General features: G+C 41.9%; 2 protein-coding genes and 1 long non-coding RNA gene across 4 annotated transcripts; 2 read left to right on the top strand and 1 right to left on the bottom strand.

The window, feature by feature from the left end:
• The first annotated feature begins 437,080 nt into the window (after positions 1-437,080).
• Positions 437,081-1,024,581, top strand: Fat3 (FAT atypical cadherin 3). Its single transcript, XM_041656771.1, has 29 exons — positions 437,081-437,309; positions 437,500-437,757; positions 553,202-556,507; positions 690,159-690,473; positions 858,031-858,092; positions 905,723-906,037; positions 907,149-907,359; positions 915,683-915,822; positions 924,917-925,192; positions 927,503-927,713; positions 931,255-935,328; positions 938,773-938,969; positions 940,263-940,416; positions 942,916-943,149; positions 965,684-966,073; positions 968,823-969,037; positions 969,985-970,122; positions 970,962-971,105; positions 974,147-974,344; positions 976,530-977,328; positions 989,616-989,750; positions 991,968-992,125; positions 999,379-999,847; positions 1,011,222-1,011,375; positions 1,013,679-1,014,331; positions 1,017,034-1,017,147; positions 1,019,339-1,019,398; positions 1,020,109-1,020,144; positions 1,020,709-1,024,581. The coding sequence occupies exons 1-29, from the start codon at positions 437,081-437,083 to the stop codon at positions 1,021,314-1,021,316; spliced, it is 14,253 nt and encodes a 4,750-aa protein (XP_041512705.1). The 3' UTR covers positions 1,021,317-1,024,581.
• Positions 1,024,582-1,071,369: 46,788 nt separating this feature from the next.
• On the top strand, positions 1,071,370-1,090,709 carry Mtnr1b (melatonin receptor 1B). Its single transcript, XM_041656719.1, has 2 exons — positions 1,071,370-1,071,592; positions 1,089,838-1,090,709. Exons 1-2 carry the CDS (start codon positions 1,071,370-1,071,372, stop codon positions 1,090,707-1,090,709), a joined length of 1,095 nt encoding a protein of 364 aa, XP_041512653.1.
• A 46,640-nt stretch (positions 1,090,710-1,137,349) lies between these two features.
• LOC121451441 lies at positions 1,137,350-1,142,548 on the bottom strand. 2 transcript variants are annotated; one of them, XR_005974724.1, is made up of 4 exons: positions 1,142,479-1,142,548; positions 1,140,518-1,140,674; positions 1,138,773-1,138,873; positions 1,137,350-1,137,432 (listed from the first exon to the last, which is right to left on the bottom strand). It is a non-coding gene; the product is annotated as an uncharacterized LOC121451441 (long non-coding RNA). The 2 variants fall into 2 exon arrangements; XR_005974723.1 differs by lacking the exon at positions 1,137,350-1,137,432 and having other exon boundaries at positions 1,138,683-1,138,873.
• Between the last annotated feature and the right edge of the window lie 10,885 nt (positions 1,142,549-1,153,433).

The following is a 1,153,433-nucleotide window of genomic DNA, read 5'->3' as shown; positions in this document are numbered from 1 at the left end:
GAGAAAATGTTTGGACTTGAGGAAATGTACAAAAGTTAAACCTAAATATTATACTGACCTCTAGCTGGAAGTTAAGTACAGCCACTATATCTTTCCCAGAAAGGTTTAAAAAGGACAAAGTAGGTGGTCTCATTGAGGTAGCTGGGAGAGAATATTGCTTGGACAGTTGAAAATGGGTTGGGTTAAAAAGAGAGGAAAATGAATCTGTCTATTCCTTTCAGTGTTATTTGAATTTAAGAGTACATCTCATGTTCCTCTTTTTGGGTCTGGCTTACCTCACTCAGGATAGTGTTTTCTATTTCTATCCATTTGCATGCAAAATTCAAGAAGTCCTTGTTTTTTACTGCTGAGTAGTACTCTAATATTTATATATTCCATACTTTCTTCATCCATTCTTCCATTGAAGGGCATCTAGGTTGTTTCCAGGTTCTGGCTATTACAAACAATGCTGCTATGAACATAGTTGAGCATATACTTTTGTTGTATGATAGGGCCTCTCTTGGGTATATTCCCAAGAGTGGTATTGCTGGGTCCAGGGGTAGGTTGATCCCGAATTTCCTGAGAAACCACCACACTGCTTTCCAGAGTGGTTGCACAAGTTTGCATTCCCACCAGCAATGGATGAGGGTACCCCTTTCTCCACAACCTCTCCAGCAAAGGCTATCATTGGTGTTTTTGATTTTAGCCATTCTGACAGGTGTAAGATGGTATCTTAAAGTTGTCTTGATTTGCATTTCCCTGATCGCTAAGGAAGTTGAGCATGACCTTAAGTGTCTTTTGGCCATTTGAACTTCTTCTGTTGAGAACCACTGAGGCCAGCTGGCCTGGGTCTGAAAAAGCATGGGATAAAACCGGACTTGCTGAACATAGCAGACAATGAGGACTAATAAGAACTCAAGAACAATGGCAATGGGTTTTTTTTTTCTGCAGACAAGCCTTTTATTCCACTTTCTCACAAGTGTATATAGCCCTCAGCAAGGGAGGCCAAATCAGCAATAGCAGGAAGCTCATCATCATAACTCAATGGCTTAGGGGTAAACATCAGATTGTTCCTGTTTTTGTTCCTGTTTTCAACCAACCTCAAGAGTGCAAAACAGATCAAGTGGGGGTGCGAAGGCCTGTCTTCTAGGGACCCAACACCAGCCAACTACAACCAATCCCAAGTCACCCTGGAAATCTCTGTCCCACCCATAAAAAGCCCTATATAAACTCTGTACCCTGTTCAGTTTGCTCCTGCTTCTCATCCTAGAGGAAGCCAACCCCCTAGATTTTTTCCCAATAAATCTCTTGAGTAAGGTTTGTTGCAATGGGTTTTTGATCTTACTGCACGTACTGGCTTTGGGGGAGCCTAGGCAGTTTGGATGCTCACCTTACTAGACCTGGTTGGAGGTGGGTGGTCCTTGGAACTTCCCACACATCAGGGAACCCTGATTGCTCTTCGAGCTGTTAGAGCACTTAGCAGATTTACATTTTATTTTCAATAGTATATATGAAGATGTACCAATAAAGGGCTTATTTTTATATTTTCTTTTTTGTTCAATTTTTTATTAAGCTATATATTTCTATCTGTTCTCCTTCCATTCTCTCCCCTCCCCTTCTACCTCTCCCATGGTCCCCATACTACCAATTTACTCAAGAAATCTTGTCTTTTTTTACTTCCCATGTAGATTAGATTCATGTGTGTCTCTCATAGGGTCCTCTTTGTTGTCTAGGTTCTCTAGGATTGTGAATTGTAGGCTGATTTTTCTTTGTTTTATGTCTAATAGCCACTTATGAGTAAATACATATATTTGTCTTTCTGGGTCTGGGTTACCTCACTCAATATGATGTTTTCTAGATCCAGTTATTTGCCTACAAATTTCAATATGTCTTAATTATTTTCTGCTGTGTAGTACTCCATCGTGTAAATGTAACACATTTTCCGTATCCATTCTTCGGTCAAGGGCCATTTAGGTTGTTTCCGTGTTTGAACGATGACAAATAATGCTGCTATGAATATAGTTGAGTACTTGTAGATACTGAAAAGGCCTTTGATGAAATACATCACTTTATGATAAAGGTATTGTAGAGAGCAGGGCTATAATGAACATATCTCATATACTAAAGGCATTATAAACATAATAAAGGGAATACATGGAAAGCCAACAGTCAGCATCAAACCAAATGGAGAGAAACTCAAAGCAATACCACTGAAATCACAAACAAGACAAAATTGTCCACTCTTTCCATATCTATTCAATCTAGTACTTGAGGTTCTAGCTAGAGCAATAAGACAACAAAAGGAGATCAAGGGGATACAAATTGGAAAAAAGTCAAACTCTCACTATTTGTTGGTGATATTATAGTTTACATAAGTGACCCCAAAAATTCTATCAAGAAACTTTTACAACTCATAAACACCTTTAGGAATGTGGCAGGATACAAGATTAACTCAAAAAAATCAGTAGCCCTCCTTTACACAGATGATAAATGGGCTAGAAAGAAATCAGAGAAACATTACTCTTCACAATAGCCACAAATAACATAAAATATCTTGGTGTAACTCTAACCAAAAAAGTGAAAGAACTGTATGACAAGAACTTTAAATCTTTGAAAAAGGAAATTGAAGAAGACACCAGCAAATGGAAAGATCCCTCAGGACCCTGGTCAGGTAGAATTAACATAGTAGAAATGGCAATCTTACCAAAAGCAATTTACAGATTCAATGCAATGCCCATCAAAATCCCAGCAAAATTGTTCACAGACCTCTAAATAACAATACTCAACTTCATACAGAAAAGCAAAAACCCAGGATAGCCAAAACAATCCTGTACAATAAAAGAACTTCTGGAGGCATCACCATCCCTGACTTCAAACTCTACTACAGAGCTACAGTACTGAAAACAGCCTCGTGTTGGCATAAGAACAGACAGGAGGACCAATGGAAGTGAATCTAAGACCTTGATATCAATCCACACAACTATAGACACCTGATTTGTGACAAAGAAACAAAAAACATAAAATGGAAAAATAAAGCATGTTCAACAAATGATGCTGGCATAGCTAGATATTAATATGTAGAAGAATGAAAATAGATTCATATTTATTGCCGTGCACAAAACTCAAGTCCAAATGGATCACAGACCTCAACATAAAGCCAGTCAGTCACACTGAACCTCATAGAAGAGAAAGTAGGATGTACACATGAACACATTGACACAGGAGACCACTTCCTAAATATAACCCATGCAGCACAGACACTGAGAGAAACAATTAATAAATGGGACCTCTTGGAACCGTAAAGCTTCTGTAAAGCAAAGGACAAGGTCGACACAACAAAATGACATCCAACGGAATAGGAAAAAGTCTTCACCAACCCCACATCAGACAGAGGTCTGATCTCCAAAATATACAAAGAATATATGAAATTGGTTATTGTTAAATAACAAATAATCCAATAAAAAATGTGGTTCAGATCTAAACAGAGAACTCTCAAAAGAGGAATCTAAAATGCCTGAAAGACACTTAAGGAAATTCTCAACATCCTTAGCCATTAGTGAAATGCAAATCAAAACAAATCTGAGATTCCATCTTACACCTGTCAGAAGGGCCAAGATCAAAAACAATGATGACAACTTATGCTGGAGTGGGTGCCGGGTAAAGGGAACACTTCTGTATTGCTGGTGGGAGTGCAAACTGGTACAGCCAGTTTGGATTTCAGTATGGCAATTCCTCAAACATTTAGGAAACAACCTTTCTCAAGATACAACAATACCATATACCCAAAGGATACTCAATTATTTTTGTATTTTTTTGTATTTTGTATTGACTTCTGCTATACCATCAACACTGGACCCTCATTAAAACTCCTCTTAGATATCCTGCTTTTTCCCTGAGTCACAGCAATACTGCAACTACAGTTTCCCAGGACAAGTACCTTCACATGCTCCAGCAGGCCACTAATGGTGTAGAAGATGTTGCGGGGCGGGAGGGGGGGGGGTTCAAATTCCTGGATGAAGTCTTGGGTGGCAGCTAAAGTTGGTCAGCCCAGGCCTCTACCAGAACCTCACCTTAGGTGAGGGGCAGGACCAGCTTTCCTAGGCCTGCACCCCTGTGTGACTGGAGTGCATAAAGGGTGGAGCTGGTGGAGCCAGCTCTCTCAGGACCAATGACAGGCTCAGACATCACTATGGCCTCAGGTGACAGTGCAGGCCTCTCAGAGTAGTATGTCCCCCTCTGCAGCATGGCTCTAGGACATCCATGTGGCCTGTAGTGGTAACATAGACCACAAACATCAACACAGAGCCTGAGTGCTGAAGAGCACAAACATCACACGGCCTCAAGTGCCAGCACAGGCCTCTCCCTTCAGCCTGTTCCTCACCACTGCCACTGTGTCTCCAATTTAGCCTCTCTCAACAGCACCTGGAGAACTCTACTTCTCTTTCTCTTCCACTTCTCTACCGCAGATTTGCTAGGGTCGTGGCACCGGTGGGTCTCATTCATTTACAGCTTATGTACGTCTTGACTTGGCACAATAAAATAGTTATTCCCCAAGCACACCAAGCTGTCGCACCTTTGCAAGAGCTGTTGCCCTGTTGAGAATAGATTACATGTATTCTTTCATTTGTGTGTTACTGAACTCTCCCAAGCTTCACCCGAAGCAAGCAGAGACCAGGCTCCCCATTTCCCACTGCACATGATGTTTGAAAGGAGTTGCACAGTTTTTCCAAGCAACCTTAAACTTTCGGTAGTTTGTTTGTAAATACCCCTTAGCACCAAACACTAGGAATGGAAATGTTGACTTGTTTCATGTATTTTTTCCACTATTAAAAAGGCAATGGCTCATTTCAAACTTTCAAGGAATTTGCATTTGGAAAGTTTGTTTCTGAGTGTCACCATAGTCCTCAGTATAATTTAGACTTTTAAGTCAATTTGGTATTGATTCAACCAGAACGGTCAATTATTTCCTGCAGAACTTCTTTACTTCTCAGATTATTGACCTGGTCAAGTCAATTTGTAATTAGGCAACTTTTAAAGTACTTTCTCTCCATGGCAATAATGTAGCCTTCAAACTCTTCTGTGTGTATCCAAACTCGGAGATTATGCAGGGATGGGACTGTGCTTAAATGGAAATTATTTTTATTAAGATGCTTCTTGTGCTTGCAAAGCAGCTAAAATAATTGAGAAGCTGGAACTGAATCATGTCTGTACTAGGTAATGATGGTGTAAAATGCCATTTCTGAAGTTGAAACAATTAAATATCAGCAATTTCACATAATTCAGTCCTATAGTTTAATTTCCTCTTCATACCTTAGAATAGGAGAGTATTTACAAGGAGGAGGACTGCTTAATGTCTGCGTGGAGATCTTAAGTAGTCTGTAAAATCTTAGACTCTATACAAGGAAGCAACAGGAAAACTACACAATTTATTTCAGCTTGATAGCAGCACTGCAGAGCCTGCCTCCCTGAATACACACAGCAGACACAGCCTCTCCACTTCAGGAGGAGATGGGTCATGGGAAAAGATGACATTCTGATCTGGTCCTTTTGTGTCTTTGTGAACCAGTCATTGCTGTTTACTAAGTCCTCTGATCTCCCTAAGACTTTGCGTGTTTGTTCCAAGGGTTTTGAATAGTAGTTCATCAGTCTTCCCCAAGTATTCCTAGGGTTGACATCTCATAAAACTTCTTGTCCTTCCTTTTCTGTAATAATCAATTAAGAAGAATCAGTCAATGCCTGTGTTCTTGACTCAAGAGGAAGCATGAAGACATGGAGATGACATATATCTTCCTATCTATCTATCTATCTATCTATCTATCTATCATCTATCATCTATCTATTCTTTACAAGAGCTGACACACACTAAATAACCTGCATAATTTTGTTCAATGAACAAACAAATCCAACTAATAGCTATAATCATCATTTTCCTCATTTGTAAAGGACATATAACTATGCCAATAATGCTTGTAGAATGCTAAAACATTGAAATACTATAATCTATAAATGTTATATAATTTATATAAATATTTTCTCACTTAAATCTGTCTATGATTGAGATTTAATAGACTTGGGTGAGACACAGGATTTTTACAATATCCCTGAATTATAACTGAATAGAAACAATACTTTGTATGCTTTGAGATTTGAACTTTGACTATGTTCTTTCTTGTGTTATGTGACATGATTCTCCTGTGATTCTGGAAGCAGCTTCAACTCCAAGTTGGTCATATGATGACTACAGTAGATAACAGGTGTTCTACATCACAACACATGACTATGCTGTGACTTGTAAGACTACACAAATATTAAACAATAGTGGTTTCATCACACAAGTGGATTTTTAGGATGTAACTCCACAGAATATAGAAGACCATCTACATTTCACTTTCTCATTGTGGAATTGTGTCCCAAACCCAAGGAAGATGAGTAATAAATAAATGTTTTTTCATATCTATCTATGATCAAGAATTATTACAGCTAAAGACTTTTATATAACCAAAGACTTTTTCCTGCCCAAAGAATAAATATTTATGTACAACTTTATTTGTTAGATGATGCTTCTTTCCATGACCTATGCATGTACTCTTTCTCCTAAGACACCAACTGTACCATTTCACAAGAATTTCCAAAGAATTCCATTCAACCTTTGTACTCTTCCTAGGAACAAGTCCATATTATAAATTCCCAATATAGAATTAAGCAGAAACTAGAAGGTATTCTCTGTATTTTAATAGGAAATGTTTAATGTGGTGAATTAGAAGTTCACAAGAACATTAAAGTTCTGAGGAAGAAAATCACAAGCCTCCCCATGTATCTACACCACCAGTGATTTAAGGGATCTTGGCAGAGAACTACTGGAAAACCCAAACAGCTGTTCCTAAATGTATTTGCAGCTTTGGCCCAGGGAGTAATGATTCTCTTTGTAATATACCTTCACATACCAGGGCCACAAAAATAAAATGCTTGCAAGAGAATCAGTTGTTATGGAAAAGGAGTCTTTCCCAGTGTTGCATCTTGTTTCGTTGATCCTTCTACTTGGGATTTGAGAGAAACTGGTTCATATGAAAGCAGCCAGTTAAGAGTCCAGCAGTAAACTTTACCATAGATCCTGCAAAGCATTGACACCACCTGTTTGTGATCACATCATCAAAATTTGGTTCAAAGAAGAAAAGTGCAGATAAGACTTTAAATCATGAATAATTTAGTCTAATAAATCTGCACCTGTTAGGTTATTTTGTTGTTTATTGCTCTGTAAGCACACACACACACACACACACACACACACACACATACACACACACACACACACACACACACATGCAATTTAATTAGCAGATGACAATGGGTATAAAAACCTAGGAGGAGTAATATGAACTAAGTAAGAAGGAAAATAATTATCACCAGCCCTAGTTAGAGAGCAGAGGAGACAACAAGGTATCAGACAGAACCCAATAGACTTGGTTCCATAAGGGATCCCTAGTTAAACAATAAGAAAATTAGGGGGATGTCATTCATCCTTTCATTCACTGTGTTTCATTTCTCTAGTTTCTCATTCCGTCCTCAGGCACCGAATAAAGAAGGAACCCTTTATTGCAACCACATGTTGATGCCAGAGAGCAACTCTGAATTTATTACAAGCCATGGCTTAAGGGCAAAAAATTTCAGATGCCAGCACCAACCCCCAAGGTCATTTAGTCACCAGTACAAGCTGTAATGGATTATTGATCCCTTAGACTCTGAAGGCTCTTGGAGATCTATCACGGGTTAATCGAGGATGGTGTGCACATGCTTATTTATCTACTGTCTCCTGAGTTGTCAAGGGTGATTCTTCCTGCTGCAGCTAGCTGGCTTGTGCTGGCATCTATGGAGAAGGAACAGTAGTCCTGTTAGGAGACATGCTTTAAATATCAATGAAATAGTAGGTCAGAGAACATATAGCTCCAGTAGCCAAATAATAAAACCCTTCTGAAAGCTTTCATTAGAATCTTTCAAATGGAGACGCACGGAGGCGCAGCGGCGGCGGCGCCAGACGCACGGAGGCGCAGCGGCGGCGGCGCCAGACGCACGGAGGCGCAGCGGCGGCGGCGCCAGACGCACGGAGGCGCAGCGGCGGCGGCGCCAGACGCACGGAGGCGCAGCGGCGGCGGCGCCAGACGCGGCGCAGCGGCGGCGGCGCCAGACGCGGCGCAGCGGCGGCGGCGCCAGACGCGGCGCAGCGGCGGCGGCGCCAGACGCGGCGCAGCGGCGGCGGCGCCAGACGCGGCGCAGCGGCGGCGGCGCCAGACGCGGCGCAGCGGCGGCGGCGGCAGCACGGCGGCAGCGGCGGCGGCAGCACGGCGGCAGCGCCAGACGCGGCTGAGCGGTGGCCAGACCCAAGCAGCTGGGACAGGCTGCAATAAGGAGAGCAGATCGCCCTACTACAATTGAATCAAAGAGGTAGGCCTTTGGTTGGCCAGGTCACTGGCACAAGGGGAGCCTGGTCCTGTCCTGAAGATCCTTCGGAGGGGTGAGAGGGTTCTTGGCCTGCAGCAGGAAACACAAAAGAGAGTGAGGGCATTTTGTAAGCGGAGCCCTTGGCCAGCAGGGAAACCTGATCCGGTTTCTAAAGGATCCATTGGATAGGATCAATAGGAGGAGATGGGCAGGCGCCAAGGCAAGAACTCACCCAATAATCCGAAAAACAACATGAAAACATCTGAACCCAATGATCTTACAACAGAAGTATTTGAACAACCTAACACAGAAGAAGTGGAAAAAATCGACTTTATGAAGATAATAGAGTCCCTTAAACAACATGTAAAAAATGCCCTTATAGAAATGGATGAGAAGTACAACAAAAAGTTTGAAGAAATGAGTAAATACGTACATGATACCCTGGGAAACCAAGAAAAAACCATCAAACAGGTAATGGAAACAGTTCAAGAATTGAAAACTGAAATGAAGGCAAAGAAGAAAATACAAACTGAGGACCAGCTGGATATGGAAAATCTAGGCCAACGAGCTGAGTCTACAGAAACAAGCATAATCAATAGAATCCAAGAGCTAGAAGAAAGACTCTCAGATGCTGAGGACACCATAGAGAAAATAAACGAACAGATCAAAGAAAACAGCAAAGCCAACAAATTCTCAACACAAAACATTCAGGAACTATGGGACACAATAAAAAAACCAAACCTAAGAATAATAGGAATAGAAGAAGGAGAAGAGTCACAGCTCAAAGGCTCAGAAAATATTTTCAACAAAATTATGGAAGAAAACTTTCCCAACTTAAAGAAAGATATTCATTTAAATATTCAAGAAGCATACAGAACACCAAACAGACTGGATCAAAGAAAAACATCTCCTCGCCATATAATAATCAAAACACAAAATATACAGGTTAAAGAAAGAATATTAAGAGCTGCAAAAGAAAAAGGGCAAGTAACTTATAAAGGTAAACCGATCAGACTTACACCTGACTTCTCGATGGAAACTATGAAAGCCAGAAGGTCCTGGATAGAGGTTCTGCAGAAGCTAAGAGACCATGGATGCAAACCCAAACTACTATACCCAGCCAAGCTATCGTTCACTATCAACGGAGAAAACAAGACATTCCAGGATAAGAACAAATTTAAACAATACGTAGCCACAAATCCAGCCCTACAGAAAGTAATAGAAGGAAAATCGCAACCCAAGGAATCCACCACTGCCAACACTGCCTACAATAACCCAGGCATCTAATGGCCCTTCACGAGCACATCTCAAAGAAAGGAGACACACAATCTCTACTACCAAAAGCAATAAGAATAACCGGAGTAAACAACCACTGGTCATTAATATCACTTAATATTAATGGGCTCAATTCACCTATAAAAAGGCACAGGCTAAAAGATTGGATACGAAAACAGGATCCAACATTCTGCTGTTTGCAAGAAACACATCTCAACCACAAAGACAGGCACCTACTCAGAGTAAAGGGTTGGGAAAAGGTGTTTCAAGCAAATGGTCCTAAGAAAAAAGCAGGTGTGGCCATACTAATTTCTAACAAAACTGACTTCAAACTAAAATCAATCAGAAGAGACCGAGACGGTCACTTTATACTCATAACAGGAACAATTCATCAGGAGGACGTCTCAATCCTGAATATATACGCCCCCAATATAAAAGCACCTACTTATGTAAAAGAAATATTACTAGAACTCAAGGCAGACATCAAACCACACACACTAGTAGTAGGAGACTTCAACACACCTCTCTCTCCAAGGGACAGGTCAATCAGACAGAAACCTAATAGAGAATTAAGAGAATTATTGGAGGTAATGAAGCAAATGGACTTAACAGACATCTATAGAACATTCCACCCAAATAGGAAAGAATATACCTTCTTCTCTGCAGCTCATGGAACCTTCTCAAAAATTGACCACATACTCGGAAACAAAGGAAACCTCCACAGATACAAAAAAATCTCAGTGTCCACCTGTGTCTTATCAGATCATCACGGATTAAAGTTAGAAGGCAACAACCACGCTGCCCCCAAAAAACCGACAAACTCATGGAAACTGAACAGTCAACTACTGAACCACGCCTGGGTCAAGGAAGAAATCAAGAAAGAAATTAAAGTCTTCCTTGAATTTAATGAAAATAAAGGGACAACATACTCAAACCTATGGGACACAATGAAAGCAGTGCTAAGAGGAAAGTTCATAGCACTAAGTGCCCACTTAAAGAAAACGGAGAATGCATACATTGGGGACTTAAAAACACACCTGAAAGCTCTAGAAAAAAAAGAAGCAGACGCGCCCAGGAGAAGTAGAAGACTGGAAATAATAAAACTGAGGGCTGAAATCAACAAAATAGAAACACAGAAAACAGTCCAAAGAATCAATGAAACAAAAAGCTGGTTCTTGGAGAAAATCAACAAGATCGACAAACCCCTATCCAAACTAATTAAACGACAGAGAGAGAACACGCAAATAAATAAGATCAGAAATGAAAAGGGGGACATAACCACAGACACAGAGGAAATTCAGAGAATCATTAGATCTTACTACAAAAGCCTGTATGCCACAAAACTGGAAAATACAAAAGAAATGGACATTTTTTTAAATAAGTATCATATACCAAAGCTAAACCAAGACCAGGTGAATGATCTAAATAGACCGGTTTCTCGCGAAGAATTAGAAATGGTTATCAAAAATCTCCCTTCGAAAAAAAGCCCAGGACCAGATGGTTTCAATGCAGAATTCTACCAGAACTTCCAAGAAGAATTAATACCTATACTCCTTAAGGTATTTCACAATATAGAATCAGAAGAGTCATTGCCAAATTCCTTTTATGAAGCTACAGTTACCCTGATACCAAAACCACAAAAAGACCCAACCAAGAAAGAGAATTACAGACCGATCTCACTCATGAACATCGACGCAAAAATCTTCAATAAAATAATGGCAAACCGAATCCAAGAACACATAAGAAAAATTATCCATTATGATCAAGTAGGCTTCATCCCAGAGATGCAGGGCTGGTTCAACATACGCAAATCTATCAATGTAATCCACCATATAAATAAACTGAAAGAAAAAAACCATATGATCATTTCACTAGATGCGGAAAAAGCATTCGACAAAATTCAACACCCCTTTATGATAAAGGTCTTGGAGAGAATAGGGATACAAGGGTCCTACCTAAATATAATAAAAGCTATTTACAGCAAGCCAACAGCTAACATTAAATTGAACGGAGAAAAACTCAAAGCCATCCCACTAAAATCAGGAACACGACAAGGATGTCCACTCTCGCCATACCTCTTCAATATAGTGCTTGAAATTCTAGCAATAGCAATAAGACAACATAAGGAAATCAAGGGGATTCGTATTGGAAAGGAAGAAGTTAAGCTTTCGTTATTTGCAGATGATATGATAGTGTACATAAGCGACCCCAAAAATTCTACCAAAGAACTCCTACAGCTGATAAACAGCTTTAGTAACGTGGCAGGATACAAGATCAACTCCAAAAAATCAGTTGCCTTCCTATACACCAAGGATAAGGAAGCAGAGAGGGAAATCAGAGAAGCATCACCTTTCACGATAGCCACAAATAGCATAAAATACCTTGGGGTAACCCTGACCAAGGAAGTGAAAGATCTACTTGACAAGAACTATAAGTCTTTGAAGAAAGAAATTGAAGAAGACACCAGAAAATGGAAAGACCTCCCTTGCTCTTGGATTGGGAGGACCAACATAGTAAAAATGGCAATTCTACCAAAAGCAATCTATAGATTCAATGCAATCCCCATCAAAATCCCATCAAAATTCTTCACAGATCTGGAGAAGACAATAATCAACTTTATATGGAAAAACAAAAAACCCAGGATAGCCAAAACAATCTTATACAATAAAGGATTGTCTGGAGGCATTACCATCCCTGACTTCAAACTCTATTACAGAGCTACAGTATTGAAAACAGCTTGGTATTGGCATAAAAACAGAGAAGTCGACCAATGGAATCGAATAGAAGACCCTGACATTAACCCACAAACCTATGAACACCTGATCTTCGATAAAGGAGCTAAAAGTATACAATGGAAAAAAGAGAGCATCTTCAACAAATGGTGCTGGCAAAACTGGATGTCAATCTGTAGAAGAATGAAAATAGATCCATATCTATCACCATGCACAAAACTCAAATCCAAATGGATTAAAGACCTCAATATCAGTCCGAACACACTGAACCTGATAGAAGAGAAAGTGGGAAGTACTCTACAGCACATGGGCACAGGAGACCACTTCCTATGTATAACCCCAGCAGCACAGACACTAAGGGCATCATTGAATAAATGGGACTTCCTGAGGCTGAGAAGCTTCTGTAAAGCAAAGGACACTGTCACTAAGACAAAAAGACATCCCACTGACTGGGAGAAGATCTTCACCAACCCTGCAACTGACAAAGGTTTGATCTCCAAAATATATAAAGAACTCAAGAAACTAGACCGTAAAAGGCTAATCAACCCAATTATAAAATGGGGCACTGATCTGAACAGAGAATTCTCAACAGAAGAACTTCAAATGGCCAAAAGACACTTAAGGTCATGCTCAACTTCCTTAGCGATCAGGGAAATGCAAATCAAGACAACTTTAAGATACCACCTTACACCTGTCAGAATGGCTAAAATCAAAAACACCAATGATAGCCTTTGCTGGAGAGGTTGTGGAGAAAGGGGTACACTCACCCATTGCTGGTGGGAATGCAAACTTGTGCAACCACTCTGGAAAGCAGTGTTTCGGTTTCTCAGGAAATTCGGGATCAACCTACCCCTGGATCCAGCAATACCACTCTTGGGAATATACCCAAGAGAGGCCCTATCATACAACAAAAGTATATGCTCAACTATGTTCATGGCAGCATTGTTTGTAATAGCCAGAACCTGGAAACAACCTAGATGCCCTTCAACGGAAGAATGGATGAAGAAAGTATGGAATATATACATATTAGAGTATTACTCAGCAGTAAAAAACAAGGACTTCTTGAATTTTGCATACAAATGGATGGAAATAGAAAACACTATCCTGAGTGAGGTAAGCCAGACCCAAAAAGAGGAACATGGGATGTACTCACTCATATTTGGTTTCTAGCCATAAATAAAGGACATTGAGCCTATAATTCATGTTCCTAGAGAAGCTAAATAAGGTGAATCCAAAGACAAACACATAGGCATCCTCAGGAATATTAACCTTCATCAGGCGATGAAAGGAGACAGAGACAGAGACCCACACGGGAGCACCGGACAGAAATCTCAAGGTCCAAATCAGGAGCAGAAGGAGACGGAGCACGAGCAAGGAACTCAGGACCACGAGGGGTGCACCCACACACTAAGACAATGGGGATGTTCTATTGGGATCTCACCAAGGCCAGCTGGCCTAGGTCTGAAAAAGCATGGGATAAATCCAGACTAGCTGAATATAGCGGACAATGAGGAATACTGAGAACTCAAGAACAATTGCAGTGGGTTTTTGATCCTACTGCACGTACTGGCTTTGTGGGAGCCTAGGCAGTTTGAATGCTCACCTTAGGAGACCTGGATAGAGGTGGACAGTCCTTGGGCTTCCCACAGGTCAGGGAACCCTGATTGCTCTTCGAGCAGATGAGGGGGGGGGGACTTGATCGGGGGAGGGGGAGGGAAACGGGAAGCGGTTGTGGGGACGAGGCAGAAATTCTTAATAAATAAATAAATTAAAATAAAAAAAATATAAAAAAAAAAAAAAAAAAAAAAAAAAGAATCTTTCAAATGCTGCCATCATTTCTGCACTTGTTATCATTAAATGTCCAGAATTTCACTTTAACTTTAAGTTCCTTTTAGAGCTATAGTAACTTCATGAATTAACTCAACCATCCACAATGGTTTCTGGTCTCTGGGTTGTATTTTTCTGAGGGGGCACAGAAGCACCAAGCGCCTTTCCACCAGTGTTGTAAAGTCAAATTCCCTCAGCTAAGATTCTGTTTCATTTCCCAATGGTAAATTCTGACTTAAGTATGAAAACCTGAAAAATGACTGGCTTAGTGGAAATCCTTGTATAACTGCTGCCGTAATGCCTCAAACATACAAGCAGGCATCACCAGTGATCTTGTTCTGTGTACACCAAAAGGATACCTTGGTAAAAAATAATGGCATGCCACAGTGAGCACCTCTCTGCTCACACTGTCCAGGTGACAAATTTGACCTTAATCAGTTCAATCACTTCCACAGCACAAGCGAATCCCAGCGAACACAGGTTTCTCTTTCTCTGAGAAATGCCTTTCTTCAATCCCTATAAAGTCTTGAGCATTAAAAGAGTATGTATTTCACCTCATGGAGGTTATGATAGTAAAAATATGTGAAGCCTGTCTGGTGTTCCAGCTACTGTAAATAGTCTGCAGCATCAGTGTTTGGGATAGAAATCAGTAAGAATAAGCTTGAGGTGCCCATGAGACAGGCTCAGCCACATGTCCCTGACCCAACGATGCCTTTGTGCTTTTTGAGATTCATCTAAATTCTTCTCACCACTCAGAACCCAGTATCAGATCGATCGTACCAAGAAGCTTTTCCTGTTTTTCCCTGCCCTCCTCCTCTTCACACAAAGGGACCTGCAGCTTAGTAACCTATAGTCTACATTTCAGTGTTTTGCATTTTTCATGGGCCTTATATTTGTCTTCAAGGTTAGCTCAATTAGAAGGGAGATAATATTTTAAAGCTCAGACTGTGTTAAATTTTTTAGCAGCTTTATAACACCATGAAAAGATGGCAGGTGAATGAATGAGGCTCATGGACATGTCACTGGTAGGAAGCAGGAGACACTTTTGACACCCTGGTGGATGCAGGGACACTATCTGCCTTCATAAAAGCCTGTGTTTTAGCTTGTAGACTAAAAAGGGCCATATTTTTCATTTCCCAAGCATTGTTTTAATTATGTAATATGCAGGAGAGAATATTTGTCTTGTAGAAGCAAAATATTCAGAATGACAACAGTGTCTTCCTTTGTTATGCTTGTATTCACTCTGTAGTTCAACAAAGTCACCTATATTTTTCATCTTTTCATAAAAAATTTATATTAATCACCATTTTCAATGACTGTAAAATAACAGCTAAGATTGCATTCTCTTGTCAGAAAGACTCTTTTGTCATCTGATGTTCCTTGTGATTTTGCTTCATACAGTACAAAATCTGAGGTAGCTAACATTCCTTTGTTTCATTGTAGCTTAATTATGAAAATAGATATAAAATCAGATTAATTATTATCAGGCAAAACACATTCAGTAGATATCATAATTATTGTTTTCATTTTGCTATTGATTTTTTATTAGCATTAATATTGCAAACAAATTGCATCCATAAAATTCTTGTAATTACAATCCTTATCATCAACTCATACATCATCTTAGATGATTTTAATGTTGATCCAAATGTCTTCTGGGTGGTTTTTCCATACCTAACAACTGTTCCTCTGTTGTAGGAGGTTGCTTGTTTGTTCTTGCCTGCTCAGCCCCAAAATAATCACACAGAAACTATATTATTTGCAATGCAATAGCCTAAGCATATTTCTAGCTAGCTCTTACATCTAGAATTAATCCATTTCCATTATTTTATATTTTACCATGAGCCACATGGCCTACCTGTAAGGTTATAGCTGGCAGATTGTGTCTTTCTCCTCTGATGGCTCCATGCTTTCTTTTTGACTCTGCCTTTTTCTCACAGCAAACAGTTTAGTTTTCCCCCATATAGCTCTGTTCTGCCCTGCTCTGCTCAAAGCAGTTTCTGTATTAACCAACGGTATTTACAGCATACAGATGGGAACCCCACATTACCCCTCCCTCATCATACTTATAGCTCCTCCCAATGCTCTCGTTTCTGTCCATGATCTCCTCATTTACTAACATCATCCAAAGTCCTGTGGGACATATTATGTCTCCAATTCACATCTTCACCTGTTCTCCTTAAGAAACCAGGATTTTCCACAAGTTTTCACCTCTTATTTTCGTTTTCAAATTTATCTGAAACTTAGCTTTTCTTTCCTCTTCTACTTTAAAAACTAAACCAACTTTCCTCTTAGCACTGCTTTCATTGTGTCCCATAGGTTTGAGTATGTTGTCCCTTTATTTTCATTAAATTCAAGGAACTTTAATTTCTTTCTTGCGGATCTCTGTGAGTTCGAGACCAGCCTGGTCTACAGAGCTAGTTCCAGGACAGGCTCCAAAGCCACCAAGAAACCCTGTTTCGAAAAAAACCAAAAAAATAAAAAATAAAAAATAAACCAATCTGTAATATATCTTATTTCTATTATTTTTTTTCCTCTGTTCCTGGATTTTGACAATCAAATATTACTTCAGGATAAGACAGATTAAATTTTCTTTAAATTTTATCAATAAAACTTGTAGTTTTCCTAAATATTTGACTATTCTAATGTGTTTTATTAGTTAAACATTCACCAATTTTTTTACAAATCTCTATACTTCATCATTTTTCAAATCCATGAGAACGTTAATTATTCCCTTTAATGAATAGTCTCTTAATGAACTCATACATAAACTCACATTCCCTGTCTCTCTGTGTATCTTTGTCTGTCTGTCTCTCCTTTCTTTCTCTCCCCACTCCCCTTTCCACTCTTTTTGACACAAAGATATGAGGGGATAAGTAGAAGAACAAAATAATACGGTTTAACTAGAAACCTTCTAAGTGTCTATGCACCCACCTGTCAAGCCAATCCACTTGAATGTTTGCCCGTCTTTATCCATCTGTCTCCTACATATTTCTTCTTATTAGAGAGAAAATCACACCCTCTATGTCCAATTACTGCTTTGTGTTTCTTTGGGCTTCCCCATATTCCAATATCTAACTGTCCATTTTATCTATTTTATAAGTAGCAAAAATGTGCTCTAATTTTAATTATGTTTTTTAAAAGTTGTAATTTAAGTCATCATACATTTCTAGTAATCCATCAAACACACATTCCTTTTCTAGTTATTTCTTCTGTATTCAAAAATATGCCCACAATAGCTCTTTAACCTTGTATGCCATCCAGTTCCCCATCCACTTTGATCTGGTTATTCATACAGAATAAAGTAAGTACTAATTAGATGTGATTAATTAATATTAATCAATGGCTTGCTAGGTAAATTCAACAGATTTATTTCATTTCAGGGTATTTTACTGAATTCCCCACAAGTTATCATTTTATTCTAAACTGGAACCAGCACTGGACTCTCTTCCTATGCAGTTCTTCTTTTTAGTATACTGCAGCACTCTTCACCAAAACAGCCTTACCTCTGCTCAGACATCTGCCTCCTTCTTTCTAGCTCTAATTTTTTTGTACTTCACACCAATTTGCTTATTCAGAATCTCTTCTTGAATGCTTCGGTCCTGTCTCTAGATCACCATGATGAGAATCACATCTATCTTCTCATTCATCAAAACATTCATTTGTTATTTTACATCTCAGTAAGTGGAACACAGTATCCCATCAGAGTGCTGAACTCAGGAAGCTAGAAGTTGCTCTGAAGATCCTCTCAGTGATGTTACCTCAGTTTGTTCATTTCCATTTACTTACAACAGTACCGATGCTTCCATTCAGTCCTCAGCCAATACTAGCATTATCTCTTGGCAAAACTCCTTACTGATGATGTTCTTCTATATCAACTCAGATTTAACCACTTATAAGATAGAAATCTGGCCATTCTGTTCTTGTGCCTAAAACCTCACAAAGATTTCCCAACTATGCTAACAGTGAGTTACTTAACGTATGTTGAAATCTCCAGAGTCCTTTATTTGAGTCTCTTAAATATCATCTTGGTTAATTCACACTCTGCCATGAGACCCCATAGGAGTGTGACGCCACTTCATTAACCATCTTATTCTTAGTGTTCATCAAAACACTACCCTCCCAGTTTGTACTAATGCTTAATGCAATATGGCTTTTCTGGGATGCATAGTTTATACCATTTTCTTATACCAGGGAAACACCTTATCAAAGAAGTAGAAAAAAACTAGCAAAGAGCCTGCACTGACCATAGTACTGATATATCATGAAGGATTTGAGCTAAGTATGAATCAGAGGACTGGCAATGTCATCTGTCCTGAAATATAACTGGACAAATCCTCTCATTATTGACCTAAGATAATTTCTGGTTCTAACATACTATGTAAAATAATGAAGAAGAAAAATATGTATATTGAAGAAGACAAGAAATAGAGGAAGAATGTAGGGACAAAGAGGAATGACTAAGCTTAGAAGACCTCAGATCTCACATGTCACTATAAGTACTTCTTTAGAGAAAACATAAAACTACCACACAGTAGAATATTCAAAAATCAAAAGAGAAGTCACACTTCCTTTTCTTCTCAAAATCATTTTCTTTCATGACCCTTCATTATAACAGGTCTTGAAAATCACTTTTGGCTCTGAAAACTGAAGGAGCTACTGGTATTCCTGATACAGAAGCATGTTATAATTTCATGCTTTCGAAAACACACACTGTGAGCAATCAGGAGAGAAAGGAAATTAAGAACTAATTCTGCTCGTTTTTTTTCTACTCATTTATTTTATCAGTCATCTCAGCTGCAAACTGAATAACAGTCAACAGGGCTTGAGAGACACACATAGGAAGGCCAGACATCTCTTAAGACTCCAGAAACATGGAAAGAAATATGAACAAAAATACTCAGGGGAAGAGCTTCTAATTATGCAATCAGAGACACCATAGCCAACATTTCCAGTGAGGGTTAATTAATAGCCATAAAATTTGTCGTAGAAGACACTTACCTTAAAAAACTAGAGCGAGCCAATGACAGGGTTTAAGTACATAACAACCCTAAAATATGAACTCTAACATGACCGGCAGAAGACCATGCACTTGGAACAATGTTGATGAGTTACCAAAGTTATCTCTGCAGTGCTAGCAATTTGCCACCTCTGAGGCCTGGGAATTGAGATTGCTTACCAGGATCTCATTAGTGTTGTTGAAAAGACTCCTGTTACCAATCAGAGAAGAGTGTGTATCTGCTGCTTTTGTGTCTGTGTGGCATACTGAGAAATAGGAGGGGGTAGGGGGACACTGGCTTTATTGCTATGTGTGTACAGGTCAGAGGATAAAATCTGCCATAGAATAAGTTGTGCAATCAAAGCCCACTGAAGCCCAGGGATGCAGAGTGATGACAGTAGCTGCCAGTGCTAATCATCACTGTGTACACTATAATGGAGGTCATTCTCAGAGCACCCCCTTTAGGCTGATCACAGAATTTGCTGAGGACTGGTCACAAATTGAGTTCCCTGGGAACAAACTCTGGAACTATCACTGTCTGAAAGACTTTGGGGACAAGAAGAATCTGAATCAGAAGGAAGTTACAACCTTACTTAACTGAGGACAGATTCAACAGAGAATTATGAAATCAAGCAAGTTTTTAGACTGAGACTAGTGAAGGTACCATTCGTTTTCACCCTACCCTGTAACATCGATAACTGTTCAGTTACCATACACAATGGTTTTTCAAAAAGAAAGTGGTTTGTTTGTGGGCTATCAATTACCTGGGTAATAGTATACAATAGCCTCTAACACACACACACACACACACACACACACACACACACACCTTCTAGAGGAACTTTGTAGCCTCAGAACACAGAAGCACAGTAATGCCTAAGAAGTCATACATATCAGTCATATCAAAGCTCAAGCAACTGTATGATCTGTGGAGATGTTCAAGGGGCATATTGTGTTTTCTTCACCTATTTCCTCATCAACAACACTAGGGATTTATTTATAAAGCTGAGTCTTATATTCTGTGTCTCAGTGCAAACTATATAATATTTGAGGGTAGACTACCAGGAAGATGCCCCTTTCTAAGTAAAATACTGCAAAATATACTACACAGCCATATTTTGTTATTCTAAATTGCATTAAGTTTGTGCTATTACTTGGCACTTACCTGAACTGCCAATTAGATTGGTTTATTTGCTTGTTTTCTAATAGTTAGTGAAGCCATTATTTTATAATTTTATTCAAATAAAATTGATCATGTTATAGCTAGAGACTTATGTTTAATTAGACAAGCTCAATAAAATATAATAGATTGAATTCTCTCTACCTATTTTAACAAGCCTTGATTTTTTTCTGCTTTCCTTATTTATCATTTTTAGCTGACAATTTTATGTATGTACAGAATGAATTCTGATTATTGTCTTTGCTCTCACTTTTCTTATCTTCTTGACATTCTGGTCAACAATCTCCATTCCCAAATCACTTTCAGTTCTTTTTTTCTTCTCTAGAGTCATGGTTTTTACTTTTGTATTTCAGTCCATTTATTTGGACGACGGCCACCTAAGTAGTTGTTGGTTTGGAACTGTCTTTTAGGGCCCACCTTTCTAATATAAAAAGCTAAGTTTTTGGAAAAATACAACCATCAACTTATATTTTTCAAGATCTCTATTTGAGGTAATCACTTGGCTGAACTTATAAAGTTCTTAGCATCACAAATACTGTTCCCAGTCTATTGCAAAGGATAGTTGTATGTTTATGAGGAAACAGGGCATTTTTATTATTTTACTGTCTTCTAAATCTTCAATATACTCTGATTGAAAATATTTTTAAGATTATTTGAGAACTATAAATACTACTGACTTTGAAGTTGAGTCCTATTTCCACAAACACTGGACTTCACTGAAAAACAAAATGAATGTTTATTTTTGTGGGGGAGGACGAGACAGGGTTTCTCTGTGTAGCTTTGGAGCTTGTCCTGGAACTCACTTGGTAGGCCAGGATGGTTTTAAACACACAGAGATATGTCTGCCTCTGCCTCCTGAGTACTTGGATTAGGCATGCACCACCACCACCCAGCTATGAATGGTTATTTTTCATTCATATGTATTTTACCAATGTGAATTTAAGTAGACAAGATTGAAATAAACATTCAGTGGAGGATTTGCAGGGATAGTTAGGAAACTATGGCTGTCCAAATCTGTCATGACTTCACTGGGAATAGTGGATGGCCACCACATATTACTGGAGGACCTTAGTTCTGGTTCTATTTTGACCCTGATATGTGTATTTAGAACATTTGCCTTCATATTCAATTGTGACAACTTTAAATTATGAACATTAAAACAAATAGCATCTGTTCTGGCTACTTTTCTACTGCTGCAATAAAACACCATGACCAAGAAAACTTATAAAAAAATTTCAATTTGGGCTTACAGTTTCAGAGGGTTGTTATCCATGATGGTAGAGACATAGTGGTAGAAATAGCTGACAGCTTACATATTGATCCATAAGCAGCAGGAAGAGAGGGAGAAAACTTCATAGTACACACTGAGAACTGTACAAGTCTTTGAAAACTTAAAGCCCATCTCAGTAACACATCTTCTTCAATACCACACCTTCTAATCCTTCCCAAGCAGTTCCAATAAGTAGGGTCTGAGTATTCAAATATAAGACCCCATTGGGGGGGGGGAGGCATTCTCATTCAATCACCATTTCAGCCAAAGTGCCTATATTACTTATTGCAATTCAATGTCAATTCTCTGCAACCAGAACTCAGGAAGTTACTAGAAGAGTAAATCTCATGGATATGTAAAAGACACATAGTCTTGGTAGATTATTTCTCCTTTGACTTTTTAAACTTTAAAAACCTTAAATGCAATACCTAATATAATGTAGGTTTTAGAACTTTTTTCCCAATAGTTTCCCATTCCCCTTCTGATGTAAAAGAATAAGCATCTTTTAATGCATGTTTCATCCCTGAAAATTATCCTGTATATTAGTTACTCTCAGTATGATTGCTAGAAGAAAGATAGAGTGATATGTGAATGGTACCAAGATAAATTTAACCTGAGGATTAAAATATTGCCCATAATTGATTGTATTTCAGAAGCACTCCTTCCCCTTCCCATCCATATAACCCTTCTTTTTACACAAAATGGTCCATGAACAATTTAAAAATATAAACACATTTCTGAGGATGACTGATAGAGATACTTCAACATAGAAACACAAGGGCCATCTGTTGAAAACATACATTTAAAAAGTTATGTCACTAAGACCTTTGAAAGCCTTTATTTTGTTAAGTAATGTAAACCATACCAATGAGTGTGTGGCAGGAAAGGAAGTAGGTTTCAGTTCATATTGGGCACTAGAAGCCCACAATAAGAAAGAACCAAAGGAAGGAAATCCTGGGTTAGTCTTACTCAGAGATAACTCAAGGACACAAAGGAAAAACTACACTGGCCCCTTTTCCCAAGTAATGAGCTAAGACTGCAGATACTCAGTGCTCCAGAGGAAGAGTCTCTTTTAGAGCATGAGACAGCAAAACATTTCTTACAAAAAGCATTCAAACTTTCTTAAAAACTACAGTTCTTTTATAAAATATAATGTTTTTAAATTTATTCTTTGAAAAGCTAAAATTATGCAATGGAAAAAGGAAAGCATCTTCAATAAATGGTGCTGGAATACTCAAATGAGGGAATGAAGAAGAATTCAAACAGATTTATATCTATCTCCCTGCATAAAACTCAAGTCCAAGTGGATCAGAAATCTCAACATAAATCTAGTTATACTGAACCTAATAGAAGAGAAAGTGGAAAATAGCCTTGAATATATATGGAAGACAACTTTCTAAATAGGAAACCAATAGCACAGACACTGAGAGCAACAATTAATGAATGGGACCTCATTAAACTGAAAAGCTTATGTAATGCATACTATTATATCATCTACAAATAATGAAAATTTGACTTCTTCCTTTCCACATTGAATCCACTTGACCTCCTTTTCTTGTCTTATTACTGTAGTCAGAATTTCAAGTACTATGTTGAATAGATATGGAGAAAGTGGACATCCTTGTCTTGTTCCTTATTTTAGTGGAATCACTTTGAGTTTTTCTCTATTAATTTGATGTTGACTGTCAGCTTGCTGTATACTATTGCTTTTGTTATGTTTATATATGCTCTTTGTATTCCTGATCGCTCTAAGACCTTTATCATGAAGAGGTATTGTATTTTTTAAAGCTTTTTCAGCATCTGAGATGATCATATGTTTTTTTTTCTTTCAGTTTATTTATATGGTACATTACATTATTGATTTTCATATATTGAACCATCCCAGCATCTCTGGGATGAGGCTGACTTGATCATGGTGGATGATAGTTTTATGTGTTCTCGGATCCAGTTTGCCCGTATTTTGTTGAGTATTTTTACATCAATGTACATGAGTGAGATTGGTCTGCAATTCTCTTTCTTGGATGAGTCTTTGTGTGGTTTTGGTTTCAAGGTCATTGTAGCCTCATAAAAAGAATTTGGCAATGTTCCTTCTGTTCCTATTATGTGGAACACTTTGAGGAAGATGGGTATTAGCTCTTCTTTGATGTTCTGGTAGAATTCTTCACTAAAACCAGGAAGCCTTGGGCTCTTTTTGGTTGTGAGGCTTTTGATGTCTGCTTCTATTTCCTGCAGGTTATAGGTCAGTTTATATTGTTTACCTGATCTTGATTTAATCTTGCTATGTAATACCTATCTAGAAAATTGTCTATTTCTTTACATTCTCGAATATTGTGGCATATAAATTTTTGTAGTATGACCTAATAATCCTCTGGATTTCCTTGGTGTTTGTTGTTATTTCCCCCTGCTCATTTCTGATTTTGTTAATTTGGATGTTTTCTCTCAGCCTTTTGATTAGCTTGAATAAGGGTTTTCCTATCTTGTTGATTTTCTTAAAGAACCAACTCTTTGCTTCATTTGTTCTTTGTATTGTTTTCTTTGTTTCTCTTTTATTGATTTCAGCCCCCAATCTGATTATTTCCTGTCATCTATTCCTCCAGGATAAGTCTGCTTCTTTTCATTCTAGAGCTTTCAGGTGTGCTGTTAAGTCACTCATGTGAGATTTCTCCACTTCCTTTATGCAGGCACTTAATGCAATAAAATTTCCTCTTAGCATTGCTTTCATAGTGTCCCATAGGTTTGGGTATATTGTGCCTTCATTTTGCTTTAATTCTAGGAAGTCTTTAATTTTTTTTCTTTATTTGTTCCTTGACCCGGGGATGGTTCAATTGAGCACTGTTTAACTTCCATGAGTTTGTATGCTTTCAATATTTAATGTTGTTATTAAATTCTCACTGTAAACCATGGTGATCCAATAAGATACAGGGCTTTTTCCAATTTTTTGTATCTGTTGGAATTTTCTTTGTTATTGAGTATGTGGTCACTTTTAGAGAAGGTTCCATGAGGTGCTGAGAAATTATATTCTTTGTGTTTGGGTGAAATGTTCTATAGATGGCTGTTAAGTCCATTTGAGTCGTGAATTTGTTATTTCTCTTATTTCTCAATTAACTTTCTGTCTGGTTGACCTGTCCATTGGCAAGAGTGGTGTGTTGAAGACTCCTTCAACAAGTGGTGTGTGGGGTCTGATGTGTGATTTAAGCTTTTGTAATGTTTCTTTTACATATGTGAGTGCTCTTGTATTAGGGGCATAGATGTTCAGGATTAAGACTTCATCTGGATGGATTGTTCCTTTTATGAGTATAAAATGTCCTTCTCCATATCTTCTAATTGATTTTAGTTTGAAATTTATGTTATTAGATATTAGGACCCACTTGTTTCTTTGGTTCATTTGATTGGAAAATCTTTCCTCAACTCTTTACTCTGAGGTAATGTCTGTCCTTGAGGTTGAGGTGTGTTTATTGTATGCATCAGAAGAATGGATCCTGCTTTTATATCCATTCTTTTAGTCTGTGTCTTTTTATGGGTGAATTGAATTCATTAATATTAAGAAATATTAATGTCCGGTGATTGTTAATTCCTGTTATTTTTTGGTGGTAGTGTTTGTGTGTTTCCCTTCTTTGGGTTTTGCTGGTTGGAGGTTATTAGTTGCCTGTGTTTTTGTCAGTGTAGTTAGCTTTCTTGGGTTGGAGTTATCCTTCTAGTACTTTCTGTAGGACAGAATTTGTGGATAGTATTGTTCAACTATGATTTGTCATGGAATATCTTTTTTTCACTACCAATGGCTCTCCTCCATTGATCACTTAGAGAGATCAATCCTGACAGCTGGATCTCATGGAAGCATTTCCTCAACTGAGGCTCTTCTTGAAATAAGACTCACAAAACCAGCCAGTACCAGTTTATAGAACTGTACTGTGGTATCCACACTGAAGCCATCTAGTGGCAAATGATTGTCTCTTGGAGCTACAACTTTACATATAAGTGTTCAGTGACAAAGCTTTCTGACAGACTTAAAGTAGTGAATGCAGATAAAAAGTACAATCAGTGCTAGTGGGTGAAAATCTCATTGAGAAACACTAGAAATTAGTTTTCACAACATTAAGTGTAATGTGAAAATATCCTAGGGCAGGTGTAGTGATGTACATTGGATATAGATACTAGAAGATCAGGAGTTCAAGGTCATCCTGGGATACTTGACTGGGTCATATGAGACTCATTCCAGAAATTTTAAAAAGAAAAAATAAATAAAAGTAAATAGATTATGATATTGATTGAGAATTTATGAATAATATTTTGTCAAAGAAAAACTAAAACAAGTGACACTATTATTCTTTTTTGTGATATATGATTTTGCAAGCTCACACAGACCTATGCATGTGTGAACACACACATACACACATCCTTACAACCTCCTTGTACTCAAGACTCAATTCTGTAATTATAAAGAGTTTAGATTAATTAAACTTTGGCTTTTCTGCACCATTAACTTTATTCCAGACACTCTGTATTAGCACACATTAATCCATAGTCAAACTAGAATATCTTCCCCAGTTTAGCTTGACTTCAGCACAATTCGTTATTCTCAACAAGCCATATTAATCTCATCATAATTCTGCAACTAGTGAAATAAGCCGAGATGGATGCAGTGTTAAACATGAAAATGTTTTACAGTGATAAAGACTAGAAGAGGACTTGAATGCCACCTTTTAACATTTTAAGGTTATTTTTCAAGGCATCATGGGACTAAGAATTCTGTAAGTCCCCTAGTAGAGTCATGGCCAACGTGCAATTAAAGTGGTAGGGATGGAGTGCTGTCGTCCCAGTCCTGTGCTTTTACTGATAATGCAAAATGAGGAGACTTTTAAGAAATTTGAACAATGAGGGCTGATGAGAACCCAAGGACAATGGCACGGGGTTTTGAACCTACGTAATGTGCTGGCTTTGTGGGAGCCTAGCCAGTATGGATGTTCACCTTCCTAGAAATGGACGGAGTGGGGAGGACCTAGGACTTACCACAGGGCAGGGAACCCTGACTGCTCTTTGGGCTGGAGAGGGAGGGGGAGAGGAGTGGGGGGAGGGGGAGAAGGGTGGGAGGATGGGGAGAAGGGTGGGAGGAGGGGGAGGGAAATGGGAGGCTGGGAGGAGGAGGAAATTTGGTTTTTTTTTTCTCCTTTTCTCAATAAAAAAAAAGTTTAAAAAAAATTCTTTGCTGGCTAAATACACCCAAGTCTTTGGAAGCATTGTATCAAATGTGTCAAAAAGAAATTTATTTTATGATTCTATTAAAAGTTGGATGGCTTCATCATTCTAGCCCTTTCCTGATGCCATGTATCTGCATCTTTGGACCTAATGTAAAAACTCACATAAACACAATCCCTGTGCCAAAACTTAATCCATTGAAATTACTAAAAGAATTCTGTATCCTGCTTGCATCTCCTTACAATGGTGTGCCTCAATGAAACTATAGTTAAAAATCTAAACAATTATATGTATTTCTGAAAATGGCAGAATTTGCTTGAAAATTACAAAATAGCATTCATTTCTTACAAATAAAATTCTTCTTTGGAAAACATTGCAACTGAAATTCTGTAATATGTCATTAAGTAAAGTTTGATTAATCTAGCTTTGTAAGAAAGGCAACAAAAGTAAGATTTCTCATCTCCATTTTGACAGATGAGGAATTTAGAGAATTCAAAGCACTTGCCTGTATCTAGAGGTGCTGATGACAGTGTGAAGTGAGACGGAGAACATTTGTGATAATGGCCAAGATTCTGGCTGTGTCGTTACAAAGGAAAAACAATTTACTTGAAGAAAATGAGACATGAAACTTAAAGACCTGTATCTTCTTTTCTTGAATGGCAAGGATATAACATTCTCAACCCTTTACCTTCACTGCTGTAGGAAGAGAGCACATCCTCAGCACGGCAGTACATCAACAATAGTGCATCCGTAGCAGGGCTTTGACACCCTCCCTGGCTTAGGCAAGACCAGCTGTAGAATTACTACAAACAATCCATCACATTGAAGGGGCTGAAGAATCTTCAGGAACCACATTGGTTGCAATCTTCTGCAACCACAAGTACATAGGGGAATAGCTCTCCAAACAAATATATTTAGAAAGAAGTAATAATAAATTCTCATAATATCTACACCAGAGTTTTGAGATTCTATCCAAAATGGGGCCATTAGAACACTGTTTCTTACCATGTCTCCCCACTTGCTTAAAAGAATGAATGCGTTTTGCCTGGCATTGTGTTATAAGCCTATCAGCACATCACCTTGGAGGAAGAGGCAGAAGAATCAGAATTTCAAGGTCATCCTTAGCTATATAGTGAATTTGACACCAACTTGTACTAAAGGAGACTCTAACAACTGTCACATAAACCAATTAATGAGAGCTTCTGACTCATCTTCTTATAAATCTTATGAGCAATATAGTAGTTTTCAAAATGAAAATAATCCATTTGATTCATGATCATTGCAACAAAACCTAACTTTGTACTATTTATAGAGATAAAGTATGAGCTATAAAAATTGTAACATTTTTGTTCTACTGAAAGGAAAAACAAGAATTCCTTGGGGGATTTCAAAGTACCATTTAAATAACAACTTTAAGTATGGAATTTATTCTAATGACAACTTTTTAAATTCATGAAAACATATAGAAAGCCTTTGGGTGATAAAATATTCTATTAATATTTTATATTCTAAAATAAAACAATTAAAATTTCTATAGTATACTTTTACTTAATTAAATTTACATTTTTTGCATTTATTCCTTCATATGCTTAAATGTTTATGCAAGGTGTGTTACATATCTATCCCATGAGTCGGAATTAATAACCTTGATTATAACAACAAGCACAGCTACCAATAGCTTATAGTTTGATCTATCGAATCTTACCAGCCACTTCCCCAAATTCTCCCTCTTCCTGCTGATAGTCAAAGTTGTGTGCTACTGTAAATACAACTTGTATTTCCAAACAACTAAAATATAAAATAAAAAGTTAAGTTTTTTTAATATCTTAAAAGACCTTTTTAAAATTTTCTCCGCCATTTACTTTACCACTTTATCAAAATCTTTTTAGCTATTTATAATTTCTTTCTGACAATAATTCCTCAGTACAGAGAAGTCCTTGAGAAGACTCCAAATAGATGCTAAGCTTTACCATAAGGAATAAAGGAAGTTGTTGGAGGAACATCTTCCAATAACCAGAGAATCTGAGAGACACTAGAGTAACAAAAGCTCACATAAACATTCTTGACTCAAGAACTTCTGTACCAGCTAATGCTTCCCCTATTCATACTTGTAAGAGACAGGTGGTTTTATAATCTCAGTGTGAAAAACAGAAAAAAAAAACAAACAAACAGAAACAACAACGAAAACTCCATTCTTTATCTTAATTTGTAATATCTAAGCAAGGAAGAGAAATACGAATTTTGTATTTGTCCCATGCCAAGCTCTCAAAATATTATTTAAAACAACAACAACAAAAGAGTCAGTTTCCATGGCTCAGAGTAATTTCCTTTCTAAGTACAAAGGTCTTGGAGAAAGACAGACCTACAGTCCTTATTTCTCAATAGTTCTAAGAAATGTTTCCTATTTGTAAACAACTCTTGGACTTGTGTCACTACATAAATAAGTAAGCTTTCCTTGACGTCAGTCAGACAGTGAAAATCTGGGATAAATATTGCTACAAATTCTCCCAAAAATATCAAAGTAGCAATGCAAAGAAGCTTTAAATCCAGAAAGTTCTCCATTGGCAACTCCAAAGAGGTCAGAATTCAGCAAAGCTAATAAATTTTCTTGCCTTTTAGAGTTATTTTATTCAATGTCTAGAAGGAAATACTAAAGAAATTTAAAGCTAAATGACTCTGAAGTATAAGAGGTACCACCAAAATGGCTGCGAATGAGAGAGCTGTTGGAATAGTTTGGCAAAGTAAAATTCTCCATCCAAAAATGGCCATCATGCAGGCAAAGCCCCCAAATAGTCCAAGGATATTTAAAGTTAGAGCTCAGTTTACACGGAATCTCTCCAAACGTGGTGTATTCCTATGCTCTTCTTAAGCAAAGTCATATTTATATTTAGCACTGGATAGTTCTAACACTACTTTATTTAAAGTTAGTGCTCAGCTTGCACGGAATCTCTCCAAATGTGATGTATTCCTATGCTCTTCCTAAGCAAAGTCATATTTATATTCAGCACTATATAGTTCTAACACTACTTCCTAAAAGTGTCGTCTGGAATATCCACTTCCAACTCAGTATTCTATCAAAGGAGGGGACTTCAGAGTTCACCTTCTCTGCTCCCTAACTTTTGTTGAAGTATCTGGAAAGTATCAGCCCACATTAGTGAGTTATAAGTATATTTCTCTATTGAGATCTGAATTGTGTTGATTTTAAAAAGTAAAAATTCTCTTTAAGGAAATATTTATTTTATAGACATTGTTTGCCTAAATGTACATGCACAATGTGTGAGCCTTGTGCTTGCAGAGGACAGGGAGGGCTTTGGACCCCCCAAACAAGAGTTCCAGACGCTGTGAGTCACCTTATGTATGCTGGTGATGGAAGTTATGCCATCAGTGGAAGCAGCAAGTGAGTTTAACTGTTGATCCATATTTCTGGCTCTAGACCCAGCATTTTTACTTGCTATTGAAGAATTCTTCAAACAAGGAGAGACTGGAGTCTCACTGGAGAGAGTTTATTGTGTGTCTGCCAGGCTTAGAACTCAAAAGAAGTGACTACTGATAGAGGCAAGTGAGGACAGATCTCACCAGGGAAAAACTTAGGTCATGATGTGCACATATTGGGAGTTCTTAAAACATTGAAAGCAGCAGGTTTTAACTGTGCCTATCGTTATGGGCTCACGATCTTTACTTATCAAGGAATCTTGTATTTCTTGTCCTGGTACTTATCCTAGGTGTACAAGTAGAAATTATGTCTAATGGAGAATAAGACAAAAGCTGCATATCCCAACAATTCAACTACAATCTTAGAACCACGTGTACCTGGACACAGTTTAATGTTTCATGTCCCATCCCTGGGTCAAACTCATTTGCTTAAGCCAATCAAAGCATACAGGTAGAAAGTTGTTACTTCTCAAATTTCATGATGGTAAAATCCAAGATATCATTCAAAAATTAAGAAGGGGTGCTAGAATTGCAACAATCAATTGACCATAAAAGCAATCAATTATTACCATTATTGTTTATTTTATTTCATTTACTTTATTTTTGTTTAATATGTTTTATTATTTTGAGAGAGGATCTTATAAAACATTGGTGGCCTCGAACTAGCAAAGCTACAGAAAGCCTTGAACTCCAGGTTCTCCTGCTTCTACCCCCCAGTTGTTGAGATTACTGGCATATGTATCCACATCTAGTTTAATGCTTCTTTTAAATTTGAGGAACTACTATTTTTGTATGAAAATTTTATAAATTGTTAGAGTTAGAAAAATTAGTAAGGATGTCTTCTTTTCTGCAAACAACTTTCTTACATTTCTGTTCAGGACATGCAGAGTTATCTCACTTGATATCATTGGGTAGCTCTTACATCAGTTGATCACTTGATAGCACTTGATATCATGTGAATGTCACTTGATATTCATGGGTACATTGCCACTAGAATTCATGTAACCCAACCCAAAACAATATATTATCTAAACTCAATTAGTATCAATTTCATTTGTATACAATTGTAGTTTTATAATTGCTGTTCTCATTATTAACTTTGCAATCAGTTTCAACAGTGAACTGTTCATAATGACCTGTTTAATTTACAAATTAGGTTTGTTCAAGTTTCAGGCACAAAAATATTCTGATTTGTGAACCCTGTAACTTTCTGAGATTCTCGAAAGTTTGCAAGATTTCTGGGTCTGTCTCCTTTCCCTATATGAATAGGCAGGTTACTGCATCAATGTTTGGGGAAAATATCCCTAGTTTAGAGCCTAGGTTGAATTTTTCTGAAAAGACTTTAGAAATCATTTCTTAAAAGTCAGTAATAAAGCCAGTACGTGCAGTAGGATCAAAAACCCACTGCAATTGTTCTTGAATTCTCAGTATTCCTCATTGTCCGCTATGATTGCTCTTCGAGCAGATGAGGGAGGGGGACTTGATCGGGGGGAGGGGGAGGGAAATGGGAAGCGGTTGTGGGGACGAGGCAGAAATCCTTAATAAATAAATAAATTTAAAAAAAAAAAGTCAGTAATAAAATGTTTTAAGTAACGTAATTGAAGCCAAACATAAAGATATTATTCACAGAAATAAGAACTATACATTTAAAGACATGAGACCTATTTGAAATCGCTGGTACTCGTGTGGGTCTTTATAAACTCTAGCATGATATTGCACACCTGAATTAATTATTAGGCAATGAGAGGAAGATTCCTGTAGTATATCAGTCAGTCAGTCAATCTTGACAGTTGCTAAGTTCTAGATTCAATGATGTACTCTCTCTCAGAAAGAAAGAGAAAAGTAAATGAAGAAGGTATCTGATGTCAAGCTCTAAAGTGCACACACGCACACACACACACACACACACACACACACACACACACACACACACACACTTGTGGGCACACATACCCAAGAATTGTTCTTTAATAAAAGTACTATGTTGACCGAGGTTTCTGTCCCACCTTGTCCTGCAGCTGTTAAGTTCCAAAGAGTCACACAAAAGTCTACATTAATTGTAAACTGATTGGCCTAGTAGCTCTGGCTTCTTATTAATTAATTCTTACATCTTACATTAACCCATTATTCTTGTCTTTGTTAGCCACATGGCTTGACACCGTTTTTGGCGATGCAGTCACATCTTGTATCCTTTGTGTCTAGGTGACGACTACAGACTGAAACTTTCCTCTTCCCAGAAATTTCATTGCCCCACCTCTACTTTCTGCCTGGTTGTCCCACCTATACTTCCTGCCTGGCTACTGGCCAATCAGCATTTTATTAAAAATAATACAACTGACAGGATAAAAGACCATTGTTCCACAACAGTACCAAATGAATTGAAGGAGTAAGCCTGAGACTTTTAGCAAACAGTGTTAAAAATACATAAAATACCCCTCTTGCAACATTATGGTAAGTAGGAGAATAAGACATAAAAGATAATGTATGACTCTATATACCAACATTACAAGTCAGAAAATGTTAAGTCCTTAAGTGTGCATGTGTTGAAACAGAAAGAAATCCATAATACAAGGCACAATAACTGCTGCGTTTATACAATATATTCTTTACCTTTCATTTTGTAATGAACTCCTGATTTGTATATATGCATAGCTTTTAAAAGTTGAAAATTAGTTATTCTCTCATATAATACATGCCAATCACAGTTTCTCCCCCATTCTTCCCAGCTCTCCCTGCCAAACTTCCCTCTCCCCCAGGTCCATATCCCCTCCTGTTTCTTTTTAGGACTTTAGGAGACAACACAACCAAACAAGGTACAATAAGACAAGGCAAAAGCCCTCAAATCAAAGCTGACAAGGCAATAGGAGAAAAGGAGTCATAGCTTTTAGAAGATAAATTTATTCAGTTTATTATATGTCAAATTTGACTCAAAAATAGCTGTAAGAGGTGAAATATCAAAGAAACAACTCTAACTCTGAAATCAATTTTTTTCTTTGTTTGGGTCATTTATTCCTTAGCTCTTTTTTGTTTATTTATGCCTTCTCTCCTTTTTGTTTGAGTTACTTGTTTTCTTAGCTTTGCAGAATTATGAAATGCAAGTTGTTAGTTGTTGGCCTTCACTCTAAGCAAATAGTCTTATTCAGAGAGTATTTCCTATGTTTGTAGTTTATAGTGTCTTGTCTATGTTTTCTTCTAAAAGTTTAGCATTCAGTCTTCACATTGAGGTCTTTGATCCACTAAGATTTAATTTTTGTGCAGGGTGACACATATGGGTCTAATTTCATTCTTCTGCGTGTAGACATCAACTTTTTTCCAGCACCATTTGCTGAAGATGCTGTATTTCCTTGAGAGTGTTTTTTCCACTTTATCAACTATCAAGTGATTGAAGTTACAAGTACGACTCTTTGGGTCTCCATTTTGTTCCACTGGTCTACATATCTGTTTGTGCCAGTGCCATGCTGTTTTCATTATTATAGCTCTATGATATATCTTTAAGTCAGCAAAAGCAGTCCTTCTGCTATTCTTACACGGGATTACTTTGTGAAACATTGTTGGTAGGTCATGACCTCATGGTGATGCACAGATTAATGGAGATGGGTTAGTTTAGGAATGAGAGCAAGCTAGAAATATGCTTAAGCTATTGGATAAACAGTGTTGCAAATAATAGAGTTTCTGAGTGATTATTTTGTGGTCTGGACAGCCAAAAACAGGGATGAGGCAAAGAACTTAAAAATCAGCATGACAGGAATATGTGCTATTGGCATGTGCCATTTCTCTAATCATCCTGCAAGCAAAACACAAATAAATACCACAGACAGTTGGCTTTGGAAGAAAGCAAGAACAGGAAACAATCTTGAGTTGATTCTCAAGAAACATTTAAAGAAAATATACAAATCCAGGAAACAAGCAAAATTTTCAGACTGAGAATATGGAGAAGATTCTTATTTCCAGCCACTAAACCACATATAGAGAAGACATCCACAGGAGTGGACAACTTACATCTGATCCTTTAGATGAAGTTCAAACCAGCAGTGAGGCTGGACAACATCATTTTATAGTTTTATGAAAATCGTTACAAACATCCTTTTCTTCAAAAGGTAAAATTTAAGTGACTTTCTTTGAGACTGCAGCTGTTGTTCCTTTGCGGAACTACAGCTCCCAGCATTCTCCTGTACTATGGACATATTCCCAGAAGCCTTTGCATTCCCCGTTAAAAAGCGGGCCGCCACAAGCTCCCTCTCTTTTTCTTCTTCCCCGCTTCCCCCATCGTGTTTGCACACCTTTTACCTGCCTGTTACCCCTCCCCCATTAAAAGTGCACCCACGTGGGACCGCCGCGTGTCTGTGTCTTCTTCCTCGTGTAATGTCTTTACCCTCTAACCCGCAGACAAGAAAGCCAGCCAGAAATTAAGAACAACAGCCTCCATGCCCACTGTGCCAAACACAGGCACTACAGTGCAGGTTGTTGGTGCATTCACTCTACAGAAGAATCTGTGTTCAATGTCCGTAAGTTCTCAGCTGAGAGGGTTCTATGATGTATGTCTGACTTCTAGACATACCCAAGTTATATGTTCTGATGACAACTAGTCAACATGTGCTAAGGTGCATTCCTTGGAGTAATTTTTCTTTGAAATGTAAATGCAAAAAGTAAGTCTGCAGACAAATTAACTTATTATCACAGAAAGAAAAAGTAGGAAGAATGCTAAAACGTAGAGGATCAGAACGAGTGTTGTGAAGTGCTATCCCCAGAACATGGCATGGCTCCTGCGGGCATGAACTAAGAGCAGATGTGCTTACATGCACAGGCCTGCACAAGCCTGGGTCTGTCAGCATTTCATCATGGACAGGGGAGCGGTTAATGAAGTCTCATCCCTCCCTTGGGAAGGTATTGGCAGTTGATGTTTATTGGGGAGTTAGGGGGCATAATTTTTATGAGTGAAGCCAGTGTTAAGTTACTCATATTTCAGTAAATAAACCCACATCCATCCTCATACCCTAATTAAACTCAGTGGTTCACAAACAAAAGACATGAAAATAAGAAAAGAACTATTGGTGTGAAGAAGTGGAGGCTAGAGATGGTATGGAGTTAGTATGATCAAAACGCATTGCATGCACCTTTGAAATGGACAAAGAAACATTTTTTGGTTAAAGGAAGAATTTTACTTCAAAATTTTGAGTGTAGGACTTTTCAGGGACTTTTAAACATGAGTGGAAATGGTGAATGTCCAAGGGATTATGGGACCATATAGTCTTTGTTTGTCCTGTTAGGCATCTTTCGCAGTTCCCCTTCTACAGAAAATACATAGAATTCAATACTCCATTAAAATGACTGTAGTGTCACTAGAAACACTAAACAGATGTTAATAGATTTTGCTTCCTTTCCTCTCCAAGCACATGGTTCCCCTGTGGAAATAAGAAAGATGAGAAGGGATGATACCACACCTTAAATGTTTGTTTCTGGTCACTTATATTTTCATGACATGTGAATTGAGATAATCAATACATTTGTTTCTCCATTATGCCATGTTAATAGCTCAATTACAGCACTTCATCCCGGCAAAGAAACTGCCTTTTGTTGTCTTCAGTACAAAAGAATAAAGCTCCCGGTTCAGTGGGAAAGAAGCCAATCACAGCTAGCTGCTGGCCTGATGCCTGGCACGCTAGTGGAACATGATGCAGGAGCAGGGAGCCATAAAGTGCATCCTGAGGAAGTGGTGAGGCATTGCTCACCTCCTGGCCTCCTGCTCCTGTTCTGTCCCTGTCACTTCTCCAGCTTCATGTTAAGCCCCATTGTTCACTATCTTCTCCCTGGGCTCCTCCGTCTTCATGTGCTCAGACTTCTCTACATATGGTTTTTGCTTTTCCTCCCAAATTTCCCTCGTATGTGCTGTGAGCCTGCTTACTCTTCAGGGTTTGCCTGAAATATCCCATTGTCTTTAATTTCTGAATCAATGTAAGCTCTTTCTTAAGAAAAAATTAAATCATGTCCTTCATCCAGTTTTGATGATTCTGTTTATTGGGTTTATTTACGTTAATATGAGTATCTCACCTATCTGACTGTACTGAATATGGAAGTGGGTTATATAATTCCTTCACCACTGTTTTTTTTGCATACAGTTTCCCCCTTTCGAACAGGTACTGAAAGACACTGGTGGACAAGATAATTTAAATGAAACAGTAACCCACAACTACACTGTGTGGCTTGATCCTGATCGAATACACGGGACCGCATAGTTCCAGTATTCACAAGGCCCAGAAAGACCCTTCCTACAACAAACGTGTTAGAAATCAAAATAAGCTTTGGAATTCACGGCAGAGAAGACTTACATGGCATTACATTGATACTATGCAAGCTTTGATTCACATACTTTTCATCAATGAATACTAGTCCTTTGTTGGCCCTGAAATCTCTTCATCATTCTCCCAGACCTAAATACGTAGTACTTGACTTAGCCTTCCCAAGTGCCCCCTCCAAAGCCTTAATCTCTGCCCTTCCACTTTTATTAAGAACAGTCTCTGCATCTTCTGACACAGCATCTCCTCAAAACATTGTCCATCCTCACTCTATGCAGCTTTTCCTTAATTCTATCTTAAGTGGACTGCGATGAGACTTTAAGACCACTACCGTTTCACCAAAAAGCTACACCTTCTAAAAATCCCAATACCTTCCAGACACCTGAGCTCTTTTTCCAGTTTGAAAGCGGCATTTGACTCTTAATTATTCAGTCCTCTCTAACACTTATTACAGAGCTTCCCAACAGTGTCTCGGTGGTCTCCCGCTCACCTGCAGGCCTCTCTGATGGTTACAATGGAGTCTTTCTGACTTTTCTCTGGCCTGTAAGGTTGCTGCTCCTAGGAATTAGTCATGAGACACTTTTTCTTTACTACCTACACTTGTCCCAGAAGTAACCTCATCGAAGCCTACAGCTTTCATGTTCTGCATTTGTTAGCAATTTCTGCATTTATTCCCCAGCCCAAGCTTTTCTCCACAATCTGGGTCTTCATAGCCAACTTCATGTTTATGATTTTTATCAGTCTGATTAACAGACTCCTCACTCTAAAGTACCTAGGATATTCTGCCTCAACCGTAGTGATTTACTTAGTGGTATTCTTCACACAATAAAATTCTTTAAAGTATTAGAACCTACAAATATTGAATATGTAATATACCAATCATCCGATAGTTAAGAAGTTATGGGTGGTTTTCACCACACTGTTGTTCCTTCATGTCTCAGCTTTCTCTTCCTTCCCCTACCCACAGGAGAGGCAGTCATTCTTCCCAACTTCTATCCACATAAGGTATGCATATTTATAAATGTTAGTATGTTGACTCAATCTAGTACTTCTGAGACACTTTTTTTTATTTCTGAAAGATCAATTAATTTCTTTTCACTGCAGAACACAGCCTGCTCTAAAACAAAGAAACAAAACAAAACAAACAGCAAAAATCATCCCATGGTTTACCCTTTACTTCTGACACGACTCTTTTTAGTTTGTAGTTACTTGGGAAAAAAGATGATTACAGGAAAATGTCTTCATTTCTTTAGGGAAAACTAGAGAAAAAACTATCTGGCCTGTAGTTAAACACTTCTTTAACTTTATAACGTGCCTCTATATGGTTTTCCAAACTGACTGGTTCAGTTCATCCTCATAAGATGTGTCCATCATTCTTCACAGTTTCCTTGTCTTAGTGCTGTTGGTCATTAGTATTGTGGCATTCTGATTGGCTGTGAAAATGGATTTCACAATGATCTCTAGTTAAAATTTCCCTATTAGCTTACAATAATAAATTCTCATATTCTGATTAGCTATCCTTATCTCATTTGCTATAAGATACCATTCTTTCCCACCAATTTTGATGAGGCAATTTGTACTTTGACTCCTATTAAATTTGTAGAAATTTATGTATTTTCAATGTGAGTGATTTAAGAACAAGCATCCCACAAATGTCCATGATCTCCCACAAGTATCACCAAAGGTAACTACTTTTTATTGATTTTTCTTTTTTAATTTGTATGTGAATGTGTGTATACATATGTAAGGGGTGTGCATGTGTGAACATTTATGAATTGTATACATGTGGCATACGTGTGTACACTTCCATATGGAGGCCTGCGATTGATATCAAAAACCATCCTCATTGGACTTCTATCTTAACCGTTGAGGCAGGGTTGCTTGGTCAAATCCAGAGCTCAGAGGTAATGGCTACTGTCTGTAGCCAGCTCACTCTGAGGAGCTCATTTCTCTGTTATGAAAAGCCATGTCCATATGTCATTTCATTGTGGGCGCTGGTATCAGATCTCCAGTCCTTAGTTTGGTATAGCAAATGTTTTCATCTTTTATTATCTCCCCAGACATACTATTTTTTTTAAAGATAGATTTGTTGAAAAAATATTCAAAACTCTGTCTTCCCTGATCAACAACCTTCATTATAGTACATGGAAGCGGAGACTAAAATTAAATCAGGAAGATACTGTGTGCATGATTTGCAGAATAATTTCTCATTTACTGACACAGATTCAAAGAATCTCAGGGCAAGACAGAAACATTATTATAAATGAATTGGCAGATTCATTTCAACTTGTAGAAAACATTTTAATAGAGTATTATTGGAACATTAAAGAAAAAAGATAATTTGTTGAGACGTATGCTACATTGGTCCTAAAGTTATCCTATAAAATAATTTCAACCAATATAACGTAGTATTTTTATGAGGATAGGAAATACATCACTGAAAAGGACAGAGACTTTGCAGTTGTAAGCTTATGTGGATATGGACAATTGGTTGCATTATGGTTCTCAGACAACCAAATGAGGAAAGAAGAACATTTTACCACTGTAAAAACTGTAAACCCATCTCCTTCCAGGATGAGGCTGCTTCTATTTCATTTTTGTTGGCTTTTGTCTTAATTAATGAAATCAGAATTTACGTTCCACCTTCAATACATTACTTCTGATTTCAAGTAATGATACAAGAGTAGAAAATAAGAAAGTAGGTCTTGGCTGATGGTTAGCCAGCAAACAAAGTCTGGCTGGACACATGACACCGGGAAGCCATAGATAGTGACCATGAACACTTTAGAGCTCTATTTTCCTCTTATGCCACAAACCCAGGTTTATTCCAGTAGGAAAGGGATTGCAGGCAAGGGTAAGAATAGGCCTGAGGAAGGAGTCAAATATCCAGTTGGTTTTTAAAGAGACCTTGCTTTCAAGGTTCAGAGTTATGCTTCACCTTCTGACTGTCTAATAAGCAGTAGGAAATAACCATTCCAAATATTCAATGATTTTCAAAATCACAGGCAGCTAGCAGATCGAAAAGCCTGTGAGTTCCCTAAAACCTTTAATAAATATAAGTGGTCTTCAACTTTTTGTGTTTAACTAGTAATGAAAAGCAAAACTGTCTTGACTCTGCGCTCCCCATTAAAAGCCAATCAGACCTGTGTTCTAGGGTGATGAGCAGTATATATCCCAATAGTGATCATAAATATGGTGATTTTCCCAGAGCCCTACAGTATCTAAGGAAACAAAGCTAGATTTAATCTAATTCTTGTCATATCCTTATACTAATTTCTTTAGACATTTATGTGAACTCTCTTTAGATTTTAAATTCTCAAAATATATACTGTCAATACCCAGTGTGATTTGACAAGTTTTCCTTGAAGCCCACTTGTGATACATAGTCTCTAGCTTGCAGACCTTCTAGCTGGTGATAGACATGTAATAATTCCAAACCCAGGGCAAGTAGAGCATTGAGGGTGTGTCACTAATTGTCTCTGGGTCTCTACTCTCATATTCCATTGTTTTCCTCCCTCTATTCCATGAGATGAGAGTTAGCCTCAGCCATAAACTCCTATGGCAACTATGCTAATGAACTATCTTGTCACAGATCCAAAAATGATAAGGTCACCAATAATGAACTAGAATCTCTCAAACTGTAAATACAAATTTATCTTTATGCTTTACAGGTTGGTCATGGCATATATTTGTGAAAGGGACAGAAAGCTAAATAGAATAGGTATATGCACAATAGTTAGCACAGACCAGTTCTACGCATAAGCTTTTGATAATTCATGCTGTGATATAACCATCGAATAATAATAGCATACAGTATACAAAGTTTAATTTTTCATAAATAATCGCCAAACAAGCAAACCTTTTCCAGGAGAAAAAGTTTCCTGAGTACGGCACTTCCCTCAGTTATTTTAAAATTCTGTTTAGTTTAACTCAAAAATTATTTTAATTCAAAAATTATTTTAACTCAAAAATTTAGTATAAGTTAAAATTTTAATTTATTGCAAAAATTAAACATGCTTATGAAATACCATGTGACATTTTGATACATGTCATTATGCAATATTTAAATCAAGTTAAGCTTATCTTTTATAAAATCAAAATTCTGAGTGCACCTATCCTTTTTTCCCAGTGCGGTCAGGCCCTATGGACTGCCTAAAAGTTGTGCTTAGAGTGGAAATGTCCACGTGCACTTAACACATAAGCAAAACTTTTAGCAAAGAAAAAATTTAAGCAGGTCTTGCATCAAATTACCCCATTTTTACAGGTTGCTGTGGAAACAGATCACATCTCTGAAAGTGTAAAATCATGTTGGAGACAAAGAAAAATCTCCTGCATGAAAGGAAAGAACAGCTGGGAGCTGAGGTGGCCTGAACTGACAAGGCAGACAGTGGCCAGACAGCTAAGCAGACACTGTCTGGGAAAGAAAGGTATGGGGGAGGGGAGAGGGAAACAACTGAACATTGTAACCTGGAGCTATAGAGAGACCTAGCTGCTGATTCTCATAACACCAGTGAAACACAGAGAATTCCATTCATGAGAATTAAACTCAATAAGAGAATGAGAAATAAAATGATGGAAGGAGATCACTTGGAAGTATCTTTTTTTGTAACTTCTTGAGGTAATAAGTATAAGCAGGGCACCAGTGCCTGGTGTTTCTGGACACTCAGTCTTCGCTAGTGGTTGCTTTAGAGTACAGGAGCTAAGAGTCGCTCTTCCTTTTCTCCTGGGCCACTGCCCTTCTTGCTTTGTGACATTTGGGGAAGAGGTTAGGCATATCCTTGCAGGTGGTTTTGCATCTTGCACTAATCTACAAGGAGTGGCCCACAGCGCCAAGTCTGAGGTGGGCTTGGGGTTTATTGTGATTTAATATTATTTGGTGGCATTTCGTTTGCTTTCTCTGAGCAACATTTCATTTGGCAGATGAATGTGAGATACCCTTTACGAAGTGGACTGTCAGGGAAGTGATTTATTAGTCACACAGACTGTGAGATTCCACATTTGTGATTTTGAGGAACTCATAGTCCCTCTAATGTACTAAACCATCTAAGAATTCCCAAAGAGGATCGAGGAATAACATCATGGTTAATCTGACAGTTCCTCCCAAATCTGATCACCTACTGAGGATTGGTTCCCAGCATCCATCAAAACCAAATCACAATGCCTTTAACTCCAGTTCCAGGGGAGGGACCCAATGCCATCTAGAAGACCTCTTCAACATCAGAAGGAAGGAAGGAAGAAACAGGAAAGAGGGAAGGAAGGAGGAAGGAAGGAAGGGAAAAAAGGAAGGAAGGAAAGAAAGCAATCCAGCAGGCAATTCTGTCACTAAGTGTGACTTTGGGTACTTTATGAAGACTCAGTCCTTAAATTTTTTTCTATAAATAAAGATAATGGTTGTCACCCACATAGTACCTGGTATAAATACTCAATAAAAGTAACAAGAGAAATGCAGTAAAAAATAAATTAGGATTAATCAACCTCAGAAAATCCAGACTATAGAAAAGACATGAAGTGAAGAAGTAAGTGTCTTGTGTTAAGCTTTACGATCATAGCCTTAGTGGTTTGAACTGTGGAAGAATGGTATCTAACATCAATGAACACACTAGGCATGAAGTTGGTTTATTTTTTCAAATTCTACCTTCCCTTACCTCAGTGATACCCTCCTGAAATACAAATATAACCCTTCATGTGCCTTGTTGAAATTGCGTCTTTCTCTCCATCGTCTATGAAAACATTATTTGATAAGAATCACACAATCAACAGCCAACTCACATCTCATTTCCTGCTTATTCTGCTCATCATGCCCTTGTCTTACTTCCTTCAGAGCACACTTAACTACTTCCCATAACCTAAGTACTGCAGTAACTTGCAGTTGAGCCTGTACAGCTGCCTACAGAGGCTGGCTGGCTGGCTTTGTTTTCCACGATTGATTCCTTTGACAGTTTCTCCAGGCTTTTCTCAAGCATTCACCAGCCCTCATTGAACCACAGGCCCCTGTTGAGTCCTTTGTGCTCTCTGACTCTCCCCATCAGACCCTCATTCTCCAGTGCTGTTTCCCTGGGCTGCACTGAGAGACCACGGTTCCTGCTCAGCATCTCAGCTCCTTTATTTCTTTCCTGAGACTCCAAGACCTCTGAATCCCAGCATCTCCCAGAAGGCTCTACACAAACATCTGTTAAATGAAGGCATGAGGGAAAAGGAGAGGTTTCTGGAAACTTTTACATGACAAAGGCCTCTGGGGCATAGAAGAGAAGCTTCCATCCAGCAAGGGCTTCTGTTGCAGCAAGAATGTGCATAGAGTAAGCCGAAGCTTGGGAGAGGGCTCAGTCTAAAATCCAGTTTCTTCATCTTCTTAGTGGAAAACTGTGAGCAAGACTCTTTACCCTGATCAGCCGGTTTGTCTTCTGCATTCATTCTTCTACACTCTGTTTCTTAACACAAGCTGAACCTTTGGTGACAGTTTGTCAATAGCTATGCTCTATCTCTACAATTTATGCCATTTGTATTTTTAATTACATGTTAGTTTAAGTGGGTGCCTGAACCAAGGTGTGTGTTGCTTGGCCTTAACAAAATTAAATGTCTCTTCCTTCAAATTTAGCAAAAGAGGAGAGGAAGGATGGAAAAGATCTCTGAAGACTAAGTGTCCGTGCTCATGTGTGTGCGTGTGCGTACGCAAGCACTCTGTGTGCTTGTGTGTGCATGTCAGAAGATACCTACAACCACTGTCCATCAGCTGCTGCCCAACTTGTCTTAACGAGTTTCTCACTTGACTCAACCCCACTGAGTAGTTGCCAGCCCTCAAGAGTGCCCCCAGCTCTTGGATTACAAGTGCGTCTCACTGTACTTACCTTTTCGTGTGGGTTCTGAACTCAAACTCAGGTCTTCTTTCTTTCAAGGGAAGTACTTTATACCACCTAGTCCCTCACATACAATACTCTTGGTTTAAGGATTGTAAAATGCAAAGTGCCGCTTATCTTATTTAATTTGTATATACTAAGGTTACATATACTAAGTCTTAAGTCTAATTCTAGGTACAGTGGTTTTGTTGGGAACAAAGTAATACATATGTGTAAGCTGATTAGAAATTAGCTTCACAAATCAACTTCATTAGAAGCTCATCAGCATAAATATTCAGGAATTCCGTGATCTCAAAAATTACTTCTGTATCCAGATAAAATCCAGAATCATTAAAAGCACTCACAATCTGCCTGCACTATAATGAGGGTAACTGAATAGAAAGAACAGAGGTGCCTCTGCGGTTGTCTGCGGAGGGCCGCTCACTGCTCAACAAAGGGGTCACTAAATGGAAACCAGAAGCTGACTGGGGCACCAAACACCAGAACTTCACTTACCTGGCAAACACCTGGGAACCCTGTGGGAGTTACAAGTGCGAGCCATGTTTAATGAGCTCGTGCTTGGTTTATTTGTTTGATTTCCTCCATTAGCAATGACATGATTCTGGACAGATAGTCGTAGTGAAGAAAACGGATGAACAGCTAACAGGATAGTTGATCAACAAGATGCAGGTTTCTATGGTGTCAAATGTGTTACACTTTCCTGCCTGCTGTCTCTCCCGTTGATCCATCAGCTTGTGAATCCTGAGTAAGAATAAAACACAAAGAGATGGAAACTGTACTTTTCTCTCAGAAAGTATAGCTAAAGAATTGACTTTGGTTTTTACATGGCTTGTGAGAACAATTGTTTTCCCCAATGCTGACCACATAGCTAGTGTATTTTAATTCAGAAAGGTTGTGTTACACAGCCCAAAACACTAACTGAAAAAACTAAGGGGAGCAGAAACCAGAGGTCCAGGAGTGTTCCGGGTTTCCTCTCTGACAGAACTGACCTGGAAGAGCCATGACTCATTTCCTTCTTTTTTGGATCCCTAAGCATTAGGATCAACTCTCATCCCAACTATCTTGAAGGAAAAATGTTCCAGCTGAGCCCTGGCCCCTAGTTCCAAGGGTAGACTTACCTTTCGGACTTTAACACATGTTAAGCTTTAGTTCAATATTTGTAACGATTGTGACTCTCTTGTGAGTAACAAAATAATCGGGAAACGTCTTTTTCTACAGTTTGGTTAAATCTATGAATAAATTCATTTTCTTTATATATCAATATCTATTGTACCACTTTTCCCTGGTGCAAGGCTCTCCTACAGGGAGCCAGGCCTGTGGTCAAGGAATCAGCATCACTTTTACCCACAGCTTTATCTCCCTAGCTCAGATGCCCCTCATCTTCAGTTAAAACTGAATCTCTGGTCATATTTCTGATGCCAGACCTTACTTTCCCTGGCACTAACCTTGTTCAGGAAAAAGGCAATGAGCATCTAAGGGCATCTGTGTTTGAGGCAAGCTGTGTGATAGATTCTCTCTAAAGCAGCATTCCTCTGTTTCCATTCCGTCTAAGTGGAATTTGGATACGGTAGAAGAGGATGTTACAGTGTGGTAGTCCCATAATGAAGGCTGGCAGCTCATGTGTGAAATATGATTACAGTTAAGCAAATAAAATGAATGGTTCACAATTTCTCTACCTATGTAGGTTTAATACTAAGCCAAAGGAAAATAACAGACAATTATTTTTTTTCATTTTTATTGAGGTACATACACATACGTTTGGGTATAGGTTTGCACACATAGGTACAGTGTCTACAGAACCTAAAAAAGGTGTGTCAGTCTACAATTCCCTTGAATTGGTGCTATAGGCAGTTGTAAGCCAGTTTGGCTTAGTTACTGGGAATCAAACTCCTGTTCCCTGTGAGGGTATTATGTGTGATTAATCACTGAGCCATCTCTTCAGCCACAAGTAAAATATTCTTAATAGGAAATGATTTATTCTGTAAACATTTACCAAGTCCCTTAATTGTATATGAAGGCATCCCATGTCTGTTTCTGGATTCAAGGTCATCCTGATCTTCTGGAGGCAACAGGTATTCATTTTTAAGTATTTATGTTAGCATTCAAGACTATTCACTGTAAGGTCACACAGGCAAGTGGAACATTCTAGAAAGACAATATGTCAAAGGACAATGACCCTAGGTTGTGGAGACAGCAGCATACATGTTGAGGTCCCTTTCTTTCTCCTGTTGAGTATAAACTTTTAGTGACTCAGCATTTAGTTCAGTTCCTTGTAACTGTCAAAGGCAGGTGTTTCTGTCTGGGTGATACCCTGCAAAACCAGGGTCTTCTTAGAGCTTGTCTAATTAAGGGAAGATTGACAGAGCTGAGTACATCCTCATCATAGCATGACGTACAACTACGTGCATCACAGTGGAACCATATATATCTTCATCACAGCACACCGTGGGGAGAAGCAGACACCCAGAAATTGTAAGCTAGATATTGAGCTTTGTACAGAGCAAGATTCCAGAAGAAAGGGGAGAGTAAGACAAAGATATACAGAAAATAAAAAAGGGGAAGGGAGAGAGACAGAAACGAGAGAAGAGTGCTGCATATGCTTGCAACAGAAAGAGAAGAGTTATCATTTAGGAATGTACATGGACATAGAACTGAGAAACGTTCCCAAAAGTACAAAAAGAAAAGAGATGCTTTTTCTTTCCTGTCCCACTTCTATGTTTGCTTACTTTTTATTATTTTGTTTATTTTCAAGATAGGGTTTGTTGTGATCTGATTTTTTCCTTCATCAGAATTTCTTGTATTATTTCCTTTATATAATGTATCTTTAGATTATAAGGAACTGTTTTAGCCATTTTGTAATCTTTCTGTCACAGGACACTCATCTACTTATTACACCAACATTGATACTGGAAGCATGGCCTGAGATGGAGATTAAGATTGGTAAATCTCATCCCCTTATCCGCTGGATTTTCTTACCTGGAGTTAAACACCAGTCATAGGACTGAGGACTGGCTGAGATCATGGCCTATGGAACAAAATCACATGATTGACATTTATTTTTCTGCCCAAATACCCAGGAAAGCCATGGAGTGCTCTCCTGATGTGAACTGCACTGCTATTATAAGGTTAAAAACTTAAAAAGCAAGGTTTGGAAATGTTCTTTTAATTAGTTTAATTTTTTTTCTTTGGTAGGGAAAGAATCTTGTATTCAAGAGCAAAATCTGTGGAGCAATATAATAAGTTCCATATTCAGGCATAATAGGAACATTGAAGTGTGAAATTCAGTATAGAAAAGGCAGACAGGACAAGGCATGATCAATGTCTGCAGGAATCTAGTCATAGACAGCATATACTAAGGATGATTAGAAAATTAAAACAAAAATTAAATGTTTTCCTTGAATTAATTATAGTTCTCAACTTCATTGGTAAGAGTGAGGTCAAGCTTTAAAGATAGAAATTAAAAACAAATCAAAGCGTATTTTCCTTCACTTATCCTTGCTTCCCATCTTCACAAGTGTAAGTTACTTCTCTTGTTATAGTGACAGAAATGCCAGAGAAAAGCAGCTCATGGAGGGACAGATTTGCTTTGACTTCCAGTTAGAGAGGACAGCTCATCTTGATGGCAAGGCATGGCAGCAGGAACATGAGGCATGGGGCCACTTGATGTGCACTGTTAGGAAACAGAAATGAATGTTGCTGGTCAGTTCACATTCCCCTTTCATTCCAAGTGGGCTCTTATCCCATGGAGTGATGCCCATGATGCTCACATGCAGGAGAGGTCCTTCTTCCTCAGCGAAACTTCTCTGAAATATCTTCATAAATATGTCAGGAGATATGTTTCTATTATGAGTTTAAATTTTGTCAAGTTGACAGGGACAATGAATCTTTATAATAAGTTCTGTGTCAGGCTTCCACCCAGAAAATTACGTTCTCTTTCTGTGAGAGGAAGTCAAGATAGAAGGCTACATACACTAACTCCCTCTTACAAGTCACTGCTCCCATAGGTAGCACTTTAAGACGACACACCTGCGTTGTTTCTCTCTACAGTAGAAGCAAAACCCTTCAAAGGGACTTCGAATGTAGTGATACAGCCACGACAAAGGAACATAGTAACTTCTCCAATAGAAAAAAAAAAGTATTCTGAGGCTGTCTGCCATTTCCACTGGGGTCTTTTGGAAAATGTCATTACCACAAGCCTTTGGAGTACATTGCTGGAGTAGACGAGAGCTCAGGAGACTGTGGAACCTGAGTCCCAGCCTTTGAAATCACTTCCTGTGGCTTGTTTTCACTTTGAGGAGAGGATATATAAAGCCACATTTTAACTCATTTACCAGAAGAAAATCAAATCAGAAAGCAACAGAGTTACCCCAAAGGCCTTGGAGGGAGGGAGAGAGAACTACAGTAATAGGGGAGGAAAGGCAAGGAAAGGAAAAGGAAACACACTATAAATCTTTATCATCTTATACTCTGTAAAGGGAGAAAGCTTCCTTTTTTCATACCTACCATGGAACTAGTGCAGAATGAGGATGAAGGGAATAATTGGAACCTGCCCTTGGAAGCTCATAGACCTTTCCCCATTTCCTGTGTTAAACACACAGGGATTCTGGCTGCAGAATGAGATGAAAAGAGTGTAATAACAATAATGTAGAAAGTTGTCTCAATTTTTCAATTGATGTGGCTGTGAACAATCTATAGAAATAGTAGGTGGCTTCTGGAAGGACAGATTTACGAAGAGAGCATTCCTCTTTGAGAACTGTCTTATATGGCACTCTGATAATATGAACTTAGAGCACTTATTGTATGCCTTATACAAGCTCACTGTATGCTCAAGGCAAATAAAATCGCTAGGACGTTACCGACATAGTCACCAGTACCCCATGACAGGGACTGTCTAATGGCCTAGAGCAGAGAATAAGCAATTAAATCAACAGAATTTATTATTTATTAGGACACTGAAGAAGTAGCATAGCTGCTCCAGTATTTCCAATTTCTATGTCACAAATGAGGTGATGTGGATTTTCATTTGAAGGCCCTGAGGAAGAACATGTGGTCCAATGAAAATATTTAGCAAATAGAATTTTATGTGATATTTATTAATGCAACATTAGGGAAAGGAATGTGTATTCTTTAGCAACAGGATTTTGGCCTTATTGGAGAAAATCTTACCAGTACATGGGACACCAGAAGTTGGGCATGTCTAATGTAATCATTGTTTTAGTGAGTCATTTTCTTTTTAACATTAAGGCCACCCTGAAACTTCACACAGAAATGAGAGCTATGGAGGGGTCCTATATGTAGGGAGATATGTTTCTCAGAGCCAGAATGCCTAGATCTCTAGAAAATGTCTAATAATGCATTTTTATAAAGTATATTAGTAATTGTAAATGTCCTAGTTCCCAAACCAAGAGGAAAGAAATTGATGAAATTAACTTCAGCTCCACATATTCAAAAATACTTTTGACATAGAATAAATATAAATGCTAATAAGATATCTAATATTTTTATTCCATATAGTTTCTGAAATACGATGTATATTTTGCATGTGTGGAATCTCTCCATTTGGACTTCCTAACTTTTAAGTGACTAAGACTCTTAAGTGGCAAGTGGCTTGCTAGTAAAACTGAGCGAGAGAAACCTTGGCGGACCAAGGGGCCACGTGGAAGGTAAGAACCCACTAGCGGTGAAAAAACCTGCCTTGCAAGCAGAGTTTATGAGGGAGTTTTATAGAAAAAAGGAGTAGGAATGGGGAAGAGAAAGAGAAATACAGAGAGAAAGAAGAGAAAGGCAAGGAGCAGCCTGCCTGTTCAGAAGAGCAAAGGGAATGGGTGGAGCTTGTCTCTTAAAGGGACCTTCTGTACCTGTGTACATACATAGAGACATAGCACCTGTAGGATCCTGCCTGGGCTGGCCAGGTTACTGCCTGGGTGCATCCTGCAATGATAGTGCCTGAATCCTAACAGCTGCCATATTAAAAAGTAGCTGAAGTGCCTCCTGACACAAATAGCGAGCTGCGTGTGACAAGGTCATGTCTCTGCCAGCCTCTCTCTTCTCTCTGCCTGTACTCTTCTCTGTAGGGACTAAACTTCTTTGATATCTATGGGCGTAATGGACATAGCCGGGCCATTAAGCAGGCACACGTAACTCTTTCTCAGCTAAAGCCATGCTTTAGGGCCAACTATAATCTAACTTTCTGATGAATCAGAAAAAGACTCTAACTGACGTAATTGGTCACGTCTCCACTGTACTTCCTATTATATATGGTGGAATAAATACAGAAAAAAATGTGACCAACATGGTTATCAAAGTTTGAAATACGCAGATAAAATCTGAGTTAAAGCATTCATTGACCATTCTCTGGGGTTCTCTCAGAGACTACTACTGTATGCAGACAATTGTACCACTACTTCAAGAATGAAGACTAAGCTTATGGTCCATTTTCCCTTTCTTGTACTTAATAGAGAACATTGGTTGGAACCTATAAAATTAATGTCCAAGATCAAGCATCAGAAAACCTTTTTAGAGGGCCAGAGGGTAAATACATTAAGTTTTATGATCCAAGAAACAAAATGGAGGTAGTTGTATAACTAATTCAAAATGATAACACCATTCTGGACTCACACACCATGCAAACATTGGGGACAGGCCAGACTTGTCATGGAAGCATAGTTTTCACACCCCTGTACATCTTTTCTCTGTAAGTACCTGGAGCATAGTTTCTGGATTTGGTTCCTTCGTGACCCCATGAAAGCCTATGACAGATATTAGCATTATTGAATGATGAAGTGCACACTCACTTTGTAGGAACTAAAAGAAACTGCTAGGCTAAAACAGAATGATCCCATCATTCCATGAGCCATGCTCCTTCCTCCTGTTTCCAGGGACTGTAGAACCCAGCCTCTCAGAAAACATTTATCTGACATCTAGGAGAAGGCACAGGTGTTATTAAATACCTCATAAGAGAGCAAGTTCCTGAAATTCTCATCATACCAATCTTTGGGGGATGCAATTCTCAATGGCCATTATTTTCCCTAATAATGAGTCAAGCTTTCTTTTGCAGAAATATGTCAAATATGTGTTCTGAACTTATCCCTGTTATCTTGTACCCAAAAGCTTCTTCATAAATGAAATAGAAACCCAAATTTCTACCTCCCATGATGGTTATTAGGATAAAACTATGCAAGTCAACCAGTCAGTACTTTTTGGTGAGTATTTAACTGCAGAGGATGAAGTAGCAATGAAGAGATGGTGGTGAGGGCACAGATAAATAAGATGTGATAGTATTAATTAATAGTCTTCACCACAGAACAGAAGGCCATGCCAGAATAGCTTTCTGGTAAACGGAGGCTGAACTTTCATTTCCCGGCCACCCAGACCTGATTAATCATAGAAAAACTATATTAACTACAACACTGATTTGCCAATGACTCAGGGATATTCATAGATATCTCTTACAACTTAAATTAACTTATTTCTATTAGTCTGTGTATTGTCACGTGGCTGTGACATTGCCTCATTTTCTACAGGTCTTGTTTCCTTGGTGATTGGCTGACATCTCTCTGACTCCTCATCCCTTTTCTCTGCATTCAGTTTAGTTTTCCCACCAACCTATATTCTGCCCTGCCGTAGGCCAAAACAGCTTCTTTATTAACCAATGGTAATAAAGCATATTCGCAGCATACAGAGGGGAATCCCACATCATTTTCCACAATAACACAGACTTCAGGTTATCAAGTTCCAAGGTTCTTAGACTTCCAGAGAGCATATTCATAACACAATCTAAATATAAACATTTGTAAACCTAATTCACACAATTCAGATCTGGATACATCATGCTTCACTCCACATAAGCTTCTTACTTCCATTTTAGCAATTTCAATAAGACACAAACATCCAAGATATATGTTCTATTAAAAACTAGTGCCATGCATATACACACACACACACACACACACACACACACACACACACACACACACATATATATATACATACATACATATAGGCACTTGGACATACATACACATACACACAGATATATGCAGCATATAAGTAAAAACATGTTGTAAATATTAAGCTAAATAAAGTTAAATGTGTTCTTCTCTGCAGACTTTTGAGGCAAGTTTTTTTATGATAGGTGTTAGTGGATAGTCTTTTCTACACTGTGAAGATGTGTCTGTTTTACCTCATCTGCCTAAGGCACCTTCAGATTGATTTAATAAAGAGTGGAATGGCCAAGAGCTAAGCATGAGAGGGTAGGTGTTACTTATGGGGAGTGAGCAGAACTCTGGGGAAGAATCTGAGAGGTGGAGAATTCGCCAGCCTCTCACAGAGGAAGTGGGGATGCATGGTACTGGGCAGAGGTAATGACACAGGAGGCAGAATGTAGATTAATATAAATGGGTTAATTTGAGCTTGAAGAGCTAGTTGGGAATAAGCCTAAGCTATAGACTGAGTTTCCATAATTAATATGAAGTCTCCATGTCATCCTTTGGGAGCTGGTGGTCCAAAGAAAGACCTGTTACAGAAAGCAGGTGTGACTCACTAGAAAGAAATCACAACAGTTCCATTATCCACACTTGGATGGCAGAGACCATTTTTGCTACACTGAGCTGCTTTAAGGACCAGCTGTCTGTGCAAGACATCTACAAACTGGTGAAACAGATGACAGGTGTTTGGACCACACTCTCAGAACAGATATTTAGGTTGACTTTCAAGCAATTTCTTCCTTCAAGTATATAATACTCTAGAATCAATGTGAAAGGAAAGAATCTATCAGGTGGCTTCAGCTCCCTACAACCAGAAAACAGAACCTGGGTCTGTAACAAATCAAATTCTATGTACTTGATCTATGTGAAATATAAATTAAAAAAAAAGTCAGGCATTGCACTTGGGACTTAGCTATCATATGCCCAGCCATGGGCTGTATTAGCATAAACTGGGGAAATGAGGAAAAGGGCAAGGAGGAGGTGAGAGAAAGGGAATTCATACAGGCCATCCTGTAGAGCATGTTAGGAACCAGATAACTGCACATGATAGGTGGAGGGGGATTGTGCCCTTTATATCTGCTTCACCAGCCTTTTACAGAAAGCTCCCCAAAGCCCATTTCATGCCAGCAGAGAAATGTCCTGAGTCATAACAGTTGATCATATAGGATTTATGTGCTCTGGGAAAATGGCTCCTACTGCCGCTCTTTACTCAGTTGGATGGGGTGATTATGGTTTAAGATGCCACTGCAGGAAGCACAAAGCCCTTGGACAGAGGCTCTAACCTTCAATTACTGAAACCTGGGGCCAATTATAGAATCGTGCTGAGGCTCAGAACCTCCACCTACAAATCCAGGACAATAATATATTTGAGGAGTGAACAGATCTCCTACATAAAACTGTATAGCATTTAATAAACAGTGTTTGCATTATTGCTTAGTAGGGTGCCTGGTATATAAACAAGCAACATGCTTTTATTTACTTAGCAATAAAAAGACTCCTAATGAAATTCCGCTATACTCATAGATCAGTGCCTTGCTCAGCCATTGTCAGAGAGGTATCCTCCTGCAGCAGATGGAAACAGGAACAAAGACCCAAATTGGACAAATAAGCCAGAGAGACTTAAGCACACTCAACCCTAAATGGGATCTCTCCATCCAATCCCTCCGCTTAGCACTCGGGGAATTCTGCAGAAAAGGAGGGAGAAAAAGTGTAAGGGCCAGAAAGAATGGAGAACACCAAGGAAACAAGACCTTCTAAGCTCAGATGTACTGGCACACATAAGAATCCACATAAACTATGGCAGCACAAACAGGGACTACATGGGTCTGAACCAACCAGATGGGATCATAAAGCTGAAAGGAGAAGTTAACACACTCGCACCCATTCCTAACCCCAAAACTATCTCCAGTTGATAATCATTTGCAAATGAAAATATAGTTTTCTCCAAGGGAGTCTCATTGGGAAAACAAGCTCTGAATGTCCAGCAGTAAGTAGATGGCCAACAGAAAATGAACTCAGTGGCGTCTTTGGGCATTCCTTGTCTCATAACGTCAAGTCCAGGCTTTTTATTTCTTTGTTTTTAATGGCATCTCTTTTATTCTATGTCTATTCATTTATTTACCCTACTAGTTCTTTGCATATATATCATAGCTTCTGGTTTGTGTTTTTATGAGATTACTGAGTGTGAGAACAAGTGGGTCTCTGGCTCTGTATCCTCTCCTTAAGCCATTAGTGGGCTCTTTCCCTTTTGTTTTGTCCTACTCCAATGTGTTTATTTTAGTTTCAGCTTATCTTATCTCTGATAGTTTTCAGAGGCAGAAAGGGAATGGATCCAAAAGTGAGGAGAGGTAGAAGGAAGTGGGGAAAGGAGAGATGAAACCGTAGTTAAAATATATTGTATAAAAATCCATTTTCTATATAAGAAAAAACTGAAATGCTTACACATAAAAACAAATGTGTTTAAGACGTCATATATTAACACTTCCATGCTATGAGAGGTTATGTTGTAATTATTAAAAAGTTTTATCATTTTTAGAAACTCAGAAGTTTGACATTTTACATTCATTAATAAAGAACATCAATAGTCTTCATTGTTCTTTTATAAATTTGTTCCTTACATACAACAAAATACTTTTGTAAATTGGTTCTTTATGTACTATAAAATATATTTTTCTAGAAACTTCACTTACAATTGTAGAAGTTGAGTTCCCTGAACTAAACAGAAGAAACCCCTAAATCCTGAAGAATTCCCAAATCCCTCTAGTAAAGGTTTAGTGCTTTGGAAAAGCAGGAGATTCTCTTCATTTACGCACAAGAGTCCTTGTCATTCACAGTCAAGGAGACTGGAAAGAGTAGGTGAGGAAGATCATAACAGAGGTGAACTTTAGGCACAGAGCAGCCCTGGTGGCGACAGGGGGAAATATCCTTCGGTGATGACTGTGACACCTGACACAGTCAGGTGTTATTTGGGGTCACTGGCAACGTTCACACTGTAGTCAGTATTCCAGGAAAACAGGAAGTTACGTGGACTAACTTCTCCCAAAAGCAGCGGTAAATGTGGTTGTGTGGCAAAACTTCAGACACTTTGCATTTTATCCCCAAAAGGCTACATAAAGCAGTGTAGCTGCATTTATTTGGAGCAATTCAGCCTATTACCTTGAAGCCATAAGCTTGTTACATAATGGTAACTTATTTTCTTATTAAGTAAATGGTGATTGAGTGCTTATCCTGTGTAAAATTCCATTAGGGGAGTGTATTGAAGATAACCAGATGTCCCTAAGCACAAGCCAAACATCTAGGTTTTGTACAAGCCGCACAGAATAGAGCAGTAAAATGCATTCCTGGCATCTAGTGCAGAGCCCACTCACGGGCCGGTCTCTGAGTTTGAGGCCAGCTTGCTATACTGCTATATAAATGGAGTTCAAGAACAACCAGGACTGTTACACATAAAAATCCTGTCTCAAAACAACAACAGCAACAACAAAAAAGCCCAACATCAAGAAAAACATACACACACACACACACACAATGAAAATTCTCAAAGCAATAGCAACAACAAAACATTTCATTGTAGATGATACTGTGTTACGAAAGGACATTTTCATATGAGGGCATATTGTTCGCTGACTATACTTCCTCATGCTTCTCATTGTTTCCCTTTGCTCTCCTAGATAATTTTGATTTTTCTTTCATACCAAATATCTATATATAATATTTGATATATGTGATATGACATGTACTTATTTATGCGTTTATATAAAATCTAGGAATCACATTCAAGGAAGAAACCTCATGAAATGTGACTTTCTGAGATTGACTTAGTTTGATAATGCGATTATCTTATCTGCATTCATTTTCTTGAAAATTATATAGGTTCATTCTTTTTATGGCTAAAAAAATCCCATTTTTTGTCTAACACATGTTTTCCTTAACCATTCTCTATTTGCAGACACCTATGTTAGTGCATAACATAGCTCTCCCACTATGAACAGTGCTGCAATAAACAGTGATGCTCAAGCATCTCCAATAAGCTGACTTCCAAGTCTTCCTTTGACTAAATATCGGTAGCGGATATATAAGATCATCTGCTGAATGTAGTTTTGTTTTTGTGAGATGTTTCTATGCTGACTCCCTTAGTAGCTGGACAAGCTTGCACTCCCAGCAACGGTGTTAGAGTGCTTCTTTTAGTCCATCCGCACTCGTTATCTGCTTCCTAACGACTGCCCTTCTGGCTACGATGATTCTCAAATAATAGCAAATCCAATTATTCTATCAACAGAGCACTACTATACTTGAATGTGGTAGGATATGTCTCTATCAATTGAGAGGTGGAGTGGGGAGGATCAGGAGTTTGGGCTAACCCTGGCTACAACGACACTTTTGAGACGTGAGAGAACGTGCCAAAGTAAAGGCAATGCCATAATGAATATGGAAGTTGTATGTTTACAGGATTAACTCACTTTGTTTTCATATATTATTCATAAATATATTAATAATCTCTGTTATGAACATATTTGTGGAGGACTCTCTTCAAATTACTTATAGATTATCTTACAATTCCAAAGGAAACTCTGACAGTATCTGAGAGGAAAGAAAATAGAGCTGGCCATGCAGGTAACACTGCAGCTCCAGCACAAGCCTGGGCCCACAGTCACAGCACCTCAGCTGCTCCAAGTGCTACTAGTTTTCTATGACTATTTGCAAGAAAATTAATCTCAGAGGAGTTAAATAATTCCCAGTGTATTTCCCCATAAGGAAGTTCAGGGTCAACATGGGGATTCTACCTGTGGAGTCTGTGCTTTTGCCTCAAACTGTTCCGTCTAAGTTCCAGAAAACACACAATAGGCTGAAAGTCTGGACTCAGAAAATCACACACATAAATGCCCCCAGTGAAACGCCAAAGTGCCCTACAAGGTGTGCTTGTGAGTAGAAAACTCAAGGGGGAAAGTGGGAAATGACTTGACTAGTGGCAGTAGTAGGTCAGTCAAAAGTCCTCAGCTAAAAAATTCTCAGTTCACAAGGCAGAAGCATACGCCTCTGACTGGCATGGACAAAAGGCCAATGTCAAAGCATCCTTGACCCATGAGAGTCAGAGACTGTGCTGCTTAGTTTGTGGGTCTTATCCTCTCTCTTTTATCATCTTCTTAGCAAAGAAGCAAAAAGGAATGAGATCTGAAGGGAATAGATAGCCCTGGAACCAGATTCGGCTATATAAGAAAAGCATTTTAAATAATATAAACCCATGACCCTCCTCCTTTCCTTTGCAGGAATGATGTCTGATTTTTAACACATCGGTTGACTTCCCTGCACCAAAAAGCCATGGGCAGTCATGCTCCCTGCGCAGACTTCAGAATGACTCTCAGTCTGAACTCAATTTGCTTAAAGCTCCTTACTGAGCAACAAGCTTAGGAAAAATCTAGATATCTATGGAAGTATTCTGTATCTAGTCTTTGTAATTAAGACAGAAAAGTAGGCTGTTCACTGAAGAGTCCACTGTGCCTCCCTTCAACATTAATTATGACATTCATCATAATGTGCCTTTGAGGACAAGGAATCCTGCCATATTCCTGAAGGCAATCCATCCCGAGTTTCTATTAAACAATGCTTCTGGACCAGCAAGGAACAGCATGGGCCCCTGCTCTGCCCGTTCATTAAAGACTTCCTCCTGCCGCTCAGCAGCAGGAGCAGACGCTGAGGCCTTAACAGCCACAGCATGTAGAGTGCTGCCATGCACATCTGTGCTGCTGCATAATGAGAGAAGGAGCTGGAACTGATCTGCTACAGCCAGAGAGGAGAGAGGAACACACAGAGGACGGCACTCCTCGTGTTCCCATGGATTCAGTCCCTACAGGGCTCGATGAAATAAGTTTCCAATTTCCAAAATATAACAACAGTCTTTCATATTATTTGGATCTCGACAAAATTCTGCTGTGTTATTGCACCAGAGTGAATTTTTTCTTCTGAGTTAAAGTTAACAATGACACCTTCATCTTATTAGACTTGCCAAGCTTTCGCAAATTACCTTATGTTAAACATTATCTTCCTATCAGTATATGGCTTATTTTGATTTTAAATGCTACAGTTGGCTTCTAAGTTGCAATTAAAAATCTTAAGAGCTTTTGGTTCTCAAAGCTCTTAAGAGAGTCTTCTTCCAAGGTCTTCAGACTTTGGATCACACCCCAGCTGTCTTGCACATTGGATATATCATTCCATAAGGAATTACTCTCTACAGGTCGGACACTGTAGCAGTTTTTGTGAATATTTAACCAAATTCAAGGGTAGACATATGCTTTTTGTGTGTCTTATTTTTTCTTGTATTGTGTATGTTGTGTATATCTGTCAGTATTTCTGTATGTATATGTGTGCGTGTGTGTGCTAATAAATTTGTGTTTGAACCTCTGTGTGTCTGTCTATCTCTGGGTGAGAGTATGCCTGTGTGAGCATGTCTGCCATTATGTATGTGTGAATGCAAAGATAGCTGTTTTGTGTTTATTTGATATACTTTTTATTCCACCCAAATGGGATTATATTACATCTGGCCACCTGGGTATGCAGTGAGCAGCCTTAGTGAAAAATATTTAGTTATTGGTTAGACGTCTGGGCATATGCCATCTGGCTGTTCATTAATGTTCATTATAATGTCTTTTGCTAAAAATAATGGTAGTAACCAGGCAATGAAGCTCTCGTATATTGTCTTTAAATCAGTCTGACCATTCACCCTGATATCTCCATGCATACCACACTCTGTTTCCTAGTTTATTCTTCTTGGCTAGAATTCCAGCTACAATAGGAAACAAGGAATGTCTACTTACTAACTTCTTCCTTCATGAGGCATGTAATAATTCTTATTCCTGAGCACTCAGTTACCCAAGAAGTCACTAATCCTACACACTTAGGTACTATATTTCATGAGATGACAGCACATGAAGACCAGGGTGCTAAATGCCATATTCTGTATTAGTGCATTCTGACAGGAGCCACTGACTCTTGGTTATATCAAGAAAGTCAAGAAGCTTCTGTGTGCTGAGAAGTGAGGTTCTCCTTGAGCTAATAGACAATAGCAGGGTTTTCCACAGTGTGCCATTGTCCATCATTGGGACTTAAATATTAATTGTTTTTAATTACTGTTGCTTTATAAACAGAATTTGGGGTTTTTAATCTTCAGAAATTTGACAAAGCTAAAAATCAGCCATGCAGCTGTTCTGCACAAATAGGACTTGCAAAACTAAGCCGTGTAGTCAATTTCATAACTAAAGTGTAGTTCAGAGATGAATGTTAGTAACATTGTGTGTCCTCGCTTCATAGTCTTAGAAATTATTCCCACAGATTAGGTTAGGGACTGAGCTGTAAAGAAAATCCTCAGATACCATTAATTATAAGCTGTTAACCTTAGGTAAAAATTTAGCCCCTTTTAAAGATGGATCTGGGAAATTTCAACATTTCGCTGGTTTTACAGGACATAGAACTAAGAGGGATATCTTAGAAAGACATCCCATAATGTTACACATCTTTGAGAGATCTGGGGGTATATGCCTTTGACTTGGGAGTTAGAGCTCCCTGATCTTTCCAGCTATATTTCTGCATTGGTTGGGGCTGAGGAAATGGGCCCCTGAGAATGGAGTAGGACCCAGACCCTCCCTGTCTCAGAGGTCCTTTCTTCTACTGTTTATTCTCCAGGTTCCTGAGCACGATAGCTCTTGTCAAGGTCTGAGAACTCCATACAGCCTTTATTCTTGCTTCAGTCCTTTGAAATGCCAACCCTATTGAATTTTCTGGAGCCATTTGTCTGTTACTTTCTCAACTGGTATATATAGCTATTTTTCTCAACTCTTAGTCACAATGATTTTACTCACTAACTCTGCTATTTTTAATTTACCTATTGAGGCATTTCCCTTTTATAGCTTAAAAATGGTGTGACATTGGGACACCCAATAGACTGAGAAAAAATATATGTGAACTATTTAAAAGAGTTAACTTTTTTTTACAAATATATATATACCATAAAATTTCTCTCTGAGAATGCTCCTGAGAGCAAATTAGCTAGATGGCTGAGGTTAAATCAAAACAACTTTGAAATGTGTGGGTACTGGGTTATTACAGGCTTCTGCTTCCTGCAGTCAGCGGTTTCCTCTTTATTGTAAATTGTAAGTTCAGTCTAAAACACTTCCTCTTGTCCTGAACTCAGCTGCACTTCAGGGTCTCCATGTCTTAATTCCAAACGAGCAGGCTGCAGTGTGTCCTGCAAGGTTTGTGTAACTCAGGTTGTTTTGCAATCTGCCACCCCCAAACAGCTATTAGTGTGGCCCAGTAAGAAACCATAAACAAAGCAATGGCACAGTGCAGCGAGTCATCTGGGTCAAAATGCCAGACTGGTGTTTCTGGTCCTTGACAACTGTCGTATTCAGGCCCTCCTTTACTCTAACTTGGCCAACCAATGTGGCTCTCTGTAGGACCTTCTTGTCCCTTGCCTATAGCCATAAGGCTTACTCTGTAGTTGGCAATCCATGCCTGACACTGTAAACTTAGCCAAATACGCATTGCTGGTCAAAACATGGTACACGAAGGAAAACCTACTACAGCCATCTTCCTAAACCCATATAATTCCCCATACATTCTAAATATCTGCTTTTATATTCTCAGTTACGTGCAGTTCTTCCCACTCACCAAAAATCTTCTTTTTTTCAGCAGACAGAAAACATTAGAGACAGACACAACTGTGTAAAATTCAGCGAATAATTGAACTCAGAGTACCTGTCCCCAGCAAGTACATTTACAACACAACCCCTACATCTAAGGCTCAGGGAACATTATAAAAGGAAGGAGAGAAAAATTGTAGGAGCCAGAAGAACATGCCATTTGCTGCCTTCTTAAAACAAAATAAAATAAAACAAACAAAAAGCCAAAGAGGACATGAAGTGGAGGGAGGAGTAAAAGGAGGGAAAGTGGATTTGAGAGGAGTTTGAGGAAGGTGTGGGACTGAATGAGATCAAAATATTAATTCTCCAAGAATTAATTAAAATAAACTATATAGTTTGTAAAAGTTCACCTTACTTCAACTTTCTCTATGATTACAAACAGGATTCACTCTTCATTGCATGATGTGTCTAAGGGCATTAGGAGAGTCCAAAACAGCATCTTTATAGGTCCTACAAACTGTCCAGAAATTTGTACTGCATTTCATCCCATGATATGGAAGCTGTCTTCCTGAAGTCTAACTGTAAAATTCAAGCACCAGTACTTCAACTGTTGGTATTCCCCACTGTGTGTCTCTCTGATACACTGAAAGCCTAAACTTTACTGCTTGCTTGTTGTTTTCTGATATTTGCATTTATCTCTTTATAACTCTGTGAATATTACAAAATTGTTGTTTAAACAACCCCAAATCCATGAACCATGTACCTTCTTGAAGTACAGGCAATATGGGAGCCACACTAATGTGGAGGACATCCATTTGGCCACTTCAACTAGTTCTCTGATGGACATAGACAGAGCCTGTCACTGATATTCAATAATTTCGTTTAAAGTTTGAAGCTGACTGAGAAGCTGAGACAGAAAAGCTGCCCAATCAGAAACATCCTGTTCACGTCCAGTGAAATAGTACCTTGATGGGACTCAATAGAGCCTTTTCTTAAAGCTGGATTTAGGCCAATTTTGCTCCTGTAGATTTTCATTGTGTGTGCTTTTTACTTGTATGTGTGTCTAAGTTTGTTTCTCCCTACATATGTCTTTGTATGTTACCCACACATACATTTTATAAAGCAGTATTCTGGACTGCTTTCTACCATGTCAGATGTTTTATTATCTTTGGGCTCAGTTAAGTGTTAGGAGGTGTCATCGCAGTGATTTTCTCTTCAAGTGTTTGTTTTTGTTGTTCTGCCTTAAGCATCTGTCTGTCGGGATACATGCAACCTTCTTCTATATTTGTGCGACTGCCTTCTCCATTCTTATTGCTCTTTTCTTTCCGTGTAGATTTCACTTCCCAATTTATTCTCCTCTGTTACTAGTGATAGGAAGCAGACAGTAGCAGCCAAAACAAGGGTTGGATAAACCTCGTGTTAATTGCATTGGAAAGCACATGTATTCCTCAATTATGACAATATGGTTCACAGACAGAAGCTAAAATACTACTAGGATAAATGTGGTTTATATAGCTTGAAATCTAAATGCATTCATAACTAGGATATAAAAGGATTAGAACATTGCTAAAGAAAAGACCAGGCCTAGTAGAAATGAGAGAGAACATACTTGAATTAAAGGTATGAGAAGAAATAAAGAAAGTGATATGGGCCAGACACAGGAAATGAAAGCACAGTGTTAAAAGCTAATTCAGTCAAAAAAAAATAAATATCCAGAATCTTCTCTGCAGGTAAGAAGATGGCTTCTAGACTCTAGGTACTACAGAACAAGTTCCTGCTTTTTTATATGCACATACAAGAAACATCATTATTGGAGTTCCCAGCCCTCAGGACTGGTGTCCGCACTTAGTACCATTGCCTCAAAACTAAAGTCTTCTCTCTGCTTTTGTTACATTATTTTCAGTGTCTAGAAATCTGAACGGTCAGAGAATGCCCACATCCATGTTTGCTTTTGTTGATTGGTGCCCTTGCCCATCATGATCCAGCCTACTTCCTCTAATTTCTTCTCTGAGATTATTTTCATATACATTCTGTGTCAGGTTCAGTTCACTTCTCTTAATGGTAAGTGGTTGGGGTGGTCATCATTTACTTAGCTGGTAGAGAAACTTGGTGTGCTGATGTTTGGAGATGTCTCTTAAATGAATAAAGGGTTGAAAGAAGTAGAAAATCAAATGAAATTTTGTAATATAAGAGAATATGAAATTGTAATTTGGGTGTTCAGAAATAGATTTTCTTAAAAGGTAGCAAATACAATTTCATATTTTCTATACCTTACTTAAAGTTATAGTATCAGAGGTGAATAATTCTACAACAGACCCTTAGTCTATAAAGCAGTGTACACACACACACACACACACACATTAGTTCCTTAGTGTACAAGAACAGACATGAACAGACACATCTAAGTGTGGATTTCAGCACATATGTACCCAGGCAACATGTGAGCTCCGTATATGGTTTCAGAATGTGTTTTCCTATCTGTAAAATGAAGTTTTCAATGTTCTGTTAAAGTTGTAATGAAGATCATGAATAAAATTTATGAACCTGCCGATAACTGGTTCCAATTACTAGTCAGGTGGATAAAATTACCCCTGTTAAGCAGATGAAATGTATGTACAAAGCAGAGTAACTAGAATGCCCTCATGAATGCTAAGCAGAAGACCCATACTCATTGCTGAGGCTGCAGTAGATGAATATTACAGACAGAAAGCCGGACACTCATGTGCCTCTGAGTTCTATAGTGTGCCTCTGAGTTCCATAGTGTGTGAACTGTAAAGCCTTGAGAAGCTCACTCTTCCTTCCTGAGGTTGATAGTCCATTAAAAAGGCAGGGCAGGTTCATGGGTACAGGAGGCTGAACTGGGGATTAACCACAGGAACACATACAGAAGGGCGTCAATCAAAACTTTGGTTTTGCCGGGCGGTGGTGGCGCACGCCTTTAATCCCAGCACTCTGGAGGCAGAGGCAGGTGGATCTCTGTGAGTTCGAGGCCAGCCTGGTCTACAAGAGCTAGTTCCAGGACAGAAACCAAAGCCACAGAGAAACCCTGTCTCGAAAAAACCAAAAAAAAAAAAAAAAAAAAAAAAACTTTGGTTTTCACTATATTAAGATGCATTTAAAAGAAATAGAAACCAATTTTAATAGTATTTCAAGAAAAATATTGAAAGTTTTTACAAATTTCTATTACAGTTGTCTGTCTAGAACTTTTTTCTGTGGTCTCAGAACTACAGCGACCACTAAGGAAAAAGCACAGAGGACAGAAGAATAAAAGGGATATTCTCCATGGTTCCTGGGATCAAGAACTCTAGACTGGTTATAATATGTTACTCTGAATTTACAGATTCAGTGAATTAAAAAATATGCAGTTAATTCACATTGATGAATGTATTTTTATATGATGTTCTCAATTTTTAATGTTTTTCATAATTTCTATGACCCCTTCTTCTTCCAAGCTCCCTCTACACTGTTCCTAGAGATTTATGTGATTCTCCAGTACCCCTAATCTTTCAGATTCCCCTTTATTCTGGGAATATCAGATATTTATATTATATAACAGCAAAATTACAGTCATGAATTAACAAAGAAATGATTTTTCTTGTTAGAGGTCACCACAACACAGGGAACTGCACTAAAGGGCAGCAGCATTCAGAGGGTGAAGAAACACTGATTTAGATGATAGTATCAATTATTAAAATTAAAATTCAAGGGGCTGGACAGATGACTCAACAACTAAGCAGCATACTGCTCAAACACTGGACCCAAATTCAGTTCCCAGCACCCAGGCTCAGTGACTGACAATGACTAGCTGCAGAGAACCCAAGGCCCTCTTCTGGATAGCAGAGGGACATGTGCACATTCCCCACACATACACACAAAATTACACACATATACACGTAATTGGAAATAAATAGATATTTAAAATAATTTGACAACTAACATTTTTATAATATCAAAGATTGTTCATGAAAATGCGCAATTTGAATAAATAAAATAGAAAAGAATTAACTTGTAATTCTGTCTCAAACAATGTAGAGTATATCTGCTTTTAACAAAGAGTGTGGCCAGTTTATTTCTCTGCTGTACCCTAGAGTCCTGGATAGTGTTTGCTCATAGTAAAGAATCAATAACTATGTATCTATAGTACACAGACAGAAATGGACATAAGTACCTAATGATAAATGATTTAATCATAATGTATTTATTTACCTGTATTCTTTTCTCCCTCTATGAGTGTCTAAAGCACATTATAAAATGTGTGGATTAGCAAAATAGACAAAAGGCTAGCCATTATAAAAATTACAGCAATAAAAAGTAGATTATTAAAAGAATTTACAAAATAACATGATAAATACTCTGAAATAGGCTTCAAAACTGATATGCCCAATCCAAGCTCAGAGGTCAGAGTAAAATTGCCCAGAGGGGGAAACATGAGGACTATAATGTAAGGAATTTAGTTTTGGCACAATTTAAACTGATATAGATCAGTTTCTTCGTGAAGTCATCAATACATATAGTTTGGAAACATTTTCTATCATTACAAGGCTCTTAAAGAACAGTAAGATGGCCTAATTAATTCTAGATAATATACTCCTGAATGTTTACTACACTACTGTTCCCAGTTCTGAAGCCTATATTAACCACAAAATATGTAAAGATTGCAAACAATTCAAGCTGGGACAACATCTCTAGCTATCTGACTTAAGTTGTATTCTTCTTTCTTAGAGGGCTAGAGATGTTAGCAGTCTCACCTTGTACATTCTATGTTCTGACCCTCATTTAAGATATCCCAACCTAGGAACAAAAATTATTAAACTGTAAAAAGTAGGCTGCTTCCCTTGGTAAAAGGGTCCTTTTAAATAAAATAATTCTCATTGTAGGAATCAGCTTTACACATAAAAAGTGAATTTGGAGGAACAATTCAAGTATAGGGGACATTTGGAATATGTAGATTGTTTCACTACACAAAGATATGAAAGCTTTCTTTGTATTAAGTATACACTCTATCAAAATTCCATTCATCTATACATAATATTAAAAATGAACCCTAATATTTATATGGAAGAATAAAAGAACCAAATAGCTAAAACAGATCTGAATAAATGAAAGAAAGAGTTAAACATCACAATGCCTATTTGCAATTGTTTGAAAGAAAATGGTTCCCAAAGGAAGCACTGGTATGGGAGAATTGTCTGTATTCTGTCAATCATGTTTTAAATAAATGCTGATTGGCCAGGCAGGAAATATAGGTGGGAAAACCAGGCAGAAAGTAGAAATGATGTAATGAGAACAGGAAAATTCTGGGAAGAAGAAAGTTGATTCCTCCCACTCCTGCCCAGACCACCAAAGCAGCAGGATGTGATCTGCCCCACTAAAAAAAAGGTACTGAGCCACATGGCTAATATAGATCAGAAAAATGGGTTAATCAAGATGTGAGAGTTATCCAGTGAGAGGCTAGATCTAATGGGCCAATCAGCTTTATAACTTATAGAGATCTTTGTGTGATTTTCTTTGGGACTAAACAGTTGTGGGGTACTGGGGGGGGGACAAAAACCCCAACAAACAAGCAGGCTGCCCCATTCATGTTACAAAGTGGCACTATTAGGAGGTGTAGCCTTGCTGGAGGAAGTGTGTCACTGTTGAGATGGGCTTGGGGGTATCTTTTTCTCAAGCTTCCCTCAGTGTGACAGCCAGTCAACTTCCTGTTTCCTCTGTGTCAAGATGTAAGGACTCTCAGCCCAGGCACAAGGTTTCCTTCATGCCATCATTCTCCCCAGTAATGGACTAAACCTCAGAAACTGTAAGTGAGCTACCTCAATTAAATATTTTCTTTATAAGAGTTGCCATGGTCATGGTGTCCCTTCACAGTAATAAAAACAGAAACAAACACTAAGACATTATTGTTGTCATCATATTAACTTGTCATAGTGCCAAACTGCCTTCTGGTTCATGTTTTACTTATAGGACAGTAGTAGCTTTCTTTCGACCTTGGTCAGAGAAACTTCTTTCTGTGATGGGCAGAAGGTAATTCAGAGATGCAAAGCTCTTCAAAGTGCTGAGAATGCTCAGCCTTATACAGAGCATTTGTGTGAATCTATCCCCAGTCTATGTGTCAGAAACAGTGCAAAAGAAGGAATAGAAAGAGTATAAGAGTCAGAAGAGAAGGAGTCAGTGAAATGCTGTCTTCTGAAAATGCAAGGCTCTTGTACTCATGCACATAGCAGCTGTGGTTATCAGACCTGTACAAGGTGAAGATAGGGAAAATCCCAGAGGGATTAGGGACAACTCATGAGGATCCACCCCCTAATACTGGTAGCTGATGAAGAATTACTTTTACTTGACTGTGTACTCACGGATAGGTTGCCCATGCTCTAGTTGTTGGGCCTATGACCACATACAAATGAAGAGCAATAGCTGGAATCACTAGGGTATTAAAAATAAAAGAAAATGTGAAATTCTGCATTGTGGAGGGTGCCTGAGAGGAGCTGGAGGGTGGAAATAGGAATCTAAATCATCAAAATACTTTGAATGCATGTATGAACATTTCAAAGAATAAATTTTAAAATTATTTACAAACAGCATGAATGTGAGAAAAGTACTTATAGGGAGAAAGATAAAAAAGGATATTATTAATGCTGTCATTAAGTATCTTGTATAAACATGAAGTTCTTCTTTGTTATGTGCAGTGCTTAGAGTTCAATAACAACTAGATGCTGTCTACCAGCACAGGTCTGCCAGCTATGCAGCATCTGATTACATCCCTGTGGGCACAGAGGTCTTAGTGCTGCTGGATTACCCTTACAATGTCTCTTAAATTTAGTTTTCTTACCCAGAAAATGGATATTAGCATGAACCTTGGTTTTAAGTGTTGGTCATGAGAACAGAACAAATCAAGTATTGTGAAATATCCATGTTTAATATTTAATAATTGTGACTTACAAAACCCAGAAATGAACACTCTGGTTAGGTTAATCCAACTTTCCTATTTTTTTCTTGAGAAAAGAAAGATTCTGACAGTGACCTTCACTGCAGGTAGCTCAAGAGGTCTATGTTAATTCAGTGCTATGGAAAAGGAAATTCTTCCATGGGTTATTGGCTATCCATCTGGACAGAATGCTTTAAAAGAACATATTAATCAGAAATGACATATTCACGGTCATTGTCAAGTCTGGACATTTGCTGTTGTTGGAAATGGAAACAAATTTACAGAGGAATGCTCCTCTGCCTTTCCTATTTTCAGTAATGGGTTTGTAAAATCAACTGGTTGAGTCTCTCAACCAGTGGATGGAAAACTCCACAGTGGTTTCTTAGAGGTCACTAGAAATTACAGAGCAGGGTTCATCTGACTCTAACACTTAAATGTGTATCATAGTTCAGGTCACCAGCACCCAACAATAAGAACAGAGATTGGTGACAGACAAAACGCTGAGAGTAAATGGTAGGCAAGGCACCCAAGGTAAACCAGATACCTTCAGCAAAGAGCTAGGGGAGCAGTTCTCAACCTGTGGGTCACAACCTCTTTGGGGGTCAAATGACCCTTTTATAGGCATCACCTAAGGCCGTCTGCATATCAGATATTTACATTATTATTCATAATATTTTCAAAGTTATGGTTATGAACTAGCAATGAAGATAACTTTATAGTTGGGGGGTCACCACAACATGAGGAACTGTATTAAAGGGCCACAGCATTAGGAAGGTTGACAACCAACGGTCTAGCACATAAGCAAGAATGAAACTAGCTGGACATGAGGACTTGACTTTCATAACCATGACATGGGGCATATGTGAGATTTAAATATATGTATAGGAAAAAAGAAATGATAGCAATTCCAATAAAAAAACAAACTTTAATAAACAATGTTACCCAACATTAAATTTTCTTTAAAGTAATAATATTCAAACTTGGACAAGTCAGTGCTATTTTATATTTGTAAATAGACTAAAATAAAAGGGGGAACTTACATAGATATGAACATTAGAACTTTAATAAAAGTAATAAAATAGGAAAACAATAAACAGATATACTCATTGGAAGCTTGATTTTAAGGTTTCCACTTGATTTAAATAATTTAAACTGTTCAATAAGTACTGTCGAAAGGATACCACTGATTGCCCACATACAATGAGCTTCCATAGATCTCACATAATTTAAAACTTGTTAATTAAAGGAAATTATAGTTTTATATGTAAATCATCAAACTATATAGCTTTTTTTTTAAAAAAAAAAAAAAGAAGGCCTGGTAGAAAACTTCATGACATGGAATTAAGCAAAAAGTGCTTTCAAATGATAGCAAAACTATACAAAAATAATGTTTGCTAACACAAGTGAAATAGAGATGCTCATGACTACGGGGCCAATATGGACTAGAATCCATATTAGATGTAAGCCCTGGGTAGATAGTGACATCCTATCTCAACCTTCCATCCCTTAATAAAAAACTCATAGCCTGGATTTTATCAAAATATGAAACTTTTATCTTTCTAAAGATACCTACAGAAGAATGTCACAATACAGAGTAGGCAAAGATATCTGTAAGTGTCATATCCAGTAATTGATTATATTGTGCACAGAATACTTCAAGAACCATGAAAACTTAATTGTAGGAAGCAGCATAATAACAAATCCAAATTGATCCCCTCACTAACACAAATGTAAAAATGTCAGATACAAATACAGAAGAGTTCCCAATAGCCACACGTAAAATACAGACTCAAAACCACTGTTTTCTATCACTAATTTTGCATCTGAATGTCTAAAATAAAATGCTTGAAAACAGTAAGTTGTAAAAAGGAAGGAGACTGATGAGGAGGTAAAAGCTGAGAATGAGAAATTTTCCTATCAAAATGAAGAGTGAGTGACCAATGGCCTCCGGCATGGTCACAGCACCTATATATCCACCAAAGGTTATTCCTGATGTTTCTTCAGGGCCAATTTTGGATACCATTAATGTTTAAGTTGGTAGAAATTTTCAGAGATACATCAAGTAAAATAGACTGACCTCCACTGTGTAAATTAAATCTATCCACCTATTTGAAATTATTGATTGGACAAAGATTGACTTTTCTAGATCCAAAAGGAATTTTGTACACAGTCTGCCTGTGCCACTGGACTGCTGCTCCTCCTTGACCTCACTTTCCACCATATCAGCAGACTTATCTCATTAGGCTTGTGGACCTACAATCTCAAAAAGTTGCTTCAACCTCAGTAATTTCTTATGTCATCCAGTTCTTTCTTCTGTTCCTCTCTTCTTCCCTTCCTCTTTTCTCAACTTTCCTCTGTCCCTTTAACTTTCCTTCTTATTCTCTTCTTCCTTCTTTCCCTTTTCTCTTTCAGTCCTTCCTTCTTCCAATCTCTCTGCTTCCCTGGTTCTCCCTCCTTTTCCCTCCCTCATCCTATGGAAGATATATTTCTCTAGACCACTTGAGTAATAGAATCAGTGTTTGACAAAGTTAAACATATACTTAACATATAACCCAGACACACCAACCCTGGACAATATTTCTGGAGATAGGCTTAAATAGAATTGGTTCTAACTCTTAAGTCTATAATTACATCTTAGGTCTAATATCTTTGCCCTAACTGTGTTAACAGGCATTGTTTTACATCTATGTAAAAGTGAAAAGAATAAAAAGAAGAGAAGGAGAAGAAAAGGGGGAGGAAAAGAATGGAAATATAGATTTGAGGAAGGGAGGGAGGAAAGAACTTTGAGAGAATAGAAACAGGAGATGATGGAAAGAGACAGATAAAAAGACAATGTATAAGCAACTGCATAACATTATAAAGAGTTGATATATGAGTGACAATTTCCTACAAACTTAACGAAAGCCCCTCACCAGTTCTAAAAATTTAAGCAAGTAAAAGCACAGGATATGAACACAAAGTTCACAGAGGTAAAAGATATTTAATTCAAAGAAAGCCATTCATTATGGTTGGGAATACAAATGGAAAATAGATACCAATGTAATTCTTATCTATCAATGGTTCAAAAACATGGGACACCTACTAAGAGTATGCTCCTGAAGATGCTGTGGAAACAAAAGACCTTGTGTTATACATCTTTGGTTATTTGTTGGTAGATGCTTGTGAAACTGCCTGTAAAGATACCTGCATAATACCTATCAATGCACATTTTGACCTATGAATGAAATATACATACATAATATATGTATATATATGAGTGTTACAGATATTATTTGATATGTAGGTATATATTTGAAGCAAGCATTATTTACAATTCAAAAAGCAAGAACACACACATACACATATAAAATGCTAATTTTCTATAAGTAAAGCAGAAAAAAAATTCTTATGTACCTGTGTATGTACAAAGCAACTTTAAGGGTATAGAAGCAACTAAGCATGACAGAGGGTGGTGATGTGGAAGATCAATGACATACTAAGAGGAAGTACTTTATTATAAACTTAATTTTTTTGAGAATGTATGAATCACTGAAATGAATTTCTTCCTGAAAGCTAAATGAAAATATGTGAATACTAGGTTTTAATAAGTTGTCCTATATGAACTTAGTTGATCAGCCACTCACCTAAGTCAGAGATATTTTTAAGATGAGGTAGACCTATTCTTACATACAGGGGAAATGAGACTGACAGCACTAGTTTTCTTTTTCAAAGCTCAAATTCCAAATCTTATGTTATGGGAAGAAATTTCCTAAAGGTTAGTGGCTCTCTTCCCTACCTCCATGCTTGTTTGTACTTTGACTGTGGCAGTGACGTTCCTCTCTTGCTCCTCAGTGCGAAGAGTTAGAATACGGTTCCTGTCCATCAGTGATGTGCTTACACTCCTGAGTCACGACTGCCGTAGTGGCCTTACTGTCTTTGCTTCACTCTTTTCCAAAGCCATTGCTGGCTTTAGCTGTCATTTCCAAGGACCTCAAGTTTAGTAAGAATTATAGACTCAGAATTTCTCTAGTAACAACAATGAGAATCAATAAAAAATGATTGATCATTTAATGTAATATACCTGGCAATAATCAGAAGTGTCTAGTTGATGACAAATTGATCTTGAAACATTAGTTATTCACACAGCTTGCTAAGATGGATTTCAGGATCCATCTTCTTCGGTGACTGGATAGTCACGGGTCAGAGAGTTCTGAATTTGCTTCAATGTAGTGGACACTTGACATTGACATGTACGCTGTGTTTCTGCTCTCCTAAAGGACGTGCATGGGAACCAGAGCCGACTGCCAAGTGTGTGTTAGTGAACATGGAAGTAAAAGACTTGATCAGCCTTTAACACTTTTCAAAAGACAATTCATTTTCTATTGTTGCAAAAAGAGTGGGCTAACAGATGACAAGGATGATTGATTTTACAAGTAAAATGGAGAAGGATAGACTCATTCTTGCCATACTCCCTCTGCAGGAAAAGACTTTTTGAGTCTGCTTAAACATTTTCTCAGATTCTACTTAAATCCCAGCCTGCAGGTATGAGGAAGGCCCCAGGGAAAATCAGAAAACTTATGCCTCGGTAAGGATCGACTCTGTGGCTTCTGGCTCTCTGCTTCCTAACATGGAAATTAGACAAGTTACTTATTTCTGAGCTTTGCATCCTCATGAGAAAGGTGTTCATGCCTTAAGGTGTTATTTTTAGACTAGCAAAAATATATACCATTAATAAAGACTCCTATAAAAGTAGAGATTATTACTCATTTATTGAAGGTTACAATTTGAAGATCCAGTTTCATTGAGGTGTTTAGGGTCTAGAGACAGTCTCAGGAGGAAGAAATACTCTCTAGTTTGAGCCGCTCACTCTTTCCCATGGTCTGTTAAAAGTATGTTATAATCATAATGAGTCTTTCCTTTTTTCTTAGGTAACAAGTCTCATAATATACAATGGAAATATCATTTTTGTAGAGACTTTGTTCTTTAAGTGTCCTATTAGACTCTTAAACTTGCAATCGATATTATCAGTTCAATGACTATTGATCAAGTATCATCTTGTCTCAGACCCCAGAGCTGGTAGTGAGCATGACAGATAGAATTCCTTCCTCTATGATTCCCTTGTGCTTTAGTGCAGTTTATATGTAAAAAGTGCGATGCATGTTAAATTAGAGAATATGTGAATGTTACAAGCAGAAAGTCAAATATAAGGACAGCATAAAAGAGTAATCATGTGAAGTTAGGTGCATGTGTAAAAAGAATCAAATGACAGCTCACAAGCGAAAGTGCTGTGATGTTCACGATGAGAATCAAGCAGCAGACACTGCAGGAATTAAATCAATGTCCAGATAAAGGAGGGAAAATGCACTCTATGGTGAAACACAGTACAGCTTCTTCATAAAAACCATCATCAAAACTGTTGTCATGAACTTACAGTGAATATTTTGAGTGTTACCTTAGAAGAAAGTGGGAAACATAGATATCCTTTAAGTAGGAGTTGACACAATCAGGGCTGGGTTAGAATACAACTCTAGAACTGTGGAGAAGAAGATACCTTCAAGGCAACATGATCACCTGATGAGATGGCCCTTTGTAGCAGAATGAGAGATCAGAATAGAAAGGGGTCTCTGAATACTAGAAATGCTACTTTGAGCACAAATCTTGACAAATTTCATTAAACAGTTGAATTAAAAGTTTTGACTGGAGGCAGAAAGAGGACTTCACAGTTAGAGGACTTACTGATATCCACAGAGGGCTTGAGTTAGGTTTTCAGCTCCCATGCCAGGTGGCTCACAACCACCTGTAAGCACAGCACCACAGAATCCAATACCCTCTCCACAGCCCCTGACAGACACGTACTACAAGGTGTGGTGTGTGTGTGTGTGTGTGTGTGTGTGTGTGTGTAAACTTAAATGTCTTCCAAACTGTAAAGCATATGTTTCTCTAAGTTCTTTCTCTTTTGCAACCATGAAGCTTCAGCTTCATTTTTATGGGCTCATGATGGTTGCCAAACTCTTTGGCAACCAACACATCAAAGTAAAGCCCTGCTGCCCGAATGAATCACAGAAAAAAAGAGTGTGGAGAAGGCTGAATTTTTAGCATTTCAAAATAATTTTGTTTCAGATACATTCAGAAACAAATATGTTTTATCAAAATATTTGAAAGAGTCGAACATCTTTCAAGCACCCGGGTGTAGTTGTTGGATCCTACTGATTGCTCCATTTATCCATCAGAAGAAGGAACCCTGCACTGACACTACACTTTCTTGTCTTGGTATACAAGTTGAAAAACACACATTCCTTTTAGAGGCTTCTAGGAACCAAGTTCCTTCTTGGACAGTCCCAGAAGATAGTCTAGACATCAGCGAAAAGCTCTGAATGCACCCTCTAAAGCCAGTGGGACATATTACCAAATTACAGTATGCCATGATGCCCTGCTAGCTTCTAATTATCCATGATGGTGCTGAAGCCTGGAGGGTAAAATGGCCCCATAAAATACGGCAATAAAGGTGTCCTTGGTTGGACCATCATTTTGTAAAGTGCAAACTATGATTGATTAGACAATCTGAACCTCAGGCCATCTGCAGCCTGCCAAAAGAGTGTGTGTAGCTCTAACAATAGACTCAGGCGACTTTCCCACCTGACCTTTTGCCTGAACAGCTGGAAAAGACATGGGCTTCTGGTACAGCAGCCGTATTCCATATGTCCCTCTAGTTAAAGGAAAACATGCTGATGTGTACCCATCTGCTGACCCTTCTCCTCTACAGTCAGGGGACTCTCTGCAAGCAGTACCATCTTTACTTACCCTTTTAGGCATGTGGGATTTCAGCAAGAATTGTTGAAATTACATCAAGGAAAAACTTGCTTGAACTTTCTCTCTCAGTCACTGGGGGGGTGTACAAGTGGATGAGGACATTTCTATGAAAAGGGGAAAGCAGCTGCTACAAAACAAAACAAGGGAATTTCAACAGGGTACATGCATGAATGGTGCTATCAATGGGATATTCAAATCAGGGAAGCAAGCCCCTACATTGTCTCCAGCTTTTGTTTGTTGCATTAGACATGGTCTATGGCTTCTTCCCACTGTACTGCTATTGGTTGCTATCGTGCAATATCTTAAATGAGCATCATTACTAATACATTATATCTTAATGCTTTCTACATAGCCACAGTTTAAAAGTACTCAAACAAAAAGAAACATATATAGACACAAATAAAAAACCTACAAATACAAAACACAGACAAGTAGTGCTGAAAATAGAAAGAGGGAGAAGAGAAGATAGCTGTGATTTAAGTGAGGAATGCTCCCCACAGGCTCAAGTATTTGAATATTTAGGTCATGGTGACTGATCTCGAAGCATTATCAGGCAGTAATTGCCCATGTTTTCTATCCTTTCTCTGCTTCCTTTTTCCCTGAGATATAGGTGGGTGGCTAATTGATCCACTAGAGAGCCGCTCTCCATGCCACCTCACTATGGTGAGCCATGAACTAAAATGAACCTTATTCCATTCATCTAGTTTTACTCAGATATTTGGTCGCAGCAATGAGGAAAGCTACTAGACAGATTAACCTGACAGACAAAGAAACATCCCCAGCCATTAAGTCACAGCTCATAGTTCAGCACTGCTATTACCTGTGAATCCTTACATAACACCTTCCCTTTCTCCAGAGTTGAGTTCTCCTTCCGCCATTTTACAAGTCCCTAATATAGCCAGGTGGCAAACACCTTTAATTCCAACACTTGGGAGTCAGAGACAGGGGGATCTCTGTGAGTTCAAGACCAGCCTAGTCTACAAAGCAAGTTCCAGTACAAGCTTCAAAGATACAGAGAAACCCTGTTTCAAAATACAAAAACAGAAACAACACAAAACACAAAAAGAAGCCCATATAAACTCCTAACATCTACACCATGCCAAGAATTTAGCATTTAACTAAGCATCATTTCAAAGCCCCATGTTTTCTGGACAAGGAATAACACAAAGTCCTCTCCACTGATTCTAGAGATATGAAACTTGCATTGATTTCTGGTGGTAAGCTGTATAACTCTAGTTTGAACCAGACAGTAAGGCTCATTAATCCTCACACTAACACAGAAGAAACTTTCAAGGTCCCAAGGAACAGAGTTAAGCAGGACTTCTTAGTAGCAGCCTTTTCTTGAGTGGACGGACTGTGATTGCTAGAAGCAAGCAGAGGCATGATTTCTTTAAGAGAATGTTTCCTGACTCAACAGTAGCAGCAAAAACTGTGTGGCTCCTTTCAGAGCTGCTTCCTGATTCATGCTGGTCCAGTTACAGAGCATTTAATGGAGTCTGGGAAAAGCATGTTACAAATTGCTGAATGGCCACATAGACCCACTGCATTCTTGGAGTTGAGGTAGTGAGCATGGCTAGCAAAGGCAGTAAGCATACCTCCACCATGTGAATGAGACAGAGCCAACAGGCAGGGTGGCAGAGTTGGTCCTACCCATGCCTGCTTAGCATATTCCTGGTCAGAAAATGATTACAGATACTCAATAAAGACATACTCAGACAAAAATAAACCTCTGAACCTGTCATAATACATTTAAAAATGTACATAGGTTTGGAAGAGAGAAGTAAAAAAGTATATATAGTTATATAAGAAAGAAAGAATTAAAAAAATAAAACAAAGGAGACTGTAAAAGTAATATAAATGAGTACAGACAGTCATAGGTTAAAGGAGTAAAGAAAATAAGCCACATAAAGATGGAAAATGCACATGGACTCTGGATTATGTATATTATTATGTTTTCCTTGCATTTTCAGACAACAGACAGACATTTGATTCTAGGGACTGCTAAGCTAAACAACATACATATTTTAAAGGTATCTTGGCTTCAAAATTTGAGTCTAAGGATATGTTACTTTGCAAAAGAGTTTCTGCTTTTGTTTACACAGAAGATGAGAACCTGTGGATTCCTTCCAGGATAATGTGGTTTTATGGAACAAGACCCTCTGAAATGTTTCTGTGAACCCTAGAAATACTTGGTCCAACAAAGAGTAGGAAGCAGTTTTTATGCTCAAATTCCCGAAATGATTGTTTATAAATGTTTATTTTCTATTAAAAGGGTTGTTTATAAAAGATTAATGGTCAAAGTCAATTTCTAAAAAAAAATAAGGGTAATATGATTTGGAGGCAAATACTTTACATTGTTATTGACTGTAGTGTATTGACACAGATTTAAGGCCAATTCTGTTACACTATGTATATGTATATTTCTACTCCTGTTTTCTTGTTTAAGGTATTAGGTTTATACAGCTCATTTTAAAATGCAATATATAATTAGGAAATACATACTAATAGATAGTCATCTATTATAGTCAAACTTGTAGTCATGTTAGTTAGGTTTTCCATATGACAGAGATATATTTCAAAAGGATAGGTTTTTTTTCAAACCTTTCAAAGACCTACACGACATGGCATTTAAAAGCTTTTAAGAACTTAGACATTCCTCCATAGTGAGAAAAGTTTGTTTATGACAGCATCAATTACTTCAGAGAGGTTGATGGGTATTGAAGAAATGTGTTCTGGAATTTGCCCTCAATGTGACAATGCTAGCCATTTGGGCAAGAAACTGTTTTGCCTGGACTGCTTGATGGTATGCTGTATGAACTGGAAATGCAGGACTCACATAAAAGTGACTGTTGAATTTTCCAAAAGATGGGATGTTCCCTCAATGTTTCTGTTTCATGGAAGAAACTCCAGACATTTTACAGGACACAGAGGAAAGCAACAGTACAGGGCATGACAGATCTCCAAATTTCCTGCTTCACTGAAAAGTCTGCTAGATACGATGGGTGTATATAGGCTCAAGACAGATACCATAATGTCACAGAAGAACTTTGGGTGACTGTCCAGGCAGCAAGATATCTCTGACAATTTTAGAGTTTTCGAAGTTGTCTACAATGAATTTCCTGTTTACTTAGGTAATATTATATCCTGCTGGAGTCTCTGATGGAGTTGAAGAATAGATAGTTATTATTACAGTTTTCCTTAGTTATGATAAAAGATAAATTAAATATGAAACATTAGACTCACAAGAAATATTGTAACTGTAATTCTTGCTTGATAACTCTTTTGTTATATGTAATTTTACTGTATTAAAGTTAAAAACCTTATGTTTTATTAAGACAGAAAAGGAAAGATGATGTGGGATGTCCTTCTGTATATGTGTTATTTTTATTCGTTAACGAATAAATCTGTTTGGGCCAATGGTTTAGCAGAGTAATGTTAGGTGGGAAATCAAAACAGAGAGAGAATAGGCAAAGTTAGGTAGATGCCATGTAGCTGCCAAAGAAGAAAGACAGAACCTTACCAACAGGCCACAGCTTCGTAGTGATACAGAGATTAATAGAATGGGTTAATTTAAGACGTGAGAGTTAGTTAATGAGAATTATTAACTAATAGACCAAACAGTTTTGTGATTAACATAGTTTCTGTGTGATCATTCTGTTCTGTGTGGCTGAGAAATGAACTAGCAGTCTCCATTTACAAGAAAGCCTTAGAAACAAAGACATTTTTATGTTTGTTATTTTTTAAATTATGTGCCTGTATGTATATGCATGTGCTTGCAGTACCCACATAGTCCACAAGAGGAAGTCATATTCCTTGGACCTAGAGTGACAGGTAGTTGTGAATTGCCCACCACAGCTTTTGGAAACTGAACCTACTCATCTGCAAGAGCTGTACGTGCTTTTAACCACTGAACTATCCGTAACACACCTAGGCAGTTTGGACGCTCACCTTAGGAGACCTGGATAGAGGTGGGCGGTCCTTGGGCTTCCCACAGGTCAGGGAACCCTGATTTGATTGCTCTTCGAGCAGATGAGGGAGGGGGACTTGATCGGGGGAGGGGGAGGGAAATGGGAAGCGGTTGCGGGGAGGAGGCAGAAATCTTAATAAATAAATAAATTTAAAAAAATAAAAATAAATAAAATAAAAAAATAAAATAAAAAACAAACCCAGAGACAGAAACTGGGGTTCAGCCTAAAGGTCAGAAAAGGAAAACAGTCAGCCACTGACTCTTACCTCTATTATAGTCCAAAATAGCAACCTTGCCTCCAGGAATCTCAGAATGAGACTGTGTATGCAAACTGTCTCCTCTTATCTTATATTCCTCTACAGTGCTGAGATTAAAGGTATATACCACTACCAACCAGTTTTGATGGCAAACTAATGTAGCTACTCTCTGTTACCACTGCCTAGTCTGTAAGACTGATAAGTGTGATTGTTTCACTCTCTGAACTTACAGGCAAGGTTATTTATTAAAATACAAATGAAATGTCACTACAGTTACCTGTCTAGCCTTCACAACAGATTTTTGGAAAGCACATTTTATTAACATGGAAAAAGATCAGTACCAAAAAAAAATGCAAGAAAACATAAAACAGAGGTTGTGATGTGATGCTGCATGAAGGGCTGGGTGAATTCCTCTGATAATATTCTTCCATATGGGATGTGGTTGCCCATTTATTGCTCAGGTCTCAGTGCATACGCCTCTAGCACTGCTGAAAGCATTCCTGTAACATGCCTGATTATACCACATCTCTTCCTGAGTAACAGTCATTTGAACACACTGCTAAAACATGCCATGTTTTTCAGAAAAGGGAGATGGTTGATGGCATTGCCTGAACTTTGTTGCAGCCCAACATTCCAGGTTTGCATCTGTTATTTGTAAGTTTCACTGTGAACACATTGGCCATCAGCATTACAAGTGAATGAACCCAGGTGTAGCAGCCAACAGCACAGAGAAGAAAGAAGTGGTTCCCAAAGAAGTCAATAGAAGTGGGGTCCATAGTACATGTCTTCATTCCACCTGTGGAGAATTTTTGCTTGGTATTTTTGGTTTGGCAACACGGAGCCCTTGTAGCTTTGAACTTGTAATGCAGCTTGTGATTTAATTCTTAGAAGTCTTGCATCCCCTTTCCAGGTGATGGAATTGTAGACCCGAACCATCATTCCTGGCTTATTCATGGGGAATTTAAAGTCGTTTTAATATATGATCAAAAAGTATTTAATCTTTTTTAGGGTCAGTACCTCTGCATTACTATCTGCATTATCTCAAGAGAAATGTTTTGTGTCTTGTACTATATAGATTATATCAACTATCTTGTTTAGTCCTAAAATGAAATCCATCTTTGTATATGAATAACAAAATTTTAAGACACAGGCATCACACAAGGATATGAGTTTAAAGAACCATTGGTGCTTAAACTCAAAAGTGTTAGTGCTAACCTCATTACTTCATTCACCTTTGGAGACATCTGTTCTTCCTGTTCCCAGCAGAAGTAATAACTCCTTCCAAGAACTGATGGGAGGAGGGAGTGGGGATGTGTAAGAGTTAGCACAGTCCTCATCATTCAACAAGACTGAAATGTGAAATTGTTTCATTTTCATTATTAATTACTCACACATTCCTAACGCCAAATACCACAGAGAATGTGTGTCAAATCAAAGCTCTCGTTATTAGCTGCATTCGTATTTTTCCTATGACTGACTACTAATTATCCTAAGCAACATAATAACAGAGCCATTGAGAATAATGAGAAATGCTTTTCTGGCGCAGATTGAGAGTTGAGAGCTATCCTGGAAAGTTTGTGCTAACAGTCTGAGGACATGCAACTCCTGGACACACATCCACATCCCATTTCATAAGATGCATAGGAATTGGTTATTTATTTCTAGTGTCTGAAATTCAGTGACTCTCTGGCAAGTGTCTCTGTCTCTAGATGACTCCACAGTAACTCTGTGATATTAATCAAAGTACTCAGCACTCACGTGTCTGGACAAATGATAATAAAATGGTTCTGTGATCCTCATTAAGATAAAATTGGAAAGGATAAACAAAATAATCTCATAATTTTATGATAAAAATAATTTATTTTTCCTTCTTACCTCTGGCATATTCCTGAAAGGCTGTATATATATAAACCTAACTTTAAAAAAAAACTAAGGAAAATGACATACTAAGCTACTTCAAAGTATCAGTAAGTAAAGTTGAAGTTCTCCTTAACTGGTCCCAGACTACATTGTTTGCCTAGTACAGTCTAGGACCACTTGATTCCCTTGTTTAGGTTTCAACTCGCCTCAGCCCATAGGAGTTTCTTTTATGCCAAAAGCTGTTAAACATTTCTCCCAATGCAGAAGGGAATGGGAAAAAAAATTGTTCATAAATCTACCCATCTGTCAGCTCATGTCAGCACTTAGTAAATATCTAATGAATAGGTAAGTATTTGTGGGGCACTGAGCTAAGTTTTAGAATTGCAAATTCAAAAAAAAAGAAAGGAAGGGAGGGAGGAAGAAAGGAAGGGAGGGAGGGAGGGAAAGAAAGAGAGAAAGAGAGAGGGAAGGAGGGAGGAAGGAAGGAAGGGAGGAAGGGAAGAAGGAAAGGGGGAAGGAAGGAAGGAAGGAAGGAAGGAAGGAAGGAAGGAAAATCACACTACCATGCCCTGAAGATGCTCACATTTCAGCTGGGAAGACAGGAACATAAACAACTCTGAGAAGTGGTGGGATGGGGTGATGTGCACCGGATACAATGGAGAGATCTTGGAGCTTGGTTTGTCTTAAAGAAAGTACCTCACGCATCTCTAATTTAAACACCACTCTTGCTTCTGAACTGAGACTTCATAACTTCCTTGACACCTGGGACCTCCAGGATAGAATTTTGCCTTTGTTTCAGTCTGTTGGTATTTTAGAGAAGCAAGTCTTTCCCCATGTCCAAACCTTTTATATAGCTCACCTCCTTATATAGCTTTTTGATATCCTTATTGCTGTCTGGACTTCAGAAATCATCTCCTCAGTGACCCATGAACCATGTCTGCACTCTGCTGAATCCCCTGGGCTTCCTGGGTCGCTCATATGCTCTCTGCCAAATTACAGATCACAGTCCCTTGAGCTAAGGTTCCTCCCCGTTCTCTGATGACTTGCATCACACCTAAGCACATGATCCTTGCACACTGTAAAGTGTAAGAACTCCATTAGGAATGTGAGAATGGTCTACCTGGAACACTCCTAGGTATATACCCCAAATATCAATCACAGAGAAGATACCCACATATGTATTCACTTGAAGATTACAACAGTTTAGCTATGGAATCAGCAAAGATGATAACCAGCAGGAAATTGGATGAAGAAAGGGATATAGCAGTACAGATACAAAACAGTATCAATTAACCACAAAGAAGGACAAAACTGTGTAAACTTTAGGAAAAATAATAAAATTGAGGAACATTGTGCTAAGTGAAATAAGCCAGTCATAAAGACAAGAATCAGTGTTTTTACTTCATTTGGAGAAGGTAGAAGGAAAAATGAAATGATTCCAATCAGAAAGCAGAAGAGAAACCAAAGAGGAAGCTAAAAAGGACTAGAGAGGAGTGAGAAAGGCCAAAAAGGATATCAGGGAGAGTGGATTCAAACAAACATGGCATATGTATGTAAAATGGCAAAGACATCATTTTGCATAACTTACATGATTATTATAAAGATCCCTCTTTTATAAAGAAGGTAAATGATACACTTTAGTTGGGACACTTCTTTGGATTATGAGTCTACCATGGTGGTAACACATCAATAATTCCTAAATATTTGATGTGTCCATGACATGGGTAGACACTGGAAATAGAACAGGGAGCTCTTCATAAACCGGGTGCAAGACAGTTTACATAGAAAGCAGTTATCCTGGGTGCCTTGAGGCTTGGAAAACTACTATTTGAAGACTACTTAGTATTTGAAGGTAAAACCACTTAAAAATTTCTGAAATTTAGGCAGGTTCCTTTCCCATCTTAATTCTCATTAGATTTAGAGTGACCTCAGAGAGTCATGCATTAAGAGTTATTGTGCTTTATAAAAATTTTTTAGCATTTAAACTTAGAACTAAAATTAAGAGGTACCTGTGACACATGAAGAATGATGTTACATCTTAAGGCAAAATAGAGAAACAGAGACAGTTTCTGCCATAAGTAGCTCATAATATAGAAGGCAAACACAGACTAAAAATACCATCAGTAGAATTTTTACAACTGTTTACTTCACAAAAAGAAGAAATACTACAAGTTCCTAGAATTTAACCTGAAAAAACTGACCTCTACATTGTATGCCATTGAGTTATAATCATGAACCCCTCTCTTCTCTGTACAGTACTGCAATGGACATATTGCAATTCCCAAGCATTTTCCCTCATCATCTTCACATGCATGATAGGAAAGAGTCTTATGTGCCTAGACAACACGAGCTGCCACTTTTCCTTACCATGTTCAAAACACCCAGCTCTTACAGACAGTGACACAATGATTCTTAGAACAGTCTTAGAGAGTTGCTTGGTTTTTGTTTGTTTCATAATGTGTTGTCACATAGTCCAAGCTGACCTCAAATTTGCTATGGAGCCAAAGATGACCTTGAATTTTTACCTCCCCTGTCTCTACCTTCTGAATGCTGCCTTTCAGGTGTGCAGTGTCTGGTTTTACATGGTACTAGATGCCAAGCAAGCATTCTCCGTGCTAGACAAGCGTTCCACCTGCACAGCCCCAGGCACTGAGGTTGCTGATTTTTTTTTATCATTTTTTTTTCTGATTAAGAAAGTGATCTTCAGGATCAATGCTTAGCCTCCAAGGTTAAGTCCCAGAGTGACAAACTGAATGTTGACCAGGCCTCTCTCAATGCAGTGTTCTGCACCTCTCCTGCCATGCTATTCCTTCTGAAATAGCATCATTCTTTCTTTCTCAGGTTGGTTTTGCGATCTTGTGTTATTTTGGTTGTTACTGTAAAATTCTATGTGCCCTTTATGTTCACATTTATTGCCTGTTTCTTCAAGCCAGGCACTGCTTAGGGCTGGGGCTACTAATGGTAGAACAAAATCTCTACGTGAGAGAACTTTAATTTTTTAAACCATTCTCTGCTTGTGAAATAGCCCTGTTACTTGCCTCACCTTTGCTTTCAAAATCCCATCAACAAGGAGTGTCTGCCTATGCCCATTTCTGGCTGCCACCTCGGGGTACTATCTACCTGGTTAAATGTTAAAACCGGTGTTAAATGAATGCAAAGCTTGAGAGCTAAAGGAGGTGTCACCTAAACTTAAAAATGTAGGAGCGGTCAGCAAGGACTCTAAGAAGGCTCCTTGGTAGGAACAGGAAAGGAAACTAGAGTCGAGGGAGAAGGACCATGAACTTGAAGGATTTTGAGGCAAGACAGCCATGTTCCTTGTAGAACTCAAGACGAATGCTGACTTTCTTAGCTCATTACCCAAACAGAGAATTCAGGATTCAGTTAAAACACTGGGTTTAACATTATAGAAATCTGATTTTTAAAATAAGCACCCTCAGAACCAGGACTTTTCGTTGGTAGACTGGGGCATCTTCATATGAGGGAGGGGCGTAAATAGCACACAGTCACTGCTAACAATGGGAAACATTATTCCAGCTGTTACTACAGGGAGGCAGGGTGGACCTGTCTATCAACCCATAAAATTGTATCGAAGAATCCAGTCACAATCTCCAAAGGAAGATGTGCACCAATACAGCTTACTGAATGAGCAGTAATTCTCCTGAGATCAGGCCAGACACCTTTATGCACAGCGCACACAGGAGAAGGCAGCAGATGCTATCCACTGCTGCTCTGTTTTCTAAGAAGTGTAATGGCCTCAGCTTCCTTCCTGTCTGTGCATGAGCAGAGAGAACATTAAGTTTATTTCATTGTGCTGCCAACACTTCATTTCCCTGGACTCATTCTCTGGGTATATCCTTGGCTGTTTCTCATTTGTCAGGCTGTTCCCAGAGCAGCTTAAGAGATCTTAGAGAAAGATGCTGAATCAATATTTGAGCTTTATGTGGGTCCTGGAGAAGCCTGACTACACAGCAGTAAGCTGCAGTGGCCCGGAGCTGCTGTGGAAACAGCCTTGTCCGAGTGGGTTAGCTCTTGATTGAAGAATAGTGACTAATCTGCAAAACTAACTTAGCTGCATTTATCTAGAACTCAGAAGAGCACTTGGCATCTGGATTTCAGAATTTGGGAGGAAAAAACCTCACTAATCATAGTGATCTAGAGTTGCTTGTTCAGTCACCACAGAAGAGTATGAGGACCTAAGGTCTGTCTTTTCTTACTCTGCCATGTGATCATAAGCAACCCATTGATTTCTAGTCTCTGCTGTCTCTTGAAACTTGGATTGATTGGGCTTTTATCCAAAATTAGCTCTAGTTCTATGCTATTTAGAAAGCTAACACAGTCCTCTTGAATATTGTAATATCAGAATATTCATTCAGTTTGTTATCTAATTATTTGTTAGAACTATTACATATTTACTGATACGGATGCTGACAGTATAGAAAAGAAAACTGAGACAAACTGCCTCTTGGTCTTGGGGCTCACAACATCTTTAATCCTTTTGTACAGAAAGCACCACACAACCGCGATATTTTACAATATTGTCGGTAAAACAACTCAAAGGAGAACCCAAGAGGACTTCCTTCTGCCCTTCTCAGAACCAAACGTGCTTGGAACCCATAAGAAAACAAGTGCTTTGTCTAAACAGATTATGGCAACAAAGTGGCATGCGTGATCCAGTATGAGCAGTCTGAGAGTTGTTGAGACCGTGAGGAGACTGGACGTCAGAATGAAGTTATAATGAGAATGGGAAACTGAGAATCATATGTGGGGGAGAATCTGCTGAGTATAGGCATACTCACACGATGGAGCATTGTATGTGATCAAATTTTAAATGGATTCTAGATGATCCCAGAAGATAAAATTGTTGAAATTATTGCCAGTGACTGGAAGCTGAAGAAAAATAGGTTTTATGGTAGTTACAGAAAAAAAAATTTCACATCGTAAATATACAATAGAATGGGCTTCTCAGGAAGCAATGGATTCTCTGTCACTGAACATGCTAGAGTAACTGTGGTTAATAGCCTGGGGGTTAAATGAGTAAGCATAAGAATTGCAAACTGAGTTGGTGTTTCCCAGTCCCAAATCTCTATGTGAGCTTTCATTATGCTCATGGAAAGAGTAGCTATAAAATCCCTTTTATTCTGAAGATCTGGGTTTTTTAGATCTTCAGATCTTTACTCCTGATAGAGGTTATGGCCAATAGCATCATACCTAAATGAGAAATGATTTCTGTGACAATAGATCTTTCTCAGCTGCTCACTCAGAATCTAGAAAATGGTAAGCAATACACATTTTATAGAATGTGTTATTCATGATTAAAAGAGAAAATATGATAGGAAGGCCTGATGTCATGATCCTAAATGGTTTAGTTCATGAGAAACACTTAACACAATGTCTGGTAGGTGTAATTCAAACCTTGAACAGTAGGGAGTGTTGTTCTCTTGCTGAAAATAAAGTAATCTTCATGGAGTTTGCCTTGCATGTTAATGCAAACTTGCAGCATGAAGCTGATTTGGTGAGTTTTCACTCATCGGTCTTGGGCTGTCTGAACACTTCCAGATAACATGTGTTTATAACATTGCATCCAATTGATCGCTCCAAGAGCTTACAGTGACACGAGGAGAAAGAATGAATGGAAAGCAAGGATGTGCTACTGTGGTGTGCCATCTTCACTATCAACACACATGAATTTTTGAATCACCCGTGAAGCATGCTGCTGAGGGCTTCCCTGAAGAAGATGAATTGATGAGGGAAGACACATCCTAAATGTTGATGCTACCACTGTATGGACGAGAGTGCCTGGATGGAAGAAAAAGGGAAAAAGGGAAGAACCTAGCTGAATGCCAGAATCCCTGCTCTCTGCTCTCTGGCATACCCTGGTGGAGAAACTCCAGCTTCCTTCTCCTGTGCGCTCCTTCATGCCTTCGCTGTCACTAATGACTCCCTCTGTCCAACAGTAAGCAGAAGAAATTCTGCTTCCCTGAAGGTGCTCGTCTTACATATTTGGTCACAGTGATGATAAAACAACTAGCTTGATTCTCACAAAAATTTTCAGTTTTGTACTGAAGAATTAAACTCTTAAATATGCTACTACATTTATTGACTGAATCAAAATGCCTCTTAGCTCTCTCTCTCTCTCTCTCTCTCTCTCTCTCTCTCTCACACACACACACACACACACACACACACACACACAAACAAACACACAAACACATACACACACCAGTGCCCACACATGCAAGCACATACACAGTATTCGCTGTAGCAGATAGGGACATTTTCTCTAACACCTCTACCAATGGGCTAGTTTTTCAGCCTTCACAGTGTCACCATATTTAAATAGTTCCCATGATTCACTTCCCAGGAAGAAATCTGCAGACAGGTACTATCTCATCACATACTGACCCCTCTGGTATTTGCCACACTATAAATACTTGGGGGAAATGGCTGTCCAGTTGTTCAACTGAAACTCCTTAAAGATAAATCTCTAACATACAACTTATAGTACCTGGTTACTTGCTATAATTAAGAACCTCATTTATATATCCCTTCCTTGCTCTTTCTATATTTTTTACTACCTTTATACACTTGTATATATTTTCCAGGCACACTAGGCACGTATTCATCTCTTTTGATTTAATTTCTCCCTCCATGGATCTGTGTGTGGGCATCTCAGTTGAGAAGCCTCTTGTTCATAAATAACTACTAGATGGTTTTACTGTCCAAACACCTCCAACATTTTAATTGGAACTGTTTCTAAAGCCTGCTTCATAAGCTGCATAACTGGCTCACGTTCAAATGGGGCTGAGATGTATCCATCAATAACGGCTCATATTGCATTAAAATATAGATTAAAACACATCAAAGTAGAAACAACTTCCTTTACACTTAATAAAATTTAATACACGTTCAAAATTACATTTTTTCAAAGGCAGACACCTTTAGAAACTTCTTTTATGGTAGGAAAATGCCCTCAGGAATCTTGCCTTTGGGACACTGGATCAGTTTGTATCTTTGTCTCTTAGGAGGTCTGCTATTGGAATGCAAGATCACTCTATGACTTTTATCTATTGATTTCATGAATTAATATAGCAGATTTATTCCTGTGTTTTCCAATGGGCATTAGCATTTACAGAAAGGGAGGAAAGGGCAGAGACACAAAGAAACTGAAAGAGACCTTGGATCTTGAACACACCACACCTCAATTGTGAGGTCATGGTAATGAGAGAAGCAGAAAGGCACATGTGTGGTGGAAAAGAAAAAAGCTGCTTGTGTACTCTTGGCCATTGTCTCAGCTCATTTTCATCTGGGACTGTTGTAGGCCTCCCTTAACTTGAATCTGGATAAGCTGACATACTGAATCCTTTTTAGCGGAGCCTGCCTGATATGGTTATGATTTAAGAAAGAAGCTGGCTGCTCTTCACATCACATAGCAGGGAAACATTTGTTAAAGCCAGCATTCTCTTAGCTCCAGCCACACTCCAGCCAGGCTATCAACTAAGCCCCTGCTTACCTCACAGTTGCCCAGCATAGATCCCTTCTGTGTAGACAAGCATTGGACAGGCAGTGTCCCTGGGCTGGGCTGGAGCTCAGATCTTGTCTTGACCACAGTGTGGATGAAGCAGAAAGATAAATGCAGGCTTCTCAAGCTACTCGGCGAATGTTCCAGAAAGATAATAGAATCTCTCAATTTTTGTGCCTCTATATTATTTTCCCTTAATGTTAGGCTCTTAGGGAGGCTTTGTGGATATAGAAGTTTCTTCAATTCCTCCCGAGGCTAAAGAGGAATGCATCCACAGTGCTTTACAAGATTCTGAGGCTATAGAAGATGACAATAGACACTCATGCATAGTTATAGTAGTCCAACAAAAGGAGAGAGATCAGAAAAGAAAGTCAATAGTATTCATGATGGGCTCCCTGTATTTCCTCTCATTTATAGTGAAAGTTTACAGCATGGGATTCCTGTATATTTCCGTGAATGATCAATGTATGAGACTTCTTGATTTCTCTTTATTATTTCTCATTTTTTGGTTGTTTGGTTTCCTAAGCTGTTGGCATCTACACACACACACACACACACACACACACACACACACACACACAAATATGTACCTGTGTCAACATGTGTTTCTCAGTCAATGACTCCCCAGCATATTTTGAAGTTGAGTTTATATCATCATATGATCTGCTTCAGAAGCTGCTGCCCAGGTCTGAGATGAGGACACTCAGTCAGCATGCATCACTCATCTGCAAAGGACACCACTATTGAGCTGCATGTACTTCTGAAAATACTAGCACAGAGACAGGATCAGAGCACTTTAATTTCTATATGTTTTAAATTTGACTCTATATAGGGTGAAATATATATTTTCTATTTGGTAGTAGTGCCAATTTGCTTGAGTTGCTTGTCATAAAGTGTCATAGCAATGTTCTTCACTACTGTGGTGAGGATAAGTCCAAGAACAAGGAGCTGGTAATTTCAGAATCACTCCCGGCCACACACACATACACTGCCCCTGCTGTGTCCTCAAAAGGCCTCTGTGTGAACCACAGGAATGTCTTATGCCTCTCAAGGCCCCACTGTAATGGTATCATTTAGCACAGCCAACCTAAAAGATTTTTGTGTTCAGATGAAGTACATTCTGAAGTACAGGAGAGCTAAGACTCAACAAAGGAATGTTGAAGCAATACTATGTAGACGTAGTGACAGAAGGCATCCCGGGGATGATCAGTAGAAAAGCATGGGGAGTCAGTAATCTAGTGCTTCAGAAACTGAGGAAGAAGAATCATGAGCTTGAAGTATATCTGGGAAACCTAGGAAGCAGGTAAATTATAGTAACAATAGTAAAAACAATAATAACAATAGCAATAGAATAATAATTAGCATAGTAATATCCTGCCCTGAACAAAATTAAACAGAAAAGAAGATAAAGTATATAAGATGTGGAGAGATGACACACAGTGGGAAAATGCAAGCATGAAGACTGAAGTTCAAATCTCCAACACTCATAATGTTCCATAAGTAGGTGAGCGTGGCCACTCCCATGAAATCCCAGTTATCAGGAAGTAGAGACAGGAATCCCCAGAGCATTCCCACAGCCTAGATCAGAATAGCTAACTAGTTCTGGGTTTAAATGAGAAACCCTGCCTCAATGCGTATAAGTTTGGAAAGAGAATGAAAACAGATGGCAACCTCTGTCGTATATTCATAGTATCCACATGTGTGTGCACATGATCCACACACAAACAAATGTCCATACACATATGCACATACATTGAACACAAATATGTATGCAAAAAAATCTTTGGAAATTGTCTTTGCAAATAGCACTGAGAACTCAGTTCTATTCTAGAAGACTGTCTCATAGTTCCTCCCTGAGACCAGAATCACCTTGATCAAGTCACTCTGTTGCCGCCTTGCTTAGAATCCTGGTCATTGTCTGTTTTCTCATAAATAAAAACAAAAATTCACACTTAAAGAAAAACTCAATTTGTATTTGGCAAGCATGATATGTCATTGTAATTCACCATCCAGGATGCTACCATAAAGAATATGGTAAAGAGATGCAGAGTGTGATAAGTTCAGGGAGTGTGTCCCTGGCCTCTGAGGCTCTCTCTGTGCTTTCCAGTGAGGAATGAAGGCAGAGTGGGAAAGGAGGTGTAGGTCTTCTCAGTTTTCTCTGTGAGGTCATGGAATAGGGAGAGGGTCTGTGAACTTGCCAGTCCTCAATTCTGATTCCTCTTACCCTTGCTGTAAGGAGAGTAAACTGCTCTTTATGTGGAGTGGTGTGGGAAGGCATCTCTTGGGTACTAACTTTGTTCTTTCATTTATGATAGTACATACTAGTAGAAAATAGAACAATGCAGAATTGTGGTACTACACAAGGCTCTATGACATTGTTTAAGAAGGATTTACAAGTTTAAACCATGTGGTTTAATTTTTTCCTTTGGGTTACCTTGATTGAAATCATCACAAAGAAACAAGGCCAGTGAAGATAATTTCCCATCAAGAAATGGGTCTTGGGGATGGAAGGTGAGCTAAGATGGGTTGGAAGTACAGGTAAGGGAAGTGATACAGAACACCACTGGGATGCCCTCTAGACCCAGGGCGAATTCTGCAGTTCTTCAAGTCAGAGAGACCAAATATTTGCATATTAGATGACCTCCATGATATGCGTGCCTAGCTATCCCTGTGCTGTTAAAACATGAAGCTATTTTTTTATTTTCCATTTTTCAAGAAATGTTACTTGAAAGTATAAAAATATTTTAAGCATTTGGGAGTTAAATGTATTCTCCTTTTAATTCCTTTTGCATTAGTTTCTCTTTTTACTTAATTTTTTATGGCTGAAAGAATTTAATTAATTCAACATGGTTACTTTAGAGAGACATTTCCCGGGTCCTGCTAGACACACTGTAGACATATATTCAAAATAAGTCTAGGGAATAAGACACTCCGGTAAATAATTTATTATATCTGATGTAAATTCATTTAGATTGTTTTACTTTTCTGAAAACTGAATATTAATGTTCCCCACAAGTGTGAAATATTTGATATTTCTGGAGTAGCTTTATCATTCCACAGTTCTGTCCAGATCAGCATAAATCAGAGCTGAATCTCAACATACAACCTGGAAAGTGTACTCAGCATGGTTTTTAAGATATGTGAGCCTTACCCAGAGTAAAGGAAACTGAACTTTCTGGGATGAAAGAAAAAAGTGTATTTTTCATATTGCTGTTATCCGAAGGCTACCTTTTGGGGCCTCATTCATTTGGTTCATCATCTGTGGCTTATTTGAAATTTTAAAATACATGTTTTACTGAATTTTGATATGGCAAGGACTTTCTATTTTCTTTAAATAACTACTTTGAAAGAATGAGCTTACAATTTTCAAACCAATACTTATTATTTCAGCGCATGACTCACGGATTGAAAGCTTGCCACTCACTTATGTTTGGCTAGCAAGAATGTTACCTCCCAAAATGTTTATGCATGCTCTGTTAGCTGTGGGCTCTGCCCAGGACTGACTGAAAATTAAATGATTTATGCCTTCTTTTAAAGCTCAGATTCCTATAAATTAAAGCAAAAAATAGAAATTATATTTTTAGAGCAAACTAGAATTTAAGAAATATACAGCAACCAAACCCTGCTTTGCCACATTTCACAATAAAAAAAAAATATTGCTAGAAAATGTGCCTGTGTTTATCTGGGCAATTTATACTGAATTTTAGATTTCTTTTATAAGTAAATAGTCACAAAATGGAAATCTGGTTAGCTCATACTTTACAGCTGGAAAGAGTCTTGAAAATTATTTGTATAAACTCTCTTATTGACAAGAATGCACAGAACATGAATAGAGAGATGACTTAGCCAAGGACGGCTTCATAATGTCTGGATTTGCAAGAACACCCAACAGTTTTTCTCTGACCTCCCTGAAGTGATCTTTGGAAGCGTCAGTGACTTGAACAGCATTGACCATTGGTAGAAACGTTAGGAGACAGCAATGGTTAGTGTTAAAGAAGAAATGGTCCAGAGCATTGTTATGAGAAGTCAGGTCCAGTACTGACGGCTATATATGGAGTCAAAAATCTTAACTGCACTCTACAGTGGTAGTTATTTCTTACATTGAGTCTGCCTACTTTGAGATATTAACAAAAAAATGAGTGCTCTGCCATCCAGAACCCTTCCATACACAGCTGGTTGGCATGGTGTTATGTAATTCTTTTTTCAGAAAGAAAACATTCCTACCCTCTAGAGGATAGATACTCATAAGACTCGGGAGACAAACAAAACCCACATGATTCAAGGAGATCCAAAAACAAACTCACAAGATGCACAGGACACCCCTAGGGGTATAGAACAGTAACAATTATTGGAGAGAGTTGCCTGGAGGATGGACACAGAACTCAGAGGACTCCATTTTTTATGTTATCATCCATGCTGACAAGGCCTTAACAACAATGCACTCCCTTAGTCACCCATGTTCCTGGAAATAAGTCCAATAACTCATTGGTCCACCAAAGAAAAGTTTTGGAGAATGATTTATTTGGTTTTACTCTTGGTTACCTGAGATATACAGATATTTTTTATACCTCTTTGGGAAAATCCCCACAACACATGATCACAGCAGAAGATTACCCTTTCATATAAATATGTGAGAGTTGAATTCCCAGCTCATCACTATCCACAGCAATCAGCACCTCTTGTCCGCTGGTATAGAAAGATAGCAATTCACCAGGGCAAGAAGCAACACTCTCTAATCTCACATTGACACCACCTGCTCAATAAATTATGCACCTTCCCAAAGAAGATGCACCATTTATGATATAAATTACATCTAGGAGTCATGGGTACAATCTCACATAGAATGATGCTCAGAAAATCTGCTTTTGAAATGGCTGCGTTATCTCGCCGACATTTTTTAACTAACATTTATAACTCCAGGGGCAGGAGTAAACATACCCAGTTTCCTACCTTCCCCAATGCTGCATAATCTCTAAAAAGAGATTAGGTTTTTGGCAAGAAGCACAAGGCTTTCTGTGGCCAGTGTAAGCAATCCCCCTTCACTTTATAACCAAGAGCTATTTTTCATATCCCAGTAATGATTGGCTCTTCAGCGTGAGTCTACTGTGGCCTTTTCCTCATGAAGGCTCTTTTCCAGATCTATATCCTTGAACATGTGTGAATGCTTCAATTGTGTTTTGACATTTTCATGTCTTCATTAGTGAGTCTCAGCAAATTTCTCCTTGAAACCATTGTCTGACACCAGCACCACTGTCACAGAGCCATTTGATGACTTCAGGGCCAGGGCACACTTTATGACTCTAAACAGTAAAATAATGTGATGTCTTTCTTTGTCTCAACTATGAGGACATTCATTATTCTTATGTCTCCTCCTGCCGTGTTGAGAATTCAAGTGGGTTTAATTTAATTTCACCCATTGAATCACAGGATGTTAACCCCAGAGCAATAAGTATTTTTGAAGCACCAAGCACATAGAAGTACTATGTGCTCTTTTTTTTTTTTTTTTTTTTTTTTTTTTTGGCCATCTTAAAGCTGCTCTTCTCATTTCTTCCACTTCCCTCAAGTGACATGTGGTTCATCTTTACTGTCCACTGAATTTTGTATCACCTAAGAAACACAATTCTAGAGGTGACTTTGAAGGTGTATTCAGAATGGTTTAACAAACTGAAGATCTGAAAGTGGATGGCGCCATCCCATAAGCTGGAGCTCTTGACTAAATAAAAAAAGGAGAAGGAGTTAATGAGCTGAGAATCAACACCCATCTCTCTGCTTTCCAGCTACAGGTGCATTGTATTCAGCTGTCTCATGCTCCTGCTGCCATATTTCCTCGCCGCATTGAATGGACCACATCCTCTCAAAGTGTGAACCAAAATAAGCCCTTTCTTCTTTAAGTTGCTGTTGCTAGGTATTTGGCCATATTAACTGAGACAGATGAGATAGTACCTGTCTTCAGTGCCCATCAGAGAGCAGTAACTGAATATCACAAGAACTGTTTAAAACAAAACAAAATACCCCCAAACAAACAAGTAAACAACTTGACTTTAAGAACTTCTGCATAAAACTAAGTTATTGGCCTCATAAAAAAAATCAGAAGTAGGGGTAGGAAGAGATGGTTCAGTCTCTAAAGCACTTGTCACATAAACCTGAGAAACTTATTTCCATAACCAGAATCCACACTAAAAGCATGGCATGTTGGGTGTGGTTTGTGAGCACAGCATAGAGCAAGCAGAGACAGGAAGGTCTGGGGCCTGTTAACTAGCCAGCCTGACAAGTCAGTGAGGTCTGGGCTGAGCAAGGGACCCTGTCTCACAAAATAATGTGGCAAGCAACTGAAAAGGACATCTGTTGTCAACCTCTGACTCCACATGTGCATGTGCCCAGGCACACACACAGACACACACACACACAAGCAAACACATAGATCACATGTACACACCAAAACCCACCAGAACAAAACAAAATATCGGGAAGAGCTATATCCATGTTGGTGAGTCTTAACCTCCATAACTCTAGTCCTGAATCATTTGTGTTTCTGGATCCACAGCTCAGAGCCCCAGATTGGCCATTGTGAGTGTCTGTCACATATCCTAGAGATGAAAAAGTCTGCCTTGTCCATTACTGCTTTTCCTTTCCACAACCTAGTAAGCTGTGGGAATGACTATTAATCCCCAGTTCCGGTCCTGCTGCTGCTTCTCGTTCCTGTTCATCCCAGGCCTCCAAACCTTTACAAACCAGGTTCTTCTTAGTGAACCAACAAGGAAAACAGTAATCTCAGTATGTTCATAAGTATGTTCATAAATAGATGGGAGATGAGAGAGCCGTGAGGTGTGGCTAACTGCATGTGGTTTTCACAAGACCCTTTGGGTCACTTTATTACCCGTCACAATGTCTACCTATCATAACCCAGCCCTCTTCACTCCCTCTTCCCCTCCCACAAGACACATGAATTTCATGGCATCTGTGAGAAGACAAAACCACAGTTTTCTTTGTAATCCTTCCTCCATTCGTATAACCAGAGGACAGAATCTTTTATAGCTAATGTGAGGTCAGTTTATTAAGGGCAGACTCATCTCTTCTTTCACAAAAATTTAAAATTTAGATTTAATGTATTTTCATTTTTGTGGTGATTTAGGAGCTGATGAACAGAACAGAATAATTGTTGATACCCTTCCTGATTCTCTGGGCAATCAGGAAGTGAATAATCATGGTTTATATGCCCATCTATTCTCAGTAGCACCTGAGGAAACGAAGGCAAGTCAGGATGGGAGCTCGTCATTCTTCACAAGTTCTTAGAGTGAGACACTTTTCCTTCTCCCTGTTAGATACTAGCCCCATGAAGGCAGGAAAAAACTACAGAACCAGGGGGTGGTGAGAAAACCTTGTTCTCCATGGCCAGTATAACCATTTCCCCCAGAAGAGCCTTGAGCTGAGGTCATCTCCTCAAACAGGCAGTTTAGGTGCTACCCTGTCTCCAGGAAGCTGATTATAAAGGAGGTTAGGGCAACCCGAAGAATTTAGAATACCCTACCTAAAATAAATCAGAGTTTGGGAAGAAGCAACCTTGCCAACTTAAATTAATTTTTTTCTAACTTAAAATTTTTCATATAGAGTTACTGACCTAAAATATTTTGGGTCTACTTAACCATTCCAAGAGCTCCCCATGCTATTTCTGAGAGGTCCAGTCTTGGGTAACGGTTTTGTTTCTCCTGAAATCCTGTTTACTTCTGAGCATTCCTGGTTAATTATGCCATTTGGTAGACCAAACCCAGCTCACCAAACTTCCCACAGGGGCTTCTGAGGGGATTTTTGAGTGATGAGATCATTCATGTCAGTCTCCTTAAGGTTAATTGAGAATTCTGCCTTATACAGACACTCTCATTAAAGCAGAGAATGCAATTCCAGGTCAGAGTTTTGGCCTTGACCAAAATCCTGCCCTAGGCCAGATCTTTGTCTTGGGTAAGAATTATGCCCTGGATCAGATCTTTGCCCTGTGCTGTGTCCTGAGTCATAGCTGTGCCCAGAGTCAGAGACCTTCCTGGTCAGAGTCCAGCCCTGTCTCAGAGCACAGCCCCAACTCAGGACCCTTGCATCCCCTGGGTCAGATTCCTGCCCTGGGTCAGAGTTCTGCCCAGGGTAAGATGCTTGTCCTTAGTTAGAACCCCATCATAAGTCAGAACTGTGCCTTCAGCTAGAGCTCTGTGCTGGCTCAGAATCCTGCCCCAAGCAATGCCATGTTTGCATTAGACTGCAGTGTCAATTTCATTCACCCTTCAGATGAAAAAAAAAAGCCTCATATGTAACAGTTGATTTATAACTCACACCCCTACCATCTCCACAAGTATCCTGGGCAGAATGATAACTAATTTCTTGGGACTAAGATAGAATGAAGAAAGTCACCTAACATGTAGTAATACCCATAATCTAGTGATGATAGTCATATCCTTGTGTATATTATAGTATATTACTTTTTTTTCAGAAAGAGACATGGCTTTATAATTTCTCTTTACTCTGCTTGGTTATTCCATAAATGGTCACAGAATATCCAGTAAGAAGCCCAGATTCAAAATGGTGAGCTTGGAAATGGGGTTCAGCTCTCTGTTCTTTGATTTTGCTTCCTTTGGGTGATCCATTCCTTCATGTTTCATGCTACAGAAAAACAAAATGCAAGTATTCATGTGTTCATAGAGAGCTAACAGGATCAGATAGAAATTCAAAGAACTTTCTAAGGCCCTTGGTACACAGTGGCAGAAAATTCAGTTGGCTTAAATGAATTCATACTGAGGCAATGTACCACACAACAGCAAAGGTGCCCTTCAGATATAAGATCCCGATTTTTATGAGTCAAACTTTTGACAAGATCTTACCTCCCAACCATAGCTCTTCTCTGATACCTGTATTATAACTCACCCTTTGTTGGCTCTATAAGGTATTTCTCCTGTTGTATAGCCCACCCTAAGTGGTAATTTTGCACAATTATCAAGACGAAAAGTTAGGCTAGGTTGGGGGTTTTTAGAAGGTAGCAAACCGAGTATGGTTGTCTGTTTCACAGACCCGCAGTAGACAAGAGCTAACTCCACACCACTGAAAGCAGGAAGGCTGTAACGGGAATCTGTGCATCTCCTTCTCCCATGGGAATGATGCCAGATTTTCTGAGCCTTAGCTTCCTCACTTTAAAAGGAAGATTAATAGTTTTCTATTATGACTTACAAAATGCATTAGATATTGATTGACCTGAACTTAGTGCTTATTAAATGCTAGCTTTGGTGAAAGAAAGACAACAACGTTGGATGATGGTGATGATGGGCTCATTTCTTGGATGTTACCCTTCTGTGGGATCAACGGCCCGGAAGCAGGAGAAGACTCAGAGGAGAGCCACAGTTTGGGAGCGGTCCCCAGGGGTTAGTCTGCTGGAAATGGCAGAAGAAAATAGAATTGGCCATAAGGTCTTCACCAAAAATGTGATAAGGTCTTCGCCAAAAATGTGGCACATCTCAACCTCAAAACCTTTGCTAGAGTCTGCAAGCACATTAAGACTTCTCCCACTTAAGGATCTCAGTCCTACACACAAGTCCTCAATAGAATGAAATAACTCTTCCATGAATGAGTACTTTAAGATCTGGGCTTTCCTCTGAGGAGAAATACCAACATAGAGGCATATAAAAAGTACTTTCACTAGTAAATTGTATATACTTACTACACTTTTTCAAAATGAATTTTCATGTATATTTGAAGAAATTGTTTTAATTGGGTTGAAATCTGTAAAAATGCACTTTTCAAAAGAGGGATTGTCCATTCAGCTATTATAATGACTGTCATGTTTCTACTTAGGCAAATGTGTTTATTTTTAGGCAAGATATATATGCTAAGAATATTACAGTGTTTTCTGAACTTGAAGGATGATTGGATGTGGAAATCACAGAACATGAAATTCTACAAATATGACCACTGCCTAGACTGGCATCATTAGTAACATGGGAAAATATTAAGGAGATCTTCCGAATTAGAAGCATTAAAATCAAGCAGTTTCAGGGTTGAGGGTAACACTGCACTCCAAGCCCTAATTCTTTTTGCTGTAAAGAACATGCCTTATGCCCCATGAATGTACTTTCCCCTTGAGACAGCAAACTCCTGTTTTCCCTCTCTGTAGACATGGACAGTATTGGAATACATCAAGTCTTGGCTTAGGTTGATCTTGATTAACCTGTATTATATTCATGCTTTGATTTGGGGTTCCCCAGAATATGAAGCTTACTATCTTGCTACTTTCTTTTTTGTTTTCATGATGTGAAGCCATTTTAAGTCCATAGCAAATAAACTAGCCAGAGATTAATAATGATAGCAACAATGTAACAACAGCAGACATAAAAAATATGACTAGAATACCACAATAAACACATAAAACTGAGCTCCAAAGAGTGCTTCACTCTCCAGTCCCTAAATGGCTGAATGCTAGGTCACAGGACGACAATGAACCTGACTTTTGGGGGCAGGCACAGCCACTCATTAATCAACTCTGTCATTTCAGACACAGTTCGGAAAATGTGCATCCACCCGTGCAGCAGGGAATGCAAAGCTAGGGAGAAGAGGATGGAGGCATGCTGTGTAGACAGGCCAGATTTCAGGTGGGCAAGACTCATGAGAAAAGCACAGCTTTCCCCAATGGGGATGCCAACATAGCTGGTGCTTAGCAGGAAATAAACCGTGTAGCACTAGCAAAGTCTACCTGAGAGGCAAGGTAGCCTAGATGTAACTAGAATGCAATATATAAAAAATGGCTAATATATATTTATTGAACATATGGATCTCTGTATATAATATAATGATACATGCTTATCTATTTTTGTATACTATAACTCATATTAAGTATTAAGACTGGCCTTCAGGATAGGGGAAATGACTCAGTCCTTGAAGGACTTGCTTAGCAACATAAAGGCATGAGTACAAGCCCAAGAACCTATATATAGAAACCAGGGCAGGGTGACATACACTTGTAATTCCAGTGCTAAGAAGTGAATAGAGAAGACTCCCTCAGGCCAGCCAGCAGAGCTAGCTTGGCAGATCAGAGACCAATGAAGATTCTGTTTCACAGAAAACAAAGTGGAAAGACCTCTATTTTCCACACAAATACATGCAAATGCACTCTTGAACACAGACATGAATACATGTGCACACACAAATATATACTGTTTGTAAACATTACTGCCATTGTAGGATTACATGAGAGGTGAGAAAGCATGCGGCTTGGAATTTAAAGGCTAAGATTTTGTAGGCAGTTTAGAAGGCCAGAGACTATTTCCGAAGTGATAGCTCAGAATCTGGCAAAGCTATGTACTGAGTTAAGAGTGGCCCAGTGTGATTGGAGAGTTCGTACAGTTGTCAGACGGCAGAAAATGAAAAGATAAGAGGAATCTTGAATATCATGTCAGAGCCTTGGAATTTTTACTTCAGGCATCAGAAATGTGATCTTAGGATGATAAGAGGGCAGGGACGAAAGTATCAGTTACAGGACAAACAGAAGACAAAGGTTGCTCCAGTGATCCTTATGATGTCACCAAGGGAATCAAAACCAAAGTAGAATGAGTTCTCCATTCAATATGGACTGGTGCTTCTTTTTCTTAAATGATTGTCCTCTTTAAAATAACGAATCCTACTGAGAAAACCTGTCTCAGGTGTAGAGTCCAGTATTTCTAGCAAGCTCCAAGTTGATGCCAATGTTGCTGGCCCATGAATTGAGCGAGCTTACAGGTAACCCTAGACACGCCATCCTTGCCAGACTGACCATGTGGTGTTTCAACAAATGTATCTGCATTGAGAGAAGATATAGTCATATTTGCTAGGGAAGATAACTGTTTATATTAGAAATAAAGCCTAAGTTGTGCTGGAGACATTGGAATCTATAGAAACGGCAGAAGACAAATCTAAGTGGAAAAAAATTACCCTAAAACCATCACCAGTAACAGTATACTACTAAAGATGTGGACAAGAAAAAAAAAACTGGCTCTGGGGATAGAAGAGACACAGACTCCAGTATTGGCCCATTTGGGGATGTGAAGACCCAGCATCTTGTCTCACAGAGGAATCTTCTGAAGGGATGTCCTGGCCTGGGTTCACCCCATGGCACATCTGAGCTTCTTGCTCACACTGAGAGTCAGTTTATATCCTTCAGCTTCCTGTTTCCTTCTCTCCCCTGCAGTGTTTCTCCAGGTAACACTCCCCAGTAATACCCTGTCTCAGTGCGGGTTTCCCAGAATCCTAGCCTCAGGCAGATGTGCTCATTTTGGACATGAAATCACAGAAATCCCTCTCATTAAAGCTGCCTCTCCACAGACGTGTTCCTGAACAGAGACAGTCACTCACTACTTCGCCTGCCCTGTGGGTTCTGCTTTGGGAGTTTTATTAGAAGGTGCTGCTGTACCATCTGTTAAAAACAAGGCAGCAAATTTCAGGGTCATTTTTGTAGGCGTGAGGTCACATTCCCAGCTGTTGTGTCTTGCCTTCTGTGTCTTCGCTCATTCTTCTCACTCCTTATTTTGCATGGAGCTCCTAAAGCTGCACTCTCTTCCCGTGTCTCCATTACCCACCTGCTGTTGCAGGGAACTGCCATTATGGGTGTACTCTTTAAAAGAGAAAGATGTCGAACATGCTGATTATCCCTGCAGATCAAGCCGAAATGAAAGGCACAGAAGAACCATGAAGGACAGAAGGTCACATAGAGTGGCTTCAGCTCTTGGAAATATAAATAGAAAATGACCAAATAAGCTTTTAGCAGGGATACCTGCAAACTAATACATCTGGAGGAAAGGGAACCAACGCAGGGCTATTTACATTTACAGCGAGAAATCGAGCAAGAAAATAGGAAAGGGGATAGGAAGTTGATAGTACACATTTCCACATAAATTTATGGTCCGCTGAGACTGAATCAAAACAGGGTATGTTTCTTGGCTGCATGTATAGACACTTTACCACACGTGGCTACAACATGATCTGTGCAGAGTTGCTATGGAGATTTCCAGGTGCTTGGGAAATAGTTTGAAACAGACAAGAAGGGGTGTCTGGGAGACAGAAAGAGAAAAGGTGAATGAGATGAGTGAATTACCAGACAGGGAGGTAAAGTCAGTACAGGAAACCTCACCTATCGCTGAGGGCAAGTGACAAAGAAGATGGTATGGGAACAATAAGTTCTCTAGTGATGAACAGCCTGGGTAGGGTGTTGGTTGTTAAAACAGAATTCAGGCTTAGAGGCAAGATCAGTCCTGAAACTTTAGCGCACACTTGCAAAGGGGTAGCATTTGTGGAGTGATTTTCCAAAGGTGGTTGACAAAGAAGAGCCTGTGAAGTCACTGTTGGACAGCCTTGATGGAGAGAACCTGAACATCTGATAACACTGACTCCTAAAGCCGAGAGGGCATCCTCCTTCAGATGGCAACTCATCCATGTTATGCAGTGAGTGTAGGAACAGTAAAGAGATGAATACAGAGGAGTGGGCAACCTACAGACCTGGGCTCACTAAAAGTCAGGACCTTCACATTCATTTCCACACAGAAGGAGTTTTCATATGATAGAGACACTTATTTCATGTTTTCTGAATTAATTAATGGCGGAAATCTGAGGGGAAAACTGCCTGGGATGTTATGCCAGATGCAGGCTCAGCACTTCTGAGACCCAGGATTTCCCAAAGGCTCTGTGTTCCAGAAGGCAATTTGTAGTCTGGGTGTCCTGGTCTCCTAGTCAGTCTCTAGGGTATAGAAGACCCCTCAGCAGAGGGTAGGCATATGCCTACATTGCAAAGCGGTGCTTCCTCTCATTCTAAAATCTGCGTGTGAAACGAAAGGATTTGACAGCAAGTGTTAGGACGCTGTATGGCTTACACAGTTAAGAACATAGGCTGAAGGACCAGACAAACAGATTTCAAAATTTAGTAGAGCCACTTTCTAATTGGGTATAAACTTCAGCAAGTTACTATATTTCCTTCTTTAATTTACCAATTTTTAACCAAGGATAATGATAGTTCTGCTTAGATAACGCTGTAGGACATTACACTACAGAAAACTTGAAAGGTATTTAAGAGACTGTGGTTCTATAAATTGTGTGTGTGTGTGTGTGTAAGAGAAGGGGTGGGATCAGACTCTAAACAAGGTAGTCAGTAAAGAGAAGCTATCATTTCACACATCAGTCAGTTACCTGGGATTTGTTAAATAAATTAGATACTAGCAAATGGCTTGCCAAAGAGTTGCTAGAAAAGGTCTTTAGTGTGTGTCAAGTGCGAACTCAGGGCAGAGGAAGCCAGCCATGTGAGTGTCTGGAGTAATGGGGACTGTATGAACAACACAGACAGACAGAACTTTTAGAGGTGGGGAGAAAGGAAGCCACAGTCTTATTAAGCAGGGTAATAGCTTTTGCTTTGATTTGGTTTTGAACTTGTGGGGTGTGTGTGTGTGTGTGTGTGTGTGTGTGTGTGTGTGTGAGCGCAAGCATGTGCACAGGTAGAGACCAAAGGTTGGTGTGTCATGTCTTCCTGAATTGCTTTCTGTAGAGAGCTGCGTGGAGCCACACCTGATAATCAGCTCCTAATACTGGCTCAGGCCTGATCACGCAATGATTGTCAGCTGCTCGCATATGCCTGAACCTTTGAGCAGTGCCCACCTGGCAATCCGGGGTTGGCGGCCCGTGCCTTTTTAAGGGCTGGGAGAGGTTTGCTCAGAGAGAGAGGAGAAAGAGAGAGGAGAGAGAGAGATACAATTGTTAAAAAAGGTCCTGAATAAACCTGCTAGCAGGAAGAGCTCCGGTGTCGCGTCATCCTTGCAGGTCGAGGCGGGCATGACAGCTTTCCTCTTTATTACCTAGGGCAGCTTCTCTTTCTGAGCCCAAAGCTCACCAATTGGTCTTACCCGACTAGCCAGTTAGTGTGGTGAATCCTTTGTCTCTGCTTCCCTATGACTGAGAAATAGACATGCCAGTGTGCCCATTGGGCTATACATAGATGCTAAAGATCTAAATTATAATCTTGGCTGCCAGTTAGCACACAAGTGCTTTGTGCACTGTATTCCCAATCATGTGTGCTACGATGTTAACATAATGGGAAGTCACCAGAAATGTTTGAACAGGGAAAGACCGGATATGACTTGGAACTTGCAGGTCTCCACACTGGTTCTGTGAGAGAAGAAATATGACCTAGAATAGAACCAGGGTGCATTATTGTAGGATATCAGCCACTCCAGAGAATGGACCACCATACTGGATGAGAACTGATGGAGAGCCTTGGAGTTGGAAAGAATATGATGTTTGGCTGGTACTAGAGTAGAACTAACCAGACGCTTAAAGGAATCCATTAGCATCTATAGTATCTGATACTTCGTGGAGCTTAGGAATAAGGTCAAAAAAACTAATCACAAGCAGTGTCTGCCTTAGCCCTCTTGTGTCCATATTGCCTGAAAATACATTCATCAAAGCCCAACACCACACTTCTGTACAGGTACCACAGCATATTCAATGTCTCTGATTGTCAGGGTCCTGACAGGAAATAGAATCACATCCAGACTTTCATGAAGAGCTTATCTACAGAAGCATGGGCAAAGTCAAAAAACCTGAAAGAAGTTTGGAAAACCCAGAAACCAACAACAGGTGGAATCCATTGCCACTCAGAGCCTGTACAGAAGGGGACGGAAGGAACACCAGCAAGGCCCAGTGGAAGCCAGCACCTTGTGGGAGACAGCTGAAAGAAAAGAGATCCCAGAGGGTTTTGCAGCTGCTGTAAGGGAGGCTCAAAGCCAAAGGAAGGCAGTAGGATTGCACCCTCCTCTGACACATATCTCCAGCAACTGCCTTCTACTAACCAAAGGCAAGAGGCGTCCTGACTGTCTAGGCTGAGTGGTCCTTCATCCAATGTGTTACTCTCCCAGGGCCATAGCCAGAAACATGCAAAACATAGGGCTGCACGTGTTGGGAAGGTAAAGGATAGAGAGCATAGAAGGAATTCAACATGAAAATGTCACAGGAGGGAGAGAGTAGCTTTATACTTGCTTTGGAGAAATAATATATTTTTCAGCTCAGAGACACTCCAGTCCAAACTATTCCTTACAAAGAACATTGGATATACACTCTGAAAGTGATGATCGGTTGTTTCTTTCTTTCGTCCCTCACAGGGAAGTTAGCGAAAATGGTACAGAGAGTGATTTCATATCCTATTGCTTCTAAAAAAGAAGCAGACACTTCTTCATTTTAAGATGTTTGTTGTTAAGGACTGGAGGGAAACATACAGGGACAACACAAAATAACCACCACAGGAAGCGATAAAACTCAGTGCTGACCGCCGTGGCCATGCATCAGCAGTACTTGTATCCCTCCTAGACTAAATGGAAGCCTCTGTGCATGTATGGAATCTGCCTTGTGCTTTTATATTTGTTGCCTAGGGCATTTTGAGATAGACCCTTGTAGCACAGGCTTGCCTCAACTCCTTATGTAGTCAAGAATGTTCGTAAACTCATAATCTGTCTGCTTCTGCCTTTCAAATTCTGAGATTATGAACTCCTCTGGTTTTCTCTATGGCTTCAATCTTTTCCTATATCTCTCCTACTTCATCTGCAATTATCCAAGCACACTTTACTTTTAGCATAAGCTAATTATGACCCCATGCTTTAAGGAGACAGTGTGACCTAGAGACATATACCTCTCCTGACCACAAAGCTAAAGTAACTACTGTGTCAGGAAGAAAGTCTGCATCATTTTCCAGAACTTTAGCCCTCTTGCCTGTAACACCATTCTGTCTGACTCCGTGTTCACCCCACCCCAACATTATACTCCTGTGGAGGTGCAGATCACAGCCTCTCAGGAGCTCCTGGCTTCTCCTGGAAGAGAATTCAGTGCTAGTCATATGCCCTGCCTCCACAGTGCTTGCTTATCGTCTCAGAACTCTGGAGCCTGTGTGCACAATAAATCAGTGGCATTTTAAGCTCTCCCTGTGGCCTCGATTACTATGCGTCTTGTTGCAGCTTTGCTCTGCCGATAACGTTTATGACTTCACCTAAATTCTTAATGCTCTGTCTCGGTGCAAAGAAATGGGATTTTTTTATGAAAATGTAACTTTTAGCTTAGCCCACCAGACAATTGCCAATATGCTGTGCAAGGAATAAAACAGCCTCCAAATGTCATATTCCCTCAAATTTAGCTCTGAGATAGTCTAGGGCCTTGATTATAAACCCAATGAAGACAGATCATGTCTGCTTTGAATATCTCTGCATTCCCTATAGCCCATCACTGTGCCTATCATCAAATTAGGGCTTACCAAATATTTGTTGACTATTGAATAGCACACTGTTTTGCAAATGGTATTTTCAAAGCACCACTTCCCCTGTGCCATTTTATATGCTAACACAGACAGACAGGCAGACAGACAGACACACACACACACACACACACACACACACACACACGAGAGGGAGGGAGAGAGAGAGAGTTAGTTTACACTCACACATTAATAATTCCAGTGCAATTGAAATCAAATGTAGCTCACAAAAAAGCAAAACACAGTGTCCTTAAGACAACGAAGTTTAGATTTGGCAATGGTCCCAAGAATGCAACTGTTCTCTGACCCCCAAAGCTCTTCATCTATTGATCCAAGGTCGTGAGAGCTATTTTCTATCTGCTTTCTCTCCATCACTACAGAGCTCACTCAGGTCTCTTGCATTGCTGCCTTTATTCATCAAGTTTCAATTAGGAATGTTGTGTGACTTATCCAAGGCAGCCATGAACAACCACCTATTCATTCACTGATGACAGGCCAAAAAAAAAAAAAAAAAAAAAAAAAAAAACGATTTCGTTCAAACCTAGCTTAATGAACCAATAAAGTTGGTTTAACATATAGGAGCAGAACTGACTCTAAGGTGGATCTCTAAAAATTCCCTCAGCCAGAACAAGGCCTCACAGATGCTGCAGGCTTGAGCAGCATGCAGTGTCCAGGCAGCCCCACTGAGGAGTGTCTTCTCTTTAAGTGCTCATATATCTAGTCTTCCCAGATATCTCTTAAGTCTTGTAGCTTTAGTCAGTTCCCAGAATTCCCCCACTCCTCCAGGGGTACTGCCACAACATAGAGGAAATAGTTGCACATCAGTATGGAAATTGTTTCCCGAAACACTCTGACTATACGATTATGTGGGCCACTCCGTGGTAATCTCCAACACACCTTGGTTTCCAGCTTATCGTGGCGGAAAGGTTTCCAGTGTCAACACTGCACTCCATGCTACCACAAGGCCAAACTCAGGCAGATCCACCCAGATGTATTACCATCCCTTTCATGCTAATTATCACTGCTTATTGTTAGTTGTATATTTAGTTTATGATTAGAGCATCCAAATCTTGACTGGCACCCAGTCTTACAGTCTGTTTACTCACGTGTATCTCTTGCTCCAATCAGAAACACTGATGAGGTTTTGGCCTCAAAGCTGTTTTCTGCTGTTGTTTTGTTGTTCTTTTTTCCATTTCAATTTGTCAGAATAGGTGTTGCCTGGAAAAAAAGAAGAATACAAAAGTGAAAAATGATTAAGCTGAGACCTTGTAAGCAAAATTCTTTCCCCGACCCCCAAACGTATATTCAGAACTCGAGATCAAATGCAACTTGCATCCTGGCTCTTGGATCTTCATGACGTTCTTCAGTGATCCATCAGTCATGACCACAAACCCACATCCTTTAAAGGAAGCGCATGCTTCCTCTGCAGGGCAGCTCCGCTAATGGACAGCAGTGGTGGAATAAATCTATCACCACTCATGCTGGGGAGCCACTGCTGTACATACGGGAGAGGAGGCGTTTGCAGCTATTTTAAGAAGAAAAAGTCAGGCCTGGTGACAAAGCCTATAATCCCCCTTACACGGAAGGCTTAAACCAGGAATATGGTAAATTGAAAGCTCAAGACCAAATTGGGTTATAGAATGTGTTCCAGGCTATCTTGAGCAACATAAAGAGACTCTGAATCAGAATTTTAAAATAATAGAAAGACTATCTAGAGAGGGAGAGCCAATTTTCTTCAGGGATACAGCCCCCTGGAGCATTGCTCGTGCTTCATTGAATGACCTTACCATCATGCGTGTATTGGCACCACTAACTGGATTCAGAGGATGGTTTAAATAAGGGAATGGTAGTGCTATGGAGAGATGGCACAGAGTTAAGCACTTGGAATTCTTTTCCAGAAAATACCAGTTTAATACCCAGCACCCACCTGGTACATCAAAACCATCTGTAACTCCAATCTCAGGGGATTCCATGCCCTTTCTGACCTCCATGGGCATTGCACATACATGATGACATGGTGGACACACATATATGCAGGCAAAATACTCACTCATACAGGCAAAATAAAAATAAAGGATACACACTCAATATAGTAGAAAAAAAGAGTCTTGAGGTCACTCAAGATAAAGCACTGAGGGGAATCTTGGCAGAACTGAAAGAAGCAATCAGGATAGATATGATCAAACTGCAGTGCATACATCTGTGAAATTAAAAAATAAAATATTTTATTTAAAAATAAATGAAAAAAGCAATAGAAATGCTTGGGTTGTAGCCAGTGGTCGAGTACACACTCGCATGCAAATTGTCAATAAAAGAGACAGAAATGCAAAGAGGGAAAAAAGAGAAAATCAAAAGGAAAACCTTTGCACCTCTGTGTTGTGTGCGTCTCAATATCTAAGAGCACCAATATCCACTGTTGCAGCTGGTTCTCGCCAGATGCCTGTGAAGGAGACAGGACAGTCTCTCCTCCTGCATACAAAGATGCTGAGAAAGCAGCAAACAAAGTATTGAGGGCTTGTCTAAAAGGTTCTAGTTCCTGAATAACACAACTGGGCAAAGGGCAGTCATCCTCAAAATGTCCTGGGGAGGAGAAAGGAGTGAAAATCTCCTTCCAAACTCAACCCTGAGACCCGTACATGGGCTCCAGCATCATTTAAAGTAACGATTTCCACCAGGTTGACCAATTTTCTGGATCTTGACTGTTCTATACAGACAAAGTCACTTTGACAAGGAAAGGCTTCAGAGTGTCAACTATAGCTCCTGTGCACTGGAGAGAGCTCCTGTCCTACCCCACACCTCAGTGTGGAGGCTGCTAACTTGCTTCCCATCTCTAAGATGCTCATGGCATTTCAGAACAGCGTCAGCAAAATAACTGCTAATTTTTGTAGTTTCCGTATGTAATATCTTAAAGAAGTCCTCCTTGTAAACCTGCAGGTTTTCAGTCTGCCATTTATTAATGCAAATTATTTTCTTGCCTGCCTTTGATATGCTGTTGTATATCTTCTTTGTAACAGAAATTCCTGTAGGAGAAAATTATACAACTTTCCCATGAAGATACAATTTAATAAAGCATAAAACTCTGAAATAAAGCATAAAACTCTGAACTCTTAACTGTTCACAGCTACATAGGGAATTCTTAAAATCCACTTGGCCAGGCAGAGGCTCCATGGCAGTGCTCTGCGTGTATCTTGTTGCCCAGGGGAACAGCCCACACAGGCTACAGATCCGCATCGTCAGGGAGGCTGTTGAGTTTGAGACATTAACCCTCTTCTTTTTGTGTAAATCTTCTGGCATTTAAAAACAGTTTTGTGTATGGATTTGAGATAAGGATCAGAAAAGTCCCCATGCTGTCAGTAAAAGGTGTTTGCTCATTTGAAAGGCAAAATAACCAGAAGTAACTTGGGCAGCAGCTGCATTGACTCAGGTGACAGGGAACAGAAAAGAAAAGCAGAAAGAGATTTTTGGATTCAAAAATATCTATATAAAGAAACCAGTAGAGATTTGGGAGCTTGGCCAGAACACCTTATATTAATATTTAAATTTGTCTCTGAATAGCTGAAAACCCAAGAGAGAATATACCTTAATAAGAATTCTGAAGTTTAAGGATGTGAGGCAGCCAGAGCAGCCTTCACTCATTCGCACGCTCTTTCCATGGGGGGAGAAAGAAGAAGAGAATATCCAAGAGTAGGGAAACCAGGATGTAAAAATGGAAGCCATTACATTTGGGCAAAAATGCGGAACTGTGAGAAGTGAGGTCGATAACCACCCTTAGATTCAGAAAACTGATAAAAGGATTGCCATAATTCAGGAAAGTTCTTTGCCTCATTATTTTTAGGTTTTTACCACAAAGGGCACTAAAATAGACTAAAATTGGGTGGGAAAGAGCAGAGAGTGGAATCCAATAGAGCTCGCAGGCAGCTCTTGTTGCCTGTGCCACCAGAATTCTACAAACAGCAGATGGTTGGTCTCAATTGCTAATTTCCCTGGATGGAGAGAAGCCTAGGAAAAAAGTTAAGCTCAATTCTGGGTATGTATGACATCTTACTGAAGATAAATACACGAAATACATGCATACATTGGAAACGAATCTTATTTTATGAGGAGTGAAATGCATGAGAAGAAGTTTTGGCGCCGTTTCCACCAAGCGCATTTTAAATCACCCTAGCGCCACCGCTAGTCTCCGCTGTGGCTGCTCTCGACATCTCGTCTGTGTTTACTACCTTCTCGGAGGGCTCCGGTATGAGCCATGCTCGACACATATGTGCGCGTGTTCCTCTGCAGCTCAAGATCCCAGGAAGAACTTTACAGAATATGCATTCATCAGAACAGAAATACGTGAACGCCAAAAGAAGGAAATAATAGCCCCAATTTACAACAGCAAAGACTTGCACAGCTTCCTGAAAAACCGCCAGAGCCACAGGAAGGACTCAGCTCTCCTCCGAGCCCTGCAGCCTATGACAGGAAAACTGTCCAAGCTAAATGTTTCTTTTCCTCCCCCAGAACCTATATTTCACTTGAACTTCTAATTGAAGTTACTGCCTTCAGAATGGCAGGAATTCATTAGCTTGGGAAAGCTGTGGCTGTTGGTGGCAGGTACCGGAGAGGAGAGGGAAGTGGAGTCATTGCCTAAACACCAGTCAGAGTTTAGGTCTGGCTTTTTCCGTATTTCTCAAAGGCTTATCATTTATTAATGTTTGCATAATGCATCCACCATGTGCTAAACAGTCATTTAGCTGAAAAATTTTAAACTGCCTAATAATATTATTTAAGGAATTATTGAACCAATACTGATCAAGCAAGAATCAAAATGTGTACTTTCCAGAATTTTAACCAAAACTTAAGCTGGGCACTTTCCTTTTCCTTCTCTGAGTTCAATCCAGTCCCAAAGCTATTCTTTCCCATGTGCCTATTCTCAGGGCCTCTGTGGGGAGCCAGCACTTTCCGTTTCCAAACCTGACGATGGAGCACTGATCTAGATGATCTCCCTGAGGAAGCAAAGTGGGTTCCATCACCAGCATCGCTCGCTCACTGAATAGTGTGGGAAGTGACCTGAAGGCTGACGTCATTCAGCCTCCTGGAAGAATCATGTCGTCATCTTCACTGCCACATAGTCACCTGGCGCCTGTCCTTCAGGATCATACAGAACTGAGAAAATAAACCGCCATGCTATCTTTTCACAAGCACGGACTCTTCCAGTATACCTCATGCCATCAAAAGCAGCACTCAGCAGACTGTCCTGCTTGGTGAATCACTTTCTGGCATCAGTCTACTGTCATAGATGCACCGTTCTCATGTGTCTTGTTTTACATTGATTCACTAACAGTTGCTAAAGTCCCATGAACCAAGCCAGGCTCTGGGGGTCAGAACCATGTTCTTTGACCTCATGTTTGTATGTCTGTAATGAAAAAGCTGCCCAAGATTCTCTCATACGCACAGTCCCCAATTCCATACATTTCCCCTTTTACTATTTTTCTGTTTTAAATTCTTACTTTCCAGCATAGGGAAAATTTTTCCTATAAAAGTCATTATGCCTTAGTTAACATTTGTCTTTATTGGCTCAACCTCCTATTCTGGAATTAAATAGCATCCTTTAACATTTTTCCTTAATTAAAATTCACAGAAATAAGCTATAAATACTTTTTTTGGTAGGGTGGTTTTGAGGCAGGGTTTCTTTATGTAGTTTCAGAGCCTGTCCTGGAACTCACTCTGCAGTCCAAACTGGCCTCGAACTCACAGAGATCCACCTGCTTTGACTCCTGAGTTCTGGGATTAAAGGCGTGTGTCACCACCAACCAGCAATAAATGCTTTGAAAATAATATTATAGATATTTCATTTAGAATGAATTAAAATTCATCGCCTGGAGCTGTATTACCTGGTATTGAAGTCTTGTTCACCCAGAATTTAGCTCAGCACATTACTGAAGTGTCACAGTCTGGACTGAGAATATAAAGGAGATGCCTCCAGTACAAGGAGCACAGAGCTTGATGTGACTCACACACCTCCTGCCTTCACTACTGCTCTCTTGCTGTGAGAAGACACTAGGCCCAAGGCAATCTTATAAAAGCAATCCTTTAACCACTGGGGTTCTTACAGCTTTACATTTATGATCAATATGGCGGGTGATGGAGCTTTAGCTGAGAGTCTTAACTCCTGATCTGAAGGATCTGAAGGCAGCAGGAGAGAGAGAGAGAGAGAGAGAGAGAGAGAGAGAGAGAGAGAGAGGAGAGAGAGACTGGGGTTTGGCATAAGCTTTTGAAACCACAAAATCCACCCCCAGAGACACACTTCCTTCAACAAAGCCACACTTCTGACCCTTCTCAAACAGTTCTCCTGACTTACTATGAATCAAGTACTCAAACACATAAGCCCATGGGGGCCAATCTCCTTCAGACCACCACATTTCACTCCATAGTCCTCATTGGCCTGTAGTCAATCACAGTGTAAATTTCATTTCATTTAATTTCAAAAGATTCCATAATTAATAATAGTCTCAACACTGTTTAAAGGCCAAAGTCTCTTCTGAAACTTAATGCAATCTCTTAACTGTAACCCCTAAAAAAGATAAATAAAAAAGCAGATCACACACTTTCAATGTACAATAGGTCATAATATAAATTATCACGCCAAAAGGGAGGAAAGTGGGTATAATACTGAGGAAATAATGGACCAAAGCAACTGCAGGGGAAATTCTCTGCAGTTCTGTCTGATGTCCGAGGGCTTAGATGACCCTTCCCTTCCAGCCTTGCTGACTACAACATATTTCTCCTTGTCTGGTTCTACAGCCTGTCTGAAGCTCCCCTTGGCACGCATCCCAGAGCTTTGGCACCTCCAGCATCTTGGGGCCTCTAAGGCAATCCAGGATCATCTTCACAGCTTCATGTCACGGCCTCTCTGGGCCTCCATGCAGTAACTTCCCTGTCACAAACCTTGGCTCAGCAGATTTCCTTACCCCTGTAGGAAGAATCCTCAAGCCCTTCCCTGTGTCATTCTTGACTAGAAGTCCAGAATCACAAGGCAAAGACTGCCAAGATCTTCTTTTGAGGGTGCTAGAACCTGCCCTCCCACTACTTGAATTGCATTTGAATAGCCTTTCTTTATTGATGGTTTCCATTGCTGCTTAAGCTGTACTTTAACTCATTTCCCTAAGGTGGAAGCTTAGCTGAGTGGGGTCTTGTCCTGAGGATACCACTCCCTTTGTTCCATTTTAAATCAAGCCTTTCTTTAAACTTTGCCTCTATTTGAATATAAGACTTGGTTCCAATATTGAATTCCCAGGTGGTGACTTTCTCTCCAAACAGTACATTTTGTATTTCTCTTTGCCTTACTTCATTATAGATCTGTGTAAGAGAGGCCAATAACTACATAATATAGCCAATAGCAGGTTGTCTTGAAATTTCACCAGATAGTGCCATTAATCCATATTTCTTGTGTTTAGCCTCTAGGAGAACGTTAGGACAAAGGCTAAAAGTAGTCACACTGCTTGTCAAAATATCATAAGAATAGATTTTAAGTCACTTGATAATATTATTCTACCAGGAAATGTCTCGGGTCAGGCTTGCATAGTCCACATCACCCTTACCATTACTGTTTTCCATGCTCCTGCTAGGATGGTTCATTATGACTTGATTAATGGATTCAGCCACTTTTCTATTACAAAGTCCTGAAGTCTTCCATATTCCTCCAAACAGCAGCATAGCCAACATGTCACATCAATACCAAACTCCTGGTACCAACTTTTGTCCTAATTATTGTTTTATTGCTATGAGGATACACCATCAAGGCAACACTTACAAAAATAAAGAATTTAGTTGACAGATTGATTATAGTTTTAAGGGGTTAGTCCATGATTTTAATGGCAGGAAGCAGACAGGCATTGTGTTAGAACAGTAACTGAGAGCTTCAGATTCTAATCCACAGGCATTAGGTGGAGAGAGCAATTGAGCCTAGTATGAGCTTTTGAAACCTCAAAACCCACCTTCAGTGACACACTTCCTCCAACAAGGTCACACCTCCTCCAATAAAGCTACAGGTCCTAATTTTCGAACAGTTCCACTAACAAGAAACCAATCATTCAAACATATGAGCCCACGGGGGTCAATTTCATCCAAGGCACCACAGCTAGCAAACATAGAACAGTCTGGTGTACATAGAATAGCTCCTCCCCTTCATCACTGTGTGTTCTTGCTCTGCACCTAACTTCATTAAATCACCTAAAGGAATTCTCAGTCAATAGTGATGTCTGAAAAGTTACTGATATTCCTAAAATATCTTGCATATTGACAGTTGTTTTAAGAAATGCTTTAAATTCATTTATCTAATAAAATGAGTCAAAGAGCCTAGATATTTATCAATAAATTAATAAACAGGTAAATAAAATGCTTTGTACATAAAAAATACAACTGCATTCACTTGTAACCAGAATGATTCTGCATACGTTTTGATATTAAGTCATCACTCGTGGTCCTGACTTCCTTGTTCATGTTCTCCCTCCTTCTGCTCCTCATTTGGATCTTAAGAGCTCAGTCCAGTGCTCCAATTTAAGTATCTGTCTCTATCTCGATCCATCGCCAGATGAAGGTTCATATCCAGGCGGATGACTATATGTTTTTCTTTGGGGGGGGGACTGGGACTGAATAAGCATGGGATGAAACCGGACTTTCTGAACGTGGCGGACAATGAAGGCTGATGAGAAGCCAAGGACAATGGCACTAGGTTTCGATCCTAATACATGAACTGGCTTTGTGGGAGCCTAACCTGTTTGGATGCTCACCTTCCTGGTCCTGGATAGAAGTGGGAGGACCTTGGACTTCCCGCAGTGCAGGGAATTTGGATTGCTCTTCATTCTCAAGAGGGAGGGGAATGGAGTTGGGGGGGAAGAGGAAGAGGGGTCGGGGGAGGGGGTGATGTGTGCGAGGAGAGGGAGGGAAATAGGAAACAGGGAGGAGGCGGAAATTTTTTTTTGCAACAACTAAAAATAATAACAAAAAAAAGAAAAAAGAGAACTTCATCAAATTCAGAATAAAAAACACAATGGGTTCTGTTATACATAGAGAACAGAGGGATGGGACTTCTTACTTGAGGAGATGTGGAAGATATTGAGAAGTACAGAGATATGCAAAGAATGAGGAAATACATGTATGAACATCATAAGAACATGCCCTACACACAAACAATAAACTGCTAACAATCACCGTGGCTTAAACCTCCTTTTGTTAGTTATCAGGTAGTTGTAAATGGTGGCAGGTAAGTGTAAACATGTTGTAGAAAAAGATGAATTATGTTTGTCAAATTGTTCTAAATATAATTCAGAATAATAATCAATACATTGTCCTCATTGCTCTCCAGCACAAACGCAGACATCTTTCTTTCAACATCTTGGCTTGTGTAGTCTAAGAGATGATTAACTGATAAATAGATAAATACATAGAGCTCTAGATAGATGATAGATAGATGATAGACAGATAGATGGTAGATATTGTGAGAGAAAAGGAGGTTTAATGTAGGCTAATGTGGTTCATAGAAAGAGAGGCTCAGAGCAGGCTCCACTAAATGGAGTTTATGATCTACTATTGGGCTGTAATACCCACCTTCAAAAGAAATGAATCTGGTCTTGTGTTTTCTTGATTCTGATTAAAGATATATTGGTTTGGGTTTTCTGTTTCAAATGTATATTCAGAGAAGTTTCATAAGGAAGAATAGGCTGCAAAATCCAAAAGGTTTGTTCAGTAGAAAAGATGAGCAAAGAAACAGAGCTAAACAGAAACAAGCAGAAAAGCAGACAAAGCCAATGGCAAGAGAGCACAACCTCAGCATAACAGATCTGAAACCAGGACCAAACAACCCGACTGTTTCTCATTCACAACACTAAGAAGAGAGTCAACTGAAGAGGATAACAGTAAGGAGTGATGGAACAACTAGAAAAATAGATAGGAAACAAGTGTGTTGATGTATCAAAATCTGCTCTATTAGAATGTCAGAGCAAATCTAGTAACAATAATAAAATACAAATGAGACAGTGATAATTTTTTTTATGTGAGGAGCTATATAAGTTGATTCCCTATCAGTTTTCACTGCTGTATTAACCATCCTGACCTCCATCCTGACCTTAGTAGCTCCAGCAATAGTCATTGATACCTCACTGAGACCCAGGGGCAGCAGAAGTGTCTGCATCAGAATCTGTCTGGAGTTTGCTGTCTGTTGTTGACTGTCATGTGTAAATCCTTCATGATGGCCTCCGAAGTGGCTTGTTCCCCTTATTATCAGGTGGCTGAGGTCCTTACCCAAGAGCCATGCTGATGCTGGCTGTCCTCCCATGTGAATGCAGTCCCTGGAGAATGACTGACAGGAGTGTAAAGGGAGTCAGTTGTGGTTTAGAGACCAGTCCTGAGCCCATATCCTATCAATTGCATCATATTCTTCCAGTGAAACAGAGAATTCAAAAACAAGAGGAGAACTTACAAGGGCATGAACAATTAGAAGCAAAAATCACCCAATAGCAACATGAAGCCTTTAATTGTAATGATGCTTGATATGGACAAATGATATGAAATAGAAAATCACAAAGTAGGCTTGTGAAAACCAAGAACATGAAAAACTACCTGTGATGGTTTTTAAAAAGCAAGTGTTTTAAATATGTGTCTAATTATCAACAGCTAAAAGTCCAAGATCAGAAGATAGTAGAATGGGGATAAACAGCAACAATCCAAACCCCTGAAAACTCAGAGTCTCTGACTAGTTGTGGGAAGAAAAGGATAGGTGGTAGAAATGCAAAGGAGAGCCACATAGATTTTGAAAAGTGAGAGTATATAAAAAATCAGGAAAATAATTTATAAAAGAAGCAATAGACTCCACCTTAGAGACCTGTGTGTAGTGGAAGCAGAGAAGAAGCCCCCATGCCTCTGCCCCATGAGAGAAGGAGCATGTGATGGTCTCTAGGAAAATAAAGCAAAACAAAACCCTAGGGGAAAGAAACCCAGAAATTTAAAAGGAGAATCTCCTTGGAGCCCATGAGGCAGCTGAGTGGATAATTGGAAGGTACTTACAACTCAGGAAGGAACCATTTCTGAAACAGGCCATGTCAGCAAATTGCTCAACCAGAGAGAGCAGGGAAATTGCTGCTGTTTAATGCCCAAAGCACGGGACCCATCCTTTCTACCTACTCTGCGGCCTACAGATCACATGAACATGAAAGTTGAGATGAATCCTGAACCTGTGTAACATGAGGGCCTGTTTTTCGCTCCGGCTGCCTGGCTAGCTTAGCCTTGAAATAATCATACACAAACTGTATCTATTAAAGCACTGCTTGGCCCATTAGTTCAGGCTTCGTATTGGCTCTTATAACTTATATTAATCCATTATTCTAGTATATGTTAGCCACAAACCTGTTATAGCCTCAAAGACAATTTGAATCCCATGAGAACTGTTGATCACTGGCTCAACAGCAAGCTGTATCGTGGTGGAAGCAGAATCCTTAACATCAACGATAAATACAAACCCTCGTGTGCATCTCCTCCTGTCCCTGAGTCTCTGGCACTGAAATCTGTATGTTGGATAATGTGATCACCCAACACAGGAAGCCAGAGAACAAGCTGGGTCTGAGCATGAGGAGCTATACACCAAATACTAGGAAACACAACACAGGCCTGACTCCCAAGCAGAGAAAACTTCTGGGACAACTTACATAGAATTCCAGAGACTCAAGACCACATTTCCAACTGTGGGTGACAAATAACAGCTGATAGAATAAAAAAAAAAGTACATTTGTCAACAAGGGACAAATATAAACTGAAGATGATATAACCATTTTTATTCTACCTTTAATAATTTAATTTTTAATTTTGCTTGGTGTTTTCAGCAGTGTGTTGTGTTATAGGTTTTATCCACTCGGAATGGGCTATTGTGATGATTCATTCTCAGCCCCTACTACAACTTCTAATACTGCTAACTCACAGGCTTTCCCTCTCATCCTGACAGCTTCCTCTTCTGTCATTTTCCCCTTTCTAGATTTTATCCACTCAATAACTAACACCCTAGCTTTGAAACATCATAGCTACATTTATCCTAGCTCTGTCTTTTCACTTTATTTGGGTATAATTGACTCATACAAGGACTTTTTTCTGTGTTTCCATACTAAGGTGTTTGTGAAGACAAGATTTATGTTAACTTGACACACACTATAGTCATCTGAGAGAAAAAAAAAACTTTATTAAGAAAAAGTCTTCATAAGAAAGAGCTGTAGGCCAACATGTAGACTCTATACTGTAGAGTCACAGTGGAGAGCATTTCCTTACTTACTGATTGATGGGGAGGGTCAGCACACTGTAGGTGATGTCACCCCTGAGCTGGTGGTCCTGAGTTTTAAGAAAACCAGCTGAGCAAGGCATATGAAGCCAATCAGTAGGATCATGCCTCCACAGTCTGTTCCTCAGCTCCTGCCTCCAGGTTCCTGCCACTGGGGTCCTTGTCCTGACTCCCTTCAATAATGGACTATAATATGGAAGGGTAAGCCCAATAAGTGTTTTCCTCCCCAGCTTTTTTTTTGCTCATGTTGCTTCATTGCATCAATAGAGCAATAGTAACCCTGACTAACACAGTATTTATCAAGTCATTGTTTTGATTTCTGCTTCCTGTTTCCCCCTAGCTAGGGCTCATGCAAAAAGACCCTTATAAAATGAAAATCACAAAATAAGTGGAAAAATATGAGGGGAAGATATCCTGGACAGAACATCAAGTCTGACAGATGCTCAAAACACACCAGAGAAGCACAAAGGGTTACAATAAAGTGGTCTACCCAGCACCTTCAAAAGGTCACATGCCTGGGCTGAATCAGATGTAAGAGGACAGGTGGAGTACCAGAGAAAGCTTTCCGAATCCTACTGTGTATTGGCCCCTTGTGGGCTCTGAGCCACTGGAGAGTGAAACGATGCAATGAAGTAAGTACACAGGCAAGAATTCTGGCCAAGTCCAGAGACAGTCAGCAGGATGAGGGACTAACTCTATATGGTGGGAACATAATTCAGCAAGGAAACAGGGATTGTAAAATAGGGTCAAACAGGAATTCTGGAAATAAAAGAGTCTATCAAAAGACAGGCTGGAAGGCATTATCAACAGAAAAGATCGAATGAAGAAAGAATACTGGGTATAGAAGACAAAAGTAAGGTAATGTTTCCTATAAATTTCAGTAGAGAAAAAAGCAAATCAACATGGCTACAAAATCCATCAATAAAATTGCTGTTCATTAGAAAATGAATGGCCACACCAGAGAGTATCCTGTTAAATGAGATGAGCCAGGCTCAGGAAAATACATATTTCTCCTTGCAAATACTGACCTAGAAATAAATATCTCTATGTGTAGGATGACTGGAGGGAAAAGGGTCTCTTTCTGTAGAGGGGGAGTTCCATAAAAAAAAAAGATGGAAAAGAGAAGAAGTGGGTGGGTTCAAATAAAAGAAAGATGCAGTGGAGTATATGTAAAATTCATAATTATATTCACTATTTTGCATGATAATTTTAAAAAATATTAAATATAACAAATCTGGGAAGCCAGTTCAAGGTGAAGACAGGGGAATTCAGCATTGTCTAAAGCTAAAGAAGAAAGGCATCTCAGATCAGCCAACTCTGCTGATAATTTCTTCTAGCCTAGAAGTCTTAAAGCTCACACCTGAGAACAAGTCCAACAATACCGTCAGTCTCACATTTTAGAACTTACTCAGTTAGCATTTCTAATCTATTTTTAAGTGCACTCAAATTTTTCCTTTTAAAAAGTCTGTATTCTCAACATCAGTGGCTTATACAGCCAGATCCTAAGAATAAGCTAGAGGTATGGAAAGTGGGTAGGAACGTGTTTGTACTGAGCACATCCTGACAGGGAGCAGATAAAAGCACTCCCTTTACCCATCTGCCCATGTGCCAAAAACATAAAAATATAGAACCAAATTTAAATTCAGCAAATAGTGTCTAGGTGTCTACCATGGCATGTTCAAATGCACACTTTAGGTTTTAAAAGGGAAAATTCGTATACAATTTATGTGATGACCTTAGACCTCAGAGTCAGTAATAAATAATGTAAATCTTCCCATAAGATACAATATACCCATATGCTACAGCCTTAGCCAGACTTCTGGAATCTAAATACATAGTCTTTATTGAACCAATGGTTCAACCAGTGGCTGGTAAACTAAACACGTTGTAATGTAATGTAACGTAATGGCTTCTGTAATGTGCTGGCTTCCTGTGAAACAGGTAATATCTTGTCTGTACTCTTCCTTCTCTGTAACCTTTTCCTTGGCTTTCTCAGACCGCTCTGCTTTTCTTCTTGCCAGATCTTGAGGAGATCGACCCAGCACAGATACCCAGCTCTGCTTGTCCCTTGCCTACACCCCTAATGCACTCTGTATATATAGGTTGACAATCGGCTTCGTTTCAGAGAATGTCAGGACACATTTTTGTGACTGACTTAGTTTAAGCAGGGATGCCTGTGAGACTGAGTTTGGATCTGTCCAAACTGGAACCTCATGGACTCACAGCTGCATATGCAACTGAATACCATGATTGTACCTCTGGCAGAATGCGCCTAATCTATGATTGACTGATGGCTGCCATTCTTGTGCAGATTCAGTCGAGGCAACGTCGCTGCAATGGGGTCCTGATTTTAAAGACTATGTCAGACCCAACAAACAGCAAAAGTGAAGCCTGAAATTCCCAGAACAGTATAATTAAGGAGGTTTGGTTACTATAAAGTTACAGATAAATATTCTTTATAAAAGAGATCAAGTACTTTATTTAAATTCAAACAGACAGCAGTGACCAAGCATCTAAATCACACGAGGCCTTCCTTTTCCCAAAGTTAACGTTCACAGCTATTTGATATGTGCTCTCTGCCATCCTATTTCCTCCCTTCTCTACACTCATGTTTAAGAACTCCATCTTGGGAAGAATCCCATTCCAAGAAACCCCATTGTTTTTATTCATATATTCATTGGACCTAAAGATAGCTGCTTATGATCAACTTAAATTCAGAAAGTAGGCAGTTTTATTTTACACAAAATTGGTTCCTAAGCATCTCCCTGATTAATGGTCCCATGGATACCATCTCTCTCTATGGTTTTTCACCCAGTATTTTCTTAGAAATGTCAGAGCTCACACATAAAATTTTTAAAAGAAAAATATGTGTTCAAACACGACTAGCAAAAGTGTGCACGGCTTTACAGACCCACAGCGGTGTTCAGAGTTCTAGCCTCCAGCATCCCCTCTTTCCTCCCATATCGGCCTTCCAGCTCATCATCCGTACAGTGTGATACATGTCCTCCTCACCTGCTAGGGGGACTTTCTCACTTATACTGCCTGTCTTCTATTTCCTGAGTGACTTCCTCCATCTTCGGTTTGCTTGAAACAATTCATGATTAAAACTAAGTTCAAATTCCCTCTCTTCCCTGGTGTTTACCCCAGTGGTCCCATATGGGGAATGATTCTCTCTGCCTTCTCGTGGCCATTGTGTTTGTGTAAGCTTCTATATTGCTGAAGTGTGCGTATAGTAGATAAGTCTTAAAGTTTTTTTTATATTTATTTCCATTTTAGTGTTTGTAGTTTATTTTCATTTTCATCTTTGTGCACACACCCACACATACACACAAGGGTGTGAGTGTTCATAGAGACTAGAAGACTTAAGTATATCTGGAACTGGAATTATAAGCAGCGTTGTGCCTTCCAATGTTTGTCCTGGGAACCAAACTTTATTATTCTGCAAGAGCAGAAAGTACTTTTAACTACTGAGCCATCTCCCTAGCACTCCCTTGAAGTTTATAAGTGTGTTTATCTCTTACTGGATTTCAAATCTTGCTTAATTTGTATGTATATGTTCTTGGTTACCTCTTTGTGTTGTTATCTTTGGGCCTTCCACAGATTTCGAACCACAGCCCCAAGTTTGCATAGATGAGGAAATCGAAGTGCAAATTGAGCACAATTTAATTGAAAGGCTGTAATAAGATATGGTTACATTAGTCTGGCCCCAACTGTACGTGATCTGACAGGTGAGTGTCTGAGATCCCTGCTCTTTGGGCCCTAACTCCCACGCTTTCCCAACCCATCATATCCCCAGCAACTAGGAAGCAGCATCCTCTCCCGCCAACTAACCCCCAGTTTAGCATCTCAGCCACACGCCCCACTAGCCCCAACTGCACCTGAAGGCACAACACCAGCGACCACTGGTGGTGCCACAGTCCCCAACTGTACAGCTAGAGGAAGAGGCCAGAACTGCAACGGAAGGAAGAGTAACTACCTGAACTACAGGCTCCACCTGCACAGATTGGAGGAAGAGATGGGTAGAGTGACTGCCTGAACTGCAGATTCCGCCTGCACAGATTGGAGAAAGAGATGGGTAGATGGCAGTATAAAAATACATTCAACAGCACAAAGAGCTATAAGACACCACCAGAAATTAGTGATCCTCCACCAGCAATACCTGAACACCCTAACACAGTTGAAGTAGAAGGAAATGGCTTTAAAAATAACTTCATGAAGATGATAAAGGCCTTTAAAGAAGAAATGAAAAAGTCCTGTAAAGAAATGGAGAAAAAGACAGACAGAAAAAAAAAATTGTAAGAAATAAGTAAATCCCTTAAAATAAAAAACTAAAAAAAAAAACAATCAAACAGGTGAAGGAAACAGTTCAAGGCATGAAAATTGAAACAGAGGCAATAAAGAAAACACAAACCAGGACAATTCTGGAAATTGAAAATCTGGGTAAATGAGTGTGAACTACAGATGCAAGCATAATCAACAGAATACAAGAGTTGAAGATACAATAGAGAAAATAGATTCATCTAAGAAAATGTTAAATCAACAAATTCTTAACAAAAAACATCCAGGAAATCTAGAACACCATGAAAAGACCAAACCTAAGAGTAATTTGTATAGAAAACTCCTTCTCAAAACAAAAAATATCTTCAACAAAATCATAGAAGATAACCTTCCCAACCTAAAGAAGGATATGTCTATGAAGGCACAGGAAGCATACAGAACACCAATAGACTTAACCAAAAAAAAAAAAAAGAGTCCATTCTCTATATAATAATCCAAACACTAAGCTTATAGAAGAAGGAAAGAATATGAAGCACTACAAAGGAAAAAGGTCAAGTAACATATAAAGGCAAACCTATCAGAATTACACATGACTTCTCAATGGAAACTTTGAAAGCCAGAGGTCTTGAACAGATATGCTGCAGATACTAAGAGATAATGGATACCAGCACAGACTATTATACCCAGCAAAGTTTTCAGTCACTGTAGAAAGAGAAAACAAGATATTCCATGATAAAACCAGATTTAAGCAGTACCTATTCACAAATCCAGGTTTACAAAAATTACTAGAAGGAAAATTCCAGCCCAAGAAAGTTAGCTGCACTCATAAAAAACACAAGTAACAGATAACCTCACACCAACAAACCCCAAAGGAGGGAAGCACACAAACACTATCACAGAAAAATAACAGGAATTAGCAAGCACTTGTCACTAATATCTCTTATTATCAATGAATTCAATCCACCTATAAAAAGACATAGACTAACAAAATGGATATAAAAGTATGTTCTATCTTTCTGCTGCATACAAGATACACACTTCAACCTCAGAGACAGGCATTACTTCAGAGTAAAGGGTTGAGAAAAACTTTTCCAATCAAATGGACCTAAGAAACAAGTAGGTGTGGCTATCCTAATATCTAATAAAATAGTCTTCAAACTAAAATCAATTAGAAGGAATGGAGAAGAATACTTCATACTCATCATAGAAAAAAATAAACCAATAAAGTCTCAATTCTGGACATCTATACCACATACGCACATTTGTAAAAGAAACATTACTAAAGTTTAAATCACAAATAAAACTCCTCACACTAGTAATAGGAAACTTCAACACCCCATTCTCACCAATGGATAGGTCTGCCAGACAGAAGCTTAACAAAGAAATAAGGGAACAGATGTCATGACTCTAAGGGACTTAACAGATATCTATAGAACATTTCACCAAAACACAAAAGAATATACCTTCTTCTCTGCACCTCATGGAGCCTTCACTAAAATAGACCACATACTGAGTAACAAAGCAAACCTCAACAGATACAAAAATAAAAATGGAATAACCTCTTGTATCTTATCAGGTCACCAGGACTTAAAGTTAGAATTCAGCAACAAAAGCAATTTCAGAAAGTCTACAACTCATGGAAATTGAACAATGCTCAACTAAATCTCCCCTGGGTCAAGAAAGAAATAAAAAAAAGAAATTAAATACTTCCTATAATTCAACAAAAAATGAATGCACAGCATATCCAAATCTATGGGTGCTGTGGGACAATGATCTTGTACCCTGTAAAGATTTATCACACTGATTGGCCAGTAGCCAGGCACAAAGTATAGGTGGGGACAACAGGCACGATGTAGAGACAGGGCGATGAGAAAAGAATTCTGGGAAGAGGAAATGGTCAGTCTGCAGTCATCACAGAGGAAGCCAGACACAAAGCAAGCAAAATGAGAATGCTTTACTGATAAAAGGTACCAAGCCATGTGGCTAACAAGAATTGTGGGCTAATATAAGTTATAAGAGTTAATAAGAAGCCTGAGCTAATAGGTCAGCAAATTTATAGTTAACATAGACCTCTGTGTATTTTTTTGGGACTGAACAGCTGTGGGAACAGGCAGGACAGAAACCTCTGTCAACATATGGGACACTATGAAAGCAGTGCTAAGTGGAAAATTCATAGCAGTTACGTGCATATATAAAGAAAGTGGAGAAATATCATAGTAGCAATTTAACAGCACAACTAAAATCTCTAGAACAAAAGGAAGCAGACATGACCAAGAGGAGTAACTAGCAGGAAATAATTAAATTGAGGACTAAAATCAATAAAATCTCGTCAAAGAAGGCAATATGAAGAATCAATGGAACAAGGAGGTGGTTCTTCAAGAAAATAAATAGACAAATCCTTATTCAAACTAACCAAAAGACAGAGAGAATATGCAAATTAACAGCATCAGAAATGAAAATGGGGACATAACAATAGACAATGAGAAAATCCAGAGAATCATTAGATCATACTTCAAAAACCTGTACTCCACAAAGTTAAAATCCAAATAAAATGAAAATTTTTTGGATAGATATCACTTACCAAATTAAATAAGATCAGATAAACAAGTTAAATAGAAAATAAACCCCAAATAGAAGCAGTCATCAAAATTGTCTCAACCAAAACAATCCAGGGCTGAATGGTTTCATCACAGATTCTACCAGAACTTCAAAGAAGAGATACCAATACTCAATTTGTTCCAAACTATAGAAACCGAAGTAGCATCACCAAACTTTTTTTTTAATGAGGCTACAGTTACCCTGAAAACTAAACCACACAAAGATTCAACTAAGAAAGAGAATTACAGACCAATCTCCCTCATGAACACTGATGCAAAAATACTCAATAAAGTACTGGCAAACTTCTTGAATGTGTTCTTGAACCCAAGAACACATCAAAAAAAAATTACTAACCATGATTAAGTTGGCTTCATCCCAATGCATGGATAGTTCATCATGTAAACATTGTCAATATAATCCTCCTTATAAATAAACTGAAACAACAGAATCATATGATCATTTCATTAGATGCTGAAAAGGCCTTTGACAAAAACCCAACGCCACTTCATGATAAAGGTCTTGGAAAGATCAGAGATACAAGAAACATATCTAAGCATAATAAAAGCAATATACAGCAAACAAACAGCCAATATCAAATTAAATGGAGGGAAACTCAAAGAGATTCCACTAAAACCAGGAACAAGACAAGGCTGTCCACTCTCTCCTTATCTATTCCACATAGTTTTTTGAAGTTCTAGTTGGAGCAATAAGAAAACAAATGGAGATCAAGGGGATAAAAATCAAAAGGTAAGAAGTCAAACTTTTTCTATTTGCAGATGATAGTATAGTATGCATAAGTGACCCCAAAATTTTGATGAGGGAACACCTATAGCTAATAAATACCTTTGGTAATGTAGCAGGATACCCTGATATTAATTCACACACTTATGAACTCCTGATTTTGAACAAAGAAACTAAAATTATACAACAAAAGAAAGAAAGCATTTTCAACAAATGTTGCTGGCATGACTGGATGTTGACATGTAGAATACAAATAGATCCATATCTATCTTCATGCACAAAACTCAATCCAAATAGATAAAAATACTTCAACATAGGTACAGCTACACCGGAACATGATTGAAGAGAACATGGAAAGTAACTTAGAATGCATGGGTGCAGGAGAAAGCTTCCGAAATATAATACCAGTTGCACAGACATTGTGAATATAATTGTAAATGAGACCTCCTGAAAATAAGAAGCTCCAGTAAGGCAAAGAATACAATTAATAAGACAAATCAGTAGCCTACAGAATGGAAAAGAACTTCACCAACCCCACATTAGACAGACAACTGATTTCCAAAATATATAAAGAACTCAATAAACTAGGCATCAAAATATCAAATAATCCACTTAAAAATGTGGCAGAGATCTAAACAAAAATTCTCAACAGAAGAATCTCAAATGACCAAATAACACTTAAGGAATTAATCAATACCCTTAGCCATCAGGGAAATTCAAATCAAAATGACTCTGAGATAATATCTTACACCTGTCAGATTGGTTAATATCAAAAGCACCAATGATAACTTATACTGGAGAGGATGCAAAGTTGGAGGACAACTCCTTCATAGCTGGTAAGAGTGAAAACTTGTACAGTCACTTTGAAAATCAGTATGGCAGTTTCTCAGAATATTGGGAATCAATCTACCTTGAGATCCAGAAATACCACTCTTGAGCATCTACCTAAGGACACACATACCTCATGCCACAAGGATATTTGTTCAACTATTTTTATAGCAGCATTATTCCTAATAGTCAGAACATATAAACAACCTAGATGTCCCTCAACTGAAGAACAGGTAAAGAAAATATGCTACATTTCCACAATAGAGTGCTACTCAGCAGTAAAAAACAATTACAGCTTGAGATTTGCAGGCAAATAGACAGAACTATAAAAAACATACTGAGTGAGGTAACCCAGACCCAGAAAGACAAATGTGTTATGTACTCACTCATAAATGGATATTAAATGTAAAGCAAAGGATAACCAGCCTACAGATCACAGTCCCAGAGAGGCAAGGTAGCAAGGAGAACCCTAGAGAGAAACACATGGATCCAACTGGGAAGGAAAAATAGACAAAATCTCCTGAGTAAATTGAGAATGTAGTTGGGGGATAAGGAAGGATTAGAAGTGAGGGGAAAAAAGAAGGTGAGGAGAGAGGAGAACATGAGGGAACTAGATGGTTGAGATGGGGGGAAGACAGACAGGGAGAACAGGAAAAAAAATCTTGGTTGAGGGAGCCATTAAGAGATTAGCAAGAAACCTGGCACTAGGGAAATCCCCAGTAAGCAACAAGGATGATGCCAGCTAAGACCCTAAGGTATAGTGGAGAGGGTGCCTGAACTGACCTTCCCCTGTAATCAGATTCATGACTAGCTTAACTGTCATCACAGAAACTTCATCCTACCACTGAGGGAAGCAAAAGTAGAGATCTATAGCTAAGGACTGGGCTGAGCTCCCAGAGTCCAGTCGGAGAGAGGGAGGTAAGAAGGACACTTAAAAGAAATCCCACACTAGCTCAGAAATTGAGAAATAGATGGTTACTTATTTAGGAATAGACTCATAAATCAGAATCCTCTGCTTGAATGGAGATCAGAAAACAAAACCCACAGCCGCTAAAAGAGAGGCCAAAAAAGAGGCCGGATGGGAGGAGTAATAATATGAACAAAGGGATCAAGACCATGATGGGGAAACTCGCAAAACAGCTGAACTGAGCTAGTGAGAACTCACTGTCTCCATACTGAGAGTGAAGGAACCCACTTAGGACCAAGTTAGGCCCTCTGAATGTGGGTAACAGTTGTGTGACTTGGACAATTTTGGGGACCACTGGCAGTAGGACCAAGATTTATCCTGAGTGCATGAACTGGCTTCTTGGAGCCCATTCTCTATGGAGGGATACCTTGCTCAGCCTAGATACAGGGGGATGGGGCTTGGATCTGCCTCAAAATAATGTGTTAGACTTTGTTGACTCTCCATGGGAAGCCTTAACCTCTCTGATAAATAGATGGGGAATGGGGTGGGGAAAAGGTGGGTAGAACCAGAGGAGAGGAGGAAGAGGGAACTGGGATTGGTATGTAAAATGAGAAACGACTATTTTAAAAATAAAAATTAAAAAAAAAAAGATGGTGAAGCCTATTTGGGTGTGATCTTACAAGCTTATAGCTACTCCTGGCCTCCAGAACCCATAGTGGACAAATGTTGGGATGTTATTTGGCATCTTATCCTCATTACAAAGGACTTGCTTGGGCTCTTGACTTGCTTGTTAAGTTCCTTTATATAAATTACCACTCAGAATGAAACACTGTAAGGTTTAATTGTAACAGTTTTAATAAAATCAACGGCAGAATTGATTTGGCGAATTCTGCAAGACAACTAGTAAATCAAAATTATGGATGAATGTAGACCCTACTATGCAAGACTCAGCTCCAACTGAAAAGTTGGAACTTGTGCATCTATATATTTGTTTAAAAAAATAAACAGTTCTCTGTTTCTCAGGCTGAAGGTAGTTTAAAATATTATCTTTAGATGTTATAAGACAAGGCTTGTTTTTTAACCAAGAAAACCTCTCATTCATGCCATGATATCAGCAGTCTGTATCCACCCATATAAGTTAAGGACTTTAATTAAATACAGAATAAATAATTATGTGTTTTAATTTATTGATAATCTTGAAAAGGGTCTTCTCTTGTCTATGTTTTTCTTGTGGGGGGTCATTTGGTATTCTCACCTGCATACATACATGCACATATACATAACAACTGTTTTTCTTTCACAGTTTTGAGGTGAGGGCAATTTACTTTCCTTCTACAATGGCTATATATGATAGTCCATAAACTTCTGCTTCATAATGTCCAGCCCCTGCTTCTTCATTTTGAAGAGTATTTCCTATGGGTACAAGAGTACATAGGAAGCATAGGAAAGTATGACATCAAAATCGAGGGTCTGGTCTGGGGTTCCTAGGACCAGCCTTATCTCTCATAAGGCTACCAAGGCTGTGTGCCCTAGTATAGAGCCCAGGGGAAGGGGGACAGTCTCAAGGTTTCATAATCTTAAAAGAGAAAAATGTTTGCTCACTGTTCTTATCTCCCACATCTTCTATGAGTGTTTCCATGTGTGTGTGTGTGTGCGCGCATATGTACATATCTCATCTTATCCATGTATATGTTTGTGTGATCGTGGACAAATGTTTGGGGGGAAGGGGCTATTGTTATGCAAAATCTTCTGTCATTTTCCTAGTTATTTTTGGAGGAGGTTGTTTCTCTTGCTCTGGTGAGTCCAGCATCCATATCCTGAGGGTAATTGAGTGGTCCCGTGGCAAGATCCATGCAGTGATATTTAGAGAGTTTCTGCCCACAGCAAGGAGTAGAGCCTCGTGGTAACAGCTATAAGAGTAAGTCAACCTGCAGGTGGGATCTCCGGGCCCTATCATATGAACAGATGCCTGAAAACCTGGACAGTATCCCAAACTACACCCTATCAGAGATCTGTCCCCAAAACTGACATAAGTGGTTCCCAATCCTCACTGAACTGGACCTTATCAATTTGGCTGCATTAGATACTCAACAAGCTCTGCAAATTTGCTGGTCTCTAGGTCCTAGCACTGGTCTTACCAGGGGGTGCTTCCATGCTCGACTTTTTATGTATGTTCTGGAGACTGAATTTAGGTCCTGATGTTTGAGTACTTTACAGGCTAAGTCATCTACCTCGCTCTGATCAATAGCACTTGCACTACAGAATATGCAATCTTCAGATACTTCTCCATCAATCTGCACTTTCTGGGCATTTAAATCTCCATAGATTTAAAGCAGTAAAGAAGAAATACCAAACCCAAACATGTTCCTTACTGGAATTCACCCTGTTTGAATAGAGAGTTAGTTCTCTGTCCAGAAAGGATCCTGTGCCACTCATAATGATGCCAGTGAGTGGTGCCTGATGTACAGAGGTGAGACATGGTAGTCCAAAGATGTGTCCCCTTGGCAATTGAGTCTCAGCTCAGAGCACAGTTACAGAGATCAATGAAGAAGGAAAGCAGCTATTTATTGACCCACTTTATAAGACAGACGGTACCACATCTGTGCTGTCTATATCATCAGTCAAAGAAAATGTTAAATCTAAAAAAATTCCAAACACAAAACATCTAGGAAATCTGGGACACTTTGAAAACACCAACCATAAGAAGAGAAGGAGGAGGAGAAACACAGCTCAAAAACTCAGAGGATATGTTTAACAAAATCATAGAAGAAAATTTTGTCAGCCTAAAGAAGACATGCCTATAAACGTACAAGACACTTACAGAATACCAAGTACGGAAGCACAATTCTTAGTTAAGGGAGCCACCTTAGGGTTGGCAAGAGACTTGAACCTAGAGTGGCTCCCAGGAGCCCAAGCCGAGGTCCCCAGTTAGTTCCTTGGGCAGCTGAGGATAGGGAACCGGAAATGACCCTATCCTATAGCAATACTGACGAATATCTTGCATATCATCATAGAACCTTCATCTGGTGATGGATGGAGATAGAGACAGAGACCCACACTGGAGCACTGGACTGAGCTCCCAAGGTCCCAATGAGGAGCAGAAGGAGGGAGAACATGAGCAAAGAAGTCGGGACCACGAGGGGTGCACCCACCCATTGAGACAGTGGAGCTGATCTACTGGGAGCTCACCAAGGCCAGCTGGACTGTGACTGAAAAAGCATGGGTTAAAACTGGACTCTCTGAACATGGCAAACAATGAGGGCTTATGAGAAGCCAAGGACAATGGCACGGGTTTTGATCCTACGCAATGTGTTTGCTTTGTGGGAGCCTAGCCAGTTTGGATGTTCACCTTCCTAGATATGGACAGAGGGGGGAGGACCTAGGACTTACCACAGGGCAGGGAACCCTGACTGCTCTTTGGACTGGAGAGGGAAGGGGAGAGGAGTGGGAGGAGGGGGAGAAGGGTGGGAGGAGGGGGAAGGAAATGAGAGGCTGGGAGGAGGTGGAAACTTGTTTTTTTTTCTTCCTTTTCTCAATAATAAAAAAATCATCATCTTGGTGAGGAAACCAAGACCCATATTATATGTACAAGACAAATATTATATGTACTCACTCATAAGTGGTTTTTAGACATAATGTAAAGAAAACCAGCCTACAATTCACAAACCCAGAGAATCCAGACAACAATGAGGACTCTAAGAAAGACATACATGGATCCAATCTACATGGGAAGTAGAAAAAGACAAGATCTCCTGAGGAAACTGGCAGCATGGGAACTATGGGAGAGGATTGCAAGGGAAGGGATAGGAAGAGAGGGGAGCAGAGAAAAATGTATAACTCAAGAAAATCAATAAAAAAAATCATAAAACAAAAAAAGAAAATAAAGATGTGTGCAATATGTATATGTTGAAAAAAAAGAAAAGAAAATCACATTGCCACATAATAATCAAAATGCTAAACATAAAGAATAAGTTCTATGTAAGTACCAGTTCTTCCTCACCATGTTTAATGAACTGTACATGTGTTTCTTCAGCAATGAGACCTTGCTGTCAGTTTGTGGAAACCTATTGCCTTGACAATAGCTTGGGTTGTTTGAGGATTCACATGGGACCCCATTGACCATTAACTTGATTATATGTAACCCAGTCCTGGTACTGGAAGCTTCATTGAATGACAAGAAATGTCCAGCGGGTATTCTGTCTCCTCTATTATTTGATAATTTCTTTTAGATCACCTTCATATATGCATGTTTTTAAGAAGATTCTACTGTATTAGGCTTCCATACTACCCCTCAAATGGCCCTTAAATTTGGCTGTCTTTTTTTGTACTCTCTTTCTAATCCTTGTCTAGACTTGTTCCTTCCTATTCCAAGCCACCCCATCTATCCATAGCTATCTATCTTATGTCACTTTCCCAAAGAGATCTATCTGTACTCTCTATCCCCTTACTTTATACTCAGCCTCTGTGGTTCTATAGATCATGCTCTCTCTCACGATGTGGGGGCTGGTGGTCCAAGAAATCCTGCTATATATACCTGACACTGCCTGGATGACCAAGAACAGGAGAGCAGACTAGATGTCCCAGGGACCTAGGATAAAATCTAATACCAGAGATCTTTTTTTTAAAAGTAGTGATAAAATGATTCATAATGTTCTTGTGCTATACTCCTCAATTAGTGTCTTGCTCAGGCATCATCATATAAGCTTCCTCCTATAGAAGATGGAAACAATACAGAGATCCACAGCCAGACATTATATACAGTTGGAAATCTTGTAACATTCAGACATAAATGGAATGTCTTCACCAAATCTCCCCTCTCAGAGCTCAGGGAATCCCATGAAATCAGAAGAGGATTTTTGGGAAAACTATGTGAGTCAGAAGGGGATGGAGGACACCAGGAGAAAAAGGTTTTTTAAATCAGCATGATCAAAGCTCATATAGACTCACGGAGACTGAAGCAGCAGGCACAGGGCCTGTTTTTATGGGACTCCTAAGTATGACAACTGATTCTTGTGCCTACTCTTGGGCACGTTCCCTTCTATTTGTTTTTTCTATCCAAATTGAATGTGATAGGTTTACCTTATTATATTTTATTTTGTTATATTTTATTATTATTATCTCTTAGCAGCCTTTTTTCTAATTAGAGATATAAAAGGAGTAGATCCAGGTGGGAGTCAAGGTGCGGAGGAATTGGGAAGAGTAGAGGGAGGAGAAATGATAATCAGGATAAGTTATGTGAGAAAAGAATCTGCTTTCAATAAATAAACAGGGGAATATATAACAAAAATAAAATAAAGAACAAAAAGGGAAAAATATTAAAAACAACAGGGGGAAAGGCCAAGTAACATATAGAGGAAGACGTATTAGAATCACACTTGACTTCTCAATGGCGATCATAAAAGCTAGAAGGGCCTGTTCTGGTAACTTGCAGACTCTAAGAGACCACTGATGCCAGTCCATGCTACTATAGCCAGAAAAACTGTCAAACACCATAGATGGAAAAACAAGACATTTCATGACAAAATCAAATTTAAACAATATCTATTCATAAATTCTACAGAGTTACTAGAAGAAAAGTCGCAATTTTAGGAAGTTAATTATATCCAAAAACAAAGGCGATAGATAATTTCAAACAAGCAACATCCAAAGAAAGGAAACACACACACACACACACACACACACACACACAACCACCAGAACAACAAAAGAACAGGAAGTAACAACCATTGGTCATTAATATCCCTCATTATCAATGGACTCAATTTGCCAATAAAAGGAAACAGGCTAAAGGGATGGATATGAAAACAAGATTCATCATTCTGCTGCATACAAGAAATACACCACAACATCAAAGATAGACATTACCTCATAGTAAAATGTTGGAAAAAGATTTTCAAAGCAAATGGATATAATAAGCAAGCTGGTAGCTATCCTAATATCTAACAACATAGACTTCCAACCAAAATTTATCAAAGAGATGGAGAAGGGAAATCATATTAAGCAAAGGAAAAATCCACCAAAATGATATCTCAATTTTGAACATCTATTGTAAAAGAAACATTACTAAAGCTTAAATCACACATAATACTTCACTCAATTGTAGTGGGAGATTTTGATATTCCACCCTCAACAATGGATAGATCATTCAGATAGAAATTGAATAGAGAAATAATGTAACTAATAGACATTATGACTAAAATTGACCAAACAAATATCTAGAGAATATTTCACTCAATCACAAAAGAGTATACTTCTCAGAACCACATGGAACCTTCTCCAAAATTGAGCATATCCAAGGCCAAAGGCAAGTCTCAACAGATACAAAAAACTTAAAATAACACCCTGTAACTTATTAGACCATCATAGGTTAAAGCTGGATTTCAACAACATCAGAAACAACAGAAAGCCAATAAACTCATGGGAACTGAACAACTTTCTACTGAGTAACCCCTGGATCAAAGAAGAAATCAGAAAATAAAGACTTCCTAGAAACAAATGAAAATAAATTCACAACATACCCGAACCTATGGGACACAATAAAAGCAATGCTAAGGAAAAAATTTATAGCACTAAGTGCCTTCATGAAGAACGTGGAGAGATCTCATATTAGTGACATAATAGCAGACCTGAGAGCTCTAGAATCAGTAGAAGCAGACATACCTAAGCAGAGGAGATGGCAGGAAATAATCAAACTGCGGACTAGAAACAGTAAAATAAAAAACAAAAGGAAAAATACAAAGAATCAGTGTAACAAAGAGTTGGTTCTCTGAGAAAATCAGCAAAATAGACAAACCCTTATCCAAACTAATTAAAAAGCAGAGAGAAAATATCCAAATCAATAAAATCAGAAATGAAAATGATGAAATAACAACAGACTCCAAAAATATCCAGAGAATCACCAGGTCATACTGCAAAAAACTGAACTCCACAAAAGTATATACTAATTAAGGGAGCCATTTTAGGGTTGGCAAGAGACTGGACACTAGAGGGATTCCGAGATGTCCAAGGTGATGTCCCCAGCTTGTTCCTTGAGCACCTGAGGAGAGGGCGCCTGAACTGGCCCTATCCTATAGCCACACTGATAAATATCTTGCATATCACCATAGAACCTTCATCAGGCGATGGGCAGAGATAGAGACAGAGGCCCACATTGGAGCACTGGACTGAGCTCCCAAGGTCCAAATGAGGAGCAGAAGGAGAGAGAACATGAGCAAGGAAGTCAGGACCATGAGGGGTGTGCCCACCCACTGTGACTGTGGGGTTGATCTAATGGGAGCCCACCAAGGCCATCTGAACTGGGACTGATGGAGCATGTGATCAAAACGGTCTCTCTGAGCGTGGCTGACAAGGAGGGCTGATTAAGAAGCCAAGGACAATGGCACTGGGTTTTGATCCTACTGCATGTACTGGGAACCTAGTCTGTTTGGATGCTCATCTTCCTAGACATGGATAGTGGGGGGAGGACCTTGGACTTCCCACAGGGCAGGGTACCCTGACTGCTCTTTGGACTGGAGAGGGAGGGGGAGGGGAATTGGGGGGAAGAGGGAGGGAAATGGGAGGAGGAGAGGAGGTGAAAATTTGTAATAATAATATAAAAATAAAAAATAAAAAGAGAACTGTGTTTTGTATGAAAAATGAATTAAAAAACTGAAATAAAAAAATCTAAAAGAAATGAACAAATTCATTGATAGATACCACCTCCCAAGGTTAAATCAAGATCATATAAAAAACTTAAATATAACAATAACCCTTAAGGAAATAGAATCAGTCATTAAAAGGCTACCAAACAAAATAAAAATGCCACGTCCAAAACAGTTTTAATGCAGAATTCTACCAGACTTTCAAAGAATAGCCAATATCAATACCCCTCAAATTGTCTCACAAAATAGAAACAGAATGAACATTGCAAATTCTTTCTATGAGGCCACCATCACTCAGATACCCAAACCAAGAGAACTGCAAACCAATTTTCTTCATGAATATTGATGTAAAAATACTCAATAAAATACCGACAAACCAAATCCAAGAACATCATGACCAGGCAGGGTTCATCTCAGAGAAACAGGGATGGTTCAACATATAAATATCTGTCAATGTAATCACCATATAAAAAAACTGAAAAAAAATAAAACAATCATCTCCTTAGATGCTGAAAAAGCCTTTGACAAAATCCACCATCCATTACTGATAAAAGTCTTTGAGAGACCAGGGATGCAAGGAACATACCTAAATGAAATAAAGACAATTTATAGCAAATAGATTGCCAACATTGAATTAAATGGAGAGATATTCTACCAAAATCATGAACATGACAAAGTTGTCTTGCTGGTGGCCATGTCAGTAGAGCAACAGATGGCAAGTGACTTCAGGGAATAGGCCCATCAGGAAACAAAACCATGGTGAATGAATCTCTGATAGGCAAGGCCCCAAGAGCCTTGGCACCATAAATTTTCTTGCTATTGTTCTGTCTTTGCATGTTTGCCACTGCCATTTTTCTCTGATATCTGCCATAGTGTGAATGGACATGGGGAAATCCACTGCCCTTAATGCAGTATGATCATCTCGTGTAAATATCCCTTCTACTGTGCATTTTAACCTGTAGATTGTTATGAAGACAATTTCCTCTTGAACCATACTGTTTAACTGAAGCAGTGATTTTATACAATAATAATATTAGTTTAAATAGGATTTTGGTGATTGAGGGGATTTAATAAATATAGTAAGGGATTATTATAGAGCTTAGTTTAGTGGGAAAATTAGCATAGGTAAAGGTAGGATAAAATGTTGCCTCTGCCTCTGATAAAGCAGGGACTGTGGAGAACAATAAATAAGACAAGGAAATGTCGCATAGCCAGAACAAATGAGTTTCTATTGAAAAGCCATATAGACGATGACTTAGGTTAATGATTAAGACAAACGACTGAGTCCCAGTAGCCCAAATAGCTTAAATTCTTTTATTCTTAATGTTGAGAGATGTGTTGTGTTCACGGGTTTCAGAGTGCATCATAGCTGAAACAAAGCCTTAAAACAACTTCAGGTTAGGATAAAATGTTTTGATAATAGCTTTGAGGAAAAAGTCAAACCTTAGAAAATGATCTTAAGCTCACAGGGATGCATAGCTCAGTGATAGATTCATTGCAATTCTGGGTCAAAAACAAAGCATCTCAATTATTATTAGATGGTATGTCTTTCTTGCTAGGACGGGTTGGTGACAAAATGCAATGATTAATTTCTTATGCCCATTTCTACCCTAAGCCTCCTGGTATAAAAAACTGTTGTTGGATGGGTACGCAACCAGAGGATTGAAAATAGAGCTGACTGGTTCATTTTCATACGTAAAAGTTTAGATTTTAATACTTCTAAAGTTTCTTACAACATTACCTTTTGAGATAAAAATTAAATAGTTAGTCCTTTCTTTATAGCCACATAATGCCAGCAAAAGAACTGGATGAGAAAAAAATACCTTGTTTGATTTCACTCTATTAATTAATCTACAACTTACTTGGAGATGAATGCATGTAAGTTCTTAGGACTACTCACTTTTCACCTGTAATATGTAAAATATTTAACCATGTAAGGGATGTGGCAAACAGGCTGTTTTTTAACTTGAATTCATTCACTTAAAATAGAATGTAACTTCACTGTGATTTTTATACTACTTGAAAGATTTTGCTGGGGTATGTAAGCTATAAAGGAAAAAATAAAGTTAGTTGCAAGGAAAACATCAAGAATGAGAGAAGTAAAACACCCAGAAAAATGTAGGGGAATATTAATATGAATAATAAAGAGTAAGTCAGGAGAAAACCATCAAGAGAGTACAAGTGTCTTTTCCTGTTACTCCCCCAGATAGAATCCTAAGTTCAACAACTCCATGGATTCTTATTGAGCCCTTTGCTGTTGGTGGCTGCTCTTCACGGCAGCAGTGTTTCTACTCTTCTCCGCACCTATTCAATAGAGGACTTGAAGTTCTATGTAGAGCAATAGGACAGCTAAAGGAAGTCAAGGGGATACAAATTGAAAAGGAAGAAGTTCGAGTATCACTATTCACAGATGATATGGTAAATATAAAAACAACCCCGAAAACTCTACCAGTGAATTTCTACAGCTAAAAAACACCTTTAGTCAAGTGGTGAATCCAAGAGTAACTCAAATAAATCAGTCACCTTCCTATATGCAAATGATAAATATGCTGAGAAAAAAGACCAGAGAATCAATACCCCTTACAGTAGTAGCTTCGAATAATATAAAATACCTTGGTGTAACTCTAACAAAGCAAATGATTAACCTATATGAGAAGTATTTCTAATCTTTGAAGAAAGAAATTAAAGAAGATTTCAGAAAATGGAAAGATTTCCCACGCTCATGGATCAGAAGGAATAACAAAGTAAAATTGATCATCTTACCAAAAGGAATCTATAAATTCAGTACAATCCCCTTTAAAATCCCAACACAATTCTTTACAGCCTTGAGAAGAAAAATACTCAACTTCATATAGAAAAACAAAGAAAAAACTAGGGTAGCTAAAACAATCCTTTATCATAAAGGAACTTATGGATGTATCACCTTCCCTGCTTTCAAGCTCTACTTCAGAGTTATAGTAATAAAAACAGCATGGTATTGGCATAAAAACAGTTGCGACAATCAATGGAATTGAATCAAAGACATAAATCCACACACCTATGGACACCTGACTGTTAACAAAGAAGCAAAAATTGTACAATGGTTCTGGTATAACTGCATGTCAGCATGCAGAAAAATACAAATAGATCCATAGCTATTATTCTGCAGACAACTCAAGTATAAGCAGATCAAAAACTTCAGCATCAATCCAGATGCACTGAACCTGATAGAAGAGAACGTGGGAGATAACCTTGAACACATTGGCACTGGAGACAGCTTCCTAAACAGAATATCAATAGTACAGGCATTAAGATTAACAGTATATATATATATATATATATATATATATATATAGAGAGAGAGAGAGAGAGAGAGAGAGAGAGAGAGAGAGAAGTTTCTATAAGGCAAAGGATACCATCAATAGGATAAAATGGCAGTCTACAGAATGTGAAAGGTCTTCACTAACCCCACATCCAAGAGATGGCTGATTTCAAAAACAGATAAAGAACTTGAAAAACTATATACCCACAAACCAAATAATACAGTTTTATAAACTAAGATACAGATTTAAACAGAAAATTCCCTCTGAAGAATCTCAAATGTCTGAGAAACACTTGAAGAAGTATTCAGCACTCTTAGCCATCAGGAAAATGCAAATAAAATAGATTAAAATACCATCTTACATCTGTCAGCATGTTAAGATCAAAAATACAAGTGACATCTCATGCTGGAGAGGACATGGAGCAAGGGGAACACTCCTCCTTTGCTGTTTGGAGTGCAAACTTGTATAGCCACTTTGGAAATCAGTGTGAAATTTTCTCAGAAAACTGAAAATCAATCTGCCATAAGACCCATCTATACCACTCCTGAGCATATACCCAAAGGATGTTCTATCATACCACAAGGACACTTGCTCAACAATGTTCGTAGCAGCTTTATTTGTAATAGCCAGAACCTGGAAACAACTGAGAAATGGTGAAGGAAAATGTGGTGCTTGTACAACTATTACATACAAGGACACCAGGAAATTTGAAGATAATTGCATGAAACTAGAAAAAATATCATCCTGACTGATGTAACTCAGACTGAGAAAGACAAATATGATATGTACGCACTCATAAATGGATATTACCTATGAAATAAATGATAACTATGCTACAATCTACAGACCCAGAGAGACCAGGTAGCAAGGAGATTTCCTAAAGAGATGCCTGGGTCTCCCGTTAGGAGAGAAAGGGAAATAGAAGAGATTTTGTGGGTAGACTGAGGACTGGGAGAGGTAGAAACATAAACAATCAGGTTGGGTTGGGTGAAGGAGAGAGTAGTGGAAGATACTATTGGAAAGGAGGTTGCATTTTGGGGTCAGGTAAAAACCTGTTGCAAAGGAATCTCCCAAGAATCTATAAGGACCATAAGGACAGCCTCATCTATGTTTCCAAGCAATAGTGGATATGTAGCCTATAAGGGTCATCTGCTGTGACCAGATTGGTGCCTAGGTGAATTGTCATCAGAGTTACTTCATCCAGCGACTGAAGGAAACATGCAGACCCATAGCCAAACATTAGGTAGAGTTTGGGGAATCTAGCACAAGAGTGGAGAAAGATCATAGGAGTCAGACTGGTCAAGGACCCCATAGAAAACTCACAGAATCAACTAACCTGGGTTAATTTGGGGCTCACAGGGGCTGAAACAAAAACCAGGGAGCGTGCATGAGACTGACCGAGGTCCTCTATATGTATGACAGTTGCAGAGCTTGGTCCTCCTGTGCGACTTCTAACAGTGGGGCACAAGAGTTGTCTCTGACTCTTTTTAATGTTTTTTTTATTTTGTTTTGATTTTGGCTTTTGGGACCCTAGTCCTCATGTTGGGATGCATTGCCCAGTCTTAATAGGTAGGGAGGTGTTTAGTCTAACTGCAACTTAATAAACCATGTTTTATTGACACTCACAAGAGACCTGTCCTTTCCTAAACAGAACTAGAGGGTGAGTAGATTGGAGTTGTGGAAACAGAGGAGGGTTGAAGGGGGGGAACAGGAAGAGAGTGAGGAGAAGAAACTGCAACCAGGATGTAAAATAAATAAACAAATTAATTAATTAATATCTTTATTAAAATTTTAAAAAAGATTATGAAGCTTCTTTAGGTGTTTTCTTTTTTATTGATTTTTATTGAGCTCTACATTTTGTTCTGTTCCCTTCCCCTGCCTCTCCTCCCCTTCAACCCTCTCCCAAGGTCCCCATGCTCCCAATTTACTCAAGAGATCTTTCTTTTAAGTTTTTCAATATCCATCAGAAAGGAGGGCAATGCTAAGGAAAATGTTTCCTGATACTATCTCGGTTTTAAAGACAAGAAAATTTAAGCTCAAGGAAACCAAGAAATGAATTCAAAACCCTCTACCTGGAGAGGCCTTGGAACCTAAACTGGAGTCTTTGACCTTCATAGGTGACTTTGTCCAGACCTGGACTGGTGTATCAGTTGTCTTCATCCATGGTGCACAGATTGCATATGACTTGGTCCACAATAAGCCCTCAATATACTTCAGCCCCACTTAAAAGGAGGTGAAGTATACATCACAAGAAAAAGAAAAAGAAAGAAATGTGCTTCTAGGGAGCCAGCCCTGGGTGTTGCTTTAATTCCTCTCTTCCTCTAACTCTGGAGCAAGGAAACTTGAGATGAGTAAATGAGCTGAGGAAGACCCAGAGGCCAGGCTACATCCCAAAAGGAGGCACAGTTTCTTATGTGCCTTAGTCCATTCCTGCTTCTCACAGAGGTGTGACCATTTCCTGGATGCTATTATTCATCCTTGGTAATTTATTATGAGCAGGGAGGTCATCTTAGTTCCTCTTCCTCCTTCCTCCCCTTGTACATTATGTTTTGAATAATCAGAGTCAGCCATGAGCCGAGAAGCCCTGGTGAGGCTGTTTCTTCGTTGTCGCTCTTGTCTGGGCGCAGCCTAGCTTTGATAATAAATAGTTCAATGTGGTTTCTCATGTTCAGTTCAGTTTTCCTAGTCTCCATAATGAAGGGGAAGAAAGGGAAGACTTCCACATAAGCCCCTGGTGCTGATGTGGGCACTAGTTTGCAATTCCAGGTTCAGAAGTAAATTGCAATTTAAATAAGCTGTGAGCCATTATTTTCATTACCTCCCTTTTTCATCCTTCTTTCTCCTTCATCCTCTCTCCCAGATGTGACACAGGCATTGTAAAATGGCTCACAGTTGACAATAAGCTACTTCATTCCAGGAGCTGGCTCTGTGTTTCTTGTCAGTCTGTTGTCTGCAATGAAAAAGCTTTATGATGAGCTAAGCAGCCTACCCGTGTTCTCAGCATAGAACACTCACATATAAGCCCAGTGCACATACAGTCTCAATATTTCATGATTTTATGTTTCTGCTTTTTCAACCTCATTAAACCTTATGTTGATTTCATTAAAGGGGAATATTTTGTAGCAAGAATACTTGCCACAATCTCCTCTATTCTTTCTTAATTTGGAAGGAAGCATTTGGACACACATTTTTTTTTCCTTTTTTAAAAAAGAAAGTAAAAAAATATTACAGTATGAAAGAGATTTTTGGTCTGGAGAGATGGCTCGGTGGATATTGTGTTTGCTTTAGGTGTATACATTTAGGACCTGAGTTCAATATCTGTTATAAACTTAAAAATCATGTGCATGCTAGTGAGTGCCCATAATCCTGGCTTTTGGGAGGCAGAGACAGATGGAGCCCAGGGGCTTCTGACAGCCAGTCTAGCCTGACTGATGATTTACAGGCCAGCGAGAGACCCTGTCCCAAAACAAGTGGTAGATAGATGGCACCTGAGGCGAGACAACGAGTTTGTTATCTGGCCTGCGCACACATATACATGTGAATTGAACCCCACACACACATGCACAAATGTACCCACATCGTTATTTATGTTATCATGCACGAGTCAAAACAAAGTTTATTGAAAAAAATAAAATATCATTTCTATCAAAACAGAGAAATCTGTGCTAACATTTTTTTGTTACTTGGCCATTTAACTTCGATTTTCTTTCTTTTTTATTTAGCTCTTATTTCTTACAGAATTTAAACTGTGTCTTTTCCTGAACAGTTTAAGACTTTATAGCTATATATTTGGCCTTGGGATTTAAGCTCTCGGGATTTGTGTAATAGGCGCTTGCAAAGTTGTGCTAGCCAAGTCACACTCTTCAGATTTAAGTATCTCAATAAGAAGGAGGCTATGGCTCCCAAAGGTTTGACAGATGAAATCCCTCATAAGGTAAGAGTGGACTTAATGAACACACTTCAATACTAGAGACATATTCATCAATTAGCATAACCTTTGAACTCAGCCCTCCTTCTCACGGTGTTTCACGGACTTACTCCAGTCATTAGTGCTTATCCCAGACATGACAGCCTGGGATTCCTTGCACACACAGATCATGCAATCTTTAATTTCTTCTAGGAGGACGGCTTTCCCAGTATTTTCCTGTATATTACAATAGCCATCAGGGAAGCAGAGGCTTATAACTATTTGACAAATAGTTAATTTTTAGCTATAGTCCAAGATGTTAACAAATGTGATGCTTGCACAGGAACCTACATTTTGTAATGAGTAACAAGTTTCACCTGATTAACACTGAAATAACAGGCATTTTTTTATTGTCATCAGATGGTGCTATCACAGCGGGCTGATAAGATTTTATTAAAAGTATTTTTTCTGAATTTTTGTCAGATGACAACAAATTATTATTGCATAAAAACTTTGGGGGAGGAAAACAGCAGATAACAAGACCACAAACAATGGCAGCATTCTTTCATAGTTATGTGTGGCCTCAGGCCTGAACTATTTCCACCAAATATCAGTCATACACACACACACACTTCACAAAGACAACTTGCTCAGGTTTAGAATGTTCAGGCTAAAGGTCATTCACATTTCATATTTGCTTACATTTGTTTACTTAAATTCGATAGAATAATTTTTACTAAGATTTTTTAAACCAATAGAAAAAGAACTAAGAGAAATTTTTAACTTTAATAAATTGACTATCACTGAAACTTCTGTGGGGATTTGTTTCTTTAGTGGCTAAGTGTCTGGGCACTGGAATTTGCCAGGCTTGGGATATACTTAAACTATCGTATTAAACTTGGGGCAGGTTGCTAATTCTTTCAAAGTCTCTATCTTCTCACCAAGGAAACATAAAAATAATACTTTCTTATACCTGATTTGAGGATGAAATGACCAGTGGTGTTCAGGGCTTGAAACAGAGTTCTCAGCAGGCAGTAAAATTTAAAATAATAAAAAGGCTTAAAAATAGGATTATTCTATCAATACATTTAAAGATGGCTCATCATTAGAAATACTTAAATATGCACATTTTAATTTTATTTCATAAGTGGTCTTAAAGTGTCAAAAAAATCTGTCATAGAACTTTGGAAGGCAATGCCTGGTTCATTAAAGATTTATCTAAAATGTAAAATGAGACATTTTATTTCTACAAAGGGTTCTGTGTGAGAGTGTGTGTGTGTGCATGTGTGTATGTGTGTATACACTCTCCTGTAAATAGCAATCTTTAATTTCCTGTATGTGTGCAGATATTCCCAGAAGACAATCTTATGAGACCTCATGCAGAGAACAGTGGAAGAAACTAAATTTTGAACTCCCTTCTGCTTAGTCATGCTTCCTAACTGCCCAACATGCAGTTCAGCCCAGCTACCCCAGCAGCATCAGTTTTAATTATTCCCTGAAGTTTCTGTAGAAATTAAGAAGGCAGCTGGAGATTGTTTGCTGCTGGTTAATAAAGAACCCTCTTTGGCCTATGGCCGGGCAGAATATAGCTAGAAGGGAAAGCTTAACCAAAAGCAGGGAGAAAGAAGGCGGAGTCAGGCAGATGCCAAGTAGCCACCCAGGTAGTAAGATGTGAGGTAACAAACCACGAGCCTCATGGCAAAATATAAACTAATAGAAATGGATTAATTTAAAATGTAAGAGCTAACTAAGAATATGCCTGACTGTGTTATATCCTGTGTTATAATGAATACAGTTTCTGTGTGATTATTTGGATCTGGGCAGCTGGGAAACAAAAGCACAATTTATGTTTACACTGTCCTATAATCTAGCCTTAGGTTAGTCTCAGTCACATTTTCTTGTTTTGTGACTGAGACTTTGTTTCTCATTTGTAAAATGATGTCTCAAGTGTGAAAGCTCTTCCAAAGGACCCACTTTCAGTTCCTACTACCCATGTCAGGTGGCTTACAACATGTCATGCTCTAGGGGATGCAAGCCTTCTGGTCTCTGTGAGCACCAACACTCATGTACCCCCAACACGCAAACACATACAAATGCACACAGTATTGAAAAACATATTTTTTGAGCTTACATTTTATAGGGCAAGGGAGATGATCTGACTATTAATAGTACATACTGCTTTTCCAGAGGACCTGGGTCTAGTTCCCAGAACCCATGCTGGGCAGCTCACAACTACTTATACAACCTAAGCTTCAGAACATGAGGAATTCTATACTCTGTGGGAATATATACACATGTGCATGCATACACAGACATACCAATATACACATAAATTAAAGCTAAATCTCTCGAACAAATTTTTGGTACATATTATGTACCATATATTCAGAATCCATGTTGTCACTGACTTTTAAGGGCAAGGAAGATTCTTTTGCTGTGGTATTGATGACTAGACTCACAATTGAGAATGAGAGGCACAGAAACAGTCTAGATAGGAAGCCTTTGAAAAGTACTTTTGAAATTGTGATAGGGATGCTGAAATGCAGCTCTTCCAAGTTGATGATTTCTGGAGGTGACTGGGTGGGGAAGAACTCACTTCAATTTAAGGAGTTGCTCACTGGGAGTTAGACCATGCTCCAGTGAGTATATGAACAACACAAATTCTACTTGGTATTATCTTTTCTGTTTTTTTTTTCTCTTCTTCTTTTGATTTAGAGGAGGGTCATAAGGGTGGGGAATGGACCTGGGAGTACTGGGAAGTTAGTGTGATGAGGGTGTATTATATAAAATTTCCAAATAATCAATAAAAGTATTTTGTTAAAATAAAAAACAAACAAGTGTAAATATAAACAGTCCTAAACTGAACAGAAAGTCCCTAAATAAGATAATAGATGATTATTTGCCATGTTACAAATAGAGAAATAAGGGCATAGAAATTTGGAGAGCTTTACTAAGACTGGGGTAGTAAATAAGAGCCAAGCTCCAGTGTCACCGTCTCTGAAAAATATGTTACACCTAGCATGTGGCAAGACCAAGAAGTCCACAGAAGCACAGACTCCCACGGTTACCAGTGGAAGTCCACATCCAATTGCTGTGAAGATAGGTGTCTTATTGTTGAAGGAGCTGCGGTGGGCTGCGTTCCCACCCAGCTCCGCATGGCTAGCTTTACCCGAAATAATTACATGGAAACTGTATTCTTTTAAACACCGCTTGGCCCATTTCTATCTAGCCTCTTCTAGGCTAGCTCTCGCACCTGGACTAGCCCATTTCTAATAATCTGCTGTAGCCCACCAGCTGGCTTACCAGGAATGATCTTAACCTCCGTCTGTCTGGAGTGGGAGAATCATGGCGACTCTCTGACTCAGCTTCTTTCTCCCAGCCTTGCGTTCTGTTTACTCCACCCACCTAAGGGTAGGCCTATCAAATGGGCCTAGCAGTTTCTTTATTGCTTAACCAATGAAATCAACAGATTGATATATGACACTCCCACATCATCTTATGAAGCCTCTTTCCACGCCTGCCAAGTGGGAGCCTTTTCTGTGCTGTCCTCCTGAACTCTTGTCTCTCTGCAGGTGTAACTCCCAGGCCTGTGTGTGCACGCCTTCCCTCGCACATGGACACAGTCTTTGGGTTGCGTCCACCTTAGCCACTTCACTTTCCCTCAGCCACCACTTTAATGTGCCTGTGTCCTAATGGAAGCATACAATGAGGTATTTCTTGTGAAGATCTCCACACATGTAATTCAGGGAGGAGCAATATAATTCATCCTGGAATAGCCTTGTGACTTCTTATTATTGCTAAAATTATCTACCTACACTGAGCCCTGGGTAGCTGTGTAGGAAAGAACTAAGCACAGAGATAAATGTAACAACCCAGTCCCTACTGGCTGGCGCTTTAGACCATTCTATAACCTCAATTTTGAAAATTGTAGAGTATCTGTTATTTTCTGTTTTATCAATATCACATCTTGTTTAGGGGGGCTTTGGGAAGCTGCACAGCTGGTTTTATTTGACTTGAAATTCAGAGGCATTCCCAGACAATATTATTCTTTCACCCAAAGAAAAGTCTCATAAATTCACAAGTTTCAAAGATGCCATAAGAAAAAGCAATGCCTAAAGGAGACTGAGGAATTTTCTCATAAGAGAGTGAAAAACGGGGCAAGGAGAAGGTAAGGTAAAGGCAACATGAGAGAACACTGTTCAAATTGTATTTGGAGCTAGGGTCCATCTTTGGGAGGATGGAAGGTAGCAGAACATCTCCATACCTAGCAGACTAATACAGAGAGACAGCTGCCCGTGGTAGCACTGTTTTCACCCTTCCAGTTTGCAAGGGTCTCATTCAGAGACAGGCTGTGATTAAAATTAGCAAGTGACCGTTCGTTTTGCAGATAGGCAGTACAAATGTGCTAGTTGTATCCTCCAACAAGGTTGGTTTCCCTAAAACATGGAGGGGAGATTAAGGAGGACCACTTAAATGTCCACATAAAGGATGTAAAATAGAGAGGATCCCATTTATTAAGTGCCCGCTGTGTGCTGACAATGCACCTGATGCTCATTGCATATTTAATGTTTGTGGTCACTGTTTTGTGTGGAATTGTCCATTCAGCTTCACAAGAAGCTGGTATGATTGCTTCTATTATAATCCTGCCTTTGTGAATGATGACAAGATTAACAGAATGTAAGCAGGATTTGAGCACATGCAGAATGTTATAGAATGGTGATGCTTCAAGATGCTAAAAGTAAGGTCACAATGATCTGGTTTGTTCTTTTCAACAGTTCTAGTATATGCAGACATTACTTCTCTATTCCAGGGGAGAAAAAAAGTCTGTGAAGAAATCTACTCTAGGTCACAAAGCTAACAAGACCAATATTCATTCACTTTGCAACTCTTATTTTCTTTTCCAAGAATGTCACACCGCCCTTTCCTATGTATCCCTGAGGAAGCATGATGAAGGAAAACGACACCAATATAAAAAGATTCTTTTGTTCTTTGGAAAGGAAAGCACTGTTCTTAAATAAAAGAGTACTTCTGATTAGAATATTTATAAAGGTTAATGAGAAACAAAATGAACCGAAAACCAGCAGGGAAATATTCCCTGATGTAAATAACAAACTTCTACTGTTGTAATTATATAAGAAAATATCCCAAGCAGAAAGTCAATTTATTTTCGTCAGATACAAGGGGATATGCAAAGGAAGACTTCTGCCACTTTCTGTCTGTACTTCGTGCAGTTCTAAAGCTGGAGCCCACAGTTCTCTACATAGGCAAATGGTTATGGATGCCCAGAGAGGTGGCTGAGAGCAGAATAGCAGTCATTACTGTTGTAGTGAAGAACTTAGCGAAATCAAGGATGGTCTTTGGGGAATCTTTGGAGATTCTTTACTTTTTTCTCAGACAGTGGAAATGACCAATATGAGTGGGCTTGATTCTGTTGTGTGAGAAAGAGTTTTGGAAAGCTGGCCTGCTGTTTCCTCCAGATGTTTTCTGTTTTATAGGGCCTTGATCCCTGATGGAAAGTCCCTGGGGACATCTGACCCTCGTGATAGGTAAACTCCTTGATCCCAGCGGCAACAGATCTCTTTGAGGTTTGGGAGAAACCATCGCATGACATAAACATGCACATCTGAGCAATGGCAGCCTGGTTTTCTTTAAGACAATCCCAACAACTGGTCTATTCATTCTTAAAGGTCTAAGAACAAGTAGTACTAGGTTTCTGCCAAACTCGCACTGTAAAGGCGGTGCCCTAAATTTACACCTTACCCTTGTGTTTCCTTCTTATGAATGATGATATGTGTCATTCTGCCATCAAGCTGAACAACATGCTTTGATTGCATGAGTCCTTGCAAAAAGAAATCACAGAGAAGAACAGTCACCTTGTACAGTTAGTTTAACCCTTAACAGATAATATAAGGGAAATCTGTACAAAGAAGAGAAAGAATATAGCACAAAGGCCACAACATGAAGGTAAATCAAACGGTTTGTGTTAAAACGGAAATTACATAAATGTCAGAAATGTGATCTTCTGAACAAAGTCTCTGCAGCCCAGATTGTCAATAGGAAAATTTTAATCACAGTTTATAACCTCTGAGATGCTTGTAAACATAACTTGTAGTTAAATGACAGCACTACCGTCAAGTAAGAAAATTAAGGATTCCCTACTGGAAAACTTAAGTTTGCCTCTCCTTGGGAAACCAAGTTATTCTAACAACTAAAGACATAACTTATCTAATTTATTCATCTGCAAATGTTAGCAAAATATTTAAACCCTAAATATTGAATGGTGTTAATAACAATTTAGTCTCTCCTTGGGGTGAATGAAAATATCAACTTGGAATCTGATATTTGGCTCATTTACAGTTTTTTCTCCATTTTCATGAATATAGTAATTTCTTTTTAAATCACTTGGGTCTTGAAAGTATGGTTAGTTAGGCAAAAAAGATAACCACTGTGTAGGTGTCCATTGGAGAGGAACGACACAGAAAAACTGTTGATGGCTTCCATGAAGCTTCACTTTCCAAGTTCAATACTTTGCTGTCACCTTCCCCACTCAATCCATTAGGAGGGGAGTGCTTTGCTCATTAGTAGGGGAAGCCTCTGTTATTAGGAAGACATATAAAATCCGTCACTCTTGAGGCTGCTCTCTTACCATTGAGTAAGGTAAAAATCTACATCTTACAAGCCTCTGAGTGCTAGGGAGATAAAAGGAAATGACCTTTCTAGCCAGGACTCAAAAGTATTCTTCATCTCTTCAAATAGCACAAAATCATGGCTTTCTATAAAATAAAAACTGAATTTATTCCCTAAACTAAACACAGAGGCTACAGACATTCGTAAAACTGCCAGTTCCCAGCAGCCAGTTCCCAATATTCCAGTTTTTCCTTGGTTAAAACAGCACATCTTCAAAAGATAGCTCCTAAAATCAAATGCTATTTTCTACAGAGAGTCATTCTTCTACACATTAACCTGTTCACTTTTGATTTTCTTCTCAGTGACTGCCTTTTACTGGAGAAAGAATGTAAGATAAACAGGTGAGTGTTTTAGAAAAAAATGGAAGAAATTAACTGGAACATGGAATAGGAAGAAGCGCAGAAAAAAATCTGATTAAGGCAATCAATAATACAAGCCCCTAGAAGTCAATGCTATGGGGAACAATGAGTCTCAAAACCTGAACTGTGTCTTGTGAATGTGATATCCTGAGTGGGTTGGCCAGAGCCATTTCTGCAGCACCCAGGCAAGAAAGATGAAGGAAGGTATTCCACAGACACCAAGCGCCTCCATAATTGTGCAATGCAAGACTGTGGGCTTCTCAAACTTGATGCTTTGTGTCTGCAGTGAAATCCACGAGTGTGGCCTCCACACCTACCTGCTGTCGCAGATCACTGCCCATGATGCAGGATATGGGGCTGTTGCACAGAATAATGTTTACGATGCTTACTGTCCTATGAGGAATGCATTCTTTTGTGTCTGAACTGGTGAAAAGATTCAATGTGTAAAGTACTTTATTTTGAAGCATAAAACCCCATATTCAGTCTCCAGCATCCATGTAAAAGAGCTGAACAGAGAGGTGAGTGACTGATTCCAGGACCGGGAAGGTGGATCTTGGGTATCTTTGTCCAAATAGACAAGGTGAATCAGTGAGCACCAGGGTCAGTGAAACTCTGCTTCAAAATAAAATAATAGTATAATCAAGGAATACATTCTACATCAATCTCTGCCTTCAGATGTGTGGGTACACACATACCTTTTATCTTGGTCTAAAAATTGGGTATATTCTTAACATCCATAACACAGAAAACTGATCCATGACTTATTATTACCTCAGAAATAAGGTATTGGGGTCCTGCCTCGACCAGGTTTGCATGTTCCAGGGTAGGACCATGCAAATATTAGAAATATTAGAAATATTAGAAATATTAGGCAGGAGGAACAGAGATACAAAATAAAAGGAACAGAGATGCTGAATAGAACTGGGGGTGCAATCCAGTGATTCCTGAATTCACCGGCATTTATTTTTCTATATTTTTCCAAAAGGAAGGAGAGAAGGCAAAAAACTGCTGTAACATGGTACAAAGAACAAAGAAATTGCCTGTCAATATCTGAAACTTCCTGAATTAAGCATTCTGTTCTTTAGACAGGACATGCAATGACCACTCCTTAGACCAAGCATCATGTAGGCAGCCACTCCTGGGTCAAACCTCCTGTCGTATCCTTGAAGGAGCAAAATAGGCTTGAATTCTCTGACTTTTGGTCAAGGTGGGACAGACCCACTCCTGTGGGCCCCCACAGTAGAGTTCAGTTTTAGACTTGACACCAGGAACTGCTATAAAGAGTAGTCACTAATATAGGCTGTAAGTATGTGTGACAGTTATTCTACTAGAAGAAGAGGTGGAAGATCCCAATTTCAAATCAAGAATGAAAGTGTGCTGTAGTACAGTTCTGTCAGGAAGACGAGCACAAAATCAGACCTTCCTCTAATCAGCTTAGAAACTTAGGTGAAATTTTCCTTTAAAATGTCTTCATGTTTCATGCTTGTTCATGACTCAATAACACTAAAGTTTTGCTATTAAAATATGTTTCTTGCCATTCTTAGATAACAATTAATAAGACCTGAGATTGGTCTAAGAACTTTGCAAATATTCACAATCCATCAAACAGTACCTTTGTAACGAAGGGGACTCATGTTTGTCCTTTTACAGAGGAAGAAACAGAAGTATGAAGACATCAAAAACTTGCAACAAAGGCATACTGACCAAGAATTTGAACTCACGAATCTGTCCACAAAGATGGTATCCTTAGTTGGCACTTTCTACAAATTTCTATAAAGAAAGGAGTTGCTTGTGAAAAAGAAAGTTACTGTTTTAATACATTTTGTTTCCAGGTATTTCTACGGTTATCTCACATAATCTTCTCCTGGCAGGAGGAGTATTGTCATCACCATGAAACAGATAAGGAAAATTGGACTCTGAGAAGATGTATAACTCAGCCAACACCAAGCAGACAGGAAATTGAAGAAACCAGAATTTAGATTTCAGGGTTAATGTATTCCAAACTCTGTTCTTTCAGTTACTTAATGTTGTCCTCAGGACAGGTGAAGGAAAGTCTACACAAATAGTCAAAAAACTTCTAACTGTGAAACACCCAAAAATTAATTCAATATCAGATAACAACCAAGGAATTTCTAGTCATATTCACCAAGGCTGCACTGTGTGGCTTCACTGCACACTTTCTCTGAGAACACGACCTGTGTAGTATACATGGTACTCCATATGTGACCACACCTGCAACCCCACAGAAGCTTGCCTGATGCTGGGGTTCAGGTTCCAGACTGTACATACATTTTCTGCTGTACAGAAACATAATAGGCTCATTATGGACAAAAAGATTTTTAATACCTTTGTAGCATTATTCCTTAGCATGTATGTACAAAATTGGTGTATTTTTAGATTGTATTATATTACAATATTTTTTAAAGTGTTCTGTTTGAGTTGCTGACCTGAGTTTTATTTTTAAAAACATGTTGAATGAATTTGGGATTAAAGACTAAGATTAAAACAGAATTTGTGCCAACTTTAAAGATGCCCTAAAATTAAGTTCTGTGCATGAACAATTATAAGAATCAAAATATCAATCAACTCTAAAGAGCAATGTAGACCCTGTGTGTGGTACAATAGTAAACATTTAACCAAGATTTAATTCTTTATTTAAAAATAAACATGCATACCCATCTCATTAGCATGCAAAAGAATTTTATCCTTAATAAATAATAACAAACGAGAAAAAAGAATTGATTTTAAATATTTCTTTATAATCTTTGGTAGTAAATGTTTAATTGATATATTTATTTTATAAGCCTATATCCCAGGGTAACATACCAATTTAGGGGGTAAAAAATATGTCAGCCTGAAAAGGTTAAGAACTCTGATTCAAGATGACAGAACAGTGGACCAAAAGTGACAGCTGAGAGAAATTAATCACCTCCAGACTTCTCTTAACTTCTTTTATTTTAATTTACTCCCTTACCTTGCAGAGGATGAACTCTGGAAAAGCAATTGACCTAAGATTATACAGGATGTTAGAGGCAGACGTTAGGCTAGAACTGGGGTTCCCAATAAAACTCAAATCTTAGACAGCTCTCACTCAGGCTTCATCAAACATGACTTTCTGTACTCGTGTGAGTCTAGAAACTAACCCCCAAATGCTAAAAGCCCATGAATCGCTTAAAAGGACATTTCCCCCTCAACTTTTAAAATGTTTCCTAACACTGATGAGAAAAAGGCGAGAGATGGAAGAAGAGGAGGGAGAGAGGAAGAGAGAGTTGGAAGAGAAAAAAGAACTCTAGGTACAGGTCAGAAAATAGCAAGGAGTCTTTAAGTATCCTGACCCTCCGGTTGTTAACATTTCCAGTTTACACATCTGCTTTCAGTTTGTTTCCACATGAATGTCTTGGCACGTGTGTATCCATGCAGACATGAGCATACATAGGTACTATTTTCAGTAGTTGAATTCTATGAAGTCACCACAAACACTGAATTGGGAAGTATTGAACAATTGCTCCAAAAGAAAGCCCACGAGTAGATGGGCTTTCTGTGAGCCACTGTTCTTAGCAGTTACTTAAACCAATCAAAACGGAGCCTGGCTTCTTTGTGTGTCTGCTTGAATCCACCTTATTCAGTGTTGGCAACTGATGGACCCTGGGCTTGTAGCCAACAGAACTGTAACTTGTCCTGACGTTTGTCTAATACACATGTTCTTCACATAAGAGTCCACAGAATATGTTAGGCTTGGGGAATACTGGACAGAACTATTTTTATTACACTTGAAGGTCATTTAGATCACAAAACCACCAAGAAAATTATTTATGTGCAAAGCATGGGCTGCACAGATAGAAGAGAACACTTGTTCACACATGAGAGCCAAAGCAGGACTAAATGTCACCTCGTGGGACCCAGCGGAGAATGTGCATATCAATGACTAACACTCTCTACCCCTCTACACATACTGCAAAAGACCAACAAGGCCCCATGAGGTCTTAGCGTTGCAAATAGATGTCCATGGATAGCCAAATTCCAAAGCACGGATTCCATGGAAAATGAGGTTTGATTATACATATGAATCATTTAAATTAAACAGCAAACCTCGAGGTGTTTTACAACAAATATATCAAAACTGGTAAATTTTGAAAGTGCAGATCCAGAGAAAACAATACAAATATAAAAAAGGATTTTGAAAATGTGTCCAGGCAGAGAAGCAGTGAAGCCAGAAGTTTGGGAAATAATTCTTCTTCTTAGTTTTCATCTACATGCAGTGATGTCTTAAGTTTTGACTGTCTATTAGGAAGGTCTACCCTTACAGCTTATCTTAGAGGACCCTGACTTACCTGCACGACTGCCAGATGTCCATCATCGCCGTGTTTCTCTAGCAGAGATGGACACACATCCCTCTGCCAATGCTCTTCTGTGCCAACTATAGATTTTGCCTTCTAACCGCACTGTTTCCTTGAGTGGAATTGACTAGGAGCCCCAAAAAGGACATTTTTCAGAATTAATGTAAAAATGCCTCTTTTGTAGCAGTGATACTGTGAAGTAGCAAAGCAGAAAGTGTCTGTGCTGTGCTCAATGTTCAAGGCAGCATTGCTAAGGTCTGCTGAGCTGTGACTACATAGCTGGACATCAAAAATGACAGCATTGGGACAGATGTCAAGAATACCTACTGTGTTACTTACTTTTTATATTGTTGTAATAAAATGTCACAAGCTTGGCTCTACATCAGAAATCACTCCTAAGCTGACTACATTCCTTTCCTCTCTCCAATTCCACATCTCAGAAAAGACCTTCTGGACTATGGGTCAGATCCTCTCTGCATCAGCACCATTCTGTGATCTCTATGTTGCTGTCTACCACAACATCCTGAGCTATAATTTACCCATAGTTCTGAAAACTACTGTAGACCATGTGCTTCTGAGTCCTTCCAGAAACCGGATCTTCATCATTTGGTCTCCCATAGCATATTACCTATTCCAGACAAGAACTCAAGAAACAAATGTCATGGAAGACTGGATAAATGAATGAGTTTTTGCTTGCTTCAGTAGGAAGTCCCACATTTCCGTTCAGAATATCTAACCTCTTATTTTATATATTTGAAATTCCTATAATTCATAAATTTGGTTTTCTTTAACTGTTTCCATATTTCCCCTGTCTTCTTAGTTTTCTTCAGTTCCTGTATTCAGGAAAGAGGCCAGAAATTCATTTAAGCCAATTTATTTTAATTATCTGCAAAGTGCAAATTTTCCATAATGGCTTAACCTCCCTGTAGAGATGAGATTGTCCTGACAAGCCCAGCTCAGAGGCCCACAGGAAGAAGCAGTGAGGAAACAGCTGCTAACAGCGCAGTCAAGAGCCCCTTCCTTCCACAACCTGGGGCTCTACTCCCTGATGCTGCTTCCCCCAGAGAGGTCACACATGTCCTCTCAACCCTCTGCACATGCTGCCCTGGTCGGGGAGCAGACAGGAATCCTACAGAATCCATTCAGTATGTGGAGGAGTGAGCTGTGTCTGTCTTTCTTCATTCGGTTTCAGCCGCACTTCATATTTGATGTATCACAAAAAGCAAAGCAGACCTAGTTTTTCTTCAAAATGAAGAAATCTGTCTCATCAGGTTCCAAAGACTCAGACTTTCAGTTCATTCATCACAATCAACAATTAAACTCCAGCCCTATGTGGAGTGATAAAAGAACGATACTTATTCCTATTCAACAAAGTTAGCACAGGGAGAGGAAACAGTAAAACTAGACTCAGCAAACTCACTTCTCAAGGTGAATAAGCACATGGAATGACTTTTCTGGCCAAATATTTGGAGCTGAGGGCAGTTAGAAACATAATTAACTTGCCTGGTTCCTGGAAATATTGAGGAAATAATTAAATGAACTAAGTAAAACTCATTTTAAAATAAGTTTTTAAGAAATGTATTCTTTATGAGAGGATGATGCTTATAAGTTTGCGCAAGACAAATTTTAATAAATAATTGATAATGAAAATCACCTAATTCAACCTACTCTTGCTTGCCAGGTGTTCTAGCTATTGACTTCATAAATAGGATCTTACACAACCCTACAGTAACTCTGTGAGTAGGTGTCGTGATTATGCTCTTGCAAATGAAGAAACAAGGTCTGAAAGGAAATTGGCTTGCCCGTGATTTAAACCATCTGAGTTGCTCTGTCATAACTAAGATGTGTTGCATCAGCCTTCATGGAAAGTGACCTCAGCATTTATAAGGATGGGGATTCTAACAGGTAGGTAAAGAGCAAAGAGAGTGCTCATGGAGAAGATATCAACACCTGGTGGCAGCTCAAACACTTGGGAAGCAACTGCAGATACATATAAACTGGCCTACTGTGACACCTGCTGAATCTCCTGCACAGGGCTAGCTCAGAAACACATGTGTGTATTTCTTAAGTCTGAGGGCCCAAATCTGGCCTAACATGGTAAATTGCTTAACATCTGCTCCCTGGAGAAAGAGATAATTGTGTATAAGGAAAAAATCCTGGACTTTGGAGAAGAAATTGTGCAAGAGATGAATTTTAGGTGGAAGGCACAGTTCCCGAACAAGAGAAGCCCTCTTCCCTAACCTGCTTCTTGTGCATACTAGTGGTGGAGGGGAATGGGAGGACAACCACAAAAGAAGCAAGCAAGCTAATAATCTTAAAGTCATTTTGGCAAAATAAGAAGGATTCAAAGATGATCACCGAGTAAGAAGGCTTGTTTACAAACATGGGCACTGAGTCCCAGTCTCCAGCACCACCCATTGAAAAAGCTGGGCATGGATGCATATTATTGATTCCAAACATTGCTAATCATAGGCAGGAAAACTCCAGGATTTCACAGGCCAACCAGGCAAGCTGAAACATTGAGGTACCTGTTCAATGGGAAACCCTATCTTAGGGTAATAAGACAGACAACAATAAGAGAGGACATTATATGTCACACTAAGGCTTCTGAACAGGAATACATGCCTGTATGTTTACATACGTTCAATACACATGCAAAATAAGAAGATATTAGGTATAAGCTATAGAATAACCAGGCTACAATCCACAGCCCCAGAGAAGCTAGGTAACCCAAAGAGGGTCACATGAATTTCCCTAGGAAAGGAAAATAGGAGAGATATCTTGGGTAAGCTGGTGGTGGGCAGGTTTAGGAACATGAAGGATGTAGTTAGGCAGGTTGGGAGCAGGACAGAGGTAAAGAACGATGGAAGAGATGTCTTGATTGGGGGGAGGCATTTCAGTTTTAGGGAGAAACCTAGTACCAGGGAAACTCCCAGGATTTCACAAGGGTGACCCCAGCTGTGACTCCTAGCAATAGTGGAGAGGGTGCCTGTACTGTACTTCCCCTTTAATCAGATTGGTGACTACCCTAATTGTCATAAGAGAACCTTCATCCAGTAGCTTTGGAAGTAGATACAAAGATCCATAGTCAAGAACTAGGCTGAGCTTCTGGAGTCCTGTTGAAGAGAGGGAGGAGCGATTGTAGGAGTGATGGGGGGAGGAAGTGTCAAGTTCATAATGGATAAACCTTCAGAGAGACAGATGAGCTGGCCTCGTGGGAATTCACTGACTCTGGATTAACAGCTATGGAGCCTTCATGGAATTATCCTAGGCCTTCTCTCTGTATGTAGTTTGGTCTGTTTGTCTTGGGTTGTATTTGTTGAATTGTTAACTGCCTGGATCCTGCAGAGATCCCCAAACAACCCAGGCAGAGGACAGAGCGTTATTCTCTGCAAACTGACACTGGGGTCCCTTTGCCAAGAACAACCTCCACATGGAACATTGAAGGTAGAGAGTTCAAGCAGGTGCCTGCATGGAGCCTCGATGCCTACATTCTAGTCTCTTTAGAGTGGGAAGGCACTCTGCAGGTTACCGAAAGAGAAACCTGGACACTAATCCAGACACAAAACCTTTGACCTACATTCTGTCCTGCCTTCAAGATACGCTGGGGCAAAGGTGGCACAGGACTTCAACGAGTGGTTAACCAATATCTGATTTGAGTCCTACTCCATGACAGCGAGTCCATGCCTGACACTGCTTGAATGGCCAAGAACCAGAGAAGCCCAGACACCTAGGATAGATCCAAATACAACTGGCGAGAGAGAGAGAGAGAGAGAGAGAGAGAGAGAGAGAGAGAGAGAAGGAGAGAGAGAGAGAAGAGGAGGGGAGGGGAGGAGGGAGGAGAGGAGGAAAGAAAGAAGGAACGAAGGAAAGAAGGAAGGAAGGAAAAAATGAAATTATTTCTAAAGATATTTTGCTATATTTATAGATTGGTACCTTGTCCAATCATTACTAATCATCACCAGAAAGGCTTCCAGAAGCATATGCAGAGACCCACAGCCAGACATTTTGCAGAGAGGGAGTAGAAATTGGAGGTCTCCACGGAGATCCTCCTCTTGGACCATGAAGAAATTCCACTGAGGTGGGGGCAGAAAGATTGTGGAGTCAGAGAGGATGGAGGACAACAAGATAACATGGCCCATGGAATGAACTAAGCAGGGAAGATATGGGTTCACAGAGATTGAAGTGACAAGCCCAAGGTCTGCATCGGTTTGCATGGGTCTGCACTAGGTTCCCTGGGTATATGTTATGGTTGTTAACTCGACTTCTTCGTGAGACCGATCAGTGAGAGCAGGTGAGTTTCTGACTCTTTTGCCTCTCCTGGGACTCTTTTCCTCCTGTTGGGTTGCCTTGCCCAGCTTCAGTGTGGGGACTTTTGTCTTGTCTGATTGTATCTTGTTTATCATGTTTGGTTGTTGTCTCTTGGAGGCCTGCTCTTTCCTAAAGGGAGACTGAGGAAGACACCAAGGAGAGAGGAAATGCTGCAGGACTGGAAAGAGTGGAGGAAAAGAAACTGTGATCTGGATGAGAGAAAAATCCAATTTCAATAAAAATAAAAAAAAACAAAATTGTGATTCCACCATCATTAATGCCTTCAAATTTTAATCAACCATCACCTGTGGGATGTGGGATGAAGTCAAGAGGTTAGACTCAGTTTCCTGAAATGCACCTTATAATTTGGGCCTGTTACAGCTATGAACTTGTATTCATTGCTGACTGTCAAACCTGTGCATCACTCTCCACTTACAAATATGTCTTAGTGCTTCTCCACGTGAATCTTTGTTCTAGGATAGCAAACTTTACTTGAATTCTACTCGCTCTCTGCTTTCGCTTAAATAGACTAATCTAGACAGAATCCCTATGTCCAAACCCTCTACCCTAGCAGATCCTCTTCCCAGTTGAGCAATAAAATATCCCTACAGAATTTCACCAACAACATAAGTTAGCACTCATCCTCCACATGGAAAAAGTTTCCTAGCAAAATACCTTAAAGCTGAATAGCTCCTTAGGAGTTCTGAATATTAGTGACTCCAGTGAGTTCAATGGTTTCCCTGAGGAACTAGAGAGATGGTTATGGCGGAAAAAGTTTATTGCTTTTTCAGAGAACCCAAGTTGCCAGGACCCAACAGCCTATAGCTCCAGCTCCTGGTAGATGCGACACTTCTGCCTTTTGCAGGGACCTGCACTCACGTGTACACACATGCAAACACACACGCACACACACATACATGTACACATGCATGTGCACACACACAATAAAAAATAAACATCAAAACAAGTTTCTTTGGTTATTGGATGGAAAATTATATTCATAAATACTTATGTGGAATTTTCTAATAATACAATCACCATTTCATTTCATGTGTGACTCAGCAAGTTCTTTGTATCCAGAAAGGTTAAGGAACATTCTGTCTTCATGCTTACTCATCCCTTGAAGCTTCACAATTAATTATTGCCTCTTATATTTCCACCTAAGTGGATATTTCTTGATTTCAAAACTCTTGAAAATGAAAGCCATTTATTTTACTTCTTACTAAGACTATGGCATCTCTAAGAGGAACAAGATGGCATCATGTCTATATCGCCCAAGCCTGATGTTTCACAGGTAATCAGAGAAGTTTATGAATGAAGGGATGTCAGAAGAGTGATTGTCATACCTACCATTATTTTGATAATTTGTCAAATAATTTAAATATGCCTGCTTCACCAGAGACACCTTCTGTACCATCTACCATGCTGACTTCTCAGTTTGTAAAACTTAAAAAAATGAGTTTCTAGTTTACATGAGGCTTTTTAATATACTAAATCATTAAATTTTGGGATTAATACCACATAGAAACTTATTAGTTCTTAACATACATCTAAACTCTACAAATCTCCCATTATGCTTTGACAAACTCACCTGCCATGGATTTTCATTACCATAATAGAAGTGACCACAGTCATTTAATCTCTCATTTCCGGTGTTTAGAAGAAAGAGTCTTCGGTGTATTCAGCACAATTACACAGCTGTTTCTTTATCGCTGTGCACTGAAATGCTCTGGATATGCAAATGTGTGAATGGAAGAGCCACATAGAGGGCAATCGTGATCATTCCTGAGTGCCGCAGGACAAACACTTGGGAGACACAGCCTCTGACAAAGATGACCTTCTGACACAGCAGCTGAAAGGCTGGCCTGTGTTTTACTTGATCTGGATCACTTCCACTATCTCATCTGTGCATCTGAAAATATTCATAATGGAAAATAGTTTGCCTGTCATTCTGATATCATGTCATGTTTGTTGAGAGATCAGTATAATCTTTTTTTTTTTTTTACAGCACCTGAGAAAGTTCTGAGCACTTCTGGGGTTCATCTTCAGTGTACTTGATGAGCTGTGTGGAAATATATTCCATAACACAGTTTAAGTAACACTTTTCTGAGGACCAATGCTAAATTTTGAAATTACTCATTTCACAGAGAATATTTGTAGCATTGAACTTATTTTAGTAGAGATTCTTTAACAATTATGTCTGTAGGTTAACAAGAATAGAAAAAGCTGTCTTAATTTTTTTCTTTTTACAATGGGAGGGAGCTACTTTAAGTATCTAACATTAACATCCTTTGAGTGCCAACAGTATCCTAGAGTCACAGAGACTTATTCTTGTTCTTAGCTGATGCATTGCCTTGGTCAACAATGGAAAGATTAACCATGTGACACTACTATGACCCAAATTATATGACAGGTCACAGACTGCAATAAGTCTACTTATACTCGGAAAAAAAGGCAAAATGGCTTTCAGCAAAGTACATCTCTGTGCATGAAATGAAGTGGTTTTCAAAGAGAATTCTAGATTATTACCTTCCATTTCAAATGAAGTAAAAAAGAGTTTTGTAAACAGCAGGTTTAAGACAATGTGTCTTTTTTGACCACGAATTCAATTTTTGTTTGACTTTAGAACAAGAACAAATATGGCTGCCATTATTATAAATAGGGTTTGCAATGTATTTCCCTATAAAATATTTTATGGAATGTCCCATCTCTTTGTCAAGAGTGTGATTACTGAGGTTGAAGAATTATTTGTTGCTACTCTCCAGGCATTATGTCAGAGCTAAACATCAGTCTAGATTTTGAGTCTAAACCTTGTATTCTTTTAATAAATTGAAGGTGACAACAAAAATAATAATTTTCTTTTTGATTTTGTATAAGAAATGAACTGAAATGTTTGGAAGAACTGAGAAAAAAGCATAAAATTAAATGACAATGAATCTAAGAGCCTTGAAATTTACTAAGGCAGAAGGAATAAGTCATCCTATTAAAATCCATGACAGTAGGAAATATGAATTCAACAAACTTTTGTCAAGTCTGTCCTCTATACATTCAGAAGAAGATATTGCTTAGCTAACATTTCTCAGAGAAGATGTCAGATAAGCTGTACAATATTTAGTAAATGCATAGACCATCAGGACGAAACGCAAATGACTGTAGAAGTCTTAGAATGTAAAAATATTTTGACACCTACTATGGAAAAATAGAAGAAATAGTAAGTGGACTAAATGCACTCTAACAAAGGCAAGGACAAAAGGGGAGAAAAGCAATGAACAAAAATCTTTATATATTGTTTGAATATTTTTCACATCTCTATACTAAATGCATGTAAAAATAGATGTTGAATTATAAGTCTCTGAGGCAGTTATTTCCCTTGAGTCAAAAGCAACCAGAAAAAAATAATGGCCTCTATGTTGAGAATATTGAGCTGAGGAGTCTGTCACACATACAAATAAAGCTCCATCAGCAGCCATGTGTTATTTCTGGAATTGTTCTTAGTCTTACCGTATCAAATCGAGTTAATAGTCACCTCTCTCTCAACCTCAAGCTCACTAGCTAGAATCTCTGAAAGCCTTGTCGATCTTCTTGATCTACTATCAAGCACACATGTAGCACTTCCTCTCTGAAAATGCCAGTTGGATGCTTCAATCAAATTTAGATTTAAAACCTCCTCAGCCTCTACTCTAAGTATTGCTGGGAATTTCACTGCATCCAATTATTGACCTCGTCAAGATTTTTTGTTTTTTAGAATCTCCTGGATTCTAGATACCATGTTTTCACTAAAGACATACCAACAAATAAATGAATGAATGAATAAATAAATAAATAAATAAATAAAGGTTAGAAGAAATCTTAGCTATAGATCTTCATGACAACAGCTCTGAAGCAGTTTCTTAAACATGAGACTCAGAGTACAAGGGTGGGAGAGAACACCAGAAGAAGACAAACAAGTGTGTAGAATCCTTGTTTTTCAAAGGACTTTATTCCAAACCAAAGAAGACAAACAAGTGTGTAGAATCCTTGTTTTTCAAAGGACTTTATTCCAAACAAAAGAAGACAAACAAGTGTGTAGAATCCTCGTTTTTCAAAGGACTTTATTCCAAACACGGAAAGAAAACCCAAACAGAGCATTGCTGAGAACACATAAGACCTAAATTCAACCCCCCTGCCTACCACAAAGAAGAAGACAAGGAGCAGACTGAGATATAACCCAGGAAGAGCAGACGTAGAATCAGGTAGAGAGGAGAAAGAGGAAAACAGGGAGAGTAAGGACAGAAAGGAAGAAATGAAAGGAGTAAAAAATAAAGGAGAAAAAAACTGCTAAAAGAAACGCAGATCATTATTTTAAAAGAATCTATAATTTAAATATTTAACTATTTCACATAAGTCAATAATAAAATGGCAGCCCAATTAAACGTTCCAAAATGCACAGACAAGTACCGAATATAAAATAAATGAAAGGCAGAAATTTTAGAAAAGAAAAATATTTAATAACCTACTTAGAAAGAATGTAGGAATGTGAACTTTAAAATGGTCAAAGGAGTAGGATAGAAATTTATCAACAGAAGACAGACAAAGACCATATGAAACGATTGTTTATCATTTCCAAAATGCAAGTTAACATGTAAGGGTGTCCCATTGTACACTCATAGTATGACTGTAATAGAAATGACAGACAATAAAAATGCTCATGATATGTATACTAAGGTAGATATTTTATAAATATTATAGATTGATCCTTCATGTTCTTGGAGAAAAAAAAATGTTCAAAATCAAGCCTCTTCTAGAATCTGTGTCTGGTAAGGGTTATCTCATATGTAGGTAGCGACTTTATACTCAAGTCTCAAGAAGTGTTAAAGGCAAAAAAAGACTTCTAACCTTCATTATGGTGCTACTCATCTCTTTCCTGGAGATGTGCCCTGATGTCTTCATAAGTTCCCAAAGATACCACTTCCTTCCACCATTACACTGGTAATGAGTTTTCAGTCTGCATTATGAGAGGGAACTCAGCATTAAAACCATGCAATACATAAATATTTCTAATGCGAATACAAAAGTGATGCAGCCCCTTTGGAAGACAGGTTGACAATTCCATGAAAAGTTAGCCTGCGGCATTATCATTTGGTTTCACAATTCCATTAGAGAGCTGAAATATGCGAACAACATTTAGCATGAACTTTCTTAGTATTACTCATAATCACCAAAGGATAGGGGAAATTAATTCCTACCCACTAATAAATGAATGAACAGAATATGAAACTGTTCAGCAATTAACCTCCACCCACACTCTAATTAATGTAGCTCTAATTAAACTCAGTGGTCTACATACAAAATGCAGAGGTGAAGGTAGGCAGGGCCTTGTTGAGAATAGTTTTGGTGGGAGAAGGAGGGAGATAAAAGAGGAGAAATGAGGGGTGAAAATGACCATAATCCAGTGTGCAAACATCTGAAAGTGTTAAACAATAGAAAATAAAGAACGTCACTTAAAGAGAAATCAAGGGCTAATAATGGATAAACCTCAAAACTATGCTACATGTATAATAGAAAGCCATATACTCTATGGTTCTACAAATGACAGATTATTCAAAGCTAAATTCAGGAAGACGGATGGAAGAAGCCTGAATGCCAGGTTTAGACTGTTAGGGATCCGAGGAACATCCACAACGCTTTTGTGCCAATGAAGATGTTCTCACAGCAAGCGGCGATGTGACAATGGTAATAGAATTCTTTGAACATATGAACATACATTCAGAGGAGATATGTTGCAGCGCTTAAATCATTTCTCTGTTTAAAAGGACTGAGCTCTTTCTAATTAAGGCATATGCAGCACAGTGGGATCAAAGAGAAGACATTACTCTCAGCAGAAATATAAAACTCTGATATTTCAATACAGCAAAGTCTGCCTGAGTTGGTGTGAATTGGTGTATTAAATGTATAACATATGAAATAACAGCCAGTGTTTACTGACTATTCACCGTATGCCAGCTTAAGATTTTTTTTTTAATTACAACACTATTTGGTCAATGGCATATTTCTAGCTAGCTCTTCTTATATCTTAAATTAACCCATTTCTATCAGTCTGTGTATTGCCACAAGACTGTGGCTTGCCAGTAAGGTTCTGGCAACTTAAGATTTTTTTTTTTTAAATCAATACATAGTTCTCATGACAAACCCTTTGAGCTGTGCAATACTTTCCTCCTACTATTTTTGATAAGAAACTAAAGCACACAGGCTAAATCATCTTACTCAATGTTGTTCTGAGCGTAACTGCATAGGTAGGATTAGACTATGGAAGACAGACTAGAATTAGTATTAACGGCCACCTTTAGAAGATGCAGGACACACTGCTCACATCAAAATGCTGATCTGGGGACCAGTGAGAAGGCTCAGTGGCTAAAAGCAGTTGCTATGCTTGCAGAGGATTGAGTTTGGGTCTCACTACCCGCATGAAGCTGCTCACAACCAACTGTAATGCCAGTGGCAGGCGATCTGACCTCTTCAGGAACCCATACACATACACTCTCTCCATGTGCTGTGTCCATGTGGAAGACATAGACATATGAATCAAATCCAATCATAGTTTATTAATAAGCATTGGCTCACGGATTTATTAACTCTTTTAGAATAGACTTTGTGTGAGTATGAGTCATTTCTTAGTCCTTTTTTTGCTTTTTGTTTTGTTTTTGTCTTTGTTTTTTGAGACAGGTTGTCTCTGTGTAACATCCTGGCTGATGAGTGATTTCTCAAACGTATGTGAGTGTATTACACATGTAAGTGGTGCTGCCTGAGGCTTCCCTGGAATTGGAGTTACAGAAGGTTGAGCTACCGTGTGGATGGATGCAAGGAACTGTATCCAGTCCTTTGCTTGAGAAACAAATGCTTAATTGCAGAACCGTCTTTCCAGGACAGTCCCCTAAATTCTGGAGTTTTTGTTTGCTTGTTGTTGTTGTTTTGGGGTGGAGAGGGGTCAAGGGTGAGAGGATGGACCTGGGATGGAAAGCAAGTGTGATTGGAGTCCATTGTACAAAATTCCCAAATAATTAATAAAAATATGTTGTGGGGAAATGTCTATGTAATGCCTTGTTTAGCTCCTGCCAGAAGAATCTGAACAATCCCTGTAAAAAGATATTGTACCCACCTCTCTTGCATACATTTGAGAAAGCTCAGCGTTGGACCGGGCATATCCTACACTCCAATGGCACTCAGTGTTTTGTAATTCCTGCATTGAGATCCTTGCCTCCTAGCTATAGAGGTTACTCAGCGACAATAGCCCTTTCTCAGGACAAGTTGTGGAGAAACAGGATGTGAGATGAGAATTTGACAATGAGTGTTCGAATGAGTCTATAATGGAAGGAAACTATCTAGGAAAGGAAGAGATACAACCAAAACAATATTCTAATCAAGTATATTCTTGGCCCTGTACACAGGAGTCTGTGTGGTGCCCAGAGGCAGCAACCGGAAGCATCACAGGGTCATGGGCTGAGATAGTGGAAGACTGCTGAGTAGCATTGGAGGTTGAGACGCCAACCAAACACCCCGGAGCAGCTCTGGGACAGGAGCAGCTAACTGAGCACAGCAGCAGTTTGTTCTGATCTGGAACAGAAGGTCAGAAAGCATTTCCGAGGATTTCCCACGTGGTGCCCAGAAAAGGTCATGAGGCACGTGAATTGGTGACAAGAACGCAGAGCAGAGCCTTGCGAAACTGGAGTCTGCTCCTGAGGCTCTAGTAGCTACTACCCCACAGCGGTGAGACCGGAGCCACTAACATTCCTCAGTCCTGTTTCTGTTTGTTTGTAATTTTGTGATTTGGGAGACAAAATCCCGAATCAACAGCTTGCGTGGAATTCACTCCATATTGCCAGCTGAACCTGAACTCATGATTCTCCTGCCTCTGCCCACAAGGTGCTGGGATAACAGGCCTGTACAGCCATGCCTGCTCAGTCTATTTCTTTATGTTTAAGGCTGGCATAATAACGCAAGCTTTATGGGGGCATAATAGAGATCCAGAAAAATGACACATGAGTTAAATATATCTCTGTGTTTATTATAGAGTGCTCAATGTTCCACAGTCATTGCAACAGTAAGTACACACCCAGCTGAAAGAAACATGCAATTCTGCCAGTTTCCATCCAAGGAGAAGCAAAAGAGCTTGGGCTACTTATTAAGCCCACAACCAATTTCAAAACCCACAATTTCTGCTTTTATTTTCAACCTCTATAATACAATATCTTTATGTTTTTTCACAATAATTTCAATTCACACAAGAGGAACATGAATGTTGCCTGAAAAAAACACCTTTTTTCAGTGAGGGTATCTTCACTGGAGGGACAGCTTTGTCTTGGCATGGCTTCTTTGGTTCTCTCTGTATCTGTTCTCATTCAGGACTATCATACATCCATCCACATCTGATTTTTCCTTTGTAGCCACAAACACCAAAGCTTCACTCTGAATCCACACCCTGTTATAATGGTTTCAAATTCATTCCTGGTCATACGGCCATCCTTACTAAAGACATTTTAAAATAATATGGTATTTTTTTTCCAGGAAAATAAAAGGCTACCTGAACAAGTGGCATTGGTGTCTCTGGAGTAGAGTTCCACCAACAATAGTAGGAATGAAAAGACTGGAACCCACCACTGAACAGGGTGGAAAAGGGGACAAGGAAACTTCAGGACAGAGCTTTACAGTCATGAATCTAGAAGTTTCGACCCCAGTAGGGAAACAGTTACACAGTAATGTGGCACCACAAAAATTCCATCTCTAAAACTATTGCCTGCATTTGACAGTGAGGGAATGCCTGTTCAGATTTGCTTGCTCTCAGGCAGCAGGGTGTCTTCCTCTTCCCATCTCCAGATCCCATCTCCAGATGTGATCTTCCAGATCCCATCTCCATCTCCTCTCTGCTGTGTAGAGGTCAAGAAAGGGCTCTTCACCAGGATTCCTTTAGGAAAGACAGTAGTGGCTCCCATTTGTGGTAGTTTGAATGAAAAATGCATTCCATAGCCTTGTGTCTTTGAAGACTTGGTTCCTAATTGATGACACTATCTGGAGAGATCATCTTTAGGGAGGGAATCTTTAGGTGGTGGTACCTTGCATAAGGAAGCATATCACTGAGGGATGGGCTCTGAAAATTTATAGTCTCACCCCACTCGTTGTTTCCTTTGTGGAACTGAGATATGAGATCTCAGCCTCCAGGTCCTCCTATTTGCCGCCACATCTCTGCTATCATTGTGAGCTACCCTACTAGAACATTAGGCTGAAATAAACTTTTACTTTTAATAATTTCTTTTAGTGATAATATTTTATCAGACCAAGCAAAAGTAAGTAATACACTATTCAGGCAAATGTTCAATGAATATTCATTCACTAAGTGATTAGTATGGGTACTAAGGCAAATATGGGTATATAATAAAAAATACCAAATTGAGGTGCTTAGATTTAACCCCAAAGCTGTAGCTTCTACCTCACCCCTATAATATTGCTGTTTTATAGAGGAACTTGATACTAAAATTTCCAATATAGGTCAGCAGATGTTGAACTGTTCCAGAAAGAGATGGCAAAAAGTTTTTCAGCTCCTCTACAATCAAGCCTTAATGTTAACCCACCATTTGGCCAAGAGAAAACTGAACTGCTCTTCTTCTACAGTGTGGACAGCAGCCACAGTGGTGCTCTTTGTACCCTAGCCCCTCTTCTGAGTCAGGGCCTCCTTTTTCTCTTCTCCGTAATAGAGAGGCTGTCTGGGTAGGGTTGGCAGGCACAGTGTTGCTATTTGTATATCTAATGGGTCCATTCCAACCGTTAGTTTTTCTAAAATGTTTGAGATCATTTGGCAATAATAACAAGATAGGATATGACAACAGAAATTCTCCAACTTAGCAAGATCCATTTTGCTAAATCATCAGCGAGTCTGAATAACTGCCTAACAGAGCAGAACAACATCTGGCAAACAAGTGGTGACACATGATCATGCTTCCAGCACCATATGGCAATGCCTTCAAAGTCACCTGCAGGTTGGGAGGAAGGATCACTTTGTAACTACCAGGAAAGTGGGAGGCAGGGTGTGCAATCAAGGAAAGCATTGAAATGGTGTGGTATGGCTACCAAAAGTGGTTATTATTAAGCATTAAGTTCGATGCTGAGATAGCAACACCTTGCTAAGAAGCCCAAGTAACAAGTTGTCCAAGGCTGCTAATTACCATAAAGTATAACAAGCCCAATGCCTGTGCATTAAACTAGGAAAGCTTGTAATTAGGCTCAGTTAGATGACTAATGGTTACTATGGTCAGACTTGATTAGGATTCTTGTTGCTTGACACAATAAACAGAAATCATGGAACCTTTGCCAAGCACGCTCTCGCATGCTGGGTGTGTATTTGTCACTTGTTTAAGATTTATCCTTTCTAGAGTATGATTTTCCTCCGCTAATGAATGTAATGCCAGGCATTTAGAAGTGCAGTGTGGCTCACGAATGCTGCTGAGGCAGAGCTTGATTCCCAGGCTGACTTCAGGGCCTCTGCCCTTGTATCCCCCACACACCGCCTTTGATTTCTCACACCCTCTTTCATATGAACATGATTTCTACCAGAGAAGCTTTAGGCATACATGGAAATATATTTCAAAATACATGCTTCTCAGTTTCCAACACGCCCTACCCTACCTCCCACCCATCATCTCCCCAACCCACCTACCATCCAGCCACCCACCACCCATTAACCACCGCCACCCACCCATACCTCGCCCCCACTCATGGAATGATGCTCTTGTTTGTATTTCTCTATGCTGTGCAAAGTTGGTCTTGCTTGCTCTTCACTTCAAGTCTGTATTAGAAAGGACAAAGCAAGGGCCCTGAGCACACGCAGTGACAGTGCCACACCAAACTGTGGAAATGAATCCAGGACTCCAATTGCTGAGTGCGTCTTCTTTTCTATACCTTTCCTGTCTCTCTAGTGAAAGAGGCAAGAAAGCTGACCCCCAAGGCAGGTCTGCAGACTTCCTTCATTGAGTTCCTCACACAGAGTGTCTGCCACAGCCAGAGTTGGTCCTCTGCTTCTTTCTCTGCTCACCTCTGGTTCTGTGGTCCTCTCTATTCCATTTTTCCTAGAAAACTCACTGGTTGGCTGCCAACTCCAAACCCAGTTGGCCATGAATGAAGTCTCTAGCAGATTCTTCTGTAGGAAGCCCCTCCTCTCTCCTTCATAGGATATTGGGTGACAATTCTGAGTTTCTAGTCATTGTGGTTATTTGAATACTCTCTCTCTCTCTCTCTCTCTCTCTCTCTCTCTCTCTCTCTCACACACACACACACACACACACACACACACGCACACACAAGTGAGACTGAAAAGGCTCCCATGAGAGGGACTCAAATTCTTATCCCACTTGCCAGAGGGGGCAGGTGAGGACCCTTGCTGGTTAGATTCTGTAAACTGAACTCCTTCTCCAGAATATAACAAGTGTGATAAAAATCCTATGTGTTTCTTTTCCACTTGCGAGTCTCCACAGATTTCCCCAGAAACAAGGGCACTTTGAAGTCCTTCAGAGCTTTTAATTTAATCTTCCTTAATGGCATTTGCCTCTTGGTTTGGTCAGTATATTCTCAGAAGTCTGATGCCTTATGGATTTATAGTCTTAAAAATGGTTTTGCCCATTGCATAAAATCCCCTTGATTATTTATTAGGGCCGATTCATATCTAATGAATTTATATTGTTTTCTTATCCAAAGAAAATATCCTATTAAGTTCCAGCCCAAATATATTTGTTTTCTTCAAATGCCAAGTGATTTATGGCATGTACCATATATTTGGGGAAATTAAACTCTTTACAGATGAGACAGAAATATTTTTGCACAGCTTATTTCATAAAACCAGCACGTGAGAATTGCTCCAGCTGGCTTCCTCCTGCTGTGATCCATCCAGAAGCTTCAGAATGCGGTTCACAGCCAGTCTCACAGACAATGCTGACACACCACTGTCCTTGCAACATTTCACCCGGGGCTCTGTGCAATCCTTGTCTGCTTTGTCAAGTGCCTTTGGCTTACTGTCATGTAGATGGTTTGGAGAAAGGCCATCTGAAGAAAGTGCAGCCATTCAAAGCACCTGGCTACAGTTCTTCTGTACGTTTAACACTCTCTTTTACTTGCATTTCAAAGAATGTGCATTGTAAGCTGTTTATCCCAAAAGGGATGCAAAGAAAATTGACTTGGAGTACCAGCAAGCCCCATATCACACTCTAGGGAGGGCTATGGTCAGTATCTTTTGTACAAGCTAGAGCAACTCTGAACAGAAAGCAGGGGGATCATTCAGACAGCACAGCGGTCAGATAACAGATACAAGGCAAGTGTCTCCCAGCCTCCAGCCCCCAGGAACTGCACTAGGTGCTGTTACCGAGCATCCCCCCTTCACAGCCTCACAACTAAGGGGAAGCAGTATGCAGGGTGTGAGAACACATAGAATCAGAGCTATAACTGTATAAGGGCTGCTACTGGCATCTCTGAGGTGGGAAAAGCCTGTGTGAGGGCTCCAGGAGGGAGGATTTGTTCCAAAAGAAAGATAACACTGCACACCAAGAATAGCTCCTGCAAAGTCAGGAGGTGAACGAGAATGTTCCCAAATTATACAAAACAAAAAGTGGTTCTTTTTAAAAATTGGATGCAAGAAGAAACACGGGCAGAAAAAAAAAAACAGAGTAGGAGGGAATAATTCCCTTAGCGGCCCTTCTCGCTGTCTCCAATACTCTATTATAGGAAGAACACTACATGCAAAGCAAGCGAAAAAAATTTTAAATACCAGTCTCTCGTGCCAACGAAGGAAAACCGAAGTTGTCACACAGGGTTGTTTTGTTTCTTATTTGAGGGGAGAGGTGGGTGATCTTGTTTTTCTCTGGTTGCTTTGCTTTGTTTTGATACAGGATCTCATGTTACCTTAGACTGCTCTCAGAAGGTAAAATGGATTCTTCTCCTTCCACCCCCAGAGTTCTGAGATTATGGGTACTTGTACTGGTATATGCGGTGCTGGTGATCAAAACTAAGGCTTTCCATGTCCTAGGCAAGCACTCTACCAACTGACCTATACAGCCCAGCTCACAGAAGCACCATACATTCTGTAGGTTCCACAGAACCCTCAACATACATGTGCATTGTTCAGTGTTTGAATCAGGTGGAACATATGTGTCTTTTCAGACACTCTTTCTTTGTTCTAAAAACTCTCATCATCCTTTCTGCTATTTTGAAATACACAGCTGTGATGTGTGATTCTTATACTGAGGAGTAGTACCTGAGGTGCTGGCTCCTGTCTGTTCATAAGATAGCACACATTGATCATTCTAGTGCCATCAACCCCTTCCTCTACTACCCCAACCTCTGGTTACTGCCATTGCACTCTGCACGATTCCACACACTGTGGATTCCACCTAAGTGAGGTAATACATCACTTGTCTTCCTGTGTCTGGCTCATTGTACAACCGCAGAGACACTCAGATCCTTCTGTGTTAAAAGAAATCGTTTAATTTTTTTCTTGTCTCAGTGGTATTTCCAGTTGATGGAACCACAAGTTGCTTTCATTTCTTTATTATTATGAATAATAGTGTTGCATGGAACATAGGGGAGCAAATATCTCTTTCAAGTGTTGATTTGTCTTCTTTGTGTAGTATTACAGTTTTTATGTGTTGAGGAACAGCCATACTTTCCCCCTGATTATTGCATCAATGTACAGTTGTACCAACTGTCCAAAGGACCCCTTTCTTCCACATCTACCATGGCACCTCTTACACTTAGTTACTTGTTATAAAACAAACAGGTACCTAAGGAATAATAATAAAATAAGATAAAAACAAATCCACATAAACAGGACAAAACAAACAGAAGAAAAAGAGCCAAAAATAAGCATGAGTTCTGTTACTATTGTCACAGAGATGGGGTGATGTTGCTTTCTGATTTTTATTTTTAGTTCTTTGATGGCTTGTGAGGTTGAACTTTTTGTTTCATGTACCTATTTCCATTCATAAGTATTTTAAGAAGCATCTATTTAGATCACTTGTTCAGGTTTTTAAGTTAATTTTTATTTTTTTTGAGAATTTCAAGCAAGAATACTGTACTTATATCATTTTAACCCCTCCTCCTCTCTTTCAACCTCCTTCTGTTCCCCCAGCCTTTCTCAAATTCATGGTCTTTCCTTACCATTATTTTTACACACATGTATGTTTACATGCATACAACCTCCTGAGTCCATTTAGTGTTGGTCTTTAGAACTGATTATGTGACTTATGAGGGGGGCTCATCCCTGGACAGCATCTGTTCTGACTCTATCAGCACCTATTAATTGCCTGGAACTCTTTTGATCTGTGCTTAGAGCAATGTGAAATTTCCCCCATTCTTGCCGACTGATGTGGTCAGTTTTGAACTTGGATGTTGTTCCCATTGGATTTTTCAAGTTACACCTGTATTCTAGTTATCAGTCTTTTGTCGAGTGTATAAATATAAAATATGTCCCCTCCCTTTAGAGATTAACTTCTCTCTGTACTCTTGATTGGAGAAACATTTTAGCTTCAAATAATCCCATTTAAGGAATATTCAAAGAACTAAAGTTGATTATGATATTTTATGTAATAATTCCTAGAATAATGCCAGGTAAATTAAAACAGAAAAACTAAAGAAACGCTAAAAGAAAAAACACCAGCTACAGTATGTCATTGGAATTTCTTTTGGAACAGTATCAAATGAAGAATTGTGAACTGCCATGGCAGTAACCAAGAAAAGCATCACCATCATACACCTCCCACATTCCACTCCCACCTCCCATTCTCTCTCATCTCCCACTCCCACCTTCCTCCACACCTACAGCCTTACTGGGAAACTCCATGGGTCTGTGTCTGCAGTGGTCTGATTCTTCCTCGAGAATAAGGACACAGAGACTTTCCAAATTATATAGTGAGACAGTACAGTGCTGTATACTGTGGCCTATTGACACTGAATGTTCAAGGAGTCAAGCAAACAAACACACTCTCTTTCATCTGCATAGAAAACTATCCAAGATGAGAGGCACATCATGCTCTGCATCGTTTTGATGAATCTGCAGCCTTCGGGGGTAAAGCCTTGGAACTGAATGAAGATGTGCACTCTAAAGGTGACTCCCATCTGTGCTTATGCGCTGCACCTCTAGAAGCAGACACCATCCTAAAAGGGTGCTTGGGAAATGGATTGACTTCAGAGTAGACAGAGCAGCCACATCATTCCAAAGGTGTTGCTTGGTTCAGCACCTTTATGGAAAATTTGAATACAGCAAATGACGGGATGCCCGGCAGGAAACTGAAGATTCACACCGCCATGTATTTTTATCTTCTAATTACTATTTAATTTGCACTCCAGTGCTTGCGAAATGGGTGTGAACATGAAAATTAATTCTCAAGGAAAGGATCAGAAGCACAACACTGTGGCATGTAACATCCAGTAGAGCTCCAAACCAATAGCGACAGCTCTGACCCAGTTTGAGCCTAGTGCTACTGGAGGGCCAGGAGCTAAGGGTTTTGAAGGCTTTGATGAGACAGGAGTTGACAGTGGAACTTGGGAGCTTTTTGTCGGTCCCACGGCTTTTTCACATTAGAACCTTAAGCTTCTTTGGCACATTATTCATATCAGAGAAGTCAGATTTCTGTCTGGCTAATGCAATGTGCATGACCTGTGGCCCCCTTTTAAGCCACAAAGTAAATACTTGCTCATTGAGAGCTGATGACAATTCAGTCATTCAGTCATTACACTCATAGGCATATGTTTTCCTTCTTCATGTTCAACTTAGTATACAAAAATTAAGTATCATTACAGTGTTTCCAAACACAGTGTGTTTTAGACTTCTCCCTCCTCAGCCCGATGTCACCACCACCTCCTGTGTCCTCCCTCCACGGCAGACTCCTGTCCACACTTACATCACGTATGTCCTCCCTTCACCTCAGACTCCTGTCCACACTTACGTCGCGTGTGTCCCAGCGTTATCTCCCACTCACTCAGGGTCTCTTTCTGTCCCTTCTTGGTTTTGTCACAGGTATCTTGTCTTTAATCACATTTGCATCCTAGGGTTCACATGGAAGAGATTTTGTCTCTCTTAGATTGGAACATCTCACTTAACACGGATGCTTTCCAGATCCATTCATTTTCCTGCAATTTTCAAATTTTCCTTTTATAAAATAACTGAATACAACTCCATTATGCACCTGGACCGCAACTTCATTATTTGTTACCTTGTTGGTGGACATCTAAGCTGACTCCCAGTTTCTACCATTCATGGATACTCTTTGAGCACCTTCTAAGAGCAAGTGAAGTATTAAACCCTGGGCGCTCAAAGCTAAGTACAACACTGTTTACAACTTCAAGAGTCCCCGGCTGTGTGCACGAAGAGCTACAGAAAGCGGTAATCAACAGTGGAGATGACCGTGCTGTGTAGGGAAGGGAAAATGAAATTTTGACCTGGTATAGATGTTAAAAATACTGGTGTCCCATTGGCGGACTTGTAAAAGTACTTGAATAATGGCTTATGTAACCAATATGAGTAAGCTATTATAATTGTGGCTCTTTCAAGACTATTGATTAAAATGACCAACAGAAAAGACTTCAGTGGAAGAGAATTAGTATTTAGAGAGACTTACAGGTTCAACCAGAGTCAATTTGAATTCATTAAGTAAAAGACAGATCTGTTCTTCAGGACATAGTATTTGGGGCTTAGCATTTGATATTCAGCTACATGGATTGTTTCAACAGTAACTCCTTTCATGTCTTAGCTCAGGGCTAAGGAGCCATGTTCAATAAGTACTGGAGAGAAGCAACAGCTACTGTCAGCATGACAGCTTTGAATTCCATCCTGTTATACTTGAAACATTGGTGTTATTTCCTTAAATGCCTCTGACCTTTAATAAAGACTATGGTCTAATAATGGCTCAGTTACAATGTACAAATTGGTGTCTTTTCCCATTGAGTAAGATGCAAAATACTCAATTAAAAGTGTGCTGCTTTGTTTTGTTTTTTTTTGAGACAGTGTTTCTCGGTGTCACAGCCCTAGCTATCCTGGAATAAGTTCTTGTAGACCAGACTGGTCTCAAACTCACAGAGATACACCTGCTTTTGCCTCCCCAGTGCTGGGATTAAAGAAGTGTGCGCCACCACTGCCTGGCTAAATGTTTGTTATTTTTAAAGTTAACCTTTTCTTTTAGCATAGTTTGGATTTTATTTATTTTTTAGTTTCTTATAATGGTTGCTTAAACATTTATTTTTCTTCCTCTTTGTTTCAAAGACATCTGATTGGAAGAGTTTGAAAATTGCAACCTTGCCTTTTTAAAAGAAGAAAAGTTTATGGAGTAATCAATCCAGGCATGGTAAACTCTAACCCAACATACCTCAAGGGTCAATTAAGACGTTTCAAAGGCAGAAAATGATCTTATTAACCTTTGTTGCATGGTTATTTTTCACTAAATCCCACAAAGTGATGCTTACAGATTTATTAAATGACAATTTATGTTTTACCGTATGAAAGTAGTACAGGAACACAAAACATTTATTGCATGCAAAACAATGAGATAATACAGAGGCACACACATGGATGTTCACATAGGCACACACGCGTACAAGCACGCACACACAAACACACACACACACACACACACACACACACACACACACACACAGGGTGGATGCCATGTCTTGTAGCATAGCCTTCACTACTTGTAGTAGAGTTGGGTCATCTCATTCTTATCCTGCACTGAATGATACACCTGAAAAATAGTCATGTTTTAAGATATGATATAGTTCAAAGCAACTTCGGGAAAAAACATGCTGAGACACAACTATCAAAAAAGAAATACAAAGATAAGATTTTTGAATGATATGTAATAATGGAACACTGTAAGATGAGAGAGGGATGGTCTATGTGGCTAGCCTTACACAATCTGCTCATGTATCCTATTGATGATCAAATGTACTCTGGGTAAGATTAATTCATATCCATTTTATTGTGTTTGTTTTCCATGCCAGGCAGTATACTGAGAATAGAATGCAATCAAGTTTTCTTTTCTTTTCTTTTTTCTTTTTTTTTCTCTCAAGCTTTAAATACTCTAGCAGGAAGGTGTATTGTATAAATTCTGTTTCGAGGAAACAGAACAAGATTATTTAAAGTATTTTATAGCTTCAAAGTAGAGAAGTCCATGTTCAAAAGAGACTTCTTATAAGTAAAAATGTTTAAAATAAGCCTAAGAGAAAAATAGCCTTCTCTGGGAAAAGGGAACATAAGGTTGAAGGCACAAAATCATTCACAGATACCATGACTAGAGAACTCTGGGAACCTTTGTGTGTGAAAATTGGCAGGATGCGGCTGGAGGAAGAACAGTACACTGGAAAGCGACAGAAGTACATAGGGTCTCCAGTATAAGTAATCACTTGCCTTAAAATTATACACATGCTGTTCTGTTTCCTAAGAGTTCAAGACCAGAAAAGGTGAAAAGAGAGGCTGACATGGGCATCCATCCTTGAAGAACCTTGTGTGTGACTGTACTTTGTAAGAGCTTGATTCTGAGGTGTAGCTCAGAAAGGTACCTAAAGCAGGGGATGCCCGTGATCAAATCTGTGGTTTAGAAACATCTGTCTGGCAGAAGGATAGATTCTACATTGGCAGGGGAGCTGAGTATTAATGGGAACCTAATCAGTATGCCGCAGAAACTGACCAACCTTTCAGATATCTAAACCCTGAGTAAACAGTGACAAAGGACAAGGGATTTGACTGAGAGGTTCTACAGGGCTCAAAGGCCAGGGAATGCAGAAGAGGGGGAAGAAGGTGAAAGTAGAGAAAGAGTATTTTGGCTCAACCTCCAAATGTGTTATTTAAATGGCTGGACAGAAAGTGTCATTAATGGTTGGTGAGTATAGTGTCTTTGTCAATATTTTTTTTCTGAGAATTATCACTACAAAATGTGAAGGATAGACCTTACAAGAAATGTTTCAGCGACTGGAGGACAGAGAAGGGTGTCCTTCGGCAACTAGATTTACAGGAAATAGAGGGAACTAGGAAGGAAAATGTAAAGTATTGTTCAGAGGAAAAACAAAGCAAAGCAATACAAATACAGGGTGTTGAGCTCTCTGGCAGAAAGAGCGGGAGCAGAGCCAGAACCACTGGACTCTCCCTGGGGTTGAGCAGAATGGTGAGTGTTGAAAGACCCAGCTGCCCTTCTCCCCGCCACTGGGGAGAAACACACCCAGTGAGTCAGGAGTCTGTCAAAGTAGGATCTCATTTAATGATATCAAGCAGGAACTTATATAGGGTTGAGATGGCGGTGGAGAAGCTTGGGATGGGTTGAGGCAGAGTAAGCAACAAGGGCCAATAATATTCTGCCACAGTAGCAGTGGCTGGTCAGAGGCAGGTCTAGGTCAGGTAGCCAGAGACATGTCTTCAAACTCTAGCTAGGCTTAGGAAATTATACTAGGCCTCATGCCAACTCAAGTTAGGCTCAGGAAGTTACACTGATCCTGATGCCGAGGCCTCATGAGGCCCCAAAACAGGGCAGAAGCAGAGCGGGAGAAGCATGGGAGAAGTGGGTGCAGTATTAAATAAGAGAACAGCTCGTAGTTTCTGTGGCAGCGGATAAGAATAAGCAATGTCTGTGCATGTTAGAGTCCAGTCGACAGGACTCAGAAGCCTGCATGAGTGTCTCATGCTTGATGCTCAAAACACGGCAGCACCAAGCATGGCAAACTTCATTAACAGTCATATTAACAGTCTTTCTCTATGCTCTACAGAATATTTGAAACCCTTTCACATTCATTAATGTTCTTGTTTGGAGTCCATCATCTCTTTGAGGGAGATAGTGAAGGCTAATTATCCCTGCCTCACTGATAAGGGAGCCAACTTCCAGGAAACGTGAGAGACTAGAGCTTACTTGAAGAGCAATTAAAGGCTGAGCCAGCACTAGAATTCTGATTCCCTATTTCTCCATCAAGCTACCACTTTTTTTGCAGCCTTGCCCAATCTCAAGTAGAGGGAAAACCAAAGAATATATCAAAGAATCACTCACCATAACAGCATCCTAAAAAGAACTGCCTCTCCTCCACCGCTTTCTTTAGTCCTTCATAGCAGCTAGAATGGGGGGCTGCTGTCACCCTCACTTAGTGTCTTGAGTGAAGCCAGGCAGAAGCTCCGCCCTATGCTGGGCTCCCTGAGCTGCTCTGGATATCCTCAAAAAGGGCTAAGTTTGTTCTTTCTGCTGTTGGCTCCCACATCCTCTTAAATAAATGGCCAACAGCCACCAGTCAAGACATGTAGGGAATAAATGTGCTTTAGACCTCTCTTCAGGCAGACACATACTCCACCTAGTGCTATTAACACGGTTTAAACAGAATTCTCTTCTTCATCACCATCCTTCTTGGAATACTCATCAGAATAATATCCTGTGGCTACATTCAGGAGCCAAACTCAATTCGCTCAGAGGCAGACTTCTGGCCAGCCTGGTAGGTAGGTGAACCCTGCTGGGGGAAGTTGTTACTGGCATAAAAACCTGTTCCCACCACTATAAAAGAAAATAACATAATTTTCTTAATGTGTCAGAGCTTTGGGATGGTGTCCAGGTCTCTGTGTAGTGAAAATCTTGAATCTGATGTGAAAGCCATGAACTGTATCTTACCCACTCTGAACCCACAGTTCAATAACTTGTAAAATCTGGAAGGAAGCCCTCCAATGTTCCGGTTGTTCCTGCATGTAATTCTAAGGCAATAAATCTGGAAAAGCAAATGGTTTCCATTCCTGAATCTCCAATTAAACTTTCTCATGTTTTAAAATTATCGGTACTGAATCTAAGTCATTTTCAAACAAGAACCAATAAAATACAACCAGAGCATTAGCTACAAAGAAAATTAAAAGTTTATAAAAACAGCAACTAGACTTGTAAGCTAGTTCAATTTGTGTCTTAACTAACCAGAACTGGACAGATATGGAAGAGAGAAAATCTGGAGAGGAGACCGGAGGTCAAAGAGACATAACAGCTTTTCTAGACCCAGAATGAATAGAGAACAAAACAGAACAACAGGTGAGGGATGGGTATAGGAAACCATGAGGGATAGGCTTGTAGAACAGAAAACTCAGGGTTCAGGACAGCGAGCCTGACTTTTTCTTTACGAAAGAGTGGAGAATGTATGAGTCATGTTGTAGATTTGGCTCGACTGTGTGCCTGAAGCAAGCTTAGCTGAAAGAGTGACCTCCATAATAACTCTCCAGTAGGGGGTCGGACAGAAATCCATAGGACCACTGCAATAAATCCATTTGCTTGGTGGTAAAACATGAGTGAAAATTAACAACAAATTCTCTGCTTCACCAGTTGTAAGTTGAGCCTATTCATCTAATTAGGCTTCCAATTTGATGCCCAAATTACAAGTTCAAAATGCCAGAGTTTTGTGGTATATATGACAGTGAAAATGGATTTGCAGTATCTTATTGTGCTTGGTATTTTCCAGATACAGGTAGGCACTACCTCTTCTAAGCAACCAGCCAATCCAGGGTCCACCTCCTCCCACCCTGCCCTGTCAAAGCACTCCATATAAAGCCCAAATCACCCTAGACCCAGGACTTCTCAGCTAAGGGCCATCCCAGATATTCTGCTACTTGGGGTCTTGTGATATGCAAGTGATATCAAAACTGATATTCAAATAATACAAAAACTCTTGTTTTTCTATTACTTCTTACAAAATCCAGGGGACTTGATCGGGGGAGGGGGAGGGAAATGGGAGGCGGTGGCAGGGAGGAGGCAGAAATCTTTAATAAATAAATAAATAAAATAAAATTTTTAAAAAAATGTAAAAAAAATCCACAATAAAGACATTGGCCTATGCTTCTGCTGTCTACCCTGGCCTCCTGACTGATTATCGCTATCCCGTGTGTATTGTCTCTACAGGTCTCTTTCTTCTGAGAACTACACTACAATTCTCCTTCTTTGTAAAGGATTTCATTTCCACTTGTAATTCTATGCATGCTTGTGTGTTTGTCAATGTGCCCATGAGTTTAGGTGCCTACAGAAGTAGGAAGAAGACAGTTGATTCCCTGGGGCTGAAGGTATAGGTAGTAGTGAGCCACCCAGTGTGGGTGCTGGGACACGAACTCTGGTCCTCTGTAAGAATGACATTCTCTCTTCATTGCTGAGCCATGTCTCCCTAAGACCCTATTTGCCAATCTACATGTTCCCATGCCAGTCATCTTCTCAGACCTGATTGTAAGCATAATTTAGGGGAAACCCTGAAATCTCTGGAAAGAGAACCGGCAAAGTAAATCTATTGGAGGTTTATCAAATAATTTCCCCAAGAAATCCAGAAGGCCCCTCCTTCATATTTTGAAAACTATTGTCACTGGTGGGGAAAAGAGTTTTTAGGAAAAGCTCAATGGGGCTGGCTGTCTGCCATGGAGGTCCTTTCTGACCTTAAGGGCAGCAGTGGGATGTCAGAAGATGGGATATTTTCATGGTGCTTAGCTCACAGAGCAAATGCGACTGATTACCCTGAGATGACGTGGAAAAGTGATAATCAGAGTGTTGTTATGCATGGAGTCTGGCTGTGGCTAATCACAAACTCCCTAGACATAAGTAAGTATGTATCCCATTAAGGTGTCCCATGGCACCAATGGAAAGCTGGTGGGTAGAATTATCTAGTATCAGTGCTGACAGTGCAGATTAAAAGCACAGTGGGTGCTGGGAACTGATCTCCTGTCCTCTGAAGAGCAGTTGTCAACTCTCAGCCAGTCGACCCATCTCTCCAGCCTCTATGGTAGTTTTTGCGTTATTTACATTTTATGTCAATGTGACAAAATCCTTGACAGCAGCCACTTTAAGGAGAAAAGATCTATTTTAGCTCTCCACTTGGAGAGAATTGTCCATGGTGATGAAGTCATGGAGGCTGGTGTGAGTCTGGGCATAGTGCTGGGAACGTGTAGACTCTCTCCAATGAAGAGTGGAGGTGAAGCCTGGCTTGAAGCAGAAGCCAATACCAGGAACCGCTCAGCAACCAAAAGGGCCCCATGTCCCAAAGATTTCATGCTCTCCTGAATTAGTACCACTAGCTGGGACCAGGCATGAGAGCCTGCAGAAAACATTTTATATTCAAATCACAACCGGCATGATACATCCTAACACGGAAGTCATATGCCCAGCTCCCCTTCAATTCTGCAAAATAATGAGAAACAATTTTCTTTCACATCTCAGAGTGACTGTATTCACTATCTTGCATCCAGGCTTTATCAGTATTTGTTCCTCTCCCATTATATAGGTTGAAGAAAATTTTGTTATTTTAATAAATCTTAGAGTACCAAGCTAATCAACCAAGCCAATGACGCACAGATACAATAAGGTGACAGGCTAGATGTGGATGTGTTGACCTGGAAGGGCTCCTCAATACAGATAGTGGAATGCTACATTATAGTATGGTTTCTACATGTCAATGGCATTTTCTCATAAAAGATTTTACTTTCTTAAAGCCTAGAAATAGATATGCTAGTGTGTTAACATTTGCCATCTTGAGGTGAAATATAGATGGATAAATTTTCCTTAACCCTTTATGCATTTTCTTAGTTTCTTTTTTATCTTGGAGATGTATGTGCATGTATGTGTTCAGCTGTATGCACAGGTCTGGAGAGGCCAGAGGTGGATGCTGGACATTTTTCTCCATTTTTATCTACCGAATATGTTTTGGAACTCATTGATTGGCTGGCCTGACTGACCAGCTAGCCTCAGGAATCTTTCACATTCCCCCAGCCTTGGAGTTACAAATGCACAACACCGCTTCCCTCATTTTCACGTGGTTTCTGGGAGTTAAACTCAGATATTCATACTTGCAAGTACTTTATAGTCTGCTGGGTCATCAGCCTCATTTTATGTTTTATTTGAATGTTTGTAACAGCTCCTTTGATTTTTATAATGATAATGATTCAAAAAGGAACTGATTTTGATTTAGAAAGGCAAAGGGGCCACTTTGGAAAAGCTGAGTCTCTGATATACTGAACTGCTAGGCACTGGTTCTTGACCTTCTGAATACTGTGACCCCTTTTATATGGTTTATCACGCTGTGGTGACCCCGACTGTAAAACTATTTTCATTGCTACTTTATAACTGTAATTTTGTTACTGCTATGAATCATAATCTAAATTACGTGTTTTCTGGTGGCTTTGTTCAACTCCTGTGAAAGGGCTGTTTGACACCCCATAGGGGTCATGACCCACAGGTTGAGAACCGTCGTGTTAAAGGATTTTACCAGGATTTATATAATCTCCTTCAAACTAGCCTGTGGAGATGACACCATGGATAGGTGCTCTCTACTCAATATGAACCCGAGTTCATATCCCCAAATCCATATACAAAGTGGGTACAAAAATCTTCACCCCCAGAACTGGGAGGCACAGAGACAGGAGGATCCCTTGTACTCAGGAGTCAGCTAATACAGATCCAGATTCACTTAGAGTTTTTATCTCAAAAAGCAAACCAGAGAGCAATATGAAATGATCACCACCACATCCTACTCTAGCCTACGCATGTGCACACACAGGCATGAATACACATATCTCATGAGTTGGACCAACGGCTAAGCTCTACTGAGACTGGGAGCTTGTTCAGGCTTCAGATTGTTCCTTCTGGAATAATTGGAGGCACACAAGGAGGGAGGGAAGAGCTCTGTGCTCCTCTCTTAGAGTCCCAAGCTGTTCCCAAAGCCAGTGTGCTGACAGAGTGAATGCTCCATGAAGCCCAGAGACTCTGAACCAAACTCGGGGGTGGGGATGAGTGCTAATTAAAATTCCTTAATTTAACAGCTCTCAAAGAAATGAAATATAAAATTATTTTACCATGTATATGCACCACTGTAAGATTAATTCATTTTTACTCCCTGCCAGGTACTAAAATAGATAGCGGTTGCAAAATGATGCACAAGATAGTTCCCATCTCCCAGGAGCTTGCAGTCTAGGAGGGGGCTCAGAGAAAGGGGTGTTTTTATTGAACTCATGGGACAAAAAGGAGGAAGTGTGGTAGCCCATCAAGCAGCAATTCTTTGGAACGAGTCATAGGAGTGGGTCTCAAGACAAATGCAGTGTTCAGTGTGAGCTCGGAGAAAGAGGAGGGAGTAGTCCAGAGAGAAAGAGAGTAGAGCTGATACTAGGGCAGTTCCATTCCTTCAGACATAGCTCTTAGAGAAATCTTCCCTACTGTGCCATATGAATCTTCATGCATAATGATTTCTGGTCATTCTTTGAATTTTAAAACATAATCATGTTTAGTTACTTATAATTTATTTTGCTGGCGGTATAAGCTAGAAATCTCTAAAATTTTTAGAATCAGTCCAACCATTTCACTGACGTTATACCCCATTTATTTTAAGTTCCACTGACCACTGTAACTTGCTAGCTGAGCAGATCACACATAAATCTAAGCGTTTAAAAACTAAATGAAGGAAATGCTTATGGTGGGCTCTTGGTCCTCCATACTTCTATCTGAGCAGTGGCTGCCTCTATAAGTGCATGGTCCCCTCATGTGCAAGTCCCCTCTTTTGAAAACTGGCTTTCTGATCTTCAGGCTTGGAGGCAAGTTTGGGGCTTTGACACAGAAGACTCTCATAATCATCAAGGGTTATCATTATTAAATCCATTTATGTTACCCAAACACCCAGGTTCTCTAAGGAGCCTCCTGACATTAGCAAGACTGTCTATCACCCCCCCCCCACACACACACACACAACATCAGTAGCAGCTGCTGCACATCTGGGGCAGACTCTTCAGTCTCAGGTAGTGCAACTTGGTCCCACACAGAGGTGGATAACCAAAAACTTACAGGCTTCCCCATTAAACAGAAAGACTTGCTATCCATAGTTGCTGAAATGTTGGATTGTTGTAAATTGCAGGTGTCATTTTGAATTCCCCAAAACACACTTGAAGTTGTGACTAGGTAAGAAGTAGAGATGGCAATGTTCCTCCTCTTCTTTGTGAAGATGTGTTTGCACCCAGAAGCTGTTGTGATGCATGTGCTAACTAAACACAGAATCAGTGCCCTGATTCAGGAAAACAGTTTTCCAAGTTCTAGAACACTGCAAGAGACATTTTTGAAGTTTATAGTCTCCATATATATAAAATCTCCACTATATATATAGTCAATATATATAATAATATATATAATAGTCAGCCATCCAGGCTGCTGTTCTGCTGGGTGAAGTGTTGAGAGCCCTGTGAACCAGCACTCCCAAATGCACTCTCTTTAAAGAGGGACTTTAGGAAGCTGGAGATGTTAAGGTCACCTATTGATCTTGAAGAGAAGCAAATTTGATTTCTATCACCAATGTCTGAGAGCACCAAGGAATCTGATGCCTTCACACACACACACACACACACACACACACACACACACATTTTTAAATCTTTTTTTAATTAATTATTTTTTTATTTTTATTTTTTTTACATTTTTTATTGAGAAAAGAAGAAACATAAACAAAAAAAACAAGTTTCCACCTCCTCCCAGCCTCCCATTTCCCACCTCCTCCTCCCACCCTTCTCTCCCCCCTCCCACCCTTCTCCCCCTCCCCCCACTCCTCTCCCCCTCCCTCTCCAGTTCACAGCGCAGTCCGGGTTCCCTGCCTGTGGTAAGTCCTAGGTCCTCCCCCCTCCGTCCATATCTAGGAAGGTGAACATCCAAACTGGCTAGGCTCCCACACAGCCAGCACATTAAGTAGGATCAAAACCCCGTGCCATTGTCCTTGGCGTCTCATCAGCCCTCATTGTTCACCATGTTCAGAGAGTCTGGTTTTATCCCATGCTTTTTCGGTCACAGTCCAGTTGGCCTTGGTGAGCTCCCCGTAGATCAGCTCCACTGTCTCAGTGGGTGGATGCATCCCTCGTGGTCCCGACTTCTTTGCTCATGTTCTCCCTCCTTCTGCTCCTCATTGGGACCTTGGGAGCTCAGTCCAGTGGAGAAAATGGGATCTTGGGGGTGGGGTGGGATGGGGGTAAGGGGAGATGGGGAGAGAAAAGTTAGAAGGGAAGGAGGGGGGACCTGGGGAAACAGGAGAATTGGGATAAAGGAAAGGTGGATAGGGGAGCACGGAACCACAATTCTTAGTTAAGGGAGCCACTTTAGGGTGGGCAAGAGACTTGACCCTAGAGGGGCTCCCAAGTGCCCAAGATGAGGTTACCAGTTAGTTCCTTGGGCAGGTGAGGATTGGGAACCTGAAATGACATTTTTAAATCTTAAGAAGGAGAGACTGGTTGCAGATGGCTCATTAAGCTGCTTCCAGATAGATATCATGTTTTTATGTTTAGAAGCAAAGGGAGTCGAATGTGCAGCAGACAGTAGAAATACATTGTATGGGAAAAATGACTCAAAAATCCTTCTTTTTTTACCTTTCAACGGTCAGCTATTACAATATCAGAATTATATCATCCAGTGACTAACTTTCAGTTTAATCTGAAGGGATGATCAGGATGTGATTAATACTTAAAATCTGTGATCTTTTAGTAAGCAGTTTTCGGTTTATAATATAGGAGGTCCTCAGACTGTCAGTTGAAGGTCCCAATACAACTAAAAGCCTGACCTCGTTAAGCAGGAAGGAGCTCTCCAACAGCCTGTTTTGGGGTTTTATCTCTGCCATGGGTTCCTCTGAGCTTCTAGGTCACCATTGCCTTCAGACTAGAGCTACATCCCCAGTGCTGCGGAGCTCACCAGCACATGCTGTAGATTCTTAGACTCGTGCTTCATGGTTTCCATGGTCACATGATTTATCTTTTTAGAGTAAATCTCCGTACACACACACACACACACACACACACACACATCCTTTGGGTTCCATTTCTTTGGGACTCCAAGAATTAAAAAAGTACAAATTTTGTTAGGAAAATAAGCAAATCTTCATAATCCATCACTGTTCTAGTTTCATATTGTTGCTAAGTTAAGCATTATGATTGAAAAAGACGTAAGGGATGAAAGGGTTCATTTCAGCTTACAGGTTATAGTCAATCATCGAGGGAAGTCAAAACAGGAAGTCAGACAAGGTATTGAAGACAGAAGCCATGGAGGAAATCTGCTTGCTGGTTTGAGCAGAAGACCATGCTTAGCTAGGCTTTATTTTACAGCCCAGTGCTACCTGCCAGGGCTCTTCTGCATCAATTAGCAAATGAAACAATCTCCCACAGACTAGCCTGTGCACAGGCTGATTTAACTTAAGCAATTCCTTAGCTGAGGCTTTTCTTCTTAGATGACTATTGGCTGTATCAAGTTGACAGCTCAAACATGGCAGGACAATTTCTCAGTAGTCATTCAGGCACCCGGGCTCTGAAAGAATGGTATAAAATGTAAATAAGTTTTATGGAAAAGGTGGTGTAAACAAAATTGATTCCCACTGAGGTTAGGAATCTGACCTTGTGAAGGGCATCAGGAAAACAACAGTGGATGAAAGAGAGGCACAGAGAAATAAAGAACAGCTACTGCTGCTGTGTTATCTCAACATGAGGTCTGAGGTAGAAAATTAGAAGGGAAAACAGCTCAGAAGCAAGTGTTCTAGGACTGCGAGGCCAGAGGGCAAGAGCACGGGGAGTCCCAGAGCAGGTGAGATGTGGGCTTCTGGTCTCTGTTAAAATGAGAAAGCTGCGCAGGGCGAGACTTCTGAAGAAGATGAGAGGAGCACAGCTCTTTATGAAATCTTACGTCTAAACATGGAAAAACAAAAGAGACGGGGAAACATTGAGTCTCTTGAGTTGCTTATGCGAAGGAATTACAGTTTTAGAAAAGTGGGCTGTCACATCTATGTGACTACGGGGAAATTATTTTTCTCACCTGCAAATGACAAAAGAGAAACATTTATTACTTAAATAAATAAGCGCTCCATATGATGGAAATGTCTCTCTCCTGTAGATTATTCTTAAATATGAATTTTTTTTGCAATCTTAATACTACAATGGATGTCACAGAACTTCTGCCCCAAAATTCTCTCTAATTCTGAGCTCATTTCCTCATAGGAAAGAAAAAGTAATTATGCCTGTTCCTACAGCATCTTCAGGGATAGTCCCATTATATATTTTCATCCATTCTATATTGTCTATAGGGGATAAGAACCTGCCCTACACCTGTATAGAAGGTTCAGGTCTCCAGGAGTGGTCCAGATATTAGGCAAATTTGAAATGAGAATATGGAAGTATCTAATTTTCTTAGACAAGCATTGGACATTTATTTCTGAACTTCATCTGTTTGTCTGGTGAAATCAGGTTGTTGTTGGTGTTTTGATGATGGTCTTATACTTAGGTCAAAGGGGGAGACATGGAAACCCTTCAACAGTTGAAATAGTTTAACACCATGGCATCTTGAGCATTTGTGCAAGAAAATAAGAATAGAAATACACATCTTTAGCTCCAAAATGCCTGGTTTGTGATATGGTTTTGTAGTGCTTTGGATGGAACTCAGAGCCTCGTTGCACAAGTACTCTACCACTGATCTATACTCTTGGGTCATAACTGATTTCTTTTACTTTCCATTTATATAAATGACTATCTATAATATGATCTTGGAAAATTATTTATATTCAGTAGAATGCATCTTACTGGCTATAAAAGCTGAGCAATAGAAACTATGTCACAGTTTTATAAGAAATAAGTGTCTTAATTATAATATGGAGGAGCAGGCTGCATCCTGCCACCCGGTTAGCTTAACCCCTGAAATAACCACACAGATACTGTATTCATTAAATTACTGCCTGTCCCATTATATCTAGCCTCTTCTTGGCCAACTCTCACATCTTGATATAACCCATTTCTACCAATCTGTGTAACACCATGAGGTCGTGGCTTACCAAAAAAGATTCTAACCAGCGTCAGTCTCAGGCAAGAGCTTCATGGCATCTCTCTCTGCCCTCCTTCCTCCCAGCATTCCGTTCTGTCTACTCTGGCTACTAAGTGCTGCCCTACCAAAAGGTCAAGGCAGTTTCTTTATTCAAACAATGAAAGCAACACCTAGACAGAAAAACCTCCTACACAACTTTATGACTATGAAGAGTATAACACAATACGTGAAATATAGTTAGAATTAATTATATACTAGGTATTGGGGGTAGTATGGTGAGAATCCAAAGAATATATTGCTAGATACAGTAGCATATGCATTGTAACATTTTACAATATGCTGCCAACTGTTTCCTTAGCTTTCCCATTGAAGGCTGTGCCAATTTTCATTAATAGGTAAGTGTTTTCCCCATACAGAAGACAAGTGATAGCTTTTTTTTCTGTTTGATAGTGTTTTTTTCTTTTATTCTTTTCTCATCTATTATATCCCAACAATAGTTTCCCATTCCACTTTCCCCAGTCCTCCCTAGCATCTCCCCTCTCCCCCAGATCCACTTCTCCATTTCCCTTCAAAAAGCACAGAACAGGCTTCCCAGGGATACCAGCAAAAGAGAACATAACAAGTTACAATAAGACTAGGCACAAACCCTCATACAAGGTGGGATGAAGCAATCCATTAGGAGAAAAAGGGACCCAAGAGCTGAAGAAGAAATCAGGGGTACAAACCCCCACTACTGCTGTTAGGAGTGCCACAAGAACAACAATCTGCACAACATAAAATAAATACAGAGACCTAATTCAGACCAATAGGGGCTCTGTGATTGCTGCTTCCATCTCTGTGAGTCCCTATGCATTCTGTTTGGCTGATTCTGTGGGCCTTGTTCTCAGGTAATGACTTTTTTTAGCTATTGTAAATTTAATATTTGTTCTAGTTTTATGCTCTAGCTGTATTATTTACAATTACCAAAAGCAGCTCAAGATGTGAAAGGCCTTATTTTATCTTATACTTAAGGGTCACAATCTATCACTAAGTAAACTAAAGTAGGAACCACGGAATGACACAAATTACTGACTCTCTCTTGTTTATGTTCAGTTAGATTTCTTATACTGGTCAGGCCCCCTTCCTAGGAATGGTGCTGCCTGTATTGGACTAGGCCTCAACATCATTAAATTACAAGACAAACTTTTACAAACATGGCCACAAGCACATCTCAGGAGTTTTCAGATTCTCTAAGCATAACCAAACTGTTCAAAATTCCAAAGTCTTCTGCTAAGGCAATTTCTACACTGTGGAACTCTATAGCAACAACAAACAAGAAAGACACTTCTACTCTACAGTAGCATGGAGTAAACATCCCCATTGCAAATGAAGGAATGCGGGGTGGAGGGTCACAACAAGGGAAGTCTAGTAAAATCTAGCAGACAAATACCAAACATAGAGGGACATATCTAGCATCATGATGCATGCTGGTCTTTTTGTCCTTTAACTTTGAATAACCTCACCTCTTTACTTCTGCCATCTGCAATAACATAGACTTATTTCTTGGGATAGCTCCACTCCATGCATGAACAAGCTTTGCTTGGTCAGTGTACCTGGTCTTGACATCTCCAACATCTTGGAGACACAGAAACTAGGCCTCACCTTCCACATTCACATAAGCTCTTCTTTCTATCTCTCTCTTTCCCCTCCTTCCTCCCTTCCTTCCTCCCTTTCTATTTTCCTTCCTTCCTTTCTATCTATCTTGCTTGTTTGCTTGCTGGATTTCTCGGCTTGCCTGCTTGCTCTCTTTCTCCCCTATATATCTAACTCGATTTCTGTCTGTCTCTAATATTATAGACAGAACCTAGGACCTTGTGCATGCCAGGAAAGTGCTTTCACTCTGAAAGATAATCTGAAACATTCATTTTTTTAAGCTGCCTACTTTACTTTATTTGATTCTTTAAGAATATTTTCCTCACTGATAGTTTCTGGACTATATTAAATATTCATACAGTGATGTGGGAATCCCCTCTGTATGCTGTGAATACCATTGGTTAGTAAAGAAACTGTCTTGAGCCTATGATAGGGTAGAATAGAGTTAGGCAGGGAAAACTGAACTGACTGCTGGGAGAAAGGAGACAGAGTCAAGGAGAAGCCATGGAGCCCTGGAGCCCTGGAGACAGACACGCCAGAACCTTTCCTCTACGCCACAAGACTCTTGACAAAATGTAAAATAATGGAAATGGGTTAAATGAACATGTAAGCGTTAGCCAATAAGAAGTTAGAGCTAATAAACCAAGCGGTGATTTAGTTAATACAGTTTTTGTGTGGTTATTTCAGGTTTGAGTAGCCAGAACAAGCAAGTGGCCTCCTACAACAATACAGTGTTATATGCTCTTATATTTGAAAATGCTGGATCAAAGGTGGCACATGTTTTCAAATATTCTACACATGCCATAAAGTTATCCTTCAGAAGGTGATATCAACTTATGATATCCTAGGGTGCCTGCTTCCTTTCCCCTATGACACAGCTACACAGTATCTGGTTGTTGTTTTTTTAATTCCTCCTAATCCTACAGAGAAATAAATATTGTATTCACATTTAATTTGCATTTCTTTTATAACCTGTAGATAAACATTTTTGATGGTGGCCGGACATTTGCAGTTCTTATTTTAGGAGTCAGATGGATTCTACTATTGATATGGCAAGTCCAGAGACAGGAATATAAGCAACTTATGATGAAGTCTTGGAAAGTGGAAGGGGATTATTGGTATTTCCTTCTCCACATTCACCATGGCTTATAATTGCCTCTCAGATTTCTGTCAGCTGATCTTTGCATCCCATTAAATGCTGCCTCTGCTCTCACCTCTTCCCATGGTCCTTACACATCACCATCTCTTTCAATGTTCTTCTCTTCTATGTGCCTTACTTATATTATTCTGTGCTCTAAAATCAGACATTGAAAGTTATCAACCAATAAGCAGACAATCAAGCTTGCTGAGCTTTGTCAAAAGAATTCAAAAAGGACTCATGGTGCCTAACTGGCTTCACACTAAATTTTCATGTCTCCCTCAGGGTGTAGACCAAGTAATGATACTCCATATTCCCAGGCGAGTTTTGAAGATCTAAAAAGTACTTATATATACATCTTGTTTTTCTTCTTTCTAATGAGAGTGGTTTGAGCTTTGAAGAACCATAAGTCCCCCAGAAGTTGTCTGTCAACAATTGCTGAGAAACAGCTCCCATTCGAACCAAGAAATCCTGGGAATCCCCCTGGCAGCTGGTCTTGGAAAGCCATCTGGCACCACAGAGAAAACCAGGCACTCTTACTTTTTCATCATGGACACAGATTAGCAATGGGGCAGGGGGACTCTACCCCTAAATTTAGCTCCTGACTTTCTGACCGCTTTACCACCTAAATAGATGAAACAGTGTGAAGAGAGTTTCTGAAAAAGAAAGTAAGTCCAAGTTTGATAACAAGCCAGAACCATTAATAGAAACAGTTTCATTGCTGTCTTGTTTCTCTTTCTAATTAATATTTATGTGCACACGTTCCAGAGACATTGCTGTTTGCTTAAAAATGCACGGTCATGATATTGTTAGCTACAACTGTTTTGCAATAGGAATTCACCGAGCAACCTAAAGTTGACAGATTAATTCTCAGATATTTAAGTTTTCTAAACAGGTGGGACTATCCTCTTTTCCTAAAAATAGAGACAATATAGAGTACACTTATGGATGGAAAGTCACATGCTGCTGCTGCTGCCGCCGCCGCTGCTGCTGCTGCTGCTGCTGTTGCTGCTGTACTTATTTATTTATTTATCCATCTAATTATTTATTTATCTTCCAAGATAATGTTGAATTATCACTAGAACTGTGTTGTGGAGACAAAAGTTCATAAAGAGCAGGTAGCGCAGGTGATGTTACAAAGTCAAAGCCTTCTGTAGGAGGTAATACTTGTGTTGATAGTGAGTGCTCAGTGTCATTACCATGGCTTTATTAAGACAGTTGTATAGGAGTAAACTCTTGCTAGGGCAAGCCAAGAAAGAGGTCTCTTCTATAACAATGTTTTATGTCACAGTCCAGTTACAATGAAGTAGCAAAGAATCTAGGAGAGTAGCCAATAGACTGTTTTTCCCTTATTACTACAAACTAAAATGTATCTAAGGACCATGCCCTATCCTATCCACTCCAGCAACAAAAGCATTTTCAGTTTGTCAGTGAGGCTCCAAATGTCATCTAGGTCCTCCAGTCAAGTAACTTCCCAGATTTCTGCAAAGAACCTCCTTTGTAGAAATCTTCAAAGAATGTCCAGCCCTTTTGGTATTCAGCATCAATATAAAGCTTGCTAACTCCCAAGTGCTTTGCAACCAGTGATTAGTTATTAGCCATTTGGGATGGGAGTGTCTTAAATTTTACTTTGCACTTCTGTATTGAATAAAACTCTCTCTCTCTTGCTCTCTCTCTCACACACACACAAACACACACACATACAAACACACAGACACACCCCTCTCTCTCTTACACACACACACACACACACACACACACACACACACACACACACTTTTACCATTCTGCTTCCCATCCATTTCTCCATCTCCTCATCCCTTCCCCATCACCACTGAGTCGACCTAATCATTTTCTGAACTCTATGCTCTGTGAGGAAGTACTCCATTTTGGTAAATTTGCACATAACAGAACCTTAACACCTCCATTCAGTGGTTCTTTAATGCTTCACAAACAAATTCCTTTCCCTACCAGCTCTGTCAGTCATACAAAATTAGTAAATCCTTTCTCCTTGAATGTTTCAAGTTTGGACTCCCTGGGTCTCCTAGACTCTTATGGTTGAGAACAAATAATGCTTTTTACTTCTTGTTTATTAATAAAACATTTGCCTCCCCCATTGCATGAAGTAAGCAATTTTAAATGACATTGTTGCTATGCTCACAGTTATTCTTCAGAGTAACTGAGAAATACATGTATTTATCCCTGTTTGGGGAAGCCAGAATTTATGCCTTTGGTTTTTCTTATTCAAGGCTTAGATCATTCCTCTGTATTTTGCCTACTTCTTTAGTCGCCTCTTTTGTTTTTTCAAAACATCTATAGGTACCTGTTTTCAGAGAGAACTGAGTATTTTAAAATCCTGCCAAAGACACTGTGCCACCCTTTACCATTCAAATAAGATCATTTAGCTGAATAAAGTTGCCAAATCTTCATCAAGGAATTATTTTGTTTTGCATTTTGAATGATCCATGACCTAGTTTCACTGTCTGACTGGATATTGGTTTAGTACATGGCTACAGTTATTTGTACCATTATCAAGGGATCCCCTTGGCTTCAAAACCAAAGTCTAGGCTAAGCAATCAGTTTCAACAATGTAGTTTGTCTTTGTCCGATCATCTCCAAGTTTCCTTCCACACCCCAACTAAGCTAACCCAAGGCAGAGCACAATTACTCTCTGCCACGCTGTCAGGCTTTAATTGTCTCTCTTTTGCTAGCTGGCATCAAGAGTTTAATTCACAGGAGCATTCCTGCAGTATTCCCACAGACAGCAATTAATTTCTTTCCAAAAGGGTCTTGGTTTCTGGCATTCTTACTAATTGCTTAAACCTACTCTCTACTTGAGACAGCTCGGGGAAAAAATAGCATCATAAGGAAAATTTCATCAGTGATTTCCACTTGAATTATTTAACATACTTGAAATTCCTGAATGCTTTTCCCCCCAGAAGAAACCAAAACCGAGGGACTTCCCTGAAAATGGAGACCAGACATTCATTATACTCACAATAATAATAAGAAGAATTCTTTGCTGGTGCTGTGAACAAATTAACCAAGATGTCCAGCAAGAGCACATTCTGTTGCTTCAAGTGCACACGGAATGTGCATCTCTGCCGCTTTGAGTAGACTAACCTTTATCTCCCAATTTAAAAGACCAGAATGATGTCACAAGCAATTAGCCTCAAATCAATCACAATTAGTCTCTCTGTGTGTTGTGAAATAGCTCCAAGTTCCAGAATTTTAGATATTTATTTGTGATCAAAATATTTATTGCATATTCACCGTATGTCAGAAATAGAGTGGTGTTGGATTTGTCACAAACATTTCCAAGGCCTCCACAACAGTTGCATCATAATCACTGAACACTATTACCTATATAACTTACAAGTGCACAACAGAATGCATTTCATTCAGGGCAAAATCTTTGCAAGAGTGAGTGCTACAGCCTAAACATGTACCATGGATTCTATCTACTAATGCATGGCTCCAAAGACTCAGAATGCCCCCATCTTTATTGGTGTTCTAATGTTACGAAGAGACACCATGACCACAGCAAATCTTTTAACTAGGGCTCTCTTACAATTTTGGAAGTTTAGTTCATTTTCATCATGGCGGGAGCAGCGGTGGCCTACAGGCATACATGGTGCTAGAGAAGGATCTTAGAGTTCTACGTCCAGATGTGCAGCCAGAAAGAGGAGAGAGAGCCACCAGGCATGTTTGAGCTTCTAAAAACATCAAAGTTCACCCCTAGTCATACACTTCCTCTCAAAAAGTCACGCCTACTAATCCTTTTGAATAGTACCATTCCCTTGTAACCAAGCATTCAAACCCATGAGATTGTGAAGGCCATTAGTATTCAAGCACCATACTCCCCAATCATGGGGAAAAAGAAGTAAGACCCAGGTGAGGTCAGAGAAACACCCTAGTATTCAAGCACCATACTCCCCAATCATGGGGAAAAAGAAGTAAGACCCAGGTGAGGTCAGAGAAACACCCTACTGCTCAAGAGACAGAAAAGTCAATAAATCAGAGGCTTTAAGAAGCTGTATATAGTAAAGCATTGGTTATCCCATGCAACTGCTGCACAGGAGTGAAAGTCTGTGGACACCTTGTTTTTTTACCTCATCAGAACCCAGGTTTGATTTCTGACCCACAAATCTGTAAGATAACACACTTCTTTAAGTTACTAGGTTTCTGATAATTTACTATGACAGCAGTAAGAATTAATATGGGAGTTTGTCTGAACTCAAAATAAAATGGTCCCATTAATTAACTGTGTAATCAGTGCCTCACATTTAATATTTCCAGTGAATCAATTTCTTTACCTGCAGATTAGAGATAATAATAATATCTACTTTCTAACCTCCTGAACGGCTGAGTGACGGGAACTATAGGATGGAACAAGTGGTAGCTGAAGGGACACTAGACCACTACAGCATGTGGCTCTGGCAGGTCTTGCCATTTTCCCCATTTCCTCTGCCTTGCTAAAATCCATTAGATTACATTCCTAAAACTAGCCACCAAAGTCTATTCCCTTATTTGACCACTTCTTACTCCTGAGACTAACTACCAAAGTCCAGTGATCAGAAGTCCCCTTTGGCTCACCTAATTAACATGACCAATTAAAATTAAACACTGCATCCTAACACAGGTTTCCCCTTTTACCTTTATAAACTACCTTTTGCCTACGTGTGATGTCTGTATCTCTATGCAGAGGCAGTCCTTTGTGCCCCCAGGATAAATATGCATTCCCCCTTGCCCTGTTCCCTTCCACTTCTCCCCTGTCCCCTATTTACTTTGCCACTGTATCCTAGCCCATTATAGCATAGACCTCCCCTTTCCCTCTTAAAAATTACACCTGCAAGATCATTTGCTGCTGTTTTTCTGCCTGAGTCAGAGAACAAGCATTCAACTTTTCTCCTATTCAATAAAGGATCTCTCTGTGAAAATAGGTGTTTGGATGTGGTTTATGCCTAATCCAGGGTCTGGAAGGGAGTCCCCACTATACAGGAATCACGTTCTATAGCTCCAGCCAGAGGTGATTGGCACAATGTGTAGTTGATGCGTGCAGTACTGTGATGAAACACTAGCCATAGTCTTCACCACATTATCAAGGTTTTATTATGAGGCCCTTTCCCCAAGGCCAAGGAGACTTCACTGATCTAGGATACTGCAGAAATGGAGAGGACCACAACTCCATAAGATAGTGCACTACACATAGAGGAGAAGTGATGAGTGGTCCTAAGAGGTTGGGCTGCTAGCAATGAAAGCAATGCTTGTTTGAAGTTCTCATGCAGCTGTGTCTCTTACCATCCACAGCTGGAATGTGGCCATATGTCTACTGTGTTGCAAGTTCTTCTTTCTTCACATAAATTCTACCCAGCAAGAGAATTACAGCTGAGGCAGCAGCACAAAGACTACCTCTGCAAAGAGCAGACTGCATCTCCCAGTGATGTCTGAGGATCTCCAATCATCAGCTGCTCTCACATTGTAAGAGCAGAGGCTCGACACCATCAGTGCCCATACTCTACAGGCTTCTAAATGTCCAAAGAATAAAGAGTTCCTAGGACTCAAATTCCCATTGACAAAAAAGAGGGTTATAACAGGTCTTATCCCAGTTGCATGAACTAGCTTTTTGGAGACCATTCCCTTGATTCAGTGGGGAGAACCTTGGTCCTACCTCAACTTGGCATGCTAGCCTTTTCTGACTGCCCAAGGTAGGCCTTAGTCCCTCTGAGGAGTGGATAGGAGTAGGGAAGGAGGAGGGGGGACGAGAGAAGGGGAAGGAGGGGGAACTGGGCTTGGTATGCAAAATGAAAATAAATAAATAAATGACAAAACAGACAGATTCATGATTTGGGGAAGATGTCTTGGAATATTAAATATTAACATCACCCTGTGGTATAGACTCTACTCTTAGAGAAGAGCCACCATAACTTCAATGAACCTGGTTTAAAGCCCTACACATAATAAGTGTGAGAATTCAGTGCTGTTTACTGTTTTGTCCCAGTTCAATGTGGAATCCTGGAGGTGAAGATGAAGGTAGCTTGTTGATACTTCAGTGCACCCAGGAGTCTGAAGGAAACTGCTTCAAGCACCACTGGAAAGAGGAGCAATCAGTAGTGACTGAACACAGCAGTGCATGTTTGCTAAAGAAATAGCAGAGAGACTGGAAAACCAGCCGATTAAGGAAGGGAGCACAGACAGACACATTTTATTTGTGAACTGGCACTAATTACGCAGCTAAAATAGTTCAATGTCTACCTTGTCTCTAGATCCAATACTTTTACAAACTTTCTTCTGTGACTTTCACAAAAGAATCTCCGTGGAATCTTCACTCCTGATAATCTCTGTGCTAATAGCTTGGAAATAAAAGTCTTGTCATTTGAGTCTGTCACCTGTTCTGCCCACCCCAAATGTGTCTATCCAAGAAGGCCACAATATGGAATGCTATTAGATATTAGAGAACTTTACAACATTTTTATAAAATGTCTTATAATTATAAATAAAGTTATAAATATCTTATCCACGACTACTATAAGATTACCTATTTCTGAACTAAGTTCTCAACTCTTCCTGCAGATGTCAAGTATAACAAAATCATCCTGACCCTTGCTCTTGATAATTGGTCTTTGAATAAATCCACAAGTTTGTCTAAGTGATTTCCAGGGCATACTCACACTACAATTTCCACCAGGTCCACCCTCTCCCCATCACAGCTCTTGCTGCCTTGACAAATGGGACCCCACTGATTTGAAAGAAGCAACCATTTCATTGGTATCCATAGTTGCAGACAATAACTAGTCTCTCACAAATTCAGGGAGAAAAATGTGTAATTCTAGATGAAAGTTTTTTAAATTTTATTTATTTATTTTTTACATACCAATCTCAATTCTCTCATCCTCCTCTCCTGCTTCCCCCACTTTACCCCCATTAATTCCTCAGAGAGGTTAAGGCCTCCCCTGGAAAGTCATCTAAGTTTGTTCCATCACCTCACTGAGGCAGGACCAAGGTCCTCCCCGCAACACCCGTTCCTAAGCTGAGCGAGGTGTCTCCTTATAGAGAATGGGCTGCACAAAATCAGTTCATGTTTTAGAGTTAGATCCTGGTCCCACTACCATTGGCTCCAAATACTGCGCAAGCCAGGCCGCTGTCACCTGTATTCAGGTGGCCTAGTTCACTAATCTATGGATAATGAAAGGAAACAATGGTTTACAAGCAGTGACAGATGCTCTTAAAAGACCATCTCCTTCTTGTACTCCCACTATCACTATCTCTCTGGAGCCAAACTCTGACTCCCATTTCTGGAACAAGAAAGTCAGTATTATTCATGGATCAATAGCTTAACAAGCTGACACCTGCCCCAGGGAAATGAATCCACTCCTTTTATTTCATCCTACACCCTACCTCCTAAGTCATCACATCCTGGGTTAAAATTAACTTCCTTCCAGAATGATCAACAAGAGATACTGAGTCAGCCCCTGGAACCCTGCAGATGGTCATGTAGCAAACTGTGCTCTTAACACTAGCTAAGCTATTTGTTGTATTACCATCCTTAAATAATAAATTGTGAGTGAGTTGTAGTGATAGGTGCTATAATTCTTGTTAATCAAGGTCTTTTATTCTCTACCAATTCCTGAAGAAAAAACATTGCACTCATGTTTTGTATACCACACAGGGTTATCATCTCAATAAACAGATAAAGGGGTGAGTCACCTCATGTCTGTCACCAAACACAACAGGAATCCATGATTGTGCTCCATCTATCTGCTGAGGGAAGGATTCTTTTCAATTGCACTATGAAGAACCAAAACACCTGCAAAATTTTCATTTTGCTAGTAATTTATCTTTTCTTGGAAGTAGAGTTCTCTGCACCATGCTAGGATGTCTAATTGAAAATTTTCACATGAAAACTTTAAAATGAAAATTTTAAGTCTGGTTTATATTTATTTTATTGAATGTTTATATTTGGGGATAGACTCACAGTTCACAGTCCTTTACACAAACAGGGAATAGGAAGTGAATCTAGCAGCTGGAAGAGAGAGTGAGCACACACTTTATGTCGGCATTTATAGTATAAGAGGCCATGTCCAAGTGGGATGGTATCTTAAAGGCTATTGGATGAAGGAGTTCCTACAGCATTTATTTAATAATCTCTTGTCAGGGCTATAATTGTCAAAGACTTTTTAACATTCTGTAGTCTTTCTAATCACTCTGATTGTTTCAATCGCTGCACAGAAGCTTTTCAATTTTAAAGGGTCCCACTTAATAACTTAGAGGATTGCTTCCTGTGCAATTAGAGTCTTAAAGAAAGTCCTTCCCTCTATCTATATTTTGAAATGTTTTTGTCTTTTCCTATAGTAGTTTCAGACTTTTGGGTTTTAATATAATGTCTTTGTTTCAATTTAAATTGATATGTATAGAGAGTGACAATATGTATCTGATTACATTCTTTGAGGATACTCAGTTTTACCGGTACCACTTTTGGAGACACTGTTGCTGGAGGAAAATCCTTCAGTCAGTAGCCTTTAAGTTACCCACATACTTGGGTGTGACCTTTTATACTATAAATACTGTTGTAAAGTGCCTGCTCCCTCTCTCTTCTGGCTGCTGGATTCCCAATTTGGGTAGAGGACTATGATCTGTGAGCCTACCCCTAAATAAATAAACCTTAATTTTATTCAATTCTTAGCTAATGTGGGATTTCTTTTTAGTGTCCCTCTTCATCTGGGACCCCATGGGTGGATCCCAACTCAACACCTACCAGATGGGCCAGTCCAAAAGTCCCAAACAGTCCATAGCCAAGAATGTCTCCCACTCCTACCTACCTGGCTTGCTTTCACCTACTCCCCCACCACAGCGGAGCTAAAGGCATGGCAACTTGGAAATTTTCCAAGCTCACACACATTCCCCACCACCACCACCACTGTGGCATTCCCTACTGCACTCTGATTTGAGCAGCTTCCCATTTGTGTTTCCTCCTTGAGAGTTCTGGGCTCCTGGCTCCATGTATGGAGTTGATTTGACCAGCACCAAGGCAGAAGGCTAAAGCTGCACAGGACTGTTTGTGCCTCCAACAGTTGTGCCACGGGTCACAACTCTGCAACTGCAACACCTACTGGGTTGTTTCTTCACTATACCTTGATGAGAAAAGGACAGAGAAAAAATTGCCTTCATGGTACCTATTTACAATAATTCCCAGCCTACTAGGAGATACCAGTGGACCATCCTCCCACATAACCTCACCCTATGCCAATACTTTGTAAGTCAGCCATTGGAAATAATATTTTAAAAAATTTCTAAGTCTATAATTTATCATTACATGGATGACATTTTGCTATCTAATTCAAACAGATGAGTTAGAAAGAAATGTTTGAAGAACTAAAGAAAGTTTTGCCTAAATGGGGATTACATATTGCTCCTAAAAAATACAGAGAGGAAATTCTGTCAATTACTTAGGTTATAAAATATGGTTACAGAAAGTTAGAACACAAACGTCACAAAATAGGAGAAACAATTGCAGGCTCTTAATGACTTTCAAGAATCATTAGGAGACATTTTCAGTCTATGTCCTGTTGTTGGGATAGCACCTGATCTGATAGTTAATTTAAACAAAACCTTAGATGGTGACAAAGACATAAAAAGTCGCAGGGAACTAACAGCTGAAGCAGAAAAGAAATGATTGTCATCGAAGACAAATAGCAGGAGACACATGTGGATAAGCTGAATTCAGATCTTAACTGCATTCTAGTAATGTTGACTTCCAGAATCTCCCCTACACAAATTTTAATGTAAAAAGGAAGATTTTATCTTAGAATGGATCTTTTTACCAAATAAACCAAGTAAAAAATTAAAAACTCATGTGGAAAAACTCTCTGAATTAATTATCAAAGGAAAGTTGAGACTTCATCAACTAGCAGGTATAGACCCATCAGAGATTACAATGTCTTTTACTACCGATGAAATTAAAAAATTAGAAAAATGCCCTTGGCACAAAGCTTGTGCTAATTTTTATAGGAGAAATTAATACCAGTTGTCCCAAAAGTGATAGAATTAACCTTATGATGAGAACTACTTAGATTTTTCCTGCATTGTAGGGGGCACACCAGTAACTGGAGCCCATATATCCCATACTGATATAAATAAATCAGGAAAGGCAGGTTACAAATCAGAAGAGTTACGTAAGGTGAAACAAAGCCCTTATCATTCTGTCCAAAAGCAAAATTATATGCTACTTTCATGGTACTATGGGATTTTAAAGAATCTCTTAATATAGTCACTGATTCACAATATGCAGAAAGAGTTGTCTTTCATATCGAAACCACTGAATTTATGCCAGATGATGAAAAATTGACTTTATTATTCATACAGGTTCAATATATAATCAGGAATAGGTTATATATGTCCCATATATATAACACACATCTAATCCTATATGGGTCTGCCAGGTCTTCTACCACAAGGTAATGCAGAAATTGATCAATTATTGATTGGAAGTGTGTTGCAGGCCTTAGAATTTCATAGGAAACATCATGTCAATAGCAAGGATTTAAAAAATAGAGTTTTCTATTACATGACAACAAGCTAAGGCGATTATAAAGAGATGTTCTACTTGCTCTTTCTATAGCCAAACACCACTACCTGCAGGGAGTAACCCAAAGGGCACTCCAAGGAATGAAATCTGGTAGATGGATGTGTTCCAGTTTGTATATTTTGGAAAATTAAAATATGTACACCACACTATTGACATTTATTCAGGTTTTCAATGGGCAACTGCTTTGAGCTCAGAAAAGGCTGATTCAGTAAACATACATTTATTAGAAATTATGGCCATTATGGGTATACCCACACAAATAAAGGCAGATAATGGTCCAGCATATGTCTCAAAGAAAATGAAACATTTTTTACTTATTATAATATAAAGCATATTACAGCTATACCACACAATCTTACAGGTCAGGCAGTTAAAGAAAGATAAAATTGAACTATAAATAATATGTTAAACAAACAGAAAGGGGTGGAAAATACCTCCAGAAATAGATTGCATAATTCCTTATTAACCTTGAATTTTCTTAACACTAATGAAAAAGGAACAATAGCAGCAGAGAGACATTGAATAATAAAAAAGTCTTCTGGATTAAATCAGCCAGTGTATTTCAATAATCTGTTGACCTCACAATGAAAACCAGGAGATATGCCACATTAGGGAAGAGGTTTTGATCTTGTTTCAACAGGGGAAGAAAAGTTATGGATACCATCAAAATTAATAAAGATTCAGCTTGTGAAAGAGAAATCTCTTAAAGAGAAATAATAGTTCATCCACAGAGAAGACAACCATACAAGTGGTAAGGAAACTTCATAAGGGTTGGGGCAGGGTTCTGTTCTTGTCTTTTCAGCAAAATACTCATCTTCAAAAAATCAAGTTACTTTGGACATCTATATACCTAAGGAGGAAAACATAATTATCCAGATAGGATTACAAAGCAAAGAGAATTATGACTTATAAGTACAGGTCATCTGAGGGTAAGAATCTCTGAACATACCCTAGAATAATTGTCATGACTCACTTAAAAATCAAAGCTGGCTTTGGAGTTGGACAATGGCTCTGTCCTTCTCTAAATCCAAGCATGTTGTTAAATAAAAATTCAGAGTTTCTGTCTCATGTCAGAAGCCATGGTATGGTACAGGAAGAAAATATTTAGAAAAAAATTTACTTTTCTTCATACATATTTTTGTCTTTATCTTACCTTTTATTGAATATATGTCTGTATAAAAAAATGTTTAAGTTTTCTACAACGAACAATAAATTTTCCTGCAGTAATTGTTAAAGTTTCCCAGAAGAAGATGGGGCCCCACAACCAGTCTCCACGTGGTTGATGTGACATCATGATGCTGATAGCACTACTATTAGACTTGTTCTGGTTACCAGCTGTTCAAGATGGTTCCAACTTCTTTAGCTGAAATGGTGCACACTTTTGCAACGTTTTGGCAAGAACTCCAAATAAGAACCTCAGAAAAACCCTACCGAATACTCAGAAACTATTTGAAATTATAACAGACAGTGATTCCATAGAAAGAAGACTGCCCCCATGACAGCTGGAAGTAATTCTAAAAGACGACATCCCTTCTCCCAAAAAAGTTTGTCCTCAGGGTTAGGGACATCAATAAGGGGTTGATTATAATTGGTATAGGGTTGGGGATTAGGGGAAATTATGTAGACTCAGGGATCTCTTTGTTAAAAAAAAACAGAAAAATTGGATAGGGTAATAGATTAGTGTGAGCCTACTCACACTAATATTAGTGAATAATAGAGTGAATACTTGTGAACTATTATTTATAGGCAATTTAAATTGGTATAGATTCTTATATACTGATACAAACTTAAATTATATTGAATATGTTCCTTATTTTTGTCCATAGTATTTGTATACCTAGGTAAAGATATTTTGCCATATTGTATGCCTGCAAGCTTCTACCTCTGCTTAAGACAGTTTTGTATATTGATACATTTTGAAGTCATTGTCTTCGTTTAAAGATTATTTAATATTCTAATATGAAGTTTTAGTCTTTAAGTTATATAGCTATTAAGAATTATAGGTCAAGAGCCATCCATGTTTGTCATACTTATAGTTAGACTAATCAGGTTTTTTAAGATACATATAGATTGCATTCTGCATAGATAGGTAATCTTCAACCATTTCAAAAAGCTGTATAATATGGCATTTAAATAATTTAGGGTTCAGTTGACATGAGACACAATTGCTTCTTGCAGCACCGATCTATTCCTGAGAAAATGTTGCGCATCGAAGGCACTCCATTTGTAGCTTGTTTTCTTCTTGGCAAAACTGGCCCTTGGGCATTGACCACTGACAAAATGCATGATGTCCCAACAGGACAAACAGGATACAAAAAATAAAAGACTGTCAAATTCTGCCAAGACAGGATAAGATGGTTTTGAAAAATTTCCTGTCTCTGAAAATGGTTTGTCAGTCACTCTAGGCCTTAGCCAAAGTTGGTTGCTCCAACATTGCAAGATAGACTTTCAGTGATTGCCAAGGTAGCCAGTTTTCTCTGTCATTTATTGCACATTTTGGAAGTCGCTTGATTGGACTTCCTGCTTACTCAAGTAATATTATTTCCCTTCTTGGGTCTTTGAAGGGGTTGAAGACTAGAAGTCATAGTTACTTTCTTCTCACAACTTGGCCAAATTATTCATTATACAAGATTTAACTCCTTAGAATAGGATAATTATTGAAACATTTATCACATGTTTCTTTCTTGATATTGTTAATGCTGGTTGTAATTCTAATCTTTATACTTGATATTTGTTCTTATTGTATATAATTTTGTATTAGGTTTAGAACTCTCTTATTTAAAGAAAAGGGGAGGTGCAGTAGGAAATTCTCTAAGTTACCAGCCCACTTGCGTGTGGCCTCTTATACTATAAATGCTGTTGTAAAGAACAAGCTCCCTCCCACTTCCCACTGCTGGATTCCCTGTTCAAGCAGAGGATTGTGATCTGTGTGTCTACCCCTAAATAAATAACCCTTTATTATATTTAATTCGGTGCTCATGTGGGATTTCTTTTTAGCATTCCTCTTTACATTGTCTTTTCTCCAGTTGTATATTTTCTCATTTGCATAAAAATCAAGTGATCATAGCTCTGTAGACTTGTATTCTATTGTATTCGTCTAGGGATTCGGAAACTGTGGCTTCTTAGATAATGCAAGCATCTATAAAACAAGATAAATGTTTTGGGTCAAATGGGAATATGTTGATAGATAAAATTTCATCACTGTTTTGAAGTCATTATTCATCAACGTGTATCAAAGCTAAGATGGAAAAAATGGAAAGAGAGTTGATATTTCATAAAATTCGCAAGTAAATATTTTTACACAACCTATCCCATTTAATCATGACATCAGCCTGAAAAGTGGATGGTGTTATTTCCATTGAATGAATTGAGGAATTACGCTGTAATGCAATTTTCTACCTGGCAAGTAGAAAATACAGAATTTTATTTAGTTCTCTCTTGCTGCAGGGTCTGTGTATTGCATTTATGAAAGGCATACAAGGAACTTGATAAAAAGTGAACTTTAAATGAGATCTATCATAGAGGGTGACTGATTTGAGCTTTTGCAAACCACATTCGTTATTGGTGTTTCTATTGCTAGGTTTTGTGGGTAACGTATGGCGCCGGTGGCTTGGTAAATAGGGGTGGTTCACCAGCCCCACTTACTATGTGATGGGTGGAATAGTGTGTAAAGCACTCTTCCCAAGAAAAATTAAATTATTTGCAAAGTGAGAATTGTATAGTTGTTTAATAAATCAATGCCAGTAAAAACGCAACCCGATATCTTCAAGTTTCATGAAGGCAATGCTACTTGAATCTGTGAAAAATTACAAATTCTTCATACTTCCATTCTTTTTTAATGAGGTTCTTCTTTAACTCATGAATCTGATGAAGTGCCCAAGAGTAAAGCACATTCATATTCATTATCTATTATTTGAATTTTACAAGTGAGGAATCTGTGTTTTTAAGAGATTACAAAACTTGAAAGCAATGAAGCCACCATAGTGACATCCCCACATCTCACAGAACCAGAAATCCTAAGCCATATTTATAGCTTGGCAACAGCAAGCAAAGCTGCTGTGTGAATGTGTGCCCGAGGAAACAACTTGGGGAGTATCTGATGCTCTGCAGTGGAACATTCAGTCAGAGCCCCGTTAGCTGGAATTTCCAGGATCACTTGAAGGCAAGAAGGTGTCTTGGCTTTTCAGTTAATAGACTCAAGGGCCTTTATACTCTGGAACTATCAGGGAAACAGCAATCTGCATTCCTATCTAAGAACCAGAAGTCAATCAACTATATTAAAAGCTAGGAGAACCAGTCTATGACATAATAATTAAGAAACATTTACTCAGATTTTCTTTCAAATTCCCTTTTCGTTTAACATTTTTGCCCAAATATACACAAAAGAGTTATAACACAAACCAGTAAAGTATAATTTAAAGGCAGCAACATTATATGTATAGTTAGAACACTAACAGATCAACACGGCAATTACAAACAGGAATAGTGTGTAATTCTATACTTCAATTCCAAAAGGCTTAAATAAGTGGACATATCGATAGCTATTGGGGGGAAGAATAATTAACAGTTACCTTAGAAACTGATCTGAGAGGATTCAAAAAACAGTGTTGAAAACAGTATGTAAGGAAAAAAGAAATGAACATATTCTGTTCCAGTAAGAAGAAAAATTTATTTTAAATAAAAATTAAATGTTGGTGGAATCATAAATATGCTATAGTTCATATAGTCTATCAATTCAAAATCATTTCTCTTTTTCTTTCTTTTTCCAACCATATACAACATAAAAATTAAAATTTCTGATTCCTGGAAATGTCTACTGGTCCACTTATTGTGTTGATTCTGTTCATGTGACAATCTTCTCTAACTAAAAATGACTTGACATTACATAAATGTGATTTTTAAAAGACCCCTACTTAGAAAAAACTAATATTAACTATGATAAATTTCGGCTACTTATTCACAAATATTTTTAAGCATCAACTGTGCACTCTGTACATGTCACTGAGTTCTTCACTCTCATAACACAGAACAGAGTAGCCTATGAAACAGATGTGTAATACACATTCTTATCACTAAACATGGAGGTCCCCTTTCCTGCAATATCTGATTAACTGGTGCTTACCTAACACCCCTGCCTTACGCAAGCAAATACACAAAACTCATGAGATTGTTGCTTTCACAGATAAATTGATGGACAAAGAAATCAGTACCATCCTTAAAGTGAAATAAAAAAGGTCATCTCCATGATCCTGAAAACTTGACTGACTTAGATACAACCTTGTACTCACAGCACAGAGGAATGAAACTCATGGCAAACCAAGGGTTCCAGAGAGTAAAGGCAACAGCAATGCAATAGAACTGGAAATCCCAGAAGACAGCATCAGAACGCAGGACACTGTACAGTTGGAAAAAGAGAAGGCATAAATGCCGCAGATTGCTGGACACTCTACATTGTCCCCAGAGGTCAATAGCTTTGTGGAGAAAGTTCAGAGAAAAATTTGTGCTCCAAGAGAGCGAAGGGGCATGTTAAGGTCAGAGAGTGCACCTGAAATTCCAGAAAGTCCATCTGGGGGCTAAAGATTGTGTCTTCGAGTTAAACTGTTCTCAATCCTCACTCAGTAAACACTACACATGCCTAAATAGGATTAAAGGAAAGGTCTTGGAGGTAATAACTCACAGAACAAAACTTGGAACACTTTGAAGGAGAAAACGGTCCAAATTCTGTAGGCTGTAGTATTGGCAATATCCAGCATAGTTCTTGAAATATATGTGTGTAGAGACACAAAAAATATTATGTGCAATAAAGAAAAGCTGTCACATGGTTGTCCTAGTTAGGGCCTTTACTGCTGTAGTAAAACACTGTGACTAAAATCAACTTTACGGGGAAAGGGCTTATTTCAACTTACAGGTTGCAGTCCATCAGGAATGGAAGTCAGGGCAGGAATTCAAGCAGGAACCTGGAGGCAGGAACTGAAGCAGAGGCAATAGAAGAAAGCAGCTTAACTAACTTGCAGCTTACCACACTAGTAATAATCAATCAAGAAAATGTCCTACAGACTTGCCTATGCATAATCTCATAGAGGCATTTTCCAAGTTGAGAATATCCTTTCCACATAACTGTAGCTTGTGCCGAGCTGGAAAAGAACAGGAAACATGACATGCACTCACACATACAAATAAGTAATAAACAAAGACATAAAAACAAAGAAGAGAGGCTAAAAAATGACTCGGTGAGTAGGAGCATTTATTGATCTTCTGTATGACCTGTATTTAGTTCCTAGTACTCCCATGTAGCACCTCAAGCTAGCCTAGAACTCCAGCCCAGAAAAAGCTGTTATCTGCAAATATCTCAAGACATATGGCATACACTCACACAGAAAAATAGATACATACAGATAAACATTTCTAAATAAAAGTAATTTTTAAAGTAATCAAATTAAAGATAACTTTAAATGCTAAAGCTGGTAGAATTAACAGATAATTAAGCAGTCATTATAAAGGTTAGATGATTTAACACAAATACCTTTTTAACATATGGCCAGGTGAGGCAGCTGATCTGGCAAGCTGCAATGGTGCGGGAAAATTGTCTGTATTCTGTCAATCATGTTTTAAATAAATGCTGATTGGCTAGGCAGGAAGTATAGGTGGGAAAACCAGACAGGAAGTAGAAATGATGTAATGAGAACAGGAGAATTCTGGGAAGGAGGAAGTTGATTCCTCCCATTCCTGCCCAGACCACCGAAGCAGCAGAGTGTGATCTGCCCCACTGAAAAAAAAATACTGAGCCACATGGCTAACATAGGTCAGAAAAATGGGTTAATCAATATGTGAGAGTTAGTCAGTAAGAGGCTAGAGCTAATGGGCCAATCAGCTTATAATTTATGGAGACTTATGTGTGATTTTCTTTGGGGCTAAACAGCTGTGGGAACCTGGTGGGAGGACAAAAACTCCAACAAACAGGACTGCTCATGTTACACTGCCACTTTTAACATAAACAAATAAAAATAATATTAAATATTATCACTGACTATTACTACAATGATTCAAACATTCATGTCTTTACAAAATCACCACTAGTCAGTCCAGGTTGGATGAACAAAGAAGCTGGAGTCTTGTGTCAAAGAGGATGATGGTCTCAGAGAGAGACACCCACTCAATAACTGAAGGCAGGCATGTAACATGGGGATTTCTCCTGATCCTTTGTTCCAGAGTCACTCTTGGAGTAATGGATGGATCCTCCTTCCTCCCTCAGGTATTCATCTTTAGAAAAACACATCCAGAAGTGTGTCCCATATGCAGTTCTAAATCCTGTCAGGTTGACAGCCAAGACCAACAACACAGGAACATTATAAAGAATTCTCTAGTCTTCATAAAATTAGTTGAGAAATGTTAGAAGATTTTAGCAAAAGAGCAACAACGAGCCACATTTTTCTTATTCCTTCTCTTTACAAATAAGATAATTTGGGTTCATTATAATGCCAAAGGAAACAGGAGCTAGCAATGCCATGGTAAGTGCTCTGCCCCAGCTGGACTGATGGTATTCCCTTCCTCCTTACCCCAGGTGTGGCACCTTCAAGACCCCAGCACTTGGACTCTGCCTTGTTTCTCTGCAAATCCTCTCAGGCTCTGTTCTTTATTGGGAAGCACACAGTATTTGGGAGTTAGACTTGAGCTAAGTATCATTTCCCACAGAACTGAAAGCCAATGATGAAGAGAGAGCTGTCATTCTAAGGCACTTTATGTCAAGATAGATAATAGAAATTTGCTTTTTCTAGTGAGTTCAATATAAGATGATAAAATGTTTGCCTTGCAGTCATGAAGTGTTGTTTTAAATGTTTGCATAAAGAATTACATGCCCTTCACAAATGACTGGACAGATATTTAAACTTGTTATATAATAAAATCATGTGTTCATTCATCTTTCTCACTACTGAAATTCAGTCTAAGAAGCATCTTTGAGTTGGAGAGATGATTCAGCTACTAAAAGCACTTACAGCTCTTCCAGAAGGACTGATCTTGGATTCCCAGAACCCACAGCAGGCAGCTCACATCTCCCTGTCAGGCTAGAATCAGGGAATAAGATGATTTCCTCTGGTGTCCATAGGTTCCTGAACAAGTACAAATATATAAGTACACATGCACATACACATAAAAAAATAAAATATCTTCAAAAATATAGCAGATTGTCTCATCATTATCTTCTGTATTCCAGAACTATTACCTTGTGTAGAAAAAAGGAAAGATTCTAGAAAAACTCTATACACATAGGGATTTTAGTTCCAGGCACTTCTGCATTCAAATTAGTCTTTCTATCAGCCTTCCTTGCTCAATGATCATGGCTTCATGAAAATTGTAGGAGGAAAAAGCACATCACCGGATAGATGTGTGAACACCTAATTTATGTACATTCCATTCAGTTGTAAGGAGAAAGCAATGAAAGATATTAATGAGTTTGGAATTCAATACCACATTGAAAATTAGAATACATCTGTAAAACCATATAAAATTAAAGCAAATTCAACCTCTAAATGGTAGAAAAAAAATGTGTGATTAATCAGGGGTTATCCTTTTCCAAGAAGTTCTTCAGTTTCCAGTGTTCTCTCAGGGAAAGCAACAGGAATTTAGGCTTGATTTCATGTGGACAGCCTCAGAATTTTCTGCCAAGAACCACTGGTCTCTTGCATGGCTTCCCCATTTCATCAATATAACATATACAATAAATGAATAAAGACTGGTTAAAAGAGACATTTTAATGTGAATTTTTTATATACAAATATGTACAATTAATTAAGTAGGAATGCACTAACTGACTAAAACTGCTACTCTCTCAGAAATGTAAGATAGATCCAGAATTGATTTAGTATATGGGAAGGCACTGAAATATGCTGGACGTTCCTACAACAGAAACTGAGGACGGGAGGAGCTCACAAGTGGAGCAGATGCCCCTTTGCTTTCCTGTCAGGGTGCCCCTGTGAGTGAAAAATCTATTTCTTTCATTACCTCATTTAAACCTTTCAAAGGTTCCTTACATTTTTAAAAATAAAAGCCATAATCTTAGTGACAGCTTATAAGTGAATTTTAACTAATGAAAGCAATAGACAATATTGTTCACTACACACACGTCCACACACGTGCGCGCGCACACACGCACACACGTGAGCACGCGCGCGCACACACACACACGTGCTTTCCCATTAACCTGGTTCCAATAACACATCCCTTTTTTTTAATATTTTCCCATCATTTCTGGGGACTTCAATCTACACCTTATGCCACTCCCTCCTGTCTTGGCTAGAGTGTCTATAGCTGTGAAGAGACCACACGATCACAGCGACTCTTACAAAGGAAAACACTTGACTGGGCTGGCTGACAGTTTCAGGGCTTAGTGTTTTTCCACTTTCACTGGGCTGGCTCACAGTTTCAGGGGTTAGTGTTTTTCCACTTTCACTGGGCTGGCTCACAGTTTCAGGGGTTAGTGTTTTTCCACTTTCACTGGGCTGGCTCACAGTTTCAGAGGGTTAGTGTTGTTTCAGCTTTAGCACAGAGGCCGTACCTTAATCCAGTACTATTAGGCCAGCAACTTTGACTTTGCAGTTACCAGCCTGCTTCGCTGGCAGCAGCCTGGCCACTCAGGCCACAGACTGGCAGGAATTCTGTTCCCACAGGCACTGGTTCTGATGCTAAGGCTGCTTTAACTAAATCTCTATCATTCTACTATAAATAAGACTCCCGATTCAAAGGCTGCGATCCAAACCTGCTACCTCAGAGAGACTGAGTTGCAAGTAACTAACCTCTCTTTGCTGGGGTCTCCCAAAGAGAGCATCCTAGAACACCCTCCAAACAAACAAACAAAAGCCTTGCACTCTAAATCCTGCCCTATTACTTCCAGTGTGTCTCTCTATCTCTTCCAGATGTCCTCTGATGCTTTATGATTATTTTCTATCAACTATTTGCCAATTCAGCCTCTGACCCAATGTTAATTTTATTAAATTGACACAAATGCAAACTCGAAGCTCACATGTGGTTGAATATCCCCCAACAGTTTAGTTCATTCTCATCAGGGCGAGAAGAATGGCAGCGTGCAGGCAGACATGGTGATGGAGAAGGAGCTGAGAGTTCTGCATCTTGATCTGTAGGCAATAGGAAGTGATCTGTCTCCACACTGAGCATAGACTAAGCCTAGGAGCCTGCAAAGACTGCCCCCCCCCCAGTGACGTGATTCCCCAACCAGGCCACACCTACTCTAACCAGGCCACACCTCCCATAGCGCCACTCCTTATGAGTACATAGGAGCAACTACATTCAAGCTATCACACTCGACTCCTTGGCCCCTGTAACTTGTAACAATATCATAATGCGAAATGCATTTGGTCCAATCTCAAAAGTCCCCTTAGTCTATCCCAGTCTCAACAATGTTTACAAATCCTAAATTTAAGATGTCTTCTGAGATTCATATGATCTCTTAACCATAATCCCTTAGAAAATAAAAATAAAAAAGCTCACGTACTTTTCAGCATATTGTGGCACAGGAAATACATTACGGTTCCAAAATACAAGGAAGGAAGAATAATGAGGAAATATTGGACCAAAGCAAGACTGAAAACCAGGTGGGAAAACTCCAAACTCTGTCTGATGTCAAAACACTGCAGCTCTCTCGCTCCTTGCAGCTTTGTTGCAGGCAACACACTTCCTTCTCTGGGGCTGATTCCACTCCCTGTTACCAGGTCTCCTCAGCAGGTATCCCAGGGCTCTGGTGTCTCTAACATCTTGGGGTCTTCAAGGAAATCACCTTCACAGCTTCACACATGGCCTCTCTAGGGACATGTGTCTCTATTCAGGGAACCTCTACCACATGCCTAAGCCTCACCAGCTTTCCTTAGTCTTGGAGGAAGATTCCATAACCCTTTTCTTTCTATCCTTGACTCTAAACCCAGAACCGCATGGCCTAATCTACCAAATTCTTCTGCTTGCTTGGGCTGGAACATGGCCCACTCATTCAATTGCATTTTTACCAGTTTTCTATTTTCCTTGACTGTTTAAGCTTGGCTGTCCTGAAACTGGATCTGTAGTACAGGATGGCCTCAAACTCAGAGATTCACCTGCCTTTGCCTCTGGAGTACTGGGATTAAAGACATGCACTACTATACCCTGTAGACACTAAGCTTTTCTTAATTCCTTTTTAAAAGTTGAATACCTAGCTGGGTGGGAGCTAGCCATGTGGCAACCATTCCCTTTATTACATTTCTTAATCAGTTTATCTCCTCATTCCACTTCCTGGTACTTCTTTTTTCCTCAAATTGTATATTTTATATTTTTGCTTGCTCCTTTTCATTATAGATCTGAATATGTTTGACCACTGAATAACCATACAACACAGTCAATACTAGGCTGTTTTGAGATTTCCTCTATTAACAGAATAAATTCAAATTTCTTCACTTTAGCCTCTGGCAGACTTTTTAGACAAAGGCAAAAATCAGTCATATTCTTCATCAAAATATCACAAGAATGAAAATCTCTATGCCACATAGTAATATTCTTCTCCTTTGAAACTTCTTGAACCAAGCCCCACAATTCAAATAACCTTTAGCACCACTACCTTCCATGTTCCTGCTAGAAAGGCCCACTAAGCAGTGCTTACAATATTTCACTGCTCTCTTAACCCAAACTCCCAAAGACCAAATTCCTTCAAACAAAAGTATGGTCAGGCTTATTACAACAATAATACAGTCCCTATTATCAACTTATGTCTTAGTTAGGGTTTCTGTTGCTGTGAAAAGACACCATGACCATGGAAATTCTTATAATGGAAAACACTTAATTGGTGTGGCTTACAGTTTCAGAGTTTAGTTCATTATCATCGTGGTGAAAAGAACAGCAGCATGCAGGGAGACACAGCACTGGGGTATAGGCACAATTGTGTTTTTTAACACAATTGTGTTTTTTAACACTGTTTCCTAGCACACTACAGCCTATATTCAAGGTGCATTCTGCATTCAGAGAAGGACACAAATGCTAATGCCTTCATTGTTAAGACCAGTTCCTGTTCTGAACCTAGGGTTGACTGACTTCTCACTGGCTCCACTTGAGGTCAATAGACGATATTCAAGGAGTTCTTATAACTTGTCAAGATCACATGATAAATGATTAATGGAACCCAAAAGGTCTCTTCTGATGTCTAAGCATAGGACCGAAACTCTGTACTTCCCACACATGCCTTCTCCTTCACAAGGTTGGACTCACAGATTTAAAAAAAAAAAAAGTCATTATCATGTCACTGGAGTTTTGAATGTTTCAACGATTTATCCAAGAAATATTTATGTTAAGTATATCTTTATTTCTCTGAGATTCCACTTCTTTTTTTTGTTTGTTTGTTTATTTTATTTTTTTTAGTTGTTGCAAAAAAAATTCCCATTTCCCTCCCCCTCCTCGCACAAATCGCCCCCTCCTCCCACTCCTCTTCCCCTCTACCCCTCCCCCTCTCCCCCCCACTTCATTCCCCCCTCCCTCTTGAGAATGAAGAGCAGTCCAGATTCCCTGCCCTGCAGGAAGTCCAAGGTCCTCCCACTTCTTTTTTTTGTTTGTTTTTGGTTTTTTGTTTGTTTGTTTGTTTTTAGAGACAGGGTTTCTCTGAGGTTTTGGAGCCTGTCCTGGAACTAGCTCTTGTAGACCAGGCTGGTCTCGAACTCACAGAGATCCGCCTGCCTCTGCCTCCTGAGTGCTGGGATTAAAGGCGTGCGCCACCACCGCCCGGCGGTCCTCCCACTTCTATCCAAGACCAGGAAGGTGAGCATCCAAACAGGCTAGGCTCTCACAAAGCCAGTTCACGTATTAGGATCGAAACCTAGTGCCATTGTCCTTGGCTTCTCATCAGCCTTCATTGTCCGCCACATTCAGAAAGTCTCGTTTCATCCCGTGCTTATTCAGTCCCAGTCCTGAAGCTAAATAAGAAGGTGAACCCAGAGAGAATCATAGAGTTATCCTCCTGGCTATGGGAAGTAGACAAGATTACCGGGCAAAAAACTGGGATCTTGGGGGTGGGGCTGGATGGGGGTAAGGGGAGAGGGGGAGAGAAAAGTGAGAAGGGGAGGATGGTGGGAACTTGGGGAAACGGGCTGATTGGGATATAGGAGGGTTGGATAGGGGAGCAGGGAAGCACATATCTTAGTTAAGGAGCCACCTTAGGGTTGGCAAGAGTCTTGAACCTAGAGTGGCTCCCAGGTGCCCCAGGCGATGTCCCCAGTTAGTTCCTTGGGCAGCTGGGGATATGGAACCTGAAATGACCCTATCCTATAGCCATACTGATGAATATCTTGTATATCACCATAGAACCTTCATCAGGCAATGGATGGAGATAGAGACAGAGACCCACACTGGAGCACCAGACTGAGCTCCCAAGGTCCTAATGAGGAGCAGAAGGAGGGAGAACATGAGCAAGGAAGTCAGGACCACGAGGGGTGCACCCATCCACTGTGACAGTGGGGCTGATCTATTGGGAGCTCACCAAGGCCAGTGAGATTCCACTTCTTAAGCAATATCTTTTCCCACGATTTTGCTAATTTTACACAATACTGTCGATAATGATCACGTACTGTCATGTACTAGTCTTTAAACAGACAACTGAAGTTAACTTTGTTGAGCATTAGCTAGTTATCGGACATCGCATGATCACATAGACACATCATTAATTATCAAACAAATAGCACACTGTTCTTCCATTTCACATGAAAAGAATAGAGCTCCAAAAGAACAAATAACTTATTTTGGTTAGCATGAATAAACACCAGCAATTTCCATTAATCAGCACACCATGGTAGAAGAATCAAATTTTAACCTTCTCTGTATTCATTCACCACAGAGCCAAGTGCATCACTGTTTATGTTAAAAAACATTTAATAACCGGGCTGAATAAATAAATGAATTTTGAATGCAATATGGGTATGTCATCAAATACAGTGGGAAAGAAAAAATATTTATATCTCCAGGCTTCTGTGATTTAAATTATATAAAATTGTTCATCTGTGGTCATTTTCCTTGAATCATGGACATGATGGAAGGACTTAGGGCGTAACTACTGTGAGCCTCTACCATTATCTGATTACATTTATTATAAGTTCACTCTTAGGTTCCTCACTCAGCCGTTCAGACTTCAAGATGATGTGCCTGTACGTAGATAAGAAGGTGTGTGATAGAAAATGTTTACTATAAATGATTCATTTGGGAAAAGTCTGTGCATGTCCAAATGCAACTGATAAATGAAATGCCCAATCTCCATAGGCAAATTAGAACTTTGGATCTCAATTCTCAGGAGCAAACATGAATTCCTTCACACAGATGAACACTAGGCCAAACATTCCAAAGGTCTTCTATTGATCATCACCACATCCACAACCATTTCTGTCCATTTACCCTGACCGCTGGTATCCTAATACATGTCCAATGCCTGTGAGCTCCTATTAAGTCTTCTACTGAAACTGACATTTCTCTACCCCCAAAAAAGTTATTTTTTCATGTCTAACCAGCAGGGAAGAAAAATTGCTCTTAGCCCAGAAAATAGATCTGATTCCCTTTCTTCTACTTTTTTTTTAGACTAACAGCTCTTCCTTGTCCCATTAGATGATATATATGACCTTGGGATGAGATGTCGCAGAAATAAAATTCTGTCTCCCAACAAGAGCAACTGTTCTTTCCAACATCAGAGAGAAGTTCAGTGCAAGTAGGCTGCATAAACTGGGGAAAGCAGAAAATTCTAGTCTAAGAATAATAGATTTTTTTTTACAGTCACTGGATTTGTATCTCAAATAATGTGGCATTCACTAAGTCTCCACAGCCAAGAACAGTGTGAGCTTATTTTGCTTGCCTATTTCAAGTCCAAATCTAATTTATCACTTCCACTAGCTAGACCCTAAGGTCTTTCTACCTTCAGAGCTTTCTGGGTTTCTCTCATCCGTTTAATGTCTGAGTTTCATATTCTTTGGTCCAAAATGAATCCAGTTACTTTTGCCAAGATTAAGTCTCATCTGTTCCTGCTTCTGAGACTGACCTTGCTGGTTCCTTCACATGTGTTTTCCAGAGGGGACCTCTGCTATGTTTTGCCTCAAGGACCCTGCACTTCAGATGTACTGTGGTGTGTCAGGAACAGTGTGCCTCCATGATAGTCAGAATAATAGGCACTGAACCTCTCTTCGCAGGCCCGTCTCTAGGCATAAATCACACATACGGAAAGCAAACCAGGTCGTTTCCTTCCAAAGGCCAGCATAGGTACATACTTTTAAATGAATTACCTAGCAAACTACATAGATCATATGAAATTGCCTTGCTTGGTTATAGCTAGGCACATTAAACTAATAAATAAAATAAACTGATATTAATTTATACTCTTAGAACTATTATTTAAATATTCTCCAGGACTAGAAGTTCTAATACTGGATACAGGCAGAGGATGAATTAACTATTTCCTTCTTACCCCAGGTCATATATTAATAAAGTAGCCTCTATATAAGCTGGACACACAGTATAACCGGTAAGTATAAGAGAAAGGTTCAAGTGTCCAACAGGTTATCTGAAAACACCTTGATGTTGATATGGGGTCTTCTAATTTTAAAGACATGAAGTTTACCATTGGTTATGGACCATGTGAGTAGGTAGAAAACAGAAAACATGACTAACAGAGAAAAGTCATGGCTGTGTTTCTGAAAGCTGGGATGTGTTCCCAGTACAATGATGAATCTACTGTCCTACTAGGCAAATTAATATTTCTCTGAGTTATATTTACACCGCTAATGATGTATATGATACATTTATACCAGTAACGATGTAATGGGGCTACATAAAAGTTAATGGGTGGTACTCCACAGTTTATTTTCAGTTTATTGAGTGCAATAGTAACTAACATCTACCACATAATAAATTTTTCTTGTACATAACACAAGAGAAGTAAGGTGACTGCAAAAGCATGGAATCTCACTATCTTTTCCATTATAGCCATTTTTGTTAATCAGTGTGCTAGTAGATAAGTACTATTAATCCTTTAATCAGGATACATGACTTATCCTTATAGAGATGGAAAACTTGATTTTCAAATGCTTGCACTAATGAAAGTTCTGATATGAAACAGTTAATGGCTACGAGCTAAAGGGGACATTAAACAAGTCATTATAGGGTCCTGTTTTTTAAATTAATGACAACAGAGCTCCTGTTATTATCTTACCAATGTATTGAATGACATGAGCTCAATTAGCCCATAAGATCTGCACTATATATTCTTTAGCTGTGATGTTCTATACCAGCATGATAATCAATCATGTCTCTTACTGAGTCTTTCTATGGTTCCTTGCCATAACACTAAAGTAGGAAAAAAAATTGTTCAGTACAGGTAGTCAAAAATATCTAAAGAGTAGTTCTCAGCCGTGGTCACTTGTCAAATCACCAAGGAAAAATCTAAAAGTTACTGATCACTGTATCCCAAATCCAGAGATGCTTGATTACCTTGGCGTGGCCTAAGAATCGGATAGTTTTTAAAGCCCTTCTGGCTGCTCTTATGTGTGGCTAACACTACTGGGTATTATGACAGCAAACATCAGAATCCTATAATAGACTAATCATCAAGCAAACACAATAAACACTAATGTTTCAACCAAGGATAAGTTGAAACAGCAAACCATTTAACATGTGCTTTTGCTACCTATAGGCATTTAAATTTGGGTCTCTGTCTTTGAATCCTATGCCAGTGGTAGCTAGCTAGTAGTGTATGAACTCAATAGTCAGAGAAGCAGTCGTAGAACCAAGACAAATGAAGAGGTATTCAGTGTCACAGAAAGACTTCTGGAATTTTTGTTGAACATGTTTCTCACTGTAGTGCTTATCATCATCCTACTTTAACCTTAACTGAAGCATGAATCAAGACTCAAGGCCTCTTAAGACATGAAAGCAGAAAAAAAATCCTCATCTATATGACCAGAAGATACCCAAATTCAAGTATTTTCCAGTCTGCAGAATATTTTCAGACTATACTTGATCCCTTTGCCAGTCAAGGCATCCTCATTCCAACATGCTGTTGAACTGACCAGTGGAAAATTATTATTTAGAATCATTCAAATTCACTCAGAGTTAGATAACATAGAGAAGGGACAATGAGGGTTGTTGGAGAGATTAAATAGCAGGCATAATCCTTGTCTCAGAGACAAGGTAGCCCAATGCTAGAGAGAAGCAATAGACAGAAGACATAGAGCCACTGGTACCCATGCTTCTCACTATTACAGTAAGTGCCTGAGCTCAATCTAGCACTGAGCACAACGAGAAAAACTTTAGGAACTCAGTTTCACTCAGGAAGTCACTTTCCATTGGAGGATTCTCTTCAAATTTCTAACTTGTCTTTTGACCCCATCATATGGTTAAATTAAAAATGTGCTAAGAGACAAAGATACCAACATAACCCTCAGAGTGATTGGGCTTCGGGCTAAACTTCAGATGCTCGAGCTTCTCATTAACCTTTGTGTACATCAATAGAGATGAAGAAGAAGTGTGACCCATGAGAGTCACAAATCCAAAGAAAGAAACCGTTAAATAAATTTGGTAGGTCAAGTCAGCATGCAGCAATGAAATAAGCTTCTTATTTTTATTACCTTTTTTATTAGTTTTTTTAAAAGTCAACATACAAAGAAAGGAGTTTTATTATGGTATTTCCATACATTATTTTTATTGGGCTGTCTCCTTACATTCATAGATGCCTTTCTACTTTCATACTGCATGCATTCCATTATCCCCCACACACTTAAGGCTTCTTCCCTCTTCATGGGTCTCTTTATTATTTAGTAATCTATACTCCCATATAAATGGATATATGATATCCACATATTAGAGAAAACTTAAGCATTGTCTTTGTGTGCCACGGTTACATTGGTTAACATACTACATTCAACTCCATTCATTTCTTTGCAGATGTCATGATTCTAATTTCCTAGTTAAAGTGAGAAGTGCAGCTATTAAACAGGAATTTGAAGTCCTTTATGTGGTAAGTTAACTTAGAGCCCACTGAGTATATGTGCAGAAGTTCCAAGAGTGGTGTAGCTGGGTCATACAATACTTCTATTTTTGGTTCTGAAACTCCTCCATTCTAATTTTGAGACTTTCTTATTACAGAGGATTAGTCATCCTATGGGCTTGAACAAGTCATTCAAAGTTCCCAAGTCTATATAATTTAAAGGTAAAAGAATTTCCTCATGGGATTGTTGAAGCAATTGAAAGACTATATAAGAATATCTGTGGAATCATAAAGATTGTCAGGCTACCTCCTATTGTTGCAGAATTATTACCTGCAGTTAAATAAAAAAAAAAAACCTCCCTGCTGCTTGTTGCCTAAAGCAGCAACAGAGAGAGGGCTCATTGAGAGGCAGTGGGATGCAAACCCATGATGACTGATCAAAGTACCCACCCCATGCTTTCTGCTTGGGGGCTCTACTTGCGAGCACATTTTTTCTCAGGACAAGTTCTCCAAGATCCAAATTCACATAGTCTCTTCTTGGATCCCCAGTTCTGGAGGATAGCCAGCCTGGCCAACAACTCTGGAATGAAACACTCTCCAGGAGAGAACTGTACAGAGCTTCTCTTGCTTTGCTTGGACTTGGTACCCACGTGTCTGTGTCTGCTCTTTCCTGGACTTGATTTCATGACAATCAATGGCTTATTCTGAGTAGGAAGAGATGTGTGTACATCTAACTGCTCCTTGTAAAGATTTGCAAAGAGATAGTTGTTTCCTCAATTCTGCCATCTTTTCCTTGGTGATAGGATCCTCCAGTCCCATCCTCTGGGTATAAAACTTAAGGGGTGAGTCCAACTGCTTCCCATCTGCATCGCAGCCCTCAGCACTGAACTCTAACTTCTTCCTGTTGTGGATCATTTACCATTCTTATAGTGATGGATTTGTTTGTTATGTTGTGTTCTTGTTCTCTTTTGATGAGCATAGAAAGACGTGGAACATTTTTATTTCATCATTTTGAAATCGCTTATCTTCTGAAATGATTTATGATTGTATAAAAGCTGTGGTTACTGCTGTCGTTCTAAATCATTTTCTATTTTCTTTGATTTTTGCCTTTAACTTTATTTTGTTGAATTTACTTGTCCTAGCAGTCTTTGAGTAACCAGTATGTGTCCGTCAGTAGTCAGATAGATGCTTAGGTGATGCTCAAAGGCCAGTCAGATGTGAATTTTGTATATACAATGAAGAGATACACACTGCATTAGCAAGACACACAAGGATCATCCTGAAGGAAAAAGTTCAAGGTGCTGTTCAAAGACATTGAGAAAATGGTGTCAGATAAAGTAAAATAATTGCTGTGTTGGCTCAAGTCAGACCAAAGTTTTGGAGACCTGTAGTGTGGGGTATGTAGTGGACAAACATGCTGTGCAGATAGAAGACTAAATTCCCACTGGCAGGACAAGAACAGCACATTCGAGAAACTGGAAGAAGTTCTCCTGAGGGAAGTGCACAGCAAAAGGTTGGAAAGGCATGTGTACGAGAAGAGATAGGTAACCAAAATGTCTCAAGTTCAACTTAATATCTGAGCTTATACTGATGATTAAAAAATAAAACAAAATGAAGTCATAGCTCCAACCAAAGATAATATACATTATACTGGGGATGTTAATTTGATATTACAAGTTAAAGCCACACAAATTATTCTGTGAAGTTCTTTCTCAAATATTAAATTCTCCAATAAAATGTGATACGCATTCTATTCTTTGCTGAAGGTTATTATATAAGTTAGTTTCTTTGGAAGTGTTGCATTTCATTGATCTAGCCAATTAGTCACTTGCTTTTAGTCTTGTTTGAGACAAATTCTCATTGTAGCCAATACTGACTTCAAACTCAATACATAGCTGCCTCCTTGCTCTGCTTCATTCCCAAATGTTGAGATCACAGGTGTGTACCACACCTGGCCTTTCTCCACATTTTCCTCCTTCTTTCTATCTTCTCTTCATGTATTTTAGTGTTTCATCTGCATGTATACTTGTATACAGTGTGCATGATTGGAGCCTGCATGGGCTAGCAGAAGGCATCAGTGCCCCTGGAATTAGAGTTAAGGACAGCTGTGCACTTCCATGTAGGCACTAGGAATAGAACCTGGGTACTCTGTACATCAGCAAGTGTTATTATTGCTGACCCAGCTCTCTTGCACATATGCAATTGTTCTTGCATCAATACCAAAGGACTTAAATAACCTTTAGCATGTATTCATATTGACAGAACAAGCTCCTTCTGGTCTCTCTTTCAGTTTTGAATTGAATTTGAAAAATACAGATTTGAATGTAATTTAACTGTATGTATGTATATATTAACTGTGTATATATATATATATATATATATATATATATATATATACAATGTACATGATTTTTTTTCTCTCATCACGCTTTCTTAAGTCTATATATAAAGGAAAATCCTAGTCTATTCCATCACAGGGAACGTAAGGCCAGTGCACTTAGAGACTCATCAACAACAATAGCAAGCAAACTTTTGGCACACACTGTACCAGGCTCTGTACATACATTAGCTACTGCAACTTGTCTTCCTGTCTGACCATCTTTTTCTGTGACCCCTGTCAACTTTACTCCCAGAAATAATCACTTCAATCATTCTCATGCTGTGGAAGTAAAGCACGCTCAGGGAGACTCTCTTCGCTCCTAGGACTGCCTGACCAAGAAAAGGCAGAGTACAGGAATTTTCTTTTCAATATTTCTCTGATACATAACAGTGATTAATTAGTCTTATTCTGAATTATCAAAGCAATCTGTGCAACACCCTTCTACTGCATTTGCAGTACTGGCTTGCAATCTCACTTTTTTTCACCTATTCTGACACACTCTTAAGGTCACTGTGCCCTTGTGTCTGGTACAGTCACTGAGATCTCAGTGTCAGTCACAGAGCCTTGAATGACTCATCTGCTTATTATTGCTTTAGCTGTACCAGAGAGCTGGGAATGCAAGTCATGGACAGGCAGAATGAAAAGCAAGCATGAACAAAATTTTAGTATTTTCTATACCATCTTACCATGACCCAAACTGAGTGGCCTAACCTTAGCAACTCTGGTCCCAGAGTTGCTTCCATTCTATTTTTGGAAATTAAGAAATGAATAATAGGCCCAGAAGGCAAGAGCCAGGGAGAGTTCCTTACAGTCATTATGCACCCCAAGTGGCTAAGGGTACTGTGTAATGTGAAAAATGGACTGTGTGAAGTGAGAGCCTGGCTCTTGCCCATTCTGTGACTGGCAGCTGCTTCCTGTCTCTTTCTCTGAATCTAATCCCAGTATCAATGATGCATTCTTCATCAGTTGCTGGTGTCCTACATGGTTTGACCCACCTAGAGAGAGGAGCCGATTATCCTTACCTGCTGGTTACATTTATCTCAGTGCATTTTTAGGAAACTGTTATGTCCCAGTCTCTCCCCCACTGTCTCCTCAGAGACACCACTCTTTTGTAGCCAATCTTCCCTTTAATATCTTAAGAAATTTCAATCAGCTCAACAAATATTTAATAGGAAACACTAAGTAAAATGACTTTTATTTGTAAGAACATTTTCAATTCTATTTAGTTCAGGCCAAAAACAAAATCAAACTAACAGGTTTCTCTTGGAAGAATTTTCAACCTTTAGTGTTCTACATAAATGGTTCAGTTATTTCTCCCTTGCCCTGTGTCTACTGAGAGTGTGGGTTCCTAGTAAATAAGTCAGTATGATGCCATGTGCATGCAATCTGTGGGAGGCAGAGAGCACAGAGATTCTTAAAGTGTTGTAAGGAATTGCAGGGAGCCTCAAAAAACAAAGAGAAAAGAGGGATATAAAATGGGCATACCCATTCAGAATGGATAAGAAGATGGAAAAACCTGGCCAATGTTTTACCCTTTACTTTTGAGATACAGTTTTAAGAGTGGATTTTTTTTTCTGAGTAGACAGTATGCACTACATAGTTCTCTGGTGGCATTTATTTATTTATTTATTGGTTTTTCGAGACAGAGATTTTCTGTAACTTTGGAGCCTGTCCTAGAACTAGTTCTTGTCGACCAGGCTGGCCTGGAACTCACAGAGATCTTCCTGTCTCTGCTTCCTGAGTGCTGGGATTAAGGGCATGTGACATCACCACTCCACACTCTGGTGGCTTTTATATATTATCATATACAACACTTATAGGAACCATTACAAAAAGTTTTAATATGTTTAACAACTTTAAATACATACCCTATTCTGGTCTTTGGGCTCATTTGTGATCAGACTTTCACACATGTAAAATTCAAGACTTAGAGAAGCTGAAAAGGTAAGATTTGAACGCAAACTGCATGTCTGTTGATACAGCATCCCATCGAGAAGTGCCTGAGAACTATGCTGTCTAGCAGTGTGGGAGTCATAGTTACAGCTTCTCTTGAGCATTTGATTCAAGCCTGTAATAACTGAGATCTCTTCTCAGTGTTTTTCTGTATACCATGTGTAAAGTGCACAGCAGATTTTGAAGATCTACTATGTCACAGCCAGCCTCGTCCCACAAGGATGACGCGACCACCGGAGCTCTTCTCACTGCAGTTTTATTCCAGGACTTTTTACACTTCTCTCTCTCTTCCCCTCTCTCTCTGGGCAACACCTCTCTCTCCTTCTTACTCCTTCCTCTCTCTCACTGGGCAAACCTCTCCCAGCCCTTAAGTAGGCCAATCCGGATTGCCAGGTGGTCACTGCCCATAGGCCCACGCATATGCAAGCAGCTGATGATCATTGCGTGATCAGGCATAAGTCAGACTTCAGCCATAGGAGTTGATTATACATCTCCATCAGGTGTGATTCCATGCAGCTCGCTACACTACTATGTGATTAAGACTCATTTAACTGGGCAGTGGTGGCGCACGCCTTTAATCCCAGCACTTAGGAGTCAGAGGCAGGTAGATCTCTGAGTTCGAGGCAAGCATGGTCTACAGAGTGAGTTCCAGGACAGGCTCAAAAGCTACCCAGAGGACCCCTGTCTCAAAAAACAAATGAACAAAATAAATGCAAAGGCTCGCTTAATCTTGTTTTGTGCAGGGTGTTCACAGTAAAAATGATTCCTGGAAAATCTGAAATTGCAGATGTGCCTCACAATGTACCTACCAGGCTATTCTAAAGGTAACAAGGGAGGACTGCAGCGTACCCCAGGTAAGGACATTGTTGTGCCAGTGCCATCCCAGGCAGTATGTGACAACTGCCCAAAGGGGACACATAACATCCTGGTTGATAAGAGTTCCCAGGAGACCCACAAACAGAACAGGCTACAGAGGAGTGTATGGAGGGTGGGCTGAGGGGAGAGGAAGAAGGTGGAGAGCGGGAACTGTGGTTGGTATATAAAATGAATAAGGAAGGTTAGGAGCCCCTGCTTCAAATCAATTGAATAAATATAAAATCAGTTTAAAGGCAAAACAAAAGTGTTTCTTTGGACTGGATTCTTGGATCCCAGTAGTTTCTCAGACTGAACACTCTCAGAATTCCAAAACTGACAAGCTTCTCCATGGGTTGTGCTATCTGAGCCACTTGAAGAATCCGAGGCTCAAGAGACAGCCCTTGACTAGGATTTTCAGTGGCTCAATGGAAACCCACAAGAGGCAGCGACTATGATTGAGAAAACCATAAGCAACTCCAGAATCCTGTTTACCAAGAACTGTACCAAAAAGCAGGCTCCTTTATCTGGTGGCAGTTTCTAATGCTAACACAAATAGACGCTTAAGTGTTAGATTGTAGTTAACTTAGCTTTAGGGTCCCTTTTCTCATTTGCCAATCAAACATCATAGAAAATATTATGTTCTACATACAGATGTCTGGAGGTGGAAGGGCAAGAAAGGATCCTGGGAACTACATGAAGTACTTATCAAAGATGGAATTGACTATACCCATGAAGCTCTGCTGGATTTTATTTCAGGTTAATCCAACCTAATTTATGAACCAATAGGATATTCTCAAACAGAGATGTCTGCAATTTACATTTCTCCTGATATTACCCAGCTCCAATTTCATGTTTTCCTTGTTCTCTGGACTATGAAGGACAACTGCACGAACCACATGTGTTCCAAAAGAAGAGTTCAAAATCTTCTCCTGAGAATTCTCTCCCAAGGGAAATCCTAACAGGGTTACAATGAAAAGTGAATCTTCCTGGCTCTGTCCTGAAAGCCAGTGCTTTGCACTTCGTGCTGCAGTGACCTGGAGATTGTTCAGCACTCTGGGCTCCGAAGCTGAGACTTTCAAATACAATATGATCCCAGTTCACAAGAGGCAGGAGAACACACTAAGATGCCAACATTTTGGGATACAGGCCCTGCCTCAAGAGGGTTCTTCTCTTTTTCTCAACCCCTAGAGGCCCAGATAGAAATACAAACTACAGTAGTGTTAATGAGCATATTCCTATTATTATGCTCATGGCTCTAACCCCATTCCCCCTACACACACTGAGAGATAGCACCAAATCTCTACCATGTCCTCTCACACGGGTGTGCACGCACACACACACATGCACACACACACACACACACACACACACGCACATGCACACATGCACACACACACACACACACACACACACACACACACACACTGGTAAACTGCACCAAATCTCTACCATGTGCTTGATCTGGTATATACCAGACTGCACAAGAGTGATAATTTTAAATTATTCATTTTAATCTCATGTTTTGGGGGGGTTTTATACTTATTCAGTAGGGTATGGGGACATGTGCCAAGAACAGAGGGCCACAGGAATTGGTTCTCTCATACCATCTGCAGTTGGGTTTGTGAATCTGGGTCCTCAAACATGCTGACAGGTACCTTTACTTACTCAGCACCATTGCTATCGGTCTTCCCTCTTTTCATTTCAACACGGGGGAAACTGAGGCACAGAATGACTAACAACTAATAAATAGGCTGGCAGCTCTGATAAGAGTCACAGCAGCATGGGTCCCTAAACATATGGAATGAGAGTCCACCGGCAGGCTTAGCTGAGGGCATTCCGTGTTCCAAAACTCAGTGGTGCACTCCCTTCCACCAAATATTTCAACATTGCTCAGAAGTTTCTTTGACACCACCCGAAAAAGTGTTTGCACATGACTTTATAAATCAAGACATGTTTGATGACCATATTTTCTCATCTGTAAAATGGATTAAAATAATAGTTCTACCAACATATCTGATCATTAAGGGTTCATATGTGGTTTTCTGTCTAAGTCACATGTTTTATATCATTTAAATGTTTCCCCTTCTTACTATAAAGAATATTTTAAATGGGTTAGAAATTTGAAAGACTGCCCTTAGGGCTCCATCCACCATCCTTAAATGCATAAGCCACATGCCCCTGTCTTAGGTTGATCAAAAGAGCAGCTCTGAAACACTATTTATTGGTAGAATTTCTATCAACACGCCTTTGCACTGAAGCTGAATATAAATTCTACTTATTTTATTTCTTCTCTTAAACAAAGCGAATGAATAAGGCAAACAAGACACTTCATTGTCATTGCCTCATTACCCACAGACTTGGAGCATGCTTCTTTTAATTAATTCCTCCTGTATACCTGGTGTCCAGAGTCCAAGGAATAATGATCGCAGGTCTCATCCAGAGTCTGCTGCCTGAAGCAAGATTCTTGGGAAGGGCTGGAACAATGAGTGATCGGCTCTGGGGATACTTCACACCAATCCCTGAGGTATCATTTTTCTGGACAGTTCTAATCTGGGAGGAAGGTCAGAGAATAAGATGAAGCCTTCATGGGTAAATTTAGAACCAGGTGTTGAAAACCACAAGACGTCATACATAAACAACAGCTGCTAGGAAGAACACAGAGACCCCAGCACTTGGCAACCACTCCTGCCCTCTTCAGAGATGGTGGGAGAAGGAAAATGAAGCCTCCACGGTGTGTGGCCAGGCCTCCATGTCCGTGTTCATCGATGAAAGCATAAAGAAAGAATCAGGCAGTTCTCCTGAAACGGGGAGTGGGGACTAACTCTGTCAAGATTCTCGTCTGCAGTTCTAGTCTTAGAATCATTGGCTGACCCAGTGCTGTGTGATACGGGGACTTTTTACTGAGGTGGATTTTTGTCCTGAGACCTTTGTGCCTACAGTGGTAAACACACATAGACATGGGAAAAGGTAGCATTAAGACAGGGGCCGCCCTTAGCTTTTTAGGTCCTATCACCTCATCCTATTCTCAAAAACTTCATCATAATTCTCAGTTCACAAAGTAAGAAACTGAGGCTCAAAAATTGTGTTAGAAGACTTGTATATGGTCAGACCAAGATTCAAATTCAGATCTCCCAATTATCTCCAAAGTTTTGTTCTTCTACCAGTTTACAATGATACAAACTTTTCCCAGTAGAAGCAATTACTAACTGAGCTTTCCTAATCCCCACTCATCATTTATGGTATTAGAATTCTGATAGACACCTGAGGTGAAGCCCCTTAAGCTATGTTGTCTGGCCCCTGAAATGTTTTCACTAATGCTAGTCGAGTCTCGGTTGGCATGTTATCCAGTTTTACACCACACATACTAAATACCTGAAGTAAGCAGTGTGAAACAGAGGGATTTTGAGTCATGGCCTCAAGACTTTGCCCAGTGGCTAAGGGAAGCAGCTGGCCCACATCAAGAAGCATGCAGATTATTGATGATCTGCTTCTTGCAACTAGGCCTTGACTGCTAAAGATTCCAACACTCTGTCTTTCCATAAGCTAGGCACCAAGACCTCCAAAGTGGAACTTTTGTGAACAATTTAAGATCTAGGCTACAGCACTCTGCTTCATTAATTATACTCAATTAGAGGTTGAAGTATATTTTGTGTATAGCCACGAGAAGAAATGGCTGTTGGAAAGGATCACTAAATTATCAAAATCCCTAATTTCACTTATCTGATGGCTAAGACTCCAGAAAACTGAGAACGTTCACTTGAAATTGGTACCAAAGACAAGAAATAGAACTCAGGCCTTTCAGAGGAATTTTCATTGCTATGTTTCTCATGAACAGGTGAATAATAGGAAATATGATGTATGTAGACTATGGACTCTTACGTGTGATAATGGAGGCATCTTGTCAGTTAGAGCAGAGATGACTGAGTATATAGTGCTGGCTCATTCCAATCTCCTGCATGGTCACTAACTGCCCAGTGTGAAGAAGGTCTGCAGAGTTCAGCTGCTACCAGACTTTAAGCTGAAAGACATTAAAAGGGGAAGAAGTCAGGAGATCTTGCTCTGGCCCAAATGAAATCTTGAAGTCTTGTCTGAGTCCAATGAGATAGCCTAGAATCCAGAAAGGGAACATCTTTTCTTGATTACTCGTTGATTTTGAAATGAATGAAGAATATTAAAACTAGATTTAAAACTCCAAGTTAAAGAAAATCAAGGACACATTTTAGTAACTAAGATTGTAAGGTTCCATTCAATGGTGTGGATTATGTCTTCAAGTTAAAACTATGTTCTTCAGTCAGACCCCTGAACTTGTTTACAGAAAGTATCTGGCCACCTCTGTAAGATATTGGTTCAAATCTCAGTAACAATGGAAAACTGTCACTAATTGTGTGTTTTTCGTATGACCTTAATTGCAAACATATTAAAGAACTATTCATTATTTCTAAATCAATGAGAATTAATGAAAGGAGAAGGAGGAGAGGGAGGGAGGGAGAGAGGAAAAAAAGGAAGAAGAGAAGGAGAAATGAGGGAACTAGATGGAGAGGAAAGAAGGGTTAAAAAGTGGAAGGAAAGGAAGAAATTAAGTTCTGCATATATGCAAGATCAAAAGAAGCCGGGAACCATCAGGAACTACCTTCCGGAGCTCTTCCCAAAGAATTCAGTTTTAAAGCAAGTTTCTGTGGTCTAATATAATATTGCATGTCTAGTGATAGAGGCTCCAGCTGTCTTTATCTCACCCAGTCCCACCTTTGTCTTCTAATCCTAGGTTACAAATTCAGATCTTTTTCCCAGACTGAATTCCTGCCCCCGCCTTAAGGCCACACAGTTTGCCAGGAGACCAAAATTTAAACAAGTTTATGCAAAGTTCTTATTCATGAACAGACTCTGAGATGTGCCTCTCAACTTCAACATGCATACAAGCCTCTGCGAAATCTTTTTTCTTTTAATATTTTTTATTGAAAAAATTTCCACCTCCTCCCAGCTTCCCATTTCTGTCCCTCTCCCCCCACTCCTCTCCTCCTCCCTCTTCAGTTCAAAGAGCAGTCAGGGTTCCCAGCCCTGTGGGAAGTCCAAGGTCCTCCCCCCTCCATCCAGGTCTAGGAAGGTGAGCATCCAAACAGGCTAGGCTCCCACAAAGCCAGTTCATGCAGTAGGATCAAAACTCAGTGCCATTGTCCTTGGCTTCTCATCAGCCCTCATTGTTCGCCATGTTCAGAGAGTCTGGTTTTATCCCATGCTTTTTCAGTCCCAGTCCAGCTGGCCTTGGTGAGCTCCCAATAGATCAGCTTCACTGTCTCAGTGGGTGGGTGCACCCCTCGCAGTCCTGACTTCCTTGCTCACGTTCGTTCTCCCTCCTTCTGCTCCTCATTTATTGTCCTGCAAGATCTTCTTCCTCATCCTGGAGTGAAGCCCAATCTTCTTCATTTAAAACAGCTTACTGCTGAGGTGGATGGAGACACGAGTCCCACTGCTTACAGCAAGGATTTTATAAGATACACACAAAGAAGTCTTCAAGATGCTTTCCTAACAAATAGAAATAATGCAATAGGTAATTAAAAAGTGAAAGGCTGGCTTTGGGGTGAGGTAAGTCTTTTCTGTGAAGGGTGCTGCACAGAGACCTGCCTTCCACCAAGAATTCAGCAGCTATTGTCGAAAGCACATGAGACTTGACCTCCTGGAAACTCATCCTGGAAGGCCTTCTCAATATGTAGGACGGAAAGAATGAGCTCCGTGTCTGCAGAATTGCTTCCTTCACAGCCAAGAACATACACTTTCCCTAGAGTGAAATCTCCCTTCACTTTTTCCTTTGCCAAGACACAAAACCTCACACTCATGTGGGGGTGAAAACTGAGCAGTCAGATCCCTTGACAACGTTGGAAGCACCGGCCAGATAGCTTTATCTAGCACTAAATAGTTATTGTTTGGTGAGTGTTGGGAACAGTAGTTGACGCAAGACTTAAAATCTGTTGCTTTTCTTCTCACCTACAACTGTCAGGCTGCTTTTTCCTGCAGGTGCTGTTGTTTCCTTATTGTTTGATTTGTGAGTTTCTATTTTAATCTAGCTTTGTATTGAAGTTGTCCAATAAACTTACATTTCAAGAGATGCATCCACTTTTTAAATATATTTGTATATCTGTAAAACTTAGGACACATATTGAAAGGATCCTTTAAATTTGGCTGAACATTTCTATGTTGAGAGCCAGCTAAGAGATCACCACCTTCTGCTTCAACACTTTGTGTTGCTCAACTGACTTACCACCACTTGGGAATCTCGGTATATTTTTATACATTGATGTTAGAAATCCAGACCGATGCTAGCTGGATCTGGAATCATGCCTCTCATTTATTAGTCCTAGCTTTAATCTACAGGTGAGAAAAAAGGCACAATTCCTCCTTGGAGGCATGGTTATTGGCATGACTCCAGTGGATTCTTCAGCATCCACATTCTCCAGGTCAAAAGCTTTTTGTCTCTTGGCCTCTTCCTTGTATAAAATCAAATCTGCATCCTAATGATTGTGCCCTGAAAGTGCTGGGGTTTATTTCCTTAAACCCTGGCTCTCAGCCAAGGGTAAACTTCCAAGTTTAATCTCTTGTTCCTGTCCCAGCGCTTACATTGCGTGCATCCCAGGCTTCCATCACAGTCAGAAGGAGGAGGAGGAGGTGGATGCAGAAGAAAAAGTCTGGGGTGAGTAAGTCATTCCCGTCACTTAGAATTCCATGGAAAAGTCAACCTCTCTAAGTTGAAAATTTTACACATGACAAAATGAGTTCAAAATTACTCTGTGTGGTGATTAAATGTTGTTTATTTTTAATTACCTCTAAAACAAATTTAAATATCTGTGTCACAAAAACCAAGCATCATTTGAAACACAGCAAGCTGTTAGAGAATGTAGGTTAATGGTGATTAATTTTTTAATGTAATTCAGCTCTACAGTGTTACTTGATGCCTCTTTACAAAATTGAATACAAAAATAGGGCTAGAACACATCCGCATCCTAAAGAACTTTATAACTTCACATTATATAGTGACAAAGTGCATATGTGTCTTAGAATTGAGCCATTGTCTTTCATGGTCAAATAAGGATTCTGTTATTAGTAAGGGTTGAAGTAACCCTGAGACTTCTCACCTTGCTGCCAACAGCAAAATGCATTATAAACTATTCAGACAGTATATCACAAACAAAATGTTTTCACTTGTACTATAAAGCTAAAAATTTTGCTGTTAACTCTGTGTTCATTAATTGAAATGTTTATTTACCTTTTAGAATTTCTTATAAAATCATTTGGAAATTGTACACTTAGTTTAATAAAATACTTTAGTCACAAAAATAAAATTAGATTATTGATGACACCAGAATTTCTGATAAACGGGAAAGAAATTTTAGCAATATATTATCCAAAATGTACATTCAACATTCATAATTAATTCATCATAATTACTGCTAATGTCCTATTTTATTCAGGTACTTTACCAAGTAACATAGTTTAATCGTGAAAATCATTTCATTTTCTTACATATTCCAGTTTCCTAGCATGGTTATCTCATTAGGAAATCAGTGGCATAAACTCATTGCTGTGGTTCGAAAGAAAATGTTCCCCAAAAGGAGTGGGACTATTAGGGGGACATGGTTTTATTGAACTCTGTCCCTGAGGGAGTGGGCTTTGAGGTCTCTTTTTCTCCAGCTTCGCTGAGTGTGACAGTCAGTTGACTTCCTCTTGCCTGCCTATCACTATATAGCACTCTCAGCTCCAGTACCACCTTCGCCTGCATGCCGCCATACTCCCAACCAGGATGATGACCTCTGAAATTGTAAGCAAAGCACCTCAGTTAAATGTTTTTAGTCATAAGAGTTGCTGTGGGCCATGGTGTCTCTTGACAGCAATAAAAACTACAGCAAGACTGTCATCTTTCAACATTTTTCTTCCTTGTGAATGTTGTCCTAGCATCAACTCAGTCACTTGAGTACAGAAACAAATAGGAAACCAAATACTCAGAACATTCTTTTCATCTTTGAACCACCTAAAATTAAGATGAAAATAACATTCTTCTTTAAAACATAATATTGATAAAATAAGAAAAGTGTAAATAGTAATACATACATATACACTCCCCTAATATATACATAAGAGGGAGATCCCATTACTGATGGAGGAAGGTCATTGGCCAATAAAGAAACTGTTTGGCCCTGTGGGTGGAGTAAACAGAACAAAATGCCGGGAGGAAGAGGAAGTGAGGTCAGACTCCACAGCTCTGCTCTCCTGAGCAGATGCCTCAGCAGAGATGCCATGCCCTGCTCCCGGGCAGACACACGCCATGAAGCAAGCCGCCAGGTTAGACATGCTGAACCTTTCCCGGTAAGACCGGTGCTCACCGATTATTAGAGATGGGTTGATCGGGATAACAGAATTAGCCAGTAAGGGCTAGGGCTAAAGGGCCAAGCAGTGTTTAAAAGAATACAGTGTCCGTGTAATTATTTCGGGGCATAAGCTAGCCGAGCAGGCAGCCAGGGTGCTGAGCAGGCGGCCGGGGTGCTGGGAACGCAGCCCTGCCGCCCCTATTACTACAGTTGGCGCCCCACGTGATGGACTAAACCCACTTAAAAAACCTGAGAAGACTTAAAAATAAGGGAGCGAGAGTTTAACACAGATTTTTGCTGTTTGTTGGTGGCATGCTGTAGAGAGATTTCCTGATTCGGCAACAGTAGCAGAAAAAACGCTGTGTCATTTTAAAGCGCGACTTCCTGGGGCTGTGCCGCCATTGCGATCTCTGTCTGGCTCCCAAAATGTCATCATCCTGATTAGCCACAACTTTTTCAATCTAGACCCTGAACCATTGTGAATTGTTTTCTCTGGCAATTTTGTTGTGTATAAAACGTGTCTCTGTGTATGCATATTTTGCATGCATATGAGTGCATGTGTGTGTTAGTATGTGCACCTGAGTATACAATGAAAGTGAAGGCCCAAGATGAAAGCAGAACCATCCTCCATCACCCTCCAACTTATCGGTATGGCAAGATCTCAAACACGAAGTTGCTGGTATGGGTAATCTTGCTAGCCAACTTGTTCTGGGATTTCCTGCATGCCTCAGTTTTAGAGGACAGAATTATAAGCCAGTTTCCATGCTGACCCAACATTTATGAATTTCTGGGAATCTGAACTCTGAACCTCAAGCTTGTACAGCAATCTCCTTTTCCCTGAGCCATGTTCCTAGATAAATTTAATTTGTTTATACTAAATCATCCGTTGTGTTTTACTTACTCACAAAAATGACTTTGATATCATGTTGAAATCTAAGCATGCCTGCACACACCCAGCACACAAAAGAAAGAATCAATAGCAGCATGCATGGGTCCTGGTAACCCCATGTGATCTAACTCTAAAGACTTCTTCGTTCTCTAAGTCTTTGCAGACTCTCATCTAGTCCTTGTCAAAGATGCCCAAAAGCAAGTTTTGCTATAACTAATACAAAATGAGAGAAAAACTTTGTATTTCTCAGAATTTCTTATTAAACTAGAATAGAATTTGTCAAATACACATTAGAGAAAAAACTTTCGTAGGATGGCATTCTTTAAAAAAAAATTAAAGATTTATAAATACGTTTTGGAGTTACTGAAATGTGAGAAACTTCTAGATATTCTAAATCAATGATAACCTGTTAAATAATCTTCAAATTATTATATAGATAAGTTTATTTGGGCTCAAGAGATGGTTCAGCAATTAAAAACACTTATTGTTCTTGTAGAGAACTAGAGTTCAGTTCACAGCAACTGCACACATTAACTGGCCCACAGCTCCAGGGGAAGTTCTGGCTCCTCTTGGCTCATACACTCAAGTACACACACACACGCGCGCGCACATATAAAACATTTTATTTCGTTGTTTTGGGGTCTTTTTGTTTTATGAGGTTTTTTGAGCCAGGATTTCTCTGTGTAACAGCCGTGGGTGTCCTGGAACTAGCTCTGTATACCAGGCTGGCATAAACTCACCAGAGATACACCTGCCTCTGCATCCTATGTGCTGGGATTAAAGGCTTACGTCAACACCACCTAGCAATATTTTAATGCATTTGCCAAGATTCATAGTTCTCTATAGTAGGTGTGATAAATTTCACAACCCCTGGACGAAGTTAATTAATAACTGCTAAGAGAAGGAAAGTCCATCTTCTCCGGGGAACCTCTAGCATTCAGCTCTAAGCACATGGACACAAGGGAAACATTAAGTGGGTGCAGAAAAGTAATATATAGAACCACAATAATTATATTATGGTATTGAGAAATGAGGGATGTGGAAAGGAGAGAGGGAAGGCTGAACTGAGCTAAACACAATACTCATAAATGAAATTCTTAAGGAAATGTAAATTCAAACTACTTTAGATTTTATTTATCCCAGTCAGAATGCTAAGAATAAGAAAAACAACAGACATAAAAATTTAAATTTTAAGAAGATATATATGTAGTTGACCATATTAATTTTTAAGTAACACATACAATAGCCTTAATATTTTTGAAAGTATTTTAAATTAATAGACCAGCATACGGTCTACTGGAGAATACCTGACACAGTTGTAAACATCTATGTTCTGCCTACAAACTGGGATGTGTATTCATGCCAGGCAAGTGAAAGGATAATACTCTATTCTTTCTTATTTTTGTTTCTAGTGTAAACTTATCAGCACTCTGTAGGATACACACACAATATTGACTTTAACTCATCTAGATTTCAGGTCCCCCAATTTTTGCATATTTTAAAGCTCTGTTTTCAGTCCCTTGAAACTCATGGTTCTTCTTGAGCTGTGATCTTACTCATTAGAAAATTTACCACAAGTATTAACATTTCATTTTGTAAAATATTGGCCCAATTAAAAGTCAAGATTTCTCTCTCTCTCTCTCTCTCTCTCTCTCTCTCTCTCTCTCTCTTTCTTTGCTGTTCTTTTACCTTTTGCTTACCTTGAATTTATTTGTAGGTTCATAGCTAATGAAGGTTCATAGTTGGATGAAGATGATGTGATGTTTCATCCATTATAATAGTTTGATTTTGAATTGAGCATTTAAGACAATATACAATTAATGTTTTTATCAATCTTGCTTTCATATTACCTCTTTTAATTTTTGTCCATATTTTCCTGGTTTCTTTTGGATGAAAAGTCTTATTTGTTTGGTGTGTGTGTGTGTGTGTGTGTGTGTGTGTGTGTACATGCATGTGTACCTGATGCCTGTGCCCATTTCTGTGTATGATGCAGGTATGGAGATCAGAGGACACCTCTGAGTACCTATGCTCACCTTCCACCTTCTTTGAGACAGGGTCTCTTGACCATTCCCACCTGCATCAGGCTAGGTGGACTATGAACTCCTTGAGGTTTCATTCTTTCTCTTCTCTTGCATTAGGGGTTATAGTCTGTGATGCTGTGTTCAGTTTTTGTGTAGATTCCTGAGATTCAAACTCAGGCCTTCACTTTTGAACAGTAAGCATTTTACCCACTGAACCATCTTCCTGGCCCTAAAGAGCATTTTAGTGATTCTACTTCTATATGCATTGTTGGCTTTGTTGGGTTGTATTAGATTTCATGGGCACCTTTAACTGATCAAGTAATAGTACACCACATGACAAATGTCTAAGAAGTTTAGAACATGCTTTTCCTCCCTCTCCTCCTGTGTTGGTGTTCTAGTATATCTCACTCATGTTGTCTCCTACCACAATATTATTTGCGGCTATAAATAATTATCTTATATAGGAACAAAGGAAAGAAAAACCTACAATGCACCTGCTTCCTGCTGCTTTGTATTCTTTTCTGTAGGTTTATGTTTCCATCTGGTATTATTTTCCTTCTGTCTGAAGAACTTCCTTTAATATTTTTATAGTTCAGGTATGCCAGGTGTAGATTCTGTTTGATACTCTTGTCTGAAAAAGTCTTCATCAGCTTTGATTTTTTGATATATAGCTGTGATTGAGATAGATTTCAGGGTTGAAATATTTTTCTTTAATCACTTTTTAACTGTATTTAGATTGTTTCCTGGCATCTTTTGCTTTATTCAGATAACATGGATACACAGTCTTAATCTTTTTATCCTCTTCGTGGAAGTTTTCTTTGTATAGAAAAGTACTTTAAATAGTCACTACTAAAATTTACTATTTCAAGTTATTTGGTATTTTTTTAAACATAGAGTTTCACTGCATAAGCATGTTAGTCTCAAATTCCAGTTATCCTTATGTCCCCACATCATGAGAACTGGCATTACAGATGTGAAAGAGCACATCTGGCTTGGAATTCTTGAGTTTCTGCATGTATACTTTCTTCAAGTGTGAAACATGTTCTCTTTTTCCTCTAATCCTTTTTTTTTCTAGCACTCTTTTATGGTTTCAACTTCACGTCTGTAAAGGTGACTCTCCACTTTCTGGGATGTTGAGGATTTCTCCATGTTCCTGCTCTTCCTGTCTTGGGACATCTCTGTAGCTATGGTTCCTACTTCAGCAGTTTTTCCTCCTGTTATGTTTCATCTTCTCCTTGGTCTACCCAGTGAGCTCATATCATACTGCATTAAGACTACCACACTCACTGTCTCCCACCTCTTATTGAAACACCCCATGAGCTACAGGGCACACACCAGGGATTCTGATTCCCTCAAACAGTTTGTAACTGGACAAACTTTTTCTCATAAAAAAATTCTTTAAACTAGTTACTTTCTCTAAGGTTACAGAAATTCGTGATGGAAGGATAAATTCTGTTTTATAGGCAGACACAGAAATCATATCCTGAATAATTCAAGGAGATATTTAACTATGGAATGTGTATAAATACTTTGGACTTGTTAATATTTGAAGCATTGCTTTACTTTCTAATAATTTATTGAGAACATGATAACTAATTCATAGGAATTTAAAAAGTGATAACTTCCTAACTAAAATTGGTACTTTATAACCAGGAGACAAAGACACGGATATCATTTGATGAGGGAAAGCATAAACTGCGTAAGAATATGTTAAATAGAGTTGATCTAGTAACACAAAGAGAAATAGCATTTTTGTTTAAAAACAGAAACTGAAGAGCCATTCAACATTACAACAAAATTAGAACTAGAACACAGGTCTGTGGTGTTCTTTTCAACCACCTCATTACAACTGAGAAACAGTGGTGACAGTCAGAGGAACTCACCAAACTCCTATATCCCTTTTCCTTGGTAGTCCTGCTATTGTCCAAAGCCCTGTCTGATTTACCACCATTTGTTCCCTCTTCCTTTAGCAATGAATGTGCTAAAATAGACAGTGTGTTAAAAATTAGTCAGTATAAACAAAAGGACATCTATCTAAAACTTGGTTGGCATCATCTCACAATTTTCTAAGTATTGCATAAATTGTTGATTAAACAAATTCTAGATTAAATCATATTGTGTGATTTGTGGCTAAACTTCCTTCTATAAAACTCTAACAGGACAAGTGAGACGCAGACATGGAAGGAGGTTAGTCTTCTCACCTGCATATGTTCAGTTCAGTGCAGTATTTCACGTAGCTGATATCTCAGATTACAATTACTACTTTGTTGAAATAGGAGTGACGGGGCTGCGTCCCCAGCACCCTGGCTACCTGGCTAGCTTATGCCCGAAATAACAACACAAAAACTGTATTCATTTAATCACTGCTTGGCCCATTTCTATCTAGCCTCTTCTAGGCTAATTCTCACATATTAATTTAGCCCATTTCTAATCATCTGTGTAGCGCCCCTAGGTGTGCTTACCGGGAAGATTCTAGCCTATGTCCATCCTGGGTCGGAGCTTCATTGCGTGTGTCTGCCTGGGAGCTGGGAGCATGGCGTCACTCTGAGGTGTCTGCTCCTGAGAGGAGAGCTGTGGAGTCTGAGCTCACTTCCTCTTCCTCCCAGCATTCTGTTCTGTTACTCCTCCCACCTATCTTCTAACCAATGAGGGCCAAGCAGTTTCTTTTTATTTAACCAATGACCTTCCTCCATCACTACTTGAGATCAGAGAGTTCCTGTAAAGAATTATACTCTGCATCAAATATCTGATTGAAAATATATGATTCCCCTCATGAGATTCTTCATATTTTTTTATCTTTACAATCTCACCAAGAATTTAGGCAAATATTCACCAAATTGAGAAGAATTTTCAACAAGATAGTGTTAGAGAAAGTCAACCATGTCTTAAATAATGTCCTAATTTTCAGAATTAAGAGTCATAAAAGAATCACATAGCTCCCTTCCCATCTCACTAGTTCTTTGTTTTATCTGTTTAAGAAAAGAGGGTTGAGTTCCCAGGAAATATCATAGTAAGCATACACAAAAGGGAATGCAGAGCGTCTAACCTCCAAATAGCCTGCTCATATGCAGTTTAATGTCTCTTTCTGATCCAGCAATAACCAAAAAAGTACTGATAAAATGTGCATTTGTTTACAAATACAAAAATGTCGCAATGAATGTCTAGCATGGTGTATGTAGCCTCTGTGTGTGCGCGCACTTGTGTGTGTACGCGTGCACTCGCACATGCACATGCGCTTCTGTCTGTCTCTGTCTCTGTCTATCTCTCATACTCACACAAACACATGGAGGCCTGGTAAATGCCAATACTTTTTACAGTTAATACATGCTAATAACATGTTTAGAACCATGTCTTGAAAATTCAAATTTTAGACATAAAAAAATAGCTCAAATGAGTTATGAGCAACAGGAGGAAGTGAATTGAGCCCAGAGAAAATCTGGGTATGTGCTCATGATTTGTTATCAGCACAGTAACCTGAAATACTGTGCCCACTTATCTATTATGTTAATGGCTGGTTCCTGTATTCATAACTATAATCAATATCTGAAAATAAACCTCTTTCAGAATGCTGTTCACTTGACAGATTCGTTCCTGACATCATTGGCTCTCAAGAAATATTTGCTGGTTGTCTGCATAGATGAACGAAAGAATAAATGAGTGGCATGAAAAGTTGGCAGCATGAACAGTTAAAGAGAAGAGGGGAATCTGTTGAGGTTCCCACTTTACGTTAGTCTTCCCATACTGTGATTAGATTTTCTAGTTCTTTAGGCCAGTGTTGTTTCTATTTTATTGATTTTTTCCCACATCAAATTATATCACACTTTCACAGCAATGGAGATACAGACCAGATAATAGAATCTCAAATCAAACATTTAGGGAAGAAGAACCTGGTACCATCTGTGTGAGACCAGACCATATGAATTCTCTGCTCTTACCCTTAGACCAATTTGAGTTTGGAACCAAAAGTATGTGCCTTTTAAAAAAATATAAATTCTTTTTTACAGCTGAGTAATACTCTATTGTGTAAATTTTATTTATTCATTCTTTAGTTGAAGGACATCTGGGTTGTTTCCAGGCTCTGGCTACTACAAACACTGCTACTATGAACATTGTTGAGCATGTGTAATTGTGGTATAGTTGAGTATTCTTTGGATATATGCCTAAGAGTGGTATTGCTGGGTCTCAAGGTAGATTGATTCCCAATTTTCTGAGAATCCACCATATTGTTTTCAAATGGCTGTACAAGCTTGCTATTCCACCTGGAGTGGCAGGGTATTCCCTGACTCCACATCCTCTCCAACATAAGCTGTCCTCAGTATTTTTTTATCTTAGCCATTCTGACAAGTATAATATGGTATCTCAGAGTCATTTTTATTTATATTTCCCTGATAATTAAGGATGTTGAGCAATTTCTCAAATGCCTATCAACCATTTGAGATTCTTCTGATGGAGGTTCTCTGTTTAGCTCTGTACCCCATTTTTAAATTGGGTTACCTGATATTTTTATGTCTAGTTTATTGAGTTCTTTATGTATTTTAGAAATCAGCCCTCTGTCAGATATGGGATGACTGAATAACTTTTCGCATTCTGTAAGCTGTTGTCTTGTCTTATTTACCATGTCGTTTGCCTTACAGAAGCTTTTCAGTTTCAGGAGGTTCTGTTTATCTGTGGTTATATTTAGGAAGTGATCTCCTGTGCCAATGTGTTCAAGGCCATTTCCTACTTTATATTCTGTGAGGTTCAATGCAACTGGATTTATGTTGAGGTCCTTGATACACTTGGACTTGAGTTTTGTGCGTGTGGATGGATATAGATCTATTTGCAACCTTCTACATATTGACATCTACATATGCCAGCACCATTTGTTAAAAATGTTTTCCTTCCTCCATTGTACCATTTTGACTTCTTCTTTGTCAAAATTCAGGAGCTCATAAGTGTATGGATTAATGTCGGGGTGTTCGATTTTATTCCACTGCTCCACATATCTGTTTTCAACGCCAGTGCTAAGCTGTTTTTAATGCCAGTACTAAGCTGTTTTTATTACTATAGCTCTATAGTAGAGTTTGAAGTCAGAGATGGTGATGTCTCTGGAAAATCTTTTATTGTACAGGAGTGTTACTGAGCCATAAAAAATGACATCATGAAATCTGCAAATAAACTGAACTAGAAAAAAAATCCTGAGTGAAATAACCCAGACTCAAAAGTGCAAAACACAGTCTGTACTCACTCACTCATAAGTGGATATTAATTGTAAAGAAAGGATAATCAGACTATAATCCACAGCTCCAGAGAAGATAGGTAACAAGAAGGACCCAGAGGAGGACATATGGACTGCCCTGGAAAAAGGAATTGGATGAGATCTCCTGAGCAAATTGGTGGCAGAAGGGGTGGTAAAGGAAAGGAGAAGGGGGATGAGAATATGAGAAAACCAGATGCCTGGGGAGGGGGATGGAGTGGGAGAGCAATAAAAGAGATAATCTTGATAGAAAGAGCCACTATGTGGTTGTGGAGAAATCTGATGCTAGGGAAATTCTAAAGAATTCTCAAGGGTGCCCCCTGCTAAGATTCCTAGCAATAAAGGAGAGGGCACCCGAACTGGCCTTCCCCTGTAATCAGCTTGGTGAGTACGCCAGCTATCATCATAGAACCTTCATCCAGATGCAGAGTTCCACAACCAAGTACCAAGCCAAACTCCAGGAGTCCGGTATAAGAGAGAGGAGGAAATATATGACCAAGGGAGGTCAAGATCTTGATGGAGAAATCTATAGAGACAGCTGAACCAAGCTTGTGGAAACTCATGATCTCTAGACCAACAGCTGTGCATCCTCCATGGGACCAACTAGGCTCTCCACATGTGAGAGACAGAGGTGAAGCTTGGACTGTCTGAGGGGCCCCTGGCAGTAGAACCAGGATCTATTCCTGGTGCATCATCTAGCATGATCCCTGTGGTAAGATGCCATGCTCAACCTTAATTGGGGGGCAGGAGGGCTTGGTCCTGCCCAATTTAAGGTGCCAAATGTTGTTGAAGCCCCATTGGAGCCCTTACCTATTGGATAGAATGAATGGGAGGTGGGCTGGGGCAGGAGATGAGGGGGCAGGCAGAGGAGGGTGGAAAGGAGAACTGTGGTTGGAATACAAAATGAAATTACAAAATAATAAATAAATTTTTATAAAATTACAAATTTAAAACAACTGTTAAAAGTATATAATCTCTTATTTATGGGGCATTCAAAACACAAATTTCCTAAGATGGAAAATGACCTCACCGTTAGCATCGAACACCCATGCAGAAACATTTCCACATCTGTCATCCTGATGGCTGTCCCTTCCCTATTCAGCCTGCAGAATGAGGCCAGTCCATTATTTCTTGATGTGTAGTAGCCACAAATCAAACAAACACCACACAAACGCCTCTGCATGATTTGAACATGCCATTGGGGACATACTAATCCACTGGCCCACATGGCAGCTAGACTCTGTATACCACATTTATAAGTCTTGATATAAATGAATTTGTAAATAAAAAAGATTAACATCTTTTGCAAATTATTACTCATACATGTTTTAATAATCCTGTGAGAATTCAATGCATTTTATTTTGAAATGCATCTACTTTAATTTTTCCAAAGCAGGATCAGTAGTAAGTCACTACTCATGGGCATATTACCCAGTCTTGTGTTGTTAAAGAGGATCCACACACCTTCTGCAATAGCTACAATCTATTCAGCATTTGCCTAAAGCAGTCACTGCACTAAGTTCACTACAAATATCATCTAACCCCTTCCTCATTGGGCCCAACTAGATACAATGTCATAACTCATTTTTACAAATGAGAATCTGAAACTCAGTCAAGACCATCTGTCTATAATCATACAGTGAGGAGCAGAGTACAGTCCCAGCTAGATCCACCTGGCTTTTTCTACTTCTCTAACCATCTCACTGTGGAAATTTGAGCATTGTGATACCCAACCTATGACTTCACATCAATCTGATAAGTCCTTTTGTAGACACCAGTGGACAATGGCTTCCTATTATCTGTCCAAACTATGTCAGCAGCACAGTTCTTGCTACTCCTTGACCTTATTCATTCACCACTTGGATAATTTAGTAGTAAGAAATGTATTTGTAGAGCCGGGCGGTGGTGGCGCACGCCTTTAATCCCAGCACTCGGGAGGCAGAGGCAGGCGGATCTCTGGGAGTTCGAGGCCAGCCTGGTCTACAAGAGCTAGTTCCGGGACAGGCACCAAAGCTACAGAGAAACCATGTCTCGAAAAACCGAAAAAAAAAAAAAAAGGAAAAAGGAAAAAAAAAGAAATGTATTTGTTCTGAGTCAGAGGTGTTTTTCTAAACTGGTGAGAACCGTTTGTTCTTTCCTAAGCAGCATAGATGGTTTTCACTGATTCTCTTCTGCAGCACAGCTCTTCAGATAGCTGATTTGTTCCTTGTTTTTCAGCGTCTATTTGCTATGTTTTGTTGAATGATACACACTGTAAATAAAATTATAAGAACACAGGGACCCTGTATCATGGTTTATTGATTAAGACAGGTACTAATAAGATAACAATAAAAAGGCATATAATGGGAAAATGTAGCAAGCAGTATGATATTACAGAAAAATACAAGACTGACAAAGAATTTTATGGGAAAATCTGGTGACATAGACTATAATCCATGCTGAGGGGTTATATAACCAAGAAAGGATCGTTTCAAATACAAGGTCTGCCTGGGCTATTTAATAAGACATGATCTCAAAATAAAAAGTAGAAAGATGATTAGGGGTATATCTCTGTGATGAAAGCTTGCTTCACACACATAAAGCTCTAGGTTCAATGATCTGTATGAGACAAAATTAGTTAAATATTTAAGCAACAGAACCAAAGGTGGTAGAGCCTCTTAAAGATGGAAGAGCCTGCAAGTATTCCAATCTTGGAAACATTAAGCATCCTCTCAACAACAGGAGGTATGGAGGCTGGAGACTGAGGGATTCTGACAAACTGTTATGAGTCTCAAGAACAAATGTACAATTATAGTGAATAGATTGTGTTCATTAATTGTGGCAAATGTAGTCCATTAATACAAGATGCTAATAAAGGGAATTTTGATGTGCATATACAGAACCTCTTTACTATCCTATCTAATTGTTCTAAAATTTTAAAATTAACCTAAAACAAGTTTCTCTTTAAATCAAAAAGGAAATGAATAAAAATGTCTTAGTTTGTAGTCGAATCAAGACCAACTAATTCTAAGTTTGTCTGAGTGTCGTTTGCGAGTATTTCTACCACATTACCATGATTCTGAGAGGTTTCTAAATTTGGATCCCTATTAGTGACCTTCCAGATGCACGTTAGCCTCACTCTTCACAAACTAGCTCAATTCGACAGACAACACCCCTCCCAGTTCTTTTTCACAGTAGCAACCCTTCCCTGGCTTTGTATGACAAGAAATGCCTGCTGTAATTTGTGTGTCATTTTCTGCGCCAATGTCTCCCAATCTGTGAAGTCACCCACCCTTTGCCACTCTGGAGTACAGGTTATCTACAATGTCCCTGTCATCTCACCCTATCAATTTTTCTTAGTTTATGTCTCTCCATAATTTATCTGGATCCCATGAACCTCTTTCTAGAATGCATTTTCTTCTGCTATTAGCATCCAGCAAGCAGTTTCTTTTCGAATCACTTCCCTCTGCTCTTCCGATATTGTTTCTAGAAGACTCAGGGCTGCTTTCATAAATCTAATTGCTCATTAGAGTAACTCCACAGTTGTATCTCATATCTGGTTGACTTCTAATATTGACCACTAATCTTTTCTCTCTCTTTTTCTAAGTGCCCTTGGAACAACAGTCTTCATTGACCCTCTCCACTTTGCTTGAACTCTTTTCCTTAACCCTGTGTTATCATCCCAGAAAACAGGATCCTCATCTGGTGTTCTGAGATCACCTTTCTGTGCCCTGACAAGGATACATCCCCTACTCCCACGATATGACCAATCTCGTCTTCACCTTAATGACACTACTCTGCCCTTACAATATTTTCATCTTCTCCAAAGGTTAAAAATACATGATAACCCTTTACTGCACAGCTCCATGATCTTTTCCATTCTTCTGATTTCCTGTGGCATCTCATCCCCTCAATTATCCTTTCTCTCGATTCCCCACTCATAGCCATCATTCTCCTCCATGATCATTTAGGGTAACCATCCTAAAATAAGGATTACTTGACTGTCATTTGAATTGCCAAAGAATAACAATGCATTCATTAATCGCTTGTAGGCGATTTTATCTGTAAAAAGACAACATACAATCATGGTTCCAGCCAGAGAGAGAAAATATTACATGAAAACATGGGCATCTCTAGTCTGTGAAGAATGTCAAAGTGCATGTTTTATGTCTCTCTATGATTCATTTTTAAAATTTATTTATTTCTCTTTACAGAGTATTTACACAAAAACTCCATTAACCAGATAACATTAGCCTTTATTCCTACTGAATCAGATTTTAGACTTGCTTAAGATTTGTGTTTGTTCATAAAAATTGATTCATAAATGACAAATGCTAATTAAGGGATGCTGAACTGATTTTTTTATAGGCTACTAACACTGACTTTGAAAAATAAGTACTATTTCTAAAACCATTTGAGACTGCTATTTTCCTTTTCAGGGAATATAGAGAGCTTAAAAATTAGTATTAGATCTTGGCTATTCTTACAGGTTAAGATGGAATCTCAGAGTTGTTCTGATTTGCATTTCTCTGATAACTACGGATGTTGAACATTTCCTTAAGTGTCTTTCAGCCACTTTAAATTCTTCTGTTGAGAGTTCTCTGTACATATTTGTACTCCATTTTTTATTGGATTGTTTGTTCTTTTGATGACCAATTTCTTGAGTTCTTTGTATATTTTGGAGATCAAACCTCTATCTGATGTGGGGTTGGTGAAGATCTTTTCCCATTCTGTAGGCTGTCATTTTGTCTTCTTGACCATGTCCTTTGCTTTACATTGATGACAACTTATGCTAGAGAGGATGAGGGATAAATGGAACACTCCTGCATTGCTAGTAGGAGTGCAAGTTGGTACAGCCCCTTTGGATATCAGTGTGGAAATTTCTTAGAAAATTAGGAAACAACTTTCCTCAAGACCCAGGAATACCACTTTTGGGTATATATCCAAAGGATGCTCAACCATGCCACAAGGACATGTGATCATCTATGTTCATAGCAGCATTGTTAGCATAGCCAGAACATAGAAATAACCTAAATGCCCCTCAACCAAAGAATGGATAAGGAAAATGTGGTACATTTACACAATGGAGTACTACACAACAGAAAAAATAATGGAATCTTGAAATTTGCAGGCAAATGGTTGGAACTAGAAAGCATCATTTGAGTGAAGTAACCCTGACTCAGAAAGACAATTATTGTATGTACTCATTCATAAGTGGCTTTTAAACATAAAGCAAAGAAAAACCAGTCTACAATTCACAATCCCAGAGAACCTAGACAACAATGAGGACTCTAAGAGAGACATACATAGATCTAATCTACATAGGAAGTAGAAAAAGACAAGATCTCCTGAGAAAATTGGCCGCATGGGAACATTGGGAGAGGGTAGAAGGGGAGAGGAGAGGCAAGAACAGGAGCAGAGAAAAATGTAGAGCTCAATAAAAATCAATAAAAAATAGTTTTATGGCCCAAAGACCCAGTATGTAAAACTACCCCTGCAATCTTATATAGAGTGTGCCTGCCTCCGATGGGTCCTCGAGAGCAGGGTCTCATTTTGTTATGTATCATGCACAATGCCTTGGTCAATGGGATCTCAGAGTCAATGACTTGAGGATGAGAGCAATGAAACTGATGAATACACAGAGCAATAATGTATCTATCATCCATTTTCATAGAGCAATGACATATCTATCATCCATCTTCAGCTGCAGGATCATATATGATGTTTGGCCTCAAACAAGAGATGTTGAAAATTAAACTCTTCAGCCTCAAAAGCAGAAATAGTAACTGCACATTTATCTGGTTTCCAAAGGCTTTGCTTAGGTAGTACCCACAAAAGAACAAAGTGTTGCTTTTTTACTGAGCAGAACAAATCAATAGAGCTTTCTCTACCGGTAGGACAAAGTACATTGTATCCCATCTCCTATAGCCTTTCCCTCCAAACACTGTTGGTATTTCTCTTTAATTAAAGCTGCTGGGTTTGCATAGTTGCTTAATTAATTTGAGAGAACATCAGCCTTAATGCCTTTTGAAAAGTGGTTGCAATTGCAGTGCCAATCTGTCAGTAAAAGTAACAGGACCAAACATTTTAATAGCAAAGTTCCAAGAACAAAGAATGAATATTGTAAGTAGAAGTCATAAGTAATCATTAGTCTTGCTATTAGCTATGTTTTATAGAAATCATTCCAGGACTTTGACTTGGGGATCTCAGATGCAAGAACTTAGTGTGTAATTTAGCACTCCAAACTCAGCTGGCTCAGGCTGCTATTTGGTCTCCATTACCGACGGAGGCTACTCCACTAAAGGCTCCACATTTCTCCCATGTGAAAGATCAGATGTGCAGTCTTAGTGAGAGGCTCCAGGACAATTAACCTCTTTCACAGTCCCCATCCACACCACCCTTGCATTTTGCCACCCACAAATGTGGAACCCTCCAGTGGCTGCAGACGGATTATCTGGCACAACTTGGGGGAGTTGCCTACTTATCTAGTGTTCTGAGCTTCCTCTGGAACATACAGTTTCTAAATTCTCCCCTGTTCTACACTAAGGAACAATTTACTTACAAATGTAAGACAGCTCACATTCCTAACTTCACAGTATCTGTGGTGCAATAACACTTACCTGAGTGTTCTTTGTCAAGTATGACACTGTTAGGACAAGATTCCTACCTAAGGGCTCCATGGGGATGATCTGCCTTGAAGCTGAGGCACCTTTTGGTAGGATTTGATTTCTTTCAGAAATGTTGTATTATGGTATCCACAGACTAGATGCCAGGCCTAGCAGCAGCTAGTCTACAATCATGGTGGAAGATTACTCCAGCACTGGGTAATGGGAGAGGTAGTGGGAACATTCTGCATCTACCTGATGTGGTGTCTAGGAAGTGCTGCCTGCCACAAAATATAAAGCCCCACATACTTTGTGAACACTCCCCATGGGTCCAGCTCCTGTGGTGATTTGATTGAGAATGGCCTGTATATCATTTTACATTTGAACACTTGATCCTCACTTGGTGGAAATTTTGGGTGAAGATTAGTAGGTTTGGCCTTATTGGGGAGATGAAACACCAGGTACAGGTTTTGAGGTTTCAAAAGGCTCCCCACCAGTCCCAGCCCGCCCCCTTTCATGTGTATGGGGGGGGGGTGTGCACACGCCTCATGATTATATCCCAAATGTGAGCTCTCAGCTACTGCTCCAGACAACATGCCTACCTGCCTGCCTGATGACATGCTCCTTGCCATAATTGTCATGGACTCTAATCCTCTGAAACAGCAAGTTCCATATTAATTGGTTTCTTTTATAAGTTGCCTTGGTAATAGTCTTTTATCACAGCAATAGAAGAGTAACTTAGACAATCGCTATATCTCTTTTGCAGATTTTTCTCAACATTTATCTTCAACACACAGACACAGTAAAGGTGCGCTTCCCTGTCCTTATTCTCACCTCGGATCACCTCCAGGGATGCTGATGACTAGGTTATTTCAAAATCGTTCCCATCAAGAGGATTATTCTTCACTGCTCTTTTACCTCTGAATGGGTCTGTGTTTAATATAGTACAATCAACATTAAGTTCACATTCACTTTAAGCTACCCTATTTATATGAGCCAGATTCAGATTTTCTGCTTTCTGTGTTATGTTTAGTCTTAAAATTATGTCTGTTGTTTTATTATGCCTGCAAACAATGTATTTTAAACCTATGTTTTTGGAAAAACAAACCTTGTACTTAGGAACTATTTACTCATGACAATCGTACAAGTTAAGAATATGTATTTATTATGCATATACATGTATATAAATACTCATTGCACATAGTATGCAAATGTGATACATCTAGTTTTTATTGTATTGCCACTTTTTGTTGTTGTTGTTGTTGTTGTTGTTGCTGCTGCTATGCCCTTCATGCAGAGAAAAACATTTATACCTTGGACCTGAAACTTATGACAAAGAACCATGACCACTGACATATTGGACTTGTTCCCCTTTCTCTTAAGTCCCACAGGGGTTATGGGAAAGATTTACACAAAGAAATGGCTAGTTGCTTGAACATAGTGTACTTGCTAGATTTTTGTCAACTTGACACAAGCCAGGGTCATCTGAAAAGAGGAGGTTTTCACCTTTCCATCAGATTGGCATGTAGGTAAGTCCATGGAGGTGTTTTGCAGGTTAATAATTTATGTGGCAAAGCCCAGCCCACAGTGGGCTGTAGCACTCCTTGGCATGTGTTCCTGGTTTGTATAAGAATGTAAGCTGAGCATGCCATTGTGAAGAAGCCAGTAAGTAGCATATCTCTGTGGTCCCTACCTCTTATTTGAGTTCCAGCCTCAGCTTTTCTTGATGGTGGATTATAACTATTAGTCAAATAAACCCTTCCCTCCCCAAATTCTTTTCTTTGGACAGTGTTTTATCATAGCAAAACTAGGAAGAAAGATAGAAAGGATGTTAAGACAATGATTCTGGTAACTTGGGACTCACTTTGTGATATCTGTACGTATAGTCAGTCTTGTGCTTTCAGCTTGCTCATCACTGATACTCCATGTCCTTTCTACACCAATTAACTGCTATTATGTCTTTTGAACAGGGCTCGTGAGGTCAGACAATACATCTGATGGGCAATTCCAGTCACAGAATTACTAATGTCTCGTAGCCAAGCACTTAGCCTCTGTTAAATCTAGCATCACAGCAAGAGCCAACTTTTGATTAGTAAAGAGGTTTGCTGCAGAAGGTTTGCAGTGAAGAGGTTTGCTGCAGAAAGCATGCCCTTTATGTGACTCTTTAAGAGTGTGCACCAGGCTTTCCCAAAAGTATCATGTGGAAGTGCCAGAAAGCTTTCTCTTTCAGGGTAGATACAGTCAACAACTCTGAGTAATCTAGGTTGAACGGTTCAAGGAGAGATGCTTTCTCTGACATGACCTGCCTCCTATTCTGCATCTCATTCAAATCTGGCAAATTTGTAGATCCCTTTGTAAATAGAACAGAATAAGATTTTTAAGTATTAGATGTGCTATTCCTAAAATTCAAAACAATTCTTGCCTCTACATGACATTCTTCAGGTTTTAAGAAACTTCTGCTCTTGCAGAAGATCTTAGGGCTGTTTTCAGCACCCAGATAGCAGCTCACAACATTCTGTACCTTCCCAAGGAATCCAATGCCCTCTTCTGACCTCCACAGGCACAAGACACACAACAAACACATGTATACATGCAGGTACTATTTTAACATTTTTCTATCTCAGAGCATAAGGGAAATCTTTTTAAAGATTTGGTGTGTGTCCAGAAGAAGTCATTAGATTACTCAAAACCTGTAGCTATAGGCAGTGCCAGACATGGGTGCCAGGACTTGAACGTAAGTCCTCTGAACAAACAGTAAGCACTCTTAACCACTGTTTTATCTCTCCAGCCTCGTTACTCTTTATTATGAAGAGTATATTCTAACAAACCTTCAACTACTTTACTATTAGGTCCTAGACATCCTCTCCATGTGGATGCCTTCCCCAGAAAGTCTTATTTGGTTAACTCAGTATTATTAGTTTGGTGGTCAAGGAAGATACTGGGAAGGGGTAAATCTGAATGATAAGTACCAGAGGGACATAGGTCAAGCATACTTTAGTTAAAAGTTGCTTTAGATCGGAGAGATGAGACAAAATAAATGTGAAATAAGTGGTGAGTTTCTGACATATTGACCAACTGCATGATAGGAAAGCTTTTATAAGACTTTAGAGAAAACTAAGAAAACTGCAAATTGAGTGACCATAAGTCAACTCAGAATTTCAGATGTGGTCACAAATACATATTAGTCCATTCATTAGTCACACATTACAGAGTCCAAAAAGTTTCCAAATTATCTCTTATCAGATAGCCATTCAGGATCAAGGTGCAGAGATGAGCTGAGATCCTTCAAGTGTGTTTTTCTAGGTCACCTTGGACTTTGGTAAAAGATTAGTAGAAATGAATAAGCCTTGTTTGTGCCTATCACATCCTTCATCCTCTTGGCTGAAACTGAGACATAGAGGCATGCCTATGAGCACTGTTGAGAAAAGTATTCTGGTCATAAGGCTGACTAACAATGAGCAGGAGCCAGCTGAAAATGCAAATTATCAGATATCAGGAAGAAAGTTGGGTCCTCAGTTTGTGTCCCTTTTCCCTTTATTTATGTCATCTTGCTCCTCAGTACACTTTAGCATATCTCTATGTCCTACTCCAAAAGCAAACTCAGGTTGGAAAGAAGTGTGCTGCCTTTCTTGGCTCTCAAGGGTCCTGATCTTTTGCACACCAGACAGCATTGTTGCTTGTGGATCTTACCAGACTCCTGCACATTGTGTGTTCAAATGAACAACGTGTAGATTGCACAATGAAAAGTGGGAAATGTTCTCATTGTATGTAGCTCCTTAGGCCCATGGCCCTGCTAGACTTCACACCAAAAAATAGAAGAGTGAAAGGAAAATTAAATAATGTTAGGATAATGGCAGAAGCTCAAAGGCCCTGCACATGGTGTTCAGCGTGAGACCACACAGACTATATTCTCATGCCGCCAGGCTTGTGTAGCTACGTGTATATGGAGAAAATTTACCCTCCTAAAAGCTCAACTCTCTCAAAAAGTTAATGTTTGAGAGCACCTGGGGCTCACACTGCATGGATGCTCTGTTTTATGTTTTATTTATAACATAGCAGTCAGCTGCCAATCACCTGATATCAGACCTTTCAGGCCGTTCAAGAATTACCTCGCACTTGGAGACTCCAGAAGATAGGGTATTATTTTTCTTAAATAAATAAATAAAATGTAAAAAGGAAACTTTAAGTGGAAAATGAAGGTTTACAGGTAGTAAGTGATATGCCAAGGCCGGAGGGAGGCCTACCCATGTGATTATAACAACATCCATTTTCCTCCAAAGCTCTTTTCTCCTACAGATGTACACATTAGACATAGATTCTTAGCAAGCAGAATATATCATTTTTTGAATGTGTTTTCACTATGTCCAACACACTCACTTTAGGCTTTTATTTTTTCCAATCTGTAACTGGTCAAGTCAAACTAATAAATCTTAGCGTTGGAAAGAATCCTTTATCTAATCAAACTGAACTCCAGACAAGAAACAAGACTCCCCTCTGTAACTATGCTAAGAGGATATCCACCCCCTACTTTACCATTCCAATTGGAGGAACCTCATTTATTCCCAGGCGGACATTCAATTTGCAAAGAGTACTCAACAAAGAAAATCTGAATCAAGCCAAGTGTTGTAAAAGCATGAGACTATTCGTTTTCATGCCATAAAGTAGTATTCCAAAATAAAATTAGACTAAGGTAATAGCATATCCTAGGGAAAAATATCCAGGCAATAATAGTATGTGGAAGACATGGGAAATGATTTTTATTCCATCCATTACTACTGATGTGCAGTTCAATTTTTCACGGCAGGGGGATTTCCTTGCTTGCACATAGCTGGAGACAGGTGGATAAACCTTCAGATTAAGGTCTTTGGCCTGGGGGTGGGGTCTCACATTCTGATGGGCAAGTGAAAATGATGTTAACAATAGGAAAAAATCAGCATATACAATCTTAACTTCAATTGTGTTCAAGTCTTGATTCTAAAAGCTTGCACGTCTGAGTTCCGAAAGTTTACACATGCTGCAGATGTGATGCGGAAGAAGACAGGGTCTCTGAGTCTTCATTTCCTCATCTGGAAAAGGAGAGAAATAAGAACTACTTCACAAGAGTGTTCAAAGACTGACATGAAATCAAATGTGCTGGGACATCTAAAGGTTGCCTATAAATAGCAAGCTTTAAACAAGTAGAGGTGTCCTTAGCAAGCTGAAGACTGACGAAAAGCAGAAAGAGCAAGAGACAAGAATGAAGGAGAAGTGAAAGGCTGAGGGTGGGAGAAGGAACATGGGGGAGAGAGCAATGCTTTCCATGCCAACCAATTGGGCATCTTTATATCTGATGTTATACGGAGTGGCAGGAGAGGAAGGAAAGATGTAATATATGCATATATGAGAAAAAGTGACCTCACCTCAACAAGGGTCCCTCATTAGGATGTGGGGACCGCTTCCTGACTCATCGTGCTCTAGGCATTTTCTGTAATTTTGGTTAGTGAGATAACAGTTCTAAACTTCTTGCTTCTCTGTAAGACAGCATGGTATATTCCTTTCTTCCTAGATTGTTGATGCATATTAAGAAGGAACCTGTGAAAACACATTATGAATATGTTAGTTATTGGTACTATTCTGTTGAGAATTACAGACAGTTGGAGAAAATATTGGGGGAAAAGATTCGGTGGACTAGAAATCTGTGCAAGTCCCTAATGGTATTTGAAGCAGAAGCCAGGGAGTAGCAGAGTAAAAAATCAGGATCCAGAGTATTTGGTAAACTATATGTATTTTTCAATAAGTTTTATCTCAAGGAAGCATGATTATGGCAAAGAAAGAGCAAGGACGAAGAGAGAGAAGGAGGAAAGAGAGAGAGAGAGAAAGAGAGAGAGAGAGAGAGAGAGAGAGAGAGAGAGAGACTTTGGTGCCATTGCTCTTTTTCCAGATTCTTAGAAGACAATGACATCTGTGTTTGACAAATAGAGAAACCAAATTAAAACAGGCAAGTCCGTCATAATCAAGCACAAGGGACTTTTTGCAGCCTGGAAAGGTGGCACAACTGCCCTGACCATTTGATGCTCTTGCAGAAGATCTTAGTGCTGTTTCCAGCACCCAGATAGCAGCTCACAACATTCTGTATCTTCCCAAGGAATCCATTGCCCTCTTCCGACCTCCACAGGCACAAGACACACAATGAACACATGTATACATGCAGGTACTATTTTAACATTTTTGTATCTCAGAGCATAAGGGAAATTGTTCTGTAATTGTCTTTCTTTTGCTGAATCCTATGTGGTTTGGGTATCAGGGCAACTGTGTCCTCATAAAATGAGTTGTATAATGTTTCTTCTGCTTCTATTTTATGGAATAATTTAAGGAGCGTTGACATTAATTCTTTAAAATTTAGAAAGAATTCTGTGCTAAAAGATTTGGGTCTTGTCTTTTGGGATGATGGGAGAATTTAATAATTGTTTCTATTTTACTAGGGCCTACAGATCTAAATAAATTCCTAATCTTTATTTAAGTTTGGTAAGTGATATTGATTTAACTTTAGTAAGTAGTAGGTATCAAGACAACCATTTCCTTTAGATTTTCCAATTTGTTAGAATATAGGTTTTTAGTGTATGTCCTTATTATTCCATGAATTCCCTCAATGTCTGCAAAACCAAGAACACATTATAAATATCATCCAACATGATCAAGTAAGCATCATCCCAGAGATATAGGGATGGTTCAATGCAGGAAAATTTATAAATGCAATCCTTCCACCAAAAGCATGATCATCTCATTAGATACAGATAAGGCATTTAAAAACAATCCAATATTCCTTCAGAATAAAAATTCCTGGTAAGAATAGAGATGCAATGAAAAAACCTCAACATTATAAAGCTGTTTATAGCAACCTCATAGCCAAATGGAGAGACACTAAAAGCAATTCTCCTAAAGTCAGTAACAAGACAAAGGTGTCCACTATCTCCATACTTATTCAATATAGTACTTGGAATTTTACCTGGAACAATAGGACAACTAAAGGAGATCAAGGGCATACAGATAGGAAAGGAAGAAGTCCAAATATCCTGATTTGCCAGTGATATGGTAGTATACATAAGTGACCTTAAAAATTCCACCAAGAAACTGCTACAGCTGATAACCATTTTCAACAAAGTAGCTAAATTCAAAATTAAATCAGAAGACTCAGTAGCCCTTCTATATAGAATTGACAAACAAACCTGGGTTTTTTATATAAAGAAGAGAGAAATATATCCTGAAAAAAGGCAGCATCTTCAACATGTGGTGCTGGTCAAAATGGAAAACTACATGTAGAAGAATCCGAACAGACAATATCTTACCACCCTGCACAAAACTCAACTTCAAGTGGACCAAAGATTTTGATATATAACCAGATCCTGGAACTGACAGAAGAGAAAGTAGAGCATAGTCTTGAAGTCATTAGCACAGGAAAAGACTTTCTGAACAGAACAGAATTAGCACAGACATTAAGATCAACAATAAATGAGACCCCATGAAACTTAAAAACTTCAGCATGGCAAAGGGCAAGATCATTAGAAAAAAGTATAAATCTAGAAAATGGAAACTATGCATGTGATAGGGGATTAATATCCCAAATATATAAAGAACTTGGAAAACTAGATAACAAGAAAATAAATATCCCAATTAAAAATGAGGTATGGATCTAAAGGAGAATTCTCAAAAGCAGAAAATCATATCTAAGCATAAAATATACCTAAGGAAAATGTCCTACATCATTAGTGATCAGGAAAATGCAAATCAAAACTATTTTGAAATTGTGTTGTATATTTATCACAATGGCTGAAATCAATAAAAGAGGGGACAGCTCATGCTAGGAAGGTTGTGGAGCAAGAGGAAGGAACAGTCATCCATTGCTGGTGGGAGTACAGACTTGTACAGTCACTATTGGAAACCAATGCGGTGGTTCCTCAGAAAGATGAGACTTTATCTACCTCAAGATCCAGTTATACCACTCTTGAGACAATACAAAAAGGTCACTTCTTCCTTCTACAGAGCCACTTATAGGTGGAGGTTGCTCATTGATTTCCTGGCTGCTGGGTAAATGTGTCTCTCCTTCAGCAGCTACATGGTGTCTCCATGACTCCGCCTACTTTCTCCCTATATTTCTGTTTGAATTTCCTGCCTGACTTTAGTTTACTAAGCCATTGGCTGAAACAGCTTCTTTAATAACCAATGATAATAAAACATATGCATAGCACACTGAGGGAAATCCCACACTGGACACTTATTACAACATGATGTCTCCATCAAATCTCTCCCCGCAGGGCTCAAGGAACTCTGTAGAAGATGAAACAGAACAAAAATATTAAGAGTCTAAGGATATGGAGGACACTAGAAAACAGCATCCTGTAGAGCAACATGAGTGATGCACATAAGAGCTCACAGAGACTGAGCAGCATAGAGAGAGCTTTCAAGGATCAACACTAGCTGGCATTATAGTATTAAAAGTACAAGTGGACACATGCCACCATCTGTAACCCAGAAGCAATCTCCAATTGATAATCACCTGCAATGAAAATTTTATTTTCTACAAAAGAGTCTCATTGGGGAAGCAAACAATTCTCAAAGTTAGACTGCAATCTGGGCAGTAGATGGTCAACAGATAAAAATTCAGTGGACTCTTCGGAGGTTTCTTATTGTTAGGCTCTTCCTTTTTAAAATTTTACCTTATTATTTTTTTTTACTTTCTTTTTTATCATACAGGTATTTGCATATATATTATGGCTTCCATTAGCTTTATGGGGGGAGGTGTTTTTATAGGATTGTTGAGTATATGATTGAGTGGATCTCTGTTTTTGCTCACTCTCTATTACTCTTTTCCCTTTTCCAATTCTGATTGTTTTAGTTTTCTTTTATCTTATTGTATTTTATTATATAAAAAAGAAATAAAATTCTTGCTTTTAGATCTGGGAGTTTAGGGGACTTAAGACAGGAATGCAATTCAGATGGACAACGGACCTCGTCAACACTTTGTTGCTGTTTATATTCCTTTTGAATCTAATCTGTTAGCACCCTGTGTGAATTGTCACCAATTATACATTCACAGGCTATGGGCCCTCTTTCTTCTTGAATTTTTGCTTGTTTCCTTTGTTTGAAAAGAACACTCCACCTTTTCCTTGTTAGAAGTAGGACTTTATCTCTGGACAGTCTTTGTGGACCATATACAAAGATGTGATCTCATTGTCAGGTGGAAGACTGTGTGGTTCATCATTCCCTTTTTACCAATTAGATAATGAGTATATGTATTGCTGGGAGAATGAACTCCTCCCTCTGGCAGTTATCTGGTGAAACTGGCTAGCTTGCTCCACCAAGATTCTGCACAAACTCCCATGCTTCCAGATCCTTTCATGGCTTTACAAATGTTTGTCTTTGCAGGTGTATTCATGGATTTCACCTGAGCAACAGAAACCTTTGCCCCCTCCCAGAGGAAAGAGAGACTCATAAAATTCAGGCAGTAAGTGAAAGTTAAAGATGGGGAAAATTATGAACCTAACAAGATTCATAGGGCATACTCAACATTATACACGAGACATTATTCACTGGAGCATCTTGCAAGTTGGGCACAGAATTCCAGGGATACCACTTTTATGAGTTGTCACACCTGCTGGGATGGACTTTGGGGAAATCCAACTGCCTTTGGGTTACCTCTGTTCCAATAAACCCATTTGTTTACTAAGCTAGACCTAGGTAAAGTTGTCCCTTTGCTCTTCTAACAGTGGCATATCTGAGGTAAACAGATGTTTGCTCTCAACTTTTCAAGAAAAATCTCACAGAAGAGGGCCCACTTACACCAACAAGTGATATCTTCTGCATATTGTAACTAGGATTGGTGCCACTCGCATTAATGAAATCCAAAGATCCATCAGAACTCCAACTTTGTAGACCTGAGGAAATGTTACTCATTCACCTCTAAAGTCCTAAAAAAAGATTGTTCAGAATATTCTTTCAACTGTGCAATTAATATAGGAAAAAGTCTAGAAATGATTTAGCAGAGCTGTTCTTCAGCCTCACCTGTGAAAGCATACTCTTCTGGCATTTAAATCTGTCACATATAAAAACCTTGCTAATGTCCAACTTTTTATTTTGTTACTTTGGATTTAAATCTACATTAGTCAGTGTATTTGTTACATTTGATATTAAGTCTACATTCACCGGAGTATTTTGTAACCTTTCTGTTGTAGTGATAAAACACTATGACCAAAGAAAATTACAGAGAAAGCATTTATTTTGACTTACGATTCCAGAGACAGTCTAAAAATGGCAGAAGAGACATGACTGCAATTGGATAGGGCATGAAGCTGAGGGATCAAATCTTTACCTAAAAGAAAGAGAGAAAGATGGGAAGAAAGAATAAAAGATAGATAGATAGATAGATAGATGATAGATAGAGAGAGAGAGAGAGAGATAGATAGATAGATAGATAGATAGATAGATGATAGATAGATAGATAGAGAGAGAGAGAGAGAGAGAGATAGATAGATAGATAGATAATAGGTAGGTAGGTAGGTAGATAGATAGATGGAGGAGGGAGGGGAAAGAGAGAGAGAGAGAGAGAGAGAGAGAGAGAGAGAAAGACAGACTTAAATATGGTAAGTCCTCAAAGCCTTGTACAGAAATGAACTTCTTCCTTCAAGCATCAAGACTCCACTCACAAATGGTTCATAAACTCCTCAAACAGTTCCACCAATTTAGGATTATATGTTCAAACATGTGAGTCTATGGGGAGCATTTCTTATTCAAACTGCCTCAGTCAAATTCACAGAGGAATAGAGCCAATAAAATTAACATACATTAAAGGAGGATTCATTAGATTGGCCTACATGATATGGTCAGAATATTACAGTAAAAGCATCTCCAGAGAAGCCAACAAATGTGGTGGTTGCTTAGTCTAGGAGGCTGGATGCTTCTACAGTCCCAGTTTAGCCTCAGAGGCCTGGAGGATTGGGGAGCTGGTGGTCTCCAGTCCACGTAGGCAGCTCAAAGAAGCAGCTCATAATACCAGTGAATATAAGTTCACAGTTGCTGCAACAGGGTATATGAACGTACCAACAAGAGTGAAGTTGGAATGTGGAAAAAAGCAAAGCACTTTTTCTCCCATGTTCTTTAATCTGGCTACTATCAGAAGGTATGTCCATATTTTAAAATGGGTCTTTCCAGGTTCATTAAGGCAACCAAGTCATTTCCTACAGTCAACCTGATACAGACAATCCCACATTCAAGCGCTCATCACAGGTGATCCTAGGTTTTGTCCACTTGACAATCAATGCTTCCTATAAGAATACTCAAGAAATCATTGTATTGTTCAGTATCATAATAAAGCTTTAGGGGTGCCTTAGTTAGGGAATTCCATTAGCATAAGCTAGCAAGTTGCTGGCTCCCTATTTTTTACTGTCCTGACTGCTACTTTCTGAGGCAAGGACTCTCAGCCTTAAAGGATGACCTAATTTTTTTTTTTTATTTTAAGACTGGTAGCCTGGCAGTGGTGGCACACACCTTTAATCCCAGGAGGCAGAGACAGGCAGATCTCTGTGAGTTCGAGGCCAGCCTGGTCTACAAGAGCTAGTACCGGGACAGGCGCCAAAGCTACTGAGAAACCCTGTCTCAAAAAAAAAAAATACACATAGTTTATTGAGTATAATTTGCCTGTGATAGAGGGTAAAATTGCCTTCTATAGAGGTTTTTATTAATGTTTGGTTTTGCTCTCTCTCTCTCTCTCTCTCTCTCTCTCTCTCTCTCTCTCTCTGTGTGTGTGTGTTTTGTTTGATTTTTTCAGTGTAACTCCAGGTGCTTTTCAAAAGTCTGACTTGTTCAAATTCAGGTAGTGAAGTTCTTAAGTATTGCCCACACTATCAGCTTAGAACGTTTGACAATTAAATCTGAGCCCATAACTCATTTAATCAAAATGAGCTACACTTAAAGCCCACCTGCTCTGTAACTGATGCATTATGAGGAAGAAGGTGAGAGAGAGCCCATGATGAAAGGTTTCCTGAGACAATGCAAGGGATATCTGAAGTGGAGCAGCGGAACAAAGGCACCCATACCTCATGTTTTCTGACATGAACAAACACTTTAGCAGCACAATAGTGTGTATTCACTGCATGTCAGGCCACTGAAAGCTTTCTTTAGACTTTCTGAAATGTTTCTCTAATGAGAAATTAAATCTGAAAGAATGATGGTATCAGGGAACATTGCCTCTGCTTTCTTTAGTTTGGGAAACAAAATCCCTGAATACTCTTTTATGGCTGTACTTACTGACCATTTCTGGGTGCTTGGGGAATTTCTTTATGTGGTCAGTTAGAAGACTCAGTTCGGGTGGGAAAGTTTGAGGCTTGTCAGCTAATCCATCCTCCACCCAGACCCTTCCAGCAGACCCTGAGCGCCCAGCAGCAGTCCTTCGGAAGTGTGTGCCACCTGAGCTAAGAAACTGCTTTATTTTGACAATATACTATTTTACTTTACTGAGAGACTGTGATATTCCAGACAGCTGCTCAAGAATTGGTCCAACTGTGATCTGCTCTCCTATGTCACAGGAAAGGACTAGAAAGCAAGAGCAGAGGGGCTGGAGATATGGCTCAGTGGTTAAGAGCACTGTCTGCTCTTCCAAAGGTCCTGAGTTCAATTCCCGATGTTGGTGGCTCACAACCATCTGTAATGAGGTCTGGTGGCCTCTTCTGGCCTGCAGGCATACACACAGACAGAATATTGTATACATAATAAATAAATAAATAAATAAATAAATAAATAAATAAACATTTAAAAAAAGAAAGCAAGAGCAGAGAAATACAAGAACAAGTGTATAGAACGTAGTCCTAGGAAGATAAAGATGCAGGAATCCTGAAGACGCTTAGAGCATAAATGGCTTACCAGGGAAACCCAACAAGGCAAAACGTAAGCCTCTTGTTTCTTCCAGGTAGCTACACAGACAGTTGCACCACAACACACCTTGAGGAAGCAGCACATTCAATCTCAAATTCAAGTGCGCGCTTCCAATGCGTTTAATATTCTACGGATTCTTCTCTTTGAATCGGGGGTATGACCCAGTGTCTCGGGCCCACTTAGTAACCAGCAGAGAACTCAACTGCTGCATCCATCATCTTGTCCCCAAACCGGGCACCATGCCCAAAGAACTCACTAAGGAAGTGGTAGGTGAAGAAAAAGCAGAAATTAAATAAACCCTAAGTTATTGTGCACCTGTGCAGTGTGGCACATGGTTCAATTTGTTTATCATTTTGGCCGTGGCTTTTGATTTTTGACTTGGAATTTTATAAAATTGGATAGATTGGGTTCAGATATTGAAAGGAGAGGTTTGGTTTTGGTTTTGTCCGAAAGAAGGCCACTATCACACGCGTGAGGTTGCTGCCCTTCCTACTGTTTGCATCCAGCGGCATATGGCTCTTCTCCCTACTCTGGTGCCGTGTACCCTTCCATGTCTGATGAAGCATATATGCCTGACTCTAGGATGAAGAAACTCACATAGGACCACAGTAATCAATAGCCCATGAAACACACCAACTGCAAAGTCCAAGGGCAAATTAACTGTTCTCTCTCATATATGCTTGGGCTCTTGTTCTTAGAGTATTTGGAAAATGAACAAATGTCCAAATGACATTTCATTTTTCCCAATCCTTGCTCCATACCCTTGTCCTCAGACCACTTTCCAGGTTGTCTTCACTTTCTTCTCTCTTTTCACAGACAAAACACTGTATTTCTTCCTGGTCTATGACTCTCTTCCATTGCAAAGAACTGGACAGCACAGATTATACAGCTCCCACTCAGGGTTTCTGTTACTGCACTGTGCGATGTGTTAAGCACATTCAAATCTGAGAGTAGATAGATTAACTGCCATCCTTAGGACACCAATTAAATTCCCTTTTATCTCTCTTTTACTCAAATCCCTGTGCTCAACACAGTTAGTCTGGCAACCTGCTGTCCTCCAAATTGACTGTTCGTCACTCTATGAAGGGAGCAATGGAGGCAGACATTATAAATGACCCATTTGGTATGTGATAGATGAGTGGGTGACTGAGTTGTTGATTCATGTCAATGATTTTGGAGCAATTAATAGTATGATCTAGAGTCTGAGTCCCAGTTGCTATGTAGATTCTAACATCTTGAGCAAGTTATACCTCTTATTTATTTTATTAGGATTTTTCTTTGGGCCAAAAGCTCACAAATAACAGCACAGAGACATTATTAATCATGAAAGTTCTACCTTATCTTAGGCTTGTTCCTAACTAGTTCTTATAACTTAAACTAACCCATTTTAAATCTACATTCTTCCACAAGGCTCATTTCCTCATCTCTGTACTACCCATACAGCTTCCTCCACATATGACTAGTAACTCCCCTTTCTGCTTCCTAGAGTTTTCTCTCTTTGACTGGAAGTAATGCCTATTCTGTTCTGCCTAGCCATTGGTCATTTAGCACCTTATTACACCAATCACAGCTATACATTTTCTGACAGTGAACAAATATTCCACATTTCCCCTTTTGTCTAAATAAAATGAAAGGCTTTAACTCTAACATAGTAAAACTTTTTACAGAAACAACAATGATCAGGTTAAGAATTATATTAACAATGTCCAATGTATTTTATTTGATATATTTGGGGAAGTACTCTATAATCCATTCTATCTTGATTAACTTAAAGTTGTATATCTAAATCATTTTTATCATAATCTGTATAACCATCCTAAAAATATCTTTTTAGACCTTAAAACATCTTTTTAGATGAACAGTTTAAGATTCTGTTTTTCAACCTTATAAATTATACATCTCTTATGTAAGTTTCTTTTCTGAATTTGGTAACAAGAAAAATTGTAACTATTACTGTCTAGTCTTCAACCCCATCAAAGATTTGAGAAGGATATAAAATTACCAGAGTAAACAAGAAGTGTAGAGCAAACAACTTCTAAAACTATAGAAATGATAGAAACATCTGACTGCCTGGATAGTTACCCGAGCTTTGTCTGCAATATGTTGGCATCCATCTCTGGCCTACAGGCCTAGAATATGAGACAAACTTTTTAGTGAAGGAGGAAATTTTGAAAGACTGTTCTACCTTGTTGTGGCAAAGATCAGCAGTCAACTTTTCTTTTGTCTTTATTGTTCAATTTGGACAGTATACTGTCAGCAGTAGAGGCAAAGGAAGTTTCTCACCCAAGTGACTAGTTTTGCCACATTGAAATCAAATTCCATATGGAGGTAATTCAATGCCAACCATCCTTTTTTGAAGTAAACTAGTGCTGCCAGGAGAAGACATGTCTTACTGTCATGAAAAGCCTTATATTATTAAAACATACTGTCAGTAAAACATACTGCTAAGGCAGTTTTTAGCCCAAATGTCTAGTTTTGCCATGTTGAAATCAAATTACATATGGAGGGTCTTTAATGCTCATCATCCTTTTTTGAAGTACAGTGGTGCTGCCAGAAGACATCTCTCTGTCATGAAAAGGCTTATATTATTAAAATATCTTAAATTCCATAATCTGTTGGTCTCTAAAGTGTGTGAATACCATTTAACCATCTGAAATACATATCTATTTGATCTGAAAACATACCTACATGACTACAAATTTGATGACTAATAGCCTACATTTCTTAATTATCCAAAATAGTTTGTAAAAATAGCTTTATAGGACCATAAAAGGTAATTTTACCTTTTAGATGAGCTGTATAATACTTTTTAAAAGATTAGAAACATTTCTGCCAAATGTATAACCAAAATGACCTTAATTTTGTATAAATACACAAAATCCATACCCACGTAAAATATTTGATACTAGTAGTTTTTTTAGTCTAAAAGTAGATTCAATAACCTAGCCTTTTATCCTATTTTTTCCACAAAGAGATCCTTGAATCCAACCTGGTTTGTTTAGTTTTGTACTGACTGTTACCAGTAACAACTTGTAACCAACCCACCTAAATGATGATAAACACTTATAATCCTCTGAATGACAAAAAATGACTTACTCTACCTCTTGGGAATGGGGCATTATATTCTCCGGACTACCTCCTGTTGTCTAGGGCTGAAGGTATCTTAGAGGACCCTGAGAAAATTGGAATGATGGCTAAGTCCTGGGAAAGCTATCTGCATTATTTTTTATTTAGTATCTTTGTAATAGAAAAGTGAAGATCTCATCTAAAGTTCTGGCTGGAGTAGTCTGAGCTACTGATTGTCTCAGCTATTAACTTTAAAGTTGTTCTGTATATAGATTTAAAAAAAACTACAAAAGAGCCATTCTGGATGGATCACTTGGGCTATTTGCCTTCTTTTGTTGTTCTCAAAATACACAAACCTTTAAAGGTAACATACATATCTGCATTAGCACAAGTATGGAATGTACAGTGTGCACAAACCAGCAAAAGATCACTTTTTGTTTTATGTTTGACCAGGCAAAAGATATCTGTCAACTTTATAAGTCCACTTGGAATGCATAACCAAACTGACATGAGAACTTTATAGCCAACAAGATTTATCATGTATCATTCAGTCTCAGAGCTGTTCCCATGTAGAGGGATCATCATCTGCCTTGTAGGTTTTTCTGTTTGCTTGTTCATTCATGTATTTACCAAGATTTTCAGGAGGTTTTTCCCAATTAAATCTGATCTTTATTTTTTTTCTGTCTCTAATCTTTTCTTTTTTTCCCTTTATTTATTTATTTATTAAAGATTTCTGCCTCCTCCCCGCCACTGCCTCCCATTTCTCTCCCCCTGCTCCAATCAAGTCCCCCTCCCTCATCAGCCCAAAAAGCAATCAGGGTTCCCTGTCCTGTGGGAAGTCCAAGGACCGCCCACCTCCATCCAGTTCTAGTATGGTGAGCATCCAAACTGCTTAGGCTCCCACAAAACCAGTACGGTACGTGCAGTTGGATCAAAAACCCATTGCCACTGTTCTTGAGTTCTCAGTAGTAATCATTGGTTTCTAGCCATAAATAAAGGACATTGAGCCTATAATTTGTGATCCTAGAGAAGCTAAATTAAGAAGGTGAACCCAAAGGAAAACATATAGGCATCCTCCTGAATATTAACCTTCATCAGGCGATGAAAGGAGACAGAGACAGAGACCCACATTGGAGCACCTGACAGAAATCTCAAGGTCCAAATCAGGAGCAGAAGGAGAGAGAGCATGAGCAAGGTACTCAGGACCGTGAGGGGTGCACCCACACACTGAGACAATAGGGATGTTCTATTGGAAACTCACCAAGGCCAGCTGGCCTGGGTCTGAATAAGCATGGGATAAAACCGGACTCACTGAACATAGCGGACAATGAGGATTACTGATCTTTATTAATATAGAAGAAATCCAGCCTTATTGTCCCCATGAAAACAAAGGCATAACCTCTCGCCCAATGCAAACACTTCCTGGCTTCCACTCAGAAGTTAGGACATCATTAAAAATGCATAGGCTGGTTTAATTCAGCAGTTTGTTCCCGCAATCTTATATCTGTCAGTAGTTGTCACTTTTTCTTAATAAGCATATAAAATATTTAAAGTTAACAAAGTACTATATATGTTTCACAATTTCTGATGTTATGAAATTTCCCATTTTTACATGGATTATTTTTGTATTACTTTATTCTTTTTTAAAAGACTTCATTATTTTTCAACTCTTTGTATTACTGTCAATATCCACTTTCTTTTCTGTTTTCAGTACCTCAGCACTTTAGAAAGTATACTGTACTCATTAACGTTTTTTGTGTGTCTCTAGACCTGGCTTTTTGCACATTTGCAGCATTCTCTAACCATGTGAGCCAAGTCTTAGAGGGCCATTCCATCTACTATGTAGATCTGTTCTGGTAACTGGTTCAAATCTACAGGCAGCAGTCAGTAGGCACAGGCCTACCTGAGGGACTGCCAGACTTGAAAATCATGTACAGATCATTATCCAGAACTTTTCTTAACTTTCTCATGCCTTACATTTGGATATTTGAGTCCCATGTTGGGTGCCATATGTAGTAGAATTTTTCTGTGGGCCACCTATACTCTCCTGACTAGCTATTATCATTTAGCTTTTTAACTATATCAATTACATCAATACATCTTCATACATTGTACAAATACCACACAATACATTGTTTATATTTTCACTATAGACACCCTCATGCATGTATATGTTTGTGTTTGATGTTGCTTGTGACTGGATCTAATGGACCCATAATGGACTCATGATATGTAGCATTGTACCACTGATCTATACCATAACCCTCTTTACTTTTCTATTTTTTGACATAGTCTTGATAAGTTGCTCAAAGTAGTCAAGAATTAACTCTGTAACCCTGGCTGGTCTTGGACTTGCAGCCTCCTGCTCAGCATCTTACATAGGTAGAATTAAAATATTGCACCTAGATCCTAAATTGTTGCTGTTATTTAATGAGGATATATGGAAAATGATTTATATATGATGATGATGATGGTGGTGGTAGATAGATAGATAGATAGATAGATAGATAGATAGATAGATAGATAGAATATATATGTCAGGAAGATAGATGATAAAAATTATAGTGAGTATATAAATGATGGTTAGGTGGCTGGATGATAAATAGATGATAGAGAGATAGCATAGATTGATAGGTAATAGACAGATAGAAGGGCAGATAGATAGATACATACATACATATATAGTGATATATGCATACATATATAGTCCAAAATTTCAGTTTTTAACATATGGAAGTTAGCTTGGCATGCCCATCTAAACCATGCTACTCACTTGGGGAGCACAAAAAACTTTCAGAAGATCAGCATCATATAAGGTCTTTCAAAGACTGATAAAGTAAAATAATCAAACTAAATCCTAGTTTTTATCCAAGGTTCACTGTGTAGGTAACAGTGTCTCACCTTTCTCTTAAAACTCACTATCAATTTCGACTTTAATATTACACCATAAATCTGCCCCTTCTTTTTGATGGCATTTAATATAAAACAAATCCCTGCTTGCGCAGAGTTTGTCAAACATCTTTCAACTAGTCCTAAGTTCTTCCAACATGCTGTTACTGAAACACCCCATAGTTCCCAACACTTACATTCTCCCTCATAGAAACCAGTAGTTACCTGAAATTTCTCAACTTCTGATATTCTTCTTGTCTTTGCCCAAAAAGAATAGATGATGAATTATTAATAGACAGATGAATGAAAGATACATAGTTGATAGACAGACAGACAGATAGATAGTTATAGATACATGATAAATAATAAGCAGGTGAATAGGTGGCAGAAAGACTATAAGTTAAAAGATGTATAATAGATAAATGGTAGGTTGATAGATAATATTCATGTACAGGATTGCCTATTTATTCACACATAGACATATAAAATAATGCTTTACACACAGTAAGTGATTAATGCATCTTATATAACTTTATTATATGCAGCCTGAGGATATGAAGTACAAAACTGGAAATCATATAAAATTCAATAACCACCCATATAGGATGATCTTTTTTGTATGTATTGCTTTTACTGGTTGATGACTAAAGCTGTTTTGGTCAATGCCTTAGCAGAGGAAAGCCAAGAGGGAAATCCAAACAGAGAGAGAAAGAGAGAGAGAGAGAGAGAGAGAGAGAGAGAGAGAGTAGGCAGAGTCAAGGAGACACTGTGTAGCTGCCTAAGGAGAAAGATGCAACAATATTACTGGTTAGTCACAGCCTCATGGTGATACATCGATTAATAAAAATGGGTTACTTTAAGATGTAAGAGCTAGCTAGGAATACTCCTAAGCCATTGGCCAAATTGTGTTATAATTAAAATGGTTTCTGTTTGATTATGCAGATCTGGGTGTCTGGGAAATGAAAGCACAGTCTCTGCTTACATATTGGAACCCAACATTTTGCAACATACATCCCCAGAAAGCCTAAGAATGCTTAAAAAGCACTTCTAGACCCACAAAAAAATGAGAGTCAATTGCAGCTTCTTGGTAGCTACATTTTTTTTTTCCCAATAGGCTCTGTTTGCTGATAGTGAGCAGAGGTACATCTTCTTTAAGAGATGGCTTTCTGGTTTGTGCTGGTGGTGAGAATCCTCTGGCCCTTTCAGGAAGTCCTGTTACAAAGCCCTTAAAAGGGTTTTGTCAGCAGCATGCTACTAGTTGCTTAATGACAACATATATCCACTGTATCTCTGGAGCTGGGGCAGTGAGCATGGCTCACAGAGGCATTGATCATACCTCTGCCATGTTGGACAGAGACAGAGCCAACAAGCAAAGCTGCAGCATTAGTCCTAGCCCCACCAACTTAGCATTTCATAAAATATTCCTGGTCAGAAAAAGATTACAAATATACAGTAAAGACATATTCAAACAGAAAAAGGACTTTGTACAGGACACAGTAAGTTTAATAATGTGCATGGGATTAAGACAGAGAGGATAAAAGACAGAATCATAAATAAAAAAATAATTGAAGGATATAAACTGAAATTCTTAAATGAAAAATAGAATAGACAATCACAATGGGCCATGAGAAATACGCAAAGCCTGGATTATTGTATAATTGTGTTTTCTTTGAGTTTTTTAATGTAGAGAGAAATTTCATTCTAAGGGCTGCTAAACTAAACCAACATATAATTCTTAAAGGTATGTTGACTTCAAAATTTGAGTCTAAGGTGTATTACTTTGGAAAATAGGATTTACTTTTGTTTCCACAGAAGATGGGAACCTCTGGATTTTTTCCAGGCTAATGTAGTTGATAGAACAAGTCTCCCCAAAAAAATCTCCATTAACCCTAGAAGTTTTTTCCTAACAAATTGGAGGAAGCAGTTTGGAGAAAACTACATATAAATTCCCAAAATAATTATTTATAAATGATTGTTTTCATTTAAAGGGGATTGGGTATCAATGGTTAATGGTCACAGTCAATCTCTTTCTAAAAAAGAGAGGGAATATGATATAGAGGTAATTACTTTACATTAGTATGGATTTTAGTTTATTGATATAAATTCAATGTCAATTTTGTTAAACTGTATATACTCTTGTTTAAGGAATTATGTTTATACAGTTCATTTTAAAGTGTAATGTATAGTTAAAAATATAGATTAATAGATAGTCATCTATAATATTTAAACTTTTAACTATATTAATTAGGTTTTCTAGACACACAGAGTTATATTTCAGTTAGATATATAATCTTCAACACTTCAAAGACCTATGGAATTTAAAATATTCTATGAACTTGGACTTCTCTTGACAGTGAGACATGTCTGCTCTTGGCAGTACCACTCGGCTTCAAGAGGATGATGGGCATTGAAGAGGCTCATTATGGAGTTTCTAGCCACTTGGGCAAGAATCTGCTCTTGATTGGACTACTTTTTGGTATGCTACATAAACTTGGTGTGCAGGATCCACAGAAAAATGACTGCTAAACTTGCCAAGAGAAGGTGAGGCAGTACTTTGGGGTTTCTTCTTTATGAAAGAGTCTGCCAGACATTCTTCAGGGCACAAAAGAAAATGACTGGCAAACTGCCAAGTGAAATGGTCTTTCAAATTTTCTTCTTCGTGGAAAATTCTGCCAGACACTATGGTTCTATAAGCTGAAGAGGGATGCCTAATACAAATAGAATGAATATTGCAATTATAATTCTTGTTTGAAAACTGTTTTGTTATTTGTAATTTTATTATATTAAAGCTAAAACCTTTCTTCTTTTTTATACAGAAAATGGGAGATGATGTGTGATGTCTTTCTATATATGTTTTGCTTTTGTTTGTTGATGCATAAAGCTGTTTTGGCCAATGACTTAGGAGAGAAAAGCCAAGCAGGAAATCCAAACAGAGATAGAGACAGAGTATGTGGAGTTGAGGAGATGCCATGTAGCCTCTGAAGGAGAAAGATGCCAGAATATTATCAGTAAGACACAGCCTTGAGAAGATATATAGATTAATAGACATGGGTTAATTTAAGATGTAAGAGGTACCTCTGAATATGTCTGAGCCATTGCCAAACAGTGTTGTAATTAATATAGTTTCTATTTGATTATTTGGGTCTGGGCAGCTAAGAAATGAAAGTGCAGTTTCCACTTACAAACTATAGAGATATTGATGATCATGTTTATCAATCAAATAATAAGAACTAACTATATGTCAATAACTGAAAGTCAGTTCCAAACCAAAACTACAACTAAACAGTAACCTGGGAATCTACGAGACCTGTAGTTGAAAATCATGGTGACATGGTAAAAAGCAAGTCAAAATGCCTGGTGTCTAGACACTGCCGATTTCGAACATGGTATATTGTACCTTGAGAGCATGCACATTATGCCAAGCCAGCAAAAATGTACACCAAAGTTTAACCACTTTTTTATCATCTCATCAGATGCTCTGGAAGCACTTGGGAATAAAATAGAGTTTGCTCTGTTTACTTGTAATGCCTCAGGAAGCAGAAGCACACTGCATGTACCCTGGAGTAGAACATGACAGAGTATCGTGAGCCTCTGCTTTCAGGGAGCACCTGGAATTCTTATCTGTAACTGGAAAACTCAAATATGTTTCTGCACAGCAATCACACAGCCGTTTGGCATTCTGCAGTACGGCCCCATGACAGTCATTTGCAGTGTAAATTCGAGTCACATCCCAGTGATTTTTTGCTCGCTCTTACTGTAAAGTCACCTTGCAGGCTCCTCTACCAGGCTGTGATTATTTTTCAACTTTATTGCTAAGCTGATTTGTTTCCCATTTGCTTACTGATGAATTTTGCTGTTAACCAGGGGTATTTGTTCAGTGGCTAGTAATAAGTTCAGGGAACCCTTCCAGCACAAGCCTTATGAGCCAGCGGGAATAGCAGGTGAGACTAATGGGACCTTGGCTCTCATTGCTCATTCTGTAGCCACTGTTCCAGCACTTATCAATTTATTCCACAGATAAGAGAAGCAGGATCACAACAAAGTCATGGAGAGGAAAAACAATATGTCTGTGTCCATTACTTATTCATGCCTAAGTCACATAAATGAAAAATGCAGACCGTTAACAGCACAATGGCAATCTTTTATGATAACTGTGTCATTTCCTTCTTTACTGTCCACCCCATCGTGGGCTACCTGCAGGAAACAAATGATAGTTGAGTAATTGGATGTTAGTGGCTCCTCCCCCACAGCAGAGGTATGAGACCAGGGCATATAAATAGTTTCTGACATCTAGAATCCATGGTATTGAGTAGAAATACACACAACAGAATTCAAATCAAACCAGCCTGCACATGTGTGATAGTAATTATTTGTTGTCAAGTTGACTACATCTAGAATTAGCTATACCCCAAGTGTCTGGATACACCTGTGAGGGACTTTTTTCTTAATTCAATCATCTGAAGTAGGAAGACCAATATTTAATCTAGATCTTTGGAGGTGGGAAGATCCACCGTTATTCTGGCCTACAACTACTGTTGGCAGCCTATATAAGGGACAGGGAAGAAGGAAGCTTGCTCTCTTTGCCTGCTTGCTCACATTCTTGTTGGTTAGTCTATTCTTTCACTGGCATTAGAGCCTACTTCTTCAGGATTCTAGCATACACTAAAGACCAGCTTAGACATTCAGCCTTGTAGACTGAATAACTACTGGATTCTAGGACCTCCCATTGGTAGACAGTCATTGTTGAACTAGCTGTACTACCGCACCACAGGTTGTAAGCCATTCTGATATAACCCATATATATGAGTGTGTGGGCGCGTGCACGTGTGTGTGTGTGTGTATAGGTGATGTTAATGATCTCCATCTTGCCTCTGAAGACAAGCTCTCACATTGCACCCTGAGCTTCCTGATTCAGGTGAGCAGGTTGGCCAGTCAGCAACAGGGTCTACCTGTCTATCTTCCCAGCACTGCTGTTACAGATTTGCTGCTATTCCTGACTTTGTTTACCTCAGTGCTGAGGCTCCAAACTCAAGTCTTTGTTTGCACAGCAGGCACTTACTTTACTAACTGAACATCATCTCTCCAAGCCACAATCAATTGAGATCATCTCCATGATAGTTATAAGTTACAAACTTTGTTTCTCAGATAATCTTTAATGGCATTTATGGTAGCCCTCATTAATGCTGTGTGAACATTTAGAATTTGAATGTGCCACTCCTTAGATACTGAGTAAGTCTACATGAGAACCCTTCCCAGGTCCACAGAGCTTCTGTGAGGGACAATGTGAAAGTCATTTCTATGGATGATACAGATTGATAAGGAAGATAATGGACCCAAGAGTAGAGCGAACAAAGTAGCAAGGCAGAACTGAAGAATAGTATTTCCTGAGAGAAATCCAACAATCCAGCTCCTTAGACATATTCCCATAGCAGAAAAGGAATTTCAAGATTTTGTATAATGAAGGGGCAATTAGACTGAGCTGAAGCAGTTTTGTTATTTATGACTAAGCAAGGTCAACATGATTAAGTCTCTTCCATTATTTATAAGTTTGCATATAATTACTATAAATTCTAGGTGTTCCATATGTTATATTAGAATTCATGGTAATGTTATTTTGATCCTGAAAGATGTATGCATCTGTTTTACCTCCAAACTTTCAGTCATTAAACCAAAAATACATACAGTATACTTTGACATTAATCAAGAGAAAGAGCAAAATAATTTTGGCATCCTGATTTTTTCCTTTTCACAAACATAGGCCAATAAAAAAATATAGCCTCTCATTTTCTGCCCTTTATTTAGGGAAAACAAATTCTTAAATCAGTGTGAATCACACTTCAGGATGTTTTTCAAAATATCTATTTCGGTGGCCACTTATAATTAGACAAAAAATTCCTGTGATTAAAGCCCATGTTTGTGGTTAAGTGGGGCAATTGGAGCCCCAGCCATAGTCCTGAATCACAAGAATGAATGATGAGAGAGCCCTCTCTTCTGAATTTTCATGACTAACATTTCCACATGGATGGGAGAGTTAGCATAGAGCATCTGTTTCAGATACATAAAAATTCAATTAAACTATCAGCTATCAGAATCTCTGCGAAGCAAATATCAACACAGGAAATCATGACCTAATTATGTTATGAGTTTTAAGCTAAAGTTAAAAAATTATACTCTACGTCATTCATATTGACTGACTCATACTTCAGAAAACTAAAAATTATTTCTAAAATAATTCATTCTTTAGAAATGCGGATGAGACTTTTCTATTTATTAACAGATAGTCTCAGACTTGTATAAAACACAATTTAATAATAACTCCTAATATAAATTTTAGTATTTGAGTATCAAAACTAGAATAAAAAAGGAGATTAAATTGCAAGGCTTGGAGATGCCTTATTGAAGTTCTGCCCAAGGAGGTAGGAAGAAAATTCCATCAAAATTTCACTACTTAGAGCTCTGTTGACAAGATCACTGCTACAGAGATGTGGTTGCCCTACAAGGGTTGGACCTACCCTGACAGAACTTGAGTGATAGGATCCATATGAAGGGCTGGCATCTCAGAGAAAGAGATCAATTAATCTAAACTTTTGTCCCCAAGGATTTTCCCTCCTAGTTTCAAAATGGGTTCATTCAGCACTTTTCTTTTTAATTCACGAATGTAGCCACATTCACAGAGTGTCATACCGGGAAGAAACTGGGTACAAAGAGTACAGATGCTAGCAACTACTATGGCCCTTAAAGAACGTACCATAGAGTCTCATATCTCAAACCCAGGGTATGTATAGTGTGATCATATATGACTGACAGATGGTCTCTTTCAGCAACATATGTTCAAAATTGATTGATGTCTTAATTAGTTGTTGAGTAGCTATTTAATTTCTTAACTATTATTAACTAAAAGATGAAATTTTGTGGGATGAAAAATGATTTTGTCAGTAAAGTACTAGTATGAGCATGCAAACCTGAGTTCAGAAGCCTTGAACCCATGTAAAAGGCCAGGCGTGGAAACGTGTGCCTATAATCCTACTACGAAGGAATCAGAGACACATGGTTCTCTGGTCTTTCCTCCCAGCTCATCTTGTCAAAACGGTAAGCATGAGGTTCAGTAAGAGACACTGTCTCAAAGAGTAAGGTGGATCTGCACAGTGGTGGTGCTCCCCTTTAATCCCAGCACTCAGAAGACAGATGAAGGAAGATTTCTGGGAGTTCGAGGCCAGCCTTATCTACATAGCAAGTTCCAGGACAGCAGAGGCTGTTACACAGAGAAACCCTGTCTCAAAAATCCAAACGAAAAAAAAAAATCCAAATGAAACAAACGTAAAGTGGAAAGTAATCAAGGAAAAGAGCCAGCATCCACTTCTGACCTGTGCATCTGTGCACATGGACAGCAACACATTCAAACATGTCCATAAAAGGCATACTTATGAAGATGGCATGTTGTGAAATATGACCAATATCCTCAACTACAAAAGCCTTGCTCAGCCTTAACCTAGTGGTAAATAACCATCTTCACCATGGCCCACATACTCTATATACCCCCCAACACTGCAACCTCCCATACTGAAGCATGTCTTTACCTTCAATATGTAGCGCATGCCAGCTGTTGGACCTGGTGACATATATGGCATGAACTCGTTTATCCAGCTGATGAATATCTTCTATGGTTTGGATATCTCATTCAAATGCCAACAGCACAGTACCACCTGGTCTCTGGTCTCACAGTATTTTCACATACATACTGTGGTGGTACCTATTAGGCTATGTTCTGATATGCATAGATACATATATGTGCAGGCAGACTATGTACACATGGAGCAGAATGAGCAGCTCTGTTGGTAGAGTGTTTGCCTAGAATACATGAGGGTTTGAGTCCCAGCACATCTTAAGCTTGGTATAATGGCACAGACCTATAATCCTAGCAGCTGGCAAATGGAAACAGGAGGAAAGAGGTACAAGATCGTTTTGACCTACATATCAAGTTTGAGGCCAAGCTTCATCACATGAGATCCCTTCTCAGCTTTTAAAAGGCGGATGGATAGACGCTCATGACCAACCCCATTTAAAACAAGATCCTAGTATTCAGCAAGCTTGTAGGTAGGGTACTGTGTTCTTTATGATCATTTCAGCTCCCATGCCTGTTTCTGGCTGCTCAGGCACAGTGTTCTTCACAAGGAGGGCTTACTGTTATTATAAAGGGAAAAGAAATGAATTCAATGGAATGTGAAATATATGACAGCTGAGAAGATTATCCCCTAGAACTGAGTGAAATACTGTCTTGAAAACAAGTAAGTGTCTGCATTAGGGTTTCTATTACTGTGAGGAGACACCACAACCACAGAAACTCTTATGAAAGAAAACATTTAATTTGAGTGGCTCACTTACAGTTCAGAGGTTCAGTATATCATCACCATGATGGGACATGCTGATATACAAGCAGACATGGTACTGAAGAAATAGCTGAGAGTCCTACATATTATAGGCAACAGGAAGTGGTCTCCAACACTGGCAGTATCTTGGGCATATATGAGACCTCAAAGCCTGCCTCCATAATGACACACCTCTTCCAACAAGGTCATATTCACTTCAACAAGGACATACTCCCTAATAGTGTCACTCCCTTTGGGGGACATTTTCTTTCAAACCACACATTTCACTTCCTGCCCCCCAAAGTCTTGAAACTGTGACTGGTGTTGTCCTTGTCTGAAGAGTATGCTTGAGGCTAAAGTGAAGACAACCTCTGTCTTAGTTAAAGTTTCCATTGTTGTGAAAAGACACTATGACCATGGCAACTCGTATTATGGAAAAACGCTGAATTAGGATGACTTACATTTTCAGAGATTTAGTCCATTGTCATCATAGCAGGGTATGGTAGTGTGCAAGCAGACTTGGTACTGGATACACCTTGATCAGAAAACAACAGGAAATGAACTGAGACACTGGGTGTTATCTTCAGCATGTATGAGACCTAAAGCACCTCTACAGTGACATACTTCCTCCAATAAGACCATACCTACTGAAATAGGCCACACCTCCTATTAATGCCATTTCCTAAGAGATTATGGGGGCCAATTACACTCAAAGCACCACAGCATGATAAGAATGATCAATTTTTACAATCATATTCTGCAACCCACTCCTGGAGTATGCTTTTTTCACTCTGTGGGGGCCTATCACCAAGCTCCCAAATAAACACATGGAGACTTAATCTTACTTATGAATGCACGGCCTTAACTTGGCTTGATTCTAGCCAGCGTTTCTTAACTTGAATTGTCCTGTTTACCTTTTGCCACTGAGCTTTTACCTTTCTCTGTTCTATATACCTCTTTTCTTCCTATTCTGGCTGGTTGTGTGACTAGGTGACTGACCCCCGGCATCCTCTTTTCCTAATTTTCTCCCTCCTCCTTTTCTCCTGTTTATTCTCTCTAACTGGTAGCCCCACCTATTCTTTCTCCTGCCTAGCTATTGGTTGCTCAGCTCTTCATTACACCAATCAGGTGTTTGAGGAAGGCAGAGTAACACAACTTTACAGAGTTAAATAAATGCAACATAAAATAGAGGAACACATCTTCAGATTAGTAAACAAATATTCTATAACATAAACAAATCTAGCACATCTTATACTAATATTCCACAATGCACCCCATCCTGGTCCCACACTCCTCTCATAATTTTGCTTTGTCTTCTTCCATTATTCAAAGGCATCAAAACCCCCACATTTAGTTGTTCCTCTGCGTGTTCCTCTGTTTTCACTGGCTCGACAACTGTACCTCCCTTGAGAACCATGTTCACCTTGAACTTCACTTCCTCCAGTACAAATTCATCTATCCCAGCCCACTCCGAATCTCCATCACAAGCTGGCAGGAAATTGAGCTTCCATACCTGCAGCTGAAAGTCTTATCTTTTTCCAAGACTTGCTTTATCTTTGATTTTCTCTGTCCTTCATAGCAATGCCACATAGATTTCCTTGTGAAGACAGAGCTTACAGAATTTTTGACAGGTATAACTTTATTCCACATCCAGTTTCATCAATCCTTTGGGCTCTACCTTCAAAATATTAATTCAGGGAACCAATTAATCCAGAAATATCTATAGAAGATAGCTTGCTACTCTGTGACATCCCTTAGGCACTAGTCCACATCATCATCCTACATATTTTTGCAACATGGAAAGAAAACTGTAAAGCATCAGAGGCAATTGACTTACTCATTCTCTGAGTACATTCAACAAGCAAAAAATAAGAGTTTGCTAAATGTCTGCTTTATTGTTTTGCAAACATATTTCTCCGTAGATACTATTTCCTTCTGTTTATTATTAGCAAGTGTATTTTCTTTCCCTCACTCCTTTAGTGCTTGGATACCCTATTAATGCAATTTGTTCAGTTTGTGTGTGAAGATAAAAAAGGACATATAATTTTTGGTTTATTATGCCTGTATAGCAAACATCAGGAAAGAGAGCTTTCATTTGTCACTGTTTTTTTTATTTAGATATTTCTCCTTTCATTAGATAAAGTGCACATTCCTATTCTAAACTAAACACATTATTCTGTTTTCTCTAAAATTATAAAACATTTTACATGAAAGAGGCAATAAAATTATAAACTGTTCATAGTAGCAAACTCACATTAATGTTCCCTGGGAAAATTATAAAAGAATCAAACAGTACACTCAAATGCAGCACTTCCTAACCCAGCAAATATCATTGTTTATTTATGCAATATATATGGCACACTGCTAAAAATTATTGACTCATCAATGGTACCTAAGGCAAATGTAGTTTCTCTCTCTCAGTATGACTTATAATTCAGACTCTTAACAAAGAAACATACTACTGTGTTAACCTGCTAAGATGGCTGAGCACAAAAACACAAAAGAGGAAGACTTGGGAGCAAGCTGAGGATAGCAGCAAAAGCCACTTGTGTGGTACAATCTAAAGAACAGATACACAGAATCAGTTTGTCATGAACAGGCAGAAAAAAATGTCGTGTACAAAGATCCAAAGGGAGAATAATAAACACCTTAAGTCACCTGGAATGCCAAAATGCTCCAAGGAAAATATAAGTTCTAAAGCCCAAATGCAGGACAGAGCCAGGTCTCAGTGATCGCAAAAATCTAAGGGAAAGAAAGCAGCCTTTCTAGAAGAGTTTACTCATTGGTGAGCTGTCAAACAAGCGCTTCAGCAATAGTTCTCATGGTATTGTCAGTGAGACAGACAATAGCAAGATCCAAATGCGGTCTTGAAAACGGTTGACATACTCTTGGACAGACACTATGACATTCTGAACTCAAGGAAAGGACTAGAAAGAAAGAACAGAAAAGAACTGTAAAAGTTTGGATCCTGGCCAAAGTGAACCTCAGCAACAGGTGAAGATTCAAATTCCCAACCCAACCCTCTCAGCAGAACTGCTGGGCATCTGCGATCCAAGTGTGCAAAACGTCATCTGTACACCAACTCACAAAGAAGTTAATTAAATTAATTAAGATCATATAGTTAATCACTGGCCTGTCAGCATCTAAAATATGTCTTCCAGCTCAGTAACTACAGCAAAGTTTTTAATGAGTCAGCATGTACAAGTTACCTTAATGAAATAAATTCTTCAAGGTTTAACCAAAATGTACTTCCTAAAGGAAGGTTAGGAGCTAACTCGACAAAAGCATGCTCCAGTCTGATCTTTAAGACTCATTGTGAAAATGTTAGTGATTCAGTATCCTTGCCCCCAAATAACTCAAGTCTCTTAGAATCATTTTATACGTTTAACTGGAATTGTTGGCAAGGAGAGCCTCCTGCTGTCTGTCACAGGCCGGCCCTGACATGCCCATCAATTGACAGTGCCATTAGCAGATGGATTTATCCTATCCATTATCATGTAACCATGAGTGGAAGATTACTGAAATAACAACGAGGAATACTGAAATCATGAATAAAATATGGGAACCTGTGTTGAAACTCGCAGCCTAAATGTGTTCTTAAAGGTGCCATCTCGCCTTGGGTCGTCGCCAAAGGATGGTGACTGATTTCTAAGAGGAACTCAGAGAAGATCAGCACCTGAGTTGTATTCTGTCAGCAGGATTATCAGAGAGATTCATGTTGTATTAAGAGCGGCTGGGTCTGCGTTCCGGCCGCCCCGGCTCCCGCACGGCTAGCTTATGACCCGAAATAATTACACCGAAACTGTATTCTTTTGAAAACTGCCTGGCCCATTAGTTCCAGCCTCTTATTGGCTAGCTCTTACATATTGATCTAACCCATTTCTAATATTCTGTGTTGCACCACGAGCTGGCTTACCAGGAAAGATCTTAACCTGCAACTCTCTGGAGTGGGAGAATCATGGTGACTCCTGACTCGGCTTCTTTCTCCCAGCATTCTGTTCTGTCTACTCTGCCTACCTAAATTCTGCCCTATCAGGCCAAGCAGTTTTCTTTATTAGTTAACCAATGAAAGCAACAGATAAGATACAAGACCCACCTCCATAATTTCCCCTTTTTCTGTTTAAACAAAAAAGAAAGGCTTTAACTTTAACATAGTAAAATTACATATAACAAAACAGTTATAAAGCAAGAATTACAGTTACAATATTAATATCTATTTTATCTTTTATCATAACTAAGGAAAACTATAACTAACCATTCTTCAACTCCATCAAAGACTCCAGAAGGATATAATACTGCCTAAGTAAACAAGAAATAAGAAAACTCTAGAAATGACAGACATCACGCTGCCTGGACAGTCACCCAAAGTTCCTCTGTACCGTTGAGGCATTCATCTTCGGCCTACAGGCGCATAGTTTCCAGCAGACATTTCCATAAAGCAGGAAATTTCAAAGACAGTCAGTCACTATCTGCTGTGTCCTGTAGAATGTCTTGCAGACTCTTTCATGAGTCAGGAACCCCAAAAGACCATCTCACCTTTAGGCAAGTTCAGCAGTCCTCTCTCTGTGGGTTCTTTGTGTCCAGTTTATGCAACAGTACAGGCAAGTGCAGTTTTTTGCCCAAATGGCTATCAAACTCCATAAAGAGCCTCTTCAATGCCCATCTTCCTCTTGAAGTAGTTGGTGCTGCCAGGAGCAGATGTGTCTCATTGTCATGAAAAGCCCTGTTACTAAAATATTTTAAATGCGATATTCTGCAGTCTTTGAGAGATATGAAGAATGCCTATCCAACTGAAATATATCTCTATATATCTAGAAAATCTAACTAACATGACTACAAACTTGCCTATTATTGATGATTATCCATTAGCAACCTATATTTCCTAATTATATGTTACATTTTTAAATGAACTACACAATCACAATACCTTAATCAAGATTAGAAATATGCATATACATATAACAAGACTGACCTTTTTTTCTCAGAGCTCACCTGTAAAAAAGGAGATGTCTTGCGTAACAGAAAATAAGAGTGTGCATGAAGAACAAATAGCCCTTTCTAAAAACGTTTCATACATCAAGGAGAATGTTTTTGCTAAAACAATTTTTCTTAGAATCAGTATTTATTCTTAATTTGCATGGAAAAAGTGAGGCATAGAATATAGCCCTATTTGTTGAACTCATATGTGGTTAAACAGGAAAAAGTGGATGATTACTGGAAAAAAAAGCAATGGCGGTGGGACAGGTAAGACAGAGTTTAGCGTATAGAATATATATTGAGAGTCCTGGATTGAATTATCTAGGTACGCCTTGATGAAGCCATAAATATTGTGGAGCCATTCTGCTGAGTGTCCACAAATTCAGTCGTAATTTAAACCCCACAGACAGACTAGCAATTTGAAAAGGAACCAAGTCCTGCTGGAAAGATTCAGCGTAAGCAGAAGCTTAACTGACCATTTCCCCCACCCCAATCCTTCACCTGCATTCACGGCATTTGTTTTAAATGGACATCATCTTGGGAGCACTTAGGCGTCTAGAGTGCTGTATCTAAGAATAATTCACTTTACTTTTACTTATTTTGTATGGGTGGCTATTCATCATTGAGCCTGGATTAGCCCCCTTTTTTTTGTAAGATATAGAGAATGATCATATACACGAGGTGGGGGGTCATAGTCCCTTTCAGGCACTGGCATGTCCTTTAAAAGTCCCAAGCTGGAATGATGCCAGGCAGGGCGTGGTCACTCACAGAGGTACTTAGTCGACTCATTTAATATCATTGTATCTTTACAGCATCCCTAACTGTGGACTAGGTCAATTATTCTTGCATCAACAAACCAGAGCACTTGATTTGACCTTTACTCACGCAATGAGTATATTATCCAGTGTCATGCAGTGAGCACCTGCTGGCCCTCAACATGTGGTCATTCTAACTCCAGCAGTGTTTGTCAAAGGAGCTCTCATTCAAGGATCCCCAGATCTCTACCAATTCTTCAACTCTTCAAAACTCGGTTTATGTATCCCTAAACCCCGATCCAAACCTTCAGTGCCTGCCTGTTGAGATAAGGTGTGTACAAGGCTCTGGGGTTGACTGGAAACCAGATTCTTTGTGGCTTTTCCTTTATGGAAAAAGACCTAATTATCTATTTAGCTGATCTATGAGAAGAGGGCTCTAGTTGTTCTGCTCTTGTTTTACTGCTGCTTCTTTCTTCATTTCTTCCCTTTGTCTTCCTACACCACCAACAGGAACACCGCATGGTTCTCCAGGGCCATGGCTGAGGAAATAGGTGGGCCAGTTCAACTCTGTTGATGCCATCTGCCCATCTGTTTCTAATACCATTTCTTCTACCTGCTAATTTGTTTTCAACTGCTCCTAACGAAAAAGATAATAACTTCTAGTCCAAACTAGCGAAAAGACAAAAGTTAGTTTCTCTGTGTATAAAAACTGGTTGTAGCTATCTTATGGTGATCAGATATGCTCCATTCTTGATGTCTCATGAAAGAGGTCTGGGAAACACTAATTGGTGTGGCTGAAGCAAAAAGTTTCTTTAGCAGGGCATAGTGGTGCACAACTTGGATCTCACCTCTTGGGAGACAGAGAGAGGTGGGTCTCTGTGTGTTTGAGAGAGCCTGGTCTACATACTGAGTTGAGTAATGGCCATAGCTACATAGAGAAACCCTATCTCAAATGTATTCTCAACAAAGAGTGTCCTCTAGTCTACTGTTAACATTATGTATGGATGTTCGATGCTTTTAATGCTATTCTGACGTATAGGCATGCATTTGCATATAAAAGAAATAACATAGATTGTTAAGCATTAAAAATACCCTTGACTTAGTTTTTTTTTTTTTTTTTTAAAGCCATGTCCTCATTTTCTTTTTCTGAGCGATCTAACCCTAAAAAGCAGTGTGGGGTTTGATGTGAGAAAAGGCAACTTTTTGGTTTACCTTTGATCAAGTTTAAGTGACTGCACCAGAGTCTCATAGTCAACTGTGGGACAAAAATAAAGTCAGTGTGCCTCACTTTGGTGTTTTCCTGTGGGAACTATGCTCAGGGATGTCACAGCTAGGCAGTAAGATTAAACAAAAGTTAAATTCCAGCATCTTTTCTGAGACTAGAACCTTGGTCCACTTTGTGTTTTGTTTCTTTGTTTTGCTTGGTTTTTGGTTTTCCCTTTAAATTTGGTTTTAATTTGTTGCAGAGGAGACCGGAAGAGCAGAGGGCAAATGTGAGGAGACAAGGCCATAAGTGAGATCAGGATGCATGGTGTGAAATCCACAAAGAATCAATAAAAGTATAAAAAAATAAATGCCTCTTTTAGATTGTCAAATTAATTTTAAATGTACAGACTGTACTGAGGAAAACTTTTTTCTGAGTAATTATATGTCATTGGAAATAAAAGATATTGTATTTTAAGATACAGATAGCCATCCTGTCCACATCACAATGCTATTTCCAGTGTCAGCTCAGCTCAGTTCTACTTGCTGACATTGTTTTGTGTACTTCAGGTCTAATGGGAGACTGAGTCTTCATGCTGCATTCAGCCACATTAAATCTTTACAAAGAAGCTCACAAGTTTCTTTGACCTATTTCATTTCAATCTTGAATCTTTTTATCTTTAATATAGGAATAATGAGGCAAAAGTTTATCTATTGCACTTGGAATTCATTTAAAATGCTGTATTTGAACAAGGCATTTGACTATAAGGATTTAATGTGGCTGAATGAAGCATGAAGAAATAGTCTCATTATCAGACCTGAAGTCCACAAACAATGCCAGCATGTCAGTTAAAATTCCCTTCTCATTACAGACAGTCTGCTGACACAAGCTGTGCCCTGACTGTGGCAAACTGGATTTTATAATCGTGTATTAGCCTTGTGGGTTTTCCCAGCAAGCTTCCAGGGTTTGTAGCTTCCCTTCTAGCTATAAAATCAGATGGGTATATCCAAGATAATAAAGAGCATTTTAAACAATTTTGGATTTGTTTATTTTATCTTATGTGTATATTTTGTATTTTGACTGCCCATATGTATGTGGGCCCAATGTGTATACCATGCCCAGAGAGTCCAGAAGATGGAGTCAGGTCCCTGAGAACTGCAGTATAGATGGCTGGGCATCACTATTTGGGTGATGCAAACCAAACCTGGGTCATCTGCACTAGCAACAAAGTGCTCTTAGCCACTGAGCCATCTCGCCAACCCTGACAGTGAAGACATCTTAAAAGGTATTTTTGATACAAAATCCAGATTTTTATTGTAAAGGACAAATCCTAGAAATGAAAGGTAATCTGGAGTTCTGTTTTGAAATAATGGTGAAAAGACTCAAATGGCAGGGTGCGGATGAATCTGTAGAGCTGCTCTGACTGGCATATAGCTCCAGTTGTCTGTGATCAAGGTATTTTAGATAGAACAAGCATTTATTATGCATATGACACAATTCTCATTATGGACCTACAACACTATAGCCATCAAGAACCAAGTTATATTTAAGACATAAAATAAAAAGTTGGCCATTTCACTGGTCTCAGAATTTATGTCTATAGGACAAAGCAGAGATGCACACTCTGGGGCAGGGATAATGCCTTCTCTGTATGCATGAGGTGTCAACATATCCCAGACCCAATTCAAGAGAATGTTTAATCCATGAGTCTCATGCTTGTATTCATACATAATCTGATGTGAGCTGAGCAGCTGCTTGAGGTGCAGAGAACTGATATTCTGGTGTATCTAGAACTGTGCCTACATTATCTCATTTAAACCATCAGGATGCCTCAGAGATAAAACACTGCCACATCTTCTCTTGGGGAAGGGACTGAATATGTAGCTATGAATAAAGTCTCATCATTTTCTATAATGGGATAGGTCCAAGATACATACCACATGAATCTGATTCTAGACCTGGTACCTTCTGTAGCTCCTCAAGACTTCTATGGAGGGGTATAGATATCAGGCCACCTGACCAATGTCCAGACACCTCCGAGAGTGTCTCTGACTCTACTCTCAGGGACTAAGAGTCACAATGAACTAAGCTGAATGCACAGAAAAGACAGCAATGTAGCCTTGGTAGTTGAAGTAAAATATGAGGTTAGTATAGAACACTGTCCTTAGCATGAAAGACAGTTTTGTGGCCTGAACTCCCAGCAGCTGTGATTACCCAAAATGAGCCACTCTTAAGACTGGACTCATTAAAGATCTGTCAGAACAGGCATGGGTTAAGGAGACGCTACCCTTCCCTGAGGATAGGTTAGGAGTTATCCGTAGTTGAATGAGACATTTCTTCAACAGTATTGTTGCTTATAAGTGACTCACCTGTCAATCATTCCTTCCTCATGGCCCTACATATTATCCTACTAAACTCGTTGGTTCACCATAGAAGGATTGAGTAGAATAACTCATGTGGTCTGTCCCTGGTGCTTGTCTGGGGCTGAATAGATTTTTGTTCACCTCTCAAAGAAAAGTTCATACAACAGAGACTCTGTCACTGCTTGGCATATAAAAGTTGTCCATGGCAAGAATTTGATGTCTTCTTTATACTGCCTATGTCACAGTGGCATACTGTTCCACATCACGTTATCTATGCCACTAGATGAATAGCAAAACAAAGTCGCAGCCAGTGCCTCTGTGAACACGGACAGACTCTCAGGGTCACAGTCAGTGCCTCTGTGCACAGGAACAGACTCTCAGGTTCACTCTGTGCACACAGCCAGACTCTCAGGGTCACAGTCAGTGCCTCTGTGCACACAGCCAGACTCTCAGGGTCACAGTCAGTGCCTCTGTGCACACGGACAGACTCTCAGGTTCACTCTGTGCACACAGCCAGACTCTCAGGTTCACTCTGTGCACACAGCCAGACTCTCAGGGTCACAGTCAGTGCCTCTGTGCACACGGACAGACTCTCAGGTTCACTCTGTGCACATGGACAGACTCTCAGGGTCACTCTGTGTACACGGAAAGACTCTCAGGTCCCCAATTCATCTTTGATGAGTGTTTGCTGCTGCTGTTGTTTAGTAACAGAGTTTCACTATGCACAGCAGGTTGGCCTTGAACTCACCATCCTCTGGCTTCTGTCACTTGACTGTTAGAATTAATTACAGGTATACAATAACACATCCATACTCCAGCAATATGCTACCACAATAGTTTCTCAATATTTGTCAATGGAACAGATGAATGAATGAGTGAAAGACAGCAATGAGCAAAGCCATTTACTTCAATACGATCAACAAGCCAAGTTTTTCTCTGGCTGATGGTCTGAGGGCAGATGTTGGGGTTCAAAGAGAGCCCTGGACTCTGATACAGAACCTCCTGTTCACCTCCATGGGGACAGCACTGTCATTTTGTATCTCTGCATAATTTTCCAAGGTTGAGCTGCCACACCTCTTCAAAGGGGAGCCTGCCACATGCTATAGAGTAGTATGCAGCATTGTCTGCACACTCCCCCGTCTTAGTACAAAGAAAAACAGCTTTGGTTGTACCTGGGTCTGGTCTACAGATGGAGAGTGGCGGAGAAATGATTCTAAAATCCCACCAGCCTATCCTATCTCTCCATCTCATCAATTCATGAATGTCAATTGACACTGAAAAAGAGATTCATCAAAGATCCCTCCCTCAACCAATCCCCACCCACACACCCTGAGGGAAGTAAAAGAGCTATAATAGGCAGTGCCCTGAGTGTGAGCAAGGCTGGATGTGTGCTTCGGCAGATTATTTTACCTCCAATGAACTGCGAGGAGGAAGAATACACTTGGATGACCGCACGTGGTTTCGGATCTTTACCTCTCGCTATTGCTTTTGTCTGTGATTAGGCTGTTTCACTTCCCTGGGTTTAGGTGACCTCACTCATGAAAAAGGAATAATTACAAATACCTTAGTGGATATGTCAGTCATCTTTCTGTAGCTATAGCAAACCAATCAAGTTAAAAAGAGAAAATGTTTAATTTTGCTTCTACTTTCAGAGGTTTTAATCAATGGTTATTTGGTCCTTATCTTTCCAGACCTGTGGCTAGGCAAGACTTCACAGCACCAGGAACAATAGATCCAAATCGCTCATCTCATGACAGCCAAAAAACAGAAAGAGAAAGGCAGACTTGGGAGAGACCCATAGAGAGGAGAGAGAGCATTGATAGCAAAGTTCTTTCCTAGAAACCCATAATCTAGACAAGAAGATCCGTCCTTCCAGAGGGAGATTGTCTTGGTCATGGTGTCTCTTCAAAACCAATAAAACCCTAACTAAGACAATCATCATCAGAGGGGATTAATATAGTTCTGGAGAAACTCTGCTTCGTGTCTGTTGAAGTATCTAGAAGAACAATGCTATCTGAGACAGGTTGGGGGTGTCATGGCTGAGATGTGAATGCCCGGGATATTATGCTGTTTGCATATCTGTAACACTAAGAGAAAGGTGACAACTGGACCAAAGATGGAGTCACAAACCCTAGGTTTCACCTGGTGGAGGTCACTGCTGCAGGCAGCTGTGAGCAGCTGTTTCATGGTCCTGTTTCTACTACTCTTGGCATCCTTTTTTGGTGGCCCACATGGGGAACAATTCTGAAGCATTATTGTACTCAGAGCCTCAAAAGCATCCTGAAGACAGGCTCTCTTAGATACATGAGCCAGCAGAAGACCTAAAAGCTCTCTTCTTACAAGATAAGAAGACAGCGTAACTTCTTAAAACAAGACTCCATCTGCAAACTTGGATGGTCTCCCGTCTCCCTCAAAGCTCTGGAAAGGCCATGTCTATGTCCTTGATCAGATCTCAGAATACAAGTCTTTGGATATTATCAATCCTTGTGATCAAAGGAGCAAAGTCTCAGAGGGGGAAACTGAAGCAGAATAAAAAGGCAGAAAAATTAAGGGACACAGGCAAGGGAGGAGTCAAAGTCTCCACACTAGAGTAAGGATTCCTGAACACTTAACATTTGCAGTGAGAATTGTTTACATAGAAATGATATTTTTTATATGTATACATTTCAAACAAAAATGGGAAGACAGCAATAAACCTGCTTAAGACCTAATCTCAACTGTGCTTCTGCTGCAAACCTATGGTTTTCTGAGTATCTTACAAGCTAGATTACAAATTTTTATTTACAGCCAAAAAAAAAAAAACGATAATCTATAAATCTATAAACTGACTGCCAGTCATTATATCAGTCTTTAAGGCCCATACTTTCAGAGACCTAATGATCTAAACACCTCCTCCATCAAAGGACAGATGTGCTCCTAATGTTGAATCCTTGTGATCCAGTTACCACTTCCATCAAGTTCTAATCCATTCTTGGAGCCAGAGAGTGTTCCTGATCTAACACTCCCCCCCCAAGCATGAATTAAGGAACTTTCCTTACTTCTCACACTATCTTAACTTTTTAATTTTTGTTTTGAGATATAGTTGGCCTGGAACTCATGGTGTAGGCAAGGGTGGTTTTGAACACTTGGTCCTTTTGCTTCCAAATCTCCAGTTCTCTGATTACTGGCATGGCTCCCCATGCCCACTCAAGTAATTTCTTTAAATCTGTTTGATAAGAGTGTTCTTATAGAGAAGAAAGAGGACCAGGAGTTGAAAGGGGACATTTAAACCGCAGTGAATCCATTCAGCTGCCTAAATATCAATGCACTGACATGAGCTCAGGGAACTTGCTGGCTTAGGCGGGACTTGCATCTGACATTGGTGTCCAGGTCACAGTTAGGGTGGCCAGAAGCCTCACGAACTTCAGAGACTATCTGGGTAAGCGAGTCTGGAACAGTCACCTGCTTCTTTGTCTCATGAGCTGCAAAGGAAGGTTAGTTGTTGAAAGTTCATTCCTCATCAGCACAAGCTCATTCCGAAACAGCAACTGTATCTCCATAGAAGCTCTTCACAATCATATCTCCATGGTAGCTCTTCCCAGCTCCCCCTTTGCCTCCTCTGCTATATCATCTTCAGTAGTCTTGTCCCAAGATGCATTTCCTTAGATTAGGTTATAAGCTCTCAAAAAGGCCTCAAGATTTAGGGAACATAAATTTCAAAATCCTAAATATAATTTGCATTCTAAATCTAAAGACAAATTTGGATTACATTGACTCTTGAGAGGGGATCTCATTTTAATATCAAGGTAATAGTTATATTGGATAACTTCTATTTAAACTAAAGTCTTAGAAATAAGCCAGATTCAGAAACAAAAATACTGTGTTTTCTCTTATACGAGGAATCTAGCTTTAAATTTTTGTGGACATGTGTGTTGGGAGGGTCATGAGAAACGGGATGTGATGGGGAGGAAGAGATTTTGGGGGGGGGAGTGAAGGTGAGGGATTATATGTGGCTTGAAAACAGAAAAAAAAAAGATATTCTGAGTCAAAAAGGACAAGGAAAGAGGACTTGGGAATAGGAAGAGCTGCAGGAACGGGGAGGGATCAAAACAAAGTGTAATGGTATCCTTGTATGAATATGCCACAGTGAAGCCCATTGCTTTGCATGTGAGCTAAAATAGTAAAAATAGTGATGATGTCATTAATCCTACTCAGCTATGTTCAGCATTTGCTAAGGCTTCTCAGTATGCCAGAGACTGTGAAGAGACCATTACTGGATCTCCTTTAATCCCTAAGGCATCCAAATGGCCCAGGGCTCATAATTAACTGCACCTTCTATGGGTGAAAGCTGAGGCCGAGAGTGACTACCACATCATGGTGGTGTGCCCGAGTAAGGCACATGACCTCAGCTGCTCAGAGGGGCTGAGTCGGGGAGATGTAAGAGCTGCCTGAGCCAACAGCAAGACCCCGTCTCAGAAACTAGTGGTAGCGGTTGGCTGAAACCCCAGCTATGGGGAAATTAGCAAGGGGATCAGGAGCTCAAAGCCAGCCTCAGCTACAGAAACATCTTAAGAAAAGCCTGGGCTACACAAAATCTTTCATGAAACCAAAACTAAATGAAACCAAACAAAATAAATAATAATAATTATTTGTGTATGTATACAATTGTGTGGGTTGCAAAAATCATTTCAAAGATCGGACAGAGAAAAGTTATGAGGCAGACTTCCACCTTGTTCTGTCCTTCCAAAGATGAATGTGTGTATAATGGATTTTGATCCAGTTTCTTCCAGCTCCATCTTCTCTTCCCAATCCATTGAACTTTGTATCCACTTCTTCCTGTCCTGTGTGGTCTTTCACTGAAGCATGGTCCACACTCTTAAAGAAAACTAACTCTCCCTTCCAATAACTATCAAGTGTAATGATCTTCCAGTTAGGCTAGGACTTGAGGGCACCTCCTTTCTCCACACTGGGATCTTGTCTGTCTTGAGCTTGCATAGGTCTTGTCCATACTGCAGTCACCCTGTGGGGCTGGGAAAATACTGTTCACTGTAGATATTCACACCCACTGGATCTTAAAATCTTTCTGCCTTTTCTTCTGTGACGATCCCTGGCCTTGGGATGAGGTGTGAGGGAGATATTTCTATATCATTGCAACAGCCGTGGAAACACTGTGCTGTTTTGTGTTTAAGGAATACTTTCTAAAGTCATTGAATTAATATAGAAAATAAACACTCAACCACCGCTAACATTTTGAGTCACTGTTCTAAGTGATTTCCAGGCACCATTTTATCATCCCTAAAAGGTAAGTAACCATACAAGTGTCCCTACATTACAGATAATGTAAGAAGCTGAGAGAGGCTGAACAATTTTCAGGGTCACTGAGCTCAGAAGAGCCTCCGCGTAAACGCGGCTGTATAACTGGAGAACAACCCACGCTCTTCACTAATGCAACACGGTGAATAGAAAACGGGGGAAACCGAGAAGCTCTGTGTTCTAAAAGGTTCAGACACAATGTCATTTTGTCTAGAAGTGGTAATGTCTCCTCCATTTTCACCTGCTATTTCCAAAGGACTCAAGTTTCAGCAAAGGCTCGGGAGCTTTTCAAGTTCATGGTTGAAGTTTCAAACAGCTCTGATTAGAAAGAAGTTCACAGTAAAAGAGCTGCATGCTCCACTCCAAATCAGAATCGTCTCACTGTTGTCCCACTTGAGAGGCCACTGGACACCAGGAAGAGGACAGATAAAGGGGTCCAGGTTGAATACTCAGTGACATTAGACCATCAGCAGTCCAGCTGTTCTCCTATAGATTCCATGTGGTACCATTTCTCATCTGTAGAGATGGCTTTCCGGACATTCCCTAGGAACTTAACAGGAAAAGGAACGTGCGTCTTTGTGCTGTTTTGAAGTCCCAAAGCTCTGTTAGAAGAAGAGGTCACATAGTGACAGAGAGATGATTAAATCCTCACACTGACAATTCACATGCTGCTTGCTTCCCCGTGAACATTAAACGTGATGTCTGTAAACTGAGGCGGTAGCACCCCCACCCCCTCTAGAGTCTCTAGACATTTATTGTGATAGCTCACCAGACTCTGGGGTTCCTGGATGATAACCCACAGTGCGAATTCTGTGCCTGTTTGTAGTATCTGCGCTGCCTTACAAACATATTGTGAAATGTAGAGATACCCTTGTTCACCCCCGAGATCACAAGGCCAGGCTCACAGAACTGAGAGCCACAGGGCTGTCGTAAGGAGCTGCAGGGTACTATGCTAAGAAGCGTGTCTGTCGTCTGCATGAAGGCATCAGTGGGAGCTCTGTGTCCATCTCAAAGGTGATAAAACTTAACAGATGAGACTTCAATCGGATCAAAACTTCAGGTGGCAGAAGCGGAAGGCAGGTTCCTTCAGTGAGTTCACTCACGCAGGGATCACACTCGCAAGCCAGACATTAAATGATCCTAGATAAGATTTCCAGATGTTCACCTTTGGAAGACCAATTGCATATGTCAGAAGACGGTGCCAAACTGGTTTTACCAATGACAGATGATCTCCTCACACATGGAATAACTCCCGGGGAAGACAGCCCCAGTCATGTCTGGTCACCATGGGGTTAATCCTCAGTTTCCAGGCACATGGAAGAGGCTTATGCTGGCTGTGAGAGAACCTTTATGCACAAGCAAAAGGAAATCTATGAACGTTAGTACATGCAGTTATATTCAAGGCATGGAGTTCAGGGTGGTGAGGTAGTTAGAATCCGGATTCAGGCCATGTGTTTGCCTCTACAGGCTCTGAATCACATGGTGGGAAAAAAAAAATCACTATCCCTTTAGCACCTCTGCTGTAAGTTTTTTTTTTTCTGATAAGAATTGCAAAGCTGATACCTTTGCCTAATTAGAGGAAGACAACAGTATAAGACGCATGAAAAAGCAAAGTAGTGAAAAAACACCTTCACAGCACAATTCAATCATCCTCCCATGCTACTCCATCCTCATAAGCCAGTCTTCGAAACTCTAAAATTATTTTAACAGACACAGAACATGGTATATTAATAAATGATCAAATGATACGTGTTTTTAAATGTCCTTTGGCTACTCTAAAGAAACTGGCAAACGTGCCATTAACCACAAGTAATGTAGTCAGTTTTTAAACTTGAAACATATTTTTCCCTTCTCATGCTGGAGGGAGTCATGGAGACTGCTTAGTCTATGCACTTGAAAACTGACTTTTAAACAAAAAGACAAAGCTGGGTTATTTATGAACGTGTGTAAATTATGTAATGGTTTCATTGAGATCTGGGGGACTTCTAAGAAGCAGAAAGCCCCCTGCGGTGTACACATCTCATATAATCCCTCTGTCTCATCTTTTCCTCTGCTTCAGAGATTTTCAGTATTTCCAGATTCACTTTGAAACAATAGTTCATTTTGAAATGTAATTTGGAAATATATTTGTTATGTGTTCTGCTGTAGAATAAAATATTGCCTTGTTGGAAAAAAGAAAAAGAAACTCCAGTGTGACATACAAGAACAAAGGAAATTGTTCTTGAGAGCCATCATTCATTCATGACAACAGGGACAGGTGGTGAGGTAGCACCATCAAACAAAATCGCATCAAAGAAGGACATGGGGAAAAATCAGAAAATAATCAGCCAAGTGAGAAACTACATGGGCCTAAACACATACACTTTCCTGACTCCACCAGGAAAAGTGAAGCCCAGTACTGCCCTTCTAGAGGTCTGTAACTTCATCACTTAAGAAACACAGGAGAAGATACAGCTCTAGGCTGCAGAAAGGCTGCAAGACAGATAACACATGAGGAGAAAAAGACGACTTGAGAGTGAGCAGCAGGAGAGAAATCATGGAGTGAAGGGTTGGTGGTGCAAAGCTGGGAGGGGATTTATGGACTATTTTTGCATTATTTATTCAGTGTAGACAAGGGGAATATATTAAAGAAACAGGGCAAGGAACAAGAGATAAAAGAGGTCTCTGGGGAAAACACAGCACCAGAGCACATACAAAAAGTTGACTTGCTTCTCCTTATGGGACTTCCCTAACCAACCTAAATGGAAACTAGGCAAAGAAAGGGGTGCCAGCAGGTAATAGTCTTTCTGCTGTGCAAATACAATGTCTTTAGGTGTCCCATTGACAGTGATGCATTCTTAGGTCCATGGGTTTAAGGACTATTTTTATAACTCAAAGAAATCTTATGTGAAAGTATTGCAAAGTCTATAACATTTTAACTAAAGTTTTCAATTATTTCTCTACTGCAGAATATTATTCTAATTGCTAATGATGCAAGGCAAGAATCAAGAAGTCATTAAATCAATTCCTCCATGAACCTTGTTGATCCTAGAAATATAGATGCTTTGTAAGGCCAAAGCAATAATTACAACGATAAATATGTATTGGTATATCAAGTCAAACAATTGAAAAATGGAAACTCATTAAGAATCCTTGAATCAGCTCATTATTTCTACAGTAAAGTTGTGTATAAATAAGTTTAATTGTTCTCCGTCTAAGTCTAAGCAAAACATTTTCAACAACAAGATTGTTTTTGTTTTATTTCCCTAGGTAGAAGTGAGCTTGGCAGAAACTGAGGGATCCTATGGGACAGGTCGTTCAGTGATGAACTAGGGCATGAAGCTGAATAGGGGTGCAGTGACATTTGGTTTAATTATCTAGCCCACTGTACAAACACACATTGGTAATAACAAAACAAGTATAATTCCAGGTTGCTGTAGACAGAAATGAAAACTCCCATCCAGGGAAAACATTTCTATGACAGGATTCTCAAAATTTTTGTATTTCACAATTCAGCAGTCTAATAGAGACCCACTTACTGCTACTCTCTTGCTGGTACACAGGCCTGCACACCGGTGGAAAACATACAGTCATTCACTTACAGTGTATCAGCCACAGAGAAAATAAATGGAGGCCCCTCCATTGCCCCACTCCTTCCACCTGCTTTCTCCATCCTCATGCAGTGGGCAAGGGATTAGGCATTCTTTGCCTGATCCAGAGCAACAATGTGTTTCTTCCAAAACAAGATATAAACATGCCTAGTAAAGCCTGAGATTTTAGCTTTTCAGAGTGTCTGCCCACTGCTGCAGGAAGCTATGAATAGATATATTTCGAGTTAGTAGCAACTGCAATAGTGTTAGCAAGGCCTGGCTCATATTCATCGGAAAAGCAACCAGGACCTCATCCTCAATGAGCCCAGACATGTCACTGCCCAAAATTTCAAGAAAGTCCAGCATTGAGTGAAAGACTTTTTCTTGGGAAACACACACACACACACACACACACACACACACTCCCTCAAGATAAGGGAGGATAGCGGATTGAAGTATGGATACCAAAGTCCAACTTTATCCAATTTTATAGCAGTATTTAGAACAATATCTGTGAAGGGGTACCTACAGAAGCAGAAATGACACAGAGAATTTCATTACCAAAACGTACCCCCAGGATGGGTGACAGCTCCCAAAAGCCAGGAACCTGAAGCATACTGCACAGCCTGTCTTCAGGAGATACCCTGCAGGATGAATTATTTCAGTCTCAGAGGAAACTGCCACGCAGTGTCTGCCCTGCAGAGTGCATCACTTACGTAAGTCATTGCTGTAACCAATTATCTGATTTTTAAAAAGTATCTTAAGGGTTTGTTTTGGCTCACAGTTCAAGGATACAGTCTGTCTTAGCAGGAAAGGCATTGCGGCAGGAGTGTGAGGCAGCTAGTCGCACTGCATCTACATTTGGGAAGCAGAGAAAAGTTAGTGTTGGTGCTCAGTGGGTTTTCTTCCTGTGATTCAAGCTCCCTGCTGGGGCCATGGTGGTGCTCATCTCCCAGCTCTCCGTTCCTCAGTAAAATGTCTCTGGGACCAACCACAACGAAGTACCAAAGGTTTGTCACACTAATGGCCAAGGTATGCATTCACACAATCAAATTGACACACATGATTACTATCTCACAGAATAAGGCACTATTTATAGAATTATCATTTATATTAGTGTCTCACTATGCACAGACCCAAATAGGTATTGCTAGCTCCCATTGAAAAAATGACAAACCCCACCAATTCTTTTGGTTTAAGGACTACTTGATAAATGTACATATTTTGAATTTGATTTTTATAGCATAAGAATAAATTGTGCATTTATTAGCAACATATTCTCATCCTTTTCACTGTCCAACTTCACTCCTTATCTCTGTTACTAATAAACAAACAAAAAATTACAAAAGTAAACCAAATTGCTGGCCAGCCTTGAGTATAAAAGAAGATATTTAAGAAACTAAAGACTACTGGTCTATAAGACAAAAAGTCAAAAGGTGAGGAAAAAACTTTAACATTGCTAAGAGGAAAAATCAGGGTATGAAATGTGAATAATGAAAGAAAGATTTCTACTGTATAGTGGAGGTAAAGAAAGTATCTCACAGTATAAAGAAAAGCTCTATTTGTAGATGACTAGACAATATTAGGATGAGGAAGAGTCTCACCAGGCTTCCTCTTCATGTTCACCCTCACTGCTGGGGGAGAGGAACTTCCCTGGGATCCTTCCAGGGCTGAGTCAACATCATTGCCACTGCAACAGTTTCTAAACCACCAAAATAAAAGCTAGAGGAAGCCTGTGAGCTAGGCAGGGTGTTGTTTTTTTTTTTTCTTTACTTTGGTCAATAAGTCATCAGCCTCAAAAGTTTCTCGAATCCCCTCATGGCTTTGTGCTACGCTGAGAAGTACAAATACCAGTGCAAAGAAAATAAAATAAATGGTCACTTGATATGCTTAAGGCTTAGAGGAATCCACAGACCCTGGTAGTGTTCAGTAGAGTCAACAGTACTGTGGTTCAATATGAAGAGTCCCCAGCCATGAGATAGCTGTGGATTCCTCAGGATACATGATCTTCCCAGAAGAAAGACATTGCTGAGGTTCACAATCAAGTTTATATATGCATATGGTTATAGCTTCAGCTCTCTGCTTTCTGGTTTTCCATGGTATGGGAGCCCTCTGCCATCCACTCTTGTTTTAGACAGACCTATTCCTATTGCCAATGCTGAGAACAGGAGCCAAGGTAAACCTTTCCTTCAATCCCCTTTGTGTTGGCTCTTATGGTATTTGGTCACAGTGGTGAGGTGAGTCACTAGCAAGGACAGATTCTGATCTAATACTGTAGCTCATAAGCATTCAGTGCTCAAGGCTACGAGCTACACTTGAATATGGGACGGAGTAGAGCAGGGATGTGCCTTGAAAGAGCTGAATTTGAACTGTAGTCTCAACAACGTATAGGAGAGATGTACCATGAGGAGAGAACACTGGGAAGTCCTAACATGTGAGCAAGGGTGGGATCATTCAAATTGAACCAAGTGGCCAAAGATCAGGCAGACAGGCAACGGAAGGAGAAGGAGACATTCTGGGAAATTTTAAATGAGTAAATACTGAGTCAGTAACTGCACAAATGAGGGAGGGGTGGGTTTCGAGCAGACTCTCCTGTTGTTGCCCCATCCCCATCTGTTAGCACAAAGTTATTCAGTAGAGATGTGTTAACTGGGTTTTTGTCCTGCCTGGACCTAGTCAACAGAGACTCACCTGTTCCCTTCTTTTGGTAAGACAAAAGAAGTCTCATCAGATACAAGAAAATTGAAATAATCTCCTGCATCCTATCAGACCACCATGGATTAAAGCTGGATTTCAAAAACAGAAAGCCTACAAACTTATGTAAACAGGACAACTCTCTACTAAATGACTATAGACTCAAGGCAGAAATAAAGAAAAACAACACTAAGGCATTATGCCACCTCCAGAGCCCAGCTAGCCTACTACACAAAGACAAGCGTGGTTTATCTTTTAAAAATCAGGTTAAAAGGAAGCTGAAAACTTATGTGCAAGGGAAAAAAAAGCCTACATTTTCCAACTCATCAAAAAAGAAATTCATACCTTAGTGAATAGCCACCATTTGGAGGTGGGTTGCAGAAGTAGGGCCAGCTGTAGCCCCTTGCCTCAAATAGTGGGGTTTGATGACATTAGTCACCTGCTATGGAAGCATTTGCGCAAATTCAAACAATTTCCACATTGGTTTCTTCTTTGCAACTTAAGGAAATAAGTGTGTTTTACAAAAAGAAACACATGTTTGCCTTAGAGCAATTCATTATCAAGTAAAGAGTATGTGTAAGTGTTGTAATAGGGAGCGGCAGGCTGCACCTCTGGCATCCGGCCGCCTGCATGGCTAGCTTATGCCCCGAAATAATTATATGGAAATTGTATTCTTTTAAACATTGCCTGGTCCATTAGTGTCAGCCTCTTATTGGCTAGCTCTTATATATTGATCTAACCCATTTTTAATAATCTGTGTAGCCCATGGGGTGGCTTATCAGGGAAGATCTTAACCTGCATCTGTCTGGAGTGGGACAATCATGGTGACTCAACTTGGCTTCTTTCTCCCAGCATTCTGTTTTATTTACTCCGCCTATCTAAATTTTACCTTATAAGAGGGCCAAGCAGTTTTCTTTATTGTTTAACCAATGAAAGCAACAGATAAGATACAACATCCACCTCCATCATTTTTTCTTTTTCTGTTTAAACAAAAAGAAAGGCTTTTATTTTAATATAGTAAGATTATATATAATAAAATAGTTATCAAGTAAGAATTATAGTTATGTTTATATTTATTTTATCTTTTATCATAATTAAGGAAAATTATAATTATAATTAATCATTCTTTAATTCCATCAAAGATTTCAGAAGGATATAATATTATCTAAGTAAACAAGAAATAAGAAATTTCAAATTCTAGAAATGATAGAAATATTTTGCTGCCTGGATAGTCATCCAAAGTTTTTTTGTATCATTGGGGTATCCATCTTTGGCCTTCAGGCCCATAGTATCCAGTAGACATTTTTATGAAGCAGGAAATTTCAAAGACACTTTAGTCATTATCTGTTGTGTCCTGCAGAATGTTTTGCAGATTCTTTTATGAGTCAGGAACCCCGAAAAACCACTTCATCTTTAGGCAAGTTTAGCAGTCTTCTCTCTGTGAGTTTTCTGTGTTAAGTTCATGCATCAGTCCAGGCAAGAGCAGTTTCTTGCCCAAATGGCTATCAAATTCCATAAGGAATCTCTTTAATACCCATCTTCCTCTTGAAGTAGATTGGTGTTGCCAGGAGCAGATGTCTCATTGTTATGAAAAATCCTAAGTTATTAAAATATTAAATGTTATATTCTGTAGTCTTTGAAAGATATGAAGAATGTAGCTGGCTTGCTCACAAAGGCTGGGAAAGATGGAGCTTGTGCCCCAGGGCCGTGCTGGGGAGGGGGCAAAAAAGCCTAACATTGGAGAGCCAAATTGTAACCGGCGTAATAACCAGGCTAGCTTAATATGAAATAGCAAATTTTAATGAAGGAATAGCTTATAACATCAGGGATCCAGCGATGAGCAGGAAATACAAAAAAGAGACTGGCAGGGCTCATGCTCGCCAGATTTATATGTAAACATTAGCCTGAGGCAAACACGCCCTCTAAGGGGCTGGACTATCCCTACATGTAAAATACACCATGATGTTACCACTGTGGCCACAGAAACTTGTAGACATAGCCTCACTGCAGACTTAAGGGTCAGACTCCTGCTGGTTTTGTTCAGCACTGACCAACCGCACCTTGCAGAACCAAATGTTAGAAGGCACAAGAAACCACGGAACAGAGCCATTCTCTGTGAATAAAAAGAACAGTTTTAATAACAGAGAACTCTCTGGCTGCCTTGTACAGTAGAGAAGAGCTGCCAGCTCTGAAAGCTCACTGGGCTACATAGGGATACACTGAGAGGATGCTCAGATAGAAGAGGTGCTGCAGTTGTGGTCAGAAGAGTTGAGGTGTTGACATATACAGTCACGAGCATTCAGTTGGCTTCTGCGAATTAAGGACTTCTGAGAATTTGGATCCTGATTCCTAGAAAAACCATGCTCCAGAAGAAATAATGATTATCATCAGCACTGTTACTTTGCATGGGAAACATCTTTTTATAACCAACAATTCTAGCCTTTTGTTGATGACAAGGGGCAGCTTAGTCTCTAGATTCTTCAAGGCTGAAATTAGTTTATGGAGGCTCAGTGAGTCTGGAATGTGGGTCAAAACTGACTCTGTGTTTGGTGGGAAATATTGGATCAGTCAGTCAAGCAGGCCATGACAGGAAACCTGGAGAAATTCCCTTAGAAGCATCTGGTTTGTTGATCACCAGATAATTTTGTCTGGAAAAATCTGAAAAGACAGGGATCAATCACAGTATTATGAAAAGGATAGAGACCAGTGGGCTGAGAAGATAGAGGAGCTAGGGGCACAAGAGAGAGCAATAGGAAAGCCCAGCATTGAAGGGGAACCCACCAAATGAAGGGGAACATGAATAAAATAATCCCACAATAGCACTGAATAGGTACAATAAGGGGTTCTCTATTCAACAGGAAACTCACAGATCACAACAAGGAACAGGAGCAGAATCAAACATCTAGTAGTGAGAAAGTGTAGAGAGTGAGGTGGCAGGCCCATGCCTTTGGTACCCTAGGCCACACACAACCTGGTCCAGGCTCTCAAAAGCCATTGGATGAAGGAGGTGCCATTCACCTCCCCCTTTTGTCTAAATAAGAGAGTTCCAAATCCAATACAAAACTATGTACAATAAGAACAGATATCAAGTATAAAAAAATTAGAATTACAACCAACATAAACAATATTAAGCAAAAAAATATATACTGAATGTTTTAATAATTGTTTTATCTTAAGGAGTCTAAGTCTTGTATTAGAAATGGCTTGGCTAAGTCATGAGAGGAAAATAACTATGATTATCTAGACTTCACCCCATTGAAAACCTGAGAAGGGAGATAGAATTACTTGAGTAGGCAGGAAGTGCAATCAAGCAGCTTCCAAAATGTGCAGTAGATGATGACAGAGACAACTGGCTACCTGGGCAATCACTCATAGTCTCATTTGCAATGTTAGAGCAACCAACTTTGGCTAAGGCCTAGAGTAACTGACAGACAATATTTAGAGGCAGAAAATTTTTCAAAACCATCTTATCCTGTCTTGGCAAAGTTTGGCAGTTTTTTTTCTTGTATTTTGCTTATCTAGTCCTGACACCATGCATTTCATCAATGGTTGAAGTATGGGCAGTTCCTTATTCAAAGGCCAGTTTTTCCAAGAAGAAAACAAGCTCCAAGTGGAGTGTCTTCGGTGCTCAATATTCTCTCTGGAATAAGTTGGTGCTGCCAGGAGTAATTGTGTCTCATGTCAGCAGAACCATAAGTTGTTTAAATGCCACATTATACAGTTATTTGAAGTGGTTGAAGATTACCTATCTATGCAGAATACAATATCTATGTATCTAAAGAACCTGATTAGTCTAACTATAAGTGTGACAAATGTGGATGACTATTGATCTATAATTCTTAATATCTATATAGCTCAAAGACTAAGACTTCATCTTAGAATATTAAATAATCTTTAAACAACCATATCAATATGCAAAAGGTAAACAGAGGTAGAAACATGCATGCATACAATATGACAAAATAACTTTGCATAGGTATACAAATATTATAAACAGAAATAGCATATTCAGTATAACAAATATAATTTGAATTTGTGTTACTATATAAGAATCTATACAAATGCAAATTGTCTGTAAATAATAGCTCACAAGTTTATTTTACTTTATTCACTTTATTACTCACTATTATTATTAGTGTAAGTGAGCTGACTAATCTATTATCCCATTCAATTTCTGTTCTTGTGAGATTCTGAGCCTACAAAATTTTATCCCAACCTTATACCAGTTATAATCAATACCTAATTTGCATCCCCTAACCTTGAGGACAAACTTTGTTTAAAAGGGTCAACTCTTTTATCCAAAGGCCTTTGAGAGGCTGGACCAGGTTGGGCATGACCTTGGGTACCAAAAAAGGCCTGCCCACTCACTCTCTCTCCATGCTTTCATACCTGGATGCTGGATTCCATTCCTGTTACCTGTTGTGATCTGTGAGTTCCACCTTAAATAAAGAATATTTATAATGGGCTTGAGAGACGGCTCAGTGGTTAAGAGCACTGGCTGCTCTTCCAGAGGTCCTGAATTTAATTCCCAGCAACCACATGGTGGCTCAAAACCATCTACAATGAGATCTGGTGCACTCTTCTGGCATGCAGGCATACATGGATACAGAATACTGTATACATAATAAATAAATAAAATCTTCTCTAAAATGAATATTTATAAGTATTATAGTATTTTAAAATTAATATAATTAATTTCCCCTTATTATACCATTTTTGGTGCTAGTGTGGGATTACTTTATTTATGTTCCCCATTATCTGGCTGGCCAACGTGGGAACAAGCCCATGCTTACCCCTCATAGGAGTCTGGAGGCCATAGTTTTTGATCCAGTTCATGTAAGTTTACAACCTTTGTTTATATCGGCCATAATGGTTCACTTGGTAGCTGCATCCTTTTTGAAAAATGATGGAGGAAGGTCATTGGCTAATAAAGAAACTGCCTTGGCCCATCTGATAGGGCAGAATTTAGATAGGCGGAGTAATCAGAACAGAATGCTGGGAGGAAGAGAAGTGAGCTCAGAAAGCATCCAGTTCCTCTCAGAGCCAGACACGATGAAGCAAGCCGCCAGGTCAGACATGCTGAATCTTTCCCGGTAAGTGCACCTAGTGGTGCTACACAGATTATTAGAAATGGGCTAAATTAATATGTGAGAATTAGCCTAGAAGAGGCTAGCTATAATGGGCCAAGCAGTGTTTAAAAGAATACAGTTTGTGTATTGTTATTTCGGGTAAAGCTAGCAGGTGGCCAGGAGCCGGGCTGTGGGAAGAGGCCCGCAGCTCCTACTACAGAGCAAGAGGCAAATTTCTTCTTTTTTGCCTATCAACATGGCTGGAGATACTGGTTCTGTAGGACCACAGAAACGAAGAAGATGAGCCATTGTAGGGCCACAGTTGACTTCTGGTTGTTGTCTGTGAGCTGAGTTAAAATCTTCTGGGATAGATAGAGACTAGAGGCATAAGTTTGTTAAGGAGCATAAAAGGAATTTTTATTCAAAACTTCTAGGTCTGTCTAGAAGAATACAAGAACAGGCCCAAAGGAGCAGTAAGGAGCCCATCCTCCCTAAAGCTTATATGATTTTTCTTTTTAAGATGAGAAAAAGAGATTAAACAAAGTTTTAGATATTTTCTCAGGACCTCTGTATGTCTGTAATCTGCACTGGCATCCTCCTTATAGAGAAAACAGTTAACTGTCTGCACACAGGTCCAGTAGATTCCTGTCTTTGAGCCACGATGAAAACAAAGGCTGAAAAGTTATTAACACAACATGAACATTTATCTGCGATAAGATAGAATTTTCTTGCAGGAAAAAGAACAAAGAGGACTGGAAGATAGTCCCGGAGTAGTATCATGGATGTGGAAGACAGCCCTGGAATAGTATCATAAACTGAAAAGATGGTCCTTGGGCAGTATCATGGACCTGGAAGATGGTCCTCAAATAGCATGATCACAGAAGATGGACCTGGAATAGTATCATGATCATGGAAGAGGGTTCTGGGATATATCATTGTCCTGGAAGATGGTCCTGGAATAATTTCATGATCATGGTAGATGATCCTGAACTACATACTTTTGTGTCCTCTTCACACCATCACTCTAAGAGAACTGGATAGATTTGGTTTGGACAGAGATGTCTCCAGGACAATGATAAGCACTTTTTTTTGGTTTTTTTTTTTTTTTTTTTTTTTTGTTTTTCGAGACAGAGTTTCTCTGTAGCTTTGGAGCCTGTCCTGGAACTAGCTCATGTAGACCAGGCTGGTCTTGAACTCACAGAGATCTGCCTGCCTCTGCCTCCCGAGTGCTGGGATTAAAGATGAAACACTTTTAAAGTCCGTATTTAGAAAAGAAAACAGCCAATCAAAATTAAATTTTTTCGCTTGTGGTTATGATAATTTCAATTATTTTTTAAAAGTTTGAGTAGCCAATGCTTATAACTGTTACCAAGACTGGATTAATATAATAACATAAAAACACCACTTAATACTTTGTTAAACTTCAATTTTGAAGTTTTAATATCATATATATCTTCTTTCAGTCTCATTTTCATATTCCTTAACTTCTTTTCTCAGGATTTCATAACTTACATACACCTTTACAGCTTTTATAAGAATCCAATAATCTACCATGAGACATAGATGTTTGATTATAGAGAGTAGTCATTGAAAAGGTGAGTCTTTTAAACTCAAATTTGGAGCATAAAGGAATAGTACAAAGAAATTTTAAGTCAGAAGTAGCAACATGGTAGATTTCTTTGTGATTTTAACAAAACCTGTTTGTGAGTTTACCTCTTTCAGTAGGAAGCCTCCTAGCTCTAGGGAGGAGCAAGACCTGAATCTTATACCTTAACAGTTAAATGTCTCAACAAAATTTGTATTTTTATAACCAATGTAGGCTGGCATGTAATAGAGTCTCAGTTTTTAAGTTGTATTTAAGAGGTTTTGGAAGTTAAATTTTTCTTTAAAGCCCTCAAATTTGTAGCATCAGCAAGCCACATGCCCATCCTTTGCACCTGAAGATACTTCAAAGCCAGGATGGTTTTAAGGTAAAAACAGACTTTTTAATTATAATCAGATGAAGCATGAAAATATTTTGCCTGTCAAAGCATTTCTGTGGTTTTTAATTTATTTATTTGATATGATAGATAAGTATATTCAAGTTACTTTTTTAAAAAAAATCTAAACTGGAGGGCATTGATCCTCAGAGGCTAGAAGAAGAAGGAATATTATAAAAAGAGGAAGATGAAAGAACAGGAAAAAAGGTAATTTAGTTATGATATCCCTGCCTAATAAAGGAGTTGCAAAACTAGGCATAATGAAGAGGGAAAGGGTGATCAGTTGTCCCCAAACTAACAGAAATGTTGGTTGGGCTGGCCTTCAACACACATCCCAGAGGTCTGAGAACTGGAAGGTTTCCCTGAGTAAGTAGGCAAAATATACCAAGTGATCTCTGTATCAATTTAAAAAAATCAGAGACTTACCCAGTACCTGGACAGTCAGCCTAAACTCTTCTGGGGTCATCTGATCACTTGGTTGAAAGCAGATGTCTCAGGGCAGCAGCAGCATTTACCTACCAGGCCCAGAAGAGCTGAGACAGCATCTTGTGGAGGAAGATCTTGAGGGAACTGACCTAACCTGACCAGACAGAGAGGGACACTCCACCATCTACTGTCTTATCTATCCACAGTTTGGGGAAGGCCCTGTTGGAAGGCATGCATGGGGGCAGTTCATCACCTAGTAGCTCACGTTGATATGCTTGAAGTAAGACCATTCGCTTACACCTTTTTACCTTTTTTAAAAAATATAAATTGAATATATTTTCCTACTTCATATCAAGTAAATAAATTAAAAACCACAGAGATGCTTAACAGATGATTTATCTGGTTAAAGTTTGCAAGTAAACTTTTACCTTAAATTCAGACTGGTTTTCAAATAACTTGGTTACCAAAGATGGACATGTTGTTTGTTGATGACACTAATTTGGGGTAAAGATGGACATATTGTTTGTTGATAACACCAATTTGCGAGCTTTAATTTGAGAAATCTTGCTAATGCCCCCCCTTCTTTGGAAGTGGCCTCAAAGCTGCTGCCAGAGCTGGTATTTCTGTTTTTCATGGGAAGTCTTTTCTTCCTCTTCCCTCCATCAGACATATTAATTGCCATATTCAGCAGAACCCTCTTAGAAGCTGGAGAACCAGTGATTTGTGCCTGATTTTGACACAACATAGTATCAACATCACAATGTTTTACATTAAACAGACTTGTTTTTAATTACTTGCTCTAGGCTTAGCTTTGACATCATATGCAGAAGGCTGAGGCTGCCTGTAAATAAGTTTGTATTAGCATAACTAGAAAAATAGCTCTGAGAATATTAAATAATTTAATTGTTTCTAAGGTGATTGACCAATAACTTGTATGCTTTAATTATCCTTACCAGTTTATAATAAGTTAGTAAGATTAAGATTTTGTAAATTTATTTGTTAAATTTAAGCCTTAAAATTGTATTTTTTAATTGCAAATTCTTTTTATTTATTTTTTGTCTCCCCGATACCGCCTCCCATTTCCCTCCCCCTCCCCGAATCAAGTCCCCCTCCCTCATCAGCACGAAGAGCAATCAGGGTTCCCTGCCCTGTGGGAAGTCCAAGGATCACCCACCTCCATCCAGGTCTAGTTAGGTGAGCATCCAAACTGCCTAGGCTCCCCCAAAGCCAGTACCTGCAGTAGGATCAAAAACCCATTGCCATTGTTCTTGAGTTCTCAGTAGTCCTCATTGTCCACTATGTTCAGCAAGTCCGGTTTTATCCCATGCTTTTTCAGACCCAGGCCAGCTGGCCTTGGTGAGTTCCCGATAGAACATCCCCATTGTCTCAGTGTGTGGGTGCACCCCTCACGGTCTTGAGTTCCTTGCTCGTACTCTCTCTCCATCTGCTCCTGATTTGGTCCTTGAGATTTCAGTCCTGTGCTCCAATGTGGGTCTCTGTCTCAGTCTCCTTTCATTGCCTGATGAAGCTTAATATTCAGGAGGATACAATTCTTTAGTATCAAAATAACTTTAGTCCATAAGTATACAGAGAGAGATGGGAAACCTAACTTTTTGATCCATTTATAGTGTACTTTTATAAAGTATTGCAGCTTTTTATATGACTCAGATAATTTTAAATTCCTAAAGCTTAACAAAGTTGACGAGATAAATGGGTAAATACACATCTTTGTCAGTTTCTACCAGCCCAAGTAGACCATAAAATTCATAAACTGAACTTCAGAGGAGGCCTCCTGCTTGGCCAGAACCCATGCCAGCTGCTAGAAATCCAGCTAGGATGCCCTCTAGCAGACTGCCCTATACTTTCAGCATCAACCCATCCTACCTTCAACCCCTCCTGCCCTCTTTGTTTTTGTATCCCTGGCCCTCAACTCTGGTAGATACCTCTGCTCAACTAGAGACCAAACTGACCACCAAAACTTCAACTCTGAAATCAAGTAGAGGCCCATATACTTATATGCAACACCATCCAGGAGGCCAGATAGGAAAAAGAAAACCAAGAACAAAACACCATCAAATAAAGACAAACTCAGAAATCAGCAGCTAGGCCTATAATTAGCCGAAAGTGAGATAACTGGAGGCAAGCATAGGAGCACAATCAACAACAACCAAAGCACTATGTCACCACCAGAGCCGAGTTATCTTACAACTACAAGCCCTGAACATTCTAATACAGCTGAAATACATGCAAACTACCTGAAAAACAAATTTATGAAGATGATAGAGGTCCTTAAAGAAGAAATGAGTGTATCCCTTTAAAACTTCAGGAAAAGACAAACAAAAAATGGAGGAAATGAATAAATCCTTTAAAGAAATCCAAGAAAAAGAAGAACCACAACAAAAGAAATAAATGGTTGATGGAAACAAATCAAAGTGTTGAAACCCTGAAAATGGAAATAGAAAGAAAAAAGAAAACACAAACTGATGGAATTCTGGAACAGAAAATCAGTAATTGAACAGAATCTATAGAACCAAGAATCACCAAGAGATTATGAAAGATGGAAGAGAGAATCTCAGACACATTGAAGATAAGATAGAAGAAGCACATACATCGGTCAAAGAAAATGTTAAAACATCTCTGACATGAAGTATCCAGGAAATCTGGGAATCTATGAAAAAAGCCAAACTTAAGAATAATAGGAATAGAAGAGTGAAAAGAATCCCATCTCAAAGGCATAAAAAATATTTAAAATCAAATTCATAGAAAAAAAGTTTCCCAACCTAAAGAAGAATAATATGCTTACAAAAAATGGCATGAGAAACTTGCAGAACACCAAGGAGATTAGATCAGAAAAGAAAGTCTCCTAGCAACATAATAATCAAAACACTAAACATAATAAACAAAGAAAGAATATTAAATACTGCAAGGTGAAAAGTCCAAGTAATATGTAAAGACAGACCTATTAGAACTACACCTGACTTCTCAATGAAGATTCACATAAGGTCATGAAGAGATGTCTTGTAGATTCTAAAAGACCACAACAGATGCCAGCCGAAACTATTATACCCAGCAAAACTTTCAATCACCATAGATGAAGAAAACAAGATATCCCATGATAAAGTAAAATTTAAATAATATCCATGCACAAACCCAGCCCTACAGAAGGTGGTAAAGGAAAACTCCAACCCAAGGACATTAACTAAGCTCATGAAAACACAGAAATGAATAATTTCTTACCAGCAAAACCAGTAGAAGGGAAAACATATACATACTACTGCTACCAACAGCACCACCATTAACAGCATAGCAGGAATTAGTAGTCATGGACCTTTGATATCTTTCAATACAAATGGCCTCAATTCCCCCAATAAAAACACAAACTATTGAATTTTAGGAAGTCTTTAATTACTTTATTTCTTCCTTTACTCATTGACGATTCAGGTGAGCACTGTTTAATTTTCATGTATTTGTAGGTTGTTAGAATTAGTATTGCTGTTGACTTCTAGTTTTAAACCATGGTGATCTGATAAGATACATGGGGTTACTCCAATTTTTTGTATCTCTTGAGATTTGTTTTGTTACCGAGTATGTGGTCAATTTTTGAGAGGGTTCCATGAAGTGCTGAGAAGAACGTATATTCTTTTATGTTTAGATCGAATATTCTATAGATGCCTGCTAAGTCCATTTGAGTAATAGCATCTGTTAATTCCCTTACTTCTCTGTTCATTTTTTTTATCTGAATGACCTGTCCAGTGGTGAGAGTGGAGTGTTGAAGTCTCCTATTATTAGGGTGTGGGGTTTAATGTGTGATTTAAGTTTTATAAGTGTTTCTTTTACATATGAGGCTGTCCTTATATTTGTGGCATGGACATTCAGTATTGAGATTTCCTCTTGATGAATTTTTCCTGTGACTAGTGCAGACCTAAAAAGACAATTCTCACATTTACTCTCTCATGAGTGATTTTAAAACATAAAGCATCAAAATCAGCCCACAAATCACAATCCCAAAGAACCTAGACAACAATGGACCCCAAAAGAGGCACACATAGGTCTAAACTATATGGATAGTAGAAAAGACAAGATCTCCCAAGTAAATTGGGAGCATGGAGACCTTGAGAGAGGGTTGAAGGGGAGGGGAGAGGCAGGGACATGAGCAGAGAAAAATGTAGAGATCAATAAATATCATTGAAAATGTAAAATAAAATAAAAAATAAAACTTGTAAAACAAGGCACAGACTAAGGGAATCAATGTAAAAATAGGATCCATTCGTCTATTGCATAAAAGAAACACATCTCAACATCAGAGAGAGACATTACCTCAAAGTAGAGGACTGGGAAAAGATTTTCCAAGCAAATGGCTCCAAGAAGAAAGCTAGTATAGACATTTTAGTATCTAAGAAAATAAACTACAAACCAAAATTAATCAAAAGAGATAGGGAAGGACAGACAGGGAAGGACACTACCTAATCATCAAAGGCAAAATCCGCAAAGAAGATCCTTCAAGGCTTAACATCTATTCCCCAAATGCAAGGACACTCAGATTTATAAAAGAAACACTACTAAAACTTAAATCAAACACTAGGTGGAAAAACCAGACAGGAAGTAGAGGTGGGACCCATTGTAGGAGTATTCTGCAAAGAAGGAAGCTCTTCCTGCATTCCTGTCCAGACACCAAAGAAGCAGGATGTGACCTGCCATGCTGAAAAAGGTACCAAGCCATGTGGCTAACATAGATAAGAATAATGGGCTATGTAAGTCATAAGAGTTAATAAGAAGCCTGAGCTAATGGGCCAATCAATTTATAACTTATGTAGACCTCTGTGTGATTTTCTTTGGGACTTGCAGCTGTGGGAACTGGGCAGGACAGAAACCCTAACAAGCAGGCTCTCCTATTACACATTGACCCTCACACATTGATAGTGGGAGACTTTAGTACCCCACTCTCACTAATGGACAGATCATTCAGATAAAAACTAAACAAAGAAATAATATAGCTAGCAGATGTTATGAACCAAATGAAACTAACCAAAAAAAAAAAAAAAAAGATACCTACAGTATCATTCTCACAAATACAAAACAATAAACCTTCGTCTCAGCACCTCATGGGCTTTCTCCAAAATTGGCCACATACTCCATCACAAAGATGTCTCATCAGATAGAAAAAAATTGAAATAATATCCTGAATGGTATCAGATCACCATAGATTAAAGCTGGATTTCAAAAACAGAAGCCTACAAACTTACAGAAACTGGGCAACTCTCTACTGAATGACCACAGGGTAAAAGCATAAAAATATTCGAGACTTCCTATAATTCGATGAAAATTAATGTGCAGCATACCCTAACTTATTGGATACAATGAAAGCAGTGCTAAGAGGGAAGTTCAAAGCACTGAGTGCCTATACGAAGAAAGTGGAGAGATCTCATACTAACAACTTAATAGCACACCTGAAATAACTAGAACAAAAAGAAGCAAACACACCCAGGAGGATTACAAGACAATAAATAGACAAACTGAGGACTGAAATCAATAAAAACAGAACAAAAAGAGAGAACAATACAAAGAATCAGTGAAAAAAGGAGTCAGTTCTTTGAGAATGTCAGCAAGACAGAAAAACTGTTATCCAAACTTTTTGAAAGACAGAGAGATAATATCTAAAATAACAAAATCATAAAGGAAACAAAGGACATAACAAGAGACATTGAGGAAATTCAAAGAATCATTAGGACATACTTTGAAAATCTGTATTCGATAAAAGATAAATCATTTTCTCCATAAGGAAATAGAAGTAGTCATTAAACATCCCACAAACAAAAAAAAATAAGAAATAAACAAAAATACTATACCTAGACCAGTTTAAGTACAAAATTTTATCAGGCTTTCAAGGAACAGTTAATGCCGACTGTAACATGAGGGCCTGCTTCTTGGGGTTTCTGTCTTGCCTGGTTCCCACAGCCAGTAAACACCCCCCAAAAAAAATCACACAGAGAAACTACATTAGATATAAACTGATTGGCCCATTAGCTCAGGCTTTATATTAGCTCTAATAACTTATATCAACCCGTTATTCTTATCTATGTTAGCCACATGTCTCGGTACCTTTTTTGGCAGGGTATGTCACATCTTGCTTCTTCCTTGGTCTGGGCAGGACTGTGGAGGAATGGGGAAGGAGCTTCCTTCTTCCCAGAATACTCCTTCCTGTCTGGTTTTCCCACCTATACATCCTGCCTGGCTAATGACCAGTCAGCGTTTATTTAAAACATAATTGACAGATACAGAATTGGTCCACACCAGCCGATAATCCTACATTATTCCACAAAATGGAAACAGAAGAAATGTTGCCAAACTCATTTTATGAGGCCAAAGTCACTCTGATACTCAAATCACACAAAGACTCAACAAGAAAGATAATTACAGCCTCAAGATCATGGATGTCAAAATACTCAATAAAATGTTAGTAAACTGAATCAAAGAAAACATCAAAAAACTCATCCACTATGATCAAGTCTGCTTCATCTCAGAGATGCAGGGATGGTTTGAAACATAAAACTGAGACAATGCAATCCACCATATAAATAAACTGAAAGAAAAGATGCGCACGATCATCTCATTGGGTGCCAAAAACAAAACAAAAGCGTTGACGAAAATCTATGATAAAAGCAAAAGACAAGGTGAAATTACAAATGCAAGGGACAAACTTAAACATAAAAAGGACAGCTTACCACAAGTTGATAACAAACATCAAATTAAATGGAGAGACACTCAAATTCCACTAAAATCAGGAGTAAGATAAAGGTGTTCTCTCTCTTCATATCTTTTCAGTATAGTACTTAAAGATCTGGCTAGACCATTACTACAAATGAAAGAGGTCAAGTGTATAAAAAGTGGAAATAAAGAATTCAAAGTATCTTTGCTTACAGATGATATGAAAGTATACATAAGTATATTATGTATACTAAAAATTCCACCAGGGAACTCCTACAGCTGATAAACACTTTCAACAAAATAGCTGGAAAAGTTAACTCACAAAAATCACTATCCCTTCTATGTAGAAATGACAGGCTGGAAAAGAAATCAGAGAAACAACATGTTTCACAATAATCTAAAATAATGACAAATAAAAATACTTGTATGATATTAAGACATTGAAGAAAAAATTAAAGAAGATATCAGAAGATGGAAAGATCTCCTATACTCATGAATTGCTTTTTTTACATAGTAAAAATACCCATCAAATCAAAAGCAATCTGCAAGTTCAATACAATCTCAATCAAAATTAACACAATTCTTTGCAGACCTTGAAAGAATAATACTTAACCCCCATAAGAAAAAAAAGTTTTGTATAATAAAAGAAAATACAGAAGCATTACCACCCCTGATTTAAAACTGTACTTCAGAGCTATAGTAATAAAAACTGCATGGTATTGGCATAAAAACTGATAGGTTGATCAAGGGAATTGATTCAAAGATCTAGACATAAATCCATACATCTATGGTTGTAACGGAGTAAATGAATGCAGACAGAAATTGTAATAAATATATACAGCTTTGCCGGGCGATGGTGGCGCACGCCTTTAATCCCAGCACTCGGGAGGCAGAGGCAGGCGGATCTCTGCGAGTTCGAGACCAGCCTGGTCTACAGAGCTAGTTCCAGGACAGACTCCAAAGCCACAGAGAAACCCTGTCTCGAAAAACCAAAAAAAAAAAAAAAAAAAAAAAAAAAAAAATATATATATATATACAGCTTTAATTGGGAAATAGACTTACAGAATCACAGGTTCCAGCGGAGAACAGGAAAGCAGAAAAAGGGGCAGCCGGGAGCGCGCCCGCAATCTTTAAAAGTAAAAAATATCCTCGGGCGACCCCGCCATACAAGTAAGGTGATTGGCTGGGTCTCTCCTACATCTCCCCTTTTTGTCGAAATAAGATAGAGCCAAACCAAATACAACTATATACAATAGTAACAAATAATAAATATAATAAACAATATTGAGCAAGAAACATATAACAAAAGTTTTGCTAAACATTCTATCTCAAGGAGTCTAAATAATGTAGAGAGTAACTATAATTATATAATCTTCAATTCCGTCAAAGATCTGAGAAGGGAGTTAATATTACTTGCAACAAATGACAGAGACAACTGACTACCTGGGCAATCACCCAAAGTCTGGTTTACAATGTTGAGTCAACCAACTTTGGCTAAGGCCTAACATAACTGACATACCATTATTAAAGGCAAGGAACTTTCTTAGAACTATCCTACCTTGTCTTGGCAAGATAAGACAATCCTGTTTCATCCACTTATGGATATTCTGTATCTTTGTCAGTAGTTGAGGTATGTGCTTTTCTTAACCCAAAGGCCAGTTCTGCCAAGAAGACAAGCTCCCAGAGCTTTGGTGTTCAACGTTTCTCTCAGGAGTAGAGTGGCATTGCCAGGAGTAATTGTGTCTCATTGGCACAGAATTCTAGGTTAGATTAAAGGCCATTTTCTACAGCTCTTCGAAGAGGCTGAAGATTATACTATCTATTCTCAATACCTATCTAACTTGAAGACTAAGAGAATAAACAACTGTGCAATATATGAAGACAATGATCTTCAACTGCAAACAATGCCATTACATATCAAAATAAACAATGTTATTATATAAATAGTAACAAACAATATTGAGCAAGAAACATATCAATATATCAAAATACAAGAAACAGGGCGATACAATTTTCTAAAAACAATAATTCACAAATACCAATCATCCCATCAAACCAGTTAATCCCCCCCTTTTTTTTTGAAAATACCCCTAAATCCATAAAATATCTCCCCATCCCCTCAACCCTAAACCAACCACTAAAAGATGTCCCTAACCCTGAGGGCAAACTCTGTTGGGAGAGGGGACGTCGTCCTCTAAGATTGCTTCTAGCTGAAATGGGGGCGACGTTCTTCTTAGGGGGTCCTGTGAAAGCAAATGATGGTAAAATTCCCAAATTAACCTTTGACCTAAGAAAATTGTAACTAGTCTCTGAGCGTTTTGAGAAGGTCCGGCCAGAGTGTTGTCAAAAATGTTCACCATTTGAAATTGTCTTGTGCAGTTAATACCAAAAAACAGGTCTAATATTAGTGCTTAAAAAAAAATTCATGACGTCATAATAACCAGATTGAGTTGATGTCATGGGGTCCCATCTTCATCATGGAAACTTTAAAGATTACTGTAGGAAAATTTGTTGCTTGTTATGGGAAATTTAAACATTAACAACATGAACATATACTGACATGTAAAGAAAGACACAGATGTGAGGAAAGACAAAGAAAGTATATCAAGAATATATTATTCTTATTCTGTCCCATTTCATGGCTCCTGACCTGAGACAGAAACTCTGAAATATCTCTTATCAACAGGCTTGGGATTGAAGAGGTACTGAGCCATAGTCCAACTCCAAAACCAGCTCTACATATTTATAAAGAAATGTTTAATAAGACATATAAAAAATTAATACTTACAGAATATATAGATTTTTATTGTTGATCCTTAGTGGGTCGTAACTAGTTTCCATCTGTCAGTAATTAAATATTCAGGGTCCCTTAAATTCTTTGAAGATGGGTATTTTCCTATGGAGATAAGAAAAGAACCCTGCCCTCAACCTATCTGCATTTCTTACCATCAGTATGATCGCCATCCTTGTGAATGAATTGTTATTTATCTTTTCCAAGTGGCTTCTCTTCTTCAAACCGAACCTTTATTAATTTTGATAGTATCCACAATTTTTCCTCACCTGTGGAGACAAGAGCAAAACCCCTTCCCCAACACAACACATCTACTGGCTTCCATGGTGAGGTCAGCAGATCCTTGAAATAAACTGGTTGATTTAGTTCAGTAGACATTTCCATTATCCAATGTCTTTCTGTAGGCGTTGTTCCTTCTCATTAGCGTTGAGAAAATTCAAGGTTAACAAAGCATTATGTAACCTATTTCTGGGGGTGTTTCCCACTCCTTTCTGTTTGTTCAACATATTCTTTATAGTTCGATTTGATCTTTCTATGATTGCTTGACCTGTAGGATTGTATCGTATACCTGTGACATGCTTGATATTATAATAATCAAAAAAACCGTTTCATTTTCCTAGAGACATAAGCAGGACCATTATCTGTCTTTATTTGTGTAGGTATACCCATGATAGCCATGAATTCTAATAAATGAGTGATTACTGAATCAGCTTTTTCTGAACTTAAAGCAGTTGCCCATTGAAAGCCTGAATAAGTGTCAATAGTGTGATGAACATATTTTAATTTGCCAAATTCTACAAAGTGGAACACATCCATCTGCCAAATGTCATTCCTTTGAGTGCCTTTTGGATTAGCCCCTGCAGGCAGTGGCTTTGGTTATAGAAAGAGCAAGTAGGGCATTTATTTACAATCTCCTTAGCTTGTTGCCATGTAATAGAAAACTCTTTCTTCAAACCGTTGCTATTAACATAATGTTTTTTAGGAAATTCAGAGGCTGTAGCACACTACCAATCAATAATTGATCAATTTCTGCATTACGTTGTGCTAGAGGACCTGACAGACCCGTATGGGATCGGATATGTGTTATGTACATAGGGTGAAGACTGTTCCTGATCAAATCTTGTACCTGGATAAACAATGAGGATAGTTCTGTATCATCAGGTATAAATTCAGCAGTTTCAATATGTAAAATAACTCTTTCTGCATATTGTGAATCTGTAACTCTATTAATAGGTTCTTTAAAATCCCTTAGCGCCATAAGAATGGCATATAATTCTGCCTTCTGGACAGAATCATAAGGACTTTGTTCCACCTTACACAAGTCTTCTGATTTGTAACCTGCCTTCCCTGATTTATTGGCATCAGTATAAAATGTATGGGCTCCAGTTATTGGAGCATCACGGATGATTTAAAGTTCTCTTTATGAAGTTAAGCTGCTTGCTATTTGGATAGTTGTTATTAATGTCTCCCAAAAAATTAGCACAAGCACTTTGTCATGGTTCATTATCTTCCCATAATTTCTTTAGTTCATCAGCAGTAATAGGCACTATAATTTCTGCTGGGTCTATGCCTGCTAGTTGACAAAGTCTCAACTTGCCTTTTATAATTAACTTGGAGACTTTTTCCAGATAAGTTTTCAGTTTCTTACTTGGTTTATGTGGTAAAAAGATCCATTCCAGGATAATATCATCTCTCTCTCTGCATTAAAATTCCTGTAGGAGAAATTTTTGATGGTAGTATGACAAGAATACAATTGAGCTCTGGATTTACCTTGTCCACATGTGCCTGTTGTAATTTTTCCTCAATCATTGTCAGTTCCTTTACTGCTTCAGCTGTTAATTCTCTGGGACTGTTCAAAACCTTATCACCATCCAAGGTTTTGTTCAAATGAATTATTAGATCAGGAGTCTTCCCAACAGCTGGTCGTAGACTGGAAATGTCTTCTAACAGTTTTTGAAAGTCATTAAGAGTCCGTAGGCGATCTCTCCTAATTTGTGCCTTTTGTGTCTTAATTTTTTGCAAACCTAATTTATAACCTAAATAATCAACAGAATCTCCCCACTGAATCTTTTCAGGAGCAATTTGCAATCCCCATTTAGGTAAAAGTATTTTTATTTCTTCAAACAGTCTGTTCAAGGTATCCATGTTTGAATCGGATAACAAAATGTTGTCCATGTAATGAAAACTATAGATTTGGGAAATTTCTTGCATATTATTTGCAATGGTTGATTCACAAAATATTGGCTCAGGGAGGGGCTATTTAACATACCCTGGGGGAGGACGGCCCAGTGGCACCTCCTCGAAGGTTGAGAATTGTTATAAGTAGGCACTGTGAAGGGAAATTTTTCTCTATCTCCTTTTTGTAAAGGTATAGTGAAAAAGCAATCCTTTAAATCAGTAACTATGAGAGGCCATCTTTTTGGTAATAAAGGGGGCAAAGGAATTCCAGATTGCAGAGGGCCCATAGGTTGAATAACCTTGTTGATAGCCCTGAGATCTGCTACCATTCTCCATTTACCTGATTTTTTCTTAACCACAAATACAGGAGAATTCCAAGGGCTGGTAGATTCTTCTATATGTCCAACATCTGCTTGCTCTTGTACCAGCTGTTCTAAAACCTGTAACTTTTCCTCAGCTAAAGGCCATTGCTTTGTCCATATTGGTTTCTCAGTCAACCATTTTAGAGGCAAGGCTGTTGGTATCTCTGAAGGGACATCAATTGCTTGTTCTTGTACAGCCCGAATGGCTGGTTTTCTCCATTTGTAATATCTTTTAATATTATTCTCAGAAATATAGGCTCTAGAAGTAGCAGAAATGTTAATTTCAGTATTCTATTGTTGTAATAGGTCACGACCCCATAAATTCATTGCAATATTGGCTACATATGGCCTTAATTTCCCTATTTGTCCCTCTGGCCCTATATATTCAACCCATCTCATGCTCTGCCTTACTCAAGATAGGGTTCCAATTCCCAGGAGCTGAACATTTACATTCTGAAGAGGCCCATAAGGATGCCAAGATTCTGGGGTAATGATACTTACATCAGCACCTGTGTCCAGCAGGCCAGTAATAAAAATGCCATTTATATACACTCTTAGCTTTGGTCTTTGATCACACATAGAAGTTTGCCAAAACACACGGAACTCATCTTTCTGATCATTATTGCTTGTAACAGTAGGCATGGGGCTTCCTAATTGTCCTGACAAGGCACGTTCTCTGCAGTAACTGGAAAAGACTGAACCATGTTTGCCATGGGGGCCTGCGAGGCCCCCCTCTCACGTTTCCCATCTGTATCAGGTTGCCTTGTCTATCTCTTGTAGACCTGCATTCATTCGTCCAGTGTCTGCCTTTCCCACATCTTCTACATAAACGTGAAGGCTGAGTCCTCCTATTTCTGTTATTTCTAGAAGATGCATTATTATTATTTCTGAAAATCTGTTGTCTACAATTCCTTTTCATATGACCCGTTTTGCCACAATTAAAACATTTGGTATTCTGGTGTCTCCTTTTACCATTGGAAATTGCTTCTTCTACCCATGCTTCAGTGCCATAGTCAAATGTATCAACATTCAGTATATGCAAGATCCATTCTTCCAAGGGTGCTGATCTGAGCTTTAAAGGCCCCAAAATCCTTTTGCATTCCACATTTGCATTTTCATAAGCCAAAGACTCAAGCATTTTACGTCTTGCTTCTGGGTCAGATATCCCTATTTGTACAGCCTTAGTTAGTCTTTGTAAAAAGTCACTAAAGGGTTCTCTCTGACCCTGTTTAACTCTGACAAATGCTTCCATTCTCTGTCCTGAGTCTTGTACCCTGTCCCAAGTCCTTAAGGCTGCTGTAAAACATATTGAGAATGTGTTTTCATCAAAATTAGCTTGTTCCTGAGGGTCGGAAAAGAGCCCTTCACCTAGAATTTTATCTAGGGAAATGTCAATTCCCTTCACTCTTTCCTGCTGTTCTAAGAGTCTAGCCTCTTGCCTGAATAAGCATTTCCAGTTCCATTGCGGCCCACTCTCAAGTACCTTAGAAGCTAACTGGAGCCAGTCAAAGGGTTGCTCTGCTTGTTGTGGCCCAAGATTTTAGCATCTCTTTAACAAAGGAGGCATGCATCCCCAAAGTCATCACAGCCTGTTTGATTTCTTTGAGATCATTCATACGGACAGGCTCCCATGTATCTTCCTTGATGACGCTAGGGTTTCTGGAACCAACCACTTTCTCTGTTGTTATTACTGGAAAGGCAGGTAGAGCTGTAGGTAGAGCTTTGTGGGAATTGTCCCGGAGAGATTTACCCACAGATGGAGTTAAAATTTGCCTTTCTACCCTTTGCTCCTCTTCATCAGAATTTAGAAATTTTTCAATCTTTTCAATTCTATTCACCATTGCCTTCTGCAATGTCTGAATCTCCTGTCCAGAATTTGGACATAATTTTTATGGCATAAACCGTGCCTTCTTGTATTGACAATCTTTCTGCCAATCTGTCATAAGCTTTAGACAAAATCCGATTGCCACATTCAGCAGTTTTGATTCTCTCAGTTAATGTTTCAGTTCCTACAGAAAGGGACTGAAGCTTACAATCCAAATCAGCTGTTCCCTCTTCCATAGTAATGAATTTCTCCTTAACATCAGCCTGTACCTTTTCTAAATTTTGCTCAGTTGATCGAGTCATGTTAAACAAAGATCTGTTCTCTTCCTGGAGAACTTCAAACTGATTCTTGAGAAGATTGTTGTCATTCTCATTTGTTTTTAAGCATTCAACCTCTGCCTTAAGAATCCTGGATTCATCTCGTAAACACTTTATCATATTTCCATTATCAAACCGTAGAGTACTAAGGAAAACTACGAATCCCAGAAAGATCCATAGATGTGGGGTGACAGATACCTCTTGTAAAATCTCCCAAAAAGGCTGTTAAAGTCTTGAATGGTAACGTTTCAGACATTTTCAAACAAATCAGTATTTATTTTTATTTATAAAATAAAATTATTTACCTGTAATGTTGTTTTCCTGCCAGTGGTGGTGAAAGAAATGCACTTGAGTCCACATGGCAGAAGTCAGAGCCTGTATGAAACAATTAACTCAAAATCGAAAATTAAAGTAGACTGTGTACTGTGTGAATTAGAGCAGACACCAGGCTGATAAATAGCAGTTGCGGGGAGGGCCAGGAAGCCCGGCAGAGCCAAGGCCGGATTTAGCCTTAAATTGTTCCACCTGAGGAGTTAAAGTGGTTGCGGAAGCGGTCCCTCTGTATCAGACCAAATCTGCTGCTGTGGCGGCTGTGGTGGCACAAATGGGGAACTGCCCTGGTGCTGCAAAACCGCAGGCACCTGAGCTTCCACTAATTCAGACAGCGGGGTTCTGCTGCAAACTTAGCCAAGGCAGGCAGGGAGGGGTTAATGTGCTCTGGCGAGTAGGTCTGGTGGGCAGGGCAGAATGGGCCCTGCAGGCTATGGCGCTATGGTGTGCCTGGCTGAGTGTATCTCAGACTCGGCACTGGGGCCCGAGTCACGAACGTCTGGCAGCAGGGCCGGGAGTGTGCTGTGTTTTTAGGACCCAGTCAGAGGGCTATGAGATTGGGGCGTGTAGCTCTCTCAAACTAAAATTCAAGCCTACTTCCCAAGCTGCTTGGGGCGGGGCAAAGCCCGACGTTGGTTCCAAGTGTTAGGGCGTAAATGAATGCAGACAGAAATTGTAATAAATATATACAGCTTTAATTGGGAAATAGACTTGCAAAACCACAGGTTCCAGCGTAGAACAGGAAAGCAGAAAAAGGGGCAGCCGGGAGCGCGCCCACAGTCTTTATAAGTAAAAAATATCCTTGGGGGACCCTACCCTACAAGTAAGGTAGGGTCTCTCCTATGTATGGTCACCTGGCTTTTGACAAAGAAGCCAAAGTTATACAATGGGAAAAAAACATACATCTTTGATAAAGTGCTGGCATAACTGGATGTCAGCTTTAAAAGAATGCAAATAGATCCATATCTATTTCCTTGCATAAAACTCAAGTCCAAGTGGACAAAGACCTCAACACAAAACTAGATAGACTGAACCTGATATAAGGGGAATAACCCTGAACACACTGGAACTGGCGACAATTACTAAACAGAACACTAATATCACAGGCACTAAGATAAAAAATTAATAAAAGGAACCTCATGAAACTAAAAAGTTTCTGTAAGGCAAAGGGTACAATCAATAGGACAAAATGACAGCATATGAAATGGGGAAAGATTTTCATCAACTCTCGATCTGACAAAGGACTAATATCCAAAATATATAAAGAACTCAAAAACACTAGACATAAACAAACCAAATAATCCTATTTAAAAATGGGGTACAGATCTACACAGAAAATTCCCAGTAGAAGAATCTCAAATGGCTAAGAAACTTTTAAAGAAATTTTCAAAATGCTTAGTCATTACAGAAATGCAAATCAAAACTACTTCAATACTCCTTCTTATACCTATCAGAATGGCTAAGATCAAAAACTCAAATAATAGTACATGTTGGCAAAGATGTGGAGCAAAAAATTAATTCTTCACTACTGGTGGAAGTGAAAACTTGGACAGCCACTTTGGAAATCATTATGGTGGTTTCTAAAAAAATTGAGAATCAATCTAATTTAAGACCCAGTTATACCACTTTGGGGCATATACCCAAAGGATGCTCAATCTTATCACAGAGGCACTTGCTCAACTATGTTTGTAGCAGTTTTATTCATAATTGCCAGGACTAGGAAGCCCCTCAACTGAAGAATGAATGAAGAATATATGGTACATTTACACAATGGAGTATTACTCAGCTGTTAAAAACAATGACATCACCACATTGGAGCACCGGAATGAAATCCCAATGTCCAAATCAGGAACAGAAGGAGAGAGAGCACGAGCAAGGAACTCAGGACCGCGAGGGGTGCACCCACACACTGAGACAATGGGGATGTTCTATCGGGAACCCACTAAGGGCAGCTGGCCTGGGTCTGGAAAAGCCTGGGATAAAACCGGACTCTCTGAACATAGCAGACAATGAGGACTACTGAGAACTCAAGAACAATGGCAATGGGTTTTGATCCTACTGCACATACTGGCTTTGTGGGAGCCTAGGCAGTTTGGATGCTCACCTTACTAGACCTGGATGGAGGTGGGTGATCCTTGGACTTCCCACAGGGCAGGGAACCCTGATTGCTCTTCGTGCTGATGAGGGAGGGGGACTTGATTGGGGAGGAGGAGGGAAATGGGAGGAGGTGGCGGGGAGGAGGCAGAAATCTTTAATGAATAAATAAATAAAATAAAATTTAAAAAAATTCTGCCTATCAACAGGCCAAGGCAATTTCTTTATTCATTAATGGTAATCACAGCACACAGAGGGAACTCCCCATCAGAGTTGGTTCCTATTACTATTGTATTTTATTATCAGTGTTCAGCTGATATCCCTGGGAGGCCAGCTTTTTTTTTTTTTTAAGGAAAAAGGAGGATTTTGATGTGGAATTCAGTTCTGCATGCTGTGAATATGTTTTATTGCCACTGGTTAATAAAGAAGCTGTTTTTGACCAATCACTTAACAAAGTAAAGCTAGCTGGGAAAACTAAACCGAATGCTGGGAGAAAAAAAGGTGGAGTCAAGAGAAGCCATGTAGCTGCTCTTAGGAGACAGACACACCAGAAACTTGCTGGTAAACCACAGCCATGTGTCAATACACAGATTAATAGAAATTGGTTAATTTAAGATATAAGAGTTAGCCAGATATACACTTAAGCTATTGCCCAAACAGTATTGCAATTAATACATATTTCTGTGTGATTATTTCAGAAGTCCGGATAGCCAGGAAATAAATAGCAGCCTCCCCCAACAAATCGATGCCCAACGTGGGACACAAACCCACATCCCTGAGATTAAGAGTCCCATACTCTACTGACTGAGCTAGCCAGCTGTGCAGGTGTAGAAAACCTGGGCCATGGAACTTTTAGACCTTTAGGCCAGTCCACCTAGTAGGTGTGGAGTTGGGATTCATTTTGAGTGCCAGATGAAGATGGATATTAAAAAGAAAACCCACACTAGTTCAGAATTAAATACAATAAAGGGTTATTGATTTAGGGGAAGACTCACAGATCACAGTCCTCTTCACCAACAGTGAACAAGCACTTAATCTAGCATCTAGAAGAAAGAGCACATGCAAGCTTTACAGCTTTATTTACAGAATATGAGACCATGCCCAAGTGGGCTGGTATCTTAAGGGCTATTGGCTGAAGGATAAAAATCTTATCTAATATTCAGAGATTATTAGCAATTATATGAGACAGTAATCTTGAAATTTAACCAACAATTTACTTTTACAAGAGCCCATAAAAAGAGCATTGCCCCCATGACAACTAGAAGTAGTTCTAGAAGATAATGCCCCCTCTCCCAGCAAAGTTTGTCCTCAGGGTTAGGGACATTAACTAGGGATATAACTGGTAAAGAGCTGGTGAAATTTCTGTAGGCTTAGGAATCTCTTTGATAAAGAAAAAAGAAAAGAAGGAAATTGTATGGGATAATAGGTATATTAGTGTGGGCTGACTCACACTAATAATAATAGTGAGTAATATGAGTTAATAGTTGTGAGCTATTACTTATGGACAATTTACATTGGTATATATTCTTGTATATTGGTACAAATTCAAATTATATTTGCTGTATTGAATATGCTACTATTTCTTTTTACAATATTTGTATACCTAGACAAAGTTATTTTATCATATTGTATGTAGGCATGCTTCTACCACTGCTTAAGACATTTTGTATATTGATACAATTTTAGAATATGTTTATCATATTGCATTATATATTTCTTCCTCTGATCAAAACACTTTTATATTGTTTACATTTTGAGGTCATTGTCCTCATTTGTTGTACAGTTCTTTAAAGATTGTTTAATATTCTGATATGAAGTTTTAGTCTTTAAGCTATATAGATAATAAGAATTATATGTTGTCTGGGTTTCTGTCCTGCCTAGTTTCTGTCCTCCCACCAGGTCCCACAGTGATTTAGCCCCAAAGAAATCACACAGAGGTCTATGTTAATGATAATCTGATTGGCCCATTAGCTCAGGCTTCTTATTAACTCTTATAACTCACATTAGCCTATTATTCTTATCTGTGTCAACCATATGGCTCAGTACCTTTTTCAGTGGGGTAGGTCACATCTTGCTTCTTCCATGTCTGGACAGGACTGCAGAGGGAGCTTCTCTCTTCCCAGAATTATCCTGTTCTCATTGACCCACCTCTACTTCCTTTCTGTTTGCCCCACCTATACTTCCTGCCTGGCTACTGGCCAATCAGTGTTTATTTAAAACATAATTGACAGAATATAGACAATTGTCCCCCATCAATTATAGGTCAATAGACATCCATGTTTCTAACAGTTAATGTTAGACTTAATGAGATTTTTTTAGATATATAGAGATTGTATTCTGCATACATAGATAAAAATATGACATTTAAATAACTTAGGGTTCTGTGGACATGAAACATGATTGCCATGGCAACACCAATCTATTCCCAAGAGAATGCTGAGCACAGAAGACTCTGGCCTTTAGGCAAGAAACTGCCCATGCCTTGACCACTGACAAAATACATGGTGTCTGAACAGGACAAACAGCATACAAAAAAAAAAAAAAAAAAAAAAAAAGACTGTCAAATCTTGCCAAGACAAGATAAGATGGTTTTGAAAAATTTCCTGCCTCTGAAAATGGTTTGTTAGTTACGCTAGGCCTTAGAATAAGTTGGTTGCTCTAACATTGCAAATGAGACTTTGGGTGATTGCCCAGGTAGCCAGTTGTCTCTGTCATTTATTGCATATCTTGAAAATTCTTTGATTGTACTACCTGTTTACTCAAGTAATATTATTTACCTCCTCGGGTCTCAATGGGATTGAAGACTAGTCAGTCATAGTTACTTCCCTCTCCTGATTTGGCCAAGCTATTTCTAATATATGCCTTAGACTTCTTAGGATAGGATAATTATTGAAACATTTAGCATATGTTTCTTACTTGATATTGTTTGTGCTGGTTGTAATTCTAATTTTTATACTTGATATTTATTCTTATTGTATATAGTTTTTTATTAGGCTTAGAACTCTCTTATTTAGACAAAAGTGGGAGGTGCTGTGGAAACTCCTTCAGACAATAGACTTTAAGATAACAGCCCAGTTGGGACGGGTCTCATATACTATAAATGTAGCCGTAAAACTTGCACACCCTCTCTCTTCCAGATGCTGGGTTTGGTTCCTGTTCTCCATTCACATAGAGGACTGTGATCTGTGAGTCTACCCCTAAATAAATAACTCTTTATTATACTCAATTCTGAGCTAGTGTGGGATTTCTTTTAAGCTTCCATCTTCAGGCATGGATCTGGGAGAGAAGGAGGGGGAGCTGAAAGGAATGGTGGGAAGGGAAATTGTGATAGAGATGCAATGTATAAAAGAATAATAAAAAATAAAAAATTCATAAATTTTAATTATTAAACATATATTGTTGTAAGGTCTATTTTACCATAAACCTGGTTTATGGATTTGTCCTTATTTTTTATTTTTATTATTAGGACAAAAATCATCACACATATAGAATAAGGGGAACATTCCTTCTCCGCGTGGGAGTGTAAACTCATACAATGACTTTGGAAATCAATATGGTGATTTCTCAGAAAATTGGAAGTTAATCTACCTCAAGACCTAGCAAAACCTCTCTTGGGCATATACCCAAAAGATGCTCAACCATTGCACAAGGACATTTGTTCAACAATGTTCATTTCAACATTACTCATCATAGCTAGAAGCTGGAAACAACCTAGATGCCCTCAACCTAAGAATGGATAAAGAAAATGTGGTACATTTATACAATGACATATTATTCGGTGGGAAAAAAAGCAATGACATCATAAAATGTGTAGGCAAATGGATGGAACTAGACAAAAATTATCCTAAGTGCAGTGACCCAGACCCAGAAAGACAAATATGGTATGTACTCACTCATAAACAAATATGAGATGTAAAGCAAAGAATAACCAGGCCACAACTCACAATTCCAGAGAAGACAGGTAAAAAGGAGGACCCTAAGAGGGACAAGCATAGATCACTCTAGGAAGGGTAAACAGATAGGATTTCCTGGGACTGAGGGGGAGACTGGAAGGCAACAGGGATAAGAACATGAGGGAATGGGATGGTCAGGTTGGAGGAGGGGCAAAGGGGGAGAGCAATGAAAGAGATATATTGATAGAGGGACCCATTGTGGGGTGAGGGAGAAACCTAGGGCTAGGGAAACACCCAGGAATCCACAAGTATGACCCCAGCTGAAACTCATATCAATAGCAGAGAGGATGCCTAAACTGGCCTTCTCCTGTAATCAGACTGGTGACTATTCTAATTGTCATCATAGAACCTTCAACCAGTAACAGGTGGAAGAAGATGCAGAGATCCATAGCCAAACAGTGGGCTGAGCTCCTGGAGTCCACTCAAAGAGAGAAAGAAGGGATTATATGATCAAGGGGGTGGTCAATATCATGATGGGGAAACCCAAAGAAACAGCTGAACTTGGGCTGGAGAGATGGCTCAGTGGTTAAGAGCATTGCCTGCTCTTCGAAAGGACCCGAGTTCGATTCCCAGCAACCACATAGTGGCTCACAACCATCTGTAAAGAGGTCTGGCACCCTCTTCTGGCCTTCAGGCATACACACAGACAGAAAATTGTATACATAATAAATAAATAAATATTTAAAAAAAAAAAGAAACAGCTGAACTGAACCAGTGGGAGTTCATGGACTCTGGACTGATCGCTGGAAAGCCTGCATGGGACCAAAGTAGGCCTGTTGAATATGGGTGACAGTTATGTGGCTTGGTCTTTTTGTGGGGCTCCTGGCAATGGGACCAGGATTTATCCCTTGTGCATGAACAGTGATTTTGTAATTCATTCCTTGTGGAGGGATACCTTGCTCAGCCTTGATACAGGGAGTAGGGCCTTGGTCCTGCCTTAACTTGGTATGCCAGGCTTTGTTGATTCCTCTGGGAGGTATTATCCTCTCTGAAGAGTAGACGGAAGGTAGGGGAGGGGAGAAAGGAGAAGAAAGGAGGGGGAACTGCAGTTGGTATGTAAAATAAATAAAATAATTAAATTTTAGATACAAAAATCTATCATTTTCTAAAATGTCTTAGAGACCTGGTGTTGCCTCCTTATTCCAATAGAAAATCTATTTTCCTTAACAAGAGTTGAATCCACGTCACATACAACTATATTACAGCAAACTAAGTTATCTATACTTGGATTTTTTAGCTTTCAACCTACTTTGTTATATATTTTTACTAGTAAATCTTTTGTTACAAGTTTTTTAACATAATTTATATTGAATCTTTGGACATTTCACATCATCTATCCTAATCCCACTCATTGCCTGGCACTTGAATATTCACTCCCCCCCCCCCTGCAACCTCTCCCAAGGCTGTTCTCAAAAATATAGTGTAATATTGTGTCTTTTTCCTGGAATGCTCTCGTTTGCTCTCCTTTTTCTGTCAGAGTCGGGAAGCCAGTTTGACACAGGACAGAGGCTTTGGAGGAAACCTTTAAATAAGGATGTTTGGATCTATGGCAGGTGGGCCAAACCCCAACTCAGAAGTATCTCTTTGGTAGCCTAGAACAGCATGTGACTACCTTTTAATGCTATTTATACTCAGAAGACATTTTTGTCTTTGTGAGAGTGAATCCACTGGTCAGAGGGAGTGGTGAGAGCAGAGAATAAGGGACTTTTGAGACAAAAGTCTAAAAAAGCTTAGAGATAAAGGGTTTTTGGATCATTCGCTTGTATATGGCAAAAGTTGTCACAGTCCGTGAGAATTTGGAACTTAAATGCATCATTTTTTGGTTACTGATAATGAAGCTTTATTGAGGCATGTCACATTGTAGTAGAAAATAAGATGCCAGGGATTGATGGCATCACAGATTTCAAGAGAGGAAAGAACTTGAAGAGACAGGCAAGAGGAGTGGCAGTGTCAACCTTAGTGTGGGTGAACACATGAGTAGGGCAGGGCAGAACAAGAATCCCAGTATTAAGGAAAAGAGAAGATAGAAAATGGAGGGCTGTGACTAGGAGACCAGCTAGAGGAAGCAAACCAAAAACTCATGTAAACACCAGGAGACAGGGATTGCGAGTGATGAGGATGAAGAAGGATGGAACAGTGAGACTCAAGGGTGATGGCTGTGAGTTCACTAGAACAGAAACTTGCTTCAATAAGAGGGCATCCCCAACAAGGTTGCAGTTTTCCAATAAAATGCCCAGATCAAAAGAGACAGGTATTCTCAACCAGATGATGGTACCTAAAGGAGTTTAGACTAGCATAAAGCATGACTTTATAGAAAAGTAAAATGTCAGAAATCAGCTCTGTAGGGTACTTACTCAAATAGGCAAAGAGAGAAGAGTGGGTAGAGCAGGTGGGAGAAACAGTTGACGATACAGACTATAAAATTTGGAACCAGATGTGGTGGGTGGCAAAGGCAAGCAATGGCAAATGATTTTTAACCATAGGAGGGCTGAATTGGAAATTTGGTTAAAAGAAGGACAGAATCCCCGAAGAAGAACACAGACATATCTCTAGGTTTTGGAACCAAATATTAGCAGACACAGCCAGAAACCACTGAACACAACCATTCTCTGTGGATAGAAAGAACAGTTCAAATAAAACTCTTTATTTGCCTCTGATAGTAGAGAACAGCAGCCAGCTACAAATACTTACTGGATTATGTAGGGGTATATAAGATTCATATATATGTATGTAGGGGTATATGAGATTCATATGCAGCACAGAAAGAAGAGGTACTACAATTTTGGCATTTTGGTGTTGACATCTGCAGTCAGGAACATTGGCTAGCAATAAGGGCATAGGAGAAATACTTTTGATTTCTGCTTCCTAGCAAGGCCAAGCTCATGTGTTGATTGAGTCATTGTTATCAGCACCGCTAGTTTGGGGGCGGCATTTCTTCACACACAAGACCTGGGAGGAGATATATGATATGTAGTACTGAGTACATATGAAATTAGCTCACATGCACCAGGTGCTCTGTAAAGTTGTTCTGTATTAATAATCTTATTAAATAATTACAGTAGTCCTATGGGATAGTACATTAGTTACTATTCTGTTGTGATAAAATACCATGACAAAAAGCTGTTTAAGGAAGAAAGTTTAACAGCTTTCTGTTCCAAAGGAATGAGAACATGAGGCAGTGAGGGCATGGTTTGACCACAAGAGCAGAAAGCCACATGACAACGTTCATTTGCATACAGGCAAGAAGGAAAGAAAACCAGCAAGAAATGACACAAGGCCTTAGACCCTCAAATCCTACCTCCGATGATATTCTTCATCCAATAAGATACCACCTCTTAAAGGTTATTGTCGTAGTAATCTTATTAACTGTCTTGGGTTGGGTTTTCAGTGCTGGAGAGAAACCATGACCATGGCAACTCCTGTAAAGAAAACTTCTAATTGGGGTGACTTGCTTACAACTCAAGAGGTTCAGTACACTATAATCATGGCAGGGAGCATAACACCATGCAGGCAGATGTACTGCTGGATGGAACAATTCTTACATCATCTCTTAGAGGCAACAGGAAGTTGACTGACTCAATGGGTGGTATTTTGAACATATGTAAGCTCAAAGTCCACTCCTATCATAACACACTTCCTCCAACAAGGCCGTGCCTCCTAATAATGCCACTTCCTTTGGGGGACATTTTCTTTCAAACCAGCAGAGTTCCATACCTCTCTAAAGAGCATCTCTAATTAGAGACCAAGAGTTTAAATAGATGAGTCTATGGAAGACAGTTTTTATTTGGATTACCAGAGGCAGCTATTGTTATTATCACTTTAACAGATGAAGAATGGCACCTTCCTAGGTCCATGTTCTCTTACATCCTTGATTACCCAAATGAAGGCAGATCCTCCCAATAGAGGGATATTTGATACTGAGAAAGAAATCTGATTGTTAAACTTTGAGACATGGCCATTGCCTAGTGGGTAGACTTCACAGCTTAAAACATTCTAACAAGCATGGAAGATAAGAAAAAGGACCAGGTTACAGTTTTGAGAGTGAATAAGATGAGAGACATAATTCCACCGACTTCACCTTTAAAAACTTTTTCATCTCTTCCAAAACATACACTTCTGTCTATATAGAAAGGATGAAATGGTGATCTCATGTCAAATTCATTCTCTCCAAGAATGGATATAGAGCATGGCACAAAGTATATACTCAATTAGCAAAGAATTGATGCATGCAAATTATGTAATACTAGTGTTATAAAAATGAATCAGTGACTTCCTAGGAGAAGAAGAATCTAGGAAATAGTTTCAAATCAATGTTAGACAATATCTAGGGCATATTGGTATAATTCAAAGCAAGAAAGTAACAAACTACTGTACAAATTCTATCCTGAATAAGTGCTACATTTGAAATCCAACTGTAAAGACAACACAGCGTTCAAGCCAGAATAAACCTGTTCATCAACACCGGAGATTAAAATACTATTGCTGGAGTCCAGCAAGATGACTCAGCAGATAAAAACCCATCTGCTGAGCTGAAGACCTAAGTTTGATCACCAAAGTTCATATAGTAGAAGGAGAGACTCTTGCAAATTACCCTCTGAATTCCACATTTGTTTGGCAGCATGTCCATGCACACACAGGCAAACACACACACACACACACACACACACACACACACACACTTATACATACATGCACACACACACTTATACATACATGCACACATAAATAAATAATATTAAAATAGGGTATTACTATCTTCCCATTTCCCTTTGCCTAACCTATGATCACCACGTTTATCTTGTGCTTTGATGGATTCAATATTTCCATATTCTACATGTAAGCAGTTGAGTCATATAGGGCCTTAAAATGCCTTTCTGTTTTGTAAGAGTTCTCAGCAGTGTCAAGCTTTTCTTACTTTATGAGTGGCTGCAAGTTCCTCATAAATTAGCAAACTGCACTTAGCCAATTATCTTTTGATGAACATCTTAGTTGCTTCTACATTTTTGATATTGTGAATAGTATATAAGACTGCAGACATTATCTGTACACTTAAAAATAAACAACTCTATCTGCACTTAAACTTCAATAAAGATAAGGGTTATTGCCTCCAGAAAATGGTACAATCACTTTGGAAAATAATTTTTGCAGAGCCTTCTAATTTTAAATATGCAGACAAATGAGCCAGTGATTCCAGTCTTATATATGATTATGAGTATCCAAATAAATTTAAAACCTTTATACATAATGACTGCACATGTTAATTTCAAACATATATCTATACAAAAACTTGCATACGTATTTATAGCAGCATTGTAATACTCCACAAATTGGGATCCAGCTGAGTGTCAGAGCTCTTTCTTAACCTGCATGAAGCTTTTTGTCTTGTGCAAACACTGAAAAAAATAATAGTCAGAAATGAAAAGAAAAAATTGGTTTATTGATAGAAAGGCTACAATATGGATAAGCCCTGAAATCACAGTGTCAAATGAACAAAGTATAAAAGTCAGATACTTTGTAATTCTGTTTAAGATATCCAGAATAAGAAAATCCAAAATGAAATAAATATGATTGTGGTTACATGGGCCTGAGAGGATAGGGAAGGAGGGGTGACTGGTATCTAGCTTGTGTTTCTTTAGAGGTCAGTGGGGATGTTCTAAAATTTAAGTAGTAAGTTTCACTGTAAAGCTTTATAAGATATATCATAATGCATCTCATTGAACACATTCAAAGAAAGAAATTTTTGTTATGTAAATTGAATTACAGGAAAGGTGTCTTAGAGTATTTATTATTTCAGCAATAGTATACAATAACTTTATATTTATATCATTCTATATACTTTATTTAACAAGTATAATGGTTTTCCTTAGAATAGGTAGTTGAGAGATTCTGAATTTACTGAAAGATGTGATGACCAACATTTACAGATGGTATCTGAAGGCAGCTTTGCTCAGAATCACTTTCTATAACCAATTATAGGAACATCTCCACCTTCATCATCAAGACACAGATCTACCATATGACACTATTATACACTCCTGGGTAGATACAAAAATGAGCCTAAAAATGTGTCCACCTGATGTGGGATTCCCTTCTGTATGCTGTGAATGCCATTGGTTAATAAGGAAACTGTCATAGTCCTACGCAGGGTCGAATAGAGCTAGGCAGGGAAAACTAAACTGAATGCTGGGAGAAAGGAGGGCAGAGTCAGGAGAAGCCATGTAGCCCCTTTGGAGACAGATGCTGGAACTTTATCCAGTAAGCCACAGCCTTGTGGGGATATACAGATTAATGGAAATTTGTTAAATTAAGATGGAAAAGCTAGCCAATAAGAAGTTAGAGCTAATAGGCCAAGCAGTGATTTAATTAATAATTAATTTAATAATTCTTTGTGGTTATTTCAGGGCTGAGTAGCCAGGAATTATCAAGCGGCCTCCCACTACACCCAACAGAAATACTTAAAAAGATTGTTTATGGTAGCACTGTTCACAGCACAACTGGGATAAACCTAGATGTCTATCAGCATGTGATAGGATACAGAAAATGTGGTGTGTATACGCAAGAGAATTTTAGTCAACTATAAAGAAAATCAAAATTAGGCTAATTGTAAAAACTGAAAAATGGGAAGGAAAAAAGAGGGCCAGTAGTATTGAAAGGAAATGGAGGAGGGAAATTACAGTGGATACAATCTGGCTATACAATACAAATGAATGACTGTTATCACAAAATCCATTATCTTACGCAAGCAATAAAATATCATCTTTAAAACCATTAACATGTGTTTGTACTTTTTAGACCTCTTCTTGTTTTCTTGTGTTATCAATTTGCAAATCTTTTCAGGATTAGTAGGAAAGTTTTGTTTTTAAAAACCCTCTTCAACCAAGCATGCAACTTCCAAAGGATGCATATAGAATGGAGAGTGAGGAAGGAGACACCCGCCTACCCAGGCAGATCAGCCAAAGCAACCCTGGTGATCAATGGGGTGACATATGTCATAGCCAACTTTCATTATTTGCTGATGATATGACAGTATACATAACTAACCCCCAAAACTATGCCAGGGAACTTCTACAACTCATAAACACCTTCAGTAATGAGGCAGGATACAAGATTAACTCAAAAAAATCAGTAGCCTCCTTTACACAGATGATAAATGGGCTGAGAAAGAAATCAGAAAAGCATAACCATTCACAATAGCCACAAATAACATAAAATAACTTGGGGCAATTCTAACCAAACAAGGGAAAGACCCGTATGACAGGAACTTTAAATCTTTGAGGAAAGAAATTGAAGAAGATGCCAAAAAATGGAAAGATCTCCCATGTTTTGGGGTAGGTAGCAGTAACATAGTAAAAATGGCAATCTTACCAAAAGTAATCCAGGTTCAATGCAATGCCCATCAAAACCCCAGGAAAAATCATCACAGACCCTGAAAGAACAACACTCAAGTTTGTATGAAAAAACAAAATTGCCAGGATAGCCAAAACAATCCTGTACTTCTGGAGGCATCACAATCCCTGACTTCAAACTCTACTACAGACCTACAGTACTGAAAACAGCCTGGTATTGGCATAAAAACAGACAGGAGAACCAATGGAACCAAATTAATGACCCGGATATTAATCCACACACCTTCAAAATCTGATTTTTGACAAAGAAGCAAAAAAATATATAAAATGGAAAAAGAAAGCATATTCAACAAATGGTGCTGGCATAACTTGATATCAACATGTAAAAGAATGAAAATAGATCCACATATATTGCCATGCACAAAACTCAAGCCCAAATGGATCAGAGATCTCAACATAAAGCCAACTACACTGAATCTCTTATGTAAGATAATTGGGAAGTACATTTGAACACATTGACACAGGAGACGACTTTTCTAAATATGACTCCAGTAGCACAAACACTGAGAGAAACAATAAATGTAACCTCCTGAAAGTGAAAAGCTTCTGTAAAGCAAAGGACATGGTCAACAAGACAAAATAGCAGCTTAGAGAATAAGAAAAGATCTTCACCAACCCCACATCAGAGAGAAGACTGATCTCCAAAATATACAAAGAACTCAGGAAATTGATCATCAAAAGAACAAATAATGCAATAAAAAAATGGAGGACAGACCTAAACAAAGAACTCTCAGCAGAGGAATCTAAAATGGCTGAAGACACATAAGAAAATGTTCAACATCCTTAGCCTTCAGAGAAATACAAATCAAAACAACTCTGAGATTCCATCTTACACTTGTAAGAATGGTCAAAATCAAAAACACTGATGACAGCTTGTGCTGGAGAGGATGCTGGGTAAAAGGAAGACTCCTCCATTGCTGGTGGGATTAAAACTTGTACAGCCAGTTTGGAAGTTAGTATAGTGATTTCTCAGAAAATCAGCAAACAACCTACCTCAAGACACAGCAATATCACTTTTGGGTATATACCCGAAGGATGTTCAATCATACCACAAGGACATGTACTCAACTACATTCATAGCAACATTATTCATAATAGCCAGAACCTGGAAACAACCTAGATACCCGTCAACCAAAGAATGGATAAAGAAAATGTGGTACATTTACACATTGGAGTACTATTCAGAGGTAAAAATAATGACATCTTGAAATTTCCTGGCAAATGGATGGATCTAGAAAACAACATATTGAGTGAGGTAACCCAGACACAGAAAGACAAATATAATATGTGCTCACACATAAGTGGCTTTTAGACATAAAGTATAGAAAAACCAAAACAACCCCAGATAACCCAGACAACAAAAAGGACCCTATGAGAGACATACTTGGATCTTCACAAGAAGAAAGCAACAAGATCTTCTGAGTAAATTGGGAGCATGGGGGTCATGGGAGAGAGTAGAAGGGGAGAGAGAAGGAAGAGGTGAACAAAGAAAATGCATAGCTCAATAAAAACAATCAAAAACTCATCTGCTTTCAATTTTGAACTATCCCTAATCAGTCAATATTTCCATGTCAATATTTAATCACTGTATCAGTTGAAAGAGTCTTAAAGACTAAATACTAAGTGATAATTGGATCTTTCCAAAGATTGTTATTTTGCACAAACCATAGCTCACCATTTGTTTTTCAGCCCACACCCCTGTTGGCCAAATCTGCCATGGGGCAAATCACATATAGATCATGTATTCTTCCCAAAGAATAGCCCAGAATGTTTGGTCATTTTACCCATTTATCAGGAAAGTAAAGAATATAAAAACAAATAGGTAAGTCACTTTCAAGATTATGTCAGTCTCTGTAACAAATATATTGAGTATGATTGAGCATCCTAGGCAATGTGTGATAGATCATGGGGCAACTCCCTCGTCATCAGGAGCTCTGAAGTTCCCTCCACATCCATAGGCTCAGGGACCTCTGGATACATAGACTCAAATTTTCTTGAAAATACAGAATATCCCAGTCTAGAGAAACCTGGTTTCAAATATCTCCTCTACAGGAAATGGCCTAGACCTTGGTATAGAAGGCCCTTCTGTATTTGTATTGCCTTCATTGGTTGAATAAAGAGACTGCTTTGGCTTTTTGATAGGGCAGCCCTTAAGTGAGCCGAGTGGACTGAACAGAATGTTGGGAAGAAGGGAAGTTTGGCAGATGCCATGGTTAGACACAAACCTGTAAGCCAGTCAAGTGGAGATACACATTAATGGAGATCGGTTAAGCTCATATGTGAGAGTTAGCCAATAGAAGGCTAAAGCTAATGGCCAGGCAGTGATTTAATTAATACAATTTCTGTGTGGTTATATTGGGGGCTAAGCTAGCCAGGCAGCAGGACGCAGCCAGCTCCTCCTTACTACAAGACCTCACTTGTATTCCTCCACTAATGGGATGCTCATTCCATATGCTAAAAAATATGAACTTTATTTCCTATTTGAAGAATCAAAATGTAGAGTATTTTTGTTTTAATTTTGAAGTTAATTGTAGTTTATCAATGCTGCTGTTGTTATTTGCTACTCTGTAGTCAAAGAGTTATTCCCACCTCACTCTCAGCCAAATCTCACAAAGCGGATCAGACAGAAACTACTAGTTAGTCAGCCTAACCCTGCCTTCAGTCATAAATGGAGGAGTCCAGAAAATAGAAGAAGGCAGCAGATGAGCAAAGAGAGAAGAGCCTCCACATCCTTAACAATACCCAGCAGAGAGTGTGCTTGTCTTCAAAGGTCAAAGAAGAAGAGGAAGAGGAAAAAGCAAAGAAGTCTGCAATTCATGCATTGAGTGCTGCTGATTCAAATAAGGCTAGCCATTGCACTTAAGATTTTAAAAGGATATGGAGCAGAGTTTGCACTAGTGTGCAGAGAAGGCCCTAAGCTGTGGATCCTGTGAGTCATGAGAGAACTTGGTCATTTCTTCAATTACATGTTGTGTTATGAGGTACTAAAATGATGGAGCAGAGGGAAAGAGAGGAGAAATCCATCTGATTTTTTACTAAGAAGCTTTAATATGTCAGGCTTAGTGCCAGACACATTGCCACTGAATCCTAAACAAAGAACCAAACCCTGGGCATTTAGCCAATGCCTAAGGATTTTCTGTGGTACTGAAATGTTTCCTAGCCCTCATCATCCCGGAAGAGTTGAACCAGTGGAAGTACTCACCCCAAACTTCCTCAAGGCCTCTCTTTAGAAGCCCACTGCAAACAGATCAGCTTCCAAAAAATGTCTGATTAAGCTCACTGACTGAGATGAAGAAAACCAAGAGGTTTCCCTTGGCATGTTTAGAGTATCCACATGAAGCATAGAAATCATTAAACTCTCAGCCCCATGATTCCAATCTTTACCGTTTCCCTAAGACAGAACACTCTGGAAGCTATTCAGGAAATGAGAATTGAATCCTACAAGGCACTGGGCATTAAGATTCAAATTAAGCACATAATAAGCAAAAGTCCCTTTTTCAAGTTATTTACTCTTGTGATGATTTGAAAGAAAATGGTCCCCATTGGCTCATAGGGACTGGCACTATTAGGAAGTATTGCCTTGTTTGAGTAAGTGTGTTCTTGAGAGTGGGCTTAGAAGTCTCAAATGCTCAAGCCAGGCCTAGCATGACAGTCTTTTCCTGACGCCTGTGGATTCAGGTATGGGATTCTCAGTTACCTCTCACACACCATGTATACACACATCGCCACGTTTCCTACCTCAATGACAGAGGCAAACCTCTGAACTTTCTTACAAGACAGCCCCAATTAAATGTTTTCCTTTATAAGAGCTGCTATGGATAATGTCTCTTTGCAGCAATAACCCCCTAAGACAGAAGTTGGTACCAGGGATTGGGGTATTGTGATAGGTCCAACAAGGTTTTTGTTTAGAGGAATGTGGACTTTGGGACTTAGGAATAGGAAAACAGTTAAATGTTTTAAGTGGAGTCTAATGAGCCATCCTAGGAGGAACAGAGAAGACAGTGGTGCATCGGGTGATTTGAACTGTAGGGGCCTGGCTCAAGAGGTTTCAGAGGAGAAGAATATTAATATGTGACCCAGAGATACTTCTGCTCATATTTTATTTAAAAAAAATTGGCCCTTTTTTTGCTCTTGTCCAAAAAGTCTGCCTAAGCCTACATTGAAGAATTATAGATTAGTTGGATTGGCAGAGAAAACAGTCTAGTATTGGCTTGGTTGTGTGGTTATTGGTGCTCCCTTTTGGGAATATGCGTAATGAAAAAGAGCAAGGTAAGCAAGGAGAAATACAAAATGTACAGTTGAGGGAGAAAAGGGGCAATGGGAAGTGGAACAGAACTAAATCCTGTCTTCAAGGGGATAAACATCTTAAAGAAAAGTCTCATGTTAAATGGAATAAAGGGAGTGGTGACCTCAGAACAAGACCCCACCAAGCTTAACTTGCAACATGTATAAAGGAATTGAAGAATGGTTTGGATCCAGCATATTGGTACACACCTTATTTTCAGCACTCAGGAGACAGAGGCAAGAGGATCTCTGAGTTCATGGCCAATCTGATCTACAGCACAAATTCCAAGATAGCCAAGTTTACACAATAAAGGAAACCATAAAAAAAACATAAAGTCTGTAAAGACGCAATTGAGCAGGGGAGGGAGTATGTGTCAGCCCCAGCAAGCAGAAGACCTTGGCAGTTTTGGTCATGTGGCTCTGGCTTTAGAGTCAAGGATAGAAGAAAGAGGTTATGGAATCTCAATCCATGACTAAGGAAAGCTGCTAAGGGCAGGCATGTGCTAGGGGTATCCCTGCATGGAGGCCTAGAGGGGCCATTGCTTGAAGCTGTGAAGGTGAAGGTGTTGACACTGTTTCAGCCTGCTCAACACCACTTTTAAAGTGAGGCAGTGGGTTGAGAGAGTTCATCTGAGCAGATGATAGATCACCTGGGTTGAATGGATGGGTGGGAAGATGGATGGATGGATGAGTGGGTGGGTGAATGGATGGATGGATGGATGGATGGATGGATGGGTGGGTGGATGATGCACCCATAAATGAATAACATCTACTAAGTATTTCTTTTCTCCATTTCAGCCAAGGTAAAGTTAAAAGAATTTTTATGAGATACCCATGGCATATAAATCACTTCAGTTTCAATCAGATAATTCCTTCCACTTTTGTCTCTGATGGGAATCTTCACTGTGGTTTAATTTAATTGTTGTGTTCACATTCTCTTTAGAGAAGCCCAGGGGCACTAAGATGGTGGGTCATGTTAATTAAATTAGATCAAATAATAGTGATCTTTAGTTTCCTAAAATCAGGATCACTGAGCTTGTTGGAGGTGTTATTTCAAGCAATTGTATGCCAATCTTTCTTTTGTAGTAGCAGAATCACAGATACACTCTGTGTCCACAGGAAGAAGAGATGCTCTGCACCCAAAAAGCCCAGGAATTTTGCTTAGAAAAAACTCTCCTGACCTTCTGCTCTGCTCTAAACTTCCTCCATCAAATAGTCTATTCCTTTAGGTCAGTGAAGAAGCCCTTCCAAAAAGTCACAGAACCCATAGCAGGAAAAAGCAACTCAATGTCTGATTCTTCAGAACTTTTTACCTTTTATGCACGAGGACACTGTCTTCACAGTTCATACATTCTCTCATGCCATATTCAGAATCTATCACCAGAGAAAAGAAGCATCCGAGCTGGAGAGCTGGATTTGGGTTTTCTGACTTTGTAGGTAGGTCTTATACTTCGTTGAACTACTTTGTGTCTCTTGAAGAAGTGAATCTTAGAGAGGTACAAGGCTTAGGAATATAGGAATGACAGGATAAAATTACATCAGCGACAAGGAGAGATTCTGAGTCTGAAAGACAAGTGAGCCATGCTATTGTTGTAGGGGAGGAGGATAGTTATAGGATCCTCACAGAGGACCCTAGAGCAGGTGACAGATTAAGAATGATGCTTAATTGAACAAAGTTTTCTGCTGCTAAATAACACTTCTTACACAGCCAATAGTCTAAGCAAAATCCATATTTTAATAAAGGTGTTATTTTCTCTCTATTTAATTGTTTTCAAAACATATATGTAGAGAGTTTTCCAAATGTAGCATTTTTTACATCATGGATGATAAACTAAATATCTTCAGAAAATGGATACAGAACTCTGTGGTAGTTTGTATAGAGACAAGTGGAAACTGGCCAGCAGTGTGGGAATTTTGAGGTCCTCTGAGCCTGATTCAGAAAGTAAAACCCCCAGCTGGGCTGAGACTGACCTAGTCCACTCACCTGGTCATTTCATATTTACTGAGCCTCTTTGCACAGGGGTTGTGCTGGGTGAACCCAATTTGGTGGCATTTAATCTTCCAGGTTAAACATGCTCTGAGCAATGCTGCCCTGCACTAGACTCTCAAGACGATACGGTATCCACTCAACCTTGCTGTTTTCACATAAATGAGTTAAATCAAGCTGACATTACTATAGATCTCAATTTCCTTAGCAGCTTTTCATCTTCAATTGCAATAATAAAGTCTTTTTGGAAAAAAAAAACTGCAACTTTCTATTTTCCAGTGTAAATTAATTCCATACTTTTAGTTTTCATGTGCACCAAGAATGCTAAGGCTCACATTAGGGGGCTGTCAAGAAGCTTGTATGATCAGTGAATGGAGGCTAAGCTAGAAAAGCGAGGTGTAACAGTCATAGCCATCGGGGGTATACATTCAAGCACCCCATAGCCTTTCCTGGAGATACTGCACATCCATGATTACTGTGGCTCTATTAACAATAGCAAGAGAATGGAACTGGCCTATATGCCCATTAACTGATGAACAGATAGTAAAAATGTAGTGCTTGCCCATAATGGAATTCTATTCAGCCATAACAATGAAGTTGGGAAATTTATGGGAAGATGGGTAGATCCAGGAAGCATACCATAAGTGAGTTGACCCAGCCTCAGAACAATGAAAACAGCATGTTCTCACTCTCTGTGTCTGTAATGTATGCATGTATTCCCAAATGGCTGTAATTGTAGGTAAAACCTAACATTCTAGGGAGGCAACCAATCATGGGTAAAAGTGATGCCGAGGAAATAGGAGGCGATGAAAGATTCATTTGACATGCACGTGGAAAGGAGACTGAAGGATCAGAAGATGGGGGTCCAGAGGGAATCACTGATAACCTTTATTTGCAAATGCCATAATTATAATCATACCTTGTATGCTAACTTAAAAAAATAAATTTAAAAATAAGTTCTAGCTTTATCCTTGATTTCTATTTTTAAATGCCAGCTGCCCCTGCATAAATATTAGCTGTGTCTGCTTTAATGCACACTGATGAACAATGAAAAGTTTAGAAAAAAAATGTCAGCAGAGACACACAGATCATAAATCAGAGGGAAAAACACCACCCAGGAAAAGAAAGGGAAGCTTCCAGGGAGCAGCCCCCATGATGGGATGCAAATACTTACTCCAAGAGCCAGGCTGTCTCCCCATGGAGGCTGCACAATAGGCTTGTTCTGAATGGCTGGAGAGAAGCTCTCATCTTTATCTCTAGGCACTTTACCTTTTATTTTATTCCTGGGAAAGAGAAATGACAGAGGAGAAGCCCGAGCAGATTAGCCTGTGAGTACTGGATGGAGGGCATTACATCATAACTGTCTTGGAGCACTCTCCCACAGCTGACCTGTTTATATTACAAGGCAGGGTCAATTTCCATTCTAGCGACTCCTTTGATGTTGGTGAATAGTAATGCTTCCCCAGAATGCCAGCTTTAGAATAACAGCAATTGAGCCATTCAGCTTCTATGATGCAATCTTTCTGTGACTAGATAGGATTCTATGCATGGATTGAGCATTGAACCACACAGCTTGGCCTGATCAAAGGCTTTGCTGAAGCCGTCAGAAAATGATGGCTCAAATAATAGAGTCATGTTGAAACCGTTTCCACTCCAGTCAGTGAGGCTGCGCGTGAGTATGTATGTATGCATACGCACTCAGGCAAAATCGCAATATCGCTTCTGTTGAAACTCGGAAATATTAGACATCAAAATGTTACAACAGGGTTGTTTTCATGACAATTGTCTGAAAAACAAAAGGAGAGCTCTAGAGTCGCACAAAACACCGCAGGAACTGCTGTGGGCAGCACGATAGATAGATATCCATTTCAGTATCTACGGAGTCTGCAGAAAGGAATTTGCCCTCGTCCTCTGATGCCTAACTTCTCTAATGTTATTTTAACTGACCAGTGAATAATCTTCAAAAACTGCATGCGAATTGGGAATGCCAGATTTTGAGAGTAGAGATGACCAATAACCTTGCAAGGTTTTTAAGGCAGAATAAATGTACATACATCAATAACAATAAAAAATGATGATTATGGTGCTTTACAGTTACTGGGAAAACAGCACTCAGGCCTTCAATGGTAAACATGTATTTTTTCAGCCAAATATTCACAGCAACATCAAGAAGTAAGCACACTATCCTGTTTCTGCTCTGCGTAGAAGGGGTCTGAAGGAGACAAGATGTGTAGAGAAGAGAAAGCAGCCATTCACCTGTGCAAATTCCCTTTAAGATAAGACAGGTGAACAGGTCATCGTTTCTGTGAAAGCAGTACCTTGAGGTGGTACATTTGCTTAGATCTGTAAATGTTCACTTATTTCTATGCATGTGTTCATGTTCATGTGTGAGGGAAGACTTGTAGAGGTCAGAGGATAGCCTTCAGCATTGGTCCTCGCTGACTACACATGACTTCTACATGGGATCTGATCTAGACCTGGGTCATCAGGCTTGTAGAGCACGGGTCTTTACCCACTGAGCCACACCCAGCCCTGGTATGTATTTTTAATGGGGAGGTAGTTAATCACCCTAAGAGTTGACAGTGACTGGTAACTTGACAGGGTCTAGACTCACCTAGGAGACAAACATCTGGGCATGTCTGTGGAGTTTCTAGAATGTCTACTGTAGATGTGAACAGTACCAATCCAGGAGCTGAGATCGTAAACAAAAAAGGAAGAAACCCTATGAATTGCAGCATGAGAAATGTTACCGATATAACGACTACTTCATCTTTCAGCCTCAGAAATGGAAGGCTCCTCCCATGCTGCACAGCCCAGCTCCAACCCTTAGAATGCAGTATCTTCAACCACTCTCCATTCTACTGCCTGTCACACCAGTCTGCTCCATGTTTAAAGAGTGATACTTGTTGTGAAGATTTTATTCCATACCAGGACTCTCTGTAACAGTGGTCCGCAACCTTCCTAATGCTGTGATGACCGTTTAATACAACTCCTCATGTTGTGGTGAGCCCAACGATACCCTTACTTTCATTGCTATTTCATTACTGTAGTTTCACTACTGTTATGACTCTTAATGTAAGGAAATGGTCTCAGGCGACCCCTATGAAAGAGTCTTGACCCACCGGTTGAAAGGAGTTAAAAATGCCATGACATTATTAAAAGAAATAATATTTTTTTCCATAGCTTTCATCAGGTTAAATTTTCTTGATTCCTCGATGGCTTCTTTCAATGGTGTCTTGTCACAATCCTGGTTTGCCTGTGCCCACTGCCATCCCCACAACACGCAGATATGACAACCAAGACTGCCTTCAGTGGGAATGTGGATGTGTCTCCATTTTAATTTTTAACCAGTTCATAAGAATAGTCTGGAAACTTGGGAAGAAGAGTCGTGGCATCAGCTCTCCTGACCCGTGATCATCTACCTGGGAATCAAGTGTCAAGCGGCTTCCTTCACCACTCCATCTTCCACTGAAGACTTCATGGCTACTTCCTCTGCTGCTAGCAGAAAGGCCTTTGACATTCAGATGGAGACAAGTCATGAATTATTTAAATTTTATTTAAATGCCTTTCTGGAGTTTAATCTTCTCTAGCCAGCTGGGCACCAAATGTTTGATAGCTTCGGTTTTGTACTGGCAGGTGAACCAGACAGAGTCTTTCAAAGGAAATACTGACTCGAAAAGCTTAATCACTGAAATTATAATTTTTTCCCTCTAGGGCAAGAAGGCACTTGAGTTAAAGACATTTTCTTCCCAGAAAAAGTAAGAGATTCTTTATATATAGCAGTGGTGCCAGGGTTCAAATTGGTTGAATTTTTGCATAATATTTTATTCCATTTTTAAGCAATAGGAAAATGTTCTAACTTTATTACTATCTGGTCATCTTGCTTTTGGCATCTGTGTGTCAAATTTTTCCGTATGAAATGGGTGTAGCATTGTTGTAACTAGATATTCTCTGACAACTATAATCTTCATGTGAGAACATAAACATTTCATCATCAATATCATTGCATATCCACTCATTTTTTTCTTGTCCACAGCAAAACATGGGGGCAGGGAAGTAAGGGCTTCCACAATCTCAGGTTCTTCCTTAGAAAAGTAAGCATTAAAATTACATGCAAACAGAAATGGGGTCTACTGAAGGCAAGGAAAAGTGACCAACAAGACTTAAGGAGGAAGGACAGAGATTGACAGCATAGAAGAGAGGTGAATAAAAGCAATGATGACACGTGTATAAAAATGCCATAATGAAACCCCTCACTTTATGTTAGCTTTAAAAACTACAGTCATCATCATTGCCTTAGGTTTTCATTGCTGTGAAGAGACACCATAACCACGGCAACTCTTAAGAAGGAAAACACTTCATTGGGGCTGGCTCACACTTCAGTTTGGTCCATTGCCATCATGATGGGAAGCATGGCGGCATGCTGCATACATCGTGTTGGAGAGGTAGCTGAGAATTCTACATCTGGATCTACAGGCAACAAGAAGACACTGTCACATTAGGCCTGACTTGAGCATTTGAGACCTAAAGCCTACCCCTAATGACACACTTCCTCCAACAAGGCCACATCTGCTTCAACTAGGCCACACCTCCTAATAGTGCTAGTCCCTATGAGTCTATGAGTCTATTTTTAACTACCACAGTCATCATGATCATCATCACCACCACCATGAAGAGTAGAATTTGACATTTGTGGGATTTTCCAGATAAACAGAAGCAGCAGGGTGTGTGGACTTAATAAGTTGGCTCACAGGATCCCACAGGCCTAGAGATTGAACCTTGTAAGGTGACGGAGAGACTCAGTCCAAGACCTAGGGGCTCTAATGATAATTCCCCAGTGGAAACATCCAGAAGACAAACAACCCAGTGTCTGATAATCAAGAAAACTAGCAGCAGAAGACTAGGACACAGAGAGAAGCGTCGATCTCTACCTACCCTACCCCCTTTTCATAGCCAGACTCCAGCCTTCAGTCCAACATTCCTCATAGGGTACCCACCTTCTGAGAAGTTACCTTCACAAGCAACCTCTAGGAGATAGCTCTATTTTTTAGGTATCATTTTGAGGTACAGAGAAGACTACTACAACATATGTTTAAGCCAATTGAAAGTCTTTATTAGCCCACCAGTGACTACATTTAGTGTTCAGGATTCTAGGATAGCTCCAGACATTTCTCAGAATGAAAGCAAAAACCCAATGTTCTGGGTTGACATACTTCAGTTAACAAGAATAATTAGCTAGAAACAGATCTTCAGAAGCTAAAGAGAAAGGTTGGTACATTTTGAGGCTTTCCCAGAATATGTACTTAGATGGATTAAGCCTTTGTTTTAGTTTTGGAAGGTGATATTTCCAACATGCTGAGCTCTACAGCCTAAATGGCATTTCTATCATGGAGTCAGTTGTACTAAGGTCTTGGGGCCTTCTAAGGTTGGTGTCTTGTTACAGCATTACAAAATTTAGTCCAAATCAAAACTCACAGAAGTGCATTATCAAAAATCATAGTATTAATAAATTTTTTAAAAAGGAGAAACTCTACATTAGAATTTAGACATCACAGAATGTGTGTTTTGTTGTCTTTAATTGCTTATAATTGTATATTAGAAATTATAGTAAAAAAATAAAATAAGGAAAGAAAGCAAAAATGCACTTGAGTTAATGGAAGTTATTTGATTTACTTAGAGAAGGAAATTATACTATTTTTCAGGTTATATCCTAGGCAGCAATTGACAAAGAGAAAAATGAATTCTGAAAACCCATAAAGAATGTGGTTCTAATTGTTTAATAATCCAGTTACCAGAGAAATGAACCACCTGACTGATACAGTCCAGGAGTCTGGCAAAGATACAGTTGGGGGTCTTTGCAGGTTTGCGTTATCTGTCAGTCAGAGCATTGGAAAGCAGGGAGATTCTGAAGTACAATGGAGAGCAGCATAGAAATCTCACCAGCTGTTGAAGAAGGACTCATGCTGGGGGTGAGGAAGCACACAGCAGCAGACACACTGAGGAAAGGACTCTGCAAGCTTCTCAAGGGTATGGGTTTTAAAGCCTCTGAGGAGTTTTACTCCCCTAATTTAGGGTTGCCCCATTTGAAGGAAATTTGATGGTTGATTGGCCTCTAACTGCTGTGGGTCCTGAGCAGGCCTTGCACCTTGGGCCAGTCCATCAGCAAGGGGCCTGCGGGTGAGAGACACAAGCCTACAAGGCCTTTGTTTGATGCTGCCAGACTTTTGTCTCGAGTCAGGAGGGTGGGGAAGAAGCCAGGCATCTTGGAATTCACTACCATTGTGACCTGTCCATAGTTCCTTTCCCTATCTGCTAGAGAGGGAATCTGTTTAACTCCTGGTCTTTCATGACCACATTGAAAAATATATTCTTGAGAGCTTATTTGGAGGTTCTAGCAGGGGAGCACAGCTACTCGTATATACTTGACCAAAAACTAGTCCTTCTTTATTCAAGAAAGGTGAGGGCAGTTTCAGGAGGGACGGGAGGAAGGAGACACCTGCCTAGCCAGCCAGATCAGCCGAATCAACTCTGGTGATCAATGGGGTGATGGATGTCTCAGCCAGATCACCCTCACATCCACTTTCGGGTATATACCCAAAGGATGCTCAACCGTGCCTCAAGGACATGTGCTTGGTTATGTTCTTAGCAGCATTGTTTGTCATAGCCAGAACCTGGAATCAACCTAAATGCCCCTCAACTGAAGAATGGATAAGGAAAATGTGGTACATTTACACAATGGAATACTACACAGCAGAAAAAAATAATGATAACTTGAAATTTGCAGGCAAATGTCTGGATCTAGAAAACATCATATTGAGGGAGGTAAACCCAGACCCAGAAAGACAATTATCATATATACTTACTCATAAGTGGTTTTTAAACATAAAGCAAAGAAAACCAGCCTACAAATCACAATCCCAGTGAACCTAAACAACAATGAGGACCCTAAAAGAGACATACATAGATCTAATCTACAGGGGAAGTAGAAAAAGACAAGATCTCAGGAGTAAATTGGGAGCATGAGGACTTTGGGAAAGGGTTGAAGGGAAAAGGAGAGGCAGAGAGAAAAGCAGAGAAAAATATAGAGTTCAATAAAATCAATAAAAAATGAAAATATATTCTTAATTCTTGATGAGTTATCACTTAAACGATAAAAAAAACACCTTGCTAATGCTTGGATTCCGTGGAATTTGAGCCCTCTGTCTATTTTCAGTCAATTACATTCAAAACTGCACACTACACAATGTACTGCTGAACATCTTTTAGGGTCCAGTCGGTTCTTTGCACCCAGGTAGCAGAGAACTGAAGCATTGTCAGTGTCTGTCTCCGGTCCAGACTGTTCATACCAGTATCTCACTCCACAGTTGCTGCTCCTTCCTCTCTCTGAGGAGAACTTTAGATCTTTATGACTGGAACTGAGAGGGAACTGGGCTCTCAGACCTCTCCAGATTCTTGTTCTTAACTTTATTTCATGGCACCAGTTGAGACAGTCTAGTGGGCCATCATATTGTTGGGAACTATCCCAGACCTGGGATAAGGATGTCAAAGGAGAACAAGTGTGACCCAGTGTTTGTGTGTGTGCATGTGTGTTTGTGTGTGTGTTTCTAGGCTATCGTAGCTGGCAGAATATTGAAAGCAGTATTGTTCTGAGGCTTAAAGTTCAGTCATTGTATAGCCAGGCTCCTTTCTGGCACAGAACTATTTTAGTTATCTCCAGAGGGAGAACAGCTTTTAGCAAACACATGCCATGTCTGTGGCCCTGCTGTTATACCCCTTAGTTTCCAGGTCTCTCTACCATCTTGGCCTCACAGCAAGGTTCTGAGCCACGGGTCATGGATTTGGATCTCTTATTTTATCCCTTGTTAACTATATCAGTTTAGGGAAAGAGTAGACACTCAACAAAGCTTGCTTCTGAATAAAATGACTAAGATTTCACTGGAAATGTTATCATGAATTACAAAGGGTATTTTGATAATGTTTTGTTTTGAGTCATCTTTAATAGGGGAATCATTAACTAAAAAGTGAAGGGACTATGGCAATGATACCATTAATTAAGTGTATGCTATACAAAAGTGGGAACTGGGTGCCATAAAGGTCAATTCTTGGCATTCGTTCACCAGTTAGACTAGCCAGCTTCAGTGGGAAATCCTGTCTCATATTTAAGCTGCAGATCAAGGAAGACACCCAGGCTTGACCTCTGGCTTTCATATGCCACATGCATACTCAAGGCATATGTGTACAAATCCACAGGAATGTATACATGCAATACATACAACTACATACAACACACATGCAAGACTTTTAACTAGAACAAGAGAAAAGGAAACACTCTTAAAGTGGCTGCCACGGATATGCCAGATTTTTGGCTGCAAACAAGCTACCCCTAAAACATAGTCACTTGAAGCAATAACGGTCAAGTGGTTTCTGTCCTAGGTTCTACAGTTCAGGAATGTGGTCCTTCCCAGCAGGGTGGTTCTGGCTCAGGCTTCTGGGCTCTCAAAAGGCTGCAGGCAGAAGGGACAGAGGGAGGTCATGCCAAAAACATTTCTACTCAGTTTTTCATGCCCAGGTTGAGAGATGACTCCTGCAGCTGAAGCCTGGAGCTAAAACAGCCACAGCGTCCAGGTTAGCTCATTCTTTGTCAGATCCCTACATAATGTCTCCAACAAGCGGCCTCTGGGACCCTGGACTTGGGATTAGTTCATTCTCGTTTTCAAGGTTTCTGACCCAAAAGAGCACCAAGGCAGGAGCATTCACTCTCTGAAAGCCTCTCTGGAAAACTGTCTCTATGTTTGATTGACTAAGATAGCAACAAAGACCTTTGCGTGTTAAAGGGTGAGAACAAACCCTCATCCCTCTGCAAAGGAGGACCAGCATCCTATTTGACAACATCGGGGGAATGACCCTTTGGTGTGACTATCTTGAGGAAAATGCACTATCAGGGACAGAGGGATCTAAAATTATGAACACTTTCAAATAGTGAAAGTTTCATAATTTTGCTGATAGCCACTATTTACTTTGCAGCCCCTGCCAATGTTGCAACTAAGGGAATAAAATTGTGCATAGGAAGTTTTCCGGTCCTTGTGCATTCAAGGAGTACATGGTGACACTAGTGTCTGAGAACATGAAAACATACGGCTCATATGGGCATCAGAACTGCCTTCTAGAATTCACTCCAGCAAGCCCACAGTCCTGTCGCCATCAGCGTATGTCAGGTGTACCAAAATGAGTGTGCAGCTCTGGGTCATCCCACAGTCTCCTGACAGGTTTGTCTCACTGCCTAACTAGAGTCCCGGGCCTCCGACTAATTTGCTTTATTATGGTCCTTTCCAGAGCAAGAAAAGTGCTTACTGAGATCTGCCTGCTCACACTGACTGGTCCATCATTGTAATCTCCATCTCCCCTGCCACTTTCACTTCCAGATGCCAATGAAGTACCAAACCGCAGAATATGAAGTTTGACTTCCTGAACAGCAGCTACAGTCAGTTCTCTCAGGAAATAACTGGGTCCAGTTGCCAACAGGACAGGGAGCCAGCAGATGAAGAAGAAGAAGAAGAAGGTAGAAATGGGACTACAGTTCTAACCACATTGAGACTTTTTGAGCACACAGAAAGGAACTACAGTTATAAATTTAGATAGCCTCCTTGGATAGAAGGTATTCACATGGTACAGATATATATGCATGATAAAACCTTGTATATATAACATAAAAATAATTTCAGCACAACTCTAAAGCCTATGATATAATTACGTTTCTATTGCTATAATTCTTAGACCCAATCTGCCTTCAGAGACTCAGAGCCAGCAACCACATCATCACCAACTACCAAATGCGACATACATACCTTTTAAAAGGTCCCGGTCATCACGGCCTGCTTTCATATTCCATGTCTGTCTGTCTGTTTGTCTCACTCTGTCTGTCTCTCTGTCTCTAGCTTTCTGTTTCTGTCTCTTTCCCCTGCACTCTCTCTCAGAGGCAGCCTCTGTATACAGTTACCAATAAATCTCTCATGTGAGATCTGTTGTGTGGTGGATCTTTGTGGCACACCTTGGCCCCAGCCTACCAAGGTACTCCTTCTACCACTAAGCATTGATTCCTGTGACTCATTAGGATATCACAGTATCCATGTGCTACCCACTTGGGGGGTAGGTCTAAGCTGCACTGGGAACCTACTTCTTATATTTAGATCACCTACAACAGATTCACCTTCTGGCTTACTGAACCTAGGTACTCCAACCAACAGCACCAATTGGTAAGTTTTAGCTTTGGTTGGCATAAACATTTCCCTGAATCCCTGAGCATCTAGCACCCCTCTAATATTCTTGGAGGAAGAGGTACCCCAAGTCACCATCATTAAGGCTATGATTGACTCTCTCAACTGACCCAATCTCTGACCATTTTCCTTGGATGAGGTTTCATTTTGAACTCAGTTTTCACCATTTGTCTTCATTCAAAAGACTTGGCACCAGGTACCTCACCAGGGCTTTTAACTCTGGCCCTGGACTGGTAAGGGCAAAATCCATTGTACAGCTTGTGCCTTTGAACATTTGGTTCCTTCTTTGTTCCTTTCTTTTGTCCTGTTATGCATTGGACTTTAGATCATAACCCACACACACATACCCTTCCTCACCATGGGAACCTTGTCATCCATCTCTCCTGGCTCTCCCTTGGGATGCCTCCAATATGTCTACCTAGTACCCGACTTAAAGGCCCCTAAACTTATCTGCCATTGCAATTGAATCTGGCCTCCGTACCCCTTAGATAATCCTTAGAAATGACTGTCCAGGTTCCAACATTATTATGGACCTCTACAATTACTACAAGCATTAGGGGAAATGGAAAGAAACTTCCCATTCACTACTTCTTTTTTTGCTCTGCTCAAAGCCTTGTTTGTTTGGGTCTGGTCGAGTGTGTGTGTGTGTGTGTGTGTGTGTGTGTGTGTGTGTTACAAATGTCCTGTCTTTGAATTATGGTTCATGGATCTGTAAATTTGTTGCAAAGTGGAAGCCATAACTAGCAGGAGAGGGCAGGGACCAGGTCAGTTGGAGTGTGCACACATCTATTCTCCCCTGCACCGCTCACTTGGAACCAAGTCTTCTATGGTATATACAGATCATTTGTGAATTTGATCGCAGGTTCTAGAGTCCAATCTTCAGCTGCTGCTTCCCTTGGGCCTGCTGTGCCTTCCACCTGGATACCTATGTTCTTCCCTGACTCTTACCACCTGCTGCATCTCTCGCCCGCTGTACTCATGCCCTTCTCTCCTGCTTTCTGTCAGCTTTCTTTCACCTTCCCCTAGGAACTATAGCCTTTCCTGCAGCATCCTGCTCCAGAAACTGCAGTCCCCATCTGAGGCAACCTGGGACTCTTTCCTCCCACACAAAGCTACCTGCTCTATCTCTCTTTGTGCTGGTTTAAGCCTATACTTTGTAAATTCCCTTGCCTTCCCTTAGGAGCTGCCTGCTGTGCATCTCAGTTCCTGGTTATTTCTTGTCATCTCTTAGCCTTTACTCTCCTTGTCCTTTGTCATGTTACTCTCTGATTCCTGGTGTCAACTTCTATGTCTTCAGGGTGGCCATCACAAGGAAAACTTTCTCTCTAGGCTCTAGCCTTCTACAACCAGAAACTATCTCTACTAAAAACACTTACTGGCTCCCTTTTCTTCTGCATTTTCCTGGATGTCTCTGGCTCCAGCCTGCAGTACCACAACTTCAGCTCTCAGCTCTGACTTGGAGCTTATAGGAATGCACCTTCATGATGCTCCAAATGCAACCCTTCTCTCTCTTCCTCACAGACTCAGATTTTATTACAACAGCTTGGCCCCAATACGCATCCATAAGCAAAAATTAGCAAACTTGATTTCTAAGTTCTCACAAATCATAACAACTCCTGCTGCCTAGACAAATGATCCCCTAATATCTTATATCTAAACTTGCTCCCCTCCATGCTTTCTCTACTTTTCACTCTTTTTTTTATTGAGAAAAGGAGAAAAAAAAAAACAAGTTTCCACCTCCTCCCAGCCTCCCATTTCCCTCCCCCTCCTCCCACCCTTCTCCCCCTCCTAACACCCTTCTCCCCCTCCCCCCACTCCTTTCCCCCTCCCTTCCCAGTCCAAAGAGCAGTCAGGGTTCCCTGCCCTGTGGTAAGTCCTAGGTCCTCCCCCCCTCCGTCCATATCTAGGAAGGTGAGACCCATACTGGAGCACTGGACTGAGCTCCCAAGGTCCCAATGAGGAGCAGAAGGAGGGAGAACATGAGCAAAGAAGTCGGGACCACGAGGGGTGCACCCACCCACTGAGACAGTGGAGCTGATCTATTGGGAGCTCACCAAGGCCAGCTGGACTGTGACTGAAAAAGTATGGGATAAAACTCTACTTTTCACTCTTAAAAATCTATAGTTTCCATGATTTCTTTGTACCTTGCTCTCAAAAAAAAAAATCTCTTAAGACTATGCTGTAAATTATGTATCAGAAATTTGTCTTCAAATTCATAACCAAAGGCTTATTATTACAAATCTATATATGAGTATATGCCCAAATGTTGGCTGAGGCTGCTTGTTTTGTTCCCTGCTGCCCAGACCTGAAATAAACACTCAAAAACTCTATTATTTGCAATATTGTTTGGCCAAAAGTTTAAATGTATTTCTAGCTATCTCTTACATCTTAAATCAACCCATTTCTATTCATCTGTATATTGCCATATGGTTGTGGCCTACTGGTAAGTTTCAGTCCAATGTCTTTCTTCTACAGTGACTGCATGGCTTCTCTCTGACTCTGCCTTCTTTTTCTCAGCATGCATTTTAGTTTTCCCCACCTAGCTCTATTCTACCCTGTCATAGGCCAAAGCAAATTCTTTATTCATTAACCAACAAAAGCAACACTCACATAGAAGGACTTCCCACATCACCCATAGGTGACTCATATCTGGTTTAGGATGTGTATATGTGTGTAACTTGAATTCAACACTGTGTGTATATGTGTATAACTTGGATTCAACTCTCATTTTACACACACACACACACACACACACACACACACGTTAGGAAGAGGTGGTTTTTAATAATAACCATATGGTTCTCCATCTTGACTGATGACCTCATCAGAATGAGAGCTAAAACATACAGGTTAATAGCTTATAGATTATCAAATTTTTAATGTGTCCATAATTATTCATATAGCCATGCTAAGTACAAACAAAATTACATGAATAAGCTTTATTTAACTTACTTTGCCTATACAAGGTAGGACAGTCCCCCCAAATACCTCCTCCACAAGAATGTCCATTGGTTCTTCTGAGCCAGGCAGCTGAAGATTGACACTGCCCCGGGGTCTCTGCCTCCAACAACCATGAAGGAACCTAGGGTGATTGTCCAGGTAGCTGGTAAATTTGTCATTTTAATAGATTTGAGAGCTATTTGACCTGGACTTTGCTTACTCAGGTAAAATTCGTCCATCTCAGAACCCTGATGGTGTTGGCCAGTGAGATCTTTGCCAGTTTAACAAGAGTACCAAGACTTCACCTGCCTTCTCAGTTCTCTTTAAATGTAAGAATCAGGACACTGGCCTCACTTTCCTAGAGCTGTGTCTAAGAATAGACACAGTTTACCTTCTTACCAAACTCATACAAAACAGATTTCAATGTAAAATATTACTAATGCCCTATTTAAAGAAACTTACTTTACCATGACTGCCCTCAGTAATCGGCCACCTGTGTCATGGCAAGTGGCTTAGTAGGAAAAACGTGTAAAGTTTATGTAAGGTCTAAGGACATAAAAACTTAACTTGTATTGATCTAAGAAAATGTTTTAATATATGTAAATGCAAGTTATAAGGCCTGAGGATGTGAAAGCTTATGTTGCAAGGGTCTAAGGAAACACATTAAGCTGTGTAAAGGTAATTTGTGCAGGTATAAGAAAATGATTTCAGGTACATATAAAAATGAAATATATTTCATGTTTCTTTCTTGCTTTTTGAAATTGTTATATTAAGATTTTAAAAGTTCAGAATCTTAATAATCAATGAAGTTCTGATAAACCATATAACCAATGGAGTTCTAACAAACTGTTACTCTAGCTCTGGTAATCACTGACTGCTATTATCATAGTCACAAGCTCAAGATTTTAAATTCCCTTTGGTGTCTTCTGAGTATAGACTTAAAAACACTTCTCAGTATCCTAAAAGCATCTGTCTGATCTATATATGCCTAGTCTTTTGGTCAGAAAAGTGTTCATACTTTTAACTCAAAATCATTTGGGTCCCCAAGCTCCCACTGTGACTCCAAAGCATGAGTCTACTGCCTTTCTACAATGTGGATTTCAGTACAGATTACAAACAATGACAATGCTAGCAAATCTAAAACATTGCTTTTGTAAACTCAAAAAAAAAATTGTTGTAAGCTTTAGAAAATTGGCTTGAATACACCTCTCATGGGTCAAATTGACTTCAGATAAATACTACCAATCAATATCCTGTTTCCCCACCTGCCTATTCTGCTTTTTCCTGAGGGTAGAATCTCTCCCCACCCACCCATTTCCCTGTTCTTCGGACTCTCCTTCCCCAAGTACTAGGGCCATGGGTCTAAAAGCATCAAATACATACCCAAGAAAAAATTTCATCCTAAACTCCTTAACTTTATCTTTTACCCCTAATATATATGTTTCTGCATCTTTCCGGGTCCAGGTGTTCTCTCATAATCTGCATCATGGACAGCCTCAAAGTGGCTAGCCCCAGGTGGTCCAGCTGTACAAAGTACTCCAGCTACTGCCTGCAAGTCCCTAGCCCCAGATGGTTCCACACAGCCTGGAAATAGTCTGCTCTTCCATAGCTGTCCAGCATCCCAACTTTTATAGGTCCCCAAAAATGTCAATGCCCCCAAACAGGAAACAGTCTAAAGAGCATGGCACCCCCATTCCTGCCTCGCCATCTTCCTTCCTGTTTTCTCAATTTTTATAATAAACCAAAAGGAGAAATGTTAGGAATAAGGGGTTACCCCAGTTTGCCTTTGGCAACTTGGCACCAGCAGCCATGTCATCACCAGCCACCAAATGGGACACTTGTGCCCTTAAAAAGGTCCTGGCCATCACACTCTACTCTCTGTCTTCCAGTCTTTCTCTCTGTCTGTCTGTCTGTCTGTCTGCTTCTCTGTCTCTTCCCCATCCACCCTCTCTCAGAGGCAGCCTCTATATAACCCCCTAATAAATCTGCTGCATGAGATCTGTTGTGTGGTGTGATCTTTGTGGCATAGCTTGGCTCCAACCCATCACAGAACTCCTTCTATTACTGAACCCTAATATTAGTAAAACACCATGACCAAGATAATGTATGGAAGAAAGGTTATAGTTCCAGAGGGACAAGAGTCCGTGATGATGGAGCAGAAGCAACAGGCGACAGGATGCTGAAAGCAGTTGCTGAAGGGTCATATCTCAAACCACAGCACAGCATGGAACAAAGAGAACTGACTAGAAGTGAATCAAGTATTTACAACCTTCCCACAGTGACAAACTGCCCCCCAAAAGGTCACATCTCCTAAAACTCCCAATTTGAAACAAAAGCATTCTGGTGCATTATCTAATTCACCACTAAACCTTAAAAATTCACAGGAAGTTAATACTATAACCACACAGTGTAACTAACATTAATGTAAGGTCCTGAGAGCATTATTCTGTGTGATCCTCTTCTTTTTCAGTCTCCGTTTGAAGCATGAAATGGCTAATTAGTGTTCTGAGACTGATAAAGAAAGAAGATGCTGAGCCTATCCTAACATGAATCACCCTGACTACTAGGCTACACCACATGCTCGGTGAATGAGGAAGTTCTTGCATAATTCTGTGTATTTCTGTGAACCCATCCATGACAAATGCGAAGAACATGATAACTGATAGTAGATAAATGAAGGAAAGAGGTAAGAAAGAGGAGGACATTCCTTAATTTACAAAACAAAGCAAAAGCAAGCTCTCCCCTAAAACAAAAGAGTTTGCTTGTGTGGTGGTGACAGTAGTTGTTGCCAGGAAGCAGTCAGAGAGGCTAACGTGTCTTTAAATATTTAGAGTTCTGATTTATCTTCAAGAAGGCAGCCTGTGTACACAATTGCACTCATTCCTGGATCTTTTGTGGGAGCCTATAAATAGAGTAACAAGATATAGTAATAATACAGGCATCTTGGGCTCTGAACCCCCAGAACACTGATTTGGGGGGCCAGGTAAATACCACAAAGAAGGGCACTCTGCTCTACCTGACCTGGGCCAGATCCAGAATAACTTGGAATGACCAAGGAATTGAAGATTTATAACCCTGAGCATTTGGTTATAATTAAGGAACAAGTGTGATTGCTCCAAAGAGTCAGGTCTTATGTTTTTTAGAACCATTATAATTGAGTTTTCAAGACAGCCATACAAACTTAGACATCTCAGAACACGATGCAGCTTTGCCTACCATTCATTTCTGTTCTTCTATCATGAAGTATAAAAGGTTATTTTGGGCTGGAGGGATAGCTCTGAGTCTAAGAAGTTTGCTGCTGCTCTTCCAAAGGAGCAAAGTTCAGTTCCTAGCACCCGAGTTGGGTAACTCACAATTGTCTATAACTCCAATCCCAGGACATCTGATGACCTTGTTCCTCAAGGGCACTACACACACACACACATACACAAACACACACACACACACAGAGAGAGAGAGAGAGAGAGAGAGAGAGAGAGAGAGAGAGAGAGAATATCATATTTTAAGATAGTTCTGGTGTGTGCCTGATGCTCTGAATATACATTCTCTGGGGAAAGATTCTGAGTTGTTTTGTTTTTCGATTTCTCTGCCCCAGTTGAGTGTAGAGCAGAGATGGAAAGTGACAGATCAGAACTTACCATTAGTGAACAGTGACCTTGATGCCATTTTAAAATCTTAATCCTCACGGCTCCAAAAGTTGACCACACCGATATTTTAGAAAATAGGGTCTTAGAGGTTTGGAATTTTTAAAAATTTTCTAAATTTTAAAATCTATTTTTATAAGCATTGAAGTTACTGGATTTTCCCACAGATTTCTTGGGTATATATATATATATATATATATATATATATATATATATATATCATCCCTCTGTCCTTCTCTGTCTCCTCTCCCCAGTGTGCCCCAGCATGACTTTCCTTCCCCTCTTAGGAGTTTTCTCATCTGATAGTCTCTTCTTTGGTTTGCCTTGATGGGCAGAAAGAGGAAGCTTGCCATGCTCTCAGTGAGAACTGAACTGATTGAACTGGTGCAGTCATTTTGTTTGTTCCTTGAAAACTACACAGACAGCCACCACATGATCCAGATACACCACTCTAAAAATATTCCAGAAGGCTTCTAAGACAGCATTCAATACAAATACCTGCATATCCCTGCTTCTTGCTGGTTCACAGAAACTGAACCAGGCTAAGTGTCTATCAACAGATGGATGGAGATAAGAGAGCTTTAGCCTCTTTCTGTGTGTCCTTGATCTGCAATTCTTTCTCTGTTCTCTACTACTGGCCAAGCCTCTCCCTAGGACTAAGAGATGTGATGCCTAGATCTTAAAAGTTCTGTTTTTCAGAACAGCATCCGCTAGTTGCACATACCTATTTAAATTTCAACTGGGCAACATTAAAGTAAATTTAATTAAAAATTCAACACCCTACTCACGCTTGCCATAGTTCAAGAGCTTCAGAGCCACATGCCATCTCTAACTTTGTCCTGGTTGGTGTGTCAATCCCTGCAGAAAGTTCTCCTGGGCAGTGTTGCTTAAGCAACCCCTTCAATCTGAGCTCTTGATGCAGCAACTTCTAACCCCAGCTCCCCTCAGCATACATCTGTGTTTTCAAATGCACAATCATGGCTGCTATGATTGTTCAGATTCATCTGACAGCAGGCTCAGAGCTAGGAAGAACTGCCTAGGGGCTATGAGTAAAGAAACTGACGGATAGGAATGTCTGGGATATGTGAGCCACATGTGAATTGGCTCTTGAAGGCTCGTGGTATCTGAACAGCAACAAGTCTAGGGTTAGATTATTTGCATTCTGATGGGGTGGAGAGGTCACAGAGCAAAGAAGAGCATACAACTCCCTCCTTCCAGAATGCGAATGGCTGTGCCTGCATCATTTATAAATTCCCTATAAATATTCATGGGAGAAAATGTATATGAAAGATGTGTGTGCTATTTACTCCATGTTCATGATTAAAATTCATCCACTTTAGATATGAAAGACTTAATGTTTACCATGCTAGAACAACCATTCTGTGACTGAAAATGACTTTGAGGGAAGGAGAACAAGGAGGGTGTTCTTTCTGAGTAAGAGCTGCAAGGGATGGGAGAAAGTGGGTGATATGGGGTTTTCATACATTTTCATCTCATAACTGGTGGTGTAGAAAGTAATCCATGATCCCATGGTCCTGGCTGCTGGCTCTCTAGGGAGTGTGCCGTATGTTCTTTCCCAGGGAGATAAATACAAATTCCTCTTCTCCCTGGACAGAGTACAATAATAGACCAAAGAAACAATCCCACCGAAGTCTACCTCAATGAACCAGTGTACTGACTGAGGTTGTGTCAGCATTATGTAGCAGGAGTGACCTACTCGAAGACAGCTCCATCACCAAAACCCCACTCCAGCCTGGATTAGGACTCAGAAGTACTGCACTGGGGAGCTCTTTGCACTACTTATAGGCAGTACCAAAGCAGGCCAGAGCCAACCTTCCCAGAAATTGTTACAACTTGTACAACTTTGAAGAGGGCCTTCTGAATCCTGAAGCTCCAAAAGAATTTGAGACTTGGAATTGTTACCTACTTACTGAGTGTCCTTCTTTCTCTAAGAGGGACTTGTTCAATTTAGAGGGAGCTAGTCAGCAAAGTCTCTCAAAAAAGAAGGCTGCTCCCTCCCACCATCCACATTTTCAGAATGAATTATATCACTTCTTTATCACATATTGAAGTATGATCAATGAATATATGTGTACGTATATACATATAGGCTAAAATATAAATACTGATATGGGCTCATTTCTTTCAGTGTGTTTTTGTCCATCTCAAGTAGAAACCTAAATTTAATTTATAGGGCATTTACTGTATGTTGGACTTCTTATGGCCATCAGCTCTTGTTACTGGGAAGATACCACACAGGCAATAAATGCTTAATGCCCATTTTAGGGATGAGCAGATGGAGGCTAGGCTTGTCATCATTACCGAGGTCACAGAAAAGCGGGTTTTCACGGCTATGATTCAACATGAAGCACATTATTTCAAAGAAGCTGAAAAAGGCTGCGGTTGACATGCAGGAGGGGGATCTGGTGTTGTGTATCTTGATGATTTATGTAAGCGACAGCTGCCTCTGTCCAGAGAGACTTCCCTAATGTGCAAAGGCCATCCGTGCCCTAAACTTGACAGTCTCTCCATGCTGTATGTTCCTGCTGTTATTTCCCAGTGGATACGCTCATTTTCCAACCAGCATCTTCCTTCCCAGCTCTACAACTGAGACCGTGCACAGTAGCAGAGCCACGCACTGAGTTTTTAGATTAGAGAATTCCCTGTGCAGTTCCTTAATTTCCTCAGCTTTCATTTTCACAGCTCTGGAATGAGGCACTGACAGATACCCAGGCAAGAAACCAAGCCCAGGACCATCCCTGGCTTCAGACAAGATTATTCACAAAGACAAAGTCTGGAACATTTAACAAATTCAAGTACAAGCAGCCAGCCTAGCCTGGCCAGGCCAGGGAAAATAGATTGTAGTGTCAACTTAATCAATGGTTCATCGCTGCACTTTTTCAGAGCATGAACCTTATTAGGATTGAAGCTGCATTGCCTGGCTGAAAATCAATCCGGAATTTTTCAAACAGCTCCAAACTGTAGAAATACAATTACAAATAATTTGTCAAGTTTTCCAAGTGCCTTGGGAAAGTCCATGCTGAGCTAAGTGAGGCTGGCACACAGGTGTGTGTCTGACCGGGAAACAAGGACAGGAAAATGTGGACTAAGGAGGTGGAGGCTAAGGTTCCAGATCCAGGGCATTTGTTCAAACCCCGTGTTTGACCAGTGTGAAAGACACCGTCACTGAACGCAGCTAGACAAATGCTGGGCTCTGATCACAGCTCATACTGGGATGGCAGGTTTTATGGAGTGCCACTGAGTTAGTCTCCAGCATCTAGAAATGGTTTCAAGGATGATATGTATTTCTAGAAAAGAAAAAAAAAAGAAAGAAAAGAAACAAGACAGTGAGAGAACCTTAGGGAGCCTCACAGAACCTGTGTGTAGATTCTTAGGATAATGCTACTGTGATAATAGAAGTAGCTTAATACCAGTTCTGGAATAAGAGATATTAAAGTTATAAGACATAGAAAACAGAAAAGACAGCTTATAGGACCATGGGGGAGAGAGAACAGTTGCATAATGGCCTCTGAATCAAAGGTTGGATTCTGGCTCCTCTGTTTACTGTAAGGCTTGGAGTGAGGCATTTAACCTCCCTGAGACCCAGTTTCACAGCCATTGACAGTACATGCTTTCGACCCCTGGGGTTTGTTGAAAAGATAAACTGAAACAATTAAATGCTAAGCAGCATGTTTGGCACATAATATTTAGTCACAATTAGTAATAGATGATACTATCGTGGCAAGCAGGAAGAAAATAATGTTATTTTAGTAAAGGTTGTTGTTAGGGTAGATTATATGTCACCCAAAATGTTTGTTAAGACCCTAATAAGAAATATTTGCTCATTGTAAAGCTCTCTACAAAAAAGTTAGCATGAGGTGATTAGGGTAGGCTGCATCCAGCACAACTGTGTCTTTAAAAGAGGGAAAGAAACAGAGAGAGCTGTGCAAAGTAAAAAAGCAACAGAGGAGAAAACGTGATCATAGAACTTGAGCTGGACTTAAGATGTATAGCCCCATATCAGGTCCCAAGGCTTTGGACAGATCATGGTCTGGCTGACACCTTGACTTCACACTCCCCGGCTCCAGAAATGAGAACCAATACATTTCATTGATCACAAGAAACTAGAATTCCTACAACCCTTATCCAAGCAAAGTCTGTTCAGTTTATCCAGTCTTTTATTAACTGGTGGACGACGACAAAAGGAAGGGCTTCATTTCCGCAGGAAAACATTAAAGCATACAGACAGACTGCATACCTTTGAATGCTGTAATTTCACGGATAAAATTGATTTTCATAATAATGATATAATTATACTACATAATAAATTAGTTAGCTCTGGTCATTATAGTAAATAATCATTCATTGGTAGTTTAAACAACAGGAATTATTCTCTTTTGGTTCAAGAGGCTAGACATTGAACATCTGATTGGGTCTAGTGAGGTAACTTCTCCTGGTTTGCAGATTCTTCCCTTTTGCTGTATTGCCTCTCCTCAGAATTTTGGCACAGGCAAGGAGGTAAAAAAGAAATTCCCTGGTTTCATTTAAGGCATTCATCCTATAGCACAGTGTTGCTTCATCATGACCTCACCTAGCCTCAGTCATCTCCCAATAACTTTTCCCAAAAGGCTCTCCTCCCAGATCAGGTATTCAAGATACATATTGTGTGGGGAAGAGGACCATTATTTTTCTAACACTGGTGGTAAGCATGCAAGTCGTGCTTTTCTCATGAGTAGATCTGGAGATACAGTTGATACAAAAATAACTTCTTGGAAGAAGAGCCAAAGTGTGCCAAAGGATGAGTGTGCTATTGATGCTGCCCTCAACATCTCAGACATTTTAAGAGTCATAACGGTAAAAGAACATCACAAAATAATGTGACGGGTGATTGCCTGAGACAGGTCTGAATGAAAGAGAGAATCAGGGGAGCTCTCTGTAAGAGGGCCTTGTGTTACTATTAGAACCTGGGTCTCTTTTTAATTTCTAGCGAAATGAGCTGGACTACAACAAAGATAGTTGGTGTTTGGCACACTTGAGACAGTGGAAGATGAAGAAGCATAGCAGCTTTAACCAGAACACACAACACTTCACCTAGTGAAGGCCTCTCTGGGCTATATTCTGAGATAAAATGATATACAGAGGACAATACAAAAAGAAACACACTGAACTAGAATCAGAAGGGTAGGCTCAGTCTTTCCTTAGCTTTTAACCACCCCTGGGACCTTAGATAATAGAAAATTCTGAGAGCAGTGTGAGTATCTTCCAGTCTATTGTCTCTAGACATGAGACACTGGGGTTTGGTCATTGCATGTCACCTTCAGAGAACTATTGGTATCACCTGGATGCTTGGGAGACTTCGTCCCTCTGTTTAAGGTAGGAACCCCAAAGGACCTAATAATTCAAATAGTATCCAGAGAATGAATGCTCGCGGAATTCAAAGTGTATATTGATATAGATTCTCTGATATATTTTATTTATTCATTCAAAAGAATGTGTCAGGCCAGGACACAGGCAATATTATATTCAGATATCAATATCTATATCCAGAGAAATATATGTCCATAACATTTTTAAACATTAAAATCTGTTTCTCCTGAGAACTTTCTTTAAAACCTCCTGAAACTTCTGAAGCTGAGTGCTTTGCCACCACAATGTCAAGTGACAAAGCTCTGTGGGACAGAGTTCTGCCCAAAGCTTTTAGTGCCTGGCTCTTACTTCTGCACCACATGGTTATTGGAGCTGACAACCCCCAAAATAGCCTTATAGCATGCATCCTCTCTATTCCCCTCAGAGCTTGGGAAATCATTTCCATTGCAGGAGGAAGCAGGTGTGCTTTTTTAACCCTCTCTGAATCCAATCCATCCCTGTGTCCAGGCCAGGTTCCCAGTTCCATCCTTTCTAAAGAGATAGGGCAGCTTAAATGTACGAAGAGGGTGCTGACCAAGTCTCGCCTCTGTCCTGCCTTAGGCTGTGTTCAAGAATTAAAAACGTGAAAGTGAACACAGAATTAGCTTAACACATTAAGCTAATTCATTTTATAGATTGGAAAACTCAAGCCTAGAGGGGGCCATCACCCACTATGATGGACCTAAAAGTCAGTAAGTACAGCAATATGGCCTGGGTCTCCTACCTTAAAATCATAACTTCCTAATCTTCCAAGCCAATCCGTCTCACACATTTGTTCATAAATTAGGTACTCTGTACTCTCTTCCATGAACCATGCTATTAGGTGAGAGACAAAATTCGTTCTTCACAGGGCCAGAGAACAAGAACTTCAGGTTCTGAGGTCCATAGCCTCCTAGGGCAGCTGCTCATTACCGCTTCAGAAGCCAATAAGTTCCCTCCTGTAGAGTTTTGGGAAGGAGACCAAAAGCCACGACTGGGCAGTGGATCATTCCCTGTTTGACTTCTGTCTAGCTTTGTCTTTGCTAGTCCTGGCACTAGCAGCCCATTGCTGCTGAACCTCAGTATTGTCGTCTATCCTTCTTCCCTTACTGTGCCAACAATGTACTTCTATATACATTGTATAAATTCATTCAACTGAAGACATTGAAATTCCACAAAAGAAGGGTACTAAAATGAGTTGTGACAATTAGCATCCAGGTATTCCATCTATTAAGTACTTTCCTGTCCAAGCTGCTGGTTAAGTACTGTAAACATACCTTCCATTAACCTGGGAAAATCTTTTTACTACAATAGAGAACTCTAGAAAGTATTGAAGTTTAGACTAGAATACGGATGCCATGGCTCTTCCAGATTTGAGAGGGCCCCTTACCTTGCCATAAAGAAACTACAGCTTAGCTCTGAGTCCATATTGCCTCTGAGTGTTCCAGGGATTGTCCCTCTTTGCTCCATTTTCACTTTTTCATTTGGTAGTAGCTCATGCCCACCTAGATAGCTGTGCATGAGATCCTGGATCAAAGAAACTGCACAAAATTAAAATGATGGACAAACCAATTTTTAGAAAGAAGGTTGATAGCCAAAGTGTAGATTTTTTTATTTTTTTAAATTGGTTTTGTTGAGCTATAATTTTTCTCTGCTCCCCTCCTTTTCCACCCTCTCCCACAATCCTCAGGCTCCCAATTTACTCAGAAAATCTTGTCTTTTTCTACTTCCCATGTTGATTAGATCCATGTATGTCTCTTTTAGGGTACTCATTGTTGTCTAGGTTCTCTGGGATTATGATTTGTAGGCTGGTTTTCTTTGCTTTATGTTTAAAAACAATCGAGTAAATATGATAATTCTCTTTCTGAGTCTGGTTTACATCACTCAATGCAATGTTTTCTAGCTCCATTCATTTGCCTGCAAATTTCAAGATGTCATTATTTTTTTCTGCTGTGTAGTATTCCATTGTGTAAATGTACCACATCTTCCTTATCCATTCTTCAGTCAAGGGGCATTCAGGCTATTTGCAGGTTCTGGATATGACAAACAATGCTGCTATGAACATAGTTGGGCACATCTACTTGTGATACAATTAAGCATTCTTTGGATATATACCCAAAGGTATTGCTGGGCCTTGAAGAAGTTTGTTTGCTAATTTTCTGAGAAATTGCCATACAAATATCCAAAGGTGTTGTACCAATTTGCACTTTTACCAGTAACGCAGGAGTGTTCCCTTTACCCCACAACCTCTCCAGCATAAGTTGTCATCAATGTTTTTGATCTTGGCTACTCTTACTGGCATAAAATGGAATCTCAGAGTTGTTTTGATTTGCATTTCTCTGATGACTAAGAATGTTGAGTATTTCCTTAAGTGTCTTTCAGTCATTTTAGATTCCTCTCTTGAGGGTTCTCTGTTTGGGTCTGTACTCCATTTTTTAATGGATTATTTGTTCTTTTGATGATCAATCTCTTTAGTTCTTTGTATATTTTGGAGTTCAGACCTCTGTTTGATGTGGGGTTAATGAAGATTTTTTTCCATTTTGTAGGCTGCCATTTTTTCTTGTTGACCGTGTCCTTTGCTTTACAGAAGCTTTTTAGTTTTAGGAGGTCCCATTTATTAATTGTTTCTCTCAGTGTCTATGCTACTGGAGTTATATATATGAAGTGGTCTCCTTGCCAATGAGTTCAAGTGTACTTCCCACTTTCTTTTGTCTGAGGTTCAGTGTGGCTGGCTTTATGTTTAGGGCTTTGATCCATTTAGACTTGAGTTTTTTGCATGGTGAAAGTTACGGATCTATTTTCTTTCTTCTATATGTTGATATCCAGTTATGTCAGCACCATTTGCTAAATATGCTTCCTTTTTTCTGTTTTATATATTTTGCTTCTTTGTCAAAAATCAGGTGTTCATAGATATGTGGATTAATATCCGGGTCTTCTATTCAGTTCCATTGGTCCTCCTGTCTATTATTATGCCAATACCAGGCTGTTTTCAGTATTGTAGCTCTGTAGTAGAATTTGAAGTCAGGAATTGTGGTGCCTCCAGAAGCTCTTCTATTGTACAGGAATGTTTTGACTATCCTGGGTTTTTTGCTTTTCCATATAAAGTGGAGTACGGTTCTTTTGAGATCTGTGAATATTTTAGCTGGGATTTTGATGGACATTGCATTGAATCTGTAGATTGCTTTTGGTAAGGTTGCAATTTTTACTATGTTAATTCTACCTACCCAACAGCATGGGAGATCTTTCCAACTTCTGGTGTCTTCTTAAATTTCTTTTTTCAAAGATTTAAAGTTCTTGTCTTGTCATACAAATATTCCACTTGTTTGATTAGAGTTACTTTGAGATATTTTATGCTATTCGTGGCTATTGTGAAGGGTGATGTTTCTCTGATTTATTTGTCAGCCCATTTATCATCTGTGTAAAAAAGGGCTACTGAATTTTTTGAGTTAATTTTGTATTCTACTACATTCCTGAACGTGTTTATGAGTTGTTGAAGTTCCTTGATAGAATTTTTTGGGTTGCTTATGTATACTATCAAATCATCAGCAAGTAGTGAGAGTTTAACTTCTTCTTTTTCCTATTTATATCCCCTTCATCTCCTTTTATTGTCTTATTGATCTAGCTAGAACCTCAAGAACTATATTGAATATATATGGATAGAGTGGTCAATCTTGTCTTGCTCCTGATTTCAGTGGTATTATTTTGAATTTCTCTCCCTTTAGTTTGATACTAACTGTTGGCTTGTCATGTGTTCCCTTTATTATGCTTAGGTATGTTCCTTTTATCCCTGCTCTCTCCAAGACCTTTATCAAGAAGAGATGCTGTATTTTGTTGAAAGCTTTTTCAGTATGTAGTGAGATGATCATGTGGTTTTTATTTTTCAGTTTATTTATATGGTGGATTACGTTGACAGATTTTCATATGTTGAAACATCCCTGCATCTCTGGGATGAAGGCAACACGATCATGGTGGATGATGGTTCTGATGTGCTCTTGGATTTGATTTGACAGTATTTTATTTAGTATTTTTTCATCAATGTGAGTGAGTGATTTGGTCTATAATTGTCTTTCTTAGTAATGTCTCCCCGTGGTTTGGGTATCAGGGTAATTGTAGTCTCATAAAAAGTGTTTGGCAATTAAAGTGTAGATTTTTAAGTGTGTGTGTCTGTGTATGTACATATCTGTGTTGTTTCTACATGTTTATCTGTGTTTATGTACGTGCATGTCTGTATTGTGTTTATGTGCGTGCTGTGTCTATCTGTGTATGTATCTATGAGTGTGTGTGCTATGCCTTATCTGAGTGTGTCCATGTGTGTGTGTGTTGCCTGTGTTGTATTTTTTTTTATTTTTTTTTGCCTGTGTTGTATTTTATGTGAATGCATGCTCTATGAGTAAACTTGTCTCTTTGAGTATGTGATTAATCACTCCATTCATGTGTATGGTTTGCTCACACTCTTTGACTAGCAAAGTGACAGAAACCATAGATTACAGAAGTAAGACTTAGGAGCTCTGAGGCAAAAGACTAACAATAGAAAAAAAACTGGGTCCCTGCCTTACATTTTTGTGTTTCTTCATGATCCATTAATAAAAACATCCTATTAAACTGTGACTAAGACTCTCTGGTCCAGATGGTCAAGGAAGTAAGCCTAACAGGAAAATAAGGAGTCCCATCTCTTTTGGAGTTGGAGAGCTCCACAGAAAACTGCCCTCCTAAGGCTATATGACTCAGAGATTAAAAGTACACACTGCACATATAGAAGGCTCAAGTTTGCTCTCAGTAATGAGGTGTCTCAAATCACATGTAACTCCAATTCTGTGGAATACAATGGTGGCTTCACAAATACACACATACTGTCACACAGACACAGGCAGATATATAATTTAAAAGAAAGTAAAATTTAAAAACAACTGCTACACTGTATATATGAAGGATATTTCAAGAAAGTCATGCTAAGAAAAGAACACCTGAGCTCAGTTGACGCAGGTGTGAATTGCAAGCATGTGTGTGCTTCGGGTCTCTGTGCCTCAAAGGATAAGGCTTGGTGGCAAGCTTCCCTGGTATCTCTGATCTGCTAGAAAACTTCAGAAGGTCTTATGAAGGGCATTTCTAGGGACCTGTATTTCATGAAGCATGCAAGGCCCTTATGTCACACCTCCTTCTGACTGACAAAACTGAGTGCAGATGGGGCCCAAAGATCCTCTACATAGCTGCGGGTGTTCAGTGGTGCTGAACTCCCTGTATATTTTTCAGGTAAACCAGATGACGACCGAGAAAAACCCAAGCAACTCCATGGGATTCCATGGCCAGAGTTCTCTCTAAGTTTATACTCAGAATCTACAAAACCTTCCTTTGTTGCTTGGAGTTCTCTCTGGGTGCTAGAACCCTCCATGAAATAAGCTCCCCACACAAATGTGAGCCCCGTCTGTGATGAGCAGATGGTTTATGGAGGATTCTTTCCATCCTGTAACACACCACTCTGCTCTACCTTTTCTGTGACCATGTAAGGAAGCCCCTGAGCATGCAAGAGCTGCCCACAGTTTTCCATCCCAATTCACTCCTCTCCACAAGTGTGACAATGGATCTTCTTCATCTCTCTGGTTCTCTGTGTATGAACTGCCAGCACTGACCATTCCCCCATATTCTACAGAGGCGTCTCAAGGCTGGAGACAAGTGTCTCGAGATGAAATTTATTTTAGCATCCACATCCACAGTCAGAGCACTTGAGACAAGGTTTCTTCCACCAGCTCCATCTCTGTTTCTGACTTTTATGTTTTAATTTCATTGAGAATCTTAGCAATAAATTGCATGAAGTTGCTTATGGTCTAGTTCTCAGCATGCCTTTATTAAAGGAAACTGTAGGCACCATGTTTTGGAGCTTTTTAGTTCCTACAACAGATTGATATACAAATCAGAGTTTTGCAGAAAGACTGTGTTGCCGGCTTCTAATTGTCTTATCATCCAAGTTCTTTGTTAGAAGATTATTGGGAACAATATTCTTGGGATGTGTGTGTGGGGGGGTACCTGTATGTGTGCAGATGTGCATGTATGGTTATGCATACATATGGAGGTTAAAGGTATTATACACCTTATTTTATAAGATGGGTTCTTTCACTGAACCTGAACCAAACCAGTTAGGTTAAAATGGCTACCTCACTAGCAAGCTCTAGGGATCCACAGATCTTCATGCTATATGCCCAGCATAACAACAAAAGGTAATGACCATGGCTGATCCAAACTCAGCTTGTGTGTCTAGCACCTGACCAATTGAGCTATCTCCCTAACATAGTCACACGATTCTTAACAGATCAGAGCTGAAATGAAACTCAGCACAAAGAAGAGTGACAATGGCTCTTGATGCAACCCTGTGCTTAGAAGCCCTCAGTTCTGTTGCAGCCTGAAAGCCTATAGGCCCTATGCTTACCCTGCTTGCTTCTCCCCTTCCTTTTCATTCCACGTAAGTACCCAGCACACAGTTGGGAGTCGCCGTACTCAAGGCAGAGCCTCCTCCTAGAGGGACATGGCCAATGTTTGTTTACTCCAGAGAAGGTACCAATGACCAACTGAAAAAATGACTCCATGTAGGTATGCCTGGGTGAGTCAATCTGCTTACTGCACTTTTTACAGAAGTAAGTGTAACTTCTTGGCAGGAGCAACCCTGCAAAGTCCATCCTAGAATGAGTAACAACTTACAATGTCACATTTCTAGAGTTCTTTGCCTAATTTGAAGGCAGTTCCATGAAAGTCTCTATGTTCCTTCCATGGTTGTTTTTTGTTCATGTAACCTTGAGAGGATTTGTGAATTTTGTACATTTAGAAAGGTTTCAGAGCCCTGGTAAGTCCCATTAGCTTTCTGAGTCACATGAACCTCCCTTCAGAGGGCAATGTTTAAGTCCAGATGAATACCAATCTCCTAGGTAGCTCTAAATCCAGTCGCGTTGCCAATGAAGATGAACTATCACAAGCCAATTTAAAAGAAGAAAGGGGAAGACTATAAAGGAAACAAAGCAGTTAGCATATGTGGGGGCTCGCAACGTGAAACAAGACACCAAGTGTAAAAATAAGGCATAGGGCAAGAAGTGCAGCTCACAGCAAGACTCTTGTGAACTCGGAGAACTTTCTGTCTTGAATAGATGTGAGTGCAGTGGAGCTGTCAAATCAGGGTCTCAAGTGTAGGCAATTGTACCTCAGTGATTTGAAGTGGAACACAGGGGCAAAGCAGAGCAATATCTAGAGAAGGGTGGAAGTCTTCACAACCTCAAGATGCTGCCAGGCCTGAGAAATTTCTCAGGCAGTTCTCTGTAAGCCGTCATAGAGCTAAGCCAGAATGGTGTGCAGACCAACAAGGAAGTAGAATTCAAGGTGAGCATAAGAGGCCCTCACGGTGGGAAATAAGTTTTCATTAATGCACCATATTACATTATCCTTTTCTTTGTGTTTTAAGAATTCATTTGTTCTCGGAAGGACCATAGTTTTAAAAAGAACTGAAAGATAATAGCTACATGGTGTGTTGGTGAAGGGTTTCTAAAATTTTGTTCAATTGTCTTATTCTGGAAGAATCCTTGGGAAGTGGGATTTTGTGTTAGACAGACGGAAGAGAAACAAGATGTCTCAGCTGGAGATGATCCATCCTGATGCCATAGGAAACACTGTAGCACTGACTCCATGCCACCTGGGGACAGATTAGCTACCTTTTAAATCCCTAAACCAATGTCTTTACTGAGGAATATTTCAAAGGAGATAGACGGGATAGCTCACACTTCAGCGGCTTGAGTTTCGCATAAGGAGATTCTGGGGAAAAAATAGAACATTTATAGATTAGTTCTAGTCAGCATCCCCACTAACTGAGTTACAGTTAGGCCAGCTAGTTTAAAGCCCTGGCTGCAGCAGCAGCAGAATCTGCCCTAGACGCTCACGCCTGTACTGCTTATAGACTTGTCTTTCTAACTTTAAGTTCACTCAATTCTGATTGATTTCATTGTTTTAGAGAACTTATAAAGTATTAAAGATTGGAATTAGCTTTTGCCCCTACTCTACTATGGAGGCATAACTAGCATTTCCCATCTCTGACATCCAATTCATATTTTCTCCCCTCCATGACTGTTCTTTGTCTACGTGACTTACTAGATAGTTATCTTGAATTCCTGTCTCCAGGGCATTGTGAGTCCCTAATTGCTATGCATTTATTGGGCTATAAGTGTTCAACTTACCAATGTGTCATTACTAAGGTATCCAAATACTAATTCTTGATTGTGTTAAATCCTATCACCTCATGATAACCTGGGTTAGCTACCTAGGCAATTACTGAAATTCTTTTCTTTTGTTGACAGTTTGTGAGGTTCATGATGGACAGGGAAGACAGGTAGCAGTTGTAACTTCAATAAAGAACAATTTTGCTGTAGCTCCTGCTGGAAACATTCTTCTTTTGAGCCCCACAATATCTTATCTTACAGATAAATAAATTTTCAGAAGTGGAAAGCAGCAATTCTGAACTTGGTAATATTGGACGTGAATATTAGTTGTACAGTCTACGTAGTTTTCCCACTACCCCCAAATCACATAGTGATAAATGGTTTAAGATGATATGCCCTTGCCTTCCATGAAGGCTTGTCAAAACTGGTCCTTTAGCAGTGACAAGGGTTCACTGCATTGATCAACAAGCGGTAGTCACTGAGATGTTGTGAATGGATGGAGGACCAGTGGATGCTCTAGTGATGGAAGCACAGCAATATCTCCTTTGATGCAAAGTAGACAGTGCTTTAGAGAGCCCATGAATCAGATATTCTGTGACATCTTAGAGAATGGGTTTGACTGGAGGACCGGAAGTATACAAAGGTGACCTAATAGACTACTGTCAATCTCAGCAGGGCAGATTTCTGTCAAGATTAAATATCTAATTAATGAATTTTCCTCGTGTTATTTTTAAAGGGTGATGCTTAATTAGATAACCAATAACCAATGCACATAGTCTATATCTGTTAATGAGAGCTTGGCAGGAGCAAGATTTTCACACATTTGGGCATTAGCACCAAAGGCTCAAAGATCCTCATCAAGGGTGGTCATCTCTTCATCAGTTTGTGGATGGCCTTCAATTCTGAGAACTATCTCAGTTGTGAAAGCAAGCAAGAGATGCAATTTTCATTGGGTCAGCTGACCTCATCCTTTTATCACACACTTGAGATACTGTAGTCGTAAAAATAGATATAGAGATACAGATATGCAATAAAGCTGTTGGATGCTCTCCTTTATTGCCATCAAGAACACTGTGTTGCCTGAGGTATCTCCACACCTCTCCAATGATGCCCACTGTCTGCTTTTGCAACCTTGTTCCCCAGTAGTGATAACATCTACCTGACTTTGTTTGTCATCCCCTGTCCTTGGTTATGGGTTCTGGATGCTGCTACCATTGCTAACAAAGCCCAGTTCCATAGCTGGGTCTCCTAGAAGTATTGCCAGTAATGCTAGTGCCTTCGTCACTAACACAGTGCTTACCATGTTGTAAGTAGTGTCCTCTAGACTATTCCTGGGGAACATACCCAGACCCTTTACTTTTCCAGCCTTCTGTAGTGTTTTTCCTCTCTCTACAGTTTGCTTCAACAAGTCTCCTACATGGTTTGCATTTTTGTCTAATATGATCTATTGTTTATTTCCAAACTTCTCAAAGCTAGCCCAGTTTTCCACTAAATCTTGTGTCACAGAAGAGTGTCTCCAAAATAGATAAACTCCCTTATCCAGCTTCTGCTCTCTACTTCCTCAACAAAACTGGGAGCCACTCAGAGACCTCCACTCCAGTTCCAGCCAGCACATGCTAGTGCGATGAAGACACTCGGAGAAGATTTGGGTTGTGCTACATTTTGTACTTTGTTATCCACACAAGGAACAGGGGATCTGCTGTCATTTGTAGGGTATTCTGCCTCATTTGAAGTGCCTCAGCCTTCAGATTATGGTGTCAACTGTGGTCTTCCATCATCAACAAAGTGGAGGAAGTTAACTCTGCAGGATTCAAGAGACCAGAGAACTTCAGACTTGAAGCTCTGGAGGATAATCCCACCCTATCACACATCTCAGAATTCTCTGTATAATGGCCTTGATTTAGGCATACAAGCCTTACTTAGGCTCAAATTTTAAGCTTTTAGAAGTTAAGTTGCGTTCTGATTAAGTCCTGCTTAGTGGTTATTACTCTTTGAGTGGACTCAAATTTGGTGCCCAAGACCCACACATAAAGGACCTCAGAGCCACCTGTCTCTCCAGCATCAGGGAATAGCTGACATCCTTCGGCTCTATGAGCACCTCCATTCCATTATAGAAACCCACTCAGAAATACACACAATTTGTTTTTCTCAAGAGTCAAAACTGATGCTAGGAGGGTAACTCAGCAGATAAGCATGCTCTCTGTGAGCATGGGAACCTTAAACTGAATGATTAGAACCCCTAGAAACAAGTTGGATATGGTCATATGAGCTGGTGCTGTGGTATGGGGAAAAGATAGGAGGGTCACTGTGTCTTGATGGGTACCAGCTTAGCTCCATGTTCAAATAGAAACCCTATCTCAAGAGAAAGAGGAGGAGGAGGAAGAGGAGGAAGAGGGGGAGGAAGAAGAAAAAGAAGAAGAAGAAGAAGAAGGAGGAGGAGGAGGAGGAGGAGGAAGGAAGGAGATGACACAGAAGTTCCCCTGTGACCGCAACATGTATGCATTCCCACACTCATGTTTATATAACACACACACACACACACACACACACACACACACACACACACACCCCAGAGCATGCATCAGTGCTTACTGGTCACTTGGATCTGGCCAAGAGAAGATTCGGTTGGGTTTTTTGGTCATTTCATGACTGTGATGCTATTATTCTACCTCAGTGGGAGAAAAAATAAATTAGGAAAATTAGGGGGGAAAAGAGATCTTAAGGATACAAAAATAGAAAAAGAAAGAAAAAGAATTAAAGTCTTAGAGATGATGTCATTTGGTCATTTGGCTTTCTTTGTTGCTGTGCATAAGCTCTGAGTTCCTAAAATTTCATGTTAAACTGAATGAGAGTGAGCATCTGTAGAGTAGTCAGATTTTATTCATATCCTCTAAGGGTCTATGCTACAAATAGAAATGAAGGTCACAACGAGGACATGGGTTCCTTCTTACAGACACAGGGCTGGGCTGCTTCACTGAGAATCCGCTCTTGCCACATGGAATAGCTGGGCTCTTAATGCACCATTTGATTAAATATTGTAATTTAAATTTCTGTAAAGGTGGAATAAAGTAAAAAATCCCCAGGAAACACTGTTTTCCTGGGGATATATATGCAGTATATAACCTTAAATTTTTAGACTAAAATTCTGTTAGGTCAATCTTTTAATGACGGTAAAGGTGCACAAAGAGATTTCCTTTATACTAAATTTGAAACAAGACCTTGCCTGGAGACACTCCGACTTCTGCCTCTGCAACAACCCACTCTTTGCCACATATATTTTGACTTTGCCTGCATTGAAAGACAGCTCAACTTTGACAAGAAAATTACAAGAAAAACGAGGAAGAGAGCAGAAAACAGAAAACCCCTGCAGTAAAGACAATGCTTGTCTCTGGGAGTCAAGAAACAGCTCTGTGTTAACAGCGCAGGGTAAAGGGAAGAAGCTCATGGTTGCTGCTGCCCCCGAACTTGCTGAACAATTAGGAAAAGTCATGGGCCTGAAGGCAGGGACTGATCTTCAGGGATTTTCAAGGCTGCATGCATTCTATCTGTGAATCATACTCACAGAAGTGATTTTATAGTTTATCTATATGATTTTATCACCTCAGTTATTAATAAGTTCAGGTCTACACTAGAGAACTGTCATGACCAAATGCAACAGAGATTAACCTAGCCCTAGGTGATACCATGCATAAGCAGGAACAAAGTTTTTGCATCCAGGTTGCAAGGGACCTAATCTGACAGCACTATTTGATCTCCAATAGGCCTGGTAGCTAAAGTCTACTGACATGGGAAATGGAAATAATCCTGCTGCAGATACTAGCTTTTATAGAACTGCTCCGGCCGCATGGGGCTAGTACACAGTGAGGACCCAGCTGCTTGCTGCTGCTGTTTGTACGAAGATCACCTGACGCAAGAATAAGTATTTTGTTTCCTGGTGTATGCAAGGCTCAAATTCAGGGCCTTTCGCCGGCTACACTGGTCAGTTTGGATGTCTGACAGTCTTGCGGTGGGCTTATTTTTCTGGAATGTGGAAGTGAAAAGTACCTACCTGACAACTGAATGGTTGATGCCAAATGGGGAGCATATTCACCAAATGCCTCACGTCTGAGAAGCAGACTGCACCTGCCTCTCTGCACATGGCCCTTCCTCTAAAGGTTGTTGATTTAGAATTTCTTCTTATAGGACAATACCTGCCTCTTCATTTTCCTTCATTTCAAAGAGGATCTCTCGTTAGTTCAGTTTTACAAATGAACAGAGGATATTCCAAGAATTTCAGGGAGCTCACCAGATGTGGTGTTTGCCCAGGCAGAAATCAGGAGTCCGGCATGATGCCTATGTCGGCAGCTCTTACCCATGTCCTCTCTGCTCCCGAAATGCAAGGGAAGGATCACCACAGTCTCTAAGCCTCTTTTACATGGATCCTTCTGTCTGTGGGATAACTACAGAGGGTTGAAGAAGTGTAATGTTGACGGTGCCTGTATACCCTGACTCTCCATCAGTGCCTACCAACGTTACCCCATGGAGGCCACTGCAGCATCCCCGTGAACCTGCATATGAACTCCAAGAACTTTGTAGTATCAATCCTTAACTTCTGTTTCTTCTATGTTGTTTTTAATTCTGAGGGAAGCTGGCACAGGGTCCAGGGATTGGTTCACACAGGTGTTTACTCAGACACAGTTATTCAAACAAATATGCACCGTGAGCCTTGTGCTGATGTACAAACCACCAAAGATCAACTCTAACTGCAGAGCTCATATGGGCTGTGGTCTGTGAAAATATTAGGACAGTTTCCATGCATTTCGAATTACTTCTAAGACTGTGAAGAGTGGTGTCTGGAATCCACTGACCAGTGGTCCAAAAGCCATCAGCCATACCATTAGCCCTGATGGAGACATGGCTGTGGACATTTTGAGTTGCAGAGGTTAGCTGTGGGGATTTGAACTGTGGGATTGTTACTGCTTTAGCAATTTCTTAAGACATTGCAGCTGAAATAGCAAGGTCTTTATGAGCCCTTTTTAATCTTTATCTGCCTGTTCTCAGCACAACACTTGAAGAATTAAGAAATATTATGACCCCCTTCAGTGCCATAGCTATTGCTGGTTTGGGCTACCCCATCCACACAACTGAATTATTTCCATGCTAATAGTAATCAGTCTCTCCTAGTTACTGCATAAACAAAACACATTTGTTTGCATAACTCTGGGATGTGGGTTTGCATTATTTCTCCCAACATTGAGATAATAAAGTAAACATGGAAAGAAATTGAATAATTTATTCAAAACGGGACAAATAGAAATCTGGCTGTCAGTAAGACAGTGCTGATAATACTTTCCTAAGAAGACAAAAGCTAGAATTATGCTGAGTCAAAACCTAGCACCAAATTATATTGGCTTAGTAACACCATAATAGTAGATTCTTCTCTAAGGCCGATGATAACTCCAACTATGCATACTTGGCTAGGTTTATAGTTCAAGACACGAGTTCCTTTATAATAGGTAGGCCTTGAATCTAATTAGACTGATGCCAGGTACACCCATGGTATACTGCTATAGGAGTCTACTGCCATCCACTTCCCTCTTACTGCTACCATTTTCTAAATGTGGTTTGACCGTCTTGTAATTACTTTCTTTCTCATTTGCCACATTCCCTATGGCTTGATTATTCTTTTTTAATCACTCTTTACTTCCTTTCTCTTTGCTTCAATGTACTTATTAATGAATTTTTTACTTTTTATCACTGAATCATTTACACAAAACATCTCATAGTTATAAAAGCACGTCTTTACAGATAACAACTTAGTTTTGCTTGCACATAAAACTTAATACTTTTAATTATATACTATTTAGAAATTGGTACTGATCACACAACTTATTTTAAATAATGTAATTACTAATTGTTATTACGATAAAGTAACTCTAATAATTTTGTCCTTTCTATTTTATGCCAGACTTAAAAGTGATGTTTGTCTCATCATAACAATAGAATGGTATTATGAATTAAACAATATGCTTACGTGGAAGGATATAGGAGTTCACTGGCTTTTACACTTCTGTGTTTTTCATTTTTCTCATCGGTATCCTTTTATTTAACTTAAAGAATTCCTTCAGCATCTTGGAAGGTAATCCTGAGGATGTTTATTGTTCTTTCATGCTGAAGAACAAGGTTTCACATGTGATTTCTTGGTCAGCCATCCATGTTTGCGTTCTGCAGGATGAATACTCCTGGTATGCAGAGTTCCTGATGAACCATCTACCAGCAGCATAGTGAAGTTCCCTTGTATGTCATGATCAGCTTTTCTCTTGTTGCTTTCAAAATTGTCTTTGCCTTTTGATGACTTGGTACTATATGTTTTGTGTAAAGTTCTCTGGTTATGATTCTGGCTGGAGACTTGAGATAACTCTTAAAATAACATATTCTCATTTTCTCTCTCTCTTTTACTTTCACCCCTCCTTGCCCTCCCCCTCTATTTTCCTCCTTGGAATCCCATACTGCATCCTTGGAATCCCGTACTGCATATACTGGTTGTCTTAATGATATCTCATAAACCTAGTAGGCTTTCTCCACTTTTCCAGTTTGCTTCTGATTGAAGTGAACTGGTCATTGACGTATCTGTTGGTTCTCGGATTTTCCTGCTTGGATGAGTCTGTTCTCAAAATTATTTCCTTTCATTCCACTTTTATATCCCTCAGCTCAACACGTTTCTTTCTTTCTTCTTCCCTTGCCCAGCGTCCTTATGTGCTGATTGTCTGACTTCTTTTGTAGCTAACTGCCCTCTTTATAAACTATTCAAAATTCATTGTTAGAGAACTCACAAATCTGTTTTTTGGAGGGCCATTAGAAAATTACTGTGTTACTTGGCAAGATCATGTTATGTTTTTTATATGTTTAAATTTTCCTCGAAGTCTGATTTTGCTGTCTTTTTATTAAATACATTCAATTCCTCTAGAATAATTTATATTTTTATATTTTTGTGAATTTATACATGGTAGACCTCAGTGAGGAAGAGTAAACCAATCAGCTGGTACAGTGTCTATGTGGGTGCCACTCACTACTTTGAACTACGCAGCCTGCTTCCCCTTCAGAGAGAGAGATTCTTCTAGTCTCACAAAGCCAGGCTGGAGCTAAGTGCTTGCCATTTGCTTTGTCAAAGCTGGTGCCTTGAACTTGTTAAAGAGTAGTACTTTCCCCTGTAAAAGCAAGGGAGGGCCCTGCACATTCTCACACGCCGCTCTAAAGAGCTGTGTGGCTATGGAAGGAGTGTGAAGAGCGTAGGCACGCACAGGGTGGTGAGTGGGACATGCATCCGATACTCTCAGCCTCACTGTGGAAGCATGAAGCAGTTAAGGGAAGGCTGAGATCCCTGTCCTGTCATCTTGGTGACACGCTCACTGATATTCCTATTGATTTATACATCATTCTCACAAATAGGGATCTTAGGGGCAGGTGTGAAAAACCCTCTCCTATGAACAATGAGGGAGCTCACGCAAAGTCATTTAAGTAGCAAGTGATGGATAGGTTGGATTTTAAGTGCAAGTCAGGGTGTCAGATTACCTTCGTACATGTTAAACTGTAAAGAATAGTTAGGGAAAACCAGCAATAAGAATATTTTTACAATAAATATAAGGTGCATGTATAGGACATGAATGGGACTGAACTGATCCTTTTCCTGGCCCTGGATAGACAGGAAGCATCAACCTACCTTTAACTGAATCTATCTTAACACATGGATACCATTTCTGTTCTGGGGTTTGGCTACGGATTCCCACGTGGGTTCTAATCAAATCCATTTAAGTGTCTGTACCTGTTTCAACCAGAATGTCTCCAAAAGAAAAAAGAAAAAAATCAAACACAGAAAGTATCTTAAAAATGACACCCCCAGGGTATTCCATGGAAGGAAATTAAAATGCCATTTCAGTGGGAAAAAAATTTGAATTTATAACAGTGGATATTTCAGTCTGTTCTTTTGGAGCTTGGCAGTATTACAAATTTATTGGCTCCTTTTTAAAGGAAAACACTATAGGGAGTCTGAAGTCTGATTCGATTTATGTTTGCGTAGTCATGCCCCCAGTGACCCCACACAGATCGAGTCAGCCTTGAGGAATATCCCTATTTTAAAAATGTAAAATCAGAATAATTCTTCCTCTTTTTTCTCAAGTTTTTTTATTGTTTTCATGAGGTGTGGTCTCCTCACATCCCCTCCCTCAGGTTATCCAGTTTTAATTGTCTATAGATCTAGCATCCTGATGCCAGGGACAGAACCATAGCTCTGTTCTGTCAGCCCCCACCCTTTCCTCATGTACTCACTGAAATAGGCTTAGCAGCCATCTGCACCTCTGTGTGGAAGCAGCCAAAATGTCAGGCCTCCCATGGCTTCCACACAAAAGAGAGCTCTGGGAGACCACGGGTTTCTCACCCAGACTGTCGTGGCTCTGGTCTAGCTATTCTCATGAATGTTTTAACACTTGGGTCTCACGAGCATGGGGAGCACTTTTGTCACAGATGTTCACAAGGTAACCTTCAGCATCAGCACATTTTCTGTATGCCATGGAGAAGTGCCTCTTCAGTCTATACAAAGAACACTCCCCACCATACATGCATGGACAGGTTAGAGGTGAATATTTGGAGCAAACCTTTAAATGGCAAAGGCTAAACATGTGTTGCTTGGTTCTAAGGGAAATAAAAGAACAGAAAGGGGAGAAAGGGGACAACAAATAATATGCCTACTGAAATTTAGAAAGGGGTGCCTAGAAAGGAAGAGGGAAATAGCATACCTGTAGAGCAAATCCTAATTGGTATTAATAATAAAAACCCGGAGTCAGATATCAGAGTGAAAGCTGAAAGATCAGAGAAGTAAAGGAGCCAGCCACTAGAAAGACCTTTTACCTCTGTGGAATCCTCAGACAAAAGTGGGAAATATCCTGCCTCCATGAATCTTCAAACAGAATGGGCTATCCTGTCTCTACAAATCCTCAGACTGAATGGGCAGACTGAATGCCTTGAGTTCCTGTCTCCTCCCACCTTATATTCCTTTCTCCACCCAGTACTTCCTGTCTCCACCTTCCAAATGCTGGAATTAAAGGTGTGTGACTCCCAAGTACTGGGATTAAAGGTGTGAGCTATCACTGCCCGGCTCTATTTCTCTTTGAGACTGGATCAATCTAGTGGAGCCCAGGGTAGCCTTGAACTCACAGAGATTCATCTGTGTCTGCCTCCTCAGTGCTGGGATTAAAGGTGTGAGCCACAACTGTCTGGCCTCTATGGCTAACAAGAGGGTAGCTACACACTCTGATCCCCAGGCAAGCTTTACTTGTGTTGCATGTTGAAATTGCTACTGTAGGTGGATCTGTAGTGGAAAGGAGAGGTTGGAAAGACTGGAAAGGAGAAGCGAACATCGGGTGTGTGTGATACCCTCCCTGCATAGGGAAAATATGGGGCTTCTTTATCCATTTTCTTCTTCAAGCTGCAATATGATCTCACATGGTTGTAAACGGAGACTGCACATTTGTTTCCTGGCCACCCAGATCAAATAATCACACAAAACTATATTAATTACAACACTGTTTGGCCAATGGGTCAGGCATATTCCTACCTTACATATTAAATTAACTCATTTCTATTAATTTTTGTATTGCCACAGACTGTGGCTTACTGGTAAGGTTCTGGAGTCTTTCTCCTTCGGCAACTATGCAGGGTGTCTCAGACATTGCCTTCTTTCTCAACACATTTATTCTAGTTTTCCCACCTAGCTCTATTTTATCCTGCCATAGGCCAAAGCAGCATCTTTACTAACAAATGGTAATAAAACATATTCATAACATACAGAGGGGAATCCCACATTACATGGTGGGCACAAGGAAATTTGTGTTTACTGTTGTCTAAATTTCAAAGTAAGGAGCAAGTAGGAAGTTCAACTCCTTACTTTGCTTTCTTAGGAAACATCTATTGAGGATTATGAGCAGGTGATATGATTGTCTTTGTCTAACTGAGCATTTACACAGCTTCCATTTTTCAGACCCTCACCATAAGTTAGGACAGGATTCCCTGACAACTGGAATAAGTGTGACTGCAGATTGACTGCTCTGCCTGATTTGGAGGACACATCAGATTAAGCATGACTCCTGATCATGTGTAGATCTGCCAGAAGTATCTGAAGGCATCCATGAAATGGCTTCATATGGATCAGCAAGTCCTTACAAGAAGATGTGTGGACCTCAGTAAGTAAAAGAATGAATCTATTTTGGAGTTAGTAGAAACTAACCACAACATTGGTCAGCACTGGGCTATGAAGACTTTTATACACTAACACTGCTGGGTTCCCTTGGAAAGTCTATGGTGCATCACCAGAAGGGCTACCATGACCTTGGACCTCTGCTTACCTTGTTCAATAACTGTGGGAGTCTAGGATATGAGGACATGTTACTGAAGCCAAAGTCACTAACTTCACACATAGCTCTGAAAACTAGAAGGCTGTGGTCAAGGTGTGGACAGGAGCAACTCCTGGTATCTGTGAGGGAGAAATATCTGCTCCTAGCTTCCTCCCTTGTTCTATGACACTGGGTGTTTCTTGGCTTGTAGATGGCACCCCTCTTGTTTTCTTCCATCTTTCCTCAATAAATCTGATGCTGTGTGCAGTTATATAGAGTTAGGAACCACCACAATGGCCTCCTTTACTTGTTTATAGACTAAATTTCTAAATCAGGACATACTCCTAGAGACTGGGAGGATTTCAACATCTTGGGGAGGGGCTTCTTTCTTTCTTTCTTTCTTTCTTTCTTTCTTTCTTTGTTTCTTTCTTTCTTTCTTATGTATAAAGCATTCTGTCTGTGTGTATGTTTACATCTGCAGGCCAGAAGAGGGCACCTCATTACAGATAGTTGTGAGCCACCATGTGGTTGCTGGGAATTGAACTCAGGACCTTTGAAAGAGCAGGCAATGCTCTTAACCACTGAGCCATCTCTCCAGCCCAAAGGGGGAGCTTCTTTTACAGCAACTCAGACTTCACAATTATAAGCTTCCAGAATTTCGCTTAGGTATCGAAAGTCAGCTCTTCAAAGTCATACCCCTTCCCTACAGCAGTCTAAGCTATGAATGACTCATATCAGCAGTATATAAGGCCTGCCACTTCCCTCATTCAGGGAAATTTTACAGGCGAAGTCCAACTAGAGAACTCCCCAGAGATGGGAGAGACTGCTGGCCTGTTTGCTCTTTCCCTACAGGCTTTACTGGACAGTGCACCCCAATACATTACATGAGCAAGTAAATCAAAGCCACATCACTTGTCTCAGTGCTTCTCCAAACTTGAACCATGATGTGGGAGGTCCTTCTGTCTATGTGTTGCCTTTTAATGAATAAAGAGCTGGCTTGGCCTATAGCATGGGAGGAAGAAGGCAGAGTCAGAGAGATGCCATGGAGCTACCGCCAGAGATAGACATGCTGAAAATTTGCTGGTAGGCCAGGACCTCATGGTGATATACAGATTAATAGAAATGGGTTAAATTAAGATGTAAAAGTTAACAAATGAGAGGCTAGAGCTAATAGGACAAGCGGTAATTTAAATAATATAGTTTCTGTGTGATTATTTTGGGGCTGAGTGGTCGGGAACCAACAAGTGGCCTCCTCTAACAAATTGCTGCCCACGTGGCCAACTAAATCCACTTAAAAACCAGAGAAAGCTTGAAAAGTAATTTTAGACACAAAAGAAAATAGTTAAGCACTGCTTCTTGTTAGCCAGCATTTTGCTGGTGGCACACTGCAGCTCCTTTAAGAGAGGTCTTTCTGATTCTATGGTAGCAGCTGCATGATTTCAAAATGGCAACTTCCTGGCCATGGGCCCTGCTGCTAGCATGAACTCTGACTCTTTCAGGAAACCAAGCATTTGAATGGAGTTTGTGAGCAGACTGTTGCAACTTGCTAAATGGTGACATGGACAGGCTGTGTGCCTGAGAATGGGGCTATGTGCATGGCTCTCAGAGGTGTGAGTGGCTCCACCATGTTGGACTGGGCAGGCAAGCAGGAAGTACCTTATATACCATAGTAATGGATCAGCTTAAGTTTTAAGAAGCACTTAGCATTTTAAAAAGCCCTCCTGGGCAGTAAAGAATTACAGATATGCAATAAAGAAAAATCCAGATGGAAAAAAACACTAAATGAGTCACAGTGTTGGATAAATGTACATAGCCTTGGGAAAGAAAAGAAAGAGTATAGACAGTCATACTCTGCTTTAAAAAAAAAAAGTCTTCTACTACTAGTGTGTGTGGTTTGATGTCTGCCTTGAGTTTTAGTAATATTTCTTTTACATACGTGGGTGCTTTTATATTAGGGGCGTAAATATTCAGGATTGAGACGTCATCCTGACAAATTGTTCCTGTTATGAGTATAAAGTGTCCCTCTCAATCTCTTCTGATTGATTTTAGTTTGAAGTCAGTTTTGTTAGAAATTAATATGGCCACACCTGCTGTTTCCTTAGGACCATTTGCTTGAAAGACCTTTTCCCAACCCTTTACTCTGAGTAGATGCCTGTCTTTGTGGTTGAGATGTGTTTCTTGCAAACAGCAGAATGTTGGATCCTGTTTTCGTATCCAATCTCTTAGCCTGTGCCTTTTTATAGGTGAATTGAGACCATTAATATTAAGTGATATTAATGACCAGTGGTTGTTTATGCCGGATATTCTTATTGTTTTTGGAAGTAGAATTTGTGTGTCTCCCTTCTTTGAGTTGTGTTAGTGAATGGTCGCTAGATGCCCGAGTTATTGTAGGCAGTGTTGGCAATGTTGGATTCCTTGGGTTGCGGTTTTTCTTCTATTACTTTCTGTAGGGCTGGGTTCGTGGCTATGTATTGTTTAAATTTGTTCTTATCCTGGAATGTCTTGATTTCTCCATTTATAGTGAACGAAAGCTTGGCTGGGTATAGTAGTCTGGGCTTGCATCCATGGTCTCTTAGCTTCTGCAGTACTTCTATCCAGGACCTTCTGGCTTTCATTGTTTCCATAGAGAAATCAGGTGTAAGTCTGATCGGTTTACCTATATAAGTTACTTGGCCTTTTTCCTTTGCAGCTCTTAGTATTCTTTCTTTAACCTGTATATTTTGTGTTTTGATTATTATATGGTGAGGGGATGTTTTCCTTTGATCCAGTCTGTTTGGTGTTCTGTATGCTTCTTGAATATTCAAAGGAATATCTTTCTTTATGTTGGGAAAGTTTTCTTCCATAATTTTGTTCAAAATATTTTCTGGGCCTTTGATCTGTGACTCTTCTCCTTCTTCTATTCCTATTATTCTTAGATTTGGTCTTTTTATTGTGTCCCATAATTCCTGAATGTTTTTGTTGGAGAGGTTGTGGAGAAAGGGGTACACTCATCCATTGCTGGTGGGAATGCAAACTTGTGCAACCACTTTGGAAAGCAGTATGGCGGTTTCTCAGGAAATTCGGGATCAACTTACCCCTGGACCCAGCAATACCACTCTTGGGAATATACCCAAGAGATGCCCTATCATACAACAAAAATATATGCTCTATGATGTTCATAGCAGCATTGTTTGTGATAGCCAGAACCTGGAAACAACCTAGATGCCCTTCAATGGAAGAATGGATGAAGAAAGTATGGAATATATACATATTAGAGTACTACTCAGCAATAAAAAACAAGGACTTCTTGAATTTTGCATGCAAATGGATGGAAATAGAAAACACTATCCTGAGTGAGGTAAGCCAGACCCAAAAAGAGGAACATGGGATATACTCACTCATATTTGGTTTCTAGCCATAAACCAAGGACATTGAGCCTATAATTAGGGATCCTAGAGAAGCTAAATAAGGAGAACCCAAAGAAAAACATATAGGCATACTCCTGAATATTAACCTTCAGCAAACGATGAAAGGAGACAGAGACAGAGACCCACATTGGAGCACAAGACTGAAATCTCAAGGTCCAAATCAGGAGCAGAAGGAGAGAGAGCACGAGCAAGGAACTCAGGACTGCGAGGGGTGCACCCACACACTGAGACAATGGGAATGTTCTACTGGGAGCCCACCAAGACCAGCTGGCCTGGGTTTGGAAAAGCCTGGGATAAAACCGGACTCTCTGAACATAGCGGACAATGAGGACTACTGAGAACTCAAGAACAATGGCAATGGGTTTCTGATCCTACTGCATGCACTGGCTTTGTGGGAGCCTAGGCAGTTTGGATGCTCAACTTACTAGACCTGGATGGAGGTGGGGGTTCCTTGGACTTCCCACAGGACAGGGAACCCTGATTGCTTTTCGGGCTGAGGGGGGGGGGGACTTAATTGGGGGAGGGGAAGGGAAATGGGAGGCGGTGGCGGGGAAGAGACAGAAATCTTTAATAAATAAATAAATTTAAAAAAAAAGTCTTTAAAGAGACATAGTGCAGACAGTCATAGATGAAAAGTAGTAAAGAAAAATAAGTCCTGTAAAGATGGAATATACTAAGAGAATGTGGATTATGTATATTATTGTGTTTTCTTTGATTTTTTGACTGTGAAGGTGCTAAGTACAGAGAGACATTTCATTCTATGAGCTACAAAGCTAAACAAGCATGTATATTATAAAGGTATCCTGACATCCGAACTTGGGTCTAAGAATATGTTACTTTGGAAAAGAGGTTTCTCCCTTGTTTCCACAGAGGATGAAAAACTGTGGATTGCTTCCATACTGGTGTGGTTTGATGGAGCAAGACCCCCCAAAGGTCACCGTGAACACCCCCAAAATTACTATGCCAAATAATCATCAGGAAGAAGTATAGCAAAAACTATGCCCATATTCCCAAATATTGTCTATAATGTTTGTTTATATTTAAAGGGGGATATGATCTAGATATGAATAATTTGTATTGGTATGGATCTTGGCTTATTGAAATTTAAGGTCAATTTTGTTATATGTATTTCTGATCTTAATTAAGTATTGTGTTTTGTACCTCATTTTAAAATGTAATGCATAATTAAGAAATATAAGTTAATAGGTTTCATCTATAATAGTCAAGCTTGTATTCATGTTAGTTATATTTTTAAAATGTATATTTCAATTAGGTAGGTATTCTTCAAATCTTTCAGAGGCCAGTTTTTTATTTGTTTTTTTTATTTTCTTGTCTGCATGTTGTTGTTCTGAAAGCCAACAGTATGATAGAAAGATCACAGCCTTTCATACTGGAAGCCCCTGGGCTCTCATTCCTACTTCTGTCACAAACTGGATGCTTTGGGGTCTCACTGATCTCCTTAAAATCTGTTTTCTCCATTTGTACTATGAACACAGTGGCAAAGTGTCTAGACGGTCACTGCACAGTAGATGGGAAGCTATCGTTCATCCTCTTGTTATTCTAGAGGCAGAGATCACAAGGAGAGATAGAAGGTAACCATCAGCTGAAGTTTGGGAGGTACAGAAGTAAGGGAGACAAGTCACAAGAGGAAGCAAGTACTTTTTCCAGAAAATATTCTTCTCATCTACTGGCAAACAGAAATAAAACTAGTCATGTAAGAACTTGCAAAAAACATTAAAAATAAATTTTTCAATACACTATTTCATAAGGAGAACAACATTTTAGTCAGAAAAAAATACAAGTATTTGCTATCAAAACAGAGACTATGCATGTATTTATTTATTTATTTTTATTGAGAAAAGGAAACAAAACAAGTTTCCGCCTCTTCCCAGCCTCCCATTTCCCTCCCCCTCCTCCCATAAATATGCATGTATTTATAAAGCCAAGAAGTTTAGCTTTGTGGAAAAGCAGAGTATATTACTTCTGATTTTATTCATTTTGCCACAGTTCTTTCTGTTTCTTTGCAAGTATTGATGCAGGATGAGAGCTAAGGGAAAAAGAAAGAAAGACAGAGAGAAGAAGGAAGGAAAAGAGGGAAGGAGGAAAAGAGAGGGGAGGGAGAGTGAGAGAAAGCTAGGGAGGGGGGTAGGAAAGGAGGGAGAGAGGGAGAGAGGGAAGGAGGGAGAAAGAGAGTGAGGGAGGAAGAGAGTTAGGGAAGGAGGGAGCTAAGAAAGGAGGGAGAAAGAGAGGGAGGAAGGGAGAGAGGAAGGGATAGAGGGAGGGATGGAAGGAGGAAGGGAAAAAGAGAGGGAGAGAGATGGGAGGGAGGAAAAAGAAGGAAAGGAAAAAGGTTGTAAACTACCCCTGACAATCTAGATTTTATGCACACTAAGATGCAAAGTGACCTGTCTATTTTTATTCTACTAAATATTTTCAGGATTGCAAAATATTTAAGCAACTTAGCTCTGATAAGATTTAACCATGGTGAGGTTGCCTGTGTATACTGCACGTCAAGACACAAAGCAAAAACAAAAGGAAATTTTATTGTATAACTTTGCTATTTTTCCCCAGGTCTCAGATCTCTCGGAAGTCGAGATCTGGCAAGAGTCCAATTTCTAGTCAGAGAATTCTGTTTTGGCCCTATCCATTCACATTACAATTCCCCTTAAAATTCATATCCTCAAATTTATTTTCTGCCATTGGTTACATCTGATGGGGAACTATAGCTAAAATCCATGTTGATAGCTGGATGCAGCTAAGATGCTAATTCAGAGTCAAAATGTGTGTATTCCATAATTCTTACCACACACGCTTCTTAACAACCAGGTGTAGATGTAATTATTTGGGAATAATAACAAATATGTCCTCTGTGGAAACACCGATTTATAAGCATTGTTCCCCTGCAGGACTCCCCAGACACAGTGTAGATGACAGCAGACCAAGCACCCACTAGTGAAATGCAGCTGCCTCAGGGGAGCAACCCTTGCATCTGAGGTTTCAGTATTACAAAGCACTGCAGCAATATCTCGGCGAGCTCTAATTCCCTAAGTCTTTCAGATTTAGAACTGACAGAGGCTTTTCGTTTGAAGAACAGCAGTATTTTAAGAAGGCTGAGTGTGATTTTTGAAGTGGCAATCACTCCTTGCAGGCAGCTTGTCGCCTTCAAAGGAAGGAAAACCTAGGAGTTCATCAGAGCTGGGTTTAGATCCTAGCTCAAAAAATGATTCAGATGGGTGACCCTGGATCCTGTCATCCCTTCTGTAGAAGTGGAGTTGATAATGCTATCTTGCTATAAGCTTGCTAAAGAAAAAAAAAAAGAAAAGAAAAAGGGAAAAGAATGGCAGATGCATTCTGTAATTGATAGCTGCTGTCATTATTGTTCCTATAACTCCCAGGACTTTCCTGATTCTGAGTGCTGTGCAGATAGGTACAGTAGTAAAGGGTGTTAGGTGTGGTGCTGCCATAAGCCTGGGAGTAGCTCTGGTGCTTTGGATGATTCTCGTGTCCTCTCTGTAAAGACATCATTTTACAGAAGTAGAAACTGAGTCTCCGATGGAGAAATTTGATTGCCCATCCTAGGGTTGCTGTGCAGCTAATGTACCATTTACTTTTCTTCTTACTAGAATGAAATATCTGACAAAAACATGTCAGCGAAAAATTGATTTTGGCACCCAGTTGAAGAGTACAACACACCATGGTGGGGAAAGCATGGCAACAGAAACTTTAGGCAGTGAATCCGACTGCAACCCCAGTCAGGAAGTCAAGAGAAATGAATTCTGGGGTCCAGTTGTCCTTCTCCTCTCTCTTCTCTCTGTAAATTCCACCCATGGAAGGCTGTTTCAAGGTGATCTTCCAACCTCAATTTTCTCTATCCAGAAAATCTCTCGTAAACATCTCCAGAGGTTTCCCTCCTAGGCTGCTCAAGATCTTGTTTAAGTTCAAGATCAAGATCAAATTGGCACAATCTCAAATCACCTATGAGGCAAACTGGATGACAATATTAAATTACCATATGACAATATTAAATTGCAGTATTAAACTACCACCATTAGCAAGTGCAGTGACAAATTTGTAGAACCAGCTAAGCAGTGTTTGAATGATCTCTTTTGAAAATGGTTTGGTTTGCATTTCTCTGATGGCTAAGGATATTGAACATTTCCTTAAGTATCTTTCAGCCATTTGAGATTCCTCTGTTGAGAGTTCTCTGTTTAGATCTGTACTCCATTTTTATTAGATTATTTGTTCTTTTGATGACCAATTTCTTGAATTCTTAGTATATTTTGAAGGTCAGTTGCCTGTCTTATGTGGGGTAGGTGAAGATCTTTTCCTGTAGGCTGTCATTTTGTCTTGTTGACTGTGTCTTTTGCTTTACAGAAGCTTCTCAGTTTCTGGAGGTCCCATTTATTAATTGTTTCTCTCTGTGTCTGTACTGCTGCGGTTATATTAATGAAGTGGTCTCCTATGCCAATACATTCAAGTTTACTTCCCACTTTCTCTTCTATGAGGTTTAATGTGCCATCTTACATCTTTAAGAATGGCCAAGATCAAAAATACTGATGACAACTTATGCTGGAGAAGATGTGAGGTAAAGGGAACACTGCTGCATTGCTGATGGTAGTGCAAATTGGTACAGTCCCTTTGAATATCAGTATGGATATTTCTCAGATAATTAGAAAACAACATTTTTCAAGACCCAGTTATACCACTTTTGAGTATATATCCAAAGGATTCTCAATTATGCCACAAGGACATGTGCTCAACTACGTTCATAGCAACTTTATTTGTCACAGCCTGGAAACAACCTAAATATCCCTTGACCAAAGAATGGATAAGGAAAATAAGGTACATTTGCACAATGGAGTACTACACAGCAGAAAAATATAATGACATCTTGAAATTTGCACGCAAATAGATGGATCTAGAAAGCATCATATTGAAAGAGGTAACCTAGGCCCAGAAAGACATTTATCTCATGTATGCACTCATAAGTGACTTTTAGACATAATGAAAAAAAAAAACAGCCTACAAATCACAATCCCAGAGAACCTAGACAACAATGAGGACCCTAAGAGAGACATACATAGATCTAATCTACATGGAAAGAAGAAAAAGACAAGATCTCCTGAGTAAATTGGGAACATGGGGACCATGGGAGAGGGTTGAAGGAGAGGGGAGAAGGGAGGGGAGCAGAGAAGAATATAGAGCTCAATAAAAATCAATTAAAATGAAAAGGATGAGAAAAGATACAGAATATTAAAAAGAAAAAGCAAATGTCTTGGACTTCCATGCTGTCCCACATAGCTTCCATCATGCTTCAGCCTTGCTGAGCTGTCTTCCTTGTTGGCACCGGCTGTAGGCTGAGTTGCTGTGTGGGTGAGCCATTCCCATATCTTGTCATGTTTCTCCACCTGCATCAAGAGTAAACTGGAGTACACGACTCCTCAGCACACCAATAGTGACCCCACTTTCCTATCCTTCCAGTTAGTAGTGTCCTTCAGAGACTTGTATGTTTGGTTCCTAGTTCTTGGCACTTTGGAAAGATAGTAAAACTTTAAGATTTTGAGCCTTGTGGGAGGACTCTACACTTGGAGGAGATGGGAACCAGGTCTTTTCCTCCCTCTCATTCCCGCTTGACATGAGGACTGTACCACATGCTGCCACCATTGCTGGCAAAACGGTAGGGTCAGTCTGTTACAGAATGAAGCCTTTTCTCTGTGTGAACCACTGCCTCAGGCTTCTGTTAGAGAGCTGAGAAACTTTGCAGCGACAGGAACACCAAAGAATGGAAATATCATTTCCAGAGCCTAGCGAGCTCTAACCTGAGTTCAGCTGCCAGCACTGCTGACACCTCTGCCTCGCAACAGCATCTATAAGGATGCTTTCTAGGCTCTCCCAGCCTTACTAGGTCATTCTGATGTTGATGTCTTCAAGTCTGTGAGCCAAGCATTCCCAAGAACTCTCAGCAATTTTGAATTCCTAAAAGTGTCTTGATAAATTCATTGTTTCCCAAGCCATCCAACATCTTTTTGTTGACTTAAAGAACTGGAACCCTTTCACAGTTCTCTGAACACTTACATCTGCTCGCTCTGGGCACGGTCATATGCATTGCCCTGTTCTGCTCATTTTCAGTGTGTTTCTGAATTTTCTCCAGCTAAGCTATCATGGCATTCAGAGCAGACACTGTTGAGTATATAATTCTCAATGTGCCTCTCTGAGGGCTTAAGATAGTGTGTTGAATAAAACATATGTAGTTCAGTTGGGTAATTGACTACCCCTAGAGGTTCAAAGTCACCTCTTTGGCCTCGGTATAATGTGTTTCCTAACATCCTGACATCAAGCTAGTTCTGGAATTTTCCAAATCATTAGAATTCTTTGCCAAACCAATCTGAGCTGTGATGGACAGGATGCATCCCTGTCTGTAACATTTCCCTGGTGTTGTGGCTTATTAGAGATTGCAGGCTTGGGAGAAACTGCTTAACAACAAAAACAAAATTCCTCCAGGGTAACTTGATGTCTGATCTTCCTTTAAAAAGCATCTTAGACACAAGCATTTGAGAGCATTGCTTAGCCCTGCACTTTAATCACACAAGGCAAACCTCAGACTTCCAGCACTCTTCTGGCATTGGCAGGACCCACTGTAATCATAAGTGTTTGCCTTTCCCTGTGTTCAGGAGGAGAAGGCTAGACTTCAGAGTCACAAGCTCACACTGAAGCCTGCCAGGCTCTGGTCCCTCGCTCACACTGAAGCTCGCCAGCCTCTGGTTCCTTGGCCTTGTGTTCTGATTATCCGAGGCATGTTCTCTTCTGTAGAAAGGTTGCTCTTTGTGAAAGAACTTTGTTAAATCAATACGGTTTATGCTAAATCTCTTTCACATGGAAAATACACATACACATAAAGCACACTGTGTATGTAAAATATTTTGAAATATTTAAAATTTTCCCTTCACACAAACTTCATATACTATTTTGAAATAAATCTGTGTATATTTTAACATGTTTATTTCTCAAAATAAACTGAGAATTTAGACAGATATGGCAGAGAGATGCAAGTATTGGTCATTGATTGGCACCAATTCACACAGCTGAAGGCTAAAACCTTCCTTTGAAGATTTGTGGAAAGGCAGTACAGAGACTGCCGGATGCTCAGCCTTGACACTATTATACGACTGTTAATTTTAAAATTTTCAAAACATAAGTGAAATATCTTCTCTTCATACTTCATGTTATATCACCTTTAATTCCTGCAAAGCTGGAAAAGTGCGGATATATATATATATGCACAAGTAATGAAAAAATTACACTGCGAGTTCAAGCAAACCTGGGGATGTTTTCTCTTTTTAGGTTGCATTTCTCCTATGATGATCTAAGAGAATCCAGCCGAGGTTACATTAAGGTAATTAACAAATCTTTTAAAGACCTTAATGTCGGAAACCAGACAGTGAGCAAAAGGACTTAAACTTCTCCTGAAGTCTATCATCATCAAGAACCCCTTGAACAATCTCATGCGGCACCTACAGCTGTTATTCTCCCCCAGCACAATAGGAAATGTTACAAGCATAAGAAAGCCAACTTTTTAATTCTGAGAAAAGCATGCAGCAATATCTTGCCTTTGCCTCCCTCAGCTAACTGCCTTGCTGCTTCTTATTGTTGTTATTGGTAATGAGCATTTCTACACTAAGGAGATACTAGTGCATTCCTCACAGGCATTGTATCTAAACCCTGCTCCTACTCCTGCATAAGGTGAATCAGTCACCCTGATTTTCTTAACAGCACAACAAAGACCTCATGCATAGAAGCAAACATCCTGCTGTTTCTAAAAGCTTTCAGCTTAGAAATCACAGTTCATACCTTGACCCTCCATCATCACTCTGATACACTGAAATCCGAGCACTGACACCTAAGGAATCTACAGAAGGAGTTCACACATTGACCCTCCATCATCACTCTGATACACTCACCTAAGGAATCTACCAGTTACAGAAATAATAGTCTGTCATTGCTAAATAGCTGCAGTTAGTTCTTGGGTTTAGAACTTTGTTTTCTTTGCAGTTTTCTCAATAGAAGAAAACATCAACTTTTTTCCTAGTCTTTAACTTAAACTTCTCCAACTAAGTACCAGAAACTTGCAAAAAGATGCTGTTTCTTGGGGCTGGGGTGACGGCTCCATCAGAAAGGTGCTAGTAATATAAACATGAGAGACTTGGATCCACATCCCCAGCATCTTTTTTGAAAACTTGGGCATGCAAATTTGATGGGGAAAAGCCCAAAAGGCCTTAACCCTACACAAGGAACGACAGGCAACTGAGGAACCTGGGAGCAGGAGAGGTGATCCTCCCCAGGGAAGAGCACTGCAATGGGTTGTTCAGTACCAAATGGTCAGCTCTTAAAACAGTCATACAAGTAAAACTATATATGTGTGTATGTATGTGTAGGTACATATATATATGTACATATATATCCCATACACATATCTTTCATATATGTATATATATATTTCATTAATATACACACACACATACACCTGCTGTAGGAATTCTTGCAGCCAGTGGTCTTTAATTTACCCACCCACTTGGGCAGGCCCTCATATGCTATATATGCTTATATAAAGCATGTGTCCACTCTTTCTCTTCCGAATGTGGCATTTTGGTTGTTCGAGCAGAGCATTGTGATCTGTGAGTCTATCCCAAAATAAATAACCCTCTATTCTATTCAATTCTGAACTAGTGTGAGATTTCTTTTAAGCGTCCTTCTTCACACACACACACGTGTATACATGCTGAAAAGCTGAAAAGGGGTATGAATTTTGAGCAGGGAGTGATGTATGGAGGATTTGGAGGGAAGAAAAGAAATGAAAAATGGTGTGATTAAATTACAACCTCAAAAATAAACAGGAAGAAAGGAAGGAAGGAAGGAAGGAAGGAAGGAGGGAAGGAGGGAGGGAGGGAGGGAGGGAGGGAGGGAGGGAAGGAAGGAAGGAGGGAGGGAGGGAAGGAAGGAAGGAAGGAGGGAGGGAGGGAAGGAAGGAAGGAGGGAGGGAGGGAGGGAAGGAAGGAAGGAAGGAAGGAGGGAGGGAGGGAAGGAAGGAAGGAAGGAAGGAAGGAGGGAAGGAAGGAAGGAAGGAAGGAGGGAAGGAAGGAGGGAAGGAAGGAGGGAGGGAAGGAAGGAAGGAAGGAAGGAGGGAGGGAAGGAAGGAGGGAAGGAAGGAGGGAAGGAAGGAGGGAAGGAAGGAAGGAAGGAGGGAAGGAAGGAGGGAAGGAAGGAGGGAGGGAAGGAAGGAAGGAAGGAAGGAGGGAGGGAAGGAAGGAAGGAAGGAAGGAAGGAGGGAGGGAGGGAAGGAAGGAAGGAAGGAGGGAGGGAGGGAAGGAAGGAGGAAAGGAGGGAAGAAAGGAAGGAAGGAAGGAGGGAAGGAAGGAGGGAAGGAAGGAGGGAGGGAGGGAGGGAAGGAAGGAAGGAAGGAAGGAAGGAAGGAAGGAAAGGAAGGAGGGAAGGAAGGAAGGAAGGGAAGGAGGGAGGGAGAGAGGGAGGGAGGGAGGGAAGGAAGGAAGGAAGGAAGGAAGGAAGGAAGGAAGGAAGGAAAGCTGGGAAGCTAGGCATGGCGATGCACCTCTGAAACCCTAGCGCTAGGATGAAAGGGACAGAGACAAACAGATCCTTCCTAGAACTCACTAACCAGTGAGACTATCTAAATCTATGAGCTACAGGTACAGTGGCAGACCATGCCCCCCCAAAATAAATGTGGGGAGTGATAAAGAAAAGACACACAATGTCATCATCTGCCGCTACACTCACACATATATACATGTATATGCATGTGTACACACATGTGTATGCACACATAAAGAACCACATGTACATATCCTACAAAAAATAAAAGGAATTCGTTCTTACGTCTGCCTGCACTGCCATACTCCCCACAAGAATGATAATGGACTGAATCTATGAAACTGCAAGCTGCCACCTCAATTAAATATTTTTATAAGAAAAAACAAAAAATAAAAAAAGAATTAGTTCTTGTCATATAATTATGATACCTGAAGTCATGTGTGTCGGAAACCTAACGTCAATCTGTGAAAACAGCTTCCCTGCCAGTATATTACTGCACAGGTGGGAGTCTCTGCAAGTCAGTAATTCAGGAGGTGGGATTTCAAACTAGAACATTTAGCAATTGTTTATTCCTCATAAATCTCATTGCCTGCAGCAGAAGTAATAACTTCTTTTTCTCCCTTATAAATGACAGTTTATGGTTTTCTTTTTTTTCTATTTTTATTAATTTATTTATTTATTAAAGATTTCTGTCTCTTCCCCGCCACCGCCTCCCATTTCCCTCCCCCTCCCCCAATTAAGTCCCCCCCCCCTAAGCCTGAAAAGCAATCAGGGTTCCCTGTCCTGTGGGAAGTCCAAGGAACCCCCACCTCCATCCAGGTCTAGTAAGTTGAGCATCCAAACTGCCTAGGCTCCCACAAAGCCAGTGCGTGCAGTAGGATCAGAAACCCATTGCCTTTGTTCTTGAGTTCTCAGTAGTCCTCATTGTCCGCTATGTTCAGAGAGTCCGGTTTTATCCCAGGCTTTTCCAGACCCATATAAAATGGGGCATTGAGCTGAACAGAGAATTCTCAACAGAAGAACTTCAAATGGCCAAAAGACACTTAAGGTCATGCTCAACTTCCTTAGCGATCAGGGAAATGCAAATCAAGACAACTTTAAGATACCATCTTACACCTGTCAGAATGGCTAAAATAAAAAACACCAATGATAGCCTTTGTTGGAGAGGTTGTGGAGCTTATGGTTTTCTTAAGCCCAGAACTTTGAACAAAGGAGAAGAAAAGCAAGCGTTCTCTTTCTCTTGCGTATTGGGTAATGATGAAAGCCGCCTTCATACATGAGCCATTGCTTCCATAAGCATCTAACACTGCGGATGGTGTACAGTGTTCAGTAAACAGACACATTATTAACACAAAGATAAAATGTCTTTGAACCATGTTGCAATCGGTATTTGGCTGATATGAGGCAGACATTTCTCCTTGCCATGTAAGTGGATATTTTTACAAACATGCCAGAAAGACGACTGCAGGCAGAGAGAGTTACTTACAGACAATCTGTTAGTGCTAATTCACCTATACGTTCCAGAGAACGTAAATGATGCAGTAAATGTATTTTAAAATAAAATATGATAAAACGGTGGATCAGAGTATTCGGAGTTATGAACAAAGAGAAATGATGGCCCAGCTCCTAGTTCCATTTTCAACATGAGAAATCAGAGTCACTCTATGGACACAGTTTTTGTTTGTTATTATATTTTTATATGTTGGATATATTTTATTTGCATGTATGTCTGTGTCCACTTACATGCCCGGTACATGCAGAGACCAGAGGAGAGTGTCAGATCTCCTGGAACTTGAGATACAGATAACCGTGAGCCACCAAGTACTTGCTATGAATTAAACCCAGGTCCTCTTGAGAGCAGTTTCTGACTACTGAACCATCTCTGTAGTCTCCAATACATTGTTCCCTTAACACTAACTCTTATGAATGCTCCGGTAGCCATCAGTGAAAATGACCCTATCAAAAAGCTTCCTGGCAGTCTATTAGACTCTCCAACCACGAGTCACAGGCCTTCAGGTGGACCTGGCTCATAGTATACACAACCTCTATGACTTCTAGGCTGTGGTTCAGCGCTCTCGTCTGGTGTTTTCTGTTCAGAGAAAGTACAAATACAGCCCTGGGTGCTGGGTGCTGGGTGTTTATGAATGCAGGAGATATCATAGGAAGATTGGACCCAGGGTGAGGACTCAGACCTTCTAGAGGGCTCAGTCATTACCTTTGATGTAGCCTTTACCACAAAACTATCCCTCAGATATGGTGAGATGAGGATTCGTTTTTTTTTTCTCTTTAAAACCTAGATTGAGGGAAAATGTTTAAATATATAATAAAACTTAAAATATCTTCTGATATTTAAAATAATATTGAGCTGGAGGTTTTTGCTTACTCAATAAGTAGTTAACTCTTGAAAGGGCTATTGACAAACTAGAAACTAGCAATGTCCAGCACCAACTGTCTTCCGTAAACATCTTGGCCACTTTACTTCCACACTAGAGTTTAGATGATTAGGTGATGATGAACAAGAAGTCCCTTCCAAAAAAAGACACTACACCAGAAACATCACAACTTAAATGTACCCTGCTTTTTCCTACTCCCATCAGAGTGATACTTCATCTCAGCAAACTAGCTTCAGTGTGCTAAACTCTGCTCTGATAGTGCAAATTTGTACCTCTCTGCATCTGGGGATGCCAGGCTTTCAAGGACAGTGCTAGAGATGCCAAGGAGAAGGAGGATGCTGAGAATAACTGGATGATGAGAGGGGCTGTTTGGGGTTCTCAGGAGAGTGGGGATGTTGTGAGGGATGCTGAAGGGAAATTACGGATTCCAGGGAAAGTTGAACGGGTGCTTAGAATATGTATTTTGACATTTCTTCTAACTGTGTTCCAAAATGGGCATTACATAAGTATAGAGAAGAAGCAAAGGAGTCTGGGTAAGACTTTGAACAGATACAAGCCTCCAAATCCTGAGTAACTGACCTTAAACCACATAAATGTGAGTACTTAAATTGACAAGAGAGCAATGGGGGCTCCTGATGCAGTTCAGTGTGGGTACTGCAGCAATCTTATGTCCCAGGCATTTCACATCAAAGCCTTTTACAGCATCAACTAATTCCCAATGTTAGGACTTTAAATGTTGGAAGTTTCTCTCATCAGGCCAATAGGACTATAGTTAAGAGTAGTTAAATGCTAGGTGCCCAGTTTGAATTACCAAGGATAGAAGACCAGGCCTGTTTCTAGGGCCAAATTTTCTACGTTTTCCAGATTGCGTATTTCCCAATAGGCCAATGTGCAACTTCTCTTAAGCTTCAGGACCTTTTGTAATGGTCTAACCTTAGCAAATCTTGAGCCATTGTCTTTACCTATCATCTTCATTTCACAATCTGTCTTGTAAACCACATGTTCAAACAGTTTCCCCAACCAACTGACAAAATCTTTGAAGATTAAGATGAAAGTTATTTTTAATTTAATCCACAAACCCTCCCTGGTGTTGAGAATATTGCAAGTGCTGGGTAAGTAGCTAGTGAATGAAACAAATTTACATCCCTCAGGGCTATGCTGGTCCATTGATTCAAGGACATCTGTCAGTACAAGGATAATTAAGTCCACATTGGCATCGAAGGTGGTCCTTACAGGAGCAGCCAAGAACTTCCATGCTAGCAGAAGTCAGTTATCAAAGGGGAAAAGATATATAAATAGATGCTCCAAGAGGCTCGGGGGTATGAGAGAAAATACATGGATTTCAAGGAAAAGAATTCATCCTTGGCACACACTGAGAGACTAAGAGTTGGGCCTGGTAACAAAGAGTTAACAAGCATCAGCGCAGATCCGAGTCTGCTGACCACATACTTCTTAGTTAATAGTGTGAAAACAGGGCTGCATGGATGTTAAATCTGTTTATTTTATAAAGTTAAAGTGCCTTTTAAGATTATTGATTCTCTGGGGAGATTCTCAGCATGGAGTATTCTAGTATATTAAAAGACGATTCATTTGGTTACTCTGGACTAATTGTCCCGGTCTTAATTCTATTTCAAACTAAATGCTTCCCTTGCTTTTATTTCAGTGTTGGAAATAGAATGCAGGGCCCTGTACATATGAGACAAAGCCTATTACATCCTCACCCCCCAAGAAGGCAGTTCTTAACTGTATTCAGAAGCTGTAAGTTAAGATTCCTAAGATTTCAGACAACCTCTTATTCCTGGAGTAATTTGTATACTAGAGAAAGCTAAGAATTGCAAGTCCAGAGTCTCTAAACTCAGTCATTCATTCATCAAACTGCAGAAATATTGGAGGTAAGGTATAAAAGCCAATGACCAGGGCACATCACTGCGTGGGAGAATATAGTCTAAATCCCTTTGAAATATGCTTGATCAGCTGTTGGAAGGAGGCCACTTGTTCATCCCAGCCACCCAGAACCAAAATAACCACATAGAAACTATATTAATTAAAACACTGTTGGTCCATTAGCTCTAGCTTCTTATTGGCTAACTCTTATATTAATTTAACCCATTTCTATTAATCTGTATATTACCATGTGGCAGTGTCTTACCAGCGAAGATTCTGCATTTCTGACTCTGGTGGCTCCATGGTGTCGCTCTGAGTCTGCCCTTCTTTCTCCCAGCATTCAGTCCAATCTTCCCCGCCTACCTAAGTTCTGCCCTATCAACAGGCCAAGGCAGTTTCTTTATTCATCAATGGTAATCACAGCACAAAGGGGACTCCCACATCAATCAGCTAAGTTTATTTAAATATATATGTTCTAAGTTCTATTAATTTATTTATGTAAGTCCTATTAATTTATATATTATGTACTACTAATATTTTAATTCATATCTTACAATAAACATACATTATGGTTATGTCATTCATTAAGCATAAACTATATTTTTCAGAATATATGTTTACTATTTTTGTGCAATATTAAATGTATAATTTTACTCTATGTAAATATAATAGATGGATTACAACATATCCAGTCTATATAAACTGTTTGCATGCTAAATTTTATTTTGTATGTACATACACAATAGTTTTTGATTATCCTCCAAATTATTTTCTGGACGGGTTTTGTTCTATGCCTTCATACCTTCCCAAGTCTAGCTCTTCCTCTTTCCTAGACCCATTCCAGGCTTCATTGCTAGGATTTTACTCTCGAGAGCCCATCTTCTGGTTAATCACCATCACTCACTGTCTTTCAAAGCAAGTCAGGGGTTCCACTGGTGCTGTTCAATTTTGGATTCAGTCTCCACTACCTGGTGAGCAGCCTCCCACATCTTCCCATCTGGTTCATTCTCAAAGCCTGTCATCCCCCAAAGGAAGCAAAAGTGATACCTGGAACACATAGTAAGACTACATGTCACTGGCAGCTACCTGTGAGTCATGCTGAAATAACACAAGTTCCAGCTGAAAAGTTGTGGAGCACATAAAATTATACAAATAATTCAGCTATGCAGAGTTATTGATGGAGGCATTTTGCAGATACCACCAATACCTTTCCCTACATTGCTGAGCTACAAAGTCTTTTATTCTGCCCTTTGTTCTGTTCTTCTTTGCTTAATAAACCAGAAAAAATGAATTATGATAATAAATAATTACTAGATTATTCTATAAAATTAATTATTTTTATGTTTTCTTGTTTATTGTTTAAAGTCAGATGCACAAATTTAGGACCACGTCACTGAGAAAATACTATTGTTTTTTATGCAAAAGTCTTTCTTATATAACCTTTTGAGTCAATTTATTTACCACTGTATTCCTTTGTGATGAATCCCAAATCAGTGAGAAGTATTTGCCAAAATTATGGAAAATTGTTACATGTCAAAGTGTTTGTCTATTTACTGCCAAGAGAATGAGAGTGCAATGGGTAAGTTTCATTTTGTACTTTGAATATTTTACAATGTAGGTTTTCCTTTTTATAATAACAGGGTAGGAAAGACGGTGACTATGACCACCAAACTTTAATTCTCTGATGATATTTTTTTAAAGAACAATTTATTATTGTTTCGTTTTTATCCATCTGCTGTAATAAGAACATTCTGACCAAAAGCATCTTAGGGGAGGTCGTTTATTTTAGCTTACAGTTCCAGAGGCATGGAGTCCATTATTGCAGTGAGGAAGGTATGGCAACAGTCAAGGGAAGCATGCAGACAGGACCAGGAAGCTGGCTGACCATAGTTTCATCCACACTCAGGAAACAGACACCATGAACTGGGAGTTGGGCCAAGCTAAACGTTCTCATAGCTAGACCTTAGTGATGTGCTTCCTGCATAAGGCTTCACCTTCTAGAGCTCACAACCATCCCAAGTAGCACAAACCACTGGGGGCCATATATCCAATCGCATGAGCAAATGAGGGCCATTTCTCTTTCAAACTCTCAGAATTCTCCATGTCCGGCAGGTATTCTCCTACAGAGAATGAGTGATTATGAAGAACTACACTAAGAGCCCAGGTGCAAAATCAAACTCACATCTTATTACCCTGACCTTCTGTGGCTATGTCTATCACATCTATAACATGCAAACTACAGCATCCTCAACTGAAGAATCATGAAAGCAAATAATTGAATTAAAGGCTTACTCCCTCAAGCAAGATCCACACACCTGAGTAGTGTGTCTCACTTCAAACTTCCAAAGCACATTCTTTTCCACATCTTGGAATTGTGGAATTTTAAGAGGAGTCATGAAAAGAAACAGAGACTTTCGTAAGAACAAGGTAAATAATATGAAGCCAAATGATTTTCATTCAGGTCAACTTTATGTATTCATGCCAAAGTTCTTAGAGATGAACATTAGCATCAGGACAGCAGTTAAGAGTAAAAGTTCTCAGCCATGGAACACGGGTTTTCACGACATGAGACAAGTGGCAGTTTAGGCTGAACTGGATTGGGCGTAAGGGGTGACAGAAGCCATATGCTTGCAATCACTCATGATTTGTGTTTTTGGGGTTTTTTCTTGCTTAGGCAATATGTGTTGTTTACCATAAACCCCTCTGATACCAGAGATTAGGGAAAATTCTAACAATGTCATGCTGTGAAGGCAACCTTACGAGAGGCACCTCTTGTGACAGCAACACTTACCTTTTTGTGTAACAAGACTAAGGGGAATGTACACAAGACCTTCTGGCAAAAGCTTGGAAGGAGTCAGAGCATCTTTGTGAGAGAAGCAACTTTACCTATGGATACTAGTGTTTGCTAAGCCTGCACCAAACTTGGTTGACTGGCTGACTTGACAAATATGAGGGTCACTCAGCTCTACAACATAGCGATGCTACCTCACTCATACATCTCGAATCTGAGAAGCAGAGCTTGTGTGTGAGTCAACAGCATAGAATAGCTGCATCAAGGTTTCTAAGATGTCAGTCCTGATTTATCTGTGCTACAGCCCACCCAGGGACAGCTTAAGGCATCTAATATTTGCAAAAGGCATTCTCGTGCTCAAGTTAAATGCTCCCCCTTCTAGACTCCTTAGATCACCAGGAAGCAGTGTACGTGGACCAAATTATCTGAGTTCTCCACTCAACATTCTCCCTGACTGATGGTTTGAGGTTTTGCCCTGAGCCTTTGCAGGAAGTCAATATGAAACATTTCATGGTGTCTGTTGCTTTGCAGAGCTGGTGCAGGCAATGCCTGCAAACATAAGTTCTACAGAAACTCGCCTCATTTGACTTAATTCCACAAAAGGTCTGTTTCTGCTCCTATATGTGTATCTTCTTTGGTCTGAATGGATATTACGTAACTAATGAGGCCTCTTTTCTGCCTGGGGTTTCAGGAAACTTGAAGCTAGATTCTTGCAAATACTAGACATACTTTAGAGATTAGCTCACCTCGGGCAATGTTCTTGATGCTTTTCTTAGGCAGTTTCCTCTCTTCCAGTCACCATGTACCCAACTTATGGGTCACACTTGGAAGCAACTTTTATTTGTTTTTTGTTTTTTGTTTTTTTTTTTTTTTGAGACAGGATCTCCCAGTAGCTATGAAGCCACTCCTGGAACTCATTTTGTAGACGCGGCCAGCATTGAACTCACAGAGATCAGCCTGCCTCTGCCTCTCAAGTGCTGAGATTAAAGGTGGGTGCCATCATCCTCCCAGTTTGGAAGCAACATTAGAAGCTTGTTGGCGAATATATGTTTACACTGTAAATATGTGTGTTTGCCTAAGGAACTTTCTTGGCTTAATAAAGAACTAAGTGACCAATAGCTAGGCAGAAGAGAATAGGAGGGACTTCCAGGGAGAGAAAGGACTCCGGGAAGAAGAGAGGCCGAGATGCCAGGAAGACAAGGAATACTCAGATATATGGTATAGAGGAGGGGTAAATGGGCCACATGGCAGAACATAGAATAATAAAAACAGTTTAATTTAAGTTATAAGACTTAGTTGGTAAAAACCTAATGCCAACCTTTTATAATTAATAGTAAGTCTCTGAATCTGTGGTGTGGCAGAGAGGCAAGAAAGTCCAATTACAAAAGCTTTTTCAAATTCTATAACAAAATGGAACTAAATTTATTGAATATTTCATTGATGTGAACTAATTACTTTATAAAACTTTAGAAATTTCTTTTGTTTTCTTCTGTTTCTAAGACAGAGCCTCACTATGCATCCCTGCTTGACCTGGAACTTACTATTTAGGTAAGGATGGCCTTGAACTCACATTGATCAGCCCGTCTCTACCACTGAGTGCTGGATTAGTGTACACTACTACACTCAGCAAAACCTTCCATGTTTCTTGTTAACTAATGTCCTTGTTGAAAGATAAAGTTCAAGCGCTTCAAAAAAACTTGTATTATTTCAGAGCTTGTATAGTTAGAGTTGATATTTGAAACCTCTATATCTGTATTTGTCTAAAGTACACAGTCCTTTTAAGTTGGACAGCTTATTCTAAATATTTAATTAATAATTATAATAAGAGTGCTGCCTTGTTATAATTAAATTTATTATTCAGGTAATTAGATGTCTATCCATTTTGCATTTTCTGAACTTGCAGTATTATCATGAGGCTAAATAAAATAAAAAATGAAGCACTTTGAAAGAATTCTTCAATGATATATAAACATGAGAGATTGATTTTATCTGAAATAAACATTAATAGGCAACTTTTTTAAATTGTTAGTTTCTTATAGTGGTCAATGTGAATTATTGCTTTTAAATCAAGAACCATATGTAAGCCCAAGCTTCTAAATCTTGACAGATCCACTATTTCACTATTTATTCTATTTATTCTATTATTGTTCACCAATAGTTTTAACCAACAGGAAAGCCCAAATGTGTTAGCAATAGTCTCTAAGACATAAAATACCATGTGGAAATCCATCAAGTGTATTATAAAGTAATTCTCAGCTCATAAAGTTCACATTCTGACAAGGGAATTGCAGTATGCCTAGAGTTCCTCTCTTAGGTCCACCTGAAGCTATCCACCTGAAACCCCCCCGAGAGCCTTGGATCCACAGGCATCTCAAACTCACAGAGATTCACCTGCTCTGCCTCCCGAGTGCTGGGATTAAAGGCGTGCACCACCATAGTTCTATCTGAGAGTTTGTCAAAAGCAGTGGCTAGGGAGACTGACTGCTCTTGTCTGTGCCCTGAGAATCAGTCTCACACCTCATGAAGTGATCAACCATTTCCAAATGCAAACCAGAATAGACCCCTCAATTCACCGCAACCCAAATCCTCAGCCAATATTTAACTGCAACCTCAGCATTTCAATCCTGTTTGATTCCCTCTTCTCATGTCTGCTCTTTCCCCCTCCATAAAAGAATTTCTGATGCTGCCACTCTTGATTCTAATTTTATACATATATGTGTGTGAAGCATATATAATACATATTGTATCTACATAATATGTAGATAATATATATTCAACTTTGCGTTTTCTCTGTTTCCTTTAGCTTACAAGTAAGAAAACATTTTAAAGCCCACTGTATCATAGGATACAAGCATTCTCCCTCAGGCTTCAATAGCAGCTGCATCTAGCATGTCACTTTGCTGAAAGATTTCTGTGGGGCTTCATGTTTTAAAGCATTACACGGTGCTGCAGTCGACTTCCTGAGTGGCTGAAGCAGGCTGCATAACTGTGCAACGCTTTAAAGCAACCGAGTACTGCTGTAGGACTTTCAGCAAGCTGCAGCCTACAGGTTTTCTCTCTCTTGTTTTTAGTTTAATGGGTTGTGGTAACACCTTCATCTTCCTCTCCCCATCATCACGGAGGACTAAACTGATGATCTACCTTTTATATGTTCTCGAGGATATTGAATAAATGATGATTTGGGAAATACCATTTGAGCCTCAGGAACCTGTAAATTGTACATCCCAATGAGAGAACTGAATATTAGAACCAGTGTGGCGAACTGCTGCAGGCAGTCCCTGGTCCCTCCCTGGCTTATAGACAGCGCAGAATGAAAGCAGAGTGGAGACATCAAATCCTCTCCTTTTTAAATGAGGAACTTTGGTCCAGAAGACCAGTCATAGTAAGTCGTTTAAGAGGTCCAATGGTTCCCCAATAAAGTCACTGCAAACACAGAAAACATGGCAGGGAAGGAGCAGCAGGAACAGGACGGGCGCGAGCATGCTTGTGGGATGCTCTGGAAGTGCGGCCTGGGGTGAGATTAGGAAAGCAACATACAAAGAAAAGAAAGCATGATAGCAAAGGACCGGAACCATGTGAGGATGAAACACCAATCACCTCTTGATTTGGCCTGCTGGTTTCCAGATGTGTGAAACTCCTGTAAAGACAGGCTGTGTGTGCATGCCTGATGGTGTACCGTTGGAATAGGCACAGACAGTAAGATACACAGCCTGGCTTTGTTCTAATGAAACTTTATAAAAATACAAACTGGGTTAAATTTGGCCCAGAGGTTCACTGAGTCTTTCTGTAAGGTGCGACCCTTAGGATTCTACAGGAGCAGGTTGGATCTTCTCTTCTCTGCTTTAGTCATGAGCTACACAGCCAAGATGGGCAGAGACATAAACTACTAGTAGCTCCGTCAGTTGGAGCTGTGCTTCTCAGTGCCCGCTGTGACTCAGCATCCAACAGAAGGCTTGCTGAGGTAGATCTCAGTGGTCCCACACCGAAGCGTTACTGGTTCTGGAATGAGCCTGTGAGTTTTCACTTTTAGCAGGCTTCATAGCGATATATCACTCCTTTACCCACAACTACTGCTTGAGACCACTGAGCCCAGACAGTTCTTCAGGGGAGGAAGCAGCTGTGAGCCCTTCCTCGATGACATTCTTATGGGCTAGAAACCAATGGCGCCATCCTGAGAAGGGCATCACAGCAGGACATTGGCAGCATCTGGAATTCTGGTATGAAAAGATATAAGGATGGCAATGGGGAGGTGGAAGCAATGGCATCAGAAGTTCATGGCCATCCATCCATATAAATCAAGTTCTCCAAGCTAGTCTAGGATACACAAGACCCTCTGTGTTTCAAGAAAATAAGACACTATATTTGTATATGTTTGGTTGATGGTGCACACTTATAATCTAATCACTGAGATTTGAAAATCTGATGTTCTAAACCAGCCTTGGCGGTATATGAATTCTTGAGACCTTCCTGGGCTACCAGAGACTCTGAAAAACAAAACAAAATAGAAAACAAAACAAACAAATGAACAAAAGAGCAACATCAAACTTATCAACAATGGAAATACTTGTGGAAAGACACTGATTTGAAAACCTCAGCTCTAGATAAGAAAATATACTTATTCATCTCACGCTCTGTTTGATGAGGGCACTAATCCTTGAATGACTTCTCGCCTAACTAACCAGCTCTCAGCCAGTTGCTTCTTAGCAAGCATGTGCCCACCCTCTGTGTATCTACGCTTATGTGTAAGTTTTCCACATGGGTTTATTGATGCCTTCATTGCTATTCATTAACATACCCATCCTCTTTAGGTCCTAATCTCCTTGGTAACATAGGCCATAGTTATTTCTCCCTAATTTTGCAAGTAACACTCTCAAGGGAAAAGAATTCTGCACAATTCAAGGCTGCTTAGAATCAATATTTTACTGGGGAACATGAGGCAAGTAGCATATAGAAGCAAGGTTTACTTTATTTAATCCTTCAATGACTTCTTCCTTACTCTTTTATTTTATTTCTGTTATCACAAAGTATATAACCAGACAATTCCACATCCCTTAGTATATCTGTCCCTTTACATATCACAGCCTGGTACTGATGTCTTCTTGTGAACCACCTACTTCGGGCTCATAGATTCACTACAAGCAGATGACAGCCCCAAAATCATAACCCATGCCTTGTACAGTCAGTGTTCTGAATGCCTATGAATGTCTGAGGTGAGGTATAATATGCCCTGCCCACATGTCTAAATATTAGTATCTTTAAGAACAAAACAGAAGACTGTGACTTGTGGTTGTGGCATGCTAACTAACCAGGGCAATCTCCAGAATAAAATGAGTCTATCTAAGGAACAATAATTATGGAGTTACTTCAGCTTCAGTGTTCAGACATTAGCTAATGATGAGAAGTAGAGCAGCCAGAATGTTAAAATGGAAATAGATATTGACATTTAAAGGTCTGACTAGATTTAGGGTGAGTGAGATGACTCAGCTGGTAAAGAACACTTGCCACATAAGCATGACAAACCTGAGCTGAATCCCCAGATTCCACAGAAGAAAAAGGGAGCTGAGCACCCCCAAAACTTTCCTCTGACTCTGCATGTTCATGCTCACTCACACATTCGGCACACATGATAAAAATATCATTTTATTTTAGAAAAACTAGATTTTTTAAATAAGTCATTAATTTTAAAAAGAATCATATTTTGGGTTCACCGGAAGTAGACAAGATTGCCAGGCAAAAATCAAGATCTTAAGGGGGGGGGTAAGGGGAGATGGGGAGAGAAAGGTGAGAAGGGTAGGATGGGGAGAACTTGGGGCAACAGGATGATTGGGATAAAGGAAGGTTGGATAGGGGAGCAGGGAAGCACATATCTTAACTAAGGGAGCCATCTTAGGGTTGGAAAGAGACTTGTACCTAGAGGGGCTTCCAGGTGCCCAAGGCAAGGTCCCCAGTTAGTTCCTGGGGCAGCTGAAGATAGGGAACCTGAAATGATCCTATCCTATAGCCATACTGATGAATATTTTGCATATCACCATCGAACCTTCATCTGGCGATGGATGGAGATAGAGACAGAGACCCACACTGGAGTACTGGACTGAGCTCCCAAAGTCCCAATGAGGAACAGAAGGAGGGAGAAGACGAGCAAGGAAGTCAGGACCAAGAGGGGTGCACCCACCCACAGAGACAGTGGGGCTGATCTATTGGGAGCTCACCAAGGCCAGCTGGACTGTGACTGACAAAGCAGGGGATAAAACCGGACTCTCTGAATATGACGGACAATGAGGGCTGATGAGAAGCCAAGGACAATGGCACGGGGTTTTGATCCTACTTCATGTTCTGGCTTTGTGGGAGCCTAGCCAGTTTGGATGTTCACCTTCCTAGACTAGGATGGGGTGGGGGAGGACTTTGGACTTTCCACAGGGCAAGGAACCCTGACTGCTTTTCTGACTTGAGAGGGAGGGGGAGAGGAGTGGGGGGGAGAGGGAGAGGAGTGGGGGGACGGGGAGAGGAGTGGGGGGGAGGAGTGGGAGGCTGGGAGGAGGCAGAAATTGTTTTTTCTCAATAAAACAAAAAGAAAGTTAAAAAAAAGAAAAAAAGAATCATATTTCATGGCTGAGTATGTCAGTTGAGAGCTAAAATTTATGGCAACAATACTTTTTAAAGAAGTAAAAGGGAAGAAATAGAAATATCCTATTACAATTTCTAATACCGGTTTGAAGTGGTAGTAGGTATAGTCTGGTGTGGTTGGTTCTGCTGAGATAGAAAGCATCTGTTTCCCCAGGAATGGTCTGCTAATTGGTTTATCCATCCAGTACAAGTGATCATCCCAGAAACCATATACATTTGAACAAAACTGGATGAACTCAGCACGTTGTGTGTAATATAAACATATGTACATATACATACCTACACTACCTACCTACCTACACACACACACATACTCTCTCTCTCTCTCTCTCTCTCTCTCTCTATATATATATATATATATATATATATATATATATATATATACCAGTCAATAAGATCAATAACAATTAAAGAGAAAGAGGCCATGAATTTGAAAGGAAGCAAGGGGAACATTGGAGGGGTTGGAGAGGGGAGAGAGTTGGGGAAAATAATGTTATATTTTAGATAAAACAAAAATTTTAAATATACATACCTTAGAACCATCACACAGAATTTTAAAATACTTAGTAAAAAGACAAGCAGAAATGAAAAAATCTAAAACATATTCAGAAAAATACAAAAGGAAACAAAAAGGCAATAAAAAACAAGGAATAAATCAGAAAAATCTAAACTGCAAAAAGTGTATTTGAAGATACCCATACTGATAGTGACATCAAAATAAGTTGTCTAAGCATTGTAGTTTTAAAATGACAAACACTATATGCTAGCTTCATTTTATGAAGCAGCTCAAGGGAGGTGGCAGGAGGAACATGAAGAACTGGCCACCACCTGACAATGGAAGGCTTTCCTCAGCACACGCTAGCCACCATTTCCTATGGTGTTTCAAGTGGAGAAAACTGACGTTGACAGTGGGGTGCCTGCCTAGAGTAGGAGCCTCCACCCCATGCTATCCATAAAGTAGCTATCTCAGACACAATGCGACATAAACACTTGATATAAACATAGCAATAAACTGATAGGTTTGGTCCAAGCCTAACAAAGGCCTGGTTGAAATAAAAAAAAAAAATGAACCACTCTTACCTCCAGTACGTAAAGCTGAGTTTAGGGCCTGGGAAAGAACAGCCAAGACTTCCTGACTTATACTGATTAAGCTCAGGAAAGCCTTGGGCAGCCACAAGCATCAGAAGTTGGGTGGATTCTCACTGGCTACATAGAATGAGAATTCATTTCTGTTATGGTCTGTTTTTTGGTGTGGCTCGGGACTTTCCTGGTGTAGCTGCCTCTCACTTGACCTTCAACGTCCCCCCAGTTAGTGTCTTTATGACATGATTGGAAGGCCAGAAACAAACAGCTCCCTGGATACCTGTTTTCACTGAGTGGCCTCACATGTCTAAAGGCTTGGACTCCTCAGCCCAGTAACAGCCTGCTCTGTAACTTGGATGCTCTGAGTTGGCCTCTCTATGCCACACCTTCACCACATTACATATTTCTGAATTTTGTGCACCAAGCCATGACTACATTGACTACCCTTTAAGAAACAGTCATGCACACCTTCCATAAGTTCATAATCTCTTGAAATTAACCATAACACTTTTGTTAACTAGTTAATATAGATCTATCTTTTCCAAGTGTCTTCTATGCACCAGTGGCCCTGCTAGAGTTGCAAAAAATAATTTAAGTACTTGCTTCTCTATGAAACTTTTATTGGTCTTTTACAGTCAGTCCATGGACATAAAGTTACATGTAAGTAATGGGAATAAATGCTGGTGTTCTCTTGCATGGTGAGGTGAGCATGGCCAAAATAATATGCTACATACTTCAAAGTATCGGGAAAAGTGCTCAAACTATCTTGCCAGAAAGAAATGGTAAGTGCATGAGGCCATGACTACTAAATTAAAACATATTATTGAACTCCACGCACCTTTTCAGTTACCACGGTGCCACAAATGACAAGACAGAGACAAGCATTTCATCAGAAAGTTCCAGTCAGTCCTTTACTTTCCTTACAGGACTGTTAACCACTAAACTATCCTAAGCCATTCTTAATTACTTGTAGATATTGGCACTCTAAATATTAGTTACTGTTAGTGAGTTACAGTTGGTTTTTTTTTTTTTTGCTATAAAATTTCTATTGTTTTCCTTTCACCAACTTTGGGAAATAACTTCAAATTGCAGTGAATATGTCCCTGCTCCCTCTTGTCTGCTGGTCTAAGATAAGTATTAACCATAGTCTTGGCTTGGTCCTAAAAGTTTTCAACTCTCCTCTTCTTTCCAAATTTTTAGGAACATTTTTCTGGAGTCGAGTTCTTATATGTATGGAGATGCGGTATGTTCTTATATGATAGAGATGTGGTATGTTCTCATATGTATGGAGATGTGGTATGCTCTTACATATATGGAGATGTGCTATGTTCTTATATAATGGAGATGTGGTATGTTCTCATATGTATGGAGATGTGATATGTTCCCATGTGTATGGAGATGTGGTATGTTCTTATATGATGGAGATGTGGTGTGTTCTTATATGATAGAGATGTGCTATGTTCTTATATACTGGAGATGTGGTATGTTCTCATATGTATGGAGATGTGATATGTTCTCATATGTATGGAGATGTGGTATGTTTTTATATGATGGAGATGTGGTAGGAAGCTGTAAATTTTAGTCTCCTCTCTGATGATCTTCAAGAGCCTGAGTTCTACAGGGAGAATCGTGTGGAAACAGGACTCTCATACAAACCATCTCAGGGACAGCAGTGCCATGTGTTTTAGTGGAACAACCAGCCCGCAGAGACTCTGCAGAGAGGGACCCAGGAGTTTACATATTGAAGTTCCCTTGCTGCCCTCTACTCGTTCCTAGTACCGCCTGCCACTGGCCACTCCCTCCTATGACCAGAGTACAGGGTAAGATATCACTTGCTCATGTCAGAAAGCAGCGAACTGTGAAGACTGAAGCACAGAAACATTCAGGATCAATGCCTATAATATATAAAGAATAAAAAAAAGAACATAAAATGTCCTGAGCAAGAAATGAGCTGATAATGAGAGGACAATCCCTCAAAATAAAGTACAGATGGCCAAAACACATGAAAAAGTAACGCTGAATATTTTAAACACTCAGACAAATGAGAATTAAAATTCCATCTCAGCTCATGCCAGATAGAACAGTAATTTTTACTCAAACAGTTAAAAAGACGAATGCTCATGAAGATACGAAGGGAACGGGAACTTTTATATCCCTCTGGTAAAAGTCAGAATCTTCCTAGTCACTGGAGAGACTGTGTGGAGGTTCCTTCAGAGCCCCTAAAGGGTTGACCCAAACAAATCTACCCCTAACCTCCACTACCCCAACTTTATGGGGTTTCAGAGTAAACCTCTTCTCTTAGTTAGGGTTTTATAGAAATAAAAGAAGAGAACCAAGATAATGGTGACTCTTAGAAGCTAACTAGGGCTGGCTTAGGGATAAGGGTTGGCCCATTATCATTACGGAAAGGAGCATGGCAGTGTGCAGGCAGACATGGTGCTGGAGAGAAGGAGCTAAGAGTTCTTAATCTTGATCTGCAGACAGCAGGAGGAGAATACCACACTGGGCATAACTCAAGCATCTGAGACCTTAAATCCAGCTCCCAGTGACACACTTCCTCTAACAAGGCCATGCATACTCCAGAAGGTCACATCTCCTAGTAGTTTACTCCCTGTGGGTCTATGGGGGGCATTTTTATTCAAACCACTACACCCGTCCCCACTGTTATAGAGGTACATCTAACCAGCCACAGTTTCCTAACTCCAGGTTTGCTACCTTTGACCTTGCCTCTGCTTACTGGGACCAATCTGCTCTGGCTGTGGTCCTTCACACTCCTCCAAATACCTCTACCTGCTGCCTCCAGGTCCTTCAGCGGGCTGATGTACATTCAAAAATGACAAAACTGGAGTTTGGATCCTCGTCTGCAAATACAGCACAGATGGCCTGATTCCTTGGTGCATCATGTGACAGTGAGCACACCTGAACTGGGGCCTCCACCGAAATCAAGTCAGCAATGCTTCTCTCCACACATCTGGTGACGTTTAGTGAAGATACAGTAAATGCACAGTCTGGCAGTAGTTTTCGGGGGATAAATTTCCACTCCAGTATAAGATAATCAGACACCAGCCTATAAAGTAAGGAAGAGAAATGCCCAGTGAGACACAGGAAGGAAGATTTCAACCCATCCTACCTGGAGATGCTTATTACCAATCACAGAATGCGAACACACACTTAGTAAATAAAAATCACATAGTAGTCACCAGCTATGAAATATCCTCTGCAAAGGAGTGCGGAGCAGTCTACAAACAGAATGCCTTTCAATATACAAGCACTCTTGTGAATTAGGTCCTACTGTCAAGAAGGTAATTGAGGCTGTCCCACCCTTTCAGTGCCGTGATGCTATGAAGCCAAATGCAGTAGCTGAATTCACAGGTTCCTACATGTGACCAGTGATGCTCTCCTTAAAGAGAATCTTAGGATGCTGCCACATAGGCTGGATTTGTGGCCGTGACAAGGCAGGGAACACAGCTCAGGAAAACAGCACCGACTAGAACAACTGCACTGCCTTTGTTCACACCTGTGATGTCATATCAGAAAAGAGCTCTACAAAGAAGCTAAAGGTGTCCTTGAGCCTCATTCATATGCTTCATAATTCAAGATTTTGTGAGATCAAACTTCAATATGCAGTAAGTCGCTTATAACCAGGTTTTCCCCTGTGACGCTGCTTAGCTGCTACACTTCCATTCTAGTGTAAAGAAAAGCCCATCTTAATAAGCTGGGAGACATCCACATCCACGAAACTCACCGAATTCCAATCATCTTAGGACACTACCTAGGCTGCCGTGCAGAGTTTCATAACCTCTTGTATTTGCCGTGATCCTTTTTTGGGAAAAGCTCTGAGCTTCCTCTCTTCCTTCCACAGAATGATTTCCTAAGCTCTTCTGCTTCTTGCCTCTCTTGTTATCCGGCATGCACTTTGACCATTCTCTAGGTCTTTAATTTATATTTGTGTCAGTCACCAGAAAAGGAAATAAACAAAAAAAAACTGCTTTATTTTATGCTTGAAAGTGGTCATAAGGTTTGCTCACCTTCTTGTCCTGCCATCTGGGAAGGTGGAGCTTGCTTTGTTTTTTATGAGGTGGAGTCTTGCTGTGTGTTCCAGGATAGCCTAGAATCCTTTTTTCTTCTGCCACCAGGGATTGAATAAGGGCCTCATGCAAGCTAGTCAAGTGTTGTAACACTGAGTTATAATCCCCAGGCTGGCTTAGAACTCGTGATCTTCCTGACTCGGTCTCCCAAGAATTGATGTCATGGATATGAGATATTGGATCCCACCTTCATTAGGATAAAAAATAAATGAAACATCCTATTTGATCTCCTGTGGGCAGTAACCAAGTTTTACAGGTTGTCCCTGTTTAGAAAGCATATGACTGCAACTGCCCATGGATCGGATCACCTCTCCATCCTGACATTCCTAGCAGCAACAGCTGTCTCTACTGCCTGTATCACCACAGAAACTACCTTCCCCCACACCATCAGCATCAACCCTGCTTCCTAAGCATCCCTCTGCTGTTCTCTGTGTTCTCTTGCCCTCTCAGCCCACCCTCCAACAAACAGCCACGAGAGGCTCCCAAAAACGTAAGCTGAAGCTGGAGATATGGCAACTCAAGAGGCAAAGGCACATGCGCTAAGCCTGGTGGCTGATTCCCACCACTGGGACCCACATGGGGGAAGAAGAGAAGCAACTCCCAAAAGCTGTCTTCTGACCTCCACACATGAAGCATGGCTCACACCACCTACATGCACACACACACACATACACACACACACACACACACACACACACACAACCACCTTCCATTGCATCCCTGCTAAAACCTTCAAGAACCACAAAGTCTAAATCTAGTCACCTTAAAATGAGCTGCCCAGCCCTGTGCAAGCTTGCCTCTGGTGACATCAGACTGGAAGCTCCCACCCCAGCTTTCATCCCAACCTGTATACAGTTGTGAATAGGAGACTCCCTAAATGACAGTCAGTTCTGCGAAGGGGCCAGCAGAGTTCCATCGCTGGTCTGCAGCAAACATGCCCTGCAAGTTCTCCACATCCTAATGCTAAATGAATGCATGAACTTTGGTAAAGATTACTGCGGTGAGTAGGAAATGTGCTGGCTCACATGCAGCCAATAAAATGGAAATTACAAACATAATAGGCAAATGTTTATAATACGCATATGAGAAGAGTGAAATAGGAATGTCATGCTGGATGTAGTGAGTGCATTTATAGTGTGATTAGCCTCACACTTACAATCTGATTGAACCCATTAGGACAGCAGATGCAAGCTTTCTAAAACCACCCTGCTTGGAAAAAAAAGAAGGCTGGCCATATAAAGCTTAGAAGTGAGGTCTGTCTCCCAGTGTAGGAACCAAGGTTTGTCTTAGGAACAAATGACCTCTGTCTGGAAGAGAGGTTCTGCTGGCCCTTTGGTTATTCTGGGTGGAACAAAACCCCTTCTTTGAGGTGGGAAGATGTAACATCTTAATTGTGCTGAAAAGAGTTACTTTGTCTTCATGCAGTAGAAATGGCAGCTTTGACTACTTCCCTTTTGGAAAACCTGAGTTTGCATCCTCTTCCACTTTGTGGGCAGCAGGACCAGCAGTACCTCACAAAAGATTTGCCCCAACTGTAATGGATCATGTCTGCAATCCCAGAACTCAGGAGGCTGAGACAGGAGGGTTGCTGTGAGTTAGAGGCCAGCTTAGGTGGATAGTTCATTCCCAGATTCAGTGTAACGGCACATCTCAAACACTACACCAATACTAACAGTGGCAAGAAATCAGAGGCTTTAAAGTTGAACTCTGTGGAGAAGGAGGAGGAGCTAGGAATAACAGCCTACAATGCTTCTTAAGACCCAACTTTTAATTTTTCTTAAGTTTTAATTTAAATTAATTTAACTCTTAAATGTAGACATATTTACAAATTCAAATGTATAATCTTAGATTTAAATGAATTTATTAGAAATAAAGAAATGAATACTCAAAGTTCATCAATTCAATGATTTTTCCTTTCACCCGTGCTCTGGGGCTACTTCCACCTCTCATGCCTGATTGGCAGAGATCACACATTGCTGCACAGCTTTGACCAGAGCTCTGCTTGTTGATGGGCTTTGCATAGCTTTGAAGTTGACAATTGTGTTCGCATTTACACTCTTCAAATTGAAGACTACTACAAAATGGGGCTCTATTTGTTTTCCAGAAACTTTACATTTATGGAAAATGTTATGAAAGACAACCTTCAGGACACCGCATGGCTGTTAGGCTCATGACTTTATAGCAGCTATGGTTATCTACCAAACATCTGCACAAAACTGAGACCTGTCAATAATCCATCTCTGATGGATAAGGGATTTTGAGGCCCCATCCTTAGCTTGAGGGGTTATTGGCAGTTAATGGTAGCCCAGGGGGAGGAGGAGAGTCATTCTCTTCAGCATTGTAGACACTGGTAAGTTGGCGTTGCTCCACGACATAATGACCCATAAACACACGCACACACACACACACACACACACACACAAACACACACAAAAGCATGCATGTGGGCCCACACACAGATTCAGGAAAGCAAACTCAAACTCAGCAGATCACAAAAGAAAAGACATGAAAGTGAGAAGTGGACTTGTTGGGGCTCAACGGGAGGATGAGATAGACAAGAGCAGATAAGAGAGGTGAAAATAACCAAAATAAAAAGGAAATGAAGAAGTGTGTTAATAATGTAAATGATTATATTTGATTGTGTGTCTATTGCATCATACCACAGAGTACTGAAGAAATAAATCATTACTCAATCCAGCCAAGAAGTTCCTCTTATCATAGTCAAATAAGTGAGGTTCTGACATACGTTTTCATTGTTTAAATTTTGCTATAGCCTTGATTGCAAGCCAAATATCAACCCCCATATGCGCCTGAGCTCTACTTGTTTGTTAATTACAGCCATATGTTGTCTATGAGCTCTGAAATTCAGCAAAATCAATGAAAACATTCTGTGAAAATCAATGACTACATAGAATTTACTATGAAAAATATTGCATATTTTATCATTATTGTAAATTTTTCTGTGTAACTTTCATATGAATAAAATGAATAATATAGGTCCTTTTATTTTCTTGGAGAGTTGAGTGTTGAATTACAGCCCACTGAATCTGAGATACTTCTACAGCTGAACTTGAAACGGAAAGGCCAAGCCTTTCTTGGAATGCTCACAGACACACACACACACACACACACACACACACACCATAAAAAAGGGCCATAGCAAGTGCATGGGATTTGGAGTCTAGCTACTGGTGCTTGTGTTTAAAATAAAAGTAGGGCCAGAGATGCCTCAGCAGTTAAGAGTACTGACTTCTGCAGAGAGCACAGGTTTGTTTGCAGCACTCAAATGGTGGCTCACAACACTACGTGTCACTCCAGTTTCAGGGGACTCAACACACTGTTCTGGCTTCCATGAGCACCAGACAAGCACCTGCTACACAAACACACATGCAGGCAAAACACTCACAGGTCAACAGCAGTATCGTAGTCAGTGTTGTGCTAATAAGGATGATGGATGAACCACAAGCCCCTAACGGTGCATAAATTGGGTGAAGCTGTGCTTGCATGAACTGGTTGGTGGCCTGTGGACACCCTCTCTTAAATCTCGTGTTGTAAAATGACAGCAATCTACCTCCAGACAACACTCCATTAGCCGCCCTCAATGCCATTTCTATCACTAATGTGGAAAAGAAGGAAATAAAGTCCTAATGAGGACATAATTTCAGGAAGTGCTTTATTTCCTAACCTGGTGGCCATAAACTAAATATTCTAAGACAGATGCACAAGTGACCTCACTACAAAGTCCAAAGAACAACTGCCATGTTAAGAAATGCCACAGATGGCGAGGGGTCCTAAGGGTGACTGCCCTTCTCAGGAAGGTCTTTCTATAGTGACAACACAGGACCCTCACAGAAAATTTTAATGAACAGTAAATCCAAGATAATAGATAAAGATAATTGCCCTGTAAGATAAAAGTAGTGTCAAATTGACATTACTGTGGGTAAAAGGGGGTGGGGGTTCAATTCACTAAGGAAATGTTATTTATTTTAATAAGTGACTTCCTACTCTCTCATTATTTTTGCTACTCGTAATTGGTGTCAACATGAGATCAATACTATATCCCTACCTCATTTGTTCCTGTGAGGATTGAATAATATATATCCTGTGAAAGCAGGAAAGGATGCACACTGTGGATGCTTACCGTTAATCCCCACTACTGTTCCCATCGTTCTACGTGTGAACGGGTCCTAACTGTGGTCCCCGGGGGTGTTGTGGCCATGCTGTCACTGTTAGGAAAAGGTGTGCCCTACTCCATTTCCCTGATGTTCATCTGCAACTTTATCAAGACTTCTCAGGGACTCTCTGTCCATGTCAACAGAAAGTAGAACTTGATCTTAAGTCCAAAAGAAAACCAGGTAACAGATCTCTTAGGATTTCTTGGTCTCTTCTCTTAAAAAAGCTTTTTGGTTTACAATTACTTTTCAGAGCCTTGAGTCATGGTCACATAATAAATGCTATTTCTAGTGACTTGCTTTTTTGTTGTTGTTATTTCTTTAGTTGTTTTAAAATCTTATGTGTGCAGTGCTGCTTCTAGTCAATATAGTTTGGGACTGATAATTAATTATTTTTCAGTGATCAACTTAAAATTTAGAGTGAGAATTAAAAAGTCAATTAATGAAAATTAAAGCAGAAAAAGTCCAAACTCCCATCGTTACTGTTTCTAAGACTGTGTCATTCTTCATCCTTCCTCTGGCATCTTCCTTCAATGACACCAGAGCTTGGGCTTCTGTGCTTATTAACTCCCCCTCCCTGCCCTGCCCCCTATAGAAGTGAGCAGGTGACATAGGCTGCTCAAAGAATCAGCAATGCAACACCAGGGAGGGTCCAAAGGGAGACAAAGGACTCCAACATGGATCATCAATGCTCTTTGGAAAATGATAAGAATGTTAAGAAGCAGGGAAGCCAACAGTGAGGAGAGCACAGTAGATTTGTTCTGTCTGCTATCTGTATAGGTGCTGTGCTTCAGACATGTTGGCTTCCACTGATTTGTTCAATTTGGTTTTGTTCTTTTCTTTTTGGGCTGTGCTGCTATACCTAGTATATATGGTGCTGGCCTTGGGCACAGTACTTTATGTATGTTAGTAAACACCCTACCAACTGTGCTACAGTCCCAGGCCCCAAATACATCATCTCACTGGATAATTGCAGCCCTCACTCGAGGCAGATGTCATATTGCCTTTTGTAGATGAGATTTGAGACTCAGAGGAGTACAGTACCTTTGGCTAAACCCGATTATGAGAAAATCTCAGGGCAGGGACGAATAGGGCTCTTCCTATCACTCCACAGCTGATAATTTATCTCAATGGACATGATTACAGTCCAGGGCCTGGAGCAGAGTTCTTTACTGTGATAAAGAGTTTGAGTGTTCCTGTAGTGAGAAAAATACAGCGTAAGTGGCTACTAAACAACAGAAATTGATTTCTCATGGTTTTAGAGGTAGAGAAACCCAGGATCAAGGTCAAGGTGCCTGGAGATTTGGTGTTTGTTGAAGTCCAGTTCCTAGCATTTTTGCTACGTAGAAGAGGCACATGGACACCTTGAAATGCACTTATCCGATGGCCATGACAAGAGAAGTCATAGAGATATGTGCTTGATGCTGCATGAAAGGATGTGAGACAAACCCTGATTGCTTGATTTGATGGTTATCTTCCATGTCAAGATGACAGAGCTTATATAACCATGAAAATACATCTATGCATGCTTCCAGAAGCAAAGACGCACCACTAATACTAGCAACACTATTCTAATTTTTTATAAAGAAGAAGAGGAGCCCGAAGAGAAAGAGAAGGAAGAGGAGGAGGAGATGAAAGAAGGAGAAGTAGCAGATATTTAGTCCAATTAACCAAACAAGTAACATAAGTGAAGGTCATACCTCAGTCTCTCTGACTCCAAAGTCTTTGAACTTTTTATTTCTTTTTTTAACCTTTATACAATTGTTTCTCAAAGAAATCCCAGGATCAGAAGGCCTGAACTTAGAATCTCTCTGCACACTGTGCATTTGACTGCCATGCCTACACTGTATAAAAATATTTTTTTTCCTCTATGGGAAGAGCTCATTCATACTACCTTGCCTTTCAGCATTCATTTCTGATTTCCTGAAGGGAGTATTACTGAACTGATCCCTCAGAAGAGCTTCCATGTATCCCCAAATTTACACTGTTCAGTACCTGCTTCTTGTAAGGGCTCCGTGTTTATTTGACATCAATCTCCAAGATAAAAACATTGCTTGACTATATAGAACAACACATGTATTTAATTATTTATTTATTATATTGTAGCACTACTTAGCTTATATATAGTATATATTATAAATCATAATGAAAATACTAGAGTTTAATAAGAATATGTTGGAAATAATGAAGTTAATGTTATAATCATGGTAGTAAGTTCAGGCTACCATTACTGGCAATAGTGAAAAATACAATTTACACTTACATAAAGGCCTGACATTAAGGGAATGGTAAACTATCGTATCATCAGCAAATAGAGAGAGTTTGACTTCTTTTCCAATTTGTATCCCCTTGATCTCCTTTTGTCAAACTAAAATCAATCAAGAAGCAAAAAAAGGGCATTTCATATTACTCACAGGAAAAATCCATCAAGAAGAAATCTCAACACTGACCATCTATGCCTCAAATAAAAGGGCACCCTCATATGTAAAAGAAACACTTCTAAAGCTTAAGTCACACATTAAACCCCACACACTAATAGTGGAAAACGTCAACACTCCCCTCTCATCACTGGACAGGTGAGTCAGATAAAAAATGAACAGAGAGAGTACTAACAGAAGTTAGGACTCAAATGGACTTAACAGACATCTATAGAACATTCAATCCAAACATAAAAGAATATATCTTCTTCTCAGCACCTCATGGAACCTTCTCAAAACTTGACCACGTATCACATACTTGGTAACAAAGCAAACTTCAACAGATACCAAAAAAATGGAATAACTCCTTGTATCTAATCAGATCACCATGGCTTAAAATTAGAATTCAACGGCAACACTAATTTCAGAATGCCCACAAACACACAGAAATTAAACAGTTCTCACCTGAATCATCAATGGGTCAATGAAGAAATAAAGGAAGAACTTAAAGACTTCCTAAAATTTGATGAAAATGATCACACAACATACCCAAGTTTATGGGACACAATGAAAGCAGTGTTAAGAGGAAAGTTCATATCACTAAATGCCTATATAGAGAAGCTGGAAAAATTCCACCCTAGTGAGATAACAGAAAATATTAAAACTCTAGAACAAAAGGAACCAAACTCACCCAGAAGGACTAGATGGCAAAAAAAATAATCAAATTAAGAGCTGAGAACAACAAAATAGAAAGAACAAAGAACCAATGAGAAAAAAAAAGTTGCTTCTTCAAGAAAATCAACAAAATAGACAAATCTTTCTCCAAACTACCAAAAGGCAGGGAGAGAATGTCCAAATTAACAAAATCAGAAATGAAAGGGGGGACATAAAGACAGACATGGAGGAGATCCAGAGAATCATTAGGTCATATTTGAAAACCTGCATTGGATAATTTTCTGGAAAAATATCACTTACCAAAATTAAATCAAGTCAAGATAAGCAAATTAAACAGACCTATAACAGCTAAAGAAATATAAACTGTCATCAAAAGTATCCCAACCAAAAAAAAAAAAAAAAGCCTAAGACCAGATGGTTTCGGCACAGAATTCTGTAAGATTTTACAAAAAAGAAAAAAAAATTAATACCAATACTCCTGAAATTGCTCCACACAATAGAAACAAAAGAAATATTGCCAAATTCTTTTTATGAGGATACAATTGTCTGGATAACCTTACAAAAAATACATTGCTAAGAAAGAGAATTACAAACCAATCTCAATCGTGAACATTGATGCAAAAATATTCAATAAAATACAGGCAAACCGAATCCAAGAACACATCAGGAAAATGATCCACCATATTCAAGTCGGCTTCATCCCAGAGATGCAAGGATGGTTCAACATATGAAAAATCTCTCAATATAATTCAACATATAAATAAACTGTAGAAAAAAATATATGATCATCTCATTCCATGCTAAAAAAGTCTTTGACAAAATACATCATCCCTTCATGATAAAGGTCTTGGAGAGAACAGGGATACAAATAACATACCTAAACATATTAAAGGCAATATACAACAAGCTAACAGCAGACATCAAACTAAATGGAGAGAAACACCAAAAAAAAATCATTTAAATCAGGAACAAGACAAGGTTATCCACTCTCTCCATATCTATTCAATATAGTAATTGAGGTTCTACCTAGAATAATAAGACAACAAAAGAAAATCAAAGGAATACAAATTGGAAAAGAAAAAGTCAAACTCTCACTATTTGCTATTGGTATTATAGTTAACATAAGTGACCTCAAAATTTTTGCAAAGGAACTTGTACAATTCATAAACACCTTTAGTAATGTAGCAGGATACAAGATTAACTCAAAAAAAAAAAAAACTAGCAACCCTCCTTTACACAGATGATAAATGGACTGAGAAAGAAATCAGAAAAACATCACCCTTCACAATAGCCATGAATAACATAAATATCTTGAAGTAACTCTAACCAAACAAGTAGAAGACATGTATGACAAGAACTTTAGATATCTGAAAAAAGAAATTGAAGAAGATGCCAGAAATCGGAAAGATCTCCCATGCTCTTGGGTAGGTAGAATTAACATAGTAAAAATGGCAATCTTACCAAAAGTAGTCTACAGATTCAATGCAATGTCCATGAAAATCCCAGCAAAATTTTTCACAGACCATGAAAGAAAATACTCAACTTCATATGGAAAAGCAAAAAACTCAGGATAGCCAAAACAATCCTGTACAATAATTGAACTATTAGAGGCACCACAATCCCTGACTTCAAACTCTACTGCAGAGCTACAGTACTGAAAATAGCCTGGCATTGGCATAAAACCAGACAGGAGGACCTATGGAACCAAATTGATGACCCAGATATCAATCCACACACCTACAATCACCTGAATTTTGACAAGAAGCAAAAAATATCAAATGGGAAAAAAGCATATTCAACAAATGGTGCTGGCATAACTCAATATTAACATGTAGAAGAATGAAAATAGATCCATATCTATCACTATGCACAAAACTCAAGTCCAAATAGAACAAAGACCTCAACATAAAACCAACCACACTGAATCTCATAGAAGAGACAGTGGGAAGTACACTTGAACACATTGGCAGAAGAGACCACTTCCTAAATATAACCCCAGTAGCACAGACACTGAGAGAAACAATTAATAAATGGGGCCTCCTGAAACTGAGTAGCTTCTATAAAGCAAAAGACATGGTCAACAAGACAAAATAGCAGCCTGTAGAATAGTAAAAGATCTTTACTACCCCCACATGGGACAGAGGGCTGATCTTCAAAATATACAAAGAACTCAAAAAAATTGTTCATCAAAAGAACAAATAATACAATTAAAAATGGTATACAGATTTAAACAGAGAACTCTCAACAGAGGAATCTCAAATGGCTGAATGACTCTTAAGGAAATATTCAACATCCTTAGCAATCAGAGAAATGCAAATCAAAACAACTTTGAGATTTCATCTTACACCTGGAAGAAAGACCAAGATCAAAAACACTGATAGTAGCTTGTGCTGCAGAGGTTGTAGAGTAAAGGGAACGCTTCTGCATTACTGGTGGGAGTGCAAGCTGGTACAGACCCGTTGAATATCAGTATGGCAATTTCTCAGAAAATTAGAAAACAACCTTCCTCAAGACCCAGTAATACCACTTTTGGTTATATACCCAAAGGATGCTCGATCGTGCCACAAGAACATGTGCTCAACTATATCCTTCTCAGAATTGTTTGTCATATTCAGACCCTGGAAACAACCTAAATGACCCTCAACCAATAATGGATAAGGAAAATGTGGTACATTTACACAATGGAGTACTACACAGCAGAGAAAAATAATGACATCTTGAAATTTGCAGGCAAATGAAATGAGCTAGAAAACATCATATTGAGTGAAGTAACCCAGACCCAGAAAGACAAATATCATATGTATTCACTCATAACCACAATTCCAGAGAACCTAGATAACTAAGAGGACCTTAAGAGAGACATACATGGATCTAATCTACATGGGAAGTAAAATATAGCAAGATCTCCTGAGAAAATTGGGAGTATGAGGACCATGGAAGGGAATAGAAGGGGAGGTGAAGGAAGGTAGGGAGCAGAGAAAAATATATAGCTCAGCAAAAATAATTTTAAAATTAAATATTAAAAAAATAATCACTAGAGTCACCCATGCCTATGTAGGCCACACTTGGGTAAGGTGGAAAACACTGGAGTGCTTCTAATGAGAGACTGGAATCTGTTTGGAAAGAGTTCTCATGTTGCATGTTGGGGGAAAGATTCATGCTCCTGAGTGTTGGATATGAGTTTTATAAGACAGATGGGAAACCTGGAAGCAGAAGAGAAACTTGGAATGACAAATAAATGACATAAGAAATGGCAACAGCGAAGACAGCAAGAGGTACCTACAACTATCTTGTTCCCAGCAGGGAGCCCTGTGGGTCCTTAGCAAGGCTGGCTGTAAATACTCTCTGTAACAAGGGAGTGGGAGGTTTCCCGGTTCTGCATGACCATACATACACAGAGGGAGGCGTGTATGGATTTTGGGGGTGAGGTGGGTGTTGATAGATGAGATGTCAGTTTTACATATGCTAAATTTCTCATTGTAAAAACAATTGGGACTTCACATGTCATCATTTTTATTGTCTGCGTAGTTTTCTGCTCCTGTCTTGTGCTTGAAGAAACATATTGTTATATAATTTTTTGTTCTTCTGAGTTCCCCTAGTTATCTTTTGTTTTGTTTTGGTTTTGAGACAAAGGCTCACTAGGAAACCCTGGCTGACCTTGAACTCCTCCCCTCTTGCCTCAATTTAGCTTCCCACGTGTGGAGATTAAAAACACCATCACAATTGCCTCACCCTTATATTATGTCACAAATGTACAAATGCACCTATCCTGCCTCCCTTAGTGCTTTCCGGACTAGCTTAAGATCTTGATTTACCTGTCACTGAATTGCTCACTGAAGAGCTTCTTCCTGACAGCCACCAACCATTCCCTTCCCATATTGTAATTACTTACTGTCTCCAATTTAGTTGACCGACTTCCCAGCATGCTACCAGCTCCTGCTCAGCTAAGCTTCTTATTTTGCATTTTTCTCTTTGGTTCCATTCTGAGTGTGATGAATTTTAAATAGCTGAACTTATCACTTTTTTCCTCTAATTCCTAAATAATAGTTCATCTGGGTATATAAATCTTGTGGACAGAGGAGACAGGGATGTGGGAGGTAGATATCGCCACTAGAATCAAACAAGATACCTCTTGTGAGAGAATTCAGCAGAGTTCAGTTGTAAACCTGTCGTGTGGGGTTTTACCATCAGGAAGCCTCTCCCTGTGATCTGGCTTCCACACAAATAAATTCTCCCCTTTTTATAATACATAGCATATGCTAAAAGTTGGCTAAGACCATCAGAGAAGCAGTTTTGGTGAGCAAGAGGGTAATAGCACCATGGTATGTATTAATTTCCATCATTTTCATTTTAATATTATTAGCAAAAGATTCAAAATATTATTTTATATACCCTTCTGGGTCAGAGGTGTTTATTAGACAGGCTTTACAGTCTGGTTTTTTATAGTGCTTTTTCTCAGCTTTATTCTTCTCATATGTAATTTAAACAATTTAATATAAAGATTTAGTTAGAGAATCACTAAATCGCCTATTCTGTTACACACAGTAAAATCTTAATCTCCAAGGGGAAGCATATTTTAAACACATTTATATTCATGGTAAAGAGAGTCCCTGTCTGACCTCCCTGTGTAAACCTGGAAAATGTTCATATGGGAAGTGACTTCATGGTGGCCCTTCTAAATGCAGAGTCATCACAGGTATCGGGACAATTGTGTACAACGCAGGCATAACTGGCAACGTGATGTTGACTCCATGTTCTGCTGCCAAAATACATCTTCTAATAACATAAACAAGTACATCTATGAAGAAACCAGATGCCATGGAAGTAAATTTTTGCTCCATTCAAAGATGGCTGTTGGGACCCACAAAACTCAAGAACAGGCCTCTGCCTCAGGATGGGCTTTACCAGTGGAAGTTGAGACAGAGCTATAGAAGGAAGGAAAGCCAGTGTGTCAGAATCCTCACAGAAAGATGTGCTTCCTAATAGGAGCTGACAGGTATGAAATGAGACCACAAAACAGTTGGCATTTATAATAGTATTTATATTCTTTCCTGAATCCAGGTACCATACTGCGATTTTTATCCGGCAGTTAAAAGGCTGAGAAACCTGATAAAATTTAACCCGAGTTACTGTGCCTGCATCGTTACAAAAGAGCCCCTTTTACAGCTCGTGTTCACAGTCTGTCCACTTTCATTTGAACCCTGATTTCTGAAATTTCTTGTCTATGAAACTGTATAAAAGGTTAAACTTGACATAAATTCTTCAGGGTTGTAACGCTGCACCCAGTTTTTTCTCCCTTTGATCACTTGCCCATATTTTCCTGCGATGGCTGCACTGTAAACTGGCCTGATGTGGACATAAGACTCCTCTGATCCCTTGCCTAAGTTTCAGGGAGCGAGCACAGTCTTTCTGGGTTCAGTTCTTAATTGATCCAGCTGGAAACGAGAAAACTGCCATTTGTAAAGGCCTACTGTGCTCACTTCTCTGCAGTGTACAGGCGATCATTGCCCCGGCCCTACAAGCAGAGAACGCCACCTCCATTACCACAAGTTGAATAGCCAAGTCCTTGTGAAATAAAAGCGAACTGGCCGAGTTTTGCATGGCAAATACAGGAAATGAGGGCTTCTCACCAGCCAGGGCTAGTGGTACAGGCCTGTCATCCCAGCCACTCAGGAGACTGCGACAAGAGGATCACAGTAACCTGGGCTACAAAATGAGTTCAAAACCTCTCCAGGAATGTTAATAAGTCTCAAAACAGGTTAGATGCTTGCAAACTTCCTCCTGTCTCCAGCTCCTATGTCACCCCAGGAACATTGGGCTCACACATATGTGCTATTCTACCTAGGTTTATATGCATTCTGGGGATTCGAACTCAGGCCATCATGGTTGTAAGACAAGCTCCTTACTTGTTGAGCCATCTCGGTTATCTGGGAATTCTTTGTCTTTCTGCTTATGAATATCCAATAAAGCTACTCAGGCGCGAGTGTAGGGCCACATCAAGAAGTGCATTTGAAGTTTTATCTGAAGGGGAGAAAAAAGGAGGAATTTAAATAGCCATCTCTACCATACCGTTGTCCACCTCTTAAGTCCTGTGGTGTCCTTTCCCAGACACCGAAGCATCCATATTTTCTCTGACCATATCTCAGGCCTTGATTTCCAATGTGAGCCCTCAAAATAGTCAGCAAGTATTTATCTATAACATCCAGAAACTGTTGTAGAAGTTAAAAGTTTGCATAAGGATAATTCACAAAGAAGAGAAATTAAATCTTCCTGTGGGATTTGTATGGCAATTCCTGGAAGAGACAAGCTTTCTGATGGTTTTGAAAAATGAAGAGGAAAATATTCCTTTAGAAGAGCAAGCAAAGGATCCTGGGGAGAGGGAGTTGCATGCTTGAGGAATAAGGGACCACACGTGATGAAGGAAGTGGAGAATAAAAAAGGGAAATACTGCTTTCCTACAGCTCTCTGCTTGAGTGAAGTACCAAAAATTGACCGCCTAAAACTAGAAAAGTAGCCTAGTTCTGGAGGCCTGAAGTCTGAACAAAGTCTCAGCAGGACCACATTTTCCCAGACAGCTGCAGGAAAAAGTCAAGCTCTGGTGTTTCAGTTTCTGGTGCTTTCCCAATGTTTCTGGGTGTGAGGTGTCACCTAACTTTAGTAGACGACCATCCAGAGTGTGGCCATCTTCTCTTTGTGTATGGTTTCATACCTTCCTCCATGGCTGGCTGGCAGTCTCTGTCTCTGTGTGTTCCCTGTTTTTTATCTGTGTTTGCTTATTATCTCTCTCTCTCTCTCTCTCTCTCTCTCTCTCTCTCTCTCTCTCTCTCTGTGTGTGTGTGTGTGTGTGTGTGTGCGTGCTTGCACACATAGGTCCAAGTGCATGTGTGCCGTTTCACGTCCCATGGTCCACATGTAAAAATCAGAGGACAACCTCCAGGGTCAGTCTTCAATCTGTTCTTATCCTCCACTGTGATACAGCCCAACTGGAGAATGAGCTTCAGGAGAGTCTCCGCTTCCATCCCCAGTCCGTCAGAGTGCATCTATCTCTATGTGAGTCCTGGGAATCCAAACTTATCTTCATGATTCTGTGACAAGAACTTTACCTACTGGGCATCTCTACAACCACAAATTTCTCCCGTTCAAATGGAAAATAAATCCCAGTGGGGTAGGGTCCAATCCAACAAGTCTATTGAAACTGTTTTGTAAACGTCTCACTTCCAAATATACTTACCTTGTGGGCACTGTGAGCTTAGGACTCCAGTCCATCTTTCATCTGAACAGAGCACACAGTTCTTTCTGCAGCTTGTGGTAAAGGTTGGGATGGTAGGCTGACAACTATGTTGAATCAGTCATTCATTCAACACGCGTTATTATATGTAGTGTGCAGAGCACGCTGCTGGAGAGAAAAACGGTTTCTGTCTACAAAGCACTCCAAGTTGTTTTATAGGACACAAGGAGATTAGGGAAAACTTTTTATTAGTGTATTGTAATGAATCATTCAGAACTTGGTGGCTTATGACAATAGTAATGCATTCTTTAGAATCACTCGGGTCTATGCAAGCTAGACTGCATTTATATGGAGAAACTGGCAAGCCAACTCCCTAGCATAGTGCCAGTCAGGGCACTGTCCTCATGGCTCTTGTTTGGGCTTTTCTTCTCATGATGGCCTTTGGAGACCTTGCTCATCTGGCAAAGGACTAACAGAGCAAGAGAAAATCACCCAGCGCTACCGTTGCCACTCATATCAAACTAGCCAAAGCAAGACACAGTGCCAACTTCAGATTTAAAAAAAAATAAACTGTAGTCACATTGTCAAGGAAATGGATACAGAGGAAAGGAAAGAACCAGAAGCAGAAGACACATGGACCTTGCATCTAACAGAGCAAACACACCGATTCAGTACACTGGTAACTTTGCAGGCTCCTTACTCACTCTACAGAAAGCTTGCTCCCATAGGGTGAAGTCAAAGCATTCTTTACTCTTGTCTCCTCAACTTAGTATTAGTTGTTTGGGAAAGAAAAAACAATAATATTTAAGATAAAGCAAAGGGGTTAACATCTTCCAAGAATTATATCAAGAGGATTCTGCCTAACGTGGTGGTAGATACAGCTTCATTGATCAGAGTGAAGTAATAGTGGAATATGAAGTGGCTGCTACATCCTTAGGGGTTATGCATAAGGTCCCAACCACTCTGTGGGGTCACTCATCTATTTACCTAGATATAAAGCATTCATGACATGGAGAGTACCAGAGAAGTTTCGGTGGTTATTTCTCATCAGTTACCAACAAGCGTATGATGTCAAGGGCTGTCTGGCAGCTTTATGGAAATGCAGATTAGATGTGGGCTCTAAGGCAGCATCCAATCCAGAGCTGAAACCCTCCCGCTCTCTGTGCTCATTCAGGGTTCTTGCACATCATTTCCGTGTTACCATCACCCTCCCTCCATCCTTGTGCACTCAACCTCGTTAAAGTGGCAGCTCCCACAGACCTAGAGACAGAGGACATCTCTGGGTCCCTGTTAGTAATTGAATTACAGTTCAAATGCATGAACCCTTGATCTGTGACAGAGACAAGGATCTAGATGTCACTGTGCTTCATCATGCAGAAACTCACGTTTACTTCCATGGAGTAGAAAAAAAAACTAAAGAAGAAACAATTGGCTACTTAGCTTCATTTCTAATTCTTATATTATTTTTCTCCTATTTTAAAGGTATTGCATGGTCATAGACAACTGAGAAAGTTAAAGAAAATTCTTCAAAGAAAGACAAAGATTTACCTTCATAACCAGATTCCTCAGATAATATGGTCAGCATATTGGCTGATTTCTTTTCTGTAACTTTATGTGCAAAAATACATATCTCATATACAGTTGGAACTCAGAGAACAGATGGCTTGTTTCTTGCTCAGTTTTAATATTGTGGACATTAACCCAGACCATTTTTACAAAGTATTCTTCAGGAATAGGGTTTGTATGGCTTTGATTCCTCCAAAAATACATTGATAGCTTTTCACTTTTCAAATTTCTTTTTGTACTATCTGGCATCCATAAGTCATAACAAGAACATGCTATCGGGATGCTTTTTTTTTTTTTAAAAAAAAAAGATACTGACCTTCTATCCTTCAGATTTATTTGTTCTGATATGTTTTCTAAGCAGCCATGCAGTAATAAGGGACAAGTTGTTAATGTGTGGTAACAATAAGATGCCTTGCTTAACATTGCTTTGTAGGACCTTAAAGATATCAAACACCATTTGCTTCTTTGGTCAACTACACAGTGACAAAATTTTAGGTGCTCGTAGATTGTGGCCACGTTCTTCCAAGTTACATTTTGTTTTCGGAGAGTAAGACTGAATACAAGTTACTCAGGAGGAAAGTTCAGTGCTTACTGTCAGGAGAAAAGAAATTAGGTAAAGGAGCTGCTGAAAAGTTTCCTGCTTTCAGCTAAGATGAAGCATGGAGCAGAGGCTCCTCCACCCTGGGGAGAGAGGGAAGGGGCTACGCAGAATGCATAAGCCTGTCCTGAGAAGCCTATGACCATCATGCCACACCCATGCAGGTACCAAAGGATCAAGTTATTCAACATACAGGCTGTCTTTCTTTTACACTTATTTATTTGAAGTGCTGGTGATTGAACCCGGGTCCTTATGAATGCTGGCCATGAGTTCTGTCTGGGAACAGACTCCCCAGCTTAATGGAAGGTCAGAAATCACATTTATTTTTAATTAGATATTTAAGATTATATAATTGCAACATTTCTCCCTTCCCTTTCTCCCTCCAAATCCTCCTGTACATCCCTTTCCTTCAAACTCATGGCCTCTGTTTTTCAGTAATTGTTATCGTATGCATCCTTGAGAAAGAGCCATGGGATGGGATCCATACTCCCTATGAAAAACAATGTTTTTTCTGTGACACCAGGTTCTGGAAAACACATTGTAATTTACTTGTTTCCTGAGTGTTTCCATCCTTCTTTACTGAACATCCGCTGGAATGTATGTGTGTGTGTGTGTGTGTGTGTGTGTATCACACATTAAAATATATACATACATTTCACACAAATATACATATGTAGTTAACCTATTATATGGCATATTAATGAATATGCGTGTCTAGTATATGTATACTGTATATGTTAATATGTTATATATCTATTTGTATGCTAAGAATTTATGTGTATATATTTATTTATGATTATTACATTCAGACCTCCTGAATTACTGTGTTGGTGAGGATGAGGTCAGGTCTCACCTTAGAAGGTTCCTAGAACAAGTTCTTAGCTATCTTTATTGTGTGTGGAAAGCTGAAAAGCCAGGTGACTTTCCCACAAATGATAGGGCCGAGTCTGAAGCACAGAATCGTGGCCTCCTCCTCAGCCTTGGCTTCACTCTGCAGTTCCGTTGCCTCTAAGTCTTCCGTTTGCAATACAGCTTCCTTGTTAGCACCATCAGTTCTCAGTTTCCCACCTCTCATCCTGTCCCCTCTCAGTGCAAGAGCATTGATGTCTCTCAGCTGTATAAGACATTCAGACTGTCCTATAACTCTGGCCTTATTACCACTATCCACATATAATGCCACCACAGGGAAGCCCTAGCCATGGCTCTCATTGACCCTTAAGAATGGCCTGTGTAGTACACCCCTCTCTGTAACATCCTTTGTATGTCGCAGAAAATTATCAGCTTATTCTTCCTGTTATATGACCCTATCATATGCCTCATTGCTCCTTCCCAGTGAAGCTTTGCTCCCTCAGCAGCAAACGGCTCATGTTTCCTGTTGTTTGTCCTACTTTCTAGACCCTTGCACAGTGTAGCTTGCAATCAACAGTGTTTATTAGTCATGTAACACTTGCTCCCTTGTTAGTGTGCTAAAACACACTGAGAGCAACAGTCATGGCAAAGCCAACTTTGTGGAGCCACCATAGCAAACACTATATCCAGCATGCAAGAGCTGGTGGCTGTGGCTGGAGAGGTCCAGCTGCAAGAGCACTTACGGCTTTTCCAGAGGAACTAGGTTTCATTTCTAGGACCCAAATGGCATCTGACAACCATCTGTAACTCTACTTTAGGGGGATTTAATACCCTTTTCTGGCCTCTGAGAGCACAAGGCATACAAATGGTAGACATATACCTAGGCAAAAATTAATTAATTAAAGTTAAAAAATAATTACTAACAGTACACATAGTGCAACTAACTCGTTAGGGTGTAATAGCTAGATAAGATACAGCCCATGTATATCTATGTACACAGATACACAAACTATTGTTTTAGGAGATTTAGGTATTAACGGAGATACCATTTGTTTACTTTTCTTAAGATGTATTTGTATTTGTGTGTGTATATCTGTGTCTGTGTGTGCATATGTTACATATGTGCAGGTAGGTACCTGCAAAGGCCAGGATATGACATTGGATTCCCTGGACCTTGAGCTAGAGTGGTTATCAGCCACTCTACCTGAGTGCTGGAGTCTAACCCAGATCCTTTGGAAGAGCAGCAAGCGTCTTAATGATTGACCCATTTCTTCCACCCCTACTACACATTTCTTTGTACTGTAAAATATCTCCTCTTTTTTCATCTCCTCATTCCTCAACTCTTCCTGTCGGGGAAAGGCCTTGCTTGTTTGCTGCAGAGCCGAGACTGGCAATGAAGAGTCAAGGCCAAGGCCCCCTGCCGGGGTGAGTTGAGATTCCAAGATCACAGCCTACGTTTCAAAAGGCTCCACTGGGTGTTTCAGTGACGGATGTTTCAGTGGTGGCTACCACTGCATGGCTATTGCTAGTAGATTTTTATCTGTGCCTTCAACAGGGCCATGAAAGAACAGGCCCCAAAACAGTAAGTCACGCTAGGGACTGGCACTTTGAAAAGCAATAATTTGGATTATTTTTTGAAAAGAAATAATCATCAAGTTAATGTTCATTAGGAACCATGAGGATACCCTTTCTGGCACAGAAGTCTTCCTTCAGACAAAGAGAGAGAGCTCTGTGGTTCTTTCCGAGATAACCAATGGGAAAGGAAACGTCATTTGTCTATAAAACGTGAGCAGTGTGGTGGGGGAGGTCAGAGAGATGCTTTCTTGCTCCACTGCCATCTACCACTGCAATAAATAAACAAAGAGCTGCCTGAGTCCGTTCTCAGAAGAGCCATTCCTAATCCTTTTAGGGCAGGAGGATGATTTGTGCACAGCAATCTCCTATCAACAGCTGTTCCTATTTCTCAGAGGATTCCAGTTGCTTCAAGAGGAAATATTTGGAACAGTCCCCTAGAGATTGTTCAGGAACGAGAGTGAGGTCCCAGCATGTGGAACAGACAGATTCAAGATCCTACTGGCGCTCTGGAAGCAATTTTCAGGTGACTGTTCACTTAGAAAGATGTTTACCTTTTCTCTGCAGTGAAAGCAGGTTGAACATGACAGAGATGCTCTAAAATAGAGGGCCACTTTGGAACGGAAGAAAGTAGAAACATGACTCTGAGTGACCCCTGTCTTTTGAAGACAGTAGAGACAATTTAGACCCAACTACTCCCGGGAGCAGAAGCAATGTATGTCACGTCAACGTCCAGTCCCTCCACTTCTGTAATGCAGGAACTCTAGGGAGTGTGTGTGCAATGCATCTGCCATTGCACAATTGCCCACTAAATGAAAAACAGCCGACTTTTCCTGCTGTGCTCTTATTGACAGGATTAGTCCCCTATTATTAATATATATAGCCTTTGAAACTATCATAACATCCAAACTCATGGTAATTAAAAATCCATGGGGCTACGAAGATGTCTTAGATCATAAAGTATCTGACAAGCAAGCATGAGGACCTGCGTTTAGATCCTCAGCACCCATGTCGAAGGCCAAGTGCAGTGGTACACTTCTAAATAGTGCTTAGGGGAGAGGGGCTGAGATCCATAAAACTCATTGCCCAGAGAGCCTAGCTAAATCCAAGAATTTTAGGTTTATGAGAGACCATGGCTCAAAAAATAAAAATGAATAGCAATCACAGACATCTGATGTCAAGCTCTGTCCCCCATATGCACATTCACACACTTGGTCACACCTACACTAGAAAGTAGACACAACATTCATGTTCACGCGTGCATGCACACGCACACAAACACACACACACAAACCAAACAAAGTGCATGGTTTCTTGATTTTCTATAGTCTCTAACATTCTAGCACTGCTGGCTGAAATGCACAAGCTTACTGAGAATGTTTCCTGGAGCTTGCGCTCCCATCCTTGAACTCTGCCTATAAATTACACTGTCATCTTCAAGTACTATTCGCCAACATCAGATCAGGATTGAGTCCACACAGTCTGAAGACCAGCGAGAGCTCGGTGCTTCCTTTAGGACTTGGGGGTCACTTGACAGATTTCCACCCAACTGTGCCCTCCCTACCAGACACAAGAGCATCTTTTCAATACCTGCTAAAGTCATTGCTGTCATTCCAGAAACAAGCTCAAAAAAATGTACTGAGAAATAAAAATGTCTGCAGACATTTCTTCCCCAGAGCCTTCCAACTCTAAGAGATAGAAGGCTCTATCAAGTCAGTCAATTTCATCTTAAAGGCAAATAAAAAGTTATTGGCACCAGAGCTCAAATATTTCATGAAGAGTAACACTTGAAAAACGGGTAAAATATGTTATTGATTTTATATGCAATTTGAAAAGAATGAAAACACTTCTTATGCAACTCCTGAAGCAGCGTTCATTTTCCAGAGTGCTTAATCCTTCTAAATGATTTGACTATTTCTTAATAACAAGAAAGATTGCATGCAATCATTTGCCTTCAGATTCCTATTTCCAGGTTTCAGAAACACGACAACGTTTTCCTAAAGATGCATGAGATCTCTGCTCACATCCATGCAAACCCACACCAGGACAACCAGGGCTGTGGAGGTGCTGGGCACAGACACTGTCCTAGTAATCCACTTCCCTCTGGGAGGCAGATGGCCCTGCTCTCCAACAGCACCTGACACAGAGCAGAAAGCCTTTATTACTTAGGGGCCACACTGTGGCATAAAAATTCCTTCACATGGGAGGAAGAAAGGGGCCACGTGTCTGATTTCACTTCCTCAGCAGCTCTTTACTTTGCTGGAACCCGGAAGCACACAGCTACACAGCTTCAGGATACTGTGGGCAGTTTACTTCCAGCTGTGTCTACCTAGGCAAAATGAGTTGGCTAATAGAAGCAATTGCCTGGTGATTCAGGCTCAATCACAACCGCCATCCAGAAGCAACTTGGAGAATTTGCAAAATTTGTCAGGTTGAGTACTTTCTGATTTAAAGTTGTAAGGAAAAAAATGTGTAATTCTACATCTTGAGAACTTCAGAGCAGGGCTTATGGTTAACTTGTGAGCATTCATAGTGTGTGTGTGTGTGTGTGTGTGTGTGTGTGTGCATGTGCGCTTATAATATGATGTGTTGTGTGTATGTGCGTATAATGTGCATATGTGTGGCATGTGTGTATAATATGTGTGCGAGGTGTGTTAATGAGTATAGTGTGACTACATGTATATGGTGTGTGTGATTTGTATGTGTGTGCATGTAATATATGTATTGTGGTATGTGACACGTATGACCTCATGAACACGGTATGTATGTGGGATAACTGTGTGTATATGTTGTTTATGTGTGATGTGTGTATGTGATATTGTGTAGTGATATTTCATTTGTATTTTAATAAATAAAGCTTGCCTGGAGATCAGAATGCAAAACAGCCACACTAGTCAGCCATACAGGCCAGATAGTGGAGGGAGACAACTTTAATCCCAGCAGCCACACTAGGTAGCCATAGAGGCTGGGCAGTGATGGTGCAAACCTTTAATCCCAGCCCTGGAGAGGAATATAAGGCGTGCTGAGAAAGAAACATGCTCACTTTCAGTCTGAAGATTTCAAAGAGATAAGAGGTCTCTAGTGGCTAGGCTGCTTTGTTTTTTCTGATCTTCAGGTCAAACCCCAATATCTGTCTCTGGGTTTTTATTAATTGTTCTATAGTATTGTGCGTATACATGTGCAGTATGTGTATTGTGTGGTGTAGCTGTGCATGTAGGTGCTGTAGTATATGTGTGTGTTACTGTGTATATGTGTGGGGGGGGGGTGCGTGCATGTTACAAGGAACAGAACAATCCTGGTGAGAAGATCTCACATTTTAGCAACTGTGATAATTAGCTTTACATGTCAGCTTCATACAACCTAGACTCCCCGAGGAAAAGAGTGCCCATGAGGGATTGGTTCTAGAACACTCTGGACTATGGACATGCCTCTTGTGGTGTCTTGACTGCCTTACTTGATGTGGTGAGTCACAGCATGGAAGTGAAAACAGCACAAAACAAATCTGAATCCTATTATCAACCCTTTGAACACTGAATTTCTGCAGTCATGAACAACAACAACAAAACCATCCTATATGGTTACCAGTGACTTGTAGGTTATCAGAGAAGAGATAGAAGGTACTGGGCTCTCTTTTTCTGCAACAATGCCACAGGAATTCAGACACTTGTCCACAGCGACAGTCTCCATATGCAAAAGCCTTGATGTCATTTACTTTTGAGAATTCACATTGACATGCATGGCTAACATATGGACTGGCAAAATGAAATAGACTCTAACTTACTCTAACTTATTTAGGCAAAAATATTCTTCAAGTCAGGACAAATGGCCATTTTCATTAATTAAAAATTTAAATGGCATTAAAATGTTATTTAAGGAAATTTGATGATATTGATACTTAATAATAGCTTGGTTACTCAATTAAAATAAAATAAAAATGCACTTGTCTATTGTACATGGTGTCTCATAATCCCAGAAGTTGGGAGTCGGCATCAGATCTCAGTGAGTTTGAGGCCAACTTGGTTGTACAGCAAGCTCCAAGCCACACAAGGCTGTTATATATTAATACCCTAACTTTAAAAGAAAAGAATGAAGAAGAAAAGAGAAAAGGAAGTGAACTAATCTAATTTACATTTTCTTTCTTCCTTTTTTTCCCCACCAACCTTGTGGAAATGGTTTTTCATTCTCTGGTTTTGAGGACCCCTGTTTTAGATGTATTTCTGGTTAACTTTGTGTAACAGTAAATGATGAAGAAAATAATGCCGTTCTTCTTTGTAACAAGTACACATATTTTCATCTGCACCTAAGATATCTTTTTAAGTAGTTGCACTGGAGAAGAAAATAGATACTGGAGGTATAATGGCTATGAGATGGGAAAATGAAAAGACAGAATAGGTCCAATTTCTTTTCTAAGATTTAGGAATATGATTAGCTCATTTTTAAGTTGCTTGGCAATTTTCCCATTGATCAGCAAATGGGCAGCAAGTCCCATCCAAAGTCCACACGGGTTATGTGAAGCTCTGAATGCTTCTTCACAGTAACATAGAAATATAGTTTCTCAGTAAACTAGTGCACACAAGCGTACCCCATTTGTAACCTACTAACTGTACTGAACTGTAGGGACAAACAGTTAAAAAAACATTAATTTGCCCAAAAAAGTTTTAAGATAATAATTTTAAAAGAAAAAAATTCTTAAAATGCTTGAGGAAAGACAAGTTCAATGAGAGGCCTGGAGAGGTGTATGAGAACGTAAAGGCAATGAGGTGGGCTCTGGAGGTAGCCATACTCTGGTAAGGGAGAGCATTTGTCCTTTCAGTACTGTAGACTGAGTATGGACTAAGTCTACGCCAATTATCTCTTATTATCATCAGACGTGGGTAATGCTGGATTTAACGTATGAGTAAAATGGGGCGAGTGAAGAGCCCTCTTCACTAAGGTAGCAATCGTCATGGTAACTAAACAACCCAAGCCATTCAAGTCACAGCTCTTGCCACTGCTACAATATTGTAAAACGTGTTCTGATAAATGGTGGTTTCTAAATCCACCCAAGACCCACGAGGGCAGATAACTTATTATATCCCCAGTGCTGAGCAGAGCCAAGGGCACAGCTGCCCAAGAATAATGTTGGAATGAATAGATGGATCGATGAACACGAATGAATGGAAGGGGAAGAGGAATGCCTAAAAGGGACAGAATTGTACAATATAAAACGGCTCCTATTACGTTGATTAGTCCACTAGCCCAGTAAAGAGAAAGTTGTACCCCAAGACAGATACAAAATAAAATTTGAAGGATAAAGTAAGATGGTAAGAAGTTCCCTTGAGGAAAGTCATGTCGTTAGATATATCCATGTCTGGTCTGGATGCTCTTTGAAAATAAGGACGCGGTTGCATCCACATTAAGATGCTTTAAGTGACTGCTGAATGCTCAGTCTTAAAAACTGGCATGTATATCATCCCCAGAAAGACCCAGGGAACCTCACAGGAACAAAGGGATGGGTGAATTGGAAGGGCTAGAAGATAAGGAGTTCTGTGAAGCACTGTCTTCTGTAGGTGATGTATTCGGTGTAATTGGACTACCTGAAAAAGACCTGGATACACATGCATAAAGGCATGAAATTGGAGGAGATTAATTGGGAACAATAAGGGGGCCTGAAGTTTTTGGAGGGAGATGAGGGGGGGGTAAAGGGGTGATTATTTTCACAACACATTACACATACTTGTAATTAAAAAATTAAAATTAATTTTTTAATTAATTAAAAAATTAAACTCTTGCAAAAAAAAAGTTGTGTCAAGGAAGCATATGTATAAAAGGATGTGATGCTCCCATCTTGGCCTGGTAGAAAGCAAGTCTATAGCATGTCATGCAAGGATCGGTGGAAAATTCGGGAAGAAGTCAGTCTGTGCTTTGGAGTTACCACCTACTGCAGTTCCATAAAGCAGCAGTGACCGACTTCCTCCAGGGAGGCTTCAACTTCTAGCAGTTTTACCGCCTCCCAAATCAGCACCAGAAGTGAGGGATGAGTTGTGAGAAGCTTCACATTCAAACATCAGCACACATAAAGTATGGCTTTATCTGGTCCCCAATATAATGATAAAGCCATGTTCGCTTGATTTAATATTTCGAGGGAAAAACATGCTAACACCTCCTTAAATAGCCCGTTTGGTCACCAAAATATCTCTTAAATAAAAACCATAATTCAGTGTTTACAGGGTTAACAATAAGATAGGCATTACCTCAGATGACATACAAGAAAAATCTTCCTGGACACAGAGACAAACTCAGTGAGACGAACAGGTCTGGATAGAATGTGAGAGACAGAACTGATCACCGAGAGAAGTCTTATAAGTACATCGATAGAAAGCTGGGCATGTATGTAATCCTGTGTGTATATCCATATATATATGATATTGAAAAGATACTTTGAATAATAATTTGGCAGCTGCTTAGTGTAAGCGACGATTATGAATGGCGATTGGACATGGACAAATGGGTTTACTGCTTCATTCACTGTGTCACACTGTAGCTTCCATGATGAAAATTTTCATTTTCCCCCTCTTTTGTTCTTTCCCTTTCTTCTCTTAAATTTTGCTTCATTTTTTTGAAGGGGAGGGTGAATGCAGGGATGGGGGCTGGTTGCAAAGAGACAGGGAAATGAATGGGATCAAAGTGCGTGATGTAAACATCACATAGAATAAGTAAATAAAAGAAAGAGTGAAAAGGAATAGCAATAGATGCATTCATTAGCTTGGGATTTCCAGAAAGTGCAGTGTGGCAGAAAGACTTGCTGGAGAGACTGGAGAAATGGCTCAGTGCTTCAAATCACACGCTTCCAGAGGACCCTGCTCCGTTCCCAGCTCCCATATCGTGTCAGGCAGCTCCCAATTGCCTCCGTCTTCAAAGGATATGATATCCTGTGGCATATACTCACACTCATATAGGTACATGAAAATAAAAATAGTAAAAATAAATCTTTAAATATTTCACTGGAAGAACTTCTCAGGGAGAGGCGAGTATGATCCCAGGAGCAAGGAGGCTGGAGGGCTAGAGCCAGAGGGACGGAGAGTGTGTGCACCCAGGTCCACTACTGTTTCATGCAGCAAGGTCACCCCAGAAGCTGTGTGGAACACACTAACCCCTCCATCTACCCATGTCCTATTCACTAAAGATTTCTCAATTTTTAATCTCCTACATGTCTAGATTTCCATTTACGCTGAACGCTTCAAAAGACCCCTGGGTGGGAGGTGAGGTACAAGTGAGGCTCAGGGTACAACCCAATCAGTACAGCTTGCCGAATCCAGAAGAGGAAGGTGTTTGTTTAGTGACCTAAGGGGAGAAATAAGGCCCAGAGACAACATATTTCTGGTTTTTCAGCTTAGTGTTTCTCTGTGTTGTTATCAAGTCCAATAGAGACCTTTCATGCTTTCTTCTCTTGTTTATTCTTCGTTGAATAAATTTATCCGCTACACGAGGATTTATACAGGGTTCTGCGGGCGGAAATTTAAGTATTATAAACCTGTTCCATTCATTAAGTTCATAGTTGTATCAATGATGTGATCTCAATACCACAAGTACATAGTAAGTTATGATATGAAGAAAGAGATATTTTTCTAATATCAACAAGAATATCTTGCTCCCCCAATTATAAGCCAACCAGAGAGTGTTCCCCTGAATAAACTACTCCACCCACTTTCAGAGAGTCATGACCCATTTCTGCTCTCGGAGTAGAGATGGTTTACTACCTACACACTGCCTGAGGGTAGGAGGCAGAGAGTTAGATTTCTGCGCTTATAGGCAAAGTGCCTCTGAGGCATGAGAGAGCTGGACTCCCAGAGCATCCGTGTTCCTCCGGTTACCTGGCCAGCTTCCCAGGAAGGAGGTGGAAGATGGCCGATCCTGCTGCCAACATCACTTCCCTGAGCATCCCAGGAGCCAACCAGCCACCAGCTGACTCTGCCCAAAGTGCTGGCTTCAGGCCGTAGCTCTCCTCCTCATCCCTTCCACAGAAGCACCCGAATGAGAAAGGCTTGATTCATTAAAACCTTTGGTGCAATGGTAGCTGCCTTGGGTCAGTCACAAGGAATACACCATATCGGGAGCATATTTATATGACAATAAACTTTTAATGCCTAGGAACGTGCCTGAATAAAAAATAAAATTAGAATTAAATTATGCAAATGACAACTTTTCAGAGAGCAGGTAAGTTTTCTTCTGGCCTGTGTCACGGTGAAGCCCTGGACACCATCATGCTTCTGGCCTGGAATTAGTTGATGTACGAGGAGCTGTCAGTATTCCTTAGTATTTCCATTAACCGCTCAAGGCAAGCGAACCGAGCATGCAGAGTGCTTTATGGGGCAGTCACGGTAGTGCAGAAGGCTGCAGAAGGCTTTCAGGGGGAACGTCCCATCTACTAAGAGTGGAGGGCTTTTTAGAGCACGAAGGCCGGCCCCAGGCTTGGGAGCTGAAGACCAGGAAAATAAATTCTATTAGCGCTTCAAAGGGCGCGACTGAGGACAAAGACTTTTAGCTGCCACAGACCCGGCTCCCCAAAGAGAAAAGCAGGGGTCAAAATAAAAAAGCGATTTTCTCTGCACAGCAAATCTGCAGACCTGGGGCACCGCTGTAGGTGTCAGTGTCCTGGAAAAGCTGCCTGGGAGAAGGCATTCCAAGCACCTCCTTGGGCTGAGCACCTGCTTCAGGCAAATAGGGGCGGGGCTCAGGCGGGGGCTCGGGCCCATAGTTAGGTGTAGTTAGCCCGGACTGTTTCAAAGCTCTCAGGCCTTGAGCAAGGGCTGAAGGGCTAGCTCAACTGCAGCAGGGGAGAGTGTGATGGGGGAGGGTTGACATTTGTCAGAAATCCTTGGACTCATAAGGGTGACACAGAAGTTAGAGGAACTAAAGGGCTTCCAGTTGGCGTTGCAAATCACCTAGCTCCCCAGAGATCACTCACTCTTCCCCATCCTGAAAGCCTGCCCATCCCACATTGTTTCAGATGGGGTGGGGGTGTTGAGTCATGTTACTCTTTAGTCGGATTCCTTCCCACACAAAAGTGATCCCGGGGATCTGAAATACGTGGGAAAGCAATGATAGATAGTCCAGTGTAGGCAGCAGGAGGTATAATGTTTGATAGTAGAACCCACTGCGTTTTCAACTAGCCTGAGGAGCTTGGGTGAACCATGTTGGCCTCATCGTGACTTCGTTTCCTCATCTGTTCCGGAGAAGTCTAGTGCACTCTAGGCAGCGGGATGCAGCGCCAGGGAGATTGAATGTGGTGCGTGCGCGCACGCTCTCAAAACGGCAGGGAGCTCTCCCCGCTACTGCCTCTGCACCGCACTTTGGTGCGTTCTTTCAGCCCAGCGAGGGGTGGAGGAAGCCTCGGCTCTAAAATTAGTCCAGCTTCCAGGAGAGGCGCCCAGAGCGTCCTGCTGCGGGCCGCAGCGTCTCCCCGGCCCCCACCCGCGCCCCTCGTCTGCGCGTGGAGCTGGGAGATCACTGGTCGTCCCCCCACGAGGACGTAGCTCTGCGGGGAGGGAGGAGGAGACAGCAAAGCTGGGTCTTGGCAGTACGGCGGCGGCAGCGAGGGGGAACCCGGAGCAGCTCCTAGACTAGCAGTAGCGGTGCAGGCTGCCGAAAGCAGACGCGAGAACCGCTCCTCCCGGCAGGCTGCGCTGTGATCTGGGCTGAGCGGTGGGACCTCGCTACCGGTCCCCCTCCTCCTGCCGCCATCCTCCTCCGACTCCCCTCCTCCGCCCGCCAACCCGCAGCGGTGGCGGCGTCCTGAGCGCCAAGCGCCGGGCACCTCCACTCGCTGCCCCAGCCTCAGTCGGGAGCACGCGGCGAGCACTGCGGCGGTGGCGGCGGGGTGGCCAGCACACCAAAGGCCGGAAAGGAAGACCACGGAGGAAGCGTCTGGTGCAGGAGAGCATCGCCGGCCGAGGCAAGGGTGCGTGAGGATTTTTAGTGTGCTTTTTTGGCTGCATGGTGCACCGGCTGGAGCGCACCTTTCTCAGTACCGCCCCAGCTACCAGGTTACAGAAAGGCTGTGATGGGGCCTCCGGCAAGCTAAAGCCACCAGAAAACGTGGGGGAAACTTTTCACCTTGTAAAGTTCCTGCCTGGGTGCTACCGGGAGCTCTGGTCATTACCGCCACTAGCTAGAACCCAGGGAGGCTCAGCCCTGCGTCAGGAGCCAGGAGATAAGCACGGGAGTTGGTCAAGTTTAGGGCTAGGATTAAGAGGAGAGAGGGCTTGTGCGTCTGCATGCTTGCACACTGCTCTGGGTCCTCACTGATCTGTGGCGGCTGGCTGCAGGTGGATTTGATCAAGTGGCCAGTCGGCTTGGTAGCTGGCGCTTGCAGCATTCAGTGGGAAGGCGCAGATGCCAATGGATGCACTTGCAGGACCCAGAAGCGCAAGTTGGGTGCTTGCTAGAGGCGGCTAGGAGTGGAGCAGAGAACCCAGCCTTCACTTCCACCGGACAAGTAAGGTAGCCCAGACTGTTCGCCGGTCCTCTCCCACGTCTGAGTCTTGTCGGTTGGTGAAAGGTACTGAATGACAGCAGACTTTTAACTGGTGCGACAGTTTGGCCGAATAGTCAGGAGATGATCCCTGTTGTTTTGACGAGATGGACCCGAATCCTTTGGGAGAAAACATGATTTTGGCGGGCGGGAGAACGGGCTTTGCTATTTGAAAAGAGAATAGCCCGAGTCTGACCATCCCAGGGATGCCGAAGGGCCCTTGCGGCTCCGCGTGGGCATGTTGAAGGCGCACTGTTCCGCGCCCGAAGTCCTTCTGAGGGTGCTGAGCGGGACTGTAGGTTCGCCAGAGTGCAGTTAGGGATCTTAGGGAGCTGGCTGGAGGTGGCAGAGGGGTCCTGGATGGATTTCGCTTGGCGCTCGGTGAGCAAGAGGACTTGGCCAGCTGGGGTCGCTGAGCTAAAATGCATCGGGCTGGGCTGACGAGAGGTGGCGAGCCCGGGTATTTTTAGCAATATACCACGTTCACCGTTTCTTTCCCCAGCTGACTTTTGTCGCGTGTGTTTTCGGGAATGTTTAAGCACTGACCAGGATTAGACTTTGCAGAAAGCAACTCGTGTTGCTTTTCTCTGCCGGTCTCTTGCTTGTTGTGGTACGCTTGGAGAGAGGATGGGATGCAGAATGCCGGGTGTTCCCGGGCGCGCTAAGGCTCATCTCCTGGCTCCTGCTACCAGAGGAAAGGGGGCGCTCTTGGGTGTGGGTGCTGGTTGTGTCACCCACCTTGAAATACAATAACGAGCAAGCCCGGCCATGGGGCTGTCCACAAATGGACGTGAAGGTAGGGATAGGCTGCAGACAGTGAGGTGGCCGTGGAGGCTAGGAGTCTCCTGGAAGCAAGAAGCGCTGGCATCCCGGAGTGAGGTCAGCTAGTGTTCCGAGCCTCCCTAGGAGAGCCCCACTTGGCCGCCGCGTGCGCTCGGGACCTGGATCTTGCTTGGGGTATTCCCGAACCCGGTATACAGCGGCTTGAGGGAGAAACACTGGACCAGGCGAAGAATGGGAAAGTCTTTCTCTGGTTTCCCCTCCTCCCCGCCCCCAGACTCCGGCGTGTTTGCTTCCAAGTTGGATCCCACTTCCATTTACAAGTGTCAGACAAACCGCGCCAAGCACCCGCTCTCCCCGACTCAGTCAGATGGGGGAGGGCGCAGGGCGGGAGCCTTGCGCCCACCAGGGTCGGCTCCCGCACAGCAATCCGGAGTGGTTTCCTAGCTGTTAGGCCTTGATGTTTAAAAGGTATATAGAAGAAAACTGCAAAGCTCACAGCACTCATGGACACTAGCGTCCTAGTCTTTTATTCTCCTTTCCACAGGCACATTTATTTTTCTGGCCAGATGCTTGTCTTTTCAAAGACGAGTTTGGGTGGTGGGAGGAGGGGCGGGGAACTGGCCGCCAGTCCACCTCGGTGGCTTTGAGCTCCCGGCTTTGTTGCCAGGATTTGCTTGCGCCCGGGTCGAGTTAAAATAAATGTAGAAAGACAAAAACGGGCCAGACATACTGCAGGCGAAGCTTCCTTGATTCAGGCGCTGGAAAGGGCTAACTGCCATCTAGAAATTGAGGACCCAGAGGCCGGCATCACAGCATGGATGGAGAGAGCATAGCTCCCTGGCTGCTGCAGGCACCCAACTCCGAGTTAACCAGTGCCTGCGCGGGGGCGGGGTAAGGGTGGGGGAGGGGCTCAATATGATGTGGAGATTGAATCTCATCCGGAAAGAAAGGGAGGAGATGGGAGAGAGGAGGGAGAAGAGATTGAGAAATAGAAATGATATGGACGCCTAGGAATTTCTGGTCATTGACTACTTCTACTCTCCACCTAAACCCTTGCCCTTTTTCCTTCTTATGCCAAAATTGGACAGTTGCACGGAGAGAATTTAAAAAAAAAAAGCACACAAGGAAAACAGGGAAACAAAAGACAAAGAGTTTTTTAAATGCGCAATAACTTCTGCTTCCTGACATGCTTTTTATGCAGTGCGGTTGGTGCGGGGGAGGAATTCAATTTTTTTTTTCCTTAACATTGTATAGGGAGAAAAGTTGTCTATCAGAATTAAAGCAAAGAGTTAAAATCAATTCAATCAAAAGTCCCCTTTGTTGTCTGTGGGACTTGTACAATGAATGACGTTGGAGTCGGTTTCTATGTCCTGTGCTCTGGAAGGAGAAAGTTCTCAGAACTGTCCCCGCAGTTAATGTCTTCATATCTGAGCCACACAGAACTCTGCCTGAGAGACAGCTGGCCGGGAGATCAGAGACTGGTCAGCTGCTGAGCTGGCTGGATCCCTCATCACTGCAGGCTTTTCACAGCCAGGATGTGGTGACCAGGGATTGGCTTTGCAGCCTTGCCTTCACCCTTGCCCCTTTCCATTCTTATTTATGCTGGTTTCTGGCAGAGACATTTGGGGAATTTTTAAATAGTTGAAACCCAGTCAGTCTGTTAAGTAGCAATTACATTTGTGCTGAGTTAGTAAGAAATGAAACTAGTAGCAATAAACGGGACGTGCTAGGGGTGGGGTACCCACTAACCTGTGTGGTATGTGGGTATTTTGCTAGCTCACAGCTTTTTGTGAGGCTCACACAAGAACAGTGGCAGGTTGTGTTATCATCCCTGTGTTCTTCCCATGCTGGGAAAGAGCCTGCTCTAATCTAGATAATGAGTTGTGTCAAATGGAAAGAAATAGGCAACCACCATCAAGAATAGGGTCTTTAATCATAACCCTCCAGTCAGAGGGTGATCTGTGAGAGGCTGTGTTGTTAAGGTGTGTTCATGTTTCCTCACAGACCAGCAACCTAGTAACTTTTTCTTGTTACTATTGAGTTGGGTCTGGTGTGCTTCCGTTGGAGCCAGGTGACTGCTGGATGAAAGGGGTATGCGTACTAGAGGGTATGTCTGGTATTTCCCTCCGAGTTACCCGCAGGATTTTCCTGCTGTAAGAACGTTGAGTGAGGTTCATGTCCTAGGCTGAGGTGGACTTGCTCCTTTAACACTGATTTCTTTAATTACGAAAGTGCTATTGATGAGCCCCATCTTTACTGAGTGCGGAAACACCAGAACTGGAAGGGGCAATGAAAAGCAAGGAAACTGCCATAGTCTCAGCACTCAGGTTATAGAGGCAGGGAGATCAGAAGTTCAAGGTCATTCTAGAGTCCACCATGAGTTCTAAGCTACTAGGCTAGCCTGAACCATAAAACCAAACCAGGTCTCAAAACGAGGAGGGCTAATAAACCCAAAGGTTAGGACTAGTTTCCTGTCTAGTTTCTCCATCCAGGGGACATCCACCAATGTGCATATGTTTGCTAACAAACACTAAAGGGAGAAACAGAGGTAGCCCTGCTGATTATTAACAAGTTTCTGCCATTCTTCTCTCTTTTACTTCCTCCCTGTTATTTGTTCCATTTTTCGTCCTCTTTGCCTCTTCTTCCTTCCCTTCCTTTATCTTACTGTTGATTACACCATTATCTGCTTCTTTCTACCCAACTGTGAAGACAGGATATGAAGACCCACAGTGTCAGCTTCCTTCAGGAGTCTGGGTGTAGAAAGCTTTTCTTCCTGTGTTCATTTGACTCCATTGGTATTTCAAACATAATGATTTCATTAGAAAAATCTAATGAGTTTTCTCCCCCACTGACTCCTTTCTCCATTTTTCTCCAAGAATATTTTTGAGGAGCTGGCCTTTAAAACGATCAGCTTCCTGCCGCAGATTGTCTTTATTGAGAAGACACAGAGGACTTGTCTGGTGGCTCGAACCCCTCTGTTTCAGCTTCTGTCAGTCACAAGGAAAATAACAAATTACCCATTCTAGAGATATGGATTGAAGTGGAATTCCCAAGTCAGATTCAACTTTACCTCTTCCACTTAGGGGTTCTCACCAACCCCCAATTCAGTAGAAATTTGAGAGTGAAATTCCTGGGGCGATCATGGAAAATGAAAGAAATAGAGATTGGACCCCAGAACACAATAATCAATCTTAGGATCAAAGTTCAGTGTCCTGTTGGTGTGATTAGATTAATTAGTTTCTTTGTTTATTATTCTGGAATATATTACATCTTGACCACATCCTCCCCTCCCTCTACTCCTCCAGTCTCTCATACAATACATCCCAACCATAGTTTCCCTTCCCTCCACTCCTCTCCCCACAAGCTCCCCTCTCTCCCACATTTGCTGCTTCCCCCTTTCCCTTCAGAAAGAGCAGGCCTTCCAGAATATCAACCAAACACAGAATAGCAAGTTACAATAATACTAGGCATAAATCCTAGTCTCATGGCTGAGTGAGGCAACTGAGTAGGAGGAAAAGGATCCCAAGAGCAGGTGAAAGAGTCAGAGACACTCCCATTTCCACTGTGAGCAGTCCCACAAAAGCACAAGCCAACAACCAGAGCATATACGCAGAGGACCTAGCACAGATGAATGCAGGCTCCATGGTTATCGCTTCACTCTCTGGAGTCCCTATGAGCCCTACTGGGTTGATTCTGTTGTCATGCACTGATATAGAAACCTTGGAAGATTTCTGGGTAGGGTCAAGCATTGTTGTCCCTCAGATATTACCTTCTGATGATGATGCCTTCTTAGATACAAAGGTTACACAGGGGACCTGGATAGGTCTCAAATCTAACTTTCTCAGCCTTCAAACATTCAATATGGTAAACCATAGATTACGTTTAATGAAGGAGCTTACTAATGCTTGCTTCTAGGTATGTTTCTGTTTTTCATTATGCAAAGCCATGCAGATTTTAAGGTAATTAGCCATTTTGTTCTTCTTTTTTACAAGTTGAGTTCACTTTCATTTATCTCTACTTAATCTTTCACCATTGCTTATATCATTTGAACACCTTTTCTTTTGTTTTAAAAGATAAGACCCTGCCATGTGGCCTGGAATTCATATGTAGCCAGGCTGGCTTTAAACTGAGAGTCTTCCTCCTTCTAACTCCCAGGTGTTAGGACTAAAGGCTAGTACTACCATGACCAGAATTCTTAAGATTCAAAGAATAGCTGGCTATACCCATTGCTTTGAATCTTTTTTTTTTTCTTTTCCTGTTGCAACAATAAAAACAATCTGACCAAAGCAATTTTGGGGAGAAACTATTTACCAGGTTCACAGTTCCAGGTAATAGGCCTGCTCATTACAGTGGCAGGAGCTAGGGACAATTGGTCACATTGTATCCATAGTCAACAAGCAGAGACCAACAAATGCTTGCACTCAGCTGCCTCTCTCCTTACTCAGTCTACTGCCCAGACCATGGAATGTTCTCCCCCACATTCGGGATGGCTCTTCCCATCTCACTTAGTCCAATTAAGGAAATCCCTCAGAGGCATGTCCACCCAAATCTAACCAATCCCTCACTGAGGCTTGCTCCTAGGTGTTCCATATCCTACCATACTGACCATTAAAAGCAACCTTTATTGCTTTGAATACTCACTGTTCCTTTGGTAAAGTGAGAGACAGGCGTGCATCTGCCCTGTAATCAAAACATATTTGCAGTTATTAACTGGAAAAAATGAGTGACAATGAACAGTGCCTCGAATAGAATGGTGAGTGAATATGAGATGGTATGCAATTTTAGGAGGGGTATAGTTTTCATTTTCAGTGAGTTCGCTCTCACAATTTCACACACGCATACACACACACATTGTGTGTATATACATATACATATATATATATTGTACATATACATATATTTAGATGTAGTGATAGTGAGCTGATCATATTCCCCACCATTTATCTCCTTTTATTAATCTTAATGAAGTCTGAACATATAATGTAGCCACTGGACAGTCTAAAGAGGATGTTGGAATGGTATTTGATAGTCTATGAGGGATTCCAGAATTTATACAACCCTTTCTCCATTATCCTCTTGTGGTTCTCCACAGTGCCAAGTTCAAACGGGACTCTGGGGTTTGGGAATGTGTCTGGAAGCCTGAATGCAAGTGTACATGGTGTGTTCTGAGCCTTACCTCTCCATATCTGAGACTTAGCTATAGACAAACAGCTAGCTATGGCACAGGGAATTCTGAAGGTGTTCTGTTCCTCACTGATTAGTTTTGCTGCTTACACTGAAGCTGACAAGACAAAACAATAAATAAAACCAAGAAAAGGAAATAATCTGCCATGTGATCATGATTCCAGAATATGAGAGGGGGATCTCCATGATTGTTATTACTGCAAGTTTTTATATCAGGAGTACATAGGATTCTGCTCATCTACCTTCATTTCCTTTTCTGTTTTATTCTTCTGTTGTACTAGAGACAAGTGCCCACAATAGATAAGGGAGGCATAACCATGGAGACTTAACTAAATAAAGAATTAATTTCTTAAGGATGGTCACCAAATTACATTTCAAGGACTTGAGAAACCTTGTAGTCTTTTCAATGTCATACAAGGTCAAATGAAAGCTCTGGAGCAGCTAAGTGATGCTTCGTGTTTTAGATGTACCCCGAATTATCAGTCCTACTAAATATCACAAAATACTACTTAACCCTTGAGAGCATCTTAAATCCTACCTATGGCAGGCATCAAATTCAGGGCAAATGTGAGTAGTTACAGTACAAATGATAGATTTTTTTTAATTGTTTGTTTTTGTAAATATAAGTTCTTGCGGGTTTTGTTTGCTTTAGATCTCTAATGAAGCTATTTTCGTAGAAGCCTCTTGGACATTTTGGAAACCTAGAACATTTACTGCAACTGCAGGTGACATTTTCTTGACTATTAAAGTATAAATGTACAAGGAACATTTTGGACTTCTAAGATCCATTTCTAGGTGTGTCTGGGTGTCTGTGCTTGACCATCAGTGGGAGTTGAAGGATGGTAGTGACTGACCTCATATGTGGAAAATCGATACAGGAGATTCATACAGCTCACACAGGTCAAGTAGCAACTTGCCACCAAGGTGTCTTCAGCCTCTCTTTTCTCTGGAGAACCTCATTTCTAAGAAATGTACATATGAAATTGGGCCATATGCTATTGTATGACTGGTTTGGTCAAGAGAGAAAGGTGTGATTCTTTCCCATCCTTGAAGTAAAAATGTTTTATTGTAGCCATCAGATAAAGCAGAATTCAGAAGTATACAGTATCTCCATTGGAAACCTAACGTCAGCTGGTAAGATTGTAAAAGGACTTCAGAAAGTCAGTTAAATGAAAAATATGCCTAGAATTGAATATAATTAAAGAATGTTGAAGTCTGCTATCCATATTTGGTTGCTGTACACAGTGTTCTCCTAGTGAATAAGGATTGGGGCTTATTGACAGGAAGGCTTTCTTGGGGCCCATTTCACTCAGGAAAAGCTTATCATTACCTTTGGATCTTCTCAGCAGTTTCAATTTGACCATTTGTCATGTTGTGTTTATGACTTACATAGCATGTTCTCTCGTTTCTTCCTTCTCTCCCTCCTCCTTTCTTCTTTCCTCTTTCTTCCCTCTCTCCTTCATTCTTCCCCTCCCCCTTTATTTATTTATTTTTAATTTTGCGATAGTTGGACATGATGTTCTGTCTCACCTCAATGACTACTCCCACACAGCAATCACAGGTGGCCCCCAACATTATGAAGACCCACAGGGCTCTAGGCACATCTAGTGCCTCTAAGCGGGGTGCAAGGCAAAGCAGGAACATTCCTAGAAGTTTTGTTTTAGCAGATCATAGGTAACTTGTGGGAATAATTTCATATTAGTAAAGACAGATTCTATATGACATTTATTTAGTGGTATTATTTATATATAGCTTTACATTTTTTCCATGTCCTTTATGTTTTTTGGTCAATCGTTTAGAGGTCCAAATCCCTTTTATTTCTGATTGTTGGCAAGAAGAATTTTCCACTGCTATAGGAGTTTGGAAAATTCTTGTTCTTTTATTCTTGTAGGGTGTATTTCTTTTTGCACTGCATTTGATGATCACAAATGCTCAAGCATGTTGCGGTTAGTGAAGAGAAAGCCTGGGGATGCTAGCAACTAAAGGATAAAGCTTTAGAGAGAGCCATCAAGGCTCCTTCTAGTCTAAAAGTTTATGTCTCTGCATTGGCTTTTCTGTGAACAGCTAATTCTTAAACAGTTTGCAGTAGAACTTCCCAGAGATATCCTCTACCTAGAAACAGTTTAAAAGTATCTTAGAATTCCATAAATTTTTTTAGCATAACAGCTCATTTACAGTCTAACTGAACTAAGAACATGTCACACTGTTAGCTCAGCTGAGGGTCTGTGCTGGCCCTTCATACTGCACCATTCCTGGGGAAAATGTATTTAGTGTGGGTTTATTTTCTGGTGATAATTTTTTTGCCTTGTACATATTAAACTATGTGGCTACTGACTCTTCTAAATTTATCTTTCTCTTCTGTATGGTATTTGTCAAGTAGGTAAAAGGAAAGTCATATGTGAGTGTGTAAATATGCTCAGGAAGAGGGTGAATTGAAATAACACAGGCTTGTAAGCTGCTTAAATTGTACAAGGAGACAGGAAAGCCTTAGAGTTCCCTTCAGGAGAGAGTAACTACACTCAAGTAAGAAAACTGGGCAATGTAAACGTTTGAACAGGATATGTATGGTAACATGTATTTCTGAGATTGCCTTGAATTATCCAGTGATTAGATCGTTGTCTCTCAGTTTGGAAGAGTAGACTGTGTGGATGGAATTACTTGGGTTAATCATATTATCCCCAAATTGTGTTCAGCAGTGCATATATTCTGTACAATTTGCACTCTGTATATTTTTGCTAAATTTTCTACATAGTAGAAAGAGAGGGGGAGATGTCAGTGTTTGTGAGATTTTCTTCCTTCTCAGAGCTCATCAGTGGTTATTATAATAATCAAAGCAAATAGTCTAGATTGTTTGATGCAATAGCTGCATTTTCAAATGTTGAGTATACATTTACATTTTCCCAAAGCAAATCTTACTTTAAATGTATTCAATTAGTGGACGTCGCAGTCTTGAAAACTTTTTATTTATGTGAAGAATATTTTGTCTCTCAATGATCCATCAGTTTCTTAAATTTAGGCTGGGACATGAGATTTTTAAAAAAGAAACAAGAGTGTGTGTGCATTGTGGAAATACACATTCCTTCAAATATATGCTATTGGGAAAGAGTTTGTCCTTTATCCTCTATACTGCTTTAAGGAAAAGCATCAGAGGAAAGGGGCAATTGGGGAAGAATTAGTTCCAGCACTTTATACTAGGCAGAGGCAGATGGATCTCTATGAGTGTGAGGCCAGACTGGTTTATAAAAAGAATTCAAGGTCAGCCATGGTTATGTGGGGAGACCTTGTCTCAAAAAAAAAAAAAAGAAAGAAAATAATATGCAAATGTACACCTGGTTTTGATATTGAGAAAATGTTAAAGTTTAAGATTACCTGGAGAGTTGGTCAAGGATAATCCACCCCAGGCTTACATCTCTGGCCTTGTCAGGTTGCTTGTGCAGACACTAAGGAAGGCTGATGCCTATCTTAGTCTGTGGAAACCCCATATTGATCTTCTGGAGGAGTTGCTCTTTTCTTTCTCTTATTCCTTCATAGTTGTTTCTTGCTCACTTTGTCCCTTCCCAAGTCCCATGGTCACTGACTGGAGGCCTGTGCCCTCCAGATGGACTTGCCTGTGTCTTATCTCCCATGTCCACCCCCAAGTCTTATGGTCACTGGCTAATCCGCATGCCCTCATGAAGGTCGTGTCTGCTCCTCGCATCCTGTATTCTCGCATCTCTGCACTCAGACGCCATTACACTCTGTAAAGGGTGATCTGAAGAGCTAGCTACTTCAGGTTTGGGGTACATTTATTTATTAATTTTATTTTAGACATGGAATAACATTTCATGGAGCAGAATTTTCCACTTTCAGTGTTATATCAACACGGAAAGATCAAAATTTTGGAGAACGTCAATCGTTCAGGTTTAGTACCGTCAACTTTATTATTCCACAGCTTTTTTTCCGCAGCCCCCACAGCTGCATGGCTAAGCTGGTGTCTCTCCCTCTGCATGAAGCAGCAATGCTGGGATTCAGTGGCATCTCTCCAGTGTTTGGATCTGTACTCTTATTAGTACTAGACCTGGCCAACATTTAATATTTAAAGTTGAATGATTATTTATATTCAGTTTGGGCAGTGATTTTGACTTTCACTATTGAATGTATAAGGCCAGATATTAAAATTTATCCCTGTGAGGTGCTAGGATCCTGTTCCATTTAGGATATCTGTTTGAAGTCCACATTTTGTCTCTGAAAGAAAAGTCCTTTGGAATATATACTCAGTTCTTGTTGACTGGTCAGTCAGGACCATGTTACTTCCCTGAATGTTCTCACTCCATGTGATAAAGACAACCCAGGAGGCATGTGCCTGTGATTGCTTACCTTTCAAGAGTGCAGCATTGCATGCAAGGAAGTGCTGATACAAGAATTATCTATGTCACAGTATGTTTTTCTGGATCTTGATGTCCAAAAAAGATGAAACAGAAATACCTCTCAGAGGCAAGCTCTCTCTCTTTCAAGAAACAAAGAACGCATAATGAAGAATGTTACTACAAGGACCTTTGGAGACCTTTTCTAATTAGTATTTGCAACACTTGTAAATGCTGTGCTATAACTAGTATCACACTAAGTTACTCTCCACCCACCTCAGAAGGGGTTAAGGCATTTCAGTACACACTGAATTCATATTCTGACCATTGTGGGCAAGAGAATCAGGATTTGCAGGATGGCTATACAGTGTCTGTGGTTCTCTAAGTTCATCCATGTCCATGAATCCAGCAGTGACGTGGTGGTTAATAAGAGGATCCATTAAAAATCACAGATTGTTATATTTTAGATCTTTACTTTTTAAACATTATACTGCAATATGGGTGTCATCTGAAGGCCAGGCCATTCATATCAACACACAAACAGGTGTGTGTCTCAGGAATGTTATTTTATACAAAATGTTCAAAAACCGTTCTTGAATGAATGGAAATTGGAAAAGATTGTCTTTCAGATACTTTGTCATTCTTTGAGCTTAACAAAATCTCCTTAACATCAGCTTCGTGGGAGCATGAGAAATATGTAGTGTTCTTAATTTCTTTTTAAATGAACTATGTTTATTGAGATTGGGCTCGAGGATCACGGAGCATAGTTCCTGACAGTAGATGTGGGTAATTTAAATTCCCAAGTCTTGTTGTGTGTCGCGTTTTCTCCCAGCATGGGTCAGGACTGTAGGTGGAGAGATGGATCTCTTCTTTCTGGGAGGAGAAGATGGTGAGTTAAGCTTTTCACACTTCTGTGCCTCTGCCTCTGGGGTTGGTGTAGTTGTCTGAGGCTGTGTTTTTCTAGCCATACCCTGTACGTGTCCATAAGCAGATGAGCGTGAGAGAGAGGGCACACAGGGGCTGATAGGGCAAGCGCCAGTCCCGGTTTTCCCTATTAACTCATGAAGCCTGCTGGGCAGCAGCAGGCATTGCAGCTACTTAATTGTGCGCTAGGTAAGCCTGGCAGAGCGCCAACATCCTGCTGGAGGAAGAATTACACTAATCAGCTGGGATATACTGCGTGTATTGATCAGAGTTGGAGTTTGTTATGCAAAAAAAAAAAAGAAAGAAAGAAATCCTTATAAATACTGGGAAAGTAATGGAGAGTCATTAAAAAGGCAGAGAGTTAATTCCCAGGTCTTTCCACGAAAGGGCATTTGAGCTTTAGCCTTCATGCAGATTTCCCGGCAGGCTGTGCTGGTCTGAGCGCTGAGCCTAAATGGTGTGATCAATGTTACCACTCAGCTGGAAAGAGAATCTATGGCAGTGGGCAGGCTGTGTCAGTGGCTCGGTGGCGACTGAGACTAAAGCCACTTCGTGATGGCTTTGCTGACGGAAGTCCTCCCTATTTTTTGGTTTGGAGCGTTTTATTGTTCATGTTCTTGCTAATAAGAGACACTCATTATTAGTGTCTCTGATCAGAACTGAACGCCAGTAGGCAACGGTGAGGTAGAATTGATTACTAAAAACAGCAGTATGGGTAGGGCTCAATTTAAGGGTACATACTTTATCTGGCAGTGTCAAGACTTGATCCTAAAGCTCTGGTCCACACAAAACCCCCCATTCTAGTAAGTGAACTACAACATTCTCTCAGAATCTGGGCAAAAGCTAAAAGTTGGACCACGAGCACCATCAGCCTGGACTTTGGATAATGCTTACCCTGTAGTATAATTTTGAAATTTAATAGGATTCTAATTTCAATAAATTCTATTACTATCGTATTGTACATGCATCCTTTAAAATGAGGCTCGGTATGTGCTGAAATGCCTTAACCCTTTCAAGTGGTTCTCAACCTGTGGGTCGTGACCCCAACAGAGCTAACATCTGTTAGCCTGCATATCAGATAGTTACATTATGATTTGTAACAGTGGCAAAATTACAGTTATGAAGTAGCAAAAAATAATTTTACGGTTGGGGGAATCACCACAACATAAGGAATGGTATTAAAGGGTTGCAGCATTTGGTCTTTCCAGAACCATTGCTTTAGGATATATGTGGACAGTAACTTAGTGTGATAATGGTTATTATAGAGATATTTTTGAGAATTGGGTGTTTTCCTTTGGAAGGAAAGGGGATAATTTCATAGTCTTTGTCTAGACAGAATGACACTTTTTTCTAACTCATCAAAATACAGTTTTATCCCCAAGGCTTTTGAGTAAAACTGTTCCATCTTAACTTGCCTCAAGTACATCTTGAGAAAGACCTTTGGTGCTTTAGAAAGAGTCAGTGAAGGTAATCTGATCAGAACGACTGGAGGAGACCCTATGGTGAGCAATAACCTTAAGGTCTGTTGTTGTAGCTCCTGGAAATCAGAGTCCAGGAAGCCTGCACAGGGCTAGTCTACTCTGATCCTAGGAGTCATGGTGATCATGAAGAAGAACTTCTCTGCCCACCTTCTCCCTGTGTGCTTCAATGTCGCATCTATGAAGTAGAAATAGGAATAGTGTTGTCCGACGCTAACTCCAAGGAGCAATTTCACTGTACCAGCTTTAATAGGAGACAGTTTGAGAAAGGGAGGATGTGACTAAAAATCGTGAGGAGCAGAACAATTCATCAGCTGGTGCCTGGTTCCTAGGAAACTGGAAAAGGGGTTCATGAAAGATTGGTATAAGGACTCATGACTTTAGGACTTTGCCTCTATACCATTTCCAATGCTGCTTGCGTTTATCAAAATAACAACTAATAGTGGTAGGGGTCTTCTGTGCATATTCCCTAGTCCATCTCCTAAACCCGTCTGGGTTCATATTATTCTATCTCGGCTTTATAGATGGAACCCCAAAACACACAGGGAGAAGGTGGGCAAAGTCTGAGTGCTAATGCTAAGATGTGTAGTTAGCTTCAAGGCAGAAAAGTCATAGTTTTTTTTGGGGGGGGGCTATATATTTAATCTCAGAATTTCATGGTTACAGTGTGGTTGGTTTTTTGGTTTTTGTTTTGTTTTTTATTTCATTTATTTATTTTTTTGAGACAAGGTTTCTCAATGTAGTTTTGAAGGGAGGCGGTGGCAGGGAAGAGACAGAAATCTTTAATAAATAAATAAATAATAATAAAAAATCCCAGTACTTGGGAGTCAGAGGCAGGCAGATCTCTGTGAGTTTGTTGCCAGCCTGGTTGACAGAGCGAATACCAGGACAGGCTTCAAAACTACATAGAGAGAAAAAAAAAAAAGACGTTGTGGTTTTTTATGATCAGCTGATGAGTGACACGTGGGCAATGACCTGGCTCAGGAAGTGCTAGAGTCAGGATGCTAACTTGGATTTTCTGAACTGGGTTTCTAGTAGATCCTTAGCTGGACGAGAGGTACAGTATTCCTAGAGAAACTAGGCTTCACTATCCAAAGACCCAGAGAAAGTTCTCCCTCCCTTTTTTCCATTCTTCCCTCTTCCTGTCTTTCTTTCCCCCTCCCCTGATCCCTCAACCTTTCTGTCTCTTTCCCCCTCTCTGTCTTCCTAAGTCAGCATTGACTAAGAATGGACGACTCTGTGACCTTGTGATCTCATAGTAGGTAACTGAATCAGGGACACCCAGCAAGGCTATTTCTTTGGATTCTTCTCTCCCACTCTGTGTTTTTTTATTTTGTGTGGCAGGATCGCTCTGAAATGAGGGTCTTCTATCTCTATGTAGGCCTGAAAATTCCTTTATGGCCAGGTCCTACATGGAAAGGTAAGGAAGTTGGAGTTATACTGTTAAGTTTTGAAACAACTTTGAGGAAGAAATTATGTACTTTCCATAACCACCTTGGGATAGAGGAATCTAATTTCTGTGACCTGCTTGGGGAAAGAGAGAGATAATAGGAATTTAGAGACCTTCCCTTCCAAGACTCTTTCAGTTCGTTCAAGTACAAGTTCATTTTCATGCACTGTCCTTTGGGGTATTGTTTTGAGCCCTAAAAAGTTTCTAAAGTTTGAGTGTACACCCAGGGCAGCTGGAAGCGCACAGAGTCCCGCAGGGAGTCACAATACAGGTGCTCTCTTCTGAAAATGACTGCCCTGCCAGGTCATGTGACAACACAAAAGGCCATAGGAAGGAAAGGGGGCTCTGATACACATGGTGTTCACTCCATCTGAAGAATCTTCTCCACCTGATGGACTGACTTTAGAACCATTCTGGTTCTGGTCTGAAACTGAGCCATCAGGTTCCCAGTGACTCATTCATAGTTCGCTGGAAACTTTTTCAGTGGGAAGCTGGAAATCTGCCGACTTTCTCTGGGTTTTGGCTTTCTTTTGTTTGACTGGTTGGTTTTTTATTTTTGTTTTGTCTTTTTGTTTTGTTTTGCTTTGCTTTGGTTTTGTGGGTTTGTTGTTGTTGTTGTTGTTGGCTTCTCAGATGAAGGTAAATAAAAAGATGGAAAATAAAAGTGTAGAAATTTGCATTAGCCTGATTAGGGGTCTGATTTGCATAAAAGAATCTTGAGCACAGTTGCCCTCTGGCTTTAGACCCTGCTTTTTCTGAACTCCTTTTATCTGGTCCAAGGTCATTTCTAAAAGGCTTCCTGTTTCATAGGAAAGGACTTACTGAAATATTAATCTCATTGCCTGAAGTAGACTCATAATGTCTGCTGAATAATTTGAGGCCCTATCAAAATCACTAACGTAAAAGTTGTTATTATGCCTTTGGAAAAGTGGCACGGAGTCCTGAGGACCTTTGCTTGACACAGTGACAGAAGACAGCCCCCACCCCCCTTGCATTCTTTTCTTTCCTAAACTAATCTTCCCAGGGCAAGTTGCATGTCTAAGCATTATGAAGCAGATTTTTTTCTCTTTTAACTGCACATTGCATTTGATGCATAGAACTGGGAAAGAAGTAAACTCCTGACATTTTAAGCTTGGCAACATCTTTATTTATTTTTTTTGAAAGAATACACAGAGCTTGAGTATTTTCTTGAGTGCTTTTGCCATTTGTCACTGTCTGTACAATGTTGCTATTTCTTATCCCTTTTGTTACCTCCGCTGTGTTTGGTGATTTCATCAGTGTATTGACAAGCAGTGGCATTCTTCAATCGCAGGGATGAAAGTTTCCCCTCTCCCTTGTTAGCATCTAATGATAATAATACTTGCAAGCACAGTCCTTAGAATAAAGTTGACAAAACAGAAACAAACCCTGAATGTGATGGAAAGCTTTTGCATGATGATAGAAAACAGCCCCAGGCTGCAACAGAGATGCTGCGGGTGAGTTTGGCTCGTCTTATTGACATATTGGCTTGTCTGTTGTGAGTAGACGTGCATTATCCTTGACTCAAATAACATACATCAGCTGGCAACTTACCTGGAAACACCCTTCAGAATTCGTGTTACTGTTCCTTTCCGTTGATCTGGTTCACGGAGCGGCTCAGTGGGTCTTTGCAAATGGTATGCAGTTCACTTTATATATACATCTACCCAAACCCACTGCTGGAATAATTTTGTATTTACTCCCGAGAGCAGTTTTGCTTAAAGTCACAACAAAATAAAGCAGGGTTAGAGACAGCCAGCATTGCTGGTCCAGCCCCTGTGCTTTGTGGCAACTCATTGCTATGCAAATGAGATTCAAAAAGGTCATCCCTTTAGCAGTTGCTCTAGCGCTGGTGTCTACTTGATATTCCTTGGCCAAACTTACTAAGCATTCATTCCTGAGCAATCCTGGACATTTAACTCTTTGTTGGCTTTGAGCTGGCTGCTGGGGTTGCTGCATTTCCCAGCACTTTGATGTTTTCTTCTCAGGAACCTCCTCCCAATGCTCTTCTGTAAAAGTTAGAGAGCCATGGGCTTCTAAGATGCAATTCTTTGTGCTTGGCAAAGATGGGATTGCAGGAGTTCATTTGTGAAGTTTCTTTTACTGCATTAAGTATTTTAATCCTTATCGCATAATGTAATTCTAGATCAGTATTTTATTCATTCACATCTCCAAGGCGTTCTCACAGATATTTTTATAGAATACTGTGTGCCTATGCTGGTAAAAAGTTCCCAAATTAACTTAAATCACATGATCTGAAATTCAAATTTGATTTTACTTGATTTGGCAGGAGCATTGATAGTAGTCAATGAAGATGCCGGCATCTAACTTCAGTTCAGTGAGAACTTGCACTGAGTTCAGGTTCTTGTTGGGACTCTTATCTGCTTGATTAGTTTATCCATGTGTGCCTTCACTTCTATAATAGGTAGATTTGGTTTTGTTGCTGTTTTCTCTTCATAATGCAGGGAACTGAACTCTGGCCCTTGTGTATGAGAGGGAAGCACTTGACCATGGAGCTGTATCCTAAGTTCAAATGGGTGTGCTCTTTAAGGGGTTCATCCATCTCCTATTGTAACTGATGTTGAATGAGCCTTTCTCAGCTTGCAAAGTTGCCCTCTCAGAGATGGGTAACTTGAGATAATTAGCATTATTTCAGTAGTGAATTTCATTTGGACACCTGCAGACCCGGAGATGTCTAGATTCTTGGCTTGCACAGGCATTATGCCTAGAGTAAAGCATGGGTTTTACCAGATATGAAGCTTTAGGAACTAGAATGTCTCCCCCACATTAAGAAGAGGAGGTACCACATTGATTTCAAGGGTGATTTTTTTTTTAACACAACATCCTAGTATGAGCATCTGACTTAGTCTTCAAGAGTTAAGAGGGTATCTCTGGACTAAGTATTGAAATATATACAAAACTCATTCAGGATGCTACACTTGGCTTTTATAAATCATTGAAAAAGTGTCTTATCTAAGTGTCTGCTGCTGCTGAAGAACTGCTCAGATAGCTGATAAAGACAGGTTATCTTCAATTCTGCTGAGGCGGCATTACTCCACAGGTTTGATGAAGGGCATTAGAAAATGGCTAAGGATTAAAGTAGTGGAACAGTATTTAAATGACCATGTAAGTGTAGCATTTGAAGTCAAAGTTAAAAAGCACCATTTAGTCTGGCTCTCAAACTCCACCCTGTTTTTTTCTGACTCACTCTGCATATAGTAGAATGGGAGAATTCTGCATGGGCGGATTGCTGGGCTCTAGAAGAGTCGGGGGGGGGGGGTGGGGGTAAAGCAATTGCTCCCAAGAAACTTAACTCTGCTGAATGAGATAAAACCTACAGATAACTCAAAGGAATATGGGACACTTGCATTTCAACCACACTAGACCCGAGGAAGGTGCAGCCCTGTCTCAGCAGGGAAAAAAGCAAATGGAAAGTAAAGTTTGGTATGGCTTGGTATATCTGTAGTGAATACCAGACTCAGGGGGCAGAGGCAGAAACATGATCAGTTTGAGACCAGCCTGGGATACAAAATGAAACTGCCTCAAAGCTAGCTGATAGATGAACACAAACAGAGGAGCTGGAAAGGAAAGTCCTGGCCTGAGTTCAAGGGCAGAGCTTTTGTCAGAAACAAAGAGATCGTGTCAGGACAGGTGGCAGCGAGTGGATCCCGGCGACCCGCCGGACAGCGAGTCTATTCTCCAAGTCTCAGTGAACGACACAAAGTGGCCAGCCCTGAGGAATAACACTGAAGGACAATGCCATATTTAGTTGTATTTTCTAGATAAAGACAAGGAGTATTTGCAGGGCCTTCTTCTTCTTCTTCCTCTTCCTCTTCCTATTCCTCCTCCTCCTCCTCCTCCTCCTCCTCTTCTTCTTCTTCTTCTTTCCCCTTAGCATGGACAAATCTTTTCCTTTAGAGCGGTGGTTCTCAAGTTTCCTATTGTGGCACCCCTTTAATAAAGTTCCTCACGTTGAGGACACACCCCCCACCACAAAATTATTTTACCTCATAACTGTAATTTTGCTACTGTTATGAATCATAGTGTAAATACCTGCTGTGCAGGATATCTGATATGAGACTCCCTGGAAATGGCTGCTCAACTCACATAAAGGCATGATGACCCACACACTGCTCTGGAGAAAACTTACCAGTTATTCTATAGTAACAAACACAGTATATGAGTTTTAATTTTGAGCTCATAAGACAGTGTTAAATGTTTAGAAATCTGAGCATAGTTCTTTATTCAGTCTACATATTATCCTGATGCTGACAATCTCTGCTTCCTGTGCTCCTGCTCTGTTCCCCTCTGATATTGACACAGCATCTGACAGACAAGAGTTCACCAACTCTGCTTTAAACAAAGAGAGATAAAGTTGAGAGTCCACGGTAGCTAAAATAAGGAAAGTATGCCTTCCATCCTTCTCTGGTGTTCTTGTTTCCATGACCACAAATGACTTCGCTGGATGTGTTCCGGCTTGGTGAATAATATCAGCCACAGGGTTTCATTTGAGGCTATGAGGGTACGTTCTAAAAATGAGTTTGCTTAGAGTTAGATGGCAATGTTCTTTGCCGAAGACTCGATTTAAAAAAAAAAAAGAGGCTGCCTTTGTTTTAGGAATTTGTCGTTTTTGGATTAAAGACCTCAATATCAGTCTGAACACACTGAACCTGATAGAAGAGAAAGTGGGAAGTACTCTACAACACATGGGCACAGGAGACCACTTCCTACGTATAACCCCAGCAGTACAGACGGTAAGGGCCTCATTGAATAAATGGGACCTCCTGAGACTGAGAAGCTTCTGGAAAGCAAAGGACACCGTCACTAAGACAAAAAGACAACCCACTGACTGGGAGAATATCTTCACCAACCCCGCAACTGACAAGGGTCTGATCTCCAAAATATATAAAGAACTCAAGAAACTAGACCGTAAAAAGCTAATCAACCCAATTATAAAATGGAGCACTGAGCTGAACAGAGAATTCTCAACAGAAGTTCAAATGGCCAAAAGGCACTTAAGGTCATGCTCAACTTCCTTAGTGATCAGGGAAATGCAAATCAACTTTAAGATACCATCTTACACCTGTCAGAAAAGCTAAAATAAAAAACACCAATGATAGCCTTTGCTGGAGAGGATGTGGAGAAAGGTGTATACTCATCCATTGCTGGTGGGAATGCAAACTTGTGCAACCACTTTGGAAAGCAGTGTGGCAGTTTCTCAGGAAATTCGGGATCAACCTACCCCTGGACCCAGCAATACCACTCTTGGGAATATACCCAAGAGATGCCCTATCATACAACAAAAGTATATGCTCAACTATGTTCATAGCAGCATTGTTTGTAATAGCCAGAACCTGGAAACAACTTAGTTGTCCTTCAATGGAAGAATGGATGAAGAAAGTATGGAATATATACATATTAGAGTACTACTCAGCAGTAAAAAACAATGACTTCTTGAATTTTGCATGCAAATGGATGGAAATAAAAAACACTATCCTGAGTGAGGTAAGCCAGACCCAAAAAGAGGAACATGGGATGTATTCACTCATATTTGGTTTCTAGCCATAAATAAAGGACATTGAGCCTATAATACGTGATCCTAGAGAAGCTAAATAAGAAGGTAAACCCAAAGAAAAGCATATAGGCATCCTCCTGAATATTAACCTTCATCAGGCGATGAAAGGAGAAAGAGACAGAGACCCACATTGGAGCACCAGACAGAAATCTCAAGGTCCAAATCAAGGAGCAGGAGAGAGAGCACGAGCAAGTAACTCAGGACCATGAGGGGTGCACTCACACACTGAGACAGTAGGGATATTCTATTGGAAACTCACCAAGGCCAGCTGGCCTGGGTCTGATAAAGCATGGGATAAAACCGGACTCGCTGAACATAGCGGACAATGAGGACTACTGAGAACTCAAGAAAAATGGCAATGGGTTTTTGATCCTACTGCACGTACTGGCTTTGTGGGAGCCTAGGCAGTTTGGATGCTCACCTTACTAGACCTGGATGGAGGTGGATAGTCCTTGGACTTCCCACAGGGCAGGGAACCCTGATTGCTCTTTGGGCTGACGAGGGAGGGGGACTTGATTGGGGGAGGAGGAGGGAAATGGCAGGCAGTGGCGGGGAGGAGGCAGAAATCTTTAATAAATAAATAAATAAATAGAAAACTTCAGAAAGAATAATAGGTAAAGCATTTCGCATGTAGCTTGGCCTATTGAAGAAGCCTGCTGCTTTGTTTCAAAGAGCACTGGTGAGCATGTCTTATGCTCTCTGTTGTCAGGGATGTTAGCACTCGCAACCTGAAAGGCTTCTGCCTGGGCCCTTATCCTACTAATGTACTGAAATGCTACCAGATGGGCCATGGGAAGAGTACCAACAGTGTCTTGAATTAAACTCTAGATCCTGATTCCAAATAATGGGATATTGACTATAATTCATTTTTTGACAGAAAAACCAAGCTTCATTAAAATGCCTTACAATAGAGAGCCTCACCTATGTGACCACTCCCTGTGTTCAGGGTGCAGGGAAGAGCTAGACTCCGGGCTTATACCAACCCTTACCCTGCACAGACTCAATCCCTCAGCCTCAGCACTCCCCACTGTGGAACTAGGATCATCCACTTCTCAAAGAATCTATTTCATTTTTACCCATTTATAGATTATTTTAGAGTTTCACATATTGTACCTATAATGCACTTCCCAGTCTTCCAAGGTCCATCCTCCCTCCCTTGTGACCACCCCCCCCCAAAAAAAAAGAAAAGGAAAAAATACTAAGTCCAATTTGTGTTGCCCATATACTCAATGAAGTATGCTCACATTCCTAGTGGCCAGTCCCTTAAAGAAAACTGAGTCCTTCCCCACCCCTAGCCCTCTGCAAGAAACCATCAACTGAAGAGCTACACTTCAGGACCCCTGGCACAACTTTTAAGAGTTCTTTTCAATGGTTTCTTGTCTAGACTGCTTCTTCAGGGGATGTTGGGAGGAACAGAGAGAAGCTTTCAAAGAAACCTTCTATGTCTCACAACTGTGAGTCTGCAGTCATTGGCACTACTGCAATAGAAGTTTCCTTGCCTTTTACAGTCAGTGAGAGCATGGATTGTGGACTTCCACGTGGTTTCTAGAGACAGCATGAACCATGGCCAACCACATGGCCTCCGGCAACAACACAGACCACAGACCTTGCGGTCTGCATTATATGCATATGTGTGCATATATGCACAGGAGTGTAGTGCCTACAGAATCCAGAAGATGGAATTATCTCCCATGCTTGTAGACCCTGGCAAGTCAAATTGACACAGACTACAGTCACCTAGGAAAAGACAGCCCCAGTTGAAGATTTACCTGCATCATATTGACCCAATTGGCCCATGGAAACGTCCTCTGCACAGATCACATCTTATTTCCCAAAGGGCACTAAAATGGGCTTTCTGGGTGACTACATCAATGTCCAGTAGAAATGTTTAGTGGTTAGTCAGGAACACTAGACACATAGCAGTTCAGCTTGACCTAAGAGTCAGCATCATGTATCTACACTTAGGGCCCTGAAGACGCTTCGGAAGTTTCCAGTTTTAATAGGCACCAGTTACTTGCAGGGTTTGTTGGAAGGAGATTCTCAGAGCCCCACTCTTTAATCTCTCATTTAATAGGTGTAGGATAGAGTTCACAGACTGTGTATTCTAAAAGCTCTGAGGAGCAATACTGCTACTTTAGGGCCTTCTTTTGGGAGCCACGGTAAGGGCTATAGAGGAGATCTGGCATATATTTTCTATACGGGGCCAGAGAGAACATGTAGGCTTTGTTGGCCATGCTATCATTATGACTAATACTTAACTTTGCGCTGTAGCATGAAAGCAGCCACAGAAGAATACATAAATGAAGTATTATGGCTGCATTTCAATAAAACTTTATTGCAACTCTTGGATATTGACTTGTTTGGGCAGCAAATTTGCAACATCTGCCTGAGGGTGAGAAAACATGAACCTGGACAGGAGTCTGGGGGAACTGAAGCTTAATCAGAGGGCGGAAGAGCAATGTGTTTGATGGTGGGAGGTGGGGGGGGCAGATTTTCACTGATAATGGGATAGGCAACCCTCGGCAAGTCAGTCTCCTGTCACGTGGTGATGACAGACACAGGAGTGGGCGAAGCTGAAGGAGACTGTTGAATTTGACAGTTAGGGGGGTATCGCTTATGAGAAGCCATGGTGAGTTTGTGGAAGGGAAGGCGATCTGTCAGATTTGAATATTCCTCCAAGAACTTTGGCGGTGAAGGAGAGGAAGGGGTGGGGATAAGTTTAAGTTCACAGCTGGGTCAAGGAATGAAAGCAAAGCATGTTTGTAGACAGAAGAGGAAAGGGTGGATAGAAACAGAAGCCTGTTCGGAGAACTCGAAGAGGAAAGGATGGATAGAACAGAAGCCTGGGTGGAGAACTCGCTGCCACCTTAGTAAATGGTTCTCCAGGATCCATGAAGCCCATGCTGAAAAGAAGGAAATAAAAGATACCAAGAGGAAAGAAACAGGCTTCTCAAGGAGCAGGGCAGGGGTGGGCTAGAAATCTGCAGTGGGCACTCTGTGGGCCTGAACCCTGTGTGCTGCGAGGCTGCAAAGTGGGCACGAAGGTAGAGATTACCCCACAAGAAATGTGAAGGGCAGGAAAGGCGGAGGCAAAAATAAGAGAGATCTCAACTGACTATGAGTAAACAGGGCAGACTGAAGACATTTGTGGGGCAAAGCCGAGATCCCAGAGAAATGGAGTCTGCACTGCGCAGTGGGCATGAGAACGGATGAGTCTGCACTGCACAGGGGGCATGGGAATGGAAGAGTCTGCACTGCACTGCATAGTGGCCATGGGAATGGAAGAGTCTGCACTGCACAGTGGGCATGGGAAGGGATGAGTCTGCACTGCACAGGGGGCATGGGAACAGATGAGTCTGCTCTGCACAGGAGGCATGGGAAGGGATAAGGGTCTACACTACACAGTGAACACAAAAGAAGTAAGTGGTGGAGCCTTCAGGAGGAGGACTGTCGGGTAAGTTAGAGACCGAGCATGCTTTTGAAGGAGATATTCGGATTCTGGCCCATCTTTGAATTCCCCAGCCACCAGGGAGCAAGCAGACAGTGTGTTATAGCTACCATAATAATATGCCACCTCTCCGCAGATTCCAAAGTAATGGAGTCAGAGGCCAGCTCTGAGACCGCTGAAACTGTGAGCCAGAATCAGTTCTTTCTCCCTAGGCTGATTGCCCACAGTGTGCTGTCACAGGAACAGAACCAGTCATTACTGTAGCTGATTGCCTAAGGTGTGTTGTCCCAGCAACAGGACCGGCCATTACTGCAGATTTGACTTGGAGAGTCTCAGCGATGGGTATGGGTAAGGGCTCATTTATTAGAACATGCATCACACTGTCCTGGGGAACGTTCCTTAAGTCCATGACAGCCTAGGAGTTATGGAGAAGAAAGCCGAGGAGTTACACAGAATAGCAGGTTGTCAGAAAATGAGGGTGAAGGACAGATCATGATCTGATGTAAGAGACCTATGATGAGAATGGAAAGGAAGCAATGACCAGTGCATTGTTATAGGCTTTAGACATCTTGGCACCGGTGAAAAACAGGTCTGAAAGGAAGAGGGAGTTGGAGATGTTTAAAGAAAGGTTAAAATCAATGAAGCATGTTGTGATGTCTTAGTGATATCAGAGGTGCGATAGTTTAAGGAATGCTTAAGGCCTAGGTGTAGTCATGGGCTTCTGGAATAGAGTTAAGAGTAGAGTTAAGGTGAGCGGGTTGTGTAGTTAGTCAGGGTTGATCTTGAAGCCACTTGAAGGGATCTGAGCCAAGGTTGCCCCTACCTCAGCAGGATGAAGTGTCCTCTGCCTTTCTCAGCCACGCCCCATCTTCTCTTTGTGTTTCGAGGTGATTCTGATTCTTGCTTGCTTTTGTGTTCATCCACCCCTGTCTGTGTGCTGTGTTGCTTCTGTGACCACATAAGTAATTTATGATGTATTTCCACTCTCTCATTCTTCCACCTGGCAGAAGCATAAAGAAAATTTCCAGACAAGTGAGAATATGTCTGTGTTTGTGACTTGACTTCTGTGTCTGTCTATCATTTCCAAATCCAAGGAGAAAATGATTTCCAATTTCATCTAGAAGAGAGAGAGGGAGACAGAGAAACAAAAAAGCAAAAACAGAACAGTGAGCTAGTAAACAAGAGAGGGGGTAGAGAGGGAGGGAGGGAGGGAGGGAGGGAGGGAGGGAGGGAGGGAGAGAGAGAGCACACAAGACTCCTATATGATAGAATATGGTTCCCCTATGAATGAGAAAGCAAGTTGCCAAGAAAAAAATCTCTTCTAGGAGAGAGAATGAAGTTCCTCCATTAAAAAGTCAACAAATGTCCTGTCTTTATTTAGAGAGAGCCTCCTCTATGAAAGACAGTGTCCCCAACCCCTGTGAGGCACTGCAGGTTGCTAGGCATTGCTGAGCATGTACTGGAGGTCCCTCTGTGTTACAGGCATCCTTAAGGAACCTGGCATTTGAATCGCAAAATGTTTGAGCTCCCCTTTCAGTCTTTATTCTTATAACAAATTACCTTATAGACGTTCAGCAGACTCACTTGCATTAAAAGCATTTAGGTCCTGGCAGAGGGCATATATAACTCTAGCTCTCAGAAGGCTGAGCTAGAAGGATCTCCAGTTTGAGTCAGACTGAACTACATAGCAAAATCCTGCCTCAAAAATAAATAAATAAATAAATAAATAAAATAAGAGCAAGTCCATGCAGGAAATAACTAAATGATTTCAATATTTAGCGTTTAAATAGAAATTGAAGGTTATGAAACAAATGCTTGTTTCCACCTCTCATATATAAATTCAGAAAAGAATTAAAGCATTAGATTGATGCTATGAAGTTATTGTGAGACATGCCCACATGTTGGCATGCACAAAGGTATTCATGTAGCCCTAAAATAGAGTCAGAAATGCAAAACATGACAAATAGGATATGTCAAACAAAATAAAATAATAACTGTAGAGCAAAGAAAGTAATCAAAAAAGCTAAGACAAAACACAGAATGAAAGAATATTCTAGGCAGAATATATCTAAGTCAGCATCTAGCATTTAGAAGGCAATATCGAAAATCCAAAAACTTGATTAAAAATGTTTTAAAGTTGGAATAGAAGTCACTGTGAAAGGCATTGCTTCCCTCCTTTCTCAGAATGTTTGTCAATCCATTGTTAAAAAAGTAAAAACAAAATTTGCAGGAAAATGGATAGAGCAATGAACATTCATTCTGAGAGGGAGTGAAAGAGAGACCAGACCCAGAAAGACAAACATTTTGTGTTTTCTCTTATGCATAGAAGTTAACTTTTAAAATCCAAATATGTGTGTTTTGTTAGAATAGCCACAAGTAGTAAAAGTGGGAAGAAGAGAGGAATCTTCCAATGAAGGGGTAATAGAAAGAGTGTTAGGAAAGGATAAAGTGGAAAGTAGAACAGGAAGATTAAAGGCATGAGATCTCTCCCTGGTAGAGATTGATAACTGGTCCTAAAAGTCTCTTGAAAAGTCGTATGGAAAGCAACTTCTTAAAAATAATGCATATATGAAAAGAATTTAAACCTTGTAATAGGGGAGAGAATACCCCCAATGAGACATTATATGCAACCAAATAAAAACCCAAGTACCAGGAATGGTTACATCTTTCTGAAGTGTTGGTCACAGGGGTCCTGTAGACCTCCCCCAACACTACAGGATATGGCCAAGACTATTGATTACACTTGCTGATTACAGCCTCACAGTGAGACCCTATTGCTGATGGCATCATTTGCTATTTCATTAAATGTGGAGAAATCAAAGCGCTCATCAACCAGAAGCCTCACTCCCTACTGACTAGAGTTTATGGTGCTGGAACGCACTGTACGTACAAGAGGAGAGAAGGATTCATCATTCTCACCCAGCTATGAACTCTGTGAGCTACTATACATGCCTGCTTATGCAATAGTGGCATAAATGTTATAGATGTACCCAAACACATTTTAAAACATTGAATTAGTCCTGGTCCATGAGCTGGAACTAGTATCTGACACTGTTAATAGGCCAAGAATCTAAGACTAGCCAGTTCGTGGAACCTAGGGGAAAGCCTAGTACTATTATTCTGCTAAATAAACAGAGAGATAAAATGACTCCTTCTGCTACACTGCAATGCCCATAGATCATTGTGTCACTCACTTCCCATTAGTCAAGCTTTCTCTTACATTAGGTGTCTACATGCAGAAAATGAGAGACTTTGGAGCAGTCAGCTGTGAACGGATGCCTTTATAAAACCCTCACTTAAGGATAAGGATCTAAGCAGAAGAGGAAGCACAAATATTGTGAAAAGCCATGTGGTGATGGAGGACACCAAGAAAATAGCATTTTCCAGACACAACTGGATACATTCAGTCCAGACAAAATCCCATCATCGTGAATGAAAGGTGCGCACAAGACAAGAAGCTGTTTGTAATTGATAGCTAATGTGATAGGAAACACTTTTTTTTCAATAGAGTGACCCTGGGTTACCAGTCACACGCCAGGTCAGGCCTCATGCTCAGGAGTTGGTGGCCAGCACAAGCTAGACTCCATTTTTAAAAAAGAAACAACATGGAGTTGAGTGGGTTGGTAGAGGACAATACGGAAAACGTTGGGGGAAGGCAAAGAATACCATCAAAATATATTCTATGACATTCTCCAAAAATAAAAAAGCATTTAAAATTGGAATAGAGGGAGCTGGAGAGATGGCTCAGTGGTTAAGGGAATTGCCTGCTCTTCCAAAGGTTCTGAGTTCAATTCCCAGCAACTACATAGTGGCTCACAACCATCTGTAATGAGGTCTGGTGCCCTCTTCTGGCCTACAGACACACACACAGACAGAATATTGTATACATAATAAATAAATAAATAAATAAATAAATAATATTAAAAAAAAATAAAAATGGAATAGACTTTTCATTTTTAAATTCATTCTTTGAAGACCCCATACAAATATATAACGTTTTTGTCATCTCCACCTTTAGTGCCTCCCAGATCCCTCACTCCTCGCTCCCAGTTTCAGTCCAATCAGTGCTTCCCATAGATCATGGGTATCAGTCATCAGCTGGTGCATAGGCCACCTTCCCTGGCATTATGTCTGACTCGAACTCCACTGTAATCAGCTTTCAATAGTGCCTTACCTGCTGGCTGGGGCAGGGGTACTTCTTGAGCTCCTCCCCAGTCCATGCTGAAATTCTGGCTCTGTGATTTTATGTGGGTCATATGTATTCCACCACAGCTACTGTGAGTTCATGTGCGCAACAGTCCTGCTACGTCCAGAAAACAGTTTCACATCTGCGATTCCTTCCCTGAACCTCGGGGAGGGGTGATATACCAGATGCTCTATGTGGAGTTGAGCACTCCGTAACAAACAGCCATGTCTTAAAAGAAGCCACCCAAATGTTCAACCGTTTAGACTCACAGGAAATGCACACCGTCACAGCCCAGTTAGGAAAGCTGTTGTCAAAGACTGAATGAAACAAGATGCTAATGAGAAGGTGAAGAAAGAACAGGTTCTTTCACTGTTTTTGTGAAGTGTATCTGGTAAACTAATATAATACACAACACAGAAGTTGCTCAAAAAATTAAAATTCCTGAACCGTATGGGAGAGCAGTCCCATTACTAGCACAGAGTCAAGGGGATTAAAATCACAGTACTGAAGAGACCCCTTTGAAGAATAGGCTCAACAGAAATGTCTTTCAGCTAAGGAAGGGGTAAAGAAACTGGCCCATATAACAGACTCGGGAGTACTACTTAGCCTTGACAAGGGGTGGAGCAGCATGGGCAGAGCTGGGCATCCTTCTGTGAAATAAGCCAGGCTCAGGAAGTCAAGCATCACATGATCTCACTCATGGAGACCAAACAAGTTGATCAGAGAGCAGTAAGAGCTAACGTGTGCTTAAAAGTCAAGAGCAGAGAGGAGCCCTGCCCATCATAGTGATCGTGTTTGCAGCAGGCAGGATGACTAAGGGCAAGGGATCTTTACACAACAGGATAAAGTTAACAGCAGTATGATGAATATCTCAATATAGGTAGAAAGGGGGTTTTGAATGTATCAGCCATAAAGAAATATTAAAAGATGATGGATAAGCTAATTACCTAATGCTAGCATTATACAGTGTGCACATAAATGGGGACATCACGATTCCCCATAAACATGTGGAGTTATGTTAGTCTAAAAACAGTATGAGGAACATGATAGGAATGGCCTCCGTGCAGCAGCTCCGTCTTTGAAAATAAATACCTCCCTGTTTTTCCATTTCTTTCTTTGTCTCTTCATGTTTGATTATTTTAATACTTTTCTCTCTCCCACTGAGATAAACATTGATATTTTAAATCTGTCTGTGTCACCGAGTTTTCTTATTAACAATGGTTCTATTTGTGTCTTAACATTCTCGCATGTCACTGAAAAAATGAGAAAACTTTAGAAATCACCTCACCCATCAGCGCTCACACCAGCGCACCCTGCGCTGGGCGCCCTGTGATGTGTGGGTACAGTGACCCTCTGCCTGGCTTCTGTCCAGCTCCAAAGGGTCAAAAGAAAGAAGGAGAGTGTGGAAGGCACACGGAGAGGGCGTTAGAATGGGGACAGGGTGTGCTGAACTTGATGTCTGCTTTTTTCTTGCAGATGCATAAAGGTTTGTGCCATTTACCTCTTGACTAAATTTGTGCAAATTTGATCCATACTTGACATCTATGAATATTCTAAATACTAAAACATCAAAAAGCAAATTCTGAAAAAGTTGAAAGCTCTTGCCCAAACTTATTTATTTATATTTTCACTATGGAAAGCATATTATCAGAAAATGAAAAAGAACAGGTGACGGCACAACACCTGAATTCTAAATGTAAAATCTCAGCTCTCTGTGCTTTAGAGTGACATGTCCACACATATGCCAGTGAGGCGTGGAATTTGGCATTAAAACTCTGTTCAGATGGCAAAATAAGTTCCCACAAGGCAGGTACATTACTGGTCTCCAAATGAAGGCAGACCTGTGATTCCTCCCTGCAATCCCAGGTACTAAGGAGGTCAAGGCAGGAATATCACAAATTCAAGACTTCCTGGACAACTTAGTGAAGCTCAGCCTCCCAGGAAAAGTGAAGCAAAAGGTGGCAATGCATCTCAGGAGCTGAGCACTTGTCTAGCGAACGGGAGGCCTCAGTCCTCTGCACTGGGCAGAAAGAGGTCGAGATGTAAGAAGTGGGGCATTTCAGGACGGATAGGACTTTAGAGGCTCAAATGTGCTCTTACAGAGGAATCCTAATCCTAAAATTTGACTTCTAGGACTCACCATGTGCTAGATTGGAGCATTTCAGAATTTTTTGTTTTATTTTGTTTTTATTCAAAATTTTAAGGTGATGGTGGGCATTTTGGAAAACCCATTCTTGATTTTAAAGTAAATTAGAGTACCCACAGTTTGTTTATAAAATACGAGATGTAGAGTGCTGGTCACTCTAGGAACAAATCCTGTCTCCCTAGGTGAACTTTTGGGAGTCATTGACGCGAAATGGTTACCACAGAGAAAACAGAGGTAAATGCGTTCCCTGCCGAGTGTACCACCCAACCATCAGCGTTCATCAGAGCGGAGGTCTTTGCCAGAGGAGCCGGGTGCTCTCAGTCAGGGCGTGTCAGTAATTGCCATCGACCAAGCAGGCTGCCACACCTGCATGCCTTCCTTCCGTGCGCTCTTTTCTTCCGCTGGGCTTCATTACATATTGATTGACTTCCCGGGTTTTACAAGTTCATAAGTCACATCTTTTAAGAGGCTTCTTGGCTTTTGTGTGTGCTGACGGAGGTCCCTGAGAAAGATGGATTCTGGAATGGCCGCTGCAACGGAGTGCTCACCGCCCTCCTTCAGTTTCAAGCTCAGAGCAAGGCCTCAAAAGAAGCCTCCTTCTGAAGAAGCGGGTTTTGGGCAGCGCGGACACCTTAGCAAACCTCTCGGAGCTGGCAGCCAGCCCTCTGAAGTATGATTGAAGCCCTTGCTTTGCATATATGAGAGTTGGAGAGAATTTACAACTCCAAAGTGGACTTACACTAATTGCACAGTGGGATTCCACTTTGCAATTAGTTATAGACTTCATTACGTGATTGCAAATCTATAATTCTAGGATAAGATGGAGCAGACGCTCTCATTTCAAAGGCCTGCCTTTTATGCTGCCTATGGCCAACACTACTTGAGGAGAGAAACCTGCAATTTCTTTTACACTTCATTTTTTTCAGTTGTGTAGTATTAAGTATCAATATCCTATAATTAATTTATTTCTAAAAGATTCACCACTCTTTCAAGTTTGGGCATTTAAAATTATGACTTTGTGCAAGAAGTTTAAGCCATGAATTTATTGTTGTTTATAGATATAAAGTGGCTATAGAGACTCTGCAAAGATATATTTCCAATTTTATCATGGCATCCAAATGTTTTTGGTTATAACATAAACCAGGTATTTGACATCTTAAAGTCTCCTTTATAGGTAGGTCTTAAACATTTTTTTTCCATTTACAAAACAAACTGGTTTATAAATACCCATTTCTATTTTTTCCACCTAAGCATTTTTTTTTTTACTCTACCATAGACCAGTAATTTTTTTCCCTATGGAATGGTAATTGGGTATCCAACGTTGACACCCAGCATTGCTTTAAATAGCAAGTCAGCCAGCTCTGTAGGTTGGTTGTCCACTATTAGAAACAAAGGACAGGATTCAGACTGTCTTTAATATTAACTTGGAGGTCATTTGGTTATTTCTTTCTTAATTAATTTCTCACTGCCAGTGGAGTACATCCAAAGCAGAAGGGGTCACCACTCTACCTGTGACCATGTGTGTGATTGAGAGATTTGGCTGACGCAGGCCTGCTGAGCCCTCCCATGTGTGAGAAGAGGCCGGCTGGCTGAGGGGAGCAGAGTTTTGGGAGAGAACTCATGGCAAGCATGAGAAGGGATCTCAGAACATTTCCATGGCCCTGACTACAGCCACTGCTCGTATTTTCTCTGTAAGGAGGAGACAAAGCAGGGAGAGGAAGTTTTCTGGCGATGGCTGTCACTTCTTTACGGAGTTTGCAAACAGAAATTATAGGCACGAGTGTGTCTTCTGTACCATTTAGTAAAATGACATCCACACTCACAATGTTGCCACAGAACGTCAGATCGGCAGTTTGCTGTGATAAAGACAGCCCTGTTTGCTGCAGATCAGTCAAAAAGTGCTGTACATGTGGTATTTACTCGAGACAGATTTAGTAAACACACACAGCTCCGGAGGAATCCCCCTTAAACTAGACAAAACTCAAGTGCTTCCATAAAAAGAAGTATTATGACTCACAAGGAGCCACACAGATCCTGAACTGATCACTGGAGGGCCTATCCCAAACATCATTATTATGGAGACAGGTGCCATCTAGGCTGACATGGGCTCTGAACCTGAAGTGGGAGGGTTCTGATGTGTCCAAGGCCAAGGTTCTCCTCATAGCTGTAGTATAGATCTCTTCATAGTAACTGGAAGCATCTAATTATTTGTCCTTATTAATTTAGAAGAACTGTATAGAATGCAACATTTGAGCAAAAAGGGGAGGCACTTAAAATGAATTAATAATTGATGATGTTATCAAAGTGATATTATATGCTAGTATTATGACTATACATTTTCCTGTCCTAACATCCTCACCGCTTACTTCTCAGGCAATGACTTCCAGGATGAAAATTTTACTATTAATTACAGTAGGCATATAATTTCCAAAGGATAAACACTTCCGGGAAAGCGCACAAAAGTGTATAACTCTCCACTATTGGATGAGTTTATTACGGAAATAAGAGCTTAGATACTATGTTTCAAGCAAATTTTAAGAGGGAAGACCAGGTCCACTCCTGTGAGACTCATGATTTGGTTTGGAAGGAAAAGTGTGGGCAAAGAAGATGAGATAAGGCCTAATTTACTTTTACCTACTACTGTAAATTATCTATGATCTTAAAAGGTGAGAGTCAGGCAGATGCCGTGCAGCTGCCTAAGGGGAAAGATGCTGGAATCTTACTGGTAGACTACAGCCTCATGGTGATACATAGATTAATAGAAATGGGTTAATTTAAAGTGTAAGAGTTAGCTAGAAATACACCTGAGCCATTGGTCAAAGCAGCTTTTTTTTTAAATCAATAGTAATAAAACATATTCACAGCTTACAGAGTCAAATCCCACACTATCAAGACTCTACAAACTGAGATTGCATTTTTTAAGTACTGTTTTATGGTTCATTTTTAACTGAGAAAATGCCACCTTCTTCACGACTTAGTCTTCACATACTTAAAAACCCCATGGAAGTGAACTGTTTATTACTTTTAGAAATCTTTAAGTTGGACTGGAGAGATGGCTCAGTGGTTAAGAGCATTGCCTGCTCTTCCAAAGGTTCTGAGCTCAATTCCCAGCAACCACATGGTGGCTCACAACCATCTGTAATGAGGTCTGGTGCCCTCTTCTGGCCTGCAGACATACACACAGATAGAATATTGTATGCATAATAAATAAATAAATATTTTTAAAAAACAACAACAACAAAAAAGAAATCTTCAAGTTATCTGGGTTTCTGTGTCACTACGCTCTCATCAGTTGCCCCTCCATGACCTGAAAGGGGCAGAGGGTCTTGAGATGATGAAGAAACAAAGCAAAGCAATACAAAATCAATAAGGGACTCAGAAGCCACTGGACTGGGTGCAGCTTCTACAGACTCCCAGAGAGTTGAAAACCATACCCCAAGTAGATTGACCATGTGGCAGGAGAGAGAATACAGGGAATCGATTTGGCAACTATGCCTAGGATATGTCTCTTGAGCAGTCCTTAAAATTGGGACTCTCTTCTACTTAAAGGTGCACATCTACATAAGGAGAGGAACAGTGACACAGAACTGTATGGACCCAAGTCATTCAGCTTTCATAGCCTTTGTCTGTGACAGCCTGGGCCACACCAGTCTATCTTATTGCCCCAAAGGAATAGCTACACAGCTTCCAGCTGGGACTAGAACTGTGAGTTTGTCCCAGTAATATCACGATTAAGTGAACGTCAAAGTAACATTAAAAATGTCTTCTCTTAATCCAAGTCTGCCAAGAACCTGCAAGATCGCATCTGGCTGCAAGAATCACTGAAATCACATAGCCTATCGCTGTCCTGCTCGTCTCTCCCTTCACTGAAATCATGTAGCCTATCGCTGTCCTCCTCGTCTCTCCCTTCCCCTTCCCTCCTCTCTTCTCCTCACTTGTTTTCTGTGGTTCCACCAATATTAAAGTTGACGTTAGCAGTTACTTGTTGGTGTGAAACTCATTTTCAAGTCTCAGTCCTCAAACCTGGCTCACCATAAAAATTATAGGAACTCTGAAAGATCACTTTCCTGGTTTAGGCCACATAGGTGGGTATAGAAAATCAAAATAATTGCTAGGAAGCCTTCCTCTACCAGAACTAAGACTACTTCTTTCTGAATCATGGCCAGCAATACTTCTGAGAATCCTCTCTGTTTCATTAGCCAGATCCCTTACCTCTTATAGATTCTGGGGACAGAAGATGCACTCACAAACCTTACTTTCCTAAGAGGGTCTTCTCACCACGTCAGGACCGTGACTCTAGCCTGAGTGCTTCCTATCTCCTCTACACTGCAACACCTTCCTTTCACCTGCAGGTTTTTACCCGAATCAAGCAGTGTCTTCAGTTAAATTCTCCTCTCTTTCATATCCACAAGGCCACGGCAGCTTGATTCTCTTCCCTTTGGGGAGTCATGGAGTCCTGATTTCTTGCTGAAAGGTTGAAGCTCTTTCTCCTACTTCCTGATACTGAGTGGAGAGTGTTCACTCATTGGAAACAAAAGGGTCCATCATGAGTATATGCCCATCTTTCCTCCTCCGGAATGGATTCTGTTCCCTCCTTCTTTACAACGCTTTTTTAAATTTGCTTCCTTCTCTTTGTGAGGGGCTTTCTCCAGTGGACATTTATTTCTTTAGCATATTTAAATATATCCTAAAAAAACACTTAATTCTACAGGTTATCAGCTTTGCTTGTGATCTTCAATGTTTTTAATTAAAATATAATCACACTGTTTTTCCTCTTCCGTTTCCTTTCTCCAACCCTTCCTATGCACCGTTCTGCTTTCTCGCTAATTCGTGGCTCCCATTGGTGTGTGTGTCTGCATTTATAAATATATAAATACAACCTAACTTGTTCAATCCATATAATGAGATACACACACATGCAGTACATATATATCTGCTTGTATGCACATATTCAGGACTGAATATATCTTCCTTATTCCTTAGTCTGTTCTGAGTGTTTCCTCTGGACCTGACCTGGTGTATTCATTTGCCAGGAGTACCTAGGACATATTTATTGGCTCCTTGGAAAGGAAACCAACTGGGCAGCTTAAAGGCCATGAGTCAGTGTTGGGATTTACAGGGAGAACTTCCTCACAGAAACTTGGATTTCTTTCCATGGGAAATAAAGCTTTTCTAAGTCAAAACTGTAGCTGGGACTTAGCCATAATTTTTCTTCAGTCCATTTTCTTAGCAGTGAGTTTTAAGAAAGCCAGCCGTTGTGAGGAATTTTTTTATTGAACTGTCCAAGGTGAACTGTTCAGGCTGAGGACAGATTTGCTGTGTGATAGAATCTTCAGGTTGGAAGGGGCTGTTGGGGGGCGGTGGTGGGGCTCCTGCACTGAAACAATTGCAAGTGTTGATGAATTCTGTACTGAACTTGTCCTATTGTGAAAGACTCCGGGATTGCTTTGAGATTCCTCTCAATTGGACTTGAATGCTTAAGCTCATTCAGATTAGCTATCATCAGTTTTATATGCCTGCGAGTGAGTTTGCGTGTGTGCAGGTGTGTTTGTACGTGTGCAGATGAGAGGACAAGCTCACTTTTTGAGATAATGTCCCTCATCGGTTGAAGTTGGCAAGGAGTTCAGGCTGGCTAGTCAGAGTGCTATAGTCATCTTTCTATATCTGTCTCCCCAGCACCGTGGGTTCAATGACATTCCTCCATGCCTGCCTTTTAACAGGAATCTTCAGATCAAGCCCAGGTCATCTTGCAGCCAAGGCAAGCACTTTACTGACTGAGCTATCACTTTAGCCCCAATTTTTCCATTATCCAATCCCAACTTCCCATTTCTGTCTCTGCCATATAGAACAGAATCACTGATCTACAAAGAACTGTAGGCAACTGGAGAAATTTGGGCAGGACAGGAGATCATGCCCAAAAAAGAGCACCCAATTGGTTGTCCAGTGCCAAATGCTCATCCCTGAAAACATACATCACATAACATTATATGAACTGAACAGGGTATGTTTAGAAATGTATCTGTATGTACATATACATATGAATGTATGTATATGTACGTAGCAACTATTTGTGAGAAAAGGGGCAATGAATCTGAAGGTCATTGGGGCTGGGTATATGAGCAGGTTTGAAGGTATGAAAAGGAAGGGAGACATGCTGCAATTATAAACTCAGAAAGTGCACTGAATAAGTGAGTGAATGTGGAAATAAGAACTGAATATGATTTGGACATTGTCATCAGTGCAAATGAGATATTTTGAAGATTCTGCCGCCTAGGATAGAACCTTATTCTGCTTCACCCAGCTGCTTTGAAGCTGGCAATTGTCTAACCTTTCTGAGCCTCAGTGTCTTTTGTAAAGGCACGATAAGAATGATAGCTACCTTATAAAGTCTCATCGCTATGAGCAGTTTGGCACACGATGGATAAGACACACGTGTCAGGGGAGATATACAAGAATGAGCCCGTTAGAGAACAAAGGGAAAGGTCCCATTGCCATCCACATTTCAAAGTACCACTAACTACAGGCATAACGTTTCCCGTGACAGACATGCCCCGACTGTGTGAAGCCTTATGGACAGTTCATTGCGTAATTAGTTGACATGTAGAGGTGACAGCTATCCCATTGTAGCAGAACGGGTTATACAATCGTTTACCTTTAAGTAAACTAGAGGGCAGAGCTCTGATCCACATGTCTTTAATTTGAGGGCAGAACTGTTTTTGAGTACAGAATTCTGGTTGTAAATAGCATCCAATTGGTTGATGCTTGCCTAGCATGTGGGAAACCCCGAGTTCTATCCTCAGTAGAATATAAAGCAAACATGGGCAGAACATAGGGCTCTTGGCTTCCCTCAGAGACTGTATTTTCAATATTGGTTCTTACAGCCAGTGTGTTTCTAAGTGAACAGCATTTTTTTGTGACCAGATTTTGACATGGACTATCTCGATACAGGTGGAGATGAGTAGCGTTTACAATGGCACTGTAGACCACAGATTAAAATATAAATTATCCTTCAGTAGACTAGGGAGGTGGCTCTGGGAACCAAACCTTTGATGTACAAGCCCAAAGACTAGAGTTCAGATTCCCGGAACCCGGGTAAGATGCTAAGTGGGCAAAATAACCAACCTGGAGTCCCAGTGCTCAGAGGGTGGCATCCAATGTGCATGCTGACCGTGTTCAGGAACAAGAGACTGGGAAAGATTCCTGAAGTTAACCTTGGGCCTCCATATATGTGTGAGCATACTTGCAATTCTGATATTTATACATACATTCTTGCACACATACAATGCAAATATTTCTCCAAGTGAGATTTTTAAAAATAATAAGTGTATGTATGCACTTATGTATGTATGCATGCATGCATGTATCTTTGTATGTATGTATTCATGAATGACATGGAATTTGAAAACTAAAGTACTAAAGAAATTTTATTTGACATGAACGAATCTAGGTATTCTAAGCACAAAGTATAGTATTTCTTTGAGTCTTATTAGTAACTTGTCTTGTGTTAGCACTGATATTATGATGTTATAGATTTATTCTGGAATATAGCATGATATATTTGTTTCATGTTCTTAATTATTCCTGTGAGACATTGATGTTGCCATGTCCATTTTAATGTTGAAATGACAGAAATTTGGTGATGTTACTTACTTTGTCTAAGATCACATGGTTAATTAATTGTGTATCCATGATATGAATCTAGCTCTGCCTTGGTCTCAGGGCTGTGTACACTGAGTCACAATTAGGCAGCCTGGCAGGCTCAAATGCACTGTAACACTAACAAGGGGTTCTGGGTTGGGGGACAAACGTCAAATGCTGATACTCTTCTTTACAACTTATTTGAGGGTTTTAGAACTCTGGCCACTTCTTCAGAACCAGAAATAAGTGTTTCTCATTTAAACTTTGTGTGAGAACAGCACACGAGGAGAAATACAGTACTTTGTGCGAGTCTAACCCAGAAATGCATAAAAGTCTCGTGTGTTCTTTTCCACCTGGGCCTGGGTACTCTGCTCCACCCCCTAGGAAAAAAAAATGAAAGAAGAGATCTTGGTTTTAATGGCTGCTTGCAATTTCATCTCAGGTCTTGTTATAAAGTTTACGTCGAAAGCTTTATAGCGGTACCAAGTTCAAGCTAAATTTGAAAGTAGCTGTGGGAGAGATGGCTTTAACATTTCCCTGGGGAAGTGGACTGGAAAATTGCTGCAGAGTGAGCGGCAGGGAGCAATCAGGAATTGGCCTCTTGGGCTGGACGTAATTACCTAATGGATTCTCCATCTCTGAAAATTTTGAGAAAGGAAAAAATTACCTTAAAAATAACAACAAAAATGTGAAACCCACAACCTTTTCCATTTCTCCCCAGAACTATAAACCCCTGTCTTCCTGTGGCGGCTTTGAAGAAGGGGTGTCCACTGAGTAGAGACCAGCAAGGGGCAGACATGTGGAAAAGAAATGGGCTTGGCGTGTGATTGAAAACTCACAAGTTGCATAGTTCCACTTTTTCAATAAATCCTCAATGAATGTGGTGATCCAGCTCCTCTCAAGACTGTTTTGGGTACAGAATATATATATGTGTGTGTGTGTGTGTATATATATATATATATATATATATATATATATATATTACTATAATACAGTATATAGTCTATATATTGTGCTTGCATGGGTTGGGGATCAGAGGACATCTTTCAGGTAACAGGTTTCTTTCTTCCATGTAAGTCCCAGGGACTGAACTCAGGTTGTCAGACTTAACAGCAAGTTTCTTTGCCTACTGAGCCATCTCACTAGCCTAGGAACTATACTTTAATGAAAAATATGGCATAATTATGACTATTTTACTTTTCCAAAGGCTCTGAAGGCAATTGAGGACTGGCTCTAGCTGTTTGTGTACAGCACTCTCTGATCAAAGGCCCCACTCCGCAATCAATTTTCACCACATACCCACATCAGTATCCCCTCCTCTTGCTTGGAATTTTCTTAGGTCCAGGAACATTAATTCCAGCTCTCCCACTGATACCAGGTACATCACAATACATTTTCTGTTTTAATGTGATTTGTTATTATTACCCAGAGTACCCTGGGGATGACAAAGCATCTATTTGTTCTCTTACTTATTATATTTTCATTATTAGCTCTGGGAATATGTATGCTTCAGTACAGAATGATTCCCAATAGAGTCATTGAAAAAAAAATAAACATGAGAGCTTCCTGCGTGCCTAATGTGTAACAGGCAAGGCAGACCTAAAACTGCAGTTAATGCCCACTCCTTGTTTTTTGATGTGGAGAAGTAAATCATTTGCAGGAGAATTTAAAACACAGGGTACACAATGTCAAGACCTGCAAGGAATTGTGTCCTATGAAATTCGACGAGGAGACTTTGTCCTGGCTTGAGCTTCCATGGGATAGCGCCTGAGACGTAGCTATAGTGTCGAGTCAGCTACAAAGGAACATCTCAATTGAACACAGCACCAGAGCAAAGACCCAGTGCTGGGGACAGATGTGCTGTGGAAGGAATATGTGACTCTTTTCATTCCATCAGAACTTTGCCTGTGTGATAGTTGTGGGTGGCAATACTGACGCTAAATATTGAACAGCACAAGATCAAGATGTCAAGAAGGGACCTTGAACTTGAGACTTGGCCTTGTTGTGGGAGTCATGATTATTATGGAGTTCTATGGAAGTAGGAGTTGTGTAATGAAGATGTCAGGAACGCTGGTGAGGAGGAGGGGGTGCAGTACAGACAGGTGAGTAGAGTGAAGGTGACCATGGGGAACATTTGAAGAGTACAATGACCATGGGGGTCAGGAAAGGAAGACCATGAAAGAAAAATCATCAGTTTGCCCACTAGTTTGTTCGAGCAGAAGATTAGGAGTTAGAGAGTAAGAAAAGTTGAAGGCCTTAAGAGAATTAGTTGAGAAAGGAATGATGTAAACACAATGATGGAATCGGGCAGAGTGATTGTGGGAAGCTGAGAACTGGTAGGCAGACAAGGGGGTCAGTCTGATCAAGTCTGTGTGTGTGCGTGTGCGTGGTTTTGTGTGTGTGTGTGTATGTGTGTGATGCTGTGCTTGGAATGTAGTTTTTCAAGAAGAACTGAAACATATCTCAACATATATCAACACAAATAATTAATTGCCTGGCTTCTTAGTTAGGGGAAATGCTGACCTGAAATGAACTAGGAAGGACCTGGTATGCCATTGGAAACATATGGAATAATTTATCTGGGGTGTTGGAAAGGACCTAGTGACCTTCAGCTTCAAAACACGTGATTTCTGTGGGCTTCCATGTCATCCTGTGGTGTTGCCCATGCGTGAAGTGGAGAGGAGAGGAAATGGTTGGGGTGCCCTTACAAGGGAGCTGATGTTTACCCTCAAGTCTTTCTCTCCAGGGAGTGGACGTGTTATGCACTAAACAGTTGCCTTTCTGAGGCAGCAAAGTAGAGCTGAGGCACCTTCTGCAGCTGCCACGTGTCCCCAGCACCCAGTGGAAGAGCTGTCAGTGTGCCCTGTTTTCTGACTCAATGCAGCCCCTTACTGTGGCTCTTGCCTTCTCCTCTTCTCCTTTCATGGATCTTGTTTCTTCAAGGTAGAATTTTCCCAATTTATCAGCTCATAGGGGGGCAGGAAGAAGAAAGAGACAGAGACAGAGATAGAGAGACTATACTATGTATGTTTTATGTTTTAAGTGTATTCATTTTTGTGCTACTTAGAGTCACATTAAAAAAAAAAACTGACCTAAGGCTCTAGAAATTTGCCCTGAAGGGAAAAGGAAAAGCAAAGGTCTTTATCAGCTTTCTTACTTGGTTATAAAAGTGATACGGCATGAAATTGAAACAGATGGTATCAAAAGCAGCTAGCCTTATTTCCCTTATCTGGCCTTTCCTTATAAGTTCTATCATTTCTCTATAAAATCCCACTTCTGGCAGCTTTTTTTCAAGGGCTGCAGTGAAGACCCCTTCCCCCACAAAGTGAGTCCACATGAAGGTGTGTTACAGAAGCTGGATCCACAATAGACCAGAAGTTTCATTTATGTATTTTTCATGAATACAACTTAAAGGTATTATGAGCGTTCTCTTGTCTTTACCAACACCAACATGCTGTGGTGTTAGGCTGCCCACAGGGGTGCTATGGACAATCTCTAATGAGTTATAGTGAACATGATAAAAAGGCTTCTTGGAAAGTGGAGGTGGTTTGAGAACAGCAGACTGGCTGTGTGTGCCTACACACAGGAGCTAAGACAGACAGCAAAATGACTTAAGTGGCGGTTATCTGAGTCACTTTTGTCTACAATATTAAACAGTTTAGATGGCAAGACGGTTGGATCATTATTTGCAGATCGTGTCTGAGAGTTTGATATAGGGCAGCTACTGAGAGAGAGGGGCCATATCATAATCCATATTTTAAAATGCTGCCACAGGCATCGGGTGGGTATTGCTCCCTAAGTCACTCCTCAGTCCCCACACTTGATGTGGAGGGTGTTGAAAAGTTATTATTTTCTGAGGCAAAAATTTCCATTTCTTTACTGAAAGAATTTTGAATGTAAAGAGACAATGATCCAATTAAGAAAGCGGTGTTGTCCTGGTCACATTGTTAAGTAGGAAAGGTAGGAGAGATACGGGCAGCTCCAGTATGCCTCTGAAGAGCAAAACAGCTCAGGTGTGGGGCGGTCTGGATGAGGCTCTCCTGGGATTGCTGGACTGAAATCCACCGGAGGAAGAGCTGAGAAGTGTGCTCTACAGGACCGACATGCGCACTGCTCCACAGATATCCCAATCCTTGCACTTTGGATAAAGGTCAAGAGGCTCCAGGAAGAACCCTCACTTTCTGTCTTCCTTCCCCATTCCTCCAGCATAGCTTTCTGGTTCTTGAGTTAATATCTAGCATGACTCTCAGCTGAAACTGTAGCTTCATTAAGTACCTTTTCATTATTAATTATAAGACACAGCTTGTATTATTTTCTTCCAAGCCTCTAATTTGGAAGGATCTTGTCTGTGGCCTAAATGCCCCTTAAAATCATGTCTCCAAGCATTTAGTCAACAGAATTGGGTAATAAACAAGCCACGTTTCTTTTCAAAATTTGGTTCTCTGAGCATGCTCTTTCCTCCTTTCTTTCTGCAGTTTGAGAAGCGAGTCTCATTGTGAACCATGGTGCCCAGATAATTTACAAAGTGTGTTTTCTCCTTAGTATATGGGCAGTAGCCATTGATACATATACATGTCTTACAGAACAAACTGCCATCTGTCCCCTGTCTGACACATAGGCTCCTCCTTGAGAAAGCATCCGTAGGTAGGCATACAGAGTCGAAGTGGAGTGATGACTGGCTGAGTTTTGGCTGTTTTCACTGTGTGGGTCAGGAAATTAACTTTAATCTAACTTGCTTCCATTGCTTTATTAGCTGCAGTGGGTACACTTTGTGTCAGGAGACAGCCCAATAGTCTTGTGTAGAGAATGTGAGCCTCTCTCTCCCTGCTCTACGGCATCAGCCTCTGAGACTAAGGCGTCCTGAAGGAGGCTCATGTTCCTTCCCTGTGCTGAGGGGTCCTGGGATCTGTAGGGACTTTCCCCTTTCCAGCTCACTACAGAATGCTTTTCCTACTTGTAGGGTAGTGACTATCTGCCAGAACTGTCAGGAAAAGCTGTTGGACATTTGAGTGCTGGTCGGGGGAGGAGGGGTCTTTTCTCTGTTTTCATCCAATGACATTTCCTCTCTGGGTTCATGCTCCATAAGTCTAGTGAACTCTGGTATGGCACCCATGGAGTAACATTCCATGACTAAATGGTTCATGGGTGTGTGCGTTGTCCTATACATATTCAGGAGGACGTTGTTGTTAGCCATTGCACCTGGTGTGGAAAGGCACAAAAAACTATCTGCTTAACACACACAACCTGGCAAAGACCAAAGTCCCAAGATTTCCACTTTGCTTGCTTTGGTACCAACCCATTTGCTGTCAATGTTCACCAAAAAATAAGCTAATTTATCATTTGATAGTTCATCCTGCCCACTTAGCCTAGAACTATGGGGCAAAAGACAAATTCCAAGAACACAGTGTGCTGTAGTAGACCCAGTCTCTGTTGGTATTCAAGGATTTTATAAATGCCTTTTGAAACCTCTAACCAGACATCTAATCAGTTAACTAGTTCTAACACACTAACCTTAAACATAAGAGAATGATGGAACTCATTTACGCTGAGAAAAGTGAAAAGAAATCAGTCTGGCAGGTCCCTTGACATCTTGGAAGGGGCACAGGCTTTGGCAGAAGGTCTTTGGGCAAGAGCAGCTTCTTGGAGACAATGGAATTTAGACAGCATCAGCTTCAAAGTTTGTGTGATGAAAAAAGTGGGGGTGGGGATGGGAAGTGAGTCCAAGAAACAGGCTCTCCCAGTTAGACCCTGTCTCTGATACCCTCCGAATGAGGTGTGGAGGGATTATTAAATGAAAGAGAAAAGAAGCTCTCAGGGAAGGTTGGCTAAATTATTGGCTAAAATTATTTCCTTCGTTAGGATAACACCTACCATCCTAAATAATTTTTGTAAAATTACAGCAGCAAAAATGTTGACAGGTTTGAAGGTTGTGTCCTCAATCAAGTAACAGTGAAACTTACTTGCTAGGATCTGGGAAGTGAGGTTGGATGGAACATATTCACTCCCTATGTGACACTTTGAACACCTAGGGTATTTCTCCTTCACTGTGGGCTGGAAGCAGAAAAGTCTTTCAGAGAACAAAGGTTTCTGTCTCTGCCCAAGACCCTCCTCCAGGAGGTACCCAAACAACCAGTCAGTGCAGACTTTAAAAGGGAAGAAAGCAAAGTGTCACACTGCTTCTCTGAATTCCTATGTGGGTCAAGAAGGCTCAGAAAGGCCAGGCCAGGGATATGCCCAGAAAGACACAGAAAGAAAGGAAAGTGTGAACTAGATCCAACTATATGTCTTATGTCCATGTTTTCCCATGACCCCAGTGAAGGCCATCACACTTTCTAAGTGATTGCAAATAGATCACTACCCAGTGCCTTTGGTCCCCTATATGCTGCTCTTCCATACGCTCTGAGATAGAGCCTGGATGGACTAAGTGTCTTATACACTACACGGTGAGCTTTTGATTTAGCCTAGATGACTTTGATCCTGTCCACTGATTGCAAAAGAGATTACTATATCACTACTAAGTTTTTGTTTGGTTTTGTTTCTTCTTGTTTTTCAAGACAGGGTTTCTCTGTTTAACAATTCTAGCTGTCCTGAAACTAGCTCTTGTAGACCAGGGTGACCTTGAGCTTACAGAGATTTGCCTGCTTTTGCCTTCCTAGTGCTGGGATTAAAGGCATGTGCCACCACCACCAAACTCCTATTCTGAAGTTTTAAAAGAAAAATTATTTTCCTTAAGGCAATACTTTTAATATGCCTCCATTCTCTTTTAATGGTTGACTCTCTGCGTAGATTCTAATTGAACCTTCAGACAGATCACTAACCTAATTTTAATTTCTGGTCTGTCTTCTCTATTCATTTCTTTTCCATCCAAATGATGGCTGTGCAGTTGTGGCAGCCGTGATGAGTGTATAATGTATCTCCCTGAATCTCATGAAGGATTGATTGAAACGTAAGTGATCCTCAGCTTCTAAAAGCTGCTGGCCAGCATTTGCACACATGCACAGCCTACACCCTGGCAAACATTGCTTTTATTTACAGCAATGTTTTCCCTAATGAAGAGGGGTTGGAGATATTTAGATTAAACAGGTTAGAATATGATTTGGGAACATTATGCCTTCCATTTCAGGTCTCACTCTGCCCAGGAAGAATTAAAAAATTGATGCATTCAGGTGTTTTCCGCGTGTTGAGCTGCAATGGAATGCAGACTCAGCTTTTCCTCCTCTTTATCTAGGAGCAAAAATACCAGCATGCTGTAAACTGCCTTGGGTCAGAACGCCATGTGTTGAATATTTCAACAGACTGAACTGGTCGAATTAGTGGACTCATTAGAGTTAAGGTCAAAAGTTAAGTTAAAAACATTTCCTTATACTTATGATGCGACTCAGGGTGTTGACAGATTCCAGACAGGCCCCAGGAGCAGAGAGGTGTTGGTCTTAATGAGCCCCAAACAGGCTTGCCTGGCTATGTTGTCGCTGGCCACTCTGAAGTGCCCTGAATTGAGATCATGTTTAAGTCTGCATTGAGACCCACCGTAAGTGAGATGACCAACAGTTATTTTCAAAGAAAGAAGAGTGAACACTATTTTTTTGATTTATTCTTTTCTAAAGTTACCAAATCTTATAAAAAAGTGAGCCTGTTTGTTATACGGGATCAGAACAGACAGAACTTCAGGTTTGCCGTTGATAATTAAGTTATTTATTGGAAAAGCTTGGGCTTGAAGTTGTGAGAGGAAAACTAAATGAGGAGTGTTTCTTGGAGACTAGGGAGATGGCTCAGTGAGTAAGAGCACTTGTTGGGTAAGCACAGGGACCCGAGTTTGGGTCCCAGAATTCACATGAAAAGCCAGGCCTTGCCCTATGCATTCCAGTGCCCTGTCGGGGGGCAACAGAGGAATTGTTGGGTATAAGACAGCTCCAGGTTTGGTGAGAGACCCTTTCGACAGTATATAAGGTAGACAGTTATAAAGCTGGACATCTGACATCTTGATTTTCAGTTCCAAAGGATGACCACGGGCACATGTTCACAAACATACGTGCCTCTCCTTTCCACCCTCTATCTCTCTCCCCTCGCAGCCCCGCCCCCCCACACACATAAATGCACACTCATGAACATCACACACTCATATACACAGACACAAAGAAAGAAAAGAGTATTTCTTGGGCTGATGTGGACAGTTATAAATGGCAACAGTGGAGAATCACCTCGGAAAAGGGTTTCATTTGAAGAATTATCTAGATCAAGTTGGCCTGTGGGCACACAGGGATTGTCTAATTGTTAACTGATATGGGAAGACGCTCCGTGGATGTGAGTGGCACCATTCCATAGGCACTGGGGAAGAATGAAGAACGTTAGCCAGGCAGGTCAGCAGAGCACAGGAGGAAGCAAGTGAGGACACGGTGAGCAGTCTCTTTGCTCTTGGCTGTGCGTATGATGTGACCTGCTTCCAGCTTGCATCTTCTTCCCTGACGCTTTAAGCCAGTAAACCCTTTTGTCCCTTATGCTGTCTGGCAGTCTGCATAGTTTTGTCACAGAAACAGGACAGTTAGAAATTGATAGAATGCTTGTTTAGCACACAGCAAGCCCTTGGTTAATCTCAACTTAATAGAGCATGACCTGCGTGTGATATTGCATGTCTGTAATCCTAACAGCACTTGGGAGGTGGAAGCAGAAGTATAAGTACTTGACGGCCATCTTAAGCAGTGAATTTGAGGTCAGCCTGGGCTACATGAGACCCTGTTTAAAAATAAAATTTGTATTTCTTGTTAGGAGTTGAAGACAAAAAGAATAACCCAGGATTGCATGTCTAGATGCCAGGCTGTATTGTGATTTAATGATCGTCCACCTTTCCTAATTATTTTTATGGAGAGCGCATGTAGCCTTAAATATTACCATTTAGAAGTTGAGGAAATGATTTTTTTTGGAACATAGTCTTAGAGCTCCAGTCTTAGATTCTAGTCTAGCTAATGTGCTTCTTGCCCCTTCCAACTTGGTCACATCCCATTGAACTCCCCAATCCATCCCATCACTACTATTGAAGAGTTGTTCAGCTTAGATACATTAAGTTATGAGTTCGACTCTTCTGAAGTAGGTGGCAGGGAAGCTACTGGGTTGTAAGTGTGATGCTCACTTTGGCCTCAGCTGTGGCCCATGTCTTTTGGAAGCACTTTCTTGCCAGGTGACTGATGACTTGTTCGTCTGAGCTTTAGAATTTTAGATGGCCAGAATGAGAGAGATCCCAGCAACATTTGCCAGACGTGACTAGTTTGCTTTAATCGTCAGAACTCCATTTTCTGGGCTTCACTTACACTGTCCTGATCTAGTTTCTCCCACCACACTGGTCTATCATTTTCTGGCTCCTCTACTGATCCTTATACTGATGTCTACACTGCCAGCGTCTCAGAACTCATGCTCAGCAGCACCTGCCTCTTTGTGTTCTACTTCTAATGATATCGCCTAGCCCGTTGGTTTAAGTACTTCTTAAGTTTTTAGATTATTTTTTGACCCACACATCATACCTTTGTCTGGAACCTTTCATGCTTTCCCATGGGTAGAAACCAACTTGTCATTCACCCTGCACCTCAGGCTCAGAGTCCCTTCCAAGCCTTGATTTCTTTTCCCTCTTTCGTGACCTGTGGGGCTTTCTCTGCCATAAGGCTCCCACCCGATCTTGCTGTGTCGCCCTTGTGTCTGATTTCTTGCAGGTCATCCCTCGGCTGCATGAAGCCCTCACTCCCACTCTCAGAACCCTCCCTGCCCCAGCTGAAACAAACCCTCTCTACCACTAACTTGGCATGATCCTATCTCATTGTCTTTGAAGCGCATATTAGAGCTGAAAATAGCCAGTATTTATAATCTACTCTCTGTCTTTCACCAAACGAATCCAGTCTTAGGGAAGAGAGTGTCTTGGGTTCACTGCCCTGCACTTGGCACAGAATATCTGCTCTATAAATGCCATTCACTGACTGACATTCAGCACCTTGCATTTTTCTCTCTTCACTCCTGCAGCCACCTATGATTTATCTCTGAAAGGAGCGCTAACAATCTCCCTTGATGGGTTGGGCTGGGTAAATTGGCTTTGCCCCATTCATCTGAAGCAACCAAGCTGTCAGATCCCATAAATCCCTTTAACATGACTTGGCCTTACTTGATTTCCTCTGGGTTCCCACTTAAGGGACGGTGTATCTTGTGCTGCAAAACTCTTGTCCAGTTTTTAATCAGTGTGTGACACTTGGAAGAAGTGGCTCCTTCCATTTCTTTCTCGAGTTGGCTGTGATTGCCTTGAGACTGCATCCTTTTCATTATCCAGTTGTGTAAAACTTTAGAGCGGCCCTTCTCACAGTCCTGTCACCCAGCACAACGCTCGGAGGCTACAGATTTGCACTAAAGGGCTCTCTTTCTGTTATTTTGCTCCCCAGTCCTGCCTAAATCAGGTGCAGAGATAATAATGAGAAAAGAGATGAAGCTCTTAGGAGGCAGTGGTAGGGATCAGTGGGATTATGTGCTCAGCGCTGTCCTTCTTTGGAGTCCCACTTGGCTGGAAATCATCCACAGAATACAAAGTAGAGCAGGAGGTAGAAGGGCTGTGCCCACTTTCTGGTTGGAGGGTTTCTGCTTCTACACAAACTTTAAAGGGCTTTAGTGTGAGTAAACTATCTAGAGTTTCTGTAAGTCTTTAAAATTTTGTGACTTATTGAACGGTCTCTTTTTAACTAAACAAATTGTAAACTAGACAATACTATGTGAAATCACAAATTTTATACCAATATGTATTTTTGAAACTGCAAGCTCCTGAGTATATTATGTGTTTTATACAAGTGAGGCCAAATATGTTCACAGAGAACATGTATCTTCTTTTAAAATAATTCTAGCTGTTGGGGAGAAATAAATTTAATTTTCAACATCTTTGTAGCAACTCCATTAAGCCCTTCGCCTCCATCTCCTTCTGCCCTCTCCTCTGCACAGGTTGAGCCTGCAGGGATTGCACAAGACATAATAAGCAAGATCTTGGGTGTTTTAGGATTTGACGAGCAGTGAGAGGAAATTACTGCCAGAATCACCACTTAATGGAAGGTGGTGATATCTATCTAGTTATGTTTCCCGCAGTCCTCATTGTGATAACTGTAGAACATCAGACACTTCTCGAAATAATTTTAAGACCTTCAGTTGGAGTTGTTATGGAGACTCTGAGTAAAGTCAAATGTAGGTCAGAGTTCCTAACCTTGTGCAAGGACAGGAGCTGAGAGCTTGCAGCCTAAATTAAGAGACCAGGAAATTCCAGTAAGAACCTTATGACAGCTTCCTTTGACTTTCTTAGACAGCCTTCAACATTTCTGTAGCTCTTCTTGTTTTGATCTGTTTGTAGTATCTTCAGCTGCCTTGGACACCAAAGGTCTGGAGGTTGCACATTTCCTGGGAGTAGTTAATGTTTGGTTATGTATTGGTATTAAAGGGATTTGCCAAGAAATTCAATATTTTAAATAGGTACCAAATAGTGATTTTAAGTTTAGGTACTTCAATCTTGGGACACTTTAGATGGCTTTGAGCCCATTTTCAAATTTTGTGAATGTGTAATGTATCAATTTTAAATCATCAATAAATACTTAACTATGATACCCTTCTAGAAAACACTTTAGCAATGGGCATAAACTCTAAAATTACTTTATAAGAAGGAAAAAAAGAAAAGTGTTCTTTCGCTGTCTCCATACACCTGCTGGTCCACTCTCTCAAGAGCATTGTGATGTGGTACATAGATATTGTGTCTGCTCCATTGCCATCTGAGTTACTGCGCAGAACCAGAGGGAACAAGAGTACGGTGTCTGGGCTCCTCCATTGCTGTGGGACAATGGTTTGTACCCTGTCAATTGTATTTTAATAAAATACTGATTGGCCAGTAGCCAGGCAGGAAGTATAGGCGAGACAACCAGGCAGGAAGAAGAGGCAGGGCAACAAGAACAGTAGAATTCTGGGAAGAGGAAAGCTTGTTCTGTAGTCATGACCCAGCCAAAGAAGAGGTAAGATATGACTGCCTCACTGAATAAGGCACCAAGCCACGTGGCTAGCATAGACAATAATAATGGGCTAATATAACTTATATGAGTTAATAAGAAGCCTGAAATAATGGGCCAATCAGTTTATAACTAATATAGAGCCCTGTGTGATTTCTTTGGGACTTAACGATTGCAGGAACTAAGCAGGACAGAAACCATGACAATACTCCATGACAGTCCAGCCTTTCTTCCTTGTCCACTTTGCTGGTTTGCTTCTGTGGGTGCTAACATGATGAGCTTGGAAAGGCTGTTAGAAGCTGTAGAGTCTTAGGGACAGTGACTTTTTAAGTGGGGACTGTTAGAACAGTTTTTAAAGTAGGACCCACAAGATCACCTATTTGACAATGACTGACTGTTTCCTCCATGATTTTAGACAGCTGTAATAAACATAGCTGGTGCCTTGGGAGGAGCTCTAAGCTGTGGGCTCCAGTCTTTCTGGACCTACACTAGAAGTGGAAGCCTCCCCCGCATCCACCCTTTCTGTCACAGTTAGGCTGCTACAACTCTAGGCCAGACCTTAGCCTTCTCAGTCTGAGTTAAGCATGGTGTCCCTAAGATACTCTCTTTGCCTTCTCCCTATCAAGCTGCACACATTGCCAGAGTCACTCTCCACGTTCAGCCCTTTCCACCACCCCTTAACATAGCAAACTCTTAGGTCCAGATTTCTAATGCTGTGATAACTGGCTTCAGTTATTTTTCAGTTCTACTTTTTTCTCTAAGTTGCACCCAGCTCTGGCTGGTATTGCTACACCTTTATTCAAGACTCCACAAACCTGTGGTACATAGTTTGATTCTTTGGTGTTTTATCCAAATCTAGACATTCATCAGTGCATGCCCCTGCCTGAACTGTGATCAGCCCCAATGTGTGACTTAGTTTCCTCTCTCACTGCTGCTGAGGCTTTAGGTACAAAAGATGAGCTTGGAGACAGAGTGAACCTAAGCTATTAAGGACTCATTACTGTCATAGGTAAGCAGGATCACCAAGTCAGTACCAAAAGAAGGGACATGCTGCAGAGAACCTGAACGGCACATTGGACATTAGGACATGTAAAATTGTTTGGGAATCCATATTGCATCCAAGCCATGCCTTCTCTCTTAAGTGGGGAAATAATCTACAGTTCTCCTTCACAGGGATTATTATAAAACTCAGTCACCAAAGAGAAATTTCCTTGATGAAGGGTGAGGATAGTCCTTGTCAGTGGCCATCAGGATGAACAGAGTGTAGAGGGCAACAGAAATAGCCACAGTCACATGAAATGGTCACCCAATACTGCATAGCCAGCCCTGAAAGCATATATGAGCAACATTACACACACTGAGAATGTTATATGTGTGTATGCATATATATCACATATACATCATATTTATTCCTATATTTAGAAATATATATTAGATTTTCTATTATATATGTAACATGCTATATCTATTCCTAAATATAAACATCTTAGAGATATGTTTATATGTATAGGCATGTTGTGTGTTTATGACATATATATGCTACATTTATATACATACAACATATATATTGTGTTTATTATTAGATATGACCTCAGATATATATATATGTATATAACATACATATATGTGTATATATTCCTAAATATAAACACAGAATCATATATAAATTGTATATATATTTTTATAAATGCATATTAGAACAATTAATGAAAAAGGAAATCACAAATTCGAAAGAGCAAGGAGGGTTATATAGGAGGGTTTGGAAGGAGGAAAGGGAGGAAGAAAATGATGTAATTATAGTATAATCTCAAAAATGGAAGAAATCATTACCAAAAATCAGTCAGCAAGTCTTGTAGACTCCAGGATCTTGAAATCATTTCTATGCATCCCATAAAAACAATTACAGTTATTTATTCACTGAACAGAGACCATGTGTCTTTACTTGCTGGAATGCTTTCTGTATCTTGACTCAGTTATCTCTCAGAAGGAAGGGTAGGAGGGCCCAAGGAGAGGGCAGGAGCCTCTGCATATCCCCACTAAACAGATAGCATAACAGGTTGAGAGTATTCTCCTGTCGTCTATGCGTTGGTGAGGGGAAATGTGAAGCCAGTCCATCTTGAGAGCTGCGGCAGTGACATCACTTCACTGGCTCTAGTGAATCATGATTAAGCTTCTAAAAGAAAATGTGGATGGCTGGTTCTAGTTTTTGTCAAAATAGGAATCTGAACTAATCCTTTGCTACTGTCTCACATAGACACAGACTTGCAGACATTCTCAGGTAAAAGGACTTTAGCAATCATGCAGCCATTGCTTCCGTCCTCAAGGCTGTGACCTCAGGAATTATCACAGGGAACACCTGAGTCCTGAGTGCGTGGCTGCTCTTCACCTACACTTAATATCACAAAGACCCATAGCTAAGTGGACTTAACCTCATGATTTGGATATTTTGGTTTGTGTTTAATACTCAAAAGCTGTTGGGATCAGATAAAAATTATACTTTTTTCTAATAAATAAAAACACTATCATTTATGAACTATGTAGCAGCTACTTGATAGAAGTGAGGAAGAAAGTCCACCCATGGTCCTTTCTTAGACTCTGCTGTTGTTTTGCTCTGCTCCCTGGTAACTCCTGGACTATTGCAGGAGTCTTCACTCAAGCATTTTCTTGCCTGTCACTGTCACAAACATAGCCTTCCTGCCTTTCAAATGTATGTTCCTGTTTGCATTTGGCCGTTTCAGAGTCTTCATGGCTAGTGGCTGGTATTCTGAGTTCAGCATCTGCAGCTCAGTTATCAGGGCTGTTCTATAGTGCTGCAGCCATGCATCTCATACAAATTTCTTGGATCAATAAAATACTTTCCCTAGTACTTTATTTTTGCTTTTCAAAGCTCATTTCTATTTTATTAACAATGACTTCCTGATTTAATTCTTTTAAGAGGTGTTTACACTGAAACAAGTAATTATGTGCAAATATGCTGTTGTAAATAGAAAAAAAACACACACAAAATCCTATATTTCAAAAACTTGAAATAAAATTTCTAAAAACAAGGAGCTAGTCTGATCAAGCATGTGGAATACTTGTTTTCCTGACACGCCAGGCACTTGGTTATGCTAGCAAGTACTCTACCACAGGGATTCATATCAGCACATGGTACATCAGGCATTTATTAGATTCATATCTCCACTGACTTTTAATAACAAGGGGGAACATCTAAAACATACTACTAAGTAAGATAAAAACAAATACAGACTTGAGTATATGCATTGCCTTTTACATATTTTAATGTTTGTAAGCGTTGGGGGAAGGAGAGGATCCCAGCATGCCCGGAGGCTGTCTGCTGAAGGTAATAACTTACTGGTGGATGAACTTATAGGTGGTTTCTAGTTTTATTTATATCTTAAATGATGTTTCACAAATGTATGTTTCGTAATCAAGAAAAACAATTTTAATTGAACACATGCTAATGACTTCACCAAGAGGCCTGCCTGTGATATCTTCCAGGAGCTCTCTCACTGCCCTGCCCTGACCTGTCTTCTGCACTTCCCCAGGCTGGTGCTTAACGTCAGCAGTGCTTCTGAGACACCTCTAGTTGTCCTCACACCACGATCTTAAGGCTGGGTGGGGTTATCACATGACTTTCCTGAACAGCCCAACGTGGTGGCTGCCCTTAGTGAGTGCTCGACTAATGTAGTTCACGAGTAAACTGACAATGAAGACTTTTCTCTAATCACTCATTGGTCCCGTGTCACAGTGTCTACCCTCTTGAGCACTGGAACCTGGAAGAAATTATTACATGCTTAGATGAACGGTTTTAGGAGTGTCTTGATGTTCTCATATTTATGGGTTCTACATTTCAGATCTTCACATCCACCTTCTGACTGAAAAACTGTCTCTTTAAAGTCAGGTTCAAATGCATCAGCTCATGATTTAAAATGAATAGATTTTAAATCCCTTTATCAGGACTTATCGTCTCTTACATTATTAGCAATTACTCTCTGGTCATTGCATTGAAAGGCCTTAAAGATGCTACAGTGGATACACTTCAGAATATGATCGGCTGTGTCATAAACACAATATTTAGTTCACCATTACGTGGAAAAATTTATAAGCATCAAACAAAGTCTCATTTAGATGGCAGTCCCCAGCAGTGTCTCATGCAGTCTGATGCTCACTGGTATTCTGTGCATGACTTTACTTACAACATCAATTTTGAGGAAGTTTAAAATAGAAAACTTTCTTTATTCAGGGACTTCATATCTGCAATCATATTTTCATTTTATTTTCCTCTGTGGGCGTCATTATTATCAGATACACTAAAAACCAAATGTTTATTTTTCAAATGTTATCTGTCTTTGAATAAATAGTCGAGGTGGAATAAATATAAAAAAAGGAATGAACTTCTTTTGTCTTAAAGAACAGAAGGCTAAATGCTCACTATACATGAAGCACTGTGTAAAGAATTCCAGATAAGCTGGAGGCGCCTGAGCCCCGCTTCTGGCTCACAGAACTGTACTCAGTGTCCAGCAGAAAGTACGTTTTCTGTTGATGTAATGGGCATGTGCTTTATCAGTGGAGTAAGAATAGGGTTGATGCTGATGCTGATGCTGCTTAGGGTGAGCTTGGGCTGCAGAAAAAATGTTCTTAGAAAATTGAAGCTACATGCCTGAAGAGATGACTTAGTGGTTAAGAGCAATGGTTGCTCTGCCAGAGGACCTGGGTTCAATTCCCAGCATTGACATGGTAGCTCACAACTCTCTGTAACTCCAGTTTCATGAGATCAGACATCCTCACACTGACATACATGCAGGCAAGACAGCAATACAAATGAAATTTAAAAAATAAAAAAGAAAGAAGGAAGGAAGAAAATTCAAACTAGGAGTTAGTCTCAAGACACAGGAAGGTCTAGAGAGCAGGATGAAAACTAAGAGAGACTGTGTGGCTGACTGGAACATAAAGACAAAAGTCAGAAAAGAAGGGATGAACTTGAGGATGGCCAAGAGGGCACTTGCCTGCTACAGAAGCGGGCAGCAGATAGGCAGGCAGGGGAGTTTTCTAAGTCCAGGACGAGTCAGTGTCTGTTAAGCTTAAGTCGGTGAGGCAGGCTTGGGAAAGGTAAGCCTTATGAGGTGGAACTGGAGGCAAGGGGAGATATAGGGTACTCACCATCATGATCAGCCTACTGTGGTTTTTAAATACTGTCCGAGGATTAGTGTCAGTGTCTAGTATTTTAGAGTTCATAATACAGAATGGCGTGGACATCTTGAATTTCCCAGTAGAACTTGGCTCCTAATTCTGTTTTGTCATTCACACAGCAAGACTTCATATTTGGGGTGGGCAGATTTGCCCTGAGTACTTAGAAAATTATGTATGAATCAGTGCTGAATATTAATTTTAGATAGAAAAACAGGTAATCTCAATAGTTAGTGGTTTGCCACTTCGTACCTACTACATGGACCCTAAGTTTACAAGGAGATCTAAGTTTGTAGAGTGAGACTTTGAAGTTAGCATCCCTGTTACACAGTTGAGAAAACTGAAGGTGTAGAGGCTGGATGACTTGTGCAGAGGCATAAAACAAATGACTCCAACGTTTGGAGGTGCAGCCTGTTCTCAGGTTCCTACTCTTCCAGAAATCCAGGTTCCATGCAGTTACAACACAGCCAGGTAGGCTCCACACCAGGAGCAACCCCCTTCCCTGCTAAAGCGCCTTGGAGCCACCCCTGCCCCAGAACATGCCATACCGCTAGCTTTGCATTCCCACTGAAACAGAGCATCTCTGGGGCTTCTTGCAATCACTCGCTTTGCTCAGGATTTGGAAGGCATCTCGGGCCTTTTACTCGACATGGAGTTTGAGCATTATAAAGTTCATCAGTCAATTATTTGATACCAAACTGCCACCCTGAGAATTAAACCTTAAATCATTTTCTGCAGCACCCTAGGTGCTATGACAGCCATATAAGCCAAGGTCTCTTATGACTCTGGCTTGTGACACTTCCGTGAGTTTTACTCATTAGTCTCCTGGTTTGGGGTTCAGAGAAATTTTAGGTAGCAGCTCCCGAAAGGCTCTGGGACTAAAATCAGCTTATCTGCAGATTTTACAGCTAATGATGGTCTCCGTGTTCACTTGAAGAGGCTCTGGTTTCACCTGCAATTCAGAAACAGCTAGGCAGTGTGATTCTCTCATTCCTTCATTTCCAGACTGTTATGGCTACTGCACTTTGACACATTTGACCTAACCTACACCTTGTCCTCAACTATTTTAAGGTTTACAGGAGTGACAGGTGCCTCTTCCTGGAAGCCTTCAGAGCCACCCAAGCAGATGCTATTCTTTGTTTTGTTTCTAGGGACATAATTTATTGGGACTTTATTAGATCGTTTATTCCTTTGTGTTGTGTCTTGATCGTTTTATATTTCTGAGAGCTTGGAACAAAACTATACTCGTTCACCCCTACTCCCCAGCACCAAATAAGTCAGAGTTGGGCCTTCTGAAAGTGTATGAGTGAGGAAGCAAGGAGTTGAGTACATGATAAGTTCATGCTGTCCATTGGATGATCATGGAGGAGGTACTGTCTACCTTGGCTGATGGCTAGACACAGAAGGTGTGGGGTAGCAAACCCGGTTCTGTATGCAGCACACCCAGCATTAGGAAGTGTGGAGAGGCTTGGCCTTTGTGAACTCCAGAGGATGGCAGGTGTCAGGGATAAGCAGAGGGCAATTGCCCTGGAGTGGAGGGCAGGGTTCACAGTGAGGAAAGCAGAAGTTGTGCTGAGAAAGGGGTAGGAGGTCTGACAGCAGGTTTGGAGAGGAGACAGTGATTATCTACTGCTATATTTATCCACTGGGTTTTTTTCCAAGGGTAAAAGCTCCATCCCCTAGGTTTCGAATATATGAAAGGTGAAGGGGTCATAAAGGGTAGTGTCCTGAGATGTCAAAGTCTGGAAAATCCTCTGTGGAGCAGAAGGACTGGGGTGGGTGGGAGTCAGGCCTTTGAGCTCTTGCATGCAAAACTTGTTTGTCAATCTTGGGGTACAAAACATGTGTGCAAGCCCTGCTCTTGATGTTTTAGAAGATGAATTCTGCAGAGCCTAAGTCCTAGGCTAATTTTGTTGTTCTTCCTCCAAACACAAGTCTGAGTACACTGGCCAGTCAATATTCCCCATGAGCAGAATGGCAGCTTGATGTTCTTGTGTCTCCCCGGAGCTGAGTGCAGTGCTGGCACACAGACGGTCCCCTATAAATATCTTCTGAGTAGAATTGAGCTCCTGAAATATAGCCAAAGATACCATCACCTTGGGGACATCAGAAGTGGGAGTTTTTGTCTAGCTTGATGTGTGATGCTTATAGCTCATGGATGATAGAATTAGTGTCTATTAGGAAAATGGCACTACAGCCATGATTTTTGTGCCTCATCTGTGCAGTGGGAATGGTGGTGAGCAGAGATGTCAGAGGGCAGCGACTGCTGTCACTCATCATTTCCTAGGCACAGACTGGGGTGTTCGCAAGAACTGAGATCTGTGCTGAAGACAGAAGATTGACACCTACCATTTCTGGTGGGGAGAAGTGGGAGAAGGGGCCGCATGGCAAGGCAGACCCTGCGTGCGGGTACCATGTGCAGCAATGAGGGTGCATCTTCGGAAAGTAGGTGCCCTCTTTCTGTTTCCCTGCTCATATTCACGCTGTACGCAGTTCTTTTGTTTTCCTTTTGATTTTTGGTTGTTTATTCTATTTTTTATTGTTGGTTTTTGAGATAGGATTTCTCTGTGTAACTGCCATGGCTGTCCTAGAACTCTCTCTGTAGACCAGGCTTTCCTTGAACTCACAGAGGCCCACGTGTCTCTGCCTCTTGAGTGCTAGGATTAAAGGCATGTGCCACCACCACCCGGTCATATCCACAGTTTTTAAGTTTTTAAGTATGGAAAAACTATTTGGTACTGACATTCTAATGTTATTATTGACATTATTATTATGCCAAATATTTGGGCTTTTTGTGGTGGAAATAAACCAACTGCGGGGTGTGTATGTGTGAAGCTTAGGACACTAGGCAGCTCAGGAATCCGTCAAGAGCTAAACTTGGCCTATCATTCCAATCCTGCCTCTTCAGTGAAGTCACTCCAGTGTCTGTTGGATTATCTTGTGACATCTGGGGACAGGCAGTTGGGTCTTTTCTGTTCTTATAAAGTCACCTACCTCAGCCAAATTTGAAATTATCGCCTTTATGCTCCGAGAAAAGCAATCATCTTGGCAGAAGGATCTTGTATCTGGTCCCTTTTTTGCACATTCCTTGATCTGTCTCAAAATAAGGGCGTTCATATGTTTTTAATTCAGTGTCAAAGTTAAGAAAAAGTTTTCTCAGTCAATTATGTATTTGTATCTGTGTTTTGTGTCGAGACAGTTCATGGTGGAATTTTGTTTCTGCTTTCTTGACTATTTTACCTTGCTTATCCAGAAGCCTTGACAAAATATGGTGGGCAGCGTGGCAGGCAGTGTGTAAACAGATTGGCAGCAACTCTGAGTGCCAGAGCTCATGCTCCTTCTGAAGAAAGGGTTGGCAGGAGCTGGTACCTCAGAACACATCTCTTTCCCTCCCTGGAGACAGAAAATTCTCTTCTCTGTCAGCCCCAGGCTGCGGCTTAGACACAATTCCGACTCCCCCCAACTTTGTCAAAAAAAAAAAAAAAAAAAAAAAAACGATGCTGATAAAGCTTTGTCATTCCAACTGCTGATTTATTGCCGAAATCTGTATGCAGGGTCTGTGGGCCGAGGACTTCAAGGTTCAAGTCTCGCTGATTGACTTCTAGGCAGGCAATCACAGCGCCAGGGTGTTTGCTTATTCCAAATTTCATATCATCAAAGCCTGGATCATCTAGCGGCGAGTAATGGGTGCGAATGGTGAACTCCTGGAAACAGCTTGTCCCGCCATCTTAAACACACAGAGGAAAACACCGCATGCTTCACACAATCCTTAGTGTAACCAGGAAATGGTAACTTAGTAAAATGAATTGGACTATTCAAATACAGAACGAGACTTTCTTTTTATGGTAGCTGTATTCTGGAGTGACCACACTTGAATAAGCAATAGTCTTTGATAACTAGTTAATTTAGAGAAGCACCATCGTTTCTCTGTTTTAATAGTACATAACACCTACGACATGGTTAAGGGCATTTTGCAGTAGCAACAGCAGCAAGGGAGGAAGAATTCTAGTGGCTGTCAGCCATCTCTCAGTGCACACTAAGGGCTCATTTGCCTTTTGCTATTAGGTCTGTTGCTGTTGCCAGGGAAGGCCACTCCTAGTGCTTGGTCCTGCATCAGGGTTGCAGCCTGAAATATTGAATAAATCAAACTGTGGCTTTTGCTTGGATGGTCCCTCCTCCTTCTGCTAAAGACAATACGTGAAGAATTCTTATTACAGCTCAGATCTGGCACTCGGAGAAATTGCCCTTTGAGTGTACTCTGTAAATAGTGATTAGCTGCAAACCTTCCACTTTGGTATTCCACCACCCATATTGGTGCCTGGGTACTGGAGGAAAGCGCCTTCTTTGCTACAGCAGAACTTTAAATGGTGGATTCTTAACAAGAGACAAAAATAGGTTTCCTATTGTTCGAATGAGTGCTGTAAGTGCTTTGCAGGTGTATCTCAGAGAATGAAGGTATTTATATTTAATGAGGGGAGCAGAAGAATAAAAAACAATCATAGCCCTGGAGAATTGAAGATCAAAGCTTTCTTCATTAAGAAACAAATGAAGGCCTTCATCGTAGGAGCTAGTAAATTCATTAATTTTTAATAGAGGAATAGGCTGTAAATGGTAATTTAATTCTTTGGGGAGAAGGTCATTTAAGTGGTGTTTAAGCATCCACATGTTTTGGAGTAAAGGCCTGCTGTGATACCTAAGGCAGGAAGTATATGACACAGTTGAGAAACTCGTTTCCAGGCTCCGAAGTCGTTCAGAGTTGTTCCGTTTCCACACAGGATAACACTTTACGCCCCTGTCATCTTCAGTTGTTCTTGTGGAGCTGAGTTTCCCACCTCGCTGTTCAAATCAGAAGTGTTGTTGCCAGTTAGCGTTGGATACAGAGATAATAAACCAATTCAGAGTCCTCCAGCTGTCCTTCTGTTCTATGACCTTCCTGGCTGCAGAGATGTCCCTCTGCCTTCTCACATTCGAAGGCTTCCCTGTGATGTCTTCTAGTGGGCGGCTTCTTTCTCTTACTTGCCTATCAGAAGCCCTGGTGTTCACTGAAGAAGCAATCTCTTTTCCCCAGATGTTGGTTCCATGAGCGAGTGGAGCTGCTCAGAATCGTTTACAGGTTCTCAGGGGCAGCTCTTCCGAAGAGCATCTCTGCTGTGAAATGACAGCGCTGGGATGTCACCAAATTGAGGATGTTGGCATTTTCCCAAGTGGCAACGTGAAGAGGTATGTATGCCACATGGGCAGAACAAACGCAGACTAAATGTGTTCTGCCAGGGACTTACAGATGGAGGACTATGTGCACATGAAAGAGTACCTGCAGGGTTGTGTGAGCACAAACTGATTGGCACACGCTTGTAATCTCACCACTAGGGGGCACAGGCAAGCAGATCCAAGGACCTCAGTAGTCAACCAGTTTAGCCTTCTCTGTGAACTTCAGGCCATGAAGAGATCCCTGAATAAAGAACAAGATAGATGGCTTCTGAGGAATTAAACCTGAGGTTGGCCTCTGATCTCTTCATGCGCACACACACAGACAGACAGAAACACACACACACACACACACACACACACACCAGCCAAATCTGAAAAAGAAAGGGAGAAAATGAGAGTAGGAGGGAGGAAGAGAGAGAGGGGGAGAGAAAGAAAGGAAGAAAGGAAGGAAGGAAGGAAGGAAGGAAGGAAGGAAGAAAGAGAGAGAGAGAGAGAGAGAGAGAGAGAGAGAGATGATTGGGATTCATAAAACCAACACAGAATGTTGTAGACTGTGACCCTAACCTACCCTCAAATACTCAGCAAGGAAAGTTCATCTGCTTTGGTCCCTTGCTTTAGAGATAAAGAAAATGGCTCAGAGTGATGAAAAGACATCCCTGTAGCCATCAACCTATAAGAATAAGCTTGCTTCTTATGTCTCCTGTCCTTTTGCTCTAACTGGTGGTGCATCGTGCATTTTTTCATGTTGAATGTTTTCCCAGGACAGGCAGCGCACAAAGGAATGCATGTTCACATTCTGGGCATTGCTGTGTTCTGGCTCATCAACCCGGTGCTGCAACTCTGCTGTGCATCAACAGGCATTTGATCCTGAATTGCTTCCCCTCTGTGTTACCGAGCTTTAGAGATACATGAAGTCCAGGACACTGTGCACACTGGAGGAACTGACAACTTCTGAAACCCTGTCATGTGCCTCTGAGAACTCAAAACATTTTGCCGGGGTATGAGCGTCAAACTCAAGGTTTACTGACACACACTTAGCTGTTTGGTGACAGATTGTTAAGCCTGATTTAGAAAAACAAAAAAGCTTCCCATGGCAAGGACTTCATTTGCATAACTTGTGAATGTGCTCAGAACTCTCCTTTAGAACTGTGGGAGTTGAACAAAAACTCACTGTATGCTTTGGGCCCTGTTTGGGGGCTCCCCATTGCCTTGAGGTCAGAGGGCCAGGTCAGACCTTACTGCAGAACTGTGGAAGGCTGTGAAAACAATTGTCTATGTCGCCTTTCTGATCTATCCAAGAATGTCTGTTCCCTAAATCATGCCCTTAGTGATTTAATGCACACATGTTGGGTTTAGAAACTTCCAGTTTTTGAAGGGTTGTGTTGGATGATTTTAGTGATGAGCTTTGGTGATCAGTTTTCCTTGCTTCTAATCGCTGTCCAACATCCTCTGTTGTTAAGAACAGCCTTCAGTTACATACTGGACGGCTTCTTCGATGGGCATCTGAAATTTAACATGTCCCGAATGGATCTCAAGTTCCTCCCTCCTCATATTTGTCCCATCTCAGTAAATCAGTAAATGCTTTATCATCTTTTCATCTTGGAGCCTCTGATGTGTGTGTGTGTGTGTGTGTGTGTGTGTGTGTGTGTGTGTGTGCGTGTGTTGTTCTATATTCAACTCTTGAACAAATCCCATGACCCTCACTTTGGAATATTTCCAAGTCTAGACATATTTCATTGTTACTGTCTTCATCCAGTCCATCACCAACTCTTTCCAAAAATCATTGCAATGGGGCTGGAGAGATCCCCCTCCTAATTATGAAAAGCACTAACTCCTCTTCCAGAGTACCTGGATTCAATTCCCTGAACCCTCATGCTGGCTCAAAACTGTCTGTAATTGCGAGTCTAGGGGATTCCATGCCCTTTGGCATCTACAGAAACTAGGTATGCACATGCCATGTGAACATAATATGTAGATAAAATAACCATTCCCCTCCCCTTTTTAATTAAAAACTGAAATTCGCACATTGTCTTTTAACTGGTCCCCCTGATTCTCCCTGTGAAGGTTACAATATTTGTTATCTTGGTGGGACCTAAAGTCACACATTTTTGGGCATTTCTGTGAGGAATTTCTCAGATTGGTTTAATTGAGGTGTGAGAAGACCCACCCTAAACATGTGTGTCACCAAAGGAGAGACTGGGATGCATGCCCGCATTTTCTACTGAGTGCTTCCTGAAGGCACTTGCAGCGTAAGCAGCTGTCTCTAGGTCCTACAGCCTTGTCTTCCCTACCATAATAAGCTGAACCCGCAATCTGTAAGCCCCCAAACACCTTCTTTCCCTGAGTTACCTTTATCAGACGTTTTGTCACAGCAGCGAGCAGAGTGACAAACACACTGTTTTTCTTTGTTGTGTTCGACTAGTAACAAATCAGCTGAAAAACCTGTTAAACCTTGGTTATGTTTTTCTATCTCCCGTCGGCTATAAATACGAGGGCTTCCTAGTTAATCCTAAGTAACCTTTGCAAAAATGCTCATAATCTGGTCTCCTTCTCACTGAACTAGTTTGACCTTTCTCCATGAATGGATTTTTGCCACACTGTCCACTTGCTAGGCCTGCCTGCGAGCCTTGTTCTCGTTCATTCCTCCCAGCTGTAGCTCACTCTTTCTGGCTCCACATCCATACATGTGGGTCTCTTTCTTATCAAGGCCTGGTTTTAATGCTTTGCCTGGTTTCTTTCTTGCATTTTCTCTCTCACTGTCCTTGGCATCTCTGACCTCCATCTATTTAGGTATTGCCTTCATTCTTTCCCTTCTCACTCACCTAGATCATAGATTCCCAGGGAACAAAGCCTATTATCTTTGTCTGGGCCTATATTAGTCGTTCGTAAGTCAAGGCTATCTCATGAAAAGCCTTCAGCATGTTGAATGAATGAATAGATGTTTTCAGAAAAAGTCTACACTTTCATGGCTCAAAGGCTTTGTTTTCTGTGGTGTTAATAATTAATAAGAGACATTCCAAGATCATAGATGGGGGAATAGATTGAGCTTCTATGGCTTTCGTCAGCTGCACATTAGTCACCTTGTAACATCAAGATTTCACATCCTAATCATAGAATTTCCACTCAGTTATACCGTTAATAATAATGCTAACATAGAGGGTCTGGGCTTACAGAGACATCCAAGAAAGTGGATGCCCCAAATGATATTTCTAGAGACCAGCCATAACCAAATTGGATAAGATACACTCATTGTTTATTCTAAGCTATTCTCTTTCTCTCTCCTCTCTTCTCCTTCTCTCTCTCTCTCTCTCTCTCTCTCTCTCTCTGTCTCTGTCCCTGCCCTCTCCCTCTCCCTTTTCTCTCGTTCTCTCTCCATACCTTTCCATATCCCTTTCCTCTCTCTCCCTCCCTCATTCCTGGGGGTGGGGAGGTAGATAGATAGTCTCCATTTTACAAATAAATATTCTGAAAGTTAAAGACAGACAGTAATTTGTCGTTCTTTACAAGTCAAGCAACAGCAGCAGGATGCTAACCTCAGTGTCTGCTGCATACTTCACTTAGTAGAGGTGTTTTCTCTCAAACATATTAGCTGAAGGAATTATTCCTACGTAGGAGCTACTATTTGCTTTCACTGAAAACCTTCTGTCTGCCCTCATGAAATCAGGCTTAGGTTGGAGTGCAGAGGGCAGGGAGAAGATGTTGTCAAATTAGTACTGCAAGAGCTGGAACAATAAGTAATCCAGAGCCCTTGTCTCTAGCCTACAGAGAAGGGGAACATTAGCTAATTAGGAATCCAGAAAGAAAGGAGAATACAGAGTCACTATCATAACTGGACAAAGGTATAGCCTGTACCTTCTCTCTCTAAACAGAGAGATTTGGTTTAAATGTACACTATACTCTGGTAGTGAGAAGTAATTTTTCTTTCCCAGACCTGAGCCACAGAGAACAGTCCAAGCCACTCAGGTCTCCAAGCTGACGAGATTTCAGACTGGTTTGGTGTGTGAAGATCTGTGCCATTTATCTTGCAAAGGTACCCAGTGAGTAAGTTCTCCATCCTGGTGATGTCTTTCTGAGCCTGGATCGATATGCTCTCCTCCCTGTCCGATGAAACCTTCTCTCTCTATTCCTCTGGCAACTGTCACCTGAACTTTATGCTTGTGTCCATGAGAGAGAACAGGATTAGTTTCCAAAAGTTTCCAAAGAAATAGAGACAGCAATGTCCTTCTGTGTTTACTGTTTATTCCTCAAGATGAAATATTAATTTGCGTAATGACATATGTGAATGCCAGTAAGAGCTTGGCTAACGCTTAAATCCCTCTTACCTAATAGAAGACAAAACGTAACCATGGATATGGACCACAGGCAAGCACATCCATTAACAGATATTGATGGCTTGTAACCAAAACAGAGCCTGTTGGTTAAATACAACCTTTGATGAATGCCAAACTGAAGAATAATTTGTAAAAGATGCCAAGTGTGTATCTTTAGCCTAAGTGTGTGACTATGTGAAACATACGTTTATCATTATCACCCGTAGGGAAAGAAGGCAGCAGGCTGTTTTTTAATGAATCCAGATGTCCAGAATATATTTTTCTTTATTTTAAACTTACCTAACAGAAGCAATTTCAAAGCTAGAGCAGGTTGAACATGACCACCGGATGGTAGGTGAGACGAGACCCTTGCTTTTGCCTGTGAAGACATCATTTATGTGACACTTGCCTTATGTCTTCCAGGATATGAGCATGTGAATCTTTAAAACACAAAAGGGGCTGCCACCGCGTTTACCAAGCCAACCCAACTACGTCTCTGCACAGCTGTGTGACGCTGCATAAGGTTTTTTAAGTCACACAGTATGTTGAAAACTCTTCCTACCTGAAATGACACGTTTACTTAAAAGATATCTTTAAGTGTGGAACTGGGGGTGGGGGGTAGGGGGTGACATTTACCAAAAGCCTCCTATGTGCCAGCCCCGGGGCTAGATGCAAGAAGAAAGAATTGACATTTATGGAGAATCTTTCTTGTGCCTGGGAGCACAAAGATTGACATTTTTCTGGTCACCAACACCACAGGCGCTGACCTAACCTATGTGTTTCTGAAAACAAAAGCTCTCTACTCCTTGAGCTGCTGCAGGGGAGTAGAAGTTGAGGGACTCAGAGCACATAGCTTCCCAGAGCCTTCTTGGTGCCTGTGAGAGGCAGAGGTTGGGACCCAAAAATGAAGGTGGTACCAATGTTACTGGGTAAAAAGGCTTAGTTGTGAGATTGCAGGGAGCTTATCAAACTGTGTAAAGAAAGCAATTCTATTGTGTTCAAAATGTCGGTCTTGGTTATCCGTGAGATTGTGGGTCTGATTGTAGCTGTTCTTTGTATGTGTGTGCCTTCCCTGCATTTTCTGAAAACAGGATGAAGTCACTAGTACTCTCAAAAGGTTGAGAGCCTTTAGCTTCTTTTTCTTAATTCAAACATACTTCAACCATTTTTGGAAATATATAAAGTACACATGACTGTAAAGAAGAAATCCAAAGCTGGAGATGTGGCTCAGAAGTTAAGAATGCGTGCTGCTCCTGCAGAGAACTGGGGCTTGGTTCAGTTCATAAAAAGAAAATTATGCTCATACTTCTTGTTCAGTCACTCTGATATATAATTACTCCTTCTGTTTCAAAGTAAAACCTTTAATGCCACCTATAGAACATTTTTTCTTATTAAGTTTGAATATATGGTGCATACCCTTTACTTAATTTACCAGCAATCGATTTTCTTGATTGAGCAATTAAAAATGATAGACTTGTAGTACAAAACTTCTCAAAGTGAGAGTCTAGTGGGGACATCTGTGCCTTCTTCACTCATGGACATTGATTATCAGAGCCAGAGGAAGGACCTGGCTCTGTTTGTGATAAGAGCACAAGTCGGTGTCCATGGAGACCTTCAGTTATTTAGGGTTCCAGACCCCAATAGTGACACTGAAAGTACACGAGGTGGCTATTATCTAGTCAGCACTAAACCTGGTCGGACAGATGCTCTGATCTCTTGGACTCGCCCACACTGACATGGTAGAACGGTTGTTCAGATCTCCCCACCTTACTTAAACTTGTCAATTGTGGTTGTCTTTGTCTGCTCAGGAGGTCATAACAGAATACCACAGAGCAGTTAACCAGGGATACTGGTTTTCTTTACAGCCCTAGAGGCTGGGGAATCAGCCAGCAGTTCTTGGGACACCTGGTCTCTGCTGAGATCTTACTTCCAGGCCACACACACTTTTCTGTTTGTCTCAACTGTATTTTCTTTAGATTTTGCACACGGAAAGGGAGAACACTCTCTGGTGCCCCTTCTTATGAGAACACCAAGTCTATTACATTAAAGCCTCAAACTTGAGCCCTGATTTCTGTGGTGACTCCATCTCTAGTAAGGCCAGTGTGCTGGAGCGTCAGTATGTGAACTGGGGACACACACCCATACCCAATGCTTACTCCGCAGAGTCTAGCCGTTTCCTATTTCTGCTGAACTGCTCAGGGTCCTGAGAAACAGAGATGTACCACAAGCCATTGCCACATCACACTGAAGGGGAAATAAGTGTGTATTGGACCACAAGTTAAGCATGGTTTCCAATGGAAACTGATGAGTCGGCCATAAGAAATAAGAGTTTATGATGGAGTAACTATCCCAAAGAATGGAACAATTGGTTTTCTCTTTCTTATTTTCTTGTATTTAACATTATTTTTGCTACAACAAACCAAACTTCGTAAGTCACAAAAATCCTCTATCCCATAATCTATTTTTGGTTTTGCTGGCAATATGAATAAATAAAACAAAATGCACAACCTGGAGCTATTTGTGGGATATTCATTTCAGGCATGCATCCTTTTGTTCCTTCTTCCAAGTCTCCTCTTTTCTAAAGACCTGGTTGAATATATAGCAGCATTTGCATAATCTCTAACAATCCTTCCTGATCTCTCTTAATGCCATTTGCTTGCTTTAGTCAGAGGCTGTGGGCATAGCTTCTTCTCTCCCCCTGCATCTCCTGCAGAAGCCTGCCAGGAGGAACCCAGAAGTCTCAGTTTATCTCCTAAGAGAAGGACAGGGAGGGCTGGAGGTTTCCACAAAGTGGAGCTTCCTGTCAGGCTCTCATATACTCAGGTCACATTTATGGAGCACTTGCTACTTGCTATTCACTACTTCTAGGGACCACTGACTTTGTAGTCCGTTCGAGAGCTCTGCAGCCTTAGGGGCAGGGAGGCTGCAGCAGGTAGGAGACACCACCCAGGATGGATCCACTGAGGTTGATTGAAACCCTGTGCCCAGTGTTTCGCTCCTAACATGATCATACCTATATATCATTGTAGCTGGCTCTGATTCATTCCCTATAGTCTTGCCCTGTCCCTCTTTTCTTCCTCTTTCTCATCTCCTTCCTGCTCCCAGGAAGCTCTCTTCTCTATGAAGACATCTTCTAAGGCTGCACTGAGACCCAGCCAGGCGGTAGTGGTGGCTTAGTGAAGCCACAATGGGACTGAGACCCAGTAGGGAAGTAGTGTTGGGTTAGTGAGGCTACCAACAATCACTAGAAAGGAATTTGAGGAGCGAGAAGAGTGTGACCTGCAAGCTGTATGTTGGCTATCCTGTGCTGAACTGTGTTAAATATGGTTCTTCCACTGAGTTATGAAAACAGGATCAAAATCAGCTTCATCTTTAACAGGAAACACAAATCAATCTTCCACCATTATCAATGATTTAAAGTTTAAATCTTGGTTATAGCTGTGTATTGATATTTTGAAAAAAAAGATTCTTCTAAAGATTTTCTTCCCATTGCTCCTCAAATTTTAGGTTACAGTTGGGAAATTGTTCTCTTCTTGGGGGAACCATATCCTCTCAGCAAAGGTGTACTAATGTGCATCCTTCAAAGGCCAGCTCTCGCTCCGCTGCTTTTCTGAATGTGCCCAGAATGGACCTTTAGCCCTCGGGTTTTATCTGTGAAATAGCCATAAATGCTCTTGGAGATATCATCTTGGGTACATTGAAAACAAACACCAAGAGCCACACAAGACCATGACATTTGGATGAGACCAAAGCCTTAGTCTCCAGTGCAGTCTGGAGATCTGATGACAGGAGGGAGCTCCAAGGTCTGGTCTGCGCAGAGCTGGGATGGGGTCGTAGTCTCGTGAACATGCAGGACATGAAATATGAATCGAGGCTTCTCCTGGCTTAGTAGCTGTCAATCAAACCCTAGGTGGATAGACACGACTGATCTTTCCTTGCAAGCTCTGACCTTGACCTTTCTGCTGCTCAGGCTTAAAATTCAGAATTCCACGTCCAGCTCCCACACAGAGTTTGGGAAACAGTAGAGAGTCATAGTTAGTAACAAACACTGCTGTGGATGAGAGCAGGAGGAAGAAGGGGAGGCACAGGGCAGCAGAGACAAAGAAAGGGGAGGAGGAGGGAACTTAGATGCCTCTGCATTACTAGAAGATGGTAGTTGAGTGCATTCTGCCCATCTTTGGCAAAATCCTCCTTCCTGAAGCCATCTTTCAATCCTAAGCAGATGCACAATCTGCAGAATTCTAACTATTGCCTTGAACAAAATCCTGCAAGAATCTCATGAAAAGGCTTTGCACTTGATGCTTTTTAGTCTTTTTCAGCACCCAATGCATTCTTTTACATTTAAGAACTCACTTTTCATCACTTAGATCAATATACACAGAGACAATACAAGAAATGAATTTGAACCATTTGAGAATTCACCATTATTCTGATCAGCAAATGACAATTGCCATTTTTTCCCAATTAGTTTACTGGACTGTGACTCCATCATTAGTTGAGAAGTATTTGATAATTTGAAAATTAGAATAATTTTTAGATGTATCCCTATAATATATACAAAAAAGCTACCACTTTTTGTAAAAAGATATTTAACTACAAGGCTGGTGTCCAGATCATTTAGAGTCCTTTAATACTACTTTAGACCTTAATCCGGTCTCTAGACATAACCCATGGCCAAACTCAGTGGAGATCTTCCAATATTAATTTTTCCTTTCAAACCCACAATCATTTTTTTGAGCATGAATGTAAAAACATATTGTTTCCTATGTTCTGTAGGTTTGTAAGTGCGTGCAGTTACCATTTAGAATTCTCCCACCTGCTTCCAGATGTCAGAGCAGGGGGTATTACTCTTGAGAGCTCATCAATTCTGCTTCAGTGGATACTGGGAGGATGCAGGGTGGATAATTTTGCCTATCAATTCCTTTTGAAATCTTAAATTGTTCGCAATCGGTGCAAAGTATTGCTTTATTGGGTAGGGTGAGAAGGTGGAATAGCAATCATTTAGTACGAAATTCTGTCCAGTATGTGCTGGACATAATAAACCAGCCTTTACAGGGCTAGTGGTAAGCTCTTTTTGGAGGAATTAGCTTGTTTCTGTGGGGGTGGCGAAGGCATCCAGGATGAGGCTGATGACTGACAGCCCAGCTGGTGGAGATGGGTAATTGGAAATTCATGGCACATAAATCTCCCGGTACTTATCTCGAAGCACAGGAAGAGAGGGGATCCAAGCAGGGGAACATTTAACTCTTTCAAAGGGATCTGAGAGTGTGGCATGTCTTTGGTTTGTCATCTGAACTTTAATTAGAGTTTTCCGTTTTAGACCAATGCACTCTGTTTAAGGACAGGGCTCTGCACATTCAATGAAAATATGTTCAACTGTTGGGGAGGGTCTTTGCTGTGCTCTTAAGAACAATGTGTAATCCTTCCCTATGAGGTGCCCTGAGACAGTGGCTAACACTTCACTGCTGTCTGTTTTTCTGCGTGTACCCTTGTTTTAGCTTCATATACAGGACCTTCCTCTAAACTACTTTTAAAACCGGGGTTACATCAGGTCGTTTGCAAGCAACTGGAGCTAAAAATGGTAGTGTAGAAGTGGTGCCATTGTTCTTACTGAAGTTCCCACCTTCTCTGATCGCTCTAGTCTTTGTTTAACACCCCAAGATGAATATATACATTTGTACTCTTGATGATAAACCTCCATGTTATTAGAGATGGCCATTAAGTCACTTCTAAAATTAATTTTTTCTTCAGGCATATCAACCCCATCCTCTAATTAGCTAAAAATATTTAATCTCAGCAAAGGTAAATCGATGTTTTGAGCTTGTCCCAGTGTGAGGGAAATTAAGACTATCACTGAGCCTTGTGAACAGAACCCCTGACCCCACACTGGAAGGGAGACAGGCCTTTTGAAGGAAAGGATTCATTCATTCCAGCAGTTGCCCTCCACACTTTCTGCCTCCTCTTTGTTGATGTTCAGAACACTTAGCTCACACGGTGGGTTATATCCCTGAGGACTTGAGCTGTGCTGTTTGTGGTTAGAGAAGTGTCGCTTGCATCTTCAACGCCAGAGTTCCTGCTGGTGAGCACAGCTACCGTGTAGGAATCTGACTGTCCACAGTCTTCTCATAGCTTTAAGTCTATCTAAGGCTGAGAAAGCAGGAGGCTGTGAGTGAGACAATAAGGCCCAGGAAAGTAAATAAAGTACATATAAACTTCCTGTAATGATGGCTTGCAAGGTGAATTGGTCATTCTGAAGCAATGCATCAGCTTTCAATCTTCTGAGTTCTTGTTGATACTGAGATACTGTTTTGGACTAGATCTTTCAGCCAAGGGACAAGGTTGGAGATATAGTTAGTTCAGTTGGTTGAATACTTAACCTAGCATGCATAAAGCACCTAGGTCAGATCCTTATCACAGCATAAAATGGGTGTGGTGTGCATGCTTGAAGTCCCCAAACAGGCCCTTCCTTAGCAACAGAGATGCCATAAACCTTTCTGCCATTTCCAAAGGCTATCACGGTTTCTTTCTGACTCAGAAGTGTACCTTTCATATGGACTGACTGATTCCACATGAACAAGATAATCATGAGGGTGGATCCCAGGGAATAAATGAACTCTTAGATGTGGTAATAACAGCGGGAATATCTGCTTGGAAGTAATTACCAATCTTTTAAAACCACCTTTCATGTCTTCAAACGAACTGCAAATAATGTGTCTCTTGAGTGAAGAAAACAAAAGACCATGTTATCATTTGAATAATATCAGTAGGGCTGGAGAGGGGCCCATCAGTGAAGGTCACTGGCTGCTCTTGCAGAGGACCAGGGTTTGAGTCCCAGCACCTACATATGGAGGCTCACAAGTGTCTGCATTTCCAGTTCCAGGGGATCTGATGCTTCTTCCGAGTTTGAGAGCACTAGACATGCATGCAGTACACATACAGACTCATGCAACTAAATAATAATAAAATAAATTTTTAAAAAGTATATATAGTAAAGAAGCATCATGAGTTTTATAAAAATATTAGCAGCCATGGGAGCTATATAAGGGAGACTTTAGGGTCAATAGCTTAAATTCATCTGCATCCAGGTTTTCTTGTGAACTGTAAAGCCTTTAGTGGTCCGAGTGTGCACAGAAAGAAACCCTACTTTGTAGCCTTGCAGATTCAGGCCTTCACATTCCATCAACTGTGGCTGTGTAGAATAGCCTCACCCGTGTTCATCGGCCCACAGTACACAGCTTGGCTGCAGAGGTGGCCTGGAGTTCCTGCCTTTGCTTGTCATGCTGGTGTCTTACTAATCATCACTCTTACATTAGCTCAATCAAGTTTGCACTTTTAGGAAACTCTCATGAACCATTCTTTTTTTTAGACAGGGTCTCTAGTTCCAGCTGGCCTGGAGCTTACGTGGTAACCCCAGGTAGTCTCTCAGCCATGTCAATCTTTCTGCCTCAGCTTCCCAAGGGCTAAAATTACAGGTCATTCCATTAGTGTTTATGGATGCTCATGTATTCTTTACTATGGTCTTAAGTCTGTGACCCCCACGAGTCTAGGAGAATATCAAAAGTCTGTCGTTTTTCTTGAGAAGAGTTCAAAGAACGTGCACAGAAAGGTAACCAAGCTGTTCTGTCTGAGGCTCTGAACTGCTGTTCATTCTGTCTTGTATACTTTTCCATAAATCTTTGAACTGACGCCTTTGTTCTCAGAGAGGCATCCTGGAAACACCTTACCTAAAGCAGATTGCTTCCCTCACCCTAGCCTCCTCTCATCATTTTGTGAGGTACATTGTCATCTTAGCATGGGCCATTGTGTGGCATTTTGCATTTGGTTCTGTCTATCGCTACAAAACACGATCTAAGAGTGCTGGTGACTTCGTTTTTCCTTCTCCATGTGTTCTGCAGCTAGAGCCCTGCTGGCTTGTGGAAAGCCTTGGTGGGTGTTTATCAAACATGTGGAGGACATTTGATTCCCCCTGCCTGCCTGTGGTTCTGGACTAACACAAAGTTTTAGTTGCTAGGCGGGAGCTCCGATGTCTTGCTGGGGACTGGTGCTGGCTCCGGAGCTCTGGGAGCAGCGTGACGCTATTTTGTGTTTGTCCCGTCTGGTCTGTGATCCAACAGTGCCTGGGTTTTCCTCAGGAGGTGCTGCATGGAGTCTCCCTGAATCTTGGCCTTGCAGAACCCATTTGCTCATCATTCCTCTTCCTTTGCTGACCAGCAGTACTGGCCATGGTATGGTTTGGAACTCACTTGTGTTTCTCATTACAGTTCGTCTCCACCCAGCCAGGGACTCAGACTTGACAAAAGCCACACTTGAGAGGGTAGCAGTTATTCAAGAGGCTTTGTCTTTCTCTTATGATGGCCAGCAATGCCGCTAGGAGCAGACACTTGGTGAAAGAGGATGGGAACTTACCACGAGAGAGAAGGCATGTGTCTCAGTTGTGTTTCTCTCGCTGTGAGAAAACACCACGACCAAAGCAGCTTGAGGGGGAAAGGGTTTGTTCAGCTTACAGGCTGCAGTCCATCACTGGGGAACCTAGACAGGAACTCATGGCAGGAACCTGTAATTAGGAACTAAATAAAAGAACTCAGAGGAGAGTCTCTTACTAGCTTTCTGGTTTGCTCATTTGCTTTCTGATACACAGTGGGTTGGATCCTTCTATTCCAATCATTACATCAAGGAAACACCCTCTCAGAACCTGCCTACGGGCAACCTGGAAGGAGGCATATTCTCAACAGAAGTTCCTCTGCTCAGACAACTCCAGCTTGTGTTGAGTTGACAAAAACAAAAGCAACAGGTCAGTTCCGAAGTGGTGACTAACATCATCAGGAAGGCTTAGAGTTGGGGCTACTAACAAGTGTACTGGATGCAGAGGTGACTGGAGAGTAGTACGTGACTTCCTTCCCCTGGAGGGGCCACTGCTCTTATGAAGAGGAAAGACCAGAGGTGACTTTGCAGGAGATCTCCACCAGCAAGCCAAGCCATCCTTACATTTGTTCCACGTGTCTGTGTCAGAGTCCTCTGGTCTGGGACTGAGAGAGGAGGAAAGAGATGCAGAGCCGACTCTGCTCCACAGCAGGCCCAAGACCTGTGTAGACTGAGCAAGTAAGTACCCTTCTCCCTCTGAGCCTCAGCCTGGAGTCTCAGACAAGCCAGTTCAATAACAACGTTCCTTTATGCTGACGGAGCTTCAAACATAAACTTTACAACCTCTGCACAGAAGCAGAGTTCCCACTGACAGACACATCCGATGTATGGCCTCATCATTTCTGTGTTATTTCTTATGTTAGGTCTGGAGCTTGCTGTCTGTGCCTTGATTAGGTTAAGATGTGCTTTTCCCCTGTTTTCACGGGACTTGGAGAAGCTGTGGGTCATCAGTGTACAGCCTTACTCTGGAGAACATTCAAGAATTCCATGGAAAGGCCATGGTCAGTTCTGACCTCAACTCTAGGGCTAGATATATGCTCACATGTGAATATGCACATGCATTGTGTGTGTGTGTATGTGTGTGTGTGTGTACACCATGACCTCCAGCACAGAAAATCACATTTGCCTTTTCTTTGAAGGTAAAACTGGTAAGAAGTGCCTGACAGAAGATGTAGACTATTCCCTATGAAGATTAAAATACTACTGGATATTAATAATTAAAGGTCTCACCGGTTTTTTGAGAGACAAACTGGAATCCTAAGAGAAGAAAAAGATAGCCTTTGTTTTAGAATGATCCCGTAATGAACCAAACTAGTGTTTAATCGGCTGAACCCTCAAGCAGTTTTATTATGACGAGGAGAACTGTAATTACCACCCAAGTTCTTATTTTACTTCCCAAGTTCTTTCACCCTTTTTCTTTTAGCATTATTGGATTTTATTTGGATTTTTGCATTTAGCTTAGAGGAAAAGTCTAACACAATTGCTAAAAGCAGATAGTGGAAATCACCTAGGTAGAATATTAGCCCACTCGAGTGACAAAGAAATTGCTGTGTGTACAAACAGGCTCTGTAGTTAGATGCATTTCCTTTCCTACTGGTAGAAAATTCCAAACACAGCACACAGTCTTCTTTGAATAAGAAATAGTCTCAAGTTGGAGTTTATTATTTTAATCACTGTTTTTATTAGTCATTTAACAATTGCCTGGTACTGATTAATTATCTAGCTGTGTTATGTTAATAAGATTTCCAGGAAGGGAAAAAAGTCATTTTGCTTACGTGGGTTTAGTCTAATTTTATTTACCAAAATGGTATTTACTTAATAACAATGATGGGGATGAGCACAGATCCAGGCTGTGCTGTCTTCATTCCTGTGCACAGTTAATTAGCAGAGCCAGTCCTGCCAAGGGTGTGAGTCGTGGATGAGTCTCCAAGCTCTTTACAGGCTGTGTGATGGATCAGTGACTCCTGCATCACTGCAGTGTGAAGTGGTCCATGGATTCTCAATGGATAGCCATCCTGGAGGAAGATGCAGTACTCTGGACAACTTGAAGCCACTGGTTCCCAAGCAAAAAACAAAAATGAACAAACAAAACCCCATGGCGTTTCTTTAAGTGTAGTTGAATGGGTTCCAAGCTGTGATGTTTTCTGAATTGGGACGGAACATCTTACACGAACACTTTGGCCCAGGTTTTGTCCTCTGTTGCATCATTTTCTCTTCTGCAGGGACAGAAGATGATTTTTTTTTTTTTGGTCACTTTTACTATTGTCACTACATAGCAGCCACAGACAGTGTAAACATTGCCATAAGGATCTACTCAGAGATCATCTGCCTTTCAGACCCTTGGAAGCACAGGTCCTTGGGGTCTTTGAAAACCTCAAGGTTTTCACGCACTTTGCCATAGCATTTGAAGAACTGAGTCCTACACTTCTAGTCAGGTGGAGATAGCTTTAGAACTTGGTTCTTTTTGATTCTGGACTCTAGAAGGTCTTTAAATTTGTTACCATATAAAATCACTTAAGAGCAAGAAACGTTTTTAAGTTTTAAAACATTTTGATAATTTCAGACATGCATACAATATATTTTCTATCAAATTCATTCCCCCACCCCACCCCTCTCCTTTTAGACCTGCTCTTTTTTCTGTTAAAACCTTTTTTTTCTAGCTGGTTCACTCCTATTTTCACATCTCTGTGTGTATGTGTGTCCTACTGAGGTTAATTTGGGTTGTTTGCATAAGCATGGAGGGGGCTGTTTGCTGGAGTTTAGGCACTCACCAGTGGCTATACCACTGGGGAAACTGACTTTCTGTCATTGAAGAGCTGGTGACTTCCAAAGCCCCTCCCTATTCAGAGTAGAATATTGACTGGCCTCATTGGGCTTACATCTTGAGACAGTTGCCCAGGTGCCGTGAGTCTATGTCACGGTGAAGAGGCCATGTCACGTCAAGAAGACATGCTTTCCCATCAACCCCCACACCCATTATCTAGTTCTATGTCCCTTTTCCTATGATCTAAAACTAGGTATTCACTTCAGAGTTCCTATTACATAGCTTAGCTGAAGAGTTCTCCCTGTTTTTGTTTTCTTCTTGAGACTTTTGTATTTGGGGTGCACAGTCAGAAAAGCGAGAGTCATAACTGAGTTCATCAGAATCAAATTATTGCTCAAACATTTCGTTTTGAACAAGAATTTAGCAGCTTATGCTATAAACCATGAGAAAGTGTTGACAGTCTATTAAAGTGTAATTTAGAGGGTTTTAGAAACCAATAATAAATAATGAAACAAGACCCCGTTTTAGGAATTGCATGTTTATATGAAGACTTCAGTTGAAAGCCCAAAAGATTTGACAACATATTCTGTTTGGTGTTTTCAAGTTTTGAAAGGGTGTTTTAAAAATATGTATCTGGAAAATACAGGAACTACGCAATATGGTTTCCAATCCTCTCTGTATTGTTTGCCTCATAAGACTTCTCCCTTAATCCTCTTCAGGTGGGGCTCTATTCCTCAGAGGCAAGGAGGAGATGAGCTAATTGTGCATTGCTGCCTCTGGCTGTGGGGCTCAGCAGACCTGGAAGCAGGTATTTTGTGGCCTGCACCTTTGCCTCAGTGAAAATTTGGCTCTGTCTGCATCTGTGTGCCAGTTTCCAGACCGGCTTCCTTAGGAGCAACTGATCTCACTTGCTTCTCACATATTATCTTTCTGGAAATCTGATCGATATGGATGCAAGCTTCTGGGCTAGCGTCTTGACCTCCTGGCTGTAAGGGAAAGATGCTGAGGACTGGCTAGTGAGAAAGGTGTCTATTCTTTGTAACAGTGTGGCACTCACAAAGGTTCCTCCTAGGAGAATTAATTTTATTTCTATGACTGAAAATTAAGTCCAACAGGTTGTAGCTAAGCTGGCTCTACAATGGTGATAGAATTAATCTTGAGAATGCACCAGATAGAACCAAATTAAGAGATGGTGATGTGGGATTTCCCTCTGTGTTCTGTGATTACATTAATGAATAAAGAAACTGCTTTGAACCTATGGCAAAGCAGAACTTTGGTAGGCAGAGGAAACTAGGCTGAATGCTGGGAGGAAGAAGGGCGGAGTCAGAGAGATGCCATAGAGCCACTGGAGACAGATGCTGGTTGGAACTTTAGCTGGTAAGCCACAGCCATGTGGTGATACACAGATTCATAGAGATGGGTTAGTTTAGGATATGAGTTTAGCCAAATATATGCTTAAGCCATTGGCCAAACAGTATTGCAAATAATACAGTTTCTGGGTGGTTATTTCATGGCTGGGTGGCCGGGACACACAAGCAGCCTCCTCCAACAAGGCAGTTCACAATACTACAAACCAGCACTCTTCAAATGCTAACATTGTGAGAGACAAAATTTAAGAAGATCTTATAGACTGGGGAGACAGAGGTAGCGCAACAGGGAATGTCTGCGCAGATTCCTGTGTTGAATTCTGAACAAACAAAATGACATAACATGCAACCTTTAATAAGAACCAGCGAGGTACTTATTAATTCCTGATATCAGCAATAATTAACATATAATTAGCATGTGACAATCATTGTGTGTTAACAGCCATCGGGGAGGGCTGAGGGAAGGGTGGATGGAAACTTTGTGTTCCAGAAGTAGACAATACGCATCTCCTTGATGCTACTTTACTTTTAGCTTTGTAAGGTGGCTGTCTTCCTACCATCTTCCATGGTCTTGTTTCGGTGAAGAGCTTTCCAGCTTTGTCCAGTGGCATGGTCATCCATAGCGATGCTCCCCAGTTTTTCCTGGCTGAAGTTCTGAAAGGCTTTGTTTCTCCCACAGATCTTTACTTACATTTAAGTTGGAAAAATTTATATTTTTCCCATGTTGGGTTAGCATCAGGCTTCTCAACACCTAGACTGCTTTTGATGCCAGAGAATTCTCTCTCACGAGCCCCTGTAGGACAGTTCAACCCAACTCATTTTCCAAAACAGCACAAGAGAAAACAACATGATCTATAAGCCAAAATGCAATATTTCAGAAGCTTTCCTTTGTTTAATTTGGCTCACTCCCTGGCCAGGCAGAAATATAATCCAGTGAGACATAAGCAACATTCCAGAGAGCAGAGTGACCAGTTTTGCTCATCCAAACCATCGTGTTCCTGAGGGATGCCCCTGAGAGGCTGGAGAGGGAGGCTGGGAAAGGAGGCTGGGGAGAGATGCATCATAGGCGTTCCATGAAAGGCCGCTGTAGGTTCCAGATACCAGCCCAGACCTAACCCTGCACACATGGTTCTTTGGGTCATGTGTCTCTCAAATAAGCTCACAGTACAAGTTCCTCCATAGTAGATGCTAAAGGACCAGACCCCACAAGAAGAGACCAATTATTCATAGGGAGATCTGTATTAAATAAAACACAGCATTAGGCCAAGAAGCATGAAATTCAGGGTTAGTGTTGACAGCCCCTCATTCCTGGCACTTACTAATTTTATGTCCCTTCTCAGCCTGTGTCATTGCTTGAAGATTATTTAAACACAGGCTTTTAGAATCTGTGACTTAACTCTTTAAGACCTTTACTGACTCATGGGATTTAGTGGTCTCCTTTTTTATGAAAATTCTAAATTGCGCTCATTCTTATGGAAATTTGATCCTTAACAATTTTATCAGAAGGTGATGTAGCCAGATGTGTGTGTCCTATTGAAGCTCTGAACTTAAACATGCACGTTCTATTTCTAGCCACACAGCTCCTGAACCCAGAGGATTAGAACTATAATAGGAAAAGCATGGTCTTTTCTTTCAAGTCCCTTATGGTGTGTGTGTGTGTGTGTGTGTGTGTGTGTGTGTAAGAGAGAGAGAGAGAGAGAGAGAGAGAGAGAGAACAAGGAAGCACAGGGTCTAGAAATCAGTGTATCCCAGATGAAGCTAGTCATCCTGAAAACAATACAATGAGCCAAGGCAAACTTCAGAAGAGCAGTCTTCTTTCAGTGACAGCAAGATGACTATGTAAATGCTGTGCTGTTTGCCATCTTGCTTTGTCTCTGGGTATGACAAAATTCAGTCTTCTGACAACAAAACAGAATTAAAACCAGTGGGACAAAACACCAACTAGTAAGGAAGACCTCCTGTGAAGGTCACACTTCCCAGGCAGAAACACCAGGATGAGGTCATGACCAGTGGTCAGCCCAACCTAGAAAAGCCTGAAAGTACCTCTGGGCAACTCACTGACTTAGAACTCCCTTCAACATGAAGGGCTAAAGCAGATTCCATTGACTCAGAGCCTATTTCGTGTCTGACATGTGGGTACCCCCTCCTGTCACCCCACTTGGCTGTCACTCTACAGAGGGTATAAATTAGAGCAGGCTCTCTTCTTTTTCAAGTGCTGCTAAAGGCAGCTTATTTCATATAGATCATACCAGGGAGCTAGCCAAGTATGGTGTTAATTGGGTCCTCTGGAATTCAGCACCCTGGGGAACTGAAACTTTTTAGCAAGGGGGTGGAGTCGATCCTCAGGCTGCGTGAAAATGAAAACTGAGAACACATAGGGAACTGATCACTGGTAGGTAGTTCAGCCAGTTCCTTTTGTGTCTGATTTCTTCTTTCAGTTACTTGTTTTGTGTTATGTGTCCCCACAACCCGTCTTCCTGCAAAGCCATGAAGTCTTGTATTGAAAACCTGCTGCCCCAGAATGCAGCCCTTGGAGGTCCTGGCCTCATTGTTCTGAGGCTCCTTCCATATGTGGTTAGCACACTCCTCTCTTTCTGGCCCTTTCCTCCTCATCCATGCATTGGTGCATGCGTTTTCTCTTTCTTGCACACACATGAACACACACATGGAGGGAGAGGAGAGCTGTACACATTTTTTTTTCCTTGAGAGACAGAAGAAGGACAGGCTCAGGACTTGGAAGCAGCACCATTCAAGATAAGGGGCTTCTTCTTGTGTATTGGGTTCATGGCCAGTAGTACTTCAACTCTGTGAGTGATTATCAGGACCCTCTCCATTTTTCTTTCCTTCTTCCTCTCTCCTCTTCTAGGACAAGGTTTCTAAGAAAGAGAGAGTGGTTGCCTTGCCTGGCTCCTGCTGTACAGACAGGGAAGGAAGGATGGAGCAGGCAGGCAGGAGTTCTGGCGCACATTCCTTGGGGACCAGAGGAGGAGCTCACTGAGAAGTGTGTGTTGCAGGCATGCCTGCTGAGTTTATTATGCTGTTATCTGTCACTACTCTGACTAAAAGGGAAGGGCTTCTGTAATCTGTTGCTGCAAAGAATTGGTGCATTGTTGTCTTTCTAAGGCTTCCAACTAATTGGGTCTAGAGGGAAGATTGAAATGAGATTTTTTTTTTCTTGACTTCTATAGCTCATCTTATTAGACCTCTCTGGGTCTTTTTTCTTTTAATATTTGAGTGGAAAGCAATCAGAGAAATCTATAACTGTAGACAGAATGTATTTCAATGTCTTAAAGGAAAAACAAACAACAAACTTTTGATTCCCTGTTTTTTCCATTTACAATTTTTTTTTGGCCTTGAAGACATGTAGTATATACAAGGCCACCTTTACAATGATGCCAGTAAACTCTGGGAACAGGAACTGTGATCTTCCCAAGACAAAACTATTTTTGTCTTGTGACTTGCCAATTAAAAATTACAAAGAACATTGGTAATCTATGTGAAGATATTCTGGAGTCACACCATTAATAATGGGTGGGCAGCCCCACCCATTGGCTAGTTAGTTTGATAGAGGAAAATTGCCATCCAGAATGCAAATAGAAATTGAACCATAAGTAAATAGACTCTTAGCTATAAGAATCAGATGAGAAATATATAGATCTTAAGATTGTGTTTTTTCAACCTCACCTCCTTAAAACAATTGGAACTTGAATACCTGTAGCTAGTTATCTTATAGAAAAATTAGACCGAGATCAAAAATATGGGATGCCACCCTTGGATTCATACAGTTGGAAACTAATTGAACTTTTTTTTGTTTTATTTTTACAAAGACTCCAATTTTTTCTATAATTTTGGCAAGAGCTGGTGACTTACAGGGAGTATTTGGTAGGGGAGTTTGATGCATTTTGCTAGAGATCCCTTTAATGGCATTTTCTTTTAAGGCTGCTGCTCAGTGTGTGACCTGTGTTACTTTGTAGTTCTGTTTATGAATCTATCCAATGAATCATAAATGAAGGAGAGTTTCTATTTGGATACCCAATTTAGACCAACTTATTTTATATTTTTCTTTATAGAATTTGTTTCGAAGAGCATGCATGGCCTCTCTCCTACAGAAGAATTCGTTGACTCAGTCACTTAAGCAATATGTCGATGGGAGTAAAGTGCACTGTTTCTACTTAGTGAATCAACTATGAGCAGAGCCAAGAGCCATCTAGATACCAAATCCAAGAGGTTACCCATTAAAGGGGAAGGTTTATTTTCTTGATCTGACCAGGACTCCTGGCACTTATGTGGGGTCGTTTCCTGGTTTTAGGATCATTAACCCTACCCTGACCTTGTCACTAACCTCTTTATATTAGTTGGACTTATTTGTCACAAAATACCCAGGAAACCCAACTTATAGGAGGAAAGGTTTGTGGCTCAGGATTTCAAAGGCATCAATCCTTCATGATGGTGAGGACATGGCGAGGAAGAACAGTTCACATCCCAGCAGCTAGGAAACATAGAGAGGGTATCAGAAGGGAGCAGAGCAAGACAGAGTCCCCCGACCCTGTCCAGTGTTGCTTCTCTCTCATCACCTCTCGGTTATCTCATCAGAGAGGACTCCCTCAAGAGACCAGGCCATTCGGTAGGTCAGAGTACACATGCCACACCTAGAGTTGTGTTCAATGGACTCACTTGTGAAGTATAAATAATGCAGCCTTGATAAATCTGCTCCACTGTCAAGGTCACAGTGGGTGTTCATGGAATGTGATATCCTGGGGGTTTTTAGAGTCTGACAAGCCTACTGAGTAAGAGTGGCTCTCTTTTGCCCCACTTTTGTTGCATGTGGAGAAGAGCAAGGCACATACATACATCGTCTTATATATAAGCTGAGAAAATGGGACTTCTTACAGAATGATACCCTAGTTTTGGAAAACAACTGAGTTATCTTTGAAAGACTCTTGGAGTCCACTAGTCATTTTCTACCACACAGGACACAAACTGGCTTCAGTGTCAATAATACTAACAATGGTTGCCTTGGAAATTGCTGGGAACTCCAGTCTGACTGTCACAGAAGCCTCACAGTGATGGGTGGGAAACACACGGCCAGTTGAAAACATTCTTCTGCCTGTGTATTTTGGGTGAGCTTCATCATCTCCTTAAACAGAAGGAATGTTCTTCCTGCAGAGAAATATTTATCCTACGCAGAAGGTTCCCAGGTGCTCCTCATTTACCAACTGAGGCCTCTTAACCACAGACTAAGGGCTGATCTGTGACCAAAGCATGTGTTTTTCCCATCAAAACTTCTTCCTTTTGGTACCTTCCATAGTTCAGACAGTCTTGAAAATCTTGAGATTCTTGATGCTCTGCAATGCAGCAAAGCTCAGAATATGGAGATCCTTCTAGAAGCACCAAATGATGTAGAAACCAGAACTGAAGCTTCACAGGAATGCCGCAAGGGCACCCTTGTCCATCTTATGAACCTTAACCATCCTCTTGGTTCAGCAACTTTCCATCCGAGTTCAGAACATGCTTCCCACTACTTCACAGTAACGAACCAGGAAATTCAGGGTGGCTCACATCCCTTTCCCTGCCATATTCCCAACAAATTCTAGGACTTTTTAACAAGATAAATCACAACCTCTACTGTAGTATTCATATACCTTTTAACCATTTAACACGATACACTTTGCTACCATTTTGTTATTGTTTGGAGAGCTTCTTGCTTTCCGAAAGGTAACTTCTACACAATGTTTTGATGATGATTTTCCCCAAGCCTCTTCTGCCTGATAAGCTATTTGATTTACTGTGTGGTGTTGCAGAATACAGATAATTTTAAGAATGCACATGCTTTATTAGTGTAAAGTCAACTGTATAATAAACTCTTAGAGACTAGTTGCTAAGCATAGTTATCATGCTCTAATGTCTTTCTCTACACATATACAAAACACAGTGTAGTTTCCTCTCAGATTTTTTTCTAACCTAAGAACTTTTGTAATATTTGGCTAGTTAACAGACAATTAGGTTCAGAGGAGAGCGGAGTGATGTTTGTGGTGTATGCTTTGGTATGAAACTTCCTCAAACAAACTCAGACTTGGTAATTTTTACATTTACAGAAAGGCTGGGTCTATAGTTCAGTAGCTGAGTACTTGCCGAGCATGCTCAAAGTCCTAAGTTCAATTTCAGGCATTGCAAACAAAACAAAACAAAAGGCTCTATAACAATTGCTACATTTTTCGATGGACTAAGCAAAGGAAAAAACCAATTTTGTCCTGGTTTGGTGGCAGGTAAGGGAATTTTAGTCTTACTGAGTTAGGAAGAACCCTATGTTGGATGCTTGTTTTATTTGCTTTCAGTGTTTGCTTATTGTGGGTCTTGGGATGGGAGCTGGGTTTTCCTGTCTGATTCTGTCTTTATCATTCTTTTTATTGCTCACGAGTATAAGTGGTGTGTTTGTGTGTTGGGGGCTGAGACTGGAGGTTGCGTGTCTTTCTTGATCACTCTGCACCTTACACACTGAAGCCAGGTCTCTTGAACTGAGAGCTCACAGATTCTTTAGTCTGTCTGGTCAGCTTGTACTTCTCTGCTTCATAGGCATAGGTTCAGAGAAGGCCCGCGGTGTTCACTCAGCTTTTTCTGTGGATGCTGGCTTTCATGGTATTGCCAGGCACCTTAGCCACTGAGTCATCTCCTTAGCCACAAGAGACTTTAGACCCTAAGGAGTTACAGCCTGATGGTGCTCAGGGGACTCCATACAACTTCCTGCTGAAGGGAAACCCTTGCCCCTTCATGCTGGGCCACTTTTTATTTCACCTCTAAAGTTGTACTTCAGGCAAAGTAAAATACTGAGGGTTTGGTGCTGGGATGGGGCGGGGGTTAGTGTGGTTGCTAAGGCTGTAGTAACCAGTGTCCAAATGTGTTATCTCTGTGGCCAATAACTAGGGGCATTAATTACTTCTTAAAAAGAGTTCTCCAACCTCTTCACTAGACCTTTTGCCTGGCAACAGGCACCATAGTAAAGGAAGATCACATGGGCACGCGCAGTTGCCTGAGAGTCAGGCTCACTGCCTGTGTGTTTGACATACTCAACCTCATTTTTAACTCTTAAGCATGCATGATGTTTTACATGAATAGATGATGGATTGAGAACAGAAATCATAAGAAACATTGAAGCACCCTTAAACTGACAAGAAACTGGGAAGTGGTATTCCTGCTGATGCTGTTGAGATCGTCTTGAGCATATTTCCAAGCTGAGCTGATCAACATGCTAATACTGAATATCAGGTTGTAAAAAATGCAAACTGAAGTGCCTGTTTTGTCTCATTTGCTTTCTTAATCATGGAGATTAAATACTATCCATGTATTCTATGCTTGTCAATAGGTTGCAAATTGAATCATGAAATAATGAAAATGGAAAATATTGGTAAATTTTTAAGCTATGTGGTATATACCTTTCCATCAACAAAAATCAAGTTTATATTTGATAAGATATTCAATAGTTGAACACTTGATCCTAGATAAATAAATAATACCTGCTATAATATTATTTCAAATTTTAATTATAGACAAAATACAATTTTTTCTTATAAAATAAATGTGAAGTAAATTAAACAGAATGTATTACTTATACATGAGGGAAAGTTGAAATTTGTCTTCATACATAATGAATATTATTAAAGTTGTATTAAATGAACTTTGAGATAAAATCTTTAATAATGTATTGATCTCAAGTGAAATGCTTTATTTTAAATCTTCTCTCACACACCATGCAAAAATGATGAGATCATTAAAAGATTTCCCAAAGGGTTTATCGTGAAAATAAATGAGTCCTCGAGTAAAGAATGGGCGGAAAGTGCTAGGTTGCCCGACCTTCTGAGGCTCTGCAGAGCCTACTATCCCATGCACAGAACAGGCCCTCTGTGGGCAGCTTCATAAGCAGAGGAGGTCGCATTCAGCTGAAGCAAAGTGAGGGCTCTGGACTCAGAACCAACCTGTGCCCTGTGATAACACGCTTACTGGCAGTTTTAACTCTTTGTTCGTGCAGAATATATACCAAATGCATATTTATTGGCTGCTTTGGTATAAAAAATTAAATGAATTTCTATTAAAATGATTCTCTCAATATCATGCCAAAGCTATGCCCTCGGCTACCCATGTGAGTTAAACTGGAGATGGTTCACTTCTTGACTCCATCACAATTAACTGCTTAGGTTAGTCTTGGCAAATTATATAACCAAACTGTCAATCAATTTTTCTAACTGCTTTCTAAAATTAAGTTAAAAATGCACATGAAAATAAGTTGCTGGAAGAATCGCATACTTCCTACTTTCTACCAGTTTTGAGGAAAAAATGATCAAGTCACATTTGGAATGGTCTTTCAGCCAGTTTTGCTCTGCCCTTAGTCCTAGAGGAGAGGAGAGAGCAAGGAGACATCAAACTGCCGTGTGTTGAGCTAAGGAAACTAATAAATGACCACACTGTCTTCCTCTCAAATCTGACTCCTTGTCATGTCATCCATACCTATCATTAAAGGTACTAAATTTGGGACCGCAGGGAATTATTCTTTTTCACGACATGGTTTTCAATCCACTTCAATATGGCCAAGATTCTAGAGTGTTCTGATTACTTAGAATTATGAGAAAAAAAGTATTCCCCAGTGCAGCTGTGAAAACAAAAATGAATGAATAAATAAAGTCAGGAGCTTGCAAGAGCAAAGTACTTCCCTTCCTTTCCTTCTGAGCACGAGGACATGGAGACTTTGGGCTACTCTTCCTCGGTGTTGGCATTAGTTTGATTTAAGAAAACGTCAGAGTTGTTCTTTTTTTTTTCTTTTCCCTACTGGAAGTCCCTTCAGTTTTTCTGCTAGAGTTCAGCACTTACAGATCTGCCACATTGCCTGAGGTTAAAAGGGTTTTTGCTTGTTTGCTTGGTTGAATTTTGAGTTTGTTATTGTTGTTTAAAGGTATTTGCTTCTGGAATTAGCAAAAGGCACTTTTCAGGAAAAGACATGGCTGTTGATTGAGGAAGGAATTCGTTCTTCAAAGTCCTGGACACTTGGCAAGTGTGCTGTGAGGAATATATACAAGAGGTCGGATAGTCCCAATTACCAAGTTCCTTTACTAGACCAACATCTGTTACAAAAGCTTATGGCTTCTCCATGGCAGTCACCACACACTCAAGGCTGAATAGTGACACCTTATATCTTTTTAGATTGTTCGTCTTTCCCACAGTTTTTTCTCCTGGCAGCTCTACAGTTCCAAGACACTATGTTTGACTTACTTAAGACCTGTGGAAAGGAGTCTGACCTTGCTGGGAGACTGAACCGACTGGCTTGGAGGATTTCTTCTAAGAGACCCTGCCTCCTCAAGCTACCAACATGATGCTATGATCCTAAAAATCCCATGTTTTATTTGTATTTATTCAGTAGAGAAGACCCCACCTGTCAGGGAAGCCTGGTCCAAAAAGACAGAAATGAAGGGTTATTATAAACCTCCTGCCAATTTCAGAATTTTTTGAGGGAAGTTATCTCTGTCTTTTATTTCAAAATGCTTTGTGAAGGACTTGGCAAACCACAGGTCCCTCGACATTTTACAGTATAGTGCAAATCCTGACCTCAGTGTGCGTCAAACTGAGACCTAGACAAAGGAGTGACAACCTTGATGTCCCATCCCTCACCAATCAACCAGCGAATCAGGGAGTGATTTCCCACGGAACTTCTGAGTATAAAGACTGCTTCCCCACGAATGGAAAGATGGTGTTCTATGCCTTTGGTTTCTTTGTGTTTTCCAAATTAATCTTTTCCAGGCTTTCTCAACCTTTACAACTTTATATTATTGCTAAGGTCCTGGAGATCTGGGCTTCATCTTAAAAATTAGAGGTATATGTAAAGGGTAAGAATTTAGTGATGTCTAACAGTGAGATATTTTGTTTTAGAATGCTTGTTGCCCTAAGAAAAGGATCTTCCTCCTTTTCCTTTCATTTAATCTTAATTGACCATTTCCCCTTGGCTTTAGATTCTTGGGACATGAAGTCAGGTAGAAGAATTCCAACTTGCAGAAATAATGTATTTATAGGATTTTGGATTAAAATATCCATAAAGGTAAAAGCATTGCTTTGCTGAAATACAGTCAACATTAATGAGCCCTTTTATTGAATAAGCAAAAGTCCCAGATAAGTCTAGTTGAAGATAAATGTTTAAGAAACATGCCTCAGAAACCAAGAGGCTCACATCTGGACGGGTGATGCAAGATGGGCGTGTGGTGGCAATAGAGGTAGGTGGTAGGGGCTGTGCTCTAATTCTGCACTGTCAGAAGATAGCCATGCTAACTGTAAAGTCTGATGCAACATTCATCCAGGTGGATATTACAGAGCATGTGATCAGCGCTGCATTGTTGCAGCAGCAAGCACAGCAAGTACCTTCTTGTGGAACCTTCATCTAGTAGGTCAATTGATTCTTGGAAACTATGGAAGATTTCGGGCAGTAACAGGTCAAGTGATTAGTTTGCTTCACAATGCCTTCCTCAGAGTGGTCTATGTTTTCCTTTAATTGCTGAACTTGATGGGAGAGGGGGTAGAGGTAATTTCTTGACACTCTGGAGCCAAAGTGGTGGACGTGATACAGAACTCGTTCATTGCATGACAGACAATGGTGGAAAAGTGCTTGCATGCATGTGACTTAATTCAAACACGATTGGCTTGCTTGAGATTTTAGGCAGCATCAAGCCATTCTCCACTCATGGTCCTTTATGTGTTATTTTAAATGAGTTTGTTTCTTTCCTTTTACAACGGCTTTAATCATTTTCCATGTTCAGAAAGTTCAGTAGCGTGGGTCTCTCCCATCAGCACTGATACCAAATATTGATTCCTTTTATATCCTGTGCAATGTGATACTGATGGGAAAATGAAAGCCTTGATTCCCACACTTAAGAAACTTAGAAGATTGGGAATTCAAGGTATTATGGGAATTGGCTTTTAAAAAGTCATTTTTTTTCATGTACCTTTCTGAAAATATATGTACATGAGAATAAGGGACATTGGATGGGAACCAGGGCATTGAGAGCTATCTGCCAGAATTATCTGTCATTTCTAGTCAAGTATATGTGAAAATAAGATCCCGAGTATAATTGTAGAAGGTTGTGACACCCCTGAATCTACTTTTATTTGGTTTTTTCCCATATTGTATTTAATGGAATATTGTTATTAGGTAGATTCTGGTTCTGAGTGGAGGCCGAATGAGTAAAGCAGATGAGTTTTCCATAGCTGAATGAATTTTAAACACTGGGCTAAAGGAAGTGAGTGGATTGTTCTTCCATGTGCTTTGTCCTTGGCTTTTCCACGGAGGCACGTACTATATTCTATCCTGGGCAGTAGTTTCCCTTCTGATCCCAAAGTTCTGGCCCCAGAGCCTCACTGACTCCAAACTCCAGCAACTGAGAGCTGATGACTGGTATTCAAGACACATCTGGAAGACTCCTTTTAGGTAACTCTAGTTTCTTTTAGGTAGTTGATATGTTTCAGACCTGGCCCCAGATGACCCTGATACCCCGAACCTGCAGGAAGCACTGGCCCAGCTTGACACAGTGGAAGCCCTCTTCTTCCAAAAGTGCATGCTGACTCTCTGGGGTGTAGTGGTTTAGAAAAGGCTAACAAGCACATTCCCTTACACAGGATTAAAATATAGCTGGCAAGTTGTCAGCTTGAGTCTTGACTTTGTGTGTGTGTTGACTTTCAGGGCCCAATGAAAAGCATGCTTCTGTGGGGGAACACATGTTTTATTTTTTTTGAAATGGCGCATAATTCATTATTCTTAGTCTTTTTTTGTCTTTTTGTCAGCTGACATGTTCACAAGGGTTGAGTAATAAGAAGAAAACTATGTTTTCTAATTATTCTAGAGAAAATGCTTAAGAGGTAATGCATTTATAAAAAGCAATTCCTCAGAGATAAAAATTATATGGAGAAAATATGGCAAGAATTTTATGAAGTGGGTAAGTCTTTAAAGAGAGGTGGGTCAGATGAATAATAAAAAAATATTTCCTCAATGATGTTCTATGACATAATAAAAGTGATCTAATTAGTCAAATAAGAAAAGATAGAGGAGGGAGAAAGAAGACAAAGAAGGAAATAAGGAAATGAGAGAGAAAGAGAGGGAGAAAAGGCAGAAGAGACTGGCAGAAAAATGAAGAAATTCTGGCCCGGATGGGAAAGCAGTGTTTCTGTGCAGGGATGTGATGGTGAGTTGTTAACTGACCCCTTGACACCATCAGAATCAACTAGGAAACAAGTTTAAGGAGAAGCTATCTAGATCAGGTTGGCCTGAGGGCAAGCCTGTGCGTGATGACCTTCATTGTAGGTTCTCTCTTTGCTTTTAACTGTGTATGTGATAGTAGTCGCTGCACCAGGTCCCACCTCAACTTCCCCTGAAACCATGAGCAGGAATTGTTAGTCTCATAAACCCCTACTTCTCCCATGTTGTTCTTGTCCAGGGTGCTTCATCATAATAACATGAACAAAAACTTGAGCAGGCAGAAAAGTGGAAAATCGCCTATAAAGATACAGATTATTCTCTCCCCCCATCTCTCTCTCTCTCTCTCTCTCTCTCTCTCTCTCTCTCTCTCTCTCTCTCTCTCCTGTCATCTTTAAGAATAAAGCTTGTGGCTAAGCTGCAACCTTAAACTAATTACATTTTGTTGGACCTGGCAGCACCGCCATAGAAAAAGATGACTATAGATCACTCTAGAAACAATGGTTAACATTTAGTAAAATCTAAGTGCAACTTGCAACTAAATATTCAGTGTGTTGCTGTCTGGTGTTACATTGTTTTTGTTAAACCCATGCTTGCATTTCTATCCAGTGAAGTCATCCTAAGGTACTGTAACCCACACCATCACTCCTAATAGTTAACTGTGGCTGAGGCTCAAAGCCAGATACGTTGAGACTAGAAGGCACTGACTATCCTCTGGAGATGTGTCTATAGTCACTAGAAGTCTCGGTTGTTGAAATAAGGACTCTGGCTAGGTGTAAGATTTATCTGAGTGTCCAAGGGTAATAGAGAATCATATCAGGGCACTAATGGTAATCGTATCATGATTGGTACTATCAACCTAAATGTATGCTGAAAAGACAAAACTTTACAAATGTCGCTGCAAGCTGGAACCTCTGTGAGATTTCTGGAGACTTTTACAAGATGCTTACATCAGGATCCGAGGATGAGGAGTCTGTTGAGATATCCTTGAACCTGAACTCTTACAGTAATAACATTAAAGACTTATTTCAAACCTGCTTTGTTCATTACAGCAAGTCTCCAGAAAAATACTTCTGGAATCGGAACATGCTATGGAGACTGTTGTTTGATGCTCAGAGCAGGTGAGGTACCCACATGTAGTATGTGAAATTGCTAAGATGATGACAGGCTTGACTTGATCTTTCTGATGTTCCTGCTTGCTGTAACAGCTCTGAGCAATTGGTGGAAGCCCAAAGAGGGCTCTTATTCCTCAGAGAACAAACAGGGTAACCACCCAAAACACCCTGTGGCTAGAGATGCTTCCAGGACATCATTCCTGAGAAAAGACATTCTGAAGTTGGTGTGTGCTGTCCTGTCAAATGGGCCTGTTAATCAGTGTCCCCTAGGGGCACTGAGTAGAAATCACAGTGGTTTGCCTGCCCCTTTCTCTCCTGGCTTGTTTCTTCTTTCTTTTCATATGCTGTGGTTGAAGGCAGGTGTTCTCTCGTTTTTAGCAATTATTGCCTCCCTTAACTCCTGTTTGACACATGGTTAAGATGGTGTTTGTGCTCTTGGAACACAAGACCATGATGTGTTGGGGATGGGGGCCCATTCTCTATTGTATGGAAGTGTGAATGCATTTGGTTCCTAAGCATATTCATGTTAAAACATACACAGGGTGGCACTGTACAGCTTGTGCTCAGTCCTGGGGCACACACTGCATCATATGCTAGCTATGTATTTGGACCAAGCCATTTAATATAAAGCCCTGTCTCTCCATCCACTCCTTTGTGTCGCACAGCTAATAAAGCTACTTTGTAGCGTTATGATGGTGGAAACAAGACAAGGCCTTGAACATGCTCGGTTGTGCTAAGCACACAGACACAGTTCTGTGATTAGTAAGCAGGTGTACTGATGTAAAATAGCTGTACTTTTCATCTTCTTAGCGAGAAAGGGTGATTTCATGAAAGTCTATCTGTCTGTGAAAGTGGGGCAAGGTTTTTGATGGACACATCTCTTCTTTCAGGATACCATGGAGAGCGTGAACACTCAGCAGTAGCTGCAAGCCTTGGCTTATGAGCTAACTAGCATTCTTATAGCTTGTGCTATTTCTTAGCTTTTCTTTAAAAAATTTAAAATCATGTCTAATTAGTTATGTTTGTGGATACACATATGCTAAGATATGTTTGTGGGTACACATATGCTAAGATATGTGAGTGGGTGCACATATGCTAAGATGTTTGTGGAGGTCAGAGGACAACTTGTGGGAGTTGGGTCTCTTTCCACTTTGTGGGTCCTAAAAATTGAACTTCAAACAGTCAGGCTTTATTGCACATTTTGAAAAGCCTTCTTACTGGACCCCAATTTTAGAGATATTCTCCCTTGATTATATATAAATATATTTAAAGTATCTTTATAGAAAATATGTATACTTTATTTGTAAGCAGTTTAATGACAAGAAATAGCCCACTGCAGTAGCCTGCAAGGGATTTGTCTAACCCAGTTGTCCAGCAGTAACCCAGGGCGTCAGTATAGTAGGGTCAGTGTTTCTGAAATTGTCTTAGATTCCTCTTTACCTGGTTGCAAAATAGCTGCCATATTCAAAAGAAGAAGGGGAAGAGAGGGAGGGTCCTTCTGTCTGCCATTCAGTATCTAGTTGGGGGCATCTTCACTCTCTGCTCCATAATTTTATATCCACATTGGCTTGAAGGGTTCACATATTATCTATAAAAGACATCAACTATGATCATCTCTTGGGGTTCAGTGTTTGCTCTCTAATGAAATTACTGTTCTCCAAGCAACACCATAGCCATAAACGTCAGACAGTCTAGAATAGTCATACCCCACACTGCAGACTCTATCTTTTTCCTGTGCAATCAATCTAATGAATTAGAGGGACAAAAACATGGCTGATTTTAGCTCATCAACTCTCTGTATGTGAATTGGCTACAGGGAACATCTGTATTCTGTGTTAAGTATCATGGACAAAAAGGAAACCACTGAGAGCAGCCAATTCTGGTTTCAAGTCCCATACTTTGCACTGCAATAGCTTTTCCTGCATCACAAACTTTAGGATGAGGATAGCTGATAGAGGTTACAATGGATGTGAGGTTGTGCTGTGTATGGTCCTCATCAAAGGACATCCAGACAAGCAACCAGGACACCTGCTGTTTCTGATCTACACTATGAAGGGCAATACCTAGTATATTCGCTGCACAGTTTTAGGAGCCCTGTCCCTTTCTTCATTAGTGACAAAGTGGGTTATTTCCTCCTAGCACCTAGGCACCTAATGCACAAATTAAAACCAGTACAAACTGAGTTATTATCCATGTTATTGACAGGTCTAATAGTTCCTTTTGGTTTGACTTTGTCGGTTTTTTGTGCACATGCTTTCCCTAGCTCAGTAGTCCGTTTGGAAATATCTCTCTTTCTGTCAACCAACTGACTCTAAGAAATTGTGGCTATCATGTGAAGACACGGTTTCACTGTGACATGATTACACCATTTTACTTTGTTCTTTTTGACCCCCCCCCCACATGCTCTCTCTGTAGTTAATCTTTGTCTGTCCCATAAGTCAGCTCCCAAATAAATGACATGGAGACTTGTTATTGATTATAAAAGCACATCCCATACATAAGCTTGTTTCTAGCTCCCTCTTATCCCTTAAATTCACCATTTCTATTTATCTACGTGTTACTACACAACTCGTGGCTTTTACCTCTTTCCTTGCATGTCTGTTCCCTCTGTGTCTGACGGCAACTCCCCCTTCTTCTTCCCAGCATTCTCTCTACCCCCCAAATCCTGCCTAGCTATTGGACATTTCACTTTTTATTAAACCAATCCAAGTGACACTCTTTCACAGTATACAAAGATTATTTCCTAACATCTCCCCCTTCATTCTCCAACCCTCTCCTAACCCTTTGGCTGCTTCCCTTTCACTCACAAATGGTCCTTCTGCTTCCACATCACATATGACAACACCCTTTCTTGTCTTCCCTCTTCGATAGACCTCTCCCTTTCCTTCTATTGTCTACTTTCATATCCAACAGACACATGTGATGTGTGTGTACACAAGCATCTATAAAGAAAACCTCATTGATGCACATTTTTCTGAGTGTGGCTTGTGTAGTTTCACATAGTAACTCTTTAGTAATTGCAGGGATGGAGGTTTCTGGAGTTGGTGTTCACTGACCCAGAATAGCTCAACTGCTCTCTTACCCTGGTTTTGCGGGAGAGAAACAAAATTGAAGGTCTTTTTATTTCACTTGGCCATTTTTCAAGGTGAAATCGGCGTGGTTATGACTTGAAGGAATTCCTTATGGAGTGGAGAGTCTTTTAAAATTTTATTTATTAAAAGCCAAGGTTGTTTTGCTTATCATGCAGCTTGTTTGTGTCTTTCCTTCTCCATGAAAGTTGTTTTAGGTTATTTTTTTTCCTTTTAAGACTTCTTTAGAGTCTATATTAAAAGGCATCTAGGCCGAATGGTGGATTTCCTTTTATTAATCTATCCCTCCCCCCTTGCAAAGCCAGGAGTCAGAACCATGGAATCAGAGGATCCAAGTTTCTTTGTAGTTGAGCAGAGCAAAGCAGAGAATGGACAGAAATAGGTCAGACAACTTGAAAGGCTAGAGAAGCTAGCAGTCGCAGGAGCTCACACTGGTGGGTTCTTATTCGGGAAATGAGGATTTCAGAAAAATTGGAACGCAAACACTACACTGTATGACAGCCAGAAAGATATTTTAAAAAATCACTGTGTATATACACTTCCTCACTTTTCTGGGGTTTGGCGGTGTTTGCATATCCTTCCCCATGACTGGAGCCCTTGCAGGAGTTCTGGAATTGCTAATGCCTCCGTAGCTGAAGCAGTGGGCCTTGGACTACTTCCTTAGTCTTCTGGTAACAGGTTTTGGAGTAGAGAATTCGAAGAAGTCTTTTACCTTGAGAATGTGAAACAGAGCAGCTCTTTGACCACTTGAACTTCTAAACTGACAGCATTCATCTCACTTCTGAGTGTGCATCTTCTTAAGATAACCAAAGGTCGTTTCTCTAAGAGTTACTAAAGGGGGGGGGGGGGGGATGGTACTGCCATCCATCCATGGCCTTTGTTTTTCTTCCCCTTCCCCACAGAAGACACTGAGGTTTTCACTCCTGACCTTCTCTGGGCACTTCTCTGCACAGGCTCCGTTCTTTATCCTTGCTCCTTTTAGGATTTGTCTCTGTTGCTCCCCCTTTCATTTGGCTTCATTCTGTCTGGGCATTCTGTAGTACTGTCAACTCCCACTTTAAACTCAGACTTGTCTTCTGCCTCACAACGCAACTCCTTGCCTCCTGACAGCTTCTCCATGCTCTCTACATTAAAACAAATCTAATGAGTTCCTGTATGATTTTACTAAAGTAATTAACCCTAGGGTAACAAATGAAGCTAGGTATTTATTGTATTATTATTATTATTATTTACCTTGCAGTAGAATTACTGTGACTTTTTTTCTAGCAGCCAACCAACCTGTCTCCTTCCTTCCTTTCTGTTCTCCCTCCGCTCCATATTCTCCCTCTCTCTCTGTTCCTCTCTCCACTTCCATTCTTTCTTAACTTTCTTATTTTGGTTATGTATGTTGACTAGTTTTGGTTTTGAGATTCCTATCCAAACAGAACTCCTGGTAGGCTTCTGAGTTTAATTATTTTCAGAAAGGAAAGCCCGGAATTGCTCCCACAGAGCTCCTAGTGACCCAGGATCCAGAAAGTCACTTGAATGAACTGATAGTCTACTACCCCAGTTCAACCACCAAGATCCCACGAGCTGTCCACAGAGCAACCCTGTTTCCAACCCCTGACTTGTGCTTTAAGACTGGTCTCCCTAGGTTTGGGAACTGATAAAAGGGATTGGATCACATGTGCCAATTCCTTATGAGCAGCTTAATCTGAGGGGCAACTTCCTACAGGAAAGAGAAGTTTACGTGGGGGGCAGCAGACCACACTTGGGCTTTCATAGCGCGGGTTCCTAAGCTACTTGTGCAGAATGGAAGGACAGCACAAGTCAGAAGAGTACACTCAGACAGTAGCATCAGCCTTTAGGATGTAAATAAGGTAAATGAGGCTATACAAACGAGGCTACACAGAGATAGTGCCTACTTCAGCAAACCTTTCTTCGAAAAAAGAAAACTGAGTTTTCTGATCCTTTCTTGCTCGTTGTGTTATTATGTCTGTCTATGTGGCCCAGCCTGGGCATGATTCTCCTGCCTCATCATTTTTAGTGCTAGGATTACAGATGTGTAATATCAGAGTTAGCTCACTTAAGACCTTGTGATCTATTGTGAGATCTCTAAAACTACCTGCAGTTCTGCGGAAGGGAGTAAGAAACAATTTGAAGTATGCTGGCATTTTATTAAGTATTTTATTAAGAAGAATCTCTCTTCTGACACAAATAATCCCAGTTAGATCAAATCAGACCAAATTAAAAGATATCTATGTTTAATTGGGTGCCAGAGCTCCAGGGTGGTGCTGGGAAAACACGGAGGGAAAGAAAGAAAAAGGGGAGACCACATGTTTATTCTCTGGGGGCAGTTTAAATAGCATGTGGGAGTGGTCCTGACCCTCCCTGGGGAGGGGTCACCGTTTGGCGGGCTTTCTTGGACATGGAGTTTGGACAGAGGCAACTCTCAGGGGAGGAAGTTTGGAATGGAGTTTTCTGCCCAGCATCCTAAAGATGGATGCCAGGAGGCTGGGATGAAGCCCCCTACTGAGAGCACCCTCAACTCCTCCCCATTGCATCTGTTTGAGGGGGATGCCCGCACACACATATGCTACCCATCACATCTACATCCACACTCTTTCAGAAAACACAGTCCATGACTCGTCTTTCAGTCAGTCAACTATAACATGAAGTACCATCTACTGAGGAGCAACAAATTCCCTTGTGTAGTGATGCTTCCTTTCTCTGTCTGAAACCATGGCAGAGCTTGGCTTGTCTGTGTTTTTCCAAGTTCTTGTGTTTGAAACTTAATCTCCAAATTCACGGTGATGGTATGTGTGCCATTGGAAGCCAATGACTCCAGAATGCGATTAGTGGCTGTAAAAGAAGAAAAGCAGAGAGACCCATATCTCTATTCTTTGCTCTCTATCCATGAGTTTGCCACACTGATGGAGGAGGGTCATCTTTTTATCTGTTGTTTCATTGGTTAAGTAATAAAGAAACTGCTTGGCCTCTGATAGGACAGAAAATTAGGTAGGTGGAGTAGACAGAACAGAATGCTGGGAGAAAGAAGCTGAGTCAGGTCAGTCGCCATGATTCTCCCACTCCAGACAGACGCAGGTTAAGATCTTCCCTGGTAAGCCTCCTCGTGTGCTACACAGATTATTAGAAATGGGTTAGATCAATATGTAAGGGCTAGTCAATAAGAGGCTAGAACTAATGGGCCAAGCAGTGTTTAAATGAATACAGTTTCCATATAATTATTTCGGGTATAAAGCTAGCCATGCGGGCGGCCGAGTGCCAGGAACATAGCCCATATTACAACCCCACACTTCAACAGGTCTCTGGTGGGTTGCTGGTTCTTTCAGACTGTGCTTGGTTTCTCTTGAGAATCATTGACTCTGTGGCATTTGTGGTGCTGTAAATGGACTAAAACCCTCCATGTCTGTAAGAGTAGGGTTTCTATGTGCCAAGAACCTGGGAGATCAGTCCTTGTTCTGGGTCTTAGAGCAAAAGTTATTTCTTTGTTCTCAGCCTTGGCCTTTCCACTGTATGAAGAGAAACACATTTCCCCTCTTGTCCATGGAGGACAACTTTTGAGAGTACCAATTAGTGCCAGACACTATGAGCAGAGTGAGGAGCAATATATTGTGTGTTTTCCAATTCCGAATACTCACACATATGACAGACTTTAATTGAGTTATACAAGAGACGAGATAAGATGAACAGTGATTAGTGGCTTAGCGAAGAGCCATGACAATACATCGTGCCAATGTGGCTTATGCTGTGGGACAGCCAAAGAGCCGTGACAATACACCCTGCCAGTGTGATTTACAACGTAGGACAGTTATCCTCAGGTTGTTGTCTGAGCATTTCTGATGGCATTTGACCTTCAGTTACTGTTGCTGCAGGCAAGGGGGAATTGCTGCCCCACTCAAACAGTGCTTTTGGAGAAAAAGCTAGAAAAACTTGAAAAATTACCTGAAGAATTTGAAAACTGTGCAGATGGCAGAGATTTTCATGTATTAGTGCTATAAATGGTCGGGAAACATTTTTTTTGGATATATGTTCGGTATAGATCAAGTTTCTTCTGATGTTAGGAAAAGTTTTGCATTGTATTCTGGCACCCTGAAGCAGGTGACATTCAAATACATTTTAAAGAGTGTGACAACAGAAGGGAAAGGGGATGTGGGGGGCTGCGGTTCAGAGGGCAACGCTCATCCTGTCTGCTGAAGGACAGTGTCAGAGGACTAGCACACACAGGGTAATACACAGTGGTTTGCTGGTGGTCACAGGTAAGAGAAACTCTTACCTGTGTTAGGGAGAGCCCTGCTAATGTCCCTGTTAGACTCTCACAGTGTCTCTGGATTATGTCTGAAAAAGGCAAATTACAAATGCTTGAACTGCAGGAAGCCTCCCCACCTCTTTCCATTTGGAGCTACCGGGCTGTGTAGACACGTGAACATCTATCTGTCTACGTTGCAATAAATTGCTGCAAAGGCATAGGACATCTCATTTGCCTCCAAAACCTCAACACTGGAGAGCTGAGGGGAACCTGTTCATAGCAGACAGTTTCTCAACAGGCACCAACCTCTCTGCTCTCTGAGTTCTGCCTTTGCAAGCATTGTTCGCACTTCCTCACTTAAAGCCCCTGCCAGCCAGTAGAGCAGAGTCAAGGGGTTTCTGGGAGAAGAAGGCTGCTATTGACTCTCTGGCTTAACTTTGGCTTCTGAACATCGGGGCCAACTTAAATTCTTCCTGCTGTGCTTCTGTTGCTGGGCGCCTATCTTCCTTTGTTTCTCAGCCTAGACGGTAAACAGAGGGGAATGGCTGCCAGCTCCTTTGTGAAGCCTGTGAGCTTCAGACAGGCCCCTAAACATGCAGGGGGAAAGACTGCTGCTGAATGACAAAGAAAACAAAAGTAAGGACAGAAGCCCTTTCCCTTGGCTGCAGCTTTCTTTGAGCTTCTGGGTCCCTACCTATCAGTGAGTCCAAAACTGGCCTGCTTCTACAGTAATAAATGTCCCTGAGGAAAGAAGCTGGCTGGCCGGCTGATAAATAGGGAGTCTTTAGCTGGGCTTAATAAACTGCAACTTCATCTGAATGTATTTTTCTCCATTACTAGAAACCAAGCCGGCTCTTAAGCCATACTCTAAAATGACTTTCTGCTTCCCATGTCTTCAACTGAAGATTGGGAATCTTTCATATGGGGAAACTCACAGGCACTTCCAAAACCCTTGAAGGATAGTGGAGACAGGAAGGAAGAAAACAGAATTGTCAGCTGCCATGGTGCTTCTGCCTGTGGTCCTAAGGTCCTATTTGAATATCTGAGGCAAGAGGTTCAAGGCCAGCCTGGGCCACATAGTAAGTTTGAGACCAACATGGACTATATAACAAAATGCTCTCTCAGAAAACCAAAACCAAAATGGCAAGAAACTGGAAAAAGGCCAGAGACAGGCATTTCAGAACCCTGAATATATTATAAGCAAATATTTATTTGAGTGTGGTTATACATCACAATATGTCAGCTCTTTATTATTGAGACAATTAACACGTTGGTAGCAATGCCTGATAAACACAGGACATCTTTAGTAATATTAAGTATTTTAATGAGTTTCCATTGACTGGTTTGCGAATTACAGTAACAGAAAAGGAAGGAATTTTTTTTACTCTTTTTTTTTTTTTTTTTTTTTTTTTGGTTTTTCGAGACAGGGTTTCTCTGTGGTTTTGGAGCCTGTCCTGGAACTAGCTCTTGTAGACCAGGCTGGTCTCGAACTCACAAAGATCCGCCTGCCTCTGCCTCCCAAGTGCTGGGATTAAAGGCGTGCACCACCACCACCCGGCAGGAAGGAATTTTTTGCTAGAGAAACTGACAAGAGAACACTGTGCTTAGTGTGCCTGTGTGTGTGTGCCTGTGCCTGTGTGCTTGTGTATATGTGTTCCTGTTTGTGTGTGAAGGTTGTACAACTTTTTAAAAATATTATCATTATATGGTGTGCACAGTTTTGTAAATGTTAATGTATTTAGGTCTAAAATTAAAGGTTTATTGTGTTTAATAAAACACACACTAGGGACTGTTGTTTGAGATTAGATTTTAGCCTATCCCTGAGATGAGTAAGATCTCATTGCACAATGCCTTAGCATGGTTGTGTAGTATCGTCCATGGTTGAATGGCTAGCAGAATGTAATTTGCAAGAAGTGTTTTCTTTCTTCTCCTTTCCTTCTCCATGAGAGTTCCATTCAAACCTCTTTCACATATTAAAGTCCTTTCCTTGATCTGAATAAATATTTTCTCTTCAGGCAGGTCATATTGCAGTTTGTTTAACAGAATAAAGGCAGTGGGAAGACAAGCGGCCATCATTCCCCAGGGCAGGTGAGGACTGTATTTCAGCCGTAAAGTTCCCTTATTAAAGTGTCTATCACCAGGGTTTTGGAAGCAGCTGACCTTCTAACAAAAGGGGATATAAAACCAAAGCTTCTTCTTGTTCTTAGTCCAGGACCAATGCATCCCTAGCCCCCTTGCTTCAGGCTCAGGGAGTAGAGTCTGGAGAGAATGAGAAGCTGAATGGGAAGCTGGCTTTTACAATATGGAACTTTCTATCCCAGTCCTGAGAAATTCCTGCCTCCTTGAGGCAACGCTTCCTTCACAGAGGTTACCTGGACATTAAAAGCGAAAACTTATCAGGAAAGCTCCCAAAATTGCCCCCCAAAATAAGCTCTGTAGCATTAGCGTGTGAGTGCTACCTACCTTGCCCTTCAGCTTCCTCTGATTTAGGGAACCTAGGTCACTAATTCTCGTTGAACACCCTCATCATTGTTCCCACATGGGGATTTATGTCCTATGTGCTCTCTGGATCTGAACTGAAAGATTGTCACCCACTATTAGAATCATTTTTGCCCATGTGAACACCTCAGATAGGAATTTAGTGCTGTGCCAAGAAGCTAGGCAAGGAATTCAGACACACCATGCCGGACATGCAGCCTTAATAGGTATGAAGAAACACAAGGTGGGCCATGAGCTTAAACTCTCCAGCCTCAGTCTCCCCATCTGTTGTGTGGACATAATGAGCTACTGTGGGAATCAAGTCAAACAATCCTGTAACAGTGTACAACCACAGTTTTGCCATTTCATGGCCCTTGCTAATACTGGTCAGGGTCTCCAGATTCACAGATTTTATTGCTGTGTTCTACTCACTCTATAGTGCTTTGTTGCCATTTTCTTTTTGTAAGCTCCTACAGGTTCATCTCTGCCAGGTGTTTAGTGGGAAAGATATAACTCTTTGTGTGTAATTAATAGTTCCAAAGACGTGGTGGGAGCATAAACTTCACACTTGCATAATATAGAAAGAGCAGGAAGCTGTAAAGCAATGGAATGGAAGGCCAGCTACTTACATGAAAGATCTCCTCAGATGACTGGAAAGGAATGGAGTCATTCACCTGGCTACGAAATTGTCTCTATGTTTCTTGGCTTTGGCACCTCTGGTCTGATTGGCATCTGTCTTTTTACCTTCTTTTCTCTTGTTGTAATTGCGTACTACCGACTGGGTAACTTGTGCACTTTATTGACTCATGATTCTGGAGGCTGTGAGGTCCCAGGGCATGGTGCCAACATCTGGCATGTTGTGTCATCTCAGGGCACAGTATGAAAGGGTGAGAGTGAGCCAGCAGCAGGAGCTGCCTTCTGGGAGAACACACCCATTCCAGCAAGACTCACGTTCATCCACTCAGGAAGGTGGGCCCAAGGTCTAGATTCCTATCAGTCTTCACCTACCAACATGGCCTTATTCTAACAAGAACTTTGGGGAGTTCGTTCAACCATGCAGCACTATTTTCAAAGCAACAGATATTTATTGTAAAAGTGATTGCTGTGAGTTCTAGATTCTCATCAAGTCATAATAGCAATATGATTTATGTATTAATTGAAACAACTAATTGCCCTGGGACAATTGAAAGTCTAGAAACAAGAGAATGAAGCTCAAGGAAACAGTGACTGGCTTTGGTCTTTGACAGCAGGGAGGTGTGTTGAGTTTGGTGTGGCCATCTCTGCAGTCTTGAAGAGTTTAGTCTTGAGAGATCAAGATCCAATTCCTGATGTTTAGATCTTCCACATTCTGGTCTTGAAACACCAAAAATGAATAGTAAACCCATAGAAATTTCATTCATGCCCTAATCTTTTTCAGGTTATAATGCATCCTGTTTGTTCCCCCCGTATTGGCGACTGAAGTCTGGGCCTTGTGGATCTGAAACCGGTGCTTTACTGCCGAGCTTCATCTACGGCCCTCTTTGTTTTTTGAGATAGAAGCTCACTCAGTAGAGCAGGCTGGTCTTGAACTCTTCATGAAATGGAGACAGGCTTTGAACTTGGATCCTTTTTCTTTGGCCTTCTGAGTAGTGGGGATGCAGATAGGTATCACTGAGCCTGACTATATAAATATGCCTTAGGTCAAGTCCATTCAGTCAAGTGAAAGTCACCTGCAAAGAGTTAAATGTTGGCTTGTCCCATACTTGAGCAGCAAAGGGTTAAAGTTCTTCCCAAAGTGCCTAGTAATCATGGCCTCCCCTAACATCCCCACCAGAGGAGAATCAAATGGAGAAAGAGTTTTCATTATTTCCCTAGCAAACTGGATTCTAAGTGTGACGAAAATTGAGAGGGGAAGGGGTTGATTGCTACCCAACCAAGGTAGCTGGTCATTCACTATTTCAGTAAGCACACAACACATATTCTTCTCCTCTGGAAGGAGGTAAAGGAAGGAGGAATAATAATTTGAGGGGAGTAGCAACATTATATTTAGTAGATCTTTAAAATTAAGAGTAATGCTAATGTAATCAAAATCATAATAAGATTATGGCTTATGGCTTTTTTCAGAATTCATTTTATTGCTTTCATCACAGGGTGAATAAAGTACCTGGATTTTCTTTCTTTATATTTTAATTTCAATTTTCTTTAAAGGAATTGCAGATCAAGAAGTAGGTCTCCCTCTGACATAACAAATAGACATCTTCATTCTTACAGAGTTCATTATCCCATTCACAGTAGAATATGGAAATACCACCTTAAGGAGAACGACATCTGCCTCAACTCCTGACAAACCTTGAACAGCCTCTGGAAGGCACCAGGAAGCCTGCTCAGAGTTCTCTCCTGTCAGCAGAGCGCTGACTCGGATATGATTCATCCACAATTAAATGAGGCTTGCATGAGGGATGTCAGGGATGCTGGAGCGTGTGCTCATCACACATTACACCTGAGGAGATTCTTATCCAGAGAGGACATGAGTTATCAGGATCATGTTAAACTCTGAATGTAGTAGACACGCTCATCAGCAAGACTGGCCACACCCCTGTCGGTCACCTGCCCCCTTCGAGGATGTAGAGTTCCCACAACTCACAGCCCTCATTCTGACAGCTTCATTCTCTGTTGACCTTCTGGGAACCTAAATATTCATTTTTGTTTAAAAACGTCAGGGTCAGGGAATCATGGCCATTTCTCCCTCCTGACTTAGCCCTGTACCGAATGCTTCCAAACATCTTAAATTATTTCAAATTGAAGGTTTTTACTCTGTGGCTTTTCACTTAAGTTAACTGATTGATTATAACCTTTTTTTCTAAGTTAAAGGACTTTTATAGACAGTTTGGTGATGGACATTTACTAGTGTATTGCAGTTATTGTAAGTTCCCTTGGGATTCTGCTAAGGCTTGAAATTATATATTCTATAATAACTGCCCACTTCTACCGTCTTCCAAAAGGAAAACTAAGTAAGGCTTTGCCACAAGCTCAGGTGTTCTGAATGATGGAAGCAAAGAACCCTCACACAAAAGGCTTAAAAGCACAATCCTGAAGAATTTGTGTATATGTTTATATTTAAACATCTTAAAATATAAATAGTAGATAAACACATAAAATATAAAGATGACTTATCCCCTTTGGAATAGAGTGCTGCAGGTCTCACTTAGTATATGTGCACTGATACTTTTAACTTCAACTAATGGCCTTAAGAAAGGAATAAGGGGACTTGGTGTCACATCGACGTGAACATGTAAGATGGAAATGAAAGGAATCTTTAGGGAGTAGAAATATAACAAAGATTCATTTTAAATTTTCTCCCCACATCAAATATAGCAAAACAAAAGTTCAAAAGCATCAGGTTGATATGTGTTGAGTATCATGGCTTTACATATTCTATGTGACTTTTTTGTCATACGATTACACACCTAATTAGTTGATTTGCTTATAATTACTTAACAAGAGATCAGTATTATGATAGCCAGCAACAAAAAGAAGTTTAATCATAACAAAAAACTGAAATAACGCAAAACTGTTTCATAGTGGAACCAGATAATTTAATTATCAGATAATGTTTTTTGAGGGTTTCTGAGAGACGGGCAGACTTCAGAGAAGACCTTAAGGAGATTGTAGACCACATGACTTTCCTCTGAGAGTCTATGAGAGCATGATCAATAAGCATATTCCTTCAACCCAGAGAAAATCGCTTTGAAATGCTGTATTACTGTAGCCACCTAGTTTGGGTCTGGGACTTGTGCACTCAGCCCTTGGGGTCTGCTGTGGAGTACCATCTCAGCTCCACGCACCACTCCTGACTCTAGACACTCCACCTTTGGGCCATCTTAAACAGGAAGATGTGGACCCTGCCTTGTGAACCAAACTGCAGAACATCTTAAAACAATAATTCAAGAGACGCAGAAAGGAGAAGAGCCTTCCTGCTGTGCTATCTATTATTACTTACCAATTTGAATACTTCGTAGATGCCAAATATTTATCCTCGGAGAGTACGTACACAGGAGTCAAAAGGAATGTACCCAATCATAGGGTCAAGGCCGTTTACTTTAAACAGCTTCTCACTAGCCCTGCAGTGCATAACGTGACTAACGAGTGGGTGGCATTGCTGTCACAGGGACACTGAGGGGTGACATTTTTTGTTTTGATGTGGAATGTTGTGGTCCTTTAAAAACAGCGGTGTAGCCTAGTGGGTCCTTAAGGGGCTGGCACACAAACTTCTCTGTTTCTAAATTTATATCATTTAGTCGTGTCTCCTAGGATTTGCTAATAGCACACAGGCATTCAAAAGCAAGCTTCTGAGCTTATATTTGTAATGTCTGAGTGACATTTGCTCAAAGTGGTCAAATCGCCAGGGCTCCTTTCTAGAGTGGGGGAGAAAAGAGGAAATGTAGGCATGTTAAACAAAATGGGAATCTATTCGAAAGGAGCATTCAGACCTGAACCCCTAGAGAGATGAGTTTGGTAAAAGGTTAAACAAACCTTCTCTCACTCTTGAGGGAGCTTAAAATAAATTTCATCTCCGTTCGTGTCAGCCTTACTGTGCAGCTGTCCCTAAACATCTGCTGTGGGCGCCCCCCTCACAGTTTACAGACGCGCGTGTAAACTATTTATTTGTGATACATAATTAGCAGTAAAGGGTACACTTGGTTTTTAACTACATATACTCAGGGGTGGACTCAAAGAAAACTCTTTAACTGTGTGAAATGAGTCTATGAGGTCTAAAGCTTGCCAGAGCAACAATCCCACTTCCTTTCCAGCAGCTGTTGATCATAAGCGCTGTTTTTACCGTGTCTGGGTTATTGTAGCTTAGGGTGGAATTGAGGAGTTGTGCTCAGTCCTTCATCCAGTGCAGAGTTTGACAGCCCCTGCCCTGTGAACCAAACTGCAGAACCAAATCAACCTCCGGGGCTGCGGATAGCTGTGGCTTCCCAGATACTAGTCTACAGTCTTCATAGACAGGCAAAGAAAATTAAGCAAACCTCTGGAGACGCAACCCTGTGTTGACCTGGAAAGATCAATCTTCCAAGGTCTTGATTTTGTTGGCAGAATAAATGCTCCCGTAAAGAGTGAGAGCCAACAGAGTTTGGGAGAAGACTATACAGCACTGGTTGGTGGGAGCAAACGGGGATTCTAGCTGTCAGGGTGACTGATGGTCTTGCCACATGTGAATGCTTCCTGGAGGAATGAGGTCAAATGGTTCTACCGCCAGCAGCAGGGGTTCCTTTAGTCTCTGCTGTAAGCAAGGAGCTCAGAACCCATTGGGTTAGCCTACTGGAGATGGGATCCATCTCAACACTAATAAAAGAGAACCCCATTTGTTGAAGGCCCGAGAATTGACCTTCTCCAGGGAACCTTTCAGTGGGAGCAGAAATATTCTAGGTAGTCACCTTGATAAAGAGAACTGTGGTTTTTCTACCTGGTTGGATCTGTCCTCAAAATAACGACACTGGTTCCTCTAATATAGTGTTTTTGGAGTCAGGATTGCTGGCATGTTAAGATAATAATCAGCTCTAAGGCTGGCCCATGAGATTCCACAATATCACCTGTGACCTACTCGTCCTGATGCTGTGCTAACAGCAAAAGATTTACATTCATCACCCAGTACTTCCTGCGGAGAAAAATTAACCCCCAACTCATCTTCTATGATCTGATAATTTTCTTAACATTATGAGACAGTAGAAATGTATTGAATACTTACCACTTTGGACGGACAGCGTTTAATGTGGGTGACAGTAACATCCCTTAGAGATAGTCTCATTCTTTTTGTAATGCATGTAATCTGTTGGTTGTGTGTCTGTTTTGATGGCACATTGGGGAAGGGTAGAGAATTAAACTCAAGAAGCATATGAAAGACAGCAACAACAACAGAACAAAGGCCAGTACGGCCAGGAGGCAGAGAAAGGCTTGAGATAGGGCCCAAGACCAGTGCTAGATTTACCACAATCCCTCGGCTATATGGACAACTTTGAACTTTGTTGTTCTGGAATCTTCAGAAAGTCTTTGACAGGAGGCCACCTGACCTGGTGACTGAGATGCGCTTAGGGAGAGGTGTGGGACTGACAGGGGACAGCAGGAATGCTGGGGCTGTTTGAGCAGGTACACCAGGCTAGCGGGAGAGCTGAAGCAACAGGATGCTGCTCTCTTTTGCCTGGCATACTACCGTTCTCCTTCTTGCTCCATCTGAGGTTTGAGCTGCTCTGCCCCAAGGTCCTGGCTTTGAACCTGCGCTCTGCTTTCCTTTCTTTACACACTGATACATTTGAACTTTTCCACATCTGGCTTTCACTTTCCAAAATGATACCTGGAGTGGGATCAGGAGAAAAACAAGGTCTTTGGTAATTGAACTTTTTTGTTGTGGTTGTTTCATTTGCTTTTTGTTTGGGTTGTTTTGGACAGGGACTCTGTGACCCACACTGGCCTGCAGTTCCAATCTTCCCGTATTAGCTTTTGTAGTTGCTCAGATAACAGAGTAACTTTATTTCAAATAACCATCCTCCTCTACAATACTGAATCCTCAGGTTCACAGAAGCAGCAAGACTCACTCACAAAGATCCAGAGGAAGTCGGTCCACACCCCTTTGCTAAACGCATGTCTGCTCTTCTTTACTCGCCAGGACAGAAGCCACGTAGACACCAGGCACTTGTCCTGAGCTCTGTGGCAGAGCTCCCATGGGACAATGCTTGTTCAGGCCCATTTTGAGGAACCGAGTGCTCTTGTGTTGACTCTATCGGCTGCTGATCGGGATTGCTAAATCAGCCGTTAGGGCTCTTGAGCCCAGAGCGTATTTCCCACATCAGAACCCATCCGTGACTAGGAATTTTGATGTGGGGTATGGGTGAATTAAAGCAACCCAGCCCACATTTGCTGAGACACGCTTGTCAGTGATGACAACATGAGACGAGACTGGCATACCAAATACTCAGCAGATTCCTAGACCGTGTTCCCAGGTCCACACACAGGCTAGTTCGAATCCCGGGGGAGGGGGGACATTTCTTGATATATTTCTCTAAATAATTCCTCCTGCTTCTGCTTGCTTTGTTGAATCTCTCCACTATGTCCTCATCTTTCTCTGTGCAAAGTTCTTTGGCATCTCTTCCCAGCTCTCATTTCATACCAGTTGTTACCCTGAGATAGTCTGCACCATATTCTTAGTTTCTCTCCATCCACCCATTCTCAGCCTTTAGGAGGCCACAGAAAACATGGAATCATATTGTAGCAAGCTCAGCATCTCTTGGCTCCTTAGATTCCTTTAGCAACAATTGTACAGTATTTGTCTATCATAGGAGACCTCAATGTTCTGCATTATATTCTGGTGTAAGTGTCCAAATGGACAAGTGCCTTCAAAGCAGCCCACTTGCACCTGCCGTCTCCTCTGTCCAGGAGGTCTGACCCACGTGTAACCTTGGAAAGACTGAAAATCTCGTTACTTTTATCAAATCCTTTGCAACTTTGGGCCGCCCAACAGCACATATCTAATATTCAGTTCAACTCCCCCTTCTCCGCTTGTGTCTGACAAACACACATGCACCTCCTTTCTTCCCACCCCCAGGGCTTCCTTTCTTCACAGGAAAGAGGCCTGCTGTGTGTCAGCTCTCACAGTACCCTTCCCCATCCTAGATGTTTCTAACAGAGTAGTCTTTGCCTCAGAGAAGAACCAGTTCTGGCACATGGGATGGATGACTACGGAAATGATGACTTAGAAGAACAGCAGGGACAGAAACTGGAGAGGTGACCTCTACTGTTTAAGAATCAATGGCAGGGGCCGGGCGATGGTGGCGCACGCCTTTAATCCCAGCACTCAGGAGGCAGAGGCAGGCAGATCTCTGTGAGTTCGAGACCAGCCTGGTCTACAGAGCTAGTTCCAGGACAGGATCCAAAGCCACAGAGAAACCCTGTCTCGAAAAACCAAAAAAAAAAAAAAAAAAAAAAAAAAAAAAAAGAATCTATGGCAGGGACAGAGAGCACCCTCCCTCTAGGCTGCCTTTGTCCCTACAACTCCTGGAACTTTTTAAGGCTGTTTGTTCCATTGTAACACTTTGGCTCTTTTCTTTTTACACGGTTATTACAAAGTAAACATTGTCATTGTGTAAAGGCTTTGTTTGTTGTGCTTTCGTTTTAAACTTGAGTTGAAGAGAATGCTAATGTGTTTACTTACCCTTGGCTTTCAGTGAGAGAGGCCACCAGAGGAAAACTGAAATCAGGATTTTATTATTATATTTTTCTGAAGCATTTTTCCCAGACAGCCAAGCACAAGAACAAATGATATTCTCTCCACACATTTTTTTCTTCTACTATGATGAATTTCTTTCTCCAGAGAGAGAAGTGATTTCTGAAAGCCTTGAACAACATACTAATCTTTCCTTCTGATAGCCCCTGGTTGAATTACCCCTGAATTTGAAGCGTTTACTGATGAAATGATACTTGACATTAACCAGTGTTGTATGGAAATATTTCCAGCACCTGGGGAGGAAATAAAGGAGGGAATTCATAATCCAGGCCTATGTGGCCATTTTCTTCTGAAGAAACTTAAATGATTCTTACTTCAGACTGCCTGACTTTTCCTAGGAGGTCACTCTGTGGCAACAAAATGCTTTGCGACAGTGGCAACAAGTTAGACTTTATAATGTTATAAGTATGAAAAAAACTGCATCTTTGGCTGGTTGGCAAAAGCCGCTGTGGGCTTTGGGATTTCCGTGTTCATGTTGCACACTAATAGGTGTTGGAGCCTTGTGAATCGAATATTCTAGTTACTTAGAAAGCACTGCTTAGATGAGCACTCAGGGGAAGCAAGCAACATTTTCCAGATGGAGAATACATGAAACTGGTATTTGGTTTAACATCTCAGAGTAATTGGGGTAATTTTGGTTTGGCTAAGGAAAAATAGATAATACAAATTTTAGAAATATCTGGACCATTTGCCAAGCTGTGTTTCCGATTTTTGTTAGAGCTCTGAATTCTTAGAGCCACTGGCCTTAGGTCAATAGTCAGAACCTCAGGAGAAGGGACCAGAAACAGGTGTAACAGGTTCAGTGACAGCTTGGGGCACCCTGGACCCTGCTGAGGTAGTTCATAGGCTAAACCTCGGAAGGGAAGCACAATCTGTAGACAGCCATGACAGATCTGAGCCAGGATAGGAGACAGAGAAGTGTTGATGTCTGGTTCACACTGGAGTTCTGAGGACCCTTTTCAGCCTTGGGACTGGTGAACCGTATGTGTAAACTGGTGGCTCTCTTGTGTGGTAAAAGTTCAGTGTTAGGCTAGTTCATGTTAAGACTGTAACATTCGTTGATTTTAAGTGGCTTTCGTTCAATATGTCATTATATGATCTGTGACAGCGTTGCCGCACTAATGATTTGTGATCCAAATAGCTATTGTTATATCCTGTACTGTCTCTAGCTGATGTTTCGTGTGTGTGCATGTGTGTGTGTATGTGTGTAAGCATGCTTCAGCACACACAAACACACACACACACACACAACTCTTCTTTTCAGGTGGTTATTAACATGAGTCCCACAGCATAGCTTTGTTCACTCATGTGTCAGCAGGCAGCCTATAGCTAACCTCAGGAGCAACGGCCCGGAGTGCCAAGCGATGACAAGCAATCCACAAAGGGAGGTCTAGGCAATTCAAGCCAGATCTGCCTTTGTGATCATAAGGCCCATTAGAGCATGTCCCTGCACAGCCCTGTCTCTTCAGGGATGCTGGCTTCACCCACTGGTGTGCATTTGGGATTTGAGAATGGTAGTTTTCATAAGAAGGATGGTCAGCATGGCTAAGGGCAAAACATTGGTGTTCACTGGTTTCCTGTATTTTGGTATTGTTCCTAAGCATCTAAGTAATTATAGTGCCAGTATTTATGGAACTGTTTGTTGTTTGTTTATTTATTGAGACGGGGTCTTGCTCTATAGGCAAGCTGATCTTAAGCTCTCTATGTAGCTCAGGCCGGCCTCTCAACTAGATCCTTCTTTTCTCAGCCTCCTAAGTTTGGAATGATGTGTCAAACACTACACCCACCCATTGCTAATCCTTGGGAGTAGTGGTAGGGTCTGTTATAAACTCCATTTGTCAGACAAGAAAACTGGGACTTAATGCAAACAAAATTTGATTCAGGTTTCTCTTGTCATTGTGATGGGGACACTAATCTCCATAGCCTTGGCCCAAGAATGAGGCCTCCTTTCCTTTGACCTGAGTGTCCCTGTACCTGATAGAGAAGAAACTATGGAGTAGGTCATGGATCTCCTCCACAGACTCAAGAGTTCTAGTCTCTAACATCTACCTTAGTAAATGATGGCTGGTTGAATTCATATAATTACTTGTGCCAGGAATTGAAGTTCTTCAGATTTTAACTCAAATCCTGCTGAGTGGGCACTATTTTTTTTATTAATAAAATTAAGCAAAGTTGGTCCATGTTTGCACACCTAATGGAAGAGTTCAGATTTAAACCCAGGTTATGTGTCAAAGGGTATTTTCTGTAACTTAAGCAGCCTTTTATTATTGAGAGCACTGCCACAGTGTACTTCCGACTGGTGACTAGTCAGCCTGGCGCAGTTAGAACTCACACATCTTTCTCCAACGGCGCATGTAGGGGAGATACGGCATGTGTTGACTTTGCTGCATGTTATACAGCTTCTCGATGTACATTCTGAGCACTTTCTGGGGAGCAGACACTTTTGTTCTTTTTTTTCTCCTTCCTTCCTTCCTTCCTTCCTTTCTTTCTTTCTTCTTTTCTTATACATCTTGTCCACAGCCTCCCAGTCTCCCCACTTCCCCTTTCCCCTAGATTCACTAATCCTCCTATTCTGCTTCCCTTCAGAAAAGAGCAGGCTTCCCAAGGATAACACCTGAGCATGGTATAACAAGACGCAATAAAACTAGGCACAAACTCTTCTGTCAAGAGTGGAAGAGTCAACCCAGTGGGAGGGAAAGGGCCCCAAGAGGAGGCATGAGAGTCAAAGACTTCCCACTTCTACTGTTAGGAGTCAACAAGAATATCCGGCTACACAAGCACAGCATCTGTGCAGAAGAACTAGTAAAAACACATGGAGGCTCCATGATAGCTGCTGCAGACTCTGTGAGCCCCCGTGAGCACCCGTGGCCTCTGTGAGTCCTGTGAGCCTCTGTGAGCCCTGTGAGCCCCCGTGAGTACCCGTGGCCCCTGTGAGCCCCTGTGAGGGCCCTGCTTAGGTTCTGTGGCTTAGATTGGTGTCTCAGCCCCTTCACTGGAAGCCTTGCCTGCCTATAAAAGATGACTAGATTGGGCTCTAAACCCCCATTACTAGGATTTCTTGTTAGTTAACATGTATTATCCTCTGAGTCCCTTTTGCGCTGGGTTTCCACATCGCCCCCTACAAGTGAACCCAATTCCAGTCAACTCTCTCATTTACCCACCTGATCTCTCTTATTTCCACCCACCTGAACCCAGTCCACCTAGAAAATCTATTCCCCCTATGAACTATTCTTATTACCTAGTTTCTCTGGGTCTGTGGATTGTTTCATGGTTATCCTTTGTATTACATCTAATAACCACTTATGAGTGAGGACATACTGCGTTTGTCTTTCTGGGTCTGGTTACCTCACTAAGGATGATTTTTTTTCCAGCTCCATCCATTTGCCCAAAAATTTCACGATGCCATATTTTTAGCAGCTGAGTAGTACTCCATTGTGTAAAATGTATATTTTCTTTATCCATTCTTCAGTTGAGGTACATCTAGGAGAATGCACCATTTCAAAATAAGTAACTCAAAAAAATAGAGAAAGTATAATATCCTTTCAGGTAGTTTTCCCCGTTCCCAAATGACCTAATTAACAGTCTTAGGTGTGAAAAGCAAGATCAGCAACAGCATTATAAGCTCATGCCTGAGTATGCACAGGGTCACAGCCCTCCCAGTTACTACCGTCCCTGCCCCAGTGTCTCTCGTATTTATTCATCCCCTGGAAAGGCAGATCTGCACACTCCATCTCAGTCCCACACTGAGATTCACACTCATAGTGAGAAGGGCTGGCTGGGAGCCTGCCAGCACTAACTCCAAAAGACGGATGTCTCTGAGATTGATGGCTCAGTGATCTCTTTCGGGGTTGTATAAAAATATTGATTATGTTGCTAAGTTGTAGAAAATAGGCTCTGGGGTTCAGAAATAGGTGCTTTCTTTAAAATAATCCAGAATCAGGAGGATAAATCAATGCACAGGGCATCTAAGGCATCATAACTATCATAGCTTCAACAGATTTGGCTTGTGTATGGAAAAACTAATACCTTGCTGAAATAATAAAAACTGTTATCTTCACATGCTAAAAACAGAAGCTAGACTTTTCTTCTAGTGTTTACTTTGCAATTGTACCAAATCCCTAACTTTTAGCACACATGTATTCCTGAAACCCACGAGGAAAACTGCCAGGCAGCCTTTCTGCCAGGTGAGGTTTTGTTTTCCTCCTTCAAAACCACAGATAGAAATGTGGTATGAGATATTTCGGGTTTGACAGCCGAAGCTGACAAAAGTACTCTTGCTTAGTGTTCCACTTTGTTTTTTTGATTTTTTTTTTGTGAGTTCAATACAAATTCCCATGCACAGTAATACAACTCTATTTAAACCTGTTCTGAAGTATTTCCAATTGTCTTGAACACCACTCATTCGAGTTTCTAAGAGAGAGAAGCAACAGTGATCTTGCTGAAAAAATAGCTCAGTTTTTGTAAGCATCAATTTTGATTAGTTAAATTGAACAGTCAATTTCCTATGGCAGCTTTCTTTACTGTGAAGGATTCATAAAAGCCTTTGTTGGTGTGACCGCCCCTGGGTCACACTACTCCAAAGAGACAATATCCTAGAGGTGTAAGCAGGGGTTGGAGCGCGAGGATCATCCCAAATGTTGATGAGTGCTGGTTCTCAGACTGTCCCATGGTTGGTCAGTGGATGAGATTGGAAGGGACACATTGTTGCTCTTGGGACATCTGAGGACTCCGTATGGGGGAATATTTTCCTTCCTCAGGCCTCAGTTTCCCCTTATGAAAACTGTGTTTTTAAGCTGCTTTTTTAACCTATGTAATTTCTGGATTCTCTCCATCTCTGTTTTGCTCTCTGTCTCTCTGTTTCTGTTTCTCTCTTAAATAAGTTGTCCTTTCTTGGGGCCATTGAAATGAGCGAGTTAAGCCCTCCAGTTACATTAGTACTGAAAGGTGCTGTTCACTGCACTAACATGATTGTTTAATGTAAAGTGGGTGCTGCACTGAATGCCAGAGACAGAACTGGGCACAAGCGGGGTTTCTTTCAGCTTTTCTGCCGTTGGAGCTCTGACCGGGATGGAAGGACAGTAGCTAAGCATTGGGGAATGGTTCCTTTCTTGTAGTTGTAGATTTCAGATTCTTCCAGCAGAGGATGGGACAAAGTGCTCCCATAGACAGCTTCCAAAGTTAACAGGATGCATGAGAAATAGGCAGACACTGGATTTGTACTGTGGGGATTACAGGGTTTTCCTTTGAGAGAATAGAATGTGGCCTTTGCACCTGCTTCTGAGAGCCTGTCTTGCGTTCATAGTCACAATGGCTGAGATCAGCATCTCCACTGGTCCTAGGCATCTTCAAAAGATGACCAGACCGGTCCATCAATGCATACAGAATATCATTAAAGCTTCTGCTAGCTTCAGAGTGTGATTGTTAGAGAAGGGGCTACCATACTCAGATTTTAATTGTGTACAACACAAAATACAAATCAAGTCACTTCTGAAATGCCCAGGAGCCAAATAGTCTGTTCCTGAAACCTACTGACTAGCTCGCTGGCTGTCTTCTGCCTGGTCTTATTCCTGGCTCTAGGAGCAATAAATGGCACAGCTCTGATTATTTATGTTCTCAGCCCACGAGACATTTTCTGATGACACTCAGAGAAGCTGCATGTGAAATTACCTTCTTTTATAGAAGGCTATTCCCTCTCTCTGCTTTTCACTGTGCTCTGTGCTGTCTATGAGCTTATGGGATCCCTGTGTTGAATTGCTTTCTCCTCCCTGCTGCTCAGCATTTTCGGATGGCTCAGCTGGTGACAGCAGCAAGGCACACCATCCCATAGGAACTGAGCATATGCACACTCAGAGTTTTGCCTCATTGGAACCAAGCCGAAAGTAGCAGCTTGAAGCCAGTCTTGTAATCCCTTATATACCTTCAGGAAAGTGCCTTTACCCACCTTCTGCAATGAATGGCAGCCACCAAGGAGGGTCCCTTGGGTGATGCAGTGCCTTTAGGGATTGTCAGCTGTGCTTCATTACCAAGTGTTTACTCTCAAGACGTTGAACTGTCCACTCATTTTGATCAGTTCTGAAACAGGCACAGTAGAAGACAGTGATATCTTGAAGCAGACCTTTACAAGGTTAAAATCGTGTGGAAGGAACTAAGTGGCCATTGTTGAGCAATGCTCAGTGAAAGAAGTGGGGAGTGAAATGATGTCTCCATGTACCTCAGTAGCGGGCACTTCAAAGCTAAAGATGCAACTGTCCACGTCCATATTTAAACAGAATACTCTTTTTTTTTAGATTTATTTATTATATATACACTGTTCTGCCTGCATGCCAGAAGAGAACACCAGATTTCATTACAGATGGTTGTGAGCCATCATGTGGTTGCTGGGAATTGAACTCAGGACCCTTGGAAGTGCAGCCAGTGCTCCTAAACTCTGAGCCATCTCGCCAGCCCTAAACAGAATACTCTTAAATCCAGCCTGGCCAATTTTCTTATCTTAGCTCTTCATCTTTAGCGTCCGAAAGTGTCTATCTCTATCCATCATTTTTGTGACTACATTGTATTTGAAGATGTACTCTAAATTATTTAATTTTCTATTGATAGACTTTTATTATCTTCTGAGTTTTTTCTTTTAAATGTTGAACTGTACAGTAATGAAGATAACTAAATAGCTTCCTAGTATAATTATATGAAAGGCTACTATAGGCCAACTTTAAATGCATTTAAGGTCTCCAATTATCCATTTCTAAGTTGACCTCCAACATATAATAAATTTGGTGCCCTAAACCAATCCCAAAAGAAGTGGAAAAGAATCATTTAACAAAGTTCAATCAAGATACGGTTAAAGCCTGGTGACTTTGAATTCTTTATTATCTAGTGCCAGTGAAGGTTCAGATTTTTTATTGATGCTTTAATAAAAAGATTTTAAAATAGAGCCTTCTGAAAGCATCATTTCAGGACAATTATTTTGTGTTCCTTTCCCGCTCTGTCTTCTGAATTAATTTATCCCTTTCCTCTGTGTTTCCCTCCAGGATGGGCATGTGATGTGATAGGTGTGACTATGGGACACTGTGTGTGCACAAGGCCTCCTTCATGTCTCCTGCTGCTGCTGCTGAAGCTGCTGGCCACTGTCTCCCAGGGACTGCCAGGAACGGGGCCCCTGGGCTTCCACTTCACACATTCCGTGTACAATGCTACCGTGTATGAAAACTCAGCAGCGAGGACCTATGTCAACAGCCAAAGCAGAATGGGCATCACCTTAATCGACCTATCCTGGGACATCAAGTACAGAATAGTGTCTGGTGACGAGGAAGGTTTCTTCAAAGCTGAGGAGGTCATCATTGCAGATTTCTGCTTTCTCAGGATAAGAACTAAAGGTGGCAATTCTGCCATATTGAACAGGGAAATCCAAGACAATTATTTATTAATCATAAAAGGTTCAGTCAGAGGAGAAGATCTGGAAGCATGGACCAAAGTGAACATCCAGGTTTTAGACATGAACGACCTGAGGCCTCTGTTCTCCCCTACCACTTACTCAGTCACCATTGCAGAAAGCACACCACTTAGGACTAGCGTTGCCCAGGTAACAGCCACAGATGCAGACATCGGTTCCAATGGAGAGTTCTACTACTACTTTAAGAACAAGGTTGAGCTTTTTTCAGTCCACCCCACAAGTGGTGTCATCTCTTTAAGTGGACGCTTAAATTATGATGAGAAGAACAGGTATGACCTAGAAATCTTAGCAGTGGATCGGGGAATGAAACTCTATGGCAATAACGGAGTTAGCAGTACTGCTAAACTTTATGTTCACATTGAACGTGTAAATGAACATGCTCCCATTATCCATGTGGTCACTCACACCCCTTTCTCATTGGACAAGGAGCCAACATACGCAGTAGTGACAGTTGATGATTTGGACGAGGGGGCCAATGGAGAGATCGAATCTGTTTCCATTGTGGCTGGAGATCCTTTGGATCAATTCTTCCTGGCTAAAGAAGGCAAGTGGATGAATGAATATAAAGTCAAGGAGAGGAGGCAGGTGGACTGGGAAAGCTTCTCCTATGGCTACAACCTCACTCTTCAAGCGAAAGACAAAGGATCACCGCAGAAGTTTTCAGAACTAAAGACAGTCCACATTGCGAACCCCAAGAGAGACAGCATCCCAATTAGGTTTGAAAAAGATGTGTATGAAGTCAGCATAAGTGAATTTTCCCCTCCTGGTGTCTTGGTGGCCATAGTCAAGGTAAATCCTGAGCCTCTGGATGTGGAATACAAACTCTCTCCTGGAAAAGATACCGAGTACTTCAAGATCAACCCTCGGTCAGGTCTGATTGTCACAGCGCAGCCCCTGAATATGGTGAAGAAAGAAGTGTACAAGCTGGAGGTGACAGATAAGGAGGGAGAGGTGAAGGCACAAGTCACCATCGGGATTGAGGATGCCAATGACCACACCCCAGAATTCCAGCAGACACTGTATGAGACGTTTGTGAATGAGAGTATCCCTGTCGGAACAAATGTTCTGACTGTGTCGGCCTCTGACAAGGATAAAGGAGAAAATGGCTATATCACTTATAGCATTGCCAGTCTGAACCCTTTACCATTTGTCATTAACCAGTTCACGGGTGTGATCAGCACCACTGAAGAGTTAGATTTCGAATCCTCCCCAGAGACGTACAGGTTCGTTGTAAGAGCTTCTGACTGGGGCTCACCATACCGCCATGAAAGTGAGGTGAACGTGACCATTCGGGTAGGAAATGTCAATGACAACATCCCGCTCTTCGAAAAAGTGGCTTGCCAGGGAGTCATTTCATATGACTTTCCTGTTGGGGGTCATATTACAGCTGTCTCTGCGATTGATATTGATGAACTCGAACTTGTAAAGTACAAAATCATTTCAGGAAATGAACTTGGGTTCTTTTATTTGAACCCAGACTCTGGTGTTTTACAGCTTAAAAAGCCACTGATGAATTCTGGCATTAAAAATGGTAATTTTGCCCTCAGAATCACAGCTACAGATGGGGAGAATTTTGCAGACCCCATGACCATTAACATCTCAGTCCTCCATGGGAAAGTGTCTTCAAAGAGCTTCAGCTGCAGAGAAACTCGAGTGGCTCAGAAATTGGCAGAGAAACTACTCATTAAAGCAAAAGCTAACGGGAAGCTGAATGTAGAAGATGGATTTCTTGACTTTTATTCAATTAACAGGCAAGGACCACATTTTGACAAGTCTTTCCCCTCTGATGTGGCCGTGAAGGAGGATATGCCAGTTGGGACTAACATCCTGAAGATTAAAGCATATGACGCTGACTCTGGCTTCAATGGGAAGGTACTGTTTACAATATCAGATGGGAACACAGACAGCTGCTTTAATATTGACATGGAGACTGGACAGCTTAAAGTTCTCATGCCCATGGACCGAGAGCACACAGACCTCTATCTCCTCAACATAACCATCTATGACCTCGGAAAGCCACAGAAATCATCATGGCGATTGCTGACCGTCAACGTGGAGGATGCTAACGACAACAGTCCAGTGTTTCTTCAGGACAGCTACTCCGTCAGCATCCTTGAAAGTTCAAGTATTGGCACGGAGATCATTCAAGTGGAAGCAAGAGACAAAGACCTGGGTTCTAATGGTGAGGTAACGTACTCAGTTTTGACAGACACACGGCAGTTCGCCATCAATAGCTCAACTGGAATTGTTTATGTAGCTGACCAGTTGGACAGGGAATCCAAAGCCAACTATTCTTTGAAAATTGAAGCCAGGGACAAAGCAGAAAGTGGCCAGCAACTGTTTTCTGTTGTCACCCTAAAGATCTTTCTGGATGATGTCAATGACTGCTCCCCAGCTTTCATCCCCACTAGCTACAATGTGAAGGTTCTGGAAGATCTCCCCGTTGGTACAGTCATTGCTTGGCTTGAGACTCAGGATCCTGACCTTGGATTAGGGGGTCAAGTGCGCTATTCTTTGGTCAATGATTATAATGGGAGATTCGAAATAGACAAAGCCAGTGGTGCCATCCGCTTGAGCAAAGAGCTGGACTATGAGAAGCAGCAATTCTACAACCTCACAGTCAGGGCCAAAGACAAAGGGCGTCCTGTCTCCCTGTCATCAGTTTCCTTCGTGGAGGTGGAGGTGGTGGATGTCAATGAAAACCTCCATATGCCCTATTTCCCAGACTTTGCTGTCGTTGGATCTGTAAAAGAAAATTCACGGATTGGAACAAGCGTGCTGCAGGTGACTGCCCATGATGAGGATTCTGGTAGGGATGGAGAGATCCAGTACTCCATCAGAGATGGAAGTGGTCTCGGGAGATTCAGCATAGATGATGAGAGTGGTAAGTGTGAAGTTTTGTGCTCAATGTCTCCTATCACTTCTTCTGTTTGCCGGTGTTGGAGATGGGATATGAATCAGGGCTTCAGATCAGACGAGGAAGGTTCTCTATTAGAGGATGCAAGGCACAGAGCATGAACCATGTCTTAGAGTGTCTTGGTTTCTAAATGATCAGTCCACACGGTATCCAGTGCATCTTCTATCTGTGTTGTGTTTCCTTGCTTGGTACGACTGTTCCGAGGCTATCTTCTGAGAAACTTTCATCCTTATTGCCCCTGGTGATTGTGTTCCTGACTCTCACCAAATGAATGGAACTGATACAATAATTACATTTGAATTAGCTTTAAATTAGAAGTATGAAATTGATTTTCAAATGCATCTTATATGCGAATCTTTCCCTTTACAGTAAAGCTTTGCTGCAGGGAATCATTGCTTGGTGTTTAATGTTGAACCAGTACATCCAGCCCTTGAACAACGGGCATTCATCCTCTGTCATGACATGCATGTGACTTAAAAAGCATTTCTATAAGAGAGGAGAATCATGCTATAAATTCTAGTCATAAAAACTTGGTTATAATACATCTTTGACCATTAATAGTTTATTTTTATATCTTTTCTCTTTTATTGAAAATATCTGAGATTTTTGTATAACACATTATTTATAATTGATTTTATAAATGTTTTGAAATACAGAGCAAATTTGACAAATATTTTATTGCCCGAATCTATCTACTTACCTTTCATCATAGATAGCAACTGTTTGCTATGGTTATGATTTGTACAAATGTAAATATGCCTGGACACATGTGTATATGTATATGTGCATGAATGTTTGTATATCCCTTTCCGTGTGTGAGTTTATACCCATGTGTTTTGGGACATGTATGTGTACATGCATGTGTGTGCGTGCACGTATGTATCTTCTATTGTTAGTATCACATATTTTTCTAGTCTTAGTAGATTCTAAGTATTTCAAAAGAAGAAAATGTATCTTCTCTGCTGCTATGAGCGGTGGCATTAGTGTGTTGTGTTTTCAGGACAAATACGTACATATTAACTAATTTTCTACAACAGTCATAGAATTGCTTGCTACCTATCTTACTCAGTTTTAGACTGTTATAAAAGTCGTCCACCACCGTGGGTGGCTTTAAAAGACATAATTCTCATAGTTATGGATGCTGGAGGCCTGAGGTCAATGTAACCACATGGTCAAGGCAGAGGGCCTCTTCTGAACTTGTGGACTTCCATCTTGCTATGCCCCTAAGGAGGGGGCTTTAATTTCCTCCTGCAATGAGCAATTTTAGGCTTGTAACTCAGGTGGATGTCGCTAGGAGGAGGTACAGCTAAGTCCTTGACTACTGCTGTCAAAGCTTCAGTGATTCATCCAATTGGGAAGCTACAGCTTGGGCTTGATTCAAAGAGCCAAGGGCAGGAGAAGCTGTCAAGAGTAGCCTATACTTTGCCCATATGCTCCATGGTTTATTGTTTTCACTTGAGTTTTTATTTTAGAAAATTACTCCAAACATTTAATGTTCTTGTTGTTGGAAACTCCCCACCAAACAAACAAACAAACAAACAAGAAACTACAAATAAACCCTCAGTGGTTCATATCTGTTTCATTGTAAGCAGAACTTTGAAACATAGACGTTTTTGTTTATAAAAATAATGACAATTGTGTTGTAACACTACTTGATAGATTCAAAGTTCATTTGATGTGAACAGTAGCTCCACTGGGTCAAAGCTCAGTGACTTGTGAAGGTTGCCTTAACATTAAATGTGGAAGTCAGTCGAACAGTGAGCCCACGTCCCCAAGACTGAACACGGTGCTGTTTGTCCACATTCATTCTGTGTTTCTGAGATCTTTTTCTCGGAACCCCTTTTAGTTTGTAAAGGCATAGCAAGTGTCCTTCCCCCTTTATCCCATTCTCTTCTCTTAATCAATGGAAGCCATCCTCTGTCTCATAGAAACAATGCCTGGACATGAAGTTGAAGAGTAGAATTCTCATAATAGTCTCATCATATATCTTCCTTGGGTCTCACTAACCCTAACTTTCAGGGTCTAAGCCCAGGAGCTCCTGCGTAATTGCTGTGTGCACTTGTGCCACCGTCCAGGGTCTGGAAAGGTTACAAAAAAAAAAAAAGCCACCAGCGCACTGTTCATAGGCCCACGTGAGTCTAAGGATTCATCTGTTCTTTGCCCTTAAGTATGGAAAAGCATCACCAGAACCAAGACTGAGAGAGTGGTACCTGAGCCTGGCAGAATTTCCTGAGTCTCAGGCCTGTCCTTTTCTGTGCCCTTACATCCCATGAAGGAGACATGATATCTGCTTGTTTTTATTTTTGCCTTTTAAAAGTTTGAAGTCAGCTGCCAAAGGTTGCCAGGGTCCTGTATTACTCACCAGCTTGCAGATTTGGAGCAAGAATCCCAGGGATTTGTTTACAATGTGTGATCCCTGGCAAGGCCCCAGACCGTAAAGTGGGTAGATCTTGAGTGAGCTGAGAAACTTCATGTCAGTTCTGTAAGTGCTCCTGCCATACAGGCTTTGAAAGTACGTCCGAACCCTAAGCTCCCAAGAAATGGGCTGGCAGAGTCTGCATTTTTTCCTCAGGTCTTTTTTTTTTTATCCATTTAAATAGCAGATGATTTAACTCAGGTACTAGACACATTTCTTTTCTAATCCAATCTTATAACTCAAGTAAACCTTTTTATTATTCCTCAGTGGTAATCTTTTTCTGAATGTCTTTCTGATGGTTCCTAAATCTATCTGTGCTTCAATCATTATGGGAGCTTGTACCTCGTGAGAGGAAGTGTTTGGGACAGTTAATGCACTTCTTATATTGCGGGAGCTTGTACCTCACGAGGGGAAGTGTCTGAGAGAGGTAATGCTCTTTGTAGATTTATGATCTTGACTTTTCGGCACTCAGAACCAAAACCACACCTTTAAATTCTTCCCCATGCACCAGCGTTTATGAAATGTTTAATAATATCCACAGTAGCTGGATTAACTCTGCTCATGCTACATTGAGTCTGATCACAATTTAAATCACTAGTGTGTAAGATGCGATTTAATCAGTTTTTCCTTCACAAAGAATGAATTCTTACTCTTTGGCACAACAGGAATCCATATTCATGACTACTCAGAGGTATAACATTGTTCTCAAAAGAGCACAATGTATGTTTTAAACTGTGAATTTATATCAGATTGTTTTGTACACCACAAACTACAGTACAAATTTTATTAATTTGCTTATTTAAGGTTAATTAAAGAAATATTTAATTAAGACAAACTAGTCCTACCTTGGACTTTAGTCAGAGATAATTGAGAAGATGTTGTATTATCTATCGTTACTATTTATTTCTTCCATTCACTGAATCTCTATAAAGGGCCAGGCCCAGGAGAAGTTGCTATCAAAGTCAATGAGGTAGTTAGTTTCAAAGGCTTTCCCATTCAGGATCACATATCTGGTCTCTAGAAGTTCTGAGATTTGAAACCTAGTGAAAAAGTTTCTCAGTCTTACATCATTCCCCTCCCTGCACCCAACAAGCCATGGTGTGTAGTCCCTGTGTCTTCCTCACACGATGGAATGCTGGACTCAGAGACTCCATACAGAACCTTCTGATGTTCTGAAAGTCAGAGCACAGCCCTAGGACAAGCTCAGCACTGATTTGTGACAAAGAAAGACAGTCTGGAAGTCTCTGAAAGTCAGCATCCACCCAGAATCCATGTATTGGGATCTAGTAGCCATTGGGAGTAGTATGATGAGGTGGGTTTTGTGGAAAGGCTCCACCCTCATAAACAGGACATAAACCTTAGGACAGCAGTACAAGTGGATTCGTTTCCCTTTCTATTGTGTGAGAGTACCTTTGAAGAAACCACCTACAAGGAAGGGGCACTTGCCAGACTTTGGGTCAATTCTCACATTGATTTTGAACTTGCCAGTTTCTAAACCTGTAAGCAGTATTTTTGTGTTTGTCAATAAACTGCACAGCGTAAGGCGTTTTGTTATAGAAGTCCAAGTAGATGACAGCTCCTTTACTAAGACAGAGAGAAGAGAAATGAATCATGGCTAAATGATGGCCCAGTGAAGCAGTGGTGAGAACAGAGACTATTATCTATCTATTCTCACAAGAGCTGATTTTACCTAAGGGAAAAACACTGGGCAGACACTAGTGATGTCAAAGAGATGGACCTTCCATAGTGGTGGCCTTTCCAGAATGTTCCAGGACAGCAACACTAATGTTTGTTTACATGACACATTTTTCATAACATGCTCATGGTGTGACCACACTCCGAAGTCTCAGGAGCCATGGTTTGTTTCCTCTAGATTTTACTCCTCTGATGTTGCAGGGGAAGCTCACAGGCACAGAAGAGTCTGAGACATAATAAATAAATAAGTAAATAAATAAATAAAGAGCTGTTGCTCTTTTAGACAATCTATTCCAACAACCAATGAATAAAACTTTATAACTTTATAGGTATGTTCACTTGACTCTTCAAATCTACTCTGTTGTGTCCAGAAGACTATGGGCAAGTTTGCTCTTTTGTTCTCTGATATTAAGAGAAGCATGAGGAAGCCTGGGTTCGGGGTATTTCTTGTATTTCTTCTTTGGTCTCTTTTCACACTAGGTGCTGTGGGCATCCCATGGTGACTGGGCTGTTACTAGTCCTGGAATATCAAGTATAAACTATTGACTTATCTTGACCTTCACCCCTGCCTTTGTTCAGGGAGTATTGAATATATGCTTCTTCCTCGCTTTAGTAATGTGAGCTGTCTGCCTTCTTTCAGGACCCTAACTTGTAACATATTTTTCTTAGGTAAATGCTTTTAAAACAGATTTAAGTTTAAATGTATTTTGAAGACTTTTCCAGCAAGTTTTATTAAGTGTGGTTTCCATAACCCTGATATGATGGATTGCAGGCAGCATGGAGATGATAGCTATCTATTTCACAGGGAGGAAAACAAAGCAGCTCCTTACCTTGCCATCTAACTCCTGCCCTGCATCTCTACCATCACAAATGGACATCATTTGCTTTACTAAAGACCCAGTCCAACCAGCTGCAAGAGAAAGGGGCTCAGCGGACAATAGAGTGACCCAAATATTTCAAACTCTCCATCATTGTCATGCTGTGCTTTTGGTTCTCTGCAAAAAGACAGCTGCATCTCACCTGGTAGCCAAGGTAACAATAAAGACATGAGCTTAGTAGCATATATTTAGTTCCGCTTAAGAAGTGAGGCCAGTGCTATGTTTAGAATGATTTCTCTGTAGTGTCTAATCACCAGATAATTCAGAAGGTGGATGCAAACCAAGAAAGGGAAATATTGCATTGTTAGAAAAAACTGAAGAGTTCTGTGCAGTTGCAAAACTGTGATCCCAGCCCAGGTATTGACAGGATGGTTGATCCCTACCATAGCACCTCTGACTTACTGCATTCTGAGTTTCCTTTCCTTTGGTTTCAGATGCAATGGGAACTCTATTTATCTTACAGATGTTTGCTTATCTTTCCTACCTTTCTTCAAACCACTGGTAACTCCACTTGGATAAGCTCAGGATGAATTTGGAGATTTTGGTGCAACTCAAGCCAACTTAGTTCTCAATTGCTTTCCTTTTATTCATCTGCTTCAGCTGTGCTATCTTACTAGAGCTCCTCTGACTCAGCAAAGCACAGATGCTGGCCCAGACTTGCCCTTGCTTCCCTTGGGACCCGAACAAGCAAAGGAGAGGAATGAAGTTACAATCAAGTGACAACAGAAACTTTTCTTGGCTCTGGGATCTCTGACTGTAATGATTTGCAAGAAAAACAGTAAGGCCTCCCGGAGGAGCACTGAGCAGTGCACACTGCTCTGTTGAACTTAGGAGCTGTCGTGTAAGTCAGGCAGGAAAGGCAAGAGAAGCTTCTGGGAAATGATGGGGAGCGAGTGTCTACCACAGTTTTCAGCAGCTGCTCTTTTCTTGACCTATTTTCAGCTGTTGGTTGAAGACAATATAGCTTTAATGGAGGTCTGCTGGTTTATGTCTGCATTGTGTATCGGTCTTGGGCTGTTATTGTTCCTGGATAACCAGGAAATGATGAGAGTAGCAACAACCATAAAGAAGTAATCCACAATCGGGTAGCAAGCCGACCCCCTGTGCTTGTGCTCTTTCCTCTGTGTATGATCTTCCTTTTACATTTACAAATGGACACGGGCAGTCATGAAAGGCACACGATATCAGGGACTATTCATATTTGTGTACCAGGCTGTGCAGAAGCTGTAGGGATGGATTTCGTGTCCTCCATGACTTTAGATCACTTTCATCAGTTCAGTTCTCTAACCAGGGCAATTTTTGGAAGTATTTTGCATGTACCTTAAAGGATATTGTCATTTATCGTTACATCTGGAAGAATTATAGAGTTTGATAAATATTAATGTGACGCTACTATCCTCACAGTGTTTTACCAAAATGCACATGAAAATGGGCTGTGCTCTGTATTTTCAACTTGCCAGGGTTGGTGTTTTCTTTGTTGTTGTTGTTGCTGCTGCTGTTTGTTTGTTTGTTTGGGAAAGCACATCTTCTTATCCAGAGAATATCTACAAAGAGTTGTGAGTAGAAGCTGGCTTGATTTAGATTCCATTCTGCAAGCTGCTCTATGAGTTATTAAATATAATAGGGTTCTCCAAATTCTCCCACTGGACACTGTAGGATTTACTGGTTCCTCTGGGCCATTCTTTGTGATTAAATTCACAGATTTTCATTTGCATAGCATAGTTAATATTCTGGTTGCTTTTAAAAAGCAACATAATGGCGAAAACGATAGCTAGTAAAATAAATTGACTATGACACATAGGAACCTAAAAAGTGCATAAAATTTGAGGAAATTAAGATAAAAAGTTTCGGTATACACAATACACACACTTTAAAAGATAGTTTGATAAAAACATTAAAGCATAGAGGTTTACCTCTGAGGCCTCTAAAATGTTCTTCTGACCCTCTGCCTCTTTCCTCCCAAGTTCTCATCCTAACTATGCACCTGTTCTTTGTTGCTATAGAGCTTTGTGCAGAACAAATGGTGGGTCAAGTCAAGGGCTGCTAATACGGACAGAGAAACATAATACAGCAAAGTATATTGTGCACAAGAGCCGTAAGCATCTGCTAGCCAGTCATGTGGCCTTAATATCACCTTTGGGTTGGGAGATGGTTTCCATCCGTTCTGAGGGAAGACTATTTGAGAAAGACTTGGAACACTGAAGTGAGTTAGTGATAAGATGGTCTTATGAGGCAAGCCCAGCAATGAACCCAGATTCCTCAGGGCCAAACACCCACCATCGAGTGACTGCACTGAAGAAAGAACAAGTTATGACAGAAAAATTGTATGCTTTGCAGTGAGGAAAAAAATTACACTTTGATAAACTGGAAAGTTCATAAATATCACAGGCATCATTTAAACCCACAGAAGCGATATGATACTTATTGATCAAATCCTCACATTTTCCTACATTTTTGGCTGCATCTTTGGTTTGCTTCCCTCTCTGTAGTACAGCAGTTTTGTTATAATTGCTGCAAAAGGCATGGAAATATCACTTAATTATCTTCCACAGTGGACAGCTGAAATCTGTTTTTTATTATTGAGAGTTTAAGATGTATTTTTTCCAGGCTTACTTGTTATTGCTTATGTAATGTAAACTTTCAACCTTGCTATCAAACTTTGGAAGATATTCTATCAAACTCTTTTTCCTATGCATCTGATTATTTGGAGAAAGCAAACCACAGTGCACACATAATATCCAAGAGAAAGTGTTTGGTCTTTTGCCTTGATAATTTTCTTTAGATAGCCTTCTGGGTCTTTCTCCTTTATATAGAAAAGATAATCAGAACCCTAGAATGCTTATAGGTTCTTTACCTTACATAAGAAATTTACAGCGGAAAGGACCTGGAGGGAAAGGACAAAGACACTGAACCATATCAGTAAAACCGACACTTTCGGAGCTGAGAGATAGCTCACTTGATAAATGCTCCTTGGACAAGCACAGGCACCTGAGTTTGGGATCCCAGGGCAGACATAAAAGGGAGACAGAAGGATTCCGAAGGCTGACTGCCAAGCCAGGTTATCTGCACTTGGTGAGCTCCAGGTACAGAGTGAGACCTTGTCTCAAAGAATAAAATGGAAGGGAACGAAGGAATGCTATAGAAGGCAAAAGTGTGTGCTGTCAACTGTATGAACTGGAGTTTGTATTCCAGCACCCGATGACTATAGTTCCAGCTCCAAGGGACCCAACACCCTTTCCTGTCCTCTACAGTCATCTACAGACACGTGCATATCCACTCACACAGACACAGATACAGATCTTAAAACAGTAAATAAAAGATGGACTGGTCTACAAGAGCTAGTTCCAGGACAGGCTCCAAAACCACAGAGAAACCCTGTCTCGAAAAACCAAAAAAAAAAAAAAAATCTTTAAAAAGATGGAGAATAATTGAAGGAGACACCAACATCAATCGTTGAGTCTACATACACTCTATTCATGTACACACACACACATGAACACACATAAACCATGTGCATACACATGCAACAGATACACACACATACTTACACATACACACATATACATACACAGATACACGTACATACATACACATACACACAGATGCACAAACATACATACACATGCACATGCATGCACACACACAGACACACAACATACACACAGATGCACACACACAGATACACATGCATACACACACGTACCAGATACACACACATACACATGTACACACACACAGATGCATGCATACACATACACAGATGGACACACATACATACACACGGACACACACAGATACACCCCCCCACACACATACAAACACACACACAGAACTCACCATTCTCCCACTTCACCTGGGTGTGTGTGGAGATGTGGCTGGTGTGCTCTTGTTGAATCATTCATGTATAGCTGCAGGATGCTCACAGATGTTAATATTAGGTCAGAATTCTAAACTTTAGAGACACAAAACATGGTTCCAAAGAATATAATCATAGCTTGGCTAATTTAGGGTTCATAATTTGGTGGGGCACCCTGAAGGAGAATGTAAGCAAATCTACTATTGGGAGTTTCCAAAATCACCCTCAAAACAAATCTGCTCTAATCTATAGGAAATGTATACGTTAGCCATAACCTGGTTATGTTAGTTTGTACATAATTCTAATAAAATCGATTACCACACACATAATCCTGTGACATTCAGAGGCTGCAAAGCAGAAATTTTTCCCCAAAAAGGTTTGTGAACCTAGGCCAGCGAGATGCCTAGACTGGTCCCACTATCTACTTTATAACTAGGCAGTGAATTGGTGTTATCTTACTCTCCTTCATGAACACCTGCAGGTGGACACCACGGCCTTCCAGATCTCTCCCACGAGAAAGCAAGCTTGCTTTGGAAGCTCTTTTCTGAGTCCTCCAGTGTTGTGATGGAGCCGCAGTTTGGGTCAGGCAGGTCAGCAGTGGATTCTGAGAGCTAAATCAGGGTACTTTAGCCATTTTCAGGATTAACAGCCCCGAGCCTCCCCTGTGGATTTAAGGCAGAAAGAGTTCATCACTTCATTACCTCACAGTGAGATAGTAATGTTAATGAAAGCCAGGATTATCACCCTTGTCCAGGATCCCTCTAAAACAGAGCTGGGAGATGCCACAGTACCTGATATGTCCTCAGGCTGCAATCCCAGGGGAGTACACACAGGTGAGGACAAGTGGAAACCAGGTCAGATAGAAGGGAGGCCAACTACATACTGACATGTTATTAAATTGGCCTCAGCTTCACAGTACCATATTGTTTCTCAGTCCCCTGTGTGTCTTCAGGAAGTCACGGGGAACCAGAGGGTAGAACGATTTCAGCCTGGACACAGAAGAAAAGTGAGCAGAGGCTAGCGTTGCTGTCTCCTCTTCATGCCTGGCCTCCTATGATCGCTGAGAGAACCAACTTCTCAGCTAAGACTTCTTAGCTGTGCAGTGTGATATGTCTGGGTACCTGTCAGGGAAGCCAGGACTTCTCAGTCCAGTTCATCCATTTGCAGCTATCACCACCTCCAGTTTTCTGATGGCGGCTGCTGGGAGTGGCAGGCAGGGATCTGTGCTATGCTGCCTCAGTGGAGAGTTGCACTTAGGAAGCAGGATGAGAAGATAAGCAGTATTTGCCTTGGTGCAGGCTTGACGCTGGCAGAGCACCATCTGAAGAGCAGGCAGGAATGAGCTGTGCGTGGAAAGATTTTGTACCCACAGGAAAACCGAAAAGCAAGGCAAGAGCCCACACATTGTGAGGCTTGTGTGTGTGTTGGGGAGCAGTGCATTTTGATACTCAGAAACCCACGACACAAATGACACATTTCCCAGGACTCTGGTGTGTCAAAACCCCACAATGTGCATCTCTGGACCATAAAATCCTTAAAAGCATAAAATAAAAAGAACAGGATAATTTATGATTTGATCAGTGTGACTAGAACAGTTTCGTGCCCTTCCTTTCTTGTGAGCATCTACAGTCAGAATGTAATTTTATCAAACATCCATGTGTGAGTTTGCGGGTAGGACATGGAGAGAAAGAAAAGAGGTTGGGGTTGAGATCTAAGGGAATGGCATCTGCTGAGCTTCAGCCTTCACCCCTCCTGCCATCCCCGTGTGAGTGGAGGGGGCTGAGTAGTAAAGGATCTGTCGTACAGGATTTTGGGAGCCTCCAGGACAGGTCTTTAAGCAGGAGATCCAGTGAAGCTCCAGTCAGAAAGAGGTTACAGCTCTAGGCTTACAGCCTTGCTCCACAGGCTTTTATTTACTTTCTGTTGCTGCCACAAAACGCCCGAGGCAAACAACTTTAAAAGAAGAAAGAGTTGCTGGGTCTCATCACTTCAGTCCTTTATCCACTGGCATCCTTTTTCCTGGGCTGGTGCTGGGATACATCACAGGGCAATGGTTTGCTGAAGCAGAGCCATTAAGCTCATTGGGAACCAGGAATTAGACAGAGGATCAAAGAAAGAAGAGTAACAAACAAGCCAGGAATAAAAGACAACCTTCAGCAACTTTCCTGCAGTAATCCAGGTGCCCCACCTCCTGATAGCCAGCCAGTCGTTGTGAATTCGTCAATGGGTTAACTCTTTGATGAAGTCAATACTTTTATGACCCAGCAGTCTTCTTATTGTACCACTAGTTGGAAACCAAGACTTCATCATTTGGAGAAGGATTGTCTATAAACAAACTGCAACAATCTTATGTAGATGAGTACACTGGTAGAAATCCCAGAGATCAAAGGCAGAAGAGCCTTGAGTTCTGCTGTCCTGGGAGAAGATACAGTGTTTCAGACCCAGAAGAGAAAGTTCACCTCCATGCTCTTTTTGCTCTGTTCCTCTGCTTGGTGCTCACTCACACTGGGTGAAGGTAGATCTTGCTCATTCTCACTGATTCAAGTGCCCAGCAGTGCTCAAAGGCATCCTCAGAAGTAGAGCAGTCTGAGCTATTCCAGCCTCCCTCAACCTGAAGTGCCCTACCGTTCAGTCATTATCAGCACAGATAAATGCAAGGGGCAGTAAGCCAGGCGACTTGAGACACAAACAAGGAAAAGGAGTACCTAGGTAGTAGAGGGATAGGAAGAGACTCCCCTAAGAAGGCTCCTGATGACGTCTCTAACTTGCAGGAAGGAAAAAAAATGATTAGAACAGATTTGGATGCTTGCCACAAACTCTGATAATTGGTCTGAAAAGAAAGATAAAAAGGAGGCTGGGAGATAGCTCAGCAGCACTTCAAGTGCAGCTCTCAGCACCCACACTGGATGCCCCACTACTCCCTGTAACTCCAGCACTGGAGATCTGACATCCTCTTCTGGGGAGCCCGGACCCACACTGGGTGTCCCACGACTCCCTGTAACTCCTGCACTGGAGATCTGACATCCTCTTCTGGTCTCTTGCACACATGGGGGCACACACGCAGAGATATATACATAAATTTTAAAAATAAAAATAAATATTAAAAAAAACACCGTAGGAAGAATGTGGCTTAAAACACAGTTGTACTTAGAGGTTTCTTAGGCTTTAAAACATCCTGTTGGAATATATTTTTCTGATGAATCAAGATTTCATGTAGATGGACCCAATATCAAATCTGTCCCATTGCAGCAAATCTGCAGTACCTGGATGCCACACTCTTCTTACCTATGCACGCGCACCTCGTCTCCTCACTGTGGACCCATTTCATATATGCTGTTTTTACCAAGTCTGGTTTTGTTACTATAAAATCTATTGCCTTTAAACACAGTGCCTGGAACAGCCAGCTGTAGGATGTCATGGGAGTGGAGCTGCCTCCATGACTGAGAAGACTGGCATCAAGGTTGGGGAATAGACATCCATGCAGGCAACAGGAAAGGATACCAGTTTATCTAATAAACACAATGGCTAAATTGCCAATTTCCAAAGAATTAGTTATTCAAAACACTTAAATTGTGATTGAATTGGATTTTTATAACTGTTGATTTCTTAAAACACCCAGAGTCAGTATTTCAGGAACTGAAACTAGGGAGGTGAAATGATTTTCCCAGAGCTCTCTACTGAAGAATGGGACAGCTCGGCCTAGAACCCAGTACTTGCCAACATGGCCACTATTTTGCTCAAGGCTATCTTCATAATCTAGAAAGTACTTTTGATGTTTGAGGTTATCATCCACAAAGGTTTTGTTTCTGATAAGGCTCTAAAAAAAGTCTTTGCTTCTTGTTAGAATTGGTGCCAGTGTTTAGATTTCATATTTATACTGTGATGTGTAGCATGAGGGCCTGCTTTGTTGGGGTTTCTGTCCTGCCCAGTTTCCACAGCCGGTAACCCCCAAAGAAATTACACAGAGATCTATATTAATTATAAACTGATTGGCCCATTAGCTCAGGCTACTTATTAGTTCCTGTAGCTTATATTAACCCATTATTCTGATCTATATTAGCCATGTGGCTCAGTACCTTTTTCAGCGGGGCAGATCACATCCTGCTTCTTTGGTGGTCTGGGCAGGACTGGGAGGAATGGGCTTCCTCCTTCCCAGAATTCTCCTGTTCTCATTGCCCCACCTTTACTTCCTGTCTGGTTGTCCCACCTATATTTCCTGCTTGGCCAATCAGCCTTTATTTAAAACATGACTGACAGAATACAGACAATTCTCCTGCACCAGTGATGTTTGGGGTAGTCCTGGTGTGTGTGTGTGTGTGTGTGTGTGTGTCTGTGTGTGTGTCTATATGTGTCTGTGTTTTTGTGTGTCTGTGTATACATATTTGTGTGTATATTTATGTGTGTATATGTGCATGTGTCTGTGTATGTGTGTCTCTGTGTGTGTCTCTATTCTGTATCTCTGTGTATGTAGATGTTTGTGTTGTGTGTGTGTTTGTGTGTATCTGTATGTCTGTATCTCTCTCTCTCTCTCTGTATCTATGTATGCCTGTAGGTGTGTGTCTCTCTCTACTGTCTGTATGTGTGTAGGTCAGCAGTCAGCACAGGGTGTCTTCATCTGCTGCTCTCCACCTTACTTTGGGGGAGGGATCGAAGCTTACTGTCTATCTGACATGGATGACCAATGCTACTGCAGATCTGCCTGTCTCTGTAGTGCTGGGATTACAGAGATATGCCACCATGACAGCTTTTGTTTATTTTTAACATGGACTGGACCCAAACTCAAGCCCTCAAGCTAGAGCAATTGCCCACTGAGCCACCCCCCAGTTGACTCACTGAACCACTCCTCAGTTCACCCCCTGGGCCACCTCCCCAGTTTACCCCCTGGGCAACCCCCCAGTTCACCTCCTGGGCCACCTTCCCCCAGTTCACCTCCTGGGCCACCTCTCCCCAGTTCACCTCTGGGCCACCTCCCAAGTCCACTCCCTGAAGAGACCTCTCTAGTCCATCTTGATTTTGTGTCACAACTTGGTGTTTTGCATTTTGTTGTTTCCTGACTTAAAAAGCAAGCAAACAAACAAAAAACCAATATGTAATATTCAGAACAAAGATATAAGGGCATTTTTAAAAATCACACAATTTCAGCTTTTTAGTTGCCAAGATTTCTAAGCCATTAACACATGCAAAGCCTCCTCAAAGTTTTTCATTCCCTAATTATTGTATTGTGGCTATATAAGTAAGTCAGACTTTAAAGCGCCAGCATTAAAATGCAAACCACTGTGCTGTTAGCAAATATTAGAAGGTTATGGAAAACACAATCCATGCACTTGTGACTGCAGGCAGTGCATGTCGGGAGTCTGGCCCTTCTGCACCCCGTCTCCTCAGGGCTGAATGAGGAAGAAAGAGTGCTAAAATTTCTCTGCTGGAATTCACTGACCAGACCACTTCTTGGGGTCAGAGAAGAGGGACTTTCGTGGTCATCTGCAGGTTCTCCAGCTGTGAGGACAGTTTCTCAGCCCTTACTTCATTTAAGTTGGTGGCTATTTCTGTGGTCTGCTCTGGTTCCAGGCAGACAAAGCCTCCTGGAAGACATCCTGAGTCCTAATGAGCAGGTGTGCTGTTGGCTCTCCAATCGGTGATCATCTTCCAGGCCTGGGATGGGACTGTTGCTTGACAGGCAGAGCTTGCCAACCAGCTATTACCCTCAAGAACACACTTCTGTGCTGGGGAATATTTCCCAGTTAGTCTGTGGGGTTCGCAATAATGACGCTAGGCACAGCTGTCCTGCTGTATGTTGGCTTCTGACCTGAAGATGATTGAAGGCCTTGGGCTACTGTTCTCTGATGAACCTTGGAACCATTCACCTCAGATAGTGATTTTTTTTTTTGCTTGGTTGCTTGCTGCTGTGGTTTTCTGTCATCCAAGTGTTTCTAAGTTGTTCTGATTTGACAAGTCTTGAAGAGACATATGGGCCCCAAATAATTGTACTGAAACATGCAGAAAATATTGAGCAAGAGGCTATTGGATTTCCATAAGTAAGCAAATATATTTTAAGAACTCACTAGTGAAAATTGCTTTTTATTTAATGAGTCATTTTTATTGGAAGGTAATGATTATGTCCAGGCCATAAATACAGTATAAATTTTCTTTGGAGAACATTAAACGATGACTCTCAATTGTAAGCAGCTTTTGAAAGAGCATAGGGATATTGAGGTACAGATTTCCAACCCAGAGCATTCTGTCCACGCAAGAATGTGAAGAAGTGGGTGAGACTCCACAAGGGCTCGTGCATGGGAGCAAATATGAACATCGGCCCAGCTTCACATAGGGCTCTGGAATGACACACGCTAAGGCTTTCAAACATCTAATTTCATGCTTATTTCACTATTACAAGTACTAAATGAGTTACCCAGTCCTCTTCCCATTTTATAGGTGGGGAAATAGAGGCCCAGGAAAGTTTAGACGTTTGCCCAATGGCTCAGCCATTTCCCTCAGTTCTTTGTGCATCTCATGAATGCAAAATTATCTCAGTGACCGTCTGAGTAGGAGGGTGTTCTGGTAACATCCAACCAGAAGCATGGATTTTGTTCATGGGTAAAGGTAGTGTAATGTTTATTTGCTTGTTTGTTCTGGGCAAGGTTTTGTGTAGCCAGCTACTGCTGACCTTCCTGCCTGCACTCTGGAATACTGTGAGTGAAGGTGTGTATCACCACACACAGCTCTAAATGTTCTATTCTCACACTAGGTAATGTTTGGAAAGTCACACTGTTTTAGGAAACAAATGTTGTTGTCGGATCACAAAGTAAAATCAGATTCTTATATGTATTTTGTCTGTGTTAAAAATCTGTTTTATTTTTAAAATAAAATGTACTATTATATTAAGAAAATGAAATAATGTTTCATATATTAATAACAATAACAATAATAGCAACAACAACAATAATAGTACAAACGACGTTCCTGTTCAGCTGCCCAGCTTGCAAGTGAGAGGGCTTCTCCACTTGATGTTCACGCTATCAGGATTCCTGATTGTGCTGTCCACCAGCCGTACCAGTCCACTCCCTTTCTCAGGGTGCTGAGCACACTCCAGCTGCAGGCATAGAACCCATCTTACCCTGGTGGTCCGTCTCATAGCTCAGGATCAGCTGTCTGTTTGATCTCCTCCCACTTGTGTGTGAGTCCTTCGAGATAGGATTGGTCCCTGATGAACCCCTGTGTCTGGGTCATTCACCACTTGGCACTGTAGGTAAGCGTGGAAGAAGCCGGGGGAAGCCTCCTGTGCACCGGCAGGAGCAGCTGAGGGTCTTGGTGTAGCTGTTTTGAAACTCTGAGTAACATGAAGAAGCCATGCCATGTGCACACAAGTTTCAAATCCGGCAAAGAGAATCCGCTCTGCTTCCTTTGTTCTTTCGTGGTTAAAGCTTTGAATAATGCATATGTCCATGAAATATAACTGAAACACTGGGGGTCTTTGAAGACCTGGACTGCAACACTGGGTTTCTTCATACTTTCTCTCAGCCACTTAAGATTCTGAGGAGCGAGATGATGACACGTTAGGTTTGGAGAAACCAAACTGAAAATGATTACTGTTGGATAACTTTCACCGTGTTTCATGGCCCCCAACAGAGCTTTCCAGCTTGTACTTATACCTCCTCTTTCCCTCTCTCAAGAAATAAAAAAAGAAAGAAAAGAAAATCCCAGATCTACCCAGTACACTCTCATGTACATGATCTACTCGGATTCCTGGTATTTTTCTGTCACCTGGCTTGTTTTTCCACAATGATGTGTTTAACACTTTCTTGACCAGGTTTTAAAGCTTTGTTATCTAGGAGGCTTTATCTTCAGGATGGCCATCATCTTTTCTCTCTTACCCATCAGTAAAGCCTCTACTCTTCATCAGCCCCACAGCCTTGTGTCTGAGCACCACAGCCTTGCCTCAGGAGGCACTCTCTACCTTGAGTGAAGCTTCAGGTTTGCTTTGACTACAGTTTTTTTAGTAAGGTTGTCCATATCCATATTATCTCAGTCAGTTGTGCCAGGATATTGTTGTTCACTGTTCCAAGATATATATATATATATATATATATATATATATATATATATATACACATTTTTTATGCATTAACCTCTTTTGATTTTTCTTTGCAAAAATCCTTTCTTGGTCCATTTGGGTTGCTATTAAAGAACCGTGTCTGCTGAGGTCTGCTTTCTGTTTCCTCATCAGCATCTTGTGGTTGGGTCCTCACATAGTGGGAAGGATGAGGAATTTTTCCCAGGCCTTTTTCACAAGGGCTGTTATCCCTTTCATGGGCACGCTGTCCCATCCTTTCTTCCTCTCCCAGCGGCTGTATCTCCTAGTCTTGTTGCCAGGGTGAAGATCTTTCCACACTAATTTTGGAAAGATAAACATGCAGACCTCAGAGCTACATTTTTTCCATATCTCCATCCTTGCCATCCGTCACCCCTTCTGACCCACGGTCTATTCACTTGTAGTAGGCAAGCACATTTCTGACCCTTTCAGAGTTCTGCGTCTTCTCCATCAGCATGGGAAAAAAATGCTAGCATATTCTCTCCACATCCTTTCCATCCTGGACTGTAATGAGCAATTTTATGTATAGAACGGATTCCTCATGGATTTACACCAGACTTCCTCATTCCAAAAGAAACCCCAGTTTTGAAACAGACAATTGTAAAGAATTAATCATTTCCACACTAAACAAGCCCTAGCCACTTCTCTCTTCTGGCAGATAGCATGAGCTAGTTTGGATAGCTTTATTCTGCTTTTGGGGACTAAGGAGAAGCCACATGTTTCTGGATAAGGCTCCTCTTTTTTCTTTATATCCCACAGTGCTGTGGTTGCTTGGTAACTCACATCACTGCCCAATGCTCTTTCCCTGCAGCCCTGAAAAATCTCTTTGGTGGATTTGTAGATGAGCGGAAAATGAAAGCAAAACCAAACAACAACAAACAGCTAAGCCTCAGGCGAGGCAGTTTGGCTTTGTTTTAACTGGGCAGCTGTGATGTATAGGTCTGTAAGTCATCTTTCAGCTTTGATGTCTCCATCTGTTCAAAGTCAAGGTCATAATCTGTAAAGGTTGAGACCATGGAGCCAAAATTCATCATTCCATTTGACTTTTAGCTTTTCTGTGTCACTGTTTTGGGGGTACAGAACCTTTAAAGTAGAGGAATTTGGGCTTGTAATTTCTAAACATTGTAGGAGGAGGAAATTCAAGAAGGGATCAGACCTGGCTGTAGAAGAAGATTGTGCCTATGAAGTCAGGTGAGGCTGGGGACCACACTACGGGATCTGGTTATCAGTTGGAGAAAGATTTGGAGGACAAGCCCGGGAGAGATGAATGGATCGCACCTTTGCCTGACAATACTGTTGGCAAGGCCGCCAGATAATCACAGCTTTGTGTCCACACCTGTACATGCTTGTGTGTGTGTGTGTGTGTGTGTGTGTGTGTGTGTGTGCTTGCATGCCTGCAGATGCCCAAGGAAGACAGGAATGAAAATACAGCAGGTGAGATTTTTGTTCTCCAGATAACTGGGGTTCAATTTTATTAGGGAGATTTGTGAAAGAGCCAGAAAATGAATGTGAGTTCACGTGCCACCTGCAGTAAATGTGGTCATATCTAAAATGCTCTTTTTGGTGGCCTATGACCTTTCCTGTGCCTATCCAGAATGCTTGGAATGAACAGTTTCAACTGGTACATGAAGTATGTTTCCCATGGCTTTCAATGGCATTCATGGCCTTCTCTGAGTCTACGTAGCCATGGGTCCCAGTATCTTGGAGCCTCCTTTCACTTCTTCCTCCCCTTCTTTCTCTATGATATTTGTTTCACCTGCCAAACACCGTTCATTCATATCAGTATATCTTTTCTTTCTTGAGCACCACAACAGAAACCTTGCTGACTGAGCATCATGTTGTGAGACAGTACCCATGTGACCAACTGTTAGCCTCATGAGGCCCAATTACCCATGCTTCAGAAACAAGAGAACCCTGCTTGCATGATTTAGTTTTCTCAAGGACCTGAAGCAGACTCAGTTGCCCTAACCTTCAGGCAACCTACCGTTTGAGAGATGGCTTCTTCCTGGTGACACATTAGCCTTTGATTTCCCTGTTAGACTTATTTTTTCTAGGATGGGAAAGACATAGGGATCACATTTCTATCAGTAGGTGCTGCAAAATAAACTTGCATTCTCCTCCTTCAGCCTCCGGTTGACATCTCTGGGTCTGGGAGCTACTGATGAGACAAAATCCCCAGAGAAAGTAGGATTTTTACGATTTTTGTTTGCCTGTTTTGTTGAGAGGAAATTCGGAGAGCTCACATTTCTCTTTTCAAGTGTACACTCCAGTAGCTTTTACTTTATTCACAAAATTGTACATCCATCACTCTCTTTATTTTTAGCATTTTCCTCACCCTGGAAAGCAACACTAAACCTGAGAGGTAATCATTTCCATGCTCCTTCCTGTGACCCCTTGGCAACCACAAATCCGTTCTCTGACTTTGCTTATGTTTTTTATAAATACAGAGTGTTGTTTGGACACGGTGTTACCCATCTGTAATCCCACCACTTAGGAGGGGGCAGCAAGGAGGTCAGGAGTTTGTGGGTAGCTGCATATAGAGCTTGGGGTCAGCCTGGGCTTCATGAGACCTTGCCTTAAAAAAAGAAAAAACCAAACAGAGCCCAGTCATCTTGAAGGATGGGATATAGCATTTACTGTGGTGACAGGAGAGAAGGCAGAATCTTAGAAACTGAAACTTAAATCTATTTTTAGGGAATTTTAGGTCCTTACACATCTTGGAGTTGAGGTTTGAGAGTAACACTTGCCTGACTTTAGAAACTAAACAGATAAAATTTTGTTCAAACAAGCAGCCAAACAGCTAGAATGTAATGAACTGATGAGCTATTTTGTTTTCCTTCATTTTTTTTCCCAGTTGTTCTTGAAATACTCACACTGTATAGCTTTAGATGGCCTGGAACTCACCGTGGAGATGAGGCTGGACTTGGTCTTGTAATGATCTTCTCTGAAAAGATAAAAATGAGGAATAGGTGTGTTGGAGGAGGCTGCTTGTGTCGTTCCTGGCCACTTAGCCCTGAAATAATCACACAGAAACTGTATTAATTAAATCACTGCTTAGCCCATTTGCTCTAGCTTCTTATTGGCCAACTGTTACATATATATTAACCCATCTTCACTAATCTGTGTATTGCCATGTGGCAATGGCTTACTGGCAAAGTTTTGGCATCACTGACTCTGGCAATGGCTCCATTGCGTCCCCGACTCTGCCCTTCTTTCTCTCAGCATTCAGTCCAGTCGTCTCTGCCTACCTAAGTTCTGCCCTCTCAACAGGCCAAGACAGTTTCTTTATTCATTAATGGTAATCACAGCACTCAAAGGAGACTCCCACATCACGGGTGTATCTTCAATGGGTCCTGCCACGGTATTCACCTAAGAGAGTACACCATGGCATTTCAAGGGGGTTTATTGGGGGAGTGAAAGAGTGAAAGACCATCTCAGAGTTGGGACATGAGAAAGGCAGACAGAAAGAACAAGCAAGAGAGGAACAAGAAGAGCAAGCAAGAGAACTGTAGCCGACAGGCACTATTAAGAGGTGATATGTAGCATAGCTGAAGGTTTCCGGAAAGTCCTGGTGTCACGTGATGATTTAAATGCCTCAGCAGAGGAGACATACGCCACTGCATGGGGACTAACATTCCTGTCTCTGTCTTCTGAATGCTGAGATTATAATGTGAGCCACCATGCCCAAATAGATTCTTATTTGTTTTGTTGTTGTTTGTTTGTTTGTTGTGGGGAACTGAGAATTGAGCCTGAGACCTTACATCAGCCATGAAAGTGCTCTTCCACTGGGCTCTGTTCCCAAGCATCCTAAACCTTTGTTTGTTTGCTTGCTTGTTTGTTTATGCTTTATTTTCTTATTTATTTTTAAAAATCTTAATCATAGCAGCAGTCTAGCGAAAATTGCAACTTATACTCCATTTAAGTGCATAATTCCATCCATTTCTTTTTTTAAAAAACTTTAAAAAGAAGCTTTTACTTATTTTGTAATATGTGCATTACAGGAAACAAAACACAAGAAGCCAAGAACAGTCACCCAGCCACATGCAGCTCAGCTTGCTATGTCCCTCTGGGTGCTGCAAGTATACACACATCAGGTAACTGAGGTTACACAGTATGCACCATGCTTGCCCCCACATTGTGATTATTCACCATCTAAAACCCCACGCTACATGAGTATGTTGGGCAGTATTTTTGAGACATCGATTGGTTACCCATTATGGAAAGGTATGCAGACGATAAAGACAAAATGGAGGGAGCGTCCCTTGCTGTGTTCTCTGAGACACCGGAGGGCAGTTTATGTCCTCCCAGCAAGCTTCGTTGGTGTCGCTGGTTCTTCCTTGCAACGCTGAAGTTACTTCAGGGGAAGAAAGTCTAATAAAAGCATGAGGAACTCTGGGAGAAAATTGAACTCTGCTTGCAATCAATCATGTGTTATTTTAGGAGACCCTGGCGTCTGGGCTTCTACAGTTTTTGACATCAAGGGGAAAGAGCTGGGTTCTCTTTTGATTTGGGATTTTAATATGAGCTTCTAGTACTTAGTAGTTTAAAAAGGCATGTTTTCACATGTATTTTTTATTTTCCCAAGTGTGAATTTTGCATGCATGTTGCACAGGCCCTCCGAAGTGGGGTTCAGAGCCAGTATTTAAACTATAAAAAACACAGGGCCTCGTGGTGGGGGCTCTGCCGGAGTGTCATTTTAAGGAGCAGGCAATATTTCCGCTGCTCTTTGCTCGGGGTTTCCTCCAGTGCTTGGGTGGTGAGTCTGGGGGTCATCGAAGTGTTGACGCTGAGGGAATTGCCTGCTGGGGTGTTCTCATCCAGGAAGGACTTGGAATAAGCCCTTTCCAGTGCTCAGAGAGGGGCGCACTTTGAGGTCCTACCCAGAAGTGCATCCCCCTTTGCCTTGAGGCTACCCGCTAACCCCTTGTCTTTCATCACCTCCTAGTGACTATCCCTCCAGACTTCAGCTTGAATAGTCTTTGGCTTTTCCCTAAAGTTAAAAATCAGAACAAGAGCTGGAAAAAGCACTCCGTGGGTAAAGCACTGTACAGGCAAGTAGTCCCCAGCAAATCTTCAGTGTAATGGTAAAAATAAAATGGCTGCAGTGGGCAGCGGGCCATGAGACCACGCCACAGGTCCCTGGGGGGGAGGGGGCAGGCAGCAGGCTGCATGCCCCTAGAGCAGCCAGTCCCAGGCAGAGATGGTGCAGTTCGCCAAGTGGCTGCAGTGGGCCACGGGGTGCAACCAGTCCCAAGCAGGGAGCCACATGGTGGGTGAGAGACCTCGACGAGGCAGCCAGTCCCATGAGGAGAGATGGATGGGCACACCGCGAGACGATGCTGCAGGTCTATATAGGCAGCTAGTTCCGGGCAGGGAGCCTTTACTTTTACCATTACACACAGCACCCAAGTGAACACAGTGCCGCGATCCCGAGTGCCTGCAGTCCTTGCAATGTGGAAGCAGAGGCAGGTTCATCCATCGGCTAGTCTAGAGATTCAATGAGCTCCAGGTTCAGTGAGAAACCTTGTCTCAAAAACTGCCATAGAAGTACGGGAGAGATAGCTCAGCAATTTAGAGCATTTGTAGTTCTTACAGAGGACGAGAGTTCGGTACCCAGCTCCCTCCCGGTGGTTCAAAATCAGAAGTTAACTCTAGTTCCAGGAGATCTGATACCCTCTTCTCTTCTGGCCTCCCCACGCACCAAGCATGTATGTGATGCAAATGCGCATATATGCATGCAGGTAAACATTCATATATACAAAATAAAACAATGTAAGGTAGTGAGGGATGGAGGAGGCTACTGGAGGCTGCCTTCTGGTTTCCTTACACAATATGCACACACAAGCGCGCACACACATGTATGCACCCAAAAGAACTTTCAAAAACAGCAAGCCAAACATCTGTCTCTTCCTTCAGGTCCAAGTCTAAGACAGCCCCAGTGCACTGGCCTTTCTCTCCCGCAGGAAGACCACTCACACTCTGAGAAACCCTGGATTGAAATATGAAAGGCCGAGTTGAGCTTCATCTGCATGTTTGTTCTTTGTCCCAGTTTGCATCACGTGAGCCTTTGGTGGCGTAATCCGGGACATTCCTGCAGGTAGAAGATTGAACTGGGAGCCCAAAGCAAGCCACTAGACACTCAGTCCAGGGGGCACTCTGCCTAGCGAATGCTGGCATTGTCTTCTAGGAACCCCTCTGTCTCCTTTGGTGCCACATTTCCCCTTCCTTGCCCAGGGAGTCTCATGAGAGAGACCACTGTTTTGCTGACATCAACACAGGTCAAAGTAACAATTTTTTTCTTGTTTCACCAGTTCAGCAATTATATTTTACTTTAAATTGTTTTTTAATGTGTGCATGCGTATGCGTGTATGTGTGTGTGTGCGCACGTGCTTGTACATGTCAGGATACACACATGGGGGACAGAGCATGTCGCATGATCATCAGTTCTCTACCATGTGAGGCTGGGAATTGAATTCAGGCCCACAAACATGTTTTTTAAAAGATGAACAATGAACATAGGTAGAGGAAGAGGGGGGAGGGGAGGAAAATAAGGAAGGAGAGAGAGAGAGAGAGAGAGAGAGGGTAGGGAGGAAGAGCCTCATGAGAAAGCAAAAGGGGTGGTGTGACCTCTAATTTAGATGATATTCCTGCTCTGGACCAATCCACTGTAGAATTAGAAGCAGCAAAGTAATGAGTGAGTTACTTTTTATGGAACCCTCAGATTGCAAGGCTGCTTCCCAGCCGCCACTAACAGCTTAACAAAGAAATCCATGTGCGTTTTACAGAGCCCCACCCCCACAGAAACGCAGGCTGACCTAGAATGTCATTAATCTCAGCCTTCTTTGTGTGATGGGAAGGGGCGCTAATTCTTACGCAGCGGTTTGGGGAAAGGTGCAGAGAGGGACAGTCGGGTAAAACAATTCAAAGGCTTCAAAGGGGTCATGCCTCACTTTCCCACCCAGACCACCCCGAGGGTGCACCCTGCCTCCTCCATCACCGCTGATTGGTTCTGATGACTTTGTCTATTCTCTTTGTGCATCAAGTAGGAAATCAGGGTGAGTAGCTGCCCTGAGGAGAATGAGCAATTGGGAAGCAGATTTGAATGACAAAAACAGAATTTCTCTGGCGGGGAAAGGGGAGGAAACAAGGAGCGGGGATGGGTGTGTGCTTCATATTTTGACTAAGGAAGGCACAGAAAAGAATTTCCATTCTTGACTCGTTTAAGCTTTTTCCTCCCAGAGTTCTGTATCCCATGGCCTGGCGAACTTATTGTGGAAATCTAAGCAAACCGATTCAGGGAAATCACACCCAGCTATCATCCCGCAAGAGTGAGTCTTCAAAGTGCTGCTGATGTACAGACCGAAAAAGTGGGAAAAGCAAATTAATTACATTCAAAAGGAATTTAAAAGAGACTAATCAGCGTGGTGGAAGAGACAGAGGTGGGGAGCTGTTTACAGATGTGCCTAGATGGAAGGAAATCAGTGTGGGCTTGATGTGGGAGAAGGAATGGGGCTCGTCTTCTCCAGCTAATTAAAATAGGCTTATCTGTAAATTTACTTATTCATAAGGCTTGCTTCCACCGAGCTGATGTTTCTCTAATAGGAGCAGAAGATTGCTTGTCTGGAGATGTGGGTCAGTCCTGTGATGGAGTGACCCAGATTCCTGCAGACAGAGAGAGAGAGAGAGAGAGAGAGAGAGAGAGAGAGAGAGAGAGGGGTGGAGATTCCTAGCAGGCAGCACATCATGGCATGCCTGGTCCCTGTCCCCTCTGGGACTGCAGCTGCACTTGGCCCTGACTGCTTCCTTCTAGAAATCATAAGACCTCATTCTCAACCAAGAACAACTATCAGCTCTTTCTCAGTTGCCTCCTAAAGTCAGATCTTTCCTGCATTTCAACAAAATGAATGTTTCCCAACTGAGTCTGTGCTTGTGACAGCTCTGGGGGAGAAGCAGGCAGGCCACCACGACTGCCCATGGGTGGTCAGTTTGGAACTGGATTCAGGCTGCCTTTTAGACAACTCATCTTGGCGTTTCGTTAGCTCTCTGCACATTTTCTCCATCATGCAGTGACTGGTCTCATGTCACAGCCAGCGTTTTCTCTATTATAAAAATTATAGCCAAGATTGCATATTCACTGTAGAAAAACCCAAAGAGAAAAATTGGCAAAATAGAATGAATAATAAAATTAATAGCTCAGAGAGTTAAGGATTCTTCTTTCTACCACTGTAAATATTTGAGGTAATAAACAAGAGACCGTTTCTACCTGATTTATTATGCATCTCTGCGACTGCTCAGTCGCAACATTTAGACAACTTAATGCTATTTGTGTTTCAGTTTCCTGCTTGGTAAACCGTAGACATTCGCCTCAAGTAAACGCCTGGGAACACAAAAAAGACCTTGGCTCTCACTCCCATGAGTGTCCCATAAACGTGTGCTGGAGAAGGCGTTAAATGAGCTCTTGGACGGGGTCTTCCCGTGTGGCTGACACTGTCTGTGGTTCTGCTCCCAGTTCAGTGGGGACAGCAGTACTCAGAACCTGATGGAAGTGGCTCGGCCAGGGCTGAAGAAGTGTGTTCTGTGTAAGCATTAGTTACCTGTGGTGCCGGTCATTCCTAGGTCACTTTCTTAGAGTGCTTGTCCAGTCAGCAAAGAGTCACGGTGCTCTGTTCTTATTTTAAATAAGGAACAACGATATTTTCTAGCCAAGGGTCTTCATCTGAACTGCTTGTTCCCATTCTGAGGTTTCACCAAGTCGTGCGAAGCTGCACTTAGCAATTGGAAGAGGTAAATTAGCACTGATTATAGGTTTGGATGTTTTTGTTCCAAGCTGATAGAGTAATGAAATTTAAAAATTTTTATATCAGAATGGTTTTGTGAACATACCACAATTATATATCTGCTTTCTCTTGATCCAGGAAATGAAATTGTTGCAGAAATTTGTCTTCATCTGGTGGCCGACTCTATTTGGTCCTGCCTACTTCTTCCTTACCTCCTGTTTATTTGGCTGGGGTTGTTTTATGAAACCCTCCAGAGGAGATGCCTGCTAATATTACTCATTTGTGTTAGCATGTACATTGCCTCGGGTAAAGTTATTTTGCAGAGGAGAAATTTCAGCGAAACTGTGTAAGGAAGATGAAGACATAACTATCATTTATTTCTTAATTTGCTACTTACATATTTCAGACATATAAGACAAAGAATTGGTTCTGTTTCAATGACATTTATTTAGGATTTCTTGCTGTGTGTCAGAGAGGAGTGAGTTTCCTAGCAGAGGAATAATGGGTTACACGTATACAGACCAGCTGAATAGAAGCTCCATCCTGAGGGAGCCTGAACTTCCCGAGAAAGATGGTCTTCTGAACAAATGCCTTCTAAACATTTGTTGGAGAGATGATGTGAGAAGGGAACAGGGATCAGAGCAGACAGCCATGAGAGAGCTGTCTGCACAACACCTTAGTAGGTTTGATCTTGCCGAAGGTCATGACTTGCCCTGGAACAAGCACTCCTCTTGCCTGCAATCCCTTGCCTAGGTCCTGCTTGCTTTATCATCTTCTTAGATATACGTCCTGTTTACACCTTGTACCAGGACATCTTCAGACAAGATCTCTCTCTCTGCCCAGCTCTCTCTGCCATGCCTTTCCTAGCAAGTATCATTTTGTGTGACCACTGATAATGTACGCTCAGAAAAGAACACTGCTGCTGTCGATAGCCTCTGTATTACAGTAAAGTAAAACTCACAGCGTGATGTGAGGGTCTTCGAGAGCCTGGCCTGCTTTAGTAAAACACAGCAGATGGCCGGCTTTAAACATCTGAGATTTATTTCTCCTATGTGTCTGGGATGGGAGATCAGATTCTACACAGACAGGTCTGGTGTTGGTCGGTGCACTTCCTGACATAGAGACTTGTCTTCTGTCCATGTCCTCGTGCGTGGCAAGGGGAACAGAGCTGTTTTTGATGGCTGCAAGGATGGCCTATGATGAGGCTTGTACCTCAGTGTGACGAAGTTGGATGGCAAGCACAGCCTGAATCAGGAGGATAGGATTCATGTCCCACCCTTCCTAAGGGAAGAAAGAAATTCTCAATTTCACACCTCTGGTTCAGTTGTTGCCAGGCTGGGGTCATGTGTTTGTTGCACCTTATTTTCTTGCCCTGAGTCCCTTTCTAGAAGCTAAGTATTGTAGACCCTTTCCCTTGCCTTCTGATTACACTTCTTTCTTTGTAGTTCCCCACCACATGTAGTTCAGATACTACCTCATAGCTAGAGGATCTGGACTAAGACAGGTTTCCTTCATGAGTGCTCCACCCGCACGACTTATTTGCATCTGAAGACTCACCTCTTGATGCCATCATGCTAGGAATAAGACTTTCTGTCTATGAATTTTAGACAGACACATAACTCAGCCCACAAAGTCACACGTTTCACTGAGAGCAAAAGCCAACTCTGTATTTTCTGTCCATCTGTTTGCATTGAAGCCCTGCCTTCATTAGCTGTAACTCCCAGGTCGGGAGACAGTCACTGTGTGGTTGTGCTGTGTTAAATATGAACATCTGCCTTCAAATATCCAATACTTTGAGTTTAGAGGTAATTTAGAATAACACTGAGTATTGCTGAGATGGTAAGAAATTGAAGGGAAGTAGGCATCCAAGGGGGCTGTCCCATTGGCCATTTATATAGTGAGAACACGACGCTTAACACATAAAGACAGTCTGGAAACTGAAGTGCAGTTTTGAGTTACACTGGACAAGGTGAAAGGAAAACAGGGTTCTGGGGTGCCATGCCCCAGCAGGCATTATCACAGATTGCTAGTGATGGAAAGATTAAATTCCTTAATCTAGACATCCTTCTATGAGTTGGCAAAGTGTCATTGAGTAGTTCCAGAAACAACAACAGAAACATAACATTAAAACAAAACCAACTCCAAAGACCTGGCCTGTCACAGAGCATGTCCTGTGTGACACGGAGGACCCAAGGATTTGCAGATGTTCTGGATCATCTCCTGTGATTGCAACAAATTTCTGGAGCTAGGCATAGGAACATTCTTGGGCACCTAGCTGTTCTACAGGGAATGTAACAGGAGGGCCTCTATTCTCGGCCTTAAACTGGGGGCAACACTCACAAACAGGTCTGTTAATGTTTATAGCTTCATCAGGCAGAGTATTCTTAGTCCTGCTCTACAAGTGAGAAAATACCATGAAAAGTTGAAGTCATATTTGCTAAAGTTTACATGTGAAGAGGGTTAAAGAAAAACAGATACAAGTAACAGAGACTGATTCCTTTAGGTGGCATAAGCCCCATTGCCACGTGCCTGGTGTCTCTCAGGAAGCATCACTTCGTGGGTGTTCTAGACATGAGGTGTTCTCACTAAAGCCCTTTAGAATAATTTGGTCTCCAGATAGCAGTCAGAAATGAAGACAATTACTTCTTCCTTCTACTGATGATGAAACGGGCCCTGGGGAGCTAATTGCCCATGAGGAAGTGTCAGGTGTGGTAGCTGGGCTGTTTCCCGGGTTTAGTCTCTTAAACAGTGTGGGATTGCAGCAGCTCACATTTGATGGTAGTAAGCTTTGAGCTTCCCTTTCTCCACTGTCTTATCTACAGCCAGTGGTCTTCACAGGACCTTCTGAGAATCAGAGGAATTCCAGGTAGGGAGGCATGCCTAGAGCAAAGCCAAATGGAAGGGGGAGAAAAACTGCTTGGAAAAAAAAAGAGAGAAAAAAAAAAACCTTTCTAAAATAGGCTTTTGAAGACCACATCAAAATGACAGTTTTGAAAGCAAAGTTTTTGATCTTTAAGAGGTAAGTTTTGTTGGGGAGAGAAAAGACTCCTGAAATATATATATATATATATATATATATATATATATATATATATATATATATAAATACAGGAAAAAAAAGAAAAGCTTCTAAAACAGCTAGGAATATAGCTTATGATATGATGGATTAGAGAGAGCCAGAGGGATACCTAAAAGCTTTCCTCCCTCTCTCAGTTCTCTCAAATGAGTTATGTAGGTCTGAGCTAGGACTGGGATTCTTAGAGTGTGACACTGGAGAGACCAGAGCAAAACCAGGTGTGGAGAATGTGCCAGGCAACAGCCAGGCACGTCTGGGTGGGGGCCCTGCTCAACCCCTCATCATCACCTTTCGGTGAGCTCCCTAAGCTGCTTGCGTCAAGGAGCTACTGCAGTTCCTGTCATGGCTAGCTGGGCCTTGATGTTTTTCTGTGTTTTGCCTGTGAATCACCTACCGGAATCAACACATTTTCCCTGTATCTCCAATTCTACGTCAAACTTTGATGTGAGCCACCCTATTGGGGAGTTCCGTTCCATTGTTTATGACCAGAAGAATCAGAACAACGCAAAGAAAAGCAATTCTCACAATCTCCGTACATCAAGAGGAGTGAAAATGCCTAGAGGTGATTTCCTGACCTGGTGCAGGGTCTCATAACGTGAAGGTGTTGCTCGTCTAAACCCTGTGACCTGGTTTCAGACCCTAGAACACATATGAAAGTGGAAGGAGAGAATCAACTCTACAACATACATGTGCACACCATGGCTATGACATGTGCCTCCACACACACTAATAAGAAATAAAATAAAAGAGATGGCTCCTGAGATTGGTGGAGCCCAGATAAGCGGAGACATCATAGGATGACTAGGTGCTGGGAGGACAGACAAGGGAGAAGACTTGGTGTCGTGGACCAGAATATGTAAGGACCTATTAGAAAGGCTGGGTTGGTAAAGGCGGGAACCCTGCAGCTAAGAACTGATGCTACAGTCTGTCATGTGAGTGTGAAAGCAGCAGCTCAGACAGTATACTTCAATTTGTGGGCATTGAGTAGCCATTGGAACTACCCAATTTGTATTGGTATTGGAACTGCCTAATGAAGGCCTTATTAGTTAGTTTACACAGACCTGAGATTCAGCATTCAAACTCCGCAGGAGCTAACAACTTCACGTAGCCCAATGCTGTGTAAGAGAGAAGCTGCAGGAGGAAATGACTGGCATTTCCATCTGCATGACCCAGGACCCACACTGTCCTTCCGCCCTCTTCCACCTCTGCTAGTGCTTGCACTGGGAGGCACGTGGCAGCTGGCATCTTGTCCACAGCTGTGGCAGAACCAGAGATATACCTATAACCCCCAAAACTAAAATAACCCCTCTGACACTCAACCACCCTGCCAAGTTTTCCTAGTTTGATTATTTCTAGGTTGTGTGTGCCCTCATCCTCATGTGAGCCACTGCGGTCCGTTGTTGCTGGGGTGACAGACAAAGGGTCAGCCTCTCAGGTCCTGGGCCCACATCCTGAAAACCCCAGTGTATAATCTTTCCTTCTCACTCCTTCAGAGTTGCTCACCCTTCTGCGAAGGGGGACAGCGCCGTGCTTTCTGTGGGCTATTATTCAAATGCGGGTAAGATCTCTACTCTGTCAGCTCATTAATTTGTCTACTTTTCATCCGGTTAATGACAAATGTGGGCTATGCAAATGTTTGACATTCAAAACAGACAGCTCGGCAGTTTTGTGCTATTAAATCATTTTCTCATTCCGACTTAGAGATTTATCTAAATTAGTGCAGTGGTGGCAATGCTTCCCAGTATTTGTACCTGTCCGCTCTGGACTCAGATTTGATGCCTCAGTGCCAGGAAGCAGGGCTGTGAACGCCAGCTTGCCTCTGAGATGGACAGACAGTGTCCTAATGCTCTATCATGTCAGCGGCTGCAGGACATGTGTCCTGGCGCTGCTTGGGTGGTGTTCATTGCTTCAAATGCTGGCTGCTGCCTTGCCAGCCTCCAGACCCCTACACAAGGTGGATGTCCTTCAAGCTCAGAATTCTACCCACAGAGAACAGGGACCATAAGCTTCCTGCTCTAGCCCAGCTGAACAGCGTTCACCTTCTCACCCCAGTCTGTGGGTGGCTGTCCATGATTTAATGCCATGTTCCCATTTGACGTGATGGACCAATTCCTCTATCCACTATGCTGGGCTGTGTGTCCTTCCTAGATATCCTGATTATAACGTGCTCTCAGTACTCATGGGATTCACCGATTACCCCCATGCCTCCCTAGTTCCCCATCTATGTGAAGTGCCATGCCCCCTGTAGGGTCCACACCACCGTTCCTTATTGGTGGATTATGAACTGTCTCATGCTGGTCTGTTTACCTGGTTCAGTCTTTTCATTGAGAGAAGATGTCTAGATTGTTTTGCTTAGCATTGAATGCTGGGGCTGAGCACAGATATGCAATCTGTCTGAGTTGTTAACAGGCCTTCTTTTCCCTGATCTTGGCTAGTTCTTTGAAAGGCTGGTTGTATTTTTTTTTTAAGGGCATGCAAAATGGTAGCAGTGCTGTGGGGGCAAAAAACAAGCTCGTTTTCTGGTTACTAGTCCCTTCCTAGCTGGCTTCACACCCTTGGGAAGATATAGAAGGTGTGCAGGAAAGGGGACCTTGCCTGTTATTGCAGACATGTTTGCTTGTCTATCTGTGTGTGTGTTCACGTGTGTGAGTGTGTGCCTGTGTGTGCACACTCACACTGGCTGTCTGGGAACTGGGGAGGGCTTCTGTTTTGCCCCCAGTCTCCTTGTGAGAAACATCGCTGTCATCGCAGGAAACATGTGGCATCAAAGCGCAGCGGCAATTAGGCCAACATTGGGACGTCTGAGCTGAGCAGCATCTGCCGGTGCCTCCAGACTCTTCTGCCAGGACTCTGCCTGCCAAGCCATCCAAACCATATGTTCTCATCAGCAGGAACGCCCTCAGCCCAAGCCTTGCAGGAGCAAGGCATCATAGATCAATGGTCGATATGGCGATCGGGAGACAATGTGGCTCCTGCTTCATTTAAATAATGGAGGGGAGGAAAAGAGGGCTAGCAATTTTACTTTCAGATGGGAGGGATATTAAAAATAATGCTGAATTTACTTGTGACTTGCTATTATTGAGTGTAATTAACGTGTTAATTAAATTCAACGAGAGCAGTATTTTCCATGATACAATCTGCTGGCTGCCTGTTGGTGAGCAGTCATTGAAAAGGGCTGTGTGGAGGGGTTCCCTCCGAAATCTCTATTTAGCTACGTGGGAGAATTTTTAAACTTCTGTTTGGGGCGGGTATCTACTTTCTGGGGGGTGCTGACACAGGAATTTTATATATTTGCTGTCTTGCAGTATTTCAGGAATTGATCGAGATTGTTTTATGCTTGTTACAATGTGCTTGCTTTGTTTTATATCCTCCCCTACTCCCCAAAAAATAGATGTTCTGGCAGAGGGTGGGGAATACAACACAGGAACCCACAAACAGTGCATGCGGTGAGCAGCTCCTGGCTACACCCATGCACGCGAGAGAGTCAGGACCCCATGAGGGACGTGTATGACTGCATCCCTGCTTAACACTTTTCATCACAATGGAAACCAGAGTCCTAAGGATTTCCCCACAATTTTCCTAGCACTACTCCTGTTATATCCCTCGCGGATTTCTTCCTTGTCTTTCTATAAAACTAAAAGACTTCGGTTTTAAGGGGAAACCAAATGAATTGAGGGCATATGTGTGAGTCTCACTCATAGAGGAGTGGATGTTCCCTAAGTACTTCCTGGGTCATTGCAGCCTAGCTGTGTGGCTATTGACTTCCTCCTCTCTCTGCCTGGCTTCTGGCCATGCATTAATATTAAAAAGCAAGACTGTGCAAGGAGGCCCAGGTCTTCCCTGTGAGTGACAGATTCTCACTCCACATAACCTGCCAAGAATCCCACTTTCCTCAATTTTCTACAAAACTGCTCAGTGTTTTCAAGTCCCTCTGTTGGTACCCTGGAACCAAGATTCATGGTCACCTTTCCAACCCCTCTCTTGTCACCCTTAGCCTCTTGTGTGTCCTGTCCATATTTTCTAGTTGTATTGTAGGGTAACAATACCTGCCATACTTCTTCATGAGTGAGATCAATTTTCCCACTGTGCTCTTCCTGTTTTCTTCCCCACAACCTAGTCAGTCTCTGCATGGTCAAGAGGCTGCAGCACCAGAAGGGGTGCAGTGGCTCATTCTTGTAATCCCAGTACTGGGATGCGCTCAGGACAAGGTGTTGGGTTGGGCCCATCACATACAGAATAGGTTTAAAAGGGTGTTGCATTTAATAAATCTGAGGGGAATGGTATGAATCTCCAAGCCATGAATCCTTGATGTAGAGAAGGCTCAGGTATGGATACTTAGCAGAACCTTAAAGGAGAGCAGAGCAAAGCTGGGGTTTGCTTCTTCATCCAAACCATTTTCACAAGGCTTTTTCTGCTATTCCAACACCTTCAAGGAAGAGTTTTGTATCCCAAGCTGTAGACTGTAAATATTTGAACACTTGCTCCCGCTGCTTGGGCTTGGTATCATCATGGAAAGTCTTTGTTGATAGCGGGGATTAGGGAGGAGTGAGGTTTGAAGAGACCTCCTCTCCTCAGAGCTGAGCATTATCAGGTCCCCATGCAGGGCTGGGGGGTGATGAGAAACTGCAGGTGGGAGGAGCCAGCTACATACCACCTACCCAGCCCATCATGTGATAGAATGAGCCCTTAGCTTTTGTTTGTGTCCTTTTGCTAGCCTTATTGGCCACATTTTTATAAATAAGTGAGCCTTGTGATAGTGCTGTTTTCTCATCCAATGAAAATCATAGCCTATATTGCAGGCATTTGGTGTCACATGATTTGTATTGCCAACGTGTGCTACCCTATTCTGCATCCAGGTTAAAACTGTTTGCAAAGTGCTTCTTGGTTTGGCCTTTGTAAAAATAAAATTTAGCCAGGATTTTTTTTTTTTTTTGAGGATTTGGGCATTAAGAAGTACACTTTCCCACATGCAGCAAGCTAATTTCTGAGGGGTATGGATGTCTTGTTCGTGGTATACAGCGGAAGCTTAGAGGGAATTAGTTTAATTGTGTAAGAATATTAAGCAATCTCCCACCGTCTGCTGTCAACAGCACGTGGGTCCCTGAAGGTCTGCCTTTGGGTCACTCTGACTTCCTCCCTGTCTGCATGGAGATCCCAATATCATTAACATGCCTCACATAGTTTCTTTTGCAGCTTTGGCTGGGTTAAATCGTTTTTACTTATGCAAAGTAGATGGCTAAAACCTTTTCCCCAAATACCTGCCAAAAGCAGCTCATTCTGTTTGCAGTCCTGCACAGGCCGCACGCTAGTCTCCCGCAGCGTGTCACCAGCTCACGAGCCTCGCTATTTAATCGTGTTGCTCATCCTACCCACCCCCCTTTCATAAGCTCTCTATCCCCCACCCTCCGACACAGCATTTCTTCTTCCCCATACTTTCTCTGGTTTGCATTTGTTCTGGATCCTGTTTTGAAAGGTGAGAGATAATCCAGTTGCTTGTTTTATTGGACTGCTTTGAAATCTTCCTTTTACTGCAATCCATGGTAGAAATTGAATTTTACACTATGACCCAGAATACACACATGAGCATACACCCCTACACACAAATCAAAAACAAAAAGTGTTCACAAAATAATACAGTATTAGTTTCCAAATACAGGGTGGGTAAGTAATAGAAATCTGTTCTCTCAGTTCCATGTAACAGAGGTTTGAAGTTGCCGAGTCTAGCTGTGACCAGGCATGTGGTTCCAGTTAAGGTCCCTGGGGATGCTGTCATGTCTCTTCTGACTTCAGGTGGTCCCCAGCACCCCTCACACTCCTTGCGCAAAGGTGGTCCCTCCAGCCCCATGGCTGTCTTCTAGCATGTAAGCTTCCCCACTGCTTTGTGTCTGTGTTCAGGCTTATCTTGTGATAAGAACTCCAGACACATCACACAGCACCTACGATGTTGACTTTTAATTTGATGACCCCTTCAAAGATCTCAACAGCACATAAAGCCTGGAGGCAGAGGATATGAACCCAGTAATACTTTTCATGAGATACATTTCAACTCATAACAGAAAAAGTAACTCACAGAAAAATATCTTCTTGGCTATTCTATTTTCATCTTTCATTTAGAAAACTCCGGCTGTTTGTCATTAAAGTGAGTTCCCTATCAGTTTGAAAGTCTTATGCCAGGCCAAGGACCGGAGCTTGGGGCTTTGCTGATGTTCTTTTCCTCTCATAGGTCACTCAGTCTCACTTTACGGGACTCTAGCAAGAACTAGATAGAATCTGCAGAAAGTACTTGGTAATTTAAACAGAATAAAGGCAAAGCAAATCATCAGGTATCCATAAGTATTAATCAGCTCCGAGAATCCGCACAGAATCATTGGTAAATGTGATGCAGTTAAGACCTCTAGTTGTTTGCTAATTAAGATGGCCAGCTAATGCCCAATTCATGCGTTTACAATTACATGTAGTATGTGAATGTTCCCACTAGAGGTTTTTAAGGCTGCACTGTGAGCTTCACTTTTGTTTTTTCACTCCTATTTAGTTAAGAATCCCATTGTTTACATAATTTTCCTTTACTAAAGTCTAGGTCATCTGCAGTTTTCTCTTGCAGACTCCCCAAAATGGGTTGGAAATGGAAAATCCCCAATAATCTGAGTGTTGGATTCTGTACTCATACATGGAAAGCTATTTTCTTATGAAGCCCCCACTTGAAACTGATGCCTGATTTTATAAACTTGTTTTTCTGATAGTTTTGACTTGTGAAATGTTTAACTCGTTTACAAAATACTCCTAGCAAGTTATGCTAGAATATATAAATTAAGGTAGCTTGCTTACAGAACAAAGCCAGCATTAACGACAGAGAGCAGATGACCTGCGGGATGAACTGATGTAACCTAGCCAAGGGCATGGCTTCTGTTTTACAGAGTGGAGAACAATACACCAATCTAGATACAGAGCAGTAGATTAAGGGTTCCTTCATGTTTTAACCACCACTTACATTGGTCTCTTCTCAGCCACGGGCAGCGTAGGTGGGTGAGGGGGGCTTTTCCAGACCTACACATCTCTGGACCAAGTGTTCTTCACGGAGACCAGGCAGGAGGAACATCATCTGGAGAGCAATAAGGAGGACAAAGTGGGCTTGGGACTTGTGCCTGCTTGTACCTGTTGTCTCCCAAGGGTGACCTTGGTATGAGTTCGGATCCAGGCTATCATCTGAGGGCAAAGACTATTGGCTGTTGCTGGTTCTGGCTTCTGAGGTGCTCAGGAGCTAAATGCTCACCGTCGTGGAGCTGCCTTCATTACTTGGATATGTAACATTTTCTTCTTTGCCTGTGTTCATAATTTTATCTAGCAAATAGGTATAAGCTGAACTTTTAGGAAGACAGATGTATAACTTCATCAGGTATTTATTATGAAATGTCAGATGGTGATTTATTAGCTTGGCAGGGCAATGGCAAGGAAGCCCACAGGAGGCTTCCAGGCTGGCCAGAAGCACAGTGAGCCGTTTCCAGTGTAACTGCTCCAGCCTTGGATGGCTTACCAAGAGAAGGAACGCACTTTCTGCTTTGAATTGTGTTCTTCCAAGTGTTTTCCCACGGGTCACAGTCCTCAACAAGCGTGCATAATGCTCAGAAGATAAGGTGGCCTACAAATGGCAAATACTTGCAAGAGGCAGGTCTGAGAGAATCCGAGGTGCGGGTATCTGAAATTAAAGTGTTGTGAACAGCACTGAGTGGCTGTGTCGCCTGACAGTTCCACTCTGTTTAGTCAGACACTGTGCTTCCCGCACACATGAACCAGGCCCTGCTTCCTACAGTAAAATCTCATGGTGTCTTGTGGAGAACAAAGGAAATAAATAGTTTATTTATTTAAGGGATAATCAGAAGAACCATATAGAAAAACAGGTTAAAGGTCCTGAAAATTGACTTCCAAAACTCACAAAACAATGAAGATGGTAACTGTGTTTGGCTCTTAAAACCAGAAGGGGAAGAGTGGGTTCGTCTTTTGCTCTGTGGTAATGTATTTGGTCCTGACAGAAGCCATGCTGTCAGTTGGGCTGTGGTGACACATACCTTTAATCCTAGCACTTGGGAGGCAGAGGCAGGTGGATCTCTGTGAGTTTGAGGCCAGCCTGGTCTACAAGAGCTAGTTCCAGAACACAGGCTCCAAGTTACAGAGAAATCCTGTCTCGAAAAACAAACAGACAAAAAAAAAAAAAAAAAAAAAAAGCAAAAAGCAAACAAACAAAAAAACAAAAAGAAAGCCATGCTGTCTTATAGCACTGGGATTGGGTGTGACTTCAATCTCTAAGTCATTTAGAGACTTTCACAAATATTTAGCGGCAATTCTCTAAAAATTCTAGCTTGTCACAGTCCAAATGCCTATGCATGCCTTGAAACATCCGTTAAGGCAGCAGAGTTCAAGGGTTCATCTGTGGATATGTGTGAGACCATCTTAACAATGGTTGCCTGGACTCAGTGATAGATCAGTAAAAATGCTGAGAGATCTCTATACAAGAAAAGATAAATATGAAAGTTAATACTACATCCAATGAAATGTCTAAAAAGACTGGTATGGTCAAAACCTTGAGGAAGCACAAACCAAAAGAATACATGCCTTGCAGGTTAGTGGGAATTAAGGTATTTGTATGAATACACGCACAGCTAACTCAGTGACTTTCAGTATATGTGTCCTCATAATATTGAAAGCTTTAAGATCAAAACACTTCTGGAAATCACAGTTTTCTTAAATCGACTGCAGAAAACTAGGAATCCTGAATAGCTGAAAATCATGAATGGTATATTTCCCTTTAATTCTAACAAAGCAGAAACTTGAAAACTATAACCTTTTCCATTAAAGAAAAATGTAGGCAATCTGGGTCTTTGTGAAATATGCTTCCCTGGAACAGAAATTGTCAGGTGCCATAGTTGCCAGAGATGTTTTAAAAATAATTTTGATGAGTTACTGGGAGCTATGTGGGGACCAGAAAGAAATCTGAACTCCTACCACCTCCTGCTAAGTCACTTTCACAAGCTTTTCTCTGCAGCACCATACCAGGTCCCCAGGAGGACAGTTTGAAAACATTGTCTCATTATCTGGGAAAAAAGGACATACCAGCCATCGTGGCTCCTGCTAGTGCTACCCCAACAGCAGGAGGAAGGTCTGCAAGGGAAGCCTCTTGGGGGGACTATCACTGAAACCTTATTCCAGTTGGGAGGGAGTCACTTGGTTCTCAACCCCACCAGCTTTCCTTCCTCGTTAATGAGAAAATAATACAACCACTATGACCATAGTCAGAAGTAAAGAAGGCTTCAAGGATCTAGAACGAAGGTGTGGTAGCTAGACAAGGAATGAGCCTAGAAATATGGAGTATAGACACATCCCTGAAGTTCACAGCCCTGAAGTGGTGCGGGAGAATTGTCTATATTCTGTCAATCATGTTTTAAATAAATGCTGAATGGTCAAGCAGGAAGTATAGGTGGGACAATCAGACAGGAAGTAGAGGCAGAGCAATGAAAACAGGAGAGTTCTGGGAAGAAGGAAGGTCTTTCCACAGTCCTGCCCAGACCATGGAAGAAGTAAGATGTGACCTGTCCCACTGAAAAAGGTACCGAGCCATGTGGCCAACATATACTAGAATAATGCGCTAATATAAGTTATAAGAGTTAATACGAAGCCTGAGTGAATGGGCCAATCAGTTTATATCTTATGTAGACTCTCTGTGTGGTTTCTTTGGGGCTTACCAGCTGTGGGAATTGGGCAGGACAAAAACCCTAACAAGCAGGCCCTAACACTACACTGAAGCCCTGGCTCCTGCACACAATGAGGCTTGGATGGTTCAAGAACAAACACTTCTTACACCACTCCTGTGTGTCCAGGAACACACTCCATTGCAAACTGTAGAATTCTACTGAGAACGCTCTGAGAAAGACTGCCAGAGGAGCTGTGCAGAGAAAATCCTCAGGGCTCTGCGGGGGCGAACCAAGAAGCCTACCATTGAAACCCAAAGGCTTTGGTGTAAGTTTAGCAGAAATACTCCACACTAAATGCCTTGCTACCTTGGTGCCCATTATCCTGGACAGCTTTTGTGGCCTCCAACACAGCAACAAAGGACAGAAAGTGTGTCAACGACAGGAAGAAAATGGTGTCAAGACACAAAGCTATCTTCAGCAGCAGATTCGGATGTAACACCGAATTTGCAATGATCAGATAATTTAAAATTATTATAATTATTATGTTAAAGGCACTAGTGGAAACATTGTGAAGCATGTAAGAACAGAGATATATGTAATATATGAGAAAGAAATTCAAGTAAGTTATAAAACCAGAAAGCACATTAACAGAAAATGCAAACCTTCGAAAGACCCACAGGTAGACTGAAAACAGACAGCTTGGGGAAGAGTGGAGTTTGAAAGTAAATTAATAGAATTTGCCAAATTGATATGTGAACAGAAAATGAAATAGGAAAAAGAAGACTGGCAGGACATTCAAGAACTGTGAGACTTTTTAATAGATATAGTAGGCACATGATTGTTGTGCCAGGAAAAAAGGGGGGCAGAAGAAGAAAGATAACTGAAGTAAAATGATTCTAGAATTTTCCCAATGTAATGATGGAAATACCACTTAAAGATGCTCTGAAGCCATGCAGAAAAATTGTAAATAAACAACAAAAAATCCTACATTTAAAGCCGTAATTAGACGTGTCATATTGAAACTTGGGGAAACCAAATATAAAGAGAGAATCGTAAAAGAAGCTGTGGAAGAACCATTGCCGAATCCAGACATGAGTGTCCTCCATCATCCATGGTCTACTCCGTTCAGCAATGCTTCCTTCGTTGACAAGACCAGGGCTACCAGTTTGACAGCAATAGTATCTATCTAATTTTCAAGACAAATAATAATTTTCTAAGAAATTAGAAATTGTCTTTCTGAAAATGAAAGAAAGGAAAAACAAAGCAGGAAAAAACTATGCATTTATATTTGTTTTTGTTTAAAATTTATTTGAAAGTTTTATGCATATATACAATGTACTTTCATCGTATCCATCCCTCATTCCTCGAAAGACCCTGCATCACATCCCCCTCTTGATTTCATGTTTTGTAAGTTTTATATTTATTTATTATTTGTTATTTTTATTTATCCATTTATTAGCCAGCTAAGTTCAATTAGTGTTGTCCATATGTTCATGGGCATAGGGTCATTCACTAGGATATGGGACACCCAACAATTGACCCACTACAAAAGACCCACTCATGTGCCATCAATTGCCAAAGCTCCTGAACTCTATAGCTCTTGAAGCCCTCCTGAAGTCATGTTCGGGTTTTTAACTGCCTTGATCCCCTGTATATATAGCTGTAGGTGCTGGAATTTGTATGTGCAACAGCCCATCTATATCCAAAGATACCATATAATAGCATTGTCTCCATTCTCTGCCATTCTTCCGCCTCCTCTTCCTCAATGTTCCTTGGGCCTTGCATAGGCCAGAGGTGGGGGTTAATATAGAATCCCATCTGAGGCATTCACAGTTACTTATTCTCAGCACATTGAGCACTAACAAATTTCTTCATTGACTACTACCCTGGCTTCTCAAATCAAGATTGGGAGAAGCACAAACTCATGCGTACAATCATAAATATTTAGAAGGAAATTTCACAGTACGACTGTTTAGAAAACAACATAAAGGGATTATCTCCTATCATTAGGCCTATCATTTCCCTAACCATGGTTTTAACCATGTTACACTACCAGGTATGAATCCCATCCCACAGAACAGTCCTCTCAATACAATCAGAAGAGCAGTTGGTTATCTCCATAAACAGTCTTGCCACTATGGCACCAATGGGAACAGGTTGTGAGGCTGTGCATGTTGGAACATGTAGAGCCTGTGCTGGATAAGACCACTAAGATCCTTCTCCCCTAGCAGCCTGCATGGCACCTTCCAAAACTATGAAAGTTAGCTATCAGGGAAAGAGTATCCTGGTCAGTTTAAGGTTGATGTCTCTATTCCCTATACCCCAAGTGTGGTGTCTTCAGCAAATGTCTTACCATGCCTTTATGGGCGGCAACCAAGAGCAGTGGCAGCAGCCTGTCTTACTTTGGCTGCCTTTGGAGCCACTCTGAGTAATAGCTCATAGAGAGGAAACCTGTGCCTGGCACAGAGATTAGCATTTATAAACTATGTCTTGCAATGTGCTTTATCCTGCTAACATTTTTAGCCAAACGGATGCACTCTGGATAACAAAACTACAGGTAGTTCTCTCTTGTAGAAAGACATTCACATGAAAATCCCAAGTAAAATATTAGCAAAGGAAACAAATTTAACTGTAACCAGAAAATAATAGTATTTCCACGTATTATTCATTCTAAGTGTTTTTCATCATTAAAAAATTTGACAATTTTAAAAACTCTTGAATATATTAAAGGAAAGAAGCTAACCTATTTACTGAGTCATACAGCTGCTAACTGTTTGAACTGTGAGTTTGACTTGCACACCAGAGCCGAAGCTCTCCTCTAGTATTCTCTCTTAGCAAAAGACAGCAGAACCTTTCGATGGTGACAGGTCAGGGCACAGTTGTAATGGCCATGGGGAAACAAAAACAGAGTCCATTAGCTTTCTACTTATTTTCCTTTGTTTTACCAAATCTTCCAAGTCTGACCTTGTGTCTTCTTAATGTCTTAATTTGTAGTTTTTTTTCTTATTAACTTGCTGTGCTTTTCACACCCAGTCTCTTTCCTCTTGTGACCTCTGCGATGCAGATAAGATCCCCAGAGAGAGCAAACTAGACAGAAACCATTGCAACGTGAGGAAGTGTCAGGTGGGCATCAGAGAACATAAGCACCCGAGGGAAGTAGGGACCAGAGACAAAGTCCAGGAAGATGAGATGAAGGCACAGAGTTTGAGCAGTGGCGCTGCTAAGGGCCTGGCTCTGGCCGTGTATGGGACAACATTACGAGGACCCTGCCCCATCAGCCCTGTCCTGCTTGCTTGGCAGCTGAGCCACTGCTAGGTGCTGGGCAGTTTCCTATTGCCCTGATATGAACTATTGGGAGCTGCGTTTCCGTGGTTTTATGTCCTCGAAGAGTTCCTGAAACACTGTTAGATTAACACCTGAAATTCAGAGTGACAATCTTTTGTAAGCCTTTGTCTAAGAAGACGTATTGCTTGGCAATAGTTTCTCTAGTATAATCTTTTTAAAATACCTCTTCCGCTGCCATCTTGGAATGTCATTTGAGTAAGGCTCCTGTTTACACAGTAAGATCTGTTAATCTACCAGAGAACTCTTTCAATGGTTCCATTTGACTCTCTTTTAGAAAAACTGTATTATTTTGGTCTTCTTCCCATTCCCCAGTCAAATCTGCGAATATTTTTAAACCCTGACTATTTCAAGACATGTTCTTGAAGTTTAAAATACATCTTGTTATTGTAAAGGCTGTAAAAATCCCTTCATTGTTTGGTTCATGGTGACACATTGCTTGATTTATAACAAACTACTTAAAATATCCCTTTTAGATTCCACTAAATTCAGGTTTTTAAAAATCTGGTAGGAAGCCTCCTTTGCCATTTACAGCATACTTTCTATGGCTCTTTAAACGGTTTCTGTATCGAATGTGATACGCTCTGAGAAAGAAACTATTTTAGAATTGTAGTCTAAAGGACCAGCTCTATTTTATTTCTGGTTCCATGTGTTACACCAGGCCCTCACAGAATGTGGCCACATTCGAGAAACAGTTTAATCTTACTCTCTGATTCTATTTTCAGCACACACGGAGCCCTTAAATATTCCTTCAAAAGTAGCTGTTCCCTTCTTTAAGGAAATACCTTAGTGCATCCAAAATTAGCGTAACCAGGGGAATGGTGTTCCTGTTTCCCTGGATGGAATCTGGTCTCTATTTCTTACCACGTTTAATTTGTTGGTGTGAAAAGCCTGCAGTGGACTGTCAGAGTTGTTTAAAAAGGAAAGTAATTTGTCTGTATTATTCCAGTAGGGTTCTCTGGGTGAGCCATACTTGGAGAAACATTATATTTCACATCCTTTCAGGAACCAGCAACAGCAGATCTTGGAAGTTGTCTAGTGTGTAGAGGCCAGGTGGCTCCGGAGCTCAGGCAATGGAAACTTCCCCTGTGGGTTAGATAGAGCTGTCCTGACAGGCAGTGCCTAGACTTGACAGGCTATGCACTGTTTCCTGGCTTTGGTTTCTCTCAAATGTGTTCAGCCAGTGATTTATAGTTTCTCTTCATCTTGTCTTAGAAGGCTCCACCCTTGGGGACTATCTCCAAAAAGGGCTACTGTAAACTAAACGTTTTTGAAAGCAAAACAGTTATTCCAGGCACTAACCTCACGGCACCCCGATGTTCAGGCTTACCCACAGGATCCTATCAGAAAATCTCCTTAAAAGATATTCCCGTAGACTGTGAGAGTATTATATAGTCATATCCCTCTGAGCTGAAACCATGCCTCCTAGAGGATGGAGAGAATTTTGTCTATCTTACCTGGCTCAGGAATTTCAAGGTTAGAGACTTATGTACCTAGCTTCCAGGTTATAGAAGAAGCAGCAATGCTGGAGAGGGAGGCCCTGTGGTGAGTTACCTGCAAGTTGTGCAGGGGGCTTCAGGGATGCAGCTCTCATGAGAAAGATATTCATGCTCCTGTAAGCAAGCCAGGTAATCTCCCTGGATGTAAACGGTCATCCATGCCCTACCCAAGGTTAATGGCATTTCCATACAGCATCCAGGAAAAGTCACACAACAGGAAGGTGATGGGCTGCGGGGAGAAAGAGGGAGATGGAGATGGACTAGGTAGATTTCATGGTATCTTTTCAGAAGTGTGTTTGTTTTATTTTTCCTTTAGCAATGGAACAAATGCCAAATATGCTCTTGAAGCCTTTCTTAGAATTAGGTCTTTTTACTCCGCAACCCTCAAACACCTTCAATACTGCCTACCGCAAGGCGATTACTCAGAAAATATTTATTAAGGATGGGATGGGTAAATGATTTGACTAAATTTATCTGTTACATATCCTGCTGTTTGTGAATGTTTAGGTGCTGTACCTTAGCTGGGCCTTAAACATTGACTATATTTCCTGTGTGTATGTGGGCTGATTTGAGAGGAAATGCCTTTGATTACAGAAATAGAACTGGTTAGGACTGATCAGATTAAAATCTAATGTAGGCAACTAATTCAATGAGCAGAGAAAAAAATTACCTAAACAAGAGCATGTGTGATTATGCTAAATTCCGTAACTCTGGGGTCACAAATGGATTTTCCATGCCGTCCATCTGACATGAATTAATTCCAGTTGTCACTGACTGTGAGACAGTGCCGGGCACGGTGCTTTATAATAAGAGGGTGCTAATTCCAGTTAAATTACGATGAAGATCCTCCTGCAGCATCATGCATCTCATTCGCGTGGATGCTGCTTATAGAGACAATGAAAAACCATGAGGCTCATAGGGAAGCTTTGCCACAGAAACTGATGGGGAATGGGTCTTTCCATGCTAGCTGGCAGAGTAGAGGGAGAGCGTGTCCCCGTGAACTGCTGTTTGTCTGCTGAGCTGCTGTAGCAGATGCTTCAGAAAATGGCGTGGCATGTCTTACAACACAACGGATCAGGGTCAGGGATCTAACTTCCAATGTTCAGTATTTACTAACACTCTTCCTAGCCTGTAGATGGGATTAATTCACACAAGGATTTGCTTCTGATTACTCAGATAAAAAGTAAGCAAGATAGCACTCAGGTGTCCTTCCCTCTGAGGCCACTGAGCCTAGGAGATGAGAGCCTGTCTCCATGGCCTCACTTAAGTTATGGGTTTTATAGACCAGGATTTGTGGTGATTCAGTGATTTGGGACCTTTCAACGTGTGTGTTTTAAAGGTGCTGCAGCAGTTCGGCACTGGGGTAGTTACGTGGCTGTTGTTGAGGCCCTCAGAGCCCTGGTTACTCTGATTCTAATGCACCAATTGTGACAAGACACAGTACAAAGTAGTCTCAAGGAGCAAGACTGGCCCTAGTTTGTGCTTGAAACAGTGTAGTCAGAGCAACTAGAAAGTTCTCAGTAAGGACTGAACTCCCAAGGTCCAAATGAGGAGGGAGAACATGAGCAAGGAAGTCAGGACTGTGAGGGGTGCCAGTGAGACATTGGGGCTGATCTAATGGGAGTTCACCAAGCCCAGCTGGACTGGGACTGATGGAGCATGTGATCAAACCGGACTCTCTGAACGTGGCGGACAATGAGGGCTGATGGAGAAGCCAAGGACAATGGCACTGGGTTTTGATCCTACTGCATGTACTGACATTGTGGGAGCCTGGCCTGTTTGGATGCTCACCTGCCTAGACCTGGATGGAGGGGGAGGACCTTGGACTTCACACAGGGCAGGGAACCCTGACTGCTCTTTGGACTGGAGAGAGGGGGGAGGGGAAGTGGGAAGATGGGGAAGGGAAATGGGAGAAGGGGAGGTGGTAGAAATTTTCAGTAATAATAATAATAATAATAGAAAGTTCTCAGTAAGCTTCAGGGGGCTGCTTGTTCACATCACAGTGGACCAGGGAGAAGGGAAGAAAGAGGAACAGCAGACTTCCCTCTTGCTATTCACTCTGGGACTCAATGTGGGACACCATGTGGTAGCATCTCTCAAATTCAGGAGAAGATCTTCTACTTGCCATTAACCCTTTGAATATGTGTTCATAAATACATGCATATACACCAAGGCACAAGCAAGTAATATCCTAGGTGTTCCTGATGCAATCCCTTTGGAAACAAAAATTCTACATCCCATCTACAGAGACAGTAATAATCCTCATCACTGTCAGAACATTGCAAAGAATGAGACTATTGTACAAAATGCCTTGCTTTGGATGGGCAGCAATGTGGGCACTTCTGGTATGGAAGCCCATGGATGCATGGATACTTGTCCATTGCTTGGACAGAGTTAGGGGTTTGCAGAGACAGCCTGTGTGCCCACATCCCTCTCAGTAACTGGGTTCTTTTTCATCAGGGAAGAGCACAAACACCTCAAAATCATAGATTAGCAAGAATGTAGATTAAGTGATGGTGTGAAGGCAAGACGATGGTTACCACAGAGGCTAATTTTTGAGGTGGTTAAAAGAACAGCATTTTAAGCTGTTCCTGGATATCAGGGTCAGCCTAATTCTATTCCCTAAGTTATGGGGTTAGGCAGAAACCTTTGATGAAAAAATAAAGTGAATATTTTCAGCAGAATCCCATTTTTAAATGATCCCCATCTTGAAATATTTTTTCGTTAGTGACACTGTCAACTGCTAATGAATGAAACATCACGTGGAGAAGGGCCATTTATGCCTCCTAAGTAGCAAATAAGTCTCACGAGGAAAGAGTCTCCCTCTTCTCTGTGCTCTCTCTTCGTAGTATTGGAAATAAACTTTCTCCGGCCAAGTGTTATAGATAATCCTTGTTCATGATTTTAGCACAGATGTTCATAAATGTCACCATAGTGTATCTGCTTTCTTTGTTAAGTTGAATTAATGGAGCTCTCACATGCACATCTATAAATACATATAAACACATCAGCACCACGCGAGCGTCAAGACTTTTAAAGAGATAAGCACATTTTTTCCTCCTTCTGTACTTGGAAAGGAAATGCCGGCATGTATGTACAGCTGCAGCCCAACACCCTTGTAGGTTTGTGAAATACGCTGTGTGTACCCGAGAACGAGAGCCACTAATGAGCGAACTCCTCTGCTGCAGTCTGCCTGTGGAATTTCCTCAGCTCAGCAAATGTATCTCCATTCATTCAGCCTGCAGAGCCGTTATCATTTGGTGTGATTTGCTGTGACAGGAGGGAGGGAAAGACCCACTCTTCCTTAAAGCGCTGTCAAATTATTGTCACTTTTCCCCCCTCTTTTGGTCCCAGTCCTTGTATTTGGTATTCAAAAGGAACCTTTATTTTATGGTGTAAGGGCACAAGATTAGATCAGTTCCAGGAGATAATGACCGTATTTGCTGTGTGAGCCTTTGTGATTGCAGGGTGGCGCTTAAGGCTCCGAGGTGTTTCTCTGGGCAGTTCTGCAGAGGAGGCGCAGGAGGAATGTCTTCTGTGCCTAGTCAGGCTCAGCATTCTGTACTGTGGTGGTGAGGGGGGGGGGGCTTTCATTTTCTTGGCTAAAGAGCATCAAAACAGACTTTCCCTTTATGGCTGGCGAATGTGCTGGTATGTAGATTCATCTGTCCATTTATAAGAAGAGGAACAAAGGAACACACATTGTTTTATTACTGAAAGGAATACAAGACACGTGTAATCACCTGAATAGAAATATAAGGATAAAGATATTCACTTGCTTTATTTCTCTCATGGAGGGTTTTTCAGGATTCAGACTCCTTCCCCTGCAAAAGGTGATCGGTGACCTCTTTGTCATAGCAGTAGTGATACCCTATCTAGAAGAAATCCTTCATGTCATTTCCTTCCCCAGGATGAGCTAATTCTATTATACTGCCATTTTAAAAAGCTCTGTAACTAAAAAGCATATGTGTACATTTTTGTTTTGGTCTACACCCTAAGTACAGGCAGACGTGTATGTGGGGGACTGTACCTGCGTGTGTGTACATATGGAGGCCAAAGGTTGAAGTTGGGTGTCATACTCTGTCACTCTCCACCTTATTTTTAAGAAATGGTCCTTTAATGTACATGGAGGTCACTGATTCAGTCAACGAATCTCCATAATCATAGTATCAGTGCTCCTCAGTGCTGCCTTTATACGCATGTGGCAATCAACAGTGTTTGCAGGGCTGCTGGATCCACTCAGCTTCTCATGCTTGCTATGCAAGCATTGCACTGGCTGACTTTCTCTCTAGCACTTGTAACTGAATGGTGTGTGTGTGTGTGTGTGTGTGTGTGTGTGTGTGTGCGCGCGCGCGCACATGTGTGCTCATGTGTGCCTACATACAGGTGAACATGTGAATAATCACTCTGGCATTACCCTGGAAGTAGGTACAGGGTTAATTCTACTTCTTCAGTAACTGAGAGATGAAGAGCGCATGCCCGGTGCTGACAATACAACCTGACAAAGACTTTCTGGAAGTCAGTTTGAGTGAACTCAAGGCTGGGGACATGTTCCCCAGATTTTTCCACTAAGGACTCTTGTGTCAGCCGCTGCAGGCTCTAAGCTATTTATTTCTTGTCATTCGTAGCCAGTGAGCTACCTTAGTATTTCATGGGAAAGGAGGATGAACTTACTGAATAATTTTCCAGATCTCTTTCTGCACAGACTCCAGCTGTAAGCGCACATTTTCAGTCACTTTAGGTCCTTAGGTCCTTATTTGTGCGTTGACCTTCCTGGCTCCATTGCCAAAACTAGGCGAAGTAAGCAAAAGTGGGAAATATGGTTCATTTTGTGCGGCTCTCTTGGAATAATCTTGGAGAATTTCCCCCAAACTCTACTGTTTGGTGGAGATATAAGCCTTATGAGAAGAAGGAAGTTTTCATACATCACTAGATTTGTAAGTCTCTCTCTCTCTCTCTCTCTCTCTCTCTCTCTCTCTCTCTCTGTGTGTGTGTGTGTGTGTGTGTGTGTGTGTGTGTGTGTGTGTGTAGACGGGTAAAGGTGTTTATGTGAGTACAGGTGCTCACAGAGGCCAAAAGAGATTATGGAATTCCCTGGAGCTGGAGTCACAGGCAGTTGTGAAGCTACCTGCTGTCAATACCGGGAAGTAAACTCGGGTTCCCTGTAAAAAGGGTTATGTGCTATTGATCACTGAGACATCTTTCTAGCCTCAAAGAGATTTTTATTCTTCAGTTTATTTTGAACATTAGTGACAGTTGGTTCAGGGAACAATTTCATGCGTATAGATAAGAATTTCTGAAGCACTTCCTAAAGTCAAATAGGCAAGAAACAACAAAGAAAGACTAAAAGTTGTGTAACCCATGATTATATCAGTCAATTGATTTGACCCTACATTTTAGCAAGACAGTTAAAGTGAACATTTGTAAGGTTTTTCATGTCCAGGGCACTGTAGAATTTATTATAGAAATGATCTGATGTTTGCTACATACTAAGGAAGCGCTCCACACAGTGAAGGGGAGAACACGGGCTTTTCGGAGAAGGTGGTGTGGAAGGCAAGCAGGAGCAGTTGGCTCAACTAGAGAAGGCTCTGGGGGGAAACAGTGCTCTAAGGCCTATAGCGGTTGCCGGTTTTAGTGCCTTTGCCTCTTAGAATGAAAGATTTATTCCTTATTTCATCTAAATTCGCTATGCTTCCTCCTAAGCCTGCTTCCTCTGTCTTCCTTCTCTATGGAATTGTGAATCATGGTGATCATATTTTATACAACAACCTCTGCTGCATTTTAAGGAGGCTCCTGAGTTCCCCGTGCTCTTTTCGTTGGAGGGTAATTAATAATCATTTGTCAGCCTTTTTTCTTACCTTCAAACCCTTTTGTTGCTTTCATCACCCCTGCCTGAACTTTTCCAAAATTATTTGTGTTTCTCCAAAGTTACAAAACTCAAATCAAAGCTGTGTTGAGGTCTTTGCCTCTATAAGCACAGAGGATGGATGGCTCATTCCCGCCATGTTCCTAAATTCTAAGATTTATTTAATTTCAAAACAGAGTCTGGAAACTCTATCACGATCTCCACATGCATGGCTTTTTCACATAATGTATGTAACTGTAACAAGGATTAACCAATTCAAAAGATGTTTTATTTTTTTTTCTGTTGTTACTACAAAATCCAACCATTACAGTAGAAATATACATGTATTTTATTTATATATTTATATATATAACTCAAGATCAGTTTTAAATCACAACAAAGAAGCAGTCAGAACTTTCCCCATGTCCTTGGCTCCCCCCATGCTTGGCCTTTCCCCTCACTTATTAGCCTCCACCACTAGCTTGGTGCATTTATTGCAACTGGTAAACTTACATTGTGTCATTCTTTATGGTTCTTCACAACTATTTTTTTTCTATAAATCAAACGGATGGACTCATATGTGATATGTTTTGAAAATCAATAAAGGAAATGTCCTGTGCATGAGAATACATGGGTTTGTACATTAGACCAGACAGGCTGTGGCCTGCCTTAATCTCCACAGGAGATTAAGTACCATTAATTAGGAAAAAGAGTACCATTTCTCATGCAATCTACTGTGACAGCACATGGTCATGTTCAAGAGAACATGGTGCACGTTAACAAATGGTAGATATGTTGTATGTAAATTATTCCACCTTATATCTGCCTTTACCCCACCCTGGTAGTTTGCTTGGTTAACTGGACTAGATTTTGGTAACATCTGCGCAATCTTTAGCTGTATCTGTTTATAGTACCATGTCCTTGCGGTTATGTTTCTTCAGGCAGAAATGGATGGAAGGCTTGCTCGTGAGAGCTCCAAGAGTCTGAGCTGGTATTCCTGTGTGTCCTCTCCACCCAAAGCGTCTACTACATTCTCCCCTAGGTCTAGATGGCTGCTTTTCCTGCTTGCACTTAAAGGGCTTAGTTGGGTTTGTTCAACTGCACAAAAATAAAAACAAGATATTTTTTCTCTATAATCATTTATATTTTTTACCAAGAACATTATATCCATGCATGTTGATAGAGGACATCATTTATCAAAACTAAATGGAGGTTTTTCACAGAAGTGAGTTTGTTTGGCTGGCCTCAATGACCCATCTCAAGACACACGCGTGTTTTTATGGACCCCATTTCTTCCTGACTCTGGAATTTGTGTATAAAAGTTGGTAGTAACATGATTGTACCTTAAGTGCTTACTGTAAAGCAGGCAGCGGCCTGACCTCTCTTCTTACTTTGTATTTTTGGAGAGGTCTGAGCACGTACCTTTGCTGTATGGTCGGTGATGCTCAGGCCTTATTGTTTTTCCTAGTGTGTATACTAGATTATCCTTGTCTTTCTTTGTCCTGCATGCATCTCTTTTGTCCTTTGGTTTCCTTCTGAGTTCTTTCACTGGCAACAAAATCCCAGATCTGAAATCAGCTATGAAATATCCTTGAACAGAACAGGACTCAGGAAAAAATCTTCATGCAATTGATGACCTAGCTTAGTGGTAATGTTGGACTTCAAAGGTGATATTCCTTTTCCAAACTCAAGGGTACTGGCTGTTTTGCATTGCAAATCAGAACATAATTAATTCCATAAGGTTTTATCTTATAGGTAACTTGTTTCTCATGGTATTTTTCCAGGCATGGCATCGCTGTTGTGTTCCTCCTCTACCTTTTGGCCTACAAGGAAAGCAACCTAAGAATGTGGGTGGCTTGCTTCCTTAGAAAATGCTCAACAAAGCTGTGTGTGATAAACTGATAATTTTCACGGCAGGAGAGCCAAATACACTGCCCTATTTAGAATGGGCTTTTATAAAACCTAAAGAATACACTTACTAAGACAAATTTGGCATGGATTTTTATATTTTTTTGTAGTGACATCTCAGCTGCAGAACATTCTGAATTGCAAAACATAACTTTCTTTCCCTGATGGAGTGGGGGAGGGAGACATTCCTGCCAATTCCAGCATGAATGACTTCAGTACCTGTTTAATGCATTCTTTTTATGAGTTACAAGCCTAAAATTATCCTACCATTTCACAATTTAAAATGTGCTCGCAGCTGATCTAATTTTTTCAGCAGCGAGTTCTCGTGCAGACTGATCAATCATCCATGTGCTGCATGCCTAGGGTGCCTCTTTCCTGAACTGTCATGTGTTCCTGACATATCTGAGAAGGGAAAGCATGGAATCAGAATCTTTGGAAGATGCCCAGGACTCTTAACTAGCCTGCTTCATTTCATAGGAGCAGCAGGATAGTATTTGACTTGTCTCATGCTGTCCACATTCAGAGATAACTCTGTCCCCATGCTTCAGGTGTCAGTGACTGTGATTTGAGAAGACACAGGATGCTTAGGGTGGCATCCTATATTCAGATAAGAGACCCTGCTAGAAATTTGACATAAGCTAGAGTCATCTGAGAAGCAACACCTGAAAAAAAATGTCCCCGTTTTCATCAGATTGGCCTGTGCTGTATTTTCTGTATTGATGGTTGATGTAGGGGGCCCAGATCACAGTGAGCCATGTAATGGTGGACCTGGGTACTATATAAAAGCAGAATGAGCCAGTCAATAAAAACCATTTCTCTATGGCTTCTGAACCAGTTTCTGGCTTGAGTTCCTGCCCTGATTTCCCTGGATGATGAACTACAAGCTGTATGATAAAATGAATACTTTCTTCTCCAGCACTTTTTGTCATGGCAGTAAGAAGCTAAATAAGACAGTCATCTTTATTTTGAAAAGGACATTAGTAAAGACTGAAAAGAAGAAGACTACTTCACAGCAGATAGGCCACAGAAGCTAAAATCCACGGCTAATTAATATTGAACTTTTTCCCAGGGTTTGCTGAATGTAGAAGGTACAGACAGGCTCTCGAGAACAGTTTCACAGGGCTAGAAGAATGAACCAGTTCATAAAGTTCTTGCCTTACAATATAAGTGTAACAGAGACTGCTTGTTCATTTCCCAGCTGCCCAGAGCCAAAATAATCACACAGAAACTATATTAATATAATATTAACACTGCTTAGCCTATTAGCTTAGACTTCTTATTAACTAACTCTTATATCTTAAACTAACCCATTTCTATTATTCTGTATATTGCCATGAGGCTCGTGGTTTACAAGTAAGTTTCTGGCATCTGTCTCTTTCAGCAACTACATGGCATCTCCCTGACTCCACTTTCTTTTTGCTTGTATCTCTGCTTGAAACTCCTGCCTTGTTATTCTGCCTTGCCATCGGCCCAAATCACTTCTTTATCTATTAACCAATAAATGCAACACATAAACACAAGGACTTCTCACACCATATGAGAACCTGGGTTCTAGCCCTAGAAGTCAAGTAAAGAGGCTGGATATTGAGGTGCCTTCCAGTTTATTGGAACCTGGGGCTCACTGGTCAATCAGTCTAGCCTACTAGCTGAGTTCCAGGTAAGAGACCATGTTAAAAAAATAATAAAGGTAGAGACCACCAAAGTAATAGCATTGAGATTTTCCTCTGACAGCAACCCACTGGTTCATATGCACTCACAGGAATATACTCCTCATGCTGTCTTATAGCTACCTACTAGTTCATTTGCAATCACAGGAGCGCACCCCTCACGCTGTATTATAGCTACCCCCTTGTTCATATGCACTCACAGGAGCACACCCTTCACGGTGTCTTATAGCCTCAACTGTTTTAGCAAAGCAAAAGAACATGAATAACCATGTCTAGGAAAGAGTTCAGATTTCAGCATGAGGTTTGTGTTGTTTTGAGCCCGGCCCCTTGCAATTCAGTGCCAACTGTTTCTACACAGTTATGTATAATTTTCAAAACCTGCTTTTCAAAAGAAGCTTTCAATAATAACTTGACTCATGATTAGCTTATACAATAGTTGAACCACTGTGTTTTATATATTTTTTTCCAATTTGGACAATGAAAATTCTGTTTTAAACTATACATGAGAAACCACTGGAAGAGTCTCTCGGAGGCACCTTTCTAAACTTAATCAGCACTTGATGCTGTCCTTGCTTGGGCATAAAAACCACCCAAAGGGAAGTGGTCATCATCCTTGGGAAGATGTTTGCAGTTTAGCAATCATCTCTGAAACACTGCCTGCTGAATGCTGTTTCACTGAGGTAAAAGGTAAGCTGGCAGATGTCTTCATTCAATGGGTCTCTCATGGGAGAACCCAGGAAAGATGCAGATGAAGGAGTGAGCATCATGTCCTGGAGCATCAATCCAAGGCTCTCAGATGTTTGACTTAAAAAATAGAGTCAGGCAGGATGAAGTTGAGTCCAAAGCATGAGAGTGGTAACTAAGGAAAGCAATAAGCAGTTGTCTGATTCTACAGGACTTCATTGGGGATTTCAAATAGAAACTCTTGCCATTGTACATTCGTACAATCCACTAGCTTGACGATTCTTAGGAACTCACGAGGATTTTGTTCACAGTTCTGAAGAAGTCACAGTGATTTTCTTTTTCTTGTTCAGTTTCCATTTGAAAGTATGTATAATAATAGTTGTGGAAACTGGGTGTGGTGGTACATGCCTTTAATCACAAAACTCTGGAGGCAAAGCCAGACAGATCTTTGTGAGTTTGAGGCCAGCTTTGTCTATATAGTGAATTCCAGGACAGCTAGGGCTATGTAGAGAGACTCTGCCTCAAAATAAATAAATGAATTAATTAATAAACAGATAGATAGGTAGATAGATAGAGAGACAGACAGACAGATAGATAGATAGATAATAGTAGCCTTGAACATTGAATGGTACCTTTTGCTAGACTGGAAAAGAAGCTACCTTTAAAAATAATTATTTGATAATCACTATAATAGCAGGAACAACATCTTTACTAAAAGTAAAAAACTTCCCTCTCCCCTAATAAGAGAAACAAATTCCATCATAACAACACTAGGTGTCTGTAAGACTCTTCCTTGGTTTTCCTCCTTCTGGTGTGACCCTGCATGGGAAGGCATCACAAGGCACTGACCTCCTTGGTGAAGACAGAATTTACACAGGTCTGTCTCACTGTACTTGCAGGTCCATGGGACCCATCTGAAGCATCCGGAGCACCACCCAATTGCCAAGACCCAGTCATTCCTGTCTGAAGTGAGAGACATATAATGGACTTTGTTTAAAGAGTTCCCTTAGATTCTTTTGTGCATTAAAGTACTTTCCTCCCACCTCCACCCCTGTGTGTGTTCATGTGTATAAGTCTGTGTGTTGTGTTGTGCTGTTTTGCTACATTTTTTATTGAGAAAAGAAGGAAAAAAACATAAACAAAAAACAAGTTTCCACCTCCTCCCAGCCTCCCATTTCCCTCCCCCTCCTCCCACCCTTCTCCCCCTCCCCCCACTCCTCTCCCCCTCCCTCTCCAGTCCACAGAGCAGTCGGGGTTCCCTGCCCTGTGGTAAGTCCTAGGTCCTCCCCCCTCCGTCCATATCTAGGAAGGTGAACATCCAAACTGACTAGGCTCCCACACAGCCAGCACATTAAGTAGGATCAAAACCCCGTGCCATTGTCCTTGGCGTCTCATCAGCCCTCATTGTTCGCCATGTTCAGAGAGTCCGGTTTTATCCCATGCTTTTTCGGTCACAGTCCAGCTGGCCTTGGTGAGCTCCCCGTAGATCAGCTCCACTGTCTCAGTGGGTGGATGCATCCCTCGTGGTCCCGACTTCTTTGCTCATGTTCTCCCTTCTTCTGCTCCTCCTTCGGAAAAAGCCTTTAGGCAGTGTGCATAAATCTTTGCCCTTATAATACTTTCAGTCTTTGCAAAACAAAGATCTACCTATTGTAGCTTATAGAAAATCATTAGTCCTATACCAAAAACATTTTCATCATATCTGGATCTCCAGCCAAACAATCTATCATTTAAAACCTCAGACAAAGTAGAAAAGATTCTAACACAAGCTTTGTCCTTCTCGTAGCTGACTCTTCCATGGCTGAGTTCAGATTTAAAATTCCATATGTTCACTCCTAGGGCACCAGCTCCTTCCACCCCACCTCCAGACTCCAGGCATTACTCTACCTTACCTTGTTATTGCTGCCTATAAAGACTCCCTGAAAACTCTGTATTTTCTTTTCCTTATACAATTATTCTGCTTATAAAATGGTCTTCCTGCAGCCAACACTACTGTTGCTATACCCAATTCTATGTCTTTGGTGTCACACTCCAATGCTGCTATCTTAAAGCACACTCAGACTCAACAGAAATGAGTTCCACATATCTGAGGAGACATGGCTTTTCAGAAGCATTGTCTTATGTTGCAAATGACAGACATCTAGTTAACCTACACACATTCAGGACCAACAGGCTCCTGTTTTTGTCAGTTTTGTTAATAAGAGACTTAGGTAGAGGCTGCACGCTGGCAAAGCTGGAGACTCTCTTAAAGGTCAAGTGTAAGAGCAGAGAAGAGATGGGCCACTCCTTGTCATTCTGTTAGACTTTAAATTGTTTTGTTATTGATGATCATTGGGTGTGTTGGGGAAGGACTTATTCTACCAGTAAGATGGAAGGGTTTTAAATTTCTACCTATGCCTCCTCCATGATTGATAGTTATTACAACTGCATTCCTATCACTAAAGTCCAGAACCCCTGACCAGTCTTAACAGATATAAGGAAGAATTTGTAAGAGTGAGTCAATTGGAGTCACCTTTAATTTACTAACCTACATCATGTGATCCTTCAGCCTTCTTAGCTCCTGAGGCTTTGTCAATGTTTTAGGCTAGAATCTCAGAGACTGTGAGGATAGGAAGTTTGCTGCTGTGAAGATCATTTCTGTAAGGATGCTTGAATCAGGAAAAGCAGAGAGATCATCTAGATTTTAAGTTCCTTTTGACGTGTGGATGCTTTTATTGAAAATCAGCTACTGCTGTGTAGGCGCGAAGTTTAATACTTAACTATGAGAGTGATGTATAATAAAGAGTGGATTTTCCCAGTCTGGTCCATTTAGCAAAAGCTGTCCAGGGTATGCCTTACAGTGTTAATGATACTTACTATTCATCAGATTCTCTTATTTGGTGATTATAAGTGATACCAAGAAAATATTTTATCAATAATAAAATAAATATTTTATCTATGTCTACTTTCTTCAGAGTGGCTGAATCTCTCCTTAACACCCATACAGGATGGGGTGGTAGAAAAGAAAGACTCAAGATCTCATGAACACAGCTTCACCCAGACATGGTTCTGGGAACCCTGGCCTCCTAGAAACCCTGAGGGACCTTGTTGCCTTTACTTACTTACTACCCAGTGTAATTTCTCTCACAATCTCAGGCACCCACACTATCCGTCAGCTTTCCATAATGATAGAATAGAGGAGTTAAAAAGGATGTCCATCAGACTAAAGCTTTGGTAATAACTGAAATTCTACAAATCCCAGGGCTTCAGCAACTCCACTGAGTAGCTCTCTTCTGGCTTTCCTTGTCTTTCTAACAAGGTGGGAGAGATACACAAACAGATTAAAGTACACTTAGAACCCAGCTGGCTTGTCTTCAGCTCCCAGAGGGGTACTTCATTCCCAATTACACTATTTTTCCTTCTTATCAAATTGCTAAGAAACAGTAACTCAATTGATTTAAATGATTTCTATCGCCATAGCCTTTAAGACAAGTAATGAGTTTATTATGCTCAGTCATAACGATGGCATTTTATGTCATTGAGTGTGTTTTCAGCAGTGCTCGTAAAATACTCAATTTGACTTCATTTATTAACTTCCTCATTTTCCATTAGCTGGTGTTTTCCTGTCTGTGGCTAATCCTCCTGCCTGTTGATGTTGCACAACATGTTAGGAAGGCATCTTTCGGGAGAAAAAACAGAATTATCTGTTGAGGTTCGGATGGTTTTGCTTGAGCACATCCCAAAGCTTGTTTAGTCAAACCCAATCTTTCTGTCACGGCTTGTCGAATCCTTGGAATACAGTCTTGAACTTAAGCACACTGATCCTGCTGGTTGTTGCTTTAGTTTCTTGCTTCTGAAAACTTATACTTCTTTTGTTGTTTTAGATATAATTCAGTCTTTATTTATTATTGTTTGCAAAATTTATTGGGAAGATGTCTGGTCTTATATTTAAATTTTCAGCTTTGCTTTTTTGCTATTCAGTATCTTTCCATCTGTCTATAGGCAGAACTCTTTGGAGTTCTTTTTCGGGCTTCCTCCTGTTTCATTGGCATGTGCCTTTGTGTATATGGCAATTGAGCTACTGTATGCTTACGTGGGCTTATGAAATTTGTAGTAGCAGCTTTTAGAGATCTTAAATTTGCTTTAAACATAATTTGAAAGGAAGCTTTCCAATGTAGCGTCTTCTAAATTTTAGTTAAAAATGCATTTTGCTTTTGTTGAATGACAACCTCACAACCATAATGATTCATTTTTCTTTCCTCTTAAATGCATCTTGTGTGTTTGTTCTCTTGAAGGCTGAGTGACTATAATGACAGGGTGGGTGAACTACGGGAAGAGAGAAGCATTGGAGGGAATACTGGGGAGAGAGAGAGAGGCCCTCACAGGCTCTCCCAGTGCCTCTAAGATCCTGAGCTCTTCCAGATAAATGAAAATGCTGGTTCTTGGACTGAGATGATCATCTCAGGTCCCACGTGTCTACACAGTTCAGCTTGGGATAAAATTGCACTGTCATTATCGATGGTTGACCTTTTTGCTCTTTTATCCAATTATAAACAAGCTCTGCTTCAGTCTGTTGGGTTCCAGTCAGACCTTATTGACAGTAACATGACAGAAACACCTAGCTTTCTGTGCATCTGTGCTCTGATTAACCAGAAAGCTGAGCCTGGCTTCTTTTCTCATATGCAAGGACTTCTCCTGGGTACCTGTTCCAGGAGAGCATTCCAGCTGCCTGTCCCTTCCATTGCCACTCAAACTCCTGTTTCTGCCCTATGGTTCTTGCCCATGCACCTAGAGCTTCCGTTGTATGTCAATGTCTAGAAGCAGTATTTGCTGAGAACATGTTTATGTTCATCTTGGTCTCCTTTGTCTTAAGCCAGACTCCATATTGAGTGATGGGACCCTTTCAGGTACTTCTATTGTCTGAGTATACCCAGCACAGGCAGGGTGTTGAGTGGAGCTTTAGGAATGAGAACTTGGAGGAGGACATGGTAGGTGAGGACAGAGCTTGCCTGGAGGCTTTAGGAGGGATGCATGGCTGGCCACCATCAGTGACTCCAGTGCATGGCAGACAATCTAACTAAACTTTGTGGATATGCAAGGGAAAGGAAATAGGCTAGAGAAGACTGAAGTCTGAGACAGCATGTAGCTGTTCACACTATGCTAACCTCAGTCTGCCCCTCCATGTGCACAAAACACACAGCACCTGGTGAGGTACTAAAGGAAGGACACTCGGCAATCACACTCTAATCTGGCTTATCTCTTATAATCCCACTTCATTTATCTATCAGAAGCAACTGAAAACACTGTAGAGTATTGACAGGAACATCACTAAGCCCTTTGGTTTTTCAGTATAGATGCATACATATGCTTGTGTGTGTACACATGCACACACACAGACACACACACACACACACACACACACACATATATATATGAGTCTTTATAACTCACAATAATACATATATATATATATATATACATATGTATTTAGATATTATTGGGAGATGCACAGAACTTTGAAAACACCACCATAGGTGAAGGAACCTGTGCCTATCAAATATCAAGATCTTTAAATATCCTTAGCTTTGTATATAAAATTGGCATAGAACTTATCCAACCCAGGACACAACCTATGTTTTGAGGGTGAAGGGACTCTTGGCTCAAGCCATGTAACAGCGGAGTGGACTTAATAAAGAGATGTATCACGCTGTATACAGAAGTCAGGGCTCTCTAGAGAGCAGAGGACATTTATGGATGTGTAAATGAGAAGCAGAGTAAGGGGGAAAATGAGAGAGGGGAAAGGAGAAACTAAAGAGAAAAGAGAAAAGGTTAAAATATCGTCTGAAGTACTAGCTCCCACGATTTCGGGAACAGGCAAGATCTACTCAGAGAAAAGCCTCCTTTGCTCTTCAGTAGATACAGCAAGTAGTATCTACTTAACTCGGCTTTGGCCCTCTTTCCTGCCTGTGCTGACAGAGTTGCCATCTTGAGATCTGCTTCTTCTGAAAAACCTAAACCATTTCTTGTAAAGCCTTCCACTGACTGGCTGAGGCCCATCTACATTAGGAAGGAATTTGGTTTATGACAAACCCACCAGTTGGCAATGCCAATCCTATCACCTAGTCATAGAAAGTTAACCTCATGCTATTTAAATAAGAAAAAAGAATGGCTACCCATAACTAAAGGCTTTTGGCACTACAAGTACTGTGCCAAGTCTGGGTCTCCGTTTTTTCTTTTTAATTAATTAATTTATTTATTTATTAAAGATTTCTGCCTCCTCCCCACCACCGGCTCCCATTTCCCTCCCCCTCCCCCAATCAAGTCTCCTTCCCTCCTCAGCCCCAAGAGCAATTGGGGTTCCCTGCTTGCCCTGTGGGAAGTCCAAGGACCACCCACCCCTATCTAGGTCTAGTAAGGTGAGCATCCAAACTGCCTAGGCTCCCACAAAGCCAGTATGTGCGCTAGGATCAAAACCCAGTGCCATTGTTCTTGAGTTCTCAGTAGTCCTCATTGTCCACTATGTTCAGCGAGTCCGGTTTTATCCCATGCTTTTTCAGACCCAGGCCAGTAGGCCTTGGTGAGTTCCCGATAGAACATCCCCATTGTCTCAGTGTAGGGGTGCACCCCTCACGGTCCTGAGTTCCTTGCTCATGCTCTCTCTCCTTCTGCTCCTGATTTGGACATTGGGATTTCAGTCCGGTGCTCCAATGTGGGTCTCTGTCTCTGTCTCCTTTCATCGCCTGATGAAGGTAGACCTGTCAGAATGGCTAAAATAAAAAACACCAATGATAGCCTTTGCTGGAGAGGTTATGGAGAAAGGGGTACACTCATCCATTGCTGGTGGGAATGCAAACTTATGCAACCACTTTGGAAAGCAGTGTGGCGATTTATCAGGAAATTCGGGATCAACCTACCCCTGGACCCAGCAATACCACTCTTGGGAATATACCCCAGATATGCCCTATCATACAATAAAAGTATATGCTCAACTATGTTTATAGCAGCATTGTTTGTAATAGCCAGGACCTGGAAACAACCTAGACGCCCCTCAATGGAAGAATAAATGAAGAAAGTATGGAATATATATATATATATTAGAGTACTACTCAGCAGTAAAAAAACAATGACTTCTTGAACTTTGCATGCAAATTAATGGAAATAGAAAACACTATCCTGAGTGAGGTAAGCCAGACCCAAAAAGAGGAACATGGGATGTACTCACTCATATTTGGTTTCTAGCCATAAAGGACATTGAGCCTATAATTCATGATCCTAGAGAAGCTAAATAAGAAGGTGAACCCAAAGAAAAATATATAGGCATCCTCCTGGGTCTCCATTTCTGATGGTGACATCATCCACCTTTATTGCAGTCGTAAGCAATGTGATTCTTGATCATTGTTATGAGGGCCTTGCTAGTTTTAGAAATAATAACCAAAAAAATCATCTTGCTAATTTACATATCTTTTTAACTAGATGTAAATTGTATGTATTTATTTAACCAAGGATATCTTAATAATTTATGAACTATTTGAACAAGAATGTTTCTAAACACTGCGTCTTAAAAGGAAAGAAAGAGGAAGATAATTTGTAATCCCTTTTCAAGTTGCCTTCTCAACTGCTAGCGAAGGACTTCAAGGTGTTTGCCAAGGCTCCCTGAGAGATCCCACCCCACACAGAGAAATTTAAACTAAATTACATGCGATTGCTGACTTCCGGATGGAGCCGTGTTGTTGTGATGTTACTAACATACGAAAATGTGTCTTGTCTCATGGCTGTCTGCCTTCCTCTGTCTACACCTGCTGGCTGATTTTCAGGCACTCCTGGTTCAGTACTCAGAACACCTTTCTAGAAGGACAGGTTAGAACCACAGGGTTCTGCACAGCCATCTCAGTGCGCTTCAGGGCCCAGTTCTTTAGACCCAGTTCCTGGAGCTGTGTCTTGAGCGGTCAGATTGGTCAGGTTTGCTTTTCTTATGGGTAAAGGTAAAGACTGCTCCTCGGGTCCTAAAGCAAGCTCCAGAGATATCATCCTCTAGCTTGGAAGTCTAAACCCACTTTGGGGCCTCTCTGCACTAACCTGGGGGCCTCTCTGCTCTGCCCTGGGTCTCTCTGCTCTGCTCTGAGGTCTCAGTGCTCTGCTCTGGGTCTCTGTGCTCTGGGGTCTCTGTGTTCTACTCTGGGGTCTCTGTGTTCTGCCCTGGGTCTCTCTGCTCTGCCCTGCGTCTCTGTGTTCTGCCCTGGGTCTCTGTGATCTGCTCTGGGTCTCTGTGTTCTACTCTGGGTCTCTCTGCTCTGCCCTGGGTCTCTGTGTTCTGCTCTGGGTCTCTGTGCTCTGCCCTGGGTCTCTTTGCTCTGCCCTGGGTCTCTGTGCTCTGCCCTGGGTCTCTGTGCTCTGCCCTGGGTCTCTGTGCTCTGCCCTGGGTCTCTGTGCTCTGCCCTGGGTCTCTGTGCTCTGCTCTGGGTCTCTGTGCTCTGCCCTGGTCTCTGTGCTCTGCCCTGGGTCTCTGTGCTCTGCCCTGGGTCTCTGTGCTCTGCCCTGAGTCTCTGTGCTCTGCCCTGGGTCCTAACAGCATGCTTTGCCCTATGAGTTTCCAGTTTCAGACAGGTACACTGTCATATCCTGTTCCCTGTTCTCTGTGCCCTTGCTACCTATGCACAAGCCATAGTCAGGAGATGCGCTTCAGAACAAACCCCAAAGTAAGCAAACTGCTGGGCTTCCATTCTTGCCAAAACACAGTTTTCTGACATTGGCTTCATGGCTCCATCCCTTGCCCTGTCTTTGCAGTGGGTTCGTATGCTCGCTGCCATACTCACAGTAGATTGAGCTCAAAGAAGGAACAGCAGAACGTGGCTGCTTATTCAGTGCATGGCGACTGTTTTCGTTCTTGTCTCCAGTGAATTTAACAGTCAACATCTTATTTATTTACGGAGTCTTTCCAGAAGGTAGCAAATAAACTCATCTTTATTTCAAAAGTTGCGTGTTTGGTTACAAGGAGAGATGAAATAGGAAGGGAAATGGAAAAGAGTTAAGTATTTTACTAAGGAATAGAAGAAATAACTCCTTCTGATCACCAAGCCCTCCAAACACACGCAAACCTGCTCCTCCACTGGCCCTGTTTCTTTCTGTATGTGATGCTGCCTCTCTGTGCGACTTCAGGCTGGTCCCTCAAGTCCTCCGTGGCGCCGCCTCTCATTTTGTGAAACGAGGCAGTTGTTGACAGTCTCACAGACACTGAAATACAATTTAAAGGCATTCGAGAAACGGTCTTCCTCCTTGGCACTTGCCATGTATTAAGCTCACAAGTGCATTGCATGTTAAACAGAGAGTAATCTAATTTCACAGTTAAATAAAGTGCTAATTTAAATTACTTTTGAAATTAAAATGTTAATGGAATAAATTTCCTGGGTCTAATAAATGAACTCTCCAGCATCCTTCCCCCACCCCCACCCACCCTCTGAATCCAACACTGGGTGTGTGCTGTCTGTGCCTGTGTTTTTCACGGAACCCTACATTCCAGAATTCCTTTTATTTCAGACGGGATTACTTTTATCTGTGGCTGTATGGGTGGCAGCAATTAGATCCATTTGCCCGACAAGAGTTTTACATGGAATACATATTTGAAAGATTAATGTTAAGCAGTTGCTGCTGAAACAATTTAATCTTGCTTTCCATAGTAATGAAAAATGAATAATCAGAAGAGTAGATTGTGTCTAGAAGATAATAAACACCCTTAAAGAATCTGAGCAGCGAGGATGAGTTAGGGCTGACCCCCGCTTAGGAGGCCAGGGCCCGTTAGTTCTCAGCCATATGTCTGCTGTACCGATTCATCTTGCCGCTGTCTGGCAGAGCCAAACGCTCTGCTGTCTTCCTACTGATCTGAAACTGAAAATCGCATTTTGAGCCAATTAGGGGAGCACATACATAAAATGCCAAGCTTCTGGTGTTTCCCTCCTCTCCCCTGGCTAGTGGCAGACCTAAGGTAAGCATTAGAGGTACCACAGTAACAGCCCAGATTCACTATAAAGCCTCGGCCACCAGGCAGGGAGCACAACAAGCATGTTTTACCCCCTGTTCCTCAGCAACCTGCTCTGGAGAACTCCAGAAAGATCCAGAGACACTCTTCCCTACGTGAAGGTGCCTCCCCTTTAACAGGTTTGTGTAGAGCAGGGATAACTTCAATTGAGTGAATCTCTCTAAGAAGGTGCTTTGTGGGATTTGAAAAACCCTAATCACTGACATAATGATCCATTTCTTCTTCAGACACAAGATCTAAGAAATATACCTAAATACCAGCTGCGTTCAGGTTGTGAAGCAATAAGAGATATGATAGTTTGTAAATAGATATATAAATAATAACATTCTTCTCTTTGTGTGATGGGGGCTTGCACACTAAACCAGGCTGCTTTGAATCTGGTATGAGGCTGCACCCAGCCTTGAACTGCCATCTAGCCCAGATAGGCTGTGAATATGGAATCCTACGATTTCTCCTCTGTGTCATTGTGCCCTGCTCTAGAATTCTTTACAAAGTGGCTATGTGGCTCAGACACTGACTTTTCTGCGAAACTATGGTCTAAAAGGAACTGAGGTTTCCTTAATACACTGGTGTTCATGCATCTGGGGCTCAGTGCACACACCTTCCTTCTTCTCTGGGACATAGCAGACTGATATTATCACACCACCAAGAACAAAGCACCTGGCATCTTCTTTAAAATATGTAGGAATCACCGCTGCTGTGTGTAGGATGAAGACCAGTCCAAGAGCTTTACCAGGAAGTATTGCTGTGCAAACATAAGCACTGAGTTGCAAACTCACACAAAAGGTTGAGGATGGCAGCACAAATTTGAAACCCCAGTGTTTGGGAAGCAGAGACAGGAGGATCCCTCTGGCTCATTGACAACCTTTTTTTTTTAGCCTTATCTATACGTCCCAGTGAGAGACCCTGTCTCATAAAACAAAGTCGATAACAACTGAGAACTAATACTCAAGTTCTGGCCTACGCGCGCACACGCGCGCACACACACACACACACACACACACACTCATGCACACACACACTCATGTGCACACACATTCATGCACAAACACACATACACACACACTAATGCACATAGTCATGTGTACAAACACTCATGCACACACTCATGCGCATACACATTGATGTGCACACGCACACACACTCATCCACACACTCATGCACACACACACAAACACACACTCATGCACACACTCATGTGCACACTCATGTACACACACACCAGCAAAAGCAGGTCATATATCTCTGAAGAGTCAGACTTGGTTGAACTAAAGCTGAGGGACTTGTATTTATCAAGCTCTATGTCCTCAAAAACAGAATCAACTTCTACTCTGTCTTGTTTTTAAAATAAGAAATGAGCGGTGGCTCAGTGATTCAAAGCACAAACTCTCCTTCCAGGGGACACTGGTTTGTTTTCCAGAAGCCCCATTCCACTGCTCACATCTGTCTATGAAGAGCTCCTTACGAGCCAGCGCTTCTGGCCTCACCGTCCTTTGGCACCCGAACTGAGGCTTGTATATCCATATACACACTCACATATAAGTAAATTTTTTGGTGTAAATAATGTTAATGATTTTATTAATTACCCACAAATTAAATTAATTTTTGATACTGCATATTCTTGAGGTTGTTTAATATGCACAAGAAAAGCATTCATTCTATTTCTTTCTATTTTTTACAGAAACTGATTTCCCGAGAGCATAAGTGTCTATTTAAATTGGACATATAAGTAATTTAAAAATATGTTAAGAAAATAAAATAAGAAATGAAACAATATTTGATACACAACACGGTATCTGCACCCCAACAGGGAACACTGTGCATATGAGATAGGCCAGTCTACAACTGTCAAGGCTTAACTTTAACCTAAGGCTCTTATTTCTAAATCAAAAGTGTTGTTGGCACATAAGCAATGGGTTTAATTGTGACTTTTCCATGCATAGCAATATGATTTGTTCTTATCCAGTTCCCTCATTTCTTTCCATCTCCTCGCCGGTCCACTTCTTCCCCCAAATTGGTGCCCTGCTCTCATGACAGATTCATTATTCCCATGTTCTCTCGTTGTTTCTTACTGCCCTTCCCTTAGACTATGTCTGCTTTGTTTCTGTTGTATCTACAGCTACAACTATGGAAAAGGTGTAGACAAGAAACATTTTCATGTTCCCTACCTTTGTAGAGTGTTATCTTGTCCAAGCTAGAGATACAACTTTGAAATCTTCCAAGCTAGGGAACGAACAAACAAGCAAACAACACTATCAGACCAGTCTTTTGCAAAAGGAGAGGTTCTTAGTTTATTGTTTCTAAAAAGAACCTTTGCTAATTTGGCACAGCTACTGGGGAGCAGATCTGGGATGCCAGTAACCCCAAGCCCGGAGTATACACAGTGCTGGGTTATCAATTCCTTGTTGAACTACCAAACAATTTCCCTGCATCTGTGTTTTCTTCTAACAACTTCACGCAGTTTGTCTTTTAAATCTGTTTTCATAGAAATGTTCAGCTTCTTCTGCTCTCTTTGGAAATATTAGCAGGATGTGACTTAAGCTCTTGACATGGCCATAAGAGGCCAAAAACCAAAGACAAGGGGCCACATAGTCTCTACCACAGGAGAGCCACCCAGTTAGTTTTCGATCACAAGGCCAGTCCACCAGGAAGCGTGTTCTAAACATGACATTTGGAGATATTTCCTGAAGGCTTCTGCGAGAAACCAATCCTTTCTCCACAGAAGGACGGCAGTCTCCCAGTGAGATCTTCTCCTTGATCCTTTTCCAAATCATCATGCTGACATTATAGGCAGAAGAGGGAGGCAGACGAATAGCAGCGAGGAAGTGAAGATCATAATAACACCCTTCAAACCATTCATGCCTCTATCACAAAGTGATTGCATGCGTTTTCATCTAGTTTGACAATAAAGACGGGTATTGTATCTTAGGTCTATAATCCCAGCACTTGCAAGACTGAGACAGGGGGATCACAGAGAGTTTGAAGCTAGTCTGGGCAACAGTGTGAATCGTCATAGCAGACTACAGGAGACAGAAAGGGGAAGGGGAGCCACTGAGAGAGGAGAGATGCAGAGGGGAGAAGGGGAGGAGAGAGTCATGAGATCAGGACTGATGGACAAGAACACACATCCTGTCTCCTGATTTATAGAGGGGCATGGTACCCTATATAAGTCATAGAATCTGGTTTGTACATGCAAACAGAAATAAAGATTTGGCTGATCAAAAATATTGGGTTAGCTCAAGTTATAATGCTCTGTGCTACACAAGAATAATACACAAAAAAGAATTTTTTTTTCATTTTGATGTCAATAGGTCCCATATTTTAAGAGTAGGTTTTGTTTTAGTTTTTAACTCTTTTTTTTATAATACACCATACAAGGTAAATGATATGTAAATAGAATATTTTGGAAATAGGGGGAATGTGTCCCTATTCAGTTATCACACTGTCCCCCTCTTCTTCTTCCTCCTGACTGTACACATGCTCTCTAGGTAACTGTTCCTTCCCCCCTCTGTCTCATGCATTCGGTTTTGGAAATTTACACCTGGGCTAGGTAGTGACCTGAGGTTATCATGTGACTCAGTGAGAGAAAACCTGCCTAGCATGCATCAGGCCCTATCCTTGACATCAGGCACAACAAAAATCAAAATAAATAAAAAGACTTATTCTACACAGCCACCTGGCTGATTGAGAAGAAGATCAGTCCCACATTTATGAAACAGACAGCCTCAGCTCAAGCTCCTGTCTTCTGACAGCTTATCTTCACCATGGTGTGGCTGTGGAATGCATGTTTATTTAATAGCTGTTCATGTAACTAACCAAAGGCGAGCTTATGCTATAAGTCCATGTCCTACTCATGTGGGTATAACAAAGAAATTTGATTAAAATTAAAAAAGCAAAAATTAAGCTATGGGCAGAAAGGAGAACCTACTATGACAGGCCTTTCAGCCACAGAGAACCCATCAAGTTTCTGGATAGGAAACACTTTACTTATATGAATGAATATTGCATTGCCAGGGAGATTCCCAGTAAGTACAGTTTTCCTGCAGCATTCTAGAAATGGACCCAGTAGAGGAGACGGCTTCATGGTGGCTTCCAGTGAACTTGGCCTTTTCTTTCTCAAAGACGCAATGAGGACTACTGAGAACTCAAGAACAATGGCAATGGGTTTTTGATCCTACTGCACGTACTGGCTTTGTTGGAGCCTAGGTAGTTTGGATGCTCACCTTACTAGACCTGGATGGAGGTGGGTGGTCCGTGGACTTCCCACACGTCAGGGAACCCTGATTGCTCTTTGAGCTGATGAGGGAGGGGGACTTGATCGGGGAAGGGGGAGGGAAATGGGAGGCGGTGGCGGGGAGGAGGCAGAAATCTTTAATAAATAAATAAATTAAAAAAATAAGAAAAAAAAACATAGAGGCATGGCATCCCTCCCACCCTAGAAAAAATTGCATTTATTTGTAAAATCTAACAGATTGATGAGGTTTTATACAAAGTTTGAGCACACATCAGATGCTGCTTGGTCTTTATAATTTTATATCCCTTGATTGTTTTAAGTTTTAAAATTGTATTATAAAGATTGTTCAAATAAAATAATGCAATAAAATTAACTGGACAAACATCTTTAAAAAAAAAAAGACGCTATGACTGGAAATGCTGCCACCTAAGGAAAGTTTCTGTCATTTTGCTGGTGCCCTATAAAACTATATGGCCACCACTTCTTGAATTCCTATCTTTTAGAACCTCCGAGTGAGCTGATGTACTAAAAGAAAAGGTCTTTTAAGAACTAAAATACAGCCACCCTAGCTCTTGGGAGGCTGAGGCGTGGTGGGTCTTGATTCCATGTGGCTGACATCCTTATGAAAAGGGAAAATTGGCTTGCACTGAAACCTCAACAATTGGAGACTGAGCCTGGAGGATTGTGAGTTTGAGGCCAGACTGGGATCTATCACCAGATCCTATCTACTAAAAAGTCACTGAATTTGGAATCAGAAACAAGAGGGAAGACAGAATGAAGTCACAGTGGGAAAATATCCATTAGGAGGCTACAAAAGATAAAGCTGCTGGTGCCTTCACTTCAGAGGTGTGAGCATAAGGAATTAAACTATGCTATTCAACATCACCGGCCTGTGTGTTTGATCACGGCAGGTGACAGTCCTAGCCAACCATCACAGTGTTTCATGGTCACTTAGCAGTCCACACAGGGTTATGGTTCAAGCACTATCCCAGGGCACATGATCTCTGCCATATACACATGCTTTTCCTAGTTCCCAGGAGTCTCTTAAGATGTTGGTATTGAGAATCACTAGGTTACGTTTCTTCTCAAGGCTGTTCCCTCCTAGTTGTTATCAGAGAGAGAAGAAAACCTTCTACCCCCTGCCTGGGTTACAGATGCTCATCAGTCTCAGATCAGACATCCTAAGGGTATCAGTAGTGGTCCAGCTTAGACCAGGCTTCCATGGAATTGCCTGGGTATCTATAAATACAATTCATAGAAACTAGCTCTGTCATTCTCAGTCTGGCAGGATCACACCAGGGGGTGTGTACCTACAATGATCTCTGTGACAGTGACTGTGGTAGCGGGATGGATTAAGAAGGGCTTGACATTTGTGTGTTGGGTATGTACCTATGTAAACCTTATCTTCAGCAAGGAAAACTTACTTCTCAGTCCACCAAAGAGCCTGCTCACTTTCTGGTCTCTGTTTCTGGAGGCCTGTTTTCTCCGTGGTAGCTATTTCAGTGATATAGAGGTTATTGATGCTGATTTAAACAAACAGATGCGGCATTTCGGCACGGTGGTTCATAGCTCTGAGCTCAGGTTAATCAGTGCTTTCGGGGAAGGCTGGGGCTAACCAATTGTGCTGCTTACCTCTGACGTATAAGTTTAATTCCTCATTCATTGTTCAATAATCCTGTCTTTATCAAATACTGTTTGGTGTCTTTGGGGGAAATTATGGTTTGTAGTACCCTTACCCTGAACTCTGTGACCCTCAACTAAACAAACTATGATCTGAAATGATGGGGAAAAACATTCCCTTGGAAATACAAACAAGATATGGCAATGATAACTCGTATGTGTCATGACTGATAATAAGTGATCATTTACGTTCATAGGACAGAGTTGGAAGAGGTGACTGTTACACCTAAGCAGAGTCCTCCTGTAAGGGAAGACTGCCCAGTGCACAGATCCAGGTAAGGGTCTTCATGTGGGCAAGCAAGGCATAGCAGTGCTCAGGAGTGTGAAGGGCAGAAGTTGAAAGAAAGGAGTAAAGAATGATAGGAAAGCCAGAAAGGAAGCCAGGGTGGCCCAGAAGGGTCCATGCTGAATACAAGCTTGTAGAGATGAGGCTGAGCTAGGAAGAGGTTTCAGCTCAGACTGTTTTTCAGATCAGTCTACACCACAGAGAAGGGCTGCAGGATCTCGGGGCTCAAGCCTGGAACAGCTGATGGCTTTGTTTGAGTGTTTTATTTGTTTTGTTTTGTTTTCTGTGGCAAGTTCCCTTATTTTAAAAGTGAGAATAAAAATAGCACTTAATTTTTAGGGTTATTATAAGGAGGCATGATTAAATCTACATATAAAAATGCTCAGAGCTTATATACTAAGAAACACCAGTGTTCTGCATACATATCAAACCTACATATGCAAGGGTTGCGTGGCCAACTCTTCTTACTGTTCAAGGAGCTGTCTTTTTTTTTTCCCATGAATTGAACCTTGGCCTATGTGCATTTCCATGTGAGAGATGATGCTTGGCAGGTCACACTTTTCTGCGGGTGCATCGATAGGAGGCTTTTTGAATTAGAAGTCCTGAGCCCATTCTGACATAAATTGTTTGGCTGTATCACAATATCAGGGATTTTATTGTCACCGAGCTTCCCGGAGAGCCAGTGATCCTTGCTTTGTGCTCAGGCTGTCTCCACAGAAGAGCCTTACAGATGTCGCTACCAAGATAGTTCTAAATGGCAGCATGGGGTTGCTCAGATGTCAGCCTCTGCTGGGTGTTTGGAGACCCACACTGCTAGGTGGCAGGCGGTGCTCGGTGGGTTGTAGTTCAACAGGGTAGGAGAGTAGGCTTCATCCATCACTCAGGGAAATCTTTCGTGAGAATTGGCTCCTTGTTAGCTGGTTTCAGATGCCTGCTGATTTACTCCTCGGGACAGCATTGGGTTCTACAAAATACCCAACAATAGCAAAGTGGGAAGTGTTTGCTTTGGCTCACAGTTCAGGTGCAACAATCAATGCATTATGGTCGGGCACTGACACAACTGGCTACTCTGTCTACAGTCAGCAAGCAGGAATGATGGGTGCCGATGCTCGGCCTACCGTCTCCTTTTAAGACCAGGAGCCCAATCCATGAAATATTGCATCCCACATTTCAAGTGGGACATTATACCTCAATTAATCCCATCTGAAAATTGAAGGCATGCTCCAAGAGATTGTGACATGCCTGAGTCAAGCTATGGATGATCACCACTGTTTCCATACTGAAGAAGTGGTGGCTGAGACACCTGTGATTTACAGATGTAAAACTGCCTGGTGTGGGCTATGTGAGGAGTGCAGGCTCCTGGGAACCCTGAGCCCTACAATTAGCAAACACCAAGCCCGCCCTACAGTTATGCAAATGTCGGGTGTAGGCTATGTTAGAAGTGCAGACTCTTGCAAACACGGAGCCCTACAGTTATGCAAACCGCACCCTCAGTCCTACAGTTAGGCAAATGTTGGGTGTAGGCTCTATGAGAAGCAAGGCTCTTGCAAACACCAAGCCCTCCAGAGTTAGGCAGATGTCAGGTGTAGGCTATGTTAGAAGTGCAGGCTCTTGCAAGCATGAAGCTGTAGAACTCAGCGCAGCACTTTTCTGTGTACTGGATCAGTGTGCCTCCCCTCCTAGATTTGGAAGGAAGGAATCAAGTACCAAAAAGAGGCCAGGACACCAGGACTGCATTCAGGGAAAAGCTATCCCCATGAAAACCAGCACAAAGTGAAGCTCAGAAGAGGAAAATGAAACCTGGGAAATTGAACAACCCACAGAAGGCTTTCTAGTTCCTTAACGCAGGCGCAGACTCGAATGGTATCTTTTCACCTCCCTTTGCTTAGTGGGAGCTTTGTGCCCAACTGAAGAGCTGGAATTCTGTCATAGGAAGAACCTTGTTTCTCTCTGCTGTGGGCATCCAGTTCGTCAGATGCTCAGTGCAGAACTACTGCTCCCCGCTTTCTGCTCTTGGGAATGAGGGTCACTCATACTCTCCAATCAAGGTGAGACCTTAGATGACTCCCCAAGAACAAGCAGGCATTTTCTTTATGGATTTAGCTACTTTTCCTCTTGTGGTTCTGATCACTTCCTTCACGTGGTGCTACCTTGGTCACTAGCTTCTGTCTCCTGAAACTGCACACTGGATCTCATGTCTCTTCCCCAGACCTGATCTTGGTTTATTCTAGTTGGCTTCTTAGCCACAAATGAGAGATGCCCAACATTGAACTGTTTCAGCTGCAGGCGTAAGCATGGCCTTGAGGTCTGAAAAAACAAACAAACAAACAAATGCTTACTTTCAAAACAGTTACTCAAGGTTGGCCTTCTTGTTCGAACTGCATCTTCTTCAAAGGCAACAAGCAGGGATGGCCTCTGCTTCAGTCTGCATCTGTGCTCAAAGAACCGGTTGCTGTTGTGGCTGAGAGAGCTCGGTGAATGGACTGGAGAGGAGAACAGGTAGAGATGCCGAGTCAGAGTCACTGGCTTCTAGAAGGCCTTGCACACAGCATGTAGCGGCAACCAATTAGCAGCAGTGAGCACTGCTGCCTGAGCAGAAGTGGGGTGGAGGTGGGGACTTCTGTACAGTGGGGTGGAGGTGGGGACTTCTGTACAGTGGGGTGGAGGTGGGGACTTCTGTACAGTGGGGTGGAGGTGGGGACTTCTGTACAGTGGGGTGGAGGTGGGGACTTCTGTACAGTGGGGTGGAGGTGGGGACTTCTGTACAGTGGGGTGGAGGTGGGGACTTCTGTACCAGACTGAGACAAGGGAATGTTAAATTACAACTCCTTCAGAGCCAAGAACCGTTCCTGCAAACCAAGAAATCACCAAAGACTGCTTATTTCATGCATGGTAATTTTAGAATCCTGAAATAGCCCTGCCTTCGTGGCTAAGCTGACCTGAAAGAGGACAAGTTGTAGGCCATATTCCCTCGAGCTGTCATTAGCAGACAGACTGGCCCTGTTGCAAACTTGTCCTTCAGTCTGTCCTACTTCAGTCACGAGACAGAAAACCCTGCTTCACGTGGGCTTCCAAACTCAAGAGCCTCCAGAAGTTGAGAAGCTGACTAAAGAAACTCCATCTTTACTGCTCACGATTTACCGGTTTTGTGAAGGGAAAGCATGCGATCGATTTTGTTTAGAATTTGCTCAGGCAATTATGCGAGTTTTCTCTCTCCCTCCTTACTAAGTCCTCATCAGATGATTGCTTAAACACATGCTAATTCATTAAGAGAATTCTTCCCTCCCCAGAGTGTCCATGCCTCCCTCGAGAAGAGTTCGAGCTTGTGGCCAGATTCACTGGGTGTCCTGGACAATCAGACTTGCGGGGAGAGCCAGGGTACACTCAGCAGGTAGAGTTGTAAGCAGTGTTCCGTGGCTGACTCGGTCTTTGATTCCTTTGTGAGAGCATTATCCTTTGGAATATCAAACTAGCCCCTTTGGATATTTCTATGACCTTGAAAATTAGAATAATTAAGTTTCCTCTGGCACAGCAGAGACTTGATACGCGTAATTAACAGCAGCTTGAGCTCCCTGGAGACCAAATTTATGAAAGACATTAAAGGAGGAAAGAAGCCGGCGTTTCTGCGAGGGGAGGAATGGACATTGTCATGTGGGCTGGAGTGCAGGGGTGTTCCTCGTCCTGCACATCTGTGTCTTCTGGAGTTTGATAGTGCACTGTCTCTTCATTTTCCTTCGGAGTAACAATCACATGAAACAGAACAGTAACTATCGGTATCTGAATCAAGGACCAGAGATAAGAACTTAAAAACTCCTTTACAGGGAGACGAATTTAATTGTATGGTATATTAACTTATTAACTTTTTGTGGACAAAACAACTTCTGATATTCAGTCTCATATTTATTTATTGATGTGTATGTCTGTCTGTCTGTCAGAGGACAGTCTCAAGGACCGTTTTTCAGATGCCATCTACTTATATTTTGAGATAACTCTTTTATTGGCCTGGAAATCATCGGGTAAGCTAGGCCAGTTGGCCAGCAAGCCCTAGGGATCTTTCTATTTTCAGTTTCCGTGTGACTAGATTACATGAATCCCATACTTGGTTTCTGTGGCTTCTGGCCATCAAAGTCATGATCTCATAAGACATGTGTTTTAGTTAATACACTATATTACTATATATATTATTAGACCAGAACAATTGTATGTGAGCCTTTAATGTTCCCCAACTGTGACCTTGTCAGATATGAGCTGGTCACACAGTAGACACCTGAGATTTGAGCAGAGAATTTGATCAGTCTTTCTAAAGACTTGGTCCAGCAGCTCTGATTTTACACAGCACCGGTTCCTCTGCAGTTCCCATCACGAGTTCATTCATGGATCGGCAGATATAGTCCAAAGCTTCACAGCCTATGAGAATATAAATCTATATATAAGCATCTCCAGATTGCTTTGATATGGGTTTGCTTTCAACAACAGGAGTTAAGAAGAGCATGCTGTGGATGCACTCTCAGCCAGCGACCACGAGTGTCCTGTAATATGAGTGCTTTCTGTTGGAACTCTCAGGACAGCGTATCCATCACCTGGGGTCTGTGATGACGAAGGTTCGAAGGTTGTCCAACTGTTTGTAAGACTGACTTTGTGCAGTTTTCATAGTGATTCTAAGACCTTCAAGGAAACTACAAAAAAAGAGCATGGTGGAAGCAACGGGCTGAGAGTCCTTCGGGATTATTAATACATTTGCTCTGAGGGGTAAAATCAGGGCACAGTGGGCAGAGCAGAGCACAGATTTGATGAGCCTTATCAGCAGGCCGGGAGGATGGCTAAGGTTCTTCAGAGGGACACCTCACCCGTGGACTTTGCTTTTGTACCGTGGTTCTGTGCTGCTGGACAGGAAATGGAGTGTTGAGAACTCAAGGAGAGGCAGATAAAATGTTCCAAAACACTCACCACAGTGATCTTAACTTGTAGCCATGTTTTTCCTCTCTATCTTAACCCACCAATGTACTTATCATAGCCCGCGGGCTCCTCTCCCCAGATAAATCACTGCTAAGAGGATCTGAACACTAAGAAAGAGTCCAGTGGATGAACACAGGTCCCAGACTCAGTGCTGGAGTGACAGGAGGAAGAGTGGTACACAAGGCTGCACATCTTCCTCGTGACCAAACATGTTAAAGGGCATAGCTAAGTATCTATCCTAGGTTATTACCACCGTCTTTCCCTTTTCTTAGAAGTGTGTTGTTTTAATCAGTCTCCAAGTTCATTCGTTTGAGATAAAAAATTTCATTTCTTATAACTTCTTAGATTTAAAATTAAAACTACAATAATTTGCTATCTTTTTATGAGAAAATAAAAGAAAACGGGAAGAGAATAGAAGAGGGAGGGGAAAGAGGAAGGGTAACAGTAGAGGAAAGAGAGGGGAAATGGAGGGAGAGGGTGAAGGGAAATCCAAGGACAGGAAAGAATGCATATCTGAGGCCCGTGACCACGTGTCTTTTGTGTTATATACACTATACACTTAGTAACTTTAGGAAGGCCTACACTAAGATATTTGCCTCATTTAAATTTATAGTTTGGTCAGGGAACTGACTCAGAAAGTGAAAAAAAAACTCTGGCCTCCAAGCCTAGAGACCTGAGTTTGATCCTCATAATCCACATACAGAACTGATTCCTTTATGTTGTCTTCCCACCACAGAGATACACACACATGCACACTCACAAACACACAGACACACACAAACACACAGATATACACACACACAGACACACACACAAACACACAGACACACACAGATGCACACACAGGAACACACAGACACACACACAAACACACAGACGCATGCTCACACACGCACGCATGCACACATACATACGCACATACACACACACACACAAATCATGTGTCTAAAAACTTAATGATCAAACCTTTTATTATCCTTATTCAGCATGATGGAAATATAGATAGGCAGATAGATATAGAGAGTCAACATTTTTGAAATGCATGGCAGAATCATGGCTTTCTACTACATGCTCTCTATGCTATTTTCAAAGTAGCATCCATCCAGGGGTCAGGTGGTATATTAACTCAACAAATGCATTTCTGTGTGAGTGAGCAAAACAATGAACTGAGCGTGCCTATAATCCCAGCCACTGAGGAGGCTGAGGCCAAAGGCTAACACACACTCTAGAGTTAGAGACCACCTTGAATAACACAGTGAGAGCTCCTTTTCAATGGAAAGAAGGAAAGGATGAAAGGGAGGAAGGGAGGAAGGAAGGAAGAAAGGAAGAAAAGAAGGAAGAGACGGAGGGAGGGAGGGAGGGAGGAAGGAAGACAAATGAGAGAAAGAGAAATACACACACAAAGTGGGCAAGCAGATTTGCCTTACACTGGGTCAGCACACACCTCTTTCCTCATCCCGTCTTCATCAGCCCTCTCTCATAGCCATATGCAGCCAGTGATACATCATTTATTTCTCTTCTAGGATGAAAGTGAGAAATTAGTAAAACAGTTTTACAAGTATATTTAATCTATTATACCCAAACTATTATTATTTCTATGTAATCAGTTTATTTTAGATTTTTTTATTCTTTTCAACCACTTTCTCAAAATCCTTGTTTTCCCCATATGTCCTGTATGTAGCACACAGGACTCAGTAGCCTCTTGGTACAAGTCCCCTGCCCTTCTTCCAGCTGTGTAGTGCAACCAGTCTGATATCACCTCCACCATGTCACCTGGAATCCCACCACCCACGGGAGTTAACTGGTGAAGCCTCCAAGTAGAGGGCATGACTATACTCAGCTCCTAAACAAGTTTATCAGAGGGAAGGCACATACTTTGTATAAATCTTCATGAATTAATGAAAGCAGGAGTAAATAATCTAGAAACGTCTTTTTGCCTTGTTGGGATACATTATTGCTCTTACTTAGATATGATATACACTTCCATTTACCTTCAGTTTATGGAAAACTTTATATATAGCTGGGTATAGTTAAGATATATCAAGATTTAAGAGATGAATTCCAGAGTGATGGTATGGGAAGTCCTTCTGTATGTATGTTGCTTTTATTGGTTAATGAATAAAGAAGCTACCCTGGTCTGTGATAGGGCAGAGTAGAGCTAGGTGGGGAAAACTAAACTGAGTGCTGGGAGAAAGAAGGCAGAGTCATGAGACACCATGTAGCTGCCAGAGGGGAAAGATGTGAGCTACCAGTTGGAAACTTGCCAGTAGGGCCACGAGCCTTGTGATAAAATATAAAATGATAAGAATGGGTTAATTTAAGATATAAGAGCTAGCTAGCAATATGCTTAAGTGATTGGCCTAGTGGTGATTTAAATAATGTAGTTTCTGTGTGATTATTTTAGATCTGAGCTGCCAGGAATGAAGCAACAGCCTTCTACCCACAGAGCAGACGTTGAGGACTGGAGAACTGACATGCCTAGTGTGACTAGCATGGGTCTGTGTATGGTCATAGGCAAGAGAACATAGTAATGTTCAATGCTTAATGCCTTTTAAGGGCAATCTCTGTGTTCATTGCACATTCTTCTGACACATCTGACTTTGGAGTGCCTCAAGATGCAGAAGAAAATAGGAAGTAGGCTTGTTCCACAGTTTTCATCACCGCTTAGTACCACGTTCTTGGGACTCCTGTGACATGGGGATCCTGCATGCTACCTAGCCAACCATTTCAACCTTGTAGGAGCAGGTAGGTGAGCTTCAATCAGGATAGTCTAACTGTACACTACTGGGGAAAATGCATCTTTTGCGATAATATCCCTGGATGTCCTCACCATGAGAGTGTTGTTCACATATGTTCTCCAATAACCTGAATGTGAAGATAGTGAAATTCCAACTTTGAAAACTGTGAGACCATTTGAATCTTTTCCTAGAGTGTCAAATTCACTCTGCGTTTCTCTTCTGTTGAACCCTGCCTTGCAATTTCAGCATGCCTCTGTCCCCAGAAGTTGTGGCTCCGACAAGCTCCTGCTGCAGCCACGTCATTAATCTTACTCTACTGGGACACCTGCTTGCTGCTGTGTGGTGTCAGCTGATATCATGAAGTAATTATGTTGTTAATTCATGGGCTGATGTTTTCCAGGCTGAAGCCTGGCTTCCTGTAGACAGAGACCTGGGAAGTTGCATCTGGGAGGCCAGGAAAAGCACTGGCAGTTGTCGGCTTCTGCTAGCTTGGTTGTGTGACATAACTATGGCTGGAGAGAATGCCGTTTGTGGAACACCTCTCTCTCCTAGCTGCAGTTCAGCAGGAGTCTCGTCCTGGGGCTGACACAAGACCGAGAACTGTCCAGTGAGAGTCTGCCAGACCGGAACTCTCGCTCCAGCTCGTCCCTTCAGAACCATGAACTCACTTCCGTGCCCTGATTAGCATGAAGAGTGATAACAGAGTCCATATCAAGCACGAAATCTTAGTCTAGGACATTCAAAAGACGTTACCTTCTGTTAATCAGCACATGGCTATTTACTTGGCGGTACAGAAAAGTTACTTGGACAAACTGGTACTCTTTTATTTTTGATTGTAAAGGAAAAGGCACATGAAACAGTGGGAGAAAGGGAGTGGCAAATGAGAGATGGGTGGTCTTGAATCTTCAGAACCTGTGAATGAAAATCTTGCAGCTAAGTTTTCCTAGTGGTGTGACCAGGTTCTTTGCGCCACTGCCTTCCAGGTGGCTTTGGCAGGTCATCCACTACTTGATTTCTTCTAACAGGTAACAAGTGTCTACTTGATGGCTCACTATAAGCACTAAAACATCATAAATGTAAAGCCATGCCTGGCCTGTGATATAAGCTCAGAACCAAGAAACTATGGTTCTTTATAAAAGTTAGACTGTTTACATGGTCACAGTTTCACTGAGGAAGATGACCTAGCACACAACACGAGTAACCCATAATTCATTGCTGATTGCGTTCATGTGCATGTATGTATACATAGATAACAGATAAAATGATAGATGATAGACAAAAACATTCATTTCTCATTAGTTTTTGTCCATAAAAACTTATCATCACTTCCTTCAATGACTTGAAAAATAAAGCAAAATCACAATACAAAATAGTTTCCATGTTTTCTGACTATAAAATCAATGAATGGACATTGCAAACAGATAACAAAATATATAGATAAACCAAGAAGGGAGGGACAAATCGAATCCTTAATGGGGCCACTCTGAAGTAGCAATTGTGAACACCTCCCACTACAATATTTATATATGCTCATTTTTGTGTGTTTATGCCACTTGACGCAATGAAGTTATGTTATGGGGACTGCATACAATCAAGCCTATGTTTTTATTATATCCTTAGCTGACCTGGAACTTGCTGTGTAAACCAGACTGTCTCAGACTTGTGTCAATCCTTGCACCTACTACTGAAGCTGGGTTCATAGGTACAACCTATCCTGTACTTAGTGATAAATTATATATATTTTATCATTAAAACTTTTCTCAGAAACACTTCGTGTGGGGGCCAACATTACTCTATTGTATTGACATAGTGGGACTCATTATCAGAGTTTTCATTGATGGAAACGGAGAGCTTGTCCTCGTATGCCTTGATAACTACTGTAAAGTGAAATCTCAGTCATCCAGTGACTGGTGGGGGCAGATTCAGAGACCCACAGGCAAATGTTAGACCTTGCTCAAGACGTTCTGCAGAAGAAAAGGAGGAGGGACTGTAGGAGGGAGGGGGTTGGGGTTATCGGACATCAGACATCGGAGGAAAACCAACAAAATAGGGTACCTTTGCTCATGAGAATTAACAAAGTCTGAACCAACAACCAAGGAACCTGCATGAGACCGACCTGGCCTCTGTGTATAAGTGACAGGTGATTAGCTTGGTCTCTTTGTGGTGTTCCTGGCAAAGGGAGTAGGGTGTGTCATTGGGTCTTTGGCTGACTCTATTCCTCGTCCTAGATTGCCTTGCCAAGTCTGAATACAAGGGAGATGCTTGGTATTATTGCAGCTTGGTATGCCAGGTTTGCTGGTATCCATGGGAGGCCTGTCCCTTTCTGAGAGAATATGGAGGAGGCGTGGATTGGGTGGGAGTGGAAAGGAGGTGGGGGGGGGGAGTGGGAAGGGAGGCCACAGGTTGTTAAAATGACTGAATTAATCAAGTTTTAAAAACTGAAATCTCAAACCTATCCAGCCTGTTGACAGCTGTTGTAGTATCTGCTGTGTCTGACATCCTGACTAAGAAAGATTCATGGCTGGGTTTCAGCTGCAAGGTGGAAGAGTCAGTGCTGTGGTCCATGTACTGGGCAGAGGAGGATATCAGAACAAGGTGGAAGAGTTGGTGCTGTGGTTCGTGTACTGGGCAGGAGAGGATATCAGAACAGACGTGGCTAACCACAAAGGAGTGAGGCCTTGTCTAGACACAGGGCAAGTGTGGTGTGTGTGAGAACAATCAGACACACTCCAGAATGCCTTGAAAGAAGCCTGGAAAAGCTTGCACTTGTTTAAAAAGTCTTCCTGGAAGGGTGGTCCTCTGACTTGGACAGAGCCTTTGGGTCAACATACTTCTGCCCCAGGGAACAGAGAGAGACAAATAATCTTGTTATCTGGGAAGTTGTGGGCAGCAGCACTTCTGGAAATAAACCCATTTTAAATAGTTAAAAGGAAAGAGAACCCTACTTGAGATGGGAGACCGTATGTACAATTTGAGGTGGTTTTCACTTACGAGCTCTGGGGAGCACATTTGTAACTGTGTGCTTGATTCCACTCTCAGAAATCACTGATAACCGCCTGGGATTTGCTTTGCAAACTGGGACTGGGCCAATCCTGGTTATCCGGGAAATGGGGGAAGGAAAACCAATCAATTGCCGTTATTGGATTTATTTTTCTTTTTATATTTATTATTAGTGTGTGTGTATGTTTGTGTACAGACGTGTGTGTGTGTGTGTGTGTGTGTGTCTGTGAACATTCACGGTGTGACTGTGGAAGGCAGAGGGAAACCTTGGTCAGGCTTCCGGTGTCTTTTACCTTTTTATTTGAGGCAGGGACTCTCAATGGCCTGGGATTCTACCACCTAGGCCAGACTAACCTGTCCTGGGACTTTCAGGGATCCTCCTGTCTCCAACTCCCATTTTACCGTTGGTGGGATGAAACGGTCTTTCTCCACACCTAACCTTTTATATAGGCTCTGGAGATCAAATTCTAGGGACTCCTCAGACTTTCGAGGCCAGCAGTTGAAACACCTTTTTAGCCTCAGCTTTTTCTTAAAAACAAAATTTTTAAAAAATCCATTTAAATCGTCATGTGCCCATCACCTTAGTATTTCACATCAAATGCAAAGCTAAACGGACATAGCTTGGCCCAAAAGAGCAAACTGCCTCTCACCTGACTAATGGCTGGAAGTAAAACCTCGCCTTCCACTTCAAAGTAGCTTGTGACCAAAGCAGACCAGTTTGCACTCACACCCCTCACGTGGTTAGGTGACCTCCATTTCCTTCTTCATGCCATGGTCCGTGGCTGTGGTGAGATTATGATGTTCCACAGGCATGTTTTAAATATTTTAACTAATAAAATGCTGTTGCATTTTTGCTCTTGGGGACATGAAGCGATAGTCAAACTCACTTAGGGCTAACTGGTAAAGATCAGCAGCCACAGTGCCGATTAATCTGTATCTGGAAGCAATATTCCCTACTGGTCCTAGTTCTGACATCTTCTCATGCTCTTTGTCTTTCTAGGGCTTATATAGCTCTAGTTTCTGCAAAAAAAGTTTTCTTTAAATTTTCACAGATAGGAACATGCATTCTTCTGCTGCTAATTCAGTGGGGGAGAACAGTTGTGTCAGAATGCGTGCAAGCTTGTACTGGTGCTTGGCAGTGGAACTGGGGGATCTAATGCTGAAGTCAGCAGCCCTTACTCCTGCTAATGTTCCCTTCCCAGGTACCAGTCTCCGAGGTGGTGTAGCACGGTGTGGCTGTGATTTTAAGGGGATAAGTGGCCTCCATTATCATTTTCAAGGGACAAGTTCCTCTGTGGTAGGTTTTTATAACGTGTGAGACACATTATACATCTCCCCCCAAAAAGCCACAAGATGCTGTGAGATTTTGCTGTTTCTTTGGTCTAAGAGGGCTGTGAAGAAGGAAGGGTACCACTTACAAAAACATTCTTGTCACCTCTGTCATTTTCTCTCGGTGGCTGTCCACTTCCTTCCTTCTCAGGATTGGTAGCCCCGGCTTTGCTCTTTCTCTCCAGTGGAGTTCCAGTGGCCAGCTGAGATTTTCCATGGCCCTTAGGGTGAAAGAGAGCAGAGTGAGTTAAGGACTGAGAACCTCAGTACCTTGCTTTTTCCGAGCTCTGTTGACTAGCAAATCCCCACACACCCTGTGCATTCATGGCATTGATAATACTTACAGCAGGGCCAAGGGCTGATTCCATTTAAATAAACTCCAGGGGCCACAACTCTCTGACTCCTCTGCCTATGCCTAGAAGAGGGAATGCTCAGAAGTTCTCCATGTCAGAATGGTGGTAAAACATTGTATACTTAACTCTGGACAAACATTTATTATCTGGAAAGGTGAGGTCTCATTGTGCTCCTTGCCTCTTTGAGCGTGGAGTAAAGGACCTGCTGATTGATAGAAGAACCAGGAGTGGGTTGGTAGCACCGTGCACTCACTCTGAGTGCTCAGACATCAAACCCACAGTTCCCTAGGGCCTAAGAACTGGACTCTACCTGTTACAGGACAGGATGTATTTCTGCCTTAGCCTCAAATGCCTTTGTATGCCCTGCCCGCACCCAACTTCATCCCCAAGGCTCCTCCGGGGTATGACATTCAGCAAGAGGAGCCATGCTTAGCACAAGTCAAAGAAGAAACTTTTTGTTTTGTTTGGTCTTTGGCCCCAGGTTTGTTGCTCCCATGCTTCTACTTGCTACTTAGTATCAGAAAGTGCTTGTTCTGTGTCTTCCGCCCTCTGCGGTGACGCCTGCCCTAGGCGTCTGTGTGCAGCTTTGGGTTAGACAGCATTTTGTAAAGTCAGGTCTGGAACTTGTTTGCAGCATCACTTCCAAGGGCGACAGACAGCTGGGGAAGCATAGCTGCTTAATCTGTGCATTCGAAGACGGCAAATAAGTAAGCTCCTGCCTGGTTCCCTACAGGACAGGATGTGTTTTTATTTTCTAGGGCATGCGTGATGGTGTTCAAGTGCTCGAGTCATCCGGGAAATAAGAATTAAGCATGGCTCCAGCGCCCACCTTCCAGTGTTCGGCACAGGTCCAGCCCTAAACCACTGGCAGCAGCAGAGCTAGACTAACCGCACAGCTGTCTAAATCACACATTTATGAACAGCTGGGAGTTCTGTCTCCTTATCTGTGACAGCATTTGTTAGCTAAGATTTCACTTTTCTTTTAGACAGTGGTTTTGTTATCAGTCAGCAGCGTTTGTAAGAAATGATAAACATTGTGAAAGCTGTATTAGAAACCATCTCTGTACACGGTGCGGCCCAGCGATACAGAGCTTGCTAGAAGCACAAAGCTACTTACTGCTTCCAGCTACATAGAGGAGGCTTAGTGCCGCATCTCAAGGGAGAGATCTGAGCACCCAATGAGGACATTCTCACCCACACCATAACACATGTCTAGTGCCGCCACTGTGACGGTCTTTGTCATGGTGTTGTACACCTGAAGCACAGATGTGTTGGAGACCTATCCAGGAAAGCTTTCTCTATAAGCTGCAGGGGCCTCTTGTGAACCGCCTTTATTGCCGGCCCCACAGATACATGGGAATATCACCTGGAAAGCAGACAGGAGGTTGTTATTGTTCTGAGCTGTACAAACCATAGGAATGGTACTCTTTCTGAGTCTCGAGGCTACTGGAGCCTAAAGGAAAAATCAGTAATGTTGCTCCCATCCTAATAAAACAGTGTCACATTTATTGGGGATTCTATTTTTAGTTTTCAGTGTTGCGTCAAGATGTTACTTCACTAGTGTGTATGGACTTTTTCTTTTTCACCACTTAAATTTCTCACCCTGGAGGTTGCTCAGTTGTCTTGCCTCCTCCCAGCCGCTCTGAGGGGTACCTTGCACTTTCTTTGGGCGACACCAGAAACAAGGGCTTTGTCTCTCTACTGTTCCTGTTGCCCAGTTACCCGCCTCATGATGTGACAGCAATCGAATCAGACACGGTTCCCACATTCATGTAGTTAATGATCTGGAAGCAATAATAGGCAGAATCAGATTAAACACATTTAAAATTAGAGTAAACACATTTATAAAAATTAGAGGAAAGTCATCTATGAATATTTTTTTCACAGCATGCAAAGTACTATGGAGCCAGGGACATGCAGTGTTCAAAAGGCTAGGGATGAGATTGGTGACAAAATTAGAACCGTTTGATCTGAGGGTTAAGTTGACACTGACAAGAAGGGACACATTGCAAGATGATGGGGGCAGAGAACTCCATGCAGAGGGCACCGTGGGGGTAAATACCCCAGAAAGAGATTTACCTGAGAGTGTTCAGAGGGTGAGTGAAGGAGAAGCCCAGCAATGTTCCCGGGACAGGGGAGGCAGTGACGAAAGCAAACAGTGTGGAGGAGAAATTCAGAAGTCTGAAGAGAAGCCTGTGGACCCCACGGAGACTCCTCTGAGAAATATTCTCACATTTTTCCTTCACCCTCTGTGCCTACGGTTGCCTCCATTACTTATCTAAAAGAGATTTGGAGAGCATAGGACCTAGAGAGGTGGTCCACTGGTTAAGAGTATGTGCTTCTAGAGGGCCTTGGTTTGCTTCCCAGATCCCAGATGATGTCTCAGAACTGTGTAACTCCAGTCCTGGGGATCTGATGCATTCTTCTGGCTTCTGTCGACGCTGTATGTACATGGTGCACAGACGTACATGCAGACAAACATTCCAATGCAAAGTTCTTGAATAAAAAATAAAAAGTGTATTTGAGGATCTGAAAAGATCCTCGCTCTGTCCACAGAGCCTTAGGGTCAGACTCCTGCGGTCTTCAGTACACACGAACTTTCATGCTGGTTCGTCTTCAGAATCTCCTTTCTCCTTGCCCTCTGATGAGAGCAACTGTGTCTTCCTTGAGAGTCCATTGGAAAGGACTGAGCCTTGCTCTGGTTTATGAGGCAGCAGAGGAAGATGGTGTCTTTTACACCACAAACAGCAAATGTGCAAAGAAGAGCTGGGAGACCTCAGCAGTCAGAGCGCTCGGGAGCAGCCTCTTCTCACTCTCTGGCGAACCTTCACGTGTGTGCTGCCTGCCTATGCACCCATTTCTTCATGCTTCTGGGAGGCTTCCCGTACCAAAGTTACAGATCAGCTCTCATCTGCTTCACCCTCCTAAAGTTACTGGCTTTTCCCTACCAACACTTTCCATGTTTTAGGGAGTAGAATTCAATAAAGTGTAAAACAATAAAGTGTTAAGACAGTGTTTGTCTTTCCCTCTCACTTCACGCTCTCGAGAGAGTAGTCAGCTCTTCACCCACGTGCCATCCTTCATGCCCTTTAGTCTTCCTTTCTGTAGATCCATGTTGATGCCTGCTGTGGTCAGGGTAGGGCTATGCACCAAGCTCTACGCTAGGCATATGAAGGGTCCCTCCATGTTGGAGTGAGACATGCCAAAAGACTCAATGTGCTCTTAGAGTTTGGCTTAGTGGAAGGCTTATTCTGTCTGACTATTTTGGAAAGCTTCATGGAGGAGAAAATCTCTATGTCAACACTTAAAAATTGCCTCATGTGTGATATTGACTCAAACGTTGTTTGTTGGATACAGTCTCTGTAATGCTCCCATTTCTTTTCTGGATAGATGAGTAGCAGATACTATTTAGCAGATTATCATATCCTCAGTGTGTGTGCACACCAAGGTGTGTACAGTGCTGTATGATGATTCGGATAGCTAGCTCAGAAGAAAGCAGTCTAAGCAAGTCTCAGCTCTGCCTGTCAGCCCTGGGCATGACTTGGGAAGTCCAAAGACCTTCAAGTCCAGTTCCTTGTCACTAGTGTGGGATGGACACTAGCTGATGGCACTGTGAAAGGATATGAAATAAGCCATGGGAAGAACCATTTGTTGTAGCTACTGGAAATTAACAAGTGCTTCTCTGGAAGCTGGTTTAGTTAGCATCCAAACTGCTTTGAGGAATTTGTTAAAGTTCCCAGCTTTCTGGTCCTCAGAGACCTCCTCAATCTGCTCTTCTAGATAATTCTCAGCATCTGTGCATCCAGCAAGCGTTCTGCTTACTCTTGCCAAGGTAACCTGGCATCACGTCCTTCCTGAGGTCTGTCATCAGGGGCTGTGAAAGAGAGGGCCTAAACTTGAACATTATAAACAGAGAAGGATGCTGCCCTTCTCAGCCCCTTCAGCTCTGCCCCCCTCCGTGACTTGGATGTGTACTTGCTTTCCCTCACACTCTGTTTTCTAACTTTGAAAAGGAGTTATTATTCTTTCGCAATTTGGGGAAAGCACAAGGCTATTCCATCTCAAGTCCACAGCACACAGTTAGGGGACAATGAAGCACGGCTGCTGTCCTCACAAGCCTGTACTGGCCACTGCGTTAGGTGTTGAGGGTTCAGAGAAAGGAGGTGCTTTCAAGCTTGCCGCAGGAGCCCAGAAAATGCCTGGTACTTTGGTGTAGAATAACACCCAGCGGTTGGAAAAGGCTGTTAGATTTCAAGCACTTTCATGTGGTAAAAGAATTGTCCTTTAACATCCCCCTCAAATGGCACTCCTCTAAGTGACAAGTCTGTCACATGTCACAGCAAATGAAAGCATGCTCTCTTGTTATTGATTCTCTCAGAGCAGTCCGTCCAGATCCCCGCAGAGGAACTCTCAACCTTGGGTGAAGTTTCTGTCTTGAAGTATCCAAAGGCAATGTCGTATTTACTCCTGACTCTAATTTTCAAGTCAGCATGATCTGATTCTCACTTAGGGACTTACAGCTTCTCTGTGCCCTGTTCTTCTGCCATGGGCAGCAGGGTTGCCTTCAGCCTTGGGGAAGCTTTTACCAAGGCTTTGGGGCATTGATGCCTCAGAAGAAATGTGTGTGTGTGTGTGTGTGTGTGTGTGTGTGTGTGTGTGTGTGTGCACTCCCTCCTCAAAGGCCTGTATGGGAACAAATTGGCTGCTGATGTCAAAGTGAATAGATTTGGTAATTGTGGGAGAATATGGAAAGAATGGGTATGGAAAAAAAATCATTGCTTTCTAGCAGCTCTCAGAATATCCTCAGCCTTCTTCCTTTACGCCTCCAATTTCTGTTTAAAAGTCATTTCTTTGGGATGTTGAGATATTCCTAGCACATAAAGCCTGTCTGCTTCACTGTGTCTGTGAGAAATGAAAACTCTCAGGGACTGTGCAAGAGGACAATGCCAGTTAAACCCGGGAGCTAATGAGACGGCCGAGGCAGACTTTCGATAAGCTTTGTCATCTTTCTGTCTGAAGATCATAGACTTCGCATTTTAATTTACTACACATAATGCTTTCTTAATGAGTTCCAGTGGACGGCCATTGAAACATGCCAGAGCAGATGCCCACGTGATGACGGGAGGGGGAGAGCATTTATTTGATTCACGAGATACGCAGTTTGGGTGACTAATATCTGCAGCCAGGGTACAATAACAGTATGAAAAAAATCATCAGTATTACTGTGGGTAGGAGAAAGGTGCTAAATCAATTTATTTTTTCCTGTACGTGTGAAAACTACTAAATTTAAGCTAATGGGATTGCATGTTGGATGGTGAATTTCTTGTTAGACTGTGGTGCACTTGTGCCAGAAAGTTCATACTAAGCCAATGTAATTATCAGAATTATTTTCTAAGTGAAAATTGAACTGAGGCTTCCTAGTAATGATTTTGGCTGTGTTATAAAACACTGCCCTCAAAAATAAGTAAGGTTTAGAGAGATGATTAACGACAATCCCAGTGAGTGTGCCATGGACACAGTCACAGATGTAATGATGGCAGTCATAAGGGCCAGAAAGTCTCTCAGATGCATTATGTCATGATGGTCTTGAGTTCTGTAAGCCTTGCCTATGGTTCCCGCTCCCTTCTGGGGAAACCAAGGGATAGTACTTCTCCAAATGCTATAAAAGGAGCGAGGCAGATGGTTCTGTGGACAAGGTGCCTGCCCTCAAGCACAACTGCATTTGCTCATTAATCCTTCTCTTGGATGTCCCCAGCCCCTTTTTATCCTGTGGCTATTTCTTCTGCCCTGTACATAGCTTAGAGTATGAACCCAGTGATGGCATTGGTCAGGGATAAATGTGTCCTCCATCATTGCTTAAGGCCTGGGACTCTGGCATTGCCCTTCTGTGCTAACAAAAGTCTTCACACAGCTGTCAGTCTGTACCTAAGTCGTTTGCATCAGACAGGTATTGGAATCCAGAACTGAGAAACGCAATAAGGACTGAGCACGACAGACAGGACACACACATGTACCAGATGTGTGGCATCCTCAGCAGGGTCCAGGCAGTGCCTCCTGATCAGATATTTAAACATTTCAATAGCAAATGGTCTACAGAATCAACCTCGGTGCCTGAGTGTGGTCGCCCAATGAGCTATCACAGCTTTGGGGATTTTGATTTTTTCAAACTGTGGAGAGAACAGTAATATTAGCCTGTTATATTACCAGTGTCACTGTTTAAAATAATTCACTGCCATGTGTGCTGTAGGAATTCAGTGTTCCATTCTCTAGACAAAAGTATACATTTTTATCATAAAATAGACTAGATCAAAGTACAGTTGGCCTGACCTAGTGTCTACAGCTGGGACTGGTGTCCATAGCTCTGCCTTCCGTCTATGAGACGGGGCAGCTACAGAAGTACGTGACTGCGGAGCATCTAGAGAAGCATGTGTCTGTGGAGCATCTAGAGAAGCATGTGACTGCGGAGTATCTAGAGAAGCATGTGACTGCGGAGTATCTAGAGAAGCATGTGACTGCGGAGTATCTAGAGAAGCATGTGACTGTGGAGCATCTAGAGAAGCACGTGACTGTGGAGCATCTAGAGAAGCACATGACTGTGGAGCATCTAGAGAAGCATGTGACTGCAGAGTATCTGGAGAAGCACGTGACTGCAGAGCATCTACAGACTTTGTGGCAGGTTCTACAAATCACTATTTTTCCCTGATAATTTATTTTCATTTTTTTAGGCCACAAACAACTAACATGTCTTTTCATCTTGACATCATTTTCAAATGTATTCTGAGTTTTAGAGCCAAATACTAATTTCACCACATAGTTTCATTGTCTTGCAGGATTGTAACTTCATGAGCCATCAGGCCGATCAAGGTCATCCTGTATGTTATAGGCAATTAAGAGCGAAAAAGCAGGCATGTGGGGTCCTGATGGTTACATCTGAAAACCCAAAATTGTTCAGGAACTCATAAATTAGCCCTGTTTAATGTTTATGAAGATAATTAGGGAAAGATTGCTTCAAAGTAATAACTGTTATAAAAATGAGACCTTTTAAAAACCCTGATTTATAAAGCATTCATTTGCCTTCAAAAATTTTGGGGGCTGATTTATAAGCTCATTCACCATCTGTCTCTTTTTGGCCGAACAAACGGGAAAATTGTTACATTCTATTTCAGGAGCTAAATTAAAATATTAGTGGTACATTCTACATGAGTAAGAAGTAGAGGGAGCTAGTATTTGCCATTGACCATGGGTTCTATTTTCTGTAATATATTAAAGTGATATTTTAGGAAAAAATAAAAAAATGTATAGAAAAAGTAGAACTTAGAAAATGTTGCCAGTGGACATGTGTGGCGGGGTGGGTGTCGGGGAGGAGCATAAGAGGTGGAGTGGGTGTGGGGACAGGTGGGAGGGGATGCATGAGGAGGTCAGAGTTTTCTCTTGTATATTATTCATCAGGAGGCATCCACCTTGTGCTCCTTTTTGCTGTTTGTTTGCTTGTTGTTTTAACGTGATCTCTCACTGGTTCCTGGGGCTCAGCCAGCAGCATGGGCTGCCACTGTTTTGGCTATCCCAACCCCGAAATCACAAGCACACTTCTACACTGGGCTCTTTATGTGGGTGCTGGGACTTGGACTCAGACCCTCTGCATGCCCAGTAGGTTCTTTACCTACTGAGCTTCCTTCATGCCCCGTCACCAGGCTTTTAACCAAAGGTTTCAAGGTTTGGTTTTGTTTCTCTTGTAGCCATTGCATATCTAGAAACTATTGTACAGTGATCAAATTTCACATTTGGAAGCAATCACTATGGTTCCACGACTAATATTTTCTTCTTCCTGGGTGGGTCTGGCAGGTCACTCATCCTGTTTACTTTCATTGTCACTAAAGACCCAATAGTTACCAAATTTGATACCTGCTGTTATCCCCATCCTTGTGATGAATAATTTGAGTCTACAATGACTTAGTAATTGTTCCAAGGCTGAACTTAACTCTGTCTCCTTCTAAAGACAGTTTTTCCTTTTGTTCTATACTAGATTTTAATTCTGCAAAAATTTTTGGTTAATTATTTACAAGCATACACTTCATAAAGTGAAGACAATTATTCTAGTGTTGCAGGCCGCCATATTTGAGGTCATGGTGTTTGCTGAGTCTTTTGTATCATATAAGTTGGTTGATACCCTGTCATCAGTCACATGGCTTGCACACTCTCTTCTGTGACCCCCAGAATCCAGTTCTGGCTCTGATTCCAATTAGCTAGTCTGAATCACCTTACTCTGTCCTGAAATGTGAGCCTGTGCCTAGAAGCCACATGCCGACTCCATGGTGTGGGTACAAATTACGCTTTTCCAACTCTCATCTATTAGTCTTAATTGTCTCATCCATCTTATTTAGATTGTGAGCCTTCAGGGAATGTGGAGCTCTGCTGTTCGTGGAACCCACAGGACTCCACGGTTATCATTTTCCATTAGGTGAGACAGGGTTGATCCGACATGATCATTTCCTGAGTGTTAGGCTGACGTGTCCGGACTCAGACACAGAAGTCCTGCACACGTGTGCGCATACGTCTTATTTAGCTTTCACCATGACTTGTAGTGGGAAGTTATCCACATTCTGTCACTTAGATTAGCTTCTCTCCTATATCCCACTTGTGAGTCTTCATGATATATTTACACGAAAATAATTTTTTAAAGGAGTCATGTCCTTCACAGAAATTTTAGAAAAGAAAATAATTAAGATTCCGGGAAAGGCAGAGTAAGTGCCAACAAATAATTAATATCACTATGTAGAAGGAAATCTAGCAAGTTCAACAAAGCAGCTTAAAAGAGAAATGGCCTAATGTCTTGCCTAACATTTTATATAGGAGAAAATGAAAATATTCAGTAACCATGCAAGGACTCAGCCAAGAAAGATTACATATTCAGAAAATTAGAAAAGAGGGCTGGATTCTGAACCACCTGTTTTAAGCCTCTGAAAAACAGAAGCTCAGGTTATTGTGGGGAGGCAAGAGGGGTCTTCAGGAGCTTTGGAGAAAGACTATAGGATACCCAGAAAAGCACAGGTGAAATGTACTCATGCAAATCACTCACCAAGAAAACACACCCTCATGAGCACAAATGATCGTTATAATACTGCTTCTAATTGAAGGAAACTGGGAAGAAGTCAGGCCTCAGGCAGGACCCGCAAAACTTCAAAACAAAATCAAACCAACTAAAACAAAGGCTGAGCTCCTCACACGTCCTTCTTGTCCAAATTTGTGCAGTGTAAACACAGCATAACCACCATGGTTCCCAGCCTGCCCACCACTGCTTAGCCATCTTCTTCCCAACTCACGAATGTGCTGGGACTGAACCCTTCCAGAGATGCTGAGAGACGCACAGCCCTACCACCCATCCAGCCTTAGAGGCTGTTCATGGTCAAGCAGTGGCACACTTGGGCCCATCTCCGTATGGAGTGGTTGTGGTTCTAAAAATAGCTGCTGTCTGTTCTGAGTGCTTCTCCTTTACTACTCCACTTATCCTTTCAGACTTAAACAGAAATGTTGGGGATGGGGAGACGGGGAGGGATCTTTCCCTAGCTTCTGCAGTTACAATGCATTTGCACTCCTGCATAGTATCATTGTCTGCACGTGGTGGTCCTTCCTATGTGTGTGGAGCTCTAATTAGGCTTCTAAGCTTTTTACAGTAGGGGACCGCAGGCTTCATGTTTGTACACTTAATTGGCATAGTACTTACTGCAGAGAATGCACTCAGTCAATGTTTGTTAATATAATTGGAATTAGCAATGTCCTCAGTTGTGTATATTGTGGGGGGGAGGGGAGAGAGAGAAGTAGAGGTGCAAGGAAGGATAGGGAAGGGGGAGAGAAATAGGGAGAAAGGGAGGGCAGTCATCAAAACAGTTACGTTCATGTTTTTAAGCCATTTGTCTTTGACATTTCATTTTTTTTTGAAAATATTTTTAGTCTATGACAATGATGTTGAAGTTTTACCCAGATTTTCATAGTATTTGAAGTGCTACCTGATTTAGTTCTGCCACCAAATTTAGTAGGCAAAGCTTTGCTTCCTTTATTTTGGTATTAACTTAGAGAGAAGGGGTGGGATTTTAGGACCTATTTCTAAGGAAAATACACTGCCCATCTCTTGCTTGGGTTTTAATTTATAATAAATACTCACCCTAAACAGGAGGATCTCACAGGTTATGGGTTTTTATCTCCTCTTCTGATGAAAGGACTTTGGCCAATAATCTGTTCTGTAAAGAACATGCTTTGTGAATACAGAGAATGAAAAGAAATTCAGAATGTACTTTTCCACATAGATAAAGAAATATTCATTCTTACAAGTGAAAAGCAAACTCAAGGCACTTGCTATCAAGACTGAGGACCTGAGTGCAGTGCCTGGGATTCACAGGGTTGAGGACAAGTGTCCTCTGAACTCACGTGCACACCATGCTATACATATGCACACAGGCACACATGCTCGCACACACACACATGCACACACACACACAATACAGGAATATATAATTCCTGTAATCATAGACCAGAGTGAGGCCTAGACTTCTTGGCCTCATGCGTGGGAAGACAGAGTAGTGAAGTAGTGATCTCCACAGGCATCGTGTTGATTTGGGGATCTGTGTCAGCCTAGGCTTGTGTCAGGATGCTTCTGATGCTGAATTGCTTATGTGTGACTGTGTGTATGCATATGTGTGTATGTGTATGTTTGTATGTGAATGTGTGCATATGTGGCTGTGTGTGCCCATATGTATATATGTGTAATATATGTTGATGTGTATGCAAGTTTGTATGTATTCATGCGCATGTGTGACTGTGTGTGTGTGTGTGTGTGTGTGTAATTCCCAATTTCCTGGAGCCCCATTCAAGAGTCTCTTGGTTTCTCTGGTAGTCCCCTTGTCAAGCACTCTGTGGTTGTTATCATCATTTATAAGGCAGGGTGTTCCGAGGCCTGTCCCATGAGGGGCTGCAGCTGGCGGGTGAGCCAAGGCCTCAACGGGTCCTCTTGCAGGTAGAAAACCACAGCAGATGAGAGACAGATACACCATGCAGAGAGAACTGGATTGTTTAGTGGGTAATGGAGGGGGAAGAGAAGAGGAATGGGGCAAAGGAGAAAAAGGGGTGAGAGAGAAACAGAAGCTGCATCACCAGAAGAAAAGCATACAGAGAAAGAGAATGCAGGCTGGAGAGGAGACCAACCTCGAAAAGGTTGGTCCCAGGTTACTGAGAACGAGCATGAAGAAGCCAGTCAGAGGGAAGTCACTAGAGAGAGCTCACAATGTGCTTAGCTGCCGTGCTAGCCTCTTGTTCTCATAGATGGATTCAGTTCAGCTTTTTCTCAGTTTGGAACAATTCTAGCAATAATATTATCATGTCAACTTGTACCTGTAGGGTCTTGAGGGAGCAATACCTTTTCCTGAAGCTAGCTGATCCAATCCAGTTTCCACCATTACTGTACCCCCTAGACAGGAGTAAGCAGCTGTTTTAGGTTTAATCACCACCAATTTACTGAAACTGTGTTTTCCTGTTTCTTCACTGTCACTCTGCCTCAATCCTAGGATGTGGGAACTATATGTCTGTCTGGTTTCTGGAGGTACTGCTCCTCAGTTCTCTGCCTGCGCAGAGAGTCTGGGACTAGATGGCCATCCTCCTACCCTGTTCTCAGCAGCTTCTTCCACGACATGGCTCTTCTCTCAGAAGACAACTCCACGTACCAGGCGTCACCTTCTTTTCAGGCTGGTTTTTGTTGTTGTCTTTGGGTCACTAGGAAACAAGTGAAGGTGTATCCTGGGCTACTTTGGGTCACTAGGAAACAAGAGAAGGTGTATCCTGGGCTACTTTGGGTCACTAGGAAACAAGAGAAGGTGTATCCTGGGCTACTTTGCACTTGTACTGGTGTCAGAAGTAGGACAGCAGTTGAGAAAGAATCCAAATATTAATGAGAAAAGCAAGCAAGATGCCTCCCTCCGAGACAATGCTGGGGCTCCCAGCTTCTATCTTGACAAAATTTACTTTGCATTAGTTCTTCAACTCCTTCTTGACCAGAGAAAAACAAACCAAAAATGCATCCAAAGAGTAGGTCAGGAGAGCAACAAACAGATGAGCTATCGTGAGTTCTGAGAGAAAGCATTGACCACCAGTGTCTCCTTGTTTGTGAGTGGCCACATGGAACCTTCTATGTTAACTCTAAAACTATGGGATAGAATCTGAAGGATAAATTTAAAGTTCTTTTTAGGGAGTCAGTTCTATACAAACCGTCATAAAAAGTCTTTATGGAGAGAAGAGGTCATAAAATCAAGAGAAAAGAGAAGAAATTAAACAGTAAAGGTGATGGTGGAGCAAAGGAAGGTGGTTAAGTGATTTATGAGACAATTTACTTGACAGAAAAACTCCTTTTCAAGGTCCATGTATTTGGAGGTAGCTGACCAGCCAGCAAAGAGAGAGAGAGAGAGAGAGAGAGAGAGAGAGAGAGAGAGAGAATGAGAGAGCGCCTGTGGAAGACAGAGACACAGAGAAAGAGGAAGCTTCAGGAAGTGGGTTGCTGGTATCTGGGCCCTTAGTTTAATAGCCTGGTCTTACTTCTTTCCCTCTCTGCTCCTTTGTTCGTAAAGAGATGAGCCAGTAGCTCCTTGCTTCTATCACCACAGATGAGTTGGGTCCATCACCATGCCTTCCTTGCCATGCTGGGCTTCTACCCACACAAATACTGAGCCAAAGTAAACTTGTCTTCCCTCAAGTTTCTTCACAGTGAGGAATAAAATAACCAAAATGTTTATTTACTGCTCTGTGAGAATGAAATGTAAACCCTTGCTCTCATGAAGCTCATAAACATTACGAGCTAGTATGGGTAGGAGGACCAACATGGACGGAGACAAGAAACCCGTGGTCACTAATGACAAGTAAGTAGAGCACTGTTGTATCAGATAAACCAGTTGAAAATGAAGTGTAAAACTAAGTTCCATCTTGAACATGGTAGGTGTTGCCAGCATCATCTTTTCTGTAACTCTCTCCTCTGTTTATTTCTTCTGCCCCCATGACCAACACATCTCCATGTTGTGAGCTCCAGTCTTGTGCAGAAGGCCAGGAGTCAGAGGTGCGAATACAGTGTGTAGTCAGATTCTCTCATTGCCTTGGGACTTTCTCCATGTGTTAGCGTTTAGATTCTGAACACCTGGTGGAAAGTTCATTAATGAACTTTATTAGTGAATCCAGTGGGACCATAATTGGTCTTTCATTTGTTATTTTTAATTGAGACCGTCTGACAGCTTTATTTAAAACACCTTCCCACAGAAGAGAATGGGGATTTCTATGGTAACATGAGGCCATTTGCTTTGGATAACAGATGACAATGAAGATGCCTCTATTTTGAGGGCTTCTGGTGTGATACATATTTTTATCCATTGCCTCATGCTGCGTGTAGGTGGCAAACACAGCCATCTAAAAATACTAGCTGCCAGACTCTTAGTTTAGGGATGGAATAAATAGGTCCAAAGTGATATGTGTGTGTGTGTGTGTGTGTGTGTGTGTGTGTACAATCTAAATTCTTCAAAGTCAATGTGTTTGTCTCTTTTCTGGTAAAATCTGTTCCTGTTCTTCATAAAGACTTGTTTATGTAGATACATCTTTGCTTTCAAAGCTCTGCTGAGTTCTCCTCCTGACCTTATTGTCACTAGAGTCAACTGCTCACTTGTTCCTATCTGCAGCTCTCTTAGTACTTACCGCTCACTAGTCTGTCTGTTTCCTTCACCGTCTGTGTTTAAGCATGGCTGTGGACTTATTGAAGGGGAAGCTGTGGTATGTGGCACCGGAGCTCTTAAACTTAGCACAGCTGTGACTTGATCCCAGAACAGATGTTGAGTCAGCATGAAGGTTGAGTTCATTCATGGTTCACTGTATTCTGTGTCTGCATTGGCACATAGGGACGGTTATACAGCTCTGATCTATGCAAGATAAAGCCACCCTTGCCCCAGAGTCCCTGGAGAATGTACTGCAAGAGGTATGCTGAAGAGTAGCGTGACCTGGTCAGTGAGAGGACCTGGCTCACTAGAAGTCGCTGTTACCGTCCTGGCTAATGTTTCCAGTCCAGAAACCAGAAGACTTCCATACCTTCGAGTAGGAGAGAAAGGTGCATACCTTCATGAAGTGCTCCTGGAGAAACTTGCAGTACAGAGTCATGTTTAAGGAAGCTAGTCATAGGTAAATATTGGCTTTGTCAAGCCACGTGGACATTTCCAGACTTTATAAAGCAGTTTTTATTTTGTTCTTGAAAACTTGGGTTTCAGTTTTCAAAATATTTGTTTCAAAGAATGGAAGAGGCTACAGCTAACAAAAGTTTCCACTGTTTTGCCCTCCCTACAGCCAGGCTTGTTTAAGACATGAATATTTCAACAGATCATGGCATAATTTTCCCTGGTCCTAACAGATTGTAGTCATTTTAACTCATTGCATTTTGCTTACTTCTCTTATTAAAAATCTCTTCTCAGGACTTCACTATGAGTTTCCAGTCTACATTGTTGTTGACACCATGTCTTTCTTCTAGATTTTACATCATTATCCTTCAGTTCTGGTGGCCTAGTGACTACTACTATTTATTAATCCAACAGCTCAACTCAGGAAGCAGCAAGTAGAGTTGGAAGGTGGCTCTTTGAACTGAGCCATGAGGATGACTTACTTGAGCCTCATTTGTTTCTGATAAGAAATAATCTACCTTATCCTTATAGTTATGAAAATGTTGGGACTATAAAATGAAGAACATTTAGAAAGCAAAGATCTCTATGACTTTAATAAATAGAATTTACTCAAATATGCCATCTATTATCAGAAATGATGAGTTGACATAGTTGTAAATAGTTATTCAAAAACCAGATTTTTTATGTGACTACCTCACAGATATAGAAATATATATCACTGAACATATAAAAATGTTATATAGTTTAACCCAATACCTCTTCTGTCTTCTTATAATGTTAGTTTGATTCTACTGAAAGCTTTAGTCTTGTTTTTAATCCTCCCTAGCATATAAACCATTTTCTTTCCTTTTTATTGCCTTATTCTTACTATTAATAATAACATCATTATTTTATGATAGATTGCCCCCAGACCTTTGGGGGCCCTAGGGGAGCACTATTCCAGTGCCCTATACTTTTCATCCATGGAAATTTCTTAGAGGAAGGAAGTAAACATACTTCTGTCCATGTGCAGTCCCAGGGACAGTTAGAGTCCCAGATAGTAGGTGGGTTTCCACCTTCAAGCATGATATTTCAATGGCCCAGCTTCCAAAATGCCACTCAGTGTGCTTGGTTACTTGGTTGACAATTAAAAACTCATCTTTATTCACTCTTTTATTTTCAGTGAGAAGAAAAGATTCTATTTCCTCAGTGGTAAATACTTTCAAACATGTGTGAAGATTCTTTTTTGTTTTTTGTTTTTTTCCTCATATTATTTGAGTTTGTTTATGTTCATATTCGTGTTTTTCTTAATCACCTGATGAGCAAATAAATAAAGATAAAGGGTAAAAAAAGCTAGAAAACAAAGATGGGAGCATGGTGGATTCCAATCCCTGTGTTCAGGCTACTGGTCTACCTCAGGTAAACAACAATTGACTTCTGTTTATTTTTTCTTCTTTCGTTCTTTCTCTCCCTCCCTCCATTCCAATCTTTCCTTCTTTTTTGCATGTTTTCTTTGCAGCAGTCTCCCTCTCTATCAAACTGTCCCAGAACTCTAGCTGTTATCCAGGCTGACCTTGAATTATGATAGTTCTCCTGCCTCAGACTTCCTAGTGATAGAATTAGCAGTATTAACCACTAGGCCAAGCTTGTTTCTCTAGTTTTAATGACTGGATGACTGGAAAGCATGTCATCCTTAGTCTCTTCTACCAAAAAGATTTTTAAGTTTGTAGAGTACTCTCTAAAAACATTGAGAAATCACCATGGAAACCTCACTTCTCAGTTGAATGAGCTGGTTTCTCCCATTCTACTGGCAGTACCAAATTCCTTTTCATTGTTAGAAAATAGTCATCTTCAAATGTTGAAAATATACCTGCCATGGTGTGGGTGGTTGGCATGGTTGCTGGCCAAAGCCAGCTTGGGCATGTGTGTTAGGACTGACTGAGCTTCCTGAACGCCAACCAAAAGGAAGTGACCCTGTTTTGCAGGAGGAGGAGGAACTCAGCTGCAAGGTGGGGAAAAGGGAACACATGCAGATTTTAGGATGGAGAATTCTCACAACTGATGGGTGAGGCAAAAGTCCTAAAAGCTGATATTATGTCAGGTCAGTGTTTAAAACTCTTGCAGTACCTTGTCCCCTAGTTTATTCATCTACTTTATCAAGAGAATGTTTTTTGCTTATAATATATGCAGGCATTGAGAGGATTTTATCCAATAAACTATCGCAATTGGGCTTGTAGAGATGCTAGAAGTAGTTTAGGGTATTGTGAAAGCATATAAAGAGAATCTTTTACCTTCTATGGCGAGTTGCTTGAAGGAATAGGGGGCTGTTGATTGAGAGAAGTCTGGTGTGCCCGGAGCTCAGAGAAAATGAATAAGATGGATGCTGTAAGAACTCTCAAAGGACTCAAGATGTTGTCCACATGTGGTAGCAATTTATTTCCCCAGTCTACTTCCCAAGATAAATAGGAAAGGCAAGTAGCTCCCTCCTTCGACAGTTTATAAATGATTAAAATACGACAGAGGTGTGCAATGACTTGCCCACGGCCAAGGCTCCAATACAGCAAATTCCAAAGTTGTAGGCTGTTCTGTTTTCAACACACTCATTCATCTAATAACTTTGGAAACATTTATAAATATGTACTATGTAATTGTGGTGTACCACTTAATTAATTCTTAATATTTTCAGTATACCAGCTTATCAAAGGGGCTTCGTAAACTCCCTACATATTCCTGCACAACCAGTCTGCAAAATTAGTTACGCAAACCAATCAAATCGTCTTGTGACAACCAGGACCACTGGGATTCTACACCAAAAGTATCCCTTGCCTTTACATTCCCAAGTGTACAAATTAGGCTCTGTGAAACATGTGCCAGCCTCTTCTTTTGGACTGTGAGGACAGACGACTAACACACAGCCTCTGGTCTCATCGGAACAGTGTGTCATACTGTGATAAAAACATGCCATGGTGCTGAGCCTCACAGAGGGTTTTGGCATCAGCTTGGCAAACTTGAGTCAGACCCTTTCCCTAAGGGAAACACTTCTTTCCAAAGGTTCCTAGAACCACACTGCTGGGGTTTATTCTTTTCTTCTATCTTGGATTTTGGCGTACACCCCAGAAGGTTAAAGACAAGAACACTAGATATTGTGTTTTCTGGTCTCGTGAATCTTGAGGAAACAGGTCTCCTATTTCTCCGTTATAATTGGGCAATAGTCCCCAACTGGCTAGCTTTCCACGATTTTCCTGAGAAATCAGAGATATATCATGGTCTAGGGAATGGAAACGATACAGATATTATTGTGGCTTTACATGAACTTAAATGTTTAGTTAGAAGCATACAAGGTTGCCTAATGTCTGACTTAAGAGTAAAATATTTCCATGTGTTAATATGTAGACAAACGTGCATGTAAATCAATCATAGGTTGGCATTATGATTTGTTTAGAGAAGGTAGTGATGGATATGCCTGGCGAACATCTGTCCTGTGGATGAGCGGAGCTTGCCTGAGGGAGGCCACCACACATCTGAGCCATCCTTGTGCTGTCACTCCCGTAAATGGAAAGCTAGTGTGACAAAGTTGGAGGATTTGTCCTTGAAAAATAGGATTAAGACCTGATCTCCTGTAAAATAAACTCAACTCTCAACGAGAAGGGAGACTTCGTCAATAGAGTCTTACATTCTCTGCTTTATTAGTTGATTTCCGGGTATTGGTTTGTACCACAAGGAAAATACTAAATTATTCTAGGCCCTCATTAATCCCAGATTCATAATCCAATAAATACCCCTGGGCAGTACTGAGAGTTAACAATGATAATTTGGAATATTCAGTTTATGGAGAATATAAACCTCTTAATATTATGTATTGAGTTTCCTGTGACAGTTATGACTTTTCATAATTATTCAGATCCAACACTGTTGAGGAAACCACACACACACACACACACACACACAGTGCATATTGGTGAGCCCCAGTTTTTTTTTTTTATTTTTCATCGTTTTCAATTCTCCATTCAGAATACTCATGGAAATAAAAACTTTGAGTGACTCTTCTAGAATTAACAAAACTACATCCCCTAGTAATTCTGGAGTCTTCATTAAGTGCCTGGCTGTTGCTATGGATACAGTATCTAAACATTACACCAACCTGACTGTGTGGGTTCTTTGTTTCTTTACTTTGTAGATGAATAAAGTTAAGTTTTGAAGAGATTAAGTAGCTCCCCAGAATCCAGACACAGGTCCAGATCTTTCTGACCTTGTATCTACTCCTAGCTATGTGATCCCCACCTGTATACCCACAGCAGGTGGGAATCATCCGTCCTCAGCACATGGCACTTGAGTTACGTTTTCTGGTTCCCCCTGCAGCTCTGGTCCTGATAACCTGATACAGAAACCTCCAAGACCTTTTCTCCTTCTCTCACCTCTGCAGTCAGGCTGAGTGTCTCCCTGCTTGGACCCCTTGCTCCTTTACACTGACTTATCTTCCACTCCCCTTTGGCTGCCATTGCTAGTGCAGAAGCTGCAGCCTCCCTACCTCAGAGAGGATGGAGGAGATGGCTCTTTCTAGGCTTTCTTGGTTTACAATGCCTTTGATTTCCACCCTCAGAAAGCAACCGCCCCTCAGTTGCAGAAAGGATCCCAGAGAAAAGCCGTGATCCTTCTGTTAGTTACTGTACTATTTCTGTGATAAATCCTAGATGGAGAGCAACTTAATGGAAGAATGGTTCCTCGTATCCTGAAGTTGGAAAGATGACAGTCGTCATGGTGGGAAGTTGTGGCAGCAAGACCTTGAGGCTGCCTGCGCATATCTAGGAGTCTCGGGAAGCGGAGAAAGATGAGTGAAGGCGTCTACTCTCTTTGACCTTTCTCCCTCTTGCTTCAGTCCAGGACTCCAGGCCATGAAAGGGTGTGTCCCAGATTCAGAGAAGGGTTTCCACCTCAGTTAATCCTCTCTGGGAAAGTGCTCACAGGCAGGTTCTGTGGGATGTCTCAGGATGCCCGAGGCATTTTTTAACCTAAGCAAGTAGACTAAGCAAGTAGCCACCACAAACATAAGTGGGGGACAGGGAATGAGGTAACTATATGTGCAATACAGGAAGGCCTAGGCACTCTTCTGTGTTCTGAATCTTCCTGCTATAGTCCAACATGGAAAGAGCTATGCAAACAAACTGGTCAAGCTAAATGAACAAGAGAGCACCTCATGTTTGCCAAGCCCTGTATCCTATGGAGGAGAAGCACATCGGCTAAGTGTTTCTCTTTGTGGTCGGGAAAAGCCAACCCCTCTTATATTCTTTCTCTATTTGCCCTGCCACATGCTTCTTATGTCACTTGCTTTCTTCTGAACAGAGGTGACACTTCTTCTTGTAGCTCCCTGTCTGCTAAGACTTCAAGATCTGCAGGTGTCCACACAAATCTGTCTTTTATCTACACCGATGCCAGCCTCTCTCCTTCTTGCTGCCTTTCTTCCATCCAGGCTTACTAAGCAAGCCCCTCTTCAACATCAAATGCTGCCAAGCACTTTGGATCGCTTGAGGTACAAGAGTGGGTATGGGAAATTAACTCTTACAAAAAAAATGTAGAAAACATAGCTCTTTTTGTTGTGTTTATGCAGAGAAACACTCAATAAATGCCCACTTACTTCATAAATGACTTTGATCCCTAGAGATGTGATACCAGTCTCTCTACCACTGATGTTTCTCATTTGCAGAGCAGACCTCAAGATTTTCTTGCTTATTGCCATAGGGAGCTTCCTAGAGGCTTCCTGGTTTAGGGAATTATTGGTGATTTGCACAAGGAGGGTCTGCGTTGCATTCCATCATTATTAATAACGGAAGATTTAGCATGTGATGTAGAGAGGTAACCAGGGGTTGAGTTCTCTTCATTTTTTTTTTTTAAATATTTATTTGTTATATATACAATATTCTGTCTGTGTGTATGCCTGAAGGCCAGAAGTGGACGCCAGATGGTTGTGAGCCATCATGTGGTTGCTGGGAATTGAACTCAGGACCTTTGGAAGAGCAGGCAATGCTCTTAACCACTGAGCCATCTCTCCAGCCCTCTTCATTTTTTTAGTAAGAATATATGAATGGCTTTTTAAAAAACAAATATCACCATTTGCTCCCAGCGCTGCCGTGCTGACAAAGGGCTTTCAAATTACCTTTATATCCATGCTGTATAAGTTATAAAAAGCAATCTTGCTCTGTTCCCATCTTAGCAGATTTATGTTTTCTTTTACTTTTATTATCATTTAATTTATTAATTGTCTAAGACAAAGTCTCACTGTTTATTTCAGGATGATCTCAGAATTACCACATAACCCAAATTGGCCTCAGACTCATGGCAATCCTCCCTCTTGCCTCAGCTGTTCAGGGCTAGGATTGCAAGTATGAGCCACTATGCTTTTAGATTTGTTTTATTCTGTTGGCCTAGATGTCTTATAATACAACATCCAGGAAAGGGCAATTTGTGTGACTAGTGAACAAGAAAAATCTCTGGGAGGTACAGCATAAGACGCTGTCAAGGACACCCATCTTCCTTTCTGAGATAGAAAGAGACAAGTGCAGAACGGCACTCAAAGGGAGATAAATCTAAGAAAATAAAAATTACATTAGAACAATGGATCTAGCTTTCATCAGGTCTCTGGCAAGAAGAAAAACAAATAATATGATCACATCAGTGTTGTCTTGTGTAAGTCACTGAGCTGCAGGGGAGAAAATCAAATCACTTAATCCGAACCCCAGCTTATTATATGGAAGTTTTATTAGAAGGCTGGTTCGCCCCTGCCTCTTCTCTGTAGGGCAATAACTGTAAATTCCACCCTGTGTGTTCTCTTCTACCTTGCATCTTCTGCTAATAAATACTGTTTACAATATTCTGAAATCAGACTCCCAGGCTGCTAGACTGTAATTGTGCCGAGTTTTTGGTGAACTGAATTTATGTGTGTTCATAAAGAAGTTAATTGGACAAGTAATTTTTGAGACATGTCTTTGAAAATGTGTTTGTGTGTTGAGTGCAGAAAGGCGTATGCGAGGGGGGAGAGCGTCATGTGACGAATGCAACATTAAAGTGTAATTGAGGCTGTTTCAGGGGAGAAAGGGGACCAGGGCAAGGTCCAGGGGAGGGCAGTTGGTGAAGGACTAAATAAGAGCAAAGTACAATTAAAATGCCATAAGGAAACCTATCTATTTCCACGCTAACTTAAAAAGTCTACATAAAAAAAATAAATGCCGAAGATAGAAAAAATGTTCATCTCTTCCATCCTGTTTACTGGCTGAAACATTTTATGTGGAAGAGGTGGCAGAGACCAAAGTCTCTGTGTGGGCTCAAAGAAGCAGACATGAGCTGCAAAATCATTCCGTAGAGACAGAAGAGCCCTGTCTGTAGCTCTGCCTAGACTATGGAGATCACTGTAGACTGTATATTGACAGAATGGCTTATTTTAATCATCATAACGAGGATGTCACACTCAATAGATTGTTGGAAAGAAAAGGGCCCAAAGCAGCCCATTCATGAACAGCTTATTCTTTGGCCACATATTATCTGAATGAAAACATTTGTTTCTTCTCTCTTCATTACACATACAAACACACAATCTCAGTTACAAATTCATATGTACCAAGTGCCCATGGGAATTCTCAGTTATCTAACTAGCAATGATCCTCAATCTGCGGGTCTTGATCCCTTGGGGGTCGCATATCAGATATCCTGCAAATCAGTTATTTACATTACAATACATGACAGTAACAAAATTGCATTTATGAAGTGACAATAGAAATAATTTTATGGTTGGTGATCACCACAACACAAGGAATTGTATTAAAAGTTCGCAGCATTGGGAAGGTTGAGACCCACTCTGCCAGAGCAGCCCAGAAAGGTAAGAACTACTCTCCATGTGAAGAATGAAAACACCAGCGTCTCTGTACCCTACGAATTGTACTGAATTAAATCCATGATGATTTGACAACAGGACAATTGCTTGGTTTGCTGGGTAATTACGGGCTTGTCAATCTCTGTGTGGCCACACATGGATCAATACTGTTTGCGAACAGGTACCTCCGTGCCCATGCCATGTGCAGGGAGCTGAAGAAGGCGAGGCCACAAGCGCAGATTTCACATGGTGTGTTTGGACCTGAACAAAGCAGACACAGGGAAGACGTGGATAATTTCACCGCTGTCTCTGAGGACTCATATGTGAAAGAGATGAGAAACTGCTGGCTTTTTGCTAGACTCATCTTTGCTTTGCTTTAATTTGCTCTCCGAATAAAACACTTCGGAACTGTCCTTTGGGGGGCTGTTACTACGGATTGGTTAGTTACTTTATTGACTGTGCATTAATAGTCTCTGAGCCACGTGTTCTGCCCGTTGTTTTACTAAATTATACTTTGCAACCCAGGCAGATGGTGGTTCCTATTTTAGCCAAGCACTTTGTTGTGGTTTTTCTTCTCACAAGCCTTCTGTTTGCTGTGATGCTGTCTGTCTCATAACTTGGTAGTAAACAATGAGAGGTCAGAACGAAGAGTACAGGAAAGGGATGTGGGATTTCATCCCATCCATTCATGCCTTGGTGTGTTCTAAAAGCATTTAGTAGACATGCTCTTTGTGACAGATGCCGTAATCAGGTTTCATTAAAATCCTAGTTGCTGAGGGGCTGGAGAAATTGTACATTGCATAAAATGCATGCCATGCAAGCAACAAGACCCGAGTCCAGATCCCTGGCATGCCCTTAAAGCTGGGCATGGGGACCTATCTCTGTGATCCCAGTACTGATGAAGTGGTGGCAGGAAGATCCTTGAAGCTCATTGGCTAGTCAACCTAACTGATAAGTGAGTTCCAGGTTCAGTGAGAATCCCTGCTGTAAGAAAGAAGTAGAATGATTGAGGAAGACTCTCAGTGTTGCATACGCTCATGAATGTTCAAACATACCCAGACACACATTCACGTTAGCGCATATGAACACATGCATGTGTATGCACATGTACAAGTACCACATGTATATAACACACCCACAGTTACATATGAAAGCATGATCATGCACCACTCATAAACATATGCACAAGCACATATGCATTTTCATGCAGATGTGCACACAGTTGAATATGTATATACATTGCACATACATACATGTGCACAGGTACCTGCATCCACAGGAACATACATTCACACAAACACAGACATACCTTCTGCTTCTTTCCCTTTTCCCAGTGAGCAATCCACTTGCTTTCCACAAAGATGAATTCTGATCCCTATGTTATGGGTACAGAGAACCACAGGAGCACCTGAAGTTAATTTGATTTTATTCTACCAATATCTGTGCTCAACTCCCTGAGGGTCCTTGTCGCCATCATTTTTTTAAAGTGAAAACCTCAAGTTTTGTGAGTTCAACCTTGCCTGAAGAGGAGGAAAGTAGAAACTTGAGTGCAGGAGACACAGAATGGCAGATCTTAAATTATATCATGTTTTCCAAAATAATTCTCCCTCCCAAGACATCAGGGTGCCCCCTGATTAAAGGGTATTTAATCTTGTATCTTCAGTATTTTGTGGGAACAGACACTGCCTTCTGAAGGAGTTCCTACCTGGTTAACTCTCCACTCGGGAGCTTTATGAAATCCCTGTACCAACACCACACACAGAAGCAAGCAAAGCCTATAGTTGTTAAGAGCAGCGGGAAAACTTTACTGAACTCGTCCTTTGTGGCAGACATACAGTTATTCCTGCACTGATGGTCTCTAACTCTCACAGTAGACCTGGAGGAATGCTGCTTTACACACAAAGGTCCAAGCTCAGCGAGGTTAAGTGGGCTAGCCAAGGTCATGCAGGAAAAGGAAGGGACTTGAACCACATCTTTCTGCCTCCAAAGTCCTTGTGTTAAATACAGTGCAAATGTAAACTTACAAGAATCTTTTGAAATTTCAAGAATCCTTGGAAAATGCCTGTCCAAGCCATTGACTGAACTAGAGATTCTCAAATAAGAAGGCATGTTACAGCAGATAACTGGGTCTGTCTGGCAGGGTGTCTGGTGCTCCTTCATGTTCGTGTCTTGGTAGAATACTCTCCACTTATATAAGCGATTGATGTTTTCCTTCTAACCGCTGGACTATGGCCAAGGTGACTCTTATTATTGCAATACAATAATATATGATCATCTTACTAGCAGGTTTATTCTAGAGGTGTGTGTATGTGTGTGTGTGTGTGTGTGTGTTTGTGTGTGTGTCTTCACATATTGTGGGTACACATATACATGTTTAGTATGTGTGGCCGTATAGACTCTATAAATGAATGCTGGTATCATCCTTGATACCCCTTTTTAATCTACTGAGGCAGGTTCTTTCACTGAATCTGGAGCCTGCCAATTCAGCTATTCTAACTGAGCAGCTTGCCCGGGAGATTCCCTATCTTCATCTCCCAGACACTGGGCTTGCAGATGGGCCACCATACTTTTCTGTTCTGTAGATGGGATACTGGAGAATCAAGCTCGAGTCCTTATGTTTATGTAGCAAAAACTTTAACCCTGCTCAAGACTCTCAGCGGGCTTGACAAGGTAAGCACCATGTCAAGCATGCTCAAATGATAAGGAGGCTGCGGACAGGCTCCAGGGACCAACAGCAGCTTCTAGAAGCAGGCACTGTCTTTTTTTACAACCATAAGCAGATTAATTCTGACAACACTCTGGATAATGTTGGAAGCAGCTTCCCACCTACTTAATCTCTAGATGAGAACACAGCCTGGCTGACATTGTGATTGCAGCCCTTCGAGACTTTGAGGCAAAGACTCACTAAGCCATGCCTGGGCTCCTGACCTACTGGGACTATGAAATGATAAACACTCTATTTGTAGAGTGTTGTAAATGTGTATTGATGTATCACATAGTAACTAATGCCTGCCCCGTGCCAGAGTTTCTGATTCAGTAGATGTAGCGTACAGACCTATATTTTTACAAGGTCCTCAGCAGTCACACATGTTACTGGCCTGGGGGCCACTGTCTAAGAACCACTGGCCTTGACTTAGACCATTGTATTTTTTCCCTCTTTCTACACAACCACTCTCTGAATCTGTTTTTTACACAGGAGCCAAACAGTTTTGAAAAGGAAGGTCTTCTGTGACTGTTTTCTAGATGGTTTTCAGCCGCTCCACATGGCTTTAAGATAAACCTGTTGAACCTCCCGCTAGGGTGTGTTCCCATGGCCACAGCTGCTCATGCCCCATCTGCCAAATACCTTGCTGCTGGCCTCATTTTGTCTCCTCGTTTCCATCATCTGCCTCAAAAACCCCCAAGGCTCTTGCTCACCGTATTTTGCCTCCTCTCTTTAGCTAAAAGTGCCCTTGTTTTCAGCTTTGCTGTCCCCTGCTCAGTGAACACTTCTTTCACCCGTGCTTGGTTACAGAGTCTGGGAGACACATGATCTTTGTGCCTCGAAACACGCCTGCATAGGTTTGGATCTCAATTCCACTACTTCCAGGCGGTGGACAGCGAACAGTGGCATTAATCTTTCTGTGCTTATATTTTTTGTACACTAAAGTGTAATTTCATTTAAGCAGAAAATTAACGTCTTCTACATTGAAAATTGAATGGTGACTGGAAGCTATTTAGCAGATTAGGAGAACAAAATGCATAAAACACATAGACCCCTACCAAAGCACATGGATCCCTACCTAGAGCACAGAGTCCCCGCCTGTGAAGAGCAACCTGGACAACGTGGATGACCCAGAGGTGCAAACCGCAGTCCACTGCAGAGACAGACCTCCAGGAAGCCTGGCCCTGGCTCACCGTGGGGTCAATCCTCCTGTTTGGAGTACACTTCTCTGCACTGAGCACCACTCTTGCTTTCTCCGCTTCACTCACTGGCTATGTTGAGAGAATACCGTGAGCCTCTTAGCTGGCCCTTGGCCTGGGATTCAGGTGAACTCTTGGTCCCCAATGGGAGTCTGTTTCTTTTCATAGATCTTCAATGTAGTCTTGCATACTTGTACTTGTGTCAAACACTAGGGCGTCTTTGCTTATTGGGATCTTCTACCCTACTTTAAAGTTTTTCTAGAGTATAACATCTACCAGATGCTAACAGGACATCACTGAGTCAAACACAATTCTCTGAGCTGTTCTCGGAGATCAGGAACTGGGTGTTCATAACTTGCTACCCCTTTTCAGTGCTGGGAAGAGTGCTGGAAAAGGATTGGGTGGTGGTGGCACACACCTTTAATCCCAGCACTTGGGAGGCAGAGGCAGGCGGATCTCGGTGAGTTTGAGACCAGCCTGGTCTACAAGAGCTCGTTCCAGGACAGGCTCCAAAGTTACAGAGAAACCCTGTCTTGAAAAACAAACAAATAAAAACAACAACAAAAACCAGACATTGTGACATAGCCCTCCACAGATGACTAGACAGTAGCCTTCTGCCTTTCTTGATTGGAAAAAGAGACATAAGTTTTGTAGGAATTTTTTTTAAACTTCTGCTCAAGAGCAACAGAGAGACAGCTCTGAAATATGCAGGCTTCTCAGGAGACGTCTTCCTTTCCTACCCCATTTCATTAACCTTTCTTCTGAGACTCCTTCTGAGAGTCTGGGTTTAATTAAGAATTTTAGTGTGCAGTACAGTGGGAGCCCATCTCCCCCCTTGGCGTTTTCCTTCATCTGATTTGGGCTGAGCATATACATTTTTTTTTGAGAATTATAATTGCATTTGACAAAAGAACTGACTCTTTTTAAAATGTCTGCATATCCTTAATGCTGGTTTGTTTTCAAGTAACGATGATAACCATCAACACAACCAGTTTTAATGGCCTCCACTGTCTACCTGGTTTTGCATACAGCAATGCAATTCCAATTTCAGAAAGTTGAGGCTGAATGATTCTTTGTTCTGCATTTAAGTATTGCTTCAGAGTTCTGAACCAGGAGCAGAGAGAGGTCTGTTGCTGCAAACTGGAACTAATGTCTCAGCCTTGGGAGACAGGATGATTTCTCAGCTTTTGTTGGTTGCCTGCTTACCTTTCAGGTTACCCCCTCCTGAGCAGTGTGAACCATCGCAAGAACTCCTGTGTGAATTCTCTGTTCAGCTCAGTGCCCCATTTTATAATTGGGTTGATTAGCCTTTTACGGTCTAGTTTCTTGAGTTCTTTATATATTTTGGAGATCAAACCTTTGTCAGTTGCAGGGTTGGTGAAGATCTTCTCCCAGTCAGTGGGTTGTCTTTTTGTCTTAGTGACAGTGTCCTTTGCTTTACAGAAGCTTCTCAGCCTCAGGAAGTCCCATTTATTCAATGATGCCCTTAGTGTCTGTGCTGCTGGGGTTATACATAGGAAGTGGTCTCCTGTGCCCATGTGCTGTAGAGTACTTCCCACTTTCTCTTCTATCAGGTTCAGTGTGTTCGGACTGATATTGAGGTCTTTAATCCATTTGGATTTGAGTTTTGTGCATGGTGATAGATATGGATCTATTTTCATTCTTCTACAGATTGACACCCAGTTTTGCCAGCACCATTTGTTGAAGATGCTCTCTTTTTTCCATTGTATACTTTTAGCTCCTTTATCGAAGATCAGGTGTTCATAGGTTTGTGGGTTAATGTCAGGGTCTTCTATTCGATTCCATTGGTCGACTTCTCTGTTTTTATGCCAATACCAAGCTGTTTTCAATACTGTAGCTCTGTAATAGAGTATTACTCAGCAGTAAAAAACAAGGACTTCTTGAATTTTGCATACAAATGGATGGAAATAGAAAACACTATCCTGAGTGAGGTAAGCCAGACCCAAAAAGAGGAACATGGGATGTACTCACTCATATTTGGTTTCTAGCCATAAATAAAGGACATTGAGCTTATAATTCATGTTCCTAGAGAAGCTAAATAAGGTGAATCCAAAGACAAACACATAGGCATCCTCAGGAATATTAACCTTCATCAGGCGATGAAAGGAGACAGAGACAGAGACCCACACGGGAGCACTGGACAGAAATCTCAAGGTCCAAATCAGGAGCAGAAGGAGACGGAGCACGAGCAAGGAACTCAGGACCACAAGGGGTGCACCCACACACTAAGACAATGGGGATGTTCTATTAGGATCTCACCAAGGCCAGCTGGCCTAGGTCTGAAAAAGCATGGGATAAATCCGGACTAGCTGAACATAGCGGACAATGAGGAATACTGAGAATTCAAGAACAATTGCAGTGGGTTTTTGATCCTACTGCACGTACTGGCTTTGTGGGACCTAGGCAGTTTGAATGCTCACCTTACGAGACCTGGATAGAGGTGGGCAGTCCTTGGGCTTCCCACAGGTCAGGGAACCCTGATTGCTCTTCGAGCAGACGAGGGAGGGGGACTTGATCGGGGGGAGGGGGAGGGAAATGGGAAGCGGTTGTGGGGACGAGGCAGAAATCCTTAATAAATAAATAAATTTAAAAAAGAAAAAAAAAAAGAACTCCTGTGTGACAAGACTTTCTAAGCAGCCAGGGGCCCCTCATCTGCCTTGGATTTTATTTCTTTCTTTCTTTCTTTATTTCTTTTTTTAATCTTTTTTAAAATTTATTTATTTATTTATTAAAGATTTCTGCCTTTTCCCAGCCACCGCCTCCCATTTCCCTCCCCCTCCCCCGATCAAGTCCCCCTCCCTCATCAGCTCGAAGAGCAATCAGGGTTCCCTGTCCTGTGGGAAGTCCAAGGACCACCCACCTCCATCCAGGTCTAGTAAGGTGAGCATCCAAACTGCCTAGGCTCCCCCAAAGCCAGTACATGCAGTAGGATCAAAAACCCATCAATGATAGCCTTTGCTGGAGAGGTTGTGGAGAAAGGGGTACACTCATCCATTGCTGGTGGGAATGCAAACTTGTGCAACCACTCTGGAAAGCAGTGTGGCGGTTTCTCAGGAAATTCGGGATCGACCTACCCCTGGACCCAGCAATACCACTCTTGAGAATATATACCCAAGAGAGGCCCTATCATACAACAAAAGTATATGCTCAACTATGTTCATAGCATCATTGTTTGTAATAGCCAGAACCTGGAAACAACCTAGATGCCCTTCAATGGAAGAATGAATGAAGAAAGTATGGAATATATACATATTAGAGTACTACTCGGATTTTATTTCTAATCCAAAGTGTTCTTTCAAAAATTTCTTCAAAATTTCTTTGGATTGTACTAAGAGCATACGGGTTAATTCTTATAATAGATGTTTGAAAACACGATGACATATCATGAAGAGTCATATACTTTATAAATCTTCTTTGTAAACTGTAACCTGTTCTTAGTCGTCTACAAGAACAGGAAAAAGTAATCCTGCAAAGCAATTTAATGTGTGTATTTTATTAAACACAGAAACTTTGAGAGCTACTTAAAATTAGTTATACTCTTTAGATGAGATGACCTAGGCTCACAGTTTGAATTTTGATTTTTAGAATTAAATATTCCCTAGACCTTATAGGCTTTTCATAGAGTTCTCTTTGGTGCAAAAGACTGAACACAAACCAGTGAGGAGTCTTGGGTTTGCCACAGTAAAGCACTATTCAAACTCTTTCCATTTTAACCTTTCTGTGTATTAACAGAGGGATATGGGCTGAGAAGTACCATCAGTGATTCACTCTCTCTACAGGTCGGATCCAAAGATGACCAGGATAGTCAAAGAAGATATGTAGGATCAGAGGCTTCCAGTTCAGGGATTTCAACTAGTGGCTCCCCAGGAGGCACTAGAACAGGTCCCAGGCATGTTTTATTGCAACAGGACAGGTGTCCCTAGCCTCTAATAATGGGTCTCTACTCGTTAGAACCCAAACATTTCATAATGAACAGGACAGATTCATTTTCCTGACAACGAATTATTCTGTCCAAGTGATAACAGTTAAGAGAGTTTGCTAGAACCAGAGGAGTCAGAAAGGTTCCTGGAGGAGTTAACACAAAAACTGGGATCTAAAACATAATTCTCTAGGCACGGAAGGGAAGGGAAGGGAAGGGAAGGGAAGGGAAGGGAAGGGAAGGGAAGGGAAGGGAAGGGAAGATAACATGGAAGGCATTTGAAAAGTTGTGTAGGCCTGAATCACGGTTGTATATGTATTCTGAGCCTGTAGCAGTGCTATCTACTTAGTGACTCTGAGCCTAGAACAGTGATCAATACTGAACTTGGAGTAGAACTCTATAGTAACTTAACCTGACAGTGCTGTGCACTTAGTCATTCTGAGCCTGGAATAGTGCTGTGTATTAGATTAGTCTGAGCCTAGAGCTGTGCTGTCTGTTTCGCCATTCTGAGCCTAGAGCCAGGCTGTGTTTAGTTATTCTAAGCCTGAATCAGGACTGTATATTCAGCTACTCTAAATCTGGATTAGGGCTGTCTATGCCATCATCCTGATCCAGAGTATGGATGGGTATGTTGTTTTCTAACCTGAATCTGGGTTGTATACTTAATGATGCTGAACTTGGGATGAGATTTTTTTTAAGATTTACTTATTATGTACACAGTGTTCAGCCTCCATGTATGTCTGCAGGCCAGAAGATGGCACCAGATCTCATTACAGGTGGTTGTGAGCCACCATGTGGTTGCTGGGAATTGAACTCAGGTCCTCTGGAAGAGCAGTAAGTACTCTTAACCTCTGAGCCATCTCTCCAGCCGCCTTGGGACAAGATTGTAAACATTAATATTTTGAATTAGAGCTAGGTTCTTAATTCTGAGCTCTTTGGTGTTGCTATGATGTAGCATAGCATGAATTCGAATAGGCCTTAATAATAAATACTCAGAGGCAGATTTTGGGGTAAATGGTGAAAGATCAGAGAAACAAAAGAGCAAGTCACTAGAGTTCTTACCTCTACAAAATCCTCAGACCAAAAAGGGTTGAGTTCCTGTCTCCTCCTGCCTTATATTCCTCTCTTTGCCTAGCCACATCTCCACCTTTTTAGTGCTGGGATTAAAGGCATGAGCTCCTTGTCTCTTTTAGACTGGTTAAATCTCCTGTAGCCCAATGTGGCCTTGAACTCCTGCGCGTCTGTTTCCACCTCCCAAGTGCTAGGATTAAAGATATGTGCCATCACTGCCTGGTCTCTACAGTTAACTAGTGACTAGCTCCAACCTCTGATCATTAGAAAGTTTTATTTGTTAGAGCACAAACAAAATTTACCACGCTCCAGAATTCAAGGAGGAAGTCTTGGGTATTGGTACAAGAACAATGTGTGAAAACCTCTTTTATTCCAGGAGTGCTTCACATTAAGACTTGAATTGAAAATTCATTTTTTTTTCCTGAGGATAAATTCTTTCTTTCACAGCAATTGAAAAGAGTCTCTGAGGGGTTTCTCTAAAGGAACACAGTTGACATACAGTTACACGCAGTTTGCTTCCCTTAGGTGGGCATCTAAAGGCTTTAGCTCTCTTAAATGGTCTTCAATATGGAACCATTCTGGGTTACATACTTTCCCTGGCTTCTGTATCCGCAGCCCCTGTATCTGTCTGTTGTACATCACATCAGCTCTGCAGAGATGATTGCCGGAGCAGCATGTGGGATGAGACTCAGGGGCCCAGTTCAGGCCTGAAGTGTGTGCATCTCCAGCCAATGTAATTTGTTGGACCTGGGTGCTTCTGAGGAAGCTTATAATTATATACGGGCACATTGCAACAGGCGCTTGCTTCAGTTTGGTTAAATAAACTCTTTAGTGAATTATGTTCACCAGTTTCCTGGCAAACCTTGCTTTGAATTGGCTTTGTTGTTTCCTTGTTGTGAAACCTCAGCTGTGACTTCAGTAATAACCAGAGAGGTTGTATTCAGAGGTAAATGACGTGCAGAGCACCCCAAAGAGATGTCTGACATGCCCAACAGATGGTGGGTTTTTATTCTCATCTCTGTTGTGGGCTGGTGGGGAAGGTGTGCTGAGTATTTGAATTGGTCTGAAAAGCCTAAGGATTAATCAGATCCACCCACGTCTTTGGAGCTCAGTCGTAGAACTCTTCACCTGGACCCACCATGACTCCTAACCTGGCCTTGTCTTGATACCTAGATCTGTCACCACCCACGGTCACAGCCCTGTCTGAGATTTATGACTTTGGATTTGTATAACTTCTCTGAGCAGTGCTCTAAGATGTGGGAGAGTTAGATGAAACAAATGATTTCCCATTCTTGGCACACAGAGATTCTGTACCAACATTGGTTTCCTTATTCCTGTGGCAGCCATCAGCAAGATCTTCTGAGGATTTTACTACTGGCAAACACAAATGAGGTTAAATAAAAGTCAGAGGTGAAAATTTCTGTTTTATTCAGCTTTGTTTTCCTCGAAACTTCTCATTCTCAAACTTAGGGAGATTTCAGCTCCCTTATAGTTCTCCGAGTTGAAACTTAACTTCTTTATTTTTGTCTATCATAGACCACTTTGACCTTGGATGAAGCATCTAGCCCCTTCCATTCTCTGTGTAACCTACTTACCTCCAGCATAGTGTTTTTTTTTTTTTTTTTTTTTTTTTTTTTTTTGGTTTTTCGAGACAGGGTTTCGTTGTGGCTTTGGAGCCTGTCCTGGAACTTGCTCTGTAGACCAGGCTGGTCTCGAACTCACAGAGATCCACCTGCCTCTGCCTCCCGGGTGCTGGTATTAAAGGCATGCGCCACTATCGCCCGGCCCATAGTGTTGTTTTGGGGTAGAGCTCCAGAATTTTTCTTCAGCTCCAACATTTCTGCTCTTGCATTTTGAGATCTGCTTGAATTCAATCCTAGACGTTAGGATGATGTTTTGAACAGGTGCTCAGAGATCCTGCCCTTTGACTGGTGGTCATCTATGAACTGTAGACACCAGCTTCTTACAGGTATTTTGCCTGAAATCCTATAGGGCCCAGATGCAGACACCTTAGGAAAGCTTCAACTTCATCTTCGGTTATGTTTTCAGACTCCAGTGCTGATAAGATCCCATTCATTCTGAAGATGCTGCCATATTTGAAAATATCCTCGGTGGTCTTGGGGGGAAACTAGAGTATGTAGGCTGGGGAAGATGGGGGGATGAGACTATGGCTCTATCTATCTATGGGAAAGCGTCATTCATGCTCAGTGAATACTTTACAATGGGCTGCTTGGCAGTCACACACTCTGCTAATAGCCCTCACTCATGCACTGTAAGTAAGCGCAAGAAGCTCATTGGCTCCTCATAGGGAACACTAATGGAATTAAGCATCAGTTTGTCATTATGACCTTAGAAGAAAGGGAGAGGAAGTAGCACTGCCTAGTCTGGCTCAGGGAGAAACTTCTATTGAAAATAACATAAACAGAGGTCATAGAGGACAGGAATTACACAAATGGAGTCTTCATTGAGTCTTCTAGGGTGAGCTTAGATGCAGTTATTAAGGAGATAGAGACAAACAGGAAAGGGCAGAAAGACGAAGACAGGTGCCGCCGAGCAGCGGGTTGCTTTGGTTTGCCCTCCTGGTATATTGTGAGGATACCAGAAGAGCAAGCACTGCACTGTTGACAAGGGGCAAGATTGAGCACTGGTCCTGAAAGCACCCTGGTGGGATGAGGAAGAGCCCCAAGGCCTGGGCGACATTCCCATTTTCTCACTTTATAGAGACTTTAATGGCACACATGGAGCATGTGGTCCATACCTTGCAAAATTTTGTACCTCAAATCATCAAATTCCAACCCCACAGGAATGGACCATAGCACCAGACAAACCCCAACATGTTACTAGTTCAATACATGTTTGCTTGTTTTCAGTTAATTGGTTCAACAGCTGAATATAATTTAGGGCCATCATGAAGCTGGTTTAGAGGATTTTGACATCGTCCTTTAAAGTACTCAACATGGCAAAAAATATATACTAATTTGTAATTAAAAACTCATCCTAGCATGCCGTTTCTTTCTTGTGAGTTCATACCTTCTTTAAGAATTAACAGCCACTTCTCTTTTATAGCAGAAGGGTGTCTTGGCTAGCAAATTGTACCTCCCGGGGGTTTCATTCAACTTTTCTTCAGTGCACATAGCAGCGACCAGGTGAGGTGGGCAGGGCAAGAGTCATTACTCTCTGTAAATAAGAGAGATGGCCGATGCTTTTAGGGTGAGATATACAAGGTCACACAGCTAATGAGTGCCAGAGCTGAGGCTGAGACCCAGGTCTGCTCACCATGCCTCTCCCTGGTGCCTATCTCCAAGGGATCAGACAGCTGCCACGATTTGTACATAATGGTGTGTTTGGCCAGTGTTGACTGGCTGGTTTGACTGAAGACAATTGAAGATATTTTGCCATGGGGATTCTCCTTGCTGCTGTAAAGGGGCCGCAAACTCATTACCTCCAGTTTGCCGGTGTGCAAGAAAGAGGCAGAAGGATATCAAATGATCTGCTTGAAAGATGTTTACAAGGCACCTAGAAAGTTTTCAGAGCAGAGACGTTAGTGGTCCAAGCTTTTGAGGAGCACCTGTTCTCCTCTCAAAGGCGTGGCCGGGAGCAATAAACCTGCAGAACTGAAACAGAGAGGACATCCATCCAACTTCAGGGACTCAGCATCCATCAGGAGGCCCAGTGAGAGCAATGAAACCATGGACACAGCGTGTTTGGTTTTGGATCCATGACCCAGCAATTTAGCAGAGTTCTTTGTAGTACAAACCACATGGGATAAAGATGATTTTGGTCATAAACCCTTAGCTCTTCAGATCCAAATCAGCTGGTTTAAATCAGAGTTTCTAAGCTGCTTCCAAGTTTGGGCTATTTATTTTAGTAATCTGTAAAATCTTCATTAGATGTGGCATTTTTTTCTGCTCTTGATCCATCCAAAAGATGAGTACTGACAATATTCAGTGCATAAACTCAAGGGCTGAAGAGTGATTTCATCTGTTGTGGAGATTATGGCTGCAAGCATGGGTTAGGATCACTCTGCCAGATCTAACTGTCCTGTCGGCTGCTTCCCAGGCATAGTGGGCAGTAAACGAAAGACCAGGGTCTTCGCAGCATAGGCAGACTTTTACTTAAAAATTCGGGTTATATAAAAAAAATTATAAAAATACTTAATTATAAAATAGTCCATCTCACTCCAAATCAGAATAGTTATTATCAATGTAGTAAAGAATAATAAATGCTGATAGTGGGAGGAAAAGGAGACCTTTCTGAGCTGTTCAGAAAATGTTAGCTCATATAACACAGTATAGAAGTCCCTCCCCCAGAAAACTATTGTATAGCTAAACTAAATGGCTACTGGGGATTCAGAAGTGTCAGAACTATCACAACACACAAATGTGTACACATTCATGTTTACTGCTGCATGAGTCCAATAACCAATTCATGGAACAATCCTAGGCGTCTGTCAACAGATTGATCAATAAAGAAAACATTTTCTTTGTACACAGGAAAGATTTAACAAGCTATAAAGAATCACATAATTTTGTCATTTTCAGGAAAAAAATAGATGGACCTAGAAATGCTATATGTTCTCTAATATGTAAAAATTGTGTGTGTGTGTGTGTGTGTGTGTGTGTGTGTGTGTGTGTGTGGTGGGGTGGTAGGAGAACATTTTTTAGGAAAAGCAAGTGGACTCATGGGATGGTAGAGGTGCGTATAAAAGAGAGTAAGTTCAAGGGGAATGCAGTCAAAGTACATACGATACATGTATGAAAACTCATAATAAGACTGAACATTTGCACAGTAAATGTACAGTATGCACCTGAAAACAAAAGAAAAATGTGTTAGTTAACAGATACGTTAGTTAGTGGCTATGTGGATGAGTATAAGGAGCTATTTTAGATCTTCAGGATCTGTACCCAGACCTCCCACTCGCCCATTACTAACCTAAATGCTGTATTTTTATCCCATGTTATAAAATCTCTTCAATGTTGCAGAATATTTCTTTACACTGTATGAAGATGTGTCACTGTGATTGGTTTAATAAAGAGCTGGATGGCCAATGGCTAGGCAGGAGAAAACAGGCAGGATTTCGGGGTAGAGAAAGAACAGTAAGAAGAAGAGAGGTGGAGATATTCCTGGGGATGCAAAGAATGCTGGACGTACAGAAGTAGAGAAGAGGATAAAAAAGCACATGGTAGAACACACATTAGCTTAAGTTATAAGAGCTAGTGGGACAAGCTTAAGCTAAAGATTAGCTTTCATAATTAATAAGAAGTACATTATTAGTTGGGGGCTGGCAGTCCAAAGGTAGTCCAACGTGGAGACTGCTACAATTCTCCCATAGCTGCCTTCCTTCCTGGAAATCATATAGAATATCTGTGATAGAGTTCATGGCCGCCCTCTTGATACCTCTTTTCCTAGGCATCCCTTGCCAGTGTTTCGGGCATCTCCATAGACTCCTAGACTGTACCAACAGGTGAAGGTACATCTAGACATGTCTACAGGATTCAGCTTTTTCTCTGGGATGGTAGTCAAACGACACAAACATTTGCTAGCTTCCCATCGATTAGATGGAAGGAACCGTACATGCCCCTGCTCACAAAGCACTTTAAGAAAAGGCAGAAGGTAATGTCATTTATGATTGAAGACTGGAGCATGAAGACATGCCCTGCTTCGGCTGGAGAGATCCAGAGATAGCATTAAAGGGAACATTTGATAGGCAGGAGGTGATCAAATTCTGCTTAGTGTCTGGCACCATGTTCTTTCTACCACACAGACATGGCACACACAACTTAAACACACAGTATCCTGAGGCAATTTTTCCCCCTCCTCCTTTGTGGTGGAAGGTGTTTTGTAATGAGCCTGACAACAGTGGGGATGCTCTGTAGCTTTTGTGAGTGCTAATTTGAACCTGACAGTTCCAGTCAAGGCTCCACAGAACTGTTCTCTAAAGGTCCAAGGGAAGCTTCATGTCCTTCTTGACTCACACGTCAGCACCCTTAGGCACGGCAACACTTCCCCCTTTTCCCTTTTCCTGCAGCTTGTCACCCCAACTCAACAGGGAGCATGGCTGATCTCTGCTGCACTAAAGGTCTGAGCCATTTTTGTTACATGATAAACTTGTATCAGAGGGTTGTTTTCGCAGGAAGACACAAGTTAAAACCCAGTCTGTTCATTTTAAACACTATCGACAGGTACAGACCAAAAATGCTTCTGATGGAAAAATATTTTTGTTCAGTGTTTTTTATACAAAGAGGGCAATCTGTCTTTCCAGCACTTTCAGAGGCATTTCTCAGTTAGTTATCTCAGTGGCCCTCTAGATTGGGTGTCCTTTTCCTGTTATCTTTCTCATCTCCTGAAGAAGGAGACAGACATGATGAGAAATTTATTGGCTGGCTAAAGGTCACACCACCACTTAACGACAGAGTCAGACCCTGACCCGAGTGTGTCTCTAGATTTTATGGCATGACATCATCTGGTAATTACTGAGATAATACAGCTTAAATTGGTCAGAATCTGTCAATCAATCACTGTATTAAGGAATGCAATTGTGGCTACTTTGGGAAAGTCTTACAAGATACAGGGTAGCTGAGAGTTCTTTCCTGAGGTGTTCTGTCTCCCTTATAACCCTGTGATTACAGGCAACCTTGGGTGTGAAGCGGGGAGCAGAGAGGGGGTGTGGGAAAGGGCAGAACTACCTTCATTCTTTATTACTCCGTTGCATCTAGTTCACTCCTGCAGCCTGACTTGTAAAAGAATTTCAACTTTACCTTTGTTTACTCACTGACCTCCTTCTCTTCACATCTATGGGGTAGTTTTCTGTTTTTGCTGCTACTTTAGCAACATTCATGGGAGACCTGTGTGCCCTTCCTTGTGCTAGGTGCTATTCACACAGAGACACTTACTATTGACTTTTTGTTGTTGATACAATTTTTATTGTTTTTATTGAGTTATATATTTTGCTCTGCTCCCTTCCCTTCCTACCTTCCCCACCCTCTCTCATGATCCCCACGTTCCCAATTTACTCAGGATATCTTATCTTTTCCTACTTCCCATGTATATTAGATCCACGTATGTCTCTCTTAGGGTCCTCTTTGTTCTCTGGGTACTCTGGGATTGTGATTTGTCTAAAAGTTACTTATGACTGAGTACATATAATATTTGTTTTACTGGGTTTGGGTTACCTCACTCAACATGGTGTTTTCTAGATCCATCCATTTGCCTGCAAATTTCAAGATGTCATTATTTTTTTTATGCTAGGTAGTACTCCATTGTGTAAATGTACCACATCTTTTTTATCCATTCTTTGATCAAGAGGCATTTTGGTTGTTTACAGGTTCTAGATAGAACATATAATGATGCTATGAGCATAGTTCAGCATATGTCTTTGTGGCACGATTAAGCATCCTTTGGACATAAACCCAAAAGTGGTTTTGCTGGGTCTTGATTAAGGTTGTTTTCTAATTTTCTGAGAAATTACCATACTGATTTCCAAAGTAGCTGTACCAGCTTGCATTCCCACCAGCAATGCGGAAGTGTTCCCTTTACTCCACAACTTCTCCAACATACTTTGTCATCAGTGTTTTTGATCTTGGTCATTCTTACAGGTGTAAGATGGAATCTCAGAGTTGTTTTGATTTGCATTTCTCTGATGACTAAGGTTGTTGAACATTTCCTTAAGTGTCTTTCAGCCATTTTAGATTCCTCTATTGAGAGTTCTCTGTTTAGGACTGCACCCCATTTTTAATGGATTAATTGTTCTTTTGATGACCAATTTCTTGAGTTCTTTGTATATTTTAAAGATCAGACCTCTGTCTGATGTGGGATTAGTGAAGATCTTTTCCCATTCTGTAGGCTGTTGTTTTACTGACCGTGTCCTTTGCTTTACAGAAGCTTCTCAGTTTCAGGAGGTCCCAGTTTCTCTCAGTGTCTGTGCTACTAGGGTTAAATTTAGGAAGTGGTCTCCTGTGCCAATGCATTCAAGTGTAATTCCCACTTTCTCTTCTATGAGGTTCAGTGTGGCTGACTTTATGTTGAGGTCTTTGATCCATTTGGACTTGCGTTTTGTGCACGGTGATAGATATGGATCTATTTTCATTCTTCATGTTGATATACAGTTATGCCAGCACCATTTGTTAAATATGCTTTCTCTTTTCCATTTGATATTTTTTGCTTTTTTGTCAAAAATCAGATATTCAAAGATGTATGGATTAATATTCAGGCATTTGATTAGGTTCCATTGGTCCTCCTGTCTGTTTTTATGCCGATACCAGGCTGTTCTGGAATTGTGATGCCTCCAGAAGTTCTTTTATTGTACGGGATCATTATAGCTATCCTGGATTTTTCACTTTTCCATATGAAGTTGAGTATCGTTCTTTCTAGGTCTGTGAAGAATTTTGCTGGGCATTGCATTGAATCTGTAAATTGCTTTTGGTAAAACTGGCATTTTTACTATGTTAACTCTACCTTCCTAAAAGCATGGGAGATCTTCCTACTTTCTGGTTACTTCTTCAGTTTCTTCAAAGATTTAAAGTTCTTGTCGTACAAGTCTTCCACTTATTTGGTTAGAGTTACTCCAAGATATTTTATTATTTGTGGCTATTGTGAAGGGTGATGTTTCTCTGATTTTTTCTCAGCTCATTTATCATTTGTGTACAGGAGAGCTACTGATTTTTTGAGTTAATCTTGTATCCTGCTACATTACTAAAAGTGGTTATGAGATTCAGTGTGATTGGTTTTATATTGAGGTCTTTGATCCATTTGGACTTGAGTTTTGTGCATGGTGATAGATTTAGATCTATTTTCATTCTTCTACATGTTGATATCCAGTTATGCCCATACCATTTGTTGATTATTCACCTCTGATGCCCAGCTGAAATAGAAAAATAAAATAAATAAATTAAATAAATAAAGTAAAAACAAAATAGAAATTGATGCATAGTGGCTCTTGGCTATTGGTAGTGCATTAATTTGCCTTGGAATTTCAGAAGGGGGAATGACCAAACCTACGAAAAAGAAGTAGAAAAGATATAGAGAAAATCTCCACATGGCCTGAGCTGACTCAGTTGCTGCATTTGGTTCCTGGGAGAGGCCTTGGTTCCATCCACTTCGTTACATCACACAAAGTCCATCTTTCAGTAGGGGTATTGCAGGGAGTGAAGTTGCAAACAAAGCAGCAGGCATCTCCTTTACCTCTGACTTCGCCTTGGCTGTTTTCTGTGTCAGTTTGAATCAGTCTGGGTAAAAACCAAGTCCTGGCTGCTTCCTGAGAAGCCACCATCCTTTATTTGATTGAGCCTGGATAACTTAGAAAGCCAGCCAGTCAGTTGCCTTGTGTTAGAGAAAAATGTTCAAGAACTGTGACTTCTCTCGGCAAAATGACAGCCTGAAGCTGGACGAGTCTACAGTGGGCCCTGAGACTGGGAGAACTAACACATGTGCTGAAGGTTGAGCTGGAGTCAAATCAACAGGCTCCAGAGGCCTTTCTGTATTCACACTGCAGGCTGCCTGGGCCAGCAGAGAGAGTAGCTGGAAGCATTGGTTGACCAGAGCTAAAGGCACCATTGACAATGTGAAGCCAAGCTCACCCAGGCTTCTTGTTCTTTACAGATCACTCCACAAATATTTGTGTTGAGCTGTAAAGCATTAGTTTAGGTTGAATTGTGTAATTTAATTTAATTCGATGTCAGTGAGATCCATATCTAACGTGGTATTATCGATGTGATGCTTTCTCTTCTAAGAATGAATTTATGTGGGTGATTAAAGTGCCTGCACTTATTGGGACATTACAGTTCTAAAATGCTAATGAGCATGATCAGTGTGGTGGTGCAAAAAGTTCAAAGTAGGAAATAGGCCATGGTGTTCCCAAACACATCCACCTGCCCGCTTGCACACTCAAGGCGTGATGCAGGGATGTAGACTTCTCTTTACATTTCTCGGTTTCAGTCTTCTGGAAAACACTTCCAGGAAGTTTCCTCCTATCGGAACAAAGTAGTCAAAGGTAATTCTTTTTCAAGCCTGTTGTGACAGAACACACTCCGGCATTCAGAAATGAGGCTTTTGCGGTGGGTAATGGTGTAATCGGTTTTGCTAGCAGCAGAATGCAGAATGTACAGTCTTATTAGAGATGGGGAAAGAAAGTGCCACCTTAATTTACCTCCAGGCATCTGAGCAATAACTCGAGGTGCCTGGGACTGCCTCTGTTAAAGGCACTTTAATCCCATGGTAAAAACATTTTTAGCCTGCTGCCTGCTTTCAGTGAGGGACAGTTCTCCCAAGTTAATAAAGGAAATCCATCCAGCTCCTAGCCTGACAATCATGACATGCTATTTTTAATCTTTGTCAACATGAAATCTACAGAAGGCATTTAACAGGTTAAAGTGAGATCTCCCCACCCCCTTTACAACCTCCGTGTTTCTCCTAGAAAAATTAGCTGATGGCGGTCGTGTGAGATGGACAGGTCACAAGGAGGAAGTGCCCTAGAATGAGGGAAGCCAGACTTTCATCCTGATACCTTCAGCGGGAAGCTGCCTTCTGTTGTCTTATACTTCAGGGACCAAATCATTTATAGTAACCATCAAACCAAAAAGTCCTCAGCTGCGGGTATTCCCTGTGTCTGCTCTCTGGTTGTATGGGGGATGTGATCTTTAATTAGTTCGGGTTGTAAAATATTGCAGGGAATTTCCCAGCCCCCTTTGCTTTGTCTTCAGGTCAGCTAATGCAATTGTTTTAATTGTGGTTGAGCTATTGCTTTGACTAGATTTCCTAGAGTGCCCTTTACCAATGAATGGTAATATGCACTGGGAAATCATGAAGCTTGTGGAAAGCTGTAAATAGAAAAGCCCTAATCGGGTGCCTATTAATAGTGGTGCAGAGTCAGGGCCCGGATGCCATTAAATGTTAGTGTTCATGTGTGTAAAGTGAGCACCATCCAGGAACGCAGCAGTCAGCTGTGCATGGAGCATATGTATGGACACGAACACACGCACATACACGCTTGCTTTCTGCCTCTCCCTCCCTCCCTCCTCTGACTTTTTCTAATATGGATTTCCACTTTCTGCCATCGATGATGGATTGAGTTCAAGGAAGTGGCACGAGCATGCTGCTGCCTTTGAACCTGTACTTCAGACGCACGCTGTTTTATCTTTCCTCTCGGCTTGTCATCTGTCCTACCGGTGAATTTTGACACGTGCAAATTAATAATCATTCAGTCCAAATGAGTGGGGTGACCTCTGGGCCCACATGATATACTCAGAAGAAACAGAGGCATCACTCAGGAGCTCAGAGACTTTGCAATTTAATGAGAGAAGCAAGGTACCCTCTCATTATTTCTATTTCTTCTGTATGTAGACACACATGTATGCATGCATATGTGTATAAATCACCTGTTTTTAATGGGCTGACGATTTACAATCATCCAGTGTAACAACACTCTGTGTCAGCGTGCCGTGCACTGAAGAAAAGAATGGTTACTTTTGTGAAAGACTTAATTATCAGTTGTAATGGCCTCTAGTTTAGAAATGGAGACCTAAAGCAAGGCAAGAAAAAATGTGCCAAGTAATACAAAGTCCCCCGATGCATAAATGCAGGGTGGAGAGACAGTCTGTCAGCTTGTTTGACAAACCCCTGATGTTTGTATGGTGGTGGGCAAAGCTGAGGGAGGGGGTAATTTGTTCCTAAGAAGCCTCCGTGTATGGTGACGACAGACGTGGACATCCATCTTTGCGGTTTTGTCATGCTCATAGAATTTAAGAAGTAATATTTGATTCCTAGGATTTAGGAAAATAAGTAGTTTAAGTATGTATATTACCTTACAAAAACCTAGTTATTTTACAAAACTCACATAAACATCAAAAAGGTCTAATAGTTAAAGTATTGATTACTGACTGGGCCCCTAGCTATACACCAAACATAATAAACAGTGTTTCTCACAATTGTGAAAAGCGGCCTAACTATGTCATGTCCTCAAAGCTGTAGCTGTTATGAGCTGTTGTCCTCACCTGCTAGACAAAGAAAGTGATATTGAGAGATGCTATGCCTTCTAAAGGGGACATCAGTAACAAAGGACAAAGGAAAAGTCTAGGCATTTGGTCCCACTTTCTCTGTGCTGTGTCGAGAGCCTGTCTGCCACCACCCCCATACAAGCAAATATCAAGTGTGTTTTCTTTCTTATTGTATGCAGGCATCCTATTTTTTCCTTCTTTATAGTTTCTAATTTTTGCAAGACCAAACCAAACTGGGGGGATGGTATATGAGTAAGAATTGCTTGCCATGCAAGTGTGGAGACCTGAGTTCACATGTACACACCCACAGTATACACTCACAAAAGTAAGATGAAACTGTCACAGTAGGGACTCCCCATCTTATAAACTGATCACTACTAATTACTGCTAAAATCAATAAGCCCTGATTGTTCTCATTCCTGTAAAAATAGTGTTCTCTCTCCAACTGCTAGATTCAGTTTTCACGGACAAAAACGGACTTGCTTCCTACTCCTTTGAGATGGTACCATGCCGGGACGTCAGCTCATCATGGCAAAGGTTACAGCGAAGGAGAGGGACGTTCCATGAATCACATTCTCCCAATGAATTACCGCTGTCAAGAGACACGCTGTTCCAAACAGGAATCCTAAATGACTTGTGTCTGTCCATTGGAGGCTGTGAATTATTACATAATGGGAGCTAAATCGTTGTAGTTTTTCACTGTACAACAGTTGTGGCTGCTGGATCCAGAGCTCTCTCCAAAGATAAGTTGGGCCATGGAAAACAGAATGAAAGCCAGCGGGCCGCACAGATTCCCTGAGGAGCCAGGCTTCTTGGGAGGTCATTTCCTAGCCGAGGCAGGGGAGCAGCACAGGCTTGTTTGGGGAATGATTTTTCCTCTCTCATCATTTTTGGATGGTTCCCAGCTGTCGCTACCCCTGTCTACTGGACCAGTATGTGAAACCTCTCTGGTCTATGCGTGCTACTCCAGTTTGATGGTAGAAACAGGGAATACGGTGTGTCTGAGGCCTTTGGCTGTGAACAACTGTTAGTTAGAGGTCTAATATTGTTTCTCGGCAGGAATGTACACAAATGGCCAATTAAGCCCACTCATTAAAATAAAGTATTTTTATAGCCAATTCAAGAATCCTGGGCCGGCCATGTCTTTGAAGCACTTAATTGTTATGAATAAATATATTTCACATTTACCTCCCTTGCTCACTATCCTTGCTGTAAAAAGTAGTCATAGTAGGTTTTACGGTCTTTACCTGCCAGTGTGGTCTCTGGCAAGGAGCTGCTGTGGAGGGTAGTGGCTCAGGAGTGCTTCCTGTTCTCATCCATGCTTTGTGCCGGGCCCAGGGAGGGGAAAAGATGAGTTGGACATTGCTCCCTTAAGGCACTGATAGATGGACAGACAGGAAGACAACTGCAGGACTGTTTACTAAATGCCACAAACCTGAATGTAACGACAATAGGAAAATAGAGGTCATATCTGCTTGAAGACTTGTTTACTAATTTTACAAAGCAGAGTGTTCAATTGATGAATTAGGAAGGGAGATTATTTGCACGCACACACCCATGTGCATGCGTGCTTGTGTGCTTACGTGTGTGTGTGTGCCGTGAGTGACTGAGTGCATGTGTATGCGTGTGCGTGCTTGTGAGTCCATATGTGTTGGCACATACGGACGTGCATGTATATGTGCGCACCCATGTGAGTGTGCATGAGGGGAGGGTTTACTCCATTTGGATTGTAACATGGTAATATGGGGAGAAGAATTCAGAACGTTTACTGTACATGGAGATTCTTGGAGGATGAAGCCTGAACCGAGGAGATGTGTGTGCTGCTCCTATCTCCAGAGGCCCTGTGGCTCCTGCTATATGGGAGAAACCCAGCAGAGACTCCTTCAGTAGAAGGCACCCCACTTGCTATCTCCTCTCAAGGGACTCTGAAGCTGTTTCACCAGTCTGGCCATACTCGGGCCATATTTTCTAGGTAACAACTGGGCTCTTAGGCCACCCTGGAAGACTACCAGCAACTACGTCCTTGAGTCATCTTCTTAGAGAGGAGCAGCTCTGACCCTTCACCATGACTTAGGGGTCTGTATGCATTTCTGATCGTGGCCTTTGGCCATGTGACAGAGGCATGTTGGAAGGTCACAGGTCACAGGTCACACATGGTGTTTCACTTCTTTTTTTTTTTTTTTTTTTTTTTTTTTTGGTTTTTCGAGACAGGGTTTCTCTGTGGTTTTGGAGCCTGTCCTGGAACTAGCTCTTGTAGACCAGGCTGGTCTCGAGCTCACAGAGATCCGCCTGCCTCTGCCTCCGGAGTGCTGGGATTAAAGGCGTGCGCCACCACGGCCCGGCCGGTGTTTCACTTCTTGTATGTAGCACTAGACTCTAAGGTGTCTCTGCAGCAGAGTGACCTCACAGGTCTGCATCGGCCGAGTCTGTGGGTGATGCAAAGCCTGTACCAACTGGTGAGGATCCGAGAGTTTCTTAGCTGGGCCCCCTACTATTTTAATTAAATCCTGCTTTGAACAGTTCATTCTCTCTCTGCTCTCCTGGGATGTCTACGCGTACTCTTTTGCGTTACAGCTTATTGCCACACGTTGGACACCATTAATGGATGTGACGAAGGATGATAAGTCTCTGCTCGGTTCCTCCCATATATCAGGAGCCACAGGGCCTCTGGGGATAGAAGCAGCACACACACATACTAAAGCCTAATTCATTGTGTGCATAGCATATGCAATATCTGTCAAGTACTCTGTAGGTATGGGGTTCATGCTGAGTAAGACAGACAGGGTCTGCTATGCCCTGGGCCCCAGCGTCAGCAGGCTAGTGGAGGAGAGCCACTGACTCCATTATTAAGGCTCTGAATAAACCCACTCCTCAGAAGGACAGGGCAGGGCTTCCACGACTGCTAAGCATGGATGAGATGCAGAACAGGTAGAACAGACAGCCGGTCCACAGCATCCCCAACAGCCTCCTGTGTGAGTGCTGGGGAAACGACTCATTTGAGAAAGTGTTTGAGGGCCTAAGTTCATTCCTCAGCAGTCGTGGAGAAAAGCAGAGCATGGTGGCACATGATGATAACCCTTGTGCTGGGAAGGTAGATACAGGAGGACAGCAGGAGTTGCCAACCAGGCAGTCTCATCACCTTCATCCCTCAGCATGATCAAGGGCCCAGTGAATCGCACCATTTCAAAAGCCAAGAGGGTTCCTGAGGAACGACACCTAATTTTAAAACATGTGCACATATTCCCACATATAATTATGCGTGCGTGCACACACACACACACACACACACACACACACACACACTCACATACATACTGTCCCATGAACCTATGTTCAGAGTCATCTTCTGAAACTCTGGGATTACTGGTGTGTCCTCTGCTAGTGTCACACTTCCCAACCTTGGCCTCTCTACAGTTTTATGTCTTGGCCTCTCTGTACGTAGCATCCTGGAACTTCCCTGTGCTTATTTCTGAACTGAGACGGGTACAAGGAAGAACGGGATGTGTAGCAGCAGCTGCAAGAATCCTAAACCCTCATTTCTAGAATCTGCCCGCATTTCTTTGCGTCTCTGTAGAATGCTCTGCCATTAACTGAGAGCTGTGCATGCAGAGTGGAGGTCTTAACCTCCAGTCACGCCTCCTGCCACTCTGGCAGCCTGCTGGTTTCCGGATCCCAGGGTCTTACAGTTTCACGCACACCTTGATTGTCCCTAGGTCAGAACTGTGCCAGCCAGGACAACACAGGCAGAGTACCAACATGAATTAAGACAGTTTGCATAATCTTGTATTTCCCCAGTATCATCATCATTTTTGAAAATCATAAATGTTTCTGATTTTTACATATTATTTACTTTGCTTTATAGGTAGTTCCTTAAAAAAAGATGTCTTTACAACAGGAGGAAAATCAACATAACTTTTCATCCATGACTTGCGAATACAGGATGATCAACTCACAGATCTCAGTCAAGTGACCAAAAACTATCATTAACCCGCATTGTTGTTTAAATAGCTTGTGAACATGAAGTCATTTAAATATAAAAATATTTTAAGAAACTAAATTCTCTTACATGCGACCAAAGTCAGTATGGTAACAACGTGGTCCTAAAAATTGCCTTCTTTTTCTCTCCTGTCTTTTTCCCTCCTCATTCAAAGTCAGCATCTAGGTACTTAAAAAATACACCAGCTTCCCTCCCAAAATTCTGTCATGGGGACCACAGGGTCCTTTGTCCCCTTGTTAGCATAGTCTAGTGCTGTATCTATCTAGGTCTCCTCAGTGCCTCTGGCGCTGTCCATAGCCCAAGTGGGCATGTTTCATCTCAATTAGGAGCAGGAGAAGAATGCAAGGCAGGGGAGCGTCAGAGGTCACAGCCTTTTAATAGGATGAAATTCAAATGAAAATTGGAAAACAATCCGAGAAATCTACAGATGATGAGAACTGAGGAAACTCAATTAGGAAAAACTATAGACGTTCCTCCTTTGGGGGTTTGGTTTCTTTATGCTGCTGTAGCGGCCCATTTGATGATAAATAAATAGACAATCACAGGGCTTACCACTTCCATTGGAAAGAATGGTAAGTTGCTATCACTGTCATTCACGTGTTCTAATGCCTTGTGTCTGTACCCTCCCTACGATCGGATCAGCCAACACTGATTAGAAAAGTTTGAGATTTTCCATGATTCGCCATCATTGCCCAAAGAAAACGAAGTAAATTGGCGAGGTTCACCATGAATAAATGAAACAAAGCAGAATTTTTGTGGAGGGGTTTTCCCATGGGAAGCTCCGGGAAACACATCTTAGGAGACACAAACGGACTTTTTCTGTCGCTGCTCGTAATTGGGGGAGAAACAATACTAAACTCTGACCTGATCATTTTTATTCTGTTGTATGTCTCATTTTTGTTACCTAGAACGAGTTTGATCTGGGAGATAAAGCCAGCTCTTTATTTGTTTGTGAGTAGCCTCTGTGTGGTGTGCACAGCTGTTGGCAGGACCTGGGTTTCTTAGGTAAACATCAAATCACCACACAGGTCAGAAGGCATTCTTTTGGGGAAAGAACGTGCGAGGTGTCTGCTTTCACTACTTTATTGGGTAGTTATTTGAGGCTGTTACTCCTGTTATGCCTTCTAAGCTTCTAAGTATACAGTTTGAATCTACAACGCTTCGCTTGCCGCTTTCTTATCTGTAAAAGAACCATGGCGAAGTCTCCCAAAAAGAATAAAATTGGCACTTTTGAGCTCTGCGGGTCCGGAGTCCACACCAGAGCAGCTACTGAGTTCATTTTAGTTCAGGGAGCCTTTTGAGGAAAGCCTTTTCTAAGCAAAGCTGGAATTCCCAGTCTGCATTCTAGGAGACTCCAAAACACTATCCTGAGTTAGAAAGATGAAGACCTGCAGCAAATAGATCTAAAGATTGGATGGAGGTACAGCAAATACCTACAGCACATCCCATGAAGGCGTGCTCATCTTAAGAGACAAAGGTCATGCTCGGACATTTCATTTAAACCCTCCATATTCCGGGCGGTGGTGGCGCACGCCTTTAACCCCAGCACTCGGGAGGCAGAGGCAGGCGGATCTCTGTGAGTTCAAGGCCAGCCTGGTCTACAAGAGCTAGTGCCAGGACAGGCTCCAAAGCTACAGAGAAACCCTGTCTCGAAAAACTAAAAAAAAAAAAAAATAAATAAATAAACCCTCCATATTGCCGGGCGGTGGTGGCGCATGCCTTTAAAAACAAAACAAACCAACAACAACAAAAAACCCTCCATATTTTTAAGTCAAAAGAATTCTGTGCTGTGGACACATTTTGACTTAATTAAAGCTATACCTCTAGCAAGCTATAACAAACTTGCTGGCACCGTCTCTGCCAATCATAGGTTTTTGTCTTACTACAACTAGGACACTTTTGTCATTGAGCTAAATCATTAAACTTGGGGAAGGAATTATTCAAAGACAGGAAAGATGGCTCTGTAACGAAGAGCGCTTATTGCTCTTGCAGAGAACATGGGTTCAACTCCCAGTACCCACATCATGTAGGTCACAACCACCTGTAACTCCAGTTCCAGGGAATCTGAAGTCCTCTGAGTTGAACTGGCACATGTAAACTCCTGCAAGCATACATACAGACACACACACACACACACATGCTCACACACACATGCTCACGCGTGTACACATATGCATGCACACACGCATGTGCTCACTCACACACCCATACAGGCACATGCACACACATATGCACGCACACACACATACATACACATAAATAAAAGTACTAATTATATTTAAAAGAATGATCCAAACATTCTGACTAGTGAATTCAATTGTTACCATTGCAGGTGACAGAGTATAGTGTATTTTAATTCTTGTATTTTCCCTAATAAATATTGCTAAATAAATAAAGACGAAGATCTCCGGTAGCATTTTCCCGAGCACACCTGCTCCTGGTACACATATTCTGGGAGATAACAAGTCAAGCACACTCAGCAATGGTGTGCAGGAATAGGGAGATGACTTGGTGAACTGCTTTCCTTTCTTCCCTAACATGTGTAAGTTCCGGGTATAGAAATACGTGCCTATAATGCAGACACTGGTGGAAAACAGACAGGCTGGTTTGCAGCTTGCCTAAACTAACCAGAAATCCCAGACCAATGAAAGATTCTGTCAAAAACAAGAAAAGAAAGAAAGAAAGAAAGAAAGGAGGGAGGGAGATGGGAGGGAGGGAGAGAGGGAGGGAGGGAGGGAGGGAGAGAGGGAGGGAGGGAGGGATAAAAAGGTGGCTAGCACTTGGGGAAGAAACCCAAGGTGGATATCTGGTTTCCACATGTACACATCACATGTGTGCAAGTGCTTACATCCACAATGAATGAACAAGCACACAGACACGTACAACACACAAAACATGCTTTCGCCTCCTAAATTTAACTCCTAAGAAATTATTTTCAGGGCTGAGGAGATGGATCAGTGGTTGAGAGCACTGGCTGCTCTTCCGGAGAACCTGGGCTCAGTTTCAAGCACCAAAATGGCAGTTCACCTCTGTCTGCAACTCCAGTTCCAGGTGATCTGATGCTTTCATCGGGACATACGTGCAGGCAAAACACGAGTTCATATGAAATAAAAATGAGGAAAAAGTAATTTGTTTTAAAGAAGAATAGAAAAATATAGAGTTAAAAATGTTTTTTCTTAGCATGGGTTTTATTATCAAAAACATCTTTTATTACATAAAGAGTGGCATCTCAGTTTAATCTTGCATTATGCCTATGGTGAGCTCTGTTTCCAGCACATCACTGTGACAAATTCTTTGTGGTGAATAACTTTGGTGCTGAGGCTGCAACATCAGCTGCCTCATCTCTTTTGAATATTCCACCTGTACTGAGGGGCACTCGTCATTGGCTATGCCAACCTGGGTCTGTACAGATGCTCTCTCCCTTTCCAGTGGCAATACCTGAGCGTTGTTTTCACAGGCTCTGCAGGTCAAATTGTATGCCAAAGGAGACAAAAATTCCAGGAAGAATGAAAGAGCTGAGAGGGTTCCTGGGGAACCGGCTCCTGAGGCTTTTTCCAGGGACTTTCTGTAGCTTGAGGGTTTAGTGAACCCTGTACCTTGTAAGAGCATCCTAACTAATTTTGAGATGTCCTAAGCGGGCATCTGGTTTTTCCTAATAGTAACTGTGCTCAGGCCCTATCCCTGTGATAGCTTTCTGTGGCTTGGCTACTGGGGTGATGGCTGTGGTGTGGCATAAGAAAGCACAATATTGCGTTTTAGGTATCTCTGGCTGTTACTTGATTTTCTGTTTGGCTTTTGTTTCAACTATGAAATAAGAAAGCCATGAGAAAGTAGTTTAGGTGACTTTTTTCCACCTAATTTAAAATGATTGCCCATGAGCCTCTCTCTCAGAGAGTCCTTGAGGGAGATGAAGCTCATTTAGAGAGTATATTGATATGACTTCTTCCCTGACTGTTGCAGAATAGCTGTGACATTTGATTCTTTGGGAAAACAGTATGGTGCAGGCTTCTCTCTTTGCAGGTAAATCATTTTCCAATCTAACAGACAAGAAAATATTTGAAGGGTCTACTTGATTCCTGTAAATGAGTAGATAAAATAATTTACCTGAGGAGAGTGTTTGTTTTGTATGAAATCAATTCAGCATCACATCTAATAGAGAGATTGGCTTGCAAGATGGGACTTATTTTGTCTCTTAATTCACTGTCTTCTCACTTCTTCATTTTGTCTGTGGATGTAGTGTGTGTGTGTGTTTTGTGTGTGTAAGAAAGAGATCAAGAGAGACCCACTGTCTTCTCATTCTTTCATTTTGTCTCTTGCGTGTATGTGGTGTGGTGTGTGTGTGTGTGTGTGTGTGTGATCAACTGTCTTCTTATTCCCTCATTCCTTCATATAGTCTATGTGCATGTGGAGAAGGTATGTGTGCATACACACGAGCACATATGTATCTTACATATCTGTCTTGGAAATACAAAGTAAGTGTAATATGAGTTGATAAATAAATATACAGTTGAGTTCTGCAGAAAATCGTTTCCTTATGTAAAGAGTAACATCTCTATTTAATCTTATATTATGCATTTGCTAATCTTCTTCAATACACCAAGATTATTTGTGCTGCCCTCAGGAATTCTGGGTGACTCACTTAACTGCCTTCCTTTGCTTAAGCTGTCATGTGCTCTGTGTTTTCTCCCTAGGAGTCATCACGGCTGCTGACATTCTTGATCGAGAGACAACAGGGTCATACTGGCTGACGGTGTATGCCACAGACAGAGGCGTGGTCCCTCTCTATTCCACCATTGAGGTCTATATAGAAGTTGAAGATGTGAATGACAATGCCCCACTGACCTCGGAACCCATCTATTATCCTGTTGTCATGGAGAACTCTCCCAAGGATGTGTCTGTCATTCAGATACAAGCTGAAGATCCTGACTCTGGTTCCAATGAAAAACTGACCTATAGGATTACAAGTGGAAACCCACAGAACTTTTTTGCCATCAATATCAAAACAGGTAAGTGCATGCTTGGCTGAATTAAAATTGGCTGTACAATTTTACATGTGTTGTCGGGCCCTTGCGGATGCTGGCTTTTCTATTTTGTTGTCCAGAAGACAGAGTCTTCTTCTCTAGGAGTAGTTTTTGTCAAGGTAAATGCTTTTCCTGTCTACTTAGAGTGTTTTAATCTCACCTGACATCGAGGTGAACTGATGTAGTAAGAATCAGAAGCAACACAAAAAACCAGCTGCAGGTTTGCTCCGCTCATTGTAACATGTGGTCCAGGACCACTTGGATGGTCAGCTGCCTCCTCTCCTTGAGAGAAGAGTAGTTGCCCTATGCTGGGTTCTTTATGAGAGCTAGCATTGTAAGGTCTCTAGTTCTAGGTCCTTCTACCTTGCTTGACCTCACTCCAGCTTGTTGTAAATGAACCCCTAAAAGGCTGAAATCTAAGCTCAGAGATTTTCATCCCTTCGTTCTCTATCAATCAAGTGTCAGTGTTCCAAAGAATTTCCCATGTCTGTGTCTGAATATTTGCACAAAAAATCAGCAAAATTTGATTTCTGACCTGACCTTTTACTCAGAAGGTTTCTAAAGGTTATAATAAGAACTGAATTTGTTAAGTGGACCTTGCAAAGGCACACTGATCAGGGCAGTGCAGACTTTGAGTGAGTGTGTCCTGATCAGGATGCCCACTGGACCGTGGCTCTGTGGTGGAGTCAACCCCAGCATGCTACTGCTCTCCTGTACTATGTCACTATTATATCTGAGCAAAGACATCGAGCCCTCAGGGAGAATGTGATGGATGGGGTTCGAATTAATTGAGATTGAGAATAATGGAATTCACGTTGCTCCAGGCAGGTGGGTTAACATTGGTCAGCGTTGGGCTTGGTTGATGCTTGTTGGTGTGGAGAGACTTTCCTCAGGTGCCTTGATGGGACTGATAATTATTCACCTTATTTGTGAAAAGAGAAAGATTCAGTGGCCATTATGTCCTCTGTAAATATCAAGTTCTAGTTCACAAACTTTGAAGGTTGGTGTTTTTTGTTTGTTTGTTTCTTTTTATAACCCTACTTCTGGGCCAGTCAGTCAATTTTCAAGCATATTTCAAGGGTCTTAAAAGTATTTGGTCAGGACTTGACCTCTGTTTCATCATAAATGAAAAGTGGTATCAGCTGGCAGTGACTGGCTGAGGCATACATATGCTAGAAGGCCAGAGCTCAGATAAAGGAGCCTGGCTCCTCATCTGTGGAGCACAAAGCACAGACCATTCAAATATACCTGAGGGTTACGTCCTTGTATTATGCCGAGAAGACCTCCTGGTCCACTTCTGTGGACTATAAAATGTGGAGAAAAATGAATTCAAAGACTTTACAGATTTAACAAGGAGAAAGGAGAGGAAAGGAGGAGGGAGAAAAGCAAAGGAAAATGTCGACAAAAGAGTTGTGAGTGACATTTGATGCTTCACACTCAACATTATACGATTGCTTCTTGACCTGTCATTTCAGTCACCAGAGGACCCAATGCCCCGCTTTTGAGTTAAAAGACTCTACAAAGGGACAAGTTCAGCTGCTACTGACCTTAGAGTTGAAAAAGAAAAATACTTCTTTTGGGCAGACCTTGACCTCCCTGGCCATCCATTCTAGCCTAATGAGTTCCAGGCCAGTGATAGACCTTGTTTCAAAAATAACATAGACAGTGTGGCTGAAGAATAGCCTTCAAGGTTATCCTCTGGCATCCACATACACATGGCCCCATGTGTATGTGTGCGCACACTCACGCACACACACACACACACACACACACACACACACACACGTGTACCCAACTATATACACACACATTCTTAAAATACAGGATGGCCATCACAGATAATATGTATCTGGTGTGAAGAACTTTGACTAGACCTTGGGTGCATTGTGCTTACTTTCTTTTATGCTCATGAATTTTCAGAAGCCTTACATTATCATAATGTGGCTTACATTGCATAATAAGAACCTTAATTGTATTCATAATTTCTCTGTCTTTGCCAGAGATTTTTTAAAAATGTGCCCAGAATGACATTTTCATCTAACTTGTCTAATTTTCCCAAAGAAATGCACAGTATGCCTTGGTTTTCAGACATAATATAAGAAAATAATATATCTTGTTTATTTAGTTATTATGATTATTGCACTCATTTCTTTTTATCACAAAAATCCTCTTGTATGGAGGCCATGAGTTAGTTCCCGACCACTTAGCCTTGAAATAATCACACAAAAACTGTATTAATTAAATCACTGCTTGGCCCATTAGCTCTAGCTTCTTATTGGCTAACTCTTACATATTAATTTAACCCATCTCCATTAATCTGTACATCACCAGGAGGTTGGGGCCTTCCAGCAAAGTTTCAGCGTGTCTGTTTCTGACAGCAGCTCCATAGCTTCTCCAAACTCTGCCTCAGCATTCTGTTTAGTTTTCCTTGCCTAGCTCTGTTCCCCTATAGCTCTGCTATAATCCCAAAGCAGTTCCTTTATTAACCAATGATATTCACAGCATAGAGAGGGGAATCCCACATCACCTCCCTTTTTCTGTTTAAGTGAAATGGAAGGTTTTAAGTTTAACATAGTAAAATTACATATAACAAAACATGTATCAAGCAATAATTAGTTACAATATTTATATCTACTTTATCTTTTATCATATCTAAGGAAAACTACAACAATAAATTCTTCAACTCCATCAAAGACTCCAGAACATATAATATTACCTAAGTAAACAGGAAGTGCATTGTAAGCAACTTCCAAAACTCTAGAATTGACAGTTCTTCTGCACCATTGGGGCATCCAATCTTCAGCCTACAGACCCATAGTATCTATCAAACTTTTCCATCAAGCAGAAAATTTCAAAGACAGTTCCGCCTATATTGGCAGTTTGTCAGTAACTTTTTTCTGTGTCCTGCAGAATGCCTGGCAGACTCTTTTATGAAGCAGGAATCCCAAAAGATTGTCTCACCTTTCGGCAAGTTTAGCAGTCATTTCTCTGTGGGTCCTGCATGCCCAGTTCATCAATAAGTCCAGGCAAGAGCAGTTTCTTGCCCAAAAGGCTAACCAACTCCTCTTTGATGCCCATTATCCTCTTGAAGTAATTGGTGCTGCCAGGAGCAGATGTTTCTCACTGCCATGAAAAGTTCTAAATTCTTAAAACATTTTAAATGCCATATTCTGAAGGTCATTGAAAGATTTGAAGAATACCTAATATATATTTCAATCTCTATATATCTAGAAAACCTAATTAACATCATTACAAGCTTGGCTATTATAGATGAATATCTATTACATTACATTTGTAAATGAGCTGCACAAACACAATAATATCTTAATCAAGAACAGAAATATACATTTAACAAAATTGACTTTAAATTTGTATCAATAAACCAAGGTTTATACCAATGCAAATCTCTATAGCATATCCACTAAAAACAAACATTTGTAAACAATATTATGGAATATGGGCATAGTTTTCTCCAAACTGCTTTCTGTTGTTTATTGGGTGAAGTAATTTTTTGAGGGAGGCTCAAGGCAACCTTTCAGGGAATCTTGGTTCATCAAACCACATTCTTCTGGAAGCAATCCATGGGTTCTCATCCTCCGTGGAAACAAAAGAAGAACCTCTTTTCCAAAGCAACATATCCTTAGATCCATATTTTGAAATCAAGATACCTTTAAAGTATATATGTTTGTTTAGCTTACCAATCCCTGGAATCAAATGTCTCTCTGCAGTCAAAAAATTCAAAGAAAACACACACACACACACACACACACACACACACATATTCCAGACTCTCTGTGAATTTTCCATTTTTCTGTGACTTATTTTTCTTTACTGCTTGTAATCTATGACTATCCATACTCTGTCTCTTTGAAGACTTTGTTTTATTTTTTCAAAACCATTTACTTCTTTTTATAACTCTCTATACTCTTTTCTTCTCTCTCCCAAGCCTACATACATTTATCCAACACTGTGACCCATTTAGAGGTCTTTTATGTCTGAATCTGTCCTATTGTGCATCTTTAATTTTTTACTGTCCAAAAGTGCTTCTTAAAATGCTAAGTCCTTCTTATGAACTTAAGTGCCCACATTACTAGGGGAAATAGGTCCCTGCCTGCTTGTTTTGCCCAGTTCAGCATGGTGGAGCTGTTTGCTGCTCCTGAGAGGCCATGCTCACAGTCCCATTTTTAGGCACACAGCTGTTCTATGTTGCCATTAAGCAAGTTGTCACAAATCCCATTTAAATGCTTAGTCTCCTGAAAGTGCCAGAGGTTGCACTGGCAGTAAGGCCCAGAAAGCTGGTATTTCAAAACAGTCCAGCTTTTTTTTTTCTGCTACCACTGAGTCACTGAGTCTTAAAGGAGTTGTGTCACGCTACCAGCAAACAACAAGAAACTAAGTTAAACTCTGTGCTTTTGTGTCTAGAATTCCTTTTCAAGCTCTCCCAGGTTTTTATGTGGACTTAGTTGGCCACATTGGCATGCCAATTTGTTAGCTAGTTAGTTCCTAGACACTTATCCCCAAAATAATTACACAGAAACTACATTAATTATGTCACTGCTTGGCCCATTAGCTCTAGCTTCTTATTGGCTAACCCTTACATATTAATTTAACCCATCTCCACTAATCTTTACATCACCAAAATGTCGTGGCCTACCAGCAAAGTTTCAGCACATCTGTCTCTGGAGGTGGCTCCATGGTTTCTCCAAACTCTGCCTCCTTTGTCCCAGCATTCTGTTTAGTTTTTCCTGCCTAGCTTTGTTCCCCTATAGCTCTGCTATAGACTCAAAGCAGTTCCTTTATTTATGAATGGTAATCACAGCATACAGAGGGAAATCCCACATCAAAATCCTATAAACAAGATCATAAGCTTAAGATATATGCCCTGTACTTCATGAATGTGAAACCCTATGACCATCACAGAGAACACACAGTAAAACAGTCAGTGCTGGTGTTAGCAGCTTTCTGTTCTTGGACAAGTTACTGACTCACTCTGTAGGTCTGTCTGTGGGGCACTATTTTTATTAGGCTAACTGATACAGAAATACCTTGCCTACTGTGGGTAATACCATTCCTTAGCAATCCTGAACTGTGTAAGAGTGAAGAAACTGAACTGGGCAAAAGCAAGCAAGCGAGCATGCATATTTTGTTTCTGCTCTTAACGATGGGTATAATGTGACCAGAGGTCTCAAGCTTCTCCCACTGTAAGCTGGAACGATGAACTGCAATAAACTTCTTTAAGTTGTTTCTTGTAAGGATATTTCTCACAGCAACAGAAATGAAGCTAGAACAATGAGTAAGGATTGATGTGAAGAATTTTGGAGTCCCATGAGGATGTAAACACACAGCCTAGCTCAGCAAAGTCCCATGATAAATGATGTTGTCCTGTCTGCTTTATGCTAATGGCAGGGATGTGCATTAATGTCTTTAAGCCTAGGTTTCTTTTCTGGAAAGTGAATACATCTTTGCTTACAGCACAGTTATTACTCATGGACCATGGAAGTCACAGTGCAAGTAAAGTATGCTAGTGAAATGCAGAACTCTATAAGAAATGTCTGTAACTAGGACCATATCTCTTTTTGTTTATGTTGGAGTGGAGATGGTGTGTAAGTGTTTATGGGTGTGTATATGTTGTGTGGGTGGGAGATTATATTTGTACATAGACATATGGAGGTCTGAGACTAAACTCAAAATTCAAGTGTTATTCTTCAGATACTGTTCACCTTCGTTTTATTTCTTTCTCTTTCTCTCTTTCTTCCTTCTTTTCTTTCTTTTATTTTCCTTTCTTTTGTCTTCTTTCTCTTCCTTCCTTCTTTCTTTTGTTTCTTTCTTTCATTCTTTCGTCTTCCTGTCTTCCTTCCTTCCTTTCCTCTCTCTCTCTCTCTCTCTCTCTCTCTCTCTCTCTCTGTCTGTCTTTCTGACTTTCTTTCCTTTATGAACAGTCTTTCAACAGCCTGAAGCTTGCCAATTAGACTCTGCTGGTTTATCAGTGGGCTGCAGGCATACAGCTGTCTCCATCAACCCCAGGACTGGTATTACAAGCCCATGCTATCCTGCTCAGCTTTTTATGTGTGTGCTGTGGATTGAGCCCATATCCTCTCATGCTTATGCAGCAAGTATTTTGCTTACTGCACTATGATTGCTATGTTTTGTTTCATTTTTGTAGCGTTAGGGATCAAACTCACTGAAGCCTGTGAGTTCCTTGCTCAGGATATTGCTCTTGTGGGGAGAATCTGATTGACTCACTGATAGTAGTTTTAATTTTTGGAATTTCTTCTGTCTTTATAAAATCATTAGTGTTAAACAGCAGCAAAAACTTTGAAACAGTATTTTTCTTTTTTTCTTTTTTTTTATTGAGAAAAGAAGAAAAAAAAACATAAACAAAAATCAAGTTTCCACCTCCTCCCAGCTTCCCATTTCCCTCCCCCTCCTCCCACCCTTCTCCCCCTCCTCCCACCCTTCTCCCCCTCCCCCCACTCCTCTCCCCCTCCCTCTCCAGTCCACAGAGCAGTCCGGGTTCCCTGCCCTGTGGTAAGTCCTAGGTCCTCCCCCCTCCGTCCATATCTAGGAAGGTGAACATCCAAACTGGCTAGGCTCCCACAAAGCCAGCACATTAAGTAGGATAAAAACCCCGTGCCATTGTCCTTGGCATCTCATCAGCCCTCATTGTTCGCCATGTTCAGAGAGTCCGGTTTTATCCCATGCTTTTTCCGTCACAGTCCAGCTGGCCTTGGTGAGCTCCCAGTAGATCAGCTCCACTGTCTCAGTGGGTGGGTGCACGCCTCGTGGTCCTGACTTCTTTGCTCATGTTCTCCCTCCTTCTGCTCCTCATTGGGACCTTGGGAGTTCAGTCCAGTGCTCCTGTGTGGGTCTCTGTCTCTATCTCTATCCATCACCAGATGAAGGTTCTATGATGATATGCAAGATATTCGTAAGTATTGCTCTAGGATAGGGTCATTTCAGGTTCCCAATCCTCAGCTGCCCAAGGAACTAACTGGGAACCTCATCTTGGGCACTTGGGAGCCCCTCTAGGGTCAAGACTCTTGCCCACCCTAAAGTGGCTCCCTTACCTAGGAATTGTGGTTCCGTGCTCTCCTATCCACCTTTCCTTTATCCCAATTCTCCTGTTTCCCCAAGTCCCCCCTCCTTCCCTTCTACTTTTTCTCTCCCCATCTCCCCTTACCCCCATCCCACCCCACCCCCAAGATCCCAGAAACTAGACTTTAAAATGCTAAGTAACCCAATTAAAAAACGGGGCACTGATCTGAACAGAGAATTCTCAACAGAAGAAGTTCAAATGGCCAAAAGACACTTAAGGTCGTGCTCAACTTCCTTAGCAATCAGGGAAATGCAAATCAAAACAACTTTGAGATATCATCTTATACCTGTCAGAATGGCTAAAGTCAAAAACACCAAGGATAACCTTTGCTGGAGAGGCTGTGGAGGAAGGGGTACCCTCATCCATTGGTGGTGGGAATGCAATCTTGTGCAACCACTGTGGAAGTCAGTGTTTTGGTTTCTCAGGAAATTCGGGATCAACTTACCCTTGGACCCAGCAATACCACTCCTGGGAATATACCCAAGAGATGCTCTATCATATGACAAAAGCATTTGTTCAACTATGTTCATAGCAGTACTATTTGTAATAGCCAGAACCTGGAAACAACCTAGATGCCCTTCAATGGAAGAATGGATGAAGAAAGTATGGAATATATACACGCTAGAGTACTACGCTGCGGTAAAAAACAATGACTTCTCGAATTTTGCCTGCAAATGGATGGAAATAGAAAACACTATCCTGAGTGAGGTGTCCCAGACCCAAAAAGATGAACATGGGATGTACTCGCTCATAATTGGTTTCTAGCCATAAATAGGGCCACGGAGTCTACAATAGGTGAACCTAAAGAAGCTAAGTAAGAAGGTGAACCCAAGGAAAAACATATAGTTATCCTCTTGGCTAAGGGAAGTAGAAACAGTATTTTTCAACAATGAATCAGGAGATATAGCTTACCAGGACAAAGCAAAGATTTGTGTTTTAGATTTTTAAAACTGATATGTTGCTTATTCTAGTAAACTTTATTCTCTCTGTGATAGAGATAAAATTTAAAGAGTTTTGCTTTGTTCTGGAAATGTGCTACAGGATAAGTAAAGATTAAAATGATTAAACGTAAATATGAATTGTGTCAATATTCTAGGTCTCCAGTCTATAGCACATAATGGATATCACTGTCTCCCAAGTAGAGAGAGATTTCTTTGCTGAGCCAAAAGACCCATTTGAGTTTTCCGCTACTAGATTTGAAGCCATGTAAAAATAAGTGGGCTGTGGACTTCCTTCAAGTTCTTTCTTTAGGTTAGGCCAAAAAACAAAGGCTGTCCAGTTGGAAAGTCTTCTTTGGCTTTTACTAGTTCCAAACAGAGCAGGTGAGGTCACTCAAATGCAGCTCCTTGATACTCACATGTGATGAGCAAGAGGCTGTGCAATGTTCAGACTCAGGTGAAGGGGAACTGCTCTTCTTGCCAGGGCTTGCAGAGAGATGCAAGCTGATCAACCTGTGCTCAAGCCAACAGAAATAGGAAGGGATGGTGGACCCTTTCTCTACAGCTTCAGAACACCTGCTTTATTTCTGTCTAATGTGTTCACTCTTCATCAGCAGGCTAGCATTTGGTAGAGCTCTCACTATGCATTAGCCATTGTTATTGCTATCAGTCTGTGTTCCTCACTAGGCAAAGGGCTGTGTATGCTACAAGCAGACTGCATCTGGATGCCCCTGTCTCAAAAGAGTGACTCTAGAAGGGACTTTGCGTCTCTGTCTGCTGTGTAGCTCTGCGACCTTCCATTCAGTTTTGTGAAGTGTATTTTTGGTACTACTGTTGACCTGGACCTAGTATTGGTGGATAGGAACATAAGAGAAGATGACTTCTGAGCTAAGGAGATTTAGTCTCATGAGAAGAAGGATTATCATACCTTATGCAAGTCAACTGTGTGAGAAAACTTGCATAAAGTATGAACTACTGAACTCTGCCGATCATCAGCCGGGAGTAAGGTAGCAAGTATCAGACCAAGCAGATGGCTAGGGGAGCCTAGCAGCCCTGAATGTCCAGAGGAATAGGCTGGTCTACAGAGAAAGAGGTATGATCACCACCGAGGGAATATAAACTAGTTCAATTAACCCCCAAAACCAGTCCAGAGATACTTCAGCTACTCCAAGATGCATGCTATTATTATAGAGGGGATTGTAAAAGATTTATAACTGCTATGTGAGATCATAGTCTCCAGATATTTGTACATCTTTTGTTTGGGAGTTTGATGGTATTTAGGGTTCAGAGGGTCTTGAGATTTCCTGTTACATCTTTCTTTGAGAAGTCTGCCTCTTAAGTGATTGTTTAAAAGGGAAACATACAGAAGACAGAAGGTTTTGTATTTCTTTCCTCTGATAGACACAGGTTCAGACATAGCATCCAAGTGTTGATAGCATGTGTCTGAAGTAATAAGGGCGGCGGGGCTGCGTTCCCAGCACCCCAGCCGCCTGCCCGGCTAGCTTATGCCCCGAAATAATTACACGGACACTGTATTCTTTTAAACACTGCTTGGCCCATTCTCTTCTAGGCTAATTCTCACATATTAATTTAGCCCATTTCTAATCATCTGTGTATGGCACCCCAAGGTGCGCTTACCAGGAAGATTCTAGCCTATGGCCATCCTGGGTCGGAGCTTCATCCTGGGAGCGGGGCATGGCGTCTGCTCCCGAGAGGACAGCAGTCGAGTCTCTGACCTCACTTCCTGTTCCTCCCAGCGTTCTGTTCTGTTTTTACTCCTCCCACCTATCTTCTAACCAATAAAATGGGCCAGGGCAGTTCCTTTATTAGCCAATGACCTTCCTCCATCATGTGTCTATAAAACAGGTCTTTGTTTAACCCAGTTCTTCCCATGGATCATTATCAGGACTTGAGATATCTTAGTTCCTGTCCACAGTTGCTATGTTTGCCTCTGATCTCTGACACTTCTTCTGCTCCTGGGTCTGTTGTCTCACCCGCACTTGAATGGTTGTGGTTTAAGTTTAGTATCTTGGGATCAATCTGACCAAAACATATTTTATTATCAAGTATACTAACTGTACACACACACACACACACACACACACACATACACACACAAAAAAAAAAACTAAACACACACTTTCCCCAAATCATTTGAGAAAGAGGAATCTTAAAAATTGTGTCTCCCATGGGAAGGCCTCAAGTTCAACCTGTCTATTGGTTCTTTGCGATGTAGACATGTAGATAGCCAATTTCAAAATATTGGATGGCTTGAGGTTTTTTTTTTCAGTCAGCTATAAATAATAGCCTCCTTCCTTTGGTTATGTAGTGTAAGAGATAACAGGTAACTCTCAACATTAATAAGAGAGTTAACTGAGGAACCCAAGCCATGCATCAGCCTGGTAATCACCAGGTGATCTTATTAGCTAAAGCAGCCTGTGGAGAAGCCTGGTAATTTGTGTTTCTGACAAATTCCCAGCCAAGGTGAAGTTCCCCTGAGGAGCTTAATGTGCAGTCTCTAGACATCACTGACCTAAGGGAGGTCACCAGGGCTGAGAAACCCTGTGGAAGAGACAGTCAGCTTTGTAAATTACACTCTCTGCTCACAGGGCTGCAGTTTTGAGAGTCAGCTGTGAATTCCAAGTTTCTTCTCTACCCATTTCCAATCAGTTCTCACACTCTTGTTCTCTTTCCAGGTTTATGAATTAGGTAAGAATGAAAATCATGTCCCTTTCATTGTCAGTATGAGTAAAATATCAAAGAGTCTCAAAAAATGTTGGATGTTATATAACATTTGGGTACCCTTTTTCATCTATGAGTTTAATTGTATTGAAAACAGATAGTTTTCACACAATATATCCTGATCGTGGTTTCCCCTCCCACAACTCATCCAAAATACTTCCCCCTTCTTCCACACCCAAATCCACACCCTTTCTTTGTGTTATTTCCTATACATAGAGCAAAGCAGAACTGGGAAAATGCAGCTTAGATCTACATTAATAAACAAGCAATCATTATCCAATTTCAGTAAATAGCTTGAATACTTAATTGTCAGAGAAATACTACCTCACAAGATAGTAGTATTAAAAAAATAATTTGCTCTTCAAAGTAAGTTAAGCCCCACGCTTATGCAGAACTCTATTTGGGGGTAATCTTCTTAGAACACCCCATGCTTATGCAGAGCTGCATTTGGGGGTAATCTGCTTAGAACACCATCTCTTTTAGGAAATCTGAAGGGAATCACCTGGAGAATTACAGAGATTTCAAAGGGAAAATGAAAAGCAAGGTGAGGGACAGTGCAAACAGCAGGGCTGCTTCCTTGCATGGCCTTCATAGGGAATGGCAGCTTCTCCCAAACCAGTGGAGACAGCCGGAACGACAGTTGGTATTCCTAAGACCCAGGCACAGAGTAGATAATGTGGCAAATGAGTATGGATGTAAATCACCCTTTACCCCTTCATTCAGCCATGAAGGGAGGCCTTGTCCTATAGAATATTAAATTGTATTCATTTAATCTAGCAAGTTCAGGAGAACGAATGGGGCTCATACAGATTTATCATGGGCTATTTAAAATTCAGAGATGACCTTTGCATCCATGCCAATGTGCTTGAGATGAACGAGAGCAACAGGAAAGTCTCTGCACTGTGCTTATGCCCTGGGGAAGCTGGATAACCCCCTCTGGACCAACTCACAACTTCAAACTGGGATCATGGCACCTCTGGGATACTGAGGGATGATTAGAGTGGCCATCCCCAAGGAAAACATGCTCCCTCCTGTCGTAGGCACCGGCTATACTTTTTGGGGCCCAGTTCTATGAAGGTACGTGTTGCTGAAGACAATCTTAGAATTTCTCAGCCCAAATCCTTTTAGCACGTTAACGTCAATAATGTTGTTCTGTCTGAACGCCCGTGCACTTTCAAGTTTCTATCAGTTTCGTGCCCTGTACTTCATCCTTAGTGCACAGCTCTCCAGCTGCTGGAATGAAGACCTCTCCAGACATTATCAATTGTCATTTACGGAGAGAAATATCCTTTCTGAGAAGCACTGAAGTACTGTGGACCCCGTCATGTGGCCTATTCTTCATGGCCGCTTGCAAAGGGTCCATTCGAGATAAATGACAGGGCAGAGTCATAGAAAAATAATAGCAAAACATATATGTAGCATATGTAAGTGCATATTATTAATAATAATAATACGTGGGAGCAGGTCGATGGAGGAAGGGGAGGGAAAAATGATGCAATTATACTTTACTCAAAATGAAAAGAAAAATACAAAAGGAAGAAATCCAAAGTAACCTCTTGTCCCTCTTTAATTCCAATTTCCTCGTATTTTAAAGGCCCAGTGAACACTTGATGTCAACTCTATTAGAAGTGAAAGGAAACCGCACAATAGCAAAACTTCCAGCATAATAAATGCTATAAAGTTATTGGCTCCCTAGGATTTGAAGAGGATTCAGCTGGCGACCAAACTCTCATTCGAGTCTGTTTTGAGCAGCTTTCTTCAGAAAACAGCATGAAGAGATTATTTGAGAGTTTTAGGCTTGAAACATTTTGTAGCTCCAAATCCTGTTCCTGATTAAGGTCAGCCTTCTGCTGGGTAAGCACACAATGTGACTTCAGTCCTGCGGTGGAAGGAAGGGAAGGAGGGGCACAGCACCTTTCTGACCTCTGGTAGCTAGGGCACAACTCAGCCTCTAGGGACTCCTGGTGTCTGCAGCAAGCATGCCTTGCTATGTATAGGAACTGCAGAGAACTTAAGAGGGGGGGTTCCTGGATGCTGAGCCTGGGTCCTAACACATCATTAGATTACAAAGACATCGGCTGAGGGGAAAACTGCACAAGCGTCAGGAGAGGGGAGCTGTTTGACTCCCACGTAGATACAAACTGCAAAGAGCAGGCTTCGGTCAAACAATGGGAAGTATTTTGTGTCACCTCCAGGAAGTGGCTTTGGGTGTCTGAGTAGGCAGGATTACTTGGGAGAGGATTTTTGAAGTGCTGTTTATTCGTAATTACATCAAAAGTTAGGAGCTTTGATGAAAGGAGAGAGGTGTACAATCAGAAGCTACACAATTAAAGCCTGCCGTGATGGTACTGCATCCCATTAACGGTGGGGGCAGAGACAACTTGAGATGCAGTGTGCTGGCCATCTCTAAAGCCAGTCTGAGCCCTGGTCCCTGTGCCTCCTTCCACTCAAGCTCAGCTGCGCTGAAGAGCTGTGAAAATTTCTAAAGATTCTTTGGGAAGATGATAGAGTCGTACAAAGAAAGCAGATGATAGAGATGTGTTTATGATTAAAAAGGAGATGGACTAAGGTCATAAATTTCTCTTTTATTTCTTGTATCTGGGTGTGTATCCACAGCAGTGATTTGCAGTGCTGGTTTATTGCAGTCTTCTGTTTTGAGGGAAACCTTCCATTAAAACCACTGCTGCCATTGGGAAAGTGTCCCGGAAGGTTTCCGTCCTGGGACCTCCTACCAGCACTTTAATGGAGTTTGCACATGCTAAGGCTGAGGCATGCTAGTGTGTCCCAGTATTCCCTCAGTTCACATCCACCAGAACACTGGGAAGAGACAAAAGTTCTGGCTCACAGGGCACTGGTCCCAAGTCCCTCAGTAGCTAGACCCATGAACATTATGCAAGGTGTAATTTGAAGCAGCCAATTCCCATCATAGTCCTTTCTTTCTGGATGGAAAGTTAGGAACTTCAGCGCCTTTGTCCGAGTTTTTAGCTAGATGTGTGTGGACATGTGTGTGCTGTGACTAAGCATAACCACTTGGGGACTCCTGGAGCTTCCTCTGTCCTGTTCTGAGGCCTGTTTCCCTCCACTTATGAGCTTATATGGAAGTCATTGTTGATTGACTTTAGTATTTCGTAAAACAATATCTCATCTATTTTTACTCATTTCTCATTTGTCGGGCTTAAATTATCAGGAAATAACCCTAGAAATGAGCCCTGAATTTCAGTTACCGTAAGCTGAGTTGAGGTTTCCTCATAGACTAGAGAACATCAATGCTATTTTTGCCTCTATGCCACTTTTTCTTCGGGTCTTGTGGTTGTCATTTCTGGGTGACTTTGTTCTTACCATCTTGAAAGTTTTATGGAAGAATGCAAGTGTTTTAAAAATCTTTACATTTTCTTCACACCGAGGTAGATTAATTTAAGAAAGCATGGGGAATGCCAATAATAAAATTTCAAACCACCCTGTGGTGAGCCCTTACTGGTGCCTTATTAATTTGTAGACAAATGATATCATCTTTACTTTGCATATTCAGATAGGCGTCGTGATAAACCTGAACACAAAATATGCCCCAGAGAATGCATTCAAGAGGGTAAACAATTGGGTCAAATGTCCTCACATTCGAATCCAGCCATGTCACTTTTGTAGCTTCTGTATCTGTGATTAAAAAAAAAAAAATACCATGAGGAAAAAACAGCTTGTGGAGAAGAGGGTCTACTTGGCTGATAATTTCAAGCTATGGTCCATCATTTCAGGGAAGGCAAGCCGGGGACTGAAGCACCTAGTCACACCATATGCAAAGTCAAAAGTACTAAGAAATGAATGCTCCCAAGATGCTCACTGGCATGCTTGCTAGCTTTCTTCACTCTTCCACAGCTCAGTGGTTAGCCTAGGGGATGGTGATGTCCATAAAGGCCCGGCTCTTCCTGCATCAATTGCCAAGGAAAGAAATTCCCCGTAGGCCAATTTGATCTAAACAATTTCTCACTTTAGACCATTTCCCTGGGTGATTATAGGTTATGGTAACTTGACATTTAAAACTATCCAACACAGAACTCGGCTGAATGATGTTGAACAGATTACTTAACCTTTCTGGGCTTCAGTTTCCTCTGAGAAACTGCAAATGATCTTAATAGCACATTGGTTTGTGATTACGATCCAATAGTTTAACGTATGTAAAGTACTAGAAGGAACACTTGGCACATGGCACACTCTCAATAAATGTTACATATTAAACAAATCTGCACATGCAATTTCTCTCAGCTAACTGGCATTCGCAGTACATGATTAAGGCCTTGGACAGTTTGTGTCTGCAAACTGAGACCGAATGCAACACTCTCCTCAAGGTCCGTTAAGGTCACGGTGTGATTAAGATTGCCGCTCTGTTGGCTCCTGTGTATGCCATCACTAGAGTTGTGTCTGCCAAGTGGACAGTAGAGACACAAAAGATGCAGACTCCGAAACCTGTCTGCCTATCCAAGATTGTCTGCTTTTTAATCATATAACAGTATGATGCCTTGAAAACTCACTGACAGGAGCAATGGGATTTTAGAAATTCCAGTCCAGGCCCTGCGATTTAATTAGTTTGACAACAAGAGGGAGGCTTATATCTGTTGTCTCAGCCTCTGAATTGTTACTTGTAAATGAGGGTTGGAACAAGGATCAAACCTGACAAACTCTAACCCTAGACTGCTTCTCTGTTTCCTGTGCAGACATCGCTAATCAAGGGTAGCAACCTCTCATAGTCTGCTGAGACTGGCATGGACAGGCATCACTGAGCACTGGTAATATTACCATCTACCCATACAGGCACCCAACACTACAAACCACAGGTGGAGGCAGATGTTAAGGATAGAGCTACTTACCACTGAAGTCTAATAATAACTTTACCCATGGTTGTCGTAAGTCTCAGGTGACAGTGACATTGAAGGAGAGAATACTGTGAAAGAGAAATGTAAACTCAGGATTTGATGAGCCAAAGAAGAGATGAAGATAAGAGTTATATTCTGTATTGCATATGCAGTGGGAAGGAATGCCTGGAAGAGGGACTCCCTCCTTGTGAGCTGCAGCTTGCAGCAGCATCTCTGTTCCTGGACTACTAACCTCCAGTCCTTTCTCACTTATAGCAGTTAGATTGAGGTAGAGCCTTGTACCAAGGTCTTTCTTCCAGAAATTCATTGCTAGCATTCGGAAATAATATCTGGCTATAGTGGAATGTAGCTGCAAATCTGAGCTCCTACAGCTGACATGTAGACAGATGAACGGACTGGCCCTGGCAGGCTGTTCCCTAAGAACACAATGGCACGTCTTTCCGGCAGGCTTCTGTGATCATTAATCTGTTGGTACTGATGCACAACTTACCGTCCAAGTTTAAAATGGGTTCTTGTTATGTAGTTGAAAGGGCCATAACAGTCTGTTACTGTGGAAACCATGTTGGGAGTGATGCTGCTGCCTCCCTGTTAGTGAGGGATGTTAAAGAGGAGGAAATGCCTATATCTTTACACGTGCTGGCCTAGGGAAGAGGTGTCTACGCGTATACACTCTCTTGACAAGTCTCTCCCTCTGTATCACTTGGAATCACTGCTCATTTTCTCAGTGAAACACCGCATGTACTGACTAACATCATCTTCAGTGTGTGCTTCAACAGAGCCTGAGATCTCTTTTTTGAACAGGTCTTAGATAAAAAGTGCTGTTCTAAGTTTTATCCGTAGTTTTCTGTCTTAGTTGGGGTTTACTATTGTGATGGAACGCCATGACCAAATGGAACTTGGGGAGGAAAGGATTTATTTCACTCACACTTCTATTGAACATTTGTCAAGCAGGGCAGGAATCTGGGGGCAGGAGCTGACACGGAGGCCCTAGAGGGACAGGACTTAGGGGCTTGCTCTCGGTGGCTTACTCAGCCTACTTTCTTACCGAACCCAGAACCACTCCAGGGATGGAAGCATCCACAATGGACTGGGCGCTCCTCCATCAGTCCTTAACATCTGGATCTTCTGTATTTCTCAGTTGAGGTCCCCTTCCATCAGATAACTCTAGCTTGTGTCGTTTACATAAAACTACTCATCCCATGTTCCATAAGAAAACTCTCCTAACGTTCTGATAAAAATGATTTTAGTTTATTTGAACCAGCTTATCTATGGTCTGTTGAACAGATGTGCCTGGAAACTGCCTAACTTCTCACAGCTGTGTCCGAGAAATCCACCTATGAAGGGTGGTTCCCCAGCCACAGGGAAATGGGCTAGTTTCTTAGCTCCCTTATGGATCAAATTCCCCATCCATGTAATTATGACAGCAAATGAGTTATAGCTCATATTCAATGGTTTACTCAATTTTATGAAGTCTCTAGCTTAGTTTTTGCATGTGAAATATTCAACAAATATTAACTATTATAACTAGAATTAAATAAATTCAAAATTCTCTCCTTCAAAAATTTTACTTAAAATGAATCCTCTTTTAAAGGTTGGTGGCAAGCAGTATAATGAGAAGCCTCAAAAGTCCTATATGCCTACTATATGTTCATGTTTTCTGAGTACATACACATCAGGAACTGTAATAGGCACAAGACAGACAGCAAGAAGGAATAAAACAATAAACTTCCCCTTTAAGATCTCGCCACCCAGAATTATTTTGCAGTTGATATTGTTGCTCCTGTCACCTGGTTTAGAATGCAGCAATTTATATTAAGGGTTTTGTGTGAGCGTTACATTTCTAATAGTGATAAATTCTTATGACATTAATTAGTGGTTTTAGGCAGAAAATCTCCGAGAACATGAATGAGGAAAAACAACACAAATTCATCATGTTCAAAATAGGTTATTACACGGAAAAAATGGGGAGCCTTTCCGGGGCACCACTTTAAACACACTGGCATAACACGCTTTGTCGAAGCAGGGTGAATCCAGTTTTCCCTCCCACCACTTAAGCAAATTTCCCATCTCTGTAAAATCTGCTGTTTTATTTTTTTTATTTATTTATTAAAGATTTCTGTCACTTCCCCGCCACCGTCTCCCATTTCCCTCCCCCTCCCCCAGTCAAGTCCCCCTCCCTAGTCAGCCCAAAGAGCAATCAGGGTTCCCTGACCTGTGGGAAGTCCAAGGAACCCCCACCTCCATCCAGGACTAGTAAGGTGAGCATCCAAACTGCCTAGGCTCCCACAAAGCCAGTATGTGCATAGGATCAAAAACCCATTGCCATTGTTCTTGAGTTCTCAGTAGTCCTCATTGTCCACTATGTTCAGCGTGTCCGGTTTTATCCCAGGCTTTTTCAGACCCAGGCCAGTTGGCCTTGGTGAGTTCCCAATAGAACATCCCCATTGTCTCAGTGTGTGGGTGCACCCCTCGCAGTCCTGAGTTCCTTGCTTGTGCTCTCTCTCCTTCTGCTCCTGATTTGGACCTTGAGATATCTGTCCGGTGCTCTGATGTGGGTCTCTGTCTCCTTTCATTGCCTGAGTACTCACTCATATTTGGTTTCTAGCCATAAATAAAGGACATTGAGCCTATAATTAGTGATCCTAGAGAAGCTAATAAGAAGGAGAACCCAAAGAAAAACAGGCATCCTCCTGAATATTAACCTTCATCAGGCAATGAAAGGAGACAGAGACCCAAATCTGCTGTTTTATAAAGACATACTTCATCGTGGCTGTGTACATCCTAAATAGTCCATTTTTTACTTAGTTAAATTGTTTTCTGCCATGGTGAGAAATGCTTTCCTCTGAAGAAATGATGTCTGGGTCCGGGAAATAGGGACATTTATTAAAAACAGTGTATTAGGAAACTAGCTATAGTTATATTTCTCACCATTTTAGTTAGTATTTAAGTACTTTTGGTGCCCAGTGAAATTACTTATACTGTGAAGCAATCCGTGATAACAAGAGTCTCTGAATTCTCACTTTTGTACTTAATTAAAAATCATTGGTGGATTTATTTCTTGCCTGTGTATGTTGGGAGATGTCAGGGACGCCTCCTGGATCTCTGCTGAGGCTTCCCTGGGCTGGAGAACCCAGTTATGATGTAAATCAGTTGGTGTTTTTCCCTTCTCTACCTAATGAGCTTACTGACTTCAGATTATTTGCAAGGAAAGAACACCAGGAAACCCAGGGCTTCTCAGATTCTGTTCTCCAGGCAAAGCCAAAGCAATCAAGCAAAGATCGTCTGATTTCAGGGTGAATTTGTGCTTGTTTCTGAGATTTGTTTTAGAAGTGTGATCATGACTTGCTTCTCTCAAGCCAGACAGTGATGTCTATGAACAGAAAGTTTTCCAGATGATGGACCCCAAACCGTTGTGTGTCTTCATAAACAAAAGGACGGTCATTCTGGACTACTCTTCGTCAATTTCTCATGAAGTCTCTTGAAACAAGCTACAGTGACCTAAGACCCATTCTTGGAAGGTTCCATAACCTGTCCCTAGCCCCATGTACTTCCTGAACAAAGGCACTGTATTTGCTTTTTGCTCTGGGCCCTGCTATGTTGTAACTGTTAGGAATATTTTCTCATATTAGCTTCCTGCCGACGCAGAAATTCCCAATCAAGCCAAATCAAAACAAGCCAAATTAAGAAATATGCAGGTTTAATGGGAAATCTGCACTCTTGGGTGGCCCTGAGGGGGAACTGCAGGAACATGACCCCCTGGAAGAAGATCTCCTCTTTCTGGAGATCAGTTAAGTACCCTGGGGAGTGGTCTGCTGGGATTTGGATTCCAGACCGGGCCTGGGGGCTGGGATAGATGCAAGGCACTGGGGCCTATGCTCCCGACTTGGCAGTAACCCATTCTGCAAACCTCATTTTCCTTTGTGTGTTTAACCTGGGCTACCTGGAGGCAAAACTCCTGGAGCCCTACCTTGAGCTCAGCTTGCTAGCACATTCTTCTGTGCTCAGCCTGCCTCATTCAGGGCTTTGTACACTACCTGCTCTTTCTTGCCGGTGTTAACATCATATAAGACTTGGAATACTAAGCAGGCTAGGATTTGAAAGGTGACCTTGAAGACAATAGGCTCCCAAAAGGTAAATATACCATATTAGCAGCCAAGCTCTGCAAAGGTTAGGTCTGGTATCCCCAGCCAGCGTCCTCCCCAAGGATGACAGCATGCAGTCTCTGTAGAGACATCAGGTAGAAGCACACAGTCCTCCTTTGAGTCTGTGGAAAGAAATGTGTCATAACCAGATCATTTTAAGGGGTGATGATTCTTCTACTGAGATTCTTGTTTTCTATTGTCTTATAGGTTAAAAAATCCCAGTGACCTTTTAGACTTACTAAATTGCAATAATTTCTGTATCTGTCTCCCAACTGTTCTCAAATCCTGAAGACCCCTTGCTTGGAACAGTCTTGTCTTAAGTAAGAACCTTTATGGCCCAGATTCTGATCACCCAGCTACTCATATGGCTTGTGATTACTGTTTCTCCATGTCTGCACAGTCTTCTACCAGATTCATGAAAGGGCAAAGTGGGTTTTACTTTTATTTTAATAACTATTTCTAATTCCTGAATGGTGACCAAAGAAAGCAGATAGGTAACAAGGCCAACTGTCTTATTGCTTCTTCTTTGACGATGAAAAAATATGTTGGCTACAAAGAAATAAGATTCTTAGGAACAGAGAGGTAACTTATTTGGTAGAGTGCATGCCTAGAATGTAAATAGCCCTGGGTTTGATTCCCAGCACCCCATAAAGCAGGCAACAAGGAGTAAATGCCTGTAACCCCAACATTTGGGGAGGTAGGGCAGGAGGATCAAAAGTTTGAATCATGCCAAGCCTCAAACGATCTGGAGATCAGCCTAGTTTGCCTGAGAACCTGAACTGTGGTTGGCACCGGTGATGCTGGCTCCCTGAAGGCAGAGACAGGCAGATCTCTATGAGCTCAAGGCTAGTCTTGTTTCACGGTGTGTGCCGTCTACTCAGAACCAGTGAGACCCAGGCTCACCAAACAAACAACACAACACAAACAAGCAAATGCTTATTTAAGAGGAGAGAATTTTGTCCTCTTTTAAATGCAATTTTTATTATATTTTAAAAGCCTCTTTATTCATAGATAAGCAAACAAATGCAGAATTGTCAGAAATGCTTTCAGGACCATAAATGGGAACATAGTTCAGAAGCAAACTATTTGGGCTGGGGGGGGGGGTTGAGACAGGGTTTCTCTATAGCTTTGGTGCCTGTCCTGGAACTAGCTCTTGTAGACCAGGCTGGCCTTGAGCTCATGGAGATCCACCTGCCTCTGCCTCCCGAGTGCTGGAATTAAAAGAATGCACCACCATCACCCAGCCAGAGAGAACTGTTTTAGCAGCAAACAAAAGTCCCATGAATGCAAGCCAGCTTGCATCTCAGTTTAAAGGGTGTTTCAGGTTGAAACTATTGAGAACAAAGGTTGAATCATTATAAAATTGGCAGTATCAGTGTCCCCATAGTTTACACACCTTCAATTGGTGGAGAATGAAGGTAGTAAATGCATGTCATCCTACAGGGCACAAGAAGTCTGAACACTTGTTAAATACAGATCAATGTTTGTCCTAGGAAATAAAGTTGCCAAAGGTGGAATCCACATAGCAAGTCTCTGCAGACAGTGCCCAAGGACAATCAGGGCAGAAGACATAGCTTAGCAATCCCCTCTTCCTTCACTCACCCGTTCTCCAGAGTGGCAAATAAAGGCCTTGCAAGGTTGTTTTGGGGGGAAAAGTGACAAAATCCTTCTCAGGTTTGCTACTAAATCAAGACTGCTAACTGTGCAGGTTCCTTTGGATGTCACTGTGGCCCTACAATAAACTTTCTGGGTATGAGTGTTTCACTTGCGTGGATATCTGTTCACCATGGAGGCGAGAAGAAAGCATCTCATTCCCTGGAACCAGAGTTATAAACGGTTGTGATCTCCCATGTGGATGCTGGGATTCCAACCTGGGTTCCCTGAAAAAGCAGCCAGTTCTCTTAAGTACTGGACCATCTTGTCAGCCCTCGGGAGCGTTATTCTTATCCAGTATTTATTTAACCATTTATTCATTCTTTGTTCAACCTTAAGTATTGTTTACTGTATATTAACTAGTTACCAGGCATGTGTGGTAGTTATCGGTAACATAAAGAACTGGTTATAGCCCACAGGAGTAAGACTGCCCACATTTCAGGTGCTCCATGGAAAGTATGGATCCCGGTTGATGGATTCCTCTGCAAATCAGACAGAGTTAATAAATCCAAATTTAATAAACAGGGCAATGCAAAGAAGAGCACTCCCAGATGGCCATCAGGAAGGCCGGGGACAGAACAAGAGGGCACCCACAGCATATCTATGGGCAGGGTCTTAAATAGCCAGTATGCATGGGCTTGAGCAGCCCTGGGAGGGGCTAACTCTTGGTTGGCTTTCTGAGGGAGCAAGGTCTGGCAGAGAGAAAGGTGGTGCTTCCACCTGATCACCCCAGACTCATTGGGTATGTGGGTGCCAGGGGCTGGGGTGGAGCTTCCCCCAGAACACCCCATGACAAGGTTGAATGAGTGGGCGGGTAAACTCAGGCTTCAGGTTTTCTGTATGGCTCCCATCAAAGCTGGGGTTCTACATTTCTTTGTAGCAAGCAGGAAGTTGGCCTTATTAAAATCTATTGGAGGCCGAAGTTCTCCTAGTTGCTTATTTCCATTTGACATTTGGAATGTTTTTGTTTGTTTTGAAATAGTTTCTCTATGTAAACCAGGGTGGCTTCAGAGATCTGCCTATCTCTGCCTCCTGCATGCTGGGACTAAAAGTGTGCACCATCATGCCTGGTCTTTTGAAGTGTTTTCAAAATGTCATCCCTGGCTTCGCCAGCCTCTGAGGAACTGAGAGCAGCCTCTTTATTGACGGGTCATCAGGATACGCCCAGTCCTGGTACTTTCATACATGGCTAGAAAGGAAAATTAAGAAACTGGTAGTCTAGGGCTGGAGAGGTGGCTCCGAGGTTAAGAGCACTGGTTGCTCTTCCAGGGGTCCTGAGTTCAAGTCCCAGCAGCTTCTTAATGGCTCACAACTGTCTGTAATGAGATCTGGTGCCCTTCTGGAGTGCAGGCATACATCCAGGCAGAACACTATATGCATAAAAAATAAATACATCTTTTTTAAAAATGAGATTGATAGTGTTCCTTTAATTCAGTTTATTCTCAGGTGCTTTGTGACACACATTGGTGCTGGATTTTAACACTGGCTAGTACGAGCAATGGCTTTGACCTGGTTACTTGTCAAATTTGACATTTGGAATTCTCCTGTGTCATTGCCCTGTGACGTGATCCCTCTTCTAGTTTTGATTTTAAGGTGATCTAATACATAGGGGTAAAGGTAAGTAAGTATTGTGAAATGTCTTTACTCTGACACATAGGAGAAATACAGGATCTGGCCTCTGTTGGCAGACATTCTAACTCTGATTGTAATTTACACTACACAGCAGTGGACTGACGTATTCTGTCTGTGACGGATTTAGAAGATCCCATTCCCCAAGTCTCCCAGTGCTGCTGTGGGAGCTCTCTAGAATCCTTACCTCAGAACCAGGAGGAGCTTGGCTAAGTGTCAGAACCACGCTGCTGCTTAGGCCTGTCATTTTTTACCAGAGGTCGACCATTATACCGGCACATTATGAGAGTGGTGGGCGGCGCCTTAAGTGCGAACAGATGTCTGTCAACCTCACCAGGAGCAAACTCGTGAGTCACGCTTACAGGTCTGACTGTCACGAATAAATAAACTAGCCAGAATTTTCTGTTCTTCAGTGAGGTGACCCTATTATTCTGCTTAATTCACATTAAAGATGAATTACTTAATAAACAATCACATATAAAAACCAACTCCGTAACAGCTACTGCACTATGTGCTGACTATATGAAAGTGTGGGACACCCAAGTCCCCATGATGTGGGGTCTGTGTCTCAAAGCACTAATCTCGTTTTTATTGATCTGTGTGGAAGAACACTTCCTTCCTCACTAACAGCTTTTGTTTCCTCTACACTCTAAGTTCCTTGTCAAGCCGAACTGTAAGCTAAGACTTCTGTGCATGTGAGTCAGTGAAACGGTTCCGTAGCTGATGACGCTGTAATCAAGGTGACCAGCCTGGGCTCGAGCTACTGCGCCCAAGTAGAAAAAAAGAGAACTGACTTCTGCAGGTTGGCCTCTGGCAACTTTGGTGTTGGAGATCTAGGCTTTGTGACTCCAGCATCAGAGCTCATACTGCAAAGCCCCAACAGAACTGCCTGGGACACAGTCATCTGCTAGGATTTAAAATATGTGTTTGGGTTACGATTTAATTTGTGCTGATGGATTTGATTGGATCAAGGGACACTTGTCCCTAGTGAGTTTCATCATTCCCCTTTCTCTGCTCCCAGATCCACCAGGCTGTGGACAGCCAGCCTCCTCTCACACTGAGGACTGGAGCTGCTCCCACAACCTTGGTTTCTCTGCTGCTACCAGCTCGGTCTGCTGCCCATGAGCTGACTAAGCTTCCTCTCCTGAAGTTGCTTCTTCCCAGGTTAGAAACAATGGGGAAAGAATCTATTACACTCTACTGAAGGATGCTGATACATATAAACTCCATTCCCCACTAGATGAAGAACTTCCAGCTTGCTGTAGCTGCCAATCAAAAGGATGCTGGAACAAACTCTGAGCCTCAGAGTCTGCGTTTCTGAACCTGAGGAACAAGTCACACCCAAAGGCCAGGCTTTCTTCAGGGTGCCTCAGCAAAGGCACATAGAACCCTGTCATTGCCCAATTATTTAACATTTATTTGTTGAATAGATTTTAAAACACAGATACATTAACACAGACTAGCTTAATAGTACTACTGAAAGGTAGCTAGCCATAGACTCTGAATGTGCCCTTTGTCTAGACACTGCTGACATGGAATGCTGAGTTGCACCTGGACAAGCACCTGGACAGCTCCTTCCCCTGCTCAGTCCAATGCTGCACACCAGACCAGGTCTCCTCTGGCTCTATTGTCGCTAGCAATCACGTGAGATCCTAACCAAGAGTTTCTGATGTTAAACATTCCCTCCTGGAACAAATTTGTCATTTGCTTCCTACTTCTCTCTCCACGCTCTTGTTCAATTTTTCTCCGTACGTTGTTTATCATAACTTTTCCCTGCGGTTGGAGATAACAGATTTCTGCTTTTAATTCAAGAAACGCCGTCTGCTGTAATGTTTTACAACATGATCCTCTCCCAGTTCCAAGGGAGAGGATGCTGCCTGGTGGCGTTTTTCCGCCTGTGCTGCAGCGCAGACCCTGCCTGCCCTGGAACTGCAGTGCAGGGAGCCCCTACCCCTCCATCTCTGTCAGGGCTTTGAGCAAATGTAAGGGACTTTTTTTTTCCATTGTAATTTAAATTCAGAAGGAGCCTATTTGTATGGTAATCGTAAGCTAAGGAAAACAGTGTTACATTCCTCTCTGGGATTTGTTTTCTGACATCTTCACATTCTCTAGCCCTTTAACCTGCATATTACAGGCAGTTCTAACTCCATATTTTAACAGGAGAACAGTGCCCTGAAGATTAATCCACAGTGACAACAGGGAAGGAAGGATCGAGGTCGAAGCAGTAATTAATGCTGCCCTCATATTCTGTGCTGGTGTTTTCAGGGCTTCACCAAAATAAGCTCGTCATGGTTTTTGCTTTTGCAACAAAACCATCGTGCGTGAGGAGGCATGAATAGCACTGTCCTTCTCTGAGAGCTTCTGTTTCCAGCACGGGGATACAAAGCGTATTCTTGTTGTTTGAACCTATTATTCAACAAAGCTGATGATTCTGTGTTTGGAGAAGTGTTGTTTTCTTTCTGCCAGCAAAAATAGGAAGGGCTCCCTTCCCTGGCTCTTCACCCAGCTCACTCTGAGCAGAAGAAAGGCTGAGGTTAAAGGCTTCCCCTACAGTCTATGTGATGACGAGGTGTTTGTGTCTTCAGAGGGACAATCCCGAGGCTTAGAGTTGCCCCTTCAACCACTCAAGTGACTCCAGCTTGTTTATTCAAACTCAATTAGATAAATTCTGCCTGTGTTTCCATTGGGGGGGGGCGTAGATTTATCTTATACTCAGTGTCCTTGGACCCAAAGTCTTATGGTTCAATGCCTGCCCAGGCACAGGTGACATTTGGGGGTGCGGTGTGGCCAAGCAGAGCCCACATCGTGTTGTTTTGCTTTGCTTTGTCTGAAAAGCAGCCAATGGCTGGATTTACTTGCCTCTGGAAACTTTACTGGAAACCAGTAAGAGGGACCCAGTGGACCAGTCCACCAGCCTCAGGAGATTGCCTTCATTTGGTCCCAGTGGGAATCATGTCCTAAGCATCTTACTTGTGTGGGTGCTCTGTGAGACCTGATGGAAGGTGTCAGGTTCATATGAATCTCTAATAGTTCCTTGCATCAGCTCACCTTGCAAAGAAGTGATCTGCATGCCAGCTAAGCACAGGATGCTGGTGGCTCTAACACTCAGAGGTCTGGAGTTAGATGCGAAGATGGCATCTCTGCAAGGATAAAGTGGGGAGAGATAGGAGATATCTACTATGGAACTGTTGGTAAGGCCAATTCCAGTGCTAATTGGTGGCAGATGTTCAAACCTGAAAATTCAGTTTGAGAGTTCCTCCAGATCTCAGAGAAAAAGGAGCATCATAGGATGGAATAGGCCCCACTTACCCCATGCCCCGCTCAAGTCCTCATCCTAGGACCGTGGTCTCTCTGCCTTAGGGCCCTTTTGCCAAAGGTGCTCTCTCTGCGGCAGACCCATGGTTAACCAGCCCTCATCCTCATGTGTTGGGAAGGTCTGGTCTGCTACCAGGCAAACAAACCTGACAAGATCAGAGAGAATCAGGGCAGCTTGTCACTCATGCAGAGGAACCCAGCATCTCAAGTAACAGAGCTCCGTTTATAATCTTGACTTAGGTGGTTTATGTAGGGCCCATGGAGGAGCTACAACTCCTAGGTTTCTAGGTCTTCTGGGCTCTGGACCCTTGGGAAGACGCATGGTTTGGAAACTTTCTGCCCTGCACCGGCAATTAATTTCCTTGGTGGCTTCAATAAAAGGGACAGTGCTGATTAGATCATTGATTTGTGCAATATTTGTTCCTGATGAAATCTTAGAGGGGCCTCAGTTTATAAAGGAGAATTCTAGCCAGGCAGTGGTGGCCTACACCTTTAATTCCAGCACTAGGGAGGCAGAGGTAGGCAGCAGATCTCTATGAGTTCAAGGCTAGTCTGGTCTACTTAGCTAATTCCAGGACAGCAAAGGTTACAAGGAGAAACCACATCTTGATAAACAAAACAAAACACACAAACAAAAACAAAAGGAGAATTCAGGGTCGCTAAACTCAGCACACCCTCCAAAGAGACACAAGTGTTTGGATCAGAAATACCCAAACATTCTGTTTAGTTCTGTTGTTAGGGTTCCCAGAGCTCCCTTTGTTTCTCTGGAGTCCTCAGTGAACAGATGTTATTATCACATCTGGCTTTCCCCACCCATCTCAAAACTGAATTGGAGTATTCTGTGTCCTGGGCCATTCTTTTCCAAGGAGTGTGGTCTTCTGTGAATCTCTGTGCGATCTTTCTTAGCGGGGCTCTGTTTAAATGCAAGGACATTCTTGGGTTGCCTTTGCCATGCTCGATCTTTCTCTTTTTCATGATAAAAAGGACAGCACATAAAGGAATCTGCTTAGACGTGAAAAAGCTCTTCTGTCTATTACAGAAACTGATAGTAATGATCTTTAAAATTTCAATGTCCTTAGAACAATTTCAAAGCACTGTCTAATTTTTAAGATTAGTTTGTGTAAAAGACTTGGATTCTAGATGCTTGGCTAGGTTTCCCTAGAAACCTCCAAGATCATTTTCATGACTCACGTCAGTAAGAGTTCTTTGAAACAGAGGCCTCAGAGGGAAGGGAAGAAGGAGGGGAATCTCTTAAAAGATATTAACTTCAAGACCATTTAAACCAAAGCTTTTCCTCTATTCGAAGATAGATTGGCCTAGAAGTTGGAATTTAGGAAGAAAGCAGAAGTTGGTCTTGGCCATTTTTATTGGCCAACAATGCTGACCACTGAGCTGTGCACTGAGCCCATGGTCTCTTCTCTTCAGTGTATTAAGCCACTTGTTTCTGACGGAAGTCTAGAGAAAAGGCACGGCAGGCTTATAGTACTGACTGCATGGTTCTGTGCCTGTATCTGCTTTGGCACCTGACTGAGACCTATATGCAGAGTACCTCTAAGTGCCTAAAAATGCCACCACTGTCCCTTTGGCAGATGGTGAGCCCCATTATCACCAGATGCCCACTCAGACTTTTGTTCTTATCTGAGCCTTTGTCCTTACTACCAGGACATTTTATTCTAGGACAAGTGTGCCATATATTTAGGGTGACAATCTGAAAATCTAGTGGCTTACTAGTTGCCTCAAAACAGGGGTTGAGGATATGGCTCAGTGGTAAAATGCCTGACATTCAAACATGGGTACCTGAGTTCAGAGACAGCATCCACTAAAAAAACTGGGTATGGTGGCACCCATCTGTAACCCTGCTGCCAAAGGAGCTTAGACCAGCAGATCAGATTTCCGGAGCTCACTGTCCAGACAGTCTAGTCAATAGTTAGCAGTGCTCAACGTCAGCCCCAGTGAGAGCATCAAGAGATAAGACAAAGAGTAACCAAGTAAGACACGAACTCTGACATCTGTCCTGCACCTACATGCATACACATGCACACATACCCACAATACACACATACACACACATACACATACATACACACATGCACACATACCCACAATACACACATACACACACATACACATGCATACATACACATGCACACATACCCACAATACACACATACACATACATATGCACACATACACACATATATACACATGCATACATACACAGAGAGAGAAAGAAAAGGGGGAGAAGAACACATACATTGCACACATAAAATGTTTGCTTTGCTTAGAATATCAAAGCAAAGATCTGGCTCAAAATGTCTTCTTCGATAACAGAGTCTTGCAGACTCAGCATTAGAACTCAGACAACAGCAGAAAAAGGCAGACTGCAGACAGGTTAGGTGAAGGTGCGGGACAATGAGGAGGAGAATGGAGCACTCCTCAGTGTCTTTCCCAAGTGCACACAGCATCTACTTTTTATCCTCAAAGTCACACCTAATGAGTGAGTGATGGCACCATCAATCCTAAAGGATCGCTGTAGGAAGTGGTTAGGGAATCTAACTAGATAGAGAACCTCGACTGAACTGCCATGATTGGAACCCAGTGCTAAATTCACTGATTCCTCCAGAGCATTTGATGTCGGCTAACACACGCCATGGAGAGAATTAGACATGGCAGACATTTGTAGTTCTTTAAATACATTTTAATTAGAATATAATTATATCACTTCTCTCTTCCCTCTCCTCCTTCCTTTAACCCTTGTGCCCCCATCTCAAGCGGATAGTCTCATTTTCCTTGATTTAATAATTACATACAGATATACAGATAGAGATGTACAAATACATAAATCCAACCTGCTGAATCTGTTTTTGTTATTTGCATATATAGTTTTTCAGAGCTGGCCATTTTGCATCTGCTAACTAACTAGGGGGTTCATCCCTCGGTGAGGCTAATTCTCCTTCTCTCAGCAGTTGCCTGCAGTTCATAGGACAGACTGGTTTTATTACTATTACTATTATTATGATGATGATTAAGTAATAAGGCTCTGGCTCACATAGGCACTATCACTGCTGTCTTTCCAACAAGCAAGAAGAGGGAGAAAGTTTACTATAGACAAAGATGCTGGGGCACAGAGCTTCAGACAAGGGTCCCAGAGAGAGAGGTTTTACGGACACAAGTTGGCACCAATGCTCTGAAGTCCTGCAGTTTCTTGAGTACTGCAAAACTGCCCAGGAAAGAGGAAAGCCTTCAAACACTGAAAGTCTCCCTTTGTTTCAAACCACTCCATTAAGGACTTAGCAGATTGTGTGATCGAAGCAGTAAGGCAACATGAAGATGTCTGTATTTCAGTTCTCCAAGCAAAAATTTCCTAAAGGGCTCATTTTTCAAGTTGTATGGGTGAAATGTCTTGCACCTAGCTTAAACAGAGACTACCTGCCAAGAGAGAAGAGGCAGAGAACTGCTGGCTGTGAGTGTTCAGTAATTAGAAGGGATAATTATTAGATTTATTTTATGATTAATATTTCAGTAAAAACAGCCATCTGCCGATGTAAGTATAATTTTGGGCTGAAGAGCCAGTGTCCTTTCCAGAACCGTGTGGGGTTGTTTCCCTCCTTAGCTTCTCACTGTGCCCTGTCTGCCCTAGGCACTAACCACTGCAAGTACTGACCTGTCCCTCCTTGCTGCCCAGAGTCCCATCTCAGCAGAGTCCCCACTGAGACAGAAATTCACAAACAATAGGTGACCATTGCCAGCAACTGAAGCACAGCACTCCTGGCCCTTGGCAGCAGTTGGCAGCAGTTGGCAGCAATTGGCAGCCTATTTCCCCAGTTTCCTGCCAAGAGAAAGCCAGGCCTTGGAGTTACCTTGTTCCTTTCACCTAGTGGCAATGCTTCTCTCTTTAAAAGAACAAAACAAAAGAGAAAACTCCCTGCACGTGTGTGTGTGCACACACACACACGCGCGCGTGTATGTTCTTCTTTACAGTTTTCAGACTGAAGTCTCCTAGCACAACTGCATGTGAGTCTCTGTAGGTACTAAGCATGTATACCCTTCCCTATGAAAATCCATACTTTCCTAGGGAGGGAAAGCCTAGGAAATGGCTTTGAGTGTGTGGGGTGAATTGTATTATCAGGGTGCCAGCACACTATGTCTGCATGTGTTGGATACAAGAGACATTTGATTCTTCCCTTCAATGTAAACACAAAATAAAAATGATTCATGACTTAGGCGATCCTCACTTTTCAGACGAGGAAACTATCGGCATGCATAATGTATAATTGATACAATAAGGTCTTTCGCCTTATTTGAGACATTTAGTAGCCATGTCACAGGGTATAGTGGCATCAAAGAAATAGTGCTAACTTTGTATGTGATCGTGTGTGTGTGTGTTTATGTGCATGTGAGTACATATGCATGAAGAGGTAGGGTCAACGTGAAGTGTCTTGTTCAATCACTCTCCATTTTAGTTTTTGAGACAGGACCTCTCACTGACCCTGGAGCTCACCAATCCAGCCAGCTTGATGGACCAGCCAGGCCCTGGGATTCTCCAGGATCTTCAGCCTCCCTAACACTAGCACTGAGCTCTTATATGAGGGCTGGAGATCAAAACTCAGGGCCTCAAGCTTGTATACCAAGCTCTTTGCCTACTGAGCCATCTCTCTAGCCCTATTTTCAAATATTTTTATAAGAGAAACATCCGTATACACGCATGCCATATAGCAGCATACATCTAGATAATGATGGACAGAGCATGATGTGGGGGTAGTTACTTTAGTAGTTAGGAAAAGGAGAGCCACAAGGAGTCTGAAAAGAACAATGAAGAGCTAACAATTGATCCCACCTCACAAGTTTATTTCTTCACAGAGATGGAATGAGTTACTACTTCTGAGTCAGCACTGTCCAGACACCCTGGATAATTCAGTAAGGTGCCATTTGGGGTTTGAGGTCAAATGGCATGCAGAGGTGACTGGGGAGTGATACTCCAATGTATCACATTGGAAGATGAGGGAAGTATCTGTGAAAACTTAAAGTTCACAGGCACTGAAGCCAGACACTAGGGTTCAAGAGATGGGGTGTATAAGGGAAAAAAAAATAGCAGAATTTCCTCAAGGTTACAAGGCTCATGTCTGAGGTCTAGACAATAAAACAAGTTGGTATGATAAACACATAAATTTTACTTGGAGAAATTTTGAGACAAACACACAGGACCCTTTGGAAATAAAGACTTTGTACGTTTGTTTGTTTGTGTTAAGGTCTGATGGAGTCAGGTCAGCTGTGCAAAGAACACCTGCACCAACAAGAATATGATACAACTGTACATTGGGGAAGACTTAGAAAGTTCTTAGATCCCCTGTGACCCTGTTTCTCTCAGTGTGTAGGACACAGCATCTCTAAAAAGAGAGCATCTACAGTAGCAGGTGGGAGACAACCAAAGGAGACCTGCTTAGGTTTTACGACTTTCCTTACTTTCTCAATTTCCAAGGTGTGTGAGTGTGTGTGTGTGTGTGTGTGTGTGTGTGTTGTAGGTGTGATAGAAATGATGTATGAGAAGGTGTGTTCTAAGAGAGGCTCGCAAGGAGAGGGTGTCTGAGCAGCATGTCTGGGGAAGAGTCACAAGGGAGCCACCGTGATAAGCACTTTTCCTGCAATATCTGTCCTGATTCTCACTAGAGTGTTAATTTGGTCAGCAAGATATTAACTCAGGTTGAGGAACTTGCCCAAGGCCACAAAGGCAGCAAACAGATCCAAAGTCTAGCATGGATCTCTAGGATGTAGGGCTCTCTTCCAGGAGTCGGTCCCCGCCTTGCTCTTCACCATCAGTGATGGAGGACGTGGGTAAAATGTAAAGCATGGCTTCCAGAGCTGGCGATGCTTCTGGAGACAGTGAAGTAGTCACAGTGAATCGAGAGTGTGTGGGACCTGAGTGCCTTTGGCCCCAGCAGTCAAATGCCCTGTGGGCAGCTCCCGGTGGGTCCCCCTTGTGTCTTCCCACTCCTGTCCTGGGAACATTTGAGCATCCTAGCTGAGTTGCTTCTTTGGTTTCCAAGACACACTCAGTCTTTGAAGGACCACTCCTCTGTGAGCCAGCACTCGTGTCTGCCCTTCTTGCAGTTGGACTACCACTAGCTTGGCCCTCAGGCCCTTGACCCAGGACTTGTCCCATATTCATCCTCTGACTATGACTCTGTTTCTAGACTGAACTTCTGTGATCCAGGTGAACTTGAAAGTCAGAATTCTTATACCTGTCAGCACATGTTTTTTTTTTTTTTTTTTTTTGTGAGTATGAGTTGTACTAGGAATCGAACCTAAGGCCTTTTGCATAACAGACAATCAATTTACCACTAAACTGATCTCCAACTAATCTCTGCTTTCTTGAATTGTACTTTTGATGGCCGCTGAGACCCTAGGCTGTGTGCACATTTGTGTACATACCTGTGTGTGTGTGTGTGTGTGTGTGTGTGCGTTGATACTATTTGTGCATGTACACATCTGTATATACCTGTATGTGTTTGTTTCTCATCAGCAGGCTGTTCTTTAGCCTGTCTGTGAAGTCTGGATAAACACACTCTTGTTAAGTCCTGCAGTCTAACCTTGCACAGTTTACAAGGACTGTTGCTGTTGCAGACAGAGGAATCTACTTGGACATCTTTCTTCTTTTAGGATTCTATGTACCTTACTGTTCTCATGGAAGACATTTCTTACAGAAATACCTTTATTTGGTCACATTATTACAGGAGATGGGCTTGTTGTTTCGACAGTGAAAAACCTTTAAACTAAAATATCACATTGCTTACCCAGCTAAGGTGAACTGCCTGCTCACATTTCAAGGTTTTCTTTTTTTAACTCTATCAAGTAAAAAGTGACAGATTTACTGATGAATAAAGAAAGCCTGTCTCCCTGTTTGCTGAGGCAAATGATACTTTAGCTTAGGGTAAGCTTACTGCTTTTGGTATGCTCAAAGAAATTAATTTGACTGTTTATGATGTTATTTAATTTTCAATAATCATTCAAGCATATATAACCACAGACATCTATGTAGTAGGCAGATGGATCAGCAAATATGCATGTAATTAGAAATAACCCTTGAAGAACAAAAGTAGATTTTAATATTCAGCATCTGAGAAATTGCTAGCATTACAAATTGCCCATAGTGTTTGTAGGCAGTGATGTAAAAATTTAAATATAAGAATTCAGATCAAAGTTTCAACCACCTCAGCATCAGGAAATTACTGAATTAACGTAGCCAACTACAAAGACCAACTGGATAGATATTCTCTCTGTTTCTCTCTCTCTCTCTCTCTCTCTCTCTTCTCTCTCTCTCTCTCTCACGCATGTGTGCGCGCGCGCGCGCGCGCGCACACACACACACACACACACACACAAACACACACACATCAGTGAAAATTAACAGGGCATCTTGTTCATATTAGACAAATATTCTTCTATTATTCTGTGCCCCAGCAACGTTTTTTTCTAGAGAGAAGTAAATCACAACTGGGGCCCACCAGGCTGTGTCAGTCACCACACATCTGCTTGGCTTTCAAATTCGAAAATGTGACTTTGTGAATGAAAACCAGAGGTACTGTGCAACATAATGCAGCATGGGAGGCTTTTGCCACACCAAGGGCAGAGTTAGATGGTGGTGACATTGTGGACATCAATCCCAGAACCTTCCATGCCTTACTCATTTCGGGATGCCAAGTATAAGAAGCTTTCACCCAAGGAAGAAAGGAAACAAATGGTATCATCCCAGGTCTGTTTCAAACCCCCCATTCTAGTGGACCTGGCCTTAGGGGGCAGTAACCCACAACTTAGTGGAAGAGGCCAATGCTTTACAGCAGTCACAGGCTAACTCCACTGCCAGTTTCTGATCCCCCTGCCTCTAATCACACTAGGAAAGTTCAGGAATCCATCCCATGCACATTTGTCCATGTATCAGGAATTGTGAGCTGCGTTGACCATTTAACTAGGTGTTTAACAGGAAGGCATGCATCTTTAGGTTATGGTAAAGTAATCATATGCAACTTTTCATTGGAAATAGCTTGAACCACCGGCCATAAAATTTGCCCTCACTGGAAACAGAGGCAGTGGATGTCTGTGGATGCTTTCCTTTTCTGATAAGTCTGCGGATAACAGTTTATGCACCTTTGGTTACTGGGCCAAGTCTGCCTTTTCTTTACGACTTGTATTGGTTTGTTCACTGGAGCATGTCTAGGCCACCTCTGATCAGCTCCTTGTAGCTAACTCCCAGGCTGAGCTGAGCAGAGACTGTTCCCTTATCACAGCCTCTTTGTGCCTTGCCTCTGAGCTGAAAGGAAACGCAGTGGCCCATGCTGACTAATCCTGGCAGCCACACTTCCTCTCTGGATGGACCAGGCACAGCTCTGCTCAGTCATTGGTGGAGTCAGCAGAATTCACAGAATCCTTCAGAGAAGCTATGGTCCTTATGTTCTCAATCAAAGGCCCACAGACACTTGGAAATTACAATTCTCACCCCTGGCTCTGCACTCTCTCGCTTCTTTCTCCAGCCTACTTAGTTAAGAGGGAGCAATTTATGTGTGCGTGCTGATTACACTATCAGCGTTTGACCAGGCAAGCCGAAACATCAACTCAGAGAGCCTGTCTGCTCATAGGTAGAAAAGAAATGATCGCGACCGATAGTCCCGTGGCTAACTCAGCCGAGCATGTAGTGTTCAGTTCCACACCTGTGATACAATAGGCACTCAAGAAATGTTCACTGAGATTACATTGTTTATATGGGTTTCCATAGTTCTGTTCACCACAAAGGAAGAGTGCAGCTCTTCTCCAAGCCATTTTAGGTAGAAGTTCTTCTCTTGTTCGACTTTACAGTGCAAGAGGAGAGGACCCAGGTAATTTATATCCAGTCTCACGGCCTGCATTCCTTCCATTCTTTAAGCTTTTATCTAAGGCTCCCAGAAGTTTTCCGCAAGCCATGTGCTGTACTCATAGTTTTCCATTGTCTCCTCTGTCCTACCTGCACCATTCCCTCAGGACCTGCAGTGCCTGTGAGGACGATAACTCAAAGTTCATCATTTCCATCGAAAGCACCCTCATAACCTCAGCTCATCGCCAGGGCCGAGCTTGCACATGCTCATCACGACATAGCCCTGAAACAGTCCTCCCAGCCCCTTGGTCTGTTTTCCCTGTCAGAACGCTGATAACCATGGTGGGCTATTCATTCACTCCCAGTTCTCATTTTCTTTCTAAAATGGGGTGCTCAGATTCCATGCTGCTTCCTGTGCTTTCCAAGGTGCTGGGCAGAGACAAAGAGCAAGACAGTCATTTTCCAAACGCACCAGCTTCCGCCCCAGCTCGTTGTGCTGTAGCTGTGGGTACTCACTCTCCACTGAGGGCCCGGGCTACAGCAGCAGGGGCACTGAGGTTTGCAGCAGTCAGGAGAGAAGGAGGTATTTTCTGTCCTCTTGGAGACCCTTGGCTATCAGGTGCTTCTTCCAGAGAATGTAATTATGAGCTATTGATAGGGATTTACTTCAATAACTCCAGAAAGTGTTTATTTAGATAAGAGGGAATTCTCCTTTCTGGAAGATAAGCTCTCCCTAACCAGCATTAAATTACCTTTCCAATAGTCTCTCAGAAGCCCAACCGTGGATGTGACATGCAATACTCCTGTGTGCAAGCGTGGCATGCTCGCTCACGTGTGCCTACGCCGCTGAGTACTCAAAGCCTGCATTTGTATGTTGAGGGCTCTTTCTAGCAGGAGATGAGCCTGTCCAATTTCTCTCTTGCACAGGGCGAGTCCTGTTTGTATCTGGCACGGAACAGGCCTAGCTCGTCTGGTGCCGTCTCTGGTTATCACACTGCTCAGCAGGGGTAATTTGTTTTGTTTTATTTCAGTCCCAAACGGTAATTAATAATACAGGAACAAAATTGTCTGTGTGCTGTTTTTATATTTTGATTACCCAACGAGGCATTTTTTTTTCAGGAGCCTTTCCAAATGGCTGCTGTGTACCTGGCTAGGAAACGGTAAGCCAGAGAGCAGACCTTGGAGCTCTTCCAGGGGTCCATTCCTCACCTTCATGCACCCCTGAGTCCAATTTAACGTGGGTCAAGGAGGCTTTTGGAGGTTATTCATATCAATGAACAGTCTTTAGTGCATGGTGACACCACGACAGATTACTCTTCTGCCTTCTGTGGGTAATTTAGAGAAATATTTGTAAGATTATCACCCCTAAGCTTTTCCCAGTTTTCTCCACATATCTTACTTAGTCTTCCCAGTAGGCAGTAGAGCCCCACCGTCCTCTCCGTTCATCGTATTTAAAAGCCACCTTCAGGTTTCTGTGCAGTGGCTCCCAGCACCGAGGTTCCCATCTCTGTTACGGACCTACCCCTGCTCTCCAGGGCCTGACCCTTGGACCCTCGGGTTGCATCTGACCCAACACCTGCTCCTCATTGAGAAGCAGCTGACATCCTGCACCCATTTATGGTTGCCAGGGGACAGTGCAGGTCACTGATGTCAGGTCACTAAAGTCCCCAGTACAAGTGGGAAGCCACGAAAGTCCCCAGTACCAGTGGGAAGCAGGCTGCTTTTATTGTAATTTGTTTACTTTGCACAACTGCCACTTCTTTTGTTTCCAAAAGTGGTAACCCGAGGCTTAGAGAGAATTTGTACCTTTGCAAAAGGCAGTTGGTGCGACTGGAATCCAAGCCCGTATGGCAGTCTCCCGCTGTGAGTGACGCTGATTTCATCCGTGTCTCTGCATGTGTTCACCAGACACCGCAGCACCCAGCCACTTCCGGGTCACTGTTCGGGGCTTTTGGATTCTTTGTCTGTTTCCTTGGCAGAGTGAGTTTGTAATATGTATATTGATTTGCAATTCCCACTCCATACGAATTTCTTGCGACCCCTACCATAACCAATTTTAGAAGACTTGTATTAGCTTAGAGAAGAAACCTGTACCTGTTTGCCGTCACTCTTGAAACCCTGTGCCCTGGCAGAAAACAACTGCTCCTCTGTCTCTCGATGTGAGCCTGCCCGCTGCGGCTGCTTCCCGAATCACGCATCTGTAAGTCCTTCCTACACGTGTCTTCCACCCAGCCAATGTATTATAGCATTCCGCAACCTTCGTTTTTCTTTCACACACACGTGCATTTCTGGCACAGCTCCTTGCTGATCCGTCCATCAGGATGGATTTTTGGTTTCGTTTTGTTTTACTTTTTGACTGTTTTGAGCCGCTTCTCAAAGAATATCTAAGCATGAAGTAGAGTGTAATGGATTCTTCTGCTTCTCTTGAGAGTGTCCTTAGGAGATGCATCACTATGGCTCAGGGTGAGTCTTCATTTAATTCTTTGTGGACCTGCCTCATGTTTTCGGAGACTGCTCTACTTTCTGTTCTAGCTAGGAGAGTGTGGGAGACTCAGTGAACCCACACACTCTGTTTTTAGCAGCATCCCTGAAGAGTGTCACGTTAGTGTGCTTTAAGCTCTGTGTGGCCAGTGCTCTAGGCATTGGATGTCTTCCCAGGTGTTTCTGGGCCATTTGTTCCTTTATGTTGGATACAAAATCTATTGTAAATCTTTCGTCCAATTTTATCCTGGGTCATTTTTCTTTTAGGGAAGTATAAGAATTCCATACGCAGTCTAGATACAAATATAAGCTATATAATTTACTAACATTTAGATTTTCCTGTGTTCATTTTCACTATTGAGACAAAAATACATGAGAGGACAATTTGAAGATTTATTTTGTAATACAGTGTCAGAGACTCAATCCATGGGCTTGAACAACATCCCATGGCAGTAGGAGCCTTGAACGGGTGATCCTTAGCCAGACAGGGAACAGAGGAAGAGACAATAGACTAAGAATAACCTTGATGCCCCCAGTGACCTGCTTTCTCCAGCAAGTTCTCCTCTCTTAAGAGTCTCTCCAGCCTTCTACAAGAGTATTATCAGGTAGAGATCAAGTGTCAACACAGAAGCCTGTGGGAAGAGTTCAGATGCTAACTGCATCAGGGCTCGGATTCTGGCTGCAACAGAATTCTCCTTTGCTTTCTTAAGAGTCTCTTTAGACAATCCTATTAAACTTTAATTTCAGTTAAGAATAGTTTGAGTTTTGTTTGTTTTTGTTGCAAATAATTTTGGTTTCATGTCTAAGAATTCATGGATAAATCTAAGGAGACCCACTCACAAAACAATCGTGTTTTTTGGCTTTCTAATGGAATTTATTTTTCTACAATGTTTCTCCACCTCCTTTTTGGTGAATCCATTCTTAGGTTGTAGAAACTCAAATGGAAAAGTCCAGCTTTGGATTTCTAAAGATCTCATTCTGCCCATCCAGCGTCACCGTTTGATCAATACAGGTGCTAGGAGACCTCTGGTCAGCATGTGGCCTTTCTCATTGGTTACTGTGTCAATGACCTGTGTACTTAAGCTTCTGTGTTTGCTATGTTTCCTGTTTATTATTCTACTGTATCACATGTTAACCCGACAAAGTACTTCTATGGAAACATTAGAGAATGTTACATACCGGTTTCTTATAAAACTACTTCTGCAGAAAAACGTTTTATGCTGTGAAGATCCTAAGATAAACTTTCAACAAAAGGAACAATCTCTACCCACATTCTCTTTATCATATTACTAATTTTTTTGACAAAATATTGGAAGGGTGACATATGTCTTCTTAGGGAGCAATTAAGTGTGGAAGAACATGCTAGTTCTTTAGATGAGACACTCACAAAGTCTCCAGGTTTCACAGGTATTTCTGTCACTCCCTGCCCCCTGGTGTACACAATGTGGCTGACACCTTCATAGCTATTCTTTCAAATTGGCAGTCACTTAGATATACATTCTGTGTGTGCATGTTTGTATATGTGCAGGTGTGTGTGTGTGTGTGTGTGTGTGTGTGTGTGCGCGCGTCTGTGTCTGGGTTTTTGTGTGCATGTGCTTGCCCCAAATGGTTTTTTTTATGACCTTTTATATACCTAATATATCAATAATGTTTTGAGAGCACTTTGAAGGTAAGTATGTCATTCATATAAAGAAAAGTTAAATATTTTTGTGTTCCATAACTTTACACAACTTTCCACTAAGATGATAACTAAAATTTCTTTAGATTACCAAAATTTTATCTAAGTCTATAAAATATTATCTTGCCCTTTAAACTTTTCATAAGGTTCTTCTTTAATTTTTATCTCAAATTGACACCAAATGTTTGGCAACATGAAGCAAGACATCGGGCTGACAAGATGGGTTAGCAGATAAAGGCAAGGCTGCTACCAAGGCTGACAACCTGAGTTTGCTCCTCAAACCCCACATGATGGAAGAAACCAATGCTTGTTAACTGCGCTTTGACCTCCACACTTATGCCATGACGTGCATGTGCAAGTGCATGCACACGTGTATGCACACACACAAATAAATACACAAATGTAATTTCAAAATGAAAGAAAAGCAGTAAATAGAAACAGCTGTTTTGCTCAGGAAGAAAGAGGATGTGTTTGTTAATTTTAATAATGTCTGTATCTATTCACTAAATTGGGTAACTAAATACCTGCTAAGGCGCTGGCTGTCCTCTACGTCCTTGTCCCATTTCTGAGCTGCCTTCACCTATTGGTCAGTACTGTTCACTGAGCCCTTCTTGATGCTACTGATCTCTGATAGTTTCTGGCCCATCACTACTTATCATTACGTTGGATACATAGAAACAGCACTGAATGCTCAAATTCATATGTTAGTTGTCTATGTGTCCACATCCTATTCAAGGCAGCCCTCTCTAGTGTATAGAAGATGAAGTCATCCTATGCACCCTACTGCTGGCTGGGTCTCCTTCTGTATCTCTCAGGTTTTCCAGAACAAACCATGTGTAGAAGACCATCGTCTTCTATATGTTCTGTATATGTTCCTTGTTCTTGTGCAGTTACTACTACCAGTTACTCTGATACGGCTAATTTACCTTTATTGAGCTTCAGTCTTCTTACCTAAAATATAGATATAGTATCTGTATTAGTCAAGGTCCTTTAGAATAGCAGAACTTACAGAATGGATCTCTCATTACATATATAATGGGAGTTTATTAGAATGACTTACAGGTTGCATTGTCCAACTAATCCAAAAATGGCTCTTTATGAATGGAAGGTCCAGTGGTCTGAGAGTGTTGCTCAATCCATTATGCTGGATGTGATGTGGGATTCCCCTCTGCATGCTATGAATACCATTGGTTAATAAAGAAACTGGCTTGGCCTGATAGGGTAGAACAGAGCTAGGTGGGGAAAAAGAGAAAAGCCATGGAGCCACCACCAGAGACAGACATGTTGAAACCTTGCTTTTAGGCCACTAGCCTCGTGGTAAAATATACAATAATGGAGATGGGTTAATTCTAGATGTAAGCGCTAGCTAGCAATAAGCTTAAGTAAGTGGCCCAGCAGTGATTTAACTAAGACAGTTTCTGTGTGGTTATTTCGGGAGTCTGGGCTCCGAAACAATGTCTCAACTAGTCTGTAGTATACACAAGAATCCTGAAGAAGTAGGCTCTAATGCCAGTGAAGGATTGGATTCAAACCAATAAAGAGAAAGAGCTTCCTTCTTCCATGTCCTTACATAGGCTTCCAGCAAAAGGTTTGGGCTAGATTAGATCTGGATGAAAGATTGGATCAAAGGCATGTCTTTCTACCTCAAAGTTCTGGATTAAGGGTTTATCTTCCCACGTCAAAAATTTGTATTAAAATTGGGTCTTCCCTTTTCAAATGATTTAATTAAGAAAAAGATCCCTCACAGGGTGTCCCCAGTCATTTGAGTTTTAGTTAATTCCAGATGTAGCTAAATTGACAACCAAGAAAAGCCATCACAGTATCTTACAATGTGAATTCTCCAGGGTTAGAACCAATAGCTTTTAATTGGCTGATGGAAACGGAGGATGCTCAGGGTATAATTTTGACCCAAGGTGAGTGCTAGTGAACAAGATTGTGAAAAGTGGAGCTGTGGATAATTATGACGTAATTCCAAGAGTCGTGAACTCTGATGTTCATGGGCAAAAGATAGTAGATATTCTGGCAAAGGAAGGAAAGAGAAGAGCGCAGGGTGTGAATAGATTTACCCTTCCTCTTCCATTTTATCCTCCCATCCTGTTTCTCAGAGGATTGCATGATACACAACCACACTGGGATGGACAGGTATCCTCTTTACTCAGTCCACTGATTCAAATGCGAATCATTTCAAGATCCCCTTTATAGATAGACACAGGTAGAAATAATGTTTGCACCTATCTGGACATCCCTGTGGGGATAAGTATATCATCACCACAGTGCTACAGTGCATCGGAAGGGATTTTATGACTGGTCTTGGCATGTGACTTAACCGATGAAAGTGCTGTAGAAAGAGATTCTGTACCCAGTGTCTCTGCTTCTTCCACACAAATTTCTTTTCCCTCAGTCCAATGTCATCTGAGAGTAATGGCTCAGAAAATATTTTCTAATTGGTTTCTGGGCAGCTACTTAATTCTCCAAATAGAGCAGAGTCATCTGTACCTAATATGGATTGAATAGACACAACAATAGGCATATTTGAGAGAAGGCTTGTAAGTCATTATGAGTTTCTAAGAATGTGGGCTCCCAACCTTTGTGTGGGCACTACTATGAATAATTCATTTTTGAACAGGAACCATGTCCAGCCCAGTGTTTTGTGTTTGTTGAAAAATAGATTTATGTAAGCCAACTTCAGAAAGTCAAAGTTCGTCTAAATATAGCACTGTTTCTGCTGAGGTTGTTGCTACAGGTGAAGCAAGCACCCCAGTCAGGTCAGGAGTGTGTCTACACCATGTGATCCCAGCACCAGGAAGCTGCAACGGGGGGCTCCTGAGTTCAAGGGTAGAGTGGGCTCTGCAGGGATTTTAGGGCAATCCGCAGTACACCTCGAGACCTATTCACAAAAAAAAAAAAAAGAAAAAAAGAAAAAATAACTGCTTGGTGCCTTTAAGATACAGTTGACCTAAAGAAAGGTGGAAATCACGAAAATCATTCTTAACTGAAAATTCAAAAAATGCTTGAGGCACACTTCCTTGGCTCTAATCTTCAGAGCACCCTATAAAACCTTGCTTAGAGATGATTCCACTCCACCAATTCAAAACTGTCTGTTCAATGCCTTCTAAACAACATGGTTTAAGGAGCCCATCACCATCTGCTTTTATACAAATCAAACTGTCAGGGGGTGGGGGGTGGGGAGAGAGTCTACAGAATGGAGGTGATAAAATGCATTTTGTTATTGCTATTTCTTTTTCCATTTTTTTTTTTTGGTTCACATCTCATTCTGTGGTTTGTATAGTGAAAATTCTGTCTAACCTTTTAAAAACTTACTATTTCTTTTTAAATTCCACATTTTTTCAAGCACCTACAAGATCAGAAGAATTTTTAAATGTATTCATATTTAACATGAAGATGACCTTGGTCATTGTCCTTTTATCATTGAGTTTGATAAACCAGCAGGGGCAAAGTCCAGAATGTCCTAAAAGCACACACTGTGGCAAGGACTGCTAAACAGACTGGTGTAATTGAGATGCTTTTATGCCAAACAAGCAAAAAAGTCAGCTGTATATGATGATCACTGGAATCAGCTGTGGCAGCAAAGAATGAAACATGTATCCCTGTTAGGCCAAGTTCATAAAGTTGCAAAAATTAATAGGCTAAGCTTAGGATGTTGTGATTGTACAAATTTTAACATGGTCCTTAGGAGTCTTGAATGCCTCTAATCACATCAGGTGGAGCCTGTATTTTCTCTTTGCTGGGGCAAGCAAGACCTCCAGGCTGTGATCCAGCCTGGCTTTCTAGTCCTGGGAACGCCTTTGTTACATGTTATGCCTGTAATGTCACCCTCACATTGCTTGCTTGGCAGTTCCCAAATAATCCTTCAAAACCCTGCTGGAAGATCATTCCCCCTGTGAAGTCATTCTGGAGCTTTCCAGACAGGTGCTCACATTGTATTCTGACCTCCTGGTGCATTTTCCAGTGGATACCTGTCAATGTGCAGGGCACCGGATTTTAATCACCTGTGCTCCTCTCCTTCGGGCACTGCACGGGGACACAGGGACTGGAAGACATTACTCTGACCTCAGGGAAATGAAAGCCATTCGCTTTGGGAGTGGAGCGGGGGTGGCGGGGGCAGATCCTGGACAGAGCTTGTTGAAGGTTGAAAAGATTCCTCCAATGTTTGTGTCCCATCGGTTGCTGTTTGACTGAAATTCACGGTGCAAGGTTCCAAGCCATCTGCTGCAAGTGATGTCAACCTGAATTTAGCAAAGTGCACTGGGTAAGGGTGAGTGTCAGTCAACCTCGGAATAACCCCCTCCTTTGCTACACAGCGTGTCTGCCTCATGTACCTCTCCAGGCCTCGGTTTCTCTTTGTGCAAACTGGAGATAATAAGCATACTTTTCCATACCATCACCGTAAGTGAAATAATGCGATGATGTTGGGAAAACTTGTAGAACATTCCATGAATGCTAGCTACTTGTGATTCAGATGCAAAATCTATATATTGCTCAAATATAACATCCATGAAGAGAGAGATGACGTATCAGGCCAGTTATTTTGAGTAAACATGATACAGTGAATGGGGGAAGGAGATGTCAACTAAAGGGAAGAATAAAGGGAGCTGGGAGTTGCCCCAGTTTTCACCAGTGAAGCCTGTAAATTTGGGAGCTTCTTATTGCCCTTGTGGGAAATTTAGCAGAAACACTATTGGTCACATAATTGTAGTTCTTACCGTCATCCCAAGAGAGAGGGTCAACTTTGCTCTAAGTCCTATTGAATCCATGAGAAATCCAGTGGGCACTTCTCTGCATGGTTAAGGTACTCTCGATTTAATTTTCTCATTTTGCATATTTAATAAAGCTAGAAAATTCTCTGAGTTCGTTAGCAGCCTAGTATGTGTAGTGGGAATTGCAAGCCCTTCCTGTCTCAGTGGCTCGTCTCATAATTGGTTGGGAAAGTGATTTCCAGCAGCTCACACCACCACAGCTATGACTCTGGTGCTGGATCTCACCACAGGCCTCCGTGTCAGCCTTCTGATGTGTGGCTCCTGCCTTTGTCTGGCTGGCTGCGTTCACTTAGCGTATTTGATAGCAGTCTCCAAACTTGCCTGTTTCACATGGCAGCAAGAATGGTGGCCTGTATTCCCTGCACTAAGGTTTAGACATCACACAGCCAAATCCAGCAATGGCTGTTGAGCAAAACAAAGAAAATAGGCAACTACTCAGAAGGTGCAAAACTAAAAAGTGAGAACATCAGCACTAGAAAAAAATGTGCAGAGTAAAACTGACCCCCAATTCCTCTGTGCTTCAGTGGCATGTCTCAGCTTCTGCTACATAGCAGATACCCACGGTCACCTGGAGACACACATGGTCTCTGGCTACCTCCATGTCTACACTGAGGCAAATTTGGTCTGACCACGTGCTCACTAGCTGCCCCACAAAGGCAGAGAATCTCAGCACAGGCCTGTATTTTCATTAGTGACTGTCTCAGTGAATTTTCATAAAGTTTGATTCTAAAAATTATTTTAAAAATATGAAAAGCTTTACAGAAACTTCTCAGTTCCAGGAGGTCCCATTTATTAATTGTTGCTCTCAGTATCTGTGCTACTGGGGTTATATTTAGGATGTGGTCTCCTATGCCAATACATTTAAGTGTACTTTCTACTTCTCTTCTATGAGGTTCAATGTGGTTGGTTTTATGTCGAGGTCTTTGATCCATTTGAACTTGCATTTGGTGCGTGGTGATAGACATGGATCTATTTTCATTCTTCCAGATGTTGCTATCTAGTTATGCCAGCACCATTTGTTTTTCTCCATTTTATATTTTTTGCTTCTTTGTCAAAATCAGGTGTTTGTAGGTGTGTGGATTAATATCTGGGTCTTCAATTCGATTCCATTGGTCCTCCTGTCTATTTTTATGCCAGTACCAGGCTGTTTTTAGTACTGTAGCTCTGTGGTAAAGATGGAAGTCAGGGATTGTGATGCCTCTAGAAGTTCCTTTATTGTATAGGATTGTTTTGGCTATCCTGGGATTTTGCTTTTCCATATGAAGTTGAATGCCATTCATTCAAAGTCTGTGAAGAATTTTTGCTGGGCATTGCATTGAATCTGTAGATTGCTTTTGTAAGATTACCATTTTTACTATGTTAATTCTACCTATCCAAGAGCATGGGAAATCTTTCCATTTTCTGGTGTCTTCTTCAATTTCTTTGTTCAAAGATTTAAAGTTCTTGCCATGGAGGTCTTCCATTTCTTTGGTTAGAGTTACCCCAATATATTTTATGTTATATGTGGCTAATGTGAAGAGTGATGGTTCTCTGATTTCTTTCTCAGCCCATTTGTCATCTGTATAAAGGAGGGCTACTGATTTTTTTTTTGAGTTAATATTGTATCCTGCTCCATTACTGAAGGTGTTTATGAGTTTCTTGGTATAATTTTTGGGACCACATATACAAACTATCATCTCATCAGCAAATAGTGAGAGTTTGACTTCTTTTTTATTAATTTGTATCCCTTGGTCTCCTTTGGTTGTCTATTGCACTAGCTAGAACTTCAAGTACTATATTGAATAGATATGGAAAGAGTGGACAACATTGTCTTGCTTTTGATTTCAATGGAATTGCTTTGAGTGTCTCTGCATTTAGTTTGATGTTGGCTGTTGGCTGGCTTTATATTATCTTTATTATGCTTAGGTATGTTCCTTGTGTCTCTGCTCTTTCCAAGACCTTTATCATGAAGGGATGTTGTAATTTGTCAAAGGGTTTTTCAGCATCTAATGAGATTATCAGTGGTTTTTTTTTCTGTTTGTTTATGTGGTGGATCACAATGTATTTAGCTGATTTTGACCTGTTTGTGCAGATATTTTGGTAAGTGAAAAAATGCACAGTTTTAGTTGATATTGTCAGTCTTCAAGGGTTGTGGTAAGAGAAAGCCCTGTGGGGTGCTGCAGATGACAGCCGAAAGAGGCAAGCCCATCTTCTATTCACTCTGTTTTGAGCAAACAGAATTATTTTGTATGAGATTAAATTATGAGCAGGGCATAATTTCAGTGTGTCAAAATGTGGACGCAGGTGTATTTGTTCATTTCTCCAGCACTGATCATGTGTGAGAGAAACTCTCCTCCAAGGTCTTACTCTGAGAATGAAATGCTTGCCATCTAGTAAGACTTCAGCAAAGATTACTTAACAATTCCCATTTCATGATTACTCTGTGCCAGGAAGTGTTTTGGGGACCAAGATTTAGAACATAAGACCAAATAGACTTCCAGCTAGAAGGTCCAAGACCATTTGGATTCTGCTAGGAGATCCTAGATATGAAGAATGATGAGAGAAGAGAGGATTAAGGACTAAGACCACAGGGAAGGAACCTGGATGAAGAGACCAGCTGGAGAGGAGAATGAGGGAAGCACCTGGAGGATTCCTTATAGATGAACTGCCCTTTTCAAATCTGTGCCACTCAGTGCTGGTGCAAGGGCAGCCAGAAGGACAGTAAACTCCTTCCGGGGTCTGAGAACCAACAATGGCAGCCACCACTGTGGACCTGGTCATCAGGCTCCTTCCTGCTCTGGCAGAATTCCATCCCCAGTGTAAGCCTTCACTTTTAGGCCATTGTTTTTGTTTTTGTTGTTGTTGTTTTTATGGCGATGGTAGCACCATCCACTAACACCGTACTTCTTTCTAGTTTTGACTAAAGCTGAAGGCGAATTCAGTGAAATGTAACCTTTGAACTAATTTTGAATGCAGGGCTCAGTGGGAAACTCGGTCCAGCATCTTTGCAGGAACTGGTAGGGCAAGCATGGCTGTTCTTGCTCTTGGCTTCTCTGTGGGCGCTTAAAGCTCCTATCACAGTCCTTGGGGGTTCTTCTCTTCCCGCCTTCTTCCTGTGTGCTCCTTCCTCAGTTCAGTCCCTCTCTGAGCTTAATTCACAGCTTCCCTCTGGGCTGACTCGCAAGAACACTCAGGATTGTGGCATTGCTGCAAACCTCTCTGAAGACATCTGAAAGCTGCAATGTTGTGCCTGCCACATATTTGGGGAGAGAAAAAGAGCTTCAAATCTCACCCTTAAATGAACATTCGAGTCTTGCATCTCTGCTCTCTCTGTTCATTCCAGTTGTGTGATGTCCCGGGTGTGACTGGACATTTGTGTGAGTGCAGCCTCTGTTTTTGTGGGAGTCAGCCTTCAGTGTACTTCATGCTGAGATACTGTTTCCCCCTAGCACACTTAAGTATAACTGTAGCTGAGCTGTCTTAGTGGGGCCTCGCATTTTAAGGTTACCATTTAAGTCACAATGTCAGTGAGTTTCATGGGTGGGTAATGTTTATGCCCCAAAGCTGATGCGCTCAGAAATGAGCTTCAGAAACAACGCTGTCAGCATCCCAGTGAGGAAAACGCAATGGAGAATGCCCTGCGGAGAGTCAGGCATCTTTTCTCCTGTGCGCTGAGGTCAAGGGATATTTGAAAGACCACACTGTGGTCTGTGCTCCTGAATCAGGTTATTAACATCTGACCACAGCTTTGTTTAGTTCCTGCCAACACCGAGATCTTAATGATGCAGTTAAATGAAAGGCAGCGTGGGGTGGCCCATCATTATAACCAGCAGCATGTAAGAGAGGAATAAGAATTAGGGGTCTTACAGGAATGGAAGAATTGAAATGAATTTATGTGGGGTACCTCCACCTAGTTAGCTGGTAATTGAAGTAGCTAATTGCTGAATGGGTGAGTTGTCCTTGTTTGGCCTGTTTTGTTGCCATGACAACAGAACCCTTCATCTCTCCTAACATATACTGAATGTTCAGTACTTAACAATTTAAAGATTTCATTTCTTCATGAGTTAACTGCAGAGTATGTGGTATCTTGCTAGCCAAATTAGAGAAACAGAAGCCCGCAAAGATGATAAGTAGAATTCACTTGAAAAGGAGAGGACACAGTGTTACAAATCAGCCCTATCAAAACCTGACAAATGCCATGGTAGAACTGTATTTAAGATTGAAGCCACTTTATCTTCTAGCTTCTGTTCTATTTCCTTCACTTTATCTTTTCCTGGAGCTTTTCTGTGTTAATTTAGCAAATAGGTTAGGGTACCTGCTCTGGTGCTCAATGCACAAAGATTCAAAAGAATGCCCCTGTCTTTCATAAGCCGAGGACCTGTGGGAAAACCTCAGTAGGTGGTGGTGGCCTTGCATCACAAATGCTCATGCCAATGACTTCAGAAGGACTCTGAGGGACTGGCCAACTCTGCTTCTCCTTTCTGTCCCCCCCCCCCCTGGGCTGCTGCGTGGTGGAGAATAAAGGACCCTCCCACAGGAGCGTGGCTTCCTCCCAGCAGGCACTGGCTATGTTCCTGCAAACCTCCCTTTGTCTTCTGTCCTATCAAGCAGGGACTCAGCACAGCTATTGCTGATGGTACTGGGGTGAACGGCGCTGCCACGAATCTTAGCCCAAGCCCCAAACACCAGCACTGAGAAAGCGATCTCATTTGGAGGCAGGGTTTCCACGTGTTCAGATGCAATTAGGTTAGGGATCTTAAAATGATGTCATCCTGGAAAACGGGGGCGTGAGTCAAGTGATGTCTCTGATCAGAAGACCTGGTGGCACAAAAAACAGGCGCAGAAAGATGAATGCAGGTATTGGAGCCACAAAGCCACAAGCCAGTAATGTCACAGACTGCCAGCAAAGGCCAGATAACTCTAGCTTGAACCAGGTTCTACCTCAGATCCTCTTCCCCAGCAACCTTGCCGATACCTTGATTTTGAACCTTCTAGCCTGGAACTGTTTGGATAAATGCCTGTGGGTTTTTTTTTTTTTTCAGCTGCCCAGGCTGTGGTCGTTTTCTATGACAGCCCAAGAAACTAATAAGTAGTCAACTGAAAAATTAATAAAGGAAATTGAAATCCCCTACTATAAAGTTCTTCCATTTGGCCACAGTGTGAAACTGGCACATTCCTCTCAAGGCAGACTTAACAAAAGAGCAAATGCTATCTCTACAAGGCTGACGTGGATCAAACATCCCCAGAACCCAGAGAGAAGAGAGCTTTGATTTATGTCTCCATGCTGGTTGGATACAGCGTAGCAGTGGGTGATGCCGGGTGTACCATACACCTGCGTAGAAGTGTTATGATGCTCCCAAGCCAACGTTAAACACCAATGTCAGAGATAAAACCGAATCAACAGAACCAAGGAAATAAAGACCTTACCCCAAAACCCGGTGCCCATAGTAAGTGCACAGGTGATCCTGCTGCATGTGCCTGGTGCAGTTCAGCAATACAGAACCTCCCTTCCGCAGCGCCCTCTTCTCAGACCACACAATCAGCTCCATCCCTGTATCTCGGCAGTAGCTCACCTGGGGTCAGATCAGAGACCCTCATTTTCTCGACTATGTGCCTTGAGCCCGGCCTGAGTTTGGCCAGATCTTGTTGCTTTACTGATAAACTCGGAGATAATGAAAGTCAGCCCAGGAAACCTTGCTGCCCAGTCTCCACAGTGTAGGGAAAAACAATTTGATTCTCCAGTTAGTTAGTTTTATTCTAATATAGCCTGTAAACTGTGAAACAGGTGAAATTTCTTTCTGGCCTAATTGAATGGGTTTGAAGTTGAGCAATATCATATCAAGTTCTAGTGAATGCCCTGGCTCACACACATCTGTGTGCTTCATCATCTTCGCTGCTTCTGGCATTGATGGCTCCAGCCTGTGGTGACTTGCTGCACCTTGTGCGTGGTGCAGAGCTTTCGGGATATGTCCTTTTTATAAAAAGATTTATTTATTTATTATGTATACAACATTCCTTACATGTATGCTTGCATGCCAGAAGAGGGCACCAGATCTCATTATAGATGGCTGTGAGCCACCATGTGGTTGCTGGGAATTGAACTCAGGACCTCTGGAAGAGCAGTCAGTGCTCTTAACCTCTGCGCCATCTCTCCAGCCCCTCGGAATACATTCTTGATTTCACGTCATGGTTTTCTTATGACAACATCGTGGCAGGATTATCTCCCCTTACTGTGCAGAGTAAAATAAAACTCTAGGCATCACTACCCAGGATTCTCCAAAAAGTGAGAAAAAGCAGTCAAGAGTGTCAGCTGGTCCTATTCAGACCAGATGTCCTCAGAGCCCAAGAACACACCAGGCTGTATGGCCCGTGGCTTTGATTTCTAAAACACAGTCAGGTCTCAATTTCACATTTATCCAGATTTTCTCATTTATTAGCTCCTGAGCTAATGTGTGCTTTTTCTCTTTTATGATTTTGGGAGGACTATATCTGAAACTAAGGGAGATGTATGGGTGACTTCAGCTCATGCACACACACAAACACATCCTATAGCCACACCTTGGAGACATTGCCCCTCTGGATTTCTGCATAACTAACTTTCCATCCCAACCAGGTGTCTCCTTCCGATTCTCACGCAATGCCTGCAGCTGAGGGAACAATGGGAAGATGAATACCTTGTCTATGACTCTGAACTAGATGTCCTCAATGAACAACTTGCCTCTACGTACCTAGTGAACGAAATCTTTCATGCTTGCAAATGAATTAAGTGTAGGATATGTGTGTTCTCTCTATGGACCTGTCAACCAGTTGGTTTGTGAGTGCTGAGTGTGTAGGACAGGCACCTCCATCATCAGTGTGACAGTTCCGTTTCCATCTTCTCCTCAGTCTGTAAGATGGGTGGAGTTGTGGTCACAAACTTGCCATTACGACAGGGCAAGGTTCATGCTGACTCGATCCAGAACTGCTAGGTGGTGTGATTTAATAAGCAACATGGATGAATTGTGTTACATCTCTACTTTTTCACCTTCTTTCTTGAGAGAAACTGCTATCTTTAATTTTTAAGACTCTCAATAAGTTATGAGGCAGAAGAAAGGAGACAGAGCTACAAGGCTGTTTGGGGGTGTTTTTTGCTTTGCTTTGTTTTGTTTTGTGTTTTTGAGACTAGGAATAGAAACTTGAAGCCTGGATTATGGGAAAGATATTTAAAATAATTGACAGCCCCCCTTTTAAGATGCACTCAAATAATATTGCATTAACAATGAGATTTATGTGATAATGACTTTGGTATGCTATGTAATGAATTCAAAACTGAGAGTTTAAAGATGTACTCTGATCTGAAGTACAGCCTGGGCAGACACAGGTCACTGCTCAGATACAGGACTGGGTTCTGTAACTTATGCAAATTGAAGAGAGCAGGGGAGCAGCTGTGGTGCAGAGCTACGTGTTTTCCTGTGGATCAGTCCTTAAAGCTAATTCCTGAAGAATATTTAGGTTCTTGATTGGGTGTAAATTACTTGTGGGTCTCAACGTTAACATGACCTGGCCAGTGTCATTAAAGAACATTTTGTTGGGGTGGGGTGGCACATATTACAAACAGGTAGATTGCATTACAGGTAAATTCATAAATCTGTAGCCCAAAAGGGGTGGTTATCTCTCCATGCTGTAGGCTGAGTGCTTGTTGACAAGCAGGATGTGCATGTTGCTTCCATTTCAGCAAGATTCTATATGAACTGCTGGCTCTATGCACAAGCCGCAGCCGGCTGAGGGAGGGCTCTCGCAAAGCTGGGCGCACTCTGAGCTGGAGGGGAGCAGTAGAGCCAGGGGTTCTAAAGCCAAACTTTGGGCGCCAGATGATGCCGTAAAACAATCCCACACCAGTTCAGAATTATTGATTATAAAAAGGGTTATTTATTTAAAGGGAAAAACTTACAGATCACCATCCTAAACATCAGTCCTCTGAACACAAACAGGAACCAGAGTCTAGAGGCCAGAACGGGAGCCAAAAGCAAGTGAGCAGGCACACTATTCCGCTGCTTTTTAAAGTATAAGAGACCACGCCCCAGTGGGCTGAAATCTTAAAGGCTATTGGCTGAAGGAGCAGAATGTGCTACCACAGCTGAGTATAGTCCTTGAAACGCTGTTATGCAGACAGCCCCTGTAATGAAGTGCCACACAGATTTGGGCAAGCCTTTTAACTTTGTATATTCAGGAATGCCCCCACTGAAAGTAACAATAACCCCCAGGCAAACACTGCAGCCAGTCGACACTTGGTCATATACAGGAGGGAGAAAAATAGAACTAGTTCACCTTTCCTTTTCATGACCAGTGATTGGCTTTCTTTAAGGAAGACGGAGGGGCAGGGAGAAAGGGTTCCAGGAAGATGAGGGTCGGAAGCTGACCTTCTTGAACTTAGATGTTGCTTTGGTAACAAATGGCATAATCAGTGCATTGGTTGTGCTGAAATTTTAAATTTCCCACAAGGCGAAGCTGCCTGGGAAGAAATTAATACGGTAGAGTTGAGTTCCCTGAAGACAGACGCCTACAGCCCAGAAAAACCAGGCATCCCTAAAGTCAGCAGCAGACCTGATGCTAATACACACTTCCTGTCCTCTGAGAGGGAGAAACAACATCTCCTTCAGTCAAGCCTAGCAGGGTGAAAGAGCAGATGGGGGACATTGAACTAAAGCAGTGCCGTATGTATAAATATGCAGTGTGTGTGTGGACCACCAGCAGGGCTTTCAGATGTCCCTAGAGCATCGTCGTGTGCTGGGTTCCCCAGGGCTCACGCGTGAACTCAAGCTACATGTTGTACTTAAAAATCATCTATCTGCCAGCAAGCTCCTGGCCTAAAGAAATGCCAAAGTAGTTCCCACCAATCAGCAACTTGAATTTTTAATGTCAAAGGCAGGCAAAAGGAAAGCGATTCTGACCAACACTGACTAGACTGTTCCTAGTATTTTTTCACCACCAGGGTCAAATAGAGCCATGGCAGTATTTGTTTTCTGCACTAAGACTGGGAGCATGACGGATGTTTTGAAATGTTACAGAACATGCAGTTGACTTCTGGGCTTTGAAGGTGACTTGCCCAATGAAGGAGATCTCCAGAACCCAGTCCAGTTCAGAAATATCCCCTAAAAAAAGATTTATTATTAGTATGTGTGTGTGTGAGAGAGAGAGAGAGAGAGAGAGAGAGAGAGAGAGCGCACATGCATGTGCATGCAAGTGAACATGTGTGAAAATGTATGTTGTATGTATGGTTACCCAGAAGAAGATTTCAGATCCCCTGGAGCTGGAGTAACCAATGTTTCTGGGCCACCCAGTGTGGATGTGTAAAACTGAGCCTGGGCCCTCTGGAAGAGCAGCAAGTGATCTTAGCTGCTGAGCTTTCTCTTCAGACCCCAGCATCACTTTTGTCGGTAGGTGGCTCACCCCGTGAGTTCCCTGCTGTCCTAGTGACCAGTCACCAAACGGAGGTCTAGAGAATATGAGCGGTATTGGAATTCAGAGTGGGTGAGGGGTGTTTACAGAGTCCTTGCCTGGACCAACAGGGCTGTACACGTATAGAGTGCTAGCCACAGTTCTACGGCAGCCGTTTCCTATCTCGACAATGGACGGCAGTTTGGGGAGTTATTCCTAGTCCCCTCACCCAGCTGCCTTAGTGGCAGAGCTAGAAGAGCACCCTGTTCCAGTTGTCCTCTCCAGCCCAGCTCCCCTTCATCATGTCATCTTCCCAGACTTCTCTTCCCCTGTTTATAAAATGGGGCTAATAAAACCTCCCATCTCTCAGGGATGAGTGTTTTAAGGACATGCTAGATCACTTATGAAAGAATCTTTATGTTCTGCAGAGTTAAAGTGCATGGCAAGTTACATTTTTACCATAACTGTCTAATATATCATAAAGCCAGTACTGAAAAGGTAATTAAGTATGTGGCTTTGACAGAAGCGTAGAAAGGAATGAAAATAAAAATAGCTTTCTTGGTGAGCGGGATGTATTATTACCTTATAAGGACTTTTCTGAGCCCGCTTCACGGAGACAGCCCTTTATTAAACATAAGATGAGTATCTATAGAGAGGCAGTGCTGTAGGCTGCAGTACAGAGGACATGAGCAGTAAAATCTGTGACATGAAAGACTTTTAGTCTGTTCTCATTAACTCTTGTGCCAAGAGCCAACAGACATAAAACATTTGGTAAAGACTAGGAAGACATCCATGGAAAAGATTAAAGAATTAGGAGACAGAACCTGCTTGGGAAAAGTTGGAGGGGTAAAATAAAGTGGAAGATAAGGCCAAAGAATGAGAGAAATATGAGCAGCAGATGGTGACCAGGAAACAGAATGAAAGAAATTGGTCTAAGTTATGACCAGCAGCTTGTAGGGAACACCCAGGGGAGCCCCCAATGCTTCTGAGGCTGTAAGCAACTGGAATGCGCTATTGATAGAATTTATGGAATCTCTTTTTTTTTCTAGAGACATATTCAATAACAGGCCACCTTTCCATTTCAGCAAATGGCTGCAGGCTGTGGATAAAAGGGAGCATTCTATCATAGATTGTGGTTATGCCCTAAGATAATTAAATTTGGGGACAGACTACTTCACTGAGGGAAGTGTGTCACTGGAAAAGCTGCCATATTTCAGGACTCCAATCAAACAGTACTGGGAATGCTGGGTAAAAGCCTATGGTCTGTGTTAAAGAGAAAAATGCATAGTTGCCATTTTCTCATTGCATTCTGATGATCTTAGCTTCGGCCTCAGAAAGTCTATTAACAGCATCTGCTAAGACAAAGCAGTGTGTGCACATGGCAGTATTAGCCTTATCACTGAGACACCTCAGTTCCTTAAGAGGCAGTGAGAATTTGGTTGTCTTCTTTAAAAAATTGAAAAGTTTACTTGAGATCTAGCGTTTGTATAAACTCTGAGTGTTTTAAAATAATTAGTAAACGCTACAGAAGCAGTTATGCAGTTATTCGAGAACACCATGGGCAGACTGCCTTAGTCAAGTAAAACTTCTGGGCTTCTGGGGCCGTGGTCTTATTTTTGCTATTTTTGTTAGGTTAGCATAGAACAGCACATCGGGATGAGCAGTGGCTCACACAGTCCCTTACCAGAGATCTTACCTTTCTTCTTCTCTGTTTGCCTTCTTTACTGCTCCGGGGACCCTAGGCTATCCACGGCATCTTTCAGTGACGTGATGATGACTTCTGCGTGTCATCTATGTGGGAAATGGTCATCCCCCTGACTAGCTGTGCCTCTCAGTATCCTCCTTCTTGGCTTAAACCTTCCCCGCTCCTATCTTGAGCCTCAGGTTGGGAGGATATTTTAGCATGCACACACCCACAGGACTTTGCTTTGAATTTAGCCCACAAGAGAGTTTTCTGTCCTACCCTTTATTTTCTTTTTCCATCATCAGTCCTTCAAAGGTGTCACCCAGGACTTCTCTAGAAAGTCTCCTGACCTTGCACATACGGAATACATGCAGGCCGCCTGTTCCACTGCCTTTACCTCTGTCTTTGCCCTTACGCTTGCCTCCATGTCTCTGAACATTCCTGTCCATCCCATTTTTGCTCTTGTGATTTGTGCTGCTCTTGCTGTATATGCCTAAATTTTTGCCCCATCTCTTCTACCTGAGTCTGCTCGACTCCTAGAATACCACAGCTTCTCTTGGCAAACTTCAAAATCTTCCACTCAAATAAAACCCAGGGCTGTGATTCAGTGGCCTTCGGCATTGACTTCTCAGTTCCACTGCCATGTTTGTTTGGGCTTCCTAATGTCTGCCTTGCCTCCATATATGTGGGTTCAACCCTCTAACCAATCCCACCCCATCATCACTCCAGCTGGAGAGGACTGACCCTTCCTCCATGTCAGCTCTTCCCAGCCAGTGACCTTGGACTTCACGTACCCCACATTTCCCCACATTTGCTACAGCACCGATGTAAAGACTGACGCTCACGCTCCCTTTTCAACATCCAGGAGAAACTACAGCTGTTTTAAGCTCTGCTCCCCTCCTCCTCTTTTCACATGGAGAAATCCCAGGGCTCTGTAGATCTAGCAGGTCGGCCTCCTATGCTAGTACAGTGTAATCCACAGCCAGCATTCACCCTGTCTAGGGATAGGACCTATAGTGGATGAGTTTTTCCACCATATCTTGTCAAACAGGTCCTTCTTGCTTCAAGTCTTACTGACTCTGAAAGACAGCAGGCTCCTTCTTCTCCCATCCGACCTCCTGCTGCCCTGACATGGTACCTGAGAACTCTCGCTCGATTACTCTTATTTTCTTTTATTTTTGAGTTTATTATTTTATTTTTTATTAACTTTATAAATAATATCAATCAAAATTTCCACTTCCTCCCCACCTCCCACTCCCCCACATACCCTTACCCTCCCCCTCCAGTCCTGAGAGAGGGCAAGGTACCCTGCTGGACTGGGACTGAACAAGCATGGGATTACTCTTATTTTCAATTGCAATTCCTTTCCACTCTGATTCAGTATCTACTTTTTTCCTCTATGGGTTTTGGGGCAGCAATGAAAGCCTCCCAACTTCTCCCCATTTGCACCCATGTAGTACTTACATCTTTCACCTTGAATGGATTATTATTTTCTCTTGCTTTAGGAATGGGTATCCTATATTACCAACTAGCTCAGAAAGTCCCACATAGTCGAGATGGTGCCATGTGACCTTCTTCAGAATACTGTGCATACATACAGGTCTGTGAGTCTGAATGTGTGTCGTAAATACACACACCAACCAAAATATGTAATTTTGATAATATGTTTTATGCAAATTGCTTTATTTAACCTGCACAACTACTGTTAAGGTTTAGCAGCAGAGGAGCACCTTGGCTGGATGGGGCCAAGGAAGGTATCAGAAATCACATCATACAACGGCTCTCACTCTAGAGAATTATTGGAGATGGGGGAGGGGTGACCAAAAAAACTGCCTCTGCCTTGGAGTGGGGACAAAAGAGGGGGACAGAGATAGAGGAAAACAGTGAGAAAGAGTCAGAAAGACAGAGAGTGAGAGAGAACAAGAGAGTAGGTAAAGAGTATTCCTGTTGCACTCTGGCAGCTGAGTTGTGGGCAGTTCCTAAGACCTACAGTTACCACATCAGCATGGTATGATGGTGCTGCCTATACTCTCAGCACTCAGGAAGCTGCATCAAGAGGTTAGCTGTCAGTTTGAGGGCAGATCAGGTACATAGTAAGTATTAGCTCAGCCGAGACTACAGAATGAGATCCTGTTCAACAAAACAACAATCAGGGTCTATACTGGTGGTTCACCAGGTAACGGTACTGGCTGCTCTTCCAAAGGACACTGGTTTGATTGCCAGTGCCCACGTGGTGGCTCTGTAACCATCTGTAACTCCATTTCCATGTGATCTGAAGTCTTCTCAGGGCCTCTGCAGACACCAGGCACAACCATGGTAAAATAAAATAAATAAATCTATGAAAATCTCAATAAAAAGAGGAAATCTTGGATTTGTAACATGAATATTGCAAATAACCCACCTGTGATCTCTCAAGATTTTTATCCTGAAGCAATTTATTATACATTTGATAATAAAATTCAGATGGATATTCTCTACTTTTAAGTTGGTAATTATGCTTTTCCAAGAAAGGCATATATGACAGCTAGTCTTTCATAAATGAGTAAATGAAAGCTCAGAGGGGTTGAGAAGTTTGTCAAGGGCAGCACTTGACAGGGGTTGTTTATTATTCCAAGAAGTCATGCATTCTCTAATGCTGTCCTAGCTCAGGGACTAATGACCCATAAACTATGGCATCACATCCTTCCAGAGCTGCCCGCCTTCGGCTTTAAAGAGTTAGTGCATAAGCTGCGGATCATCCTCGTGTCTCCTGCTGCTGACCAAGTGTTCCATGAGGCGGACCTGAGTATTAGTTAACACACAGACAGACCTCTTCTGAAGGAAAAGCCAAGCGCCTGTCCAAAGGCAACTGGGAGGGCTGTGGGAGGAGTGGAGAGAAACATGTTGTCCTTGATAAAGTGCTCTTTAAACACCACTAGGTGGTTGTTTTGTTCTTTAACATTTTTTTGGAAACACTGCTTTCCGTTATCAGACTGATACTATATTCAATCATATTAGCGTTTTTAACAATTTCCCCCCACAACACTCATCCTTTATAATAACATTACATTAAACTCAGTTTAAACTCCCTTGTCCAGTCGTCACTACATAAGCTTTCCCACCAACAGAAAGGACTCAGGGATGCTCCCCTTGAATAGACATCGCTTCCCTATGGACACAAAAGCCTGGGGAGGGTCAGAGCTCTGCAGGCAGCTCTTTCTCCTTCTTTACTTTCTGTGCCGGAAGCCAGGAATGTGTTTGGAAGCTTCACAGGTGACGCCCCAGGGAATGTAGACTTCTGTGGGGAGCTGGATACCTGCAGACTCAGGAAGGAACTGAGATTTTCCTTAAGATATGACTATCCTGGGGTGGTTTTCACCTGATCCATCTCAGCCTGGTCTCTGGAGACCAGGATTTTAGGATTTTTGAGGTATGCCATCAGCATCACCTATGTTCCACCAACCCTGCAGGTCTTATGAGCAGTGTGGTGGCATCTCTTGCTACAACAAACACCCAGTCAGAAGGGTTATTTATCGGCCCAGAATGAAAGTCACAGCACCCAAACAATCAACCTCCAGAGTGTCACTTCTCCTGTGTGAGTGTAATTTCGAACTCAGCACCAAGTTCTCTGCCCAGGAGCCTCTCCTGAGGGGCCATCGTGATAGTGGCTTGTCTGCTTTTTGTCCAGCAGACTCTGCAGGAGAGTCACTCATCAGAGTGTGTAGGGCACTGACGGGCTTAGAACCAGGCCCTGCTAGGGTCGGGCAGAAGTGGGCAGTCCTGTCCTGCTGGAAAGGGTCTCCACCTGGACAAAAATCTAAGCTAGCAGCAATGCCATCACCAGAAACTACCACGACCTCTGTGAAACATATTATACTGATACACAACTGTTGGACCAAGGTAGTTTTTTAATTGTTTTTATTGTGCTATACATTTTTCTCTGCTTCCCTCCCCTTTTCCCTGTTCCCCTTCTGTCCTTTCACCTTGTGTCATCCTCTGTGACTCCCACGCTCCCAGTTTGCTCAGGAGAGCTGTCTTTTTCTGCTTCCCATGTCGATTAGATCTGTGTAAGTCTCTCTTAGGGTTTTCTTTTTTAAAAAAAAAAATATTTATTTATTTATTTATTTATTTATTTATTTATTTATTATGTATACAATATTCCGTCTGTTGTATGCCTGCAGGCCAGAAGAGGGCACCAGACCCCATTACAGATGGTTGTGAGCCACCATGCGGTTGCTGGGAATTGAACTCAGGACCTTTGGAAGAGCAGGCAATGCTCTTAACCTCTGAGCCATCTCTCCAGCCCTGGATTTTCTTTGTTGTATAGGTACTCTGGGATTGTAGGCTGTAGGCTAGATTTTCTTTGCTTTATGTTTAAAAAATACTTATGAGTGAGTACATATGATAATTGTCTTTCTGGGTCTGGGTTACCTCACTCAAAATAATGTTTTCTAGATCCATCCATTTACCTGCAAAATTCAAGATGCCATTATTTTTTTCTGCTGTGTAGTACTCCATTTTGTAAATGTACCACATTTTCCTTATCCATTCTTTGGTCGAGTGGCGTTTAGGTTGTCTCCATGTTCTGACTATGACAAATAATGCTGCTATGAACATAGTTGAGCACATGTCCTTATGGCATGATTGAGCATCCTTTGGGTATAAACCCAAAAGTGGTATTACTGGGTCTTGAGGAAGGTTGTTTTCTAATTTTCTGAGAAATCGCCACACTGACCTCCAGAGGGGCTGTACCAGCTTGCACTCCCACCGGCAATTGATGAGTGTTCCCTTTTCCCACAACCTCTCCAACAAACGTTGTCACCAGTGGTTTTGATTTTGGACACTCTGACAGGTGTAAGATGGAATCTCAGAGTTGTTTTGATTTGCATTTCTCTGATGACTAAAGGATGTTGAGCATTTCCTTAAGTGTCTTTTAGCCATTTTAGATTGGTCTGTTGAGTTCTTTCTTTAGATCTGTACCCCATTTTTTATTGGATTGTTTGTTGTTTTGAACAAGTTTCTTGAGTTCTTTGTATATTTCAGAGATCAGCCCTCTGTCCAATGTGGGGTTGGTGAAGATCTTTTCCCATTCTGTAGGCTGTTGTTTTGTCTCATTGACTGTGTCCTTTGCTTTACAGAGGCTTTTTGGTTTCAGGAGGTCCCATTTATTAATTGTTTCTCTCAGTGTCTGTGCTACTGGGGTTATATTTAGGAAGTGGTCTCCTGTGCAAATGTGTTCAAGTGTACTTCCCACTTTTTCTTCTATGAGGTTCAGTGTGGTTGGTTTTATATTGAGGTTTTTGATCCATTTAGACTTGAGTTTTGTGCATGTTGATAGACATGGGCCTATTTTCATTCTTTTACATGTTGAAATCCAGTTATCTCAGCACCATTTGTTGAAAATGCTTTCTTTTTTTTCCATTTTATGTTTTTTTTCTTCTTTGTCAAAAATCACATTTGCATAAGTGTGTGGATTGATTTCCAGACCTTAGATTCGATTCCAATGATCCTCCTGTCTATTTTTAGGCCAATACCAGACTGTTTTCAGTACTATAGCTCTGTAGTAGACTTTGAAGTCAGGGATTGTGATGCCTCCAGAAGTTTCTTTATTGTACAGGATTGTTTGGCTATCCTCAGTTTTTGCTTTTCCATATGACATTGAGTACCATTCTTTCGAGGTCTGTGAAGAATTTTGCTGGGATTTTGATGTGCCTTGCATTGAATCTGTAGATTGCTTTTGTAAGATTGCCATTTTTGCTATATTAATTCTACCTACCCAAGAGTGTGGGTGATCTTTCTATTTTCTGGTGTCTTCTTCAATTTCGTTCTTCAAAGATTTAAAGTTCTTGTCATGTAGGTCTTCCACTGGTTTGGTTAGAGTTACCCCGAGATATTTTATATTGTTTGTGGCTATTGTGAAGGGGGATGTTTCTCTGACTTCTTTAAGGGCAAGGTGTTTTTGACAACAACAGAGTCTTTGTTAAAGAACAAGGATTCTTGAAACTTGTTGGCCACCAGAGCTGCCCTGAGACTGGGGCTTTTGGGATTTTGTCTTTGTGAATTTGAAAATTGAAATTCATGGACCACTCTGGGTACATTTTAGATAGTTTACTGTAGACTCTAATTTTTTTTGTTTTTGTTTTTTTCTTTTTTATTTATTTTATGTGCATTGGTACAAAGATGGCTCCCTGTCCTGGAGTTTCAGACAGTTGTGAGCTGCCGTGTGGGTGCTGGGAATTGAACTCAAGTCCTCTGGAAGAACAGTCTGTGTTCATAACCACTGAGTCATTTCTCCAGCCCCTAACGTAGATTCTTAGGTGGGAAGTTAAGAAGGGAAGCAGGGAGAGAAAGGGGGAGTGAAAAAGGAACTTCCGTGTAATAGAAGGGTTCCAGCACAGACGGTGCCGTGGCTCAGTTAGTCTGGGTTTTTTAAAGGACTTGTGGCAGAAATCGCTGTGGGACTTGGGGATGACGAAGGTCACTACTGGTCAATTTTAATGTCCCAGCCAGGTACCCAGAAGTCACTCTTTTGTCAGTCTTGTATGATTCTATGGAGTCTTCAGAAGATGGGAAAGAGATAGGAGCCGTAATTATCTTTGATAGTCCCATCACCCAGCAGGGACATTCTCAAAGGATGACTTTGAGGTCCCCTCCCTGTCTGACCAGTTTTTATTCCTGTTCACATCACCATGACTGGTGAAAATGAAAAGCAGCAGTGTGTTTGCTGGCTGTTGCCATGGCTTCCTACCCATTTGCCTCCTCTTCTGAGCCCTACTTTCATCCTTCTTGGGTCCTCTCTGCCAATGGTTCTCTTGCTGGGCTTTGCTCTAGAGACTTTCTCACTTTCCCACCTCTGATGAGGCCAAATGACCTCTAATGCCCATGGGCTCAGGCCACACCATATTAGCTGTTGCTAACAAAATAGAGAGAAAATTCTGCTTGGAACATTGTGTCTAACGCTGGAATTTCTTCCAAGCTGCCCAGGTTCGACAGATATGTTCTTCTTTCCATGCTTGGGAGGGGGTGGAGGGGGGCCAGGACCTTATTCTCTTGGCTGCAGAATATGGATCCAAATGGAAATGCATTGAATGTGGCAACAAAGCACAAGGCTCTCCTCAAAGGATGAGAGAGAGTTTGCTCGTTCTTGAACTGAATATGAATGACAGTGGCCCTCAGGTTGTCAATAAAAGACTTATTCCACTGTGGAAATGGTTTCATGAAATATTTATTGTTATATAACAAAAAGCCATAAATCAGGATATTTTTCAAATGCATTGGTAGAAATATCAGGTAAATGAGTATTGTAGTTTCATATCTGTTGCTATGATAAAACTCCCTGAGAAGTTTTATCTGAAGGGGAGAAAGGGTTTATTTTAGTTTTCAACTCCAGGCTACAGCCCATCATTGTGGATAAGGCAAAGCACCAACCGGAAGCAGATACTCATGGTAAGAGCAAAGAGAAATAAATGCTTGTGTGTTTGATGTTTTTACTCCTCTACAGTCCAGGGCCCAAACCCAGACAATCATGGTCCAACTCAGTCTAAGACTTTCCACATAGCTAGAGATAACCAGGACAGCTCTGCCCCCAGACATATTCACAGGCCAGCCTGATCTGGATAATCCGTCATTGAGAATGCCTTTCCAGAGGCAGCCTGGTTTCTGAGTTCAGTGCTAACCTGGTCTACACAAGTTTCAGACTGTCAGGGCTACATAGAGAGACCCTGTTTCACCCAACAGAATGTTTAGTTAGGGCCTAGAGAGATGTCTCAGCAGTGAAGAGCAGTGGATACTTATCCAGAGGACCAGGTTCAATTCCCAGCACCCACAAGGTGGCCACAACCACCTGTAACTCTAGTTCCTTGGCCTCCAATGCCTGCCTCTGGCCTCTGTGTGCAGCGAGCATGTGGTGTGCAGAGATACTTGCAGGCACCTGGATACATTAACAAGTCATCTTTTAAAAAGAAAGGCGACTCTCTCCAGGTTGCTCTTGATTGTTGTTATCAGGTTGGCAAGATAACGTAGACGATGAGTGACAGTGACCGGGGAGACTTGACACAGTCGTCACATGCTATTTAATGAAACTCTTGGGTTTTTGGTGAGTGGAAACCTAGCAATTTTCTGACATCATGCATTCTAAACGTCATTACCTGATGTTCACAAGGATGTTAGGTCACACATAGGGATGGGTAACTGATTGGCTACTGAGGAAAATAAAGACAGTCATTGATAATTTGGTTCTGGGCCTGAGACCTTTCCAGAAATCACAGCTTTGTCTTCCCTTCAACACACATATGTCTTTCTTCTGGCAACAACAGCTCACTAGAAACCAAAACAGAGAAATGCAACTGGAGCTTTAGCGCAGACGTCCCAGCTTGGACTCTCCAGCAGCCTTTCCTCAATTCCCTGCCCCTGCAAGGGTACAAAGCAGAGAGGGGAAATCTGATGGAACCACATTGTGAGGAACAGAGAAGTGAGTCCCAAATATGTCTGTGGGGCTCTGACAAGGAACTGGGTTTTGTGTTTAAACAGAGTAAGAATGGGAACAAGAGCAAGGCATCTGCATAATTGAGGGCTTTCTTGCCCATCACGGGTTTAGCTATGTTGGCTGAGAAGGGTACTATCGTCATGGCTTGAGGAATCAACTGGATCCTAAGAGACAGTCACGTTTACTCCAGGGTTCAGCCCCATCTTTAGGAATAGTTACCCTTATCTGGGAGAGAATCTGCCCTCCCTGGCTTTCCTCTTTCTGGGATCATCCAAGGTTCTTGCAAGTTTGATTCCAGGTAATTTTCATAGACTTCGATTCTTTCTTCGCCTACAAAGTTAATTTTAAAACCAGGCCACTGTCCTGTATTTCTAAAAAAATTAAAAGAGCGAGGGATGTCCTGGCCACTTCTGAATCTGCAATGCTCATTATTGTTGTGTGCAGCTGGTACAACAAATAGCAGATGTGCCATCCAAGCCCTCCCAGAGCATAATGGCTCTACCTGGGCAACCACATAGGCAGCAGAAGCTTTTGGATCCTGCAAAGATTTCCCTTTGTCTTTGCTTTGAGAAAGGTCTCATGGAGCCTGCTCTGGTCTCTAACTTGCTGTGTTTTTAAGAATGAGCTTAGCTCCTGATCTTCCTGCCCTGTTCTCTGAGTGAGTGCTGGGATTATAGCTTGGTCACAATGCCTGTTGCCATCCTTTGGATTTGTAATTGTTTACAAGAACTCATTCAGCTGTAACTCAGAAAGTTTGTTGAGTGAGTTTTATGGTACAGAAAACCTTGTGAGGTACCATGTAGGCACACAAGCTCCTAACGAGAGAAAAAATACATCTGCGATCTTTCTACCACCTTTGTTTTTTGGCTACCTTATCACAATATATTTATGGAATTTTGTGTTGGTGGAGAAGACTGGAGTGGAGGTCTTCTATGGAGTGCTGACAAGACAGAGGAACTGATAGGCAAGAGATGGAGAATGTATCTAGTTTTTCTTCATCTTTGGTCCTCAGAGAGGTCTCTGCCTGATAGCTATTTATAAATTAGAGTATTTCTTTGTGGGAAATCTTCATTTTTAAAAAACACATGGAAGAACATTTTCAAAATAAGGAAAAACGAATCAACAATACTTACTGGGACATTAAGTTATTATCTCAGCTGGAGAGTAAAACGTTGCCTTGACCCACGATCTGAATAGCTTATGGATCTACTCAGATTCTTTGAGGCAAAGATTCATCATTTTAAATGATATTCCTTTGGTATTTATGCAAAAGCTTGAATTTAAAAAATGCTAACTGCACAAAAATACCCTTTCTATTACGCAGGGGAGAAGAAAAGGACAGGGATGATAACGATAGTCCTTGGCAGTGATGTTGGGAGAGGAATAGTCTCAAACCTTGATAACCAGGAGAACCGCCCTTCTGTGGTATATGGTATAGATGTTTCACAGAAAAGAGAGACAGGCAGCAGGAAGGAGCAGGACTGGCATGCTACCCGTGTTTTGTGTTTTAAATAGAAGTGGCTAGAAACCTCATTTCCACTTGTCAGTGATACTAGAGGATTTGTTTTGCATTATTTTGCTGTTTTAGGTTTAATGTAGTAACTCCGTATAAGAAGATTTTAATTTAGACAATTGAATTGTTCAACACATTTATTTATATTTTCTTTTATAACACATTCTGTTTAAAGTTTTGTCATTGGTATACACAGTATTAAGTTTCAATATGGGTTTTTCAAATAAAGCCCCAAGTCTGCCATTGTTAATCCTCCTCCCAGGTTTTTCATCCCATTCCCCTGTGCACCCCCACCCCAGCCCCAGCTTCAGCACCACAGATGTCCTACTGCCCCAGTTCTGTTTCTCAGCATCTTTCTGTCCTTCCATGGTCTCTTCTCTATTTCTACATTCCACATCCCCACTTATGTACATACTTAAAACATTAAAAATATGTGAGAAAGACCATATGATTTTTGTTTTTCTGAGACTGGGTCACCTCAATAAAATATTTTCCACACCCACCTATTTTATGAGAATTTCACTTTTTCTTACAGCTCAATTTTTAGTATAAAAGCCTAGGTTCCAACAGCCCAGCAAGCCAGGTTCAGCCCTCAAAGGTAGATTGAGGACAGGTGCTAACATTTAAACAGTCCAGGATAAGGGGTACTCTCTCTAGTCATTGTCCCAACTCTGGTTCTGCAAAGTGTCCCAAACAGTCCTATTACATCCTCTCTGTGTGGTAAGACTGGTTCCCACATGACGCCCACTCCTGCACCAAGTGGCCCTCTGGGCAATGGGAGACAATAGTCCTCATCAGCCTGGGGTCTGTCCTAGGGGTTTTCCTTCTTCCTGTATGTGAGGTGTCTGAGGGTTTAGCACAGCCCCTTGAGGGGGCTGAGGCAGGTTCGATGGACACTTCTAGAGTAGCTGGCTTTCTAGCCTGCAAAGGTGGACAGGTGACCCAAAGTTAAGGGGACGGACATGAAAATTCAGAGAGGTCAAGAATTTATCGTGGTCTTAGATGCCGTGAGGGCCCCAGTGAGAAGACAGTGCATTTTAGCAAAAGGGACTTTTTCCATCTGCAGTTTTCTATCCTGATAAGATATCATAAATAAATAAATAAATAAATAAATAAATAAAACAAAAGCAGCAAACATCTCTCTTGTAAGCACTAATTTAGGAAGACAGGTGTAAACTGCTATAGACAAGCAGTAACAGCTGCTTCTAAAGAAGCAGGCATTGTTCTGTATTGTGTAAAGGGGACACAGCAGTCTTTATAGCCAGTCTGCATAATAGTTCATAATCCTGCTTTAAAAGTGAGATGCAAAGACAGAGAAAGGTAAAGTTAATTGGCCAAACTTGCAAAGCTAGGAAGCAGCAGTTTCCAAACCAAACCCAGGAATGATGATGCCATAGCTCTCAGCTCACAGCCATGGTGCCATCACCTCTACCTCCTTTCCTCCTCCTCTCCCTTCCCACCCTTCTTTTATGTCTTTGACTACACCATGCTTATTGCTATCAAAATAAGTATATCATCTGTCCCGTCTCTTTCCTGAATTATTTCTCCCTCCCTTCCATTTTCCTTTTCTTCTTTCATTTTTTCCTTCCTTGCTCTCTTCCTTTCCACTTTCTTCCCTCACCCCCATTTCTATTTCAGAAAAAGCAAGTATGCCTGGTGAAGGGGGAAAGATGATCGGGTTGAGTCCACTCAAGGAAGGTTCAGAAGCAGTGTGGCATACTGAGGTCAGAGGTCAGGAAAGGTGAAGATATTGGTGCACACTGGTCATACCAGAAAATGAGATTGGTGGTATGCTGGGTATTGACCAAGTAAAGTCCATATCGAGTTAAAACAGGTAGGCATTGTCCCTGTCCCGGGAGAAGAGTATTGCTAACAGGGAAAGGAGAAGGCTGCCAGGACTTGGGCAGTGGTAGCATGCTTTCAAGGTATACTGAGCTAGGAAATGCATATGAAGGCAAGGGTGTGTGTATTTGTGCGCATGTGTATTTATACACAAAATGTTCCTTAGTTCTGGAAGGTCTGGGTGTGTTGAGGGAAAAGCCTGGAGATTAGTAGATATGAGACTTTCCCTGTGTCAGGGCCTGGAGCTTGGCTGTGTCACCTAGTTCTACAGAAGTCCTGACAGTGACAACAGACTCAACCACTCACCGCAATATGCCAGTTAAAGACTGGGAACCTTACAAACCACAGCAGTGACTAGCAGGGCAAGTGATGCCTACGGGTGCAGCAGTGGCACTTACACCTTAACAGCAGCCATTAATTGGACTCAAAGCCACTCAGTCGGAAGGAACCTGTGCCTAATACTGTAAATCCAGACAATTACCCATTTCCGGTAAGAACCTATTACTGCCATTTTCTTAAACCACTTTCCTTAGTTAGGGTCACCATTGCTGTGATGAAACACCACGACCAAGAGCAACTTGAGAAGTTGTAAGAGATAGAAAATTTTCAGTCTTTTGTAAAAGATGTAAGAGATGGGGAAAATGAACAGGCACTCACATATGAACCTTTGCATATTTTCCTGAGAGATGTCTTAAAATGTGTCTTTTTGTCCTAACAATGCCCATTATGTTCAAAGAGTGTGGTTGTATGTGCCACTGGGTGGGCTCCGTGTCTGTCTTCTCACTCAGGAAAACCATCTTTAGTCTCCTGACTCTCATGGCCTCCCATTCGGAGGACTCCAGGGTGGGGTCGTTATAGAAGAGACATTTCAGAGTCAAATTTTCTAAGAAGCATGGGCTTCTCCATGGGCTACAAGGGAACTGAAGTAGAACAAAAGCCTGGCATCTTTGCCCTCGCTTTGGGTCAACCCTATGCTTGGATTTCCATAGTTTCCTTGATGACCAGTTTTTATTGAAAACTTTTAGATATCCTAACTTTTTCCTCATCTGACTCCTCCCATGTCTCTCCCTACCCCCTCTTAAATTTGGGACCTCTTCTTTAAGTATTATTATAACATATGCATATCCATATATTATATAACCCTCAAGTCTATTAAGTATAACTCCTGCGTTATAGCCAATCCCTGAAGAGGACTGATTCTCCCTCTCTTAGCATCCATTTATTGACTGTAACTCTTCATCTGTGTGTGGAGCCTTATGACATTTCCCCGTCCATGTTGGGTGTCATTTGGTGTTGTCATTTTGCAGGTCCTGTTTAGAAAGCCTTGCAAAGGTTCAAACACGTGTCTATGTTCATTTTTGTATCTCTTAGTCATCTTTTACAACAGTTTGAAAATAATTAAAAACTGAGATACGTAACGGTGACGACCAGGACGGAAGCCACCTTGTTCCAGTTGTTTTTCTCAGCAAATTCAAATTTAGGGAATTTGACCAGATTTCCAGAATCAGAGATTATAAAACTCTACTAATTGTGTATTTAAATGAGTCTCTGTTAATTGCAAGTAATGAGCCTGAATAATGGCAATCTTTTCATACCTTGTCTTTGGGGAGTGTACTCCGATTCACTGAATACCATGCTTTTATGAAATGAGCTGTATTTCAGCCCACCAATTTCCGGGGATTGCTTTTGTCAAATTGAAGAAGAGAGGTTTTTAGAACACAGGTCCCTGGTAATTAAGGGAAAGGTTTCTTTACCTTGGATTGATTTCAGATGTGAAGGACAAGGCAGACATGGTGTGCATAGCAACTCAGCTCATTTCCCAAGCCCGTCTGGGTGGAAGCAGGGCCCAGAGCAGCCAGCCCAGAGCAGCCCTCACCCACAGCCTTTCTTCCCTTTTCCCTACTTGCTTTCTCAACCTACAACACTGACATGAGTTTTTCTAAAGATTTGTAAAATTTCCATTAAATAAGGCATGCCTTCATAATTCTCTAAAACTCAAAGGAAGTCAGTGATTATGTGGGATCCTCTGGACAGGTGTATTGATCTACAGGAAGTGATGTGTTAAATTAGATGAAACCACTTCTTGCTATAATTTCGTTAGAACTGATCCCAATTTATTTATTTGTTTTCTTCATCCTTCTTCCTTTTTCCTTTCTTTCCTCCTTTTTTCTTCCTTCCTTCCTTCCTTCCTTCTTTCTTTTTCCTTCCTTCCTTCCTTTAGTTTTATATCTTTAGGAATAAAATTGGCATACAATTGGAGCCAAAGATCTTTCCCAATTCTCCTGTAAGCTTTTTTTCTGACTTTATGTAAAGCCAGATCAGAGCAGGGAAGGAATTTGCTTCTTTGGATGTTTTCTCTCTCTGCAGTGAAACTGAAGCAGGGTTGGTTGGTAGCGCTGTCTGCCACTCAAAATCTCTTTAATTTGCTCAGCTCCAGAGTGCCTCCCTTCACCTTACCCCCGTTCCCTCTCAGGGGTGGAATAGATGGAATGGAGGACCTCCAAGCTCTGACCCTCCCAGGGGGGTTCATGCAGGAGACATGGGAACAGGCATCTTCTCATTCACTGTTTTGTCCATGCACCTGCAGACTGATTCTGAAGCACCACAGTTTCTTACTGCCTTGCTCAGTATCCCTTCTCTCGGTCATTCTGGTATGGCTCATACATTTTTTTTATTTGTTTTCTTGCAGTAAGATGCTGTTCCAGGGCAGAGATAAAGTGTTTTCTTTTTCCAGTAACCTGCAAGTGTGCTACATGCAGTAAATCCAGTTACACACATAGCAGAATGTTCTATGGCTATTGGCAGTGACCTCATTGATTAACTACAGTCTGATCATCTTGACAACTGCCTACCGACTTTACTTCCTGAGTGATTAGCTCCAGCATTGCTTGTGTAGTTGGGGTGAAGGGGACTTAGGGACAGCCCTGCACTGGAGCAGTCTTGGCTCCACTGACATCAATTAGCCAAATACTGCACAGGGGGAATAGAAGAGCCAGAGACCTTATTCAGACCATGTCAGGCAACTGAGACCGGCTGACAGGATGAGGAAGGAGTAGTCACTGTCACATAGCTGCCAGGTGTGTTTGGGGAGGAGCAGTAGCCCAGGCTAACACACAAGCCACCAAGACATATTATACTCCTGAAAAATATGGCTAAGCGCAGCCTGTTTGTGCTCTGGATGTAAATAAGAAGGTGAACTGTAGCTACCGTCTCATAGTTGGAGAGATTTATATAGGGAATAAATGATGAGTTATTTTAATTAAGGTAAAATTAGGCCACTGTTACAACAACACTCCTAAAGTTTAGAAGCCTTTCTTTCTCTTTACTACAGTAAGGGTGATATATCTATGATATTAGCCAGCTCTATTCTTCCCAATAAAACGAGGGCTGAGATTTTTCATGTCTTGACCACACCAGTTTCTTGGACATTCTCACTCTCTCCATGAATGGTGCTGGGTCATAGACATGTTCATTTCTGTCTCCCAGAAGAGGAAATGACAGAACTATAGGGCGCTCAGTTCACCTTTCACCTGGAAAGTGCTCATGGTTGCCTTCTGCCAGCTGGGAATAGCCACATCCAGCTGCAGAGAAGGCTGGGGAATGCTTATCACTTCCAGCTGTATGGCCATAGCTTCTCACTGCTGTGAAAACAAAGACCAGATCCCAGTGAATGAGCCCCCCATGAGGATGCACTTGCTATGGCTTCTCCTTGGCTAGCATTTGAGCATCTGAGAGCATCCACTCAACATTGGCTGCATGAGTAGCTCTCAAGTACAAAGAATGTACGAAGAACGTTTATGATTTCCAGTCTGGGCCAAGAGCAAACACTTACAGAGACCAGCTTCTCCTTTTAATGTAATCATACTTCCTTCTTAAGCCTATGCTTGCTCCATGGCTCAGCAAAGTGGACATGCCATGTTTGGTTTCCCTAAGTAAGCTTTTCTTCTTGAATGACTTTGGGTTCTCTCTCTCTCTCTCTCTCTCTCTCTCTCTCTCTCCCTCTCTCTCTCTCTCTCTTTCTCTCTGTAAACAACATTCCCACTCAGATCTCAGTAACAGAGATATGACACGCGTAAGTGAGGCCTAATTGAGGCCATTCATATTGTGAAGCCGCTGTCTGCATCTATATCAAGCACCGTTTGTCACAAGACAATGTTTAAATACAGGAAATCAATCTTGTAGCAAAGCAACCACATGGAACACCAGCTCACTACATCAAAGCAATATCAATGGACGTCTGAAAGTTCATGATTTGCCCAAATTGATTCAATTAAATCCCAATACATTTTAAGTTGGAAAAAAAAAAAAACCTTACCTTCCTATACATTTTTACTTTTTTAAAATTTCTCTTGTCTTTTGGTCTCATTTAATAACATACTAATAAATGTTATATGAGAATTTTCTTTGATTTGGCTTCTGCATATAATTCAAATGCTTGCAGCTCATAAGTACTATGATCAATATGTACGTAGTACAGAGAATGAGGGTGAGACCGTGATATTAGTTACCTCTCTGTCACTACAGTGAAATAGTAGATGCTACTGGCTTATAAAAATAAAGTATTTGTTTTGTCTTATTGATTGTTCTGGTTAGTTTGTCAAGTTAACGAAACTTAGAGACATAACAAGAGAGCCTCAATTGAGACAATGTCTAGACCAGATTGGCCTTTGGGGATGTCTTTGAGGGATCGTCTTGATTTGTTAATTTGGGTAGGAAAACCAAACCAACTGTGGGTGGCACCATCCCTAGCCAGGTGGTCCTGAACTGTATAAGAAACTTAGCTGAGTCTAAGTCTACCTGTGAACCAACCATCAATCAACATCTGCCATGATGCCTGCTGTACTTCTTTGTCTGCGAAATGATTTCCTTGGTTGAAAGCAATGCTTTGTGGAATATCATGCAAGAATAGTCTTTACACACCTGCCCTGACTTCACTCCAGGACATTCTGTGATTAGCTACAGTAAACATTTCCTTCCCTAAGTTGTTTGGGTCACAGTATTTTATCACAGCAAGGTAAATAAAAGTAGAGCAATGGTTATGGAAGTTCATTTTTAAGCTCAGGTGACTCCATTGTCTTAGGCACATGGAGAAAAGGTGTCTCACACTGCCAGGACAGTGGAAGACCAGCTGTCCCTGCGAGCCAGCAACAGGGAGAATAGAAGAGGACTGAAGACTCATGGTCTGCAAAGGCATGCCTCCGGTGAGCTAGGCACTTTCCAGAAGGAAGGCCCTGTCTTCTAGGGATTCTACCATGGCCAGCAGTCATCCCCGGGCCTGAGCCTCTAACACATGAACCTTTAGGGGACATTCAACATCCAAAACAAGAAGCCTGACCAAAGCTACCTGGGAGAGAGAAGGTTTGGACTTGATCTTTACACTGTAGATTGGAACATATGACAGGAGAACTGTCCTGACAGATAGACTGGGACACGAGGATGGAAGACTTTACCTAAAGTTCATCCTGATAGAGAATGCTGAAGTTGATTGAGAAAACCACAGCAATGGTTAGAAGCCATTTAGTAGATGATTGAAAGTATCTGAGAAGTTATATGGTAGGACGTAACCAGGCTTTCAAAAGTATAAATTTCATAGTCACATTCATATTTTATTAGCTAACAATGCTTCTGCACAGATTTAACATAGCTGACTGAACAGGTAAACTAAAATAGGAGGACCTGAAACTAGAGCTGGCGTGTTGTCAGAACTCTTGGCGTTGGCAAAGTCCCCCAGCTCAGTCAGGTGCCCCTGCGTCAGTGAGCCAGAGGCTGTGGCCTCTTCACTTTATGCTGGGCAGAGTTTTCTCATGCAGAGAGACAGAAGCAAAAAAGAAATATGTTACAGACAATGGATTTGTGTCCCCTATTCCCTGTAGTCCCGTTTTGTCTATCAAGTCTATCTCAGTTCAGGAAGAAATCACGTGAACTAAGATTCTAACACAGGGCCTAAACTATACTCAGTTGATGACCACAGAGAAGACGGCTCAGAAACTACAGTGTCAAAAACCCAGACCCATTTCCTCTCCTGTATAGGGAATCCAAAGTTAAGTCCAATTATTTTGAGCTCTTTTGTGCGTTCTCAATCAAATACCAAAGAGCTAATGGCCTCAAAGATTTATGATCAGGCTCCAAAATGTTAATTCAGATGCATAACCCTTGGAAAGATTTCTATGGCCAAGTCAAATGGAAATTTACCTGCCCTTGGAACAAAGCAATAAAATGCATTTAGAAAACTTTTGATTGTTTTCCGGCATTGTAGGATGTGGCTTTTGTGCTCTCGCATCCTCTTAGGCTGAAGTTTAATATCCATCTTCTCCAAATAAGAGTGAGCGGAGAGCTTGCCCTTCCTAATAGACTGGGCACTTCATGCTAATGGGTTTCTCCACACTCGGCTGGTTCCTCAAAAGCAGGATATACGTCTACATAACAAAGAGAGAAATATCAGGGAGAAGTTAGTTTAGCAATATTCAGGAGCACTGAAGATATTTATGCATTCCTATCAGTTCAAAGAGCACATTAGTTTCATATATGAAACCATATATAAAGACAAAACAGCAGCTCAGCTAGGCAGTGGTGGTGCAAGCCTTTTATCCCAGCACTTGGGAGACATGGGGCAGGCAGATCTCTGTGAGTTGAGACAATCCTAATCTACAAGAGATAGTTCCAGGACAGGTTCCAAAACTACAGAGAAATCCTCTCTCGAAAAACCAAAAAAAAAAAAAAAGGCAGCCAGAACACTCATTTTAATTATATCATTTTTAATCTCATAATTTCCAGTGTGATGCACTTATGCATTTCCAGGAAGAATTTTTAAGTCGGATGCAGTTTCACAATAGTGGAGACATGGAGGAATACCTAATCCATCCAAAACTGTAAAACTACCGTTTGTTTTACAAAACTCATGACAGGAGCTTAAAATATCTCTCCTCCCCCACAATGCACACAAGCACGTCTCTAGCTGCACTCAGAAGATGAACACCCAATTTCTGACACTCTTACCGCTGCAAAGGGGAAATGAGCATTTCCTGTGTCGTGTCTCTGGAACACCTTGTCCTGGCTGTCGCTAAGCTAAAAAAAGTCCTCTCCCTCTGTAAGGTTTTAGGAATATAAATAAGGCTGCCCCATTAGTGTGTGGTTAAGGAGAATGAATCACTTCCAAGCTCATGTAGACACTAAATTATTTTTAGACAATAACATTTATTTCTGAAGTGTGAGTCATTTTTAATATTAATTAGAACATTGTGAGGTGACTGGGCATTTAGTATTATGTTTATGATACTATTGAGCTCTGTTCTTTAAGCACTGGGCATATTTAACTTGGCTTGTTTCTATCCAACTTGCAGTTTTAGTTATGATAAAATAGGTACAGTGTAAGATGTATCATCTCAACTATTTTAAGCACACATACCAATAGCATCAAGCGCACTCTGGTGGTCATACCATCTGAGAACGCATGCTACTAACTCATGCTACCATGGAGCCATTACACCTAGGAGAGAACTCTCCACTTGCCCTGAGTACCACATTGTCCCTGATAGCCACTCTGTCTCCAGGAACTTGAATTTAATTATTATAAGTACCTCTTACAAGTAGAATACCATGGCATTTAGGTATTTTATGAATATGCTTATGGCATCTTATTTTGCTTAGAATAATATGCTTGGTTCAATGGTATGGATGTTTCTGAATCCTTTTTCTTTGAAAGGTCAGTCAACACACGCCACACAGCTGCCTATGCATCTGTCAAAAGTCACCTGTATCGCTGTGTCTTCAGGCTACAGTGATGCTGCTTTAACATCTATGAAAGCCCACTGAGCCATTTTTTTTTTTATTTTTCCTATGGTTTTTACTCCAAGGAGAAGTTCCTGGGCCAGAGTTAATTTTATTGAGGAATCCCAAGCTCTTCTGTGGAAGTTACCCCTGTGTCCTCTCCCCACAAGCAGTGCTCCACATGTCCACCAAAGCTTGTGTTCTTTCTGTTTTGAATAGTTGGGTAGTGGAGATGAGGTCTGTTTAACTTCATTTATGGGCACACACTGAGTTAAAGACTTCAGGCTGGGGTCTGTAGTTTCCAGGATTTTTCCTGTACAGTCAGTTCCCAAATCCACCATGACTTAGTAGTATCAGCAACAATCAGGTGCTTCTGAATCTTGCAGTTTCTAGAAAGGTGATTTCCCTTGGTCCAGGGCCTACAGAACTGGTGCATGACGATACAGTATGTATCAAGGATTCACACAGCTATCAGCATAGTCTCAAATGCATTTATTAATCTCTTGTTGAAACCCATGCCAGGACTGCAGGGACTCTACTCCACAGGAAGGCCAGTGTGGGGGCATAGTGACTATGTGTGACCAAGTTTTGTTATAAAGCATCATGTCAGCCACATATGTTACCAACTCTAGATTATGAGAAACACAAGACCCAACTCTCCATTACCTGCCCAGGAAAAGCAAAGACCTGTGCTCAGCTCTTCCATATTTAAGCAATGTCAGGTGCCATGGTAGCAATGCGGCACCAGGTCTAGCAAGAATTTCAAGTCAGAACGCAGGGCTACCCAGACGAGCTTGTGGAACATATGGGTGCCAATTGTTAGACACACACTGCGTCATACAAGAAAGATTTAACATGATCTCCCTTGCTCTCTCTCCATGACTTCTGAGCCATGAAATGATATCCATTTTCATCTCTGCGTGTAACTTCCCTTACAATCTTAGTCACTCAGTCATTGATAGTCAATCAGCCGGATTTCTGTTGCATACATGGTTTTATTCTTTGTATTTGTCAATGGTTTAGAAAAAAAAGGCAAGTTAGTAGTTGGTGTCTGAAATTCTGGCTCTGCTAGTCTGCAGGTATTAATGGATGCTTTATAGTAAGATGGTCCTGGATGAAGGATATTCTGTCTTCTGGTATTTATGGATGCTTCATAGTGAGATGGTCCTGGATGAAGGATGTTCTGTGTCCCATAGGAAAACAGGTTGCTTTACCATAAGCTCTAGTCCCAACTCTCTTGATATCTACTGTTGAAATATACATTATGCTTTAGAATGTTTCCTGTTTTGCTTTAAAATGGGCATCAGGTGGGATTGTCTATGGAAAAATATAGAAGAATTAGTATAAAGTACAGTGCAGGGTTAGAGAAAGCACACAGAATGAAATACATACTCCTTTACAGCCAGGCATATTGATTTTGCACATATATCCATGTCAATCCTGTGTGTTCCTCATTTCCCTTGCTCCTTGTTCTAGGTATGATGGAAGTCTCTTTTGGTAGCAATGATGGATGGGCCAAATGGGAATTCCTTAGCTGAATCTGACTTTGGTAGCCCACGAGCTCAGAAGAGGGTAGTAGAGACTGAGTCTCTTCTATTTCAAGGAACCCACATCTCTATCAAGGCTCCTCTAAAGAGTCCTCTACTCCCCGACCCATGTGTCCTCTTGACCTCACCTTAGAATGCGTCTGTGAGGAAACTGGAATCAGTTGCCCTGAGCATAAGGATGTGGGCAGCTAATGAAGATGTTCCTCCTATTTCCTGACAGCCTTTTAACCAGCTGTGGTTAGAATGGGGGAGAAATGCATTCTGTCTGTGGCACAAATTGCTGTTCTTTAAGAACATAGTGATGGTGTTTTCTGACCCAGGGTTTATTTGGTCATTTACCTTGGTCTTTCTTTTACTGGAGTATGAACTAAGTACAAAAGAAACAGGACCTTTCCTGAAGAAATAATCATAAAGTTTTTTACAGAGGCAGGGTCATTCCCACACTTATCCCAAGTCACATGAGAAATCTCATTCGGAAACACAAAGAGCTCACTGGTGGCATACGAGCCATCAGAAAATGGATTTACATGTGACCTGCTCGAGCTACACTTGGCCTTTTGCCCATGTAGGAAGATACTGCTGTTCAACACAGCTGACCCAGTCAGGCTTTATTGACTTGCTTCTGTGCACTGCTATCAGGGTCTTGGAATGAGAAGCAGCACAGCACACCTTCCCCTGCTTTCTAAGCAACACCTATAGAGTCCTGGGTAGTCTCTGTGTTGGGAAAATTATAACATGGAGGTGTCCAAGTGCTTAGCAATGTCAGAAGGCTTATGGAAGTAGTCTTACAGGTCACCCTCAACTCACAGCTCACAGAGGCTCAGAAGATAAACATCAATTTTAAAATAATTATACTATGTGTTAATGCTTTACTTTTTAAGCATTTGAGGGTAGGTTCACTGTGAGGCTTAACAAAAGTAGCTCTATATCCCCCTCCCAAGGTTCCTTCCCTGAATTATGAAGATTGCATAGATTTGTTTCTCGTACTCTTGTTAACGTTCATGACCATTCCCTTTCTTCCCTTTTTACTCGACTCTCTCCTGGTCCATGAGCTCATTCCACATTTCATAAATTTATTAGCCCTTCTCTCTACGTATGTCTAATTGTATCTTCCCACACACTAATACACAGTTTGCCAAGTTTTATAATAAGTTAGCAGAGTATTTATTGTCTACAGAGGAGAAAGTGAATATTCTCTCCTTTGTTTTCCTTTCTAGCTGACCCTGATGAAAACCCAAGTTCTTTACCCTAAAAACATTGACTAGAACCAATTTCAGGACTGAGAAAGGTCATTTATAAAAGTCCTAAGCCAGCATCCAGCACAAAAGAAACAGTCATTGTCCTTTCCTGTTGTAATGATGGCTTTGACACCCTCACACATGCCGTTCCCTGTACAGGCACTGCTCCTGCTGGTTAAAGTAGATCCTCTGGGAGTGGAACCCACTGGACTATGTTGGAGCTAGAACACAGAGCATCTCTTAGCATCTCTAGATCTCTGTGCTGGATGTCACTGCCAGGGAGGAGATGTCTTCTTAGAGAGTGAATCTCAGACTCCTCAAAAGGAACATCAATAGAAGGTCATAACTTCCACCCCAACCCTATAATTATCCCAGTTAAATATCAAATCAAATCTGGTTCTTTTGAAACTGAATTATTGGTTACAGAGATGAAAAGTCACCTTCTAAGAAAATATTTCTCATCAAAAATTATGAGCCCAGCTTTGAGGTAAGCCAACACGAATAACTCCTTTACTTTACCTCGCCATGGAGGCTCTGCCACACACACAAATGAGAAGTCTGGAAACCTGAGTCCTGTAGCTTTAACCATTGATACAATTAATCATTATTTTTGTATTTAGAAGCTCTGAAGTGATACGATCCTAAGTGATATTAAGTACTTCTTGGAAGACAGCTGACTGCTTGCTGTAAGGAGAAAGTGGGGACAAGGCAGGTATAGGTGTGAAAATAAAGACAGACCAGGACAGTCTACATAGATGGTGTGTGTCTATCTGTCTGTCTGTGTCTATGTATCTGTGTGAGCCTATGTCTGTGTGTGTATGAGTTTGTCTGTGCACAGGTGTATGCCCATCAGATGACCCGATGAGGAGCAAGGCAATGGAGAAAGACATCAGATCGCAGAGGTGACTGAATGTGTGCAGTGTTAGAATAGACTTTATTACACAGAATAAAGATTTCTGTAGGTAGTATGAAGTAATAAGGGCAGCGGGGCTGCGTCCCCAGCACCCCAGCCGTCTGCTCAGCTAGCTTATGCCCCGAAATAATTACACGGACACTGTATTCCTCCAAACACTGCCTGGCCCATTCTCTTCTAGGCTAATTCTCACATATTAATTTAGCCCACCTCTAATCATCTGTATGTAGCACCCCAAGGTGTGCTTACTGGGGAGATTCCAGCCTAGTCCATCCTGGGTCGGAGCTTCATCCTGGGAGCGGGGCATGGCGTCTCTCTCTGAGGCGTCTGCTCCCGAGAGAAGAGCTGTGAGTCTCTGAGCTCACTTCCTTTTCCTCCCAGCATTTTGTTCTGTTTACTCCTCCCACCTATCCTCTAACCAATAAAATGGGCCAGGGCAGTGCCTTTATTAGCCAATGACCTTCCTCCATCATTTCCCCTTTTTCGGTTTAAACAAAAAAAAAGGCTTTAACATAGCAAAATTACATATAACAAAACAGTTATCAAGTAAAAGTTACAATAATCTTTATCATAACTAAGGAAAACTACAACTAACTATTCTTAACTCCATCAAAGACTCCAGAAAGATATATTACCTAAGTAAACAAGAACTAAGAAACTTCAAACTCTAGAAATGACAAAGAAATCTCGCTGCCTGGACAGTCACCCAAAGTTCTTTTGTACCGTTGGGGCATCCATCTTCAGCCTTCAGGCCCATGGCATCCAGCAGACATTTCCATAAAGCAGGAAAATTCAAAGTCAGTTCAGTCACTATCTGTTGTGTCCTGCAGAATGTCTTGCAGACTCTTTCATGAATCAGGAACCCCGAAAGATCATCTCACCTTAGGCAAGTTCAGTAGTCCTCTCTCTGCGGGTTCTCTGTGTCCAGTTTATGCAATAGTCCAGGCAAGAGCAGTTTCTTGCCCAAATGGCTATCAAACTCCATAAGGTGCCTCTTCGATGCCCATCTTCCTCTTGAAGTAGATTGGTGCTGCCAGGAGCAGACGTGTCTCATTGTCATGAAAAGTCCTCAGTTATTAAAACATTAAATGTCCTATTCTGTAATCTTTGAAAGACATGAAAAATGTCTATCTAAAATATATCTCTATATATCTAGAAAATCTAACTAACATGACTATAATCTTTACTATTATCGATGATTATCCATTAACAACCTATATTTCTTAATTATACAGTACATATTTAAATGAACTACACAATCACAATACCTTAATCAAAATCAGAAACACTTATACATATAACAAAATTGACCTTAAATCTCTATCAATAAAGCAAAATCTATACTAATGCAAATTATTCATACCTATATCATATCCCCCTTTAAATGTAAAAGAACGTTTATAAACCATATTTGGGAACATGGGCGCAGTTATTTCTCTCCAAACTGCTTCCTGCTGAATGGGGGCGTTGTTAATTAGGTCTTTCATGGTATAACCTGTGTGCTAGTTTCATCTCAGTTGGCAGTTGAGCGAAGTAAATTTTCTGAAGATGTTCACTGCAACCCTTCAGGAGGGCGTGGTCCATCATACCAAATCGGAATAGAAGAAATGAACAGCGTCTCATCCTCTGTGAAAACAAAATAAGAAACTCCTTTCCAAAGTATCATATCCTTAGATCCAAATTCAATATATCTATGTTGGATTAGTTCAGAAGCATTTATAAACAAATATCTTTTAGTAGCTTTTGCTCTTTCCTCAGCATTCAAACAATTCAAAGAGAGCATAATAGCATACAGTATCAAAATTCTCTGTGTATTTTCCATCTTTGTGCAGCTTTTTTTTAACCTCTATTTTGTTTATTTTTACTTTTAACTCTTTGCTTTTTGAGACAGGTTCTCTGTATCTTTGACCTGAAGTAACTCTGTAGACCAGGCTGTCTTTGAACTCTCAGAGATCCGCCTGTCTCTGCCTCCCAGGCATTCAGGATTAAAGGTGTTTGCTACTACACCTTGAACTCACAGAGATCTGTTAGTCTCTGCCTTCTAGGCACTGGGATTAAAGGCATGTGCTATCACACACAACAACTCTCTTTCTTTTTTGTTTTTTACTTTAAGAACTTCAACTTTTAGTCTGCATATATTTTTAACACACTTTAAACCATTCAGAAATTTTCTTTGTCTTTGAATCTCTCTTTACTGTATATCTCTCTTTTTCTGACCACACTAGCCTTTAAATTACTGAGCAATATGGGTAGGATTAAAGGCGTGGCTTTGCCAGCTAGATCCAGTCCATTCCTTAGCTTTCCAGCCTCATGGCGGATATACAGGCTGTAGCCATGTTTACTGTAACAACTGTATGGCATTTCAAGGTCCCTGCCAGCAAGTGAGCTACAACAGACAACACTCACGTCCTCTCTTGGTAGCCGGCCCTCCTGCCTCAAACAGTCAGAGTTTGCCCTGGCAGGATGGCCCAGAAAGCTGGCATTTTTAAACGGCACAGCTTTTTTCCTGCTACGGCTGAAAACCGAAAAGCATGCATTCAGCTTTTTGTCAACACCATTTAAGTGTTTCGTGGCAGGACCTCTTAATGAGCTGCAGGCTTTGCAGCTAAAGCTGAGTCAGGAAGCCTCTCTTAGATGAGGCACTTGCTTGCCTCTAGCAAGCAGAGCAGAACTGAGAAATTGCTGCTACCAAGAAACCAGGCACAATGCTTTCATTTTGTTCTAGAATTACTTCCCAAGCTGTCTCAGGCTTTATGTGGAAGCAGTTGTCCACGTGGGCGCCATATGAAGTAATAAGGGCAGCGGGGCTGCGTCCCCAGCACCCCAGCCGTCTGCTCAGCTAGCTTATGCCCCGAAATAATTACACGGACACTGTATTCCTCCAAACACTGCCTGGCCCATTCTCTTCTAGGCTAATTCTCACATATTAATTTAGCCCACCTCTAATCATCTGTATGTAGCACCCCAAGGTGTGCTTACTGGGGAGATTCCAGCCTAGTCCATCCTGGGTCGGAGCTTCATCCTGGGAGCGGGGCATGGCGTCTCTCTCTGAGGCGTCTGCTCCCGAGAGAAGAGCTGTGAGTCTCTGAGCTCACTTCCTTTTCCTCCCAGCATTTTGTTCTGTTTACTCCTCCCACCTATCCTCTAACCAATAAAATGGGCCAGGGCAGTGCCTTTATTAGCCAATGACCTTCCTCCATCAGAGGATCACTTGTTTATGCCTCTGCAAACAAGTTAGGATTGTAGCCACACCATTATTTCCAATGATGGTCACTAAAAATCCACATTTCAGTGGGGCTAACCCTGATTTATATAAGTGGGAAAGTGTGATCCTCCCGTGGACCCAGAGCTTGGGGAGCCTGAGGTTTCTGGACAGGTCTCCATAACATGCACGCATGCGTTTCTGCTTCTGACAGAACAGCACGCAGCAACGTGCCCTGGACTCGCACTGCAGACATCTTCTCTAGTGCTGTGTCGACAACCTTATTCCATTTATGCATCTTATCCTTTCTAGCCCAACTTTACTGAGGGGGAAACAGACACAAATTGACTGATTATCCTGTTGAAGGTGACAGGCAGTGAGTGCTGGGGTCAGGACTTGAACTGGGGAGGTTTTATTTCTAAGTCCACATGATTAACCAGCTTGGCTTCTAAGATAGGATTCCTGTAATCCAATAGTTCTCTAACGCTGCAACCTTTTAATGCTGTTCCTTATGTTGTGGTGACCCCCAACCATAAAGCTATCCTGTTGTTACTTCATAACTGTAATTTTGCTACTGTTAGGAGTCAGACTGCAAATATCTGCTATGTGACCCCCAAAAGAGTCACAACCCACAGGTTGTCAGTAATCGTGAGCACTTGGCAGAGTGGAGGCAGGAAGTCTGGAATTCAAGACCAACCTGAGCTGCATAGTGAGTTTGAGGACCAAATGGGTTACAAGAGACCTTAACTTAAGAAAGAAAAACATTGCTGTAGTAAGATCCTTTGGTTAAAACAGGACATGAGGGAATGGAGCTGGTGTTAACATAGGAGCTTCCCTGTTGGCTAGACCTCACAGTACTGAAAGGTCCGATGTACTCTGCTAGGGGAGAAATTCACCAACAATCTCACCCAGCTGTGAACGCTTCAAACTGTATCCAGCCTGGCAAGATACAGCCACAGGTGGCATAATGACATGGGCATTGCATGAGTAACGAACCAGTGGCGTAAAGACATGGGCATTGTATGAGTAGCCAACCAGTGGCGTAATGACACGGGCATTGTACGGGTAGCCAAACACTTTTTAATTGGATTTCAGGTCCAATCCACAGGGCCCTTGTACTCATGCCCTCATGAACTCATGACAACTGAAACTGCCTGCAAAAGATAGAACTGGAGCACAGATGGGAGAGGAAGCTCATGGCCCACCCTAGTTGACTGCTGCTAGGGAGGGAGAGCCAGCTTTCTTTAGGGAGGAGTCCCTGGTGAGTTGGCCATGTTCTGGCGATGGCCCACATTGATGCGCATACAGGCAGCATTAACTGAACTCAATATGTTCGGAAGAAAAGAGAAGGAAAAAGGAGGATATGATGCTGACGGTTGAGGAGATGGGAAACTGATAAGAGTTGGAGATGAGGAAGGAGGGTTGGAATGACCAGGCTACATTGTATAACTGTATGGAACTCTTGAAAGAATAAATAAAAATACTATGTTATAAAAAAAATCAAAAACAAAAACCAAACAAAGGCAGCTTTCTCTCCTTACAGAGGCCATGTTCTAACCAGTCACCTTCAGGGTGTAGGTGGAACGAGAGCATGCTGAAAACCATGGTCACTTAGATGGGCAGCCCCTCGGGCTTGCGATTCGGTTTAACCCTAGCCAGCCAGTTTTCATTACCACTGAACAGCTTTTATAATCCACTATCGTTCCCCTTAGCTCCTTTCTTGAGATGTGGTTGGTGGATGTTCATTCTTGGAAATATTCCCAAAAAATGAAATAAGTAGAACAAACTTTCTGAGCCACTGAACAAAGAAGTCAGTAACTCCAGTTGCCTAATTCCTGTTCCATTTGTTGTTTCTTTTGGCAGCTATCAGTCCCAAAATAAAAGCCTCCAATTCTGGCCACTTTTACTGGCTTTTTTTGACCATTATTTTAGTGTCCTGTCTGTGTGGAACATTCGTTTGGCAAACACTTCCTTACTTTCAGTTCATATCCTGTGAGGCAAGCTGATGATAAATCATATATATCACACATATAAAAATTATATCAAAATGTATGTATGTATTATTTCTTATATATACATTAGTATAGCTTGGAGAGGTATAGATCTCTATAGATACAGACCTAAAGATATAGACATAGACATATATCTCCAAGCTACACTTATTAGAATGAATGGGCGGAAGTCCTGTTGGGAAGGTGTCTGTTTTCTCAGTAATTCCTGGACTTTGGTAAGCTTCACTGTGTCTCTTAGTCATTAGTGAAAGCTTCAGACTGTTGAAAGCTCCTGGTTATCACAGTTGAAGCCTGTGAGTGCAGATCTTACCATGTGCTGCTCTGGGCTCATCATTTCCAGGTCCTTGTGTTCTACAGTGGCTTTGACTTTCTTTGTATATGAACTAGTTAACAAGTAAGACAAGATCCTGGGCTCTCAAGAACAAGAAGCATGAGCTGTGAGATTCTCAAAGTGCGCTCTTTGATCATGTCAGTGCCGTTGTGATTTCATTACAGTCCCTTGGGTAGAATTGCACCCCAATCTCCGAAGAGTTCTGGAGTCTCAACATTTCTCGGGAACATACAGACTCAGAGGAGGTCATTGGATCCATGACTATAAGTCTTCATGGCTTCCTGTCACATCCTCCCTGGCACCTGCTCTGCCCCACTCATTTCTCCAGCGGGTCAGCCTCTTGAGAGTCTGCAGTCTCCTAGAGCAAACACTAGAAGGTTTTTAATGCTGTTTTTAAAAGCAAATGTTAATATATGTGGACTAATTTGCTGAGTAGAGGTTGTTTTCTTCATTTTTATTAAGAATCTGCGCTTGGGGAACGCAGACTAACCATATAAACTTAACGATATTTAATTAGTCTTTAATAACTTCAGTATCCGTAGTGGCAAGTTGGGAGTTCTGAAGAAACAGGGCTCTAGGAATCATCTTGTCTCATGGGCTGAGCAGGCAGCCCATCCTCGGGACCCTCGAGTCTGACCACCGTCCCTCCCTCAGGTTTAGCCCCATGGTGTTTGATGAGTATAGACTGTAGCAAGCAGACTTAACTACCTCTACTGAATTGTGTGTGTCAGTACTAATGTACTTGTGCGCTTTATCTCTTCACTCTTCTCCCAGAGGTGAACCTCTGGAAGGCTGTTCTCCCGTCCTTATTCTCTTCAGTCTATGACCCTACTCCCCTGAGTCAGGCATCCTATGCTACGGTCTCTCATGGAGAATACAAACGATTGGGAATTAAATAAGTCATGTTTGCTGAGTGCTGTGCTAGATATTAGCAAGGACCCGTGAGTAAATGCTGTAACAGTTTGAACTTGGTCTCCTTCATCTATGGAAATAGTACCTCCTGTGCTGGGTCTGCGGGGATGTAAATGAGATCCAGGGCAGGTCTCTAACTGCAGCAGTGTGCTGATACAGGGGCTGTGGGCAGTGTCTGAAGCTTAGACCAACCACGTCTTCGTCCTGCCTCCCCTCATGACCCACTGTCTCGAAAGGACCTTCCATCCTGCCCATCTGCTGGCCCCTACCAGGCTGTGTGTAAGCTTGGTCATCCCGATTCCTACCAACCACCTACTCACAAGCGGAAAGAACTTGGCGAACAGTGACAGCAGTTCTATCCACGAGTATTCCCAGCCTCTCACTAAGGAGGAGATTGGCAGGACCATTGTCAGAGGAAGCAATTGGGAAGACTCCTGTGAGTGATCAGGTTGCTAAGATTGCTGAGTGGGCAAAGCAGTGGCTCCCTAAAGTACTTACCAGTCACTGTTGACTGAGACAGCCCAAAAAATGGTATCATAATAATTGAAACTACTTACATAGTACACTGTTTATTTTGTAGCTCTCAAAGTCAAACCTCATCAAAATGAACTTCTAGGTGATGTAGCTATAGCTATGATTGCAAGGCCTGGTGTCACACACCTGTAATGGAAGCACTCTGCAGGCTGAGTCAGGACAATTTCATAGCCTGGAGTATAAGGCAGACTGTCACAAAGGCTTTAGAGGCAGGCTTCACAAAATTTCAAAATAATAAAAGAAAAAAGACTAGCAAAGATTGCCACCCTGCACAAATGCGAACGCAAATCTGAGAGTACCTGACCTGCTTCCCAGTCCTCCCACTGTGAGTGGCAGTGTCTAGACACCTGCTGAGACTTTCTGCAGCCTTTAGGTGAGAGACACACCTGTGACATTCTCCAAATGGCTTCCACACAAGAGTTCTCAAAGGGAACCAAGGCGAGGAAACAAAGACAGTGAACACAGAATGCCACCCTTTACACAAAACCTCATACTTGCTCCTCCTCATTTACGAGCTGAATGAGCTAAGGGGTGTGATGTAGTTTTCCCCTCATCCAACCTTCAACCACTAATGGCAAAAGTTCAGTTCCTATTTCCTATTGTTTTTCTCCTCTGTAGTCAAGAAAGCACCACTGTGTTCTCTCAATCAGAGGCCAGATATTTCTATTGCAATGGTCACAATTTTGACCCAACAGTTTCTAAAGTATTGATCTATTCATTCAACATCCATCCATCCATCCATTCATCCATCCATCCATCATCCATCTATCCATCCATCCACCTATCTTCCACATATTTCCATCACTTTGTTTTAATTTTGAAATTTTGAGGCAAACATTCTATTCTGTTCCACTCTGTTCTTGTTTGGGAAAATAACACATCATCATATCTAGACTTGCCTGGGATGTAAGCATCCCGTTTTCCTGGAGGAGCACTCAGCATGCACCACCTCCTGCAGGAATGGATTCTTGCTTCTGTAAGGGATCTGGTGTCCTCCATTCCCAATCCCTCAGTACTTACTGGGAGGCAGCCAGGAAGGAATGATGCTCAACGTCTCTGTTTGAACCCTACCACCTCTTCCTTCTAACTCACTAATGGGCAGACTCTTCACTTGAGAGATGAAAAATAGCAGTACTCAACGTACTTTCATTCCTTGAGAGCGGTGTCTGTTAGTCATTCAGCTAACTGCTTGCATGGCTTAGCCTCACCTCAGCACCACTCGCTGAGTTTGCTATTATTAAATCACATCTTAGAGCTGAAGAAACTTGAGCTTGAACATGCTGAATTTGTTTGCTCGTGGTGCTCAATTAGAAACTGAAAATGGGACTTGGCTTTCTCACTCTGTCTGAAATCCCAAGTCTGAATCCCAAAGGTAAGGTAGGTCTGGCACTACACCTACCTTAATTTCTTACCATTAGTCTCCCAGGGGAGCCTCTGCTTGGCTGGAACAGCAAAGGGCTGGCACATAGGTTGGTGGAGTACGCCTGGCACTTTAGATTGCAGATGAGTGTCCGTCATCTGCTGACTGTCTGTCTCTTTGCTCCAAGCCTTTTCACTGAGACTGATGCAGCCGTGGAGCTGACCTCATAAGTCATGAAACAGCGGATTCTCACCCAGGACCTCTCTCTTCATGCCTATACCCTTGATTCAAATTATTCACCTTGAAATCTGGAATTCAACTAGCATTTTACAGATTTGAATTTTTTGTAATGCTGAGACACATTGTTGGTGATTGGTGACAGTGCTTAGGTTTTTCTTGGTGATATAACTAACTCATCTTGTGCTATTCCTCATTCTGGCTCAGCAGTCTGGCAGGTGAAGCAGCCTGGTGGTCATGGGAGACTGAGTGAGGCTTCCCCGAAGGCATGCATCTTGCTGACAGTGCCATCCATTAGATTAACAAAACATGGCAGCATTTATATCCATTCCTTTAACATCGAGAAGCATTTGATTAATAAGAGACTATCCCGGGGTTTTAGGGAACTTTATCTGCTTTCCCCTGTGAAGTTAGCCCTTCAGCAAGTGCTTAGGAGTCTGTTGCATATACAAGGGGATAATTATTGTTTTGGTGTTCAGTTTTAATTCAAATTAGCCAAGCAGAACTGTATTTTAAACATGCATTTAAGAATAAGGTAAACAATTCAAATGTTAGACATCCTGTGAATGCCTTGTGCCTGCATATCCTGCACTACAAAATCCCACAATCGTCTCATCCCATGAGTCACAGTGCTTAGTCATAATGCTATCACCAATTTCTCATTTACTTTTCAAATGAAAGGGCAACATTTACTTTACCCACTGCTTTCTTTTTCGGTCCACTTTCTACATGCTCTTAATATTGCTAGCTCCTCTCTACCCGATTTCCTTGTCTCTGGTAAGACATTGGAGTATCATCTCTCAAATTTGAGATACCTAGACATAAAGAGAATATCTGCCACTTTTGATTCCTCTGTTTTAAACCTAATATAATTAAATAGCATAAATACAGTGGCATCCACCATTGGGGTTGGGGTTGTAAGTGTGTTTGGGAAATTAAAAGCTAGGATCCCACAGGAGCAGAGAGATAATGGTTTAAGAGTGTACTGACTTGCACACCTCTGTAGAGGAACTGTGAACAAATACCAGCTCCCTGACCTCAGAATCATCTAACGTTAATGCATTTTACTTTTATCCCTGGCAAGTTGTTTGAGGCAGCATTACACACACAGGCCCTGATGGGTTTTATATTACCAGGATATTGATACTTGCCGACACTCAGTTAATTTACTTTTCATTTCCAGCTCCTTATGGAATGATAAGCGGGTAGCTGTTACTTTTCAATCTTGTGTTCACGCTTTCATATTGCAATTACTCAAGCTTTTAATAAAAAACTAAATGGAAAAAAATCATGCTTGAGTGTGAAATATGTGTATTTGTAGATTACATATTTTCTTCCTCCTTCTCCTGCATTAGACTTCAGAACATCTCCAGCCCAACTCTCCCTTGACAACATACAGGAAAAGGGTAAAATGAGTTAGCCATCTAAATGGTAGGGTGTGGGTTAGAATAGGTTAGCTGTCTACATGGTAGAAGGTGGGTTAGAAAGGGTTAGCTGTCTACATGGGAGGATGTGGGTTAGAATGGGTTAGCCATCTACATGGTAGAGGTGGGTTAGAATGGGTTAGCTGTCTACATAGTAGGATGTGGGTTAGAATGGGTTAGCTGTCTACATGATAGGATTTGTGTAATTATACATAGCAGAATCAAGAATTGATAAAACCTGATAGATCGTGGTGCCTGTGAGTTCATGAGTTCAGCAATAACTAAACTCCTTCCATCCAACACTGTAGGATTTTGCTCCAGGGTCAACTCAATGGAAAGGTGAAGTCCTTTGGGAATCTGAGAGCTTGAGAATGCTCTCTCTATTTTCTGTTTGTAAGAGCTTGCTGAGCAGACTTAGGAAAATAAGTATCACTGGGGCTCAGTAGAAAATATTGTCCCCAGAAGAAAGGAAACAAACCTTTCTGCCTGTTTTTGTGGTTGTGGAAATGCTAAAGCAGGTGCTTTAAGTCCACTTGGCGCTAACCAGGGAAGTCCTTCCTTTCTTACTGATCCTCAAGAATGGTGGTTGAGTAACTATTACAATTGCTATGTTCTCAAATGTCTAATGAACTAAACCTTTTTTTCCATAAATGTCAAGTTGTTTCTTGATGATATCAAAATGCTTATTATAGAGGCTTACAATGGGGATAGATAGAAGAGCTTTGCACTGATAGTAAGTCCAAGCCTGCTTGGAATTTATAGGCAAATATTACACGTGTGTGTGTGTGTGTGTGTGTGTCTGTGCGCGCGTGCGCGCCTTGGTATGTGTGTACATGTGCTTATTTTCTGATGTATGTATCTGTGTATAGTATATGTGTATGAACAGACACGTGTCTACAACAGTGTGTGCACGTGTGTATGCATCAGTATGTGTATGTATAGCACATGTGTATGAGTATGCATGTGTCTAAATCAGTGCATGTATGTGTGTATATCAGTGTATGTGTGTGAGTGAACATGCATGTGTATGTGTTCTGTGACAGTGTACAGATATCAGTGTATATATGTGAGTATTTCTGTGTATCAGTGTATATAAGTGCTTGTGTATTGTGACTGTGTGTATGTTCACATGAATTTCAGTGTTGTGTCTGTCAAATGTCATTTTTTCTGTAACAGAATGCTTGACACTTTTCAGTTCCCAGTCCAGGAGTTTTATGTCCGTAGTCCTCAGCTCTGTTAACTCTGAACTTACTGTGAGGCAGAGCATACTGGTAGCAAGAACGAGGGGCAGAACCACTGTCTGTATGACAGGAAATTGAGCAAATGATAGAAAGGAGCCCCTAGACAACTTCCGATGACATGCCACATGGACCTACTTCCTCCAGCTCCGCCAGAAGCTTCACTTCTGAAGTCTACAGAACCTCCCAGAATAATGCTACTCTCTGAGGATTAGGTCCTCAGAAAGAGTGTGTGTGTGGCATATCACATCCAAACCACAGAGTGTATTAACGTGGATGTTAAATTTCACCACTCACATCCTGATAGGATAAATTTAGACTCATATTCTCTTTATGAACTCATGCAAACAGGTGGACCGAGGCTCCCTCTAAGCTGAGTTAAATGGAAAGCAAAACACTTTACTTTGTTTCAGAGATTGTTTCGTGAGTACAAACAAAAAAAAAATAGCAAAGATCAAATATAAAAGTGAAAATTATTAGCTATTGGCATTGTATATAAAATTATTCACATTGCATATGAGAGTAAGCTAGAAGGCCATGTTCTCCTGCCTCTCTTTCTTTGTGTGAATGATTGTGTTTGAGAGTGAATACGTGTGTGTGTGCTTGTGTGCAGTATAAATACACACTTCCCTGTTGGTATTTTGATAGTGTGTGTGTATGTGTGTGTGTGTTGAAGGTGGGTCAAAGCACATACTACTTTCCTGTTGATTTATTGATATTTGTGTTTGAGTATGTGTGTGTGTGTGTGCTTATGTGTGTGTGCAATCTAAGCACACACTCTCAATATGTTCATATTGTGTGTGAGTTGTGTTTTATGTATTGTAAGAATGTGTATGAATGTATGTATGTGTGTGTACATATGTGTATGTTTAGTCTAAGCACAGACTTCCCTATTGATATAATGATATTGTATGTGTTAGCTTGTGCGTGTGTACATGTGTGCATGTTTAGTCTAAGCACACACTTTCCTATTGATATAATGATATTGTATGTGTTAGCGTGCGTGTGTACATGTGTGCATGTTTAGTCTAAGCACACACTTTCCTATTGATAAAATGATATTGTATGTGTTAGCGTGCGTGTGTACATGTGTGCATGTTTAGTCTAAGCACACACTTTCTTATTGATATAATGATATTGTATGTGTTAGCGTGTGTGTGTACATGTGTGCATGTTTAGTCTAAGCACACACTTCCCTGTTGATGTGTTGATATCGTTTCAGTTCCTCTACAAATTGGCCCGGGAGGTGTATCATTTGTTATCATTTTATACCTACAGACACTGGGTAATTGACACTGAACTACTTTAAATTGGCAGACCAATGCTGCCTTTCCTTGTTAGTAAGAAAAATGAGGATTTATTTATTAAGTTTGGACCTTAGTCAATAGTCCTAGGAAAAAAATCCTAGTAGGGTTTCTCATTTTTTTTTACATGAACACTACATAAAGCCTTTAAGAACATATTTTTATGAAGTTTTCTTTCCATTTGATATAAACTTGAGTAAGTGGAGATTAAGTGAAAATTTTAGGTCAATTAACTTTGATTGGGTTGATGTTTGAATTTGTACTGTGTAAAGAACCTGCTTTCAGAATTGAGCAATCAAACTAAATTAGTAAAAATAAACAAATAAGAACGGGCATTTCTGTTTTCGCTCCAGAGCAACACAGTGTCTCCTTCAGCATCTTGTCTGGGGTAAGCGGTCCTCAGCTGCATTTACTCTTCTTTTTGAACGAGACAACGATCAACCCCAGGACCTTGCACACAGTAGGCCAGCACACCGCCACAGGACCCGGCACACAGTAGCCAGCACACCGCCACAGGACCCGGCACACAGTAGGCCAGCACACCGCCACAGGACCCGGCACACAGTAGCCAGCACACCGCCACAGGACCCGGCACACAGTAGGCCAGCACACCGCCACAGGACCCGGCACACAGTAGCCAGCACACCGCCACTGATCTACAGGCATTGTTGTTCACATTTTATACACTAGTGGGACTTTGTAGAGTAACTCCAATGAGTGCCCTAGGTCTTGAAATAGGTTTGAGATATATCTCCTAAATGACTTCAATGACATTTATTCTATAATTTTATTTTTTTAAGATAAGGGTTTTTTTTTTAAAGCAGCTTTTTTTTTTTCAGTGTATTCCAAAATTTGATCTCTTGTGTAATTCAGACTGGTATTTAGCCCTATCCTCTCCCGTTTAGATGTTTTAGCATTCAAAAACAGAATCTACCTTGAAAGTCAGAGACTTCACACGTATGTATGTATGTATATACGTATGTACGTATCTCTCTCCTCCTCCCGCATTTCCTCCCTTGTTCCTCCTCTTTTTCTCCCCCCCCCCTCTCTTCTACCTTCTCTCCCTTCCTCTCTCTAGTCTCACTTTAAGCATCTTGCATCCAAGGGCTGTTTCTTTAGCAGCTCAGGTCAGCCTGGGTTCTCTCCTCTCTAAAGCAAAGGATCTTACACATCTTCATTGCACTTTCCATAAACGGATGCATAGTCAGATGTCTGGTTGTGATTTGTCCTTCTTGCTCCCACTGGCGTCTCAGGATACAAACCAGCAGTATCTGGCACGCAGTGGGTGCTTTATTATACGCTAAATATGTAAAGACTAGAAGCAGCCTCCCACCTCTGCCTTCGTAAGAGGAGATACTTCTGACAGAAACATTGAAATCAGCATTCATAGGAAAATACTTTCAAATCCGAGATTTGTTTCTCTGACCTTGAATCATATATATGTCCTTTTCTGATAATATTTTGTTTATGTCTTTGATCACCTCAATTATATCCTTTCCTTAGTTAAGGAGGAAACAAGTAAATAGCCAAACAAGAATATTGAGTGATTTCTTTCTGTTTCTAGACAGTCTGGTGATTTAGGAGTAATAGAGGGAAGGAAAGATCAACTTGCAAAGAAGCTTAATCATTAATCAGAAAATTCTGTGATTGTGGGCGAAAGAATTGAATATCTGTCTGCCATGGGGCTGGATACCTGCACACCTCAGGGGCAGGATGCCTGCACACCTCAGGGGCTGGATGCCTGTACACCTCAGGGGCTGGATACCTGCACACCTCAGGGGCTAGATGCCTGTACACCTCAGGGGCTGGATACCTGCACACCTCAGGGGCTGGATGCCTGTACACCTCAGGGGCTGGATACCTGCACACCTCAGGGGCTGGATGCCTGTACACCTCAGGGGCTGGATACCTGCGCACCTCAGGGGCTGGATGCCTGTACACCTCAGGGGCTGGATGCCTGCACACCTCAGGGGCTATATATCTGCACACCTCAGGGGCTGGATACCTGCACCCCTCAGGGGCTGGATACCTGCACCCCTCAGGGGCTATATATCTGCACACCTCAGGAGCTGGATACCTGCACCCCTCAGGGGCTGGGTGCCTGCACCCCTCAGGGGCTGGATACCTGTACACCTCAGGGGCTATATATCTGCACCCCTCAGGAGCTGGATACCTGCACTCCTCAGGGGCTGGATGCCTGCACACCTCAGGGGCTGGATACCTGCACCCTTCAGGGGATGGATGCCTACATACCTCAAAGGCTGTATATCTACACACCTCAGGGGCTGGATACCCACACATCTCAGGGGCTGGATACCCACACATCTCAGGGGCTGGATGTTTGCATACCTGAAGTTCTTAGAAGTAGAGGAGGGTGGTTGGCTGTGACTAGGGGAAGCTTGGTCACATATTGGCTCTCACCAGGTGACATTTAATGAGTGTGACCTTCATCTTCTCATTTCCTCATATCCAAAATGAAAAAGAAAAGCACAAGGAAGGTGGCATGGTTTTACAAAATAATAAAAAAATACAGTAAAAATACTGAATTAGCACATTACTAAGCATAATAGGCAACTTCAGTAATACTCATTATTTTGTTATTTTTGCATTTTCAGTTAACAGGATGATGTCATCTCTACATTTTCCTTCGCTTTTGATATTGATAGTGTTTTCCATACAAGACAATCTCCATGGTACATGAACCCTTTCTTCCCTTAGATCTGAAGCAATCATAGAAATGACAATTGGCTCCTTTCTCACATCTCCTGCCAGTGTCCCACTTGGCAAACTGATACAGAGAAGTGCCTCATCAAAAAAAAAAAAAAAAAAAAAAAAAAAAAAAAAAAAAAACCAGCTGGTTTCTTAATGAATCTTTGTCAGTTAAAAAAAAAAAACCTGAGAAACTTGAAGGCTGTTATGACTTTGAGCCCCATTTTGCTGGAGTACACAGACAGCAGAGTGGAGAATTGTAACGAGAAAGGCCAGGGAGTTACATAATCTGAATATCAGCTAGCCCTTCCTAAGGAGAGTGGAGCGTGTTTTGTAAGCACAGAAGAGCCTGAACACACCGAAGCTCTAGTTGCACTGTGGAGACCAAGGTATACGGCCATGTAACCGCTGAACAGGAGCTGACCAAAGGGGGTGTGCAGAGTGTGTAGGAATAGAAGGTTTCCCAGAGACAGAAACATTGAAAAGAAACCTGGAAATAAAGGTGTGGTTCTAAAAGGTGAAGCTAGACCCCTCAAAACACACTAACTGCAACAGAAGAAAGGGGACGCATGAGGGCACAGGGCAGGAAGTGTGAGAGGTGAGAAAGTAAATGTTGAAAATTATGTAAACACACGCAGGCTCACAAACTACCATCCCTTAGCTACCCACAGCCTCTCTTCTCTCCCCTGCCTCTGGGGATTATTTTTCTAACCCACATTCCAGCCTGTTTGAAAGTTGAACCTAAAAACTCTCTTCACTGGAGTATTAACTATTAAGAAGCTGCTATTTTCTATTCTGGCCATGACATAAGCAACGGAACATGTTCTATTTGCTTTCTAGCTTCCATAAATGTAAAATCCAATGATGTTTTGCATACATGGAATTTCTACCCATTTTCACGATCAATTTTAAAGTATGGTTATTGCTCCCAAAGGAAGCCTTGTTACCATGATCATAATTCTTTCAGAGTTACTGAGATTAATGCAATTAATACACTTACTGGCACAGTTATATTGCATTAAGTATTAATTATCAATTAAAGGCAAAGTTCCTGAGCATCCAGTAGGAGCTATTTCTCCCAATCGGTCAGGTACATCCTCAGCAAGTGTCTACATAAGCAAGCAGAGAGGCTTAAGAGAGATCATTGTTGGGGGAGGTGGACAGTGAACCCACCGCTGCCTTTTCCTCAGCCTTGTTCCTGAGGAGCATCCAAGGTTCTCCCTTTAGAGAAGAAAGAGGAATGCTGTGTGTTTGCATATCAATCTTTTAGCTGAAGCATCACCTTCAGACTTTGTGCCTGATTTGCTTTCACCTGATTTTAGGAAGTCCTGAAAACCCAGCTCAAAGGAGTGGAAGAAGGCTTTCCACGGTGGAGGCACATGGAGCTCTTATCTGCCTTTCCTAGCAGAGGCACGAAAGTTAGGAAAAGGGAATTTAAATCTTCTGCCTGAAACAGCTTTCTTCCCCAAGACTCCCTGCAACACACTTGGCTGCAGAGCTACAAGCATGCTTTTCTGTGGGGACGAGCTACAAGAAGAGTTATGGCCCAGTTCCTGGGTGGTTCTGGGACAATATATCAGTCACTGACCTCCAGACCCCCAGAGAGGCCTCCCAGCAAGTCGGATTCCAAGGAACTCTCATAATGAGGTTGACCCAACGGCTGCCTTTGAAGGTCTTTTCTCATGAAATCTGTAACATTCAACCACACTATCTTATAAGCTTGGGAAACAACAACAATCACAAAAATGCATGCAAAAAGTTCTGTTGTGCCAACTCCCTAGAACTACACAAGCAAGTCAATCTATGTTAAATACTACAGAAAAGAAGATGAGTTTCCCTCAGTAACCTTAGAGCTAGCCAAAGGCAGTGTCTTGTCTTACTCCATTTAATAAGCAACTTCTCCCAGGCCCACCCCTTCCAGCAATTTATTTACCGTTCAGCACAGAGACACTTTTACTGCAAAGGTGCTCATTGGAGTGACTTAGAAGGGAGCTGAAGACCTGGTCTTATATAAGATGGGTTAGCATAGGCTATGCCAATTCATTAGTTTTTGGTATGTGTACCAAAATATTGAAATGCTGCCACATTATATTGTAGGCAAGTAAAATAATTTACTTCTTACTGCATTAGAAAGAGTAATAAATTGTGGAGTAAAGATTGCATATTGTGATTGCTTTTAAAATTATAGCATATGGAAGTACTGCTTTTAAATATTAAAACTTTCCACCCCTCACAATAGATATTTATGAACTCTTTGCTGTGAGCTGATTATTATTATGCTAGATGCTAAAACAGTTAAGGCTTCAAAGGCCAACAAGGCATGGGCCACTCCCAAGACCCTCACGGGTGAGAAGCTATTGCAGTGAGATTCAGCGAGGCTGGAGAGAGCCATGCACGCTCCTGCGGATGCAATCCAGGCATAGAATAAAGTCCTTCTGGGATAAGAAAGTTTCCCAAAAAGATGCCTCAGGAGAAAGACAGCTATCTGCAGCTGAGGGGTGCTGCGCCCACTAAGGGACAAAGAAAGCAAAACAGTGCAGTTATGAAGAGATATCAGCACTTGAGAAAGTGGAGGCAGGGGATCAGGAACTCGAAGTTACCATTAACTACAGGACAAGCTACATAACAATAAAGAAAAAAAAAACTAGAAGAGAAAGGAAGGTGAACAAGGAAAATGGAGGGAAGTGTTAGGAAAAGTTAGAATTGCTAAAATTGTGAGATTAAACAGCCAGTTAAAGCTGGCATGAATTTTAGATAAAGATCCAGCAGTTGATTAAGCTGATACCTTGAAAGGGGTGGCATCCTGACTAAAGCCACTTCCTCACCCTGAACCCAGTAGACCTACACTGAATATGTGGAAATAGTTCTGCAATGTTGACCTCTTGGCAAACATGAGAATTCAGAGTCATCAAAAGTCAATCATTTGTAAAAATATATTGATTTATATTGTGTGCACATAAAGTTCCTGAGTGTATGTATGTTCATCATATATGTATTGTATGTGCAGATTCAGAAAGAGGGCATTACATCCCTTAAAACTAGAGTCACAGGTAGTTGTAAGCCACAGTATGGGTGCTAGGATCTGATCCTGAGTCCCTTGGAAGAACAGTAAGTGCTTTTAACCACTGGACCATCTTTCCAGGCCTCCATAATTTCATAGAGTGATAAAGTGAGAGACAGTAATCTAACAAAGTCGAAGGATGAGAAAGAGCATTCACCAGCTCACTAACAAAACATAACTGCTAACCAGGTGACTTCAGCAGCAGACAATTATCATCCCATGGTTTTAGAGGACATAAGTCTGCAATGAGTGCTGCAGCCGTGTTGGTTCTAAGTGGAGAACTTGCTCCAGAGGTCTTGATTGGTAAGAAGTCATATTTACCCCTATGCCTCTTCAGATCACCATCCCCCTGTTTTTTGTCTACATCCAAAGTTCGCTTTTGCAAGAATATTTCTTAGTAGATGAAACTAATGTCCTTCACTTTGATTTGATAATATAGAGAGAACCCTCCTCGAAACAGGATACAGTGAACGCTTAAGAGTCAGATGACTGCTTGAGAGGGAATGCAAGAGAGGATCATGTACATGGAGACTGAACTAGGTCCCGGCTGTGATCTCCACCCTGCCTTTCTTTAGCTATAAGAGAATGTGATCGGGGGAGGGGGAGGGAAATGGGAAGCGGTTGTGGGGACGAGGCAGAAATCCTTAATAAATAAATAAATTTAAAAAAAAAAACAAAAAAAAAAGAGAATGTGATGGACCATAGGCTGCCTGCCTCTGTGAATTTTAGATTATGTTGTGCAGCACCTTGGTGTGACCTCTTGCTCTATAGTTTAAGTATTCTGACTGTGCTTCCGGGATTGGGGTTGTGGAGAAACTCCAGGCTACCCAGCTCATATACAGTCTGTCAGATGCCATAGCTTCAAAGTCCTTCTGCTTGGATGACAATAATCTGTGTTTCAACTGCCCTGCCCTAAGACTAGCTGTCATTGCCAAAAAGACACCTGAGGCCAGTATAACCTGCCTAGGAAAACTCCTTCCAATCATGTTGTCAACTGGAGCCTCCGGTGAAACTTAGACCATTTAGAACAATGGTCCAGTCAACAGAGCCACTGCTGTCAAAGTTAGCACCAAGCACACTCTGCTAGCAAGCCCTCAGTTCCTTATTTCCCGAAGTTGTCATTGGTGCTACCCATTTGGTGCTGTACTGCAGAGCTAAGCAGGAGACAGCCAGTGACCTGGTCAATAAACATGTTTCTTTCCTTCAACAATTTTAAAGAAAAATGACATTAGTCAAACCCAGGGCACACTTAGTAAACCCGAGGCTGAGAAGCCCCTCTTCTGTCACTTTAAATTATTGGGTCCTATTGAAGGCAGAGATGAAGTGTGACCCAGACAGGAGAACCACACTGGGCCAGGGGACTTCCTGGCTTTAATTAAAGTACTGAAATTGATGAGTATTGTAAGTGACTTGCCAAATTGCCTGACAAAATGATTTCCACAGATAACTCCCTGTTTTCAGAAAAATGCAAGAAAGTAGCCAAAGCTTTGAAGTGAACCAAACAAATGACATCTAATGGAAGATTAGCTGGAGGATGCCTGAGGTTTGGAAAGAGACCAAGTACTCCTCTGGAAAAGTCTTTTTTTATTCTCCCTGGAGAAGTCCCAGAACCTGGCTGCAGATTGATCTCAGCTTGTTTTTTATTCCAATTTAAGTAAGACATTGGAATTCTACTGGTCTGAATTATTATGGAGAGTTCATTTTAAAGAAAGACAACTGAGCTAATTGTTTTGAAGACTGGGATTTAATTTGGTAGCTGGGCTTAATTTTTATTTAATCAGCGAGTTTGGAGAAAGAACAACCTAAGAATTATTGGTGTAGACAGATTCAAACATGAATTTAATGCATCAATTTTTGCTAGGTGGAAAGACCATAAAATTTAAAAAAATCATAAAAACAAAAATTTTAAGTAAAAATGAAGTCCCACTTATGTGTTCATTTAAAAAGAATAAATAAAAGGAGCCTAATGCTGTTCCTGCTAAGTTTGCTGGCATATTTTAGGTTGTCGCTCCAGTGCCTTGACATCCTAGCCCAGAAGCTCCTGAGTGTCTCCAGAATGAAGGGGCAGGCATTCGAAACCTCTGGGATGAGGGACAGATGATCTCCTCACCCCAGGGAGCTATCCAATGCAGCTGCACGCACCCAGGGATACTCTGAGGAGAGGAAAATGGGCGACTTTTAAACAGTAACTGATGTTAGTTAGGAAACCTTGAGATGGGCACTGATTCCCTTCTCTGAAGTTTAATCCATTAGAAAGTCCCCTCTCATGAGCTGTGGGTAATCTGCCATGGATACCCTCCTTTCTAGGGGACTTCAGAGGGGTTCCTGTTTTAGGTTCGTCTGTAATAACCGAGTAGCTCGTAATGTGTCACTGACAAGTGTCACCGATGAAAGATGATGATCCTTTTGTGCAGAGGTTAGCAAGGGAGTCAGAGCTATTTTAGTGGCTCTCCATGAGCAGATAGGGTTCGTGGCATGGTTCTAGAAGTTCTGTGGATTAGAGGACTAGAACCCCACATAGGGAGGAAGGGCTTCAGGATGGACTGTAGAGAGATGGAGGAGAAAGCTGCCTTTCTGAGGGTCCCTCAATTAGCAAACACTCCACAGAACTGGCGCCTTTTGTTTAAGTGTTCCCTGAGATTTGCACTATATTACGTTATCTGACTTCAACTCTCCTGGTATTTGTTGAATGAGGATGGAAAAGGCACATGACCGTGCACGGAACTGCTCACTTAGAGAATGATGTCTTGAGAAGAAACAGCACAGCTCAGGTCCCAGGTGTGCATGGTGGAGACAGGAGGTGATGTGAGCACTGGGCGAAACTGGGCTTCTAGTCTCACTTACGTAACAGGAATTTACTCTTTCAACATTTTTCCTTGAATGATGAAACAAGAGAGCTGGACAGACTCTCTTGACATTCTCCCTTCCTCTAAGAGCGGATGATGATAAGGTAGACACAACATGGTGCATGCTGTTGCTAAGTGGGCTGACAGCGTTATAAAGAGGAGATGACATTCATCATGAAAGATTACAGGAACTCATATTCTGAACAGCTCCGTAAGTGAACAGGGCTGGGTGAAGGCCACCCAGCCCTGTGTGAAGAGTGTCAGACTTCGGGGGCCGGGGGGTCTCAACTGTAGCTTGATACCCTTTGAGCAACTTGGTGTTCAAGATCCTTCCTGCCACTGTGCAACTGGATAAGCAGGGCCAACTTCATTTTACTATTCTCTGGGATAATTTAAACAGTGGGCACCTCAGTCAGAGCAAACGATCTGCCTGTGGTGGGCTGTCTAAGAGAGGGTGTTTACTACCGTATACTGTGTGTGCTCACAACTTACATGCTGTCATGGTTTGCAAATAACTCCTTAAAGTACACTGTTTAACTACCTCTTAGAATGTAAATTTTATCTTATGTTCACCTGGGGAGCTTGCTATTTCAAATCTTGATTCTCTTCATAGGAGATTTTATGGTGCTAATTATCTACATATAATTTATCTGGTTTATTAAGTTCGGCTTCTTGTCTTTGGTGTTTATTGAAGCGCATCAGGCCCCAAATCTCGTTTGCTCATATTTGCCCTCTGCTGTGAGCTTTGTGATGTGTGATCACTGGTGTCAAGAACAGTGTCTCTCCCTCAGCTCTTGAGAATTAAACTGGAGGAAGGTTTTTTCCAGCGATTATTCTCGTAGGTTGAATAGTCTTTAAATTGCAATTGACGGAGTGTTAGTTGGATGCTATATTTAGGCTCTATTGTGTACCTGCATCTATTATCTGTGTCTCTCTTTCTTTTCCACAAGGCAGTGTTTCCATGGAAAAAGCACATTTGTTGCTTAGGAGATCGTCCACTATTCCATTCTTATTTTTTTCACCCATTTAATCCCACACAGGTTTGTAATGTCACTCCCAGTTGCTGTGGAGACTGTTATGATGTCATGTGTGTGCAGCTGACAAAGTGATGACTTAGCAGCCAGAGACTCTGAAGTGAGATGGATACAAAAGTCTTCTGAAGGCACACACTTATGTGCACACACATGCGGGTGTCCATTCGCACACACATGCACACATGCACACACATGCACGCACGCATGCAGGTGTCATTTACACACTTGTGCACACACACATACACACAGACACACACACATGCATGTACACATGCACACACACCCTGCAGGAGTTCTTTTTGGAAGTGATCCTGCCACAGAACTCATGAGAAGTGCATCAGACTTTTTTTCCTAATATAGTCAAACTTACATTCTGCTCTTTGACGGCTTGGCTTCTCAGTCATTCAGGCTTAAAAGGCTGACAAGGTAAAGGAAGCTGTACAGCTTGTTTTACTTATGATACCACTAAATCTGCATTGCTCTGGAACAAGGCTAATTAATTTGTAGCTTCTGTCCAGATCTCTCCTTACAGCTTATCATTCTTTATTAATCAGTGTGATTGGAAACGAATCAAGCAAATCCAAAGACTCATAACTAAGCTAGAAATTCCTGCAAAAGGGTAAAGGACAAGAGAGGTGGCTCTGAATTATTGAGTTCTTTCTATATGTTAAGTGGGGACGATCCCAGCCGATTTGTTAAGTGGGGATGATCCCCAAGACCTTTGGCCTCTTGTCTCTCTCCGCACACCTTAACCTCCACTCCCCTTCTCCAACATCAACCCAAGAAAGTGTCTGAGTCTCTTCCATCCTTTTTCTCAGCCTGCACCTAATTCTGACTCCTGCCCCATGTCTCTCATTCTATTTTCTGCTATCTACAAACACTAAGCTGTTTTCCCCAAGTAAGCAGCCCACCAGAATGGCCAGGAAAGCGTATATGATACACACGTCATGTTTCACGGGCTCAGAGGGTTAGAATGTGACGCAGGCCTCAGCTTTTCAGCCAGATCCCTGAGAGACGCTGCTGCTGTTCAACAGAAGAGCCCTCAGCTGTCAGCATTGCTTTGGACTCCGTCTCCTCCCATGCATTCCGCAGCCCTTCTATCCCTACACCTGAGAGCTTGCACTCACGTGGAGTCGCCAGGTCCCTCCCTCCCTGATAAAGCAAAGCAAGCTAATGCACTGCAAAAGATGCACGCGCCTGGCCATGCCCGATCTGAACTTTCCTCCCCTCCTTCCATGATGCACATGCTTTCCCATTCTCTTTGCCACTCCTTAAAATCCTTGTGGATTCTGTTTTCTCACCCTCCTCCTTAAAGGCCAAGTTTCCTCAGGATACCACACTGTTGATAGCGCTCATATGTACCTGAAGTTTCAACAGTCTCTAGGCTTCAGATCAATGAAATTACCTACGTGCTAAGTTTCTGTGGTCTATATTCCCTTTTGACTCAATGTGCCTAAAACTGAGGCATTGCATCCTCACTGAACATAGCAGAGAATGCCTTGCCAGCCGGCTGTCTTGGTTTAATGTATCCCTGGCACTAAACACTTACAGAAGTTCCAGTTGTCCTCTAAAATACTTCGGGAAAGTCTCTTCTAAGCGTCCCACCTTTAGACCCACATGGTCATGGTCCCTCAAGATCATTTTCTCCCATGGACCCAGCAGAAGTCTGCTTTCTTGGCACCCTGTTAGACGCTTAGCTCCATGAGGTTGTGGAATCTGGGCCTCTTCATTCCGTATGCCCAGCTGAGTGCCTGGCCGCTTCTCAATGGACTGAGATGAATGGAAGCAAGGACAGTTCAGCAGGCTGCTTCCTTGGATAGCTTCACTTACACATCAAACATAAAAAGCAAGGAGCTTTGGGGCCAGAGTGTTTAAAGCCTGAGTTGCCAAGAAGCCAGACTGGTAATGGTATTAAATGTAGAGTTTTACAATTTATTTCCCTCCTTTTAGTCTTGAGCATGAAACTAGGTCAACCAAATGTTTCCTCAACCTGAGAGAAAGCTGGTGACTTCACTTCAAAGTGACCTTCCTCCCATCCCATTGCCACAAACCCTACCTGACAGAGACGGGTTCCAGCTTATGTGGACTCCCCTGAGATCTTAAGCTTATTCGTGCACCATAGGTATTGCCAGGGTGACTTGAGTCTCTTCTGTCACCACGGTCACCATGGCAGCCTGCTTGCTGAGCCTTTAATTTTTGTGTTAGATCAGAGAGCAGGGATGACAGATAAAGGTCACTGAGAAAAGTCTGGCCTCCCTCTCCCCTTGGTAGACCAGCGTCGCATGATATACTTTATGGGAGCAAGTGCGCGTCTGATCAAGCTGGCGACCCCGAGAATGGAGATCATCTCTCTGTTGTGAACTCATGGAAACCAGCAAGCTTCTCTTCCACTCGCTGGTGTGTGTGCTTGTTTTGTTTTTATTTGTTTGGTGTTTCTTTCTTGTTATTTGTTCCTCCAGTGTATAACTGTCTTATGTCTTATGCTCTTTATAGAGCATTTATAGCTTCTTGGGGAAAATAAGTCTGCTAAGTCAGTCACTCAGCGTAGCTGTGGGTGACAGTGGCAGTGGAGAGCCTATGTTTATAGGTGCTGTTTTAGGGTTGTATTCATAGTATTTTTTCCTCAAATATCTTTTTTGAAGGAGAAAATGGAACATCTGTGAGATTGTGGAATCTAGTTAGCAGCATAATCTGCCGTGGAGTAAACATAGCCATTCTAGCAAGTCCTGGACTCCCACCCTCCATGCTAATGAGGCCCAGACATGCTATAGATAATTTAGTGCCGTGGATAATATAAAAACCCAGAGGCCCACAGTGTTTTATATCTTTTGCTGCTGTCAAACTGAAAGTCATTTGAGTACCATGTCCCCTTCCTTCGCAGCTCACTTTTGTGAAAGGCGCTAATGAGAAGCAAATGGCTAAAAGTCAGGCATGGTGATGTAGAACAAGTGTGGCGAGGACAGGAGCCCAGGCCATGGCTACATAATCAGTCTCCAAACCCAGCTACCGCCAGCACTGCTGCCTGTCATCGGGTCTGTTTCTGCAAGTCAGGCAGTCACTCTGTTCAGTGGCATGAAGTCAGACGTCCTCAGACAGACCAGCGCAGTAGCTCACAAAAGGAGAGGTGGGGAAAACAGGCGCCATGAGACCATGCATGCATTACTGCAGGAAAGCAGCCTCTGACCCCGTCAAATGCAGGTGCAGTGGCAACCCCAGGCCATGTCTCCTGGTGTCTGGTTTATTTGTATCCACATTTCCCTGTGGAGATGTACTTGGCACTAATCCTATCAGGGCCTCTGGTGAGAAAGGACCTGTCTCGTTTCAGTCTCTGGAGAATCAGTGTCTCTGAGAACATGTGGAGAAAGTGGGCAGCTCTCAGCACCACTTCCAAAAGAACATTTCATGCCCTCTAAGACACTGCCACCAATGTTACTCTTCACTGAATGTAAGCAGTTGAGGTCTTAGGTTCACAACTGAAGTTTGCATTTGATCAGCGTTATCTATGGTCCTTCATCTCCTGCCATCTTTAATGTGTTATCACACATGTGACATTTTAGTTACCTTTCTCACTGCTGTGACAAAATAGCTGACAAAGGCCACTTAAAGGAGGGAGAGTTTGTTTTGTCCCGCAGTTTAAGGATGGAGGCCGTTGTGGTGGAGACAGCATGGCAGCAGAAATGTGAGGCTTTTGTTTACATTGCGTCTGTGGTCAGGAAATGCGAGAGAAAGCTGCTGCTTGGCTCATCTTCTGTATTTTATTCAGTCCGTGTCCCTAGCCACAAAACAAAGCCTTATTTAGGATGGGTCTTCCTATCTTAATTACCCAGTTTAGAAAGTCTCTCATAGACACGTCCAGGGGCGTGTTTTTATACAGACTCTTTATTCTAGCCAGTTGTCAGTCAAGATTCAGTTTACCATTCTATACGTATGTGTATGCATGTTCATGAGTATGTGCGTTCTGGAGATGGGGAGATATGCATGTGTATGTGTGTAGGTCAGAGGTCAATGTCAGATGTTTTTGTGGATTTTCCAATACCTTGTTTTTTGATACTGGAACTCTCTCTGAACATGGCACTCACCAACTGGCTAAACTTGCTGACCAAAGAACTCCAGGGACCCTTGCGCCAACATCCATCCAGTACGTGGCTTAGACACATGTGCTTTTGCACAGTGTTGGGAATCTAACTCAGCTCCTGATGCTTCTTGGTAAGCATTTTGTGTATGGACTGAGCCATCTCTCCATTTCCAATTAGTTCTTAATATAGAAGACAGAGTTTTCCATCCTGGACTCAAGGAAGCTCAGACAGCAGCTATTTCTTATCCAATGGGTGTCTGTAGAAAATAGCTCATTTGATTCTTGTGTTTCTCAGGCCACCATAAGCCAGATGGGTTGTCAAATAGTGATTTCCACTGCATTCTTTTACAGACAAAATCCTAAGAACTGATTTATTGCCTGCGCGAACTCCACAAATGCATGTGTATCAAGCTGGGGTCCGTAGAGCTAAAGGAGTTGACTAAATCCATGGGGTGTCATCCATATCACAGATGCCTAGTGTGGGGAAAGAGTAGCAGACTTTGAGCCTAAGGATGAGTGGTTATGAACTTTCCTTCCTATACAGAATACTGACCAGCAGCTCCTTTCTTGTTTACCATGCTCTTTTCCTCCTGCCTGTGAGTCTTGGAAGTAAAGGATGTAAAAAGTAGTAGTAACTACCACCTTGGCCACAGCAGTCCTAGTCAGAGGACAATAGATTCAGCTACTCAGAGTCTAGCAGCAAAGCCTTAGATGGGGAGCTAGGGGGTGAAACTAGAAGGGTCTGCTGTGACAGGATTTGTGCTATCCATATTGGACTCCAGCCTCCTCACTACTTTGACAACCCAGATTCCTCTTTTATAATCTGTTTTCCAAAATCCACAGATAAATTTGTATCACCAAACTGATTTTCTATTAGATCCTACTTCAATTTTTCCCAGTGTTATAGCAAAATTAGGGGTTTCCCCAAGTGATGGCTAGTAGCAAGATGAGCCAGTCAGAATTCTATGCATAAGATGGCTTTCTACATAGAAGATCGAGTCACTGCATACGCTCTTCGTTGGGTAGCATATGGGCTGAATCCCAGTGCCTCTTCAACCACACACTAAGCCTCTAACCACTCCAAACTCGCAAAACCCAGTATGACTACTTTATCACACACTGAGCCTGTAATAGTCACTGTGACTGTAAATTCTGAAGAGGCTCCAAGGATGGGATTGAGGCTCATTGGGAGGGGTCTGACCCAGTAGGATCACAGGAAAGAAAGGAGATCTCTAAATATCTTTATCAACCCCATCTCTTCCCACGTAAGCCCCAAGAGCATGCCAAGATAAAAATCCTATGAGGCCATAGTGAGAAAGTAGTTTACAGACCAAGAACGATGTGTTCAGAAACCAGACACTGGGATTCCATATCCAGAACCGTGAGCCCATCTGTGCCTGCCGTGGGCTACTCATCTGTAGTGTTTCTTCATGGCGGTCAGGCCAGGCCATCTCAACAGTCCTCACTGTGTGCTACAGGCACCACTCAGCATGTACCAGGGTGAAACACACTTGTAAGGGTTTCTTCCTTATTGTTATGACCCTTTCCCAGTGAGCATTTAGAAAGCATTTTTGTGTTGCCATTGGTGAAGGGAGAATGTCATAGAAAGATTCTATTTCTAATTCAGACTCTTGCTGCATGCTGTACTTTTCTGCTAAAACTAATTTAATTGGTAGTCCATTCAGATATAATAATAAGCCATATGATGAGGGCATCCTACTTTATTATTAAAATACCAGGAATAACTGTCTAATGAGGCCTTCCGCGTTATGTTTTAATTATATACGAAGTTAAAGAGTTCTTAGCCTTCAACTCAGGGTATAATTTTTTTAAAAATTACTTAAATTAACTTTGAAGCACCTTTCAGACATTCATTCAACAGCTAAGCCCCGCAGAACGCCTGCTGTTTCTCTCTAATCTTTGACATTTTTATCTTTCTAGAAACAGAGCTGCTGCTTAGCTCAGCCAACACTTAACAGAGAACAGAAACTGGTTATTCTCCGGATCTTACTGCAATGATTGAAATGCAGTCTTGTGTGCTGTAATGCATGGAAAAGAGTGTTCTAGCTTATGACAAAGTAAATATTTCCACAAGAGAGGACTATAGCTGCTTCAGGAAAACCGAAGGGGTCATTACTCAGTAACAAAGCCTTGGAATCCTCTGCACTAGCAGCTTCCATTTGGGAGCATCTAGGTGGAGAGGACAGGAAGTCTTTTTTTGACTGGTCGTAATGCATGACTATACAGAAGAAGCTAAAGTCAAGCTATCCCAGAGGCAACTCTTTCTATAAATCAGAGACTTGTCTTTACCATATCTGTAACCCAAATTCCAGCTGGAGCTCTCCAGAAATGATTATTCAAGTGTCTCATTTTATCTTCTTTAAGGACTCACAGCCTTAGGGACACCTGTGTGTGTGTCTGTGTCTTCCTCTCTCTCTCTCTCTCTCTCTCTCTCTCTCTCTCCTCTCCCCCCCCCCCGTGTGTGTGTGTGTGTGTGTGTGTGTGTGTGTGTGCGCGTGTGTAGTGGCTTGAGTAGAGCTCCACGGATCTGCTCATGACAATGTCAGACAGGGAGATTTTGTTTGTGTGCCTGAGTCTGTGTGTGGAGTGTCTTGGATAGAGCTCCATGGATTAGTCCATCAAAATGTCAGACAGGGAGGTTTTGTGTTTGCCTCTCAAAAGCCTCCTCGGGCACTTACCAGTCTCTGAGAAACAAAAATCCACAATGAAAGAGAAATCAATATATGGTAAAGGCAATAACAAGGTCAGCAAGATTCCTAACAGCTGTTAGGCTTTCTGCTCAGAAGCACAGCGTGGGACTGACTGAAGACTGTGTTGTCCTGGCTTCAGGCTTCACAGTTTCTCAGTGTTCAGATGAGAGATGCAAGTTGGATCGCTGAGTGAGCCCCATCCTGTCAGAAAAAAAACATGGCAGCAACCCCAATGTGTCTTTTCATTGGTGGCCTCAGCCTCTTTATTTCTATCCATTGTTTATTGAGCATTTCATACAGTCACAGAGTGTTTTATTCAGATCCATTCCCATTCACTTCTCCCCAACTCCTCTCCCACCACTTTTTACTTCTTTCCAACACTCTGTCTCACTAAGTCCCACTCAGTGCTGCCTATATGGCGCAGATCTAGGACTGTACTCAGAAAACCTGAGAAGGAGCAACTTTTCAGGAGCCTCCTCTCTGGAGAAAACTTTCTCTCTCCAGTTAAATAGGCATAGTATAACTGGCACAATTTACGTTCTCATCATAATACCCACAGAGTAGTGTGCTTCTCAACCCTCATTGGAGGAGTTTTTGTTGTAACAATACAGAACCCTTCAATTGATCAACACGCAAAGAATAATAGACTATGGAGTGTTCAGCTCTAAATGAGACGTAAGTATCAATCGTTTCAATTTAATGACTAATCTTATATAAATTAAATTAGAAATTACAATATTACACATGACTTGGGTCTGGACCCAAGTCCCCATTCTGATTGATCTTTGGCAGTCACTACACTAAGCCCATATCTTCTCATAATCATTCCTCTGTTCTCCAATTTGCATGTTTCTGATGAACAACATTCAAAGACTCATTCACACTACAGGAAAGCCTTACTGAGAAAATCTATCAGTATCAAGTACTATGCTGTGTGAGTTCGGATCTGAGGATGAAGTGGATACAAAGACATGAAAAGAAAGGACACTCTTTATTTGATTGTCCAATGCAGAGTAGTTATCCCTGAAACCACACATATACCAACACACCTACCACATACATACCAACATACATAACACATACATACCAACAACAAAAACACACTCAAGTTTCTCATAAATATATATACACTCATATATGTATACATATACATATTCTAAGAAAAAGAGGCTATCAGCTAGAGAGGGACACAGGAGGACTTGAGGGTAGGTGGGAGGGGCTAGAGGGAGGAAAGGGAAGGTGCAACATGATGCAATTTTATTTCAGTTGCAAAAAATTTCAAATGACCATCTTCCCATGAAGCCCCAGTTGTCTGCTCGAGAGTACATGATGGAAACCTATGTCTTATCTAATGATGGTTTTATAGAAAGCCCTGGACATTTTCCTTCTGTTTCTCCTCAGAGCCCCAGATCTGATGTAGACACAGGTAGATGCTTTCTCCTGATGCCTGGGAGAGGAGAGGGCTTAGAAGAAGCCAGGAGGCCAGGAAACACCAGTTCTGTTTTCACTCACGTGGTGGATCCCGTTAAGGTTGAAACAAAGGTGACTAACATGCTCTGTCTCCTGCTGAAAAGATGGGGTTAAATTTTCTGCTGTTTGCAAAGAGTCCTTATGAAGAATAACAGTGGCCGTGGCATAGCTCTTCATCAGTGCTGTTGAAGTCACCAGTGATTCTCTGAGAAGTGCTGGCCAAGCAGCAACACAAATTCCAGTTTTACTGAGTTGCAGCCACGGTGATTTAAGCATGCGTGGAGTTCTGTGGGCATTCTCTGTCTTTGCTGCTCTGAGCTATGAAACCCCCAAAAGCCAAAGCTGGATGACTGACTCGTCCTTCCTTGTCGGGTTTCTGAGTGTTTTCTACAGTGTGGCAGTGATTTTGACTCTGTCATGCTCCAGAAATGGCACCGCCTCATCACACACGGGCTTGTATTTTCTAAACTAAATGAACTAGTGTGCTGGGCACATAGAATTCCTAGAAATAAACTCAACACTCAACAAAAGCTACATGTGGTTTGAACATTGTCCTTTTTGCCTTGATATTCTATATTCTCCTTGTCCAAGTGACAGATACCCATTGGGGTTTGTGATGTTTATGGAGCTCAAGTGATGTTTAGTGCATACTTCAGGATGGGCTGCAGTCATGTGGACACAGCAACCTCATCAGCTTCATTTTTGCAACAAACAAATCTCTGTAAAATGGTTTCTGAGCAGACTGAGTTTGCTCCTTTCCTTGCAGGGAAGATGGCTTTTTACACCTAACATTTCAGATACACTGAACAATATGAATAGTGTAAACATGGGTGCCAGCATATACAACACAACACTCAGGTCTTCCCATGGTTTACCAGACATGCCCTTACCCTAAAGCACAAACATAATCCGGACCTTTCCAGATGAATTCCCTTGAGCATCCTTTAGTCTGATTGCCTTACTCGGATCTCACATATGCAGCATCATGGCTGTCGGTTCTACTGGCACCTGTCTGATTCTTCTGCTACTTCTAAAGGAATTACTTTCTACTATTCATACATTTGAACTTTCAGAGTCAGTGAGTAAAAACACTGCTAGCTACTGTATTTAAATCTAGGTGAACATGACGTCAGAAATGCAGTCTAGGAACTCTTCTACAGACGTGGACTGTCTGTGGAGTTTTCAGGTGGATGAAAAGCATTAGCGTATGCCACAGCAAGGCTCAGCTCCATAATCAATCACAGAGGTGTGCACTGAAATCGGAAGAGGCCATTAGGTTCCTTGAAAGAGGAAGTGCAGACAGCTGTGAGCCTCCTTGTCCGGGAAACAGTGAAGACCCTGCATTCTCGGACTGTGTAGATTTTGCTTCTGCTCAGCTGCTTTTACGCTTTGTTTTCTGGAATGGAAATCCAATTTCTTAATTCCCTTTCGGGAAAGCATGGGTACTGCGCATGAGCTTGGCTCCGACAAGTTCAGTGGACAGAGCCAGGTCCAGCTTTCCAGTGTGTCTTCACATTCTACTCTCTACCCGCCTCCTCCTTGGAGCACCCACATCCTTTCTTCTCCCTGCATAGATCCTGATCTCCATTTTTAACCCTCCCAATTCTCCACAGACTTTGCTTCAGAACTGTGATAAAAATAAACAAGCAACAATAACACACACAGCACCACCACCACCACCACCTTTTAATCTTGCTCAGAATACTGGGCCAGTGAAATTGAAGAGACCTCATCAGGGACCTCTGCTAAATGAGGAGGATACAAGAGAATCCCACAATGGAGCGCAGAACTAGCCTGCTCCCTGACTTGATATGTACAGCTGTATGCTGCTGAGCTGTGGATCCCAACAGCTGGGTCAGAAACTGATCAACCCCGCTCATAATGAGAAAGAACATCAGCTCAGGAGAATCGTTTCATCATGCCAAGAACAGCGAATGCTTTTATATCTGAAAAAACCAAGTGCCTAATGGCAGCACTCGGAGGACTTCTACATAGATTTGTTAACCAAGGTAATGTGCTTCAGTGTTTCCGAGTGGAGCCTGAGTCGCTGTAAGTGCTCAGTAATTATTAATTATGACCATCACAGCAGCTATTCATTGTTATTAATAGAGCTGGTTGGGAATGGGAAAGCTTCCTCTAAATGCATACACATAAAAATAAGAGGACAATTCGGAGAGGTTTTGGCGACTGTTACCTTAAACTTCATGTTGTAGAATATGGAAGACCCAATGTCTCTCATCCAGATATATATGTTATTAATCCAATGAGTACAAACTTGACCTGATATTTAATGATTATTCCGATGATAGCCTTGTATGGTTTTTTTCTCTTCTCAATTTATATTTTATTGTTTGGAGTAGCATTGTGTCCCCAGATGAGGCACAGTTTTTACTCCAACTCTCCCATTGTCCAACACACAAGTCAATGGTTGTGCGAAGTGTTTTAAAGCCCTGTCAAGAGGCCTGAGGTGATGATGAAATTTAGATGCCATGTGATAAAACAAATCTTCCACCAAATACTATAATTCTCACTTGTTCTGTATTTATATATCTATATAAAGGCACATTAATTCATTTATATATATAAATACATATATATCTAAAATGTTTAATATCTGCTCCTTATTATATATGTGTAATTTTAGCTTCTTAGTGTTCTATAAATTCTATAAACCACCACAAGTTTAATATCTTAAATATTAGAATTGTATTTCACTCTTCTGAAGAAGTCTGAAATCTATAGTTAAGGATGGCAATGCTCTCTTATTAGAATCCTTCTTTGCTTTGTCCAGGTTTGGTAGCGCATATATTCCTTGGTATTGGCCTATATGAACCTTACCTCTGCTCCTATCCTTGGCCTTCTCTTCTGTGTTCAATATTTCCTCCTGCTTATCTCTTACAGTGTCACCTGTCATTGTTTTATGGTCGACCCAGGTAATCCAAGATAATTTCATGAGGCACTTGAATCTGTTCTCAAACACCCGTTTTCGAAGTTCACAATAAATTCTGTGGCTAAGATGTGCATAGCTCATCTGATATGGAGTCACCATTTAACAACTTCTACATACATGCAGCCGTCACTACTTCAATCATATATTCTAAGTGCAGAAGTGGGGTGTATATACTATATACAAACTAAAGCAAACAAAAATAATAGATAACAGTGGAAACTGATGTTCATGCATCATGTAACACTGACATACTGAGCTCTGTACTAATGAAAACTGTGAGATCAAAGAGCATGCTCACAAGATGAACTTTGAAGACTGAGCTCTTAGAAGAGTGATTTGTCCAGCCCGGACCATGTCCCTGAGGTCCTGTGTGGGTCTCACCTTATGACTCTCAACAAGGGGCTATAAAGCATCCTCTGTGATGTGGGAGTGTCATCTATCTGTTGCTTTCATTGGTTAATTAATAAAGAAACTGCTTGGGCTTTGATAGGCCAGTCCTTAGGTGGGTGGAGTAGACAGAACAGAATGCTGGGAGAAAGAAGCCGAGTCAGGCAGTCGCCATGATTCTCCCACCCAACACAAACGCAGGTTAAGATCTTTCCTGGTAAGCCACACCTCGTGGGGCTACACAGATTATTACAAATGGGTTAATCGAGATGTGAGAGTTAGCCAATAAGAGGCTGGAACTAATGGGCCAGGCAGTGTTCAAAAGAATACAGTTTCTGTGTAATTATTTCCGGTAAAGCTAGCCATGTGGAGCTGGGTGGGAATGCAGCCCACCGCCCCTCATACTATACCTCTGTGACAGAGAACTGATCCAAAGCAACCATGGGACAGGTAAGGAAACAGTTCAGCTAGATCTGCCTGGACCTTGGGCCTCATCTTCCTTCCTGTGTCTAGCCTATCAATGCCTCTGGATCCCTGGGAGCCTAATTTAGCAGTGGCTGAACATGACCCAGTTTCCCCTCTGTTTGTCCAAATGTTGGCAGGGTCATTCAGCATTCGGATAGAGATCTGAGGAAATTGCATATTTTAACCTCTAGGACAAGACTGGATTGTCATCACACTTGTTTCCTGGACCCCACTCAAACATTTGACTTCTAGGAAGCCATTTTGCTAAGGGAATATTAGAAGGCATTTTTGGCCTTCATCCTAGTTAGAGAGTTGATACTGTATGCAAATCAAGAGAAAATCCTTGTAATAATTCAGAGATTGCTACTGTGATTCTCCCTTTTAATGTATATTCTTAAACAAGGACAGGCAATGAAGTTCTGATACCAGCTAGAGCATTTCTGGAGAACACCAAGGTAAGGATCCTGGACCCTAAAAACACTACGTCATGGCTAGTGCTTTCTTTGGCCTCTATGTGGACCTGTGGAGATCAAGTAGATCGTATTTCTAGTGTGCTAGACCTGCCTATGAACTCTGTCTCTGCGTGTGTGTATGTGTACATGTGTGTGTCTGCACAGGTCAGAGGTCCACCTTGAGTGTTGTTCCTCAGCAACCATGCACTTCCTTTTCTGAGACAGGATTTATTAGAATCTACCTGCTTCCAGCTTCTGTGCTCTCAAGTTACAAGTACAAACTACTGTGCCCAGCTTTTAAGTCTGTGCTGGAGATCGAACTCAAGTCCTGGTGCTTGCAAGACAAACACTTTACCCACAGAGTTACCGTTTCTCCCCTTCTGCATGATGAGAACTCTTATGGGCTACCTCCCTTCCTGGCTAGACTAGGACTCATAAACCCAGAAGAAATTCACGGGCAGAGGAATAGAGCTAGCTCTTACTTTTCGCCAGGTCTTGCCCCTGTGGTGTGATCATTACCGCTCCCTCCATCCTCGTGGCTCTCATCTGAGATGCTGACGTAAACAAGTGAAGCAGAATGCATTATTTCAGCCATGGGATGCAGTGCTTGCACTCTATGTTCGGTTGTTAACTACTTGCAGAGGTGGTTGTCTGTGAGAAAGCCAGGTCCCAGAGAAGTCCAGCCATGGGGTGGGGCTCATGTGGACTAGACATCAGCTCTTTCCCCTGCATGAGGCTGTACAGCAAAGAATGTCCTGGTCCTGCCCCAGTTCAAAGTTTCCTCCCTTGGAGTATGGACCCGCACCCTCAGAAGTACAGAGGACTTTTGAAAAGACAGGCAGCCTTAACCAGCAGAACAGACTGCTCAGGCAGTCCTGTGAAGGGTTTGACCTGGCACAAAAACTTCTCCGAAGCAGGAGCTCTAGCTAGTCTAACAGGGTGAAGAATGTCTGCATAGTGGGTCCATTGTGAGAAGACCTTCAGGTGAGCCCTACTTGGGCTTCTTACTCATTATTTGGCTTTAGATGCATACTTTAAGACCTCTGATACACCATGGACATCGGTAAAAAGGATAATCCACCTTCTATGCTTACCCCAAGAAGGATCCAGAGAATAAGACACATTGTGAACTATACAAATAACATGAGCATGCTATTACAAGAATTCAAGTACACTCAGGAATGGCTGGAGTCAGCCCCTGGAATTACTAATTTCCAAGCCTTGATCATGGCTTGTGAATGCTGGAGCTACCACAGAAGGCTAAGACACAAGACATAGCCACCATTCCAAGCAACGGGTCAGCGGCATGGCTCCAGATGAGCCCAGCAGAGTGGGGAGTGGGGTCTTGTTCTCTCCTTGGAAATGGGGACAATGACTAGTCAGTTCAGAGAAGGAACGGACCACAAACCAGAGAAAGAATTCTCCCAGACCTAGCTTAAAGAATTAGTGAATTTATTGCAGTCTTTTATCAGAAGTATGAATAACTCAGAGTCACCAAAAAGCCCACACAACACTGATTGAAGAGCCACAAAGCTGCCTCCCTGGGGCTGCCTGCATGCACTGTAGGCAGCTCAGTCAGTCATTCTTCTCTCCTCTCCTTAACAGCCCTTACAACTTAAGAAAACTTAGGGATCTTGGTTTCAGGAATGTCTTGAGACTGGACAGTTTTCCTTATTTACCTAGACTTATAACTTTCATTTATTTCCTGAGATGACTTGGGCATCTTTTCTCCTCCCAGAGAAGAATGGTTTCAGTAGGGAAGAAATAACTTGCTGATGCCTGCACTTGCAGACCTCCTGCCTTGCTGCCTCATGCTAAGTAGATGCCTAGATCATGTCTGTGGAATGATTAAAAGTGAGAGTACATCTTCAAGATTTCCTTCTTTGTTCTGTGACATCCTTGTCATCACTTCAGGCGGGGCAAAGTACTGACCTTGCATCCATCCCTGTCATTGCCTGGATGCCTGTACCACTGCTACCAGGGCAGCCCAGGGCCATCTCTGGGCCTGAAGGCTAATGTGTCTCTGTCAGACAGGCCATGGGACAACCCTGAAGCTGTTTTGACACACAGCATTGCTCTGTGGTAGAAGTATCTCCTGGGACTTATACCCCTGACTCCAGTTCATCAACCTGGATGTCCCTGTTTTCAGATTCCCCTCCTCCTCCAGATCAGTACATCATGATGCTACACTGGGAGACGTCAGACGGGCACTCTAACAATCCCAACCTTCTCACTGGATGTTAGGGACCAGCTAGTTTCAGATGTGTACCATTCTCCATGTTTCATCTTGCCATGGAAACACACATGGCTGCTGATAACTCCCATCCTTGGCTTTATGCCTAAAATAAAATGACTGGCTTCTGAAGCCCCTCTCAAGCGTGCATCTCCCTGGAAATAGATTCGGTGAACTCCCTAATAGGGGTCATACCTGCTTTCATTTGCAGCTTGGAAATACTGGCACATGCTACTCTCTTGTCCCAAGGCCAAAACCCCCAGAAAGAAGGCATTCCGAGCTTGTTGCATGCTCTGCTAACTCTCCACAGCTCATTGCAGGCCCAGGTGTTGCACTTTGCAGGCAGAGTCAGAAGTTAATTGAAATAGCTGCCACAGGACAATGCATGGAAACTCTTGTTCCACCATGCTCCGCTGCCTCTGCCTCCCTGTAGGAAAACATCCAGTCTCAGAGAACAGGGACTTTCTTTCGGTGCGCGTGGCAGTGCAGCTAATGGAGGAGGCAGACTTGGTGTGGTCAGCACTTTCCCTAACAGAGTTAGCCATGTTTGTAAAAGTGGACTTTTCACCATCATCCTGCAGTACTTGACTGCAGTCCACGCGAAGAAGTTCCTGAGTAGATGGCAAAGAATAATTCTTAAAATGTATGAATACCAAACGCAAGATAAAAACGTAATTGCAGTTTAGACTTCAGATTTATTTGAAAAGGAGATAATGATAGTAATTAGCCAGTTTGAGTTTTGTGGAAGGCTAATTAGATCCCCAAAGCATTTGTATGCATAAGGAAAACCGTAAATACAAAAGACCATCTGGTCCTTATCAGCTTCCAGCACTAACACTGTCTGTAATTATTTTTTCTATATTGTTTTGATGTTGACATTTTATGGAGCAATACTTCCTACCCTGGTTAGGGGACAACCTACATTCCTGAAAACTGGGGGGTTACCCCATTTTTGTTAATAAAAAAGTTTCAGACTCCTCAGGCAAAGGAGATGCTGTCTTTCAGTGACATAGGTAAACAGGCCTTCCTGCTGCCGATTGTACCAGAAACATGGTGTTTACAAACTCCTCTGACTTACCTGACTTCTCATGTTCATAAATGAGTATTCTGAATGCGCTGATGCATTGGATTTTTGTTTATTTTGTGTTTCATTTTCTTTTGCTTGTTTAGGTAAAAACTTGCAAAAATTCATATTGCATTCAGTAATCACGTTCAGGCAATGTGGGTATCACAAAAGCAATGTTCTTGTTTACACATTCATTTTTCTTCCTTGCTCCCTCATATGGCAGGTTTTTCCAGGGCAGAGGTTTTTCCTCATTCATTTGACCTTATCTTCAACTCCTATAGCATCGTCTGGCCCCTGGCAGGTATTCCGTAGCTATCTGGAGACGTGAAGAGATAAATGAAGTCAAACGCATGGTTTCAGCCTCTGGACACCTATGGCCAATTTGTTATCAAGCATTACACAAACCATTCCAGAACATAGTGTCTTTAAGCAATTAACATTTTATTGGATCTAAAACTGGGAGGACTAACTCTCATTCTGTGTGGCACTGACATAAGCCATGCGTGATTCTTGGCTTCCTGGTAAGCAAGTCTAAGAGCTCCGCAGGGTCCCTGTCTCACACCCTGAAGCCAGGCTTGGCTGAACTGTTAGAACACCAGTGTGCGGCTTGTCCTTGTGGCCTAGGTTCTCTGCAACACTTGGGGTTCTAAGAGGTCAGGACAGAACATGGAGCTGTCTGAGAGGACTCACCTGGAGTTGGCACTCCGGATTCTACTGGTCTAGCGAGCGCTGATTCATTCAAGTTTTTGTTTCTTTTGTGTTTCGTTTTCTTTTGTTTGTTTAGGTAAAAAGTTGCAAAAATGCATATTGCATTTAGTAGTCATGTTCTGGCAAGCATGGTTCTGATTCACTGAAAAAGTGACTGGACCTCTCCTTACCTGGAGAAGTAGGAAAAAAACATTCAGACACTTTCATGTGTCATGTTGTTTAAAAAGCAAACAGTGTCCCTCTTGAGACACTCTAAAACAATATAGAATTAAAAAAGAACAGCAAATTCCAGACACAAAACCACACAGGAGCATGAAAATGGAGAAACCAACTTTGGTGAATGAGGTGAGGGTGGAGATTATTGGTGTTGTGTAGAGGTCCCAAAGAAAATATTTAAAAATGTGAAGAGAATGGAAGAACATTCTCAAAGAAGAACTTGATGCTTAAACGTGGGCTTTAAATTTAAGCTTAAATATGGATAATGGATAGAATGTTGTGACTAGACACTGTAGGAAGCAACCAGCCAGATTTTCATTTCTATGTGTTTCACATAGATCATGCATATGCACATGTATTTGTGATGTGCACATGAGGACTATGCCAGGTGTTCCACATAGATCATGTATGTGTGATGTGCACAAGGGGACTATGCCAGGTGTCCCGCATAGATCATGTATGTGTGATGTGCACTCGGGGACTATGCCAGGTGTCCCGCATAGATCATGTATGTGTGATGTGCACATGGGGACTATGCCAGGTGTCCCGCATAGATCGTGTATGTGTGATGTGCACTCGGGGACTATGCCAGGTGTCCCGCATAGATCATGTATGTGTGATGTGCACTCGGGTACTATGCCAGATGTCCCGCATAGATCATGTATGTGTGATGTGCACATGGGGACTAAGCCAGGTGTCCCGTATAGATCGTGTATGTGTGATGTGCACATGGGGACTAAGCCAGGTGTCCCGCATAGATCATGTATGTGTGATGTGCACATGGGGACTAAGCCAGGTGTCCCGCATAGATCATGTATGTGTGATGTGCACATGGGGACTATGCCAGGTGTCCCGCATAGATCATGTATGTGTGATGTGCACATGGGGACTATGCCAGGTGTCCCGCATATCATGTATGTGTGATGTGCACATGGGGACTATGCCAGGTGTCCCGCATATCATGTATGTGTGATGTGCACATGGGGACTATACCAGGTGTCCCGCATAGATCGTGTATGTGTGATGTGCACATGGGGACTAAGCCAGGTGTCCCGCATAGATCATGTATGTGTGATGTGCACATGGGGACTATGCCAGGTGTCCCGCATAGATCATGTATGTGTGATGTGCACATGGGGACTATGCCAGGTGTCCCGCATAGATCATGTATGTGTGATGTGCACATGGGGACTATGCCAGGTGTCCCGCATATCATGTATGTGTGATGTGCACATGGGGACTATGCCAGGTGTCCCGCATATCATGTATGTGTGATGTGCACATGGGGACTATACCAGGTGTCCCGCATAGATCGTGTATGTGTGATGTGCACATGGGGACTATGCCAGGTGTCCCGCATAGATCATGTTTATGCACATGTATGTGTGATGTGCAGGAGAAGACGATGTCAAGTGTCCCGCTCCGTTATTCACCATCCTATGCCCTTGAAATGAGGCTTCTCGCTGAACTTGGCGCAGGCTGGCAGCCAGCAAGCCCAGGGTCCTCCAGTCTCTGCCCTCCAGAATGTTGGCTTGCACAGCATACGCTCTTCTCTTCTCAGCCATCTCCCAACTCCCAGTACAATCCCTGTGAAATGTCCACTGTGTCCCTCCTCTTGGAATCAACATGAGCGTTATCTTTCAGATTCATGCCAAATGTAGCTGTATTAGGCCTAATCTGCTGTCTCCTTTTTCACAAAAGTCAGGAAATCACTTTGCTTTTTCTCATTAGTTTCCCGGAAGCTCTATCCAAATTTCAGCCTCAAGTGTAATTATATACCTCTAATTTTATTTGCCATTTTGAAACAGCTCCTCTTCTCTGATAACAACACTTTAAGTCTTTCTGTTTTGCCTCGTCCCTTGTATGATCTTTTTGCTTTAATGTACCTCAAAAGCTTTATAAAATCAATTGGCAATCATGTGCTAAGCACTTAATGTGCTCAGCGTGAGATAAAAGATATATGGCTATGACAAAATAAAATAGACCCTTATCCAAAATGAACAAACAATCTAGCTGAGGGCATATTTGCAGGAGCTTATTAAGGACAGCAACAAATCAGAGAATGGACAGCAAGATGAGGTCACTGAGAAAAATAAGCAGAACAGGGCGAGCTGTAGATGCGCGGCTGAGTGCTTCCCCAAAGCTCAGTCCTAACTGAAGAGCCCTATGTCAATACGACACGGTGCTTCAAGCTGATACAGAATGTACTTGTTCAAGAAGGTAAATATTTCATGGATATTTTCTTCTAAATTGATCCTTCACACAGGAAATAGGACAGAGTCCTTCAAACGTCTTACTCTAAAAGCATCGAGGTCCCAACAGGAACAGTAGCTTCTGAAGGACATCAGGGACGTACGGAAACATCGCATGCTTCTAGAGAGCACAGAGTTCAGTTGAGGAGACACCGCCCGCTTGTTGACAAGCTAAAAGGCTATCCGAGGAGTTTCTCCTCATGTCTCTGGGTGTTGCCTCCTTTGGCCCTTTAAACAAAACGCACAGGACATGGTAAATATTTACGTCGTGCCATGCTTGATCTGAGATTTTGACAACACTGGCACAAAAAACAAAAACAACAAAATAACAACAACAACAAAACCAGGGCTTCCTAGTTACACTGAATGTGTGGAGCAGAAAATTATTAAGTAAATGGTATGCTGCCTTTGTTAACCATTCATTCCTGTGATAGAATACTCCGGCAAAAGCAACTTAGGGGAAAGAGTTTGTTGCGGCTTGTAGGTCAAGGCACAGTCCATCCCCGTGGGCAAACAAGCTAGCGGAAGGCTGGAGCAGCTGGTCTCACAGTATCCACAGTCAAGCAGAGATCAGGAAATGCCTGTGTGCTGCTGCCCAGTTCTCTTGCTCTGCTTTATACAGACCCAGGTCCCCTTGTCCAGACAATGGCTCTGTTCACAATTATGAAGATCTTCGCCCATCAGTTAATCCAGTCATTTTAATGTTCCACAAATCTCCAGAGGCCCAGCCCAGAGGTGAATCCTGATCCTGTCACGTTGGCAATACTAACCATCACACACCCTGTTCCTCCACCTATGTGTGAACACTGTCCTAAAGTGTACCTCCTGTATGCATATCCAGTAGATATCGGTTTTAGAATGTCACTTTTAAACCCTTAGGGATGGTATTAAACTGGGAAAAATTCCCTGACCAAAGCAGCTTACAAATGGGTTTGTTTTGGCTTCCAGTGTGAGGATATAGTCTATCGTGTCAGAGAAATGTGGCAGGAGAATGAGGCAGCTGGTCACATGACATCCACAGTCAGGAGGCAGAAAGAGGAACGCTGGTGCTCGGCTCACTGTCTCAACAGTTAAGACTGAAACCCCACTCTGTGGGATGGTGCCGCTCTCACGTGGGGTGCATCTCCCCACCTCAATTTACCCCACCTGGAAAGTCCCTAGAACACAGGCCCAGAAGCTTGTCTTCTAGGTGATGCTAGATAGATCCTGTCAAGTTGACAGTCCTCACAGAATTGATAGTCTGTGAACCACAGAAGTTAGAGGTAGATAGTAGACATTTTCTCTTTGTTCCAAAGTTTTTAGCCTGCTGACACTATGCTAGCAAAGGTAGCTTGGGTGCAGCCATGAAGATAGCAAAGGACTCCCTAGGGTGCAAACAGCAGATGAGAAAACAGGAAGGCGGTCACTTGCAAAGTAGCTGAGAGCCAAATGTGGTGGTCCCGGCAGCGGAGCGAGGTTATCTTGAACTGCAATTCAAATTTCAAAGTCAGCCTGCAGTGCAAGAGATCCCATCTAAAAATAAATTACTAAATTTTGATCACAGACACCACCAAGGTCAGGAACAGCATTTTCAGAGTCGTGTGTGAGTTGGTGCCTTCAACCACTCAGACCTGAGACCGTGGTGGATGCTGTTATATACTGGACATGGTCTCTGAGTCGAATTACTTCCTCCTTCTGCTTCCAGGCAGCTGATAAACACCATGGATACCATAAGTGAACATAGCTTTTCAATGAGGAGGGTCATTTTCTCATCTCCAGTGACAGGGACGAGAACAGTCCTAATCAACGGGAATACAGAAGCCTGCTCACATCAAGATGGGACAGCCTGCATAGTTGTTGTGTGACAAATCCTTTCCTGGGGAGATGTGGCACACACCTCTGATCAGCCCAGATACAGAGCAACCAAAGAACAGACACCACCAAAATCCACCTTGGTGAACCAATGATTTTCATTGGAGTTACTATAGGTGAAGGGTTACTTACAGGGACAGAAATGACTCAAAGGCAGCCGTATCCCCTGAGCCACTTCAGTGTGGGTAACAGCTCATACAGCTGGGAACCTGGAGCACACTGCACAGCCCACAGGCAGCTGCATAGGTTGGAGAGTCTTTTTCATGCACCTCTATTGGTCTAAACCTCTTTCAGGCAACTTGGCTGCTTCTGACTTTTCCAGGCAGCTGGTCAGGGCTTAGAGTCTTCCCTGAGGTTTTTCTCCTCTGAGAGTCTGCTTTGCAGCTCAGCTTCCTCCTGTCTGAGAAGGACTCTCAGCTTTCATGGCTTATTCTGCCAGGAAGGGGCCTAGAGAATTTGGTCAGTTTCAGGGACTTCCTGAATCCATTTTGAGTTGTTTACCTTCATTGTTTAAGGAGTTTCCAGACAGGATAGAGTGGGTTTTTTGTTTTTTTTTTTTTTTTTTCAGGATAGAGTGTTTTAATCTCAAAAGTGTAACACAAGAGCCAGCCTTTCCAAAGGATCAGCTGGGACAAGTTTTGAAATCCAGGTCCTCTTTCCACTCCATTATGCTCCTGTATAGTCTAGGACCTGCCCACATACCTTCACCTTGATCTGCTTCCTGGGGAAGCTACACTTGAGATCTGCGCCAGCTACAAAAAGTATAAAAACCGCTTATTTACTTTATACATGAAGACACACATAAACATTAGACCTAGGGAGATTCCACAATCCTAGCCTCTCCAGACATCCGTGGATCCCTCAGAAATGGCGCCAAGCATCTCAGAGTAACTTCCTGCAGACGTGCGTCGTTTCTCTTCTGCCTGTTTCCATCTGCTCCTCTGCAGTTCTCCACTGGGTCCCAGTGCCTCCATCTGTCTTTATAATCCAGGTTCTTGTACATGCCCAGAGAGGCATAAATGGTAATATTTGTCTTTCACGCGCAGTGCGTGGAAGAGTGTCTGGGTTTATGAGGAAGTAGGTCTCTCTCCGGGTTGTGATGAAGAATGACACTTTGCACTAATTATACAGCATATAAGATTCCTGGGTCTATTGATTTCCATTAAAGTTGTATGGAGTTATAAATTTCAGAATGGAAGTCCACACTATATCCATCCTAGGACAGTGCTTTGTGACATGCTAGACTCTACAGAGCTTCATAGAAATCAGGCGTTGGTGCTTGTCTTTGGGTCTTACGTCTTGCAGGATCACTTGCACTTTATCTGAAAATGTTCCCCAGCCGTCTTTGTGGTTCTGGGCTGACTGTGTGAACACAGAGCCCCAGAAGTTTCTGGAAACTGGCGCTCTTCTCCCTTTGCCTGTGTTCTTCCTTCTTCCGACTCTGATAGAGGACTTGCTTTCCTGACATGTCTTTCTGTCTCTGTCACCATGGTTTAGAGAGAGTCTCTCCAAAGTGGCATGGCAGTCATTGCTCCCTTAACTGACCACCCTAGTATATACATACATACATGGCTCTGTAAAGAGGAAAGTGGACACAGTGTCCCCCTAAGGTGTTGCATCAGAGACGTAGACCACAGCTACTTAGAGACCACCTATGAAATCATAAAGGAAACCTTTCTTTGTTATTTCATTAGCACCATTTGCTGAGAGCTCACTCTGTAATTTTATGTGTTCCTTCTCTTTCTCAGGGCTTACTTCCATGGCAAATAAACCAAAAATAAACATCCTTCTAAAAGCATTACTGGGGGTATAGATCTACCGGTCTACAGCTCAGTGACAGAGAGTATGCTTAGCCTGTGCCACCACAGAAACACACAAATCCAAACGATATCACAGAGAAGAGTTGCCTCAACAGCTCACCCATCCTGCCCCCTGAATGAGCAAGCAGCTGAGAAACCGTGCTCAGATGACTGAGCTGGCAGTTCTTGCTATGGCAGTAAACGGAACCCATGCTAATTGCCACTGAGAGAGTGGAGTCTTCCAATCCTCCCGGGGATTGAAGAGGGCACCCGGGAGGGTAGGGAAGGCTACAACTACTTACAATGACATAACTCCAAGGAAATTGGGGTCTTCATGGTGCAGTCTTTGTCCCGACAAATCTGAGCACCAATTCTTTCATTTATAGTCTCTCTGCATGCTAGCTTGTTTGCAGTCTGTATTGCACGGTGTCCTGCTCGCTAACATCCAGCTGTTTCTGAGGCTATGTCCATTCTTTATGGGATACATAAGGAGCGTGGCTCATCACCAGAGACTTTCAGACCAGGCAGCCTGAGAAATGGACATGCTGGAATGACCTGGCTCACCAAAAGAACTCTGATCAGCCTGCCAGTTTTCTTGTGGTGTAAATATTCCCACGATAGCCAGTTTCAAGATACTCAAGTAGAGTCACTGGTAAAGATGAGACTGTAACAGCTCCTGTGGGCTGGCACACAAAGACATAGGCAAGGACTTACCTGGGCAGCCCTAGTTCTACTTGCCGAGGTAGAAAAACTGCTTTGTTAGACATGGCTTTGCAAGGGGCATGTCTTCACCAGCCAAGAAAGGGAAAATTAGTTAACTAGGTGTTATAGACACATTAATCTCATCATCCGTCCATCTCTTTCTCTGGAGCCGTGATTAGTTCTGATAAAATTTGTTAAAGGAGTCAGCCTCCATTAAGGATTCAATTCAGGTAGCCTGGTGCTGACGGCCCTGTTCATTTCCGCGGATCCGTCACCCTACTTAACAAGTAACTATCATATGGTACAGTCTTTCCTCGTGAATAGATTGTGCTAGATGTTGGGAGGAGAGATACCTGAGCATGACTGCACATCACCCAGGCAGTTTATAGGAGAGAGACAGCCACGCTGAACAAAGAACACATAGCTGGAAGACGGACGGGAAACTGTATTGGTTCTGGAGGTTTCCGCTAGAGGAAACACCTGGATGTCAATGCACTCTGCGTCAGGACCTACAGTATATGAAGCATGCCTTCTTGGCATGTGGGTCCTGCCAAGCAGGGAGTGAAAAAGAACCACCATTCTTCTCATCTGTCCGAAGCTGCGGGTGGCTCTGCTCTGGTGACTCAGAAGGGAACCTGTCTTTCAGGAAGAACTGGACACATTTCGTTTGGCTTGAGAATCAAACCACACTTCTCTCTTCTGTTCTGTCTCACCCAGTCAAAGTGAAGGGTGCACGGTGCTGATGGGGGTGGGGCAGAACCTTCTGCAGAAGGAATAGAGGGACCCCTGCACAAGAAATATATTCAAAACAGTGTGATTTCTTAGTATTTCATTTCACTGTGCTTGACAGCCATAAAACTTACTGCTTTTAAGAATTTATTGAGACATTTCTAAGAGATAAACTTACACAAAATCCCGAGCTCACATTTTCCAGTAAATTGATCCTGCGCTTATACTTTACTCACATATTCTTTTCTGCTTGCCAAGAGGAAATGGTGTGTGTGTGTGTGTGTGTGTGTGTGTGTGTGTGTGTGTGTGTGAGGGGGGGGGAGCAGAGACAGGCAAGCAGACAGAGACAGAGTCCTTTTGTGCTTATGGGTATACACATATATGTTCTTTAGTGTCCAATCTCCACGAAGCCCATTTTAATCCCAAACCAGTTTACTGAATCTTCTTTGCTGTTCGAATGGAGTGTTGTATCTTCCAGGCCTCTCTTCTTTTGCTTCTGCTATTACAAACGGTAAATACACCTACTTTGCCAAATCCCAACCTAAGTGGAAACATAAGAGCTTGGAGTCCAGCCATTGGCCATCCCTTCAGCCCACCTTGAACCAAGATGACTCTGTGCGCCTGCTAATACTCAGATCAGATCTGTTTTCAGAAACAATAAAATATTCCAATAGGAATGTGCTCATCCCCAGTCACTGTCACTACAGCAGCTGCTGTTTCTGGCAGTTAGAAACTCTTCATCGCAATGCGTCTAAGTCTTTGCACTGCTATTGCTTCTGGGGATCGTAGTTGTCCTTTTGGTTCTTAATTGGTTGTTATTCTTTGCAACTGTGAACCTCACACATCACATCTTCTCACTGCAAAAATAAGAACGCAGCTCCCTTTAATTATTGAGTCAACTTTAAATAGACATACTTTTCCTATTTTATTTAAGTAATAATAACAGTAATTATTATAATTACTTTGCTGAAGATTGCATTCTAGACTTTAAGTTTGCTAGGTAGACACTCTACCAGTAAACTAAATCCCCAACCCCTTTCAGATTTTATTTTTACTGGAAAGATTGTTTATGCTTCCTTAAGAAAAAATCCTAACATGTGTCACCTATGACTTCTCAATGTTCACCCACACATCCCAGGGAGCTATTAAAATATTTCTTGATTTTCCATTTTTTGCTTTAAAATTTGACTACAAACAACTAAATCATCCCATTTTAAATCATTTTTTTCTTTCTACCCTGAAGCACATTTTCAAATTAGTTTGCAGAAGTTTTCTTAAAAACAGTTGCAGAAATGCATTTCCCTAATAGGCTCTAAGTATTGCAGCTGTTGGGGGCAAGCGCTAAGAGGCTAGTTGTTCGCTTCTGACTCCCAGCCCACTTTCAATCTGGTTTTCTCCTTTCTCTCTTTCTGCTTCTTGAATCTTCAGCTAGTATGAACATGGTTTTTAAATCAGGGAGACCTGAACTTGGAACATCTATGCCAAAATGAGTCCTTGTGATGCTCCAACACAGGCAGCTGGCTTCTGTATAACAATCAGAAGGCTATTTTCAGATTAAGATTTAAAGAATCAAACTCTTGATTTCTGCATGCCTGCCCCTTACTCCTGATTAAACTTTTTCCTTCTTACTCTTTCCCCCTTCTCCTCAAATGATGGTGCCTTCTACCTAACTGTCCAACTGCCTGTTACAGCGTTCCTCTCCCATGGGAAAGCCTATTGTCATAGCCTCAACAGAGCTGTTGCTACTCTATTTCCTTCCTCTGTTCCTCCCCTCTTCAATTTTTTTCTAATTTTATTTTGTTTTTAGCCAGTGATTCTATCACCCACCTGTGATGGTTAATTTTGTTTTCCCCATTGATTGGATTAAGTAACGCCCAGGGGATCAGTGATAGAGTCTCTGGACAGATCAAGGGGGTTGTAATCTATGGATTGATACTGAGATAGATTCAGAAGATGATGGCATTGAGAGGTGCTGAAAAGTGGGAGGTGAAGCCTTGCTGGAAGTAGCATCTCACTGGGTTGGATATCCTTGGGACATACATCAGTGATCAGTGTCCTGTGAGACCTTGCCAGCTGTCTTCTCCATGCATCATGCTGTGTTGTGGGGTCTACTCTCAATGACTCCCCATTTATTCCCGTCCCAAGGAATGCACAGCCTCTTCCATCTACAGAGCTCTCCCGTGAGCTTCTTATTGTTCAGGTCTTAGCTCAAATGACATCATTAGTAATACCTTCAAGTCTTTCTAACTAAAATATTCATCTCCAACACACACACACACACACACACACACACACACACACACACAAGGTCATTCTCTTGCTGAAGCCTCTCCCTGGCATTTATCACTGTTTATAATGAATGATCAAATGAGAGGATTTACTACTTCACTCTTCTCAGCAGAACACAATCTCGTTTAGATTAGAAACAGGATTTTTTCTTTTAAAGCTCTGTGTCCTCAGCCCTAGATGGATCCTGGAGCTTAATAGACAGACAAGCTAATATTGGATAGAAAGGACTGACGGAATGGCTGCAGAAACACCGGTTCTGCTGTTGCATGCTGGGAGGATAGGGCTTACTTCTCATTTGCCTCTGGAGTTGGTTGTCAGGACAAAGTATAATAATTATATAATTCTTAGTAAAACAAAGTAGACATCTGTCATCATGTGTTTATTTTTTCTCATTGTCTTATTTGCCTGCTTAAGAGCGTTTGGGCTCAGCTCAAATAAGGCACTCTAGATTTTTCCATCCTCCTCCCCGGGTCAAAATTACCCTCCCCAGACTTCCTCCTGTGCTTGCCCTAAATCAGGCCCTTACTCTCTGCATCTTATGCTGGACATTTATGTTTTGCCCCTCAGTGTTCAGAGAATTGTAATGGGTAGAATTTATTTATTTAGTTGTGGTTATTGTAAATGGATCATCATTAATTTAATCCCCTCCCCTCTGTCTCTGGACCTGCCTTTGCATTCTGCATATATGCTCTGATTCTGATCTATATTCCGAGTTTTAGCATTCCTAATTTAAATATCAGGCATCTTAAATTCTCCGAGTGTCAATGTGTTACGTGAAATGTGTCGGTTTTTGTAACAGTGTGAATTGCAGGTTTTGGGCTAAGTGACACTGTATAGATAAGGAATATATAATTATTTCACAATTTCTAAAACTCACAAATCTGAAACACACCTAGTCTCAAGCATTTCAGATAGCTAGAGGCTGCTTGGAGCTTCAGCTCTGTAGCCTCACCTTGCCCTGCACAATACTGTACAGTTGCTCCTCAGTTCACAGGTATGCAGTGAATGAACGGGAGAAGCCTCCTGTCTGGAGCCTGAGCCACTGGATATCCTAGGCCCTCAGCATCCATTACTGTCTATAATGAATGAGACACACTGACACCCAGACACACTGATGGGCTGTGACACACACACACACACACACACACACACACACACACTCCCTGACGTGTTCGCAGAGGCCCATAATTTCCTCATTGTGGGTTTTAGGAACCACTGATGCTGGGTTGCCTAACCTGTCTTCGGCTCTGTCTTCGGCTCCACCGATTGGATTTGGTCTGTAACAAATGTTGACGCTGGTAACATTAATTGCTAATTCATCTTGTGGGTAGAAATGAATTTCTGTGGAGTTTGGTGGTATGACCAGGTTCTTTATCCTGACTTGGAATCAATCTGGCTGCTGATTTCTGCTCTCTTCTAAAGGGAGTTTCTCAGCAGCCCCACGGCTCTGAAGTAGGTCCTCACTGTCCTCCAGGCCCAGGAGTCTCACAAGAGTAAGCGCCTTCTTTTCTTCTTCATCTTTTGCACCTACCTGTGCTACTTTACTTCCCAACATTTGTTTCGCTATCCCAGGCCCATTGCATATCAACCTTAATGTAATGAGCTAACCAAACCACCAGGCACTTACATGAAATTTCCACAACAGTGGCAGAGACCACCCTTAGTTCTGCTATTTTTGTTATTCCAGTAATGGATTCTCAAGTTTAAATCTTCTTTCTAATCCAGAGCAACTGTAATTTTGCTAATTGCTTTAAATGGTTTCCATATTAAAAATACTTAGCATTAATGGCATTCTTTGAACTCTAAAGGGTGAGTTATGTTCGTTAATTAATCAATTAAGGCTACATCCTCGGGTGGGGGAATCTATCAGCTCAGATGTTTTCTAGGTGGAGAAGCTCATAGTGACTCACACATGATTCTTGAAGTTCAATTCTTTATCATATATTTTTCTGCCCCTCATCTTTTTTAAATGAAATAAATTGCCTTTTCAATAAGTACCTGGATTAAAGATTGAAGTAGGAAAGGGGATGGTTCAAGAGAGAGGGTTTGTGTGATACGTTGTCTGTGTTCTGACAAATAAAGCTTGCCTGGAGATCAGAGGATGGAGCTTGCCACTAGGTAACCATAGAAGTTGGGTAGTGGTGACAGCTGCCTTTAATCCTAGCACTCATGGCTCATGTCTTTAATCCTAGCCATTCATGGCTCAGACCTTTAATCCCAACACTCCAGAAGTGGAGACAGAAAGTGATGAGACAGGATCTCAGCCTTTGGGATGCAGAACGAGACAGGTAGGAAGCAACTGGCCACTGCTCCTGGTACTCTAATCTTCCAGGTTTTACTCCAAAATCTGACTCCTGGCTCTTTTTGATTAAGATTAATTAGATTTATGCTTCAAGAGAGAAAGAGAGAGGAGAGGGAGAATAGTGTTGTGTGTTGGGTCGGTATAGTTGTGTCACAAAAGATAGAAACTTAATGAATGAAGATAGAAGAGACTGCTCTTCTGTGGTCTGCTGAGTGAAAACTTAGATTGAACAATAGCCTATCTTTTGGCTAAGATTCTTTCCCATCTTGTGCCCAAAGTGTGGCTGGTTTCCATTGACATGGCAAAGACTCCTCCAGTCCCTGGTGTGGGTGGGTCTGCACCGAATGCTAGGACTGCTTCAGTCACACTTCCTGCAGGGCATCGGTCAGCTTCCCAGCACACTACAGTTAGCAGAATTTGCTGAGTAAACTCTTAATGTTTCCCGGGTGACACTTTTCTGGCAGAAGTACAGTTGACAGTGTTTAAGGATCCATTGTACCATGCACATAGAAAGGAAGGATGCGGCCTGAGCGATGAGGCAGTCCTGAGTATGCAGGGCTATGAAGTACACGAGTCCAAATGGACCCCTCCCTCCGTCGAGCGGTGAAGGAAAGGCCCTGGTGCTTACAGACGGCAGTGGGAAGCTGAGTGTGTTGTGGAATTCCTATGTCTTCTGTCAAATGCAGATAGCTTTTGCCATTCAAACAAATAATCATATTTATCAATTTTCAGAGGACATAAAGATTAAAGGGATTAGAAATACTTTGAAGTATTATATCAAGATTCAAGAATAACTCAAATGACAAGAGTAAGTTGATGATAAAATTATAGAAGACAGACTCAAACTTAGCCTGAAGAACCAAAGCCTCCATGAGACCTAATAAATCCATTATAGATCACATGATATTTTCAGTATCACATGGTATTTTTAGTTGTCAGATATCTGAATTTGACATTCAAGTCTACATTTGTAGACCAGTGCTGTCCAGTAGAAGGGCTGGAGGGCACACGTGTGGTTTTCATATTTTCACTAGTCACATTAAGGATCCAAAATCAGTTCTAATGTTTTTAACACAATATAAAAGATATTACAATTGTAATATTCAACAAATATAAAAATATTAATAATGCATTGCATTTCTTCGGGTTGTTTTTTTAAAATCTATTGTACATTTATACTCACAACAGATCTTTAAGTTGAACACTAAGGTTTCACCGGAAATGATTCATTTGTATTTAAATTTCATAGAATTTATAGTTGAAAAATCAAGTTAACAAATCCAAATTGTTAGATGTTTCTGAAAATTGAATTAAATAACAATTTTAAAATTTAAGTTTGAGTTATTTAAAAGTGAGTTAACTTAAAAGTCAGCTTCTCTGGTATACAGTACCCAGTCTGTGTCTTCACCAGCTACTTGCAGACACTGACTACCATGTTGATGGCTCACTCTCCACACAGAGACACGGTTGAGTCCCCAGGAAGCAGGGTCTTACACAGAAACAGTGAGCAGAGCAGGAAGAATGTGTGGGCTTATCCCAGAGCATAGAGGGGTGGAAAGTGTTGTTTGGGTAACTTCCTACAAGTCCAGTTTTTCAAAACCAGTGCCCAAGCACTTTTCTGTTCTTGCCTTGATGCCTTCCCAATTCAAAAGAAAAACAAAACAAAACAAAAACAAAACAGAAGGCCTGGAAGTTTTAGGGTTTTTTTTTTTTTTGGTTTTTTGATTAGTTGCTGTGTCTACTGCTTTCTTAAATTCTTCTCCCAAAGTGCCCATGCTCATTCAAGTCCTCAGGGACCCATTTCCTTTTCTGAATACAGGAACTTCCTTTTGGAAAGACAGCTGGCTCATCATGCTTCAGCAATGAGGCATAAGCCTTGTTAAATGAGCTGTAAGTGCCCTGTGGGCAGGGAGTCTAAAGGCAGTTATTGTCTTCAGTGCCTTGACCACTGCCCCTGTCACCACCATCACCAGCATCGCTACTATCAACATCACTGTTTCTCCCACCCTCGGCACCACCACTGCCCCTCATTCCTCTAGCACCCTTCACTCCATTATGCCTCCAATATCCAACTTTAGGCTACTATTTGGGGATCAGGAAATACTTATGATAGATTATCGTACTGTGGGCCAATCTGTGCAGATGGTGAAGAAGAGAAAGGAAAATACATTTTCATGTGGTCTCCACAGTTTGGGCTGTTCTTCGTTCTGTTCTAACAGTTGAAAACACAACTCTAACACTGACAAAGGTTGACGAGCTTTCCCTGGCTCACACGGCAGAGGTCAGGTATGAATCCACAGGAACTGAAGCCTACTTGAGAACAGGGCTCAGGGGCTACAACCGCACTGCAAGCCCTCACTGTAATTGTGATGGATGCTAAGCTCAGTCAGAACATGATGCTTGCCTGGGCCCAGAGAGCACACAGGAAACCTCCTTCCTGCCTGCAAATTACAAATTCATAAAACTCTGCTTTCTCCTTCTCTTCCGAAAATGCTCACTTGTGTGACCCTGTGACGTTCCCTGCTCTTCCTCAGAGGTGTCTTCACTTTATAGATGGCAGAACAGGAAGTTTCCGACAGAAAAAAATAGGTGCTGGAATCAGAGAACGTGTTTCCTGGGAAGGACTATCATGAGAGAGCCACTGCGTGGGCTTGGACCACTCCTGTGAATCCTGGAATGCAGCAGGAAAGACATTGGAGGCCGGTGGTAGATGATCAAGGTTTTCCACGTGACAGACGAGTGCTGGGTGCTGGGATAAAGACTCAATGCAGGGATCCGTTGTCAGGGAGATGTGAGGAATAGCTACACAGAGCAGCAAAAAAACTCAACCTGGGTCTGTGTGCGTGTGCACAGCAAGCTGGAACGCACTGCTGCAAGCTGGAACGCACTGCTGCAAGCTGGAACGCACTGCTGCAAGCTGGAACGCACTGCTGCAAGCTGGAACGCACTGCTGCAAGCTGGAACGCACTGCTGCAAGCTGGAACGCACTGCTGCTGTGTAGTCTCTTTTGAAATTGAAAAGAGGTCAGAAAGGTACCAAGGTAAAAATATGGTTAAACATCAACTAAGGTTTAGAGCTCGCTCTTGGGATTTTCCCCTTAGCCATGTGTGCAGAATATGGCTGTATATTCCAGGGCTCGCAGAAAAGAACGGAAAACAAAAATAAAGAAAGAGTTGGTTTCTCCATTATGCACTTATCTTAGCATCATTTTTTTCCCTCTTGATCTGATGAACCATGGGGAGTTTTGCATAGGAGGAGCACAATGGGAACCCATTCGGTGGACTGTTTTAGCAACGAACCTAAAGGAAAATTACTGATTTAAAACACACGCACATTTTTTCCAGGCCAGGGGAATAAAGACAGGGAGTTTATAGAGGTATATTAAGAGCAAGAAAGAAACGTGTTGCTAAAACTGACACCCAAGTGTTCAAGTTGGATGAAGATGCTCAGAGTGTGTCAGGCTCTTTTACAATATTTACAAATTCCGGGGGTTGGGATACGTGTGCGGGTCTGCAGAGACTGCTGCGTGAGAGATAAACAATCCAGAAAAGAGGTCTGCCTATAAAAATGTCCAAATGCAGTCCCACAGTGCAGAACAACCATGCCCACCAGGCTGCTCTTCCGAACGAAATCTCGCTATTACACGTGATGGAGTGGTACCGCTTAGTGATGCTTTAGTTAGCTATTGTAAATACTGGAAGGACTCATGAGATCCCAATAGGAAAATTCTCTGGGTCTCTCTTCCTATAATTTCAATTGTGTCTCAAAACGTGGATATAGCAGTTCCTTGCACTAAGAATCAGGGCTTGGAGAGAAAGGAAACTCACTTGTCTGGCACTGACCCTATGAGCTGAAAGACTTTTATTGTATACACCTGTCAATCAAAATCTCCTAAAGAGACAGAACATAAACTATTTCTCATCATAGATCACGTCTTAAGCAGCAACAGCTGTCTTCACAGTGGGGGTGCTTCAAAGTTTGACCTTAATGGCTCTAAAAGTTAAGTCAACAGACTTAGCAAAAATGATCTTTAAAAATATTATCCTAAGGGAACTGAGGATGTAGCTCAGTTTGTAGCGAGCTTAGCTAAGATGGGTGTGATCCCCAGCACCATAAAAAACAGGTGTGCTGATACACACCTGTAACACCTATAATCCCATCACTTGGGAGGTCATCTTTGGTCACATAGTGTCTTTGAGCATAGCCTTGAGGCTATTCTGGGTCCAAAGATATTTCTCTCTCTCTCTCTCTCTCTCTCTCTCTCTCTCTCTCTCTCTCTCTCTGTCTGTGTGTGTGTGTGTGTGTGTTTGGTGTGCTTTAATCATTCTTTATTTAAATTCCTTGATTCCTTGTTATAAAGCACAGTTACAGAGTTGAGCACCAGAAGGCTGGTACATGGTGGTATAAATACATTACAACACAGGGGACTGTGGTTGAGAGCTGGAACAGGAGTAATCAAGGGTAAGAAAGGACTGTTCTGCAGTGAGCTGTTCAGATGCCGTTTTTCCATTTTCAAGCCCAATACACTATTTCAGAAATGTTCACAGGAAGATTTGATAAAATGTAATTACACGGCGGGGACAGGAAGACATGTGGACCTCTGAACCATGGGTGCAGCATTGCTCTGCCGTTCTGAAAGAAGATGGTCTTTCCAGATGGAGCGAATCCTTAAGTGAATTCAATCCCAAGATCCATGTCCTGCCTCTGAGGACCACCCCCACATGCCTCAGATTTGTTGACATGGCTGCACACATGGGTTGGACGGCATAGTGGATGGACATTAATGTGTGTGACAGACAGTGTTTCTCTGATCTTAATTTTTCTGCAAAGCATGGTGACACATGTTCTCCATAATAAATATACTTTCTCATCTCCACCGATCTGTTTGGATGTGGGGGAGAACCCATTTGTACTTGGAATTAAAAAGCACCTGTTTCAGAAGGATCTGGAAAGAGGAGAACGGCCTTTTATAAATTACCAATAAATCAGCATATAACTTTTTCCTAAAATAAACTGCAGCTATTTATACAATCCAGGTGGAGACTGTGAGAAAGGAATTGTAGGACAGGAAGATACAAAGGATCTTTGTTTCTGAAAGCAGATGTAAGATGCTTGCCATCCATATCCATATCTGCCAGTGTGGTGACCATTACACAGGAAAGTGACTCTCGTGAAATCCCAGCGCATGATTTCTGTTTTCCCTACCTCTCTGTTTATATCCCACTGTTGGAATTACTCAAGCAATATTAGCCTGCCAGGCCAGGACACACACATCACACCCACTCATACTGACCCCCCTCAAGCTAGTGCGGTGCTGAGCAGATGAGAGCACCTTAACAAGAGGCCCTGTCAGGGGCATGCACTTGGTGTCATTCTCCTGAGTACAGCAGAAACAAGGGACACATTTGGAGGTGGGGAGCATCTCCCCAGTTGTTTCAGTATTCCTAATTTTGGGGATTGGAAAAATTTACAAAATGTTCCCTGGCCTCTGAAGGCCATTCCTTCTTGACTATAGCTGGAGCTATGTTATTCTCTTGGACAGTATTGAACTATTGACAACTGAGGTCACAGGCTCTCCTATAAGATGTCCTGTTGTTTTGGATGAGTTCATAAACTTGGAAACGGCACAGTGAAACTGTTGTGGTAATGTGCTTCCCTCATTGTGCGCTGCCACAGCCATCCAGAAGCTATGGGCTGGGCAGGAAGGGTCCTGACAGGAAGACACATTAGACAAGCACGGGGATCAGGGCGCTCTAATCTCCGGAGTTTGTCAGTCTGCTAAGTCATTTGTCATGTTGCATCACATCATCGCAGGCCTCCCATCCCCACCGGGACCTGGCTGATCAGCCCTAAAGCTTTCAGCTGTGAATGAGAGGAAGACCCTGTGCGCCCACGAGCAGAGCCGAGTGCGCTGTGTGTGCTGAGCCCAAGGAGGTACTTCTTCTCAGCGCCTCTTTATTCAGCACATCCTGTGGGCATGCTTCCAATAAAGTCCTACTCCAAAGAAGGAAGCTGGTTCATTAGGCCTGTGAGAAGGCAGGCTGGAGGAGGAAGGATTAGCTCACCAAAGCCATGAACCCACCGACGCCTAGAGGGTCAACAGAGCGCGTGCCATTGAGCCAGCTGGAGACACTTTAAGGCTGTACTGATATTTGGGGTGGAAACTGATGCAAAATTCAGATTTCAATCTGTGAAGTAAATGTGGAAAGAGAAAATATAAAGCTGGAAAAATAAAAGCAAATTTCAAGGGGACGTTCTTGGGGTACACTGAGTAAATAGTTCTCTTGAGTATCCAGCTTGAAGGAGATAAGAAAAAAAAGGGTTTAGAAATAGGTCATAATAAACATCCCCCTCTTGCCGCTCTATTCCAAAATGGACAGGTGAGTTATTGTTTTGTACATCATTTTATTAGATTTCATACAAAAGCAGTCATTTGGTCATGGGTTTGTTCTGAAAATTTTCCTCTAAAAGTCCTCAGTGGTCTCATTTGACATTGTGTAGGGTGCATCGTAGATCCATGCTCAGCTCTAGGTGAGGACTTGTTAGGTCATTTTTATCCAACGCTATCATTTAGCTGAAGTTATTTCAATATTGAGAGATTGGAAAGTTTAGAAGGACCTCTGTTTGCGTCAGAGACACATGGCATTTCTTCAGACCTGCCTGCCTATGCATGCTGTCCTCTCTGGACTCAGCAGCCTCATATCTTCTGACCCCACATTGTCTTCAGGGTTCACTTCCCAGGGAAGAAAGGTTGAGCAATCTCACAGTAAGATGTTGGGCACAAAAGAATGAGTCCAGTGAAAACTAGAGACCTTTGAACATTTAGCAGGTACCAAGGGTTCTCTTTCTAATTCACAGAACAGAAAGAAGAAATGAAAAAGAAAGTTCTCGAAAGGAAAGAAAAGTAACGACAATATGGGATCCTTTCTCAACCTATATTTTTTTTTCCACAAAAAGTTCCTCCCCAGGGTCTAAAACCTGTTGAAATTCACTTGTCAATAGTAAGATGCTCCTTTCATTTCTAGCTAGCAAACCCCCAAGAACAACTGCTGATAGCTATGATTATGCCAATGTGAAGTCTTTCCGCCTTGGTTTACTGTCAGCTCCACCTGCCAGGAGAGAGACAGTCTTGACACACATGCCCTCTGGTCTGACTTCATTAGGATACCATATTCTGTTCTCCACCAGGCTCCCTTGAGCCTGTTTTCATTCCTGTGTATTAAGAAGGGTGTCAGTTGTATGATGGTGATGGAGATATTGCCAGATCCCTTAATTCAGTCTTTTCTTTGACTTAGAAGTTATGCTCATTTTGAGCTTTTATTGCCTCCTCCCAATTGGGCACTATGTTCAAATCTTCTGTCCCATTTGATGCAAATTTTACATTACCTATTGGCAAGATGTGTTGATCCACAGCTCATTGGGAACAGGAACTTCTGTGAATGAGAAAGAAGTCACTGTAAGGAAAGCAGCTGTTAGATGACATCACTTATGAGGCTATTTGACAAGGGGCAGATGACATCTGATAGCTTAGCATATCCTGGTTTTTATTTCTAATCCAAAGTTAAAGATCCAATCAAAGGACTGTTATATTCCAAAGGGGAAGATTCCAGGTGGTAATCCTGATAAAGCTTAACTCGCAGTGGCCCCACTTTTGTCAGGGGTGGTAGGTGGCCCAGAGGAAAAGGGTGGTGAGCCACAAACCACCTTTACTGCTCATTGCAGCAGAAATAAGAAGAAGAAAGAAGAAAGGCAGAGACCGTGAAAACAAGGACACCCAAATGTGCCTTTGATCCTATCTCTTCACAGTCCATTGGTGGAATCAGTCACATGGCCACACCAGTCAGTGCAAAGGAGACTGGGAAATGAAGTCCAGATGTGTGCCCAGGGAAAATGATAATTTGTTAAGCTGAACAGGTTACTCACAGGGCTGCAAAAGATTTGGACCAGGAGAGCTGGGCTGTGGACCTCACTGCACTCACCTGGAAGAAGAAGAAGGTTATGACTACTTTCCCACTCCTAACTTCTATCTGTGATACCAATTTGGCATTTGCTTTGTCTTACACAGCTAACTCTCAGAAGAATTTCACAACACATAAACTTTCAGAACTAGAAAGATAGGCGGTATATCACTTCATGAGCCATGTTCACAGATCTGGGGAGATAGAAAAAGGTGGACCCTGGACCTTTCTAACCACCTAGCCTAACTTACGTGGCAAGTTCCAGGCCACACCAGAGAGAAACCCAGCTAAAAAAGAAAACCGGGCAAGTCTGAGGAATGAGACCGAGGTTGTCCTTTGGTCTCTATGCACACATGCATGCACCAACACACATGCATACATGCATTCACAGGCACACAACCCCTTTACTGTCCTCATAGTATAGTGTGAGCTTGCTTCTTTTTTCTCCTTAGTCTCCTTTTCTATTTCCTACTGAACCCAGCAAGCTTGTAAACAGATGCAACATGAATGCAGCAGCAAAGGAGAACTACTGCACCACTAGCCCCATGCCCTCCAAGGGAATTCAGAACCTGAGCCAAAAAGCTCCTGGGCCAGGCATGCCACTAAACCTCGGGGTGCTGAAGTAGGGAGAGATGACATTTGGGACTTCAGTAAAAGGCCATGAGGAGGAGCCAGTGTTGATGAACCACCTGAAAAGTATTTGCATTTGGCTGGGGCCAGTGATGTCATCCTTAGCAAGAGGTAGCAGCCCTTTCTCTCTCTGCACCCCTTCCAGAGGTCCCAGTGCTCCAGAATGACTAGAAAACAGCAGCATACTGGGGTTAACTGCCACTTTCACTTACTCTGCTGCTGGGGCTTTTCCCACAGAAATGTCATTGGCTTGAGGCTCTCTCTCTCTCTCTCTCTCTCTCTCTCTCTCTCTTTCTCTCTCTCTCTCTCTCTCTCTCATATATCCTGCTGTGCAAATGTCAGACTCACATATAAAAGTGGGGTGCAGGCAACTTTTGCCACAGAAGCCTTTCTATTAGCCTCATGATGATGTGTGAACCTTTCCTTTGCAAAGAGAGGTGGACCCATCTCAGGGAGGAGCAGAGGGCAGAGACCTAACCCTTGTTTCCCTTTAGGAAACACAAGATGAGGCAGCACCACGTATGCTTGGCCTGAGGAATTCAGGCTGCGCTTTTTAATCTCATCTGCTCTTGGAGCAAGTGTCTTCTTTGCTGAGTGACAGGAGAACAAAGTTATCGGAGCTTGTGAGGTCCTTACAGGATGTTGTTAGATGGATTCCTTCCGGTTTGTTCAAAAAACACCCGTGGCTCTCTATTATAGAGTATTAGATATTTTTCTGGTTGCTGTGTTCAACGAGTCAATGGGAAGCAACTTACAGTTGTTCTGGCTCACAGTTCAAAGGAATACCAACTCTTACAGCAAGGAAGTGGCGAGGCAGCACCTTACACTGCATCCCAGTCAAGAAACAGCAACGCGCATGACAGCATTGAACTCACTTTCTCTTTCCCATCCAGCCTTAACCCCAACCCCCAGGAGAATGTCCTCACTCACATTGAGAGCGGGTCTTCTCACCTCCATTAGTATGATCTCTCAACTTCCCAACAGGCGTGCTGAGAGGCTTCTCCATGATGATTCTAGACCTTGTAAAGCTGGCACTCAATATTGACCATCAACCAGGAAGGAATCTTTTTCAAAAGTGTGGGTTCTCCATACCCCTGTGTTCTCAATGCATAAGGTAGAAGGTGTAAGAAAAACCTGATCCTCATCATAGGACACTGAAAGAGGCAGGAAGCGCCTGGGCAGGTCGGTCCTTCCAGGCATCTTGGTAATTGTCAGACACATTGTTCCCAGGCTGCAAGGGATCCTTCTTGTAGAGACAGATTGCGGGAAATAATGTGGGCTTCACACTCACCCGATGGAGGTTTGAGTCTGGGCTCTACTGCCTACAAGCGGTGTGATTTAACTTTCTTAAGCCTTGTTCTCTGCTATGTGTAAAACCAGGGAAGTGGAGCGACCTCTAGGACCACTGGGAGTCTTAGAGCAATCATCACGTTGAGCACCTAGGCATACACAGTTGGCGTAAACTCTCACAAGGTTTTGTGTTCAAAAGGTACTAAAAGTCTTCCAAGAAACAGAGCAGCACTTATCCTAGAGACTGGGATAAAATGTGGCTGTCGTGCACCAAACAAGACATTTAGACAACAGCACTGAAGATGGCCTGTAGTAAAACATAGCTGGTTCAATGGCTTCTCTGAAACACATCTAGCTATTCACGACATTTCTACAGGGTTGTCAGCCATGATTTAGCTAGAACATTCTCCATGTATTTATGCTTTCTCCCTGTTCTGTACCCTGTGAGAAAACATCCAAGTCAACTATTCCCATCTCACGTGAGACTCGGTTTCTGTATACAGAGCTGACTCTTGGACCGTTCAGAATTCAGGTCTGGTTTCAGAGAGACCCCCTGTACGTGGAAGCTATCTGACCCCCAGATTTCACATGATCCCTTCTGATACCTAGCCTCTAGAGCAGGCCCTGGACCTATACAGACCCTGTGACCACTGTATAAAATAATCCATGCCCACCACAATCCCATAGCAATGTCCTCAGCATACGATCCCCTCCTCAGTTACCCAGGCAAACCTGTGCTGATTGTATCCATGATTTTCTTTTCTTTTTTCTCTTTTTGGTGTTTTTCGAGACAGGGTTTCTCTGTGTAGTCCTGGCTGTCCTGGAACTAGCTCTTGTAGACCAGGCTGACCTTGAACTCACAGAGATCCGCCTGCCTCTGAGATGGGATTAAAGGTGTGTGCCACCACTGCCCGGCCTGATTTTCTTAGTTCACGGATTCTGGCCGTTCTTGTGTTGAGCTCCCAACTTGCCAGTCATCTCCTTCTCAGTGCATCACCATTTTACCTTGGCTCACATGAGAAAAACAACCTGTTTTCCACTGTGGACCGGGACAAAATAGGCTAACTGTTGTGTTATGAGTCAATGAGACACTGTTAGGTTGTTAGAAGAATATGCTTTTGAGAAAGGTAACCATGTCTTCCAGTGCCTTGCCAAACACTTTCTAATTGCAGGTCATTGTAAGAAACCTTTAAGGTTGAAATCCCTGTACCTGACTCATAATAAGTCTTCTTCACATGGAGCTCTAAGTGTGAGTGTATGGGTGTGTGAAAGCGTGTTACTCAGTCTATTAGTTCTGTAAATTATAGTGCTAGGAGCTGGGGTGATCGCTCATCTGCTAAAGTACAGGCCACTCAAGCATGAGACCTGAGTTCGATTCCCAGAATCCCTTTAAAAATGCTGGGCATGCTGGCATGTGCTTAAATCCCAGCTCTAGGGAGGTGGAACCAAATGAATTCCAGAGGCTTGCCACAGCTTTGCCTACTCTAGTGAATGACACCTAGGCTTGTCCTCTGGATTCTATGGGCATGCGTACTGCAAACACATTCATACACACCAAAGAAGTTAACAGTGCTTAGCAAAAAACATAGTACTGACAGCAGAAGGAAATAGATCAGATCCAAAGCCCAATTCTACAACCACATAAGAGAGTTTCCCGTTTCCTATCTGTGATATCTAAGTCAAAGCAGAGACCTGACTATTCTCATGAGGAGGCCGCCTTAGCTATGAGACCCTACCAGAACCGTTGCTCTCCCCCAGGCTCTCACTATTCTGGTTAGTGCTCGCTGAGAGTGTCTTTTCCTACTGCCTGATAACTTAGCTTCCCTTTTGCCAGCATGCTTTTGAGGCATAGGCAGGCTGTCATTTACTTCAAAGGTATAGTTTTTATGGTAAGGACATTTCATTCCTTTCCTGTTGACATAACTGCTTTCTATTCTGGAAAATTCCTTAAGATGACCTTTGCAATTCACAAGTTTCTGGTAACTCCAGGCACATCAGCACCAAAACCAGGGACTCTCCCTGTCCTATTCGATCAAATCACTACGGGGATATTCCCAGAAAGGAATCGCAACCATGTTCCCTGTTTCTTCCTTTATTAACAAAACGTTGCAAACAGTGTCCTGTTAGCAGATACTCAGATTACCTAGGGGAGGAAGCACTTTATTAATGAGCGGCAGTGCCTTGTTTGGGGAGATGAGCTGTGTTGACATATCAGGTTTCGTTAGAGCCAGCTTGTAGAGCGCCTGGGAATTGGGGCCAGACAATGTTTCATGACACCAGTTTCCTGAATTCAGCTGTGGCAAAGCAGGAGCTGGATTATTTACACTGTGATAACATCTGCAGAGGAGACGGATTGGGTTTCAAAAGAGAAAGAGCATTTTATAAATGGGACACACCTGCGTCGGGAGAATAAGACAGGTTAGGGTGGACACACTGTCTGGACACAAAAACACTCCGTGTCTAGCCAGAGCTTACGCAGAGGATGGGGAGAAGGTGCAGGAGGCCACTGAGCCCCATGCTGAAAGTCAGTCATGTCTCTCCTTCCTTCAAAGATTCTTAAGTAGCTTTCCATGACCATAAAAATAAATGTAGAACACGAGTCTAGGACTGCCGTTCAAAGACTGGACAGGGCCTCCTGCCTCAGAGTAGAGGGGCACCCTGTGACTCAGGCTTACTCCTTGGACTCTTTCATACCTGATCAGTGGCTCTGTTGGTCATTTCAATGTCTCTGTCCTCAGCTGGCTGTCACTCCATGCTGGCCTCTGTCCAGGGAGTCTTCCTGCCATACATTGATGGCAGTCTGTAGTGTCTCCTCTCTCTCAGCTTTCCTAATTGTGCCTCTGTCAGAGCTAAGCTTGTTTTCCCTGGACACTGTCGTCTGGGTCCTTCCCCCTTAGAGGCATCACTGTCTATTCGAAGCAGCAACCGCAGTTCTCACTACCATGTATTAAGTGGGCTTTCCCTCAGTGTACGTGTTTGACACTGGCTTTCCTGCTGGACCGCAAATTCTATGAGGTCGAAGATGAGCCCAGCTTGCTTCTTCCTTTTACTTTCTTACTTTGAATAAAGTGCTTAGATATTAATGGGGCTTATGAGGTGACTTATTGGGCAAATTAATGAGTGAATGAGAGTGTGGTGTGTTTCCCTGCTAAGCTCACATAAGAGAGCATATGAGGGTTATCAGCTCATCACAGACAGACCCATCTAGTTACAGGTCTTGGGGCTTGCATTCAGATATCATGTCATCGGAAAGGCCCTGTAAGGCAGACTGTCCATCCACTTTGTGGTGTGGCCTCTGCAATGTTTCCACACATTGTGACTTGAAGGCAGATACTGCTGGAGACTTTGCTCTTGACTTTACGTAGCTGTCACTGATGATAGGCATTCCTGTCAGAGGGACAGTTGATGTCAATCCCATTAAGAATATAAAAATCTTACCCTGCATGGTGGCTCCATCTCTTTGTCTTTTGGTAACCCAGTGAGCCCAAGGCCAATGCAATATCTGGTTTCAAAGAATAAGATGGATATCGTCCCTGAAGATTGACACCTGTGGTTGTCCTCTTAAATCAAGTAGGTACATAGCACACACACTTATAAAAAAGGGAAAATAGAGAGAGTCTTCCAAGCAGTGTCAGCTGATAGGCATCGGGTGCAAGGAAGGACGAGCCACACATCCTCTTCTGCGTAAGTTTGCAATTGGGTTGGCATCCTGGTATTCAGACAGTGCCAAGTGTTCAGGGCTGGCACACAGTTCTTCATGTGTCAGACTGCCCAGTTCTTTCTTAGCTATTAACTAATATCTAGCTATTTACTTTTAACATTAGTCTGGATTCTAGAATTCCAATTAAAAGCAAGGACATAGTCCTGAACCGAGAGACTGATTGGAAAATGAATGAGTTCAGAGACTTAACCGACTTTCCCTCATCTGTGTTTGCTGAGACATACTCATCCTCAGGTCCTGAGAGCTGAGAAGGGCAGATATGGAAACCATGAGGGATGCGAAAGCTTGGAGGTCGACCCCTCTTGTGTTGATTCCTGGGAAGTCTGAGGGCTTCGGGTTTTGGACAGGAAGCTAAAGGAAGGCAAGTTAGGGTGCACTGTGAGGTGGGGTGGGACCCTGAGAAGCACAGGTTCAGCTGGTGCTGACTCCATGAGCCCTGGGATAGATGGTCACCGCTCCTCCTCTGTCACCTCTCTGAACTCTGCCACTTCGTTCTTTTGTTGACTTGATTTCCCAATTTCATACAAGTATGTACTGTATTCAGATTGCTCTTCCCTGCTTTCTCTTACTTCCGTCCCATCTGCAGACTCTCATTCCTTCCTGATCCTTTTCCGGAGTCATGACTTTTCTTGTCTTGTGATCCATTTAATCTGTGTAAAGCACCTGAGTGGCCATTGTGTTGAAACTATCAACTAAAGTGTGCGTGGTGGGAGCGAAGGATTGTGGAAAAAGCAAGACATGTCAGAGATGTTCATTTGAGGTGTCCAGGAGACAATGGGGTGGGGAGTAGGGAATGAGTATGATATATATATATATATATATATATATGAAATTATCAAAGGATAAATGAAAACTACTGTTAAAATATCTTCCTAATGTAGGTGTTCTTTGAGAACTGGAGCTGTTAGCTGTTATTCATAGCTGCTCCTCTAGAACAGGCCTTTCCCTGGCTTACTCTTCTCATCATTTAAATTGGATAAGAATGTTTGCTACCCTCATAATTTGAAAAGGTGCCCAGAGGATACAGCTTCGGTAGTTGAGAAAACTTAATTCTCAGGCAGGAAGCATGAGTGCCGTTCTCTTAGTGATCCTCGAGAGACATTTACTGTCCCTGTGTTTTATTAAGAGGCCAAATGAGCGGTAAGGAAAGGCTCACAATTCAGGAGCCGCTTATCTGCAATTGGAGGAAGGGGAACACTTCTTAAATGCCTAGCTAGCTCTTGGGGAGATTTTCTCTTTCTGACTGTTTAGTTGCAAACTTCTCAGCATTGAAAGACCTACAGTCCGTCCCAACAGCACTTAAGCTTAGAACGTGGTGGGTAGCTATTAAGAGAAATTTAAAGCATACCCAGGAGGCTCCAAAAGTAAATATTTCTCTGGGCAGATGGGTTCTAGCTGAACCAACTGGGTGTTTTTGTGACTGCAGTGAATCGAAGAGATAACTGTCTTTATTGCCTGTAGATGCAGTCTGTGATTTCAAAATATAAGTGGTGTTAAATGCTCCCAGCAGAGGCTCAAGCCGTTTGCTAAGCAAGCCATTGCTGCTGCCAGGTTATAATCATGTTGCCTTGGGTCGTTTGTCCAGTTCGCAGTAATAGGGTTGCTATCACCCTCCATTTGAGGTGTGTTTATCTCGCAAAAAATTTGGGTCAAACTGAACTTTAATTTCACTTGATCGTATTTTCTGCTAAGTGCCATTCTGAGAGGAGTGAATCACAAGACTCGTTTCCGTCAATGGCCAAGGAAAATCAGCATCTCCAGTTACACTGATTTGATAATTTAGGGTGATTACTCCATCCTCTTACTTAACAGAAAGTTGCAAGGAAGGTAGTGTCTCTTGGGAGCTCTAGTCGTGACTTAGATCATCCTTAGAATTGACAGGGACATTTAGTGAGATTCTGCCAGAGTGGAGACCACAGGGTACCAACCCAGAGCAGTGGGTGCTTAAGAACTGGTACCCAGCAAATGCCCATGGTGGTTTACAAGGACTGGTGTTGCCTTTGCTGCAATTGACTACATTTACTCGAGATAAAGATTACTGCAAAGTGGATCTGGATTATGCTTGAATCTAGCTGAGGCCGGCAGCAGGCAGGTATTCACAGGTGTACCTCACCTAAAATGCGTCATAATTTACTACTGATCATGTTAGATTCTTATTATCTCTCACCTAACTGAGTGGAAAGAGCATCTAGTGCCATGTGGAAAACAAAAACCTGTCTTACTCTGCTGCTCACAGGTCTCTGAGGCCTGTGTGACTATCCAGAAGTCTCACATACTCAGAGACATGAAATGACAATCATGTCCCCAAGAAAACTTCCAGGGGTTGTTAGGATCTCAAACATCTCACCTAGAAGTTTTAGGATTTGACTTACTTTTCTTTTGCCATGACAGAAAGACCACAACCAAAGCGACTTATGAAACAAAGCATTTAACTGGGGACTCATAGTTACTGATGGTTAAAATCCATGACAGTCATGGCAGGGAGCATTACAGCAGGCAGGCAGGCAGACAGACAGACAGACAGACAGACATGGCACTGTGGCAGTAGCTGAGAATGTATCTGTTCCACAAGCACAAAGCAGAGACAGAGGAGGGGAGAGAGAAAGAAGAAAGAATGAAGGGAGAGGGGAGTGAGTCAGGAGGGGAGAGGAGGAGAACTGGAGAATGGTATGGGCTTTTGAAGCCTCAAAGACTGCCCCCATAACACAGTTCCTCCAAGAAGGCCACACCTCCTAGTCTTTCCCACATAGTTCCACCAACTGGGACCAAGAAGTCAGACACGTGAGATCGTGGAGGCCATTCTCATTTCAACCACCATAAATTTCTATACAGTTTTGTCAAGAACATTAACAGAATTAGATGAAAAGTAAGCTGTGTTTTTAAATAGGTAAGGTGAGAAGTGGATTTCAGTTGAAGTGAGACTCTCTTGTTACAGAATGGTGAAGAAATCATATGCTTTTTAATTAACATCTTTATATTGAAACCGGAGAGCAAAGACTATTCCATTTCTTTCTCTTGCCCCACCTTAAATCTTCCTTTCTCATGGCTCCCCTTCTACTGTCATGTTTCTCCCACACACACATGTGTGTACACTCATGTGGGGGTGGGGGTGACTTTGCCTATGAGAGACAGGGGTGATATTTCACTCTCTGGGTCTGGCTTATTTGACTTCTCCAATCCCATCTTCTCTAATTCTGTTTTCCAGCAAACAGGATCATTTCATTCTTTGGAACAGACTGTAATTCCATTGTGTAAATTTATCACAATTTTCTGTCCAGTTATTTATTGATGGATATCTAGGCTTCTCCGCATCTTGACTCCTATGAGTAGCGCAGTGATAAGCAGTGCAGGCCGCTGTGTGTTCCTGACACAGAATCCTTCGGGAACAAGGGCAGGAGTGGAATCAGCGAATCACGCCCTTGCTCTGGCTTCACTTTCATGAGGAACATCCGTGCTGGCTCCAGTAATGGCCACACCAGTTAAACTCCGCCCGCAGTGTATAAGGATTCCCTTCTCCTCACATTCTTGCCAACATTTGATGCTTGTTTTCTCTTTTCTGTTGTTGTTGCTGTCATCAATATTCTTGATGACAGCCATTCTGACTGGGGTGAAACAGAATCAGCGAGAGACTTTAATTGCTGTTTTCTTGTTGCAGAAATCAATGCTTTCTTTATGAAATAAAACTTTTCCTCCAACCTCGAAACTTGTGTTTTATGCATAACTGGGTGTTAGTACCATGCACGCAAAGAAAAACTAGGAGGCAGAGGCAGCTGGGTTATGAGCATCTGAGAACCAAACATCTCTGACCTGGATCCTTTCTCAAGACTCACTGAAGGGTCCAGAATGATGCCCTTCAGTAGTTACATCATGTCTGATACAGGTGCAGCCGGGGGAAAGGGGGTAGTCAGCCTTGCTCTCTAGACTCCAAAAGCCTCCTTATCATCTTCTGCCAAGACCTTTGTTACCCAAAGCTGCAATCCCTTTATCAAAAAGAGAGCAAGGTAGAAGAAAATAAACAGCTGCAAACATCTGCAGAGAGTTTTTGATTATGATGATTGCTAGAGACTGAAACACTTTCAGCTTTAAATTCAGACTGTTGAACAAAGAGATTTAGGTCATTTAACCCCTCATGCTGACCTGTTTTGTGTGCTGCTGGAATATGTATCCATATTTCTGGAATTCACTGGCTATGGAGGTCTGACCATAAAGCATTGCTGTAGGAACAAACTGCTAAGTATCTTTCCCTGATAATTAACCCCTCAATTCCTATATCTTTGTTAAAGGATAGATTGTTGTTGTAAGGGTTTCTGAACACATCCCAAGCTCAAATTAATTAATAATGTGGTTGGTTGTCATTTCTCTCTGGGTAGCTACTTCGGAGTACAAAGCTCAGCCTACAAGAAGAGCAAGGACCACACTGACTGCGTGTCACGTTGCAGATGGTGTTCCATGTCTTACTCTCTCTGCACTCTCTGCAGTCTCGAGGGCAGATCTGGCCCTTCCCATCACATGGTGGAGGAGCTGAAATGCCCGAGTAGAGTCCTCTGCTCACCGTCCCTGAGCTGAGAAGCAGTAGGTTGGCGCTGAAGTTGGACCTTCTCCTCTCCCCTATTCTCCTTTACGGGTTTCTGCTCTGATCATATCCAGAAGACAAAGTAGTGGAGTCAAACCAACAATTTAAATAGACAAATTCATGGAAATTCTTGAAACACAGTGATATGAGGATTACAGCGGTGCTCTGGTTTCTCACACCGAAGCCCATTCTTCCACCTCAGTCATTTACGAAGGCCTCGGCATGTGCCGCAGTCCGAGGCTGTAAATGTGTCAGTACTAAGTATTAAGTTCAGGCCTTACAGGCTAGGTACACAGTCACAGTACACTCTTTCCATGGCACATGTTCCCGAGGAGCATGGCAAGATGCTGATAGTGAGTGGCATGTATATCAGCAGGATAGTGTTAGCTCCACAAGGTCAGAAGAAAGAAACTGGGCCTGGCACACCTCAGGGGAGTGACAAGAGAGGAGAGTGACATTTGAAGTGATCTTTTTAATGACTATTGTTAGGAAGAGCCTTGTCATTGAGACAGCTGTGTAGACCAGAGCAAGAAAGAAACATTGGCCAAGGGAAGGCCAAAGACAATGGCTTAAGGAAATATGATTAATGGAAATAAGATCTATATATTGATAGCGCAGGGAGCATTGGAGTCTGGTGATAAATAATAATATAGTGAGCTCTGGAGTTTATTCTGAGTATAAATACTACATTCAAAAAAGTATTTAGCAAGAGGGGAACTGGAGAAGGACACAGGCAAGGGAGGAAAATCCCTCTGAAGGAAATTCTGGAATCCAGAAGATGAAGCGTTAGCAACCCCTGAGGGTAAGTTCCTGAAACTCTTCAGGTCTCAGTGAGGGATCCTAGACAGCCCAGCATCTCAAGTTGAAAGATCTCCCACATGTGCAACTGCTGCCTTCCCGAAGCAGTCCCAGGCAGAAGGAGACTCCCCAGTCCACCAGGAGCTATGGCCAAGGGCAGAGTCTTATTATCTGGACACACTTAGTAACTAGCATAAGAACGAAGGGTGAAAGAATGGGAATGGAGCACTCAGGAGGAAAAACATGTATATATACTTTTAGGACTTGTTGATGAAGTGATTTTATAGAAAAGATAGAGGACAGAATTTAAAAGGAAGGAAAGTCTTGTGTTCTCATGACTAAAAATAAAGATGAGGGAGCCAAAGGCAGACGGAGTTCAAGGCCAGCCTGGTCTACTAGTTCCAGGACAGATTCCAAAACATAAAGAAACCCTATTTTGGAAAAAAAGAAAGAAAGAAAGAAAGAAAGAAAAGAAAAGATGCTACAGTCAGTCAACGTGGAGGAATTTCAAAACCCTGTCATTGAACTAACTGATCCTGTGAGTACTCAGACCTGTCACCTGCTGACTGCCACAGTCTTACTTAGTAGTTTATCAATAATAATTCAGAATTATTTTGAGATAAACAAAGTTTAATATGCATGTTGTAAATGGTCAGAAACTGTCACTTGATGTCAGCTGCTCTAGGAGGAACCTATGGAGAGATTCTGGAACTGTGAGAGAACCTGGGTCAAGACAACAGGAGGTTCTAGAGCAACCCAGAGAGTTTCTGAGCAGGATCCTCGCCAATGTGAGCTGAGAACTCGAGATTCCTCATCTGCAAACCATGGTGGATGTCAAGGGACAACTTCAAGCACTGTCCCCAAGATACAGCACCGAGCATATTCTGTTTAACAAATGAATGGCAAAGGTTCAGCTCCCAGATGTGGTTTGCAGCCAAGCTCTGCTTGTACAAGACTTGATACTGGATTTGATACTACAACTCTCAAAGTCCCTACAGGTGCTTTTCATCTGAGAGGAAGACAGGGTGGGGATGGGGACTGAGGGTAGAAAGGGGCTTCCTTCAAGGTAAGGGACTGGTTTTCTCCAAACTTGTGGTTTGATTGGTTTGGGACCAGTGGCTTGGTTTTAATGTTGTCTTAGTCTATTTATTTTCAATTCTTTCCCAGTGGCATGTACACAATTTTAAAATGTATCCTAAGATACAGCAGGGCTGGGACAGTTTAGCAGATCCTTCACCTCCGCCCTTCTTCTTCCCCTTTAGAGCACAGCTAACGCTGCTTCACCTCCTTGATTGTCGGCAACATGACAACCCCTCCTTGTCTTCTGCACCTTTGTGCCTCTTTATATAACTGCCTGCATTCACTACACATTTCAGATTACTCTCAGCACTTTTTAAAGGGCAAGTACACAGATGCCAATCCAGAAATAGGGATTAACACTGTAATTGTGATGGTTGGCTTTAATTGTCCACTTTCTATGGACTGGAATTTCCTGAGAAGAGGGTCTCATGGAGGATTGTTTAGATCAGATTGACCTGTGGGCATCTCTTTGAGGAATCTCTTGACTGTTAATTGATGGAGGAAGAGCAAACTCCTTGTGGACAGCACCATCCCCTGAGCAGAGGATCCTGAACTATGGAAAACAATAGACAGCTAGGTAAACACAGCAGCAGGCAAGCAGCGTGGCTTCCTGTTTCTCTCAGCTTAATTCTCTCAATTGTCTCAACTCCCTGTCTTCGTGGCTTCTTTGCAGTTATAGGCTGTAATCTAGAACAGTAACCCAAAAATTGTTCCTCCTCCATGTTGCCTTTGTCAGGATATTTTCTCACAGCAATAGAAAGGAAACTAGAACAGAAATTAACTTCCTATTAGAGACCCTCAATGTCTGTCTGTCTATCAAATCGAAAACAAAATCCAAGCACCCAGAGGAGACAAGATTGTCAACGCAATTACCTCTGTTTTTGTTTGCTAGTGAAAAGTCTCCTAACAACTTTTATTTTCCATGGTAATATAACAAAACTCACTGATACAATTTCAACCTTAATTGATTTAGTCTTGAGCCCAGGTCATTCTTATACTAGGGCATTAAGGAGACTCAAAAGAATTAAAATTGCAGCAATGTTAAATAATCTCATTGGATGAGTGAGAAACCAGGATCTAATTTAAGAGCATACAGCAAATCATCTGCCAATTAAAGCTTCAGTAGCTCTGTGCCAGCTCTTAGTGTTGTAAGTGGGTTGAGAATTCACCCTCAGACTCTGTCATGGCCATTTGTTGAGGAGACACTGTACCTCCAGAGTGTGACTCAGGCCTCTCCGTCTCCCTCCACCCTCCCTGCTTAGATCCACAGAGTCAGTGACTGCTCCTCTTCATCTCCCCTCAAATTTTTCCAACTCTTGCAGTCATTCCCTGACTTGATTGACAATTTTCAAATGCCAGATAACATACCTCTTAGATAAGACGCAGCTGCCGCAACCCATCGCGGACTCCTACTGACTCTTACAGACATTTTGGAAGGAATAATCTGGGGTTGATGTTTTCTTATATTTTGGACTGGGAAATATCACCTAAATTCTATGATTGACAGGCTAATAATCTCTGTTCATAGATGACATGTTCTTGGATAAATAACATAATTTAGTTAAAAAAAAGTAAAAGCAAAAGAGAAATAAAATACATATTAGAAAATCAGGAACCTTGGCATTCTGCCACCCTCCCCCCTATTAACCTCATTAACTGCACAGACTGATGTCTCTGATGTGGGATTAAAATAACAAGGCTTTTTGTGAACCTCTAAGTTTGCATAGTGAAAGCCCCAAACAGTAATTATCACAGCACAGAGTTTGTTTGGAAGCTTCACAAAGGACATGATGATTTTAAAAGCCATGGTATCAATGCTGAGTGAATGTTCTCACAATATAGACCACTACCTGCTTTGAATAGCAGAGAGCATATGTAACTTATTCGTACACACTTACATAAAGAATGTTTTCTATGGGGCTGGGAATAACTCAGTCAATAAGTCCTAGCCTCGCTAACAGAAGGATCTAAGTCTACTTCCCAGAAACCACCAAGACTGTCGTGGTAACAGCACTCACAATCTCAGTTCGGCATAGGAAGAGACTAATAGGTCTCTGAGCTTCATGGCCAGCCTACTGGGAAAGTTCCAGACTGGTGAGACATATTTCAGAGAACAAGGGAGAGTACATCTGAAGGCTCTGCAGGTCAAAGCATCTGGTTCCAAGTCTGGTGGCCTGTGTGTTCAATCCCCAATACCTACTGTAGAATAAAAACTGATTTTATGAGCTGTTCTCTGACTTCCACACCTGCCCAATGACACACACACACACACACACACACACACTTACAAACAACCAAAGTGGGCAGTGCCTGAGGAACATTGCTCAGGGTTGACATCTGACGTTCACACAAGCACACACAGACACTCACATATGTACACATAGCAAAAAACCATTTAAGTATATGCATTATACTTCATCTGATTATTTAACACACATGGCTCCTGTAATTTATTCCTTAAGTTTGTTAATATGTCTTGGTCCCCTTTTACAGGAGCTTGTGCTAAGTCTAAAAGACACCAACAGTAGCTTTATCTTCCTGAAATGAACACCATGTGATTAAAATCATGGCTGACTTGGGGAAATCAGAGGCTACTGCAGAAACAACATGCAGAGTTCAACGTTTTTCACAAAGAAGGATAAAGCTGTCTGTAAACAGAGACTGTGTGTTAGTTTCCTGGCCACCAAGACCCAAATATTCACACAAAAATTATTAAGTATAACACTATTTGGTCAATGGCTTAGCCGTATTTCTAGCATGCTCTTTCATCTTAAATTAACCCATTTCTATTAATCTATGTATCACCACAAGGTTGTGGCTTACCAGGTAAGGTTCAGGTATCTTTCTCTTTCAGCAGCTTCATGGCATCTGCCTGACTCTACCTTCTTTCTCCCTGTATTCAGTTTAGTTTTCCTGCCTCACTCTATTCTGCCCTGTCATAGGCCAAAGAAGCTTCATTATTAACCAATAATAATAAAACATAGTCATAGAATACCGAGGGGAATCCCATATCATCTCCCCTTTTCTGTCTAAATAAAAAGGAAAATTTTAACTTTAACATAGTAAAATTATGTAAAACAAAATAGGTATTAAGCAAGAACTACAGTTACAATATTTCTTTGTGAATCTAAAGTTTTATATCTAATTTATCCTTCATCATAACTAAGGAAATCTATACCTGTTTTCAATGCCATCAAAGACCCTAGAAAGACATAATATTACCTAAGTAAATAGGAAGTACATTATAAGCAACTTCCAAAACTCTAGAATTGACAGACATCTTGCAGCCTGGACAGTCACCCAAAGTTCTTCTGTAATATTGGGACATCCATCTTCAGTCTATAAGTCTATGGTTTGGGGCAGACTTTCCCATGAAGCAGGAAATTTGAAAGGCTATTTTGCCTGTATTGGCAGTTTGTCAGCCACTTTCTTCTGTGTCCTTCATAAAGTCTGCCAGACTCTTTCATGAAGCAAGAATACTGAAGGACTGTCTCACCTTCTTTAGGCAAGATCAGCAGTCATTTTTCAGTGAGTCCTACATGTCCAGTTTATACAGCACACAGTCAAGCAGTTCAGGCAAGACTAGTTTCTTACCAAAATGGATAGCCTTGCAAAATTGAAGGCAAATTCCATAATGAGTTTCTTCAATACCCATCAGCCTCTCTGAAATAATTGGTGCTGCCAGAAGCTGACATGTCTCACTGTCAAGAAAAGCCTAAATTCTTAGAACCTTTTAAATGCCATATTCTGTAGGTCTTTGAAAGGTTTGAAGAATACCTATCCATCTGAAATATATGTCTGTACACCTAGGAACCATAACTGACATCACTACAAGTTTGACCACTATAGATGACTATCTATTAATATGTAATTTTAAATTATATGTTACATTTTTAAATGAGCTGTATAAACATGATACTTTAAACAAGAGTAAAAATATACATATGAAAAAATTGGCCTTAAATCTATATCAATAAACCAAAGTCCATAGCAAGGTAAAGTATTCATCTCTATATCATATCTCCTCCCATTTTTTTCTTTATAAAGACTTTGCCTGTGATCATTAACCAACTATAATCAACCCCCTTTAAATGAAAACAACATTTATAAACAACCATTTTGGAAATTTGAGCATTATTTTCTTCAAACTGCTTCCTGCTATTTATTGCACAAAATATTTTTAGGGTTCAGGAAGACCTTTCAAGAGGGTTTTGTTCCATCAAACCACATTAGCCTAGCCACAGTTTCTCATCTTCTGTGGAAACAGAATGTCTTTTCCAAAGTAATATAATTTAGACTTAAATTTTAAAGTCAAAATACCTTTAATATATATACTTTGATTTAGCTTAATGGCCCCCAGAATCAAATGTTTTTCAGAAATTAACTCAGTAGCAGTCAAAAGATCCAAAGAAAACACAATAATACACATAATCCAGACTCTCTATGTATATTCCATCTTTACATGGCTAATTTTTTAACTTCTTTATTCTATGACTGTATGAAGTCTTTTGTATTAATTTTACTGTCTCTTTAAATATTTCATTTTATTTTTTAAACTATTTATTCTTTTTATTACTGTCTAGACTCTTTTTTCTCTCTCACCCAAACCTACATATATTTTTTAAATACACTGTGTCTCATTTAGAGATTTTTAATGTCTGAATCTCTCCTGTTGTGTATCTGAAATCCTTTCCTGACAAGGAGAGCTTTTAAAATGGTAAACAGTGTGGTCACAGTGGCCCTGGATGCTGACTCCACTTCTCTTGTCCTTTGAATATGGCGGAGGTAGTTCACTGCCAGCTCTGAGACTACCAAGTGTGAGCCATGATCACCACCTCAACTCAGGGAAGCAGTTAACCCATGCTGCCACCAAGTAACTTGTACAAGTTCCAAAACAGTCATAGCCATTTGTGCCACCAGCATGGACAGGGAAGCTGTCTCTTAAAGGAGCCACAATTTTTGCTGCTGATGTTGAATGAAGAAACCTTCTCTTAAAGGAACTGCACCTCTGCTTGCTGCCAGCAAACAAAGCTATCTGAAAAAAAAAAATGCAGCTACCAAGAAGCTGCTCTTGGCTCCATTTTTAGTGGGTCTAGAAGCCTCCTTTTTATTTTGTTCATTTTTTTTAGGTCTTATGTGTGGATCCATGCCACACTGTGGGTACCGTTTTGTAAACAGAGACTGCATGTCCATTTCCCAGCCACCCAGACCTAAATAATTATACAAAACCTGTATTAATTACAACAGTGTTTGGCCAATGGCTTAGGCATATTTCTAGCTAGCACTTACAAATTAAATTAACCCATTTCTATTCATCTATGTTTCACCATGAGGCTGTGGCTACTGGTAAGGTTATGGTGTCCTCCTTTGGCAGCTACATGGTATCTACCTGACTCTGCCTTCTTTCTCCCGGCATTTGGTTTAGTTTTCTAGCCTAGTTCTATTCTACCCTGCTGTAGGCCAAAGTAGCTTCTTATTAACCAATGGTAATAAAACATATCCATAGCATACAGAGGAGAATCCCAATCAGTTCTCCTCTTCTGGATTGCCAAGGCCTTTCTTCTAGGGTGCTGTTAAACCCTTCCTTTATTTCCACTTTCTTTTATGTAAGAAGAAAATTTCATAAGCTACCCCCAGTGGGGAAGAGGCTCTTTGCTACCCTTAAGGCCATTGTTACTTTAGAGGGAAAAACCAGAGTTCACAGCACTTTAAAAGAGGCTCATGTCCTTGATTTGAATAAATGATGATGCAGAGAATTCATCGTTCTTGCAGTGACCAGGCCATCAACCTTCATTCCTTCAGGATCTCATTGAGGAGGGAACTAGAGCCGTGGGAAGCGCAAAGTCTAGGCCAGTCAAATGGCATAGAAAGAATGAGGCTTCCACCAACTCTGAGTCCAGGCCTAAGGGCCACATAGGAAGGAAAAACTAAGTTCTGCAGGAACACTGGGCTTCCACTCAGTTCACTGTAATAAATAATACAGTACAGTTTCTAAAATTATAGAGGAAGAAACTGCAGATTCCAGCGCAATTTAACACATGGTTACTGCTGCTAACACAGACCTGTGGAGCAGAAGCCCCATGGACACATGCTAATGGAGCTACCAAGGCTGTCTGCAGCCAGAACATCAAAACGGTGGTGGTTAAAGTTAAACTGTTTGACAAATTGTTTGTCTCAAAATCATTAGATAGCCTCCTGAAACCTTTCTGTCCCGCTAATTTACCAAGACAGCAGAAAGGTAAACTCCAACCAGACATGGAGCTATCACAGATTCCCAGACAGGTGGCACGAAAAGAATGAGAGCTTACATTGCATATGTGAATGTAAAACAAAGCCTTGCATGGTGTGAAAATCAACTGTAAACACACGTGCCTTTTTTTCTTTCTCCCCTCTCTCTCCCTCTGATAATGTGCAAAACTTTCCTTAAAAAGTAGTGTTTCTTAATTTGATTTCACAGCATTGCTACTAAAAGATCTCATCTAATTTAGAGAATAAAAATGGTCATGAAGTATCATGTTTTCAAAGCACACATGTATTTTCCAGACTTGACACATTCTCTGAGTAATTTGCACTTTATCCGTCCTCTTGATTTTAGCTGTCACAAGGAAACAGATGTGGGAAGAAATTATTTGCAGTGAAATAATTTCTTAGGGGCGTGCAGTGCCTGTTTTCACACCTCTGGAGTGAATTAAAGAATGTTCAGGATCTTCTGAACAAACTGGAGGAAACTTCATCTCTCGGTTGTCTGGTTACTGAATTCACAGGCATTGTCAGACTGCCCAAGCTGAGATAATAAGGACTCCTGAGTGCAATGAGAAATAGCACTCTGTGCTCATAAGGTTTTTAACCAAAAGAAAATGTGTACTGCTTGTTAAATTTAAAAATTATTTTCAGGTTTTTATACTTAAAATTGTATGTTGAGCATATCCTCCATCCCCATGTTGCCTCCCAGTCTCTTCTGTTTCCCCCAGACAATTTCATAGCTACTCTCTTGTCATATATCATACATGGTGATTTTATGTCTCCATACAAAACCCAGGAAGCAAAAGCAAGAGAAAGCATCTGTTATGTCTTCCTGAACCTGGCTTAATTCTCTTACACGATGGTCTCAGTTGCTTTAATTATCACATCAGAGTGATAATTGCACATCAGAGTTTTTCTGCAGCACTGTCCACAGTAACTGAGTTACACAGAAAACTGAGGTGCCTAAGAACAGAGGAATGGATAAAAGGAATATGGCTTATATGCAAAGTGGATTAGTTTTTCATTGATAAAGAAGGAAGGTGAAGCCTTTGTAGGAAAGCGGCCTCACTGCTTTTTAGTAGAAGCGTGCCTGCTTTACTTCTTTCAATATTCAAACACTCGTGTGTGTGTGTGTGTGTGTGTGTGTGTGTGTGTGTGTGTGTGGTGAGTGCAAACCTGCTTGTACCACGGCACACAAGCAGAGATCAGAGGACAACTCTGTAGAGTCAGTGTACACCTGGGTTCTGGGTGTCACACTCAGGTTAGCAGGCTCCATTGCAAGCGACTTTCCCATTTGAGTCCTCTTGCCAGACACTAGGAATGCCTCCCTGCAGCTCCTCAGAGCTCCAGGTTAATCTATCATCTGTGTACCTCCTAAATAAGCCTGTGTACTCTCCCCAAGGCAAAACTGAGGTCGGAGTATCCAGAACCCTCCTCTGCATCTAGCCAAGAATCTGCAGAGCCAATGTCTAAATTTTATATATCTCCTTCTTCAAGCTTCTTCCCTAACCTCAGACTGATCTGGCATGTAAACCTTTCCAGGGTCTCTGGTAATCTGGTCATTTTACTGGCCACTCATGTTCAGGCATAAGTGCAGCTTACACCCCTTTACCTCTCCCACAGTACATTTTGTCTATGATTTGTCCTCAGGGCATCCTGGTTTGCCTGGCGTATGTGCTCAATCACGCATTCTGTTGAAATGTTTCCAGTGTGTCTCCATCTTCCTCACTGGGCTCTCAGGCCTATGATGGCAACAGTGACCTTAGTGTTTTATCTCCTAGGTTCCCCCTCATTGGGCCTTGCTCAGACATATAAGTGGAAAGAGGAAACATCACCAAGAGGTGATACCTGAACCTCTGCTAGGGGATTCATGGGACCACCAGGACCAAGGCAGGGTGAATTGTACAACCAGGAAAGAAAACAGAAACTCCAGAATGAAGTAACACTGTAGCCAAGATGTGTCATAGTAAGACAGGGGGAGGCATACATCCAATCAGGGTTAGGTAACATGGCATCTACCCAGTGTGGTCCTTTGCTGGAGGGATTTGGAACAGAGCTCTATTAAGTTCAGATGAGAGCATTCAGTGGACTGCATACATTTCATGAACTGCTAATTATAGGCAGCATGATTCATGGTGGAGAAACCAAATCAGCCTGGTAAGCCACCACTTGGTTACTGTAACCCTATCACTGAGAATACAGCGCCTGTACAGACAGTGGCTTCCAGCCAATCTGAACCTCAGAACAAGGATACCACCCAGGATGTTTCAGAGATACCCTAGGCCTAAGATTCAACCAGTCACAGAGTATACACAGCTCCCCAGCTGCTTCTAGCACACAATGACCTTCAAACTCAGCCATAGTTAGAGAAGAGCCCCTACTTCTTCATTGCCCACCATTTCCCAGGAAACACCCGGTACTAATCCATGGCATACCAACCACTGAGGATTTACACTCTCCTCTCAAGGATATGTAACAGACATACATCAAAAGTTCTTACCAGTAAGTCTTTGAGTAACTTGCATAAGCAATAAACGACAGCTTCCTTATCTGCCAAAGAACAGGCTGAGGAGTGGACACGGTTTTTGTTGCACTAACATTTGAAACAGTAGGAAGGAATCTCAAGATGGGGAAAACAAGGCTAGACTGTGGGATGCACAGCACAGCCCTGTGGCTATTCTTCTGGTTGATAAGAATAACACGATCATCCGGGCATTTAGTCTGTGGGAGGAACCAAGCCAAGAATTTTTAACGGATTTCTTAATTTAATAAGTTTCATTATGCAGCAATTTGGGAAGCTAAGTAACTTGCCAAAAGGCATGCAGCTGCTTGGGCTCCGTCTGAGGAGAGAAGCTAGACACAGAGGCCAGAGCCCGCTGCTAGTGAAACCTCCCAATACCTCCTATATCAGATAATCCCCAAGGCCCTTCTATTTAGCTGAATTTAGATTTCCAGTGATTTCTGCTTCTTTATTTTCATCACACAGTATTTGGAATTATGCAAAAATATCTTGGCAGAAAGATAAAAGAGATGCGTGCCATATTGCACATCTGAGTCCACACACCAGTGATGTGTTAATGGCACCTAAGGATGGCATCATTTTGTATGACATCCTTAATACTGCCTTGCCATCTGCAGCTTAATTTCTCCAAAGAAATCCAATAAGCATCCAAAGTACGGCAAAACAGCCTAGAGACATTTTCAGGTGCACAAATGCTTCCTCCACCTAGGCCGAGTGGTAGAGCGGAGCCCAAGGGTTCTGTGTGATGAGGACGATGCTGATCAGGAGAAGAATTGTGAGAACAGATGGGCCTGGGAGGTATGGAGGCATCCAGGCAAGAGCCAGTCTTAATCCTATGTCTTTATGTGCATGTGCACAGGTGTGTGCATGTATATCTGTGGGCAGAAACACCAGCTATGACACAGAATCTTACAAGGGAAGAATTCGGAGTAACTTTTCCCCTCGGCATCATCACGTTGCTCCTTTGCTTGCTGGCCCTACCCTACTCTTAACTCTGACAATATCACCTTGACCCAGAAGTCTTCACCCGTCTACTCTATAGCAAATAGCACTGTGATGGATAAGGGCTTGTCTGGGCCTCAGAATGTTCCTTCCAGGTTATAGGCATCTCTCTCCATCAGTTAGGCATGAGGGGAAGGTAGAAGACATGTGTGTGACCTAACTTTTATTTCGAAAGCTGGCTTTCCTATGTGGCGGTCATAGAATCCTCAATCTAAATGGGAAAGTGTCTCTGGCAGAGAGGAGCATTGAGACATCTCTGCTGCTAAGGCAGACTTGCAAAAATGCCATTCACTGGCTGGCACAGCCAGAAACCGAAGTAAATCTGTTACCGAGCCAGAAGCTGTGAACCATGCTTGTGCCAGTGTTTCCATGCTTCTGTTTAAAACACACGCTCGCTGGTGAAATTCTAAAGCTTCTATTAGCATCTTGTAAATTACTATTTATAAAGAAACACATGTGTTACAGGCTTAAGCTCTGTTGGTGTCCCTTGTCAGATTTTCTTAAGAAAATTTAATAGCAGCGCTTGTGTGCTCAATGGAGCAACTCCAGATCGTCACGCCTGACGAAGCAGCCCTTATTTAAGAAGCACATCAGATAGGGCCAGTTTCCATAATCCCTTTTAACCCCTGCATAACTAATATCTTAGCTCCCAACCTTTCTGCTTATTCTTTTCTTTATAAGAAATCATATGTGTGTTATACATATTCAAATCTAAGATTGCATATTACTTAGCTATTCTATTTGTTTATATTTCAAAGATGTTTTATACGCGTGAATACTACATGTATGTATGTTTAAGACATGCATGCTTGATGCCCATGGATGCTAGAAGAAAGCATCAGCTCTCCTGAGTCTGAAGTTCCAGAAGGGAACTTGGTTAATTGTACCTCAAAGTCTGAAGTTCATGTTTGCTCTGTGTCCGTTTTATTTCTTTCCAAGTTCAGCAAACAGCCTTATAGCCATATGAAAATACTGTGGGTAGCATTGAAAAAAAATAGTACTAAAAGCTAAGGAAAGAAAAGATTCTGTAAGTCAAAATCTTCTGGAAGTAATGAAGGGTGACAATCGTCAATGTTTAGGTTTTCCTGCCAGGAACATGCACTAACACTTTAAAGAGCATTTTTTCATTTTCCCTTTGGGCGAATCTGTGCATTGCTGTTTAACATGAGGGATCAACAGATGAGCAAATGGACAAGAACAGAGCACAGCCCTTCTTTCTGGTCAAGCACCACCTTTTTGTCGAGCTGATCCACAGTTTGAGTGGAAACATTTGTCATGCCAAGGAAAGCCTGGTGCAGGAGCATGAGGTGACTTGTTACATTGCTTTCATAGCCGGGGAACAGAGAGGAGGGGTCAGGAATAAATACTTATGCTCATTTCATCTTAGCCTCTATTCTAGTTACCTAGTTCAGGACTATGACCCATGGGATAGTCCACCTACATTGACTGTGTCTTCCCCACTTAAACCTCTCTGGGAATACTCTCAGAGACACATGAGAGGCCTATTGCCCATGTAACTCTAAATCTAGTCAAGCTGACAAGAATATTAATCATCTGAAGCCTAACCTTTGTCAACTTGACACTTAAACATCACATGAAATCAAAATCATAAACAAAAAACACTTTCTCCATTAGATAACTCTCCAAGCTTGTAGACATTTCATGAAAAAAAAAATGCATTACATTTATCACCAAGAATTCTCTAAGACAGTTCAATATTGTCCAAAAGCCACAATCCCAATGTCTCATTCGGGGCTCAACTGTTGAGCCATGCAAAACAAAATTCAAGTTGATTATTTACAACACACAACTGAACAAATCAAACATTCCCATTCTAAGAGTGAGGAATGAGGGCATAGCAAGAAAGAGCCAAAAAAAATAGGCAGGGTAAAGCACGAATTCCGACAACTCTGGGACTCTTAGTGGTATCGTCTGAGTTTCACCAGGCTTGGTAGTTCTGCCCCTCCCCTTCTGTTGTCTCCAGCACACAAGCTGGCTATTCTCGATGGCTGAGGTTTCCTCAGCAAGGCACCTCCAGCATCCCCATTGGTCTTCACCTGTACAACTCCGTGCAACAGCCCCTGCCCCGCCATGCCTGGCCTCAGTAGCATTCTTAACCTTTCATGTAAGTCTTCATGACATTGTAATACTTGAATTTTACATATCTGCAAACTGAGTAGAATGTGAACAAGACAGTCAAGTTTTGTTAACAGCAGGAATTGTAGTCTGGTCTCCTCACTGCTCTGTACTGACCCCTGTGTACCTAGGTAAGGGAATCTTGAAACACCCTTCCTTGGTTGATTGTTTTCAAGCAAGGTCTCACCCCCACCCCCTGCCAACTGCATTACCAATTCCAATTCACTTTCCTTTCTTACAAATTACCATTTTTACAGGTGGGAGCCTTTGTTGATTGGGATCTTGTCCTCAGGGCACCTTTCCTATTGTCCCAGTGATAGCATAGATTTTTTTTTCTTTAATGACACCAATCTTAGTAATAATAATAACTTTCTCCAAACTACCTTGCCTGCTTCTTTAAATTCACTCATGCCCTTTTCCTAACCAAACTGTATATTTCTTAAATCTTTCCATCTAACTTCAGGGTTAAGTATAAATTATATAGTTGTGATCCATTGTCATAAACATGACACAGCCTGCATGTTACATTGTCTTGAAATTTCTTCTGCAGACATGTAAGTGCATTTTCATTTGTTTGTGCTTAAACTTGTATAACATGAGCAGTGTGTTTTCAAGTTCTTTGTGAGAATGTAACATGAATGCTCTCCAGTCCGATTCTCCAGTGTCCCTTCTACTGCCATATGAGCATGGTGTTTAAGGTCTGACTATCTGTTTTCTGATTTTTTCATACGCCCACCACAATGGTCCGTTCAATTCTGCTTACAACAGTCTTGAGCATCTCTAGCCCATAAGTCCAAACTCTTCTATATTTCTTCTACAAGCTGGTTCAAATTCCTATGAACGCCATAGTCAGATCATCACAGTAACAACTCACTTTATGGAAGCAATTTTCAGTATGAGTTATTTCCTCATTGCTGTGGAAAAATGTCTGCCAACAGCAATGTAAGGAAAGGCTGGGAGGGGCTCATAGTCTAAGGGGGCACAGTCCATCACAGTGGGGAAGACATGGCAACGGCAATGTGAGGCAGATAGTCATATTGTATCTATGGTCAAGAAATGGTCTCCTCTTCCCTTTTTTTTTTGGTCAAGGAGCCCGTCCCATGTAATAGTTCTTCCAAATCCAGATATTTCCTTTCTTAAGCCCCTCTAGAAACACCCTTAAGTCATATCCAGAAATGTGTCTCCTAGCTGATTGTAAATCCAGCCAAGTTGACAGTGAAGACTAACCATCATGAAAGTTTATCATAATTTTCTGGAATTTCAGAAAAGAAGAAAAATAAATAAGAAGTGAAAACAACTATTAGGTCTGTCTAAAAAGTAGAACTGTGCCTGAGGAGTTGTCTCAGTAAGGAGAACACTTTCTGCTCTGGTCCAGTAGAGACCTGAGCTTGAATCATAAGCATTCACATAAATGATGGGATGCAGCATCTACCTGTGACCCCAATGCTGGAGAGAGAGACAGGTGGAGCCTGGAGTTCCCAGGTCAGCCAGTCTAGCCAGTGAGTAAGTGCCATGTTTACAGAGAGGTCTTGTCTCAAAAAAACAAGGTAGAGTGTAAAAGAGGAAAAATTTCAGTATCAGTATCTGGCCCACACATATGTGCATACAAGTGTACATACAAGCACACATACTTAAGTTGTACAGTAGCTGGTTTATTATGGGATCCTGCAAGGCCATGTATGTGAACTTTTTAGAACAGTGCCTGATATATGGTATATAGTAGTTATTACTATATTATTAGTCCCCCACATTTCTCCATAAATTAGATAGAAATCAGGATATGGAGAAATGTGGAAAGGTCTGAGAATCCATGGGCACAGGATCAAATATAACTGCTTTAGGTAAGGGCTGAAACCCTGCTTTTAATATTAGGAAGGGAGGAAGTGGGGGAAGAACGGGGTTAGGAGGAAGAGGGTGAGGGAAAGAATTATCAATAGTTTTAAGTTTAAAGGAACTTAGGGGCCATTCAGGTGCTCCCATCCCTGTGCATTGAGACCACATTGAATAAAACAACATCACTGAGTATTCTGAAGAGTGATCCACTCCGCCCTCTCCCCTCCTCAGGACAGTTTCCTCTATCGGCATTGCACAGTCTCTTTATTAAGCATCAAGAGTGCCAGATGATTAATAGCCGTTCCTTGTCCCTTTGCTTGTGTCCTATTAGAGAAAACTTCAACAAGCAGAGAAACGCTCTGAATGTCCTCAGTGCAGCATTTGTGCATCCAGCAAATGAGACAAGCGCTTGATCTGGGCGCTTGTACTGGGGGACCACCTCAAGGCTCTGGCTTCATGGGCTGTGTTCTCAAGGACGACCCAGAGATAAGATTCCTGCAGTTCTGTGTAGAAGAGAAATCTAGGAAGGTTGCACAGGAAAAGTAATACATGGACCAATTGTGAGGATGGGGATGAGTTCAGAGTGCGGGGCTTGGACATAGGAAATTAGGCATGAAACATGGCAGCATTAATTCCAGTTAGATTTTAGTAGCAAGCCCAGCATTTGCCCTCTGGGAGAATTACGCTGAACCAGCCAAGACCTGCACTTAAAGCAAATGTGAATGTCCTGTTCGTACTTACACGGTTGTGTCCCAGACAGCCACAGGGAGAGAGATGAAAAAAGACATTCTTATGTGTGCCGTTGTTCTGGCCACAGCTACTCCGAGTATCTTCAGTCCTTTTAAAGGGGCGGTGACATGGTTGCCATCTGCGTTTCAGGGAGAGCATGTTTGAGTCTCCTGCCCCCTCAATGACAAAATGAAAGCCAGCTATTTTTAAAGCAATTGCCCCGTTCCAGCCGTTTATCACCTTACCAAATGTCATTCACCTATGACTGGCATCTTTCCCTCCTCCTATTCAGAAGTTTGCATAAGGAGCCATATGAAATTATGTGGTTGTTTTTACAGCCCAGCCCCACTCCAAAGTGGGCCTCTGGCTTGTTTGGGAAACTCCATTTCAACATTTAAGTCTCCAAGTCCAGGTGTCTCACGTTTCTACAGCTCCACGCACCGTGCCCACGCCTCTCTCTTACATAGGTTGCAGAACGGGGTTCCTTTCCACACGGCCGAGTCAGAGCAGTTAAAAGGAAGCCTTGCTCTGATTGATCTTTTGCTTCGTTTGTGTGCAACACAACCGTGGAAATGGAGTTGGTCTTTCTACGAATCCCTCCAGACCGGGAGTGGTGACTCCCTGAAGTTCTTCCTGACCATAGACGACAGCCCACTGTTTGATATATGTTGCTTTTCATCCCAAGCATGTACCTCTGTAGAAAGTAAACTTCACCCTTTCTGGGTTTTCTTAGAACTGAACTCTTAACAAGATAATTTTCAGTGCAAGTAACCATTAATTAATGCCTTAGCACCGCCTGCCCCAGAAGCTCACTATTTCTTGGTTCCAGATTCCTATAGACAAAGCTGAGAACTCTGTTCATTCATTGAAACGCCAAATTAAGCCTGATTGCTAAGCTCTTTGATTCAGTCATTATGTATCCTCACTTCACAAAATAAACTCTTGTTAAAGCCTGAAAGGCAGTTTATGATCTTCCACAGATTTTTGACCACTTTGTTGATACATAACTCACACAAAATAACACCCGCCCGCATCGAGTATGCAGTTCTTCAGGTGTCATAGCATAGTACAAACGACACAAACATCACCGTAATAAAACATAAAGGACTCTCACTGCTCTCCAAAGAACCCTTGTTCTTATCAGTAGACTATCCCCACCCAAGCTTGTCTGCTTTTCTAATGATTTCTACTTTTTACTCCTTTGACATCTGAGAACACATAGGGGCTAGAAGCCCAGAGTACCTGGGTGTGCAAGGACTTCCAGCTGGCTTTCTTCTAGAAGCAGTAACAACTTAGCTTCGCAACTCCAGTCCCCTGCTTGAGGAAAGTGTTTCAAGTTCCCTTCTCTGTGAGCTGATAAACTGAGACACTGGGCTGCTCTCTGAGACCCATGTGAGCATTGTAAAAAATATGCAAATTTTATGGAGACATTCCCTAGCAATCCCCAGAAGAGAAAGCAGACTGTAGCCCTGGGCATCCATGCTGGTTGAGCCCAGGTTGCAGGAGTACTGGGTAACATGAGAGAATTCAGGGGAGCAGAGTCAGTGGCACCTTCTCTCTCTCTCTCTGTGAGTGTGTGTGTGCATGTGTGCAAGCATGTGTGTGTGTGTGTGTGTGTGTGTGTGTGTATAAGAGTCACAGACATGCAATAGGAAGCAGAATTCTTCCTACAACCCCGCATGTAGCAAGCATGTCCCATTTCCATTGTGTCCTCTAACATAGGACTCCCTCTGAGGAAGCTGGAAGCTGGGAGAAGGCCTTCATCCCTCACTCCGTGTGAAAACAGCTGCTATTTGCTAGAAATGAGCCTTCATGACCTATGACCTTGTCAGACAGCAGGTCTGGAAATGAAGAGTGGGAGTCAGACCACATAGACCCTCAGTCAATATGAACCCAGGAGCCGGGCTTTTTTCTTTTCCTGGTTTTCATTGTTATAGAAGCTTCTAGATGTGGCTGAGCAGACGTAAAGATCAATATCAATGGAAAGAGTAAGATGTAGGAAGAAGAGTTGAGGTAGACGGCTCCTTGCTCTTAGATGCTGAGTCCTCTTTCCCAGATTCTGATATAGGAAGCCAGAGAGTGATAAATCTGTGGTGTTAAATGTCCAGGTACTGAAGAGGAGAGGCGGTTATTGACCTCCGAACAGTGTGGGAGCGGTTTTGCAGGGGTCCTACACCACATGGGCGAACATTGGAAGCACCTGGCAGGGCACTCACATCAGGTCATGTCCATGTGCCCACTGGGAAATCACAGACCTGAGAGCAAACAATTGTTATGATGACAGAGGAGGGTACCGGCGACATTGGCATATCGGATTGGCCAACATGAGTGGAATCTGAAAAGCCTATGGGTACAAGTTGATAGTAGTGTGTTTCTTATATGTTTCAAATTTGATAAGAATGTGGGTTTCAAATGTTCTCACCTTCATGTGATTGATAGGTAAGTTCATTTGGTAAACTTTCCCTCATGGCATTTATGAATCATAACATCGCTTTGCAGTCTATTAAAGTTATATCACTATAGTCAACCTGCAGGAGAGAGAGAGAGAGAGAGAGAGAGAGAGAGAGAGAGAGAGAGAGATAATCTAGGGTGAACCACATGAATGAGGTCTTAGTGAGGGGGAATGAAGCACAGATTGTGATCGACTCTGACATGCCAGGGTGCAGGGAATGCACCGTAGAGAGCTGTGTTACTCTAACTGAGATGTTATTTTGGATGTTACTAAGGCATCACTTAATGTCTTATGGCCTCTTGCTTCTCTAGAATCCATGTCCTCCCCTATCCATCTACAGCCCAGCAGCTTGAGGTCAAGAACTCCCCTGTAGACCCCAGAAACATTTTCCATACATGACTATTGTTTGATCTTTCCTCGTTAATCAGCACACACCATGAAAAAAAAAATCCAACTCATGTTTTCTTCAGAGATATTATAATGGAGAAGTGGGAAATAAATTTAGGTTCCTAATTTCCATTTCACAATAAAAACAATAAACTGTGCAAAAGACAAATTTGTGCAATGAGCCAAGAGGCCTCCAAGGTCTGCCTTCTCATTTCTTCTGTCTTTATAGACATTGAAAGAAGATATAGGTCCTTCCACTTGAGATATCTTAGTGTAAAGATCTGGATACGTAAAACAGAAAAATTGCAGTGGGGTGTTTGTTGTGAGAGCTACTGAATTGAGACAATTATGTGTACAAGTGTAGCTATTGCAGAAATCGCCTTCTTGGAAAGTATAATTCCAAGCGCATAAAATTAAATAAGAAAAAAAAATGATATCTGATAGCCAGAATCTAATCAGTGTCAACTACGTATTAACAACTTAACAGCCTTTAGTGTGGCTCTTAGTCCAGCCCTAGGTAAACGAATCCTTGGGTTGCCTCATATTAGAAAAACAACGTTTGCTAAGAGCTTTTGCATTTCTCCCAAGCAGCAGTGTTTCTTCCGTGTTACATAGACCTGAGGTCATGACCTACCATTTCTTAGCACGTTTGCTTTTCCTTTAAGAACAGTGTGAACCTCCCTGGGAACTGGAGGGTACCATTCTCCAACATTTTTACTTTCCCTTTAACTGGTCTTTTTTACCATTATTCAATGTGCTACCTGCCCCAGATATTTAAAAGTCAAATATTCTCATTTCTACACAGGTCTGATTACCACGACTTCGAGGAAATTGGATCGAGAGCAGCAGGCGGAACATTTTCTGGAGGTAAGCGCACAGAGAGAAGCGGCACTCATTAAAACTGACTTTCAGTAAACTCCCCTAACCTTCATCACAAGCGAGGACCTTAACGCCTGTAAGCAGTGGGTTTTCAAGGCAGGTGCTCCTCCTGGCCTGATTGATTCTGAAGGCAGAGGCTTCCAGGGCAACCTTATCCACGCACCGCTGTGAGCCTATGAGCGGAGAGAGGCTCGCAGAGAACACTTAGCCCGGTAAGGACAGGCAGGTGCCTGCACTCGTCTGCCTGGACTTCAGACGGCTAGCAGTAATCAGAGAAGAGCTCTGTGGGGCAGAACCCCAAGGGCCTCAGCTCCAGATGTGTATGTGGGTGGGGGGGAGCAGCGGTACTGCAGTCGGAATGAAGCATGTCATTCGAGAGGACGATGCTCACCTCATTTCTCACCGTGGGGAGACGGCTGAGGCTGAGAGGTGTGCCTTGATTCACAGCCCGAGATGACTGCTTCCGAAACTACAAAATCCACAGCCATAATTCATTAAGACAGGAGCAGTCACAGAGGAAACTCTAAAAGCATCACTTCTGAGGAGGAGAGAGATTAAAAGACAGTATACAGCCACGATGAGAAGACAGATACGAGGGAGCTCTGCGGATCTTCTGCATTTCCAGGGTCTTTATTGGGTAGCTTGACGGAGTTTTATAGCACCATGATTTAAGTGTGACAGTGTGATATGGAATAGAGGATGATGCTCAGAGCTGTTTCTTTCATCCCTAAGACTTGCTCACCTGTACTACACCTGCACACGCGCACACACACACACACGTGCGCACACACACACCTCTACATGCCTAGACACATATATCCACGCCTACATACAACGATAAGCCTATATTCCTGCACACACATCTATATGCCTAGAGACATATGCACACCTTACACATACACCTGCATACCCCTATACAAATACACACACACCTGTACTGCACATACCCAGCTTTCAAATCTTATACGGGAATCTCTTTGGAACCCTCCTTTATTTATTTTTTTACCGCGAAGGAGCTTTGTAAGGAACACTGGGCATTGAAGTGCACTGCCTTGTGTAGCCTAAAGCTTTTCATCATGCTGTGTAATTAATCACCCTCAACTTCTATTTCTTTCCCCTGAAGCATTGCAGAGCATGCATAGTACCGATACCTTATAGGGACACTGTTAGCATCAAATCTTGTGTTCTATAGCAAAGTATTTTTCAGAACTCCCACACATAATAGAGTGTTGTTATTACAGAAAAACTCCGTGATAATCTGTCCAAATACCTTCTTTATCCCATAAAGATAAAGACTCCAGGCTGACAAAAATAATTATAATAATTCTTTCCCCAAAATCCTGTTAATGGACTGAGAACTGGCCCAGGTTGGTGATTTCAGAGTTGCTTTGTGTGTTTCTCTGCTCCCCAGAAGGAGCTCAGAAGCCCTGGAAGGGCTTTGTTAAGAGGTAGCTAGCCCTGTTACAACCCAGAAGGAGGAAAAGAAGACAGCATTTCCTTAGGTGGAGCCCATGGCATCCTCGGGAGGGTGTGGCTCAGAGCAGGGATGGAGATGTATTGCAGAGAAGTGATGCAAGGCTGTTTGGGGTCAGTAGGCGTCCTTACTGTGCACATCCTTGATGCTTTCTGACCCCTCAGAGACTTAGTTAAGTGTGGAGAAACAGGCCAGTGCTTTGAACTTGCTTAGCTTGAGCTCTGATGCAGAAAACAGCAGTCCTGGGCAACTGAATGCAGCCTGGTCTCTGGCTGCCCTAGGCACCACCCAGACCCCCAACAGACTGAGGGCAGAAATGATTAGCCATGCGATGTCAAAGCGAGAAGCCACTAAGAAAGGTACCACGGGGATGCAAGAGTGTATGGGGTGGGGGATGAGTTGATTAGGAAGCCCTATTTAAAGAGGTGACATTTGATTGTTTGGGTCTGAGATTCTGTCCAAGAAACAGAAAGTAGAGGAGGGTATCAATGTGGAGCAGGGGCAGAGGGAGAGATGATGGGAAGTCAAAGTGAAAGCAGCAGATCGATGCAGTAAGGATCCCATGCTTGTCCTGGAGTGTGACAGACAGCCATTAGCCCATTGACAAGTTGATTACAGAGTCAGGGTGTGGGCAAGGCAGCAGGGACAGTGGAAGATGGTGGGAAGTTTTAGAGAGACCCAGGTAGGACAGTGTGGCCTGGAGGAGAGTGAGGACAATGTAGATCAAGAGGGAATTATCTACTTCAGGCCCCATTGGGGATCTGGGGACAGCAGGAGGCTGACTTTCTAAAGCTTTCAGAGTTGAGAAGTTAAGAGCTCTAGGCCATCAAAATCAGACCAGGCTGCTCCAGGGCACACCTCATTGCCTTAGAGCACACTGTCCTCAAAAGTCTACGGAGACTCAAACACCAGCTGAATCTTTCTCTCCTCTCTTTCTTCTTTCTCTTTCCTCTCTTCCCATCTCTCTTTCTACCTCTTCCTCCCTCTTTCCCCTTCCCTTCTTTCTCTTCTATTCTCTAGTTCTCAACCTTTAAATTGTTTATCTTATAGTCATGGTGTTTTTATTCCATGTAAAATCACAGGAATTTCAATATACCCATTTGTTTTTATTTGATCATGAGAGGAATATTATAAATAATACTAAGTTATATTAACTATATATTAACTGATATAACTAATAATTAACTGATATAACTAATAATGAATAGTCTTGAAAAGATAATGCTTTGTAATGCAGACTAGAGTTCTCCATTGTACACAAATTTATGTAGCTTCTGATCCATTTGGAGAGTCCTGAGTATGGGAATTAACCTCTTGAAGAGTTGAATCGCCCAGGTAACACTATGATCCTCTAAGGCTCATAGTAACCTCTTGTCTCTTTCATATTTTTCCTTTCCAATGAGATGAAGTTGACTTTTCCTGAAAGAGTCTGTTTAGAAGCCAATACAGCACCCAGAGGACATGGGTGGTTGGGAGTTGGATGCTATCCCCATGATTGAAGGCCCTTCAGTTATACACTGATTGAAGATACTTACTCTTATTGTGTGTGGGGTGCATGGTCTTGCAACTCTGTAGAGAAGTCACATTAACCTGTGGCTGCCTTGACTGTTGTGACTCACCTTCGGCCCTGTTCCTCAGGAGGCTGAGGCTGATAGACCACAGTTCTGACTAATCTAGTCTACACAGTGAGACTGTCTCTCAAACAAACAGCATGTGGATACCAGAGGAAGCTGGATATTCCCAGAATCCAGAGAAGTTGCCAATGCAGGCAGAGTAGCAAGGAATGCAGACAGACTTGCTTGTACAGTGCCTCTTTCCTCGGTGGTTTCTGGGTTAATTCTCGCCCACCTTGGGAAGTCACTGATGTTAAGACTAGCTGAATATAGTGGACAATGAGGAATACTGAGGACTCAAGAACAATGGCAGTGGGTTTTTGATCCTACTGCACGTACTGGCTTTGGGGGAGCCTAGGCAGTTTGGATGCTCACCTTACGAGACCTGGATAGAGGTGGGCGGTCCTTGGGCTTCCTACAGGTCAGGGAACCCTGATTGCTCTTCGAGCAGATGAGGGAGGGGGACTTGATCAGGGGAGGGGGAGGGAAATGGGAAGCGGTTGCGGGGAGGAGGCAGAAATCCTTAATAAATAAATAAATTTTAAAAAAAGATATTCTGCTGCCCTTCTCTTACTTCCACAGGTGCAAAAATAGGTTTGTAGCTCAAATATTCAAAGTTTATACATTCTTGACAGGCTGTTGTGGTTGTGGTGTGGGAGGCCAGTTCCTACAACCACAGAATGTTGGAAATGGACTCATTGATTAGTGAAGAAGGATCACGCCTTGGTAGTTTTATCTTTGGCCCAATTTACTCCATTTTCAGAGAAGTCAACTACAAAATAAGGAATAAAGCTGTCCCTTGCAGTATAATCACTAATGTCTACTGGTTTCTCACCTATCAGATGCTGAAGCTCCCCAAAGGCACGATACTCCATTTCTTGAGGTATTAAATCAAGGCCATGTGGGGAAGGCTGGCGTTCATTTCAAGAGTGCCTGAATCTGGTAGACTCTCAGAGCTCAGATGCAGCCTTGGACCTCTCTAGACCTAACCCCCCAGTCCTCCCCATAAAGAGGAGGACCGTTCCCTGTCTCTCGGCTGATATAAAAAGTGGATGAACGAAAGCCGGAAGGTGCTCCACGTGTGGATGCTAAGGAATGTACGTGTGAGCAGTGGAAGTGTGGTCAGTACAGACTGGCTTCCTCGCCTCTGTTCTCTACACCTGGGAAACTCTGGATGTAGTGTGTATGTCATGCCTGGTGTCACCCAAAAAGATAGGGCTGGGGTCACTATCAGCACATGCTAAAGGGTGTGAGCTTGAAGTAGAAGTCTAAAGATTCTGCCTCCTTCCATTTGCATGAGGATTGCCAAGTTAAATTGTCTCCAACTACGGTTTTCTTTACCTGTAAAATGGAACTAACAATACCTTGCTTTATATACACAAGACACAGAGAGCCAGGAACTCACAAAGTCTCCACAACCCTGCCTGCCCCTCCCTCCCCCTTCTCCTCCTTTCTCCCTTGTCTTCAAAAACCATCCTGTCAGTTACCTTTTTTTTCTGTAACTGCTCCAGCAATTGACTCTCTCATATTGGTGTGACTATTCTTACACACACACACACACACACACACACACACACAGTCCTGACTTGTGTATGTCTTTATCTTGCTTGCAAGAACAGCATGATTGTTCTTCTCTTTTGATTTTGAAACGATGCTCTGTTCAGGGCTGGTTGTTCTGATTACAATCTCCCAAAGAGAACAGAGAAAATATTTTATTTGTAAATTGAAAACTATGACAGTACAAGACCCTGTCCTGTATAGAGGCAGTAGATGAGAAATAATCCTGAATGTGCATATAACTTGAAGTACCTGAGAGAATGTGGTGAGACTTTATGTGATAAAATTTGTATAAATATCATATCATAGCAGAGATGCACCTGAGACCTACAGACATGTGTGTACTACTAGTGTCTGCCTTTCACAGACTCATCCAACAGACACGTGTGTTATTCAGTGTCTGCCTTTCACAGACTCATCCTACAGACATGTGTGTTATTCAGTGTCTGTCTTTCACAGACTCATCCTACAGACACGTGTGTTATTCAGTGTCTGCCTTTCACAGACTCATCCTACAGACATGTGTGTTATTCAGTACCTGTCTTTCACAGACTCATCCTACAGACATGTGTGTACTACTAGTGTCTGCCTTTCACAGACTCATCCTACAGACATGTGTGTTACTCAGTGTCTGCCTTTCACAGACTCATCCTACAGACATGTGTGTTATTCAGTGTCTGCCTTTCACAGACTCATCCTACAGACATGTGTGTTATTCAGTGTCTGCCTTTCACAGACTCATCCTACAGGCATGTGTGTACTTTTCTAACATTCTGTATATTTGATTTTTACTGCCTCTCATGTCTGCTGAACGGCAGCTGCCTGGCTTTTTGTCTCGGGCTTTTTCTCTCCTCCTTCTTCTCTTGTTCTTCTCTCGTTCTTTTCTCCTCCTATTTATATACTCTTTGCCCACCAGCCCGGCCTATCCTTTCTTTGCCTAATTATTGGCCATTCAGTTCTTTATTAGACCAATCAGGTGCCGAGGTGAAACAAATGTCACACATCTTTCCATAATTAAGCACATAATCCTTTCATCATTAAACAAATACATCATTAACAAATGTAACACACCTTTACACAGTTAAAGTAATATTCCACAGTGTAAGCAAATGTAACACTTCTTTGCCTAGTTAAAATAATATTCTACAACATATACATCCACACACAAACACACAGATAGATACATATGCGTATATGTGATAAATGCATACACACATATACATACTATACACATGCACACACAGAGACACATATATGTACATATATATAGACATATAAACAACATGCACATACTCAGACACACAGAAATATATACACATACATAATTATAACTAGATATGCATATACATAAATAGAATAAATACAAATTCACAGGCACATACATAAACACATATAAATATGCACAGACCTATATACATATATGCAAAGAAACATATGTACTCACATATACACACACACATATATATATATATATACACTCGCATGCACACACCTGCATGCATACACACACATGCATACACACACAAGTATGTGTGCACAATAAATACAAATGCACACACATATACACATATGCATACACGTGTACACCTATATGTCCATTTGTGTACATGTATACATACACTTAGTTACACATACATGCATGCACACAAACACACATACATAAACATACTCATGCGCATACACATATACATCTATACACACAGACACACATACTACACACCCACAGACACTACTCACACAAACATACATGCCTGCATACATAAATACATATGGATATACATACACATACATAAACACTTATGAAAGGGAGAAAAAAACTGAACTACTATAAACTCCTAAAATTTTAGACTGAGTAGGGTAGAATTTTAAGGAGTACAGTTATTTTGAGTTATGAAATGGTTTCAAACACATACCTTTGATGAACAAAAGCATATAATACAAAATATATTCATTGTAGGGAAGAAAAACAGAGAGCGACATGCAAAAGGACATAAACAACTAGGAAAAACTTTGTTAGCCTCCATAATTTCCCCAACCAAAAGTAATCACTTTTCTATTTTTGTATGATCTTTCAGAACATTTTTGCATTTACATACATACATATACACATCGCTTCCATGTAACATGGCTGGAGAGAGGCTCCATGCTCAAAACATTTGCTGCTCTTGCAAAGGTCCAGAGTCTGGTTTCTGGCACTCACATCCGGCAGCTCCCTGTCTGTAACTCCAGCTCCACGAGCTCAGCTGTCTTCTTCTGGCCTCTGTGGGCACTGCATGTATGTGCACGTGCAGGAATCTGCATCCATATAAATCTTTAAAAGCTGTCAAATATACTGTAATACTGTAAATATTCTTTTAAAAACAATTTTCATTTATTGTCTTCATTTATATATTGATAAATTTATGTGTCCCACCACCCTGCAATGGGGTCTCATTAAACAGTACTCTGTGGTGCTACGCTGTGATGACCTCAAGTAGGGAACCACCCATCAGAGGACTGCATGGATTTTTCCCGGCCTTCCTTCTAGGCCTCTGCTTAAATGTCTGTGCTGTTGGTAGCAGCCCACTAAGAGGCTGTTGACTGACCTGTTCATGAAACAATTCAAACACAGACTGTGGAAAGCAACTAACAGCACTGAACAGACGGCTGGGTCAGACAGCACTGAAGCAGGAGCAGAGGACCCTTCCTGGCCCAGGCATACACCCTTGGGTACCACAGCAACTTTCAGACACCAGCTATTCCTCTCAATTTCAGGGTAGACTCCCATTCTATGCCACAGCACAGTTCTCACCGAAGCCGCATCGTAACCATCTTTCGCCAAAGGTGTCAATCAATAAATCGGACACAACCTTAATATCTTCCCATTAACCTATACTTTTGAGCCAGCTAGCCTAGATGATAGTTTATTAAAACCCTCAATTAAGGGTAAGCATTTACCAAATCTGAGCATGGAGCCACATTCACATCTAGCATTGCTGCCTGCCCCCTCTACAACTCTGACTCTGTCTGATGTCAGTGGAGATGAATCACTGCTGTAGCTACGGCTTGTGTGTCTTTAAGAGGGCACATATGACATCCCAGGCTAGAAAGAATGATCCTGGCGTCTAAGTCTGGCTCGGTTGTTAAGAGCCCTAGCCACTCTTGCAGAACATGCAAGTTCAGTTCCCAGCGCCTACACTGCAGTTTGCAACTCTGTGTCACTCCACTTCCAGGGGTTATGACACCCTTTTCTGGCCTCCAAGGACACCAGGCACACATATAGTGCATATTCATAATGTAGCCAAACACAAAATAAAAGTCAATAAACCTTTTTTTCAAAAAAAAAAAAAGCAAGCAAAATCCTGACAGACAATACCCATGGCAGCAACAAACAGAGAAGCAACTGTTTTCATAATCCCTATGCGTGTCCACTGAGGCTGGGCTGTGGAGCGACTCCAAAAACCCCTAGTGTGCACGCTAATACGTCACTGCTGCCCTGGGTTAAACCCACTTTCCCACAATCTTGATGTGTGCTTTGGAGGGAGGGATGGCAGGGAAAATAATACCCGTCAATGAAATGCCCTATTTTGAGGGTAAAAATACACGTAAATATATTATTTATGATATAAGTGCACCAAGACCAAAGATTATAGGATCCTTAAAGACTGATTTTGTTTCCTGGCACTGAGTTGAAACCTACTAGACCCTAAGTATTGGCTAAACTGAACTGAAAAGCTCTTTTATCCTCCACTGCTCCGTATGTTTAAACCAAGGAGGGAGAACTGAGTGGCAGCTCAACTTTGCAGCTAGCTCCTATCTAAGAGGAGCTTGAGATAGCTGGGGCTGTGGTGGAAATCTCCAGAGCTGTGGACAGGAAACTGTAGGTGAACACACTTCTGAAACACCAGAAAGGGCCACATCTAAAGCTCGAAAGAAAATGAACTTGGACCCCTTAGCCCGCATCACTACGTGATCCACCATGAATTTATTTGACCCCAGTGGGACAGAACTCACAATGATGCCGAGACCAGCACTCTGGCCAATTCACACCTGAGATTACGTGCTAAGGGCTCCCACAGGTGTTTGGACGAAAGGCCTGACCCAGCACGTTAAGGAAGTAAGACAAGAAAGTGGTAAAGACTAGAGATGAACACACATCACAGATGCCAGTGAGTCACTAAAAGAAGGGCTGCCCTGGAGAGCCACACCTGAAATCTGGGTTATAAGTTCAAAGCCACAAGAGTTATCAGTGTACGGAGGAGCATTGTTCCTCTGCCGCCTTGTTCTCTTTTTAATTGCCACACACATTTCAATCACATCCAGATGTTCTATTATTGTGGCTACCAACTTGGGAAATTACGTTGTAGTCACTTTCAAAGCTGTCAGAACACTAAATTCAACAATGACAGTTTATAACCCATTTTCTCTAAAGTGCTTAATTTTTTTTCTTAACCCTAATGGGTTAGCATTTACATAAAGAAAGCCAGGCTTTTTAAACTGAGTTTTTCCCATACATGTAAAGTCAGTCTTTATGGTCCACAAATGTGCCTTGCCTTTGTGCATGCCTCATGCCCATCTTAGGTCTCCTCTCTTTGTGCTTGGGTTAGTTTAAAACATGGAAACTGTGGGGCTGAAGATATGACTCAGTGGTTAAGAGCACTGGCTGTTCTTCCAGAGGTCCCTGGTTCAAGTCCCAGCACCCACATAGCAGCTCACAACTGTCTAGAACTACAGTTTCAGGGTCCTCAACACCCTTATGCAGGCCAAACATCAATGCACATAAATTTAAAAAAATTGGAAACTGCTTGATACTTAACATTAAATAGTTGAATTTAATGATAAAATTCTTTCAATGCCTTTCGAACATGAGTGTGTGAGGGTGTGTGTGTCTGAAAATTGCAGACTGGTTTAAAGGGCCAGCATTATTAATTTTGAAAATGCATGTTTTCCTACCTAAATTAAAAAAATATGTAACAGTGCATTATCTGTTTTACAACTGATATGTTTAATATTTCCCACAAGGTTTCATCAGTAATTTTCAGCTGCAAAGGGATGAGTTCTTCAGTCCAATGCCCTCAGCATTCTTATGGTAATTTAGAAATTGGGAGGCTTGGCCACATTCGTTGATGGTAAACTGCAAAGAATCAGCCACTTTCAAATCAAACAAAGGCACAGAGAACCTTGAGGGTCCTTTTGAAAGGAGACTGCTTCTAACAAGTCAAATTACAGTGTCTATTTCCGAAGTCAATGGAAGGCCGAGTTCATAGGAGACGGTTGCTGCTGCTCTTTTGTGGGGGCTGCTTGCATAATCTGTCTGCTCAGTGCCTAGCACCCCACTGAACTCAGTAAACACGTAGTGCTGGTAATGTTGGCGCTCGGAATTCGTTTAGCGCTCTCACTGCTTTTGAGTGTGGTGATGTTCCACCTACTAGGTGCAGGGAATTTTAATTTAATGCCCTCTGCGAGCTTTGGAAGGGTAATGACCCATGTAAGGTAATCCTCTACTCCAGCGGGACATTTTTGGAGCAAAGCCACAGAATTGTCCATGAATTCATTAAAAAAAAATCAGAGAAACTTTCCTTCCCACACGAAGATGCAGAGGTTTAGCTGACTGGCTTTTCCGATCTCTGTTTTCAAAGCCATCTGTATCATTATTTCTCAACACACATACACAAACAAGAAAAGTAGAGAGAATTTGAGTCTATGATACTTAAACCACTCTACTCATCTTCAATTATGCTATGATCCCGGCAGATGGTGGAACAGAAAAAACATAAATAGTGACCAGGAAGCCACATACCCAGCCCAGCCCCCCACCCCAATCTCCCCTCCCGCCTGTTAGCTTGACCTAGCTACGACTAGACTAACGGACATCTGTCAGTTTCCCGAATTTCTCCCATGAAGTCAAGGTTCCTTTTGGTTAAATAGAAACTGGCACAGACAGATGTGGTTTTGTCTGCCTTTCTTTCACGATACTGAGGATGGAACCCAGGGTTTCCCACACGGCAGGTAGGCATTCTGAAGGGACCCACACTCCCAGTCGCATAGAATTGTTTTGTTTTGTTTTTTTTAATCAATCATGTCTTTAGTACCGACATAATTCCGGGCACCTACTGGGCACTGTGAACTGTTTATCTGAGGAATAGATATCCCATAAAGGGAAGCACCAGCTAGCTATAAGAAACTCCTGTCTTGCTTATTTTGTTTCTAAAAAAGGAAGAAAAAGCTATTTTGGGAACCTGGCAATCTTCGAATCTTCAGCTCCTCCTCTCGCCTCACTTGGAAACCATAGGGTAGCGAGACTACCAGAAGAGCTGAGTGCATCAAGAAATGAAACACAATTGTGGGGAATATTTAAATTCTATGAAATCAAGGTGAATTATCATTCATGTGAGTTCAGAGCCAGCTTTAGGTTTTGCATCACGGTGACAAAATAACAACTTAAAAAAGGAAGGATTTGTCTGCTGGGGTGTCGGAAGTTTCAGTCTGCCATGGCAGAGAACGTGGAGCAGAGCGGCTTGGCTGGGAAAGCATAGGGAGAGCAGGCCTTAGCTGGCCCCGCCCATGGATGGATGCTGCCCACCCTTAGGTTTGGTCTTATCCTTTGGCTAATCCTCTCCAGAAATGTCCTCACTGACATTCAAAGGTATACTTACTAAGCACCCAGATACTTGTAAATGTAGCAAAATTGACAACAAAGATTTACTATCACACGGCCCATGATAAATAATAGCTAGGGGCAGACATAACTAGACACAAATATAGATTTTCCACTTTATAAAACATAGGAATCACCAAAAAGGTTGCCCTAAAAAGAGTTGGGGCTACCAGTTTAAGTATCAGATAATTAACTGAGGGAGAATATATAACAGAACTATGTGTAAAAGTGTGATGGGGTCAAGACTTCACCTAGAGGAAAGGGGAGAGCTCTGGGCCTTGGATGAGAAGGAGAATAATATCAAAGAAAATAACACACATGATTCTAGCACTAACATAAGTAGTAAAACATGTGGTACTCTTTGGAGGTAGTGATGCAGGGAACCTGATTGGCAAGCAGAGTAAGAATTAGAAAAGGAGGGAGGATGAGAACGCAGGGCTGTGAAGCCTGAACAGGATGCCAACACACTGACATGCCTGGATGAAGAAGATCGCCAGGGGAGGGTGCCTTTGTACTCAGAGCCTGACATCCAGCTAGAGAGGAGGAGCAGGCTGTGAGGTCTGACCTTCACAGCCTGGGGAAGCACACCAGGAGAGATGAAAGTGGAGCCAGGAAGGAGTGCGCCGAACTCTGGGATTCTGAAAAGAAGAGGGAAGGTCCTGGTCTGTCCCAGAGGTCAGAACTGGAGCCAGCAGCTCCCGGTACAGACATCTTGAGTTCAGTTCATTTCTGTGGAGTTCCCCTCTTGGCTTAGCTTCTCCTCCCCATACAATGATGTCAGGAAAAGATACTCCAGGGGACATTTCCTAGAAAAGCAAAAGGGTTTTTTTTTTATTTAGTTTTTCCTGTAGATTTACATGTATTTCAATTTTGCTCATTTTCATGAAGTTCTTGACTCAAAGGGTGTGATCAATTGCCTTGTTTCCAAACACTGGAGCTTGACTTAAGGCCTGAGCATCTCGGTTTCCTTTTTAGCTGTGTGCTGTTATCTGAAGAAGGCGTCCCAGAGGCATGCTGTTGTAGAGACTCTGGGGTAGGGGTTGGACTCTTCCTTTTGCCATAGTAAGCCTTCTGCTTCCTGATGCAGCAGCCTAGGGTGTATTTGCTTAGAGGGAGGAGCTCATTGCTATAGCAGGACTCTTCCCAGTGTGGGGAGAGACACATGATTATAGCCAACCATAATTGCAATAAAGATTCTGCCAGATATCACTGAATGGGTAAGAGAAAAATTTTATTCCATGAAAATTTCAATGCCCCCAGCTACAAATGGGAATGATTACAACCAGCTTATTGGGAATTTGAAATGCTATAGAGAAGAGTAAACTGAGAGGAGGAGGGTGCCTGGCATTGGCACCACTACTGTTAGTTGTCTTCTTAAAGTTAAAAAAAAAGGCACATATAATAAAATCCCACCTTGTCCCAAAGCTCGTATAATCCTCTTAGACTTGTAGTTCAATAGGAATGTTATTTCATGAATACAAAAGAGAAAGGATTTTGATGCTTATGAAAATATAGCAGCCGCCACCATCAAGGACACCCCTTTACCTTCAGAGTGCACCTTCTCAGGTCCCCTGCTAACAGTAGTGTTGTGGGTGAGCGGAGAAAGTGAGTGGTACAATCTTACCTTGAGGACCTGTCAGGAGGATGCCATGATGCATGTTCCCACAGAGGAGGTTGTTAAGTGAGTCATTAGAGTGTTAGAATTGCATGGGATGGCTTTGTCACCCAAGTGACAAGAGGCTTCACTTTGATACTGTTAAATCTGAAGAGGCTGACAAGCAAGAACTCTGCGTGAGGATCACAGGAAGCGGATTGCTTCAGAGTGGCTGTGCCAAACCTCTCTTCTCTCACAGTCCTGCCATGGCCTTTGGCTATTGTATTGTTCTTCACTTAAATTTGATTTTAGGTCATTTCTGCAGCTTTTCATTGATGGCCTAGAGTGTGCAGCTTTTGTCCTCAGTATGACGAGGACCAGGACAAAGAAGGCATGGCTTGTTGGACTCCCACCTTCTGAAGCCCAGGGAAGCCTTTATCAAGGGAAATGGTCAGCCATGGTCTCCATGAAACAGCTTTTGTCCAAACAGCACTGATGATGTGAGCATTGCTAAGCATTCTCGGGAGTGACAGTGGAATTTAAAATGTCCAGACCCTCAGCCTGACCCCCAAGGAAGTCTGTTCAACTCTTTCTGTCCTTTGCATCCTGAGACAGTGACATGTTTTCATGGGGTGATCCCTCCAGAGGAGAGTACTCCCTTCCAAACTTTGTTTCCTGAGGCTCAATAGGCCACCAAGAGCATATGACAGGGTGCCCTACTTTCTGGCGAGAATGGAGTGGACCCCAAGCTGGTCTGTGAATGGCTTTGAAAGTAAGAAGACACTGCCTTAGGAATGCTGTGCAGTGATTGGCTGGAGCGAGGTAGAGCTTGGGCTGACCCATACTTAACTTTCCAACTTAATGTTGTCAGTTTGCTCCCACACAGAGCACACAAAAGGTATGAGGGTCTGAGAGTGCTCCCACACACAGCACACAGGAGAAGGCATGAGGGTCTGAGAGTGCTCCCACACACAGCACACAGGAGAAGGCATGAGGGTCTGAGAGTGCTCCCACACACAGCACACAGGAGAAGGCATGAGGGTCTGAGAATGCTCCCACACACAGCACACAGGAGAAGGCATGAGGGTCTGAGAGTGCTCCCACACACAGCACACAGGAGAAGGCGTGAGGGTCTGAGAGTGCTCCCACACACAGCACACAGGAGAAGGCATGAGGGTCTGAGAGTGCTCCCACACACAGCACACAGGAGAAGGCATGAGGGTCTGAGAGTGCTCCCACACAGAGTACGCAGGAGAAGGCATGAGGGTCTGAGAGTGCTCCCACACACAGCACACAGGAGAAGGCATGAGGGTCTGAGAGTGCTCCCACACACAGCACACAGGAGAAGGCATGAGGGTCTGAGAGTGCTCCCACACACAGCACACAGGAGAAGGCATGAGGGTCTGAGAGTGCTCCCACACAGAGTACGCAGGAGGTGTGAGGGTTCTGATAGTGATTCCACACACAGCACACAGAAAACCATGTGAGGGTCTGAGAATGCTCCCACACACAGCACACAGGAGAAGGCATGAGGGTCTGAGAGTGCTCCCACACACAGCACACAGGAGAAGGCATGAGGGTCTGAGAGTGCTCCCACACACAGCACACAGGAGAAGGTGTGAGGGTCCAAGAGTGCTCCCACACACAGCACACAGGAGACCGTGTGAGGGGTCTGAAAACTGAAAACCGTCAACCTGGAAATTCTGTCAGGCATGACTTCAAGCACACAGAACCTGGAATTACTTTTCTGCTTTCTTTATTTAGTGTTTATTGCTCTACCTTTCCCCCAGACCATAAGCACTTTAAGATGAAGTTACATTGTTTTCCATGATTCTACAGCTTCTAGATCGATGCTTGGCAACCAGTAAATTTTCAAGAAATGTTTGGGAATAAGCGAACTTCTGCAGGTGTGCTGCTAAATAGAATCCCAAGGCAGCCATTCACAAAGACAGCTACATTGTTGGTGTCTCAGACAACACCCCACACCTCCTATCAGGTTTATCCCAGAGGGGTGCCTGGAAATGTGAGCCTGTGTCCTCCTCCATGCTTTGAGGAATATCGTCATGTCATGTCTGATCACATGACTATATGTCATCTATATACATTGAGTGGGGCAATGGAGCTTTCCATGGCGACGTTTTAAAAGTATTGTGTTCTTGGATCTTACTGAATTCCCGGGCTACAGTTGTTATACTGTTCAGCTGTCTCAGAATAGTTGGTGGCAATGCTGCTTGGAATGGCACTTGCTATCTGACTCGCGCATCTCAGGACAGGGCTGGGCTGCAGGCATCTCACAGTGGAGAGCTGGGTGGCAGGAAGGCATTCATTCCTCCATGGTAGATGGGAACGGCAGCCAATTATTGCATAATGAACCACTGGCTGCTAAACCCTGCTGCATTTTCTCTTATTGTTCTCACAACGACCCTAGCTCTTGTCCTTTATTTTCATCTTAATCACATGTGCCTATATTCTCTATAGATGTTTTTCATATACTTTCCAACTTAATGTTGTCAGTTTGCTCCCACACAGAGCACACAAAAGGTATGAGGGTCTAAGAGTGCTCCCAGTTTTTTTTTTCTTTAATTCTTTTCAAGTTTTCTTTGGCAGTAGCCATCGTATTAGTAATTCGTAATGGATCTTATTCGGAAACAGAGTTGGCTGTCCAGGGATTTCTGTCTAGCAGGGCCTGGAACATGGACAAAGCCATGGGCAAAGTTGTCTGCCTCTGTCCCGGCATGGCATGCTGCTCGTTGTTGCTCCTGTAGCTATTTAAGGGTTAATGCTCCTTGTTGCATTGCTCTGATTGCTCCCTGCTCTCCCCTGTGGCGCTGGGTTTGTCTATGGAGCCCTGGCTATCCTGGAACTTGCTCTGTTGACCAGGCTGGTCCCAAATTCAGAGATCCACCTGCCTGTTCTTTCAGAATGTTGGTATTAAAATGTGTATGCCACAATGCCTGACTGTCTCCCCTGGGTTTTATCCCACTCTGTAGGAGCTTGGTTAATGATATTTGTGCCCACAACTTATAGACTACAGACATCTAGAATTTGAAACTCATACACTCTCCAGAGATGGCCTAAAGGACATTGCTGAGAGACGTTTTTACCTTTATCTCCTCACTGTTTAATACAATGCCTAACCCTTAGGCCCTGAAAACTATGGTGGAATAATTACCGATTGATCTTCCAGGGAACTTTAATATCTTTGTAACTCTAGGATTGATTATCTTCTTAGACCTAGAGTTTGATGCTCAAAATTAAGACAAGAAGTCATTGTTAATATGATTGTTTAACCTTTAATTTAAAATGCTTACAAATGTAATTCAGTTAATTTTCTTTAGGGACAATAAGTTGAGCTTCATGGTCAGTTTCCATAATGAATCTATTTTTCTTTCTCTTTTTTATTCATAGGATTGGAGCTATGCTTTTGTCAAAAAACATGGCTTGAGGTAGTGAACTGTGATGGAATTGATGAAAGAGGTGATGTAGCGGTGTTGCTGCACACTGCACAAGGGAGTAAAACATTTTCAGACGTGCAATGCACCCTAACTCTCCATCTATTTTCCTTCCCTCGTCCGGTACCCCTAAATCTCCATCTATCTCCCTTCTTCGTTCTTACTTTCAGATTCAGGACATTACTAGCCATCTAGCTTGCTTAGTGTTTTACATTTTAAATGAATTATCATAAAAGTGTATCTATTCTTCAAATTCAAACTCTGTAAAATTCACTCCCCTAATTTAAATGTTTATCATCCTCTGAGGGTTTCTCTACAACCTTCTAGGACTCCAGCTTAGAGTTCAGAAGTAAAGCACACAGCACATGTCACAGAGGGAAAATCAGGCTGGTGGAAGAAATACTTGACCGTGAAACAGCAAGTACAAGCTCACTGACTGTTGGCCATAGAAAATTAGGAAGTAAACAGCTACGTCCTGTTCGAGTTGTTTGTGTGTTTTAAAATGAGATTACTGTAATGATTGTGGCAGCCTGTAATTTTTAGAACATTTTAACTGCATACGTTGGGTGAGTGGATATTATGGCATGCGTGTTAGTAAAAATCTGTGTCCTGATGAGGGATGGAAATAATAGTGTGGTTTACATGTGGAGGCAGCGTGATCCTAAAGCTCTTGCAGTTGAAACAGGCCACAACCATGGCTCTCAGAGCCAATGTCGTCCTGCTGAGGACCCTTCTAGCAGGTTATTGTTGTTGGCTTCCACTGAATCTTTCGAGACTCAGAGTCTTCGACCTAATCACACTGTTCAGCAGGTGATGCTGGGTTGCATTTGGATGGGTCTGTTCTTGAAACCTCTAAAGTATGAGACACAGTTGTGTTGTGAATTCGTTGCCATATAGCAACACTTGATGATGTAATCAATGATGTATCACTCATTCTCCTGCTTCGGCTTCCAGTGTACAGGCTCTGTTGTGTTCTGTGGGATTCACACAGATTGTGATCGTGGGGTCAAGAATAACTGTTCATGTCCTGCAAAAGGCAGGGCATCATCGCTCCTCTTTGCAGCCTCTCCTTGTTTAGTGTGACACCGTAATGGTCTAGGTGGGCACGTACAGCAAGGGCAGAGACTAGAAAGCCCCTTGCAGCCTAGAATCATAACATAGCTTTGTCCCTTAGAATGTCTTTCAGCACCTAAAGCACGTCTCCAAGTCAAGACAAGTTCACAGGGCATGGCAATAGAGCCCATTGATTGGGAAGATCAGGAGAAGGTGGAGGTGGGTGCTCCCGTCCCCTCCCACAGTGCAGCTAAATCTATCAGTATTATCCTAGCTTGTGAAAAGGAGGCTTTGGCTTTGAGTACTGTGAAATATGCACAGAACATTCCGTACTTAGTACGCTTTGAATTAGTTACTCTGGACTGGAAGTGGCAGAAAGTTTGGTCAATGTTGTTTAAATTTCATTTGATAAAAAAAATAAACAGGTGAAAACCACATTTTAAGCCACAACACTGAGATCTTCTACTTTAAAAAATAGAAGAGAGGAGAAAAAAAAGAAGGGGAGAGGGGAGAAGGAGCCAAAAGAGGAAGAAACCATGCCAAAAAGCCTTGCTGGGCACCAAGCCACAGGTTCACAGTTCATTTTTTTAAGCAGTAATATTTTTAATTTTCAAATTAGTAAGTTACCAAAATACCTACTTCTAAAATTATAAAGTATAAATTACTCCATCAAATTCACTAACATATCAAATACCATGTTTAGTGGACCTCATACTGGATGGACTGACTAGCAGCTATGACAAGCCCCGGGGCGTTTGGGCCAGGGTTTTCCTTTTCTTTGTTCATAGCAGTATTTGAGGATGTTCATGTTCTCAAATTGGAAAGCATAAGTGACTTGATCTTTTTATCTATGTCTAATATTCAGTCAAATGTATTTAGTAGTCAATAACTAAAATTTCATATGTAAATAATAAAATTTGATATAGAAAGATGTGAATCAACTATATCAGTAAATAATACTAAAATTTTTATTACTTATTAAAATATGAATCTTAATCACAAGAATTGTTAGATATACATATATTTAAGTCTTTATGTGTATTGTTTGTAAAGATGCTTAAATTCTAAGTATTTCAAATGGTGCTTGTGGAATGAACTGATATTTAATGCCTGAAGCAAACTTTCCACATGTGACAAGAAGAAAGTTATCAAGGAGCTTGCTTCCAGCACCAGATTAAGGTTGAAAAGTCATCCTGGTTGAAAACATTAAGGGAATTATCATGCAAGCATACAAAAACAGCTCAAGAAACCTGATCTGTTCAAAAACAGCCCATCACAAATGATAAGCCAATCCATTAGTACCAGGCCGGTGGGATCTACGGCAAGTGGGATGCAGCAGCTGAGCGGATGTGTGTAGATAGACTCCACCTGAGAAGTGGGAATCAACGGGAGCAGTAGGAAAGAAGCAAGAATGGGATTCCCTGAGAAAACAGGCGCTAGGAAAGGCATCTCACTGATGAATTCTCTCAGCAGAAATCTAAGACACTCTGGTTCTCCCAATAGAGAGAATGCCCATAAAGCACTGTTTTCAAGAACAAGGAAATCCAACTTCCTTGACGTCTTTGAAAGCTACCCAAACTGCAGAATCTAATATGAGTTTCTATTAGCTATGCAAACAGTTACAAGAAAGTAATGTTTTGGTAAATTTAGCACATTGATTTTTGGTAAATTGGCCTCTGGCAAACTGGTCATTTTGTGTATTGTTTATTTCGATGTATTGATTTTGTAAAGCATACTGGCTTTCTTCTCATATCTGGTACCCTTAGAGAACAAACTGGATATGCCAAGATTCGTTTTAAAAATGTACATCAAACGCTATCAGACACTGGCTGGGGACCTGGGTGCGCACTGTGACAGAGGCATTGGCCCTCTGCTCTTGGGATCTGTGGGTGTGAAAGGAAAGCAGGAACTATGGGAAGACACAACAATCTTACATGGAGTTTTGATAGTCACTTTAAGGGAACATAATGAGAAAATGGAGTCCTGGAGGAGAACCTGGAAACAGAACTCCCCTTACTCAGTCCATAGTAGAAAATCTGCAGAATGAAAGCTCAGTTTCCACCCATGGACACGGACAAGAAGGTGAAAGTTGGCTATTTGGTTATCCTACTAGGTGAGCAGGTGATACAATTCAGCTACAAAAAGACACAGACCATGGGGTAGAGAACATGCTTAAAAAATCTTCAATGTTCACCTCTTGAACAGGTTTTTTTAAAAAAAAAAATTTATATACCAACTATAGTTTTCCCATCCTCCTCTCCTCCCATCCCTCTTCACTTCCCTTCTACTTCCTCCCCATCCATTCCTCCTTTGTCTCCATTCAGAAAGGGGCAGGCCTCCCATGGGAGTCAACAAAGCATGGCATATCAAGTTGAAGCAGGACCAAATTCCTCCCCATGAATCAAGGTTGAGCAACCAACCCAGCTTGGGGATTGGGTTCCCAAAAGTCAGTTCAGTGGTCTCCAGTTGACATTTGTCTCTAAGAAAACATCTTAAACTTTCCCCTATTCACTTCAGGAATCTAAGAGTTGCCAGGCTCTGGAGTTGAGGCCATCAATGTTTTCAGCTTCACCAACACTAGAAGACAACTAATTATGAGAAGGAAGGTCTGACTTTTCTTTTTAAAACTTATCCATTTAAAAACAGATAAGAAACAGTGTATGTATACTGTTTTATATGTTGATTATATTATATTTTCACATGTATGTGTGTGACTTGATTATGGAATATGAATGCAATATTATACACATGTGAAATGTAAGTAGTTGGGTTAAAAAATTCAAGGGTAGTATTAGGTGTAGTGATCCAATAATTGAGGCACATGGAAACTTGGTGTAAGAGGATTAAAAGTCCAAGGCCATCATGGACATAAAACAAAATCTTGTTTCAATAAATCAAGAACTCAGGGTCCAACACCTAAGAGAAGAGAAAAGCTTTCACTTGAAACACTTACAGAAGAGCTGGGCTGCTGCAGTGAGCTACAGCCCAGCTTTGATTTGGCTTCGGTTTTAGTCACCTAATATTTCCTTAAGGCTACTATCCAACAATTTGGACTGCAGACTTCTCTTAAGACAACAAGAAATAATTTGGGGAGACTAAAAGAATTTTACTGAGTCAAAATTAGTAAGACTCTAGGCAAGAATTTCTCTTTGTTCAATCTTCCAGCAACTTCCAACAGCTTTGCTGTGTTGGTCCTTTCTCAAAACTGTCTGCAGGTTCTCTATGGGTGACCCCCATGTTTATATGATGAGTATACTTATGGGGTCAACTAGGGCCAACAGACTAATCCAGAGATTTTTGGTCATATTTGGAAGAATGCATTTCTGAGTCAGGTCACATGCACAGTCTCCAGGATTTGGTTTTGTTCCTTTGGTGCTGTCACTCAGCCCACTCTAAGGGTTTTCCAGTATTTTAACTGTTAATCAAAATTCATGAGACATTGACCAAAGCTTCCTTTGTATTGAAGTTGGGTGGTCTGTTGGGTTAGTTTGTTGGAGGATGTAAAGTAGTCACTGTCCCTAACCACCCTGAATAGGGCTCTTGTGACATCGTCTTTAGTGAAAGATGTTAATGAGTAGGGTTGCTGCTGCTTAAGTCCACATATGGGAAGGCAGACTGAAATTCTAGTGGGAAAAAACGGAAGCAGTGGTAAATGTGTGGAAGAGTTTTATCTATCATCTCTCTATCTATCTATCTATCTATCATCTATCTATCTATTTACTTACTTACGTATCTATCTATCATCTATTTGATTTTTAGAGATAGTGTTTCTCTGTATAGACCTGGAAGGCCTTGAACTCACTCTGTAGACCAGACTGACTTTGAACTCACAGAGATCCATTTGCCTCTGCTCCCTGAATGTTAGGATTAGAGGCATGTGTTAACACTGCCTGCCCCAAATTCTTTTAAAAATCAAATGAAATTTTAATTAGAAAACATTTTAAGTACCATCAAATCTGAATACTCAAGTGACTACTCTAGAATCCACAGTCAGCTCCTTGCTCAGGGTCTCTTATAGTAATGACTATCTCCAGTCACTAATGAAATCATGGGTTTTTCTGTCTTTATGATTTTGCTTCATCAAGTTATGTTGAACATAGAAAATTGATTGAAACTGATATATTTGTGTTGGGTTTAGAGTTTCCAGATTATTCTCCTATGAAATGTTTTAACTAGTGATTGAAGCAGTGGGCTTCATGGTGGCATTTTTATATGTGTATATCGTGATACTTTACGCCTCTTTGCCCATCACCTTCCCTGTTCTCCTCCTCCTATGGTTCCCTTCTGTCCCCCAGTGTCCCATTTCTGCCTTTATGTTCTCTACCATATTGTTTCAGGTAAGCTCAGTGAGAGGGATGTTCTTCCTCCACTTAGAGGATGGGGATCCAGCATTGCACCACTGTCTGCCTTCAGACAGCAGGGAGCTGTGCAAAGACACTGTGCTTCATCTCTCGATTACAAGTCTAGTGGCTGAGCCAGAACTTAACTTTCTTTGAGTTTGGTAATAGTCTTCCTAAATACTTATTTATAAATATGTTTCAGAAGTAAATATTTTTTCTCATCCCATCCCAGTTTCTTTATGGGATCTCTAGGAGTTCTGAATGTGTTTATGAGCATACTGATTAACATTTACGAAGATTGTGTGTAGTTGCACAACCATCACTATTTCTGAGAATTGCCCACTTGTATCTTCAGTTATCTATTCAAGCCTTGTAAAAGACAACTTTCAAATAATGTGAATTTCAAATAGTTTTTAACTTCCCTGGTCTTACTATATGTATTATTACACCTAAGAGTTGATTCAGTTTATATGAAATTAATAGAATAAGATTTTTTTAGAACGTTGAACTTTCCTCAAAAACTTGATTATAAGTTAATCTCATGTTTGGCACTCTCCACCCATGTCTGCCACGCCCACCAAGTCAGCACTCTGTATTGCTGTGTTAAAACTCAGTGTTTGTTACTGAGTCATAGATTTGTAAATGCAGAAGTTAAGTGCTGTTTCGTTATCCACTTTCTATTGAAGCTAGAAATGCTTCTGTCTGGGTATGATAGAAAGGCTTTATAATCCTGTCTCAAGAAAACATTAAAACTTGAAATAGTTTCTACATATCAAATAGATTAATATTTCCCTGCTAGGACTGGTTTTGTCCCTAGAAGCCAGGTGACAGTCTGGAGAAATTTTGTTGTTGTTCTCTTAGTACAAGACTTAGAGTGGGGAGAGCCTAAAGAAGCTACTAACCTGCTCACAGAGCATAGCCCCTATACTGAGAAACTCTATGAACCCAAATGTCAGAAGTGTTCCTAATAGTGAAACAGCATCCTCTCCCAGTTCCATCTCTGGATGGGCTGAGCTCCTTCTCCAATGAAGGACACAAACACACAGATCCTACACAGCCTGCATTTGGACTGGGAGAGGCAATCCTGTCAGGTCATGGAGAAGAACTCTTGGTGTCCTTAAGATGTCAGTGGCTTTCATGTCCTCATGTGCAGTCATGAAAACATCTTGCTTTCTGATCATTAAGGATTTCTGAGAGATCTTAAGAGTCCTTTCTTTTAAAAAAATCTTTGCATCTCTGACACAACAATATTTGCTTTTCCTTTGTTCTCTTTTAAAATCAATTTTACTTTTGACAGTTTGTCACTTGTAAATAAGATATTGTGATGATATTCCATTCTCCCATTGTCTTCTCTTTTATTTTTAAATTTTTATGGATTTTTATGTCCTCAGTTAATTCAGTTATTTCATAATAGCAACCCATAAAAGTCACTTAGTAACTGATTATTGAGTGAATGGCTTTAATTGTGTGATTTAGAATCATGCTTGATTATAGAGCATGAATCCCAGTCACCTTCGGAATTCTGTTTTACTCTTTCTGCTGACTAAAGGACCCATTGTTGCCCACTTAGTTCCACCTAATTCATGGTAACATGGACTGAATGGTCTTCCAGGAACAGACAACGAAAGGATCACAGCAGCAATAGGTGACTTAATTATTATACAGAGAAGGCCTGAGTGCCCTGATAAGCTGATTCAAAGATAAAATGGGGTTATGATCTGTTTAGTTAGGGTTTTATTGCTGTGAAGAGACACCATTGGTGTGGGAAGTCCTTCTGTACGTGTTTTGCTTTTATTGGTTAATGAATAAAGAAGCCATTTTGGTCTGTGATTAGGGCAGAATAGAGCTAGGCAGGGAAGACTGAACTGAATGCTGGGAGGAAGAAGGAAGAGTCAGGGAGAAGACATGGAGCCACCAAAGGAGAAAAGATGTGAACTGCCAGCTCAAACCTGGCTGGTAGGCCATGAACCTCACAGTAAAACATAAAATAATAGAAAGGGGTTAATTTAAAATATAAGAGCTAGCAATACGCTTAAGCAATTGGCCAAGCAGTGGTTTAAATAATATAGTTTCTGTGTGATTATTTCAAGTCAGGGCAGTAGGGAAATGAACTAGCGGCCCCCATCAAACACCATGACCATAGTAACTCTTTTTTTTTTAAATATTTATTTATTTATTATGTATATAATATTCTGTCTCTGTGTATGCCTGCAGGCCAGAAGAGGGCACCTGACCCCATTACAGATGGTTGTGAGCCACTATGTGGTTGCTTGGAATTGAACTCAGGACCTTTGGAAGAGCAGGCAATGCTCTTAACCTCTGAGCCATCTCTCCAGCCCCCGACCATAGTAACTCTTACACAGGAAAACATTTAATTTGGGTGGCTCACAGGTTTAACCCATTATCATCATGGTAGGACATGGTGGTGTGCAGGCAGAGATGGGGCTACAGAATGAGCTAAGAGTTCTACATCTTGATCCACAGGCAACAGGAAGTGAAATGGCCAAAGCTTGAGCATATAAGAGATCTCAAAGCCCACCTCCACCACAGTGACACACCTCTTCCAACAAGGCAACAAGGCTATACCTATTCTAACAAAGCCACATTCCCAAATAGTGGCATCCCCTATGGGGGGCATTTTCTTTCATACTATCACTACGTCATACAGGAATTTGCAAAAGAAACCTCAACATGTGCTCCTCTGAGTAGAGCAGAATTTCTTGCTATGCATTCCTCAAACACTTACTCATTCCATAGCCTGTTCACATGCTTGCTATATGTTCACTGCACAATGGTAAGTACGATGTTATTTTATCCCTTCAAATGAATCGTAGCCTCATAAAACAAAACCTCAATAGGAGCCATAGCTCTGGAAACTGTTTGCTGAGGGCCATTGGAAGATCCACAGAGCATGACATGAAGAGGGGAAGCTGAGGAGAGCCAGCTACCATGAGAGAATTTGACAGTAAAAGATGATAAAGGCAGGACCCAGGATGAATTTGAGTAGGAGTTCCAGATACAGAGAGAGAGGGTTAGCTGGAGACTCTGAAAGGGAGACATAGAAGAGGGGAGAAGACAACAACAGTGTAAATTTGAACAGTATTCATCAAGGCATGAAGCTGGATATGAACAGACTTTGTGTGTCTTGCCGGAGAATTTGGATACAGCCAAGAACCATGCTCCATAGCCAAGTAACAAATGAACCTGTAAGATTCTGGTTCTATTAGCCCAAGGATTTCATTAGAAAGTTCAGGGAATCAATTCAAATGGATGAGGCTGTGGTGGAATGTGGTGGCTCTGATGGTCTCTCTTCCGTCACACTATAGAGGGTTTCAGAGCCATGTGTATGGTGTTCTAGATGACAGAAAGACATGAGGACTGCATAGCAGAGTCTAACGAGTTCTTCATCATCAAATTATAAAGGGTGAGAAGCGGAGTAGCTGGAAGAGAAATGAAGGGATGGACAGACGAATCCACACTGTGGAAAGGAAAGAGACCCTCTACTCGGCAAGCTTAGTTAAAGGGCCATTTTGAGAGAGACAGTGTAGGCTGAGTTTGGCACCTTAGGTCTAAGATACACAAGAGGCAAAAATGGGAAGTTTCCCATGAGCACCTTGAATGCGAATGATCAAAGCTGTCCTCGACATTGAAGCTGGAGGTACAGATCTGGGAATCCTCAGAACAAATAAGATTATGTAAAGACTCTATAAATACTTCTTGATTTTTATGTCAGTTTTTGAAATGAGTTTTTATGATGTGGATTACATGCTTTGGTGTAACATTTGATTGGTGGATTAAGATTTTTTTTCTGCAGGTAATTGACAGTTGGAATAGGCACTGGTACCTAACATGCCAATGTGCCCTGTGTCTGCAGTTACCCCCTTGTGACACATTGGCTCCTCGGAAGCTGTGCCAAGTTTATCATCACCCAAAACACTGAACAATGTTTCAATTTGTTTACTTATATTTAGGGTGCTAATTATTGAAGCCCAACTCTTCCCACATGCTAATCACATGTTCTACCACTGAGATACACCACCAGCCTTTGAGGTTTTAAGATATGAGAAAAGCGTGGCTAGGAAAATTCTGGTAAGAATCTTTGATAACTGGATCCTGTGTATGGACATTTTCCTAGTTTTCCGTGAGAAAGAATAACTTCTAACAGTAGAGAAAAGCACATGAGGTTAGTTTAGTGTCTCCTGTGTCCATAAGCCCCCATTCTAAGTCCTAATGCATGTCAGACACTGGTTAGAGGATGAGGGTTAACACACTGTCACCTGGGCAAATCAAGCAAGCAGTTACAGTTGAATGTGGAGAAGGGGTCAAAGAGAGGACTCTAGATGGTTTGCAAAGCGTTAGAGACAGCAGAGGTGACCTTGCTCAGGGACATAGAGTGGGGAAAAAATGACAGTGCAATAAAGTTTGCACTCAGATCTAAAGGCTAAGTTATGTGCTTCAGCAGTTCCATGTAAAATTTCAGCTGGTCACCATAATGTTTATGTTCTGAAACACATACATTTTAAAGCAGCATGTTCGTTTATTTGGAACATGATGAGTACTTGAATACGAAGAACAAAATGGTAGTTATTTGTCAAATAGACAAGGAGATAAAAAAACAGTGCACATATTACAGAAAGAAGCAGTGGTGTGTGTATAGAATGGTGTTCACAAAGGGCAGGTATGTGGCTGTTGTTCAGACCAGAGTAGAACGTCGACAAATGAACCGGCACAGCTACTTTGGAAACTGTTCTCTGTACTTGCAAAGGAAATATGAGCTGTACACAAAGGAAAATATGATGTCATGGCCCTATTTGGGATAAAAATGAATGGGAGTCTGAACTAAGGAAGGAGATGAAGAAGAGAGACAGATGTAAGATAGACTTGGGTATTAGAGTCTGTAGAACTCTGCAGAAAAGTGGATGTGTGAACGGTACACAGAAATCCTGGCAGGCACACTTCAGAAGCTCCCTCAGGCATCAGAGCACACTGGCTCGGCATGAAAAGAGTTGCCCCCACCCACCTTTGTTGAGCGAAGAACCTGATTCTTCTGCACCCACGCTACTCCTGTGTTTCCATGCTACACCTTGGGAAGCGGCATTAACTCAGGTCACTGGGGCACTAATCATAGTCATTTTCATGGTTATAAAACTGATTTACAGTTTTGAGGGAATAAATATAGATTGAGGGAGGGTTTTCCTGGAAGATGATGTCACTGTCTTAGGACAAAGTCAGCTACATTAAGACTATTCCATGAGGCTGATGTCAAGAACAGGAAAATTTATGGAGCTTTTGTTCTCAAATTCTTATCCACCTCTGAGACATATTGTGTACTAAATTCTTTGTTCATTCCAGATCTGTTAGATCTATGGACACAGACTATTCTAAATGAAACCCAGCCACAGCCCACAGGCTTCTGGAAGAGATCATGCTAATGACTTTCCTGCCTCAGGCTTGCAGGCCATTCACCCAGCCCAGCCGGGCACCTTCTGCAGAGCCAACCGCAACTCCCAACCACTGGCTGCCATGTTGAAATAGGTGCATGTGACTGAAGGCCCATGCGATCGGGTCAGATCACACCACAAAAGAGTGGATTTGGAGGCAGAATTGTCAACTGATAGGACACAGTTCATCCCAGGTGATCCTTGAGTATTTGATCAAACCTCCATCAGACTTCCAAGAACAAGGGAGTTTTAACAGAATCTGCCCCTTCTCTCCATCTCAAGCCATTGGCACTGTCTTACCAAAGACCTTATGACATTCTTAGGCCTTGAGTAGCGATCAGAACTACAGAGTCATAAATCTGACAACATTTCTGTTCTTTGACATGGAAACAGTCCTAGTGTCTGGGCTATAGAGTCCTGATTGGAGGATGCATTTATCTGAAAGTTCTGCCGCTCAGATGCCGTTTCAGTCACTTCGAAGGTGGTCTTTTATTTTCCCCTTCCTTTCATACATGTGAAAAGAGAGACAACTCCTGCCTGGGCCCTCCCTCTGGTGCCTGCACAGAGCTGGAGCCAGGCTGATTACAGACCTTTGTTGCTATGAAGACAGAGCAGGATGCAGTTACGAGAGAAGAAAGAGCCTTAACTAGGATTTCTTCTCCTGTGATGGCTAATTTTTTCCTCTCTGTTACCTTTCCAAAAACATGGCAAGGTGACATCTGCTTAGAATGTATTTAATTGCAACTTTCCGAAGGCTGAAACAGTAAAACCTCAGAGGATCCTAAGTCACAATTCAAAATGTTTGGAAAAGCAGATGAAGTGTAGTGTCAGCTGAAGGGGGAAGAAATGGAATTTTGAATAGTCTGCCTGGCCTACTGATTACACTCTAACAAAGAGGATTGCCAGTCTGATTTTAGTCTCTGATTTCCATTCATGTGGGATCCTGTCATTACCATCAGGGTCTTTCCGCGTAGCCACAGTACTGAGGATCTGAGGAACAGCGAGAGCGTTCTGTTACACTATAATGCGGTAGCTTCGGATACAAGGAACTTGATCTCTATCCGTCTCTGCGGCGATCCTAAGACAGGTTGAGGATCTCACCTAACTACAGTCACAGTGTGTACGTCTCTGCCAGTCTGTACAGAGAGGCAAGCTTGTATACATAAATGTTTATTCAGAATGAAACACACCAAACTCTTTTCCCTTTGTTCTTTTTAATTTGTCTCTCCTATAATACCTTCCTAGCACAGCCTCTCCTCCTTCACTCCTCCCACACCCCCTCCACCAGTGCATTGCTCCTCCACCCCCTTCAGAAAAGAGCAGGCCTCCCAGTACATCACCGGAACTTGGCATACCCAGACACCGTACGACTAGGCACAAACCCTTGTATGAAAACTGCATGAGGCAACCTGGTTGGAGGAAAAGGATGCTAAGAGCAGGCAAGTGTCAGTGACACCCCTCACTCCACTGTTTGGAGACCCATAAAAATGCCAAGCTAAACAAACAACCACGGCACATATACAGAGGACCTAGCACAGATCCACAAAAGCTGTGTAGTCGTTGCTTCAGTATCTGTGACCCTATGAGCCCTATTTAGTTGATTCTGTGGGGTGTGTTCTCCTGGTGTCCTTGATCCTTCTGGGTGCTACAATCCTTCCTCTCTCCCCTAGGTCCCTGAATCATCCAACTCCCGGTTCCTAGCCATCCAGACAGTTTCAATCCTGGACTCCCCTCTTGTAACTTAGGCTTCAAGTTAGGCCTGTCGTTGTTGGGTCACTCCTACTAGGGATGGCCTGGTCCTAGGGCAGTAAATAAAGGGGCTGCCATACTTAGAAGTCTCCATCCTAAGCCACTGGGGAAAGTGAGTGACCCTGACTCACAACAGAATCTTACATGAATATCAAAATTTAACGACCTAGGGTTCTCGACCTTCCTAATGCTACAACACATTAATACAGTTCCTCATATTGTGATCATCCCACAACCATAAAATTATTTCATTACTACTTCATACTGTAATTTTGCTACTGTTATGAATTTTAATGTAAATATCTGATATGTGCCACCTCAGAGGGGTTGCGCCACACAGGTTGAGAGCCACTGACCTAGAAGCTGAAGAGATAGCTCAGCAGTTAAGCATGTATTCTACTTGTCTTCATGTGTGTTTTAGTGCTATGTAGAAATGCCATGACCAAGACAACTCTTATAAGGAATCATAATCGGGGAAGGTTGCAGCTCAGAAGTTTGGTCCATTATTATCATACCGGAAAGCAAGGCAAGTCACAGACAGACAGACAAGGTGCTGCTGAGGCATTGAGAGTTCTAAGTCTGGATCCACAGGCAGCAGGAGACCGCCACTAGGCTGATTTGAGCTTCTGAAACCTCAAAGTTCACCTCCCAGTGACACACTTCATCCAGCAAGGTCACACCTACTCCGATGAGGCCACACCTCCAATAATCCCATTTCCCATGGTTCCATGGCGACCATTTTCATTCAAAATCACCACATTACTCTTGCAGAGGACCCAAGTCCAATCCCCAAAGTCTCAACATCAGTTACCTCACAATGACTTTTAGCCCCAGCTCCAGGGAATTTGATGCCTCTGGTCTCTGTTGGCATCTGCACTCGCATGTACACACAGACACACATAATGAAAAAATATCAAAAATTAATGATTCAGACATTCAATAAGAATCAAGTTTTGTGTGAATTTACTTAAAATAAGACACTGGAAATTTTCACTATATATTAATAAACTTTGGTTATCAGTAGAGTTAATATCATAACTTGGGAAGAACAGCCTTTTATGCATTAATTCAGTAAATGTATTACAGATCACAAAACAGTATTCATGGCTGCAGTGCCAGGAGGTGTTCAGATGATTAGAAGGCTCAGGGAAACTGATGTCTCAGTCCTTCCAACCCCAGTGTCCAGGCATCCAGTGTCTTGTTCTGAGAAGCCATAGCTATGATCTCCTGTTCACACTGAAACAGGGTGGCAGGGCGGTTACCAGGAGACGGAAAAATAACCCCATTTCATCATTAACTCATAATTCTTACATTTGTAAAGGGTGTGAAAATCTATGCGCTTTTGTCCCCAAGCGTTTTGTGAGAAGCACAGATCTTAAGAATAAGCAGGACACTGAGATACCCTCTGGGCAGCAGTCCAAGGCAGCACAAATACATGCTTCCAGATGGATTCTGAAGCATCCCGTTTTATGAAGAATTTTATAATCACCTTATAAAAGAAAACTCAATAATACCGATTTCTTTAGGAGAGACATTTGATTTCCCAAAAGCAAAGGGCATTCCTTTTAAAATATCAAGTTGCCCACAACACTGATGTGGCATTGCTGACAATGAGGGACTCTTAACCTGATTGCTTTTACACACAGCCCATACACGGAGCCCTTCTTCTTTCCTTCCACCCATTCATTCTTTATAGCATAGCTGACACCTCCTGAGATGGGCAGCTCCTGTGGATGGATGCTATATTTTAGTTCATGCTCATTTCTGCCTCCTACAGGGCTTTCCCATTACAAATCTTCCAGGATCAGTGAATACAGAAAAGAATTACAGAGATCAAGAAGAATATTGATATGAACAATACAATTTTTTTTCTTGGATGTAGATACCCTTCACTTGTGCAGCAGTAGTGTGCAGTTGACATTTTCTAGGTGTGGTGTCTTTTTGGGTCTGGCTTACCTCACTCAGGATAGTGTTTTCTATTTCCATCCATTTGTATGCAAAATTCAAGAAGTCCTTGTTTTTTACTGCTGAGTAATACTCTAATATGTATATATTCCATACTTTCTTCATCCATTCTTCCGTTGAAGGGCATCTAGGTTGTTTCCAGGTTCTGGCTATTACAAACAATGCTGCCATGAACATAGTTGAGCATATACTTTTGTTGTATGATAGGGCCTCTCTTGGGTATATTCCCAAGAGTGGTATTGCTGGATCCAGGGGTAGGTTGATCCCGAATTTCCTGAGAAACCGAAACACTGCTTTCCAGAGTGGTTGCACAAGTTTGCATTCCCACCAGCAATGGGTGAGTGTACCCCTTTCTCCACAACCTCTCCAGCAAAAAAAAAATGTGGTGTGAATCTCTGCTGGACCATGCAGGTCTGCCAAGGAAGGGCTACAGAGCCTAAACCTATATTTTACAAAGTGCTAAGTCTGTCAAGACCGTCCTGTGACCTATGTATCAGGGAACTTGAAGGAAAAACTTTGACCTTGTAGAGTCTTCTCTCTACAATCTATGGGGTTAGAATTCCTTCAACAGCTTTCCTACTTACGCTGCTGAGATTCAAACAGGATCACAGAGAGCAAAGTGCTCTAAAAGAGGGATGTAAGGAGATGGTCCTAGTATCATCATTGCTAATAACACAGAAGGTCATGGGTTTCTCCTGCATGTGTTGTTGGATTTTTATCGCTCTGGTAACCCATCCACCAAACCCCAGAACACCAGGATTTGAAGTGACTCAGGGATTGAGGTCCATCCAAGGAGAAGCCATTTAAGAGGACAGAGGGTCTTGCTGTCAGTCTGTCTAGCAGTGTAGTGATGTGTGCAAACCATTGTCCATCAAAGGCCCAGATCTTCGGGCATATTCCTTTGCTATCTGGTCCTCTGCTGCTGTCCAGGCACTGCCTTGATGTCTCGTTCCTCTCTCTTGTCAATTGTATAACTTCTCCCAACTTCAAAGGAAGTGAAGATGGTCCCGTGCTATGGTAATATGCCTAGACATGGGAACATAGAGGCTAATAACTCTGTAATCCACAAATATTGGCACTTCCTAAATTCGTTTTGGTCTGGGTTTCCTGCCGAGTTTTTCATTCTAAAAAATCTAATGGATTTGTGAGTTTCAAAAAATGATTCCACTTTCTGGGTGTACAAGGCTTCCCTAGATCTGAACTATATAGTCCGTAGATTAATTTCTCTTCTTTGAATTCAGGCCTACTCTTTTGAAAAAGCCTGGAGGAAAAGAGGGATACTGATTCACAAAATTCTGTGCTTGAATCTAGAAGAAGGCTTATCAGGACAATTAGTGCTCATAGTGCAACACCCCACGAGTAGGAACTGCCAGGGTAAACTCTGCCAGCATTTGGCAGTCTCCAGCACCTCACACATCCTGTAATGTGGTTTGGGAATATGTCTCCCAAAGTGCTTTTGCCATAAAGTAAAAATAGCTTTGGCTGCCCGCTAAAGAGAGTTCTTACAAAGAGACATCCATTATTCATTGCTCAACGCTCTTTAAGGCTTCCCATCAGAGATCTCAGGAGCTTTCACGCAAAGGCACTTACAGGCCTGACCTTCTGAGAGGAAGTAGGACTCTCCTGGCCGAGTCATTCTGCGCCTTGCAGGCCGAGCGCTGCAGGTTGATCTGTGGAGCACAGGCGTAGCTCTGCTTTGAGTGGATACAGCTCTTACAAGAGGCATAACTTCGCTCATCATGTCTCTCTAAGAGCGAAACTCAAGACCGCATGAAGGATGGAGGTTTGTTAGGATTTCCCTGGCATAGACACCACAGGCTGACTGGGACTCTTGCAGATGCCTTTGGCATGATTTTTTGACTAGACGAAGGCTCTTCCCTGAGTGTCCAGATACACACCTAACCCAGCTGTCTTTAATTGACCCCTGAAGCAGTGTAACTCGCATTTATCTTTCAGGACTTAGGACATTTAATGTAGCTCGATTCTGACATCACAGCGAGCTCACCAGACACTATTTTTACATTATTTAGGCCTGAGGACAGGGACTACCTGGGGCATCATGGTGGGAGCATTCTTCCCTAATGTTCTGCCTGCCCGTCCACAGAAGGGAAGACTCTTCCTGACTCTGGGTGTGACAGCAGATGAATGTTGACTGGGAATTGAGTGGAAATCTTAGGCCTCGAGAAATTATCCTTTGAGACTATTTCTTTTCCTAAGTTTCTAAGTCCGTGTGATTTCATAGTCTACTACTAAGGATAGATTCTACTATTAATGTCATGGACATAAGCTTCAGAAGTTACAGAAATACACACAAAAAACTGCCTATCCTTCCAATAGTTGTTTCAGTTTTTCAAAGATATATGACAAACTACTAGAGCACCATCATAATCATTTTATTTGAGTTTTTATTAAAACATTGCACTGAGTCATTTTATTTTTCTATACCAGATACCTAAGAGAAACAACTTTTAAAAAGGAAGGATTTATTTAAGCTCATGTTTCTTGAAGTTTTGTTTGAAGGTTCTATGACCCGGTTGTTGTGCACTTGTCCTAGGGCAGAGCACCCTGACGAAGGGTGCTTCCCCTGTGGGTATTCGTCTATAGTCTGCTGAGAAGACTGAGTCGTGTGTTCACCTCGTGACACACTGTGAGCTACTAGAGGCTGGGACTTAAGCCTCCTCTTCACTCTCCCGGAGCCTAGGGTTCTCTTAGTGCTTGCTGCAGTATGTTACCAACCCCAGTTTCAGATTCTCATGACTGCTTCTCTAAATGCCCTCCTCTACATTGCTATGTTCCTTCCTGGAGTGTGGGATACCAATGACTCGCAGCCTCAGCCTTATTACTCCAAGCTGCCTATTCTGTTTGGATGTAGAGTGTCTCCACAAAGAGCCCATCCACTGAGGGCTTACGTCTCTAAATGGTGGGACTATATTGAGAGGTTCTGGAAGCTTCTGGCAATTGGAGATTACTGGTGGAAGTTGATCACTGTGGGTATGTTCTTGGGGGCTAAACCTTGCTTCTCACTCCTCTCCTTTTCTCTTTCTGCTTCCTGTCTCCCATGGAAGACAGGAATTATAAACCATAACAAATATTAATAATTGTAGACATTTCTTTTGGCCACTTCTGTATTTAGAATTGGTTTTATTTTCTAGATAGCCAAAATATTTCACTCTTCTTATTATTCATCTTTGAGTTTTCCTGTCTCTGGCAGTACACAGCTCTCACATCTCCTTCAGTTATTCTAACCCAGGCCCTAAAACTAAAAGATAAAAGAATAGTTTCGTCCTTGGAGAACTCACAAATCTACTCTTTGGATAATTTTATATGGGGTCCAAAGCATTTGATGGAAAAGAGCAGGAACTTGGAGGAAGCAGAAGGGGGACAGTTAATACTTGTCCTTGTGGTACATTCCCCTCAAAAGCAATGACTAACGGATATCAATACAGATACCATACACTTCCTGGATACAGAAACTACAACTTAAGATATTGGTATGGAATGTGTTTAACTCTTGAATTTGAATCCATTTAATTCTACCGAGTTGATCTTTATTTAAAACTCTCTGCCATCATGTGCGCGAAATTAAGATGCTTTCACTACCTAAGGGGAGCCACCTGTCTCTTTCAGTGGCTCTATCCGGAGACTCATTTCCCGAGAGATTTTAATTTTATTATGTGTAAAGAGCAAACATCACCTGTTGTATGATGAATACAAGAGTGCATGGGGCTTTTAATCACTCTGTTAATGGGATAATGAATTACGTTTGTTTCTAACCAACAGGATAGCTCCTTAATTTATTAGTAATCTAACAACCTTTCTTTGCTATAAAAGCAATATTCCTTTATGAGTGAAAAAAGCAGGATAGAGCAAATAATTTATTCACTGATGCAGGGCTTTGTTCCTCCTACCTCATATGAACACTAAATGAGAATGATGTTAGATCTGTAGCCATTACATAGCAGACCTCTGTCTCAGAGGCTAGCAATGCAGTGGTTGGTACAACATCATCTTTACCCTCGGGGGATATATAACCTAGTGAATGCAGTGATGTTAATGAGGACTAAGATGTGTGGTCAAGAAGCATTTTGGAGCATAAACAAGGCCCACCAAAATCTAAAAATGAACAACTCCATCTGAATGTGTTGAGATGTTGTAAAGATGCAAACTGTTACAACAGGCTGCGGAAGGTTTTGCAAGAACTATAGGAGATATAGGAACATCCCATGCATGGGAACCCCTACAATAGCTAAGGGTCTGAAACGAAGATATTTGAGCTTTCAAGGAAGTCCTTATGCTTGCTGCTGCATAGCCAGAGCCCAGACACTGTCCCCCAGCACCAGCAAGTATGTGTTAACTGAGCCATCTGGCTATGTGAGTAGAACTTTACCTTTGCGGTGGATTCATGCTGCAGCTAAAGAAAGCCTGGCAGACAAACAGTATCACACCTCAGGGATCCTGTTTGTCGATAATAGAGAGTATGGGCCTTGTCCTGTAATTAAGCTCTTCATAAACACATCCCTTGGAATGTCAGGCATGGGACATTCATGAGAATCACTCAAGGTTCTTATTCTATCTATAAAACTCAGAAAGACTGGTTTTAAAAAATTGAGTTAGTTTTTTAGACTTTCTTCTGTGTATTTTAAAGCCACAAGAGGGGACTATCCCTTCCTCAAATTTCTGAGATCCTGGATCATAATCAAAAGCAAGTTCCCCTCTGTCTGGCATTCTCTGCATGTTTTGTAAAATCTCCTCTGAGTGATGAAGAGTCATCACAGGTTTTCTAGAAAATAGTTGACATTCAATTTCAGTTTAGAAGACTTTGGGTGACAGATGGAATGGGTAAGGCAAGGGTGGAAGTAAAAGGACCCTGTGGAAGGCAGATGCCACAGTTTAAGGAGAAGATAGTGATGACAGCTTGACATCATGAATAGAGAAGGAGGCATGAACTATAACTGGAATTCCAGGTGAGAACATGTCAGAATTATGAACACACACAGGTGGTGACTTGTACAAGGACAAAGCGCCAAGTAGGTCCCAGCGCACTGACTCTGGCCTCTGTTCTTTGCTGCCAAGCTTTGCACCAGGCACAGGGCTGCATGCATTCTGGAGATGCCACCTAAGGTGCATGGCTGCATGCAGTCTAGAGAAGATGTCACCTAAGGTGCATGGTTGCATGCATTCTAGAGAAGATGTCATCTAAGGTGCATGGCTGCATGCATTCTAGAGAAGATGTCATCTAAGGTGCATGGCTGCATGCATTCTAGAGAAGATGTCACCTAAGGTGCATGGCTGCATGCAGTCTAGAGAAGATGTCACCTAAGGTGCATGGCTGCATGCAGTCTAGAGAAGATGTCATCTAAGGTGCATGGCTGCATGCATTCTAGAGAAGATGTCATCTAAGGTGCATGGCAGCATGCAGTCTAGAGAAGATGTCACTTAATGTGCATGGCTGCATGCAGTCTAGAGGAAGACGTATGCACTTCTAACTAGTGACTGATCAGGTGTTGAGAGGGAACAAGAAGAGTGTCCCAGAAGAAGACTATTTCTAGCATACATAATTGCTTGGTAAAGTTGTTTTATTTTTTTTAAATCTTCTTTTAATTCTTTAAAAATATGGTCCCTGAAATCAATATCTCTAGGGAAGGAATAATCAATGTATAACTCTGTTGTTCTGAACAAACTCTGCCAAAAGCTGAGGTTTTATCTTTATCATGTATTAAAGTATAGGTACTATCAAAACAATGGCAACGATGAATAAGAACCCCTTCTGAGATTAGAAGCAGGAGTTACAGTCCACAGGCTTACAGCATCCATTCAAGCACTGTAAATCAGTAAAGTGTGTAGCAGGCTAAGAGTCTGTGCGTGAAGCTCACAGGAAATCTCTCTATTTACAAAAAAAAAAATATGTATGTTGCTCTTCATTTGTTTTTAAGTGAGCAGTCTTCTCTGTCTCTATTTTATAGCCTTTTGCTGAGAGCTTGGGTAGCAAGACACAGGTCTCCACCCTAAGAACAGCTTCTCCAGAGAAGCAATGACAGACAGCCACACCCCTGCAGTGCTGGCAGTGTGGGGGTGGGGGGGGTGGGGGAACGCTGGGTCCAGAAGTTTTGCTTTTCCGGAAGAACCGAACAGTCCATTTTTTTTTTTTTTACAGGAAATCACGCACAATTTAAATGGTTCACAGAAATTTCTTAAATAGGCTTCCTGGAGTAAATAAAGCAAACCTGTTGGCCACAGTTTACAATCTCTACCTGGGTCCATATGGACTATCCTCTATACACATGGGTCTGATTTCTCTGAGAGTTTAGAATCCATATTTTTAGGTAGACAGGTGTTAAATGACCTGCTAAGTTGCCCTGAAAACCTAGCTTGAATTTTTGAGTGGGAAGAGAAAAATCCCTGTTTCCTGAGCCGGTAACTGGAGCAGAGTCCTTATTTTTGCATTAAGCCTTGGCTGCGGAAAGACATAATATATGTGTGTATATATATGGAAGCGTTAGTGTTTAAGTACAAGTAACACCATCAGTAGAGCATGGGCACAGAAATCTTCCGGGATAAAAGAAACAGAAAGCGTGAGGTCCAGAGCAGTGAAATGGAAGGCGATTTATTAATGTGCGTTTTCCACTGGCATGCAAACCTGCTGGATTCAGTTTCACAGGGAGAGTAATATGGAGCAGTATATCAGTAAGGACCTTGATGTCAGGAGGGCTGTGAAATATTGCGGGAGGATTTAGTCCTGAAGCTAACATGATGTCATAGCTCAGTTCATGGCAAGACTCAAAGCGCACGTGTGAGCGCACCGATCAGATCCATCTGTGCAAAATGGGGAGTTCTCAAACGGGTGTAATCACCCACTTTCTAAGGAGACTGGTGGAGGTGTTTAGTCCCTGATGATGGGGAAGATTAGAATCAAGCCAGTTTTGTGAATAGAAAATGATGAGCAGACGAGTCTGCAAGGAAATGGAAATGCGGTGAGATTAGTAGCTGGTGCGCACCCCTCGGTGGGGAAAAATTACCAAGCTTGCGGGGGGGGGGGGGGGGGGGGGGGGGCGGCGTCAGGCTGGAAAAGTCTTTGTTTCCTAAAGTGTTACGAAGAGGCTTGGGGAAACCTACAATTTTAGTAGGTGCTGCCAAAGTGGTCATGGCTCTTTCTTTAAAAAGCTGTCGTTTAGGATTTGATGGGTCTAACGTGGTGGGGAAAAAGGTGTCATTGTAGTCTTAGATGCCAGAATCACAAGTACCTCCCACCAACAAATACAGAAGGGAACCAGCCCTGTGCTGGCACCATGCTATCCACGTTAGTGGTTTAATAACTTGGGAGAATAACTCCATGTAGATGGGGTGGGGAGAAAAAACTTCCTTAGGTACTCAAAAGGGCCCTGTGTAGGGACCAGGGTCTGAGTTTGTCCTGAGTTTCTCAATGCTGTGAGTTTCCTGGGTCAAAGATAAATCTTCAGAAGATGAATTTGGTGACTTTGTGGTCCTAGTCCGAAGATCCTGGTTCCAGGGATTAGGTAGCATCTTCAGCAGAGCATCTGCGGCCGGGTCCATCCCTGTAAGAACTCAGAAAGACAAAGTTTGTGTACAGAAAGCAATCTAAAGCAAACCCTGTCGGCTGCTTTCCCATCTGTTTGCAAGGGACAAACAATCAGGAGATGTAACGAGTGGGTTCTCCTGTTTCTGTGTAAAAACCTCCCCTGCATAGAAGACAGTGTGCTCACCTCTGCTCCCAGTGTTGCTCCATGTGTCTGCATCGCCTCTCCACAGCAGGTCCACAAGAGGTCCGCCTGTCCTTGCTCCTTCCTTCCTTGTCTCTTTCCTCATCCGGTCTTTTCTTCTTCTCCTCCCCCTTCTGCCCTTTCATTGCTGTTTTCAGAAGATCTCTTATAATGTCAACCGTCTCCATCATTTTAATATAGTCCTTTCCAGAAATATCTGGTTGAGTGAAGTTGAAAAGAACAGAGACACTTCCATCCCCAGTTCACAGAAAGTGTGATCTTCAACATGGAAAATTACAGGCAGTATGGTGCGGGGCTAGAACAGCGCGCTTTTAATTGATTTCTTAATACCAAATTATAGGTCAAATAACAGAAACTGCTTGTAAAAGCAAACAACCTAGGGATAGATGCGCTAATGCTACCTTCCAGGGCTGTTCTGCTATGTAGAATGGAGGGAACCACTGAAGTTAACTTTAGCTCTATGATTTCACCTTTTGAAGTTTATCTTCAAGAGTTGCTGCTCCTTTGAGACCTACCCTTTCGTTTACTGCTTGCTCACAGTTTTCTTTATAGCAGTGTCAGGAAGCCCTTGTCTTCCCAGAAATGCAGGAGTCTGAGCTCACAGGCAGAAAGGTCTGCAGCCCAACCCAGCCCTTAGATCTACTCCTGAGTATTTTCTGAGAAGGTCATTTCTCTGTTTTTCCACCTGCAAAGAGAAGATAAAGTAACTTTCAACCTATTATCTCCAGAGAATTAGGCATCTAAAATTTAAAAAGTTTCCTAAAGATAAAAATTGGAAAATAAATATGTTATCTACTATAGAACAGTAACTTTTTTAAAGCATCAGCATTCTGGAAACATATAAATTAAAACTTCAAAGTACTAAATGAGATTCATATATATGTGTGTATCTATTTCAGTACGTTGAGATATATGTGTGTATGTATATATGTATATATATACATATATACATATACTCACATGCTCATATATTTGAGTGTGAGTACATAAACACCATGCACATATGTGGGATTATCTAAATTCATATTAATTCATGAATTCATGTCTTGTCTGAATCTTGAAAACCAGCTTGGAATCTTGGTACCAATGTTTCAGGCAGGTTATTTGTGGTGAAATGATGCCGGAATAAGAAGCTCATCTTTCTGGACCTCAGTCTCCTCAGAGTGAGCTCAACCCGGAGAGAGCTGGCACATCCTGTTCCTCCCTAGTACTCCTAATCGCTGTGGGCTTTCTGGGGCATGCAGGTACACGAAGGGAGTTGTTTTTTAAAGTTCTTCTGTATACATGAGGCCTTTCGGGTAGGAAAGTGCTCGGTCGTGGGTCCCTTCATCCATCCTCTTCATGTTGCTAACTAGGAAGGGAAACACCCAAGCACACACAGATAACAAAAGTCACACCAGCCCCAACTCATCCACCAAGTAAATGCTGAGGAGAGGACTGGAGGTTCTGTAGGTAAAGCACTTGCTATATGACCATGGAGGCCAGAGTCTGGATCCCTTGACCAATGTGAACCCTAACATAGCATCAGGTTTCTAATCCCAGCACTCCAATGGCAAGAGGGGGTGGAGAGATGAGAATCCCCGAAACTTACAGGCCCGCTAGCCTGACCTCACAAAGGGACCTGTGCCGAGGTGGAAGACAGGACCACACCAAGGCTTCCCTCTGACTCTCGAATGCTTGTGCGTGCCATGAAACACGGGTGCCTTCACACACACATAAACATACACACACATACACAAACTTTTCAAAAACGAAAAGTTATTCTTATCAAGATTATTTTAACACCCATTGTATCTGAAATTCTACCCAATCAGCATGTTCTTTGCACTCTGTGATCTCTGCAAGCCCATGATTCTTTGTAAAGTTTTCATGGTTTATATCCATTGGACAAAAGGACCATTACACAAGGCCTTTCAATACAGTTGAATACTGTGTGTTGAACACATTCCCTTCCAGGCACGCCTTCCCTGCCTTGTATTTCCACCTCCTAGAACCATTTGTCCTCCTTGTTTTCCTAAACATTTTTATCTATGCAGTTTTAAAATTGTGATCAGATCAAAGAGACAGGTAACATGCTTGTACATTAGTAATTTGTCAATGGGCTTTCTAATGATATTCAAAGAACATGGCAATACTTGTATGTTGTCTTTAGGTATGAGGAGAAGGCTAATCCCAGCCAGAAAACTCTAGAGCAATGGTCCATCATGTTGTCCAGGAGCTCCACTGAGTGTAATTGCTGCGTGTGTTTAGACACCCTCCCTTAATTCAAATGGCTTTATCCTTACCTTTGCTCCTTGCCCAGAACCTGCAATCTAGGCGAGGAGCAGATAATGAGAAGGTGTACCAAACTGTAAACCTCCTTTAAGAATTATCTTCTCTAGAACAATAGCAGGTGCTAAAATAGCTCATAGCAATCAAGAGGCCCGAACAAAGGGCTGGCAGAGGAGAAGGGGCGTTGTCAAGGTAAGAGATTGCTGGAACAAGAGGGAAGGATTTAGCCTGGAAGGTGGCAGATTCATGACAATAACAGCTGCCTGCTGAAAGCCCTCTCGCAGAGGTATGAAAGCACATCACGTCTTTGATGTAAACAACAAACTACTACATTTACTGTGGCCTCCAGGGACAGCAGCCACAGCGGTGGAGAAGCCACAATACTTGTCATTGTTGCTACACGGCAAAGCTGAGGCCAGGCAGGGCTGCATTTGGACTATGTGCAGACAAAGGAGACTGAGCCGTGCCAATGGGCAAGCATTTTGATGAGAGGAAGCATAAGGCAGGGAGAAGGCATAGAAACCACAGACTGGATGAAGAAGTGTTGGTGTCATTCTGTCATCTCGCATGGAGATGGTGCTCACATTTTTTCTCTGCGACTGATTTAAGGATACCCAATTCATACTTCTCACGAATTTAGCACAATGCCTACAATCATCAACACAGAATGGAGTTCCTGAGAAACTGAGATTCCTATCGAGAAAAACTGGGACCACATATCTTCTCTTATCTCTGAAGTCAGATCGCTTCACTTCTGTGTCCAGAATGGTACAGCACATTTTCTGAAGGGGGCTAAAGAAAATCCATTCCTGCCCAAAACGTTTGGGCCTCAAGTCTTGGAACACTGAAAGACACTGTGCCCATGCCCCCTGGCTAGTGTCAGAGTTTAAGCAACAGAGAACAGGAAAAGTGCCCAAAGAATGGAAACAACCAAAGATGTTCCAAATTATTATGAAAGAAAGACGGCTTGATTTTAGATGTACATCTGGATGCTTGAATGTGGACCCAAAGTCACTGGGGAGGGACTTCCAAACAGATGGTGATCAGATGCTACTCCATGGTGAACATGGTGACTGTGACTGACAGGAGATGAACATGGTGACTGTGACTGACAGAAGGTGAACATGGTGACTGTGACTGACAGAAGGTGAACATGGTGGTTGTAACTGACAGGGAGTGAACATGGTGATTGTGACTGCCAGGAGGTGACATGGTGGTTATGACTATTGATTTGCTTGCTCGTCTCTGATACTGTTTAGGACCTGTGTCTAGGGAATAGTGCTGCCCACAGTGGGCTGCATCTTCCTGCATCAATTGACAATCAAGACAATCCTCAAGACATGACCAAAGCCCTACCTGATCTAGATAGTTCCTTATCAAGGCTGTCATCCTAGGTGATTCTAGGTTGGGTCAAGTTGACAATGAAAACTGACCTTCATAATACTGTTGTGCATGGCAGGAAATATCCTTGAACAGAATAGATTAGAGTCATGCTTTCTGGGTCTCATATTTTAACGAATATCTTGTAAAGAAATGTAACAAATAAGCTCATAAAACAAAACCAAAAAGTAAGAACATGTTACAGTGTCAAGGGTGAATGTAGAACATGCAGGCTCCTAAGGACTCCTCAAACAGGGATTGAAATATTAAATATATTGGCCTTGGAATATCTGGTTATGATCAGTTGACAGTAGGAAGGAATGTCAAATTTGAATTCTCCAGCTCAGATAGAGTAAATATGTTCTCAGATATTCTCGTGATCAATGGATGAGGCACTAGACAAGTGTCAGGGTCTCGGCTTCAGGAAGTTATATTCCCATGCTCTGTGGGCAGGGAATGACAACTACAATAAATATCAGGGAAGTCTGGTGAAAGCATCTCTAGCCTCTCCCTGACTGGTGTCACCCAGATTTCTTAACCTCCACTTCTTTGTGGTCCTCTAAAGTTCTTTTATCATCCAGAGATAGTTGTGAAAACTTGCTTCTTTTGTCATTGTGTCACCTGAATCCAGTGGGCCCCGGTGCATTCTGCCTCTGTCTCTACCTCTGCATTGGCTTGGCACTCACAGACCATAAGGACCTCAAAGAAAAATGAAATGGACTTGACCTTACTGTCTTCTCAGTGGCACTGACTGTTCTGTGTCCCCTTTCTTAGGAGTTAGCTGTAGGCCCACAAGAAATGAATCTTTCAAGTTTCTGATTAATTGCCGGAGCTACTGATTATTGATCTACAGAGAAGATCAGAAAACCTAGGTTAGAATAGCAGTGTTTCTTTGTCAGGCCACAGCAGAGCAGGGCACCTCCACATGGATCGTGCCTGAGCATGGTGGCACCTGGCATGGGAAATGACACAGAGGAGAAGCTGGAGGGGATTTGTCTCAGTGCGTTTTGCTTTGATCTCCAATGCAATTGCCCTTTCCATATTGGCAAAGTCCAGTAGGTGGGCTGAGCCTAGGACACTGTAGTAGTTAGACTTGTTGCTGCTATGATGAAACGCCCGAGAGATACAGCTTATGAAAGGAAGAATTCATTCTGGCTTGTGGTTTTAGACATGTTAGTCCACAATTCTTGGCCTTGTCAATTCTGAACCCATGGTGACACACAATAAGCAAACAAACAGAAGTTATAGCAGTGGGAACATGTAGATAAAGTTGCTCACATCATGGCAGACAGGTCATGGCAGTGGGAACATGTGGATGAAGTTGCTCACACTATAGCAGACAGATTATAGCAGTGGAAACGTGTGGATGAAGTTCTTCACACCATAGCAGACAGATCATGGCAGTGGAAACGTGTGGATGAAGTTGCTCACACCATGGCAGACATGAAGCAAAAAGAGGAAAGGAGGGGAGTGAGAAACAAGGTATAGCCGGTATAGCCCCCAAGAACATACACATCGCGATCAACTGCCACCAGCAATCTCCAACTGCCTAAAGCTTCCAGAACCTCTTCATCTAGTGTCACTATCTAGAGCCTTAAGAACTCAACACATGGGCTCTTTGTGGTGACACTCTACATCCAAACAGAATAGGCAGCTTGGAGTAATAAGGCCCGAGGCTGCGAGTCATTGGTGCCCCACACTCCAGGAAGGAACAGAACAATGTAGAGGAGGGCATTTAGAAAAGCAGTCATGAGAATCTGAATCTAAGGTTGGTAACATACCGCAGCAAGCACTAAGAGAACCCTAGGCTCCGGGAGAGTGAAGAGGAGGCTTAAGTCCCAGCCTCTAGTAGCTCACAGTGTGTCAAGAGGTGAACACTCACGACTCAGTCATCTCAGCAGATTGCAGACATATTCCAACAGGGGAAGCACCATGTGGAGACTGGCAGAAAGGCATTTCCCTAGGTCCTGAGCTGGCCGTGCTTTCAGAGGTGCAGTATGAGAACCAACTGCAGAGTGCACGGTTCATCCATGGTTCATACCACAAAGCACGTGGAAAAAATGTTTGGTCTCCAAGATGCCTCCATGTCAGAATGCTCTTTCCACTTGTTGTCATAAAGATGCATGTACGTAACCTAGTTTTGATGGCATTTACTTGTTACTTTGATCTAAATTGGGGGCCAGAGCATGGTGCTGTCAATAAGCTGCCCTTGACCCCAAGGTAGTCACAGCCAGGAGGACTAAGTGCAGGCCAGCTTGTGGACAGACTTGCGGTGCAGTGATAACTGTGTTCTGGCTCTGTGCATACAGTGGGTTGGTGACAGTGCCAGGACAGTCAAAGGACACACCCATAGGTCTGAAGAAGAGGAATGGCTCCCTAAACCAAATCAGGTGTAATGACAGGAGCATTGGGCAAAGATAGATTAACAGAATGGGGATGTTAACCAAGCTCTTGGTCCCTAAACTTCACTGTCCTCACAGTGAGTAGTCTGTGAGGACAGTCCAGGTCCTTGTCCTCTAGGGAGCTCTGCAGTGTTTCACGCAGGTCAGTGGCATGGTCACCCCTTTAAAAAAGAACTGGCATTCCACAATAAAGGCAAAGTCTGACTCCTCAGACATTAGGAGGCCCCAGTAATCTACCAAGGGAGACCCACGCTGGGAGAGTGTAGCGGCAGAGCTTGGCCTGGAAGTAGCTCATAAGGGACCACGTTTGATTTGATGTGGAGTTTAGACAAAGGGAGTTTCTGAGTATACTCCCAAGATTCCAGTGTCACTGAGAACATGTATATAGAAGAAAGAAGTTGGAGTCATATTGTTTATTTCTGATATTTTGGAGGTACATACAAGTGGTCTAATATGAATTTCTAGTATCAGGCTACAGTATTTTGGCAAATGGGGATAATAGATACACACTAGAGAATTCCAGTAAAGAGGTAGCAGTTGAATTTGTGGGTGAGGAGGTAAGATCATGTGGGAAGGGGATGTCACAGGGGCAATGGACCCTCCTCCACAACCCGTTTGGTGTACCTGAGAGCATGTTTCTGGGCTGGTGTAGTCAGTGTGCTTCGACACTGCTCTTGAAAGTTTGCATTCTCCGTACACGAGCTGTTAGCTAATTGGTGGGCTATTCCAGTGAGCAGAGGCTCTTTCCTCAGCTACCTGGCCTCAGAGCCCTCTGCAGGGTACATACTGACAGTCAGGGAAGAGAAGGTTGAGACACAGTGAAAACAGCAAGAGCTAGAGTTGCCTTGACTTGGAAAAGAACTGCTTGGGCAGGGAAGAGGCAGAGCCCCTGAGCAGCCAAGAAATCAATCTGGGCCAACACAGTTCTCCTGGAGTAGAATCTGAGCCCTGAGCAGGACACAGCCTGTCTTTTCAGGACTCACAGCCCCAGGAGCCCACAGCCAGCCTGGGTACACATCTGGCCTCAGTGGTCCTTGCACAAAGCCCAGGAAACCAACAGAGAACATAACACTGGAAGAAAACTTCATTGATTCATTTTTTTTCAACAAAAGCAAGAACTCTAATTGAAATCTATCTTGAGTCTATTAAGGCTACCCTACCAGGCAGCTCATAAGAGAAGCTAAACTACATTACAATTCTATTTGAAAAAGAAACTTTAATCTGGTTTCCAATAATTTTGATTCCCCCCCCCCGATTATTCCCATTATGTTGTAGTAACTGTTAAGTGTATTTAAAATATGTTTTGTGAATTATAAGTTATGGATCATTATAGCACAAACCACTTATTTCATACTCTTCTTGTTGCTCCATAAAAATATAAAGAAAAGACACCAAATACCTCTTAGCAGAAGGCAGGAAGCTGGGTCTGCAAGCCAGGAGGAGCCTTCCCCAGAAGTAAGAGCAAGAAGCTGGACTCCCTGCTCTCCCTGCTCTTGTCTGAATGCTTGTCTTCTCAAAGTCTTAATGCCCAGCACAACCGTATCAGCAGGCAGGACCATTAAGTATGGTTAGAGCATAATAGAATTAGTGTTGTTATTTTAAAAAGGCCGGTGGGGCTTGTCTGTACCCGTCTGTCATCAGAGGGACATCTAGAATGCTCTTTCTCTAGGGAGGCCTTCACAGACAGACTTTCCTCGGACCTTGACTGTGCACTTCCCAGGCTCTGCAGCTCTAAGTGGACACATCTTTTGTTCACAAATTTCCACTCCAAGGTGTTTTCCTTTGTAAACTGATCACACAAACAGAGCTAGTGAATAGCCATGTGCTGGGCACCCTTCCTCACGTATGGAACTTTCTGCATGTGTTTTAGGGTGGCGTAGGTGGATGAGCAAGCTTTCCTAACCTTTTTTTTAATAAGGACACTAATCCCATCCATGACTAACCCCATCTGCTAATGTTGTTATGCTGGGAACCAGAATTTGAGAATGAGACAAACACTAAGATAATAATAAGGAGACGGGGATGTCCCTGGTCACGTTCTGGCATGGTTTTATTTCTGGTGAAGGGCTCTTCTTGGTTTGTACCTTCTTACTGCACACTTACATGGCAGAGAGAAATGAGACATCAGACATCATCTTTAATAAAGAACCAAGTTAGGTCAGGACTCTCCCTTATGATCTCATTCAACCTTTTAACCCCTTTCCTTGAAGACCTCATTTGCATAACAGGCCCAAGTAGGAGTAGGGATTCAGCTCCTGAGCTTGAAGGGGAAAACAGTTCAGCTCACAGCAGGATGGGGAAAAAAGAGAAGAGCAGAGCTTGGATGGTAAAAGCTTTGTCTGTGGATTTGATGAAGCCCTCATGGGTCAATGTGTAATGATGATTATATAATGTGTTTTGTGTCTGTTGGGAAGGCATATTTTATATTCACCTAGTTTATATAGTCTGAAGTTTGCAAAGTCTTCTTCTCTGCTGTACTCAACAGTAAACCCTTGCTGTGGTCTTCTCCTTTGCCATGCCCCCACTGAATTCCTATGTAGAAATGACCATCCCAGGGGGTGGCATCACAAAGAGGGACTTTGTGAACTGACTAGGTTATTAGTGCTTATCTGGGAGACCTCAGAGAGTGGATTAGCCTCTTCCCCCAGGCTCCACACTCAAATAATTCTGCCTCTAAAGGTCACTAGTACATGGCATGTGGCTCAGCAGCAGAAACCAACTACAAACTGCTCCGCTTTGCCACTGTCCCTCCAGCAATGACTTTTGTTGCTGGTTTGGAGGCATTCACTCTCTTAGCGCTAACTATGAGAAATTTGCCTATTCTATATAAATAATAGTACTCAGAAGAACTGAGATGGTGCATAAATGGGACATGTGTGGGATGGGCAGGGACAAGGAGATGACAATATGCATATTTCCTGATTGCATTATCTTTCCCTTTCCAAACTCAGGTGACGGTGACAGATGGTGGGTCTTCTCCAAAACAGTCAGCGATCTGGGTGGTCGTTCAGGTTCTGGATGAAAATGACAACAAGCCCCAGTTCCCGGAGAAGGTCTACCAGATCAAGCTTCCAGAACGTGACCGCAAGAAGAGAGGAGAACCCATTTACAGGGCTTTTGCGTTTGACCGCGATGAAGGCCCCAATGCAGAAATCTCCTACAGTATTGTGGATGGGAATGATGATGGGAAATTCTTTATTGACCCCAAAACTGGCATGGTCTCCTCCAGAAAGCAATTCACGGCAGGAAGCTATGACATCCTAACAGTAAGATTCAGTTCCAGAGCGTTAGTGGGGTAGGGCGAGCCCTCTTATCCATGTCTACTCCTTTGATCAGCAAATCTCTCATGTGGAGAGCACAGAAGTCGCTGTGAAAGGCTGTTTTCTGGCAGCCAGGGGCAGGCGAGAACTCTTACCTTGCTGGGTGATGTCCTAAATAATCAGTTTCCTTTGATGGATCTTATCTGCAAACCTTCTCCAATTCCACCGCCTCGACTCCCAACCACAAATCTGGAGCCCTAAATCATTCTCAAGGTGCTGTAGATAAAGGACAGTATGTATCTAGAGAAAAGCAGAAGAGGCCGTGATACACACACAGAGAGGCATCATATGCTCACACACAGGGACACAAACATACATACATTCACACGTATGTGCACACATGCATATGTCATGTAAATGCATACACATTTGCACACATATTCCCACACATGTACATGCGTATTCTCACATGCTGTAAACACTCATGCCCATGGTCACACACATGTACATCACGCATGCATAAACATATAAGCACGCACATATAGAATGTATTTACACATATTCACGTATGAATGCACAGCCTCAAGCATGCACACTCAGTACCTGTGCTCAAAATTACACTCATATGCATGTATACATGTGCACACATCTGATATACTTACATACAGTCATACATCCATATGTTTACATGTACATGATCACAAGTGTATGCACATGTTCATACATGCTACCACACAAATAGGAACTCCCATGTACTTCAATTCCCCCCAGCTCTCAATAGAGGTGACGTCAGAGTCATGCTGTGATGAATCAAATTAGCGATCTTTACTCACGTAAACTATTACTCTTGGCCCTGAAATACTGTGAACTGTAAGTATAACATTTATTTTTCATGGTTTTATGTCTCAAAAGTTGGCTTCTGGCAAACGTAGTGTGGGTCCTGTTCCCAAACAGACCATCTGCTCCCATTCCAGAGTTCACTCTCAACAGGATCCCACTCTTCTCGTGACACTGCAGAAAATGGTCTTTTAGCTCCATATTGTGTTGGTGAAGGATTTAAACTCTTACAGACATGAGCGCTAAGCCACCTTTCTGTGTTCCCTCCATGTGTGAGTAGATCAAGGCTGTGGACAATGGGCGGCCCCAGAAATCCTCCACGGCTCGCCTCCATATTGAATGGATTAAGAAGCCCCCACCTTCACCTGTCCCACTGACCTTCGATGAACCATTTTACAACTTCACAGTCATGGAAAGTGACAGAGTGACAGAGATTGTAGGGGTGGTGTCTGTGCAACCAGCCAACACCCCTCTGTGGTTTGACATCATTGGTAAGTCGAAGTTTCTGGAGCATATCAAGAAATGAACTTCACTGTTTGAAAGAACTAGCCAAACAAATAAATTAATACATTTTCAAATAATTTACAAGGCAAAAGAAAAAAATCAAAGCCTAGCAATGATGCCTAAAGTTAAAAGTAGTGCTGAGATGCAAAAGAGCCAGTAAAATGAATAACCGACCTGTGCTTTCGTTCCGACTCTGTAGCTAAGCTGAACAGAAAGTGCTCTCTGGCTGGATTTCCCATAGTATATGTTATTTACTGCAAACTTAATGTCTTTCTGTGTGTCATTTTAATTCTATTGTCACACTTGGCTAATCTCATTCTAAATGTATTGATGGTACTAGACTTGCTGTCCTTCATTTCTCTCTTTTTCTTCACCTTTTTTTCTGCATTCTGTTCTTTTTTTTTTCTGCTCCCGACTGCCCTGCTTCAAGGTGGCAAGCATGCTCGAGAGATGTTCTATATTCTACAGACAGCTTGTGGGCAGAACTGTTCAACAGAAGGTACCCTTAGTGCAAACACATTTGCTAAAATACAGCTATCCAATCTGCCTTTTACATTTTTTTAAACAAATTGAATTACATCTTTCATAACTGCCTGTGACAGACTGAAATGCAGCCCACAGATTTCATACATGCCTCTAACAGCTATCTCATTACCCGTATCCAATGACTTCTTTGTTTGAGATTAAATGGGTTTGGGGTTTGGGGGGATTGTTTTGATTTTCTTCCATTGCTTTTGAGGTATGTGGGCTTTTTGTTGTTTTGTTTTTATCTTTTTGTAGGTTAGTTTATTTAACTGGGAATTTTCCGTTTGAAAATAAATGAAAATGTATTCCCGCCCCTCTATTTTTCAGCAGTAGTGGCATTCAGACTAAAAACCCCACAGGAGAGTCCCCTAGCTGCTATCCACAAGAGGAAGGGCAGGAAGCAGAACCTAGATGTGCATGTGTAGCCAGTAACGCTCACCCTGAATAGAGAAAGCAGATGGAACGAGGCGGGCAGGGCAGGGCAGTCCTTGGGAGCCAACCTTTAAATTCCTTGAAAGAAAGCAAGCAAGCACGCCAGGCTGCAAAAGAAAAAGGGCAAAACAGCCTTTCCACAAACCTGCAGGGAGAGCACTGGAGAGGAAACGTGCAGGAGGGGGAAATGAAACAGGCTGTTGTCAGCGAAAGGGCGAGTGTGCCTGCCAGGGTCTGAGCAGGGCTGAGCCAGAGCTCGCTTCCCACGATTCTCTGTGAGCAGTGAAGTAGCCAGGAGAACGCCAGTGTGGGAGAATCATGACGTCTGGCCAGTATAGGTAGGAACCAGCTACTCCTCCAGAACAGCTGGGTCTGGGGAAGGCATTTAGGAGGTTCCACATCTGGTTTAATGAAGCATAGTAAAAGAATGTTCTGTGTCCGGGTCAAACCTCAAAGAGTCCCCTGAACTTCCAACAAATAAGGGCTTGCCTTCTGCATCTTATTCTGCGAAACATAGTGTATCTTTGTTTTACTTAATTGACATCAATCTCACCATCTTTTTTCATATGACCATCCTTTGAATTCCTTCTTCATCTCTGCCGACATATTTGAGATGGAACATCTTCTGGTCCCATGAGAAGTGTCTTACCACCATCTCAGCAGTTTTCTGCTTGTCCAGCTACTGTATGATATAGTTTCTTCTTTCTTGATGCAAGGAAGCATTGCACATATCCCCCTGGGAGTTGTCTTTTGTCTGCCTAGACACCTTTACCCATTCCTTCACCAACTCAGTTTGCAAGCATTTCTTCTTGGATAACAGTGCTTCCTGTCCCTTGCGTGAGCATCCAACCTCTACCCCACGTACCTCAGGCTGCCCATAAATGGTAAATGTCACCAGCATACCTTTCTCAGATGTTCAGTGTGGTCAATCACCTGCATCAATTACTCGGGCCAGTTTGCAGTTCTTCAGGAGCACCACAAGTATGCTGGTTAGCATGCACAGGCTTTCCGTATTATGTTATCAGTGCAATTGTATGTTTCCATTCATGTTTATCCCATCGCCATTCTGCATCCTCATGTGAGTGAAGAGTACAAAGACTGTTGGTGATGCCTCCAGCAGCCATGCTAACCCTACTGGGGACTCCTGGCCCTGCCCAAGGTCACTGTGACATTCCATTTTACACCACTCACAATAGCCTCACTAGTCCAAGGAGAAAGAGGAGTTTATAGAGAACATACTTCCTGGCATCCAAATATAATCCAGGAATGATACGCAAAGTATGGCGTTAGCTTTCGTGTCTCTTTATCTTTGTGTTTCTAAGCACCGCTCTCTTCCATAGGTTACCTCCTCATCCATTCTACCGCATGAGTAAGAATGGTTTTATCAATGAAGAATCCCAGGACTGGGATTCCGCACATTGGCCTGGACTTCTCCATCACAGATATTTCTCTGTAAATCTGGTAACAGTTTGTCAAGTTTCTTCTACAAATTGAACTTACTGGGCCTTCTGCCCAAACAGATCATGATTTTATTTCCATCCTCATGTCCCGCCAACAGTGTCTTGAGATGCCAACTTTTTCCTTCACTGTAGGATGTTAGGTCCTTTCCCCAGGTGCTGGCGGCTTTCAGTGGAGACGCTGCCCTCTACCAAATCTCCTTTCTGAAAACGCGGCTCGTCTGCCAGAGTCATATTTTACCCAGTGCGCTGACACGCTCTTCCTTCTTTTAAAGCCCTTCATTTGCTTTATCATCTTCAGGTGTTTCGTCCTTACTGTCAAATATTCTTGCACATTTTTCCTTTGTGAGCTTTCCCTTCCTCCTTGCCTAAGCACTGTCTTTGATCAGACTAGCACAGATGGGACCAAGAGTGGGCAATGCCCCTTAGTACTTAATGCTACCCATGACCTGTGCAGAAATACAGAGACTAAGCATGGGATAAGCGAGGTCCACGTGGGCGTGAAATGAAGCCTCGGGTCCCAACAGGTTTTGCCCAAGTACACTTGTGAAGAATATGCCAAGCGGTGTTTCCACCACAGACCTAGGGCATCCAGACACCCACGAAGAACACACTGAAGGGCCGAGGAAACACCATCCTGATCTGGCATATACCGCTTTAAACTGCTCAGCGTGGCGAATCCTCATTCAGTCAAACAACAAAAATGCTTTAGTCTCCCCTTCCCCTTGAAAGCCTGCTTTCACCTGCACATTTCCAGACTTCCATGAGTTTCCTTGCCTCCTACCAGATCCCCAAGTCACAGAAACTCCATGGGAGCAGCACTTTGTCCCCACGCCTAGAGACACTTGCATTCTCTTGACTCCAAAGAGACAGCTTTCTCTGTAGCGAGAGACTCTCCTCAGCTCTCAGAAACAAGCCCTACTTATAACCAAGCTAAGAGAGCTGCAATTAAAAGGAAACATAATAAAGTTCAGCTGTTGTGGATTGGAACAGCCCAACACACAGCATGCTCCCTCTCCTTGTTAAGAGGGAAAGAAAATGAAGGGAACAAAAATAACCCACAATCCTTTGTGGCTTTGTCATGTATCTTCACACTTCTCAGGAGGCTCCGACTTCCCCTCAGCCATCCCTTAATTTACATACCCTCCAATGTGCAGACAATCTGGTTCTCAGCTCTCCCCAGAATCTCATCCTGATGGCAAATATTTGAATTGTAAAGGCTGCCATCATTAACAACTCTGCACTAAAAATTGAGGCATGCTGATCTCCAGTTTTTGACTTTTACCTGAATCAAATAGACGCTTTACCTTGCATACAGATAGCACATTAATCACCTGACTTGCCTCACCCAATGTCAGGAAGGAGAAAGCCAATATTAACAGGAATCTCTGAGGGCCGGCCCTCTGTGCTGGCCTCTCAACCATCCTTCTGTGTTGATAGACTAAGGCTAGCTTGGTCCTCAGTGGGTTGTAGATCTCTGTGACTTGGAATCCTTGCCTGTTGCAGTCTCAAGTTACACCTGTCCTTTTGTAGCCCTGTCTCCTGCGCAGCTACAGATGATGCAGGTTTGGGTCAGGAAGGAGAGCCACTCTTCCCCAGAGCGCTGGTACTAGCTTCATCCTCAGCCAGGTGTGGCCAACCTTGTGAAATTGACACACAATATAATCCTCCAGTTCATGCTTGAAAACTATAATTACTCTGCTAAATGTTAAAAAAAGAAAGAAAAGAAATTTTGAGTTTTAAATAAGTCTCTAATTTTTTTGTACCTGTGATTTATTTGGGAGCTGGGTGGCAGTTCCCCCCCCCCCCAAAGAAAGTAAAGAATAAAAAAAATATTAACAACATGAACTGATAAACTAGACTTCATCGAGATAAAGCAAGCCCTTGTCCTCATTGAAAAACCTTGTTAGAAAAGACCAGTCATGGCCTTGTTGACAATCATAGCTGTCTTCTGCCACATGAGGTTAGACACACCTCAGAGCTTGGGCAGCCCGAGGTTCACCCTAACCAGGCAGCCACATCTACTTCTAACTCATCTGCTCCTCCATCTGGGTAAAGTCTGTGCAGCTAGTCAGTGGACATCAAACACTTCATCTCTCCCATTCTACTTTCTTGCTCCAACTTCATCACAAACAGGACTCTATTTTCTCCATAGCAACAGTGTCATTTATGGAATCATATCTGAGGAAATTTTAGCAAAATAATAAAAGTCTAAAAATACTTCACATACTAATTATTTTAAGAAAAGGAACCTTGGAGTAAATTCTAGGTCTCTTTCCCTCTTCCTGCCACTCTTTCCTGCCCTCAGCTCCAGCCCGCCATTTAAAGATCAGCCTGCTGTGCGCTTGCTTCATTCCAAGGCAGAAATTTATTCATAATCACACCGTAACTGGCACCGACTGTCTCTCCTTCAGTCGGGTGTACATGCTGAACTTGAACGAACAGCTTGTGCACGGCTCCCTCCATTCATTGAGATGCAGTTGCTCAGGATTTTGGAAGCTCCTCAGTCACACCTCCCCCTGGGTGACTACTAGATTTGGGTTGGTATTTTTATAATTACACGTGCAAGAGCGGAGTTATTTTCTAGAGGAAGAACCTGGAAACTGAGCCCTTTTTAATCACTGGGTCTCTTTGTGCAGAGATGGCACCGGCAGGCACTTTTCCCTCTGTCCGGTGTGCCCTACCTTTTGAGATGGAGAGTTGATGTAATCCATAAATCTCAAACCTCAAATGGGATACCCGCCTTTACAAAAGAGCTCAATTCAGTTATACCCCAGCTAACTGAGCGGTAGATGCTGGCTCCAAGTGTTTTATCCATGTCCCATTTCTAGAGTCTTTCCAGGGCCCCTCCTTGATACATCAATTTTAGAATATTATAACAGAAATTCAGTATGCCTCTTCAGCTCTGTCTTTACTCTATGACACCTGCCTTGATCAACAATGGCTCAAGGGAAACGTCCCTAAAGTGAATTATTGTCATGTGGGCTGTTCACCACCTCGCTTTTAACTACCCCTGCCGCACACCCCCGCAGCGACGCACAGGCTGTGACATTTCTGAACCCCATTTGGCTGGGACTCGGGCCAGCTCCGCAGTGTCCTTTTCTGCCCACTTTTTCTTTGGCCTCATGCTGCTGCATCCAGCACACTCTGGCTTTGCATGTTCTGTTACTGGCTCTGAGGAAGCACATCTTACCTAAACGGAATGCTGCTAGTGAAGACGGACTCCTTGTATTGATTAATGGCCTCACCCCAGATGATTTGGACTTGTTTTCTCACAAAATTGAAATCACCTTTCAGGCTAAAATGGAGCTTGGAAAAAACAAGACCTGGGGGAAAGGCATGGAGTCGCTTATGAAATAGGATGCTTAAGTGTAGGTTATTAAATTGTGTGGGGGTTGGTGGTGAACTGCTGGTCTAGATTCTAGGTCCCTTGTCAGAAATTCATTTGGAAACTTCGGAAGATCTTGATTTAAATGAAATCTTGGCTTAATTAGGAGCAAATGTCCTAGAGATGAGTATTATAGCGTGCTGGCCACATTGGTGGATGGGAAAATATACCAAGGATGCTAATGATCTGTCTCTTCTATGGCATCAAGCGTATGTCATCAGGAGTATTTAAACTGCAGAAACCAATGAAAGAAACAAATGCAAACATGGCATATGTGTGCAAAGAGGAAACAAGAGGATTATAAAAACAAACTTGCAAAAGTTGCCAAAATATTAACAAGAGCAGAAATTATGAAAACACATATAATCTACATAAAAACACATAAATTCTCAAATGTTATACCCCTACGCAGGTAGGGCGAGAGTGTGTTTTGCACAGACTCTGAAGAGCCACAGTCAGGGAGAGCAAGAAGGGAAACCAGACTCCTTTGCTCCTCTTGCCTCTCAGCTCCGTTTTCATTCATCTTCCAGATGAGAAATTATTTGCACAATTCTCTTCTTTTGACTCTCAAATGTGTGACTCTCCTAAATAGCCGGCGCAGGAGTATGACCACTATTCCTCCAAAACCACCGCAGTTTAAACAAACTCTCAGTCTTCATCTTTAGGAAAGTGAACAGCCCCAGGGATGGGGGCAGATCGTCTACTGTTAACTGAGCTGTGACTGAGACCAGGAGTTAATATCCTCCAGAAAGAGCTTGAGAAGCTGTAGCCTTGTCTTTCTCTCATGGCTTTGGAGGTTGTTATTACCTTTCCTTGAGAGTTTCCATGGCAAGGTGTTTGTTTTGTTTTGTGTTTTCCCCCAGCATTTACTTCTTGGAGGTAAATGATCAGCCTTGCTACTTAAGATGGCTGGGGCTGCCCATCATCCAGATCAACTTTCTGTGTTATTCCATGAGCGAATCAAGAAAGCATTGCCTTCAACAAGAAGTCACACACTAAGACCCGCTTCTCCTCTCAGGCTAGGAACCCCCTCTTCCAAGTCCTCAAAACTCTTCTTTGGAGTTAGCCTCTAGTGCTTCTCGGTAAATCAACTGATGACAGTAATTGGAAGATGATTCTTCTAGATGAAACTTTTGGGAACATATATCATCTCTAAGCAACTCTCTGGTACCCCCATATCTCTACAGATTTAATTAAATGTCAAAGGCAATTATATTCTCTCCAGTAATTAAAGAATCCTATGTGAACATGGTAGCTGCAAGCAGTTGGTACTTAGACTATACATGCCTACATTTTTAGAAAGAAAACCGTATTGTTTATTTTTCACTGTAGCATAAATTTCAGTAATTCAGGTGTGACTCTTCACCCCCTTGACTCATCTGCCTACTTAATATTGTACTCTCATGAAAATGTGTTGTTAAATGACCAGAAAAATAAAATCCCAAGACTGTAGGAAGTAAAAAATGCCAAGCTTCTCTTTTCTAAAATATGAAATTCAATAAATGCATTGCCCTACATACTAAAGTTAAATAAAATTACCATCTGAAATCAAAAGTATTTCACACATGCAATTCCCGACAAAAATAAATAGCACTGGTGAACATACACTGACATTTAATTAAAATTGTTCCAACACTTAGACTGCTCTCCTTTCTCTTCCTTAAAAAGGTCTCTAATTTGGGGATGTTTGTAAGTGACACTTCTGTTCAGAGATAAAATGATCCCAATTCTAACCATCTTAAGTATGTCTTTCAAGACAAAAGGACAAAAGACAATTTTTTCTAAACCTTTGTAAATTGCCTTATAAGTACACTGGTGTTATATCAGCAATATAATATCCATGTGATACCCCTCTGATTTTATGATTTCATGTTGTTTCTGTGAAACCAACAGAACATGGTAGAAATTAATTTATACTGCCAAGATGCCAAAACATTTCTCTGAATGTCCCAATGTTCAGAGGGACTCTTTTTCATATGAAATTCATTTCTTAAAAATTTTATCATCTTGCTCTATTCATAAAGTTATTTCTGACATTTAATTGAGGGACTCTGAATCCTACCAGCCAAATGTTTACCAACAATCCTAGAAAAGACCTGAAAGTATCAACTCATTTGTGTTCATTGTAATTGGAATAGTTTTTTTTACTGAGAATATATTCTACTGGAGAAAGAGTTAAAGAATTTTTGAAGTTTGCAGCATGGTAGCTGAGAGGGGTTGAAGGGCTGTTAGCTTTCTCAGTATTTTATGGAGTCTTATATTAATGCTGACGTTTTTATTTACAATTCATTTGTTTTGGGGTCTTTTGTTATGCTTATAAAGTATGGCTTTTGAAATACTAATTAAGTTAGAAATAGTAAGGTCCCATTATGATTTATGAAATTGAGTTATAGGGATGCCTGCCAGAAAATGTATTTACATAAAAACACCCTGTAAAGATATATGCCTCCAGACACTTAATACCTTCTCAGATGTGCTAATTTCATGTTGTTTCTGTGAAATCATCAGGGGGGAATTTTGACAGCTCTTTTGATGCAGAGAAGGGTGTTGGGACAATTGTCATTGCAAAACCTCTGGATGCAGAACAAAGGTCGGTCTACAACATGAGCGTGGAAGTCACCGATGGAACCAATGTTGCTGTCACTCAGGTAAGCTGTTGAGTTACTGGTAGTAAGAATGTGAAAAGATCTGCTAAAGAGAGAAATGGAAGCAATGAAAAGGAGATCCAGGGAGTAATAAATTATGTCCATGGAGTTGTTTAGGGAACAACTGGGACAAAAGGGTCTAGCAGTGACCTTGTAGAATTATTTGCTGCCTCTTTCAAGATGACTATGGCTGTTTGCTCGTGGAAGAGTGGTGTGCATGGGTTTCCTGGTCATTTATTGTGGACTGTTGTAGTTGACAACAGTCAACTTGCAAAGAGCCCATCTATGTTGTTGGTGTTAGCACAACATGAAATTCTTCCCCTCCTCATTTCTTCAATCACTGAAATTTAAGTTAGAGATACTGAGGAGCCCATGTTAAATTCTGTCCTGAGATGGAAGTTACCTAGCCAAAGTCAAACAGCCTCAATAAAGGGCAAGACTGAGGCCTGGGTATCCACTGTAGTCTCTGTGTTAGGGGTTCTCTGTCCCGGCTGCACCTAGTACCCTCTGACCCGGAGCATGGCGAGAGCAGGACCAAAGTCATGCCAGCCGGAATCCCTGCTGATGTTACCATACAGCTGGGGTTGAGGAGCTTTTCTTCTGCTTCTTGAGTGCCAAGGAGAGACATTGAGAGTTAGAAGAAAACTTCCGAGTTACCGTCTGACTCAGAACACCTCTGAACTTCTTCCCAAGGGAGACTGACCCAGTGCTAGCTCTGAACACAGTGAAATTACCGTAAATATAAGATTTGTGTTTTGTTATTCAGAACCATAAGCCCAGCCCCATATGGCACACACTGCCGCTCTGCTCTTTCTCCCTGCTTCCTTCTGTTGTCCCCACAACACCAGCAGACACGAATGATTGATCTGGACCCTGCTCTCGACTGGACCCAGATGGATATGCAGAATTCTTCTCAACACATTTAGGTAGTGAGTAAAGCTAGTAAAAAGATAGAAGCAAGCAAGTGATGATTTATTTTAAATATGATTTACACTTTTGTAACCAGGAAATTTGAAAGCTGGAGGAAGGAGAATTCATATGCTTGTCCAGACAACCATCTCTTGGTCTGTAGATGCTGCAAAAAAATGCCACATGACTGTAATCAGAGAGTAGTAGAAGTTTAGGGGACAATGGGGTTTATTCCAAGTGACCGTTTGCTTTCCATTTTAATATAGCTATAAACGGAAACGACTCGCATATAGACAGCCAGTGTGTGACTGCTCCTGACTATCACTTCGGTCCCTTCCTGCGTATCGGGTGACCACAGGACCCTGTTTGCCTTAGAGAGTCCCACTTACACCTCTTAACCCAAAATATGTATTAATAGCACCCCATAGTATCTGATAATTGACCCAATTGGGACAACAAATTATGTATTCTTCCTATTTAAAACCACACCATTCCTTGGCATTTTTTGAAACTCAAAGCTAGACACATAAATGAGGCCCCTGACTGAGATTCCATGGGAACTAGGCAGTAGAAGAGTACGCTAGAAGATCCATGCCAAACAATCCAAGCGCAGTATTGCTATTTGTTAGTGCTAACTCATTTGAAATGGGAACTTGAACTAGTGGTTTCTTATCATAGGCAACCCCAGCTCTTCTGTGCTAATTAAAAATCCAAAGCATATTCTAGTAAAATAAAAATAAGCATGGAATCCTATTCATTTCCAGACTTTCCGCTGGGTTTGAAAACCAGTGGAATAAAGCAGCATTCAGTGTATCTAAATGTATAATTCATTAAATAGTTTCAGAATGAATGAATGAATAAATAGATTCTACATATCCAGCAGGATCTATCTAGAAGGTACGCCAGATCTCTGAGGCACAAAGCATTCATGTTAGCAATGGCGATGAAAAAGTTAGTAGAAAGACATTTAGAATTCCACTAGGATAAGATGAGCAACAATTTAGTAGCGTTTATTTCATAAATATTTCTTCAATCCATGCCATAAGCAGGGAACTAAGGTGCTTAAGGTCACAGTGGTATAGTTTTAATTGTTTGTTGTTTCAGACAAGGTCTCGCTGTATTGCTCATATTGGTCTCAAACTCCTAAGCCGAAGCAATCCTTCAGCCTCAGGTCACGTAATCTGTGGAACTAAGGCACACTCCACCACACTAAGCTAGTAATGTAGTTTTAAGGCCAAATGTCTAATCTACACTCACTAAAATAATATGGAATTGCAAGTCTTTGAATGAGACCTTTAAAGGAGAATTTGTCTGAAACAATGCTTTTCCAAGCTTATATATATTTAGACTTAAATCCAGAACATTCACAAGCAGCCTGAGAATTGGGTGAACTTGTAGGTCCTCTTAGCAAGAGCAAACTAAAGAGGTTAGTAAAGGACATCATGAGATTTTTCTTGTAAAAAAACAAACAAACAAACAAAAAAAAACCCATGTCATGCTGTTCTCAGGAACCATGCCCTTTAGGAATGAGAACTCAGTTTCCAAGCAAGCACTGTGTCCTCGTCAAGACTGTGGCCATCGGAAGGCCAGGGCGGTGTTGAACCTGTCTGTTTATGAGAGTTTGTCAGCCCAGACTTCCCTGAACATGGCAGCAGGAAGAGTTCTCTGCAACAGCGTCAGGCGTATTTGAACAATAGCATGTTTTGGAAATAAACAGAGCATTCTAGACTCTTTTAGAAACTGCTAAAGTACACTGAAATCTATTACCCTAGACAGCGCAGCAACCCCACCACCAAACGGACACCTTTCTTCACGTAACGTTTATGTCTTGGAGTTCACAAGACACCTGTTCAGAACTCCATGTGTGATTTATCTCTCCGTTGTTCACATGAGATCGTAAAACACAGTGGGACATGGGCTTCTCAGCAGCCATAAACAACGTGGTGAATTTTACTTCACCTGTATCAAATAAATCAGAGCCTCAGGGATTCAGTGTCAACATGAAACCTCACTTTGTCTTCAGTCTCATCCTGCCCTTCTGACTCTCACAGGTTCTTGTGCCTCCGAGCTACAGAATCTGAGGCTACAAAAATATCCCTTTTTTCTGGAGATTGGCCAGGCTGAGTGCAGCTGTAAAGGGACCTAGGCATTTCACATTACAAAGATACCAAAGAACAAAACAGGAAACAAAAGCACCCCTGCGTGTGCAGAAGCCACCTGATGAGGTGGACAAAGACTTCTGCATGAAACTGTGCGGGATTTGACAAAGGATGTTGTTGTCCTTTTCAAATTACAACACAGTATAGAAGTGATTCCCATGTCATCTTAGAAAGCCAGAGAAGAATAAGGAAGTCTGCATTGAAAGGGAAGGAGGAAAGAGAGAAGCTGTCTCTGGACTGTCTGCTTCAGGCAAAGAAGAAGAATCTCAGGAGCCCTGGTAGTCATAAGCACCAGGACTGGGAAGTATACAGGGAGTAGGGGCACACGGAGAATGGAATAAATCACCTACAAGGAGTCACCATCTACCCCAACCTAAGTGGAATTATAGAAGTTTAAATGGATCTCAGCTCTGGTTCCCAGACAATACACTTCCATTTGCATTAGAAAAGAGCTAAGATGCTATGTAGAGATAGCTAACCACAACTTAGGATGAGAGTGTCAGTCACATTATCCTACTACAGACTCACGGAGTCATTTAAAGGGGGACCAAAAGCTACTTAAATTGGCTTCCACTAGATAAAGATGGGTAGATCCCTCAACTTTCATAATGACTTTGTAAAACAGGTACTAAAATACTCATTACAGGCAGAATTGGTATATCCTACCTCCCCTCCAAAAATATTCATACTCTAGATGTTCACTTTAGAATCTCGCTGTATTACTTTACTTGGCAGAAGAGACTTAGAGATATAAGAGATATAATTAAGATCAAAGGTCTCCACATAGGACCTATCTACTAACAAAGACATGACTGCCAACTTTTCTCAGCTGGAATTGGAAAGAAAGGAAAGGGAGAAGACAGAAAATCCAGTGCAAGGCAGATCCGAGACAATTTGAATATATAGGTGGCCACAAGATGTTGGGGACCCAGCAAGTAATCAAGGACCTCAGTCCTATAACCAGATGACATTATATTGAGCCTGAAAGAGAAAAGAGAATATTTAAAAATGAATGTATCTATGTCAATCCTTTGAGTTTGGCCTTGACTTCAGTATTCGGAACTATGAGATAATAATAATATTAGGTGTTATTTTAATACCTAATTTATCTAAGCTAGTAATGACGTTTTGTGCCAGAAATATGAAACCCATTGACTACTGGAATTTACGTTTTACTATTTAGGTCAAAGGCCCAATGCATGTCAAGTGGTTTGAGGAGAACTTAAACTCAGATACCAGAGCCTGCTCTTTCAGTCCCTGCACTGTGCCAGCTCTCAAAGGCAACATTAAGCCTTCAGAGTCTGTTCTAAGGCAGGAGTTACAAGAAGTACACCTATTTAAGTTGGTCTCCTAGGAGACACGATACCTGTAACCTTCAGACTATCTCCTTGCTATCCTAGGTCCAGCCTCCTCTTAGCATAGTTTAAACCCCAAGAACTTATGTTGCTAAGGACAGTCCATGATGAAGATTAATATTCTCTGTACATCTGCCAAATCAGTCAGAGCTACTGCATCTTCATAGAAAAAAAATGCAAAACAGTGTAGAACATGGCTCCTCCAAAGGTTCGTGGATAAAAAGGCACACAAGTATATAAAACTTGACATTTGCATAGTGAGACTCAACAAGTCTCATTAAGAATGTCTATTTCCCAGTAACCTTGGGAAAGGTGAATCTGCAGTTATCATCATTCTTTTTCAGGGAGAAATCGAGGCCCAGACTGGTTAAATGGCTGCCTGGGTTCACAGGAAAGAGATACAAGCCCATTCCTTCCATTGCAAAAACATGCTATTCATAAAACATCCCTTTACATGTTTATGGCTACAAAATATACAACTTCATCCAGTAGAGAAAGTATGTTGTACAGTGAAAAAGTATTGACTCAGAATCGGGTGGCACGAGTCCAAGTTGGAACTTGACTTGTGTGTATCCCATGGAAGGCAGCTCATTTACTCTAAGACTCAGTCTTCTTCGCTGTGAAAGAATCCTACATGCTTCATAGATTGTTGCAATACTGAAGATGAGAAGCTTCTTGGAACTCTCACATGCTGAACACATATAGATTTTATTAAGACAATCTGATACTCAACTTTAAATTGAAATATACCTGATAGCTATAAATTACATGGGAGACCTTTGTTGTTATATGTGAAGGAAAACAGATAGTCTCAGCCAAATAGTAATTTAAAAGCTATGTTGATTTGTTTCAGGGACTTGAGATATGTGATTTTGTGATTTGTTTGTTTGTTTTTATTGAGCTACACATTTTCTCCCATTCTCCTTCCTTCCTCCCCTCTCCCGTTCTACCCTTCTCCAGATTGTATAAATATTTCACCTTTTACTAAAGAGTTTGTGATTTTTAATACACCGTATATACGTTAACACATGTGTATAACTCACATTTATCCTTAATGTGTATGTAACCTAAGTGCACATGAGAACAATCATGAATGAATACAGAATTGGCTCTGTAGAAATGAGAATTGAATCCGACCTTGCTCTTGTGACTTTAGCCACATCCGTTAACGTTGTTCTCCATTGAAGAACCAGATATAATAGAGACTAAGGAGCAAATACGACTCACATTTCTATACAGGAAGCAAGTGTGATATAAGTTTTCTACTCATACATCCAAAATAAAATTCACACATTTGAGAAAAATGCGAGGGACTGCTCCCCTGGAAAAGATGTTTTAAATATGTCTTAGAAACGCCAGCAGGGGCAGAGCAGAATTCCAGTAATTTAGGACTTAATTGGTCTTGCCCAACAATTCACCCCCACGGACTGTTCTACCATGAGCCTTTGTAAAGCAGGGCTTTGGCACCTACCCAGACTCAGCTTTGAAGAGCCTGCGGAAGGCAACATGTTTGTGGGGGGCAGCGTTGAACCAGCCCTGGAGATACTTCCCAAGGCTGGGTTCCCTCCTGCCTTGAGTCCTTTGTGCTTTTGTAAGCTTTTGAATTACCATTTTGAACACAACATCTTTGAGAGTTACTTTGCTTTGTTAGTTCAGGAGCTCACAAATGGTCCCAACTGTGGGAAATCAAAAGCAAATGAGGAGAAGGAAGTCTTTTACAGAGGAACACTTGTTCTGACTGTAGATTAGGTTCAGGACAAAGCAAGCAGAAAGAGGCAAGCATTTCAAGATCACATCAGCTTTGAAACTTCATGAAGGTCAGGGCAGCTTGCTGGCCAGAAAGGCTTTTCCATCTGTTGATGTAACTGCCACTCTGAAAACAGATATTTTAGCATCTTAACTAAGTTACATGAACTTTTTAAAGAATTGGCATTCAAAGAATACAATATGGTTTTGCAAATACATTAGAGATAAAAACAATACAGCAAACTCTCTTGGCACACTTCTCGACTGTTTTTGCAAGTACAAACTAAGGCGCAAACCTTGCCCCTGCCAGCATTTCACCTAAGTGAAAATGGTCGTGCCACAGGCGTGATAAAGTGGCTACCACCCCACTCAGCAAACCACATCTCAATCACTGTAAGCAGGTGTGCAGCTGTTTGTCAGGGTAGTATGTCTGGGTATATTTATTTGAAAAAAAAAAGGCAATATTTTCTAGAATGCAGTCACATGCGAAGATACAGTGAAATGGGAAAGTCATTAGTGGTGCTCCTGTTAGTCAGGAGTAAGATATGAACAGGCACCACACCCACTGCCATGTAAAACTGTGTTGTAAGACACAGGGCAACCAGGTGAAATCCAGCTCCAAGTCAGAAGAATTATAAAGGAAAATGGAAGACCACCTTTAGCTTCACATCCATCCCTAAAAAGTGACATAGAAAGAAATGCGGAGCCTTTTAGAGAAAAATGAAACTAGATCTTGGCCTCACATATTATTACAGGAAAAATTCCCGATGCACAGGAGAGGAAAGTGATAAGAAGGAAAATACACAAATGCCACCTGTAAGTGCTGTATGTATTCATCTGTGTCATGGAAAATGGAAAATATTCCAAAATGCCCCACAGAGGAAACGCTGGGTGCCTTTCCTTCTGCGTGGCATGCCAAAGAAACTTGCACCCGGAATAAAGCTCACGGCAGAATTTAGCACAACCTTGTCATTTATATCACTGAGTTTCCAAAAGCAAAAAAAAGGAAGTAAACTTTCTAGCCCACAGAAGAATGAACTGACATAGGCAGTTTAACAGAGAAAGAAACGCAAAGGGCTCTGTAGCATAGAAACCAAAGTTCAGCCTCGCTCCTAATAGGAGCATGCAAATGTGAACAGCAGTGAGGTACCACTTCCATCTAGCAGGCTGGCAAAGGCGCCAAGTCTTCCCGCAAACTCTGTTGGCAAGGCTGGAGCGTCATTCTTGCATACGTGTAGGAATGCACATTGATGAACCCTTGGAAGAGTGGAACACAAAAATATTTCATCAAATTATAGAAGCATTCATCAAACTCTCCTAATGCGAGGATAGAACTGTATGCCAGAGAAATTAATAAGAGACATAGGCACATTCATTTTCTTTACGTACTCTAAGAACAAATAATAGAAAAATCTTAACGAGTCCGTAAAGGATGACCGACCATGATGCTCCCTGGAAGAACATTTCTTTCTGCATGGCCGATTTATCTTCAGGATATGGAGCGGGGTCCTCAACACTGCCTGAGCCATGAGCATCAAGCAGTTCTGCCCTATTCCCACTGGATACCACCAGCACTCCTTCCTTCAGTTATCAGAACAAAAACCGTCTCCAGACACTTGGGAACAATGGGCATCTTCTGTTCACTGTAATTGCTAATACGAAGTGAATCATGTGGTAGGGAAAATGTATATGGTATCACCACATTGACAAAGAGATGAACGGAAAGGAGTGAGAAAAGAAGAAAGGGGAGGGGAACTCAAAGAACACCAGGATTGTGTCAGAAAAACTCAGGCGTCAACCTGAAGACAATCCTTCTGGCCAAGGAGAGACTATGCAGTAAACACGAACACTTCAACGAACAGGACAGTCAAATATGATCAAGCTGAAATGATAGCCGTAATTTGCTTCAAAACAGTCAGGGCGGCAGGTGGGGATGATTAGGAAGACAGTTGAAGCCACTGATTGCTGTCAAAGCTGAGTGATTAATGGTACACTTCTCTACCTGCCCAGAAGATTCCATAACAAGGGACCTCATGAGGAAACAATGATCGCTTCATACTGGAGCTATCTGAGCAAGCTTTTGGCTAGTCATCTCTCAAAGAACAAGCACAGGGTGATGGTATGGCTACTGAGAAGCTCTGATAGCATCCAGCTCACCTCATCCCTGCCTTCCGCCTCCCTACCTAATCTTTATTTCTCCCCACCTTGTATTAATTGCTTTGTTCACTGTTGTAAAAGAAATACCTGGCAAAACAACTTAAAGGTTTATTTTTCCTTCTATGTTGAATGGGTGCATTCCACCCAAACAGGAAAGCACAGCTGCAGGAGTGTGGGGTCACTAATTAGCTTGCTTTCGTCTCCTTCCTGTTGTATTCAATCTGTGTACCCCAGCACACAGGATGCTGCCACTAAAGTTCAAGATGTGTCTTCCATCATCAGTTAAACCTCTAGAAAAAAACCTCAAAGCCGTATCTAGAAGATACACATCTCCTAGGAGATTTCTGATGCAGTCAAAGCGACAAAGATTAATCCCTCCCTGCACTGCTGTTGCTAGTCCGCCATAAGAAATGGCGTCTAGATAAGACTGTAGGTAACCGAAACCTCCAAATGAAGGCCACCTTCTAATCACTCACATTGTGCCTCAGATTGGCCTGTGGAATCACCACGTCTCATGGCTACCTCAGCTGTTCAATTATTAATGAGATTATAGATACAGTCATAACTGATGTTGCTGTTACTGTGAACTGATGGTTTGTCGTCAGCTACCTACCGTGAGAAGGTTTTTATAAGAGAGTTTGCTCTATGTTGGGATTGCTGCTAAAAGCTAGGATGCAAGGATACAAAGAGAGGAGCAATAAAAAGCGACCTCTTTCATTAGCAGTGAATGCGTTGGGGTTCCTTATCACTCTTGTCTTCCTTTGACTACAGGTATTTATCAAAGTGCTGGATAATAACGATAATGGCCCTGAATTCTCCCAGCCGCATTATGATGTGACAATTTCTGAGGATGTGCTTCCTGATACAGAGATACTGCAGATTGAGGCCACAGACAGAGACGAGAAGCATAAGCTGAGCTACACCATCCACAGCAGCATTGACACCATCAGCATGAGGAAGTTCCGGATGGACCCCAACACGGGCGTACTCTACACTGCCGAAAGGCTGGACCATGAGGCCCAGGACAAGCACATCCTCAACATAATGGTAGGACCAGACTCTTAGTTTTTCTCTCCTGACAGAACCATTTATCAGCAAGGGCATATATACCTTAGTCTTCAGAAAACCAGGGCCCTTAAAGTCTGTAAATCTTGCCTTTGCACTGACAGGGAACATTCCGCTTTGCCTTTGTATTTCAGTCAAGGAGTCGCTCTTCTGACAAAGTAACTCCAAAGTTTTTGTCAACCTGAAATATTAGATTAATTCTGCAGATGTTGGCTACTCAGAAAATGCTGTTGATGGATGGTTTAGAGAAGAAAGCAATAGACAATGTTCCCAACTCAGGGGAGTTGTTTAGAGCCAGATGACTGTGTGGGAAAGTTTGAAAGAAGCCCCTTGAGAAGTTTTCACAAGGGCAACTGTTCTCTCAACCCACATCGATTTATGATGTATTTCATTGGTGGTAGATCTATAGGTAATACTAGTGACCCCAAAAATGACTGAACATGCCTTCCTTCAAATTATGTAGAAGTGGCTTTGTATTTCAAGTGAGGTTTTTGGTAATCCATCCAGTGAATAAGAAAGATGAGTGAGAATTATTATTGATTCCCTTATGGCCTATAATTTGTTCCTGTAATAAGCCCAGAACAACACTGGCATGCACAGCCTCTGTGTATCAGGGCCCCCCTTATACTCCTGAAAAACAGGAAGGCTGACCATGATTTAATCTCCTGCACTGATAGAGTGTGAGATGACTGAATCTATGAATTCCCAAGTCATCCACAAGAGTAACAACTTTTTCCTTCACTGGAATCTTCTTGGACAAGAGGTAACTTGAGTGCCATGCCCTCAGCTGCAGTTGCCACTTAAGACCCCAGGAGACAGATGGGCAGTTCCCAGAGGGTGCCTGGTTCACTACTATGCCCATTCATTCATTCATTCATTCACTCACTCATTCATTCATTCACAAATATTCTTGAGCACATATTACACAGAAAGCAATCTCACAAGTACTGAGATAGACAAAGTCCTCACACTCTTTGGTCTAGTGTTCAATTCATTCAAAAACAACAAAAAATCTTCAAATAGAGTTCAGTTGTATTTTTTCTTGGGTGTGGATGACCAAGCTATAGAACTCCATCATGGCACACTGACCATGGTGATATTTACATGGTATTTTAGGAACAGAAGCCTCAGAGTGGTGAATAATTCCATTTTCATTTTTTCAAGTCTTTTCTGTTCATCCTTCCCTCAGCAAACTCAAAAATCAGTTTGGTTGCCCACCGTTCATCATTTGTGTAGTTAGATGTTTAGAGGAAAGACCGCTTTAGGCCACCTTCTTCCAAGCCTCACCTGCTCATTCCTTCCATGTACAGTCATGAAATCACTTTTCTCCTTGAGAGTTCCTCTTGGATATGGCCCAATGTCTTCACATGGCTCTGGAGTGATGCAGCTTAAAACTGAACAAAGCAAGGGTATTAATTCAATTAACAATATATCAAATAATAAATAACAAAGCCACATGGATAAAGAATAGATTATTTATAATCTTTTGCAATATGAAATTCAGGTTAATTTTAAAGTCATTAATCAAATTTGTCTGGCAAAATCACACTGAGGGGTCTTAGACGTTGTAGTTGAATGCATCTTCCTGGTGTTCAAGGTTCTCTAGCAGCTCTGGGCTCTGCTCCCTTGTCACCATCACCATCATGTTATTCCTTCTCCTCTTCTCCTTGCTCTGTATTCCAGGAAGTTGAATGTTAGTTTATGTGCCTCTTTGCACACACTATGAGGGCCTTTAACTGTATCCCATGCTGGCATTATGCCTTTCTGTGGCTTGCCTGTATCACCCATTTCAAATATCTTAGTCTTCATGAAGGTAGAGACCGTCTAGTTTACTACAGAACCACTCTACGTATGCCATGAACCTAACATCACAGATAGCAATAAATGTTAGTTGAATGAATGTAACAATACTGTGTCATTAATCCCACCCTTAGAAGAATCTCTGTCTACCATTCCATGACTGAATATAAGTATATAACAAGAAATAAATGACTATGGAAACCAAATGAAGTAATTGGGTTTGTGGTACCCAGGTTATCACAGGCCAGGCATCCAGAGAAACAATAGAAATGATGCTGCCCTGCTCTCAGATGACTCCTAATCTCAACCTCTCTCAATGCCCCCCCCCACCCTGTCTCCTGTCATACCACTGTTGAGTGCTTTGTAGTTGTGCAAGCCTGGGTCAAGCACTTTGCATGCATGTTCTCATTTTGTTTTCTCAACAAACACAGCCATGTGAGTTCTTTGAAATTCAAGTTTTTAGTCCTACTGCTTCTTATATTTTGCCTAAAGGTCAGAGATCAGGAATTTCCTTACCGAAGAAACTTGGCCCGGGTCATTGTGAACGTGGAGGATGCTAATGATCACAGCCCTTACTTTACCAATCCACTGTATGAAGCCTCGGTGTTCGAATCAGCTGCCCTGGGATCAGTTGTTCTACAAGTGACAGCTCTGGACAAAGACAAAGGGGAAAATGCAGAGCTCATATATTCCATAGAAGCAGGTGAGAGCTGCAGAGACCTCAGCACAAAGCATGACACCTTCTCTCCGCAGCACAGCCCGCCCCATGAACTCACCAACCGATTTGTGCAATGGTGTGTATAAAGTTCTTAGCCTTTCAATATTGGCAGCAAGGGAAGAGCTTCCTTCCTTGCATTCAATCTTGGAGTTTTTCGAAATGAAGAAAAGAAATGTGTAATGAATTCAGTGCCCCAGACCCAGAAACCAGCAAACCATGGACTCAGACTGAAATTACCACAGTTGGGTTAACTTCCCAGTGGGTGGACTGAAGACTTCAGGAAGCCCGGCACACCACCATGAACACAAACACCTTGCCTAGGGTGGAGGCAGTCCAAGCAACAGAGCAGTTGGTGCCTACGGGACCTAAACTGTTTGCTTAACCAGACAGATAAATAAACGAGAGCATGTGTCTTAAATCTTGGTGTTTTTCCAAGGATGTTAACATTTGAGAAACAGTTTATAGACAGTTTGAAGGTAGATAGATAGAAACGTTTATGACAGAGATGAATATCCAAGCAAGAATAAAAACCCGCGAAGCTAAAAATGACAAGTCTCCCTTATCTGTTGTGTCCCTCCCCATCTTGCCGTTTTTGAATATTCACGCTGCACGTTCCCAAGTGTTCTGTGGCCTGTCTGTGGTGAGCAATGCCAAGTGCACATTCTTTCCATGGCAGCAACGGGACAGCTTCCTGCCCTTCTCTTAAATGTAGAGCTTTTGAATGAGCAGCTGAATTAAAATAAGCATGATAAGAAAGTCACTTAGGAATAGAAATTTGAGAAAAAGCAAAGTCGATAACGTATAAAATCCCGTGTATCAAATGATAATCTAAAAGCTACCTTTTAGATTAAGTGCCATATTTTAAATGGGTCAGTTCTGCCATCCTCACAGAAGATGATGCTCGCTAATGGCCAGGTGCCCGAGAGCTTCCCTACATGTTAGTGCTGGGGTTTCCACAGACCTAGACCTACTTAGCAACTCTTGGTTACCCCAGAGTATTGTTATTGCAACAATAAGTTATCTTTGTTCTTCTAGATTACAAAGCAGGACACTAAGAAATGAATATGAAATATCGCGTGAGCATGTTCCAGGCTCCCATCCTCAGCTGTTCTTCCTAAGGTCCATCTAATCTCTTCCTTTCCTGTGTCATCCATACGCATCGCCTCATGTCACTGCGAGCATCTGCGGGGAAGGCTTTAGTTCTGCCCTTCTTACCATTTTAGGGATATTTATATCTGTATTATATTTATAAATTTACTACTTTTATTCCTGGGCTTCAAGTAATTTTTAAACTACTATTAGGTTCTCAAGGAACATATTAGTAACATCCCTGAAAATACAATTTCCCTCACATTTTCCCTCCAGGACTGGAGCACGGAGCTCGGTCATTGCTTTGACAACTGACTAAAGTACAAAAGGAATAGCTTTATTCCTTTAAAATATGTCTTACATAGAAATCCCACATTTCCAGAAAAATAAAGTTCCGAGAATAATAACTATCTAAAAAAAAAAAAACCCAGCTTTTAATTGTATGTATAAAAGTCTAATGAGAATTATGGTGTCTATGACAAACTTGTCACAGTCATTCAGCCCCTTCCAAGCACACAGCTCAGCCCTGGGCCTGCCTTTCCCTCCCACACACATAGCCCTACCCCAGGCCTACTGTCCGTTATACAAAGCCCAACCTCCTACCTGGCCTCCCTGCCCCACCCCCGCCTGATCCCAGGCCTGCCTGTTACACACATACACAGCCAGACCTCCAGCCTGCCTATCTCTGATACACACAAACACACACACACACACACACACACACACACACACACACACACACACCAGGCCTACCTGTAACACACACACACACACGCACATAATACACACACACATATACCCTGGCCTGTCTGACCCTCATATACACACAGCCAAATCCCCTGGCCTGCCTGTCCCTTGCACACAGTGAGACCTGGGACCTGCAGGACCCTCACAGAGTGACTGAGCAAGCTCCTTTAACATGAGGGAAACAGAAGCAAGTAACGGGTGGTTTTATAAGATTCTGGGTTTTATTGAACTTGACTCCCAAGCCTCAGATAAGCCAGATTTTGTTCTGTTTTCCAGTGGGCTATAAACTTCCTATCTTTTGTCTGGCCTCAAAAGTCATACAGAAGCTTTAACTTTGGATTGAAACAAAGTCGGGGGTGGGGGCAGTGGCAGAGCTTTGAATCTTGTATAATAATCAATATTAATTTTCCAAAGATTCATGAGTAGAAGTAAAGGATAGGCAAGTAGCCAATTCAAGGGAAGGTCAATATATTGAAGAGGGAAAAGACGGAGAGGCCTAGCTTGGACCTGACGTGGGAGCACAGCACCCTGGAAGGGTGTATCATGTATCCACAGAGAAGGGACAGCAGGGGTATCAAGGCCAACTGGAGTAAAAACATTCCTTAGCATCATCCATTGACCTAGACAGGCAGGGCTCGCCTACTCACTGTGAAGTAGGACATTGACATCAGTGTGCATGGACATGAACTGTGAGCATCCTTTGGTCAGAGCTGTGAGCTTCTGCATCACATGGGGAGGACCACTGCTCAGATGACATGGATGCTGTTTCTACTCTTAGCCTTCTTAGCTCCCATGCCAGACATCTCACAGCAGCGCCCATGCCTCCATTTCCCAGGAAACAGACCCCTGTTAGTGTCCAGGACAGTTTCCAGGATCATCACTCCTCTCTTCACCTGAAGCTCTCTAAGGCGAGCAAATAGCGTGACTACAGATTAGATGAACAATCTTGTGTTTCTGATAGCCGCTTTTATGCCTGGGTCCGTGCCTGTGTATATACACTATAGGAAAGGGATAAAAGAAAAGGATAAAGGAAGAGGAATTCTGAAGAAATCCTTAAAACTTGCAAAGCAAACAATGACTTAGAAGAATTCCCCACCTGACCAAAGTTACCTTTGGAGAAAGCCAGTTTTCAAGTGAAAATGGAACATGGCGCCCACATCCACAGTCTACCAATGGTACGAGCTGAAAGCAAGTCACACTGGCAGTATTCTGAAACCATTCCTACAGTGCTCCTTTCTAAAAAGTAAAACAAAATGCAGCCATATTCTGTACCAGTGTATATATACACATATATATTATATTATATTATATTACCATTTTATATTTATAGTTATAGCATACATGCATACACACAGGCAGAGGCAGATGCATTAGTGGAGGGACATGCCAATCCCAGCTATCCCTCTTCTCCTGGGTCCAAGAATGAGGAAACCCCACATATTCCAAGCAGAAGGGATTCCTCTGTAAGAGCTCTTATTTCCCAGCTCAGATGTGTACACAATGCTATATTGTTGCTAGTAATGTTATCTTGGGTTGGGAAGCTACTGATATGATCTTATTTTGTTAGGAACCATTTGGGATGCTTCTCGGTATCCTAGAAAGAAAGTTCTCCTTTTGCTTTAACTCTCATCACTGAAAGGTTTTAATGTCCCGCATGTAGCTCACTCCCTCATCGGTCTCTGTTTTTCAGGAAACACGGGGAACACGTTTAAGATTGAACCCATCCTGGGCATCATCACCATCTCCAAAGAGCCAGACATGACAGCCATGGGTCAGTTTGTCCTGTCAGTTAAAGTCACAGACCAAGGCTCCCCACCAATGTCTGCCACGGCGATTGTGCGTGTCTCCATCAGTGTGTCTGATAACTCCCGCCCCAAATTCACTCACCGAGACTACCAAGCTGAAGTCAATGAAAACGTTGATATTGGAACTTCTGTCATCCTCATCTCTGCCATCAGCCAGTCAACTCTCATTTATGAGGTCAAAGATGGAAACATCAATGGGGTCTTTACCATAAACCCATATTCTGGAGTCATCACCACTCGGAGAACTTTGGATTACGAGCAGACCTCTGCCTATCAACTCATCATCCAGGCCACTAACATGGCAGGCATGGCTTCCAATGCCACCGTCAGCATTCAGATCGTGGATGAAAACGATAACCCCCCAGTGTTTCTCTTCTCGCAGTACTCAGGCAGCCTGAGCGAGGCTGCGCCCATCAACAGCATCGTCAGGAGCCGAGACAACAGCCCACTGGTGATCCGAGCCACCGATGCTGACAGCAACCAGAACGCATTACTGGTGTATCAGATTGTGGAGTCCACAGCCAAGAAGTTCTTCACAGTGGACTCCAGCACAGGGGCTATCAGAACGATTGCCAGCCTAGACCACGAGGCCATTGCACATTTCCATTTCCACGTGCATGTGAGAGACAGTGGGAGCCCCCAGCTGACTGCAGAGAGCCCTGTTGAAGTCAACATTGAGGTGAGAGACGTGAACGACAACCCGCCCGTGTTCACCCAGGCTGTGTTTGAGACTGTCTTACTTCTCCCCACCTACGTCGGTGTGGAGGTTCTAAAGGTGAGTGCCACTGACCCTGACTCTGAGGTGCCCCCTGAACTGACATATAGCCTCATGGAAGGCAGTGTGGATCACTTTCTAATGGACCCAAATAGTGGAGTGCTCACCATAAAAAACAATAATCTCTCCAAAGATCATTACATGCTGATAGTCAAAGTATCTGATGGAAAGTTCTACAGCACTGCCATGGTCACTATCATGGTTAAAGAAGCCATGGACAGTGGCCTCCACTTCACACAAAGTTTCTATTCCACTTCCATCTCAGAGAACAGCACAAACATAACCAAAGTCGCTATTGTCAATGCAATTGGAAACCGCCTTAATGAGCCCTTGAAATACAGCATCTTAAACCCAGGAAATAAGTTCAAGATAAAATCTACCTCAGGAGTCATTCAGACCACAGGAGTACCCTTTGACCGCGAAGAACAGGAGTTGTATGAGTTGGTGGTGGAAGCCAGTCGTGAGCTAGACCACTTGCGTGTAGCGAGGGTGGTAGTCCGAGTCAACATTGAAGATGTGAACGACAACTCTCCTGTCTTCGTGGGCCTCCCTTACTATGCTGCTGTGCAAGTTGATGCTGAGCCAGGGACGCTGGTATACCGGGTGACAGCCATCGACAAAGATAAAGGTGCCAATGGAGAAGTGACCTATGTCTTGCAGGATGACTATGGCCACTTTGAAATTAACCCGAATTCAGGGAATGTGGTTTTAAAAGAAGCATTCAATGCAGACCTTGCCAACATTGACTATGGGGTCACCATCCTCGCCAAGGACGGTGGCAATCCATCTCTGTCCAACTCAGTGGAACTTCCCATCACCATTGTTAACAAAGCAATGCCTGTGTTTGATAAGCCCTTTTATACAGCATCAATCAATGAAGATGTCACAATGGACACTCCCATTCTCAGCATCAATGCCACCAGCCCGGAAGGCCAGGGCATCATATACCTCATCATTGACGGGGATCCATTCCAACAGTTTAACATCGACTTTGACACAGGGGTCCTGAAAGTCATTAGTCCTTTGGATTATGAAGCCACATCTGTTTACAAGTTGACGGTGAGAGCCAGTGATGCTCTTACAGGGGCCAGGGCTGAAGTCACCGTGGACGTGCTAGTGGATGATGTCAATGATAACCCTCCTGTTTTCGATCAGCCCACTTACAACACGACACTGTCTGAGGCGTCTCTCATCGGAACCCCAGTTCTGCAACTTGTCTCCACGGATGCGGATTCAGGAAACAACAAGGTGGTGCATTATCAGATTGTCCAGGACACCTACAATAGCACGGATTACTTTCACATCGATAGCTCCAGTGGCCTCATCCTGACGGCGAGGATGCTAGACCACGAGGTGGTGCAACACTGCACCTTGAGGGTCACAGCAACTGATAATGGTTTCCCGTCCCTGAGCACTGAAGTCCTGGTTCACATCTACATTTCTGACATCAATGACAACCCGCCAGTGTTTAATCAGCTCATTTATGAGTCCTATGTGAGTGAATTAGCCCCCCGGGGTCATTTTGTAACCTGTGTGCAAGCCTCAGATGCGGACAGCTCGGACTTTGACCGTTTGGAATACAGCATTTTATCTGGGAATGATCGGACCAGCTTTCTGATGGACAGCAAGAGTGGAGTCCTCACACTGTCTAGCCACAGGAAGCAACGCATGGAGCCTTTGTACAGTCTCAATGTGTCTGTGTCCGATGGGCTGTTTACCAGCACTGCCCAGGTGCACATCAGAGTCCTGGGAGCTAACTTGTATAGCCCTGCCTTTTCACAAAGCACATATGTAGCTGAGGTGAGGGAGAATGCAGCTTCTGGGACAAAGGTCATTCATGTCCCAGCCACAGACGGGGATCCAGGAACATATGGACAGATCAGCTACTCCATCATCAATGACTTTGCCAAGGATAGATTCTTCATAGACAGCAATGGACAGATCATCACAACAGAAAGACTGGACCGCGAAAACCCTCTGGAAGGGGATATTAGCATTTATCTGAGGGCCCTGGATGGGGGCGGCAGAACGACTTTCTGCACTGTGCGGGTGATTGTGGTGGATGAGAATGACAACGCCCCGCAGTTCATGACGGTGGAGTACAGGGCCAGCGTCAGGGCTGATGTCGGAAGGGGCCACCTAGTCACCCAAGTTCAAGCTTCGGATCCAGATGATGGCGCCAATTCTAGGATTACATATTCCCTCTACAGTGAGGCCTCGGTCTCAGTGGCTGACCTCTTGGAAATCGATCCTGATAATGGCTGGATGGTGACCAAAGGCAATTTTAACCAACTGAAAAATTCGGTGCTGTCTTTCTTTGTGAAGGCAGTCGATGGTGGCATCCCCGTCAGGCACTCCCTCATCCCTGTCTACATCCATGTCCTGCCCCCTGAAACGTTCCTGCCTTCATTCACCCAGTCACAGTACTCCTTTGCCCTTGCAGAAGATACAGCCATTGGAAGCACAGTGGACACCCTGAGGATACTGCCCAATCAGAGTGTCCGGTTCAGCATGGTTAACGGAGAACGGCCAGAGAATAACAGAGAGGGTGTCTTTATCATAGAACAAGAGACAGGCACTATCAAGCTCGACAAGCGCCTTGACCATGAAGTCAGCCCAGCTTTCCACTTCAAAGTAGCAGCTACTATACCCCTGGACAAGGTGGACATTGTATTCACCGTGGATGTAGACATCAAGGTCTTGGATCTGAATGACAACAGGCCAGTCTTTGAAACACCAAACTACGAGACGATCATAATGGAGGGGATGCCTGTTGGCACCAAGCTTGCCCAGGTGAGAGCCATAGACATGGATTGGGGAGCCAATGGGCAAGTCACTTACTCCCTACACTCAGATTCCCAGCTTGAGAAGGTAATGGAAGCATTCAATATTGACAGCAACACTGGATGGATCAGTACACTGAAGGACCTGGACCATGAGACAGACCCTACCTTCTCCTTCTCTGTGGTGGCTTCTGACCTTGGAGAGGCTTTCTCTCTTTCTTCCATGGCTCTGGTCTCAGTCAAGGTGACAGATATCAATGACAATGCACCCATCTTTGCTCGTGAGGTGTACCGAGGAAAAGTGAAGGAGAGCGACCCCCCGGGAGAGGTGGTAGCTGTTCTCAGCACCTTGGACAGAGACACCTCCACCATTAACCGCCAAGTGAGCTACCACATTACAGGTAAGTTGATCACCCAGTTTTGCCCTGTGGTCTGCTTACTGAAGAAAGGCAGGCGAGCTGAGGATGAGAGTGGTGTAACTGTCTGGTTCTGAAGGAGAAATCTGATTAGGTGGGGATTTTCAGGCGTTGGTTCTTCACTCAGCCATTGTCTACAATGCTCATACCGGAGCTGGTACCAACCTTAATATCATTTCCTGTTGTTTTTTAAAGCAAAATATTTTAACTGAACAAATTAAAATAATAGCTCTTTTTAGTAGGAAGAGGTGTTTTTAAAAATTTTACTCCCCTCTGACCTTCTAATAATGCTAGGAAACAGGAGGATGAAGCCACTAAGCTTTCTGCGCAGCTTCCTTCTGGTCATAAAAATGTGTTGTCGTACACACATGAAAATTAGAAGTCTCAGTTTGACAGTTTGCTGAGAAATTCTAAGTTTATAACTTAGGACCAAATGATATTTCTACTGACAGCCCTTTTTCCTTGGAATGCCTGCCTATCTTCCCTGCCAAAAAGTTGCTGTTCACCAGAAAAACCAAGATAGACAAATAAGATCATTGAGAGTGCACAAAGTGTCACCCCTGCTCTGTGAGGCTGCAGAATTCAGCCAGAGTGACAAGTCTGCCCTGCTCAGGAGCAGCTGTTGGGGATGACCCACTTGTAGAGATGAAGAGGAAGGGTTGGCAGTGCCAGGAAAAGTCTTTCCTAAAAACCATTTGGGGCCTTGCAGCCAATACCTTGATGCTGAGACTTTCCAAGCCAGAACATAAGCCACGTGCCAAAAGATTTTAAATAATCCATCAATGCTTGTAGTCAGGTGGCTTTCCCCTTAGAAAAACCACATTATTCCGAGTGAAAAATGAATTAATTAGGATGCCCCCAGGACATGGATTCTGCTTAAGTCTGTTAGTGGAAAAGTTAATTAATCACCGCAGAATAAGATCGTACTGGAGCAAACACCGAAAGCTCGAGAAGGCCACGCTTGCCTGAGGTTCTCCTTTGTGTCTTTTACGGAGCTTGCATTTCTCAGGCAAGAACACTTCACGCATTTTGTGCTGTCTCTGAAACCTGGCCTCTTATTCCGTTTTTTAAAAAAGTATATTTCTGAAGTTAAAACACAGAGCATCTTGGTAAGGAGAGACAAAAAAAGGCAAGGATTTTGACTTACTTGTATTTTGTTTCTAGGGGAGACACTCCAAGAGATGCTTTTGTACTAGGAAGAAAACCAGGCCTTAACTGTTTTTTCATAGTCTCTGAGGTATCAGGAGATGATTTAAAGGGCCATCTCATCAGCTTCTCCACAGTAATGAGCACAGCACAGCTTAAAGCCCCTCATACTATTAGCAGAGCCAACCACCAACTGATTTTAATTAGATTTAAGCTTTACTCTTGATGTAGCACAAGTTGGCTATGCTGCCTCAGACTAACAAAGAAACATTAATCATTTTATGTAACAAAGAAACGGCATGGCCTTGCCGGCATTGAAGGTGTTTAATAGAGAGGTGAAATTTGTGTGTGTGTGGTGTGTGCTGAAATCATATTCAACTAAAGCACAATTGAATTCTAGCCAGTGGTAGCAGAAAGTGATATTACATGGAGGACCCTAAGTCTCTCAGGACAGGGTTTCCCAGTCACCACCACCAGGGCTGGGCAAGTCTCTGATGGGAGCTAGGCTGCTCTTTACAAAGGATAGGTTGTTTCACAACCACACCTGACCCCTCCCCTCCTGGGATTCCAGCAGTATAGACTCATAACCATACTATGATAACCAAACATGTCTACACATGATGGAAAATCCCTGTAGAAAGAGTGGAACCATTGCCCCCGATGAGTAATGTGACGTCTAATATGACTGGGGTCCATTCATCCTGTGTCCTTCATTACAGTGGAGAGACCCTGGAACCAGTGAAATATTCAGAATTCTAGGTCCAAATGCTTACCTTTTTATAAAAATAATAAAAAGATTGATTTTTTGAAGTGAGCCACTTCGACTCTTACAATAAAATAATAGTTTGCAATATATTTCCATATGTTCTGTTTGTTGTGCTCAGAGATGACTTTAGATGTCCTTCTCTTCACTCGCTATGTGGCCTACTCTGGCTTTGAACTCCTTACCTCCCATCTCAGCCTCACAGAGCTGGCATTACAGGCTCACCCAGCCATACCAAGCTTCACATTAAAATGGTAAACAATATGTTTGAGGAAAAGAAAACCCATGAATTGAACTGCTGCAGACTGTTCAGGGCCCACCTAAGGGGCAGGAGGGAGAGATAAGGGGCAGGAGGGAGAGATACTGACTTCCAGCATGCCCATGCAATCAAAACCAAATGTACATTGTTGATGAATTCGGAATAGTAAACAGAGGTTAGCTGGTAGATTCCTTTGGCAAAGTCTGCCTTTGAGCATTTCCATAGGGTGGGGGTTTGGGCTACATGCAGAGGAACCCAAGCGATAGGGCTGTCTCAGCTCCTCATTCAGTCAGGTGACCACCTATGGCCACTCTTCCCCTTTATATCCTGAGCTTCCCTGTGAAGCAGGAGGTTTTGTGGTCTCGTCTGCTGCTGAATCCCTGCCATCTCCAATAGTGGGCGAGCGCAGAGATTAAGTTCTTCCTGGATGTCCAATAAATGGCCTCCTCCCTCTGCATTCTGACTACTTCCTATTGTCTTTGGCTCAGCCTTTCTGGGTGTCAGAATTGGCATGATTTCCTGATTAGGGGGCAGAGGTCATGTTTCCATCCCTCTTCCCACCTGTGCCAAGCTTTAGTCTCCATGCGGGTTCATGAATGGAAGCCGAATCTGTTTGTGCCATTGGTCTCCATCTTGCCTCCTTCCCTCCCATTGTACAACTTTGCTCTTATCAATTTGATTGAATTACAGTGCTTACCTTTAAACTGTTTCCTAAATAGCCTCTGGTTGGGACTCTTTTACTACTAGGAGTTTGTCCTGTGTGGTGCCAACTTTTCTCCCCAAACTCCAGTCCCTGTGAGAAGACCTCAGCTGTATGATAAAGCGTTCATTAAAAGATAGCTTAACAGAGCTAGCTGCCTCTCCTTGATTGTATAATCAACTCAGCAGCTAATGAAATTGTCTTGCTGACAAGAACTACAGTGTAATACCGCCTCTCTTGAGACCAAACAGAAAGCCAATCGCATCATCGCGAAGAGCCAATTGATGGTGCACAGTTTGAATCTGATTATGTTTAAGGGAGACTAAACAAAAGATCATCCCCAGCTTCTCTAAGAGGACTTCATTATCTCCGAAGTTTCTGTTTTACTTCTCACACAAGAATAGTGTATAAATATCATGCTTTTTGTGCAGGAGAAATGAAGTGACTTGTCACTCTTTCCAGTATCATAAGGGTAGAGAGTTAGGGACACTTGGATGCTCCCCTACGGGCTCTTATGTGGGTGTCTACTCTGAGTCCTCAGAAGCTCTGTTTCCACCACAGGAGGGAACCCCCGAGGACGGTTTGCCCTGGGCATGGTGCAAAATGAGTGGAAGGTCTATGTGAAGAGACCTCTGGATCGAGAGGAACAAGACATTTACTTCCTCAACATCACTGCCTCTGATGGGCTCTTTGTCACACAGGCCATGGTGGAAGTGATTGTTAGTGACGTAAATGACAACAGCCCAGTGTGTGATCAGGTGAGCTTCAGGGAGAAAACTGCTTCTTAGAAACCGACTTACTTCCTCCAAAAGGAAGGTCAAACTCATTGCACATTTCTCCCTAAAGTCGGAGCAGCATCTGCTCTTGTCCATTGAACATAAGAAGGAAGGAAGCAGAATCTGGGATAAAATGTCTTCATTGTGAACAGAATCTAGATAACCAGAAAGATCATGAACCCAATCTCTATGCCACTCCCCCAATTAAACTGGAATAATGAGCCTTAAAGCCAACTTTTAAGTAATTTTTAAGGGTTCTTTTTAATTAATTAATAGCCTCTTTCTAAATCACTGGATATGAGAAATGCACCTTATATGGTGAGTTGCCTGTTTGCAGATTACGTAGCTCTTACTGGAGCCCAGCTGCCGAGTGAGGTCTCCACGTCCCCCGTGAAATATCCTTTTCATTGCTGTCCAAATGCACAATGCTTCCACAAGAACTAGACTGCATTATTTTTCTGGCAAAATTAAATAATTGTTAATCTATTTTTTCTAACCTGTGGACGAAGAGACAATATTTGTGCTCTGCATCTTAGAAAAGTGATGCATGTAGACTTAATCTCACACACTAAGGCCAGATGTTGCCCATGATCCTGTCAAGACTGACAATGATCTCAGGAGCCCATTTGGTCTCAACAGAGAAATGGACAATCAGTGTCAGAGTGTCAGGTCTCACAATGCAGTGATGCATCGGTTTCCTTCATCCCTGTGTTTCTACCAGTCACATTATCCATGTACTTTACATACAGGGAGTGCTCAATACATATGTGTAGGTGAACATGCACAGAAAATGTAAGGACATGAATATTGTTAAGTTTCATTGCACACTGAAATATGGTCTCAGGCAAAGAAAAAGAAACCACAAAAGTTAAACCATATGAATGAATGCTTAAATGGTGGCTATAAAATTTGTACCACAGATAGTAACATTTCAGCCTGGTGTAACACTCATGGAGGATATTGTACCACAGGCAGTAATGATTCCGCCTGGTATAACACCATTATGGAAGATACTGTACTTCAGGCAATAATGATTCAGCATGGTATAACACCGTCATGGAGGATATTGTACCATAGGCAGTAATGGTTCAGCTTGCTGTAACATTGTCATGGAGGATATTGTACCACAGGCAGTAATGGTTCAGCCTGGTATAACATTGTCATGGAGGATATTGTACCACAGGCAGTAATGGTTCAGCCTGGTATAACATTGTCATGGAGAATATTGCACCACAGGTAATAATGATTGCCTCACTCTTGCTGACCTTTGTCCAGGTTGTATATTCAGCATCTCTTCCAGAAGATATTCCATCAAATCAACTCATCCTGAAGGTCAGTGCCAAGGATGCGGACATTGGATCCAATGGAGAGATACGATACTCACTCTATGGATCTGGAAACAATGAATTTTTTCTAGATCCAGAAAGTGGTAAGACGAAATTTGTTCTTTGTGGAAATGTCATTATATATCCATGTGATAGTTTATCTTCCCATGTGGTCTCATAATGAGTAGGCAGTTTCTCAGCTAGAGCCTTGATATGAGGCTCTGATGTGCTCGAGGCTATGAAATAAAGAAGCAGTTCATAGTGTACATGGGCACTCTGGGCCACAGGAACTTGATTTGGTTAGGGTCAGGACTTCCCTTTGCACTCCTCCTCCTTTGCCTTCCTTCCTCCCTCCCTCCCTTTCTCCCTTCTTTCCATCTGTTTCCCCACATTTACTAGTGTTAAATAAGCACACAGCTCTGTGAATTGACACCAGGTTCAAAAAGATTGAAGAGGAATTGCATCTCAAACACTGGTCACCATGCAAACTAGGCGTGATGCTTAGTAAGGAAAGTTTCTTCATGGTGAAATCCCTTCGGTTCCCTTCTGGTTGTCATTAGCACTTTTGTCTGGTTTTTATTAGACATTCATGCCTACTTTCTCCAAAGCTGTGAGCCCCCAGATGTCTTTGCATAAACAGGCAAAAATTATAAGGTAAAAGGTTATGTAAACTAAAGTCAGATGCCTGAATTGAAGGTCAGAATTGGTGGAAAAGTCATTTTCTGAGGCAGCAAATTATTTCTGTGTTGTGGACTGGGTGGTTCATCTAGCGGGAATTTTTAAATGAAGTTTAAAGAGCAAACAGCCTGCGTAGTTCCTCTGCTGTGTCCATCTCAGTGAGCTATGTCTTCGGAAACCACTGCCTTCCCCTCGTCTTCTGCCCACGGATCCTACCAGGAAGCAAGGACAGAGTTGCATGAGAATATGCTCTTAACTCTCTGGGCCCTATCAGAAGATAGACAACCTGCAACCGCAATAAGGAAAGGCGCAGGAAAGGACTGCCCAGAAGACACGCAATGGCAGCCGTGTAGAAATATCACAGAAGTCACTGCTGTTCTGAGGAAAGGAGATGGGAAACCGAGGCAATACTCCAAGAGTTACAGCAGAAGACTGCAGGGTGCAGGAGTCAGAGCATGAGAGAAGGAAGAAGCATCTTGAAATAGACCGCGCAGAATCTGGGTGTCCTCCTGATAACCCCCCAGGAGCTTTCTGAAAAAGAGGCAAATGACTCAGTGTGGCCTGTGCTGGAGAACTGGCTATATTCGGGAAGGAAACCGAGGAGGAACCCACTGATAACTCATGCGGCTCATTCCAAATGCACCAATGTTATTAAAGAGGAGCAGAGACCCACAAGTCACACTTTGCAGTAGATAGCAACTACTCCGGCTTCTCACTACACTTGCCATTCTCTACGGACACTGAAGCAACCACAAAAGTCATTTCTAAAGTTATGAATATGTACAAATATTCATATGAATCTGACCATAAAGGTAACAAAGAGGCTATTATGGAGGAAGGAGGCAAGAATGCAGGAGGTGACAAGAGAGGGTAATATGGAGGAAGGAACAGACAAATATTGCATATTTTCTCTCATGTGCAAAATCAGATCCAACTCTATATCTACCTATAAGGTGTGACGGTAGAGGAAAGACTGTCTGCAGAGGGGAGGGAAGGAGAGATGGAAATGAGGCAGAAATATGAGCTAAGTCCGTTGGAACCGGGTTATTTTGTAGACTCAGCTTGATTCCTGTGGTGCTAGAATCTAGTTTTGTTGCTTTTCCAGGGGCTGTGGAAAATACCCTATTGAAAGCAATGTTCGGAGGGAGGGGTGGATTCGGCTCACAGCTACAGGGTCCAGTCTATCATGATGAGGGCCCCTGTGGCAGCAGCGTGGGGTAGCTAGTTGGTCACATTGCTTCCACAGTCAGGACACGGAAATGAATTCAGTACTCCGCTCCCTCTCTCTATTTACACAGCTCAAGATTCCTGCCCAGGGAAGGGAGCCTCCTGTATTTAAGATGGGCTTTTAGGCCTCAACCAGCATAATCCAAAAGTCTCTCATAGGAACTCCAGTTTGGATAATCCCTCTTTAATCTTCCAGGAGCCTTGACTCCTATCGATTCTTGGTATGTCCTGCCAAACTGACAATCACTGATAATCATCACTCAAGACCTTTCTGTTAATCAGCCAGTTTGAGTGGTTTTATTTCCCTCTAAAAGATGGGGTAAAAACCGGCATGTTTAGAAACAGGATATTATGCCCCTGAGTCTATGGGTCATGGACACCGAGAGAATTATACACCTAGAGCCATCTCTCTGTGATGAGCTTCCCGCATTCACCAAAAGAAAAATCCTCAGGAAACTTGGTGAAAGTATTAATTAATCTGAAGGCCAAGTGGTTGGTTTTCCATTGAATCTAAAATTTTGTGATATTTCCCTGATGCCTAAAAAATTGAATTTGCTGTATCTCTTCAATTTACAGGGCACTTAGGCCTTATGTTCTTGGTATTTCTTGTGTTTAGAATTCTTCATACAATTGGTTTTCTGCTTGAAAAGATCATTTTTGAAAAGCCATAACAACCAGGCTGCTATTTCATTTCATAGGTGAGTTAAAAACCTTGGCCCTGTTGGACAGGGAGAGGGTCCCAGTATATAACCTGATTGCCAGGGCCACTGACGGGGGCGGCCGCTTCTGCCACTCCAGTGTCCTCCTGCTCCTGAAAGATGTGAATGACAATCCTCCAGTGTTCTCCTCCAGCCACTACACTGCCTGCGTCTACGAGAACACGGCCACAAAGGCTCTGCTGACCAGAGTGCACGCAGTGGACCCTGATGTTGGTAAGTCAGTTCACCAGCCAGGCTCCTCCCACAATGGCACACTATGCCTAGGAGTATGTTCTAGAAGCTTCTCCTGCTAGAACTCGTAACAGTAAGCCAGGTTTTTACTGCTGAGCTGGTATGCCTCTAATGCAGGAAGAACCCCACCTGTTCTCTTCCTCCTTCTCCTTTTCCGTCCTTCTATAGAGTCCTGGAGAGAGAACTAGGAATCCCTCAACCTTGTAACTAAGGATGTGGGGATAGTTTAAAGGACCTGGTCTTTTGCTTTTGTGATTTTCATTTAAAAAAAGAAAGAAGGAAAAACAGTAGCATTCTTATTTGCCTGTTCCTCTGAAGCACAGTTAAAACACTGCGTTGTACACCGGGGAGAGTTCATTTCCATTTCTAGGAAGACTCCTGTCACAGCCTCCACTGAAATACGGCAGTCTCCATCGTACTGCCCCGTGGGGCAAAGACCAATTGTTAAATGTGCTACTAATCCAAAGTGGATTCTTTAAACTGGCGGTTTCCAGAGCACCACCCTCATTATTTACAAACAGGCACCGCCAGCGGAGTGAGGGTGGAGAGAGAAGGAACAACTAGAACTGGAGTCGCAAGTAAAGTTATGTTCAAACCCTTTTCCGCAATGAGATGAGGAGCTGGAAGGGGCCGGAGCTAATGGCAAGGTCGACCTAAGAGTGTATAAGTTATTTATAGGATGGAATATAAACATGAAAGGGCACATAGAGCTGTAAATCAGAGGACCAGGAAATGATGGGGTGTGTCCGTTCTGCTAAGCAGGCCTTTGTATAATTCACTGTCTTTCTGCTTAATTCTGAATTGACAGAAAAAATTATTGGACTAATGGAAAAGCAAATGCATGATAATTAGCTGACAGACAATGTGGCACCCAGGGTCTCTGCATATTTCCCCTTCCAGAAATTAGAGGCTACACTTGAGTTATTGCTCTTCTCACATTAGCATAATTCTGAGGCCAAGATGAGTCCTCTAAAAGCATGTATATTATTGTGGAAAATGGCAAACAGAAAAGAATGTTTATTAGTACATAATTATGTAATAACTGCAAATAATCTTTTTCAAATGAAGATTAGAAAACATTCTCTGGACTCTTATCTGGAGACTTTTGGGGAAAGAGGACAGAATTAAAGCTAATGAGTCTTAAAATTCTACTTGAGGATGTGTAATTAGCCTATAGATAAAATTTCAGAAACTGAAAGCCTTGAATTCTGCCGTTCAGTCCCTTAACAAAGTGACCAGATGTGTTCAACACAAGTCTGGTCACTGCACATGCGATTTGGACGATGTGTAGGTGGGATAGGGCGGGATTGAGAGATGTGGCCCCAGAGGTGATGTGCATGGTGAAGAACACAGTTAGCTATGTGTTCTTCTTCACGTCTGTCTGGTCAGTTCACCAGGTTGGCAGATGGGGTGGGAGGGATATTTAAATTCTGATCATTTATCCGGACAGTCCTGAAAAGTCCTGGAAGAAGAAAAATCAAAGGATATCTTATTATATCTTGATCTTCGCATTTTCCATGATAAGTAGAAGGCTTCTTCGAAGAGCCTCCCATGGAGACCAAGGAACTGGGTACCACAGACACCAGTGTAGGAAATAGCTGTGCTTGGCCATCGTGTCAACCTTAGGAAACTTCCTGAATGGTACCAGACTCTTGTTCATTTTCTCAAAAGAACCATGACGGGGCTGGCCAATGACTCAACAATTAAAAATTCCTGTCACTTGCTCACTTTGGAAGCCTGAGTTCAAATCATGAAACACAAGCAGACGTGGAAGGAGAGAACTTACTCCATGAAAGAAGTGTGGTAGACAGTGTAGAACAAATGGGCACCTTACCATTGCCTGTGCACCAAGCCGAGTAGGTGCAAGGGGGGCTGATCAGAGCTCACAGCAATGTCTCTCCGGTGTCATTAGACAGTCTCCAAGTGTCATGACTGAGCACTTAAGACATGATCTTTGGTGGCCCCAATATCACATAGGTCTCCAGGGTAAATTTCTCTGTCTTTCCTAAAGAGAAAGATTAGAGCAAGCAGCATATGATGGTTATCAGGTGGTTGAGTCAGGGATTCACTACGCGGACCAATCAAATGTGTAGAAGCTGAGTTCACACTCAGCTATGAAGCTGAATCCAGCCATCTAGTGTGTTTCGTTTCCTTTTTACAGTGCCAAACAAAGCTTGATTTCGTTATTATTACATAAAGGTCAGGTTCTTGTTGGATGTTTAATCTCTAGCACTTTATAAATACCATAGCACTCAAAAGATCAGAATTCCACGTGTTCAGGTCCTATCTTGTGGTAATAGCTACAGCTGCTTGGTTGGTAGCCACAGACTCCTCTACAGACAGGGTCCCCACTAACTGATGGTACCACCCAGTCACAGTTGCCACAGACCCCTCTACAGACAGGGTCCCCACTAACTGATGATACCACCCAGTCACAGCTGCAACCTATTCTCGAGAAGAATAAAGAAATTTCTACCTTTCTTAAAGAAAATCATTCTGAAATAATTAATATTTAAATAATAATTTATTTATTTAAGTAAATAATAAGCAATAATTTATTATTTAAAAAATAAAATAATTTGTCATTTAAATAAATAATAAACAATAATTTAAACATTTAAAGAATAATATTTAAAATATTACTACCAAAATCATATCATTTGTACCCTTTTGAGGTTGGCATGTTTTCTTTTAGCATAATTTGTTTCAGGTTCATCCAAGGTATTGAGTTGACTTCTCGTGATAAGTATGAATCCATTTAGCTCAGGAGACTTTTGTTAAGAACATTTCTTTAGCCGGGTGGTGGTGCACACGCCTTTAATCCCAGCACTCAGGAGGCAGAAGCAGGTGGATCTCTGTGAGTTCGAGGCCAGCCTGGTCTACAGAATGAGTGCAAGGACAGGTTCCAAAGCCACAGAGAAACCCTTTTGGGGGAGGGAGGTGGATATTTCTTTACATGAAATGGTAAATCAGTTTTGTTGGTGTCAGCTCATGAACTTCTGTGTCCTTATCAAACACTTTTGTTGGAGTCTTGGCGTTGATGTCTTTGCATTGAGATGCAGCTGTTGGAGGGAAGGCGGTACGTGTTACAAAGTGTGGACCACAGAGTACTTGATGCCTTTACCAAGTAACCTTGAGGGAGCCTGTGCTGTGCCCCTCACCTTGGAGGATTCAGCCTCCTCAGACACCAGCGGGTCCAAGTGAACTCTAACAACCATAATTTGGCTGCATTATATACTTGGTCACTCTGCTTTGTTGAGAAATGACAAGACATTAATCCAAAATCTGATTCCATGGATTCCCACGTCCAGAAACTTTGCTATGAATCCTTAAACCTTCACTCTTTAGGTTCTCGTTTTAAACATATTATTTATTTTAGTCAAGCAGGTCCTTCCAATGAATAATTTATAATGAACTAAAAATAACGTCATAAGAATTTCTTCCATTAGGAATAAAATAAAATAAAGGAAGACAAGATAATTTCACACCCATTTAATGAGTTCTAAGAAATAGCATGGTAACTATCTAGATTTTAGCATTAAGTTCTTAGTTTTCCTGTAAAATGAATATATTCTCAGCTTCATAAATAGTGACATGACTTCATGACCCCAAATTTGTGAAAGTTTAATAATCTTTTCAGTAAAGACAAGGAAATTTTGGTCTTTTAATGCCTTACCTCTTGGGGTTAATATGTTAGATTTAGTAGACATTTAGGCTATTAACAGTTCTTAGGTGCTCAGGGTTTGGTTTTTGTTGGGTTTTGCTTGTTTTGTTTTTCCTAAAGTCAAACAAAGCCAAAATTTATTCAAAGAAAACAACTTTATTAGAATTCAAACAAAAACAAAACAAAAGCACCAGGGAAGGCAAGCTCTAAATCTCAGCCATTTCCTGGAGTAGAATGGGAAATGCCAATTTCTAGATACTGGGATGTGGGGAGGAATGGTTTTCTTATTACTAATAAAGACTACAAAGAAAGGAATGGATCTAATGAGCAAGATGTTTCCTTCTTGCTCTGTAATCCCACAAGAACTGGAATTTGGGGAATCTCAGAATACATATTAGAGTACTACTCAGCAGTAAAAAACAAGGGCTTCTTGAATTTTGCATGCAAATGGATGGAAACAGAAAACACTATCCTGAGTGAGGTAAGCCAGACCCAAAAAGAGGAACATGGGATGTACTCACTCATATTTGGTTTCTAGCCATAAACAAAGGACATTGAGCCTATAGTTAGTGATCCTAGAGAAGCTAAATAAGGAGAACCCAAAGAAAAACATATAGGCATCCTCCTGAATATTAACCTTCATCAGGCGATGAAAGGAGACAGAGACAGAGACCCACATTGGAGCACCGGACAGAAATCTCAAGGTCCAAATCAGGAGCAGAAGGAGAGAGAGCATGAGCAAGGAACTCAGGATCGCAAGGGGTGCACCTACACACTGAGACAATGGGGATGTTCTATTGGGAACTCACCAAGGCCAGCTGGCTTGGGTCTGAAAAAGCCTGGGATAAAACCGGACTCACTGAACATAGCGGACAATGAAGACTACTAAGAACTCAAGAACAATGGCAATGGGTTTTTGATCCTACTGCCCGTACTGGCTTTGTAGGAGCCTAGGCAGTTTGGATGCTCACCTTACTAGAACTGGATGGAGGTGGGGGTTCCTTGGACTTTCCACAGGACAGGGAACCCTGATTGCTCTTCGGGCTGAGGAGGGAGGGGGACTTGATTGGGGGAGGGGGAGGGAAATGGGAAGCGGTGGCGGGGAAGAGACAGAAATCTTTAATAAATAAATAGAAAAAAAAAGAAGTGCACAGGCTCAGAGCACACTTCCAGTATTTTATTTCTACCTAGCCAATACTTAATGAGCAGCCAAGTAACAAGCACTGTAAACAGGACAACAAGACTTTCCCAGATAAGCTATTTAGAGAGATATCCTCAAGCAATTCGATATTCAATGAGCAAGTCATAAATATAGAGCCCCAGAATAAGTGGTACTTGGGAATAATCTTCAGTAAGAATAGACCAAGGAAGACATATGGACCATGAAGATGAAGCCATAAAGATGGAACTCTGTAAACCCAACTAAAGACCTGGGAAAACAGTCCAGGACAGAGAAAAAGAGCTGGGACCAGAAAATAGGGCAGGGTGTGTCTATGATCATTTAAAAAGGCTAGGAAACACGTACTCAATCAGAGAAAGAAAATGGATGAGCTTGTTTAAGAACTGGATAATCAATTCTGGGCTTGCGGAAGACTAACACAGCAGAGCATCTAAAGTGGATTAGAACAGGACACACAAGGCTATGAAAAAACATCTTATAAAGGTATTGAGAAAGACCACAGGACCAAAATGAGAAGAATCAGAGGAGGCTCGGAGTGAGACTTCCAGTGTGAAATCTGCAAACTTTGGCAAGGGACTAGGTCAATGACAAGACAGGCTCATCAAGATCTCAACCTTAGGAAATAGATGCAAGGGTTCTTTCTGCTCAAACTAAGATGTGGTATACACAGATAATGCATTAAGAGATGTGAAAAACTCTGTGTCTACCAGATGGGGGCCTTCCTGTAAAGTCAGGAGAGACATCCCTCTATAAACAGGAAGAAAGGAATCAGGAAGACCAAGGAACCTGTAAACTCTTGAAGAATTCTTCCATTCTGACCTGAGTGTGTGATTCTGATGTCCCTGCATCGTCCTTCCAAGAGGACACATGATAATCACAGCACATTTTTGCCCACTGGGCGTTTGTGCAGCAAACCCCTCATGAGGACCATGGTATAATGGTCAGGGAACAGAAACTGGAATAAGCCAGCCTTCCTGTACATATAATAACATACATGGTTTTTCAATGGGCTGTATCAACTATTCATTCTGAAAGTATAGGCCCTGAACAAAAAAGGAAGCACTCTGTGAAGGGGGTGTACTCTAAAGGAAGCACTGGGGGTCTTCCAGATACCATTGACAAAACTATCTCAGATGAACCTCTCCAGCGTTCCTTCTTTCTAGTCTGTCAATCCTTGAGAACCATAAAGAGCACAGGAAAGTATGTTAGTGAAATGCTTGAACCAACAGAAGTGACCATCAAGTGCCCTGGCCTCTCCCTGGAGTGGCATGTGAAGTACTGCTTGGGCCTTCTTGTGAGTATTCTATCCTTCACTGAAGCTTCTCAAATCTGATGGGCAAAGTAAAGCACCAGCTTCCATGATCACCCTTCTGATCTCCTCACGAGGAAAAGTAAATATTTTCATCACTTACTCCATGAGAGCTATCTGGTGAGGACGTGGCTAAACATCCAATGACTTGACACCTTTACACAGGACCTCAAAGGCAAACACAGAAGAACACAAAGAGGGGAATCTGCAATCTGAAGTGTCTACCACCTTCAGTGCTGGGGAGGGGACAGCCTGTGGGGTCAGGAGGAAATTGGTTTGGTGTAGGAGGTTTTTCTCTCTATGTGTTGCTTTCATTGGTTGAAGAAAGAAACTGCCTTGGCCTTTTGATAGGGCAGCACTTAGGTAAGCTGAGTACACAGAACAGAATTCTGGGTCCGTAGAGCATGAGATTCTTAATCTCAGGGTTGTGCCCCACGTTTGGTGTCAGGTAAAGGAGTAAGTCGCAAAACAATCCCACGCCAGTTTGGAATTATGATTAATAAAAGGGTTATTTATTTAAAGGGAAAAACTTACAGATCACCATTCCAGACAACAGCCCTCTGCATAACCAGGAAAAGAATCTGGTAGCCGGAAGCAGAGTCCTAAACAAGAGAGGGAGCGTGTGACTACCGCTGCTTTTTCAAGCCAAAGAGACCACGCCCTAGTAAGCTGATATCTTAAGGGCATTACTTGTCATAGCCAGAATGTGGAAACAACCTAAATGCCATTCGAATGAAGAATGGATAAGGAAAATGTGGTACATTTACACAATGGAGTACTACACAGAAGAAAAAAAATAAAGACATTTTGAATTTTGCAGGAAAATTGATGGATCTAGAAAATATTATTTTGAGTGAGGTAACCCAGACACAAAAAGACAATTATCACATGTACTCACTCATAAGTAGTTTTTAAACATAAAGCAGTCTACAAACCACAATCCCAGAGAACTTAGACAAAAATGAGGACACTAAAAGAGAATTACATAGATCTAATCCACATGGGAAGTAGAAAAAGACAAGATCTCCTTAGTAAATTGGGAGCATGGGGACGATGGGGGGGGCTTGAAGGAGGGAGGGGAGAGGCAAGGAGGGAAACAGAGAAAAATGTAGAGCTCAATAAAAATCAATTAAAAATGCAAAAAAGATATTAGCCATTAGCATCCACCTTTACAGCTGCTATTCCATGGCAGGCTCTGTGCCAAGGGCTTCAGATACATTATTCCCACTTTGCATAACCACCCTTCAGTTGACATGTCATTGTTTCATTTACTCTATGAGTAAGTTGCAGACTTACTTAACATGTTCTGAACCATAGCTGGTGATAGGATAGCAGGCATCATAAAAGGGAGTTCAGGAGGACTGGGGAACAGATATGCATGGGATATTAATGATCAATTAGTTCCCTGGACCATCTGTGTTAGTGTCACCTGGAGGCTGGATGGAAATGAGAGACTCGACTAGTCAGGAGCCCTCAGAAGTCAGCAAGCAGCAAACTCACTAGGTTGACTATGCAAAAGAGTAAAAGTCCCATTGCCAGTGGCTACCTTGTGTTGGCCATCCTCCAGGGTTTAGGACTCAGTGGTTGAGGATGCAAAGCACAGTGGTAACTTACATTTCAGATGGTGCCCAGGTAAGCATGGCCTGCTGTTCCTCACACACGGTGAGAACCACTCAAGAACTCTATTTCTGCATCTCAAACACTTTAACACTAGGTTACAACGACAGATCATCTCTCAGAATAACATTTGTAATTCATAAAATAGGAATGTTACAAATTAAATATATAAATGCAAGCATTTTCTGAAGTGTCTGTGTATTACTGTGCATGTCTTCTTTAACATAGTAAATACCAAGATCCAGCACAGTACGGCTGCAAAGGCACAAGCACCACATACAACACTGGCTTTGTTACCCATGTCAGTAAATGAACGTGCCTTCAAATATAGAGATTAAGAAAGATGAAAACTTCAGTGATGGTCTAAGTTGCTGTTCTATGGCTGTGAAGAGACACCATGACCAGGGCATCTCTTGTAATAAAAGCCATATAATTGGGTAGTGACTTCTAGTTTCAGAGGTTTGGTCCTTTCTCATCATGGCAGGGGGCATGATCACATGCAGGCAGGCATCGTTCTGGAGAAGTAGTTGAGAGTTACAACTTGATCGATCCACAGGCAGAGGGAGAGAGAGAGAGAGAGAGAGAGAGAGAGAGAGAGAGAGAGAGAAACTGGGTCTGACATGGGCCTTTGAAACTTCAAAACCTACCCCTAGTGACACAATTCCTCCAACAAGACCATACCTCCTAATTCTTCTCAAATAGTGCCAATCCCTGACAAGCAAGCATTCAGATACATCAGTCTAAGGAGCTCATTCTTATTCAAAGCACCACAGCTCCTCTCCTTCTGGTAGCTGTCTCTAACACTGAGCCCAGTGACTTGCTTCCTGTAATGTACTCTTCCCTTGGCACCACTTTGGCTATTAGGCCTAAGAAGGTCATGACATTTATTGTAGCTGTGGCTTCTGTTGAGTCACTTCGGGCTGCTGTAATGAACCACTGGGTAGTTTAAACAGCAGAAAACTGCTTTTCACAGTTCTGGAGCTTCGTGCTCTTAAGCCAGGACATGTTGGTTAGGACTGGGGAGAGCACGCCTGATTTGCAGACCCCTGGCTCTTCACTTTGGATTAACATGACCCTTCATGTGTATACTAGCTAGGAGAGAAACACTTTTCTTTCTTTTTTTGAATAGCTCCCATTGCCTCCCCTTAAGCTCTCTTCCTGATCTCATTTAACCCTAATTTCCTCCTAAAAGTCTTCCATCCCACATCTTAAAGACGAGAGCCTTGACACATGAATTTTAGGGGTCACAGTCAGTCCAGAGGTTCCCTCTCATTCTCTGTGGGATCACTCACACTAGGGAACAACCACTCCAGAGCTATGAGAGGCCCACATGGCAAGGGACCAGAGTTCACCTAAAACTACATGAGTCAGATTGAAAGTCAACCTGCTGCCCTTCACTGAGCTGGCAGATGAACTCACATCCCACCTGACAACATACTAGCAACTTCACAGGAAACCATAATGGAGAGACAGCCAACGAAGTCACACCCAGATTTCTAATACCTAGAAAGCACAGTATAGCATGCATCCGTTATACTATGCTGCTAGGGTCCCAAACAATTTGTTACGGAGCAATATAGAAATATATGAAGGCGGGACTGGAGAGATGGCTCAGAGGTTAAGAGCACTGACAGCTCTTCCGGAGGTCCTGAGTTCAATTCCCAGCAACCACATGGTGGCTCACAACCATATGCAATGAGATCTGGTGCCCTCTTCTGGCCTGCAGCATACATGTAGGTAAAACACTGTATACATAATTAATAAATAAATCTTTAAAAATGAAAGAAATATATGAAGGTAAATTCATAGGCATCTTAAATTCTATCTACCCATGCATCACTAGGAATTCCCTGCAGAGTGGTTATCTCTGGACCTGTCTTAAACAGTTCCATGGCAAGCCTCATGGGGACAGATTCAGGCACCACAGTTACTTTGGCATGGTTGGGGGTGGGTGGATGTGAGATCTGTTTCCCATGGAAATCACAGTCCTAGTAGATGTTTACAACATCACTACTGAAATCTAGACCAAATTGTCGCTTTTTTTTTTTTTTTTTTGGTTTTTCGAGACAGGGTTTCTCTGTGGTTTTGGAGCCTGTCCTGGAACTAGCTCTGTAGACCAGGCTGGTCTCGAACTCACAGAGATCTGCCTACCTCTGCCTCCCGAGTGCTGGGATTAAAGGCGTGCACCACCATCGCCCGGCTCAAACTGTCGCTTTTTGAAGAGACTCAGAGACTGACCACAGAAGACTTTGAAGAGAAGACCCTAACACCTTTAGCCAATACTCTATGTCATGGTGATTTCTCCTGGAAAATATTCCAAGATGGATTCAATTCTAATTTCTACCTTTCTCCTTTAATCATCATATATCTAATCAATGATTTTCCTGATGCCTTGGAAATCATTACCGCTGAGCCGCACAGGTGAGGGCTAAATGTATCTTCCTTCCCTCAAGCTCCAATACTGTCTGAAGTATTAAATCTTTGAAGGTGGCTGAGGGATTATTAAAATATCACTAAAATTAAATAACTCTCTGTGAGGACTGAGCGATTTAATGCATTTTCTGGAGAACAATGTACTCCAAGACTTTTATCTGTTGGATAATAAAACACTAGGCAGAGCGGCACATGCTTGTAATCTCAACACTAGAGACGGAGAAAGGTCTGTCTCTGGGGCTTGCTGACCAACCAGCCTCGTCTAACCAGTGAGCTCTAGACTACTGACAGATGCTGTCTCAAAAATAAAGAAAAAGATAGATGGTACTTGAGGAACAACACGTAAGGTTGACTTCTTCCCCCACAGACTGACATCCAAGTATCCACAGCCAAGCAAACGTACACATATACAAAGACAGTCTCTCTCCATATATGTGTGTGTGCATGTATATATAATAATATGCATAAAGCTGTTCTCCAGAGATCTCAGACAACTTTCACATGTACCCCTATTACTGAAGGAAAGGATCGTTTTACTCCTACGTGCAGATGGAAAAACTGTTCAAAGTTAAGTGACTTCCCTGGGGGTCTGTTCAGTGGATAGTGGCTTGGAGACAGTGAAGGGCTCTAAGGCCCCTTAAGACCCCGGGATTTTTCCCCTTCTCCTTGAACCAGGGTTCTTTCAATAGTGCATGTGGCTCAATACAAGCTTGAAACACATACCTGGTCTATGTCACACTCTGGAAATGAATCCAGGGTGGCATTAGGATATACAAGTGGATTGAATATAGCAATACCATCCTTTACCAGCCATCTGAATAAGTTCCCACCCCCTGGCTGTAATTATAGACGCTATCAGAATCCTCTGGGAAGCTTTCCACAACCAAGGGTTAAAGAAACAAACATCCTAAAACAGCAACAGGACATGCTCCACGACTAAGGTCTGATTCGGGAAGGCTGAAGTAAGGTAGGTAGGGCTGAACTATGTGTTTTCTCTAGTGAACGCTAATGCCTTGCTCAGCTTAGGGGTCTTTACATTTGACACCTAAGTTACTGTTGTCATTACCCATTCTAAAACCCAATTTCTCCAAGTGTGGATCAAAACACTAGTTGTCAGATGAAAGAGGAATTCCTTCTAAAGAAGCTTGAATGGAGAATTTTGATTTCTCCCACGTGATCACAGTGACTTGTGTCACGTCCCACTCACACGCACACGTTGGCACACTCCCTGTACTGAATCAGGCCTTGTGCAAGGCACAGTAATGCAGGGACGGCCTCGAGGACGACTCGCAGCTGGGGAATTTCTTCCTACTCTTGGCATTTTGTCTAAAAATGCCAAGGACCTCAGGGTTTGACTTTCTGTCTCTTAGGGCACATTGAGGCTCTTCTTTGTAGTCACCTCCCACCTTGAGGCCTCCCTGACAGACATTATTCTGTATATCATCTGCTGGCGAGTTCCTCCATCTTAGGAATCACAGAACACTCTGCTGTTCTGTGATCACATCTCCAAGCCACCGGTTGCAGGCGTCCTTCTCTCCTTGCTGATTTCCCTCCTCAGGTACTTAGGCCTAGTTTGTAGTTTACTCTAGAAATGGTCGGTTTTACTGAACTGGTGACTCTCAGGTGACTAAGAGAGCAGGCAGCCTCACACTGCCGCTAGAGCCTTCTTGTGAGCATCCATAACTCCCATCGCTCTTGCATCTCCCCGAATGCTCCCTTTATCTTTGGTGTTTCCACCTCAGCACTCCTGACAACATCTACTCTTTCTTCATGACTGAGTAACTTTAGTCTCTGAGAAACTTTTGACCAATCCTTCCTAATAATTCTGCATGTTTGTCTCCTGAAAAACTAGGGACCTTTGAGGTTGCATGGAAGTGCTAGAGATGCTGAGTATGTCCTGTGCAGCAGGAGTCCTCAGGTACTTACGAGCAAAGGCCTGAGTGAAGAGTGAATGAATGAGTCTGGTGTTCATCTCAATGTTGGAGTCTCATCACTGGGTCACAGCATAACACAGAAGTCCAGTATACTAGTAAAGATGGCGAGTTTTTTTTTTCTAAAGCTCCCTTTGTAGATTAATTAATTTACCCACAATTAACTCCATCAGGCCTAGGACAAGACCAGGCTATGGGATCTGTAGCTTTCTCCACGTCACAGGGAATCTTACTGCACAGGAGCCAGCTTCTTGGGTGTATAGACCATGCTGTCTAAGCAGAATAATGTCCCTTACTTACAGGAGCCTTTTCCTGATTTAATTCTCTGATGTAACTGTGCTGGATGTCTTCATGTTTCTAAACAAAGGGCCTGGGGTTTTGTTTTGGGTTGGGGCCGCAATCTTGTCATCAGACCCAGTGAAACAGCTACTGCCAAACTTACTTGGCAATCACCTAGGAGATGTTGGACACAGTTGGCAGGGACTCCCTGACCTAGTCATGGCAGCCTTCTGTCTTTTTTGGACCTTTCAAAGGGAGATTAGGACCCTGGGAGTTAATATTCTGCCCAGGAGAATGCTGCAGGGTTAGTCATCACCGATTGAAAAACTTTTAAATGGCACTTAAAGCAGAATACATTAGAAAGTATATTAAAAGGACAGTAATTGCTAAGCTAAAAGTATTGCTAGTTCCTGGACTTTGTCATAGGATCTTCAGTTTAATTCTATATTATCCCAACATATATTTGAAAGATAAAACAGGAGCACTCAACCTAAGTTCTTTGGCTTGCTGGGATTGTATTTGCCTTCTCCTGAAGATGAGAGAAGAATTTTAGGCCAGTCATTTCCTTTAATTGCCTTAATTAAAGAGTAAACTTTCATTTAAAAATACTCTTTGCAGTAACTTTATAATGGGGCCTTTGACAAAAGCAATTTCTAAGTCGCATTACTATCTTTCAAAGCATGATGAGCTAAAATGAACAATGGAAACAAGCAGCCGAAAGCCTACACAATATGTAGGCTAATTTCCCACAATTACTTCAAATGATATGTACATTAAGAATTAAAGCTGGGCTGTAAAAATCTCTTGAAAACTTGGATACTTTCCAAGCTTGGTATTAAAGAATTGTTTCCTGAGAGCATGAATTTTTTAAACAGTTCATTTCTATATTGCAAAGTGTCCTGTGCCCACTGTATATGATCTAGAAAGTTAAGCACATGTGAAAAACAACTACAAAATAGTTACCATTTCGGCTGAATTCCTTCAGCTTTTTCTACACAAAAATAAAATTACAAACTTGATACTATTTTATGACCTGCATTTTTATGCTGATTCATAAACAGATTCCCATGTCATCTATTATATTAAATGACATGTGCAAAGCACTCTATCTGCATATCAATGGGCCCTAATTTATTCAGCTGGTATCCATTGTAGAAAATTAAATAGTTACCAAGTTTTCTTTTCTGCAGAATTAAACATATACTCAACAGCATCTATGTTTTTTTTATTTTTTTAAAAATAAAACAAACTATCTTTTTATTACACCTACTAATCCAAGTTCCCATTCCCTTCCCTCCTCCCATTCCTTCCCCATGCCCCCCCCCACCCCTTATCCACTCCTCAGAGGGTAAGGCACATTGCTTTGGGAAATGTCCAAGGCCCTCCCTCTTATATCTAGACTGAACAAGGCATCCATCCAAAGATAATAGGTTCCCAAAAAGCCAGTACATGCAGTAGGAATAAATCCTGGTGCCACTGCCAGTGGCCCCTCAGTCTGCCCCAGCCATGCAGCTGTCAGCCACATTCAGAGAGACTAATTTGGTCCTATGCTTGTTCCTTCCCAGTCTGGCTGATGTTAGTGAGCTCCCATTAGCTCAGGTAGACTGTTTCAGTGGGTGTCTCCATCATGGTCTTGACCCCTTTGTTCACATTCTCATTCCTCCCACTCTTCAGCTGGACTTTGGGAGCTCAGTCCAGTGCTCTGATGTGGGTCTGCCTCTGTTTCCATCAGTTGTTGCATAAAGGTTCTATGGTGACATTTAAGATATTCATCAGTCTGACTACAGGGCAAGGCCAGTTCTGGCACCCTCTCCTCTATTGCTTAGAGTTTTATTTTATTTTATTTTTTTTATTGAGAAAAAAATTTCCGCCTCCTCCCAGCCTCCCACTCCTCCCCCCTCTCTCCACTCCTCTCCCCCTCCCCCCACTCCTCTCCCCCTCCCTCTCAAGTCTGAAGAGCAGTCAGGGTTCCCTGCCCTGTGGAAAGTACAAAGTCCTCCCCCCTCCGTCCTGGTCTAGGAAGGTGAACATCCAAACTGACTAGGCTCCCACAAAGCCAGAACATGTAGTAGGATCAAAACCCAGTGCCATTGTCCTTGGCTTCTCATTGCTTAGAGTTTTAGCTGGTGATTCCTGGGAATTTCTCCAGAGCCAGGTTTCTGCTAACCCTATAATGACTCCCTCAATCAAAATATCTCTTTCCTTGCTCTCATCTCTATCCTTTCTCCTTGTCGACTATCCTGTTTCCTCAATTTCTCCTCACCCTCCTTCTCCTCTCCTCTTTCCCTTACATCCTCCCTTCTCCACCCACCCCTATGTTCCCAATTCTGTCAGGTGATCTTGTTTATCTCGACGTTCTAGGTGGATCTATATATGTTTCTCTTAGGCTGCACCTTATTACTTAACTTCCCTAGGATCATGAACTATAGGCTCCATATCCTTTTTTCATACCTAGTATTCACTTATGAGTGAGTACATACAATATTCATCCTTTTGGGTCTGGATATCTCACTCAGGATGGTATTTTCTAGCTCCACCCATTTGCATGCTAAACTCAAGATATTATTGTTTTTTGCCCCTGATGTGTAAATGTCCCACATTTTCTTTATCCAGTCTTTGGTTGATGGGCATCTAGGTTGTTTCCAGTTCTGGCTATTACAAATAATGCTGCTATGAACATAGTTGAACAAATATATTTGTAATATGATTGAGCATCCTTTGGTTATATTCCCAAGAGAGGTACTGCTGGATCCTGAGGTAGGTTGATTCCCAATTTTCTGAGAAACCTGCATACTGATTTCCAAAGTGGCTGTACAAGTTTGCATTCCCACCAGCAATGAATTAGTGTTTTTACTCCACATCCTCTCCACCATAAGCTATCATTGGTGCTTTTGATCTTAGCCATTCTGACAGGTGTAAAATGGTATCTCATAGTTGTTTTGATTTGCATTTCCCTGATGGCTAAGGATGTTGGATATTTCCTTAAGTGTCTTTCAGCCATTTGAGATTCTTCCATTGAGAATTCTCTGTTTAGTTCTGTACCCCATTTTTTAATTGAGTTATTTGGAATTTTGATGTCTAATTTCTTGAGTCCTTTATATATTTTGGAGATCAGTCCTTTATCTGATGTGGGATTGGTGAAGATCTTTTCCCATTCATTAGGCTACTTTTCTGTTTTATTGATCATGTCCTTTGCTTCACAGAATCTTCTCAGTTTCAGGAGGTCCCATTTGTTTATTGTTGCTCTCAATGTCTGTACTACTGGGTTATATTTAGGAAGTGGTCTCCTGTGCCCATGCATTGAAAGCTACTTCCCACTTTCTCTTCTATCAGGTTCATTGTGGTTGGATTCATATTGTGATCTTTGATCCATTTGGACTTGAATTTTGTGCTTGGGGATAGATAAAGATCTATTTTCATTCTTCTACATGTTGACATCCAGTTATGCCAGCACCATTTGTTGAAGATGCTTTCTTTTTTCCATTGTATAATTTTAGCTTCTTTGTCAAAAATCATGTATTCACAGGTGTGTGGATTAATATCTGGGTCTTTGATTCTATTCCATTGGTCAACCTCTCTGTATTTATTCCAATACCAAGCTGTTGCCATTACTGTAAGCTCTGTAACAAAGTTTGATGTCAGGGATGGTGATGCCTCCAGAAGTTCCTTTATTGTACAGGATTGTTTTCACTATTCTGGGTTTTTTATATTTCCATGTGAAGTTGGATATTGTTCTTTCAAGGTCTGTGAAGAATTGTGTTGGGATTTTGATTGGGATTGCATTGAATCTATAGATTGCTTTTGGCAGGATTGCCATTTTTATTATATCCAAGAGCATAGGAGATCTTTCCATTTTCTGGTACCTTCTTCAGTTTCTTTCTTCAAAGACTTGCAGTTCTTGTTGAATAGGTCTTTCACTTCTTTGGTTAGTGCTACCCCAAAATATTTTATGTTATTCATGGCTATTGTGAAAGGTGATGTTTCTCTGATTTCTTTCTCAACTTCTCTATCATTTGTATATAGGAGGGCTACTGATATTTTTTGTTGATGTTTTATCCTACATTATTGAAAATATTTATCAGCTGTAGAAGTTCCCTGGTAGAGTTTTTTGGTTCACTTATGTATACTATTATATCATCTGCAAATAACGAAAGTTTAACTCTTCCTTTCCAATTTGAGATGCTTTTTCAGCATCTAATAATATGATCATATGGTTTTTTCTTTCAGTTTATTTATATTATGGATTATATTGACAGATTTTCATATGTTGAACTATCCATGTATTGCTGGGATAAAGCCAACTTGATCATGGTGGATAATTTTTTTTGATGTATTCTTGTATTCGGTTTGCTAGTATTTTATTAAGTATTTCTGCATCTCTGTTCATAAGTGAGATTGGTCTGTAATTCTCTTTCTTGGTGGAGTCTTTGTGTTGTTTTAGTATCAAGGTAACAGGAGGCTCATAAAAAGAATTTGGCAATGTTCCTTCTGTTTCTATTATGTGGAACACTTTGAGGAGTATAGGTATTCGCTCTTTTTGGATGTTTTGGTAGAATTCTGCAATAAAACTATCCAGCCCAGGACTTTTTCTTTTGGTTGGGAGGTTTTTGATGACAGCTTCTATTTCCTTGCAGTTTATAGGTATATTTAAATTGCTCACCTGGTCTTGACTTAATTTTGGTATATGGTATATGTCCAGAAAATTGTCTATTTCTTTTACCTTTTCCAATTTTGTGAAGTACAGGTTTTTGTAGTATGACCTAATGATTCTCTGAATTTCATCAGTATCTGTAGTTAAGTCCCCCTTTTCATTTCTGGTTTTGCTAATTTGGATGTTCTCTCTTTGTCATTTGTTTAGTTTGGATAAGGACTTGTCTATCTTGTTGATTTTCTCAAAGAATCAGCTCTTTGTCTCATTGATTCTTTGTATTGTTTTTTTTTTGTTTCTATTTCATTGATTTCAGCCCTCAATTTGATTATTTCCTGTCTGCTTCTTTTTGTTCTAGAGCTTTTACGTAGTTACTTAGTGCTATGAACTTTCTTCTTAGTACAGCTTTCATAGTGTCCCATAGGTTTGGGTATGGTTTGCCTTCAGTTTGTTGAATTCTAGGAATTCTTTAATTTCTTTTTTGATTTCCTTTTCAACCAGGGGTGGTTCAATAGTTCACTTTTCAATTTCCATGTAGTAGGTATTTATCAGAATTTTCTCATGAGTTCTGCATTCATGTTATTATTGCACATAAATTATGACACCTCAATGAAGTAAAATAAAAGTGATCAAAACTTTAGGGAAGAAGGAGAAGAAAAAGCATACGAGAGTGGGGGCGGGGAAAGGAGCAGTGAGATACTGTCCTCTAGACATGATGTGCTGTGTAGACACACGAACTCACAACAGCTGTGGTCACCTGCACCAAACCTCCACAACATCCAGGTAGTTAAGAATCCCAGTGTGGAGGGAGGAGAGGTACCTGAGTCTTACAACTATCTGATGAGTTAATGGCAGTTGATGCCTGCCAGGGAGTGAACATCACTTTTTAGGCATATTCCTTATATGGTAAATGACCCAACACTCATATGCACATACAGCATTAAGTAGATTCAGTAAGCAAGAAATAAATATAAAAGGCACATTAAATACAGGAGGAAGAAGTGATGGGGACCCTTGTTTAGGGATGATATTATCAAATACATCAAATATGCATATGGATTTTAAAAAATAAATAAATAAAAATAATTTCTAGAAAGACTAAATAAGAAAACCTTTTCAAATTTCTTAAAGTTATTTTTTTCTGCTTTGTACTCTATTCCACTATACAGACCCGCATACAGCCATTTGGTACGTGTCAGGTGGGAGGGCTTGTGGGACAGACCATATGCAGGTGGAAAGAGCACATATATGTCACAAACACGCCTCTGCAGGGTGGACTGAGCAGCATCAGACACCAGGCTGGATGCAGCCAATCCTGAAGGCTCCTGGTGCCTATGGAGACTGTTAAAAAGGAGAGCACACATATCTTAAAACCCAGGTCTAAGAAATCTCACTGTGCTTCTGTGCTTGTGGTGCTGATGACTCCTGCCATTTGATTTTGAGTTGTTGTGTGTGTGCACATGCATGTGTACATGTGTGTGCCTCTGTGTGCGTGTGTCTGTGGGTCTGTTTGTGTGTGTGCACATGCATGTGCATGTAGAAGTCCAAGGACAACCTAAGTGTCATTCCTTGGATGTTGCTTTTTTTTTTAAGACAAACCTATCACTGGCTGGAATTCACCAAGTAGGCTAGGCTGGTTGCTTGGCCAGGGAACTTAAAGTATCTTTTCTACCAGCACTCCAGCTCTGGGACTCTGCTACAGGGCTGACTATTTATTTATTTATTTTCCTTAGAATTCTAAGTATTGAACACAGGTCCCCAAGCTTAGAAGGCAAACACTGAACCATCTCTTCAAACCTGGTGCTGTTGTTAATACTGTTGACAGCTTCAGATATAAGGCCGAGTGCGTTGACATTGGGTTGACTCTTTGGGGATGATCCCAGTACACAAGGTATTGTTTTTCACAGAAGCAATAAACTTTGTTTAAGCTCTGTGGCTGAATTTTGGGCAGTCACTGAAGAGTGTTGATCTTCCATTTCCTTTCCATCCACAAGATTCCAGCAGCTCCTCATGGTCCAGCTTGCAGGGAAGGGATTTTCTGGTTCATGCTGGCAGTAGATGCTTCATGAGAGGAACTGGAAGTCCACTGGAAACACACACACACACACACACACACACACACACACAGAGAGAGAGAGAGAGAGAGAGAGAGAGAGAGAGAGAGAGAGAGAGCTCCATTTGCTGAATTTGAAGATGCCTAGAGATGTGGGGGTGGGAGGAGTGTAGTTCAGCGACTATGAGGAGCTGGAAGTGTGGCTTTCCACTATTCTGTCACAGCAAAGCAAGAAAGACTTGCCACCAAGTCGCAGTGAGCAGAATCAATCTGGTCCAGGGTGGCTGACTCATATGAGCCCTGTAAACACAACCCTCCTGCAGGAGGGCCAGCATGGAGTTAGGAGAACAGCATCTCCTCCTCGTAGAGGTGGGCTCTAATTAGGAGGTTGGAGGAGAAAGTTGCAGGCCTGAAACTGTTTGTTTGTTTATTTGCTTTGCTTTCCTAGAACTCACTTTGTAGACCAGACTGACCTCAAACCCACAGAGATCAGCCTGCCTCTTCCTCCCAAGTGCTGGGATTAACGGCGTGTGCCACCACTAAATGACATCATGTTCTTTCTAATGACACTTCAACTACCTGTCCCAATAAAGGGAACCAAGGTCCACTAAAGGCGCATTCCAACTGACCTCGCTGTGAGCCATCCCCTCTTGTCTCTCTTAATTCAACTTGTTTCTCAACAGTGAATCAGAAGTTGCTTCCTCCTTAACTGACCTTTGGGCCTGAAGAGGTAAAATCTCCTACAACACGTTCAGGAAGCTGAGCAAGGAATCCAGGAAAAGCAAGACTTAGCTCCATGCCCCTCATGTCTAAAGATGCTGAGAGATCCAGGCCACGCCCTCAGCCCTGGGCTCCTGCCCCGGCGGAATGAATTTAGTAGGTCCCAGCCATGAGAGGCTCTGGGTTTTCAGCCTCCTGCTCTGGAAAAGAACTGTGTGCCGTATGCTGGGGTGGTCTTCAAACCTGTAGGGAATGTGTGTGATTTGAAAACGTGTGTGGTGTGTTCATGTCAGCCGCGGCTGTGTTTCTGCAAACACTCCTCCGTGGCTTTCAGCACTGTCTTGAGAACACAGAAACAGTCTAGGCAGCATCCAGCGCTCCTGTTCTGACACTTAGCTAAGTGATGGCTTTCAAGGAACAAACTCGATCCCTTCTGCATGCCTGTCCACATCTAGAATTTCTGTGGAAGAATTCATTCTTCCAGCCTTTCCCTGAAGCCACAGTTAAGGGAAAAGACTAGAAGAAGAAAGCCCATTTGTCATTTGTTTCCAGTCTGAATACAAATATTGGAAGTTGATGTTTATAACTGGATGGTTATTTTGCAACAGAAATAAAAGTAAATGATGAAACTTAGCATGAAAAAAAATGGACTCTTGGGAAGGGGACCAAGAACGTGCTCTCTACATTGGCCTTTTAGTCAAAGTCATACAGTACAATTTAGGACTTTCCTTCCAGATACTTGATTTTATTGGTTTGCCAGGAATTTGTGTTTGTTTTTCAAGGAAACTGTATATGAGGAACTAAAATGTTCAGTTCTTATTTGCCAAATGCCTGCCACCCTCCCCTCTTGGCAAGGTGTCATGCTAGGAAATGTACAAGAAGCCTTGCACTAGAAAAGCCTGTGTTCCAGGTACCATGATTTACCAATGGCATCACAGATGGTCGTCATAGCCAAAGGCCTCTGACAGGTGGCTCTACTCACTGAGAGCGTTTATGAGGGCTGGGAGGGATGGCTCAGCACGTAAGAGTGCCCACTGTCTTACCAAGGACCGGAGTTACGTTCCCAGAACCCTCTCGGGCAGTTCACTGTAACTCTTACTCCTGGGGTCCTGACTCCCTCTTCTGGGCCCACAGCCACTCACACTCACTTATGCGTCCTCACAAAAAGACAAATAGGCAAAATAACTAAAAACTAAAATAAAAGCTATTTTAAAGAGAATTTTATGATCAAAATGGAGCTGATTTCACCAATGAATTCGTTCTACTTTCCTTCTTATGAATTTTAATGACTGAAGCAAATCTGAGGTTTTAATACCTATTTGGAACAACTGGAATCTTCTAATGAAAATGACTTTCGGCCAGTGTCATTCAGGAATCTATTGGTGGGCAATTCTTGGCTGATATGTTTTTGTTTGAGTCCATGCCAAGGTGACATTTTTGGTGCTCTCCTTCACCTGGAGATTCCCCCTTGCCAGCCCCATGACTTCCCTTTTCCCTCTATGGTCCTTATGGCCTCAACCATTCTCATAATTTTGTACATGAATCGCAACTGATGATGCTCAGAAGTGTAACTCCAAGTTTGAGCCTCTTTTATGAATGCCAGCCTCTCCCACCTAACATCCTTATTAAACATCAAATGTGCACCTTCAATTCGACATGAGAATTCCGGTCTTGCATTCCAGACCTCACTGTCCCACATCTGTCTCAACAGCTGAGAACTCTCTCTTTGCAGTTGCTCAACTGCACGGAAGAGTCATTTGGAGGGCTGGAGAGATGGCTCAGAGGTTGAGAGCACTGGCTGCTCTTCCGGAGGTCCTGAGTTCAATTCCCAGCAATCACATGGTGGCTCACAGCCATCTGTACTGAGATCTGGCGCCCTGCTCTGCTGTGCGGGCATACATCGAGGCAGAATGTTGTATACATAATAAATAAATAAATCTTTTCTTAAAAAAAAAAAGAAAGAAAAGAAGAGTCATATGGAGCCTGTCTTCTGTGGCACCCCATATGCTGCCAGCCCCACATCAACAAACATCCCTCACCACCTCCACATTCAACAGACACCCCACATTCTTCCCCTGCTCCCCCAGTACTCAGAAGAGATGGGATCCAGTGCTCTCTAATCCCTGCCAACACTGGGCCCTTGCTCAAGCTGCCTTTATTGTATGCCTACATTCCTATGGGAGGTCATTGAATGGTGCCTGTCTTCTGTGTTGGCCTTCAATCTGTTTATGAACATAGCTGGAAGAACCCTGTTCATGTCTAAGGCATGACCCGTGATCTCAAAGCTGTCAGGTGCTTTCAGATTCTTATCTGGGGCTGGAACCCCCGTCACCATCAGTAACACCTGGTAGATTCTCAATGAAAATGTGTTGAAGTGATTGGTTAATTAGTTTCAGCTTTTCTTTGGGGTACACTGTTATCCATACATCTATTGGCCTCTAAATTTTCTTCAGGGAAAATTAATTTGAAGAAGGTTATATATTAATAATAACCAAAGAATTATGGTATTTGTTGTCAATTTACCAATTTTAATCTTGTTCTTGTTTTCAAACTGAAGATTTCATTTCTGTACGGCCAGAGCTATTTCCACAATGGCTTTTTCCCCGGGAAGGTCTTTTGCAAGGAAAAGTGAATATCTTGGTGCTATGCTTTTGTCCTCTCATCCTGTGTCTCCTCCCACAGGCATCAACAGGAAGGTTGTGTACTCCCTGGAGGACTCAGCCAGTGGGGTCTTCTCCATCGACAGCTCCTCTGGCGTCATCATCCTGGAACAGCCTCTGGACCGAGAACAGCAGTCATCCTACAACATCAGTGTCCGGGCCACCGACCAGAGTCCTGGACAGTCCCTCTCCTCGCTCGCCTCAGTCACCATCACCGTCCTGGACATCAATGACAACCCCCCTGTGTTTGAGAGGAGAGATTACCTAGTAACGGTGCCAGAGGACACTTCCCTTGGTACCCAAGTTCTCTCTGTGTTTGCAACCAGCAAAGATATTGGCACGAATGCTGAGATAACGTATCTCATCAGGTCTGGGAATGAGCAAGGGAAGTTTAGGATCAACCCAAAGACAGGTGGGTACATGACAATTCCAATAGTGCTTCCTGTTTCTTCTCCCATCCCGTCATCTTCCTGCCTCCCTTGCAGGGCCTGCATGCAGACTTCAGTGCCCAGCTCCTAACAATGATCCTTCTAAATTCCAAACACCAAGCAGTGGGCTCACTTGGCAAATTCTTGACCCATGCATTGACTACGGAACACCTAGTTAGGAGGCTTGGGTCAGCAGTGTGTTTTCTGTGTAGCAGCTGTGAAGCTGTGATGTCTACATTCAAGCACAAGAGTGTGTTTGTGTCTCCTTTCTGTTAGCTCTTCTTGGATTCCATGTTCCTATGGTAGGAAGGGAACAGGAGATGAGCTGCCTCTGTACTCCGCCTACAGGTAGCTGACCCCTCTCTGGTCGGCACCATGACTGACACTGGCCATGATCCCCTGCACATCAAGCAGTGATTTGTTGTCAGTCCAAACTGTGTGTATCTGGGTGGTTTCCACTCCTCTTGGTTCAGCATACCATTGGTGTGCGCCCTTCTGGAGGAGCTATTCTCTAATAGTCAAAGCTATTCCCATTTTCCAGGCAGGAGGTGAATTCCTCACACCTCTGACCTTTGCCCATTTCTTAAATCACTCAGAAAACATGTCGCTATTGTGTGAGATGGCAGAGGAGGCCATTTCTCCTTAGTTAGCACATAGGAAAAGGGTAGTACCATGATCACCAGCGTTCAATCACCATTGCCAGTATTCTGCCATCCTATGAAATCTTTGTGTATAGCTCACATATTCCAGATGAGAAAAACAGAACTTTTGAGCAGTTAAATAATTTCCCCACCCTTTGCTATTCGTAAGTGGATTATCTAATATTTGAATTTTTTTCTCCCTGGCTCAGGAATGCACACTCTAATCCTGTCATGACATAACTGTGTACAAATGTAAAAATGTACCCTTGAGTAAAAGAAAGTAGTATTGATTGACAGGCTGCATTAGCAGGACCTCCCAGCAGAAAGTGTTTATTAGGGTCATTACTTCAGATCAAACTGGATGAAGAGTTCACTCCTTGCGATATGCATTAGCTTTGCCCTGTCCAGCTATGACAATTCTATATGAACACCATGGGGAGGTGGCTAAGGATAGTTTAAAGTTGTCATTAGGTAACTAAACTGGAAAAATTAAGCTCAAGGGGTAGTAAGTGCTCAGAAAATTTACTTATGAACCAAAATAGGCTCTTGATAGAGGTACAGTTTCTGTTTTCACCATAATTTGAAGGAAACTATTGGCAGTCTTAGCACTACAGTCCTCTGGCTGATTATGCCCAAGAAAATGACCTCTCATTTGACCTAATGATTGTGTTCCAGAGAAAGACAAACACCTGGGAACTGTCTTCTAGGCACAGTAGGTAGCTAGCAACTTGAGAGCACTGCACACGGTCACTACCAGACAGGGCTGGGACAAGAAGGGTGGGTGGCTCCCTCTCAGAGTCCATCATAGAGGTCACCCTCAACTAGAAGCCTTCTTTTGTTCTGTTCACGTGATTCCTTGTAGTAGTATCACCTGGGCTATGTGGGTGTGAGTACTTGGGCTACATGGGTGTGAACACGTGGGATACGTAGGCATGAACACCTGGCTATGTGGGTGTGAACACCTGGGCTATTTGGGTGTGAACACCTGGGTTATGTGGGTGTGAACACCTGGGCTACATGGGTGTGAACACCTGGGCTACGTGGGCGTGAACACCTGGCTATGTGGGTGTGAACACCTGGGCTATTTGGGTGTGAACACCTGGGTTATGTGGGCGTGAACACCTGGGCTATGTGGGTGTGAATACCTGGGTTATGTGGGTGTGAAACCCTGGGCTACATGAGTGTAGACACCTGGGCTAAGTTGGTATGAATACCTGAGTTACGTGGGTGTGAACACATTGGTTATGTGGGTGTGAACATCTGGATTTTGTGGGTGTGAATACCTGGATTGTGTAGGTGTGGACACCGGGGCTATGTGGTTGTGAAAACCTAGGCTACATGGGTGTGAACACCTTGGTTACCTAGGTATGAATACCTGGGCTTACGTGAATGTAAACACCTGGGCTAAGTGAGTGTGAACACCTGAGTTATGTGGGTGTGAACACCTAGGTTACATAGCTGTGAACACACGGGCTACATAAGTGTGAACTCCTGGGCTATCTGGGTGTGAACACCTCAGCCATATGGCTGCAGACACTGAGGGGCTGCCGGTTTCCAGGAGCCCTTTTCACCTGATGCCACCCTGCCTTGAAATTCCCTGTGTTCTCGCCCTCTGTGCATGCTCACTACAGATGGACACATTATCAATGGGCACAGCAGCTGTGTGGTTAATTCAGTCCAGCGCTGGCCATGAGCGGTTACCTGATGGCAAGGTGGGGGGGGGCAGTGCCTCCAGTCACGAGTGCACACCACGTGTTCTTCCTTCCCCGGGGTCACTTAGAGACTCGAGAGACACTGCTCAGGGTGTTCAACTCTCTGGTTTCACAAGCAGAGACTTCTGCTGCCTGAAATAAACCCTGGAATTATCTCAGAAACTGTGGGCACTGCCCATTTCTTCAGGAACGTGTCTCATAGACGGCTATGCTTTAACTGGAGGTGTTCATTAGACTTCCACAAAGTTTTCAGGGACTCACAAGCAAACGCCCAAACTTGCAGCCTTGGCTAGGAATGATAGAAATCACACTTTGCCTACAGAACAGTTGAACCATGTTTCCCCCTTATCAAATATAAACTTACCTATTTTCCTACGAAGGGGGTATTTCTGTCTTGGAAGCTCTGGACTATGAAGTATGCAAAAGATTTTACCTGGTGGTAGAAGCTAAAGATGGGGGCACCCCAGCCCTGAGCGCTGCAGCCACCGTCAGCATCGACCTCACAGATGTGAATGATAACCCTCCTCGATTCAGTCAAGATGTCTACAGCGCCGTCATCAGTGAGGATGCCTTGGAGGGGGACTCCGTCATTCTGGTAGGTGCCAGCAGCATCTGGAACAAAACATCCTCACAGAGAAGAAATGAGTGAGGTCTGCTCAGACTCTGTTTCCACTCCTCCGTTCAGTGTTTCAAGGATGTCTGTCACACGTGGGCTTTGAAGAGCTCCTTCTCCAGTTTGTGTGTTAGAAGGAGTCTTACAGGTTCATTTATATCAAGCTATAAATTTCTAGTAATTGCTTTCCTTACCGAAGTATATACTTTTAAAGAAAATGCAAGATAGCGTAGATGAGCTTTTTATAGCTCCGAGGCAGCTAATCCATGACTACAGAGTAACTGACCCGTGACTAAAGAGGAAATACATGGGTATCGTCCTACTGGAGAACGGGGATTCTCCAGTGTGAGTGTGAGAAAAGCCCGTGATTAAAGAGGAAGCACGGCCCACTGTGGTGGACAGGCATGGCAATAGAAGAACAAGCCTGATCATGTCCACAGTCAGGAAGCAGAGAGCAATGCTCCACTAGGTTTCTGTAATCTTCTTTTCCATTCTGGTCTAGGGTCCCAACTCACAGGGATCATGTAATCCATAGAACCCCTCAAATAGTCCTCAGAGCTGTGTCTCCAAGTGATTCCCGAGCCAGCCACACTGAGTAAAGAGCCAGCCCAAGTGGCTGAGAATACTGTTTGCAGAACTGTAAAGAGGTCATAAAATTGGCTTTGTCTGTTAGCTCTGGGGTCTGTCATCATGATCTCAAACCTGATGAAAATCAGGCCCAACTGATGTCAGACTCTGGAAAGGTATAAATTAATAAGGAAATAAATGTCCCATGCTATTGCTGCCCTCTTTGGTCCCACCAATCATCTCCCCCTCTGGGAATTTATCATGGGTAGTCCTAGAATACTGCCAGCCAGAGATGCTAAGCATCAACCTTTTGTCTTTCTCTTTGTTATACCTTGCCTTTGCTTTGTTTCTTTTCTATGAAGCTGATAGCAGAAGATGCGGATAGCAAGCCCAATGGTCAGATTCGTTTTTCCATTGTGGGTGGAGATAGGGACAATGAATTTGCTGTGGATCCCTTCTTGGGACTTGTGAAGGTTAAGAAGAAACTGGACCGGGAACGGGTGAGTGGGTTTGGGTCATCCCTCACCATCCACCCCTACGCCATCACTGGACTCATGGGCATAGGCTCATTATGAGTAGCAACGAAATGCAGGTAGACATTTGGGTTAGATTTCTGAAAGAATTTTATACTGATAATTGCTTTTGGCAGATATTGGAGATCTTAGAAAAAAAGACAAATATGTACCTTCCTGCATAGATTGAAATTTAGTCCATCATGAGTCAGAGAAAGAAGAACCCTTCAGCCAGGACACTACCCCTGGTTTCATCAGCAATTTCAATCCTACGTGAGCTGGTCAGGAAAGATCATCTGAAGGCACTCGAGGAAAAAAGTGATTCCCAAAATCCCTTTGTCCCATTCTGAAATAATCCTTGACTGAAATGTATGTTTTCAAAGAAAGTGAAATCTAGAAATGAACTCCAGAACAATAATACTAAGAGGCAAACTGAATCGTCTAGTGATACAGCCCTCTAGCCCAGGAATATCAAAATCAGCGGTGTAGGTCAGTGATGACAGTTGTATCAAACAAAGTCTCAGGCCCAGCCTTAAAGGCAGTGGCTCCTCCCCTCGGGGAAGAGATAGAACTATCAGGCTGCAGTTTTTGTTGGGAAAACTAGCTGAAGTGGGCAGTATCCTAGTGGGCAGAGGCTGGGACATCTCTAAACACCCTGAAATGCATAAACCAGCTCCCAACAGAGAAAGAGCCATCCCCAAATGATGATGGCACCAAAGTCATCGGGATATGAGGAAAGGTGACATAGCCAGAGACTTCAGGTTATCTGAGCATGTGCAGAAGGCCAAGGCTCTGCGGTTCCTAATGTCACCTCTGTGCCTTGTCAGGTGTCAGGATACTCCCTGCTCATCCAAGCAGTAGACAGTGGCATCCCCGCAATGTCTTCAACTACAACTGTCAACATTGATATCTCCGATGTGAATGACAACAGCCCAGTGTTCACACCTGCCAACTATACTGCTGTGATCCAGGTAAGCAAGTCTTGCCAGCTGGATACTACCTGTGTGGCTCGGCTTCCTCCACTCTGGCTTGTTGAGTTGGGGCTTCTATAGAAAATAACTTAGAGTTGGAGACTCTGGCTCTGGAGTTTACTGCTGACAGTCTCAGAGGCTGAGAAGATCAAGATCACGGCTTTCCCAGATCTTGTATCTGGCAAGGGATTGCATTCTGTTGATAATGGTGACTGCTAGCTGTGTTCTCACTTGGCAAAAAAGATGAACATGCTCCTTTAGGCTTCTCTCTGAGGACTCTAGGACCTCAACAGACCTGTCTCTTAGTACTATTGCATTGGGACCTAGTTATAGCCTGTAGGTTATGAGTATCCAGCATCAACTTGTCTCTTCCTAGGGAAGGTATGAAAGCAACCTATCTTCCCCCTCAATTGTTGAGAAGAGTTATTGAGTCCTGTTTCTTCTAAGTATTAGATGTTTCATATGCACAGCCTGTCTCCATTACTGTGTGTCATTGAGGATGTAGACCGATGCCCACTCTCCCATTCCATGTACACATACCTTACAGTCGAAAGAGCCAAGGATCTGTAAGCATGAATAGTCTTCTCAAGACCATGCAGCTGGAAAGCAGTCAGGATTTGAACTTGAATCTATCATGTAAGCACATAATACAAATAATCCTTCTGCAGTGACAGGCTATCTTTAAGATCCCTGTTCTGAGTGGAGAGATATCAACAGGAACCGGCCCAGGACTTCAGATAGAGCAGATCCTCCTTGAGCTCAGCTTCCATTGCAATTTATTTACTGCTTTAAATCCGCCTGCCTTAAAGTCAGGCTGCAGGATAGAGTAACTTATAGCTGGCATTCTGCTTTCAGGGCAGATGCCAGGCTTCCCCGTTAGCCTATTGTTCAGCAGTTAGCTCGTGAGCAGAGTACTGGAGGCTGGAAGCCAGGCTTGGAAGATGTGCTGACCCAGACTGTGAGTGTGGAAGACTTGAAGACACAGCTAGAGATGCTCATGTCTTACGGGTCCACAGGAGTTCTGGAGAAGCAGCTCTCACTGTGCTGGCTTTGCTGTCAAAGTGGTTCTCAAGTTCTCCCAGAGCCTCTGAGAAGGAGTGAAAGGAGAGAGTGCTCGGGTCTCTAGGGAGCCCTTTGGGATAAGATGGACGATCTTGAGTGTGGCCATCTATAACCAGCCTCCTTCACACAGTGACACTGAGCTGTCAGGTAACCAGGCTGAGATGTTCATGAAACAAAAGCTACCCCTGTCTGCTCATCCCTGGCCATTGTCAGTGCAATCTCAGCTCTTCCTGGAGAGATTCTGATTTACCTCTCATCTGCTCCTGCCAGCAGCCACACATGTGATTGCTCTCCTCCCTCCTCCTCGTCCCTCCTCCCCTCTTTCTCTTAGATCTCTGTGGTTGTGGCCTACCAGGCCTGTGCCCTCCTCAGACAAAATATACTTTGCCTTCTAAACATTCCATTTATGACATACATCCATCAGCTGGACAGACTGTTTCAGTTGCAGAAGTCAGCCAGGACTTCCTCCCCTGCAGGCTGGGCTTGTCTGTAATTTCACACCCTTCCTTCTTAGACGGTGACCCCAAGGACACACATTCTCTCACTCTTTCTATTTTTTCTGTGGAGGAAATGGCCTTCAGAGAATGAGCAAACAAATCAATAAATCTTCTGTTTGTGTGGTGCTGAGTATGTTGTCTGTGTAAAGCAGTAAATCTTCTCTGGGATGACATGGTCCCACGGTGGGCTCAAAAGAGAGGCAGTGCCTGCAGCCTGGTGCTCAAGCAGGCAGAGACGGGGCAGAACAGAAACCTCTGAGGTTCACTCCTGCTCCTTTTTCAAGGATTCCTCCCTTTTTCACACCCAGAATAATGGGTTTATCCCAACACCTGGTTATCTTTTTCCCTGTTTCCTTTTCTTCTCTTTCTTTTTTAATTTTAAATTTTCATTATTTAAATTTCAGTATATGGAGCCATGGTTTATCTAGAACTCATTCTATAATTTAGAATGGACTCAAACTCATGACAGTCTTTCTGCCTCTGCTACCCAACTGCTAGAAATACCCGTGTGAGCCACCGTGCTCAGCAACACATAGTTACCATAAATTAATCAGCATATGAGCCTTGGGCTCCCCCAACATCCTGTACCCTGCTCCTCATCTTTTGGGTCCCAAACATCTTAACCCTTCAGCTGGTGTCATCAGCAGGCTAACTCCTAAAGCCGACATCAGCCTAGACAGCACTAAGGCCAAAGTCCAGCGCAGTGAGTCAAAGAGACCGATACTGGTCTTGGCTACAGATAACTTCATCCGGGGAGTGAAGAAGATAAACTTTGACCCCAGAAGAAGGCATGACTCATCCTCATGTTCCTGTTGTCAAACCAAGATTCCAAAATAGTTGTTAAAGTTGAAGACTGTCCCTCCTCCTTCTCAAGTTTATAAATGTGCTATCTACTTTCTTTTCCCTAGAGGAACACAGAACAGCTGAGTTATGGGGTGTGTTGTAAAAATCCATTTAGTTTTATATATTGACTGGAAAGTTGCTTGCATGTCCCCCCAAAATGTCTAATGTGACACCGTGTTACAGTGTTGGGCCTCCACGCAATCACAATACAGCATAATCATGTTGTAACTAGGGTGAGGACCCACATTTCCCTCCCAGCAGGGAGATGCTGCCAGGCCCTGGGTGAATTTCCAAGATCATCACAGGCTGTGAAGGGTATGACTCAGAGCTCTGTAGATAGGTTCTGAGAGTGATAGACGGGGGGGACCTGGAAGTATCTTTGGAACCTGTTCAGTCAAAGACCTGTGTTGTCATCTGCAGAGACTGTGGTCTCCTGGCTCGGCAGTGAGGAGGCTACTACAGATGGGAAAGAGGATGCTTGCCACCCCAGCCTGTTTTCAGAAGACTTAAGTATCATGGGGAATTCCTATGGCGAATGCCTGGCTCTTACTTAGCACTCCCAGCCAGTAATGATGTCTTATTTGTTGTTGTTGTTTTGTTTTTATTTTAACTTCCTTTTTGCCACACTCTTTTATACAGGAAAACAAGCCAGTGGGTACCAGCATCTTACAGCTTGCGGTGACAGACAGAGACTCTTTTCACAATGGGCCTCCCTTCTCCTTCTCTATTTTGTCGGGAAATGAAGACGAGGAGTTTGTGCTGGACTCCCATGGGATCCTGAGGTCAGCGGTGGTCTTCCGGCACGTGGAGTCCCCAGAATACCTGCTGTGCATTCAGGTACAGCTTGGCCATCTGTACACACTGGGTGCTGCTCTCTCCCATGTCTGTCCCTTCTACGTTCACTAAGTCAACATAGTAGCTCATGGTAGTGAATGAATGTTCCTCTTCTAACCCCAAATTCAATGCCTGTATGGGACAAAAAAGCACAAAGAGGCAGAAATGGCAGTCATGAGTTGTGCAAGGATCACAAAAGGGAGCCATGAGTGATCAAGCACATGGAATTCCTATCTGAGACTTTGCCTAGACCAACATTTGGATTCTAGCCATAAACCTGAATGGTGTTCAAGCCGCTACTGCCCACAGAAAGCTGCCTGACCATTGTGAAGGGGGCCTATGGTGGCACAGTATCCAGCTATCTAAAGATAGACTGAGGGGACAATGGGAATTTTAAGTGTCTTCTCACTGCCCAGCACAGTTCTCTGCACTCCAGCCTAGAGCTTGGGTATCACATCTCATCTCCCACAGTTAGCCCTCTGACTTCCTCATAGGAAACATCCACAAGATCCTCTCTTCCTCCAAGGGTCCCTGTTACTTTACCCTCTCGTGCGTATTCAAACTCTCTCTGTGAGAGCCTGCTCCCGCTTCATTTTCTTCCAATCCGTCTCTGCACCCATCCCAGGTCAATCCTTTTACTTTGTATCATAGAGACAAGAAAATGAAAATTCCCTAGTCCACTTCCTCTCATTTTATCAAAAAAGCTTTATCAGGGCACAACTTTACCTATAGATTTCTGCTTTTATGACTGCCCCTGGGCTATAAAGACAGAGCTGTGTGTTTATGATACAGATAACATAACCCAAACATCCTACAGTCATCCAGTGCTTACAGAAAGTGCTTACCAGCTAAGCTAAGAGTGTCCATCGCTGGCAAGCCTTGCAAGCCTGGGCCCTCAGCCTCTGGTCTTTAGATTCTGAATGCCAGGGTCCTTAGCATCATTTCGCCATCCGTCTCGGGCACAGGTTCCCTGTCCTGCCACCTTCTGTCCAGTGACATCACTCCTTCTGATAGTTGTTTGGCCTCTTGCATAGGGGTGAGCAACCTCTGGCCGATCTATGAAATTCAAAATCATCAATATCCTTTGAGGTGGCCACAGTTTGATTCCAAATTCAACCTAATTTACCAAACTTCCTTCCACCTCCGGGAAGTCTCCATTTTAGCATCTCTTGATTCACGTATCCAAATAAACAGATACTGATGGTAACGGTGCAAACAACAGTGCACACAACTGCTTGCTAAGTATTTGTATGGGCGATGCCTGTGCTGAGCACTTCGTAATCGCTTCCTCTTTTAATTCCCACAAGAACAGTAGGGGCTGAAACTACTGTTATATGCATGTGTTAAAGTTGCAAAGCTTAAAGTTCAGAGAGGTCAAGTAAAACTTACTCAAAACCGCAAACAAAATGTGTAGAAAGCTAAGATTCAAAGCCTGTATGGTGCCCAGGGCTTGGATTCCCACTGCCATCCTCATTTGAGGATACATTTTCTCTGCGATAGCTCTGTCTGCAGGGTCACTGAATCCCTGAAGATCTGACCCATGGGGACCTGACTTTATTCTGAAGCATGACACCATTGACCCCTCTATCATGCACGACAGGTGTTCATTGAAGACCTGTTGTCAAGGTGATTGTTTCATCGGTTCAACTGTTAGGAGAGAAGGGTTTTCTTTTTTGAGCTGCCCACTTCCCCTTCGGTGTGTCATCTTTTGTATCCTAAATCTTCCTATGATGTAATTCTCATTTAAGTAATGGCATTTCTTCTGTGTGCCAAAAGGTGTCACTTGGTCCAGCCAAAAGGAAAGAATCCAACAGAAAACAATGATTCCTTCTCCAAGTGAGAACATCCTTGCTGGAATATTTTTTTTTCGGTTTCCTGTTCAAAATTAAAATAAGACAAGCCTGGTGTGGGCAAGCTGGGTCTTGTAGCATCCTGCCCATCATCCCTAGCTCACCCCACTGGCTTGATTGTGTTGACACATTTTATTGCCCATCATACAGCCCCAGAGAATGACGGAATATGATAAACCACTCCTCTACTTAAGTGCCCACCTCAGTAATTTTCACAGTATTGACAAGGAAGGGAGGAAGAAGTGAACCTGGTAGAAGGTCCAGAGAGCTGCTGTCTCAGGGTGACATTTCAATTATTAGTCTTAACTCTCTGTTTGTCCACCTCTTGATATCCTTAGGCAAAGGACTCAGGAAAACCGCAGCAAGTTTCTCATACCTACATCCGGGTGAGGGTCATTGAGGAGAGCACCCACAAACCCACAGCTATCCCGCTGGAAATCTTCATTGTCACCATGGAGGATGACTTTCCTGGTGGGGTCATTGGGAAGATCCATGCCACAGACCAGGACATGTATGACGTGCTCACGTTTGCCCTGAAGTCAGAGCAGAAGAGCTTGTTCAAAGTGAACAGTCATGATGGGAAAATCATTGCCCTGGGAGGGCTGGACAGTGGGAAGTATGTCTTGAACGTCTCTGTGAGTGATGGCCGCTTCCAAGTGCCCATCGATGTCGTTGTGCACGTGGAGCAACTGGTGCACGAGATGCTGCAAAGCACTGTCACCATCCGCTTTGAGAATGTGTCCCCCGAGGACTTTGTGGGGCTTCACATGCATGGGTTCCGGCGCATCCTGCGGAATGCGGTCCTCACGCAGAAGCAGGATAGCCTGCGCATTATCAGCATCCAGCCTGTGGTGGGCACCAACCAGTTAGATATGCTGTTTGCTGTGGAGAAGCGCAGCAGCGAGTTCTACAAGCCAGCCTACCTGATCCAGAAGCTGTCCAATGCCAGGAGGCACCTGGAGAACGTCATGCACATAGCAGCCATCCTGGAGAAGAACTGCTCAGGACTGGACTGTCAGGAGCAGCACTGTGAGCAAGGCTTGTCGCTGGATTCCCACGCGCTCATGACCTACAGCACAGCTCGCATCAGCTTCGTGTGCCCTCGTTTCTATAGGAACGTGCGCTGTACCTGTAATGGTAGGTTCAGCTAAATGGCTCTCCTTCTCTATTGGTTATTTTCCTAACTGCTGTTACAAAATACCTGGCAAAGACACTTAAACGAGAGTCTATTTTGTGTCACAGTTTGAGGGTACAGTCTGTCATTGAAAGGAAGTTATGACTGCAGGACATTGATGCAGCCAATCGCATCTGTATCTGGAGTCATAAAGTAGAGAGCAGGAAATACTGGTGCTTCGTTCTCATTCCCTCCTTTATTTAGTTCAGGACCCCAGCCCATGGGTGATGCTGCCCACATTCAGGGGGTTCTTGTCAGATCAATCAAACCTTTCTAGAAACACCTTTGTAGGTACACATGGGTATTTCCACAGTGATTCCAAATCTAGTCAAGTTAACGGTGAAGATGAACCCTCCCACCTCCCACCGCTGAGAACTCAAAGGGAAACCGACATGCCTCTCTTGCATTCCGTCACTCATTCACCTAAACAGTAATTCTCATGTGCTTGATACAGATGCTGGGGCTGTAGAAGAAACTAGAAAAGGGAAATGTTGGGCCCCATAGTCATGGAACTGTAGCTTAGTCTACACCCAAGTGCCATTGATGTCACTGTGCATAAAGAGCAGCTGATGCACGAAATGCTGCAACCTTTGCTGCCGCTTGTTTTGATCTTACTGTTGGAGTATAAACCCCGCAGCAGGCTCAGCCAAGGCAGCTTCCTGTAGGCAGAGATAAACTCAGGTAGGGATCAGGGAAGGGTTTGCCCGAGGGAAGCTTAAAGGATGAGAGAGCAACCCATCCCAATGAGAATGAAAGCGCTTCCCCCTCTGGAAGAAGTGGCAGCCATGACAAATGAGACTAGAGAGGGCCATATCCACCCTAAGCCATTAGCTAGGATGAAGAATTAGGAAGGACCCTGAAGCAGCAGGAGACGTCCACTGATTAGAAGGGCAGAGGCGATGGGGTAGGGTATGTCCATTACAAAGGGTGCAAAATAGGCAGGCTAGAGGGTTCTGCTGGCAAATAAGTTAGGAAGCTGTAGCACAGGTTAATAGCAGCATCATTTGCCTCCCTGAAAAAGCAGGCCAGATGTCTATGATTGCAGTCAATGGGCAGGCTAACCTCAGAGCAGAACAGACTAAGCTTCCTGCTTGTCTTTGAACCTTGACCTTGGGGGTCAAAGGTCATAGCTGCACAGACACAGGCCCTCGGTAATCAGTGAGAAGAATTGTTCTCTCTGGCTCTTTTCCTCTCTTTGACATGGGAGCCACAAATTCACAGCCCTCTCTAAGAAAATCACACTGGAGTTGCTTTATCCAACATGAACTCGATCCACAGGGACTGTGGCCGTAAGAGAAGTCATTTATAAAAATTCCTTGTGGAGAGTTGAGGACAGGCAGCAACTCAGGTCTCTTAAGCACCATTTTGGTTGCAGTTTGGAGAAAAAGCTCATCAAAGGGAAGGCTGGGGACCTCAGCCCCATGCAAGGAGCCATTCTGACAGCCTCTGAGCGTCCTTTAAGAATGGACTTGTGCCCTCTGGTGCGAGTGACTTTGGTTTGCATTTTCATCAGCGATGCAGTGACAGCCAGATCTGCAGCATATGTACTTAAGCGAGCTACAAAGTAAGTCAGCACATGCATGCTAGGGAGATGCATTTCTGGCAGATGCCACCATGAACAATTTATGAGTGCCAGCTGTCCAGGTCTTGTCTTGTTGTCCTTTGCAGACAAACTGATTTACGCAGCAAAGCTGTGTTGAAGAACCCACGCGGTGGTTCGCGGCAGGGTTCACAAGGAGTTCGGGACAGGACGGGGCGAACTCTGCAGGGGAAACTGCAGCAACACATCAATCCTCAGACTCTGCGAACTCAGAGGAGAGCAGAATGCTTTGAGGCAGCATTGTCCTAGACAATGAGGATTCCAATGCAAAGCGCACAGCCTCCTCAGGAGCCATTGGTGAAAAGGCAGCCTTGCTAGCACCTGCCTGCTGGAAAGAAGCTCAGGGAGAGAAAGCAAGCACCCTTCTGTAGCCCAGGGAAGCTTTCTGTGGAATGTTTACACAGAGACCAAATATGTGGGGGCTCTTCAGATATAAATATGAGCACAAGACATTGGGGTTAGCCAGCTTAGCAAAGTGTCTTTATAGGAAAGACATAGTGGATTATTTATTATTTATTTGTTTATTATTTTAATGCAAAGATTTGCTCTGTGGTTTATATATTATTCTGGTATTCTAAATGCAATGTTTCAAGGTCATGTCCCCACGTAGGACTGCTATAGTCCCTTTAAATCTTCCTACTCTCAATAAACCTAGAATGTGAATGATTTTGTTACTCAGCCCCTCGGGAAGGGAAGAGGAGGCCTTCCGAACATACCCTAAGCCTCTCTCTAGTGAGACTTGGCTTGGTCAGGAGAGTCCTCGGCTCTAAGTCGATCTTAAAATGAAACTGAAAAGTAAAATTCTAAAATGTACTATAAATAGAGTTGGAAATATCTGGCTCAGGCTCATCTTCAGCAGACAATGCAAGGATAACCTCCAACAAGAGAGCTGTGTGTCTTGGCCAAGATCGCATATGACCTCACACTGGTTCAACGCAGAGATCAGGAACAGTTTCCTCAAGGCCTGTGTGTTGAAGGCTTGGTTTCCAGCTGATAGAATTTGTTTAAAATGTTTGTGTATGTGTAATATATGTATACTTGCACATGGGTTCACACGTATATGCCTGCGTGTGCACATGTGTATATGTGTGTGTGTGCATATGGAGGCCAGATGCCAGGCATCTTTCTGTATTTTATGTATTGAGGCGGGGGTCTCTTGCTGAGTCTAGAGCCTGCGAATTTGATTAATCTATCTAGTACGCTTGTCCTGTCGCTGTAGTCTGTGCTCTGGTGTCTTATGTGGGTTTGGGGGCAGTCTGAATTCAGAATTAGAAAGTCTTTTATCTATCACCTCAGTCCCACTGCTGGGCTTTGAGGGAGCTTGCCAGTTCTAAATTCATCTGTGAATTAATCCACTCATGAATACATAGTTGGATAGTTTGTAGAGGTGGCTCTAATGGATCAAAGCACATACCTTGAAGAGATTGTTCATTAACTCTTTTCTGTGTCTCTCTGCTCCCTGGCTGCCGGGAGGTGAGCAACTGCTCCATCACTGTCTCTCACCATGGTGTCTCCTGTACCTCAGGCTGTGAGGACCAGTGAAACCATGAACCAAACCAAACCTTTCAGTTTCAGCTTCGTTTACTCAGGTATTTTATACCTGAGTGGGTATAAAAGGGTAGGGTGGAGGAAATAACAAAAAGTAACAGATCTCCATCAGAAAAGCAGTTACCTTTCTCTACGTATCAACCAGAATCTCAGTGATATGTGCTCCCTGAGACTTCTCAGTTAATCATATTTCTTCGTAGAGTGGTCAGTGTGATCCCGGGAAGACAGATGGCGCCTCAGACATAATTTGCAATGGGCTTGCAGCAGGTGCCAAGCCTCATAGTCAGGTGTAGACAGTAGGCTTGGGTCATAGCCAGGAGGCTATCAACACGTGTGCCTTTATTGCTGATGGGCAAGAAACCAAACATGGAGGAGTATCACAAGTTAGAGAAGAATAAATTCTCCCTTGGGCTCAAGGGGCAAGCAGTTGTCCCTCTCTGTAGTTTCCGTGGAAGCGAAAGTAAAACAAAGGAATGTAAGGAGTTAGCAGGTGCTAGCTTTTGAGGCATCTTTTCATTTATTAAAAATCAGGGATCCCTGAATTCAACAGATATTCCTCTCCCCAACACACACAGACACGGATATAGCCACACTCCAGCTCACACACTAGTGTGGCGCTTCTTCTGTTTATCCTGGGAGACTGACAGATTCATTAAGTGGTCTTTCCCACACTTGGCGGGATAATTAGCATGATAAACGAATGTAGTGATCATTTAGGGCCATATAGTGATGTTTATACAGAGTTGGCCTCAGTACTCTGCCCCCCTCCCAACTTCTAGCTCATCTTTTTCTCATGCAGATTTTTGGGTCCAATTATCGTCATTAGCATCTTGAACCAAAATGCTGAGTTTTGCTAACAAGTGGAATCCAATGTGAATTTTACTGCCAAATAAGCTCATTAAATCCCAGCTACCCTGAGACAATCCCTTTGAACAAAACTAGAGAGACGAGGCGCAGAGTTCTGGTGTCCTGAGATGACTCCACGTGAACACTGGGAAGTCAATGAGCGTTGGCATGCCAGTCAGGAAGTCTGACATCAAGTTAAATGGGGAGTGATAGATGTCATGGCCCTCCCACGGGTAAGCAAAAGGGAAGGGCGTCAAAACAACACGTGAGCTATACTGATTATACTCATTTTAAATTTTTCATTAGCTGCTCAAAAAATATGAAATAGAAATATATCAAAAAGGACATATTGTCTAGAATAGGCTCCCAAGGTGACCATCAGCATTTAAAGTCAGTGTGTTTATAGCCACTGTGGCAGAAGCAGCTGCCTGGTTTGTCATATTGATTCAGATAAGAAACAGAGAATGGAACCTAGAGGGCCCAGGGAGATGGCTGGGACGTTTCCATGAGTGATGCTCCATGCTAGGCAGGATGAGTGAGACAGCAGGCATACCCTCCACCAGCAAGGGCGGGCACAGCAGCTATGCGGAGCAGCGTCTGGGCACTGGAGGTGATGGTGTCAGCTGTGGTGGGGTTGGGAGCCTGACTCTTATCTCAACTCCATTCAGATAACGCCTGAAATGGACATTTAAGCAAAGAAATGAACTTGGGAAGAGCACTTGTGAGCACAGAGGTGGAGTTGATAAAGGATTTATCACAGATCTTAAGCTCCGGGATTAGTAGAGAGGCACACAGGAAGAAAGGGAGACCCAAAAGCTTAGGTGTGGGCTTCTCAAAAGACAGTCACAGCTCACTATCTTTTTTTACCATCATAAATATGATTTGAGTGTTTTTGAAGTTATTATGGTTGAAAGATTGCTAAGGGATTTAGACAAGATCACAAGGTGGCCCCTGAGGTGTATCAGACAAGACTACAGTTAATTAGAGAAAGGCGTAGATGCTGAGGATGCAGGAAGTTAGGGTCGCCTCACTCACCATAAACAAAGTCAGTCTACTTGTTTGTGAGACTCTCAGCAAATATCCAGAAGAGAGGGGGGCCCTCTAGAGGACGTAGACATTCAAGACTTAAGCTGAGTTTATTATTTTAATATTCCTAATAGAAATATTTTCTCTACGACTGCAGTCTTTACAGTCAATGTTACTTGTACAAGAATTCTTGATTTTTACCTGGCAAAAGGCCTTTACCAGACTCTGGGATGAGAGGCTCCTTTTTCTTCCAAGGTCCGTATAATTCTCCTGTCTTTCTGTATTGCCTCACTGGGAACTAAGTGGGGTCTGGCAAAATGCCTGGAATTAGGCAGGGGGCCATAGGGGAGGAGGTGACGGTTCATAATGAAGAGTGTAAGAGCCAAGGCATGAAAATGAAGATGTGTACAGTGCACCCACAGATCGAAGTAGGGATGGACAAAAGACTTAATATTTGTTGGTCCATGACCAGTTTCCAACTCTATTTTAGACTGTTAGAATAACCTTGGACACAGTGACCCTATAAAGGAATCATCTTTCTTTAAAAACTGATGAACCTGAGACGTGAGAATGTCTGTTGACAGGTTCGCAGCTGCAGAACTCATAAATGGCTGAACCAAGATTCCTATCTGGCCGTCTTACTGGAAGCAGTTGTTGGCCACGGTACCTTGCTACCTCTGGGCTGTTATAAGATGAGCTTGGAAGCCATCCAACCCAACCACAAATATCCGGTCTGCTTCATCCCTGACGTGAAAATTCAGCTAAAGTCTAAGCACCAGCCCAGGGTCTCTCCAGATGATTGTATACCGCTTCACCAAAATCTGTCTTCTTGCCTCACACAGATTCAGCCTTGACAAACACACAGAACCTTGCCTGCTCGTCCCTGCTCTGCAACCTGCCTTGGATAGCTAACGGGAATGGTTATGAGTCCTCAGGTCCTCTTTTCTCAACCAAATACCAGTGTTCTTTTACTCCTTGATATAAACAATAGCATGCTACCAAGAGTAAGAAGGGGCAAAATCGGGTACAGAGGAGATAAAATGGAGGGAAGTGCCAGTTTTAATTGGAGGAGTCCGAGAAGGATATTAGAAGCAGGGATTTTTAATGATGGGATCTGGCCAATCAGGAATGCATGTGGAGCTAAGGAGGCAGTAAAGAAAATAGCCCAAGCTTTGGGCAGCGTGTGAAGATGCATAGTGAAATAGTCGGCCCAGTCCTTATCCCCATGAAGCCTAAAGCAGAATCATGATGTCAAGAAGGTAGCAGAGCTGGATGGGCTGGATAGGAAGGAGTAAGAACAGCCCTTGGAACAGATACCATGGGACAGGGAAGGGGAGCTTAGTTAAATCAAATGAGGGATTCTGAGGCAACATAACACTTGAAACTTGATTCTGAGCTTTTGCAAAGAAAAAACAAATTCTGAATTGGGTTCGTTCTCAGGCTAGAGTTTGTTGGTGCTAATTGTCTGAGGACTTTTCATCCATACAAGATGGCTCCAGAGAGGATGTCTTGAATAAAACCAAGCTTGGCCATTAGTGAAATAATAATAATAATAATAATAATAATAATAATAATAATAGATGGCTGAGCCAAGCAAACTGTATAACCTGGCCATGTCTCTGCTTCACGGAAAGTTACACAGACTGCTTCAAATCTGGATTCTCAGGAGAGTAGGTCCTATATCTTCTTGCAGGCCATGAATTAATAAGGCATCTCACTGACTTACACAGCATTTACCAAGACACAGCCTCTCAGCAAAGCATGTGGGTTTGGGGTCGGGATTTAGCATTAGTTATTGGATTCTTCAACTTAATGAAGCAATGCCATAAATCAAGACATGGACTCAGCTCCAAGTGGCAGCTTAATAGTTACAGCTAGAAGCTGATGGATTAGCCATTGGATCAGACATAATCCCAAGGGCTCTGGGAATACTGTGGCAATGAGGAGAATCGTAAATATGGAAGCAAAGCTTCCAAAAGTCTCCAGGGAACCATCCTTTGAACTGTGCAGATGCATGAAGCTCAGGTGGCTTTTCTGTTGTCAGTGTTGTAGAAAGAGACCAAAATTTCCACCTGAGAAGAACCTCAGGAAGTGGAAAAGTTTCAGAGAACAGACACATCCCACATGCATTCCCCTGGGGTTTGAAGAACAGCCACAGTTGAGGTAGGGAAGATAGCCACTAGAGCCAAAGGAGAAGGAGCAAGAGGAGGAAGGACACAGATGTGCCCGGGGTGGAAGAGGTTGAGGGACTGTGAATGACGAAGAGTTGGTAAGGCGTGCTTGAAGTGGACCTGGTGAGGGTAGTGTTTTGATGTAGGAGGGTCTTCTATCTATCTGTTGCTTTCATTGGTTAATTAATAAAGAAAACTGCTTGGCCTGATAGGTCAGAACAAAGGTAGGTGGAGTAAACAGAACTGAATGCTGGGAGGAAGAAGGCAGTGAAGCAGACGCTATAGCCCTCCTCTCTAAGATGGACACAGGTTAAGATCTTTCCCGGTAAGCTACCACCTCATGGTGCCACACAGATTGTTAGAAATGGGTTAATTAAGATGTGAGAATTAGCCAATAAGAGACTAGAGCTAATGGGCCAAGGCAGTGTTTAAAAGAATACAGTTTCCGTGTAATTATTTTGGGTAAAGCTAGCCAGGTGGCGGGACGCAGCCCACCACTCCATCTACAGTGTTTGATATGGAGACTGTGAGGAGCTGTATCTGAAGTGGACCTGGTGAGGATGGTGTTTGGTATGGAGACTGAGGATCTGTATCTGAAGTGGGCATGGTGAAGATGGCGTTTGGTGTGGAGAATGTGAGGATCTGTATCTGAAGTGGACATGGTGAGGGGTTGTACCTGAGGTGAAGAAGGTGAGAAGTCATGCCTGAGACCTAGAAAGAGAGGAATTGTGCCTGAGGTGGAGGTGAGGGGTTGTGCCTGAGATGGAGAAGGTCAGGAGGACTCTACCTAAAGTGGAAAACCAATTGCTTTGGAGCAGAGGTGGAGGTAAGGGACTGTACACAGGGTGAAGACAAGAGCTATGCCCATATTAAAGAAAGCAGGAGGCTTTACCTGGGATGGGGTTGGAAGCATAGACACATAGCTACACGGGCTTTGTGAGCACGAAGAATAAAGGGCTCCAGGCCTGATTTTATACCTCCAATACATGTGGTATTCCATATCATCGCTCACTTTACCAATCTTGACCCAAATCCAGCACCAGGTGAAAGGATCGGGTCTCTGCAATTTGTGTTAGCATCACTGGCTTTGCAGCCTCTTTCAAAGGTTTCAATGCAGCTATTTTCTCAGGCCCTGGCCCTTTCCACAGCACTATGAAAAATCTTTGTCCTGACTTTCTGAAAGGCAATCACAATCCAGGAAAGCCAAGCAACATGTTCAAGACCACAGAGTAAATAAATGAAATAACTAGCCTGGGCCTCCACTTGTCAATAAGATCAGGACCCTTTCCTCTCACACTTCACCCTTTCCCCGAGGGGAGCTCATTCTTCCTGCTTGGTGTTGTGATGGAGGCTCCCACCGCCCACCCTATAGTGGCCTAGGACAATAGAGTCATTTGACTTGATGGAGTGGGAGCCTTCTCCCTTCATGCTCACTCCACATTGATGGGTGCCTGGAGATGCAGAACGTGCAGATCTGTGGTCCCTGCTCCCTGAGCTGTCACAGACCATGGCACAAGTTCATTAAACCTGGATTATTTAATGATAGTTAATAAGATAAACTTCCTCCCAGAAGCCAACAGGAGTTGACACTGTCATCTCTTAACTGGTACTTGGGAGCTGATGAGCCACTTTCTGCCACCAGATAGAGGGTCTGTAAAGCTCTCAACAGTAATCGGTGTGCACAGTTGCCTGAAAAGGAATGACATAAACGTGGGACTCCTAAAATCAGGTCAACCCCTGCGGGCCCACACAGGCAGGCTGCATTCTATGTACCTAGAAAACTTTAGACCTCAACTGAAAAGAGCATGAATCCCTAGTGTTCCCAGAACCCAGCCTTAAGTCCATCAGAGGCCAGCAGACGATATATGCTTCAAAAAGGACCTGCTTCCTATGCCACTGGACAGAGAGCAGAGAATTGCTGTGTTTGATGTAGAGACTTCCCTGCTCAGAGGAAGCTTGTTTTCAATAGTTTTTTGCATTTATGTGGAATAAACTTGTTGACCTAACTGCATTTTCCCTGCAGACTCTTGTTTGATGTTAGAGTTCCTTAAGCCACCAGAGTGTGGGTCTGTGAACCGAGCTCTCTGAAAGGCAGCGGGGTTGACTGTTTATTTATGGCTAAGCAGATGCCAGGTTGGCATGAAGGCCAAGGGCCCCTGCAGGTACCTAAAGCTGCCAGAGTAACATTCCTTACCCCAAAAATGTCCCCTTCCCAATATAGAGCTTATTAAAAGCAAAAATAAGGAAGACATGATCTAAGTCACAATCAGATAGAATGAAAACACATGTACATAATTATATATGGAATATTGTTATTCACTTTATAATTCACTTGCTATATTTGTATCGCTATTTTTCATACAAACCCATGTTGCTTTCCCCTAGTGGGGATTGGATCTAAAACATTCATTAATTGGTGGCTGTGGTGTAATTATATGCATTTCTGTGTATTATGACACAAAGCCTTGAGACGAAAAAGAGCTGTGAGTTTGAAATCCAATTGCTGGTAAGTGAATTTGTGTTTTATTGCAAAGTCAGAGAATAGGCAGATCAAGTGAACAGTCCTGTGTTAACTATCACGATGAGAGCGATGGGGACAGGCCACAAGCGAATGAAATGTAGAAACACCTCAGTTCTGAATGTCCTCTGAAACCTGATCATTACCTTTCATTAGATACACTCACAAATGTTAGTTTAATTTTAAAAATATTATCGCAATGTCTACAGGAACAAATGTTATTGCTGTCACGTGTCTAAACTTACCTAACGATCTTTTCTTCTTTGAAATGGTGGCTTTTAAATCAGAGTTTTGAGAATGTAAGATTTCTTAGAAGTGTAGAGTCACATGAAACCATAACAGATAATGAATGCAATATTACAGTGATATGTCAAAAATATAGAGTTATCTGGAGATGACATCCCTCGGTGTCCTGAAACAGAAAGGTGTAGAAATGTAACAGATCGAGAGCAACAGATTTTTGTATATAAACTACTGCATGTGGGGTCTCTTGGAAGTTACTGCTAGGTGGAGGGTCTACCCAGATAACCCAGATAAACCTCCTCTTTCCAAAGAGGGCTGATGCTCTCCCAGGAGATATCATCCCTTTTCTGGGACATCCCTTGATCTCACACACCTGTCAAACAGTGATCTGATATGTAATGTATGTGTGCGTTTCATGTCTGTGGATATGGTTCCTGCCATCTTTGTAGGCCCTGGCTTCTTAGCTCATTGCTCTCACTTGCTTTATTGAATTAATATTTTTAGTTTTCTTATTGAATTAATTCAACAAGTTATTATTGATTGAACAAATATGTCTAAAGTTATTTTAAAACTGGTCATCAGAGTTCCTTGAAGTAGCTTATGAGATGGTCAAACACCAATTGATATCTCACCAATACTGATGAGTATACGGAATCATAAAGACTTAAGGTGAAATCAATCTCAAGATTGACTTTTATTCTAAATATTGAGTTTAAAATTCCTCCATCTTCTAAGACCGAGAGCTGCATCAATGCCAAGAGTGAGCTTTGCAACTGGGCTCCAGCTAGAGGCAGATGGGATTGGTGACTCCTGACTTTGCTAGTACTGGATGCTCCTCTTGAGGACTACAGTTCCAAAAATGTTTGTAGGCATTTAGCTCACATTCCTGCTTTCTCCTGGACAAAGAGATGCCTACCATTGGACAGCCTTAATGATCAGGGAAGGCGTCATGGAGAAGAGCGTGTTCAAGGACCAGCTGTACCAGTGAAGGCAGCACCTGAAGTCTGGTGTGTTCCTCCCTCAGTGGAAGGAGCACCCCAGCAAGAGCACTAAGCTACTGAGGATATTAACTGTCATTGCTTTTGAGGGCTAATTTCAGTTGATTCACTTTTTCAAAAGTCCTTTGACCCTTAAACTCTTTCAGGCTGAAAAAGTCCTAAATACATTTAAAATACCCTGGGGCCTGTGAAAAACCTGCTTCTTTCAATAGGCAGTGTTAGGAATATTCCTAACATGAGCTCTCTGCCGACGAAAAATCCCAATCAAGCCAAATCACAACAAGCTAAATTAAAGAACATTCAGGTTTAATGGGATTCCTGCGCTCTTGGGTGGCCCCGAGGGGAACCGGAAAGCTGCAAACATGACCACGGGGGTGGGGAGGACATAGAAGGGACTTTCCTGGGAGCAGTTTAAATAGACTGGGGTAATGGTCAAGGTTTTGGCGGGCACAGGGACGGGACCTCCGAAGATGGAGGCCAGAGACTGGGACTCACAGGCGGTACCTGCCTTCACCCTAGTTCTGACCTAATTCACCTGGGCCCTAGTTCATTTTAATCTTCTTCCAGGGATTTCCCTTCTAAGGGATTAAACTTTCATCTGACCAAGCATGAATGGAACAGTGGAGTGGAAGCCAAAGATAATTCTGCTTTTTATTTTTATAGCTGTCAGGGTCTCCTTATAGATAATCAATAAAATACCATGTGACAGAAAGGATTAGGAAATTAAATAAGGTGTGCTTTCACAATTTACAGTTAGACTTTTATTTAGGAATATGTACTCCCTAACCATCACACACACGCACACACACACACACACACACACACACACACACACACACACGCCTTCTCTCCCTGAAATCAACAGCTGACATCTCTTACAATCTGCCCTCAAGTCAGAGTGGGTTTGGGCTGCAGAAAAGAGATAAGCTCACAGTGCTTGCAAATGACGCTAGGATTTTGGAAACCTTTGGTACCTCCTGGCAGAGTCGATGTGGTGATCTTTCTTTAGCTGAAATTGGCTCAAATAAAACTTTGGCATGTTTTGTCCTAATAAGATGAGCTCTGGATTTTCCTTTGCCCTTATCCTGCTTCTGCCTGTCCCTAAAATCCTGACAGACACAGAGATCTGTGATGGACACCAATACCCCATGTTGACCATCTTAATGCATGTTTCTGGGTGGACCCTTTGTAGCTCACTTGAGATCACATGAAGTCCAGGTCTTGACAATTTCTTATGATCCATAAAGTTGGTGCTGAATCTTTTAGTGTCCTGATCATGCCTCTTCTGCCTTTGCCACAGGAGGAGTGTGTCCAGGGTCTAATGATCCTTGCGTGGAGAAGCCGTGTCCAGAGGACATGCAATGTGTGGGCTACGAGGCCAGCAGGAGACCATTCCTCTGCCAGTGTCCACCAGGGAAACTCGGAGAGTGCTCAGGTACGGAGTGCCACAGACAGCTCAGGATCGGAGCTCCACTCCGGAACCATTCTCTTTGTGTGAATGTCTCTGCCCAAATCCCTCCAAAAGACGCATGGATGTCCATCTGACACTTACCTTCAGAATGGAGCATGGCCTATGCTCACTCTCATGTTAAGCTGGAACATGTCTCAGCTGGTCTATGCTAACAAGAGGTAAAGCGGAGGTCCTTGTGTAAAGCCGAGGCCGTATCCTGGGTGCACTGTCATGTTTCATGGCTGATGAGATTGTGCAGCTATGAAAGACAGAGTCCTGCTACAAGGACAGAGGAGACAGAGCCTCTGGTATTCAGAAAACTGCACCAAGCTGTCGTTAAAAACCCCAGGCCAGCAGGAGGTAGATGTGAGCCAGGCTCATCAGCTTCCCATAGAATAAACCCAGCCCTGAACACCAAGTAAGACAGCTCTTCCCGGTGGAGCTCTAGCTGAGTCCATGTTGCAGGAAACTAAGATGTTTACCTTTGCATCTTAAAGAAGAAAATCAGTGTTTATATCATTTCATCCAAATAATTTCCTACTTTGGATCTTCATCGACTTTGATGTTTTTCTCCACTCATTTCACTTTGATTTCACTTCTTTTTTTCTCAAAGCATCTTCATTTGCTACACTGGTAGTGAGGTGTATTTAACACCCAGGCACACTGATGCCAATCTTGGAACCAAAGAGAGCTACTATCTCTTGTAATCCATGCCCAACAGCATGGCTGTGGGCAATACTGAGCAATGTAAGGGATGATAATCACACTGGTGATCCTGGAAATAGAAGCTACCATGCCAATGTATAAGGCACTTGGCTGAACGGGGCCTTTAGAAGCTCTCTGCAAAGAGAAGTCCTATTATAAAAATGAGAACCAAACTCCACCCTGGTTGGTGTTCTGTCTAGAGCTGCCCATGAAATGAAGGAAAAACCAGGAAGCTTGAGCAAGTCACGCTGGGGTCTCTACCCCAGCACACATCTCATGCACACAGCATCCCTTCCTGCCAACTTCTAAACGGAGACCTTTGGTTTGCTCATGACCATCATCCATTTGCTTTATTTCCATTCTCCCTGCTTTTCAGTCTACACGGCTATCTGTCTGTTTGCTGCAACATTGTCTTGGAGAAAGGTTTAAGGAATTAAAGAGAGGGTTAATTCAGAACAAGGTGAGTTCAGAATCGGGTGAGTTAAGTGGGCTTGGCTACGCAGGCTAGGAAGGTGTACTCTGGGGGTGGATTCTGCTCTGAGAAGCCCACAGTCGTGCTGGCCGCTCTGCCTGACTTTCCTCTGAAAACCTCTTTTCTAGTGACCCTCAATCTTAAGCCTATACTTTTCTAAGAGAGAAGAAGAGAGAGAGATGAGAGAGACAGAGAGAGACAGAGAAAGAGAGAAAGACAGAGAGAGAGAGGGAGAGGGGGAGAGAGAGAGAGAGAGAGAGAGAGAGAGAGAGAGAGAGAGAGAGACAGAAAGACTGAGAAGGGAAGCCTTGTAGTGAATGATTAGCAAACGGAACTGTGACTGCAGAGGGCTTCCTCTCTTCAACTCCTGGCACCAGTTGGCTGTTTGGCATTGAGATCCTGGAGAACATAAGTATTCCACAAGAGTAGAATCACTGCCTTGTCCTTGTTTCATAAAACTAAAAATTCTTTTTATTTCATTTTATTTTTCACTATGAGGGATTGAATTAGAACCGCATATATGCAAGGCAAGTTCTCTATCATCGAGCTACAGCTTTCGTTTGCTTTTTCATTTGAGAATAAGTCATTCAGGGTGACAATGAACTCACTCTATAATCTAGGCTTGAGAGCCTCCTGCAGCAAACTCTCCTACTGCTGGGATTTCTGGCATGCACTGCCTGACCCAGCCACACTCTTACGTGTCTAAGGGAAGGCAATGGTGGGGGAGGAAGCAAATGATATCTTTTAATAATGCAATGTTTGGAAAGAGGGAGTTAAGAATCTAATGATACTAAGAAAATCCACATTATGGAATTCACCAAGTTACTCTGAACATGAAATAAGTGGGATGAATTTTGTTAATAATTTAATGACGTAGAATTGTGTGAACCGGCTTTAGTTGATATCACTGGGTTCCATCCTTACCTTCTTGTGGTCTGTAATCAGCTTTTCTGCTGGGTGTGTAGGGAGGTCCTTGATCTCTGGATTTTAAATGAATACCTTTGCCATTGGAATGGTCTTTTCAGGGCACACTTCTCTCAGCTTTGCTGGAAACAGCTACATCAAGTACCGGCTTTCTGAAAATAGCAAAGAAGAGGACTTCAAGCTAGCCCTGCGCCTGAGAACCCTGCAAAGCAATGGGATTATAATGTACACCCGGGCCAACCCCTGCATGATTCTGAAGGTTTGTAAAACAGTTGCATGCTTCTACAGCTCTGTCTTGTAGTCATCTGCATTATTGTGAAGACAACTTCAAACTTAAAACATTCCTCCCGCCTCAACCTCTCCGTGCTGTGATTATGAGCGTGAACTGCCATGCCCCAACACAATGTTTCTTATATGGCTACAGTGACTATTAGATTGCGAGATATTGAAATTATTGTCTTGTGAGTTTGGAAGACCAGAACAGACTTCAGGACAAAAGAGAGTGAAACGGGATTGGAAAGTGTGCCAACATCCTTCTGCTTAAGTGTATCTTAAAGCTGGCTGGAGGAGAATAGGCATCTCCCTATAGGAAGGGCTTGAAAATGTATTTATATTTTAGTAACTCTACAGCTCATTAGGACAGACCTCTCTATGAATCCCACGACAAGGCCAGTTCTTTAACAGGTTGAGTATCTATGTCCACCACATGTCTCTCCATATTCTGGCCACACTGTTGCTGGGGAAAAAGTAGATCTTGGGCACAGATATTCTATATATTTTCTCATGACCCATGTCATCCAATTTTTTAATTAATTTTTTTAAAAACAATCTTTTTTCATTTTACATACCAATACCAGTTCCTACTCCCACCCCTCCTCTCTCCTCCTCCACCTTCCCTCCCACTTTACCCCCATCCACTCCTCAGAGAGGGTAAGGCTTCCCATAGGGAGTCAACAAAGTCTAACACATCATTTTGAGACAGGACCAAGGTGCACCCCACTATATCTAGGCTGAGCAAGGAATCCCTCCAAAGAGAATGGGCTCCAAAAAGTCAGTACAAGCAGTAGGGATAAATCCTGGTCTCACTGCCGGTGGCCCCACAGTCTGCCCCAGTCATACAACTGTCACCCACATTTAGAGGGCCTAGTTTGGTCCTACGCTGGTTCCCTCGCTGTCATTCCCCAGTCAGTGAGTTCCCCTTAACTCAGGCGAACTGTTTCTGTGGGTATCCCCATCACGGTCTTGACCGCTTTGCTCATATTCTCACTCCTCCCTCTCTTCGACTGGGAAGTTATCCAGTTATTAAGTTCTTTTCTGACCTCAGAAGTTCGCCTAAAGTAGCCATATTTCCTTTAAAATAAACCTGGCATTTGTATATAATAATCCAGAGCCTTCACGATTATACCAAGAATACTAACAGATGTATCTGCATCTTTCTAACTTAAAATTTAATATTAATATTCTATGGACATATGATAATTCACTTACCTGATCAAGAAGAACAACCCAGAGAGTTTTGCATATTCATCTGAGGCTGCTCAGTTACTGAGAGCCGAGGCCTGAGCCCACAGGGCAGCATATCCCACCCCGTGCTCTTCACCTCCAAGCTCCCCTCCACTCACCATTCTGACGTTCTAATTCAGCTGACCACAGATCACATCCTGCGCATCTCCAGAGCAGATCTAGCTTTGGGGTCTAGGGGATAGAGAAGACCGGATCCAGGGTCTGGGCGTGGGAGTATGGGAGAAATAGCCTTCCCTGATCTGTCCTGTTCTGTATCTCGGTTTTTAATTTTAGCCTCTTATTCACTGTGCTATTGCTCGGGCTCTTTAGGAGTCTGCAGTGCTTGCCCAGTGAAAACTGAGCATCCAACAGGAGCAGCTAGAAATGTAACGGGAGGGAGCCTCACCAGAGCCACCAGGGCCTGGTACCTCTGGCCCTCCCTCTCCTCTTTCAAGCTCTAACCGGTTACAGTGATGTCAATATTTGCTGTTAGATAATCCCTGCGTAGCACTAAGCTTGAGAGGGAGCAGAATATCCAATAAGAATGAGTCGATCCTGCATTGAATCTTGTCCAGGCAAGTGTGTTACCAGTGTACCTCTCGGGGAGAGAAAAGAAGAAGCCCCTGAAGGAGCACTCGCCACACAGGTGTGTGATACTGCATGAAACAAATGTGTTTCTGAAAGTGGATGATTGAATTCCTAAATATGAATTCCAATAATCTAAGGCTCGTTGCTATTTGAAGAGACCCTCTGTGAAGGCCTTGGGTTGTGGGCCATCACTGCCCTCTCTCTGTTCTTCTGCATATGTTGGGTTTGCCAAGAGCAGGAGGCAGCTGTACTGAACTGAGGCAGATCTTCACCCATGTTGCCGGTAGTATCTTCACAGGGGGCTTGCTGACACTGAGCCTCATGGAAGATTTGATCTCATTGGCTTTAGGTACAGTGTGCACCTTGTGCTTTGCTTGGGCCACTAATACAAAATCCTGGCCTAAACTACACCTCTTCGTTGCCTGCATTTTCTCAAGCAGAGTGTGTTCTGTAAAAATGTATTTAAGACAATCAGGGGGCAGAGGGCATCCCCTGACAACTAGTAAAGAGTTGCATGGTGATCAGGACAAAGACCTTCATGGACAGAAGTATTTTCGTATCCTAGCTGCAATAAAAAACACTTGTCATTCCATCTCCCATTACAACCCTGGCTTCTAAAAGAGATTTGAGACTTACCATAAACACAAAAATGCAATAAAAATCTAAGCACCATTGACATGAAAATAAAAGGTTACAATGAAATCAATAAGTTAAAAAAAAAGAAAAGAAAAATATCATGATTGAAGAAACAGCATAGAAAATACATTAGTCGAGCACAAACCCACTTCTGAGCTTCCTGGCAACCAAGGCAATGGAGTATGAAAGGGCTCAGTCCCCTTCATGCCTGTTAAGAGCAAAGTGTCAGATTTCCAGAGCTGACATGAGGACAAGTCAAAGCTCAGAGCGTTGGCGTCAGACCTCTTGGCAACAAGTGAAGAGCAGACAGAAACCTCGGTTGCTAATGTAGAAATGTTCTTAAATATAAAAACATATTTAGGAATGTGATATGTCAATAAGTCGTTTAACCAGATTATTCTCCGATTTGGCTTCATACCCCAGAACCGAAAGAAAGACAGGGTACATTTGTAGGTGGTGTGGGCGGGTCTTTCCATCACGGACCACAGAGGCTGCAGAATACTTTCTCATGTATCTCTCCCTGATTCTCACCCCCTCCCCAAAGGCAGTGCCCGTGTCTGCCTATGAGAAGACTGGGGAATTCACAGGAATTCACAGACGTTTTTGACGAGCAATAACTACTCATGAGCACGTCAGAGGCACTCCAGGAGTCAAGAAGAGGCACAGCTGCCCATTTATTTATTTCCTATTTCCTCATCCAGTTATAATTTTTCTTAAGGTACCCCACATGTCCAGTACCCACTAAGTGGCCTTGAAAAGACAGGACGGAAGGTATCCTTTCCAGAGACTACTTAATGACCCTTGTGATGATTGGTCTTAATTGAGAGCTTGATTAGACTTAGATGTACTTAGGGGATGCATGAGGCACACATCTAGCTATGGCTGGGAGAGGCTTTCAGAGATAATTAACAAAGAAAAAAGACCCACCTGCTGATGAGGGAGGGGGACTTGGTTGGGGGAGGGGGAGAGAAATGGGAGGCAGTGGCGGCGAAGAGACAGAAATCTGTAATAAATAAATAAACGGAATATATATATGACCCACCTTAAATGTGGGAGATTCCTTTCCAAGTCTAGTTTTCTTTTGCTTCCCGACCACCAAGAGCTGTCCTGCTCCCCATCACACCCTCCTGGGTGGGATGCACCAGGTCCCCTGAGAGTGCTAGCTGAAGAGAAATCCTCCTCTTTGCTGGTTCTGTCACAGAAACGGTAAAGCTAGCTAACACAGCCCTCTAGCAAGACAATGCTACACTGAACCTACAGAGATATACTAAGGCTCCAAAGTGATGAGATCCATTATTTAATAATTTCTACTCAAAGTCCTTTCCTTTGAAAATGACTTCCGCACGCCTTCAATCCCAGCACTTGGGAGGCAGAGGCAGTCGGACCTCTGTGAGTTCGAGACCAGCCTGGTCTACAGAGCTAGTTCCAGGACAGGCTCCAAAGCCACAGAGAAACCCTGTCTCGAAAAATCAAAAAAAAAAAAAAAAAGAAAATGACTTTTATGGGTCTGATTTCTCGTCTTTTAATTCCCTAGCCATTACAAATTGGTCAAAGCACACCACTGACTTCACATGACTCTAAAGGTGTAGGTGTTTTATAACATAAGGGCATCTATCTTTCTCTGAATTTTGCATATCGTTGAAAACAATCGCCCACCTGCCCAACCGATAAGCCATCTCAATAGCATGACTCCAGGCCTTTCGCAGATCAGAAACACTCCAGTATCCACTGCCCTGTCTCACTGGTGCTCTGATTTGAGGAAGTTCATCTTTTGCAAAGAAAAATGCTTTAAAACTTGACAGAGAAAAATTAACTAATATTAGAGTACGGCTTTCCCATATGAAGGGGACTCAGATAATTCAAAGAGAAGGAAGTGTTCTTTATCTCCGGCATAGCATACCTCCTGTTATTAACTTCTCACAGGGTAACTTTGGGCACCAATATTCTAGAGTGTCATGGCAACAAGCCTGATGATTGAAAACACCCAGAACCATAAAGATGCAGGTGATGTTTTTTGGGGGGGAAAAAAATAAAAACTGTGGGCACCTGGCTTCTTTCACTTAGCGATCCTGCTGCTGTTATGTTATAGAAGGGGGAGGGGAGACTTAACTGTGCTCAGTATTCACGAGCGATAAGTTTAGTTCCTTAGCTGCAGAATTTTAATGTGTGTGCATGTATCAGACACATGTCAATTCTTTCTGGTTATTACCCACAGGCAATGAGTAGTGATGGGGGAAGGGAATGAACCAAGTAATATGTTAATTGGTGAACTGCACCTTCACTGCCAGACTTCCTCTGACAGACTGAGGATAGTGTTTTGTAGCCACAGGGCTACACAGCAGATGGGCTGCTGCGGAGAAAGGTGTCTCCAAAGCTGTATTCTATCAGTTTATTGTTCACACGCAAATACAGATGTGGGTATTAGCTGTGCATTGTCCCTGTGCAAGTTTGCTGCAATTTACAATAGCCATTCAGTCTAGTTTGCTAAACAACAACAAAAGCCAACAATTGCATGTGATTATAGGTGAAAGCTCTTTGGAAATGAATGTATGTGTTTAGCCCTTTTCACAACCAAATAGGTGTATTACAGAGCAGTGTGTGTGTGTGTGTGTGTGTGTGTGTGTGTATGTGTGTGTGTCATGTGTGTGTGTATGTGTGTGTCATGTGCGTGTGTGTATGTGTGTGTATGTGTGTGTATGTGTGTATGTGTGTGTATGTGTGTATGTGTGTATGTGTGTGTATGTGTGTGTGTATGTGTGTATGTGTGTATGTGTGTGTATGTGTGTGTATGTGTGTGTATGTGTGTATGTGTGTATGTGTGTGTATGTGTGTATGTGTGTATGTGTGTGTATGTGTGTGTGTATGTGTGTGTGTATGTGTGTATGTGTGTGTGTATGTGTGTATGTGTGTGTATGTGTGTATGTGTGTGTGTGTATATGTGTGTGTGTGTGTGTGTGTCATGTGTCATGTGTGATGCCAGTCGTTCTGCAGCAGGTTCCATGGCACATTTTTCCATTCTCCAAACCCAAGCCCACCAAGGTAGAGCCATGCTGCCCAGAGATCAAATTGGTGCAGGCAGACCTGGAGTTAAGCTTTGCATTCTCTGAGTCCCTGGCTCTGCCCTGCTCTCCAGGCTCCCAGTGTCAATGGGGCACAAATCTGTGACCTTGACTTGCAGGTGAGACAATTGATGGAGTCCCAAAGCAGAGGTGAGAGTCACTGGATGGTCTGACTCTGGATCTTCCGGAGACAGAATGCTCGTGAGGATGAGCGTGCTGTGGAAGCTACTGGTGCTTCCTCAAGGAAAGCACGCCGTGCAAAGATCAGCTCTGCTCATTTCTAAAAATCCATTTAACATTTCATTTCACTAGCTGCTGGTGACACGGAAGGAGTGTCCTTGCTGGTCTGTCACTTCCATCTTTCCTTTCTAATTTTCTTCTCTTGGCGAAAGTCCGTGCTATGCTCAGCAATGCAGGTGTCAGTGTCTGTCAGGACAGACAGACCACCCCTACCCCATTCACAACTGGGCACTGGAGTCCACAGAACCATGTCTCGCGGTGCCCAGCTTTAAATCCCTTAGATTACAAATTTAAGCTTGGCTACGAAGGGACCTGGCTCCCAATCCCTCCATCCTGATGCCATATAGCATTCCTAAGAAATACAGTCCAGAGTGGAGAAGCAAGGGTCAAAGGCCATCTCCTCAACAGCAGGGGAGCCTGGGTCTACATGGACAGCTAAGATCCTTCTGTGGTATATCTTTCTCACATATGGGCAATGCTCCCTGGTGTTAGCCTCCAGGAGATGAGGATGACACCCTGAGGTCTCCCCTGCAGCATCCTGACGAGGGACTGGAACACCCCCAGAGTGCAAACAGCTGACCAGAAGGTTCTGTTATTACACACGCATGAGTGCCAAGCCAGGGTGCCTAACTCCTAACCAACACACTCTACTATAGTTATGAATGCAGCCCAACACAAAACTATAAACTCACTTCAACGTTATTAGATTTTCCATGATTTCCATTTTATAACTCAATTGTGAAGTTCTGGAATATGAATTTCATACTTTTATAGATGACAAAAAAAGGAATATAAACATTTAGTTTTCTCACGGTGTAGTCCAGGGATGACAGAAGATTGGCCACCCCTGCTGTATGCAGGAGCCAAGCCTGGACACTCTGGGAGTGCCTCTTGTCTATACCATGAACTATGCAGGAAAAACGGGCTTAAGAATGACATCAGTGATTAACACAGAGAGTTTAAAATCCACAGTACCCACAAAGCGGGGCACCAGGAAGCCTTGCTGCTATCTGGCTCTCTTCTCTCCTACATCACACTTTTGCAAACTGATTCGGGGAGGATGTTGCAGAGCTAACGTGTGGCCATCCGCCCACTAGACTAGCAAACCCCAGAAGGGCTGGCTCCATCGCATAAGTTTCATGACTACCACCTGGTGGGTGTCCAGTGATTACTGGTGAGTTTATGAAAATCATTCTTGTGACTGAGAGGAGTGCAAAAACAAACAAGATATCGTAGTGAGTCTAAAGGGGTGACGATCCCCTGAAAGAACCTTTTTTAAATACCACTGTGAGCTTCCTGGTCGCCCCTATGAAAGGCAGCAGGAAGATCTGAGAAGTGTTTCCTCCGGCCAATGTTTTTCCTGGCAGGTAGTGGAGGGCTTAGTTCACGCAGGTGCAGACCCAGGCCTGGATGGAACATCTGCCCAGTTGGGTTCACAGCGTTCCGGAACTAGACTCACGAGGGCTCTGCATTTCTTCCCGCGCAGATTGTGGAAGGCAAACTGTGGTTCCAGCTGGACTGTGGCAGCGGCCCTGGGATCTTGGGCATCTCCAGCCGCGCTGTCAACGACGGGAGCTGGCATTCGGTCTTCCTGGAGCTCAATCGCAATTTCACCAGCCTGGCCCTGGACGACAGTTATGTGGAGCGGCGCAGGGCGCCCCTGTACTTCCAGACTCTAAGCACCGAGAGTGCCATCTTCTTTGGTGCCCTGGTGCAGGCCGATAACATCCGCAGTCTGACGGACACTCGAGTCACCCAGGTCCTCGGTGGTTTTCAGGGTTGCCTGGACTCGGTGGTGCTTAATCACAACGAGCTGCCCCTCCAAAACAAGCGCAGCAGCTTCGCGGAAGTCGTGGGTCTGACAGAGTTGAAGTTGGGCTGCGTGCTCTACCCGGATGCATGCCAACGAAATCCCTGTCTGCACGGGGGCAGCTGCAGCGGTCTGCCTTCTGGTGGTGAGTGCACCTGTGTGCAGGCGCTAAGGGCAGGGGAGGACATGCACCTGCGGGAGGCTCCCCCTCACAACCAGCACACCCGTCCTCCCCCAGGACCCTCCTAGAGAGCATGCTCAGACCTTCTGAACCCTCCGTTCGGCAAAATCTTGATGGTTGCAGGTTATCCGGGTTAGCCAGTAACTGGATGCCAGACTGCAGATGCAACTACCTCTTCCCCCCCTCCACACACCCCACACCCTTCTAGACTTCAATTCCCTGCAAGGTGTGACTTCAGGAGCCACCTGCTGTCACTGCACTCACTGGAAGTGCTTTCCAAGCTTGGATAGAACTTTACCAGAAACTAAAATTAATGGAGGCGTTGACCTGCCACCCTGGGAAGATAATCAAGAGTTACGAGTTTTTAGAGCCTGCTTTTGAGATGTGTCTTGAAAATAATTCTGCTCTTAATTCTACAAAGATACAAGGCATCAAAATAAAGGAGAGGGGTCTGGGGGATGCTCCAGTCAGCCGGTACTTGCTTTGCAGGTGTGAAAACCTGAGTTTTATCTTTAGGAGTCATATATTAAAAGCTAGACAAGGCAATGTAACCCCAGCACTGGGAAGGGGGAGACAGTTGACTCCTGGGGCTTGACGGCCAGCCAATCTCTAAATCAGTAAAGATGGGACTATCTGAAAAATAACTCCTAAGGATGTTCTCTAGTCTTTATACCCTCCTAATAATCTCTCCTCTCTCTCTCTCTCTCTCTCTCTCTCTCTCTCTCTCTCTCTCTCGCTTGCACACATGCACGCACACACATGCAATACTATATGGAGATGAAAATATACAATATACTGAGAATCTCAGTAGGGGAGCCAGTCAAGGGTGGGTACAATGTTTTGTCTAGTCGTGTCTTCCCCAGGGATATCCTCACGGGAAGGAGAGAGCAGAAGAGAGATGGGAGTTGGGGGTAGGAAATGAAGGGGGAAGGAGGAGACATGGATGCACTGAACATCTCTCCACTTGAAAGCTCAGGAGCCTGAGATCTCAGGATTCCCACCTGATACAGGGCCTGTGTGGTGATCACTGGGTCGGGCTTCCTTTTGGCCTGCTGCCGCCTCTCAGTAGCCCCAGCTGGTTCCCTCCCGGCCCCTTTGCAGGTTTACTCAGCAGCCGCCTGCGTAGTGGATTTAACCATTCTTCACAATCGCTCGAGACTGCTCTGCGTTAGCATCTACTTTTCGTGCAGCCTGACTCTGAATTTAGAGTCCGCTTTATTATTAGAATGTTATAAACTGCGTGGGATGATGCGGTGCAGGAACAGACAGCAGAGCTGCTCAGACTCACAGACGTCCCTGTCACAGTGAGGGCCCAGCGCGCTGCGGGAAGTGTCTACAGTCGCGGTTTAAGAAATCTATTTGCTGTTTTTACTGTCTCAGCAGTATATGTAAATAAAGGGTGGTTATGGCTCCATAATTCCCGAATGATGGGCAGTGACTCTCCTCTGGCTGCTCTGCAAACCGGGCCCTCGTGACAAATCATGGCCAGTTTTTCATGAGGCGAAAAAAGCTCTACCAGTGTGAGCCACTGACAGTATACAAAAGGGCCATATAATTAAATTGGGTTGAAATGGAACACCACGCCATGTCAAATCCTGGGTACGCAGCCACAAATTGCAACATACTTTAGCCATGTCAGAGTGTTGTTTTTCCTGGCAAAGCTATGGTCTTCCACAGAGGGTTATCTTTAAAATAATAACAGTTGCTGAACAAAGGGGAATCTGGCTCAGCAGGGTGCATTTTTTTACTGCCATGAAATCCTTTAGTGAAGTACCCAGAGCAGGTATGTTATATAACCAAATGGCTCCAGGGCCCCTCTAAGGAACACCAGGTTTTTTTCTGTTTTGTTTTGTTTCGTTGAGACAAGGTTCCCTATATCCTAGGACAGCTTCAGACTTAATGCTTAGGTAACGAAGGACAGGCTCAGATTTTTGGTCTTTCTGCCTCTACCTTCCGAGCACTGGGGCTCCAGGCATCCCCACCAGCACACTCAGTGTGTGTGGCACTTGGGGATCAAACTCAGGGCCTCGTGGATTCCACCAGCTGAACTGCACACCCACTGTTTCCCATGCTTCTTCCTTCCCTTCCCTAAGGGTCAGGCTTGCTGTGTATTGTGCTGTCTCTCTTTGCTCTCCCATGTTCTATTTTTCTCCATGACAGGGCTTTCTCCTCAAGTCTGGGCTCCTCTTCCTTCCAAGATGATGTAGTCTCTTGTCGGCTTTGGTCTTCTCTTTGCACTTAAGATGCTTTCCTAAGATGATCCATGTGTCCTCTCTCACATCCATCTCCGTCGCTCCCTTGCCTCAAGCCCACTACTCTGCTGATTGAGGAGACCCCACAGGGGCAGCCATCCCACAAGCCACTGCAAGCCTGGTTGAGAGAACCTGGCTCTGAAAGCATGGCTCCAGGTAGAACAACCACCACCTAGTAAGAATATCAGAGGTCCTCTTCCAGTATGCGAGGGGGGACCTGCAGGCTTCCTGGCTGTAAGATGAAGCCTTGGCCTCAAAGCAAAGGATCTATTTTTCTTATTTCCATTTTCTATTAATATCAAAGGCATTTTAAAAAAGACTTTTAAAAAGATTTGTTGTTTGTTTTTGTTTTATGTCATGTGTATGGGTGTTTTGGCCACATGGACGTTTTGCACTGTGTGTGTGCCTGGTGCATAGCGAGGCCAGAAGATGGCATCAGGCTCTCTGGAACTAGAGTTAAAGGCAGCTGCCATGTGAACAGTGGGAACAGAACCTGGGTCCTCTGGAAGAACAGTCAGTGCTCTTAACCACTGGGCCATCTCTCCAGCACCTATCATGGGCATTTTTATCATGTCCTTGTTTTTCCTACCTGAAAAATCCCTTTTGCCAAGTTAGGAGAGTGGGTTACAAGAAAGGAATGAGCCAAAAGTCAGACCTCTACTTCCTGCTTATGGAACCTTAAATTAATCATAAAGTTACTTATGAGAATCACCTTCTATAAATCATGGTGAGATGAAGTACAGCCGTGACCTCATGAACTCCTCCGCCTGCTGGAGATGTCTAATCACAGAGCCAGAGTCTTGGGCTCCCAGATCAAAAGCTGGGATACATGCAGCATTCCAAGAGGACATTTGAATTAAAGACATAGACTGAGGTCTCAGAGGTAAGCCCTTGCCCACGACCATCTGATGACAGAGTTGACTGAAACACCAACCTGCTTTTTTCTTTTGGTTTGGTTTAGTTTGGTTTGATTTGGTTTTTAACTCTCCCCCGTGGATCACTGTACAGTACCAGAGCATGATTTGCCATCGCCATCCCCTTGATCATGGAACAACACTGGAGGACTGGATGTTGGATCTCATGGTCACAAACTCCATTCTCAAACTGTGGCATGGTGTTCCAGAGCATTAATAGTCTGTAAAGCAGTCAGCCCACAGCAAGCAGCATTTCCTTTCAGGATGGGTTCCTCCCCCAACTGCCCCAAACCAACGAGAGCCTTGGCACAAGGACCAGAGAGTTGTGTTGACCAGCCTAGAATGGCATAGTCAGCAGCTCTGACCAACCTTATAATTCTTCCTGCCCAAGAAGCAGTCCTCAGGAACCCCAAAGGAGTCGGAGCACAGAGTGCGAGCTTGGAACATGACTCTGTAAATCAGCCACAGAAGAAAGGTTCACCCTTGATAATGTCTTAAAATTGCATATATCTCATAAATGTGACCTGAAAACAGCAACCCCCGCGAAGAAGAACTGGCTGCAACCCGTTCTAACCCTCACACTTTCAGACCCATTGGGAGGGGCGTAGACCAGGGAGCACCCACATTCTGCTTAAGATGTGCACAGTTCTCCATGCCTCGTGATGTTCAACTCCAGACAATTAAGGGAAAACACAGAGGAAACTGAGCTGTAATTTAGTGAAGCAGGGCACCAGGCCAGAGGCAAATCCTCAGACAGCTTTGCATGAAACTGGAAGCCTAAATCCTGAAAGGAAGCCCTGGCAAATTTTCAGTGGTCATGGATACAAGTTTGAGCACACAGAGTACTGGACTATTGCTTACCTTGCAAATGCTTATATACTAAAACATTTGATTTTTCAATACTCTGGGAACATTCTTCCCTTCTACCACCCTCTCCCATTTTACAATTAATTTTGCCAGCAAAGTTAAATAAAACTCTAGCATCACATACCTGGGAAAGTATAAAGCCAGAATTTTACTCCTCGCTTTACTCGTGTGTCCCAGGAAAAGCTACACCATCACTGAAGATGCTGGAAAGATGCGTCTCAGATCCCACCGGAACCTGCTGGTTCACTCTGTACCCCAACAAGTTCACTAGACAATACTCTGCCTTTACCTTCTGGCTCCGAGGTGCCCTGGAATCTGGGGAACCTTTTAGTTCTTGTTTCCCACTGTGTTGTGGATATTGGTTCTCTGACTGTAAGAAACATCAGATGACCCAAGACACTTGTTAAAATGAGGTCTTGATATTGAGGAGGCTCTTGATTGTTTGTTTAAAAGAAAATATATTTGCTTGTCTCTGTCTTTTGTTGGCCACATCAGAAGAACCCTCTGCTGGGTAACAAAATCATACTTGCAAACTCCTGGATGTTTTACCAAAAAAAAAAAAAAAAATCCTAAAGCAATGGGGAGGTGACCCAAACCTGAAGTATCAGAATCTCCAGGAATTCAGGCATCTCTGTTTTAACAAGGCAGGTTCTGTGCACATTCAAGTATAAAAACTACGGTCACCAGAGGACCCTATGAGTTTTCTATCTACAGGAATTGGTCTGTATCTTCCAGGAGAGGTAAAGAGACCCAGGACATTGACATGAGTTGAAGGTCAGATGAACAGACCTGGAGCATCACTCTCTTGTCAACAAAATCAGGTTACCCCAAGATCTTCAAAGGTCAAAATAATAGTACCTGCCCAACCCCCATCTTGGATATTCTACATATCAAGTCCCATGATGGGCTCTCAGATGTTTCAGAGAGATGGACACAGACGAGTTCTTTGCAATAAAGCCCCTTTAGCTGCCTTGGACCCTATTTTGTGGAGTATTTAGTTCCTCTTCTTGTAAGAGTCAGGAAGCTCCGTCTGTCAGACTTTATCAAGTGGCTGTTTTGTGTTGACCCACATCAAGTCCTAAGTGCCACGGCTGTTGCCATAGCCAGCAGGTGCCACGTGTGTAGCCTTCTTCCCCTCCCATTTCACAAGTGCTCCGCTGTCGGCCCGCTGAACAGAGGGGCAAGAAGAGTGGATCTGATGGCTGTACTTGTGCAGTGGAGATCATTTAGACAAACTCTGAAACGTATGGAAAATGTTTTTCTTATTTGAGGGACTTTCTTCGAAATAACAAGTTCACCAATTTTTGGAGTTATTTTGGGTAGCATGAGTAACAACAGATGCTAACAGCAAAGTTCAAAAGGTCTAAGTCCTGTGAAGACACAAAAGAATAGTCTACAAGATGAAATTCTACTATATACCTCATGATGTGAGCACATAAAAGCTAACTCACTCTCAAGGAACGTCTTCAAGGTCTGGCTGAATACACAGTACCTGAAATGTGGTCCACCTCTCTTGGGGAACAACCCAGTAGTCTCCAGAGGTTTTTATTTGACAGGTTCCTAAAACATTGAATGTACCTTGCTTGCAAAAGAAAAAAAGTCAAATTGACAATGATGAGGGACAATATCAGCAGTTAAATCATTCTCACTCCTGTTTAGCATTTCACCTGATATCTCTCTCTCTGTCTTTGTCTCTCTCTGTCTCTCTCTTTCTTTCTCTCTCTCACTCCACCACCACCCACTCACACATTTCCCATGTTAACTGGGGTTTGCAGATACTCAGCCTAAAATTCATGGTGAAAACCTTTTCTGGCTTCAGCTGGTGGGAGAGAGGCATTGACAGAGATAGACAGATGAGAGGGACAGAGACAAGTCAGAGACACAGAAAGAATAAGTATGCTTGGGTGCACGTACATGCTCATGTATGTGCATGCAAGTGGAAGCCAGAGGTCACCTCCACTGTTGTTCCTCAAAACATGGCTCACCTGACATCTCTGGCATTCAATAATTTAGCTAAGCTAACTGAGTCCCAGGGATCCTTCTGCCTCTAACTCCCTCTCGGGCGCTGAGATTACAAGACGCACCATCATGCTGGACTTTTTCCAGTGGTTCTTGGGCCCGGACCAAAATCAAGTCCTCATGTTTGAGAGACTAACACTTGGCTGGCAGAGCTATCTTTTCTGCTTGGAGTTATCGGGTTTATAAGCAACAGGGAGGTAAGACTGACTTCAGAGTCCACCGTGATTCCAATCCACTAAAGCTCCTACTACCTGTGTGGTTCATTGACTTCTGGAATCTAGAACCCTGTTTTCTCTGGCAGAGCATTCACAAATATGATGATCCAGGAAAAGCAAGGGGGGTTCTCAGAAGGCAAGCATCATGGACATGGCCCCATGCAGTGATGGGCAGCAGTGGCCACATGCAGTGATGGCCAACAGCCAGGACCCAGCCTTGGACCCAGGTCCTCAGTAAATATACAAGTCATGATCATGTCATAATTCAGCCAGCATGGCAGAGAATGAAACTCTAGGTCTTGGATATTGTGTGTGTGTGTGTCTTTCCACATCAGTGCTGAGGACATTGTTTTCTTATCATGACAATGGACCAAAAGAATGTTCATCAACACTGATGAGCAGAGCAGAAGGCTGAGGCCACTGCCCACGTGAACTGGGTCAAAAACACCTAGCCAAGGCAGGATCAAGACAGCTGAAGTGTCTTGATCATTTGCCTACACCACCCAAATTTGCTCTATAATTGCTTGTTCTGAATCTATTTTTTTGCATTTAATTTTGTGATGTTCTTCTTTGGGTAAGGGGAGGAGAAGCACTTTAAGTTTGCCTGGGTACAGGTTTCAAAGCCATCTGCACGGCTAAAGTGGGAGTGTAAACAGGAACGCAGATTTTGAGGCGAGGCTTAAAAATACACTTCCCATGTCGCCAAGATTTGAAGGGAAAGAAGCTGTGGCTTTTTCTGTACACATATTTCAATGCCAGAAGGGCCATTTCCTTTTTACGGCCTGAGAAGTGTGCACAGCCCATCTGCTCACTGGCTTCGAGAACCATGTGAGAACCATCTTACCTACGGGCCTGTTTTCTCGTTTGTAAAGTAGCCGTGATAATAACTACAGTTTAAAGAATATAATGCATGCAGTTGTTATAAGAAGTAAATGAAACATACGTTATAGAAAGCACTTAGACTTTTTCCTAGTCGTGTGAAAAGTTATTATTCTGGTTAGTGATTTTGTAACTTCTCTCCCATCTCCCCCAAAGTCAATTCTAATTCAGACTTTGAGAAATTATACAATGAATGATTTTTTTATCTTTTATATTTGTGACAGTGTTAGATAATATTTGTGATCATTTGATACTTTCTCTAGGAATGTGTGTATGTGCATACACAGGTTATACTATGTGTGTTGATGTTTTAGTGTGTGTAGGTATAGTTGTGCACGTATAAGTGTGTACATGTGTGCAACTGTATGTGAATGTGTATGTGTGTTGGTATGTGTATATGTAGGTATGCATGTGCTGGTACATTGCATGTATGTAGTTGTATGTGGTTATATGTTAGTGTGTGCATGTATATGTGTGTGTTGGAGTGTGTGTACATGTGTGTATGTACTTGTCTGTGTGTGTGTGTGTGTGTGTGTGTGTGTGTGTGTGTGTGTGTGATAGAAACATCGGGAATTCTTGGAAAGAACAGAAACATACATGACTTTGTTCATCTACTGATTGTTTGGCTCCCAGAAAGATTGTCTGTTCTTGTCTGTCTTACTATTTCTCTTTTGCCCCTGGGAGAACTATGTGAAATTATCACAAGCTCCCTCCTCTTCTTCTTGGCAAGCCACAGTCTCACTCAATAACGTCTAGACTCTACAGTGTTATAGAAAGCTCTTGGACTTGGGAAGCTTGGATTCGAGTTCAGGCTCAATCACTCACCAGTCCTATGTCTTAGAATAGCCTCATGGCCTCTCCGGTGCCTCTTGGGGGAAGGTTAGTGTACCGTTCCCCTGTCCTAGGATCATTGTGCTTCTCTGTTGAGTGGCTGGAAGTAACATTTAAATCATAGGTCATTTGGATTATTAGGGCAGACTTACTGATATAAAGATCGTTAAAACACGGTTCTGTGACAGAATAAAAGTAATACCATTATGGTAGTAACAGGTTAATTTTGATAATCAAGACATTCAAACAAGATGAACAATAGATGTCATTATTGACTTAAAATCTAATTTGAGTATTTTAAACCATTGCTTCCGCTCGCATTTTGTATCAAAAACTTCCTCCAAAATTAAACAAAATTAGGAGCAGGCTTGTTCCCAGAGCCCTCTGACCCTTTGTCTTGTGGGTCTGAGGTCACAGTACAGACCTATGATAGTCTGCTTCCCGTCTGATGACTAAGAAATGAGCAGTGAGTTGTTGTTGGACTAATATTTGGTGTTGGAAAAAGGTCAGAACCACTCTGACCAGGCCTGAGTTTAAGTCCACCCAGCTGTGTGAGTGAGTGTGAGCAAGTATTGGCTTCTCTATGACTAGATTCCTAGGCTGCAAACATCTTCTCTGACCCTGGATCCCGGTGCTTTTCATAGTTTCTTTTCTGTATGTGTGCTGGTAACACTCCCATTGACGTGAAGGCCCTGGTGGGCAGTGCTGGCTAGTGTCTGTGATTATCCTGTTTCTAATTGGTCAACCAGGGGTGGAATAACTGGCCTGCTAAACCCCAACCGCTGAGAAAAGGCACCAGCACCCCTCCACCTAACACATAGCTATTCAGTCTTTAGAGGCAGGAAGACAGTTAAGTTGACAGCTCCATCAAGACAGCGTCCTGCAGAAGATCATGAAGGGATTTCTGTAATTTGGAAGAGAGAGTATTCTAGAGAGGCAGAATCAATAGGAAGTATCTGTCATGCTTTCTCCCCCCCGACACACACCACATATCACACACATGCGCATTCACAGACACACACACACACCACATATCACACACATGCACATTCACACACATACACAGAAAGGGAAAGAAAGAAATTTAATCTTATAGAATTCACTAATGTGATTTGGAGCTAGCAAGTCTAAAATTTGTAGGGTAGGCTAGCAGCTGGAAATCCATCTAAGAACTGGTTTTGCAGCATTGAAATAATAATCCATAAAGCAAGCCAATTATCGGGAAATGGGTAAAATTTCTTTGGTGTTGATTTTGAGGAAAAAATTCTTCGGGCCACACACGTTATAGAGAGACCTGACTGTAAAAGTTGATAAATTTACAAACACCTAAACATCTAGGCCAGTGTTTAAATGGCAGAGCACAGTAACCTAGCTGGCCTAAAACACAAAGTAGCCTATCACAGAGATCAGAATTCCAAAAGAAACTATATAGGCAGAAAAGCACTATGAGTTATTATTAATATCCTCAGAGAGATAAGATTCTATGATCAGAATGCACAAATCTGAGGCTAAAGTTGTACATTAGCCAAAAGAAAAGGCTGGTGACGTGGGGGAGGGGACTTTAGTTACATAAAAAAAGAGAGGGGAGCTTGGAAGATGTCAGTGTCAGTCAGTCTCAAAAACAATTCAAAATGAGAAACTGTCCCCAGAACTCAAGCAAGAAGTGAGAATTTGAGAGCACAGACAAGATAGAGAGTTCCGGGAAAGCCCAAATCTCAGATACAAATAAGAAAACTTCCGTGAAGATGGAAGAGAGAACAAAGGAAATCACCAATAAAATGATGCAAGAAATTTTACCAAATTGAAGGATGAGAATTTCAAGATTACAAGGGCCTACTGAGGATCCAGCACAGGCTGGAACAACTCCATGCTAAATCACAGAATAGCTAAAGGTCATGAAATTCCAAAATTATGGCCTACCAACATATTGGAAAAAAAAATCAGGCTTCTTACAAGCTTCAGAGTCTTTGGATTTCCCAAAAACAATAGGCAGAAGCTTGCTTCAATTTCCTAATGTAATCTAATTTTCAGTGAGGCCTAAGGATTTAACTATACAAATTCTCATAAAATTTGCCTCCTACGACCCCTTCCCCTGGGAAGCAATTACAGAATCTCTAAATGAAAGAGAGAATAAACTAGATGATTCCGAAATTGAATTTTAACGTAGTATACACAGGAGCTGCATGGAGGGTCAACTATTGGAGGCAGAGCCCCCAGAAGCTTCACAGAGACCATAGTGTGAGGAAATATGAGTCACCGTGTGCAGTTCAAATAGGAAAACCAACTGGTGAAAAATCTGGAGGTCAACTTAAATAAGTATTCAGAAAAAGAGCAATCCAAAACACAGGTCCATCTTTGATTTTTTTTTTGAGACAAAGACATGCATTAAAATAAAAGTCATAATTCACTAAGTGGCTTAGCTACAAATAACATATTATAATAAAATAAATTAATTAAAATAATGCAAATAGTGCTTGTTTAATTAACATTAAAAGACTACATCATATTGAAGGAAGGCCATCAGAAGACTGTCCACGTGTGGTGTGATTGATGTTTGAAATAAAAGATATGATAAGAAGCCAACAGAGAAGGATTATTAGAATCAACTGCAAAGTATCAACATTCCACAGAATAAAAGGTAAAAATAGTAAAAGGGATGCCTGGGCTCTTTCTATGGCAGTTTAAACACTGTGATTGACATGGCAGAACTCAAGAACCTCTCCCATTTGTAAGTCTAACTCTAAGGGCAACAACAATCTCTTATTGAAAAACAATAACCGTAATACAGTATCCTTTCCACCCCGCGACACAGGTAATACTCAGAGAGTCTGCGTTCCTCTAATAGCTATGTTTTCTGTAATGCAGACATCAGTGCCTACTTTTACGTGATAAGTTCCTGAACAGAACATGAAGGAGATGCAGAGATGAGGCTTTGCATAGAGGAGGTGAAGGGTTAGGGCTTGAGTTTCAGTTGAGTTGACTTGGCCTCACTTGGAGCTCAGGGTCTGAGGGAGCATGGCACCAGTGACTTCTCCCATCCTGAGCTGTCACCATTTGCAGAAGGTGACAGAGAAAGCACTGTCACCTTGCTACCCATGCTGGTCTCTGCCCTTAGTGTCTCTGACAATATCATTAGCATTCTTTCCAATCTGGACAATTAGGTGAATATTTTCTGAACTAATACGGAATCCAAACTTTACCCTGGTATTTTATGGCAAATGAGTTTCACATAGCCAATGAGCTGATCACTATTGAGCCTTGCTCATGATAAGGAGCTAGGAATACTTGTTACAGATGAGTCTAAGGACTCTGCTCATCACTGTGGCATCCTCAGCTCATGAGGCCCTCTGTTTCTCCCCAGGCTATCAATGTTCCTGTCTCTCACAGTTCACGGGGAGAAACTGTGAAGCAGAGATCACAGCCTGCTTCCCCAACCCTTGCCGGAATGGAGGATCCTGCGACCCCATAGGAAACACCTTTGTCTGCAGCTGTAAAGCTGGCCTCACGGGCGTCACGTAAGTGCAACTGTTCACGGACTTCCCTCTCTCTACACTGCTTCTCATCCTAAGAAAACAACCCAGCATGTAGTTCATTAGAATAAATGGACACGCGGCTGTCTTTCCCACACAGTGCTCGGAGGGGCTGGCTCAGTAGGAGTAGTGGCTGCAGTGCAAGAAGGAGTTCAGACTTCCTAGCACCCAACATAAAAACCTGGGCGTGGCGTCATAGACTTGTCATCTTCAGGCTGGTATTTCCAGGGACTCATTCGTCAGTCAGTCTACTCAAACTGTGTGCTTTAGGTTCAGTGAGGGATGGGGATCACAAAAGACAGAGATAGAAAGTGATGGAGGAAGACAATGATGTACACCTCTGGTCTCCACAGGCATGTACACACAACCACACTGACGAGAAAACACCACACAGATACACACACACACACACACCTCTGGTCTCCACAGGCATGTGCACACAACCACACTGACGAGAAAACACCACACACACACACACACACACACACACACACACCTCTGGTCTCCACAGGCATGTGCACACAACCACACTGACGAGAAAGCACCACACACACACATACACACACCTCTGGTCTCCACAGGCATGTGCATACAACCACACTGACGAGAAAGCACCACACACACACATACACACACCTCTGGTCTCCACAGGCATGTGCACACAACCACACTGACGAGAAAACACCACACACAGACATACACACCACTAACTACATTTTTTAAAGTACTTTCAATATCAGTAGGGAACCCCCTAGGGTTGTATCTAATTTGTATATTTTACTATATCCCTTTGTACTTTCAGGCTTATTCAATCCCCGTGTATTCTATAAGCACTTCAAATGTGCTTGGCATTAGCTAAAATTTCCGATATGATTATGAGATCTACATAAAACTCACTTCCCAGAACCCACCAACTGGACTCTACTATCTCGTGTTTAATGGCTATTCTGAGAAATTAGTCCTTATCTTGCCTTTGAAAACCCTTTTCCTCCAGGAAATGAGGAAAATTTAAGTGTTAGTCAGGTGGAAAGGGAATGCTTTAAATGCTGAGTGAAAGGCCACTTCCAGGCATGCGCTATGGTTTCGAAGTGAGGGACAGTCTAATTCCAGGTCAGTCTGGCGCGTTGATTACAGCGAGTCTCTAAGGACTCCACCTAGAAATACTTAGCTGATGTTGAACTGCTGGATGTAATTTAAAGTAATAAAGCTGCATTTATTTTTAAATACTCTGTGATTCTAATTTTTGGCTGACCAATCTGTTCAAATTGGGGATAGTTGGACTACATTTTAAAAGGTGGATTACCAAAACTTTAGATGTGTCAGCCTCTTCCACGGCGTATTGGAACAATTGCTTAAGTAGAGAGGCATGGAAGACAGAAGTTCCAGCATGTGCTGTCAGTGTTAAAGAAGAAATCAGACTAAAGGCTTGCCCTTGGGGCCAGAGAGCCAGACCGGTGGAGAAGACTGCTTGCTGCTCTTGCAGAGGGCCTGAATTCAGTTCCCAGCACCCATGCTGGATGGTTGGCTCACAACCACCTGTAATTCCAGCTCCAAGGGACCCACTGTTCTCTTCTAGCCTATGCAGGCACCTGCACACACACGGAATACAGACAGAAAGACAGACAGACAGACTCACAACACACACATGTGAAAATTGAAAATGTCTTTAAAAGCCTGCTTTGTAGTTATACTACTGTGGGGATGAAAGAGACCTAGAACTGCCCCCAGTTCCCTTCCTTGTCCATTTCTCCCGCCTGGTGTAACCATCATATTTCCCTGTGGAAATATTGGGGGATTTGATTATGAGGTCCTACATGGCACCCTTGGGGAAGGGGTGCAGAGTGTTTTACATGATGTGAGAAATGCATACTATATACTGTTTCTGAAATTGCACAGTTTTAAATTCTAATGTGTGCCTGACCCAGAGGATGGGAGAGGGTACCTTTCCCACACCATCTGTTCTTCCCTTTATGCTCCTCTCCCACCAGCTTGTTCTTCTCCAAATCCCATGGAGACCTGAGAGGGCACACCTGGACGCAAGGAAATGGACAAGGGATCAGTGGACACAGAAATATATAAATTCATCGTTAAGTGTGTGCCCCTGTGTACGTACACAATGCACACACAGAGATATGAACACCTACCTATGAATATGATCTTACACATTCTTACATATGTATGTACACACTGCCACATGGCATGGTCCTCTTTCGGGCGTTCCATCTGTTTTAAAGCCTTTTGTCTGAGCTCTGATGTTGGAAGGGCTTCTGTGTGCTTTGTCTCTAAAGGTGCGAGGATGACGTGGACGAGTGTGAGCGAGAGGAGTGTGAGAATGGAGGCGCCTGCGTCAACCTATTCGGCTCCTTCTTCTGCAACTGCACCCCAGGCTATGTGGGTCAGTACTGTGGCTTGCGTCCCGTGGTCGTGCCCAACATCCAAGCTGGCCACTCATATGTGGGTAAGGAGGAACTAATAGGCATTGCTGTGGTCCTCTTCGTCATCTTCACCCTGGTCGTGCTCTTCATCGTCTTCCGCAAGAAGGTCTTTCGAAAGAACTACTCTCGGAACAACATCACGCTAGTGCAGGATCCAGCCACAGCCGCGCTCCTGCACAAGAGCAACGGCATCCCATTCCGCAGCCTGCGTGCGGGCGACGGGCGCAATGTGTACCAGGAAGTGGGGCCGCCTCAGGTGCCAGTGCGCCCCATGGCCTACACACCCTGCTTCCAGAGCGACTCCAGGAGCAATCTGGACAAGGGCCTGGATGTACTGGGTGGTGAGCCACAGGAGATGAGCACGTTCCACCCGGAGTCCCCTCGCATCCTGACTGCGCGTCGGGGTGTGGTGGTATGCAGCGTGGCCCCCAATCTCCCAGCTGTGTCGCCCTGTCGCTCGGATTGCGATTCCATCCGGAAGAATGGCTGGGACACAGGACCCGAAAGTGAGTGAGATGCGATAATGGGTGGGTGCCCTGGGAAGCCCCTGGTTGGTTTCAGCAACTCGAGCCATGCTAACCTCTGAGAAGGAGGAAGGAATGAAAAAGACACTCTCATGACTGAGTTGAGTGTGTCTGGGGTCGCCCAGTATCGGGCAGAAGGTGAGGTTTAGCACCCACAGAGAGGCAGGTGTTTAAGCAAGTGAGTGGCACGAGCTAGTTACAGTTTTGAAGACCGCCCTGACAGACCCGTCAGGGACTGAATAAGACTTAGAAGGGAGGCTGAGTTGGCAAAGCAGGTGACTGCTCCCTGCCCTGGCCTCAGAGAGAGACTAAAGCAGACTCTGCTATCCCCTGGCTTATCAGCAGGCTGCACACCTTTTGTATGCCAGAGAGAAGTCTGAGTTTCTGTACTGTGCTATATATGGGGGAGGAGGATGAAGTGGGTTTCAAAGGGTCCTACAGAGCATGTTCAGACAAGGAGGTAAACCTCGCTCCTGGACAAAGCAGACATTACTGAGGCATTTACATGATTTAAGCATGAGTCAGTTTCAGTAGGAAGCTATTGGAGAGGGGCTCCTAGAATCAGGAAGCAGTCAGATCAGTATTCAGGATGCATGCGGAGGTTGGGGGCCAATCCAGAAGTCGAAGAGATGATGGTTGACCATCATCTGCACATGGGGAAAGAGAAAGTCGACCAGCTGGACCTCTGAGAGAAACTTGGAGATCCCTGTTTGATGGCAGAGGGCGGAATGGGAAACAAATTCTCCCTGAAAAGCAAGAAAAGGGGGAAGAGAGATGGCGTTTATCACAAAAGCTGAAGCATGTCCATGAGGTTCATAGTGTGCAGTACTAGGAACCGACCGAGACAAAGGAAGACATAGGCGTGGGGTAGATACTGTGATTTGAAGAGAATGCAGGGGTAAAGCTGCCAGCGATGTGTGTCTGCCATGTGATGGGCTGTCCAGCACGGGTATCATCACCAGCTCCTGGAGAAGACTAGCCTGAAGGAAGCAAAGGCCAGATCTGGGCACAGACAGGTCCCAAGTCTGCTCTTAGCAGAACTGCCCCAGGATCTCAGCAGGAAAGAGGCAAGGCAGAGGAGAGAGAGCATCGCTCCATGGGAGGGGAGACACAAGACGAGGTCTTTCTATTCTAATGTCACCAACATGCCACCTGCTGGTTCTGTCCTATGGACACACATGGCTTTTAAGTCATCCCCTGGGCTCTCAAGTGGAGTCAGGGTTCATACAATGCTGTGGAGAGACACTTGCTTGGTTGTCATTGCTTTGTGCGTGTGTTGGATCTCACTATGCAGCACTACCTGTCGGGCCTGGAACTTAGGGGTCCACCTGCCTCTGCCTCCTAGGTCCTGGAATTAAAGCTGCGTGCTACCACACACCCAGACAAAACCCTCCTTTTTATTTTGGAAAAGAAAGGAGTTTTGAGTTAAAGGCAAAGCAAGGGACTTGCAGGTGTCACTGCCACCCCCAGGGCCGGCTGACCACCTGCCTGCTCTTCAGTGCTCCAGGTTCAGCCATGAACGCCTTGTCCTTTGAATGGCCAAGCTTTGAGTTGTGGCTGTTGGAGGTGAATAAACACACACGTACACACGTGTCTCTCTACGCCTCTATCACTCGTTTGTCTAAGGCCCTGGCTTAGCAGAAAGCAGGTGGGGCTCTCATGTTTGCTCCTGATGTTGCTCTTTATGGGGGGATCGGCAGCTGCAAAACAAAATAACTATCCCCATAATCACAGGTCTGTGTCTCCGCACCCTCACATCCCAGGGCGCTCTGCAGTATTTCTTGGAGAATATTTTCCATCCCCACCTCATGACATGACAGCTTTATTTTCAGAATCGACCTCAGGCCAAAACTCACACTTCCCCCTGAAGTATCATTGGATTTTATAGAGCGCACTTTACCCTTTGTTAAACAAGCCACAGTGTGAGAGCTAGCGAGACAGTTTCTGACAACTAATTCATTGTGGGCTTGACCACCTCAAGATATGGTGCTTTTTGTTGCTTCCTACACCTCTCAAATTAGGAAGGGGTGTGTGTGAGTGAGTGTGTGTGCGTGCGTGCAGGGGGCTGGCTATTTTCCTATAGCAGAGACAGAGAGAAAAATAAACACCAAGTGAATAAGGGAGAGTTCGCATCGGCCTGTCCTCTTACCAGACAGAGAACATTGGCAGCCACAAGATGAAACACCACTGCCCTCTAGAAGGCAGAGCTGAAAATTCCACTCCTCCCCAGAGATGGAAGCTGGGAGAAATAGAACGGCTTTCTTGCCTATAAAATATTTATGCCCCTGTTTTAAAAGTAATCTCATTTAACCTGGTGTTGACACCACCTCGGTTCATGTAAATGACATAAATGAAGTCTGAATGAAGAGCAGCTCAGCTCCTCCATCCTCATTCCACTCTCTCCTCAGTCCTCACTTGGAGGCAGGAACACTTACTTTCAGCTGACAGCTATTCGGAAGCTCATTTACCATGGGTTAAGGGTTCCAAATCCATAATGTAAATCACTTGATTGACAGACCTTTGCCCCCTATGGCACAATCAATTTTCCTTTGTGGGGCTAACTTATTTTCTCCAAGCAAATCAGAAAGCTTCTAAGAAAAAAAGGGGTAGGGAGGGAGAGAGCAAGACTGAAGGCTTGCACAAGGCTGAGTGATGGCTCTGCTTTCTCCTGCCTGTCCATGAAGACAAAGGGGCTGATGACCCGGGAGAGGTGACCTGCTTCACAAGCAGTAACAAAGGGAGCAACTCCGAAGTTCAGTCCCTCAGCTCCTTCCAGTCGGACTCTGGTGACGACAATGGTAAGCGCATTGCCTGTCCTGTACTGGGGTCAGCAGGAGAGGGGAGGGGGGCAGCACTGCTATTGTTTCTTCATCTGTGTGTTGACTTTCTACCGTTTTTACCCATTGTTGAGAATCCTTCCCAGAGGAGTCAATGTGCCACTGGTCAGGGCAGGATCTGCATCCGTGGGGCTTGGACGGTGACAGAATTGCCTCCTCCCCATGATGCTTCACAGCAAACCTGACAATGCATTCCCTTTCTTGCTGCCTGTGTCCTCTCATCCCCTGCATTCAGCCACCACATTATTGGACATTACTTTGGAGACAGGATGGCTATTCTGTAGAGCTAGTGATGCCTTTGTTCAATTGAATTTCCCTACTAATCAATCTTTTGGGGTCGTGGGATTTTGGAGAACTGATTTAAAAACTGTGACACAGACTCTTAGGGGGAAAAAAATGCCTGTCTGCCCAGAATGCTGCACGCAAATCCCTGTGGTTTCCAGACGGCTTTGATAACTCCAAGTCGGGTGCATCCAGATCCCACAAACCTGTGCTGATGGAGAAGCTGGTGTCTCTAGGCAGTGACGGAAGAAGAAAGTCCGACTAGCAATGTTTGTCACGTGGTGCTAAAGCAAAAATTATTTCACATGATCATCCAGGGGCAGGCTGCCCCACCCTAGCCAACATCTTAGGTGGCCTCTCCCTTTTACCATCAGCAAGAAAAAAGATTGCACTTGCCGATCAATGTGATCTTTCAGCACATGAACCCTGGCTAGTCCACTGTGCGCTGCCTTTTGGGCTGTGTATTCTGTATGCAGAAAAACGGATTGAGAACAACACAGCCCCAGTCTCTGAGCAAACAGAGGGAAAGTAACCAAGAAGTAGTTATAGAATTGCAATAGTTTGCTTTTTCATGTGTAACTCAAACCTCTCCCACAGGGTCCCCCAATACTAGCCACAGCTGAAGAAGTTTCAGTGTAGGGGTTGGGAAAATGACTCCATAGGTAAGGGTACTTGTTCTGTACATAAGGGCCTGAGCTAGGGTCCCTGGCATCCACAAAAAGTCACATGTATGCAGCGCGTGGCTAACCCAAGCCCTGGGAGGAAAAGACAGGGCAGGCGGCAAGCCAACATTCCAAGCTTCCTGTCCACTGATAGAACCTGCCTCGAGGCAGTGAGGCTGAGAGAGAGAGATAAACATTTAGGCATTCAGCTCTGGCCTCCACACTCAATTGCACTGGCCCGTGAGCCTGTATACATGCATATACCACACACAAACACGCTTGCATGAGCACACACACATATATAAATACACACATACAAGCACACACACTGATGTATCTATCTGCTGGGATAACAACCCATGTATCTTAATTTCTTCTGGCCATTTTTGAAACAAAGGCACTGGCCTCTGACCTAGGTGTATGATGTATCCTCCCTTCTTTACCTCCAGTGAGATTTAAAAAAAAAAAATTATAGCAACCTTGCGTTTTATGTTAAATTTTGAGAACATATAGTTTCAGAGACCAGGCAATAGCTCCAGCCGTAATGTCTGGCTGATGGCTCTCAAAGGCTCTCTAACTCACACGCCTACCCCTTCAGGATCTGCATCTGGGCAGGAAGCTCTAGGCCCTTTCATCTGAAGTCACGTCATCTAAAGCAACTCTAATAGACCAGAGGTCTCCTTCACATACCCCAAGCCTCACCAGCAAGAGATAGGCCTCCGGTTGGTCTGGACCATCAGTGGCATGTGTGAGGCCATCAGACTCATAACAATACCCAAACTCCTACACAGTTGACATAGTATTCAGAGCACATTGGTGACCAACAAGGAATTATGTCCAGGAATAGGCCTCCTCTGAGGGCCTCGGATGGTGCTAATGAGAATTCTCCATGAGTTCTGTGGGCCACCGTCTTCCTGGTTTGAAGTGACAGGTCGTGGAGTGGGAAGTAATGACTCAGGGATCCTTGACAATCATGCTTTTTAGGAGTACGGCCTCCTAGCGTTCTGTTGTTTCTATTCTGTTCTGACAGAACCCAGGCCTCCATATAAGTGTTCTCTTGACACCAGCCCTGAGGGACAGATTGTGGAAAGGAGTTTGTGTCTAATGTCTTCATTATTGTTGTTATTAGTCATTAACATGTGTTTGAAATATGTGACTAACCAGGAACTGTCCCTCCCCTCCCTCCTGTCTTCTTTTCCCACCAAAAGCATCCATAGTGACTGTCATTCAGCTTGTCAACAATGTAGTTGACTCTATAGAGAATGAAGGTATTTACAGTTATTTTTTGGTTTTGATTTTTGTTCGTTTGTCTCCTCCTTTTGTGGCATGTCTGTGTCCTTCTGGAAAGTTTGCTTCTGTGGTACTTTATCTGAACTGACTGTAACCAGCAGAAAGTGCATGATAATGGTGGTTTTAAGTGAGATATTGGGGTCAGGGATGTAGCTCAATGATAGACAGCTGGCCTAGCTAGCCCAAGACTCTGACTTTGTTCTCGAGCACCAGAAAACAAATCAAATTCAATGCCAGATGTCTCTCTATCGATTGCAATAAACTTAGTAATTTTGAGAGACAATCTAGTTCATATTTTTAAATATCTAGATTCTCTTATCAAATGTCTTCAAAGTAAAGAACATTCATCTGCAATCCAGGTTAATCAGTTAACATTACATTCATTCTAGTATGTTTTGAATACCTGCTGCGAGCTGTGGATACTTATAAAATCATCAGAAATGAAAATTTTATGAGGATTAATTTATAGCAGGTAATTTTGTCAGTGCTTTAGTAAAATTATAACAAAATACAGATGGGATTTATGTCTTAATTTCCTAACTAGTGACGAGGGGAGGGGGTTAAAAGCCTAAACTCAGTGTTAGTCTTGGTTCCTAAGGAGTGGTCTTAGCGCTTCTGAATTACCTGCTTTGTATGTCTTCCCATGGCCTGGATGGCCCGATTCACTTTTCACTTTGTGTTTGAACAGTGTCTGTCATGGACCAAGGACAGAACTACAACAGAGGTGACTCTGCCACCACCCACGATGACAGCTTATTTCTGTGTTTCGCACCTCTCATCTCATACTGACCATGCCCCTCTCTGTCTGATTCTCCCAGCTTGAGTTTTGCATGTTCCAGGCATCTTGTGTGCTCAGCTCCACATGCATTTAGCAGCCTCTTTCCCTGTGTGTGAAACTCACCCACTTTCCTGCAAGGCTCCGTGCTCTCTGCAGGTCTCAGAACACAGTGCAACTCTGCCTGCATGCTGCCAGCCTGACCTTGTGCACAGCATGTGCATGGGAGGGGGGAAGAGGTGGATGTTGAGGACTCTGTGTTCCATCAGCATGCATTTGTTGGTCATCGCTCTGGGCCTCATGATTGGGAGTCTGCACAGCCAGGCACCTTCTCTCTGTGCTCTCTCTCTGCAGGCCAGAACATGGCTGGCCCTATGGGCCCTTGGAGAGTTTGCATATGACCTTGGCTATGGGATTTCCTGGGCATCAGTCATGCACGGCAGGCCCATCCCTGCTTCTCATTCACCCACCTCCAGTCTGGAGGCCCTTAATCATCTGGATTTCCTCTCACAGCCTATCACTGGGACACCTCCGACTGGATGCCAGGGGCACGGCTGTCTGACATCGAGGAAATGCCCAACTACGAGAGCCAAGATGGAGGGTCAGCGCACCAGGGGAGCACACGAGAGCTAGAGAGCGACTACTACCTGGGCGGATACGACATCGACAGTGAATACCCCCCACCTCACGAAGAAGAGTTCCTAAGTCAGGATCAGCTGCCCCCTCCGCTGCCCGAGGACTTCCCGGAACAGTATGAGGCCCTGCCTCCCTCTCAGCCCGCCTCGCTAGCTGGCACCATGAGCCCAGACTGCAAGAGAAGGCCCCAGTTTCACCCCAGCCAGTACCTCCCTCCTCACCCGCTTCCCAACGAAACAGATTTGGGGGGGCCACCCTCCAGCTGTGATTTTAGTACTTTTGCAGTGAGCATGAACCAGGGTCCGGTAGACAGCGTGTCTCTGTCCTTGCACAATCCCAGAGGCACCTCGTCCTCAGATACGTCAGCCCACCGTGGCTTTGCCGACTCTGAGGTGGCCCTGAGGGACTACGAAAGCGCCGGTGAGCTCGGCCTCACCAGCCTTCACATTCCCTTCGTGGAAACGCAGCACCAGACCCAGGTGTAGAGGACACCGTGGGTGCTGTGCCCTGACTCTTACAGCGTAGAAGGAAACAAGCCGCACTTGGGTCTGGACGGAGAGAAGTCTGTGGAAATGTGGATTGTCTATGAGGAACCCCTTCAAAAGTCTCACTGTCCCAGCAAGCTTGACTCCCAGAGTGATAAGGAGCGGCTCAGAGTGTTGTTTCTGGAGGAGGGGGGCTGACAGTCCTTGTTTGTGAATACCTGTGTTTCTGGCTTGGAGTGCAAAGGAGAAGAAATGAGTTGACTTTGTCAAAGGGGAGAACACAAATGGCTTTGTGCGTTATTGTGCCCCGGAAAGTGGGAAAGCAAAGGTCCTTGCAGTATTAGCCCCGCCACCGTCAGAGGGGCAGCGTCGCATGTGATTTTGAGCCAAGGAAATGAAAACAGCAGGGCTGTCTGTCGGAGAAGTTAGTGTTCTAGATGAGAGAAAAGAACGGCAGTGTTCGACAGGGTGGACGGAAGCCTTTAAAACCGGCTGTTTTTCAATAAGCTGTCTAATTTTTCAGCTATAAAATTAGATTTGAGTAAAATGCTTAGTGTGCTCAGATTTTTTTTCCTGTTTGTGTTAAGCATCCAGTATAATATAGTTGGGTTTGTGATCTCTGAGAAACTTACCATGAATGAGCAATAAGAGGCTATCTAGACTCCAGTAGGTGGGTTGAGGGAGGTTCATGTTCAAACACCAGAAAGACTGTGTCGAACTTGTTCTGTGTTTTCTGGTAAATAATCCTAGCCATAGCTTGGTTCTAATATTTCTGCAGGAACAGACCCCTGCTGGTCTATTGCTCTCTAGAATGAGAGGTAGTGGAAGCCTAAACAGAATTCACAGATAGATTGGGGAAGACAGGATGTGATAATGTCAGACGTTTCCCCTAGGGGACCATACTTATTCACACTGAAGGGGAAAACCGTACGTGTCGTTCTAAACTGGTAGTGGTGTCATTATAAATACTCTTAGGTTTTTAAAGAAAAAAGTAGGTAGTGACCATGTATAAATTGTATGTATGTGTGTGTGCATGCATGCGTGCGTGCAAACGTGTGTGCATGTGTGTGTGTGAGGAGGGCCTAATAAGTATTGCTCTGAGTGTGCACTCACCACAGCTGCTCTTGAGGGAAGCTGCCCCAAAGGGTTTAGGATTCAGTGTTGGATATCCTGAGGGGAGCAAGCATTGCTCACCTTCTGATTTCTCTGATCTCTAGTCTAACAGGAACACCAAATGCCATATCTTACTCCAGTTCAGTTAACCTTATTTTAGTACTGCCATTTATAGCAACTTAAAGCAAGTACCGTGATTTTTTTAAAGACAGTATTTTCTAATTTTTCAGAACTACTATTTGAAACTGAGTAACATTTGATTACACCCTGGGGTCTCCCTCCCATTGGACAGATGGCCTTTGGCCATCACTTTCCCATGACAGAATACCCATCCCTTTGAAAATGCAGAAACCTAGCATTTGAAGGTTAAAGCTGGCAGTGGAGTGAACTTTGCTCTTTCACTCTGATCGACTGTGGCCGCCACCTTTGCAGTGAGCCAGGGAATGCATATTTGCACATCTGCCTGCGAGCAAATCTCTGTATGCATGTGTGAAGGGAGCTGTCTGGGATCTGCCCATCAGTCCTCGGTTGTCTTTAATCCACTTACCTCTCTGCAGGAGCTGATGTTTCTGAACATCTGTCCTTTCATTCCCAAACTTCCTGAGTTAGAGAACATGCTTGTCCCCTTTCTCGGCTTTTCTCTTGCCTTCTCTAGCTTAGACTCACCCATGGAGGCATTATCCACACTGTGGTCTTGAAATAAATGAATTTCACTAAGACTGCTTTTAAGAATAAAGTCTTTAGTATTTTTTCTCATGTAAGAAGCACATTTGCAAGAATCACAAAGAAAATGACAAACTAATGGTCCAGAATTGAATCACTGCTGTGCTTTTAATAACACAACAGCATAAAACCATCAAAGTAAAACCAACAATTCATTTCTTGCCCCCAGGAAATATGAGATGAGATCCACGCCAATGAGTCACCCGCGCTTAGCCAGCATCTCTTTTAGAGAGAACGCCTGGCCAAGCCTATAATGAAGGCATAAATAGAGCTATCTGCAGGCAGTGGCCGAGTCACCGAAGAAATCCCTGCCCACCCTCTCCTCTGACCTACATAAAATCTTTTTTTCTTTGGGACACCTTCCTGCTAAATTTCAGCAGAATAGCTCTACAGACATCCAGATGAGCACCGGGTCTACTGGATTCTTCTCTTTCTAAAATTAGGTTTCCTTACAGGCCAGAGGCTGTACTGCGGCTACTTCTGCATGCATCTTAGATGGGGTGACCATGGTTTAACAGAACGGGGTCCCTAAGATTTCTAGGCTAGCCCCCACACTTTATAAGGGAGAAAGCTCACCCAGAGAAAGGAAGAGACTTGCCCAGGCTCAAACAAAAGTTAAATCATTGACTCAAACTGCAGGCCATCCACATAGGCACCACTCCTTATCTGTAACCTTGCACACCGCTAAGCTGCCCTGAGCCGGCAGCTGCTTCCTTCTACTAAACCCTTAACTTCCCACTGTTCCTTCACTGAAATATGCAAGGATAAAACAAATAGAGACCTTTTCTCTGGGACTCTGATGGGCCCAGAGATTTGGACATTCATCAGAATGCTGCTTTTGCCAAATGAATGTTTCTAGGATGGAGTGAGCACAGAACTCTTCAGACTGTAGTGGTCGCTGGTAGTGAAACTGGCGGTATGTAACACACACACTAAGTGTATCTTATGGGTGTAATGTTTTTGATTCCTCCTCATAAGCTCTGCCTACTGTCTGTTCTTGTCCTGTTCACCATGATGGAAAATTAGCCAGTTAGCGTGTGTCTGTGTTTCTCTTGGGAGATGTGTGGCACACGTCTGGTTAGTGGGAGAGAAGCCGTCAGTCTTTGTCACACTCTAAGCGAGAGCTATAGGGCTGTAAAGGACAGACATGTGCTTCATTCATCCCCTTCCTCTGAGAGGATTTTGCTGCTAAGCCTCATCCCATGCCTGCTTTCTGTGTACCCCTTTCCTGCCCACTCACAAAATGCAATGAGAAAGTCATAGCAATATACGTAGGTCAAGGCCATAATCTTACATTTTAAGCTATTGGAGTCACAGGAAGGCCTGGGAGATTTACCTGGAACTGCCATAGGAAATCACTATCTCAGAAGAAAAGGAAACATTTCCTATAGGCCTTTTCCTGCTGACTCCCTACCCACAGTGCTCTGTCTTCTTTGCAGATGCTGGCGGGGAGCGGGGGCGGGGGGGGGGGTGGACAAAACATAATAAACAAGCAAAAAGACATAGAGGATCAGAATAAACCATTAAAGACACAGTTAGATGAAGACACATTTAGATGAAATGATTCAGGAAGATCTAGTGTTCGTGTTGTGTGGATTGTTCTGCACTTGTCTGGCCTCCTCACTGCTTCAGACCCTGGTCATGTGCTTAGGTGTGTGGGACATGGGGCTTCCAAGGGGCGTTTCTTCAGTGCTGTCTTTCTGTGTGGTCCGTGAGGAGGCAGTGAGTGTGCGTGTTAGTTTGTCTTGCAACCTCCAGCTGCACTGCTGATTCAGACCCACCTCTTTGAGCTTCCGCTGGTGTGTCACAGGGAGTTTAAAGTCGCCATGCATGGGTTTGACATCAGCAAATATCTAGCCAGATGGCTAAGACAAGAAAAGAAAAAGGTATTTCTTTCCTTATGTAATAATGAAAAGCAATAATTACAAGTGTTTAACAATACACAAAGGCCATAATTAGTCTCTTCCAGTGTTCAGAATACACTAGAGAATTCTGTAGTCGTTTGGGGTGTGTTGGGCCCATTAGTATGTCCTGAGGCACCCTTCAGCAAACCAGCCCCTGGATTGCTCCTATTTAACAATGCTATGAGCCCATGCTACTGGATTTGGGGAGTGACAGATGTGTCTGGAGACGGGGAGGGTCCATGGAAAGCACTGTTACGAGACCGTGGTGTACATTTGCCTGTTATAAACAGGCTGGTTTGTAAAAGTTGTATGTTTTTGCTGTTTTAAATGTTTATAAAATTGTATATAGGTGGTTTCCATTTTCCAGGCATTTGTAGATACAGTATTTGATGCCTATCCGGATGCTTTAATTTGGAGGGTCAAATAGAATTCTTAGTCATCCACATTGTTGTCTGCAAACTTTTGAGGTATACCCATGAAGAAAGAGGACTTTAGATTTGAAAAAGATGTTTTTATTCATTTCAAAGTGTATTGTGTCTTTCCTTAGATTTTATTGTTTTCATTTAACTCTGTTTTCAAAAACAAAGTGTTTCTATTGACTTTTTTTTTTAAGATGAATGTGTTTGGCCCGGTTATTAAGCACTCGACCTTCACACCATTTCCTAGACAGAATAAGTTGTCAGTCTGCCACTTCCATGCACACTCACCTCAGCTCCATGCACACTCACCTCAGCTCCATGCACACTCACCTCAGCTCCATGCACACTCACCTCAGCTCCCACACACATCAATGCAAACCTTATGCAAAGGGGAAAGTGGCTACTTCACTGAAGTTTGCCCCTTACAGACATGGATTGTTCTGCACATATTGCTGTTGACGATATTCAGTCTTGTGTTCTTTTTCTTTTAAAAAAGAAAAAGAAAATAGAACAAAAGAAAAATGAAGGAAAACAAAATGAAATAAAAGGATACAAAATTACAGCCAAAAACTAAAACAAGAAAAAAAAATCTCCCCCATGGTGTCCAGGTTTGTAACTGCCAAATTTGATCATTAAAACACGTTTTCAAGTAAAAGGGAAAAAATGCTATGAAACTCTGTCGCGTTGGCTCTTCTTAAATGTCGCCTCACATTCCTCTGGCGTTCAGGAGCAAGTGCTCTGACAGGAAGACTCATCCAGCTCCGTCTATGTCTCAGAGAGAGTCTCTGTTCTGAAGGACATGGTATAGGTTCTTTTGTTTCATCTCAGATATTTTTAAATGATATGATGAAGCTCATATAGTAAAATCTATGTAATGTCTCACTGGGCCTATGGTCTGTGGGCCTTTGAAGCATGAGCTACAGAATACTGGAGACTAAAACAGTCACCAACTTCCACCTCAGCTGAAATCACTGGGCCCAATCCCAGCAGCTCTCCAAAGCAGGGCTTACTCCCCCACCCGCAATCCTACTCTCTGAATGCTAATCTGAAAAAGTGACTTCGAAGGTTCTAAAAACAGGATACTGTGTGTCTCCCCTTGGCGAGGTGGGTCAGAATCAGCAGGAAAGGCTCCTGAGCTTCTGGGAAAGTGGGCTGTTCCTTCATCCACTCCATCCACTGTGGGACTACACCTTCTGGGTGCTGGCCAGGATGCCAAAGCCTTCAACCACAAGCCCACTGGAACACCACAGCTAAGCACCAGTCCCCTTCAGGCTTTTTCAGAGAAGTCCTCTAAGCCCAAAAGCTCCCTTCAGCAGAGTAACCCTTGGTGACTTGTGGGACACAGGTAAGTAGTGAGAGTTGGTTAGGAAGGTGGGCACCAACTTATAACATGCACCATTCTTTGAATAAATACTCCTATTGCAGCTGATTTGGGTAAATGACAGGAGGGATGGATAGAGACATTTCATATTATTCATTATAATATGTTGAATTTCATACTGTAGAAATGAATCTGCATGTATGTGTTATTACCAGATTAGCATATACACACAATGTCGGTCTTTTGCTCTGCGTTAACCCAGAGGAGATTAAGGTTGAGATCAGCAAATAGTAATTTGACTTGTTATTAAAAGATGCCGGATCCCAAACATTCATGGAGCAAAGGAAGAGAGCAAGGGATGATGGAAAGAGAAGCACAGATGTTAGTCTCAGAAACGTGGCTGACCACCATATAGGCACCAGGGAGAAGGGACGAAGAAACACCCCACCCACACCACCCCTGGCTTGACTCAGAGCTCCTAAAACCCCAGCCCAATGACTCAGCATTAACAGCCAGAAGCAACTGTCCATACTGTTCCACTATCTCACTGGGCATGCTCCAAAAGGCCCTCCCCTCTGCCCAGCCCGGCACTGTGTCTGCTCCTGGCCAGAGGCAGTCACCATTCTATTCTTCTCCCCAGTAAATCTCTTGTGTGAGGTTTTCTGCAGGGTGACTTGGTGGTATCCCTTGGCTCCCAAATGCCAAGATGTCCTTGCACTGTAAGAACTCTCTCACATCCGACCAGAGGGACAAAAGTAAACTGAAAAATAACTCATTCCTTGGAGCTGGAGAGATGGCTCAGTGGTTAAGAGCATTGCCTGCTCTTCCAAAGGTCCTGAGTTCTATTCTCAGCAACCACATCGTGGCTCACAACCATCTATAATGAGGTCTGGTGCCCTCTTCTGGCCTGCAGACATACACATGGACAGAATATTGTATACATAATAAATAAATATTTTTTAAAAAAGCATAACTCATTCCTTTTCTTTCCTCCTGTTTCTCATAAAGTCCATTGGGCATGAAATACAAGACAGTTCTTAGGGTGCGAACCCGCTGCTTTCGCAGACTGTTGACTCTCTAGATAACACACAACTTAAGGATTCAACTCCTGTCTCTCATCACTAACCTTTGTATAATGTTTATTCCGGTTATAATCTCAAGCTATAAGGTGGTGGGAAATAGCTTAGAGGGTTCTGAAGAGCCGAGCTCTTGCCTGTCACAAACCTGTTTGAACCAACTGGATCCCTAAGGGTTCCCTCCACACCAGAAGTGACCTGCAGTCCCAGGAGTGACTTTCTTTCACCCAGTATCTCTGTATATCACTATCCCTGCACATATTGGTTTTCTTGAAAAGTTTTGACTTAAAAATTTATCCTGTTTACAGCTAACTGCCTTTTCTCTCCTCAGTCATTCTTCATTTTGGTAAATTTGACCATACTAGTGAGAAGGACCTACTGAGAGGACAGTGTTGGTGATGCTGGTCTCCTGCCACTCACCAGCACCTCACATTTCTTCCCACCCCCCTACTCCATCCCACTCTGACCAGGCCTGTGCCACCACAGCAATGTGCTCAGATATTGAGCAGGAAGAAGACATTCAATCACAGGTGTGTCTTCCCTGTGCTTCCCTTTGCAGGAAAATCTTGGCTTAAATCTTCTCCTATCCTTGTAAAATGGTAAGGCAGCCCAGAGATGAGACAGGTATCTTAGATGGGCAAAGAGAGTAGGATTCATCTGTCTGCTTTCTGTGCTGTGTCTTTGAAGTAGAAGAGCTGGATTCTAATTTGGAAATAATTCTCTCGAAAGCTCTCTCCTTGGATCAGTCCCAAAGACTACTTCCAGTTTGACATTCACCAGGAAGATTCACATGACTCTACAGCAACCACACCTACTCCTATGATTTCCCTAAATAAAAGAATGCAAGGAAAATAGAAGGAGAGGAACAGCTGATGGGGTAAGGCAGGCATGCACCGTGAACAATGCTGTTTGCAGAAACACTGAAGAATGAATCCCCTCTGAGCAGTTCTGGAAACTACCAGAGCCCTACCAAAACACAATGCCCAGATACCATCCATAGCCAGTCTTTCACAGAACTGCAGTCAAGGTGAAAGAGATTTTATGCCCAGTTTCTTAAGATTTTCACCAAAGTGACATCCCTGGTTCCACAGACTCAGCAGTTTATGGTTTCTGCTTCTTACAGTGCGCTGTGGAATGCTGAAGCCCACTAAGAGCCCACAGGCACCCCTGTTACGGTCTTCCCTTCCCTCTTCCACAGCAGTGGAGGCAGTGACCCTCCATGCTTCTGCCAGAGCATCCTATGTAAGCACATGAAGGTCAACACAGTGATTCTGTCAACTCTGGTACTTGTACGACATCACCAAAACTCACTATCAGGTTAGGAACAGGCTATCTGCACATGAGGGAAGAGTTTTCCACCCAGAAGTTTATCTTAAGAAATATTAGTTTGATTGCATTGTTTTTTCCAAACTTCTGCCACTTTTGCCTTACTCTTTTGCTTTTAAAATTCTACTTAAATTTTAAACAGTTTTACCAACTCTAGACTGTTTTAATGAGGAAAATTTGGATCAATCTTCATATCAAACATTAAGTGGCAATGTTTACCTGCACACACATACACACACATGCACACACAAATAAATCACCTTAACAAGCTTTAAAATGGCTTAAACAGAAAAATAAATATTTAAAATTTACATAATAAGGTGTCACATACCATGAAACACACAGAGGCTTATGTTAATTATAAACTCTTTGGCCTATTGCTCAGGCTTATTATTAACTAACTCTTAAAACTTAAATTAACCCATAATTCTTGTCTATATTTAGCCACATGGCATAATACCTTTTATCAGTAAGACATTCTCACCTTTTTTCCTCTGCTTCTGGCTTGCAGCAGCATCTCTGCCTTTCCTCTTCCCAGAATTCTCTTAGCCTGGTCACCCTACCTGTACTTCCTGCCTGGATACTGGCCAATCAGCATTTTATTAAACTAATATGAGCGACAAATCTTTCCAGGGTGCAAGAGCAACCTCCCACAGCAGTAGTGTGTCCTCCCCAACCCCTTGCCTTCTTTCATGTCCTTCTGCCCACCCTGTCCTCCCTCATCACTTCACCCCCTGCCATCTCCTCTCCTCCTTGGTTGTTTAGGCTGTACCTATATTTATAACTGAATAGAGAGAGGTTTAAGACATTTCTCATAGAAAAAAGGGTTTCTTCTATTTATTTCTTTATTTCATTAATTATTTACTTACTACAATCTGATTATCCCTTATCCCTTATGTATGGGTCCAAAAGTGTTTCAAATTTCAAATTTTGTTTAGTTTGACTCCTTGTATGTACATAATGACCTGTGTTGAGGATGGGACCTTAGTCTAAACATGCAGTTCATTTACATTTCATATCAAACAGGATATATTTAGTGGGCCTGGAACCTATCATGTGAGGTCCAATATAGAATGGTTCTATTATGGTGTGTGTCAGTACTCAAATGTTTCAGATATTGTAGCACTTGGGGCTTCAGATTATGGACACCCAACTTGTATTACTTCTTCCTTTTTATTATTTCCTGAGCAGTATAAGTTCATTACAAACTGAGAAAATGAAGACAGAAAAAACGTTGTTCTTTTATCAGCACCTTTTTGTGCTCCTCCTTTTCATGGGTTTTATGATCTGTCAGCTCTTCAGACATCCCCACTGCACTCCAGAGGATCCCACCTTCTCCTAGTTCCCTTTCTTTGGCTTTGTATACTCCCCCTAGGCTTCTTGCAAGGAGTGCTCCTTGATTGGGTAATCTCACTGAACCTTATAACCACTGAAAAGTTCAGATGAAGAAACTTCATATATATGTGCTATGGGCTAAATATTCTGTCTCCCCAAATTACATATATTGAGACTTCAATCCTAATGTTCTGGTTTGGGAAGTGGGGACTTGAAGGCATCGGTTACAAGTGTGAAGCTCTCACAAAGAGGATTAGTGTCCTTACTATGAGAGGAGAGGCCCTGAGAACACTTCTGCCACCTTCTTCCATAATAAAATGGAGAGAGTGCAGAATGGAGAGCTCCCCAGACTCCAGCCATGCTGGGACCCTGATCCCAGACTTCCACTCTCCAAAACTGCAAAAGATAAGACATTTCTGTTTCTTCATTTTCTAGCCTATAATATTTAGTAATCACATCCCAAATAAACAAATGCATCCCATCAAGTCCCATGTACAGGTAAAAGGAGGGTTCATAACAAGGTTTGTTTTGTACATATAAATTTTCATGAGACTTGCTGTGTTCCTTACTACCCTAAACACCTCCCTTGTCCAAGCTGGATCGACTGATGGGATTTAGGGTCATTTGTCTGTTTTGTGCCTCTGCGCAATTATTGTGCTCTTCACTGTACTGTGATCTGTTTGTGGTTTATAAAAGTAAACTCTTAGTGATGGGCTAATGTCTGACATTGATGTCTCAGTGAGCATTGTTGTGAAAACAGGCACACGTGCAGGTGTTTCTGAAAACAGACTTCCGGAAAGAAAAAATTTTAGTTCAAAAGATGTGCCTGTCTGTTTTTAACTCTAATAATTTCTTCGCATTTTAACTACCAATGAGACAATTTAATAATTATAAATAGAAAACAATTATAATCCTATGACTATTACACATTCCACATATTGCAATCTATTCAATTCACTCACTCTGTCAACTAAGTGAAACTGGTTTTATGTTCTTCAAGGTTCCCAGAAGACCCTGGGTTCCAATGCCATGGCTCTTCACTACCATCCCCAAATCTTGCTTCTCAGCTTCCACAGTTGTACATTGCACTGGCTGGTTTTGTGTCAACTTGAGACAAGCTAGATTCCTCAGAAAGGCAGGCCCCTCAGTTGAGGAAATGCCTCCATGAGATCCAGATGTAAGGCATTTTCTCAATTAGTGATCAATGGGGAAGGGCCCAGCCCATGGTGCCATCCCTGGGCTGGTGGTCCTGGGTTCTATAAGAAAGCAGGCTGAGCAAGTCATGGGGTCAAACCAATAGGTAGCATCCCTCCATGGCCTCTGCCTCAGCTCCGGCCTCCAAGTCCCTGTCCTGTTTGAGCTCCTGTCCTGACTTCCTTCAATAATGAACAACAAGTGTAAGACAAATAAACCCTTTCCTCCCCAGCTTGTTTTTGGTCATGGTGTTTCAACACAGCAATAGGAACCCTAAGGCATAGATTCTGTAGTGTCCCTCACTTTGTCCAGAGAGAGCACATTGCAGAAGGCCTGATCTCGGACTGGTAGAACTGTAGAGGCTAAATGTTCAAAGGCACCAGATACCTGCTTCTCAGGCTGGATGCTTGGACAGGAAGGTATGCGGGAAATTATTTCACATAAGCAGTTCTTACTGGTGTCCACTATAGAAGCTCACATTGGAATGGTCATGACTTTACAACTCTTAGCCTTAGCATTGTCTGTTTCTGCAACATAGGAAAACCCCAAATAGTTCTTAAACCTACACATTGCCAGGCTGGGGAGATAGCACAGTTGGGACAGTGCTTGCTGCACAAACATAAGGATATGAGTTCAATCCTCAGAACCTACCTTTAAAAGCTGAGTGTGACACAGCATGCTTGAACTTTCAGCCCTGGGGAAAGAGAAACAGGCAGAGCAATTGGGGCATGCTGGCCAGCCAGCCTAGCCGACTGAGGAACAGCATCTCCAAAACACAAAGTGAGCACCCGGGCCTTAGTGTGCCACCCAGTCACGCAGGCTCTCGTCCACCCACTCACTTTCTAAGGAAGTCAAGATTCCCATCCATGTCAGAAGCTGATCTTGAGACCCAGGTTTTAGGACTGCATCATTTCTGTGACCCAGAAACAGCATTTAACTAGGTCACAAAAGAATGTGGTGAGAGGTGAGGCAGTCTGGGCTGGAGAACGCTAACACTCTGGGTGCTTGTTCTAAATGGTAGGAAATTGACTCGAGAGGAATGAGATCAAAATGACCAAAAGGACAGCGGCTGCAGGGACAACCTAAAAGACAGTAAAAAGAAACAATTCATCCAGCCCAGAAAACAGCTTCAGAGGGCTCAGTGCGTAAGGGGACTTGCTTCCTCATGCCTCGGAATATAATTAATTAAGAATTCAGGATACAAGGTAATTAGAGGAGCTATAACCTGGAGGCATTCTGCTCAATTATTCTGATCATTTTTAACAATGAGAGAACGCAATGTTCTGGTCACATGGCGTAGACTCGGATTTGGGTAATGTGAAGAGCTATATTTATGTAATGGCATCAGAAAATTAAGTTATTTCCTTTGATTTTGATTTTCCAGTGAAAATCAGCACCAGATGATTGAATAAAAACTAGGGAAATGATTGTAGGACATGAAAAAATACTTGAAGGAAATTTTTCAGCTGAATTTTGTGTCTTTCTTGACATAAAACTATAATCACTCTATTTATAATCTGTGTATGTATGTACATATGCATGTGTGTATGTGTGAATGTGCATGTATTATGTCTTTTGTGAATATATGTACACATGTGTCTATGTGTGTATATACACCTGTGGGTAAGTATTTTTGTATGTGTGTATATGAATATATATGGTTGGATCTTTGTATGTGTGTATCTATGTGTGAGTGTATGGGTATGTGTAAGTGTATATGAATTTGTGTCTGTTTGTGTGTGTATGTGTAGGTATGTTTATGTGTGCATATATGTGTATATACATGTCTGTGTGCATGTATATATGTGTATGTAAAACCCAGGATCTGCATGTGCTACAATTTACTACAGCTTCAGAATTCCCTGCTTTCCACATACCTCCAGTCAGTGCTTCTCTCAGAGTTTCCAAGGTTTCCCATGGCACAGATGAATTCTTCAACTGGCCAGTGAGAGTGTTCAAGACCGTTTAATGACCACCTAGTACTTGCTGATTTTTATTTTTACATAGATAAAGCTCCTCCTTTAATTGCACTATGAAGATTGAGCACCTCACACAGGATTTCAGAGACTTGGGTTTGTCCTGTCCTGACGTTTACTGTATCCCTGACTTGATATTTCATGCTTTCTTACCCAGTGCCTATGAACAACCAGATTTGGCAGCAGAGTCTTGGCAAATGTATGTGAGTTTCAAACGAGGACATACCAGATTAAGAGAGTTCTTAATCCAAAATAACCTTTGCCAACAAAAAGAAGGAAAGAGACAAAAAGAAAGTCATGAGGCGGCCGGTTGTGGTGGCGCACACCGGTAGGATTTGCTGAAGGAGGCAGAGGCAGGAGGATCACGAGTTCGAGGCCAGCCTGGGCTACACATTTTGGGCCGGGCGATGGTGGCGCACGCCTTTAATCCCAGCACTTGGGAGGCAGAGACAGGCAGATCTCTGTGAGTTCGAGACCAGCCTGGTATACAGAGCTAGTTCCAGGACAGGCTCCAAAGCCACAGAGAAACCCTGTCTCGAAAAAACCAAAAAAAAAAAAAAAAAAAAAAAAGAAAGTCATGAGGCTATGAGGCTGAGTGCTGCTCCGACAAGTCAAGGAACATCAAGGGTCAATGACAACCAGGAGACACAGGAGTTGCCTAGAGAAGATACTTCCTTGGAGTTCCAAGGAAACACACTATTCTGTGGAACCCTGCCGTTCCAGTTTCTCTTCTAAAGTCCTGGACAGCAGAGGAGAAAAGATGGGAGAACTAGAGGAAACATGAGAGACATGAGATTAGGAAAGAGAAGCTAGTATGTGACCCCCATTTGAATCTTGCTCTGTCGGTGCCAGAGACAGCACCCTGTACCTGTGTGTAACCACTCTCACTAGCAAAGCCCCAGAAATCACGGCTCTGATCTGTTGGTAATGTAACAAAAACTCTCAGGGCAGAGTCCAAACCGAAGGAAGGGATGGGTAAAATCCTGTTTACAAAATGAATGTGTGAAGAGTGGGATTCAGTGAGGCTGGCATGAAGAAGGCATGGCAGCTATCTTACACATCCATGATACACACCAAGTACAAGGTAGGCATCTTAGTAGGTGCCCAGTTCCATTGTCAGCAAGTGGACAGTCGTCTAGTTGACCCAAACATACACCTTCATACATATAGGGTGTCCCTGGTTGAGGGACCACATCTAGAAGTGAGAATTGGGCCCTGTGATGACTCCTTTTTATACAAAGACAGGAGCTGGCAGCTAAGGGGGACACATCCTGGAGAAGCAAGGCAGTGGTTTCAATGACATAAGTGTGGCTTCAGGCTGCCTTTCCCACTCGGTGTCTGGTAGCTTGCTATTTGCTGAAAGGCTCCACGGAGGGACGAGAAGTCAAGGGTTTCCCTCTCTAGATTTTCCTGTCACAATATGCACACCAGTTTTCATGGTGGCATTGTAAGACAGTGGCACAGACGCTGTATGGGCTCCGCCCCACAACCCATAGCTCAGACAATTATACTATTTGGGATAATTGTCTTGTAATTGCTGCTGTGATGTAAAAGCTAATGTTATCTTCCAATTGTTCTGATGTCTTTTCATGAATAATGCAGTTGTCCCGAGAGCCCTCTGCCAGTTTCTCATTTAGACTGGCCCTGTGTTTGAGTTATGCACCATTGTCTCCCAAAACTAATGTGGCAGAGACAATATAGAAAATAACGAGGACTTGGTAATTATGGGAAAATGGGAACATAAGTAGAGAAAGGTTTATCCATGGAAATATTTCCAACTCTTGATAGGAAAACAGGATGAGCATCGTGGTGAGGGGCAGGATTCTCTTTGGGAATCTTAGTCTGGTGATATTCATGTTGTGGTTGACATATTGTTCTGTGTGGCAGTAGAATTTTGCTTCGAAGACTAGAAGGAAAACAGGGTGACTTTTCTCGTTTGGATTGTGTTACCATCAAACACAAATAGCTCTGACAACATGAGCTGGTGCATATCCCAGAGAAGCTGAGACCACAGCTGCTTATCTGAATGGACAATGGAAGCCTAGGTTTCTGTTCCCTCTATCTAGGACTTGGATTAATATTACAAGAACAATTGTGTCCCCCAAAATGTCAATAGACTCTTCTTAGAATTTCAGTTATGCCTCTGGCTAGAGAAGGGACCATCTCAGTCTGTAGGAGTCTTGAACATTTATTTCTATGATAGTGACATAGATGTCATCCTGCCTGGGTCATATCAGGTCAAGAAGGCATGGCCTATGTCTTAGATGAGAACCAAATCCAGTTCTGAAACAACTTAAAGCTCATACTTCTTGTTTAGAGAAAAATTAGCTAGCTATACCCTACATGACTCCTCTTGGCCTCTATATCCAGCTCAGACGGTCAGGGTGACATCCACACAAGATATCTGTCTATTCGTCTATTCATGGTGCAGGCCAGCCATCTGTCCCCCATGCTCAACATGCCAACCCTGGCACATACTTTAACATAGGTCAGTTCCTCTGACTCTTGAATCAGTTTCCTCTTATTCTTCAGTCTTCTCCACTAGATCTCAGGTTCCTCCAGAGCCTCCTAAGATTCCCCTATCACTGTGCTTCTGACAGCCAGTGTTCAGTCTTCTGTTACATGTTACATGGTTCCCCTACTATACTGTGAGGACTGGGTGGTAAAGCCTACACTCACCCCAGGTCACCACAATCGCCATGCACAGTTGGGACACTCTCCATTCTGTCAGATTCAGTTGGATACAAGGAGCAGGGTGACCATGTGAATCTGAAGATGATATAATCACTTTGAAACTTCTCATGGAAATGTGAGTGGCAGAGGATTGTTTCATGGTACTGCTCAGTAAGCAGCAAATATAGCTAGTAAAGGCTCCTAATACTTGACACACAACCACAAAACAGCCAATAATTTCAACTAAGATGTCTCTGATACATTTACATTATGCTAAGGTCTATGTAGGACTCTGGATCACCAGCCCCTTTTGAACTATAGAGGAAAACTACAGCCCCTACCGACCTATCAGAGGAAAGCCACCAGCCCTTCTCTCTATCTAGTAAGAGGATGTAGCTCTTACTGCCTGTTTGCATGTAGCAGCCATCATCTGCTGTGAAACTTCTAAATCTACTTGCCTTATTGTAGTTCTGCCCCAAATACTCATGGGGCTGGATTACCCACGCATCAGAAAATATTTGACTGCCTTTTTCCCAAAAGGTGCTTTTGGATGTCCGCTGAGAAATGACCTAGGAGAGGACAAGTATGTGAGAGTTAGTTGATATATTGATCAGCTTTTGTCAACTCGATACAGATTAGAGTCACCAGGAAGAGGGACCAGAGAAATTGCCCGTGGGCACAGCTGTGGGGCATTTCCTTGAAGAATGATTGATGTAAATGGTCCCAGTTTACTGTAGGCAGCACCACCCCTGGGCAGATGGGCCTGGTCTGTCTGAATCGGCTCTAGGATGGAATCCAGTGACCAGCATTTCTCTGTGGTTTCTGCCTCCACCTCTCTGCCTCAGCATCCCTCCAAGATGGATGAGAAGCTTCAAACTAGAACTTCTTCCTCCCCAAGTTGCTTTTTTTTGCCAGTGTTTTATCACAGCAACAGGACCCACATTAGGACAACCGATGTCTTAAGTTTTCTTTGAAAATTTAATTTTTGAAGCCATCCTCAATGGCAAGCGCCTGAGCCCTGAATTTTTGAGAATTAAGGGTGAGCTGACATCTATTCATGCCTTCACTCATCTCAGTAAATATGTGTGTGTGTCCTCTCATTGCACAGTGCTTATTTAGTGACTCTAGAACTCTGGGTGCTTCAGAGGTAAGTGCTTCGTTCCCATTCATTTTCAGCAAAGCTGTAATTACGACTCATGCAAACCTAAACAAAGAATTCTGGATGAAATGGTTTGTCATCTTGTGCAGGCCTCAATAAAGAGGTGGGCACAACATATAAGCACTCTGCCCTAGATCCTTTCCGCCCCTTCACCTGACTGGATCCCCGTCCACCGTGGGTGGCTTCTGATGACACTGGCAGCTTTAGGTACTCCGCAGCTTGGTCTGGGTCTCAGTAGGCACAGGCTCATGCTGGCCACAGCTGGACTCTGACAGGCTTCCCAGCACTGGAGACGAGTGACGTTCTTGACATCTGTCTCGTGACAGGTCTGATCTCTTCCTGCTATGATTTCCAGGTCTGTGCTGGGTCAGGGTTTCCCAGGAGATTTAACTTGAAAGGGAGCCAACCAGACAGGAGAAACAGGTGATGTTATTGATAGCTGAGAAGCTGAAGAATAACACCTCCACCCCACTACCTCAGAGTCTCGGAACAAAAGTAATGGTATTCCCAGCTTGACTCAGTCGTGGTTCAAGCGGCTTCCTGGAGAGTGACCCATTTTAAGTCAGAATTATCAGTATTTGAAGTATGTGGTCTTTGCAAGAGAAATCCGATCATGTGTGTAGTAAATTCCTCCTATGGTAACAGGGCCCATGTGCACACAATAGCACATCCTAGAAGGCACTGAGGATGCTATATCTCACAATAACAGGATTCAGGGAGCTTTTTTACTTTGCCTAAAGTCAAGAAGAGACAGGATTTGAACCCTGATAAACCAGAATCAGATCAGCACTCTGATCTCAACTCTGCCGAGCCCATAGTCATCTCACACAATCTTATACACTCTCGGAGTGATGGCCTCAGAGGCATGCTAGCCCAGCAAGAAAGTGAAAGGGCAGAGTTCAAAACTCCTACCAATCACCCATAGGGTCATTCTCCTTCTCCATCCTTGAAGAAGAGCCTCTGCCCAGAGGTAGAGTGGAAGTGAGTCTGGTAATCCCACACAGAGTGAGAGAGGTACATCAAACGTGCTGCAGTAGAGCTTCAGGCTATCTGAAATTCCACATAGAGCTGAACAGCATAGGGACAGTCCCCAGAAACTCAAAAGCAATTCACAGAACTCTTCAGTCTGGTGTATAAGGACTCTTCTGGCCTGTGATGTGTTCATGTAGGCCATTAAAGGTCCATCAGCTGCTGTTTCTTTGTCCCCAGGTTATCTATTTGCCTCAGAACCAGAAAACCAAGGACAAGGGCCTTCATTCAAATAATGAGAATCTTCTCCCTAATTCTTTCAGGTGGATGTTTGGCAGGAGTGAGGAAGACAATTTCAAGGCTACAATCCACACTTCCTTCCTCAAGCTTTGTAAATAGAGCCTGGGCTACCCATGCAGTATGAAGGTCACTGAGGATGTGGATTGCAGAACCTGGGAAGTGTCCCTGGCTGTGCTTTTGATGAGGTCTCCATGGCACAGTGTTTACTGGTCTCGAGCATTCTGCAAGGAGACCCCAGTGGTGATCCTTTCCACCTTGAGTTTGCTCGGGTCCCAGGCACACTTGAAGGACCTTGACCGTGTGAGGAGGCATAAGTGCATTGGGGAGCAGACAAGCATGACACATCAGACTCCAACAGCATCCCCTACCTGAGGAGCATGCCCTTCTCTCTGTATTCTGCAATAGATCACCCACTAGGAGGCTGTGCCCCACATCTTGGACTCTTGATCGCAGTGTGAGCCTTACCTCTCCTGACTCCTCAGATTTCTTCATGACTCTCTTCTCAGAACCTTACAGTTGCAAACAAATGCCTAGTTGTTGGGAGAGTCTACTTGTTTGTTCCTGGCTGCTCAGCCTCGAAATAACCACATAGAAACTGTATTAATTAAATCACTCCTTGGCCTATTAGTTCTAGCTTCTTGTTGGCTAGCTCTTACATCTTAACCCATTTCTAGCCATCTGTGTATCGCCACGAGTCTGTGGCTTACCGGGTAAAGTTCCATCCAGAGTCTGTCTCTGGTGGGGCTACATGGCTTCTCTCTAACTCCACCTTCTTTCTCCCAGTATTCAGCTTAGTTTTCTCCACCTAACTCTGTCCTGCCCTGCTATAGGCTCAAAGCAGTTTCTTTATTCATTAACCAATAAAAGCAATACATATGTAGAAGGACCTCCCACACCACCCAGTGATGGTAGATTTATTACCATCCACATGGTTGAGGCTGAGAACATTCATGTGAATCTTCTCCTTGACTGGAGCAATAGGCTTAGGAGCCACTGCTAAACAGGACAGCATGGTAAGTCCGAATTCTCCTACACTTTATGTCCTCCTACTGTGCTCCTGTCTAGCAGCCCCTCTTCTCCTCTATGCCTGGTCTGGAGTGTAAATGAAGGAGGTAGATGACAGTAAAGCAATGTCCATCTTAAAGAACAAATACACAGAACTTACATGGAGACTCACTGGGAAGCACCCAAGCTGCGGGGAGAGGTGAGGACAGCTTCTTCTCCAGAGAGAAGAGACTGCATCTGGTCTGATAAAACAGTTAGTATCTGAGAGCCTAGAGGAGAGGCTCCCTGTTAAGAGAGTCATGGTACAGTCCTGTGTTCTGAGCACTGAAGGTTATGGTTTAGGAAGTGAGGACGGTTCCTGCCAACAGCCACGGCACGGTCCTTGCTCTAAGTAGGTCATGGGTAGAAGGGAATGTGTGAGGAGATAGGAGCTGAGCAAGTGTAAGTGCTCTCCTCGGGTTTAATTTTTTTCTAAACTGAAAGTCTAATTGCATATTTCTTACGCTCAAATGGCTTGAGTATTCTTTATTGCCCTCAGGGGGAAATTTTACATTTTATTGTGTGGGAGCAGCTCAGAGTCACCTGGGATTGAGGGCTAAGAGCCTCTAGGCACCAGTACAACTATCTAGGACATCTGACCAATGCTGAGCATATTTGGGGGAGGGGTGCTGGCTAGTTTTATGTCAACTTGACATAAGGTACAATAATTTAGAAAGAGAAAACCTCAATTAAGATGTTCTGACTAGACTGGCCTGTGGTGCATTTTTGATGATTGTCGTGGGAGGCCCAGCTCATTGTAGGTGGTCCCAACCCTGGGCAGGTGGTCCTGTGTGTTGTAAGAAAGCTGGTTTAGGTGGTGTGGTGGTGCACACCATTAATCCCAGCACTCTAGAGGCAGAGGGGGGCAGACCTCTGAGTTCAAGGTCAGCCTGGTCTACAGAGCAAGTTCCAGAAGAGCCAGGGCTACAAAGAGAAATCCTGTTCCAAAGACAGGAAGGAAGGAAGAAAAGAAGGGAGGGGGGGCAAGCCAGTAAGATGCACTCCTCTGTGGCCTCCACATCAGCTCCTGGCCTCAGGTCGCTGCCCTGACTCCCCTCAGCTGTGGAGTGTGACCTAAGAACCATAAGCTGAAACACACCCTTTTCTCCTCAAGTTGCTTTCATCTGTGGTGTTTTATCACAGCAATGGAAACCTTGACTGAGACAGGGTCATTTTAAAAGAGACCAAAGGAGCTGGTAAGTGTGTGCGCGCCACCAGGTCTTGGAACACCTTCATCAGGACTTTCTCCCTCACAACAGAGTTTGGCTACATAGCTTCCCAGGATTCCCAGAGAACCCACTGTGTGTGGAATTTAGGTCCCCGACTGACTTGGTAACCCAGTAACATGATGTAAATGCGCTGAGCACTCTTCCTCTTAATATGGAACTCTACGGCTATGACTTTTCAATGCATTATATAATAATCATGCATATCTATGAGTTGTACGATAACATGAATATGTAAAATGTAGAAAATCAAACAAGAGTGATTTGTGTTTCTGTCTCACATTTATTATTTGTGCTATGAAGGTTTGAAATTGTTCTCTTATAATTCTTTATGAATTAAACAAGGATTTGTTGTCAATTCAGGCACCCTACTGTGCTGTGAAACATAGAACCAATTCCTCCTGTTGTAGAACAAAGAACTGCAGTAGCCCTTATTTGACCTTGAAACTCTCAAGTTTCATTAAGATACCATTGATCTCTTGGAATTTCATTCTCTTTAAATTATCACAATGGCAAATTAAGCTCCTAAGATGATTGTGCCTTGGAGTCAGATGACCTAGGTCTAAAGCCATGCTCTACTTTCTACCAGTTTGGTTCTAAAGTCTTGGAGCCTCAACGTCCTGATCCTTAAAATGATGAAACTGCCATCTGCTTGCTCGCCACTGTGAAGGTACCTGGGGGCAGCATAAGGGAGTGTGGCTGTGAATATGGTTGTCAACTTGATGAGATGTAGACTCACCTGGAGACACACCTCCAAGCCTGTCTATGAGGGGTTTCTAGGCTAGATAAATTTGAGTAGGATCCACTCTGACTGTGGGGAGCATCATTCACTGGCTAGGGCTCTGGACTGGATGAAGAAAACGAGAGTGACCCAAAGAGCAGATTTATCTCTCTTTCCTACCGTACTATGACTGTGGTGTGGCCCGTGGCCTCGTGCTCCTGCCACTGTGCCCTCCCGATCACAGTAGACTATACCCTCAATTGTGAGCCATAACAAACCTCCCTCCCTCCTTCCCCCTCCCTCCTTCATTCCTTCCCCTTCCCTTCCTCCCTTTCTCTGTCCCTTCCTTCCTTCCTTCCTTCTGCTGTTGTATTAATTACTTTCCTGTTGCTGGATAAAATGCTATGACCAAAAGTAACTCAAGAAGTAAATAAAGAATTTATCTTTCAGTTTCAGAGGAAGAGTCCATAATCTGGGAATACATGGAATTTCAACAGAAACAGGAAGGCAACTCATCACATTTTAGCTGTACATAGGAAGTAGAGACAGCAAGCAAGAAGTGAACCAGGCTCTAAATACCCAAGAATGCTCTACTAACTAGAGGTCCCATAACCTCCCCAGACAGCCCTGCCAGCTGGGAAACAAGAGCTCCAATGGATAAGCCTGTGGAGGATAGTCTTCACTCAAACCATCACTCTGGGGGAGGCACATAATCTCAGAGATGAAACTAGTAACTGATACAGAGAGGAAGAATGGCTCATGGTTCAGGAGTGATCGTCATGGTAGCTGGGATGATACCATTCATAGTGGTGGTGGGGATTGGATGATCAGAAAACAGTGAGACCTCATTTGGGAATGGAAGCAGGTGTAGTGCCTAAGTCCTGCATCTAGAACTCTAACGTTCTCCCATTAGACACCACACCCAAAGCTTCCTGGCCTCCACAAACAGTGTGGCTAACAGGATACTCCGAACATGAGCTTCTAGAGAGCATTTTACATTCAAATGGCATGCCTGGCACACGGCGATGATTGATAACTATAACTGCTGCCGTCCTGTCTTCTTTACCCAGCCTGCATTGCTGCATGATGCTCACTCTGAGGTAAAGTGCTTACATCAGCATAAAGTGTTAATGGAGTGATGGACCACTTCCCACCACCCAGCTCCCGCACAGCTAGCTTTACCCGAAATAACAACACACAAATTGTATTATTTTAAACACTGCTTGGCCCATTAGTTTCAGACTCTTACTGGCTAACACTCATATCTTGTTTTAACCCATTTCTAATAATGTGTGTAGAACCATGAGGTGGCTTACCAGGGAGGATCTTAACCTGCGTCCGTCTTGGAGAGGAGAGCTATGGTGACTGCCTGACTCGGCTTCTTTCTCCCAGAATTCTGTTCAGTCTACTCCGCCTACCTAATTTTCTGTCCTATTAAAGGGCCAAGGCAGTCTCTTTATTTAACCAATGAAATTAACACAAAACAGAAGACTCTCCCCCATCAATAAAGATCTGCTCAAGGTCACAACATGGAGAAGTAGAGAACAAAATTATATATTGCTGAAGACTCAAAGGACATCTCTTGGTCTGAGGTCTCCAGCCTTCTTCTGAGTCAGACTGTCTTCTCAAGAATTATTACTTCACTTGCCTGATTGAGCTATTTCCACAGTGAGTGTTTGTTGGTACAGGCTGGACCAGAACTGGATAGACAGTCAGAGTTAAGAGGCTTCCTGACATTGAAGTAACCGAGGGGCGAGTATTCCTGAGTGGATGACTTTTCCTGTGCACGGTCGCCTGCTGGTGACAGGGAGACATCCCTGCTACCTATATCAGAAGACCCTGGCCATTCTTCCTCATTTTTATTTTAAGATGTGTTTATAATTCATGAACATAAGTAAAATTATTAGAATCTATGCAATGAGATGGATGGGCCTTAGAAATAAATTTACACTGGCAAAAATACAAGCTTCCAGTGGGATGAACTATAACCTCCTAGAATAACAAGCAAAATGTTATAGTGAGCCTCTAGGACAGACAAGGTTCCATGTCAGGATGTGTTTGTTGTATAAACATAAGGAGAAGACTTTGGGGAAAGCAAGTGAAGAGAGTGGAATTTATTCTAAGGGGTTAGATAAGGTAGGCAACACTGCCATGGGAACTAAACACACCTATGAACTCATTTCCATCTCGGGAACAATAACCTAAGCCCTCAGTGGGTTATAGTGAGCAGTGGCGGCACAACTAAATTTCTTACCTTATCTAAGATTCTAGACACAGACTTGATCTGTATAACTGCATAAATGTGTCTTACAATACTCAAAATTAAATAGAATCTTTTTTTGCTTGCTTGGTTGGTTGGTTGGTTGGTTGGTTGGTTGGTTGGTTGGTTGGTTTTTCAAGACAGGGTTTCTCTGTGTAGGTTTGGAGCCTTTCCTGTAACTAACTCTTGTAGATCAGGCTGGCCTCCAACTCACAGAGATCCGCTTGCCTCTACCTCCTGAGTGCTAGGATTTGCATGGGCCTTTGCATAGGCCTTTGCATGGGCCATTACCGTCCAGCGAGGCCAGCAAATCTTAAAATAAAGTATCCGTGCTTTTAGGGAAAAAGAGAAAGAGGGGACAGAATAAAGGAGAAAGGAAGAGGGGAGGGAGGGAGGGAGGGAGGAAGGGAGAGAGGGAGGGAGGAAGGGAGAGAGGGAGGGAGGAAGGGAGAGAGGGAGGGGGGAGGGATAAGAAAGGTGGAAGACAAGCACATCTCTTCAACCATCAGGAAGAAGACATGTCCGCATACTGTAATGGCTCCAAGTCAGTGATTTTGCTTAAAAAAATGGATATAAAGGAAGAATGACCTTCCTTTATTTTCCAGACATTAGCAACTCCCATGACACACTGCATTGTGGGAAGTACTGCCTGAGCCCTGTGAAAATTAAATGCTTCTTCTCTTAGGTACCAGGGAGCATCATTCATTCAACAAGTTACAGAATCTCGACCCTAGGGCTTCTTACAGGCCTTTCCCCCATCATACGCATAGCCCAGAGGAGGGGAATGAAGACAGGAAATTGGAATCTCAATCAGGATGTCTCTTTTCTTAAGCAGCATCCATGCCCCACCCTTCTAAGGCTGCTTCTCCAGGACTGTAGAGCCTTTTAAGCACCCAAATCTTTACCTGATTTGGATCACAAATTCCGAGTGAACTCTGGGCCTCAGGATGGAGGCAGAGCTGGTGCAGGAGGAGAGGATGAAGGGGTAAAGAGGGTAGAGGTCCCCCATTCCCAGTGTCTGCTCAAGAGCGTCCCAGGGAGAAGCTGGGTAGCAGAGGGACCCTTTCTTCTGGCTCAACATAGAAAGAGCACACAGCACGGGGTGAGAAGGTGAATCACAGGATGCTAAGGTTTAGTGGGAGTAGAGTGCCCCGGGGACGACTTTCTGGAAGCCTGCGAGGCGGGCAGGAGACATCTGCAGAGAACTCGTTCATTCAAGGAGCAGTGGCCATTGCGTCTTTTCAGTTCTAATTTTTTCGATTGGGAACCATATGAAGCAATAAATCAAACTTGAACTGTATTCCATATTCATTAGAATTTCTCCCTCCCTTGAGTCCAGAAATCTAAGTTCAGATTCTGTCTCCCGTGGGTCTCCATATGACTTTAGATTGGGTACCGATTCTCTGAACTGTGAGAACTCCCCCTACAGCAGAGATGGTGAACCAGTTCTGCCAGGGTACAGAAGAGGTGGACAATAGTTTGAAAGCAAAACCAAGGGGCTCTGTGTGGAATATGCAGAGCAACCACACTCCTGGTAAGCAGAGAGGTTGGGAAGAGAAAAGAGACGTGATGTGGATATATCCTCAGGTGGCCCCTCCCTCTGGTACTCTTGGCTGGCTCACTGGCAGTTTCCAAGGCAACACTCACAGTGACTTGCAGAAAGCAGAGTCCTATTTCTGTAGGGTGCAGTAATGGTCAGATGGCTGTAATGTGCCAGTTTATCAGAGAATGCAGCACCATACAGATCTGAACTTGCACGTTAACTTGTGAGCACATGCATTTACGAACATTTGGTACCTTAGAAATCATTTAATTAATACATAGGAGATAACTGGACAAGAGAAAAATTGGAAGAAAAATTTAAGGGGTAAAAGAGTTGATTGCATATCAAACAAACAACTAAAATATTATCTTGATGCATGTCAGATTCTAATGAACTGTGTTTACAATTTAACTGTTATTTACCATGTAAGGATAGCGTACATATTTGCAAATTGTTTTATTTTACTGTCATTTTATAGCTTCTCTGTGAGAGATAATTAAAGCAAAGCCAGTTTAAATGAAGCTACTCAAAGGGACACCATTGTTGTGCCAATAATGTGCTATGTAAATGCAAATTATCAGAATCCCCATTATAGTGAAAACCGCTTTTATCATTTTTATTAGACCAGCATGTAAATATTTTAATAGCGCTCTGATTTATAGAGCGCTTTTCTCTCTAAAAAGATCAACATGCCCAGCCATGCATTATTTAACAGATCCTCCCAACCCTAAGGCATGAGGAAATCTATTCATCCCCTAATCCTTTCCCTGAGATACTCACACAATGCCCAGCTAAAACAGGTACTCAGCACTTGACAACTGAGTGAAAGAAGGAGGTGGCATTTCCACAAAGCTCACACACATCCGCAGGCTTCTGCAGAGAAGAGAGTTGCAGGAGGATGGGGCTGGCTGTGAACTAGAAAAGGTCAAGGTGCTTGGGGAAGCACAGAGGAATTCAAAGGACTCGGCAAAAATGGAAACCAGCAAAGGAGTCATTGTGTGAGTGAGCCGAGGCAATTGCTAGCGTATAGGAGTCTATTTTCCTAAACCCTGGGAGATGAAACTGTGAGGGGAGAAAAAGAAAGAAATTATGGGAAAATTCACTTGTAATTGCTGAGCTTAATGTTCTGAAGAAATAAACCCAACGGAGTGATAATCTGTACATGTTAAGTGTCAGAGAAGCCGATAAAAATGTAATCCCAGGAGAGCTGCGTCTTCACTCGCCTGGCAGAGCCAGAGACTTCTTCATAGTGTGAACATAGAAGTCCGCACTTGATACTTTCCAGGAGACTGGCTAATAGGCAAAACTCGCCATAGGGGTCACACATGCATTTAACTAGAGAACCCATTTTTTAGAGACATATGTTAACTTCTCGAGAAATTAAGACTAAGGAATAGTCTGAAATATACTAGTTTGAGGAAAAGAAAAACGGGGCAGAAATGAAGTCCCCACGTGTCCATGTTTCCTGAGAAGAAATGAGCCCCAGTCTTGCTAATCTCTGACAGGTAGCAATATTCAGAATTCAGTTCATCTACATGCCCAGATGCCTGGAAACCGCTGCCACCTATTCCTACTGTCCTGTGAACCTCAATGGGATATGTACACAACACCGTTAGCTATCACTGATTGTGCGTACAGGGAAATATGGTGTTTTTATGGGAGTTATTACTGTCAAATTCTCACACTATTAAAACAAGCCCCTGCCCTGTGTGTGAGCATCGACCCAACATGTGCTAAGCCAGAGTGGATCTGTGGGTCCCACAAAATGTGCAGCCACCCCCGGCCTACACTGGAGATAAAAGGGTCATACTTGTCCCAGCTGTTGATGGAGGGAGATAGCAGTAACCTGACTTCGCAGACCACAACTATGGTCGCTGGTCACTGCTGAGGTTTGTTTGCTCATAAAGAACACACGGTGACCTTCTCTAAGCTTGACAGTTACTCGGTTCCACACACTCTTCCTTTTTATCCTCCCTGTCCAGTCCAAGGTAAGAGGATTTCAGGGCAGAGGCTTATCAGAAATGGGGATCTCAGTGCCACTTTTCTGATGTAAGACATATGTGTGTCATTGTCCCCAGGTCTTCATGGTACAAGTGGACATTTACGTGGGCCTAGAAGAGAACACTGAATGCTCTTGACTATAATAAATAGTCTGAGACCCTAAGCAAAAGAGCTTAAAAATTGAAATAAACCCTCAATGTTGAAATATAAACCACCAAGTTAGATGCTGGGAGCCTCTAGAAGTGTTTTCTATATTTTTGCCATTGTGAGCAAAGTCACAGACAGTAATTCTAAGATGAAAACAGTTTCGTTAAAAATATTTATCAAAAATGTCATTGATGAAACTGTGCTGCGTTCCTTTGGTGGCTTCTGAATGTCCTGAGGGATTGACGTCTGTTAATCTGGCATAGAACTGACCCTGGCCCCTCCACACACGAGAAAGGGAGACCTGGGCATTGAGGTGTGGACATCACACCCATGCATCTCTGTCCAGTTGTCCTCATTTGCTCTCTCCTGCCTTCGTTCACAGTTTCAAACCTGACTTGACTTAAACCCCAGTTTCTTTTCACTGTGTGTGTGTGTTTACTCCACCTTATTCTTTGAAGCAGGGTCTCTCAAACCCAAAGCACAACAAAAGACTAGTCTAAAAAGATAACTTGCCCTGGGTCCTGTCTCTGTCTTCTGCCACCGTACTTAACCATTGTGAGATGGGGTCTGGGGCTATGGATTCCAGTTCTCACGGGTGTGCAGTGAGTGCTTTATCTCCTGACGCATCTCTCCAGCCCAGACTCCAGCTTCTTAAGCTGTTGGTAGCAACCCCATAGAGAACCCAGGTGACACATACGAAATAATGGCAACAGTAAAAGGTTCCTAACCAAAAGTTAATTCCGAACCAAAGGTGTAAGGGCCCTGAAATGTTTCTGAGGCACTTGCCCTTGCTGCAGCCGTGGTTCCGGAAGGACATGGACAGGGACATGGTGCACTTTGCATGTCAGAGTTCTGAAGAGCACCATCAAATGACACCTCAACAGTCGCGGCTCCGCCCCCAGATTGCTCTACGTTAGGGACTGATGTGTTCTTACTATGCATGCAAAGTTGTCTGCTTTTCAAGAAATGTAGCGGCTTAATCACAAGAAACAGACTTTTAATACTTTCCTAACGGCCCACCACGTATCGGATTATCTGGATTATAGTGTTCTGTGGAGACAGAGTTTTAATATTTTACTATGGTCATTTCTCAGCACGTACCAAATTAGAACTTCTTTTGATTTTAATATCTTGTTTGACTTCAAACATTGCTAACTTGATACTGAAAAGAATCCTTAAATAAATTTTGGCTTGGGATCAGGAAAGAATTTCCAGCAGTTGCTGAAATGGTCCTAAACGTCCTTCTGACATTTGTACTACATAATTATGCAAAATAGTATTCTTAAGATTGATGATTACAAAATCCAAACACTGATCAGCTCTGGAAACCATTAAGGATGTTCTACATCCTGCAGTACTAATCACTCAGCCACGATTTAGTTCTTCATAAAACATAGTCACATCCATCTCAGTATGCAGACTGTCTTTCATCCTTAACAATGGTGAAATATATGAACACCAAAGAATTGTTTTAAAATGAATTTCTTTGTGATTATTCTGTGTTTGTCTTGTTTGACCATTTTAAATACCTTTATGTCCAGGCTTGCATAAAAATTTCTCGTGGGCTGAGGGGTGTAGAGAAGAGTTTCAGAAGTCCAGACTTTGATCTTCTCCAGGACTCCTTCCAGAAACTGCAGGAGGTGATCCCATGACCGAGAACAGTGAGTAGATGCTCCTGCTTTATTCTGAGATGCTGCTTCCTGACAGTGGAATAGTCGCAGAGGAAGCACAATATTCGTAGATTCTTGCTAGCTGGAGTTTACAGCTTGTGGGAGAAGTTACCTTTTAGAAGCTAGAATTTATTTTGTTCTAGGGTTCCCAGTAGCACGTTCAGTCAGTGAAGATCCAGTGGTTGTCCTCCGCGAGTACCTTGTCTTCTCTGCCACCCACAGACTCACAGGAGGAAACAGAGTGTGAAAACTGGATCGAGTGTTGTCCTGGGGGCAGCAGATATCCTGCGCTCACCTCCAAACCTAGTGTCTGTGTCTTCCCATCCACTGAGAGGTAGAGAATGAGGCCCCCATACCCTGACCACCACACCCAGAGGCCCAGAGGGAAACACACAGACAAGGATTTGGCTTCTGTATGCAATATAAAATGGACGGGGCAGAGACTTGACTTTATCTCTGTAGCCTAGGACAAGGTACCCAACTTTCTTGAGCCTCAGTTTCCCCATCCATAAAATGGCGAGTATTATAATTCTCAATAAAATATTGCACATAACAGGTATTTAAAGTCACGAGCATATGTTCAGTAAATGATAGCTACAATTATTATTTATAGGCATTTGCTGTTGACGTACAGAAAGTAGTTTCCAAGGCAGAACCGCCCTGGGGAAAAGCATCCCAGCCTCGGTCGGCCTAGGCAGGTTATTTACTCAGGAGCCAGACAGTCACTCGCAAAACACAGCTTCATTGTCCTGAAGATGGATTTGCAGAACACAGCGCCCATGTCCCATCCAGCACTCCACACAGCACATGCTGAGATGTGGGGGTCAACTCTTCCTTTCAACAAGTTCTCATTATCAGATTCTGAGCTACAGAGGAAGTTATAAACATTTTAAAACTGTAAGTTAAGATAACAAAGTGTCAGCCACGCTGCTCAGTAGGCAAAAGACACCCGCCAGCCATCCAGGTTCCTTACAGTGCAGACTGACTGAAGGTATCCACAACCCAGCTTGGAGACTCGCTGGTGGGTGCCGTTATAATGGGCAACTATATGAGAGAGAGATGGGAGAGCAAAAGAGGAGGAACAGCCGTGTACTGTGACTAGAGGCAGATCTGAAGATGAAGGACAGTGCAGGTTGATGTGGGTGACCTTCTTGCCATCTGGGACTAAGGAGAGCCTGGGCTGCTGCCTAGGGCCCTGTCTGGGTCTGGGATCCTACCGTAGCTGCCATCTGTGTTGACATCCATGACCCATGTTGCTAACAAAGGCCGCGAGGATGTCTGGGGTCTGGGCTGCCACCTGTGGCCCTTCTGGTGTCTGTGGGCTGTGCCACCGCCAGGGCCACACTGATCTGGGAGGCCTGTGCTGCCACTAGGGGCAATATGACATCTGGGCCCAAACTGCTCAGAGGCCATGTCTGGGCCCATGACCCTGCAGCAGCCAGTGTCTGTGATAATGCCCATGGTTCAGTGACTTCTGAAGGCTGTTCAGATGACACCTGAGTCCATGCTGGTGTCCCAAAGTCATGCTGCCACTAGGGCCATGCTAATCTGGGCAGCCTGTGCTGCCACCCAGGACATGTCTAGGTCTATATCACATCCAGTGTCTGTGTTGATATCTGTAGCTCCTGATACCACCGAAGACGGTGAAAATACCTGAGGTCCCGGCTATCCCTTGAGGTCATGTTGGTCTGAGGGCTGTGCTGCCACAGGGCCATGCCAATCTGAGTGGTCTGTGCTGGCACCTGAGTCATGGTAACATCTGGGCCTGGGCTACTGCCGAGGACCATTTCCGGATCCACAGCTCTACAGCAGCCAGGGTCTGTGCTGGTGTCCATGGCTCCTGATACCATCAAAGGTCATGCTGATGCAAGGGGTCTAGGCTGCCCTCTGAGGCCATGTTGGTGTCCAAAGGCCTTGCTGCCACCAGAACCATACTGGTGTGAGTGACTTGTGCTGCCTCTGGGGCCATGGTGACATCGGGCCTAAGCTGCTGCCGAGAGCCATGTCTGGGTCTATGGTCCTGAGGCAGCTGGAGTCTATGTTGATTTCCTTGGCCTGTGTTACCACAGGGGTCATAGGAAACATGCTTGTTGAAATCCAAAGTGTTGCTGAGACAACCCTGCTTCCACTGGCCCTGGGATAGCTGGCCCTGCCCCTCGCTGGGCACCATAGCAGCACCTCTACCCCTCCCCACTGATGTAGAAGACCTGGCCTAGGTGAACTGGCTCTGCCCTTTGCCTGACAGGGGTTATCCCAGTGGCCCAGCTAGACAAATTTGGCTACCACCCAGACCTAGAACCTGGGCATTGGATTGACCCACCCTAGCATCTACCCCGTCTAGGACCTGCTGGAGTACATGAAGGAACTGGTCCCTGCAGAGCATTAGGCACAAGCTCTCCACGGCTCTGGGTGGACGTCAGATATTCAAGAGGAGTTTCCGTGGGGGTCCAGTGATGATGGGGTACCAGAAATCGGAGGCCTTTGAATAGACCAATGACTCACTGCAAGGAACACTTTGTGGGTGGACTTACTGGACAAAGGTAGACTTGTGGCACACCATAGCTCCTAATGCCGCTAGGATGAATAAAAACTTCTTGGAAAGATAGAAGAGAGAGGTGGGTCTTGTCATTCTTTTTGTTTTGTTTTGTTTTTAATTAATTTGGGAGGAGGGTTCTTCTGGGAGACACTGCAGGGGTGAGGAAAAGGTATGAAGGAACTGGGAGGTAAGCAGGATTCAGGAGCATGATGAAGTTCCCAAAGAATCAATAAAAAAATTACTTTATATAAAAGAGATAACAAAGCATCACTTAAACTTCATCCCACTTTAGCAAGTTTACTTTAAAGATTCCCTGGAAGACCAGGTCTGAGTCTAGAGCTCCTGGCACTCTCAGAGGTGTTTGCCCAAATGCGGCAGAATAAATGCTGGCTCAGTCCCCGTCATGCCTGACACCTCCTACACTGGTGTCAGTTCTGTAGCCTGCACCCCTGCACCCCTGCACCCCTGCACCCCTGCACCCCCGCACGCGAGAGTGAGGGTGTTCCAGCTCGTTTATCCAATCCATGCTTCCAGCTTTGCCAGACACTCCTCAAACCATGCCTCGGGCCCGGCGTGCTCTCTCCAATGGTCAGACCACCTTGTGGGAATAAACTGTGTAAGAGACATACACAGTTGATGGAAGTGGCTCTAGTCTATGAGGAGGATAACTGCAGCAGCCTGCACACCTAGAAAGAGGAAATAGTCTTGTTTGACAATTGCCCTTGACCTTATAAATTCTTCTGCCTATGAGAAGACATAGCTGGAGTAGGCAATGGGAGGTGACAGGAAAAGAAAGGGCTAGAAAATCTCTAGGTGGAAGAGGTATCATTTACAAAAACCCTGAAATGGGGAGGAACGAAATAAGATTGACATTTTGGAGTAAAGAGAAAGACTCAGAACTACAGGTGTCGGAAAGGATGGGGTACTTTGAAACGTTTTGTTTTGGGGCTTCTGTCTTTATGAGCAATGGGGAGGCATTTAAGAGTTTTAACCAGGGATATACTCTTACGATGCTGGGGATGACGGCAAGTTTACACTGATTCTTGTTGCCTGACACAATGCCTACAGCTGTACCTACAGCAGATCGTAGACTACGTGACTTGAGCTTTGGAGATTTAACAACAGGAGCATTCCCTGGTGGCTCCAGATGGCACTGTTGCCTGTGTAATGGGGCCAGAAGCCAGAAGGGAAGGGTTACAGGCAAGGAGAGGTGAGGAAGTTAGGTGCCTGGATCTTTCAACAAAACTGGATCTGACAGGGGAAAGGGATTGAAAAGAAATAGCTAAAAGGGGGGTTGAAGTGAAGAAATGTTTTCCTGTAGAATTTAAGAAACAGAATTTGAAAACACTGATCACAGCCAGCAAAGAAAACCACATGGGAGGCTTTTAGACAGTCATTTATGTAAGTTCTATAGGAAGAGAATATGGCCTGAGACCCACAGAGGATTGGGAAAGGACGCCTCTCGTTTGCAGGAGCTAGACAGGGAGTCCAGCTAAAGGAACGGTGGGGAGTCTGTGGGAGCAGCAGGCATTTCTTCCGGTGGCTTACTTTTGTCTCGGTGGTGGAAGGAAGATCAAGACCTAGGAGAGGGTAAAAAGGAGGGAATTTAAAAGCTTTGCAGAGAAAGAAAAGGGACTCAAAATTTGGTGGTGAGTGTAATATTTTGGTATAACTAATTATATATATAATATATATATTACCCTCCCCTTCCCTGTCCTTTGTTACAATCCTTGTGCTCTCTAAAGCGATGAGTCTGTTTTGTATGCCATGACATAACTTAGGTTTGCAGCCCTAATAGCTTCTAGGTGGGGGTGGCTGGTTGCCAAGGGAACCAAATCTATTACTAAATGATCCTAACCTCAAGCAAGGGAAATAGAGCTAATGGTCATTGGTGATCAATTATTTAATTATCTATGCTTACATAATAAAGTCTCCATAAAATTCAAAATAAAAAGGGGTGGAGGCCTGACTGCTTAGGCTGGAAAAACCTGCAGAGGGTGGTCAGACAAAGAGGCCACAATCTGAGACAGGCAATTGGTGTCTGAAATGGAAGGGTGGGCTTGTGAGGTTGAACCCTTAATCTGTGGCTCTTCATGAAGTCTGTGCTTGTTAGCATCAGAGAGCTGGAAAATGGCTTAATATGGAGAAAGCAAACTTGTGGTGTCAAAAGTGAAGTCAGAGGAAGTCAGAAAGCATGGTTAGAGATAAGCGACAAGGAGAGGAAGTCAGGAAGCGAGGTTAGAGATAAGCAAAAAGGAGTAAGTCTCTGGTTACCAAATGGTAAAAAGCAAACACAGGAGAGTGGCCGGGGTCCCAGTTCTGTGGATCTGGCTTTTATCGGTATGGAGATAGGGATCTATAGTACTTCTTAGTGTGTTTTTGATATAAGTTATCAGAACAGTGGCATTGCCTCTCTTTGATGTCTTCGGCAACTGAGAAATTCATTTTTGTATAAAAGAGAAACTGAGTAAGAATCATGAGACTCGAATATTCATCATTATCAAGTCTCTCCAGGAAGCAAGAATGTGTCCTCTCATGAGCTGGAAGTTATTAGCTGGAAAGTCTTCGCTGTTTGAGCTTGGGAGTGGGAGGGACATTGACCTCCGTGAGCTAGCTGGAGAGACACAGAGCTCTGGAGGAAAACCAATTACTCTAAGACTGTCGGCGCTCACTGTCATAGGGAGAACAGCTGGAAGGCTGCAGGGTCCAGTCTGAAGTAATCCAGGCTCAAATTCTAGATTTTCCTCTTAAAGACTAGAACTTGGGTGATGGAACGAACCCTATTTAAACCCCTGTTTCCCTAACTGTAAGAGCCATGATGCTGACCAGAATTTCAGTGCCATACAGATCACTCATTATTGTGTCTACGTTCACCCACTTTATCTTCATCACTTTCTAAGAGGTGTGGTACTTTCATCCTTATTTGAAAAGTAAACTGAAGTCCAAACATGTGAAGTGCCTTGCCTAAGACCTCTTAGCTAGTGAGAATCAGTCTGACCTGCTTGCAAAGTTGGGGTTTGTTTGGTTGGTTGGTTCATTGTTTTATTTTGAATTTTGGTTTTTTGTTTTTGTTTTGCTTTCATTTTTTTTTTTTTAGTTTATGTATTAAAGCTGCCGCCAGGCATTCATGAGACATGCTGCTGTCTGTCACTGGGCTGTGCACTAGATACCTGTGCTATCCTCAGTCTCCATAGTTGGTGACCACGGCCATCTGTGATGTCCCTGTAACACTCTCCCACAGGTGATATGCCCTTCTCCTGAGATCGCAGAGCCACTGTGTGGCAGAGCTGGGCATAACCCAGATGGCTGCATTTCAAAGCCTGCGCTCTCCCTGTTACAGCAAGTGCTCTGCAAATGAAAGGAAGGCATAGAACACCTGGGTAGATCGTAAGACAGCCAGTGCTTCTGGCTCTGGGTCACATGATGCTTTTACAGACAACAATACCGAGGAGGGGTGGCTGGTAGGAGGAAAAACTTCCAGTAGTCTATAGTACAATATGATACTGTGGTTGGCACAATTGATGTTTCAAAAGAGCTAATGTATCCTGGTTTAAATGTCCCCAACTCAGGTAAATGATAAATGTCCATTAGTCCACATCTTGCTACTTGTTACTAAGAAGTTGATTTGAGCTGAGCTTGTAGCTTTACAGGCTCTAGTTCTTGACTGAGTAGGCTCCTTGCTGTTCTCTGGTAGGGATGCTGAATGACAGGGAGAACGCCTAAGGAGGGAAGGACAGGGGCGGAGCTTTAGCTCCTTAGGAGAATTTCTGTCAGAGGCCTGAGTGATTCCCTGAGAGGGGAGGGAAGAAGAAAGGGAGGAGGGGGGATGGAGAAAGAAGTAGGGAGAGGAGAATAGAATGAAAGAGGAAGAGGGAGAGAGAGCACACCAAATCCCAATTTGGAATAGCCCCACGTGGCCTGAGACTTCCCCGTGGCTGTACTCTCGTAAGTTTCGCCATCTCCCACCAGTACCACCATGAGGACCACCAACACTTTATCGCGGGACCTTGGGTAACATTCCATGTCCAAAGGGTTCTCCAGGATCTTTGTCCATCACAACGGCAATGTGTTCAGTTCGTCCCCAGATTCCATTCTCTGATTCAACACTGAGCAAATGTCCAACTCCACAATCTTTTTTGAGAGTCCAAGAAAATACTTCAACTAATTGAAACTAGTTACATATGTTTAAAACAAACTAGTGTGTCAGACAAAGGGTGTGTCATTCCTATTTGAAACAGAGTAAGGGGATCTCAACAGTGGAACTAGATCAAAATCTCCGCCAAGACCAACACTCCCAAATTCCAAGCCCACTGTGTTTTCCCTCGCCACCACTAGGGGGCAGATGTGCCTACAGTAATGTGCAATTCTTTTTCAAAGGGTAAGCCACTTTCTTAATAAATGAGAGATGTCTGGCTGAATCAAGAGAGGCCCGTTTGACCCTTGACTGATGAGGCAGAGGGTGGGGCAGTATGGACAGGGAATATGGGAATGGCAGAAGAGGTGATTGACGGGTGGAGACCCGTTTTCCTCTCAGGTAAGCTGTCAGATGTGAGGAGCCAGCAAGTGTAGGGTTACATGATCCCCTAGGTGGTGTCAGTGGGAAGCCAGGGGTAAGATGCACTGGTTCAAGGCGAAGCCATACTTTTTAAAAATCATCTTAGGGTTATAACATATCTTTTTACAGCTATAGCTGTGTAATTTACTTTATCAGAAGGAGAAGACTTTACTTAAAAGGTGGGTTTTTCATATTTTTGATGATTCTTCCATTTATTCAGAATACAAAATTTGTATATAACTGGATGAAGTTACCACGTGCATGTAAAGAAAATTGTGTAGGGTCCTGCTCCTAGACAAAGAACTACTGGCAACTAATGAGTGCCGGGAGCAGAATTAGCCTCGCCCAGAGATTAGCGGCCTTATCCATGGCAAAGTGGCCAGCCTCGAAACCATATGCTCACAAACAACACTATTGAACTCAACACACACATATCTGTAACAATAATAAGCAAAGAGAAAGAGGTTATCAGCTGAAAAATAGGGGTGTGAGGGAGGGGTTAGAAGGGAAGAACTTGGGAGGAGCTGGAGGGGGGACTTGGGAAAGGTTAGAAGGAAGGAAGCTAGGTGAGTGATCAGTATATTTCAATTAAAAATGTATTTAAAGAAAAAGAGAGCTGACTGTTCAAACCCAGTGCTTGGAGAGAGAGAAGGTCATTTGCCCAGCATGCACAAAGCCCTGGGTTTCATTCCCAGTGTTATGGTTTTGGTCCCTGGTCCCTTTAAGAGACAAGCCATGCCCACTCCCTCCCCATCCGCTGAGGCAGGCTGATCTTCAGCTTCCGGCCTGAGCTCACTCTCTTTTCCATCTTCGTCTAGGAGAGGCAGCTTTGCTTCTGCCTCTCTCCCCACTTCTCCGCTTCCCCTCTTCTGTCTCTCTCCTCTCTCTCTCTCTCTCTCTCTCTCTCTCTTCCCCTTCTCCCTTCCCTCTTCATAACCCCCTGAATAAATATTCAATCTCACTCTGCAAGTTGTGTCTATCCATGTCTCTATCTTCTGCCTGCCCGCCATGTGTCTCCCTCCCTAGGACCAGCCATTGCTCAGAGACCAGCAGCCATCTGCCTGGGACTGGCTGCTCTCAGGGCCCTCTGCCTGCCACCACATGGCCTGCCACCACTCCTTGGGCCACCACTCTGGGACCAGCAGCCGTCTCTGCCTGGGAATGGCTGCTCCCAGGGCCCACGGTCTGCCACCACATGGCCAGCTACCACCATTTGGGACCTACAGCATTTCTGCTGCCTACTGCTGCATTTTTTAAAAAGCTATAAAACCCAGCATCTCAGAGACTGGACACGGTGGTGCACGCTTATAATCCTGGTCATTGAAGGCAAAGGATCAGGATTTCAATCCATGCTTGGTTCTATAGCAAATACACGACCACCATGTGCCCTGTGAACTTGGGCTGATCTCCTGGGGATGAGAGCATGGGACAAAGGATATATCTCACTTCATATCAGAGAGAAAGAGTGAACGACAGAGAGGCCGATGACAAAGTGCTACTCCAAGAGACATGCTTCCAGGGACTTACCCCTGAGAGAGACCAGGGTTGTGGCTCAAGTACCCAAACCCTCTAGACAAGTCCTACATTCTAAAATCTACCTCCTCCCAAATGGTGCCAGGAGCTGAGAACCTAAGTCAACACATGGGACAGACAGAAGTGCCCCAGTTTCTTCTGGAGTACTCAAATCATAGCTAGCCCCACAATCTAGCATGTTTCTATGATGAACCCATGTGCTTCTTCAAGGATTCTCAAGCTCATCTGGTGACATCAGTCATTCCCATGGGGTGTTTTTGGTGGAGGCTGGGGGAGTGTCCTACTCCACACACCAGAACTAGCTCAAATCTCTATGATAAAGCATTCATCTTGATTCTGTGACAGGAGAGACCCTGGAAAATTAACTGGACTAGAACAGGAAAAGATCTCAAGAAACCACAGGGAGAAGCTAGACAGCTTTCTGGCTCTGTGGCCTGAGAAACCCAATGCAAAGCCATGAACCTCAATAGCTATGGGCCTGTGTACTAATGGCAGAAAGGTTTGGTCTGCTGGTGGCATCTCTGCAGAGGCTCTGAGGAGAGACTGAAATGTCCTTGTGAGAGGGGAGTACAGGTCCCTCAGCCCTCAGAGGTCATGAAGGCACACACACTGTGCCCCCAGAGATGGAGACCATACATAAAACTCAGCATGCTATTCCCTACAGGGCTTGCTTGCCTAACAGCCTGTTCTGAGACTACACATCCATTGTCTGCATCTCATCAAGATTCCTCTACTGGAGTCGGGATTATTACTATCTTCATGTCACCCTTTCTCTTGAATTTTTCTATTAAAGATTTTTGGCTTAAAGTTTATTTTTAAGTAATGTTCCTCAAGTAAACGACCACTTTTCATTCTAATAAGACAAAGATTAAGCAGCTTAAGTTACATACATAAAGTGTAAACTAATTATATAAAATAATTTGCATATGAATTTTCATAACATGTGTAGCACACATACTTGTATAAATAAAATAAACATTTAAGGTTATTTGTTGAGGCATCCAATCAAGAAACTGCAGGATAACAAGCAACAGTGACGAGATGGCTCAGCAGTTCAGAGCACTTAGGGCTCATCCAAAGACCCAAGTTTAACTCTCAGCACCTATGCCAGATGGCTCACAATCACTTCAGCTCCAGCTCCAGGGGATCTAGCACCCTCACCCTCTTCTGGACTCTGCAAGCACATGCATTCATACATGCACATGCCCACACACCAATGTGTGTGTGTGTGTGTGTGTGTGTGTGTGTGTGTGTGTGTGTATAAACTCAAAATAAAACAAAGTTTTGGGGTTTTTTTATTAAAGATTTCTGTCTCTTCCCCGCCACCGCCTCCCATTTCCCTTCCCCTCCCAAACAAGTCCCCCCCCTCAGCCCAAAGAGCAATCAGGGTTCCCTGTCCTGTGGGAAGTCCAAGGACGACCCACCTCCATCCAGGTCTAGTAAGGTGAGCATCCAAACTGCCTAGGCTCCCACAAAGCCAGTACGTGCAGTAGGATCAAAAACCCATTGCCATTGTTCTTGAGTTCTCAGTAGTTCTCATTGTCCGCTATGTTCAGCAAAAGCCTGGGATAAAACCGGACTCGCTTAACATAGCGGACAATGAGAACTATTGAGAATTTAAAACAAAGTTTTGAAGAGATGAAGGAGAGTTACTCAGGAGTCAGTACTACCCAAGGACAGGGTCAGGACCTTTTAATTGAGTGCTGAGATCACTATCAAATAAGAAGGAAGTACCTCCTATCTGTTAGTGACAGAGTTGCTTCTGACAATTGGAAAGTGAGATCACTATCAAAAAAGAAGGAAGTACCTTCTATCTGTTAGTGATAGAGTTGCTTCTGAAAATTGGAAAGTGAGATCACTATCAAATGAGAAGGAAGTACCTCCTATCTATTAGTGACAGAGTTGCTTCTGACAACTGCAAAGCAAGGGTCCATTTTTTGTCACTATAATGGAATCTGTGAAGCTGGATACTTAAGAAATAAGAAGTTTCTTTGGTTTACATTTCTAGAGGTTCAAAGACATGGTTTAAGCATCATCTTGCTTCTGATGGTCTTATGGTCCCTGGCATCACAGAGGCAGGCACATACATGAGAGGGATAGATCACATGGTGACACAGGAAATAAAAACTAGACTTTAGATTCATGATGTAGTGGAGGAGGGTGCTTATTTGTTTCAGCTGCCCGGCAAGCTTAGACCCAAAATAACCACTCAGAAAATGTATTAAATAAATCACTGTTTGGCCCATTAGCTCTAGCTTATTATTGGCTAACTCTTATATTTTAATTTAACTCATTTCTAATAATCTGTGTATCGCCACATGACAGTGGCTTACCACCAAAGTTTCAGCATGTCTGACTCTGGTAGTGACTCCATAACATCTCCCTGACTCCACCTTTCTTTCTCCCAGCATTCAGTTCCATTTTTCCTGCCTACCTAAGTTCTGCCCTGCTATAGGTCCAAAGCAGTTTTTTTATTTATTCATGATAATCATAGCACACAGAGGGGACTCCCACATCACTTCCCCTTTTCTGTTTAAATGAAAAGGAAGGCTTTATCTTCAACATAGTAAAATTACATATAACAAAACAGGTATCAAGCAAGAATTATAATTATAATATTTATATCTACTTTATCTTTTATCAGATCTAAGGAAAACTATCTATCTATTCTTCAACTCCATCAAAGACTCCAGAAGGATATAATATTACCTAAGTAAATAATAAGTTCATTGTAAGCAACTTCCAAAACTCTAGAATTGACAGAGGCATCTCACTTCCTGGACAGTCACCCAAAGCTCTTTTGTACCATTGGGACATTCATCTTCAGCCTACAGGCCCATAGAATCCAGCAGACTTTTCCATGAAGCAGGCAATTTCAAAGACAGTTACAACTTTATTGACAGTATGTCAGTCCCTTTTTCCTTCTGTGTTCTGCAGAAAGTTGAGCAGACTCTTTCATGAAGCAGAAACCCTGATGGATCATCTCACCTTTAGGCAAGTTCAGCAGTCATTTCTCTGTGGGTCCTGCATGTCCAGTTAAGCAGTCCAGGCAAGAACAGTTTCTTGCCCAAACGGTCAACCAACTCCATAAAGAGCCTCTTTGATGCTCATCTTCCTGCTGAAGTAGCTTGTGCCACCAGGAGTAGACATGTCTCATTGTCATGAAAAGTCCTAAGTTGTTAAAACATTTTAAATGCCATATTCTGAAGGTCTCTGAAAGATTTGAAGAATACCTATCTAACTGAAATATTTCTCTATACATCTAGAAAATCTAACAAACATGACTACAAGCTTGACTATTATAGATGAGTATCTATTAACTTATATTTCTTAATTATACATTATATTTTTAAATGAACTACACAAACACAATACCTTAATCAAATACATATACTTATAACAAAATTGACCTTAAATTTGTATCAATAAACCAAGATCCATATCTATATCATATCCCCCTTTAAATGTGAAGAAACATTTACAAACAATATTTGGGAATATGAGCACAGTTCTGTCCAGACTTCTTCCTGCTGTTTACTGGGCCAGGTAATTTTTTGAGGGTTGGTGAGGGACATTTCTATATTCTGTCAATTATATTTTAAATAAACTCTGATTGGCCAGTAACCAGACAGGAAGTAGAGGTGGGGCAATGAGAACAGGAGTATTCTGGGAAGAAGGAAGCTCTTTCCCCAGTCCTGCCCAGACCACCAAAGAAGCAGGATGTGATCTGCCCCACTGAAAAAGGTACTGAGCCATGTGCCTAACATATACTAGAATAATGGGTTAATATAAGTTATAAGACTTAATAAGAAGCCTGAGCTAATAGACTAATCAGTTTATCATTAATATACACCGACCTCTGTGTAATTTCTTTGGGAGCTTACCAGCTGTGGGAACTGGGCAGGACAGTAACCCCCAACAAGCAAGCCCTCTTGTTACAGAGGGTGTTCAAGGCAACCTTTCAGGGGATCTCGATCCATCAAACTATATTAGCCTGGAATGAATCTACAGGTTCTTATCCTCTGTGGAGATAAAAGAAGAACCTCTTTTCCAAAGCAACATATCCTTAGATTCAAATTTTAAAGTCAAGATACATTTACATTGGTTTAGCTTAGCAGCCTGTACAATGAAATGTGTCTCTGTACTTAGCTCCTTCATAGTCAAAAAATTCAAAGAAAACACAATAATATACATAATCCAGACTCTGTGAATTTTCCATCTTTACATGGCTGTTTTTTCTTTATTCATTTTAATCTATGACTGTACTTTGTCTCTTTAAAGACTTTTTTAACTGATTTACTTCTTGTCCAATTCTCTGTACTCGTTTTCTTCTCTCTCCCAAGCCTACATACATTTATTCAACACGGTGACCCATTTAGAGTACTTTTATGTCTGAATCTGTCCTTATTGCATTATCTGTAATTCTTTACTGTCTTGAAGAGCTTTTAAAATGGTAAGCAGCTTGGTTGCAGCTGCTCTGGATGCTGGCTCTGCCTCTCTCCACTTTTAAAATGGTGGAGGTACCATTACTTTCAGCTCTGGGGCCACCAGGCTCAGCACTTTAACTCTGAGAATGAGTGTGCAGCACATAAACCCTTTTGATCTGAGTAATAGCTAAATATGCCCTGCAGTGCACTGTGTGGCCTAGAAATATCTCTGTGTGTGGTGGCAGAAATCCATGCTCTCCTGTTTGTGCACATCTAGCAGTACTGATCAGGCCACCTGTACAGGCCAGGGATGCTGAGCTGGTTCTCAGCTACTTTCCTCCCAACCTCAAGTGGGCACACAAATACCTAGGCCCACAAATACCATTCAAAGGCTCCATAGCCGGAGTTTGTGCTGGCAGCATGGCCCAGGAAGCTGCCTTTTTTAAAAAGGTGCAGTTTTTTTCTGCTACCAGTGAATCAGGAAAACCTCCCTTAAGGGGCTTCAGAACACTGCCAGCAGAAAAACAAATGAGGCTAAACTTTGTTTTTCTGTGTCTGGCTTTTTTAGGTTTTACATGGATTTTGTTCACCACGTTTGCATGCCAAATATAGTGGAGGAGGGGCCACTTGTTTGTCCCGGCTGCCTGGCTAGCTTAAACCTGAAATAACCACACAGAAACTGTATTAATTAAATCACTGCTTGGCCCATTAGCTCTAACTTCTTATTGGTTAACTCTTATATCTTAATTTAACCTATTTCTAGTAATCTGTGTATTGCCACATGGCAGTGGCTTACTGCCAAAGTTTCAGCATGTCTGATTCTGGCAGTGGCTCCATAGAGTCTCCCTGACTCTGCCCTTCTTTCTCCCAGCATTTAGTTCTGTCTTCCCCACCTACCTAAGTTCTGCCCTGCTATATAGGTCCAAAGCAGTTTATTCATTAATGGTAATCACAGCACACAGAGGGGACCCCACGTCATCATGAGACCTACCTTAGTCCTTTCTATGGACAACACCTCCCATGTTCTCATCAGCCTCCACCAGGTCTCACCAGGTCCCTCCTCTCCAAGATTCTTCTACTCATGGCCACATCCACTCTAGGAACCAAGCTTCCATAAATAAAGCTTCTAACAGCAGATTCAGGGTACACACTCAACACATAACCAACCCAATACACATCTAACCCAACACACACTCAACACATACCCAATGCATACCTAAAACCCACCCAGTACAGCACATACCTAAACCACAGCATAGAAGAAGCAGACAACAGTTTGACTTTAGAACAGGAAGCAGATGTTTTGGGAATAAGCTCAAACCCTCAAATTCCCTCAGTCTTACTCTGGAGGACTCTCTGGCCCAATTTCCACCCACTTCTCTAGACTAAGCTCTGAAATCACTCCTTCTAGAATGTCTTCCTTGAACATGAAACCCACTCTGTTGGGTCTGACACCTCTCCATTACTTGAGTGCCATAGCCCTAAACTCTTATCAGGACGGCCTCTCTGGATCCACGTTAACTAGTCATACTAATGTTCGCATAAATTCTAGTGGGTTGAGGAAGGATGAGCTTGGGGAACATTTCACTCTCCCAGCCAAAATCCCTTTCTTTTAGAAAGAGCATTATTTTAGAGTCACAATAAAATTTTTAAAAAGAGCCATAAGTAGTTCCCAAAGACCCCTGTCCCTATAGACCCAGCAAAGATTATAGTGCCTTTTACTGCTGAAAAAAGTAGAATGTTATGGGAAGACAATGAACCCTGGTAAAGAGCTTGTACTATTTTGGGGGAGAAATTAATAGCAATTATCTGAAAACCGATAGACTTAACCTTATAAAGAGAACTTCTTGGATTCTTCGCCAAATTGTATGTTATGCTCCAATAACTGGAGCCCACACATTTTATACTGATGCAAATAAATCAGGGAAGGCAGGTTACAAATCAGAAGGATTAAGTATGGTGGGACAAAGCCCTTATAATTCTGACTATAAGGCAGAATTATATGTTATTCTTATTGTACTACGGGATTTTAAAGAACCTCTTAATATAGTTACTGATTCACAATATGCAGAAAGAGTTGTCTTGCATATTGAAACCACTGAATTTATACCAGATGATATGGAATTGACTTCATTAGTCATCCAGGTGCAAGACATAATTAGGAATAGGTTTTGTCCTATATACATAACACACATCCATTCCCATACGGGTCTTCCAGGTCCTCTAGCACAAGGTAATGCAGAAATTGATCAATTATTGATTGGAAGTGTGTTGCAGACCTCTGAATTTCATAAAAAAACATTATGTTGATAGCAAAGGTTTAAAGAAAGAATTTTCTATTACATGTCAACAAGCAAAGAAAATTATAAAGAGATGTCCTAGTTGCGCTTTCTATAATCAAACACAATTGCCTGCAGGGAGTCACCCTAAGGGTGCTCAAAGGAATGAAATCTGGCAGATAAATGTGTTCCACTTTGCAGAATTTGGTGAATTAAAATATGTACACCACACAATAGACACATATTCAGGTTTTCAATGGGAAACCCTCTGAACTTGGAAAAGGCTGATTCAGTAATCAGACATTTATGAAAGTGATAGCCATCATGGACATTCCTACACAAATAAAGATAGACAATGATCCGGCATATGTATCTAAGAAAATGAAATGTTTTTTGCTTGTTATAATATAAAACACATTACAGGTATATCAAATAACCCTACAGGTCAGGCAGTTATAAAAAGGTCAAATCATACTATAAAGGATATGCTGAACAAACAGAAAAGGATGGAAAATACCCCCAGAAATAGATTGCATAATGCTTTATTAACCTTGAATTTTCTTAACACTAATGAGAAAGGAACAACAGCATTGGAGAGACATTAGATAATGGAAAAAACTGAATTGAATCAATCAGTATACTTCAAGGATATGTTGACCTCACAATGGAAACCAGGAGATGTGCTATGTTGGGGAAGAGGATTTGCTCTTGTTTCCACAGGAGAAGAAAAATTATGGATACCATCAAAATTAATAAAGATTTGCTTTGGAAAGGAGAAACCTCTTAAAAAAAGAGAAATGACAGCTCATCCACAACAGTGACAATCATACAGGTGGTAAGGAAACCTCATAAGGGTTGGGGCAGGGATTTGCTCTTATCTTTACAGGAAAATACACATTATCAAAAATTCAAGAGACCCTGGAAGTTTGAATGCTGACAGAAGGAAAAAAACTATTGACTAAGGATCATCTAGAAAACGGAACATGGATCATGTATAAAGGTAGTGGTTACATTTACATTCACTCACACACACACACACACACACACACACACATTCAGTTGGTTTTTGAGTTGGGCAATGGCTCTATACTTCTCTAAATCCAAGTATTAAAAGGAACATTCAGAGTTTCTGTCTCCTACCAGGAGCCATCTGGTATGGGACAGAAAGAACACTTTAGGGAAAATTTTACTTTCTTCATCTCGATTTTGTCTATATCATATTTTTCATTGAATGTATGTTTATATGAATGATGTTTAAGTTTTCCATGATGAACTATAGATTTTTCTATAGATCCTTCTCCTGCAGTAATCTTTGAAGTTTCCGGAAAGAAGATGGAGCCTCAAAGCAACAACTCCACCTATTGAGATAACATCAAAATGCTGACAGCTCTACTATAAGACCAGTTTTGGGGTACCAGCTGCTGAAATGGTGCACCTTATCATGATGTTCTAGTCTGAACTCCAAATAAGAACTTTGAAAAGAACTCTATCAACTGCTCGGAAATTGTTTGCAACTATACTAGATAGTAATTTTGAAACTTAACCATCACTTTACTTTTACAGAATTCTATTAGGAGAACATCGCCCCCATGACAACAATAAGCAATTCTAGAGGACGATGCCCCCTATCCCCAAAAAGTTTGCCCTTAGGGTTGGGAACACTGTTTATGGGTTGTTGGTTATTACTTGTACTAAATAGAGGGTTGGGGTGTAATCTATGTTAGTTTAAAAAGAAACAAAAGGAATAACAATAGTGGGTGATAGAGTGAATACTTATGAGCTATTATTTATGGATAATTTACATTGGTACAGTTTTGTATATTGACACAAGTTCAAATTGTATTTGATATTTTTGTTTACATTATTTATACACCTATGCAAAGTTATTCTGTTAGGTTGTATATATGCATGTTTCTGCCTCTGTTTAGGATATTTTCATATTGCATTATATATTACTCCTACCTCTGACCAAGATACTTATAGATTGTTTACATTTTGAGATCATTATCCTTATTTTTTGCACATTTGTTTATAGATTGTTTAATATTCTGATATGAAGTTTTAGTCTTTAAGTTATACAGGTATTAATTATTATAGGTCAATAGTTGTTTATGTTTTTTGTACTTCAATTAGGTTCATTAGATATCTAGAGATTGTATTCTATCTAAATAGGTAATCTTCAACCACTTCAAGGATCTGTAGAACATGGCTATTAAATAACTCAGGGTTCTGTTGACATGAGACATGATTGCTCCTGACAGCACCAATATATTCCTGAGAGAATGTTGGGCACACAAGACACTCCACTCAGAGTTTGTTTTCTTCTTGGGCCCATTGGATTTTGGGCAAGGAACTGCCCATACCTCATCCACTGACAAAGTACATGTTATCCAGAAAAGAATAAGCAGGACACAAGGAAAAAGACTGTCAAGCCTTGCCAATACAGGGTAAGATGGTTCTGAAAATTTTCCTGCCTCTGATAATGGTCTGTCATTTATTCTAGGCCTTAGCCAAAGTCAGTTGCTTCAACATTGCAAAATAAGACTTTGGAGGACTGCTCAGGTAGCTAACTGTCTCTGTCATATATTGCTCACTTTGGAAGCTGCTTGACTGGACTTCCTTCCTGCTCAAGTAATATTATCTCTCTTCTTAGGCCCTTGATGGGGTTCAAGATTAGATAGTCATAGTTAATGTACTCTTATGATCTAGCCAAGCCATTTCCTATACAAGACTTAGACTCCTTAGGATGTTTATTAAAACATTTAGCATATGTTCCTTGTTTAATATTGTTTATGCTAGTTGTAATTCTAATTATAATTGTTATCTATTCCTAGTATATATAGTTTTGTATTGGGTTTAGAGCCCTCTTATTTCAAAAAAAAAGGGGGGGGGAGTGCTGTGAAAAGACATTCTGTTCCTTCAGCCAATAGCCTTTAAGATACCAGCCCACTTGGGTGTGGTCTCTTATACTGTAAAAACAATTGTAAGCATGTGCCTGCTCTTTTGCTTCCAGCTCCTGCTTTCAGCTGCTAGACTCTGTTCCTGTTCACACAGAGGACTGTTATCTAGGACAGCGATCTGTAAGTTTTCCCCTTAAATAAATAATCCTTTTATTATTCATAATTCTGAACTGGTGTGGGATTATTTGGTGATTTCCATCATTATTCCACCACCTCCTCACCCTGTTCTGAGCTGGGTAGCTCTAGTTTGCTTATTGACACCCCAAGGGGCTGGTTTAAAGTCCTAACCAGGGACACTCATGCTTCTGACAAGCCTTCTGTGTCTCCTAGGGGGAGTTCGCACTCTCTGAAATGCCTCTTTATATCTGTCTTTAAACACCCACCCTATCCTCAAGCCTGGCTTGGGGGTAACCTCAAACTCCCAAAGAACACAAAATTCAAGAGGATCCCAAACTTCCCTGAAGTTTAGGAGCCCTTCTGAATTTGCCCCTGGCTTCAGCCTTCATTCTACTCAGGGGAAATCTTCCTCCTCTCCCAGGATCCAGACATGCTCACCTCACCTAGGCAAGTGTGCATTTCTGTCATCTGCCACACTTTCTCCTACTGATTTCTGGGAAGAGTTTGACTATATCAAGCTACATGGACAAAAACAACATTCCAGAGCTGAGGAGGTAGCCGGGCAGTAGAATGCTTGCCTACATTTACAAGATTTGATACCCTAGAATTGACAAATTAATTACTTGATTAACTACATCTCTATCATCTAGTTCTGATTTCTATCACCACAGATGAACTTTAGACTTGATGAAAACTGAACCAAATACTATATATTTTCTGGATGCATAGTATTTGATACATACTGCCTTCTTCTATTCCAATTTATATACATGCATAAGAAGGTCGTGTGTGTGTGTGTGTGTGTGTGTGTGTGTGTGTGTGTGTGTGGTATATATTGGTTACACTCTGGCTTCATGTGATGCTTTTGTGATTGATTCATGCTGTAGTGGTAACAGGCAATTTTTATCCCATTGTGTGAAGTTGATTCACCAGCTCTTCTGCTAATAGAGGTGTGGTTTGAGTTTTGATTTGGGCTGAGGCACACAAATCTGCTGTGGAGAATGTGGGATAAGTAATTTGGAGGAAACAGCCTTGTCTTTTTATGTTGAGTTTAATTCTGAATTTCTGTGTAATCTTGAGCATCTGTCCTTTGGTGAATGGGCACAGGAAGGCACAGGCACTTTTTTAAAGCCCTGCCCCCTGTGCCTTGTCCTTGGGCAATATGAGACTCCTTTGATTGCTCTCTTTGTAAACTTGGGTTTACTGGTCACTTGGAGTTTGTGGTTCTAGTGAGTATAAAAACTGCATGGGGCCAACATAAGGGACAGAAATGCGGTTAGTGCCACTCTCAGAGAACATTCCTTCTATCCTGTGCTCACATTTCTCTGACATTCTTGGCCAAACCTACAGTATAAAAACCTCCAGCTCTGTAGTAGAGTTTGAAGTCAAGGATTGTGATGCCTCCAGAAGTTTCTTCATTGTACAGGATTGTTTTGGCTATCCTGTTTTTTTGGTTTTTTTTTTTTTTTGGTTTTTTTTTTTTTTTTTGGTTTTCCATATGAAGTTGAGTACCATTCTTTCGAGGTCTGTGAAGAATTTTTCTGGGATTTTTGATGGGCATTGCATTGAATCTGTAGATTGCTTTTAGTAAGATTGCCACTTTTACTATGTTAATTCTACCTACCCAAGAGCTTGGGAGATCTTTCCACTTTTTGATGTCTTCTTCAATTTCTTTTTTCAAAGATTTAAAGTTCTTTCATACAAGTCTTCTACTTGTTTGGTTAGAGTTACTCCAAGAAATTTTATGCGATTTGTGGCTATTGTGAAGGTTGATATTTCTCTGATTTTGTTCTCAGCCCATCTATCATCTGTGTACAGGAGTGCTACTGATTTTTTTTTAGTTAATCTTGTATCCTGCTACATTACTGAACATGTTTATGATTTGTAGAAGTTCCTTGGTAGAATTTTTGGGGTTGCTTATGTAAACTATTATATCACCAGCAAATAGTAAGAGTTTGGCTTCTTCTTTTCCGATTTGTATCCTCTTGATCTCCTTTGGTGTCTTATTGTTCTAGCTAGGACCTCAAAACTATACTGAATAGATATGGAGAAGGTGGACAACCTTGTCTTGTTTCTGGTTTTAGTGGTATCGCTGGGAATTTCTCTCCATTTAGTTTGATGTTGGCTGTTGGCTTGCTGTATATTGCCTTTATTGAGAGATTCCATCTTACACCTGTAAGAACGCCCGAGATCAAAAACACTGATGATAACTTATGCTGGAGAGGATGTGTGGGGTAAAGGGAGCACTTCTGCATTGCTGGTGGGAATGCAAGCTGGAACAGACCCTTTGGGTGTCAGTGTGGCAATTTCTCAGAAAATTAAAAAAATAACCTTCCTCAAGACTCAGCAATACCACTTTTGGGTGTATATCCAAAGGATGCTCAATCGTGCCACAAGGACATGTGCTCAACTATGTTCATAGCAGCTTTGTTTGTCATAGCCAGAATTTGGAAACAACCTAAATGCCACTCGACTAAAGAATGGATAAGGGAAACGTGGTACATTTACACAATGGAGTACTACACAGCAGAAAAAAATAAATACATCTTGAAATTTTCAGGAAAATGGATGGAGATAGAAAACATTATTTTGAGTGAGGTAACCCAGACCCAGAAAGACATATATCATATGTACTCACTCGTAAGTGTTTTTTAAACATAAACAAAGAAAACCAGCCCACAATCACAATCCTAGAGAACCTAGACATCAATGAGGACCCTAAGAAAGACATACATAGATCTAATCTACATGGGAAGTAGAAAAAGACAAGACCTCCTGAGTAAATTGGGAGCATAGGGACCTTGGGAGGGGTTGAAGGGGAGGAAAGGGGCAGGGAGGTGAGCAGAGAAAAATGTAGAGCTCAGAAAAAAAAAACCTTCAGCATAGACCATGTACCCATTTAAACGCCACTCTTAAACCGATATCCACGTAAGTATTTTTAAAAGTGTTGGCTTTCCAACACTGACCTCAGGGCCACCCACAGCATACATGTGGCTAAGGGATCGTTTTCCTGTCACTTCTCAGAACTCAACACTTGTGGCTTCTTTGCTCTGGGGTTGATCCCCATTCCATGTGCTCTTTAGAGCTGCACCATCTGGCAGATGGGGTCTCAAACCTGAAGATCAGATTGCTCGAACCACCCACCAGCTCCCTCTCTAGTCTGCAAAGCTGAGTGTCCTCAAATGGACACAGCTTCTCCACGTTGGAAAGGAAGTAGGGAGTCTTGGTTTTTAGGGACTTGGTTTTTAGACCTTACCCACTAGGCAACTTGAGGTGGCCCAGACACTGGCTGAGCTCTGGCGGCAGTGCTGATATCCGCAGCACTGTTCCCGAGTGTGCAGCTGAAGGATATGTTCCTTTCTACAACATCTGAGCCATGGTCCTTGTCTGGATCCTTTATTTCTCTCTGCCCCTCTGCCCAAGTTCAATTAATTGTCTCCTCTAGGTCCCTCCCTACAGCCTCTTCCTAGCACTCGCTGGACTTGGAGGAGGGGCAGCAGGAGTGCCCCGAAGCTGTGCTCACCTGTACGTCTAACCTACCCTGAGATGCCTGAGATCAGCTCTGCTGCCAATTGCTGCGAGGCTGGCGGGCTGGCGATGAGCCCTACTTGGTCCGGATCAGCGGGCGCAGGACCACCAGGGACTCCCCGGGCTACTTGGGTGGCTCCCACGCTATCTACAGTGATAATTGTCGCCACAGTCCTGGATGTCGTGGGAAACCTCCTTGTCATCCTCTCTGTGCTCAGGAACCACAAGCTGCTATATGCGGGTAAGTACCAGCTTCCTCGGGGCTGGGTTCCTTCTATGCCCTGCCACTGCTTCAAAGACTGAATCTTAGATCCTTTCCCATCCCACAAACACCCTGCCCTACCCCTTTCCTCTCGTCAGTGTCCTGGTCCCAAACTTTGGTTCTTTGAAGAATTTAGGGTGAAGTTTTGGTCCCCGGATGCGAAGCTATTCTGGAACTTGCCTCTACTCAGGGCACACCTGATACACTAGTGCCAATGTGAACTGAGCCAAGCTTTTCTTGTGCACTTGTTAAGGCAAGATGTGGGCAATGAAGGGAAGCATCCTGCTATCCATGGCATTTCAACTGTTACTGCGAGATGGGGTCTCTTTTGGCCATGGACGCTCCCCACCTGTGAGAGAGACCCCTTTCCCGGCCTGCCGAACTGATTTCATAAGTAGGCAATTAGAAAGTCCTTGCTGGAGTGGACTCTGCGTGGGTGCGAGCAATGAATGGATGAGCATTCTGTCAGGCACCGTGTCAAAGACTCATCACTGGGAGATACAATTCCAAGTAGGAGTGTTAGTTTAGACTCTAGTGGGCATGGCTTGCATCAACACTGGCTTTTCTGCATAAAGACAGAGAAATCGAGGGACTCACTTTGAGAACCATAACAAAGATTTGGCTATAACAGGCGACAATCCTGAAATCATTTTTTTCTTTCCTATATATTCCCAGTTCCCCCTTACTCTGCAGGACAACAAAACTAGAGGGAGGGGCGTGTGACTCAGCTCCTGACCGAGTACAGAGATGTGCTATCCAGTGACCTGAGGAGGAATCCCAAGGATCTACTGGCTATTTCTGGAATTCTTTTTTCTTCTTCCTTTTTTATATTTGTTTTTCTTAAAAGAAAGCAAACTATCTTTTATCATTATCCATACCCATCCAAGTACCCACTCCCTCCCCTCCTCCCATTCCCTCCACAAACCCTCCCACCTCACCCCATTCAATCCTCAGAGCAGGTAAGGCATTGCTTTGTGGAAGGTTCAAGGCCCTCCCTACTACATCTAGGTTGAGCAAGGTATCCATCCAAAGAGAATAGATTCCCAAAAAGCTAGTACATGCAGTAGGGATAAATCCTGGTGCCACTGACAGTGACCTCACAATCTGCCCCAGCCATGCAACTGTCAAACACATTCAGAGGGACTAGTTTTTCCTATGCTTGTTCCTTTCCAGTCTGGCTGGAGTTGGTGAGCTCCATTAGCTCATGTAAACTGTTTCAGTGGGTGAACCCCTCATGGTCTTGATTTCTTTGCTCATGTTCTCATTCCTTCCTGGAAATTTCTCTAGAGCCAGGTTTCTGCTAATCCTATAATGGCTCCCTCAATCAAGCTATCTCTTTCCTTGCTCTCATCTCTGTCCTTTCTCCTTCTCAACTATCCCATTCCCTCAAGTTCTTCTCATCCCTCCCATTCTCCCCTCCTCTTCTGCTCTAATGTCATTGTTTTTACCGCTGAGTTGTTCTCTAATGTGTAAATGTGCACATTTTCTTTATACATTCTTCGATTGAGGGACATCTATGTTGTTTCCAGGTTCTGGCTATTACAAACAATACTGCTATGTACATAGCTGAACAAATGCCTTTGTAGTATGATTGGGCATCTTTGGGGTATATGCCCAAAAGTGGTATTGCTGGATCCTGAGGTAGGTTGATTCCCAGTTTTCGGAGAAACCACCATATTGATTTCCAAAGTGGTTGTACAAGTTTGCATTCCCACCAGTAATGGATGAGTGTTCCCCCTTACTCCACATCCTCTCCACCACAAGCTATCATTGGTGTTTTTGATCTTAGCCATTCTGACAGGTTTAAGATGGTATCTCAGAGTTATTTTGATTTGCATTTCCCTGATGGCTAAGGATATTGAACATTTCCTGAAGTATCTTTTGACCATTTGAGATTCTTCAGTTGAGAATTTTCTGTTTAGTTCTGTATCCCATTTTTAATTGAGTTATTTAGAATTTTGGTGTCCAATTTCTTAAGTCTTTTATATATTTTGAAATCAGTCCTTTGTCTAATATGGGATTGGTAAAGATCTTTTCCCATTTCAGTAGGCTGCTTTTTTTTGTCTTATTGACTGTGTCTTTTGCTTTGCAGAAGCTTCCCAGATTCAGGAGGTCCCATTTGTTTATTTTTGCTCTCAGTGTCTGTGTTACTGGGGTTATATTTAGGAAGCGGTCTCCAGTGCCCAGCATTGAAGACTACTACCCACTTTCTCTTCTATCAGGTTCAGTGTGATCAGATTTTTATTGAGGTCTTTAATCCATCTGGACTTGAATTTTGTCCATTGGAATAGATATGGATCTATTTTCATTCTTCTACATGTTGGCATCCCTCCTGGCATGCTGGGTGCCAGTGAAGCCTCTATGTGCAGAGTCTCCCTGTTCAGTCCTTAGATTGTCTGTCATGAGAGACATGGTTGAGGAAGTAGCCATTGCTACTTCTTGCCTAAGGAAGATAAGAATCCCACTTCTTCATGCTACTTAGGACTGTCCCACTCTGTGCTCCCCAAAGTGCTCAGCAGCCAGGAGTAGAGAGCAGGTGAATTGTTGGTGCTTCGTTCTCTTCTCTACCTCCTGATGCCTGTGCTGCAGCCCAGCACAGAGAAACACACTAACGTGCTATCCACACACATTTATTCCTGCCATTGGCAACTTCTACAGTCATTCAATATAACCAGTGCTTTCTTTTTCTGCCTCTTCCTCCTCATCCTCCTCCTCTTCTCCTCCTCCTTCTTCTTTTTTGAGGTGGTAGGAATGGACCAAAGAATCGTATTTGTGCCATGATGCCCAGCCCTTCGTTGGCTCTGTTGGTGACACTCGTTTACGTAATGTAATATTCGCTTAAACTAAATGACCATGGTAAAGCGATATTTCAAAATGATCTGAAAACCTGCAATAATTTGAAAATTAGCCCCATCCACTCTTTATTTTTCATTTGTAAAGTGAAGAATTTACATTTACCTCAGGAACAACTTGTCTCGGACTTTGTACCCTAAATCTGTCAATACTGTGCCAGTTCGACAGAAGAAAGGAAAGGTTGGTCTGGGCTCACAGTGTGAGGGTGCAGTCCACCCCAGTGGGGATGGAAAGGCAGCAGGAGCATGAGACAGATGGTCTCACTATCTTCACAGTCGGGAAACAGGAAGAGGGGAATGCTGCTTCTCAGCTCAGGTTATTTTGTTGTTTGTTTTGTTGTATTCCTAGACAGGGTTTCTCTGTCTAACAGCCCTGGATGTCCTGGATCTTACTTTGTAGACAAGGCTGGCATCTTCGAACTCAGACATCTGCCTGCCTCTACATCCCGAGGACTGGGATTAAAGGTGTGTGCCCCCACCACCTGGCTCTGCTCAGATTTTTGTTTGTGTTCAGTCTAGGAATTAATCCACAGACTGGCTCTTCCCACATTTAAGGTGAGCCTTCCCACATGAATTAATGCTATCTGAAAACATCTATGTCCTGAAGACATGATCAGAGGTTTGTGTCCTAGATATTCTAGGTCTTGTCAAGTTGACAGTATCAATATCATAAACCTCATGAAATTTAGACTAAAACATATAAAGAACACTTATTTCCAATAACCAAAGTGCATGGCTCACCTGAGGTCCCAGCATGCTTCCCGGGGGACATGAGGACCTCTTACTGATGAGGCCAGCTACACAGTGACTCTCGTGCTCAGCTGTGGGACAAGCCCTTTAGACGGTGCTGCCAGTGAGTAGACACTGCCCTTTTGAAAGTATTTAGTCATTTGTCAGGCAGAAGGGCATCAGTGACTGAGCATTTCCTGGGAAAATACGAAGGGAGGACATTCTGAACGTAGGCCCACACACAAGGTCTGTTCCTAGCGCCCCGTGGTACCCAGGGCTCTCACCATCCCTTCTCCAGAGAGAGGGCTATCCTAGAAGGTGCGGGTAGGCTATCCTTCGCCACAAGTACTGTGCAGAGATGGTGGCCAGCCCCTGCCCCTTCCCTGTAAGGAAGCATAGATGCCTGAATAAGGTAGCTGGCCCTGGACAAAGGTGCTTTGAAGGCCTGGAAGGAAATGATTACTAGGCCTGAAATCCCTGGCCCCAAGAGAACAGAGAAAGAGGAAACCCTCTCCAGTAAGTACTTATAGTCTGCCACCGGGAAAATGGTGAGCCTGCACTCAGGAATATGTGACTTGATGACTGCTGTCTCTGTTGCTGAGCCAGCGAGCAGGATGCAGGGGCTTTTGATATTGGTCGGCTTAAGAACAGACTAGGCCACCTTGGCCTCCCTCCCCAACGCTTCTGAGATCACCAGCTTTACCTTCAGTTTCAGCTGTGAGCACCTCATTGTCTTGTCAGTTAGCAAAAGCGAACACCAGGCCTGTAATTTCGTCTTTAGCTGCACAAGGGAGAGAATTCTGTCCTCTCTAGTTCTTCTTAGGGAGTTCTCAGTTTCCTGGGAGGCACAGAGAGACTTTCCTGTCCAACTGCCATCATTCATTCCCAAAGCATTGCTAATTGCGTAGACACAATATCCTTTAGGACGTGGCAGACACTGAGTGTGGTTTCTGCAGCTCACAGTGTAGAATGTGTGTCACTGACGAGGTTAAAGTTAGGGAGCAAAAGTAGTCTCTGTGCTTGCGGAGTTGGCAATCATAAGGGAAGTTCCTTTCTTCTTTGTTGTCTTCCGCCATCAGGACTACTGCAGGCGAGGTATACAGCAGGCTGCAACCACTTATTTAAGGATGCCCAGTGAAGGTCCCAGCAGGATTAAATCATCTACCTTCACAGTGGCAGAAAACATCTCAGCCTGGCACACAGCCCTACAGCCCATGTCGTACCTCACAAGGATCCTATTGGCTCTTTCAACACAAATAACAACAAGACAAGAACAATACTCAGAATGATGGTTGGCATGTCCGTGATGGTTAACATTTTCAGCCTGGCAGAATCAAGGCGACAAGCATCTAGGCATGCCTGGGAGGGAGCTTCTTGACAGGATGATTAGGAAGACCCACCCTACCGGTGGGTGGCACAATTCTGTGGGCTGAACCACTGGACCAAATGAAAAGGAGAGCTGAACACCAGCATTCACCTCTTTTATCTTCCCAGCTGGGGATGGGATATGACCCTTTCCTTTCCCGCCATAATGGGCCTCAGAAGCATGAACTGCAGGGCTTCCTCCCTGGAATTGCTTTGGTTGGGATTTTTTTTTTTACTTTATATATATATATATATTTTTTATTGAGAAAAGGAGAAAAAAAAACAAGTTTCCACCTCCTCCCAGCCTCCCATTTCCCTCCCCCTCCTCCCCCCCTACGCCCCCTCCTCCCACCCTTCTCCCCCTCCCCCCACTCCTTTCCCCCTCCCTCTCCAGTCCAAAGAGCAGTCAGGGTTTTCTGCCCTGTGGTAAGACCTAGGACCTCCCACCTCCGTCCATATCTAGGAAGGTGAACATCCAAACTGGCTGGGCTCCCACAAAGCCATCACATTACGTAGGATCAAACCCCCGTGCCATTGTCCTTTGCGTCTCATCAGCCCTCATAGTTCGCCATGTTCAGAGAGTCCAGTTTTATCCCATGCTTTTTCAGTCACAGTCCAGCTGGTCTTGGTGAGCTCTCAATAGATCAGCTCCACTGTCTCAGTGGGTGGGTGCATCCCTCGTGGTCCCGACTTCTTTGCTCATGTTCTCCCTCCTTCTGCTCCTCATTGGGACTTTGGGAGCTCAGTCCAGTGCTCCAGTGTGGGTCTCTGTCTCTATCTCCATCCATCACCAGATGAAGGTTCTATGATGATATGCAAGATATTCGTCAGTATTGCTCAAGGATAGGGTCATTTCAGGTTCCCTATTCTCAACTGCCCAAGGAACTAACTGGGGACCTCAGCTTGGGCACCTGGGAGCCCCTCTAGGGTCAGGTCTCTTGCCAACCCTAAAGTGGTTCCCTTAACTAAGAATTGTGGTTCCTTGCTCCCCTGTCCAACCTTCCTTTATCCCAATCCTCCTGCTTTCCCAAGGCCCGACCTCCTTCCCTTCTAACTTTTCTCTCCCCATCTCCCCTTACCCCCAACCCACCCCACCCCAAGATCCCAATTTTCTCCCCGGCAATTTTGTCTACTTCCCTTAGCCAAGAGGATAACTATATGTTTTTCCTTGGGTTCCCCTTCTTACTTAGCTTCTTTAGATTCACCTATTGTAGACTCCGTGACCCTTATTTATGGTTAGAAACCAATTATGAGTGAGTACATCCCATGTTCATCTTTTTGGGTCTGGGATACCTCACTCAGGATAGTGTTTTCTATTTCCATCCATTTGCATGCAAAATTCGAGAAGTCATTGTTTTTTACCGCTGAGTAGTACTCTAATGTGTAGATATTCCATACTTTCTTCATCCATTCTTCCATTGAAGGGCATCTAGGTTGTTTCCAGGTTCTGGCTATTACAAATAATACTGCTATGAACATAGTTGAACAAATGCTTTTGTCATATGATAGGGCATTTATTGGGTATATTCCCAAGAGTGGTATTGCTGGGTCCAGGGGTGGGTTGATCCCGAATTTCCTAAGAAACCGAAACACTGACTTCCATAGTGGTTGCACAAGATTGCATTCCCACCAGCAATGGATGAGGGTACCCCTTCCTCCACAACCTCTCCAGCAAAGGTTATCGTTGGTGTTTTTGACTTTAGCCATTCTCACAGGTGTAAGATGATCTCTCAAAGTTGTTTTGATTTGCATTTCCCTGATTGCTAAGGAAGTTGAGCATGACCTTAAGTGTCTTTTGGCCATTTGAACTTCTTCTGTTGAGAATTCTCTGTTCAGATCAGTGCCCCATTTTTTAATTGGGTTAATTAGCATTTTAAAGTCTAGTTTCTTGAGTTCTCTATATATTTTGGAGATCAGACCTTTGTCTGTTGCGGGGTTGGTGAAGATCTTCTCCCAGTCAGTGGGTTGCCTTTGTGTCTTAGTGACAGTGTCCTTTGCTTTGCAGAAGCTTCTCAGTTTTAGTAGGTCCCATTTATTCAATGTTGCTCTTAATGTCTGTGCTTCTGGGGTTATACATAGGAAGGGATCTCCTGTGCCCATCTGTTGTAGGGTATTTCCCACTTTCTCTTCTATCCTTTTCAGTGTGTTCGGGCTGATATTGAGGTCTTTAATCCATTTGGACTTGAGTTTTGTGCACGGTGAAAGATGTGGGTCTATTTTCATTCTTCTACAGGTTGACATCCAGTTGTGCCAGCACCATTTGTTGAAGATGCTTTCTTTCTTCCATTGTATACTTTTAGCTCCTTTATCAAAAATGAGGTGTTCATAGGTTTGTGGGTTAAAATCTGGGTCTTCTATACGATTCCATTGGTCGACTTCTCTGTTTTTATGCCAGTACCACACTGTTTTCATTACTGTAGCTCTGTAATAGAGTTTGAAGTCAGGGATGGTAATGCCTCCAGAAGATCCTTTATTGTATAGGATTGTTTTGGCTATCCTGGGTTTTTTGTTTTTCCATATAAAGTTGATTATTGTCCTCTCCAGATCTGTGAAGAATTTTGATGGGATCTTGATGGGGATTGCATTGAATCTATAAATTGCCTTAGGTAGAATTGCCATTTTTACTATGTTGATCCTCCCAATCCAAGAGCAAGGTAGATCCATCCATTTTTTGGTATCCTCTTCAATTTCTTTCTTCAATGCCTTAAAGTTCTTATCAAATAGATCTTTCACTTCCTTGGTTAGATTTACCCCAAGATATCTAATGCTGTTTGTGGCTATCGTGAATGGTGAAGCTTCTCTGATTTCCCTCTCTGCTTCCCTATCCTTTGTGTATAAGAGGGCGACTGATTTTTTGGAGTTGATCTTGTATCCTGCCACATTACTAAAGCTGTTTATCAGCTGTAAAAGTTCTTTGGTGGAGTTTTGGGGGTCGCTTAAGTACACTATCATATCATCTGCGAATAACGAAAGTTTAACTTCTTCCTTTCCAATTCGAATCCCCTTGATCCCATTATGTTGTCTTATTGCTATTGCTAGAACTTCAAGTACTATATTGAAGAGGTATGGAGAGAGTGGACATCCTTGTCGTGTTCCTGAGTTAAGCGGGATGGCTTTGAGTTTCTCTCCGTTTAATTTGATGTTAGCTGTCGGCTTGCTGTATATAGCTTTTATTATATTTAGGTATGACCCTTGTATCCCTAATCTCTCCAAGACTTTTAACATAAATGGATGTTGAATTTTGTCGAATGCTTTTTCAGCATCTAATGAGATGATCATATGGTTATTTTCCTTCAGTTTATTTATATGCTGGATTACATTGATAGATTTGCGTATGTTGAACCAGCCCTGCATCTCAGGAATGAAGCCTACTTGATCATAATGGATAATTTTCCTAATATGTTCTTGGATTTGGTTTGCCAGTATTTTGTTGAGGATTTTTGCGTCGATGTTCATGAGTGAGATTGGCCTGTAATTCTCTTTCCTGGTTGAGTCTTTGTGTGGTTTTGGTATCAGAGTAACTGTAGCTTCATAAAAGGAATTAGGTAATGACCCTCTGTTTTTATATTGTGGAATACATTAAGGAGTATGGGTATTAGCTCTTCTTGGAAGTTCTGGTAGAATTCCGCATTGAAACCATCTGGTCCTGGGCTTTTTTTGGTAGGGAGGTTTTTGATAACAGCTTCTAATTCTTCGTGACCAACAGGTCTGTTTAGATTGTTCACCTGGTCCTGGTGTAACTTTGGTATATGGTATTTATCTAAAAAAGTGTCCATTTCTTTTACATTTTCCAGTTTTGTGTTATACAGGCTTTTGTAATATGATCTGATGATTCTCTGAATTTCCTCTGTGTCTGTGGTTATGTCCCCCTTTTCATTTCTGATCTTATTAATTTGCGTATTCTCTCTCTGTCGTTTGATTAGTTTGGATAGGGGTTTATCAATCTTGTTGATTTTCTCCAGGAACCAGCTTTTTGTTTCATTGATTCTTTGGATTGTTTTCTGTGTTTCTATTTTGTTGATTTCAGCCCTCAGTTTGATTATTTCCAATCTTCTACTCCTCCTAGGTGAGTCTGCTTCTTTTTTTTCTAGAGCTTTCAGGTGGGCTGTTAAGTCTTCAATATGTGCTTTCTCTGTTTTCTTTAAGTGGGCACTTAGTGCGATGAACTTTCCTCTTAGCACTGCTTTCATAGTGTCCCATCAGTTCGAATATGTTGTTTCTTTATTTTCATTGAATTCAAGGAAGACTTTAATTACTTTCTTTATTTCTTCCTTAATCCAGGTATGGTTCAGAAGTTGACTGTTCAGTTTCCATGAGTTTGTAGGCTTTCTGGGGGTAGCATTGTTGTTGAATTCTAACTTTAATCCATGGTGATCTGATAAGACACAGGTGGTTACTAATATTTTTTTGTAACTGTGTAAGTTAGCTTTGTTACCGAGTATGTGGTCAATTTTCGAGAAGGTTCCATGAGCTGCAGAGAAGAAGGTATATTCTTTCCTCTTCGGGTGGAATAATCTATAGATGTCTGTTAAGTCCATTTGCTTCATTACCTCCATTAATTCTCTAATTTCTCTGTTAGGTTTCTGTTTGATTGACCTGTCCATTGGTGAGAGAGGAGTGTTGAAGTCTCCTACTATTAGTGTGTGTGGTTTGATGGCTGCCTTGAGTTTTAGTAATGTTTCTTTTACATACGTGGGCGCTTTTATATTCGGGGCATAGATATTCAGGATTGAGACTTCATCCTGATGAATTGTTCCTGTTATGAGTATAAAATGTCCCTCTCCATCTCTTCTGATTGATTTAAGTTTGAAGTCAACTTTGTTAGAAATTAGTATGGCCACACCTGCTTGTTTCTTAGGACCATTTGCTTGATAAGCCTTTTCCCAGCCCTTTACTCTGAGTAGGTGCCTGTCTTTGTGGTTGAGGTGTGTTTCTTGTAGACAGCAGAACGTTGGATCCTGTTTTCGTATCCAATCCCTTAGCCTGTGCCTTTTTATAGGTGAGTTGAGCCCACTGACATTAAGTGATATTAATGACCAGTGGTTGTTAACTCCGGTCACTTTTTTAGTAGTAAGGTTTGTGTGTTTCCCTTCTTTGAGTTGCGCTGGTGAAAGGTCTCTAGATGACTGAGTTATTGTGGGCATTGTTGGACTCCTTGGTTAGTGATTTTCCTTCTATAATTTTCTGTAAGGCTGGATTTGTGGCTACGTATTGTTTAAATTTGTTTTTATCCTGGAAAATTTTGTTTTCTCCATTTATAGTGAACGAAAGCTTGGCTGGATATAGTAGTCTGGGCTTGCATCCATGATCTCTTAGTTTTTGCAGTACATCTATCCAGGACCTTCTGGCTTTCATGGTTTCCATAGAGAAGTCAGGTGTAAGTCTGATAGGTTTACCTTTATAAGTAACTTGGCCTTTTTCCTTTACGGCTCTTAATATTCTTTCTTTATTCTGTGTATTTTGTGTTTTGATTATTATATGGCGAGGGGATGTTTTTTTTTGATCCAGCCTATTTGGTGTTCTGTATGCTTCTTGAACCTTCATAGGTACCTCTTTCTTCAGGTTGGGAAAGTTTTCTTCTATAATTTTATTAAGTATATTTTCTGTACCGTTGAGCTGCACTTCTTCTCCTTCTTCTACTCCAATTATTCTTAGGTTTGGTCTTTTTATTGTGTCCCAAATTTCCTGAATGTTTTGTGATGAGAATTTGTTGGTTTTGCTGTTTTCTTTGATCAGTGTGTTTATTTTTCTATGGTATCTTCAGTGTCTGATATTCTCTCTTCTATCTCTTGTAATCTGTTGTTAGTACTTGTCTCTGTCGTTCCTGTTCGTTTACCCAGATTTTCCATCTCCTTTCTTCCCTCGGTTTGTGCTTTCTTCATTGCTTCTATTTCATTCTTCATGTCTTGAACCGCTTCCCTAACCTGTTTGATTGCTTTTTCTTGTTTCTCTTGGTTTTCTTGCATGTCTTTGAGCGATTTATTCATTTCCTCTACCTTTTTGTTTGTAATCTCTAATTGTTTATGGCAGTTTTTCACCTCCTGTTTAAGGTCCTCTATTATTTTCATATAGTTCACTTTTGAGTCGATTTCTTCTATTTCTTCAGGAGTAGGGTGTACAATTCTTCTTATTTCGGGATCCCTGGTTTCTGGTGGTGTCATGTTGCCTTTCAGACTGTTGGAGGAATTCTTGTATTGGCGCCTTCCCATCTCTTCCTTCAAATGGAGCCAGGAGAGGCCTGGTCTCTTGGTCCAGACTTTGCTGTGATTGACTCTCAGGGTATATCTCTTCAGTGTAGAAGCAGGAACCGTTCCCATCCAGATGGGATTCCTCCGCAACCGTCCTGATGGGATTCCTCAGCAACTAAACAGGGCCGCTGGTAGCCCAATGATCCAGGGCCAACAGGATGAATGGAGCAGGGGGGGGGGGTGGTATCCAGGAGCGCGCAGGAAGCCTGGCGCTGGAGCTGGAGGTGCCCGGCTCCCTTACAGGGGACCCTGAGGCCTGCCCGGCTGGCAGGCACTCACCACTCTGGGTGGGTCGCCTTAGTTTAGGAGCTTAAGACTGTAGTTGAGCACTGGTCCTAGCATACAGCGGGGCAGGGTTGGGGAGGGGTGCTGGGGGTGCTGGGTCGTGCGAAAGAAAGACAGCCCTGCAGAAGGAGCTGGGGGAGGGGGTTTGTGCTCTCTTCCGGGACAGTCCGCCCCTGGGTAGCACACACTCACCCGTCCTGATGGGATTCCTCAGCAACTAAACAGGGCCGCTGGTAGCCCAATGATCCAGGGCCAACAGGATGAATGGAGCAGGGGGGGGGTGGTAGGTGGTATCCAGGAGCGAGCAGGAAGCCTGGCGCCGGAGCTGAAGGTGCCCGGCTCCCTTACAGGGGACCCTGAGGCCTGCCGGGCTGGCAGGCACTCACCGCTCTGGGTGGGTCGCCTTAGTTTAGGAGCTTAAGACTGTAGTTAAGCACTGGTCCTAGCATACAGCAGGACAGGGTTGGGGAGGGGTGCTGGGTCGTGCGAAAGCAGGATTTTTTTTTATCATTGCAACAGAAAGGTAACTAAAGCAGTAACTAGAAATTTCTCATGGCTCAGAAATCCTCATCTGAGAAAGAGACAGAAAGGGAAGAAGGCGAGCAGGAGGGGAGAAGTGAGAGAAAAGACTCAAAACTACATGCTATTGTTCAGTGAAAACCTACATATGGTGACCCAATAACCATATACAAAATATGCATCAATAAAAATAAGGAAGGGGGGTTGGAGAATAAACATTTTATTCTACAATACCTCACCTGAGGGATATTCCCGTCTAAGTATTTCTCCATCTCTGTTTCTGAAGATAAAGCTATTTGAGAGAACAAGCACCAGGCTATCATTTTATTCACCTGCAGAGAGCAAAATTCACCTAGCTAGTGTCTTGACTGATGTCCTCACTGCCAAGTTCAGTGTCCTGTTTCTGTTCTTCACTTGCGATGAATATCAGTTCTCACAGCCTTGCCTTTACCCCACTTCCTCTTCTCCCCTGGTTTCCTGTCTTCTGGTTCTTCTCCCTCCTTCTCTGTTATAGATTTACATAACCAGCACCTACTTCTTCATCTGGGAGATAGAAATTGTCCAGTTAAACATACAGGGTTATTACAGGAAGTACTAAGTGCACAGCATTGAATCTGGTAGAACATCCATGTCCTTTGTTACTATTGCATTCACTGAAGCGACGAGAGGACACTCATCCAGTTCCCAGATGGTCTCTGCGGATGGTGTGGAAGAACGTTTGCTGATGCCACATCAGTGTCTTTTCAAGCACACACTTCTTACACTCGTAAATACATCTCCCTTTAAGATTTTGAAACGTTATCCTTGGAATTTTCCTGTACATGTTTAATGTTTTTAACTAAGGCAAGAACAATTTTATCTCTGCCTTTCTACGAATCATCCTAACACCCTGAGGGTTTTTCATACATAATAGGACTTTGGAAGAAAACAGTTTCTGCCCTCCAGGATTTGAGGATCTAATTAGATTACCATAAATGTATCCATTGCTTCAGTACTTGTAAGGAAACCAAGTTTTTAACAAATTATCTGCTCAATCTTTTCAAAATCGCTTATACCCAAAATGTCACTAGAATGTCTCGCATAATTCGTGTGGACATTAATATTGCTTATGGCCTTCATCGTAAGATCTGTTTGAGGTGCAATGCCATTCTTGGAGGAGAGCAATCTGGTTGAAGGGTTTGGGGGAGCTGTTCAGCCTGACCAACCCCATCGTTGTCTGACTTGGGACTCTCTCCGGCTCGTTGCTCTGGCCCGGACTTCCCCGAGCCACGCTTCTGTGTTGACGCAGCACGCCATGTCTTTCCTGGGTACGGGAGAGCACAGATGTGCTGCACAGTAAATAAAGGCTGGAGGCCGGCTCTGATCTGGAGGAGGTTAGTCCTCTGGGCAAGCAAGGGTCAGCTGTGGCTTTCTCCCTGTAGATGCTTTCGTTGGTTGGCTGTCTTCTCTGTGAGGGAACAGACGTGCTTGGGTTGCTCACCACCGTTCCCATGCTCCTGGAACAGTCAGAACCACTCTGAGGAGATTTTCGGGGTGCTTGCTGAATAAATGACTGACTCAAGTAAATATTGACGGGAAAGTCAATGTCCAAAGTTGTTTTGAAGACAAGTAAACTCTTCAGAGTTCAGAAGGCAAACAAAGAGGGGTGGCTGGGGTAGCTTGGTCTTTCAGAGTTCTGTCTGATGAGGACTAGACAGTGTAGCCCCGCCTACCTCCTCAGAAACAGACTTCCCAGAAAGGAGACAGGATAGGAAAATCCTGTGTGGGAGATGTGAATAATGGAGGCATTCCACTTCAGAGAGCACAGCCCTGTAGTGGCGGCCCCTTCCACTGCTACAGCTTGTCTGACAGAGACAGGCCGGATGAGTCACCGCAAGACTCTTGTATGAATGTTCATTACAAGCCATTACACACAATGCGGAACAGAGCTACACACTGGCTGATTGATTTCTCACCTGGCTGGGGGAGACATCGGTGCAGCAGGGATCTCCTCCCGAATCTCATCCAGAGAGACCCCAGCATCTCAGCTCCTCACAGATGGCGGGCAACATGATGTCGGTAGTCACCTAATTGGGATTCCTGCCAAGACACTAGAAGACAGTCGGGCTGCAGGGCAGATGACTCCCCAGCAGGGCTGGCGGACCTCAGCCTTTCCGAACAGTCGGCTTAATAGGGGAGAGTAATTGAATCACTTTCCACGTGGAGCTGATGTGTTCCGCTCGCTGTTTACAGGCTGCGTGTAGCCTCTGGGGCATTATTAGGGGAGAAGCCGCATTAACACAGCAGTGCCTGCCTTAGCTTTCCAGAGAAACAGCTGGCGGAGCTGGCACCGCTTCCAGCTTTGGACTCTTTATGTCGCGTTTGTACATTCCAAGAGCCTGTGTTCTGTCCATCCAGAAACCGTCAGGACCTGCAGCAACCAACCCTCCTGTGTTGGTGAAAGGAAATGTCCTTTACAAAAACACCACCGTGAAGATGGGGAGGGGGTCTCCAGTAGGAGGAGCCATAGGTGAAGAAGTCACAGAGAAAGTTCAATAATTGCCCCAAACGCCTGTGACCAGCAATGGGCAGAACTAAGTGTTCCTCAGATTGCTCCAGCCCCCAACACCTTGTCCAAACACCAAAAAGAGCCTTGAGATCAACACTGAGACAGTACCTACCCTCACTGGGTTGAAGGCAGGAAACTTGGGAAGCAGTCTGTGTCTTGCATCAGCTGCTGCTTTTCTAGTTGCTGTGACGAGACACCTGACAAGGGCGACCTTACTCAGTAACTGTTTGGGCCTATAGCTCATCATGGTGGGGAAGGCCTGTGGCAGGACGGCCATCTTGGATCCCACGCTGGCTCTAGATACTGGTGTAGCCCTGAGGTCCTAAGAATTCCCATAGCATGATGGGACTTACTTTCTCTCCGTTCTGAGCTGGGCTGACCTGGAGCATTTGAGATTAAAATAAGCACTTCCGCAGGTCCTATCCAAGGTACTCTATACCACACGGCCTTCCGATAAGGTGAGCATGTGTGTTGGGACCAGGGCAGGCTGGAGCTAGCCCTTTCCCCACCTGTGTTTTAACACATGGAGGTGGAGTGTGCTTCATGTGTAGGTCTGACACATGAACTTCTCTCATTGTCTCGAAGCCTCCCATTTCCTAGACCTCAGCTCGTCGTCTCCCTTCCCCGATGCTCCAGACCCTCAGGTGGACTGAGGAAGGCAGGAGTAGGCACAGTTGTAGAATGAGGACAGATCTGAGGCACCTGCATTCTGGTTCCTTGTAAGTGCCTCCTATGAACTGGTCCTGCCTTCCCACTTGAGCTGTCTGTCTGACAAGAGGCATTTTGTCACATGGCCAGACAACGGTAAAGGCTGTGTCCTGTGTGTGTGGTGCCACTGAGAAACACTTCCCATGGACAACCTGTGGTCTTCTGAGAACACAGCAAACGCTCTGAAAATACAAGGCTGGTGGAGGAAATGGTGCGGGAAGGGAACTCCTCATGCCCTGAGCTTCACTTTGGAACCCTCCAGAGTCCTGGTGCTTTCCTCGGTGCCCTTATGTTATCAGTGAAACTGGATGAGCGAAGGCTACTCTTCAAGGGTGAACAGTGTCCTCCTGGAACTCAAGCTACGTTCCTGAGTGGCTGTGTGGCTTCCTGAGGCTCTGGCTGGCTGAGCTGACGACACTGCCAAGGGCTCCGTTCAGAGGAGAAAGCTGAGTCAGCCCCGCCTGATGCCTAACCACTCAGATGGGGCCTCAGCCAGGGTCCTCAAGGCCAGGGCTGGCAGGCGGTTGACAGTCCATGTCAGATTTGGTGGCCCTACTTCAACCAAGGTCTGTCCTGATGGCCGATGCACCTGTACCATGGAAAGCCATGCAAACACCCAAGATTGAGGGCCATGTTAGTGTCTCAGGGCAATATTGCTGCTGGGACAGTGGTGACATCCAGACCCAGCTGCTGCTAAGGACTTTGTTGGGGTCCACGGTTGTAGGACCATAGCTGGGGTCTGTGCTGAAGTCAGGGTGCTACATTGCCACCAAAGGTCTCACTGAAGCCCAGGGTTAGGGCCACAATCTGAGGCCTTGGTGTCCAATCCTTCTACCCAGAGCCAGGATGTCATCCGGGCTCAAACTGCTGCTGAGGGCCATGTTTGGGTCCGTGGTGCAGCTACAGCTGGGGTCTGTATAGATGTCTGTAACCTGTGTCACCTCAGGAGCCTAAGAAACCACGTGAGATAAAATCAGAGAGCCATACTGAGTTGGCCCCACCCTTCGCTGGCCCTGGGACAGCTGGCCTTGCCTCTCACTGGACTCTACAGCCAGAGAGGTGGCCTGTGCACACTAGAGAGATGGTTCTCACCCTCACCACAGGCCATGTAGTGGCCTGATCCTGAGCACATGCATGGGGGGTTGACTCCACCCCCTTGCCCAAGGTGTGTATGGGGAAGAAGGGACCCAGATTGACCAGCTTGGCTACCACCCATGTCCAGAGCTAGGCCTTGGGTCGGCCAGCCCTAGCACGTATCCCATCTAGGACCTGCTGGAGCTGATAAAGGACTGGTCCTGTGGAACAGTATCCACAAGATCACCATGACTCGGCAGTCACAGGACATCCCAGAGGAATTCCAGAGAGGATCCAGTGATGCTGGTGTACCAGAGACCAGAGGCCTTGAGCCAGACCAGTGACTCATGAACACTTCACAGTAAAACTGATGGGACAAAGAGCTACACTATACGGCACACTGACACCTCCAATGCCCCAGGATGAATGAAGATGGTTGGAGAAATATGAAAAAGGGGGAAGCAAAGAGATTTTTCTGTTGTTGTGGGGTTTGGTTTGGTTTGGTTTCAGGTATTTTGTTGTTTTGCTTTTGTTTGCTTGCTTGCTTACTTTGGTTTATTTCCTTTGTGGGGAGTACAGCAGGGATGAGTGGAGAAGATGGGGGAACCAGGAGATGAACGGAATTGGGGTGTATGATGTGAAACTCCTGAAGAGTCAATGAAGACGTTAAATAAAAAGTAAACAAATAGATAAGCAGAGGAGAAAGCTCGGAAAGTCAGGGAAGGTGCGGGCTAAGTAGGAATCACCACCGCCACTTCCTCCAGGACTATGGGGCAAGAGGACAGCAGTCAGGTCTGTGTGTCTTAGTTAGGTGTCTTTTGCTGTAATAAAACTCCATGACCAAAAGCAACTTGGGGAGGAGAGGGTTTATTTCCACTCCCATGTACTGATTACAGTTCTCCTTGAAGGGAACTCAAAACAGCAGCTCAAGGTGGGACACTAGAGGCAGGAACTGTGGAGGCATACTGCTTGCTTCAATGGCTTGCTCCCTATGGCTTGCTCAGCCAGCTTCCTCATGCAACCCCAGCATTGGCACTGCCCATAATAGAGGGGGCCCTCACACATCACTCAGGAATCAAGGAAATGCCCCACAAACTTGCCTAGAGGCCAGTGTTAGTGAGGCATTTTCTCAGTTAAGATTTCCTCTACCCAGATATGTCTAAGTGTCTGTCAAGTTGACAAAACCCATCCAGGACACCATGCCTGTCCTGGAAGCAGTTACTTGAGAGCACCCACTACACTGGACATTGGTCTCCTTCTCACACCTACCACAAAGTCGGATAATTATTAATGCATTGCGGGTTACCAAAGGGAGCCCATAAGAACTTGGGTAGGCAAGCACAGATGCAATTTGAGTCCTTGGCTGTCTCTAAATGCCGTTTGCTTTCCACTCCCAGTGCTAATGAAAGTAGTTCAGAGAAGTATAAAATGTTAGGTGCATAGCTGTTCTCTCTCTCTCTCTCTCTCTCTCTCTCTCTCTCTCTCTCTGTGTGTGTGTGTGTGTGTGTGTGTGTGTGTGTGTGTGTGTGGTTTCTGTGTGGATGCACAAGCATTTATGGGTAAAGAAATCAGGGTTATTATCCTTGTATTCTCAGGTGCCATGCACCTTATATTTCAAACAGGATCTCTTAGCAATGTGGAGCTCATGGTTAGGCTGGACTGGCTAGTCATCAAGCCCCAGAGATCTATCTGCCTTTCTTTCCCTGGAATTATAAGAATTATCACTCTGCCTGGCTTTTTTTTTCTTTTTAAGATATGGGTTCTGGGATCCAAACTCAGGTCTTATGCATAAGCTTCAAGCATTTTGCTCACCAGGCTATCTCCTCCCACCCCAAAAAATAATGAACAGGAATTGTGAGGCCTCTACTAATGGCTAATCTGTGCTTTCTCCTTCAGGTAACTTGTTTGTGGTGAGTCTAGCCTTGGCTGACCTTATGATAGCCTTGTACCCTTTCCCACTGATCCTCGTGGCTATTGTTCGTGACAGTTGGGTTCTTGGAGAAGCCCACTGCAAAGCCAGTGCCTTCGTGATAGGCCTGAGCGTCATTGGCTCCGTCTTCAGCATCACAGCCATTGCCATTAACCGCTACTGGCGCCTGTGTCACAGTGCAACTTACCACCGGGTCTGCAGCCACTGGCGTGCCCTCCTCTACGTCAGCCTCGTCTGGCTCCTCACTCTGCTGGCCTTGGTGCCCAGTTTCTCGGTGGGGAACCTAGACTATGACCCACGCATCTATTCCTGCACCTTTAACCAGACGGTCAGCAGTCGGTACACAGCAGCTGTGGTGGCCGTCCATTTCCTCCTTCCAATAGCTGTGGTATCCTTCTGCTACCTGCGAATCTGGGTTCTGGTGCTCCGAACCCGAAGGAAGGCCAAGGCTGAAAGTCAGCCACGTCAGAAACCTGGTGACTTGCGCAGTTTCCTAACCATGTTCGCTGTGTTTGTGGTTTTTGCCATTTGCTGGGCCCCCCTCAACTTCATCGGCCTTGCAGTGGCCATCAACCCAGAGGTGATGGCTCCCCAGGTTCCAGAGGGGCTCTTTGTCGCCAGTTACTTCCTAGCTTACTTCAACAGCTGCCTTAATGCCATTGTCTATGGGCTCCTGAACCAGAACTTCCGCTCAGAATACAAGCGGCTCCTCTCAGCGCTCTGGAACATTGGGTGCTGTTTCCATATCGCTTCCAAATGCTGCCTTGCTAAGGAGCCACAGAGCCCAGCACCATCTTCTTCCAGGGCTCCCATGCCTGTCCAGGAGGGTGGTCTCTAGCCTGCATCAATTGCATGGACCTAACAGCAAAGCTTTGCAATGAGGGGAGGGAAAATACTGTCACAGTGCTATGCAACAACATGCTCACACCACAGCCCACAATGAGGAAGTCTGTCAGGGAGCAGACACACCACCACAGATTGTGCACTGGATTCCAAAGGGCTGGGGTAGAAGTCAAGTTCTATCCACGAAATGTCGTTTTCCCTGCCACCTTGACCTGTTACTGATCTCTCCCCTTCTTTGAAGGGCTAGAGGATCTCTTGATTACCTAGGCCGAAAGAGAAAACTCTGTAGCATTAAAAGTAGGTGATTTTCAGGGACCCAGGAAAAAGGCAGGTGCAGAGAACCCCCCATAAACTTCTCCTGCATATTACAAATGTAGCACAGCACATACTGTATCCATATCCACTACACATATATACACCAAATCGTATCACACACAGAGACATCAGACACACACCATGCACGCTCACACGCCATGTGCATACGTACCAGACGCATGCATACCAAGCACAACCATATACCACACATATATACAACAAACATAGCACCACACATGTACACGCTGCATACATATACACCAGACACACACCATACTCACATACATACAAAACATACAACACATGCATACACAGCACACACATGCACACCATGGTGTCTTCTTCAGATGTTAATTGGGTGTGCTTGGTGAGTGTGGTACAGCAGAACAGGGTGCCTGCCCTCTGGGAGGGCAGTCTGTGGACAGACTGGTATCAGTACAAGTTGGAGGTTGTTTCCTGTCTATAGTCACTGTGGCAAATGCTTGATATACTATTGGTGCGGGAGAATTGTCTATATTCTGTCAATTATGTTTTAAATAAACGCTGATTGGTCAGTAGCCAGGCAGGACAACCAGACAGGAAGTAGAGGTGGGACAATGAGAAAAGGAGAATTCTGGGAAGGAGGAAGTTCATTCCTCCCGAGTCCTGCCCAGACCACCAAAGAAGTAGGATGTGACCTGCCCCACTGAAAAAGGTACTAAGCCATGTGGTTAACATAGATAAGAATAATGGGCTAATATAAGCTACAAGAGCTAATAAGAAGCCTGAGCTAATGGACCAATCAGTTTATAATATTATGGAGACCTCTGTGTGAATTTCTTTGGGACTTGCTGGCCACAGGAACTAGGCAGGACAGAAACCCCAATGAGCAGGCCCTCATGTTACATATTATCGTATTTAACTCTTTCAAAATCTTTGGAAATAGACACTATCATGTGTTTGCAGAGTAAGAAACTGAAACTCAAAGAACTTAACTGATTGGGTGAGTCTAAAAAAGTCCTAAGTTCAAAGGTAGGTGTGGAGCCAGGCCTGTTAGCCCCCCACTCTGCCCTTGCAGAATTGGGAACAAGTAGCAGATATGCATTGAGCTAGGTTAAGTACCTTATATGCATGTGGTCCACAGGGCTTTCCTGGAGGCAGAACAAGGGGACGCTGGTGTGCTGCTGGCTCAGCATGATACCACATCTTTACCTTTCCTGCAGTGGGAAAAATCCAGGCTGACTGAGCACTTAGTCACCTAGTTACCTGGGCATTCCTTAAAAATATGAATTCCATGGAACCCGCCAACGCTTCAGTTATGGAAATCTGATCTGATATCAGAGATCCACTAGGGGAGTGATTAGGGATATGAGTGGCACCTTTAAACTGAGGGTGAATATTCCCACTTAGGGAACTCCACAGTTCACACCTCTGTCTGAGAGAGCCATCCAATGCCAGAGTCCTGGCGCTCAATGCACTATAGCTGGGTGGAAGTCAAAGTTTACCTGCTTAGGCAGATGTGACTCCGTCCTCTCAGCAGACACCAAAAAAGTTTCCTGTGACCCCAACTTTGAAAAAGAAGGAGTCAGCACTTGCTTGTCAACAGGGTGACACTACCCCTCCAATCATCCCTATCTCCTAGGGCTAAATGTGTGTGTACATATTCAGTAAATACAGGCAGAAGGATAACAATCTCCCTTCATTTTCTCAGCCTAACAATGTCGCTGGTCCTCCAGGTCCTTGCATGCAAGTCTAATAACCAGGACTTTTTCTTGTGTCCTTAGGTTTTCAGGATGAAGCAGTATCCTAGAGATCAATGGGAAGTGGGGAAAACCAGGGCATCTGGCAATGGGCATACTCCATGGAGTGGTCTCCCACCACTGGCCCTGAGTTTAACCAAGGACAGTCAGCTCCATTCAAAGGGTTTAGAGATGACACACCTTCACTTGATGAACCCTACAATCTCTGCAAAGGTACTTCCCAGCCATCTTCCTTCTGTGGTCTTCCTTGGGACACCTGTCTTGAGCTTTTCAGGAGGTCCCAGCCTTCAAAGGGACCTCAAATTCAGATTCTGACTTCTGACTGGGTTGACATCTGAGGTCAGCCAGCGCTTTGGCCACCATGGATCAGGACATACAGACATGCACTTATACCTTGTCAGAGATATACTTAGGACAGAGAGAGTCACAAGAGACTGACAATTCTTCCTTAACAAACATAATCGCCAGTTGGATACATTACAAATTATTGGTTTAAAAAGAAAGCATTAGTGTGCATAAATAAATGTATAAATAAAAAAATAAGCAAAATCTGAACTGTTTAAATTTTCCAAGGTAGAGAGGGTTTTAAGACAGGATCTCATATAGTCCAAACTGGCCTTGGATTTGGTATGTAGCTGAAGATGGCCTTGAATTTCTGATCTGCTTGCTTTCTCTGCTTCCTGGGTGCCAGAATGACAAGCATGTCTGCTGCTACACCTGGCTCCTAGGAGCAAATCTGAAAGTGAGGTGTGTGCTGATGTCACGAACAGAGTCAGGGTTATAGAGCAGATCACTAGAAAACTTCCATGTGCAAAACTGAAACCTTTCCCCCATTGCCATGAGCCACCTTCTCCACATTGTCCTACTTCCTGCTTTGGGGAGTGACTTCTGGGGAAGCTCTTTCATGAGCTCATGCAGTAGAAGCCCTTTGTGCCTGGACTGTTCCCACAGGGCAATGTCCCGCAGGTTCTTTTCTGTTGCTTACAGTGAGATTTCCTTCCTGTATAAGGGGGAATCACCCACTGTCCATCTACCCTGACCTGAACTACCACTGTGACCCAGCAATCGCAGTTGTGAATATTCACCAAGAAGAAATGAAATCAAGATCTCAGTGACTTATGTGCACACCCATTCTGTGCTGGTACTGTTCAAATCAGCCATGGTGTGGGAATGTCTGCACTCTCCACATGTTCTGATTCCAAGTGTTGGTTCCATTCTAGTGTCTGAGGAATTGTCAAGGTGTTTGCATCATGGTGTTATGCCCAAATAAGTGAAGTCCCCTCAAGGCCAACAAGGAAACCGAGTACCATATGTAAAAGCAAAGTGCCTTTATTTTAATCAAGTTTTCAAACTCGGTCTCTCCACATGTCCAAAGTATTGGAATAACTGGAGAGCCTTGAGCTCAATTAGAATTGGGTTTTTATAGTAGTAAAGGTGGGGGTGAGGGGTTTCTGAGGTTCAGGACCTCTGATTGGCTGACATCTGTCTGTGCTGTTCTGGTGAACAGTGCACTGGCAGGTGATCCTATCTACAATGGTTGGAATGCCAGGCATTTTCTTTGAATAGTCTGTTCTTGGGTGGGGGAAGGTTAATCTCAGTTTATGGTTCCTCCTGCAGCGAGGCATCATCTCATTGTCTCAGGGTAAACTACTGAAATTCTGGCCTTTAGGCCTCTTATTAAATTTATCAATGGCTGAGTTCTACTCTGGCAAAGAACTTCCTTTGGGTGACCTGTCCATATTTAGCTTATTATGGCTGGCCCCACACTTGGCTGTACGATTTAAGTGAGGCAAAAGTGTTGATAATCCAGCATCCACACCTTGCTAGCAACGGCTACTTGTTTCACTTTCAGCCTTTCCTTAACAACCTTCCTAAAAGATAGTGTAGTAATAAGAGCGGCGGGGCGCCACTCTGTAGTAATTGAAGTGGCGGGCTACGATCCTGGCACCTGGCTGCCCGCAAGACTAGCTTTACCCGAAATAATTACATGGAGACTATATTCTTTTAAACACTGTCTGGCCCATTAATTCCAGCCTTTTATTGGCTAGCTCTTACATATTGATCTAACCCATTTTTAATAATCTGTGTAGCCCACGAGGTGGCTTACCAGGGAGGATCTTAACCTGCGTCTGTGTCTGGTGGGAGAATGATGGCAACTCCCTGACTCGGCTTCTTTCTCCCAGAATTCTGTTCTGTTTTCTCCACCTATCTAAATTCTACCCTATCAGAGGGCCAAGCAGTTTCTTTATTAGTTAACCAATGAAAGCAACGGATAAGATACAAGACCCACCTCCATCAAGATAAGAAGTGACTGAGGTTTTATTTGGATTTACCTAATGTTCAGTGATTCTGAGCACTTTTTGAAATCTTGTTGCACATTTGTGCATGCATTCTAGTTTGGCTATAGACAACATTTATGCCTCCACTCCGACCCAACTCTCAAAGCCCTGTTCTCAGTGTGAATGGATCTGGAGGAGACTGGGGGAGAGAACAAGCAATGAGCTCATGAGCACAAAGAACCAGTGACCGAGATTATCATCGCTCTAAACTGAGACCCTGAGAGCTCGCTGCCTCTCCTGCCACATGAGCTAATGCGTTCGGCAACTGCCAGAAATTAATTCCTATCGTCTACAAGGCACAATGTCTGTGGTCTTTCATCATAGCTGCTAAACCAAATGAAATAATAGCATCCTGTCTCTCTCTTTTTAAACTTTGGGATGTTTTGCTTTGGTCTCGGCTTTGGTTTTGCAACTGACTTATAGGAGTTACCTTTAAAACTGTACACTGTTTTACTCTTGAGAAGCAATAATTTTACACATATATACATACATCCTTTAGTGATCAGGGTAATCAGCAAACATAATCATCACCTCAGAGTCTCATTTCTCTGTGTTAAGGCCATTCAGAATCCTCTGTCATGTTTTGAAATATGTGCAACCGTTAGTATTACTTATCATCACCTCACTGTGTGACGGAACACCAGAGCTTAGTCCCCATGTCCAACAGTGACGCTGTATCCTTTGATCCACAGGACTTCTGGGAGTTTCCTTACTGTCACAAATATTAATCCCTTACAAGATCAGTGGTTTACAGAACGTTTTCACAATTTCGTGGGTTATCTACTCACTGTTTTCTTTGGTCTGCAAATGATTTTCAGTTTGATATTCTTATTATCTATTTTGTTTTTGTTATTTGTGATTTTTTATAACATATCATAGAAATGATTATTCAAACCAATGAAACTCTTTACTCCAGGCGTTTTGTAGCTTCGAATCTCATATTTAAGACTAGTCCAAAACAGCCATCCAAAGAGTGAGGAGATACTACACTCAAACTTAAAAAAAAATAAAGTGAGCATGAAAATATCCCAGAAATCTAGCCAGCAGGAGAGATTCCTGTGGGTAGGCTCCCCCAAACCCAACCCCATCCACGACCCCTCTAAGCTACTATCCCCACCCTATACCCAAACATGCATATTTTCTTGAAGCCTCGGTGGAGCTCTGAAACACAACTTGCTCCAATATTGAGGGGACTTAAGAGGTGAGTGAATAGCATTTGGCAGGACACCCCACTCTCTAGGACCTCCACAGTGCGGCAAAACCCTGGGCTCCTCCACCAACACCCTCAGCTTTTCAAGCTAGCCAGCAGAAGAGATCTCCGTGGGTAGGATCCCCCCAAACCCAACCCTATCTACCGCCCTGTCTATGCTACTAGCCCCAACCTGCATAAGAACTAAGAGCTTTTTACAATACTGACAGAACCAAGAGCTTGCTAAAAACACTGAGGGGACTAAGAGAGGGAACCAAAAGAGAAGACCAAGAGAGCAGGCTTACAGAGATGTCAAAAGCTTCCTGAGACACAGACATTGACAGTACAGAGCAGACCAAGAAAAATTCCCAAACACTCAGACAGCCACTGGAAGGATTGGACCAAGACACGAACACAGTGTCAGCCTCATTTGAAAGAAGATTGGGTAGACACCAATGCAAGAATTCCTCTAATAACCTAAAAAGCAATATAGTTACACAACAGGAAGACTTGATCATCCTAACCAGAAGAAGCAGAAGAAAGTGACTTTAAACATAACTTTATGAAAATGATGGAAACTTTTAAAGAGGAAATGAAAAACTCCCTTAAAGAAAGGGAGGAAAAGAAAAACAAAAAATTGGAAGAAATTAATAAATCCCTCCAAGAAACCTAAGAAAACCAAGAAAAAAAATCAAAAAGGTGAAGCAAACAGTTCAAGACTTGAAGTTTGAAATATAGGTAATATAGAAAACACAAAAGGAGGGATGGCTGGATATAGAATATCTGGGTAAACAAACAGGAACTACAGAGACAAGTATAACCAACAGAATACAAGAGATAGAAGAAAGTATTTCAGGTTCTGAAGATACAATAGAGAAAATAGACTCATTAAATCCAAAAATTCTTAGCACAAAACATCCAGAAAATCTAGGACACCATGAAAAAACAAACCTAAGAAAAATAGAAGTAGAGGAAGAAGAAAGACTCCAGCTCAAAGGCACAAAAAATATATTCAACAAAATCATTGAAGGAGACTTTCCCAACCTAAAGAAGGATATTCCCATAAGATGTAAAAAGCATACAGAACACCAAATAGACTGGATCAAAATAACCGTGTCCTCACCATAAAATAATCAAAATGCAAAACATACAGAATAAAGAGAGGGAAATCAGAGAAACATGACCCTTCACAATAGCCACAAATAACCTAGAATATCTTGGTGTAACATTAACCAAAGAAGTGAAAGACCTATTCAACAAAAACTTTTAGTCTTTGAAGAAAGAAACTGAAGAAGATACCAGAAGATGGAAAGATCTTCCATGCTCTTGGATAGGTAGGATCAACATAGTATAAATGGCAATCCTACCAAAAGCAATTCATAGATTCAATGCAGTCCCCATCAAAATCGCAACATGATTCTTCACAGACCTTGAAAGAACAATAATCAACTTCATATGGAAAAACAAAAAAAAAACCCAGGATAGCCAAACCAATCCTGTACAATAAAGGAACTTCCAGAGACATCACTATCCCTGATATGAAGCTCTATTACTGAGTTACAATAGTGAAAACAACCTGGTATTGGCATAAAAACAGACAGGTTGACAAATGGAATCAAATTAAAGATCCAGATATTAATCCACACACCTATGAATTTTGACAAAGAAACTAAAATTACACAACGGGAAAAAGAAAGTATTTTCAACTAATGGTGTTGGCATAACTAGATATCAACATGTAGAAGAATTTAAATAGATCAATATCTATTCCCATGCACAAAACTCAAGTCCAAATGGATTAAAGATCTCAATATAAATCTGACCACACTGAACCTGAGCAAGAGGGTAGTAGTCTTCAAAGCATGAGCACAGGAGACCACTTCCTAAATATAATCCCAGTAGCACAGACACTGAGAGCAACAATAAACAAATGGAACCTCCTGAAACTGAAAAGCTTTTATAAAGCAAAAGACAAAGTCAATAAGACAAAAAAGAAAAAGCAACCTACTGAATGGGAAAAGATCTTCACCAACCCCACATCAGACAAAGGACTGATCTCCAAAATATATAAAGAATTCAAAATATTAGACATCAAAATTCTAAATAACCCAATTAAAAATGGGGTACAGAACTAATCATAAAACTCTCAACTGAAGAATCTCAAATGGTCAAAAGATACTTAAGGAAATGTTCAACATCCTTAGCCATTAGGGAAATGCAAGTCAAAACAACTCTGAGATACCATCTTACACCTGTCAGAATGGCTAAGATCAAAAACACCAGTGATAGCCTATGCTGGAGAGGATGTGGAGTAGGGGAACACTCATTCATTGCTGGTGGAACTTGTACAATCACTTTGAAAATCAGTATGGTGGTTTCTTAGAAAATTGGGAATCAACCTACCTCAGGATCCAGCAATACTACTTTTGGGCATATACCCAAAAGATGTTCAATCATACTGCAAAGGTATATGTTCAGCTCTATTCATAGCAGCATTGTTTGTCATAGCCAGAACCTGGAAACAACCTAGATACCCCTCAACCAAAGAATGGATAAAGAAAATGTGGGACATTTACATATTAGAGTACCACTCAGCAGTAAAAAATCAATGATATCTTGAATTTTGCATGCAAATGGATAAAATTAGAAAACACTATCCTGAGTGAGGTAACTCTGACCCAAAAAGATGAATATGGTATGTACTCATTCATAAGTAAATACTAGCTATAAACAAGGATATGGAGTCTATAGTTCATGATCCTAGAGAAGCTAAGTAATAAGGTAAACCCTAAGAAAAATATAGAGAGATCCACCTAGAAAGTGGAAAGAGACAAGATCGCCTGACAAAATTGGGAGCATGAGGTGGGGGAGAAGAGAGGGTGAAAGAGGAAGTGGAGGGGAAAAAGGGAGGGAGAGGAGAACTTGAGGGAATGGCATAGACGAGATGGAGAAAGGATAGAGATGAGAGCAAGGAAAGAGATACCATGATTGAGGGAGCCATTATAGGGTTAGCAAGAAACCTGGTTCTAGAGAAAGTCTCAGGAATCCACAAGCATAGGACCAAACTAGTCCCTCTGGTTGTGGTTGACAATTGCATGGCTGGGGCAGACTGAAGGGCCACAGGTAGTGGCACCAGGATTTATTCCTACTGTATGTACTGGCTTTTTGGGAACCTATTCTCTTTGGCTGGATACCTTGCTTAGCCTAGATATAGTAGAGAGGGCCTTGGACCTTCCACAAAGCAATGTGCCTTACCCTCTATGAGAATTGGATGGAGGTGAGGTGGGAGGGTGTGTGAAGGGAATGGGAGGAGGGGAGAGAATGGAAACTTGAATTGATATGTATAATGCAAAAGGATAGCTTGTTTTCTTTTAAAAAAATAATTAATTTCAAAAAATAAAATATCCTAGAAATCTAAGATGTGACCGAGAGACCAAATCAACAGGGAAAAGTCCATTAGGCTCAGCCCTCTACAAAGAATAATAAAAAACTAGAATAATATGGGACTGGAGGGAGGTGGTTCTCCCCAGGGAAGAGCGCGCCAGTTGGTTTTCCAGTGTCAAATGATCAACCATGAAAACACATAAGTATCACTATACACACTGAGTTTGTTATACTTAGGAATCATAAGTGTATACACACACACACACACCCACACACACACAATATTGTGTGTGCAATAATAATTGATGAAAAATAGGCCATTAATTGGAAGGAGGTCAGGAAGAGGTATATAGAAGGATTTGAAGAAAGAATGGGAAGGAAGAAATGTTGTGATTATAATTCCAAAAGCAAAAAAAAAATACTAAACTTAAGAATCCATGGATCAATAGGCAGGGAAGTAGAAACTAAAGACATAGAGAATCTATTCAATAAGATTATAGTAGAAATTCCCCTAAATCTAAAGAAATAATGTACATCTAAGGAAAGAGGTATTTAGAACTGAACATAAAACATAACCCAAGAAAGATCTTTTCACAACATATTGTAGTCAGAATGTCAAAAATATAAAACAAGGAAATATTTTTAAAAGCTATAAGAGAGAAACACCAACTCACAAAGGCAGATGAATCAGAACAGATCAACCCAGAAAATGCATAGTTGTAAAATATTATTTAAGATGTGATACATTTGTTCATGCTGTGGAATGTGGAACATTTCTTTAATGATGCAAAATATATTGCATTCTTTTATGTTGCCTTTGTTTAACTCTGTAAAACTGTGTTACTTTGCTTACCTAAAATACCTGATTGGTCTAACAAAGAGCTTAACAGCCAATAGCAATCTAGGAGAAAGGATAAGTGGGTTGGCGGGCAGAATAAATAGGAGGAGAATCTGGGGAGAGAAGATCAAGGTATGAAAGAAAGGAGATTGGGAGGATCGAGAAAAAAAAAAGCAGCCAGCCACATAGCCACCAGCCAGATGTGGAATTAGAAGGAAAGAAAGGCATACAGAAATAGAGAAAGGTAAAAACCCAAAGGCAAAAGGTAGACGGGATGATTAGTTAAGAAAAGCTGGCTAGAAACAAGCCAAGCTAAGCCTAGGCATTCATAAGTAAGAATAAGGCTTTGTGTGATTTATTTGGGAGTAGAGCAATGGGCTCCCCAAAAGAGTAAAAACAACCAACTACAAGGTATTTAAAGATTATCAAGTAATAAATACCAACTGAGATTGCTATACCCAGCAAATCTATTTGTTCAAATAAAGACATATCAAGAAAAGCACAAATTAAGAAAGTTTATGGCCACCATAAAAGCATTACAGAACATACTGAAAGAAATACTCTACTCAGCAGAGAAAAAAGACAGTGTTGATTACAAAACCAAAGGAACAGAAAAGCCCATGGACAAATGGATTTACTGACAAACTCTGTGAAAACATTAAAGGAAAATCTAACACCAATTCTCCTTAAACTAATGCACAAAATGGTAAGCATGCATTTGTTTGTGGTAGCTTTCTCACAGTTACCAGAAACTTTAAGAGCCTTATACTTCTTAAGAAAAAAATGAAGGAGCCTCCCCTGTCCTTCATGCTTTTCTAAATGGCCTCCTGAGACACACATGCATTTTCTAGTAAGATTGCAGCAGTTCCGAAAAGCTTTAAAGTTGGTTTTGTGCTTTGGGAGCTGCTTCAGCCAATAGCCTTTAAGATACCAGCCCACTTGGGCATGGTCTCTTATATTATAAACGCAGCTGTAAACCATGCTCCCAGTCTCTTGCTTCCATCTCTCTTGTTTCTGGTTGCTAGATTCGGTTCCTGTTTCCCATTTGGCAGAGGACTGTGATCTAGGACCATGATCTGTGAGTCTACCCTTAAATAAATAACCCTTTATTATACGTAATTATGAACGAATGTGGCATTATTTTGTAACTTCCATCATCAGTTTTGGAAATATACCCCATTTTCATGGGACATGTTTACTTGCTTCTTTTGTTTGTTTGTACTGTGGATTGAACTTTGGACCTCATACATGGTAAATACTCAGTCAGAACATATTGTTAGTAGTGAAAGTAGTATTCATTCATTCATTCATTCGTTTTGAGACAAAGTCTCAACAACAAGTTGCCCAGGCTGTATTCAAACCTGGAATCCTCCTATATCAGCTTCCCAGGCGATTATATTTTCATATGGCCACAGCCATCTAGCAAAAGTGAATATGTTTATGGTAGATCTAAATCTTGGATGCAGTTTAAAAACTATGCAATGATAAACTGGGCATGCCTGATAAAGAAAGAGTTGGTCTATGTCTTTGCCAAAATTAGTATCACCAGAGAAACTGGAGGAAATTGGGAAGCACCCAGAATTTCTGTGGCCTCATTAGCTTACGGTGGAGCCATCACTGACATCTGCTAAAGCACAGAATTCTTGTGGCACATCACCAAGGCTGAGACCTGTGGCTGAAGGACAGGTTGGATTGGCTTCTGACCTCCAAGACAAGTCTCTCCAGCACTGGCTGAGGGAAGTGCGCAGCTTCCTAAGAGCGATGTCTGGAAGAAAAACAGCCTCTTGGAAGCACAAGTTATTTATGCTTCCCAGACATTTGTCTCTTAGCAGGCACCATGGCAGAATAGCAAATGTCAAAGATTCATTTAGCAGACTCTAGCAAATAAATTCAGGTAGTTAAATATATAATTTTCAGAAATATATTTGCAGTTTTCTGAGAGAAATTACATTACACTATCATATTAAATATTTCATTAAAATTATTTAATATTTCATTAAAATTATTTAGTTTTTTTGCCTTTCCAGTTTGTAACAAAAAATTTAAAAACACAAAAATTGCTTACATTAATTATAAAAACTGAGAGACAAATATATAGATACGAAACATATGGTTTTTAAAAAATGTGAAAGAGGACTGGAGACACAGCTCAGTGGTTGAGGCACTCGCTAGGCAAGCATGGGGGGCAGAGTTTGGATCCCCAGAACCCACATACAGGCATGGCATCCCACCTGTTCTTCCAAGGATCCTCAGAGCATGCTAACCAGCAGAACTAGCCATATCTGCAGGGAGCTCAGCATTTCTTTGTGAGAGCCTGCCCCAGTGAATACAATGGAAGACTAGTAGAAATGATTTCCAGCAGCAACCTCAGGCCTCCACACACACCCCACATGGAAATGGGGGAGTAGGATGTAAAAGTATAGATATAAATGAAATGTATATTTAAATGTAAAGTTATAAAGAATATAGTGACACTGCTCACTGTTTCCTGTAGGAAATTCCATGCTGTCAGGGGACCTGCACATGAACGTGCTCATGATTCAGGGGTGCAATGTCTTTCACGGTTATTAAGGTATAAGCTGGAAATTGCCTACCTAGTTGTTAAGCTCTTAGGTCAGGCTAAATTGTGCCCAGTAGCTAATTTCCCTTGAAGTCAGGCCAGCAATGGAGCCAGTGTGTCAAGACAATAATCAGGCCAGCTCAGAGAGACTTTCGACACCAGCTGCAGGTATAAGACTCTGCTGGGCCTTGTGCCAGATCAGAGGCTAAACTCCACGGCTCTGTAGCGGCTCACCTGCTCTGGGCACTCTGAGATGACTGACAGGCATTTGGCAGAAAGAGGGGAGTGGAGTCATGACTACACATGGGCCTTGCTCAGAGGACAGCTTCCCTAGCTGAAGCGAGGGAAGAATACAAGGCCCGGCTTTCCTGCCCGCAGCCTGACTGATATGGCCAGCCAGCTGAGGTTGAACTGGCAGCAATGATGACCCGTGCTCTGCACTTAGGTCAAGGCGGACCTCAATGACTGTGAATTATTGCCAATGTTTGATGCTTGCTGTGGGCCAAGCTCTGCACAGAGCTTTAAACGCATTATCAACTTTATTATTGCAGTGAATTGGTTAATTGGGTGACCACTTCAAAGGGTGGTGGGGAAAGGGGTTCACACTCAGTAACTTTCCTAAATTCATACATGGAGGTGCCTTTAGCTCATGGGGAGAAGGCAGGACTCCCATCGGGTCTCACTTTCCCCAGCCATCATGCAGAGAAATCACATCGACCTGCACTGCACAGCTGGCATTAAGACTAAACTCCTAAGACATGTGTGCATGAGGATGTGTCGTGTGGCCGCTGAAAACAAAGCTGTGTTTCAAGTTTCAAAGGGCAAACGTCACATGGTGTGTCTGTGTCTGTTGGAAAAGCACTCTAATCGCTAATGCTGGGATCAGCACACACCTTCTCCAAGCAAGCATTTTGTTTCCCTCCACATTAACCCTACTTTCTGAATTGCCCAGTTAGGGTATCTCAGAGGGGACTCTTTCTTCCTGGGCCCCCCTAAACAGAAGGTAATTGCCCTTTAACAGCCGCAGAAGCACAACTCTGATCTAATTGCACATGAGAGTTCAAAAGGAAAACAGAGCCCTCTCAGTGTCTGACCAAACTGCAATTACGACATTAGGCTTTGCACAGCTAATGCCCCCACGGAATGAGCAGCACACTGCTGCGGACAAATGCATTGAGAAGCCATTGTCACAGAGGAAAGTTAATCTTGATGTGGGGATGGAAATCCTCAGGCCTCCTGCTCCCTTGGATATTCATTTTCCTGGATGAGGGTTGCAGAGTCTATTATTTTCATCTTCATAAAGTGAAAAGAAATTACAGCCTGCTCCTGGGCTGTGGAAGAAGCCACCGTGGTACACACCCAGCACAGTGCTTGTGGACACAGCTTCACTGCAGACAGGAGAAGAAGATGATAGGGCATGTACCCGCTGCACAGAAGCAAAGCCTTCTGACCACAGTTAGCGCTACAGCATTGCAAAGCCTTTAGCCATCCCAAAGCGTAAAACAAACGCCTCAAGGCGTGAAAGGGAGATATGGCTAATCATGTAAGAACAATAGGTGCAAATAGACCTGACTTGGTAAAATTGGGCATGGTCTTCTCATGTTTGGGGGCTAGGCACTGATAAAAGGAGCAATGGTTTGAACTTATGTGTCTCCCAAAAGTCTATATATGGAAGCCCTGACCACTACGTAATGGTATCATGAGGAAAGAACCCTCACAAACGAGATACGTGTTCTTACAAGAGGAGCCAGGGGTCTATCTTTCTTTCAGTCTGTCTTCATCAAGCAAGCAGTTGGCTATCTGGACACCAGGGAGAAAGGTCCTACTGGACACAGAGTCTAACCTGCAGAACTGTGAGAAGTAAATTTCTACTGCTGCGATACAGAGGAAAGCCAAAAACAAAAACAACAAAAACCACTCTGAGATGTTGGCCGAACTATATACCGCTGTGTTAGCCTCTCTCTGTATGATGTAAGAGCTTGCAAACAAACCCTTCAAGATTCCTGTTGTAGGCAAGGGGTTCACATTGGACAGTCAGAGAAGCTGGCGTCACAGCAGCAGAAGATGGTGACAGAGGTGACAGAGAGCAACTCGCTCCAGAGAAAGCAGGGGCAGAAAGAGGAGAGTGCTTTTTCCTCAGATCTCTTATGTCTGGGTTGACCCCGGTGAAGCTCAGTTTGCGGTCAGGTCTTCCCACTCAGCAATGCTCTCTATTTACCATCATGGAAAACCATGAATATGTCTTCCGGGTGATTCTAGATCCTGGCAAGTTGAAAATCAAAACCAACTGTCAAATCATTTTTTTCTAGTGTTTTTCTTCTTCTCCTTCCCCTTCTTCTCCTTCTTCTTCTTCTCCTTCTTCTAGAATTCTTTTTCTTTTCTTTCCTTTCTTCTCTAGAGCTTCTTCCCAGGTGGAAAGTTGCTCACTGAGGGAAGTCATGTTCTCTGCGTTAGCTCTCTCCAATCTCCTCTTTTTTATGAGGTAAAAGTTTCTGAAGTCCTTATGAAATCTCCCACACCCCTATACAGCCTCTCTAGACCCTTTGTTCCCTAGTAACTCAGTGAGTCTCAAGTTCATGTGACAATTTTTCAGCTATTTCTTATGAAAAACATGACCTGATTATGTACCTAAATTTTTACATCATTATCTGATAAATATTTGGCTTGGTTCCCCAGTCAACGTTTCAAAAGGCGGTGTTGCAAAAGTAGTTCCAGTTGGAGATAACTTTTACTGTATAAACACACTCAGAAGAGAAGTACACTTGGCCCAGAGGAGAAAAAAGGGAGAAAAATAAATGTGCCCCACTGGCTGTGTTGTGGAATAGCTGTCCTGCCAAGGTGCCACTCACATTCAGATGCACAACGAGGGAAGCAGGTCACACACACGTAACTGCATCTGGACTCATTCTTGACTTGCCAAAGAAATCTCTTTTTTGTTCAGTTTTATGTACATTGGTGTTTTGTCTGCATTCATGACTGTGTGAGGGTATTAGATCCCCTGGATTCAGTTGCAGACAGCTGTGAGCTGCCTTGTGTGTGCGAGGAATTGAACCCAGGTCCTCTGGAAGAACAACCAGTCCCCTTAACTACTGAGCCATCTCTCCAGCTCAGGCATCTCATTCTTTTTAAAGCGGTTTTGTAAACAGACAGAGATTGGTAGACTAACAATGTGATGGGTCTAGAGTCAGCACTGCCTTGGAAGATGGCAGAAATGAGAGAAAAAAAGAGTCTTCTGGACCTTTAGCACAGAAAGCAAGTCATGTCTTGGAATTTGGGTCAGAACAACCAAACAGGATATACAAATTCACTGCAACCTTTTTCTTTGTTCTGTTTGTCTTTCACCACAATTGCCCCTGCCTTCCAGGGTGACTCCTCCACCCTGTTACCATAGCAGCCATATCCCACACTAATCTCTGGAAACAGAAGCCATCAGCTTGCACATAGGCCCCCACTCCAGCCAGCCTCGGTTCCCCACCTACTTGCTTCTGCCTGGATGTCAGTGCTGGAGACGGAAGACGGCTGTCTGTGAACACAGAAAGAGCACTCTCTCCTAGAGTCAGGAAGATCAGGGAGCCACAGTCATGGCCCCAAAAGAACAAGGCAAACACCAACTTTAGAAGAGTGGGCAGATACCTATGAGTGCTCAGAAGAGTTGCTGACAGCCTGAGGAGCAGAGCCAAGTTCATATTTGAAGGTCAAACATGCTCAGCCCTCAGTTAGATTGGTCCAGAAGGAACACAAGCAGGCACAGATGTTATTGGCTGTGCCTGAGAATGTATGCTGCTGTTAGGAGCAAAGCTGTCAGGAACAGCCCAGAACATATTTGGCCTCACATGAAGATTTATAAAAATAAAATATACATATTTTAGAGAAATGTAAGAAATAGGATTGACTCAGAAGTGTCAGCTTCTAGAATTTCTGATACTTCTTATGCTGCATAGTTCTGAGGGTCATTAAGAATGGAGAGACTGGTCATGGTTATACACGCTTCCACATTAACGAGGAGTTCATCAATCTCCATAGGTCTCTTCCTGAATTCTCCTGAAGTTCATAGCTGCTTGGGGATGATGGAGTAGCCGGCAAAACGAAGAACACAAGTGCTGGCTTAGATTTATGGCCTCCTTTATCACTCAAGGGAAGGACTCAAGAATGCAGAATATTAAATTTTTATCAATTCCCAGGACTAGATTAAACACTGAGCTAGATGATAGATGAAGCTGGGATTAATTAGTGTCAGTATTCATATAAATTGTTCTTGATAAGGAACAATGGAATCATGGGAAGTAGATATGATCCATCATCATTTCTCTTCATTTGCTCCAGCTGAGAGGTGGGCCAGGAGGAAGACACGGCATACATTCAAGGAACGTGGGCACAGTGGTGATAAAATTATATTCATTTCCTTTCAAGTAGTCAGGAGATGATCCATGCACCTGAAATTTAAATTTGTTGTTCAAACTAGCCGAACGCTTCCACTCTAAACAAAAGTCTGGAGAGATGACTCAGAAATTGAGAACGCTGGTTAGGCATTCAAGGACCAAACACCCCCAGCAAATGCACACAACCACCTGTACCTTCAGCTCCCAGGGTTCTGAAGCCCCCTTCTAACCTCTGTGGGTACCTGCACTCGTGGGCACATATCCAAAGGCAGACACACACAAACATGCATTCATATAATTAAAAATAAAGACAAATGTTTCTTTTTAAGCCAATTATTTTCTGTTTGTAACATAATCTTTCTTTCTGACTGTGTGTATGACCTCGGGGAACTTTCAGTGGCAGCAGTATGAGCCTTCTCATACTTTTGGAATTTCAGCACACACGACACGAAAGAGGACTCGGTCATTCCTGGGTTGTGCTCACTCACATTCAGGACTCTGTCTGATTACACCCAGAAGTATAGGGTGAGGTCTTGCGGTCACTGCCGTGAGCCTTTCCTCTTCTCCGGCAGGGCGAAGCAGAGAAGGGTCCTCGTTTATGTCTACACTTTCCTGGATGTCCCAGCCTTGACTAGTACAATGATGTCTCATAAAATATCTCTGAAAAGATACAAAAAAACACATGCACATGCTGTGTGTTTGAGAGGAGGGGAGCTGGGGACAGGTACAGGAGGGGAGGCGGTTTCACTACAGTTCTTTTCTGGGTGGCCTTATCACCTGTGGTCTCTCCTATTGAATATATTCAGAATGCTTGCTTTTGTTATTGTTTGCTTGGGTATTTTTGTTTGCTTGCTTTTTTTCATCTTGTTCTGGCATTGTTTTCTTAGTGTCTCACTGTGTTGCCCAGATTAGCCTAGAGCTTGTGCGTCAGTCGGCCTTCTCAGTTCTGGGATTCCTGATATGTTCCACCATGACCAACAACAAGACAGAGTCTGAAGTGTACAGTTTGCTTGGCACTGTGTCCCCACACTCCACACTGGAACATTTGCCTTGCCTCCCTGGTGCAAGCGCCACGAGGAGACACCTGCCTTTCCATGGATACGGTCTGTTCGGATGTCAGGCGAGCGTTCTCGGGACACAACTGCTGTGACAGGCCGAGACGAAGGTATTGTGGGAAGAACACAGATGACAAGTCATCTGTTGTGTGAAGGTTCAAACACAAGCGCAGCTCTAAACCACGCACCATCTATTTTAACACCACACGAAGCATTGGTAAACGAGTTTGGCAAGTACAGCTGCAGAAGAGGCAGACTCGAGATGAAGGTCTTTTATGCCAACCTAAAGGGAGAGGCACAGTCGGGGCAGACCAGTTTTCAGAGCACTGATCAGTGGGAAAGATAAGCAGCTTTATAATTCTTTCTCCGGGTATATTCCCAAGTGTGGGGTGTCTGGGCCACATGAGGTCTAATTTTAGCTCTTTTTTTTTTTATTAAGAAAAGAAGAAAACAAAAACATAAACAAAAAACAAGTTTCCACCTCCTCCCAGCCTCCCATTTCCCTCCCCCTCCTCCCACCCATCTCCCCCTCCTCCCACCCTTCTCCCCCTCCTCCCACTCCTCTCCCCCTCCCTCTCCAGTCCACAGAGCAGTCCGGGTTCCCTGCCCTGTGGTAAGTCCTAGGTCCTCCCCCCTCCGTCCATATCTAGGAAGGTGAACATCCAAACTGGCTAGGCTTCCACAAAGCCAGCACATTAAGTAGGATCAAAACCCCGTGCCATTGTCCTTGGCGTCTCATCAGCCCTCATTGTTCGCCATGTTCAGAGAGTCCGGTTTTATCCCATGCTTTTTCGGTCACAGTCCAGCTGGCCTTGGTGAGCTCCCAGTAGATCAGCTCCACTGTCTCAGTGGGTGGGTGCACGCCTCGTGGTCCCGACTTCTTTGCTCATGTTCTCCCTCCTTCTGCTCCTCATTGGGACCTTGGGAGTTCAGTCCAGTGCTCATGTGTGGGTCTCTGTCTCTATCTCTATCCATCACCAGATGAAGGTTCTATGATGATATGCAAGATATTCGTCAGTATTGCTCTAGGATAGGGTCATTTCAGGTTCCCAATCCTCAGCTGCCCAAGGAACTAACTGGGAACCTCATCTTGGGCACTTGGGAGCCCCTCTAGGGTCAAATCTCTTGCCCACCCTAAAGTGGCTCCCTTAACTAAGAATTGTGGTTCCGTGCTCCCCTATCCACCTTTCCTTTATCCCAATTCTCCTGATTCCCCAAGTCCCCCCTCCTTCCCTTCTACCTTTTCTCTCCCCATCTCCCCTTACCCCCATCCCACCCCACCCCCAAGATCCTAATTTTCTCCCCGGCAATTTGGTCTACTTCCCTTAGCCAAGAGGATAACTATATGTTTTTCCTTGGGTTCACCTTCTTACTTAGCTTCTTTAGGTTCGCCTATTGTAGACTCCGTGGCCCTTATTTATGGCTAGAAACCAATTATGAGCGAGTACATCCCATGTTCATCTTTTTGGGTCTGGGACACCTCACTCAGGATAGTGTTTTCTATTTCCATCCATTTGCATGCAAAATTCGAGAAGTCATTGTTTTTTACCGCAGCGTAGTACTCTAGCGTGTATATATTCCATACTTTCTTCATCCATTCTTCCATTGAAGGGCATCTAGGTTGTTTCCAGGTTCTGGCTATTACAAATAATACTGCTATGAACATAGTTGAACAAATGCTTTTGTCATATGATATAGCATCTCTTGGGTATATTCCCAGGAGTGGTATTGCTGGGTCCAGGGGTAAGTTGATCCCGAATTTCCTGAGAAACCGAAACACTGACTTCCACAGTGGTTGCACAAGATTGCATTCCCACCAGCAATGGATGAGGGTACCCGTTCCTCCACAGCCTCTCCAGCAAAGGTTATCCTTGGTGTTTTTGACTTTAGCCATTCTGACAGGTGTAAGATGAATTCTCAGCAGAGGAAGTTCAAATGGCCAAAAGACACTTAAAGTCGTGCTCAACTTCCTTAGCAATCAGGGAAAAGCAAATCAAAACAATAATTTTAGCTCTTTTGATAAACGTCCATACTGGTTTCCATAGTGGCCACACCAGTCTACACTCCCTTCAAACGTGCAAAAGTTACTTGCTCACCACGCTCCCAGAAACACTGCTCACAACAGCCAAGTCAGGGGTGTCCACCTAGATGTCCATCACCAGGTGGTGCCTATACACAGTGAGGTTCATTCAGCCCCAGAGAAGAATGGAATTGTCACATCTGTGGGGAAATGGATAGATTATTAAGTAAAATAAGCCCAGGAAAGACCAAAGTGCATGACAGAAAGAGCATTATCATACCTAAGACTGTCCACGGTAAAGTATGGTAACTAAAGTTCCTCAAGAGAATCCTCCCCAAGCCCTGCACCTTGCCTGGGGTCTGCAGCAGGCAACGTCCTTCAGGTCATATCTATGTCTCCGGTGAAGTAGCTTCAGGACACTGGTCCAGTTCCAGGGACAGTTTACTCGGCTAAATCTTTGTTCCTCCTGTCCTTCTTTTCTACTTCTTCTGTTTGGGGGCTGCCCAATTCTTAGGTGTATAGGTCTGCATCAGAAGAAGAAAAGGTTCCTCCTTCTCCACTGGCTTGGCCGAGGCTCTGGAAACACACACTGAAAAGTGCTGGAAGACGGGCACCAGAATTCATAGTGTCCACTGCATACCCATGCCATCTTTTTAAAGTGCACTTAAAAGCAGTTGTTCTAATTATTCTGCTCACCAGGAAGCATATTTCCACAGCCCCATGAAACTCAGAAGGAGGGAGCACACATCAGCACAGCATAGAGACAAGACCTGAAAATGAGATGGAAAGTGAGGGGATTCTGAACAGAGACCCACACTCAGACACTCTAGGGAGCTCGACTTACAGTGCTTCCCTGGGGGTGGGGGGACACCATAGTTCTGAGACTTGCTTCCTTCCTAGGGAAACAGAGCACATGAGAAAACTTAGGATATCTGGGGAGCAATCAACAGTCATGATAGTGAAAAGGAAACTTTGATTCTGAATGCAAGCCAGACCCCACACGCTCCTGAGAACAGGAAGAGAGCATGCTCAGAGTGGTGGGGCTGCAATGGAGATTTGCTTCCTAAGACACACAGGCACTGCACAGCAGGGACTGCCTGGACCCATGGTCCTGGGGATGACAGGGTTGAAGACAGCAGCAAGACTGAAGCCCCTGAAGCTATCATGTCAGGGAAGTCAGAGTACAAGGGATCCTATGTGAATTTATTTCTGGTGTTGTGATGAGATCAAACTGAGGTAGTAGCCTACTGATTTGATACTTCCCCAGCAAGACAGTCAAGAAGGCAACAGTGGGAGCTGGGAATGTGGCTCAGCTGATAGAGTACTTGCCTAGCATGCATTAAGCTCAGAGTTCAATGCCCATAACAGGTCTTTGCAATGCATGCCTATAATCCCAGCAATTTGGAATAGACAGCAGGAGCAGAGTTCAAGCCCAAGCTCATCTTCAACTGTATCAAGAATTTGAAGCCAGCCTGGACTTCCTGAGAACATCAGAAGACCAGAGTGTCCTTGTTTGCTTTTTATTGCTCTGATAAAGAAAAAGAAGAAGAAAGGGTTTATTTGGCTTACACATGCTGATCAAAATCAATTGCTGAGGGAAGCCAAAGCAGGGCGGAACTAAAACAGAGGTCATGAAGGAGCATTGCCCACTGGCTTGTTCATCATGGCTTGCTCCTCGTGGCTTTCTCATGATTCCTTATATAACCCATGTCCGCCTTTCTAGGAATGGTGCCCTCCACAGTGGACTGGGCCCTTCCACATCAACCATTAATCAACAAGATGCCCACAGACTTGCCTATGGACCAATCTGGTGAAGAGAGTTTTTCAATTGAGGTCCCCTCTTCCCATCTGTAGATGACTCTAGCTTGTATCAAGTTGGAAAAATAAACTAACCTGCATGAGTGGGTCAAGAGTTTGTGGACTCAAGGACTGTGTACCAAGCCTCTCCCACAAAGCAACATAAGCAATCATAGACCTGTAGGCGTTATACATCTCCCATGAAACACCATAGTAAGCACCCACCATCCTCCTCAAGAGGAAGCAATCCCACAACTCCAAGGACACAATGTATCCTAAGAGATAATGAACCCCAGTATCCTTTGTGGTAGACACCTTAGACAATATTTCTGTATTATAGCCTTTGGTTTTTGTAATATGTGTGTGTGTGTGTGTGTGTGTGTGTGTGTATTCCCTAACACTTAATAGGACTACCACATGCAGTACTTAGAGTATTGTGGAGTGAATGTTGGCTATTTCAAAGGCTAAACTGTGGAAAATATCTTGACTTCTGACTCATGTTATCATATATTAGTATTTATAGAAAAGGTTAGTCACCATGCTATGAAAAAAAAACACAAATCAGTTTCACAGAAGGGCTCATGTCATGAAGAACTGAGACCCCCCTCTGCCGGAGTCAGAACCATCTTGTTAGACATTGAAGCTAGGGACCTTGGAAGTGATGCCTCAGCCTCAAGCAAGCCTTCAGACATGGCATTTTCAGGCATTGTGTTAATTTTTCTCATAAGAGGCCCTCTGCCGTGGTATAAGGGAAAACATCCCCAAACCCTCAACCAAGAGAAACAGCGAGAGGATATTGATGATTGGTTCTGGCCACTAAAGTTTGAAGAAACAACAGACAGTGAAGACAAGAAAGGAAACAAAAAGTGAAGGAATTATTCTAAATTAAAGGAAACATAACATTAAAAAGAACATAATGACCAAAAGTAATAAAGAAGCCACATTAGAACTCACAAGCTGGGTGTTAGGAATGTAACTCGGAAAACTTGGATGGCATTATTGGGTCAGTGTTGACATGCTGGGTGTGATGTTGTGATGGGTTTGTTCTTAGGAGATTCAGGTTTGAGCAGTGAAGGATAGAACGTGATGGTGTCCTTAGTGCTGAACACTTAGAAATACAGGTTTATAAAGAGAGAGAAGAGAGTGGGAGATGGGTCTTGGTGGAGTTTAAGTCTTTATTCTATTCTTTTCATCTTTCTATGCATGAATATCTTCAAATAAAAATTTTGAAAGGAAATAGTATAATTTACTTCTCAAGAATTTGCCCTAATGACTCAATAAGTAAGCAAGAACATTAAACTGTAAGAAGCCTATCATCCCCTTTCGTAGTCGGAACGCAATATTTCACACATATTCTATACTAATTTTCATTCTTAATGAGGTATACTCTTTCTATGGAACCCAGACTGGCCTCAAGCTTCCAACCCTCCTACCTTGACTGCGCCGAGGGCTGGGATGACAGTTGTGTGTCTCAGGTCAGCAGAGACAGGAGCCCCGTGGCCAGGATAGATTGGTGATCTCCTGCTTCAGTGAGAGACTCTGTCTGAAAGAAATGAGGAAGATGGCATACATTGGCGCTCTAGCCTCTGCATGCACCTGCACATCTGTACCCGCACCCACACACAAAAACAAGTATACATACACATACCCCCCACACACAGAGAGAGACACACATACCTTTTATAAGACTCACAGGCCAGCCTTTATAACCTTGCCGTCCATGTGATTGACTGTGTAAGGGGAGGAAGGCATCTTCCCTTCTGTCCATCCACATATTCAGCTCTCTTAGCCTGTGTTACTGTGAAAACACGCCTGCTCTACCAGCCCATGGAGCCTGCACACCATGGTTCCTGTTCACACATGAAAAGGGGTATTTAAGAGTTTCTATTAAGTATTCTGTTTCACTACTCTGTATATTTAGCCTCTCACTAAATCAAATTAATTTCATTGTACTATCATTTAAATGAGTGTCAGTTTCTGAGAAACTGAATTTTCCACTCAAATCTTGATCATTTTGTGATTTTAGCATTTTCCATGAGAATTTTAGCATCATCTTATTGAATTACACACAAAAAATCTTGTTGATATTTTTGCTGGAATTATAATAATCTCTAAATAAATTGGAGAAAAATGTATTTTAAAAATATCAACTCTTTAGATTCAATCATAAAATACTTCTCAATATATTGGTGTTAACTTCTTCCAGTACTATTTATTCTTCCTCAGAAAGTCCTGAACATGGTTTGTAAGCTTTAGCAAAGACATTTCAGACACATAAGGCTCAAAGTCACAGAGACTGTTCTCCAGTGTCCTCCATGGCTATAACACATGTGTGTCGTGTGGTTTCTACATAAGCGTGTGGCCTGGGGAAGCCATCAAGGAATGTGGCACTGTGGAGACATTTTGCTGGTGGCAGAATCACACTGCCCTGGAAATCTGTGGTTGTGCCATCAGCGCTGGGGTTAGGTTTGAAGTTGCAGGGTGGCAGGGACATCAGTGGCACCAACAGTGGCTGTACCGATCGACTCTCCAGAGCGCTTGTCCCTAGATGTTTAGTTCTATTCCTGTAGCCTCTGCTTCTGTGTGAGAGCTAGTCAACATGCAGAGGCACAGACAGCTGTGTTTGCCATTAATTTTGTTCATTCTTCTATGAAAAGAATGCTGCTTGAAATGTAATTTTCTACCCAATATACAGAACTATGACTCAGATATTTTTCATTTAACAACCTATCCAAGTTTTTTTATCAGTTGAACTTAGATTTCTAGATGTGTTCATTATCTCCAGTGATGATGATTTCATTTCATACTACCCGACTCTTAATTTTTCTTCTCGTTCCTCTTTCAACTATGGATGTAAGTGTGTACACGTGTGTGCAGGTGTGCAGATTCATGTGCACATGATGGGAGATGGGACTCTAGGTCAATTTCAAGTGCTATTCCCTAGGACACTACATACATCATTGATCTGGGGTTTGCTAATACAGTCGGGTTGTTAGCCTGTGGCCGGGAGAACCCCTGTCTCTGCCTCCACAGCGCTGGGATTAGAGGCACTTGTCTCCACACCCAGCTTTTTATAAGGATTCTGGGAACTGAACGCAGGCCCTCAGGCTTACACAACAAGCAATTCCCAGGCCGAGCCATCACCCCAGCCACCCAGTCTTTGCCCTCATCTTCTTCCTTCCTCTTCCTTTCCCCCATTCTCATCTGAGTATTAGGTAGAATCTGCTTTTAGAATTAGCTTGTGTGGGGAAGGGTTTTGTTACATGATTAAATCTGTTAAATGATTTTCATTCTATTCAAGGTTGTTGTTGCTTTTGATACATTTCATTTCCTTGTTGTTTAAGTAGTTCGATATCTTCTAGTGTGTTGCGGACTCTGTCTGAAGAATTCGTGTAAACAGCTCTTTCTGTTTCTACTATTATTTGCGTCTTCTCATTTTTTTCACCTTTTGTATTTAGCTTGAGCTGTTTTAGTATAACATTTCCAGTATTTGCATTTTGTGGAGGAAAGTTGGTTCAAATGGTTCTTTCCCCCACGATTGGTTCCTTGTGGAACCAATGCCTGAAGACGTGCAGGAGTCTTGGCACGCATCTCTGGTTCCGTTTCTCTACTTTCCACTGATAGTGCCAGCTGCTGGAAAGCAACCCAAGGATTCTCCGAAATCCTTGGCGATTCAAACTGTGAATGTTCCATTTACTTACACAAGACTGTAAACTTTAACCACGCTTCTTGTAACCACAAAACTTACTTGGCATTTATTTTAGGAAATTTCATTTGTTCACTTAGACTGTTAAATATATTTGTTAAAATAAATTGAGTTTACTCACCCTAAAATGTACTTACTATGTCTGGAGTTAATGAACCCATAATTCCCTTAGTCTACAAACTAAATATTAATGACCCCACTACTTTATACTGAATGGTTTTCTTCAGTAATGAGAAAACATCAGAATCTAGTGAATTCTTTCTCTGATGTCTGCTTGAAGTAAACAGAGCCTTTAGCAGATTCTAACAAAGGCTCTTTTTTCTCTGGGAAGGTTGAGTGTATTTGAACCAAAGGGCTTCAAAAAGGAGATACAGAGTGATCTAGCCAGGCTAGCTAGCTGACTTCATGGTGATGACATTTTTAGTAGGAGCTGATAAAGTAGATTTGGGCCAAATCTGCTCTGTCTGCCTTTGGTCACTGCTTGGTCACCTGTGTAGAACCACCCTGAAAATTCTATGTGAAAATGGCATCTCTCTGCCTGGGCTTTTGAATGGCAACAAGACAGAGACCTGTTCCTGGTGAATGTGAAATGAAATCCTACTGAAGAAGCCGCCCACATTTCAGTAAGTGAACACACATAAGCTCTTGGTAGAGAGGAATAGGAGGGTGTCTAGGGTGTGGAAGTGAGACACTGGGTACAGTAAAGAGATGACGAGCTTGCAAGAGTTCCCTGGGTGGGTAGGCAGAATGATCTGAGGCTTTCATTATTCAAAAGGTAATTAAAACCACTGGTGAACAGGGTAACCCAGAAAGCTAGTGATTGTGCCTTTGCTCTTTAGTACAAAGCTGATAGGCAAAGCTCACTTATGATGCCCCAGATCTCGAGCTGAAAAGTGGTTCCTCCTCAGAAGAGTGGCACCCTAGCATTTGTTATGAAAAGGTGCATGGGAGCTCTGGAAATGTAGAATGGCCCTTTTTTCCTCTTCCCCCTTCTCCTTTCTCTCTCACTCTGTTCTCTTCTCCTTCTTCCCCTTCTCTCTCCTCTCTTCCCCCTCTCCCCTCTTTTTCTTCCCATTCCATAACTCAGCTAATAAATATCCAATTCTATTCTGTATGATGTGTCTATCCAGGTCCCTGAAGCAGCTGAAGGATGCCCTCTGACCCTGTTACCTGGCCAGTGAATGCTAATGAAGACTGCTGCCCTTCCTACTGCAGGATGTAATCAGCAGGCAGCTAGCCACTCCTTATGACCCAGGGAGGGACCAGGTAAAGGATGCGGGCAGGTCTCGGAACACGTTCTTCTCTCTGGGGGAGATCTACTGTTGGAATGAATGGTGTCGTTAGTCAGCTAGAATTCAGGGATAGAAACAATGAGAGCAGTTTTTATTTGGTGTACACATTTGTGGGAGGTGTCACTAATGCTAACTAAAATCACTCAGCACGCATTCTTATGTCTTCAGTTAACACACTTTCCTCCATTCCAGCACCAGGAAGTCACGGTGGAGATTCTGTGCTAAGCAGGTCAAGTGCAACTCAAAAAGTGCACACTGCAAATGGACCTTGGATGAAGTTGCCATTTAAGCGCTAAATTCTTTTGCAAATATTGTTAGTCCACGATAAGTAAGTGTTGTGGTTGGAGGACTCTTTGCCTCCAATATTCCTCTTCTTAGCAAATTTCTGCAATAGAAAGAGCGACCAAATCCCACCACAGTCCAGACATTCATTCACACAGAGGCACGGAACAGCCCTACGCCTTTTTTCTCTAAGTGAAGAAGTTTTCTCTGTCCTAGGCACCTCAGAGAGTACCTAGAAACTTCAATTTGAGGCAGCGGCTACAGTATTCTGACACTTCATAGTAAGAGAAAAGTCAGTGCTCATCTGTGAAGCAGGGCACAAGACTAAAAAGAGTCTCTCTAGGTCTCTGCATCACCGCAAAGACACTAGCCTACATGGCTTGAAATCTTGTATTTCCCCCAATAAGAGTTTTCTTTATAACCATACATTTAGAATGCCACTAATTTCTTAATAGAAGTTTCTCTCTAGCCACGATTGTCAAGGAGGCTACTGCCTTTACACACTCCAGGCTGCCGTAATCCTCCTTGCTGTGGAGCATGACAAGGCTCACCGGTGACCACTGATAAAGAGTTTTGTGGGATGCGGATCTGAGCGGCCTGCACTGCTCCCTGGGGCCACGGTGACATCTGAGGCCAGGCTGCACAGCAGAGCTCACCTGCTTCCTTGGACTGCCAGCTTTACGGGGCAAGACTGGATCCTGCCTCTGAGTGATTACTAAGGATGACATTGTAGTGAATCACTCCCTGGAAACCACGCTGGGGGCATTATTTCTGCAGACCTTACACGTTACAGCTCAGAGACAAGATGGTACTCGAGCTAATGGTATCACGTGGAGGCCTGAGAAAAGGCAGAGTCCATTCTGACAAGCTAAAGTGCCACAAAATCTGATGATTCTGAAAATGGGAACAATGAGCAGCCTCATGTGTGACAGACACAGTGAGGGTTAAAGAAAAGGCAGAGAAGAAACTCATCCAAGGGATCCGTCCGCAAGATTGTCGGGATGGTAAAGTATGCTCCTATGCACTTTAAAGACAGAAACGGGGAGAGGGGAGCCTCCCACACACACCTGCCCCAGTCTCTGTCTCGTGTGTGTGTGTGTGTGTGTGTGTGTGTGCATCTGTGTCTGTGTACATGTGTGTGTCTCTGTCAATGTGCCTCAAAACCAGTATGAAATGGAGCAAGATGTTATCGGCCATTTCTTAGAAAACTGCCTAGTGCCAACAGCCTCTCCACAGGCAGCAGCAGTCCCCCAGGCCTTTGATCTTTAGAGGCCATCCTTCAGAGAAGCAGGTCGGCGACTCTGAGCACACCGAGCTGGAACAATAAAGATCAAAGCATGACAGACTGGGTCGCGCCTCCTCACCAAGCCCATTCTAGACAGGCTCTGACCAGTGAGGCAAGGCAAACCACATGATTTAATCACAAAATAGGCAATTCTTAACTGTATAGGGCAAACGCATAATTCACCGATGCATGTTACCTTCTGGAAGCCTCCATGGTGCCGCCCGATGACCCTGCAGAGACCTCTGCATAAGGAACATTTTGTTACCTTGGAGAACTCTCACTGAAAACAAATGCTTGGTTCTGCCTGTGCCAAGGAATCTTCCATTTGGGAAGCTGAGGGAAGGAGCTCTTCCAGAAGCTGGTAGCTACAGATCTGTGCACCTCTGCAGAGTCTGGTGTGGATAAGGAAGCCAGCTAGGTAGGTTGGAGCTGCTCATGTTGTGCCCACAAAATAAAGCAACGTTATAGATAATCTGGAAATCTCAGGTTTGCCCTAAACTTGATGCAGTCTAGAATCATCTGAGAGGGAAGTTTCATTTAAGGAATGATTTAAATCAGATTGGCTGGTGGGAGATTGTTCTGATTGTTGATTGATATACGAAGGTCCATCCCACCATGGGCAGCAGCATCCCCTGGTCAGGTGCTCTTAGGCTGTATAAGAAATCTAGCAAAGCATGGGCCCATTACTGGGCAGCAAGCAGCTTTCCTGCACGGCTTCTGCTTCAGCTCCTGCTTTATTCCCACTCTGATTTCCCTTAACGATGGTCTGCAGTCTGGGAATATAAGCCAAAAACAACTTATTTGCTTTCCTCCCCCAAACTTTTTGTGGTCAGGGTGGTTTACCAAAGCAACAGAATGAAACTGAAATAAGAAATAAAGAGATAAGCACCCGGATCTACAAAGATTTAAACAAAAATGGGGACCAACTGAACGTGCTACCCATAAGATGGTAAGATCCTTAAATGTTGTCCTCTGGTTCTGGGATGTACTCAGAAGGCACACTCAGCAGATAAAACATATGAAGAACATACACACATTTCTTCCAGAGAAAACATGGTCAAGCTTCTCCCCACTTCTAGGCAGTCCCATTTATGTGGCAACCAAGCACTCGGTATGTCTGCTGAAAAATAAACATCAAATTTCAAAAATGTACTTTTCTAAAAAGAGGGCTTGAGATGTAGCTCAGTTTGTAAAACACTTCTCCAGCTGCTCCAGCCACAGCACTGCGTCAGCTAGACATGGTGGTACACTGTAACACCAGCACTTAGGAGGGAGAGGACTTCAAAACTCGAAGGCATTCTCAATTATATACCAAGTTCAAGGGAAAGGCAGCCTCGGGCACATGAAATTCTGTGAGGTAGACAGACAGACAGACAGACACACAGACATGTATACAATATACACACACATACACATGCACCATGAAATATCCCATTACTAAAGTTTTAGTATTTATCACATTCAAAAGATATTCTTGATAGATTTGATTATTAGAAACACATCCTTAACACTTTATTTCACCTGTTTTGGTCAGTGGTGGCACAGGCCTTTAATCCCAGCACTCAGGAGACAGAGGCAAATGGATCTCTGGGAGTTCAAGGCCAGCCTGATCTACAGAGCAGCAAGTTCTGGGGCTACACAGAGAAACCCTATCACAAAAAACTAAAACAGAGAAAAGAGAGAAGCAAGAAAGAAAGAAAGAAAGAAAGAAAGAAAGAAAGAGAGAGACCAGAGAGAGAAAGAGAAAGAGAGGATGGAGGGAGGAAGGAAGGAAGGAAGGAAGGAAGGAAGGAAGGAAGGAGTAGGGGCTGGAGTAATGGGTCAATGGCCAAGAGTATGGGCTGCACTTGAGGAGGACCTGGGTTCAGTTCCCAGTGCCCACATGCTGCTCACAACTGTCTGTGACTCCGACACCCTCTCATGGCTCTGTGGGCACTGCAGGCTCATGGTGCACAGACATGCAGCAAAACACACACACACATAAAATAAATCTCACCTGTTTCTTATTTACTTTTGAAATGTGACTGCTGGAACTCTGTTTTCCGTGCCGTATCTTTCTGGAGAACAGCATCTGAAGCATTTCCCCCCACTCTGTTTCAAACACTGGGGGAAAATGTGGGCAACTATGCCCACCTTGAGCAGGAGTGTGGCCAACAGCGCTACTTGGATGGTCTTTCTTGAGCATCAGTGGATACAGTCTGGCCAGACTTTACCCTAGAAGAGTTAAATTTATCCTTCATCTACAGAAATCAGCTGGTGCAAATTTCTGCGACAGAGAAAACCTGGAGTTTGCACAGAACTAAATCTGCCACAGAAGCAAATGACTGAGGTCAGGAGAGCCTTGGCAGCCCTGCAGACCTGGGTTGCTTCACAAGGCATCCAAGCAGAGCCAGCCCAGGTCACTTCCAGATGAACTTGTCTGGTGAGTTTGTGGATATAAAGGGGCCTCTGTGTTGAGTGAGCTGGGAGCTCTCATTATTCAGCTCGGTTTGTAAAAGAACAAAGAGAAATTTTATGCCTATAACTTGTCTTCTTTTAAAACAACATAGACTAAGTTTCTTTGTTTATTAGTGTGTGAGGTGAGCTTGAAGGAAGGGGAAAGTGTGCCATGGAGGAACTTAAAGGCAGTAAATAGCATAATTCAGTTTATGACAGACAGATTATAATATTTATTACAGGAGCTGACGGAGCTCCTGGAGGGAGACACATGTGTACAGAGAGCAGGAGACAGGCAGACGCAAACTGTGACTGCCCAGCCTATGTCCCAGTGCAAGATGAGCTATTTATAAGACAAATAACTGTTCCATTATTCAGACAGAAAGGAGAACACATTTTTATCTTGTACAAAAACATCAAAACAAAACAAAAAACAAAAACTGCCTTTGCCAAAGATGATAGAAGAAACAAATCACTTAAAGACACATATTACAGAATATGCAATGGTCCCACCCTAAATGTTATTGGCATTTACTTTAAAATATACTATGAAGGCTAATACTCTTAGACAAGTAACTAAAGCGGTTAAGAAAAATAACAATTGCTCTAAAGAAGTGGGTTTGATGGGACAGAAAATGTACAGCTGTAGAACTCTAGGACAACTCTGAGGCCATTTCTGAGACCTCTCAGCCTTAGTGCTTTCCCCCTCCCCTGGGAACCTAACAACTACACATGCACGTACTGGAATGTTGGGGACTTTTCATCTCCCTGTGTCCTTGTGGATGTTCTCCAAATAAAGCTCAGTTCCTGGAATTGGGACAAGATAGCTGTTATAAATTTTTTAAAATGCTGTAAGATCCCCAGCAGCAGTAGGCAGTACAAATGCTGTAGGTCCCCAAATGGTGGTAGCAGGCCATGTGGTGGCAGGCAGTGGGCCCTTGAAGCAGCCAGTCCCAGGCAGAGATGGCTGCCCATCCCCGAGCGGTGGCTGGTCCCAGGCAGGGAGACACATGGCGGGCGGGCAGGACACAGGGACCTGGATAGACACATCATACAGAATAGAATTGGATATTTATTAGCTGAGTTATGGAATGGGAAGAAAAAGAGAGGAGAGGGGGAAGAGAGGAGAGAGAGGTGGAAGAAGGAGAAGAAAACAGAGAGAGAGAGAGAGAGAGAGAGAGAGAGAGAAGGTGAAGTGGGGAGAGGAAAGAGGGACTGCAAGAGAGGCCAGGACAGTGAGAGGAGGGGGGCTGCAGGGAGTGGGCGTGGCTTGAACAATCATAACAATAGCCCATAGATGTCCACAGATGTTTGACTCAGTCCCTAGAAAGGGGTCAAAGTAACCCTCAGATGTTTCCTCTTAACCTCATCTGATCTGGCAACCACTCTCCAGCCCTGGCTTAGACCAATTATTGTTAGTAGCCCATTGAATAAGTCAATCCTAATAGTTGAAAAAACAACCCTCTAGTTTCCCCCCTTGTTCCTATGGCTTTTTGCTTTAAAAGTAGCTTGTGACAGTCATTTGGGGTCTTTTGGCTTCTTGAATGCTGAAGGACCCTGTTGCAACAGAATTAAATCCTCTTGCTTTTACATCAACTGTGGTGTGAGAGTGGTCTCTTGGGGCAACTCCTCCTCGGTAATTGGACTTTAAGGTCCAACACAGTAAGCCAATGCCTGAAATTCCAGCTACTCAGGAGCTGAGGCAGGAGGATTGTGAGCTTGGCTTACATAGTCAAAGAAAGAAAGAGAGGGAAAATAATTTTTATTAACCCTAACATATCAAGTAATAACAGTTCTAAGCTATCAGGAACCCAGACCTGGAAAAGAGAATAATCAAGCCATTATTTCCTATCTCCATTTTAATTGGTTCTGGCTGCTGTCATCAATGTGGGAGTACGTTTGTTAGGCCAAGGGGTTAGCATAAAGAGTTCTCAAGAGGGTAGACATGAAAATGTTCCTTGTCATGAAAGCACCTAACAGTCACTCCCTCAGTTGAGTAACGGGAGAGGCTGGTCATTGCGAGACACCGAGGACTTCTGGTGAATGGTGTGTCATCTCTGAAATGTTCTTTATACAGCGTTTAACTGAGTCCAGAAACCACAATACATAGTGTGGTAGAATAGCGGAGGAAGATTTTTCTCAGCCTTTCAGGGTCTCTGGCTCAGTCAAAAATTAAAATGCAAACTCATCTGGTATATTTCATGTAATACACAGCCTGCAGAAGGAAATACAGATCTATCTCCCCGCAAAAGGTGATCTGCATGTTTTTAATGCTAAGTCTGACAAGGTGGATGGTGTGGAGAAAGATAATCCAGACTCACAGAGGTGAAAGAAAGATGCTCTCGTAATCAGAGTGAGGAGCAGAGACCCAGCAAGGCCCACTTACCCCAGTTTTTTTTCTGTGTTTCTGGATAGAAAATTCTTCCCTTCTAGTACAGGGAGACACCATCTAGGAGGGTTGTAGACATATATTCAGAAAAGTCCTGGTGGGTAGAAAAATTCAGAGACTTTCCTGCTTCTGCAATATTTGCAGGTTTCTTCGTATTCAGGAACCAATGTACTAAGGCAGCATATTTGGGAGTCACGTGCTCTGGACCCCATCTCTGGCTGTGATTCACATGTCAGGCAACTGCAATGGGGCTAGTCAGGACTGAGATGCAAAACAGCTCATATTGATTATATACTAAAATATTTTGCATATATTGATTTCTGAAAAACATAATATGAAAATTAATACCACTTACTTTGCTTTATTTTCTAAAGAACTTGGCATTTGAGTTGAATCATATTTCAATGTTTCAAAAGTCTTAGCAATTTTAATACATAAGAAATTGGCAGTGGGCATCACATCTAATTAAGTGATTTCTGAATAAAGGTCCTTCGGTGCTGGCAGGCACTGCTTTGGCTGACAGTACAGGCACATGTTTCACTAGGAGATGGTGCCACTGAATAGTTCACAGCAGTTTCCCCTCCCTGCAATTAAGATCTTTATGAATAATTTTACCAGAAGGAAGGGGAGTGTGCGGTGTGCACAGATATCATCACTGTCACAGAGGACAGGAGGAAGGGGAGTGTGCAGTGTGGACATCATCACTGTCACAGAGGACAGGAGGAAGAGGAGTGTGCAGTGTGCACATCATCACTGTCACAGAGGACAGGAGGAAGGGGAGTGTGCAGTGTGCACAGACATCATCACTGTCACACAGGACAGGAGGAAGGGGAGTGTGCAGTGTGAACATCATCACTGTCACAGAGGACAGGAGGAAGGGGAGTGTGCAGTGTGCACAGACATCATCATTGTCACACAGGACAGGAGGAAGGGGAGTGTGCAGTGTGCACAGACATCATCACTGTCACAGAGGACAGGAGGAAGGGGAGTGTGCACATCATCACTGTCACAGAGGACAGGAGGAAGAGGAGTGTGCAGTGTGGACATCATCACTGTCACAGAGGACAGGAGGAAGAGGAGTGTGCAGTGTGCACAGACATCATCACTGTCACAGAGGACAGGAGGAAGGGGAGTGTGCACATCATCACTGTCACAGAGGACAGGAGGAAGAGGAGTGTGCAGTGTGCACAGACATCATCACTGTCACACAGGACAGGAGGAAGGGGAGTGTGCACAACATCACTGTCACACAGGACAGGAGGAAGGGGATTGTGCAGTGTGCACATCATCACTGTCACAGAGGACAGGAGGAAGAGGAGTGTGCAGTGTGGACATCATCACTGTCACAGAGGACAGGAGGAAGGGGAGTGTGCGGTGTGGACATCATCACTCTCACACAGGACAGAACATCTGGAGGTGAGCCTTGCTTTAGTGTGCTTGCTGCCTATACTGTCTCAGTAAGGCCCGTCTCACTGGGTTTGCTCCTGCTCTTTGAACTATAAGGTGTCTCCTCCTTCCTTCCTCTCCCCCTCCCTCCATCTCTCCCACACCTATGCTTCTGTGTTCTGAAGGCTGGTGAGGCCTCTGTGGGCATCAGGATTGACTTTCAGTCTGCTTTTCTTCTTTGTCAGAGCATCACTTAGATTTTAATCACTTCATAAAGTTCTTTCCTGAGTCTCTTCTTCCATTTTGTAGCAGGGTCACCCCTTGCCTTTTCACCTCATCCTCCCCCTCCGTTGTGTGAATTGCACACAGGCTCATATCCATGCTAAGAACATGACCTAGCGAGATCTGTCACCTCCACTTGTCATTCCCCTTCCGATCAGTCAGCATCTGTGTTGACAAGTTTCAGGGTTCCTGGTCACATCCACAGTCAGCTCTGCAACGCTTGTGAGACCTAATGCTGTCAAAAGTTCTTTCAAGAGACTCAGACTTTTTAAGTAAGCTCAAAGCTTTTTCCTCAAATCATATTAGATCCAAACCCTACTTCTCACCTGCCTCCAATGCCTATCATGAAGATTCCTGGGACCTCTCAGAAAGCACAGGCATGCATCAAGATTAATGTGAGTTAAACACAACTGTACGACCACGAGCAGAGTTCTGTAGAAGTGTGCGGTGACTGTGGCTGTTGCTTCCATCAGACTCCTGCGTGAGGAACAAGTACCTGGAAGTCAGTTAAAGTCAGCATCTAAGAAGTGAACTAGATCAGAAAATGTCTAAGTACATTCCTGCTTCCAAGTATGAAGAACTTTGCGTATTTTTTATAATATTAAAATTGGGTCTATTTCCTTAAATTACTGTTTAGCATTTGGAAACATGATAATATATGTTTTTGTTAACAACAAATTGTTAAGCCTATATTCCAAGATTATGCAGTAAATATATTTTATATTGTCAGGCTATACAAAAAGACAGTTAATTCTAAGTTGTATTCACAGAAAAAGGTAATGGTTTTCTATTTCCAATATAAAAAGTATACTCCTGGAGACAGTATCTGCCTTGTCAGAAGTAAATGATTCAGTTTTATAAAGTTATCCAAAATTAACCTTATTAACAAAAACTTAAAAATGTCCATATTTCCATATCAAACACACATTTACAATGAGCAAGGGGCTTGTCAGGGTTACCTGTTCACTCTGGACTTGGTGGTCCTAGCCAGTGCAGCCAGACACAGAATATAAATATAAGGCATAAAGGAAGAAAGAAGCAAAGATCTCATTTTCACAGATTATTAAAAATTAAAAATTGATTTTAGCATGACCATCAAAGAAAAGGACATAAATACAAATTGTTCTTCTATGTACTGCAATAACTAATGAGAATTAAGTAAAATGTCATTTGTAAAATTATTCAAATAACTGATAATAAACCAGCAAAGATGCGCAATACCTCTATACTGAAAACCATTGAGTGACGCTGAGAAAAATCTTTATTCTCAAATGAGTAGAAGGTTATGATTTGATCACAGATTAAAAAATTCAATATTGTCAAGATGTCATTTATTTATAAATCGATCTACACATCCAACATAATCTCATTAAAAATGTCCTCTGTTGTTGCAAAGTATTTGATTACACTGTGTAAAGATATGTCACTGTGATTGGTTTAATACAAAGCTAAATAGCCAATAGCTAGGCAGGAGGTAGAGGAAAAACTTCTGAACCAAAAGATCTTGGGAAAGAAGAAAGGGGGAGTGGTCAGCCAGAGGCAGAGGAAGCAGGACTTACAGGAGGAGAGGGAAAAGCCTTGAGCCAAGTGGCAGCAGATTAATAGAAGTGTGTCCATTTAAGTTAGGAGAGCTGGGGAGGAACAAGCCTAAGCTAAGAGCAACCTTTCATAATAAGAAGTCTCCCTGTCGTTATCTGGAAGCTGGAGGGACAGAGAGAGACATGTTATACTTGGTTATTTAAAAGTTTATTTTAAAATATCAGTGGAAATGCAAGGATCTAGGATTGATAGGAATCATTTTGGAGGAATAAGAAAATGAAAAAAAGTTGAACTTAATTGACAAATTTCCTACTCATCATGATGCTGTAAGTTTGTAAGAATAGGAAATAGACCAGTGTAACAGACAGGACACCCACAAATGGATCCAGACTTATGCAATTACTTGATTTCTCTTTTGAAACCACTACTATAATTTGGGAAAAGATTTTCCTGGAATTACTATGTGCTGCTATTTTTTTTAAGTAGCCTGTATAGATTCTTTACACTATATGCAAAATTAACTCATCTGGATCAGAGCCTTAGACACCAAAGTTAAAATGATAAAAAGTATCTCCATGGCTTCATGGTATTCAGTTTTCTAAAATCATACAGCAGAAAGCACCAAACGCACCAGAAAAGGCTTATAATTATGGCATCATCAAATTTAAGGATGCTGTTCCTTAACGATATTTTTTAATTGAGGAAATAAAAGGCAGACATTTCCTGGAGAAAGCATTGATAATAGTTATATCAAACAAAAGACTCATGCTTCCTCCTCCACCCCCAAAAATGAAGAAATCCCATAAATCGGTAAGTAGAAGACAGCTCAGTGTATTTAATAGAAGAACAAGGTGGCTCTCAAAAGATGATTTCCAGATGATCAATAAATATATACAAAGCTCCAATGTGAATATCTTCAGATTGAAATGAAAACCACAGCAAAGTACAACTACATCTATCTACCCAGTAACTAAAACTAAAACTAATGAGGACTTCAGACACCAAGCAAGATGAGCACTCCCATCCTACAGTAAGTACAGAGGGATGAAGCGCTCTTGAAAATGCATTGTAGACTTGATAAATACCTAACGTCTAAGAACAGTCAGAGGGTAGTCTCATGGAGAGGCCTATATAGGAACAAGGAGATGTCTCAGTAGTTCCTGTAAAAAGCCAGACGTGGTGGCATGCCTCTTTAATCCCAGCCCTGGGGAGGCAGAGACAGGAAGAGCCCCTAGAGATCCCTGGTCAACTAGTGTAGTCAATTAGTGAACTCCAGATTCAGTGAGAGGCCCAGTGTCCAAAACAGGTGGCGAGAAATTGAGGAAGACACCCAACATGAACTTCTGGCCTCCACATTTACATGCATACATGCGCACACATGGAGACACTCATGCACACATCGACCAAAGCCTTGTCTGCTGCTGCCTTGATCTTAGAATGCCAGGCTTTCAGACTGGAGTAAACAGTCTCTGGTGGTTTATGGCATTCACATAGGAGGCTGACAGGGTGGGAGGATGGGCCATCTCAAAACTGCTGGCTGTTTTAAGGCCATAAATAAAAAGATGGCCATGGACCCCTGACAAGGCTTAGGTCTGGTGTCTGACCCCACAGGGGCTCCAGGCTCGGGAAAGGCAGCCCCATGGCTTCCCAGCACAGACAAGGCAGCCCAGGGCTAAGATTTCCTGTGTCTAACTTCTAGCTGTCTTCTACTTCAGCTGTTCGCTCTCGTCCACACCTGCATTTTCTCCTGAATTTCTGCTTCTCTGGAGTCCCAAGGGCATGGTGCTGCAAACTCAATACACCTTCTTGTCTCCACGACCTGTTGGGCTTCCTCTCCTGCTGAAAGCCCTGCAAGGTCTCGCCTGGCCCTCTTCTTCCTTATCCAGCATCCTCTCTCCTCTTGCAGCCCTTCCCCCTCTTGGCCCTTGAGCAGCGTGAACTGGGAGGCTTGTACGCAGAGGTGCTTTAAGGGCTCAGACTGACCCGCTGATTTAAAACAGGAGAAAATTAGATGTAGCTGTTAGATCTTTCTTAAAGATGTCGAAGCAGTTCACAGTGAGAACGTTTCAAAACACAGCTTCCAGGAGTGCCTTCTTGTGAGGCCACATGATGACTTGAAGATGGGTCACATCGTAAAGGCTCGATGCCTAGTGTGTCACCGGCACCCTTGAAGGTGAGAGAAGCTTCTGTAGGCTGGACCTCATGGGATGGTCTTGGAGTCAAGCCCTTGACAGGGTCCTGGTTTCTTTGTTCTCTTTTGCTTTCTGGCTCATGATATGGAAAGCTCAGCTCTGCCCCATTATGCTGCCTCCACAAAGACTCCAAATAATGGGGCCCTTTGATCTTAGGTCAGGGTCTCCAAAATTGTGGGTAGTCATAAATCTTTGCTCATTACAAGTTGTTGGCCTCTGACACTTGTTGCATTCACAGAAGGCTAATAGGAAGAGGGAGTAGCCTGGAAAGGTGGGGCTAAAGTGTGAAGAACTGATTCAAAGAGCATGCAGACTCTCGCGGGTCCTTTGCCTGTGCCAGAATTCTGTTCTGTTGCAAAGAGAAAAAGGAAAAAGCCGTGTTGCCCATAGCTCAGATCAGTGAGCGTGAACAGTCTGGAGAGAGGACAAATCACAGGAATAGCAGGCCATGTGATCTTCACCGGCCCTTGGAGGGAAAGTCGAGCAAATTTCATTCATTTCCTTGGGTACTTAAAACGTGTTCTTCAGTCTTGGAAAGAAAGTTTGGTGTGTTTACACATGCAGGAAGCGCTCGTGCTCTAGACTCTTGAGTCTACAATTAAGAAGACAAATTGTCGGCTTGCAAAGCGAGCTGACTGCTTAACTGAGGGATTGCTGTCCTGAATAAAGCAGGGTACAAGCTGGCCCGCTTTGGGTTTTGTTAGCCAGACTCTTTCCTTCCCAGATTTAAGAGCTGTGTGTTCCCTGGGGAAGCCTTTGCTTTCTGCTCCTTAAAATGCCATCAACTTGACATTTCCTTGGATTGCCAGTACTCTTGAGGAGTGTGGCTCTCCAGAATCCTGCCCAGTAGAGACTAGAATGTTAGCAGGCCCTGGCCCTCACCCAGACCTGTGCTGAAACTGAGCTCTCTCTCTCTCTCTCTCTCTCTCTCTCTCTCTCTCTCTCCACATGTGGCCCTGCCAGCATTTTCCCTGACTTCCTGGAGGAGGCAGGGCCCCAGGATGTGTGCCCAGCTGTGAGAACATAAGCTGTTCATGTTCTGCTATCACACCAGCATGCTGCCAAGAAGGGGTCTCCATGACTAGGCGCTGCCATGTGCATAGCAGGGGCTGAGGTAACAGCTCTGCTTCTGCTTTAACCAAAAGGAGCCTCAGCTTTATTTTGCATTTAGGTCCTATAAAAACCTGCAATGTTTAGTAACCACTGTGTCACGTGAGGCTTCCGTCTCCAAGGGCATCGCTTGACTAAGGAAAGGCAGAGCACATGAAAATGTGATATGATGTAACGGGTGATAAGAGTCTTTGCCTTATTTTTAAATGGTGAATCTCAGGGCACTTTCCTCTTTTTAGAGACAGGGGTGAATGTAACTGAGGCTGGACTTGAAATCACTTGAGTGCCTGACTTTCCTATCTCTACCTGGAAGCGTTGGGGTATCATTGGGAAGGTGTTGTATCGTTGTGGCCAAGTCCAGCCTTATTCTGTCTGTATAATATTTCATCCACGCCTGTGGTTTTAGATACAATGTGTGTGTAAAGCTTTCCTTAGCTATATTCTCAGTGCTGACTCCCTCCTTGCTTCTAGAGTCTATGCAGGAGTTTAAAACTATCTCCCTTTTACACTAACAGATAATTGAAAACTGATGTGTTTCAGAACCAAGCACCCCTTCCTCAGCTCCCCATGTGGGTTCTAGCATCGGCCTCTCCATTCAGGCTCTACCATCAGTCTCCGTACAAACATCCCGCTGCCCACCCAATCGTGACTGTTTTGCTTTTTCAACTTATTCACAGAACCTGAAAAATGTGGTTTTGTTTCTTTTAGGTGCTTTTTTGGCTGAATCTCTAACAAGAATACTTGTATTCAAAAGGTACTCTCTGGATAGACAGAAGATGCTGTCAAGACAGTCAGAGCAGAGAATATAGATGTGGATGTTTCTACACACACCTGGCATTTAAAGCCGCTGAAAAGGGAGGGATATTATACAGACAGACAAAGGGAGATCTAGGTATGGTGAAATGGCACCTAGAATCCCAACACTTCACGGTAGAGATAGGCCAGGCATTCAAGGCAAGCCTTGGCTACAAGTAAGTTCCAGATGTTTGAAAATGTAAAAAGCAAAGTTAAACAGATTTTCTGCACATGAAGAGGGCGGTGGTAAGCTCCATGCTGTGACTCCTGATGGTGACTCTCCATAGTGCCCAGGAGCGCACTGTCGGGCATTCAGTCAGCTATTAAACATCGCCTTTGGTAAAGCCAAATTAAATTATCTTATAATTAAATGAACTCTATTAAAATAAAAGTGGCAAATGCTCATCACTCACCTCTAAAGTATTCCATTCCATCACTATCTCAGCTAAGGCTGTTTACGGTGGGTGACGATGGAAATCACTCCATATTTCATTTCACCATTATCTGAGCTATGAGCTTATTGTGCCTGATGACGGAGACACCTTTGAACGGTGACTCATTTCTGTCCCGTTCTGTACTCTGCAGCCTCTCCACAAACACAGCCACAGTGTCTGTTCAAGTGTTATAAGCCAGTTTGCCCTTTCGGTGAAGGTCCAGTTGTGAAATAGTTACCTGAATCCCCCAGAAACCACAGCAAGGATGTCTTTGAGGGATGGCATAGAGCCATGGATTTGGAGTCAGAAGGAGGATCCTCAGCCATAGTCACTGGTTTCATTTAAAAAGCTGGCAGGAGGAAGACTCTAAGCAATTGTCACGAAAAGAAGAAATGGAGCCTGTGCCTTGACAGAGCTTTTGTGCTGGGGAGCAGCAGGAGAAGAAACGGCCTCTGCAACAGGATCCAGAGACCTAGGTTTTGTCCTGTAGGAACAGACACACTGAAACTGCTCTGTGACACCACACTGACCTCAGAGAGCAGACTCTCAGCAGGGGTTCCACCAGGAGATGGGAGGAAAGAGGACTTCCATGGTCCTTCTCTCAGCCAGTCAGCACGAATTGGACATCATTCAGAACATGGATCTGCAGACCCCCCCTTCCAAAAAAAATGACGTGCTGCCGGGGTCCACTAGATGACTTAGGGGTTAAAGGTGCTTGCTGCCAAGTCTGGAAACCTCAGTTCAAACCCTGGGCTGACAGGGTGTAAGGAAAGAACTGACTCCACCAAGCTGTGCTCTGAGCTTGTCACTACACCACACACAGAGAGACCATACAACACACACACACGTACCACACACATACCACACACCACACACATATACCACACACTGCACACACACACACCACACACACACACACTGCACACATACACACCACATACACACCACACACACCATACACACACATACCACACACCACACAGACACACACACACCACACACACACACACTGCACACATACACACCACACACACACCACACACACACACACATACCACACACCACACACACATACACACACCATACAGAGACACACACACACCACACACACACACACACATACCACACACCACACACACATACACACACCACACACATATACCACACACTGCACACATACACACACCACACACACACACCACACAGACACACACACACCGCACACACACACCACACACACACATACCACACACCACACACACACACCACACACACACACTGCACACACACCACACACACACCACACACACACACACTGCACACATACACACCACACACACACACCACACACACACACTGCACACACACCACACACACACCACACACACACACACTGCACACATACACACCACACACACACCACACACACCATACACACACACATACCACACACCATACAGAGACACACACACACCACACACACACACATACCACACACCACACACACATACACACACCATACAGAGACACACACACACCACACACACACACACATACCACACACCACACACACATACACACACCATACAGAGACACACACACCACACACACACACACATACCACACACCACACACACATACACACACCACACACATATACCACACACTACACACATACACACACCACACACACACACCACACAGACACACACACACCGCACACACACACCACACACACACACATACCACACACCACACACACACACACACCACACACACACACTGCACACACACCACACACACACACCACACACACACACCGCACACACACCACACACGACACACACAGAGACCACACAACACACACACACGTACCACACACCACACACATATACCACACACTGCACACACACCACATAACACACACACACCACATACACCACACACACCACACACACCACACACACACATACACATACCACACATTCTAAATTGAATAATAGAAACATCTCAAACTAAAGACTGATGATGATACGTCTATAGTTTATATATAAACTAAAGAGATGATTCTGCACGCCAGAGTTGTTGGGTTCCTGGAGAAGACTTAGGTTTGATCCCAGCACCCACAGGGCAACTCACAAATATCTGCAATTCCAGTTCTGAAGAATCTGAGCCTACTTCTGACCTCCTCAAACATGGTGCATGTGTGGTGGACAGACATACATGCAGACAAAACACTAGTACACATCAAATAATAAAATAAAAATGATTTAAAAAATAATTTTAAATGTGATATAAGGTAAAAGTTACTTTCCCATATTTGTGTGAAATTAAACCAAGCTATAGTCTGAGGACCTGTCAGCTCTGAAAATTGAAAACTCATGAAAAAGTTGAATCAAAATGTGGAATAAGGGTAATTATTTAATGAAGTTCGGTACAATTACTTCCCCACAGGAAAAGTTCCCATGAACCTCCTGGCATGCCCTTTGCACGGATCCGGGGTCCCCATGACCCTGCTCCATACCCCTCCACTGAGCAAAAGTCCCCGGGACCCTCCTAGCATAATCCCCTCCTCTGAGCGAAACCTCCCATAAACCTGCTCTAATTCCCTCTCCACTGAGCTGAAAAGCAGTTTTCAATGCGTTTACTTAAGGACGTGTTTCTTACCACAGTGGAAGCTCATTAGTAGCAGCTGAAAATAATTAGGGGGCTAATTAAAACAGAGTAATAAGGTGGTTCAGTGCTAATGATCCGAGACTCTTTGTTACGCAGTCAATGGCGCTCTTTGTGTCTCGTCTGTAACTGGGAGAAAGCATGTATCCGCCAGATACAAAGGGGTCTTGCCACTTTCGTTTTAACCTTGTTATTAGGAGCGCAGGAGTGAAGTCGCAGAAGGAGAAAAACCTGGCGTCTCTCCTCTTGTAAAAAGTGACCAATGCATCCAGCGATGTGGATGATACCTGGGCTGTACTGGCTGGACTCTCATTTGATGTGAGGACCGGTGCCATGGAAACAGCAGCTTGCTGCAAAGGGAGAGACATAGAGACCTTAACACTGCAGGTAGAGTCGCTGAAGAAAGGAAGAGCTAAGGAGAATGTGCCACTCTTGTCCATAAACCATTGAGCGCTGAGAAACTTTGTTCAGTGAGTTTGCTTTGTTTGTCTTTTCCTGGTAACACTAACATGACTTGGAAGAGAACGACTACATTTCCAGAGCTCAGGGCAGGACAAGTTGACTATAGAAAATGGCTATTTTTTTCTGGAGTGAGAAATCTAATAGAGAAAATGATATAATTACTGGTTCAAAACAAATGTTTGCATACACATACTCATAAAAGCCCACAGAGCAGTTTGAAGATGGTGATAGGGATGTCTTGTTACAAGTTCTAAGGAAATGTAAAAATGTGATCTAACAAGAGACTCCTGACTGTTTAAAGACATTCAAACCCCGTTGACGCAGGACAGATAGGAAACTCTGGGGGAAAGAAATGTCAGTGCTCCTCTCAGTTTGGTGGGGTTTTGCTCCCTAGCAGAACTGACCGAATATGGCCTGTGAGCTCTAGTTAGATCTGTCTCTAGTGCTGACCAGTGCTCTTGGCTTTCTGGTATGAGGACCAATAAGCCATGGTCTACTCCGGGGTAGCTGACTGGAACCACAAGCGAAAGCAAATCCTCATCAGTTATGTTTTCCTGTTGAGCGTTTTGTCACAGAAATGAGAAAAATAACTGAGATGTCCCGGTGGTCAGGTTAAGCCTCTCGCCCTAATCCCAGTTAACGAGGCAGAGGAGGTGAATCTGCTCTCTCCACCATGTTCCTCATCCTGCCTTGGACTCTGAGTTCTTAAATTATAGAAATGGGTCACCATGGCCCACTCAAACCAGGTAGACAAAAAAAAAATTGAGCACTGCCAATACTTGGAGTCATATATCGGTTTGCTGTTCTGTGTGCTGTGTGGTGTTCGGTGGATCCCAGGCCTGGATTCAGCAGCATCTTTGGCAGGAGTTTATATTGCTGCTCTCAAGGCATGGTGATCTTTAATATCTCCAGGAGTGCCAAATGTGCTGTAGAACAAAACCGCTCCAATCTGAGAAACCAGTGATTGAAATCCCCTACGTTTATCAGCACGTGGAACTGAAGCTTGTGTCCCAGCTACTTTGCCAAGAGATTCACCAAGACCGTCCCTCTCCATTCTCAGAACTATCAAACAAGGAGCAGCAGCCTCATTTACGCCTGGGAAACAGATGCTGAGAGAGTTAGTAACTAGCTCAGGTGCCGCACATCACATACCCCCAGTCTGCACTCTATGCACTAGAACCTAGTTCGCAAACTCAGGGCAAGGGGCTGGAGGTTGAGGAAACACACGCAGAGACAGACCAACACACGGACCTCCAATCACTGGTACCAAAAGCCCCTCTTTAATAGAACCATGGAGGCTTAAATACCCTGCAGTCAATGGCCAACAGGTGAAAATCCTATCCTCTGATCCTCTAGGCAAAGCACAGCTTTTAGCATCTTCAATTAGAAGGCTCTAGCAGGGAAGAGCAGCTGAAGGCCAGGACTCAATTGATCCCAACACTCAGGGTCACAGAGCTGCGGTGGTAAGCGGTTCAGACTCCAGAGATAATATGGGTAATAGCAACCACCCAGGGTGACCTCCTTTCTCAGGTTCCCAACAGCATCACCATGCATTGGAGTCTCTTCCCTGCCAGGAGCAACACCCATCCCCATGTTCGCAGGGACACCATGATTGTGACACCAAGGAACTCTAACCCTTTAGCCCATGTCCCCTCCTCACAGGACTAGGCCACACATCCTGATGTCTCTTGATGCATACATACGCCAGGAAAGTCAAGTTCCATTCTCAGTCACCCCTGCCTAGGTAGAGCTCCCCACCAAGCCACCCAGGACTGGGCATTTCGCCTTCTTTCTTTTGTTCTGCCAGCTCAGAATGGTATCGGCCTTCTGAAGTTGGTGTTTCTATGATTCTTCCATTGTTGCTTCATGGCCACTGTTATCAGAAAGCTCCACAGATGCCTACTGTGCATTTTGATCATACCCACCCTGACATTCCCCTTCCAATTCTTTCTAGATGCCTCTAGTCTCCTGCAATTTCATATCCTCTTTTTCTAATAGCTCACAGAGTACAGAATTAGTGCTATCCAAACACATGTGGATGGGAAGCTATCCGCGAGAGCATCATCAACGCGCCCAATGCCACACCCCTGAGAAAAGCTGACCTTCCCTCGGCAGCCAGTGCCAGAAGCTGCTCAGCTGGGAACTGGAGCCGCTCCCCGGCCCCTCCCTTATCCATGCTATAACATTGACTGACTTGACATTTTCCAGGGCTTACACAGGCCCCACAGCTGCCGGGAATTCATGAGCGCAAAGGCCCATGGTGTCCAGAAGACACCACTCACAGAGGTCCGCTTCATCTCCGGCTCCCACAATCCTATCACCCTCCCTTCTGCAGTGTTCCCTGAGCTCTGCGGGCATCAGTTGAGATTTCCATGATTCGTAATTGGTTTCTCTTGACTGTTCAATTGCTTAATCGACATGTCTTTATACCTAATTAGGGACATTTTGTATTATTAGCTTTCTTATACAGACAACTGACTTGGTTCTCATCTCTTGGCTGAGCCCTAACAGCAACAGATGCTGGCTAGCATTCAAGAAGACCTGTCACTGAACGTCCCTAGAACAGAAAGAACTGTAACAGTTACAAAGTGTAACTTAAACAATACACATACAGGACTTTGCATAAGTTCGTCGGAATTGTGATGCTCATCAGAAATGTTAACGCATCTGATCTTATGTCTGTGATATATTCGTGGGAGAAAATAAAATAGAGGTCATTGTAATGATGATGGGGACAACTCACCTCTAACACTCACCTGTATCCTTGATTCTGCTTCTCAAGTGAGGGCTCTGCGCACACACAAGATGGCAAGAAAGAGCAACAGAACATGCCTAGTAAACTTTTGAAAAGGAAGATATTTAATAAGGCAATAAACCATTGGAAGGAAATTAAACTGAAATGTGAGAACAGGAGTTCCTGGGGCCAGCACCCCAGGGAAGTACTAGAAGGAAGGAAGTCTGAGAAGAACAAAGTCCTGCCTGGCAAATCCCGGTGGATCATTCTGATTAGCAAATAATGCTTCCCTCCAAGTAACAGGATGTGAACAGCAATGAGTTTTAATCATGAGAAAAACATATACTTAGAGCCCCAGCATGCAGTTCTAATATCTTTTCCAGGTACTATTCTGTGGAGTATGTTCTGCCTCCAAAATATCTGAGGGCTTTCAATTATGGCTCCTGTAATAAGACCCAACTTGATTCATATGTCTAGCCTTCAATCTAAGGCATTCTTAATTCATTGAATTATTGCTTGAATGTTCCTGGGGGTTTCCATTAGCTGTCCAGGACTAACAATCATGAACAAGAGACCTGAAATCTTAAAGAGACAGCTTCCTGTGGAGACCCCAGTCCCTCTAGCTATAAAGCTATAGAATGTCTATAGCTATGGAGCTAGAGAATCCTTGCCATGACCCTTGTAGTCCTGACAAAGACTCACAGAGGTGTCTTTCTATGTCAACAGCCTCTCAGACTGCAACAGGGACCTTCATTCTCTGAGAAAAGGCACAGTCGAGTGAATTTGTCAAGATCACGATGAATCTTTGGACACTTCCATGGTGTTTCTTCTGCATGGTGTGACATCCAGCAAGTTGCAAAGTTTATAGTCTCACGCATCTCCTAGCTTTGCCTGGAGGTCTGTAAAAAAGACTACTGAATCCCATGCTTGCTTACAATTTTTGCAGAAATGTTCTTTGTACTTTAAAATAAATAGGTAAAAATTATGAGTGGAAACTACCTGTTCTTCTCATCCCGATTCTGTCACCAGTGAGGACTGGAAACTCAGATGAGTTTCATAATCCATGCTGGCCCTGTTTGCTTTTGATATTGTGATGAATGCCATGACCAGAGAAACTTGGGAGGGACAGTCTTTATTCAGCTTACAGACTGAATATTATCCCATTATCCAGGGACACCAAAAGGAGGTAATGAAAGAAGGACCGTGAAGCAGAAAGAATGGAGGAACACTGCTTACTGGCTTGCCCACTGGCTCATGCTCACCTACCATTCTCACATGGCCCAGACCCACCTGCCTAGGGATGGCATTGCCCACAGTGGGCGGGGCCCTTCCATATCAACCAACAATCAAGATATGGCCAAAGGCCTGTCTGAGCCGGCCAATGCCTTTTCTAAGATACCTTGTCAGGTAACACTACACTGTGTCAGCTTGGCAGTAACAACTAACCGGTGCAGTTTCCGTTCTGCCCTTCTCCTTGGGGCATGGCTGATTTTGAGCTGCGTAGTCAATATCCAGAGGCTTCTGGAACATCTTTTAGTACCAGGAGACTAAAAAAAAAAAAAAAAAAAAAAAAAAAGTGCTTAACCAAAAGCCTAAATCGACACAGACATGCAACAGGACATAGTAAACAACTAAAAATTTCCCAGTGGCAAAAGATGAGAAAACTGAGGCATCAAATAAAGTGGAATCAGATTATAATCCAACCTAAAGCATAAACACTCATGAGTTTATACTCACATCAATAAATGAGTAAAGAAGCAAGAGGCAAATGTCTTTTGCCTGAGAATTGTAAATGATGGGCATAAGCAGCATTATTTCGAAGACAACTTAACAACACTTAGCAAAACCTCCCTAGCCACGGGCTTTTGATCAGTACTGGACGTGAAATCCCCTTCTGTGTAACAGGCTTTAAGTCCTATGAGAAAAGAGCCACTTATTCCATTATAATCATGCCACTGCTGTCCCACTGGGTACTTCTTTCCAGGCAGGTAGGTACTGTAGCATTCCTGGTCCAGCTCCGACTGCTCTAACCTGGGTCAGAGATGCTCCTTTTAGGAGTGGGCTGTGGTGGGTGTAGAGGCACAGAGCTGGCCAAATGCTGAGAGGAGAGGTTTGTGAAGTCAGCCCTAAACTGGACATCTCTATCAACAAAGCCCCTACCATTGGCCAAGGCCCAGGGAACATTGCAGAAAAGGGGAATGAGGGCCCCCACACTCATGCACATAGGAAGCACTGCTTAGACTTAGCAGTTTATCAAAAAAGGAAGACATGGAATTGGGTTGGTGATTATGAGAGAACTGAAGGAGAAACAGGCATATGTATATATGACCATGCTTCATCACATACATATATGAAACTCTAGATGAATAAAAAAAGCAAAAAATCCAAATAATGTACTTTGATACAGAAGTTCCCACTCTCAATATGTGGACTGCATGTTCCTTCTGAAGAGCGTTGGTGTCAGCAACAGTTGGGAGAAGCTTTGTCATTGTGAAGAAACCCAAATCTTTCCCCCAGGCAAGGGCTAAGCTGCACAACCACCATGACCAATCATGTGGACACTATGTCTCCTTTCAGGATTTGATAAAAGTGACCCTTACTTGTGTCATCTTCCTCCCAAGAATTAGTGACTTTAGTCAAATCAAGAGGAAAACAGAGAAGACTCGTACTGCTCACAGTTATGACTGTGGAGAGAGGACCAAATGGACCAGAAGCCTCCATCAACCTGGACTCTGTTCCCCATTGACTTTTTCTTCTTCAACCACCTTTCTGGGATGCTGAGCCAAAGCTCAGCCAACCAGCTCCTGTTCACCTTACTGTCCTCTAAGAATATATACTATATTTATTGTGAACCCTTCCTAAGCTCTCGAGAGGAATCCTAAATGTGTTTTGTCAGGACAACTGTCACAATTATGAAAATTTGAGAGATCATCAGGGTCCAGAGAAACCCAGGGGAGTGAAGAAATCCAATGCAGTGTGTCTCTCAGAGTATTCTGGAATGGCAAACATTCAAGAAAACTAAAGAAAAATAAACTGTACCCTTGAATTAATAAGGTGTCAACATTTATTGAATTCTACCACTTATTCTGCAAACTTAAAACTATTCTAACAAAGTCTATTTGTAAATTTACAGAGGACATTTAGAAATCACTCACATCAAAATAATCCTATCTGAATGGAGTGGTACACACCTTTCAGTCCCAGCATGCGGAGGCAGAGACAGGCAGATCTCTGTGAGTTCAAAGGTAGCCTGGTCTACAGAGGGAGTTCCAGGCCAGGCAGGTCAACACAGAGAAACTTTGACATCATAAAAATCTGGTGATAGTATCATGTCTTCTTTTATGTTTTCTAAATATTAAAGAAAAAAATCAAAGATTGTATGGCAAACAATGAATTACATATCCAAAGCCAATATTCCATCTTTCTTTTTTGTCTTATCTCTTTCTTCTCCTTTCTTTTCTAACAATTTTGTTCAAGATTTCAACATAATAAGAATCACAGAGCCAAAGCTAGAGAAAAAATTATGAAAATGGCAGCTTCATCTTTGCTCAGGAACAAAAGTCCTGAGAGCCACAAACTTTTTTATGAGGAGAGAGGGAGAGACATTTGTCTACTTTGTATTCCTGTCCTCCACAGGGACTCCTGTCACAAGGACACAGCCAGGTTCTGATCATAGCAAAGCCATTAGTCCATTCCCTTTAGCTAAAACAAAATAGGAAATGTGTCAACTAAATGGGCCATGCTGATCTAGATTCAATTTCTCTTTATGTCAACCTTTGATAGACTGCTTGTTCTAGCCCCAATGCATGAGGGCTGAGCACTCCTTGGTGGATGAAAAATGCCGCATAGAGCATCACACACCTACCCCCAGCCAATGTTCCCTCCATCCTACCATCTCAAGAGGCTGCATTATGTCCTTCTTTCTGATAATGGGATTGCCCTTCTGCCTGGTTTCCTGGAAGTTTAGAACAAAATGTTATGCTAATTACATTAACCAGGCTATTCCCAGGAATTAATGATGCTCCTTTTCCTTTATTTTTTTCTATTCTAACTTCATTACCTAAAGGGATGTATTTTAATATGGGCTTTAAAACCCTTTAAAATCATGACTGGAATACAAATGCCATCTTTTGATGCCCAAGTAATTTGGGTAAGGTCATAGAAGAGCTCTGTAGATGGCAGTCTCTTTGAAGGACCAATTTGCAGTTATAGAAATGAGGACGTTCAGCTTCTCTCCCACACCATCTGCTCACTCATGTTTATAATTCAGGAGACAGCATCGTAAACTTCTCCAGAAGCAACGGAAGCATGATGGCTGGATGACTCCCCATAGGGCTGAGCGCCAAGGATTTGTGATTTTTCTAGAAAACTAATGTATACAACATCAGAAGGAAAAATGGCATTATTTTCTCAACTCAGGAACGAATCCATTGATTTGCTGTTTTTGTTGAGCAAGCTGTCAAATATTGTTTCAAATGTCCCTTGATCCCTTCTATATCTTTTTGTGTTGTTATTGTTCACTGTTTTGTTCTTTGGAAATAAGACAATAACGTTCAGCTTTGGAACCAGTGACATAACTCCACGGGTGTATGTGCAGTGCCTGAGGGCCTGAGCTCAATTCCCAAGACCCGTATGTCTGAAAGGGGAAACCTGTTGTCTGACCTCCATATACACGCACATAAACAAATAAATGTAATTTCTTAAAAGAACTAAACTTTAGTGATAGCTAAAAAGCCTTGACAACATCAACTGACAGAGAAGTTTTTTTTTTTAAAAAAAGGCACTTTTTAAGATCAAAGGGCTTTAAAATTAAAGTTGAGATTTTTAAAGACTTCAGTGTTTATAACATAGTATAGTAGCAATAATAATACTGCAGGTAGATCACATTCATCTCAAGTGAGGTCTGTCTTGGTGAGTTAAAAGTCATCTATTTAATTCTCCAAAGGACCATATAAGCAAGTGCTGACAGGACCCCACTGTACAGATGGAGAGACTGAGATACATGCTCAGATTGCACGCTGGCTATTGTTATGCTCCGTCTCATCTTCAACTTACAGTCTGCCCATTGTGAAGGAAAGTCAAGGAGGCCCCAAAGTAAGCACCTAGGGGCAGGAAATGAAGCAGAAGCCACAGAGGAACATAGTTTACTGACCTGCTCTCTCTGCTTGCTCAGTCTGCTTTCTTACACACCGCAGGACCACCTGCTCAAGGATGGCATCGTGAGACCTACAGAGTGGGATGGCAGGATCCAGGGGATATATAGGGAAAATAGGAGGAACAGGGATGGGACTTTAATTAAGTCAGCCGTTCTCAACCTGTGGGTCTCCACCCCTTCGGGGATTGCAAATCAAATATCCTGCCATTCAGATATTTACATTATGATTCATAACAGTAGTACAATTACAGTTATGAAGTAGTAAAGAAATAATTTTATGGTTGGGGATCAGCACAACATGAGGAACTGGACTAAAGGGCCGCAGGATTAGAAGGTTGAGAACCACTGAATTAGGCAGAGGGAGGGTTCAGTACAGAGTGAAAGAGCTGGAGATTGGACAGACAACACTACAGATGTTTGGAAAGCCATAAGAACTCATGTTTATCCATCTACCTTTACTTGCAAGTTTCATTGCGAAGAGGCATTGGTTTGGTTTGAGGTCTCTCATTTCTGCTAGACTATTGATTCCTGGTCCTCTCTGGAGCTCCTCTTTGTTATCCTGATGTTGTCCTGCAGCTTTGGGTCTGCACAAACCAGACACTTCATGTGCTCCAGCAGAATACAGACAGGGTGGAGGTTGGGATGTGCCAACACATAGCCCTCATTCTGGGCCTGGGTAGTTGCAGGGTGGATAAAAGGGCTCACTGCATGGCTCACTGTGCTACCCAACAGCTTCCATGACAACATTGATGTTTTTCCTTCTCTCTTTTTTTCTTTTAAATTTTATTTTATTTTAATCAGGGGGCTGCAAGGGCAGAGGGTGGTATGGTAAAATGAATGGGATGGAGACACTTGATAAGAAAGAAACAAAGAATGAATAAAAAAGAACTCATTTTATACTTAATTACATATGTGTATGTATACATATGGCTGAAAATGCTCCCCACAAGAACCATAGACTAGCAAAACCTCCATTAGCAGGTATGAGGAACCACCTTTCAAATTGTTGGTTAGGATAGCCCAAGAGACTCTCAAAATAATATGAGCTGTTGCTGTTGTCCTTGGTTGCCTCCTGAGCCTGAAGGTAAATCCCTATTGCTGAAGACACCATACATTTGGACATAAGGTTCAGAAGATTAGCTAGATTTGACCTGAAACCCTCCTTCGTAAGTTCTAGCTTTCAGAGTGTCAGAAGGTGCCATGTAACTGCCACAGGAGGGAAGCAGTCAGTGGTCCTACCCATCCGTGTCATCTATGAACGACGGTGATCAGCATGGCAAGATATCAGTAAGTGAGGTAGTGGTACTCATATCTTGGTGCTGACCAATAGCTAGCTGTCTAATTGGTTTAAGGCCCACTCATCAGGAAGGAAATCATGGCTGGTACTAGAAACCTAGAAGACAACCTGGAGCTAGTGAGACCACGGGAGTTATAGAAGAACATACCTTAGTAGACCAGCACAATTCTGTAATCTCTAACCCACAGATAAGTGTAGCTCTCACTCTCCTTGCAAAAGACGGTCTCTGGAAATCACAAATTTCTAAATGCAGAGATCAACTGGTCATGGGCTGCCCAGCCCTAGTGTATAGATCAATGACACAACTCTTGCCCTAAAGCTTAGGGAGCATCATAGGAAAGGTCGTGGGAAGACTGTTAGAGTCAGAGCACCTGGGAGTCTGATATGAGATTCTAGAAATGGTAGAGAAGCTACTTCCAGAAGACTTCAACAATATGACATCCTACACATGACCAAACAATGACAACACCAAACTTGCTAACATGGAAGGGGAGAACCTCACAAGTGGTCCAACTCCTAGACAAGGAACTACAGGTGACTAACGACTGCTTTGAGGGAGAATCAGTCTTTCCCAGGCATGAGCTCCCTAATTGCTTATGTAAGTGAGCAACCTTGATGCCATGGACACACTTATCAGGCCCTCCCAGTAAGGCCTGGACACTGGGCTCTTTATTAGCTATCATTACATTTTTACAATCAGACTCACCACCTATCCATGGGCAGTATGACCTTGGACAGTGTGTTTTTCTCTCAGCCTTAATTTCTTTATCCATGGAACTAAGTTGATAGTGTCCATGTCTTTAGAAGAGGGTGACTTATGAACAAGACCAGACCTTGAAGAAGCCCTTCTGCGCAGGAGATACTCCACTGATGATGTCTTCCTGAGGACAACTAACTCAGCCCTACTTCTCTTTGACTCTGCTCTCCTAGTAGTCTCCACACTTGATATCAAGCAATGCTGTGGAACATGGTCTGTACCTTGTCACTTATATTTTAAATAAACGCTAATTGGCCAGTAGCCAGGCAGGAAGTATAGGTGGGACAACCAGGCAGGAAGTAGAGGCGGGGCAAGGAGACCAGGAGAATCCTGGGAAGAAGAAAGATTCAGTCTGCAGTTGTCATCCAGACACAGAGGAAGCAAGATGTGACTGCCTCACTGAAAAAGGTACCAAGCCATGTGGCTAACACAGACAAGAATTATGGGCTAATATGAGTTATAAGAGTAAGTAAGAAGCCCAAGCTAAATGGCCAATCAGTTTATAATTAATGTAGGACTCTGTTTGTTTATTTGGAACTAAATGGACGTGGGACCTGGTGGGACAGAAAACCTCTGTCAACAAAGCAAGAAGAATATCTCCTCTCGTGTGTTTCACAGGTGTCATCTGAAATGAAGTTGTCTACAGACTGGAAAATCTGTTCCTTTTTCCCCTCCTCTTCCAACAACCCAGGGTACTTCTTTACTATGGATGGCATGGAACCTTGATAAATGGAATTAGAGCCTTTTGTGGAATATTATTTTAATATGTGTTACATTTGTTTATGCTGTGGGACATTTGTTTTAATGATGCAAAGATGTATTGCATTCTTTTATGTTGCATTTGTTTAACTCTGTGAAGCTGTGATTCTTTGTCTGTCTAAAATACCTGATTGCCTAACAAAAAGCTGAGCATCCAATAGTGAGGCAAGAAAAAGGATAGGTGGGGCTGGTAGGGAAAATAAATAGAAGGAGAAATCTGGGCGGAGGAGCAGAAGGAGCAAGGTAGAAAAAGGAGGAGAGGAGGACATCAGGGGCCAGCCAGCCATCTACACAGCAAGCTATAGAGAAGTAAAGAAAGGTACACAAAAATAGAAAAAGATAAAAGCCCAGAGACAAAAGATAGATGGGATAATTTAAAATAAGAAAAGCTGGCTAGAAATCAGCCAAGCTAAGGCTGAACATTCATAAGCAATACTAAGCGTGTGTGTGTGTGTGTGTGTGTGTGTGTGTGTGTGTGTACTTACTTAGGAGCTAGGTAACGGGCCCCCAAAAGACCAAAGAATAAAAAACAAAAGCAACAAGAGTCTTTATAAAAACAGCCATCTCCGTCCTTATACCCATTTCTTTTCCTTCCCTTCTCTCTGCCATGCAGGAAGACAGACAAGAAAATAGAACAAACCAGAAGAACAGACCTCCAGACCAAGTCTAGAATAATTACTAAGTGATCAAACAAACGGACTTTGGAATCCTGCTGTGGAAAACTCTCCCCAGCAGCCATGGCATTCCACTGTCATTTAGGATTGACAGTCCCCAAACATGCGCTGTTGAGATGAGTCACTGTCTAAGCAATGTGCCCATTTATTTTTGCCTCCTCCCATTTGTCTTCCTCCTACAGCTGGTTACTCTTCATTTCTATTCCATTTGAGCATCTCCCACCTGCAAGATCGATGAGCTACTTAAGGTCCTGAAGCGACGGTCCAAGCTCATCCTCTGAAGTGAGATTGTTGGCTTCATCTTAGAAAATGTAGGCTATAACAGTTCGTGTAGCCTCATTTAATTAAGAAAGAAAGTGATGCAAAATGGCTTCTTGTTCACTGGCCATGCCTTAAGAGAATCTACTTGGTCTTCTGATGTGTGTTTTCATCTTGAAGTACATGTCTTTTTAATGAAGTCTAGCCTCATAAGGTATTTACCAAATTACTTTATTTCCAGTATAAACACTAATGAAATAGCTATTCCAAAGTGAACCCTTCTTTGGGTAAAATCTTAACTTCTTCTCTATCTTACCTAATTACGGAATGTGGATATGTTCTCTACTTTGAAAATAGCTAAGGTCTAAGGCCAGCAATGCTCAGTGGGCCTGTGTGTGGCATGATAAAATGTGTAACTGAATTTGGTCTCATGTTTATGTCTGAATCCTAGCATCAACATGTATTAGTGTGATCTTGGGAAGCTCACTTAGAGTCTGAGTCATATCTGTTAAGGTAATAGAATAAAATCCATCTTACATAGTTCTTGCAAATACTGAGTTATAGATGAAAACAAACTGAAAATGGGTCATAAACCTAAATACAATAGCTAAAACAAAAATACTCGAGTGTGGCGGACTTCTCGACCGAAGAATGAGCACCACATCAGGATTCCACTCAGATCATGCTTTTACTGGAGTGCCCTTGATTGATGGGGAGCAGGGAACGAGAGGGCGGGAAAACGAGGGACAAGAAGGGAAGGGCAGGGAGAGCATGAAGCGAAGGGGCAGGGAGCAAAGGGGCAGGGAGCTAAGGGGAGAGGCAGCAGGAAGCAAAGGGGCCGGGGGCACTTAGGCAGCCACTTAAATAGGGAAATGGCACACGGGTTGCCCTGTGATTGGCTGCCACCAACAGCTGACACCAGACCGTATGGGGATAGGCTCAAGGATCCTCATCCACCGCGCATGCGGGAAGCGGGGGACACGCAGCTATCAAAGACATAGCCAAATATGGAGTTGTTTATTTCCAACAAGACAGGATGTCGGCGCCATCTTGTAATGGCGATCCTGTCTGGCTCACTACACTCGAGACCCTATCAAAATGTAAATGTTGCAATTAGTGGTATCAAGGAAGCTAAAAGAGGATGGGAAGTAGCTTAGCACTAAAGTGCTGGTTATGCAAGCATGAAGACCAGAGTTCAGATCCCGAGGCTCCAAGTAAAAGCTGGGTGGGTGTGGCAACCCACCTGTAATCCCAGGGTTTAGAAGCCAGACAGAGAATCCCTGGAGCAGGCTGGCTAGCCAGATTCGCCGGAATAGCGAGCTCCAAGTTCAGTAAGCAACCCTGACTCAACATATAAAGTGGAAAACAATGAAGAGAGGCACCTGGCAGCAATTGGGGTCTCCACACACATGCACACATAAGCGCACTTGTGCACATACATACCTGTGCTGCCACATGTACAAACTCACACAAATACATATATACATCACACACAGAGATACACAAAAAGGAAAAAAAAAAGAAAAGATCCATAAGATAATAAAAACTTCTGCAAGTCATAACTCTAACAAGAGACCCATTCAACTGAAGATAGCCATCCAGAAACCTTACACAAGAGGGTTCAGAACCAGTCAGAACAGTGGCTCACGCTCTGGTCCTAGAATCTTGGAAGCTGAAGCAGGAAGAGTATGAAGTTAAGGGCATTCTGTGCAGCACGCCTAGAGTTTTTCTCGAGAGGGGAAACTGGGGCTAGACAAATGGCTCAGTTGTATTGTTAGCAGCATGTGCTGCTGTTGTATCAGGGTTTCCAGAATCCACATCCGACCCACGTTAGGCAGCTCCCAACCATCTTTAACTCAAACTTATGGTACTCCTTTGGTCTCCTCAACTACCTGCATAAAATGGTACATATAAGCAAGCAGGTACACACACATATACATACAAAAAATAATTAAAACAAACAAAAATGATTCCTGTGAAATTATTTACATAGTTAAAACATAAACAAGGAAATTCCAGTCAACTAGTTAGTGGACAGGTGACATCCAGTATGTCTATGTGATGGGAGAGCGTTCAGTCACAAAAGGGTCTGAAATACTGGCATGAGCAGTAACATGTCTGGATACTGAGCAAAAGCCCTCAGAAGAAAACGCTAAATCAGCCAATGGTGAGGTCGTCTGTTACAGTGGGCAAAGCAGGAAGCGTGAGAGTGCCAAGGATGCTGCCTGTCACTAGTGCCCAAGGACTCTTCCTTCTCTTGATAGGATCTTCAGTGTAGCCCAGGAGACCCAAGTCTGTGGCATGCTCATATTAGCAGAATTTAGACTCCATTTCATATTTTATGTTGAAGCAAAGTAGAATATAATTAATTATCTTATGTAATTCTTTCTATTTAATAAGATAGTTATTCCCTTTTAGCAACGAGTACTCAGAAAACTGTGCACTCCACAACAAAATTGTTCCTTGAGCCCTTAGCCAAAAGGAAAAAGAAAGGCTCCATTTCAGCCCTGTTGTGTCCTTGGCCCTGGAGCAGGCTCCTCGGAGTGACCTTACAGACCACAGCCAGACCTCTCAAACAGGTCAACAGCCATGCTGAATTTCCCACACACAGGACACTAGCTTCTGACGGGCTGGCAAAAGACTTGCCTTACAAACACAAAGACCTGACTTCCATCCCTGGAACCCACCTAAAAAAAGGAAGAAAAACCCAGGCAAGCGACACAGGCTTATAGTCCTCCCCACCGGGGAGGCAGATGTTGGTGGATCCCTGGGCTTGCTAGCCATCTGGTCTAGCCTGCTGGTCACAGACCCTATCTCAAGATAAAATAGTACAAAAGGAAGATATTCCCAAAGGATGGAACCCAAGATTGTCCTCTGCTCCATATGTGCATGCAAACATGTGTACACCTACACAAAGATAAACACACACACACACACACGACTAACTTTAGAGTTAAGAATGCCCCAAATATTACATGCCACCTTGCTACATGACCCCTAAATCCCCTGCTGAAGGGATGAGCTAAGCAACCATGTTCTTAGTGCCCCTCCCCTCATCTGCTGAAGACACAGACAGGCTGCATTTGTAGCGGTCTTGAGCATTGGAGCTATAAAGACGCATCAAGCCCATCCATGTTGGGTTTATGGGACAGTTAATTCGTTTGCAGACAGGAGATGGGGGGCAGAAGTAAAGAGAGAAACCACGAAGAAAGCTTGCTAGGCACCTCAACTGGTGAGCTCTGGGTTTAGCAAGAGACTGGGTCTCGAACGATAAGCAATTGATGACGACACTCCGTGTTGACCTGCGACCTACACACACACAAAACCTAAACCCAGCAGATGGAAGTAGCGATGAGGATGATGCCGCAACGCAGATGTGGCCAGATATTACTCTGCCTTCTTGGAAAGGCAGTCCCACTCTGAGTGTCTAAGGGCACACTGACTTCTCCTGGCCCTGTTCATAATGACTGGAAACTAAGAGCCACACTTAGGCCAGAGAAGTCTCAGCCAGGTCCCTAGCTCTGTGCACCCACTCAGTTCAAGAACGATGGGGGGGGGGGGGATTGGAGGAGGAGAGGATGAGAAGTTTAAAGGGAAAGGGGAGGAGGGAGAAATATTCTCAATGCTAGGCACCAGCCCTCCCTTCGTATTCAGCGGTAAGGGGACTCAGTGCAGGAGTGACCCTGGGAAATGGGTGATGGCAGACTCTGATGTAAAGCCCGACGCAACTGTGGTTCACTGTGAGATCCCTTAGGAACACTGTGTCTGTGCAAGCAGTCTGAGATCTGAAGGTCTCTTTTCCTGTCCCATGCTCCTTCCCCATCTGGGAATCATGATTTCTGTTTTCCTTTCCTGTCATTCATTGCTCACCTGCTACGTCAGGCACATGACTGAGTGACTTCCTTATTGCCGTGCGTTAGCCATAATAACAACCTTGTGAGGTAGACACCATCTGAGTTTTATATGTGATGTCTCTAGACAACATTTATCTCCAGCTTTTCATCTGGTAGATACTGTCCTAAGAACAAGCAGAATCGCATTTTAGGGAAGGCAACATTCACATCCCTATATTGTAGAGATGAAAAGGCGCAGAGAGAAGCGAAGAAAATTTTCTGTGGTCTTAGCTGAAATGTCCTGGCAGGATTCCCCAGAAGAGTTCACAGGCAGGAAACCACAGTCCAGGAGCTAAAGCTACCCACTCAGGAGGCCTTCCGAGGGCATTCCTCCTCACCGCTCTGGTGAGGTCCGTCCCTGGTCACGCTGATGACACAGAAGAATGCTGGGATGAAAAACCACGAGCAAAACAACCAAAGCAACATCTAGAATGCGGAGCTCTTTGGGTTTACAGTTCCAGAAGGGAGCCCACAGTAGCCCGGGAGGCATGGCAACCGACAGCTGAGAGATCAAATCTTCAACCACACACAAGTGGAGAGAATGAACAAGAACTGGATTGAGACCATAAGCCCACCCCAGTGACGTATTTCCTCCCGCAAAGCTCCACCTCCTACAGGTTTTTCAACCTCCCCAAAAAGCGGACTGCACCACCAACAGAGGACCAAGTACACAAACATTTGCAGCACGAGGCACATTTCCCACTCAAACCCCCACAATTTCTACGCATGCGCACGGCTTGGACGCTGTAGCTGCCTCACCTCACCAGGCCAGAGGCGTAACAGGCAGTGAGGCGGAGGTCATGGAGCTTACACTCAGTGGCATACCAAGCTCCTGAACTAGGACATGGCGAGTTGCATAGCTGCTATGTGGAGGAGTGTCTGGAGACAAATGCAGGAGTCTAAGCGTGGCAGAGAGAGCGCCTGCGGTGTCAGAGGTCAGTGTGTCTGAACCTTGGCCTTGGCGATAAACAGAATTCAAGTCCTGGATCTGTCAATAATATCAGTAGTGAAGTTGAGCTAAAGGCATGCATCCTTATTTCTTCCCTATAAAACTCCACTTCACAGATCATTACGGACATTCAATCCCATGGCTATGAAATAGTAGCAACTGTCTTTCAGTCCAAAAGTCTGGACATCTAGAAACAGGAGGTTCTTTGTGTTTCTAAAACCAAGATAATTATTATCATTATTGTCACTAAAGGAACCCTCCCGTGTCAAAGGCTGGCTTTGAGCATGCTGTTTAACTGAAGGGGACCTTGACTCTCTGATCCCCCTGCCTCCACTGCCTGAGTCATGCCCTGCCACCTGATTTACGCACAATGAGGAACCCAGGGCTTCATGTATCCTAGGCAGGTACTCTTCCAAGTGAGCTACACCCTTGCCTCTTGCCTTCTATTTTGTTTGTTGTTGTTGTTGGTTTTTTTTTTATGTCTACTTTTATTCTTCAAAATAGCTGGAAATGTTGACCAACTTCAACAAGTAATTCCTCAGTTGAAAGTCTTGTTCTAATGAAGATTCTAATTTTGAAGATCTGAGATGAGATGGAGTCTCATCTCTAACAAGTTCCAAAAATATAGATGGTCCACAGTTTGGACAGCAAGAATCAAAATCTCAGAGCACTGACAAATACCACCTGCTCGGGGCAGCACTACCTACAGTAGCCTGGGACCTCCCTTGTCATCATTAACCAAGAAAATGCTCACAAGCTAATCTGATGGGGACAGGTCAACAGCTGGAATTTCCTCTTCCCGGGAGACCTTTGTCAAATTGTCAAAAACTAGCAACACAACACAAGCCTCCTTCCAGAACACAGGGCAGTAGGCACTCAGCGAAGGAGAGTGGTGTGCGTTCATCTTTGAGAATAGACCCTATCTGTCCTCACGGGGTTCCCAGTCTGCATTAGTGACTTCATGTGCTGCCTTTATCTGCATGACTTCATTGACCTGGGTCACTTTGCCCCAGAGGATAAAGTTGCAAATAACTTTCTTTTGAGAATATCCGGAAACTTATTTTACAGGAACCTTAAACTACTAAACAAACCTGTATCTTTTTAAACACACAGCTTAAAATGCTTGCTCCTGGTCCAACACATCCCTGAAACCATTGCTCTTATCTCTATTTCTAAATATATTAAGGGTTTACCAAACATAAAAAGCCGCTCTGGCCAAACGCCTGCCTAGAGCCGGACTCCAAGCCTCTTTCCTGGTCCTTCTTTCTCTGACAGTGGAGTGGCACTTTGAAAATGAAATTTATATGCTGGGGGAGACCTGTGTATCGAGGTAATACTATGGGGATGGGTATTCTACAAGGTCACTGGGTCATGAGAGTGGAGCCCTGGCAAACAAGTTTGGTGTTGTGATATGAAAAGATATAAAGGAGAGAGTCTTCCTTCCACTGTGCAGAGGAGGGAGCTGTGCTTCAAGGTCCTGATCCTGCTCTAGACCTCCAGGATGGCATGTGGGTTGGCGAGGAATGCTAGAACTTTTCTTCATTGCCCCGTGACAACTTGCTAAGAGGGGGAAGGTTCTCGTTCTCGTCAGAGCCTGGCAGGTAGGAAAGAGGCAAAGCTGTAAAGGGAGACGGGTGCTCAGATCCTCTCAGGTCCTCTGAGAGCATCTTCTCCCTCCTGTCCCAAGCCTGGAAATGGCATCTCCATCCCAGCCTCAGATCTCTCATCACAACGCCCCACTTCCTGATGGTGTCATGGGGGCATTAGCAAGGGACCTGTTAGGATTCCCTCCTGGGTCGTCCTCATGCTTCTGAGAAGTTTGATGTTTGATAACCTGGAGAACTCGCTTATCTTGTTTTAACATATTGTTTATTCTTTAACGGTTCAGTCAAAAGATGATTCAAATGCCTATGATGTTCTAGTGTTCTATGTGCTGTAGCCCGGCATAGATTCTCACCCTCAAAACAGTTCACTTGGGTAGAGAGGGTTTAAGGGGAGGTAGTCACGGAGATCCAGGCTGGGGATTTATTCAGCCAGCAAGGTTTAAGATGCTGCTTTGGGCATTATTCATAATAGCCAAAACCTGGAAATAACCTAGATATCCCTCAATTGAAGAATGGATAGAGAAAATGTGGTACATTTACAAAATGGTTTTACTCAGCTGTAAAAACCAATGACATCTTGAAATTTATAGGAAATTGGATGGAACTTGGAAAAAAAATCATCCTGAGTGAGTAATCGAGACCCAGAAAGACAAACACGGTATGTCCTCACTTTTAAGTGGATATTAGATATAACGCAAAGAATGACCAGATTACAGTCCACTACCCCGGAGAAGTCAGGTAACAAGGAGGACCCCAAGAGG

The sequence above is a fragment of the Microtus oregoni genome, unplaced genomic scaffold, assembly GCF_018167655.1.
Source record: "Microtus oregoni isolate MIOR12 unplaced genomic scaffold, Mior012 000008F_ref0000371, whole genome shotgun sequence".
Lineage (NCBI taxonomy): Eukaryota > Metazoa > Chordata > Mammalia > Rodentia > Cricetidae > Microtus > Microtus oregoni.
This window is presented reverse-complemented; position numbering and strand designations above follow the sequence as displayed.

What these genes read in the sequence shown, in the direction of transcription:
- Fat3 (XM_041656771.1), top strand. Translation starts at nt 437,081, where the DNA reads ATGTGGTGCGTGCGCGCACGCTCTCAAAACGGCAGGGAGCTCTCCCCG. An exon ending in TAGGATCAACCCAAAGACAG is followed by an intron (nt 966,074 to 968,822) that starts GTGGGTACATGA and finishes TTTCCTACGAAG; the next exon opens with GGGGTATTTCTGTCTTGGAA. An exon ending in AGGGGGACTCCGTCATTCTG is followed by an intron (nt 969,038 to 969,984) that starts GTAGGTGCCAGC and finishes TTTTCTATGAAG; the next exon opens with CTGATAGCAGAAGATGCGGA.
- Mtnr1b (XM_041656719.1), top strand. Translation starts at nt 1,071,370, where the DNA reads ATGCCTGAGATCAGCTCTGCTGCCAATTGCTGCGAGGCTGGCGGGCTG. An exon ending in CCACAAGCTGCTATATGCGG is followed by an intron (nt 1,071,593 to 1,089,837) that starts GTAAGTACCAGC and finishes TTTCTCCTTCAG; the next exon opens with GTAACTTGTTTGTGGTGAGT.